The sequence below is a fragment of the Schistocerca cancellata genome, chromosome 4 (genome assembly GCF_023864275.1).
Source record: "Schistocerca cancellata isolate TAMUIC-IGC-003103 chromosome 4, iqSchCanc2.1, whole genome shotgun sequence".
In the NCBI taxonomy this organism is placed as follows: Eukaryota; Metazoa; Arthropoda; class Insecta; order Orthoptera; family Acrididae; genus Schistocerca; species Schistocerca cancellata.
In genome coordinates this window covers 795,545,158-796,589,242 of record NC_064629.1, presented here as the reverse complement: position 1 = coordinate 796,589,242, position 1,044,085 = coordinate 795,545,158, and the positions used below count along the sequence as shown (strand labels likewise).

Genomic DNA, 1,044,085 nt, shown 5'->3' with positions numbered 1-1,044,085 from the left:
CACATGCAATGGAAATATTTTTGACCTTGTAGCTACAAACAGGCCTGACCTAATCAACAGCATGAGTAGAGAGACAGGGATTAGTGACCATGAGGTCATCATAGGGATTTTGGTTACTAAAGTTAATAAATCAATCAAGAAGACTAGGAGAGTGGTTCTGCTAGAAAGAACAGATAGACAGTTGTTAGCATCCCACTTAGACAATGACCTGACATCATTTAGTTCCAGGACAATTATCACACAGGAATTATGGGTGAAATTTAAACAGATTTTAAATCATACTCTGGAGAAGTGTACGAGGTCAGTTCAAAAAATTCTGGAATTTTGTCCAAAAAGTTTTCTGCACTTACCTTTTATTTTTTGTGCATGGTCTCCTTCAAAATACTCTCCTCCACAACTGATACACCACTCCCAATGTCGTTTCTACCTCTGGGAACAGGATTGATACCCCTCTTGCTGGATCATGTGAAGCACCATCTGCGAATTTTCTTTCATCTCGTCTATCACTGCAAACCTTCATCCTTTCAATGGGGTTTTTTCAACTTTGGAAATAAAAAAAAAAAAGGTCTGCAGGGGCCAGTTCTGGAGAGTACAGGGGATGAGGCAGCACAGTGAATTCATTTTTTGTGCAATAGTCACATACGAACAGGAATAAATGTGCAAGTGCATTATCATGATGCAAGAGCCATGTATTATCTTGCCACACTGCAGGCCATTTCCTTCTCACATTTTCTCACAGGTGTCACAACACATCCTAATAGTACCATCGATTAACAGTCTGTCCCTGTGGCACGAATTCATGATAAACTTATCCTTCAAAGTCAAAGAAAACTATCAGCATGGCTTTGACATTGACCTGACCTGACCTGACAAGCTTTTTTGGTCTTGGAGAATCTTTCCTGACCCATTGTGAAGATTGAATCTTGGTCTCAACATCATAACGGTACACCCACATCTCATCACCAATTATGATTAAGGAACATCTCGCTCTCATTTGAGTGATCCAAAATCTCTTCACAGATTGCAAGGCGAAGGTCTTTCTGGTCTTGACTCATGAGCCATGGGATGAACTTGGTGGCAATATGATGCATTCCAAGATGCTATGCCAGGATTTCATGACATGATCCAACTGAAATGTTACATTATTCTGCAACCTCTCAGACAGTTGGTCTTCGATTGGTATGCACAATTTCATTGATGTTCCTGACATGAGCATCACCCAAAGATGTCAAAGGGCGTCCTGAACAGGGGTCATCTTTAACTTCCATCCAGCCATTATTAAATTGTGTGAACCATTTGTAACATTGAGTACAGCTTAAGTACTCATCACCATAGGCTTCCTGCATCATTTGGTGTGTCTCTGTAAAGGTTTTCTTGAGTTTCATGCAAAATTTAGTGCAGACACATTGCTCCTCTAACTCTGCCATCTCAAAATTCACAAACTGTGCAACGCAACCTTCTACTCAACATGTACTGAACAATAAATGACATGCAACAATGAAACTTCCAACAGTTACACATTAAATACATGCATGTGCAGGGATGCCAACAGCATCACACCATTGGGACGAAATTACGAATGTTCCCAAATTTTTTGAACAGACCTCATATGCTGAGTAAGTGGATCGAGGATGGAAAAGACCCACTGTGGTTTAGCAACGAAATTTGAAAAATGCTAAGGAAGCAAAGGTTGTTGCATTGTTGGTTCCCAAGTGAACATGCAAATGATGATAGGCAAAAGTTAATAGAAATTTGTGCATCTGTAACGACTGATGCACGAGGCTTATAACAACTACCACAGTCATACCTTAGCAATAAATCTCACCAGAACCCGAGAAAATTCTGATCTCTGATCCTTCGTAAAATTGCTAACTGGGCCTAAGACTTCTATCTAGTCACTCTGTGACAAGTCTGATGTGGCAGTAGAAGGTAGCAAAGTTTTAATTCTGGCATTTAAGAAATCATTCATGCAAGACAATGGTACAAATATACCACTGCCTGACAATCACACACACTTCCATATCGAGGACACAGTAATAACCGTCCATGTGTAAAGCAACAACTGGAGGAGTTGAAAGGAAACAAGTCGCCAGATCATGATTGAATTCCAATTTGGTTTTACAAAGAGTTCCCTACAGCATTGCCCTCTTACTTAGTTTGCATGTATCGCAAAAATCTCACCCAGCACAAAGTTCCAAGCAAGTGGAAAAAAGCAGAGGTGACTCCAGTATATACAAAGGGTAAAAGAAAGGATCCACAAAGTTATAGACCAATATATTTAACATCGGATTGTTGCAGAATCCTTGAACATATTCTCAGTTCGAATATAATTAACTTCCTTGAGAGGGAAAGGCTCCTGTCCACAAATAAGCACAGTTTTAAAAAACATCACTTGTTTGAAACTCAGCTTGCCCTTTTCTCACACAAGATCCTGCAAAACATGGATGAAGGGATCAGGTGGAGTCCATATTCCTATATTTCTGTAAGCCTTTTGACATGGTGCCACACTGCTAACTGTTAACAACATACAAGCATACAGAATAGTTTTTCAGGTATGTGAGTGACTCGAAGACTTCTTAAGTAACAAAACCCAGTATGTTGTCCTCAGTGGTGAGTATTCATCAGAGACAAGGGTATCATCAAGAGTGCCCCAGAGCACATACATAAATGATCTGGTCGACAGGGTAAGCAGGAAGGTGGAGGAAGAAGAGCAGGAGGAGGAGGAGATTAGTGTTTAACATCCTGTCGACAACGAGGTCATTAGAGACAGAGCACAGGCTCAGATTAGGGAAGGATGGAGAAGGAAACCGGTTGTGCTCTTTCAAAGGAACCATCTTGGCCTTTGCCTTAAGTGTTTTAGGGAAATCACAGAAAACCTAAATCAGGACGGCCAGACGTGGGTTTGAACAGTCATCCTCCGAAATGCGAGCCCAGGGTGCTAAACACTGCGCCACCTCACTCCGTTGTGTGGAAAGGAGTCATTATTGAGTGACCGTGGGAGGATACAGAGTGACCTGGATAAAATTTAGGAGAATTTTGCAAAAGTGTAGTTCATCCATAAAGGAGGTGCCATATAGAATATTAATGCAACCCTGTCTTGAGTACTGTTTTAAGTGTTTGGTATCCCCACCAGGTCAGAGTAAAGGAAAGCACTGAAGCAATCGAAAGGCATGCCACTAGATGTCTTACTGGTACATTTGATCAGCACCCAAGTATTACGGATATGCTTCGTGAAGTGAAATGGGAATCCCTGGAGGGAAGATGACAATATTTTCGAAAGGCACTATTGCGGATATTTACAGAACTGGCATTTGAGGGTAACTGCAAAATGATTCTACTTCCACCAACATACATTTTGCTTAAGGACCATGAAGGTAAGATAAGAAAGATTGGGGGCACTATTTACAAGTGGAACTGAGAAGGAAATGACTAGTAGTGGTACAGGGTACCCTTCACCATGCACCATATGGAGGCTTCTAGAGTAAATATGTAGAGGTAGACATAGAATTAATGTTATTTATATGTGAAGTACGTCAAAGTTGCAAAACAATAAGAAGCTTTTCCTATAGTTTATTTAACAAGCACAGAAACTGTCAAATTTAATTTGCACAAAAAATTGTCATCATTTTATTTTTAAGATTCACAAACTATCCCTGGCAGTTTATAAATGGATGAACAATGTAAAAAGCATTTCATAGCTCCTTATGTATGACAAAAAAGTTGTTATAATTAAATAAATTACACCGGAGAAAATTAAATTGACTTCGTACAACAGAAAGTTAATATCAAAATATAGAACTATCTGCTTAAAAAATGATTATGAATTAACATCTGGGCTGAACAAATTGACAATGGATTCAAAGTTACCAACTGAGATTCACCTTAAGCAATTTAGGAAAACCTAGATCAGGATGACTGGAGAGGAATTAGAAACCTGATCCTCCCAAATTCTAATAAAGTGCCCTGAACATGTTTAAAATACAAGGCCTATCTAAAAAGTATCCGACCTCTGGCCAGAAAAAATATTTCGAATACCTGACGGGGTTGGGACCCTAATCCCCTTCAAAGTAGGCCCCTTGTGCTTGCACACACTTCGCCCACCGATCCTTCCACTGACGGAAACACCTCTGGAAGTCTTCTTTTGGAATGGTGTTCAGCTCTGTCGTCATGTTCCGCATTATCTCTTCTCTACTCTCAAACCGGGATCCTTTTAGTAGCGTCTTCAATTTTGGAAACAACCAGGAGTCACCAGAAGCCACGTCTGGAGAGTAGGGAGGTTGGCAAATGGCTGTGATTCCATGTTTGGATAAGAAATTTTGGATCAAGTGGGATCAGGGTGTATACATTGACAAGAAAAAAATTTACCAGATTTTTCCCGGATCTTCTGTTAAAAATACACTTTCTCATGGGTGAAAATACACTTTTTCCAAGTAAAGTGACAGTATACTTAACCTCAGAACTGTAAAATTTGTCAATCATTTGAATGGTTATGCTTTTATACAGCGGCTTATAATTTCCCGGCACTTTAGAAAACGAAACACAGGGGGAACAAAACGTTTTGGAATGTTCTTTGGTGTGCAGCAACATGTACACTACATATTTTCGTATTATGAAAGTATAAATTCGCATTCCACCGAACATTGCATATTACTTTCCGAAACACTGAAATCAAGATTGCAATGCACTTTTGTAAGCCAGTCATAGCTCACGTCACGTGATCTTGCCAGCCGATAACAGCAGCATACAACAGAATATAACTCGCGAAGTACCAATATGAAATGCCTATTTAGCCTACTACAAGCAAAAAGGTTTATGTTAGGAAATAGTTTCACATTTCATTCATATGCTCCAGTTTCTCAAGCATGAGATCAAAAAGCAGTAGTACAAAATTACTGTATAAATTTGGAGTCGTCATATTCTTCCATAATTTGTGTGATGTGTCAGTTTCTTCTCCTTCCTCGTTCTAACAAACAAGCTTCTCATCACTAATTCTGTAACTATTCCTACCACTGACAAAAGTCGAATTCTTCGGTTAACTCTATTAACCCTGACAGAATCACTGATTTAGTTATCCAGTGATTATTCTCCAGTTACGTGTTATTACGCATTTTCCATGCTATTCCCAAAATAGAACATAAGTGGCTGCTAGCTGGGGACTGTACAACTTGCCCTTTCTAGGTAGTGATCTGGACAAAAATTTTCTGTCAAAATTTCATTTTCTTGCATACACCGAGAAGATAATATGTAATCTTTCTTACCTGTTATTCCTGTAAGTCATTTATTTCCACTCTGGTAGTCTGAATCTATGGACTTCGCTAGTAATTATAATAATGCTGATCATTTGCATACCCAATCAATCACATAAACAAACAGCAGTTGGCGTTCACCCGTTCAGCTTTATTCCGCTCAGCTTGTATAGCCCCCCTTTTGTCTGCAGGAAAGTTTATTTCTAGATGGATTCCTCTGGCAGAGTCATCGCGTATACTATGCACGAATTCAAATATCAACTTAAAATTCAGTCAGAAATCAACTTGGAACGTGTTTAAAAACCAACAGGGATGCGTTTCGAAATCATCTAAATAATCGATAGACCAACGTGCACCAGATGCTAGGCACTTTGTGAAACAATGTTCCCCCCTTCCCCAGAAATTGCCACCCGGTTCAGATATCCCGGTTTGTTGCTCGCACAGCCAACAGCGACATTTCTGTAGCCAGAAGTGGGAGATGGTGCTACTCATATGGGACTCAACTGCGCATGTGCATGAGCCCGCTCGTAACTGCTTAAATGAATGTAATGTAAACAGTTGTGACGTCACACTCATCAGAGGTTATTTGTTGCTAAGGTGCATTGCATAGTCTTCCTAAAGCCTTTCACACATTTTGCTGTTGGCAGACGATTGTATGAGCTCTGTGTGTATTTATGTGGTGCACTTCCTTTGCAATTTAAGTTTTATTCTCTCATTCATGTTTTGTTGCTGCAGTATTATTCTGCAGTAGCAGGATACAGAAATAGACATCGTTAGAATATCAGTTCTTACCAGTCAAAACTACAAAAAATTAACAGAAAACTAAAACAATTAAAAATTTCTGGAATTCTAAAAAAATCCTGAGGTTTTCGCGGTTTTCTCCCGGATGAAAAAAATCCTGGGTCTCTCACGAATCTCCCGGGTCATATACACCCTGTGGAATGAATATGCGGTTGCCAGTTTTTGCCATTCACATGTCTGGTCTTTTGAGCCAAACTGCATCACGAAGTCACCTGAGAACATCATGATAGTACTCCTTTGTTATTGTTTGTCCTTCCGGTGCGTATTCGTGATGCACAATTACACGGACATCAAAGAAGACAGTCAGCACCACCTTGATTTTGCTTCACACCAGCCCCACTTTCTTCGGCTATGGAGACTTGCGATGCTTCCATTGTGACGATTGTCTCTTGGTTTCTGGGTCATACTCATACACCCATGACTCATCTCCAGTTATCACGGTGTTCGGAAACCCAGGATCAGTGTTGTTGGTATCCAGGTCATGTGCAACGTCAAAATGGAGGTCTTTTTGTTCCAGTGACAACAACTAGGGCGCAAATTTCGCAGCCACTTGGTGAATGTTCAAATCGTCACACAAAATTGCATGCGCAATATCTTTACTCACTCCAACCTCTTGAGCAATCTCCTGCATGGTCAAACGAGGATCTGCCTTCACTAAACTTTGCACTCTCTCAACAACAGCTGCACTTTAAGCAGTTTGGGGCCTGCCAGAATGCTGGTCACTCTCCGCTGATGTGTGGCCATTTTTGAATCGGTTGAACCACTCCTTAATTTGTGTTACACCCAACGCAGCATCTCCAAACACCTGCTGAATCTTACGAATTGTTTTGCTTTGGGAATCGCCAAGCTTTTGACAAAATTTGATGCAATATCTTTGCTAAACACTTTCAGTCACGTTGAGAGAATCGGTAATCCGACAAACACGTTGTGTAGTACCTCACTCAGCGACCGACAGGCAGTGACCGATGCGCTGGAAGGCGGGTACAAAATTCAAACATGCACATAAAGGTCATTCCTTTACTGTGTACAGTGGTGCCGCCCTATCGTCTCTATTTTGTGCAGGAAAATCAAAGGCCAGATACTTTTTAGACAGACCTCATACACAGTAGTGCACATTGAATAAATTGTATTCGCAACTACACTGAAACACTTGTTTCACTTGCAATAACTACAAACACCACCTGCACTATAACTGGTTCACAACCATCACTTTTTCAGTTTACTTCAGGAAGATGCTGCATTTGTGATATATCTGAAACAAACGAAACAGAAAAACAACAGCATAAATACTCTCATGTAATGGCACACAGTAAGACAGGAGGCCTGCTACTTGTATATAATCAACAGATACTGTAAGGAATTGGAATTAGCATGAATCAACATATTTAATTAATGTGTGTAGACAGCCATGTAGAAATGTTGGCAAAATCGCCCGAATCCTGACAACGAATCTTCGTTGTTCAGTCGATAAAATTGCTTACACAACTTCAATTTGTCAGTTGGTCAAATGGTTGGTGAGTGTGTAGGGCCCTTTATTTTCCTGCACCTTGCACAGGAAGCCAAGCAGAAGCAACATGGATAAACAGTTTTTGGTGCAGCATAAGAAGAATGTTCATGGGGTAGACACAGGGAGGTCTGGCAATTTAATTTGTTCAGAGTACAAGTCCAAGTAAACATTCAGGCCGCAAAATCATATACAGTATTGCACCACAACTCTTGGCTAATGAAGAGATGTTAACTGGTCCCGAAATGAGTGACAAACAGGAGCAGTAAAGGTGTGCAGTGTGACTTGCAGCTGAAATCAGAAATCAGTCACATGATAGCCCTCCTTTTGGCTGAACTCGGAAAAGGGTCACATGAGATACCTCACCCAGCTAGGTGGAAATCTTATAGTTGACCATCAAACCTGCAGAATACACTAAATCTGCACTGCAAGTGCATAGTGTACCTTCCCTAGCAGGAATTTACAAGATTGAAAGAACAGGTTTGTTCATTCAATGTGTGCTTTTTCTGGTACAAGACCATCAACAATATTGTACTTTTGTGTTTTGTTACAGACTTTTGAAGAAATATAGCTTTTGTCTAAGACATTGTGTGAAATATGTAGTATCAGTTTAACATTTGAGAGCATTCCATGATGTGAATGTAAATTTAAATGGGAGTAAAGGAACATATGTGACAAAATCTTCGAGTGTAGCTGACCTCGATCTTTACAAGTGAACTCACACACACCTCCTCAAAAAGTGAGTAAAATGTGACACTGTGCAGAGTAATGTGCCATATTTTCATTTGAAATATTAATAGGATCTTATTAATATATTACAGGAATATCCACATTCTATTTGTGTCAGTAAGATAGCAGGGGGAGGGAATAAGTTTAGTCTGGGTAATTGACAATGAGAAGTCATGTTTGTATTACATCTTCCACTGTTTAGGAAATCAAGTGAGTAGGAGTTCAGGCAAAAAATTGAGAATGCCATCAATCAGAATTGACCAAACATTGGGCTACACTACAGATCAATCTGTTGCCACAACCTCCATTTGGCATTCACAGAGCTGGCTTTGCCAACTCTCAATCTAACACAAACCTTGAGCTACACTACAGATCAGTCTGCCACCACAACCAAATTGACCGATTGCAGCCAAGTGCCAATTGCATCATACTCATTTTAGTGGCTCATCATTTTTGCTGCAAGGAGATACAGCGTTTACACTGGACCTAGTTCGTTTCTTTATTTCAGTGAGTTTTAATACTATGTTCTGATGCTCTTTTTTGCCAGTACCAGTATATCTCCAGAGAAAAAAAAGGTTCAAATGGCTCTGAGCACTATGGGAGTTAACATCTGAGGTCATCAGTCCTCTAGAACTTAGAACTACATAAACCTAACTAATCCATGCCCCAGGCAGGATTTGAACCTGCGATCGTAGCAGTCACGCAGTTCCGGACTGAAGCGCCCAGAACCGCTCGGCTACCGCGGCCGGCGGGCTAGCTACAGCAGGCTAAGTTGTTATTTACTGCATTAAGTATGGTAAACCCACTTAGGCTATGACCACATCTCGTACTGCATGAACTTTTGTAGTTAAAATTTATTCAGGGATGGACGACAACAATTAGTATGATCCTTAATATTTATAAGTGTTATATTCTTAAACTGTTTGCACATTGAGTCAAAATATTTATTAGATTTTGTTCACACATGACCGCTACCACCAACAGCTCTGACTGGAATGCGACTGTCATATGAATAGCATTTGAAGTGAAATGGGGAAGGAGGAGGGATAGCAGGATATGAGTGAAGGGAGGATAGAGAACAACATGGTCTGGTGGGGCATGCAGGGGCTGCCTGACGAGACTGCCATACAAAGTATTGAGAGTTGTGGTAGTGGTAGGGAGGGGAGAGGACAGAGCAGAAAAGGAGAGGAGCAGGGAAGGGGAAAGGACATGTGGGTGCATTGTCAGGCCTCCCACAGTGAGAGTGAGGGACGAGGTGATGGGACAGAGGGGACAGAAATTGTTGGGTTGAGGATGTGAGGACAGTAGGTTACCAACATGATTTCAGCAGCGAAGAATGTGCTGTAAGGGTTAATACCCATCTGTGAAAATCAGAAAAGCTGGTGGTGGAGACAAGGATCCAGATGGCCCGGGTTGTGATGAATCCCTTGCTCTCCAGCACTTGGAAAGGCATTCCAGACAGCATTCCCATAAGTTATCCAACCTGATGACATCCTACTGTTGCCTTGGGGGTACCGCTGTTCAACCCCTATCCTACCCATAGTGTTCCTTCTCGTCAACCCAGACCCTGTCTACTGGACCTTTTCAACTTACCACATCCCCCAAACCCCCTACCAATGCTCCAAATCCAGGTTCTAAACAATCATGGAACACAGTTGTTGACCTTTCCACCAAAACCCTCAGTCCCACAGAAGTTTCAGTCCTATCCAAATGCCTTGGATTTAGCTCCACACCCAAATTTAACCATGACTTGTCGAAGACCTATTCTCTTTCTCCTGATCTCTGCAATGGAAACACCCCTTTGCCACAAATCCCTCCAAAAGCCAACCTAATTCCGACATTGAACCCTGCCTCTCTCAGTTTACATCGCCATTCAACCATGATCCTTCCCCCCCCCCCCCCCCCTCCTCCCTTTCCACCTAACCACCCCTGGTCACCTTCCACATATTCCTAACCTCCAACTTGGAACACCATTCTTCCCCTGGTCCCTTCCTAAGAACACTAACCTTTCAGCAGAGGAAAGGGCAGCCATACAGTGTCTCAAAACAGATCCTGATCTAATATCATCTTCCCTGTGGACAAAGGCTCCACCAATGTTGCGATGGGCTGCAGTGACTACCTGATGGAAGGTCTCTGTCAATTGTCTGACTGTTCCACCTACGAGCTCTGCACCTATGATCTCTGCCAGAGTGCTCTCATCCCAGAAGTTCAAAATAACATTTAATCCTTGCTTAAAGCATTAGGCCCTTCCCAGAACCTCTCCACTCAATCCATTTCTCTCACCTATATGACACTCCACACCCCCACCTTCTACATGCACCCCAAAATTCACAAGCTTGGCAATCCTGGACTCTGTGGCTGGTTATTGTGCCCCCTACTGAAAGGATTTCTGCCCTCACTGACCAACACCTCCAACCAATTGTCCATAATCTTCCCTCCAATGCCAAAGATAACAACCTCCTCCTTCACTGGCTCTCCACCATCCTCACCCCTTTACCTCCTGATTCCCTACTTGCCTCTGTTGACACTACTTCCCTATACACCAACATCCCTCATGACTGTGGTCTTGTTAAGCTTGAACACTACCTTTGCCAACATCTTTCAGACTCCAAACTCACCACCTCATTCCTCATACACCTTATTTAATTTTATCCTAACAGATAGCTACTACTTCTTTGTGGCTCAGGCATGGGCACCAGCATGGCACCCTCCTATGCTAACCTGTTTATGGCCCATCTAGAGGAAACTTTCCTAGCTTCACATAAATTGAATCCCCTGGTCTGGTTCAGGTTCACTGATGATATCTTCATGATTTGGACTCACGGCTAAGACACCCTATCCTCAATTCCCGCATAGCTTTAATACCTTCTCAATACCTTCTCTCCCATCTGTTCCACCTGGCACTCCTCAATCCAGTGTGCCACCTTCCTGGACACCGACCTCCTCCTCTCTGATAGCTCCATCCACACTACTGTCCACATTAAACACGCCTACTATCAACGGTACTTGCATTCTGACAGCTGCTATCCCTTCCACAGCAAAAAATTTCTACCATACAGCCTTGCCATGAGGAGAGAGCATATCTGCAGTGACAAGAACTTCATTTCCCAATATACTAAAAGTCTCACCAACGCCTTCATAGACTGGTCCTCTGGACCTAGTCTGCAAACAGATTTCCTGTGTCATTTCCCTACACACCCCCAATCCTCCACCATCCCCAAGAGCCAGCTATGAAAGTGTGTCCCCTTCATCATCCAGTACCACTCCCCCACATTCTTCATCAGGGCTTTGATTTTCTACCATGATGCCCTGATATGAGGGGCATCATACCCAAGATCCTTCACAACTATCCCAAAGTTGTGTTCCATTGCCCAGCCAACCTCCACAATATCCTAGTCCATCCCTACATCACTCCCAATCCCGACTGCTTGCCACAAGGATCATATCCATATGAAAGACGCAGGCGCAATACCTGTCGTATGCCAGTTCGGCTGCAACCATTGCACAGCTTTTATATTGGTATGATTACCAACCAGCTGTGCACCAGGATGAATGTCAACAGCTGAACTGTGGCCAAGAGAAAACTAGACCACCCTGTGGGCACAAAATGCTTGATTTCAATGGCTGCTTCACAATCCATGCCATTTGGCTCCTCCCCTCCACAGCCAACTGAACTGCGAAGATGCGAGTTTTCCTTATAACATTCCCTGCTCCAAAAATCATCCCGGTCTCAACCTACAGTACCCTACTGTCACCACACACTGCATCCAACAGTTTCCATCCCCTCATCCTCACCCTCACTGTGTTCCACCTTTCTGCTTCCCATCACCTCCACCTCCTGACACTATGCCTGGCAGTGTTTGCTGAAGAAGACTTTAGCTGAAAGCCAGAATGTGTAACAATCATTTCATTATACCTGTCTGCAATCCAATGGGTCACATATATGGTGAGTAGCAAGCTATCCTTTTTCCTAATACTGTCGATATTCCAACCTGGAGTTTCCATTGTTCGAAATCATGATGTGGAGGTATTTTTAGTATTGTGACATTAGTATTTGTTAACTTGCCCGATGTTGTCTTCAGTGCTGATTTTGCTGCAGCAAAATCTTTGGAGACACCTATGAGAACTGCAAAGTCATTGGTCAATAGATCTCTGCAGTTTGCAGTACTGGTGAGCATTTGGTAGAATCCCTGCACTGGGCATCACAATATGTTAAATCTGGATGTTTTTCTGGTGTTGACAAGGACTGACAATGGCACACTTAAAATAATACACCATTTTGCAGTTATAGAACAATACTCCTTTGATGGCACACTTTTCGCAGTAGCATCTGGAAGATATTACTCTTTTGCTGAAAATATTCATTAAGTGATATTGATGAAGTGCACATGATGTAACTTTTGTATTTTTGTGTACTTTTTCTTTCAGTAGTCTTTTTAATAACACGTCAAACAACATTTTACAATAAGTGCTTAATACGTTTGCATATTAGACCCTTTTGGTCTACATGTTTCAAAAATTAACTTGTGATGCTAATAAACAGTCTTATTTGGCATCACGGAGGTAGACCAAGCGACTGTTGGGATAACAGTTCCCACAAACTTTTGTTTGGACATGGCTTCTAATGTGCTTCAGATAAGAAATCACCTCTGAACGAATACAAAATCCACAGGAAATTTAAAATGTGTGCTTTAAATGCAGTTTGTTTCATAGATACATGTTTTGTTACTATTGTAGTCTGTTCATCTAACTTTTGAATAGTCCATAAAAGGTTCTCCTGAATCAGCTCTGCTGCTTTCATTTATATGCTTCTCGTACTGTGTTAATGGTTTCTGTGAGTAATCATACGCATTTATATATTAAAGAAATTATTCTTTTTGTAGCATCTCACTGAATAGTGCGAATAAACTGAGTAAAGTGTGCTTTACACTTATTAGGTGAGCTTCAGTCAACTAATTCCACATTCCTTTACATCATTTGCACCATTTACACTATGGCAGTTCAGGTTATATATACAATTTTTTTTTTTCAAACTGTAGTTAATAAATAAAATTCCATTACCAACACTACACTGTAAAATGCTCCACAGTTCAATATTGAGAAAGTTAAAGATATAAATGTAGATGATTTTACTCAGACACTGTTGGCCCCAACACACCCAAGTTATATATATAAAAAATACTTGGCCTTATGAATTGGCATTTGCTCTGGCTATGATGGTGATATTAAGAGTATTAAAACCCTGTGCTGACATCACAGCAGTAACAAAGTAGATGTTTCCTGACACACATAAATATGCAGGAATAACAGCTAGCAACGTAAATGGAAATAAGATATTTATCTTTCTGAGTTAGTTGTCTACAACAGAGCACTAAATCATACTTTGCTAAGTATAAACTGCAAAATACTCCATAGTTTCAATTTTGTAGAGATTAAGTCTGGCAGAGCTTAACAAGAAAAAATGTTTGTGGCATTCAACAGAGGTTATTAAAATCCTTGCTAAAACAGTTTAAGGTGAACTGCTTGATATATGTAAAACTTAAAATGGCATACAGTACTGCCTTTGTTAAAATCATAGATTTTCATTCATCGTCATCATCTTGTGTAGTCCACAAGGCACTGTTGTGTGTGGGACACAGTACATTGTATATTCGTACAATAATATTTAATGATTACATTAGTGACATTACAAAATATATCATGACATAGCTTTCTGTAATGAGACTCAAGTGGGCCAAGTATAAATTGCATCATATCCAAGACAAAGTTAATTAGTGTTGTTTTTGGAGATAAAGTTGTGAAAGCAATTAGATGACTTAATACTTGCATTCTGCTGGTATTGATTTCATTCGTATGGTAATTTTGAAGAAGCGCGTGTAGAACATACTAACTCATTTAGCACAGATAATTACTTCAAAGGAAATTATGTATAAGTAACTGATGTTATTTAAAGGTAAAATATATTAATTGATTTTTTGTACATTCCATAAATCAATTCAGTACACAATCACATGATTGTTCTGTCATACACTCAGTCACTTTATGAGACCCACTGCTACACAACAGATGTAAAACAAAGCATAGGGCTGTAGATAGATAAACACTGAATGAAACATGTTTGGCTGCCAAAGGAGAAAAATATGACACTGTCAACCACCACAGCAAAGGTCATCTGAAGACCTTGCACAAAAATCAAAGAAATTTTTGTGGTGTGGAAAGGCTGCAAGTAGCACCAAAGTTATTGTGCACACACTTATGGAAGACAGGAAGTGAAATGAAGGATAACGATACAAAAACAGCAATGCTGAACCCTAGAAAATACAGGATGGAATATGACAATATTATAAAAAGAATAGCTGCTACTCACCGTATAGTGGAGATGCTGAGCTGTTATGAAAAGCATAGTTGCTACTTGCCATATAGTGGAGATGGCGAGTTATGAAAATAATATTTGCTACTCACCATATGACGCTGCTCACTGTCTGGTCTCAGCAGCCAGAGACTGTGGTCTCGTGTGTGTGTGTGTGTGTGTGTGTGTGTTTTTTTTTCCCCTATTTCGATGAAGGCCTTGTTGACTGAAAGCTTACTTTCCGACATTCTTTTGTTGTGCCCATCTGTGACTTAGCAATTCACTATATGGTGAGTAGCAACTGTTCTTTTCATAATATTGTCAATGCTGAACTCTTGTTTTGAAATTATCCTTTACAAAGAAAACTCCAAGATTATGGTCCAGTTTCAATACCTCTATCACTGCAATGCTGAGTGATATGGATATAGTTTACCAAAAGGAGAATTCAGTCCAGACAGTTAATAAATTATGAGGCAGAATTGCTGTCTGGTGATTACCTCCACGAGGCAAAATGAGTAGTATTGCCTACAGACACACACGAAAGTATGCAAAACAATCACAACTTTTGGAATTATTAGTTCCTCCCTCGAGAAGGCGAGAGGATAGGTTGGATAAGGGCAGGTCACTCAGAGTTTATGATGAAATGGAGCCACCGGGGTGTGCTGATGATGAGCTAGATGCTGTGTCAGTAGCAGCGAGAAATTGGGAAAATTGAGGAAACCTCCAGTGCCCAATGGGATCTCGGAATCCTATCAGATTAGCTATAGGAATTATGACTGATATAGCTCCTCTTCAAACCATAATACAGGGTGTACATAAAGTCCGGGAACACTTTCAATTATTTATTGCACAGTATACCACCACAGCATAGTTTGGCAATTTCGTTGGTACCTGAACATGGAACTGCCGCATCGATGGATCGACCATGCTACGGAAGGGGATAGCTGTTTCATGGAATGGCCTCCCCAGTCACTAGATCTCACTCCGTGTGACTTTTTTCTGTGGGGACACATTAAAGATCTGGTGTATGTACTGCCTCTACCAAGTGATGTAGCAGAGCTCCAGGAGAGAATACGGGAAGCGACTGCCACAGTCGACAATGCCATGCTGGGAAGGGTATGGGAAGAATTCGATTACCATATTGACATCTGCTGGGTCACTCATGGTTCACATAATGAATGTTTGTAAAAAAACTTTCAGGGCCTCTCTTCAAAATGCAATATGTCATTTTTACAATGTTTAGTCCTTTGCAATAAATAATTGAAAGTGTTCCCAGACTTTATGTACACCCCTGTACTCTGTAACTCCCTCAAACAAGAAGCTGTGCTGAGTAGTTGGAAGAAAGCACAACTCACATTTGTCTACAGGAAGAATTCTGCAATACTTCCACAAAACTACTGCAAAAAATCTCTGATGCCACTCTACTGTAGAATCTTGGAAAATATCCTGTGCTCAAACGTAATGAAGTACAATGATTTTCTCCATGCTGATCAGTATGGCGTTCAAAAATAGTGCTTTACTCATATGACACCCTGAAAGCCATGGATTGAGGCAGTTATATTTAAGATGAAATGGGCAACTATATTGCCATATCTGAACAAATTTTTGTACAATCTTTAATTAAAGTAACAGAAACTTATGTTCATGTATTCTATGTAGAGCTAAATGTATTCCTGAGATAAATGGAGCAGACAAGATATATACAGCTGCTATTTATTCATACTGAAACTTATAAGAGGTCTAACTTCCTATTTGTTAAGCATTTCTTGTTAACTTGTGAAGCTATAATGAAATTACGTTATGATTATAGAGAATTATGGACAATGTGTTCATTTTATGTCATGCTGGTCCAAGTAAATTATTACCTGTGTTTACATGTTACAACATTTTAGACATGGACAATGCGGTTATCTATATAGCATTTGCCATGACAGTGTCCACCTTAGCCGTTAGGAGATGGGCAGAACAACGATGTAATACCAGGTGCAGGAAATGGGTTTAAATCTGGTTGGGAAAAATGTGTGAAGGCAGGGCATATACCCCCTGTTAACCGAGGAGTTAAGGCCCGAAGACCCAGAGGAATTTAGGAACATCACCAGAATGGATGTTCCCTTTGATGGTACATGATAGAAACCGTGCAAGTGAAAAGAGCAATTAGGGACAGATAGTTGGTTGGTTTGGGGAAGGGAACCAAACAGCAGGGTCATTGGTAGAATCGGATTAGGGAAGGTTGGCAAAGGAAGTTGGCCATGCCCTTTCAAAGCAACTATATAGGTATTTGCCTGAAGCAATTTAGGGAAATCATTGAAAACCTAAATCAGGATGGCCAGACATGGGTTTGAACCATTGTCCTCCCACAAAAGGGACGCTATTTCATAATAGTGCGACTGGAAAGATGCAAAATGATGTTGACAATCCTCACTGGTTGCGCGCAGCACAACTGCTCTGACTCTTGTGGGTATTCTCACAACACTACCCTTCCTGGCACACTGAAATATCACAAAAGAGGCAATAAAATAAAATAAATGCTGTACTTTCACCTACTAAAGTGATGCATACATACCTGAAGTAAAATTAGAAGCACGTTTAGGTAAAACATGTAACCTCAGATTTAACATGTGTAGACATACAGGGTGATTATAATTAAACTTTCAAACTACTGTAGAAATAACATCACTTGCAAAGGATTATTATTGGAGAAGGAGGAAACGTATGGCAGAAGGGGAAGGGGGAGGAAAAAAAAAAATTGTAGGAATAGATGCCGCTGTAATCACCATAATTTAATGGTGGCCGACTACAAATGAATCATACAACAATTCCTAAGGTGTACGTTTGACATTGAACAAACTGTACTACTCAGTATTTACGGGTGTATAGGTGTGATACTGTTAGTTATGTAAGGCCATCCACCATGGCAAGGTCATATCACATCGGATTGGAAAAATCGGTTCTTAATTGTCCTGACACCAAAAACTGCACGAAAAGCATCAATCAAAATCAAATCGGATTATTAATTTCTGTATGACTGGCACAAAACATGTTCAATATGCTGGCCACTGTTTTCTGCAACAAGTTGAAATTGCGAAATGGTATGTTCCACAACTCATCAAAGTGTTTCCAAGGTCACTTTCAGAATGTGTTGCGCAGTGTGTGCCTTCAATGCAGCTAAGTTTACAGTCAGAACACTGAACACAACATTTTTCAGATAACCTCTCACCCACAAGTCACACAGATTAAGATCAGGTGATCGGAACGGCCAGGCTGTAGGGAAATGGTGGCTGATAATGCTAGCATTTCCGAAATGGTGCTTCAGCAGCTGCTTAACTGGATTTGCAATATGTGGAGGTGCCCCATCTTGCATAAAAATGATCCCATGCACACATCCATGCTATTGGAGAGCTGGAATGATGTGGTTGTGCAAAAGACTCTCATTGCACTTACCAGTGATGGTACAGGTAACAGGACCGGAAGCACCTGTCCCTTAGAAAAAATATGGCCCTATGATAAATGATGCTGTAAACTTGCACCACACAGTGACCTTTTCAGGATGAAGCGGTAATGGTTGATTTGAGTGTGGATTTTCCGTTGCCCATATCTGACAATTCTGTGTATTGACATACCCTGTCAGATGGAAGTAGGATTCGTCTGTCCACAAAATCTTCCACAACCAATCACTGTCCACTTCAATGGGAGCAAGAAATTCTAAAGCAAAGGTCTCTCTTGCTGACAGGTCAACAGGAAGCAACTCACGCACATAAGTAATTTTGAATGGACAGCAAAGAAGGTTTCACAGGATTTTATGCACCATGCTCACAGGTACGTCCAATGTTTGGGCAATTCTCTGTGTACCACATGTTTGCACACCACCACTCGTCTCATCCTGCATTGCTTTGGCCACTGCTTCCACTGACGTCGAATCAATTCGTTTCCTCCTCCTACCAGGTTGCACCCCAAAAGAACCCGTCTTTTCAAATTTCCGAATCATATTCTCCAGACCCACAGCAGTCATTGGACCAATGCCTTTTTTCAAACCCTGGGTCGTGCGCATAAAAGGTGTTTTCATTTACGTATTCCGACACATACAGCATGACCTACTGATCAATTTTCACACTATTTTTTTCTTCTGCCATACATTTTCCCCTTTCTCCGATAATATTCTGTTGCAATTTGATATTCTGACAAGTGTCGTTATTTCTACAGCATATTGAAAGTTTAACTTTAATTATAATAACCCTGTAGTTTATTGGGTTACAGCATATCTAGAGGGTCACAAAGACACTTTTCCTTGCCATATGCCTCTATAAGCACATGTATAATTTCTTTGTTTCATTCCATTTCTACAATAAGAAGCTATCATTGTAGGTACAGCTTTTGTCAATTGCAATTAAAAAAAAAAAGAGTTCTCATTTGTTTCATTGCACTGTCAATAAAAAATGACTTGATGAAAAATGTGCAGAATTTTTGCGCAATAGCAAAAAAGAGTCCTCAAGAGCCCATGTATTTCTTGTCTGCTGACCACGTGTGAATGCAACAACACGCAGAAAGCCTCCTGGAAATGCTGTGTTCTATGCATGCACGGAAATAATTCATCCGCTGCGCATGCGGGAATACATGGCAGAATAGAACCACTCTTATTTCTACCTGGACATGAACTGTCTGCTCAAATTGTAGTTTCACCCATTCTGCTTCTAGGTGGCAGGCTGACTACACCTGAGTTGTAAACCTTAGGCATGACATGTAAAAGGGCATTACACAGGAGAGCAGTACACTGTTACTCAACATTTTTGTAGGTAAACAATTAATTAGTAAAATATATTTTATCTGGTAGTGAATGGCCTCTCTGACCATTATGCTCAAGTAGTCATACTATCAACTTCTTTGATTACAATTAAGTGACGACATGGAAAGCACAGCAATAAATGAACAAGCAATAGAAATATCAGTGTACCCTTACAGAAAACTGATTTGATGAATTTGTATAATATGACACATCTCAGTTCAATGTTAACTGTACTAGTAGACTGGTTTCTACCAATCTCTAACAGCTGCTTTTCCAATAAAACAACAAAGTACGGTACAAATAAGATATCAAAAAGCCGAAGTGTTGCACTTTTGATGGAGGGCAGGAGAGAAGGTGCGGAGGGGGGAAGGGGTAAGTAGCAGAAAGGAGAGAAATAAAAAGAAATTAAAAGACTGGGTGTGGCGGTGAAATGACGGCTGTGTAGTGCTGGAATGGGAACAGGAAGGGGGCTGTATGGGTGAGGACAGTGACTAATGAAGGTTGAGGCCAGGAGGGTTACAGGAATGTAGGATGTATTGCAGGGAACAGGAAAAAACAAAAAACTCCCATAGAATTAATATCTTGCGTAACATACTGAAATTCTGCTCTTCATATATGTGCAAAATTTTCTGTCACACATGCGGCACATCACTATCACTACTACCGGGAATATTTTGAGACAAACATGCAATTGTCATACCCCTTTACAAGAAGTGTAGTAAAACTAACTCACTGGTTACTATATTGAAGTAGTGGAGATGTCTTAACAAAATAGAAGTACCTGTTACTTAGAAAGTGGCATTTTCTGCAGGGTACTGATATGCAGATGCAAAAATATCACTGCTGCTGTTGCTGGAGATGTTAACCAGGCGTTAACTACAGTTCAAAGTAATGATCTAGTGTCAGTTATACTTTGCGATCTCAGTGAAGCCATTGACTGTATACTGTTTAACACCCTACTTGCAAAACTGGGATTCTCAACTCATATTTAAGCAACAGGACACAGTGTGTATCAGTTAAAAGTAGATGCTCCTCATCTACGGAAGTTTGGACTGTAGTGCCACAGGGCTTGATCCTAGGACCCTTTTCTGTTCATCATTGCAATTAACCCTCTGCCTTGCGTTTTAGGAGCACATTTAATAGTGTGTTATCCAGATACAAAGACACTTGTCCGTACACACCATGACATGACAGAACTGCATCAGGCAACACAAGAAAAATTAAAGCTAGCAGTGAATTTTTTTTCTTCCTTTCTTTGAATGAGCTCCTATGTAATCCTGATAGAACACAGGAACTAATTCTGGGTACAGCTGTGGAAATTACACCAGTGAAACTATTAGGCTTTCATTTTGATTCCAAATTAAACTGGGTAGTACATATTAGCTGTGTCTGCAAGAGAATAGGAGTATGCTATCTCATGTATTAACTGACAGATGCAGTCACTGGTGAGTAACTGAAGGTGGCACATTTTGTTCTATTTCAATCAAAGATCCTATGGCACACTGCTTTGGGGACATTCCTGTCACGTCAGCGAAAGTCTTAAAATTAAAAAGAAATAAACAACACCTTGTTGGTGATAAATTAGTCTCAGGTTGACTAAATAGTAAATGAACTCCCATGTAACTTCTAAGGATGGTTGTATTGAACTATAAAGCCAATTTTGAGATTATCACTTTATCAGTACCTCTGGAATATCTTCCTACCCTGCTCAATTTCCAGTAGAGGTGCGAAACTCTCCATCAATTATCTACAAAATATCCTTTTTTAGCTGACAGCTGGGCGAACCCAAAGCTGCTAAGAAAATTCTGAAGCCACTTGCAGAATTGCAGACATAAGTCATTAATACTGTTTAATCTTACTACAGTGAAGCAACAATGTCTCATTATAAATCTCCTATAAATCATCTGAATATCTAGATTAAGGGACGTACATTTCTGTTAGCTACATGGCAAATAGCAGTCTATATCATAAAGCTGTACAACAACCAATAATGTACTACAAATAGGACTCCGTATTTATTGCTGTTTAAAAATATTTCCTTTGAAAAATGTAATGGTAACAAAGTAGATATTAAGTTACTGTGGTAATAGCAAATAAACAGTAGCTATGTAATAAAACTAAAGGGGTATCAGATTTTTTTCAAAGCAGCGGATTTCTTTATGGTTCACTCAGTTAACTTTAGACGGCATAAGCTTCAATTGCATTAAGCACATTATACACAATAGAGGTGAAGTCTCTATGATGTCTTTGTCTCACGTTAATGCATATCTTGACTCATCTTTGAGGGTTCTCCTCCTTGGTGGGATCTAAGGAACATGACGAATGAATGACTGAATGAATGAATTCGAATGTAGGCAAATTGTTGGTGCTTGTATGGTGGGTGCTTCCATAACCAAGGTAGCTGAAATGTTTGGCGTTCAAAGAGGCACCATATCAAAGATTTAGACCTTATACAGAGGAAGCAGAAAAACACAATCTGCTAAGTCACAACATAAAAGAAATTGTGTGGTGTTTGACCGTGGCAGAAAGTCACTGAAGAGGCTTGTGATGAAAAATAAGAATATAGCTGCAAAAGTCACTACAGAGCTGAATGTTGTACTTGCACTTACCAAATACTGGTAGCAAAACTTTCAACCACCACCAGTATCCAAACCAGCTTACCTCCAAGACAAGTGTCATCACCTCTGGAGTTGGGGCCACACTAAGGCCCTGCATCTCCAACTCCGGCCAATGCAGTGTTATTGGAGTAAACCTACGCACAACCTTTAGCTAACAATGAGAATGTTTTAGTACAACAGCCTGCTATCCAGTATAAACCTTGCTTGTTATCTGCCAAATCACCTTGTCTGCACAGCATCGCAGATTATGTAAGCTGTGCAATGGAAGCACCTATCTCAAGTGTTACTGAGGCTGCACTTGCGAGCACACACTGAGAGCTGTGTGTGCCGCCCTCGCACTCACCTATGGCTGCTAAGGTGATGACGTTTGGATTGTATAACGAGCGTTCAAAAAGAAACGATCCAGAGTCTGGAATGTGCAAACCGGTGACAGGAGGGTATTATTGTGGCACGTGTAACAAGGTGTGGTTCCGACCAGAGTGTGGATGTTCACAGCTCTTCGCTAGAGGGCATGAATGCACGTCACATGACTATACAGAGCTAGGAGCAGCATGCATCAGTCATTCAACACTGCCAGTCGCATTGCAAACAGTGACATTCTTCTTTGACCAAGATGGTTTCCTTCTGATTCACTTCCTGCAGCACGGGACAACAGTGAATGTCCAGCGTTACTCGTAAACCTTGACCACCCTTTACCAAGTGATCAAATCAAAATGACCAGACAATCTCACCCGTGAGGTCATTCTGCTACACGACAATGCAAAGCCTCATACAGTTAACACAGTCGCGGCACTCCTGCAGAAATTCAAATGGGAGGTTCTTGGCCTCCCTCTGTACAGTCCCGACCTCTCTCCCTGTGATTACGCCATTTTTGGTCCCCTTAAAAAGGCTCTGAGGGGCAAACGATTCACCTTGGACGAAGATGTCCAGCTGTATGTGCGGAACTGGTTAATATTGCAGCCCCATGAATTTTACGAGACAGCCATTCACCTTCTTGTGTCACAGTGGGACAGGTGTCTCAACAGCCAGTGTCAATACTTCTAAGTTACAGGTACTGATTTCCGTAATTATGCCTCTGGCTCATTTCTTTTTGAACGCCCCTTATAATACTCAATGCCAATAGATCAATGTCTTGCTAATGCTCTTCAATTAGCGCACACAGCACCATCTGGTCCTCACCACATACTGCTCAGTCATACAAACTGTTAACAGTAAGGGTCTCAACCACAGGCCCTGGAATACTGTGAACTGCAGGATAAAATCTCTTGAGAAGTTACAGGAAGATACCAGTTCACAGTACTTTATTAAAATTTTCAATAACTGGATTTGTGAACTGGAAACCAGAATGCTCTATGCAGAGCCTTCTGAAATTCAAACTGAGCCTAAGTGTCTTTTTTTGAAAAGGGCATTTCTGGTTCTTGCATACACAGTTTTATCTAGTACCTTTGAAGGTAGGAAGGTAAACTGGGTTTAACATCCCGCCAACATTGAGGTCTTTAGAGATTGAGCACATGCTTGGATGGTGTCAACAATGGGGAAGGAAATTGGCCATCTCATTTCAAAGGGATCATCCTGGTATTTGACTGGAGTGATTTAGGAAACCTAAGACTGGATGGCCGGATGTGAGTTTGAACCATTGTCCTCCAGAATGAGAGCAAAATGTGCTAACCACTGCACTTCCTCAATTGGTTAAGTACCTTTGAGAAATGAGACTGTTTTACTACAATCTTGTAAAGGGGTCTGATAATTGCATATTTCAGTCTGTCTCGAAATGTCCCCCATAGTAGTGATCGTGATGTGTTGCATGACTGAAAATGTTGCACATACATGAAGAGCAGGATTGTAGTACTTTACTCAAGATACTAATTCCAACTTGGAATTGAGATTTGTCACATTATACAAATTCGTCAAATCAGTTTTCTGTAGGGGTATACTGATAATCCTGTTGCTTCTACATTTATTATTGCGTTTTCCATGTTACCACTTAATTGTTCTCTGATAAGTTGTTTACTATAAATAGTTGTGTGTAATGGTTAGAGGGGCCATTCACTACTGGATTAAATGTATGTTACCAATTAAGTGTTTACCTACAATAATGTTCTATACTAGTGTACTGCTTTCCTGTGTAATTCTGATGGGGAAAGTAACTAACAAAACTCATGTTTTAAGTGTTAAACAACATTTCAAAACTGTTCCTTTTACCTGGATCTTTTAGAAAATTAATATCGGTATGGTGTGCAAGAAGAAAGATTTTTTTTTTTTTTTTTTACACCCGTGTATGAGACTGTGGTTAGTGGGGCACTCAACTGTGCAGTCTTCAGCACCCGTTGTGAAGTACTGAATTATCAGTGTGTGGTCAATGTTCTTATGTCGTAAAACTTTACATCTTCATCAGAGTAGGTACAAAAGTGACACTGTGACTTAGCAGTGCAGCTACACAAGAATAGTTCCATCAGCCACTTGACCATCAATAATTGCAAGGAAGTAATCAGCTGAAAGCTCACTTAGTTTGAACAGCCCGGGGTGATAGGATGCTTCAGAGGATTATATTTCTGACTTAACAAAGTACTTCATTATATTACATAGTTTGACCCAAGGTCACACATGGTCACAAACTATGAAAACTACAGCAGCAGTTACAGCCTGATAACACATAATAAGCGAAAGAACATTAAATGCATTTATTATACCAAAGTCTCAATTGGAGTTTACTTTCTTGTTGTTGCCTCAAATTCAGTGGGAGTGAAGTGATACACTTGTCTTACAGAAATTACTGCACTATCCTAATTATTGTGTCCCTTCATGATATCAGATACATATCCAGATTCGTACGATGTATTACAGATGTGGATTGCCCAAAAGTGTGAAAGGTATGTTACAAAATAATGGAATGTTAAAAGGAATACTAAGGTTATCAAAGAGCTATTATCTTTTTCCACTGAATCTCATGCAGGAAAAGTAAAGAAAAAAACCCTGTTCAAGCAAGGGAGAACAAAGAGGATGGAACAAGGAATACTTCTGATATATAATCTTATATTATTTTCCCCTGTTCTATCTGTTCTGTATTTAAATGAAGGACAGATGATTAAAAATAAAGAAGACAGACACAATGTAATTTCCACAAATAAATTTTTTAACTACTAGAGTTAACTACAAAACAATGTAAATAATAGTTAATGAAAAACAGCATATGCAAATAAACTTTTTTTTAAAAAATCAGAACCATTATGGCTGACATACAGGTACAGTGCGCCAGAATTTGGTAATCCAGAAAAGTAAAGACCTTCAGCATAATTATTGTATGCTATTTCTCAAGACAAAATTTATTATTAAATTTTAAACAAATAACAAAAACAACTACAAACATTTTTATCTACAGCATCCTTCACGCTATCATGATTTAACAGCTGCCTGGATCTCTGGTCTTTTGTGAGTTCCATCACAGAAAGGTCTCTTTGATGTCTGCTTGCAATTACACAACCAGTATTCTTTATCCTCTGTTACTTGGAATTTAACTGGTCGTAGCTTAGTATTCAGGTATGCACTTTTATGAGTCCCATCACATAGAGGCTGCAAAGAAATGTTCAAGATATGACTCACTTTGCTTTCTTATACTGAAATGGAAGTCATCTCCACATACAAAATGTACACAAAAGTAACTAGTGCTAGTGAACTGTTATTTGTTTACTGCTACAAAAATAATTAATAGAGGCATCGAAAAAGAAATCAAAGATGTTATTTACAGCATTCATCCTGCTTCTGGAGTTTTGCAAGTTGTTACACCTCAAACTGCACATGCTAACTACATAGATATCAAAATACACCATAGAAATAATTCTATTTTTCCTCCCAGCACCAATAATTCCCAAAAGCTGTAAGTTTTCCCAGTATTTACAACATCCTTGAACAAAATATGATTGGTATTTTTGTTCATGTAAAATTTGAGTAAAACTTATAGCTTTTGACAACTACCAGCATAATCAAGTGAAACTGAATACCAATTATTGGAAGAAGGATATGACAAAAACAGTGCTGGCAGTTGTCTAAAATATTACCAACGGTGCTAGCAAGCTTGTTGCTTTGTCAGAAAATCTTCATAAAGAGTGACATCTATTTTCCTTTCATGAAACATTATGGCCAGTTTTGGAATTTAACCCACGACATTGGCGAGCAGTCTGAAAAACTGTACATTACTAACTATTCTCCTCTTGGTAGCCAAGATGCAAATTTTTCCTCTACCTCATTCAACCAACTAAATCCAGGATGAATGCACTTTAAAGTAATGTGGCTGGGTGGACTCCAAACTGTGAAAAAAGTTGCTTTCATATACAGAAAACTGTGTGAGTTACTACAGAAATACAGTCTTGCACAAACAAAGCTGAATACCATAGCAACTGATCTATCAATCAGTAAAACACTGACCTCTACACAGTAGGTGGGGAGAGGGGGAGGGGGGGAATATCTATGTGCAGTATGCTAACAAAATTACAACAGAACGAACTACATACTTTGCATAACCTGAGTTCTGAGTGAACCAGTGGTGAGTACTACCAAACAATGTACTTAATTACTTAATATATTCTATAGCCCAGACTTTTAAATGCTTCCCAAGACCTTGGGGGGTACACTTTATATTGACACACAGTGTAGCTAATGGGCCTGACTAAAAATTAAATTTAATTCTTGTACTCCATACAATACCCAGTTATACAATTACTGACAGTCTGAATACCGAAGATGCAGAATAATATTGTCCACCTCAAATGAACTAACTGCTATGACTAATGCAGCTGTGTATGTTTAAGTCAAACATTGGATTTTAACTGTAGCGGTGTTAACAAAAATATGCCTTACCCAATGATCAAACTACAAGTATGTAGCCCATGACTGTACCATACTGAACAGCATGTTTAGCTTTAGGGGATGTCCATTAATTACATGAGCTCAAAATGAAGGTGGGCGGGGGAGAGTCCATCAAAACCTCATTTGAAAGGATGGGAGACAACGAAAATCTCATGTTATTTTATAAATTCAGAGATTATATATTTATATATAAAAAAATAATCTCAAGCATAGTCAATATTAAAATGCCCACCAGCCTTTATTGCCTCTCTGAACTGAACTCTTTACATGTGTGTATGCCTGAGATTCCCCAGTATAAAAGAAGTGTAGCACAAGTGTTAGATTTGATTCAGGGAGTTCTCTGCTGTGCCAGTCGACATCTCTGCAAGTCAGTTGGTGAGTCAATCGTGATATTCTGCAATGCATATAAAGCCGATGTTACTGTGTTCAGTGTGAATTTGTACCAAAACTTTTACAATGCATATGTTAAGCAGCATGCCGACAAGTCTAAACATGTGTGTTAGCACAAGGTTAATCGTTTATGAATGTGAGCTAAGCTGAAGTTCACTAACAAGAATACTCTTAGTGATCACATAAATAAAGAGACTGAAAAGCTACATAATCATATCGTTCAAAGGAAGGTACAAACAATGTTGCCTTTCAACAGCAAAGTAAGTAAAGGTTCAGTGACATTTAATGTATATACCAATAAAAGGTCAGTACTGCTTTCGTGAAGCCTTTTTGTCCCTCTGTCTATTACAATACTAGTCAGGGTTGCTTGTTTAAAATAAATCGTTTTTAATTATGTTAAATAAATAAACAAGGTTTTATTAAAGTATTACAGTGTTTAAATCACTGTCTAAAACAAAAAAATCATTTTTACATATTTTTATCCAACTATACGGTAAATCGCACATAAGCGGGAGGGGGGGGGGGGCAAATTGTTAAGAAATTCATTCACATAAATAATGGACATCCACTTAACATAACACAGAAATTGGCATATTTGGTGCTGGTGCACTATCTCAGTTGAAGAAGATGAATGGTAAAATAGCCAGCCATCCTTTGACTTGTGTGAAGTAAAAATAATTAATAATAAAATAATAATAATATAAAAAATGAGGATGGTGAGTAAGGAGTTGAACTACTCTCCTCCCATATAAAAACTTTTTCAGTAATTTTTAGGCAGTGGATAACATCATTACTATGAGTATAGGACTGCTATATAAACTTTTATTCATGTCAACACATTAACTGCATGCATATTATTGCAAACACACCTGACTTTTACTCCTCCCACACAGACACCACATGTAGGTTTTTCCTTTCTCACATTTCATTTTGAATGGTTTCTTGTCATATATCTCACCATTCTGTTTTTGTAATGAGGCACTGTGTATTTCAGCTACTGGGTTTTGTGGAACTACTGAGGGTTTGTCTGGACCACTTGAATAAAATTTTGATGTGTTCTGAAAAATCAAGAAAAAATAAATTGATTCAGATTAAATGTCAGAAATAATAAATTCTAGTAAAAGAATACTTCCTAACAACTAAAAATATATCATTGGCTTAGTATGAAAACTATGTATACAAAAAATAAAACCTTAAAATTTATATAGCTTTATTAGCTAGAAAACATAATATCTCAATTATTTGTAAACCAATGAGAGGTAATGAGCTATGTTCTGTGCTCTAGTGAGGAAATAAAAGAAATCCTGTATACTAATATAATAGAGGGAAACATTAACATATATAAATTCTGTATACTGATAGACGACCATATTAAGGCAGAAAAATGTGCATAACTTTTCTGACATACGAAGTTTCATTTTAAGCCGGTGATATACCAAATGTAAAAAGAGGATGAATACCTACAAAGCCTAAAACAAAAATACAATCATGGTGATAATTTGTGTACACACACACACACACACACACACACACACACACACACACACACACACACACAGGGAGGGAGGGGAGGGGGGGGGCGAGAGAGAGAGAGAGAGAGAGAGAGAGAGGGGGGGAGAGAGGGAGAGGGAGAGAGAGAGAGAGAGAGAGAGAGAGAGAGAGAGAGAGAGAGAGAGAACAGCAGTTTTTTTCCCCAGAAGACTAACAGTGATACTACTCATGTTTAGTGGCTTAATACAGAGTGAGTCAGATGGTTAGGTGATGTTCTCATGGCGATATTGTCCAGAGCCTTTCCATGGTTGTTACCAGAGTGCCTTTCTACTTGCTACCCTTGCTACCTATGTGCTGCTTTCTCTGTAGAACAGGATCCCAACATCAACTTAGCCTTAGGGTTTCCTCTTTATTGTTGTAGTGGTTGTTATTCTTATACATCTTGATGCCTTCTCAGAACAAATGACATGATAACAGCTTGAAAAGTTCAGATTTTGCACTGGAAGCTGTTGTGGAACCTGTACAATATTTTAAGGGGCAGTTGCTTGTTACTTCAGGTATGACCTTGATAGGCTGTAGTGGGCTCACCAATTTATGTTGGTTTGCTAGAAAACTGCAGATGCCAGTAGGATGGCAAGGTTTATAATGTAATTGTAGGAGACACCAACTTCCACAGCCTGCCGCCGCCCCCCTCCCTCCCTTTTTCCTGAGAAACAAGCTGTGAATCCTTTGGATATGTGCGTGGGTAAGGTGTTTGTGTCTGGCCTAGATGTCCTGGTTTTCAGCACACTTTGGTGTGACCTTGCTGAATTTGTTTCTCTGTAACTGACACATCTTGCCAATGAAAACTGAAATTATGGCTTTCTGTTGATTAAATCATTTACTATACACATTTTTTCCACTTCTTTCATGGCAGAATCCCTGTAGGTGGATGCAGATAAAAGAATCTTTGTCTCTATACAGTTCATGCTTTATACCACATCTACACAATAATCAGCGAAAGCATATTTTTATGACTGACCTGGTCTAGTCCAGTGTGATGTCTGTGTTCAATGTATGTCTGTAATAGAGCTAGAAGTCTGGGCACTGTACAGTGTCCAACATCGATACAGGATCTTATATATTCCTAGCCTCCTCAGACCAAGGCTGTCTTTTATGAAACATGTCATCAATTGCATTCATACTGGAAGTTTAGGGACATTGTTTATACAGTGTTTCTTGAAGAGTCTTCTATTCTTGAATGACACTACCAAAATAGGGCAGAAAAACCAACTGAGAAAAGTTTCCCAAAGATTCTAGTTGCTCATTATGTTTAATGCTTGCTGGTAGAAATGAGTGGTGTATCTGCTTCTCGGAGTACCAATTCTGGACAAATACGGAGCGGAGATGGCTAAGCTCTGCTGTCGAGCTCTCAAGATGTGATGATGATTGACTGTAATATATCACTGTGTTGGGATGATACACATAAACCCAGGTGCTGCATTCTGTTATCTAGGAACTCCTCAATCCAATCACACAATTGGTCTGATAGTCCATATGCTCTTACTTTGTTCATTAAGCGACTGTGGGGAACTGTATCGAACGCCTTGCGGAAGTCAAGAAACACGGCATCTACCTGTGAACACGTGTCTATGGCCCTCTGAGTCTCGTGGACGAATAGTGCGAGCTGGGTTTCACACGACCGTCTTTTTCGAAACCCATGCTGAGTCCTACAGAGTAGATTTCTAGTCTCCAGAAAAGTCATTATACTCGAACATAATACGTGTTCCAAAATTCTACAACTGATCGACGTTAGGGATATAGGTCTGTAGTTCTGCACATCTGTTCGACGTCCCTTCTTGAAAACGGGGATGACCTGTGCCCTTTTACAATCCTTTGGAACGCTACGCTCTTCTAGAGACCTACTGTACACCACTGCAAGAAGGGGGCAAGTTCCTTCGCGTACGCTGTGTAAAATCAAACTGGTATCCCATCAGGTCCAGCGGCCTTCCCTCTTTTGAGCTATTTTAATTGTTTCTCTATCCCTCTGTCGTCTATTTCGATATCTACCATTTTGTCATCTGTGCGACAACTACAGGAACTACAGTGCAGTCTTCCTCTGTGAAACAGATTTAGAAAAAGACATTTAGTATTTCGGCCTTTAGTCTGTCATCCACTGTTTCTGTACCATTTTGGTCACAGAGTGTCTGGACATTTTGTTTTGATCCACCTACCGCTTTGACATAAGACCAGAATTTCTCAGGATTTTCTGCCAAGTCAGTACATAGAACTTTACTTTCGAATTCATTGAAAACCTCTCGCATAGCCCTCCTCACACTACATTTTGCTTCGTGTAATTTTTGTTTGTCTGCAAGGCTTTGGCTATGTTTGTGTTTGCTGTGAAGTTCCCTTTGCTTCTGCAGCAGTTTTCTAACTCGGTTGTTGTACCACGGTGGCTCTTTTCCATCTGTTACGATCTTGCTTGGCATATACTCATCTAACGCATATTGTACGATGGTTTTGAACTTTGTCCACTGATCCTCAACACTATCTGTACTTGAGACAAAACTTTTGTGTTGAGACGTCAGGTACTCTGTAATCTGCTTTTTGTCACTTTTGGTAAACAGAAAAATCTTCGTACCTTTTTTAATATTTCTATTTACGGCTGCAATCATCGATGCCGTAACCGCTTTATGATCACAGAAAATCATTTCAAATTAACACTGAGGTAAAGAAATTTTTAAGGGCCCACAGGTGGTGAGTAAAGTGTCCCATCCAAAAGAGGTCAAGTGTCATGTCCTGCAATCCAATCAGTGAAAGGTGTGTATAATATAGTAGGTGCAACAATGTACGATGGTAACCTTTGGTTATGACAAGTATGAATGCCAGACACTGGAGAAAGTGCCTCTTTTGTGAAAAATTAATGAATTACTGAAACGACAGGATATTTATAGAATTATATGCACATAGTAGAGTAATGAGATGTGATTAGCAGGAGACAAATGATGTTTACATATATGATGCAGCACAAGTTGCATAAGCTCGTTGTGGATGATGAGTCAGGAGGAATGTGAAGTCAGCAAGGCATTTAAAGAGCCAAAGACATGTGCAGTTCAGTGTTAATGGCCTTCCAGGTGCTGCCAGCCAGCTGTTAAGACCAATATACAAAGGAATGTTATAGTGATGTATATACATGAGGTGTTTTGCAAACATAACTTATCACTAATAATGTTGTCATGGGATGGACTGTTGTTATTATTATGCAACTGATTAACTAATTAAAATTGTTCTGTATCTAAAGAAGTAAGATTCTTAACTGATTATTTGGGAATTTGAAAAATACCTGTGTCCTACTTGGGCAATAAAGCCAATAAAGGAAGATGACATGGCCATATGAATACTTGTCAGCAGCACATTGCTCACACAGAAATTTTAACCTCCTGCCACTGGGTATGCAAGTGCACTGATGCGGAAAGTTCTTAAGCCAACATACATTGCAAGTAAGGACTACGAAGATAAGATATAAGAAATTATGGCCCATATGGACACACAGACAGTTGTTTTTCCCTCACTCTATTTGTGAGTGGAACAGGAAAGGAAATGACCAGTAGGGGTACAGGGTACCCTCCGCCATGTGCCATACATTGGCACAGTGACTTGTAGAGTATCTACGTAGGTGTAGATGTACGCATTTGCAGATTGAGCAAGCAAAGTCGGTCACAGCACAAATGGAGTGTTGATACTAAGCTCTGCAGCAAGCATTTTGGTGTCACTGAGGTTGCGTGGTGGATTGCTGGGCCCGTGTTGTCAAGTAGGCAGCAGTTCTGGAATGGGCTGTCGAATTGTTTGGGAGTGAAGTGACAAGCTGCATCTGTGGACTTGTGCACTGCAAATCTTTCTGATTTCAGTGAGCCTATTTGTTCAATGTGTCGGCTGAGGCTCCTTGGGTTACTGACAGTTGGACTACACCTACATTGATACTTTGTAAATTACACTTAAGTGCCCATCAGAAACTTCATCAAACCACAATAATTCTCTGTTTTTCCACTCTGAACAGCACAGAGCTCTGATCTCACTTATTTTATGATGATGATTTATCCTGATGTAGGTTGGCATTGGCAAAATATTTTTGCATTTGGAGGAGGAACTTGGTGATTGAAATTTCATCAGAAGATCCCACCACCAACGATAAATGCCTTTGTTTTAATGATGTCCATCCCAAGTTCTGTATCGATGATAGACTCACCCCTATTTCTTCATAATACAAAACATGCTGCCTTTCTTTGAACTTTCTCGATGTACTCTGTTAATCCTATCAGGTAAGGATCCCATACCATACTGCATAGTGTATGCAGTCTCTCTAGTAAATCTGTTACATTTTCCAAGTGTTCTTCTGCTAAAACACAGTCTTTGGAATGCCTTTCTCATTACATTTTCTATGTGTTCTTTCCAATTTAAGTTGTTCATAATTGTAATTCCTAGGTATTTAGTTGAATTTACGGACAGTAGATTTGACTGATTTATCGTGTAAATGAAATTTAATGGATTCCTTTTAGCACACTCATGCATGATCTTACACTTTTTCTTATTTTGGGTCAACTGCCAATTTACGCACAATACAGATATGTCTAAATCTTTTTGTGATTTGTTTTGATCTTCTGATGGCTTTACTAGATGATAAAAGACAGCATCATCTGCAAACAACCTAAGATGGCTGCTCAGATTGTCTCCTAAATTGTTTATATAAATAAGAAACAGCAGAGGGCCTTTAACACTACCTTGGGGAATGCCATAAATTACTTCTGTTTTACTCATTGACTTTCCATCAATTACTATGAACCGTGACTGCTCTGACAGGAAGTCAAGAATCCAGTCGCATAACAGACAGTATTCCTTAAGCACACAATTTTGATTACATGCTGCTTGTGAGATATGGTGTCAAAAGCATTCTTGAAATCTACAAATACAGAATCAATATGGAATCCTTTGTCCATATCACTCAACACTGTGTGTGTAAAGAGGTAGTTGTGTTTCACGAGAACAATGGTTTCTAAATTGTGGTGACTGTGTGTCAATAGACCATTCTCTTCGAGGTAATTCATTGTCTTTGAACATAATATAGGCTCCAAAATCCTGCTGCATATCAATGTTAATGATATGGGGCTGTAATTTAGTGGATTACTCCTAACCTTTCTTGAATATTGGTGTGACCGGTGCAACTTTCCAGTCTTTGGGTATGGATCTTTCATTGAGTGAGTGGTTGGATATGACTTAAGTATGGAGCTACTGCTTCAGCATACTCTAAAAGGAACCTAACTGGTGTACATTCTGGACCGTAAGACTTGCTGCTATTAAGAGATTCAAGTTTCTTCACTACTTTGAGGATATCTACTTCCAAGTTACTCTTGTTGATAGGTGTTCTTGATTTGTATTCTGGAATATTTATTTCAGCTTCTTTGGTGCAGGAATTTTGGAATGCTTCTTTGTGTGTTCCCAGAGACCCTCTAACCTAAAAAAACCACCCAGTCCACGCCACACAGCCCCTTCTACCTGTGTACCGCCTTCCTGCACGTAATGGACTCCTGACCTATCTAACAGAAACCGAAATCCCACCACCTTATGGCGCAAATCGACGAATCTGCAGCCTACACAGTCACAGAACCATCTGAGCCTCTGATTCAGACCCTCCACTCAGTTTTGTATCAGAGTTCCCAATCAGTTCTGTCTACTATGCTGCAAATGGTGAGCTCTGCTTTAATCTCGCAAGCGAGACTGGCAGCCTTTACGACTTCTGATCCAAACCGACACACATCATTGGTACTGATGTGAGCCACCATCTGCAGTTGGCTCCACCTTGTACTCTTCATGGCATCTGGAATGATTCCACAAGGGTATGAACACTGAGTGCACACTGGCTTTCTTCCCCTTCTTGGCAGCCATGCCCCTAAGGGACCTCGTAATCCGGCACACTGCACTGGGAAGTCTTTTGCAGGCAAACTACCACTTGACTACAGGTGAGCAGTGACTGGGCTGGTCACTGGTACGGACCAATTGGCAGACTCCTGGGTCATGCTGGATGCCCGTTGGATCCCCTCAGCCAGCATACAACAGTGACACCCATCCACTGCATCATCAGTCTGTATAACCAAAGCCAACACAGCCTGGAGCTGAGCATCAAGTATTGGAAACTCTGTTCGCATCTGCACACAATGGTCACAGTTCCTATCCATATTAAAGACTGTGGTAAAGTAGACTACACAGACAAACAAAGGACTACTGACACTCACTAAGGAACTCTACTGCAGACATTGCCGAAAACACAAGAAGTGCTTCTAAATAATTCGCTTCCGATTAGGCACTTGTAATATGTCGGAAAATCGGTTTACTTTCTGACACAAATGAAAACGCGACAACTGTGTCTATTAGATATTAAATTAACACACAGCAATTCCAAAACTGAACTACCAAAGCACACAGATGACACTGTATAATTTGCTCCTGGTTAGGACCTCTTAAAATGTCACAAAAGCACTTACTTCCTTGTTGCTGCTCTGTCTTTGCCGGTGGCTGCTGCCCAACTGTATTTACGTGGAGGTTCCTTGTGATTCTCCAAGACTGCATGCACTCAAGTGTGTGGTTTTTAAAAGGGACACAAGTGCCATGAATGCATGATGGAACTATTAGTGGCAATTATTTGAGGCAGCTGTCTTGAGGTGCACTCAGAGAATATTAAGATTGCATGATCTTTCAATCTGTCTTTCATGTTGTAGAATACTGTGCAAATTTAGTTTGTGTGAGAGAACAAGCATGGTTTAAGTCCTGCGGGCTTACATAGCGGTGAGGTCCTTGTAGCCTGTTGGTGCTACAGAAATTTACCTTCGGGATGCTTCAAGTCCTTGCCCAGCTCCAGGACAGCTATCAATGTATGTATGTACTCAGTAATGGGTTGGTAAAGACCATTCTGTACCATGTTTTGATTCCCTCCAGTTGCCAACCGTTGTGCTTAATCCACCGTTTGTTAAATCTGTTTGGAAGCTGGCGAGCTCCCACTAGGTGACACTCATTAAAATTCATTACTTGTTTAACCTAACCGATAGCAGCTTAATCTATTCGGTGCTTTCTACCTGCTGTGGTTATCCATTGTAAAATAGGACAGTGTCCAATGCCTAGCTTGATGTGGACTCTGCATTAAAAAAAAAAAAAAAAAAAAAAAAAAAAAAAAAAAAAAAAAAAAAAAAAAAAAAGGGAGCGACATCCCCTTAGTTGTTTATTAGATTGCCGATTTAGAAGTTTTAATGGTTAGTTGATTGTATGATTAAAAAAAAACAGGCTAAGGTTTATTAATTCTGTGTGTTTCTTCATATTTTACTGTAAAACAAATTCACAAGAAGGGACAGAGTCTGAGGTCTGGATTAAGTTGAAATGGGAGCTACACTCGCTCTGCGGACTAATTTCGAGGTTAATAGTATTTGCTCCAGTTTTAAATTTTAATGATGCTCGCTTTTCATTTGTTATGATGTTGTGAAATGTTTTTTGATTAACTCAAGTTTAGTCAAAGATTTAGGTCTAAGTATTTAATTATTAGAGTTTGTTAAACATTGTGTTAATACAGTAAGTCCAAATTTTCCTGACTTTTCCTTTATTATATCTGTAACATTACAAAGGGGCTTCGGCACAGAGTTCACGAGTATCTCATTGAAATGTGTTGCATTCATATAGCTGTTAAATAAACAATGTATTGCAGTGCTCAAACGCCATCCACTTCCAAATTATTGTGTTGGAGTCTGGCCTGCTCCGAAGGTTGCCTTCAGTTCCCTATCCCTGTCCTGAAGGTCTTAAAAAAAGTGATTGGAAACTGCATGATGATGACTGCCAAACCTGTAGCATAACAGATCCACAACACCAAGGATTACTATATTCAAAAAATGAGTGATAAGTGGTTTGAATGAACAGTAATATGTGCTCTAAAATAACGACTATCAAATAGTGTGTGATCCATGAAAAAGATAGTGGAGGCCACAACAAAGTTAAGAGAAAAGCAAATATCTCATGTGTATGGTTTGAATGGCAATGAGTTGCATGCAAAAGTATAACAAATAATATCTTCTGTTAATGAAATAATAAAACTACAGAGAGAGCTCAAATGGATTTCTATAAGACAGTAACCAGGCCACACAGAAAAGTGAATGACATGTTTATTTCGTACATTGAGAGTAATGTAAAAAGTGATGATTACTATCAAAACTTTACTTTCCAAGAATATTTTAAATATTTGTTTAATGTACAATTTGAGAAGGTCTCTCTTACAAATAATTACATAGTTTCATACTGCAGGAGAGAAGCAGTTTATTTGGTAAGTGTTTATCGTTTTAAAAGATGGTTCTGAAATATGAAGTCTTCTATGTTAACCTTTTGGTGTTTGTTGCCTTATAAAATAAAAAATAGTAATGAATATTAATACTAAGAGCATGGTAAATATGATCTGAATATTGTAGTAATCTGGGGGAGGGGAGAACATGAAATGAAATTGCTACCCTACCATGATATTATTGCACTTGATCTCTCGTGCCCATTATCAGAAACATGTGACGACATTACGGTACACAAAAACAACTAGATCAGTTTTTCCCACTGTTATAACCCCCCCCCCCCCACACACACACACACGTGGAAATCTGAATAGCTTCAAGAGTAAGTTGTTCAGTCATTAAAACAACACAGCACATTCTGATCAGCTTCAAGTGCACAGATAAACACATGAGCCGACAGAAGCACCCTCACTCCCAAGTGCAATAATATTGTGGTTGACTAATAATATGTCTTTGATGTATTTCTATAAATCTGTAATATTTGTTTATTTACGGCAAATCTCCCACGAGATCATTTAATGTAAAACATGTGTTTAGGACAGTTCACAATGAAATTCTATATTTGTTTTTGAAGCTTAGGATAGATGCTTGTTTCCTGCATAAAAAAAGAAGAATGAACAAGTTCCTCTTTTTTTGACAGCATTTTATTTTCTAAATTTTACATTTCATTAGGATGCTACAGTTAGCAGTAGTAATTCACTCCCTTAAGCAGCACTGCAGAATACATCAGCACCGAGTGAGAAACTATTTCCCAAGCAGGCATTGGTAGTGGATGTACCATAGGCCACAATAGTGAGTCAATGAAGTGAGGAGACATAAGTGAGCCATGAGAAAGAATCTTGCCTGGCAATCTATACATCAGGGACTCACTAATACTCAGGCATGAAATCTAAGACTTATTTAATAAATAGTTAATAATTACAGTTCCCTTTGGGCAGAGTAAATACTGGGAGCAGCCTAATTGTCATTAAAGCTTTAGTACAACAACACCACTATGCAGTAAACCCATTAAATCTGCAGACATGTGAAAATTATCCAACAACTAATCAGATATGAACAGCTATGAAGCTATACAAAGTATGCACAACATTTCTGTTGCACTCCACTCTCATCAGTTGGCAATAGGTTATAAACTGAGTATGTTCTCTGTATTCATCATCTTGACCACGTTCTGTCTTTAGTAACTTTTGTGAGGAAATGTTTCAATTATTTAATTGCACATGGTTTTAAAGTGTTCAGTAATAAAAGCACCATAATGGTATCCCGGGATTTATTTCAAATAGGTTAACAACCCACAGTCCCAAATTATAGCCATACAGAGCCTGCTTGCATCTCCAAACAAATCCAGTATGCTAAAAGAACTGCTTTACAGAACTACATCAACGAGAGATCTACGGAGAACTGGTACCAGGAAGTCCTGCACACCGATTCATTAAGGTGATCCAGGAAAGGGTTAACTTTATTATGAGCAGGAAAGTTGCTACTCAGCATATAGTGGAGATGTTGAGCCCCAGACAGGCACAACAAAAAGACTCTCACAATTATGGCTTTCAGCCATTAAGGGCTTCGTCAACATCAACAACACCAACACCACACAAAGTGTGGTTTCATTGAGACTGCAGTGTGCGTGGGCAGGCACATGCGTGTATGTCTGTCTATTGCTGACGAAGGCCTTAACAGCCAAAAGCTACAATTGTGAGAGTCTTTTTATTGTGCCTATTTGTGACTCAGCATCTCTGCTATATGGTAAGTAGCAACTTTCCTTCTCATAATACTATTACATTCCATCCTGGATTTTCCATTGTTTGGTTAACTTAACTTTTGCAGTCTTGAGTGGGAAGGATGACCAGGTGTACTCTACAACACTTTCTACATACTCATGGCTACACTGAGAAACATTTACAGAGGTTTGGTACCAAGAACAGAACTTCCAAGTGTCAGTGCTTAGAGGAAAACTTTTGAGAATTTTGTACATAAATTTCCTGATCATAGTGTGATGATGAGGAGAGGCTTAAGCTCGACCAATTATAAAACGGGAGCCTCATGAAAAGAGAAGGTGCCACAAACATGAATTTATGAGATATTCTTCTCTAAAAATTACTTTGAACTGCTTGGAAACTTGACTGTCAAGGGCAATGCCTTAGATCTTCTGGCATCTAACAGATGTGAAATTTTCAATGCAGTTAACAAAGGGAGGACTGTGGTGAGGGGAGGGGTCAGTGACTGTATGACTGTTGTAGCATTAATGACGTGTTACATAGAATGTTAAGAAACAGGAAAGAAAATATTTTTTCTTAATATGTGTGACAAGAAACACATTACATGAGCAGTTAACAGCAAACATCAAATCTTATCCTGAAAGTAGTACAAATAAGTGGAAAACTGCTGGTCATGCTCATTTTCAAGATGAGTTGTGAAACAGATGTCAATAACCACAGGACAATTTTGCTGATGTCAATATGATGTAGAATTACCGATGTCAATATGTTGTAGAATTATGAAATTAGTTTTACGATACCATATTATGACCTTTAAATGCACAAGATTTGCAAATAGAGCAGGTAGGGGCGGGGAGAATGATAGGCACATGAAGTACACTCTGTTATACAGTACAGATGAAAATGTGCAGCCATCTATGAGGCATGTCCAGAAAGTAAGTACAGTTTCGGAAAAAAACTTATAAAAACATTTTTTCCAACAAAAATTTATTTTTGCAGCAAAGAAAATTTCTTAACTATTTTACTACATAGTTGCCACCATTTTTCAGACATTCGTCATAGCGGCAAACCAACTTTCTTATGCCCTCTTCACCGAAAGATGCAGCTAATGAAGACAGCCATTGTTGAACACTGATTTCTGCATCATTATCGCTGTCAAAGCACCTTCCTCCACTGAGTGGGGCAGTGCACTGGTTAGCACACTGGACTCGCATTTGGAAGGACAATGGTTGAAACCTGTGTCTAGCCACCATGATTTACATTTTTGGTTATTTGCCTACATTGCTTCAAGCAAATGATGTGATGGTTCCTTTGAAAGGGCTCCATCTCTAATGACCTCGTTGTTGATGGGACATTAAGACACTACATCTAAATCGATACTCCATAATCCATCGAATGGCGGATGGCAAAGAGTAATCATACCACTATTTGTCATTTCCTTTCCTGCTCCACCTGCAAATAGAGTGAGGGAAAAACGACTTGTCTATTTGTCTCTGTATGAGCTCTAATTTCTCCTATCTTATCTTCATGGTCCTTATGTGCAATGTACGTTGGAGGCAATAGAATTGTTCTGCAGCAAGATTCAAATGCCATTTCTCTAAATGTTCTCAACAGTGTTCCTTGAAAAGAATGTCACCTTCCCTTCAGGGATTCCCAGTTGGGTTCCTGAAGCATGTCCGTAACACTTGTGTGTTGTTCGAACGTACTGGTAACAAGTCTAGCATATCAGCCTCTGAACTGCTTTGATGTCTTCCTTTAATTTGACGCTTGAGCAATACTCACGAGTAGGTCGCAATAGTGTCCCTTATGTGATCTCCTTAGCATATGAACCACACTTTCCTAGAATTCTCCCGATAAACTGAAGTCGACCATTCACCTTCACTTAATCTCCTCCCCTCTTCCGCTTTGCTCCAAAATCACACTTCACATTCACAGCAATTGACAGTCCACATGTGCAAGATCGAGGTTGTATGGTGGGTGATCAAACTGCTCTCAATCAAATTTCTGAATAAGGTTTCGAGTGATACCAACAGAATTGGGCACTGTCATGAAGCAATATGATGCCTTGACTGACGGTCCAATGCCTTTTGTTTTCAGCTGCCCTAATCTCTCATGATTTTGGAGGAATGCAGTTTGAGAGTGAAAACAATGCAAAAGAAGTGTTCAGCAGTGGCTGTCTCTGGCAGCAGCTTTCTCTGTAGAGGGCATAGAAAAGTTGGCTCCCCACTATGACAAATGTTGGAAGAATAGTGGCAAACATGTAGAAAAATACTTTAAGAAATGATCTTTCTTGTAAAAATAAATTTTTGTTTGAAAAAATGTTTTTATGAGTTTTTTTTCCACAATGCAACTTACTTTCCAGACACATCATACATGGAATGTTTGCACAAAGATGCCTGGCTGTGACCATTTCTTTAAAGCAGTGAAAAATGAAACTGAGTCAGGAAGAAAAGAAGATTGGAGTTTAACATTCCATTCATGACAAGACCATTTAGGGATTAAACACAAGCTTGGTTAGGAGAAAAATGGATAGAAAATCTGTACTTCCACTTCTTTAAAAAAAGGTGCCTCCTGTACTCACATTAATTAATTTTCAGTACCCATGGAAACTTAAATCTGGATGGCTGCATGGGGATTTACATCACGATCCTCTGAAATGTGACTCCAATTCCTTTAAATCCTGAGCCAGCTCACTCTGTAAATGTCACTGAATTGTGTTTCAATTCTTTCTCTTTGTGAAGTAACTGTCTTGTTACTTTCAGTTCATCAATATTTTGTTGTTATAAGTGCCCTGCATGTTGCTAAGATCACAATGGATGTATGCCTCGACAGGTGATGCAGGATAGCTGTGATGTGGATGATGAGCATGGATCCCACATGTTGGTTTCATCTTGGTGACAAAATCTGTGCGCTCAAAGTTTTGACACTGAAAACAATGCATGAACTCAGCTTTTTATTTATTTAGTCAGTGTGGGTGAATCATGTCTAGTATCAAAGCAGTTGTTTTCTCCAAACAATTATTCACTCCACTTCATTATAGTCTTCTCCTTGGTTATTTCTTTGTTGTGCCATACACTTCTTGTAAAGTACTTTGTCAACAGCTCATGGTTAGCATTGCTGACTATCATGAGGCCCCGGCTTTGATTCGCAGCCTGCTGAACTCCCCAAAAGGGGAATCTTGCTCAAAAAATGTCACACACACATTTTTAAGAACTTCGGCATCTGTGTTCATAAGATCACAACATGACATGTCATCTTTATAATAACTGACTGTGTGTTTAATTTCAATTACAAATGGATATTCGCAAGAGAATTGCAATGGAGCTGTTTAGGTACTTGACTGGATTTCATCATCTCTTTTAACCAAGTATCTATGTGCAGCCTTGTAACTGGGACACCAGCAATTCCTTCTATCCTCTTTTGTACATAAAACAGAGGCATTCTCTTAAATGTGTCCCCTTCTCTCTTATTGATAATGAACCCATTACTATGTATGGCCAGTGTTCTGTTACTATTTATTTGTAATGACTTTTCACAAGAAATATTTACTGGAGGTCTCTGGAGTAGGTGCTATGGGTCCTTCAGTCTTCCTATACGACTGACATATGATTAGAATTGTTGTTAAGTTACAGAATCAGTGCTGAAGTCAAGTAGAGGCAATGCATATCTAAATGAGAACTACGATATGTTGATGCCCTGGAAAGAATAAAGCTTGAAGAGTCAAACAATGGCGGTGAAAGGTCTATACATTGGGATGGAAAGGGACAGGTGTGAATGCAATGTGCAGATACTGCAAATTATGCAAATATCTTGTGTGAGGCGAGGAAGCCGACATTGCTAGCAGTGGCACCTTCTGGCACAACATTGCCACACTCTGCATAGGTCATACGTTGCTCAGCCATGTGAGAGCTCTCCGCTGGACAACAGGGACAATATGTGTTGTCCGCGAGTGCTGAAGGCCGCACGTATGAAGTGAATGACAGGCGTGGCATTGGGCAGCTGTGTGTGCGTCACATGCACCTGGCGGCACACCCACTAATTTGGCAGACGCTTCTGGGACGCCGCGCAAGGCGCCACTCTGTGTTGCCCTTGAGAAACTCACTGCTGCGGCAGGACGTGCTTTGCGTCAAACGTGCACTGATTTCGGCCGAAAACTGCTACTGTATTTGCTGAGACGAGCCGAATGTGCCTTCTGGGGTGCGGCTACAGTAAAATTGTGCTAACGGTCATACCATACACCAGTTCTCGTCCAATCACCAAAGTTAAACAACATCGGACCTGGTTAGTACTTGGATGGGTGACCACCTGCGAACACTGGGTGCTGTTGGCTCCCTCCATTTTTTCCTTTTTAGGTCACTACCCCTGCTAGCCCTCTTTTCATGCAACCATTCTGATGTGTCAGAGATGCTTCCATAAGTATTTTTAACTACTGTAATAAACGTAAGATATGTAATTATAGTAATGAACTCAGTTTGAGGAAGAATGGGCAAAGGAAGACTGGTAGAAAGTGTTTGAAAATACAAAACAGTATGAATCGGCAGATTTGTTATGCCTCAGTCCAGTATATTAACTTTATAACATCTGATTTTTGACTTTTTCTTGTTGGGGTAAAAATGAAAGTTGTTACATCAAACTAGACAGTCGCCTGAGTGTTTTGTGTAGGTTTGTGGCAATGTACATGCTGTTCCTAGGTCACAGGCTAACTACCCTCATGTGCTGCAAAATCTGTTTGCCCCTGAATGAAATGATGTGACTGCCCTTACTGCATTGAAAGTGGTTTCTGAAATATACAGTTAAAAATAATAAGTCTCATTCACTCTAACAAGCTTTGGGATCAATACGGGACTACATTTCTTTCTATATAACACATATTTTAGCTTTTCTCTAACATGCAAATGATAAGTCAAATACAAATCTTCATCATGTGATTGGTTGTAATGGGTGCTTGCGAAATATTGGATCTTATTATGATATAGGTAAGCATATAAACAAAGGACTGGAGTTGGTGAAATGAGTCAGTATATAAACTACTCTACTCAAAAAGTAGTAAGAAGGCCACAAAGTTTCATATCCCAACCAAATTGACAAACTATTGTCAACAGTCTCTCTCACTCTTTGTAAAAAAACAAACTGTTGAGAAGAATAAAATTTCAACTACACAAACGAACACTTTGGTAATAAGAAACTGTACACTGTCACACCTCCTTCCAGTTGTGCTGAAAACTGATGATAGGAATTTCATGTACCACCAGGTTACAAACCACTTACTTGTGGCTGTGTCTTAATGTATAACTGTATCTTAGTGGTTTGAGACTTGGAGATGTAGGAGCAAGGTGCATCCTGACATAACAAGCCCACGCAGCACTAATGTATTAAAATTAGCTTTGAAGTCAGCAGTCTTTGAAAGATCACTATTAACTTATTCTTCGGATCCATAGCTTTTATGATCTCTTCAGTTGCCAGTATACTTGACAATCTTTGGAAGCTTTCTTCCAGTTTGGGAGACACACTGGTATTAGAGATGTCCTTCATGATTCATTTACTGAGTTGGGTCTTCTGTTGCTTATTGCTGTGGCTTGGATGCTGCTAAGTGTCACACTACAATACCCAGAGACACTGTATTGAATTTGCTACCAGTTGTAGAATTTATCCTATCACTAATTTCTATAATAATGAGTTAGATCACTAGTAACTTTAATCTTATAGCAATTCAACGCTCCTTTTACCCATATGCACGCAGACTCTGATTCGCTTATTTTGCGATGGTTCCTCGTCCTAAGAACCAAAAGCATGGTAGACATATAATACGATCTTCCGATGTCTCTGTTGTACACCTCACATATTTGAAAGGTGCGATAGGCAATAATATCTCTATCATTGAAACTCTCAAGTTGTTCTACTTTAGACACAGTCTCCTGGATACCGTACTACAGTTACAGTAACCCATCCATTACCATGTGTATTAACATCATTATTATCCAAAGTAAAATTCAGAACACATCCACAAAAAACTTGAGGACCATGCAAAAACACTTGTCCATTTACATCATTTTCAGTGCTCATCTCGATGTTATCTACAGCTTTATATACTGTAAAGCATGAACTACTCCTCCTCCTATAATACCGCGGCATCTCTGTAAGTTGTCCAATGGACGGACGTAAGTGCACTTTATTTGACAGATGAACATGAATGTGGTGGATATTAAGCTGAGCGATAGCAATCAGATGCCAACATCACTAACTCAATGTATACAAGCCAAGTAGTTTTCACCACATATGAAGAATGTAAGGTTTATGATAACATTATTAAAACTTAAAAATTTAACTAGAAAATGAGTTACAAACTTTAATACCCACACAAGGCAATCCATTGGCCAAAACCATCATTGTCAAAATGGTTGTAAACTATAGTAGCCAAATGTGGCTCGACAACAAGCTGAGAGCTGAACCCAGAAGAAAGAAATGAGACTTGAAGTCAAAGTCAATCTACAGGGAGCAGACAGTCCAAATACTTTGTAGAGACAAAGTACAGAAATAAACACAGAGGGACTGGCGTGTAATAGCTGAAATCAATGTAAGAACTGCTGGTCCAGGTCTATTGCCACTGACAGGTAAACACCTGAGTGACTCTGCCCACACTAAACATCATATGTGTTGGTTGGTTGCATAATTAAAGGGACCAAACTATTGGGTTGGGTTGTTTTTGGGGGAGGAGACCAGACAGCGAGGTCATCGGTCTCATCGGATTAGGGAAGGACAGGGAAGGAAGACGGCCGTGCCCTTTCAAAGGAACCATCCAGGCATTTGCCTGGAGTGATTTAGGGAAATCATGGAAAACCTAAATCTGCATGGCCGGACGCGGGATTGAACCGTCGTCCTCCCGAATGCGAGTCCAGTGTGCTAACCACTGCGCCACCTCGCTCGGTGGACCAAACTATTCATTGTGTGCATCTTCCATGAGTTTTCTGTACTATTCTGCTTTGATAACCACACCAGCTCACCCGTATCAGTCTACGTTCACTAGTGGGGATACTAAACAAATATGACATGCATACCAGTATGTAAAAAGGCTGGTCTCAGATATGTATAGTAGTTGTAAATAAAGTGGCTGGAATCAACTGGGTCAAAGATTTCATGGACGTTGTCCCAAAAAATTGTCATATGACAACTTCACAGTCTATTCCCCTACCCCATTCCTAAATATGTGCATTTTCAATGTTTTACTGTTATGTAATATGAAATAAAATGTCATAAAAACAAACAGCCCATAATAAGGTGACCATATAACAGCTGACAATTTGTACTTCTAAATCCATGAATTAACGTTTCACAGATTTTAAAAGTGGCCAGCATGAACTATTTATGTACTGATTCAATCATTTACACCTAATTACAAAGGAATATTTACTGCCAACGTTTCTTCATAAAAATGAAAGTCTCAGTTTTACTTGTAACCAGTTACTGCTACATTAAAAGCGTAGAACTAGTTCAGCTGAACCAATAAACTTTCTGCACATAACTGTCACAATTTAGGCCTACTCAAAATTTTTGTCACTTCATGAAACAGAGATATAGTCAGAATTTTCTGCCACTAATTCTTTGACTGCCATAAGAAGTGACAGACTTACTTACAACTGAATATAGGAATCAAGAAGGCTGAAAAATGCCTTTAATTATCTGTACTTCTCAGCCTTGGCAAATGAACTGCAGTTTAATTTACCAATCACAGAGTATTAAAGCAAACTAGAAATTTTCCCTTGCCTGTATTAGTTAACCTATTTGTGGCACTTAAAAAGATGCTAAAGAACTACTCAGAGACATAACAGTGCTTGGCACTTAAGGATGTCACATACATTTATCATCCAACAACTTAAAAATTTTATGAATAGCACCACTATGGAAGTTTATTTCTTACCAATAACAACTGGCATAAATTTATGTTCCCTGAAACAATATGTTATGTACTTCAATGCAGTATACATTTAGGACTCCAGTGTTAGTAACTGTACCTGTCAGTACCATGAGTCAAATTAACACCTGACAGGCACCTACATGTACACTTATACTGTGACCTTTCAATTTACAGGAATGAGGTTCTGTTCAGCATAATTGAGCTGCAAATTCAAATTCACAGTATCATCTTCAGACCCATCACCATGAAGGTGGTAATTTTATGATCTACGCACTCAACAGTGGGCTTGCTAGTGAGTGTACCAAGGCAAACATCACTTACAGCTTTACTTGCCCAATGTAAAAATGACTGTTTAAATTTGATACATTAATAGTTCAAATGTGCATGATTGCATAAGGCCACAATCTACAGTGCCCATTTAATTTTTATTAAAAAAGGAGCACTTTAAAAATTTTGCAAAAACCTGAGACAATTCAAGAAAAAACAGGACACAGATTGTACTGACAAAATTTAATTGACATAGACTTTTCCTTTGCATTCATGCACTCAGATGAACCCAAATTATTTTTAAAAAATTATTTTGCTACACTGTCACTGCACTTTTCACTTTTATGTATGTTATCAGGAAGTACATTTTCGTTTGAATGCTCATGTGATGTTTCTTTATCTTAACATGATTCACAATGCCAGACCTTACATCTTGTCCAACAATGAAGTTTGATTTGCACAACATAAATTCTATAGTTTCTCCACCACCAGTGGTAAAAGTGAACTCACTTTTTATATTACATTTAAAATTACACTTTTGTTTTGGCCTCAGTATATAGATATTTATACTCTATTATTTTGGGATTATGAAACAGTGAACATGAATCGGTGCTATAAAAAAAGTGCAAAACATTAACAGTAAATTGATAAAGATTGCAGGGCAAGTTGTACAAGTGCTGCTTTCTAGCATATATACTTGCACAATGCTTAGCAAACTGCATATAAAAAAATCTGACAGCGTAAAATACTTTAGCATGGCAGAATCACAAACAAGTGAGACATTTGAGCATCTTCAAAATTCACTTTTTGGTACAGCTTTTCAGACTCTTCAAAAAAAAAAAAAGCATGGCTGTTTAAGGAAAAATGGGCATCATATCACAGTCATCAAAGCAGTTATGTACTGCTAACAATTAGTTGACTTCTTGTTGTTGTCATGGATCAAACCTGATGCGTGTTGTATCATATTCTTCATTACTTCCCTTTAGCAGTCTACAATGGAAGTCATGCAGTGTGAGAACAATATAGCACCCATTTCTGTGATATTTTGTTTCTCTTCCTGCTGTAAGCTCTCATGGCAGAAAATGCTCCACATGTCTCTTAAGAATCAGCTCCATTTTGGACTACACAACTCATTTCATAACAATCTTCAAAACAAATGGGTTCACCAGTATAAAAATACAAATCTATTGGAAATACTCAGAATGAATTTTCACACTGCAACAGTGTGTGCACTGATATGAAACTTCCTGGCAGATTAAAACTGTGTGCCGAACCAAGACTCTAACTTGGGACCCCTCCTGTGCAGAAGAGATTCTGTGAAGTTTGGAAGGTAGGAGATGAGGTACTGGCAGAAGTAAAGCTGTGAGGATGGATCGTGAGTCATGTTTGGGTTGCTCAGTTGGTTGAGCACTTGTCTGCTAAAGGCAAAGGTCTTGATTTCGAATCTTGGTCCAGCCCATAGTTTTAATCTGCCAGGAAGTTTCATTTCAAATTGCAAGTACTATAGGAGGCTATACCTTTGCTGCAGAAAATGCAGCCACTATTCTTTTCCTACTACAAACATCAACTACTCACAATGTCTTAAAACCCCATGCAAATAAGGTGAAGGCTGTTAAAGACACGGCTTCAAAGTATGTTCTGCTGGACTGCGTGTGGTTTCACAACAAGACAGTTACAACACGAAGTGAAAGTGCAACCAGTAATGATCTTGCTACTGAATAACGATTAAGTTGCTCTGAATCTAGTTTCCTTGGTCAAAATCTTTTCTCGTAATAAAATTTAGTCTCAAAGGAAGTCTAACATGTAATGAAGTATGGTAGATTGATAATCCAGGTAATTAGTATGGATTATTGCATACTCAACTGCAATCAGTTTACTGGAGAAAGGAACAACACAGACCCAGTGGTTGCCAAACTGAAGTGAGATGAGTCTTTACAAAAACATATTTTCAATTTAATATGTATTCTACAGCCACTTCAAGCAATTTTAGACAAACAGCATTAATGGTGTTGATATTTAATTTTTATTCATTATTAGTGTCTCCCGAAAATTTTTACATTTTGCAGCTATATGTTCTTGCAACGGCTTCTTTAGATACTCTAAGCTTCTGAAAATTCAGTGACTCCAGCACTCAATAATGATGTTAATGTAGTATGCAGCTATTACCTAGCTGCTGCCTTTTGTGAACTGCAAAGTGACCCCACTGTTTCCATTTAACTTATGAAATTTCATTCCACTAGTGGTCAAGAACAGAACTTTATATAATGTGTCAGTTCCAGTAAAGAGGAAACACTACACATGATGTACATGACACTTCACTGCCGGATGGCTTGTGGCAATTCAGTGGCCTCTGTACAAAGGCTAACCATTGGGCTGATCTGGAAAGCATGTTACTACTTTCATCCACTCACAATGAACAGCATCTAAGAATTCCATGTATCATGGCCTTGTTTCATACACTTTATATCCATATTCAAGCAAATATTGCACAAAAGGCTTTTGGAATGGACCAAGACTTACTTTCATGTCAAAGAGCTGTGGTTGCAGTATTTCAGATGTTTTAAACCCTGAGCACTCGTCTCCAGTTATCTGTGACGTGGTAATTTATCACTAAAAACAAACTTGACTGATGTTTCAAAACTCAGAAAAATATATCTACTTCTCAAGTTCAGGTAGATTAGAAACATAATGAATAGTCAAACACAAAAAAACTTCTGATAAGTTTGTTTGTGTGGCCATCCTCCACAGCAAGCACAGAAATACTTGTTTTGTAAATAAAACTGCCTTTTCTTGTTGCAACTTAATTTATTTTTTCCAGACACGTTTCGCCTTTTTCTTACTCTTAAGGCATCTTCAGTGGTATCTAGAATGATACAGTTGTGTTATTTTTAGATTATCAAACAGTTTGCCTTTTTTTTCTTTTTCTTCTTCTCTTCTCCTTCTTCTTCTGCCTTAGAGTAAGAGAAAGGTGAAACGAGCCTGGGAAAAATAAATTAAGTTGCAGCAAGAAAAGGCAGTTTTATTTATAAAACAAGTACGTCTGAAGACATTTTACCCAAGTGCTTGCTGTCCACCCCCTAGCACTGGCCGCAACTGCTGAATCATTGTGAAAGAGCTGGACAAGGTACAAAAGTTTGCAAGATAATCAATTAACAAAGGACACTTTACCACAAAGGTTCTGCAACTGATAACAGCAAACATAATCACACATAAAACAGAGCCTTGACAGAATCAATTCTCTTACGCCAGTGTGTTGGCAATATATAGTCACAAACTAACAGAGAGAAGAAAAGAATTTTATAAAAATGAGATGGCCCCAAAATTCCAAATAATGTCATTACCTTAGTCCCACTTATTTTATGCAATACAAAATCTGTCATAAAGGATACTCAAACACTCTTCCTACGAGACTGGTCCTTTTCAAATATGCAGTGACTTATTCTAATTTTATTGCAAAGTGTGGTGGCACTACTGTCAAGGCACTGCAGGTGCCTTCATGAGCAGTGAAGGACAAATCTCTGCACCCACATCCACATTTTAAGTTTTGCCTGAATCAATGAAGATGAGTATTGGTATAATGTCTTTGAAATGGATAGGGTCACTTTCCTTGTACATCTATTCTATGCTTGAGCTAAATCTTTAATGATGTCATGAATCGGATGTTAAACTTCAAATCCTTTCCAATTTAATTTCTCATAAAAAAAGAACCACTGAAGCCCTGATAAAAGAAAAAGGCTACTGTGGACTAGTGACATGAATCATTAGGGTGTCTGTAAACGTATCACATGAATACTCTTTAGCCTTCTGATGACGTCACAAACATCCTGGAGATACCACAATGAAATTTTCACTCTGCAGCAGAGTGTGTGCTAATCTGAAACTTCCCAGAAGATTAAAACTGTATGCCTGACGTGGACTCAAACCTGAGACATTTATCTTTTGCAGGCAAGTGCTCCATGGACTGAGCTACACAAGCACAACTCATGGCCCAACAAACAGCTTTACTTCCACCAGTACTTCATATGCTGCCTTCAAAACTTCACACAAGTTCTCCTACATAACTTGTAGGACTAGCACTGCTGCAAGAAAGGATGTTGAGGAGACATGGCTTAGCCACAGCACGAAGGATTCTTTGCAGAATTCTGTGAAGGTCAGAAAGTAGAAGACGATGTACTGGTGGAAGTAACGCTGTTAGGACAGCTCATGAGTTGTATTCAGCTTCTTTGGTAGTGAACTTGCCCATGACAAGCAAAGGTCTTGGGTTGGAGCACCGGTCCAGCACACAGTTTTAATCTGCCAGGAAGTTTCACACTGAAGATAGAGGAAAATAATACTGCAGGAGACATTTATGGCATTGATGAGTCACAAAAAACCTGTGTGTGTACACTTTACTTCATGTCTTGTCTATAAGTGAGAACACAGTAGAAGTGGTATCAATTAGTGATTATTTCACCAAATTCATCTTCCAAATAAGTAAACTTGAAAGTAAGAGCATCCCATTCATATAGACTGCATTTTAGCTCTTGGACTTCCTTATAATTAGAAAACATTACTTACCTTGTGGTTTAGGGGGGTTTAGTTAACAATGTGATACCATGCCAACAGACTGGTAACATTTTTATGGTAGAAATATGAGCCATATGAAACGACTAACGATTGACGTCACTAGCAACACAGATTAGAAAAATAAAACCTGGAAAACTAATGGCTCCTCCATGAAAATAAGGGTTTGTTAAAAACAAATGGAAGTGCAAGTTAAATACAGGATTACTATTTTACATACTATACAAATGTTCAGTAGGCGTTTGGTGCATACTGCGTATCATACATCAATGAGGAAAAAAATGCAATGAAGAGTCAAGCCAAATCACATCTGAAATACTACTCATCTATTTATTTTAAGTTTATCCTTGTCGTATTACTAACGGACCATACACATTAACATGGTTCTGCAGGAAAAGGGATTCTGTATACCATACGAATTTATTTTAAGTCATAGAATTGTTCCATCAGAACACAATAACAAAAAGAATAGCATATTCCACATCTGGCTTATACTCCCACTGTGCCAAGAGGATAGTTTTGGTAAAACAGTCTAAGGGGGAAATTATTAGCCACAATGAGCCATGGACTTTGCTGATGCAGGGAAGCTCTCACGGGCCTCAATAATACAGACAGCCATATTGCAAGTACGACTGCAGCAGATGTAACACTGGAGGGGCCATATAAACATGTGATTATTGAAATGCAGCAACTACCTTTTCAGTAGTTGCATGGGCAGCAGTCTCGATGAGTGACTGATCTGGCCTTGTAACATTAGCCAAAATGGCCTTACTGTGCTGGTACTGTAAACAGCTTTAAGCAAGAGGGAAACTACATTTTTCCTCGAGGGCATGCAAGCTCCACTGTAAGGTTAAATGATAATGGCATACATTGGGCAAAATATTCCAGAATGTTCAGCTGTCATGATACAGGTTGGGAATTGCTTGCAGGCTGCACATTGCATCCAGCATTCTCAGCAACAGCAACAGTAACTTATACAATTTGTGGAGCTATTGGACATAGGCCTCTCCCAGGAACAACTCCCAAACCGCCAGTTACTTGAAGTTCCAAAAATAGCGTAATATAATGCTGAAACTGGTAGCCCAATAGAACTGCTAAGGTCCTGCAACCATCTCTGAAAAGATGGACATACAGAGAGCATAATTTAGTCACAACAAACACACAGTTTAAGAATCATGAAAGGTTGCATATGTAAGAAAGACCAGGGGCACTGGAGGATTTCTGAATTGATTACATAATAAGGCAGAGATTCTGAAACCAGTCTTCCCTTTAATCAGCTATATCTGTTATCCATCTGCCAGAAAACTTGTGCTCATTTGGTGGGGTATCCACAAATTACCACCCAATGGAACTATTTTTTTAAGCATAACATTAACGGAAGCAGTCAATAACATAACTATAGAGCACAAAATGACTTCATAAAAAACAATCGATGTTCCGAATGGTATATCCTTAATGTTAGGTACCGCAAGAAGCAGGTAACTACTAAAAGACAAGTTTCATCGATCAGAAAACTGTGGATACAGATTCTAAATGAGAAGACTGGGTGGCAGCATCAATATTTCAACGTACAATATTCATATACCACAAAAGGAACTTTCAACTACAACTGCAATGTAAAGTTCCTTGGCAAACTAACATATACCTACAGTTAAGTCCCATAGTGTTCAGAGCCATTTGAACGTACAGTTTTCAACAAAATCTGAAAATTCTCAGCACATATTTACAGAACTTACACAAAAAAAAATCACATCTGAAATACTACTCATCTATTTATTTTAAGTTTATCCTTGTCGTATTACTAACGGACCATACACATTAACATGGTTCTGCAGGAAAAGGGGTTCTGTATACCATACGAATTTATTTTAAGTCATAGAATTGTTCCATCAGAACACAATAACAAAAAGAATAGCATATTCCACTTACGAAATATACACGAAAACTTCTTGCACTCAAATTTCCTCTACAAAGCATGATTTAAATCGCAAGCATAAACAAAGTTCAGTGTCATACGTGAAGATATGTTACTCACGAATCAAAGTCCACCCATTTCACAAATTGGATACGTTATTATACATTATCGATGGTATAGTTTGGGATTTGATGGTCCGATTTGATGTGTACAATAGGTTTGGTATGGTCAGACAAGTTTCAGCAATAATTTCTCCATTAATATTATTGTTATTCCTTAACTGATTTTATCCTAAATGTCACAATCAGAATTTTATCATCTCAATACACACACACATAAATCATTGATTTAATACTCAGAAGCCTAATCAATATTAGTAAAATAACCAAACACACAGAAACTACCTAAAAAACCTAAATTAATCTTAATTTAGAACCATCGATACAAGTATGATACATTACTTTACAAAGATAGCGTTATCACCCTTTAAAATTTCCGCGGTTGAATAATATAATTTTTACACAAGACTGACATATAATTTTCTTTTCAGCAAGCATAATTCCTTGTGGTTCGTTTTTAATATATTATAAATTTCTAGCCCATGTACTGAGAGTTGAGAAATGGATATAAAATGTGGTTATAATTAAACTTTCGCTGCTCGAGAGGACCCCATGAAAAAAGATGTGATCGAAGGAGAACGGAACAGTGTTGAAACATTTGTAGGAAAATATGGGAGAGAAATAACGAATAAATCATCGAAAGAAATACGTTTTAATTTCCACATGAGAGGGTAACATTCTTAATTACGTACCATGTTTACGTTCCAGGTTATAAACGTTGCTCCACGTGACGACCATCAACATCCACGACAGCCTGGAACCGCACTAGCAGCACATTTCGAACGGTGGGGTATGGACTGTTTAGCAGTCATGACACAGCTTGTGCATTGCTTGCAGATCGCACATTTCGCCCAACACTCTCAGGTATGGCAACAGTAACTTCTTCCACAATTTGTGGCGCAATTGGCCGTCGGCCGTCGGCCGTCGGCTTTTCCCAGGTAGTAGTAGCATGGTATTCTGCCTCTTCCACTTTTGTCTGTCCATAGCCAGTATTTTCATTTCTGAATATAAGTCTCCTTTGATACTGCCCAGCATTTGATATCTTTTTTTTCCTCTTCCCTTTTTTCCCTTCACCATTCCTTCTATTCCTTCTTTAATAAACGGTCCCTCCTCAAACAATGTCCAATCCAGTTCCGTTTTCTCTTTCTGATGACTTTCAGCATGTTTCTTTCTTCTCCAACTCTTCTTGATACTTCTTCATTCCTTACTCAGTCTTCCCATTTCACTTTTTCCGTTCTTCTCCATATGCACATCTCTAGTGCCTCCAATCTTCTTTCAACTTCCTTCCTCAATATCCAGGTCTCCGCACCATACAGTGCAATGCTCCAGATGTAACATGTGGCAAGTCTTTTCCTCAGATCTTTGTTTAGTGGTCCACAAAGTAATTTCTGTTTCCTCTTGAATGCTTATTTTGCCATTGCAGTTCTTTTCCTAATTTCTGTTTAGCAATACATATCATCCATTATTACACTTCCCAAGTAATTGAAATTATTCACTTGCTCTATTTCCTCTCCCCCTATTTTCATACAGAATTTCTCCCCTTTCCTCCAATTACCATGCTTTTCGTTTCTTCTTGTTAATCGCCATTCCATATTCTTCTAATTTTGTGTTTAGATCATCTAACAGTTGTTCCATCTCTCTTGCACTCTCTGCCAGCACAACCATGTCGTCTGCATATCTTGTACACTCCACTCTCTGACGCCCTATACAAACTTCTCTCCTTTCATCAAAACTTCCATTAATGATTTCCTCCAGACAGATATTGAACAGTGTGGCCGATAAATAACAACCTTGTCTTACACCTCTTTCAAGTTTCATTTCTTCACTCATCAGACCTCTTATTCTTACTCTTGCTCTCTGGTTCAAATGTAAATTTCTAATTAGCCATCTATCACTCCAGTCAAAGCCATGTTTTCTTAGGATTTCCATCAGTTTGTCCCATCTGACACAGTCAAAAGCCTTCTCAAGGTTAATGAATACAACATACACCTTCCTTTTCCTCTCCATGCATCTCTCCCCTATCACTCTCAGTAGCCCAATGGCATCTCTAGTTCCTACTCCTCGCCTGAAACCAAATTGCTCATCTCCTGTTACGCAATTCAGCTTTCCACACAGCCTTCTGTTGAGCGTCGTCAGCTAGACTTTGGCTGCATGCGATATCAGACTCACTGTTCTATGTTCCTCACACTTATTGCTGTTCTTTTTCTTTTCTATAGGTATTAAGATACTTTCTGTAAAGTCCTTTGGCCATTTTCCTGTCATGTATATTTGATTACACAATTCAGTCAATTCCCTTTTTCCTTCTTTCTCCAATGACTTTAACAGTTCTGCAGGAATCTCATCAATTCCCATTGTCTTTCCATTTAAATAAAGAATGTAATAATTCAGCTTTCTGTCTGTTGTCTTAACTTTCAGCACCCGACTGATCCATGAGAGAGACAACATAACAAATTTTGATTCATTCATAGTTTTTACGTGGGATCAGCACTCCCAAAGGATTTTCTGACAGAACTGTTTACAGTATCTGACTATAGAAGTTGTTGTAATCTTCATAATAGCTCTTCTTACTGATGCACGGGTTAGCATTAACCTTCATCCAAGTTTCCCTACATTCTTTTATGTAGTGAAAAGATAACAGTCTCTGTTTTTGCAACATTCTCTGAATGTTTGTTTTGCAAATAAAAATGCCTTCTCTTGTTGCACTATACTTTATTTTCCCAGACGCATTTCACCTTTTTCACTTTAAGGCATCATCAGTGGGATCTGCGAGGGTCATTCAATAATTAGACAAACTGGTCTAGAGGAAAAGCACTTATTTTTACAAACCAGTACTTTTTCTACATTTCAGCACAATCCCCGTGAACATCATGTACTTGTTTCAATGGGCTACAAGCTTTTTTATTGCAGCTGCAAAGAATTCTTTATCTTGATGTTTGAACCAATTTCCCACAAACTTTTTCATGTCTTCGTTGTCCTGGATCCTCTTCCCACATAATGCCTCCTTCAGTGCACCAAACAAATGGAAATCACTAGGTGCTAAATTGGGACTGTAAGAGTGATGAGGCAGTACTACCCAGCCCATTCTGTCGATGGTTTCATGGATTAGTTGAGCAATATGAGGACGTGCGTTGTCTTGCTGGAGAATCACACCTCTCGTATTGAGATCCACAACGTCTCTCTCTCTCTCATGGCTGGCTGCACCTTGTTTAAAAGCAAATCCGAGTAGTATTGGCTGTTCATTGTATACTGATGGTGGATGTGGTTATTTATTAGTCTAGCAGTCACAGAAGATGTAGCAGTTACTGCAGGTCTCAGCAATCAGCAATGGCACCTGCCACCGAATATGCACGAATATGCCCGTGCGTCACAAAGCTCGATGTCTTAACACTAAGAAATTGTTGTGAGTGAAAGAGATAGTTCGGGATTTACTGGCTTCGTGTGTGCTCTGACAGGTCCCTTAATGCTGGAACTACTATAGACAACTATCCGATACCTCATATAGAGGATTTCACGCAGTTACTGCATGGCTTGAAGTTCTTTTCTGTATTGGACTGTGTGAAAGCATATCACCAAATTCTGATGCACGAGCCGGACATTCCGAAAACGGCAATCATTACGCCTTTCGGCCTTTGCGAATACTGCTTCATGACATATGGTTAAAAAAACACTGCACAGACTTGGCAACGTTTCATTGATTCGATTTTGCTACCACTTCCTTTCGCTTTTGCCTATTTGGATGACATACTTATCTCTTCCTCGTCTGTGGAGGAACACAAATTTCACCTTGATGCAGTTCATGCGGCTCTTGCAGCCAACAGCGTGGTTATTAACAACGAAAAATCGCAGCTCTGTTCCACATCTGTTACTTTCCTTAGCCATACGGCCTCAGCCGACGGCCTCCACCCTACTGACTCACGAATCGCAAACATCCTTGCTCTGCCTCTCCCTGAGGACTATATACAACTATGCCGTTTCCTAGGGAAGGTGAACTTATATCGACGACATATACCTTGGTCTGCCTCCGTCCAGTCGTCTCTAACCGACGTCCTCTCCAGTAAAAATACAACCGGAAAGTGTAAACTGGACTGGACTAGGCCCATGCTGGACGTTTTTGACAGTTTGAAATCGGCTATTGCGCAGGCTATCACTCTCGCTCACGCCGACCCTGAGGCACGGATTTCTATCACTACCGACGCTAGCGAATCAGCACTAGGTGCTGTCCTCCACTAGCACACTGCTGACTCAACTCAGCCGCTGGGTTTCTTCTCAAAAAAGCTTATGAGGAGTCAGTGTAAATGGTCGGGCTTCGACCACGAGCCCCTCGCGGTTAATGAGGCAGTCAAACAATTCAAGAGTGACGTCGATTGACGCACTTTCACCATCTATTCTGATCATAAACCTCTTGTTGGTGCTATCCGCAACCTGGTGAAAGATCTCCCACCGTGCTGCTTTCGGCACATGGACTTTATTTGCCAACATTCTTCAGATGCTTGTTACATCCACGGTGTGGAAAACGTAGATGCCGACTACCTCTCCTGCATTTCGATAATCTCTGCCCTGCTGAACTTAGAGGAACTGGCGCGGCTTCAGGCCGAAGACACAGACACACAACGTCTGCTCTTGGACGACACTGCTTCGCTCATCATCAAATCTATTGCCTTGCACGGATCATCAATTCCTATCATCTGTGACGTTTCTACTGGTTCGCCTCACCCCTTGGTGCCTTCCCGCCTGCGGTGCTGCATAATCGCGTTACATAATCTTGCTCATCCCAGAACACGGCCAACGACACGCTTCATAACCGAACGTTTCATCTGGCCAGGCGTGCGGCGCGATTGCCGTTCGTGGTCACGCGCTTGGGTTCCTTGTGAATGGAGCAAAGTGAGCAGACATGCGCAACCTCCTTTAGGACAGTTCAACGTCCCCAGGGGCCGCCTGCGCCACGTGCACATTGACGTGGTTGGCCCTTTCCCCCATTCCGAGGGATACAAATACATTACAGCTGAGACAATCACTCGCGTTTTCATTTCAGGGTGGGTGGCTAGATTCGGTTGCCCCCTGTCACTTACCATGGACTGGGGCCGCCAGTTCGAGTTGTCGCATTTCGCTCGCCTGTGTGAGTTGTACGTGGTGGCGAAATTTCACACGACTGCATACCATCTCCAGGCCAATGGACAAGTCGAGCGATAGCACAGGATGTTAAAAGCTGCACTCATGTGCCACGGCAGGCTTTGGTCTGAGGCTCTGCCATGGGTATTGCTGGGATTCGGCTCTGCGCACAAGGATTACCTCAGTGCTTCGTTGGTGGAGGTCCTGTATGGTGAACCGCCCATCCTGCCTGCCGAATTCGTCGAGGACACATCTCCAACGAACGCTACCGACCTGCTGGCCCTCGCTGAATGAGTGCATGCTCAAGTGGGCCACCTTCGACCGCCTCTACCTCGCGCACACATCACGCCACAGGTGTTTGTTAGGGACTGATGACCTTAGCAGTTAAGTCCCATAAGATTTAACACACATTTCAACATTTTTAACAGGTGTTTGTTCATAAGGACTTGAATTCTTGCGATTTCGTCATGTTACAGGATGACTCTGTTAGTGTGGTTCTGCAACCTCTGTACTCTGGACCACACCGCGTATTACGCCATGGGGTCAATAACTCGTGATTCTGCTCAACGGCCGCCCGAGTACAGTTTCGGTACAACGTTCAAAGCCTGTGTGGTCCCTTCTGGAGCCACTCCTCGCCACTCCCTGCGAACCTGCCTCCGCCAACGTGTCGCCTACCGCCGCCGCCTCTGTGGCCCCTGTCGACTCGCCACTGCCTGCATAGCTGTCCGCTGCGCGAGGCCAATGCAATGACATGCCCGAGCCACACACTTCGCTCGCTGGACGCCGCCTCTGCTCTGGTATGAAGATTTTTTTTGTGGACGTGTACTAGCTTCACCCAGCCATGCTCCACACTGCTAGGGAGGGGGGGGGGGGGGAGGGCTCTGTGGTGTCTCTGACACGAAGTGACACTTCTTTGATTATTCTCTTTGGCTTTGCATTCTGTCTTTGTTCTCTCACGCCATGTTCGACATCCACTTCTGTATTCTTTCTGTTCAGTGCTGAAATAAATGTTCATTTTGACTCTAAAAGTGTGTTATTACGATTCTATGCCACATAATACCCACAGCTCCATGTACTCCTTGGAGTTAAACCCTATAGACCATTTCCAGAAAGCTCTTGACAGATGTGTTTCTCAATGACCGCACCCAACTCATGCGACAACTGAAAACTGAAAACCGCCCTGAGACTGGAGTGGAACAATATCGCCTGAAAACTCCTCAACTGTTCGGTAGTCAGCATGAATAACAGTTGCAAATTGTGCATTAGTGTCTGAGGAGGGCATATTCCTTACTGAGAGTCCAATACAAACATTTATGTTGGGAGTCTGACCTCTGTCAAACACGAAATTTATTAATGTCCGTTTTCCTGCTTTGCCATGATGTGAAATCTGTACCATTTTTCGTTATTAATATATCGCTCCTCCTCTATTGTGTATGTACTGTGTTTCATGTCATCCATCCACTTATTCTACACCTTCAGCTGTAATTCTTTAAACTTGGATAGAACTTTGCTATTATTCTGATTTAAAATCAAAGGACGGACCTTAGATCTATTTTTGATACAAATATAAATAATTCATTGGAATAATCTGATATCGCTGAAAGATTTACAAAGGATTTTTCAACTAACACAATTTTGGAGACTTCTGAACAGCCAGATATGACACCAAGTTCACATTTTACAAATGACTGATTAATTTGTATAGGTCAGAATGGACTTTTTGTGTGCTGTTTCTTTAGCTGCTTTTACCATCTTCAAAATATATACTACTGGACAATGAAAAAAGAATTTTATTCATGGTTGTCAACCAGCAGCTATGAAACACATTCTAAAAATACAAATAATCGGTTGTCAGGTGCATAAATTTTTATTAAATTAACTTCTTGACAAGTTTTGGCAAATTAATTAGCCATCCTCAGAAGATCATACAATTAAGCTTACATCAGAAAGCAATCATCAAGCGAACTCTGGACGATAGAGTCCTACAAAAACTTGTTATGGACAGTGTTAAGTGACATAGGTGTGGACAAGCCAAGATTAGGTCTAAATTTGACGATATCGTCACTAAAGTGATGAAGAACAGCAGCCAGGTTAAGAATAATTGCCTTGCTAGAGTTAAGCATATTACTGAAAAGTTCAGTGATGACAATGCACTCATTATCAATGTAGGTAAAGGGAACTCCTCTGTATAGAGACAATTATGTTAAGAAAACGTTAGCTTTCTTCTCTGAGAATAATATTAATTTCTTTAGCATGAACCCCACAATTAATTTCCAGAAAGAATTCAAAGATGTGTTTGACATTTGTGATTCTTTTTTTTTCCTCTAAGGACTGTATGAGATTGTCATGTATGAACCTGAGGACCCCAACCCTAAGACCACAAGTTAAGATGCATAAAGAACAATGGCCGATTCGTCCGATTGTCAATGGAATTGGTAGTCCTGGCTACTTCCTATCTAAAACAATGTTGTTTCTTGTTTAAAATTTTACACATTTGAGACAACAAAATTCCAGATTACAGATGTCGTATTGGCATACGACCAACATTTACACCATGGCAGAAGTGACTCTCATCTATGAAGACAGCAAGTCTCCATTCACCCTTCCATAAGTGCCTATCGCGACATCACTGGAGGAATGCTGCACCACATTAGAGTGTGAGCAGAAGATACCCTAATGGCACACAAGATTGTAACCCTGATTTATAGACAGTTGCGACTGATCCTCACTAATACCCCTGAGTAACAGTGTACTAATTTTTTGTGAAATCACATTTCAGTCAGATCTGGCAGTTCGTAAGATACAATTGTCTTGGTCTACATTTGTACATTTCCGCTGTCCAGATCCAGACTGATGGGCACTCGCCCCCTGTGTAGAGCTATTCTATGGTATGACCAAACAGCTTGCCACAGAACCACTATATGACGTCATTTAAACTCTGTCAATTGCACTAAAGGTACATATATGCACTATCACAGCATGCCACCAATGCTACAAACAAACACAGAGCTCTGTATGCCACAGCAAACTGGTTACTACCGCCTCTGGGGGGTGAACATCGGCTGCAAAGCTTGCAACATTCCATGACTGGTAATGCAATTTCTTGTTTGTCCATAGTGCTGCGCATTTTATCATCACATTAACTGCCCTCTCAAGCAAGTGTGACATGTCTTGGTCACTTACGCTAAGGTGTTCTTTCTTCATTGTCCTGCAGTGTAGTTTTGTACCTTTTACATACACAGATGAGTCAAAACTTCATGACTACCTACTTAATAGCTAGGAATTGTTGCCAGATTTCTTATGATGTCATCAATGACATCTCTCATTGTGTAATACAATATTGCCAGATTCCTGCACACATCCCCCATCCCTCTGATGTCACAGTGCAAGTTGGTGGGCATAGGCCAATCGTCCTGTGTGTAAAATGGCGAAAAATTGAAAACTCGAAGATGACAGACCTAGTGGAATTTAAGGGTTATCATGCTGAAGGGGATAAGCGCCAGTTTTGTGTAAGTTGTGTTTTCTACTTCGTCAGGTGCTATGCGAAGAGGGCTACCTGCACTGATGACTGATATGCGGGCTACGAAGGCCAGTATGTGGCCTCTAAAAGAAAGAGTGAGCAAGATCTAAGAGTGAGTGGAAAATCATATCACACTAAGTGTGGAAAATAAATACACATGAAGTGGAATGTGTATTTATGGAATGTTAAATTGAACAGTGAGGTAGGATTTGAGGTTATCTTATTTTGTGTTCTGGTTCTATGTTTCTGCTACCGTTTACATCTGGAAATTGTCATAATTATTTAAGACAGCTATGGTTAATATAAATTCTGCCCCATGGATTAAAATCACCACACGTGGAGTAAGTAATATAAAAAATACATTTGGTGAATTAGAGGAAAGAGAAGTTAAAAGAGTGTTGAAAAAAGGATGGCAAAGAGAAAATTTCAAAATGAACACATTCAGGCACGTCACGTCTTCAGAGAAGAAAAGAGATCTTAGAAATATGATGAAATCACTACCTGTGGTGCACAAACAGTTTTATGGTGAATTGTGCCAAGACTATACAGTAAAATGATTACTAGAGGCAGAAATATTAAACATCTATTAGGTAAACTTAGCATATTTAGCATTTCAGTGCAAATTTATTTAGAAAAGTCAGTGTTTATTTATAATTTTTGGATCATGCCATGTGATAATTTGCTTTCCTTAAGTCAGTGAGAAATTGTCATTGTGGAGTTGATGTATATTTATGTTCACATTATTTGAATGAAATTTATAATGAATAACTTTGCAATAACTTTGCAATTATATTTTGTTACTTATCCCCTTTAGTATGATAATCGTTCAATTGTCCTAAATAAAAATTTGTGGGAAATTCAAAAGATAGGCAGTTATCCTATTGGTAGAAAATCGAAGATGGCGGATATATAGAATAAAAGATGATGGATATAGACCATTTGCCCTACTGGGTTTTTCCAAGACCTATGATGTCATAATCCAAGATGGTGGAAGATTAGCATCCAACATGGCCACATATGCTAAGTATAGAATCCAAGATGGTCACTTGTCAAATTCAAGCTTGTCCTAAGTTTAAAACTGTATCCTCACAGTACACTGAAACAGCCAGAATGGTTGTCAGATTTTCAGTGTCCCACTGGGTTTTCCCCAACCCTCTGACATCACAGCTTGATACAGTCTACATGGTTGCCAGGCTATTTGTGGTAAGTTTAGAATGCTGCCCTAAGTTGAAAATGATGGGAAATTCCAGTTTAAAATAGTGAGGTGGCATCAATTATGGGAGTATCCTGAATACTGCACTGCCTCTGCCTATGCTGCAGGCATGGGCACTGAGTCTCAAATTAAAGACCCAAAAGCTCACTTGTGCAAAGTTTAAAATCGTGGGAAATTAAAAAATCCAAGCTGACTAGTTGTTATTGTTGCCAATTTCAACATACGCCCCTACCTCTCCATGCCACCCCACTTGTCTCCATGCCACTGTAGACTGCTGGTACAGAGTCCTAAGTCATAGAGCCCACTTGTTCTAAGCTAAAAATTGCGGGAAATTCCGTAACCAAGCTAGCAGAACTAGTGCAATTGTCTTTCTCTCACATGCCACACCCTGCACCACCTCAGCTGACCCCACACAACTGTAGACACCAAGTCCCACAACAGACTGGTACTGCTATGTTTATTTATTAATTTAAAACAAGGGGATGTCTGCAGACCACAGTAGCTTACTGGGTCACAGAGATGCATGGGAGCCAAAACAGCTTTTAACAGCTGAGACCCACTGGTAGTGTTAGTAAGTCATAATTTCAGATCTAACAGAGTTTGAATGAGGACAAATAGGAGAAATCATCACAGATACATATACTAGTGGCATATAATGATACTACATCAAGTATTACAACAACACACATGGTTCATGAGGAAACTTAGTCTGCTACATGCAACAGTACAGGAAGTATAAATGAATTTAGTTACAGAAGACTGCAGCAGCCATGCTAGAACACCAGCAGGACGAGAAGGATGAGGAGGAGGAGGAGAAAGAGTAGGATAAGGAGGAGGAGGAGGAAGAGTAGGATAAGGAGGAGAAGGATGTAGAAAGTGCTTAAGTTTGATTATGTGAATAATACCTAGGTCTGCTAATATTACTTCTATTAACAGATATTCCATGCAAGTGGAGTTAACCGACTGGTATATCAGGGAATATGTGTTCCAGTTCGTTTGAATGCAGTACATGCAAAATGTCAAGCATATGGAATACAGTTATTTGAAAAATACTGTGGAGTGATGACTGTGTTGATGAAGAAAAAAAGAGAATGAGATTGTTTTGACAAGAGTGATTTACTTTTCACAGTGAACAAAGTACAAATATGTATACTAACAATGTATAAAATTGTATCAAAGTATATATGGTGTCCTCCATCCCACAAGAACAACCTAAATAATTCAGAACTTGGTGTTATATTATGAACTGTATAGCTCATATGTTATTTATCTATAAAAATATTCCTTGTTAAAAAATTAAAATAATGCTGTTAGACATTTGTATATGTCAAAACTGGGTACTGATACAGAATTTATTGTGACAAAAGTGCTCTTACTATAGTTAAATATGACTATGAAACACAGCACATGATAAAAGGGACTCAATTAACACAAGCGGCAACGTGTCTGCATGAGAAGAGCAGCACACCCACCTCTTCATGGAAAGAAATCGTAGACATGCAAGTGTTGCTGATAACACTCACAGTCACCTGCAGTTCAGATGATGAAACACTTGCCACTTTCTGGCTAACAGCAGTTACAGCTTCATGAGGATTTCTAGGAAGTTTAATATTAGTTTTATCCCTTGCTGTAACTAACATGTCTGTATTTGGACATATGGTACCTATAACATATTTATTCTTCACAAGAACCGCAAACAAACACTAGGAAAGTCACAGAGCATGTTCAGCTCATGGAATGTGCATTCCATTCCTACGTATCAAGCCTCCAACACAATGGAAACACACAGTTTGACCTTCAACACAGTATAAAAGAATCGAGTTTCACTGAGTTTGTCCAGATGCTGTTTAATAGGGAATGACCGATCATCAATAAGTGTTGTATTTAAGCTGAGCCAACCCTATGGAAGTGTGGAGATCTTTTAAACCACACACTGAACTGTACAACAGTGTTGGCCCAGAGATGAATGCAGATTTATTTCCATTGTATGTGTAGATGTCTCACACTGTTGCACACTGAACTGCACAACATTGTTGATTCAGAAGATGAATTAAGACCTATTTCTGTTCGTTACAGACTACAGGTATCAATCAAAAACAGTTCGAGGTGTAATACTTGATTACACACAAGCAGTCGATAGTCATCGCCTCACCCTACCGTCCCCAAGACCTATTTTCATGAGCTATCTTCATCCCTCTCTGATGTTTTAGCCCAAAATAACCTGCTTCCGCTAAGTTTAAAATAATGGGCAATTCTAAATAATCCACATGCTCCCTAATGTCACAGCTCGCTCATGATAAAGCTGGTGCAGTTTTCATCAATACCTGATTTTGCATGGCATACTTTCCTATGGTGTGTCAAGAGCTTTCACACCAAGCCAACTTGCAATAAGTTTGAAATGCCCACATCGCTCTGACATCCCAGCTGACTTGTGTGCAATTTCAATCCCATAAATTATGCATCTATGGCCGTTTCACACTAGATCAATAGCGACGGTCACCGACAGAGATACATTCGTTTGAACTGGAGCATTCACACCAAACCACTGTGACGCAACAGTGTTTCACCCTCGCCACACGTGACGGACAAGGTCACTGTGTTTACAGCAGTCCCCACTGGACAGCATTAGTTTGAATTGGAGTGTTCGCACTGGGGCACAGATCACAGACACAGTGCAGCAGACCTGCCAACAGATAGGAGGTCATTTCTGAGACTGTGACGTGAAACATTAATTTTACATTTTTTTATTGTACACATTGTAGCCATGAGTTTATATTTGATTAACACGGAAGATTTTATAAGTGAAGTAGAAAGTTGTTCTGCTATTTGAGATGTCAAAAGCGATGACTATAGCAACAAAGTGGTGAAAACGAATGCCTGGCAAGAAATTACAGCGAAGTATGTGCTTGATTACAATGAGAAGAGCATGGATGAAAAAAACAAAGTTGTTAAGTTGTATGTTCTTTTTTCACATTTAATACCTCATTTTTCGGACCTCTGTATGAGGCTAGGAGGGTAGTAACCTTCAAGCACATTTGCATCCCTCACTCCTTTCCTTTTGTGTTTACCAGTATTACGTGTGCCGTCATACAGCCTTAATGCGATAAGAAGGGACAAAATGGATGAGTGTGGAAACCATGAACTCACCCCTGCAGGGTGAATGAAGAGAAGATCTAAAAAAAATACTTATATATCAAAATTTTCATAACAAAATTATGGGTGTGTCTTATCGTCATCTTAATGATCTGAAAAATTCACTTAAAATATTATACTTAATTACAATTATTTCTGCATATGTGGCTACTACAATAATGAATTTTATTTATCAATTATAGCATTATTGCTGTACAAGTTTGTGACGCTCGATAATTTTAATTGTAAGTTACAATCAGTTCACTGAATGCAACAATATGACTTGTTACAGTTAACACAGTAATAACTGCACAATGTGCATCACAAATACAATGCCAGGTGAACAATGAGGCATAGTCGCATTAACGTTCACATGACATTTCCAGAAATTAGATTTTTGTAGCTGCCAAGGCACTTCACCTTCAGAGCTAACGAAGTAGTTTGCAAAGTTATCTCTGATACTGTTCGCAATATTTCCTCCACAGACTAAGCAAGGAGACATGTCCTGCAATCCCTGAATAATTAATGTATCCTCAAACTCTATTCCATTGCGATCATGCACAAAGTTATGGAGGAGACAACATGTCTTTACAATAGGCACTGCTAAATCTAATTTAACATCGTGTTGTCTCTGGAGAATGCTCCAATTGTTTGCAAGAATTCCAAAACTAGACTCGATGTAACTCCTTGTTCTGGACAGTCTATAGTTGAACACATGTTTTTTAACGTCTAAATACTTTCCTCCAAAAGGGCATAGAATAAATTTTGACATCCCGGAACCTTCATCAAATACTAACATGAATGGAAAAGGTCTTTCAAAAGTTAATGACACAGGTTCAGGTGCAGGGAAATCTTGTCTCCGATCGAGGTAAAGAGTATAAAACAATCCCTTCTCCTGCTGATCACGTAGCAGTGGATGTACATGTAATGAACGTTTTGTCTTCATTCTCCTCCTCCTCCTCCTGCTTAGAAGTACTAACATAAGTATCTCCTTGCTCGAATCCGTTTCACCAACTAATCAGTTGGCAATACCTGCAGTGTTGGACAGTGGTGACCCAGGAGTGTTCACTGCAATTACTTGTGACCGTCACCAGTGTCCCAGTGTGAAACGGGCCTTAATCAACGAATTTTGTGTCAAAATCATAGCATTTTATTTCAAAATCAACGAATTTTCTCTTAATATCTGCCCCCCATCTGTCTCTCTGTCGAAAGTCTAAATGTAGAAGAAGCGTGACTTATGTTAATCGAATAACTGGCATGCACTGGATACATATGTATCCAACAGAACAGTACACAATGGAAGGGATCCTACATTATGTACAGTCACTACAGCAAAATTATAACAAATTACCATCTATATTACACTAAAACTGTAACAAACTGCCATTGTTATAGTGAAATTGTAATGAACTGTCTGATGCTACAGTAAAATTGTAGCCTGTATGACATAATGTCACAGCAAATTGGTAAAAATTGCACAATTACAGGAAAATTGTAACAAATTAGTCCAAACAGCGTCATGTTACAGCAAAATTATAACGAATTGCTCCATACTTCACCATACTATAACAAAATTGTTACAAATTACCCATACATTGTCAAGTTACAAAAATTGTCACAAAATTACTCCTGTATGTCCATTGTTTACCCCACATTATTTCTCACACCACCACAAAGATGCAGAAATTAGTGTCTGAGGTGTTGGGAAACATTCAAATTGATTATAAGTATACAATGGGGTTACAACCCCACTTTTCACAAATCCATAAAATTTCGATAAATTTTGAAAAAGTAGTAAAAAATCTGCAAAATATCACAAAAAATATGTTTTTACCAAAAAGCCAGAAAGTAATAAAAATGTCGAAACGATATGAACAAAAAACAATCATCATCTTCTGTACCCATTATAACTGTTTTTCGAACTTTTCATCATTTTTAAGTACTGTCCTACTTTTTGAGCATTGTTACAATTAATTTTGAACATTTATTTCATATGCCCAAACATTTTTCAAATATGTTCCAAAGATTTCAAGGAAAAAAATATTTCAAGCATAAAACAAAAATTGTAAAAAGACTTAAAATCTTGAAACTAAAAAACTCAATATTGTGAATTTACATACTGAATTCTATATCATGACATTCATTATCACCAACATGTTATGTCTTGCTTTGTATCTCAGTTTAATATTTCAATCTTCAAAAAACTGAAAATCCGATCAACTTATTGGTTTCAAATATTTGTTTGGCAAAATTGTTTTAAATTATTATTGAGATTCATGCAATTTTTTTCTCCATGTTTTGTATTTAGGTACCAATATCCAGTAATATTATACATAAGAGCTACTTTTATCTCATTAAATTTCTTCAACAATTCTACATTGTTAAAACTATTTAGCTTTTTAAGTAAAGACTCCATTTATACAGAAAAAATATTAATTAGAAAAAATCAAATTTATTCACTACAGAAATATAGATTAAAATGTTTAATATGAGAATGCAAATTTTTTCATTACAGAAAAATATTTTTTCCCTTAAAATTTTTTTTGTTATGAATGAACTCAAAAAGCAGAAATGAAAAATCAAAACTAGAAACTTTGTACAGTTGAAGAGACAGTAGAACTTTTTAATAATTTTGATATTGCTCAGTTTATAATAAAAACTGATGAACATAAAAATTGCATTTTTTATGAAGAAGTTGGAGAATATAACAAAAAATTAAGAAAAGATGATATTTTAAGAAAGGAAAAAAATTAAGAAAAAATAGAAAATACTCAGAAACTATTCTATGTTGAGTACCATATCTTAATTTTTTTCCATACATAATTAATTCCACTAGCGCATCAAATGATACATTAGCATTGAAACTAGCACATAATTTGACTGTCATTTTTTGTTACCATAATATTTTTTCTATATGTCATGTTTAACACATAAATATGAAATTCATTAGAAACTTATGTGGATTTATATCAACATCTTCATTTAAATGTGTAGCTCATTTAAAATCATGAAATGAATCATAAGCTTACAAATTACTATCTGGTGCCTCTAACAGTGCAAGTATCTTAACATGGGCATGTATGATGAATAAATGAACTTATTATTTGTAATGTTAGTTTAAAAAACAACAAAATTAAAATAAGGCATATCAAACTCCATTGAGTTATAATAATTTGTGATATTTTCCTTAATACTTAATACTGCTGCTTTGTTTCAGCTGTAATAATTTTAATGTTCGTATACAACTGAGCATGATTTGGATGTAGCCAGCCTTTAACCGATATGAACTTTAAATTATACATCTTAATTTGGAATATATACATTATTTCGGATTTTTTCATTCGCAGGACAAGAATACTACTGATAGCTTTCAATTTTGTTCTTTTACCAATAGTAAAATTTATTAATTCATTTCTAAAATAACTGTTACAGTAGCACTGTTGACATAATTGAAATTATCAGTTTCACCAGTAATGATTATTTCTAAACCCTGAATTTTATCATGTATTTGAATAAATAAAGGCTATTGTGGTTCTAATTTATTGGAGAACTAAATCATTATTCTTCACAAACATTGTCACCTAAATTAAAATTAACATGAATTAATTCAATTGTTGTATTTTTTGGAATACTTTTTTCACTAGCCATAATATTTCGAATATAAAATCTGAACCCACTTCTGATACTATCTTTTATGTACATATATAATTTAATATCGCTCTGAATAGTAACTCTATTTAAATTTTAACTGCTTTAATGCATACATTATGTTTTTTGAAAGAATAAATTTTTCTAAACATTTCAAACTATTTTGACCAACAGTAATTTTTATTTCTTCTCTATCACAGTATAGTTTCTTATTTTTTGAGGTGATATTTCAAACAAAAAATGTTGTATAAGAACACCTCTGCAATGTTTTTATAACTATCTCTTACAGGTACAGATAATATTTTCTAGAGAACTGATGAAGTACCACATAATTGAAATAATCAATTCATGTATTACTAAAGATTATTATTAATTAAATTAAAACAGATTGGTTTCTAAAAACAAGAATTAAAAAAAAACAAACATGGAAAATTTTTACCTTATCCAATTTCATGTCAATTACTAGTTGCAAGTGGATGTGGATGAACAAGATTAATGATTGCTAATTATATTTTAGGTCCAGGATGGTTAAACTGGGGAAAAATCAATCATTTATATGTTTATTGTAAAAGTTTACATCATCCAAATTTTAAGACTTCGTAAAAATGTGGAAAAAAGTTACAGAGATTATTGGTAGTATATTGGAAATAATGATGAAATTACGCCTTTGGAGGAATGTGAAGGTAATTGAGTTGTTTTATTTCATGATTTCACAATATAGTTACAGAATACTTCACTAGAGGTAGACATAAAGAAGTAGACTGTTTTTATTTAGCTCAGATTTATTCAAAAATACCTAAAAACTTAGTCAGATACGATATAAATTCTTTAAATATATTATAACAAGATGATACAAATTTAAATCATATTTACAATGAATTTGTTCATGGAGATATAAACGTTAATGATCTTAAATGATAATGTAGCACATGTTGGAATGAGAAAACAGTTTAGATTGTGTACAATAGACATAAGAAGAAAAATTAAAATGGAAAAGTCGAAATAAGGTAAAAAAATTTTAAGAATAAAAGTTTTAATTAAACAGACTTAATAAGACATCAAAAATCTATTATTATAATATAATTTTGAATTTTTAGGAGTATGTATTGGGAATAAAAATTTTAAATAATTATTGCTTTCAAACTCAAAGATTGAGTTTTTGCTAAATATATATTACTGTACATGGTATAAATTCTTAATTTGATTCTGTCAATTTATCAAATTATGTAACCATATCATATGATTCAGGTGCACAATTTCTTACAAATCCAAATAAAAGAAAATCAAGTAAAGATATCAAATACAATAATTTGATAGAAGCAATTGTTGAAGTTTATTCTCCAAAATTAGCAGAAGATTCTTCAGATGCTGAGAAAACAGGTGAAAAAGTAATAAAAGAAGTAGAGAAAAACCAATTGAATATGTTTGTGTGATTGATGTTACTGATTTAATCGACTTGATAATTCATGGTGGACAATTAGCTGGAAATAAGAGCTATCATTATAAATTGTTGGTATATCAAAAATGTTAACTATCAAGTTTAATGATTTTATTATCAATGGCCCATAAGGTAAACCTTATTTAATCAGACTTTTGAACAATTTAATGCTTCAATGTGAAGAAGATGTTAAAGGGTTAGTTCACTCATTAAGTTGCTGCTTGGAATGTATCTACATGCCTATAATTACTGTGTTCCAGGAACAAAAGTAGGTGAAAGATTTCTAGATTATTTAAGGAAGGAGTTTATCATTACAATTACATGGATATTTGAAAAAAAAACCGGAGGAAACAAATTTTCAACGAAAACATAGCTCCTATGATAAATTAAACAAGTTTGATTTTAGTAATCAAGATTTGAATCATGTAAAATAAGTATGTGAAAATGCTAATATAAGAATCTTAGTGTACATCATTATTTATATATCAAAAAGTTTTGTTGTTAGCTGATTTTTTTGTAAATTTTAGAGAAACCTGTACAAATCTTCGGAGTTAAATCAATCATGGTATTTTACAGTGCTGTAAAATACCTGGTTTAGTTTCTCACTTAATGTTAAAAATGACTGAAGTTCAATTATAACTATTAGATGATTATGACATGATTCTAATGAGTGAAGAAGGAGTTAGGGGCGATAAATTTTTAGTTTCGTAAGAGATATGTCAAAACAGATAATAAATATTTAAAAGTTATGATTCCAATAAGAAATCAAATAATTTAATGTACTTACATGCAACTAATTTATATGCCGGGACTATGAGTAAGTATTTTCCATATGATGGATATGAAAGGGGTAATACAAATAATTTTGATTCTAAGAAAAAAATTCTCAGTATGGATATATAGTAGAAGCAGATTCAGAATATCCAAAAAATTTACATTATGAACATAAAGATTTAGCATTAGCTCCTGAAAATAAAACTGTGTTTGGGACAAAATAAAAAAGTTATTAACAGCAGTGAATGACAAAAAATTATGTAGTTCACTACAGAAATCTTGCCTGTTGGAATGAAGATAAGAAAAATTCATAAAATTTTGAAATTAAAAACAGTGATTGGTTGTAGGAATACATAGATTTAAATGCAGAAATGACTAAAGCAGATCATAGAATCAGAGTGGATGTAAAATTATTTTCAGGTGCCAAAAAGTGTGAAAAAGGTATAGCACTTGCCACTTGTAGTCAAGCATCTTCTATATTGTCAGGTAGTGTTGACAAAATTTTTTCTGCAGCTACTCTGGTGTTCAGCAGATCTAACAAGGTCTGTGTAACATTCAAATTCCGATTCACCATGCTAATAGCTATCTTCACATAACCCATAAGTTTTGCTGTTAGCTTTCACAGCATCCAAGTGTTGTTCAGTTTGTCAGCTGTATAGGGTACCACTCTGCTATGGCTTTCATCTACATCTACAGAAAAATTCACATGGTTACCCTTAAGTGCCTGCAGAGGGTTAATTGAATCACCTTCACACGAACTCTCTATTATTCTATTCTCAAACAGTGTGAGGAGAAGACGATCACCTCTATCATTCCAGGTGTGGTCTGATTACCCTTACTTTATTATAACGATCGTTTCTCATATAGCGAAGAATGTTGGTGACTGAAATTTCTTGAGAACATCCCACCACAACGAAAACGTCTTTGTTTTAATGATTTACACCCCAAATTCAGTATCAGGTCCGTGAAACTTTCTCCCATATTTCTCGATAATACCAAACGTGCCGCCCTTGTTTGAACATTCTCGACGTACTCCATTATTCCTATCTGGTAAGGATCCAACACTACACAGCAGTACTCCAAAAGAGGCCAGAGAAGTGTATTGTAGCCAGTCTCGTTAGTAGATCCGTTGCATCTTCCTAGTGCACTGTCAATAAAACGCAGTATTTGGTTCGACCTCCCTAGAACATTTTCTATGTAATTTAATAGATTACTCCTACTGCATTCCTTGAACATTGGTGTGATTTGTGCACCTTTCAAGTCTTGGGGTACAGATCTTTCATCAAGTGAGCAGTTGTATGTGATTGTTAAGCATGGAGCTATTGCATCAGCATACTCTGAAAGGAACCTAATTGATATACAGTCTGGATCAGAAGATTTGTTTTTACTAAGTGATTTGAGTTACTTCACTACTCTGAGGATGTCTACTTCTAAGTTACTGATGTTGGCAGCTGTTCTTGATTCGAATACTGAAATGTTTACTTCATCTTCTTTGGTGGAGGAATTTCAGAGGGCTGTATTTAGTAACTCTGCTTTAGTATCACTGTCATCGATGGTGTTTACATACCTACTGTAGAGAGAAGATTAGATTAGATTAGATTAGATTTACTTTCATTCCAATTGATCTTTAGTGAGGAGGTCCTCCAGGATGTGGAACATGTCAAAAAAACAACAATACACGACAAATACTTACAACTAAAACAAGTAAGATAATGTACCATTCCACAGGTCCCAAGTGGAATGATCGTCATTTTTTAATGAACACTAAGAGTCATTTTACAAATACTAATGCACTGAATTTAAAATAAAAAAGTTTTTTATTTATTTATAAGGTAATAAACATGTAATACAACTACTGTAATAGTTATTTACAATGAACACATTACTGCAGTGAAATGGTGCTGAAGTTAGATTATACTTACACACACACACACACACACACACACACACACACACACACACACACACAAATTTTCAATGAACACATTACTGCACTGAAATTGTGCAGAAGCTATGTTGTACTTATATACAAATCAGTTGGTTTTACTAAGAAATTCATCAATGGAGTAGAAGGAGTTGGCCACCAATAAATCCTTTAGGCTTCTCTTAAACTGAATTTCATTGGTTGTTAAGCTTTTTATGGCTGCTGGCAAGTTATTGAAAATGTGTGTTCCTGAATAATGCACACCTTTTTGTACAAGACTAAGTGACTTTAAATCCTTGTGAAGATTATTCTTATTTCTAGTATTGATTCCATGAATTGAGCTGTTGGTTTGAAAAAGTGATATATTTTTAATGACAAATTTCATTAAGGAATAAATATTTTGGGAAGCAGTAGTTAGTATAATAGTTCCCTAAACAGGCTTCTGCAGGATGTTCTTGAGTTCACACCACATGTAATTCTTACTGCACGTTTTTGTGCCCAGAAAACTTTAGCTTGGCTTGATGAATTACCCCAAAAAATAATCCCGTATGACATTATGGAATGAAAGTAAGCATAGTATGGCAGATTTTTCATTTTTATATCCTCTATGTCTTACAAAATTCGCAATGCAAACAGATATTTGTTAAGACGCTTCAGCAGTTCTATGGTGTGCTCCTCCCAGTTGAATTTATTATCAAGCTGTAATCCCAAGAATTTAACACTGTCCACTTCTTCTATCTTCTTGTCATCATATGTTAGACATATACTCTTGGGACATCCCTTATAAGTTCTGAACTGCATGTAGTGTGTTTTTTCAAAGTTTAGTGACAAAGAATTGGCTAGGAACCAGTGATTAATGTCCACAAATATTTTATTGACTGATCTTTCTAAGACTACACTTGATTTGCTATTTATTGCAATGTTTGTATCATCGGCAATGGCATCTGGTAATGTTACTGATGAAAGGTCATTGATATACACAAGGAAAAGTAAGGGCCCCAAAATGGAACCTTGTGGAAGCCCACATGTAATTAGTTCCCAGTTGGATGCTGCCTGATAGCTTGATACATGTCTCTTTCCTAATAACGCCCTTTGTTTCCTGTCAGAGATATAAGATTTGAACCATTTTGCAGCATTTCCCGTTACACTATAATATTCTAGTTTACTTAAAAGGATATTGTGATTTACACAGTCAAATGCCTTTGACAGATCACAAAATATACCAGTTGCCTGCAATTTTTTGTCTAATGAATTAAGCACATTTTCACTGTAAGTGTAGATAGCCTTCTCAATATCAGAACCTTTTAGAAATCCAAACTGTGACTTTGACAGTATGTTATTTGAGATAAGATGGTTACAAAGACGACTGTACCTTACTTTTTCGAAAATTTTTGAGAATGCTGGCAACAGTGAAATTGGACGGAAATTTGATGCTATTTCTTTACCTCCCTTCTTAAACAGTGGCTTAACTTCAGCATATTTGATTGTGTCTTGTCACTAGCATACTCTACATACGATCAGAATCTCATTGGATTTTCTGCCAAGTTTCGAGACGAAGTTTCGTTGCGGAAGCATCTCGCATTGAAGTCCACACTAAATTTCGATTTGTTGTAAAAGAAATTGGTGTTTGGCATTCATTTAAATTGGGAAAGATTTTTTCGTTGTTTCTGCAACAGTGTTCTGACGTGTTTTGTGTGACATGGCGTATCAGAACGTTTTTTTACTTTGTTTGTGGATACTATTTCTTTGAATTCAAGTCACTTCTGGTCTACACTTACATTGTTAATTTGGAAGGAGTGAAGATTGTCTCTTAGGAAGGCATCAAGCGAATTCTTATCTTCTTTTTGAATGGATATATTTTTCGTTTATTTTTGGTAGATTTGGGAGTTTGGGTATTCACTGTCTCTACGACAACCCTGTGTTCACTAATTTCTGTACCCCTTTTGATGCTCATTATTAGCTCAGGATTATTTGTTGCTAAGAGGTCAAGTTTGTTTTCACAACTGTTTACTATTCAAGTGGACTCATAAACTAATTGCTGGAAATAATTTTCAGAGAATGAGTTTAGCACAGTTTTGGATGATGTTTTATCTGTACTTCCAAATTTAAACATGTATTTTCGCCAACATATTGAGGGTTAATTGAAGTCACAACCAACTGTAATTGTCTATAACTGTATGAGTTGGGCATGTGTTTGAAATTATGCTCAAGTTTTCTTCGAATCTTTCAGCAATTGTATAAACTGAGTTGGGAGGTTGGTAAAAGGATCCAATTATTATCTTATTCTGGTGGCCAAGAATGACTGTTCGTCTCTTGCCTGTATCAGAGTATCATTCATCTCCCATTCATTTTCAGTATCTACAGCCTCAGACACTGTTTTCAACAATCTGCCCCTCACATCCAACCACCCTCCCTTATGTCGCTGCAACGTACATTGTACCAAATCCACTGTTTAGCGAAATTGTTCTCATAAACGTTTGTAGGCAGATGGTACCCATAGTGGTCTGCCTACACTTTTTCCAACACCCCCATCTTCTCAGCCTCATGGTGCAGTGCTAAGAATGTCTTCTCCAGTCTCTATACTTCGTTTCTCACTTCCCATTCGTTGTATGTTTTTATGTCCAATGGTGACTGTTTCAGAATACATCTTCCTTTCAGGAGAATAATGCGCCTCCCATCCAGTCTTTGGTCTTGCAGTGTGCCTATACTGCACTCGCTGAAAAGGCGCAGTGCCAGAACTATGATACACCTCATGGCCATCCTTGCTGGTGAAGCTACCTGACGAGAGGAAGCTACAGTTACTCTCCTTCTGCTTATCTGAGCCATGCAGGGTAGCCGTGCAATCTGAGGCACCTTGCCACAGTCCGCGCAGCTCTCCCAGTCGGAGGTTCGAGTCCTCCATCGGGCATGGGTATGTGTGTTGATCTTAGAGTAAGTTAGTTTATTTAGTGTGTAAGCCTAGGTACATATAACCTCAGCAGTTTGGTCCCATAGAAACTTATCACAAATTTCCAAATATTCTCCTTATCCAAAGATTCATTGTCAGTGGTCTATGCTCATAAATATATTGTCTGTTAAATACAACACACAAGTTACGCCACCTGACTCCAATTGATACTGCAATACTACCAATCCGCTTAAAAATAAAAGTCCTTTTTGCGCCCCCCCCCATACACACACACATTCTTGTGGTTTTAATTAATATGGGATTTAGCTAGTGGTTCAGACAAGTGCCTCTGCTTTCATATTTTTCTTCTTACCCCATCCCTCCTTCTTAGGGAGTGGTGCTATCACTGGTGGAAACAAATCTGGTGCACCTTTAAAAGAACAGAGGCCCTCACATTCACAACAGTCAGATGATTAGACAACTGTAATTAAAAATTTACCAGTGATGTCATTTCAACAACCTTGTATGGACTCCAGTATTGAATGACGAATTTCTGTGTTGTATCCTTTGGTGTGGTTAGGTTCATCAGCATTGCACACTGACTTACACAATATTCTGGTGGTTTAACATGAAGCTGCCAAATTCTTTCATGACATTCAGTGGCCTTGGTGTTACCCATTTGTACCTAATTCCACACCTCCTTCAACATCCTTGCGAAATCCAATACAGGTTCCCCATTCTTCCCCACATACGGTTCGACCACTTCAAGTGGTAAAACCATTTTCCTGCCAGTCACAGCCTTGTATGGCGACAGATCCATGCTATCATGGATTTTAGAACTGTACACTCCTACCACATATGGTAAGAAAGCAACTCAGTCATTAAGATGGTTATTGACATAAAAGCTCAGCATCATACTGATCGTCCACTGTGTGCATTCTATTCCTCTGTTAGGCTGTAGATGTAATGGGCAAGTTCTGTGTTTGCAAATGTGTAACAAATGACATAACTGCTTCATCAGCTTTGACAGGAAGTTGGTGCCCTAATATATGATCGCTGCCTTTGGGGCAGCAAACTTTAGCAACCAGTTATTACCATTGCATGTGCTTCTGTGTCCACCCGTTGGTTTGGAATAGTGATCATTCCCACTTATCGAGAAAAATGATCTATAATAGTCAGAACATAGCAGTTTCCTGTTAGTGTCTGGCTAAAGCGTCCTGAAATACCCATTTCAGTCATTTCAAAAGGTTTACTTGTCTCTGACAACATCTTTAGTGACACTTGTTCATGACTTAAACCTGCATGTTGTGCACATGGCACACAGTTTTGCACATATTGATCTATTTTTTTCTCACATTATCTATCAGTTCGCTACCCTCCAATATGTGGCCCTATGACCTCTGTGCCCAAATAACACATGATCATGTGCATCCTTTAATAATTCTTCCTTCAGTAGGGCAGGCACTACCACATATGGTTGAAGGCTCATTGTCCTACATAACAGACCATTGCAAGTAGTGAATTGTGGTTGAGTTGCAAATAACTTGCGATCTATTTCAGCAGCTTGTGCTTTCTGCAACTACATAAGGCTATGACACAGCATCTGCATTATGCCAATATTTCTGCTAAAACCATCTGCATTACCATGCTTCCTGCTGGGTTTGTGAACCACGTTAGAGTCAAATTTGTTTAGTTTTAATGCGCACTATGTTAAGTCTACTTGATGAATCTTTAAAATCTAATAAACACTTCAATGCCATGTGATCTACAAATACCTTAAATTTCTTCCCATACAGATAACATTAAAGATATGTTACACCATACGTCAAGAAGTAATTCACTTCCCTTAGTGATGGCACTCTTGAACGCTTAGGAACAGGTGCAACAGAACATAATCTCTTACAAACCTCTTTCAACTGTCACACATACCCTCCACATCTTTTGCAAATGCAATAGCATCATGTATGTACAGTCTTAGACATAAAAACTGACCGCCGGCCGGCCGCCACAGAGTCTAAGTCCGAGTCGTTCACTTAAGGTGGCCAACAAAACTGACCACCCTTGACAACTGTAAGTCCGGCCATCTGCACAATCTGGCAACACTGTAAGATGCGGAAGTGTTAGGAGGCAGTGTTGTCTACTTCCGAGATACTGTCGGGTTGTGTGAGCCCGTCGTCTAGTGGTAATCGTCGTGAATTCCAAACGCATAGTCGCGTGTTCGCGTCCAACTATAAGTTTTTTTTATTTTTTTTTACCACATTACGGTCTAAAGTTATGAGTCTGATTGAACATCGAAGATAATTCGCTTAACACTATACCCACCAGCAATAACAAGTATTCCAGAAACCATTCCGTTGGACAGTTCGTGGCTGCGTCGCGATCATAACAGCTCACGCTCGAGCGTTTCCTCGCGCTGCAGCGGCTACCGGCCACCGATCAGACGCCACCCGCCGCTTGAAATCCGGCGCCGCCCATGTGAATGCGGCGCCACGTTGTCAGTGTATGTATCAACTGTCATTTTCGAATTTGAAGTTCTAGTTATCATCTTGCATACTTGAAAATCATGAACTACAGTAAAGCATTGTAAAATTGAGTCGCGAGTGGAAAAAGGTGTAACATCTGCAACAAAACGTTTACTTTTGGTATAACAGAGGGGTGAATGCTGAGGAGGCAGCTAGAAAGATTTGAACTGTGTGTGGAGCGAGTGCTTTTGGGAAAAATACGCCAGAAAAAGATATTCTTGTTTCAGCAAAGATCGTTCTGGCATGAATGATTTTCCACATTAATAAAGTCTCGACTACTGATATATGTGATAGATTACCATTTTACCATCATGCGACATTTGCGTTCAACAGGCAAAGTTCAGAAGTCTGGTGTAGAAGTACTGCATGCTCTAATTCGAAACAACAAAAATCAACGGAGTGACTATTATTGAACGTCATCAGGTCGTTCATTGAGCATTCCTATGCAGTACTGTTACTGGTGACGTGTTATGATGCCTTTATCGTTAACTTCTTAAGAAGAAATGAATGGCTGAGCCCCACCAAAAGACGTAAACTCGAGCAAAGAGTAGTGTGAACATAATATTTTACGTCTGATAGCTCCAAAAGTGTGTTTTGGGCTACGAATTCTGCCCCAAGGGGTGTGTGCAACACAGCTGGAATTTGTTGCCAACAACTGAGACACCTTTCGGTCGCAGTGTAAGAAAATCGAGCAACAAAACTACATCACCTGTGCTACTGCATGATAACGCACTCTGTTGATCTGAGAAACAAAACTATCCAGGAGATTGATAGGAAAGTCGTCTCTCAGGCGCTTCTATCGATAGGGAAGTCCTCTCTCAAGCACTTGTCCCTCTCGTCATATATTCGTAAAATTTTACCTTTCCCGCTCTTGATCGATCAACCGTCAAGGCAATTCATTTCTAGACGAAACACTCTTAAAACTACTCTGGTTTAATGACATCGTTAGAACCAGTAGGTTTCTACTGGCGTAGAATTTGTAAACAACTTTAGCATTGTCAGATCGCTTTAGATATGGTGAAAGAAAATTCTGCTGCTGATTAATTTCTCTTTGATGATTACTGTTGCGTTTAGTAAACTAATGGAAAATGCAACTAAAATATTCACTTTACTAATACAAATTAAATTCAGTTTACTACAGAAACATCACGACGGCAGTCTATCTTAATGAAGCATTAAGTGTCTGTAAGACGATTGAGCCTATTTTGACACGAAGTAGTAGGATATTACCGACTTTTGACTTCGAAAAGATCTGTTTTTACTTCATTTCCTGTATCATACGCAAGTATTACGAAAATGTGGCATTTCATGGATAAAATTATGTATTCACAACAACAAAAAATATCTCGGCAGAAAACAAAAGTGGCATTATGCAAATATTTTCAGCCGAGCTCATTGAGCTAACAGACGGTGACCAGAGTAGCGGTGATTTTCATTCAGACGTGTCTGGATTTTGGGTTCAGCGGATTGAGTAGCCGTTCAGGATTGTGTTAGTATTTGGTTCACCCCAAGTATTTGATTTCCTCACCGTTGCCGCGAGAGAACGGGAGACGTAAATCCTATCGATGCGACTAGACGAGTGACTCGTGAAATGGGTGTATCCCGGTCTATTTCCTCGGACATGTTCCCATGTATCTACTAGCTGGAGATCGCCGATGAGTGTCCCAAGTTCGGGGCACGGTGAATGGCGTGGCAGCTGATCTTTAGGTGCTTGGGTGCAATTGAAATCGCCCCCTAATATCAAGTCATCGTGCCTGCCCTGAAAAAGCGGTGCTATTCCTTCTGCGAAGAAGAGCGATCGGTCACGACGGCGATTCGTTCCGGAAGGGGCGTACACATTGATAAACCGGACGCCTTGCACCGTTACGGCCATTCCTCTAGCGTCGGGGAGATATCGGACTTCGTCCGCCTCGAGGCCCTCTCTGAGGAGAATGGCGACTCCACTGTTAGTTGGCGAGGCGTGGGACACATGAGCCGTATAACCATACATACCCGGGAAATCGGCGACGAAGACTTCCTGGAGAAAGACAATGTCAACGTCTGCTGCATTGAGCATGTCTTGGAGCAGCGACAACTTCGTACGTGTCCGAATGGTGTTAATGTTGATGGTCGTTAAGCGATAGGTCTGTAGATAGTCTCCTGCGGTGGGGGCTGCCGTCAGTGTCGCCATAAAAGGTGGGGCCTGTGATCTGCTGGCCGCGTCCGCGCCGTCATCTGTTGTTACTCGGGAGGGGCCGAGGTGTGGGAGGAGAGACCCCTCTCCTCATCCACCACAGCTGCCGTAGAATCGTCTTCAATGTCATCCGCCCAAGGTCCGTAAGTTAACGGTGGCTGCGGTAGAACACTTGTGGGCTGAGTGACTAAGGGTGAATCCGCAGTTGTTTCCGGTTGTGTACCAACGGCGGGCGCTGTGCTGGCCATCCGTTTGTCCGAGGGAGCGGAATCGGGTTTGTCAAAATCAGACAAAGTGACAGGTGAGGGCGATCTCGTGTCATCCATTCTCCTCGTCGTTTCGTCGGCCGTCCGGTCGTCAACTGGAGAAGACGTCCGCTGTAGGCAATCGTCTGAGGGTGTGCGACGTCGCTTTTTATGTTTTCTCGGTGACCTTTGTTTGCGGACGTGGGTTTCTGTGTCCGAAAGAGTTTGTGGTTCCCGTATAGCATCCCCCTCAGGGAGAAAGGCAGAGGTCGGTACAACCCTAGCGTCGAGATCCATTCTCTCGTCCGAATCTTCATGTGGAGTCGATGGGCGGCGTTCTTCAACCCCTGCAGACACCGTAATGGTGTTGGTCAATCCAGGACCGGCGACAGGTGCGCATTCTAACGCTTCTTGTCTTCCGGGGGGGTTGTCGTCTGTCATGACGGTCGATCGTGTCACCTCTGCGTAATTGAGGGGGAGGGCCGTGAGCGTAGGAGGTGGTGTCGTGTCATGCAATGGAAGTTGTGTAACCCGACGTTGAATACACGCCGAGCGTACATGACCCTCCTGGCCGCAACCAGAACAAGTACGAGGTTGGCCATCGTACATTATTATTGCTCGACAGCCACCTATGACTAAGTAGGACGGCACATGTTTCTTTAATTCAATTTTCACTTGTCGGACGCCGTTGAGGACTTGGTACGTCTCGAAGGTGTTCCATTTTTCGGTCAAGTGGCTAATTACCGTCCCATAAGGGCGGAAAGCTGAGGTAACGACGTCCGGTGGTACTTCGAAAGGGAGTTCGAAGACTCTTAGTGTGCGTAATCCTAGTCCAGCATGGTCAACAGTAACCTCTCCGATGTGACCATCGGAGTGTTTGAACTTGAGAGTGTTCGCGCATCTGTTAACAACTGCGTGACATAACTCGTCATCGACAATCTTGACGTAAACGACGCTGCTTGTGATGGATAGGTGGATACCGATGATGTGCTGTGTTGGTATTTGAACTTCGTCATGGATGAATCGTTCGACTTCAAAGGCTCGTGGTCGTGCGTAGTCGGGCTGGAAGCTGATCTTGATGGTAGCTTTTCTGTACGAATGAGCCACGGCGACTCAGTGTTAACGGACGCGAATATTAGCTGCGGTGAGGAAGTAAACAAACTACGCGCGCTCGCGACTCTGCGGACGGGACCGCGACTCTGCGGACGGGACGTAAACAAGACGTCCTCGCCGCTCACCGGCCGAAAGCAGACTGGCTAGACCACGGGCTCACACAACACGACGGTATCTCGGAAGTAGACAACACTTCCTCCTAACACTTCCGCATCTTACAGTGTTGCCAGATTGTGCTGATGGCCGGAGAGTTGTCAGGGGCGGTCAGTTTTATTGGCCACCTTAAGTGAACGACTCGGACTTTCTCTGTGGCGGCCGGCCGGCGGTCAGTTTTTATGTCTAAGACTGTACATGTATTTCAGACCCATGAATAATAAGTCCAACAGATATAGAAAAACTGGCTGGTGCCTTTTTCAAACCGAATGGCGTTCACTGATGTTGGTCATGCCCCTAAGGAAATATAAAGGCAGTCTTTGGCATTATTTCCAACTGGTGGTGTTCAGGTCTATTGTGGAAAAGTACCTACATTGTCCCAAGTTATCCAAGATTTCCACAATTTTCGATATTTGATATGCATCTGTAATTGTTCTGCTATTCAGGTAATGGTAGGTGCAACAGAATCTGTATCTCTCTATACCATCCAATGATTTTTTTTTCGTTATTATAGTGACCAAGGCAGCCCACAGACTATGCCATCTTACAACTTCTGAGTAATGAATTCTTCCATTGTTGGCGGCATATAGTGGGATAATCTATATGGCTTATGGGAAACAGGTGATTTGTCTCCAGCTGAAATCCTGTGCTGTGTCACTGGGGTTGCTGGCAATGGGCCTTGAGGATTAAACAGATCCTCAAATTTTAACAATACCGTTTTCATGATTACTGTCTCTGTTCCTTCCAAGTGCTTCACTTTTTTCACTAAACGCAGTTGTCCTAGTGGTTTGCTTATGGCTAAGTTCTGAACTCGACCTGTCTAGGTCATCCATGTCTAGAAAATCTAAATTGGCAACTAGCAATCATTTCGACAAAACTTGCATTATCGGCTCCGAAATTATCCACACTGATGGGAACCACTTGTTTACAGTTCACTTTCTGTATGTGTATAAACACTCATGCATACAAAACATCACATTACATCTAATCTGTCATTCACCACCAGTGGTACTACAGCACACAAGAAGTCTACACTAATTGTACACATAAACAAGATAAGGTCTTATCTCTTTTGACATGCCTATATCGGTAAAAAAATTAATTTTTTTAGTAAAGCTATTTAAAATTATATTCAAGTCATACAATGATTGGAATGCCAGTAATTTTATTTGTTTTACTTCATTTAAATTTGAAACAGCAGTAATGTAAAAATGTGTAAGAGAAATCACTGTTGTAAACTATGCATAAAATCTCATGGTGAATAGGGTTAAAATTTATCTTTGGATGGGATGTACCAGTAATTTGGAACTGTGTGGAAACAGAGAGGAGAACACCACCGAAGAAGAAAGCAAGAAAATTGTGTTTTTGCATTTCTGTGGCACAGTGTCTGGAAAGATTAGCCTGCTCCTGAAGAGGTTTAACGTTTCATCGGTGTTCAGGCCCCTAGCAAAACTTCGTCAGCTCATGAGGCCTGTGAAGGACGATCTGGGACCCGGCTATCGCGATGTTAAAAAGGAGCGCGACGGACGCGGGATGAAAACATTACCATATATGGCGAGGAAGAGAGCACCAGTGACGTCACAGCCAACAGTGCGGCTATATAAAGACGCTGCCACGGCGACACAGCAGTCAGTCTTACCATTTGACAATGACCGGGAAGAGCTCGGTCGAAAGCTCGTGGGATTTTAACCATCTGACGCGGCTGGAAGCCCGAGAAAATTTTATTAAGGGAAGATACTGTTTAACACTTGAAGTGATTACTATTTCTTACTTTTGTTAGTAAAGTGACACCATAAAAATAAATGTAGAAGGCCACCACTAGTCTGTTTTAAGTTAATCAACTCTACTAATTACACAGTTATAACTGTATAGGTAACCTGTATTATTGTTAATGTAAGCGAAAGCTGTCATCAAGGAACTGTTAGTCACAGAGAGAGAGAGAGAGAGAGAGAGAGAGAGAGAGAGAGAGAGATGTCATTGCACTCCATACTTAATGGCAATATTAGGTTCATACTCACTCAGATGGCTCAAACAACCTATTAAGAGACAGAGACAGAGCTGTTAGCCTTGGTCCTAGTAACAGGACTTACTAATTTATAGTTATTTTGAGTACAGCAGAACACAATTAAGAACCAGAATTAAAATTTTGTGAAGTACGGGCTGGCTGAGTAAAAGACATAGGATACTTGGTACAGTCATAGTGCTGACTGTTATACGAGTAGCAAAACAGTAACATCACAGAGTACTGACATGTGAAAGTAAAGCAGGAACCAGAGTAGGCAGACTCTGATACACAGTGTGACGTGTTAGGCAAGATGCATCAGCTGACATGATCAGAGAGCGTGGGAACGGAATACTGGGGTTTGTGTGTTAGAGCAGAGGAGGTAGTGTGCTCAGTATAAACCAGGTAATATCAAAAACGAACCAGAACATGATGAAAAGAAAGAATTTGTCGAGACTCTGACTGTAATTAAATACTTGTCCTTTAGAAGTAACTAATGCTGATGTGTTGAGCGCGTTACTTAACGCTGTAAAACAAATGAGAAATGATCTTTCTGGTAAAAGAGACTCACAGAGAAGTGACCTTCCTAGTAAAATGGATTTGCGGAAAAGTGAACTTTTGCACATGATGGATTTGCAGAAAAGTCAAACAGAATTGCAGGAATATGACCTCTGTAGCAAAATAGATATGCAAAATAAGATCATGACCGAACTAAGAGAAAGACTGAACAAATAAAAAAACAAAATGAAGAAATTAAGGCACTTAACAATTAAGTAATATGAATCAAATGGTAATTAACTAAGATGCATAACCAAGTAGACGAAATTAACAGAAGATTTGATTCCGAAATAAGTAGGATCGAAAATAGTGTTGAACCAAGAATAGAGACAAAAGTGCAGGAATGTGTTTTGATAATTAAAGACGATATGAGTGGGCAAGAAGAGAGAAAAAATCTAGGCATTAGAAAACGTTGTACTGAATGTTAACAACACTGTACAGACGCATGTTGAGGAATGCGAAAGGAAACAAAGCGAAATTGAAGGAATGTGCACAAAGAAGTAGAATCTTTGCGACAGCATGTGCAAAACTGGATTCGTATAATACCACTAGTAGTAGGAGATACTGAGCTTCTTTTAAAAGATGAGACGCTCGACCACAGAAGCGACAAGGAAGATTTCATCCTCTTGATTTTATTAAAAGTTGCGAAAGAATTATACCTGTCAAAATGAGTGATAGAGGAAAAAATCAATATGGCAGTTAATTTTATGGCAGGGAATGAAGAAAGATGAGGACGGAATAAAGACATTTCGGACTCAACCTCTGTGTAGTTTAAAAACAAATTTTTGCCAAATTCTGCTCCGAACAAAAGCAAGACAGTTTATGAAGAGAATTTGTGATAGCCCGTATTCTGGAGTTTCATGGGAGAAATTCAGTGCAAGATCACTGTGAGAATTGGTTTCGCAAATTTGGATATCTGAACAGTGAAAATCAGAATCAGAAACAATATGAGAGCTATGGAAAAAATTACCTGGTGATATAAAAGATATGTGGGAAGTAACCACAAGTTATGTTCTACTTTATTATAGATTTTCTGCATTAGTTAAGGAAAATTGTCAGCCAAAAGAATTTGCAGTTCAGGAAAGAGTACACAATATTAGGGAAGATGGTGAATGTGATATCATGAGGGAAAGTAAGGCCGATTCGTGTTATTCGTTAGTGAAAGTGCCCAGGGAGAGGCAATAATTCGCTATTGGTGGCAGCGGTAGCAAACAGCACATTGGAATCACTGAGGTTGAGGAATATTATGAGATAATGAGGCAGATGTGTTTAGAGTTAAAAGAATGGCGCTCATAAGAGCAAGAGTTTGCTATTGGTGGCCTCAATAATGGACAGAATAGTGGAGTCCTTAGTGCTGAGGAATATTTTGCGGTACTGGGACAGATGTGTAGAGGTGCACTAGAATGGGGATCAAAGAGGAAGGTGGAAGTAAATAGAGAAGCTGGTAATCCGAGGAAGACACTACCAAATCCAAAAGGAGTAGAAAGCAGAAAGAGGCCACAATGCAATGACATGTCTGGACGAAATTCAAGAATATGATTCCATTCACAAAATAGAATTCTGCACTGATCCACAAATTGAGGAGAATGAGTTAAGTGATAGTGAGCATGAACAGTAGATGGAATTAATGGAAAGTCATACAGAGTCATTTGGGCGCAAAGTAAGAGTGGTAATTGAAGCGACTGATCCGATCGTAAAATGTCAGTCTCACATATCAGATGAGTGTAAGGGCGTTCCATTTGATGTAGAAATTGAAGGAGTAATAAACCAGTTAAAATCTAAGAAGTAAGTTATGAAATGAGTGCTACTGAACCATGTGTATCTGAACCGATATCAACATTAAAGAATCAGATACTGAAACAGAGCAAGAAAGAGCAAATGTGTAATGCAAATTGAAGGTAATTAATGAGGTCTTGATAAAAAAAGAACCGCTGGATAAAGAAAAATTGGTGACAGTTGGATGGTTAATTTGCTTATTTCTTTTGGACAGCCAGTAACTGTTGGCCATAGCTCATTCTGCTGCCAGCCTCCATTGCTCAAGCTCCAGGAGACTAGCAAAGTCACACTTTTAGCTTTTAGCGGATCCATGAGGAGCTGACCTCAGTTTGGCAGCAGTTGAAGATCCTTATGGCTTCTGTCAGCTGTCTGGAGGCTGTTGCATCAGAGTGTAGCAGTGTCTGTGCATATGAGTAGTAAGGCAAACTTCATTTCAGCGCATTTTGTTAGTGCAGGTTGCCTACATCAGGGGCAGGTATGCACTCAGGGGCAAACGTATTGTTCTCCTTTGATTGCTACTATGTTCACACCCTATCCCAGATGTGGCATATTGCAGATCCCTGTGCCAACATCGCTCTGGATATAACGCTTGGCAGATCCACACTTGATGCTAACTTGGGTCTACTGCGTGTCCTGGGAGCCATGTATACTCAGACATACAGAAAACAGAACAAACGCGCTGCAAATGTGGAAAATGTGGGGTGAAGGTGACTGGATGCAATCGAGTACAGTGCTATACAATGCTTCCCAATCAGAAAAAAATAGTGCATTTGCGCTGGGTGTTAGCAGCTGCACTACATTTACAAGCAATGTTAGAACACAGAACGAGAGGTCATATCATGATCATATGAACAGAAGTGACATAAAATCGATAAAGTTACGAAAAATGATGGGAAATATGTGTAAATTGAGAGAAAATACACCGAAATGCGGGGAAATTGAGGATTTACTTGAGTGTCTTCTGGTTGGTGCAGAAGAATTCTTGTACTTGAGAAAGCGTATGCGGCAGCAAAAGGAATACGAGAAAACGTTGACATGGAAGCATTGGCAACCAGGGAAACCATCATTTTTTTTGTTGAGGCAGCATTCTACTGTAAGTCTATTGAGGTAATAGTGATACACGTGAGTTGACTGCTGTCTTTGATATTTTCCAGGAGAATCAGAGAACCATCTGCCTCTAAACTTACTGGCATCTGCGTTAAGGAATGACAGAGCGTGTATGGAGTGGTCGATTGAGTTTGAGTTGTAAGGAGGTACGATTTAATGGTAGACTGACGATGCATTCTAGAGAGAGAGGGAGATATTTCTGCACGTCATTTGATCATTTTTTCTGATGTTCTGTCAGGATGTATCAGTTGTGTGACATAGCCTGCGTTCGACTCATATACAACCGCGCGTTCTGTGTGGGTCTTAGAGCGGTGTCTACTTGCGATCGTTATCAGTAAACCCCTCGGTCATCAGAGGACTTCCATCTCGTGTGTGACGAAACGTGACACATTCCTCTAAACAAAAGAAGATATATGCGGTGTACTCCATTCCCCTGTCGCATCTTGGGTACAAAATCAAGACTTCAGTTTAATAACTAAGATGATTCTAAGTTAGCGATATGTGTTTGTGAAGCACTGCAATCCCTGTGTATAAGTTTGCTTGACAGATGTCCAGTTTACAGAGTTAGTGGCGGCACTATGTGTGATTTCACACGTCATATGTGTTTATCTGTTTCCTTGTAAGAGGTATTCTCTGTTACTAAATGGTTCAAATGTCTCTGAGCACTATGGGACTTAACATCTGTGGTCATCAGTCCCCTAGAACTTAGAACTACTTAAACCTAACTAACCTAAGGACATCACACACATCCATGCCCGAGGCAGGATTCGAACCTGCGACCGTAGCAGTCGCGCGGTTCCGGACTGCGCGCCTAGAACCACTAGACCACCGCGGCCGGCTAATGATAATTTTATATAGGACTGATGTGGGCATAGTGTAATTTCTGAACCATGAGCACATGTGAACAGTGGATGCTATACATCTCTGGAAAACTATATTATGCACATATCATGCAGAATCAATATTTTAAGGAAGTAGTTTTTTCATTTTACGGTTTGTTACCATAGTTACCGTAGAGAAACGTGCAAGGAGGATGTATGTCATGCACTGGTAATATATTTCTTACATTGAAATACTAACAGTGTTACATTCCATACGACTAACAGGTTGGAAACTGGAGCGATCTAATATTATAGCCTGTTTTAAGTGCGGAACCTTGTAGCCTTACGAGTGCATGTGTTTATGTTCTCTCTTACCGATACCTTCCAGGCACTGATCCCAGACTCTAGAACAATACGTTCGAGTTGCTAGTGGGGTTGATTTATGTAAAAATGCTTTGAACTCCATCCCTCTGGAGCTCCAACATGCACAAAAACCAGCCGTTTCTTGTTCTTCTTAACCGTCTGCTATTACGTCACAAAACTTTCAAATCTATCACTATACACCGATAAGGGGTGTTAACCTCTTCGACAGCGCGCATCTGGAGAAATCTTGTGTACTTGGATGGACTTGGCTAGCTCCATTCATTCACGAGATGCGGAATGTAGCGGTCTACTTCTGGTCAGCTGCAGATTAAATCGGTAATGGTGCCGCAAGGTGTGCTGGTCAAAGACAGTGCAGGGGGTCTTTCAGTCTCAAATTTTATCCTAAGACTGCGGGAAATGCTCTGTGACTCCCATCGGCATAGAGATAGATCGTAAGTTATGCACTGTGCTCGAGGTGCTAGACGATCGTTTAAGTCGGAACTGAATAGAAGTCGGAGAGGGCTGTATCTACCACCTTCTGCAACCAGTGTAGAAACAGGCTGAGTTAGTGCGACAGGACTGTGTTTTGACCATTCGATGGAAATGGGAACAAGGTGTCGTAGCTCCACCAACAGTGCACAATGTATAAGGTCAGCGCCAAATGAAGCCTGCTCCTGCAACATGAGATTGTAGAAAAGACAGTGTGGGAACTAGGAGAAGGACGAGGATTTTGCTACTCCATTGTGGTGCATCCCCAACCTATATACAAGTACTATAGTTTGAAGCAGATATGTGTCCCTCAATATTTTACACTATTTCGTTTTGCAGGAGCAGGCTTCATTTGGCGCTGACCTTATACATCGTTCACTGTTGATGGAGCTATGACAACTTGTTGCCGGCCGGAGTGGCCGAGCGGTTCTGGGCGCTACAGTCTGGAACCGCGCGACCGGTGCGGTCGCAGGTTCGAATCCTGCCTCGGGCATGGACGTTAGTGGTGTCCTTAGGTTAGTTAGGTTTAAGTAGTTCTAAGTTCTAGGGGACTGCTGACCTCCGATGTTAAGTCTCATAGTGCTCAGAGCCATTTGAACCATTTGAACAACTTGTTCCCATTTCCATCAAATGGTCAAAACACAGTCCTGTCACACTCTTAGCCTGTTTCTACACAGGTTGCAGAAGCTAGTATATACAGCTCTCTCCGACTTCTACTCAGTTCCGACTTAAATTCGAACGATCAGATTCACAAAGCTGCAGAAATGGCAGCAGTTGCAAGAGGCGTAGGGGCTATCTAAAATTTTACTGTAGGTGATAGGTCCGAAAAAGGTGACTCGTTTGGAGATATGAGAGTGCCAGAAATATGGTTCACTAGAGGCTGTAACCATTAAAGGACTTCTCCATAGGATCCAACACAGGTATGTCGTTGAATGGAAAGATTTGATTCAAAATCATATACATCATTTCTACCAGAGAACGTAACACTAGAGATCTGAAAATCTAGTGTACATTTCTTACGATCTCAATCAACACACCATCTACTGTTTGTGATCGTTCTCAATCAACCTCCACCTATAACCCAGTGGATTCATTCGGAGGTAATGCCCTACTTCGATTTATAAAGCCGGTATAGCTTTTAACGTGGATGCTTGTGTGTACCTGAAGAACCAAGACTGCTTATGACAGTAACAAAAAGTAGTTGGTGCAATCGTGTTTTCTAACATATGGCGGTTTGTAAGACGATCACGCCTCTCTTTCTAAGATGCAGTGGTATCACTTGCAGGAAAAACTTATGAGATATGCCCATCCACCGCCGATTTTCGGTCAGTATTATTTCGTATCGCTGGCAATCAGTTATTGGCGAAGTATTATACTTAGTAGTAGGGGATGCTTGATAGGTTCGCCTTGAGCATCAGGTTTATTAAGTATGTGTGTGTGTGTGTGTGTGTGTGTGTGTGTGTGTGTGTGTGTGTGTGTGTGTATTCCGACATGTGCAAAGGAAATGACTATGTCCAGTCATAAGGAAGGTATGGATTTGATGTGGAATACTGTGATAGCAAAGAGGAAAGTATGTCAAGTCATAAGAATGGTACAGATATTTCTATTTCCAGTGCTACAGCCGTCAGCAGTGTGTATTTCCGATACTTCGCTCATTGTCGAATGTAGTCCAATTGAGACCGCGATCGTAATATTTAATTGTAAATATAGCGATCAAATATGTATGTGGCCAGTTTCCTAGGATGATTGTGTTTGCGCCGGTGGGCTGTGGCGGGAATGATTCACGTTTCCGGCTAACGGTAGGAGCTGTCTGAATGGAAAGGCCTGTTGGGATGCAAGAATGTAGCTGACTCAACCGCGTCGAGCTCAAGACGGCCGAATAACGAACTAATACTTAGTATGTGTTGGACAGCTTTCGTGATTGTGTGGAAATTTGAGAAGATTCAATATGGACGTGTGTTTGCAAAAAAAAATGGCTCTGAGCACTATGGGACTTAACATCTGTGGTCATCAGTCCCCTAGAACTTAGAACTACTTAACCCTAACTAACCTAAGGACATCACACACATCCATGCCCGAGGCAGGATTCGAACCTGCGACCGTAGCAGTCGCGCGGTTCCGGACTGAGCGCCTAGAACCGCGAGACCACCGCAGCCGGCGTGTGTTTGCACTTGACCATTATTCCCTCCCATGTAAATTGTCCGGTTGACTGCTTCTACACATTTCGCTCCTTTATTTAGTTGAGGGGACATCGATTGTGGTGTGTGAATCTAGCAGGTGAAAGACGGGTGTAAGACACGTTTGTTGGTTCTCTAGAGAGGAGAAACACCTTAGTTGATTTTGTAAATTATAAGAATGATTTGGAATCTGTTATATCACCGACACTGGTATTCGCAAGTGGAAATATCAGTTTCCTCTATTTTTTTCGAGTTTTGAGATAAAGGTCTTCGCAGGCAGGATAAGTTTCTAGTTACTCAGTGGTTTAGAGCACGCTCCACCTCGCTAAAGTTTCGAATTTCTAGAGAAACAATTTCGAGTATATACCTTCGGAATTATACTGTGTGAGCAATACTGCTATGCCAGCGATATTGCTGTGTGCTTGATATCGAGAAGTATCGCGTAAATGGTATAATATCCTAGCAAACCATGTGAAAATACATGTGTTATTGTACTCCCAGAGTCTGGAGAGGGATGTAGCAAGCAAGCAAGTAGGTCGGGGCCAGAAACAGTAACGCCTTTGTGCCAAGGGAACATGATACTGACTTTGTAACTCAGTTCTGAGAGTAACTTTGGTCCGCCAAGGGCGCTCTGGTCATGCGTCGGGAGCAGATGACTTTTGACCATCAGCTGCAGTGGATGACTGCCCGACCTTGCAGGAAATATCTAGTGCTGCCAGGAGTATACCTACGGTGCATGTGTTAATGCTGTCTGTCTTCGCGGTATATGTACGAGTGTCTTGTGGTCGATAGAATATGCATGAGGCAAAAGGGGCGATTTTGTAAGGCACAGGATACGAATTGTGCGTTTACTACATCGGTATGGTGCGTGGAGATCGGTTTCACGCTGTAATATTCAACCTTCCGTCCTCAGTGGCAGAGCAGTGTAAGTGAGTAAGAGTCTTTCCGTATTTGACGATTTGTAGGCCACTTTTGCATGGTTTAACTGTCAGTGCAATATGGCGATCTCTACAAAATAGTTTTGCAGCTGAAAGTCTCGTCTGCAGAAAGGAAAAGGCGGACAATGCTTCCACAACAGTGGGATAACTATAGCACCTTATATAAAGAAACTCCTGGAAGTTGCGTCTATACCATCCTCACTCAGTTTTCTTGGTTTATCGATAACAAGGAACCTGTACACATATTTGTTTACAAATTTATTGAATAACATATCGGTTCATAAATGAGCTTGGTAAATGTGCTTTAAATGCAAATGGTCTTGTTTGAAGGCTATAATGAGGTTTGCATTATCCTTCACCAACTGTTTTGGGATTCTGGAATATGTCTGACTCAAATAAAGTACATCAACACCCATATGAAAACCATAACAAATATTGTAGTATTTGATCCTGCTTTCCCCACAGCAACATAATCAGATATGATCAGATGCTTGGCTTTACTTTTTCTGGTGGGGGGATTTTGCTTTTTTTTGACTGAATGTCGTGTATGTTACACCATCAGCACCTTGTGGTATCTTTTGCAGCAACTGATACTTGCGCTGAATTGGAGTTTTTGAGACACACTTACATGTTCAAGTCAGACTCCATCAGGTTGTGTTAACAGTGACATGAGCAGATTTGTCATGCCACAACTGGATAGACCTACAATTATCACTTTTATAATATCAGGGAAGAATGTCCTATTCTTCTTCTTCTAGTCTTCTTCCACACAGGACCAGTCGCTTACAACAAAGTTTTGATGTGAAACTTCCTGGCAGATTAAAACTGTGTGCCGGACCGAGTCTCGAAGTTGGGACCTTTGCCTTTTACGACCAAGTGCTCTACCATCTGAGCTACCCAAGCACGACTCACGTCCTGTCGTCACAGCCTTAATTGCACCAGTATCTCGTCTTCTACCCTCCAAAGTTTCTCCTACCTGCCAGGAAGTTTCATATCAGCGCACACTCCGCTGCAGAGTGAAAATTTCATTTTGGAAAGGTCTGATGCTTCACCCACCCTTCCATGATACCGACTACATCAGGTATTGGCGTGCGGTGGGCTTTTATAGAAAAAACATTATGACATCAACTAAGCTATACACCTGAAAGTGTTGTCTATCATATAGTTTAACAATGACATCAGATGTTGATACGATTCATGATTCCACAGCTTCCTGCTGGTGCAACAGCATCTAAATTGCAGAGCACAGTTACATTATCATAATTATTATGAGAGATATAGAAAAAATAAAACACAGTTTGTGGTAGTATGTATACTCTTTTTATTATACAATAATCATACATTGGATGCAATACATGTGAAAAAAATCAACAGGTTCTTTCTTCACCTTCACTATCGTACAGAAATTACCAAATGAAGTTTTCTTGTAGGCGTCGAATTCAGCTCGAATTTCTCTTAAACTTATTGGTTTTCCTTTAGTTTTTTTGGCATTGTATTGATACTCTGTTGTTAATCGTCAGTATGCACACTATCCACTCGGATATAGTCTACAATGTCTTTATATGCACTTATGAACATATGGCAGCCGTCCATTCAGTCTTGCCATCAAAATGGAAAGCATCATCCATAGACCCAACAAATTTCTAACGGTAGAGTGCTGTAAACAAACGGACCGACCAGCTAATCTCAGCATGAGTGCAGTGCCATCGAACAGTGATGTTATTGACAATGTCAGGCCACTACAGCAAATCTCCAGGGGAAGGCGGTATGGATCATACTCTGTGTTCTCTGCATTACTCAGTTCATCTCATTCTGACCCTATAGACCTCACTTTTACACCTCTCGGTACATTTTCAATCTCTAGCACAACACGCCTGTCATTGTCCACTGGTTCTTTTATACCGATATTTAATCGCTCTCAGGCGTTGGCTGTTACATTATAACTTGAACTGAATAGCGTTATAGCACCGGGAGGAACTGACAGTTTCACATCCATCAAATCTACACCCTGTCCTTGCAGTAGCACCGGAATGTTTTGGGATGGCGTATATGTTAGAGACCAGTACTGACCTGCGCCATGTGGAGGACCATTAGCACACTTCTTTAGTGTTTTAGGGACTGTCTGGATGTCTTCATTACACAAATGGATGAGAGGTATCGGTAACAGCTACTCACTGTCCTGCTCCAACACGCTAGCCAGGTGTAGATCTTTATAGGCCTGATGTCACTGCAGGTACCAACAAGTTACTGGCTACCACTGCTGCTGGTCTGGACACAGCTGAGGTCGCTGCAGGTTCTGACAACCTTGTGGGTGCTGCTGCTGTTCTGACATGCCAGAGTCCACTGAACAAAAAAGTAGAAGAGACAATAGGCGTCCACAGTCAAAGACATGGAGTTGAACAGAGAACCGCTACTTGCAGTAATAGTATCAAAGACCTGTAATGAGTACTTACTCTTCCGCTTCTTTTGTGAGATAGAGGCAGATAAGGATCTTGGCTGCTGTTGATGCTTTATGGCTAATACTACTCCACTGAACACTGGTGGACTCCCCCATTTGCCTTACATCACCCCTGCTGTCACAATCATGTGATTGTATGTAGCATTCCTGTTGGCCCACTCCAATTTTCAGGTGAGATTGCGGGGGAATGCTGCTTTCCTGTTGGTTCCCTGAGGAGCAAATCCCACTTCAAGCACCCTCTGTGGCAGTTTTGTGAACTAGCTCAGTCATTCTGGGATTTTTGGCTAAGAACACACATTTGTTCTGAGACATATTGACGGAGCATTTCAAAAAAAGTAGACAGTTCCAGCACATACAGACATCTGCTCAGGTTGCAAAATGCATCTTCAACCCATCATGATGGCTCATCATTATTTGCTGAAAAGTATTGTTCTGACACTCATCCATTATTTCTCCTTTCCAATCCTCATGTAGGGAGCTATGGATGCAGTCCACAGCTGTGTGCTTGCATATAGTACACCTATTAAAATCCTCCCCGCTCGTCACCAGCATCTCCTCAGTTGAAAACATTTTGAACAAGATGACTAAACCAGATGGGATGATCATCCTGCCTCTTGTGCTTTGGGAGACTGAATGGAATTTACATGAAACGTCTACAGTTCAAGCACAAGCATCTACCAGCATGAGTTGCGAAATGTAGCTTCAATCCATACTGCTGCATCTTCATTATTTGATGAAACATATTCTTATTCGACACTCGTCCAATATCTGCAGTTTTCAAGCATTGTACAGTGAATTATGGATGAAGTCCTCAACTACATGATTGCAACTAATATAGCTGTCGAAATCTTCCCTGTCTGACATCAACATCTCTTCCACCGAACATGTCGCGCAAAGTAAAGACTTACATCTGTCATATCCGTCAGCTCTGTGCAGACTCAATGGTGGAGGAGGAGAGAGGGAATAAGGGAGGGGGAAATGGGGCAGGGGAGGGATGGTGGAGACGAACAGAGCCCTCTGGTGGATTTAGTGAGAAGTAGCTCAATCGATCCATGCTCGTCGAAGTGAACACACACGCATCTCTGAGTTAGGTTACTGGAGGTAGCCCAGTTGAGCTATAAATAAATAAATAAATCAAATACCCTACCTTCCTCTCCAGTACAGAACTACCAAAAAATAAATAAAGCACACTAACCTAACCTAACCTAAGCTAACCTTCCTCTCTGGCAGCTGGACTAGGATTGACTGTTTCCCCAACATTTCCAGAGGATGTCATAGGAGAGGTAGGGGAGTTAGGTTAGTGGTGATAGCGCAATTGCCCTATTTCCCGCCAAAATTTCTCGCCATCTCCAGGGGGTGTGACGTCCATTTTGAATAAATTATCTGTCCCAGAAATCCCCTAGCCCCACTACTCCCACTTTGTTGGACTTCATGGTAAACTATCCCAGGCTTACATTTCAGCAAGATAATGCCCGCCTGCATACGGCGAGATTTTTTACTGCTTTTCTTTGTGCGTGCCAAACCCTACCTTTGCCTGTAAATTCGCCAGATCTCTCTTCAGTTGAAAATATTTTAAGCATTATGGGCAGAGCCCTCCAATCATCTCGAGATTTTGACGATCTAAAGCGCCAATTGGACAGAATTTGGCACGATATCCCTCAGGAGGACATCCAGCAACTTTATCAATCAATGCCAAACCGAATAACTGCTCGCATAAGGGCCAGAGGTAGACCAGTGAGTTGTTGACTTGCTCAGTTTGTGAAACTCTCTCTCTTGAATAAATCAGCCAGTTTTTCTGAAATTGTAATCATCTGTTTTGTTAGTACGCGGTCATCACATCTACCGATTTCCGCCACATTCTGATAATTCCTTCGTGGCGAGTCATCCTTTAGTCTTCTAGTATGCAATGACTGCTGCAAGACTCACGGCTATACGACCAACTGTATTCTGTTGAGAGTCCTGTTGATTCACAGAAACGATTTGCTACAGTAATTATAGCTTTTTAACTTTCGTTTAGAGGGGTAAGATTTTTGTGCTGCAGTTCATTATAAGCCGAGAATATTTCCTGTTTGGCGTTAAGCAATAAAAGTAGGCAGTGGGAACAGAAGCGTTATCAGGTATGTGAGAATGTTCCTGACGCTGTGCAGCGGACTTCTGACAGCAGCAGACGGAGATATTCTCAGTGGCCGTTATCAGCTTATGTAAACATTTCTCCCGCGTGCTCTATGCTACGCGTCTGCTGGGCAGTCGACATCGCTACCGTGCGTGAGGTTTCATCATACTCAAATAAGGGCAATGGTGAGTACTGGACAGATTTAATGAAATACGATGCTGTTGTTATACACAATCAACTGTCAAGTAACACTACCGTTTCAAGAATGTATGTGGAGCATCATGAGAAATTTTGAATTCTATGGTACCTCAAAAGGTATATACACGTCTACACACACAAGGTGTTCGAAAACGCCCGTTACGGGTGGCGCAGTGGTTAGCACACTGGACTCGCATTCGGGAGGACGACGGTTCAATCCCGTCTCCGGCCATCCTGATATAGGTTTTCCGTGATTTCCCTAACTCGCTTCAGGCAAATGCCGGGATGGTTCCTTTGAAAGGGCACGGCCGATTTCCTTCCCCATCCTTCCCTCCCCCGAGCTTGCGCTCCGTCTCTAATGACCTCGTTGTCGACGGGACGTTAAACACTAGTCTCCTCCCCCATGGGGGGGGGGGGGGGGGGGGGAGGTTACGGCGGACCAGGTGATGTCATTTGACGTCTGTCCTACCTCTCTCATCTGGTTCGAGCCTCATCCAGGTGTCTGTGAGTGTTGGAGCCACATGGTTGAATATATGTTTGCAAAATACACCGACATGATCCTTCTGAATGGCGTAGCTCGAGGTAATCGAAGAACTGCTCGTCACCTTTAGCAAGATTGTTCTCCACAACGTCCAACCCCATCGCATACCCTTTTTGCAACGGCTTCGAGAAAGGGTACCTTCACCGTCAGCAGGCGTGACTGCGTTGCTCCAAGGAGACGACGCACACCCCAATTGGAATAGGCTCCAGTGCATCACATTGAAGATAACCAGTCAACGAGTATACGAGCTACTTCCTTGCCTATTAATATGTGGAACCGTAAAACAAGTCACGTACAGGATCACGAGTAATAAATTACTTGTAAAAGGGGTCGCGTTACCAACATGTTTTCAGATGGTTGTAGCACTGAAATACAGGGTGTATCAAAAACAATCATCCGCTTAAAAAAAAATCATAACTATGATGTTATTTGAGATAAGTGCGTGAACAACGTACTGTTGGAAAGAGCAAGCTCTCGAGTTTTACATGGTTCCTGCTAGGTAGCAGCAGTGTGCACCCACTTCAGTTCAAGTAAAAATGATCTCGGGACAACAGAAAGCGTTTTGTGTTCTACATTTTGCGCAGTGCGGGTCAGTAATAACTGTTCAGCTAACTTAAACTAACTTACGCTAAGGACAACACACACACACACACACACACACGCACACACACACACACACACACACACACACACACAAAAACACACACATATATGCCCGAGGGAGGACTCGAACCTTAGACGGGGGGAGCCCCGCGTGCCTTGGCAAGGCGCCTAAGACAGCGCGGCTACCCCGCGCGGCGTACTAGGTTTATTTATTTATTTATTGTTCCGTGGGACCAAATTAAGGAGAAGTCTCCATGGTCATGGAACGAGTCAATAAATGAAATTGTAACACGATATTAGAAACAGATAAAATGAAATATAAAAAAACATATTCAGGTGACAAGTCGTAAATTTAAATAAAGAAAATCAACAACGTAACACTGGAATTTGCTTAATTTTTTAGCTCTTCCAGGAGCTCCTCGACAGAATAGAAGGACTGAGCCATGAGGAAACTCTTCAGTGTAGACTTAAAACAGTTTGGGGTACTGCTAAGATTTTTGAGTTCTTGTGGTAGCTTATTGAAAATGGATGCAGCAGAATACTGCACTCCTTTCTGCACAAGAGTCAAGGAAGTGCATTCCACATACAGATTGGATTTCTGCCTAGTATTAACTGAGTGAAAGCTGCTAACTCTTGGGAATAGGCTAATATTGCTAACAACAAACGACATTAAAGAAAATATATACTGTGAGGGCAATGTCAGAATTCCCAGACTATTGAATAGGGGTCGACAAGAGGTTCTCGAACTTACACCACATATAGCTCGAACAGCCCGTTTTTGAGCCAAAAATACCCTTTTTGAATCAGAAGAATTACCCCAAAAAATAATACCATACGACATAAACGTATGGAAATATGCGAAGTAGACTACTTTTCGTGTTGAAGTGTCACTTATTTCAGATACTGTTCTAATGGTAAATAAAGCAGCAGGCATGGTGTGGATCCTCCTGCAGCACAGAGCATTAAACGATGGCATGAACAATTTGGAGAAACGGGTTGTCTGTATAAAGGCAAATCGCCGGGCCATCCAGTGTGTCTGACACAAACGTCGAACGCATCCGTCATAGTTTCACAAAGTGTCCGCAGAAATCTGTTCTCCCTTGAGATCGACAGCTCAACATGCCCCTGATGGCCGTATGGCGTGTGTTGCGTCGACGTTTACAAATGCAAAATTCAGCTACTGCAAGGTCTTCGTGAAGGTGACAAACAACGTGTGGAATTCTGTAATTTCGTTCTTGGCAAGATGGAGGATGACAGTTTTCTTCCACGCTTAGTGTTTAGTGACGAGGCAACATTCCATTTAAATGGAAAGGTGAATCGTCATAATTTGAGAATATGGTGTACGGAACAACCACAAGAAAATGTAAAACGTGAGAGGGACTCTCCAAAGTCTTACGTGTTTTGTGCAGTTTCACGGCAAAATGTGAACGCTCCATTTTTCTTTGCCGAGAACACTGTACCAGGAAGCATGTATCTCGATACGCTTGAGAACTTTCTTTTCACACAGTTGGAGACTTCATTTACCAAGAGGATGAGGCATGGTCACCCTGGCATCTGGAAGTGAGGAATTATTAAGTAAAAGGATTACTGAACGATGTATCTGTCGCACTGGACCTAATGATTCAGCCTTACTCGCCTCCAAGGTCACCGGACCTGACGGTATGTGATTATTTCTTGTGGGGGTTTATAAAAGACTGTTTATGTGCCTCCGTTACCAACAACAATGAATGAACTGAGACATCGCATAACAGTAGCTGTGGGAGCCATAACACAAGACGTCTTCGAAAAGTCACTAGAAAGAACTAAAAACATCGTTGTATATGTGTGCCATCTCTTGGTGCCTGTAATAATGTGCCGGCTGGAGTGGCCGTGTGGTTCTAGGCGCTACAGTCTGGAACCGAGCGACCGCTACGGCCGCAGGTTCGAATCCTGCCTCGGGCATGGATGTGTGTGATGTCCTTAGGTTAGTTAGGTTTAATTAGTTCTAAGTTCCAAGCGACTGATGACCTCAGAAGTTAAGTCGCATAGTGCTCAGACCCATTTTTGAAATAATGTGTTAGGACGCCGTTTCCATGGAGACATCCAGGTTTATGTGTCTGTCAGTTATCAAAAATAAGGGGTGTTGTTTACAGAAGTGGCGCCAGTTTAGCCACATTATGTTCTTGCGGATAATCTGCAATACATCACTGTTAACAAGACGAAACGATTCATTACAAATAATATAGAAACATTTGGAGATTAGAATAAAAACATATCTTAAGAAGAACAGTAAAATTGTGGAAATTATGTATAGATGTCATTTGTAAAATCGTTAAAATATATCGTTAAAAATAGATCATAAGAAGAACAGCAAAATTGTGGAAATTATGAATGTGTATTAGCTTTTCGGTTTCTTTAAAAACTTACTCTGCCCAGCACTGGAGCTCTTTTACTTTTTCCTCGCGATCCCTGCGCAACGCCGGCCGGAGTGCCCGAGCTGTTCCAGGCGCTTCAGTCTGGAACCGCGTGACCGCTACGGTCGCAGGTTCGAATCCTGCCTCGGGCATGGATTTGTGTGTCGTCCTTAGGTTAGTTAGGTTTAAGCAGTTCTACGTTCTAGGCGGCCGATGACCTCAGATGTTAAGTCCCATAGTGCTCAGAGCCAGTTGAACCATTTTGACCCCTGCGCAAAATATACGACGGTGTCAACATAGTGGTCGCTCCGTCTTCCTCGAATACAAGTTCTCTAAATTTACCCGTCAGACTTTCACGAAAACTACTCTGTCTTTATTTCTAGGGTTCCCATTTCATCTCCTCGAGAATTTCTGTTGCACTTTCGTATTGGCTTTATGAAACCGTTACGATCCTGCTAGTGCGTCTCTGAATTCGTCTGATGTATGTTTTCATTACTTGATAAGGGTTACAAACACTGGAACATTTCTCTAAAATTCGTTATACTAGCGTCTTGTAAGTAATTTCCTTTATAGATTCCTTGGATTTCCCAGAATCCTTCGGGCTAATCAGTCTTCCATTCGCCTTCCGTAACACCGGCTTTACGTGGTCATCCCTTTTTATATCTCTTCTTGTGTTACCCATAAATACTTATAAGACGTGACGTGCTCAAGATATTTACAACTAACCTTGCAAATCAATACTATCGCTTTGTATCTCTTCGCTATCATTTAACATTTACCATTCCCTTTTTTCACTGAATTTCGGGAACGCTCTTTTCATGTGAGCTATTTACATTGCCGTGAGACAGTGAAAAACAGAAACTAAATTGCGTGCAGATATAGTATCATGTGGAAACTAATTCATTAAAAGTTGTCGTTTTAGTTGCTTGCTAATGAAAGTGATTTTTGAAAATATTTGAAGTATGGTTAGTTGCACTGTGAGAAATTTTATTTAAAATCTAGCAATCTTGTATCACGACGTACCTATGTAAACGCTAATAGTAGCTCGCGTTAGTATCGTAGGTACTCAGTGCGAATCCCAGTACCAGCAAAAAGTATTTCATCGCCACTACCAGGTCTGAATGTGGAAGAGCGATGATGGTGTATTACATCTACATGATTACTCTGTAATTCACAATTAGGAGCCTGGCAGAGGGTTCTTCGAACCACCTTCAGGCTACTTCTCTACCGTCCCATTCTCGAACAGCGCGGGAAAAACGACCACTTAAATCATTCCATGCGAGTTCTGATTTTCCTTATTTTATTATGATGATCATTTCTCCCTATGTAGGTGAAAGAAAAAAAAAGAAAAAAGCATTACGAGAAGAAAGTTGGTGACTGAAATTTCAGGAGAAGATCCTGCAGCAGCGAAAAACGCCTTTGTTTTTAAGACAGCACCCCCAATTTGTGTATCATATCCATGGCATTCTCTCCCCTATTTCGCGACAATACAAAACGAGCTTCTTTTCTCTGAACTTTTTCGATGTCATCCACCAGTCCTATCTGATGCGGATCCCACATCGCACAGAAATACTCCAGAAGAGACAAGCGTAATGTAAGCAGTCCCTTTAGTAGACCTGCTACGGTTTCTAAGTGTTCTGCCAATAAATTGCAGGTTTTGGTTTGCTTTCTCACGACATTATATATGTAATCGTTCCAATTTAAGTTAATCGTAATTGTAATCCCTAAGCATTTAATTGGGGCCGGCCGGAGTTGCCGAGCGGTTCTAGGCCCTACAGTCTGGAGCCGCGCGACTGTACGGTCGCAGGTTCGAATCCTGCCTCGGGCATGGATGTGTGTGATGTCCTTAGGTTAGTTAGGTTTAAGCAGTTCTAAGTTCTAGGGGACTGATGACCTCAGAAGTTAAATCCCACAGTGCTCAGTGCTATTTGAACCATTTAATTGAGTTTACAGCCTTTAAATTTGTGTAATTTATCGTGTAATCATAATTCATTTTAGTATCCATGTGGATGAGCTCTCACTTTTCGTTACATAAAGTCAATTTCCACTTTTTCCACCATACACATATCTTGTCTAAATCATTTTGCAGTTTGTTTTGATAATCTGATGACTTTACAAGACGGCAAATGACAATATCATCAGCAAAAAACAACTAAGAGGGCTGTTCAGATTATTTCCTAGATCGTTTATGTAGATCAAGAACAGCAGAGGGCGTATAACGCTTCCTTGGTGAACACCAAATATTACTTCTGTTTCACTCGATGACTCTCCGTCATTTGTTACTGTTCTGACTGGGAATCACATCACGTTTTATGAATACCAGATTCTAGAACAAGGTACTGATTTAAGTTAAAAATGTCTGTGGCATATCGTAGGGTGATAGTTTTGACGGTGATCTGTCAGTCTGATGGGGACTTGGAGCTCTGTTGCCCTAATGCACTTACAGATAGTTAGTCTGTGTCTTGAAACTGGGCTTGGTCCTGACCCATAACACAGTGGACTCGCATTCTGGAGATGTGCGGTTCAAATCCAGCTCGGACATAGCGATTTAGTTTTTCTGTGCTTTCTCTTATGGCAAATATCGAGATGATTCTTTGAAAAAAAAAAAAGGAGTTCGCTGTATATTTCATTCCCCGTTAGTATCAACCTATGTCTCTGCCCCGTTTCTAATGACCCGTATCGACAAGGGGTCGCAAGTCACAGTCTTCTTTCTTTTCGTCCACTGCCTTCCTATACAAAATAATATATAGCAACAAATAATGTAAAAACTTTTGACAGTCACCAGCACGATACACATTGGACACACTATCTTAGTATTTCTGTGCACTACGAACACCCACAAATATGGGACGCAACGTATTATTTGTAACTCATGACCAGTTAAACATTTTTATATGATAACGAATCGATTCTGAGTCTTCTCGCTGTTCCCGACTTCAAATGTCTAAGGAAGAGCAAAGGTTATTTTTGATAGGAAGGAAATTTAGGATTAATAATGTCAGACTCACTGAACGAAATTGCGTTGTGGGGTTCCAATTCCTGATGAAACAACCCGCTTTAGGGAAAAGTGTGGTTCCAGTCCATGATGAACTATTCCGATTTAGGTTCTCTGTGGTTTGCTAATTTGATCAAATTGAATACCGAGATGGTTTCTTTGAAAAGGATGCTGCCGATTTCCTTTCGCATCGTTACCGTATTTAATTTTCCTTGTGGCTTGCCTCAGACAGCGAGGCGTGGAACGGACCTCTATAGATAATCCTAATGGTTCAAATGGCTCTGAGCACTATGGGACTTAACTTCTAAGGTCATCAGTCCCCTAGAACTTAGAACTACTTAAACCTAACTAACCTAAGGACATCACACACATCCATGCCCGATGCAGGATTCGAACCTGCGACCGTAGCGGTCACGCGGTTCCAGACTGAAGCGCCTAGAACCGCACGGCCACATCGGCCGGCAGATAATCCTACACTGGAGTCGCCGCCAGAACGATTATCGCAAGACTTTGGACTACCGCAGCGGCTGACGTTATGGCCACACCTCTCGGACAAGAGATAAAGGCACAACTGCCCGTCGCTCAGCTGTTATTGTGTAGGTTCGATGAACGTTGTTGCCCATACAATCCAAGGCCGCGCTTCGTCTCTAGAGACCTCGTCGTGGACGACACATTAAACCCTAATCATTCTTCCTTCATACTACAAGAGCTCATGTGGTAGCTGTGCATTTCGAGATTAATCAGAAGCTGAAAGTAGCTGCTCATTTTTGTATTTCCTAGGTAACTAATCTGCAGGGATTGAGCTGATGATCTAAATTCAAGTGTGTGTAAATCAAGTATGTCAACGGTCTTATGCGAACTTCTTAATTAGTGCCATATAAGTTCACTTACTAAGACTGAAAGCTCGTCAGGAATTCCAATCATTCCTAGGAATGGTCTGCATCTGCATACGTACACCGCAAGCTTCCCCATGGTGCGTGGCGGAGGGCAGCCTGTAAAACTACTAGTCATTTCCTTTTCTCTTCCACTCGCAAATAGAGCGAGGTAAAAAACGACCTCAGTACGAACCCTAACCTCTCTAATCTCCAATTTATCTTCATGGTCCTTAAGTGAAATGTACATTGGCGGCAGTCAGCGTCAAATACCGGTTCTCTGAATTTTCACAATAGTGCTTCTTGAAAAGACCGTTACCTTTCCTTCAATGATTCCCATTCAGTGATGTAAGAAGGAGATATCGGTTTCGAGTCCCGGTCGGGGCACACATTTTCAACATGTCGCCAATGATGTATATCAACGCCTGTTTGCAGCTAGGGTGTCGATTTAATTATCATTTCATTCTAGAGAAGCTGCACGGTTCTTTCGGGAACAGATACTACCTTCATATATAGTTAAAATATGGTTACCCGGCCATTGATCTTGTGCGAACGCACACGCTATGCCCCAACACGTACGGGACTTGGTAGATCAATCTGCCACAAATAATGAGTGCGATGGGCAAACACGGGGAGCGTGCAAGGGATTCGCGCTATCCTCTGTGCCCTCGGTGGCTCAGATGGATAGAGCGTCTGCCATGTAAACAGGAGATCACGGGTTCGTGTCCTGGTCGTGGTACACGTTTTCAACATGTCCCCAATGATGTATATCAACGCCTGTTTGCAGCTAGGGTGTCGATTTAATTATCATCTCCGTAATACTTGAGTATTGCTCGAACCTATTGGCAACAAATCTAGAGGCCCGCCTCTGAACTGCTTTGATGTCTTCCTTTAATCCGACCTGGTGATGATCCCAAACGGTACTCAATAATGGGTCGCACTAGTGTCCTATACCCCGTCTCCTTTACAGAAGAACCACACTTTCCTAAAATTCCCCCAATAAACCGAAATCGACCATTCGCCTTTCCTACTACAGTCCTTACATGCACATTCCGTTTCATATGGATTTGCAACATTACGCCTAGATAGATAGCAGCAGGTAACCAATACTGTATTCGAAGACTGTGGGTTTACTTTTCCTATTCATCTGCAGTAGCTTACATTTGTCTACATTTAGAGCTAGTTGCCATTTATCACATCAACTAGAAATTTTGTCTAAGTAGTCTTGTACTCTCCTGCAGTCATTGAACGACGTCACCTTCCCATACACCACAGCACCATCAGCAAAAAGCAGCAGACTCCTGCTTACTCTGTCTGACAAATCATTTATATATGTATATAGAAAATAACAGTGGTCCTGTCACATTTCCCTGGGATACTCCTGACGATACCCTTGTCTCTGATGAACACTCGCCATTGAGGCAACATACTAGATTCTGTTACTTAAGAAACCTTTGAGCACTAACGTACCTGGGAACCTATTCCGTATGCTGATACCCTTGCTGACAGTTACTATACCTCTTCTTTTTTTTTACAACTATTGACGGAAAAATCACACCACCTTATAGTACTAAAAAACAAGGGGAGTACACAGAAATGGAGCCCTGCTTATGACCAAGCTTTCTTGGTATTTAAAAAAAATGAATAAAATTCTCACAGTGCCTGGCCATATACTCGCAGGACGAAACATTAATCTTAGCTGTCGACGAATTTCAGCATGGGCGTCTCATTGCTCAGAGAATGTGAGGGATCCGAACATGAAAGACACACCGAAGCTGAGAAATTATGCACAAATAAAAAGAAAAGGTTGGCAAGCGAATAAGTAGCGCGAGCATGTTATATCTTCTTATTGGTTAAAAATTTCATTTACTGACGCATCATAAATTCGAAAGCATGGCTCCATGGCGTATACTGATAAAATTCTCTCGAACTTCCAGCCACGTCAAGTGATTAAAAAGCCACGAGCTTTCGGCTGAACGCATAGCATCTCTTTACAGGGAGAGAGCGTTGCGCAGCAATAAACTCCTGCGAAAGCTGCGCGTTAAGAAGGCTAATTTGTTAAGCTTAACGTCCTTCCTGCTAAGCCGTGAGCCATCTTATCGACACTGCTGTGGCCAGATGAATAGTTCGTCGTGTCAGCTTCACCCTACTGCGAGAGAGGGTACATTACACAGGAAATCAGTTGAATACAAACGGCCGCGATCCTATGGCCACGCTCCTGCGGCTAACAATCACTTTCAGCTTTAGAGCGGGACTAAACCGATGCAGCCACCGATGCAGAGGCAAACCATGGAAAGTCAGGAAGGGAAATTCAGTCAGTTTTTACAAGAACAATAACATGAGGCAGAACAGAAAACAACAGGACGCATCTCTATCAACAAGACGGCGAGATACATTGACGCAGGCACTGTTTCAGCTCTTAAAAGGAGACTTAACTTTGCACTTTCGCTACGGCATATCCCCTTCGCTTACATACCAAGTGGTGTGGAGCAAGCAGTTTGCAAGATTCGCAGCGAAACTGTAGAGAAAATTCGGCGAGAAAAGAGCTGCATTTTTCCAAAATCAAACCCGCCAACTTCTTAGCGAGTCCAGCAACGATGCTCTCATCGCAGTGTTGCTAGCTGTCAAGGGCAGTGGAGCTGTCATAGTGGATCAAGCCGACTATGGCATCAAGATCCGGCTGATGCTGGAGGAGTAATGTACCAAAAATTTTCACGGGACCAATATCCAAAATAATGAGGAAGACGTCGGAGCTTCTCAAGCGGTCATCACTGTAAGGTTGTCATTAAATGTCTTCTCCCTCAAACATCTCGGCCACCTACATTTTAAGGCCAGCAAAAAGTTCATATAGCCGCTCGGGATTAGCCGAGCGGTCTAAGGCGCTGCAGTCATGGACTGTGCGGCTGGTCCCGGCGGAGGTTCGAGTCCTCCCTCGGGCATGGGCGTGTGTGCTTGTCCTTAGGATAATTTAGGTTAAGTAGTGTGTAAGCTTAGGGACTGATGACCTTAGCAGTTAAGTCCCGCAAGATTAAAAAAAAAGTTAATATAAAGGAAACATCCCTACGACGCATCGTATGCACCATCTTTCAAAGGGCACGGCCGACTTCCTTCCCTAATCCTATGAGACCGATGACCTCGCTGTCTGGTCTCTTCCCCCAAAATAACCAACCGTATGCACCATTGGTTTACAGACTTATAGACTCGCAAAACATCTGGCCAGCCTCCTTACTCGGCACGTTGGTCACTGTATACACAATAACAACAATAAACCGTCTTCATCACCCGAATTAAACGTCTGCGCTGTGGAGAAGGAGATATGATGGTCGGTTCTTTTTTGTGGTCTCATTATACACGCGCATTCTCATCAAAGACCGCAGATCTGCCCTTTAAGATCTTTGTTGAGATGGTTGCGGATATAATCAAGCACACTCTGACGTCATCACACTTTTTGTTTGGTGGATAATTTTTTTATCAGACTGTCGGCGTCGTGACGGGCAGCCTATTAGCTACAGTTATAGGGCACTTTGAGGACGTCTCCCTGGACATGACTCCTGCAAAGCCTAGTTGCTTTTGACGTTACATCAACAACACAGTGTTGTATGGCCTCAGGGACGTAAAAATTTGGAACACTTGTTGTACCACATCAACAACATCCATGGCCACGTCGATTTTACAGTGGATGTAGGGATGGACTGTGCTTGGATGAATCATCTGATTTCCCCAACCCTCTGTCCTGCACGCCTTCGACATAGGTCAATTGCCCTATATACACTCCTGGAAATTGAAATCAGAACACCGTGAATTCATTGTCCCAGGAAGGGGAAACTTTATTGACACATTCCTGGGGTCAGATACATCACATGATCACACTGACAGAACCACAGGCACATAGACGCAGGCAACAGAGCATGCACAATGTCGGCACTAGTACAGTGTATATCCACCTTTCGCAGCAATGCAGGCTGCTATTCTCCCATGGAGACGATCGTAGAGATGCTGGATGTAGTCCTGTGGAATGGCTTGCCATGCCATTTCCACCTGGCGCCTCAGTTGGACCAGCGTTCGTGCTGGACGTGCAGACCGCATGAGACGACGCTTCATCCAGTCCCAAACATGCTCAATGGGGGACAGATCCGGAGATCTTGCTGTGCCAGGCTAGTTGACTTACACCTTCTAGAGCACGTTGGGTGGCACGAGATACATGCGGACGTGCATTGTCCTGTTGGAACAGCAAGTTCCCTTGCCGGTCTAGGAATGGTAGAACGATGGGTTCGATGACGGTTTGGATGTACCGTGCACTATTCAGTGTCCCCTCGACGATCACCAGTGGTGTACGGCCAGTGTAGGAGATCGCTCCCCACACCATGATGCCGGGAGTTGGCCCTGTGTGCCTCGGTCGTATGCAGTCCTGATTGTGGCGCTCACCTGCACGGCGCCAAACACGCATACGACCATCATTGGCACTAAGGCAGAAGCGACTCTCATCGCTGAAGACGACACGTCTCCATTCGTCCCTCCATTCACGCCTGTCGCGACACCACTGGAGGCGGGCTGCACGATGTTGGGGTGTGAACGGAAGACGGCCTAACGGTGTGCGGGACCGTAGCCCAGCTTCATGGAGACGGTTGCGAATGGTCCTCGCCGATACCCCAGGAGCAACAGTGTCTGTAATTTGCTGGGAAGTGGCGGTGCGGTCCCCTACGGCACTGCGTAGGATCCTACGGTCTTGGCGTGCATCCGTGCGTCGCTGCGGTCCGGTCCCAGGTCGACGGGCACGTGCACCTTCCGCCGACCACTGGCGACAACATCGATGTACTGTGGAGACCTCACACCCCACGTGTTGAGCAATTCGGCGGTACGTCCACCCGGCCTCCCGCATGCCCACTATACACCCTCGCTCAAAGTCCGTCAACTGCACATACGGTTCACGTCCACGCTGTCGCGGCATGCTACGTGTTAAAGACTGCGATGGAGCTCCGTATGCCACGGCAAACTGGCTGACACTGACGGCGGCGGTGCACAAATGCTGCGCAGCTAGCGCCATTCGACGGCCAACACCGCGGTTCCTGGTGTGTCCGCTGTGCCGTGCGTGTGATCATTGCTTGTACAGCCCTCTCGCAGTGTCCGGAGCAAGTATGGTGGGTCTGACACACCGGTGTCAATGTGTTCTTTTTTCCATTTCCAGGAGTGTATATACCCGGGTTCCCGGGTTCGATTCCCGGCGGGGTCAGGGATTTTCTCTGCCTCGTGATGGCTGGGTGTTGTGTGATGTCCTTAGGTTAGTTAGGTTTAAGTAGTTCTAAGTTCTATGGGACTGGTGACCATAGATGTTAAGTCCCACAGTGCTCAGAGCCAGGAGTGTATATAACAGTGGAAAATGAAAATTTTGGTTATAAATAAAAAAAAAGACAGCCTGTGCTTTGTCCCACTCCTTTTATGTTACTGTGGATGTGGGCTGTTGTCCTAAGTGTAAACTGTCGGGAAATCCAAAAATCCAAGGTCGAACACTGTCATGCTGGTGGAAATAGGTCACTTGTGCTAAATATAGAAATCAAAATGGTAATCCTATATGGCTGACCTGGAATTCACAAAAATGGCTCAAATGGCTCTGAGCACTATGCGATTTAACTTCTGAGGTCATCAGTAGCCTAGAACTTAAAATTGAACCCAACTAACCTAAGGACATCACACACATCCATGCCCGAGGCAGGATTCGAACCTGCGACCGTAGCGGTCCCTCGGCTCCAGACTGTAGCGCCTAGAACCGCACGGCCACTCCGGCCGGCCCTGGAATTCTGATGCAGCCCTTCTATGACGTCAGAATCCAAGATGGCGATCCAGCATGGCGGCAGGGCAAACTGCCACAGCCCTACGACGTCAGAAACCGAGATGATGGACCAGGGATACTGGTGCAGCCTTACTAAGACGTCAGAATCCAAGTTGGCTGAACTGGAACACTGGCGAAGCTCTATGACGTCAGAATCCAAGATGCTAGGACAAAGGGAAGTAAATTGCCTGCTAGACAGTGCCCAGTCCTGTAGAGATATGCTTTGCTATTTCTGTCAGTCAGGTCAGTGATTGTAGGTGTGGAATTCCATACTGCCTGTTCTAAGCTAAACAGTTCCGCTCTGATGTCACCATGTAAACATTTGTAACCCTGAGTATTAGTTTGGTGGGAAATTCAAAATGGTCAACACATGTACCATACATAATAGTGCTATTGAAATTCAAAAACTGCAAGCCCACTTTTCCCTAAGTCCACATATCTGCTATGCTTAAACAATTTACCCCAGCCCTATGACTTTACAGTTTACGCAGTTTCCCTCCACACCCCTAACCATAAGTTTAAAATGTTGAGAAAAGCCACTTATCCCAAGTTTGCAATGATAGGAAGTTTGCTGTTTGTCAGAATTAGAGCACTTGGCCTAACTTTAAAGCTGAATAGACGTGGATGGATCCTGTACGGTTATCACTAACATGTTTAATAGGAATAGGAAAGGAAAGGGGGAAGAGCTTTCCATCGCCCCCCTCCCCCATTCTACTGCCTCTGAGAGCTGTCTGTGTGCACTGGCTGCATCAGGAAGGCTGGGTATGGTAACGAACAGCTGCCACACCACACTGCATGGAGAGAGATGTTGTATGCTAGGCAACACGCGTGTTAATCACATCACACTATGATTCCATAAGCTGGCTAGTGTTGAACTGCAAGCACCTGACATGATGTGCGCTCCATCTCCAGCCATGACTGTCAGCTCTCTCTGGCACGAGCAAGGTCTGAAGCATCCTGCGTCACGTCATACTGTTTGAATGCAAGTGTGAAAGGTCTCTGTTGGATTCCTTTCATGTTTAATTTCTTAAATCTGTTGTCATTTACGGCATAAATTCCTCTTCTAAATTTACTGTGGCGTTTCTGACTATCTGGGAGGAGACTGAGTAGTGGAACGTGTTACTTTTACACATAAACAAGAACGATCTGTCACACTACTACACTTTAAAACACAGTTTATATGTAATTCATGTCACACAGTCTCATACGGAACCTACATCCGCTTTCTTTTATATACTGTATATTATAAGATACTGTCATCCCCCTTCCCTTCTGTGTGAGAGGATGAATGAGCAAATGTATTTCTAGTTGCATGCTTGAGGGTAGCAGACAAGGCTGTCTGCTAGAGAACAGTAGGACCAACGTCGGAACAGGTAGCTACGCTTTCTAAAAGCAAAGAGGTTTCTATCCTTAGTATGGTTCTGTCCGTCCGTTGTCATGTTGGTATAGGAAGCTGCCCCTCTGGCCACTTCCGTTTTGTATTTGGGAGGCACGCTCGGTAGGAGCGCAGGTCAGTCGGTCCGTGGCGAGCGTCTGAAGTGGTAAGATCTCCGGCTAAGCGCGTGTCTGCTAAGTCCATAGGACAATGGATTTCTTAAGTTCAGCCTAACTGAAAATTAAATCACCTTTATTTCAGGTTTAGCTCTAAAATATCTAATGTTATCTTAAATTGCAGCGCAGTGTAATTCTCGTGTGAAGTTCAGATTATTTTCCGGTAGTTGCTTTGTCACTACTTTGTGAGTAAAGTGGAACCACGAGTTGATCAGTAACTCTAACTAAGATCAATCTTAAATGCGAATGCTTGTGTGATTATAACGTATCGTCTTGACAATATTTTTCAATATAGCAACTTTTCTTTATGTTCAACCCACGTGGGGTGTACTTTGCGAGACCAGTACCACGTGCTTATATAACTGTTTGACCCGTCAGGTTAACAGTAAGACGTTAGTAACCAGTTCGAGGTTTTTCTTTTGTAAATTGCTTTTCAATCTAATTTATTTTAATTATCAAAATTATTGTGGAGTTACACTCTTTGTGTAAACCAAGTTGACCACGTGAAGCAAGTGGTGTAATCATCAAAGTAGCCCTCAGCTATTCTTTTCGCGAAGATTTCACAGAGTTAATATGAATTTAGTATACCAGTGTGTGGTAATTACATGACGGACAGGATTGTGCTACGAACGTATCTTCTTTGGGTGAAAGTTTGAATCTGTTGGTAGTGGTTAACTTTCTCTTGCATACGTTTCAACGTTCTTTGTGTGTTGTTTTATGAATGCAGTGTTGTATGCAGTCTCCCGATCTTGCCTCCATATTTGATGTGTTCCGTAAGATTGCAAACTCACATATTCACAGTCCTAAATAAGGCACCAGCTCAGTTATAACTCACGTTTAAAATGCTGAAATTTCAATGATCAATGTTAAAATAAATTTCCAAATATAAACTGATTTATTTCTTTTTATTTAATTTCACTTTTTTATATATATATCACCGGTTGTCGTATGACTATTAAAAGATTATAATTAATGTTAGTCTGGTTGGGAATTTGGTAAGCTAGACTAGATACCTGGTGAAACAGTTGCGCAGTAATGCAAGATTAACTTCCCCAGACAGCTCACAGCTTTTAACCTGCTTTTATTATCCATCAGTACCGCTTTCATCATAGCAAATTAAAGTAACAATATTACAAGTGGACATCCCTCACCTTTTGTCCCATACAGGCTGTGTGCCCCATCATAACTGACGCAGTTTATAAAGCGACACAATTCACATACACATTCTTAAGGCTACACGATTTTGCACTTAAACGCACTCTAAATTTAGAACTGCTCGACTTCTAACCTCTTAGCCGTCTAGAATACGACACTGTTAACATTTCATTGTAGGAAATCTATTTCCAGCGCCTGAAATACACTCCTGGAAATTGAAATAAGAACACCGTGAATTCATTGTCCCAGGAAGGGGAAACTTTATTGACACATTTCTGGGGTCAGATACATCACATGATCACACTGACAGAACCACAGGCACATAGACACAGGCAACAGAGCATGCGCAATGTCGGCACTAGTAGAGTGTATATCCACCTTTCTCAGCAATGCAGGTTGCTATTCTCCCATGGAGACGATCGTAGAGATGCTGGATGTAGTCCTGTGGAACGGCTTGCCATGCCATTTACACCTGGCGCCTCAGTTGGACCAGCGTTCGTGCTGGACGTGCAGACCGCGTGAGACAGTCCCAAACATGCTCAATGGGGGACAGATCCGGAGATCTTGCTGGCCAGGGTAGTTGACTTACACCTTCTAGAGCACGTTGGGTGGCACGGGATACATGCGGACGTGCATTGTCCTGTTGGAACAGCAAGTTCCCTTGCCGGTCTAGGAATGGTAGAACGATGGGTTCGATGACGGTTTGGATGTACCGTGCACTATTCAGTGTCCCCTCGACGATCACCAGTGGTGTACGGCCAGTGTAGGAGATCGCTCCCCACACCATGATGCCGGGTGTTGGCCCTGTGTGCCTCGGTCGTATGCAGTCCTGATTGTGGCGCTCACCTGCACGGCGCCAAACACGCATACGACCATCGTTGGCACCAAGGCAGAAGCGACTCTCAGCGGAAGACGACACGTCTCCATTCGTCCCTCCATTCACGCCTGTCGCGACACCACTGGAGGCGGGCTGCACGATGTTGGGGCGTGAGCGGAAGACGGCCTAACGGTGTGCGGGACCGTAGCCCAGCTTCATGGAGACGGTTGCGAATGGTCCTCGCCGATACCCCAGGAGCAACAGTGTCCCTAATTTGCTGGGAAGTGGCGGTGCGGTCCCCTACGGCACTGCGTAGGATCCTACGGTCTTGGCGTGCATCCGTGCGTCGCTGCGGTCCGGTCCCAGGTCGACGGGCATGTGCACCTTCCGCCGACCACTGGCGACAACATCGATGTACTGTGGAGACCTCACGCCCCACGTGTTGAGCAATTCGGCGGTACGTCCACCCGGCCTCCCGCATGCCCACTATACGCCCTCGCTCAAAGTCCGTCAACTGCACATACGGTTCACTTCCACGCTGTCGCGGCATGCTACCAGTGTTAAAGACTGCGATGGAGCTCCGTATGCCACGGCAAACTGGCTGACACTGACGGCGGCGGTGCACAAATGCTGCACAGCTAGCGCCATTCGACGGCCAACACCGCGGTTCCTGGTGTGTCCGCTGTGCCGTGCGTGTGATCATTGCTTGTACAGCCCTCTCGCAGTGTCCGGAGCAAGTATGGTGGGTCTGACACACCGGTGTCAATGTGTTCTTTATTCCATTTCCAGGAGTGTACATTCAGCTAGGAAGTCCCACACTCAGTGGTTGCAAACTTTGAGAAGGTGAGACTGCTACCATCATCATCATCATCATCATCATCATCATCATCATCATCATCATTGAAGACTGATTTTGCCTTTCAGCGTTCAGTCTGGAGAATAGTCCCCCTTGTAAAATTCCTCCATGATCCCCTATTCAATGCTAACATTGGTGCCTCTTCTGATGTTAAGCCCATTACTTCAAAATCATTCTTAACCGAATCCAGGTACCTCCGCCTTGGTCTACCCCGACTCCTCCTACCCTCTACTGCTGAACCCATGAGTCTCTTGGGTAACCTTGCTTCTCCCATGCGTGCAACATGCCCCCACCATCCAAACCTGTTCGCCCTGACTGCTACATCTATAGAGTTCATTCCCAGTTTTTCTTTGATTTCCTCATTGTGGACACCCTCCTGCCATTGTTCCCATCTACTAGTACCTGCAATAATCCTAGCTACTTTCATATCCGTTACCTCAGCCTCATTGATAAGGTAACCTGAATTCACCCAGCTTTCGCTCCCATACAACAAAGTTGGTTGAAAGATTGAACGGTGCACAGATAACTTAGACTTGGTACTGACTTCCTTCTTGCAGAAGAGAGTAGATCGTAGCTGAGCGCTCACTACATTAGCTTTGCTACACCTCGCTTCCAGTTCTTTCACTATGTTGCCATCCTCTGAGAATATGCATCCTAAGTACTTCAAACTGTCCACCTGTTCTAACTTTGATCCTCCTATTTGGCACTCAATCCGTTTATATCTCTTTCCCACTGACATTACTTTCGTTTTGGAGATGCTAATCTTCATACCATAGTCCTTACATTTCTGATCTAGCTCTGAAATATTACTTTGCAAACTTTCAATCGAATCTGCCATCACAACTAAGTCATCCGCACATGTGAGACTGCTAATTTTGTGTTCTCATATCTTAATCTCACCCAGCCAGTTTATTGTTTTCAACATATGATCCATAAATAATATGAACAACAGTGGAGACAGGTTGCAGCCTTATCTTACCCGTGAAACTACTATGAACCATGAACTCAATTTACCGTCAACTCTAACTACTGCCAACTATCTATGTAAAGACCTTTAATTGCTTGCATAAGTTTGCCTCCTATTCCATAATCTTGTAGAGCAGACAATAACTTCCTCCTAGGAATCCTGTCATATGCCTTTTCTAGATCTATAAAGCATAGATACAATTCCCTGTTCCACTCGTAACACTTCTCCATTATTTGCCGTAAGCTAAAGATCTGGTCCTGACAACCTCTAAGAGGCCTAAACCCACACTGATTTTCATCCAATTGGTCCTCAACTAATACTCTCACTTTCCTTTCAACAATACCTGATAAGGTTTTACCCTCAACACTGATTAAAGAGATACCTCTGTAGATGTTACAATCTTTTCTGTTTCCATGTTTAAAGATTGGCGTGATTACTGCTTTCCTCCAGTCTGATGGAACCTGTCCCGCCTCCCACGCCATTTAAATTATCCTGTGTAGCCTTTTAAGACCTGACATTCCACTGTATTTGATGAGTTCCGACTTAATTTCATCCATCCCAGCCGCTTTATTGCACTGCAATCTATTGACCATTTTCTCCACTTCCTCAAATGTGATCCTATTTCCATCATCATTCCTAAACCATTGTACATCGAAATCTGAAACATTACCGATCGTATTTTCACCTACATTGAGCAACTCTTCAAAATATTTCCTCCATCTGCCCAAGGCATCAACAGGATTCACCAATAGTTTTCCTGACCTGTCCAAAGAACTTGTCATTTCCTTCTTACCTCCCTTTCGAAGACTGCTAATTACACTCCAGAACGGTTTTCCAGCAGCTTGACCCAAAGTCTCCAACCTGTTTCCAAAGTCTTCCCGAGATTTCTTCTTGGATGCTGCAATTATCTGTTTGACTTTGTTTCCTTCTTCAACATATCTTTCTCTGTTTATCTGAGTTCTGGTATGTAGCCATACCTTTTACGCCAAATGCAACATCGATTCCGTATGACACAAATCATTTATAGGTCTCCTCAGGCACATAACGTCAGCTGTTTACGAAATTCACATTTAATTACGGTACAGAAATTGTGGTATTTTATGTAATTCCGTAAGCGACTGTAAAGGTATGTGACGAAACACCAACATCTTACAAGAGTATCACCCGTTCCCTTTTTACCCACGGCATTTCAACATGAAGAAACCGTCACCAGTGTCAGATGATAGACCACAGCGTATCCTACCACCATGATCTGGCGACTGCAGGCGAATAGGGCTCCAAAGCATCCGTCTAATGGGGATGACTCTGCCATCTACATCTACATGGGTAATCTGCAAATCACATTTAAATGCCTGGCAGAGGGTTCATCGAACCATATTCACAATAATTCTCTATAATCTCAATGTAGAACAGCGCGTGGAAAAATGAACAACTATATCTTTCCGTGTGAACTCTGATTTCCCTTATTTTATTATGATGATCGTTTCTCCCTATGTAGATCGGTGTCAACAAAATATTTTCGTATGCGGAGGAGAACTTTGGTGATTGAAATTTCGTGAAAAGATTCCGCTGCATCAAAAAACGCCTTTGTTTTAATGATGTCCACCCTAGCCCGCATCTCGTGGTCGTGCGGTAGCGTTCTCGCTTCCTACGCCCGGGTTCCCGGGTTCGATTCCCGGCGGGGTCAGGGATTTTCTCTGCCTCGTGATGGCTGGGTGTTGTGTGCTGTCTTTAGGTTAGTTAGGTTTAAGTAGTTCTAAGTTCTAGGGGACTGATGACCATAGATGTTAAGTCCCATAGTGCTCAGAGCCATTTGTCCACCCTAAATCCTGTATCATGTCAGTGGTACTCTCTCCCCTCTTTCGCGATAATACAAAACGTGCTGCTCTTCTTTGAACTTCCTCGATGTCCTCATTTAATCCCATCTGGTAAGGATTCCACACCGCGCAACAGTACTTTTACAGAGGACGGACATGCGTAGTGTAGGTAGTCTCTTTTGCAGATCTGTTACATTTTCTAAGTGTCCTGCCAATAAAACGCAGTCTTTGGTTTGCCTTCCCCACAACATTTTCTATATGTTCTTTCCAATTTAAGCTGTCTGTAATTGCAATTCCTAGGCATTTAGTTGAATTTACCGCCTTTGAATCTGACTTATTTACCGTGTAACCGAAGTTTAACGGATTCCTATTAGCACTCATGTGGATGACTTCACACTTTTCGTTATCTAGGGTCAACTGCCAATTTTTGCACCACACAGATATCTTTTCTAAATCATTTTGCAATTTGTTTTAATCTTCTGATGACTTAACTTGTCGATAAACGACAGCGTCACCTGCAAACAACCTCAGACAGCTACTCAGATTGCCTCCCAAATCGTTTATATAGATAATTAACAGTAAAGGGCCTATAACACTACCTTGGGGGAACGCCAGAAATCACTTCTCTTTTACTCGACGACTTTCCGTCAGTTACTGTGAACTGTGACCTCTCTGACAGGAAATCAGGAATCCAGTCACATAACTGAGACTATATTCCGTAAGCACGTAATTTCACTACAATCCACTTGTATGGTACAGTGTCAAAAGCCTTTTGAGGATCTAGAAATAAAGAATCAATTTGAAATACCTTGCCAATAGCAGTCAACACTTCGTGTGTGAAAAGAGCTAGTTGTGTTTCACAAGAACGATGTTTTCTAAAACTGTGTCAGAATAGTGAAGCAATTAATCACACGGTTTGGCCTAAAGTATTGGCGGCCAGCGCCCTCCACAACCATGCAGGCAAACAGTGGTAAGTGGTACATCACTCCAGTGAGATGTACCAAGTTCCCATTGCGAAACATTAATGCGAGGGCTAAAAGAACGTACAGCTGTGACGGGAAGCAGAATGAGTTACATCTCACGTAACAAGCTCGATGACAGAAGAAATCAGGATTTGTGCAGAAGCACACACTCGTTTTCCCGTCGCCAAAGTACTGTTACTTGATGATTTGATATGTTTTCACACAAGTATAACGACACAACGATGCTAGACACCGAATGTACTAGGAGGAGGTATGAGACCTAAGACCATCCGTCAGTTTGTTGTAGGATAGATTATGACAGGAACGTTTATTTATCAATGCAAGCACCGCATGGCGAGCTGTGTACAAAGATCGCTGCACAGTCCACGCTGACGGCCGCAAAGTCTCGCATCACGGCCACAGCTGTTGCGTCATGTGTGTAGTTAGGTAGAAATGTTTTTTTCAATTTCTTTGAACAACTGTAGGAGACGTCAGAAGATCCCAACATCCGTCGATGTGCAGACACGAGACCTCCACGGTTGTGTACCAAACGCATGTTATAGCAGAGCTGACTTTGCAGGATGGACGCCGCAGTCTATACCGCCTCCTCTAGAGCACGCGATATCAGCAGGCCGCTTTCATTGCATCAGGTACTTCTATCTATCCAACGCGAACCGTATTTATATTTCAGTGCTGTGACTATCGTTCTGCGAAAGCTATAAGGAAGGTTAATAAAACATTCTCGGGTTTCAAGCCGCGTCAAGTGGTTTACTGCCCACGAGCTTTCGGCAGAGATGTCCTTTGCCATTGTCAAGTGGATGACTGTCGTGTGGTTGTCACTGCCGTGCTTATATAGCTGCGCTGTCGCTCGTGACGTCACTGGTGCTCGGTCCCGCACCATATATGGTAATGTTTTGGCCGAGCGGCTGCCGGGCCAGCTTCAGCTCCCTCAACACCGGATCCCACGCTGTACTCAGCTGTACCGTCTCTATTGAAGGTTTTGTCAGAAATTCTAATCTCTATGGCCTCGTTTATCACGCTATCCCAGAATCCATTAGTCCATTTAATAACAGACGTCTCCTCGAATACAATTTGGTGTCCGTTTTCCAGAGCACGTTCTGCTACAGCTGACTTTTCGGGATAGCGCAGACGGTAACACCTTTCATGTTCTATGCGGCGCTGTTCAACAGTGCGAACAGTCTGGCCGACATGAAACTGCCCACATCCACACGGTATCTTGTAAATTCCTGGCGTTCTGAGGTCTACATCGTCTTTCACAGATTTCATTAGTTGCCGGATCTTTGCCGGAGGCCTGAAGATTGTGTCTATTTTATGCCTCTTCAGGCACGTTCTTGGACGTGCTTGTCCGTCTTAAACCCAATGGGTCTCTAGGTCATAGCGTTTACCGCAAGTCCAACCACACGGATCGGTATCTGCACGCCACCAGCTTCCATCACCCAACACAGAAACAGTCAGTTCTGAGGACCTTAGTACATCGAGCTGAAACCGTCTCAGACGCTGAAAACTTGCCGAGAGAATTCAGCTACTTACACAAAGTTTTTAAGGAAAACGGTTACAACAACAAACAGATCTCACAAGCAGTGTCACCCAAGCTTCAAAGTAAGAAGACCTCTGAAGAAGACACCAAGCAGGTTGCATTCTTACCGTTTTGTGGTTCGACAACAGGGAAGATTAGTCGGCTCCTGAAGAAGCATAAAATAGACACAATCTTCAGGCCTCCGGCAAATAACGAAATCTGTGAAAGACGATGTGAGCCTCAGAACGCCAGGAATTTACAAGATACCGTGTGGATGTGGGCAGTTTTATGTCGGCCAGACTGTTCGCACTATTGAACAGCGCCGCATAGAACATGAAAGGTGTTACGGTCTGCGCTACCCCGAAAAGTCAGCTGTAGCAGAACATGCTCTGGAAAACGGACACCGAATTGCATTCGATGAGACGTCTGTTATTAAAAGGGACTAATGGCTTCTGGGGTAGCGTGATAAACGAGGCCATAGAGATTAGAATTTCTGACAACACCTGCAGTAGAGACGGTGGACTGCAGCTGAGTATAGCGGGGGATCCGGTGTTGAGCGAGTTGAAGCGGGCCTGGCAGTCGCGCGGCCAAAACATTACCATATATGGTGCGGGACCGAACACCAGTGACGTCACGAGCGACAGCGCGGCTATATAAGCACGGCAGTGACAACCACACGGCGGTCATCCACTTGACAATGGCACAGATCTCTGCCGAAAACTCGTGGGCAGTAAACCACTTGACGCGGCTTGAAACCCGGGGATGTTTCATTAACGGATACCGCCGTGAAAGCATGCATTCGTACATATAAGGAAGGTGATTGTTAACATCCTAGCGAATTGTCTCTAATGTCTGTTACTATAGGTTATCTGTCTGAGCTGACTGCAACCTGATTAAAAAGAATTGCACCAAAATGCTTTGTAAATAAAAGCGAAACGCGTCTGGTGTAATTCTTTTCAATCAGATTGAAGTCAGCTCAAAACAGAGAACCTATAGCAGGGCTTCACAACATACGTGCTCGCAGAGCGAGCTGTGAGCAGCAAGGCGCGAGCATGGAGCAGCGCGAGCATGCTACCCCCACTACTGGACCAGAGCGGAAAGTGGGGAAAGTCACGTGGGGCACACAACAGCTGCCGCCAGTCAATGTAAATCCGCGGCCACCTGCAGGGATATCACTCACGAATTATTACTGCGACAAATGAAACAAATAAAGGAGAATGTACACGTGCCGCATAATTTTATTAGCTTAGTGTATGCCTCTACATTCGCATTAATTTGTGAACTGTTACACAATAAAAGGTGTCACTGAAGTGTGGGATTCTCGGTTATCTTGTACTTTTTGCCCTTTACAACTGCGTCTATGTTCGGAGTAATTGTTCTTGTGCATTTTAGGCGCAGCGTGCAGTTTAAATTTCGATCAGACAATGCGTTTCTCAGGCGCGTCTTGTTACATTTCATTGCAGAGAACAGTTGTTCACAAACATACGTGGAACGGAACATTGATATTATTGTAGCTGCCAGTTTGTGCAAACGAGGAAATCTATCCTGAGGGAAGTGTCTGTAGAATTCCAAAATGTTTTTCTTATTTTGAAATTTGTCTCTGTATTCTCTGTCACACTGCAGGTCAATAATTTCTTGCTGCATCTCAGGACGAATCTCTTAAATATTCGCAGAATATGGAGAGAACAGATCAAAATCACTGTCTAGTGCTGTCAGATCTTGAAAGCGCTGATCAACTAAACTATGTGAATAACGTTCACAGTCTTTGTGAACATCTTGCATGGATGATAATTTAGGAAAATGAGCTAGGTTTCCTGTTTCCAGCTGACTCACCCAAAGTGTCAATTTCCTTTTAAAAGCTCGTATTCGATCTATGAAATGAGTAATTAGCAGATCTTTACCTTGTAGTAAAATGTTCAAAGCATTCAGATGGCTAGTTAAATCTGCTAAGAACGCGAGATCACATTCAAACGTGCGCGCGCATTTCCCCTCCCTCCCCTACCTCCCTACTCTGCGACCTTGCACCTGCTCGCGAGCACGTGCCTGAGCAGACGCGAGTACTCGCGCTCAAAACCGGCCAGTTGTTAAGCCCTGACCTATAGTAACAGATGTTAACAGCTGCTGCGGAAGATGGCCACGCAAACAAACGTATTAGCCTCTAATTTCGTTCGATATCTGTTGTCATGCACCCTATAACTGACCATACCAGTGTCCTCTACAGTACATATCATTTCCCGAGAACCATCCCAGCAAATCTAAGTCTTCCCTCTACTTTTCTTATATTTTACAAAGTCAAAGGTAAAATCTGAAAGCATGTAGTGATATAACACCTTGTTAATATTTTTGATATTCAGATGATAACGTATTGGAGGGCAGCGTGGAGGGTAAAAATCGTACAGGGAGACCAAGAGATGAATACACTAAGCAGATTCAGAAGGATGTAGGTTGCAGCAGTTACTGGGAGATGAAGCAGCTTGCACAGGATAGAGTAGCATGGAGAGCTGCATGAAACCAGTCTCAGGGCTGAAGACCACAACAACAACAACGTTCCCTGCTTAATCCGACGTACGCACACGAGGTGAGAGTGCAGAGCAGACAATAGGATCGTGACGATGATGATTTAACACCATCCAACAGCCTGTAGGTCTGTATGTTACAGTAAAATCAGTACAGCAGTACTGCATTGGTCTGTAGGGCACATAAAATTTCAATCATCCCTCCTACAAAGAGAAAGCGATCTAGTATTCAGGCGATTTAAACGGTTCCTCAAATAAATTATAATTGTTTTATGTTGTACATAAGACATTCGACATGTCTAGTGCATTTCTCATGGTACTTTCTTCTGGGGTTTAACATCATGTGGACCTGTGAGTCATTGAGCTCAATGTCATCTTATGGAAGATGAACGCAGATATTTTATGAATAGATCTCGTGAGAGTAGATCTGTGGTATTATCTTGCTTATGACACTGAAAGCATTGAGACGGAGATGTATTGTTTGTGATTTCGATCACTCAATATTTCTAAGATCAAAGTTTGATAGGAAGAGTCACAGGTTTGCGATGGAAGAAAGATGGTAGCACAGTGCATCCGTTCGGAAGTGTCGCAGAAGATGTGCAGTCAGTTAATTCTCGAACATAATATCGCATATTTCCACAGCGTTTCTAAATATTTTCTGATGAATGTTTGTGGAGTCCCTTCAATAACACGCTTGCGTTGGGATTTCTTTGCTGGTCAAGGTCGCGAATTGTACCAGATGTGATTTTTAAAGGTCTGACACAGCCTTTAACATTACGGCATTGCATGCAATTAGTTTATACATAACTGCTCTAGCCTACAGACAACTGCCTTAGTGAACATAGGAGAAGTGAAATGACTTTATGTATAATATTACCGTTGAAGTGCATTCAAACGAAAGTAGCATAAATCAACCCTCCTATCACAGAAACTCTTCCTGCTCGAACACAGAATACAGTGCGTTATACTGCACTGCGAATATCCCACATCTCAATATACATAAACGACAGACAATTGTTCCAAGAGATTTGTAAATAATTTGTGATGAACATCGGTGTTAGCTGGATTGGTCCACAATAGCACGACTGAGTCTTATACCATAGTCAATTACAAATGTATTTGTACGGAAAATTTCTCCCGCGGATTTCTTATGGTACAGTGTTCTGGGATTTAACATCAGTTGCACCAGTTGAGCCTCTGAGCTCAATGTCAACGTATTATAGCATTACGCAGAGAACTCTCAAAACTGTTATTAGTATGTATATGCATAGTCATCAAATAAAAGGTGTAAGAAACAGACTTTCTTATATAGATTCCTACAGTTTCATAGAACAGATGGTTATAGTCAGGCTCCAGAGCGTAATTTCCGATTACATGATAAGCTCTGCATTTTAAGGTAATTTTTAAGTGATTCCACACATAAATTGTAAATGTTTACACCTAACATTTCCAGGGGATTTCTAACGAATGATAGTTGAGGGAGCTGAAGAGCTGAGTGACATGTGAAATATTTTTATAATGGACTGGCGGAGTAGAGGTACATCTACACTGACGAAAAAAAAAAAAATCGAAACACCAAGAAGAAGTTGTGTGACATGAACGAAAGTTGGTAGGCGTGTTTCTGCATATGAAGATGATTTCTATTCCAATTTCGTGCCAGTTGAATAAGAATGGCGCCAGTAGCGTGACTATGAAGATGCAGACAAAGTTTACTTTAAACACACGCTGTAACGTCTCGAGCGTTAGTTACCTTTGAAGCCGGATGTGGTGAGTTGATGTTAATTACGAATGCCTTTAAGGGGACAAATAGGCCATTGTCAATCCCCAGGTAAGTATGAATTAGGTTGTCTAATAAGGCTACGAGAAGCAGACTTTCCCTTCTGTGATACTGCAGAAAGACTTGGCAGGAATATAGCCACTGTATATGATTGTTGGCAGTGGTGGTCACGAGAATGTACGGTCGCAAGAAGACCATCCCCGGACGGCACGTGTCACTACCGAGGGGAAAGACCATCATGTTTGGCGTATGGCACTGGCTCATCATATTGCATCTGGAGCAGCAATTTCAGCAGTAGTTGGCACCACAGTGACACAGTGAACTGTTTCAAATATTTTGCTTCAAGGACAGCTCCGAGCCAGACGCCCTGTAGCGTGCATTACACTGACCCCAAACCACCGCCATTTTCGACTTCAGTGGTGTCAAGGGAGAGGTCATTGGAGGGCAGGGTGGAGGTCAGTTGCATTTTCTGGTGAAAGCTGGTACTGCCTCGGTGCCAGTGATGCCCATATGTTGGTTAGAAGGAGGCCAGTTTAGGGCCTGCCACGCACCGTACGGTGGCTTGCGGAGTATCTATGTAGATGTAGATGAACCTGTCTGTGTGCTAGACACACTGGACCTACACCTGGAGTTATGATGTGGGGTGTGATTTTGTATGACAGCAGGAGCATTCTAGTGGTTATACGATGTATTCTGACTGCAAAATTTGTACGTCAGTTTGGTGATACGACCTGCTGAGCCGGCCGCGGTGGTGTAGCGGTTCTGGCGCTGCAGTCCGGAACCGCGGGACTGCTACGGTCGCAGGTTCGAATCCTGCCTCGGGCATGGGTGTGTGTGATGTCCTTAGGTTAGTTAGGTTTAAGTAGTTCTAAGTTCTAGGGGACTTATGACCTAAGATGTTGAGTCCCATAGTGCTCAGAGCCATTTGAACCATTTGAACCTGCTGAGCTGCCATTCATGAACAGCATTCCAGAGGGTGTTTTCCAACAGGATACCGCTCGCCTACATATCGCTGTTGTAACCCAACATGCTCTGCAGAGTACAAACATGTTGCTTTGACCTGTTAGATCACCAGATCTGTCTAAAATCGAGCTCATACGGGACATCATCGGACGACGACTCCAGCGTCATTCACAAACAGCATTAACCATACTTATACTGACCTACCAAGTGCAACAGGCATGGAACTCCATCCCACAAACTGACATCCGGCACCTGTAAAACACAATGCATGCACGTTTTCGTACTTACATTCAACATTCTGGCGGATACACCGGTTATTAATGTACCAGCATTACACATTTGCAATGGCTTATCTCACGCTTATATTAATCTGTGATCTTGTAATGTTGAACACTTAAGTATGTTACCTAGACAACTGCATTCCCAAAATTTCATTGCCCTGCGTTAATTATTTTTTGGTGCTGTGATTTTTTTCCGTCAGTGTATTTGCAAGTTTCCACTCTTCTACAGGATTTCTGAACCAGTTTCTGAGGAATGCCGGTATGAATCCTTCAACAAGACGCTTTTGCGGGATGTTTTTTTGGTGGTCACGATAGCGAGTGTCAGGAGATGTGTGTGAAATGATCGCGTGTGACTTGGAGAAATTCTTTCAACGTTGTGGAAGTATACCAGATGCGGTAGAGAAAAGGTATGGTTCACACCCCTTCCCCCCCCCCCCCCCCCCCCCAATTCCTTCCTTCATTTGGCAGATTCTGATTGTAATAGAGAATGCAACTTGATTTTTCAATTTTGTGTTGAAATAACGAAATTTAACGTTGAAAAAGGTTTTACAGCTGTTTGTATCCCACCTAAAGCAAAGAAAGTCCATATAGCTTAGAAGAAGCGTGAAGGTCTCATCCGTAGGTGTTGCAGATAGTTCTGGAAGTGACAGAGCAGCCTTTACTAATGATGACATTCGTTCCTTGCTGCATACTAGATGAATAGAGAGCTGTCACAATTTTGTAATCGAAGAAAACATGCAGGTCGGAAGCATACATCCATCGAGATGTACATGTCTCTTGCGAGTACGTGTTAGAAAGGTAACCCTAGTGGGGACTGTTTAAAAGACTGATTGTGTTGGCATAATTTTAGTGTTTTAAGAACATGTATTTTTTCTTTAAATTGAACATAAATTATGCTAAATAAGTTATTGATTGAATACTGTAAACAACTAACAGGTTCAAAATGGTTCAAATGGCTCTGAGCACTATGGGACTTAACATCTTAGGTCATCAGTCCCCTAGAACTTAGAACTAGTTAAACCTAACTAACCTAAGGACATCACACACATCCATGCCCGAGGCAGGACTCGAACCTGCGACCGTAGCGGTCGCGCGGTTCCAGACTGAGGCGCCTAGAACCGCACGACCACCGCGGCCGGCAACTAACAGGTGATCGAGGACTACACTGCACTACACTGGACAAGGATCCTAGGTGGCATAGGCAGTATAACGAGTGGAGTGAGTCAAGTACTCTGCCCCTAAAAATGTGGATAACACAATCTGAATTAAATCTGACGCTGAGCAGACTTTGATCAAATCAACTGTAGTTTCTCTGCATAGCTGCAGCTGAGAGCAAGTGGCGATTGAGATCTGTACGTCCTGACAATGCCGGAGCTGCAGTACATTACCCTGTTTGCTTCGTGCGGCGATGTAACTTGCAGCTGGCGAGATGTGTGCAGCGGAGATGAGACGCGGAGGCGGCACCTGCGAATCCATCGCGGCCACGAAAGAAATGCAAAAATCTCACGGTCTAGCGATCAGGCAGACGGATCGCAATTTAGTCTCTACCAGAGCCCTGAAATCACGGTAGATTTCAGTGTGTGATACAGCACAAACTCATGTCGAACCAGGGGAAGAGTTAAGAAACGTGTGTCTCTGAAAAAAAAAGGAAACCGCCAATTAGCGGCTTTTTTAAGTTTCCGCAGAGGGGAAAGGACGATTTTCTCTGAAGTCGTGTCGCTTCCCATGGCAACAAGCGAACAGATTCAGTCTTAAAGATCTTTATCTAAATCGCCTGTGCCTTGGAGCTTGTTAGTCCTAGGTGTAATAAAGATTCTATCTCTAAATGTTTCTCAGATGCCGGAGTTTTCTTATACAACTGAGGTGGCTAATGGAAGTGGTTCACTGGCCTATTTGCACCATCTGCGAACATGAAAACAGGTGAATTTTTATTATGTGTGGCTGTGCACTCAATGCCCAGTTTACGACTCCACTGTGTAGACGCGTTCCTTCAGACCTTCGCTCCCAGCCCAGGCTTCCGCTGGCGCCTTGGCAGGTAGCGCAGCTTTGTTCTGCTGGAAGCCTGTCTCGACGAGGGGCTGCCCTGTCTGGCTGTGGACATGTCTGGCAAGATTTACTGAGGGATGGGCTCGTTGCCAATTGCTTTCAACTCCCAACATGCCGTTTCTATGAGCTAAGAATCATAAAAATACCTCATGCTTTTAGCGCCTTACGAGGCACCATCAATGTTTGCTCAGGCTGTTAACTTTCCAGAGTCTCGCTCAAGGTGCGTCAGGCTGTAGTGAAATTCTTAATAATTTTCTGTATATGAAAAATAGTTGAGAGAGTAACTTGTCCTCTCTCATATTCACATTACAGACGTGCGAACAGTTGTTATACGGGCCAGTAGAGCTGAATATTGAGCGGGTAAATCGTACATCTGAAAGAAATCCATGGGTGTGATCCGAAACACTCCAATGGTTAGAGAGCACAGCGTACAAAAAGAGTTTGAGACCTTATAAACCACCCTATTCACAACTTTCTGAGTCTTTAGTTGAGGAACATTTAAATAATAGAAAACAGTGTGTTGCAACAGTTGACTTTAGTTGACCTCTTCTCTGAAGTGTAATTTCTTATCATTAGTTATATGCACACTTGACCTGAAACCATCGGTACGTCTGTTGCAGTTAACAATCCGTAACAGCAGAACGAACAGACAAGAACAAGGGTAAAATACGTGCCAATCGTCACAAATCTACTAGTAGCATACATTAAGGTGAGCCGGCCGGTGTGGCCGTGCGGTTAAAGGCGCTTCAGTCTGGAACCGCGTGACCGCTACGGTCGCAGGTTCGAATCCTGCCTCGGGCATGGATGTGTGTGATGTCCTTAGGTTAGTTAGGTTTAATTAGTTCTAAGTTCTAGGCGACTGATGACCTCAGAAGTTAAGTCGCATAGTGCTCAGAACCATTTGAACCATTTGAACCATTAAGGTGACAAAAGTCACAGGCTAGCGACATGCACATATACAGATGACGGAAGTATAGCGTACACAAGGTACAAAATGGCAGTGCATTGGCGGAGGCGTCATTTGTACTCAGGTGATTAATGTGAAAAGGTTTCCGACGTGATTATGTAGCCACGATGGGAATTAACAAGATTTGAATGCAGAATGGTAGTTGGAGCTAGACAGATGGGACAATCCATTTCGGAAATCATTTGGGAATTCAATATTCCGAGATCCACAGTGTCAAGAGTGTGCCGAGAATATCAGATTTAAGGCATTGCATCTAACCAAGGACAGCGCAATGGTCGCCGGCCTTCACTTAACGACCGAGAGCAGTGGCGTTTACACAGAATCATGAATGCTAACAGACAAGCATCACTGCATGAAATAACAGCAGAAATCAGTTTAGGACGTACGATGAACGTATCCGTTAGGACAGTGCGACGAAATCTGGCGCTAATGGGCTGTGGCAGCATACGAGCGACGCGAACGCCTTTGCTAACAGCACAACACCGCCTGCAGCGCCTCTCCTGGGCTCGTACCATATCGACTGGACCCTAGACGACTGGAAAACCGTAGCCGGGTCAGAGGAGTCCCGATTTCAGTTGATAAGAGCTGATAGTAGGGTTCGAGTGTGGCGCAGTCCCCAGGAAGCCATGGATCCAAGCTGTCAACAAGGCACAGTTCAAGCTGATGATGGCTCCATAGTGGTGTTAACTGGGTTTACATGGAATGGACTGGGTCCCTTGATCCAACAGAACAGATCATTGACTGGAAATGGTTATGTTCGGCTACTACCGTATGCAGCCATTCATAGACTTCATGTTCCCATGACAACGCGCCATGTCACCGCGACAAAATTGTTCTGATTGGTCTGAAGAACATTCTGGACAGTTGGAGCGAATGATTTGGCCACCCAAACCGCCTGACACGAACATAATCCAACATTTATAATGTCGGACATAATCGAGAGGTCTGTTAATGCACAAAATCCTGCACCAGCATCACTTTCACAGTTATGGACGGCTATAGATGCAGGACGGCTCAATATTTGTGCAGGGGACTTCCAACAACTCGCTGAGACCATGCCATGTCGAGTTACCGCACTACACCGGGCAAAAGGAGGTCGGGCAGGCTATTAGGAGATATCCCGTGACTTTTGTCACCTCGGTGTACAGAGAGGCTGTATCTAGAGTTACTGCAACATACGTACTTCAAAATGGTCCAAATGGCTATGAGCACTATGGGACTTAACATCTGAGGTCATCGGTCCCCTAGAACTTAGAACTATTTAAACCCAACTAACCTAAGGACATCATACACATCCATGCCCGAGGCGGGATTCGAACCTGCGACCGTATCGGTCGCGCGGTTCCAGACTGAAGCGCCTAGAACCGCTCGGTCACAGTGGCCGGCCATACGTAGTTCCTGGGGCTCATAATATAGGAAAAATAAATAAAAATCGGAAATCAACACAGCAGATGCAGCATATGATACATTCGAGCGGCACACAGAACTGGTTTCAGACAAGCTCGATGATACATTAGAGCAGGACACAAACAGAGTTTGCACTACCTCCATTATGTATGCCTCTAGCATTGCATGGTGGACAGATGAATGTGGTGTTACTCTCTTCAACATTAAATGTGTTGTTATAGGATTGTCATCAGATTGAGAGTTCAGTGCAGTGTTAGTTTTTGAAAATCGGCGATTTTCTGACATGATTTTCCTGTCAGATTAAATGGTTGATACCAATGACGGCAGAATTTGGCAGAAGTAACTGAAATGTGTGAGAACTACCTAAGAACAGTGAAATATGCATCGGAGAGTAGAAAACCACGCAGTGCACTAACTTTCAGAAACCTGACGCATATAAAGAAAGCCAGCCAACCTGAGATACGCTTATGTGCACAGATTTTATGGAATTAAAAGGTGAAACTTTATAGAGCTCACCTTTTAAAAGAAATTTTTGCTATAATTTCTACCGTATTATTCACATGTGACATTCCAACAAACTACTTAGACGAAGCATGCTATTTCTAGTCAGCGTTCCCCTATATCGTACCCTACAGTTAGTAAGCAGCATGCGCTTGTTTAAACCAGAAGCACATTCCATCAGCTTTTTTTAGCTGTCCTACTTCCACCGCAATATTATTTCACTTCTACAAAAACATTATTCACGCACCTGGAATGTAACACAGTAACCACCTAGTAGGATGACGGTATTTCTATGACATTATGCTTCAGGTACTAAACTGCACGGACTTGTTTCGTCGAAGTGTCTTACACTTTCCACTATAATGGGAGCATAAGTCAGTCACCGACAAGTGCTCTTTATCCTGTAAATCAGCTCAGTAGTAACCCCATGTGCGCCTGCGCCTGGTAATGTTAGTTCAACAAGTAATAAAATATTTTGATAAATAATGCCCGAAATCGTCACGGTGTATGTATTGTCATGAAGTGAAAGGCCTAAGAGTTAGATGTTCTGGTACAACTACTCGCAGTTTCTTCCGACTTATGACCTTCCTATCACATTGTTTCTGTGGCAGGAAGAATCTATGACACATTCGACTGTCAAGAAGGTTGACTTTTGGTATGGCAGCGAAAATATGATTGAAATTCTAAGAAAAAATCAGAATACGCTATGGGGGAAGTACTGTAATGGAAATGGAAATATCGTGTGGCTAGGACCTCCCGTCGGGTAGACCGTTCGCCTGGTGCAGGTCTTTCGATTTGACGCCACGTCGGCGACCTGCGCGTCGATGGGGATGAAATGATGATGATTAGGACAACACAACACCCAGTCCCTGAGTGGAGAAAATCTCCGACCCAGCAGGGAATCGAACCCGGGCCCTTAGGATTGACAGTCTGTCACGCTGACCACTCAGCTGCCGGGGCGGACAGTAGTGTAATGAACAACATGTAGTAGAACCAATTAGAATGTAAGTTCAAGAGTGAGTTGGTTGGATTGTCAAGGGGCAAGACAAAGTTACAGTCCTACTAACCTACAGTTAACCATGTCCATCGACAAAGAACCGAGAGCTACTATGATATTCCAGAAAGCGGTTCCATCAGAAAATCAATTTTAACGCCAGCCAACGCCAATTTATATGGTATGATCGTAGGTCTTTTGGTAATTTAATTCAGTGTGCTCAAGACATTGATTTCTGAAAGAAAAGTATTAGTTAGAGTTCGTAAAGGTCATTTCTTACAGGAACGACACATGTAAAAAAGTTTTAAAAACACAGAATCAAGAATGGAATAAGGGATAAAAACGGTGAGTCAGTACGATGGGAAAATATGGCATTCAATACATATGTTATGTACAGGTCAGATAAAAACAGTGTCAAGCATCGAAAAAATTTTTTTAGTTTTCTCGAAATGGGAAAAATGGTTCATGTGTTGTTTATGAAATAATCAATCTGAAATAACCGATTGAAATGCGGTGCCTTACACTTTTTAAGGAGAAATAAGGTTTATAAATCGTAAACAATGCGAAATTTAGCGTATATCGCTTTTATACTTTCTATTATTGTAATTTAGGGTTTTTCAATAATAATTACTGACAGCACATGGGTTTCAGTATACTCTTATTGTATATCCGACACTTCATTGCAGAAACGGGATAAGTCAAGGTTCCATTAAATAATATTTTGGAAGCATGTCAGGCTTCAAACATGAACAGTTAAGCATCTTGAGCACTACACTAAGTCTCGGAAAAAGACAATAAATATCTCTTAATTATTGGAAGAGAAATCGCGTTTTCTTTCACTATCTCAAAAGTTACATTCTTGACATATCTCCTTTATGCAATGACCGAGTCTGTTTACATAGGCCTATGGCTCTTTGCGACTCATTTTCTGTTTCAGTATTTACCCGTAGTATCTGTTCAAATGGCTCTGAGCACTATGGGACTTAACAGCTATGGTCATCAGTCCCCTAGAACTTAGAACTACTTAAACCTAACTAACCTAAGGACATCACACAACACCCAGTCATCACGAGGCAGAGAAAATCCCTGACCCCGCCGGGAATCGAACCCGGGAACCCGGGCGTGGGAAGCGAGAACGCTACCGCACGACCACGAGCTGCGGACCCCGTAGTATCTGGCTGTCTGTCGAACGAATAATGCTATTTTTAACAATGAAATGCTGATTACTTAGAGAAGAATCTGCAAAAGAAGAAAAGGATATGGAGTTGAAGCAGGATTCGCAAATTAGCTGCGCCTTGGGGCACCAGAGCAACTCACAAAGTGATTATAAGAATGGAGACTTTGAAACACATGTAACACGTCTCTCAATTTTCTGGAAGGCTGTGAAGCACTGGGTTAAAAACCCGCCTCCGCGCGTCGCGTGGAATGCAGCCATTGTGGTCAGAGGAATAGAAACCTACACGTCACAGCATCGCAGCCAAAATGCCATATGACTCTTCACTTCCGCTCTTCAGTTAAAATCCGAAATACATGGATTTTTAATAAAACACTTATCAGCTACTGGCAAAAGCAAAGACGACACCTACAAAAATACTTCTCGGCTGGCCATAGCCTTCTCTTGCACCTGTTGCATTTTACTTTGAGATCTTCGGGATATCGGGCACACGCACGATACCTCTGATGCATCGATCTGTGTTCTCAACTTGGGACGGGCGTTCGCTACAGCCAGCAGCTGCCCCCGCAGTCCCAAAACAGCTGCGCACGCGAGTTGGGCGCCAGCAGTCTTATCCAGACACGCTTGCCGAAGCAGTAGCTTTCACCGAGATTCGTCACGGAATATCCGGGGCTGACAGCGCCGTCGCCCCAGCGTTCATAAGTTCTCTGGCACCTTGCCAACAGGGGTCGGCAGACGCAATCTCGGCCAACACCGATGTTCTTGGACGTGGACTCGCAATCTTCGTTTCTCACTGCCGCAGACGCCGACCATCCTCCCCCATTTCCCCCCTTCTCCCCCCCCCCTCTCCGCCACCATCCAGCACCGCCAACGGCATTACACGGCGACGACGAGGTTGGGATTTCTACGGCGCCAATTCTAGTAGATCAATCCGTGTCTGACCAAGACTCACCGAGTCATCATCCGGCCCCGCACAGAATCAGGCACATTCCTGGTACGTTTCCGCCCACATGCGCATTATTTGGCAGAGGTAACTGCTTCCCGTTTGCACTCGAACAACGAGGTATCGAACGGTTCGCCCTGCAGAGCGAGTTGTCGCCGGAAGTAATATTATAAGACGCTAGGATTATCGCAGTGTCTCACCTGATGGACCCAGTGAACTCAATATTAAACTGGAGCGACTACGTAAAGGCGTCTTTGCATGGAAACCCATGGCGATCTTAAGTAGATCTGTTATATTAGCGAGGGGCACTTCGATTTGTGCTTGTAACATTCGAGCGACACTTTCTCTTACTAAATCAAGGCGACATTTTCTCACTTAGCCAGAATTTATTTATATTTCTTCTTCGTTCTATAATTAGTTTATGCTTTTTAAACCATTAACTGTATAAAAAGCACACCACACTACCGCCACGGAACTGATGCACAGTGGTGAGATCCTAATTTAATGGGCAAATAATTCTCTAGATTAAGGTTCCATGCTCATGAAAATGACAGCGTATTCATAGGATGTGCTTCCATTCGCTTTTATTTGTAACTTTTACTATTCTTGATGATCTGACAGAAAGTCTGTGCATTTAGGGATCGGCCCGAGTGTCCGAGCGGTTCTAGGCGCTTCAGTCTGGAACCCGCGACCGCTACGGTCGCAGGTTTGAATCCTGCCTCGGGCATGGATGTGTGTGATTGTCCTTAGGTTAGTCAGGTTTAAGTGTTCTAAGTTCTAGGGAACTGATGACCTCCACTGTTAAGCCCAATAGTGCTCAGAGCCATTTGAACCATTTGCATTTAGGGGACCGGAAATGTACAAGATATAATGCTGATCAGAGAGTAATGCTGAGGGTGGACTAAGACTTCCTGAGACCTACGCACGTACTCTGAGATGACGAAAAGTCATGGGACAGCGATAAGCACATATACAGGGGCGGTAGTATCGCGTACACAAGGTATAAAAGGGCAGTTCATTGGCAGAACTGCCATTTGTATTCAGGTGATTCATGTGAGACGGTTTTCGAAGCTCATGGTTATGACCTCACGACAGGAATGAACAGAGTTCAGAATGCGGAATGGTAGTTGGAGCTAGACGCATAGGGCATTCCATTTTTGAAATCATTAGTGAGTTCCGATCCGTCGAGATCCCAGTGTCAATAGTGTGCCGAGAATACCAAATTTCAGCCATTACCTCTCACCACGCACAACGTAGTGGCCGACGGTCTTCACTTCATGGCCACCGTTCGCCAGGCGCAAGTCTTTCGATTTGACGCCACTTCGGCGACTTGCTCGTCAATGGGGATGAAATGATGATGATTAGGAAATCACGACACGCAGTGCCTCAGCGGAGAAAATCTGCGACCCAGTAGGGAATCGAACCCGGGCCCTTTGGATTGACATTCTGTCGCGCTGACCACTCAGCTCCCGAGGGCGGAGGGGGCGTATGATGAATGTATCTGTTACGACAGTACGGCGAAATTTGGCGTTAATGGGCTGAGGGCAGCAGACGACTGATGCGAGTGCCTTTGCTAAAAGCATGACATTGCCTGCAGCGCCTCACCTGGGCTCATGACCATACATGGGCCCTAGATGACTGGGAAACCGTGACCTCGTCAGGTAAGTCCTAATTTCAGTTGGTAAGAGCTGAAAGTACGGTCCGAGTGTGGGGCAGAATCCACGATGCCATGGATCCAAGATGTCAACAAGGCACTGTGTCAGCTGGTGGAGGCACCATAATGGTGTGGGCTGTTTTTACATGGAATGGACTGGGTTCTCTGGTGTAACTGAACTCATTATTGACTGGAAATGGTTATGTGCGGATACTTGGAGACCATTTGCAGCAGTTCATGAACAGTATGTTCCCAAACAACGATGGAATTTTTAGGATGGTAATGCGCCATGTTACGGGGCCATAATCGTTCCCGCTTGGTTTGAAGAACCTTTTGGACAATTAGAATGAATGATTTGGCCACTCAGACCGCACGACATGGGACATGCGAGAGGTCCTGCACCGCCAACAGTTTCGCAATTATGGACGGCTATAGAGGCAGCGTGGCTCAATATTTTTGCAGGGGACTTCCAACGAGTTGAATGCATGTTACGTCATGTTGGGTGACAAAATGGGAATATTAGAAAATTAAAAAAAATCACTTATTGTTCAGACAATATAAATAATTCTACTTATCGGTGTGAAGACTACGAATGGAATTGCTAATTTGAATTCTGATTATCTGTAAGAGGAATGTAACTAAAATTATTGAGAAGAATTCAGTTTTGTAGATCGGTTTGTTCATTAAACTGATTATTAAAATGACGAAGAATTTTGCCCTCTCCTACAATATTCATTTCTCCACTTTCTTTCCATAATAAAGGATTTGGAGCTTATCGTTAATGATTCGGGAAGTATGGTTATTGTACTTTTTCCCGCCTATGTGTGGAACAGTCAGATTGAAAGAAGTACATGATCCGCATTCTCATAAGTGTTCTCATACGTATGGCACCTTATTCTAGGTAAATGTGTTCCCGGTTATTAGCTTTGTATACAGTTAAATACGCGATAATGGCTTAAGAAGCCGAACCTACATGTACTTGTGAAACGAACAAGAGCTCTAAATAAATACAGCGTTAGTGAAGAAACGCCAGCTTCATATAGTAAAGTTATGGTTGTGATTCCCACTACAAAGAAGACTTTGTCTTATACTTCAAACCAAAATGCTTCGTAGTTGTGTTGCATGCGATGCAGTAGTCGATGTGCACTACAGTTAAGTTACTGACGACTTATGCAATCTGACTGAAAGACAATGATGTCCCAGAAACAGAAATGATGTCGGAAAGAAAACATTTTCAGATTTCCTCACTCGCCTCAGAATTTCTAATAAAATGTGTGCACGCTAGGAATACTGGCCACCATCGAAACAATGTCATTCGCAGCGATCATTTTGCAAGTGACAGATACGTGCTACGACTAGGAGCTGATACAAAGCCGCTGGAAAGTGACAGTGAACTGAGTTTATTCAATCTTCCTGAACATTTAGAGCATAAAATCAATCAGGTGAGCTAATTAAATTTTACATAGTGTGACACATTATGTAAATATTTATGCACAGCACTGAAACAGAAAATAAACAGAAAAAAAAGAAAATGTGCTAGGTAATATTACTGACTTTATAGCCTCCTTCCTTCCCGAAAATTCTTAACTGCAAGCTGTTAAAATAAATTTACTTGTTAAGTTATTCATAAAAATGCTAATTTTGTGTTTGTAGCTAATTTTGCTTAATATCTTGAATGAGGACAAAGTAAGCAATGGTCAAGCAGTTTTGGAGCTTACTAACGCCTACAGAACTGTCTTTCCCCTTATGCACAGACAGATAAGTGGTACCATCAAAATGTGTCCAGTAGGTCGCAGAAGTGGTTACAATAAATGTATTTATTGTCTGAATGTTTACTATGTAATCATGTAAATAAAATTTAGTGGAATGTTACGACGGTACTTAGAGACACACCGACATATTAAAGACTGTGTGATCTTAAGCTTTCCCGACGAATCAACTGTTTGTATAGCTCTGGAATGGTGAGCCGGGTATATTTATTTACGTAGCACGATATTTGGACAGCGTGCCTTGTCGTCGTATTCAGGTGATACCTGCACAATGAGCGTCTTTGCTACATCGCGCCCCCTTTACACTCTTTCCCATCGGTCGCCGAAGTCGTTCCCCGCCGACGTTGTAACTTCAGTTGGCTAAGCGTTCGGTCCCACGCTTTACTGAGAGTGAGCCGGCCAGAGTGCTCGTGCGGTTCTAGGCGCTTCAGTCTGGAACCGCACGACCGCTGCGGTCGCAGGTTGGAATCCTACCTCGGGCATGGATGTGTGTGATGTCCTTAGGTTAGTTAGGTTTAAGTAGTTCTAAGTTCTAGGGGACTGATGACCTCAGATGATAAGTCCCATAGTGCTCAGAGCCATTTGAACCATTTTACTGAGAGTGAAGCCACTGTCTCTGTTGATCAGGCCTTCGGCCACTCATATTTCAGTAGTCTCCTTTAGAACAAAGTCACAAATCTTTTGTTTGTTCATGTTTCATTGAGTCCCATGTAGTCGTGCACTCTTCTGCAAGCGCAGATTTTGTTGGATGCTTAATTTCGGCGTGTCGCCTGTGCTTCTTCCACCTTTCTTCGACTTTCCTCAGAGTCTGCCCAATGGATGGCTTACAGCATTTGGATGGAATACGGTAGACACCCGGAGTCCGGAGCCCCAAGTCTTCTTTCACCGTACCTCAGAGTAAACGCGTTTTCGTAGGTGGGCGGAAAACTCATTTAATGATATGTCAAGCCACGATTCTGCCAACTTTGCTCGATACTTTTCCGGCGTACGGTTGATATTTCATTGTCTTATCCTCCTAGTCGTGTTCTGTTTCTTTGGCCGGGACCTTCTGTCTTAAAGGACGTCGGATTTTTCTCCTGTCGTACACGTTCCTCTTGAATACGTGTTAAAGTGTTTGAGCTCCTTTTGGTTGGCGTAAGGACGTGCTACGTTCACTGATCCATATCGGACGAAGAAAGCCTATCAAGAGTGGCCGAAGCACCGAGGGACTGCAGTTCGAGCCCAGCATTCGGCGATCGCGTTCCCCTATCACTCCGCCCGAAGCGACGTACAACCCTGTAGTGAGGAAAGGAATGGGGGGGGGGGGGGGGCGATAAAAGTATAAAGGAGGTCGATATATTTTTTAAATTATTTATTTTGGTTTTTGGTTTTCATGACCATACAACCAATCATTATTTAAACAGATCAGTAACCACTGTCAGTTTTCATTATTATCTGTGTTAAAATTTCACTGCAATGTAGCAAAATAAGCATACATTTTATAAAATTGGTATGCATACACGACACCTACCTATATGCAAAGTTTAATTTAAAGTCAGTTACAACAAAGACGTATTATTTTCACTAATTAACTGTGTACAAAGGTACTTCAATTTATGTCCTCCACGCAATGCAATTCTTCGTTTCTGCTCTGCCCCCTCGGATTGACAGCCCTCTCCTATGGTCTCCTCTCAGCCTGGATCTAGGTTTAGACTTGGTTGATTATATGGACACTCCTCATTCCTTGAAAGCTGTTTATATGAATTTATGCACCCTAATGTCTGTTGTTGCCAGAAGAGTGCTAACACAGTGGGGCCCTATGTACCCCATACTACTGAGCTGATTTAGTGTCCCGTTTATAATGTCGGTCTTTTCGGGACATCCCAGTATTATAACGTTCATGTCTTGCACCTCTCCACGAGTACAGAAATGGCTGTCGATGAGTCTTAGGTGACGGAAATGTTTTTTAAAAAGACTGTGATTGACCTAGAATGAAATATTCACTCTGCTGTGGAGTGTGTCCTGATATGAAACTTCCTGATGGATTAATACTGTGTGCTGGATCGAGACTAGAACTCGTCACCTTTGCCTTTGGCAGGCAAGTGTGGGAGTGTGGGGGGGGGGGGGTAATGTCTCCCCAACGGCCTCTAAAGCTGGAGAAGTACTGACAGCAGATTGCGATGACACTGATTCAGCTAATGTCAACGGACGACGTTGGCCACGGCTGGATCTGAGATGACTGCATTTATTACTAAGGAAGCAGGTTCCTTCTTGCCCTGCATACATAACGTTAATCCGGTAACCAAAAACATTCAGACCTAAAGGAATATTATTTTGAACACACATTTCTGCGGTTCGGATACCACTGTAACATTGCAAGCGATGTTGTGCCGATCAGCGTTGCCGTCGGATATGTCGAACGCCTCCAAAAGGAAGCAACGCCGCCTTAAGAAATGAATCTTCTGACCAGAATATACTCTATCGCCGCATTTGCAAGAAGGACTGGACTGTTGGAATGATCACGATGTGTAAACATCACTTGATAACCAACCGGAGAGAGAAGCCGGTCTGCATGCGAGCAATCTTGAAATTTCACAAGCGATGCATAGAAGTCAGAATCAAAATAAGCGTTAGCTGTGTAAGTAGGCTGTTTAGATTTTTATATTGGTAATGCCACGTAGCGCTCTGTATGAAAATCACTGGCTGTGCTGTGTGCAGTCTGTGGCTAGTTTGCATTGTTGTCTGCCATTGTAGTGTTGGGCAGCGGCAGCTGGATGTGAATAGCGCGCAGCAGTGGCAGTTGGAGGTGAGCCGCCAGCAGTGGTGGATGTGGGGACAGAGATGGCGGAGTTTTGTAATTTGTCATGAACTGCTATATACACTCCTGGAAATGGAAAAAAGAACACATTGACACCGGTGTGTCAGACCCACCATACTTGCTCCGGACACTGCGAGAGGGCTGTACAAGCAATGATCACACGCACGGCACAGCGGACACACCAGGAACCGCGGTGTTGGCCGTCGAATGGCGCTAGCTGCGCAGCATTTGTGCACCGCCGCCGTCAATGTCAGCCAGTTTGCCGTGGCATACAGAGCTCCATCGCAGTCTTTAACACTGGTAGCATGCCGCGACAGCGTGGACGTGAACCGTATGTGCAGTTGACGGACTTTGAGCGAGGGCGTATAGTGGGCATGCGGGAGGCCGGGTGGACGTACCGCCGAATTGCTCAACACGTGGGGCGTGAGGTCTCCACATTACATCGATGTTGTCGCCAGTGGTCGGCGGAAGGTGCACGTGCCCGTCGACCTGGGACCGGACCGCAGCGACGCACGGATGCACGCCAAGACCGTAGGATCCTACGCAGTGTTGTAGGGGACCGCACCGCCACTTCCCAGCAAATTAGGGACACTGTTGCTCCTGGGGTATCGGCGAGGACCATTCGCAACCGTCTCCATGAAGCTGGGTACGGTCCCGCACACCGTTAGGCCGTCTTCCGCTCACGCCCCAACATCGTGCAGCCCGCCTCCAGTGGTGTCGCGACAGGCGTGAATGGAGGGACGAATGGAGACGTGTCGTCTTCAGCGATGAGAGTCGCTTCTGCCTTGGTGCCAATGATGGTCGTATGCGTGTTTGGCGCCGTGCAGGTGAGCGCCACAATCAGGACTGCATACGACCGAGGCACACAGGGCCAACACCCGGCATCATGGTGTGGGGAGCGATCTCATACACTGGCCGTACACCACTGGTGATCGTCGAGGGGACACTGAATAGTGCACGGTACATCCAAACCGTCATCGAACCCATCGTTCTACCATTCCTAGACCGGCAAGGGAACTTGCTGTTCCAACAGGACAATGCACGTCCGCATGTATCCCGTGCCACCCAACGTGCTCTAGAAGGTGTAAGTCAACTACCCTGGCCAGCAAGATCTCCGGATCTGTCCCCCATTGAGCATGTTTGGGACTGGATGAAGCGTCGTCTCACGCGGTCTGCACGTCCAGCACGAACGCTGGTCCAACTGAGGCGCCAGGTGGAAATGGCATGGCAAGCCGTTCCACAGGACTACATCCAGCATCTCTACGATCGTCTCCATGGGAGAATAGCAGCCTGCATTGCTGCGAAAGGTGGATATACAGTGTACTAGTGCCGACATTGTGCATGCTCTGTTGCCTGTGTCTATGTGCCTGTGGTTCTGTCAGTGTGATCATGTGATGTATCTGACCCCAGGAATGTGTCAATAAAGTTCCCCCTTCCTGGGACAATGAATTCACGGTGTTCTTATTTCAATTTCCAGGAGTGTATATTGTGACTATTAAGGTAAATACATTGTTTGTTCTCTATTAATATCTCTCATTTGCTAAGTATCCCTATCAGTAGTTAGTGCCTTCCGTAGTTTGAATCTTTTATTTAGCTGGCAGTAGTGGCGCTCGCTGTATTGCAGTAGTTCGAGCAATGAAGATTTTTGTGAGGTAAGTGATTTCTGAAAGGTATAGTTTAATGTTACTCAGGGCCATTCTTTTGCAGGGATCTTTGATAGTCAGATTGCGTTGCGCTAAAAACATTGTGTGTCAGTTTAAGCACAGTCTTGTATAAATTGTTCTAAGGGGACGTTTCAGCTGGTTCAAATGGCTCTGAGCACTATGGGACTTAACATCTGAGGTCATCAGTCTCCTAGAACTTAGAACTACTTAAACCTAACTAACCTAAGGACATCACACACATCCATACCCGAGGCAGGATTCGAACCTGCGACCGTAGCAGTCTCGCGGTTCCGGACTGAAGCGCCTAGAACCGCACGGCCACCGCGGCCGGCTAAGCGTTAGCTACCTGATCATAAGGAATGCGAATCGTATCAACCAACTAGTCACGAATTTCTAAAGAAGCTGATTTAACATGACACGTACTCGCGTCAAAACTGAAACGAACGGTACCCCGACGAGGGGTATTCTTGGGAGAGTCGATAGACATAATGGCGAGGGCACAGAACACCGTCGCCAGGGAACAAACCAACGACAAACTCCTCTAGGCAAGGATGATGCGACACCGGCCGATACATACAAAATTTTTGATTTCTTGGTGCTCGTTCACTTTGTGTATTTTTGTTTCTAGTTCCTAACTACATAAGTGATTGACTCCACCATTTAATAAACGACGAAGCTTAACTGCTCAGTCGCACTTGTTTTATAAACGAAAGTAGTTTACAATATGAGAAGTCATCAGCTGCACTTGTTATTTCTGAGGATTATTCTAATAACGGGAAAATCACCTACCAACACGAACTGTAGCTGTATTTTTCGAGGAAATGCTATATGATAATCACATCAGAAACCATGAGGTTTTCATTTTAAAAATGAAACCCAGCTGTCAGAGTTCGAATTCCTTCCTTCTATTATTTCTTTATTTTCAGACGATATGTTTTGAGTGAAGTAATATAGATTGAGGACCCCAAAAATTATAACCACCAGCTTATTAGCGTGTTGTTCCACCTTTGAAACAGCGATTCTACGTGAATTCGACTAGTCGTTGGTAGATTCTGAAGGTATGTGGCTCCTGACGCCTACGCACAAGTCAAGTAACTGCCGTAAATTGCAAGCCGGTGGTTTGTTAGTGTCGCAGATTTGTTCCATCGGGTTCAGATCAGGCGTGTTTGGTGGCTGAGAAATCAACATGAGCCGGCCGGAGTGGCCGTGCGGTTCTAGTCGCTACAGTCTCGAACCTCGCGATTGCTACGGTCGCAGGTTCGAATCCTGCCTCGGGCATGGATGTGTGTGATGTCCTTAGGTTAGTTAGGTTTAAGTAGTTCTAAGTTCTAGGGGACTGATGATCTCAGAAGTTAAGTCCCATAGTGCTCAGAGCCATTTGAACCAATCAACATGAGTTCATTATCATGCTCCTCAAACTCCTTAAACTACTGTATCACCATTCTGGTCTTGTAACACAGCCAGTTATCATGCTGGAAAATGTCATCGTCGTCTGGAACACATCAATCAAGAATGGATGCAGGCGGTCCGGAGTAGAATTTAGCTGGTCAACAGCTCTCTTGGTGCCTTCGATTACCACAACAGGCCCAGCGAAAGCCCAGATAAATATTCGCAATGGCATAATACTGCCCACATCTGACTACATACTTGTCACTTTGCATGTTTTGAACAGCCGTTCGACTGGATGATGCAGTATCCAGAAGCAGCCGTCGACCTTGTGTACCAAGAACCATTATTCATCCGATCAGGAGACACATTTCTATTGATCCACAGACCAATCTCGATTATATCCTTCCCACATTAATGACGATGTCATTGGGTCAACATGGGGAAATGTAGGTGTCGTCAGCTGCAGAGCGTATGTTCAACAATATGGTGCCTGTATCAGTATTGTACTCTGTCGTCAGATATGCCACAGATCACCATCTATCAAAGTGAACAAAGATGCTCATTTCCAGTTACTGAGTCACAACGATCTGCCTTTTGCCGTAATCGCTTATGTTAGTGAATATCCCGATTTGTTGTCCATGACGTCGCTAGGATGTACATCTACATCTACATTCATACTGCGCAAGCCACCCGACGATGTGTGGCGGAGGGCACTTTGAGTACCTCTTTCTGTTCTCCCTTCTATTCCAGTCTCGTATTGTTCGTGGAAAGAAAGATTGTGGGTATGCCTCTGTATGGGCTCTAATCTCTCTGATTTTTATCCTCACGGTCTCTTCGCGAGATGTACGTAGGAGGGAGCAATATACTGCATGACTCCTCGGTGAAGGTATGTTCTCGAAACTTCAACAAAAGCCCGTACCGAGCTACTGAGCGTCTCTCCTGCAGAGTCTTCCACTGGAGTTTATCTATCATCTCCGTAACGCTTTTGCGATTACTAAATGATCCTGTAATGAAGCGCGCTGCTCCCCGTTGGATCTTCTCTATCTCTTCTATCAACCCTGTCTGGTACGGATCCCACACTGGTGAGCAATATTCAAGCAGTGGGCGAACAAGCGTACTGTAACCTACTTCCTTTGTTTTCGGACTGCATTCCTTAGGATTCTTCCAATGAATCTCAGTCTGGCATCTGTTTTACCGACGATCAACGTTATATGATAATTCCATTTTAAATCACTCCTAATGCCTACTCCCAGATAAATTATGGAATTAACTGCTTCTAGTTGCTGACCTGCTATATTGTAGCTAAATGATAAAGGATCTTTCTTTCTATGTATTCGCAGCACATTACACTTGTCTACATTGAGATTCAATTGCCATTCCCTGCACCATGCGTCAATTAGTTGCAGAACCTCCTGCATTTCAGTACAATTTTCCATTGTTACAACCTCTCGATATACCACAGCATCATCCGCAAAAAGCCTCAGCGAACTTCCGATGTCATCCACAAGGTCATTTATGTATATTGTGAACAGCAACGGTCCTTCGACACACCCCTGCGGCACATCTGAAATCACTCTTACTTCGGAGGACTTCTCTCCATTGAGAATGACATGCTGCGTTCTGTTATCGAAGAACTCTTCAATCCAATCACACAATTGGTCTGATAGTCCATATCCTCTCACTTTGTTCATTAAACGTCTGTGGGGAACTGTATCGAACGCCCTGCGGAAGTCAAGAAACACGGCATCTACATGGGAACCCGTGTCTATGGCCCTCTGAGTCTCGTGGACGAATAGCGCGAGCTGGGTTTCACACGATCGTCTTTTTCGAAACCCATGCTGATTCCTACAGAGCAGATTTCTAGTCTACAGAAAAGTCATTATACTCGAACATAATACGTGTTCCAAAATTCTACAACTGATCGACGTTAGAGATATAGGTCTATAGTTCTGCACATCTGTTCGACGTCCCTTCTTGACCTGTGCCCCTTTCCAATCCTTTGGAACGCTACGCTCTTCTAGAGACCTACGGTACACCGCTGCAAGAAGGGGGCAAGTTCCTTCGCGTACTCTGTGTAAAATCGAACTGGTATCCCATCAGGTCCAGCGGCCTTTCCTCTTTTGAGCGATTTTAATTGTTTCTCTATCCCTCTGTCGTCTATTTAGATATATACCATTTTGTCATGTGTGCGAAAATCTAGAGAAGGAACTACAGTGCAGTCTTCCTCTGTGAAACAGATTTAGAAAAAGACATTTAGTATTTCGGCCTTTAGTCCGTCATCCTCTGTTTCAGTACTATTTTGGTCACAGAGTGTCTGGACATTTTGTTTTTATCCACCTACCACTTTGACATAAGACCAAAATTTCTTGGGATTTTCTGTCAAGTCAGTACAAAGAACTTTACTTTCGAATTCATTGAACGCCTCTCGCATAGCCCTCCTCACACTACATTTCGCTTCGCGTAATTTTTGTTTGTCTGCAAGGCTTTGGCTATGTTTATGTTTGCTGTGAAGTTCCCTTTGCTTCCGCAGCAGTTTTCTAACTCTGTTGTTGTACCACGGTGGCTCTTTTCCATCTCTTACGATCTTGCTTGGCGCATACTCATCTAATGCATATTGTACGATGGTTTTGAACTTTGTCCACTGATCCTCAACACTATCAATGATTCCCCAATCATTTCAGCTCCGCTTGTATACAGGGGGTATACCCAACACATTACCATGTCTGAAACGGCGAAGGAAAACGTTAACATCCAAAACAGCTCCCGGTCTTCTCGGAATGGATAAATACAGGTCCTGTATGGTTCTGAAGGGAATCTTATACCATTATTTCTGAAAAATGGTGGCTAATTCAGGTACCGATGATGAAGGTGGATAGCGATAATGCACCCTTCTCTCCATAGTAGACCACAAAGACTCAATGATATAGACATCTGTGGTGGCCAGGGGAGATGCAACAGTTCACTCTCGTGCTCGCAAAACCAGTCCTGGACGATGACAGCTTTGTGAACAGGGGACTTGTCGTCTTGGAACACAGCATCAACATTGAGGATCTAACATCGTACCATGAGATGGAACTGAAAATGGTCACATAATCCTTGGCAGTAGTGCGACCTTGCAGAGTACCCATGGGGCTCATGGAATACCACGATGTGGTTGGCCAAATCATCTCTGCACCCCCACCATATTTCACTCTTGGGACGTAAATTCGGCTAGGAGTTGGAAACAGTGCGAATCGAGTCTCATCCTACCAAATCACTTTCTTTCAATGCTCCATAGTCTAGTTTACGAGCGTTTGCATTGCAGATGAGTGGTTTTGGAATTCCAGCTCGCCCTGAAATTCATTGCTTATGGAACTCCCTTCGTGTTGTTTTGGCGCTGACAGAGTTCGAGAGTGTAACTTACACTTTTGTAATGACTTTTGTAGCTGTCGTCCTTTTGTTTTGTGTCACAATACACTCCTCTGCCACGATCACTCAACACACACTTTCGTCCGCGTTGTGACTTAGCGGATAATGTTTTTCTGATTTCCTTCTCTGTAGCATAAATTTTCGATACGGTGCCTTTTGAAATACGAAACACTTCGGCTACCTTGGTTACGGAAGCATCCGCTATGCCAACACCAACAATTTGGCCACGTTCCACTTCCCTTAGCTGTGACCTAATGCACCCACGACTACACAGAACACTGTCTGAGCACGAATGACACTTGGAACGTATTGAAGACATTGCACAGTTGACGTTCGTGGTCAGATACGACAGCGTAACCTGTTGGCTTGGCAAGCATCTATATTTACACTAAGTGATCAAAAGTAACCGGACACCTGGTTGAAAATGACGCAGAAGTTCGTGGCACCCTCTATCGGTAATGCTGGAATTCAATATGGTGTTGGCCCACCCTTAGCTTTGATGACAGTTTCAACTCTCGCAGGCATACGTTCAGTAAGGTGCTGGAAAGTTTCTTGGGGAATGGCAGCCCATTCTTCACGGAGTGCTGCACTGAGCAGAGGTATCGATGTCGTTCGGTAAGGCCTGGCTCGAAGTCGGCGTTCCAAAACATGTATAGGTTTCAGGTCAGGACTCTGTATAGGGCAGTCCATTACAGGGATGTTATTGCAGTGTAACCACTCCGCCACAGGTCGTGCATTATGAACAGCTGCTCGATCGTGTTGAAAGATGCAATCGCCATCCCCGAATTGCTCTTCAACAGTGGGAAGCAAGAAGGTGCTTAAAACATCAATGTAGGCCTGTGCTGTGATAATGTCACGCAAAACAACAAGGGGTGCAAGCCACTTCCATGAAAAACACGACCACACCATAACACAACCGCCTTCGAATTTTACTGTTGACACTCCATACGCTGTCAGATGACGTTCGCCTTACCCACACCCTGCCATCGGATCGCCACATTGTGTACCGTGATTCGTCACTTCACACAACGTTGTTCCACTGTTCTATCGTCCAATGTTTACGCTCCTTACACCAAGCGAGGCATCGTTTGTCATTTACCAGCGCGATGTGTGGCTTATGAACAGCCGCTCGACCATGAAATCCAAGTTTTCTCAGCTCCCGTCTAACTGTCATAGTACTTGTAGTGGATCCTGATGCAGTTTGGAATTTCTGTGTGATGGTCTGGACAGATGTCTGCCTATTACACATTACGACCCTCTTCAACTGTCGGCGGTCTCTGTGAGTCAACAGACGAGGTCGGCCTGTACGTTTTTGTGTTGTACGTGTTCCTTCACGTTTCCACTTCACTAGCACATAGGAAACAGTGGACCTAGGGGTGTTTAGGAGTGTGGAAATCTCGCGTACAGACGTATGACGCAAGTGACACCCAATCACCTGACCACGTTCGAAGTCTGTTAGTTCCCGCGGAGCGCCCCATTCTGCTCTCTCACGATGCCTAATGACTACTGAGGTCGCTGATATAGAGTACCTGGCAGTAGGTGGCAGCACAATGCACCTAATATGAAAAAATGTTTTGGTGGTGTCCGGACACTTTTGATCACATAGTGTATGTCCAAGCATGCATTTCTTTTAGTGTTTACGTATTTTTTCCAACCCCTATACTTGCCTTACCGTACCACACGCCCGCAACGACACCAGGCGGCATTGAATGACACTGTGGGCTGTGGTCACAATGTGTTGGCTACCAGTGTGTAAGCACACTTTCAGTGATATGATCAATTAATTTTACTCTCGTTCTAGGCTGTTGATTTATAACGGAGTGAAATAATAAAAATTATTGCTAGAATTGATAGCGCAATGGTGTACTGACATGTCGCACCACGCCAAGAGCAGTGACACAACTCGAAAAAGCATTACTTGAGGAAAATCGACTTAAAGAATTCTATAAAACTTATGTGGAAATAGTATAAGCTTCTTTAAAGTTCAAGTAAATATTTTTGGCAGTAAATTCCATTACATTCTACGAAATAGTAATACGGAGCAGTAGTTCTGTTATCGTTGAATGTGAGGTCATATTAGGTGATTCTTAATTAATTATTTGAGTTGTATCACTTTTCTTGCTTTCTGAAAAACTTTATTTTTGTTATGACCCCACACGTAATACTTTTTACACTTTTTCGCCCCAAATAATTTATATTTTTTTACTTATTGTAATGTAACTAGAACCTCTGTCATGGAAAATTAGTACTTAAGTTAGACCAAAAACTGAAAAACAAGGTGAAATTGTTTTATGAGAAAATTACAAAACTCAAAATTATAATTTATAAAAATGAATACAATTTAATAAGAAACATCAATTTGGTACAATTTAAGGAACAATATGTACGAAAATATAGAAACTTAAATGGATTTCTATAACGTAGGATTACTTTTCTAGGAGAAAAGAGATACTATATGAACTTTCTTTATAGCAGAAATTGTCATTTCTTTCGCTGTAATCGTAAAAACAGTGTCTGTTCCTTCAGACATGTATGCATGTATGAAGAACGTTGTAAATGTAAGATACAGACACTGTTTAAAAACACTGACGTTGTAATAATCAATGATCTTAAAAATAACATTCGATTTACCTCGTAAATGAAAAGTGTCACAACTCAGAATGTGCCGCTCTTCTTGAGTGTTGCCGATAGCAACGCTGAAGCGACACTGTTCATGCTGTGGCGAATCATGAAGTAGCCTAGAACAAAACTTTCGTAACTGCCTTGAAGTGGACAAATTACGAGACAGAGAAGTGGAGTTTTTCGTGCTCCATGGGACACTTCACACGTATTTTCAGTGACATAAACTAAAAATTACCGTTTTTTCACTTACGTCATTTTCTTGCCGGGGTGCGACACATGTAAGATGAAAGACAATACTAAAAATAACGCAGAAAAACAATGACTGAACTACCCACCATATAATATGAATAAATATTTTTTATTGTGGAACTCGTTTGGATTTTTCCTTCTCAGAATTAATATGTAGTAACATGTAATCTCGTTTGTCACGTAAAATTAATGACATATTACATGCGAAAAGAGATAATACACAATAAAATATAAGTTAAAACATAAAAATTAACAGAAATACGTTCTTCTAAATTAGCCAGTCCCAGCTCGAAGTCCCGATCGATAAGAAGGCTAGTAACTATGTATTTCAATTCGTTTCGACAAGTGTCTTGTCGTGAGTTCTTCACTGAAATTATTTTCTCGTTATTTATTTATTTGCTATTTTTTTAATCTGTTATCGAGATACAAGAACAGACCAATGTTGCAAATGAATTGTCGTGAACATAGCTCGTAATATTTTAACATAACATCAAATATGTTAGTAAAAGTAAATAAATGAATTTTATTCGTGTACAGCTTTGCTAGCTTTCGTGAATGATTTCTAACCAAGCGAGGCCATGCCATACAACTATTGCTGGAATTAAACAGCTAATACAACAGAGATATTACTTTAAATATGACATTCATATCTGTGGTCTTATATGTTCACGCCACCAATAGGGAACATAGAAGACCACGAAGACGAAGAGTGTTAGATTCAGATTTCCATATATCTCAATGGACATAGCAGGAATGCTAGTAGCAACCATTTAGTTAGCGGCAACTATTCCAAGCGTGGACTGTCTACTTATGAAATTTATTACTATAGTATATAAAAAAAAATCAAGTCTAAAACACTTGTTCTAATTTCTTTATGAACGCTGCATGACAAAACAACGTTTTTTATCATTTTTTTTTATTTCAGTCAAGATGAGCGAAGCAGCCTATAGTCAGTCGTGTATCAGTATTAATTAGAAAGTAAAAGGTCAGCTTCCTAACTGTTACATTCTTGAGTTGTTGCATTCTCAGCCTTGCTCGGGAAGTCAAGTACACGGTAAAACTGTAACACAAGTATGCTGCATTCCAGTCCAGTTTCACAGTCTTGTGGTAGGGTTTGGGGGGGGGGGGGGGAGAGGAGGGGCGAGAGCACAATAATTAGCGACGTACTTCGTAGGGAAAAAAATGTAAAAATTGCAGAATTATGCTGTAACTCCACGTATTATTTTATGGTCCCCAAGCGTCACTTTAAATAGGTGTTTGACATAAAAGTTATCCATCATTAGACCGGAATTCTATAGTGGAATGCTGAAAATTGTTACTGGAATTTCTGTGCCCGCCGCGTTACCATAGCTGGTTATATTCACGGTATAATGATCTCATTTCATTAATTTACGCAGCAGTGCAACTGTTCTCGCGTTTCCGAGTCTTTGTACTAATACCAAATGCTCAAAATCAATATTTACACTCTCTGACCATTCTCAATTACAATCCAAAACGCCACAGCCAGTAACCGTTCCGGAAAATATTACAGCTACAAATGTTAATATTGACCTTCATTAGCACCAGTACACCGTCTGTCACGTCATAAACCATTGTGACATGTGATTTCTACGAAGCCATGGGGAAGGATTGGCCGATATTCAGTAGGATCCAGCATCTTATATTTCTCGGTGTACAATGTGCTATTCAAGAGAGTTCATTTTAACATCAAAGTCGCTTCCCCAGAGCAAATACTCAAATAACAGCCAAATCAGTAAAACGTTCGTCGCTGTTACACTTTTTAATTCCAAAACTAAAAATTCTGACACAATTATCATGATATTCTTCATTTAGATCATGGAGGAACATTCGGTAGTAATACTTCCTCTTCATCTTTAAATGCTTCGATCATTTGGTTTATGCATGTCTGATTTACCTGGAGCTTGCCATATGGATTTAAATTATGCGGAGAAGTATGTGAAAGACTGTAACATAGCCTATCTTACTTAACCAATCCTTTCACACTTACCCTGTTATGTTGTTAATGTTTCCCATTAAAGTTGCCCATTATCAAATATCTACTTCCATTGTCACTGCATTTCAGTCATATTGTGGCATTTACAATTACATACGCAAAATATCCTTTATTTGAACGTCAAGTCCGCTCTGTTCCTCGATGAGATCCATAGCGCCGTAGACAATGTGGCTCAGATTGATACCGTGTTCCTTGACTTCAGGAGGCACTTGACACCGTCCCGCTCTGTCGTTAAGTGAAAAATCTGCAAGCTTACCGAGTACCGGAGCAGATTTGCTATTGGATCCAAGATTTCCTTGCAGACGGAACTCACAACGTCGCTCTTAACGAAACAAAATCGACAGATGTAAAGGTAATTTCCTGAGTACCCCAGGAACTGTCATAGGACTGTTACTGTTTACAATGTATGTAAATTATCTGGTACAAAGGGTCGGAAGCTTTTTAAGACTGTCCGCAGATGATGCAGTTGCTGTAAGAAAGTAGCAATACCAGAGAATAATACTGATTTGCAAAATAACCTGCAGAGGATTGATGAATGTTGCTGCTCTGGCAGTTGACTGTGAACGTAAATAGCTGTAACATACTGCGCATAAACAGGAAAAGGAATCCACTACGCTACAACTACACGAATGATGACAAATTACTGGCAACAGTATTTGTCTTAAAATATCTAGGAGTAACTATCCAGAGCGACCTTAAGTGGAATGAGCACATAAAGTAAATACCGGTAATAGGAAAAGCAGATGCCAGACTGAGATTCATAGGAAGAATCTTACGGCAATGTAATACATCCACGAAGGAAGTGGTTACAGTAGGACTGATAGGAGAGATAGAGAAGATCCGACGAAGAGCGTCACGTTTCGTCGCGGCATCGTTTAGTCGGCGCGAAAACGTTACACAGATGCTCAACAAACTCAGTGGCAGATGTTACAAGAGAGGCGTTGTGCATCAGGGAGAGGTTTACTATTGAAATTTAGAGACAGCACTCTGCTCGAAGAGTGGACAACGTATTAGCTTATCCTATATAAATCTCGTGAAATGACCACGACGAGAAAATTCGAGAAATGAGAGCTATTACAGAGGCTTACCGACAACCATTCTTCCCACGCACCAATTTCGAGTGGAACAGGGAAGCTACGCACCGCCAGCTGGTGTGCAGTGTACTGATGTAGATGTAGAAAGTTATTCCCCTTAGCCAAACTGATAATCTTTTTAGTGCTGAATCCAGTGATTTGGAACTGAACTAAAAACGATGAAATACACCTACTTGCATACCCTCAGCGCTGAGGTCATAGCATCGTACATTATTATTCTTATCAGACTGCCGTTTCTATTATTGGTGGTTTCACCATTTAGAGACGGTAAATACTCATCCAGGACATCCTGAGGATACACGGCGGTGTTTATCACCCCTTGTTATTTTAGAAGCGAGTACATTCGCTAAACTAGGATGGCGAGTCTCTACTTTAAACACTAAATTCTGGTGAAGGATGTGGTTTGAATTTTAATACTGTTGCCTCATTTGTGTTCTCCGCGGTTGCTCTTAGTCCTGAAAAAGCGTGCCGTATTTCTTTACAAAATGGACAGAAAATATTTTAAAAAGTTAAAACGCAGGTGAGAAAGTGTACACTGTAGAGGTCATTATGGTATTTAGCCAAGATTACATCTGAACCTTTCCCCTTCAGTGACAATCAACAAAAAGGGAGAAACAGATCCATAGTGCACGTCTGATATCACTTGTTGCAAATAAATAGTAGGTAAAATAACACAGGCCCGGAAAATATTTACAATAAGATGGAGATTTTCTTTTGCACAATGGCTCGTGTTCTATGTGCTGAAGTAACGTGATAGGCTGAACAAGACCTAAGCTGAAGAACTGAAAAACTGAGGATCCGAAAGCCCAGATTTCACGTCGCTTATAAAATGAACGGCCGAACTCAGCAGGCGAAAGTTCGTCTGGGAATTTTAACTCATATGCAGAAAGAAATTTGTGAGGAGGCAGATGTAGGTCTTTCTTGATAATGTTTCGACACGACGACCACGTAATTCCCATTTGCACAGATAACGGCTTTGAGATTTCGTCGGACTTTGTTCCAGGCTTTCCTTCACTCAAGCAATGCTTTGTGATGTTCAAACGTCTTTCGGAAGTTACGGTTTTTATTCCTCACAGAATCCGTTTCGCATCATTTTGCCATTAAGTTTTGTATTTCAGCCTTCTCTGGAGGTTCTGCCAAAACACTTCAAGTCAAACTCTTGAGCGAATAATTCCGCACACGTTTCACGAATTGTGCTTTGCATAACACTCGAAAATGAACACCCGTTGTTTTATCGTGAGCACCGTTTTCTGTTACATTCAACTGGCCTCTAAACACGTCTGCTCCTCTGACTCTCTCACAAGGGATTAGGTTAGGTTAGTGTTTAACGTCCCGTCGACAACGAGGTCATTAGAGACGGAGCGCAAGCTCGGATTAGGGAAGGATTGGGAAGGAAATCGGCCGTGCCCTTTCAAAGGAACCATCCCGGCATTTGCCTGAAACGATTTAGGGAAATCACGGAAAACCTAAATCAGGATGGCTGGAGACGGGATTGAACCGTCGTCCTCCCGAATGCGAGTCCAGTGTGCTACCACTGCGCACTCTCACAAGGGAACCTCCCCATCGCACCCCCCTCAGATTTAGTTTTAAGTTGGCCAGTGGATAGGCCTTGAACAACTGCACAGATCAATCGAGAAAACAGGAAGAATTTGTGTGGAACTATGGAAAGATAAGCAAAATATACAAACTGAGTAGTCGATGTGCAAGATAGGTAACATCAAGGATGAACACCGGAGCGCAGTGGTCCAGTGGTTGGCGTGAGCAGCTGCCCAACGAGAGGTCCTTGGTTCAAGTCCTCCCTCGCGTGAAAAGTTTAATTTTTTATTTTCAGACAATTATTGTCTGTCCGTTTACTTTCTTTATTTTCGCGGACTATATTTGCTGGATTCATATTGCCCACGGAATACATCTCACGTATTTAATGCATTCTCGTCCAAAGTAGCGAACAGTCAACTGCCAGCCATAGAGCCTCGTTAGCAGGAATACTCTCCCTCCCGTGCGCTGTAGTCGACTGACGTCGTGTGTTTCGATGTTTGTTTAGGTGTAGCGGACAGATAATAATTTTCTGAAAATAAAAAATTAAACTGTTCACCCGAACGAGGACTTGAACCAAGGACCTCTCGCTTCGCAGCTGCTCACGCTAACCACAGGACCACGGCGCTGCTGAGCTCACACTACCCTTGATGTTGCCTATCTTGCGCATGGACTACTCAGTTTGTATATTTTGCTTATTTTTTCATAGTTCCACACAACATCTTCCTGTTTTCTGGATTGATCTGTGTTCAGTTTTTCAAGGCCTATCCACTGTGCCAACTTATAACTAAATCTGAGGGGGGTGCGATGGGGAGGTTCCCTTGTTAGACACAATGACACAGCAAAGTACTCGGGACAGAGCATGTGGGAGATGAGCATACGCAGACATGTGACAGCAACCGATTGGGGTATTGAAATCACGGTATCAAACATTTTCTGTGATGGACAGTTCTCATATTCATAAACAAGGGTCCATTCGACATTAGTCTTATAAATAGTTTCCGGGCCAGTTTTACTTTGCCCGTCGTGCGTTATAATGGTTCCAATGACGGATAACGATTTTGATTTCGAAGTAATCAGCCCATAAGGAGTTTATCAATATTACAGCTTTAACCACCTTTAGTTTCTGCTGTGTCCTACAGAGATTGTGTTGCCACACCAAATTTTGAAACGCGAATCAATAACATATACATTAGCAAGGGATCGCTGCAATCTGCAGCGACGTATGGGAGGCGCTCATGAAAACCACGCCTCTCCACTCAGCGTCCGCACACTGAGGTCAATATAGTGTCGAGATAGCCAGAGTTCTCCCCAGATCGAGGCCTCAGCTGCAGCAGTTAACATCATAGTGTAGGATAGTGATAGTTAAATTTCAGGTGGACTTTTAGTGTTTTTAATGTTGAACATTGTACCTGAAGAGAACAGTTTGTTAACTAGTGCATCACGTGATTCTTTGTTAGTCGATGATTTCATGTGTTCTAGTTTGCTGTGCCACCTAACCAAGCAGTCGAAGAACCCACAGTTGTGGCTGGACGAAAGTAGTTCGCCTGGTCACAGCAGTTTCTTATACAAACTTGACGTTTTGTGCGAACAGTTTGACAGTTACTTACAGAGGAATTCTGTGCCTTCCTTCATGCACCAATAAAGAGGACGGAAGTAGTACCATGTATTTTCTATACTGCTGTTTTCACGCTAATAGGCAGAAAAGAGGAGGTGGTGAAGTGTATCTGACTGTCAAACTTTTAACACAGCTATTGGTCTAAAATCAGAAACTATCATGTTAGAAGAGGGCATACGAGCTACGGAACACCATCTACGTTATAGGCTGCACATAAACAATCCGTCCAAAAAGTTCCGAGACTAATTTTATTCCTGGCGCATAAGCAACGTCAGTGGTGTAACTACAGTGGCAGTTTGAGCTAACAACTGTACACAACAAATGCGCATCCGACCCAGTGTTTTCACTTTTAGGGATTGCGCCCTTTTTTAGGGCGAAACATATTAGTGTGATTTAGGGTTATTTTATTTTGACAGGGATTTAGGAAAATTGGGGTAAATTTAATTGCAGGTGGTAACCCTATTATTAATAGTAGGCACCACTCAGTTTATTACTTTACTCTATGGCCCCACTGACTTATTTATGGGGATTCCCTCAAACTCTTAATGAATGTAATCCGTCTAATTTTAGCTTGTATTGCATTGTATTGTATGTTAACCGGGGCCTAGAAACGACGGAGAGGCTCCGACCCTGCCGCAGCCGCAGTGGTCCACAACCCCACGACGACTACCGCAGTCCACTTCACCCCAACGCCGCCCCACACCGAACCCAGGGTTATTGTGCGGTTCGGCCCCCGGTGGACCCTCCAGGGAACGTCTCACACCAGACGAATGTAACCCCTATGTTTGCGTGGTAGAGTAATGGTGGTGTATGTGTACGTGGAGAACTTGCTTGCGCAGCAATCGCCGACATAGTGTAACTGAGGCGGAATAAGGGGAACCAGCCCGCATTCGCCGAGGGAGATGGAAAACCGCCTAAAAACCATCCACAGACTTGCCGGTTCAACGGACCTCGACACAAATCCGCTGGGCGGATTCGTGCCGGGGACCAGGCGCTCCTTCCCGCCCGGAAAGCCGTGCGTCAGACCACACGGCCAACCGGGCGGGCTAATTTTAGCTTAGTACATTAATTGTGCTATTACCGCTGTTCAGGGCGCAATCGGAGCTTAGTCGAAAAGTTGTCCGATTGCAACGGGGCGTGTGAAGTATGTAGAAAAAGCAGATATGCCGCTACTTGGTGTCGGGACGCGAGAAAGGAAACGTTTTCGTGATTGTCTTCCTGACACAACTTGCGGCCGTGCGTGCCTCGTACCCATCAGCTCATGTGGGAAAAATAACGCTCGTAAGTGACCCGTATTCGTGACTGCGGATTATGCAGACTCTCATGTGGTACTTACTTGTTGGAAGGAGTATTAAATTCAATTAAAGCTGTTGTAATATCACGCAATTAGTAGTGCCGCAGCTGTTAGGTTGCTGACGTTGGCTGCCATGAGACAGGAGAGTAGTCGACTCGAAGTTTTTCGACTGGTTCCGACATGTAACACTCAATTTCTTGGCGAACACGACCAACCTCTCGTGTGGGTACTGTAGAAATTGTTTGTATTTCATTCTGTTTCGGGGAACAATAACTACAAAATAATTTATTTACTATTTGTTTGTTTGTTATTATAATTACAACTGGAAGAAAATGATGACCAAGCAGATAAAAAAGGGAAAAAACTTAAAACTTATTGGTTGGAGCATACCGATTTTAAAGCTTGGCTGAACAGATCTGGCAAAGGTGAGACAAAAGATTAATGTAAAATCTGCGACTGTGTTCCTGTGTGTGGAATGTCTGGAGTATTGAGACATGAAAAAGTACCAAACACTCTCTAACAGATGACTGTTATATCAAAATGTGGAAACACATTAAGATTATACTGTAAGAAACATCAAACTCATACCGCTAAGGAGTTAAAAACTGAATTAAAATGTGCGTTATTTCTTGCAAAACATGACTTACCTATTTCATTAGTCGATGAATTTGTGGCACTAATTCGAAACTTAATTCCGGAGTCTACATGTTTAGAAAATGTGCATCTAGGAAAGCAAAAATCAACAAATATTTTACGTTCTCTCACAGGATCGACCTACAGACAAGAAGTTACTGATATCACGAAGAACAACTACGTATATTTAATATTATAATACACTCCTGGAAATGGAAAAAAGAACACATTGACACCGGTGTGTCAGACCCACCATACTTGCTCCGGACACTGCGAGAGGGCTGTACAAGCAATGATCACACGCACGGCACAGCGGACACACCAGGAACCGCGGCGTTGGCCGTCGAATGGCGCTAGCTGCGCAGCATTTGTGCACCGCCGCCGTCAGTGTCAGCCAGTTTGCCGTGGCATACGGAGCTCCATCGCAGTCTTTAACACTGGTAGCATGCCGGACAGCGTGGACGTGAACCGTATGTGCAGTTGACGGACTTTGAGCGAGGGCGTATAGTGGGCATGCGGGAGGCCGGGTGGACGTACCGCCGAATTGCTCAACACGTGGGGCGTGAGGTCTCCACAGTACATCGATGTTGTCGCCAGTGGTCGGCGGAAGGTGCACGTGCCCGTCGACCTGGGACCGGACCGCAGCGACGCATGGATGCACGCCAAGACCGTAGGATCCTACGCAGTGCCGTAGGGGACCGCACCGCCACTTCCCAGCAAATTAGGGACACTGTTGCTCCTGGGGTATCGGCGAGGACCATTCGCAACCGTCTCCATGAAGCTGGGCTACGGTCCCGCACACCGTTAGGCCGTCTTCCGCTCACGCCCCAACATCGTGCAGCCCGCCTCCAGTGGTGTCGCGACAGGCGTGAATGGAGGGACGAATGGAGACGTGTCGTCTTCAGCGATGAGAGTCGCTTCTGCCTTGGTGCCAATGATGGTCGTATGCGTGTTTGGCGCCGTGCAGGTGAGCGCCACAATCAGGACTGCATACGACCGAGGCACACAGGGCCAACACCCGGCATCATGGTGTGGGGAGCGATCTCCTACACTGGCCGTACACCACTGGTGATCGTCGAGGGGACACTGAATAGTGCACGGTACATCCAAACCGTCATCGAACCCATCGTTCTACCATTCCTAGACCGGCAAGGGAACTTGCTGTTCCAACAGGACAATGCACGTCAGCATGTATCCCGTGCCACCCAACGTGCTCTAGAAGGTGTAAGTCAACTACCCTGGCCAGCAAGATCTCCGGATCTGTCCCCCATTGAGCATGTTTGGGACTGGATGAAGCGTCGTCTCACGCGGTCTGCACGTCCAGCACGAACGCTGGTCCAACTGAGGCGCCAGGTGGAAATGGCATGGCAAGCCGTTCCACAGGACTACATCCAGCATCTCTACGATCGTCTCCATGGGAGAATAGCAGCCTGCATTGCTGCGAAAGGTGGATATACACTGTACTAGTGCCGACATTGTGCATGCTCTGTTGCCTGTGTCTATGTGCATGTGGTTCTGTCAGTGTGATCATGTGATGTATCTGACCCCAGGAATGTGTCAATAAAGTTTCCCCTTCCTGGGACAATGAATTCACGGTGTTCTTATTTCAATTTCCAGGAGTGTATATATAATATATGAAACAGCATATCCGTCTTTGAAAAAAAACAGATGCCAGTCATTATAACATGCTTTAACATTGGAACGCAGATTTTTCGATATAAGCGATATTTTCAACCAAATAATTTTGGGTATGAGACCGTGTCATTATAAAACACTCAAACAACCAAATTACCATTTTTATAATGACGCGAGCTAATACTCCAAACTATTTTATTACAAATGACAATGGCCGTGGTATACTAGGATCCTATGATCGATATACGAGGGTAATACGCTGCAGTCTGGAACCGCAAGACCGCTACGGTCGCAGGTTCGAATCCTGCCTCGGGCATGGATGTTTGTGATGTACTTAGGATAGTTAGGTTTAACTAGTTATAAGTTCTAGGGGACTAATGACCTCAGAAGTTGAGTCCCATAGTGCTCAGAACCATTTTTTCGAGGGTAATAGACCTGTTTATTTCTACAATGGCTTACATCAGTTTACAGCTTGAACATTTAGCTATTTTTCGACATAATCACCATTTCTGTCGATGCATTTTTATACACGCTGTGGCAGTGTTTGTATGCCCATGTCATACGAGCTCGCCACCATGCTGTTCAGAAAGTTATGAACTGGTATGATTGTTGTTTGGTCTCAGGTGTAAAGTGGTATGCCCAGGTTTCGTCAACCGTGACAATTGAGTCCAGAAAGTTGTCTTGTTCGGCTGCAAGGCGATGAAGAAATGCGCGAGAAACATGAACTCGTTGCCGCATGTGGTCCTCAGTCAGCATGCGTGGAACCCATCTTGCGCACACCTTCCGGTAGTTCAATGTTTCCGTTAAAATTCTGTGAGCGGTGCTTCGGGAAACCTCAGGAACCAACGTGCAGAGAGCATCCAGGGTGATCCGCCGATCTTCACGCATGCTTTGCTCAACCTTCAACAATGTCTCCTCAGAAATTGACGGTCTCTATTGTTCGTCGTGAATTTCGGTCCGACCACCTGCAAACTCTCTACACCACTTACGAACATTTTTCACAACCATGCACGACTCACCATACACTTTCGTCAATTGGCGATGGATTTCAATCGGCGCAGTGCCCTTTGCGTTCAAAAACCGAATAACTGCGCGCAATTCGCACTTGGCGGTAACATCCAACGGGATCTCCATTCTCAACGACTGCCAAGCCAAGACTGAGCACCTCAGCGCGGCGTGCGCATGTTTACACACAGAGCGAGAAGCACTCTTCATAACAGTGTGACCAACTGCCACACAAACAGAAAAAAATGTTCAAATGTGTGTGAAATCTTATGGGACTTAACTGCTAAGGTCATCAGTTCCTAAGCTTACACACTACTTAACCTAAATTATCCTAAGGACAAACACACACACCCATGCCCGAGGGAGGACTCGAACCTCCGCCGGGACCAGCCGCACAGTCCATGACTGCAGCGCCTGAGACCGCTCGGCCAACCCCGCGCGGCACACAGAGTTCTGTACTTATAAAGAAATAGGAGACCTTACATTTGGGATTACCCTCGTAATTGATGGGACGGTAAAAGTTGTCTTCCAAACAATAAAAGATGAATTTGCAGAACAAGAAATACCACTCCTTCATGTCTCAAGATATACATGGGATTCAACGTACGTTATGAGGGGAAAGCAGTCCGCCTCGATAGCTGAGTGGTCAGCGCGATAGAATGCAATGCTAAGGGACCCGGGTTCGATTCGCAGCTGGGTCGGAGAGTTTCTCTGCTCAGGGACTGGGTGTTGTCTTCATCATCGTAATCTCATCCCCATCGACACTGAAGTCGCCGAAGTGACGTCTACTCAAAAAAGACTTGCACCAGGCGAAGGGTCTACCCGACGGGAGGCCCAAGCCACACGACGTTTCATTGCATTTCATGGGTTCAGGCCTTGCTAAAGGCCTTGCTAAAAAAAGAAATTCCACATGTGGTCGTTATAGAGTGCTTCTGCCATTTGATTCACCTCATGACATCACACACCTCTCGCAAACTTCTAGAAATTTAGAATTTCATGTCGTAATATACCTGCATACTTTCCTATGACCCCGAAGTAAACAAAATCATTATAGCAGTTTCAATATTTTCTGAAGAGCGATCAACGTAAATCACTTCGTGCAGCCAGTACGGGATGGCTATCAGTTCAAGCTTGTATCGACAGGATACTAGAGAAGTACGATGTCTTGAAATTACCGACCGAGGTGGCGCAGTGGTTAGACACTGGACTCGCATTCGGAAGGACGACGGTTCAATCCCGCGTCCGGCCATTCTGATTTAGGTTTTCCGTGATTTCCCTAAATCACTCCAGGCAAATGCCGGGATGGTTCCTCTGAAAGGGCACGGCCGACTTCCTTCCCCATCCTTCCCTAATCCGATGAGACCGATGACCACGCTGTCTGGTCTCCTTCCCCAAACCAACCCACCAACCAATCTTGAAATTGTTTTTCACGAAAGTCCTCTAATACTAATGATTCTCTCTTGACCAGTCTTAATAGGCTGTTTAATAATGCATTATTACACTTCAAGGGTTACTGCCTCTCTGTAACCAATGACTTTTCATACCTTCTTTCAGTGAAAATCGCTACAGTTGTACACACTGCCTTAGATGGTTCGGAAGATATTGGAAACTTTTCTGTGCAGCCTTGTCAAAAAAGAGCATTTAAACAGCCTCATGAAACTGGACGCCACTGAAACAGAAATTCACTCAAATAACGACCATATTTACGATAGACTGGAAGCACATGTAGTATCGGAAGATTTAAAGACCAAAGCCCCAATAGAAGTGCTCATTTAACTATTAATAGCTATTCTGTCTACAATATTGGGGAAAAAAAATTTTTTCAGTGCTCTCAAAAATGTAAAAACACAGAAAATAAATAGATTTAACAACGAAACCCGTAACGGCTTGCTTCATACAGAACTGGGAATGCTAGCAAACAATTACTCGATTTCAGCACATAAGAGTGCCATGCTAAATGCAGCGAAAAACTGTAGATGTAATGCTTTAGCTTTTGATCCTGTAAATCTATGAATGTTGTATGCAGTGTCCTATAGCTATATTATGTTATTAAATAAATGAAATACACAATGTGTTGCTCTTTTTTATAATTATAAGCCATAAATTTATCGATTTTTAATATTTCTTAGGTTATTTAAAGGGTAATTCCAAGAGAAACTAAGAAAAGCCAAAGTCGTAAGCGGAAACACTAATGCAACTGATCAGCTGTGAGCAGGAAGTGTTAATTAGTGGACGTGAAGCCGTAGTGTGTCAACGTCAATTTGTAACTAACCGCAATGGAGCAACATTTCTAAATTAAGTGGTTCAAAAAATGGTTCAAATGGCTCTGAGCACTATGGGACTTAACTGCTATGGTCATCAGTCCCCTAGAACTTAGAACTACTTAAACCTAACTAACCTAAGGACATCACACACATCCATGCCCGAGGCAGGATTCGAACCTGCGACCGTAGCGGCCGCGCGGTTCCAGACTGTAGCGCCTAGAATCGCTCGGCCACTTCGGCCGGCACTAAATTAAGTGTTCAAAACATTCTCCAGAATGTTTTTCGCACAGAAAATTATGTGCAAGGTTTACCCCGCACACCTAGAGTCCGGAACAAAAACAATGACGTGTGCACCCCTGCAGGGACTTGACTGCAATGCAAAGCGCAGACAACGCATTGCTGGAAAAAATCATCACGGGTGACGAGAACTGATGTGATCAATGCGAACCTGCCACTAAAAGACAAACTGCTGGAATTCACATGAAGGGTCAACGCTCTGACGACATAACCGACATTGAGGTCAACGTGACATGCAAGTTGAACATCTCAAAGAAGGACTTTTCTGTTAGTTTTACATGGTTGTATGAACGTTCTGTGCATTGCATTCATGTAGTACATGGAACATGTGAAGCATTAAAACCACCATCTTAACTGAATTCTATTTTTCATTAATTCAGTCTCGAAACTTTTTGGACTAATGGGGCAATCATCTAAAAAACCACATAAACCTTTGTTGTAATTATTCCTTTGAGAGCAGTAGTAGCTCCAAAATAATACCACGAAAGTTCCACCCACATCACTAGAGAACCACTTCAGAGATAACGCTAGGAAGAAAGCAGTCCGTGTAAGTTTCTGTCCTCTATCAGTGCGACGTACTGTTGAGAACAAAGTGGAGAATGACTCATAGGAAAATGTTGCTCTGTTCCTAACTTACAGGATCTCGGCACATTTTTACCATACAGGTATGTTCTTGGTGGAGATAATAAGTTTGAGGATTAACATGTAACCACTCAGGAACTCCAACTGCTGCGCATACCATTATCCTAGTTTTCTTTTAGTTTATGTTCATATTCACCGTTCCACTTCATTAACCACCCGACTCAGTCGCTCATCTCCTCAATGGTAACTACTTCAACCTTCTAATTAAAGAGACTGGATTACACTTCTATCCTTGTAACTGATACCTCAGTGCCTAAGAATGGAAAACATATTGTTCCGTTCCGAATTACACTACTGGCCATTAAAATTGCTACACCAAGAAGAAATGCAGATGATAAACGGGTATTCACTGGACAAATATATTATACTAGAACGGACATGTGATTACATTTTCACGCAATTTGGGTGCATATATCCTGAGAAATCAGTACCCAGAACAACCACCTCTGGCCGTAATAATGGCCTTGATACGCCTGGGCATTGAGTCAAACAGAGCTTGGATGGCGTGCACAGGTCCAGATGCCCATGCAGCTTCAACACGATACCACAGTTCATCAAGAGTAGTGATTGGCGTATTGTGACGAGCCAGTTGCTCGGCCACTATTGACCAGACGTTTTCAATTGGTGAGAGATCTGGAGAATGTGCACGCCAGGGCAGCAGTCGAACATTTTATGTATCCAGAAGAGCCCGTACAGGAACTGCAACATGCGGTCGTGCATTATCCTGCTGAAATGTAGGGTTTCGCAGGGATCGAATGAAGGGTAGAGCCACGGGTCGTAACACATCTGAAACTTAACATCCACTGTTCAAAGTGCCGTCAATGCGAACAAGAGGTGACCGAGACGTGTAACCAATGGCACCCCATACCATCACGCCGGGTATTACGCCAGTATGGCGAAGGCGAAAGCACGCTTCCAATGTGCGTTCACCGCGATGTCGCCAAACACGGATGCGACCATCATGATGCTGTAAACAGAACCTGGATTCATCCGAAAAAACTACGTTTCGCCATTCGTGCACCCAGGTTCGTCGTTGAGTACACCATCGCAGGCGCTACTGTCTGTGATGCAGCGTCAAGGGTAAACGCAGCCATGGTCTCCGAGCTGATAGTCCATGCTGCTGTAAACGTCGTCGAACTGTTAGTGTAGATGGTTGTTGTCTTGCTAACGTCCCCATCTGTTGACTCAAGGATCGAGACGTGGCTGCACGATCCTTTACAGCCATGCGGATAAGATGCCTGTCATCTCGACTGCTAGTGATACGAGGCCGTTGGGATCCAGCACGGCGTTCCGTATTACCCTCTTGAACCCAACGATTCCATATTCTGCTAACAGTCATTGGATCTCGACCAACGCGAGCAGCGATGTCGCGATACGATAAACCTCAATCGCATAGGTTACAATCTGACCTTTATCAGAGTCGGAAACGTGATGGTACGCATTTCTCCTCCTTACACGAGGCATCACAACAACGTTTCATGAGGCAACGCCGGTCAACTGCTGTTTGTGTATGAGAAATCGGTTGGAAACTTTCCTCATGTCAGCACGTTGTAGGTGTCGCCACCGGCGCCACCCTTGTGTGAATGCTCTGAAAAGCTAATCATTTGCATATCACAGCATCTTCTTCCTGTCGGTTAAATTTCGTGTCTGTAGCACGTCATCTTCGTGGTGTAGGAATTTTAATGGCCAGTAGTGTACTTAAGTATAAACATTATAACACAATATTTGTTATTATATGTATACAATAACAGAAGGAAAAAGCGTACCTGTAGATATGACTCAGCAATAGAGCCGTTAGCGACGTAACTGCGAATGTGTAGTTAAGAGACATCACCGATTTCAGTATAAAATATTGTATTGATTAGTATAAATGTATACTAAATGTAAACTTACGAATTAAGTTACCATTTAATTTGGCTCAAATTTCGCCCAAGGCCTTCTTTATCTTGCACAACGTTAAGGGATGTGGTACGACCATGATGGGACACAGGCACATTTTCCTGCTGATTTAAGACATCTAACGAACAAGTGTGGTGCAGGATGGATAGGTCGAGCAGAGCCTGTATCGAGACCTCCAAGGTAACCTGACCTCTCAATGCTCCGGATTTTTCGGCATGGGGTCGTCTTTTAATTGAAGTGTAGGGGACTCCCGTTGATAGGCCGAAGAAATGTAGCAGCGAATTGTACAGTCTTGTTATTGTTTACGAGATGACAGGAGGATGTTTGACAAAATTCGTACCGCACTGCAGAGACTGTTGCAGTAATTCATCTAAATGTGAGGACGACATGTAGAACAATTCTTTTAACAGTGGCGAGTATAGAGTAATTTGCAATCTGTAACGTGCTGACATCGTGAAATTTGAACCCAATTAGATGGGGACTTGATACAAAAGTTTACATTTGGAATACATTTATATTAACCAGGACAGTACTTCATACTGAAGTCGGTGACAGTTCGTAACCACACATTCGCAAATATTTCGCCAACGGCTCATTTGTTGAGCTATGTTCACGTGAGCGTTCTTGCCTCTGTTATCGTAAACTTTCACTAGTGACAGCCCCAAGCGACCGCTTGTATCATATGGGCCTTAAACTGGCTTTCCTGGCTGTTATGCTGTTTCAAGCTATTTCCATGTTTTGTCTTGAGATTTTTGCGTAAGTTATAATCAATCATTTGGAAATGGCGAGTTTGACTGTTAACAGTGTACGTTTTACAGTCCAGTTGTTGGATCTTTGAATTATTATAAGTGCAGTTAGATAAATACAGGAATTCATAGTAATATAGGTATATACAGGGTGTTTCAAAAATGGCCGGTATATTTGAAACGGCAATAAAACCTAAACGAGCAGCGATAGAAATACACCGTTTGTTGCAATATGCTTGGGACAACAGTACATTTTCAGGCAGACAAACTTTCGAAATTACAGTAGTTACAATTTTCAACAACAGATGGCGCTGCGGTCTGGGAAACTCTATAGTACGATATTTTCCACATATCCACCATGCGTAGCAATAATATGGCGTAGTCTCTGAATGAAATTACCCGAAACCTTTGACAACGTGTCTGGCGGAATGGCTTCACATGCAGATGAGATGTACTGCTTCAGCTGTTCAATTGTTTCTGGATTCTGGCGGTACACCTGGTCTTTCAAGTGTCTCCACAGAAAGAAGTCACAGGGGTTCATGTCTGGCGAATAGGGAGGCCAACCCACGCCGCCTCCTGTATGTTTCGGATAGCCCAAAGCAATCACACGATCATCGAAATATTCATTCAGGAAATTAAAGACGTCGGCGTGCGATGTGGCCGGGCACCATCTTGCATAAACCACGAGGTGTTCGCAGTGTCGTCTAAGGCAGTTTGTACCGCCACAAATTCACGAAGAATGTCCAGATAGCGTGATGCAGTAATCGTTTCGGATCTGAAAAATGGGCCAATGATTCCTTTGGAAGAAATGGCGGCCCAGACCAGTACTTTTTGAGGATGCAGGGACGATGGGACTGCAACATGGGGCTTTTCGGTTCCCCATATGCGCCAGTTCTGTTTATTGACGAAGCCGTCCAGGCAAAAATAAGCTTCGTCAGTAAACCAAATGCTGCCCACATGCATATCGCCTTCATCAATCCTGTGCACTATATCGTTAGCGAATGTCTCTCGTGCAGCAATGGTAGCGGCACTGAGGGGTTGCCGCGTTTGAATTTTGTATGGATAGAGGTGTAAACTCTGGCGCATGAGACGATACGTGGACGTTGGCGTCATTTGGATCGCAGCTGCAACACGGCGAACGGAAACCCGAGGCCGCTGTTGGATCACCTGCTGCACTAGCTGCGCGTTGCCCTCTGTGGTTGCCGTACGCGGTCGCCCTACCTTTCCAGCACGTTCATCCGTCACGTTCCCAGTCCGTTGAAATTTTTCAAACAGATCCTTTATTGTGTCGCTTTTCGGTCCTTTGGTTACATTAAACCTCCGTTGAAAACTTCGTCTTGTTGCAACAACACTGTGTTCTAGGCGGTGGAATTCCAACACCAGAAAAATCCTCTGTTCTAAGGAATAAACCATGTTGTCTACAGCACACTTGCACGTTGTGAACAGCACACGCTTACAGCAGAAAGACGACGTACAGAATGGCGCAACCACAGACTGCGTTGTCTTCTATATCTTTCACATCACTTGCAGCGCCATCTGTTGTTGAAAATTGTAACTACTGTAATTTCGAAAGTTTGTCCGCCTGAAAATGTACTGTTGTCCCAAGCATATTGCAACAAACGGTGTATTTCTATCGCTGCTCGTTTAGTTTTTATTGCCGTTTCAAATATACCGGTCATTTTTGAAACACCCTGTATGTCCTGATACACAATCTGACCCACTTTCTTTACAACACATGACTCAGATCATAGACCTCTCCAAGATGTCACGAGCCAAATCCCCTTATCTATAATATCATCATGCCCCACCTCCTTTACCCTCCCTCATGCCGCACTCTCCTTCCGCTCAACCTCTCCAGCCAATCTCAGCATAGTACTAAAATGGGACAGCCAATCAGAATGTAGTTTCATTAACTAGATACATACAATAAAGTTTCAAAATCAGTGGAACTAGCCCCGTAATGTTTTGTACCGTAAGGCCCCCTCCACATCCCCACCCCTCCAGCCTGTCATAGCTAAGATTAAAATGAGGCGGCCCTTAAAAAAAAAAAAAGTTCAAATGGCTCTGAGCACTATGGGACTTAACTTCTGAGGTCATCAGTCCCCTAGAACTTAGAACTACTTCAACCTAACTAACCTAAGGACATCACATACATCCATGCCCGAGGCAGGATTCGAACCTGCGACCGTAGTGGTCACGTGGTTCCAGACTGAAGCGCCTAGAACCGCTCGGCCACTCCGGCCGGCGCGGCCCATTCAGAATGTAGTTTCAGTAAATGAATAAAATAAATTATAAAAATACTCCGTACACATGATATCTCTCTTACAAAGTAACAGTGTGTAGTGACCTTCGCAAATAAATTATTTTCCACGTCTAAGATGCTTGGCATGTATCACAATGTTAATTCCATATCTAAAATATCTGCAAAAATACGTGACCACGCAAAACAGTCTAACGTTTACGTCAAATTACCTGATTGCGCCCTCTAAAGTAAGTAACCCAGTCCTATTTTCATACCTATTCACATGTGCCCAGCTAGAGAGTCAGGTAATCTTCTTATGGAATATGAGAATGAGTATAAAACGTTCTCTACATAAATAGATAAAAAGCCAGCATTTTATTATGCAATATAATTAAAGAATTAGTAATATTAATTGTCAAGGATGAGATTTTCTTTAAATACTATTCTACAAAACTTCGAAAATGCTAACTAAAATCAACTGGTACTTTAAGCTCTAGGTGGTGGAATTCATATACGTATAAAACGAGGGTTGCCACGCTATTGCCTACCTAGTGTTGACTACTTTTCAAGGCCACCCAACTACCCACTTCTCGCTACTTTGCAAGATCACCATCCAAAGGTCAAAATATTTCTGTACAAAATATTTATTAATTTTAACATTTACACTCTTTCTTTATGTTTGTTTGGTGTAGTTTTAATGGCATCCAGCTTAACTTTAACTTATAATTTAAATCTACATCTGAATCATCTAATTACGAGGGTTGTCCAGAAAGTAAGTTCCGATCGGTCGCTAAATGGAAACGACTGTGAAAATCAGAAACATTTTATTTGCAAGAGTTAGCTACACTTTCCAGATACTTCTCTATATAGTCGCCGCTCCGACTTAGACATTTGTCGGGGCGTTATACCAAATTTCCAACACCATCGTCATAGAAGGCAGCCCCTATGCTTTCCGGTAATTCTCTACGCTGGTCTATAGCGCGTAGCGTGCGCCCAAGTGTTGTCTTCGTATCCAGCGTTTCATGTGAACGGAGATGATATTCAGGACGAGCCAATTACGGCTGCGTTGTGGGTGATAAAAGGCTGCAGGAGCGTCTTCACTGCCCCTGCAGAGAGCGGCTGAGAATTGCCGTGAAGAAAGAAGTGCGTGGGTTGCATTCATTAAACAATACTATTATTTTCAATTATGTTGATTCAAATGAAGTATCCAATAGGATGGGAAACAGAATTTACCCCCTCAATAATAATCAGATCTAGATTATTATTAAAGATTGGAGCTGCACCTTTTCATTTCTGATTTCCAGAAGTAATAGGAGCTTCAAGATGAAATAACTGTCTAACATTAATAACGTGACAAAAAATTGCCCAATAATAGTACTATCATATTGTATTCAATTAAGAACCTTTATTTGAACCACTATTATTTTAAAAATCATTATTTGGGAAATAGGAAGCTTAAATCAAACATCTCTTCGCCAGCTTCTAGCATATTCTTCAATTATATTATTATAAATCTGGTCATCTCCAGTTAGAGATCCTGGTTGACCAAGTTCAGCACGAATAAGTATTCTTATTGATGTTCCTACTATTCCTGCTCATGCTCCAAATAGAATATATAAAGTACCAATGTCCTTATGGTTTGTTGAGAATAATCATTTTTGCGGTAAGATGACTGAATTTTAGGTGGTAGACTGTAAATCTACTTATGAGATATTTTCTCTCTAATTCCATTACTTAATACAGCTATTCTTTTAGCCTCAGGAGTAACTGTAACATGAGCACATCATAGTCTAATAGAATGTAACAACACTCAAGCATTACAAGGATTATTTTTTACAGTATTATTAGGGTTATATTTCACAATACTTCAAGCATATGAATATTGAGAAGCACTTTTCACTATTGCAAAGGCGAAGCCTCTCAGCGGTCCCTCCTACTTGGCGGGAGACATCGTTGTTGTAGGCACCTTTACTCGCTCACAGTGCACTCACAACTGAAAAGAGCGTCTTTGATGCGATCGAAGGTCATACTAGAGACACTACCCAACATATCTGTGCGAAGCTTCATCGGGTTTTCACTGTGGTGTCCATTTCGCGACCTATCGGAACTTACTTTCTGGACAACCCTCGTATTTTTCCAGCCAGTAATTTGCCAAATACAAAGAAGGTAAATTCTCGAATTCCAAAACACATGTAGTTTTTTCTTCACATATTATCTTTTTATGGTTTTAAAAATTAGCTCTGTCCCTTCTTGCAATTCTTTATATCCCAGAGCAATCATGGATTTTAATTTTGGCTTTTATTTCATGCATTACGTTATTGTTATAGCTCTCCACATCTTCTTGGGTATACGTTATCAACTCTGTTCTACCAAATTCTGCAGAATTTTCGTATAAAACTCGAAAGATACAATCTTTGTAATGGAATGCTCATTAAATGTCGTTATCTCATCAGTTTTAAATCCCGCAAACAGCTTTTCTATTGCTAGGTTTATTCCACCACATTTAGATACAACGTAACCATCCTTGTAAGTAGATACAAATTGAAATTGATGTTTATAAACAGATTTTTCGTCTGTCCTTTATTACAGTAAGCTCCTTGAATGCATTGTTTTCTGTGAGTACTTCGACACTTGACCACTTTCCCTTGGTATAGACAATAAGTGCTGATATCTTGATTTCACAAGCAATAACCAGATTTTTTTCCTTACACTGTGTCTAAAGCAATATGTAAGTCTTGCTTGCATGTCTGCCATGGCTTCTTCTTTTTCCCACTGCAGTTTATATTCGCTTGTTATGGCAATTGTTTTTGCCGTTTTTTCCAATTTCAGTTTTTTTTTAATTCAACCTCTTATGTTTCCAGTTTTCTTTTACAATGCATAACACATAAATTGTACATAAAGAAATCATGTCTTTAGTAGGGAATAGTTTAAGTTTGTGCAGTATATTTACTCTTCTTCTTGAGATCTGTGGAATAACATTATTGGTTGAAACCAGTCCTAACCGGTAATATCTATATTTGGCAGTAGTGGGGAGAACTATGTCCTGGATTGAGAGAAAGACGTTTCTCCAGCTTTAATGTAACACTTATGTATACTACAAACGCCATCTTTGTTGGAGTCTGTTAAAAACTCCATATACTTTACAGATCAATGATTAAAACTATAGGTCGACAGAACATAGTACATAATCTTCCTCAGTCTTGACTGTCTGGAAGGTTTACTTGTATAACAGTCAACTTTTGTGTATGCTTACTGCTCCAGCAGACAAATTACAGAACACTGCTAAACGCAACACAGGTGTTCTACAAGCTATCCAGTAATTTACACCATACAGATGAAATTGGAGCAGACTAAAGAGGACCATATTGTAAATACAGTTTGTTGGCAATTAATACACCTTCCACAGGTTCAAACAAACCATCCATTCTGTGTCTGTATGTTGTAGTATCCAGTCTGGTAATACTATGTGCTTTATCCAAGGAAGATGTAAAAGTTTATTCTACACATATATCAGGGTTTTTTATGAAATCCACAAGATTGTTATCGATCGCTTTGTTCACCCTGGGCTTGTGATTTGACACACAATTTTGATATATATACTTTTGCTTTACAATTCGAGGAAATCTATTTTAAACAGTCAATTTGGCTATCTTACCGTTCTTTATAATAACGTTGCTATTTTACTGATAGTTTCCTTCCACACCAAAGTCGTGGTTGATTTTATGTAGTTGTATACCTCCATTTTGTTAAAAATTATAAGAAAATCTTGCATTATATCCAGGTCCATAAGGTAATAGTCGCTTCTATAGAGCAGGTGCCCCGCAGAACAACCATTTTAACGCCAGATAATTTCACTTTATGTGGTATAGCCTGAGGATTTTTACACACATCAAAAAAAGTTTTGCATCAGCCGAGTTCCCAGAGCTCCTGAAGGCAGACGTTGAATGTGGATATTGTATCACAGACACAGTCACTTTGACTGTTCAGAGATGTCACCAAACCTGCCCAAAGATGTAAACAACCATGCATGAGCAGCGCCTATGAGACGGAGGGAGCTCGACAGCCGATCAGTTCCAGTCATTCAACCAGGAAGGAGGTACACGGCAAGTGTTGTCTGTAATTCAACCATGCCTAGACGGTCAATACCGCGGATCGATCGCGTCCGCATTGTTACTTTGTGCCAGGAAGGGCTCTCAACAAATGTCCAGGCATCTCGGAGTGAACCAAAGCGATGTTGTTCGGACATAGAGGAGATACAAGAGAGACAGGAACTGTCGATGACATGCCTCGCTCAGGCCACCCAAGGGCTGCTACTGCAGTGGATGACCGCTACCTACAGATTTTGCCTCGGAGGAATCATGACAGCAACGCCACTGTGTTGAATAATGCTTTTCGTGCAGCCGCAGGACGTCGTGTTCCGACTCAAACTGTGCGCAATAGGCTGCGTGATGCGAAACTTTACTCCCGACGTCTATGGCGAGGTCCGTCTTTGCAACCACGACACCATACAGCACGGTACAGATAGTCCTACAACATGCCGAATGGACCGCTCAGGTTTGGCATTACGTTCTCTTCACCGATGAGTGTCGCATATGCCTTCAACCAGACAATCGTCGGAGATGTGTTTGCAGGAGACTCAGTCAGGCTGAACGCCTTAGACACACTGTCCAGCGAGTGTAACAAGGTGGAGGTGTCCTGCTGTTTTGGGGTGGCATTTTGTGAGGTCGACGTACGCCGCTGGTGGTCACGGAAGGCGCCGTAACGGCTGTACAATAAGCGAATGCCATCCTCCGACTGACAGTGCAGCCATAATGGCAGCGTACTGGCGAGGTGTGGTGTACGTACTGTAAGACCTTCAGTACACACATCATCAGATTACTTGACTTGTCGCTCTAACGAAGTAGGCGAGTGTCAGCAATATGTCTCGTGGTCTTATCGTGGCATGTTTATCTCCTACCGTTAGGTCAGACGATAGAAATGCCACTTGCACACTTAGAGTAGCAGATTGACGGTGACCAACTTTAAACAGAACTTGATTAATTTTCACACACATTTATTAAAAGAATAACAAGCATAAAAATTACTTAACTTGGTTCTGGATGCTATTTACAATTGACAATCTCAAGTTCCTTTGGTATTGGTACGTTAATCTTATTCTCACATATATCTCTGATACTTGACAAAGTGTCTATACATTTATCTTCATGGCTATGTACAGGAATATGGTAATCTTATTGGGCGCAGACTGAAACTTGACTATAGACTGGTACAGACAAATGTAGAACTCGTACAGACTGGCACAGACTAATGCAGACTGGTACAGACTGGTGCAGACAAATGCAGACTGACTAATCGGAGGTCTGTACACTCGTTATAATACGTTGCACGTCCATGTATCACTGCGCGAGTGTGATCCGCGAGGAGAAAAGGTTCTACGTTAGCAGCTATCTCATTGGCTGCGTTACATATTAGTACGCGGATCGGCGGAAGCAGAATTTGGTCCATCTCTATGGCAGCGCCATCTTGTAGTGCGGAGACGGACGAGCGCTGCGCCTGCGCTGTTGGGCTTGCGGGGCGCGCTCTAATGGGAAAGATGTGTACGCGCTGACTATGCGGAACTATGTACACAACACGAGGCATTCGTCTTCCCGGACGACAATTTGCGCCTCCATCGTGCACATCTTCTGAATGACTTCCTTTAGCATAACGACATCGCTCGACTAGAGTGACCTGCATGTTCTCCAGACATTAACCCTGTCGAACATGCCTGGGATAGAGTGAAAAGGGCTGTTTATGGACGACGTGACCCACCAACCACTCTGAAGAATCTACGCCGAATCGCCGTTGAGGAGTGGGACAATCTGGACCAACAGTGCCTTGATGAACTTGTGGATAGTATGCCACGACGAATACAGGCATGCATCAATGGAAGAGGACGTGCTACTGGGTATTAGAGGTACTGGTGTGTACAGCAATCTGGACCATCACCTCTGAAGGTCTTGCTGTATGATGGTACAACGTGCACTGGGTGGTTTTCATGAGCAATAAAAAGGGTGGAAATGATGTTTATGTTGATCTCTATTCCAATTTTCTGTACAGGTTCTGGAACTCTTGGAACAGAGGTGATCCAAAACTTTTTTTGATGTGTGTATATTTCCTGGACATGGCTTCCAGTTCACCCATGCGGATTTTTTCCAACAGTCCTCTCGCTTTTACATTGTCGTCCCTGTGTAGTAGCAATGGTAGTTTCGCCTTAACGTTGCTTTGCAGAGGTCAACTTAGAGAATTCACTACGTGGATAACTATTAAATGCAGGAAGCATTTCTTTTTTAGCATTACAGACCGTCCTTGCTCTGACTTTTCTTGAAAGTCCACTAGATCACAGATTTTAACCACAATAATATTGTCACAAGACGGTTCTGTAATAGGCGTAAGCACATTTAAATTCTTCTTGCTAAGGTGCATATCATTTTCGATATGTTACCAATATCAGTAACAAGATTGTCCAAGCTCTCCAGTAGAAAATATAAGCCAGGATGTTCATCGGCTGGTCTTGTCTAGCTTCTTATATTGACAGAAGTTTCGCTGGTGTATACCATCATCTCTCAATAACGATCCACCAGTTTTTTTCTAATGTAGGCTTAAGGGTAAGCTTATATTTATAGATTCTGTTGGGATTTGCTGGTCTGTAGGAGAGATAGTTCTCTTTATAAGGATTTATAGTCCTGAGAATTACATGAAAGTTTTGAGGATCTCATATTTTGTACCTCTATCTAGGGGGTCTAATTTTAAACAATAGCATAAGTAATCCTCGTGTTCCTTGGTATCTCGCACCACGAATTATTAAATCATCTCCTTTGACAGTTACGTGTGAACCAGCGATCATAAGCACTCTTGCAGTCAGTTCAAATACGATGTTGTACACATTATCCCAAATTCTCTCTGGTGATTTACTAAAAAATGATGCTGCTAATTTACCCCCTGTCTCTGCTGTCACTTTCTTTCGTGATTCATCATCATCATCATCATCATCATTGTTATTTCCATGTTCATCTTCTTCTTCTCCTCTTCATTCTGCTTTCTTGAAGATGTTGTTTTATTTGTCTTCATCTTCTTTGTCTGTCTTCTCCTTTCCCTCCTTTCAGAATAATTGTCTCAAACTGTGTAGCGGTAGAGAAATGGATTTAAACAATTTTTTCAGTACAGAGTGGACTTCAGCTTGCCTTTTTTGCAACAACTTTAGTTTCCTGTGGATTCTTCGTCGAGATTCCAACACCTGACTTTTAAGAGTGATGTTTCGTCCAACAGTAGCGCTTCATAAGGCGGTATTACAACTTCCATAGTTGGTTGTCAAATGTCACTCACTGCTGTTGGATGAAAGTTAGTCTTACGTTCTGACTGGGCTGCTTCATTTTAATGCTTGTGATAACCTGCGGCTTACTTGATTAGTGCCGCTGTTTTTTTGAAAATTATTTTATTTATTTAATTATTGAAATTACGTTCTGAATGGCTGCCTCATTTTAATAATATGCTAAGATTAGCGGAAGGGGAGGATATGGGGATGGGTAGGGAAAGGGGAAGGGGAGAGGAAAGGGGCCGGCCGGTGTGGCCGAGCAGTTCTAGGCGCTTCAGTCCGGAACCGCGCGACCGCTACGGTCTCAGGCTCGAATCCTGCCTCGGGCATGGACATGTGTGCTGTCCTTAGGTTAGTTAGGTTTAAGTAGTTCTAAGTCCCATAGTACTCGGAGCCATTTGAACCATTTTTAGAGGAGGGAGGGCAGGGCTTGATGATGTGGCTCATGACGTTACGGGGATGTCATTAACATGGGATACGTGATGTAAACAAAGTGTGCCAGAACATACATACCGATACTCCTATTTATCATTAATGATGGAACAGTGACTTTCTTAAAACTTCCCTCACAATTCAAAGCGAGGCTGGCAACCCACATTAAGACTGTTTTAAAAGTGTATCAGTGTCGAGGATTAATTCGTTCCGGCCGATAAACATTTCTTTTAATAACCAGTTGTGTAAAACGTCGTATAATTTGGCACATCACTACAAGCGCGTGCGTTACGGCTAGGAACGGGCGTGAAACTTCTCGCGACGGCACTGCGTAACAAAGGACCAGTGAAGGAACTTTTTCAACTTAAAAGACACTGACAGTCTTCGATACATTTGCTCCAGGTAACTTCGCTCCAGTAACACGCTTTCTTGGGGGAACAGAGTGCTCTCCCGTTTTATCTCCCTCAAGTCTAGCTAACTGCTCGAATGAAATCGTAGTACACCGTCTCGCTCATTTCAGAGGACTTGCATTCCAGTAACTGGAAGTGCAGTCGGCAGAGGAGAGGTTCGTATCCCGTCTGGCTATCCATATTTAAGAGGGCCATTCGGAAAGTAAGGAACGATAGGTCGCGAAATGGAAACCACAGTGAAAATCAAAACTGTTTTATTTACAACAGTTAGCTACAAACGTCCAGCTACTTATCTCCATAGTCGCCGATCCGACTTAGATGTTTGTCGTAGCGTTGTACCAGCTTTCCAATGCACTCGTTATAGAAGGCAGCCGCCAGTGCTTTCCGCCAATTCTCTACGCTGGCCTAAAGCTCGTTGTCTGTGCCAAAATGTTGTGAACTAAAAAGCACGACGTAACGCAATCGACGGGCATACAAGAGACATTGCCCAACACACCTGTGCATAACTTCGTCGGATTTTCACTGTGGTTTCCATTTCGCGACCGATCTTTCCTTTGTTTCCGAATAACCCTCGTAGATTTACCTTGGGTTCCCGAAGTACCTGTGGCGGATGCCCAGATTATTCCTTTAACGAGCCTATTGGTGGGTTTCCTCCAATATCCTTGTTCAACTGAGCTAGTACTCCATCTGTATTTACTTCTGCATCGACGAAACGTTAACATCTTACTTTCCTTGCAATAACAAAGACAGGCATAGCACACGAATCATCAGTGTTATAACTTTACAAGCTGCAACCGTTTGTACCTTGGCGTTTCCACTTTGTGATAATAAACAGTACGTTAACAATATAAGTTCGGCATAGCATTCGAAAAGCGTGACAGGAAGCATTTTGAATAATTTCAACACATTTAAACAACAACAGTCAACGTTTATACGACTGTTGATATCGAGTGATGTGTTTCAAACAGGTAACAGGTAGTCTTAAGAATGTAAGGATGTAGCTCCAATGGAGTACAGCTGTAACGGGTTTCCAGAAGGCTTAACAGTCAGAGACATGTTTTTCATATTGCGCTGCTTACAACGAAACTGTTTTCAGTGAGTACCAAATCACACTGGAATAAGGAGTAACAAATGAGTAGACCAGCTTTCCAAAAACATACTGTAATTTACCTTCCGCGCTGCTATAACTTAATTGTTGTTAAGGCAAAAGATAGTTAAGATTTAACGTCCCGTCGATGACAAGATCATTGGAGAGGAAGTACAATGTCGGGAGAAGGAAGGTAGATCAGAATTTAACGTCCCGTTGGTGACGATTCTAGAGGCGGGTAATAAGCCACGGTTCGGAAAGGAAATCGGCCGTGTGCTTTTCAAAAAAATCATTCTGGCATTTATCTTAAGTGATTTTGGGAAGTTACTTAAAGCCTAAATCTGGATTGCCGGACGGGTACTTGAACCGTCGTCCTTCCAAACGCGAGTCACGGCACATCATCACATCACAAGTTCGCCTTAATCGATTTACGGAAAACACAGGTAGCCAAAATCTGAGTATATGCTCTGGTCCTACCGAATGCCACGAGCGAAAGAGGTACATATAGACGGAAGCGATATCAATAAGTTATTAACATTAGTACGATTAGCAAATAACGGCAGCGGCAATAGGGCTGATGGGTTTCATGAGTTTCACTGACTCGGGAGCTGATCTCGCCTCCATTATCATTGCTGTTACGTACAAAAAATAAATAAATAAAAAAATTACCTCGAAATAATAATGATTATATAAATGAATGACAGCTCGCATTAATAAGGAAGTGTTTGTCGTGGTGCATTATTCCTATTCTGTTACATCTACATCTAAATGATTACTCCGCAATTCACATTTAAGTGCTTGGCAGAGGGTTCATCGAACCACAATCATACTATCACTCTACCATTCCACTCCCGAACAGCGCGCGGGGAAAACGAACACCTAAACCTTTCTGTTCGAGCTCTGATTTATCTTATTTTATTTTGATGATCATTCCTACCTATGTAGGTTGGGCTCAACAAAATATTTTCGCATTCGGAAGAGAAAGTTGGTGACTGAAATTTCGTAGTAGATCTCGCCGCGACGAAAAACGTCTTTGCTTTAATGGTTCAAATGGCTCTGAGCACTATGGGACTTAACTTCTAAGATCATCAGTCCCCTAGAACTTAGAACTAATTAAACCTAACTAAACTAAGGACATCACACACATCCATGCCCGAGGCAGGATTCGAACCTGCGACCGTAGCGGTCGCGCAGTTCCAGACTGTAGCGCCTAGAACCGCTCGGCCACCCTGGCCGGCCTTTGCTTTAATGACTTACATCCCAACTCGCGTATCATATCTGCCACACTCTCTCCCCTATTACGTGATAATACAAAACGAGCTGCCCTTTTTTGCACCCTTTCGATGTCCTCCGTCAACCCACCTGGTAAGGATCCCACACCGCGCAGCAATATTCTAACAGAGGACGAACGAGTGTAGTGTAAGCTGTCTCTTTAGTGGACTTGTTGAATCTTCTAAGTGTCCTGCCAATGAAACGCAACCTTTGGCTCGCCTTCCCCACACTATTATCTATGTGGTCTTTCCAACTGAATTTGTTCGTAATTTTAACACCCAGGTACTTAGTTGAATTGAGAGCCTTGAGAATTGTACTATTTATCGAGTAATCGAATTCCAACGGATTTCTTTTGGAACTCATATGGATCACCTCACACTTTTCGTTATTTAACGTCAACTGCCACCTGCCACACCATACAGCAATCGTTTCTGAATCGCTTTGCAACTGATACTGGTCTTCGGATGACCTTACTAGACGGTAAATTACAGCATCATCTGCGAACAACCTAAGCGAACTGCTCAGATTGTCACCCAGGTCATTTATATAGGTCAGGAACAGCAGAGGTCCCAGGACGCTTCTCTGGGGAACACCTGATATCACTTCAGTTTTACTCAATGATTTGCCGTCTATTACTACGAACTGCGACCTTCCTGACAAGAAATCACGAATCCAGTCACACAACTGAGACGATACCCCATATGCCCGCAGCTTGATTAGAAGTCGCTTGTGAGGAACAGTGTCAAAAGCTTTCCGGAAATCTAGAAATACGGAATCAACTTGAGATCCTATGTCGATAGCGGCCATTACTTCGTGCGAATAAAGAGCTAGCTGCGTTGCACAAGAACGATGTTTTCTCAAACCATGTTGATTACGTATAAATAGATCGTTCCCTTCGAGGTGATTCATAATGTTTGAATACAGTATATGCTCCAAAACCCTACTGCAAACCGACGTCAATGATATAGGTCTGCCGGCCACGGTGGTCTAGCGGTTCTAGGCGCTCAGTCCGGAGCCGCGCGACTGCTACGGTCGCAGGTTCGAATCCTGCCTCGGGCATGGATGTGTGTGATGTCCTTAGGTTAGTTAGCTTTAAGTAGTTCTAAGTTCTAGGGGACTGATGACCATAGCTGTTAAGTCCCATAGTGCTCAGAGCCATTTGAACCATTTGATATAGGTATGTAGTTCGATGGATTTCTCCTACTACCCTTCTTAAACACTGGTGCGACCTGCGCAATTTTCCAATCTGTAGGTACAGATCTATCGGTGAGCGAGCGGTTGTATATGATTGCTAAGTAGGGAGCTATTGTATCAGCGTAATCTGAAAGGATCCTAATCGGTATATAATCTGGACCTGAAGACTTGCCTGTATCAAGCGATTTGAGTTGCTCCGCAACCCCTAAGTTATCTACTCCTAAGAAACTCATGTTAGCAGCTGTTCGTGTTTCAAATTCTGGAATATTCCATTCGTCTTCCCTGGTGAAGGAATTTCGGAAAACTGCGTTCAATAACTCCGCTTCAGCGGCACAGTCGTCGGTAACAGTACCATCGGCACTGCGGAGCGAAGGTATTGACTGCGTCTTGCCGCTTGTGTACTTTACATACGACCAGAATTTCTTCGGATTTTCTACCAAATTTCGAGACAATGTTTCGTTGTGGAACCTATTAAAGACATCTCGCATTGAAGTCCGTGCCAAATTTCGCGCCTCTGTAAATTTTAGCGAATCTTCGGGATTTCGCGTTCTTCTGAACTTCGCATGCTTTTTCCGTTGCCTCTGCAACAGCGTTCGGACCTGTTTTGTGTACCATGGGGGATCAGTTCTATCTCTTACCAATTTATGAGGTATGAATCTCTCAATTGCTGTTGCTACTATATCTTTGAATTTGAGCCACATCTCGTCTACATTTGCATAGTCAGTTCGGAAGGAATGGAGATTGTCTCTTAGGAAGGCTTCTAGTGACACTTTATCCGCTTTTTTAAATAAAATTATTTTGCGTTTGTTTCTGGTGGATTTGGAAGAAACGGTATTGAGCCTAACTACAACGACCCTGTGATCACTAATCCCTGTATCAGTCATGATGCTCTCTATTAGCTGGATTGTTTGTGGCTAAGAGGTCAAGTGTACTTTCGCAACCATTTACATTTCGCGTGGGTTCGTGGACTAACTGCTCGAAATAATTTTCGGAGAAAGCATTTAGGACAATCTCGGAAGATGCTTTCTGCCTACCACCGGTTTTGAACAAGTATTTTTGCCAACATATCGAGGGAAGGTTGAAGTCCCCACCAACTATAACCGTATGAGTAGGCTATTTATTTATTACGAGACTCAATTTTTTTCTGAACTGTTAATGGGCCTTAAGAAGTAACAAATGGTTCAAATGGCTCTTACCACTATGGCACTTAACATCTGAGGTCATCAGTCCCCTAGACTTAGAACTACTTAAACCTAACTAGCTTAAGGACATCACACACATCCATTCCCGAGGCAGGATTCGAACTGCGACCGTAGCAGCAGCGCGGTTCCGGACGGAAGTGCTTAGAACCGCTCGCTCACAGCGGCCGGCTAAGACGTAACGTATTTCGTCTAGTTCAATCAGCTCAGTGTCAGCGAACGAGCGCTTTACTGCACAGAGGTAGTGTTTTTCATTTTCTGTATTTACATTTGATGATTGTAAAAGGATTAAAAAACGGTTATGCAGATATCAGTTACAAAGTCACACTATCAGTTGCTGGCAAACAGTGTTGATAAGGAACAACCTTCAGAATACGACACTACATGGAATACGGCAAGAAGTTACTTGCAGACGAGAGAAGAACGTAAAAAATGCACGTGACATCGAGAGTTCCTTTGGCAAGTATTTTATAGGATCGACTTAATTTGTAGCACAGTGTCCATTCGACTACGACACAATTTCATAAGAATTATTCTGGGAGTCTTTTATGATGATGCGAAGGTACATTTAGAAGGATCTGAATGAAATTAAAAAAAGGAAGAGATGTTAGGGTTTAATATCCCGTCGACGACGAGGTCATTAGAGACGGAGCCCAAGTTTGTATTTGGGAAATACTGAGAAGAAAATCGCCGTGCCCTTTCAGAAGAACTATCCTGGCATTCCTCTGGGCCGGCCGAAGTGGCCGAGCGGTTAAAGGCGCTGCAGTCTGGAACCGCAAGACCGCTACGGTCGCAGGTTCGAATCCTGCCTCGGGCATGGATGTTTGTGATGTCCTTAGGATAGTTAGGTTTAACTAGTTCTAAGTTCTAGGGGACTAATGACCTCAGACGTTGAGTCCCATAGTACTCAGAGCCATTCCTCTGGGTAACTTTAGAAAATCACTGAATACCTGAATATAGAGTGGAAGGCGGGTGTTAGAAATGCCATCTTCCCAAATAAGAGTCCAGTGAAAGGCAAGAGTTCGAGTCTCGGTCCGGCACACAGTTTTAACTTGCCAGGAAGTTTCATATCAGCACACACTCCGCTGCAGAGTGAAAATTTCATCCTGGGAGAGTCCGGTATTTTTCCACTGTGGCATTTAGCTTGTTTAATGAAACTGACACTGGCTGTGTAAGCCTATGTACGTAACACGTAGCAGTTGCTTACCATCACGTCCTGTGATCTGATAATTATTGCGGCGTCCATAGATAAACATCCTGACGGATTAAATCTCAGCAGCGGACAGAGACCGGAACTGCAGCGTTTCCTGTGTGCAGTGCTCTTAACAAACAGCTGTTAATGCACGAGTCACAACACGGCGCGAGTTTCAATCTGCCAGCACCTCTGTCGTACAAGATCCATAGCGGCTCTGCCGCAATCCTTAGCGGCCTTGTACCGTGGAAGGTATGAGATTGCGGGAAATGGCTGAGCAAAGCCAATTATGAGGAACTGCAGGCATTTGTGATAGCCTATACGACAGACAGCGCTGACTGGCTTTTAGATGCAGTGTATGATATGGAAGTTGAAGGAAATACTCGGCAAGCAGATTGTGATTGAGATTCGTTGTGGCAGTTTTATTCATATAATACAGCTCACACAGGAAGCCCACATATGTATCATTCTTGTCTACTGTTACGGGGCGCAGATTCCGTACCAGTTCCCAGTGACAGAAGTTCAGCAGTTCGAACAGGAACAGTGTGAATTTACACCATTGTTTCATCAGTTGGTGGCCGTTACACGAACGGTAAACGGATTCTCGTGGATGACACCGAAAAAAGGCGTTGTAATGTTGAGAAAAAATACATGTATGAAATCAGAAGTTTTGGGAAAAGTACAAAAACTTCTAGATAATAGCATTTTCCGATGTAGATTGAAAGTTCGATGTTTCTTTGTAAATCAAATTGTATGACAATCAAAGATTGCTTCTAATATACACTGCTGGCCACCGTAAATGCAACACCAAGAAAGACAAGAGGTAGCACAACAAAATTTATTTTGTAGGTAACATGTTGACCAAGTATCAAATGATTACGTTTACAGACGTCTGTGACATGTGGTTCCTGCCAGAATCAGTAGCCAGAGTAGCCGCCATTGTTGGAGATCACCGCTGCCACACGTCTCGGCATTGGGTCAAAGAGACGTTGGATGTGTTCCTGGGGTACAGCAGCCCAAGCAGCTTCCACACGTTGCCAAAGATCCTCTGGTGTGGCAGCTGGGGATGTAATCTGGGTCACTCGTTGAGCAACCATGGACCACATGTTTTCTATCGGCGAAAGATCCGGAGAGCGAGCCGGCCAGGGAAGGAATTGAATCTGGTTATTGACGAAGAACCTTTGGACAATGCGTGCCACGTGTGGTCGCGCATTATCCTGTTGAAATATGGCTGTGACCGAGCCCTGAAGGTAAGGAAGGACAACTGGCTCCAGCACCTCGGATATCTAGCGACGGCTATTTAAAGTACCGGCAATGCGCACTAGAGGCGTGCGAGAGTAATATCCAATACCGTCCCATACCATAATACCCGGTGCAAGACCAGTGTGGCGATGCATAATGCAGCTGTCCAGCATCCTCTCTCCACGGTGTCTCCACACTCGAATCCGACCATCGTGGTGCTGCAGACAGAAGCGTGCCTCGTCAGTAAAGACAACGTCATTCCATTCTGCCGTCCACATCCGTCTGTCATCACACCATTGGCGACGGAGACGTCTGTGGTTCTGCGTCAATGGTAGACGAAGCAATGGACGTCTTGCGGACAGACCACTCTGCTGTAAACGGCGTCGAATGGTACGCGCAGACACTGGATGATGCGTTACAGACGCAATGTGCTGTGCTATGGTTCGGGATGTCACTGAGCGATCCGTCACTGCCATGCGCACAATTTGCGATCGACCACGTCGGTCCGCCGTACCCTCCTGCATCCAACGGTCACATATCCGCATTACAGTTGTTTGGTTTCGTCCAACACGACTAGCGATTTTTCTGTATGATAATCCACAATCTCGGTAAGCCACTATCCTTCGCCGGCCGAAGTGGCCGTGCGGTTAAAGGCGCTGCAGTCTGGAACCGCAAGACCGCTACGGTCGCAGGTTCGAATCCTGCCTCGGGCATGGATGTTTGTGATGTCCTTAGGTTAGTTAGGTTTAACTAGTTCTAAGTTCTAGGGGACTAATGACCTCAGCAGTTGAGTCCCATAGTGCTCAGAGCCACTATCCTTCCTCTGTCGAACTCGGATACTTGATCAAAAGATGTTCGCTGTTGTCTACGAGGCATAACTGATCGTCTTGTGAAATAACCACAAGGTAAACACACGTGCCGAACGTACACTCGTCGAAATCGCCAAGCCTTAAATGGCGCTATGAGGTGGCGCCACAGGCGCGCGTCATGTGCGTCTGCGCTGAAATTCTAATCAGTTGCATATCTCATCGCTGCAAACTCATGGTGTAAATTTCACTTGATTCGGATGCTTCCTTCAGGGTGTTGCATTTACGGTGGCCAGCAGTGTATATTGTAAGGTAATTTGTAAGTTAAGTGTGCGTCCTAATTTTTTAATTTTCCAATTGTAGGCGTTATGGTGAGCTTTGTCTGTGTGGGATAATATGTTTACATTTTTGACGTAATAATACTCACGCAGAGTGCACCTGTGATTAACATTATCAAGTACAAGTGTCGGTGAGACGCTGGGAAATCCGCTACATGAAGTAGATGTTCCAGCAATAGGTATAGTGATTATAGTGAGAGTTTTTTTACAGATGTTTATTAGGTTTCTATCTCGTCTGCCTCTCTGCTGAGTACAAATATTACAGTTGATCTTAAACTAACTTCCCAGTGAGCTAAAGACCTGAAATTTTAAACATAGCCCAGAACTGAATGACAATAAAATATTAACTCAATGTCTGATCTATGTCCCATGGGGGAGGGGGTGGGGGTGAAAAGGGTTGTGACTTGGCAAGACAACCAAGCCACTCTGAGGAAGCCGAAAGGCACGCGTTTAAGCTCACGCAGGCTGGCGTGAGGTCTGGAACAGTTAAGGGAATTTATAGTAGCAAAGAACGTAAGTAACTACTGCAATACTTAACTTTAATTCATAATTGGTGAACATCGGTCTCACGGTACATGCATCACAAGATAAATAGCAAATGATAATGGCGCCTTGCTAGGTCGTAGCAAATGACGTAGCTGAAGGCTATGCTAACTATCCTCTCGGCAAATGAGAGCGTAATTTGTCAGTGAACCATCGCTAGCAAAGTCGGCTGTACAACTGGGGCGAGTGCTAGAAGTGTCTCTAGACCTGCCGTGTGGCGGCGCTCGGTCTGCAATCACTGACAGTGGCGACACGCGGGTCCGTCGTATACTAACGGACCGCGGCCGATTTAAAGGCTACCACCTAGCAAGTGTGGTGTCTGGCGGTGACACCACAAAAAGGGTTGGTAGTGCCTGACATCTTGGCTGCCTGCAGGACTGGCTTCTTGCGTGGGTGGTATTGCAATGCATTCTAGACGGTATGCATGGAATGCCAAGATGGGCGCTAGATGGCACTTCTACATCTACAAGCGCTAGTATCGCCTCTATAGCCCTGGCGTTACGAGGCCACAGAGTAACACTAACCTTGCCAGCCAATTAGCTCTCCCAGCCACACTATAAATCTAGTTGCGCTGCGGCTCGGCCTTCGGTTGTGAATTCGCCGCGCTCTTGTACCATACTCATTGCCACCATTGGTTTAGTCTCGGATTTTGTTGTGCCTTAGTTTTTCGCTCTTGGATTACTCATTTTGAACTTTGTTATTCGCCTTGTCACATTCCGGTAAAAACAGTTTGCAAACAATAACACAAAACTAAAGAGCAGAAAACAAGTTAATAAAATAAAATGAATTTTTAATACAACACATTTTAAAATCAAGATAAAAAGTGTTAAATAATTTCTCCAAGCACCATACAGATTCATAATCCCATGCAGATAGTTCTGAAAATATGTGATTGTGAATTTTTAATAGCCTACGAAAATACTTGTAAGATTTATAACGAAAAACGTGGGGCACAAGCAGTACAATAGTTTTTATATAATCTGTCTTTTCATCAATTATGTACTGCATGCATTCCACGTTTTTCGTTGTAAATATTACAAGTATTTTCACAAATGTTGAAATCCTACAATCACAAATTTTGAGTAATATTCATATGGAGCCAGGAATCTGAATGGGCTTAGAAGAAATTACTTTATACTTTGTTGCCTAATTTTAAAATGAGTTATATTAAAAATTTATTTTTATTGAAATAATTATTTTATGATACGTAATATGCAATAACTTCTGTCAAGAGTCAACTTGATCTTCAGAAATGTTTTGCTTGTATGGAAATCAAGAGTCAACTTGATCTGCGGAAAGGTTTTGCTTGTATGGCACTTTAAAGTGGTTGTGCATGCGTGTTCAGTTCAAATGGATAAACTGGAATACTGGACAGCCCTAAAAATTGACCTGATGGTATTACATTTTCCTGGAGACGTATGAGTGTCAACATTATCTTCGATAAGGATAGAAGGAGAAGCAATGCATTAAAATTTGTGTCACGGCAAGCAGGAGACCTGTGTTCGAGTCCCGGCCGTGACACAAATTTTAATTCATTACTTCAACTGCTATCCTTATCGAAGTCCTAAAATTATTCGAGTGTTTTACGTCGTATAGAGAACCAAGACATCTGTGTCAATAACAGGGTTTTATTTTTCAGTCTAGTGTGGCAAAGTCTATTAAAATATTACAAACAACCCATCTTCAGATCTGAAACTTCCTGGCGGATTAAAACTGCGTGCCGGCTCGGGACTCGATACTGGGACCTCTGTTTTACGCGGGCAAGTGCTCTACCGACAGTACCTCATCATCTCCTACCTTCCTCTCTTCCATGAGTGCTAGTCCTGCAAGGTATGCCAGAGACCTCCTGTGAAGTATGAAAGATAGGAGATGAGGCACTGATGGAAGTAAAATTGTGAGGGCGGAATGTGAGTCGTGCTCGGATAGCGTAGTCTAATACTGGCCACTACCAGGAAAGGACGTGTGACCAAACGACGTCGTGTCGGAGTAAATAACGCCAAAACTGAGTTAGCGCAGCTCGCAGGAGGACGACTTCCTTCTATTTATTTATTTATTTACTTTATTTATTTACACATCAAGTTCCATAGGACCAAATTGAGGAGCAAATCTCCAAGGTCATGGAACGTGTCAGTACAAGAACTTACAACATAAAAGTAATAACAGATAAAAATGAATGTTCATGAACCTGAAAAAAAGTCTGTCCATAAGTTAAAGCAAACGCTATCAGCAATACAATAAGAATCAGCTTAATTTTTCAAGGAACTCCTCGACAGAATAGAAGGAGTGACCCATGAGGAAACTCTTCAGTTTCGATTTGAACGCTCGTGGATTACTGCAAAGATTTTTGAATTCGAGTGGCAGCTTATTGAAAATGGATGCAGCAGTATACTGCACACCTTTTTGCACAAGAGTTAAGGAAGTACGATCCAAATGGAGGTTTGATTTCTGTCGAGTATTAACCGAGTGAAAGCTGCTTATTCTTAGGAATAAACTAATATTGGTAACAAGAAACGACAATAAGGAGTATACAGACTTAGAATAACGCCAACGACAATGTGCAGACATACACCAGAAAATTCATGGTTAGATTCGGATTCCACATGGGCAAGAGCTTCCCTTGTTAGTACCGTATCGATACTGTTGACAGGTGGTTAGTGGAAACAATCGGTCTTCCTGAACACAAAATGTACAGCTCTCAGTTCGAGTTTCTTGCCAGCTCGATTTACGTGAAAGCAATTAACGGTGACGTATGTGCTCGAGGTGGTAAGCCGCTTCGATAGCACCACTATTTGCCTACTTTCACAGGAGAGACGTTAGAAAGTACCTGTGACTTATACTAAAACGTCCCCTTAGAAAAATTATACACGACTGTGCTTAAACTGACACACAATATTTTTAGCGCAACGCAATCTGACTTTCAAAAATCCCTACAAAAGAATGGCCCTGACTAACATTAACCTATACCTTTCACAAATCACTTACCTCACAAAAGTCTTCATTACTCGAACTACTGCAATACAGCGAGCGCCACTACTGCCAGCTAAATAAAAGATGCAAACTACGGAAGGCACTAACTACTGATAGGGATAGTTAGCAAATGAAAGATTTTAATAGAGAACAAACAATGTATTTACAATAATAGTCATAATATATATAGCAGTTCATGATATCCAGTCTTACAAATTTCAAAACTCCGCCATCTCTCTCCCCACATCCACCACTGCTGGCGGCTCACTTCCAACTGCGCAACGCTACGCGCTGTTCACATCCAGCTGCCCAACACTACAATGGCAGACAACAATGCAAACTAGCCACAGACTGCACACAGCACAGCCAGTGATTTTCATACAGAGCGCTACGTAACGTTGCCAATAAGAAAACATAAACAGCCTACTTACACAGCCCCCATGCTCCCCACATGCTCCCCCACAAATTTTTTTGGGCAGCGGCCAATAATGATTTGATAAAATTTTTCATAATTACAATAACAAAGATATCAATAGCACACACTTATTGATGCAATGTTGGTCAACAGATAAAATTTTCTCACAGTCCATAAAGACAGTCCTGATCATTCATCACAGTAAAATTGCAGTGTTTTTCTCAAAGGCTGAGCAGTAGAAGACAATGCACACGGAAGTAGTGGATTTCCATGCAGTCTTGAAGAAGTAGTGTTGTCCTTCCAACGGAAAGACAGTGCTGACTCTTGACATGCTGACAGGTAATGGGCCACAACAGAGCAAACCCACAGCAGAGTCATTCGACGTTTTGAGGAATATTGGTAGGTAGGTCATCACAGAGCAGACCCACTGTAGTCCTGGTGGAGATTGTGGTATTGGTGCGCCACCAGAGGTGCAGACCCACTGCAGTCCTTGTAGAAATAATGGTATTGGTGGGCCATCAAAGATGCAGACCCACTGTAGTCCATGTAGAGACGGCAGGCAGCCATCTGTTGCGACTGTGCAGGTGCACATTCACCATCGAAGAGTCTTGGGGAGAATATAGCAAGTCCATAACCCACCACTTGTGCACACTCAAAATTTTTTTTTGAAATGTCCTTAGAACCAGCAATGCTGTTATCCAGTCCCTTGCTGAATTATTAACACACGTGCAAACACTAACAGTCCCTACTTCTCACATATTGTCCATATACTATGACCAACAGAAACGTGTACAGTGAAATGGACTTACAAGTTAATAATATGATGAACTGGTGTCAATTACAATTTTATAACATAAGAATACAATTACAAAGGTACAAAATACATCATTAAAAACATAATAATACAGATAACGTTTGTAGTAATAGGGGCTTTACAAAAGAATAGAAATAAACATATACGTCAATGTTACAGGAATAATGACATAAGTAAATACATAAAAGGTCAGAATAATTATTGAAACATCAACTTCACAAATGAGCATTAAAACAGAACAGAATTAATAATGTCTAACATCTTTACAAAGTAAATAACATATTATTAATGCAAATTATACTGTATTTGAGGATAACAGTATTCCTCATCATAGTAAATGTAGCTTAGTACTAGAAAATTTCTACAACATAAATCTTATTAGCTAAACGCATAAAGACAGGAAAAGCACAAATACACAAGTGTACACAAACACATAGTGGGATAACACAAAAGGAAAGGACAGGGTTCGTTTTCAGTGTAACATTTGGTACTGCAGTCCAACCCAAAACTTCATTCCATAGATCTTTTTTTTCTTATTTCAACATTTGTTTCCACTTCTTCAATATTTCATCATAACAGATATGTAGCATACTCAAATAACTCATATAGCATCAGCTTATTGATCATAAACATACCGCAACAGCATAATACACATAGTCATCGTAATAATAACATCATAACACCTCAGTCAACACTCAAAATCGTCGTAGCTTCCTCCAATAATTTCAAAACCTAAAAAAAATTTTCTGCTCATGTCAAAAGTGTCATCTGCCTCAAACGTACTTTAAAAATCGTGATCCCATACCAAATATATCATTCAAAGCTCTCATAGTATCACAGTTGTTCCGAAAAATATGAACAGTTCACAAAGTACAGACAAAATACAATTTCGTAAGTGTGAAGTTATCCAACTGTGTAATTACGTAAACATCTGTCACTGCCGTAGTAAAAAAGTTTGTCTCTCTCAGTAAAATGATCAGATAGCTGTGTAATTATGTGTTAGAGAAATATGGTACCGATGTGTAAAGTTGTGTAAGCAAATACCATATTGGTTAGGGCTCCTTGTGATTGCCAAACACATGGTACACAAAGTAAGCGTGTACCCCCCTGAGGATTAATGTAATTATACCCTCAGGTGTTACAGATTACAGCAATGGAATGAAATGTATTACGGAAAACCTTTGCATCATTGTACTTCAAATTTCTTTAAAAATAAATGTTTTAAGTACAAAATTAATCAGTCAAATACGTGTACTGTAGCGCTAAACTGTGCATCATGTTGTAAGATAATCTCTGTGGGAGTCTCGTAGTTATCGTCCTCTGAAAGCTAAGATCTACAAAAGCCAATGTACTTACCTCATGATAAACAAAAGTGAAATGCTTTGCGTATAGATATCTTAGTTATTACGCTTATTGTTGTGATGAAGAAAGTACTGTGCTGTAACGTATTGTTGTGCTATGGAAAAGGCTGTCTCCTTGTAGCTATACCACAAAAGTTACTACTAAAACATGTTTTACTTTACAGAAGAATTCAGAAAAACTGTGCAGATATAAAACAGATACACCGCAAAAAGCAACATTGTAAATTGTCACTCATTAGTAACGTCGTGATATAATCGTGTAGCTGTCACATAAACTAACCACTGTGTCATCTGGTATCTCTCAGAAAGTACTTTAAATCCAGAATGTATTTTCAAGTAAACCAAAATGTTGCATTAAAATCTCATTAGCAGTACTGGTAAATGTTCTAAGTATGTGAGCCTTATAGTCGTTACGTAATCGTGCAATTAACAAATAAGAATGTACACACACAATAACACTGTGTCGTCTGTTTGCAATAACAATGCATTCGTAATTTCTGTTTAAATAAGTTCTCTTGGTTCTTGATTGGATATTTAACTTCAAACATTGTTGCATGGTAACAGTTTCTAAGTCTGACAAAGCATAGTAGAAATGTGAAGTGAAGAGTTTTATGGCAAAGACAAAGTTAAAAAGCAGATTATCTTTCAATAAATGGTTTTACATGTGAAATGTGGTGTAAACCTTTACTCTTCCTAGTACGCAGAGTTTCAACTTCAACGCAATTATCATGTGGTATACGTCGTTAAAGAATGCTAAAATTTGTCTCAAGGTTAGCGTCTATGTTATTTTTCTCTGAGCCAGCCGGCACACGTGGCTGCCTGCGGTGCAAGTCATTGTCTGTTTCTTTGTTGGCGCGCGTCGTTACTGGGATTAGGAGACCTAACTTCTACAAATTCACCTTGTCCAGAGGGCCCAGCCCTGTTTAAATCCCGCCAGTTCTGATGAAATTCAGGTCTGTCGTTATGTCGGTAGTTGACATAGTTTTTTGTTTGTCGGTCATGTGGTGGAGAATTTCTCCCGGAATCGTAACTGTGTGGTGGACCATTGCGTCTGAAGTTATTCTGTCTCCCTTGATAATAATTATTTTTGTTCCCATATTGTCTGTTTCTCTGATTGTCTCTGTGATAGTCATTACCGTGGAGAGGTGATCTTACCCTGTAATTATTACTACTCTGCCAACGGTTGTCATACAGGTGGTGTCTGTTTTGGTCACGATTTGTGTTGTGAGAATAGACTTGTCGTGTCCAGTTATTGTTTCTGTCGTCACGGAATTGTGACGGATGTGACCTGTAGTGATTGTTTTCCTGTTTTTGCATCCCGCGACTTTCAGTGTCAATTTCTAGTTCTTGTAAGAGCCCCTGAAAAGCTTCAATGTCGTCTTTGCAACGTCCTGCCAAAATAATATGTCGTAAATGTTCAGGTAATTTGATTAAGCAAATGCGGATGAGCTCTGAGGGGCTGTATGGGTTTGACAGGTACTGATTCTTGTGCAACATGTCTTCAAAATTTTACTCGGTCTTGTGTAGCTTGAGACCAATATGCTGAGAGGAAGGCATGATAAAATTCTCCTTCACTGTGACAATCGTGAATGACCGATCGCATTCTTACAGCTGGTTCATTCTCTAAATAGCCACACATAAATTCTAATCTGTGCTCTAATGACCAGTTGGGAGGAAAACAATGAGAGAATTGATGGAGCCATGCTTGTGGATGAATGTCGTTGGCAGAATTCTTAAACCTTTTGAATTTACGTGTAGTAATGAACAGCTTATAGTCAAAATCATCATGTCGGCGACTCGCATGTCGGTCATTGTTACGTCGTGTCAGCGTTTCCATCTCAAAATTCAGTGCACCTTGCCAATTTATTTCATAACTTCCGAAATGCCCTGTGTTATTATTTTGTGGCTGTTCCATATTTCTATGTCCCTCTTCCCGTATTGGGGCGCGAGTGTCCTCTGAAATATGTAATTCTTGTATTACCTGTGTCAGCTGATCTTGTACTTCCCGGATTTCTCTTTTGTACTATGTATTGATTTGATTTTGATTTTGTTTGAATTTTCTAATTTGTTCACACTCTTCTGTGTCATTAAAGACTACCGGTTTTGTGTCATTCAGATTATCATCTACCTTTGTAGATAAATTATTTAGCTGATCCGAAAGTTCAGCTACTTTCTCTGATAATGAACTAATTTCCTCCATGTGTCTTTCTGAACCAATTTTCAGAGTATCTACTGTGTCCTTTAAGTTTTCCTGAGTTTTTGCAAGTTGCATAACCAAATCGGTAGATGCAACTGAGTCAATTTTAGCTTGCAAGGTCTCATGATTTTCATGAACAATAGTTTGCAGTTCTTTTATGGCTGCTTCGTGATTCTGTAATGCATTTTCATGCCGCGAAAAAATAGGTTGAAAATGCTCACAAATTTGTGTTTTTACGTCATTACAGACTTTTTGACATTTCGATTAAATGTTATGTAACTCAGTAGTTAAATCTTCACGTGTTTGTTCAAGCTTATGTTCCACTGAGTCTAACTTTTGAAGCTTTTGTTCCATTGTGTCTAACTGTTGCTGTGTTTGCCTCTGGTGTTGTTCCATTGTGTCTAACTTTTGAAGAATGGCTCTGAGCACTATGGGACTTAACTTCTAAGGTCATCAGCCCCCTAGAACTTAGAACTACTTAAACCTAACTAACCTAAGGACATCACACACATCCATGCCCGAGGCAGGATTCGAACCTGCGACCGTAGCGGCCGCGCGGTTCCAGACTGTAGCGCCTTTAACCGCTTGGCCACCCCGGCCGGCTAACTTTTGAAGATTTTCTTCCATCGTGTCTAACTTTTGAAGATTTTGTTTCATTGTGTCTAACTGTTGCTGTGTTTGTCTCTGGTGTTGTTCCATTGTGTCTAACTTTTGAAGCTTTTGTCCCATTTGTTGCATTAATTGTAATAACAATGCACTGGTGTCTGAAACATGTTCCTCAGTGCTTTTCGGCAGTGAATTTGCACCGGCAACATTCACATTTTGACAAGCGGAAAATGTGTCTTGACTCATTTGAGAAAACGGTGAGAACCCAAAACCTGAGTCTACAGTATTTGCAATATTGTGTTCTGTCATTCCCGATTCCTGAGGCGAGCTGTTGCCGACCGATCGATCGATAATGCTTCCCTGTTCACTACCTGTTTCACTGTCTACTCCATTATTTGACGCCCGCTCCATTTCCCTATGCACAGTTACCAAATTACTACTTTGAATATTAGTTAATTCATTACATGCTGGCGCTAATACACTGCTTTCGTCTTCACTGTCATTTCTCAGTTTACTTTGGAGCCTAGTATTACGTTTTTCACACGCCATTATTGTCACAATATTTCACACGACAACACAGAAAAGCACAATTTGAAGAGCAAAAATAAGAGAACACATTAACATAGCACTGAAAATAATATCTAGTTAATTGCAGCTGCGAAATACTTGGTGCAAATCTACATGCGTGCCACATCTGTTTTACTGTACAAGAATGAAAAACTACAACTACAAAGGAAATTCTCTCTACAATTACGCGCTAGCAATAAATAGTAGCTACACTAATTACACAAACTACAAGAAAAAATCAGAAGATTCCAGTGAGGTATCCTAGGCTAAGGGTCGACATATGAAACGTCCCCTTAGAACAATTATACACGACTGTGCTTAAACTGACACACAATATTTTTAGCGCAACGCAATCTGACTTTCAAAAATCCCTACAAAAGAATGGCCCTGACTAACATTAACCTATACCTTTCACAAATCACTTACCTCACAAAAATCTTCATTACTCGAACTACTGCAATACAGCGAGCGCCACTACTGCTAGATTCAAACTACGGAAGGCACTAACTACTGATAGGGATAATTAGCAAATGAAAGATTTTAATAGAGAATAGAGCACACTGGACTCGCATTCGGGAGGACGACGGTTCAATCCCGTCTCCGACCATCCTGATTTAGGTTTTCCGTGATTTCCTTAAATCGTTTCAGGCAAATGCCGGGATGGTTCCTTTGAAAGGGCACGGCCGATTTCCTTCCCAATCCTTCCCTAACCCGAGCTTGCTCTCCGTCTCTAATGACCTCGTTGTCGACGGGACGTTAAAGACTAACCACCACCCCCACCACTGCTGGCGGCTCACTTCCAACTGCGCAACGCTACGCGCTGTTCACATCCAGCTGCCCAACACTACATTGGCAGACAACAATGCAAACTAGCCACAGACTGCACACAGCACAGCCAGTGATTTTCATACAGAGAGCGCTACGTGGCGGCGGCGTTACCAATATAAGAACCTAAACAGCCTACTTACAATACCAATGTAGGTCTGAGCACATACAGGTGCACAACTTGCGCTTTGAGACATCCAGTGAGGCTATCAAACAAACACTAGATGATTTCCTTAATTTAAGGAAGAAATTTCTGAGAACATACGTTTGGAGCACAGCATTGTATGCTAGTGAAACATGGAGTGTGACAAATCCGGAGTAGAAGCATTTTAGATAAGATGCTACAGACGAATGTTGAAACGTAGGTGGACTGATAAGGTAAGGAATGAGGAAGTGCTGTGCAGAATAGGAGAGGAAAGGAATATATGGAAAATACTGATAAAAAGAAGGGACATCTGTTAAGACATCAGGGAATACCTTCCATGGTGCTAGAGGGAGCTGCAACAGGTAAAACTGTAGAGGAAGAGAGAAACTGGGATGCATCCAGCAAATAACTGAGGGCTTTGGTACTGGAGAGGAATTCTTGGCGGGCCACACCGAACCAGTCAGAAGACTGATGACCCAAAGAAAGGGAGAGAGAGAAAGAGAGATCTTTTCGGAACTGCTCTACAAATTCAGCAGGAGAAAAGGTCCCCGAACAAACATTTTACATTTTAATGTGTACAATGGTGTCACGGGCGGTACAAATAGATTTGAAGAAGCATATACCATCTTACTTGATGAAAAGCTCTGATGATGTACGAGGGATAGCCTTGCATCGGTGTGGCATCTATGCGTCCAGTGCCCAACTACCACTGCTGCCAGACATGTTGTCAACTCTCGCGAGAACCAACGAAATTAAACTTCACAGGCAGAATCCTACAAAGGTCGCTAGATTAAGGGGTGCCCTGTCATCGGAGGCGGTTGACTCGCAGAGGCAGAATGCACCTACGACATGAGGACTCGAACCCACTGCCGAGTCAAGAGGTGAGCTTACACAAGATACAAGAACCGGTTCGTCCTCCAGTAGTTCGAAGGCAATCGCCAAGTCTCTAGATACATGCACCTTGCAGAAGAAGAGAGAGAGAGAGAGAGACAGAGATAGAGAGAGAGAGAGAGAGAGAGAGAGAGAGAGAAAGAGGGCCAAAATAGACATTCGTCCGAAACATCGACCTCTTTAGAGGCGGCACGTGATTCAGCGCCAACCGAGAAGCCAAATTAGTCGCTCTCACAAACCTGATCCTCAGCACCAAGAAGGGCTCGTCCTCATTCCTTGTATGTCCCAAACGAGGCAGCTGATGTGGAAATACCCGAGCAAATCGGCTTGAACGCTCGCACGAGTTCTTGGATTCCACTGTTGGCCAACGCAACAGGCGCGCACGCAAAACTAGAAAAAATTCTAACAAAATGGTCACAGATGATGAGGAACGCATTGCAGTGGTTCCAATTGTTCAAATGGCTCTGAGCACTATGCGACTTAGCTTCTGAGGTCATCAGTCACCTACAATTCAGAACTAATTAAACCTAACTAACCGAAGGACATCACACACATCAATGCCCGAGGCAGGATTCGAACCTGCGACCGTAGCGGTCGTTCGGTTCCAGACTGTAGCGCCTAGAACCGCACAGCCACTCCGGCCGGCGCGCATTGCAGTGTCCCCAGGTCCGATGCAAGTGACACACGATTACGTCCGTCAGAAGCAGAGCACGGAATCGATCAAGATCAGACTCGAAGGTTAGGCCACAACATTTCTTTGGCTGAAGACACCGAGGGCTAACTGAATCTCCACATGCATGCCTACAAATTTGCCACCTTAAATCTCAATCGGATAGCGTCTGATACTGTATCAACATTTTGAATTACGAGGTTTCGTTCAATAAGTAGTGCCCTACATTTTTTCTCAGATCGTATTTATTGTTAAGAGTCTGAATTTGGTGACAATATACATCAAAATGTCTTGTTCATGTCCTATTTTTCTACGTAGTCTCCATCACGTTCTATGGCCGTACGCGAACGTTGCGGAAGAGAATGTACTCGCTGCTGGTAAAAACTCTTGTGCTGTAGATGTGGCCATGTTTTCACTGCATGACTGACACTCTCGTCACCTTCAAAGTGTGTTCCAAAGGGATGGAAGTCCGAGTGTAGAGTAGATGAGGCAATGATGTCCAACCCAATTTGGCGATCTGTTCCTGGGTACTCAGACTCTGAATTGATGGTTGACCCTCTTGGCATCAAATCCACGAGAATGACATCATCACAATCCCAGAAGACTGTCATCATGACTTTTCCAGCAGAGGGGGTTGTCTTGAATTTCTTCTTTTGTGGTAAATGAGGGTGATGATACTCCATGGACTGCCTTTTTGTTTCTGGCGAAAAGTGGTGGACCCATCTTTCGTCGCCCGTAATGTTCCGTGAGAGAAATGCCTCTCTGTCGGTCTCAAAATGCTGTAACAATTCGGATGAAATGGCCTTTCTTTGAATCTTGTGGACCGTTGTGAGTAGTAGTGGAACCCATCGTGAGCACCTCTTTGAATATCCGAGAGTCTCGATCATCGCAGACGCCCTTCCAATGCTGACCGACGACTGTAGAGACAATTGTCGAGTTGTTATGCGCTGGTCGGCACGAATAATGGCATCAGCACAATTCAGCATGTCTGGAGCAGTGGCTGTCACAGGACGTCCCGAGCTTGGCTGATCATGGAGCTCTGCTTCTGCATTTCCTGAGGCTGTAACTTTCTTTACCCATCGCCTAGCTTTACTCCTATCAACAGCAGCATCACTGCACACAAATGTTTATGGATGTTCACCACGGTTTCTTTTTCTGCACACAAGAATTCAATAACAACACGCTGCTTGTAACGTGAGTCGTATGTAGACGCCACTTTGACGCTGTACTACGGCTCTGCCATCTGCCACAACGGTGCATAGAACAAACATCAAATGTGAAGCAGCAACAAGAACGTTTGGTTACGTATATTAATGGTTTTTTAAAAAAATATGGGGGATTACTTACTGAACGACTCTCGTACCATCAATATTTGTATGCTGCTGAAGTATGTTTCACCTTTCTTCAAGAACCGCCGCCAATAACAAACTATCGGCCACGACCAAATTTTTATCAATATTGGATCCGATGCAGGTACTATGATCATGTTCAGTCAAGGGATCCCATATGTATCCAGCAGTCCCCATTCATTTCTGGGAGAAGCATAGCCTCTCGGCTCCTGTCAGTTTTTCAGCTCATACTGCTTTCCACGTATCGGTACAACACCTGCCTCAGGAAGTGTATAGGGACCGAGAGCTCTGGCATCTCAATTGCAGTCTTCTAGCGCACACAGACATGGAAGCCTAAGTTGAGGAAACTTGGCGATCAGCCATGGCTGCACGACCAAAATTTCAGGCATACTTTGGTGGACCAAACACACTAAGGTGAAACTGAGAAACTGCTTACAAACCTACGCACTTAATCGAGGCAGATGGAATAAGACAACTAAAGAGTATTATTTTCTGGTGCTGCGGCAAGAATATTTGGAACCCGTACATTCTATCGAAAATATAGCCTCAATCAAACGGATTAAGGCAAAGATCCAGACTACAGTACGTCAGTCTTCCGCCGGTTTCAAGGTTAGCGCCCGGGACAATGCTGGACGCCTGTACACCACATCATCCATTCACCATGTGGTTCAAGAGTCGCGGCGGGCCCGCACTCATTTAAGCGCCACTACACACGATAACATGGGCATCCAACACAGTAGGTAGGCTGATATAAAAGCTTTCATTGCAGAGCACTACATTGCTTTATATTATAAGGAAATCAGAGAACCCACTCACATCGAGTCCTGTCCAGATATACCTCATCAGTTCACAAATATCACCAACGAACAAAATAGATACGAATTAAATTTTCTAAATACGAATATCTTGGAATCAGCTGTGTTACGTACAAATGTACTATCTATTAGTGACATACGAACATTTTTTGCCGGACCGGGACTCGAACCCCGATTTCCACACACGCCTGTTGGACTGGCGCAAACTTCCATATGTCACACTGTCTGCATCCCTACACCATCGTCCCTATAGTACTCACTTAATGCTCTCAGCTTTACTCTGTACTCCTGCACCAGTGAGAACGAGATTATGATGAATCCAGATCCATGACATCATCGTCTTGTACTTGCCTCGGCATGTAATATTTATTGCCATGTCTGAATGAAAGATTGACAGCTGTCCGAAATTAATTCGAAACAAATTCGCTAAATGCGAGTATCTTGAAAATAGCACAATTTTTTATAAGTGGCTAATAGGTAGTGCATCTGTACCTAACACCGTTCATCCAGACTTGCAAGTAAGTATTACTTTTTGAGGGGGGCACAAAGTAGTAATATCGTGGGCCTCAATTCTTCATAGTTTCGTTATCACTGCTGCGGGAATACGGAGTAACGCTGCGAGTATTAAGTGATGAATGTTGGCGACTATGGTACAGGGATGAAAATAATGTGACATGTGGATGTTTTGGTTGATCCGGGATGCATGCACGGATAGCTGCAGTGCGTGTCCAAAGGAACTTTCCATTGTAATCAGAATAACATAGGCACTGCAATATCGTATAATCTTAAATCATCTTGACAAAGGCTCCGTAAACACTGGTAGAAAGCTATCCATTGAGATTACGGATTTACCATTCAGCCATAGGTATGGAACAACAACGCAAAAAATAGGACCCAGCTTCGAGTTCCCACCAGGTACATAGTTTTAATCTATTAGGAAGTTTCAAATCAGCTCACACGCCGTTGCACAGTGAACATCCATTCTGCCATCTTCAGGTCTGTATATAAAAAGGCAATTAAGTTGACTTGATATACTACTTACAAAGTAATACAAACCACTTCATGCCACACAAAAACTTGTCAATTTAGAAGCTAAACAGCCTACATATATCCAAGGAAATGATGGTAGCACCTAACTCAACGAGTTATATACTATAATTGAGTGAGGAACATCTACCTAAAATCGTTTAAAAATAGCAAGAAAGGTGTGGGATGGTCGAGAACGATTTCTCCTCTACACAGAGCATTACATCCTATGTTTACATCCAGTTACGCATAAAATAATATTTTTTAAAAATTTTACGCAGGAGCTAGTTATAAAATTACATAAAAATCATTAGTAGGTCTTAGCTACTAAACTGAGACCAAATAACATGTAATGACAACCGACAATTTGTGCCAGGCCGGGACTCGGTTTCTTGTTTATCACTTTTAAAAAAATGGCTCTGAGCACTATGGGACTCAAAATCTGAGGTCATCAGTCCTCTAGAACAGTGGTTCTCAACAGGTGGTCCGCGGAACTCCAGGGATCCGCGAGCTATGCCAGAGAGGTCCGCAAGATGCTATTAGAATAAAAAATACATTAAATATATTTCGTATGATAACATATTTTTTTGTTTTGGCCGCTTCCTGCATGAGCAGAGCTTTAACGAACGCTAGCTTCTGCTTCTAGCGTCTACCTAGCCAACTGACACTAGCGCACTCTGGCGCAAAACTAGAATTAGATAGGGGCAAATAGTTAGTAACAATGATGGCTAAATTGAAAAACTTTTAAGCTCAATATTTTTTCAATAATGAATATGTCAATGTTTTTTCTAAGTACCAAAAATAGAAAAGGTATGAAAAGATTCTTCATTTGGTTTTGTTAGGTACTTGATACTGAGATATGACAAGGTACCAATCATACTCGATGAGGGGGTCCTCGAGAAAATTTTGTTGGGAACCCCTGCTCTAGAACTTAGAACTACTTCAACCTAACTTACCTAAGGACATCACACACATCCATGCCCGAGGCAGGATTCGAAGCTGCGACCGTAGCGGACGCGCGGTTCCAGATTGAAGCGCCTAGAACCGCTCGGCCACACCGGCCGGCTGTTTAAAACTATCAGTCGGTTTAACCATTAGGCTATCTGAGCCTTCAGACATCACTTAAACTTCCATTGCCATTGACGTTTCCACCTGAAGTTTCCCGAAAACTCTTACCAGAGATTCTTCCGCAGTGTGCGTGGGAATGGCGCCATTGGAGGAACGGGCCATGAATTATCCTGCCCCAAGGGGTAGATACAAAATGAATGAAATGACATGAGCAGATTCAGCATATCTAAACGATTTGCTCCGCTACGTCATTGCATCTTGGTGAATTTCATCCCCATTCATTTCATCTTAGTGCATTGAATTAACCTCTGAAACTGAGAGTCAGCATCCTTAAGTTGCCCGCATAGAGGTCGCTGTGCCGACTTGCGCTGTGTCCAGTATTCTTTCTGCAGTTAACACGGCAAGAGCTGTCGGTATGCACCCAACTTCCACTGTGTTTCGTCGTAAACACGCCGCGTACAGCCCGCGTCTCCATGTGTGGCGATGTTCATATCAGGTAAATGCAACCACCAACACAGAACAGCCCTAAATATATCAGAGTATCTATTTTGTTGAAACTCACCTTATTTAATAACCTGTCCGGTTACTTTCGATGGGAAGTTTGTATTTCGAGCTGCTCCAAAACATTCTGACAGAGAGCTTTCGGGGAACTAGGCACTACCTCCTTGTTTCCGCTAATTTCCTGTAAATGTGCCCTTAGAAGTTCTAATGCACATTGTACGCTGTGTTACTACACTAATTTGTATTTACATTTGTCCTGTATAAAACTGGTCACAGCCTCCACAATGAATCTTCTAAGCACCAGAATTTGCGCATTTTCTTCTTGTATTGCTTACTCTATATCTTAGCCGTTGCTTAATACGGCCTTCCGCCCTAAATGCAATTGCTTTAGTTGTTGGTAAGCACGTCGTAACTTTTTGGGAAACAGGTTCGACATACGATAATAAAACTTTTTCCGCGACACGCTAATCGCAATTAATTTTTTTCGTTATTTAACTTGTTTCATTTTGCACAGCTGTCGACCTCATTATTTCAGTGGCGTTTCTCTTCTGGCTCTAATTTGCAGCCACTACTCTTTCATTTTCAGTGAGCCTTATTTCTTTCTTCAGTTCATGTCTCAACAGTTTTCAACTTTGGGTCTTCTTGGAAACCCTGGGGTGTTCAAAGTTCCTTTCTGAGTAGGTTACGGAACTGGACATCTTAATTATCATCTTCATTTCTTGAAGATCCAGCTTGACCTCAGTGAATCAGTTCGTCTTGGTTTTCTCGCCCAGAGAACAGATAAAAACCAGCTCGATCAGTGTATTCGAGATCATTCGTGTTGCGCGTCCATGGAAAGCAATCCACCTTTTTTCAAATGGTGTCTGCCACATTTTCAACATACGAGTACTATTAGTAGTTATGCTTTCTTCTAAATGCACTGTTTTCTCATCTATGCATATTACTAAATTTAAGTCCCCCACGACGTTTTTCTATCTGTATGTATGGCTAATTTCAGGTATACTGTAGGGATTTTGATACGTTTTTCACTAACAGATCGACTGATTCACTAGGAAACACTTTAGCGGAAAAATTGCTGGGCTTATCGATTATGAGGTAAATCGCTCCTTAAATCGCGAGTATTTGGCGCCTGTAAACAGCATGTTTTGCTGCGACGGTCCACTTAAAAATTCATTCTTCTCGGCATAGTTACCCAAGAAAGAATTTGTTTGAAGTGGACCGTCGCAAAACATGCAGTTTACAGGCGCCAAATACTCACGATTTGACGAGCGATTTACCTCATAATCGATAAGCCCCGCAATTTATATATATAGGGTGGTCCATCTATATCATTATCACCCCCTCACTGAGTTTGAACGAGGTCGTGTAATATAGCTAGAGATTCTGGATGTTCCTTCTGTGATACTGCAGAAAGACTTGGCAGCAATGTAGCCACTATACGTGACTGCTGACAGTGTTGGTCACGGGAATGTGCTTTGCGAGCATCAGTTAAATCATATTTTCGAAATAAATTATCAAACGTGAAATCACCTAATGAAGACCTTAAAGAAAGTGGTAGAGATAAGTTAGAAATACAGGAAACTAGCTAGCTCTAGTTGCACTTCTTGTTCCCAGTCTAATGTAGTCATTTCAGAAGATAGGCAGAACTGTGTTAAAGCTTCTCCATTTCAGAGGCAGGGTGCAACTTGTAAATCTTGAATGGAAACACCTATTTTTATTGCAGATTCTGATTGTCAATAAAAAAGTAATGAAGTTTTGTCTGAAACATTTTTAAACCATTGAGAGATGACGCTGAAATCGAGAAAAAAAGTGAAATTGGGGAAGAACTCCGATTTATTTAGAATGATCCGAGAAAGAGACAGACCCATCTGAGCGATAAAAAAAACGTGAACCAATTCTTTTGTTACTCCAAATTAAGCTATTTTTGTACAAAAGTATTGTATCCTACTTTTAGCGATACCCAGGAACAACGATATGGGCGTAATAGGATGATGTTCCCATGGGGTGCTTCATTAGTTTGAGTCTCCTTACCTCTCACAATTTGGGGTGCTTAATTAATGAAATTAGCCACGAAGAAATTGTTCAAAATTATCCCCATTTACTTCAATGCATAAAGTAAATCGTCTGCGAAAGTTGTCCACAGTTTTGAGCAGCACATCCCATGGTATGGCTGCACTCGCTCTTCGAATGCGTGATGTCCTTAGGTTAGTTAGATTTAATTAGTTCTTAGTTCTAGGGGACTGATGGCCTCAGATGTTAAGTGCCACAGTGCTCAGGGCCATTTGAACCATTTTTATGTGCCTTCAAAATCCTCAAAACAGTTTATTTCGGTATTCCCGTTTGTCTCTGAATCGCACGACTAATTATTTAGGGATCCAGTTTAACACAGGCGAGAACGGTAAGGGTATGAGCGTCATTTCCATTGTATTCGCGATGACGAGGTGAACGGTGCATGTATCCATTTCGAGCTTGTTGAGTGCAATTTCGAATAATGTTTTCGCTTGGATGTCGTCTGTTTGGGAAACGATCTGCATACAATTGCGCAGCTGCAGCGTAATTGTTATGGCATTCACCTAAAATTAACATCATATCAACAATCTCTGTAGGCGGATAGTGAGCCATGTTTCGCTGAAGAATAATTTACTTTCGCCAGGTGATGTTTACGGTTCACAATCTGAAAGTGAATGAACGTCTGATCGCATTGCACCGACCTTTATACTGAGCCATAGTTCGCAGTTTGGCCACGGAAGCGCCACAGGTGGGTGAGTAATGAAATTTTGAAGAGTTCCCTAACAGGTTTTAATACCATTCCGCCTCCATCCATCAAAAACTGTGGCGGGTAGGATACATTTTGTAAAAAAATTAGCTTGATTTGGCGTAATGAAAGAATTGGTGCACATTTTGTTTGGATTTGATGGTCCGTTCTCGGATCTTTCTAGATAAATCGGAGTCCTTCCGCAATTTTAATTTTTCTGGATTTCAGTGCCATCTGTCAATGGTTTAAAAAATGTTTCAGACAAAACTTCATTACTTTTTTATTGAGAATCCGAATCTGCAATAAAATGGGTGTTTCCATTTAAGAGTTACAAGTGCACCCTGCCCCACCCAAGGGGGGTGGGAGCTGGAGGTCACGTGTAGTATCATTTGATGTCCCCCTTTGAGCTTAGGTACTTTCTTACCCACTATTATTACCCGATGTATAGTTTTTGAGATGATCTCATCAGAAACTTCAGATGGTCAGATGGTCCACCCTGTATATATATCAGTCATAGTATTTCAAATCTGACAATACTGCTTAAGTTACTTTTGTCAATAAACGAAGAAATGTCATTTTTTACAGATGCTGTTTGAAATGGAGAAGCTTTAACATAGTTCTGCCTATCTTCTGAAACGACTACATTAGACTGGGAACAAGAAGTGCAATTAGAGCTGGCTAGTTTCCTGTATTTCTAACTTATCTCTACCACTTTCTTTAAGGTCTTCAATAGGTGATTTCACTTTTGATAATTTATTTTGAAAATGATTTAACTGATGCTTGCAAAGCACATTCCCGGAACCAACACTGTCAGCAGTCACGTATAGTGGCAACATTGCTGCCAAGTCTTTCTGCAGTATCACAGATGGAACATCCAGGATCTCTAGCTATATTACACGACCTCGTTCAAACTCTGTGAGGTGGTGATAATGGCGTCTTTGTCGCCTTAAAGGCAGTCTTGACTAGTGTCAGCTCACTACGTCTAATCTCAAAGGTAACTAACGTTCACGACAATTAGTGTGTAATTAAAAAGCAAACCTGATTTGCATCCTTTTCTACTAGCGTCACTCTTACGCGAGTGACATGAAATTCGAGGAGACATCTTTTTGATGTAACAACACGCCTACGAACTTTCGTTGACGTCGCACAACTCCTCCTTGGTGCTCCGATTTTTGCCGTCAGTGTATTTCATCTTTCTAGATCAAGTTTAGCTGTCGATTACAGTGCAATCATTTACTCAAAATGTTTCTTTGTTCTTCAGAGAGATCGTTATCAGCTAAGTATATAACTGTCAAAAATGAGCAACTAAGGCTTGCCTTACATGTTAGTAAACAAGCAAGCATCACATTGATGATCAACCAATTCCAGTGGCAGACGCTGAAGAAAGCCGTTATGAATCACTGTGTGGTCTATTGCTAAAGTTCCAAGAGTGTACGTTGCTAGAAGAGTCAGCAAATTAACTACTTCGTCACACACAAACCTCGCTAAAAGACCATGAAGATAAGGTTAGGGAGATTCGAACCCTCACGGATGTTGCCGGCAACCATTCGCGTCTGGAACAGCAAAAGGAAGGGGGGGGGGGAGGGGAGGGGGGGAAGGGAAGGGGAGGGGAGAGGAGATGAGAGAAGTGACAGTGCTGCACAAAGTACCCTCCGTCACACACCGCAACTTGGTTTTCGGAGTATAGGAGTAGAAGTTCCTTATCTTTTTACTGTGCCTGTCCCAAACATTCCTCTGCTCAGCTTTCGCTCTTCACACCTGGACAAACTGAGGCTGCGATCTGCATGGTCGATCATGGGTTTGAAGTGCTGCCCTACCGAATGCGAGTCTAAGATCTTAATCATTGCACCACTTTGATTGGAAGAAGATTAGGATTTCACGTTCCATCTGTGTCGAGCCTTTAGAGATGGAGTACGAGCTGTGGTTTTGCAAGGATAATACGGCGAATCCATCAGGGCTCTTGAGGGAAGTATCCTAGAAGCAATTTCAAACGATTTAGGGTATTCACGTAAAACCGAAATTTCGATGGCTAACTGGTATTTTTTAAAATGGTACGTCCCCTGTGCGTAGGTAAAAATTTAAAATCGATTGTAGACTATTATTAGTAATGCTACTTTAGCGTTTTTTGAACATTCTTTAAAATGGTTACTAAATTCTTCTTCAGATTTGTGTAAGAAAAGTTTATGCAGCTTTTATGTTGTTCACTTTAATTTTTGAAGCGATATATATCTGCGAAGGTTATGGATTAAGTTTGGATTGAATCACACTGAACACTGGGAATATTTGTCATGGTGGCATTGAAGATCAGCAAGTGGTCAGATTATAGAATTTTTAATAGGCAGCACAAAAAATGACTGATCTGCATACTGTACTCTGAACACAATTAGTGACTGCTTGGTTCACTTAAAGGTGGCTGGGTGGCTGCGCGGAGATTCTGTTTCCATGGCTCAGAGCCAGACCTCTTGACATTCGAAGCTATTTATTTGGACTCGAGTTGCCCTTGCGCACCAGAAGCAACCTGCCTGTAAGATACCTAATTGCTCAACACTGTACATCTGTTTACGATGATGCAATTAGAACTCGAAGGAGCTGAGAGATTTCTCTGTAAAACTATGTGATATCGGTGTTTTGTAGTCAGAGTATTGTGCTGCATAAAGTGGAGTTGACAGATCCATGCTTCTGCAAAGTCCAGAACTGAACAAATATTTTTGAAGTAAAAGAAAAGAAAACGTGATATGAAATAATGAAACCTCTCATAAAAACTTCGCCTACAGTAAAATTAACCGCTGAAGTAATGACAGTCGAACCGTCCGTTTAAAGATATCAGTGGTTTCTTTTGAAAGGCCAGTGTGTGGTTATACAGTAATTTTAGACGAAGTATAAACGAGTAAAGGAAATGCTTCTAAATTTCGCTTGGTGGAATCACACTGTTGTAATTACAGTTTGTCCATAGTGGATGGGTAGAATTCAGCAACTATACTGAAATACGGGCTGTACTGAAAATGCTACAAGCAATTACATTTGTTACACAGAATTTAATTATTTAAATTATTAGCCGTTTAGAATATTTTCTCGTCTTATTTGGATGGTTTGTGTCGTAGTCGTAATTACCTCTGCAAGTAGTGCACAATTGGTATGTGATGGCCTTACAACGATATAAGTACCATTACGACCGTAAACAGTAAACTTCCCCCCATATAAACTGTTTTGATAATAATATTGCATTGTAACAGCAGGCAGCGTTTAAAGGAAGTTTGTACCTTATATACTAACAATGTTAAATTTGTCAATTTTAGGTACATTTATCTCGTGAATGGTTCATGATAATGTTATAAAATTTTAATGGCTGGTGGAGGAAAAGTCTCCCTCCATTGACCTATTTGTGTAGCTAAGTCGCCTGCATAATTTATTTTTGAGAGAATTTTTTACAAGTTTTAAAATTTGTACCACATATTTAAGATTTATTAATTCATAATTTCTAAAATATTAAACTGAACTTCTCTTAAAAATGCGTCATTGATTTTCAGCCCAGTTTCTGTAAGTTGTGTAAGTTTCATGATGGTAAGATTCTAAAAAAATTTACCTAATCATTAAAAAATAAAATCTCAGGAATCTGACTTTACAGCTGAACATAATTTGTTACTGACCTTAGAACATCCCTGCACCATATCCTGGATCATCTGCATTTTCTTCATCCTCCCTGGCTCTCTTAGCATTCCTTGAGTGCATTCTTGCCTTCCTAGCTATCACAGTCACTTCATAATCTGCTTTCTTCACACAGACAACATCCAGTTCGGAACATGCCATCACCATATTTTCCCCAGGTTGTATGACTAATTTTGAAGCAGCCTAACTCTCCCCACATTGGCATCATTAAATAAAAGAACTGCATCATAAACACCTAAATTAAATGCATCTTTACCTACAAATACTATTTTAGGAATATTAGACCATATGGCACTCTTAATTGATTAATTTGAGTTCTGGAATGACAAGGAACAAGTGAATGTAGCGCACGAACAGGGCAGCAAACTGTGAGCACGAAATATCTTCACAAATTAGCAAATTAGGTTTTTGAAGTTCAAGAAGTTGACAGAAGGCAAAAAGGGGGTGGGGGGTGGGGGAGGAGTGTTAACATGTGCTGCCTCTTAAAGTGAATTGTAAAGTCATGTATTTCTCATTGTACGGAGACGTAGCTTTAGTAGTAAAGAATATTCTGTAGGGAAATCCCCGGAGATGTATTGGCCCAGCAACTTCCCGCCTTTTTCAGTAACTGTAGTTCCAGAACAAAGCAATAAAGACTCTTAGTTCAGACCTAGTTACATGGAGACGTAAGGTGTGTGTGGTGCTAGTACACTACTGGCCAGTAAAATTGCTACACCAAGAAGAAATGCAGATGATAAACGAGTATTCGTTGGACAAATATATTACCCTAGAACTGACATGTGATTACATTTTCACACAATTTGGGTGCATAGATCCTGAGAAATCAGTACCCAGAACAACCACCTCTGGTCGTAATAACGGCCTTGATACGCATGGGCATTGAGTCAAACACAGCTTGGATGGCGTGTACAGGTACAACTGCCCATGCAGCTTCAACACGATACCACAGTTCATCAAGAGTAGTGACTGGCGAATTGTGACGAGCCAGTTGCTCGGCCACCATTGACCAGACGATTTCAATTGCTGAGAGATCTGGAGAATGTGCTGGCCAGGGCACCAGTCGAAAATTTTCTGTATCCAGAAAGACCCATACAGGACCTACAACATGCGGTCGTGCATTATCCTGCTGAAATGTAGGGTTTCGCAGGGATCGAATGAAGGGTAGAGCCACGGGTCGTAACACATCTGAAATGTAACGTCCACTGTTCAAAGTGCCGTCAATGCGAACAAGAGGTGACCGAGACGTGTAACCAATGGCACCCCATACCATCACGCCGCGCTGTTGCCAAACACGGATGCCACCATCATGATGATGTAAACGGAACCTGGATTTATCCGAAAAAATGACGTTTTGCCATTCGTGCTCCCAGGTTCGTCGTCGAGTACACCATCGCAGGCGCTTCTGTCTGTGATGCAGCGTCATGGGTAACCGCAGCCATGGTCTCCGAGCTGATAGTCTATGCTGCTGAAAACGTCGTCGAACTGTTCGTGCAGATGGTTGTTGTCTTGCAAACGTCCCCATCTGTTGACTCAGGGATCGAGACGTGGCTGCATGATCCGTTACAGCCATGCGGATACGATGCCATATTCTGCTAACAGTCATTGGATCTCGACTAACGCGAGCAGCAATGTCGCGATACGCAATCACGATAGGTTACAATTCGACCTTTATCAAAGTCTGAAACGTGATGGTACGCATTTCTCCTCCTTACACGAGGCATCACAACAACGGTTCACCAGGCAACGCCGGTCAACTGTTGTTTGTGTTTGAGAAATCGGTTGGAAACTTTGGTTCAAATGGCTCTGAGCACTATGGGACTTTTCATCTGAGGTCATCAATCCCCTAGAACTTAGAACTACTTAAACCTAACTAACCTAAGGACATCACAGACATCCATGCCCGAGGCAGGATTCGAACCTGCGACCGTAGCGGTCGCGCGGTTCCAGACTGTAGCGCCCAGAACCGCCTAGAACCGGGTTGGAAACTTTCCTCATGTCAGCACGTTGTAGGTGTCGCCACCGGCGCCAACCTTGTCTGAATGTTCTGAAAAGCTAATCATTTGCATATCACGGCATCTTCTTCCTGTCGGTTAAATTTCGCGTCTGTAACACGTCATCTTCGTGGTGTAGCAATTTTAATGGCCAGTAGTGTAATAATCAGTGAAAGCCTTCTAAGACAATGGTACAATGCTGCATTTCTACAAGAAGAGCAGGTTAACAAATATATAACGGGCTTTGATTTATTACAAAATCTATGCCAGGTAGGTTGTGGAGTCGTGGCTTCTGCGAAACTTGAAGATACATGGTACTGGCTATTAGCACAAAGCACGAAGTAGTATTATTCAGAGGTACAAAAGTGTAAGCTGTGAAGTCCATTTTATAGTATCATTTTAAAGAGGCTTAGACGTAGCTCACCCCACAGATGGAAGACTTCAGTTTATTTTCGTGTGTGCTTTTGTGTAATTTCGACTTCATACAGGAAAGCTATATTTGAGTTGTGAAAGCCAAGCACTATTCTGATTTTCAGGTCACGTAATTATTATTTTAGAGAGTCTAAAAGCAAACGCTTTTACAATGTTACTATTTATGTAGATAGGAAATGATCCTTTTCTCGTTTGAGAGTGTGTGTTAAATTGATTACCTTTTGCGGTGATAAAAGCTGGCAGAATCTGAGTATAAATATTTACCAAATACTTAAATTAAGCTAATATATAAATTATGAGCCAGCTAAATCCTCATGTCAGTGTTATGTGTTGCTGATGCTGAACTTAAGAAGACTGCACTGCAAAACTTTTATTGTTATTGTTAACCCTATCGCGGGCCGTGGGAGATACACTTCCCACTCATGTATTTCTGAACAGCGGTTAAAAGTAATGTGTGTTACCACTTCTGTGCATTCCTGGAATCTAGTGGAAGTCGTCTGCAATAGCTGTACTTTCTGTTTGTTGTAAATTACAGCCTTCAGGACTGTGGGAAGTATGTATCCCACCAACCAGTGGTGTTTTAGTGGTATTGGGAAGTATGGTTACCACGAAAGTAGTTTCTGGAAGGAGCTTGGGTAGTATACCTACCACAAAATTGGTTTGTCATTTGTGGTCTTTAGGAAGCATACTTACCACCAACTTAGGGTATCCTAAAGCTTTCGGGAATACGTTTTACCACCTCTGTCTATGCTTGGCATCTTGTGGTAGTACACTGTACAAGGTGTCTGAAAAATTGCTACAACAATCAGTTTCCGTTTGACGTGGGAGTACTACTGTTGTCGGAGCACGTTGCTTCGCTTCTGCAAGTCTGCAGCTCGTGGTCTCGCGGTCGCGTTCTCGCTTCTCGAGCACGGGGTCCCGGGTTAGATTCTCGGCGGGGTCAGGTATTTTCACCTGCCTCGAGATGACTGGGTGTGTGTGTTGTCCTCATCATTTCATCATCATCATGAAAGTGGCGAGATTGGGCTGAACAAAGGTTCGGAATGTGTAAGGGCGCTGATAACCTCGCACTTGAGCGCCCCACAAACCAATCATCATCATCATCGCTTCTGCAATGTACATTGTTGTGACCTGAATTAGCTCATACATTTACTGTGTGGTAAGGTTTCAAGGATTTTTTCACATTGTGGTAAGTCAACTTAAATATCGGTAACAAATACTTTTTTAAATAAAGTAAAAGAAAACATAAAATAAAAACAGAAAACACTATGCAATTTTTTTTACGTGTAATGGCAACACACCACAGCTCACAAAAGGGATATGGGAAATCCATTTACCACCACAGTTTTAATACCTCATAGAGGTGCCATGGTGATATATGTAGTAGCACCACAGTTTTTGATACAAAATCACAAAAAATGATCAGAAAATATATTCAGTTGACTGCAATTCCAATAGCCAGCAAAAGTTGCTACAAAAAATGCCCCGGCGAAAGGATTAAAAATGCTGTGTTGGATTGTATGTTACGGAAATTCCCAATTAGCGCGTGTGTGACGAAAAAATACTCTGCTTATTCGAAGTTAAGCTAGTGTGATAGGTGAAACAAAGTGTAATTTCTTTTCAGATGATGAGAAATGAGCTAAATAATTTCAGCTTTGGTGTGAAACAAATGTTCATAACTATACAGTTACAAAATCTTCCACCACTGTATGGAAATGCCTGTTAGGTACTGATGCACACATATTGTTCATGTTAGATAACCATTTCCCTCCCTCGTCATCTCAAAGCCATTTCATATAAAGTTAGTCAGGTTTCCCTTACTTTGAGTTAGGAATAACTATTCATTTACGTATAATTGATGGTATGGTAGTCTGCAGTCTCTGTCTAAGATGGAGAGCGATCAGTTTGTTTTAATGCTGAGCAGCTACTGCTCTCAACTGTTTCCTGTTTCTTAGAGTCCGATAGCCAAACATAGTCATTGGAGCAGTCATTTTTAATTAGGATTTAACTTAAATGAATGAGGCCATCGCAGTCTTCCCATAACTTACAGCGGATAAGGTGTGCACCATTGGTATAGAACATTATGAAAATACAAAATGTCTCAAGATGTTGACTATGAAATATACCTTTAAAGCTAAGTACACCAAACAATCTGCGGCATCCATCATTATAATTACTCACCTTCCAGCAGAGTGACTATTCCTAAACTGCTCACGAACCATAAAACCATTAGGGAACTGGGCGAAAGCACATGTCGTTCAAACACACCAGATATCAAGGTTATGGAAGAGTGTTCGAGAAAGTAGCTACCCAACTGGTAAAGAGACCCTGGATAAATTTTGGATAATCACCTGCACATAAAGTCAATACCGCAAATTTTTTCTGTTGGCGTACATTCCTTTTGTTGTGACTAGACGAAACTACAATCGTCTGGCCTTAGCTGTGCATCCTATGATTGCTCTGTGAGATGATTCACTAGAAGTACAACATGTGAAATCTTAGTTCACTTTATTACTTGCCTAAATAAAAAGACTTACTTAACTTGATACAATCGTTTGGCGAAGTGCTTGATAATTTAAAACTGCCATTGACTATTAAAGCATCACTTGATGCACTAATTAACAAAGTGTTCTCTTGAAGTACAAGGTTCAAAATTTACAAAAGCGCATTTCCTTCTGAGACTTGAATAACTCTTTAGTCTTACTCTGCGAAGTTATCTGCTTCAGCTGAGGTCACAAACTAAGAAGAGCTCTTCCATGCTTGGCTCTTTACTAACCTCTGTGCGAGGTCACTGCAATGTTAAGAGAGACGGTGTGTCTTCTGGAGCACCTCCCATTCCCCATTGCGGATTGCAGCGAGACATTGCTAATGTCTGTGGTAGCGATATGTGTTGCTGACATTGATGTAGTGCCACGATCTTTGGATGATACCAAACTTTTGTATTTTAAACTAGCACTGTAATGAAGCGGTGATTTACACAAGCTGTTCAAAGCAGAGAGACTCAACTGCCTGTTCCATCGCTTTCCCTGACAATGTCTGAATGATTAACCTACCAACATACCTGAACATCATTGACACCAAGTTACTCACGCGGGATTACAATGGCTGTCAAGCAAATGAAAACAGCTTCATTCTTCTGAAAGTATTGACTGGGTGTCCGTATGCGAACCTCCCAGGGGAAGTTTATTCCAAAGGCCAAAAATCTCTGTCACTCCCATCCTTTTCCACCAAAACTTATTCTTAGTTATGTAGGATTTCAAGGCGCTAAAATAATTTATACTAATGGCTCTAATGATTCAGAAAAGACGGATATTACTTCTGCACATTCTAAAGGCCATGAAAGATCAGCAGTAGGCGTGACAACGCCACTGCTCGACACAGTCGGCACAGGTCTACCTGGCAGACAGTGACTTGGGAACAGAACCCCATGAGTGGAAAGAACTCATCATGCTAATTCAACTATGGCAGGAAGTGGAGCATCTGAACACACATAGATACATACACAATAATATACTCAGCACAGACACCTATCGAATGAGCAGATGACATCTCTCAATAAATGTGCGAAGCTACGTCCATGGTGTTTGAACATCGCAGGAGCACTGGTCTGCTCCACTCACTGTCGGCCGCAAGTAAACACCTCCATCTGCATTTCGGCTGAAATGTCATGATGCATGTGCCCCCCATGCCAGGTTTCTGAACTACCCCACTGTTCTACCAAAATGTTCAAATGTGTGTGAATACCTAAGGGACCAAACTGCTGAGGTCATCGGTCCCTAGACTTACACACAACTTAAACTAATTTATGCTAAAGACAACATACACACACATAGGCCCAAGGGAGGACTCGAACCTCCGGCGGGAGAGGCCGCGCAATCTGTGACATGCGCACTGTTCTACCCACATGAGCTCATCTGCCTCCGTTGGGACACCCTCTGGTGGGATTTACTCCCCTCCCCTCCCCTCCCCCCCTCTAAAAAGCCCATGTAGGGTTGAAAATGGGTAGGCTTGGGCCGCAACCTCCGGCGCAATACTAAAGAGAGCGCTGGTGAAACTGACCACCGAAAGAGGCAACGCCAATGCCACTGGCTCCATCGGAAGGGTGGGACACAGAGGCAACAATGAATCGACTGGTGGCAGTGGGTACGAGGCCACTTAAATCGACAATGGGGGAGAGGTGGCAGAATGGAAGGAGGTAGGTCGAAAACCATGTGCTCCACCATGGCAGGCAGAGGGCAAGCCATACGGGGATCTAAGGCTGCTGGCGACAGGAAGATGGTGGAGGTCATGGAGGGAATGGCAACAGTGAGGCATGCTGCTGCCAGTGGGAGCGCACTCCAGGAACAACGCTGCTATCAACCCTGACGCTCAGCTGACTGGAAGGCGGCAGTGGCAACGTCCCAACAGGTCGTGGGTGCAACTGATGGACATGACGAGTCACCTCATACCACCAACATCCCCCCATAAACAGCTGCAAACTTTTGTGGCCCGTCACGATATTAGGTAGCCACACCAGACGGTGGTCGAAGGACCAGGTCCAAACAGCGGCCTCAGGAGGAAATACGGCTGGCTACAGTGGTCCGTGGCATGCGATTCAGGGTGCAACAAATCCTGGACACTCCGCTGCTGGTGCCCACGCAAACATTTCCCCAGACTGTGCCTGTTGACTGGTATTACGTGGTATGTAGCCAGAAACCTTGACTATGCATCCAATGTACCTATATAGTTCTTTTCTTTTCACTGGTTGGTCATTTATTATAATGGGATTTCTCGTTCTTGATAATGTTCCTTTCAGTAGCATATAGACTGTTTTGTGCGCTGCTTTCATTAGTTTGTTTTCTACACGCAAGTTAATTAGTCTTTCAATAACTACTCCGCTGTTTTCCTCCAATTTAGCCTTTGTTTTAGCAGATAATATAATGAACAGATCTTCTGTGTAGGCGATTCAGCCTCTAGTGTTTGTTATACTCTGGGGCTGGTTCGGTAATGGCTCTATGCAAACATTCCAGGACTCTGCACCACAAACAGAGCCCTGTGGACAGCCTTTGGTGATATCTTTCACAATTCTCTTTCCAGGACATACCTGTGCGACAACTATCTTGTAGTCTGTTAAAGGGACACCTTAGACAGTCCACCTGTTTCAATCTGAACAGGGCAGGCCACCACAATTTATCAAACGCCCCAGCGATATCGATCATTATGCCTAAAACCTACTTGTCTGAGATGTTTACAAATGCTCTTTGCGTGATTTATCGCATCCTCGTTGGATTCCCCTTTCCTGAAACTGTACTGTAGACGGCTCATGCCTACTAACTGTCTGTGGTCCCTCAGGCTGCGGCACAGAAGCTTCCCCTGTACTTTGGCTACAGCATTTACTAAGGAAATCGGTCTGTAAGATTTTGCTTCTCGGGTCTTTGGCCTTTCCTTTTTTGAATATAATGATATTCGAGATTTTCCGAATTATGGACAACCGGCCCTACAAAAAGACATTTGTTTAATAACATTGTTATATATCGCACAATTTGGTCCACTAGCTGCTGCAACACCTCTGCAAGTATTCTATCGTGTTCTGGTGTTGTCTTCTACTTTAAATTTCATTATTGCCAATCTCACTTCCTCCTGAGCAAATGGAATCATAACACTTATTCACATGTTGCTCTGGTAATTCAGAGCAAAGATGCTGTTGGATCTCTGTCTTCCATCGTTGTATTGTCCGGCAACAAAGTTGTGAGTAGGTACTGAATTGATATTTCCCAGTCTGTCGTCATCGCACTGTCGGATCTTTCAGGGCTATAATACCGTGTGTGATCGAGCCTTATTTGTTGCAAGTTTGCGTCAAAAACCCGAAACGTCAGTTACAATTTAAGCTAAACTAAAATCCGTCTGAACGGGCCTTGGAAGACCCAACGGTACCGATCGGCCGCCGTGTCATCCTCAGCCCACAGACGTCACTGGATGCGGATATGAAGGGGCATGTGGTCAGCAACCGCTATCCTAGCCGTATGTCAGTTTACGAGACCAGAGCCGCTACTTCTCACAATGGCTGAGTGCACCCCGTTAGCCAACAGTGCTCGACAGACTGGATGCTCACCCATCCAAGTGCTCCCCCAGCCCGACAGCGTTTAACTTCGTTGATTTGAGGGGAACCAGTGTTACCACTGCGGCAAGGCCATTGGCCGGTTACCATTTAGTTTCTTGAAATCACTGGAACCAGTCGCCTTTTGTTTTGTTCTTCAATTTTTATTATCCCATTACCGGTTTCGGACCGCCTAGCGATTCATCATCAGATGGTATCTACACTCCTGGAAATTGAAATAAGAACACCGTGAATTCATTGTCCCAGGAAGGGGAAACTTTATTGACACATTCCTGGGGTCAGATACATCACATGATCACACTGACAGAACCACAGGCACATAGACACAGGCAACAGAGCATGCACAATGTCGGCACTAGTACAGTGTATATCCACCTTTCGCAGCAATGCAGGCTGCTATTCTCCCATGGAGACGATCGTAGAGATGCTGGATGTAGTCCTGTGGAACGGCTTGCCATGCCATTTCCACCTGGCGCCTCAGTTGGACCAGCGTTCGTGAAGGACGTGCAGACCGCGTGAGACGACGCTTCATCCAGTCCCAAACATGCTCAATGGGGGACAGATCCGGAGATCTTGCTGGCCAGGGTAGTTGACTTACACCTTCTAGAGCACGTTGGGTGGCACGGGATACATGCGGACGTGCATTGTCCTGTTGGAACAGCAAGTTCCCTTGCCGGTCTAGGAATGGTAGAACGATGGGTTCGATGACGGTTTGGATGTACCGTGCACTATTCAGTGTCCCCTCGACGATCACCAGTGGTGTACGGCCAGTGTAGGAGATCGCTCCCCACACCATGATGCCGGGTGTTGGCCCTGTGTGCCTCAGTCGTATGCAGTCCTGATTGTGGCGCTCACCTGCACGGCACGAAACACGCATACGACCATCATTGGCACCAAGGCAGAAGCGACTCTCATCGCTGAAGACGACACGTCTCCATTCGTCCCTCCATTCACGCCTGTCGCGACACCACTGGAGGCGGGCTGCACGATGTTGGGGCGTGAGCGGAAGACGGCCTAACGGTGTGCGGGACCGTAGCCCAGCTTCATGGAGACGGTTGCGAATGGTCCTCGCCGATACCCCAGGAGCAACAGTGTCCCTAATTTGCTGGGAAGTGGCGGTGCGGTCCCCTACGGCACTGCGTAGGATCCTACGGTCTTGGCGTGCATCCGTGCGTCGCTGCGGTCCGGTCCCAGGTCGACGGGCACGTGCACCTTCCGCCGACCACTGGCGACAACATCGATGTACTGTGGAGACCTCACGCCCCACGTGTTGAGCAATTCGGCGGTACGTCCACCCGGCCTCCCGCATGCCCACTATACGCCCTCGCTCAAAGTCCGTCAACTGCACATACGGTTCACGTCCACGCTGTCGCGGCATGCTACCAGTGTTAAAGACTGCGATGGAGCTCCGTATGCCACGGCAAACTGGCTGACACTGACGGCGGCGGTGCACAAATGCTGCGCAGCTAGCGCCATTCGACGGCCAACACCGCGGTTCCTGGTGTGTCCACTGTGCCGTGCGTGTGATCATTGCTTGTACAGCCCTCTCGCAGTGTCCGGAGCAAGTATGGTGGGTCTGACACACCGGTGTCAATGTGTTTTTTTTCCATTTCCAGGAGTGTATTTATTGATTGTTTACAGCAGTGTGGGAGTCATGTAGAGTTATTAGTATCTGTTAGTTGGTTGTTGGTGCAAACAGTATTCCGGAAAACGTAATGAATGTTTCCCAGTGACGTTAATTTTACTGCGCTTCACACACTTAGCCTCCTTTTGTAAAGCATGTCGAACATGTTACCTGTGGCAAAGTGTGTTAAAATCAATAAAGTTAACGTCACTGGAAAACATTCATTATGTTTTCCACAATACTGTGTGCACCAACAACCAATCAACGGATACTAATAACCTACACGACCCCCACACTGCTGCAGACCATCAATAAATATACGAGGGTAATCCCAAAAGTAAGGTCTCCTATTTTTTTATAAGTACGTAGACATGTTTATTTCTACAATGGTTTACATCAGTTTACAGATTGAACATTTAGCTATTTTTCGACATAAATCACCATTTCTGTAGATGAATTTTTGTAGACTCTGGAGCAGTTTTTGTATGCCCATGTCATACCAGCTCGCCGCCATGCTGTTCAGAAAGTTATGAACCTCTTCTTTCACCTCGTAGTCGGAGCTGAATCGCTTTCTGGTCAAATGTTATTTTAACCTAGGGAATAGGTGATAGTCAATGGCGCCAAGTCAGGACTATAGGGTGGGTGGGTGATTATGTTCTACTGAAACTGTCGCAGGAGAACAACGATTTGCCGAGCGATGTGTGGGCGAGCGTTGTCATGGAGAATGTATACGCCCTTGCTCAACATTCCTCTTCTCCGGTTCTGAATTGCCCGTTTGAGTTTTTTCAGAGTCTCACAGTACCTGTCAGCGTTAATTGTGGTCCCAGCGATTCAGATCTGACGACGAGGTGAAAGAAGAGGTTCATAACTTTCTGAACAGCATGGCGGCGGGCTGGTATGACAAGGGCATACAAAAACTGCCCCAGCGTCTACAAAAATGCATCGACAGAAATGGTGATTATGTCGAAAAATAGTTAAATGTCCAAGCTGTAAACTGATGTAAACCATTGTAGAAATAAACAGGTCTATGCAGTTATAAAAAAGAATAGGAGACCTTACTTTTGGGATTACGGTCGTATACTATCTGATGATGGATATCTAAGCGGTCTGAATCCAGTAATGGGATAATACAAATTGAAGAACAAAACAAAAGGCGACTGGTTGCAGTAATTTCAACAACCTTTATTCATCACAGTCGCAGTGATCCTCATAAATAAAAGATTTGTTACCATGTGGTCCTTAATGTACGTCTCCCATTTTTCTACTCTCATTTGGTATAGTAGTTCTTTATACTGTTTTTTGACTGGCCGACAGAAAATCAGCCCTCTTTGTCATACTGTTTCCCCTAAAGATCTTTGGTAGTATCTCCTCGCCTGCCTTGCTTTGTAGGGTGGGACTCTGGTAAATTTTAAACCCTTTTGATATCCTAACGACCAATAGCCTTGCTGCTGTGGTAGCACCTGTTCCCATCAGATCACCGAAGCTAAGCACTGTCAGGTTTGGCTATTACTTTGACAAGTCACCATCTGGGTACTCCGAATGCTGTTGGCAACGTCGATATTTACACAAGCTGGAGAGGTCTCGTACATTGACCACCTCTTATTCTGATCAGGTCATTGTTTTATTCACGTTTCGCTTCGACTGGATTCTGGCAGGTTAACCAGGGATCGCCTCTTACCACAACGAGCTGCAAGTGGTCTCCATGTGCCTCAGATCTACTCGCCAGCTGTATATCTAGCCTCTATTTTGTCTTTTCTGTAATTACATTGAACTCTTAGCATTTTCAGTGTTCCCAAGTCGCTTCCCATTTGCGCCTTCATCGTTTTAGAAAGGTGTTATTTGTTAGTTCGTTGATTTATGCACACCTCACGGTTTCTGGGTGTCAGGAGTGGGAATGAGTGCCTCTCGCTGCAGAGGAGTCCTGAGGGATCCCCATCTGCCTCAGACCTACGTGCTGGTCCGATTTTAAGCCTCCTTATACTGTTACTGAAACGTCTTGTAATTGGAATAGCCACTATTCTGGACGTCTCTGATCTCCTATTTTCTATTCATCACAGTAACGCACCTAGATATCTTTTAGCACTATTTAGCAACGTTGTTCTACATCTACGTGATTACTCTGCTATTCACAATGAAGTGCCTGGCAGAGGGTTCAATGAACCACCTTCAAGCTGTCTCTTACTGTTCCAGTCTCTAACGGCACGCGGGAAAAACGAGCACTTAAATTTTTCTGTGCGAGCCCTAATTTCTCTTATTTTATCTTGATGATAATTTCTCCCTATGTAGGTGGGTGGCAACAATGTTTTCGCAATCGGAGGAGAAAACTGGTGATTGCAATTACATGAGAAGATCCCGTCGCAACGAAAAACGCCTTTGTTTTAATGATTGCCCCTCCAATTCACGTAAGACGTCTGTGGCACTATCTCCCCTATTTCGCGATAATGCAAAACGAGCTGCCCTTCTTTGAACTTTTACGATGTCAACCGTCAGTCCCACCTGATGCGGATTCCACACCGCACAGCAATACTCCAGAATAGGGCGGACAAGTTCAAAAATGGTTCCAATGGCTCTGAGCACTATGTGACTTAACATCTGAGGTCATCAGTCCCCTAGAACTTAGAACTACTTAAACCTAACTAACCTAAGGACAACACACACATCCATGCCCGAGGTAGGATTCGAACCTGCGACCGTAGCGGTCGGCGAACAAGTGTGGTGCAAGCAGTCTCTTTAGTAGACCAGTTGCACCTTCTAAGTGTTCTGCCACTGTATCGCAGTCTTTGGTTTGCTCTAAACACAATATTACACTACTGGCCATTAAAATTACTACACCACGAAGATGACGTGCTACAGACGCGAAATTTAACCGACAGGAAGAAGATGCTGAGATATGCAAATGATTAGCTTTTCAGAGCAACCACACGAGGTTGGCGCCGGTGGCGACAGCTACGACGTGCTGACATGAGGAAAGTTTCCAACCAATTTCTCATACACAAACAGCAGTTGATCAGCGTTACCTGGTGAAACGTTGTTGTGATGCCTCGTGTAAGGAGGAGAAATGCGTACCATCACGTTTCCGACTTTGATGAAGGTCGGATTGTAGCCTATCGGGATTATGGTTTATCGTATCGCGACATTGCTGCTCGCGTTGGTCGAGACCAATGACTGTTAGCAGAATATGGAATCGGTGGGTTCAGGAGGGTAATATGGAACGCCGTGCTGGATCCCAACGGCCTCGTATCACTAGCAGTCGAGATGACAGGCATCTTATCCACATGGCTGTAACGGATCGTGCAGCCACGTATCGATCCCTGAGTCAACAGATGGGGACGTTTGCAAGACAACCACCATCTGCACGAACAGTTCGACGACGTTTGCAGCGGCATGGACTGTCAGCTCTGAGACCATGGCTGCGGTTACCCTTGACGCTGCATCACAGACAGTAGCGCCTGCGATGGTGTACTCAACGACGAATGGCAAAACGTCATTTTTTCGGATGAATCCAGGTTCTGTTTACAGCATCATGATGGTCGCATCCGTGTTTGGCGAAATCGCGGTGAACGCCCATTCGATGCGTGTATTCGTCATCGCCATACTGGCGTATCACCCGGTGTGATCGTATGGTGTGCCATTGGTTACACGTCTCGGTGTCATCTTGTTTGCACTGACGGCACTTAACAGTGGACGTTACACTTCAGAAGTGTTACGACCCGTGGCTCTACCCTTCATTCGATTCCTGCGAAATCCTACATTTCAGCAGGACAATGCACGACTGCATGTTGCAGGTCCTGTACGGGCCTTTGTGGATACAGAAAATGTTCGACAGCTGCCCTGGCCAGCAAATTCTCCAGATCTCTCACCAATTGAAAACGTCTGGTAAATGGTGGCCGAGCAACTGGCTCGTCACAATTCGCCAGTCACTGCTCTTGATGAACTGTGGTATCGTGTACCTGTACACGCCATCCAAGCTCTGTTTGACTCAATGCCCAGGCGTATCAAGGCCGTTATTACGGCCAGAGGTGGTTGTTCTGGGTACTGATTTCTCAGGACCTATGCACCCAAATTGCGTGAAAATGTAATCACATGTCAGTTGTAGTATAATATATTTGTCCAATGAATACCCGTTTATCATCTGCGTTTCTTCTTGGTGTAGCAATTTTAATGGCCAGTAGTGTATCTATGTGATCGTTCCAATAAACCTAAGAAGATTGTTTAGCTGCAATAGCATGAACATTCTTCCATTACAACCTACACACCATACGGCGCACAGTCATACTCTTATAGACGTAATCGCAACGAAACAGACTGACAAAGTAAGAGATATTGGTCAAACATCGGCCCCTGGCCCCTCAGCACATGATGTAATATTCCTGGCCTACTCTGTGCAGCCCCCCAAGGATCAAATCGCGTTACATAACGTGTAGAAACATGAAACGTATTGACCTTGACTCTCTAGGAGCCGATTTCTCAGAAATCTCATGGGATCAAATAATCAGAGAACCTACAATCGACTGCAAAATTAATGAACTTGGTGATAAACTCACTGCCCTCTATGACAAACATGCACCTGTACGCACAATCCGTGTAAGAAAATCTTCTGCTCCATGGCTGACAACTGAATTACGTCAAATGATGACTAATTGGGATGCTGCCCATAGGCGTTTCATGCCAGATCCGAAACTCGAGCGTTTCGAAGAATAGAAAGCTACGGAACACAGTGAAACAATGCATTCGCAATGCTAAGATCAGGCACGCTCGCACCCTTGTATACAGCGATCTGACGCCCACGACTCTATGGAAGAATCTCCGTAGCTTGGGGGTCGGAAAGGCAAAATCGGAAACTAATTTTCATGTGTCAGCTAACGAATTAAATGAATTCTTCTCTGCACCTCTGAATACCCAATCGGCTGATAATTACCGTCTACAAGAATCCCAAAACAGGATAACTAACAACGATACCTTCCATCTAAAACATGTAACAATAAATACAGCAAGAAGAGCAATAATGAGAATCTCTTCTGATGCAATAGGCAATGACAGTATCGGTATAACCATGATTAAGAATGTTGCCGATATTTTAGTACCTGTCTTAACGGACATATTTAATTTTTCCCTCGTGAACGGAATATACCCCACTGCATGGAAAAGAAGCATAATTCGACCCATCTCTAAGATCGAAAACCCGCAACTGCCTAGTGATTACCGACCAATTAGCATACTGCCTGTTGTTTCCAAAGCACTTGAATATATTGTTCATGATCAAATCACTGAAAACCTGCATGAATTCAGCCTATATGACGAATTTCAATCCGGTTTCCGTAAACATCACAGCACAAACACTGATCTAATTAAAGTAACTGTGACCTGAAATATGCCATCGACAACCGAAAGGCAACAATATTGACGCTACTGGACTTCAGCAAAGCTTTTGACATATTGCTCAGAAAAATGCAACAGCTCAATTTCTCAGCTAGTGCAATGAGATGGTTTGCAAGCTACTTAAAAGACAGACAGCAATGTGTTGTTTGCGTAAATGAAAAATCTTCCTGGAAACATGTTTCCTCGGGAGTGCCACAAGGATCAGTCTTAGGACCACTTTTGTTTTCTTTGTATGTCAATGATATTTCGTCGGTTCTGTCCTCCTGTAAATATCATTTCTATGCCGACGACCCCCAGCTCTACATAAGCGTCAGACCTGAAGATGTAAACACTGCAATCGCTCAGATGAGTGATGATCTGTCTTCAGTAGTGACATGGGCGAAAAACCTGGGGCTTAAACTAAATGCAAAAAAGACGCAAGTAATCTTAATAGCCCATCAGAAATTAATAAGTTCAGATTTCCGCGAACGGCTACCTCCTATTCTGTTCGACGGTACTCCAATACTGTATCAGAAAACAGTTAAGAACTTGGGTGTAACTTTGGGTGAGCATCTCAGCTGGGCGGAGAATACAGTCGCAGTGTGCCGGAAGACGTCTGCTTGTCTCTATGCTCTCAAAAAGTTTCGGAACATATTTCCACAGGACTTGAAACGCCAGCTCGTGCAAGCACTCGTACTACCGAACCTCCACTATTTTGATGTAATTCAACAAGGCATGAGTAGTGGAAACAAAAGACGGCTAGAACTAACCATGAATGCCTGTGTGCGTTACACCTGCAACATTCGCCGGTATGCTCATGTTAGTGCTTCATACTCCGAGCTAGGGTGGCTGCGGCCGGACAAATTGCGTGACTACCACTCTCTATGTCTACTTCACCGACTCCTCGTCGCACAAGCCCCCCAGTACCTTGCTTCAGAGATTAAAAACCTGTCATGCCATCATAATCTAAACACGAGGTCACTCTTATTTGGTATCCTAACAGTGCCCACTCACTAAACAAAAACTTTTGCAAACTCCTCCTCAGTTGCCGCTGTCCGCCTCTGGAACAAACTGCCCATTACCTTGCGCAAAATTCAATCCCCTGCTGCTTTTAAGAAGAAGTTGAAGCGTGTCCTACTATCATCCTCATAACGTTCTCCACAAAATTAATGTACAAGGCCAATCCTCTCATCTGTCAAATAGAAAAGCTAGCGTCTGCTATCTTGCTCCTGAGATGCCTTCCTCTTCATCTATCTCTATTAGCCACGCAATCTTCTTTTCCTTTATATTTCCTTAATTATGTTTCATCATGTCTCTATTCTTCTCCTCCCTTCACCATGAGTCTCCCTCATACTCCCTGCTGCTAGCACTCCTGTCTAAAATCTGTCGTGGTTAGCACACTGGACTCGCATTCGGGAGGACGACGGTTCAATCCCGTCTCCGGCCATCCTGATTTAGGTTTTCCGTGATTTCCCTAAATCGCTTGAGGCAAATGCCGGGATGGTTCCTTTGAAAGGGCACGGCCAATTTCCTTCCCTATCCTTCCCTCACCCGAGCTTGCGCTCCGTCTCTAATGACCTCGTTGTCGACGGGACGTTAAACACTAATATCCTCCTCCTCCTCCTCTAAAATCTGTCTCTTCAATAATGACTAATTATAACAGTACTTATGATCTACGAATATAAACTCTATATATATGTATTTTTCCAGGTGTGCTTTGTAATTGTTTATTTCCCTTTTTGTACTAGATGTAATTTAACATGCCTACTAAAACATATGAATGTAAAGTGAGTAGAATGCCTGGTTAGATGTAAGAGAGGGCCTGATGGCCCTAATATTGCCAGGTTAAATAAATAAATAAATAACACTTCATTGGGGAACGCCAGATATTACTTCTGTTTTACTCGAAGATTTTCCGTCTATTACTACGAACTTTGACGTTTCTGACAGGAAATCACGAATCCACTCGCACAACTGAGGTGATACTCCGTAGACACGCAGTTTAGTTAGAAGACGCTTGTGATGGGCCTGCCTCGCCAACTACAAGGAGTTGTTTGGCAAGTAGAGTACTGATGCTCTAGTAGTTTGGCCCCTTTGGCTCCACACTTACAGAAAGAAAACCAACCAGTCATTGTGCTCTCTCTGTCCGTTTCATTGCCACAGTGTGTGCTGAACATTACATGAGTAACGTATGTCAGTTTATTCGTGTTATGTTATTGTTCTCTTGGATTACACAATTTGTATTGCGCACTCTTGCATATCCTGCATTGTTATAAAGGTAAAGGTAGAGTCTGTGGCAGACGCCCGTTACCGGGCTATTGGCTTGACAGCAGGTAGAGTACAGCCTTCCTTCGCCCCAGTGCTAGGAGGGGGAGGCTTGCGGGCCCATCGCCCCGGTCGCCTTTCTCCCGCAGGAAAAATCCATGGTACTCATTTGATAGTAGGCTGAGTAGACTGGGATCGTCCTGGAGAGACTGGAATGAGAAAAAGATCTCCCCTCCCCTAACCACAATCCGGCCGCTGTGGCCGAGCGGTTATAGGCGCTTCACTCCAGATCCGCGCTGCTGCTGCGGTCGCAGGTTCGAATCCTGCCTCGGGCATGAATGAGTGTGTTGTCCTTAGGTTAGTTAGGTTTAAGTAGTTCTAAGACTAGGGGACTGATGACCTCAGGTGTCAAGTCCCATAGTGCTTAGAGCCATTTGAACCATTCTGAACCCTAACCAGGATTGAGCCCAGGAGCTCCTCCATTGTCAGATTCTGGTGCTCTGTCCACTGGACTACCACAGCCACGCCTGGATTATTATACCATCTAAAAATACACACATCAAAAAAGTTTTGCATTACCTCGGTTCCAAGAGTCCCGGAACCTATACAGAATTTTGGAATAGAGATCAAGAAACATTATTTCCGCCATTTTTGTTGCCCATGAAAACAACACTTTGCATGTTGTACCACCATAAAGTGAGACCTTCATAGGTAGTGGTCCAGATTGCTGTACACACTGGTACCTCTAATATCCAGTAGCATGTCCTCTTGCATTGACGCATGCCTGTATTCGTCGTGGCATACTATCCACAAGTTCATCAAGTCACTGATGGTCCAGATTGCCCACTCCTCAACGGCGATTCGGCGTAAATCCCTCAGAGTGGTTGGTGGGTCACGTCGTCCATAAACAGCCCTTTTCAATCTATCCCAGGCATGTTCGATAGCATTCATTTCTGGAGAACATGCTGGCCACTTTAGTCGAGCGGTGTCGTTATCCTGAAGGACGTCGTTCACAAGATGTGCACCTTGGGAAGCGAATTGTCATCCATGAAGACGAATGCCACGCCAATATGCTGCCGTTTTATGGCTGCACTATCGGTCGGTGGATGGCATTCACGTATCTTACAGCCGTTACGGCTGCGTACGTCGGCCCCACGAAATGCCACCCCAACACATCAGGGAACCTCCACCTTGCTGCACTCGCTGGACAGTGTGTCTAAGGAGTTCAGCCTGACCGAGCTGCCTCCTAACACGTCTCCGACTATTGGCTGGTTGAAGGGATATGCGACACTCATCGGGGAAGAGAACATGATGCCAATCCTGAGCGGTCCATTCGGCATGTTATTGCGCCCATCTGTACCGCGCTGCTTGGTGTCGTGGTTGCAAAGATGGACCTCGCCATGGACATGGGGAGTGAAGTTGCGCATCATGCAGCCTATTGCACACATTTTGAGTCGCAACACGACGTCCCGTGGATGCGCGAAAAGCATTATTAAACATTATGGCGTTGCTGTCAGAGTTTCTCCGAGCCATAATCCGTAGGTAGCTGTCATTCACTGCAGTAGTAGCCCTAGGGGGCCCGAGCGAGGCCTGTGATCGACAGTTCCTGCCTCGCTGTATCCCCTCCATGTCTGAACAACATCGCTTTGGTTCACTCCGAAATGCCTGGACACTTCCTTTACTGAGAGCCCTTCCTGGAACAAAGTAACAATGCGAAAGCGATCGAACCGCGATATTGACCGTCTAGGCATGGTTGAACTACAGACAACACGAGCCGTGTAACTCCTTCCTGGTGGAAAGACTGGAAGCGATCAGCTGTCGGACCCCCTCCGTCTAATAGGCGCTGCTCATGCATGGTTCCCGCGTCCGGCCATCCCGATTTAGGTTTTCCGTGATTTCCCTAAATCGCTCCAGGCAAATGCCGGGATGGTTCCTTTTAAAGGGCACGGCCGACTTCCTTCCCCATCCTTCCCTAATCCGATGAGACCGATGACCTCGCTGTCTGGTCTCCTTCCCCAAACAAGGCGCTCTGCATCGCGGTGTAGCTTGCTCGCCAGGTTTCGAGAGGGTGCGTTTCTGGATGAGGTATCGAATATATTGCTTCCCCCTACTTATACCTCCCGAGGAGATCACGAATGTAAAATTAGAGAGATTAGAGCGCGCACGGAGGCTTTCAGACAGTCGTTCTTCCCGCGAACCATACGCGACTGGAACAGGAAAGGGAGGTAATGACAGTGGCACGTAAAGTGCCCTCCGCCACACACCGTTGGGTGGCTTGCGGAGTATAAATGTAGATGTAGATGTAGAACCCTATGCATGGTTGTTTACATCTTTCAGTGACATCACTGAACAGCCAAAGGGACTGTATCTGTGATACAATATCTACAGTCAACGTCTATCTTCAGGAGTTCTGGGAATCGGGGTGATGCAAAACTTTTTTTGATGTGTGTAATTCCGTGAATTTGGAAGAAATTGTGGCAAAGCGTTGCGAAAAGCATGTAGATTCGAGAAACTTGAATTAGATGTCACGTCATCTCTACCACGAATTTATATGTATTTTCACTTCTCTTTCTTTTCAGAAAGTTTTGAAGATGCGCTTGGCAGCAGTCTTCCTCCAGCACCTGCAGAAACCATCACATAATCTCTCAAAGGCAAGTCGCTTAGCGTCTGTCCCAAGGCTTCATTTCCATAGTGGATCTGCATTACGCCAGCAGAGTGGCACGCATGTCAAAAAAGGTGAGTAGATTTGTTGCGTTATTACCCAAAAATCATATTCACAATTATAGTAAACATACTAGCTAAAACCAAAGACAGAGAAATGAATGTTTACTATACATACATCCAGCCATGTAGTTAGATACAGATCTATTTTGAGAAGAATTTGCGTGTTTTGTATAATTCTCTTTTGTATATACATCTGACTAAATTAGTTAGCTGATAATATCAGAGTTAACATTACAGTATTTATTCATGTCTCAGCAAAGTTACAACGATACTGCTGCCTGTCTGTTACGTCATCTGTGCTTTTCCATTTGTTTGCAGTAGTTCAATATTAATCCTAAGGCAATGAGATGTTGAGCTCTAGGAGATGGAAAGAGATCAATATTATCCATCATAAATTTTAGACATACAATTTTCCAAAAGTGAAGAAGTTTTATGTGTAAGCTGCATTCCCTATCCATACATGGCAAATATATAATTTCAACTTCGTACTTCATTACCAAGCACACATCGCCAAAAATAATCATTCATGTTGCTGAACAGATGCAGACAAATTTTATATATAATTGGGTAAGACAGAGTAACGGTAAGAACTGGCTACATTTCAAGTTGCTGTAGTGAATTAACGGCCGACACAACACACACACACACACACACACACACACACACACACCACACACACACACACACACACACACACACACACACACACACTCGCTGAAAAAAAAACCACCACATTCTGACAGCATTGTTTCTTACCAAACTCTTGTAATATGAAGGACGACATTAAACTATTTGGTATTGAATCCTCCTCGATGTGTAAAGTATGTATTGTGAGAAAACCTAATGGGTTGTCATACCTATTATAGATGACGTGTTGGTGTTTGTTGTTGTTAATGGTGGTAGTAGTGCGGTACAGTTGCGATGCAATAGCAGCAAACTCGCAGTCGCTGGAAAAAAAAAAAAAAACAAAAAAAAAAAGAAAGGTGTGAACACGAACTTAGCCGACAAAATTTCGAAGGTAGCTCAGGGACATTTTCTAAGTATTTTAGTGTTATCCACTTATGGTCGCTGGTGACTGGTTACGGAGAAATTAGATTTCGTTTGATTTATCATGCTGAAATAACTTCCTATGTGTATTGCAGTGAAAATACTTCCGCAGGTGAGCACATGTCCGTGGTATGCGCTGTCTAGTTTGGAAACAGTCTTTTTGCTTTAACTAACAGTAATGCCCAATTAACTCTTAACTTTCAAGCTTCGTTCAGTACTGCTCAGTTGTTTCTCGGGCTTATTGTTCTGGTAACGTTAGTTGTACGTTAACAGCGATTTACAGCAATACAGATAGGAATTAGTTGATGTGCACCTCGTGTACGGGTTCAGCGAATGCAATGGAAGGGCGGCACAGTGCTGTTCCTGCAGCTACAGCAACCACATCAAAGTACTTTTGCATTTGAGCACTGGCCGCTGGCGATCATGTGCTGATGTGCTACAGCACATTGTAAATATATAACTAAAATTACACCATTTCTCTTAGAGTGCACCCCCCCCCCCCCCCCCCCCGTCGGAAGTTCGAGTCCTCCCTTGGGCATGGGCGTGTGTTGTCCTTAGAGTAAGTTACCGTAAGTTAGTTTAAGCAGTGCGTAAGCTTAGGAACCGATGACGTCAGCAGTTTGGTCCCATAAGATCATACCACAAATTTCCAATTTCTTAGAGTGCAGCCCGCATCTCGTGGTCGTGCGGTAGCGTTCTCGCTTCCCACGCCCGGGTTCCCGGGTTCGATTCCCGGCGGGGTCAGGGATTTTCTCTGCCTCGTGATGGCTGGGTGTTGTGTGCTGTCCTTAGGTTAGTTAGGTTTAAGTAGTTCTAAGTTCTAGGGGACTTATGACCACAGCAGTTGAGTCCCATAGTGCTCAGAGCCATTTGAACCATCTTAGAGTGCAAACCAGAACTGGCACTAAAATTACGCAATTTTTCTTGGAATGCGTGCTTATGTGCAAACAAAACGGATGAAACTATGTTTTGCCGTGTTCTCTCAGAGATATCTAGAAACCACAGTGTCGAGTGCTGTAATGATTTCAGTCATGCTACAGTCCGCTCAGCGAAGGGACGCAGCTGTTTGTGTTAGACCGCGCATGTTCTGGTGTGACTTCGTCCCTGCTAGCACTAACAGTGTTACACTCCTCGTTGCACCACCTCAGTAGAGCACTATTGTGGAGTGCTGTTGGTTCGTCGACGAAGTGTGTTGCAGTGTATTTTGTCTTTGAAAGTACGCGTAAAGTATTGTGCAAGCAACATGGCGAATTCCGTAGATGATATGCTTTTCCAGTAGATCTTTGGAGGAGAAAGTGAGAGTTAAATAGTAAGGTGGACCAACTCCAAATTTAAATCAATATCAAAAGGCTATAGATGGTGGTGAAAAAGAGTGTGTATGAGGAAATTTAGTGTGAAAGTGTCTGGTTCAAAATGGCTCTGAGCACTATTGGACTCAACTGCTGTGGTCATAAGTCCCCTAGAACTTAGAACTACTTAAACCTAACTAACCTAAGGACATCACACACATCCATGCCCGAGGTAGGATTCGAACCTGCGACCGTAGCGGTCGCGCGGTTCCAGACTGTAGCCCGTAGAACCGCTCGGCCACCCTGGCCGACTCATAAAGACATAAACAACATACTTGATCGTAGAACATTAGCTACAGGTAATAAAATGACAATATTAACTCGTACCTATATGATGACATAGTGAAACACCATCAGCAGGTAGAAAAAAGCAGATATGTGCTCTCTAGAATTATTGATTGTATAAAATTCTGTGGTATTTTCGAACTGGCTTTGAGAGGCACGACGAGACAGAAACACTGAAAAATCCAGGTGTCTTTTTGGATTTGATAGACTTAATTTCTGATATAGACAGCGCAGTGAAAGAACACGTAGATGGTGATAGGTTTTTAAGGGGATTTCAAAATCCATCCAAAATCAGCTACTGGACTGTATGTTGGAAACCTGCCGTGAAGTTATCTGGAAAGAAATAAAGCGGATTGAGTATGCTGTTACAATGACAAATGAAACAATAGATGTTTCCGAAAAGACACAGTTACAACATTAGTGTTGCACTGTGAAAAGAACAGTGCGCTAGATGAAAGGTTCTGGGGATTTTTCAAGGACATAATGCTGATGCTCTGAGATGTATTTTGAATGCTATATATCGTTTGTTCAAAGATATGCCACACAAAATTATAGCATAAACAAACAATGGTGCAGCTGTAATAACGTGCAGACAAAAATAGAAATAGTGTATCCTTATGCTAACTGTGTGCATTGTAATGTGCGCAGTTAAATTCAACGGTGGAACACACTGCTTCACAAAAGCTGCCTACAACGGTGTTCTTTTAAAATTTGTCAGGTTTTTCAACCTTCTTTTCAAGATCGTCGGAATGACTTTCCACATTAGAGGCATTTGCGATACGAAGGGTTCCTAGTGGGCTAACTATTAGATGGAATTTTAAATCACGTACCACAAATGTGATTACGAGAATAAATCCTTGCTAATGGAATGTTCATCGTTGCTAGAAAAACCGCTATCCGACCAAACGGGCTGTCAAGCAGTTCGCTGCATTCTACAAGATGCATTTTTCTAATGGCTGGTATTCTTCCAAAAAGTAATGCCTCACGTGTAGATCATGTACAGTCAGTTGCGGGCTTCGGTATCTCGTCTCATGCAGGTTATTAATAATGTTACACAGCTACTGCATGGGGTTGTCTAGGAGGGAGAGGACAAGGCCTAAGTAAGAGTTGAACATCAAACGTGACCAAAATATTTATTGAACTATATATGCTTAAAAGATCAATGAAACGTATTAAGAAAAATTTACTTGTAAGCTTTCAACAATTAATTAAAAACAAATTAAGAACAATCAGAAGTCTCAAAAGTTATTAAGTTTCACAAATGTGCACACCGCTGAACATGTGCTGCAGTGTTTGCTTTGGATTCAAGTATGACTTTAATACACTGTCACCCTGACCGACAGTGTACTGTCAAAAATATAGGAAACCTAAAATGTTGTTCATGGTTACCAAAATATCTGTGTTGAAAGACAAAAATGAGCTCTGCTCTTAACTATCACAGTTATGGAAGCAAATACTTTCAACAGCTCGCACCGCAAAGGGAAAAAAATTTGTTGCATTTCTATGAAAATTAATCACTGTCACTAAGTTTCAATTCCTATAAAGAGATACCATGTAATTATTAAGACAGAAAACTGTTTTTGGACTAGCTTATGTGACAGAAGGACGACGCAAAAATTTAATACAGTATCTATGCTTCAAAACGACAGCAACGAAAAGAAATAATTGCGTGTCACAAACAACTTAGCAATTCACCTTATCGTATGTTCCGACAGCCTGTTCACTGATTTACTATTGCCTGGTATCACAGAATGTTCCACTACACTATTGACCAAAGGTACGAAAACTTACTAAAACAATGACCTTAAAATTTACATTCAGTCCCCCCCCCCTCCCCCAAAAAAAAAAAAAAAAAAACCACACACACACACAATTTCAACAAATACATAATTTAGAAGAAAACCAAGACAGGTACAATGTTGCATCAAGTAATTTTTTTTTCCCACGCGAGTACTGTTGATCAAGAGGCAGCTCAACCCGCGACCTCCGAATCCAACTGGCTGCAGCCAGGTAGTTACTCATCGTAGATCAGACATAGATACCTCCCGGATAATCGAGAATTATACGCAAGGCGCTAGTAACTGCTAGTATCACCTGACATGAAAAAGGATCTTTAAGTTCAACAAATAATCAGATCGTAAATGATCTTTAACCCCTCAGTCATGGAACTGAACACAATATGACTACGCGTGTAGCTACACACCCGCATACCAGTAAAGTGGCAGAAACCAAGCCCTCCAGCATTAATAACAAAAGAAGCAATTGGGGCTTTGTTACTGAAAACACACCAAAATCTCAATGAAGAGAGATTATTTGACTGCCAACAGCAATTCATTCTCAAAACAACGCCTGATGGCGTAATCGTAGCAATGGGCCGCCACATGGGACGGAGAGTCAACAAGATATGAATGGATGCACACCGTTGGCAAACGAATATGGGTTACAGTAGCAGACAGTACCTTAAAATGCAAAAAAGTTTATATATATATATATATATATATATATATATATATATATATATATATATATATATATATATATATATAATGAAATAAAAATGGAGTTATGCATGATAATGGCATAATTTTGGCCTTTTACATCAACCCCTCTACCAAGTTTTACAAAAACTCTACTACTGCTGCGTGTATGAACACTCCGAATCGCAAGGTTTTAACCAAACGCGATATATGCATTCTTACAGTTACTGCAAAAGTTGACAAATGTAATATAATTACTCTCTAGTGTCTCCGCTCTCTTTCTGCAGCAAGCAGTTAACGATAATGGAGTATACTGGTTGCTTTAAGCACTGTTACACATTGTTGTAACAATGTTTACTGGTGGGAAGAGGGTTGCAACCAGACTTCATTGTCGTCGTAACACCTGCAGTTTACTTTTAGACAAACATTCCCTTGACGGTCACCTGTACGTCTACAAAGAAGTTTTGCAAGAGGCAGAATGGATTATGATTCTTGTGATCCTGAAAACAGCATACAGATCAAAGAATGTTCCGATGGGAGAAAATCCCGATTTAAGAAGAGCTTACATCGACCTGAAACGCAAAGCAAGAACTATCATTAAATGCAACTATGGCCTTCAGGCTTCGCCTTCAAAAGCTAAAGGAATGAAAAAATACGAAGTTTCTGATCTCTACTAAGAAGATATTTCTCATTTTCATCACCAAGTGATATTATTAAATAAAATGGATCAAGATAAGTTTCTGTTCAGATTTCTTAATGTTTCTTCACCTCAGCGCAGAGTAATGCACACCCAGAATGCAAAAAGGAAGAAAACAGTGACAGTTAAATAATCATTAGAAAAATGAATGATGAAATAGCGCCTGTTTGTGCTGCCACTTTCCTAGGAGTATCTGGCATGTCAAATGGTAGTATCCTACCTAGCAAGCAGGTTCCATCAAGGAAGCAAGTTGCCAAAGGAAAGGAGACCAGGTGACACAACAGGAAGGGTTCATAAGGAAGTAACCATTGTCATTAACAATGATACAAAAAATATAAATGCACAGAGAGCCACAATGTGTCAGTAAGTGATACAAGCTCTGGAGCTCCAGTACAAGCTGACATCCTGAGACGAAAGCAACCATGCCATCCAACAGTACTAACAAGTACACTTTTATCAAAACAAAGTATGATGCATAAAGGAAAGAAGAAAGATGTGTCTGCCTTGCTAAAGTATTTTGAAATTCCAGTTGATGTAAAGGAGTTTTACAGAGATGTCCTAGACGAATAATGTATAGCTGTAAGAGGGAAAACTTGACAACAAAAATGTGAATGTGACACGCAACACTTTAGTAATATTCATTTCTTTCTTGATGTAGTATTGATAATAATGATATAAGCTACACAATTATGTTATAATAGTTATCGCTGCTATTATTGTGTTATGCCACTGTATTTCTGTTATTATTGTTTATATTCTCTATAAAGTCAAAAACCATAAATTAAAAAAAGTGCTATATAAGATAAGCAAAAATATGCATTTTACAACAATGTAGGCATTTAATAAACACTACAGGACATAAAAATTATGTTGTGGGAAAAATACACGTACTTAAAGAAGGCAGCATAACTGATATCAGCAATAATTGTAAGCATTTACCGACTTCTGAAAAAAAAAGAAAACTGGAAAAATCACACCTTAATATACTGTTATCAAAATTAAATATTAATATATTTAATTACAGCGCTTTCTTAATGTCACTGAGATCTAGTAGTCATGTAAAAATTCAGAGGCTCCAACATATCTATCTAGATGAAAACACAAAAATTCATTTTGTGAGAAACTGTATCTGTTGCATTTATCGAGTTTTGAAGAAACGCTCCTGTGTTGGCACGAATCCTTGTCTCCCAGCATTAACATGTTAACTAGCAAGCATCAAAGCCACTCACAGCAATAAATGAGGTAACTTAAACCAAAGTCCACAAAGCTGTCATATATAAGAAGGTAAAAGCACATTATGTCTTAATTACAGGAAGTCACAATTTTACTCTGGTATGATAAAAATTGTTTGTACCAATTTTTATTGTATTTTATTTATTTACTTATTTATTTATAATGAAATTGGTACAGACAATTTTTATTATACCAGCGTAAAATTGTACAAACACGTACAGGCCTCTTGAACTCGCACTCAACGTACCAACGACCGGGGTTAAGCAAGCAGGAAAATTGAGTCGGTATATTCAGAGTACTAATAGTTGTGAAGGCGAGTAAGGCGCATAAGCAGACGGCGACAATAGAAAGGAACATTTTGCGAACCTCACACTAGATACCTCACCATGGTTCAAAGATATACTTATATGGATATGGTGTCCGTTCTTTCGGACATGCCCGAAAGAACAGACCCCATATCCATAGAAGTATATAGTTCTGGCAACACCGGCCATGACCTCCTCCTTCTGTGCAGATGCACACATATTCCCCGAACTCTTACGGGACTTGGTAAGAATTCTTCCACGAGTAATGAGTGTGTTGGGGTGGGACACTACGAATATAGTGTGCGGACATACAACGTGAGAAGTTGGGTCTCCCTGGAGGCGTGCGCGAGATAGTCCCGGCAGTCGCACTTTCCTCTGTGCCCTCGGTGGCTCAGATGGATATGCCGGCACGGTAGCTCAGCGTGTTCGGTCAGAGGGTTAGCTGCCCTCCGTAATAAAAAAAACTGAGTGAATGGATCAATAACGAACTTCAACGGGCGTTAGGGGACGTCCGCCACGAACAATTGCAACGAACTATAACGAACAAACTGAGATTAAAGAAGAAAAAAAACCCATGGGTAGAGCGTCTGCCATGTAAGCAGGAAATCCCGGGTTCGAGACCCGGTCAGGGCACACATTTTCACCTGTCCCCGTTGATACATATCAACGCCCGTTACCAGTTGAAGGTATTAATATAATTCTAATAGTTCTAAGACGCAAGGCGCAACCACAGACTTCCGCAGCAGGACTAGCTTCGGCCGGCTCGTGTCCTCCGTAGCCGCCACGATGAAAATTTATTTTCGGATACGCGACCCCAAGCGGAATATTTAAGTCCAGTCGTCCGATAGAGAACTCGCACGGCTCAGATCACAACACGCCGTGCGTGAAGAGCCCTTCCTGCTCCGCCGCCTGCCACCGTCCACTCACTCCTCACACTGCCACTTGTTTACGTCAGAACGGCACACCCTCCGCTAGAGGCAAAGATGGTATGCAGAAGACGTACCGCGACCTATCGACACGGTACGGCTCAAATAATACAAGAGCCTCCATCGACGACACTGATACCACACTCTCAGCAACAGCCACTTCTCAGAGCAAGCGCCAGAAGACAAATTTTTGTCGACGTTCTGATGAAAAAGTCTGCAGTAGGATTAACAGACAAACCCGTGTCGTTTCCAAGTCCTATATTATGTAGACGCAGCAATGCTGCCGGATTCCTCAAAGTTAGACGAATACTCAATACGTTTCCCAGAGACAGAACTTAATGTTGCTGTCCAGGCTTAAACCACGTTAGAGAAACCAAGGTTAAAGACAGAGCTCTCGGTATTGTATCAACGACCAGACTTTAGGAATACTGCTGAGGCGCCGGCTGCGGTGGTCTAGCGGTTCTGGCGCTGCAGTCCGGAACCGCGGGACTGCTACGGTCGCAGGTTCGAATCCTGCCTCGGGCATGGGTGTGTGTGGTGTCCTTAGGTTAGTTAGGTTTAAGTAGTTCTAAGTTCTAGGGGACTTATGACCTAAGATGTTGAGCCCCATAGTGCTCAGAGCCATTTGAACCATTTGAATACTGCTGAAGCAGTATCTCCAATTCTGCAAGATAACTTCTCTCAGGTAACAAAACTCCGGAAAACATTAGTGACAACACAGGTGACAACTGCTGAACCAGAAAGATGTTTTTCATCTGTGACGGGGACCAAGACTTTTCTTCGGAATACCGTGTCAGAGGAACGACTTCATGCTCTCGCAATGCTCTACATTGAGAAGAATATGGTAACCAACGTTGAGGCTTTCACCTTCAAAGTTACAGATAAATTCTGCAACAAAAGCAGCGACGAATGTACTTAATTTTTCGTTGCTGATTAAGTACATTAAACTATCAGAAGTCCGACCTTTCACTGCCAGTAATCTGGCCTCTAGTCGGTCAAGCAGAAATGATGTGTACAACAATTAATTATCGACCGCAACAATATTATACATAGCTGAAACTGTGCCTTTCTTTGCAGCTTAGTATCAGGGTTTCTAAGAGGAAACACGGTATGCTAGACTTCAAAGAGAAACTCGACATTGTAAATAGGTTGAACCGAGGTTCCTCGCAGAAAGACATTCCTGCTGAGTACAACGTTGAACGAAAAAGTGCTTATGAAATCAAGAAAAAGATGTTGTTATTCGACAGTACTCAACCCAAATGGAGAGTAAGGTGCAAAAACGGAAGGTACTACGAATGAGTGCGAATGAAGAACTGGACGTAGTTGTTTGTAGATGGTTCATACAACAGCACAGTAAAGAAATTCCCGTCTATGGCCCGATAAGAAAATAAACAGCATTTAACAGACATCTGAGTGGTAGTAACTTGTTTGCAGAAAGCGAAAGTTGGTTATCAGCCTGAAAAAATCGACATAGCGTTCGGCAGCTACACTATGAGATTAAAAGTATCCGGACACCCCCAGAAACATACGTTTTTCATATTGGATGCATTGTGTTGCCACCTACAGCCAGGTACTCCATATCAGCGACCTCAGTATTCATTAGACATCGTGAGAGAGCAGAATGGGACGCTCCGCGGAACTCATGGACTTCGAACGAGGTCAGATGATTGGGTGTCACTTGTGTCATGCGTCTGCACGCAGGATTTCCACACTCCTAAACACCCCTAGGTCCATTGTTTCCGATGTGATAGTGAAATGGAAAAGTAAAGGGAGACGTATAGCACAAAAGCGTACAGGCCGACGTCGTCTGTTGACTGACAGAGACCGCCGACAGTTGAAGAGGGTCGTTATGTGTATTACGCAAACATCTACCCAGCCCATTACACAGGAATTCCGAACTACATCAGGATCCACTGCAAGTACTATGATAGTTAGGCGGGAGGTGAGAAAACTTGGATTTCATGGTCGAGCGGCTGCTCATAAGCCACACATCAAGCCGGTAAATGACAAACGACGCGTCGCTTGGTGTAAGGAGAGTAAACATTGGACGATAGAACAGTGGAAAAACGTTGTGTGGAGTGACGAATCACGGTACACAATGTGGCGATCCTATGGCAGGGTGTGGGTAAACCGAATGCCCGGTGAACATCTGCCAGCGTGTGTAGTGCCGACAGTAAAATTCGGAGGCGGTGGTGTTATGGTGTGATCGTGTTTTTCATGGAGGGGGCTTGCACCCCTTGTTGTTTTGCGTGGCACTATCACAGCACAGGCCTACATTGATGTTCTTAGCACCTTCTTGCTTCTCATATCGATATCTTTCCTCAGTGCAGCGCTCCGTGAAGAATGGACTGCCATTCCAGAAGAAAGCTTTCAGCACCTGACTGAACGTATGCCTGCGAGAGTCGAAGCTATCATCAAGGCTAAGGGTGGGCCAACACCATATTGAATTACAGCATTACTGATGGAGGGCGCCACGAACTTGTAAGTCATTTTCAGCCAGATGTCCGGATACTTTTGATCACATAGTGTACCAGTCACCGGAGAAAGTCGCTCAGCTAACGACAAAAGACGCAGACGATGGCTCTGAGCACTATGGGACTCAACTGCTGTGGTCATAAGTCCCCTAGAACTTAGAACTACTTAAACCTAACTAACCTAAGGACAGCACACAGCACACAACACCCAGCCATCACGAGGAAGAGAAAATCCCTGACCCCGCGGGGAATCGAACCCGGGAACCCGGGAACCCGGGAACCCGGGCGTGGGAAGCGAGAACGCTACCGCACGACCACGAGATGCGGGCAGACGCAGACGAGTTTGCAAACAAGATACGGAAGATAATAGAGGAAGAAGATGTAACTGCTCATGATTTGCACAATACTGGTGAAATGGGCCTGTTTTATAAGATGCTTTGCTCTAAAAAGTTAGCTCGCAAGAACGAGAAGGAAGCTCCTGAAAAAAAGAACCAGAAGCCGCGCGTATCATTAATGGTGTGCTATGACGCAAATAGGGCACATAAACTGCCGGTCATGGTGATTTAAAACCCCAACACCTTCGTTGGCCCGAACAGAGGAACAGATCTACGCCAATAGCGCAATGTTGTGTTCAAAAGAAAGCGTGGATGCAGAGAGAAATATTGTCTCGGCGATTCCCCGAAACATTTGTACCAGCTGCAACAAATAGCTTCCACTGAAGCTATTCTTATCACTAACAATGCTCCCAGTCATTCTTCTAATGTGACTCTAAAATCCGATAGTATACAAGCTCTCTTTCTTCCACCCAGTGTGACAGCCCTGATTCATTCCACGGACCAGGATATTTTGCACTCAGTTAACTGTCGTTTTTGGCATGCATTTCTTGTTTCTTAATGAAATAGTGTGATAACGAGTCTATTAAGGCCATGTTGAAAGTGTGGAAAGAAATCAACTTACATGATGTTGGTTTCCCAACAGCAGAAGCATGGGATAAAGTGAAGGAACTACCTTAATGAAGAGCTGGAGAAAAGTCAACACTTTTCCATCCTTTGAATTAAAGTCGGAGGCAACGCTGAGCACAGCAATGAGTCAGTCAATTCGGAATCATCAGTTGATGACTCTTTGCAAATTGACATTTTCCATAAGCTTCCAGGATGAGAAGAAATTGTGACGAACATGTTGATAAGCGGCTGAATGAGGAGAATTTAGAGCTATACCAAACTTTAAAAGATGAAGAAATAATCAAAAGCGTACAGGAAAGTAATGATCAAAATGGTGATGAAGAGGACGCAAGAGGAGCACAAAGATTTCTCACACTGCTGGTGATTAAGCTGCAGACATTTTCGTAGAGTACGTTATGCAAGAACCATGTACATGCAGCACCGATGTTAATGTTGTAAAGCGGTTGCGTGATAAAGCATGCCGCCGTCCCGGTATCATCATTGCGGCAACTAAAAATGCAGGTCATGTTTCATAGTGAGTTATACTACTTTATATGTACACACTCAAGGACTAAGTTTTCCATGAAAATGAATGTTTCTTTGGATTTAATAAAGTATAGACCCTATGTGTTTAATCTAAATTTCAGACGCTCAGAAATGCAGCACTTCCGCTAATCCGGCGCAGATATGTGCAAGGAATGGCCTGATTAACAAGAGTCTAGTGTGCCACTTTTTATGTTAATATATTTTTGTGAATTTGTTTTCTTTCTATTTTTGTAATATTATAGCACACTAATAAAATTTTGTACGAGCCGCCCCTGCATTTGAGGACTGTTACGTTGCTTTGTGTTTGTATTGTACAGCTTGGTTATGGCATATTCCAGGCCGTTACAATGTCGAGATAGTATTATCACAGATAAAAAAAGGTAATTGAGTAGGAAATCGAATAAGTCGTATATACATTATTACCCTGCAACGAGCCACCGGTGACCATGTATCCCTTATACCATAACACACAACGTCGGAAGCTCTTTGAGACTGTTCGCAGGTGATGATACAATGATCAGCCAGAACATTATGACCACCTACCTAGTAGCTGGTATGTCCACATTTGGCACGTATAACAGCGGCGGCACGTCGTGGTATGGAACCAACGAGGCTTTGGTAGGTCACTGGAGGGAGTTGGCACCACATCTGCACACACGCCACCTAATTCCCGTAAATTCCGCGGAGGGGGCCGATGAGCTCTGACGACACGTTCAATCACATCCCAGATGTGTTCGATCGGGTTCAGATCTGACGAATTTGGGTCCAGTACATCAATTGGAACTAGACACTGTGCCCTCGTACCAATTCACCACACTCCTGGCCTTGTGACATGGCGCGTTATCTTGCTGAAAGATTCCACTGCCGTCAGGGTACGTAATCGTCATGAAGGTGTGTGCGTGATCTGCAACCAGTGTACGACACTCCTTGGCCATCATGGTGCCTTGGACGAGCTCCATTGGACCCATGGATGCCCACGTGAATGTTCCTCAGAGCATAAAGGAGCCGCCACCAGCTTGTCTCTGTCCTGCAGTACAGGTTTTAAGGAGCTGTTCCCCTGGGAGACGATGGATTCGTGCACTCCCATCACCATGATGAAGAAGTTGTAGGGATTCATCAGACAATGCAACGCTATGCCATTGCGCCAACGTCCAGTGCTGATGGACACATGCCCATTTCAGTCGTAGTTGTTGATATTGTGGTTTTAAAATTGGCACATTCATGGGTCGTCAGCTGCAGAGACCCATCGTTAAGAGTGTTCGGTGCACTGTGTGTTCAGACACACTTGTATCTGCGCAGCATTAAAGTCTGATGTTAGTTCCGACACAATTCGCCGCCTGTCCTGTTTTACGAGTCTGCTCAGCCTACAACGTCCCTCACCTGAAATGAGTGGTGGTCGCTTAACCCCACGACGTCTGGATGTTGTTTCACCTTTGTTTCGCCATGTGTTGAAGACAATCGGCCGAGGTGGCCGAGTGGTTCTAGGCGCTACAGTCTGGGTCCGCGCGACCGCTACGGTCGCAGGTTCGAATCCTGCCTCGGGCATGGATGTGTGTGATGTCCTTAGGTTAGTTAGGTTTAAGTAGTTCTAAGTTCTAGGGGACTGATGACCTCAGAAGTTAAGTCCCATAGCGCTCAGAGCCATTTGAACCATTTTTTGTTGAAGACACTCACCACAGCACTCCTCGAACCCCCGACAAGTCGTGCAGTTTTCGAAATGCTCGTGCCGAGCCTCCAAGGCATCGCAATCTGCCCTCGGTGAAAGTTAGATAGATCGCACACTTTCACCATTCTATCCATGGACAGCAAAGTCACTGATACTACATGCGCCGTACGTGTGTAGCAGTAGCAGACATTCCTCGCCAGGTGGCGCTGCTATCACATGGACGGGTTTATATCGATAGTAGGTCGGTGGTCATAATGTTCTCGCTTATCAATGTACATTCCACAATCGACGCAGATGTCTCTTATCTTGAAACTACAGCCAGGTTTCCTGCGTTTTGAGGCATTTTAGCAGGTGGCTAACATCATAAAACGTAACTTCTGAAATTGACCGGAACACAGACCTACTTGGCTTATTATTCACGTTTTTTACAGCAGCTTCATCCTCACTGTCAGAGGAATTCACTGCACGAGGACGTCCTCTTCTCCTGGTAACTGGCACATCTTAAAGTTCTTATTGTTTACCAGTCAGTTTCATCAAACTCAGCAGGAGAATTTTCAGTCAAAAACGAGAATTCGTCATCTTCCCAATCAGATAATTTCGCACTGCTGTCATTAAAAAGAGATTGTTTATCAGTTAATATTTTATGTATTATTGTAGAGTGTGGAAATAAGTTATTTCAGTATTCCATTAGCGAAGACGAAACATAATGTCACAAATATGTATATGACCTTCGGTTCACGCACGAGGACCTTCAGAAAACAGGTGATTTCATAGTATGGACCAACATGTGACAGGGCGTCCAGGGCAGTCATCGTCTCCAACATCTTATCGATTCTGTTTGAAACGTTTATAGCGCTCGTAAACTCTTATCTTACTCATAGTAGTTGCGCCAAAAGCCACAGTCAACATTTCGAATCCGGTGCTGCACTTTATTCCTTTTTTCAAGCAAGATTTAATGCAAATTCTTTGACTCCTCTTTTTCGAAAGTAAAAATTCGTCGAGCACTCTAAAACATATTTAACATTTTTGACTGTAAACAGTAAACTAAATTTTCAAAAATGGTTCAAATGCCTCTGAGGACTATGGGACTTAACTTCTGAGGTCATCAGTCACCTAGAACTACTTAAACCTAACTAACCTAAGGACATCACACACATCCATGACCGAGGCAGGATTCGAACCTGTGACCGTAGCAGTCGCGCGGTTCCAGACTGTAGCGCCTAGAACCGCTCAGCCGATCGGGCCGGCTTAAATTTTCAAATCAGCTGAAAATGCAAACATACACCAGGAACATGTGTACCAACAAGACAAAAAAATTTGGAAATTGGATGTATAATAATTGGATGTATAATAATACAATTTTTAAATAGAATACTTTTTTATCACACTGTACACAGCTTTCGATGTTGGATGAGCTTTGTCACAAGTCTTCCATATCTAGTAACAATTAGAAATCCTCCTGAATTTTGTTTTATATTGTCTTCTCCGTGGTGTATATTACGTGAAGAAATTTCGTTCATTTTATGTGCGTAGTGTGAAAAAGATATATTAAAGCAGTCCCTTACAGATTATCATTATTGTAACTATTTTCTATTATATTAATGAGTTACTTATTATTTTCAATTAATAAAATACACATGTGAAACAGTAAACTAAGAAAACAAAAAAGAAACATGAATATAAAAGATAAATGATCAATTTAAAACATGAAACAAATACAAATAAATAATTAGAATAGCAATGACTATTTAGGTATTTTAATTAGATACAAAATTGTTAAGGCTTTCGTGGCCACTTGTTGACAAACTGCTTATTGGCTTCTGTCTCGGGTTCTTCAGCCGACGTTCATATAATGATTTTTCTGACGTTTCGCTAGCCCGAGTGGCTGGCATTGTCAAAGCTTCACCCTCCATTGCCGGTGGTGAACTGGAGCCGAGCTCGCGGGCGCAGACTATATGTACCTGGCGCGCCAACGTCCGAGGGCTTCTCTGCGGTCATTTCCGGTGCGGTTCTCCTCTTGCTACCTGCGACGGTCGTTTGCTGCAGTACGGGAAGCCAGGATCCGTTTACCTTAAGGCTTTCCTCTTTCTTGTTCAAACTGTTCGCGTGTTTTTGTATTTCTACAGCTTCTCTGAACCTTTCCTCTTTCTTGTTCAAACTGTTCGCGTGTTTTTGTATTTCTACAGCTTCTCTGAACCGCGTGTTTTTGGATTTCTACAGCTTCTCTGAACAAGTTCAGAGAAGCTGTAGAAATACAAAAACACGCGAACAGTTTGAACAAGAAAGAGGGCCTTAAGGTAGTTCAGAGAAGCTGTAGAAATACAAAAACACGCGAACAGTTTGAACAAGAAAGAGGAAAGCCTTAAGGTAAACGGATCCTGGCTTCCCGTACTGCAGCGAACGACCGTCGCAGGTAGCAAGAGGAGAACCGCACCGGAAATGACCGCAGAGAAGCCCTCGGACGTTGGCGCGCCAGGTACATATAGTCTGCGCCCGCGAGCTCGGCTCCAGTTTACCACCGGCAATGGAGGGTGAAGCTTTGACAATGCCAGCCACTCGGGATGGCGAAACGTCAGAAAAATCATTATATGAACGTCGGCCGAAGAACCCGAGACAGAAGCCAATAAGCAGTTTTAATTAGATGTGTTGAAAATACCCAGACAGCACAATGTGTACAGCAAATTTTCCAAAAATGGTATTACAGAAACCAGCTTTATAACACAGAGATGTATGTGGCTTTGAAGGCTTCTTTAACTTATGTTATAACAAAAGTTTTCGTTTTTCCAAATTCATTAACAATTGTATATTTTGCAAAATTTCAAATTATTACAAAAGTCTAGTATACAGTTTTAAATAACATTAATTACCTATCAACTTTTATATGAAAGACATGTTTTATGTACCATTAATTCGAAGATATTCCCTCTAAGTCTACAACGCCAAATTACCTTTTGGGGTGTATTTTACCCTGTAAAAGAGAAATTGGCCACAAACAAAAACATACGCATTGCTTGTTTTGCCCCCTCTACATTTTAATATTGTCCCCGAAGGAAATTAATATTTATTGGTGGGTGTCAAATAATTTTTTGAGATTAATCTGATAGCAACCACATCGCCGGGCGAGAAAATACTGCGAGCAGCCGCCGCCGCCGCCGCTGCTGCTGCACAGCATAACCACAGCCTCGATCAAAGCAACCGCAGGCCTGCTGCTGTGTCCAATCCGACAACGCTGCCCTTGCTGGCGGACCGGCAACGATTTATTGACACTGCTGTGTGATCCAAGCAATGTGATCGGCCAAAATTTGTTTGGGTACGACGAGTTCGATATTTTGTTTGAATTGAACGGAATCTGACGACCTTTAAGAATATCGGCTAATGGGAATACTGCTTTCGAACAAAACTACCAACAAGTGTTTAAACAACTTCGAGAATAGTCGGTCACTTCTTCCTACTGATTTCATAAATGATATGCAGTTTGTTGCTCCAAAACGCTCAGTTATGTTTCATTATTACTTACGTGTGTCTTTAGACATGTCACAAGATTATCAGTAGATGGTACTGAGCTACAGATCTCTGTTCCTCATGATATTAACGCACGCTCGTTCCATTTCTCTTTACTTGGGAATAGCAGCTTCAAAAACAAGGGATGGAAGAAACATCATCCTTATAACTTGGGTGGTACATGAAGAAGATTTTGTAACATTAAGCTCCTGTTCACCAAACGACATATAAATGATAAGAGTTTCCTAAATGTATCATGTACCAGCACCACGTCTCACTCTCCCTCCTTTCATTCATTTTAATTCAGAACAAACACAACAGAAGACAACACTACACTACCCAAGTATTCATTTCTGCATAGTATGAGATGCTTATTGGCGTATGTGACGTATTCCTTTGATATGACTATAATGATGAAAACTACCAACACTAAAAACTACGAAAGTAGTAATCCTCAGTGCTCAATATGCTATATGTAACCATGTTCTAAACAAACAGCTAAAAATTAATGAATAAGTCTACCGAAAACTGTCATTATTCGCCGCTGTGGCCGAACGGTTCTAGGCGCTTCAGTCTGCAACCGCGCGACCGCTACGGTCGCAAGTTCAAATCCTGCCTCGGGCATGGATGTGTGTGAAGTCCTTAGGTTAGTTAGTTTTAAGTAGTTCTAAATTCTAGGGGACTGATGATCTCAGATGTTAAGTCCCATAGTGCTCAGAGCCATTTAAACCATTTTGTCATTACCAGAAAGAGATTTTCACTCTACAGCGGAGTGTGCGCTGTTTGTCATTATTCACCAATAAGCTGCAGCTGCTAGAAAAATGAGAATTATTGATTGTTTCTTTTTCGACACTGCAACTCTAGCAATTCCCTGTTTTCTAAATCAACATACGTTTGTATGTTTCAACGAAATATATTTACCAAGGCATCATATAACTGGTTTGTTTATGTTTAGACATATATTCCAGAGCAGTATAGACTGCTCATAAATTTTCGGCACCATCAAGGAATGCGTATGGGCTTAGAAACAAGAGGAACTGGGACTGAAAGAGTAGAAAAATCTGTACCTGAAATAAAAATAAAGGAATAAGCAAAATAAGGCTACCCGTTCAAAAGTACACATATTTGTCCATTTGTGAAATCAAAAATCTGCTTGTGGGTGACATTCAATGAAGTGTAGCTCCAGCATATGCATGTCACCATGCATTCTCCTTTGCTTGTCCGGCACAAGGTAGTTGAGACGCTGCTCAAGTTTGCCCCCACTGTTCGAGGGGGGCCTCCGAAAGTCACTCAGTGAGTGAGGATGATTCGGGTGACGACGCACTAAAAGTTTCAGCTAGTCTCAGTGTGGTTCGTTCCATCCTGTTGATGCCTGTCTCATGGAGGAAGCTCTCACTAGGTGGGTCACGGGTGTTCGTGCATTACCGTCTTGGAAGACGAACCCATCGCTGAAACGTTGACTGTAGGTGTTGTGCACATAGTTCCGCGTAGTCAGCGCGTACACAACTTTCCCACTAGAGCGCGCCCCACTAAGCACAACAGCGCAGGCGCAGCGCTTGCCCATCTCCGCACTACAAGATGGCGCTGCCATAGAGACGGACCAAATTCTGCTTCCACCGATCCACGTATTAATATGTAACGCAGCCAATGAGAGTGCTGCTAACGTAGAACCTTTCCTCCTCGCGGATCACACTCGTGCAGTGATACATGAACGCGCGAGGTATTATAACGAGTGTACAGACCTCCGATTAGTCAGTCTGCATTTGTCTGCACCAGTCTGTACCAGTCAGCATTAGTCTGTACCAGTCTGTACGAGATCTACATTTGTCTGTACCAGTCAATAGTCGAGTTTCAGTCTGCGCCCAATAAGATTACCATATTCCTGTACATAGCCATGAAGATAAATGTATAGACACTTTTGTCAAGTATCAGAGATATATGTGAGAATAAGATTAACGTACCAATACCAAAGGAACTTCAGATTGTCGATTGTAAATAGCATCCAGAACCAAGTTAAGTAATTTTTATGCTTGTTATTATTTTAATAAATGTGTGTGAAAATTAATCAAGTTCTGTTTAAAGTTGGTCACAGTCAATCAGCTACTCTAAGCGTGCAAGTGGCATTTCTATCATCTGACCTAATGGCAGAAGATAAACATGCCACAATAAGACCACGAGACATATTGCTGACACTCGCCTACTTCGTTAGAGCGACAAGTCAAGTAATCTGATGGTGTGTGTACTGAAGGTCTTACAGTACGCACACCACAGTAGGGTTAGACAATGGGCCTAAAGATCCAACCCCGATGCTGCACAAACCTCAAATTACCTTTGATACCGATGAGAGGAGTCCAGTAACTGTACACGATACTTGCCAAAAACATGAGTGATAAACTCCATTCTGAACCCCTGGCCCAGCACATATGACACGTACATTGGCAAACTCGAGAGCAAAACAACTGGTCCAGAAACGCAGAAAATTTGGACTATTTCTCCATAGTGACAGTAAAACTGGTCCAGGGTGTGACGTCAGACGTAGGAAGTGACCCATAGATGCAGGAAATGCGGCATATTCAACGCTCGCTCTGTAGTTGCCTATGTTCCATGTATATCGATTGATTACATGACTAGCTGGGAGAGGGCCCTCTGGAACGCGTGGTAGCTACGATACAGATTATGAGCCTGAGTGAACGCCCGAATAGCGATAACAGCAACTGGATACCAGTGATAATGAAGCACGGAGGCTATGAAACTCCTGAGAATGCCTTTACGCGGTCCAGTCACGTTAATGTGGCTACCACCTATGATCGACGTCAACTTGCAATAACCACTCACAGACGATAGGTGGCAGCACAAGCAGTGAAAGGTATATAAAGCGTGTCGGGGGACGCGAAAACAATGCAGTCGTTGTCGTAATGTGAATAGGAGCGATTCACCTGACGTCCAGAAGGTCATAATCATTGGCTTTCGGGCCAAGAGTGGGAGTATTTCCGAAACGGCTAAGTTTGTAAACTGTTTGCTTGCCACCTTGTTTAAAGTATACCGTGCATGACAAACTGGCGCTATCCAAAACTGGCACCGAGGCAACTGTGGTGCACAACGCTCCATAGACGATATGGTGAACGACGGCTGCGGGAATATGTACGGACGAATAGACGTGCAAGAGTTGAACAACTAACAATCCAGATGAACCAAGGGGCTACTAATAGTGTGTCCTCAACGACTGTTCAGCGAACATTGCTGCCTATGGGCAAGCACAGCTGGCGCCTGGTTCATGCTCACTGCTGTTCATCGGCGACAAAGGCTGGACTTTTGACGCCAACACCGCATATAGACGTCCAATAATGGCGACAGGTGGCCTTTTCAGGTGAATCACGTTTTATGCTCCAACAAACAGATGGCCGTTGGCTTATACGGATTGAAACATCTGAAATCAAATACACAAGCCGGAAGAGGGACCGTTGTGGTCTGGGGAACGTTTTCGTGGCATTCCCGGGGTGATCTCGTCACTCTGGAAAGCACACGGGATGAACACAAGTATGTATCTATCCTTGGGAAGCATGTCCACCACTACATGAATCTTTTTTCTCCGCCACGATTGCATCCACCGACAGAAGAATGCAACCTAACACACAGTGTACGTGCGTGGTTCAAGAGCCGCAGGATGAGTTTACCGTACTCCCCTGGCCATCAAACTCCCTGAATTTAAAACCAATCTACAATCAAAGGGATTACCTTGATATAGGGCTGTTCGCTCCACGGTTCCTCCACTGAGAAACCTAGTACAGCTGACCACAGTACTGGAGTCGGCATGGCTCCTCATCCCTGTCGGTACCTTCCAGAACCCCATTGGCTTTCTTCCTACATCTCTCGTAGCTTTTGACAGGTGGTCAGGTTAACGTGACCGGACAGTGTATAAGGAATCAATATCTACAGTTCAGGCTTAACTGTTTAATGAAAATACCTTGAAACGTCAGTGTTTCTTGGTAGAATTCCTTATCTTCGTCTTTTTGCGAAGTGCAATTATAACTGCACGTTTCACAATGGAGAGTAATGGTAAACATTACTTGCTAAGTGTGTATGGACTCTGGCGATCAGAACAACACTCTCTCGTGTCTGTTTTCTCGCGGTGTAATGGTTTGGTGAGTGGATTGGTGGTTTGAAAATACATAGTTTTTTTATCATTGCAACGAACGAATTCTCTAGAAAGAGACTGCGAAATTAAGGATAATGTATACCCGAAGTATGAAACTGACAGTGAGAGTAACAAAGTACCTGGCCTTACTATATATCGACAGCAATGTAATTGAAATATTTTTCTACATAAGAAATTGGCGAAAGATACGATGTCTTCTGTCGGGGAAAGCATCCGACCACTAAAAGATATTCTCTCTCTCTCTCTCTCTCTCTCTCTCTCTCTCTCTCTCTCTCTCACACACACACTCACACACACACACACACACACAGAGTCGTGAATTATAAGCGGTGTCTTAGCGTCCAGTCAAATGCACCGCATAGTGATTAATTTCGGGGGCCGGCCGCGGTGGCCGAGCTGCTACGGTCGCAGGTTCGAATCCTGCCTCGGGCATGGAGGTGTGTGATGTCCTTAGGTTAGTTAGGTTTAAGTAGTTCTAAGTTCTAGGGGACTGATGACCTCAGATGTTAAGTCCCATAGTGCTTAGAGCCATTTGAACCATTTTTTGATTAACTTCGGTAGTATATCGATTTCTCAAGATTGACATTTTTGATCCATGGAGTTAAGTTTCGAGTATGGCCAGATTATAAGAAGTCCAAGTAACGATCCTGTGAGCGGACATGGAGGTTCATCAGCTGTTTCTGACTTTTGAAGGCGAATGGCTCAAATGGCTCTGAGCACTATGGGACTCAACATCTTAGGTCATAAGTCCCCTAGAACTTAGAACTACTTAAACCTAACTAACCTAAGGACATCACACACACCCATGCCCGAGGCAGGATTCGAACCTGCGACCGTAGCAGTCCCGCGGTTCCGGACTGCAGCGCCAGAACCGCTAGACCACCGCGGCCGGCTGAAGGCGAATGGTTTTAGTTCAGAGGCACGTGGCGTTATGGTAGCAGCTTCCAGCAGAGATGGCCGACTGGGAATTGTGTAGTTGAAGATAGAGTATGTGGAGACTTAGAAGGAACTGATGGTTTATAGAAGTGAACCTTGTCGTCTGAATAACTAGCGGCCAGAGGCTTCTTAAAACAAAAATAAACTATATTATTTCTGTGAGAACCGATGTGTTCGATTTTCTCTGGCTGTTGGATGTTTCTAGTTTTGAGCTTTTGTCCTGAGAATTATTCTTTGGTGAAAGTTTTGATGACTTGGGAGTTAGTTAAATGTATTAGTGATGTAAGTGGTATAGGTAAGTGGGTACGAGCGTAGGCTGTAGGTGAATAGGCAACCCACACAATAAGATAATGGACAACTATGCCATAGGGGCAACCACTACGTACAGAATGGCGGGATCATCAAACAGTAGCTGGCTGTGTATGAGCTGTGGCAGTCTAAGCTGTTGTCAGACTTTCATAAGTAAACAAATACTACATGTCACCCGCTGGTCAGGAGGAGATGGCCGCTGTGTCGGTAATTGGTTAATGTCCGTTGTGTTCGTATTACGTTTTTTGCGGTGGAAAACGTAATCCAGCAACCTTTGCGTTCGGTTGGCAAGTGCATGTAATGGCATCACTTTCGTTGTGAGTGACTGTAATCCGTGCGGACGTTACTGTGGTAATAAGAGACGTACTCTTCGTGTATTAGTCTGCGTGTAACGGTCGTTCTCAGAGGCCAGGGCCGCGTCCCAACGCGTCGGATTGCGAAGCGTCGGCTTACAGGCCAAGTGGGCGAAAGGTCACTGCCGTAAAATAAAAGAGTTGAAGTACAAACTCACTCATTGGGCAATATCACACTCAAAACTGACTGCCCGCATAGAACAATTAGAATAAGAAAATGCCAGGCTTAGGGAAGAAGACAAAAACAAGATGGACTGTTAGTTTGTTAGTGTGGCAGCCACTGCTCCACTCGTTCAGACGGTCACCACAAAATCAAAGATTGAGACCACACAAGCCAAGAAAAGTAGCACACGATTCATCAGATCCAAGGACAAGTAAGAGCAAAGGAAATACGTCTGACAGAGCTAACTCACCCGAAGGAAGAAAACATAAAAATCAACAAAATGAAGACAGCAAACAATTTAGGAATGACAGAAACAGAAGAAGAAATCAGCAAGCTGATACAAAATTAGGAGGTAAATAAAGAAATCATTTGCGAGGCACCTAAGAACCGTAGGCCGAAAGTGATATTGTATGGCGTCCCAGTTACCATGCCAGGAAGTGAATTAATTGAGTGACCGTAGGAACGGAACTTGAAGGGAACGACAGATAGAATGCAATTCTTAGACGAAACGAAAGTCAGGTTTGAGACTGGCTCGCAGGACAAAGCTGACACTGAATTATGTAATGGAGGTAAATCCAAAAGTCAGAGCACAACTGGCTACGCATGAAAGAATATACATTGGATTTCAATCAACCACTGTGAACGACTACGTTGCAGTCACCAAATGCTACAACTGACACAACTACGGGCATATTGCAAAGTATTGTAAGGAAAACAAACCGACGTTTTCCCACTCTGCAGAGTGTGACCCCCTAAAAAAGAACTGTAAAAATACCAAGCGAGCTCCGTTGTGCATTCCATGTGCGAAAAAAGAAGAAATCATGCAGATAACGAGGTGAAGACTGTGCGACGTACGAAATGTTCTTGGAGCGGGAAATTTAAAGAATCGAATATGGATTCTTAAACATTGAGTAATCCGCTGGCGAGAATCACATGAAACCACAGAGTAAATACGAATGCAACAAATATCACGTCGACAGTCGAAGAAGATGAAACACTGTCCAGGAAAAACCATTAAACCTGTGCCCACTTGTGGCGGCGCGGGTTGCTCTCTCACTATCCTTTAAAACAATCTGTCCACATACCTGGATAGGCTTCAGGTTGCCTGCCCTTCAGTCTGCGATGGTAGATACTGGTTTAACCGAAAAAGGCAGCTTTGACAAAAATTCCACTAAATACCTACCATGCAAAGGCCACATAACTTGAGTCCATGAGCTGTAGCTGGAAGTTAGTTAAACTACCGAGTGTTCGGGGATCTTGGATGACTTGTTTGAAAAAAATGTCTAAAATTTCCTTAAAGTTGGTTTATTGTCTCTAAAACAAGGAAAATAGCTATAAAGTTCGTATTTAATATACTAACACTAATATGCAATGCCATTGACTGTTTCTGTAACAAGTTCACACCCAAAGGCAGCCAGAAGATATTTAGTCTGACCCGATATTGCAAACGTCCTAACCAGTCACTGACCCACGACTACTAGCGAGTTAACACATTCAGTCGTTCAGTAGTCCTCTGATGAAGAAGTGCTCACCATAATGTCTCGTAATTTGCACGAGCCGGCCGGAGTGGCCGAGCGGTTCTAGGCGCTACAGTCTGGAGCAGCGCGACCGCTCCGGTCGCAGATTCGAATCCTGCTTCGGGCATGGATGTGTGTGATGTCCTTAGTTAGGTTAGTTAGGTTTAAGTAGTTCTAAGTTCTAGGGGACTGATAACCTGAGAAGTCCCATTGTGCTCAGAGCCATTTGAACCATTTCTTGAATTTGCACGAAGCACGTCACGCGGAGTTTATATACGACTTGAAATGTTCACACGCGAAATCTCCTAAAATAAATCGCTCACATAGCTCAAACTTTCTCAAATTACTCAACACTGTACGTACTCTTCAACTACATGAGAAAAGATCAAAGGAGCAGATTTCTTCGTTTTGGTACAAAATTCATCAGCGCGATTTACATTGGTATTTACCAGAAGACGGCTTCCGAGCTAGGAGCTACTATATCGATTCATAGAGCTGAGGCACAAGGTCGTACTCAAACGCGCGGGAAATGCTGAATTCCTATTGGGTAGTACGGTACGTTAAGCAGCCTATCAGATCACTCGAGCACTTCTATACTCGCGGTATTTCTAACGTCAACCAATCAGATTACCACACATAATTTAGGCTAGAAATCTCGTAATTCCGAAACTGAATAAAATTTAATGAAGAAAATACGATTTCTTTCCACAAAATAAATTACTAATAAATTTAATATTCCATACCCCTTCTGGCTACCTTTTACAAAATCAAGCTTACTTGGGCATAAGTCACAAGTTCTACTATTACACAACTACTTTCTCACACTTACATTTACATAGTTTTAATAAAATGTCACATCTCGCTTTTCGTATGTCCTCCATTCACACTCTGTCTCTCAAAAACACTATGAAATAATAACTTTCCTATGTACCGTTAAATACGTCAGAAATCTTAGGCAACGGAACTAAAGAAAATTCCAGAAAATTAGATTAAATGAACCTATACTCTTGGTTGTAGTTTCAGTTGATACTACAGACGAATACGTTACAGTCCCTAACTCGGTTTCACAATGCCAGCCTTGTTATAATGTGTTTTCTGTGAAAATTTAGATCTCCGAAAGTACTGAAGTTATTGATTTGAAATTTTAGCAGTATGGTCCTGTTATCAATAGAATTTGGTACACCAAGTATGGAAAAGATCGATTAATATTTAATAGTATTTCTTCAGATTCATATAGAGTATGTGTAACGTACTGCACGCAGCGTTAAGCAAATACACCGCCCGCTGGGTCCTATAGCGAGCGTCAGCTGTGCCAGCGTGAGAACAAACACCTGCTAACCTCCCGGCTCTACGGCAAGCTACGCTTTCAATGCAAGGAGACAACTCGTACTAATTTGCTACGTTACACACTGATTAAGGAATTATAAAATTACTTGTCATCTTTGTAAGAAACGGAAACCTCCATAGAAAAGAAATCGAGATGCAGAAAGAGCCAAAATATTCTGGTCCAATGTGAAGAGACATAACGACACAAATCGAAATCGTAACTGATAATATAGACAAGGACGATAACAAGATGGAAAATAATAATGCCAATAGTAAGAATAATGGAGAGAAGGTGTGGAGTTTCTGGAAGTGGTTAAGAAGAAAGGAAAATAAGGAACGGATAGCATGCCTGTCTCTTGACAGGGGTGACGTACAGAACCAATATCAAATTCATAAAAAGTTGAAAGAGCAATAAATGTAAAGGGGTGACAGCACGCAACTCGTATTAGCGGAGCATGATAGCACGCAACAGCTAAGAGAAGAAGATCATAGAACCTGCAGATGACGATGGGAATTAGGAAAAGGATACAAACAGTGATGGACATGACGTGAAAAATGGAAGTAGTTTATGGCCAGACCAGTGGCCGCTTTACGAAATGTGTGAAAATGCAATGAGACTGACTAAATTAAAAGATATGAATGTGTTAACCATACCAATAAGACACCTGGTTAGGTCCAGTCATCCAAAAGGCTGTACTATAAATTTTTCTGTTATGAAGCAAGTTGATCATCTTCACCGCAGTGTCAACAGCTTGCCTACAAATACGAGAGAAATGCAGACTCTCCTTGACGTCGTCTTTAAGACGAGACAGAAGACACTTGATACAGAGCATCTGTACAGACAATTAGTGATGAGACATGGCTGGATTGGATATGATTCCAGTTTACACTGGCCCCATAGCTATGTGCTCACTAGGTTTCCGTAGTATTCACTTACAATCAAATCGCACACTATGGCAATGGAACAGATACAAATGATTGAAATCGGACAGATAAATGCGATGCGTAGTGCCGTGATGATGCAGGAACTCGGAAAATTGATAGAGGAATTGGACCTCCACATACTACGTATACAGGAGCCATATACCAGAAACGGGTTACTACCCCACATGGCAGTTACAGCGCAGATCATAACATCAAGTCAGCATCCAATTGCCGCGATTGTGGTGCCAGATAAAGACATAACAGTGACAAAGGTACATCAACTCTGTGACGAGCACGCGGTGACAATAGAAATAATGACTGTCTTAGGAAATCCTGAGAAGATCCGACGGCGCGATGACGACTGACTGGGAAACATCAGTGCAGTACCTACTCAGATCTTTGTTGTCGGATGAGACAACGATGGAAGACAGAATTTCATCAGCATCTTCGCTCTGAATTACTAGAGCAGCATGTGAATAACTGTTGTAATTACGTGTGCCAAGGTGAAAGTGAGACTGGCAATAGCGAAGTTCAGGAAGAAGAAAGCACCGGGACTTTATAGAGTACTGGCAGAAGTGTTTCGTCAGCTAGTGGACCAAATTGTGCCATATATAATAGTGTTATTCAATTAATATCTTTCGCAGGGTCGGGTGCCCAGAATATGGAAAATCACGAATATCAGTGTACTGAAAAAAGGGAAAGATAAAGACTCAAGAGAACCGAAATCTTACAGACCGATATGCTTGGTACAGGAAAAACATCTGTGCCGCAGACTAGGGGACCACAGACAGCTAGTAGACATGGGCGCCATGCAGTACGGTTTCAGGAAAGGGAAATCCACCCAGGATGCGATAAATCACGCAATGAATATTGTGAACACCTCAGACAAGTATATTTATTGATTGATGTTGCTGGGGCGTTTGGTGATATGTGGTGGCCTGCCCTGTTCAAAGGACTGAAACAGGTGGACTGTCCAACGCGTCTCTGTAACAGTCTATGAGATTATTGCACAGGCAGGCAGGTGCAATAAGAATGTCCTAGAAAGAAAACTGTGAAATACATCAGCAAAATCTACCTAAGGGTTCTGTTTGTGGTCTGAAGCGCTAGGATGTAGGCGTAGAGCCATTATTGAACCGGCTTCAGAGTATAACAAACTATAAAGGCTGCATCGCCTACGCAGACGATCAGCTTCTTATAATATCTGCTAACACATGGGCTAGATCAGAGGAAAATAGTAGTGTAATTTTTGAAAGACTAAGCAGGTGGCGTGCAGGAAACAAACTAACGATAGCAGTGCACAAAGCAGTCTATATGTTACTAAAAGGGATGTTATCAAGAACGAGAAGTTCCACAACCAGAATGACTGACGAACTTGTGAAAATAAAAGGAGTATATAGGTACCTTGGAATTAGTGTCGACGAAAAGAAAAACTTTCATGCACATGTAGAAATCTTCTGCCAGAGAGGCATTAAAATACTAAATGCAATAGCAACAATTGTCCAAAGAGAATTTCAGCTGCCATTAAGTTCAATAAGAACGTACCACAACGCAATCTTACTCGCTATTGTGGGTTAGGGGTCGAGCATTTGTGCTCATGGAGCCAGAAAGGTGAGACAAAAAAGCGCGAATATGATAAGGCAAAGGAGATACTGGGTACAAGAGCCGTATCGAATAAGGAAATAAATGCATGCATTGATAGGGAATGGTAAGAAATCTGAGGAAGGGCAGAAACAGGGAGGAGAACCTACCAGTTCCTTCCTAACATAAAAGAAAGAACAAGAATGACATACTTCCTTCCCGGCGAATTAACTGTTTGTACTGTTCTCGGGTCTCCAGCCGGGTGCAGTCGTCTTCAAACCACGATATTTCGACAGCGTTTCTTGCCGTCATCTTCAGGTGATACCTGCAGACAGCGTCTCCGCTGTATCTCCTCCCCATCATACTCCGATCACTCCCCACCCCTTCCCCCGCGTCATGCCGCTCGCGGCACTGCGTGGTGTGGTGGTGGGGAGGGGCGGGCTGCTGGCTACTGGATGCGAACTGTGGACCAGAAGATGTCCTGTGGCCTTCCGCGCCCGACGAACGCCACAGGACATCTGATGGTCCACAGTTCGCATCCAGCAGGCAGCAGCCCGCCACTCCCCACCACCACTCCACGTGCGGCATGACGCGGGGGAAGGGGTGGGGAGCGATCAGAGTATGATGGGGAGGAGATACAGCGGAGAAGCAGTCTGCAGGTATCACCTGAAGATGACGGCAAGAAACGCTGTCGAAATATCGTGGTTTGAAAACGACTGCACCTGGCTGGAGACCCGCGAACAGTACAAACATGCCAAATTGAAAAGGACGCAAAATACCCAAGAATGGCGATCTTTTACAGGAGCTAGAAATTTAGTGCGGACTTCAATGCGACATGCTTATAACAGTTTCCACAACTAAACTTTGTCTCGAAACCTGGCAGAAAATCCAGAGAGATTCTAGTCGTATGTGAAGTATGTTAACGGCAAGAAACCATCAACGCCTTCTCTGCGCGATAGCAATGGAGATACTTACGAAGACAGTGCTGCCAATGCAGAGTTACTTAACACAACCTTCCGAAGTGCCGTCACAAAAGACGACGAAGTAAATATTCCAGAATTCGAATCAGGAACAGCTGCCAGTATGAGTAACATAGAAATAAATATCCTCGGAGTAGTGAAGCAACTTAAATCACTTAATAAAAGCAAGTCTTATGGTCCAGACTGTATACCAATTAGGTTCCTTTCAGTGTATGCTGATGCATTAGCTCCATACTTAACAATCATATACAACCGTTCGCTCGATGAAAGATCCGTACCCAAAGACTGGAAAGTTCCACAGGTCACGCCAATATTCAAGAAAGGTAGTAGGAGTAATCCGCTTAATTATAGGCCTATATCGTTATCGTCGATATGCAGCAGGATGTTGGAACATATGTTGTGTTCGAACGTTATGAATTACCTCGAAGAAAACGGTCTATTGACACATAGTCAACATGGGTTTAGAAAACATCGTTCCTGTGAAACACAACTATCTCTTTATTCACATGAAGTGTTGAGAGCTATTGACAAGGGATTTCAGATCGATTCCGTATTTCTGGATTTTCGGAAGGCTTTTGACACTGTACCACACAAGCTGCATGTAGTGAAATTACGTGCTTATGGAATATCGTATCAGTTATGTGACTAGATTTGTGATTTCCTGTCAGAGGGGTCACAGTTCGTAGTAATTGACGGAAAGTCATCGAGTAAAACAGACGTGATTTCTGGCGTTCCCCAAAGCAGTGTTATAGGCCCTTTGCTCTTCCTTACCCATATAAACGATTTGGGAGACAATCTGAGAAGCCGTCTTAGGCTGTTTGCATATGACGCTGTCGTTTATCGACTTATAAAGTCATCAGAAGATCAAAACAAATTGCAAAACGATTTATAAAAGATACCTGAATGGTGCAAAAATTGGCAGTTGACCCTAAATAACGAAAAGTGTGAAGTCATCCACATGAGTGCTAAAAGGAATTCGTTAAACTTCAGTTAAACGATAAATCTGTCTAATCTAAAGGCCGTAAATTCAACTAAATACCTAGGAATTACAGTTACTAACAATTTAAATTGGAAAGAACATGTAGAAAATGTTGTAGGCAAGGCTAACCAAAGACTGTGTTTTACTGGCAGGACACTTAGAAAGTATAACAGATCCACTAAGGAGACTGCTTAAACTACGCTTGTCCGTCGTCTTTTAGAATATTCCTGCGCGGTGTGGGATCCTTACCAGATAGGACTAACGGAGTACATCGAGAAAGTTCAAAGAAGGGCAGCACGTTTTGTATTATCGCGAAATATGAGAGTGTCGGTGAAATGATACAGGATTTGGGCTGGACATCATTAAAACAAAGACGTTTTTCATTACGACGGAATCTTCTCACGAAATTCCAATCACCAAATTTCTCCTCCGAATATGAAAATATTTTGTTGACAAACCAGAGCCCGCACGGAAAGATATAGGTGTTCGTTCTTTCCTCGCGCTATGTGAGGTTGGGGTAATAGAGATTTGTGAAGGCTGGTCGATGAACCCTCTGCCTGGCACTTAAATGTGATTTGCAGAGTATCCAAGTAGATGTAGATGTAGATAGACATGTAACCATGTTGCCACTTGATGGTGAATTAATGAATGACCAGAAAAGTACTAAACTTCTCTCATGGTAACTCTATATAAACATGAGCTCAGCGAAGTTATTTTGTCTACTCACATGAGAGAATTGGACAGGAAACGCTGGGGAGGTATAGTCTGTCTATAAACTGTAAAACGAGCAGCATTCATGGGGGGAGGGAAGTTGCCTTTCGTGGAAGAACGCTACAGTGTCGTAAAGGATGACCGAGAATGAATTTCGCTCTTGCATTGTAGAACTATGTGCAGAGATTTATGTAGATTTTGTCCATAAGCGTTTCTTGCATATGTATTAGTACTAATTCACATCTATGTTCCCTTTATTTTGCAGACGTGTGAAGGAGGCAAGTGCGTGGCTAAAATCTGGCGATCTGTCTTCCCTCACACTTCTAACCATCACCCACGCCTTTCCACCCCATTACACCTCCAGAACAAAATTCATACCATAAAACAGTTCTACTGCACTTAGATATAGTATTATGCATTTTCGCTAGAAGCCGCAGTTTTCGAGATAGTCAAGAAGAGCATAGAAAAATTACCTTGAACGACCCCTCCTCTCCCCCCCCCCCCCAACTCACACTGTTTGTTATTCATTACTTTAGCCTCTACCACTGTACAAAATTTTGTGACTACACGAATTTTTACCCCTAATTTTCCTTCATTGACTGTATAGGTCCTTGGTACCTCATGAGAGTCGCAGCCCTTCATCTAATAGATGAAGGTGTCCAGATTTATATAAAGTAACTTTGGATCTGTAAAATGAGTTTTGGCAATTTCGTTATGAAAATGGTAATTGTTGGGTTTGGAAAAGTCAGATATACACCTACTGACATAGACAGGTTTCGTAATCTCTATTGAAACCTTAGCTATCTCTAGAGTGACGGATTCTTTATTGAAGATTCTGGACAGTGATGCAATCCCTTGCTCCATAAAACCCCTCCAAAAGAGTAAATAAGTGAATTTCGCTTTACCCTATAACATTTTTCAAAGTTTCACTGAAAATGATATTATTCATAAGTTCGTAAAAAATCATTCACAAATGAACACTGAAGCCCTCTTTTCTGCATTTAAATTAATGTATTCCTTCAACCAGGTATGCTGGTTGGGGGAATTAGTGCAGGCGACTATCCAGTTTTAGCCCCAACCTTGAAAAATTGCATGAGATTACAATAACGTATTATGTATCTTCTTTTTCCCTCTAGCATTGTTAACAGTTTGGGGTGGGAATTTGCTGCGCAGAACTAGGTGCTCTGGACATATTAACAAATCACTTATTAGGATGCATTACATCTACCTCTAAAACATATCCAGAATCTTCCGCCACAGAATTTACCCAGTCTGGTGATTTCCTTATTAGACAGTCATCAAACCATCCAATGTTTCGAGATTATTCATGGCATGCCCCTATAAGTTGTTTGCATCTAAGTACATGATGTAACTAAAAATTTGCTGATGCTTTGTTGAACTTTTCACGCGTGCATGGCTTATTTTATTCGGCTGTACCTATGAACACATTAGCAAATCACCCCGCAAATCCCGCACTCGAAAAATAACATGCCATTATCAGCTAATAGTTCGATGTTGACATGGGTGAGTTAGAGCATGGCATTCCACGATAGTCCTGGAATAGTGTAGTAGAAGGCAGGGTCCAGAGAGTATGTTTCCAAGCATATACTCAAGAACCATTCGAAAATTTCTGCAAGTAAGCGTACATCTATGTCCATATGAAGCTTTGCATACTCCTCTAAATTAGAGATGTTGAACTCCTGCCATATACTTACTGTGCGTCCATATACCACATCCAACATCGCAGTGCCAGTAAGTTTGCTGGAGAATGTGGTTATGTCCGACAATATAGTTTCATTGAGTTTCTCCCCAGAACCAGATTATTCGTATGGCGAAAACCCCTTTCTTTGTTATGAGCTGAAACTTAGCATAATCAGGACATGCAGCTCAAGTGAGATATAAATCATCCTGCTCTGCTGCATGGTTTCAGCAAGTTTCTGTAGTGATACATGTATAAATCACACCGAGTCAGGGAAGTGCAGCATAATATTGGGGTGATTTGCTTGGAAAATGACATATATTTTTCTGTGCTATCAGGCAGGACACCTGACCTGATCTTTGCTCAGACTGAAATGAGCCAAGGGTTCAACCATAAAGCAACATCATACCCGCTTAAATTGCGGTGACTATGGGTATGTGTTGTGGGAGTTGATAGTTGAAGTTGCATGAAGTATGTTCAGGGCTGCGGAATTTGCCTGTTATCTGGCAATGATCTCCACGCTGTTTTTTCAGCTTTTTGTCTAATGGCTGCCCTCAAATATAACATTCAACTCCATTCTTGTACGGTAATTTATCTTCCCAGATTTTGGTTATAGGTATGTTGATGCTGTAAGTCACATCAGTTGTCCGTGCAAGGACTTCAATTCAGAGGGTAACCATTCCACAGTGTAATCGCCAATGTATGGATCAAAATGATTAAGATGAGAATTATATGCCCATGCAACTTGATATGCTGTCACAAAAGGCATGTGACGTTCTGTGAGAGTAGTATGTGAGGCAATAAGATCACCCTCAGAACCCAACACGGGAGCGAGAAGACATTCAAAATTGGCATAGACAGTAAAGGGGACAAACTCTTGGTAGTGAAAATTCTGAAATTCTGAGAACTTGTTTGTCTTAGAGGGCATTTCTGCACAAATTGGGTCCAGGGTAGAACAATGCAGCATATGGTGTTTGAATCACTCACTTTTAGTAAACAGATTCAAACAGTAAGGGTACGCACGTTTATGTTTTGACAATTGTAAGGCGGAACGTTTTTTTTTTTTTTGATCCAGTAGTGGTGATGTTCCTCACCTTGGGAGATTTACAACGAATCTACATATGTTGCAAGCTGACCAGCGAGTCTATAAAACTGGAGAGGTACAACGACTTTGTGTGTAACACCATCGTCTGACTTGCATTCCCTCAGGCTGTGTATATGAACCGACGTATCGGAATTCTGCATCTTAAATTTTTGTATGTCCTGCTGTTACATGAAATCCCATCAAAGTTATAATGCCCACGAATGTTATCACCCATTCGATATTTACTTGTATGTCTTGCATGTTTCTTATAACTTCAGTCACAAGCCAGGAGTGACCACTCAAAGCAGTAGTCATCGTCGCGGTCTTAGACATTAATAGCACTCTGATTTCTAGTTATATCATCTGGAAAAGGGATATAGGAGGACACTCCAGATATTAAATGGAACAAAAACGTGTGAATGCCCAAAAAATGGTTCAAATGGCTCTGAGCACTATGGGATTTAACATCTGAGGTCATCAGTCCCCTAGAACTTAGAACTACTTAAACCTAACTAACTTAAGGACATCACACACATCCATGCCCGAGGCAGGATTCGAACCTAAGACCGTAGCAGTCGCGCGATTCCGGACTAAAGCGCCTAGAACCACTCGGCCCCGCGGCCGGCTGTGAATGCCCAGATACTGGATTCTAATAAGATCCTTTCCAGAATCTCTTGCCTGGAATTGAGAGATCCGATCCTGTAATGGCTCTAGGGTGTAGATCTCAAATCACTCAGAGATTTATGTGCCCCTGATACCATGCCGTTATCACCTTTCTTATGTATAACTACGTTTTTGGAGACGTCTTCCTCAGACAGAATAGCGAATTAGGTGCCTACTGTTGTGCTGCACTTAATGATGGTATATCATGGATAGTTTAAGATCCAGGAAAATTTCCTTTTCAGAATTGGTAGACATGTATTTAGGAAAAGTATCAGATCTCGAAACGCTACCATATTACAGATGTGAGAAAGCAATATTATATCCCCAGGTGCACCTCTAATCACTGAGTGTGGTAATTCTGCATGGCATACCGGAAAACATTAATCTTCGCTATCACTATCAGAATGGGCTGAGAGCCCGCTGCTGGCTGACAGATGATTATCACAGAATCTAACGAAGTTCCTATCCAGATGCCGATGGTGCTGATGCGTATCTTGAGGTTGAGGATCCAGATGTTGGTGAGGCAACTGCTTGGAGTGGTCCTGTTGTAAACAAAAATGTTGGTGGAGGTGCAGCTGCCTGCGACAAATTCAGGTGTCGGTGACAACGCCAGTGGCAGTGCTACAGATTGGATGTGCATGTGGTGATGACTGCAGTGGTGTGGTAAGGATGGCAGGTCGAAATCAGATGACACTTCTGAAAAAACAACACGTCTTTAATTATCATTTGAAAAATACACACACACACACACACACACACACACACACACACACACACACACACACACACGGGACTGATACTTACCCAGAAACCCCCATGCTTTAGGAGCGGTGATTTGATTAATTAAAGATGAATCAGTAGCCAGCTCCATCATTGGGGTGGTATGCTATCGTCACAGTCATCGAAACATATCCATCTGCGACCACTGCAAACATTGACTGGTCTTCCAGTCTCGATATTGTATGTGTGTGTGTGTGTGTGTGTGTGTGTGTGTGTGTGTGTGTGTGTGTGTGTGTGTGTGTGTGTGTGTGAGCATGTGTGTGTGTGAGAGCATGTGTGTGTGTGTGTGTGTGTGTGAGAGCATGTGTGTGTGTGTGTGTGTGTGTGTGTGTGTGTGTGTGTGTGTGTGTGTGTGAGGGGGGGGGGGGCATGTACAAAACCTCAAGAAACTAAGCATTTGTGAGTGGAACATGTTCTCGGCTCCATTTTTAAGTGTTTCATTGTGTTCTAAGGCCTGTCAAGAACTTCGGAAACAACAGTCTTAACACCAGTTTTCGAAGATATTTGTTCGCCTATGGTTAATGTGTCCAAACACAAAGAATAGGAACAAAGAAAGTGCAAAGCATCATCTGTGATGTAACATGCTCCCGCCGTAGTGCTGAAGAGTGCCAGCTGCCAGCATTCGTGATGCCACTGCTGTTTCAGTCTGTACTGCCCTGTCGTGCCGAATGCAACCTGATAAATGCAGATTTTGGCCTCCTGTTACCATCTGCCCATTTGCAGAAAGAATTCTTGTGAGAGGACAAGATCGGTTAAATAGAGATGTGTTGCAAGGACTACTTTCACATGCATGCATAATTTTGTGCAAGCTGCATGTAGTACTAGCACTGAAAAACTGGAAGCAAGATTTAAATACATTGAGATGGATTCAGAATAATTTTGACTCATCTCCAGGATGGCTACAAATTCAAGAAGGAACCGCATATCATAGTAAGGACAGGGCGGAATTCGAGGATTCCCGAGACATCAATGATTCCACTATGAACGATTTAATGAAGAGACATGCTCATATATCACAGCCTGTGGAAGCATGGAATTTGTCAGGAAATGTCATTACAGTGCAAGTATCCTCTATTATTTTGTCAAATTTTGAAGGGGACTACCTTACGTGATCGTTGTACAGGAATGCCTTTCTGAATCTAATCACGAATGATAATCCTAAAGTAATCGTAGCCAGGCATTGGACTTCCGGATGGTCGTTCATGGCATGGCTAGCGATTATACTCACTTAATCAATGTCTGCAGTAATTTGAAGGCCTTAGAGCTTCTTAAACCTAAAGTACCATTACACGAAGCTTTTCTCTCAGAAGCCATTTTGATTATCTTGCAGCCCGCAGCATCAGTGGATGAACGTTTTGGAGAGAAAATGTCAGGCCTTTGAATTGATCAGAGTCAGGGGCATTACCTCAAAGGATCTTGTAACGTTGATGAGTCTTTCAAGCTTCATGATTCTCTAAATAAAACCGCTTGTGCTATTGTTGATAATATGATCAGTGAGTTACCATTTAGACATACAGATCCAAGAGGTTGGAACATTCCGTCTTGTCTGCCAGTTGCTGATCCCCACTTCTACAAGCCTACTAGAACAGATGTGATTATGGTGGCAGACATTTTCTTAGAAATATTAGGCTAAGAAAGACGGAGAAAGTCAACTAGCTCCACAATAATTGACACAAAGTTTGGTTGGGTTTCGTCGGGTAGGATTCCTTGAATACCACGCAAGGCTGTGTGGAAGCTAGATAAATCGTCTGAGTCACACATTCAGCGACATACAGGTCACGATGGAAATTGGAGATTTGTAGGTCGATTTAGAAATCACGGCAAGCCTTTTGGTGACAGAAACATAGGAGATTTAATGGGAAACCCTATTTGTGCTTATCCTAAACCCTCTGTACATGCGATTCACGCCAACAGACTGCATAGTTGGCAACTTGTACAAAAACCGAGTTAGTCCTATTGTAAGCAGCGATCCACAGAGCACCTGCAATAGCTCCACCAATGCAGTAAATGGATATCGGAAGGAGCATGTTAGCCCCAGTCGGCGATTACATGCATGTCAAGGCAGATAATTTGCCTGTTATTGTGTGAAGGATGGGCCTTATTGAGTAGCTGTCTCCTGGTTGTTATGAACAAGTTGGTGTGGTAATTGAGAACACCGCCAGTGAGCGGGTTAAGAAGTTTGTACTAAATAAAATTCTGTCCTCTCCCAAGCAGTGAAACAGTGATGTATTCTCTCCCATTTGTGTTATGGTACACAATGAAAACCCATCGCCAAACTACTGTTTATGACAAACGGTATCTTAGCTCACTACCTTAGTTTACCGAGCGAGGTGGCACAGTGGTTAGCACACTCGACTCGCATTCGGGAGGATGACGGTTCAATCCCGTCTCCGGCCATCCTGATTTAGGTTTTCCGTGATTTCCCTAAATCGCTTCAGGCAAATGCCGGGATGGTTCCTTTGAAAGGGCACGGCCGATTTCCTTCCCCATTCTTCCCTCATCCGAGCTTGCGCTCCGTCTCTAATGACCTCGTTGTCGACGGGACGTTAAACACTAATCTCCTCCTCCTCCACTACCTTAGTTTGAGAAGCCGTTAACTGTTTTCTTGTGGACTAACTGTTGTTGGTATAATTGTCTTGTGTGTTTTAAATGTTAATGACCTTCACATTTTATACGTCTTTATATTGTGCGTAATAATATCTATTTTTATTGTTTTATATGATTTGGAATTTACATTTTTAGTTTTTTTCCTTTGTTAAGTTTATGCTAAGTTCGTAAAATGGGAAGACTCATTTTAGAGCTGGGTTCTACCACTCACTTTTGCCATTCCTGGTGGCATATATTACTGCTTTTTGTAAAACTGGGCAGTCCAATCTGTTCAGTGTGATCTGTTCCCTGCCGAGAACTGTTGTAATTGGGCCGGCCGAATTGGCCGAGTGGTTCTAGGCGCTACAGTCTGGAACAGCGCGACCGCTACGGTCGCAGGTTCGAATCCTACCTTGGGCATGAATGTTTGTGATGTCCTTAGGTTAGTTACGTTTAAGTAGTTCTAAGTTCTAGGGGACTGATGACCTCAGAAGTTAAGTCCCATAGTACTCAGAGCCATTTGAAACATTTTTTTGTTGTAATTGCATTAGATGCATGTACCAGAACCATCTGGCCCTTTCTCCAGGCCAAGAACATTGGTTGGAGATGCTGCGGTATGGGAGGTGTTTCTCAGCCAGCTTGGCGGTGCAGTGAGCAGGCTTGTTTAACTTGTAACCCACTTACGAGAATAAACACAATAATGACTTTTTATATCAGTTAATTTGTGTACTTGTAACTTATTTGAGTGGAGATATTGGGAGGATAATGAATTCTCAAGCAATACACTCAGAACGTTTGCGTATGAACCCAGGAGCCAAAGCCTGGTAAGTGAACAATTCCGTACGCTTCCTCTGTTTTGAAGATAGTGCTCAGACAGCATTCTTAAGAAAGACCCTTTTTTAGTCTAGAATGATAAAAAAAGTCAACTACGAATAATGTTCACCCTGTTATCACTGCACATGCTCCAAACAAGTGAATCGCATCTATAAGATAAAAACAGTCTTGCTTGCAGTTTAGTCTTCTATTAACGAGTTTCGCCTTCCTGGGACGTCTTCAGATCACCATATTTAGATGCCCCACGAAGGCGAATGATATTATTCATAAAAGAATAAATATACACTCCTGGAAATGGAAAAAAGAACACATTGACACCGGTGTGTCAGACCCACCATACTTGCTCCGGACACTGCGAGAGGGCTGTACAAGCAATGATCACACGCACGGCACAGCGGACACACCAGGAACCGCGCTGTTGGCCGTCGAATGGCGCTAGCAGCGCAGCGTTTGTGCACCGCCGCCGTCAGTGTCAGCCAGTTTGCCGTGGCATACGGAGCTCCATCGCAGTCTTTAACACTGGTAGCATGCCGCGACAGCGTGGACGTGAACCGTATGTGCAGTTGACCGACTTTGAGCGAGGGCGTATAGTGGGCATGCGGGAGGCCGGGTGGACGTACCGCCGAATTGCTCAACACGTGGGGCGTGAGGTCTCCACAGTACATCGATGTTGTCGCCAGTGGTCGGCGGAAGGTGCACGTGCCCGTCGACCTGGGACCGGACCGCAGCGACGCACGGATGCACGCCAAGACCGTAGGATCCTACGCAGTGCCGTAGGGGACCGCACCGCCACTTCCCAGCAAATTAGGGACACTGTTGCTCCTGGGGTATCGGCGAGGACCATTCGCAACCGTCTCCATGAAGCTGGGCTTCGGTCCCGCACACCGTTAGGCCGTCTTCCGTTCACGCCCCAACATCGTGCAGCCCGCCTCCAGTGGTGTCGCGACAGGCGTGAATGGAAGGACGAATGGAGACGCGTCGTCTTCAGCGATGAGAGTCGCTTCTGCCTTGGTGCCAATGATGGTCGTATGCGTGTTTGGCGCCGTGCAGGTGAGCGCCACAATCAGGACTGCATACGACCGAGGCACACAGGGCCAACACCCGGCATCATGGTGTGGGGAGCGATCTCCTACACTGGCCGTACACCACTGGTGATCGTCGAGGGGACACTGAATAGTGCACGGTACATCCAAACCGTCATCGAACCCATCGTTCTACCATTCCTAGACCGGCAAGGGAACTTGCTGTTCCAACAGGACAATGCACGTCCGCATGTATCCCGTGCCACCCAACGTGCTCTAGAAGGTGTAAGTCAACTACCCTGGCCAGCAAGATCTCCGGATCTGTCCCCCATTGAGCATGTTTGTGACTGGATGAAGCGTCGTCTCACGCGGTCTGCACGTCCAGCTCGAACGCTGGTCCAACTGAGGCGCCAGGTGGAAATGGCATGGCAAGCCGTTCCACAGGACTACATCCAGCATCTCTACGATCGTCTCCATGGGAGAATAGCAGCCTGCATTGCTGCGAAAGGTGGATATACACTGTACTAGTGCCGACATTGTGCATGCTCTGTTACCTGTGTCTATGTGCCTGTGGTTCTGTCAGTGTGATCATGTGATGTATCTGACCCCAGGAATGTGTCAATAAAGTTTCCCCTTCCTGGGACAATGAATTCACGGTGTTCTTATTTCAATTTCCAGGAGTGTATATGATCCTGCAACCACTATGAATCAGGACACAAGAGAATTAAAGACATTAGGTTCCAATGGGAATTGATTTAAATAAATGGGGAAAGGTGAAAATATTTGCTGGACAGGGGTTCGAACCCGAGTCTCCTGCTTACTAGGCAAATGTGCTGACCACTGAGCCATCTTTTTTTTATTATTAACCTCATTTTGTTCATTATAGTTCGTTGTAATTGTTCGTGGCGGACGTCCCCTGACACCTGTTAAAGTTCGTAATTGATCCATTCACTCAATTTTTTTTTATTACGGAGGGCGGCTAACCCTCTGACCGAACATGCTGAGCTACCGTGCCAGCCTGGACCCACCGGTGATCAGAAATGCACAGACTGCGCTACTATTCCTCCTGTCTGACCCAAATTCTCAACTTATCGACACACTAGCAATGTAAAGCCCTTGCTCATTATAGGAGATGAAGAGATAGAAAGATGGGGAGATTGAGGGAGTCGGATAGAGGTGGGAGAATGAGGTGGCAACAGAGAAGGGGAGGAAAAGGTGTGTTCAACATACATGTCAAATGCGTGTGGGGGTGATAGAGGGGGAGAATGAGATGGACAGAGGAAGGCAGAGGAGGAGATTGACAGAGAAATGGGGACTAGGAGATTGACAGAGAGATGGAGCAGGTAGATTTGATTGGAATAAGGCATGGAGAGGATGGACAAAGAGAGTGGGGAGGAGGAGATAGAGAGACAGAGTGTATGGGGAGGGGAGATCGACAGGTAGAGGTGAGAGGATGAGGTGGACAGAGACAGAGGAGGACATGTGTGCAGCATATGTGTTGAACATGTATGAGGATGTATGTGTATTTATCTTTGTCAATGTCCAGCATCTCTTACTAAACACTTGGATCTATTTCAGTCAAATCTGGTGCACCTACTACTTGCTACTGGGGAATCAGCACTGTATAGTTAGAACCTCCTACCTCTCATGTAAGTGGAGATACAGGTGAAAAGGGTTTTCAGCCCTAACATCTAGGTTGCCCTACATGACAGGAGAGCTGAGCAGTTAGTATTGGCATGCATTGTAGTGGCTACACTAGTGGATGGGCATGACTGAGCAGAGAGAACAGAGAGGAGGTGATCGATTGTGGGAGGAGGATGACAAGATTGAAAGAGAAATGGGGATGAAGAGATGGAATGACGGTTTGGAGAGGGGATCGGAAGATGGAGAAAGGTTGGAGGACGTGGAGAGACAGAGGGAGAATGGTAAAAGCTCTTGTCCTGTAGGCGTGGCCATGTTTTCACTGCATGACTGACACTCTCGTCATCTTCAAAGTGTGTTCCCCACGGAGAATCTTTAAGCGGCCCGAAGGGATGGAAGTCCGAGTGTGCCCAGTGTCCAAGCGGTTCTAGGCGCTTCAGTCCAGAACAGCGCGACTGCTACGGTCGCAAGTTCGAATCCTGCCTCGGGCATGGATGTGTGTGATGTCCTTAGGTTAGTTAGGTTTAAGTAGTTCTAAGTTCTAGGGGACTGATGACCTCAGATGTTAAGTCCCATAGTGCTCAGAGCCAGTTAGAGTGTGCCAGGTCTGGACTGTAGGGTGGATGAGGCAATGATGTGCAACCCAATTTGGCGATCTGTTCCCGGGTACTCAGACCCTGAATTGATGGTTGACCCTCTTGGCATCAAATCCACGATAATGACGCCATCACAATCCCAGAAGACTGTCACCATGACTTTTCCAGCAGAGGGAGTTGTCTTGAATTTCTTCTTTTGTGGTAAATCAGGATAATGCTACCTTTTTGTTTCCGGCGAAAAGTGGTGCACCCATCTTTCATCGCCCGTAATGATCCGTGACAGAAAGGGGGAGGGGGGAGGTTGGAAGGAGAAGAACAGAAAGAGGTGGAGGAGGAGATGATGATCAAAGAGGGGAAATGGGGAGATGGAAAGAGAGAGGGGGCAGGACAGAATGGACTGTGAGAGGGGTAGGAAGAGATGGACAGAGAAAGAGGAAGAAGGAGATGAGTGCAATATATGTGCCTCACACATTTGTGGGTAAAACTGTGGATAAAAGGATAGTATATATAGTGTCCTTATATAATATGAATGAGGTCTGTTCAAAAATTTCCGGAACAATCGTAATTTTGCGCCAATGGGTCTGTTGGAGCGAAATGCAGCTGGCACCCCTGCACACGCCTGTGTTTAATTTGTAACTGCCGGAAGTTTCATTTTTGTATGTCTGTCAGTTATTGTTCAGTGCTGTATTGAGTAGAACGTTGTGTCGCTTTGCGAATTTCGAGGTGGCAGAATTAGAGGAGCAATGCGTCTGCATAAAATTCTTTTACAGAGAAACGCCAAATGATGCAATAATCCTATGGTGATGAGTGCATGAGCCATACGTTGTGTTAAGAATGGTTCACACAGTTTAAAAATGGCCAAACGGAAGTTAAAGACGACCATCGTTCAGGACGACCTACGACCTCTACCGATAATGCTCATGTCAGGAACATCAACGAAATTGTGCTGGCAATCGAAGACTGACTGTCAGATTGCAGAAGAATGTAACATTTGAATTGGCTCGTGCCATGAAATCCTGATACAGCATCTTAGAATGCATCGTGTTGCCGTAGACTTCGCCCGATGGCTCATGAGTCAAAACCAGAAAGACCTTCGCCCCGCAATCTGTGGAGAGCTTTTGGATTGTGTAAATGAGAACGAGATGTTCCTTCAGAGAATCATAACTGGTGATGAGACGTGGGTCTATGATTATGATGTTGATATCAAGGTTCAATCTTCACAAAGGGTCAAGAAAGATACAAAGATTCTCCACGACCAAAAAAATCTCGTCAGGTCAGGTCAAATGTCAAAGCCATGCTGATAGCTTTCTTTGACTTTGAAGGATTAGTTCATCATGAATTCTTGCTACAGGGACAGACTGTTAAACGATGGTACTATCGGTACATTTTGCGACGCCTGTGAGAACATGTGAGAAGAAAATGGCCTGAAAATGGCGAAGTAATTCCTGGCTCTTGCATCACGATAATGCACCTGAATTTTCAGCGCGATTGGTGCGTGACTACTGCATTAAAAACGAAATCACTGTGCTGCCTCATCCTCCATACTCTCCAGATATTGCCTTTTTTATTTTACCAGAGTTGAAAACCATAGAAAGGACGAAGATTAGCACCGACAGACGAGGTAAAAAAATTTGCAGACAGCATTTCACGCAAACCCAGCAAGAGGAATACAAAGACTGCTTCTGGGAGTGGAAACTGCATTGGGAGCGGCTTATAAATTGTGGAGGACAGTATTTCAGAGATCATCATGCACAATAAGTAAAAGGTAAGCGTAGAAAAGTTTTGTGGACAAAGTTGTGGAATTTTTTGAACAGGCCTTGTATGCATTTATATGTGTATGTCAAGCATCACCTCCTAAACCAATGGAAAAATTTGAACCAAATTTGGTACACATATTTCTTGCTACATGAGAATAAGCACTGTGCGGGGCTAGAATCTCATAGTTAACATAGAAGCGAAGGTATAGACCAAAAAATTGTGTTCTCAACCCCTGACATGTAGGCTGCTTTGCACAACAAGAGTGGCACAGGTAGAATTGGCATATGTTGCAGGGACTACGTGTGTGGATGTGTACAGCTGAGCAGAGAGAGGGGGAGGAGGAAATGGAGTGTGAAAGGAGGAGGATCAGATGGTCAGAGAAAGGGGTCCGCAGCTCGTGGTCTAGTAGCTAGCATTGCTGCCTCTGGATCATGCTGTCCCGTGTTCGATTCTTGGCCGGGTTGGAGATTTACTCTGCTGGGGACTGGACGTTTGTGTTGTCCTCATCATTTCATAATCATCATTCGTGACAGTGGCCAGACTGGGCTGTGTAAAAATTGGGTCTTTGTACAGATGCTGAGGACCATGCAGTTGAACGCCTCACAAACCACTCATCATCATCATCATCATCATCATCATCATCATCGAAATGGGGAAAGGAGATGGACAGAATGACAGGACAGGATGTTCAGAAAAAGGGGGCAGAGGGGATGGACAATGAGCATAGGGAGGATGGGATGAAGAGGCACAGAGAGTGAAAAAGAGGAAATAGACAGACAGAGGAGGGAGAATGAGGTGGACAAAGAGAAAGAGATCAGGAGATATGTGCAGTGTATGTGTTGAATGCATATGAAGCTGAATGTGTATGCATTTATGTCAAGAATTCTATTAAATCACTTAATCGATTCAACCAAACGTGGTACACATACCACTTGCCTCCTGGGACTCAGTATCATAGGGCCAGAGGCTTCTAGCTCGCATAGGAGCAAAGATCAGGTGAAAAAGTTTTTCAACCCCTGACATCTAGGCTGCCACACGTGACAAGAGAGTTGTATGGGTAATATTGGCATGCATTTGGGGGGGGGGGGAGGGTTACACTTACTCAGCTGAGCAGAGAGAACAGGGAGGAGATGGTTGGTGAATGACAGGAGGATGAGATAGGCAGAGGAAGGGGGAGGAGTAGGAGATGGAGAGACAAAGAGGGGGGAGGACATGCGGAGGCAGAGGTGGAATGAGGAAATTAACAAACAGATAGGGGACAGAAGGAGAGGGCGAGGAAGAGATGGATAGAGAGAAGTGGGAGGCAGAGACAGACGAAGATAGGGGGTTGGTTCAAATGGCTCTGAACACTATGGGACTTGACATCTATGGTCACCAGTCCCCTAGAACTTAGAACTACTTAAACCTAACTAACCTAAGGACAGCACACAACACCCAGTCATCACGAGGCAGAGAAAATCCCTGACCCCGCCGGGAATCGAACCCGGGAACCCGGGCGCGGGAAGCGAGAACGCTACCGCACGACCACGAGCTGCGGACGAAGATAGGGGGGGAGGAAGGCATGGGCATGCAGAGAGGAGAAGATGGACAGAGAAAGGGTGTAGGAGGAGATTGAATGGATTCAGAGGAGTGAGCGAGCCTGTGTCTTCGTGTGTGTGCATAACGGGTAGAGGGAGGAGGTGAGAGAGATGGAGATGGGAAGGAGGTGGGGAAGCAGAGAGCAAGGAATGGGGAAGAGGATGTAAGTTCAAAATAAAAGACTAAAAATCAAGAAAAGTAGATCTAAAAGAGGAGTAAGAAAGTTAGGGAAGAGAAAAAAAGACTACAACGAAAGCATGTTAGGAGAACAAACAATAGGTAATGAAAGAGGTAATTTAAAATAAAGCTATTTGATAGGTTTAGGAGGAATGACAGAGGAGTAAAGTAAAAGAGTTCTATGTTTGAGAGAAAGAGGGAAATTAAAAGTAAATTTAAAGGAAATAAAATGACTTTTTTTATTATTTTTGGAAGGGTGAAATAAGAGAAAAGGAGGAGACAGTATACGAAAGAGAGAATGAGAGAGAGAGAGAGAAAGAGAGAGAGGTGGAGATAGTATAAACCTTTTTTTTATTGTTAGACTCACACACTGAAAAAATCTTATAGTGGCTTGATACTTTGTCATAAGACACCATATGTTACTTTCTAAAGAACAATATTTGAATTGTAATGCTGCTGATATGGATTTGGCTGGTTCAAATGGCTCTGTGCACTGTGAGACTTAACTGATGAGGTCATCAGTCTCCTAGAACTTAGAACTAGTTAAACCTAACTAACCTAAGGACATCACACAAATCCATGCCCGAGGCAGGATTCGAACCTGCGACCGTAGCGGTCGCGTGGTTCCAGACTGTAGCGCCTAGAACCGTTCGGCCACTCCGTCCGGCCGATATGGATTTACTCTTTGTTACTCCCACAGTGAGTTTCACAGTTTGGGTATACATTCTCCTTAATTTCACAGTCGCTTTCTTTCTAGTGAATTCGTTCGTTGGAATGATAGAAAAATATGCAGTTTTACATTACCCCACTGCTCAAACCATTACTCCGGGGGAAAATAGACACGAGAGAGATTTCTCATTACCACAAGAGTCCATACACTCGTAGTAAGTAATTTTTTGGCATTAATCCACATTAAGAAACGTGAAAAATTTTAATTATTTCAGTTTGCAAAAGACGAAGATTAGCGCTTTTAGCAAAGAACATGTAGGTATACTGAGACTGTTATTTTTAGTTATTTTCAGTTAATCAATAGAGCCTGAATAGTAGATACTGATTCATTATAAAAAGATTCTTAAAAGTATTATAGCGTTCGTTCCTCATAATTATTGGTATTCAGTTTCTGTCCGAACATTTGCTCAGATCCATAATCTGCCACCGAGCGTTCTGGGTCGTCCTCTTCTAGATAGAGCAGTAAGCAATCCTTACTCATGGGGCACAGGCAATTACAGAGTGAACTTTGGATATCTCACGTTTGCTGTAACGGTGACTCACGTTTCTTTCTGACATCACGTCCTGTACCAGTTTTTCTGCTGCTATTGCGAAATTGTCTAAATTTCTGTCAGTTTGTCTATAGTGGCCCAGTTGTTTGGCACACCCCTCGCAATTGCATCCAAAACGACAGTGCACACTTGTGTTACAAAACAATGCTACGAAAGTGAAACGTTACGTATGTATTAATTGAAGTTTCCTGAGGGAACACACCAAGTTTCTGTTAGTTCCAACAGATAGCGTAGCTGCAGGACAGTTTCAAATAGCGTCTGTAGGTGATGTATGTTACAAGCAACGTACCGTCAGTGAATTTCTCGCTGCAGAGAAAGAAACTGTGGGGAATATTCACAAACGCTTGTGCAAAGTCTATGGGCGTTCAAAGGGCTGACCACGTTTCCCACCAGATGCATTCTACTGAATCCAGCGGCAAAGGATGTTTCGGCGGCCGTTAGTGTCATGCAATCGTCAGGATCTGATCTTGACGTGAGTTTAGTTAGTTTGAATAACCCCTTCAGACTATAGCGGATGGCCCCTCGCTTTCCTTTTCATCAATATTAATGCAAGCAATGAAGTCATCAGTATCGGTGCTTCGTCCACCGAGTTTTCACAAAGACTGAATAGATACTGTGTTTCGAATGCCTAATTTTCAGCATTCTGCCGCTTGCTGATGACGTAAGTTAGTACTCCAAGGGAACGAGTGTTCTCAACTAGTACGATAAGCTAATTTCCTATTTGAGGAGATCAGGATGTGAGTTTGAATAAATAAAGTGAAAATAAAATTGAATAAAATGCATAGCACGTTCTGTGGTCTCAGTGACGCTCTACCAGAGATGATGACCGATTCTGTTCTAAGCTCAATGCAGTTTATTAGTATTTTACCAAAGAAAGAGTAATCTAAATAACCCACACAGATTGGAGACCCCCAAACCCACAAAATTACGGTTCATTATTTTCCAGATTTGTGTGCTCATTCTCCGTTACAATATATAACAGTTCAGTATTATACTCTATGAAAATTCGAAGCGGTTCGAGTACGGTGGGTAGTACGACAGGCTATACGCCACAACTGCCCATCTTGCAGATCCAGCGAGAACATGGACCACGCCATTAGCATACAAGATGCCATGCTGCCGCCACATTGCATCTGAATCCTGGGACAGAAGGTGCATCGGCTGCAGACCACAGGCTGGTCTGACCTGTTGGCAGCTGCTCCACCTGTCAACAAAGAGGAATAAAGAGGAAATGAGGAAAACTAAATGCCACTCCAAAATAAGGCCAGCACCACCACCTTACCAAGACCGGAAACTCATCTGCGAGGCTTGAATTCCACCTCAATACGGAAAACATAAGCCCGTAGAAGCAGCTTCACTCTATTCACAGTACTGACATTTGTTGTTGTCGAGGTATTTCTTGTTGGTTTCTCTCATGCAGACCATCCGTATACTAGGAGATTGCTGGGGTTGCGTTTGTACTGCTGCTGGGCTTTGGATGTTTCTTCAGACTCTTCAGTTCACGTATCAGGCAGTTTCAGCATTGTGCCATACTATTATGAGTGTCATAACCAGCCCTTGGTGAGATTTTTTTGTGAAACAATGTAATCACAATTCTTGTGTCCGGCAAACCACTGCCTACTGCAGTCGGAAGAAAGATGTTACCCCTCTACTCTTGTACAGACTTTCGGGAAATTAATATTGCCCAGTACCAAACTTGAGTGAAAAGCAATACTAACAAGGGAACCTCCCTATCGCACCCCCCCTCTGATTTAGTTATAAGTTGGCACAGTGGATAGGCCTTGAAAAACTGAACACAGATCAATCGAGAAAACAGGAAGTAGTTGTGTGGAACTATGAAAAAAATAAGCAAAATATACAAACTGAGTAGTCCATGCGAAAGATAGGCAACTCAAGGATAATGTGAGCTCGCCGGCACGATAGCTCAGCGTGTTCGGTCAGAGGGTTAGCTGCCCTCTGTAATAAAAAACTGAGTTAATGGATCAACAACGAACTTAAACGGATGTCTTTCGACGTCCGCCCCGAGGAGATACAACGATCAAAAGGGTACGAAATGAAAAATAAAAGAAAAAAAAAAAGGAGCGCCGTGGTCCCGTGGTTAGCGTGAGCAGCTGCGGAATGAGAGGTCCTTGGTTCAAGACTTTCCTCGAGTGAAAGATTTGCTTTCTTTATTTTCGCAAAGTTATGATCTGTCCGTTCATTCATTGACGTCTCTGTTCACTGTAATAAGTTTATAGTCTGTGTTTATTGAAGTCGCGAGCTATATTTTCTGGATTCATATTGCCCACGAAATACATCTCACGTATTTGATGCACTCTCGTCCAAAGTAGCGATCAGTCAACTGCCAGCCAGGGAGCCTCGTTAGCAGAAATACTCTCTCTTCCGTGCGCTGTAGTCGACTGACGTCGTGTGTTTCGATGTTCGTTTAGGTGTAGCGTCCCCATACTACGGCGCAGTTACCTCACATCGGACGGACGGAAGGACAGATAATAATTGTCTGAAATTAAAAAATAAATTAACCTTTTCACTCGAGGGAAGACTTGAACCAAGGACCTCTTGTTCAGCAACTGCTCGTGCTAAGCGCGGGACCACAGCGCTCCTGAGTTCAGATTATCCTTGATGTTGCCTATCTTGAGCATTGAACTTTCAGTTTGTATATTTTGCTTATTTTTTTCGTAGTTCCACACAACTTCTTCCTGTTTTCTCGATTGATCTGTTTGATCTGTGTTCAGTTTTTCGAGGCCTGTCCACTGTGCCAACTTATAACTAAATCTGGAGGGGGGGGGGGGGTTGCGATGGGGAGGTTCCCTTGTAAGGATATTCAACCATCTTTTCTCTACAATTGGTACTGTTTCTATCCTCTAAAAGTAACCATCTTGTGATATACAATAAGCTCCCATTCACATGTTGCATTGCTAATAACGCACACAGGTGAAAAGACTGTGTTTCCCACATTTCCGAAAGGCACTGAACAAATATTATGCTATCGATTGATAAAAACAGTCGTATAGCGTGGTTGGCTGGGAGAATCCGAGAGGTAGTTTCAGCCGCCTTCCTCACACTTTGTGAAGAAAAGGTTGTTGATAACAGATGTCGAGATAGTGCACTGACAATGCCATTGTCTTTAGAAAAGCATCATAATACGGACAACAGTAAGAAGACAATCTTTCTTATGCAGTAATTCCACTTGGCGCAACAGACGATGGCTTGTATGAATAAGAGACGAGAAGCAATAACACATGGGACTGAAACCTTAATAATTCCGTGTGGCTCAACCCCCTGGTGCAGAAATTTCAATAGGAAACCACTTCTGCGACTTGAGTGTCGCTAATGTATCATATCCCAGTAATACTGCAGGGGAAGGGGCACCTAGGCTACAATTTAACGTGGATTCACAAGCACGTGCCGTTCCTGTCGATACTTCACATCATTGATAGGTGAAGGCCAGGACAAAGGCAGACTGAATTATTCCATGGTCAGATCGGAATTTGATCCCGTAAATTTTCAGTTTCCAGGCCCGCACTTTACCACTAATTGTACGACGTCAGGTATAACAAAGCCTTAATATTCGGTAACGGAGTAAACTGACTTTGATAATTCAGTGTAACGTCCGGGAATAACGCTATGAACCATTATGTATGGGAAAGAAATTGCGATTTCATTTATTGGTAGGACAAAGGAAGGACTGAAAATGTTGCAACTGTTCTAGAGAAAAGTACAAATTTATTTGTGAAGGAGATCATATTAAGTCCCGCGTGAAATACATTCTGGAGTCCTACTCGATTATTTGAGATCCTAATTAACTTTGCCTGAAGAAAAAAGACCAAAGCAATTCAGAGACGTATTGCTAAGAGATACAATATTACAGTGCCTGTGTTATTCCAAATTAGGTTTCAATATCGTATTTATCGCCGACACACGGCAAGCGACATTCAAAACAAAATGTCTCGCCTATACGGTAATATACACTATGTGATCAAAAGTGTCCAGACAACTGGCTGAAAATTACTTAAAAGTTCGTGGCGCCCTCCATCGGTAATGCTAGAATTCAGTATGTTGTTGGCCCACCCTTAGACGTGTTGACATCTTCCACTCTCGAAGGCATACGTTCAATCAGGTGCTGGAAGGTTTTTTGGGGAATGGCAGCCCATTCTTCACGGAGTACTGCACTGGGGAGAGGTATCGATGTCGGCCGGTGAGGTCTGGCGCGAAGTCGCTGTCCAAAACATCGCAAAGGTGTTCTATAGGATTTAGGTCAGGACTCTGTGCAGGCCAGTCCATTGCAGGTATGTTACTGTCATGTAAACACTCCGCCACAGGCCGTGAATTATGCTCGATCGTGTTGAAAGATGCAATCGCCATTCCCGAATTGCTCTTCAACAGTGGGAAGCAAGAAGGTGCTTAAAGTATCAATGTAGGCCTTTGCTGTGATAGTGCCACGCAAAACAACAAGGGGCGCAAGCCCCCTCCATGAAAAACACGACCACACCATAACACCACCGCCTCCGAATTTTACTGTTGGCACTACACGCGCTAGCAGATGACGTTCACCAGGTATTCGCCATACCCATACCCTACAATCGGACCGCCACATTGTGTACCGTGATTCGTCACTCCACACAACGTTTTTCCACTGTTCAATCGTACAATGTTTACGTTCCTTACATCAAGCGAGGCGTCATTTGGCATTTACTGGCGTGATGTGTGGCTTATGAGCAGCAGCCCGACCATGAAATCCAAGTTTTCTCACCTCCTGCCTAACTGTCATAGAACTTGCAGTGTATCCTGGAATTCGTGCGTGATGGTCTGGATCGATGTCTACCTATTACACATTACGACCCTCTTCAACTGTCGGTGGTCTCTGTCAGTCAACAGACGAGGTCGGCCTGTACACTTTTGTGCTGTACGTGTCCCTTCACGTTTCCACTTCACTATCACATCGGAAATAGTGGACCTAGGGATGTTTAGGAGTGTGGAAATCTCGCATAGAAACGTATGACGCAAGTGACACCCAATCACCTGACCACATTCGAAGTCCATGAGTTCCGCAGAGCACCCCATTGTGCATTGTCACGATGTGTAAATACTACTGAGGTCGATGATACGGAGTATCTGGCAGTAGATGGCAGCACAATGCACCTAATATGAAAAACATGTTTCTGGGGGTATCTAGCTAATTTTGATCACGTAGTGTACATAATGGATGTATAAGTACAGGTTGTAGACTCATGTTTGACAACATGTGGAAGTTTGAGTAGGGCGTATATTGTGGTCGGATAACCTAATGCAAAGGCAACATCTCTCGATGAGTGGGAAACCCGGGTTGAAGTTCTGGTCCGGCACAAATTTTCTCTGTTGTCATTCCAATATACAGCTGATGGTTGTCCATATCTTCAATTACGAATATGTCTCATGCTAAGAGACAGTCAATAATTTGCTGATCCATTCTATACAAGCATACACACTTGAATAGGAATCTTGAGAAAAAGAAGATTGTCTTTTCATGAATTGATGTCGTTTAAATTTAGAGAATAAATTTGTTGAAGGGACTATCAAATAGTTACATTGCATGAATAGAACCTGTGTGTCATACATACGATACATAACAGTAATCATTGTGTGAACGGATGCACACCAGGAATGAGTCGTCCCTGGTGTCATACTCAACTGATCAAAACACATTTTACACCCCATAAATACTTACAAATTTGTGTAGGCTTCAATTCTAGTTGAGCGCTGAATAATAAAATTAGACTCATGAAACTAATAAAATATAAGTTTACTGTGAAATGAAAACAAAACGATAACCTAAACAAAACATCTTTGTTACATGAAATGTGTTTACTGAAATATGAAATGCACCACTAACTTAGGGCGTTTTTCCAAAGAGATTGAAATATGCCATTTTCAAACCCCTCTATAAGAAATGTGACAGAAGAATATCAATAACAATTGACCTGTTTCACTACTGACACCATTTTACAAAATTTTCAATGTGGTCATATCCTACATATTATCCCACATGAGCAACAATAATATCTTCAGTAAATCACTATTGGATCTCAGAAGAATTGATCAACTGAGAATTCCATTTAGACATTCACTCAGCAAATTTTACGAGCACTAACTAATAAAAATGTGCCATTTGTTATTTTCTATGACATATCAAGGACTTTGACTGTCTGTGTCACAGTATTCTCTTGGAGAAACTGAGATTTTATGGAACTGATGGTATCAGTATAGAAAATTAATGGATAATGTCATATCTAACTAAAAGAATGCAAAAAGTTATACTTAATAATTCAACCAATGTAAGCAGGGGAGATTCTTCTGGCTGGTGAGAAGTCACTTATGGGGTATGACAAAGCTCAATCTTAGATGCACTATTGTTTCACATAAATGTAAAACGCCTGCAGTGTTATATACAACAAGCAGAATTAGTTCTTTCTGCAGATGACTCCAGTATTCTAATTGATCCAAGTATACACACAAGAATAGAATTTTTGTTCACTTGGTCAATGATACATAATGTCTGACAGACAGTAAAGTTAAGTTTGAAAATAAAGTGAAAAAATTTGTCCTTAACAGCTCCTTCTATTCCACAGAATAATTTCTAATTTTGTAATGTGTAGAATGTGATGGGTAGGAATTATTACCTCAGAACAATAATTAAAAAATGTAGATCATCAGCGTGTAACCATATTTACATGTGAATGTGTAATTTGAATGTAAAATGACTCATTCCACAGTATTACCATTAATCTCACAAATGATCCATGGAACATGAAACTAACTAACTAACTAACTAACTAACTATGAGAAATCAAAATCTGCTACTGGATAACATTCTACCATATGTGTTATAACATGCTCTACTTCTCTTAAGCTTGCTTGTCCTCAAAATGTTTGTGATGTTATTATAGCTGACCCACTTTTCAGAAGAAGTTCTCCAGAGATTATTCATTATGTAGGGATGGTTACTGTGACGCACTATCAGTTTCATCTGGTGCCAAGCATGCTCAGTCAGGTTAATATCAAAAGATACCATGGGACATTCCATTTCGTTGAGTGAAGGGATTCATTAGAAGTGTATGATATGCTCATGCATTAGCATCTTGAAATATAAATCAATCACCAAAATATAGACTGTTGGGTTGCACAGTAGGTTTGACAGTCATGTCCCAATGCTGCACAGTGCTCAAACTGTCCTCGATAATGCTGAGAGCTGTCCAATTTCCATATGATACTGGCTGAAACCATGACTTGACACTCCATACTGAACCTGCAGGATTGCGTGTATGAGACATTCATTGGTACCTGATCACCTCACAATCTTCTGAAACAATCGTCAGACATTTGACAAATCATGCACTGATCAGTGAAGTCATTCATATCCGTAAGTACGTTTTTGTCCCTTACTTTCCTCAGGGTATGATCCATGCTAATTCTATGTGACAGGCAGCTGCTCATTTAATATGTATTTTCAACTCTATTTCAAATTCCAGTGACCTTGTTTTCCTCACAGAAACTGTATTTAATGGTTTTAATTTTTAATCTTAGTGAAACAGTTTTGTGTTTCAATTTGCATGGGGCAAGGGGCTCATAGACTTCCATTGCATCCTAATGGTAATTTTCTTCAAAATATAATGCATGTGCCTGTTGATATAATATCAGCTTCCATGAACATTATTTCTCTGCCCAGTAAATTTTAACACCTTTATTTTTATTTGAGTGTGAAAATACTGATGCAACCTTCATATTGATGCCACCTTGAGTAAAGTTTTGATTTGATATAATATACTTTATAAATGAACTGCTTAATTTGAAAGTGCATTTCAGCATGCCTGCAAATCATTATTTTCTATTTTCTAGTGTTACACTCATAATACCTTAGTGAGCAAGAGAAGGTGATGCAAAGTCTTTCATGCCATGATGGTTTCATGATGATATTTCCAACTATTGATTTAACTTTACATGATTAGCAGTGTGCAACAGCTGATAATACTACGCTACATTTAATTATCTGCACTTCATTTGAATAACTGCAGTCAGATACCAGATTATGGTTTCATAAGAAGTTATCCTGAAGCAACTCATTTGCAACCAACAGAGAAACAAACCAGCAGGGAGCAGTCTCTACTGTTAATTTCCTGCTGCCTCCTTTGTACGGTACACAACATTTCTACCATAAGAGTCATTTCTTTGTCCAGTCCAGCACATACCCAACTGAACATTTATTTTCATTAACCTGGACTCATGAAATGGTTTCTGCTCTGTAACATATGTTATGTATTTTGTTCTTAAGTTACTTACAATGTACTTAGCTTTAAGGTGGTACACTCTTTGCTATAACTTACTTATATCCAAATTTATTCCCACAAGTAATTTGAGGTGTGTCAACCACTTATTGATTTTACTGAACAATAAAAGGTAATGCTGTCACAAATCTAAGAATGGTTTGAACACCAAAGTACTTTACTAGGCAATGTTCTGTTAGAATTGGTGATGATGTCTCCTTCCTCCGACCTTTGAAGTGACTTACTTTTTTTAAGAGAACGTACAGTTTAACACGGATTCTGAACCATGGCATAACTCAGCATTTTCCTCATAAACACTGCCAGAGGTGAAATAAATGAAAAGTTAAGAATCCTAGAAGTAATTAATGTAAATGTTTGACTAGGGCCTCCCGTCGGGTAGACCATTCGCCGTGTGCAAGTCTTTCGATTTGACGCCACTTCGGCGACTTGCGCGTGGATGGGGATGAAATGATGATGATTAGGACAACGCATCACCCACTCCTTGAGCCGAGAAAATCTCCGACCGAGCCGGGAATCGAACCCGGGCCCTTAGGATTGACATTCTATCGCGTTGACCACTCAGCTACCGGGGGCGGACCCTGGAGGTAATAAAATGGCTTCACAGGAATCTTGATACTATCATGGTCTTCACGGAATGACAGTTAACATGTTCCTGATCGTAAGAGACATAAAGATATGGTGGGAAAACTTACATAAATATCAAGGATAACACATTCACAGAACGTGTTTGGTGTTTGTATTTATTTTCTCCCCACGTTTTTTTGCTTATTTTAATATACACTCCTGGAAATGGAAAAAGAACACATTGACACCGGTGTGTCAGACCCACCATACTTGCTCCGGACACTGCGAGAGGGCTGTACAAGCAATGATCACACGCACGGCACAGCGGACACACCAGGAACCGCGGTGTTGGCCGTCGAATGGCGCTAGCTGCGCAGCATTTGTGCACCGCCGCCGTCAGTGTCAGCCAGTTTGCCGTGGCATACGGAGCTCCATCGCAGTCTTTAACACTGGTAGCATGCCGCGACAGCGTGGACGTGAACCGTATGTGCAGTTGACGGACTTTGAGCGAGGGCGTATAGTGGGCATGCGGCAGGCCGGGTGGACATACCGCCGAATTGCTCAACACGTGGGGCGTGAGGTCTCCACAGTACATCGATGTTGTCGCCAGTGGTCGGCGGAAGGTGCACGTGCCCGTCGACCTGGGACCGGACCGCAGCGACGCACGGATGCACGCCAAGACCGTATGATCCTACGCAGTGCCGTAGGGGACCGCACCGCCACTTCCCAGCAAATTAGGGACACTGTTGCTCCTGGGGTATCGGCGAGGACCATTCGCAACCGTCTCCATGAAGCTGGGCTACGGTCCCGCACACCGTTAGGCCGTCTTCCGCTCACGCCCCAACATCGTGCAGCCCGCCTCCAGTGGTGTCGCGACAGGCGTGAATGGAGGGCCGAATGGAGACGTGTCGTCTTCAGCGATGAGAGTCGCTTCTGCCTTGGTGCCAACGATGGTCGTATGCGTGTTTGGCGCCGTGCAGGTGAGCGCCACAGTCAGGACTGCATACGACCGAGGCACACAGGGCCAACACCCGGCATCATGGTGTGGGGAGCGATCTCCTACACTGGCCGTACACCACTGGTGATCGTCGAGGGGACACTGAATAGTGCACGGTACATCCAAACCGTCATCGAACCCATCGTTCTACCATTCCTAGACCGGCAAGGGAACTTGCTGTTCCAACAGGACAATGCACGTCCGCATGTATCCCGTGCCACCCAACGTGCTCTAGAAGGTGTAAGTCAACTACCCTGGCCAGCAAGATCTCCGGATCTGTCCCCCATTGAGCATGTTTGTGACTGGATGAAGCGTCGTCTCACGCGGTCTGCACGTCCAGCACGAACGCTGGTCCAACTGAGGCGCCAGGTGGAAATGGCATGGCAAGCCGTTCCACAGGACTACATCCAGCATCTCTACGATCGTCTCCATGGGAGAATAGTAGCCTGCATTGCTGCGAAAGGTGGATATACACTGTACTAGTGCCGACATTGTGCATGCTCTGTTGCCTGTGTCTATGTGCCTGTGGTTCTGTCAGTGTGATCATGTGATGTATCTGACCCCAGGAATGTGTCAATAAAGTTTCCCCTTCCTGGGACAATGAATTCACGGTGTTCTTATTTCAATTTCCAGGAGTGTATATATCAAGCACCAATGATAAGTTTACAGTAGCTGTGAAACGTACTTCAGAAGCCAATAGTATTTAATTTACCCTATTAGGATTACTAAGTTCTCATTGTAAAACACAAGAGAACAAGGGAAATATCTGTGAACACAGTTTAGGAAATATTGTTTTGAGCTTGACTGCTGTAAGGAAAGCACTCGTGGACTTGTTTTCTGATCTTAAGTTTTTTAACGTAATACTGATGAACAGGCACAACAGTGTCAGTCATTAACTACAAAATATGACAGTTATGTATTAATTACAGGGCAGCTGAAATTACAAGAGAGTCATCTGGAACTTAATGATTATTTCCCAGAGCCAGCTCAGTTTTGGTATATATGGTTGAGGGATCACTGTCAGTAAGTAAATCACTTCTTTTTATTACTGTCCTCGTAATGTAAGACTGCAGCAGTTGATAGTAATGCAATATTAATTCAACAAACGCTGTCACGTAGAAGAAGGTGTAATTAGATGAATGACGAACACTAACTTCACTTAACGAAGGTTTATTCAGCAATTGCACATACAAGAGCGTGGAGCGAACTGCCTCCGGCCAGAACTCAAACAGTATATACATATACAGCTACAGAATATTCTAGTACAATGATTTGTTACATTTGTGGATACCTCTAGCATGTACTCTAACCGAATATAGAAATTAAGTTTTGAACACACGAGCCTCCATTCCACAGTTTAGTATCATATCCACTATACCACGATGCTACTCAACTTCTCCTGGAACATCCTTCCTTAAGCGAACAGCGTCTCGGTGTTACGTCGTCCTAGTCGGGGAACGAGTCATCGGTCCTGCATACTCCGGCTCCTGATAACTGATTCTCACCCTGGCGGTGATCTCCCTAGAACTTGTTTTGTCGCTACCCTCTTCTTCACCTTTCCGCTTGTTGCCTGTCGCTGAAGCTTCGAATTTACCCTGGGTTGCAGGATCCATATAAGGCTTTATTCGAAGGACGTGGACCGTATCTCTGATCTTTCGTCGTCTTGTGTCGGGGTCGAAATCTTAAACTTCATAAGTAACATCAGACAACTGTCTTACAACCTTATAAGGTCCAAAGTAGCGCCTGAGGAGCTTCTCAGAGAGACCAACCTACTGTACAGGAGTGAAGGTCCAGACGAGGTCACCAGGCTGGTAGACAAAAGGGTGGTGGCTCCCGTCATACCTTCGGCGATCGTTTTCTTGAGCCTGCAGCGTGCGGAGTCGAGCAACTGCCGAGCTTCCTCAGCTCTGGTTAATACCTGGCCGATTCAGCCGTCGTCCACGTCATCAGGATGTAACAGAAATACAGTGTCCATCGCCGTAGTCACCTCACGCCCATGCACCAGGAAAAACTTCGTAAATCCAGTGGTTTCTTGTTTGGCGGTGTTGTAGGCAAACTTCACGAAAGGTAGCACCTCATCCCAGTTGCTCTGCTCACCATTGACGAACATGGATAGCATGTCGGCCAAGGTCTTATTAAGGCGTTCAGTAAGCTCGTTAGTTTGCGGATGGTAGGCAATCGTCATGTGATGAGTAATGCTGCACTAACGGTTTATCTCTTTCACAAGATTCGATTGAAAAACTTCCCCTAGATCCATAATTAACGACCTTGGGGCACCATGTTTTAATACAATGTCTACCACGATGAATTTGGCTACCTCGGATGCTTCGGCTGTTGTCACGGCTTTTGTAATGGCATAGCGTGTCAGATTATCAGTGCAGACAATAATCCATCCATTGCTACTAGCAGACATTGGAAATCGTCCGAGGAGGTCAATCCCAACACGCTGGATAGGCGTTTCAGCTGGTGGAATTGGTATGAGTTGGCCAGGTCGTTTCTGAGGATCTGCCTTTCTCCTCTGGCACTCTCGACAGTGCGACACATAGTGATGGACACTCCTAAATAAAAATCTCTTGTGGATTCTATCGTTTGTCTTAATAAATCCTAAATGTCCAGCCTCAGGCGTGTCAAGGAATTTCTGTAGAACATTTAATCGCATGTGTTTAGGAATCGCTGGTAGCCACCTCTTTTCAAACGGATCAAAGTTTTTCTTTCAAAGTAATCCATTAACTATCTTAATTGTCCTTTCACATCCTCGGACCGATTAAAGGCAAGCATAATTTGAAATATCGTGGCGTCCTTCTTCTGCTCAGCAGAGAGATCCTGAAGTGCAGCGAGACGGTCACTACCTTCATCAAAAAATGGTTCAAATGGCTCTGAGCACTATGGGACTTAACTTCTGAGGTCATCAGTCCCATAGAACTTAGAACTACTTAAACCTGATTAACCTAAGGACATCACACACATCCATGCCCGAGGCAGGATTCGAACCTGCGACCGTAGCGGTCGCGCTGTTCCAGACTGTAGCGCCTAGAACCGCTCGGCCACACCGGCCGGCTTCCTTCATCAGTCTTGATGGTCTTGCACGGGGTTTCTTGAGATACAGTCAGAATCTTGTTTTCTTCCACTTTTGTACACTATGGTAATGTCGTAGTCTTGGAAACATAGTGCCCACCTGGCGAGTTGTAATGTTGGATCCTTAAGACCTGTCAACCAACAAAGTGAAGGATGGTCTGTAACAACTGTGAATGAATGGCCTTCCACAGAGATACTGTCGAAATTTGCACATGGCGCAGATCACGGCAAGACATTCTCTTTCTGTAGTTGAGTAGTTTCTTTCGGCTTTTGTAAGTGTCCTAGAAGCATAAGCTATAACCTTATCTTTTCCATCCGAAATTTGCACCAGAACAGCATCGATCCCATACCCACTGGCATCTGCGTTAGTTCTGCAGGTGCTCTCTCATCATACAGACCAAGTACAGGGTCAGTCGTCAGAGCTTTTTGCAGCACATCGAAAGAATCTTGTTCAGCACCACCCCAGATAAATTTAGCATCGGCTTTCAACAACTCTTGGAGTGGCCTGGCTTTGATACAAAAGTCTTTGATAAAACGAGGGTAATAAGAACACAATCCGAGGAAGCTTCTCACATCTCTAATACTTTCAGGAATAGGAAATTCCGTTATAGATCTCACCTTTTCTGGGTCTGGCCGCACACCTCGTTTGACACAAGTTGTCCAAGTATTTTGATTTCTTTTGCTCCAAAGAGACACTTTCTTGGATTAAGTTTGTCTGCCTTGTTGGACACACTTAAGAACAGCCCTCAGTCTTTTTACGTGTTCATCAATTGTTTCGGAGAACACTATAATGTCATCTAAATAACAAGGACACATCGTCCGCTTCAGGTGACTTAGAAGATTATCCATCATCTGTTCAAAAGTTGCTGGTGCATTACACAAACCAAACGGCATTACCTTAAACTCATACAGGCCCTCTGGGGTGGTGAATGCAGTTTTCTCACGATCAGCCTCATCTGCTTCGATTTGCCAGTATCTGGAGTACATGTCCATGGTTGAGAAAAACTTATTCCCCTTCAGACAATCTAGTGTATCGTCAATTCGTGGAAGAGGGTAAACGTCCTTTTTAGTTATCTTATTAAGCTTCCTGTAATCAACACAAAAGTGCCAACTGCCATCCTTCTTCCTGACGAGGACCACTGGTGACGATCATGGGCTCTGCGAAGGCTGAATGATGTCATTCTTCATAATTATTGGTTGATGGTCTCCAGTGCTAATCCGGTGCTTCACCGCCGTTTTGTCTAATTTGCTCTTCACCTGTGGATTGAAGCATTCAGAGAACTCTTGAAGAATGGCAAGTAGCTGCTTCTGTTGTTCCCGGGATGTTTCTGTGACGCTCAGCTGTTCTTCAATTAACGGCTCAGCGGTTGCTACGCACATGCATCTTGGAAGGATCTGCGGTTCTCGGCGACAGTTAACTATCCACAAGTCACCGAATCTGTTTTCAAACAAGACGACAGAGGCTGGGATGACCAAGTTATTCTTCAGTGATATGCTTCTCTTACGTTCCACTACAAGATCCATGGGTTGATGCATGGCTTGACACATGACAGTTACCTTTCTAGCGCTGACTGCAGGAATGATCACTTCATCCAGCACACATAGTCTCCACACACTCGGATGCGCATCTTTCTGTACACAGTATCTCATCTCGTCTAGCACAATCTTCGAGCGACCACAATCTATAATTGCCTGAGACTCTTTCAGAAAGCCCCATTCGAGAATGACGTCATGACTACACTCTTGTAAGACGATTAATTCTAAGGGCTGTGTATGGCTACTTACACCCACAAGAATGGCACGTCTTCCAGTAGCTTTTACATATTTCCCATTAGCCACCTTCAGCAGAGATGTTTTGTTGTCGACGAATACGTTTTTCTGCAACTGGCGACGGTACTTCTCCGAAATGACTGAATATGATGCTCCAGAGTCCACAAGAGCTTGGGCTGGTCAACAATCCGTGAGAATATCGACATAGTTTCCTATCATTTCTGTAATGATCGATGGCGGAGGTTTTTCTCTTTGGCGGCCTCACCTCCAAGGAAGGTCGCACTCTTTAGTTTTCCAAGCTGCGGCGGCTAGGTGATCGGCTGGAGTTTCTAAACGGCGATAGAGACCTTGATCAGCGTGTTGGGGGGCGTCGTCTCCAGCGGCTAGCTTGCGACGATGGTGACCTGCGTCGTCCTGCACCCACGTCTTCTTGTTCATCTTCGTCGTCCCGAAGTTGGCGTCAGCTAAGATCGGTCTGCTGTCTTCTGGCGCGGACGTCAGCAAATATCCGCCGCCTTTCTTGACAATAGCGCACCACTTGTCCCAGTCGCCCACAGTGGAAACATACTGGTTGGTTATCCTGGGTCCTCCAGACGTCAGTCTTCCTTGGTGCCCAAACAGGTTCCTCATGCGGCATTGTAGGAACATAACTCCACCTGGGTCTCCAATTTTTCACCATTTTAAAGGAATAAATAAATAAATAAATAATTAAATAATTAAATAAATGAAGGACGAGAGATTGGGTTCAATGTGTGTTCCACTCCCTCCCTTATGACCTCTTGAAGTGTGTCGGTTTTTTTGCTCGCCGTGCAATCCAAGTGCCTTCTGAACTTCCTCTCTCACTATCTGACTAAGAACACTTGTGAAATCAGTTGCTTCCTCCATCACAGACATTAATACGACGTTTGGAAGCCGTTCAAACTTGTTGCGTGTAATTCTTTGTTGATGCATTGTCTCGATATACTGGCACCATTTTATGAAGTCGTCTGCTGTCGAAACCTCCTTCAGGAGTAGGGCTCGATACATGTCCTCAGCAACACCCTTCATGAAATGTGCAACCTTATCTTCTTCCTACATTCTAGAATCCACTATTTTCCACAGCTCCAAGGCGTCTTGAATGTTGGATGCTGTAGTTTCTTTTGGACGCTGTGCCCTGCACTTAATCTTCAGTCTTGCACTTGTGTCATTGTGTGTCTCCGAAATACTTGTGCAGTTCCACCGAAAATACACTCCTGGAAATTGAAATAAGAACACCGTGAATTCATTGTCCCAGGAAGGGGAAACTTTATTGACACATTCCTGGGGTCAGATACATCACATGATCACACTGACAGAACCACAGGCACATAGACACAGGCAACAGAGCATGCACAATGTCGGCACTAGTACAGTGTATATCCACCTTTCGCAGCAATGCAGGCTGCTATTCTCTCATGGAGACGATCGTAGAGATGCTGGATGTAGTCCTGTGGAACGGCTTGCCATGCCATTTCCACCTGGCGCCTCAGTTGGACCAGCGTTCGTGCTGGACGTGCAGACCGCGTGAGACGATGATTCATCCAGTCCCAAACATGCTCAATGGGGGACAGATCCGGAGATCTTGCTGGCCAGGGTAGTTGACTTACACCTTCTAGAGCACGTTGGGTGGCACGGGATACATGCGGACGTGCATTGTCCTGTTGGAACAGCAAGTTCCCTTGCCGGTCTAGGAATGGTAGAACGATGGGTTCGATGACGGTTTGGATGTACCGTGCACTATTCAGTGTCCCCTCGACGATCACCAGTGGTGTACGGCCAGTGTAGGAGATCGCTCTCCACACCATGATGCCGGGTGTTGGCCCTGTGTGCCTCGGTCGTATGCAGTCCTGATTGTGGCGCTCACCTGCACGGCACCAAACACGCATACGACCATCATTGGCACCAAGGCAGAAGCGACTCTCATCGCTGAAGACGACACGTCTCCATTCGTCCCTCCATTCACGCCTGTCGCGACACCACTGGAGGCGGGCTGCACGATGTTGGGGCGTGAGCGGAAGACGGCCTAACGGTGTGCGGGACCGTAGCCCAGCTTCATGGAGACGGTTGCGAATGGTCCTCGCCGATACCCCAGGAGCAACAGTGTCCCTAATTTGCTGGGAAGTGGCGGTGCGGTCCCCTACGGCACTGCGTAGGATCCTACGGTCTTGGCGTGCATCCGTGCGTCGCTGCGGTCCGGTCCCAGGTCGACGGGTCGACGGGCACGTGCACCTTCCGCCGACCACTGGCGACAACATCGATGTACTGTGGAGACCTCACGCCCCACGTGTTGAGCAATTCGGCGGTACGTCCACCCGGCCTCCCGCATGCCCACTATACGCCCTCGCTCAAAGTCGGTCAACTGCACATACGGTTCACGTCCACGCTGTCGCGGCATGCTACCAGTGTTAAAGACTGCGATGGAGCTCCGTATGCCACGGCAAACTGGCTGACACTGACGGCGGCGGTGCACAAATGCTGCGCAGCTAGCGCCATTCGACGGCCAACACCGCGGTTCCTGGTGTGTCCGCTGTGCCGTGCGTGTGATCATTGCTTGTACAGCCCTCTCGCAGTGTCCGGAGCAAGTATGGTGGGTCTGACACACCGGTGTCAATGTGTTTTTTTTCCATTTCCAGGAGTGTACTTCCCAGCTTGTGAACTTCTCCTCATTGTTCTCATACCATTGCTTGGCAGTGCCCTCCAAGTAGAAAAATACGTTAGCCAAACGGACGGTGTCATCCCATTTATTAAATTTGGCTATACGCTCATATACCTTCAGCCACTTGTTTGGATCTTGGCCATCGTCACCAGAGAACCCGGAAGGATGTCTGATGTGGTGGCACACAGTTGCTGTCATCGTAATGTCCTCCTCTTCTTCTGTCTCTGATAGATTGCGATCTGTTGAATATGGCTCCAACTCGGGTTTCTTGCCACGTAAACAGAGACTGTATCGTGGCCTAATGGGAGCCACTGTGTCGTCGATAATGTGCACTATCACAAGTTCCAATACACGGCCCTTCCACCAGAATAGTGTCACGTAGAAGAAGGTGTAATTAGATGAATGACGAACAACAACTTCACTTACCAAAGGTTTATTCAGCACTTGCTCATACAAGAGTGCTTCCAGCCAGAAGACATACTGTATGTACAGGGTGTTACAAAAAGGTACGGCCAAACTTTCAGGAAACATTCCTCACACACAAAGAAAGAAAATGTTATGTGGACATGTGTCCAGAAACGCTTACTTTCCATGTTAGAGCTCATTTTAAGACTTCTCTTCAAATCACATTAATCATGGAATGGAAACACACAGCAAGAGAACGTACCAGCGTGACTTCAAACACTTTGTTACAGGATATGTTCAAAATGTCCTCCGTTAGCGAGGATACATGCATCCACCCTCCGTCGCATGGAATCCCTGATGCGCTGATGCAGCCCTGGAGAATGGCGTATTGTATCACAGCCGTCCACAATACGAGCACGAAGAGTCTCTAAATTTGGTACCGGGGTTACGTAGAAAAGTGCTTTCAAATGCCCCCATAAATGAAAGTCAAGAGGGTTGAGGTCAGGAGAGCGTGGAGGCCATGGAATTGGTCCGCCTCTACCAATCCATCGGTCACCGAATCTGTTGTTGAGAAGCGTACGCACACTTCGACTGAAATGTGCAGGAGCTCCATCGTGCATGAACCACATGTTGTGTCATACTTATAAAGGCACATGTTCCAGCAGCACAGGTAGAGTATCCTGTATGAAATCATGATAACGTGCTCCATTGAGCGTAGGTGGAAGAACATGGGGCCAAATGAAGACATCACCAACAATGCCTGCCCAAAAGTTCACAGAAAATCTATGTTGATGACGTGATTGCACAATTGCGTGCGGATTCTCGTCAGCCCACACACGTTGATTGTGAAAATTTACAATTTGATCACGTTGGAATGAAGTCTTATCCGTAAAGAGAACATTTGCACTGAAATGAGGATTGACACATTGTTGGATGAACCATTCGCAGAAGTGAACCTGTGGAGGCCAATCAGCTGCAGATAGTGCCTGCACACGCTGTACATGGCACGGAAACAACTGGTTCTCCCGTAGCACTCTCCATACAGTGACGTGGTCAACGTTACCTTGTACAGCAGCAACTTCTCTGACGCTGACATTAGGGTTATCGTCAACTGCACGAAGAATTGCCTCGTCCATTGCAGGTGTCCTCGTCGTTCTAGGTCTTACCCAGTCGCGAGTCATAGGCTGGAATGTTCCGTGCTCCCTAAGACGCAGATCAATTGCTTCGAACGTCTTCCTGTCGGGACACCTTCGTTCTGGAAATCTGTCTCGATACAAACGTACCACGCCACGGCTATTGCCCCGTGCTAATCCATACATCAAATGGGCATCTGCCAACCCCGCATTTGTGAACATTGCACTGACTGCAAAACCACCTTCGTGATGAACACTAACCTGTTGATGCTACGTACTGATGTGCTTGATGCTAGTACTGTAGAGCAATGAGTCACATGTCAACACAAGCACCGAAGTCAACATTACCTTCCTTCAATTGGGCCAACTGGCGGTGAATCGAGGAAGTACAGTACATACAGACGAAACTAAAATGAGCTCTAACACGGAAATTAAGCGTTTCCGGACACATGTCCACATAATATGTTTTCTTTATTTGTCTGTGAGGAATGTTTCCTGAAAGTTTGGCTGCACCTTTTTGTAACACCCTGTATACAGGGAACATTCCAGTACAATGATTCCTGACATTTGTGGATACGTTTAGAATGTACTCTAACCGCATACAGAAATTAAAATTTTTCACTTCTTGTGAGTTTTGAACTCAGGACCCTCCATGCAACAGTTTATTATTATATCCACCACCATGCTACTCAACTTTGGCTGTGACAATACATTTACAATGTTCCATCTAAATTGAACTTTTGCCATATCTCACTTTTATGTGCTTAGATTCATGTGTTGTGCACACTTACCTTTTGTATAAAAATAAAATTCAGTTCAGCAGACTATTCAAATCAAATGGAACATAAAGACTGATCTGTATTTACCTTCATAACTCACGAATCCCAGAGAGTATTAATCTTAACATTATTGTGAGCTATTTTTATGTGTTTTTATCAGTTGTACTGTGTCTGTCGAAGATAAGTACTGACCAGGCTTTCAGTCTCTCTTAGTTGAATTTTCTCTTTCTGTCTAAGCTCCCCTAATAAATTGCAGTTTCTTCCCACAAGGTGGAATCTCTTGTCCTGTAAGTAATAAGTGTGGTAATATAATGTACTTCTATGTATTTCTGTCTGTAATAAACTGAATATTTGTATATAAATAACAACAGCATTCTCTTCTATAAATATATCTCTTTTATTTGCAATTATTACAATTAACATTAACATAAATAATTTGCAAGGCAATAATCAATCTTTATTAATGAAGGATTATTGTGTTCACTAATACAATGCCATTTAAAACGCAATGAATATTGTTGCATAGACTCAGTGCAGCTAATTTCTGGCAACAAGTATCTAATTTACTCAATGGGGTGTGTAGTAGGACTGCCTAGTGCTAATCATAAGGAGGACACTACGGGTGTAGGAAAGATACACGATAGGCATTTAGAATGAGTGAGAGTCACTTAGTAGTCGACTCAAAAGAATGAGATGTACAAAACATATTATATTGCATGTCATTGTTGCATATTTTATTATAGTTGAAAAAATGTGACAATGATGTGCAACATATGTTGTTGTACATCTCATTCTTTTAAGTGGACTACTAAGTGACTCCCTCGCAATCTAAAAACCTATAGCATTTCTTTCCTACACTCACAAGGTCTATGTTATGATGAGCACTAGGCAGTCCTACACATTCCATTGAGTAAATTGGAGACAAGCTGCCAGAAACCAGCTTCAATGAGTCTATGCATAAATATTCATTCCTTTATAAGTGGCATTGTATTAGTAAATATGGTAATCCTTCATTAATGTAATATTGATTAGATCCTTGCATATTGTTTATGTTTCTGTTAATTATAATAGCTGTAATTAAAACTGGAATATTCACAAAACGGAATGTAGTTTTTATTTATGTACAAATATTAAGTACACTGATGACAGAAACGCATAAAAGTAGATTACCTCACTCCTTACTTCCAGAATGAGATTCCACCTCCATGAATGAAACTGTAGTTTACTAAAGGGAGGTAGGATAGAAAGAGAAAATTCAAATGAGGAAATTGTTAAACTCAGAGGGACTAGAACCCTGGCCAGTAGTTATCTTCAATGGACACAGTACAGGCAACAAAAACATATACAAATAGTTCACAGTACATAATTACAATATCAGGAGGAAAAATGATATTAATTAGTCCACATTAATGTTGTACTTAGCACAAAAGGGGTGCACAATGCAGCAACAAAAATTTACTTACCCTGTCATATAAAATGTCTGACAGACAACAAAGTAAAATTTGGAAACAAACTGATAATGTTACTGCTTGACAACACCTTCTATGCCATAAAAGAAATTTTGTTATTGTAATCTATGAAAGGTGGTGGGTAGGATCTTGCTGAAAACCCAAGGAAATTCTGGTCTTATGTAAAATCGGTAAGCGGGTCGAAGGCTTCCATCCAGTCACTCACTGATCAGTCTGGCTTGGCAACGGAAGACAGCAAAACAAAAGCTAAAATTTTAAATTTAGCATTTGAGAAATCTTTCACACAGGAGGATCCTACAAACATACCGCTTTTTGAGTCTTGTACAGATTCCCGTATGGAGGATGTAGTGATAGACATCCCTGGGGCTGTGAAGCAGCTGAATGGGTTGAAAATAAATAAATCGTCAGGTCCTGATGGGTTTCCAATTTGGTTTTACAGAGAATACTCTACTGCACTGGCTCCTTAGTTAGCTTGCATTTATCGTGAATCTCTTGCCCAACGTAAAGTCCCGAGTGACTGGAAAAAAGTGCAGGTGATGCCTGTATATAAGTAGGGTAGAAGGATGGATCCTCAAAATTACAGACCAATATCCTAAACATTGGTTTGTTGCAAGATTATTGAACATATTCTCAGTTTGAATATAATGAATTTCCTTGAGACAGAGAAGTTGCTGTCCATGCATCAGCACGGCTTTAGAAAGCATCGCTCCTGCGAAACGCAATTCGCTCTTTTTTTCACGTGATATCTTGTGAACCATGGATGAAGGGTATCAGACGGATGCCATATTCCTTGACTTCCAGAAAGCGTTTGACTTGGTGCCCCACTGCAGACTCCTAACTAAGGTACGAGTATATGCGATTGGTTCCCAAGTATGTGAGTGGCTCAAAGACTTCTTAAGTAATAGAACCCAGTACGTTGTCCTCGATGGTGAGTGTTCATCGGAGGTGAGGGTATCATGTGGAGTGCTCCAGGGAAGTGTGGTAGGTCCGCTGTTGTTTTCTATCTACATAAATGGTCTTTTGGATAGGGTGGATAGCAATGTGCGGCTGTTTGCTGATGATGCTGTGGCATACGGGAAGGTGTCGTCGTTGAGTGACTGTAAGAGGATACAAGATGACTTGGACAGGATTTGTGATTGGTGTAAAGAATGGCAGCTAACTCTAAATATAGATAAATGTAAATTAATGCAGATGAATAGGAAAAAGAATCCTGTAATGTCTGAATACTCCATTAGTAGTGTAGCACTTGACACAGTCACGTCGATTAAATATTTGGGCGTAACATTGCAGAGCGATATGAAGTGAGACAAGCATGTAATGGCAGTTGTGGGGAAGGCGGATAGTCGTCTTCGGTTCATTGGTAGAATTTTGGGAAGATGTGGTTCATCTGTAAAGGAGACCGCTTATAAAACACTAATATGACCTATTGTTGAGTACTGCTTGAGCTTTTGGGATCCCTATCAGTTTGGATTGAGGGAGGACATAGAAGCAAATTCAGAGGCAGGCAGCTAGATTTGTTACTGGTAGGTTTGATCATCACGTGAGTATTACGGAAATGCTTCAGGAACTCAGGTGGGAGTCCCTAGAGGAAAGGAAGCGTTCTTTTCGTGAATCGCTACTGAGGAAATTTAGAGAACTGGCATTTGAGGCTGACTGCAGTACAATTTTACTGCCACCAACTTACATTTCATGGAAAGACCACAAAGATAAGATAAGAGAGATTAGGGCCCGTACAGAGGCATATAGGCAGTCATTTTTCCCTCGTTCTGTTTGGGAGTAGAACAGGGAGAGAAGATGCTAGTTGTGGTGTGAGGTACCCTCTGCCACACACCGTATGGTGGATTGCAGAGTATGTATGTAGATGTAGATGTACATCTGCATATTAAATAAAATGTTCAACATGTAGCCATATTTACAAATTAATTATTAATTTTTAATGTTAATGTATAATGGCTTGTTTCACATCATATGATTTATCATGCAAAATTATCCATGGAAACTAATTAACTAGGTAACTCAACACTTTAATCTTACCAGGAGGCTATGTAGTCAAACTGTGTTCCACAGATATTTTCAGGACACTAATAGAATCAGAATTTGAGCCAGCTGTACATGTTATTGTTTCTTTTAGATGGTATATAAATATGAAATATGTAGGTGGATTTTATTATTAGGAGAGACAATGGCTTCAGCAGTACCTAAAGATGTTTCAACTTCAGTATATGCTCTGAAGCAGAGAACTTATAGCCTATTACTTAGATTTTTGGTATAAAACAACTGATATTCTTGGATGTGGTACTGTTGTATGGATAAGCATATGTATATCCAGGTATATGCAAGAATATATATCACATAATACTCCTATTGAAAGCAGACTGGATATTTTGTCTCATAGTGGGCCAATGACAGTCAAGCAAATTGCTTCTATGTAATAATTTTCGATGACTCATTTGATTTTGTCATGGTATGATATTATTAACCAGTTGAAGTAAACTAATAAATAATTATTTTGTCCAGATGAGAAACTTCATCTTTTGCAAATGCTTTAAAATGCTATATAAAACATGTATGTTGTTTTACATGCTTTTGGAAATTACATAAAAAATTGAATTTCAGATGTGACCTGTGCTATAACCATACTACTCATCAAAGAAACTTAAATATACTTACAGTTCCCAGTGACATTAAACCTCAGAACTGCTGGATATCAAATGACCAACTTCTTGTGGAATGTAAGTATTCAGTTAGTTTGTTTACCTATAATGCCCACAGTATCTCATGATGGCATTATTGTATGAAAAATCTGTATTGTATCTTTGAAACAAGCATTCTTAAGTAATTTTTGTATTTTGTTTCTCCTTATATTGAATGAAAATTAAGGAGGCCTTTGCAGAAAAGAGAAGCAGCTGTATGAATATCAACAGCTCAGATGGAAAACCAGAAGGAAAGCTGAAAGGTGGAAGAAGTACATAGAGGGTTTATACAAGGAAGATGAAGTTGAAGGCAGTATTATAGAAAGGGGAGAGGATGTAGATGAAGATGAGATGGGAAATATCCTACTGTGAGAAGAATTTGACAGAGCACAGAAAGACCTAAGTCAAAACAAGTCAACTGCAGTAGAAGACATTGTGTCAGAATTTCTGATAGCCTTGAAAGAGCCAGCCATGTCAAAACTAGTGCATCTGGTGTGCAAGATGTTTGAGACAAGATTCAAGAAGAATATTATAATTGCAATTCCAAAGAAAGCAGGTGCTGACATGTATGAGTGTTACTTAATTGTCAGTTGCAAAATATTAACATGAATTCCAACCTTAGGGAAGATGACTCTGGATTTCAGAGAAATGCAGGAACACACAAGGCAGTACTGACTGAGGTCAAGGAAAGGCAAACCTACACTTATAGCATTTGTAGATTTAGAGAAAGTTTTCGACAATGTTGACTCGAATACTCTCTTTGAAGTTCTGAATGTAGCACGTGTAAAATACAGGAATCTATAGGCTATTTACAACTTCTAAAGAAACCAGATGGCAGTTGTAAGAATCAAGGAGCAAGAAAGGGAAGCAGTGGTTTAGAAGGAGGGAGACAGGTTTGTACCCTATCCCCTCGTTATTCAATCAGTACATTGAGCAAGCAGTAAAGGAAACCAGAGAAAAATTTTGAGTAGGAATTAAAGTTCAAAGAGAAGAAACAAAAACTTTGAGGTTTGCCAGTGGCATCGTTGCCCGGGAGGCCCCTTCTGAAGAGGTTCAATCACCAAATGCAAATCTGATTTCAATTGGTGCCACATTGGGCAACTTGCACGCCGGTGATGGGAATATAATGGTGATGAGGACAACACAACACCCAGTCCCCAAGAGGAGAAAATCTCCAACCCAACTGAGAATTGAACCCAGACCCGCTTGCATGGGAGGCGAGCACATTACCACCAAACTAGGCAGGCAGACTCTGTCAGGGAGACAGCAAAGGACTTGGAAGAGCAGCTGAACGGATGGGCAGCATGTTGAAAGGAGGATATAAGATGGTCGTCAACAAAAGCAAAACAAGGATAATAGAATGTAGTCCAATGAAATCAGATGATGCTGAGGAAATTGGATTATGGAATGAAACAATTAAAGTAATAGAGGTTTTTTATTTAGACAGCATACCAACTGATGATGGCTGAAGTAGAGAGAACATAAAATGTAGACTGGCAATGATAAGAAAATAGTTTCTGAAGAAGAGAATTTTGTTAACACTGAATTTACATTTAAGCATTAGGAAGCGTTTTCTGAGGGCATTTGTCTGAAGGGTAACCATGGAAGTGAAATGTGAACGACAAACAGTTTAAGCAAGAAGAGGATAGAGACTTTTGAAATGTGGTGTTACACAAGAATGTTGAAGGTTAGATGTGTAGATCATGTAACTAATGGGTAAGTAGAGAATTGACTTCTGGAGACAAGAAATTTATGGCACATCTTGACTAAAAGAAGAAATCAGTTGATAGGAAAAATTCTGAGACACCAAGTGATCACCAATTTAGTGTTAGAGGGAAGTGTGGGTGGTTAAAATTGTAGAGGGAGACCAAGAGATGAATACAGTAAGTAAATTCACAAGGGTTTAAGTTAGAGTAGTTGCTCTGAGATGAAGAGGCTTGCACAGGATAGAGCAGTATGAAGAGCTGCATCAAACCAGTCTTTGGACTGAAGACCACAACAGCAACATATATTCAGTAATGTTTATTATATTGTGTTTTATTTTGCACTTAGACCAAATTGTGAAAATTGATTAACCACATTTAAAAGTTGTTGAGAATATTTCTCTTAATTGGATAGACTCTCTCTTCTTAAATTAAAGTTACCGTTTCTCATAAAAACAAAATTTTTCATAGATGAGAAAATACCAGAAAGATCTGTGAGAAAGCCATGCAGATAAACAGTTGGCCAAATAATCAAATAAATATGTTGGCAGGAGGAAGACATTACACCCATGGGAGCTTATGCACTTGCACTGACACATACTAAAGTATTTTCTGTAATTTTTTCTTTAAAAGTAATTAGTTCCATATTGCAGAAATATCTTATGAATTACCAAATAAGTTACCAGACACAATTTACTGGCAAAAGTGGTCTGTCCTTAAATGCACACTTTACTGAAATGTAAAGAAAAGGATTTATCTGTGTTATACTAACTCCATGACAATAACAGAAAACTGTTAATGTGTCTAAAAGGTAATCTAAAATGCTTAATGAGATCAATAACTAAAATGGTACAAAGAAAGGGAATACTGCATTTTCAAAAGAGCCTACATATGAGTTGATTTCATAGAATGTACAGCCCACATAGGAGTTAATTTCATAGACTGTATAGCAGCAGGTTAATAACATACAGTGAAAAATGCTTGCTGTAACAACTTTTGAATAAGAAATTTTAAATGAAGATAAGTGAATAAGTAATCAGTCATCTTCTGCTACATATGAATAATAACTGCAGTAAATAAGTACTGTTGTTTCTGTTACTCTGTGTGTATCTGTGAACAAAATCAACACTGTGACTGACCATGAGATGATGATTACGAATATAAAAGTATCTCAACAATAATTTTGCAACATTCTTGTTCTGAAGAAAAAGTCAAAGGGAAACTAATCTTATTTATGAATGAAATACAAGAGCATCTGAAATTTCGTACAGATAATAGCATGTACAAAATTTGTCAGCCAACTGGTTGCACACAATCTTTTAAAAAACACAATAACCAGGTTTCGATAGCCCTAAGACTGCCTTCATCAGAATAGTAAAAGTTTTACCATTCTGATGAAGATAGTCTTACAGCTATCAGAACCTGTTTTATGTATTTTTTAAAAAATGGTGTGCAACTGGTCGGCTGACTGTTAAATTTTATATAATTGCATACATGGTTGCTGAGTGCATAAAATATCATGTACATAAACAGAATTTTATGAAAATTTCTATATTTCCATAACCTATTGACTCAGTATTTAGGTCCAGAGTCTTCTGACCATTTTGAGATGTGTACTGGTGAAATTTCTCTAAGTCCTTTGTTTACTGAAATATCAGTATCATGCAGTTTGGAGACTGATACTCAGAACAAGAAGGGATTTTGCTGGAGTTGAATATGTGCTGTAATACTGCCTTAATAATCTAAGGCAAAAGTAAATGGTTTATCTTACTACACAATTTCTTCTTTAAATATGGCAACTGAAAGTCCTTGGTGTAAAATAAATAATGAAAGGAATGAAAGTAACAACTGATTATTTATGTGAGGCATTAAGTGATCAATAGGTACATAAACAAGATTAAAATCAATGCTAAGCTTTCAGATGATGTACTCCTTCATAGCTAGCTACAGAACCAACATAAAAACACATACATATGTACATACATATTTATGTGACATTGTTTTAGTCAACTATGTTAAGTCATTACTGGGGTGAGGTGTTTTATTAGGTGAAATATGTGAGGGGGACAGGAAGCAGGAAGGGGAGGGAGGGCAGGAGGGAAGGGGAGTTGATAACAGGGAGGGAGAGGTAGCAAACACATAGGATAGTAATGTGGCACTGGTGAGCTCTCTCTGTGCAGATGAGGGGTTGTGTGTAGGAGACCTTGATGTGGTAGAGAGGATTGGGAGGGGGAAATAGGGCACAGGGGTGGAGTCTGATGTGAGACAGGGGCTAGTGAAGATTGAAGTTAGAAAGATTGTAGGCTAAAAGGATGTGTTGTACAAACGATTCACATCTACATAGTTAAGTGATGCTGGTATGGATTGGGAGGATTCAGATGGTAGGGGTTGTGAAGCAGCTATTGTAATCAAGCATGTTGTGCACATGCCATATGGACACATGACCCTAAATTCTCCAATTAGCACTATGAACTAGCTGCATAGGGTCAACCCTGCCATTATCCAAATAACTCCACATCGGAACCACTTAATCATATTTCATGTGCTTCAACACGGTTTTGACTACTTGTCATGCCCAGAAATGAGGAATATCCTACCCACATTCCTTCCCACCCATTCCAAAATGGTGTTCCACCATTAAATCAATCTATAACATACCCTGATCCAGCCTCACACCACTCCTATTCGAAACTCCTTGTCACATGGGCTATATCTCTGTGGAAGACTAAAGAGCAGGAGTTGTTCTAAACACCAGCCTAGCACATTCTGTTTCACTCGAGTCATAGCCATATCCTATCCTGTCAGAAGCACAGGCACCTGTAATAGCAGCCATATTGTAAAGCAATTCTGCTGTAAATTTTGCACATCCTTTTATGTGGGCATGCATGCCAGTCATCTGTTTACTAATATCAACAGCCAACACTAAGTGGTCAGTGAGAGCAAAGTTGACTACCTTGTGGCAGAGAATTCTCCTGAGTGCAGCATGCTTGTTTTCAATGATTGCTACAGAGCCCACACAATCTTGAAACACCTGTACTCTTCTAAATAACAACATATTTGAATTACATAATTGGGTGTTGTTCTTTGATCCATAAATTGTCCTGGCCTCAATCTCCACTTGTCTCTGTCCCACACCCACTTCAATCGCTGTCACTGTGGCCACTACCTCACTCATTCTGTACTCATATCATCCACTCTGCAATCTCTCTCTACCTCTGTTCTATCTCTCCTTCTCGTTCTACTCCACACCACTGTGCACACACAACTCCTCCTGCCTGTGGCACATAAAGCCCACTGGTGTAACATTCTTATCCATCAATGTGCTTGCTACCTCTCCTTTGCACCTATCAACCACCCTACTCCCCAACGCTTTCTGTCCTTCCCCACCTCCCTTCTCCTGTGGCCTACACCATCAGATACAACCCCTCACCATAGTTGAGCTGCAGTGCTGGTGCAGTGTAGTTTACTTGGATAACATAGCAGTGCAAGTGTATGTGTCTGTAATTACATGTGTGGATGAGTGTTATGTGATTACCTCAGTAGTAGAACATTGTTCAGAAAGCTTAGCAATATTTTGTGTCTAGTATGCATATCTTATTGACCATTCACACCTCAACTACCATTATTTTCAATTTCTTATTCTAAATTGAATGTTAGATAGATATTTTAATTACTTAATGCAACTGAAAATTATTGGACTACAATGTGCATTAAGGTGATAATAATCTTTCAGAATTTTCACTTTTAGGCTTATTATTAGAGTATATCTATTGTCATATATTTCCTGTAGGAAATTTTAGTTTTGCATTCAACATTTATGTTTGTGCCATCATCACATAATTGAGATACATTTGAAAGAATTATTTGTTTTCTTTTAGTAATATTTATTGCAGAACTTTCACATGATCAATGATTTAATAGCATGTGCCACTGGATTTTAAAGAAAATATGAGACCTTAGTCAGTAGTTCATACAAATGACTCACACGTATTCAAAAGATGACAGGTTTCAGTTTCAGGACAATATAGCTGAATGTGTAGGCGTTATTAGTTCTGAAGAAGGCATTGTCAGAAACCTTAACTACAAATTCAGTTGTCTTTAAATAGATTTCTGCCACTCAGTGGCACAGTTATATAGCGAGTCATTATCTTTTTTGTGTGAATTGTTTGGATGCCAATACAGAACTTTGTGTTCACTTGCTTGCCAGAACATCCATGGTACTGTAAGGCATAATAGTAAAGCAATGAATCTTAAAATTGAAAATACACTGAAGAGCCAAAGAAACTGGTACACCTGCCTAATATTGTGTAGGGCCCCAAGGAGCACTCAGAAGTGCCGCAACATGACATGGCATGGACTCAGACTAATCTCTGAAGTAGTGCTGGAGGGAATTGACACAAAGAATCCTGCAGGGCTGTCCACAAATCCATAAGAGTACAGGAAGGGGGGTGGGGGAGGTGGAGAGCTCTTCTGAACAGCATGTTGCAAGGCATCCCAGATATGCTCAATAATGTTCATGTCTGGGGAGTTTCGTGGCCAGTAGAAGTGTTTAAACTCAGACGAGTGTTCCTGGAGCCCCTCTGTAGCAATTCTGGACACGTGGGGTGTCACATTGTCCTGCTGGTATTGCCCAAGTCCATCGGAATGCACAATGCACATGGATGTAGGTGATGAGACAGGATGCTTACGTACGTGTCACCTGTCAGAGTTGTATCTAAACATATCAGGGGTCCCATATCACTCCAACTGCACCCGCCCCACACCATTACAGAGCCGCCACCAGTTTGAAGAATCCACTGCTGACATGCAAGGTCCATGGACTCTCCATACCCATACATGTCCATCTACTTGATACAATTTCAAACAAGACTCATCCGACCAGGCAACATGTTTCCAGTCATCAACAGTCCAATGTTGGTGTTGACAGGCCAAGGCAAGGTGTAAGGCATTGTGTTGTGCAGTCATAAAGGGTACAAGAGTGGGCCTTCAGCTCCAAAAGTGCATATCGATGATGTTTCATTGAATGATTTGCATACTGACACTTGTTGATGGCCCAACATTGAAATCTGCAGCAATTTGTGGAAGGGTTGCACTTCTGTCACATTGAATGATTCTCTTCAGTCATCATTGGTACTGTTCTTGCAGGATCTTTTTCCGGCTGCAGCAGTGCGGAGATCTGATGTTTTACCCGATTCCTGATATTCACGGTACACTTGTGAAATGGTCATAGGGAATCTCCCCACTTAATCACTACCTTATCGCTCATGTGCCGACTATAACACCATGTTCACACTCACTTAAATCTTGATAACATGCCGTTGTAGCAGCATTAACCGATCTAACAACTGTGCCAGACACTTGTCATCTTATACAGGCATAGCTGTTCATAGTGTCTTATTCTGTTTGTTTACATATCTCTGTACTTGAATAACCATGCCTATACCAGTTTCTATGGTGGTTCATGTAGGAAGCATGGAATATTTTTCATAGAATTGATAACTTTTCTCAGATGTAATCAGAGTTGTGTAACATTTCACATAACTCACTGAATGACATGAGACTTAACCAGATGAAGAACAGCATAAAAGGTAAAATAAAGACCAGTGGTACTTACACATGTGGTAAGAGCAAAAGAGTATCACCATCTGAAGCCTTCATAAGGCTGAAAGTAAAGTAGTCAGAAAATGGATGGGCCCATAGTTGTCAAGATATTGATTTGTTAAATACTTTTGTACTGTCCACATAGACTGGCACAGAGTAAAAGGAGAACAATCAAAAGAATCATATTGTTTATCATTTCAAGAATGCACCTGAAAATCACAAAAATCAGATATGAGTTTGTTAAAAATGATTAAAGTTGTGGTTTAAGGAGCTGCAGTCGTGGACTGCGCGGCTGGTCCCGGCGGAGGTTCGAGTCCTCCCCCGGGCATGTGTGTTTGTCCTTAGGCTAATTTACGTTAAGTAGTGTGTAAGCTTAGGGACTGATGACTTTAGCAGTTAAATCCCATAAGATTTCACACACATTTGAACATTTGATTAAAGTTGAAAAATAAAAGAAAATTTAGATTAGGACTTAATATTGCATGAAGAAAAAGGTCATTAAGAATGAAGCACCAACTTGAATTTTATAAAAGTTGGGGAGGACATCAGACATTTACTTTTCAAAGGAACCACTCTTCTGGCATTCATCTAATTGATTTAGGGAAACAGTAGAAAAAACCACTCTTCTGGCATTCATCTAATTGATTCAGGGGAACAGTAGAAAACCAAAGCTGGATGAACAGACTGTGATGGAAATACCTCTCACCCTGAATGAATCTCCAGTGTACTCATCTGGCTGAGGAGTGGAGCTGGGCACATAGTTTAGTAAGTTAGTACATTTATGTTCTGTAGATTGCGAAATACTGATATCAGTCATGCACTAGAAACACTCAGTGAGGTACATGATCTGATATGTGGTTTGTGCTAATACCAACCAAGGTAAACAGTTTGAGATCCCATACAATATGAAATTATTGTTTTGCAAGGCACAGTACATACAGCAGCGGCTAGATACTAGTTTGTAATGTTCACTCCTCACTCAGAAAGTAAACTGAAGCCACAGTTTTTCAGCAACACAGTCACTAAGAATTGCAAGCCCATGCAGCACAACAGTTGTGGTAGAAGAATCCATCCAGTGAGTACTGGAAGTGAACATCTTGTTAGAAGGTGTTGACCACAAGTGGCCATGAGCTCAGCTGTAGACACTTTTATTTGCAGTGTGCTGTTACTCGAGATGCCCATGTAACTGAATGTGGCCCATATGGAGATGACCACACACAAACAATGTGAAGCACTGCCCTTGATGGGTTAACAGTCCCACCTGCATAAACATATCTGAAGTTTCTCTATCAGCAGTGCTACTATCCATTAATTCCTTTCCTTAGTTATCCATGGATTATCTATTTTCTAATGGATTCTCTGGATAACTTTTTAGGAAAGCAACTTTCAAATGTTGATACAAATTTGCTAAGGAATAAATTGAATTTGATATTAGCATCTCTTTCTATATACACCTCATCCCATACCACCTCCTTTAACTTACTCTTAAACCAAGGACTCCTGTTCTCATTAACAAGCCTCACTGCTTTGTAGGAACCTGCCTCAGGGCTGTAAGTACTATATCATTTACTTCCAGTGCTTGTTTATCATGATCAGACAGTCCATTAACAACTGGGTACACATTAGTTCTTTCGGCCTGAGCACTGTCAATATAGATGTTATCAATCAGTTTCCTACTATCTTGCTGCACATGACATGGATAACTGACAACTGAAATTAGATTGAAACAGTAAAATAATGATGCTCTTTCTCCCTATCTGTCTCTCATAAGAAACTGTATTGAAATCTCCACAAACCACTGTTTCTTCTTGCCTGGAAAGTAGATCAACAGTGAATCTAGATTTCTCATGAATATCTGAAAGTTTCATAGAGGGGATCTGTAGACTGTTGCAAAAACCAGAGAAGTATTCTGCAGTAACAGCGTATAAGTTCATGCTTGTATGTTCCGATCTATACAAAAACTATTTGTTTCAATATTTTTGACTTTGTGTCCAGCTTTTACATTTGCTGCAGCTCCTCATTTTTTCCTTGTTAACTCTTCACAAAAATGATGCTATTCTATAATCTTTTGTATATAACTGCCCCATTACATGGTGTTCAGAGAAGCACAGGACACTTACCACTTCAGAATTTTCCTTATCTTTAAGCATACCAGAAGCTTATCTGTCTTGTTTTTCAACTCCCTATTATTCTGGCAAAACAAATTAATTTTATTTTTCTGGAAACTAATACATATATTGTGGTCTTCTTCTGCTCTAATTTTTTCCCAATGCTGTCTGTTTGTAACCATCAAAAAATGTGCATCTCTGACTCTAGTAGTCACATGGACTTTATCCTGTGTGCCCCCGTTCACTTTCTGCAAGATGCTCAGCTAATTTGTCCTTCCCTCTCCCACACAGGTGAAGGCTATCATTTGTTCATCCCATCTCCCAACTGCAGTAACAGGAATGGTACAGATATGAGACTTTGTTTCAGTCAGAAACAATCCACTCGGCTCTTTGTTTAATTGTCAAACAATTAATAAATAACATCACATATTTACAATAACAACAAACCACAGAGCACAAAACTTGTAAGACATTCTTTTTACTCCCAGACAGGATAAGTGGTGCAGTTTTCTCATACCAGAAGACACAATCAAAGTTAACAAGAAACATTGAAGGTGTATGTTTCAATGAAAAATGTCTGTCCAATCAAGTTACTGAAATATGCACATGTGAATATAAAAAAAGACAAAGGTAGCCATGTGTATAAAACAAAAAAAGTGAAGTGATGTCGATAAAAGAAGAGATCCAAAACAGCAACTTATTATAAACAGAACTACAATAAGTACATCAGGCAATAGTGAAGCTACTACAGATTTCTGTATTTGACATAATTAAGAAATTGATTAACAAATATGAAAAAAATGAAAATAAAAATTAAACTTATGCATTAGAAAAAAGCATTAGGCATTAATCCATAATTATAATTAAAATATAGCAGAAGTAGAATGTGACAAAAAATTTAAAGTTTCCAATAGACCAAAAAATTTGACAGAAACAGAATTTAATAATAATGAAACATATTTATTACAAAAAGGCCTAGCACATAATTTATCACATAGATCAGCTCAGTCTAATACAGCAAACATTATTCCATATGTTAAAATAGCAATTGATACTGCTAAGCTTTGAGTTGCAGATCAAAACTACATTACTGAAGAGATACCCAAAGTGATTAGCAAACACAATTATAAAAGTAAAAATAATAAATTCCACCAAAAAAGAAAACAAAAATATATGTGCAGTTTGTGAATAAATAGAAACATACAATGCTATAGTTTTCAAAGCAGGCAAGAGAAATACAGTAGAGATTATGTTTTGGTCAGACTATATAAATAAAACCTTAGAATTTTTCAGCAAAAACAATATCAATGATGTAGAAAAGGACCCAAACAAACGATTCTAAGCCCTAATTTAAAAAAACCGCAAATAAAGCTCAATTTTTGGTTGATAAAAGAGAAAAAGCATACTGCTCCTTGAAAAACCCATCTGCACCCAAATTATGATGCCAACCAACAGTTATTTGTATAAGCAGTCCAGCATACCAACTTAGAAAAAGTTAAATTTTATTCTGACTTAAGATTAGATTGCTTGACAATTGCTAAAGAACAACTAACAGTTGGAAAGGTAAAACTGCCAGTTGCTACAGGCCAACTTACATTTGCTATGGAACACCCATCCAATGACAGTAAAAGAAAATACAGAGGGCAGGACGTGTTTACTCCAGCAAAGCCTGGTCATGAATGCTCTGTGTGCATTTGACAGTTCGTGCAGTACTGCATTTGATGAAGGTTGTTATGAAACTGCCGGCCGCGGTGGTCTAGCGGTTCTGGCGCTGCAGTCCGGAACCGCGGGACTGCTACGGTCGCAGGTTCGAATCCTGCCTCGGGCATGGGTGTGTGTGCTGTCCTTAGGTTAGTTAGGTTTAAGTAGTTCTAAGTTCTAGGGGACTTATGACCTAAGATGTTGAGTCCCATAGTGCTCAGAGCCATTTTTTTGTTATGAAACTGATTAGTGCAACATTGCTTGTGGTATGGCAACATCTCTAAAAGACATCATTTGAGTGCTTACAATCATGGACTAGCAGCTGGACGGCTTGAAGTTGATCCAAGTGTCACTATTGTTCCTACAGTAATGGTTGTGTCCACAAGTGTCCTCTCATGATTAAAAAAGGCTGCTGAATGTGGAAATTTTATCTGAAAGCCTGCCAGTGGTCATAGATGGACTGCCATCCTGTAAGAGGATTGATACATAGCCCTAGTGGTGAAAAGGAACAGAGATCTCTTACTAGGCAGATCACTGCTGACCTTGCAACTGCTATCACTACATGTGTCTATGCCAGTACCATTTCCTGACAATTAAATCAGGCTGCCTTGTATTCTTGGAAACATGTTAAATACATCCTACCTCAACCACACTATCACTCAAAGGTGTTTGTTGGTGTAGGGAGCATGTTGATTGGGGTCAGCAACAGTGGTGCAGAGTGATGTCCTCTGACAAATCCTGTTTCACTGTAGCAAGTTATTCTGGCGACCAGTTAGTGTGGAGAGAGAGTGGAACATGTTATACACTATAGGATGGTCATGAACAACATCAGTATGGGCTGAGCACTATGGGGTGGTCAGGCATTATGCACAATGGCCGAACACTACTGCATATCTTTGTGTGAGGTACCATAACAGCACAGCAGTATTGCAGGGAGATTATTCTGGATCATACTCATCTGTTTTGGGGTAAGGTAGGTTCCGACTTTCCATTTATGGTTGACAGTGCCCACCCAGACAGTACTGCTGAGGTATCTGACATGCTGGAAAGTGAAAATATTGAACATATGGAATGGCCTGCATACTCCGTGGACCTAAACCCTCTCGAGCATGCCTGGGATGCTCTTGGCAGATATGTTTCCCAATGAACACCCCTCCCCAAATTGCACAATAACTGAAAACTGCCTTGAGAGAGGCGTGAGACAATATCACCCAAGGACTGCTCAACAGTTTGGTAGACAGTATGAATCACAAGCGCAAAATGCACATTAGTTCCCAAGGAGGCCATATTCCTTACTGAGAGTTCAATTGACCTTTTTATTGAGAGTCCGACCTGTGTCAAACATGAACGTTATGTATGTCTGTCATCCTGCTTTCCCATGTAGTAAAATTGGTACCATTTTTCGTTATAAATATACCACTCCACATCTACTATGTAAGTATTATATTTCCTATTATCAAACATTGCCTGTGATTATTCCTGTCCAATAATTTCACTGTTCCTTAGCAACTGACAAGCAGTGTATGTGTATGTTAATCAATGTGTGGTAAAGAATTCAAGCAGCTGCATACAACAAATTAAAGATGTTCACATTGTAGAGAATGCAATACTTATTTCCTTAGATATATCCAACATGTATGCTAACATACCTGTTAGTGAAACTATTGAAATGATTGAATGTGCTTTACACACATGTGGTAAAATGTGTGCAGTTGAAATAGAAGAATTTATTATTTTACTGAAATTGACACTGTCGCACAACTATTTTAAGTTCAATGACCAGCTGTATATACAAGAACACAATTTAGCAATGGGACATCGCCTTGCTGGTGGACATGCTAATAGTTTTCTTCTCCATACTAAGAAGTTAAAAAAAATTCCAGAATGGACTAATAAAATTCAGTACTACTGCAGATGATACATTAATGTTATTTAAAGGAACACAAAATGAAATAGATATGTTCCACACACAATGGAATACCCTACATAAAAATATCATGTTAACAATCAACTGTGAACAATATAATAAAATAAATTTCCTTGATCTTGAAATCGCAAGAAATGGAACATTGAACAAATTCAAAATCTACTGAAAATGACAACCACAGGATGTATAATACATAATAGCTCATCATCCAAAAGCACACAAAGAAGCATATTTTGGAGCTTGTCTAGGGATACTAATAAGTTATCCACTGACTAAACAAAAAATAACATCTGAATTAAAGACACAAAGAAATACAACCCCACCACAGTCAACAAAATTTATACCAGAAACTACACACAAATGAAAATAAAATAAAATACAGAATTATCTTAACAGGGATAAATTACAGCAAACACACACCTAACTGGCATGAGCCTGTCTTCATTTAGTATATTTGTAAACTTGAACAAAACCTCACAGCCAGAGACACGGCAATGCCTGTCACATGTTGCAGCTTACTAGAGAGAGAGAGAGAGAGAGAGAGAGAGAGAGAGAGTGTGTGTGTGTGTGTGTGTGTGTGTGTGTGTGTGTGTGTGTGTGTGTGTGTTTTCTGCTAACAGAGATGTTACAAACTAGAAGTAATGTTGTAGCATATGGTATGATGAATACCAAATGTAATATTTGCATGTTTAGCTATTGCCAATGACAACTGCATATATTTCGTAAACAATTTCTTATGCTAATTATGTATATGTTATATAAATCATGTAATCACTATATTACACAAACATTCTGAAATATCATCATTGGGATATCCTAGAGAACATCATATATAAGACAGTTTGGATTACAATGAATTGAAAAATCACACATACACAAAACACTACAATACGCGTTACACTGTAAGTATTAACCCATTGTAACAAATATGTGTATTTTGTCTAATAGAGGCACCACTGATGATGGGCAATTCCTGAAACTAGTCCAGTGAAATAAAATACTGCCACAAAGCAGCTTTTGTTGAATAATTAATTAATAATATGACATATTTTCAATTACAATATTTTATTTCATTTTTCCTTCTCATTTTAGGGGCAGATAAACATATTTCTAAATTCTCCCTTGAATGGCTCTACAAAAATAATTACAACACCCACTATCAGAAACTAAAAGATCAGAAGCCAGTTTTGTGGAATAATACAGTGAATCTTTTAGATGATGCAGTTGATGCAACAGCTTACTTAGAAGACGAAAATTATGTGAAAAAGGTTCTTCAGTCTCTTGCAAGATTTGGTGTTGGATTTGTAAAAAATGTAAGTAGTAACAATGTGACTAACGTCAGGCTATTTGTTTTCTGTTAAAGTAGTACATTCAACTTAATATTTTTACTTTCATGAAATACTCAAATAGTGTATGTCTGGTGATTAGGGGACAGAACAAGATACAACTAAATAAATATGCTGTATTTATTCTTTAATTAACTTCTATTAGACAAAGATACAGCTAGTTTAAAATTTTAGAAACATGTTCAACAGTCTGCCGCTGTCTGTTGCTAGTGGGTTCCAAATTGTCCACATTTCACTTCCATACATGGCTACACTCCATACAAATACTTTCTGAAATGACTTCCTGACACTTAAATCTATACTCGATGTTAACAAATTTCTCTCCTTCAGAACGCTTTCCTTGCCATTGTCAGTCTACATTTTATATCCTCTCTACTTTGACCATCATTAGTTATTTTGCTCCCTAAATAGCAAAACTTGTTTACTACTATAAGCGTCTCATTTCCTAATCTAATTCTCTCTGCATTGCCTGATATAATTCGACTACATTCCATTATCCTCGTTTTGCTTTTGTTGATGTTCAACGTATTCCCTTCTTTCAAGACACTGTCCTTCTGTTCAGCTGCTCTTCCAGGTCCTGTGCTGTCTCTGACAGAATTACAATGTCATCGGCGAACCTCAAAGATTTATTTTTTCTCCATGGATTTTAATTCCTACTCCGAATTTTTCTTTTGTTTACTTTACTACTTGCTCAATATACAGATAGAATAACATCGGGGAGAGTCTACAACCCTGTCTCGCTCCCTTCCCAACCACTGCTTACCTTTCATGCCCCTCAACTCTTATAACTGCTGTCTGGGTTCTGTACAAATTTGAAATAGCCTTTCACTCCCTGTATTTTAACCCTGCCACCTTCAGAATTTGAAAGAGAGTATTCCAGTCAACATTGTCAAAAGCTTTCTCTAAGTCTACAAATGCTATAAACGTAGGTTTGCCTTTCCTTAATCTATTTTCTAAGATAAGTCGTAGGATCAGTATCGCCTCACGTGTTCCAACATTTCTACGGAAATCAAACTGATCTTCCCTGAGATCGACTTTTACGAGCTTTTCCATTTTTCTGTAAAGAATTCGAGTCAGTATTTTGTAGACGTGGCTTATTAAACTGATGGTTCGGTTATTTTCACATCTGCCAACACCTGCTTTCTTTGGGATTGGAATTATCATATTATTCTTGAAGTCTGAAGGTATTTCGCCTGTCTCATACATCTTGCTCACCAGATGGTAGAGTTTTGTCAGGGCAGGCTCTCCCACGGCTATCAGTACTTCTAATGGCATGTTGTCTATTCTCGGAGCCTTGTTTCGACTTAGGTCTTTCAGTGCTCTGTCAAACTCTTCACGCAGTACCATATCTCCCATTTCATCTTCATCTACATCTACATCCTCTTCCATTTCTATAACATTGTCCTCAAGAACATCACCCTTGTATAGACCCTCTATATACTCCTTCCACCTTTCTGCTTTCCCTTCTTTGTTTAGAACTGGGTTCCCATCTGAGCTCTTGATATTCATGCAAGTGGTTCTCTTTTCTTCAAAGGTCTCTTCAATTTTCCTATAGGCATTATCTATCTTACCCCTAGTGATATGCGCCTCTACATCCTTACATTTGCCTTCTAGCCATCCCTGCTTAGCCATTTTGCACTTCCTGTCGATCTCATTTTTGAAACTTTTGTATTCCTTTTTGCCTGCTTCATTTACTGAATTTTTATATTTTCTCCTTTCATAAATTAAATTCAATATCTCTTCTGTTACCCAACGATTTCTATTAGCCTTCGTCTTTCTACCTACTTGATCCTCTGCTACCTTCACTACTTCATCCCTCAAAGCTACCCATTTTTCTTGTACTGTATTTCTTTCCCCCATTCTTGTCAATCGTTCCCTAATGCTCTCCCTGAAGCTCTCTACAACCTCTGGTTCTTTTAGTTTATCCAGGTCCCACCTCCTCAAATTCCCACCTTTTTGCAGTTTCTTCAGTTTTAATCTACAGTTCATAACCAATAGATTGTGATCAGAGCCCACATGTGCCCCTGGAAATGCCTTACAATTTATAAGCTGGTTCCTAAATCTCTGTCTTACCATTATATAATCTATCTGATGCCTTCCAGTATCTCCAGGCTTCTTCCGTATATACAATCTTCTTTCATTATTCTTGAACCAAGTGTTAGCTATGATTAAGTTATGCTCTGTGCAAAATTCTACCAGGTGGCTTCATCTTTCATTCCTTACCCCCATTCCATATTCACCTACTACGTTTCCTTCTCTTCCTTTTTCTACCACCGAATTTCAGTCACCCACGATATTAAATTTTCGTCTCTCTTCACTGTCTGAATAATTTCTTTTATCTCATCATACATTTCATCAATCTCTTCATCTGCAGAGCTACTTGACATATAAACTTGTACTGCTGTGATAGGCGTGGACTTCGTATCTGGCTACAATAATGCGTTCATTATGCTGTTTGAAGTAGCTTACCTGCATTCCTACTTTTTTATTCATTATTAAACCTACTCCTGCATTACCCTATTTGATTTTGTATTTATAACCCTGACCAGAAGTCTTGTTCCTCCTGCCACCAAACTTCCCTAATTCTCACTATATCTAACTTTAACCTATGCACTTCCCTTTTTGAATTTTCTAACCTATCTGCCCGATTAAGGGCTCTGACATTCCACACTCCGATCCGTAGGACGCCAGTTTTCTTCCTCCTGATAACAACGTCCTCCTGAGTAGTCCCCGCCCGGAGATCCGAATGGGGGCCTATTTTACCTCCGGAATATTTTACCCAAGAGGACGCAATTATCATTTAACCATACAGAAGAGCTGCATGCCCTCGGGAAAAATTACGGCTGTAGTTTCCCCTTGCTGTCAGCCGTTCACAGTAACAGCACAAAAAGGCCGTTTTGGTTAATGTTACAAGGCCAGATCAGTCAGTCATCCAGACTGTTGCCCCTGAAACTACTGAAATGTTTGCTGCCCCTCTTCAGGAACCACACGTTTGTCTGGCCTCTCAACAGATACCCCTCCGTTGTAGTTGGACCTACGGTACGGCTATCTGTATCGCTGAGGCACGCAAGCCTCCCCACCAACGGCAAGGTCCATCCCTCCACACCTATCCTCCAATAAATACTTCATGTCACACGTATCTGGTACATTTTCGATCACCCTGGATGTGCATCCAGTAATTTACTAGCACTTTCTCTGCCTTTGCTGCAGCTTGTCTGCTTATAACTTAATGATCACGTACTGCTTTCTTTCTAGCTTTACCCTAAGATGAACATGTACCGAGATCACTGCACATCATACAATTCAAGTGCCACAATCTCCTCAATGACTATACTACATGTAGACTGTGCGTTACTTCCTCCCTCATGTTCTTTCTGTATGTACCATCTGAAAATACTCGCAACTACTCTCCAGTACACGACAAAATAAGCACATATCATCTCCCATCAAAACAGAAAAAGCCTCCAAAACCGCTACACTAACAAGACAAATAATATTTCAAGCAAAAAATACACAAGAACTTAATCATTTGGATGCCATACACTCCACATATCCCGATGCTTCAAGAGTTGGTAGTCTCTGACGAAAAATACATATACACATAAGCAAAAAATGCAGCTACACAATACCCTTCGTAAAATGTGTGTGTGTGTTGAGGTTTATGGGCGCTCAACATCGTAAAAGAAACACACAAAACGAAACATCTAAAATTCGGAACATACTGTCCTTTTTATGTTGGCTTAACCCTCCGTCTTAGTGGGTCTGGTAAGGAGCTTCTAGTGCAGGTGCCTCTTGTTCTACCTTCTATGCTGCCTCCTTCTTACCACTTCCTGCCCTCCTCCTGTGGGACTAGTGGCGTCACTCGTGGCAAAGAGTCCGATGCACGCTGAAAGGGACAGACACAAATGACTGTCGTACAGGTAGGCAATTGTTGCTTTAAATTCACAGGAAGGTAACTGCAATTTCTCGATATGGAAGCTGACACCACATGAAGAATTTCTTTGTCTTCCATTTTGGGGTGTATCACCTACTGTCCTACTCAGCACACAGGTATCTTTGCATTCTGCTGCGCCATATGTTCCTGATGTTTGAGGGCCATTGAATTGACTTGCTGTACCTGCGCCCTTCTGTAATGTTCTTGTAAAACTTTGCACTGGCGTTCATTCTGATATTGAATTTAATAAACTCGAGTGGTGATTACATTTTCCAGCCAAATACTGCTCAGTATGGTAATACATCTGTGATTTGTAAAATGTTGACAACATATAGTAACAATGTATGCGAATTCTTCACATACTGCTCCACATCCTATTCCTGTGAACATCACCAGTACTATTCAGCTACACTCTGCTCTGGGACTCTGTGTTTCTAAGACCCCTCGTACCCTGATAACTTGTAATATGTGCTTCTTTTAATACTTCCTCATGAATCATAGTAGGAACTACAGCACATAGTCTGAACTTTGTTTTATTGCATAACACACCTTCATGCACAATGAAATGAACCTACACTTCAGATAATTTGCTATGGTGTGACCTATTCTCCATAATGCACCTAGTTTGCCACTGAGGCTATCTGCATCCCTGTGATTCTTTCCCTGTTCAAGAGCCGGCCAGAGTGGCCGAGCGGTTCTAGGCGCTACAGTCTGGAACCGCGCTACCGCTACGGTTGCAGGTTCGAATCCTGCTTCGGGTATGGATGTGTGTGATGTCCTTAGGTTAGTTAGGTTTAAGGAGTTCTAAGTTCTAGGGGACTGATGACCTCAGATGTTAAGTCCCATAGTGCTCAGAGCCATTTGAACCTGTTCAAGAATTACTTCAAAATAGAATTCACTTAGCTTCATTGTCCAACGCGTTAGTCTACTAAATGGGATCTTCAATCACAATCACCATTTTAATGCCATGCGGTCTGTTATAGCTTTAAATTTCTTACCATACAAATTACATTGGAAGTATGCCACGCCATAAATAAGACTCAGAATTTCCTTCTCCATGTAGGCAAGTCGATGTTGGGCCCCCATTTACTTCTTGACTTAACTCGCAGTCAAGAGCATGATTATTAGTGTTAGAAGACTGTATGAACTTTTTCTCATAATTTGGAAAAACCAGCACAGGACCAGTTGCCAAAAATACTTCATCTTTCGAATGCGTCCTCTTGCATTGATGTAGACTGGAATTTTACACCTTTTTCGAAAAAAAAATGAGTGAAAGGTCTTGCTGTTTCTGCAAATTTTGGGATGAAATTCCTACACCAGTTTGTTAGCTTTAAAAATGACTGTAACCTCTTTGTCTACTGAGGTGTTGGAAAATCTTGTGCAGCCTACACTAACGTAGAATGTGTCCATACTCAATGAGACTAATCACATGGGCTAAATATTGCACTTCTTGTAATAGGAAGTGACACATCTCTATAATTTATAACGTGTGGAGTGCTCTAGTTTTTGTGTAATCTACCCCACCACTTAGCGCACAAGCAGGGCGCCGAAAAAGAAAATATTGAGCCTGTGGAACCAGGCCCTGACAGGTAATGAGATAGCAGACAAACTCACTGTTAGACATCAGAAGAACACTTGTTGTCGATGTACCTAAAATATCTCATTGAGGAAGAGGGACCTCTACTTTAGGACAAACGAACAGTCTATTCCCTGTAAATAGACATTTTTTGTTACATAATTACCACAAACATTTGGGTTCAGAATGGTAATCTTAGGAAAATCCTATACTGTCTAGGAAGCTCCCGCGTCAAAATGTAAGGCAAGATAAGTGTATTCATGAAATTTAACAAAACTTAATCCGAAAGACTATGACAAAAGTACAAGCAGAAATCTCAATCGAAATTTCCGTCAGAAATATTCACTCTGGCAACATAAACTTAGCTACTGTAACTGGGCAATGTTCCCTATCACCTGTATGACTTATCCGAATTTAAACGTCATGATGACTTGGCTGTCACGAACACGAGGAAATTTTAGCTATTACTCCAAGCTTATGCAGTTCTGAAGTGAGACCACGCTAGTGACTTCCAGCATTTAGTGCCCCAGCAATGCGTCATTTACCTGTCGAAGTGTGTAGCGACAGTGGCGGCGGCGGTTGTCTGCTGCATACATCGTGTCTTGTACCTGTCAACGTAATAACGGTATACTGGCCTCTGACTTAATTTAACCAGTCGAAAACTTCCTAAGTTTCCATGACGTGGAAGACTGTGTGTGTATCTAGGCTAAGACAAAACGGCTTTGTACATTCGCCAAGGCTGGACGATGTGCACAAAATTTCTCTCAAAGTTCTTGCAAGAAAGTTAACTAGAATGACTCGTCTCGTTTCCTCCGCTTTGGAGATATACGAAGGATTCAGCACGAATATGGCTCAAACAGAACCTAGTGAACCAAAGATGTTCACAGGGAAACTTCTTTCTGTGTTACCACAGTGCGTTAAGCTCCCCACATACTCGCTGCCTCTTGAGACAAGAGAGCCTCAACTATCCATCTACAACTGACTGTATTGTGGTGATCTCCCCCCCCCCCCCTCCCCCCCAATGTACGGTGGCCTTGCTCTGCACCGACACTGGTATCGGTCAATGGGAGCTTCTGTATTCTCCGTACTTGCTTGTTCAAGACTATCAGAATTTTCCTAGTAAACTTCTGCATCACAATAGCGTCGCCTTCTCCCACCTTGTCTTCCTTTTTTCAGTCAGTGTCCAATTTTTGGTTATTATATTTAAGTTTCGCCATGTTACATGTGAAGACCATGTGCTCTTCATGACAGGATCATGTGATCCAAATGTTTACTAAAACTGCGACGCAGGGGATTTTTTTTCATCTGCATTAGAAATGCAAGAGGCAAGGGCCCCGATCAAAGTCGTCTTAGACTGGCTCCCTTTGGTGAGGACCGGTTTGTTGTGCCTCGCTTATGTTTCCTGAAGTCTTATTCCATCCCGCACTTCTGTGTCCTAACGTGAGCAACTGGCCCCTTTCACTTCAGTTCTACTTTGCTACAATAAATACGCATTTATCTGCATGCAAATTAGGAAGGGACTAATAGTACCATGCACACGAAAGCCACGCATATGCCCACTGTTCATTGCACTCCTCGTTAGCAAGCTACGTCCAAAGTATGGCATGTGCCTTATCAATCGAATCCGCGTGTCCTGAAGAATCACATGTGAGGTGGTAAAATACCCAGCCACCTTACGTGTCTTCCCCCTTCTGAGTTAATTTGGGACTGCGTATAATTGATGGTTGAGGTATTGATTAACTCAGCGGAAAACTACAAAACTCAGTGTGGTAATTGAACTCTACCCTGTATTATCAGCCACTTCAAACTTAGACTTACGGTAATATCATAATGAAATTTTAACTCTCATCCAAATTATCTTTTTTGGTGCTACCTTGAAATAATCTCAGTGTTGATACTTGTATGTAGATTCTTATTACAATAAATTATAAAATCGAAAACTTTCCTTACCTCTTACAATTCCTGAAAAACTGGGGAGGATCTAATTAGTTTCCTCGGCTGCATAGAGAGAGTACAAGCACGAAATAATGGTGATGCACGATGTGGAAGATTAGTCATATCATACGGTTAGTTCCCCATAATTTGTTTTCCTCATCTTATAATCTAAATCTACGAAAAGGTTAGTACGATCATGCCTAGTAATATCACTTTTTTATTGGTTGAACTTTCCCTCTGTAATAGCATTGTAATTTCCGGTCAGTATTCTATCTTTCCTGTTGGTCCTTGAAACATAGATCTTCGAAGCGTAGTGTTTTATCCTATCAATTTGATTTTTTCTTTCACTCAATAAGTATCTCAGAATTATTATTTTATTATAATTCGAATACCTGTGGTTGATTAACTGAACCTTTGTTAACTCTTCCTTGCCTTTTTATCTTTTGTGTAGTAATTTTTTCTGGGCGATATATGTACCAGTGTCCAGATAGTTACTCCACTTCTCCTTCATTATGTGTAAAACTGCAATACCCATTTTTTTTCACCTGCGGAACAAATACTTATTAATGCCACACGACAGTTACAACGTCACTGGCTTACTCCTCCTTAGTTAACCTCTCTCCCTCATATAACAAGTTATCTGTCGCGAATTGTCCGATGTGCGTTCCTAGACACCAATCCAAAAATACTGCTTATGGCCCTTCCTGTCAAACCTATTAATCGTAATGAAAGGTCCTCATATCTTTGCCGAATCCTACCAAAAATGACAGGATCTCACGCTCCTTTGCTATGAGCCCGAATATCTTTAATTATTCGATCGCATTCTGCGTATGGAATCTCATCTTACACCTTCCTCAATTTAAACTTTGCAGATCTTAAGTCCACCAACCATCACAACAACACGTCCCGTCCTTCGATAGGAGAGATATCAGGTTCAGCTTCATAGTCTACCTTTGATGTTATGTGTACTCAACCTTCAATCAATTCACAATGGCATCATATAGCAACATCCTATTTCTACAGTTCACTCTAAGCCTTGATTTAAACATACATATTTGTACACACTTTCTTCACCATTCTTTGCATTACCCACTTCGTCCTTTGTTTCATATACAAAGGATAAAACAGTTGTTCAGTACAATCATGTTTAATGCTATGTTTCAGCAAATTAATATATCCTTGTTCTCTTTCTATGCAGCTCAGAGTTCCATCCTAGTAAGAACTACTATATTGCTTTTATTTTGTTCCATTCTATTTTAAATGAAACCACCCCTTTTGTTTTGACCTTCTATAAGTAAATAACCAGCCTACATTGATTTTTGACCTCTTATTTATTCATTAACTTATTCCATGGATTTTATCTTACTCTTCGACTTTATCCTTCGTAAGCCTTCAAGTGGCTTGAGTGGTGCATACCTAGTGATTTCCCTGTCTTTGAGTTTATCAATTCCACTGCATTTGCATGGAAAATTCTGCTGATTTCCATTGGTTCCCTAGGTGCCGCAAAGAATTTGTGGCATTGTTGCCTTTGTTTATTAGACTAATAGTTTGTTTGAGAGGAGCTTTTGTCCTACGGTGAACACTCGATTGGTGGTATTTTCGTCAGCTCCGCGCTTTCTGACTGCGCAACGAATGCTATTTAGTGCTACTGAGACTATATGCCGGTGTTATCTTAGAACTGGAGGAAATTTTATGAGTTCCTTAATCTTATTTGGAGTTGGCTTCTTCTTTAACACTGTAATTGGTGGTAGTAAAGTAATACTGTGGGACATCTCGTTTATTACAGCTTGAAATTTTTGTAAATATACATCCCACATGTTATGTCTCTTGTTACAGTATAAACGACATAATGTCGTTAGATTTTACATTGTACGTGCTGCTGGATTTACACCTGATTTATATTTGGAAATGTATATAGGCTTCATCTTGTGTCGTTTAAGTGTGGTGTGCCATTGTTTTGATCTGAACTGAGTCCCGTTATCCGAGAGTATATTTTCGACCTGTCCAGTTTGAACCAAGAAATCTTGTTTAAGGGTATTACTGACACTGAGCCATGTTGCCTTTTTCAGAGGTGTGAGGGTGATGTACTTAAAAGTTAGTTCTATCACCACAAAAATCAATACATGACCTTTCCTTGTATGTGGCAAAGGACCCATCAAATCAGTTGCTGTGATGAGTCTTAGTTTCTCTGGAACTATCCGGAACATGGGTGGTCTAGTCTGAATTGTCATATGTTGAGCCCGTTGACAATCTTTACGTTTGGGTAAAACTTTTCTAATTCGGCTTTCCGTGTTTGGAAAGCGACCTGACCGCTTCAACATTAAAAGGTAAATTCTTGTCCCAAAATTACCATTGAGGTGTGTATACCAAATGTATTTATTTATCAGCTCATCTGGAATGCACACCACGCATGAAGTGGTATTTACATTGCATCTATCAAATAAGATGTCGTCCCTCAGCAGATAATGCTGCCGAATTTCAGTGGAGTCTTTATCCTTCCACTTACGTTTGATCCTAAAAATTTCAGGATCCTTATTTTGCTCCTTCGCTGTTTGTTTAAATGCTGAGGTGATATAATTCTCAAACGGAACCTTTTCGCGTTACCGTATAAATTACGAACTGCTCGTCCTCGTTATTTATCTACTGTTGTTAGCAGCACCTTGCGGAGATTTCGAGAGAGCATCAGCCAATATGTTTCGTGGTCCAGGTACATAAGTTATTGTGGAATCGTATTCCTGCAGGAGTAATATTCACCGAGCAAGTCTATCGTGGGTAAATTTAGCAGTTAATTGGAACTCCAAGGCCTTATCATCTGTAAATATTTTGGTCTTTCTCCAAAAATGAAAATACTGTAATCTCTGAAACCGCCATACAACAGCTAAAGCCTCCAACTATGTGATGGAGAGTATTTTTTTCCACTCTTAGTTAGGACCCAACTTGCAAACTAAATGATTTTTTTGAATCATTTGGCCTGCGTGTTCATACTGTTGAAACAACACCACTCCCAGTCCAGTTTTGGCACTATCGGCTCCCATACAGAACTCCTGTGTCAGATCTAGGTGTGCTAATATGGGTGCTTCTAACAAGTTTTTTTTGTAATTGGCAGAATTCTTCTACTACTTGCTGGTCCCAAACCCATGGCATGTTTTTGCTGGTAAGAACAAATAAGTGTGGTGTTGCCAAGATGTCAATACAAATAAATTTTTTGTAAAAATTTATAATTCGTCAAAACCCATTAACTGTTTTCCTATTGTATGGCGTTTCAAAATTCCTAATAGCTTCAATTTTGTCTGGATTTGGCTCTATTCCCTTTCGCGAAATAATGTGGCCCAAAAATTGTACTTACTTTGTTCCCAATGTGGATTTTGCAATATTCACGGTGACGCCATAATCTTTTAGAGTTTGGAGGAGTTTATCTAAAACCTCGTTATGCTATTTTCATGATTATACACCTATTAATATGTCATCCACATAGCATGTTAGCTTCTGTTGTAGCTCTTTATTTAATATTATCCCTAAACTCGTTATAAATGCTGCTGATGATGAGTCTGATTGGTAAACTGATACCATCAGCCAAATGCTCTAAAGGCAGTGCAATTGCTGCATTCTGGCGCTAACTACACTCCTGGAAATGGAAAAATGAACACATTGACACCGGTGTGTCAGACCCACCATACTTGCTCCGGACACTGCGAGAGGGCTGTACAAGCAATGATCACACGCACGGCACAGCGGACACACCAGGAACCGCGGTGTTGGCCGTCGAATGGCGCTAGCTGCGCAGCATTTGTGCACCGCCGCCGTCAGTGTCAGCCAGTTTGCCGTGGCATACGGAGCTCCATCGCAGTCTTTAACACTGGTAGCATGCCGCGACAGCGTGGACGTGAACCGTATGTGCAGTTGACGGACTTTGAGCGAGGGCGTATAGTGGGCATGCGGGAGGCCGGGTGGACGTACCGCCGAATTGCTCAACACGTGGGGTGTGAGGTCTCCACAGTACGACGATGTTGTCGCCAGTGGTCGGCGGAAGGTGCACGTGCCCGTCGACCTGGGACCGGACCGCAGCGACGCACGGATGCACGCCAAGACCGTAGGATCCTACGCAGTGCCATAGGGGACCGCACCGCCACTTCCCAGCAAATTAGGGACACTGTTGCTCCTGGGGTATCGGCGAGGACCATTCGCAACCGTCTCCATGAAGCTGGGCTATGGTCCCGCACACCGTTAGGCCGTCTTCCGCTCACGCCCCAACATCGTGCAACCCGCCTCCAGTGGTGTCGCGACAGGCGTGAATGGAGGGACGAATGGAGACGTGTCGTCTTCAGCGATGAGAGTCGCTTCTGCCTTGGTGCCAATGATGGTCGTATGCGTGTTTGGCGCCGTGCAGGTGAGCGCCACAATCAGGACTGCATACGACCGAGGCACACAGGGCCAACACCCGGCATCATGGTGTGGGGAGCGATCTCCTACACTGGCCGTACACCACTGGTGATCGTCGAGGGGACACTGAATAGTGCACGGTACATCCAAACCGTCATCGAACCCATCGTTCTACCATTCCTAGACCGGCAAGGGAACTTGCTGCTCCAACAGGACAATGTACGTCCGCATGTATCCCGTGCCACCCAACGTGCTCTAGAAGGTGTAAGTCAACTACCCTGGCCAGCAAGATCTCCGGATCTGTCCCCCATTGAGCATGTTTGGGACTGGATGAAGCGTCGTCTCATGTGGTCTGCACGTCCAGCACGAACGCTGGTCCAACTGAGGCGCCAGGTGGAAATGGCATGGCAAGCCGTTCCACAGGACTACATCCAGCATCTCTACGATCGTCTCCATGGGAGAATAGCAGCCTGCATTGCTGCGAAAGGTGGATATACACTGTACTAGTGCCGACATTGTGCATGCTCTGTTGCCTGTGTCTATGTGCCTGTGGTTCTGTCAGTGTGATCATGTGATGTATCTGACCCCAGGAATGTGTCAATAAAGTTTCCCCTTCCTGGGACAATGAATTCACGGTGTTCTTATTTCAATTTCCAGGAGTGTATATCTATCAAAAGCTGGACATCCGATCTAGAGATGAAAAAAATCTTTACACCATCAAATTTTTGAATCAATTCTTCCAACTTCTTTGGCCGATCCGTGTCTGTGACTATTATTGTGTTGATTTGCCTAGCATCTAAGACAGGTTGAATGGTACCGTCTTTTTTGTCTACAACTTGCAAGGAACTATTTCTATGTTGATGACGTTGGCTCTACAATCCCACCTTTTATCAATTTGTGTAACTCAAGAAACACCTTTCACGTAAGGCAAAGCCGTGTAGTGTGTGGCGGGACTCTGAACGAATTGTATTCCACCTGAAATTTATACTGGAAATACTTTATGGTCCCCGGTTTTGGCAGAAATACTTCCACATTACCATGTAGTATCCTTTCTCATTTCCCTTTCCCATGATTAAAAAAAATGGTTCAAATGGCTCTGAGCACTATGGGACTTAACATCTGAGGTCATCAGTCCCCTAGAACTTAGAACTACTTAAACCTAACTAATCTAAGGACATCACACACATCCATGCCCGAGGCAGGATTCGAACCTGCGACCGTAGCGGTCTCGCGATTCCAGACTGAAGCGCCTAGAACCGCGCGGCCACACCGGCCGGCTTTCGCATGATCAGAGATTTCACTTAACTGCTTTAATTTTTTATCTTCTCATGTATAAGTTCATCATCTATGGGAACTGGTTTGTCTGTCCAAACATACCGCAGATGTTTTTCTGTGGCCCTTCATCGTCGATTTGCATATGTAACTGTGTGTACACCTCCAGAATCTCTTCATGTTTTAGTTTGTCCTCAAAGAGAAGGGTAATATTGCACAAAGTCACCCCTCCTTTGCCCATGTCTAGTATGGCCTGTCGTAGGTTTAGAAAGTCAGCTCCAATAATCTATCAACTGATAATTTTGGTATGATTAAAAATAGTTGTTTTTATTGTCTTCCCCTGACATGTAAATGCAATTCTCATCTGCTTGGTGACGTCAGTGGAATGACCAACAATGGGTCTCTTCACTTTCATTTTTCTGGTTTTTAACACTAGCAGTTCACTTTCAGCATTACGCCAATAGAACTATTATTTGGAAATGGCCATAATTTCACTGCAACTATCAAGCACTACGTTAACGACAATTTTCCCGGTTTTAACTTTGGTTATCGTATGCTACGACTATGGCGTCGTAATCCCCTGAATTATAAACGTTTGTTTCTATTTCCAAATGCACACAGGCTTGTGTGTCAGGTGGTCACGCGTTATCTTTCTGAATTTTGCTCTCATTAGCCTCTGTGTCAAACATTTGCAAACAATTGAACCCATAACTATCTTCAAGTTGTGTTACATTTAGTGGTGGGAATTCTCCCTCATCATCGGTTGAATCCCAATCAATAGTATCCCAACATGCTAATTGTGACTTTCGACCTATCTGTTCCACCTTCGGTACTGTTTCCTCGTTTCCTATATCATTAATGAGTCTATTAATCTGTTTACTGGCAACTTCGCAATTTTTAGTGGATCGTGCACTATCCTCCTGGTTTCCCACTTCCACCACTTATCAACCTTGCCGTTTTCCTGGGTTGGGTTGTCTAATCTCGACTTCAGGTTGTGGCTCGTTTCACCTCATGAGTTCGGATTCGGTTGTTCTCTTGCAACGCTCGTAGCGTTACTAGTGTTCAGATTATTCTGATTATATTGCTGGGAACTCCTTGGTCTATTGCCATTTCCTTCCAGTTACCGTTTTTGCTATTATTATTACTTCTGTACGAACCATTATTATACCCACTGGGTTACAATTTACTCCATTTCGATCATAATTCAACCCTTTACTCTGTCTTTCAATACTATCATTGTTCCTGTTGTACCCGTTTCCATTTCTCGGACTGTCACTGTTACTTTCGCGTTGATTTCTACGTTTACGTGGATCATCCTCACTGAGTATGAAATCTAATTCACGAAGGATTCCTTTAAAGGCTTGTACGTTATCGCCTCTTCCTACCAATGATTGTCGGTACCGTAATGGGAGCATCATGTTACAGAGACGGATAAATTCTCCATCACTTTACAAATTATCCAGACACTGATCTTCTTCGCCATGTTTTCTAAGAATTTTACTAGGCTTTTCTCTCCCGAATTTTCGTGTAATGTCTTGTGAAGCAGTTCATATTTCATTGTATTCTGTGCCTCAGTTGACCAGCAACGTGACAGAAAGATAGATCTAAACTCATCATATGACTTGGAGGTTAATGCTACTCTTTACATTGTTTCGGCAATTGCACACTCCATATAAGCACACATAAAGTCCAATTTATGAGCTAAGGTCGAATGTTCTGGTAGACCCATTTGACACAGATATATAAATGTTCGGCGATGGAAGTGTTTCCATCCTGTTTGTAATGTTGAAATTTTCTTAGAGTGAGGGACTGTTAAATTCCGTCGTGGCACCAAAGGGTGTTTTATCTAATGCACCACTCCTCCTTCCTGTCATATCTACATTACTCTCGTCTGTAAGTTGTACCGCCATAGGGTACTGCAGACTCCCACTGCCATCGAGACGTGTGTTACATCGCAGCAACTGTACGCAGTTACGTGCCTCAAATTGCGCCATACGTACTGGACTGTCTGTCACGGGTAATGCTTCGCGACCTTGGTACATACTGTTCATTGCACCGTCTGTGTCCTGACTCGCCAGTGGTACTGGACTATTGCACCTTATGTACTGTCGTGTATAGTGACCTGGTGCTACGTGATTCGACACTTGTGAAGCTGTGTATTGATTTGTTTGACACCTGTGAGCATTAAGTTCCTTTTGGCGCCTGACATGTCGGACCATGGTGCGCTGCAAGTAGTTCCGTTCCTATCTGAGGAATAGTTTGTCCCTGCTCAAGTGGTGGTTACACGTACTGATTGTTAGTATTCATTTGCCTTTGTAGATTCGTGCATCCAGACGTACTCCCACATTCGTGCCTGTTAATTGCTTCTCGATCATTACCACATGCGGGTGATTTTGCTGCGTTCTTAACAGCGCTATTGTTCTGACCTACTGTTGACTCTGTTACAATAGACTCTGAACACACGCTACCACTGTCCCTCCGAGCTTTAATACTCTGCAACAGTCCCAAACTGAGCCGTTGGAATTGTTTTCCGATTCCATTTTTAGAATTCGGCTATCAAATCGCTTTGAAACGGCCATCGTAACCCTTCTCTGTACTGTTGTCTCCTCGATTACATATTGCGCTTTACAAGTTGCCCTCGTTGCAAGTACTTCGACCTGTTGGTTAACTTTTTTAACAGTCTGTTGAGTATCGTCACCGAACGTGTTCATGTCTCTTAGTACCTTATCTACAGTCATTCGCATTTGTTTGTGACCAGCAATGAGCGTTTCAATCATGTGTCGTGATTCTTTCGCGTCCTTTCGAATTTGATCTAATTACTTATTTAGATCTATTCGCGTGTGCTGGATTTCGTGACCGATATCCTTGCGCATTTTTTCTGTTCCTTTTCAAGGTTTCGTATACCCATATTCGTTTGTTTCAGGGTTTCCTGCAGCTCCTTTTGCATTTGCACGGTCTGAGTCAAGTATTGAAACGTTGGAAACGTATTATATGGTACGCTCGTGCTTTTCCCTGTAGCCGTTTGATGCAGCCTTTCCCTATTCTGTCTTTCCGGTGCCTATTCATTGAGTTCGGAACAGAGTGCTGGTGCACTAACACTCGTTCTTTCGGGCCTAAATTGTGCCGGTTGGTTCAGTAGGACTATGTTCGATTCTATATTGTTTAACTAAACACCATCTGAATTCATATCTACCTCACTCAAAACCCCTTCCCCATGTTCGTCATCTGCAACCAGGTGCAATTGTCGTATAACTATGCCTGTCTCTTCACGTGACATTGACGCTAATTATTTTCCACGTGTTGAGCTCAATCCTATCCAGGTCGTCAACAACTTACTATTGCCCTGATTTACGTCTTTTCGCCGTTTCCGATCTTCCAAACAATCTCTAAGTTTCACGACGTTTGCGCTCTTGACTTCCCGCTAAAAAAGAAAGAAAAAGAAACACTTGCATTTGGTGTCAATTGCGAGTCCCCATTCATCATTCCTTTGCCGGTCTGCCTAGAGCCGTGCGGGCTTAGCCGAACGGTCTTAGGCGCTGCAGTCGTGGACTGTGAGGCTGGTTCCGGCGGAGGTTTGAGTCCTCCCTCGGGCATGTGCCTAGAGTTCGCTTCAGTCTTTTGGCGTTGCTACGACATCATCTGCAAACAACCTCAGGGAGCTTACGACGTTATCCACCATATTATTTGTAAACAAGGTGTCTATTGTATGGGTCGTCAGGAGCATTTTCTCTCCTGTTTCGACAGATATTTCCAATTTCGTTTTTGCAGTGTGTAGCTGGAATCAGTCCAAATAAAAACATGTAGTCTTTCATGCGACGCCCACTGTCCACAGGAAGCGTCAGTTTATTTCCCGTTACGAGCAAAACTAATTTTAAAGCGGAAGTTTACGTGCTCATTCGATTGAGTGTTCCAAAATTAGTCTCGTGCGATACTGATTTTGTCGATTAGTGCCATCCGCGACAGCAAATCACGAAGAATAGCCAGTAGTTCAGCAGCGACAGAACTGCCCCGGCCCCACTGACTGCTCCCACCATGCAGCAGCGCTGCCCAGTAACTGCTGCTGCAGTACCGGCTTTCCTTCCTGTTTTACTGTCCCTGTTAATGCATACCGATAAAACAAATATAGGACTAGACTAATTCGTGACCGCTCAAACGAATGGGAACGTAAAATTCTGTTTTAAAAAATCGTTTTGCCTGTAATGGGCAACAAACCGGCACTCTTGGTCGGCGCTGGGCGTCGCATGAAAGGCTTGATCAGAAGTATTTGTTTGGGCTCGCTCGAGCTACACTCTGAAGAGAGAGAGAGAAAAAAAAAAAGAAATTGCGAATATCTGCTGAAACACAAGAGAAAATGCGCCTAACAACTCTTAGGTGTAACACCCTGTACATTGGTAACAGTAACGGTTCTGTCACGCTTTCCGGGGTCACGCCACAAATTACCTTTACGTGTGTCGATTTTGTTCCGTTAAGGGCGACGTACTGAATTCTGTCTGCAAGGAAGCCTTGAATCAAATCAGAAATCTGATGAACAGATTATGCGTAATCTCCGCACACAGCTCTGCAATGCTAAATGGGAAATTGATTCTTAGTCAACCTGTGCAACATTTATCCCGCTCTTCTGGGGAAGGCCACTTCCATCACCTCGAGCAATGATCGTTCTTCAGTTTGTACACAGACTATACACTATGTAGTATTTACTGTCTTGCTCTCTTTTGTGAGTACACAAAATATCTTCATCATGTTCATGGTAACATAGGGGAGTTACTGTCACTTCATTGAGTACTTAATTCCAGTTAGTAAGAGAGCGTGTATGTGAAATAAGTTCGTATAAACAATGGTTTAGAGGTATTTAATTTGTGAGTGTGATGTTTTCAATAATCTGTGTAGTACTGGTGGGGGAAGTGATACGTGAATTGGTATAGGTAAATTATTTGAGAAAAGAAGGGTTGGTTCAAATGGCTCTGAGCACTATGGTACTTAACTTCTGAGGTCATCAGTCCCCTAAAACTTAGAACTACTTAAACGTAACTAACCTAAGGACATCACACACACCTATGTCCGAGGCAGGATTCGAAACTGCGACCGTAGCGGTCGCGCGGTTCCAGACTGTAACGCCTAGAACAGCTCGGCCACCCCGGCCGGCAGAAAAGAAGGGAAAGTTCTATGTTTCAGGAACGAACAACACAGTACTGCCCATGCATCTTGCAGAAAGTAATTCACCAGAGGCGACTCAGTTAAAAGATGCTTTAGAAAATGTATTGGTCTTTCAGAGATAGCCGGCCGTGGTGGCCAAGCGGTTAAAGGCGCTACAGTCTGGAACCGCGCGGCCGCTACGGTCGCAGGTTCGAATCCTGCCTCGGGCATGGATGTGTGTGATGTCCTTAGGTTAGTTAGGTTTAAGTAGTACTAAGTTCTAGGGGACTGATGACCTTAGAAGTTAAGTCCCATAGTGCTCAGAGCCATTTGAACCATTTTTTTTTCAGAGATACAGCCTTCAACATAACATGGGGTCCAAAACTTGTGTTCAAATGAAGCGAAATTTAATTCTAAAACAGTGTGTTTTATGTGAATGTTGTTCACAATGAATTTCTTGATAAGAGAAGCAAAAAAAAAACTCAATAAATTCGGTGAATGGTTTACAATTTACTCTTCTTCAGATGCGATATTATAAAGTTTAGATAGGAGATGAGGCACTGGCGGAAGTAAAGCTTTGAGGGCGGGTCGTGAGTCGTGCTTGTGCAGCTCAGTCCGCAGAACAATTGCCTAGGAATGGCAAAGGTCACAGGCCCGAGGCCCGGTCCGACACACAGTTTTAATCTGAATTTTTAAATCGGTGCACACTACGCTGCAGAGGGAAAATGAATTCTGGAATACAATTACAGTTCGTGTATAGGAAAGGAAGGATGAATGGGCAGACACCATCCGAGGACGCACCTTCTCTTTTGCGGATCTTTACGTTGTAGAGGCAAGGTATCAAGAGGATTGATTTAAAAAAGATCTTTATAGACCCAGCACCTACATATACAAAAAGAGGGCACCATGAAGGTGAAGGAATTTCTGTATCAATGGAGGAGATATTCGGTTACATAGAGGGACACGACGACTGCCAGTTCACCTCAGATGAGTTGTTGCGCGAGTTTCCTTCACATATAGCCAGTCAAGGCCAGACGAAAGAAAAGTATGTGGACCAGAAAAACCTTTGTGTACTTTGGTAGTTCAGGTGAAAAATTTTTGAAAGGTGTTTGATATTCTTCAAAGTGCAGATACGAACAAGCAGAATGGGAAATAGTCGTAAAAGCAGCTACGACAATGAGCTTATAAAATAATGAGTCAATTGTGTATGACAATTCTCTTTTTCCACCTTATGAGAAATTCTGCACTGGGGCTGAAGATTTTGCCGAAAAAGAGGCAACATAGAAAATTGAAGAGAGATTAATGTCTTTATCTGATGCCCTCGTTGCTGCCATTCTCCCTCTATCATTCATATCACCTAATACTACATGCTGCTGTTCTTTTCATCCACAGGAAGTTTAGATAAAAATTCGATCAATCTACTTGCTGGCTCGAGATTCAGCGGAACATATTACGTGGCTCAACAGCTAGAGCTATCAACTGTGTGCGACACTGAAGAGCCTGCTCCAAGTGAAACGCTCTGTCAATGTGTATTTAACAATATTGAATTCAGTGTTTCCGCTACCGATGACTGGAATACTTTTCACAGCATATGGGGGTATGCAAAGCACCACCCAAGTCTCAGCTCTCCCTCTATCTCAAGAGGTCCATTGACTTAAGTTGGTCCCTCCGCAACAGAAGTAGGCCACCTTGGTGACAGGGAACTTAAGATATTTGAACATGGGACAAGTTGAATCCCATCTGTCATATTGAAACTCCCTTTCAATATACATTGTGGTGTGTTATATGGGAATGCAGGCTTTCTCGGAGAATTTCAATGATGAAGTCTTCTCGGGATATAAGCAGAGTCTAGACGTCGTTCTGTGGCAACGTTTCGTCAAGTTTCCTACTCTTCATCTTCAGGCGAAGTGTCGGTTTCAAGTTCAGTTTGCGCTTTACAGATACTCGACCGCAGGCTCCTCTGCACCTCTGCAACGCCTGGACCAATCTTGCATCTCCAGAAGGGGTTTCACGGACGGTGGTGGTGGTGGTGGTGGTGGTGGTGGTGGTGGTGGTGGTGGTGGTGGTGGTGTAGGAGGAATCGTGAACGGTGGTGTGGGCGCCTTCCTACGCATTGGAGGGTCCTGGCGTCGCGTCCTTGTGCTGCCTGTTATTTGATCCACTGTGCTCGCCGATTTCACATCAGAACGCCTTTGACATGTTATTTCTGTCCCCACATACACAACTCAGTTGGAAATAGCTATCCCGGTTGACAAGATCATCATGGACTCATATCACCACTGCTTCTTTGGTGATCGAGTACCGTAACCCCTTCTATTCAAAAATCAAACATACACTGACGGCAAAAAATCGCAGCACCAAAAAATTAGTGTGCAGTAATGAAGTTTCGGTAATACGTTTATCTCGGTGACATATTTAACACTGAAAGATCACAGGTTAATGTAAGTGCGAGATAAGCCATTGCAAATCTGAAATGTGGTACGTTAGTAACCAACGTAACCGCAAAATGTTGAATGTAAGCATGCAAACGTGCATGAGTTGTGTTGCATATGTGACAGATGTCAGTTTGTGGGATGCAGTTCTTTGCCTGTTGCACCTGGTAGATCAATACAGGGACGGTTAATGCTGTTCATGTATAACGCTGGAGTTTTCATCCGATGGCGTTCCTTATGTCGACAATCTGTAGAACATGGTGGGTTTCAACAGCGGTATGTGGGTCAGTGTTATCCTGTTTCAAAACCTCTCTAGACTCTTATTCATGAATGGCAGCAGTGCACGTCGAATCATCAGACTGACGTACAAATTTGCAGTCAGGATGCGCGAGATAACCACCAGAGTGCTCCTGCTGTCACAGAGTGATTCAGGTGTGCCGCAGGGGAGTGTCGTAGGACCGTTGCTATTCACAATATACACTCCTGGAAATGGAAAAAAGAACACATTGACACCGGTGTGTCAGACCCACCATACTTGCTCCGGACACTGCGAGAGGGCTGTACAAGCAATGATCACACGCACGGCACAGCGGACACACCAGGAACCGCGGTGTTGGCCGTCGAATGGCGCTAGCTGCGCAGCATTTGTGCACCGCCGCCGTCAGTTTCAGCCAGTTTGCCGTGGCATACGGAGCTTCATCGCAGTCTTTAACACTGGTAGCATGCCGCGACAGCGTGGACGTGAACCGTATGTGCAGTTGACGGACTTTGAGCGAGGGCGTATAGTGGGCATGCGGGAGGCCGGGTGGACGTACCGCCGAATTGCTCAACACGTGGGGCGTGAGGTCTCCACAGTACATCGATGTTGTCGCCAGTGGTCGGCGGAAGGTGCACGTGCCCGTCGACCTGGGACCGGACCGCAGCGACGCACGGATGGACGCCAAGACCGTAGGATCCTACGCAGTGCCGTAGGGGACCGCACCGCCACTTCCCAGCAAATTAGGGACACTGTTGCTCCTGGGGTATCGGCGAGGACCATTCGCAACTGTCTCCATGAAGCTGGGCTACGGTCCCGCACACCGTTAGGCCGTCTTCCGCTCACGCCCCAACATCGTGCAGCCCGCCTCCAGTGGTGTCGCGATAGGCGTGAATGGAGGGACGAATGGAGACGTGTCGTCTTCAGCGATGAGAGTCGCTTCTGCCTTGGTGCCAATGATGGTCGTATGCGTGTTTGGCGCCGTGCAGGTGAGCGCCACAATCAGGACTGCATATGACCGAGGCACACAGGGCCAACACCCGGCATCATGGTGTGGGGAGTGATCTCCTACACTGGCCGTACACCACTGGTGATCGTCGAGGGGACACTGAATAGTGCACGGTACATCCAAACCGTCATCGAACCCATCGTTCTACCATTCCTAGACCGGCAAGGGAACTTGCTGTTCCAACAGGACAATGCACGTCCGCATGTATCCCGTGCCACCCAACGTGCTCTAGAAGGTGTAAGTCAACTACCCTGGCCAGCAAGATCTCCGGATCTGTCCCCCATTGAGCATGTTTGGGACTGGATGAAGCGTCGTCTCACGCGGTCTGCACGTCCAGCACGAACGCTGGTCCAACTGAGGCGCCAGGTGGAAATGGCATGGCAAGCCGTTCCACAGGACTACATCCAGCATCTCTACGATCGTCTCCATGGGAGAATAGCAGCCTGCATTGCTGCGAAAGGTGGATATACACTGTACTAGTGCCGACATTGTGCATGCTCTGTTGCCTGTGTCTATGTGCCTGTGGTTCTGTCAGTGTGATCATGTGATGTATCTGACCCCAGGAATGTGTCAATAAAGTTTCCCCTTCCTGGGACAATGAATTCACGGTGTTCTTATTTCAATTCCCAGGAGTGTACATAAATGACGTTGTGGATAACATCGGAAGTTCACTGAGGCTTTTTGCGGATGATGCTGTGGTACATCGAGAGGTTGTAACAATGGAAAATTGTACTGAAATGCAGGAGGATCTGCAACGAATTGACTCATGGTGCAGAGAATGGCAACTGAATCTAAATGTAGACAAGTGTAACGTGCTGCGAATCTATAGAAAGAAAGATCCTTTATTATTTAGCTACAATATAGCAGGTCAGCAATTGGAAGCAGTTAATTCCATAAATTATCTAGGAGTAGGCATTAGGAGTGATTTAAAATGGAATGATCATATAAAGTTGATCGTCGGTGAAGCAGATGCCAGACTGAGATTCATTGGAAGATTCCTAAGGAAATGCAATCCGAAAACAAAGGAAGTAGGTTACAGCACACTTGTTCGCCCACTGCTTGAATATTGCTCACCAGTATGGGATCCGTACCAGATAGGGTTGATAGAAGAGATAGAGAAGATCCAACGGAGAGCAGCACGCTTCGTTACAGGATCATTTAGTAATCGCGAAAACGTTACGGAGATGATAAAATCCAGTGGAAGACTTTGCAGGACAGACGCTCAGTAGGTCGCTACGGACTTTTGTTGAAGTTTCGAGAACATACCTTCTGCGAGGAGACAAGCAGTATATTGTCCCCTCCTACGTATATCTCGCGAAGAGACCATGATGATAAAATCAGAGACATTAGAGCCCACACAGAGGCATACCGACAAACTTTCTTTCCATGGACAATAAGAGACTGGAACAGAAGGGAGAACCGATAGAGGCACTCAAAGTACCTTCCGCCACTCACCGTCAGGTGGCTTGCGGAGTATGGATGTAGATGTAGATGTAGATAGGCGCAGCCCCGAATCCTCTCGCGGTCAGAAAAATGGTATCGAATCCTCCCAATCCCGCAAGGGTCTGAAAAACGATGTGACCGAATCCTCCCGTTTGAAGCAGGTAGCAGTTCTAAACGTTACTAATACTCCAAGCAGGCCAATGAAAGCGTATGAAGTTACAGTAGAAGATGTAACAAATTTTCGCGTGTATTGTATGTTTAAAAGTTTTATCTTTTATGTTATTGAGATAAAGTCCAGCCGGCACAGCGCCAGCGACTAAGTCCCGCTCAAGGTCACGCGCAAAGCGTGCGTGAGTGAATCAATATTTTTTGTTTAAAACATGGGAGGGGTAGGGGAAGGAGATAAGGAACATGGCAGAGATAATTATATTATTGTCTATAATACAACATACAATGTGTCAGTTTGGGAGGATTCGGTCCTGTTACCTGCTTACCTACCTGGATTCGGGAGGATTAGGGGCTGCGTCCGTTGTCATACGAAATCGCTCCCCAGATCAGGACTGCAGTCGTGGCTCAAGTGTGTCTAGCACACAGACAGATTGGTTACAGAACCTGTACAGGCCGCCTCCTAACCAACACACGGCCATAATTGTCATAAACGGCTTCCATCAGTAAACACAACAGCTCTCCACCCTGCCCTCCTGTTTGCTCAGGCAGGTCGGACTGGCCGAGCGGTTCTAGGCGCTACAGTCTGGAGCCGCGCGACCACTACGGTCGCAGGTTCGAATCCTGCCTCGGGCATGGATGTGTGTTGTGTCCTTAGGTTAGTTAGGTTTAAGTAGTTCTAAGTTCTAGGGGACTGATGTCCTCAGAAGTTACGTCCCATAGTGCTCAGAGCCATTTGACCATTTGTTTGCTCTCGCTAGACACCACTGAATCCGCAGATGGCGGTGATTTGGAGTCCGTGGAAAGAACGCTACAGCGCGTCTGGCTTGGAGTTGCCCTTGAAGTATCCGATTTGTTACAGTTCGTTGTGTCACTGTGGTGTCAACTGCTACTCAGCTTGCTGCTGCAGATGAAGTACGATGCGTCAGAGCCATAAGCGAAACACGAAGGCTGTCCCTCTCGATAGTGCCACGTGGCCATCCGGAGCCTGCTCATCTCGCGACCGTACCTTCTCCTGACCACCGCTACCAGAAATCACGTACAGTGGCTGCATTCCTGTCAAGTCTTTCTGCAGTATCGCGGAAGGAACATCCAGCTCCTCGTAACCCTATTACACGACCTCGCTCAAATTCAGTGATGTGTTGATAACGGCTTCTTTGCCGTCTCAACGGCATTATTCACTAACATCAACCCACCACGTCGAATCTCAAAGGTAACAAGCGCGCACGACCGTTACAGTGTTTGCGTTAAAGCAAAGCTGATTTCCATCCTCATAGTGGCGCTACTAGCGCCACTCGTATGCGACTGGCGCTAAATTTGAATCGGCATCATCTCGCATATGTACACTACTGGCCATTAAAATTGCTGCACCACGAAGATGACGTGCTACAGACGCGAAATTTAACCGACAGGAAGAAGATGCTGTGATATGCAAATGATTAGCTTTTCAGAGCACTCACACAAGGCTGGCGCCGGTGGCGACACCTACAACGTGCTGACATGAGGAAAGTTTCCAACCGATTTCTCATACACAAACAGCAGTTGACCGTCTTTGCCTGGTGAAACGTTGTTGTGATGCCTCGTGTAAGGGGGACAAATGCGTACCATCACGTTTCCTACTTCGATAAAGGACGGATTGTAGCCTATTGCGATTGCGGTTTATCGTATCGCGACACTGCTGCTCGCGTTGGTCGAGATTCAATGACTGTTAGAATATGGAATCGGTGGGTTCGGGAGGGTAATATGGAACGCCGTGCTGGATCCCAACGGCCTCGTATCACTAGCAGTCGAGATAACAGGCATCTTATCCGCATGGCTGTAACGGATCGTGCAGCCACGTCTAGATCCCTGAGTCAACATATGGGGACGTTTGCAAGACAACAACCATCTGTACCAACAATTCGACGACCTTTGCAGCAGCATGGACTATCAGCTCAGAGACCATGGGTGCGGTTACCCTTGACGCTGCATCACAGACAGGAGCGCCTGCGATTGTGTACTCAATGACGAACCTGGGTGCATGAATGGCAAAACATCATTTTTTCGGATGAATCCAGGTTCTTTTTACAGCATCATGATGGTCGCATGCGTGTTTGGCGACATCGCGGTGAACCCACATTGGAAGCGTGTCTTCGTCATCGCCATACTGGCGTATCACCCGGCGTGATGGTATGGGGTGCCATTGGTTACACGTCTCCGTCACCTCTTGTTTGTATTGATGGCACTTTGAACAGTGGAAGTTACATTTCAAACGTGTTACGACCCGTAGCTCTACCCTTCATTCGATCTCTGCGAAACCCTACATTTCAGCAGGATAATGCACGACCGCATGTTGCATGTCCTGAATGGGCCTTTCTGGATACAGAAAATGTTCGACTGCTGCCCTGGCCAGCACATTTTCCAGATCTCTAACCATTTGAAAACGTCTGGTAAATGGTGGCCGAGCAACTGGCTCGTCACAATACGCCAGTCACTATTCTTGATGAACTGTGGTATTGTGTTGAAGCTGCATGGGCAGCTGTACCTGTGCACGCCATCTGTCTGACTCAGTGCCCAGGTGTATCGAGACCGTTATTACGGCCAGAGGTGGTTGTTCTGGGTAGTGATTTCTCAGGATCTATGCACCCAAATTGCGTGAAAATGTAATCAAATGTCAGTTCTAGTATAATATAGTTGTCCAATGAATACGCGTTTATCATCTGTATTTCTTCTTGGTGTAGCAGTTTTAATGGCCAGTAGTGTAGTAACACGCTTACCAACTTTCGTTTATGTCGCTCCACTCCTTCTTGGTATTGCGATTTTTTCGGTCAGTGTATGACGGTTGAGGCTGTACCCTGCCCCTGCAGATTTGTCCGTTTGCCGAAGTGAACGTTTCTCACATACTCTGAGCGGCGCTGCTGAACACACTGTTGCGTCTGACCAATATATTACTTGCAACATTCGCAGCTGATGCTGTAGACTCAAAGTGTTCCTTGTTCAAAATGGTTCAAATGGCTCTCAGCACTATGGGACTTAGCATCAGAGATAATCAGTCCCCTAGACTTAGAACTACTTAAACCTAACTAACCTAAGCATACCACACACATCGATGCCCGAGGCAGGATTCGAACCTGCGACCGTAGCAGCAGCGCGGTTCCGGACTGAAGCGCATAGAACCGCTCGTCCACAGCGGCCGGCAAAGTGTTTGTAGTCCTAGTTTGTTTTTCATTGAGCCAAGCGTGTTTTTTATTTTAGCTGATCAGCGGAAAATATTTTTGATGTTGTTCTTCTCCAGTATCCTGGCAGTCTTGGCCATGGGTGGCCTCGAATACGGAAGGAACACCAGACATTCTGTCTTCTTCCGGATCACTTTCTTTCTTGTTTTTGCTCGGATGGAGAGCGCGTCTTATCTGTGTCTCTGAGTAGCCGTTCTTGAGAAAGGTTTCCCTCAGATGCTGCGACTCGGCCAGACGCAACGGTGTCCTTCGTAGCGCCTCTCAGAACATGTGAGAAGCGTGCACCCCGGCCAAACGGACAAATCTGCAGTGGAGAGTACAGCCTCAACAAAGGTCATACAGGGTGTTTCAAAAATGACCGGTATATTTGAAACGGCAATAAAAACTAAAAGAGCAGCGATAGAAATACACCGTTTGTTGCAATATGCTTGGGACAACAGTACATTTTCAGGCAGACAAACTTTCGAAATTACAGTAGTTACAATTTTCAACAACAGATGGCGCTGCGGTCTGGGAAACTCTATAGTACGATTTTTTCCACATATCCACCATGCGTAGCAATAATATGGCGTAGTCTCTGAATGAAATTACCCGAAACCTTTGACAACGTGTCTGGCGGAATGGCTTCACATGCAGATGAGATGTACTGCTTCAGCTGTTCAATTGTTTCTGGATTCTGGCGGTACACCTGGTCTTTCAAGTGTCCCCACAGAAAGAAGTCACAGGGGTTCATGTCTGGCGAATAGGGAGGCCAATCCACGCCGCCTCCTGTATGTTTCGGATAGCCCAAAGTAATCACACGACCATCGAAATATTCATTCAGGAAATTAAAGACGTCGGCCGTGCGATGTGGTCGGGCACCATCTTGCATAAACCACGAGGTGTTCGCAGTGTCGTCTAAGGCAGTTTGTACCGCCACAAATTCACGAAGAATGTCCAGATAGCGTGATGCAGTAATCGTTTCGGATCTGAAAAATGGGCCAATGATTCATTCGGAAGAAATGGCGGCCCAGATCAGTACTTTTTGAGGATGCAGGGACGATGGGACTGCAACATGGGGCTTTTCGGTTCCCCATATGCGCCAGTTCTGTTTATTGACGAAGCCGTCCAGGTAAAAATAAGCTTCGTCAGTAAACCAAATGCTGCCCACATGCATATCGCCGTCATCAATCCTGTGCACTATATCGTTAGCGAATGTCTCTCGTGCGGCAATGGTAGCGGCGCTGAGGGGTTGCCGCGTTTGAATTTTGTATGGATAGAGGTGTAAACTCTGGCGCATGAGACGATACGTGGACGTTGGCGTCATTTGGACCGCAGCTGCAACACGGCGAACGGAAACCCGAGGCCGCTGTTGGATCACCTGCTGCACTAGCTGCGCGTTGCCCTCTGTGGTTGCCGTACGTGGTCGCCCTACCTTTCCAGCACGTTCATCCGTCACGTTCCCAGTCCGTTGAAATTTTTCAAACAGATCCTTTATTGTATCGCTTTTCGGTCCTTTGGTTACATTAAACCTCCGTTGAAAACTTCGTCTTGTTGCAACAACACTGTGTTCTAGGCGGTGGAATTCCAACACCAGAAAAATCCTCTGTTCTAAGGAATAAACCATGTTGTCTACAGCACACTTGCACGTTGTGAACAGCACACGCTTACAGCAGAAAGACGACGTACAGAATGGCGCACCCACAGACTGCGTTGTCTTCTATATCTTTCACATCACTTGCAGCGCCATCTGTTGTTGAAAATTGTAACTACTGTAATTTCGAAAGTTTGTCTGCCTGAAAATGTACTGTTGTTCAAATGGTTCAAATGGCTCTGAGCACTATGGGACTCAACATCTTAGATCATAAGTCCCCTAGAACTTAGAACTACTTAAACCTAACTAACCTAAGGACATCACACACACCCATGCCCGAGGCAGGATTCGAACCTGCGACCGTAGCAGTCCCGTGGTTCCGGACTGCAGCGCCAGAACCGCTAGACCACCGCGGCCGGCTGTACTGTTGTCCCAAGCATATTGCAACAAACGGTGTATTTCTATCGCTGCTCGTTTAGTTTTTATTGCCGTTTCAAATATACCGGTCATTTTTGAAACACCCTGTATGTTTGATGTTGAACAGACAGAGGTGTTGTGCCTGACGAATAGGTTCTGGGACTCACTCATCTAAGAGGTACTACTGACTTTGTCAACAGGTATGGTTTCAAGCTGAGCTCTGTATAGGATGCAGCGCTAGCAAGAATAGGTCAAGAGCGGTCTGATGTGAAAGTGGTGAAGGCAGCGGATGGAATAGACAGGCAGCACCAAGTCCTTCCAACGCGCTGGGAGTTACCCATCACCACCGCTCTCAACTGCTCAACGTCACCCCCACCCCCCCACCCCCCCGACTTCCCCCGCACCAACCATCGTCCATGACACCCCTTCCGGAGGCGTGTGGTTGGCCCAGCCGTTGTAGACGAGGCGCCGGCCGTAGTGGCCGAGCGGTTCTAGGCGCTACAGTCCGGAACCGCGCGACCGCTACGGTCACAGGTTCGAATCCTGCCTCGGACATGGATGTGTGTGATCTCCTTAGGTTAGTTAGGTTTAAGTAGTTCTAAGTTCTAGGGGACTGATGACCTCAGAAGTTAAGTCCATAGTGCTCAGAGCCATTTGAACCATTTGTAGACGAGGCAGAGGAGCCTACGGTCCAGCGTCTATAAATATACCATCCATACTTGAACTCTCTACTTTGCAAGAAGATGACGAGATGGAAACCTGTCGAAACGTTGTCACAGAACGACAGCTTGACTTGCTTGATACCCCGAGAAAACTTCGCCACTGTGGTGTGTGTTAAGTGGCTCCATTCAGTCGATGCTAGGAATTCCGGCAAATTCCTTAACCGGAGGGATTTATGCAGGCTGCCAATAATACAGTTAATGGTGAAAGGAAGGAAATAACTTCCCTGCAGTTCATCAACTCTCCCCCAAGTGATTACAATACATTGTACGTTTGTTTACAATACGCTGCCAAGGATAGCCAGCAGGAAGATGTAACGATTTCTTCTATTACTTCCAACAACCGTTGTTCATAAAGGCTCGTGAAGTCCAGTTTGGGATAATTACCGTGAAATTGGAAACATTTAATGCACTCATGTGCTTCATGGGGTGCATTGGTCATACGATGGGAAGGTCTGGGCTGAAAGAAGTGTTAAGCCTAAGTTATACTGCAAATTCAGTTTACAAGGTGCCACTGGATATATTTTTAGTAGAGATGTTCTGGGACACGTATTTCTTGTTAAGCTGCTGTGCAGGATAATTGACAATATTTTCCTATCTACTAGTCCAGAACAGTGTGCGGAGATTTATGTAGGTTCTGTTCATATCTTGATATTATTAATAATTAATATCAGTGTTCCATGTAATGTTAACACATTTTGTGAAGAATGCACTCCCCGGCATGCCAGCACAGTGCGACACCACTGATTTACAAGGCGCAGTGAGAAAGGACCAGCAGAACAGTGAAACGGCGTTCAGCTGTTTCCTGTGACGTAGCAGGGTAGAGAGAGAATGACTCCATCTCTAGCTCTTCAGTAAGCTGATGTTCAAAGGAGAGAAGTGCTTGACCACTTTCGAACTACCTACCTTGCCTCAAGATCCACCCTCCAGCATCCCCTTACCACCTGACACATCCCTAGGACACAGTTTATTATTTATTGTGGCTCTACTGCCCCTAGATGTAGTTCAGACATCTAATATTTGGTGTGAACCCACTTCATTTAACAATAAACATAATTTTATGCCATTAAAATAGCATTAATTTGGTACTGGGACTCAGTTTTGGTAGAGACTACGGTTTTTGAGTCATTCAAGAAAAACACACAAAAAATGCCGTTTGTACTTTTCCTACACCCACACTTACACGCCACCGGTCAGGATTTTTAGTATGTTGTTCATAACACTCCATCCTATCACTGCACCGAAATTTGCGACAGCACGAGCTATTTTTCCTCTTTTTCCTTCGTTGACTGGGCTATAAGACGTAAGGGGGCAGTTGCGTGGCCAGTTCCCACTTTTACATTCCAGCCAGATACGAGCAAACCCGGAACTGCCCACCACTCATCCTCGATTTAAGACAGACTGGTAGGGTGGTGCGTATCGTAAGATACAGTGACGCACGATTTGTTCCAGCCTTGGCGCGAAATACTGATATTTTTCACACCTATCTCTAGGAAGTAGCCCTTAACACGAATCACAAACGGCTTCTTTGCTCTCAGACAGTTTTCAAAACGTTGCTCCTTGGGTGGACGAGCTATGGTACGGAGTACAGATGATTGCGATAGTGAATACATTTTATACTTTTCCTGTACCATGAGAAGTTACTTACTTCAATAGGACTGCACCAATTACCATTCTCTAAAGAGAGATTTCATAGCTACTAATTTCACATTATGTTGTTGTGAATTTCTGCAGATAAGTGGTGTCGTAGCCCTTCTCAAAGTCAAAAAAGATATGTATTTAGTGGGTCTACACAGGAAAGGAAAGTCTTTAATCTAGCCGCCTCCAGCAGAGTTTCGATAGGATTGGGCCAGTTGCCAGTCTGGAAAGAGTGGTTTCATAGCTACTGAAGTTGTGAATTCGTCACATAGATCATATATGATAATTTGATACTGAATGACTTCTTTCTTAAAGGATTCCTGAACTTGACGCAGGCTACGCATACTGTCTTAATTGACGCACTGACAGTTTTGTAATCGAATTTATATATATCTGCTTGTGTCTGTGTATGTGCAGATGTGTGTGTGTGTGTGTGTGTGTGTATATATATATATATATATATATATATATATATATATATATATATATATATACCTGTCCCTTTTTCCCCCTACGGTAAGTCTTTCCGCTCCCGGGATTGGAATGACTCCTTACCCTTTCCCTTAAAACCCACATCCTTTCGTCTTTGCCTCTTTCCTGATGAAGCAACCGTGGGTTGCGAAAGCTTGAATTTTGTGTGTGTGTTTGTGTTTGTTGTTGTCTCTGTCAACGTACCAACGCTTTCGTTTGGTAAGTTACATCATCCTTTATATATGAAATTCGAGTCACAGAAATATTATTAATAGTTTCGACTTCTTAGCAAGTTATTACCAGATGATGTACGTACCAATAAACCACAATAAATTCCTGAGATTAAAGTAAAGATTCAAGATGCAATTGCTAAAGTAGTAGTGTAGTTGTTTAAAATTTTACTGGAGGAGTGAGAATGTACCAATAGAGTTGAGTGTACCAAAATTTGAGTAATATCGTTGCTCTCAATTAATCACAAACTAAGCACAATGCCATGAAATATGTGTAAAAAATTCATGGTTTTTTAAATTTTGGGAAATTCTTTTTTGTATAATCAATATTAACTAGCAAACGTTTGACAGGTACCGGCAACGGTGGAGGCAACAGAGAAAATCGTGACGCGAATTTCGCATGTTCAGCGAACTATGTTTGGAGATATGTGGGTGCTTGATGACCGGATGGTCCACAGTGATACAGCCTACACAAAGCAGTCACTGTGTGCTCATACCGATAATACCTACTTTACAGAACCAGCTGGGTAAGTAGCATAACCTTACTGAGTCGGTTGTGTAACAAGCATTCACACCTTAAGAATTTGATGGTCATTTCCGTTAGTTTGTTTGGCATATGAAACGTTTTCATGTAGACTAAAGTAGCACAATACTTGGTAGTAACATTAATAATAATCTTTGGACATCAAAATTGTCATTAAAAAGTTCCACGTGCGTGATTAATATTTATACATGTTACCCATTAATACACAAGTGCCGGCCGGAGTGGCCGTGCGGTTCTAGGCGCTACAGTCGAGCCGAGCGACCGCTACGGTCGCAGGTTCGAATCCTGCCTCAGGCATGGATGTGTGTGATGTCCTTAGGTTATTTAGGTTTAATTAGTTCTAAGTTCTAGGTGACTGGTGACCTCAGATGTTAAGTCCCATAGTGCTCAGAGCCAATACACAAGTAAGGAAATAATGTGATTGTGTGGGGCGACGGGTGGATAAATCGTCGCCGTACTTACAAGAGCCTGAAAACTATTTTTGTGGTCAGCCAGAAAGCGATGGCGATCATACTGACCATAATTTCCAGTCTGCAAGTCGACATTATTTTTGTGCTCTCAGAAAGAAAATGTTCCTACTTGCTGTTTATCCAGCGGGATCAGGAAGTATGGTTATAAATTAAAAAGTATTGAGTTCTAGCTGAGTGATATGTTCATTAAAAGTTAAGATTCACAAACTTAATAATATTCCTGATAATAATAATAATAATAATAATAATAATAATAATATAAACAATCCACCAAACATAACATACATGGAACACTTCTGGAGCAGCATATGGTCAAACCCGGTACAACATAACAGGCATGCACGGTGTATACAAGCAGAAACAGATACATACACGATGATACCACAAATGCCTGAAGTGATAATTTTGCAACATGAAGTCACCCAAACAATTACTTCTACTCACAATTGGAAAGCCCCTGGAAAAGATAAAATAGCAAATTTCTGGCTAAAGAAGTTCACCTCAACACATTCACATCAAACTAAATTATTTAACAATTACATTGCAGACCCATACACATTCCCTGATACACTCACACATGGAGTAACTTATCTGAAACCTAAAGATCAAGCAGACACAGCAACCCAGCAAAATATCGCCCCATAACATTTCTACCAACAGTATACAAAATATTAACTTCAGTCATTACACAGAAATTAATGACACAACACAGAATAAGATTATAAATGAAGAACAAAAAGGCTGTTGCAAAGCAGCACGAGGATGTAAAGAGCAACTGATAATAGATGCAGAGGTGACATATCAAGCTAAAACCAAACAAAGGTCGCTACACTACGCATACATTGATTACCAAAAAGCTTTTGATAGTGTATCCCACTCATGGTTACTAAAAATATTGGAAATATACAAAGTAGATCCTAAATTGATACAGTTCTTAAACATAGTAATGAAAAATTGGAAAACCACACTTAATATCCAAACAAATTCAAATAATATCACATCACGGCCAATACAGATTAAGCGTGGAATATACCAAGGAGACTCATTAAGTCCTTTCTGGTTCTGCCTTGCTCTGAACCCACTATCCAACATGCTAAATAACACAAATTGTGGATACAATATTACTGGAACATACCCACACAAAATCACACATTTGCTATACATGGATGATCTAAAACTACTGGCATCAACAACTCAACCAATTACTAAAGATAACAGAAGTATTCAGCAACGATATAAATATGGCTTTTGGAACAGACAAATGTAAGAAAAATAGCATAGTCAAGGGAAAACACACTAAACAAGATGATTACATATTGGATAACCACAGCGACTGCATAGAAGTGATGTAAAAAACAGATGCCTATAAATATCTAGGATACAGACAAACAATAGGAATAGACAATACAAATATTAAAGAAGAGCTAAAAGAAAAATATAGACAAAGACTAACAAAAATACTGAAAACAGAATTGACAGCAAGAAACAAGACAAAAGCTATAAATACTTATGCTATACCATTATTTACCTACTCATTTGGATTAGTGAAATGGAGTAACACAGACCTAGAGGCACTCAATACACTTACATGATCACAATGCCACAAATATAGAATACATCACATACATTCAGCAACAGAAAGATTCACATTAAGCAGAAAGGAAGGAGGAAGGGGATTTATCGACATAAAAAACCTACATTATGGACAGGTAGACAATTTAAGAAAATTCTTTCTAGAACGAGCAGAAACTAGTCAAATACACAAAGCAATCACTCATATAAATACATCGGCTACACCATTGCAATTTCATAACCACTTCTACAACCCTTTAGATTACATAACATCAACAGATATGAAGAAAGTAAATTGGAAAAAGAAAACACTACATGGCAAGCACTCGTATCATCAAACACAGCCACCAGTATCATCTAACACAGCCACACATCAATCAAGATGCATCCAACACATGGCTAAGAAAAGGCAATATATACAGTGAGACGGAAGGATTCATGATTGCAATGCAGGATCAAACAATAAACACCAGATATTACAGCAAGCACATTATTAAAGATCCCAATACCGCAACAGATAAATGCAGACTTTGCAAACAAGAAGTAGAAACAGTAGATCACATCACAAGCGGATGTACAATAGTATCAAATACAGAATACCCCAGAAGACATGACAATGTAGCAAAAATAATACATCAACAGCTTGCCATACAATATAAACTAATAAAACAACACGTTCCCACATACAAGTATGCACCGCAAAATGTACTGGAGAATGATGAATACAAATTATACTGGAACAGAACCATTATAACAGATAAAACACTACCACATAACAAACCTGACATCATACTCACCAATAAAAAGAAGAAATTAACACAACTAATCGAAATATCCATACCCAATACAACTAATATACAGAAGAAAACAGGAGAAAAAATTGAAAAATACAACTGGCTGAGGAAGTCAAGGACATGTGGCATCAGGATAAAGTTGACATACCAATTATACTATCAACTTTAGGAGTCATACCACACAATATCCACCAGTACATCAACGCAATACAGCTACATCCAAACGTATATATACAACTACAGAAATCCGTAATTATTGATACGTGTTCAATAACCCGAAAGTTCCTAAATACAATGTAACATATACCGTAGAGTTAAAAGGAAGTCACGCTTGATGAAGGTCCGCGTCACTTTCAATTTTTAACCAGACCTAAGGTCTGAGAAAAATAGAAATAATAATAATAATAATAATAATAATAATAATAATAATAATAATAATGTTCTTATCAGAAACAACACCATTATCAGTTCAGGGGCGACCTCTGTGGTAAGTTCCAAGTAAAATGGTCTATTGCCCTGACTTCTAAGCATCAAAGTTAATTGCTCGCCACAAAAGTGAAAAATAATCTCACCACTTGCTACGCAGTTTTATCAATATCCCGGGCCCCACACGAAGAGTTACTGCCGTGAATTCTAAGCGATCCAGAGAGGTGTGCTGCCCTCGCGGGATCACTTCCTACTTTTATCGAAACACTTTTGGTAGCTGCCTGGCTGTGACGTCATTCGAGGCACAGCGTATGCCGCCGTTTGACTGACGTGGACAGATTGATAGCTGGGTGCGAAGTGTCTCTCTGACTACGTATCTGGCGCAGCGGACAGCCGAACTGAACATATGCTATGAACAGCCCTAGGCACAAGTAGCAGCATCTAAATGCGAAATTGTTAAGGCTTTCGTGGCCACTTGTTGACAGACTGTCTATTGGCCTCTGTCTCAGGTTCTTCGACCGACGTTCATCTGATGTTTTTACTGACGTTTCGCCAGCACAAGTGGCTGGCATTATCAAAGCTTCACCCTCCATTGCCGGTGGTGAACTGGAGCCGAGAACGCGGCCGCAGACGTACGGTAAACGGATTCTGGCTTCCCGTACTGCAGCGAACGACCGTCGCAGGTAGCAAGAGGAGAACCGCACCGGAAATGACCGCGGCGAAGCCCTCGCACGTTGGCGCGCCGTTACATATAGTCTGCGGCCGCGAGCTCGGCTCCACGCCATACGACCGTTCAAATCCTTACCAAGGTGCTAACGGCCGTCACTACACTCGTCACCCAGCTCATGAGCGCCGAACCCGGGCAATACTGGGATGTCATACACACTGCCACCACAACACTCTTTCACACTCTTACATGAATAACATACCACACCCGGCCCGTAATGCAAACCCACTCACACTATCACAGGTCCTGTTCTGGAATGCAGACTCGATCCAGGGCAGAATTTTCCGCGTTCATGGAGCGCAAGGGAATCCTTGTCGCGCTACTGAGCGAGACGAAGCTTAAACCGCACAAACCATTAAACTTTCCTGGCTACTGCGTCTATCGTACCGCAGGGTGGAACTGCAATCGTTGTACACAGAGACATTGAGCACACAAACATAGAGCTCCCTGAACTGGAAAAAATGGAGGCTACGGCCATCAGAGTTAAGTTCAACGGAGCCTATACCACATTGATATCGGTATACAACAGTCCTGCAGGCATCTCAACACGCGATATCAGCACACTAATCAACATCTCACCGCGAGTAATAGTCGTTGGAGATCTGAACACAAAACACCCAGAATGGAATTCACGCATACGAAATCCCAACGGCAAAAAACTGTATGAACATTCACTAGGCAGAAACTACATTATACTAGCGCCGGTTGAACCGACGCACATTCCCTATTAGAGGGGACACAGGCCAGACGTGTTAGACATGGCCCTCATCAAGGGCATTACATCGACACTCAACGTTGCCGTTGAAAACGATCTACCCTCAAACCACCAAACTGTAATACTATACATTGAGGAAACACTGCAGCACATGGAACAACGCAGGATGTTGGACTACGGGCGTGCGAATTGGACATTGTTCAAGGAAACGCTCGATAGCCACATCCCACCCATACACGAAATTAACGAAACAGCACAAATTGACGAGGCAGTAGAAACTCTCATTAACGCCGTCCAGGACGCAATGGCGGGCACCATACCTGATCGTACCTCACAACAACACAGTGCGACCCTGCCCTAGGAAATCCTGGGCCTAATCTCAGTGAGGAATCGCCTCAGGAGACAATTGCAGGGTATCAGGCGTCAGTACTTCAAACGGCACATTAACATGCTACAGGACATCATACACGACAAAATACAAAAAACATTGAACACAACAGTGGAACCAAAAACTGGAAGGGCTGGACACCGCGCGACCTGGCGTGTGGCAACTAGCCCGACACTTCACCAGGGAGAAAATGTACACCCCAATGCTTCAAGGGCCTGATGGACCTGCATACTCTGAGGAAGAGAAAGCAGAACTAATGGCCCGCACACTCGCAGCGTCATTCACACCGAACTTGGTACCATCAGATCCAGTGTTCACACTTGCTACTGACCAGGAGGTTACACGCATTTTAGCCCAACCATCGCGCGACGACATTCGACATGCTAGCACAGCCGAAGTCTTCTGGGCTATAATGCATTCCGCTGCTAGGAAAGCCCCTGGTCATGATGGCATTCAAACCCGTATCCTCCAGGAGTTCACGGATAAAGCCACTGAATACCTAACACACACAACGAATGCCATACTAAAACACCAACACTTCCCCACCTTTTGGAAGACGGCCAAGGTCCCGATGTTCAGGAAGTCGGGGAAAGACCACAGCCACCCACAAAATTACCGACCCATCAGCCTTCTGAGCTCGCTCAGCAAGATTGTTGAGAAGGTGATTCTCAAAGGCATCACTAGGCACTGCATAACAAATGACATCCTGAGACCGGAGCAATTCGGCTTCAGGAATCACCACTCAACAACACAATAATTCTTACGGGTCGCTGAACATATAACACATGGCTTCAACACAAACAAAGCAACAGGGGCGGTGTTCCTGGACATCGAAAAGGCTTTCGACCGTCTGTGGCACAACGGCCTCATTCGCAAACTCAGCGACGCAGGATTCCCCGACGGGGTGGTGCGTCTAATACATTCATTCCTCACAGACAGGAGTTTCAACACTGACGTGCAGGGAAAACAATCAACACGACACGTTATACACGCGGGAGTACCCCAGGGAAGCATCCTAGGGCCCCTACTGTTTAACTTCTACATAAACGAGATCCCAACCACACACAACACAACGATGGCAATCATCGCGGATGACACAGCCATCCTCGCGCAATATTGGAAACCATCAAACATTACGTCACGCTTACAGACTGCACTCAGAGTGGCTGAGCCTTGGTTGGAGAAATGGCGTGTTAGAGTAAACGTCGACAAGTGCGAAGCCGTTCTGTTCACTAGAAGACCGAAGCAACTGCGCAAACACCGATACCGCAGACCAATAACTCTACATGCACACCCAATACGTTTCCGTGAGAAAGTCAAATACCTCTGTGTCTGGCTGGACCGGAAATTACTCTGGGGGGACCACATAAAACACACGACCAACCGAGCAAGCGCGAGGCTCAAACAGTTCTACCCTATGCTCAACATGCGTAGCACACTGAACAGAAGGGTGTCGAGGTCCATGTACATGACACTTATTCGACCCCTGATGACGTACGCAGCTCCTGTCTGGGGATACGCTGCGCCCACACACCTGCGCCGTCTGCAGCTCATACAAAACAAAGTACTCAAAATCATAAGCAATGCTCCACGATACACACGCATCGCGGACCTTCACCGGGAATACCGTCATGAGACTCTCACGGAGGTAATCCACAAACTCACCACAAGACTATACAGAAACTCCAGACATTCGCAGTACCCGTTTATTTTGAATCTGGGTAACTACGGCCACAACCATAGATGGAAACATAAAAGACTAAAAGACATACTTGTAAGGACCTAACATCTATGGCCAAGCACACGCAAACATAACGGTACAGGTGAGCCCCTGTTAATCAGACGCCATTACTGGATATCCAGCTGGAACACACTGCCGAATAACTGGCACCACGCAGGAAAGCCGTACCGTACACTGCATGCAGACAAGCTCCCCCCCCCCCCCCCCCCCACACTGTGAGATGATCTGTGGCTGATCTCCCACTACTATATAACGATCTTGATTGTTCCAGGAATGTAGTGGCTGCAGCAACTGGGATAAATAGCCATCGCTTGCCACGGTAATGATGCGTGATACCCATACTAACAAATCCAACCTTGCATGAATTGTCGCAGCTAGTAAGCCACTACTGCTCTTACTACCCATCCCTCTGTCGCAGAGATTTTTGTCCCACGGCACGAGCCTTGGCACTTTTTCCCCTCTGCTCTTCAAATTGCTACCCTCATTCGCGTTTCGTCCACTATCTATCGCCTGATGGACCGTGTTAATGCGTAGTCTTACCCAGACGCACGGATAACATCACAGCATCCTGTGATCCACTTATTAGATAACTAACATGTTGACCGAGGTGACAGTAGAACTTTTGGTCACCACGGTGGTGCGGGCGTGGAGGGGCCCCATCTCTACTTAAAAAAGCTCGGCTCCAGTTCACCACCGGCAATGGAGGGTGAAGCTTTGGCAATGCCAGCCACTCGTGCTGGCGAAACGTCAGTAAAAATATTAGATTAACATCGGCCGAAGAACCCGAGACAGAAAACAATAGGCAGTTTGTCAGCGTCTATATGGTCGCATTCTCGGACACGTATTATTTAATAACTTTGTCGAGTAACAATTTACAATCCTCATAATTCTTATATGAATAAAGCTAAGTTAGCTTTCGTTACTGAAAAAAGTTTTAGCTTGACTGCATGTAAACTTTGCCAGCTAGAATTTGTAGAACGGAACAGATAGTAGAACGTGGTATCTGAACTACCTCTTTAAGAAACTTCCTGGCAGATTAAAACTGTGTGCCCGACCGAGACTCGAACTCAGGACCTTTGCCTTTCGCGGGCAAGTGCTCTACCATCTGAGCTACCGAAGCACGACTCACCCCCGGTACTCACAGCTTTACTTCTGCCAGTATCTCGTCTCCTACCTTCCAAACTTTACAGAAGCTCTCCTGCGCAGCTAGTAAGCCACTACTGCTCTTACTACCCATCCCACTGTCGCAGAGATTTTTGTCCCACGGCACGAGCCTTGGCACTTTTTTCCCCCCTGCTCTTCAAATTGCTACCCTCATTCGCGTTTCGTCCACTGCGCTCCTGCGCAGGAGAGCTTCTCTAAAGTTTGGAAGGTAGGAGACGAGATACTGGCAGAAGTAAAGCTGTGAGTACCGAGCGTGAGTCGTGCTTCGGTAGCTCAGATGGTCAGCCGGCACGGTAGCTCAGTGTGTTCGGTCAGGGAGCTGGTTGGCCTCTGAAATAAAAAAACTGAGTGAAAGGATCAACAACGAACATGAACGAATGTCATGTGACGTCCGCAACGACCGAACACAACGATCAACCATGAAAAAAAAAAAAGATGGTAGAGCACTTGCCCGCGAAAGGCAAAGGTCCCGAGTTCGAGTCTCGGTCGGGCACACAGTTTTAATCTCCCAGGAAGTTTCATATCAGCGCACACTCCGCTGCAGAGTGAAAATCTCATTCTACCTCTTTAAGAGTCCTTGTATTGACTGTTATTTACATTATGTCTTTAGACTTCGTACGTCTATATTATTGAATGTAATCAAGTGCTGTAATCAGAACGCTCTATAATTAATACAAACGATACTTAATCTATTATAAATAATGACGTTTGTGTTCCAAATTCAGCTTTTAGTAAATTACTTGAAAACTATTGAGGTATCTTAATGGAGTCACATAGTTTGTTTTTATGTCAAACTAGGCTACATACGCATTTTCATCTTTCTGAGTCTAATATTTAGCGCCTTCAAGTTTTCGTAAAAACGCCGATTTTGTCCAAAATATTACTCCGATTAAGTTGAGACTTGTAACTTTTTATTGTGACGCACATTCGCCATTCTGAACATTTTTTTGGCTTTCTAGCTTCATTACTTAGCGCCGCTTAGTTTTTTCTTAAAATAATATATTTAGCAAAACGTATTCATCTGATCATTCTGAGATTGAACAATGTTAATATTAATGTGCTGAAGCGCACTGTGACACAGTTTGGAAAAGTTATATTAATTTTTAATTTCATTCTTAGATTACGGCACAATACTTTTTATGTTACGTATGATGAAGTGGCACTAGTAGTAGTGAACTGTGTTAAGACCCGACACACTTGCTCGCCTCTGTATGCTCACAATGATACAGCGCTTGTTTCGCCATGCCACCTCCTACTTATTTTTGTGAAAAAAATCACAAAATTAAGTTTTACACACAAGTGATACTACTACAGCTGACCTCTTTATTATAGCGAATTTCTTACAAATCATGTACATAAGTAACACAGAAACATGATATAAAATTTTCGATTATAAGAAAATTATTTTTATTTTTTTATTTTAAACGTCTAGATCCATAGGACCAAATTGAGGAGCGAATCTCCATCGTCATGGAACGTGTCAGTACATGAAATTACAACGTAAAAATAATAACGGATAGAATGAAATGTTTATGGACTCAAAAAATACAAGCTATAAGTTTATGTAAACGCATCAACAAAATAACACAGGACCCGGCTTAATTTTTCAAGGAACCCCTCGACAGAAAAGAAGGAGTGACGCATGAGGAAACTCGTCAGTTTCGACTTGAAAGCACGTGAATTAATGCTGGGATTTTTGAATTCTTCTGGTAGCTTATTGAAAATGGATGCAGCAGTATACTGCCCACCTTGCGGCACCAGTCAGTCAGATGCGATGCAAATGCAGATTAGATTTCTGCCTGTTATTAACTGAGTGAAAGCTGCTAATTCTAGGGAATAAGCTGATATTGTTAACTAGAAATGACAGTAGAGAATGTATATACAGGGTGTTACAAAAAGGTACGGCCAAACTTTCAGGAAACATTCTTCACACACAAAGAAAGAAAATATGTTAGGTGGACATGTGTCCGGAAACGCTTACTTTCCCTGTTAGAGCTCATTTTATTACTTCTCTTCAAATCACATTAATATAAACACACAGCAACAGAATGTATCAGCGTGACTTCAAACGCTTTGTTACAGGAAATATTCAAAATGTCCTCCGTTAGCGAGGATACATGGATCCACCCTCCCTCGCATGGAATCCCTGATGTGCTGATGCACCCCTGGAGAATGGCGTATTGTATCACAGCTGTCCACAATACGAGCACGAAGAGTCTCTACATTTGGTACCGGCGTTGCGTAGACAAGAGCTTTCAAATGCCCCCATAAATGAAAGTCACGAGGGTTGAGGTCAGGACAGCGTGGAGGCCATGGAATTGGTCCGCCTCTACCAATCCATTGGTCACCGAATTTGTTGTTGAGAAGCGTACGAACACTTCGACTGAAATGTGCAGGAGCTCCGTCGTGCATGAACCACATGTTGTGTCGTACTTGTAAAGGCACATGTTCTAGCAGCACAGGTAGAGTATCCCGTATGAAATCATGATAACGTGCTCCATTGAGCGTAGGTGGAAGAACATACTGAAGAAACTAAAATGAGCTTTAACATGGAAATCAAGTGTTTCTGGACACACGTCCACATAACATCTTTTCTTTATTTCTGCGTGAGGAATGTTTCCTAAAAGTCTGGCCGTACCTTTTTGTAACACCCTGTATAGGGCATCCCATTTATCTTGACCACGCTAAATAACTGTTTGTTCAGATGCAAATTACAAAATGTTTCAAGCAAATGTTCTTTAGCCGTCAAGGCACATCAATCAGCATGATTGCCTTCGTTGTAGCTTTGTTTTTTACAAGGATATGAACAGCGGTATGACTTTTTTAAATGGCACCCTGTATATTTTATTCGGTAATCCATTTCCTCACCTAAAGACCTACTCAAAAATGTATCATAGTGTACTTTTGACTGAAACACAACGTTATTAATTACATAACACAACGTTGACTTTGAGTCCGGGATCACAAACTCGTCCATTTGCTGGAGTTGTCGGAAAACAAATGAAAACCAAGTAAAAATATAACACAAAATTGACTTTGACTCTCCTGTACCTTTGCCCAGGAGTAGAACATTCAGAGGTGCTCGAAGGGGTGACCCTGGACACCGATACATTGGTGCACTCGTTGAATGAAAGAATTATTTACTGCTTTCAGTGTTGCCTGCTCAAGAGAGTTACAAGCAAGCACTATCGTTCTTGCATGCCCTCTGGAGTTGTTAGAATATCGCTATAGACAATGTGTTTAATGCATCCCGAAAGAAAAAAGTTCATAGGATTTAAATCAGGAGACCTAGCAGGCCAACCAACTGTTCCTCCTTGACCAATCCATCTGGCAGGATACCTTTGGTTCAGAACACGACGTGCACGCAAGGCATTATGTGCTGGACATCCATCGTCTTGATACAACTTTAGCATTCTGGTTCTTAGCGGCACTTCATCCAGGAGAGGAGGAAGAATTCGTCTGAGGAATTTGGCATACGCTGAGTCGTTCAGACTACCATTGATGAAATAAGGGCCAATAATTGTAGTACCAAGCATCCCACACTAGACGTTAACTCTCCATTGACGCTGATATTCCACCTGTTTAAGCCATCGTGGGTTGTCGCTGGACCAATAATGCATATTCCTTGTATTTACCTGTCCTTTGTTTGCGAAGGAGCATCCATCGGTAAATAGAACATTGGAGAAGTTGTTCGGGTTGGCGAGGATTTGTTGCTGTGTCCACTGTACACGATACTGGAAATCATCCCCATACAATTCTTGATGTAGGTGTACATGGTAAGGAACCGGTGACGTGTAAGAATACGATGTACACTGGTTTTAGGAATGCCAGTATCGTGTTCAAGCTGTCACGTGCTCACGTGTGGATTCATAGCAACGGAAGCGAGAACAGTAACTTCGGCAGCTTTGTCTGTGCGAGTGCTACGACGATTGCGTTGTCGTGGGTTGAAACTTCTCGTTCCCTGAAGCGTCGCAACAAGACGAGAGAACATCAGTCGGGAATGTGGATTCTTGTCAGGATGTCGCTCTCTATACAGTTCCGCTGCCTGCGCAGCATTTCGCCACCACCACCACCATCATCATCATCATCATCATCATCATCATCATCATCAACAACAACAACAACAACAACAACAATAAAAGAAAATTTGAACTATTCAGTTTCACTAATCATATGCTCATTCTGTGAAATTAAAACTTCGGGTTTTGTTGAATTGTGTATTAGAAACTGTAAGAGTCTTACTGTGATTTAGCATTAGTCTATTTTCTACAAGCAATGAACTGCACTATTTGAAACAGTGCTAATGTTACGCACAACATCCTTTACTCCAAGTTATTGTTATCAGCAAACAGAAATATTTTAGAATCACCTGTAATACTAGAGGGCATATCATTTATATAAATAAGGAACAGGAGCGGCCCCAGCATCCCTGGGGCCTCCCCTCCCCCCACCCCCCGTCCCATTTGACCTTGTCCACTCAGACCCCACATCATACCCATTCTCATCACTGTGGGTAATGACGTCTTGCTGTCTGTTGTTAAAGTAAAAGGTGAACCAATTGAGAAGTCAGCCTGCGTCTCTCTCGATTTGAATTATGTGGAATAAAGCGCTGCAGGCAAGCGAGTTGTGGTAGTGCAGTGGGTAAGGCGACGAACCACAGTGTCAAAGGCCGTAGGATCGCCTACTGCTGCATACTAAAATACTTTTTTCCTCTTCGTTTTTGTAACACATTCTGAGACTTCGTTAATCGTCAAAGTTAGACATTTTTCTAATATGTCCGTTGTTATTTACGCGTAAGAGCCCGCTTTCTCAGTAATGAGTATCTTCGATTTCGTGGCTTCCATATGTGTAAGAAATGAAAGATGAAATTGCTGTGTGAAACAACTTACAGCGACATTTATATTTTTTCTTGTCACTAATAATTCACCATTTTCTCTGAATACGTAGTGATATCCGAGTGTGTGGTCAGACAGGAACCTAAGAGCACAACTTAAATTATTTGCAAATGAAACTAGCAGCAGCCATCATTATATTTTACCTTGTCACAATTATTTATCTGCGATCGAATCCTTTACAACAGTAGACAGAGATGAAAGATTCCCGTCCTAATATTTTTAAACTATACCATCACATATGAAACATTTTGATTCATCAGATGCATGTTACAAACTACAAGGAACTTCTATTGCTGCACACGCCACACACTCTCGAACATGCGTATTTCTTTTTCTAAATTTTGTTTTTATGACCAAATCGTTAATTTATCATTTAAGGATGTAGGCTGCTTCATCATTTGGATCTCTAGGAGCAAGTACAACCACATTCTATGTATGTTCTTATTCTTTGACACTCTCTTAAACAATTTTTCAAGTTCGTGGAGATGTGTTCTGTCCATGGATGGAATGCAACTAATTGAAACCAGTTTGTTTATTGCTGTTCGTGTTTCACTTCTTTTATTTGTGAAGCATCTACACGAATAAAAAAAGCGAAACGTGTACGGCAATAAACAAACTGCTTTCAATTAGTTGCATAGACGGAACATACCACCATGAATTTTGAAGCAACTAAGTAACGACGAAAAACAGAAAAAAGACGAATTTTTCGCGTGTGTCTATACGCGTAATTGTACAATGTGCTACTACACTCCGTTCCTAACTCATATTCTGAAACGTAAAATCCGAAACAAGACGTCGATGTGAACGAGAATAAAATGACATAATGTGAATTTTATGACAGTTTCCAGAACATAGTCAATATTCTATCGTTATGATGCATTCATGGAAGCACGTGGTCAGCGAAATTTGAACATTACTATGTACTCAAACCACGCTTTTCGGTACTGTGAAGAATAGCATGCCTGTGTTGGCTGCTAGCCGCTTTGGGTTCTGCCGCTGTGGCGCTGCAGTGTGCATGCGCCGAAATGAGGCAGATTGCTTTTGATTGGTTGGCGCGAGGAGAACTGACAACAGCGTTTCGGTTCTCTAGGACTGTTCGGTATCGTTTCCGAAATGCTTACAGAATAATGTTGGGGTGCTCCTTCGAAAACAAGACCGTTCCGTGCGGTCGCATACCGAACGGCGGAAAGATACAGAATAGGGCCTCAGGAAACATGTTTCCAGTCATCAACAGCCTAATGTCGGTGTTGACGGGCCCAGGTGAGGCTTAAAGCTTTGTGTCATGCAGTGATCAAGGGTACAAGAGTGGGCCTTCAGCTATGAAAGCCCATATTGATTATGTTTCGTTGAATGGTTCGCACACTGACAGTTGCTGATGGCCCAGCATTGAAATCTGCAGCAATTTGTGGAGGGGTTGCACTTCTGTAACATTGAATGATTCTCTTCAGTCATCATTGGTCCCATTCTTGTAGGATTTTTTTTCAGCCACAGCAATGTCAGAGATTTTGTTTTACCGGATTCGTAATATTGATGGTACACTAGTGAAATGGTCGTAAGGGAAAATCCTCACTTCATCCCTACCTCGGCGATGCTGTGTCCTGTCGCTCGTGTGCCAATTATAACATCAAGTTCAAACTCACTTAAATCTTGATAACCTGCCATTGTAGCAGAAGTAACCGATCGATCAACTACGCCAGACACTTGTTGTCTTATATTGGCGTTGCTGACTGCAGCACCGTAATCTGCCTGTTTACGTATCTCTGTATTTGAATATGCATACCTGTACGAGTTTCTTTGGCACTTCTATCTAATTCCGACTTCGTTCTACATGATATCCTTATCCCATTAGTCAGCCACCCACGCTGCCTTTTAGTGCTAGTAGCCTGTTTAGAATTTTCTACTGGAAAGTAACTTTCAAAGAGCATGAGAAATGTGTTAAGGAAAGTATTATATTTGTGATCTATATTATCACCACTATGAACATCCTGCCATTCTTGTTCCTTAACTATATTTAAAAAACTCTATTGCATTTGAAATAGCTTTTCTACATAGTTTGTTGGAATATATAACATTTTTTTGAGTACAAAAACCTTTTTGTGTTACCATTTGTGAATCATGGTCTGAAAGGCCATTCGTCCTTTTACTAACAGAATACACATCTAGTAATGGAGAATGAATAAAAATACTATCTATGGCTGTGCTACTGTTCCCATGCACCCTGGTTGGAAAAAATACAGTCTGCATCAGTTCATATGAATTTAGGGGATCTTCATTTTTCTTGCACATTCACATACATAATTAATACTGAAGTCACCACATGTAACTAATTTTTGGTACTTCCTATAAGGTGAACCAAGAACCCTCTCTAGCTTGAGCAGGAATGGTCTGAAGTCAGAGTTATGAGATCTATAAACAACAACAATGAGAAATTTAGTTTCACGAAATTCAACTGCCCCTGCACAACATTCAGATACCTGTTCAGTGCAGTGCTGTGATATGTCTACGGACTCAAATGGGATACCATTTTTTTAGGTTCATGGTCACTCCGCCAATAACTCCTTGAAAAACAGCCAGCTAATCTGTATCCTAGTAAAGGAAGCCTCTGAAATGTCAAATTATTTAAGTGGTGCTCTGATATACCAATAATGTCAGAGTCAACATCTGTAAGCAGTTCATTAACTTTATCTCTCATAGCACTTACATTTGGTAAAATATGCTAATTCTTTCACTACTTGGATTCATGACTCCCCTTGAAGGTGATTACCTTTGTGGTTTAGATTTTTCAGTCTTTACCTGAAAGAGAAGCACACAAAAATATTTCGCTTTTCAGTATTCAGTCAGTTAATCACAATTGTAGGCACCGATGTTTGTGTGTATGAACCACTTCCACTAAAACATTCAAGATAGAGAGAGGGAAGTCACTAAGTATGGCGTTCTTCACGATATTCTATTTCAAAAAGCAAAGGGGAAAAGTTGCTGTAGTGTGCGTCCTTCTCGCTTACTTCTCTAATACAGGTTGTGGCTACCTTTCATAAAGTCTCTATGTCCCTGAGAAACAGATAACATAGTCTAAGATTTTGTTCTCAGCCTCTCGTCTGAGGGAGGACAAAACACGTTCTATATTCTGTTTTCCTTCTGCAATTTAAATAAACAATTGAGAAATTACCAGAAAGAATTTTTTTCTTAAAATTTATTAATTGGAAAACTGTCATTAACTTTTTCAAAATGATTACTGGCAATACGTTACTTCAGAAAGTCGTGACATTTTACTTCATTATTAAGCTTGAATCACAAACTTTGCAATTCCTTTCTAACCATAGCTATTATGATCTGAAAGTCATCGTAGACTTTTAAAATAATTACGTCTTGGCCCAGTTTGCAAGTTTCTTCACTACCTTAGATGTTGCTTTACTTAGAAAATTGAGTAACCTTTGTATGTTCTATCTTTGTATAGCTCAATTATAGTACGGATTAGTATACTAAAGAAGTCATTTGTTCGACAGCAGTTACTTTGCTTTGTCACACACATAATCAAAAAGTTTTTTTAACTATAACATACTAATACCCTACAGTCTGCATTTTTTAACACATTCGTTTACCTGTGTTGTTGTCTGTATGTGTCAATATTTATCTGTTAACTGACCATCTGTCTTAAGCAAGATTACACGTTTCTCAACCTTTTTACGAGATCTGAGGGAATTACTCATCAATTTTCTACCATTTTACCATATGTGCCAGCCTACCAACTTCATTTCTCCTCTTTCTCCCTATTTTCATTTATCCATATTTTCCACTTTTCTACATATTTCGAAGCTTGTTTCTCCCTTTTATGTTTGTCAGCCTACTGAGCTCAATATTCACATATTTTTCGTTTGATCCTCACTCCACCTCAACACATCTCATTTAGTTAGTACCAAAACGCTTTGGCTTGGCTCTAGTGGTACCATTTTATTTCCCTTTTTTACCTACAGACAAACTTACTTCCAACATGAAAATTGTTAATTCATGCAGAGTCTATTGTTTTAGATTTTTAGAAATTTTCAGCTTCAATTACTTCTGTTACCGCAAAGTATGTCTTTTTCTGTTACTAATCCTTTTTGTGGATCTTATTTATTATTTGTTTACTTTAGCCATTATTTTTCCCTCATTGGTGCTCAAAAGTTACCCAGTGTAATTTTAATATTTAGAATTTTCTACTGCAAACTATCTCTCATATTGTCTTGTAAGTAGTCATTCAGGTGTAGTCATTTTCGGGAATTATTGTTATTCACTAGGAAGATTTTATAAATTATTAGCATATCTACAACATAAAGACATATATTCCTTACTTACTACAGACAGTAAAGAAGAAGAGAATGAAACGTGAAAGGAAAATAAAGCTTCATCCAGCTGGGACTGCACAGTAAGCCAAACTGTGTATCCCCATTGGGTGCCAGACTCCCTAAAGAATTTAATTACTGAAAGACTTCAAGTCTACAACGCTTCGTAGACCTAGTGCTTTGCGTTTGCATGAGGCTTACTTATTACCCTGAATGGTCCTTGATAAACATGCTTAAACGTCTTTGTTTTCGCTGCAATTTACTCAGATTTCTCTTCAAATTTGACTAAAACTAGTTCACCAATGTTAAAACTAGTGGGGGAAGCTTTTTCGTCATGCTTTCTTTTTCTGTCTAACGCTCTTTTACATATGTTTGCCCTAGCCTGTTCCTTCTTCTCATCCGCAGACTTCTAAAATAGGACTGAAAAATCAACCCTGTTTGAAAGGATGTTATGGAGTTTCTGATTAAACGTTAGTTGACAAGGAGCAAACACTGTTGCTGCCTTGTGATCAACACAGATTATCACATTCTACCGTAACGAATAATGGTCAAATTTTTGCATACCAAACACGATAGCCAGTGCCTCTAATTACGAAAGTCCATAATTTCGCTCAGCATGTTGTAGTGAACGACTCGCAAACGCGATTGGTTTGTGTATCTCTTGGTCGCCTTCTGTTTCCATCTGAAAAACCTGTACTGCAATCCCATAACCACTTGCGTAAAATAACATGCAAAAGGGATTCGAAAAGTTTGGATGATGTAAACGCGGACTACTCATCAGACAGTTTTTTAATTCTTCAAAAGCTTCCTGGAACTCTTCAGTCCAAACCCATGAAGTATTTTTCTTCAACAAGTGGAGTAGACAAGGTACATTAAACAAGCGACCTTCAGCAAAACGGCGGTAGAATCCGAACAAACTGAACATTGATCTGAGCTGCTTTTTATTTCTGGTCGCTTCAAATTTTACGATGACTGATATTTTGGAAGGATCAGACAATATAACTTCCCTGCTAATTTCATGGCCCAAAAATTTTATTTTGTCTCTTACACACTGTTTCCTAACTTTTATTGCGTACTTCCTTTTCTATATTTTCTAGCACCCCATCTACTAGACTGGTGTGTTCTTCCCATGTGGAAGTTGCCAACAGTATATCATCTACACAAATAGTTACCTGATCTAATAATTCCTGCCCAAACACATGAGCCATCACTCTTAAAAAGGCACACAGAAATATTTAATCCAAATGGTACTAGTTTACATTGGTAGCACACTCCTTTTTACAAAGAGCTGAATCTTTTACGTGATACTTTCGTCAAGGGCAAAATCCAGTATCCACAAGCTCTGTCCAATGATGTAAGATATATTCCCTCCTCCCTCTCTTATTACAATTTCATTTAGTTAGCGTGCGTCCAGTACTAACCTAACACTTCCGTCACGCTTCGGCGCAACAATAAGAGGATTATTATATTACTGAATTCAGCATCTTCCTGCAAGTATCACCTGTTCCTACTCTAATAGGCAGTTCCCATGCTTCATTATTACTGCCCATATAATTTCCTATGAAAAGCTCTGTAATCACTCGAGAATCTGGTAAAGTTAATAAGTGGCTCTGATAAAAGTCAGTCTTTCCTTAATATTTCGTTAAAATATCTGTGCCAATTAAGATCTCAGTGCTCAAACACAACACGATTAAACAAGGTTGATCTATTATTATGTCACCTTGTAACGATGCTATATTCTTGAACGTTACTTAAATTAACTTAACTTGGCCTGGAGCTCATTTGATGAAAGAATATAAGAGTTTCCAACTTCACAAAATTTATTGACAACTGAACTGCATTCGCGTCACGTTAACAGAACACTGACTGACATACTTCACAGATCTCTTTGACTGACTGACAAAACAACAACTCAACAATTAACTTGCAGCCTCGCTGCATCGCTTTATATAGAATTGTAGCAATAAATTTCAAAATAACCCATTATTAATTTTCTAAAGTTCTGATGCTACAACTAAAATTTACAAAACGTAAAGAAACTAATGTTACAGCCAAATAAGGTATAAAATACAATATTGTATTAACATAAATTTTCATAGTATCATCACTAGTTTTAAATATGAAAATCTATCTGAACTTTTATTACAACAATGTCTCTTCTATTACTTTAGTTACATAATTAACTACAGTTTGTATTTGGCTACTAACATTCAATGACAGTACAAATCTTGTGTTTTATCCGACTGCATACGAGAAAGTTACAAATAAGGCCTCAAATTCTGAAAATTGTAAGGTTTTGTGATGTAAACAATTGGGGAGTTAATTGGAAATGTAATTATAAAGGATATTAATTACAGAGGACATAAAAATAGATAAAAAATGAAAATATATCACTTGGTAATAATTGTTAAGCGGTTTCTCAAGATAATGAGGTTCTCTGTGTCAACCCACCAATCAACTGCAATTAAGGTAATTAGAGGCGCCAGCCACTCGTAACATTTGTTACTAAATATCTCTTACTTCAACTTCTCAACTAGGTTTCTGATTTGGAACCTGTACAAAATTTTGTTAATGACAACAATCCATGGACAATTACGATAATATATGCCGTTCCAGAATAAAAAACTGTATTTTGACAAATAGAACTGAATAATGCGTCAAAAACACACACAGAAGTCTCCAAGAAGCACTGGATCGTCCGAAAACCACCAGGATGCATAAAAAAAGGTGGTATCGTTGGTATCTAAGCTTCGTGCTCTACTGGCTAGAAACTTTTTCAGTAGCACCTATTATTCTCAAACCACTTACGTTCATGACCGTTAACACTTACTTCTTACGAATAGAATCAAAGAATGCTTGGGACAAAGTACTTGGTTCAGTGCTACTATCAAGAAGACAACTCACTGTTACTCCTGAGATATTAGTTTTTGTAATAGGGTGAGTTATTCTAGTTTGAACAGGTTCCTCATAAGTCTTCTAATAAATCCTTTTCGATCTGTTTCCAGATGCAGTAATTTTGATCAGTTGCAAGTATATTTACACTCAGCTTCACGGGGTCATCAATCTCTACATTCTCATCTGCATTTTCCAAACTGTCCACCAATTTTAAATCACAGCACTTGACGACTTGCTCTACTTTCGTTTGCTGCTCATCAGGTAAACTGCTCTCTATCCCTGAGTAACTGCGTCCCTGCGTCCCTGCGCAACATTGCTATCTATAATACTGTAGTCGACTTTCACAGTTCGCGGCAAATCAATACAGGTAATACGTTCCTTGACATTATTATTGCCTTCCCTTTCATCCATCTACTCTTCCTCTTCAAAACCTTGCAGAAATGACTTTCCTTCCTCTATCGAAACTTCAGCCTTCAGATTGCCATTATTGTTGAAGATGCAAGACTTTATCTTTGTGATTCAGACCCGTTAATTTGTTCCTCCTTATTATCAGTAGCATTTTCCTTTTCCTTCTTGACCTATTTTTGTTGTGTGTCCAAAATGTTGCCAACTATGTAATGCGAGTAGCGCTGCACATCTGTGGTTCTCTCTGTTCCTATTTCATCATCCATGTTATGTTTGTGTTTTTGTTACTGGCTGTGTTACTGTTTCCCCCTGCTGAGAGCCACTTTTGTCATAGACGGGACTTAAGTTTTCCCACACGCGGCCTGTTGTGTTCATTCGATACAGAATGAGATAGGGTAGCAGTATGATCTTTGTCTTGTCTCAACGGTACATTATTTACATTTCTGCCTTCGTCATAATAATTACTGCGAAAGCATGGCTATTGTCTACCTCCTCTTCCTCGACCACGATAAGTAGATCTTGTATTCTGAACCTCCGTATTTCTAACATTCACGTTCCCATTGTCATTACTTCGGTTGATTACATGGTTGTTAGAAGGCCTACTATTATGTTGTACCAGTACCTCAACGGCAGCTACTCTTTCTACTCGCTCCAGATACTCAGTGAGCCTATCCACGCTATCTCTATGTGGGGAAATGATTCTTTTTTGCCAATACCTAGGCAGCTTACCATCGAGTCCCATGATAATAATTTCCGGTTTCATCTTTTCTGTCAGACACGACAGCCATGAAACCCATTTTCTGTAGAACTCTTTCACTGATTCACGACCTGGATTAACTTTTTACGACTTGAGAACTCTCTCAAAACATCGTTTCGTTTGTTTTGTGACCAGTAGTCATTAAGAAATGCAGTTTTAAAATCAGAAAGAGTTTTGTATCTATTCATTCGTCAGCTGACCATCGCAAAGCATCTCCTGACAAATGACTTCTTATGAAAGAAATCTTCTCTCGTTCTGACCATGAGTTAGGCAAAATATCCTAAAAATTATTCTAGAACTCTTATGGGTGAATTTGTTTGTATCAAAACGTAAAAAATGACAGCATACGATGAAAGCGGCGTCAACTGAAGCAACATGCTATACAGTAGTATTACAAGAGCTACCAGAGAGTACTCTATTTTCTATGTTATTAATATGTACTAGTATGTGTTCCTCTACTAGTAGTTCTACTCCTGCCACTCTGTCAGAAAAGTTTTTATCAGCATCCTCATATAACACAGTCAGATTTTATTTTCTTAATATATTTTTGACAAGCATGTAGTGTAGTAGTTACTTCTTCAACTCGAATAAAGTTTGGATTCATTACCTATTCTTTCTGACAGCCTCCATTCCATAAGTTCATCTGCGTCTTTGAAATCTTTGCGAATTTCCCTAATTTAGGTTTAAAAATATTATTCAATTTATTGAGCTGTTGCCCTACTTTGATTTGCAGATCATGGTAGTTAAAATCAATCTTATAATTTAAATTATTTACTTTGAGGTCATTTCAACCTTTAGTATTTTGCTACTGTTCTTTAGTTCTTTATTAATAGATTTAATCTTATTGTTTAATTCTTTGTTAGTATCCTTTAGTTCTTTATTACTAGACTCAGTCTTACTGTTCAGTTCTTTATTACTATCCTCTAGTTCTTTATGATGCGATTCAAGTTTAGAAAACAATAATTGTATCCAATTTGATGCCTCTACTTTGCTACTTGGCATTTCCACAGTTTTTAAAGGACTTAGCTGAATTTCAGAAGTATTGAAACCAGTTTAATTATCTGATAATTCAATTACATCGTCATCAGACACTGGTACTAACTTCGCAGTAGCCTAACATTGAAATTTACCTTCGATTCTACTTTTGACAAATTACCTTCAGATTCTGGATTTATTTGGTTGACGGAGCCATCCTTGTTAATTTCAATTTCAAATTCTGAGGATTCATCGCCAGAGACTAGTTCCATCTTAAATTTCACATTATCCTTATCGTTAGATGCCATTCTCAGCAGCCTGTACAATCAGTTAACAAATACTTTAAATATTCTTGATTCAACCTAATTGCTTGACCTCGACGAACATGGTGTACTAGTAAACGTGATGCGACGCGTGGCGGCGTAATGCTGGCAGCAGCAGCAGCTGTGGCTGTGAAGATGGTGGCGGTTATCGCCTACTGCAGTGCCTCCAGGGCGAAGGGTACCGTCTTCTTCTAACCTGAGGTCGATATTAAACTGTCATACTTCTTTGTCAAAGTTGATATGTCAAATATACAGGGTGGTCGGAAATTCCAGTTACAAACTTCTAGGATATATAGAGGGTAGTGAGTAGATAACATTTTGAATAGGAACCCATGTCCGGAAACGTATTGTTTCCGTTCTAAGACAGTTTCAATGCAGGTGATTATGTCATCCACACCGACGTGAGGAATGTAAAATTGTTGCAATCGATTTGAAAAGAATACTGACTCGTTCCGTTATTACTTACGCATTTGCACTACAACGTACACTTTATGGTTTACATTAGTCGACAACAACAAGAACCCAGCATCTAAGGCACCAGCCGCAACGTAGCGATGCATTACAGCAGCGGCTCGATGTGGCGACCACCAAAGTTGTTACACACATTGTACCTCCGAAGCATGTTCTGGTACACTCTCTCCATCCCACCTGGTGTCTCTTCAATGTCTTGTGCAACGACCAGAACTGGTGCCAGCAAGTCTTCCTCTGTCTCTACAGGTGTCTCATAAATTAGGCTCTTCATACGACCCCACAAGAAGTAGTCCATAGGGGTCAAATCGGGCGATCGTGGTGTCCACGCGGTTGGACCACCACGGCCTATCCATCTTTCACCGTATCGTCTGTTGAGATGGCTCTGGACAGCCAGTGAAATGTGAGGTGGTGCTCCATCATGCTGATACCACATTTCCTGACGGACATTCAGTGGCACAGCTTCTAAGAACGGGTCCATCACGTGTCATAGGAAGACTAAGTATGCGAGACGCGTGAGCTTGGATGGAAGGAGGTACTGTCCAATCACATGACAGTCCAGAATACCTGCCCACACGTTAATTCCAAACTTGACTTGAAATCCCTGAACATGCGTGGCACGAGGGTTTTCGTCCGCCCAGACATGGCTATTTCGAGCATTCAGAACACAATCCCTTGTGAACATACATTCATCTGTGAAGAGAACTCGACTTGGAAACAGGGGCGCGTTTATGCAACGGAGCAAGAACCATGTGCAGAAGGCGACGCGTTGTGGAAAGTCTGCTGGACCCATAGCGTGTACCCTTTGTAAGTGGTACGGATATAATTGTTGCTCATGCAGGACGTCCAAGATGGTACTGTGACTAACAGCCAGTGCACGCGCAATTGTTCGAGAACTCGTTGACGGGCTATCTTCAATGCGACGCAGTACACCTTTTTCAAATTTGGGAGTGCGGCGTCGGCATGGAGCACCAGTCCTGCCTCCTCACGGTGAAGGTACCCGTTTCTCGTAGCCGTTATGTAACTTGGGCAAACAGTTTGTGCGATGTAGTGTGCCGGTGTGGAAAACGTTCGTGATACAACCGACTAGCAGCTCTTCCGTTACCTCCAGCTTCGCCATACACAAGGAGCATGTCTGTGTATTCCGCAAACGTGTACTGCACCATGTTTCCTCTATCGGCGATGCAAAGGGATTGACTCGGTCTCACAGCAAAGCAGACAATAAGTGACATCTGGGGATCGTTTGACGTAGCACACGTCATCGTGTCTACCCTGTTGCATACCATAACAGGGAACTCTGAGACGTTTCTCTTGCCCTAAGCAGATGTTGACGAGGTACACATCTGAACTGAACGAAATGTTAAAAAGCGCTTGACCTATTTCGTACTTTTATTAATTTCGTACTTTTATTAATTTCGTACTTTTATTAATTTCGTACTTTTATTAATTTCGTACTTTTATTAATTTCGTACTTTTATTAATTTCGTACTTTTATTAATTTCGTACTTTTATTAATTTCGTACTTTTATTAATTTCGTACTTTTATTAATTTCGTACTTTTATTAATTTCGTACTTTTATTAATTTTGTAGTTGTTGGAACACTAATCCTGTTGTTGTTGTGGTCTTCAGTCCTGAGACTGGTTTGATGCAGCTCTCCATGCTACTCTATCCTGTGCAAGTTTCTTCATCTCCCAGTACTTACTGCAACCTACATCCTTCTGAATCTGCTTAGTGTACTCATCTCTTGGTCTCCCCCTACGATTTTTACCCTCCACGCTGCCCTCCAATACTAAATTTGTGATCCCTTGATGTCTCAGAACATGTCCTATCTACCGATCCCTTCTTCTGGTCAAGTTGTGCCAATTAAATTATTCAAAAATAAAAATAGTTGTTATTGCCGATATAGTGACTAAACATTTATTTATCTTTACATATTCCCTTTCAGTGCTTTATAAATTGCTTCACACGTTTCTGGGATTATTTTGGTTAATGTGCAATGTGATACTCGAGTACAGTGTTGTAAATTAGAGTAGCTCTCTCCTGTATCAAGAAATTCCAGTGTCACAGTTGCCTATCTTCTGCAGGTATAGCGTTTCTGAAGAGAGTATTCTGTTTTGTAATATGATAAGCTACTTTACTGAGCAAATACTGAAATACTTTCTCATCCATTCGTAAGTAATTTATATGTCAAAGTTGAGGTCCTCCACTTGCAGTTCGCGTATCAAATTTTGCTGAATACTTTTATAATATCGACGTAATACCTATAGATTCATCCAAGTATGTTTCCTCTTTTTCCGCCACTTTTCTACAATACATTCACAATGAAATTGTGGTACTAACAACTTTGGCGCATAACAAGAAGTTGTTATCCGCCATCTTGAAATTTGACGAAAAATACGACAGTGTAAAAACCCTTTTTAGTGCCACCTCAAAGACCTTTGTCAAAGAAATTTGACGAATGTTTGATCATAGTTCTTTGTCAAAGAAATATGATAGTGTAATACCAGCCTCAGCGCCGACGGTTGCCGCGATCTACTGTCGTCTTGTTCACTCCTTCTGTCGCAATCAGAGCTATTGTGGCTAACATTCACAGTTTAATTTCCACACTCACGAGCAGATTTTAGCACCGTTCTCGCACTGATTTCAGCATATGGCACTTCAGTATCCTGTTAGTGCCCACCAAGTTCACTTTTATGTACCGATCACTTTCCACTGTTCAGTTTACCGGCCGGTGCACTATATGGGGGGGGGGGGGGCGGGTCGATTAATCGTCGCCGTATTTATAAGAGCCTGAAAACTACTTTCGCGGTCAGCCAGAAAACGATGGCGAACATAGTGACAATAATATCCACTCTGCATGTCCACATTATTCTTGTGCTCACTCCTACTTGCTATTTACTCAGCGGGATCAGGAACTAAGATAATAAATAAAAAAAATTGAGTTCTAACTGATTAACATATTCAGTAAAGATTTACACGCACAAACTTAATAATATTCCTGACAATAATAATGTTCTTATCAGAAAGAGCACTATTAGCGGATCGGAGGCGACCTCTGCGGTAAGTTTCAAATAAAATGGTCTATCGCTCTGACTTCTAATCATCAAAGTTAATTGCTCGCCACAAAAGTGAAAAATAATCTCATCACTTGTCACGTAGTTTTGGCAACATTACGGGCGGCACACACAGTTACTTCTGTGAAATGTAAGCGACCCAGGACGGTGTACAGACCTCGCGAGTTCACTTCCTGCTTTTACCAAAACACTTTTGGTAGCTGCCTGGCTGTGACGTCATCCGAAGAACGGCATATGACAGCGATTACCTGACGTGGGCAGATTGATAACTGGCTGCGAAGTCGGCCGTATTTATATATGGGCGCAGCGGACCAACGAACGGAACATCTGCTACCAACAGTCCTAGGAACAAGTAGCAGCATCTAAATGACCGCATTTTCGGACACACGTTATTTAATAACTCTGCCGTGTAACAATTTACAATCTTCACCATTTTTATACGAATGGAGATAAGTCAGTTTTAGTTAGTGAAATGTCGTAGCTCGATTGCATTTAAACTTCGCAGGCTAGAATTTTTAAAACGGAATCGACAGTAGAACGTGATCTCTGAACTACCTCTTTAAGGGTCCTTACATTGATTGTTATTTAAACTATGTCTCGAAACTTGGTACAGCTATATTATTTATGAAGGTAATCAAATGCTGAAATTAGAACGTTCTATCATAAATACAAACGATAGTTAATCTATTATGAATAAAGACGTTTGAGTTCCAAATTCAGTTTTTAGTAAATTACTTGAAAACTGTTAGAGGTATCTTAATGGAGTGACATAGTTCATGTTGTTATATGAAACTGAGGCTGCATACGAATTTTCATCTTTCTGATTCTAATATTTAGCGCTTTCAAGTTTTCGTAAAAACGCCGGTTTTGTCCAAAATATTGTTCCGATTAAGTTGAGACTTGTAACTTTCGGTTGTGACGTACATTTGCACATTCTGGACATTTTTTGGTTTTCCAACTTCATTACTTAGCGCCACTAAGTTTTTTCATAAAATAATGTATATAGGAAACCTTACTTGATCATTCTGAGATTTAAGAATGTTAACGTTAATGTGCTAAAGCATACATTGACAAAGTCTGGAGAAGTTATTTTAATTTTTAAGTTCGTTCTTATGTTATAGAGCTTTATGATGATGTGGCGCTAGTAGTAGTGACTGGGGTATGTCCCGGCACACTCGCTCGCCTCTGGATCTCTCTCAATGACATAGTGCTTGTTTCGCCACAAACATTATGTAGTTACTTTTCGCACACGTTTCTGTCTTACCACTAGCTTTGTCTTTAAATTAACTAGCGTGGGGGCCGCATATTACAACTTTTGTGGATTGGTGAATAACAAAAATTATTTAACAGTTCAAAGTTGTAACGTACTGTGATACCCAAAAGTATCCGAGCGTACCGGCCGCTGTGACCGAGCGGTTATAGGCGCTTTAGTCCGGAACCGCGCTGCTGCTACGGTCGCAGGTTCGAATCCTGCCACGGGTATGGATGTTTGTGATGTCCTTAGGTTACTTAGGTTTAAGTAGTTCTAAGTCTAGGGGACTCATGACCTCAGATGTTAAGTCCCATAGTGCTTAGAGCCATTTATCTTAGCGACCTGAATGGTGTTTCGCCTGATTTGCATGCAGCCTACACAATGTAGCTGCCTTGCTCCTCTAATTCTTTAGAGTATAGTCGTTTGACTATACAAATTGGACACCACAAAAGATCACTAGATAACACTGTAACACTGTTCTTAAGGTAATCGGTCCAAATGTAACTCAAAATCACGCAGTTTCAAATACTGGCAAACCCGTCTTTAGAGATAAGCAGCTCTTAACGCTTGTAAACTTAATTTTATTGCAGTAAGTGACATTTCAAAATCACTACCGCACTCATCAGATTTTAACTAACTATGCCACGTAAGTTATTCCAGCAATATTTAGGGAAAATTAAATATTTTAAGACTATATCTGGACTCCTAAAGTTCTCTGAAAATTCGAAGTATTTTTCCTATTTAAAAGGTGACGTCGGTCATGTCATCTGGAGAAAATGATCGTAACATTTAACAGAGCCTTGAGAAGGTGTTTACTGCCAGCTTTAGCATTTTACAAGCGTCATTGCTAAGTGAAAGTAAATGAAATAGTGTAACGCAATTTCTGTTTCGAATTAATGTCTTCATTAGTTAATTTAGTTTTAATGTAATCTACGACTAGCTGGAGAGGTCTGATATTAACTTGCAAAGTATTCCCCAGAAAAGTTACGGCCCACTTGCCAAAGAAAGCCGCAACCATTTACTGTGAACATAATGTTTACCTATTTTTCGGCAACTACTTCTAAAAATGACCAAGAAGCATTAAATACTTCCTTCAAGCACTCGTGTAGCAGCAGCAGAATGAGGACGTTAGTAGCAATAATGACAGTAATAATAGAAGTATTTGGTAACTTCATACTTTGCAATGGTATTTCTCGATCTAAGAAATTTCTTGAGATAGTAAAATTTCAAAATGGATTCTAATCGAGGCTATGATGGCTAAAAGCGTCTTCACATCTCGTTGACATGAGACTAGCATAATTTCCGTGTGAGAAGCCTGCTTATAATTAACTAGTTAACAGAATAGTGAATTTTTGTCATCGCGTTCAAGTTAAGCGTATCATACGTTACGACACAGTCATGAATGTAGCAAATTTGGGCCTCAGTGGTCTCGTGGACTGATCCTAATTTCTTAGTTGCAAGGTGTGGTCTCGATTCCCACTTTCGTCACGTATTTTAAACAAAGACGAACAGATCTCCTTCTCGCCTAGTAATGCCAAGTGAAGGCCGTCAGGTTTCACCGTTGTTCAGAAATCGCATTATAAATATCATATCCCTTAGCTACGAACTGGGACAGAGCCGGTCTAGGATGGGCCATAGCAGAGACGGAAGTCGCGGCAAACAGAAACTCTGTTGCCGGTGGGTTTCCTAACACTAGAAAGTTTACTTAATGAGCCAGTGTTAACTTCAGATTACAGGGCTCTTACTTTATTTGAATTTGAGAAGTTGAAAAGTTTAATGCTGGACGAGGACTCGGATTAGAATTCGGATCTCCTTCAAAAATGTTCAAATGTGTGTGAAATCTTATGGGACTTAACTGCTAAGGTCATCAATCTCCTCTTTCGTTGTATCTGACCCACACGGAACGATATAGGTCGATCATTTCGTTGTTTTCCTCAAGACTGCTAACTCGTCTAGGTCTCCACGAAAAGCACGTATGTGGGTTCGAATCCTGGTACAGCACAAAAGCATTCATGGTTTCATTTCAAGCCCTATGATATGCACACCGAACTACTAGTGATAAATGACTTTCATTTTTAATGTCTCTTCCTCTGTTGTCAACGATAGGTGCCATTATTTCTGTTCAAATATGCACGCAGCTCACTATTGGTGGGCAAACAATTCATGGATAGAAGACAACGGCGGTAGGCTCCAAGTTCGATTCGCGGTCAGGTAAAAAACTGGTATACCCACTTCAGATTCAAATATCTCGCTGCTAGTGACAGAATTCGATATCTAACATCTGATTTTACTTAATTAACAGTCTCAATATGTGCTGGTTTCGATTCCCAGTCACAACACTTTAATACATGATACTTTCTATTAAACAAGTACAAACTTTGTTACTTGAAATTGTATTAAACGTTTTTTGTGGTTAGTTAACAGGGAGATAAGTGTCTTGACAGGATTCCAGGCAGAGCACAAAAATTTTCAAGTTAAGATTTGCTAACTGATACTGGTGAAAACTTCGATATTTCACGACTCTTTATGCCTAGTCGCCAGTGACGAATGATGCTGTGATCGAGTATCAGTCAGGCATGAACATTTTGCTTAGTTACAATGGCTAAAAGTGCTTGGTTGCAGTGAAGATCTACAACAAAAAAGCTCGTCATACAATGGGACAGACAGAGTGTCAGAAAAATTGGTTAGTGTGGGTTGCCCTCATTTGGGGGCAAGTATGCATTCATTGGCAAACCTGTTATTCTCCTCTGATTGACAACTCCTTGACCTAAGATTCTGCTAAGAGGATTATGACCACTTAGGGATAATCCTTCCGTTTGATTGACAGGTCCTTAACCTATTGTTCTCCCACCCATCCCCCTCCTCATCCCCAATCCCCCTGGGAACTCTCCTCGCGGATACAAGCACACTTTTGATATAAATTTGATCGATTAATTAATTAACTCGGTCAGTTAATTACCCCCTCTGCGAAACCCCACAGCCTCTCTCCTACCATCTCCCACCTGGAAATTGGTGGGAAAAAGACTCTGATAATTGGTGATTTGCAGGGAAACGTGTATGAAATATTGTTTATTTAAATAGTTAATGGGATGTGAAGCGGATTTGGAATATAGTTTATTCATTTAGTTAAAGAATTTGTTAGGAAATTGACTGTAGTGTATGGAATATAGTTTACTTCAAAAATTTGTAAGAAAATCGATTGCAATATGGAATATTTAAACAATAGCGGCGCTTTTTTATTCTCATCACAAATGGAAATGCTGAGTAGGCTTAGTTTATATTTGCTACCAGAGTCAGGTATGTTAAAGCTCTTATTTTTTATTTTCCTCACTTTTCGAAGCACACTAGTGTCTAAGCACAGACGGGAAAATCAGTTCATGACATATTTCGAAACCCATTACCACTTTCTGCAGTTGGACAAATTACTAGATTCTCAGTGGCCAACTATTTTGTAGAGATCGAGAAACATATAGCAGTCATATTGCACTGACAGTTATACCCTACCAAAGGGGTCTATAAATCACAAATGGAATGAATGCGGTGTAGAGCCATTATTTGGGATCTTTCAAGCGTGAATCTATCACCAGGGCACCGCCGAAAAGCTCAAAACCGCAAAATGTCCTAAATACAGATTACATTCCTAAATACCAGCCGGCCACGGACTTTGATCACGCGGCCGCCAAACAAAGCATCAAGTGGTGGCCTTCTGTTGATAGGGAAATTCCAGACTAGCTTCCTGTCTCTGTACTTCTCAAGAGGCCACTCCCTGTTTGTCAGTGTGAACCAACGTCCTGAAACATGCACACAGAGGTATTCATCTCTCCTCAGAATGCAGTGTTCCTATTGGCTAATGCTGGAGACAAAGTGAGAGCTGATGCAATTTCGATATCAAAAATAGAGTGAAATAAGCTATTTGCACTGTCCTATCAAATTGTTTCACAATTTACAGGAGTCAAATAGATCACTTAAAACACTTACCTCCACCTTATGATGATCTTTCTTCATAACAAAACATAATTTCAACGTTTGAGTATCACACGCAGACATTATGCAAATCAAGTAATGAAGTTTCCCCCACAAACAGATCGTAGTGCTAAATATATAAGATGTTTTGTATGCACCGATATTTGAAAGCACAAGCACCTTCTTCCACCACAATGTTTCCACTAAACACACAGGTGAAAAACAAATCCTACCGATCACACAAACTAGCAATTGCGATATGCATGCCATCCACTGACTACAGGGCAGCTCCGTGTGCACCGGCTGGGGAGGGACCAGCGCCCGCTCAGGCCATGCCTGCCCGTGGCAAACGCATGCATGCTGTGAAATATTCAGAAGCACTAAACACGACCCACATCAACCACAACTCAATGTGTAGTAGTAGTAGTAGTAGTAGTAGTAGTAGTAGTAGTCATGGCTACATGCCAGAGATTGCTATCAATCAGGAATCTGATGCCGCAAATGGGTTTTTCAAGCACTATAAGGTTGCTAAATTGGTTCTCTCCCGTACATTTCGAAGGCATACTGCTTGATAGGACAGAGATGACAGCAAATACCACTGCAAGACAGAGTCCACTGCGATGTATTGAGGAGCACTGAACATGACACACTTGAAACATGATCCAGTCCGTAGTAGTAGTTGCCATGGCTAGAGGTCGCAGACTGCTGAAAACACTCGCACATTCCGTTCATTCACCTACCAGATGTCCACATGCAGCATGCCTGTCCCCTTGTACACCGCCGGCGCCAACGCTCAGGGTTCGGTGAAAACTACCACTGTGACAGCCGCTGCAGTTATGGACATGAGTGTATGCCAGAGTCCACCACCCTCGGGTATAGAGGGCGTCCGGGGATGACTGGAGTGGTAGGCACTCGGATGTTATTAATACGTTCAAAATGGTTCAAATGGCTCTAAGCACTATGGGACTTAACATCTGAGGTCATCAGTCCCCTCTACTTAAGCCTAACTAACCTAAGAACATCACACACATCCATACCCCAGGCAGGATTCGAACCTGCGACCTTAGCTGCAGCGCGGTTCCGGACTGAAGCGCCTAGAACCGCTCGGCGACAGTGGCCGGCTATTAATACCTTCAGTGCAAAGACCCATCATTTTGAATCTTCTCTCATGCAACACACACACGTCCGCTTCTGTCGCACTCACACAGCATACAGGTCACCTCGCCAGGCCTCGCTGTCGTGACAAAGTTCAGACACGTTGGCGCATTTTTTGTACCCCTCACAGGCTGAGCTAATCCGAAACTTCTGGTCGCCGAAGCCTTAAGATTGCAAATGCAGCAAGCCGCGGTGCACTGTGAAACAAGCAGCTGCAGCTTGGACGTATACAGTAGCTCTAAACAATTCCACCCTGACATAGACCCACCAATTTAAAAAATCCACTTTACCCAGTCTGAGGCAGCGATTTTGTTCACCATACACCTCGAATTTCTAATGTGAAATGTAGATTTCCCCCCTTTTATACAAGTAATTTTCGAAGACAGAAGAAATCGAAGCATACTCGCTTTTTCACATCGCTGAAGTAAGGTTACTTGTGAAAATCCCGTAACAGTATGGCATAGGCTATACAGGGTGTTATGAAAAGGTACTGCCAAACTTTCAGGAAACATTCCTCACACACAAAGAAAGAAAATATGTTATGTGGGCATGTGTCCGGAAACGCTTACTGTCCATGTTAGAGCTCATTTTATTACTTCTCTTCAAATCACATTAATCATGGAATGGAAAGACACAGCAACAGAACGTACCAGCGTGACTTCAAACACTTTGTTACAGGAAATGTTCAAAATGTGCTCCGTTAGCGAGGATACATGCATCCACCCTCCGTCGCATGGAATTCCTGATGCACTGATGCAGCCCTGGAGAATGACGTACCGTATCACAGCCGTCCACAATACAGGCACGAAGAGTCTACATTTGGCACCGGGGTTGCGTAGACAAGAGCTTTCAAATGCCCCCATAAATGAAAGTCAAGAGGGTTGAGGTCAGGAGAGCGTGGAGGCCATGGAATTGGTCCGCCTCTACCAATCCATTGGTCACCGAATCTGTTGTTGAGAAGCGTGCGAACACATCAACTGAAATGTGCAGGAGCTCCATCGTGCATGAACCACATGTTGTGTCGTACTTGTAAAGGCACATTTTCTAGCAGCACAGGTAGAGTATCTCTTATGAAATCATGATAACGTGCTCCATTGAGCGTAGGTGGAAGAACATGGGGCCCAGTCAAGACATCACCAACAGTGCCTGCCCAAACGTTCACAGAAAATCTGTGTTGATGACGTGATTGCACAATTGCGTGCGGATTCTCGTCAGCCCACACATGTTGATTGTGAAAATTTACTATTTGATCACGTTGGAATGAAGCCTCATCCGTAAAGAGAACATATGCACTGAAATGAGGATTGACACATTGTTGGATGAACCATTCGCAGAAGTGTACCCGTGGAGGCCAATCAGCTGCTGATAGTGCCTGCACACGCTGTACACGGTACGGAAACAACTGGTTCTCCCGTAGCACTCTCCATACAATGACGTGGTCAACGTTACCTTGTACAGCAGCAACTTCTCTGACGCTGACATTGGGGTTATCGTCAACTGCACGAAGAATTGCCTCGTCCATTGCAGGTGTCCTCGTCGTTCTAGGTCTTCCCCAGTCGCGAGTCATAGGCTGGAACGTTCCGTGCTCCCTAAGACGCCGATCAATTGCTTCGAACGTCTTCCTGTCGGGACACCTTCGTTCTGGAAATCTGTCTCGATACAAACGTACCGCGCCACGGCTATTGCCCTGTGCTAATCCATACATCAAATGGACATCTGCCAACTCCGCATTTATAAACATTGCACTGACTACAAAACCACGTTCGTGATGAACACTAACCTGTTGATGCTACGTACTGATGTGCTTGATACTAGCACTGTAGAGCAATGAGTCGCATGTCAACACAAGCACCGAAGTCAACATTACCTTCCTTCAATTGGGCCAACTGGAGGTGAATCGAGGAAGTACAGTACACACTGACGAAACTAAAATGAGCTCTAACATGGAAATTAAGCGTTTCCGGACACATGTCCACATAACATCTTTTCTTTATTTGTGTGTGAGGAATGTTTCCTGAACGTTTGGCAGTACCTTTTTGTAACACCCTGTATTTCCTCCAAGTATTTTCTCATTAGGTAGGAAAAAATCTTTTCTTATCCGTTACGTCAGGCATCACAGGACTGGAATATTAAACTCATTTTTGGCTCATGACAGAGTGCTAAGATCGACCACTGTCATAGGACGCCTCCTCACTTTCGAGCTCTCTCTTAAGGTAACTAGATTTCTCACAACATGCAAAGTCTCTTAACGTAACAGCATAGAGTAGGAGTAAATATAAGGTCTACACTTTGTATCACTTTATGAATTTGGTAATACGTCTGTGCAGAGAGAAATATCGCTAAAAGATATCGCTGCATCGATAGAAATTCCCGATTACTTTTCCAAGTCAAGAATCATTTCCATGGTGCCCCAGCCAATGCTTCCACTCACTTGACGGCATGTCATTGATGCCAAATTAATAGGCTAATTAATTAAATTGATCATGAGAGTCACTTTGCATGGCCAATAGTGTTTCTTTTTCAGCAGTCAGATTACACTCACCAGGTAGTTCTAGTTCTAATGGGAATCTGAAGAGGGAAGACGATGTTCTTTTCGAGGAACACAATTGAAAACCTACATTAGAAGCTGACCACAGAATTTAGCATAAGGACCGCAGTATTAAAAGTACGATCACAATGATATGTTACCATCATCCAGCATAAAAAGTGGCCTTGGTTGCACAGGCACGCACAAGAGTCTTAATAACATTATGCTTTCTGGTAGAAATGCTGTCTGAAATTTGGAATTATGTCTATCCATTCAACCACATGCTTGCTTTGGATCCTATGGAAACAGCCACTGGTGAATCGTATTTGTGCCAGTTTCATGTCTCAAATGAGACACCTTTTTCGAACCTATCTGCTACAGCAAAAACTCTAGCGCCGTTTTTTAGACAGTCCCTCCGCATTTTGTAACTGTTTCTCAGCATCTGCCCCGCCCTCCCTGCACCTTCATCGATGTGATCATCCTAGTTTAAGACGGAACTGAACGGAAGTCTCTCATGTTCTGCATCCCGTGGAGAGACAGGGTGAGCTGAGTTAATGCGACAGGACTGTCTTTTGACTGCTTGGTGGAAATGGGAACATGTTTTCGTAGCTCCAACAGCTGTGTACATTGTGTAAGGCCAGTACTAAACGAAGCTTCCTCTCCCCTGAAGCATGAGGTAGTAGGAAAGACAGTACGATCAGTCACGAGAAGTGGAAGAGGGATGAGGATTTTGCTATTGCATTGCGGTGTGGCCTCAAACTACATATAGGTAATGCAGTCCGAACGAGATCTGCGTCTCTCATGGTGCATTCTTGTCTGTCGCCCAAACATTCTCTCCCTTATTGTTGTTTTGTACCATACAATAGAGAAGACCTATGAGCTAGTATAAAAACTCCGCTTATGTCACCCAGTAGAGAATTCAGTAAGATATTACCATGCCCCATCTTCCGATATATCAAAAACAAATTCCGTCTACATGTCGGCATCGAGCATATATGGCTATTAAATATACAGGTATTGGTTCACTGGAGCACGTGGCTCATGATAAAAGTGGCTTCCATAGGCCAATGCAAAGTTTTGTGACCTGTACTGTAGGATGCCTATGTCCCACAGACTATTAGTCGCAAGAGAGGGTCCATGCGTTGTTGTTTGATACATTGTTTTTTTTCTGCTGTAATACATCCAAACAGTGTGTGACTACAGCTACATACACCGCCATTCATTTTATTCTTTCCATCATGACTTCAAGGTCTGTGCCAAGTTCTAACGTAATACTAACACGTCTTGATTCATTGGCTTTTGCAGAAAACCGGACATTGCACATTGTAAATTATGTTGCTGCTGCTTCCACAACACATACAGGACGACTGAAATAAAAGACACAGGCAGTGTTTCTTATTGACAATAAAAATGCAGAAGACACCACGACATAAGGAAACTGGAAGAGTTTTGTGGCATTGTGGAGCGTTTCCAAACAGCTGTCTGAGGGGGATTGATGACCTCTACCTTCATCTTTCACAGTGATGTGGTAGCAGATGTTAGGTGTCCCGTTTTAATTGATCCCCCATACTGCAGTCATATACAAGATCACTGTTTCTCGCAGGCCATTCCCAGAGGGAGTTGCTCCCACAAAGACTCTCTCTTCACCTCAAACAAGTGATGTCAGTCAATCATTATGTAGTAACAACAGCATACCAGTGGATGGATGACATGGAAAAGATACCATTGATGTCCACACACACACACACACACACACACACACACACACACACACACACACACACACACACCAAAGTATACCAGGCAGCATCCTATACCAATCTACATATTTCCAGCACTTTGATCATAGCACGTAATTTACTATTACGGTTGCCCATCTTTCCCTACGTGGATGGGAGTCACAGAGCTTCCTCGCATTCTTAGGATACAGTTAGAAATTGCAAGTCCTCCTCACATTGTGCTTCGCCAGCCCTCCCTGCAACACTGTCACAGATTTAATTCGCAGCTGGCCAGAAGTAGACCACTACATACTTATGATGAGCAGAGAGAATTGAGTCTGCAACTGCTGTTCAGCGACGACAGTTCGGCATCCATCCAAGTGCACAAAAACTCTCCAGATGTCCTCACGTCGATGAGGTTAGCGCCCCTTATCAGCGTATAGTACACCACTGGCCATTAAAATTGCTACACCACGAAGATGACGTGCTACAGACGCAAAATTTAACCGGCAGGAAGAAGATGCTGTGATATGCAAATGATTAGCTTTTCAGAGCATTCACACAAGGTTGGCGCCGGTGGCGACACCTAAAACGTGCTGACACGAGGAAAGTTTCCAACCGATTTCTCTTACACAAACAGCAGTTAACCGGCGTTGCCTGATGAAACGTTGTTGTGATGCCTCGTGTAAGGAGGAGAAATGCTTACCATCACGTTTCCGACTTTGATAAAGGTCGGATTGTAGCCTATCGCGATTGCGGTTTATCGTATCGCGACGTTGCTGCTCGCGTTGGTCGACATCCAATGACTTCAGCAGAATATGGAATCAGTGGGTTCAGGAGGGTAATACGGAACGCCGTGCTGGATCCCAACGGCCTCGTATCACTAGTGACAGGCATCTTATCCGCATGGCTGTAACGGATCGTGCAGCCACGTCTCGATCCCTGAGTCAACAGATGGGGACGTTTGAAAGACAAAATCCATCTGCACGAACAGTTCGACGACGTTTGCAGCAGCATGCACTATCAGCTCGGAGACCGTGGCTGCGGTTACCGTTGACGCTGCATCACAGACAGGAGCGCCTGCGATGGTGTAATCAACGACGAACCTCGGTGCACGAACGGCAAAACGTCATTTTTTCGGATGAATCCAGGTTCTGTTTACAGCATCATGATGGTCGAATCCGTGTTTGGCGACATCGCGGTGAACGCACATTGGAAGCGTGTATTCGTCATCGCCATACTGGCGTATCACCCGGCGTGATGGCATGGGATGCCATTGGTTACACGTCTCGGTCACCTCTTGTTCACATTGACGGCACTTTGAACAGTGGACGTTACTTTTCAGATGTGTTACGACCCGTGGCTATACCCTTTATTCGATCCCAGCGAAACCCTTCATTTCAGCTGGATAATGCACGACCGCATGTTGCAGGTCCTGTACGGGCCTTTCTGGATACAGAAAAATGTTCGACTGCTGCCCTGGCCAGCACATTCTCCAGATCTCCCACCAATTGAAAACGTTTGGTCAATGGTGGCCGAGCAACTGACTCGTCACAATACGCGTCACTAATCTTGATGAACTGTGGTATCGTGTTGAAGCTGCATGGGCAGCTGTACCTGTACATGCCATCAAGCTCTGTTTGACTCAATGCCCAGGCGTATCAAGGCCGTTATTACTGCCAGAGGTGGTTGTAATGCGTACTGATTTTTCAGGATCTATGCACCCAAATTGCGTGAAAATGTAATCACATATCAGTTCTAGTATAATATATTTGTCCAATGAACACCCGTTTATCATCTGCATTTCTTCGTGGTGTAGTAATTTTAATGGCCAGTAGTGTAGATGTGAGTGTTGTGATGATATAAGAGACAGTTATGGAGAAGCAGCTTGTTGGGCGCTCCAGATGGACGTAGTTTGAAACATTTTATGTAAATCAACTTCACCATCAATTGAGAAGTACAGTTCTAAGTATCTGGGGTCAGTACGAAGAATGTATTGTAAGAGAGATATGATCATGGAACATAAACACATGCATTCCTAAGGCTACACTTAAAACACGCTATAACGCTAGACCAGTGCGGTTTCCGACCTATTAGTCATGCAGAATGCAACGCTGTTAATATTCCAATGTAGGAAATATGTTCCCTGTGCATGGCACACATTCTCCATGGAAGTTTCTCTAGGATGAACTATCATGACGAACTGTAAGGTAATAAAACTACTTGCTTGTACACCAAAGAAAACATCGATCCTTTGTAATACAAACTCGACATAGGTTTCCAGACGTGTATGACACCTGCTGTTGTTAGGCGCAAGACCGATTACAGTTCAGAAATTACGATGTGTTCACAACAGCCCTATAAAATATTCGTCGACAGTCGAAAATGCATATAAAGGAACAGTGACACCTTACAAGGAAATGCAGTAGCCAGAGGAAATGTAACAGCCTTACCAGTTTACCACCACCCTTGGTAATCTTCTTTCGGCACATAGAAGTCATGGCCCGATGTTAGGCTGTATTGTTCATGTGCTGTTTTGCCTTGTTGTCATGTCTCTAGAATGCCTCCTCTTTCCACTATTAAGGTGTGTATCAGTAGCATGTCTACTCTCCTCCTCCAGAACTCACAGTTTTCTTGATTTTGCACAGTACTCTTTTCATGGTATTTGTCTCTAATTTTATGTACTCTCAGTGAATTTCCGTAATTTTACAATGTTTTTACGATTTTACATATTTTATGGTATATCCGTCAATTTTTACGTATCTCTAATCAGTTTTCCTTGATGATAATATGTTATCCTCAGATTTTACCGATTTTACGTCATCTTCCAAATTTTTCCCATAGTTCTCCGTATGTATATGGTCTTATTCCTGACATACTCTTGTGCTGTTTGATTTTGTAAAAGGAAATATGCGCATCTTATACAGCAGTCTACTAAAAAATCCTAAGACTTACACCCACCCAAGTCATCCACTTCCATGCATGCATTTAGGACAGCACGAGCATAATAAGTACGTATATGAAACTGAAGACTCGATTTGCACCCAAGATGTGGCAGAGAAATGGGCTACTTCAAATACATCTTCATTCGTCTAGAGGAGGGTACCAAAACAGGTTTTCCTTCAGTGGACAGGTTTCATCATACATGAGTTGGAGATCCTCTGATGACTGTGGTATGGAGAGATTTTGTGCTCTCAAACATTGCTACGTACAAGGCCTCAGATATATTTAGTGCTACAATTTATTTGTGTTGGGAATTTCATTACTTGATATGCATAATGTTTGCGTGTGATACTCAAACGTTGAAAACATGTTTTATTATGAAGAAGGATAATCATAAGGTGGAGGTTAGTGTTTTAAGTGAGCTATTTGGCTCTTGTAAAATGTGAAACAATTAATTTGATAGGATAGTGCTAATAGCTTATTTCACATCGAAATTGCATCAGCTCTCACTTTGTCTCCAGCATTAGCCAATTTGAAACCATGTATTCTGAGGACAGATGAAAACCTCTGGCTGCATGTTTCAGGGCGTTGGTTCACACAGACAGTCTCTTGAGAAGGACAGATACAGGAAGCTAGTCTGGAATTTCCCTATGAACAGAATGTCACCACTTGATGCTTTGCTTGTCGGCCACGAGATCGAAAAAGGCGGATATGTGGTCCGAAGTCAGTGGTATTTAATGACATGATCTTTAATTAGGTTTTGAGCTTTTTGGGGGTGCCCTGATGATATACCCACGCATGGGAGACAACAAATAGTGGCCACTATACCGCACTGAATTCCATTTGTAATTTGTCGACCCCTTTTGCAGGGTTTAACTGTCAGTGAAATATCACTGCTGTATGTTTCTCGATCTCTGCAAAATAATTTGTAGCTGAGATTCTAGTAATTTGTCGGTCTGCAGAAAGTGGCATTCGGTTTCGAAATATATAAGGTTTTAGGTATGTAGTTGTGTTTATTTTCCCATCTGTGTTTAGACACCAGTGTGCTTCGAAAAGTGAGGAAAATAAATAGTAAGAGCCTTAATATTCCTGACTCTGGCGGCAAATATAAATTAAGCCAACTAAGCATTTCCATGACCGATCAGAATGAAAGAGCGCTGCTGTTGTTTAAATATACCATACTGCAATCGATTTCCTGACAATTTCTTAAACTAAATGAATAAACTATATCCCAAACACACCTTCTATCCCATTAACTATTTTAATAAACAATATATCATACATTGTAATCGGGTTCCCACCAAATCACCAATCAATTGAATCTTTTTCACTAATGTCCAGGTGGGCGAGGGTAGGGGTAGGGCTGGCGGTTTCCCAGAGGGGAAAGGGTAAATTAATTGATCGATTTAATTAATTTGTCAATAAAATTGATGTCAAAATGAGCTTGTATCCACGATGGGAGTTCACAGAGGGATGGAGAAGGAGAAGGAGAAGGAGGAGGAGGGGGAGGGGGTAGGTGGGGGAACAATAGGTTAAGAACCTGTCAAGAAAAGAGGAGGATTACCCCCAGGGGGTCGTCATCCTCTTAGCAGAACAATATGTTAAGGAGTTGTCAATCAAAAGAGATTTGCCTCTGAGTGTACACTAGCCCCTGAATGTAGGCTATCTGGACTAACAAATTGCCCTGATTCTTTCTCTGTCTCACTACTCATCATGTTGTTTAAAGTCCAGACATGTGGACAAATAATTGCTCAATCATGAGTATAGAGAAATTACTGGTGATACAATGTTAGTTTTGAGGTTTCCATAGAGCACTTGCCACTTTCAATCACGTTGCTTTTAACTGGTTAATTCAACATACAGTTTATGGCAAACCACCTGTTATAGAAATGACATTTCACATGTGTGGGAAAACCTTTTAAAGAACAAAAATGCTTCGAAATTTCATAGAACCTTTGGAGTCCAAAATTGTCTCAAAATATCTTGTTCATAAAGGTATTTAATTACGTCTAAAGATTGCTGGAATGACTTACGTGATAGAGGTAGTTAAATTCTGATGAGTGTGGTAGTGATTTTTGAATGTAATATTATTGTGTTAAATAGTGTTAAGGATTGTATCATCTGTGATGATGCATTTCATAGTATTTGCAACATTGTGATTTTGATTTAAATCTTGACTGATTACGTTAGGGACAGTATTCTCTAGCGATCTCTTAGGGTACCCACTTTGTATAGTCAAATGACTGTACTGCAAAGAGGTTAGAGGACCTGCAAGACACTTACGTTGTGTTGGCTGCATGCAAATAACGTGAAACGCAATCCAGGTCGTTTGGACACTTCTGAGTACGGTAGGACACGATGGTAAAATATTGAGAGTTGTGATTTCTGTTTCGTAAGGAACATCCAAATAAGTTACTACGGTTTAAGATGTGAAAATTTTAGAAAAACCTCATTTTCGTGTTTTTATCAATACGTTTCATACGCAAAGAAGTTGAAACACTTGTTTATTTTCTCAAAAACTAATTCATTTAGTATCTCTTGACAAATGACACCTTAAACCTTTCTAAATTCGTTTATTAATGAAAAGTTGTGATACTGAAAGGTCTCTGTTGGATTCCTTTCATGTTAATTTCTTAAATCTGTTGTCATTTACGGCATAAATTCCTCTTCTAAATTCACTGTGGTGTTTCTGACTATCTGGGAGGAGACTGAGCAGTGAAACGTGTTAATTTTACACATAAACAAGAACGATCTGTCACACTACTACACTTTAAAACACAGTTTATATGGAATTCATGTCACACAGTCTCATACGGAACCTACATCCGCTTTCTTTTATATACTGTATGTGATATGATACTGTCATCCCCCTTCCCTTCTGTGTGAAAGAATGAATGAGCAAATGTATTTCTAGTTGCATGCTTGATGGTGGCAGACAAGCCTGTCTGCTAGAGAACAGTAGGGCCAATGTCGGAACAGGTAGCTACGCTTTCTAGAAGCAAAGAGGTTTCTATTCTTAGTATGGTCCTGTCCATCCCTTGTCATGTTGGTATAGGAAGCTGCCTCTCTGGTCACTTCCGTTTGTATTTGTGAGGCACCCCTCAGGAGGGACCCACGGCAGTCTGATCGCGGCGAGCGTCTCAAGTGGTAAGATCTCCGGCTAAGCGCGTGTCTGCTAAGTCCGTAGGACAATGGATTTCTTAAGTTCAGCCTAACTGAAAATTTAATCACCTTTATTTCAGGTTTAGCTCTAAAATATCTAATGTTATCTTAAATTGCAACTCAGTGTATTTCGAGTGTGAAGTTCAGAATATCTTCCAGTAGTTGCTTTGTCACTATCTTGTGAGTAAATTGAAACCACGTGTTGATCAGTAACTCTAACTAAGATCATCAATCTTAAATGCGAATGTGCGTGAGATTATAACGTCTCGTTTTGACAATATTTTTCAATATAGCAACTTTTCTTTATGTTCAGCCCACGTGGGGTGTACTTTGTGAGACCAGTACTACGAGCTTATACAATTGTTTGACCCATCAGGTTAATAGTAAGACGATAGTAACCAGTTCGAGGTTTTTCTTTTGTAAATTGCTTTTAGATCTAATTTATTTTAAATATCAAAATTATTGTGGAGTTACACTCTTTGTGTAAACCAAGTTGACCATGTGAAGCATGTGGCGTAATCATCAAAGTAGCCCTCAGCTATTCTTTTCGGGAAGATTTCACAGAGAGTTCGTATGAATTTAGTATACCTGTGTGTGGTAATTACATGACGGACAGGATTGCGCTACGAACGTAACTTCTTTGGCTGAAAATTGAATCGGTTGGTTGTGGTTAATTCCCACTTGCATATGTGTGTTATTTTATGAATGCAGTGTTGTATGCAGTCTCCCATTCTTGGCTCCATATTTGATGTATTCTGTAAGATTACAAACTCACATTTTCACAATCCTAAATAAGGCACCAGTTTAGTTATGAATCGCCGGCCGCGGTGGCCGTGCGGTTCTAGGCGCTCCAGTCCGGAGCCGCGCTGTTGCTATGGTCGCAGGTTCGAATCCTGCCTCGGGCATGGGTGTATGTGATGTCCTTAGGTTAGTTAGGTTTAAATAATTCTAAGTTCTAGGGGACTGATGACCACAGCAGTTGAGTCCCATAGTGCTCAGAGCCATTTGAACCATTTTAGTTATGAATCAAGTTTAATATGCTGAAATTTCAATGATCAATGTTAAAATAAATTTCCAACTAAAAACTGATTTATTTCTTTTTATTTAAATTCTCTTATAATATATATATATATATATATATATATATATATATATATATATATATATATATATATATATATCTCACTGGTTGTCGTATGCAGATTAAAAGATTATAATTAATGTTAGTCTGGTTGGGAATTTGGTAAGCTAGACTGGATACCTGGTGAACCAGTTGCTCAGTAATGCAAGGTTAACTTCCCCAGAGAGCTCACAGCTTTTAACTCACTTTTATTGTCTATCAGCACCGCTTTCAGAACAAATTAATCCAACAACATTACAATACCACAAAGTTGCAAAAGTCGCAGAACACACTATGTATGGTTATATTCTGCAGAAAAATGAGAAGTATGCACAGTATGACAAAATACGTAAGTACAGAACATCTACAACTGTTACTCTATAAAAAAATTGTACAAAACAATAACTTTTTTGTTCAAAGAGACACATTTTCCGACTACTTTGTAGGAGACATGCTGTGAAGCCATGAATTGCATAACACGGAGTCAAACAGTAAAACTCAACCTCTAAATTAATGCAGCTTCAGGTGAGCAATCACATCAAAATGGGCGCCCGTGTTAGAGTTTTAGGCTTATGACAGAAAAACCAACTAAAGATATGTGATATAATACAGAAATAAATTCGAGACCCACAGAAAATGACACGTAGTTTCCGAAACATTAATAATAAGGAAACGGAAAACGTTTTTGATTGTAGAACGAGTTTTCAAAAAATGCCGAATTTTGTTTGCAAACATGTAGAAATGTCAACAACAGCCTCTACGCTTAGTAAGAATGCTCGGCTATGTTGTTCTGAGCTGATCATGTATGTAACAATTGTCATCAAGCATTCGATACCTCCCTCTCAACTGTTGTGATGCACTTTCAGGAAGAGGGGACGTTCTTTTCTTGTAGGAAGCCTTCAGTTATTGTGTGAATAATATCTTCACTTTTTGGGAGAAAATCTGAAATCTTTGTCTGAGGCTCAGCTGTTGGCAGGACACGTGACACAGTTTCCCAGTCTGGGCCCCCAGCTCCAAGTGTTGCTGGGTATTTGATGATGCCCTCTTCCGCTTGCTATTGACTTCACTGTGTCCACTGGGTGAACTAAGATATTAATGTGTATAAACAAAGCTAAAGACATGACACAAAGACTGAACTCTAAACTCGCCCAAAAATGACATTGTGTACCCATCTGAAGCCGACCTCAAAATATAATTCAGTGCCCCGTGATCACTTATTGATAAATATTCACTTCCAAACTGCGACTGCGATCTGCTGTAATGTATTGAACAGGTTTAAGCATGTGGTTGTATGCAATGACTGCCAGTGACATCTCAAGTGGACCTTATGCCACAGAGAGCGCCACAAGGAAGAACTCTAAGGATGGCCTTAAGATGTCTTACGCTGGAACATCTTAACATTGTTAACAGCTGAGATTTTGGTTAAACGATTAAAGGTTTTGTTAGGTTTTGTTACACAAAATTTTCATGTAAGTAACATGAGATATCTTGCATCCCCTGAAAATGTAATAACATTTCTTTTATTGTTTCAGACATTCAGCTGTATTACCACATTATTTACGTTATTACTGTTTCGGCTTATACGGTCTTGATTACGGCTCAGTGTTAGGTATAGTGTAATTAGAATTGGGCCTTAAGAATGATTTTGCGATATCATGATGTATTTCCTTTTGTGAGGGCTACGCCTCTTTCTTAAACCTTTTAACAGTAACATCAATAATACCTACTGTTAGTTTAGGTACTGATCAGATGAAACAGTTATTTGGGATTACTTCTTATAATTACGAGGCCAAGCTAAAAAGTAATGCTTCCGAACTGTTTTTGTGAAAACTCTCATTGCCTTTTAAATAAAACAACCCGTATTAAAATTAAATCCATATTTTTTATGTCTACATATTTTCAGCTCTGAGCCGCTAGGGGGCTCCGAATTGTAGCGCTTAACATGCAGGTGTGTAACATAACAATTTAGATCAGTGAGAAATAGCGTGCTGTAATCGAGTTTTGAATTCAAAGAGTTCATACGCACATAGAGCATCCTCTCCTTCAGCATCACAATGTCAGACCACACACAAGTGACATCTGCAACAATCCGACACCTTGCGTCACTGTCATCGATCACTCTCCATACAGTCCCGACTCGATTGTCATCTGCGTCCAAGTCTTAAAGAACCCATTCGAGGACGTCACTGTGATAGTGATGAAGCAGTGCAAATAGGAGTGAGATTGTGGCTCCATCAATGACGTCAGACATTCTGAAATTACGGTATCAACAAACTGGTCTCTCGTTCAGATATACAAGGTGTTACAAAAAGGTACGGCCAAACTTTCAGGAAACATTCCTCACACACAAATAAAGAAAAGATGTTATGTGGACATGTGTCGGGAAACGCTTAATTTCCATGTTAGAGCTCATTTTAATTTCGTCAGTATGTACTGTACTTCCTCGATTCACCACCAGTTGGCCCAATTGAAGGAAGGTAATGTTGACTTCGGTGCTTGAGTTGACATGCGACTCATTGTTCTACAGTACTAGCATCAAGCACATCAGTACGTAGCATCAACAGGTTAGTGTTCATCACGAACGTGGTTTTGTAGTCAGGGCAATGTTTAAAAATGCGGAGATGGCAGATGCTCATTTGATGTATGGATTAGCACGGCGCAATAACCGTGGCGCGGTACGTTTGTATCGAGACAGATTTCCAGAACGAAGGTGTCCCGACAGGAAGACGTTCGAAGCAATTGATCGGCGTCTTAGGGAGCACGGAACGTTCCAGCCTATGACTCGAGACTGGGGAAGACCTAGAACGACGAGGACACCTGCAATAGACGAGGGAATTCTTCGTGCAATTGATGATAACCCTAATGTCAGCGTCAGAGACGTTGCTGCTGTACAAGGTAACGTTGACCACTTCACTGTATGGAGAGTGCTACGGGAGAACCAGTTGTTTCCGTACCGTGTATAGCGTGTGTAGGCACTATCAGCAGCTGATTGGCCTCCACGGGTACACTTCTGCGAATGGTTCATCCAACAATGTGTGAATCGTCATTTCAGTGCAAATGTTCTCTTTACGGATGAGGCTACATTCCAACGTGATCAAATTGTAAATTTTCACAATCAACATGTGTGGGCTGACGAGAATCCGCACGCAATTGTGCAATCACGTCATCAACACAGATTTTCTGTGAACGTTTGGGCAGGAATTGTTGGTGATGTCTTGATTGGGCCCCATGTTCTTCCACCTACCCTCAATGGAGCACGTTATCATGATTTCATACGAGATACTCTACCTGTGCTGCTAGAACATGTGCCTTTAGAAGTATGACACAACATGTGATTCATGCACGATGGAGCTCCTGCACATTTCAGTCGAAGTGTTCGTACGCTTCTCAACAACAGATTCGGTGACCAATGGATTGGTAGAGGCGGACCAATTCCATGGCCTCCACGCTCTCCTGACCTCAACCCTCTTGACTTTCATTTATGGGGGCATTTGAAAGCTCTTGTCTACGCAACCCCGGTACCAAATTTAGAGACTCTTCGTGCTCGTATTGTGGACGGCTGTGATACAATACGCCATTCTCCAGGGCTGCATCAGTGCATCAGGGATTCCATGCGACGGAGGGTGGATGCATGTATCCTCGCTAACGGAGGACATTTTGAACATTTCCTGTAAAAAAAGTGTTTGAAGTCACGCTGGTACGTTCTGTTGCTGTGTGTTTCCATTCCATGATTAATGTGATTTGAAGAGAAGTAATAAAATGAGCTCTAACATGGAAAATAAGCGTTTCCGGACACATGTCCACATAACATATTTTCTTTCTTTGTGTGTGAGGAATGTTTCCTGAAAGTTTGGCCGTACCTTCTTGTAACACCCTGTATATGTTGGTCGCCAGGGTGACTATGTTGAGAAATAAGTATTTAGACATGTAGAATAAAGATGCAGACTGTTAATAACGTTTGTTTTATTTAAAAAGTTTTAAGAGTTTTCACATAAAAGAATCGGAACCATTACTTTTCAGTGTGCCCTTGTACGTATTACCATGTCAAATGATACGACACTGCGTCTACCGTCAGTACTTGTTCGTGATAACGCTGAGATAATAATTTGCATCTGTCGATTATGCCATGTTAATGTGATATGAGTCTTTTGTGTATTATTATATCACGTTCCACGGATTTCATTCGTTATTGGTTTTTTTCATTTCGTTTTAACACAGTCTGATTACAAATGCGTATCCACGATCTGAGCGTTGGGACGGTGGGACAGGGGGGAGGGGTAGGGCAGCTCATTAGTTTCACGGTCAGTCGTGAAATCGTTTTGTTTTGAGATTTCATTCCAAATAATTCTGGCTACATTTGCTACTGGACAGTATCATTTACACGACTTGCTTCACAATGATACTAAACTGATACATCCGTCTGCGCTGTGAGGCAAGAGTGGAGTTCGATTTGTGTAGACCATTCTTTTGCCAGTGGGAGGGGAGGAGAGAGGAAGGAGGCACCTGCTAACCTTCCCCACTCGCTCCCCCCCTTCCCGCCATCCTTCCTACCTCCTTCTAACTCACTGCTCTGAGTACGCCAATGTCTGAGTCTTGTACCGAAACGGATAACGTTGTGATGAGTATATGAAACAACTGCAGTTAAGATTGAACATTTCTGAATACTTCAGAACGACATATACACTGATCGCTTTTCTTCATTTGAAAACATGGTGGCGACCAAATATAGCTCTTGGTATGGTCGAGTCTACATTTGGCATTGTCTAGCATCGTGTATTCAAAAAATTCAAAGAGTAACAGAGAGATTTCGTAATTTCGCGTGTTGTATTAGTCCGATTCGCACGATTTTTTCGTTGATGTGTTGGTAGATCCGTCTGAAAAGTTTCTGTCCCGTGATATCCATATCACACATTGAGTCTGTTGTCAAACGTTATAAAGGTTGCAGGTATCTTAGTGACATCGGTGTTTTTTTTTTTTATAGAAGTGCACAAGAGATTTTGTATTAAACTCAGCTACAAGAGCTGCATAAAGTGTATCGGTGATCTAGAAATGTTAAATACTTAAATACTGCTTTTGGTGAATCCGCTACGAGTAAAACAAGGGTTTACGAGTGGTATTAGCGTTTCGAAGCTGATCGTGGAGACGTTGAAAATGACGAGCGCCCTGGCTGCCCCAGCACATTTTCAGCCGATGAAATTGTGCTGAAAGTGAAAGAAATGGTTATCAAAGATCACCGAATCACAAAAAATGGTTCAAATGACTCTGAGCACTATGGGACTTAACATCTGAGGTCATCAGTCCCCTAGAACTTAGAACTACTTAAACCGAACTAACCTAAGGACATCACACACATCCATGCCCGAGGCAGAATTCGAACCTGCGATCGTAGAAGTTGCGCGGTTCCAGACTGAAGCGCCTAGAACCGCTCGGCCACACCGACCGGCTCACAGACTCACAATAAGAGAAGTTGCAAATAGTTTTGGTTTGTCTCTTGTGTCATGTCCTGAATTTTTTCGGGTATTTTGGGTATCTACATCTACATGACTACTCTGCGACTCGCACTTAAGTGCCTGGCAGAGGGTTCAACGAACCAACTTCAACTTACTTCTCTACCGTTCCACTCTCGAACAGCATGTGGGAAATGTGAACAATTAAATCTTTCCGTGCGAGCTCTGCTTTGTCTTATTTTATTATGGTGGTCCTTTCTCCCTATGTAGGTTGGCATCAATAAAATATTTTCGCATTCAGAGGAGAAAGTTGGTAATTGAAATTTCATTAAAGGATCTCGCTGGAACGAAAAAGTCTTTGTTTTAATGATTGCCACCCAAACTCGCAATCGTATCGGTGACGCTCTCTCCCCTGTTTCGCAATACCCCTCTAATCTGTCACCTTCGGGACTGGGACAATAGTCGGAACGAAAAAAGGTCGGATTATCCGAAAAATCTAATATTTATTGCAAAAAATGTAAAAAGACATTTAGTACAAAAAATTAAACGATTTAAGGACTAAAAGACGTCCAGAGTAATATAAAAAGATGTTTTTTACACAGTGTTAAACAATATATTAACTAAAAAACGTCTACACACACTATAATATGTGTTGGTTTTAAAAGGAAAAACGACACACAAATTACAGAACTGTACTGTACTTAATAACCTATAAACGATATATACTGTAAACTAAAAAATGTTTATAGCACTGTATATAAAAAAGAAATTTTTTTTACAAAGAAATAAACTACTGTATGTATAAACTAAGAAATGATTATACTGTATGCATTGTTTTTACAATAAAAACGAAAACAAATTACTTGGGAAAAAATCAGAGAAACATTTTTGTTTAGCAGATATTATTCTAGATTTAGTTGCAGTGTCCCTCCATTTTTTTATACACAAAACGTTTATTGGAGCTGAAGCTGGGTTCTGCTCGATGTATTGAAGGGCGATGTCAAAAGCGTTTTTTACATCGTTGTGTGAAATCCGGGAGGGGGGTTCGTCTTTGCCGTCCGAGTCCTCATTCACAGTTTCCTGGCTAACAGCGGCAACAATCTGGTATCATTGAGCTCTTCAAAAGTGTCAGTCTTTGTCACATTCGTCGATCCACTCTTCTACTTCGTTCGGCTCCAGAGTTTGTAGATCGTTAACGATTCCCAGTGCGTCGTTGTTTTACTCATCTTCGGTATGCTCATTTTCAGTCATAGCTTGCGGCCAAAGTTTACGCCACGATTTCCGCAGTGTGTCAGATTTCAGTTCATCCCATGCTCCAGTGATTGTGTAGATAGGATCTTTGATGATCAGGGATTTCATTGTTCAAATAAGTTATGACCTCCTTCAAATTTTTCCAAGATTGAGTTGATATACTTTCTGCGATATCGCCTTTTTAACAATTCGATAACGCCCTGATCCATTGGTTGGATGAGTGAGGTCACATTAGAAGGCAGAAAGAGAGAGAGAGAGAGCTTTTATGTCCCCTTTCACCAAATCTTCCTCAGATGGATGTGATGGTGCGTTATCCAACAGCAGTAGCGCACTAACAGGCAGATTTTTTTGTTTCAAGTCTTTTTTGACCGATGGCACAAACTCGTCGAAAAAGCAGAATTTAAAAAGGTAGCAGTCCATCCAAGCAGATTTTTGATTGCGGTAATAAACCGACAAGGAAGATAAGTTTATATTTTTGAATGCCCTTGGCTTCTTAGATTTGCCAATGATGAACAAGGGGAGCTTGTGGGTATCATCTGCGTTGCTACAAGGAATGATTGTTATTATTTTTTTTTTTTTAAGTTTCGTTCCTACCACGGATTCATTTGAAGTTGCGAGCGTTTTTGTTGGCAACATTTTAAAGTTCAGCCCCGTCTCGTCGATGTTATACACTTGGCAGGGTAACAGTTCATTTTCTTCTACAATTTCTTGAAACTTAACAGAAAACTCTTTAGCAGCTGCGGCATCGGCAGATAGTTTTTCACCGGAAATAGAAACAAATCGGACGCCATGACGAGTTTTCCAACTGCGGCGGCGCGGTTCTTTCCGTCCCTTTACGACGAACCTGCACCTACGTGTGAACATTGTCTCAGCAGATCATCAGTAGGGAAGCCGAGTGAAACCTACTGTACTTCGTCGTGAACCAGGCTGCAATTAGTCACTAATCTACGTTTCGGGAGAAAGTTTTCATATGAAATGAAAGGTTGGAAATTTTGTCCTCAATTAATATATTCTGAAACTTCGGTGAACAAGTATCACTGCCAAGCCCGTGCTAGTCTTAACACAGTCACTCACAATCACTTTCATTTACGTTAGCAAGTTTATGGTGTTGCATTTCCCGAAAACGTAATAGCTACAAAATACTGATTGTTTTAGATCGATAATGCTCGCCAAACATTAAATCTGTCGGTACCAAATACAGTCACAGTTTTTACCCACCGATCTGCTCAATACGCCACGCGGAATATATGTCTTATCTCGTCACAAAATTCATTTAAAAATTCCGAAATTTCTACACACACATCGGAATAATTATGCCGTCAGTTTCAAACACTTTTGATGTATGAAACACTGCTAGATCCGGTAACTTATCATTTCCATCGGAACTACTACTCCGATCTTTTTCATGGCTAGGCTTCGGCTCTTCTCTTTTATACTCTAAGTCTTCTCTACCAGCAGAGAAAGGCGCGCGAAGAATATTGCTTTACCATTGGTCAGTTTACTCACCAGCCAATAGCAAAACAACACTCTCCCGCGTCAGTCCGCGCTTTTCCTCAATAACCAATCGTAAAATAGTAAACCTAACTACTGCACTTTTTACCGACGTAATTGTCTAATATGCTGAAGTTTTGCTTATGCATAAAGTTATTTACTGTTGTTATTTATACCTGAATTACTTTACAAATAAACTTACTTTACAAATCTATTCTACAAATATCCCCTTTGTCCATATCCATACTTCTTCGAAATGTTCCCACACTAAATCCTACTACATAACTCGTTAAACAATTATCTTCATATTAACATTAATCCATACTCACGCATCATTCATACTGCTAAAACACATTTATAACATTTTACATACACAAAAAGACATAATAATACTTTATGAAAATACTAGAACAGTTCATGAAAAACATTCTATTATTTTAGTGCACTCTACTGGGCACAATCGAAACTAAATCAGTCCCCTATCCAATACAGTCCTCTATCGGCTGATACATAAACTACGTGCGCATCCAGTCTCGCGTCACCATCTGTCACTCTCCAACTCTGAGACACATCTCCCACTTAACCGCCCCCAAGGCAGGATCGTTATATGGCGCTACGCCTCACATCGATCAATCCAGCCTTCACTGGCAGCAAATTTACTTTCGGCTTCCAGTTTTTTGTGCAATACTATCGCTTTTTCTTTGAGAATTGGCCCGAATATTGGAGCTCTTTTTTCTTCTTTCTTGACAAAACCGCATCCACAATGCGTTATAAAGCAGTTCAAGTTTATGCTTTTTTAATGTTTTGTGATTCTTCAGAGTGTTTTCACCGTCAATCGTAACTGTCCAGGATTCAATGTCTTTTCGGTTCTTCCTCCAATCCTTAACTGTCGTAACACCTACATTCAGTTCCTTTGCAATTTTTTGGAGCGATTCTCCTTCGTCCAGTCTTTGTAGGACTGCTAATTTTTCATTTAGAGAAAGAGTTACGTGTTTACGTTTGAATCCAGACATGTTGAAAAACAGACAACTGTACACACAATGAATCTACCGTAATAAGTACTGTAGAGAACTCGGAATAAAGCAAACAACGGCGTTTTTTAATCCCAACAAAGGATAAAACTGCACAATAACGTACTGCAGGGCTTCCCAACCTTTTCAGCTGGCGGACCCCTTCTTCAGTCGAAAATATATGGCGGACCCCTTCTTCAGTCGAAAATCTATGGCGGACCCCTAGTCAGTGACGAGCACAGCAACTTTAAATTTCAGAGCGAAACCCATGGGAACTGAAAGCTTCTTAATGGAAGTGCCATGTTCCCAATGACACCCCCCTCCTCCCTCTCCCCCCCCCCCCCCCACACCGAAGTATCAATAGTCTTTGGTTTAGAGATGAATGAAAACAACTTGAAATTAACGACCCAATTTGAATTCCCACTGTATCCAGACAGTTACTAGCGGATTTACTCCCTTTGTTCAACACACTATAGCCGGATTATAATTACTTGGTAATTGAAATTTCACACGATGGAGCTGTCTTCCTCCAGGAGCAATCAACGTTACGTCCAAACTGTTCGTTGTTGACAAGCTGCCGCTTATGGTTCACTTCCACTATTTGGCTACTGTTGTGTAAGGAGCATGCATATTTCGTAACAGTCGTGTGTGTGGGTGTGGGTGGTTTTTCGTGAAATCCGAAGAAAAATGTTCAAGTGTATGTAAAGTCTTCCTTTGGTCGTCCTCCCTCCTCATTCATTTCAACTGGAAACTTCCCTTGTTGTGAAGGCGATGTAGAAACTGCACCCTTCTTCAATGATCCTGACTTCAGCCACCGATCCACGTTAGAAGTAATAAACTGGTCAAAAATCGACTTATGAAATAGGTAGTGCACTGACAAAGCAAGTTTAACATTTAATGATGATGCCTGGGGGCGCATACGTGACAGCGAGCGCTGTGATTGCTCGACAAAGCTCGCTCCGCGCATGCGTAAAAGGTTTCAGCGCATCTAGCGCCGTGAGCCGGCGCACAAACGACTCCCGTATTGTTGCTAAACAGTCGATCAGAGAAGCTGCATTCTCCAGCACTAAACTGCGTATACGTTCTCACTCAGGAACGGCAAAGGCTGCTTGGGGATGCGACCTGAAGTAAAAGTACATATGTTTTTCACACGAAAAAAAAAGATAGCGATGAATTTGATTTTTACATTTTTATTCAATAGTTTTACTCATTTTACACGATTTGGTGAAAGGTGGCCGCGGACCCCCTAGGAAGAGCCGGCGGACCCCTAAGGGGTCCGCGGACCACAGGTTGGGAAGCCCTGACGTACAGTATAACAATATGCACAGCGATAGGCACCTCAACAATGGCCCGACAGACGTCCAGCCAGTGACAAGTCGGCACAGGTTTGCGAGCCTGAGCGTGGTCGGACTAACCTCAGTGACGGACCATCCAAGGTCGGATTAGTTCAAATGGCTCTGACCACTATAGGACTTAACATCTGTGGTCATCAGTCCCCTAGAACTTAGAACTACTTAAACCTAACTAACCTAAGGACATCACACACATCCATGCCCGAGGCAGGATTCGAACCTGCGACCGTAACGGTCACGCGGTTCCAGACTGAAGCGCCTAGAACCGCACGGCCACACCGGCCGGCCAAGGTCGGATTAAGGTACGTTGTCCAAGACGCGACGCACGCTAGCGACTGCGACGGGTCGCTACGTGACGTCAGAAGTTGCTTGCTGGCGCATGCGCAGTTCGAGTTTGGGATGCGACGCGTGGCTGTTGCGACAGCTGCCGCAGCACTGCACCAGTGAGCAGTGTTGCGACGGAAGTCGCACGACACAAAGATGTACGGCTGCCAGAAAGATGTCGAGCCAGTCAAGGAAAACTGAAATGAGCCACTCATAGGATGTGATTCTCTGTGAGCTGGTCTCGCAACATCCTTGCCTTTACGATTTGAAGAACCCTAAATATAGAGACACTATGTTCAGAGACAGAATTTGCGAAGAAATTGGTGCACAGTTGAAACTGGCAGGTGAGTGAAATATATAATATTTTCCCATTAATGCAAATTTTTCGGGCCTGTTATGAAAATCAGTATAATCCATGCAGATGTAGAATTAGAATGATGAAAATGAACTTGAAGGTCAATTTTCGCATTACTCTTTTTTGTGACGATAAAAATTGAAAACGGCAAGTACATTATAAAATGAACAATCTAAAGTACAACGAGAAAGTTACATTTTACAATACCTTCACTTTGAAAGTAAACGGTAGATTGTTGTCTTGATGATACCTTCTAGTTGTGAAAAACCACCACCAGATTGTTGTACAGCTTTCTGTAATCAATAGATGCTCGTTTTTGAGGAAGGCGTTTCTCAACAGATTGCGCAAACAGTATGCTGCAATAAGTAATCTGTCACATTCACTTCAATTCATTGGTAGAAGATGGTGCTCAAAAAACTTGTGCCAAAAGTGCACTACTGTTTTACAAGGCCCTTCTGGTCTGACACAGTTCACAATTGAAATTCGTCTTTTGTAAATCCTGGAGTCATCTTTTGACTGCAGCTTGGAAAGATTAAATGTTCATGTCATCCATAACGATGTATGCTGTCAGAATATAAGAATATGGAAGTTCATTTGGATGGGAATAAAGAGTCAGTTGGCTATGAAAGTTGCCTTAGCTTGTCCCGAAAGTTTCTGCATGGGAGAAACTGACAAGTATAATTTGGGGAAATTTTGTGAACAAGCACGGACATTATTTCTTCCACATTTCTGCCAGTGTATACTGTAGACGTTCAGAATGAAAATTCTAGAGATGTTTAAGGTGTAACCCTATCTTGTTGTCAAGAACTTGAAACAATGCAATGACGCTAGCGTGCGCTTATTGTTAATAAACTTATCTTTCATTGGAATTTTAGGTGAAATGTGCAAAAACAGATGGAGGAATATTCGGGACTCGTATCAGAGAAATAAACGAGAAAGAAAGCTTGGAACAGGTTCAGATGCCTCAGCAAAACAAAGAAAATGGGTTCTGCTTGATCACTTGGCTTTAAGAAACCTACATTTCGTGGCATTTTAAATCAAATTGTCAAGAGCATATGGAGAAATATTAGTAACTCATACCAGAGAAATATATGACATAAAATGGTTTCATTCGGTCCAAATGTGTCAGCGAAACAAAACAAATGCATTCTCTATCGTGTGATGACCACACGATTCTCGTTGCGCATCGACAGAACTGGCGGCTAGTCGCGACGCTCCCGGAGATATATGAGCCCAAATCTCGGAAACGGAGATCGATATCATTCTGATCTCAACTTTAAAAATAATTTCGATATGTTAGCTTCTTTTCATCGGCAACGATGTATGACCTAACGTGAACCATACGTAAAGTAGCCAGCGACCACATTTTTCACTGTACATAATTCAAATTTTATGCAGTAGGTTACTTGTAAATTAAGTATCGGAAAAACTGTGACGAATATCGGAAAAATAGACACCTCATTATCAAGCTGTGATGTGAAACTGTAAGATACGCAAACATCAATTTTTTGTGCCTTTTACTTTCCTCACAATCGATAGAGAAGTAATATACAGCGAAAAAAACACGCAAAACCGGAAGAGATACTTTTCAATTTTTTAAAGTAAAAGGAGAATCTGTATCGAAAAACTAACTCTGGGAGCCTATGTAACTTTGTTGCATTAACATACAGTATTTTTTACAGCAAGAAAATCGGAATTCTTATTTTTCTTATGTATTAGAATCCGCCGCCGCCGACCGGACCTTGGGAAACGGCGACGACTCCAGTCGTCTTGCGGCCGTGCCGCCGTCTGCCAGGGTGGGAAAAGAGGAGGGGGCAGCGTCGCAGTCGCAGCCAACTGTCGCGTCTTGCACAACGTAACTTTAGAGGGGTTCTACTGTATTGGGAATCGAGCTGCCCTTCTCTGGACTTTTTCGATGTCTTCCATCAATCTTGTCTGGTAATGATTCCATACCGCATGGCAATACTCTAGCAGAGGACGGACAAGGGGCATTCTGTCTAGTGGATTTGTTTCATCTTGTAAGTGTTCTGCCAACGAAACGCAATCTTTGGTTTCCCTTACCCACAACGTCATCTGTCTGATTGTTCCAATTTAAGTTGTTCGTAAATGTTATTCCTAGGTTATCAGTAGAACCGACAGACTTTAGATTTGTGTGATTTACCGTGTAACCGAAATTTAACGGACTTCTTTTCATTCTTATGTCGATGACCTCACACTTTTTCTTATTATTTAGCCGGCCTGAGTGGCCGTGCGGTTCTAGGCGCTACAGTCTGGAGCCGCGAGACCACTCCGGTCGCAGGTTCGAATCCTGCCTCGGGCATGGATGTGTGTGATGTCCTTAGGTTAGTTAGGTTTAAGTAGTTCTAAGTTCTAGGGAACTGATGACCTCAGAAGTTGAGTCCCATAGTGCTCAGCGCCATTTGAACCTTTTTTTTTTATTATTTAGAGTCAACTGCCACTTTCAGCAACATAGAAACATCTTGTCTAACTCGTTTTTCAGTTGATTATAACCTAATAATGACTTTAATAGACGGTAAATGATAGCATCATCTGCAAACAATCTCACAGGTCTGCTCAGATTGTCTCCTAAACCATTATATAGATTCCTTGGGAACAACAAATATCATTTCCGGTTTAATCGATGAATTTCCGTCGATTACAACGTACTGTGACATTTTTGAGAGGAAATCACCAATCTATTTGTACAACTGAGACGAAACTTTATAGGTACCCAATGTGATTAGAGGTCTCTTGTTAGGAACGGCGTCTAAAGCCTCACGGAAGTATAGAAATATGGAGTCCATTTGAGATCCTCTGTCTATAGTACTCATTATCTTGTGCGAGTAAAGAGCTAGTTGTGTTTCGCAAGAACGATATTTTCTGAATCCATGCTGACTGTGTGTCAGTAGACTGTTTCCTTAGATGTAATTAATATTGTTCGAACACAGTATACGTTCCAAAATCATACTTTAAATCTACGTCAGTGTTACGAGCCTGTAATTCACGGGAATACTCCCATTTCCATTTTTGAGTATGGGTTGGTCTGTGCAACTTCCCAGTGTTCACGTATCGATCTTACGTTGAGCGAGCTGTTGTATATAGTTGGAGCTATTGTATCAGCATACTCTGAAAGGGACCTAACTGGTGCACTGTCTTTACCGGAGTACTCGCCTTTATTAGATGATTTGAGGTTCTTTACTACACCGAGGAATCTACTTCTAAGTTACTCACGTTGACAGCTGTAACTGGTTCGAATTCTCGAATATTTACTTCGTCTTTTTCGTGAAGGAATTTCGGAAAGCTATGTTTAGTAACTCCGCTTTAGTGGCACTGTTGTTGGTAATACACTGAAACGCCAAAGAAACTGTTATAGGCATCGTATTCAAATACAGAGATATGTAAACAGGCAGAATACAGCGTTGCGGCCGGTAAAAGAACCTGCAAGAACGGGACCAACGACGATTGAAGAGAATCTTTCAACGTGACAGAAATGCAACCGTTCCGCAAATTGCTGCAGATTTCAATGCTGGGCCATCAACAAGTGTCAGCGTGCGAACCATTCAACGGAACATCATCGATATGGGCTTTCGGAGCCGAAGGCCCTCTCGTGTACACTCGATGGCTGCGCGACACAAATCCTTACGCCTCGCCTGGGCCCGTCAACACCGACATTGGGCTGTGGATGACTGGAAACATGTTGTCTGGTTGGACAAGTCTCGTTTCAAATTGTTTAGAGATCTCCACCCTCTCGTACCCCTACGTATTTATGGACAGCCCTGCAGGATTCATGGTGTCAGTTCCCTTCAGCGTTACTTCAGACATTAGTCGAATGTCGCTTTGCGGCACCTCTGCGTGCTCCCGGGGGCCCTACACGATGTTAAGAAGGTTTACCACTTTCTTTGGCTCTTCAGTGTATTACCATCGGCATCGCGCAGTGAAGATATTGATTGTGTCTTGCCGATGTTGTAGTTTACATATTACCAGAATCTCTTTGAATCTTCAGCTAAATTTCGAGACAGAGTTTTATGTCCAACACAAGACACACCTGCTCGACTGAGCTGTCTGTTTATTCACACGATTGTGATACTTGGACAAACAACTTAAATACACTAGAAGGGTCTTCCAGATTAAACACCAAATAAACAAACATTTCTTCCGTAATTCTTAGACGGCATAAAAGGCTAGTCTTGCTACTGCCAAGAATAAAGTCACTTGCTTGGCTAGATAGTGGAAATAGAAGTTAAGTTCCGAAACGCTACTAGTCCACTCGTCTTGAATGCTAAGTTCTTTTATCACCTTACTTCAATGCCCGAAATGATGTCCTAGTCCATACCCCCCTGGCTTGCAGTGTCCGGTCCCCGACAGTCTACACTCACTTTGGGGCTACACGGGTAGCGGAGGCTGTGCGGCGTGGACTGGGCGGTTTTTTAGGTTAGAAGGCCTCGGGAAAGTACGGGGTGGGTTGCAATCTCAAAGGGTGCATGGCAAATACAGGACGTGCTTGGATCAAGGAACAGTCGGAATTGTAGTTGTAAATTGTTGTAGTTGTGCTGGGAAAGTCCATGAGATTCAAGAACTAATAGAAAGCACAGAAGCTGAAATCGTTATAGGTACAGAAAGCTGGCTAAAGCCTGAAATAAGTTCTGCAGAAATTTTTACGAAGTCTCAGACGGTGTTCAGGAAAGATAGATTAGGCAGAATTGGTGGTGGAGTGTTTGTGTCCGTCAGTAGTGGTTTATCTTGTAGTGAAGTCGAAGTAGATACTCCGTGCGAATTGGTATGGGTGGAGGTTATACTTAACAGCCGAACTAAGTTAATAATTGGCTCCTTCTACCGACCTCCAGACTCCGATGATATAGTTGCTGAACAGTTCAGAGAAAATTTGAGTCTCGTAACAAATAAATACCCCACTCATACGGTTATAGTTGGTGGGGACTTCAACCTTCCCTCGATACGTTAGCAAAAGTACTTGTTCAAAACCGGTGGTAGGCAGAAAACATCTTCCGAGATTGTCCTAAATGCTTTCTCCGAAAATTATTTCGAGCAGTTAGTTCACGAACCCACGAGAATTGTAAATGGTTGCGAAAACACACTTGACCTCTTAGCCACAAACAATCCAGAGCTAATAGAGAGCATCATGACTGATACAGGGATTAGTGATCACAAGGTCGTAGTACCTAGGCTCAATACCGTTTCTTCCAAATCCACCAGAAACAAACGCAAAATAATTTTATTTAAAAAAGCGGATAAAGTGTCACTAGAAGCCTTCCTAAGAGACAATCTCCATTCCTTCCGAACTGACTATGCAAATGTAGACGAGATGTGGCTCAAATTCAAAGATATAGTAGCAACAGCAATTGAATGATTCATACCTCATAAATTGGTAAGAGATGGAACTGATTCCCCATAGTACACAAAACAGGTCCGAACGCTGTTGCAGAGGCAACGGAAAAAGCATGCGAAGTTGAGAAGAACGCGAAATCCCGAAAACCAGCCAAAATTTACAGACGCGCGAAATTTGGCACGGACTTCAATCCGAGATGCCTTTAATAGGTTCCACAACGAAACATTGTCTCGAAATTTGGTAGAAAATCCGAAGAAATTCTGGTCGTATGTAAAGTACACAAGCGGCAAGACGCAGTCAATACCTTCTCTGCGCAGTGCCAATGTTATTGTTACCGACGACTGTGCCGCTAAAGCGGAGTTATTGAACGAAATTCCTTCACCAGGGAAGACGAATGGAATATTCCAGAATTTGAAACACGAACAGCTGCTAGCATGAGTTTCTTAGAAGTAGATACCTTAGGGGTTGCGAAGCAACTCAAATCGCTTGATACGGGCAAGTCTTCAGGCCCAGATTGTATACCGATTAGGTTCCTTTCAGATTACGCTGATACAATAGCTCCCAAATTAGCTATCATATACAACCGCTCGCTCACCGACAGATCTGTTCCTACAAATTGGAAAATTGCGCAGGTCGCACCAGTGTTTAAGAAGGGTAGTAGGAGTAATCCATCGAACTACAGACCTATATCATTGACGTCGGTTTGCAGTAGGGTTTTGGAGCATATAATGTATTCAAACATTAGGAATCACCTCGAAGGGAACGATCTATTGATACGTAATCAGCATGGTTTCAGAAAACATCGTTCTTGTGCAACGCAGCTAGCTCTATATTCGCACGAAGTAATGGCCGCTATCGACAGGGGATCTCAAGTTGATTCCTTATTTCTAGATTTCCGGAAAGCTTTTGACACCGTTCCTCACAAGCGACTTCTAATCAAGCTGCGGGCTTATGGGGTATCGTCTCAGTTGTGCGACTGGATTCGTGATTTCCTGTCAGGAACAACGAGAAGTGTTAGGTGATCCGCGTGAGTTCCACAAGAAATCCGTTGGAATTCGATTACTCGATAAATAGTACAATTCTCAAGGCTGTCAATTCAACTAAGTGCCTGGGTGTTAAAATTACGAACAACTTCAGTTGGAAAGACCACATAGATAATATTGTGGGGAAGGCGAGCCAAAGGTTGCGTTTCATTGCCAGGACACTTAGAAGATTCAACAAGTCCACTAAAGAGACAGCTTACACTACACTCGTTCGTCCTCTGTTAGAATATTGCTGCGCGGTGTGGGATCCTTACCAGGTGGGATTGACGGAGGACATCGAAAGGGTGCAAAAAAGGGCAGCTCGTTTTGTATTATCACGTAATAGGGGAGAGAGTGTGGCAGGTATGATACGCGAGTTGGGATGGAAGTCATTAAAGCAAAGACATTTTTCGTCGCGGCGAGATCTATTTACCAAATTTCAGTCACCAACTTTCTCTTCCGAATGCGAAAATATTCTGTTGAGCCCAACCTACATAGGTAGGAATGATCATCAAAATAAAATAAGAGAAATCAGAGCTCGAACAGAAAGGTTTAGGTGTTCGTTTTTCCCGCGCGCTGTTCGGGAGTGGAATGGTAGAGAGATAGTATGATTGTGGTTCGATGAACCCTCTGCCAAGCACTTAAATGTGAATTGCAGAGTAATCATGTAGATGTAGATCAGAGAGCGGCGGTGAACGGTGGACTGGAGACTACAGTTGCAGTGGCGGCGGCGGCTCTGGTGGTGATCATCAGTTCCAGGGAGGCGATGTCACTCCTTTCTGCTGCTTTAGCGAGAGCTTATGTCCTCGCTTCAGGATTGATTACTCCGTTTTGTCTGGCTGCAGAGCTGGGCCGCTGTAGCAAAACGTAGTGCCGATCTGCGCATGTAGATTCTAGCTGTGTGTGACTATTGCGGTATCGGCGCGACCGCCGGAATCGCCCTCTGCTGCCCCCCCCCCTCCCCCCCTCACCACTCACTTCCTCGCCCCTCCGCGGTACGAGCGGAGCCGTGGGCGTTTCAATATTGCGGCCAGCAGACATTCAGCCGCTGGCGTTCCGTGATAGGCGCGCCACAGCACACAGATTCGTTGTGGAAGCTCTTAAAAGCATCTCGTACTGAAGTCAGCGCTACGTTTCGAACCTCAGTAAACATCACCATAAACAACATCGCCAATCTTGGAGATATTGCGTTCTTTTAAATTTGGCATGTCTTATTCGTTGCCTCATGCAACAGTGATCTTGCCTGTTTCGTGTCCCCAGGGGGATCAGTACTATCTTTAATTACATTGAGAAGCCAAATAAACTGGTACACACGCATAATATCATGTAGGGCCCCCGCGAGCACGCAGAAGTGCCGCGACACAACGTGGCAAGGACTCGACTAATGTGTGGAGTAGTGCTGGGGAGAACTGACACAATGAATTCTGCAGGGCTGTCCATAAATCCGTGAGGGTATGAGGGGGTGAAGATCTCTTCTGAACAGCACATTGCAAGGAAGCCTATATATGCTCAATAATGTTCACATCTAGGGAGTTTGGTGGCCAGCGGAAGTCTTTAAACACAGAAGAGTATTCTGGTCGTGTGCGGTGTCGCATTGTCCGGCTGGAATTGCCCAAGTCCGTCGGAATGCACAATGGACACGAATGGATGCAGCTGATCAGACAGGATGCTTACATATGTGTCACCTGCCAGAGTCATATCTAGAGGTATGAGGGTTCCCATATCACTCCAACTGCACACGCTCCACACTATTACAGAGCCTGCACCAGCCCCTGGTAACATGCAAGGTCCATGGATTCATGAGGTTGTCTCTACACCCGCACTCGTCCATCCGCTCAACACAATTTGAAACGTAACTCGTCCGAACAGGCAACATGTTTCCAGTCGTCAACAGTCTAATGCTGACGGGCCAGTAATCAAGGGTACACGGGTGTGTCTTCGGCTCTGAAAGCCCATATCGATGATGTTTAGTTGAATGGATCGCACGCTGACACTTCTTGATGGCCCAGCATTGAAATCTGCAGCAATTTACGGAAGGGTTGCACTTCTGTCACGTTGAACGATTCTCTACAGTTGTCGTTGGTCCCGTTCTTGCAGGATCTTTTTCCGGCCCCAGCGATGTCGCAGATTTGATGTTTTAGAGGATTCCTGCTATTCTCGGTATACTCGTGAAATGGTCGTACGGGAAAATCTCCACTTCATCGCTACCTCGGAGATGCTGTTTCCCACCGCTCGTGCGTCGACTATAACACCACATTCAAACTCACTTGAATCTTGACAAACTGCCGTTGTAACAGCAGCAACCGGTCTAACAACTGCACCCGACACTTGTCGTCTTATACAGGGTGTTACAAAAAGGTACGGTCAAATTTTCAGGAAACATTCCTCACACACAAATAAAGAAAAGATGTTATGTGGACATGTGTCCGGAATCGCTTAGTTTCCATGTTAGAGCTCATTTTAGTTTCGTCAGTATGTACTGTACTTCCTCGATTCACCGCCAGTTGGTCCAATTGAAGGAAGGTAATGTTGACTTCGGTGCTTGTGTTGACATGCGACTCATTGCTCTACAGTACTAGCATCAAGCACAACAGTACGTAGCATCAACAGGTTAGTGTTCATCACGAAGGTGGTTTTGCAGTCAGTGCAATGTTTACAAATGCGGAGTTGGCAGATGCCCATTTGATATATGGATTAGCACAGGGCAATAGCAGTGGCGCGGTACGTTTCTATCGAGACAGATTTCCAGAACGAAGGTGTCCCGACAGGAAGACGTTCGAAGCAATTGATCGGCGTCTTAGGGAGCACGGAACATTCCAGCCTATGACTAGCGACTGGGGAAAACCTAGAACGACGAGGACACCTGCAATGGACGAGGCAATTCTTCGTGCAGTTGACGATAATCCTAATGTCAGCGTCAGAGAAGTTGCTGCTGTACAAAGTAACGTTGACCACGTCACTGTATGGACAGTGCTACGGGAGAACCGGTTGTTTCCGTACCATGTACAGCGTGTGCAGGCACTATCAGCAGCTGATTGGCCTCCACGGGTACACTTCTGCGAATGGCTCATCCAACAATGTGTCAATCCTCATTTCAATGCAAATGTTCTCTTTACGGATGAGGCTTCATTCAAACGTTATCAAATTGTAAATTTTCACAATCAACATGTGTGGGCTGACGAGAATCCGCACGCAATAATGTAATCACGTTATCAACACAGATTTTCTGTGAACGTTTGGGAAGGCATTGTTGGTGACGTCTTGATTGGCCCCTGTTCTTCCACCTACGCTCAATGGAGCACGTTATCATGATTTCATACGGGATACTCTACCTTTGCTGCTAGAACATGTGTCTTTACAAGTATGACACAACATGTGGTTCATGCACGATGGAGCTCCTGCACATTTCAGTCGAAGTGTTCGTACGCTTCTCAACAACAGATTCGGTGACCGATGGACTGGTAGAGGCGGACCAATTCCATGGCCTCCACGCTCTCCTGACCTCAACCCTCTTGACTTTCATTTATGGGGGCATTTGAAAGCTCTTGCCTATCCAACCCCGGTTCAAATGGTTCAAATGGCTCTGAGCACTATGGGACTCAGCATCTTAGGTCATAAGTCCCCTAGAACTTAGAACTACTTAAACCTAACTAACCTAAGGACATCACACACACCCATGCCCGAGGCAGGATTCGAACCTGCGACCGTAGCAGTCCCGCGGACCCAACCCCGGTGCCAAACGTTGAGACTCTTTGTGCTCGTATTGTGGACGGCTGTGATACAATACGCCATTCTCTAGGGCTGCATCAGCGCATCAGGGATTCCATACGACGGAGGGTGCATGCATGTATCCTCGCTAACGGAGAACATTTTGAACATTTCCTGTAACTAAGTGTTTGAAGTCACGCTGGTACGTTCTGTTGCTGTGTGTTTCCATTCCATGATTAATGTGATTTGAAGAGAAGTAATAAAATGAGCTGTAACATAGAAAGTAAGCGTTTCCGGACACATGTCCACATAACATATTTTCTTTCTTTTTGTGTGAGGAATGTTTCCTGAAAGTTTGGCTGTACCTTTTTGTAACACCCTGTATAGGCGTTGCCTACCGCAGCGCTGTATTCTGCCTGTTTACATATCTCTGTATTTGAATACCCATGCCTATACCAGTTTCTTTGGCGCTTCACTGTAATTTATTCCGTTTAAATCTCTCAATTAGCGCTGATACAATTTATTTGAGTTTAACCCACATCTGGTCTATACTTACATAGTTAAATTTGAGGGAGTGGAGACAGTCTCTTAGGAAGGTGTCAGGCGAAATTTTATGAAACGTGAGACAAAATATGTGCAAAAATTGGCGAATTGCGTAAAAACACAGCGATGTATGCAAGCTACTCAGCAGTCGATAGATAAAGTCGACGACGGTGGAGAACTGCTGAAACGTTTCGCAACAGATGATAAAACATGGGCTTACGGCTATGTTATCAGAGATACAAGCAATGTAATACATGAATCTCTCACTCCGATATCAAAAAGGCTTACTTTTTACTAACACTTAAGTTGATGTGAAACAGCCATATACACCACAGACGAAAGCTGCGCGGACACCTATGTTTCTGGATCTTTATTGGAATTATAATAGTTTTTCCAGTTGAAAACGTAATCACCATGAACTGCAGCGGGGCCTGAAGATGGTGAACTGTATCACCGAACCCGACGCCGGCGGGATCAGGGATTTTCACCTGCCTAATGATGACTTGGTGTTTGTGTTATCCTCAGCATTTTTCATCATCATTCATGAAAGTGGCGAGTTTGGACTGAGCTAAGGTTGAGAATTTGTACGGGCGCTGATAACCGTGCAGTTGGGCGCCCCACAAACCAATAATCACCATCATCATTATCACCATCTTCATCTTCATCTTCATCATCATCACCGAAACCGGACGCACATAAATGAAACTAATACATACAAGTGAAGGTATTATTATTATTATTATTATTATTGCATATTGCACATAAATACAGCAGCTGCAGTTCAATTGCACGCCAGAAGATCGATACACAGTAACAAAAGCATAAAAACATTACATGTTTTAAAGTACTTCAGAAAGATTCCATTTACCTAAGAGCAGCAAAACGTTTATGTAACGCCAACTTGATTGTGAGCGCAAAATTTATGTGTCAGGGAGGTATAAGCACAGCGAATGACGTTGTTAACCATGGCGGATTTAAGCTTGCGACAGGCGCCTTTAAGACTAGTCCTATAGTACCCAGCTTCTATGCTGAGGCTGGCGAGACGTAATTTGCCGTCTGGTGGTAGCTACACATCATGCACCTAGTCTACAACCCACAGACCATCTCAGTCACCAACGTACTACACCATTTCTCGTCCTGCAGTGAGCAGTTAGGCCATTCGGGAACAGTACTAGTGATATTCGGTGTGACTGAAATCACTGTCCTAAACTGAGGGCGGGGTCAGTAACGGCTTGATTTCAGAAGAGCCCTAGGGTAATTTTAAAAATATTGACGTGCAAGAAAAGCTCTGGCAAAAACAACATTTTTAAATAACACTTTAGCCAAGCACCGCAGTAACGTTGTAAACATGGATGCGTCTAAAAAGGGAGATTCTATCGGTTGCTCTATTATATTTCCTGAATCTGTCCTCAAGGTTCGTTTACCAAATGAATTTAAAGTCTGTAATGTTGATGTACATATTATTTTCAGGATACTAGAGGTGATGAGACGTTATCGAACTATGAAATTCCTCATCTGTTTTGACTGCATGGATGCTCTTGAACCTATACGGCGATTGTACTTGACAAAAAAGTGTAGACTCCCCCTTATTCCTTTCTCGTTTCTGCTGAACGTCAGGGTCATGCGTCAATGGAAGAAGAGTAGACTGGGTTGAGAGATGACAAGATGTTGTCAAACCTAAATACAGCTATATTTTCCCTCTCTCCAGTCACTAAGAAGAGACGAAGTAGCTCTAACAAGCCTTGAACAGCACAGTCTCCTGTGGCACATTCGTTTCTTCATCTAACGATAAAGCAAATGTGTTATGGATTTTAAGGATTTGTATTGTGTCAAGCCTTCTACGTAGAAGGCCAAAAGGGAGATTTTAGGTCATTCCCAGTGTGGCAGGTTAATCAACATAATTTTTTTATGTAAGTGATCATCCAGAAAAATATCCTGTATTACTGTTGCAGTCTCTTCTGTTTAAGTATTTGTATTTTAAAAATATTTTTTAAGACAATTACATATTCACAGTTTTGTGATTTGCTTAGAAGACGGTGAATGTAGTCGTAAATGTGAGACTGAACTGCAAGTACGTAAATAAGTATGCTCTTAACGAAGGTTTTGTGATAGCATACTAATTTCTGTATTTAAAAATTTTCATCACATTTGTCTTCGAATGTTTAAGTAAGAGCAATAATAGCTATGATGATGGACACCATAAATCCACAACATTTTCATCATGACTGGTCTCATGCGACATGTCTCTGAGTCGGTTTTTATTTCACTCATTTCTTGTGGAAGTTATAACTACCCAGTGAAATGTCGTGATGGATCTTCAACCATTTTCTGTGATCTGACAGACGTGACTTTCAGTTTACAGGTATTCCACTGTCTACACCACGACGGTGAAGGAGGCAGAACGCTGTTAGTGGATGGGTTTAGAGCTGCAGAAGATGTGAAAAAGACGCACGCAGAGTCTTACAGGAGACTATGCACGACACCTGTGGAATTCCGTTATCTGGAGAAAGGAAGGCACTATTCATTTACCGGACCAATACTAAACCTAAATGCAGTCACTAAGGATATCGAGCACATCAGGTGAGTTTCGTCAAAATATTTAAATACTTACATCATAGAGAACACCGTACGTCAAAACCCGTTCTTGATAAAATGCGGATGATTCGCCCATGTTCCTCGTTAAGTTGGCAAATAACATTCGCAATCACAATATGAAAGTGTAAGACAATAAGACATCAGCTGATACCACGTAGATATGTGCAGCATATAGTTATTAAGTATATTTTTGTGGTGATCTGTATAATCCTTTCGTTGAACAAAGGATCATTTTTTCAGAAGAAATACTTGTAGACTTGCTCATAGGTAGCAGGTTTGTTGCATAAAAACACTATCTATTATTACTTACGGTAAGGCTGTCAACTGTTAAAGCATAAATTATACTGTACTGATCTCAAACGTACACCATTCACTTTCTTCCATATCCTAGAGTCTCCTCTCAGCGAAATCCATAGTTAATGATTGATCAATTATAAATACTCTCTGTAGCTGACGTGACGTTCCTATGTCGCAGTTATTAGCGGTTATATACAATAAATTTACTTGTTTCAACATACTGAATACTAGTATTTATTTGTAATGAAATGTCAAAAGTCATGGGATAATTACCTAATGTTGTGCAGGATGTCCTTTAGCCCGATGATGTCTTTCAAAGCAGAGCTGGTAGTTCCCAACAGATATTTTTGACCATGCTCATTCGATAGTTGCTCGTAACTGCGGATGTAAGAGTTTGATTACGACTGAGAACGTTGACAATGCCAGCAAAATTTTAGGCTCACTTTGTGCCGGGTGAAGTAGTACGTTGGCCAAAGCAAGGAATGAAATGGTTCAGAATGCTCTTTAAACCCAATTCAAACGATAATCGTCCTGCGACCTGGTAGACCCTACATTGGTGACATAGAAAATGTTTATAGGGAACATGAAGTATATTAAGTGATGAATTAATCACCTAGTAACTGGAAATGGTGATTCTGAAGTCCTGACTGAGTCAACTTCACAAGAGAAATCAATGTCAATATCCGATACGCCATTACGTAGCCGACCTGTTCTTCAGTACCTTGCTGAAACTGAAGTTAATGCTTTCCTGTTTGTGATGCCACACGAGAACCAGCTTCAGTTACTAGATAACTTTACTCACCATACCAAAATGCATTTTTCTCATGATCTAAAGTCCAATTAACGTGTCTGCACGCGCATAGTGTCCCTAGTTCTTACATCTTTTGATGTCTTATATAAATGGCAGATGTTGCTATCCCGACCTAGTCGACACATATCTCACTAAAAGAAGGGGAAATTATTTCATTCAGTGATGATTGTAAACCTGCCAGGATGATTCTGCTCAAATGGCACTAAATGCGTTATCTACGAGTGTCTGATGCCTTCAGAAACCTACTTCCAGTTTACTACTGACAATATGGGTGGAGAAATTTTCGAAGATTAGTAGAGAATTAAAATTTTCAGCTTTGTTACAAGAAAATAACTCCGAGTAAGAGTGCTTTGGAGACGGCCAATCGACTTTATTGATCGCATAAGGGAGGAAAACCGTTGTTGCAGTTGGTAGTATATATAAAATAGCGCATTCTACATGACGCAGTATTTCATAACAGCGTCTGTTGCCTAAACTTCTTCTGTGTTTATGAGGAATAAATGATTAATATATTCCTCGGGGTATAGAAGAAGACAATCGTTTATCCGACTCGATGAAAAATTTTTTTCCATCACTCAGACCAAATGCAGTAAACCGACAAGTTAAATTTATAAAACGTATCTTGAGAATCTTTTAAAATACATTCATGTATGATAGCAGTTTATAGATGGCGAATGTCAACCGACTTGCGCGGTAGAAGTAATACCGCTAAACTGCCCACCTGTTTGCCAGCAGTGTGACTTTATTTTTATCGCCTATTTAAAAACTTTATTTCGAGGCTTCAAAATTGTCGACTAATAATAAAATCCGTGGTAAGTGCCACAACTGCTATCTTGAGGAAATCGCAAAAACTTCCAGAAAGCATTCCTTTTTGCTATACTTATTTTTTTATAGCCTAAAGAAATGAAGACAGTTTATCTACAAACATTTTTAGAGTAAAGTTACGTAAAACACTTAACAACAACAAAAAAATTCTTGATGGAACAAAACAAGAACAAGGCTATGTGCCAACCTCTCTAACATAAAAACCTGGCTAAGTTTACCACTTATATATGTAAATAAAGGGGTGTGGGAAGGCTAATAATAATAACTTTACTATTATAAAAACCTGGAAACTACTGTTTACAGTTTTTGTACAGTAACTATATTATTATGAAAAGTCGGTTCAGTTAGGCCTACAGGACTGCTGTGTTAGCAAACAAACTAGTTAAAGAACAAAGACAAAATCAAGCACGTTACTGTGTTCCTACAAGTTTTATTTCAAAATAAATGCCTTTTACAAAGTTTAAAAAGTTACATATTGTATTAATTTACCACTATTTTATAAACAAAATACTCCAGTGTTACAGTCTATAAACAGCTGCTGTGCTTACTCAGATTTTGGTAAAACAGTTTTTCTTGTTTGAGATAAGGTATCATCTTTTTTAAGTCCTCCTTCTTCTCAGTTTTCAACCTGGCTGTTAGTTCAAGCTGGGGTAGATCTAAGTCTTTTATGGTTTCCATATTCACACCGTTTTGAACACATTCGTTTGCATCCACGTTTCAACTTCACTGAATTTTTGTTGTTGTAAACACTTTTCCTGGGTTGGTTTTGGAAACTTTGAGCCAAATGGCCTTGGAAATTTCTAACGTTTTTGTGATGAGGTGTTTTTTAGCTACTTTGGGAAGTCATAAAAATAATCATCGTTCATCATAGTGGTTAGAAAAGGAGTTTTGCTATTGGCATTACACAAAACTCTCACAAGATCCAAAGGAACTTCACATTTTTCTACTCTTTTTCTTTTTTCAATTAGAGCAAAGACTCGGTCACAAGTTAAGTACGAGTGTCCAGAGACGACATACTTGGGGTGAACTTCGTCAAAGAAATCATTACAGACCAAGTATATTCATAGGAACAATACCATTTGGCTTTTTTTTTTTTTTTTTTTTTGCCGCAGCTGTTGTCAGACCACACTATTAACTTTTTTCTTGGGTAATTTTACTGTTAATCTTCCTTAACACACAGCTCGCAGTTTCTTTGCCTCCCCTGCCACTCATGCCCTCATGCCAAAGAAACATACAACCTTTATTATTATCTGCTATATGCAATCCCAAATTTTAACAAGGAAGTTGAGAAAATAATACATTTGGCAGTGTGACAATGTTGGCAAACAGAAAATCTATTGTAAATCTATGTCTACTGTGCATGTATCACTTGTAGGAGTGGTAGAATATACATGATCACGTTTCATCTCATCTAAAGCTTTTTCTGAACGTCTATGATGAAATTCTAGTTACGTACAATGCACAGCTCTATTGCTTGAGTCATTCAGCATTTTACTTTCAAGCAGATCACATGTGTTACACGTATTTTTCCCTGGAAAAACATACAACCTTTATTATTATCTGCTATATGCAATCCCAAATTTTAACAAGGAAGTTGAGAAAATAATACATTTGGCAGTGTGACAATGTTGGCAAACAGAAAATCTATTGTAAATCTATGTCTACTGTGCATGTATCACTTGTAGGAGTGGTAGAATATACATGATCACGTTTCATCTCATCTCAAGCTTTTTCTGAACGTCTATGATGAAATTCTAGTTACGTACAATGCACAGCTCTATTGCTTGAGTCATTCAGCATTTTACTTTCAAGCAGATCACATGTGTTACACGTATTTTTCCCTGGGCGGTGAAATCTCAGTTTGGGGAAGTGTTCTTTCAATACTTTTTTATAGTACAAATATCTAATTTTTGTGTTTGGATAATGCATAACAAAAGCCTCATACATTCTGCTGTAATTTAAATCTTGGTTTAAAAATAGAAGGGAGCTTTTAGCCCTTGTGCAATGGCTTTCACCCTTGGGAAGATTTTGATGTGTTCAACAATGCGTTTCACATCAGCAGCTGTATATTTCGTTTTTTTTTTTTTTTTATTTCCCCTATGTTCAATGTAGGTAACATCATCACTCTTTTTTGCTTTTACCAAGGTTTCCACTCTTTGCCTCGTAATTTTGTGTATTTCTAGAAAGGTTTTTCGCAGACTTCAAAATGTCCGCCTTTGTTATCAGGAACTGTATAAAAAACACTATCCTGTCCACGACTCTCCTCAAGTTCTTTGTAAGAACCATGACACCTTCTTCTAACATTGCATACACTTAAGTTTCCCATCAAATAAGAGTTTTGCTTAACATTATCACCTACTTGGCCTAGTTTGTAGAACTGATTGAATATGTTTGATTTGTATTCCAATGCAATGTCTCTACATTGATAGTGTTCCTGGCATGAAATTTACAATAAACAACCATGGGAATTAGAGGCATTAAATAATTTGTGACTGCCACGAATAACTTGTTTGTTTGCCACTCTGCACAGTTAGTAGGTCTACTATAGTCCAGGAACCAAGCCCAACATAACCTAACATGGTCTGCATAATCTAAACGTAGGTTAGATTAAAACGCCACAGAAAAATCATAATCAAGCGAAGTTCTTCAAAATAGCCTTAGTCCTAAGGCATTAAAGCTATCATATACACTTACCTCATCAGGTGGAGGTCGCTTTAGAGGTACAGTAACCCCTTTTCCGACATTTTCTTGTTTCATCCATCACATAAACCACAATAGTAAACACACAGACAGGACTAATCACTGCAGCTTGAACACAATCGAATCTCAAACTAAAAACATCAACACAGGCACATAGCCCGGATTTTGTTTCAGAACAGGTGGCACTTAGCACCTGGCGCAGTCTGGTGGAAACGTTTTAAACCACTTCCATACTGATTACTAGATAGCCCGGTTTTTACTGATGAAGGTTAGGCACATAACCCATATTTTGACAATAAAACGAATTTTTTTGTTTTTGGCACTTAGACCGGATCTTATAATTAGTCGACAATTGTAGCCTGCTTCTGGAAACCCAGCGGAAATTGCACAATCGTGCGGATACAATAACGATTCACAGCATATTTCATGCTCAACTTTTAGCACCAAATTTTCAAGTTATATTATCGTATTTCTGGTATGCATCAAAATTAATTCCCGAAAAATAAATATTTTAAAATGTAAACCACGTCTGTTTTCTGCTGAACCTTCGAAATGAACGGTGTAATTGCGGGAAGACTAAACTCAATGGATGGTGTTGGTCTCACCAGTATATTTGCTTCCAATATTCATATAACAAGTACTATTCATCTAGTCGTTCGAAGAAATGGAGGACATCTAACAGTGCGAGTGAAAGAGCCAGGTTTAAATTTTTAATTTTTTACTAATCCAAGTCGTTTGAAAAATTTATTTATTTACATTATTATTTCTCATCGATTTACTTTCCATATTAACCCTACTATTCATATCAATTGCAAAACGGAAAAAATAAAAAAATGAATGTGCTTAGGAATCGAACACAAATTCTCTGCTCGCCAGCGAAATGCTTTTCATTTCAATAAAATAAAATTATTTTTTCTAATTAAATAAAAGCAATCTTCTGTAGTCGATTATCATGAAATAATACAAAGTTCATTTTCCAAATGAGTGTGTCAATCGTATTTTTGAGGAAATTTATAAGCTTTATAATTATTTTTATATTTATTCTTTGTTTGGTGACTTCTAATGCTTTTCACACACCTGTCTCACTTACACGAAATAACTATAGGAATTTAAGAGATTCTTCTGTGGTTCCTGCTTTCTCATTGTGTCGATTATCTACGAACTGTCATTATAGACAGTACTTGGGTGGATTCTTTGATCACGATATGCAGCATGTTGCCAAATGTTTTCCTGTGATTCATCATCCCCATCCCGTGCATTACGAAAATATTCCCCTTCATCATTGGGCAAATATTCCGATAATGTGGCATCTCGTTTCGCAGTAATGTAGGTGATCATTCATAGTGCTGCATTTTGATTGGTTGGTTGTTTTGGGGAAGGAGACCAGACAGCGTGGTCATCGGTCTCATCGGATTAGGGAAGGAAGTCGGCCGTGCCCTTTCAGAGGAACCATCCCGGCATTTGCCTGGAGTGATTTAGGGAAATCACGGAAAACCTAAATCAGGATGGCCGGACGCGGGATTGAACCGGCGTCCTCCCGAATACGAGTCCAGTGTCTAACCACTGCGCCACCTCGCTCGGTGCTGCATTTTGTTTAGTAACGGTATCGCGTACTGTCAGGCCGCATCAGTTGTCGAACGTTCAGATTGCGTGAAGGCTACTGGGTGGCTGAGAACATTCCACATGTCCTGCGCTGGTCCACAAACAAATCTATGTGCGAGTGAGTCAGTTTCCGCATTTGTGGCAGGTGGCTGTTGCGCTGAGGTGTTTTCTGTGCAGCTTGTAGTTTGTAGGGATTTTGTCATTGACAGTTAGATACCATCGTGAGCGAATACGTGAAGGCAGAAAAGTCTGGTGAAAAAATGGTTCAAATGGCTCTGAGCACTATGGGACTTAACTTCTGGGGTCATCAGTCGCCTAGAACTTAGAACTAATTAAACCTAACTAACCTAAGGACGCCACACACATCCATGCCCGAGGCAGGATTCGAACCTGCGACCGTAGCAGTCGCGCGGCTCCAGACTGTAGCGCCTAGAACCGCTCGGCCAGAAAGTCAGAAAGTCTCGTGAATATTTCACCACAGTACTGTCTACTTCACATGTGATTACCTTTCTTCAATGGGGTTTCCCCGTGCGGCCTTTATCATGACTGCGTTTAAAGCCTTGTTAAGCAGCAATGTGGTGATTGATATACTGGAGCGCACATGAATAAATTCAAGAAAATATTTCTGGATGTCCTGATATTCGGGGGAATCGGCGTGAGGTGTACCAGTGGCGATCGGCTCCTTTGCCTCATGTTGGTTAAGAGACTGTGAAGAAGGCATGCACCCTATCGCTGTATTTCTTTCTCATTTCGGTTGACAAGGAGCGTTGCGCATTTGTCGGACGCTGATGAGCTCAAGGTCGCCCCGTGAGGGAGCCGGGATGACTGCCGTGAAATTTTAAAAATATTACCAAGGAGGAGAAACCCGTTGAATACTCGCTGCATATTCGCCACCAAAGCTTCAGGGAGCGGAAATACTTGGGACATGAAGTACATTTTTCTTGCGACGGATACGCGAGTTGTTTGCACTTTTCACAGGAGGTTCAGGTAACTTTCTGACTGAGATTTGGACTGATGTGGTTCAGGAGGTCAGACCAGTTCTTAGTTATCACGTGACCCCGAGCAACAACCTAGCAGACGCCCAGGGAAGGGTGCGAGGTCTGATGCTCAGCCCGTGTCACTTCAGGAGTTTCAACAAAGCTCCTACTTAAGGGAAGTACTGTCGCCTTTGTGCTGTTGATCTGAGCGCCAGATGCCTTCATATAGATTTTAAGTATGTCTTCTAGGGAGTCCACGTCTTGTTGGGAAGACACAACAACGGATACGTCGTCTGCATGTACCGTGCAGCGGATCCGCATGTTATGAACCACCAATCCTCTAATTCTGTTTTCAGTGAGATGTTGTAGTGGTTCAATGGCAATAGCATACAGAGCTATGGACAGCGGGGATCCTTAGTGGACAGACCGACCATTGCGGAGAGATTTTGTGAGGTGATCACTGAATGAAATTCAAGAGGAAACATTTGAGAACATTCCACGGAGGATTGTTGTAATACGATCGCCATATGCCATCCTCTTCAACGCTTCTATTACAGACTCGTAGTTCTCACTGTCAAAAGCTTTAAAAAAGTCTAGAAATAAAACTGCTTTTCTCTTTCAGTTACGGCCGCTGCTGCTTAGCATATCACGTCCCTTATCCCACATGCTGCAGTAATCATACTTCTACGAGGGACGGTACAATGTTGTTACCTGCCTAAAGTCTTTTCCAAGAATGATTCTGAAATATGCATTAAGCAGTGTGAAAGACCGCTGGTTGCATACATATGTGGTCCGGCCAGTTTTCGGGATAAGTAGTAATACGCCTTCTTTCAGAGTGCTGGGTACTGTTGCCCCTCACCAGACGTCATGAGCAACAGCTTGAAGGGTGTCTTCGAGGGTGTCTCAATAGCATTGGTAGAATTCTGCTCCAAAGACATTAGGCCCTGGCGACTTTCCCTTAGCTGTGCAGATAGTTGCTTCCTCAGTGTCGTCGATCGTGAGTGGTGCTTCCAGAGCGACCCTACTCACCTCTAGCAGGTGTTCTTGGATGATACTTAGCTCTGCGTAACAAGCTTTTTCGTCGATATTTTGCCCGTCATACAGCATGTGTAGGCACAGCCCATAATCCCCGTCTGGGTATCTACTCGTGGCCGGAGTCGTTGAGCTTTTTGTCTGCATGTGAGACTCAAAACATGGAACAGCGATATCCTTCCTTTGGCCACTAAAGCTTTTGGTCAAGACTGAACAAAGCCTTCGGGGAGCTGCTTTCGCCATGTGTCGGTGATTTTAGCTTCATAATACTTCAGATTTGTATATGTTGCAGTAACAAATGGCTCTGAGCACTATGGGACTTAACATCTATGGTCATCAGTCCCCTAGAACTTAGAACTACTTAAACCTAACTAACCTAAGGACAGCACACAACACCCAGCCATCACGAGGCAGAGAAAATCCCTGACCCCGCCGGGAATCGAACCCGGGAACCCGGGCGTGGGAAGCCAGAACGCTACCGCACGATCACGAGATGCGGGCTGTTGCAGTAACAAAGACATTAGTTCTCTGGCACAAGCCCCTGAGACAGTAGTAGTAAAACTCTATGCTCGATTCTTGCCAGAAGCGTTTTCACCTAGCGTACTGTTTCACTACTGAGCGAAGGCTCGGTTAGGCTTTGCGTAGCAGATCCACCATGTCAGAAAATTGGGACTATGGTGTCTTTGTAAAAGAAATTTCTCCCATTTGAGTCTTACTTAATTTTTAAACTTGAGGTCCTGCATGAGGCTAGTGTACAGCTTCCAGTAGCCGAAACCACGAGAGACCTGTTGACACTGAAGGTTTATAAAACAGGAGTAGGCGCAGTGATTAGAAAAAAACTGATTGGCGTTATGTCATCGCTCGTGACATGCGGTTGCAGAGCGGGGCAGACATATACCATATCCCGCTGGCTTATTGCACACACACTGGGACAGATAAGTAAATTCGACACGGGGGCCGTGTAACTGTTCCCAAGTGTCAATAAGGTGAAGACCGGTGACCAGACCGCGCGGGGTAGCCGCGCAGTCTTACGTGCTTTGCCAACGTTAGAGCGGCTCACCCCTTCGGAGGTTCGAGTCCTCCCTCGGGCATGGGTGTGCACGTTGTCCTTAGCGTAAGTTAAAGTTATTTTAAGTAGTGTGTAAGCCTAGGGACCGATGACCTCAGCAGTTTGGTCCCATAGGAACTTACCATACATTTCCAATTTTCCGGTGACCAGAGTTTCAAGTTCATGACGCTTCTTGAAGATGGGCGTCTGATCCGTAGCACGGAGGACGGAGGTAAAGTCTCCAGCAACGAGTAGCCGACCACCTTTGGTGCCGATAAAATTCGGTACCTCTTCTTTAAAAAACAGAGAATGGTCGTGTCGTTTTGTCTGTCTACCGGGTGATCAAAAAGTCAGTATAAATTTGAAAACTTAATAAACCACGGAATAACGTAGATAGAGAGGTAAAAATTGACACACATGCCTAAAATGACATGGGGTTTTATTAGATAAAAAAAAAAAACAAAGTTCACAATATGTCCGACAGATAGCGCTGGACAGCAAAACGTCAGTGATTGCGCGTGACAATCGTGTATAAAATGAGCTGTAATGAGAGAATCAGATGCACCAGCAGTCGCAGCATGTTGACGGTACCTGAAAAGGCGCTTTTAGTGAAGCTCTATTATCAGAATGGGGAATGTGCTAGTTCAGCGTTACGATCTTATCGCCATACGAAGGGGATTCGGTCCGTTAACAAATGCAGCTGTGGCGGGAATGATTTCGAAGTTCGAAGCCACGGGTTGTTTAGACGGTAGACCCCGTAGTGGCCGACCGAGCCAGTCGCACGTCGCACCGGCATTCCATACACTACTGTTTGGTTGGCACTTAGGCGTACCCTCCGATGCTATCCCTACAAAATCCATCGGCATCATGAACTGTTACCTGGCGATTTAGTGAAGCGGAGGACATTTGCGGTGTGGGCGTTTCAAAAGATGGCGGAAGATGACGATTGGTTGAGTAACGTGTTGTGGACCGACGAAGCTCATTTCACGCTCCCAGGGTCTGTCAACGCCCACAACTGCAGAATTTGGGATACCGAAAATCCTAGAACTGTCGTGGAAACTCCATTGCACGTCGAGAAAGTCACGGTATGGGTTGGATTTACCACATCTACCGTTATCGGGCCTTTTTTCTTCGAGGAAATGCGTGATTCTGGTTTTGTAACTGCTACCGTGACGGGTGAGAGGTACGCCGATATGTTACAGAATCGCATCATCCCCAGCCTGGCTGATAAACACCTGCTGGAACGTACGATATTTATGTAGGATGGCGCTCGACCCCATATTGCTAGACGTGTGAAAGATTTCTTGCGCGCGTCGTTTGGTGATGATCGTGTGCTCAGCCGCCCCTTTCGTCATGCTTGGCCTCCCAGGCCCCCAGACCTCAGTCCGTGCGATTATTGGCTTTGGGGTTACCTGAAGTAGCAAGTGTATCGTGATCGACCGACATCTCTAGGGATGCTGAAAGACAACATAAGACGCCAATGCCTCACCATAACTCCGGACATGCTTTACAGTGCTGTTCACAACATTATTCCTCGACTACAGCTATTGTTGAGGAATGATGGTGGACATATTGAGCATTTCCTGTAAAGAACATCATCTTTGCTTTGTTTTACTTTGTTATGCTAATTATTGCTATTCTGATCAGATGAAGCGCCATCTGTCGGAAATTTTTTTGAACTTTTGTATTTTTTTGGTTCTAATAAAACCCCATATCATTCCAAGCATGTGTGTCAATTTGTACCTCTCTATCTACATTATTCCGTGATTTATTCAGTTTTCAAATTTATACTGACTTTTTGATCACCCAGTATGTTCGATATGCCTCGACCATTAAGAAGACGCTGGACATCAGTGAACGGAATGCCATCACGAATGAGGTTTGCGATAGCAGTAAGATCTTCAATAATCACTTTCAAAATAGCAGTATAATCTGCAATAATAGTATCCGTAATGGTAACTTCCTGAAGAGCAATATCGACCGCTGTGCCGTACAGAAAGTCCACAAGAGCACAGATTTTATGACCACAAGTACTCCGGTTAATACTGGTTATAATGATATTATAACCCTGGCACTGTATCAGGGGTTTGTAACTGTTTTTTCGCTTGAGAAAGCGTTCCCGTCTCGAATTCCGCCCACCAGATTGACGTTTCAGTCGTTGCGGATGGGTCTTCTCCCATGGCTGTAGCGCTGTCGGTGACACCAGGTGTAGATTCCGAAGCGGTTGCAGCTCCCTTAACAGACCCGACTGGCTTCAGGTGTCCAGCTTTCTACTGCTCTCCGGAACGCCCGACATGAATTTAGTTTGTTTTCGGATGACAGATATAGCGCTACGGTCGCAGGTTCGAATCCTGCCTCTGGCATGGATGTGTGTGATGTCCTTAGGTAGTTAGGTTTAAGTAGTTCTAAGTTCTAGGGGACTGATGACCTCAGGTGTTAAGTCCCATAGTGCTCAGAGCCATTTGAGCCACTTTTTGACAGATGTAGGTTGTCTCTCTTGGCTTTGCCCTTCACGTTCTTGTTATGTCGCTCTTTATTTTGCTTCTCGTCGTTGGAACGTTGAATGGAGCCTGTGGCGCTAAAGACGGCACTGTCATTGCTTACAATCGGATAAACACTGCTTGTTTCGCCGGGAATATCGATGCCTGAATGAGTGACAGATGTAACCATTTCGAAACCTAGGGTGCCTTCAGAAGGACGTAGGGTGTCAACCACTCCATCCACGTCGCGTGAAGTCGCCTCCTCCGTCACCATAACTTCCTCCGATTCACGAGTAAGGTCGGCGATAAGAGGAAGTGAGGCTGCCGGCTCGGGTTCTGCGCAACAGCGATGGGTTTCACTTCAGCGGCCGCTCCTGCCATGTCAGTCAAAACACTGCGCGAGAACGAGGCAGCTTAGCTGTTTGTCTGCTGGGGCAGGGGCTGACTCGCTTCGCGGGGAAGTCGCGCCAGACTGCGCTTACTAAAATTTGTCCGCGAGTTCTCGGTCGACCCGCAAAAAAGACCAGATGAGGAGCTGTCCACTGTACTGTGCCACCAACGCAAAGATGCTAATGTATATGCTTCTTTAGTTCAATGCAGTGCAGAGGAAAACTGTAGAAACGCTGATTAGTAGACGACGCAATCATGGTTGTCTCAATAGTTTCTTGGAATTTCAGTTCAGATTTCTCTTATCACGAAGATTAGGTTTCCTTAATAATACTGAACGTATTGGTTCACAACATGCTGGCAACTTTCCTGGAATTTTAGAACTAATAGTAAAATCTATCACTTTTCAGTATTCTCTTTTCTCTAAATATGGTAACTGAAACCTAGGGTAGTCCTCCTACTTGTCATTCACAATTTACGAAGAACGAATTGAAGTAATGGAAAACGAGATTCTGCAAGTTTCTGCAAAGGAAATGCAGGAAAGAAAGTATTTTAATTGAGCGCAGATTCGTCAGAATTATTTAAATGAGTGCAATACTTACGTATATCGGAATGTCTGTAGGTGAAATAATAGAACGTTTCACCATGAACATTAAATGATAAATGAACTGTAGATGAACACTTGCAGTTACAGTTTCCACTTTCATAAACAAATGCCTAACTGACACAAAAAACCTGAGTACAGTTTTACGGCAGTGCATCAAATATGTCAGGCTGTTAAAAAGGTGTTAAAGTGCATATTGAAAATATAACTGACTTAGAACACTGCATGTGAAACGTCCCCTTTGAACGATTATACATGACTGTGCTTAAACTGACACAAAATATTTTTTAGCGCAACGTAATCTGACTTTCAAAAATCCCTACAAAAGAATGGCCCTGACTAACATTAATCTATACCTTTCACAAATCACTTACCTCACCAAAAATCTCCGTTACTCGAACTACTGCAATACAGCGAGCGCCACTACTGCCAGCTAAATAAAAGATTCAAACTACGGAAGGCACTAACTACTGATAGGCATAGTTAGCAAATGAAAGATTTTAATAGAGAACAAACAATGTATTTACCTTAATAGTGTTGAAAAAGCATAATATACATAGCAGTTTATGACATCCAGTCTTACAAATTTCAAAACTCCGCCATCTCTCTCCCCACATCCAGCACTGCTGGCGGCTCACCTCCAACTGCGCAACGCTACGCGCTGCTCACGTCCAGCTGCCCAACACTACAATGGCAGACAACAATGCAAACTAGCCACAGACTGCACACAGCACAGCCAGTGATTTTCATACAGAGCGCTACGTAACGTTGCCAATAAGAAAACATAAACAGCCTACTTACACATGCAATGTGCATTATACTCCTTCAGTTTTGATATAATATGTGCTGCAGCAAGCTACATGATAGTACGAGGCCTGTCAAAAAAGTAAGAGCATTGGGCCTCTGACGCTCAAAATGGTTTTTTCGACGACAGCCCTGCGCTTTAAGACAAGGTGTTGGCAGTAGCACGCATGCTCGTTTGTCTCAGTTGGCTGAAAGCTCTTTTGTACACTCCTGGAAATTGAAATAAGAACACCGTGAATTCATTGTCCCAGGAAGGGGAAACTTTATTGACACATTCCTGGGGTCAGATACATCACATGATCACACTGACAGAACCATAGGCACATAGACACAGGCAACAGAGCATGCACAATGTCGGCACTAGTACAGTGTATATCCACCTTTCGCAGCAATGCAGGCTGCTATTCTCCCATGGAGACGATCGTAGAGATGCTGGATGTAGTCCTGTGGAACGGCTTGCCATGCCATTTCCACCTGGCGCCTCAGTTGGACCAGCGTTCGTGCTGGACGTGCAGACCGCGTGAGACGACGCTTCATCCAGTCCCAAACATGCTCAATGGGGGACAGATCCGGAGATCTTGCTGGCCAGGGTAGTTGACTTACACCTTCTAGAGCACGTTGGGTGGCACGGGATACATGCGGACGTGCATTGTCCTGTTGGAACAGCAAGTTCCCTTGCCGGTCTAGGAATGGTAGAACGATGGGTTCGATGACGGTTTGGATGTACCGTGCACTATTCACTGTCCCCTCGACGATCACCAGTGGTGTACGGCCAGTGTAGGAGATCGCTCCCCACACCATGATGCCGGGTATTGGCCCTGTGTGCCTCGGTCGTATGCAGTCCTGATTGTGGCGCTCACCTGCACGGCGCCAAACACGCATACGGCCATCATTGGCACCAAGGCAGAAGCGACTCTCATCGCTGAAGACGACACGTCTCCATTCGTCCCTCCATTCACGCCTGTCGCGACACCACTGGAGGCGGGCTGCACAATGTTGGGGCGTGAGCGGAAGACGGCCTAACGGTGTGCGGGACCGTAGCCCAGCTTCATGGAGACGGTTGCGAATGGTCCTCGCCGATACCCCAGGAGCAACAGTGTCCCTAATTTGCTGGGAAGTGGCGGTGCGGTCCCCTACGGCACTGCGTAGGATCCTACGGTCTTGGCGTGCATCCGTGCGTCGCTGCGGTCCGGTCCCAGGTCGACGGGCACGTGCACCTTCCGCCGACCAATGGCGACAACATCGATGTACTGTGGAGACCTCACGCCCCACGTGTTGAGCAATTCGGCGGTACGTCCACCCGGCCTCCCGCATGCCCACTATACGCCCTCGCTCAAAGTCCGTCAACTGCACATACGGTTCACGTCCACGCTGTCGCGGCATGCTACCAGTGTTAAAGACTGCGATGAAGCTCCGTATGCCACGGCAAACTGGCTGACACTGACGGCGGCGGTGCACAAATGCTGCGCAGCTAGCGCCATTCGACGGCCAACACCGCGGTTCCTGGTGTGTCCGCTGTGCCGTGCGTGTGATCATTGCTTGTACAGCCCTCTCGCAGTGTCCGGAGCAAGTATGGTGGGTCTGACACACCGGTGTCAGTGTGTTCTTTTTTCCATTTCCAGGAGTGTATATCCGTGTTGAAATGAGTGTCTCTGTTACGAATTCTCTGTGTCTGATGTCCTTAGGTTAGTTAGGTTTAAGTAGTTCTAAGTTCTATGGGACTGATTACCTAAAAAGTTAAGTCCCATAGTGCTCCGAGCCATTTGAACCATTTTTGAACCTCACCCGAAAGGCATCGTCGATCCTGGAGCACCTGCTGCGTTACGACATCTGCGATACAGGGACGTGCGGTATCAAGAGCTTGGTGCACCATTCCACAACGGCGGTTTTCGACATACATGCTTCCCCATATGCATTCTTTATTCTCCTATGGATGTCTACAGGTGATTGTCCTTCGGTATCCAAGAAAAGAATAACAGCACGTTGTTTCTGTTTGGACGCTTTTGGTAATAACGCCGCCATAATTCACGTTTGTGCATTTGCCGCAAGCACATCGGTAAGAGACGAATGCCAAACTAATCCCTTGGCCACATATCGGTGCATGTATACCCGCATCGAAGTCGCGATACGTTGTATATACGCTGCAGCAAAGCTGTCAAACGGAAACTTTTTGATCGCCCCTTATAAACGGCCTTACAAGGACTCACGAAGGAGTATATGTGGAACTATTAAAGATTGATGGCCAAGACTGAAAGGATGCGAGTGAAAACGTCGAAACACTTAACCGAAAAATCGAAGCAAGCACAAGTGTAAAAGTCGATAGTTCAGAAACGTTTGATAGGGTACAGTCGCAAGTTGAAGAAGTAGGAATCAGATTATCTGTAACAATATCTGCTACAATTTAGATTGGGGAGCGGGCCTTGCAAAAAATTCATAACGCACTGAAAGTTCCAGTTTTTACCGAAACTAAGGAAGTAAATACTGAAGGCAACACGAATTGCAGAATTTCAGTATTGACAGTAACGAGAGTAATGCTGAAAATGTATTTCGAAATGTTTAGTAGAAGGAAATGTTTCAACAATGAATTGTTTATGTGGAAATGTGAAACAAACAATAATGTAGATGAATGTTGTCAGAGAAATTCTTATATAGGTGGTGCTATGGATGTGATTGTGATGATGATATGCATAAGAATGTACTAAGGGATGATGATAAATGAGAGGCAATAAACACTATGTCATTGTCAAATCACAAAAATGTTGTTATATTTAAGTATTAATGTAAATTACTAGGTATATGTTCGCAACGATTACAGACAGTTAGTACTGAGCAAAGGTAAACTTAAGTGAAAGAAATAAGTGTTTGATGTAATTAAATAATGTAGACAGACGACCGTGGCTGTCTAAATCTGTCAAGTTTGTGTGAAGTGCTGTGCAGTAGGAAACACTTCTACATCGTCATTGTGTACTGCGCATGACGGCAACTATTTTATTAGCATGAATGGAGCACGTAGCAGGATTGAAGCAAAGTACATTGTTATTAAAGCGGAGAAAGAAGCCGTGAGACAAAATTTATATAGAGTGTATCTGTTACATCGGAGAGTCACGCTGGTGCAAAGGTAATGGATTGAAGGATCTACTTTACAAGCATAATTTGTAATATTTAGCGTGTACTAATGTTTTGTGGACAATTGTTCAAATATTTCAAAAACAAGAATCTACGTCTACAGAGAAAATTCGGAAGCAACCTGACGGTGTGTGGTGGAGAGTACTTCTCGTACCACTAAATGATTCCTCCTCCCTGATCCATTTGCGAATAGCGCGTGGAAAGAATAACGTCGATAAGTCTCTGCATCAGCTCTAATTTCACGAATTTTCTCGTCGTAATTTACTTTATCATAGCATTTAAGAGGAAATACAGAATAATTTCCACTGCAGTTAATTTCATCGTCCTCCCGGCGGGGTCAGGGATTTTCACCTGCCTCGAGATGACTGGGTGTTTGGGTTGTCCTCATCATTTCATCATCATCCAGGAAAGTGGTGAAATTGGACTGAGCAAAGATTGGGTAATTGTACGGGCGCTGATAACAACGCAGTTGAGCGCCCCCACAAACCAAACATCATCATCATCATCATCGTCCTCTTAGTGTTTGTTCGTATTAGTAAGAGTAATGTTTTCGCGTTAACTGGCTGTTCCGTTAGTTCTTGGTTGAATGTGAATGAAAAAGGCACGACACTTGTGTAATGTGTTGTGTATACTGTTTTTACTTATGTCAAAAACAGTGGGGAGATAAGGAACCCATGCTAAAAAAGTGAGAGGGCAGTTTCTGTGATCGTTGGCAGAAATGTCCTGTTGTGTACAGTATATTTCAGTTTCATTCTGATCGCGTGTACGCGTATGCGAACGAAGTACGTTATTGATGAAGGCGACGAATCAGGGCAAAACAATAAATACAAGCTTAAGCGAATGGAGGTAGAAAGTCCAGCTATACGTACACAGGGATAGCCAAAGCGTGGTTATGTGCCACGTGTGGCGATTCGCACTGCTGTTGGGAGATTGCCAGAAGGTCATTAGGCCGTTCGGTTGTTTTTATAAATACACTGCCGACTGCGAGACTGCTGATGAGCAGCGGCAAGTTAACTCTCCGGGCATCAAATAGTTTTTAACATGCTGCAGTGTTCATTTTCAGTAATTTAGTGTATAATACACTACTGGCCATTAAAATTGCTACGCCACGAAGATGACGTGCTACAGACGCGAAATTTAACCGACAGGAAGAAGATGCTGTGATATGCAAATGATTAGCTTACACAAGGTTTGCGCCGGTGGCGACACATACAACATGCTGACATGAGGAAAGTTTCCAACCGATTTCTCATATACAAACAGCAGTTGACTGGCGTTGCCTGATGAAACGTTGTTGTGATGCCTCGTGGAAGGAGCAGAAATGCGTACCATCACGTTTACGACCATGATTAAGGTCGGATTGTAGCCTATCGCGATTGCGGCTTATCGTACGTGTTGGATCCCAACGGCCTCGTATCACTAGCAGTCGAGATGACAGGCATCTTATCCGCATGGCTGTAACGGATCGTGCAGCCACGTCTCGATCCCTGAGTCAACAGATGTGGACGTCTGCAAGACAACAACCAGACAGGAGCATCTGCGATGGTGTACTCAACGACGGACCTGGGTGCACGAATGGCAAAACGTCATTTTTTCGGATGAATCCAGGTTCTGTTTACGGATCATGATGGTCGAATCCGTAATTGGCGACATCGCGGAAACGCACATTGGAAGCGTGTATTCGTCATCGCCATACTAGTGTATCACCCGTCATGATGGTATGGGGTGCCATTGGTTACACGTCTCGGTCACCTCTTGTTCGCACTGACTGCACTTTGAACAGTGAACGTTACATTTCAGATGTGTTACGACCCGTAGCTCTACCCTTCATTCGATCCCTGCGAAACCCTACATTTCAGCAGGATAATGCACGACCGCATGTTGCAGGTCCTGTACTGGCCTTTCTGGATACAGAAAATGTTCGACTGCTGCCCTGGCCAGCACATTCTCCAGATCTCTCACCAATTGAGATGGTGGCAGAGCAACTGGCTCGCCACAATACGCCAGTCGCTACTCTTGATGAACTGTGGTATCGTGTTGAAGCTGCATGGGTAGCTGTACCTGTACCCGCCATCCAAGCTCTGTTTGACTCAATGCCCAGGCGTATCGAGGCCGTTATTACGGCCAGAGGTGGTTGTTGTGGGTACTGATTTCTCAGGATCTATGCACCCAAATTGCGTGAAAATGTAATCACATGTCAGTTCTAGTATAATATATTTGTCCAATGAATACCCGTTTATCATCTGCATTACTTCGTGGTGTAGTAATTTTAATGGCCAGTGGTGTAATTTACATAATGCTAGTACCTGATTAAAATTTTGCTATTTATCACTACCTTACTTAAGGACAGACAGACTATTAGACCCTGAATATTTTGAATAGCATCAGTTACTTTAATTCATTTGTAATTACACGGTTCAGTCACACTAATGTGACCACCGCCTATGTTCGACGTCGACTTGCAGTAAACATACACAGCCGGCAGGTGGGAGCACTAGCAGTTGAGGGGGTGGGGGTTGGGGGGGGGATGGGGGGGGGTAGCGGAAAATAGTGTAGTCGTCGCCAAACGGAACGATTTATATGACGTCCAAAAGGGCATAAACATTGGCTTTTGGGCCTTGGGTGGAATCATTTCCGGAACGGGTAAGTTTGTATACTGTACCTCTGCCGCCGTGGCTAATGTATTCCGTGGCATGACATTATGGTGCTGTCCCGGCCCCAAGGCAACTGTGGTGCGCTGTGGGCCATACATGACAGGGGTGAACGACAGGTGCAGAGATGTGTACGGGCGAGCAGAATTGCAATGATGAGCAAATGACCTCCCAGATGAACCAAGGGGCTACCAATACTGTCTTCTCAACGACGGTTCAGCGAACGTTGCTGCGTATCGGCCTCCGCAGCAGCCGCCTGGTTCATGCACCAATGCTGAATGCTGTTCATCGGCGACGAAGGCTGGACTTTGTACAAAAATACCGCAACTGGACATCCACAGGGTGGCGACAGGTGGCCTTTCCAGATGAATCATTTCGTGTGCTCCATCGGAAAGATGGCCGTTGGCGTGCATGGAGTGAAACGTCTGAAAGCAAACACCCTGCTACCAGGAGGGAGCATTATCTACGTCTAAATCTACGTGATTACTCTGCTATTCACAATAAAGTGCCTGGCAGAGGGTTCAATGAGCCACCTTCAAGCTGTCTCTCTACCGTTCCACTCTCGAACGGCACGCGGGAAAAACGAGCACTTAAATTTTTCTGTGCGAGCCCTGATTTCTCTTATTTTGTCGTGATGATCATTTCTCCCTAAGTAGGTGGGTGCCAACAGAATGTTTTCGCAATCGGCGGAGAAAACTGGTGATTAAAATTTCATGAGAAGGTCCCGTCGCAACGAAAAACGCCTTTGTTTTAATGATTGCCACTCCAATTCGCGTATCATGTCTGTGACACTATCTCCCGTATTTCGCGATAATACAAAACGAGATGCCCTTCTTTGTACTTTTTCGATGTCATCCGTCAGTCCCACCTGATGCGGATCCCACACCGCACAGCAATACTCCAGAATAGGGCGGACAAGCGTAGTGTAAACAGTCTCTTTGGTAGACCTGTTGCACCTTCTAACAAGGGAACCTCCCCATCGCACTCCCCTCAGATTTAGTTATAAGTTGGCACAGTGGATAGGCCTTGAAAAACCGAACACAGATCAATCGAGAAAACAGAAAGAAGTTGTGTGGAACTATGAAAAGAAAAGCAAAATATACAAACTGAGTAGTCCACGCGGAAGATATAAAACATCAAGGAGAGTGTGAGCTCAGGAGCGTCGTGGTCCCGTGGTTAGTGTGAGCAGGTACGGAACGAGAGATCCTTGTTTCACGTCTACCCTCGAGTGAAATATTTACTTTCTTTATTTTCGCAAACTTATGATCTGTCCGTTCGTTCATTGACGTCTCTGTTCACTGAAATAGGTTTAGTGCATGTGCTTTGCGACCGCACCGCAAAACCTTGCGATTAGTAGACGAAAGGACGTACCTCTCCAATGGGAACCGAAAACATTCGATCGCAAGGTCATAGGTCAACCGATTCCAGCACAGGAAAACACGCCTGATATATTCTATACGGCACTGGTGACGGGTTGTGCGTCACATGACAGGAATATTTTGTCGGCCCACCTAACTTGTACTCTTGGCAAATGGGTAAAAAGATTCTTCTACCTTGCCCGATTTAGGTTTTCTTGTGGATGTGGTAATCACTCCCAAAAAGTGATGAAAACATAAGAGTTTGTCACATAAACTGCAACAAATGAATGCAACAGTTTCACAGTCGCACAGTTTTCCCTGTGGTCTGTCAAAACATTTGTTTTTAACGTTTTCAAATTTTTCCGTGTGTAGACCGTCAAACCTTGCATATGTCCAAGCGTGTGACTTGAGCAATTTTCCAGTCTTTAGGTACGGATCTTTCTGTGAGCGAGTGGCTGTATATAACTGTTAAATATGGAGCTATTTTATCAGCATACTCTGAGAGGAACCTGACTTGTAGACAATCTGGACCGGAGTGATTATTAAGTGATTTAAGCTGCTTTGTTACACCGAGGATATCTTCCTCTATATTTCTCATCTTGGAAGTTGTTCTTGATAGGAATTCAGGAATATTTACTTGGTCCTCTTTGGTGAAGGAGTTTCGGAAAACCGTGTTCAATAACTCTGCTTTAGTGGCACTGTCATCAGTGACTTCACCGTTGTTATCGCGCAGTGGGGGTATTGACTGCGTGAATGTTTTTGTGGCATTCGCTGGTTGATGATGTCATTCTGGAAGGCAAAATGGATCAACACAGATACGCATCTATCTTTGGGAACTAAGTCTACCGCTACACGCAGTTTGTTTTTTCTCGACACGATGGCTTATGCCAGCAGGACAACGCAACATGTGACACAGCTCGCACTAAACGTGCGTAGTTCTAACAAGGGAACCTCCCCATCGCACCCCCCTCAGATTCAGTTATAAGTTGGCACAGTGGATAGGCCTTGAAAAACTGAACACAGATCAATCGGGAAAACAGGAAGAAGTTGTGTGGAACTGTGAAAAAAATAAGCAAAATATACAAACTGAGTAGTCCATGCGCAAGGTAGGCAACATCTAGGAGAGTGTCAGCTTACGAGTGCCGTGGTCCCGTGGTTAGCGTGAGCAGCTGCGGAACGAGAGGTTTTTGGTTCAAATCTTCTCTTGAGTGAAAAGTTTAATTTTCTATTTTCAGACAATTATTAAAGTTCAGGCACTCACACATAATCAACTTCGCTCTCCAAAATTCCAGGACATGTTTTGATTTGCTTGGACATATGCAGGATTTGACGGTCTACACACGGAAACATTTGAAAACGTAAAAAAATTTGTTGTGACAGAGCACAGGGAAAACTGTGCGACTGTGAAACTGTTGCATTCATTTGTTGCAGTTTATGTGACAAACTCTTATGTTTTCATCACTTTTTTTGGAGTGATTATCACATCCACAAGAAAACCTAAATCGGGCAAGGTAGAAGAATCTTTTCACCCATTCGCCAAGTGTGAAAGTTAGGTGGGTCGACACCATATTCCTGTCAAGTGGCGCACATACCGTCACCAGTGTCGTATAGAATATATCAGACGTGTTTTCCTGTGGAGGAATCGTTTGACCTATGACCTTGCGATCAAATGTTTTCGCTTCCTATTGGAGAGGCACGTCCTTTCGTCTAGTAATCGCACGGTTTTGCGGTGCGGTCGCAAAACACAGACACTAAACTTATTAAATTGAACAGAGACGTCAATGAATGAACGGACAGATCGTACCTTTGCGAAAATACAGAAAGTAAAATTTTCACTCGAGGGAGGATTCGAACCAATAACCTCTCGTTCCGAATTTGCTCACTCTAACCACGGGACCACGGCGCTCCTCAACTCACGTTTTCCTTGATGTTGCATATGTTGCACATGGACTATTCAGTTTGTATATTTTGTTCATTTTTTCATAGTTCCACACAACTTCTTCCTGTTTTCTCGATTGATCTGTGTTCAGTTTGTCAAGGCCTATCCACTGCGTCAATTTATAACTAAATCTTAGGGGGGTGCGATGGGGAGGTTCCCTTGTAAGAGCACCAGGATGAGTTTACAGTACTCTCCTGGCCACCAAACTTCCCGGATTAAAACCCAGTCGAGAATCTGTGGGACCCCCTCTGTTGGACTGTAAGCGTTATGTATCCTCAACCGTGAAACTTAGCGCACCTGGCCACGGCGCTAGAGTCGGAATAGCTCCGCATCCGTGTCGGTACGTTTGAGGACCTCACTGAATCTCTTCCTGCACGTCTCGCAGAGGTCTGCGCAGTGAAAGATTGTTACTCATGCTGTTCACAGGTATTCACATTAATGTGTAGTAAACTTAAATATACACATTGGCTGTAGGTTCATGATCTGAGACAGGTTAAAATTATGTGTAAGGTAAAGCGATGAGTTAAAGACAAAGTGTGACATTGTTTTTGAACGTGTTGTGCAAAGCAGCTATTCTCGGCCCAGGGAACCAGTTTAGACCGCGCTTCGATAAAGCCACGAGGTGAGGCCCAAATTACTATTCGCGCACGCTCGGTGCTGTGGCTGATAGGAGCGACTGTAAATGGGAAATTCCATCACGGTCGCTCACCTCAGTTACTGCGCCCAATGTCAGCTTGGAACGTGCTAATAACGCATGCACCCCGACGTCGAAGCACTATTACTAGCGACAATCAAAAGGGCTGCAGCTGTCACGTGTGAAGTGCGGTGCTGTCTGTTGTGGTATTGGTGCAGTATGAGAAAAAAAAATAATGCTCACTCAACTAGAAGAATGCCTTGAGGCAATGATCGATTCAGCTAACAACATCTGTTATCTATTAAGCACACCAACGTAATCTCTATGTCTTTCTCTGTGCCAGAGATGAAATGATTGTCTAAAGTGTTTTGTTTTATGATTTCCTTGTGTATGGTTTACGGGAACAAGTTGTAAAACTATACCTTATGCTGATACAACATTACTATTTCAAAAGGAGTAATTTAATATTTTATTCGTTTGTAACATTATACGACTAGGCAAGTCAGCTTGTAATTAACGGTGGATATCTGTATATTATAATTATGGGAGCTGCGCCGGTCACTCGCACATATTACTTTCCAAACTGATTTTCCTGCCTGGAAAACGCTAATTTGGAAAACTATCTCAATGGAGAATATGTGACGAGTCCTGTCACAGGGTATTGCTCTTTATTTTCAACTTAGTTAGGCACGAATCTAACCATAAAATTAACACGTGGTCCTCCAACCGGAGCTAACACAGGTATATTACTGTGTGGAAATGTATAAGATAACAAGCAACAGTGTCGCGTAATGTGACAGCTTTGACAGCGACGGTGCTGTGTTGTCTGCTGTTAAGCAATAAATAGAAATGGTAAAAGCGGGGTGAGCAGATGTTGCCGGAAGGGGAGAACTGCGCAACAGTCTTGTTACATCACGCTAAAATGATGAGATTCTGACTGGATTTGAAGGTAAAATACTCAGAAAAAGAGTAGAATATTAAAATCGCAAGATAAAGACAGTATCTAGAAAAATCAACATGCTTGCATCATTTTATAGATTAAGCTATTGACAACTGTTTATAGAAAATTTTCTAACAAATACAACGATATACATCAACACATTGCGTGTGCACACTATATAACTACTGTTCGTGTGTGAAATCCTCTAACAAGTGAATGTTTCACATAAGGATAAATAAAAGTACCGTTCGATTATAAACAAAAATCTTGGATTAAGATTGGTGTGTGCCCAAAGCAAAATTCTGCACAAATACACGAAACAGCTAGCCTCTGTATGGACAGGTGACATAATTGTTTATTTTTCCGTGTTTATTTGATTATAAATTTGCATATTAATATTTCTAATTGCTGACACGTCGAGAATGAATAAAGGAGCAGGGTTGACTAGGAATGGCTGTTCTGATTTGTGTAATGTTGAAAACGAAATAAAGTGAATTATAGGAAAATACTACTTTTAAATACGTGTGAACAATATTATTTAAAGTATATATGCTTGAAATGTTTACAGCTTGCGAAGTGTTTGTATAGGAATGATGGTCAAGAAAATAGATGACGCTTACGTGTGGGCATAATGCAATAGCATTGAACCGAATCCCTGTGTAGACGAGCCATCTAACAATATTCTTACGTTGTGCACTTGCTCATTGTGGCCTGGATAGCCTCTCCTCCACCTCCCCCCTCCCCCCTGGAACGTTGCAAGTACATAGCACACACGTGGAGCGATAGGTTTCCACTTTAGCATAGACATGCAGGAACGTAGCGTCTCGAAGTCTGCAACAGGTAAGACCTAGAATGAAGTGACTAAGTGACTTGAACGGAACGGGCACGTTGCTGGTCGTGTCAAAACGCGAGAGAGCAATAACATGTAAAACTTCCAAAGGGTAAATATTCCCTGACTTCAGTTACAGCTACTTTGTATTTATTTAATCCCTTAATACAGCAGTAAATTTCTACTTGAAAGTCAAAGTAAACGATCGCATTTTGTGACCAGTACTGAAGTGTTACAGAGTACATAAGATAAAATCTAAGATATGTTATACGTGTGGAAATAACTGGGAAAGTTGCATATTTGCGGCAACAAGCAGTGAGAATTTAACACTTACAACTCATTTAGTAAAAGATTTTATTTAACATTTTGGCGATACGTTGATAGGATTTAAATGAGTAAAAATGAAAAATACATTTTGGCATATATTTTAAATAATAAAATATGCTGTAATACAATATAGCCTTATTCGTGAAACTCTCGGAGACAGTTTGTTCTCTGGTTTAAACACAGATGAACATTGCATTGTGTTCTGCCTGTCAATCGCAAATTGGTCTTATACATCTTCGCCTTGTTTTTAGCCTGAGGCCGATGACCCACTCACACTAGTTCGGGTAGATTTATCTGGAATAGGTTCTACTGGCCCTGATGCTTCTTGCAGAGTTGTTCTGTCTTTACTCAGGCTGAAGGCCCATCTCAAATTTTATTCGTTTTGTCTTTTTCCGCTGCTTGCAGAGTGCCTTTGCTATTCTGGATTTGAATTCTAGTAGATCATTTTGTTTGTTACGGGAATTTTGAACAGTCACAGCCTGTCTCCGCTGGTGGTAGACGAGCTCTGAAATCTTTACTTGTATTTCGTGGAGCATAAAACCTCGGGAATCTATTGTTAGTAGAATAAAAGATTGAGTGTTGGCAGTCATTTGGATTTACATATTACAATAAAAATGAAACATTATCAGTCAAAACAGTGTCGAAGTCGGATGTTAATAATAATTATTTGAGACGCGTGATAAATTAAAGTATATGTACGTAAGTAATGAGCACTATACCCCCATGAACCCCCATGAACCATGGACCTTGCCGTTGGTGGGGAGGCTTGCGTGCCTCAGCGATACAGATGGCCGTACCGTAGCTGCAACCACAACGGAGGGGTATCTGTTGAGAGACCAGACAAACGCGTGGTTCCTGAAGAGGGGCAGCAGCCTTTTCAGTAGTTGCAGGGGCAACAGTCTGGATAATTGACTGATTTGGCCTTGTAACCCTAACCAAAACGGCCTTGCTGTGCTGGTACTGCGAACGGCTGAAAGCAAGGGGAAACTACAGCCGTAATTTTTCCCGAGGGTATGCAGCTTTACTGTATGGTTAAATGATGATGGCGTCCTCTTGGGTAAAATATTCCGGAGGTAAAATAATCCCCCATTCGGATCTCCGGGCGGGGACTACTCAAGAGGACGTCGTTATCAGGAGAAAGAAAACTGGCGTTCTACGGATCGGAGCGTGGAATGTCAGATCCCTTAATCGGGCAGGTTAGAAAACTTAAAAAAGGAAATGGATAGATCAAAGTTAAATATAGTGGGAATTAGTGAAGTTCGATGGCAGGAGGATCAAGACTTTTGGTCAGGTGAATACAGGGTTATAAATACAAAATCAAATAGGGGTAATGCAGGAGTAGGTTTAATAATGAATAAAAAAATAGGAGTGCGGGTAAGCTACTACAAACAGCATAGTGAACGCATTATTGTGGCCAAGATAGACACGAAGCCCACACCTACTACAATAGTACAAGTTTATATGCCAACTAGCTCTGCAGATGATGAACTGTATGATGAGATAATAGAAATCATTCAGGTAGTGAAGGGAGACGAAAATTTAATAGTCATGGGTGACTGGAATTCGAGAGTAGCAAAAGGGAGAGAAGGAAACATAGTAGGTGAATATAGATTGGGGAAAATAAATGAAAGAGGAAGCCGTCTGGTAGAATTTTGCACAGAGCATAACTTAATTATAGCTAACACTTGGTTCAAGAATCATAAAAGAAGGTTGTACACATGGAAGAATCCTGGAAATACTAGAAGGTATCAGATAGATTATATAATGGTAAGACAGAGATTTAGGAACCAGGTATTAAATTGTAAGACATTTCCAGGGGCAGATGTGGACTCTGACCACAATCTATTGGTTATAAGCTGTAGATTAAAACTGAAGAAACTGCAAAAAGGTGGGAATTTAAAGAGATGGGATCTGGACAAACTGATTAAACCAGAGGTTGTACAGTGTTTCAGGGAGAGCATAAGGGAACAATTGTCACAAATGGGAGAAAGAAATACCGTAGAAGAAGAATGGGTAGCTCTGAGGGATGAAGTAGTGAAGGCAGCAGAGGATCAAGTAGGTAAAAAGACGAGGGCTAGTAGAAATCCTTGGGTAACAGAAGAAATATTGAATTTAATTGATGAAAGGAGAAAATATAAAAATGCAGTAAATGAAGCAGGCAAAAAGGAATACAAACGTCTCAAAAATGAGATCGACAGGAAGTGCAAAGTGGCTAAGCAGGGATGGCTAGAGGACAAATGTAAGGATGTAGAGGCTTATCACACTAGGGGTAAGATAGATACTGCCTGCAGGTAAATTAAAGGGACGTTTGGAGATAAGAGAACCACTTGTATGAATATCAAGAGCTCAGATGGAAACCCAGTTCTAAGCAAAGAAGGGAAAGCAGAAAGGTGGAAGGAGTATATAGAGGGTCTATACAAGGGCGATGTACTTGAGGACAATATTATGGAAATGGAAGAGGACGTAGATGAAGATGAAATGAAGAGTTTGACAGAGCACTGAAAGACCTGAGTCGAAACAAGGCCCCGGGAGTAGACAACATTCCATTAGAACTACTGACAGCCTTGGGAGAGCCAGTCCTGACAAAACTCTACCATCTGGTGAGCAAGATGTATGAGACAGGCGAAATACCCTCAGACTTCAAGAAGAATATAATAATTCCAATCCCAAAGAAAGCAGGTGTTGACAGATGTGAAAATTACCGAACAATCAGTTTAATAAGTCACAGCTGCAAAATACTAACACGAATTCTTTACAGACGAGTGGAAAAACTAGTAGAAGCCAACCTTGGGGAAGATCAGTTTGGATTCCGTAGAAATATTGGAACACGTGAGGCTATACTGACCTTACGACTTATCTTAGAAGAAAGATTAAGGAAAGGCAAACCTACGTTTCTAGCATTTGTAGATTTAGAGAAAGCTTTTGACAATGTTGACTGGAATACTCTCTTTCAAATTCTGAAGGTGGCAGGGGTAAAATACAAGGAGCGAAAGGCTATTTACAATTTGTACAGAAACCAGATGGCAGTTATAAGAGTCGAGGTACATGAAAGGGAAGCAGCGGTTGGGAAGGGAGTGAGACAGGAATGTAGCCTATCCCCGATGTTATTCAATCTGTATATTGAGCAAGCAGTAAACGAAACAAAAGAAAAATTCGGAGCCAGAATTAAAATCCATGGAGAAGAAATAAAAACTTTGAGGTTCGCCGATGACATTGTAATTCTGTCAGAGACAGCAAAGGAGTTGGAAGAGCAGTTGAACGGAATGGACAGTGTCTTGAAAGGAGGATATAAGACGAATATCAACAAAAGCAAAACGAGGATAATGGAATGTAGTCGAATGAAGTCGAGTGATGCTGAGGGAATTAGATTAGGAAATGAGACACTTAAAGTGGTAAAGGAGTTTTGCTATTTGGGGAGCAAAATATCTGATGATGGTCGAAGTAGAGAGGATATAAAATGTAGACTGGCAATGGCAAGAAAAGCGTTTCTGAAGAAGAGAAATTTGTTAACATCGAGTATAGATTTAAGTGTCAGGAAGTCGTTTCTGAAAGTATTTGTATGGAGTGTATCCACGTATGGAAGTGAAACATGGACGATAAATGGCTTGGACAAGAATAGAATAGAAGCTTTCGAAATGTGGTGCTAGAGAAGAATGCTGAATATTAGATGGGTAGATCACATAACTAATGAGGAGGTATTGAATAGAATTGGGGAGAAGAGGAATTTGTGGCACAACTTCCCCAAGGGACCGGTTGGTAGGATATGTTCTGAGGTATCAAGGGATCACAAATTTAGCATTGGAGGGCAGTGTGGAGGGTAAAAATCATAGAGGGAGGCCAAGAGATGAATACACTAAGCATATTCAGAAGGACGTAGGTTGCAGTAAGTACTGGGAGATGAAGGAGTTTGCACAGGATAAAGTAGCATGGTGAGCTGCATCATACCAGTCTCAGGACTAAAGACCACAACAAATACGTCGCTAAAGTATTCTGGTGCCACAAATCAACTGAAATATTCGGTTTAACTTCACTTGATTTCATCTCTTGCATGTGCCGACGAAGGTTTACAAACGCCTAATGATGCACATTTTACATAAACAGTATTTTGGAATTCACGCGCACGTGGAACTAGTTAATTATATGTCACGGATTATATATGTATATATATAGTGTGCGCGTGTGTGTGTGTGACGAACAAAGGAATGAATTGCAAGTCGTTCTAGAAGTACCTGAAACATTCAGCAAACGGAAGCACACGTCAGAGGCGTTGGTAGCTTCGTGTACATTCTACACCTACCGTCACTGCCACTCAGAAACAATCAACCTTGCATTTATTAGCTTCTCTTTGGTATAAAACGGATTCGCGACACTCCTCGTAAATGGGTTAACATTCTTGTGATATCGCGTCATAATAAAAAAAAACTTAAAATACTACTGTAACAAAAATTGCGATCGAATAACAACGCCATTCCATGGGCTGTAAACTATTTGCGATGGAGCTAGCAAATTACGTTATGGTGTGTGTCATAAGGTTGGTTTGTTGATTTGGGGGAGCGGCCCAACTGCGAGGTCATCGGTCCCAGCGGATTAGGGAAGGATGGGGAAGGAATTCGGACGTGCCCTTTCAAAGGAACCATCCCGGCATCTGCCTGAAGCGATATAGGAAAATGGCAGGAAACCTAAATCAGGATGACCAGGCGCGGGTTTGAACCGTCGTCTTCCGACTGCAACTCCAATGCGCTAACCACTGCATCACCTCGCTCGGTCTCTGTGTCATGAGATCACGAATATGATTATTCTGCATTTTTATTGGCCCTAAACTATCATTGGTTTCTCGTGAGTAGAGAGAAAGGTATGTAGAAGGCTGTTCGCCGAGTGCCAAGCTTGCTGGCAATTGATAGTTCCTTGCGAATAGACGAGTGGCTTGCGTAAACTGGTAGCCGCACAAATGCTATGACAATGAGCTTACGTATTTTGCAGAAGGTCCCGTGATAACACTGGACAGCGAGCATTCACGGTCCACCGTGCTGAGATCGCCGGCCACCAGGACGTCGGGAGACCGTAGCCGTCCTCTATTAATAGACTATTTGTTGTCCTGTCCTGTCCCAGCGACGTTCGTGTTCTGTTACATGCCTGTTAACTGGCTTGACAGTTCGCTAGCAGTCATCAGAAAGCAAGGAAATCTATGAATAGGATCCAATGGACTCCCTACCTCTGTTCATGATTATCAAGTGATTTCTTTCACGATCATTAACAAATTAGAATAATTTAGAGAGAATAGACGGTTTGAGCTTGATGTACTACTGTACATTGTTCCCCACTGCTAACGTAAGACCATAATACGGCCAAAACGTTCGTTACTTTAGCATTTTAAGTGTTTTATGAGGTGGCAGAACTCTCATAAGGGTTTTAATGCAATTGACAGCGGCCATGGATTCTATGAGGTCACTTAAATTATAAATTGTAACATACTGGTGACATTTAAAATAAAACAAGAGAAAGATGATAGGTAAGGACAGAATATGCCAGACTTCAGTCGAAGACTACCGTAATGTTTTTTTTGTGTGAGTAATGTATGTTAGCTATCCTGGGGGTATTTAAGCGGTCGCTCACCGCAATCAAGATTAGTTACGTGTTAGGAGTCTTAACCTTATGAAACACATGTGCTTCAACTTACGGTTACACTTCCTCCACAATAAATAGTAAATGTTAATTCTAATAAAAGTTTCAAAATTGAATCTGACACAAATAGTGACTTGGAAAATGAACTTTGTTGTGGGAAGTCGCTTACCAGTCCTGATAAACAGTCGAAACCGACTGATTGGCACCTCGAACCGCGTCTTTCACACACACATATACGAGTATAAATGTGTTAGAGACAGCCCCATGTAGTGTGACACCCAAAGAAGAGGAGATTTTACTATAATTGCATGTCTGAAATTTAAGAAGAATTAAGTAAATAGAAATGTGATATTTTGTTTCGTGAAAAAGTTAAATAAGTATTAATATTTGAATAACTAGTATAAATATATACTGCCATCGCCAGGTGGTCTGTAAATCCATTAATATGTTATAGTCTTCATATGATAAACTATAACTATGATTGGAAATATATTATGCTTTCGATTGGTATTTTTACCTTACTAGTAACATCGATACTGCAATACGGTGTCTATGTTGGAATTTGTCTTTAGACGTTACTTGGATGTTCGTTGTTGATGTAATGTTATATCTGCCTTTTAGATATAGATTAGCCAGTTTTTCTCCGCTTAACAATTTTGTTAAGAGTGGATCAGCGATATTGCATGTTTACATTCGGTTGTTTTGATTATTTCCTCAGGTTTAGTTCTAATTACGTTTTCTACATAAAATTTCGTTTGGTTTTCTGTGAGATTTTTATGCTTTATTTTTATTTTTTATTTTTTGCGTAATAATTTCGTCATGCTCTATGATTTCTCATGTTTTCTCGGTTTTATGTCTTTGTTGTACGCTGTTTATGCTGTTACTATGGATTTGTGTTCCTTAGTATCTCTGATTTTTACTCATTTTCCTGTTTTATAATATCATGAAAGTTTTCAATTCACTTTTTGTACTAGAGGTCGGTTTGTTCATTCAGTAGATTTAGAAAGTTATTTGTTTGGGTGTAAAGATATCTCAATTTCTTCAAGGATGTTCATGATTGCTCCCATTTGCGTAGTTTGGAGGATTTCCAGTACTTCGTTTATGGATTTTACGTCGTGTTTTTCTGTTTGTAGATGTTAAGAAAATGTGGGTGGGTTGTTTTCAGTGTCCTTAGTGTGCTCTTTGTGTTTGTTATTGAAGTTTGTGACGGTTTGTGCTATGTAGAATTTGTGGCATGCGTTACATGAAATTTTTTAAAAGCTATGGTTGTTACGTGTAGCAACTGTCGAGTTACCTTTATTAGATTTTGTGTTTGAGGCCGTGTTTCTTTTGATATACAAAGGCGGTGTTGGTTTTGTTGAATATTTTTTTAAATTTTGTTTGAGAAGTTTCCTGGATAAGTTGTGGTTGCGTATGTTGCTTACTTGTTTTCCGTTGTATGTGAATTTAGTGTTATTCTTTTATGTATATTCAGCTTTTTTTGGTTGCGTTTTACAGTAGTATAGTCGTATAATTTTGGAGTAATAACAATTCTACTGAGTACGTACTCTAAGATTTTTATTTCTTTCTGAATTGCTTTGTCTTCAAGTGGTATATTTATGTAACTGTTAAGTATTGTGTGAAAGAATGCGAATCTGCGGGCTTTGGGATGACATAAGTGAGCACTGATAATACAGTCCGTTGTGGTAGGCTGTTTATAAATTTCGAAACAATGTTTGTTGTTCGTGTTTTTGATAGTTAAGTAGTGAAAGTTAATTGTTTTATTAATTTCGTGGTCTAAGGAGAAGTTCATTTTGGGTTGTAGTAGGTTCAATCAAGACTACAACCTACTACTGTACTTACAGAACACCTGACGATGACAATATACTGAAATGAGCACATATTGATTTACCCAATCAGTATTATATAGAGAGCACTGTAACCAGTATATCTTTATCGCAATCATGTCACTACGTGGCATATTTTGCAACTTCAGGCCAGAAAGGAATATACACACTACTAGCCATTAAAATTGCTACACCATGAATATGACGTGCTACAGACGCGAAATTTAACCGACAGGAAGAAGATGCTGTGACATGCAAATGATTAGCTTTTCAGAGCATTCACACAAGGTTGGCGCCGGTGGCGGCACCTACAACGTGCTGACATGAGGAAAGTTTCCAACCAATTTCTCATACACAAACAACAGTTGACCGGCGTTGCCTGGTGAAACGTTGTTGTGAGGCCTCGTGTAAGGAGGAGAAATGCGTACCATCACGTTTCGACTTTGATAAAGGTCGGATTGTAGCCTATCGCGATTGCGGTTTTTTGTATCGCGACATTGCTACTCGCGTTGGTCGAGATCAAATGACTGTTAGCAGAATATGGAATCAGTGGGTTCAGGAGGGTAATACGGAACGCCGTGCTGGATCCCAACGGCCTCGTATCACTAGCAGTCGAGATGACCGACATCTTATCCGCATGGCTGTAACGGATCGTGTAGCCACGTCTCGATCCCTGAGTCAACAGAAGGGGACGTTTGCAAGACACCAACCATCTGAATGAACAGTTCGACGACGTTTGCAGCAGCATGGTCTATCAGTTCGGAGACCATGGATGCGGTTACTCGTGACGCTGCATCACAGACAGGAGCGCCTGCGATGGTGTACTCAACGACGAACCTGAGTGCACGAATGGCAAAACGCCCTGTTTTCGGATGAATCCAGGTTTTGTTTACAGCATCATGATGGTAGAATCCGTGTTTGGCGACATCACGGTGAACGCACAATGGAAGAGTGTATTCGTCATCGCCATACTGGCGTATCACCCGGCGTGATGGTATGGGGTGCCATTGGTTACACGTCTCAGTCACCTCTTGTTCGCATTGAGGCCACTTTGAACAGTGGACGTTACATTTCAGATGTGTTACGACCCGTGGCTCTACCCTTCATTCGATCCCTGCGAAACCCATTTCAGCTGGATAATGCACAACCACATGTTGCAGGTCCTGTACGGCCTTTCTGGATACAGAAAATGTTCGACTGCTGCCCTGGCCAGGAGACTGCAGATCTATCACCAATTGAAAACGTCTGGTCAATGGTGGCCGAGCAACTGGCACGTCACAATACGCCAGTCACTACTCTTGATGAACTGTGGTATTGTGTTGAAGCTGCATGGGCAGCTGTACCTGTACACGTCATCCAAGCTCTGTTCGACCCAATGCCCAGGCGTATCAAGGCCGTTATTACGGCCAGAGGTGGTTGTTCTGGGTACTGATTTCTCAGGATCTATGCACCCAAACTGCATGAAAATGTAATCATATGTCAGTTCTAGTATAATATGTTTGACCAATGAATACCCATTTATCATCTGCATTCCTTCTTGGTGTAGCAATTTTAATGACCAGTAGTATATATATATATATATATACTCCTGGAAATTGAAATAAGAACACCGTGAATTCATTGTCCCAGGAAGGGGAAACTTTATTGACACATTCCTGGGGTCAGATACATCACATGATCACACTGACAGAACCACAGGCACATAGACACAGGCAACAGAGCATGCACAATGTCGGCACTAGTACAGTGTATATCCACCTTTCGCAGCAATGCAGGCTGCTATTCTCCCATGGAGACGATCGTAGAGATGCTGGATGTAGTCCTGTGCAACGGCTTGCCATGCCATTTCCACCTGGCGCCTCAGTTGGACCAGCGTTCGTGCTGGACGTGCAGACCGCGTGAGACGACGCTTCATCCAGTCCCAAACATGCTCAATGGGGGACAGATCCGGAGATATTGCTGGCCAGGGTAATTGACTTACACCTTCTAGAGCACGTTGGGTGGCACGGGATACATGCGGACGTGCATTGTCCTGTTGGAACAGCAAGTTCCCTTGCCGGTCTAGGAATGGTAGAACGATGGGTTCGATGACGGTTTGGATGTACCGTGCACTATTCAGTGTCCCCTCGACGATCACCAGTGGTTTACGGCCAGTGTAGGAGATTGCTCCCCACACCATGATGCCAGGTGTTGGCCCTGTGTGCCTCGGTCGTATGCAGTCCTGATTGTGGCGCTCACCTGCACGGCGCCAAACACGCATACGACCATCATTGGCACCAAGGCAGAAGCGACTCTCATCGCTGAAGACGACACGTCTCCATTCGTCCCTCCATTCACCCCTGTCGCGACACCACTGGAGGCGGGCTGCACGATGTTGGGGCGTGAGCGGAAGACGGCCTAACGGTGTGCGGGACCGTAGCCCAGCTTCATGGAGACGGTTGCGAATGGTCCTCGCCGATACCCCAGGAGCAACAGTGTCCCTAATTTGCTGGGAAGTGGCGGTGCGGTCCCCTACGGCACTGCGTAGGATCCTACGGTCTTGGCGTGCATCCGTGCGTCGCTGCGGTCCGGTCCCAGGTCGACGGGCACGTGCACCTTCCGCCGACCACTGGCGACAACATCGATGTACTGTGGAGACCTCACGCCCCACGTGTTGAGCAATTCGGCGGTACGTCCACCCGGCCTCCCGCATGCCCACTATACGCCCTCGCTCAAAGTCCGTCAACTGCACATACGGTTCACGTCCACGCTGTCGCGGCATGCTACCAGTGTTAAAGACTGCGATGGAGCTCCGTATGCCACGGCAAACTGGCTGACACTGACGGCGGCGGTGCACAAATGCTGCGCAGCTAGCGCCATTCGACGGCCAACACCGCGGTTCCTGGTGTGTCCGCTGTGCCGTGCGTGTGATCATTGCTTGTACAGCCCTCTCGCAGTGTCCGGAGCAAGTATGGTGGGTCTGACACACCGGTGTCAATGTGTTCTTTTTTCCATTTCCAGGAGTGTATTAGATGTCAATAGCTAGTTATTTGCGCACATAGCTTTTTCCTTCGTCCAAAAACATTTTTAACGGTCATCTCCATCTTGCTGAAAATTCATAATTGTTATAGGCGTTATACCCTATTAAAATCATTCAAGGATTGTTCTGAACCTAAAGATTTAATTGTCTCTCTCTCTCTCTCTCTCTCTCTCTCTCTCTCTCTCTCTCTCTCTCTCTCTCTGTGTGTGTGTGTGTGTGTGTGTGTGTGTGTGTGTGTGTGTGTGTGTGTGTGTGTGTTAGCACACCAAGACCATCTGCTGGTGACTCATGAACCATGAACACGGAGCTACGCCCGTTGCAATAACTGTAGTCTATTCAGAAAACTGACTCCATGTCCGCAAACATGTAAGTATGCCACACGCACGTATTCATCCACTCCCCTCCATCCACATGAAAAACTGACTGAGCATCCTCCATGATGAGTGAGATGTTGAACTCAGGAGAATGACAAGACAGTACCGTCTTGCAATATAGATAGTTGTACACAATTTACTTGTACTAAAAGCATTACATTGTGATCATGTATTGTGACGTGACAGGGTTATAGTTTCTGCTTTCATTATTAAACAGAATTCTGAATCCTCTAACTAATCTTTAACTGTGTAGTGTGCATCGCTTATGAAGAATGCTTTAGCTGCCTTTTTAAACAGATGTGAACGACTCGTTCGTTTTCAGATCACTATATATTCAAGTGTTCTTGGCAGTGTAGATACGTAAACACGATCCTTAATGTATCCAAAACGAAAAAGTCATAAGAAGTTCGGTCAGGCCACCTGGCGGCCAAGAAAACAGAGCCACATCATCTTCACCACTACGCCCAGTCCAGCTATACGACAGTTCGTCATTATGAGGGGGTGTACCGGTTTGTTGGAAGTTGAAATTCTCGAAATCAGTAGTCCAACAAGAGCAACACATCAAGGTAAGAGATACCCGTCAAATCCTTCTTAGAGTAGAAAAATGGCTCATACAATTTCGTCTGTGACGTAGCACAGTAAACGTTAAACTTCCTCGAATCTCGTTAATGCGCCACAATTTCATGAGGATATTCAGTGCCCCTCTCTCCCTCTCACATTGTGGTGATTAAGCTTTCCAAGTACATGGATATTTGCTTCGTCGCTGAATATCAGCTTAGAGGTGAAATATTCATCCTCGCGTGCTTCTTGCATTGTGATACGAAATTGAAGGCGACGGCCATAATCTTCCGCTTCCTTCCAGAAGGTCACTCTGCTGTTTCTGGACTATCTCGAACTGTCTCTGAATTGGGTGTTGCTGTTCTAACATCAGCTGCTGCTGACACATCAATAAGCATTGGGCTCACGATACACTAAAAGCATGCAAAGGTTTGAGTTTGAATAGTGTCGTAGGTTGTTACTAACTTGGAGGTCAGTGTCGCGAACCACGTAGCGTCTGGAAACATAGACTGACGCTAAGGTGACGGCCGAAAACGCAGTAGAGAGCGAACGTTACGACTGCAAGTAGCGTGAGGTCAAGTCAATACCGATCAGCGAAAGCTAGAAGCGTCTTACCACTAAAATACACAATTGAATAGAGTTCCAAATCGAAGTCCAGTCCAGACAGGTAAGTAATAGCAGTGTTCGAGAGTCGGCGTAACTGTGACTTAAATTCGGACTGCCCACTGTGCCTGGTATAAGGGGATGTCAAATGAAAACAAGACAGATGGAGAAAAGTAAGCTATTTATTACAATGAGGCGCCAAAGAAACTAGTATAGGCATACGTATTCAAATACAGAGATATGTAAACAGGCAGAATACGGCGCTGCGGTCGGCAACGCTTTATACAGAGTAAGACAACATGTGGCTGGCGCAGTTATTAGATCTGTCACTGCTGCTGCAGTGGCATGTTATCAACATTTAAGTGAGTTTAAACTAGGTGTTATCGTCGGCATACGAGCGATGTGACAAAGAATCTCCGAGGTAGCGATGAAGTTGTGATTTTGCCGTACGACCATTTCACGAGTGACCGTGAATATCAGGAATCTGGTAAAACATCAAATCTCCGACATCGCTGCGGCCGGAAAAAGATCCTGCAAGAACTGGACTAACGACGACTGAAGAGAATCGTTCAACGTGACTGAAGTGCAACCCTTCCGCAAATTGGTGCAGATTTCAATGCTGGGCCACCAACAAGTGTCAGCGTGCGAACCATTCAACGCCGTGCGGGATTAGCCGAGCGGTCTAAGGCGCTGCAGTCATGGACTGTGCGGCTGGTCCTGTCGGAGGTTCGAGTCCTCCCTCGAGCATGGGTGTGTGTGTTTGTCCTTAGTATAATTTAGGTTAAGTAGTGTGTAAGCTTAGGGACTGATGACCTTAGCAGTTAAGTCCCATAAGATTTCTCGCACATTTGAACATTTGATTCGAACCATTCAACGAAACATCGATATGGGCTTCCGGAGTCGAAGGCTCACTTGTGTACCCTTTATGGCTGCACGACACAAAGCTTTACGCCTTGCCTGGGCCCGTCAACACCGACATTGGAATGTTGACGACTGGAAACATGTTGCCTCAACGGACGAGTCTCATTTCAAATTGTATCTAGCGGATGGACGTGTACGGGTATGGAGACAACTTCATGAATACATGGACCCTGCATGTCAGCTGGAGACTGTTCAAGCAAGTGGAGGCTCTGTAATGGTGTGGAACGTGTGTAGTTGGAGTGATATGGTACCCCTGATACGTCTAGGTACGACTCTGACAAATGACACGTACGTAACCGTCCTGTCTGATCACCTGCATCCATTCATGTCCATTGCGCATTCCGACGGACTTGGGTAATTCCAGCAGGACAATGTGACACCCCACACGTCCAGAATTGCTACAGAGTGGCTCCAGGAACCCTCTTCTGAGTTTAAACACTTCCACTGGCCACCAGACTCCTCAGATATGAACATTATTGAGCATATCTGGGATGTCGTGCAACATGCTGTTCAGAAGAGATCTCCACCTCCTCGTACTCTTACGGACTTATGACCAGCCCTGTAGTTTCATGAATTCAGTTCCCTCCAGCACAATTTCAGACATTAGTCCAGTCCATGCCACGTCGTGTTGCGGCATTTCTGCATGCTCGCGGGGACCCTACACGATGTTAGGCAGCTGTACTAGTTTCTTTGGCTCTTCAGTGCATTTTAAATGTAATCGCCGTAACTGTTAATACATTTATCTCGCTGTAAGACAAGACGGTCAATGCTTTCATGGAAAAATGATTGCGATTACCTACGGAACCATGGTTGTACGCTGCCGTGTACATCCTCGTCCGAATGTCTTTCTCCAGGACTCCTAAAATTTGGAAACTGTTTGGGGGAGAGATCTGGACTGTGTGGAGAATGTGTTAGGGCTTCCCACTGAAACTTCTGCAGTGTGCTCGGAACAACCTTGGCAACATGTGGGTAGGCATTAACCTGCAACAGAGCGATGCCCTCCGTCAACTAGCCTGGGTATTTGGACCTGACGGCTCGATAAAAGTTTTGCAAAGTGTCCACCTACCGCTGTGCGTTCATTGTGGCACCATGTTCCAGAAGGTCGATGTGCAGCGGGCCCTTGCAGTCAGAGGATAAGGTTATTATGACTTTCCCGCTGCAGAAATTTCGCTGAGAAACCCTTACACATCATCCATACATGTCGGTCCCTCCCTCTGCGATTTACTTATTTCTGGAGCCCTGAAGAAAGGCATCGTGGCCGCCGATTTGCTTCGGACGAAGAGGTGCACTTTTGGGTACAGTCATGGTCCCATAGGCAACCGCAATCATTTTTCCATAAAGGCATTGACGGTGTTGCCTCACAGTGGGATAAGTGTATTAATAGTTATGGTGGTTACTTTTGAAATAATAAACTATTCACTTTTTTCCATCTGTTTCGTGTTCATTTGACTGCCCCTTATATATATACCCGTTAGGAGTGTAACGGCCTTCCCGTGACATATTTGTCGTACCCCAAGGCTGGTGGTTGCCGAAGGCGGAGCCATGAACAGAACAATGAATATTGTTTCCGCTCTGAAATCGTCTCCATATTGTTGGACTGGTGGCATATTGGAATAAAAGAATTCGCACGTACAGCTCATGTACCCCAGGAACGCGTTGGTTAATATATGTTTACAGAAAATTATTTGCATATCGTAATCAACACATACTTTCTCGGCATCACTGCACTTGATTACAAGATTCCCCGTGATCGTATCCCTGCTATCTTTCTATTAGTCGAAGGTAAGCGATAAATGTTAGTCAAACATGATAGATAATCAGATACCTGTATGGATCACTTGCCTTAATGGCAAAGCTCTTCAGGGAAAACTTGGATAATGTCTCAGATAAAATTCTTGATCGCACTATCGTGACGAGGGAAATTTTATCCAATCAGTTATAGACTGGGAGACTCACCTGATTGTAGCAGCTGGAAGGGAAAAGGACTTGTCTGATATTGCACTAAGCGTCTGATACTAAAATGACCCTGGGCAGTCAGGTATGATTCCTTCTTAGATACTCTGGTGACAAACAGACAGGAACTTCTCCATTCAGTTAGTGTAGAGGGGGCTGATCGGTGATCGTAAATCTGTTTTAGCACCATGACACTGAGAAAGGCGGAAAACTACTTTCTGTGTAGCAAGTGCAACAAGTAACAGAATGCAAATTGCGTGAGAAGTCAACATCATACATTCATTTCTAGAGTTGAAAATGTAGAGAATAATTGGTTAAAATATCATTACATTGTAAAAGATATCTACAACTTTGCTTCCACCGTTTTACAATAGACGACAGTAGCGGCAAGTGGGTTTCAGGTGGTTGGTCATAAGTGTAATACAATAAGCTTAGGCATATGTAAACATAATGCCATAAAAATATTAGTCAATTTGTGATTGCATCATAAGGTTATTCTCGACGAAGTACGTCAACGTACGTACCCATTTCTCGCCATTTACGCGAAGTTTTAATTTTCTGCTTTAACATGAAAAAAATTTGCGACTGTGGCTCTTATAATGCTGAGTAAAACCAATGGTGAGGGAACTATTAATGGAAGAACCTGCAGGGAATGTTTTCAACGCCTTAAGGGGCTCCGGAAAGGCTCAAAATCATGAAAAGTTCAATTTTTACTTTTTTGCGTTTTCTGAATCTGCAGACTATTACCTTTTAATAGATATATAATTTATTCAATTCCGAAGACTACAACTATTTTTAAATTCTTTTTGAAATGTGTTCTACATGGGCGTGACCCACTGTGGCGCTGTTAAACTGCTGTCAAATGGTGTTATTATTAACGTCCGTGTTCATCAGGTACATTTTAGTGATGTGAGATAAAGTATGTGTTGTGGCTAACCTGTGATGGTTCAATATATATCGCTGGTGTGATTGTCGATTGTTTCATGTTTATTTACTCTGTCGTTATCTCGAAAATATTCGTAATTAATTTTGTTTCTTGAGTCTCTGTTTTGTTGAAGTATAATAATGAGTAAAAGTAAAGTTATTAGAAATCCTCCGAAGGATGGCAACATTGTAAGGTGCAAGGTATTTAGAAATATGGGAATGAAGATAGGTTCTAACATGGTACGAGCGATGCTTGCTTTAGACAAGGAACGCCTTCGGGCTGCAGATAGGGCTGTAAAGAGTCTAGAAATACAAGCAAGAGTAAACAGGAGGAGGAACAAGAGGAAGCTGGAGGAGGAGTTGCAGAGGATGAAGATAATCCATCCTATGGACCTGGAATGCACTAAAAAGTTAATCCAATCATTGTCGCTCGATTCCCAAGACTTTTATTTTCTCATACTAATTACACGTTTTCTAAGGATCTTCCAAACATATTTGTTTCAAACTTTCAGTAAATGTTACACAGTACCTTCTGCATAATTTAACACAGCCTTTTTCAAAAAAACTGTATATTTTTGAATATATAAATAAAAAATTGCAAAAAAATGTTGTGAATTTTCATTACGATTGAAAAAAAAATCATCTTTAATAACTGAACTAAAATTTTGTAAAATCCCTGTGTTAAGTTGTAGCCCATATTCCAATAAATAATCTGTAAAAAGTTCAACTTCCTACCTCAAATACTTTGTGAGGAAAGATGTAATTTATAAGCGTTATTTTAACATTGCAAGTATAGGGCGTTCCGGAGCCCCTTAAGAACTGTGATTTTGATGTCGAAGACCGGCATGACGGGGGAAGACAGAACGTTTTCGTAGCTACTGAAACAGATGAAGACAGTCACAGGACACCATTATCGAAAGCAATTGATGCGTTCGAGCCCAGCACTGAAACACAAACGGCCACAATACAGCGATAGACACGTAAAGGTAATTCTGTAGCAGGTCAGTGCTCGACCCCATGTCGCAAAACCCGTCAAAATATGCATGGAAACGTTGAACTGAGGATTCCTATCCCTCCCGCGGTATTAACCATACGTTGCTCTCTCTGACTGCCTCCTTTTTCGATCAGTGGCATACAGTCTGGCTGACCAGCACTCCCGATCATATGAACAAGTGCAAAATTGAACCGATTCATGGATACCCACAAAAGACACCCAGTTCTTCCACAGCGGGATTCGTATTCTATCCGAAAGATGGGACAATGTAATTGGCAATACTACGAATCATAATTTTTTTCAAAATAAAGCCCCGAACTTCCAGAAAAAAACAGCGGAAGCAAAGTTTTAGACATAGTAGATACCGAGCAATGTTGAAGGCTGTTGGAACGATTCACCGTAGTACTATAGCTGTGTTAAAAAGTTACTGTGAAAGCAAAGAAAGCTACATCAAAAGTTTGAACCAAGCCAGAGTTTTGTTGACAAACAAGAGCTGGGAGAAGACAAAATGGGCTTTGGCAAGGTAGTGAGAAGGTCGTACAATGAATTCGTGAGATAAAATTCTGTATATAGATGTACTGAAAAATCCTAAGACTTTTGCTCTCACGTGAAGTCGGTAAACGGATGAAAGCCATTTATCTGTCATCTATCTCAAAGATCTTGTTGTTGTTGAGTCTCGTCTGAAGACTGTTTGATGCAGCTCTCCATCAGGCGCCTTAGCAACTCGATCATACACGCACCTAAACGGAGGGTGCCACAGAAAAAGCCGAATATTGTCTTTCTAAATCACTTTACCTACGAATCTCTACTAATACTCTTTCTTTCAATCGCCGCATGAACGATCGAATTACAGATGACATCACGGAATAGGCAATCAATTAAAATCGATCAACAGACTAAGAGCGACTTTACGATTCTATGCTGGTGGCCATTAAAGGTGCATCACCATGAAAGCGGCATGTGACAAATGGCGAAATGGCGTCTAGTGTATTTACATTATTAACATTTCAGTGCAACCACGCAAAGCAGGTAGGAATAACTTATCTACATTCTGTATACTAGATTTTTCATTCAAAAATCGTATGTGAAAGCTAGATGAATGTATAAATATTGTGTTAGTTCTCATGTAAGAAGGGTAAACATCCACCAGCCCATGTCGGGATTCGTGGCTAATTACAACTGCAGCTTGTCGTTCCACGATATTACTGTTCGCGTTGCCCGGAATCAAACGCCTAGCTTGCGTTCAGGAGAACAATACTCAGCGCTCTCGTGCGACTAGCGTCCGAGAGGACATAATTTCCGCTCGTCCTTTGAAGGATCGTACAGCCACAGAACGTAGCTAGTGTCAGGAAATGGGGCTTTAAGCAGCAAGGAAAGTATCCAGTCGGACAAGGCGACAACAAAAATTGGTTCAAATGGCTCTGAGCACCATGGGACTTAACATCTATGGTCATCAGTCCCCTAGAACTTAGAACTACTAAAACCTAACTAACCTAAGGACAGCACACAACAGCCAGTCATCACGAGGCAGAGAAAACCCCTGACCCCGCCCGGAATCGAACCCGGGAACCCGGGCGTGGGAAGCGAGTACGCTACCGCACAACCACGAGCTGCGGACAAGGCGACAACATTTGGAATACTACGGACTGTCAGGATGGTGACCATTATTGAGGCTTGCTTTGATGTGGAGGAGCAACAAGAGACGCTCACCACCAACACTGGACACAGGAGTGGCACTTTGTCAGGCCATTCCTTGTTTTGTGTACAGCGTGCGAAGGATGTCTAACGTGTGGCGGCATATATGAAGGTCCTGAACGGTAGCGTTAGAAGACAGATGAGGTAGTTCACAGATGAGGAGTCTAAGTACCAGAAAACTGTAACGAAATACTGGACAACGTGCAGAGGATCTGCGCTTGCAGTAAGCCCTGCTACCTGACCCATTAAAAAAAAAAAAAAGAATAAAATATTGCGCGTAAACCGGCAACGGAATCAATTTTTGCTATAGTCTACGATTGTCCTCCAATCACTAGAAACAGTTACAATTGTTAAACTTTTACGAGTATGTACTTGGAGCTTTTCAAAGTGGACTGAACACATAAAACATAGTACGAAGGGTGGATAGCAGGCTGGGATTCGTTGGACGATTTTTCAGGAAATGTGAATTATCCACGAAGGAGCTACCGTGTAAAATTCTGGTTCGACCGATTCTTGGGTTTCATTCCTCAGTCTCCTTGAAGAAGAAAAGTTACATCCGCAAATTCTCATAGATTTACAAAGCATCGCTCTTGCGGAACACAACTTGTCCGTTTCTGACACCATGGATGAACCACGGGATCACGGATGAAGGTCAACGGGTAGATTCCATATTCCTAGATTTCAGGAAAGCATTAGACACCGTGCCCCAATTCAGACTGTGAAGTAAGATCCGAGTATATGGGATAAATTGTCAGTTATGTGGTTGGCTCGAAAACTTCATGTTGTGTGGTCTTCAGTCCTGAGACTGGTTTGATGCAGCTCTCCATGCTATTCTATCCTGTGCAAGCTTCTTCATCTCCCAGTACCTACTGCAACCTACATCCTTCTGAATCTGCTTAGTGTATTCATCTTTTGGTCTCCCTCTACGATTTTTACCCTCCACGCTGCCCTCCAGTACTAAATTGGTGATCCCTTGATGTCTTAGAACATGTCCTACCAACCGATCCCTTCTTCTAGTCAAGTTGTGCCACGAACTCCTCTTCTCCCCAATTCTGTTCAATACTACCTCATTAGTTATGCGATCTACTCATCTAATCTTCAGAATTATTCTGTAGCACCACATTTCGAAAGCTTCTTTTCTCTTCTTGTCCAAGCAATTTATCGTCCGTGTTTCACTTCCACATATGGCTACACTCCATACAAATACTGAAAGAAACGACTTCCTGTCGCTTAAATCTATACTCGATGTTAACAAATTTCTCCAGAAACGCTTTCCTTCCCATTGCCAGTCTTCATTTTATATCCCCTCTACTTCGACCATAATCAGTTATTTTGCTCCCCAAACAGCAAAACTCCTTTACTACTTTGTCTCATTTCCTAATCTAATTCCCTCAGCATCACCCGACATAACTCGACTACATTCCATTATCCTCGTTGTGCTTTTGTTGATGTTCATCTTATGTCCTCCTTTCAAGACACTGTCCATTCCGTTCAACTGCTCTTCCAAGTCCTTTGCTGTCTCTAACAGAATTACAATGTCATCGGCGAACCTCAAAGTTTTTATTTCTTCTCCATTGATTTTAATTCCTACTCCGAATTTTTCTTTTGTTTCCTCCACTGCTTGCTCAATATACAGATTGAATAACATCGGGGAGAGGCTACAACCCTGTCTCACTCCCTTCCCAACCACTGCTTCCCTTTCATGTCCCTCGACTCTTGTAACTGCCATCTGGTTTCTGTACAAATTGTAAATAGCCTTTCGCTCCCTGCATTTTACGCCTGCCGCCTTCAGAATTTGAAAGAGAGTATTCCAGTCAACATTGTCAACAGTTTTCTCTAAGTCTACAAATGCTAGACACGTAGGTTTGCCTTTCCTTAATCTATTTTCTAAGATAAGTCGTAGGATCAGTATTGCCTAACGTGTTCCAATATTTCTGCGGAATTCAACCAAACTGATCTTCCCCGAGGTCGGCTTCTACCAGATTTTCCATTAGTCTGTAAAGAATTCGTGTTAGTATTTTGCAACCGTGACTTATTAAACTGACAGTTCGGTAATTTTTACATCTGTCAACACCTGCTTTCTTTGGGATTGGAATTATTATATTCTTCTTGAAGTCTGAGGGTATTTCGCCTTTCTCATACATCTCGCTCACCAGATGGTAGAGTTTTGTCAGGACTGGCTCTCCCAAGGCCGTCAGTAGTTCTAATGGAATGTTGTCTACTCCCGGGGCCTTGTTTCGACTCAGGTCTTTCAGTGCTCTGTCAAACTCATCACGCAGTATCATATCTCCCATTTCATCTTCATCTACATCCTCTTCCATTTCCATAATATTGTCCTCAAGTACATCGCCCTTGTATAGACCTTCTATGTACTCATTCCACCTTCCTGCTTTCCCTTCTTTGCTTAGAACTGGGTTTCCATCTGAGCTCTTGATGTTCATACAAGTGGCTCTCTTTTCTCCAAAGGTCTCTTTAATTTTCCTGTAGGCTATATCTATCTTACCCCCTAGTGAGATAAGCCTCTACATCCTTACATTGGTCCTCTAGCCAGCCCTGCATAGCCATTTTTCACTTCCTGTCGATCTCATTTTTGAGACGTTTGTATTCCTTCTTGCCTGCTTCATTTACTGCGTTTTTATATTTTCTCCTTTCATCAGTTAAATTCAATATTTCTTCTGTTACCCAAGGATTTCTACTAACCATCGTCTTTTTACCTTCTTGCTTCTCTGCTGCCTTCACTACTTCACTCCTCAAAGCCACCCATTCTTCTTCTACTGTATTTCTTTCCCCCATTCCTTTCAATTGTTCCCTTACGCTCTCCCTAAAACCCTGTATAACCTGTGGTTTAGTTAGTTTATCCAGGTCCCATCTCCTTAAATTACCACCTTTTTGCAGTTTCTTCAGTTTTAATCTACAGCTCATAACCAATAGATTGTGGTCAGAGTCCACATCGGCACCTGCAAATGTCTTACAGTTTAAAACCTGGTTCCTAAATCTCTGTCTTACCATTATATAATCTATGTGATACCTACTTGTTAAGTAATATAATCTAGTACTGTGTCCTGGACGGCGAGTGTTAATCAGAGACAAAGATATCATCAGGAGCGCCTAGGGAAGTGTGACAGTATTACTCTTGTTCTTCATATACGTACACGATCTGATGAATGGGGCAGCAGCAATCGATGACTCTGCTGATAACGCTGCAGTGTATGGGAAAGTGTCGCCGTTGAGTGACTGTAGAAGAATACAGGATGATGGGAGCTGCACATGGATCCACAAAATTACTGTCACTGCATCTGAAGATCTCTTCGAAACTCTCAACTGTATCTTGGAATTGGATAGAGAGTGCCACCTGCGCGCTAGTTGACTGGTGAAAACAACCCAAGGTTCGCCAAATGTCAAAATCTGCTCGTCTCGAGACCCAACCGCAAGATGGGAATGCACCACGTCAACACAATGTGTTCAATCTAACAGACAGAATCCTGGACGACACAGCTGTTGCAGTGCTGGAGAAAGGTTTGCTCTGTGCACCAACACCATAGACATCTCCAATCCGAGATACCATAGCTGGCATAGAACAGGCAATGTTGAAGTTTCCCAGTGACATTAAAGAAGGGATTGGGAGGTACATCTCCAGAATTTTAACATGATCCTCATCAAGAAAGTTTAACATCAGCTCAGCAGAAAGAAAGCCTCTGCGAGACTTGAGAGCAGACAAAGACTTTGTTATTACGTGCCGACAAGGGGAACGCCACAGTCTTTCTCTTAAGAGTTGAATACAACAGCAAGATGGAGGCGCTGCTCGACAATCCTGCCTATCGCAGTGTAAGAGAGGACCCGACTGGCAAGATCCAGAGAAAGACATTAGATGTTCTCGAGAAGAGTTCTATTCCGTGTGAAGTGATTAAGAGCCTACGTCGACAGGCTGCAGTTACCCCAAGACTATACGGCCTACCCAAGAAACGTAAGGATGGGACTCCTTTTCTCCCAATAGTGAGCAACATTGGAGCTCTTACCTATTTTCTGGCCAAACATCTTACTACACTGTTGGGACCTCTCATAGACAAGTGTGACCATCATATCCGGAATTCAGAGGACTTCATAGGACGCCTGAAGACACTTAAGCTACAGCTGTCGGATGTTTTGGTTTGCTTTAACGTTGTATCTTTATTTACGAAAGTACCTCTGCAGAACTAGTGCTTACCAGCAGCCAGTTTTAGAAGGATATTGTGGCGTTGTTTAAACATGTGCTTACTTCTTATTCATCGACCAGGATTTTGAACAAGTGGACGGTGTCGGCACGGGAAGTCCTCTGTCTCCTATGATGACCAACTATTTTATGGAAGACTTTGAGGGAAAAGCATTGCAGTCGTCAAGTTTCAAGCCTTCCTGCTTCTGGCGGTACGTAGACGATACATTTGTGGTTTGGCACCACGGAATAGAGACATTACCTGTGTTTCTCAGGCATCTGAACTCGCTCTATCTCAATATACAATTCACAATGGAAGTGGAATAGTATGGAATTTTACCATTCCTGGATGTCATAGTCGGAAGAAAAGCCGATTTTACACTGGGACATACTGTCTATCACACATCAACTCATACAGAGCTGTATTTGCAGGCCACAGGTTGTTATCACCCTGCGCAACGCGGCAGTGTCTTACGCTCTTTGGTGTATAGGGCAGATGTCGACAGTCTACCTGGTGAGCGGTATTCTAACAGAGTGGCTATTCCGATAGACAGATACGCCTTGCATTATGTTCTGTGGAAATTCAAAACAGGGATGTAAATGTAGATGCAGAGGCACCCACTGCAACTGCGTTCTCGCTCTATTTTTGTCGTATGTCTTCGAGAACAGAAAGAGTCCTCAAAAGGCTCGACATCAAGTGTGTTTTTCGGCCACCAGCAAAATTGAGGAATCTGTTGTGCTCTAAGACGACCTTGAGCTTAGGAACCGTGGCGTATATAAGATCCCATGTCAATGTGGAAAATCTTATGTTGGGCAGACACGCTGAATCGTGCAAGAACGTTGCTTCGAACACCGTCATTCAGGCCTGGGGCAACCTGATAAATCAGCAGTAGCGGAGCATTGCTTAAACACGAGGCATCGTATGTTTTACGAAAAGACTGAAATTTTATCCCCAGTGTCATCTTTCTGGGACTGTGTTGTTAAGGTGGCCATACATATCCATTCGGCGGACAATCTTCTCAACAAGGATGCAGGTTTCCAACTAAGCGCCGCCTGGAGTCCAGCACTGGCTGCCATTAAATCAAAACAGGGAAAATAAGACTTTCCGATTCATGGCGCGACGCAAAGCACTGCTGAGATTTAATTTAGCTTTTAACCACATGAGCGTCCAGCAGCACAGTTATTGCCCACAGTGCAAGCGCGGAAGGCCTTTTGCAGCTCCCAGCAGGGGGCACTAGAAGCGCCGCTTTCCTCCATCTGCGAGCGTCTTCCCGCGCACGCGTATTGCCTGCTCCTGGCTTGACAAATTTCGACGCTGCCGCGCGATTATCATCAGTCGCGCCGTGCAGCAGTGACAGCAGCAATTACCACCACCTAAAAATGTCGAGCAGTTGCATCGATGAAATATTGTGCGATTTACACAGCACGATCCGGTGGCAAACCCCAGAAATGTATTTGCAACAGTTCCGACGGGAAAGCCTGAAAAGTCACATCTGATACAGGATGACAGACAGAATTTTTGTTTGATGTGATGAATGGTAGCTTGCTCTAAATGTAGAAAAATGTAAGTTAATGTAGATGAGTACGAAAAACAGTCCTGTAATATTGGAATATACACTCCTGGAAATGGAAAAAAGAACACATTGACACCGGTGTGTCAGACCCACCATACTTGCTCCGGACACTGCGAGAGGGCTGTACAAGCAATGATCGCACGCACGGCACAGCGGACACACCAGGAACCGCGGTGTTGGCCGTCGAATGGCGCTAGCTGCGCAGCATTTGTGCACCGCCGCCGTCAGTGTCAGCCAGTTTGCCGTGGCATACGGAGCTCCATCGCAGTCTTTAACACTGGTAGCATGCCGCGACAGCGTGGACGTGAACCGTATGTGCAGTTGACGGACTTTGAGCGAGGGCGTATAGTGGGCATGCGGGAATCCGGGTGGACGTACCGCCGAATTGCTCAACACGTGGGGCGTGAGGTCTCCACAGTACATCGATGTTGTCGCCAGTGGTCGGCGGAAGGTGCACGTGCCCGTCGACCTGGGACCGGACCGCAGCGACGCACGGATGCACGCCAAGACCGTAGGATCCTACGCAGTGCCGTAGGGGACCGCACCGCCACTTCCCAGCAAATTAGGGACACTGTTGCTCCTGGGGTATCGGCGAGGACCATTCGCAACCGTCTCCATGAAGCTGGGCTACGGTCCCGCACACCGTTAGGCCGTCTTCCGCTCACGCCCCAACATCGTGCAGCCCGCCTCCAGTGGTGTCGCGACAGGCGTGAATGGAGGGACGAATGGAGACGTGTCGTCTTCAGCGATGAGAGTCGCTTCTGCCTTGGTGCCAATGATGGTCGTATGCGTGTTTGGCGCCGTGCAGGTGAGCGCCACAATCAGGACTGCATACGACCGAGGCACACAGGGCCAACACCCGGCATCATGGTGTGGGGAGCGATCTCCTACACTGGCCGTACACCACTGGTGATCGTCGAGGGGACACTGAATAGTGCACGGTACATCCAAACCGTCATCGAACCCATCGTTCTACCATTCCTAGACCGGCAAGGGAACTTGCTGTTCCAACAGGACAATGCACGTCCGCATGTATCCCGTGCCACCCAACGTGCTCTAGAAGGTGTAAGTCAACTACCCTGGCCAGCAAGATCTCCGGATCTGTCCCCCATTGAGCATGTTTGGGACTGGATGAAGCGTCGTCTCACGCGGTCTGCACGTCCAGCACGAACGCTGGTCCAACTGAGGCGCCAGGTGGAAATGGCATGGCAAGCCGTTCCACAGGACTACATCCAGCATCTCTACGATCGTCTCCATGGGAGAATAGCAGCCTGCATTGCTGCGAAAGGTGGATATACACTGTACTAGTGCCGACATTGTGCATGCTCTGTTGCCTGTGTCTATGTGCCTGTGGTTCTGTCAGTGTGATCATGTGATGTATCTGACCCCAGGAATGTGTCAATAAAGTTTCCCCTTCGTGAGACAATGAATTCACGGTGTTCTTATTTCAATTTCCAGGAGTGTAGTATTAGTAGTGTGCTGCCTGACACGGACACGACGATTAAATATCTGGGCGTGACATTGTAAAGCAATTTGAAATGGAACGAGTACATAAGGTCTCCTAATAGGGAAGACGAATGGTCGTCTACGGTTTCTTAGAAGAATTCTTGGAAAGTGTAGCTCATCTATAGAGGAGACCATTTATAGAACGCTAACGCGACTTATTTTTGAGTTCTGCTCAAGTGGTTTGGACCTCTACCAGGCCGAATTAAAGCGAGTAATCAAAGCAATTCATAGTCGTGTTGCTATACAAGGTGAGGCAAATAAAAGCTGCCCGGAAAACAGAATTACAGGGTAAAAAGAAACACAGGAGAGGAAAGAAATGCCGGCCGGTGTGGCCGAGCGGTTCTAGGCGCTTCAGCCTGGAACCACGCGACCGCTACGGTCGCAGGTTCGAATACTGCCTCGGGCATGGATGTGTGTGATGTCTATAGGTTAGTTAGGTTTAAGGGGACTGATGACCTCAGAAGTTAAGTCCCATAGTGCTCAGAGCCATTTGAACCATTTAGAGGAAAGGAATAACAGTACTAACCTGACTACAGCAGATGTTGAAAGTGACCAGACCACCATTCATCTCTTGGCACTTTTGGTGAAGGCGGATCGAAGCTGGACTGCTGGAATTGCCGCAGTCTCATCCGAAATGTTCTACCGCAGTTCTTGAAGACTATGAGGGTTGTTGCCATACACCTTAGACCATTAACCTTCTCAGCAGACAACTGACCACGCTGATTCCACGACTTAGTTGTTACGTAACTTTCCAACTTACCACTACGAACACCAGCTGCTGCACTGTGAGTACCATCGTCCCCTTTGCAATGCTCCAACTCACACTGACAGAGCCCCTTCGATCGCCTCCACTCGTGGAGCATCGAAACCGGCTTCCGTTTCTCACCCAGTAAGACCGTTTGTGTCAATTTTTGGCGACGTAAGGAGTTTCTTCCGCCCTCCTTACATCTAGGTCCTGTCAACCTTCCGTTTTCAGACGTCGCTAAATTCTTGGGTCTTATGTTTGACAGAAAACTGTGCTGGTCCTCCCACGTTTCCTATCTTTCGGCTCGCTGTCTGCGATCGCTTAACACCCTCCGTGTCCTGAATGGTACCTCCTGGGGAGCGGACCGAGTGGTCCTTCTCCGCCTCTATCGCGCCTTAGTGCGATCGAAATTGGATTATGGAAGCATAGTCTACTCCTCTGCTCGGCCGTCTATTCTTCGGCGTCTCGACTCTATCCACCACCGTGGATTACGTTTAGTGTCAGGAGCTTTTTACACTAGCCCTGTGGAAAGCCTTTATGCTGAGACTGCTGAACCTCCGCTGTCCAATCGGCGAGCAGTCCTCCTGAGTCGTTATGCTAGCCATCTGTCTTCCATGCCTGCTAATCCAGCCTATGACCCATTTTTCGACGCCTCCTTTGATGTAGGGTATGCAGGCCGCTCCTCCTCCCTACTACCCCCGGGAGTCCGCTTCCGTCAACTGCTCCATTCTCTTTCCTTCCGCTTTCCTAAAACCTTCTTGACAACTTGGGGTACAGCACCGCCTTGGCTCCGTCCCCGGATCTGCCTGCTCCGTGACCTTTGTCAATTTCCCAAGGATGGTACCCCTACACTTGTTTATCGTCGGGCATTTGCTGCTCTATGTGCAGAAATGACGGACGCCACATTTATTTACACCGACGGCTCGAAAACATCGTTAGGTGTAGGGAGTGCCTATATTGTTGGCGACACCCCAAATCGCTTTCGGCTTCCCGACCAGTGTTCGGTTTATACTGCGGAGCTTTACGCTGTTCTCCAGGCTGTCCACTACATCCGCCGCCATCAGCGGATACAGTACGTTATCTGCTCAGATTCTCTCAGCTCTCTCCTTAGTCTCCAAGCTCTTTACCCTGTGCACCCTCTGGTCCACCGGATTCAGGACTGTCTGCGCTTGCTCCACATGGGGGGCGTCTCGGTGGCGTTCCTCTGGCTCCCGGGACACGCTGGTATCTGTGGGAATGAGGCGGCCGATATAGCGGCCAAGGCTGCAGTCTCTCTTCCTCGGCCAGCTATTCAGTCGCTTCCCTTCACCGATCTACGGAGCGGTTTATGTCGCAAAGTTGCTCATTTATGGCATGCGCATTGGTCGGCACTTCCCCGTAATAAATTGCGGGAAGTGAAAGCCCTTCCTTGCGCTTGGACCTCTTCCTCCCGAACGCGTCGTCTGGAGGAGGTAATTTTAGCTAGACTCCGGATAGGGCACTGTCTTTTTAGCCATCAACATCCTTTAAGCGGTGATCCTGCCCCACTCTGTCCCCACTGCTCTCAGCTGTGGACGGTAAGACACCTTTTAAATGAATGCCCCTATTTTAATCCGTTACGCTCCCGTCTACAGCTATCGCCTGATCTATCGTCGATTTTAGCAGATGAGACGCGCTCAGCAGACCGCGTTCTCCAGTTTATTAGTGACAGTGAAATGACGTCAGTCATTTGAAGTTTTTTTTGGGGACAACCACCCCCTTTCTGTAGAGGATTTTTAAGTATTCCTTCTACTTTTAGTTTCTCGTATTTTATGACTTTGTTCCCATTGCTGCTGGTTTTCAATTTCGGTTTTTTACTGTCTTAAGTCACGGGCTGGGCGCTAATGACCATAGAAGTTTTGCGCCCTAAAACCACAAAAAAAAACAAAAAAAAACTGACAGAGCCCGCAATACGCTATGGACCAGAGTGGATCTCGTGGTGGTCGTACACCTCGTGCGATACACTGATTTGCCCCTCCATGTACTTGTTATCGTTAGGGTCGGTCAACACACGAGTATCACTGAAGTACTCTGTGAACTCATATAGGTATCCCTAGAGGGAAGAAGACGTTCTTTACAGGAAACACTGCTGAGGAAGTTTAGAGAACCTGCAGTTTCGACAGGCTGCAGGATGATTATCCTGCCACCAATCTACATCTTACGTAGGGAGTACGAAGGCAAGACAAGAAAATCAAGGCTCGTACGGAAGCATATAGAAAATTGTTTTCCCGACGGTCCATCTGCGAGTGAAACATGAAAGGAAATGACTAATCGTAGTACACTACTGGCCATTGAAACTGCTGCGCCAAGAAGAAATGCAGATGATAAACGGGTATTCAATGGACAAATATATTATACTAGAACTGACATGTGATTACATTTTCACGCAATTTGGGTGCACAGATCCTGAGAAATCAGTACCCAGAACAACCACCTCTGGCCGTAATAATGGCGTTGATACGTCTGGGCATCGAGTCAAACAGAGCTAGGATGGCGTGTACAGGTACAGCTGCTCATGCAGCTTCAATGCGATACCACAGTTCATCGAGAGTAGTGACTGGCGTATTGTGACGAGCCAGTTGCTTGGCCACCATTGACCAGACGTTTTCAATTGGTGAGAGATCTGGAGAATGTGCTGACCAGGGCAGCAGTCGAACATTTTCTGTTATCCAGAAAGGCCCGTACAGGACATGCAACATGCGGTCGTGCATTATCCTGCTGAAATGTAGGGTTTTGCAGGGATCGAATGAAGGGTAGAGCCACGGGTCGTAACATATCTGAAAGGTAACGTCCACTATTCAAAGTGCCGTCAATGCGAACAAGAGGTGACCGAGACGTGTAACCAATGGCACCCCATACCATCACGCCGGGTGATACGCCAGTATGGCGATGACGAATACACGCTTCCATTGTGCGTTCGCCGCGATATCGCCAAACACGGATACGACCATCATGATGCTGTAAACAGAACCTGAATTCATCTTAAAAAATGTTTTGTCATTCGTGCACCCAGGTTCGTCGTTGAGTACACCATCGCAGGCGCTCCTGTCTGTGATACAGCGTCAAGGGTAACCGCAGCCATGGTCTCCGAGCTGATAGTCCATGCTGCTGCAAACGTCGTCGAACTGTTCGTGCAGATGATTGTTGTCTTGCAAACGTCGCCACCTGTTGACTCAGGGATCGAGACGTGGCTGCACGATCCGTTACAGTCCTTGCGGATAAAATGCCTGTCATCTCGACTGCTAGTGATAGGAGGGCGTTGGGATCCAGCACGGCGTTCCGTATTACCCTCCTGAACCCACCGATTCCATATTCCGCTAACAGTCATTGGATCTCGACCAACGCGAGCAGCAATGTCGCGGTACGATAAACCGCAATCGCGATAGGCTACAATCCGAACTTTATCAAAGGCGGAAACGTGATGTACGCATTTCTCCTCCTTACACGAGGCATCACAACAACGTTTCACCAGGCAATGCTGGTCATTTTGGCACAACATTTTCTTCCAGTCCTTTAAATTTCGCGTCATCTTCGTGGTGTAGCAATGTTAATGGCCAGTAGTGTATATGGGACCCACCACCATGCACCGTATGGTGGCTTGCAGGTTATTTATGTAGCTGTAGATGTAGAGGATTGATGGAGAAGACATAGAGGCTCCAAGGAAGAGGTTTGTCACAGGATTTTTTTTTTTTTAACCATCATATTTCACGGGGACGCTTATCAAACCCCAGTGGTAGATGAGACGAGAGATATGTGCTGCTTTTCGAAGAGGTTTACTATTAATGTTTCCAAATTGTACGTTCCCATATTGCACCGAGCGAGGTGGCGCAGTGGCTAGCACACTGGACTCACATTCGGGAGGACGACGGTTCAATCCCGCGTCCAGCCATCCTGATTTAGGTTTTCCATGATTTCCCTAAATCGCTCCTGGATGGTTCCTTTGAAAGGGCACGGGCGACTTACTTCCCTGTCCTTCCCTAATCCGATGAGACCGATGATCTCGCTGTCTGGTCTCCTCCCCCAAATTACCCAACCCACCCCCCCATATTGTACAGGGTGGCGCACGAAATGTGTTACCATTTTGTTTTTGAATATAATTTTTTTTGTCAATACAATCTGAAAGGAACATATACTACAATGAAGAGCCGTCCATGGAGATTTGTTGTAACTCAGTACATGCTCAATATGTCCACCATTTCGTTTCCTAACTTGCTTCAAACGAACACTGAAGTTAGTGATTACCCTACGGCACATGTCTTCCGTAATTTCACTGCAAGCTTGAAGAATAATTCTTCTGATCTCCATTAAATCACGTAGACGTTTCGGGAAAATTTTTTTCCTTTAGGTACCCCCGAAGAAAAAAGTCACATGGATTGAGGTCTGGGTTATTGGCGGGCCAATTTTGTCTGCCATTGAAGCGACGTGGGAACCTGAGTGAAATGATCCGCATGTCGAAATGCTCGTGTAAAAACTCTAACACAATGTTTGCAGTATGTGGCTTTGCTCCATCTTGCATGAACCACTGCGTGTTGAAAGACAAGGCAGTAGCAAGATGATGTGAAATGAAGCTATTGCGAAGCATGCTCAAATAACGCTCGCTGTTCACAGTTTCTTCAAAGAAAAAGGGTCTAATAAGTCCGTGACTGGAAATTTCTGCCCACGCTGTAATCCTCGGCGCATAATGTTGTCCTTCATGAAGTGGGTTTTCAGTGGCCCAATAGCGTACATTTTGTTTGTTAACCACACCGTCTAGATGAAAATGCGCCTCGTCTGAAAACCAAACGTTGTTGAGAGTTTCTTCCCTATCCTCCGCCCACTGAGCAAACAGTAGTCTCTGCTGCTTGTGTTCTTCAGTGAGCTTCTGTGCACAGGTCATCTTGTATGGGTACATATGGAGGTCACTTTTAAGAATGCGTTGAACGAAGCGTCCGGATATTCCCAGTTGCACTGCTGCCTTTCTACACGATTTCCGGGGACTTCTCTGTACAGCAACTCGTACAGCTTCAATATCCTCCGGCGAACAAACAGGCTTAGGCCGAGGTCGCTTCGCTTCCAATACTGTTCCTTCCTGTACAAATTTATCTTACAACCTGTGGATTTTATTCTTGCAAGGGACCCATCGTGTGTTAAACTGTTGTCCAAAACGCCCGTGAGTCACAACAAGGCTTTTCGTTTCATGAAAAAGTAACACAATTGCCGATCGTTGATGTGTCGTCAGTCTTCCATTGTCAGCCATTGCTGCTTACTAGTCTCCTAGCGGCAGTATCGTGAATTACACGTCATTTCGTAACGCATTTGTTTTTCTAAGGTCTGCTGGTATGTGCTGTAGAGATCCCAGCGGGATATCTAATGTGCATCGTAAATTGTGAAATAAACAATTGGTAACACATTTCGTGCGCCACCCTGTATGTGCAAATTGTACTTACTCTTACATATACCTCCAGAAATGATCATGACGTTAAAATTTACCGAACGAAGTGCCGCGCTGGTAAGACAATAGACTCACATTCGGGATGACGGCAGTTCAAGTCCCCGTCCAGACATCGATATTTAGGTTTACTGTATTTTCCCTAGATAGTTTAAGGCGAATGCAGGGACGGTTCCTTTGAAAGGGTGAGGCTAATATTCTTCTCCATACGCTCGTAGTGCAAGCTTGTTTATTGATTTTGGATCAGATTCAGTTTGACCCCGCAAGCCAAAGCTTCTTAGTTAAGGAACGAGTCTGTATATTCTTTACTACATACTGATTAGAAAATTTATAAACAAACAGAACCAAAGAATTAATGAAACTCAACAAATTGTTAGTGATTATACGGATAAGTAACACGTTATAGAGAAAAGTTCTCAATCACCGCGAGAAATCAGATGAGGAATGTGAGACAAGAAAACCTTCCAACTTAATGTAGAGGAATTGGGATTTATCACTCAGTTTTTTTTATTTCTGCTGGAAACCTATTGAAAATAAAACCTGAACAGTGCACACCTTTCTGTACAATGGTGAAGGTGATAGGTCTCTTTGAACGTATGAAAAATAGATGATTTTTCAAGTAAAAAAAATAATGCTAAATATTATCATATAGTTTTATTCCTTACACTTTTGTCTTTAAGAAATTATTTTTTGTGCACACATCAGACGCTCCCTATAAGCGCAGAACCAGGTGGAAGGACCCCTTGCAGTTGGAACGTTAGTCATCAGCGGGACTACCCTAGCCGTCCTATTGAACCTGTAACGAAATAGTATTATTCAAGTTATTTTCAATACATTTTCTATCAGCATACAAAGAATAATTGACATATATTAAGTCCTAAAAGAACGATGACGTATTGAAACAAATGTCATTTTCTTTGCTCACAAAATCGAGGCAAAAGCGTACACTGAAAGTAAACTTTTGCAGATATCGTAGAACGGCTAGATACGCTGATAGAGAGTTGAATTTAGTATGCTGGCATTAAAATTCCGACCAAATTTTTATGTATCTTTCTCAAATTATGTTTTCCATCGATTTGAAAAAAAAATCGATTTTGAGGAAAACCGCGTTCAAAGTTTTGGGTTTCATTCGTTGTTGTTACGTTAAACATACCTCTAGTCAGCTGTCCCTGGACCATACAGAAATATTTCTAGATCCAAAAGGAAGTCCTCCTCTATATTCTTCTGTAAAGGAGACCGCTTATAAAACACTAATACGACCTATTCTTGAGTACTGCTCGAGCGTTTGGGATCCCTATCAGGTCGGATTGAGGGAGGACATAGAAGCAATTCAGAGGCGGGCTGCTAGATTTGTTACTGGTAGGTTTGATCATCACGCGAGTGTTACGGAAATGCTTCAGGAACTTGGGTGGGAGTCTCTAGAGGAAAGGAGGCGTTCTTTTCGTGAATCGCTACTGAGGAAATTTGGAGAACCGGCATTTAAGGCTGACTGCAGTACAGTTTTACTGCCGCCAACTTACATTTCGCGGAAAGACCACCAAGATAAGATAAGAGGGATTAGCGCTCGTACAGAGGCATATAGGCGGTCATTTTGCCCTCGTTCTATTTGGGAGTGTAACAGGGAGAGAAGATGCTAGTTGTGGTACGAGGTACCCTCCGCCACGCACCGTATGGTGGATTGCGGAGTATGTATGTAAATGTAAATGATCATGGTGGTCCTGCAGGCCTCTATGGCAGCTTCTGTCAGGCGCTAATTTTTTCGATCGATACCCTTGAAGTTCGCTTCGGTGCAGAAGTTGTAACAGGCTGGTCCGTTTCGAGTTCGAGCACTTAGCATAATTTTTATCATTACTGTTAAGTCGTTCAAAAAATGTGTGTGAAATCTTATGGGACTAAACTGCTAAGGTCATCAGTCCCTAAGCTTACACACTACTTAACCTAAATTATCCTAAGGGCAAACACACACACCCATGCCCGAGGGAGGACTCGAACCTCCGCCGGGACCAGCCGCACAGTCTATGACTGCAGCGCCTGAGACCGCTCGGCTAATCCCGCGCGGCTGTTAGGTCGTCATTGTTGAATTTACTTGCTGGCACACTGGTCACGATGTCGACTATTTTTTCCCGTTGTGAACGGTTCTCGGAGACATCGACCAGATGCAAGAGTTAAAACTTTCTTTGACATCATACCAGGACGTCATGCGATAAAATGTCGAACTAAACGAACTGCACTGCAGCAGAGGGACGCGACACAACGTGACGAAATATTGTTTGTATGAAATCGTATCAGACAGAACGAAGCGCAACTGCGAGGTTCAGCACTGAAAGGCAAAGTTGACTAATTAGCCAATTATGAAGCACCGTGCCGCGTCGCGTACTTCCGTTGTCGGTAGTGCGGTATAGCGAGTGTCGCGACTCTACGTCATTCAAATCATAGCGGTTCTGACGTGCCAAACGAAAGTTTGTTCACCAAAATGCTGTACGTACGCCAACTGTAAGTAAGCAACTGAATATCAAGAGTTATATGGCCTTCAATATGAAGATTATATGAATAGTAACCGACAAAGCAACGATTGGGAAGTACTTGCCAAGGACACAGGTGTAAACATAACACATGAACTTAAATATTTTTTATTTTGTGTGACGGATGATTAGGTTTTTATTTTTATGACCACATTATTAAATTTTTACTACGTATTTTCAGTTTGACGACATCCGCTTTTATCTTTTCGTTTTGCGAAACCAAACTGCCTTACGAGGAACTGAAATAATTTTTGAGTCTATCCCGTATCTGGATAGTATTATTTACGAAATTGCCTCGTATATGAAGAAGGTCTGGTAATTGTACCTCTTCAGTCTCTTCACTGTCAAACAACACTGTTTCGTGTCTGAGAAAATTATGCAAGATGGAAGTATCAAGAATCGCGTTCTTTACATGTTCTGGACTGAGACAGATATTGCGAAAGTAAATCCTAAATTTTTGGCACTATATTCCAAAAGCATTTTCTTAAACTCTTCAGGCTCTGTTATGTCTTAACCGTATACTATTTTCGATTCGTCATATAGTTGTGTACCAGGTCAAATAGTTTGTTAATGGGAACGCTTCGTCTCCAACTATCAGGTGAGGCAGGCAAAAATTAGCGTCTAGTAATTCTTTTGGACCTGGTATATTCATCTTATTTGTTTCCAATTCTGATGCTAAATCTGGCCGTGAAAATTTTCCTTCATCACTATTCTTTCAAAGTTCAGTAACGTTCACACAAACTACACCACGAAGATGACGTGCTACAGACGCGAAATTTAACCGACAGGAAGAAGATGCTGTGATATGCAAATGATTAGCTTTTCAGAGCATTCACACAAGGTTGGCGCCGCTGACGACACCTACAACGTGCTGACACGAGGAAAGTTTCCAACCGATTTCTCATACACAAACAGCAGTTGACCGGCGTTGCATGGTGAAACGTTGTTGTGAGGCCTCGTGTAAGGAGGAGAAATGCGTACCATCACTTTTCCGACTTTGATAAAGGTCGGATTGTAGCCTATCGCGATTGCGGTTTATCGTATCGCAACATTGCTGCTCGCGTTGGTCGAGATCCAGTGACTGTTAGCAGAATATGGAATCAGTGGGTTCAGGAGGGTAATACGGAACGCCGTGCTGGATCCCAACGGCCTCTTATCACTAGCAGTCGAGATGACAGGCATCTTATCTAAATGGCTGTAACGGATCGTGCAGTCACGTCTCGATCCCTGAGTCAACAGATGGGGACGTTTACAAGACAACAATCATCCGCACGAACAGTTCGACGACGTTTGCAGCAGCATGGACTATCAGCTCTGAGACCATGGCTGCGGTTACCCTTGACGCTGCATCACAGACAGGAACGCCTGCGATGGTGTGCTCAACGACGAAGCTGGGTGCACGAATGGCAAAACTCATTTTTTCGGATGAATCCAGGTTCTGTTTACAGCATCATGATGGTCGAATCCGTGTTTGGCGACATCGCGGTGAACGCACATTGGAAGCGTGTATTCGTCATTGCCATACTGGTGTATCAACCGGCGTGATGGTATGGGGTGGCATTGGTTACACGTCTCGGTCGCCTCTTGTTCGTACTGACGGCACTTTGAACAGTGGACGTTACATTTCAGATGTGTTACGACCCGTGGCTCTACCCTTCATTCGATCCCAGCGAAACCCTACATTTCAGCAGCATAATGCACGACCGCATGTTGCAGGTCCTGTACGGGCCTTTCTAGATACAGAAAATGTTCGACTGCTGCCCTGGTCAGCACATTCTCCAGATCTCTCACCAATTGAAAACGTCTGGTCAATGGTGGCCGAGCAACCGGCACGTCACAATACGCCAGTCACTACTCTTGATGAACTGTGGTATTGAACTGAAGCTGCATGGGCAGCTGTACCTGTAGACGACATCCAAGCTCTGTTTGACTCAATACCCAGGCGTATCAAGGCCGTTATTACGGCCAGAGGTGGTTGTTCTGGGTATTGATTTATCAGGATCTATGTATCCAAATTGCGTGAAATTGTAATTACATGTCAGGTCTTGTATAATATATTTGTCCAATGAACTCCCGTTTATCATCTGCATTTCTTCTTGGTCTATCGATTTTAATGGCCAGTGGTGTATGTGATCAAAAGTATCCGGACACCCGACTGAAAATGACTTACAAGTTCGTGGCACCCTCCATCGGTAATGCTGGAATTCAATTTGGTGTTGGCCCACCCTTAGCCTTGATGACAGCTTCAGCTCTCGCAGGCATATGTTCAGTCAGGTGCTGGAAGATTGCTTGGGGAATGGCAGCCCATTCTGCACGGAGTGCTGCACTGAGGAGAGGTATCGATGTCAGTCGGTGAGGCCTGGCACGAAGTCAGCGTTCCAAAACATCCCAAACGTATTCTATAGGATTCAGTTCAGGACTCTGTTCAGGCCAGCCCATTAAAGGGGTATTATTGTCATGTAACCACTCTGCCACAGGCCATGCATTATGAACAGGTGCTCGATCGTGTTGAAAGATGCAATCGCCATCCCCGAATTGCTCTTCAACAGTGGGAAGCAAGAAAGTACTTAAATCATCAATGTAGGCATGTGCTGTGATAATGCCACGCAGCCGGCCGGAGTGGCCGAGCGGTTTTAGGCGCTACAGTCTGGAACCGCACAACCGCTACGGTCGCAGGTTCGAATCCTGTCTCGGGCATGGATGTATGTGATGTCCTTAGGTTAGTTAGGTTTAAGTAGTTCTAAGTTCTTGGGGACTAATGACCTCAGTAGTTAAGTCCCATAGTGCTCAGAGCCATCTTTTTTAGCCAATGCTACGCAAAACAAAAAATGTTCAAATGTGTGTGAAATCTTATGGGACTGCTAAGGTCATCAGTTCCTAAGCTTACATAATACTTAACCCAAATTATCCTACGGACAAACACACACGCCCATGCCCGAGGGAGGATTCGAACCTCCACGCAAAACAACGAGGGGTGCAAGCCCCCTCTATGAGAAGCACGACCACACCCAACAACACCGCCTCCGAATTTTACTGCTGGCACTACACACGCTGGCAGATGACGTTCACCGGGCATTCGCCATACCCACACCCCCACTGTGCCGTCGTCCAGTGTTTACGCTCCTTACACCAAGCGAGGCGTTATTTGGCATTTGGAGGAGTGATGTGTGACTTATGAGCAGCCGCTCGACCATGAAATCCAAGTTTTCTCACACCCCACCTAACTGTCATAGGACTTTCAGTGGACCCTGTTGCAGTTTGGAATTCTTGTGTGATGGTCTGGGCAGATGTCTGCCTATTACACATAACGACCCTTGAAAGGGTAACCCTAGTGGGGACTGTTTAAATGATTGAGAAAGTTGACATAATTGTAGTGTTCTAATAACATTTATTTTTAAAAAAAACAGACATAAATTATGCTAAACAAGTTATTGATTGAATATTGTAAACAACTAAAGTGTGATTTAAGACTACACTGGACAAGGATACTCGGTGGCAGAGACAGTTTTACTAGTGGAGTCGGTCAAGTACTCTGGCCCTAAAAATGTGGATAACGCAATCTGAATTGATCTGACGCTGAGCAGCCTTTGATTGATCAAATACACTCCTGGAAATGGAAAAAAGAACACATTGACACCGGTGTGTCAGACCCACCATACTTGCTCCGGACACTGCGAGAGGGCTGTACAAGCAATGATCACACGCACGGCACAGCGGACACACCAGGAACCGCGGTGTTGGCCGTCGAATGGCGCTAGCTGCGCAGCATTTGTGCACCGCCGCCGTCACTGTCAGCCAGTTTGCCGTGGCATACGGAGCTCCATCGCAGTCTTTAACACTGGTAGCATGCCGCGACAGCGTGGACGTGAACCGTATGTGCAGTTGACGGACTTTGAGCGAGGGCGTATAGTGGGCATGCGGGAGGCCGGGTGGACGTACCGCCGAATTGCTCAACACGTGGGGCGTGAGGTCTCCACAGTACATCGATGTTGTCGCCAGTGGTCGGCGGAAGGTGCACGTGTCCGTCGACCTGGGACCGGACCGCAGCGACGCACGGATGCACGCCAAGACTGTAGGATCGTACGCAGTGCCATAGGGGACCGCACCGCCACTTCCCAGCAAATTAGGGACACTGTTGCTCCTGGGGTATCGGCGAGGACCATTCGCAACCGTCTCCATGAAGCTGGGCTACGGTCCCGCACACCGTTAGGCCGTCTTCCGCTCACGCCCCAACATCGTGCAGCCCGCCTCCAGTGGTGTCGCGACAGGCGTGAATGGAGGGACGAATGGAGACGTGTCGTCTTCAGCGATGAGAGTCGCTTCTGCCTTGGTGCCAATGATGGTCGTATGCGTGTTTGGCGCCGTGCAGGTGAGCGCCACAATCAGGACTGCATACGACCGAGGCACACAGGGCCAACACCCGGCATCATGGTGTGGGGAGCGATCTCCTACATTGGCCGTACACCACTGGTGATCGTCGAGGGGACACTGAATAGTGCACGGTACATCCAAACCGTCATCGAACCCATCGTTCTACCATTCCTAGACCGGCAAGGGAACTTGCTGTTCCAACAGGACAATGCACGTCCGCATGTATCCCGTGCCACCCAACGTGCTCTAGAAGGTGTAAGTCAACTACCCTGGCCAGCAAGATCTCCGGATCTGTCCCCCATTGAGCATGTTTGGGACTGGATGAAGCGTCGTCTCACGCGGTCTGCACGTCCAGCACGAACGCTGGTCCAACTGAGGCGCCAGGTGGAAATGGCATGGCAAGCCGTTCCACAGGACTACATCCAGCATCTCTGCGATCGTCTCCATGGGAGAATAGCAGCCTGCATTGCTGCGAAAGGTGGATATACACTGTACTAGTGCCGACATTGTGCATGCTCTGTTGCCTGTGTCTATATGCCTGTGGTTCTGTCAGTGTGATCATGTGATGTATCTGACCCCAGGAATGTGTCAATAAAGTTTCCCCTTCCTGGGACAATGAATTCACGGTGTTCTTATTTCAATTTCCAGGAGTGTATTCTAAAGTTTCTCTACATAGGTTCAGCTGAGAGCAAGTGGCGACTGAGATCTGGATGCCCTGACAATTCCGGAGTGGCAGTACGTTACCCTGTTTGCTTTGCGCAGCTGTGTAACTTGCAGCTGGCGAGATGTGTGCGGCGGAGGTGAGAAATGGAGGCGGCACCTGTGAATTGATCGCGACCACGAAAGAAATGTAAAAATCTCACAGTCTAGCGATCTGGCAGACGTATCGCAATTTACTCTTTGATAGAGCCCTGAAATCGCGGTAGATTTCAGTGTGTGACCCACCCCTTCGCTGGTCGTACCAAGGACCAATTTGGTTCACTTTATAATAGAGCGCACAAGGATACCAAACGTCAAGACTGGCAAACCAAAAACGAATAAATGTGCCCTCGGCAAATGAGTAGTCCGAGACATTTGAAGTCACACTGTCGGTACAGTAAGAACTTCACCACAGGCTGCCCAGTCTAAACTACTCGCAAGTGAAGTCAGTCTCAGGACAGGTCCCAAGTACCAACCACACATGCCATAGCTACGACCAGAAGTCCTTACCAGACCAAAGTTCCTCACCCGAGTGCTTCGCACCTCTCAAGAAAAAAATCCACTTTTCTGCAAAGTGCACGAACGGCACTGCCCTCGCCCCATCTTGAGCCAATCACAGGGCTCTAGAGACGCTAAGTCTCCCATCCCACATCACAGCACAAACTCATGTCGAACCAGGGCAAGAGTTAAGAAACCTGCATCTCAGAAAAAAAGGAAAACGCCAGTTACTGGCTTTTTTAAGTTTTCGCAGAGGGTGAAAAGAGGATTTTCTCCAAAGTTGTGTCCCTTCCCACGGCAACTGGCGAATGGATACAATCTTAACGATCTTTATCTGAATCGCCTGTGCCTTGGAGCTTGTTAGTCATAGCTATGAGGTCTATCTCTAAACGTTTCTCAGACGCCGGATTTTTCTTATACAGCCGAGGCGGCCGGGGGGAGTGGTCCACTGGCCTATTTGCACTTTCAGTGAACTTCAAAACAGGTGAATTTTTACTATGTGTGGCTCTGCCCACAATGGCCAGTTTATGACTCCACTGTGTAGATGTGTTCCTTCAGACTATTGCCCCAGCCTAGGCTTCCGCTGGCGCCAGGGCAGGTATCGCGACATTGTTCTGTTGGAGACCTGTATCGATGAGGGGCTGCCCTGTCTGCCCTGTATGACTGTGGACCTGCCCAGCAAGATTTACTAACGGATGGGCTCTCTGCCAATTGCTTTCAACTCCCAACATGCCGTTTCTACGAGATAAGAATCATAAAAATACCTCATGCTTTTAGCTCCCTACCAGGGTCCATCGACATCTGCTCAGACTTTCTAGAGTCTTGCTCAAGGTGCGTCATGTTGTAATGAAACCTTTATTAATTTTTCTGTATGCGAAAAATAGGTGAGAGAATAACTTGTCTTCTCTCACCCTCTTCAACGGTCAGCAGTCTCGGTCAGTCAACAGACAAGGTCGGCCTGTACACTTTTGTGCTTCATGTTTCCACTTCACTATCACATCGGAAACAGTGGACCTAGGGATGTTTAGGAGAGTGGAAATCTTGTATGGACGTATGACACATGTGACACCCAATCGCCTTACCATGTTCAAAGTCCATGAGTTCCGCAGAGCGTCCCATTCTGCTCTCTTACGATGTCTAATGACTTCTGAGGTCGCTGATACGGAGTACCTGGCAATAGGTGGCAGCACAATGCACCTAATATGAAAAACGTATGTTTTTGAGGGTGTCCGGATACTTTTGATCACAGTGTATATATTCTTCATCACATAACAAAGAAATTATTATCACATCCATGACACTTTCGACCATTTTGCTCGAAGATTACCAAATGACTTACACAGAAAATTTGCTACGTATTGTCGCGCCACTGCAGGTCAAATCCAGTGTATTGAATAGAGCTGCCTCGTGCCGGGTTGCTGTGCTGCAGTGCAGTTCCGCTCAGTGCGGTCTTATCTTAAAAGGATTGTCAACTCATCCGTAACTGACTTATCCGTCGAGTTCGACGCCTGCTCAGCGTCTAGGGACGCTTTTATACAAATCGCCTTGTAACTCGGTAAGGAGTTCCTAGAGGACTTGGGATGAACACTACAGTAAGTAGACATTTTAAGTCTGTTCGCACCCCAAAAATAAGTTGATTTCCTGAAGTTTCCAAAGAGAACTATCCCCTTAAGGTCCATGTTATCCAAGTGAAAATTGTTTTTCCGACTAGTGTACGCTGATTTTCTGTTGCAGTTTCTTCTGAATGAGACACTGTTTTCAACAACAAATGGTTCAAATGGCTCTGAGCACTATGGGACTTAATATCTGAGGTCATCAGTCCCCTAGAACTTAGAACTACTTAAACCTAACTAACCTAAGGACATCACACACATCCATGCCCGAGGCAGGATTCGAATCTGCGATCGTAGCGGTCGCGTGGTTCCAGACTGTAGCACCTAGAACCGCTCGGCCACCCCGGCCGGCTGTCAACAATTGCTATTAGAGTATATGTGCAGCGATGACAGAGTTACAATTCTGAGATATCTGAACAACAAACTACACACAGTTCGCGAACTTACAATGTAGAGCTATCTCGCCGCCCTTTTCTGGGTTAATAATGCTTTTGTCGAAAGCACAGAGCTACCGCGAAGTATGACACCATTGGAGATAATAGAGCGTATGTAAGCAAAGTAAACAAGCCTTCATGTTTCATCACCAGAGGGTGGAGATTACTCTTGCAGTGCAGACAGAAGCATTCAGTTTCTGCACAAGATCCTGAACATGGTACTTCCAAGTTCTGATAGTATCTACTACCCAGAAAGATGAATCACTTAAACTGAGGTGGCAAGTGTCATGGAATACCTCCTAATATCGTGTTGAAGCTCCTTTTGCCTGGTGTAGTGTAGCAACTCGACATGATATGGACACAACACAAGAAGTTGTTTGAAATCCTCTGCGGAAGTATTGAGCCATGTTGCCTCTATAGCCGTTCTCAGCTGCGAAAGTGTTGGCGGTGGAGCGTTTTGCGCACGATCTGACCTGGATTACGTCCCATAACTGTTCGATGTCATTCACGTCGAACGATCAGGGTGGTAAATCATTCGCTCGAATTTTCCAGAATGTTATTCAAACCAGTCGCGAACAGTTGTGGCCCAGTGACAATTCCAACGTTGTTTGGGAGCTTGAAATCCGTAAATGACTGCAAATGGTCTCTAGGTAACCGAACATAAGCATTTTCAGCCAATGATTGGTTCATGTGGACCAGATGATCCAGTCCATTCCATGTAAACACAGCCCATATCATTAGGGAGCCACTGCTACAAGGTGCATTCAAGTTCTAAGGCCTCAGATTTCTTTCTCCGGACTGGAAAGAGATAGAAACATGCGCATTGTTTTAAAATGAGGCCGCGTTCATTGTCAATACGTCCCAGAAATGGCAGCACCGTACGTCAGATGGAATTTTACCGCCAGCGTCGAGAATGAGAACTGTTTTAAATACTTAAAATGGCGACGTTTTCCTTACTTGAACAGCGTGCAATCATTCGTTTTTTGAATTTGCGTGGTGTGAAACCAATTGAAATTCATCGACAGTTGGAGACATGTGGTGATGAGGTTATGGATATGTCGAAAGTGCGTTCGTGGGTGCGACAGTTTAATGAAGGCAGAACATCGTGTGACAACAAACCGAAACAACCTCGGGCTCGCACAAGCCGGTCTGACGACATGATCGAGAAAGTGGAGAGAATTGTTTTGGGGGATCGCCGAATGACTGTTGAACAGAGTTGGCATTTCTGTGGGTTCTGTGTACACAATCCTCCATGGCGACCTGAAAATGCGAAAAGTGTCATCCAGGTGGGTGCCACGAATGCTGACGGACGGCCACATGGCTGCCCGTGTGGCATGTTGCCAAGCAATGTTGACGCGCAATGACAGCATGAATGGGACTTTCTTTTCGTCGGTTGTGACGATGGATGAGACGTGGATGCCATTTTTCAATCCAGAAACAAAGCGCCAGTCAGCTCAATGGAAGCACACAGATTCACCGCCACCAAAAAAATTTCGGGTAACCGTCAGTGCTGAAAAAATGATGGTGTCCATGTTCTGGGACAGCGAGGGCGTAATCCTTACCCATTGCGTTCCAAAGGGCACTACGGTAACAGGTGCATCCTACGAAAATGTTTTGGAGAACAAATTCCTTCCTGCACTGCAACAAAAACGTCAGGGAAGGGCTGCGCGTGTGCTGTTTCACAAGACAACGCATCCGCACATCGAGCTAACGTTACGCAACAGTTTGTTCGTGATAACAACTTTGAAGTGATTCCTCATGCTCCCTACTCACCTGACCTGGCTCCTAGTGACTTTCGGCTTTTTCCAACAATGAAAGACACTCTCCGTGGCCGCACATTCACCAGCCGTGCTGCTATTGCCTCAGCGATTTTCCGGTGGTCAAAACAGACTCCTAAAGAAGCCTTCGCCGCTGCCATGGAATCATGGCGTCAGCGTTGTGAAAAATGTGTACGTCTGCAGGGCGATTACGTCGAGAAGTAACGCCAGTTTCATCGATTTGGGGTGAGTGGCTAATTAGACAAAAAAATCGGAGGCCTTAGAACTTGAATGCACCTCGTAGCTTGCACAGTGTCTTGTTGACACCATATGTCCGTGGCTTCGTGGGGTCTGCGCCACACTCAAACCCTACCATCAGCTCTTACCAAATGAACCTGGATTCACCTGACTAAACCACGGTTTTTCAGTCGTCTGTAGTCCGATATGGTAATAAGCCCTGGAGAGGCGCCACAAGCTGTTAGCAAAGGCACTCGAGTTGGTAGTCTGCTGCCATAGCCCATTAACGCAAAATTTCACCGCACTGTCCTAACGGATATGTTCGTCGTACACCTCACATTGACTCCTGCGGTTATTTCACGCAGTGTTGTTTGTCTGGCTTGTCTGTTAGCACTGATAACTCAACGCAAACGCCACCGTTGTCGGTCGTTAAGTGAAGGCCGTCGACCACTGCGTTGTCCGTGGTAAGAGGTAATACCTGAAATTTGGTATGCTCGGCACATTCTTGACACTGCAGATCTCGAAATATTGAATTCCCTAACGATTTCGGAAATGGAATGTCGCATGCGTCTAGCTCCAGCTACGTTTCTGCCCTCAAAGTCTGATAGTTCCCGTCGTACGGACACAGTAAAGTCGGAAATCTCTTCACGTGAATAACATGAGTACAAACGACAGTTCCGCCATTCCAATGTTACACCTTGTGTACGATATACTACCGTCTTATGTATATGTGCGTACCGCTGTTCCACAACTTTTGTCACCTCAGTGTAAATTACATTCCACGTCGTTTCATCTACAAAGAGGAAAACATATTGAATCATCTGTCACGTTTCGCGGCAGATCATTGATATGACTCAGCTACATTGTCCACCCCAGATCTTTCGTGAGCCCTTTTAGATAACGTAATTCTGCTTTCATCGAAATTAATTGTGAAAAATGGCTCTGAGCACTATAGGACTTAACATCTATGGACATCAGTCCCCTAGAACTTAGAACTACTTAAACCTAACTAACCTAAGGACATCACACAACATCCAGTCATCACGAGGCAGAGAAAATCCCTGACGCCGCCGGGAATCGAACCCGGGAACCCGGGCGTGGGAAGCGAGAACGCTACCGTTAATTGTGAGACGTTGTCACTAAATGCCGTTTAGTTTCTTTTCGTCACTATATTATTTAGAGATTTCGAGATCAATTTCGCTTTTTCGTATGGAACGGTAGTAATTTCTGCTACTAGTACCGCAGTGTCCGCCCCGATAGCCGAGTGGTGCCGGCACGGTAGCTCAGCGTGTTCGGTCAGAGGGCCAGCTGCCCTCTGTGTGTAAAAAAAAAAAAAAAAAAAAAAAAAACCACCACTGAGTTAATGGGTCAACAACGAACTGAAACGGGTGTCTTCCGACGTCTGCCCAGAGCAGATACAACGAACGAAAACGGACAAAATGAGATTAAAAACAAAAAAAAGTGGTCAGCGCGGCGATCTGTCACGCCAAGAGGCCCGGGTTCGATTCCTGGTTGGGTCGGAGATTTTATCCGCCCAGGGACTGGATGTTGTGTTTCCTCATTATCATTTCATCATCATCAGTGGAAGGCAACGGGAAACCACCACTGGGATCACTTCCCTAGACGCTCATGCGGTGGACCTCTCTGACGAGGCTTCCCCCATGACAAGACCTGCCGTAAGGCAGAACACAAAGTACCACAGTTGTAAAAGAGACGAGTTCAACGGCTTTTCTCTCTTAAAAATCCTAATAGTAGTTCCGGATAAACTACGAGATTTAGAATTTGTGATTTATCTGTTTTAAACATGAAACCGATTGATGTCTTTTGCAGAAGTTGGTGTTGTTAAATGGAACCGTCGCGTCTGACTGACGGAGCGCAGTAGTCTGATGCCTCTGTTCACACAGTTGACACAAAGTACCACAGTTGTAAAAGAGACGAGTTCAACGGCTTTTCTCTCTTAAAAATCCTAATAGTAGTTCCGGATAAACTACGAGATTTAGAACGTGTGATTTATCTGTTTTAAACATGAAACCGATTGATGTCTTTTGCAGAAGTTGGTGTTGTTAAATGGAACCGTCGCGTCTGACTGATGGAGCGCAGTAGTCTGATGCCTGTGTTCACACAGTTCACGTCGTTCAGGACTGGTTTCCTGAGCGCAAGGATGAATTTTCAGATCTCACCTGGTCATCACAGTCAGTAGATCTCAGTATTATGAGCATTTGTGGTAGAGATGGCCGTTATCACTGAAACAACCGTATTTGGGTTACGCCGGTTCTTTTCATCTCCAATTTTACCTGTCAGTTAAAACCGTTCAAAGAACCGTTTTCTGGAATGACCGATATTCGGTTTTTTTATTGCTGTTGTTTCTAGTAATAAACATAGACTTCGCATAAAGATTAAAAAGCTCAAATGAAGGCGAAGGAATAGCAGATGGCGACCGTTATGGGGTTGACGCTGCTGCAGAAATCTTGTCTCATTGCCTCCAGCATAGTTTTCGAAGATTAAGGAAATGGGTGTGGCGACAGCGAAAGCGAACGGTGAGAAGCTGATGAGTTTCCTCGTTCGTCACTTCTGGATGGTATATCACTTTCTTACCCTGAAGCAACCAAGAAATTAAGGGTTCAGTTATTATCCCAAGTTCATAGCACGTTAATACAATTATATGTGTATCAGCCAAAATTACCTTCTCTTTCAAAGAACATTGTTGATGTTTTCTCCGTATGTGATATCGCAAGATTGTTGTACCTGCTCCCGTTTTTAATCACTTAAATTAAATTGAGCATTGTACTCCATTGCTACCGCAATCCGTAAAATAATTCCATTCTGCAACACAATGGATGTCCCAGAACAACAGCGAGAAAGTACAATGTAGACCAGGCAAGGGCAAGTCTTGCACACTGCACGAACATGCACACCATCTAAGTGGCTACCGCACACGGTGATAAAGCATTGCCTCTGTAATACTGTATCAGTTTTTATGTGAAGTGTTTGTTGCTAATTTATAACTTTAGGCGTTGTTATTCAAACAGAGCGGATCGCTTTTCCCAGTTTCTATATTAATCCAATATTTCAGAGCAACGGAAATTTTACAAATAAACACTACTAATTTAAAAAATGTTTACTTAAAAACAAAAAAATTTAGCACTGCTGCTATGGCAAACAAATATGCCGGATGTTACCCGGTTGTTAGTAAAAAATGGAAAAAAACCTGTTATAACTGAGACCAAACAAATATCGAAAAATACCGGTTGTACAAAATTAAAATACTGGTATCGGTTTTAGCCCGTCGGTTTTGCCACCTATACTTTGTGATCTACTTTGGAGAGAAGGCTGCGTCATCGCTGTTACTTGAACTTTCCATTATTTTGCAGGAAGAATGGTATAAGATGAAAACCATACAGGAACTGTATTTATTCATTCCGTGATGACTGGAAACTGTTTTGAATGCCAACGGTTTTCCTGCACAGTAATATGCATGGTAATGTGTTTTTGCTCTTCTCATATCATTGACCCCAACCCCTCCTGCCCGTCCTGTATTTTTTCTTGTTTTTTGAAAATTTGTTTTTCAGACTAACCAGAACTCGACAACCTTCAACTGCACAGGCAGCGTGAATGCTGCGTTTCCTCTGTGCCCATTTTATACTGTCTCGCAGTGGTGCAACACACACTTTCATTCTTGTCTGACGTGACGTATTTCCTTACTTAAGTACGAAATCATAAACTGCTGCATAAGAAAGCTATTATTTTCGTATCCATAACAGATAAATCCTAAGTTCTAAGCTCCGAAACTAGTAACCGTACTTTTAAGAGTGAAACGCAGTTCAGTTCATCTCTTTTTAAAACTACGATACTTTCAGCAGAAATTACTACAGTGCCATTTGAAAAACTGAAGCTGAAACAGACATCTTTGTAGCTAATACAGCTGTGAAACGAGACTATACGTCGTTTAATAACGACTTTCTCACAAATCATCTTAGTGGGAACAGCACTGTGATGTCTTAAACTGTTCCAGAAATATTTGAGGTTAACAGCTTAGCCTGAATCACCCTGCATATACCTCTACTACATCTACATCTACATTTATACTCCGCAAGCCACTCAACGGTGTGTAGCGGAGGGCACTTTACGTGCCACTGTCATTACCTCCCTTTCCTGTTCCAGTCGCGTATGGTTCGCGGGAAGAACGACTGCCGGAAAGCCTCCGTGCGTTCTCGAATCTCTCTAATTTTACATTCGTGATCTCCTCGGGAGGCATAAGAAGTGGAAAGCAATATAGTCGATACCTCATCCAGAAACGCACCCTCTCGAAACCTTGACAGCAAGCTACACCGCGATGCAGAGCGCCTCTCTTGCAGAGTCTGCCACTTGAGTTTGCTAAACATCTCCGTAACGCTATCATGCTTACCAAATAACCCTGTGACGAAACGCTCCGCTCTTCTTTGGATGTGTGTTTAAGACAAGGTGTTGTACTCTGTAACTTACAAAACAATAAGTGAAAGGAATATACATTTAGATAGATAAACGTTACTCTTTGTGCATAGTTATGAACATAGTTCATTCAGTTACTTTCGAGAGAGTTAAAGCTACGAGTTATATTTTTTTATAGAACAGTTTTATTCTAAAATGGAGCTTATGTACTTAAACCAACTGTGTTCAAATCAGAATTCTACCGATTTCAGTTATGGAGCTAGAAACGTTCGAATTTTAGAGGTGAATGCAACATGCTGTAAATAGTTGGCCGTGTTATGATGAATATTCTCGTGAAAGGGTAAGATGTTCAAAAGAGTGTCCGTTTTCCGAGTGGGCAGCTCAGTGCTCTTTCCAAATGAACTTCGAACGAGGTGTAAAGACTTCATTCTATTGTGCGTCATCACAGGACTTTAGCCTCTGATGAGTGGGTTTCGGCCGTTATATACTGGCACTTATAAGCTTATACAACTATTCCTTCCCAATCCTATTCAGATGAGTGACGTCCCTATTAAAATTCAATTTGTGTGTACTCTCAATTCGTATCACCGATACGTATGTCTTCTCAGTAGTCACCAGTGCCCTCGCAAGTTTTGTATTAACTCTCCTCACAGTACTGCCAAGATAGAGTTAACTCTATCGCCGGAACAGCTGTTTCGTTCCCTAGACTTCCACAATTCAAGCTGTTAACCCCCCCCCCCCCCCTCCAATTATGTCAACGTCGACGGACAAAAATTATAATATCCTCCATTTTATGACGTTTAAATCAGCGAAATTTGAAGACTTGCCAACAGAAGCTCTTCCTGCGCCATTCAGGGACAGAGGGGAGAAGGGATTTTTTGATAATGGTACATCTAAAGTGCTAACTACCATATAACCTAAGGTGGTTTGCGGAATAGAGATGTGACCTTTTTCAAAGATTGGTTTTTGCGTAAGTAGCGCTCTTTCCAGGGGTATCTGTGTCGCATGCAGATTCTGTGTGGGTTGTGCTCGCCCGTTTACGTCAGGGAGCACTTTATGCAAATCCATTTCCCGGTCTGCAGCCGAATCCATTAGCCTCTCTCAGTAAGTGTTTGCAGCAGCAGCAGCAGCGGATGTTCTTCATCCCTCCTACCACTGTGACCCGTCGTACATTGTGCTTATAATGCATTTGGAGAAGACTGTACGCATGGTGCATTTTATGATAGTTAACGGCTAGGAAAAGACGGAGTCTGTGGTAAAATATCTTCTTGCCGGAGACTCCACAAAAGAGTGACCTGTACGTGGGAAAACAAGACTGGATTATTATTATTATTATTATTATTCGTATAGTTTACGTTGTCATTTTTCATTCTTATGCAAATGGTTAAATGTACATAAAATAAATAATATAAAAACAAACAACCAAAAATTTTATAACTGAACATTGTAACGGAACCTATTAAAGGCTTTACTTTACCGAAGTATGCGATACCTTCCAAATTCAACCAGTTTAACGAGTATTTATGATTATAGAAAAGTTATTGTGTATGTTAACAATGATTGCATAACATGTCTCCATAGAAAAGTCAACCCATTAAATTATGCTGAATAACTGACCCACACAAAAGTTAATATCACTTGATCACTGATACAGCAAATGTCATCATGTAAAAACACTAAGGTCATCTTAAATAATTAATATGAAGTACGAAGTACTTACGTATTTTGGATCTCCTTAAATAAAAATCACCCAGTGAAACCTATTTGTTCACTAGGACCGTTTCCACTCAGTATTCACGTAAACACTCCTATTTTAGACGAAAACCAATGTAATTCTTAATAATTCATGTTATTTACTTATTTATGCAAATTAGAGAAGCCAATTGACAAACTTCTAAAAACGGCCTTTTTCTAACAAAGAATTATTCTGTCGAGTCAACAAATCTGTCTGTCATTTTAATAACCTGTTAAATTATGTCACTCGATATAAATTAATAACTTTTCTGCACAAATTACGATAACAGATGTACATGTGACTTATAAACTATATCTCTTTTTAGTAGTTCTTTGATAAGGTTATAAATACAAGCAGCAAGAAGTGTCGGAGCGTAGTCTGAATGTCACTTTGGTAAAGTGTATGTGTGTTATTGTTAGAGGTGGATAAACATTGCAAAGAACATGTAAAAGAAGTGCTACTTTGTGTTGACATTGTCTTCGGTGGACAGTGGAATTAAGATGGCCACCAGAGTAATAAATATTTGAAGTTTAAATATTCGTTGGTTTCGCTCATTATTTATCATCAAAAACACGGGACCTCATCTTTTTACCCATAGACAACCAGATTTAGAGCCAGCATTAGCATCGAGACACAGCAGCGATCCAGGAAGCAGCAGCGATTACCACAATGCATTTTAATGGCGCCAACCTAACATAAAGTGCTAACAAGCTCCGTAAATGGGAGTGAAATAGTGCGATTATAGCAATATCTACGACTAGGCGACCATTATAAAATCTACCTGTCTCAACCAGACCACAGATCTTACTGTCGTCAAATTCAATTCTTGAGTCCACCAAGGAATTTTCGTAATAAACATTCTTCAATTAGAGGCTGTGCAGTTTCCACTGCGACCCTACAGCCGCATATCGCGGCATTCTTGAACCCCACTAATACAAACAGGTTTCATACTTTTCGTTCCCTCTAAGAAATCGATTCATAGCTGTTCCTAGTTGTGAAGACCAAATCAATTCACACGTTCGGTAGGATCAGTAATAAGGTGAGAATCTGCTGGAGGAAACTTCCGGCAAACCTCTAGCCATTCTTGGCACACATCATATACAAGAAGCGTATCTTGTGTTGGCCACGGTTGTATTCTAAATGTAAGCCTGCTGACAGGTATATTCTGTAACTGGTTATATAGAAGTTAGTTCTGGTGAGTGGTACACTTTCGGAACTCTCTTACACCTCTCGCTTCTCGTCTAATTGATGGTGGTGCATACGAAAAGTGTCTGAAACTGAATCCCATCCTGTCCCATCTGATTTCCTAGTAATATGAATTTTGATACTCACATTTTTTACATGTTTTCAAAGTGGGTCTTATTAAAGGTAAGGGCCTAGTCCAAAATGACTCCCAAGTGTTCAGGACACGGGTTACGTTTAAGAGGAAAATTGTCAAAGACCAAATTTAATTTGCGGTTCGCCTCACGTTTATTAAGATAGTAAGCACGTACCTCCGTCTCCAGTTATTGAAATAATCATCCACTGAGTGTAAATCTGTGGTCAAAGATCTTGCAAACTCTTTCAGATTTTCTGCTTGATAAGCTAGTGCTAGGTCGACAGCAAGTTGGATCATTTTAACATTAGCGTTGGACTTATTGCCAATATAAAAATTAAAAAGTATGGTGGTAGCCCATCATTCAGCCTTTTAAAAATTTGGTCATGTGACCTACTAGATTCCGTGGAGCAATTTACAACTAGCCCACAATTCTTACGATTATACGTATTACAACTTTTACATGTTTCAGATATATACTGCACATTCTTTTAGTTAATTTTCAGTCTGATACTACATTATTGAATGCTAAACATTGCTGAATGATCAACTTTTATATAAACTTTATACATCATAAATGCAACGGCGAGAAACTGATAGCGTTCAGCCGGCGGGAGTGGCCGTGCGGTTCTAGGCGCTACAGTCTGGAACCGAACGACCACTACGGTCGCAGGTTCGAATCCTGCCTCGGGCATGGATGTGTGTGATGTCCTTGGGTTAGTTAAGTTTAATTAGTTTTAAGTTCTAAGCGACTGATAACCTCAGAAGTTAAGTCGCATAGTGCTCAGAGCCATTTGAACCATTTGATAGCGTTCACATCTTTATTCAGCTTGCTGCTCCAGTACTACGTTGTTCATATGGTCATTTAAAGATAGTGAAGTACTAAATTCTCATTAAATAAACGTAACCATTAGTGACAGATGACGCATGTTGTTACTAATCTTCAGTGTAAACGTGGAGAAATCTTGGCTTTGGCGCTATTTCAAAAATTAATAAGTAAATTATTTTTAACAATTCGTGTATTTGTTCAACAATAATAAAACCATGATCCTCTTTTAGCTGCCATCAAACCCTATCCTTTTTGTGTGGTCTATACTCTGTTATTAATTTTATAAACAATTTTCAGTATAAATGTTAATAACTTTGTTAATTATTACTTTGTGCACATGCCAATAATTTTAGAGAGTTCGTCTCATTATTGCGATTTGAATACTGTCTTCACATTTTCTGTAGCATGTTTGGAACTGCTTCTTGGGTTTTTAGTGAATATTCTAAGCTTCAGTTTTAGCGCAGTCAGAACATGGCGATTTTACTTTGCGTCCATAAGCGTGTGGTGGCAAAGTTTACCCCAACCGCTGCGCGTAATTTCCAAGTGGCGAGCGCACTTTGGCCAGCCAAACACCTACCTCACGTCCTTCCACAGCTCTCTGCAATGCCTCGGAATTCTGCTCAGTGCCCGCTCACCTATCTGCCCCGGTCACTACACGGCAACTTGCCAGCCACGTGATGTCGCACAACAGAACATTCTGGTATTTGAATACAACTGCATAGTGGGCGCACTGCTCGCAACATCATAACTTAGTCAATTCGCGTGTTTCAAGTAGGTTTCCAGATGGCAATTAAAAACAGTCTTGATCGCAAATTTCTTTTAATCAGAGTGACCGATTTCAATCCTTAAGGATCATCTTCAGACTGTGAAATAACATACGTACAGATAGAGGGATCCTTACAGTATCGTATATACACTGAAATTCAATTACAACCTACATATACCCAGAAAGGCAGGTGGACTTTCATGGAGCAAGCTGTCTATGTTTTAGTTTACCTTCTTTTTATACAAATAATGCTGACTCGTGATTTTATCATTAGCATTTTTATATGATTAATGACGTTATAGTGTCTTCATATTTAACACCACTGTTATGTCAGTAATCTTAATGTTTTCTTCCCGACCCCCCACCCCCTTTTGTTCTTCACAAACTGTTTTTTCACTAACAGTCTCCTTTTAACGGATTTTGTATCCTTTAATATTGCATGGGTTATGTCTCATCACCATTACTTTACATAATATTATCTATTATATGAATTTATAACCATTTCGTGTTTAACACGAGATATAACGGAGCTCTGTGTATCTAAAACCTTATGCTACCCTTTGTATCTGTTTCCTTCCTACACATTACGCAAGATTGCTTGTTAACTAACGCCCCATGTTTCGCTTTTTTGCCATTCATATTACTATGAATAATCTTTAACGATTATTATATTCACTACTATATTTTCTATTTAATTTTTGACGCCTCACATTGATAGAGGACGCCGTCTTTACGACAACCGTTAACGTCTACATAGATCGTCTTTGCTGTCGTCACAGCACTCTGTGCCAACTTTTCAGAATGTCGCATCGATAGACGACGCCGTTTCTACGGCAACCTTCAACGTCTATATAAATTATCTTTGCTATTAGCGGCCGGCTGGACTGGCCGTGCGGTTCTGGGCGCTACAGTCTGGAACCGAGCGACCGCTACGGTCGCAGGTTCGAATCCTGCCTCGGGCATGGATGTGTGTGATGTCCTTAGTTTAGTTAGGTTTAATTCGTTCTAAGTTCTAGGCGACTGATGACCTCAGAAGTTAAGTCGCATAGTGCTCAGAGCCATTTGAGCCATTATTTTTGCTATTAGCTTCTCTCTATCGCTATAGCAACCTTTGAAAGCTATTTCATATATCTTTGCCAACAGCACATATTTTACGGAACGGATAACACAGGGCAGCCTAGATTTGTTTATTTTAAGCTACTTATTTACTACAGTTTATATTTTCTGACGAATAGCTATTTCATAGCAGCTGTACGATGTATTTTAACTAAAACTCTTCTTCAGATCTTAGTAATATAAAATACTGTAATACATTTTTGCTAATAGTACACACTATACTTCTGATTGGTTAGCACTGATGTCATATACAGAACGGTGAGCGAGACTAGTGCTGTTTAACGACCGAGCGGTTCTGGGCGCTACAGTCTGGAACCGAGCGACCGCTACGGTCGCTGGTTCGAATTCTCCCTCGGGCATGGATGTGTGTGATGTCCTTAGGTTAGTTAGGTTTAAGTAGTTCTATGTTCTAGGGGACTGATGACCTCAGAAGTTAAGTCCTATAATGCTCAGAGCCATTTGAACCAATTATTTGCTATTTAAGAGCACTCCTTGCCTATCCATTTACCAGTCAGTTCAGTGTCGTGGGTCGGCGCAGCTTGCTCCGTGAAAGTCCACTTGCCGTTCTGGGTATGTGTAGTTTGTAATTGTATTTCAGTGTATGTACGATACTGTAAGGATCCCTCTATCTGTCGCGCGACCGCTACGGTCACTGGTTCGAATCCTGCCTCGGGCATGGATGTGTGATGTCCTTAGGTTTAAGTAGTTCTAAGTTCTAGGGGACTGATGACCTCCGCCGTTAAGTCCCACAGTGCTCAGAGCCATTTTTGAACCTCTATCTGTACGTATGTTATTTCAGAGTCTGAAGATGATCCTTAAGGATTGAAACTGGTCACTCCGATTGAGAGAAATTTGCGACCAAGACTGTTCTTAATTATCATATTAATATAAGATCGCTGATAATGTTCTAAAAAATTTTAGGTTTCCAGATGTTGGCTGATATATTAAACCACGAAGATATAACAACTATTTGAAATTCATCAGCACGAACATAGATTATGACGTTCTAAGCACAGTACATATTTATGTAAGAAAGATGAAGATACGAGAACGCACGAAGAGCATGTCTCACTTCCCTCACTGTAGCAGGCATCCACCAAGATCAAATCTGGTGTCGGCACGGGCGTGAGAACGCAGAGGAATCGTCACTGTCTGTAGGACTGTTAACTAGGTTAGCGACACTACGATGCCTCGACCACAAGCCGGGGAGCTGAACCCCGCAAGAGGGAACGAACCTCGACATGCGAGTTAATCTGCGGTAGAGCGGAGAGTGCGGACGTCGCATAGAGAACGCTCACAGGGGAGAAAACACGCAACCAGTGCGAGAAACTGACAACGGAGCACACGGAACGGAGCACTGCGCGAGTTAAGGCTTGGTCTGGGAGCAATGAAATTAGTGTTAAAATTTCTGGTCAGTGGCTCTGCTCATGCCACGCTTCGCACGCGTCCTCCGTGGCAGCGTTCTGTACTGTCAGCTGCGATACCTATGCCAGCTCTTCTGCATCTATCTCGATGTCCTTTGGCGTGGATACTAAAAAATATATTGCAGAGCAGATACGAGAAAAAAAATCAGATAACAGAGAGAGAGAGAGAGAGAGAGAGAGAGACAGAGAGAGAGAGAGAGAGAGAGAGAGAGAGGGGGGGGGGATGAGCACAAGTAATTCCTAGAATTTTGGTTTGAAGACGACAAGAACGTTTGCAGAATGTTTGCTGCTGTCGATGTACGTATTATCTTTCAGGTTATTTTGTTCTTCCCTTTATTATTGCTTTCCGCGTGGGAGTTGGTACTGTTATTCTTCGCTTATATGTCCGACTGCTACAACATAATTATAGTGAAATAACCAAATATAAAAGTATAAACATTTTAAAAACTCCCAAAAAAACTTTAAAAAATTTTCAGAAATTTCTATATATTGCCTCAATCGCAATTCACATTAATTTTTTTATTTTTTACTGAGTGATGGTAGTAGCTTCGGTAGGTTAACTACCATCATCAGGTCATCTGAAGATGGTAGTTAAGCTGTCGAAACATGTCACCACTTTGTAAAAAAAAAGAATAAAACAAAAAAATAATGTTTATTGCAATTAAGACAATGAGTACAAAATTTGTGAAAGTAAAAGTTTTGTAGAAAGTTTTTAAAATGTTTAAAATTTTATTTTGGTTATCTGCTTAGTGTCTCTTTTTGTTGTTCTGGCAGTGTCATATATATTCAGTAATTATAATGAACAGTGTGTTCTTGAAGCCATCAAAGTACTCAAAACTGCATTACCTTTTATACAAGTTTCGTATTTTATTCTATTTAGTTAACGTTTTGTTGTTTATTGGCAGAGCTATCTTACAATACGTAAGGATATAAGATTCTTTTTCAGGATTGTAAAATATAGAACATTGCAGACTACTGATTTTTATAGATTTCCTTGTTTTGCTGTAAGACTATATAAGTTTAGAAATTTTGCTGCTTAATATCTTTATAATTTTAAATACCCTGTTATAATACCTATAATGGATGATACACGCGCAGTCTCAGCTTCGTATATATACTTACACAAAATTAAGAAGTAATGTGTGTGAACCTGGTGACACGTTATAAAACACTAAAATAATACTGGAAAAATCTGTGAAGTTGTTGTAGAAAGAGAATCCGATTGTCTTCTTCTCTTCCGCTCATTGATACATACAATTAAAGCTCAAAAATGAGGAAAAATATTAGTCATTTTAAAATGAGGGGAATATATGCAAAATGATCAGAGTAGCTGGCACAGGAGACAGCGGATAAAGGAGAGGATACACACTTGCAGTGGACATCAAATGTTTAGGATCGAAGTCATCAAGGGATAGTTCTAATATGATCTTGCAGTGCAACGAACCACTTCATGTGCAAAGGGAAAAGTATGTATTGAGGAAATAAGATAAACTTTCGTACAATATAATTTTCCTATATAAAGTATCGTAGATATTTCTGGAAGGACTGCTATGGTAGACCTTATCTCCCATTTTCCAGAGTGTAGAGAGAGGTTTAACTTTACATTGGAACTGTCACAGAGGATGGAACTTCACCACTTGCTTGCACATATGGCCTAACATAGTATGTTACACTGAATTTACTTTTGTCACTTCAGCGCAGCAATAATTGTTCACATAGCAAATTATAATCATAGTCTGGTACTATGTATCTTGTAGATAAGAATAAAAAGTACCGGGTTTTTGAAACTGAATTTTGTTTCGTATCTTAACTAATTCTTTCACTAATTGTTTTAGGCATTTTCTGTGGTCTACAAAGCAGATGGTACAGACGGAATCAAAAGTCCTAAGGTGCATGATTAATCGAACAACCAGCTAGAAACCACGACAGTAATATATTTATTACGTTCGTAAAGTACCGTTTCACAGGTGATAACAATTTCAAACCTAGTACGACCCTACCGCTCAGTGAACAAAATCGGTACATAATTTGTTATCAATGCAACAAGACGAAGTAACAATTTAAACAAGTGTAGCTATAATATGACCGGGTGTTTCAAAATTGATAGAACAGTAAAAATAACAAAGGCTTGGTAAACTCATGTTGAGCATTAAGAGATAGAAAATATTTAATTGTAACCTTAAGATTTGAAAAATATAGGAAAACCAAAATGCATTACCACGGAAGCTGTAGCGCGAGTTGTGCCAACAGTCCTCATAAGGCAAAATTAACACGTCATTAAAAACATAAAACAACCAAGGCCCATCTCGTACAAAGTTATGTGATCCTGATAGAAGAAATACAGGGTGCTTGGAGGCGTACATATATAAACAGGAAAGTAAAGTAAAACGAACACTTCAAATTGTCAAAACAAAATAGATAAGAAAATTGAGATCATCTTACGTAAAATCGGTGTGTGGAAACATGATACCAGGAATATATTTTGTAAGAAAATTGTTGCACTTAACTAAAATAGTATGGTTAAAAAGAAAACAGCAAGATTGCTTAAAAAGGAAAATAACTAATCATGTGTAAACGATCAAAGTATAACGCCAGTATATAGACTGATTCAGCTCAAATTATTCCGGAAGCAATGAAGATACCGTAATTTTATTTTCTCCCAGATGTGTTGCGAAGAACTCGCACTAAACGACGCTTAATCTCTTTTCATCTCTATGTTAATTACAGACGTTCGGGTATCGACTTCATGTTTTCAAATGGAACTACAGAAATTTCTGCTGTTAGTACTGGAGTTTTAAAAGAGACTAATTCAACGACGTTTCACTCTCAAAAATGCAATTACTAGCTCCGGACTAATTAAAATATTTAGAACTTAGGATTCATTTGTTTTGAACACGAAACCGGTTTCTGTCTTATGCGGAAATTCATGCTTTCATACCCAAATAGGGAAATACCTCATGTCGGAACGGGGAAAGTGTGTTGCACCGCAGCGCTGCCTGTATGAAAGGGGTAGAGTAGCCTTCACTCTGTCTGCGTCGTGTTGCGAGTGCTGGTTAGTTAGAAAAATAAATGTCTTTCACAAACCAAGAGAAAAGAAATGTGTTACTTCTTCACACAGAATGCAGAACGAAAGCGAAGCGAACTGTTAAATTGTACTCACAAAGTACAGAGGCTGGGCGGAGTCCAACAAAATAACAATTCTTGCGTCTGTATATAGTAATCATACGCGGTCCAGTCACATTAATGCCGCCACCTGTCAAAAGCTTCAATAACGACGTCTTGCAGCGCGGACGTGCAGGAAAAGAGTCAATGATGTCCTGGAAGGTACGACAGAGATGTGAAGCCCACGGATTTTCAAATGGGTTTTAATTCGGGGAGTTTGGTGGTCAGGAGAGTACGGCAAACTCATTCTAGTGCCCTTCGAACCACGCAAATACACTGAGAGTTATCGTGCCGAGGAAAAAGTAACTGCATGTAGAGATAGAAATGGTCCGCAAAGATAGATGGGTACTTGCGTTGATGCATTATGCCTTCCACAATGACGAGATCACCAAGGTAATGTCCCGAAAACAAACATTCCTGAGACCATAAAGCTCCCTCCGGCCTGGATCTTTGAGACGATTGCTGCAGGGCCGTACAAGCCAATGGCCAGCCTTTGTCGCCGATGAACAAGGCTCAGTTTGGGAGCTTCAAGCAGGTACCTGTTGCGGAGGCCGATACGCTGCAACATTCGATAAACGGTCGTTGAGAAAACACTGTTGATAGCCCACTGGTCCTTTTGAACTGTCAGTTGCTTAACAGTTTCACGTCTATCCGCCTGCCAAGTCGCCGCAGCCGTCGTTCACCCTGTCACCTATGGCTCATGGCGCATCACAGTTACCTCGGCGGCGGTTTTGGATAGCGCAGTTTTGCCATGTATTGTATACTTTAACTGCGGCAGTTCGCGAATAGTTTACAGACTTAACCGTTCGGAAATGCTTCCACCCTTGGTCCGAAAGCCAACGATCGTGTCCTCTTGGATGACAGGAAATTCGTTCCGTTTCCGCATTACAATGACTGCATTGATTTCCGCGTCCCCGCGAAACGTTTTACACACCCTGCATTGCTAGTGCTGCCACCTGTCCTCCGCAAGTAGTAATTGCAGATTGACGCCGAGCATACGCGTGAGACGCCTTGCTAAACCCGTAGGACAGGACGGGTAGTTGGAATTGTGGAAAGGGGCCAAAATGAACCGCTGTCAGTTACACTCGAACACACATAACTTTTTTTATTTGACCAAACATTACAGTACAAATTCTTGAACTTAGTTATCGGCTGAATACGCCACACTATCTTATACCTTAAGGGCACAACCACTTTAAATTTAAAAAAGGCTAAAAGCCATTAACTCAAAATTCAGACGCTAAAGAGAATATTTAGAGGGCATAAGGCCTCACGTTAAGTAAGTTCTATAATTTGGCTGAAGACCCAAAATCTAACACTTGAAAAGCAACAATCTTAATTTAAAGACGGCTGAAGGCCAATGATTTAAGACTCAAGGTAAAATTGAATAAAAAAAAAAAAACACAAGGCGGAAGGCCTTATCTTCAATTAGGTTGAAGGCCCCAAACAGTCTGATGCTCTAAAGACAAAGATCATTAATTTAAAAACGTCTGAAGGCCCCATGACTAAAAACTCAAGGTAAAATAAATTTAAACAACAAAGACTTATTTTAAATTAGGCTGAAGGCCCCAAACAATCTAATACTTGACAAGCAAGGAACTTTAATTTTAAAACGCCTGAAGGCCCATGGCTCAAAACACAACTAAAATAATTTTTAGTAGGCGGAAGACCCAAGGCTTTATCTTTAAACAATATATTAATCAGGCTGAAGGCCCACACAATCTAACACTTTACAAGCAAGGAATTTTAATTTTAAAGCAGCTGAAAGCCCATGACTTAAATGACCACTAAAAACAATTCAACTTTAATTCAAAATCATCGGCTATGAGCCATACAAATACACACAACAGAAAATAAGAAAAGGCAGTGCAGCTAACGGAGCTCAGAAGTTTCGGGGGTCGGCCACCACTTGAAATACTAACGATCACTTAGGTGAGACAGGCAGTCGGCCCAACCATTCCCGATCCGACGACAACCTAATCAACAGACAGTCAACGGGCCCACCGACAAGGTAACTTGCGCTCCACTCTACCAGCACATAAGCGGGAGTTCAATGCAAACGTAAAAGGCATGGACGCCCACAACCAAGCATACGTTTAGCTGTCTAACTACGCACCGTGCTGGACAGCGACAACACGGTGAGGAAAGGACACTGCCTAAATTTACGTCAACGGCCAGGACAAGTAATCGGAACGTTAACGGCCACAAGGCAGAAATTTCCGCTGGCGCACTTCAATTACAAATAACCAAATACAGTTAGACTCCACGGGACGCTGGCTAAACCTTCACCAACTCGAACACACACGTTGTTGCTCGCGGGAATGTCCTAACAGCCAACAACGAGAACCAGACGGCACAATGTGAACAGTCTTGACTTGCTGATAAATTAAATCCAAACTCAACTTTCATGTCCAGGGTTGGTGAGCCACAGACCTCGTAGCAATGGGAACAGCCGCGCACACTCCAATACTGCGTAGAGACCGCCAGTGCCGGCAGTTGTGGCCGAGCGGTTCTAGGCGCTTCAGTCTGGACCCGCGCGACCGGTACGGTCGTAGGTTCGAATCTTGCCTCGGGCATGGATGTGTGTGATGTCGTTAGGTTAATTAGGTTTAAGTAGTTCTAAGTCTATGGGACTGATGACCTCAGATGTTAAGTCTCATAGTGCTCAAGGCCATTTGAACCAGACCGCCAGGGAGCCGGGCCAAACTACGCCCCGCGTAGAATTCCTAGCTGCTCCACGCCAACCGACCGACTGCTCGCACACCAGCATGGAACCATCTCTAAAATAACTGAGCAGTCGACATCACAAGCTACACAGAATTTCACGCCGGCCGCGGTGGTCATGCTGTTCTAGGCGCTACAGTCTGGAACCACGGGGCTGCTACGGTCGCAGGTTCGAATCCTGCCTCGGGCATGGATGTGTGTGGTGTCCTTAGGTTAGTTAGGTTTAAGTAGTTCTAAGGTCTTAGGGACTGATGACCTAAGATGTTAAGTCCCATAGTGCTCAGAGCCATTTGAACCATTTGAACAGAATTTCACAAACACTAGGACGAAGACCGCAAGTAATGCTAAAATCGGTGAACCGGTGAGCAACTACACGTCGTCCAGTAAGACGACCAAATGCCGATCAACCAAGACTGTCCACAGTTCAAGTCATGAGTGCCGGCAACGGTCGGGCGAGTCATGGCTATCCAAGCCTCACTACTGCTCCAACCCGCCCGACTTCCGCCGCGTCCCAACTCTACGACTGCCAGGTACCGAACTGCACAACAGGCGCGTTCCCACTTCCTGGCAGATCCGAACTCCGCTCCGAATACACGACAACCGGAAAGTAATAGTAGTCAGCAAAGATAATACGCCAGGGCTTATAACGATAAGCGCCGCTGCTGTCGCTCACATGGAGGCAAAGCAGCAACTCAGTGACAACAGAACAACATAACAAGGTGGCAATATGGTAATAATAATAATAATAAAAAAGAAACAGAATGTAAAATAAGAGATGGCGCGAACACAAGCCATGTACGGCTCAAGGCGAAGGTCACATTGTGACTGGATCATATATTTCAGTATTAGTTCCCAGCATTTTCTTCAGTTTCAGCACACGTTTCTGATAGCATTGTTCGCTGCCGAGAGGCTGAAGAACTTATAGACACATTTGCAGCTGCAGCTTGGAACTGTGAGGAGTCTCGATCACGGGGTTTCTACAATTATTATTTTATTGCACTATGAAGTTAATAATTAGTTCTGTGGAACTTTAGTGCCCAGCTATTGTTAATATGAGTATGTAAAAAAGAATTAACGTGGCAAACGAAAGTGGAAAACCGCTGCCACTTACACTACTGGCCATTAAAATTGCTACACCACGAAGATGACGTGATACAGACGCGAAATTTAGCCGACAGGAAGATGATGTTACGATATGCAAATGATTAACTTTTCAAAGCATACACACAAGGTTGGCGCCGGTGGCGACACCTACAACGTGTTGACATGAGGAAAGTTCCCAACCGATTTCTCATACACAAGCAGCAGTTGACCGGCGTTGCCTGGTGAAACGTTGTTGTGATGCCTCGTGTAAGGAGGAGAAATGCATACCATCACGTTTACGAATTTGATAAAGGTCGGATTGTAGCCTATCGCGATTGCGGATTATCGTATCGCGACATTGCTGCTCGCGTTGGTCGAGATCCAATGACTGTTAGTAGAATATGGAATCGGTGGGTTCAGGAGCAGTCGAGATGACAAGCATTTTATCCGGATGACTGTAACGGATCTGCAGCCACGTCTCGATCCCTGAGTCAACAGGTGGGGACGTTTGCAAGATAACAACCATCTGCACGAACAGTTCGACGACGTTTGCAGCAGCATGGACAATCAGCTCGGAGACCATGGCTGCGGTTACCCTTGACGCTGCTTCACAGACAGGAGCGCCTGCGATGGTGTACTCAACGGCGAACCTGGGTGCACGAATGGCAAAACGTCATTTTTTCGAATGAATCCAGGTTCTGTTTACAGCACCATTATGGTCGCATCCGTGTTTGGCGACATCGTGGTGAACGCACATTGGAAGCGTGTATTCGTCATCGCCATACTGGCGTATCACCCGGCGTGATGGTATGGTGTGCCATCGGTTACACGTCTCGGTCACCTCTTGTTCGCATTGACTGCACTTTGAACAGTGGACGTTACATTTCATATGTGTTACGACCCGTGGCTCTACGCTTCATTCGATCCCTGCGAAACCCTACATTTCAGCAGGATATTGCACGGCCGCATGTTACAGGTCCTGTACGGGCCTTTCTGGATACAGCAAATGTTCGACTCCTGCCCTGGCCAGCGCATTCTCCAGATCTATCACCAATTGAAAACGTCTGGTCAATGGTGGCCGATAAAGTGGCTCGTCACAATACGCCGGTCACTACTCTTGATGAACTGTGGTATCGTGTTGAAGCTGCATGGGCAGCTGTACCTGTACACTTCATCCAAGCCCTGTTTGACTCAATTCCCAGGCGTATCAAGGCCGTTATTAAAGCCAGAGGTGGTTGTTTTGGGTACTCATTTCTCAGAATCTATGCACCCAAACTGCATAAAAATGTAATCACATGTCAGTTCTAGTATAATATATTTGTCCAATGAATACCCGTTTACCTTCTGCATTTCTTCTTGGTGAAGCAATTTTAATTGCCAGTAGTGTACTTGTAGCGGATTGCTGGGTGATGATAGTTGTGTACGCTAAGTCCCGTGGATAGTCTTGTTCACGTTAACACGCCGTTTCCCGAATTCGGGGAGACGTGCCAGCCACGGATCGAAACCGCCCGGAGGATTAACGACGACAGAGCCGGTATGTCGGTCAGCCTGGATGTGGTCTTTAGACGGTTTCTCACATTCGATTATAAGCATACCGGCCTGGTCCCCACGTCCCACCTCATTTACAACACTCACAAATATTTCGAAAACGTTCTCACACTTTCACATGGGATAGCGCTAGACACAGACAGATGGGGTACTCATATTCTGTCTCCATGGAAGACCGCGCGGGGTGGCCACGCGGTTTAAGGCGCCATGTCACGGATTGCGCGGACCCTCCCACCGGAGATTCGAGTCCTCCTCTGGCATGGCTGTGTGTGTTGTTCTTAGGATAATTTAGTTTAAGTTAGTGTAATTAGTGTGCAAGTCTAGGGACCGATGTCCTCAGCAGTTTTGTCCCTTAGGAATTCACACACATTTGAACATTTTTCCTAGGGGAAGGGGTGGCGACAGGAAAGGCATCCGATCACGGTTTACCACTATATAACATTGCCAAATTTGTGTGAACATGTCCACCCCGTGCAGACACGAGTTAAGGCCAGGTAAAAGAAGAAGGTAGTATTTTGCGAAAGTGGTGAGAGGACGTGGTCTGACACTACTGCGAAAAGCAGGCATCGTCGATCTGGGAAACGCCTGACGAGAACGAAATAAGAGAGGAAAAAGGAAAAAATAAACGGCCCGTTTTGGAGCTGAAGCGGGAACTGTGCAGTCAAGAGTCAGTCAGTCTATTGCTCTAGCAACTCCTATCCCTCCATGACATATAGTGTTAATAATATCTGTCAAAGAATTTGACAAATTTTCCTGCGCTTAGTGTTTTGTTTGCTTGGCGTTAGTAATCTCCCTTACAGATGCTATTTACCACTGCATAATTGCAACTGTTTGCCGCGATATGGCGAGCACTTTACCGCAGCGCGAGTAATGCGATTAAAGGGGAAGCCGCCATTTCTCACGCTGTGAGTCTTATTAAACCGGCGGTTTCGCCACGAGAGGAATGCTGCAGAGTAGTGCCCTATCACTTGGGTGATGGCACATTGTTCGGAGCAAACGACTTTTATTGTCTCTGTAGTAATGGCACAAAATGTAATGAACAACTGGCAGAACAGTTAAGTGATGTAGGGCAACCAGGAGAACGATCGTCATTGTTCTGATCGTCACGGTTAATGTTTCTACCTTCATTAGATAAAGCCGGTCGGATTGTAATGCGCCTATGTTATTCCATATCAATGTCAATGATGTTTTATCGTACAGTCAGTCAGGCAGGCAGTGGTAGCCGACCGAGACAGACGCAGCAACAGGGAAGTAGCCCCTTTTGTGACATTTACGAGTTCCTAACCAGGAGCGAATTTTATTATATCATCTGTGAGCTTTAATAGTTTCGTTTCTTGATTTTCTGCGTGAAAATTTAATATCTAATACCCACAGTTCTTGCGTTTTCGTTTACGTCGGAAAGTAAACCGATTTTGTGACATATTACAAGTTCCTAATCAGGGGCGAATTATTTAGTTTCACCTGAGTGCTTCGGTAGTTAGGCTTTTGAATATCTGCGTATTATTTGACACAGTTCTTGCGTTTTCGTCAGGGTCTACAGTAGAATTGTGCAGCACGTGCCGATAGTCCGTTTATCTGCATAGTTTAGTTTTCCATTGTCTTTAGTATGGACAGGGAATGCGACTGTTGTGTGCGGATGTGAGCCGAGTTGGTGACACTTCGCTCTCAGCTTCAGGCTGTGATGGCTTCATTTACACAGCTTGAAGCTGCAGTGGATGGGCACCACTGTTGTGGGCCCGTCCGCAGCTCGTGGTCGTGCGGTAGCGTTCTCGCTTCCCACGACCGGGTTCCCGGGTTCGATTCCCGGCGGAGTCAGGGATTTCTCTGCCTCGTGATGACTGGGTGTTGTGTGATGTCCTTAGGTTAGTTAGGTTTAAGTAGTTCTAAGTTCTAGGGGACTGACGACCATAGCTGTTAATTCCCATAGTGCTCAGAGCCATTTGAACCATTTTTTTTGTTGTGGGCCGGCCGTGGAGATCCAACGGACGTCCAGCACGTCCGAATCCTCCGATCGGCCCTCACCAGTGGCCAACCCAGTTACTGCTCGCACTGAGGTTGACCCCCTCACTTGTGGTCGATTGGGAGATTACCCCGCACCGAAGCAGCCGGCGAAAGACTCCCCAGGCGGACGCACGTAAGACCTCCCCGATTTGTCTGACAAACAGGTTCCAGGAGCTGTCTGTGGCTGACACTCTCGCTGAGCCAGATACTGTCGCCTGTCATGTTTCACAGGAAACCTCTCACCCTGCAATATCCGGGCAGTCACAGAGGGTGGGATTATTGGCAGTCGGGAGCTCCAACGTTAGGCGCATTATGGGGCCCCTTAGGGACTTGGCTGACAAGAAGGGAAAGAAAACCAATGTGCAGTCAGTGTAGAGTCATTCCAGATGTGGAAAGGGTCCTCCCGGATGCCATGAAGAGCACAGGGTGCAGCCAACTGCAGGTGGTTGCTCACGTCGGTGCCAATGATGTGTGTCACTTTAGATCATAAGAGATTCTCTCTGGTTTCGAGCGGCTAACAGGAGTGGTAAAGGCTGCCCGTCTTGCTTGCAAGATGAAAGTAGAGTTGACCATTTGCAGCATAGTCGACAGGACCGATTGCAGACCTCTGGTAGAGAGCCGAGTGGAGGCTCCGAATCAGAGGGTCAGACGATTCTGCGACCGTGTAGGCTGCAGATTCCTCGACTTGCGCCAAAGGGTGGTTGGGTTTCGGGTTCCGCTGAATAGGTCATGTGTCCACTATACGCAACAGGCGGCTACACTGGTAGCAGGGGCTGTGTGGCGTGGACTGGGTGATTTTTTAGGTTACAGGGTCTCGGGAAAACACAAGAAGGGCTTCAGTTACAAAGGGTGCAGGCCGAACACAGCAAGAACGTATATACAGGAACCATCGGTATAACAGTTGTAAATTGTCGTAGCTGTGTTGGGAAAGTACCAGATCTCCAAGAGCTAATAGGAAGCACTGATGATCAAATCGTTATAGGCACTGAAAGCTGACTAAAGCCGGATATAAGCTCAGCCGAAATTATTGCGAAGAACCTAACGGTGTTCCGAAAGGATAGCCTAAACACAGTTGGCGGTGGCGTCTTCGTTGCTGTTAGAAGTAGTTTAACTTGTCGCGAAATTGAAGTAGATACTTCCTATGTGTTAGTATAGGCAGAAGTCATTGTTGGCAACCGGAATAAAATAATAATTGGCTAATTTTATCGACCTCCCAATTCAGGTGATACAGTTGCTGAAAGGTTCAAAGAAAACTTGAATTTGATTTCAAACCCGTACCCGACTCGTACGATAATAGTTGGTGGTGACTTTAATTTACCCCCGATATGTTGGTGAAAATACATGTTTAATTCCGGAAGTGCGCAAAAATATCATGCGAAATTGTTCTAAACGCCTTCTATGAAAACTATTTCGAGCAGTTAGTCCCTGAGCCCACGCGAATAGTAAACGGTTGTGAAAACACACTTGACTTCTTAGCAACAAATAATCCTGAGTTAATAACGAGCATCAAAACCGATGGAGGGATTAGTGAACATAGGGTTGTCGTAGCGAGACTGAATATTGTAATCCCCAAACCCTCCAAAAATAAGCGAAAATATATCTATTCAAAGAAGTAGATAAAAATTCACTTGACGCCTTCCTGAGAGACAATATCCACTCATTCCAAATTAATAATATAAGTGTAGACCAGATGTGGCTCGAATTCAAAGTAATAGTCCCGGCAGGAATTGAGAGATTTATACCAAATAAATTAACAAACGACGTAGCTGAACGTCCTTGGTACACAAAACGGGTTATAACACTGTTGCAGAAACAACAAAAGAAAACATGCCAAATTCAAACAGACGCAAAATCCCGAAGATTGGCGATCTATTACAGAAACTCGAAATTTAGCGCGGAGTTCAATGCGAGATTCCTATAACAGCTTCCACAACGAAACTTTGTCTCGTAACCTGGCAGAAAATCCAAAGAGATTCTGGTCGTATGTGAAACAATCAATGCCTTCTCTGCCCGATAGCAATGGAGATACTATCGAAGACAGTGCTGCCAAATCAGAGTTACTAAACAGAGCCTTCCGAAATGCCTTCACAAAAGAGGACGAAGTAAATATTCCAGAATTCGAATCGAGAACAGCTGCCAACATGTGTAAAGTGAAGTAAATATCCTCGGAGTAGTGAAGCAACTTAAATCACTTAATAAAAGCAAGCCTTCTGGCCCAGACTGTTTACCAATTAGGTTCCTTTCGGTGTACGCTAATGCATTAGCTCCATACTTAACAACCATATACAACCGTGCGCTCGACGAAAGATCCGTACCCAAAGACTGGAAAGTTCCACAGGTCACACCACTATTCAAGAGAGGTACTAGAAGTAATCCGCTTAATTATAGGCCCATATCGTTAACATCGATGTGAAGCAAGGTTTTGAAACATATATTGTGTTCGAACATTATGAATTACGTCGAAGAAAACGGTCTATTGACACACAATCAACATGGGTTTAGATAACACTGTTCTTGTGAAACACAACTAGCTCTTTATTCGCATGAAGTGTTGAGTGCTAAGGAGAAGGGATTTCACATCGATTCCGTATTTCCGGAAGGCTTTTTACACTGTACCACATAAGCGGCTTGTAGTGAAATTGCGTACTTGTGGGATATCGTTTCAGTTACGTAACTGGATTTGTGATATCCTGGCAGAGTGGTCACAGTTCGTAGTAACTGAGTAAAACAGAAGTGATTTCTGGCGTTCCCCAAGGTAGTGTTATAGGCCCTTTGCTGTTCCTTACCTATATAAACGATATGGGAGACAATCTGAGTAGCCGTCTTAGGTTGTCTGCAGATGACACTGTCGTTTACCGACTAATAAAGTCGTCAGAAGATAAAAAAATTGCAAAACGATTTAGAAAAGATATCTGAATGGTGCGAAAATTGGCAGTTGATCCTAAATAACGAAAAGTGTGAGGTCATCCACATGAGTGCTAAAAGGAATTCGTTAAACTCGGTTACACGATAAATCAGTCTAATATAAAAACCGTAAATTCAACTAAATACCTAGGTATTACAATTACGAACAACTTAAATTGGAAGGATCACATAGAAAATGTTGTGGGGAAGGCTAACCAAAGACTGCGTTTTATTGGCAGGACACAGAAAATGTAACAGATCTACTAAGGTGACTGCCTCTTTAGAATACTGCCGCGCGGTGTGGGATACTTACCAGATAGGACTGAACGAGTACATCTAAAAAGTTCAAAGAAGGGCAGTACGTTTTGTAGTATCGCGAAATATGGGAGAGAATGTCACAGGAATGATACAGAATTTAGGCTGGACATCATTAAAAGAAAGGCGTTTTTCGTTGCGACGGAATCTTCTCACGAAATTCCAATCACCAACTTTCTCCTCCGAATGCGAAAATATTACGTTGACACCGACATACATAGGGAGAAACGATCACCGCGATAAAATAAGGGAAATCGGGCTCTCACGGAAAGATATAGGTATTCGTTCTTTCCGCGCGCTATACGAGATTGGAATAATAGAGAATTGTGAAGGTGGTTCGATGAACCCTTTGCTAAGCACTTAAATGTGATTTTCAGAGTATCCATGTGGATGTAGATGCAGATTATGTTTACAAAAACGGCTTGATGATATACTATTTTAATGAAATTACAAAAAGTGGATATTGGAAAATATTTACTAACTTTAGTAACTGATTTTCGCCGTAAAAAGTCACCATCACATTTATTTGACGTTGGAAATAGTTAATGATATTCCTCACAGTGATGAATTTCGAAGAAAGTGTGTGGAATGGTAGTGTGGTTTGCAAAAAGTCTAGTGATCGATAGATCAGTTATTTTATGTTAAATCAAACATTACGTAATAATAAGTTAAAAAGACTATCAAACACTCGTGAGTCCGATTTGAAACTTCCTGGCAAATTAGAACTGTTTTCCAGGCTGGGTCTCGAACTAGGGGCCTTGCCTTTTACGGCGAAGCCTCATGTCGGCTGAGATGACTTTATTTTTTGGCCTCTGTGCACTTCTTAGAACCCAGCCTAGCGCTTGTCATTAATACCATTTTTGATGAACTTCCATCGCTGTAATTTTCTTTTTAAAATATTTCCCTTAGTAAAATTAAATCCATTTAGGAAAAATGCTGTTTCGAAAAGCTCAGGGAGTCTCCTTGAAAGCTAAAACTCCACTTGCAAACAAAAACGCATTGTGGAAACTGAATTACTCTAGAAAACAAAAAATCTTTTGTTGATATAACAATCTTATCAAAGATAAAAGCCATCTTGTAAACCGAAATTATTCTTGAAACCTAACAGCCTTCTTGAAATCTAATCGGTTATTATCCTTTTCTGGTGTGTAAACTACGTGTACATATTTCTTGAATTTGTTTCTGGATTATCTGCCATCTGATTCTTTAAAATACAACGCACCGGATGAATGTAAGCTAGAAACTCTTGCTGGTTTGGACTGTCTGTCCGATTTGCGTCGTGTGCAAAGTGTCCAGAGATCTCATTGTAGCTATTATATGTTGAGTTAGGAAAAAGCTACCAGCCGGGCCGCAGGATATCCGTGATTCCAGTTACTTGAGACATCGTCTTGGTTATCAAGGATTGCTTGGATTCCAAGTAAGTATAGGTTCTTGGTATAGAGACACGTGGCCTAAAGTAGCTTCCAATTATAAGCACTACAGACTGAGCTGGGAATCAAATGAGCACTGTACTCATGGAACATGGTGAGAAACGTCTCTTTTATCGCCTCCTACCCCATGGCTCTGACATTTGTGGGGAGGGACGGAGATTGAATATTGAATTGCCAAACGTGAAGCCAATCTTTTCGTGGGTACTTAATATGCACTGGGTGTCGCGGCGTACTCTGAATTAGGATTTAGTAAATCTGCGGCGATGTTAGCTTTGAAAGATTTCCTCTGAGGTAATACTCATCATAACCATCATCATTACCTAATGCTGAGCCTTGTATCTGCAACGAATCTCCTCTTAATTTTTTTTTTTTTTGATAATTTTGACACCATGTTTCCTCCAACTGATCTTCTAGTATTTTTTTTCGTGGCCCTCCTTGCTTCTCGTTTCGAAAATTTTTCCTTCTTGTTTTTTGTCAAAAACATATTATAACTACCTATATGTCTGAAAAGCTTGGATTTAGTTTTTTGGCTAGTTGATATGAGGTTTCTCTGCACACTGATGTCATTAAAAATATCTCCAATATACACTATGTGGTGAAAAGTATCCGGATACCCTCAAAAACATAAGTTTTTCATATTAGGTGCAATGTGCTGCCACCTACTGTCCGGTACTCCATATCAGCGACCACAGTAGTCATCAAACATAGTGCGAGAGCAGAATGGGGCGCTCCACAGAACTCACGGACTTCGAACGTGGTCAAGTGATTGTATGTCACTTGTGTCATACATCTGTACGCGAGATTTCCACACTGCTAAAGGTCCCTAGGTTCACTGTTTCCGATGTGATAGCGAAGTGGAAACGTGAAGTGACACGTACAGCACAAAAGCGTATAGGCCGACCTCGTCTGTTGACTGACAGAGATCGCAGACAGTTGAAGATTGTCGTTATAGAACACCTTTGGGATGTTTCGGAACACCGACTTCGAGCCAGGCCTCACAGACCGACATCGATACCTCTCCTCAGTGCAGCACTGAACGTATGTCTGCGAGAGTGGAAGCTGTCATCAAGGCTGAGGGCGGGCCAGCACCAAACTGATTTCCAGTATTACCGACGGCGGGTTCCACGAATTTGTAAGTCATTTTCAGCCAGGTATCCGGATACTTTTGATGACATAGTGTAGGTAGATTCTAAATAGAGTAGCTCGATGTAATTGGGTACTGCCCTCTACGGACTGACATTAGTAGCACTCAGGTATCTAACGCTGAGTGAAGTGGAAAAACTTCTTACTATTAATGTCCACGTCTGCTCCGAGGACCCTGGTAGTCTATTTTCAGGTATATTGCGACAATACGTTTGGGAGGTTTCCCCAGAGCTAGTATCTCCATCTAATAACAGTAGTTGTTACGTTAAAGGGCATATTGACGATATTAAGAATTCGCACGAACCATGCTACAGTTGCCAGATTCTGTTCAGCGATTTGTATGGACAACAGCAAGACGATTGTCTTCCGCAGGATGTATGTGTTGATACGATGGATTCTCTGGAATCCGTCAAAATTCCACCTATGATGTGGCTTTATGAATTGCGCCTATGCGGTCGAATTGTGGGGTGCCATTCCCTGAGGCTCCACCGTAATGGTAATCCCTTGTTGGTGACCTGAATCTTCTACTGCTAACCGATATTTACGTATGCTTTGGTCAACTTTGGTCTACCACCCAAAGGCAAATATAGCTGATTTATTTCAATTTAAATTCGTACCGCATTGATTGTGATTTATGTTGACGGTCTTCTGCGTGCAGGCCACGACTCCTTCCAGATTTAAAATTGTGCTCATGTCATCAGCCTATTACGTTTTTAATACTGAACTGGCTGATACTTTGTAGTTGCTCATGAATTTATTTCAGGAACTATTACGTTGCATTTTCATTCAGTGAATAATCTTGTTTTAGAGGTCGGTGCATGTTGATTTACCCTGCGATGTTGTTATTTACTTTTATTTTAGTTCACCGACCTTGGAGGCAGTTCCTTAAAACATTCGTGAAAGTGTTGTCATAATCCTGATGAGATACATGGGTACCAACCTATTATGTATGGCAAGACTATCTCAGTGCGAGTACTCGTAGTGCTTGTTAATATCATAAATCCCTGCTGACCTGAGATACTAATCTCATGTTGTCGACGTAAAGGATTTTAGTGCTCTTAGGAATAAGTGCAGTTATCGTCTCAAGGAATTCTGGTGGCAGTGGTACACCCTGAAAGATTTAATTGTACGGCCTGGCCAAAACAAAACAGGCTCAGGAAATATTTTTAAGGCTGATGTAGACATAACTCTTTTTAATGAACAGGAGAACTGCCCATAGCAGAAAATGCTGGAATCCGTCATTTGATGGACCAGTGGGTCGCTGTCACACGATTGTCCATGCACATCTCACGCATGCTCTGTACCGAATACTTTGCTGTATGGTTAAGTCTAGGTGACAGTGGAATAGACGTGTTTACTGATCATTTGAATGCAATCCAAAATGGTGCTCACAATAAACAGCGTGCATTCATTTCGACAGCAAAACGTATGCAGAAATGTTTGCGGAAGCGGCTAAGACTGGAAAAATTTTGGTAAAACCCCCAGAATATTTTCCAATGCAAAAATTAGTGACAATGTGGCGCGAGAAGTTCTTTGTAGTGAATAGAAAATGTAACTATCTGAAAAGAGTGTGAACACCAGAAAACGTTGCTCGAGTGAAGGAATGCCGGGAACAAAGTCCGGCGAAACCTCAGCACTATTTATCTGTGCAAGTGGAACTTAAGAGACCATCGCGTCGAAACATTATCAAAATGGAGCTGCATCAATATCTTTACAAATTTACTCTTGTGCATGAGTTTAAGCATTCAGACGAGCTTCCACGCGTTTGGTTCTGCCGGTGGTTTCCGAGTGACGTGTAATCGGGACTTTAGGACGCTCAGTTTTTCATTTCTTCAGGTGAGGCCTAGTTCAACCTGTCAGGATATATTAACTCATACCATGTGCCATTACACTCGTTTTGTGCGCAGTGTCTTTTGTCTGCATAGTAACACGGTACTTTCACGAATTTGTCAATGCTTACCGGTAGGTCCAGAAACTGTTTAATCCATATGTGCATCAACTTACATAATATAAACGACTGTATGGATATTTTCTGCTTGACTCAGCAATAGCACCCACCACCTTGACACTGGTGCGTGAGATTGTCGGTGAGGCGCAGACAATAAGCCGAGGCCATGCAATCTCCTGGCCACGTCCATCACATGATCTCTCTCCCTGTTGTCATTATCTGTGGGGCAAATCGAAGGGTCATGTGTACTCAAATAGTCCTCACGCACTGAAAGAGCTATAGCAGAACACTGAAAACGTAATTTCTGTTGTCCTTAAGGCACAGCTGCTACACGTGTATCACATTTCCTAAATCGAGCACAGCACTATATCGACGTCATCGCTTTCTTTTCTCTGCCTCGTGATGACTGGGTGTTGTGTGCTGTCCTTAGGTTAGTTAGGTTTAAGTAGTTCTAAGTTCTAGGGGACTGATGACCATAGATGATAAGTCCCATAGTGCTCAGTGCCACTTGAACCATTTCGACGTCATCGTTGGTCATTTCCAGAATCCTCTATAATGTTCATTAACAAGGTTAATCCCGTGTCAGGCTTATCGCAGATATTTTCCGAGCTAGTTTTACTTCGCCTATTCTGCAAGTCGTGATAAGGTGCTCATCTATTAAGTGTTCCGAATTCGGTTGGCAGTCCGTCAGGAGTGGATGCCTATTTCGCTGTGCGGATTTGAGTGTACCGCACAATTCTTCGTTAGTAAATAGGCAATTAATCTCGATTTTGTTGTCCTGAGATAATCTCATACCGTCCGTATTTTTTACGGTTTTGTCTTTATGTTTACTAGTGTATTATTATTCAAATATTCTTTTACAGCTTTCTTTATTTCGGCTTGGGCGCGTACCGTAATTTGTCTGTAGAAGCTTTGTAAAGTGCTTACGCTCTGTGAGTAACTCCAGAAGTGAGAGTATGAAGATGGTGTTGTGATCTGATGCCTCATGCTTGCAAAATCCAGCGTACGTACGCTATGTCCTGTTGTGTGTCTTCTAGAATGGCTTGAGATTTTTGGCTTCATGCCTCGTGGATAAAATGTCCACTGAGCACTGTCCATTGAGGCAACGCTCAAAAATAGATCCTAAAGAGTGTCATTACCAGCTCGCTCTTTCTTTAACATATGATTAGAGCCACGCTATGATCTTAGAGTTTGTACGTCTTGTCCAAAAAAAAAAAAACACACACACACATAGCAAATTGTGTTTGCATCACTTGCAATCAGTTCTGCGCTTGTTCCATGTTGTCTTCCAAGAACTGCTGCTGTAACAGGGTTCTTGCTCGGACCCCCGAACACATTCTGCGGTGTATGGACAAAGAGTAAGTTCTAGTCTGAGAAGACAAATTTCTAGAATTATGCCATCAAAATATTGTCAATAAGTGATTGCTGGTCATGTAATCGGTTGAACGGATTACTGTTGTAGCAATCGCGTATGAGTAAGCCACGGTAGCTAGCAGTTTGGGCAACCAAGTGTTCCTTAAGCGAAGCTCACAGATGAAGCTGCGCGACTCGTTGTAGTAACTCATATTCGATGTTTGATCCTGAGAGAGACCGCTAAAATCACTGGCTAACAGAGCTGATATCTGTAGATCCATGAGTAACACTGACATTGCTTTCGCATAACACTCCCTTCTCGCTTTCTTCATCTTACTTCCAGACGGCTCATATAGTCTCATAATTTGTATTCGTATAAACTTGAGGGCAGAAGAAAGTAGCGCTGTAGCGCATTACAGGACGTCGCTGATAATGGCTACGTATTCAGATATATTGGCTACCTTAGGGGCCGAGATGCCCTGGAACACAGCTGCATCGAGGTCGCTAGCGCGGACATAATTAACACTGGAAGTTAAGCACTTTGGTAGAGGCCGATATTTTGTTAACAACGACTATTGCAAGCATATGTACGAGTAATTCTTATATGTCGGCATTAATTTACGCCTCTGTGTCTGCTTGGTGAGTTCACTGTACAAATGAGACAAGTCTGTCTGCGTATTCATACTTGGGGTTTCCTCAATGGAGCTACGCTGCGCGAGCTAGTTGATGGTATTAATTTTCGTGGCATTTCATTCAGCTCCGTGCTTACTGTTTCTCTGACTGGGCTTTCATTTGTGTAAGAACTTTCGTTCTCTACGGTCTAATGTAAGGCACACGTGCCCCATGGGTCTTGTCAAATAGCGAGCAGCTCGAGGAGCTTAGGCTTCGCTGGTTGGGGCTGGGCTTAACCAGTTTAAGGTTTCTGGTCTTGGGAATTCGTGAGCCCCGTCAGTTCTCTGTGCCCGTTTCAGCGATCCTTGTGAAGCGCTGCTGTAGGACATTTTGTGACACAGGAAGCGATAATATTGCTGTAACAACACGAATCGTTAGGATAATACACAATTCTACATAAAAACTCTCAAATGAGACTCTGTAAAGGTGTATCGTTCGTACGTAGCTAATCGTGTAGCCGGAATGGAACCACAGAACTTTTTATCTGCCGCTTCCAGCAGGCTGCTTTTAGTAAAAAGGTACCCAGGTGTCAGAGTGCCACGAGTTGGTTTCTGAGAAAACGGCGAGTCGCTAAAGGGACCGAGTGCTCGACGGCGAATGTCCTACACAAATCCGGAAGCTCAAATCGGGAGTAATCCAAAACTTGATTTGTCAGCAGCATAAAAACAAGGCCACAATACCAAACCGAGCGAAAACACACGACCAATCGTGTAACCGTGTGTGAAACCAGCGTTGGCGATCGGAAAGCTTCGGAAATGTTAACGCAACTGGACGACGAAAGCGGGCACACTGTCCTCATAACTTACATCGTCAGAGGATCCCAACTGCCACGAACTCCACTCCACCCACGAGTACGGATACGAAATAAAACAGTTCTTGATGGTCAACGCTGGTGCGACCATCTGTATCTCGACGGTAGATTTCGGCGAGGATGCTAAACTGATAGTGGATATCAACTTACTCACTTATGCTGGCGACACAAACCGCACCCGGCCCTTGCACTCACTCATTCCAGCCTTCCACATCCATCCCAATAAGAAGATCATGTATTATTATACGGAGTTCAGGTGGGAGTAGCAGAACACACGTTGGTTGCCATAGTGTAATCATAATCGTAAAATAAGAGAGAGTAGCTTTGAGGTGGTGCAGTGGTTAGAGACCTCACTCGTATTCGGTACAAACCCCATCCGGCCATCCAGATTTACATTTTACATAAGTTCCCTAAATCACTAAAGGCAAATGCCGGCATGGTTTCTTTCTAAATGACACGGCCACTTTCTTTCCCATTATTCACCAATGGTAGCTTGTGGTCCATTTATAGTTGGCGGGTGTGGCCGAGCGGTTCTAGGCGCTTCAGTCTGGAACCACGCCACAGCTACGGTCGCAGGTTCGAATCCTGCTTCCGGCATGGATGTGTGTGATGTTCTTAGGTTAGTTAGTTTTACGTAGTTCTAAGTTCGAGGGGACTGATGATCTCAGTTGTTAAGTCCCATAGTGCTCAGAGCCATTTGAACCATTTATAATTACATCGTCCTCGACGGAAATTAAACCCTAATCTTCTTTCCTCCTTTCTTACTGCAACCCGAGGCGGGCGTATTGCTTACTGAGAGTCCGATATCGACCTTTTTATTGGGAATCTAACCTTTTTCAAACATGAACGTTACTTATGTCTGCCATTGTAATTTTCGATGTGGTGAAATCTGTTCCATTTTTCGTTTTAAATATACCACTCTACCTCTGTTATGTATGTACTGTTTCATGTCGTCCATTATTACTTATGATTAGTCCTGTCCAACAGTGTCTCTGTTCTTTAGCAGTATCAAGCTGTGTAGATGGATTTTTGTCATCTCCAGCAGATAAATATTACACAAGAAATTTTGTAATTTTAGATTTTACCTTTCGACTCGGTCGCTTCCAGAACAGCGTTTCATTCTCAAATTAATGGATTTTCCATTCATCATTCACCCCGAAACTTCGTATCATCATAACAGAAGCACGCTGTACTGTAGACGCGGCGCACTAGCTTGGAATGGACAAATGTGAGCCAGTAGGACGCTAGTCCCGTATTGTAACCTCTGAACCACTGTGCTAGGTCGTAACTAAAATAAATTATGTGGTGGACGTATTTATGTGTTTTTCATGATAATAATTGTAATATTATATAAATGAGTATCGCCACTAACACTGTCTGTTGGATATTGTGAGCTACATGTAAAAATCTACTGCCTGAGGAAAAAAAATTGAAGGATCCGGAAGACATGGTTAGGTGTCAATGTAACTTCGTACACATTGTAAAGTGGCTATAATTTCGCACCTTACAAGCACTCATCCACATACTTTGCCGTGAACTACAACCACAATTAGGTATCATTTGATAGGTTGTACATCGTATATATGAATATTTAAAGGAGATTGACATTGTCACGTGGGCCTTGTAAATAATTGATAATGCTTATTACATGAAAGGTGACAGAGTGTCTTTATTAACAGAGCGACGTAATGAATGATTGCCTATGCTAGTAGAGATTGGAACGTCAGTGGAGATGAAACGGCAAGCAGAATTCAAGCTCTGGGTGGAAGGCCCGCGCATGTGTTGGTCCTGCTTAAAAAGAGGAAGTAGCTAGATGGACGTCGTGGCACCTGAGCTCTGGAGCACAATAGGGTGACGGCCGGCCGCTATTGTAGCAGGACCGGAAGAATTATCGGGATATCTGCAAATCTTTGACGCAGGTGAGAGGAACGAAGAAGCGGCACCTCGGAAACCACGTAGACTGGGTTATTTCCAAGAATTTTTACTCAGAAGCGTACCATTGTACGAGTATAGGTTTTTCCTCGCAAACTATCCGCACTGAACAACAAAAGACTAAAATATGGTTGGTCGGCGTTCGGTATAAACAGTAGAGAGGGAGAATATTCCGTGGTTTCGGGAATATGATTCGTTTTCAGAATTACGAGGGTGGGGAGCCGAGCCTTGCTGGGAAGCCAGCGGTGGAGAGGCGAGGTCTTCCGTTGTGAGCGCCCGTGTGTGACGGTCGCTCGGTATCGGCTTTGTTGGTACAGACGGACGTGCTGTCTTTGCTCTCACGAGAGTTTATAGTTAGAACAGTTAGGCAGTGTACTGTTGTGTACCTATACGATTCTGGACTTCACCTCCGGGCTGGAAGTCGTCGTTGATTACGGAGCATTCAGTAATTGAGAGCACTACTTCTGCCTATACTTACGTTGAGACGTTATCTTAACTCCATCCTTGTGGCTGGGATTTCGCATTTCTCGTCTGTAGAACACAGAGAGGAGAAGACAGTATTAGAGTATATTAGTCAGAGGACCGTTTTCTGCCGTCCTAGTGTTTGAAAGAGTTTATTTGTGGCTGGAGTTCTTCCAAGGTCGCCGACGAGTACGAGAACCATCACTTCGACGCACTGGATGCAGTACATATGGTGATATCGCAAATTGCTTCAGCTTATTAGGGCTATGAAGCTAAAGAGCTGCGATCACGTTAGTTTATTTCCACTGAGGCTCCACACTACCGTAGATCATCTTTGAAAGTAGTTTCTTCTAGTGTTTGGTACGTAGATGATGTCAGTCATTTCGCGTTGTGATATTAGACCGCACAGTCATAATAAGGGGCAGAGTTGGGCAGTTGATTAATAATTTTACTTAGGAAATATAGACAATTGTACTTAAAAGGTTGATTTTAATATGTAATAAATATATATTGAACAACAACATTTATCATTTAGTAGCATTAGTTGCCTTCATCATTCATTTATGTTTAGATTGCAATTTATATGTTAAAAAGAGCATTAAGGGATCATAAGATCTGCTTCAGGGGGTAGTCAGACAGGGCAATATCATCATTTTAGCGTTTATTACCGCGCGACTGCTACGGTCGCAGGTTCGAATCCTGCCTCGGGCATGGATGTGTGTGATGTCCTTAGGTTAGTTAGGTTTAAGTAGTTCTAAGTTCTAGGGGACTGATGACCACAGATGTTAAGTCCCATAGTGCTCAGAGCCATTTGAACCATTTAGCGTTTATTATTTTCCGCTGCGCACATTCATTTTACACCCGCCTGGAGTAGCATGTTGGAACATATCGGCGTGTATGTATTTGACTAGAGTTGTGAATCTCTGTGACTGGTACAACTGCCTCAAGAGTCTGTTAGTGTTGTTTGTGTTTACTGTTGTACCAGGTCTGGTAGGGTATATAAGAGGCATCAACAGTGTGATCACTGTGAAGGGCAAGGAGATGCCACGTTCTCCTGTGAAACAGCGCAAGGAGCAGCTGATTGAGGTAGGAAGAATGCCTCGCTGTGGGTCTCCATTTTGACGGCTGATCGAACCGTGCAATATCCATGTTTGTGGGACATTCGTGTGTGGTAGTAACCTGAGTTGGAGCGCATGAGAACGCGAGGGCGGGCGTACTGTCCGTCAAGAATCCGGTCCAGCTCGTCTGACGACCACAAGGTTGGATCGCTGTATTGTACACCACGCGAATGGTAACCCCTTCAAACTTGCGCCTGCCACCCGAGAACAAGTAGAGGACTCCTTGTAACATTCTACGTCATACAGCATCATTTCTACATCTGCATGGACACTCTACAAATCACACTTAAGTGCCTGGCAGTGTGTTCATCGAACTACCTTCACAATAATTCCATATTATTCCAATCTCGAACAACGAACGGAAAAAATGGACACCTATATCTTTCCATGCGAGCTCTGATTTCCCTCATTTTATTATGATGATCGTTTCTCCCTATGTAGATCGGCGTCAGAAAATATTTTCGCATTCGGAGGAGAAAGTTGCAAATTGAAATTTCTTTAGAAGATTCCGCCGCAACGAAAAACGCCTTTGTTTTAATGATATCCACCTCAAATCTTGTATCATATCAGTGACACTCACTCCCCTATTTCGACTTAATACAAAACATACTGCTCTTCTTTGAACTTTCTGGATGTACTCCGCTAATGCTATCTGGTAAGGATCGCAGACCGTCTCTTTAGTCTCTTTAGTAGATCTGTTACATTTTCTAAGTCTTCTGCCAATAAACCGCAGTCTTTGGTTTGCTTTTCCCAAAAAATTTTCTGTGTGTTCTTTCTAATTTAGGTTGTCCGCAATTGTAATTCCTAGGCATTTAGCTGATTTGATGACCTTTAGATTTGATTGATTTATCGTGTAGCCGAAGTTTAACGGATTCCTTTTAGCAGTCATGGGGATGACATCACACTTTCCATTACTTATGGTCAACTACCAACTATCGCACCATGCAGATATCTTTTCTAAATCGTTATGCAATTTGTTTTGATCTTCCGATGACTTTACTAGACGATAAATTACAACGTCATCTGCAAACAACCCAAGACGGCTGCTCAGATTGTCTCTTAAATTGTTTATATAGATAAGGAACAGCAGAGGGCCTATAACACTACCTTCGGGAACGCCAGAAATCACTTCTGTTTTACTCGATTACTTACCGTTAATTACTACGAACTGTGACCTCTCTAACAGGAAATCACGAATCCACTCACATAACTGAGACGACATTCCGTAAGCACGCAATTTCATAAGCCTCTTATGTGTGACAGTGTCAAAAGCGTTCGGGAAATCTAGAAACACGGAATCAATTTGAAATTCCTTGTCAATAGCACTCAACACTTCCTGTATGCACAATAAATTTGACATCCCGATAAAGGCATGAACTTGGCAATGAGCATCTTGTGATGATGATGATGATGATGATGTTTGGTTTGTGGGGCGCTCAACTGCGTAGTTATCAGCGCCCGTACAATTATCCAATCTTTGCTCAGTCCAATTTCGCCACTTTCCTGGATGATGATGAAATGATGAGGACAACACAAACACCCAGTCATCTCGAGGCAGGTGAAAATCCCTGACCCCGCCGGGAATCGAACCCGGGACCCTGTGCTCGGGAAGCGAGAACGCTACCGCGAGACCACGAGCGGCGGACATTGAGCATCTTGAAAGTTTGATAACTTGCCTCGCTGGTCACTGTCAGTCGGTGGTGATGGTAATTATAAGAGATGTATTCTAAAAATTGCTGTTACGCGAATGAATTGTACACTGATCAGCCAGAACATTATGATCACCAACCTACCATCGACATAAACCCGTCTAGGCGATAGCAGCGTCACGTGGTGAGGAATGACTAATAGTCAGACACAAGCACGTTACATGTACACTACTGCTACATTAAAATTGCTACACCACGAAGACGACGTGCTACAGACGCGAAATTTATCCGACAGTAAGAAGATGTTGTGATAGGCAAATGATTAGCTTTTCAGAGCATTCACACAAGGTTGGCGCCGGTGGCGACACCTATAACGTGCTGACACGAGGAAAGTTTCCAACCGATTTCTCATACACAAACAGCAGTAGACCGGCGTTGCCTGGTGAAACGTTGTTGTGATGCCTCGTGTAAGGAGGAGAAATGCGTACCATCACGTTTCCGACTTTGATAAAGGTCGGATTGTAGCCTATCGCGATTGCGGTTTGTCGTATCGCGACATTGCTGCTCGCGTTGGTCGAGATCCAATGACTGCTAGCAGAATATGGAATCGGTGGGTTCAGGAGGGTAATACGAAACGCCGTGATGGATCCCAACGGCCTCGTATCACTAGGAGTCGAGATGACAAGCATTTTATCCGGATGGATGTAACGGATCGTGCAGCCGCGTCTCGATCCCTGAGTCAACAGATGGGGACGTTTGTAAGACAACAACCATCTGTACGAACAGTTTGACGACCTTTGCAGCAGCATGGACTATCAGCTCGGGGACCATGGCTGCGGTTACCCTGGACGCTGCATCACAGACAGGAGCGCCTGCGATGGTGTACTCAAGGACGAACCTGGGTGCACGAATGGCTAAAGGTCATTTTTTCTGATGAATCCAGGTTCTGTTTACAACATCATGATGGTTGCATCCGTGTTTGGCGACATCGTGGTGAACGCACATTGGAAGCGTGTATTCGTCATCGCCATACTGGCGTATCACCCGGCGTGATGGTATGGGGTGCCATTGGTTACACGTCTCGGTCACCTCTTGTTCGCATTGACGGCACTTTGAACAGTGGACGTTACATTTCAGATGTGTTACGACCCGTGGCTCTACGCTTCATTCGATCCCTGCGAAACCCTACATTTCAGCAGGATAATGCACGACCGCATGTTGCAGGTTCTGTACGGGCTTTTCTGGATACAGAAATTGTTCGACTGCTGCCCTGGCCGGCACATTCTCCAGATCTCTCACCAATTGAAAACGTCTGGTCAATGGTGGCCGAGCAACTGGCTCGTCACAATACGCCAGTCACTACTCTTGATGAACTGTGGTATCGTGTTGAAGCTGCATGGGCAGCTGTACCTGTACACGCCATCCAGGCTCTGTTTGACTCAGTGTTCAGGTCTATCAAGGCCGTTGTTACGGTCAGAGGTGGTTGTTCTGGGTACTGATTTCTTAGGATCTATGCAGCCAAATTGCGTGAAAATGTAGTCAAATGTCAGTTCTAGTATAATATATTTGTCCAATGAATACCCGTTTATCATCTGCATTTCTTCTTTGTGTAGCAATTTTAATGGCCAGTAGTGTAGTAACAATGAGCGTGCCGTCCGCGTGTAGAATGGGGAAGACGCGCGACCTATCTGAGTCTGCCCGAGGGCAGATTCTCATGGCACGGAGGATCGGCACGAGCATTTCGGAAAATGCAGAACTTGTCGGATGTTCGAGGAGTGCTGTGGTGAGTGTCGTCAGCACGTGGCGAAACGAAGGTGAAACCACGTTCAGACGTCGTGTGCTTGGGCGGCCACCCCTCGTAACATATGCCAGACATCGTTGGCTGGGCAGACTGCTAAGGCAGGACAGGCGACGAACTGTGGTGGAACTAACAACAAACTTTAATGCTGGGCAGAGTACATGTGTGTTTGAACACACAGTGCACCGAACGCTCCTAATGATGGGCCTCCGCAGCCGACGACCCATGCATGTGCCAATGTCAACACCACGAAAAGTGGTTCAAATGGCTCTGAGCAGTATGGGACTTAACTTCTGAGGTCATCAGTCCCTTAGAAGTTAGAACTACTTAAACCTAAATAATCTAAGGACAACACACACATCCATGCCCGAGGCAGGATTCGAACCTGCGACCGTAGCGGTCGCGTGGTTCAAGACTGTAGCACCTAGAACCGCTAGGCCTATCAACACCACGACATCGGCAACTACGACTGAAGTGGGCAATTGACCATTGACTCTGGACGTTGGCGCAGTTGCAGAGCGTTGCATGGTCTGATGAATCCCGATACCTTCTTTGTTATGCCGATGGGAGGGCGCGAATTCGTCGTATTCTAGGGGAACAGCTTCTTGGCGCCTCTAGTGTGCGGCGGAGAGTTGCTCGCAGCGGCTCCATTATCCTATTCGGGAACGTTCACGTGGGCGTCCATATGTCCAGTGGAGTTCGTTCTAGGAGTATCGTACACTGGCTGTAGACTACATACACCTCTTCGTGACGATCATGTTTTCCGATGGCAGTGGCATTTTTCAAGAAGATAATGCGCCATGTCACAAGGGCAGAAGTGTGATGCAGTGGTTAGAGGCACACAGTGGCGAGTTATAGTTATGCTGTCACCCTATCTTGCCAGATATTCACCCACTCCCGGAATTTACCGGAGTCAGGTGACTTGTATGTGCAAACGTTGTGACAACTCCCTCCAGGACGTACCGAGGCATCATTGCTACCACGCCACGTCGAAGCGCCGCTGTTATCCGTGCCAAAGATGCACATACCGTTTATTAGAGAGGAGGTCATAATGTTCTGATTGATCGGTGTACAAACTGAGGTGACAAATGTAATGGAATATCTTCTCATGCCTTGTCGGACCTCTTTCTGTCCGGCGTTGTGCAGTAACTCTACATAGCATGGACTGAACAAGTCGTTGGAAGTCCCTTGCAGAAATATTGAGCCATGTTGCCTCTCTAGCCATCAATAATAGCGCTAGTGTTGTTGGTGCAGGATTTTGTGTACGAAGTGACCTCCCGAAAATGTCCCATAAGTGTTCGATTGGATTCATGTCGGGCGATCTGGGTGGCCAAATCATTCATTCGAAATGTCGAGAATATTCTTCAAACCAATTGCAAAAAATTGTGGCCCGGTTACATGGCGCTTTGTCATCCATAATGGTTCAATCGTTATTTGGGAACATGAAGTTCACGACCGGCTGCAAATGGTTCAAATGGCTCTGAGCACTATGGGATTTAACATCTGAGGTCATCAGTCCCCTAGAACTTAGCACTACTTAAACCTAACTAACCTAAGGACATCACACACATTTATGCCCGAGGCAGGATTCAAACCTGCGACCGTAGCGGTCGCACGGTTCCAGACTGAAGCGCCTAGAACCGCTCGGCCACACTGGCCGGCCTGCAAATGGTCTCCAGGGATCCGAACATAACCATTTCCAGACAATGATCGGTTCATTTGGACCAGAGGACCCGGTATATTCCATGTAAACACAATCCACACCATTATGAAGCCTCGATCAGGTTGCACAGTGCCTTGTCGATAACTTGGGCCCACGGCTTCGTGGGGTATGCGCCACCCTCGGACCCTACCATCAGCTTTTACGAACTGAAATCGGGACTCAGCTGACGAGGCCATGGATATCCAGTCGTCTAGGGTCCAACCGATATGGTCACGAATCCAGCAGAGGCATTGCAGGCGATGTCGTGGTTTTAGCAAAGGCACTCGCGTCGGTCATCTGCTGCCATAATGGAATAGGACCTCGGTTCTATTTTGTTGGTTTTCGGAACCCGTAATCACTACAGAGGTACTCAAAGTACCCTCCGCCACACACCACCAGGTGGCTTGCGGAGTATGGATGTAGATGTAGGACACATCATTAGAAATTTCTTATTGCCTGGATCTTACTGTTGGGAAATTGGTTCTAATGGTCAGTGCTCTAAGCTACTGAACAACTCCCGTAGTGGAATCGGGGTTAACTCCTATACAGTGGACTTAATTCTTACGTCGAATCATATAATAAAATGGGACTTTATTTTTCTTCACAAAATGGCCGAGTCTGCTTAAAATCTGCACTGATGTCTTAAAGTCCAATTCGATAGTATTCAACTTCATCTTTCACTTTAAAGTGTTCTATACACTCCATTAAAACTTCCTAACAGATTAAAGCCACGGACCCTGTAGGGATTCGAACGAGTTCTTCACTTACATGGGTTATGTGCTTACCAAGTCGGCTGTTCAGGAACGCGTCATAGCCATCAGTCTGCCAATACCTCTCTTCTATTCTCAGACGCGTGGGAGGCTATCGTGCATACCTTGCGGGACCACGAAATATAAACTACATGGCAGAGAGAAAGATTTATTCTGAAAATGTACAATGCCCCGCGGTTAAACTACACTCTGCCACATAATTTCTCCTGTCCAGTAAGTCGCGCAGGAGAGCCCACGTGGAATTTGACAGCTGGACGCTAGCGCTAGAAGATTGGTGATTTTAAATCATGCTGAGAGAAATATCTCGGGAAGACAGTCGGTAATAACACAGCCCCATGAAAGACAAGGGTCTGCAGTTGCGATGCAGCACATTGTTTCAGTCAGCAACAATTTTACTCAGCTTTTGTATACAGTTACATCTATATTCCGATAGACACATTACTGTGTGTGGCGGGGAGAGGGGGGGGGGGACATAACCGCTCCAACATAATTCACACGGTACCACATCCCTTACTCCCTTCCTCATTCTGCCCATACTGTTCCAACTACGAATGGTGCGCGAGTAGAACAGCCTGCAGGTGAGCTGGAACGTCCCTAAATTTTTTCCATTACGATCATTTCGTGAGAAATATCTAGGAGGAAATAATGTACGCTGCCTGAGAACGAAAGTGAAGTTCCTAGAGGGGAGGAGGAAACGAAATGAAACTTCACAAGTTGAGAGGATATGTGATGTTATTTCAGTGATTATAAAATAGAGTCAAATTTACAAAGAACATGGTAGAGTGACCCACTATCAATATTACGTTTCTCTGTGGCCAGGATACATACGTGCATTTATTCGGTTGGGATGTTCTCATAAAGCCGTTGCATCCTCTCCTGAGGCAAGCTGTCCCACAATTGTTGCAACTGTTCCTTGATATCCTGAATACCGACACTGGGACACAGCTGACTTCCAAGCTTGTGCCACACACATTCTATCTAGGACAGATCTGGGGATCTTCCTGACGATTGGAGAACCTAAACATCACGCAGACAGTTCATAGAGACACGTGCCATGTGTGAATGAGCATTGTCCTGTTGGAAAATGGCATCACTTTACTGTCGCATGAAGAGTAACACGCGAGGAGGCAGGATTTTCGCGATGCACCGTTGTTCAGAGATCCTTAAATCACTACCAGCCGTTATCTGATTTCATACCCGCTCCTCACACCGTGATGTCAGAAGGAAGATCACTATGCTTCTCCAAAACATAGAAAGAATAGGTAGCCACCAAACTCGTCAACGATGATCATCCGGGATAGCGGAAAACCGCGATTCATCGCTGAACACACTGCGACGCCACTCATCAGCAGTTCATACTTCCCAATCACGGCACCCCTCCTGACAGTCGTATTTGTTGTGGTGTTAATGGCAGCCTACGGATATGAACCGATCGTGTGAGACCCAACTCGCTTTATTTGTTCATGAGACCCAGAAAATATTAGATACAGGCTCCCAGGTAGATGCCATTTTCCTTGATTTCCGGAAGGCGTTCGATACAGTTCCGCACTGTCGCCTGATAAACAAAGTAACAGCCTACGGAATATCAGACCAGCTGTGTGGCTGGATTGAAGAGTTTTTAGCAAACAGAACACAGCATGTTGTTCTCAATGGACAGACGTCTACAGACGTTAAAGTAACCTCTGGCGTGCCACAGGGGTGTGTTATGGGACCATTGCTTTTCACAATATATATATATAACCTAGTACATAGTGTCGGAAGTTCCATGCGGATTTTCGCGAATGATACTATAGTATCGGTAATGTACCGATGATTCTGTCTCACACGAGTATGCGACATCTCCGTGTCGTTCACAGTGATCACTCAACATCTGACGCTGTTCACGCTCCTTATATGCTCTACTAGGCCTGGTAAAAACACTAAATACGAGCAATATTAGTGTGATCGGGTGGTCGTTTTATTATTCACAGAGATTCACAACTCTAAACATTTACATGCCCGCCAATGGTGTGTACAGCTACGAAGATACATTGATGGTTCAAATGGCTCTGAGCACCATGGGACTTAACATCTGTGGTCATCAGTCCCCTAGAACTTAGAACTACTTAAACCTAACTAACCTAAAGGACATCACACACATCCATGCCCGAGGCAGGATTCGAACCTGCGACCGTAGCAGTCACGCGGTTTCGGACTGAGCGCCCTAACCGCAAGACCACCGCGGCCGGCGAAGATACATTGACATCTGGCCTTGTCTTCTGGGTACTTCTCATTTTTTGTCAGGTAGTGTATTTGGGAGACTATTCTCACAGCATACATATTCGTAATTTCAACAGTAAACCAATCAGTGGCCGCGCGGGATTAGCCGAGCGATCTGAGGCGCTGCAGTCATGGACTCTGCGGCTGGTCCCGGCGGAGGTTCGAGTCCTCCCTCGGGCATGGGTGTGTGTGTGTTTGTCCTTAGGATAATTTAGGTTAAGTAGTGTGTAAGCTTAGGGACTGATGACCTTCGCAGTTAAGTCCCATAAGATTTCACACAAATTTGAACACATTTTTGAAACCACTCAATAAGCACCATGCACTTCATGTAGCGCCTGCCACCGGTTGTGGAAGAGCAAATCAGCGACACTTTCGCATTTTCTATACGAACCTATGACGAAATCTGCTGCTCTTCATGGGATGTCCTCTATTTTCTCTATTAATTCCACATGGTAGGAGTCCCAGACTGCCGAGCACTTCCAGGAATCGATCGGACGAGAGTTCTGTAAACTACCTCCTACGTGGGTGGGTCACACTGCCGTAGGATTCTTCCAGTGAATCTGTCCTCTGTATTTACTTCTGGATATCTAACACTTTTGACTTTGTTCCAGTGGTTGATCACCAATCGTGCACTCAAAGAATAACAAGGCTCTCCACCGATTTATGCTTAATAGTCAAATTTATGGACATTGGTAGCTAGCTTTCTAACTTTTGGACAAGTATCGAACTTCTGCAGGTTTCCTTGCATTAAGCTCCAATTTTCCGGCACTTCCGTGTCTCAACAGCGTCGTCAACGAACAGCCCAATGGATCTTCCGACGTTATCGGCTGCCTCATTTATATTATCACTAAAGAGTCGGCCGTATAATAGAGTACACTCAGAGCTAGTTTCACATTGTCTTTGTTAGGATAGCCACACCCTTAGGGCAATATTCCGTAGCCTTGTATACTTTTGCTAGTCGACAGTGCGGACTTGTACACTACTGGCCGTTAAAATTGCTACACCAAGAAGAAATGAAGATGATAAACGGGTATTCATTGGAAAAATATATTATACTAGAACTGACATGTGATTACATTTTCCCGCAGTTTGGGTGCATAGATCCAGAACAACCACCTCTGGCCGTAATAACGGCCTCGATACGCCTGGGCATTGAGTCAAACAGAGCCTGGATGGCGTGTACAGGTACAGTTGCCCATACATCTTCAACACGATACCACAGTTCATCAAGAGTAGTGGCTGGCGTATTGTGACGAGCCAGTTGCTCGATCACCATTGACCAGACATTTTTAGCTGTTGAGAGATCTGGAGAATGTGCTGGCCAGGGCAGCAGTCGAACATTTTCTGTATCCAGAAAGGCCCGTAAAGGACCTGCAACATTTGTCGTGCATGATCCTGCTGAAAAGTAGGGTTTCGCAGGGATCGAATGAGGGGTAGAGCCACGGGTCGTAACACATCTGAAATGTAACGTTCACTGTTCAAAGTGCCGTCAATGCGAACAAAAGGTGACCGAGATGTGTAACCAATGGCACACCATACCATCACGCCGGGTGATACGCCAGTATGGCGATGATGAATACACGCTTCCAATGTGCGTTCACCACGATGTCGCCAAACACGGATGCGACCATAATGGTGCTGTAAACAGAACCTGGATTCATCGGAAAAAATGACGTTTTGCCATTCGTGCACCCAGGCTCGTCGTCGAGTAGACCATAGCAGGCGCTCCTGTCTGTGATGCAGCGTCAATGGTAACCGCAGCCATGGTCTCCGAGCTGATAGTCCATGCTGCTGCAAACGTCGTCGAACTGTTCGTGCAGATGGTTGTTGTCTTTCAAACGTCCCAATCTGTTGACTCAGGGATCGACACGTGGCTGCACGATCCGCCATCTCGACTGCTAGTGATACGAGGCCGTTGGGATCCAGCACGGCGTTCCGTATTAGCTTTCTGAACTCACCGATTCCATATTTTGCTAACAGTCATTGGATCTCGACCAACGCGAGCAGCAATGTCACGATACGATAAACCGCAGTCGCGATAGGCTACAATCCGACCTTTATTAGAGTCGGAAACGTGATGGTACGCATTTGTCCTCCTTACACGAGGCATCACAACAACGTTTCACCAGGCAACGCAGGTCAACTGCTGTTTGTGTATGGAAACTGGTTGGAAACTTTCCTCATGTCAGCACGTTGTAGGTGTCGCCACCGGCGCAACCTAGTGTGAATGCTCTGAAAAGCTAATCACTTGCATATCACAGCATCTTCTTCCTGTCGGTTAAATTTCGTGTCTGTATCACGTCATCATCGTGGTGTAGCAATTTTAATAGCCAGTAGTGTGTGAAACACTTTGCGTCTTATCGATATAAGTACCTAAATCTGTTTGAACCAATCCAGTAGGTTTCTCTTCGATCCGACACGTCACTTGTTAGACGCTACATGAGATATCGACGGCTCTGTCTTTCTCCAACACTTTCTTTCGCGAGCCGACATCCCAGATGCATTGGTACGGGAAGCAAAACTTCTGCGCCGCTTTGCCGGTCTCTGAAGACGCATTTACTACGAGCTTCTGGAAACTTGGACAACGCTAGAGGTCTCCATGGACCCATCATTCTCTGGTATGTTCTACATTACGCTTCACATCTAAAATTTATAGTCGAATCTAGCTTCGCTGGCACCAACTCATGTTTCTTATGCCCGCGACGGGGTGAGGATGCTAGTTTCTATGCCTTTCAATGAAACTAAAGGTGATACACTTTCTTCTGATTGTGTGGAAAACCTCGTCGGATAAAGTGCTAAGTTACATGGAAATAATCTGTATCACAGCTTAGAATATCACTACACCAGCCTTCACTATGGAATAGTTTTTGAATATGTAATTTCTCCAAAAACATACTGGCCATATTCCGTTTTTATTACTACAAAAACTAAACGTATTCAACTATAGGTCTTATTGTCACATATCACAAAGTACTTGCAGTTATTAATATCCGAGAGCTTTTAGAAAGAAGCATGAGCTTCAGTATACTTGCAGTGTTGTATTTAGCAAAATACTTCTACCTAAGCGACAACAATTTTTGATATTTCGGGTCACACTGCTACCCGTTGTACAGAAAAACGATCGTTGTATGTCGTTACGATATGTATATCGCATGTTGACGCTTTTCCTGCAGCCTACAAATTTTTTTCTCAACACAAAAAAATCCATGCAGTTTTTAGAGGTCACAAAACCAATTAAAATAAGTTTAATGGCGATTTAACCTAGTCACAAAAGATCCCTCGTTTTCCTGAAGTGATTACAGCGGTGGTTCGTCTCTTAACAATTGCTGCTTTTGTGATAAGGACAACTACATTCACAAAGGACTGGGAGAAATAGGAGTAGAGTTTAGCTTCCCTTCGACAACGAAATCATCAGAGACGAAGCACAACTTCGGACGGGGACAGATTCGGGAAGAAAACCGGCCGTGCCCTTCCAAAGGAATCATCTTGGCATTCGCCTTAAGCGATTTAGGGAAATCAGCGAAAATCTAAATATCGCCGAAGTCTTGAATACTTACATGCAAATTAAAGGTGGAGTTGGGGAGAAAGGAAAGGAAAGGGATTACTGATATCAGCTGCATCGGGATTTTAAGCGGAATCAGCGGTGACGAGCGACAAAGTATTGTTTTTGTTGTTGCGGTTTTCAGTCCAAAGACTGATTTCATGCAGCTCTCCATGCTACGCTTCCCTGTGCAAGCCTCTTCATCTACGAGTGACTGCTGCAACTTACATCCTTGTGAATCTGCATACTGTATTCATCTCTTGGTCTCCCTCTAAGATATTTACCCCCAAGCTTCCCTCCAGTACTAAACTGGTGATCCTTGATGGTTCAGAATGTGTTCCACCAACCGATCCCTTCTTTTAGACAGGTTTTACCACAAATTTCTTGTCTCCCCAGTTCCGTTCAGTACTTCCTGATTAGTTACGTGATCTACCCATCTAATTTTCAGCATTCTTCTGTAGCACCACATTTCAAAAGCTTGTCTAAAATGTTTATCGTCCATGTTTCACTTCCATAAATCGCTATACTCCATACAAATACTTTCAGAAAGGACTTCGTGACACTTAAATGTATACTCGATGTCGACAATTTTTTCTTCTTCAGAAACGCTTTTCATGCCATTGCCAGTCTACATTTTATATTCTCCCTACTTCGACCATCATCAGTTATTTTACTACGCAAGTAGCAAAACTCATTTACTGCTTCAAGTGTCTCATTTTATATATCAATCATTTTATATAATCAATCTGAAACCTGACGGTGTTTCTAGCTCCTTCTCTCACGATTCTTAGACCACGTGTTAGCTATGATTAAATTATGCTTTGTGCAAAATTCTACCAGGCGGCTTACTCTTTCTTTCCTTTCCCCCAGTCCCAATTCACCTACTACTTTTTCTTCTCTTCCTTTCTTTCATCCCATTCATACATAATTCTGAATACTTATCCAGTGTCGTGCCGCTACGCCACCTGGATTGATAGTTCACTTCGATGACATGATACGTGCGTCATTATTTAGTGAAGTAATATAATGATGGGTTAAAATTATTCAAGTAATACAGTAAGGATTTCAGTGCAGTATGTAACGTATTTCATATAAAGTCATAAATCTCATGTGAAGCTTCTAAATGAGTGGACCGTTATCCTGCTACCGATATTTCGATGCTTACGCAGTTATCTGCAAGTGTTTCATCGCGAATCTCTGTCTAGGAGACGTCTGAGTCCTTTTAATACTGCTTCATAAGGTTTACTCATTTAAGGATAGTATTGAATTCATAGCCTTCGTCAATTGATCTTCACAGAAGTTACTTATGACCTCGTTATCATGTATATGGCCTCGGACTTCTGGCAGCAGCAACCAAGACGTCATTCCAGCAATACCAAGTCAGGCCACTACTACACTGTCCTGTCACATTAATGTGACTACCACCTACATTCGACGTCAACGTGCAATAACCACTCACAGACGGCAAGCCGCAGCTCTAGCAGTGTAGGGTATACAAAACGTGTCGGGGAGCGCGGAAAAAAGTTCAGTCGTCGTAATGCGGAAACGTAGCGATTTATCTGACGTCCAAGATGGCACGATCCTTGGCTTTCGAGCCAAGGGTGGAATCATTTTAGGTTTGTAAACTGTTGACCTGCCGTCGCGGTTACAGTATACCGTGCATGGCAATATGGTGCTATCCAAAACCGGCGTCAAGTCAACTGTGCTGCGCCAAGGGCCATATTTGACAGAGTTGAACGACGGTTGCGGAGATGTGTACGGGCGAATATGAGCAGACGTGCAACTTTTGAGAAACTGACCGTCCAGATGAACCAATGGGCTACCGACAGCGTTTATTCAACGACCGTTTAGCGAACGTTGCTGCCTATGGGCCTCTGCAACAGGAGACTGATTCATGCACCCTTGCTGACTGCTGTTCACCTGTGACGATGGCTGGAATTTGGACGCCAGAACCGCAACTGGATGTCCACCCAATGGCGACAGGTTGCCTTTTGAGAGGAACCACATCATACGCTCCATCGGACAGATGATCTTTGGCGTGTGCGGCATGAAACGTCTGAAAGCAAACAGCCTGCAACAGTCGTCGGAAGGGTCAGGCCGAAGGCGGAGTGCTATGGTCTGGGTATTCAGTGGACGATCTCGTCATTCCGAAAGGCACAACGGATAAACACAAGTTTGTATCTATCCTAGGGGACCATGTTCACCCCTACATGCAGTTTGTATCTCCTTAGCAGAATGGCATCTACAAGCAGTAGAAAGCAACATGTCACACAGCTCACAGTGTATGTGCATGGTTCGAAGAGCACCAGGATGAATTCGCCACAATCTTCTGGCCACCAGACTCTCCAGATTTAGACCCAACCGAGAGTCTGTGGGGCCACCTCTATCGGGCTGCTCGCGCCATGGATCCTCAACCGAGAGACATAGCGCAGCTGACCTCGGAACTGTGGTCTGCATGACTCCACATCCCTGTTGGTACCCTTCAGAACCTCACGGACATTCTTCCTGCACGTCTCGCAGCTGTCTGCGCTGCAAAAGGTTGTTGTTCAGGCGCACTTTGTGACCACCGAGCGAGGTTGCGCAGTGGATAGCACACTGGACTCGTATTCGGGAGGACGACGGTTCAATCTCGCGTCTGGCCATCCTGATTTAGGTTTTCCGTGATTTCCCTAAATCGCTCCAGGCAAATACCGGGATGGTTCCTTTGAAAGGGCACGGCCGACTTCCTTCCCTGTCCCTCCCTAATCCGTTGAGACCGATGACCTCGTTGTCTGTTCTCCTCCCACTCAACAACCAAACCCAACCCCAACAAAGTGAATTGACAGCGTATGTAAGAGAAACGTATCGGCCTCAACAGTCTCTGGGCTCCAGATGATGAAAATGGTGAATATTACTGTACACCAAACGAATAAACGCCTTCACGATTATAGTATTTATTGGGCATCAAAAATCTATACAACCGGTTCCTCGTATCTAACAAAAATTAACATTCAGAAGAAAATAAGTAACGTAGGATGAAAAGTGAATTAGGAGGACCTGACTCTTTAAGTCCCAGTATTTCAGCTTATAGTGAAAGACGCAGTCGGCGATATTTGGTACGAAACGAAGTTCAGGACTTTCCACGTGACGTAGGCCTCGCTAGTACAGATATCCCGAGGAAATATTTCTGAGTCTATCATCCATTGTCGAGCATTGCTGACGGTGTCAGAATTCCGCTTTAGTACAGCGGGGCGGGACGACGAATTCGGTAGAGCCCAAAGGTCAAATTGCTGTCGTCAACAGCATCCAGCGCCAGTGACGTAGCGTAGCTGGCGACGATCTGCTTGAGGTGGTTACCCGAAGAGAACTGACTTTCGCCTTCACTATCTCAAGTACAGATAGTGTTGAGGATCAGTGGACAAAGTTCAAAACCGTCGTACATAATGCGTTAGATGAGTATGTGCCAAGCAAGATCGTAAGAGATGGAAAAGAGCCACCGTGGTACAACAACCGAGTTAGAAAACTGCTGCGGAAGCAAAGGGAACTTCACAGCAAACATAAACATAGCCAAAGCCTTGCAGACAAACAAAAATTAAGTGAAGCGAAATGTAGTGTGAGGAGGGCTATGCGAGAGGCGTTCAATGAATTCGAAAGTAAAGTTCTATGTACTGACTTGGCAGAAAATCCTAAGAAATTTTGGTCTTATGTCAAAGCGGTAGGTGGATCAAAACAAAATGTCCAGACACTCTAGGCCGAAAAACTAAATGTCTTTTTCCAAAGTTGTTTCACAGAGGAAGATTGCACTGTAGTTCCTTCTCTAGATTGTCGCACAGATGACAAAATGGTAGATATCGAAATAGACGACAGAGGGATAGAGAAACAATTAAAATCGCTTCAAAGAGGAAAGGCCTCTGGACCTGATGGGATACCAGTTCAATTTTACACAGAGTACGTGAAGGAACTTGCCCCCCTTTTTGCAGCGGTGTACCGTAGGTCTCTAGAAGAGCGTAGCGTTCCAAAGGATTGGAAAAGGGCACAGGTCATCCCCGTTTTCAAGAAGGGACGTCGAACAGATGTGCAGAACTATAGACCTATATCTCTAACGTCGATCAGTTGTAGAATTTTGGAACACGTATTGTGTTCGAGTATAATGACTTTTCTGGAGACTAGAAATCTACTCTGTAGGAATCAGCATGGGTTTCGAAAAAGACGGTCATGTGAAACCCAGCTCGCGTTATTCCTCCACGAGACTCAGAGGGCCATAGACACGGGTTCACAGGTAGATGCCGTGTTTCTTGACTTCCGCAAGGCGTTCGATACAGTTCCCCACAGTCGTTTAATGAACAAAGTAAGAGCATATGGACTATCAGACCAATTATGTGATTGGATTGAGGAGTTCCTAGATAACAGGACGCATCATGTCATTCTCAATGGAGAGAAGTCTTCCGAAGTAAGAGTGATTTCAGGTGTGCCACAGGGGAGTGTCAAAGGACCGTTGCTATTCACAATATACATAAATGACCTGGTGGATGACATCGGAAGTTCACTGAGGCTTTTTGCAGATGATGCTGTGGTGTATAGAGAGGTTGTAACAATGTAAAATTGTACTGAAATGCAGGAGGATCTGCAGCGAATTGACGCATGGTGCAGGGAATGGCAATTGAATCTCAATGTAGACAAGTGTAATGTGCTGAGAATACACAGAAAGATAGATCCTTTATCATTTAGCTACAAAATAGCAGGTCAGCAAATGGAAGCAGTTAATTCCATAAATTATCTGGGAGTACGCATTAGGAGTGATTTAAAATGGAATGATCATATAATGTTGATCGTCGGTAAAGCAGATGCCAGACTGAGATTCATTGGAAGAATCCTAAGGAAATGCAATCCGAAAACAAAGGAAGTAGGTTACAGTACGCTTGTTCGCCCACTGCTTGAATACTGCTCAGCAGTGTGGGATCCGCACCAGATAGGGTTGATAGAAGATATATAGAAGATCCAGCGGAGAGCAGCGCGCTTCGTTACAGGATCATTTAGTAATCGCGAAAGCGTTACGGAGATGATAGATAAACTCCAGTGGAAGACTCTGCAGGAGAGACGCTCAGTAGCTCGGTACGGGCTTTTGTCAAAGTTTCGAGAACATACCTTCACCGAAGAGTCAAGCAGTATATTGCTCCCTCCTACGTATATCTCGCGAAGAGACCATGAGGATAAAATCAGAGAGATTAGAGCCCACACAGAGGCATACCGACAATCCTTCTTTCCACGAACAATACGAGACTGGAATAGAAGGGAGAACCGATAGAGGTACTCAAGGTACCATCCGCCACACACCGTCAGGTGGCTTGCGGAGTATGGATGTAGATGTAGATGTAGATGGTCGGTTGTATTAAGATAAACGTAGTTCACCATGTAGCCAGCGGTAACGTGGCTCTCTTATCGGCGCTTTGGGCGGAGTCGCGAAATTTGGAACGTCCATGGTGTATGTCATCGATACATCTACGTCTACCTTGTCCGCCCCCGGTAGCTGAATGGTCAGCGTGACGGATTTTCAATCCTCTGGGCCCGGGTTCGATTCCCGGATGGGTCGGGTAATTTTCTCCGCCCAGGGACTGTGTGTTGTACTGTCCTCATCATCATCCTATCATCTTCATCGACTGCAGATCGCCGAAATGGCGTCAAATTGAAAAACCGGCACCCGGCGAACGGCCTGCCTGGCGGGGGGCCCTAGCCATACGATTAAACTAAAAAAAGAAAAGTCTACGTCTACCGTCGGCAAAGATACAAGAAATAGCTTTTAAAGCATGAAATGTAACTCAGCAATAGCGCAGCTTGAACGCCGATTAAAAAAAATTTTTTTTTATACTTTGCAAGGCGCCACTGGGACTGGCTATATTCTAACACATATTCCTCTGATATGCACCGAGTATCTCCTCTCGAAATGCAAATCACCCCGCTATAAGCAAAGTGGCCCATAGGGCCCATCGACCGCCGTGTCATCCTCAGCTAGGGATGCGGATAGGAGGGGCGTGTGGTCAGCACACCGCTCTCCCGGTCGTTACGATGGTGTTCTTTGACCGGAGCCGCTACTGTTCGGTCGAGTAGCTCCTCATTTGGCATCACGAGGTTGAGTGCACACCGAAAAATCGCAACAGCGCATGGCGGCCCTGATGGTCACCCATCCAAGTGCCGGCCTCACCCGACAGCGCTTAACTTCGGTGATCTGACGGGAACCGGTGTAGTCCGCAGCTCGTGGTCGTGCGGTAGCGTTCTCGCTTCCCGCGCCCGGGTTCCCGGGTTCGATTCCCGGCTGGGTCAGGGATTTTCTCTGCCTCGTGATGACTGGTTGTTGTGTGATGTCCTTCGGTTAGTTAGGTTTAAGTAGTTCTAAGTTCTAGGGGACTGATGACCGTAGATATTAAGTCCCATAGTGCTCACAAGGGAACCTCCCCATCGCACCCCCCTCAGATTTAGTTATAAGTTGGCACAGTGGGTAGACCTTGAAAAACTGAACACGGATCAATCGAGAAAACAGGAAGTAGTTGTGTGGACCTATGAAAAAAATAGGCAAAATATACAAACTGAGTAGTCCATGCGCAAGATAGGCAACATCAAGGATCGAGTGAGCTCAGGAGCGCCGTGGTCCCGTGGTTTGCGCGAGCAGTTGCGGAACGAGAGGTCCTTGGTTCAAGTCTTCTGTCGAGTGAAAAGTTTATTTCCTTTATTTTCGAATGGTTATGATCTGTCCATTCGTTCATTGAATTCTCTATTCACTGTAATAAGTTTAGTGTCTGTGTTTTGCAACGGCACCCCAAAACCGTGCGATTAGTAGATGAAAGGACGTGCCTCTCCAATGGGAACCGAAAACACTTGATCGCAAGGTCATAGGTCAACCGATTCCTCCACAGGAAAACACGTCTGATATATTCTATACGACACAGGTGATGGCATGTGCGTCACATTACAGGAATATGTTGTCGACCCACCTAACTTACAAACTTGGCGAATGGGTAAAAAGATTCTTCTACCTAGCCCGATTTAGGTTTTCTTGTGGATATGATAATCACTCCCAAAAAAGTGATGAAAACGTAAGAATTTGTCACATAAACTGAAAATAAAAAATTAAACTTTTCACTCGAGGGAATACTTGAACCAAGGACCTCTCACTCCGCAGCTGCTCACGCTAACCACGGGACCACGGCGATCCTGAGCTCACTCTATCCTTGATGTTGCCTATCTTGTGCATAGACTGCTCAGTTTGTATATTTTGCTTATTTTTTCATAGTTCCACACAACTTCTTGCTGTTTTCTCGATTGATCTGTGTTCAGTTTTTCAAGGCCTATCCACTGTGCCAACTTATAACTAAATCTGAGGGGGGTGCCATGGGGAGGTTCCCTTGTCAGAACCATTTGAACCATTTTTTCGGAAACGGTGTATCCACTGCGGCAAGGCCGTTGCCAACCCGCTGTGGTCTAAACTCCTCCCGAACAGGCCATGAAGGCCCAACGTTACCGACCGGCCGCCGTGTCATCCTCAGCCCAAAGGCGTCTCTGGATGCGGATATGGAGGGGCATGTGGTCAGCACACCGCTCTCCCGGCCGTATGTCAGTTTCCGAGCGCTATGGTCTAGATATATGAAAATGTTGTATGCGCAAGGAAACGGAAGGAAGAATGGCCCTGACATACGAACCGTCCCTATATGCCCTGATAAACATTAATCAGTCAGCGAGTAGTAAAGGGGTTTTTGACTACTGGAATGAGACAAGCATTCTGAATTGATCGGGATCGTGAATAATATCCAAGAATGAAGAATTAAATAAATATCTTAATTAGAGGAAATGAGTGCGGATACTAAAACCCTAAATAAAATTGTAGAAGCTCATGAGAAAATGAACGAGCGCAGTTTATCTAGAAGTATAATCATTGAGTTGGTAATAAATGTGCCGATCTGTCTAATTGAATTTAAACGCAGTGTAAAGTTAATTGTGAAGATTGCATCGGTAAGTTAGTAGAAAATAGCAACGTCATGGCTAAGACGTCACCTCGAAAGAGAATAATTAGCTATTCTGTAAAAACGCGTCTATCATCTTGAACGAGCTTCACTCGCCACATCACTGCGACACTTAAATAAAACTGGTGAGCCTAGTTGAGACCAAATTGCAGGTGCTGTTGGACTCTGGTGTGCTGCGTTGCATCTGCTCTGCTGCGTCAATCGGCTCACAAGGAGTCTCTAACCAGAATATACATCCGACTCGTATGAAGGTCTTGGCCCGAATGTTAGAGAGCATGTGCTCTCCACTCCTTCGTGGCTCAGGCGTGCCAAAAACTGCATTTTGAGCCACCCTGCGGCTGCCTCTCTAATCCTCTCAATAGGAAATGTTGTTACAAGATTACCGCTCTCATATTCCAGAATGTTCTGTGCAATTTCAAGTTAGAGAGATTGCTAGTGCCTAGTTGTATCAAGTCATCTTTCTTCAAGTTTGCGAATGAAGACAAGCCAAATGCAGTCCCACATTTCCTTCCTAAATTTTCCGTAAGTAATGTTTTCATGGCGTCGCCGGCGAGGGGATGGCACGCCACAAAACAGAGTCTAACGGATGATATTCATCCCACGCTACGATGAGATCTTACTTGTCCTAGGCGCTGGGAACGATAAACTCTCTCATCACGTCCACCGAACGTATCCACACACCACGCGGGTGCCAGGCGTTCTTATGGAAAACACTACATTCACATTCGCGACTACCGCGAGATCAGACGTCGGCAAACGTCCTCCCGGGCACAATTTTCCCACATAGCTACTAAGCCGTTCAAAGGCCGTGCTCCAATCGGCAGAATGTCCACGGTGTCTCCGTGCGTATGGGGCTAAAGACCGGCTGATACCCCTCCCCCCCTCCCCAAGCGCCTCTCTTGGCCCCCACCCCCGCCCCTCGGCGCCCAGGGAGCTCACCTCAACTGTCTCGGTGGCTAACAGGAACTTCTGGGCCACAACGACACTGCAATCCCAGCTAGCTGTTCAGGAATTAAAATTGCCATATACTTTAAAACTGACGAGAAGAAAGGTTAAACTCAGCAATCATCACTCACTTCTATTCTCAATTTTGCATATACTCCTGCTTTTATAAATGTTAGCGCCCTATAGTACTACGAATTAAGCAACTGTGCACAATAAAAGCGAAACACGAGGCTGGGTACAGCCTAACGCATTTCAACTTCCAAGTATGTCAACGCGTACCTACAATAAATAACTTCAGAGATTCTTTCAGAGCAATTATTTCCAGCGAACTTTTAAAACTATACTTCTGGTGCATTAAGCAGGGAGCGGAAAACCTTCATATTTACATTTGGTTCAAATGGCTCTGAGCACTATGGGACTTAACTTCTGAGGTCATCAGTCCCCTAGAACTTAGAACTACTTAAACCTAACTAACCTAAGGACATCACAAACATCCATGCCCGAGGCAGGATTCGAATCTGCGACCGTAGCAGTTGCGCGGTTCCAGACTGTAGCGCCTAGAACCGCTCGGCCACCCCGACCGGCATTTACATTTGGATGCATGTTCAAATGTTCACATGTGTGCGAACTCCTAAGGGACCAAACTACTGAGGTCATCGGTCCCTAGACTTACACACTACTTAACTTTTGCTAAGAGCAACACACACACACACACACACACACACACACACACACACACACACAGCCATGCCCGAGGGAGGACTCGAACCTCCGGCAGGAGGGGCAGCGCAATCCGTGACATGGCGTCTCAAACCGCATGGCTGCTATTTAAATGCATCATTATTATAATTGACAAATGTACTTATATATCTGCCATGCCAGACGCACATAGTATAAAACACAAGTATACGAAACGTAACGAAGAACAAAAAGCGCAAGACCATAAATGTTACACAACTCCGGAACAGTAACGCATAACATTTTTGTCAAGGTCTTAATGGAACACGAGGTTGCGTGTAATCAACATTAACGTCTGCTCATCCCCCCAATCTCTCCACAGATCCCTTGCTGAAGTCTTGTGTCTAAAGATAATTCTTACTTCTGGTGACGCCTGAATAGAGCGTTTGAGTGATTTACAGGTGGACTATTTCTTCAATGCAGCAAGGGAAATCTTCGCTTGCTATCATCCACATTTTAAGAGGTTGTACTCTAGTATCGTATTTGCTCTTGTTATGATGGTCATGTTAATGCCTCAGTTATTTTAACATCACTATATTTCTCAACTGCAGTCGTGTGTACATTTGATAGTGTCCAAACAGAACATGAGCTTCAACGCTATTCCTTTAATCAATTATTTTCTGGCTGGTTCTCGACGTTAAAGCTTCAGATAGATACAACAGCGAGTTAATATAACTTCTAAAGAAGGGTGACTCATAGACATGGGAGTACCTCATCACCACTCAGACGGATCATAGAGACACGTGCTATGTTTGTATGAGCATTGTGACATCACGTTACTGTCACAGGATAGGTAACACCTGAGGAAGCAGGACATCCGGAAATTCATCCCATGGCACCCCACACCATGTGTTACAGGGGTCTAAAATTCATCTTCTTGTGGGACAAATACAATCGTACTTGAAGGATTCTATCCACTTTGTACAACTGATTAAGGAGCAGCAGATAATCAACTGACATCATGGTTAGTTTTGGTATCAAATCTCTCTTGACCAATGATGCAGTGTGCCTGCTAGGTGCTTCATAGCCTTTTGTTAAACTCTTTTCGATGTTCCCATTAATTTACGCAAAATATTGGTCGTAATAGCTACTGTTTCTTAAACATGGTCATTTCCGCTTACGCCTCACAAAAATAATTTAAATTTTTAGAATGAAATTTTTACTCTGCAGCGGAGTGTGCGCTGACATGAAACTTCGTGGCAGATTGAAACTGTGTGCCGGACCGAAACTCGAACCTTTGCCTTTCTCGGGCAAGTGCTGTACGTCTAAGCTACCGAAGCACAACTGAAGACCCGTCCTCACAGCCTTAATTCTGCCAGTACTTCGCCTCCTATCTTCCAAACTCCATAGAAGCTCTTCTGTGAATCTTGCAGAACCAGCACTACCGCGCGGGATTAGCCGAGCGGTCTGAGGCGCTGCAGTCTTGGACTGTGCGGCTGGTCCCGGCGGAGGTTCGAGTCCTCCCTCGGGCATGGGTGTGTGTGTTTGTCCTTAGGATAATTTAGGTTAAGTGTGAAAGCTTAGGGACTGATGACCTTAGCAGTTAAGTCTCATAAGATTTCACACACATTTGAACATTTTTGAACTAGCACTCCTCTAGGAGTTTGGAAGACAAGAGACGAGGTACTGGCAGAAAAAGCTGTGAGGACAAGTCGTGAGTTGTGCTTCGGTAGCTCAATCGGTAACCAGCACGGTTGCTCAGCGTGTTCGGTCACAGGGTTAGCTGCTCTCTGTAAAAAAAAAAAAAAAAAAAAAAAGTGATTTGATCAACGCTGACTTCAATAGGTGTCATGGGACGTCCGCCCCGAAAAATACAACGAACAATAACGAATAAAATGAGATAAAAAGTAGGTACAACACTTGCCCTCGGAAGACAAAGGTCCCTATTTCGAGTCTCGGTCCACTACACAGTTTTAATCTGCCAAGAAGTTTCAATTTTACTTTTTATTTCTTGCGATTTCAGTTACACGTATTCAGGCAATTGGAAGCGTATCACACTATCAGTAATGTAAAGTTCTTCCCAAAAATAAGCATTTGTTCTATATACACTGCATGACAACAGAGTGAAGCACTAGGAAGTGGAGGAGGAAACCTACAGAAACTTCACGGGTTGAGAGGGTATGTGATTACAAAATCCTGTCAAATTTACAGGGAACTTGGCAGTATGAGCTCACTATCAGTATCACGTCGCTGACTCTGTGAACCGGATGCATGTACTGATGCGGTTGGAAAGGGTGTTATAAAATGGTTCAAATGGCTCTGAGCACTATGGGACTTAACAGCTATGGTCATCAGTCCCCTAGAACTTAGAACTACTTAAACCTAACTAACCTAAGGACAGCACACAACACCCAGTCATCACGAGGCAGAGAAAATCCCTGACCCCGCCGGGAATCGAACCCGGGAACCCGGGCGTGGGAAGCGAGAACGCTACCGCACGACCACGAGCTGCGGACAAGGGTGTTATAAACCCGTTCTATCATATCCCGAGACAAGCTGGCCCACAACTGTTGTAACAGGTCCTTGACATTCTGGGTACTGGCACTGGGACAGAGTTGACTTCCGAGCTGGTCCGACATACGCTGAAGAGCCAAAGAAACTGGTAAACCTGCCTTATATCGTGCAGGGTACCTGCGACCACGCAGAAGTGCCACAAGAAGATGTGGCAGGGACTCTACTAATGTCTAAAGTAGTGCTGGAGTGAACTAACATCACGAATCCTGCAGGGATGTCCATAAATCCATAAGAGTACGAAGGGGTGGAGATCTCTTCCACGCCCGGGTTCCCGGGTTCGATTCCCGGCGGGGTCAGGGATTTTCTCTGCCTCGTGCTGACTGGGTGTTGTGTGATGTCCTTAGGTTAGTTAGATTTAAGTAGTTCTAAGTTCTAGCGGACTGATGACCGTAGCTGTTAAGTCCCACAGTGCTCAGAACCATTTTTCGGAGATCTCTTCTGAACATTACGTTACAAGGCATCCCAGATATGCTCCATAATGTTGTTTAAACTCGGAAGAGTGTTCATGGAGCCACTCTGTACCAATTCTGGACGTGTGGGGTGTCGCATTGTACTACTGGAATTTCCCATGCTCGCCAGAATGCACAACGGACATGAATGGGCGCAAGTGATCAGACAGGATGCTTACGTACGTGTCAACTTTGAGTCGTATCTAAACCTATCAGGGGTCCCATATCACTCCAGTTGCACACACCCCATAACATTACAGAGCCTCCACCACCTTGAACACTCTCCTGCTGGCATGCAGGGTACATGGATTCATGAGGTTGTGTCCATACCCGTACACGTCCATTCGGTTGATACAATTTGAAACGAGACTCGTCCGACCAGACATCATGTTTCCAATCATCAACTGTCAAATTTCGGTGTTGACGGGCCAAGGCGAGGCGTAAAGCTTTGTGAGGTGCAATCATCAAGAGTACACGAATGGGAATTCGGCTCCGAAAGCCCATATCGATGATATTTCGTTGAATGGTTCGCATGCTGACACTTGTTGATGGCCCAGCATTAAAATCTACGGCAATTTGTTGAAGGGTTGCACTGCTGTCACTTTGAACAATTCTCTTCAGTCGTCGTTGGTCCCGTTCCCGTTCTTGCAGGATCTTTTCCCAGCCTCAGCGATTTCAGAGATTTGATGTTTTACTGGACTCCTGATATTCACGGTACACTCATGAAATGATCGTACGGGAAAACCCCACTTCATCGCTACCTCGGAGATGCTGTGTCCCATCGCTCGTTGCCGCCTTTAACACCACGTTCAAACTCACTTAAATCTTGATAAGCTGCCATTGTAGCAGCATTAACTGAGCTAACAATTGCGCCAGACACTTGTCTTATATAGACGTTGTCGACCGCAGTGCCGCGTTATACCTGTTTACATATCTCTGTATTTGAATATGCATGCCTGTACCAGTTTCTTTGGCGCTTCATTTATGTGGTATCGGGGATGCGCCTGGTGACCTTTATAGCCATGGGAGTACCTCATCACCACTCAGATGGATCATAGAGACAGGTGCTATGTTTGTACGAGCATTGTGACATCACGTTACTGTCACAGGATAGGTAACACCTGAGGAAGCAGGACATCCGGAAAGTCATCCCATGGCACCCCATACCATGTGTTACAGGGGTCTAAAATTCATCTTCTTGTGGGACAAATACAATCGTACATGAAGGATTCTTTCCACTTTGTACAACTGATTAGGGAGCAGCAGATAGTCAACTGACATCATGGTTAGTTTTGGTATCAAATCTCTCTTGACCAATGTACCTATAGAGGAGACCATTCGCATCCTACAGGAGCAGATCCCACCTGATATTTGTGAATTGATGCGCTTATGCAGGTCATCAGTTTACTTCGCCTGGCAGAAAAAATTTTACGAGCAATTAGATGGAGTGGCAGCTGCGGACGTCTTCATGGAAGCTTTAGAGCCAACGGTTGTAGCTTCTGTACAATTACGCTCCCGTTGCTGGCTACGGTATGTATCTGCCCACACGTGGAGACGAGATTGGGACGCTTCCTTCAGCATTTAAACAGCCTGAGTAAAAATATACTGTTGACTCATGAAACCGAAAACTATGTAGCATTACCAGTTTTGAACATGCAGGTATGTAGAACTGCCGATGGGACACTGGGATACGAAGTGTACCGGAAGCTAAACGACACAAATTGGTGCCTGCACGCGGAGAGTCAACGTCACTCAGCTCAGAAATATTCAGTTCTGCACACGCTGACTGCCCGTGCCCAGTGGGTAAGTGACGCTAACAACATCAAAGAAGAATTGAAGGAACTAAACCACACGTTTTGCGCCAATAGTTGTGACAACAATATTGTAACAAAGGTAGCCAAGGCTAACCGAAACAAAACAAGGGAAGAAGATAAGGAAGATAAGCTTCCGCTAGTGCATTTATTGTATGAGAAAGGCGTCTATGTACGGGTAGGTAAAGTACTCCACCAACGAGGAGTTTCCAAACAAATTTTCCACAGAAGCCATAGGATTTAGTTTTTAGACTGCATTCTTGATGGAGCTGCCTATATAGCTGAGAGAGTGAGACCAGCAGTCAGGGCATAAGCAGCAGAACATGGACGATATGTACGTTTAAGACAGCATAATACGAGGGCCGTTCAGAAAGTAACCTCCGGTTGATTTAAAAAAATACACCAAGTTAAATAAAAATATTTTAATATATACATCTTACAACTACCTCTTTGCACTATTTTTCTACATAGTCTCCATAGCGATTGAGGCACTTATCGTATCTCTTCACAAGCTTTGAAATTCCTTCTGCATAAAAATCACCCGCTTGTGCCTGGAGACAGCCTGTGACCGCATCTTTGAGCTCTTCGTCGTCATCAAACCGCTGTGACCCGAGCCATTTCTTCAAATGCATGAAGAGGTGATAATCACTTGGCGCCAGGTCTGGGCTGTAAGGTGGATGGTTGATAACGTCCCACTTGAAGGACTCAAGAAGGGCCGTCGTTCTGCGAGCAGAGTGAGGACGGGCGTTATCGTGCAAAAAAACGATACCGGAAGTCAGCATACCACGGCGTTTGTTCTGTATAGCCCGTCGTAACTTTTTTATTGTTTCACAGTACACGTCTTGATTAATGGTCGTACCACGTTCCATGAATTCAACCAACAACACTCCTTTGGCATCCCAAAACACCGTTGCCATCAGTTTTCTGGCAGAAAAATCTTGCGAGGCTTTTCTTGGTTTGGTAGGCGAATTTGAATGTGCCCACATCTTTGATTGTTCTTTTGTCTCAGGGTTCACGTACTTAATCCAGGTTTCGTCACCGGTCACGATTCTGTTTAACAATGGTTCTCCTTCGTCCTCATAACGTGACAGAAAGCCTAATGCAGAGGCCATTCTTTGAGTTTTGTGGTGGTCGGTAAGAATTTTGGGCACCCATCGTGCACAGAACTTACGGTAACCCAATCTTGCTGTCACTATCTCGTACAAGAGAGTCTTAGAAATCTGTGGAAAACCAGTAGACAACTCCGACATTGAGAAACGTCGATTTTCACGAACTTTTGCATCAACTGTCTGAACGTATTCGTCAGTCACCAATGATGGTCTACCTCTCCTCTCTTCATCATGAACGTTTTCTCGTCCACCTTTAAATAAACGTACCCATTCACGGACAACTCCTTCACTCATAACTCTTGATCCGTACACGGCACAAAGCTCACGATGAATAGCTGCTGCAGAATATCCTTTGGCTGTAAAAAACCTTATGACTGCACACACTTCACATTTGGCGGGGTTTTCTATTGCAGCACACATTTCAAACTGCCACAAAAACTAAACTAGCGCAGGTACGACGTTCACTCGACCACGGCTTGATGCCGACTGACCTGTTGAGTGCGTGAACGCACAGATGGCGTCGCTACTCCCCCCACAACCCGCACTGTGACCGATCGGAGGTTACTTTCTGAACCGCCCTCGTAAATCGGCCATAGCGGAACTCCGCCGAGGCTGTTCACGGCCTACCTTGTCCCAGGAAACCCGTGTGCTGGCAAACGAGTCGTGGACACACCACCGTAAAATTCAAGAAGCGATTGAAATCATAAAGCAGCCTGACATCATCAGTAGAGACGCTGGCTACAATTTCCGCCGTATTGACTGCCAGCTATCCCTTTCCTACAGGCCCCCGAGCGCTCGCGGGGCAGAAGCCCCACAGAGCACAGACGCGACAGCCTAAAAAACAGCTCTAGATTGATTGTTAGTGTACTTCCGCGCACATAGCAATACTGACCCTACGACGTATCTTAGAAGATAGGTTAAGGAAAGGCAATCCTACGTTCTAGCATTTGTAGACGTAGAGTAAGCTTTTGACAATGTTGACTGTAATGTTGACAATGTTCAAATTCTGAAGGTGGCAGGGGTAAAATACAGGGAGAGAAAGGCTGCTTGCAATTTGTACAGAAACCAGATTGCAGTTATTAAGAGTCGAGGGGCATGAAAGGGGAACAGTGGTTGGGAAGGGAGTGAGACAGGGTTGTAGCCTATCTCCGATGTTATTCAATCTGTATACTGAGCAAGCAGTAAAGGAAACAAAAGAAAAATTTGGAGTAGAAATAAAATCCGTGGAGAAGAAAAAAAAACTTTGAAGATTGCCGATGATATTGTAACACTCTCAGAGACAGCAAAGGACCTGGAAGAGCAGTTGAATGTAACGGACAGTGTCTTGAAAAGAGGATATAAGATGAACATAAAAAAACGAGGATAATGGAATGTAGTCGAATTAAATCAGGTGATGCTGAAGGAATTAGATTAGGAAATGAGACTCTTAAAGTAGTAAATGAGTTTTGCTATTTTTCAAGCAAAATAACTGATGATGGTCGAAGTAGATAGGATATGAAATTGTAGGGAAGCAGCACACTCACGCCTTATAAAATTCACATCAGTCTTTCCATTGTGTGCCAGCCTAGTCCGCTGTAACTAGCTCTGACGTCATAAATATTGCGCAATACTTTAAAATTAAGTAAATAACCTGAAACGTTTCTAGAATGTCAGGAGTAATACAAAATCAATATGTGTTGGATATCAGTTCAAAAACTTTAGCCATTTTCGAAATTTGGATGTTTTTTCTGTAAAAATCATTGGCGCAACAGAAAAGAGCTTGAAACTTAAAAATGTATATTTAGATTCCTTTTGCATAATAATTTAGTAGAAACAGTATTTTGGATCTCACAAATTAAAATTTTAGTTGAAATTCATGATTTTCTGGTTTTTGTCTTAAAAATTAAGGAAGCAAGATAGATTAAGTAGGCGAATAAATAAAGCTAGGATGTTTAAATTTAAGTAGAAGGGAGATCCGCTATAATCATAAAAATGTGAGAAGTTTCAACAGAATAACTATAAAACTATAGCTATAGCGTATCTCCAAAGAGCAAGTTCAGAGCTGGTCTACTGCATGTAGTGTAATTAAATTAATTCTCTCGCCCAAAATATTTGACTTAGCCACGTCAGACTTTTATTATGATTACTTACTTGTGTGCCGATTGCACAATTAAATTGAAAGCTTCATCGGCCATCAGTAAAGGAAGCAATGATTTATTCGATAACTTAAAGTGGTGCATTACTAGCCCAGCGGCTAGTCGGGAGAGAAGATTTGATCAGGCATTCCCTTAGCCGTCCGCACCGCGGCTTTATATGTAAGAACGCTGCGGGAGAAGGAAGAAGGCCCCAGTTCTCTCCAGACGCTGATTAGCGCACCACCTGTGCCGGGAGTCGCGTCGCGTCGGTATCGTTGATATAAACAGCCTCGGATGCCGTATTAAGTTACTCGGGATACGCGTAACCATGAAATCGTTTTCGAGTGAAGTGTTAATTTTGGGATGACGTTAATGATCTATCTTTAGTTTGCGTATGTCTTATTTTCACGTGCCGCCGCAGGACAGACATTCTACCATTATTAGCGTGGCGTTTCATGAACATTATCATCAAATTATGGCGAGCATTCACTTAAACATTTAATTTGAACAGTTATAGTGGCATCAGCGCATTAGACTCTGAACTGCTTTGGTAGTTGATTGTGTGGATTCTTTTTGGTCTGTGACTTTCAGAATATAATGAACATTTTAGAGAGAATAGTTTTTGATTATGAATCCCAGACAATCTCCTAATTCCTCAGAGCTATAAGCTGTAGCTATAAATGTATTTCTCAGATGAAGTGGGCACTAGGAATTCTAATTACAGGCTTCACGTTTTGCTAATCACTTTCTGGTTGCCAATATTGTAGTTAGAGAACCAGTGTTGAGAACGGCAAACAGCATAAATACAAAACATTTATTCTATTATTCCACCTGCTGCCCCACAAAATGTAGAGAAAATGGTTCAAATGGCTCTAAGCACTATGGGACTTAACATCTGAGGTCATCAGTCCCCTAGAACTTAGAACTACTTAAACCTAACTAACCTAAGGACATCACAAACATCCATGCCCGAGGCAGGATTCGAACCTGCGACCGTAGCAGCAGCACGGTTCCGGACTGAAGCGCCTAGAACCGCTCTGCCACAGCGGCCGGCTATAAAATGTAGAGAGGCAATGGCAAGGAAAGCGTTTCTGAAGAAGAGAAATTTGTTAACCTCGAGTATAGATTTAAGCGTTAGGAAGTCGTTTCTGAAAGTATTTGTATGGAGTGTGGCCATGTATGGAAGTAAAACGTGGACAATAAATAGTTTAGACAAGAAGAGAATAGAACCTTTCGAAATGTGGTACTACAGAAGAATGCTGAAGATTAGATGGGTAGATCACGTAACTAATGAGGAGATACTGAATAGAATGGAGGCGAAGAGGAATTTGTGCCACAACTTGACTATAAGAAGGGATCGGTTTGTACGATATGTTCTGAGGGGATCACCAGTTTAGTATAGGAGGGCAGCGTGGAGGGTAAAACTTGTAGAGGGAGACCAAGAGATGTTTACACTAAGCAGATTCAGAATGATGTAGGCTGCAGTAGGTACTTGGAGATGAAGAAACTTGCACAGGATAGAGTAGCATGGAGAGCTTCATCAGACCACTCTCTAGACTGAAGACCACAACAACAACAAACCCAACACGCGGCATGGCGTACATTATCACGGACCACAGCCCGTATCCTGTGGATCTCCACAGGTTTGGCCTAGAACAGCTCACATTCGTTCCTGCGGTGAGAATGGCGCACCTGAACACATAGTGGTTATCTTCGATGTTTAGCTGTATTGCACTCAGGAGTGTTGTACAGGACGTAGATGGCGAGCGATTGGTACCCATCAGTGTTGATAATTTCGGTACCAATGACATACGTTTGTCAGAAGTGTTATAAGTTGCACATTAAAATTTGTCGAAGACTCTTTTTAATAACTTTTTTTGTTTTCGATTCTCAGTCTTACTGAATCTTTGTTTAATGAAATAAATATGAAACAAACATTTTAGAAATCTACCTTTGGGTGGACTACTTCCTTTATTCATTATTGCAAATTTGACATTTGCGCCATTTTCATTGATATTGAGGTTTATTGCCACATGTCAGAAATAAAGTATCTGGCAATCATCATTGTTGTCATATAACCCATGAGTTGAGTTGGTTACATCCTGTATGCTCATTAGGCGCTGAGGAACCTCTTCACTTCTTACAAGGGAATTGTCTAATCCCACGTGTCATCTACATCCACATCTACATCTACATGGATACTCTGCAAATCACATTTAAGTGCCTGGCAGAGGGTTCATCGAACCACCTTCACAATTCTCTATTATTCCAATCTCGTATAGCGCCGTGGAAGAATGAACACCTATATCTTTCCGTACGAGCTCTGATTTTCCTCATTTTATCATGGTGATCGTTCCTCACTATGTAGGTCGGTGTCAACAAAATATTTTCGCATTCGGAGGAGAAAGTAGTGACTGGAATTTCGTGAGAAGAATCCGTCGCAACGAAAAACGCCTTTCTTTTAATGATTTCCAGCCCAAATCCTGTATCATTTCTGTGACGCACTCTCCCATATTTCGCGATAATACAAAACGTGCTGCCTTTCTTTGAACTTTTTCGATGTACTCCGTCAGTCCTATCTGGTAAGAATCCGACTTCGCGCAGCAGTATTCTAAAAGAGGGCGGACACGGACAAGCGTAGTGTAGGCAGTCTCCTTAGTAGGTCTGTTACATTTTCTAAGTGTCCTGCTAATAAAACGCAGCCTTCTGGTAGCATTCTCTACAACATTTTCTGTGTGTTCTTTCCAATTTAAGTTGTTCGTAATTGTAATACCTAGGTATTTAGTTGAATTGACGGGTTTTAGATTAGACTGATTTATCGTGCAACCGAAGTTTGAGTTCCTTCTAGCGTTCATGTGGATGACCACACACTTTTCGTTATTTAGTCAACTGCCAATTTTCGCACCATTCAGATATTTTTCTAAATCGTTTTCCAGTTAGTTTTGATCTTCTGATGACTTTATTAGTCGATAAACGACAGCATCATCTGCAAACAACCGAAGACGGCTGCTGAGATTGTCTCCCAAATCATTTATATAGATAAGGAACAGCAAAGGGCCTATAACACTACCTTGTAGAACGCCTGATATCACTTCTGTTTTATTCGATGACTTTCCGTCAATTACGACGAGCTGTGACCTCTCTGACAGGTAATCGCAAATCCAGTCACATAACTAAGACGTTAATCCATAAGCACGCAATTTCACTACGAGCCACTTGTATGGTACAGTGTCAAAAGCCTTCCGGAAATCCAGGAATACGGAATCTATGTGAAATCCCTTGTCAATAGCACTCAACACTTCATGTGAATAAAGGTCTAGTTGTGTTTCACAGGAACGATGGTTTCTAAACCCATGTTGACTTAGTGTCAATAGACCGTTTCCTTCAAGGTAATTCATAATGTTCGAACACAATATATTGTCTAAAATCCTGCTGCATATCGACGTTAACGATATGGGCCTTCTCTGCCTCGTGATGACTGGGTGTTGTGTGATGTCCTTAGATTAGTTGGGTTTAAGTAGTTCTAAGTACTAGGGGACTGATGACCATAGATGTTAAGTCCCATAGTGCTCAGAGCCATTTTGATATGGGCCTGTAATTTAGTGGATTACTCCTACTACCTTTCTTGAATATTGGTGTGACCTGTGCAACTTTCCAGTCTTTGGGTACGGATCTTCCGTCGAGCGAACGGTTGTATATGATTGTTAAGTATGGAGCTAATGCATCAGCATACTCGGAAAGGAACCTAATTGGTAAACAGCCTGGACCAGAAGACTTGCTTTTATTAAGAGATTTGAGTTGCTTCACTTCTCCGAGGATATTTACTTCTACGTTACTCATGTTACGTATCGAATTATGGAATATTTACTTCGTCTTCTTTTGTGAAGGCATTTCGGAAGGCTGTGGCAGCACTGTCTTCGATAGTATCTCGATTGTTATCGCTCAGAGAAGGCATTGATTGTTTCTTGCCGCTAACATACTTCACATACGTCCAGAATCTCTTTGGATTTTCTGCCAGGTTCCGAGACAAAGTTTCGTTGTGGAAACCAATCTAGGCGTCTCGCATTGAACTCCGCGCTAAATTTCGAGCTTCTGTAAAGGATCGCCAATCTTGGGGATTATGCGTCTGTTTCAATTTGCCATGTTTGTTTCGTTGTTTCTGCAACAGTGTTCTAACACAGGAAGAATACAACGAAAGAAATGTATTGTCAAAATTTTAGCCTCTACGGCGCACTACAAATATTTTTGTAAGAAACGTTAAAGTTACTCATTTTTGGCTCGCAAAGAACTACTTATAACAGAGGTTTGCGCAGCCCTTCCTGGCCAGCGCGCGAGTCGCCGAATAAGCATACACTGTCGTGACAAGAGGACATAACCCGACACACACTTGAGTTTTAAACACTTGAACTAAACCAAAAATGTCTCCAACCATAATTATTTTGAATGACTTCCAGTTCATATCAACAGCTAAACTGTTGCAGATGTAGTTACATAATTAACTAGCAGAGGAAAGAAAACCAAGGTAGTGTATGATGTTGCATTACAGACGGCTTCCATCAAGGGGACATTAATTTGTTGATATAGGACAGTTCTTATGACAATTTTTGGATAATGTGTACTGTGCTAACAATGAAACAGTTTCTTATTTATTCCCTATGGTCGTCATAACAATACGAAGTGTCTGTCAGACAACGAAAACAAACATTTTTCTTACACCAGGCACACCTGATAAAAGAAAAATGCATTCATTCAGGCACTTTACAGTAGTTACTAGTTTTATTTAGATAGAACTGCAACGAAGTAAGAAATAGTCGTGGCCATTCTTCTGCATATTGTGCTGCGTACTAGGCGTACTTTATCAAATTCGTAAAATATTGTGATGAAAACTGACAGTGCAGAAATGACTGAATTTTAACAATACTGGTCCGCTGATAAACCTGAAATAACAAAGAGCTATCGGTAATTATATTGTCTGACAATTTTCTGAAAAATGCTTTTTTATCGACAGGCTCAATCACAATATTAATTCTGGGTGTAATCCGAATAATACTCGTATTAACAGTCTTCTCCTCGTCCTTTTAAAGACAGAGGTGTCGTTATGTCCAGGCCAAGAGGCCATCAAAAGCAATGAATATTTTCTGCAACTGGTAAGACGACTTTTCGGATGAAACACTGAAAATCTTCCTCCTCCATTTATCCAGATTTTGCTATGTGATCACAGAACTTTTACAAGCAAACAGTCTTTTTATTTTACTTTTTGGTCTTAATTTGCCTTGAAGTTCTTGAAGACAAACACAAAGCTGCGGAAACTGTAGTCCATTGATACTTATCATTAGCATTGTTGTAAACGAATTGTCATAGCTTTCATCGCCTGCACTAGCGAATCTCTCTTCTTTTCGCTCTAAATGATAAAGTGCGATTTCCACGAAACCTGACTGGTTGGCTTTATATGCAGCTTTTAGGGGATAACACGAAGCTTCGTCTTCGCCTATTGATAGAATCTCCTCTACAGGTTTACTCGAGATAAGCTTCGAAATTTTGCGACTTCTTTCTCCTTATATTGTCCTGAATCTATTTAACCAGCTAGAAACAGCCTGGATAACAGTAATATTCATCTCAATTTCAATTGAGAGGGCCATATCTCTTAGATCTCCCTCGATAACGGTGCATTGACTTTCACGAGCAGTCCTAAATCTTTAGAATAGTTTCTCTTTCACACATCTTTAATTTTCATTTGTGTGCATATTTGGTACTTCATGTAAATCTTCCTACCAGTTATAGATTTTACGAAACGAAACCGCCGTTGCACACTACTTAATTTTAACAGTTTTCTCCCGCCTTCGTTTAAGCAATAGATTTACAGGCTTTTCTTTCTCACTGAAAGATATTGCTGTACGTTTTTTCTTTGGGCGTGGAAGGAACTCTATTCCTTTTGTGGTCTTTGTTTAGCACAATAATCATCGTGGAAATATTCGAGTTATTTCCTGTTTCTTCTGATGTAGCCACAATTTTCAACGAAATGTCGACATCACGGAATGAATATCAATCAGATTAACTAATAAATAACATATACGAGTAGGTAGGTCTTCAGGAGAAGTAGGGGATTTCGATCGCATACCAAGTTCTTCATATTTCATCTTTGCAAGATTGAAAATATTAACTAGATTCCACATTACTGCGAGTCTCTGGAACCTGCACGAATACAGATACTACTAGCGAGTTTATACAAAGACATTAAACAGAAAATCAGTTCTGTTTCATCTCCATCGTTAACACTTAGCGATACCGCAATATATACTGCTAATTTTTGGAGATATTAAATGAGTAGCAAATTCGAGAGAATAGTAACTGTGAACAGTTGTCAGAGAAACTATCAATGAAAACTGGAGTTCGCTTTGCAAATTACGATCGCTTTGTGCCGCGTTATCTGTTTACCGATGTGCCATCAACCGACGGGCCAGCCGTGTTGCGCAGTCACTGTCTGCTACAGCTACCGCAGGGGTACAAATTTCTACAGTTGAGTGGCAAGCTACGAATTTGGTAAGTTTCAACTGTTTTAAAAAATGCTTGCGCTGTGTCTTAGCTGCTAAAGTTTTGACATCGTGTTTCTTTCGGTGTATTCTTCCTGTATAAAACAATTCAGGGCAGGTTTCGATACGTCCGATTGAACAGCTTCCTTGTTAGACGAGAGGCCTGTCAAATGCATCGAGTACACATGGCCTGATTGCCTATAAACCTGAGGGACTATATTTCCCGCCTTCACTTGGAGCTCGAAGTGACCAGCATATATGCACGTATGTGGACCGTTCAGAATGCTGGATCCAACAGACGAGGCATATCTACCTGGTTCTGTAGCACATTCGGCAAGAGGCAATATGTCATGATGAATGTTGTGAAAGCGTATGTGGACAGTCGTATAGCCAGTACCTACGTTAACCATCCGCCCAGAGGAGGATGATCTCGGGACTATCCGCCATTAACGCTCGGGTGAGAATTAACTTACCAGTTTAAGCATGCGAAAGAGCACCAAGAGAACACGTTACACAAAAGGCACTCAATATTAGCCTGTGAGATTTTTAGTTAACTACGGACAGTGGCGATTTCCACCTACAACAAACACAGTCCCTGTCCTCCTTTCACTACACGCGCTTCTGGAAGTACATGAAAGGAAGCCCTAAACGAAGCAAATGGAGATCTAGTGAAGAAATACAGTCAGTAAACTACAACAGTAACTCTAAAAGTTAACCCTACTACTTTCAAAATACGTCTGCCTCCAAAGCCGAATGGTCAGTGCGACAGACCCTCACGCGACGGATCTGGATTCGATTCCTGCCAGGGATTTTTCCTTGGTGGAAAGACTGGACCGGAGTCCACTAACCCACGTGATGTCACTTGAGGAGCTACCAGACAGAGGTTGCGGCTCCAAGGTCGAAACGCCGCCGACAGCCAGGAGCGCAGTGTGCTGATAGCATGCCACTCCATCCTGCATTCGATGATGAACGACTGAGGATGACAGGACGACACGGCCGTCGACCGACTGTCACGTGGTCTGTAGGGCTTGATCTCGGGGTTTCCTTTTTTGTCCAAAATACGTTACTGTAGGCATATGCGTAGAGCAAAGTTACGTTGCTAAAACAGAAACTGCGAAATACGAAAACAGAAGAACTCAGAGTTTGTGCTCTTGACATGTTGCTTATCTACACTTACGACTTTGTTATTGACCAAGACAACAAATGTGAGACTGTACCGCTGAGGACAATTTTCGTTTTAGAAACCATCTCTACATACTACGAACGAAATCAACAGAACTTAATAAAAACTTAAACCTGATTTTTACATCTGAGAAATAGAAAGGCTGAGAAAACATTAAACCTCTCTTGCGAAATAGCTCCGCTACACTGCTAAACTACAGAATACATATGGAAATAGCTTTGCAGTATCCTCAGTTACAAACACCATTGTCATAACAACAAATGCAAAGTAGATTGATGTGAAATGGCTTATAGCCTTCATGTAATTGTAAGACGTGATAGTTTCCGCTTACAATTGCTAAACGTTAATTTTTATTTTATTTATTTCGATTACAGTTTCGATTATTACTCATCTTCAGGAAACTGGAAGCATATCACATATCAGTTACATATATTAATTCACAAAAATGAGCATGTGTGCCTTATAAAATCACAAATCTGTCGCATGACACTGCTGGCGGGGTAGATTCAGTAGCCTGTTGGAAAGTGTGTTCTTCCCCCGCGCACACTGACACCTTTCCTTGCACTTACGCGAGAGTTCTGTAATATGTGTACTTGCAGATAGTAGGTGATTGTATTGGGTGCGTATATACATTGCTGGAAAAACAATTAGTACACCCTTTTAGAGGTTTCCAGTTCACTCAAGATTTATTGTTGCAATAGTGTATGGGCCTGCCGGAATGGCCGAGAGGTTCTAGGCGCTACAGTCTGGAACCGCGCGACCACTACGGTCGCAGGTTCGAATCCTGCCTCGGGCATGGATGTGTGTGATGTCCTTGGGTTAGTTACGTTTAAGTAGTTCTACGTTCTAGGGGACTGATGACCTCAGAAGTTAAGTCCCGTAGTGCTCAGAGCCATTTGAACCATTTTGAACCACTGCTGCCCTTACTATAGACGATCCTGGTAGATATCAGTGCTGGTGGACGTCTAGTAGCTCGTCTTCGGATGTGAGGATGTTCACGTGACCGCTGATAGCAGCATCGTTGCACAACTAACGCAGCACGTTCAAATTGGGTGGCAATTCTCCTACCACTCGGAAGGGCACAACCTATCCCCTTTCAAACTTGCTCAGGTGACTGCAGGAAGCACAAATGCGTCTCCGTAGCATGGTTGCCTGCTTGCCTCGCACGTTTTCAACACACTGAGCCTTCTGGCTGTGAGCTTTGCCTATTAAAGGGTAGACAGAAATGGCGCTGTGGTAGCTGTGCCACTTCACTGCCTGTTGGCGGACGATGTTGAGACCATTGTCTACATCTGCTACCCCCAGGTGGCACGTGCCGTCAATAATTCAAAATCGTTCTTATCTTCACAGGTGTACTAATTATTTTGTTGCAGTGTGTGTGTGTCGTGTTAAAATTCTTCTGGATGTTATACTGCGTCATTGTATGAAATACTTTAATTGTAAGCTGTAATACCAACGTATTGACCATGTTGCAATGGCGTTCCTGAGGGCAAGACTGATTTTAGTGACTGGAAGGTGCCTCTACATATTGCACATGACCGGTATCAATATATCGTATTTGTGAAACTTTATTGGCTCTAGGATGTAATACAATAGTCATAACGAAAGGGAGAAGGTGGGAAAGAAGCTATTCATCACATATCCGGTTTGCTAGTGATTGGCGACAGTCTCGAAATCAGCACTTAGTCTCTTCCACCAGTTTTTCCATTCGTCTGTAAAGAATTCGTGTTATTACCTTGTAGCCGTGACTTATTAAACTGATAGTTTGGTAATTTTTACATCTGTCAGCACCTGCTTCCTTTGGGATTGGAATTATTATATTTATCTTGAAGTCTTTGGGTATTTAGCCTGTCCCATACACCTTGCTCACCAGATGGTAGAGTTTTGTCATGGCTGACTCTCCCAAGGCTATCAGTATTCCAGTGCAATGTTGTCTACTCCCGGGGCTTCGTTTCGACTTAAGTCCTTCAGTGATCTGTCAAACTCTTCACGCACTATCATGTCTCCCATGTCATGACCATCTACGTCCTTTTTCATTTCCATAATATTGCCCTCAAGTACATCGCCCTTGTATAGACCCTCTATGTACTCCTTCCACCTTTCTGCTTTCCCTTCTTCGTTTAGAACTGGTTTTCCATCTGAGCTCTTGATATTCATACAAGTAGTTTTCTTTTCTCCAAAGGTCTCTCTAATTTTCCTGTAGGCATTATCTATCTTATCAAAAGTGATATATACCTCTACATCCTTACATTTGTCCTCTACCCATCCCTGCTTAGCCATTTTGCCTTTTCTTTTTTAGACGTTAGTATTCCTTTTTACCTGCTTCATTTACTGCGTTTTTATATTTTCTCCTCTCATCAATTAAATTCAATATCTCTTGTGTTTCCCAAGGATTTCTACTAGCCTCGTCTGTTAACTACTTGATCCTCTGCTGCCTTCACTATTTCATCCCTCAAAGCTACCAATTCTTCTTCTACTGTATTTATTTCCCCCATTCTTGTCAATCGTTCCCTATTGCTCTCCCTCTGAAACTCTCTAAAACTTCAGGTTCTTTCAGTTTATCCAGGCCCCATCTTCTTAAATCCCAACCTTTTTGCAGTTTCTTCAGTTTTAGTCTGCAGTTCATAACCAATAAATCGTGGTCAGAGTCCACATCTGCCCCTGGAAATATCTTACAATTTGAAACCTGGTTCCTAAATCTCTGTCTTACCATTATATAATCTATCTGAAACCTTCCAGCGTCGCCAGACCTCTTCCAGGTATACAACCTTCTTTCATGATTCTTGAACCAAGTGTTTGCTATGATTAAGTTATGCTCTGTGTTAAATTCTACCAGGCGGCTTCCTCTTTCATTCTTTACCCCTATTCCATATTCACCTACTAGTTTTCCTTCTCTTCCTTTTCCTACTATCGAACTCCAGTCATACATGACTATTAAATTTTCGTTTCCCTTCACTATCTGAATAATTTCTTTTATCTCATCATACATCAATCTCTTCGTCATCTGCGGAGCTAGTTTGCATATAAACTCGTACTACTATGGCAGGCGTGGGCTTCGTGTTTATCTTGGCTACAATAATGCGTTCACTATGCTGTTAGTAGTAGCTTCCCCGTGCTCCTATCTTTTTTATTTATTATTAAACCTACTCCTGCATTACCCCTACTTGATTTTGTATTTACAACCCTGTATTTACCTGACCAGAAGTCTTGTTTCTCCTGTCACCGAACGTCAGTAATTTCCACTATATCTAACTTTAACCTATCCATTTCCCTTTTTAAATTTTCTAACCTACCTGCCCGATTAAGGGATGTGACATTCCACGCTCCAATCCGTAGAACACCAGTTTCTCCTGATAACGACGTCAAATAGCTCCGAGCACTATGGGACTTAACATCTGAGGTCATCAGTCCCCTAGAACTCAGAACTACTTAAACCTAACTAACCTAAAGACATCACACACATCCATGCCCGAGGCAGGATTCGAACCTGAGACCGTAGAGGTCGCGCGGTTGCAGTCTGAAGCGCCTAGAATCGCTCGGCCACAGCGGCCGGCGATAACGGCGTCCTCTTGGGTAGTCCCCACTAGGAGATCTGAATGGGGGACTATTTTACCTCTGGAATTTTTACCCAAGAGGACGCCATCATTATTTAACCATACAGTAAAGCTCAGGAAAAATTACGGCTGTAGTTTCGCCTTGCTTTCAGCCGTTAGCAGTACTAGCACAGCAAGGCCGTTTTGGTTAGTGTTACAAGGCCAGATCAGTCAATCATCCAGACTGTTGTCCCTCCAACTACTGAAAAGGCTGCTGCCCTCTTCAGGAACCACACGTTTGTCTGGCCTCTCAACAGACGGTGTGGTTGCACCTACAGTACGGCTACCTGTATCGCTGAGGCACGCAAGCGTCCCCACCAACGGCAAAGTCCATTGGGGGGGGTTGGGTTTATGTATCTGAAATTCATCCACTCTCGGATACTGGGAAGAAAAAGTAACCTATATGGAGGAGTATATTAAACGCATTCGCAACTGCGATTATGGACAACCATCAGCTGTAGAATGGAATGATGGCAATGAAAATTCGTGCTGGATCGCGACTCGAACCCGGATTTCCCGCTTATCACGAGTGGTCGCCTTACCGTTTTCTCTTTTAAATCTATCGAAGCATTGTTTTGTGGAGAAGAACATTTCGGTGAACAGAGAATAACCGGTTCTAAGAGTGGTAATGGCGTAGATCAACTCACTGCAGCAAGAGCCCAACTCTTGATGTGTGTTAAGAAAGACAATACAGAGGAAATTGGAGAAAAAATATCTCTATTTGGGATTGCGGACGACTGCACAATGGCCTTCTTTAAGGAAGTGCCAAAAGCATCAGCATACAAGTAATGACTGCATGTCCACAAATCCACTTCATGGAGTTCGTCTTCGCTTGTGGGAAGTATCATGCGTCCGGAAAGAGGAGCAGGTGAGTAGGTATCTGATGAGTAGTCGTAAGAGTAATTTGCGTCAGCATGTGTCGCACCAAGAACCAGACACATCCGCACACCAGGCGATGCTCCTCGGTGTCCATAAACGTAACAGGCGACACACAACGAGGTGTCTGCGAATCTCCGTGAAGGCGTGACCGGAGTACTTGCTTCCCATTGACGGTAAGGTACCATGCAGATTGGACATCAGTGTCAAGGTAATGAGTGCACACTGACTGCTAAACGGCAACCCACTCGACATGGGGATGCTTCGCCACAACCATATTCGGTGACCTGTGCTGCTGCAGAAAGCCATAGATCGCCTTCTTACATGTCAAGAGCGTTGGCAGTATCGCAGTGTGGACGTAGCTCAGTTCTAGCAAAAAGTGGCGGAAGTAAAAGAATGGCGGTGGGACGTCCGAAAGCTGGATAGGTGGGTGAGAGCGAGTGTGGTGAAAGGGCCTGGAGCAATAGGCTGTGCGGCTGGTCCCGGCGGAGGTTCGACTCCTCCTCGGGCATGGGTGTGTGTGTTTGTCCTTAGGATAATTTAGGTTAAGCAGTGTGTAAGTTTAGTGACTGATGACCTTATCAGTTAAGTCCCATAAGATTTCACACACATTTGAACTTTTTTACAATAGGCTGGTAAAGCGTGTATTACTCTGAATTACGGTGCGAAGTTTCTTTGGACATGCAGGAGGAAGTCCTCTTAGAAACGCATCTAGCGCCCAATGTTCTGCTTCCTGCAAAATAACTTCGTTCGCTTCGCCATTCCTTATCAGTTCATAGGTAATGGCATTAATTTTTCGTATTCCATCCACAAAACTTTCTATTACTCATTGTGCCTTCGCGATATCCTATTTATCTGTTTGCGAAAGAATTTGGAGCTATTCTGCATCTTATAATGCTGCACCAAACCCTCATTAAGTTGCCCGAATTACAGAGTATTTCTTAAATCTTCTAGATAAACAACATATACCTTATCTTTCCCCATCCAGCGCAATTTGGTAATCTGAAACAACCGCTCATTTTTCCAGGAATCCAGCTTTGCAGCTGACAATAGGTCATCTACAAATGCTAACACACCGTCCGTTGGTCTGCCCCAAGAAGGACTAACCAAGCGGCAGCTGAATCTATTGAGTCAGCGGTCAAACTGGACAAGTCCCCGTCCTCCGTCACAGCATTCAGTTGTCTATGTAGTTCCCTATTATCAGTTCTGGGCTGAGTTATCTGTTCTAACAAAGATTGCTCTTTCTTTGCGTGTTAACCCCCTGTGTCCTTGACTCAGATACGGAAAATAAAACAAAAACGATAGGAACCTGGCAATACTGACATTACACACTACTTTTAATCTTTAAGTCGAATAACTGAGCCATCTAGACTAACCACAGTGCTTCGCGTAACGGCCAGACCTTCGGCAAGTGTAACTCCTGCTGACCGTATACATGGCACAAGGTGCCTTAAAGGTCTGCTCTCTATGCATCTCACCAGATCGATGCCAGCGTAGACTTCGCTAGAACTACCCTGAATCTATGAAAGGTGTACGGCTTCCTCATTCGTAACAAATTCCACCCTCACGTTTTTATGGCACTTTCGCCACAGCGTCATTACACTCGCACATGCAACACGAGAAGACCAGTTACTGCATTCACCGCACTGCGTTCTCGATGCTGCAAGTTGCAGCTGCTAAACTCGTCCTCGATGCAACTGTCCATGGCCGGAACACTTCTGACGCCAAATGGAGGGGTCGGGGCTGAATGACCACTACGGTGGGTGGTGCAGCCGTCCTTCTAGAGCAGAGGTTGCCAAACTACGGCCTGCGGGACAGATCCAGCCCGCGATGTCAGTATATCCGGCCAGCCGACGGTACTTGCATTTGCCTCACACAAAGTATGGAACACGAGACGTTGTGATACAATTTAAATATTGTGTTTAGAATGCAAGGAGATCTTCACACTTGTGGAGATCACTTAGCTGCTATGTGCTTGGAATTTACTACGTTCAATTTTAAATTATGGTATCTTATTTATTTTTTATTTATTTATTTATTGTTCCGTGGGACCAAATTAAGAAGAAGTCTCCATGGTCATGGAACGAGTCAATACATGAAATTATAACACGATATTAGAAACAGATAAAATGAAATATAAAAAAAAAACATATTCAGGTGACAAGTCGTAAGTTTAAATGAAGAAAATCAACAATGTAACACTGGAATTTGCTTAATTTTTTTAGCTCTTCCAGGAGCTCCTCGACAGAATAGCAGGAGTGAGCCATGACGAAATTCTTCAGTTTAGACTTAAAAGAGTTTGGGCTACTGCTAAGATCTTTGAGTTCTTGTGGTAGCTTATTGAAAATGGATGCAGCAGAATATTGCACTCCTTTCTGCACAAGAGTCAAGGAAGTGCATTCCACATGCAGATTTGTTTTCTGCCTAGTATTAACTGAGTGAAAGCTGCTAACTCTTGGGAATAGGCTAATATTGCTAACAACAAACGACATGAAAGAAAATATATACTGTGAGGGCAATGTCAGAATTCCCAGATTTTTGAATAGGGGTCGACAAGACGTTCTCGAACTTACACCACATATAGCTCGAATAGCCCGTTTTTGAGCCAAAAATACCCTTTTTGAATCAGAAGAATTACCCCAAAAAATAATACCATACGACATAAGCGTATGAAAATATGCGAAGTAGACTACTTTTCGTGTTGAAGTGTCACTTATTTCAGATACTGTTCTAATGGTAAATAAAGCAGCATTTAGCTTCTGAACAAGATCCTGGACATGGGCTTTCCACAACAGCTTACTATCTATCCGAACGCCTAGGAACTTGAACTGTTCCGTCTCGCTTATAATATGCCCATTCTGTCTGATCAAAATATCGGTTCTTGTTGAATTGTGAGTTAGAAACTGTAAAAACTGAGTCTTACTGTGATTTAGCATCAAATTATTTTCCACAAGCCACGAACTTATTTTATGAACTACATCATTTGTTACTGTTTCATTATTACACACAAGATCCTTCACTATCAAGCTGGTGTCATCAGCAAACAGAAGTATTTTTGAATCACCTGTAATACTAGAAGGCATATAATTTATATAAATAAGAAACAGCAGTGGCCCCAGCACCGATCCTTGGGGAACGCTCCACTTAACAGTGCCCCATTGGGACTGAACATCACTACCACTCTCAATATTGCGGAGAATTACCCTCTGCTTTCTGTTCTTAAAGTAAGAGGCGAACCAATTGTAAGCTACTCCCCTTACTCCATAATCGTCCAACTTCTGCAGTAATATTTTGTGGTCAATACAGTCAAAAGCCTTCGTTAAATCAAAGAAAACACCTAGCGTTCGCAACCTTTTATTTAATCCGTCCAAAACCTCACAGAGAAAAGAGAATATAGCATTTTCAGTTGTTAAGCCACTTCTAAAACCAAACTGAACATTTGACAGCAAATTATGTGAATTTAAATGCTCCAGTAACCTTGTATATACAACCTTCTCGATAACTTTAGCAAACACCGATGGCATAGAAATAGGTCTAAAATTGTCAACATTATCAGTGTCTCCCTTTTTATAAAGTGGCTTCACTACCGAGTACTTTAATCGGTCAGGAAACCGACCACTCCTAAAGGAAAAGTTACAGATATGGCTGAGAACTGGGCTAACATACATAGAACAATACTTCAGTATTCTGCTAGATACCCCGTCATATCCATGAGAGTTCTTGGTCTTTAGTGATTTAATTATTAACTCAATCTCCCTCTTTTCAGTATCATGGAGGAGCATTTCAGGTGACAGTCTCGGAACACTTTTTTCTAAGAGCGCTATATGATTCCCTGTTGGGACTAGGTTTCTATTTAGTTCACCTGCTATATTCAGAAAGTGATTATTAAATACTGTACATATATGCGACTTATCAGTAACACGGACATTCCCACTACGCACTGATTCTATATCCTCGACCTGTCTCTGCAGACCCGCCACTTCCTTTACGACTGACCATATGGTTTTAATTTTATCCTGAGACTTAGCTATTCTATCTGCATACCACATACTTTTTGCCTTCCTAATAACATTTTTAAGCACCTTACAATACTGTTTGTAATGGGCTGCTGCATTTAGATTTTGACTGTCTCTAACGTTTTGATATAATTGCCATTTTGTTCTACAAGATATTCTTATCCCTCTAGTCAGCCACCCAGGTTGCCTGTTTGTGCTAGTACCCTGTTTTAAACGTTCTAACGGAAAGCAACTTTCAAAGAGCATGAGAAAAGTCTTGAGAAAAGCATTATATTTATCGTCTACTGTATCAGCGCTATAAACAACTTGCCACTCTTGTTCCTTGATAAGGTTTACAAAGGTCTCTACAGCAACTGGATCAGCTTTCCTGGACAGCTGATGACTATATTTAACACGTGTTGCAGCACAAAAATCTTTTAAAGTTAAAATTTGTGCATCATGATCTGAAAGGCCATTCACCTTTTTGCTAACAGAATGCCCTTCTAGTAATGAGGAATGAACAAAAATGTTGTCTATGGTTGTTCTACTGTTCCCTTGCACTCTCGTTGGAAAGAATACGGTTTGCATAAGATTGTATGAATTAAAGAGGTCTACCAGCATCTTCTTCCTTGCACAATCACTTATACAATTAATATTGAAGTCACCACATATAACTAGCTTTTTGTATTTCCTATAAAGAGAACCAAGAACCTCCTCTAGCTTTAACAAAAATGTTGTGAACTCGGAGTCTGGGGATCTATAAATAACAACAGTTAGAAGTTTAGCTCCGTTAAATTTAACCACACCTGCACAACATTCAAACACCTTTTCAGTGCAGTACCTAGATATTGTATCTAGGTACTGCACTTTATGATGATCCAGACTGCGGTCGTCACTTTGTCAGTTATAGCGCCCGCTGTGAAAAACGTTTGCTGACCTGCGTTCTAGAGGTCAGGAAGGTGTTCAACTCTCTACCCTGGGCGTGGTTGCAGCAATGCGGTGGATAAGCACCAAGTGGGTGCCTTCCGATGAATAAAGAGCGTAAGGTTGGCATAAATTTATTAGCAAGTTTTCAGCAATAATGAAGTCGTAGCCTGCGAGCACTATCGGGCAGCAGCCCTGGTGAGCATCGAGAATGCTGATCTTAGCGAGCAGATTCGAAGGCACGGACGGTGCCTGGTGTATGTAGCAGTGTGGAGTGAAGAACTGCCACGCCAGGGCTCAGGCGTCGGTGGCCTACAGCTGTGGCGGCCACGCTTGCTGGCGTAAGCTCACATCTCAGTGCGGGGAGCGCCAAGGTGTGCAGAGTCGAACCGTGGACCCCAGTGCGGGCAGCAACATCAGTACTGGCAGCCGAGAGATGTGCCTGCATAGGGCAATGAGCAGCAGCAGAGTTTGCCCGCACAGTGCGATGATGCTCGACAGATAGGTGGCCCAGGTGCGAACCGCGGACCTACAGTGGATGCAAGGCTGTTGGCAGTTGGCCCTCCAGCTGGAAAGGACCAAGTCAGCGGCATTTGGAATTAGGCGCGGCTGCTCGACTCGTAGCACGCGTCTAGTGGCGACAGGACCTATTGCTATTCACAATATACATAAATGACCTGGTGGATGACATCGGAAGTTCACTGAGGCTTTTTGCAGATGATGCTGTGGTGTATCGAGAGGTTGTAACAATGGAAAATTGTACTGAAATGCAGGAGGATCTGCAGCGAATTGACGCATGGTGCAGGGAATGGCAATTGAATCTCAATGTAGACAAGTGTAATGTGCTGCGAATACACAGAAAGATAGATCCTTTATCATTTAGCTACAAAATAGTAGGTCAGCAACTGGAAGCAGTTAATACCATAAATTATCTGGGAGTACGCATTAGGAGTGATTTAAAATGGAATGATCATATAAAGATGATTGTCGGTAAAGCAGATGCCAGACTGAGATTCATTGGAAGAATCCTAAGGAAATGCAATCCGAAAACAAAGGAAGTAGGTTACAGTACGCTTGTTCGCCCACTGCTTGAATACTGCTCAGCAGTGTGGGATCCGTACCAGATAGGGTTGATAGAAGAGATGGAGAAGATCCAACGGAGAGCAGCGCGCTTCGTTACAGGATCATTTAGTAATCGCGAAAGCGTTACGGAGATGACAGATAAACTCCAGTGGAAGACTCTGCAGGAGAGACGCTCAGTAGCTCGGTACGGGCTTTTGTCAAAGTTTCGAGAACATACCTTCACCGAAGAGTCAAGCAGTATATTGCTCCCTCCTACGTATATCTCGCGAAGAGACCATGAGTATAAAATCAGAGAGATTAGAGCCCACACAGAGGCATACCGACAATCCTTCTTTCCAAGAACAATACGAGACTGGAATAGAAGAGAGAACCGATAGAGGTACTGAAGGTACCCTCCGCCACACACCGTCAGGTGGCTTGCGGAGTATGGATGTAGATGTAGATGTAGATATTTCAGGCTGATGACTTCCTACTGTTGCTGGCTCCGAGCGATGAATAATGCTGTCCGTCTAATATGGGCAGCATTTATGCGAGCTCAGTTCGCCACTCTTTCTGAAACGGCAGTGCTCTCTCTCCCCTAAGTCACAAAGAGATCGAGGCTTGAGGCGTGGTCGTTGGGTAATCATTACATCACCGCCTCTGTGACCCAGCGATATCACTACCCTTGCTGAACCGTGACGGTGAAGCAGCTTTACCTTTCAGGAGACCTGGGTAACGACTTCCGAGAAGTCATAATAGTCTAAATATGGCTTCTTGCACGAGAACACCTAATTGGCCACCGCCACCGACGTTCCCTGCCTCGCCCTGCTGTGATATTTTCTGCCAAGTCGCCCACTACGTCACGCAGAGCCGCGACGCAACACAGCAGTTACAGGTCATTTGCAGGAGGCAAACACATGGGCAGCGCAGTATGTGTGGAGTACACACGTGAGCTATTTAGATCGGAGACTACTCCGTAGGCCGATGCTCAACTATTTACTGAGTAAACTATGTCACCTGGAGAGAGGAACGAAAAATTGTTAATATGGTGTTAGGTAATGGCCAGAGCATCAACGGTAAGGTCTCGGCATTATTTTCAGACCAATTTATTGTCATAAATGACTCGGTAGTATCTAGTGAATTTATTACCGTGCAAATAGAAAATAATTTCGGAGGAGATAAAAGTGAAAGTTGGTTGTAATGTTGTAATTGGTTGCTTCTATAGTCTCTTGCCTCAACTACTGCAATGAGGGGACATTTTAGGGAAAATATGTAAAGCATCGTGCGTAAATATATCTATAATTCTACGTAATAGAGCGAGATTTCACTTACCCAATTTTTATTACGAGAGGCATACGATTAGAATATCCGACAGAGACAGTTCGTTATGGTATTCCATCCTTTCTTTCTTTTTGACATGAGAAGGTCTATTCGCTCTTCACCCGAACTTTCTAGTGTGAAAAAACACCGTTGGATTTGAATAGCTAATAACTACGAGACTATTAATAGTAAACAGTAATTGAGTCCACAACGGATGGACCATGTCTGTACGTATATGTCGCTCAGTATTTATTTTAAATGTGACGTTATCGTACCAGTGTGAACGTTACGACTTAGTTTTGTGTGAAGTTATAAACTAGTGCAGCGTGGAAACGCATTTAGCTAGGACATCGATTCGGCTGTCCTTGTGAAGAGCTTGCAGAGCACTACATGACCCATAGTGAGATAATAAAAACATTGGCCGGAATATTAGCGAAAATCAGTATTAATTTGAAAATTCAGAAGTTTTGCAATGAAAGACGTCGCATCGCAACCCATATTTATTGCAGTACAGTTTCTTCATTACAACAATGGACCGTTACACACACAATTACATGTGCGTGAATTGTTATGATAATCTACTTACTATCCTACACTTTCTTCTGTTCACAGCAAGAATTAAGTATACGTTGTGTATAATATCATTTTTATTAGCTTTAATTTCTTCCACTATTATCACTCTAACATTTAGATGCCTACCTGTCATCATCAGGTGGTATCTCTGTCCACCTTTAGTCGGGTCTTCCTTTACTATGACAGAAAGAGAACCTTTAGTTTGCGTTGTCTCAAACTGTCTTGTTTAATTTCCAATTATCATTGTACCTACTGCTATTACTACTGTTACAACACCATATACTGCTGTTACAATAATGAGCCACATAACTAAAACAATTACACACGAAAGAGTCAATAAAACCATTACCACCACCTACATTTTTTAAAACTTAGTTTCAATTATTTTTTTCAGAAAATGCTGCTGCTACTGAAAGTTATGTTACTATTGTAGTCGTTGTTGTTGTGGTCTTCAGTCCAAAGACTGGTTTGATGCTTCCTGACTCCATGCTACTCTATCGTGTGCTACATCTTCACCTCCGAGTTAACTGCTGCAACCTAAATCCTTCTCCTCATTAGTTACGTGATTTGCCCCTCTAATCTTCAGCATTCTTCTCTAGCACCACATTTCGAAAGCTTCTATTCTCTTCTTATCTAAACTGTTTATCGCCCATGTTTCACTTCCATACGTCGATATACTCCGTACAGATACTTTCAGAAAGGACTTTCTAACACGTAAATGTATACTCGATGTTAAAAAATTTCTCTGTTTCATAAACCCTTTTTTACCATTGCCATTCTACATTTTATATCCTCTCTACTTCGACCATCATCCGTTACTTTGCTCCCCAAATAGCAAAACTCATCTACTACTTGAAGTGTCTCATTTCCTAATCCAATTTCCTCAGCATCACCTGATTTATTTCAATTAATTCAATTAACCTCGTTTTGCTTTTGTTGATGTTCATCTTATACCCTCCTTTCAAGACACTGTCAATTCCGTTCGGCTGCTCTTCCAAGTCCTTTGTCGCCTCTGACAGAATTTCAATGTCATCGGCCAACCTCTGAGTTTTTATTTTTTCTCCCTGGACTTTAATTCCTATCCCGAATTTTTCTTTTGTTTCCTTTACTGCTTGCTCACTTATTACTAAACCTAATACTAATATTTTAGTATTTCTATTACGATTATATGTGATCATTATTTGCCTGTTTTGTAGCCTGAGGTGGACACACACACACACACACACACACATACACACACACACAAAATTTAGTACTATCAAAATATATCTAGTTTCACTCTGCGTTCCGTACCAAATCGGATACCCTGTCTGATCCAGCAGTATTTCGCTGACCCCAGACAGCCAGAAGGCATGACGACGGATCAGAGCCTATCGCTTATACTTCACTGATTCTTCTCAGACTTCTTGGGTACGCTTGTGAACAACTCCCTTCACTCATTCCGTTACAAGTCCATGTAATCATAGAGCTGTCGGACTTCGTTCACGTTCCGTAGAATTGTACACAGGCCTTTCTGAACGCTCCTGTGGTGTCTGTTGGCTGTAGTTACGCCTTTATTTTTCTGAGACAGTATCAGGTACAATATGTTAGATATCAAAATCCTCCTTTATTCTAATTACGTCATAAACAGCTTTACCTCTTAAAGCCTGCTCAGCTGCCCTTGCTTTGTCTTTAAGTGGGGATATTTCTGTAGGACATGATCTGGTATGCCGATTTCGCCACGGTCACAGTTGATCGTTGCTCTTTTGCTAATTCTATTCAGATGTGTAAGATATGGCCCATGTCCGGAAAGGTAGTGGACCAGTCCCCTACTTGGTTCAAAATGGGTATACGAAGAGTTTGTTACATCAGGAAGAAACTGAAATGTTCTGCCTGACAACATCCATCTCTGCCGCGATTTTGCAAACATTAACTTCTTTATTGCTGGGAACTCTTTGCCGGTTCTCCGTGAATTGCGTGTATTTTTCATATTTTTCTTCTTCATCCAACAGATGGCCGCGATTTTTTATTATTTGTATGTCCAACGGACATGTTGTTGTTGTTGTTGTTGTGGTCTTCAGTCCAGAGACTGGTTTGATGCAGCTCTCCATCCTACTCTATCCTGTGCAAGCTTCTTCATCTCGCAGTACCTACTGCAACCTACATCCTTCTGAATCTGCTTGGTGTATTCATCTCTTTGTCTCCCTCTACGATTTTTACCCTCCACGCTGCCCTCCAATACTAAATTGGCGATCCCTTCATGCCTCAGAATATTCCCTACCAACCGATCCCTTCTTCCAGTCAAGTTGTGCCACAAATTTCTCTTCCCTCCAACTCTATTCAATACCTCCACATTAGTTATGTGATCTAACCATCTAATCTTCAGCATTCTTCTGCAGCACCACATTTCGAAAGCTTCTATTCTCTTCTTGTCTAAACTATTTTTCGTCCACGTTTCACATCCATACATGGCTACACTCCATACAAATACTTTCAGAAGCGACTTGCTGACACTTAAATCTATACTCGATGTTAACATATCTCTCTTCTTCAAAAACGCTTTCCTTGCCATTGTCAGTCTACATTTTATATCCTCTCTACTTCGACCATCATCAGTTATTTTGCTCCCCAAATAGCAAAACTCATTTACTACTTTAAGCGTCTCATTTCCTAATCTAATTCCCGCAGCATCACCCGATTTAATTCGACTACATTCCAACGGACATACGCGCATTAATATACACTGAAGCGCTAAAGAAAGTGGATCAGGCATGCGCATTTAAGTACAGAGATATGTAAATAGGCAGAATACGGCGCTGCGGTCGGCAACGCCTAAATGACAAGTGTCTGGAGCAGTTGGTAGATCGGTTACTGCTGCTACAATGGCGGGTTATCAAGATTTAAGTGAGTTTGAATGTGGTGTTCTAGCCAGCGCGCGAGCGATTGGATACAGCATCTACGAGGTAGCGATGAAGTGGGGATTTTCCCGTACGATCATTCACGAGTGTACCGTGAATATCTGGAAACCGGTAAAACATCAAATCTCCGACATCGCTGCGGCAGGAAAAACATCCTGCAAGAACGGTGCCAAGGAAGATTGAAGACAGAACGTGTCAGAAGTGCAATCCTTCCGCAAATTGCTGCAGATTTCAATGCTGGGCCATCACAAGTGTCAGCGTGCGAACCATTCAACGAAACATCATCGATATGGGCTTTCGGAGCCGAAGGCCCACTCTTGTACCCTTGATGACTGTCTGACACAAAGCTTGACGCCTCGCCTGGACTAGTCAACATCGACATTGGACTGTTGTTGAATGGAAACATGTTGCCTGGTCGGACGAGTCTCGTTTAAAATTGTATCGAACGGATGGACGTGTTCAAAAATGTTCAAATGTTTGTGAAATCTTATGAGACTTAACAGCTAAGGTCATCAGTCCCTAAGCCTACACACTACTTAACCTAAATTATCCTAAGGACAAACACACACACCCATGCCCGAGAGTGGATTCGAACCTCCGCTGGGACCAGCCGCACAGACCATGACTGGATGGACGTGTACTGGTATGGAGACAACCTCATGAATCCATGGACCCTGCATAGCAGGGGACTGTTCAAGCTGGTGGAGGCTTGGTGAGGTGTGTGCAGCTGGAATGATATGGGACCCCTGATACGTCTAGATACGGCTTTGACAGGTGACACGAAAGTGAACATCCTGTCTGATCACCTGCATCGCTTCATGTCCATTGTGCATTCCGACGGACTCGGACAATTCCAGCAGAACAGTGCGACACCCCGCACGTACAGAATAGCTACACAGTGGCTCCAGGAACACTCTTCCCCAGTTTAAACACTCCCGCTGGCCACCAAACTCCCCAGACATGAACATTATTGAACATATCTGTGACGTCTTGCAACGTGCTGTTCAGAAGAGATCTCCTCTCCCTCGTACTCTTACGGGCTTATGGACAGTCCAGCAGGATTCATGGCGTCAGTTCCCTCTAGCACTACTTCAGACATTAGTCGAAACCATGCCACGTTGTGGTGCGGCGCTTCTGTGTGCTTGAGGGGGCCTAACACGATATTAGGCAGGTATACCAGTTTCTTTCGCTCTTCAGTGTAGTTAGGACGTCTGTAGATGCGGTTCTGAATGCTCCGCGGCATCTTAGCGGAATTCCTTGCTGTACTATTCTTACTACAGTTGCAGGTTTGACCAGCTGTAATCTGCGCGCCAAAACACTAGCAACATAGCCCACAATCGCAGCTAATATAGACTTATGTTTCAGTCTGATTACATTCAGTGACAAAGGAAGCCTCCTTTGTCCAAAATTAATAAATTTTTCACTATCCTATTCCTTTTCCATGCTACAATGTCTACGTATGTGGGCACTGAATGTACATCGTTCGTCCAGGTGTACGACTAAATACCGGTTGGCGGTATGCCTTCGAATTATCTCTTGATTTATTTTGATTGACGGATCCCTAATAAAACTTCATTTATGTAACATGTATGACGATTTTTGTGGAGTTACTTTGAGTAGTATCTCTGAGTCATCCAAGATTCCAAGGAGTCTGCCCCATTTAGTTTCTAGCGAAGCTCGACTGGTGGCGTGCTCTAAAAGTAACGAATCATCATTATATACAACAACTCCTAACAATTTCTGACTGTTTTGTGGTCTGTCGGGAAGTGATTCTTAGCCCGCCGCTGTGGCCGAGCCGCGCGCCTGCTCCAGTCGCAGGTTCCAATCCTGCCTCGGGCATGGATGTGTGTGATGTCCTTAGGTTAGTTAGGTTTAAGTAGTTCTAAGTCTAGGGCACTGATGACCTCAGATGTTAAGTCCCGTAGTGCTTGGAGCCATTCGAACCATTTTTTGGAAGTGATTTTTAGTTAACGTCCCAGAATTTGGGACCGCAAACAGAGCCTAGAGGGGATCCTTTCTTAAGGTGTTTGGTAACTGTTGAAATGGGGCTTGGTAGCATCACATATCGGTCTTCGCAGTAATTGAGTTGGCACTAGTATAACATGTTTGGGCATCTTGCATCCACAGATATGTCTATCAATATACCTATTACATTTTTTTTGCAGCGTACACCAGATTTTTCGCCTCATTAATTGCATCCTCAGTATGTGTACTCTTCCAGAATCCATAGCGAGCTTTAGTTAATCCCATTAGAAAAAAAATGGCTCTGAGCACTATGGGATTTAACATCTGTGGTCATCAGTTCCCTAGAACTTAGAACTACTTACACCTAACTAACCTAAGGACATCACACACATCCATGCCCGAGGCAGGATTCGAGCCTGCGACCGTAGCGGTCACGCGGTTCCAGACTGAAGCGCCTAGAACTGTATGGCCACACCGGCCGGCAATCCCATTAGAATACTGTAGTATTTTAATCTATTGATAGCACTTTTTCCAAAATCTTACCCAGTACATTTATTTGACAAATGGGTTGGTATAATCTGGGAAGTACGTGGGATCTTAATCCTCTTCCTTTTTTTTTTTTTGTAATGACTGCTTCTGTCATTTTCCAACAAATTGGAAAGTGCACCTGGATAATGAGTTCATTAATTAATCTGGTCATCTGAGGAACTACATAGGGACTTGATTGTACTACTACACCTGGTATGCCATCGGGACCAGGTGCTCCTTTTACTTTCACATCGCACATGATTTCAGCAACTTGTATATCAGTACACTGATGTACAGCGGCTGTTTTGTCATAAGACTCTTCGTGATCCCTCACTTCTTTGTAATATTCAGTGTCCTCCTTTTCGTCGTCATCTGGAAAAAGACCTTGAAGAACTTCGGCGAACTGCTTCCAGTTTGTTGTCATCCGGATTTCATTCTGGACTGTGGATGGAAGAAAGGGGAGGGGATATTGTTTTCTCAGTTATAATTTTATAGGGCATGCCCAGGGATCTACTGCCAGGTTTTCAAGAACGAATCTCTCCCAGATAGCTCGCATAACAGACCATATATGTTTTATACCTCTCTTTTACACTGCAGAACAGAATTAAAGGATCACTTTTTCAAAACTCCGTAACTGTATTCCATTGCTATGCAAAAATTTGAAATTTGGCTCAAAGTTGCGTACAACCTCTTCTCTAATGATGCAAAATCATGGCTCACTGCAGCATCACCCTCGGGCTCGGCTATGCTACAAACAGTAAGGTGTTGACACATGCGAAAAAAAAAGCAGCTCAAAAGTTAACGTGAGCTGTAAGTCGGGAACCGCAGTTCTGCCTAATGCCACCGTGGACGTGTCACATGCTATGAAAGTTGTCAGAACCCCTCTTACGCACATTCCACGTCCTCTTTTGATGACTCTGCGATGGAGGTCAGTACCGCGACACCCAGCGTTGAAATCACACGGTTTCCTTGTGGGTGGCCGAGGAAAACATTTCAGACACACCGCCGCTCAGCATCGACAGGAAAATGCCTCAGTTGGTGGCATAAAGGGTATCAGTGAACCCACCCCTTCCCTTGGGGCTTTGATTCCCACACATTTCACAGTCGAAAAAGAGAGTTCGCAGTATAATGAGTAACTGAAAGATGTTCCTGACAACTTTTGACACTGTTGCCACCCTTCTCTACGAACATGGTGGAGCTGCATCCCCATTGAAAGTGATTGCACGACTCTGGAGTGTAGCGCGACTGTGATATTTACACTCGTGTACGGGCTGGAACCACTAGGGACCCTTCAAAACCAATCGACGAAATTTGAACGTGATCCAAAGCATCAAGTGTTACTTCTGCTGATTCAACTGTCTTGTTTTCTGCCCTCCTGTGGCGTGATCACGCAGGAGTGAATGCTAGCGTAAGCACACCAGCCGGCAAAGAGGTTGTGAGAAGATCGGTAGTAGGTGCAAGCAATGCACCTATCAGGAGAGAGGCCAAAGACAAACTCGCAAGGGACGGGCCGCCAACGCCCTCTCGGCCGCCAGTATTTATATCGCCCCCGCGGAGCGGAGGGCACAGTCAGTTCCTAGTCCGTCATCCAGTGAGTCAACGAGTCGAGTCATCAGATGCCGCCCAGTGGGAGTTGCAGTGGCAGTTAGCTCAGCCTCTATCTCAGAGGCAGGCAGAACATAGCGACCAGAGTAGTGTACATAGCAGGACTTTGTATTTCACCAGCAGTGTGGCTAATGTGGACTATTCAGGAGAGCTTGTACCACAAAACCTGGACTATCCTGAGTTAAGTAACTTGCTGTTCTTGTCAATAAAGGCCCTGTTAATATATGTGTGCTGTTGTGTTATAGAAAGAGAATAACAGCCACCAAACAACATCCTCCCCTTGCTTCCCAGGGTACAAGCCTACGGTGACAATGAGACAACACAAAAGAATGCGACATTCACATGTGTGTAAATGAAACGGCAAAGTTCCCTCTAAGACCCTCGAGTTCAGCAAAACCCTCGGTGCACCACATAACTTTGTTGGTCACGTTAGAAATTACCTGTCAGGAACTTCGACACCAATTCAACCAGGCGGCTGCTGTATGCCTGAAGGTAAGCAAACTGCACCAAAGGTGTCTCGAAGGTGTTGCCTCCGGCGCTAGAGAAGACGACAGGCTGATTTTGTGTCGAACTCTCTGAAAATGCATGTGTAACGTGCTGAACAAAGTTGCATGGATGGCACCGAGGGTGTTGCTGAGCTCGAGTGTCTTAGTGGTAACCTTCGCCCTTTTATTCACGCACATGTTAACATTGCACTCCAGCGTGATTACACAACAGGAAGACGGAAAACGGGACGGTTAAAAAAGCAAAAGTACCATTTGATGCTTTCAAATTTCGACGAATGGTTTTGAACGGTCCCCTAGTGGTTCCAATCTGTACACGAGTGCAAATATCGCAGTCGCGCTACACTCCATAGTGTTGCAATCACTTTCAATGGGGATGCAGCCCCACCGTGTTCTAACAAGGGTACCTCCCCATCGCACCCCTCTCAGTTTTAGTTATAAATTGGCACAGTTGATTGGCCTGGAAATACTGAACACAGATCAATCGAAAAAAGAGGAAGAAATTGTGTGGAACTATGAAAAAAATAAGCAAAATATACAAACTGAGTAGTCCATGCGTAAGATAAGCTACATTAAGGATACTATGAGCAAAAGAGCGCCGTGGTCCCGTGGTTAGCGTGAGCAGCTCCCGAACAAGAGGTCCTTGGTTCATATCTTCCCTCGAGAGAGAAATTTTAATTTTTTTATTTTCAGACAATTATTATCTGTCCGTCCGTCCGCTATACTTGCTGGATTCATATTGCCCACGGAATACATCTCACGTATTTAATGCACTCTCGTCCAAAGTAGCGAACAGTTAACTGCCAGTCAGGGAGCCTCGTTAGCAGGAATACTCTTTCTTCCGTGCGCTGTAGTCGACTGACGTGTGTTTCGATGTTTGTTTAGGTGTAGTGTCCCCATACTACGGCGCAGTTACCTTGCATCGGACGGACGGACGGACAGGTAATAATTGTTTGAAAATAAGAAATTAAAATTTTTCACTCGAGGGAAGACTTGAATCAAGGACCTCTTATTCCGCAGCTGCTCACGCTAACCATGAGACCACGGCACTCCTGGGCTCACACTATCCTTTATATTGCCTATCTTGCACATGGACTACTCAGTTCGTATATTTTGCTTATTTTTTTCATAGTTCCACACAACTTCTTCCTATTTTCTCGATTGATCTGTGTTCAGTTTTTCAAGGCCTATCCACTGTGCCAACACATAACTAAATCTGAGGGGGGGTGCGATGGGGAGGTTCCCTTGTAAGAGAAGGGCTGACAAGTCCGAGGGTGTCAACCGTGTTCAAAGTTGCCGAGAACATGTAACGCCAGAAATGCATATCCTTATATTTCCATCTATTGCACTGCAAATTTTTTTCCTTATTTTGTTACCTGAAGATATAACATATGTGTCTTTGTATATTGTAATTGTTTTACTATATGTATATACACTCCTGGAAATTGAAATAAGAACACCGTGAATTCATTGTCCCAGGAAGGGGAAACTTTATTGACACATTCCTGGGGTCAGATACATCACATGATCACACTGACAGAACCACAGGCGCATAGACACAGGCAACAGAGCATGCACAATGTCGGCACTAGTACAGTGTATATCCACCTTTCTCAGCAATGCAGGTTGCTATTCTCCCATGGAGACGATCGTAGAGATGCTGGATGTAGTCCTGTGGAACGGCTTGCCATGCCATTTCCACCTGGCGCCTCGGTTGGACCAGCGTTCGTGCTGGACGTGCAGACCACGTGAGCAGACGCTTCATCCAGTCCCAAACATGCTCAATGGGGGACAGATCCGGAGATCTTGCTGGCCAGGGTAGTTGACTTACACCTTCTAGAGCACGTTGGGTGGCACGGGATACATGCGGACGTGCATTGTCCTGTTGGAACAGCAAGTTCCCTTGCCGGTCTAGGAATGGTAGAACGATGGGTTCGATGACGGTTTGGATGTACCGTGCACTATTCAGTGTCCCCTCGACGATCACCAGTGGTGTACGGCCAGTGTAGGAGATCGCTCCCCACACCATGATGCCGGGTGTTGGCCCTGTGTGCCTCGGTCGTATGCAGTCCTGATTGTGGCGCTCACCTGCACGGCGCCAAACACGCATACGACCATCATTGGCATCAAGGCAGAAGCGACTCTCATCGCTGAAGACGACACGTCTCCATTCGTCCCTCCATTCACGCCTGTCGCGACACCACTGGAGGCGGGCTGCACGATGTTGGGGCGTGAGCGGAAGACGGCCTAACGGTGTGCGGGACCGTAGCCCAGCTTCATGGAGACGGTTGCGAATGGTCCTCGCCGATACCCCAGGAGCAACAGTGTCCCTAATTTGCTGGGAAGTGGCGGTGCGGTCCCCTACGGCACTGCGTAGGATCCTACGGTCTTGGCGTGCATCCGTGCGTCGCTGCGGTCCGGTCCCAGGTCGACGGGCACGTGCACCTTCCGCCGACCACTGGCGACAACATCGATGTACTGTGGAGACCTCACGCCCCACGTGTTGAGCAATTCGGCGGTACGTCCACCTGGCCTCCCGCATGCCCACTATACGCCCTCGCTCAAAGTCCGTCAACTGCACATACGGTTCACGTCCACGCTGTCGCGGCATGCTACCAGTGTTAAAGACTGCGATGGAGCTCCGTATGCCACGGCAAACTGGCTGACACTGACGGCGGCGGTGCACAAATGCTGCGCAGCTAGCGCCATTCGACGGCCAACACCGCGGTTCCTGGTGTGTCCGCTGTGCCGTGCGTGTGATCATTGCTTGTACAGCCCTCTCGCAGTGTCCGGAGCAAGTATGGTGGGTCTGACACACCGGTGTCAATGTGTTCTTTTTTCCATTTCCAGGAGTGTATATGCATTTATGTCGATGTATAATTGGTTTGTTTTGTGAATATTATTTGTATTTATACGCTGGGTCTGGCCTAGGGAAAACTATACTATCGAACGAGTACATCGATAGGTCGTGTGGAGAACGAAAGTGTTTAGGATCTTTGGTAGTGTTAACTCTGCCGCGTGGAGCGCGGGCTGAGCAGAGGAGGGGGGAGGGGGCTGGCTGGGGTGGTGCAGTGGAGCAGGCAGGTGTGTTGTGTGAAGCTCCCGCGAGTTGCCGCGCTTTCGGGGTTTGGCAGCATGTAATTGCGCTCGACTTGCGATGATAGTTTCTGACACGGTGTCGCGGACGGGAAGCATTAGCTGGCGCACATCAAGAGCCCGTTTCGCCTGGTGACCGTGTCGAGAAGAAGGGGCGCCAACATCCAGCTCTTGCAACAGCGACGGCCGACAATGAGTGACTGTCGCCACCTCCTCGATCGACGGCTTCAAACCTTCAATCAACCAACAAGGAAGACTGGAAGCACGTAAAGTTTTAGAACTGTATGGCAGACCTCAGCTTTTCAAACTGTTCAAATCACAAAATTACAGCAACGTAGCATGAACCTTTGTTGCTCTTTGTCCCAATTGCATTACCAAGCAGGGTCCCTTCGTTTTCTGGATTGAACCCGAGTGTCGTTGAAATTCGATTTCACTGCTTTAGTTTCAAAGTTCAGTTAAGGTATTCATAGCTGGCTACAATATTTAGATTACACAAGCACAAATTAAGAGTGCGAGTTTTGTTTGCATATTTTAGCTTACCTGTGACTCCAGCTCAGCTTGGTACGTACTAAATTTTACTATTGTTAATTGTTCAGAATCATTTAATTCAAGTTCAAAGTTAAATCTCTTATTTCTAAATTGCGTAGATTCAAGTAGCTTTTGAAATGATTTTTGAGGTAGTCCAAGACTAACCGTATTTTACTGAATTTCGATGTGCTTCAGAAAGAAAGCTCACTATTAACTTCAGTCACTAAATTAACTTTCGATTTTCCGCTTTTATTAATTCTTTTGCTAAATTAAGTCAGAGTGTAGCGAAATTTATTACTTCTGACAAACTTTCAGTTTTCACACTAAACGTGTCAACCTTCAGTTGCCACGCTTCTAGTGCTAATTATATGTGTAATAACCTTTCTTTTTCAGTAACTATAGTAATTATCCATAGGACTGGCGACCGTAATTTCCCCCAAATCTCAAATATCTAATTACCGCTAGTTAATTGTTAACGTAATGGCCGCACATTTACTTTCTTTATTAACTTTACCCCTGTTCAAAATTAATTTCCACCAGTTTCATTTGCATTTTTCTTTCATTTAGATGTAACCCTTTCCTCCCTCTTTACCGACAGATTAACTTCGGTGACGATTGCATTTCCCAAATTTCCATTAGGTACACGCGGTTTAATTTTTCACTGTCATTAAGGTCGATAAGTGAGGGGGAGGTTACAAACATCTTCCTGTTACTCAGCACACTGCGAACTCTCTTTTTCGACCGTGAAATGTGTTGGAATCAAAGCCCCAAGGGAAGGGGTGGTTTCACTGACGCCCTTTATGCCACCCGTGAGGCCTTTTCCGGTCGCTTCTGAGCTGCAGTGTGTCTGATATGTTTTCCTCGGCCACCCAAAAGGAGACCACGTGATTTCAAGGCTAGGTGTCAAGCTGTATCGATCTCCATCGCAGAGACGTCAAAGGAAAGGGTGAAATGTGGGTAAGAGAGGCTGTAACGACCTTCTCATCGTGTGCCACGTCCACAGTGGCGTTGGCAGAATTGTGGTGTAATTTGGTGCTAATGTGACAATGTGAACTTGTGAGCTGGGGCCATTTTCTCGCATGTATCAATATATTGCTGCTTGAATCGTCGTCGAGCCAGACGGTGACGTGGCAGGACGCCACCCTTTTGCACCATTACAGAGTGCGACGGGGCGTTAAAAATAAGAAGAAATGCGGTTGCGAATGTTCACACGAATGTGCATACACAAATGTTGGTTAAAAAATGTTATTGCAAATTTTGGCTCTCACGTAAGTCTCAGGGGATGATTTCCACACTTGGAGCATTAGTACACTTCCACACCCACGCATTTGTTATAGTTTTTGAATTAATTATTCACTCAGATATAAGTACAGTTTATGCTAGGGAACAAAAATTAGGCGATTATTGTAGCAAAATCAGTTTTTCACGGCACAGTCCAATCACGATTTATTGGCGTTGTCCTTTTCTTTCACACAATGAAATTAGCAAACTGGTGAGACGGTTTACAGTTTTACTTTAATAATAATTTGACTCCGAGACCTCAATAGCAGTAATGTAGGCTGCTATAAACGAAAATTATTCAAATAATTCGAACAGAACTACAAGTCCCAGTGTCCTCTTTGTTCTAACAGTTTTGGCGCGAAACCACAGTTCGCCACATGTTCACTTACGACGAGGTATACCTCGTAAATCGTACTCACACAAATAATCGTAGCACTTCCAGTTCACCAAATATATGCTTGCACACTTGCACTATTAAACAATACTCTTTGTCGAAATAAATTGGCGTGGAAAAGAATTCTCAAATGATCACATGGGCCACCCTCAAGTGGGGCTTGCTCGCCACCCACCCTCCGAAACGACTGACCAACGACTCAACCTGGCCAAGATGGCTGTTCACTTATATAGGCTCGGACGTCAACCCCCTGTTTATGCAAGTACCCATCAGACCAGTTAAGGTTATAAATTTTGATACATACATCCCTCGACAGAAATAAGTAAAACATCGGAATCGTGCTAAAATTACATCTTATTTACTATGTTACATTAATTTCTAGGATTATTCTATAGCCCGTAAACCAAGTTTTAGTTTTTTGCAAAATTTCGCCACCTAGCGCAAATTTATTTGTTTGACATCTTTGCTGCAAAGTTTTAACATAGAACTGGATATAGCACCGTTTTTAGACATAATCTATAGCGATCTACATATTGCGCTGCTCAAAATCTTCATATCTACAATAATTAATTAATTATGGGCGATAAATGTTAATAATAATTTGCAAACAATGAAAACTATTGCAAGTTAAGTGTATAGTATAACATAAATAGTTCAAAATACATGTGATGCCACTCAAAATATTATATAGTGCCGTTCTTTACGTCATAAATTTTCTATTGAATTTTATAAACAATTTTCCCACAAACTTGTAGCAATGCAGGAAGATCTGCAGCGGATAGGCACTTGGCGCAGGGAGTGGCAACTGACCCTTAACATAGACAAATGTAATGTATTGCGGATACATAGAAAGAAGGATCCTTTATTGTATGATTATATGAAAGCGGAACAAACACTGGTAGCAGTTACTTCTGTAAAATATCTGGGAGTATGCGTACGGAACGATTTGAAGTGGAATGATCATATAAAATTAATTGTTGGTAAGGCGGGTGGCAGGTTGAGATTCATTGGGAGAGTACTTAGAAAATGTAGTCCATCAACAAAGGAGGTGGCTTACAAAACACTCGTTCGACCTATACTTGAGTATTGCTCATCAGTGTGGGATCCGTACCAGATCGGGTTGACGGAGGAGATAGAGAAGATCCAAAGTAGAGCGGCGCGTTTCGTCACAGGGTTATTTGGTAACCGTGATAGCGTTACGGAGATGTTTAACAAACTAAAGTGGCAGACTCTGCAAGAGAGGCGCTCTGCATCGCGGTGTAGCTTGCTGTCCAGGTTTCGAGAGGGTGCGTTTCTGGATGAGGTATCGAATATATTGCTTCCCCCTACTTATACCTCCCGAGGAGATCACGAAAGTAAAATTAGAGAGATTAGAGCGCGCACGGAGGCTTTCAGACAGTCGTTCTTCCTGCGAACCATAAACGAATGGAACAGGAAAGGGAGGTAATGACAGTGGCTCGTAAAGTGCCCTCCGCCACACACCGTTGGGTGGCTTGCGGAGTATAAATGTAGATGTAGATGTAGATGAAACTTTGTTTATTGCTCTTAACGGGCTTAATTATATATGAATATTAACATATGGCTACGGCACTCGATCCGCTATGACGAGACGTTTTTAATGAGTGCTCGCTCATCCCTGTAAGTTGTTATTTACTATTTTTATTCATCCTTCAGCATTCGTGATATTAACCGATTTTGAGGTTACTATAACTTCTGCGTATCGTGACTTGAAATAAAGATCGATCTTTCAGAAGGTCCATATTGTTGACCACAATCCAGTGCCGCATCGCTCTTCGCCGTAAGTTACATAGTTTTTGCGTAAAGCGCGAAAAACCAAACAATGCCCCAAGCTGCAGGCCACGTGGTCGCCCGGCGACCGTTGCGAATATCGCGCGGGCGCGCCACGCGCTTCCGCGAATCGCGCACCATGTAGCGCGCTCGCTCTCCACAAAGCAATCCTTGCATACTAGAAATATTCATCTAGTAACGGGGGTTTGTACCGTCACAAGAGGAAGGTTATAGGCACCTTTGAGCCAGATTTCAAATTTATGAATCGTAGTGGGAGGCAGTTACGAGGTTTCGAAAAATCGTTCCTTTAATTCTGATGCGCAGTGTAGTTGCATCAGACTAAATTCTGTCATACAGACTTCTTTAGTATATCCTTCTTGCCTTGCCAACTTGTCTTCTCCGTTCAGTAAGATGATAGCTCCAAGATGCCATTTGTACTACATCGACATGTTTCTTCACTGTCACAGTCTTTTCTATTATTTTCTGTTCAAAAAAATGGTTGAAATGGCTCTGAGCACTATGGGACTTAACTTCTGAGGTCATCAGTCCCCTAGAACTTAGAACTTTATAAACCTAACTAACCTAAGGACATCACACACATCCATGCCCGAGGCAGGATTCGAACCTGCGACAGTAGCGGTCGCGCGGTTCCAGACTGTAGCGCCTAGAACCGCTCGGCCACTCTGGCCGGCTTATTTTCTGTATAGCGTCCAATAATTCAATGGCTCTTTCGCCAGCATTGTCTCCCAGCTCCGTGAATGATAGGTTTACGTCCTCTGCATACAGAAACTCACAGTTTGCTTTTCTGATTTTGGTTACCATCTTAACGAGAGAGTTCTGTGTTGTTCCCTGAAGCTCCCTAGTGAGGTAGTATTTAATCAGATTATGACCGCTAGTTCTCTCTCCTAAGGTGACTTCCCAGTGTTGAGCGTACCTACAAGCTGACGCGGTTATAATGGAGCTTGGTCCCGCCCGGTTTTGGTAGGTACGAGGGTACCATTAAGATTATTAACATACAATTGCAGCACCAGAATCGTTTCTTTCAATTCATACCTCTATCATATGGTGTTTCTATGTGCCACACGACAGGTTTAACGTTTACGTCGATACTAATTACAAGCAGCTTATCATTAAGGTTCTGAGCAATGTGCTTTAACTTTTCCATGTGCATGGATATTTCGTCACTGTGCTGGAAGTTTATGCTGACAATAAACCGACTTCGACTATGACGTGATCACAGAAATGTGTGATTTTCGTTACTTTTAATTTCCTTTTGTGTACTCTTACTGCCGCCATTTGGCATCTCCCTTCCGATACGCCTTATGGTGTTTTAAGCGTGTTACAGATTCTTTCTTATACTGACAACGGTTCTTGCACACACATTACATAGAATTTCTGTTCTTCCGAGAGTTTCTGTAATTCATGTAGCACCGTCATACTATGCACTGTATTCAGCTGTGCTATTCATAAAGATTGAATGAAGGGTGACGAGTATAAAAGCAACAATACGGTTATAATTTTGTTTGATCAAACGCCAAGCGTCCATGTGTGACTGCGAATTGCTTGTATAGTTGTAAATCAAATTCCTCTTCTTTTGCCTGCTTTTTAAATATCTCGTATGTATCGTAAATATACTCGGAATTACAGAAAACGCAATTCAGACGAAAACTAGAGTGGGAGGGAGTTCAGAAGAGCTTAAAAAATCCAGTGCCCAGCAAATGCGAGAACTACGGCAGCGTCGAAAAGGAAATGAAAAACGCCACAAAGCGTTTACATAGCGGGCCCGTCGGGCACACAGAGGCCAGCGACAGCCCGTATTTTTGATGTATCTATTCTGTAACCAATATACTACTCCGTGAAACAATTGTATTAAAGAGATTGATAATATATAAAGTTATATATTAATAAAGTTATATATTAACAGGAAACACTTAATATTATTTCATTCCGACGTTTTTACAAAAGATCTGCTGCGCGAACATGAACTGCGCGTACAGGACTTTTTCTTTTGCTACTTTATGAATTTAGTAGGAGCAGTTCATAATGTTTTATAGTTTCTTTGCCCTATATAAACTACATGATGTACTTTGTCGCCTCTTATTCAGGACTTGGAATACCATTGACCATCTGTGAATATAGTTCTGTGAACATTAAGTTCTTTTGTATCAATAACATACAGAAAAAACAGAATAACTTTTGAGATTATCTTTGAGTTTTTATTTTGTTTCATTCGTAATATTATGCCGCATTTAAATGCACTCCTTCTTTTACAGTAAGGTTCAGTAAGTCTACTTTGGCTCTGAGCACTATGGGACTCAACTGCTGAGGTCATTAGTCCCCTAGAACTTAGAACTAGTTAAACCTAACTAACCTAAGGACATCACAAACATCCATGCCCGAGGCAGGATTCGAACCTGCGACCGTAGCGGTCTCGCGGTTCCAGACTGCAGCGCCAGAACCGCGCGGCCACTTCGGCCGGCTAAGTCTGCTTTCATATTCATTCTTTTAACTGGAGATATCTGATAATGGAGGACCAATTAACTAAAAATGACTTATTGTTTTCAATGACGGACTAGATTTAACTTTTTTGGCATTGTCTCAGTCTTCGAAAAGAGAGAGACAAGAGAATATACAGAAAATAATGTGAACCGTTGCCCTGTTTTATCAAAACATGTTGCCTCTGAGCACTATGGGACTTAACAGCTGAGGTCATCAGTCCCCTAGAACTTAAACTACTTAAACCTAACTAACGTAAGGACATCACACACATCCATGCCCGAGGCGAGGTAGGATTCGAACCTGCGACCGTAGTAGTCGCGTGGTTCCGGGTGAAGTGCCAAGAACCGCTCGGCCAACGCGGCCGGCCCTGTTTTATCGCAGGTGATAAAATATATTTAATATGTAGTATCGATATGATTTATTGCTACGTTGGAGGCAATAAATCAGAGATACTACGTTATCCCCAAAGAAGGTAGAATTTATTTAGATACCTAAATATTAAATAGATTTTACTAGCTACAATAAAGTAGAGCAAAGGTTCATATTATTATTTGTGCATTCTTTTGTCTGCCGCTTTTCGAAGACGGAGACGCTACCAGAGAAGTTAGTTCTAATTCGTAATTGAAAGAAGTAAGACACTTTTTGCTATCTGGTCGGTTGTTATCAGATATCCGCAATCACAAGAATGCATGTTAAAGCAGCGGGGTACTTAACATTACTATAGCCGGCCGTTGTGGCCGAGCGGTTCTAGGAGGGCCGGCCGGAGTGGCCGAGCGGTTCTAGGCGCTTCAGTCTGGAACCGCGCGACCGCTAGGGTCGCAGGTTCGAATCCTGCCTCGGGCATGGATGTGTATGTTGTCCTTAGGTTAGTTAGGTTTAAATAGTTCTAAGTTCTAGGAGATTGATGACCTCAGATGTTAAGTTCCATAGTGCTCAGAGCCATTTGAACCATTTTTGAACATTCCTATAAGAGAAGGAATGAAGAGTGAAAGTGCAAAACGTTCTAAGTGCCGAATTTCACAGTGGCCAGGACAATAAAAGGGCAGTGTCTCTCTTTTTGTACATAACGTATTTACATTGAAAAAATTCACAAGTTATTCTGATATCGAAGAATTATGATGTCCATCTCGTCATTGCAACTAAATAAATAAATAAATAAATATATATATATATATATATATATATATATATATATATATATATATATAATATATGAGGCAAGTTAGAAAATAAATAATTTATAAAAGCGGTGGGCCAGGGTGACGCTCGATTTTTGAACCGATATTCATTATTTTTTACCTTAGAATAAAAAATTACAAAAGTGACTTGAGTCCTTTATTGAACACCCTCACGATTATACTACATATTTTTTTAGTGAAAGAGCATGTACTCAGAGGACATTGCACGACATCAACAAAAGGCTTTCGCTGACGCAACTGTTTTAAAAGTCGTTCTTAACAAAATGGTGGCACTCTGAAATGAAAGTAAAGTTTTTCGTCAAAACAAGTCGTTACAAAAAGGTGCACCAAAAATCGAATTTAAAATATATCGCAAAAATCGTAAATACTACAGTAGGGAAAAAGGCCGACCCGCAACTTACAAAAGAGTATAATGTAATTGCATGTACATTTCACGAGTTATAGCTCCTGCCAATCTTATACATCTGTTTTTTTAAAACGTTTTCTGCTTTCAAGTTAAATTTTTCAATGCTAAAACTGTACAAATCTTTACTTAGGAATGTCAGCACCGTGCTGTGTGTCAGTTTCGCCGAGGTCGAAACACATTCATTTTGACGAAATTATATCGATCAACTGGCTTGCGTTTACCAATCGAAACATTTTTTACACGACCGGGGTTACTTTTAGAACATCTGCTATCGGTATAATTATATTTGTTTTTCATTTTTAAGCGCCCACGTTTTACTTCGTATAAGAAACAAGCGAAGTAACAAGTTAAGTCGATGTGGGACAAGCATGTGGTTTCAGATTGTTTGTCATAACGAATAGTGTTTCGAACAGAAACCTGTTAAGAATAGTATTTTAGTTGCTACTAATGTCTTATGTGATACTATACGAAACTAATAGGACTCCTGTTCCGTCGGTAATTATTATTGTATTACATCGTTAACATATTTTAACATTGATAGCGCACTTTATACCAACGAATCTTAAAAACGGACTCTTTAAGAAACAGTTTAAGCCCATAAAAAATTTGGCTAGAACAATTTTTGCCCTGGTCTACACCCTTAGAAACATTCTAACTGTCATTCCAGGAAACCGACTGGTTCTAAGAGCTAATAAAGTTTTTGCTCCCAGATCCATTAACACGGAGGCGCAACGTTTTATTTATGGTAATACAAGTACAGGAACACAGCAAAAATATTTAAACTTGTTGAACAGTAATCAACAAAGCCATTTCTCATTTCTTTAAAACTTTCCTTACGAGAGAATAACAAAATTTAAAAATATCTCTCAGTACTGACTCCTGTTTCTTACGCAACTCAATACTTGGGACTCCATGTTGCAAAGTTTCCTTCAGAACTCCGACTATTGTTGACGAAGAAACAAATAACACTTATAAACTTTCCCATTTCCACTCTTCAAATTTATTTAATTGGAAGTGCATACTCGGAATAACGTTATTAACCAACGTAATTAAAACATTAAGGTAATTTGGAAAGTTATTCTGTGTCTCTTCTGTGTTATTGTAAAAAAAGAATTACATGTTCCCAGAACTATGTTCATAAAAGACGAAAGAAAGTATATTATTGTTACAGTTAGCCAAGTCCAAAGTCAGAGGCGACACAGTAAATAGCTATTTAATTTATATGTTACCTCAAGGGTACAGTGAAAACTTAATTATATACACTATGTGATCAAAAGTATCCGGACACCTGGCTGAAAATGACTTCAAGTTCAAGGTGCTCTCCAAAGGTAATGCTGGAATTCAATATGGTGTTGGCCACCCTTAGCCTTGATGACAGCTTCCACTCTCGCAGGCATACGTTCAGTGCTGCACAGGAGATGTATCAATGTCGGTCGGTGACGTCTGGCACGAAGTCGGCGTTCCAAAACATCCCAAAGGTGTTCTGTAGGATTCAGGTCAGGACTCTGTGCAGGCCAGTGCATTACAGGGGCGTTATTGTCTTGTAAGCACTCCGGCAAAGGCCGTGCATTATGAACAGGTGCTCGATCGTGTTGAAAGATGCAATCGCCATCCCCGAATTGCTCTTCAACAGTGGGAAGCAAGAAGGCGCTTAAAACATCAGTGTAGGCCTGTGATTTGATAGTGCCATGCAAAGCAACAAGGGGTGCAAGCCCCCTCCATGAAAAGCACGACCACACCATAACACCACCGCCTCCGAATTTTACTGTTGGCACTACACACGCTGGCAGATGACGTTCACAGGGCATTCACCATACCCACACCCTGCCATCGGATCGTCACATTGTGTGCCGTGATTCGTCACACAACGTTTTTCCACTGTTCAATCATCCAATGTTTACGCTCCTTACACCAAGCGAGGCGTCGTTTGGCATTTACGGGCGTGATGTGTGACTTATGAGCCGCCGCTCGAGCATGAAATCCAAGTTTTCTCACCATCAACTGTCATAGTAATTTCAGTGGATCCTGATGCAGTTTGGAATTCCTGTGTGATGGTCTGGATAGATGTCTGGCTATTACACTTTATGACCCTTTTTAACTGTCTGCGGTTTCTGTCAGTGAACAGAGGAGGTCGGCCTGTACGCTTTTGTGCTGTACGTGTCCCTTCACGTTTCCACACCACTATCACATCGGAAACAGTGGACCTAGGGATGTTTAGGAGTGTGAAAATCTAGCGTACAGACGTATGACACAAGTGTCACCCTATCAACTGACCAGGTTCGAAGTCCGTGAGTTCCGCGGAGCGCCCCATTCTGCTCTCTCACGATGTCTAATGGCTACTGAGGTCGCTAATATGGAGTACCTGGCAGTAGGTGGCGGCACAATGCCCCTAATATGAAAAACATATGTTTTTGGGTGTGTCCGGATACTTTTGATCACATAGTGTATATAGATAGTTCATCTATAGTTTCTGATGTGTGACTATGCGAGTATCAAACTGTGTGGGATACATGTCCGTACCTTTTGACTGCATTGACTTAGATGCTCAGATTTTGTACACCTCAATGGACCGTAGACCTTAGTATTTGATATAAATTTGAACCTGACATCCCTGCCCGTTTCTGAGGAAAAAGGGATTTTAACAGAGAGACAGACAAGGACAACGTAATGCTCCTATAAGGGATCGTTTTTTTTTTCTTTTTTGCCGACTGATGTACTGAACCCTAAACATATACGAACTGTTCATAAGAAAGGCGTAAGGTAGCAAAATAAAAACAGAGCAGAGAAAGGAAGGAATACCACATAGCTAATCGTGTGATATTGTACTGTACGATTTATCCGAAAATTACTTCAAGCAGTTAGATAAACTTTTGGTAAGGTTAACAGCTTAGATCTCATGGTGATCAACAGCCAGGAAGATTCCGACTCACTTACTGTATAGGAAAGTATCAGTGACGAGAAGGCTGTTTTAGTTTCAACGATTGCAGATTTTGAAAGGTGTGTCATTAAATGTGGTGAAACTTTTCTGCTTAGTAAGTGCATGAAGGAAAAGATTGCTGATTACCTGAGAACCCAACATCAAAAATTGATCTATGGGGCTGAAAATGTGGTGTATCAATGCGAGCAAAAAGCTCCTAAAACGCAAATGACGAGTACAGGAGTGTGGTATGGAAATGAATCACGACGGTTCAACGACCGTGCTACAAAGTAACTGCGAAATCAAGTAGAGATCATCTGAGATTTAAACGAAGCCAAAGCGTTTTTTACAAACAGTAGATAAGAGAGAAGTGAGCTGGAAAGGGAAATCTTCAGTAATGTTGGCGGAAAACAATATGAGATTATAGTTTTATCTAAGATCAACCAATAGGTCAGTCACTCATCCATTCTCTCGTTAATCATATTGGCAACGGAATGGAAAATGATAGAGAGAACGCTGAAATATTGGTTACTGTCTTTCCTCCCTCCAATAGTCTCAGGAAGATAAAATTGCAAATGTGAAGCTTAGTGGTGAATTAGTTCAAATCTCTCAAGAGAGGTAACATCACTGAATCATGCGGAATATCTGTTCGACGGTATACAGATTATACAAAAGAACTTGCTTCGCGTCCAGCAGATGTTTAGAGTAGGTGACTGAAGTGCAGACACATTCAAGCGATTGAAAAAAGGTGCAGGTCACTTCTGTTTTCAATAAGGCTCGTTACACAGATGTGCGTAACAATAGGTCCATCACTGACGTCAATTCCTTCTGGAATAATGGAATATGTTTCAGTATAGATTATTATTAGTTTGTGTAGATCGAAAATTTCCTTTGTGAAATTCAACAGGGATACTCAAATGTCGATCTTATGAAAGATAGCTTGCTAATTTAATCACAAAGATTCGGAAGCCATTAAATGGTGGCGGCCAGTCTGATACGTGTTTCTAGACATTCCAGGTTAGATTCGGTGGTGAACTGTTACCTAGTGAGCGGCGTATTGCTACCCAATAAAACTCAGTGTAGCCTTTTTATCGAGGAGGATACATGAAGTGTGAAAGTAACCTCGGGAATACCACAAGGATGTTAAAGGACGATATATTGAAGGATAACGTCGGAAACTCCACGAGACTGTTCACAGACGATGCTGCCTTATGTAATAAAGTCGTAACGCAAGAAAACAACAAAACACGGTAAGACCTGCAGAAGATTGACGTTTGATACAGGGACTGGCGATTTACCTGTACCATAAAACAACTGCAACAAATCCTGCATAAACGCGAAAAGAGACATCCTATGATTAAACGATTCACGATCAGTTATAGAAAACAGTCACTACTGCAAAATGCCGGCCGAAGTGGCCGAGCGGTTATAGGCGCTACAGTCTGCAACCGCGCGACCGCTCCGGTCGCAGGTTCGAATCCTGCTTCGGGCATGGATGTGTGTGATGTCCTTAGGTTAGTTAGGTTTAAGTAGTTCTAAGTTCTAGGGGACTGATGACCACAGCAGTTAAGTCCCATAGTGCTCAGAGCCATTTTTGAACTACTGCAAAATAGACACGAGTATGCGTCTAGAGCGATCGCATAAACCTAGAAGGAGGCCAGATGGCCGATTGATATACGTTGGAAGAGTTCTAAAGAAACGTAATTCATGCCGAAAGGATGTAGTGTAGGCACTAGTTAAAGCTATTTTTCAGAATTTTTCATCATTCTGGAACCATTTCTAGGTAAGATTAACACAGAGAAGATTTCAAGAACGCTTCTACGTCACGCGTTCACTTAGTCAGTGTGAGAAAGTCATGAAGATGTCCACAATACCCCAACACCAGACGCCGCAAGACAGAATTTCTGTTTTTTAAAGTCACAATGAAAGTTATTGACATTCTGGACACAAGGTACAAATGTGATCGCAACACTGGTACAGAATCTAGCGCATTATTTGCAGGATTGTGAACCAGAGTCCAAGGGAAGCAACCAATAAGACTCTAGGAATACCTCCAAATGCCACGTCCGTAGAATCCACAAAAGTTACAGATTCTTAGTCTGTTCAGGTCTTTGTAGCGATCGAAACGAGCTGCTGAACTGTAGCCAGCGTAGTTGAGACAAGCTTTTTCTCTGCAACGTTATTTCAGTTCCAAAAACAGTCCTACAGTCACACGTTTTACGTGTTTTAATTATTAAAACAAATGAAACAAAAATTGATTTCAAGGTATACAGTGTTGAAAAAGTTTGATTTTTATTTTTTTGCAGAACATTTAAAATGTAAGAAACTACTGATACTGCTATGATATGAAGGTAGTGCTGGTGATGCATGAAAATGATCATGTTCATGATACAGATGAAATGATGAGTACTACAAGAGAAGCTTGTGGAAGTGCGAGAAGCAACTAATGGTTACTGAGGGGGAGGATTGAAGAGGATAGAAACGAAAGGATAGGACAAGGTCGAGAATTGTTGGCTAGTGCTTGAAGGAAGGCTATTTTATCTCTGTGTGTTGAGTAGAGGGACTTGGCTGAAGTTCCAGAGGGAGAGGATGGATAAGAGATAAATGTGCATGAAAGTTGGTGTATGGATGTAGTGGCTCAGTAGGGTTCCCTGGATTGACGATCAGTGGATAGGTTATTGAGTCCTGGGACTAGATCTTACGATTGATTTCTTGCACCTAAAGTTGCTCAAAGAAGATAAAATGTGGGAAATGGATGAACTGGTACAGAATGCGAGTTTGGAAAGTAGGTGATGGGGCAGGATGCATGTCTTTTTAAGATTTTAAGGGATTTTTAGAATTTAGGACAGGCGTAAACCAGTCAACATTGATGTATCCAGAATGAGATTTTCACTCTGAAGCGGAGTGTGCGCTGATATGAAACTTCCTGGCAGATTAAAACTGTGTGCCCGACCGAGACTCGAACTCGGGACCTTTGCCTTTCGCGGGCAAGTGCTCTACCATCTGAGCTACCGAAGCACGACTCACGCCCGGTACTCACAGCTTTACTTCTGCCAGTACCTCGTCTCCTACCTTCCAAACTTTGCAGAAGCTCTCCTGCGAACCTTGCAGAACTAGCACTCCTGAAAGAAAGGAGGCACACAGTTTTAATCTGCCAGGAAGTTTCATATCAGCGCACACTCCGCTGCAGAGTGAAAATCTCATTCTGGAAACATCCCCCAGGCTGTGGCTAAGCCATGTCTCCGCAATATCCTTTCTTTCAGGAATGCTAGTTCTGCAAGGTTCGCAGGAGAGCTTCTGTAAAGTTTGGAAGGTAGGAGACGAGGTACTGGCAGAAGTAAAGCTGTGAGTACCGGGCGTGAGTCGTGCTTTGGTAGCTCAGATGGTAGAGCACTTGCCCGCGAAAGGCAAAGGTCCCGAGTTCGAGTCTTGGTCGGGAACACAGTTTTAATCTGCCAGGAAGTTTCAACATTGATGTAAATTAAGCTAGGGAAAATAAGGGATTTGTAAATTAAGATAACGGTAGAACGATGCAGACACCAGGTGCGGCCTGTTACTAGTTTTGGTCAGTTTTGGACTTAATGTTGTATGGTAATTAGGGGTGCATTCCATGTCAGTTTTCTGTAAAGAATTGATCCTAAATACTTCACTGTGTTAGTGAGAGGAATGGGTTGCTTGTGGATGGAAAGATGGGAATCACAACGAGGGGATCATCGAGTTGTGCAGCAATGAAGGTGGGTTGGCCTTTCTGTTGTTTTACTAGATGTTTTCATGTAGTTCACCACTCGGCCATGAGATTAAAGTGACGTTGGAGGGAGGCACGGAAAAGTTGGAGGGTTTAGTGGGGAGCTCATGAGACGATGCTTGTTGAGGGAGGTAAGTGTGGGGGGCTGGAGGTTTAGTCTGCAGAGTGGAGGATGTAAAGGAGATGGAACAGAACAGATCTTTGACGCACACCTACAGTTGGATGAATGATGTGGGAGCAGGTGTGGTTTATTGTGACATATGTAGAATGGTAATTAAGGAAAGATGGTTTACGGTGGACATAGTTATCATCGTGTGATAACTATTGAAGAGCAGTCCAGAATATCATACCCAGTCAGAAATTTCTTGCTTAGAAGGTAGACTAATATGTCGGATTTTAGTTTATTTAGTTGACAGAAGATCAGATGGGTAATACAAAGGAAGTGGTCGTCGATGGAGTTGTTAGGACGAGAGTGGTCAATGCCTTAAATCTCGCTCGATGTCAGGAGCTCCAACAGAGACTCGTCACAGGCACGGTAATATCGTATTGATCCCCCGATACCAGGAAGCGAATTTCAATTAAACATGTCCTTCTCTATACAGGAATTACATAAACTGTGTATGTGACAGCTTTAGACACAGAAACGACGACACATGGAAGTTTGCGTCTGGTTGTGACCCATGCACGAATAGCCAAAGCCGTTAAGGCGGCCACTCGTGTAAAGTGGAAAATACGGGTTCGAGTTCCGGTCCGGCGCAAAATTTCACTGTCGCCATTCCCTTATACAGTTGATACCCTTTACTCACACGAAGTGTAGAGTGCTATCGACAAGGGATTTCAAATTAATTCCGTATTTCTAGGTTTCCAGCAGGCTTTTGACACTATACCTCACAATCGGCTCGTAATGAAATTGCGTACTTACGGGATATTGTCTCAGTTATGCGACAGGATTCGTGATTTCCTGTCAGAGAGGTCAGAGTTCGTAGTAACTGACGGCAAGTCATTGCGTAAAACAGAAGTGATTTATCACCCCCCACCCTCCAGATAGTGTTACAGGCCATCTGCTGTATCTTATCTATGTAAGCGATTTAGGAGACAATCTGAGCAGCCATCTTAGGTTGGTTCAGATGGTTCAAATGGCTCTGAGCACTATGGGACTTAACTTCTAAGGTCATCAGTCCCCTAGAACTTAGAACTACTTAAACCTAACTAACCTAAGGACATCACACACATCCATGCCCGAGGTAGGATTCGAACCTGCGACCGTAGCGGTCGCGCGGTTCCAGACTGAAGCGCCTAGAACCGCTCGGCCACTCCGGCCGGCCATCTTAGGTTGTTTGGAGATGATACTGTCGTTTATAGTCTAGTAGTCATCATAAGATCAAAACAAATTGCAAAACGATTTAGAAAAGATATCTGTATGGTGCGAAAATTGGCAATTGTCCCTAAATAATGAAAAGTGTGAGGTCATCCACATGAGTGCTTAAAGGAATCACTTAAACTTCGGTTACACGATAAATCAATCAAATCTTAAGGCCGTAAATTCAACTAGATCTCTAGGAATTACAATTAGGAACAACTTAAATTGGAAAGAAAACACACAGAAAATGCTAGGGAAGGCGAACGAAGAACTGCTACATATTGGCAGAACACTTAGTAGATACGCCGGCCGAAGTGGCCGTGCGGTTAAAGGCGCTGCAGTCTGGAACCGCAAGACCGCTACGGTCGCAGGTTCGAATCCTGCCTCGGGCATGGATGTTTGTGATGTCCTTAGGTTAGTTAGGTTTAACTGGTTCTAAGTTCTAGGGGACTAATGACCTCAGCAGTTGAGTCCCATAGTGCTCAGAGCCATTTGAACCATTTTTGAACTTAGCAGATACAACAGATCGACTAAAGAAACTGTTTACACTACGCTTGTCCGTCCTCTTTTGTCGTACCACTATGTGGTGTGGGATCTTTACCAGATAGGATTAACGGAGACCATGGAGAAAGTTCAAAGAAGGGCAGTAGGTTTTGTATTATCGAGAAATACGGCAGAAAGTGTCACGGACATAACAGCATTAGAGGTGGACATAATTAAAACAAAGGCGTTCCCCGTTCGTTGGGATCTTCTCACGAAATTTCGATCAACAACTGTCTCCTCCGAATGCGGAAATATTTCGTTGACGCCAACCTCCAGGGAGAAACGATCACCATAATAAAATAAGGGAAATCAGAGCTCGCAAAGAAAGATATATGTGTTTGTTTTTTACCGCTCGCTGTTCGAGAGTGGAATGATGGAGAATTATTGTGAAGGTAGTTCGATGAACCCTCTGCCAGGCACTTAAGTGTGATTTGCAGACTATTATGAAGCTGTAGGTGCAGATATTCGCTACTGCGAATGCATTTTACGTATGGAACTAAGTGCGCCTTACTGCTCAGTAGTTCCAGGGCGCCTTCGTATCTGTTGTCGAAGTTTGCTGGGACTAGCGGTGTGTTTACTGTTGCGCTTCTGGCAATGGCGGCGGGTTGTCCTCGTCACAGCCATTAGCGGGCGCCGAAATCAATCTTTGTTCATATCGCCATCAGTATGCAGAAATGTGCATCACTGAGAGCCCCAGTGTTAAAATTATGAGAGCGCACGTTTCTGGAAGAATCAAGAAATATATAAGTTTCTTCCGTGTGCATCTTAAAAGATGACAATGGCTGTTACGTCAGAGAAATTTGGGCTCAGTTTAGGAATTCAGAAAATAAGCTACACCTGTCGTCTCACGCTAAGATCAATACGCAACAAGAGTGGAGCATTGTCAGAAGTGAGTACATGTTCTGGGTTTGCTGCAGACACAGTTCTGCAGTGATACGGATAAATAATACGTCACAGTTGTGCAACTGAAATGGGGTGGCAGCTGGAAACGTGCTCCAAAGATGAAGTACGCGGTAGTAAACCATCTGCGTTTCACACAGTCATCATCGTCATCATCATCATTTAAGACTGATTATGCCTTTCAGCGTTCAGTCTGGTGCATAGCCCCCTTATAAAATTCCTCCATGATCCCCTATTCAGTGCTAACATTGGTGCCTCTTCTGATGTTAAACCTATTACTTCAAAGTCATTCTTAACCGAATCCAGGTACCTTCTCCTTGGTCTGCCCCGACTCCTCCTACCCTCTACTGCTGAACCCATGAGTCTCTTGGGAAACCTTGCTTCTCCCATGCGTGTAACATGACCCCACCATCTAAGCCTGTTCGCCCTGACTGCTACATCTATAGAGTTCATTCCCAGTTTTTCTTCCCACGCCCTGGGTTCCCGGGTTCGATTCCCAGCGGGGTCAGGGATTTTCTCTGCCTCGTGATGGCTGGGTGTTGTGTGCTGTCTTTAGGTTAGTTAGGTTTAAGTAGTTCTAAGTTCTAGGGGACTGATGACCATAGATGTTAAGTCCCATAGTGCTCAGAGCCATTTGAACCATTTTTGAGCCAGTTTTTCTTTGATTTCTTCATTGTGGACACCCTCCTGCCATTGTTCCCATCTACTAGTACCTGAAATCATCCTAGCTACTTTCATATCCGTAACCTCAACCTTGTTGATAAGGTAACCTGAATCCACCCTGCTTTCGCTCCCATACAACAAAGTTGGTCGAAAGATTGAACGGTGCACAGATAACTTAGTCTTGGTACTGACTTCCTTCTTGCAGAAGAGAGTAGATCGTAGCTGAGCGCTCACTGCATTAGCTTTGCTACACCTCGCTTCCAGTTCTTTCACTATGTTACCATCCTGTGAGAATATGCATCCTAAGTACTTGAAACCGTCCACCTGTTCTAACTTTGTTCCTCCTATTTGGCACTCAATCCGTTTATATTTCTTTCCCACTGACATTACTTTCGTTTCTTTCGTTTTGGAGATGCTAATCTTCATACCATAGTCCTTACATTTCTGATCTAGCTCTGAAATATTACTTTGCAAACTTTCAATCGAATCTGTCATCGCCGGCCGGAGTGGCCGAGCGGTTCTGGGCGCTACAGTCTGGAACCGCGCGACCGCTACGGTCGCAGGTTCGAATCCTGCCTCGGGCATGGATGTGTGTGATGTCCTTAGGTTAGTTAGGTTTAAGTAGTTCTCAGTTCTAGGGGACTGATGACCTCAGAATTTAAGTCCCATAGCGCTCAGAGCCATTTGAACCATTTGAATCTGTCATCACAACTAAGTCATCCGCATATGGAAGACTGCTTATTTTGTGTTCACATATTTTAATCTCACCCAGCCAGTCTATTGTTTCAACATATGATCCATAAATAATATGAACAACAGTGGAGACAGGTTGCAGCCTTGTCTTACCCCTGAAACTACTCTGAACCATGAACTCCATTTACCGTCAACTCTAACTGCTGCCTGACTATCCATGTAAAGACCTTTAATTGCTTGCAAAAGTTTGCCTCCTATTCCATAATCTCGTAGAACAGACAATAACTTCCTCCTAGGAACCCGGTCATATGCCTTTTCTAGATCTATAAAGCATAGATACAATTCCCTGTTCCACTCATAACATTTCTCCATTATTTGCCGTAAGCTAAAGATCTGGTCCTGACAACCTCTAAGAGGCCTAAACCCACACTGATTTTCATCCAATTGGTCCTCAACTAATACTCGCACTTTCCTTTCAACAATACCTGCGAAGATTTTAGCCACAACGCTGATTAAAGAGATACCTCTGTAGTTGTTACAATATTTTCTGTTTCCTTGTTTAAAGATTGGTGTGATTACTGCTTTTGTCCAGTCTGATGGAACCTGTCCCGACTCCCAGGCCATTTCAATTATCCTGTGTAGCCATTTAAGACCTGTAATTCCACTATATTTGATGAGTTCCGACTTAATTTCATCCACCCCAGCTGCTTTATTGCACGGCAGTCTATTGACCATTTTCTCCACTTCCTCAAATGTGATTCTATTTCCATCATCATTCCTATCCCATTCTACCCCGAAATCTGAAACATTACTGATCGTATTTTCACCTACATTGAGCAACTCTTCACAATATTTCCTCCATCTACCCAAGGCATCCACAGGGTTCACCAGCAGTTTTCCTGACCTGTCCAAAATACTTGTCATTTCCTTCTTACCTCCCTTTCGAAGACTGCTAATTACACTCCAGAATGGTTTTCCAGCAGCTTGACCCATAGTCTCCAACCTGTTTCAAAAGTCTTCCCACGATTTCTTCTTCGATGCTGCAATTATCTGTTTGGCTTTGTTTCTTTCTTCAATATAACTTTCTCTGTCTACCTGGGTTCTGGTATGTAGCCATTTTTGATACGCCTTCTATTTCCTTTTACAGGCTGCCTTGACTGTATCATTCCACCAAGCTGTTTGCTTCATCCTACTTTTACATACTACTGTTCCAAGACATTCTTTAGCCACTTCTAGTACTGTGTCCCTGTACCTTGTCCATTACTTTTCCAATGACTGTAATTGACTACATTCAACTAACTGGCACCTTTCTGAGATCGCTGTTATGTACTTGTGCTTGATTTCCTTATCCTGAAGTTTCTCCACTCTTATCCTCCTACATATGGACCTGACCTCCTGCACTTTCGGCCTCACAATCCCAATTTCACTGCAGATTAAATAATGATCAGTGTCATCAAAGAATCCCCTGAATACACGTGTGTCCCTCACAGCCTTCCTGAATTCCTGATCTGTTATTATATAATCAATGACAGATCTGGTTCCCCTGCCTTCCCAAGTATACCGGTGAATGTTCTTATGTTTAAAAAAGGAGTTTGTGATTACTAAGCCCATACTGGCACAGAAATCCAAGAGTTGTTTCCCGTTCCTGTTGGCCTCCATATCCTCTCTAAATTTGCCCATAACCTTTTCATACCCTTCTGTTCGATTTCCAATCCTGGCATTAAAATCACCCATGAGCAGAACACTGTCCTTGTCCTTTACTCTAACAACTACATCACTGAGTGAGTGCATCATAAAAACTATCCATCTTATCTTGATCTGTCCCTTCACAATGCGAATATACTGACACAATCCTAATTTTCTTGCTAGACACTGTCAAATCTATCCACATCAGTCGTTCGTTTACATACCTTATTGCAACTACGCTGGGTTCCATTTCTTTCCTGATGTAAAGCCCTACACCCCATTGTGCTATTCCTGCTTTGACTCCTGACAGGTAGACCTTGTATTCTCCCACTTCCTCTTCTTTCTCACCCCTTACCCGAATGTCACTAACAGCTAAAACGTCCAGCCCCATCTTACTTGCAGCCTCTGCCAGCTCTACCTTCTTCCCAGAGTAGCCCCCATTGATATTAATAGCTCCCCATCTCATTACCATTTGTTTGCCAAGTCGTATCTTAGGAGTCCCTGGTTTGTCAGTTACAGGTGGGACTCCGTCACCTCCAAAGGTCCGAGGCATTTTGCTCTGATTATTGCCAGCATCATATTTAAAGTACCAGGGAAGCAGGTTGCTAGCCTTACTTGCCCCGAGTCCCACTGGGTTTTACCCCTAACGGTTGAGGGACTAACCGGTGGATTTGTTAGTCTTTGCCGTATGAGCACAAAGGTGACCACGACTCAGAATATGTCCGAGATGCCCAGCCTTCTTCCAAAGTAACTGGTATCCCGACTGTCGGGACCACTTACTTGGCGCCGGCCGTGGTGGCCAAGCGGTTAAAGGCGCTACAGTCTGGAACCGCGCGGCCGCTACGGTCGCAGGTTCGAATCCTGTCTCGGGCATGGATGTGTGTGATGTCCTTAGGTTAGTTAGGTTTAAGTAGTTCTAAGTTCTAGGGGACTGATGACCTTAGAAGTTAAGTCCCATAGTGCTCAGAGCCATTTGAACCACTTACTTGGCCACTCATACGTTGCCCGTGGTACATGAACTAGGACATGACTACAGGAACCCACACCATGAACCACACAGTGTCTTCGTCAAATTATGGCGGTATACGGACCAAGTCCAATGTCGGGTCCAACCGTTGTGAAATGCTGCCAACCACGGACGCGCAAACGTGCGTCATGCTGATCGACATGTCCAGATCTTGCATCATGCGAATTTATTCTTTCCGGAAAGCAGAGAGATCATATGTGGGGAAAGAGATTTTCCAACGATAAGGACGTTCACAAAGAGGTTCTCGAATGACACCGTGAGCAATGAGTGGATTTCTATTGTCCAGTAACTGAACGACTGTTTAAGCATTTCGATCGTTGTTTATAGAGACTTGGTGACTATGTTGAAAAATAGTGGCATGTATCTGTGACACGCCGGCCGGAATGGCCGTGCGGTTGTAGGCGCTACAGTCTGGAACCGAGCGACCGCTACGGTCACAGGTTCGAATCCTGTCTCGGGCATGTGATGTCCTTAGGTTAGTTAGGTTTAATTAGTTCTAAGTTCTAGGCGACTGATGACCTCAGAAGTTAAGTCGCGTAGTGCTCAGAGCCATTTGAACCATTTATCTGTGACACACTGGAGTTTAATGCAGCATTCACGAAAAGTTACTTGGCCTGCAATAATAAGATATAACTTCCTTTTTGAAGTCCCTTCGTATTTAACGGCTCGCCGACAGTCCTCCTTCCTAAGCTATATTCGTGAATGGAAGAGGAGAGGGTTAAACTGCTAGCGCTACTCTGTGCACCCTCATGCACATAGTGTGAGGTAGCTTACTGAGGACAAAATATTTATAAAAGTGATTGCAACTTGTGGTTCCTTCCGGTAGCAGCTGATTACTTATATGGGTACTAAACAAAGGTGGCCTTAATACAATCCTTTGAAGGGAAAAAAATTGTTTGCTCCAGATCCCTCTCAGATCATGGAACCGCGCATAGTATCTTCAGTTTTTAATTAGATTTATGATAATACGCTAGCTTTTCACTTTGATGATCACTAGCATTGCACTTGTCTAATCATTTTACCCTGATATACTCACACTTATAGCTCTCACATCTCTTCTCAACGGACACCAGACTTACAGAAGTTCTTTCTCCAAATGCTTCCTGCGTGCGCCTCCCTTTGGCACCGCTGCACGATTACCTTAGCTCTGCGACTGCCTTCTGCAGCTACCACGCTCTAAACTTTGACTGCTAACGAGACGCTCAGTTATCGCTCTTTCTTCCTGTCCACCCCCAACGTTGGTTTGTCATGTGCTCACAGAATCAACAGCGAGATGGGGTCATCATTCACTTCCGTATTCGTTGGCTGATAGCGGTAGCTGGTTACCGCCTGCCACCCTTACAAAAGAAGCCAAACTGTGTTCTTCTAGCCATCGTCTCATAGATCTGAAACTGCTAGAAGGCAACCAGTTTGTGTAAGATAGAATTCAAACGTTTTCCTGCCAATCAGTAAGTGAGAAAATTCCGTATTCAGCTTCTAGAAACATCACGAAATTCAATAAGCTCTGGTACGATCAGCACAATAGATCGCTTGCCCAATGCACCTAGAACAATGTGAGCATCACTACTAAAAAAAGTGTAACGAAAAAATCGTATGTTTGTAACCTCCCCCTCACTTACCGACCTTAATGACAGTGAAAAATTAAACCGCGTGTACCTAATGGAATTTCGGGAAAAGCAATCGTCACAGAAGTTAATCTGTCGGTAAAGAGGGAGGAAAGGGTTACATCTAAATGAAAGGAAAAATGCAAATGAAACAGGTGGAAATTAATTTTGAAAAGGGGGAAAGTTAATAAAGAAAGTAAATGTGCGGCCGTTACGTTAACAATTAACTAGCGGTAATTAGATATTTGAGATTTGGGGGAAATTACGGTCGCCAGTCCTAAGGACAATTAGTATAGTAACTGAAAAAGAAAGGTTATTACACATATAATTAGCACTAGAAGCGTGGCAACTGAAGGTTGACACGTGTAGTGTGAAAACTGAAAGTTTGTCAGAAGTAATAAATTTCGCTACACTCTGACTTAATTTAGCAAAAGACTTAATAAAACCGGAAAATTGAAAGTTAATTTAGTGACTGAAGTTAATAGTGAGCTTTCTTTCTGAAGCACATCGAAATTCAGTAAAATACGGTTAGTCTTGGACTACCTCAACAATCATTTCAAAAGCTACTTGAATCTACGCAATTTAGAAATAAGAGATTTAACTTTGAACTTGAATTAAATGATTCTGAACAATTAACAATAGTAAAATTTAGTACGTACCAAGCTGAGCTGTAGTCACAGGTAAGCTAAAATATGGTAACAAAACTCGCACTCATAATTTGTGCTTGTGCAATCTAAATATTGTAGCCAGCTATGAATACTTTAACTGAACTTTGAAATTAAAGCAGTGAAATAGAATAATACTGCTTTAATGCTGGCGTTTGAATTTCAACGATACTCGGGTTCATTCCGGAAAAGGAAGGGACCCTGCTTGGTAATGCAATTGGGACAATGAGCAACAAAGGTTCATGCTACGTTGCTGTAATTTTGTGATTTGAACAGTTTGAAAAGCTGAGGTCTGCCATACAGTTCTAAAACTTTACGTGCTTCCAGTCTTCCTTGTTGGTTGACTGAAGGTTTGAAGCCGTCGATCGAGGAGGTGGCGACAGTTACTCATTGTCGGCCGTCGCTGTTGCAGAAGCTGGATGTTGGCGCGCCTTCTTCTCGACACGGTCACCAGACGAAACGGGCTCTTGATGTGCGCCAGCTAATGCTTCCCGTCCGCGACACCATGTCAGAAACTATCATCGCAAGTCGAGCGCAATTACATGCTGCCAAACCCCGAAAGCGCGGCAACTCGCGGGAGCTTCACACAACACGCCTGCTCCACTCGCTACTCCAGCCAGACCCTCTCTGCTCAGCCCGCGCTCCACGAGGCAGAGTTAACACTACCAAAGATCCTACACACTTTGATTCTTCACACGACCTATCGATGTAATCGTTCGATAGCAGTTTTCCGTAGGCAAGACCCAGCGTAAAAATACAAATAATATTTACGAAACAAACCAATTATACATCGACATAAATGCATAAATACACTCCTGGAAATTGAAATAAGAACACCGTGAATTCATTGTCCCAGGAAGGGGAAACTTTATTGACACATTCCTGGGGTCAGATACATCACATGATCACACTGACAGAACCACAGGCACATAGACACAGGCAACAGAGCATGCACAATGTCGGCACTAGTACAGTGTATATCCACCTTTCGCAGCAATGCAGGCTGCTATTCTCCCATGGAGACGATCGTAGAGATGCTGGATGTAGTCCTGTGGAACGGCTTGCCATGCCATTTCCACCTGGCGCCTCAGTTGGACCAGCGTTCGTGCTGGACGTGCAGACCGCGTAGGACGACGCTTCATCCAGTCCCAAACATGCTCAATGGGGGACAGATCCGGAGATCTTGCTGGCCAGGGTAGTTGACTTACACCTTCTAGAGCACGTTGGGTGGCACGGGATACATGCGGACGTGCATTGTCCTGTTGGAACAGCAAGTTCCCTTGCCGGTCTAGGAATGGTAGAACGATGGGTTCGATGACGGTTTGGATGTACCGTGCACTATTCAGTGTCCCCTCGACGATCACCAGTGGTGTACGGCCAGTGTAGGAGATCGCTCCCCACACCATGATGCCGGGTGTTGGCCCTGTGTGCCTCGGTCGTATGCAGTCCTGATTGTGGTGCTCACCTGCACGGCTCCAAACACGCATACGACCATCATTGGCACCAAGGCAGAAGCGACTCTCATCGCTGAAGACGACACGTCTCCATTCGTCCCTCCATTCACGCCTGTCGCGACACCACTGGAGGCGGGCTGCACGATGTTGGGGCGTGAGCGGAAGACGGCCTAACGGTGTGCGGGACCGTAGCCCAGCTTCATGGAGACGGTTGCGAATGGTCCTCGCCGATACCCCAGGAGCAACAGTGTCCCTAATTTGCTGGGAAGTGGCGGTGCGGTCCCCTACGGCACTGCATAGGATCCTACGGTCTTGGCGTGCATCCGTGCGTCGCTGCGGTCCGGTCCCAGGTCGACGGGCACGTGCACCTTCCGCCGACCACTGGCGACAACATTGATGTACTGTGGAGACCTCACGCCCCACGTGTTGAGCAATTCGGCGGTACGTCCACCCGGTCTCCCGCATGCCCACTATACGCCCTCGCTCAAAGTCCGTCAACTGCACATACGGTTCACGTCCACGCTGTCGCGGCATGCTACCAGTGTTAAAAACTGCGATGGAGCTCCGTATGCCACGGCAAACTGGCTGACACTGACGGCGGCGGTGCACAAATGCTGCGCAGCTAGCGCCATTCGACGGCCAACACCGCGGTTCCTGGTGTGTCCGCTGTGCCGTGCGTGTGATCATTGCTTGTACAGCCCTCTCGCAGTGTCCGGAGCAAGTATGGTGGGTCTGACACACCGGTGTCAATGTGTTCTTTTTTCCATTTCCAGGAGTGTATATATATACAAATAGTAAAACAATTACAATATGTAAAGACACAGAAATGTCATATATCTAGGTAACAAAAATAAGGAAAACAAATTTATAGTACAATAGATGGAAATAGGAAGATATGCATTTCCGGCGTTACATGTTTTCGATGTTGGTTGTTTCTCAACACCTCTGAGTAACGTCAGTACGTGGTGGAATGTCCCCTTGCTGGGTGCAATACTGAACCCCTCGTGGCATACCATCGATGAGATCAAGTCAGCCGTGATTCATATTGTCCCACGCTTTAATGGCGATTCTACGTAAGCCGCGCAGAGTACGCGGTCATTGTCGACGTCCAAAAACCTCTCGTTTCAATCGATCTCACACGTGTTCGATTGAGTTCATGACCGGGATACAGACAGACTACTCCATTCAAGTAATACTGGCATGCTGAGCTCATGAGAACAGCACGATGAGCAAGCGAGTTTTCATTCATCATACAGTTTTGGAGGCGTTCGGTGTCATTGGGTTGTCACCAAACACATTGTCTGCGATTATCAGACTACAAACAGATCCGGGTCTCGTCCGTAAAAAACACGAAACGCCAATCCTGGGGCGTACCTTCTGCATGATTTCTTGCCCATCTTGTGACGGAGTCCATGGTGTTATGGTGTACAAGGTGGTGAAGATAAGTATCATGCATTCGTCTCCTAATACTTAGATGCGATACATGACGTCCACTAGCCTCTTCGAACGCCGAATTCAGTTCTGGAGCACTCAGCCCAAGGCTACTTTCACTCTAAGGCCGTAGATATCGATCATACGGGGCACCTGTCGCACATGGACGAGCTGTGTAGTGTAAGTCCTCAACACTACCTGCCAGTTGGAACCGATTTGATGTCCGCACCATATCATTTTCACTGCGGTGCACACATCGAGCAACTTTCCTGCTTGACAAGCCTTTTGCGGGTAGTGTGATGATGCGAACCCGATCAGTGGTCGCAATTGTTCTTCATGACAGCATGGATGTTCACTCTACTGCTTCACAGACGTCTGTAATACATACGTTTCAAACTGTGCTTTATTTTGAATGAAATTCTACAATCAATTCGAGTGAGGCGTTCCATTCGCAAGAAGCGCTCATGGTAACTGTGTGTATATTTACAAACAACATCAGGGGAGACCTTCCGATCAGTACAGGAACAACCACAATGACAACGCACCTGGACGAAACACGAAATATTAGGTTGATGCAAAACTTCTGTTGATGTGTGTGTGTGTATGTATGTATGTAGATATAGATGAAATGATAACTAGCGATTCATACCGTTATTCTGGCCTGGGTCAAACAATTAAACTGTTATACTGATAACATTGTCTACTGACCTTATAAGTGAAACAATTCTTTGCAGCCATAATACAGCTGTACATGAGACTATCTCTCTAAAAATACCCAATAGCCATAACTAAGCCTTCAGGAAACATATATAAATGCTAAAAAAGCTTTCATATCATTGTAACACCCTTCACTAAGTGGATTTATCAGAGAAAAACGAATACTGTAAATCAAACAAGAAAACTCTCAAGGCAATAAAACGAAAATCAACTACAACCATCTTACATTTTATCAGATCACAAAATCTACACCTGCATCTACATCTACATGGATGCTCTGCAAATCACATTTAAGTGCCTGGCAGAGGGTTCATCGAACTACCTTTACAATTCTCTATTATTCCAATCTCTCCTCCTAGAAAGGTAAAATGGCAGCATATCATTCTGCAAAATGGCTCTGAGCACTATGGGACTTAACTTCTGAGGTCATAAGTCCCCCAGAACTTAGAACTACTTAAACCTAACTAACCTAAGGACATCACACACATCCATGCCCGGGGCAGGATTCGAACCTACGACCGTAGCGGTCGCGCGGTTCCAGACTGTAGCGCCTAGAACCGCTCGGCCACTCCAGCTGGCCACGCCACAAGAAACAAGTAGTGTTACACCAAGTTATAAAGGCCCTCCATAGCGAACCTTACAAATCACTCGCGATGCTGTGTGCAGACATGCCCAGCAACTATTTTGCACAAAATGCTTTAACATTACATGGAATGCAGATATGAGTTACTGATAACACTAATAAAGGTAATGCATGTCGGCAGAATCGACCTAAATCTCCGCACACTGTGCTACACTGCTTGAAGGGAAATTGATTCTTAGCCATCCTGTACAGTAGCTGTAGTATTATTCTGGGAAAGGCAATTTCCCCCACCGCTTCTCAGTTTACAGACGGCTATACATCCCCAGCATTTCCTGTCCAATTCTCTTATGTGAGAAGACAAAACCACTGAGCTCCTGTTTATATACTGGAGTTACATTCAGTTTATTAAATGAGTAATTATTTGCAGTTGTTAAGTGAGCTATTATGGGAAAAAGCTCAGTAGGTGGACCTGTCAACTGTCTACCACAAAAGAGCCTTTTCCAAGTGTAACATGCTGTCAATATGTATTCAAAAATATCGATTTCATTGTCTCCGCCATAACTTTCTGCCATTATTTGCACAGTATGAGAGTTATCAAGTGTGTTAGCCCCGCTTCAGTTCTGCCAACATCTTACGAGGCTCAGAGGCCCAAATGGTCTACTTCAAGAGAAGTAGGTGACCTAGGTGTTGTGGAATTTCAGATATTTCAATACAAGTCAAGCAATGCACCACAGCAGATTACTGTTCTAGATTTGAATATAATCAGCGTCATTCCATCAGACATATTCACACCCATCTTGGAAGACCTCCTGTTGATATGCTGTCAGTGGCTCCATTCAGTGCACCCCGCTGTACAAGTGTTAGCAATATATGAATGGAAAAGGTATATAGCCTACCAGTAACACTACTGATGGTCAGAGAAGTGCAGAAACTTTTTGATCATTGATTAAATCACCGCCAAGAGACTAAAACACAATTACACGGCTCCTACAACATACTGTCGACGATAGAAAGTAGCAAGGTGCCACATTTACCAATCCAATTCCTTTCCCAGCAATGCTACATAGGTCACTGACAACATCAAACGAATTAAACGTACAGGTACGTAGCTTACAGAATCAATCACTTAACAACAGCAAATAAGTACTCAATAAACTGAAAGTAACTCCAGTATATAAACATGAACTCAATGATTTTGTGTACTCACATAAGAGAACTGGGCAGGAAATCCGTCTGTAAACTGAAATGTGAGCAGAGTTCACGGTGGGGGTATTTACCTTTCCTGGAAGAACATTATAAATGTTTGTACAGATATACCGAGCGAGGTGGCGCAGTGGTTAGCACACTGGACTCGTATTCGTGAGGACGACGGTTCAATCCCGTCTCCGGCCATCCTGATTTAGGTTTTCCGTGATTTCCCTAAATCGTTTCAGGCAAATGCTGGGATGGTTCCTTTGAAAGGGCACGGCCGATTTCCTTCCCAATCCTTCCCTAACCCGAGCTTGCGCTCCGTCTCTAATGACCTCGTTGTCGACGGGACGTTAAACACTAACTACCACCACCACTAAGAATTATTTTCTCCTCTAACGGTATAGAACAGTGTGCAGAGATTTATATAGATCCTGTCCGTATACATGACCTGACTTAGTGTTATTAGTAACTCATATCTGCATTCCGTCTAGTGTTAACGCATTTTGTGCAAAATAAACACTCCCCGTGCATATCTGCGTACTGCATCGGCAGTGTTTCATAAGGCGTGCAGGGTCCGCATAACTTTGTGAGACAACTTATAGTTGCTTTTTGTGACGTAGTAGGGTAGACAGAGTGGGGAATCACCTGTTCGTTCTTCAGTTTGCAAACCTATGAAGGAAGGAAGCGCTTGAACGCAATCTTGTGACCTATCTTCCCTCGTGTTTCTACCACACCCGTCTGCCCCCTCCAGTTTGTTACACCCAGGGAACACAATTTACCCCTTAAAAATGTGTGTGAATTCCGAAGGGACCAAACTGCTGAGGTGATCGGTCGCTAGACTTACACACTACTGACAACACTCACACCCATGGCCGAGGGAGAACTCGGACCTCCGGCGGGAGGAGCCACACGATTAGTGACATGGCGCCGCTAACTGCGCGGCCACTTCGCGCGATTTACCCCTTACTAGGGCTATACTCCACTTAGCTAACCGAGCGAGTTGGCGCAGTGGTTGGCACACTGGACTCGAATACGGGAGGACGACGGTTCAAACCCGCGTCTGGCCATTCTGGTTTAGGTCTTCCGTGATTTTCCTAAATCGCTTTAGGCAAATGCCCAAATCAACAAACTACTTAGAAGTGGTATACATATTTAAAATTTGTTTTTAGCTCATCTGATTTAAAGATAAGCACAAGTTTTATACCTTTAGAACAATGTTTTTAATGATCTGCGATTTTTCCATACTCTGAACGCGCAAACTATTATCCCTAGAAGGAAAAAAAATGAATATTACCTTTTTCGTGGGAAATTTAATGTAGAATCTGTGGTTTTCAAGTTATTCAAGAAAAAGAGAAAAAAGTGACTTTCAGACCCAGTCACACCCCACCGGTCAGGATTTCTACACTCCTGGAAATGGAAAAAAGAACACATTGACACCGGTGCGTCAGACCCACCATACTTGCTCCGGACACTGCGAGAGGGCTGTACAAGCAATGATCACACGCACGGCACAGCGGACACACCAGGAACCGCGGTGTTGGCCGTCGAATGGCGCTAGCTGCGCAGCATTTGTGCACCGCCGCCGTCAGTGTCAGCCAGTTTGCCGTGGCATACGGAGCTCCATCGCAGTCTTTAACACTGGTAGCACGCCGCGACAGCGTGGACGTGAACCGTATGTGCACTTGACGGACTTTGAGCGAGGGCGTATAGTGGGCATGCGGGAGGCCGGGTGGACGTACCGCCGAATTGCTCAACACGTGGGGCGTGAGGTCTCCACAGTACATCGATGTTGTCGCCAGTGGTCGGCGGAAGGTGCACGTGCCCGTCGACCTGGGACCGGACCGCAGCGACGCACGGATGCACGCCAAGACCGTAGGATCCTACGCAGTGCCGTAGGGGACCGCACCGCCACTTCCCAGCAAATTAGGGACACTGTTGCTCCTGGGGTATCGGCGAGAACCATTCGCAACCGTCTCCATGAAGCTGGGCCACGGTCCCGCACACCGTTAGGCCGTCTTCCGCTCACGCCCCAACATCGTGCAGCCCGCCTCCAGTGGTGTCGCGACAGGCGTGAATGGAGGGACGAATGGAGACGTGTCGTCTTCAGCGATGAGAGTCGCTTCTGCCTTGGTGCCAATGGTGGTCGTATGCGTGTTTGGCGCCGTGCAGGTGAGCGCCACAATCAGGACTGCATACGACCGAGGTACACAGGGCCAACACCCGGCATCATGGTGTGGGGAGCGATCTCCTACACTGGCCGTACACCACTGGTGATCGTCGAGGGGACACTGAATAGTGCACGGTACATTCAAACCGTCATCGAACCCATCGTTCTACCATTCCTAGACCGGCAAGGGAACTTGCTGTTCCAACAGGACAATGCACGTCCGCATGTATCCCGTACTACCCAACGTGCTCTAGAAGGTGTAAGTCAACTACCCTGGCCAGCAAGATCTCCGGATCTGTCCCCCATTGAGCATGTTTGGGACTGGATGAAGCGTCGTCTCACGCGGTCTGCACGTCCAGCACGAACGCTGGTCCAACTGAGGCGCCAGGAGGGAATGGCATGGCAAGCCGTTCCACAGGACTACATCCAGCATCTCTACGATCGTCTCCATGGGAGAATAGCAGCCTGCATTGCTGCGAAAGGTGGATATACACTGTACTAGTGCCGACATTGTGCACGCTCTGTTGCCTGTGTCTATGTGCCTGTGGTTCTATCAGTGTGATCATGTGATGTATCTGACCCCAGGAATGTGTCAATAAAGTTTCCCCTTCCTGGGACAATGAATTCACGGTGTTCTTATTTCAATTTCCAGGAGTGTAGTATGTTGTTCAGGACAGCATGTGCGAAAATTTGCGACTACACAATTTTTAACCCTAATTTGCCTTAGTTAACTGGAATAAATACTCCAAACATGAGAGAGAGGCAAAATAAAAGGAAAAAATTGGAAATTTGTGGTAAGGTCTTATGGGACCACACTGCTGAGGTTATCAGTCCCTAAGCTTACCCACTACTTAATCTAACTTAAACTAACTTACGCTAAGGACAACACTCACACACCCATGCCCGATGGAGGACTCGAACCCCGACGGGGTTGCCGCGCGAACCGTGACAAGACGCCTCGAAAGCGCGGCTACCCCGCGCGGCTTCCCCGCACGGCAAAATGAAAGAAATTTAAATAAACAATGGAAGGAGTGAAACAAACCATGACCGCAAAAAACAAATAAATTCTTAATGACCACGGAAAAACAAGAGTACAGATACAATGAAACGAAATTTTGTAATGAATAATTTTATTAAAACCAACCGAGGTTGCGCAGTGGTCAGCATAATGAAACTGTAACTAGTAGGACCACGATTCAAAGCCTCGTCTGGCCATCGAAATTTAGATTTTTGTGATTTTCCTATATCACTCCAGGCAAATACTGGGATTGCTCCTTTGGAATTGCCCGGCTGATCTTTCTCATCCTTCCCTAATCCGTGCTTGTGGTCCGTCTTTAATGACCTCGTTGTTGACAGGACGTTCAGCTCTTAGTCTTCCTTCTTTCTTTTGTTAAGCCTCACTCTGGTTGTCATATCTGTAGCGATGGATTTTGAACTGCACTTCAGTGAGTAAATTCAAATTAATATAAGGGACGATCAAAAAGTTTCCGTTTGAGCGCGTTGCTCCAGCGTATATGCAACTTAGCGCGACCATGATGCGGTAAGCACCGACATGTAGGCAAGGAATTAGTACAGCTTTCCTGTCTTTTCGACATGCGTTAGGTAAATGCGGAAACGTGAGCTATGGCGACATTATTTCCAAATGCGTCCAACTTGACCAACGTGTTTTTATTCTTTATTTGGCTGCCGGAGGACAAACAGCGGTATACATCCATCGGCGAATGAGGAATGTGTGTAGGACAGCATGTCTTTCGAAAATCACTGCTGTGGAAAACTGCAAGAGGTGCGGCTGCTTCATGATAACGCACGTCCGCCTATAGCAGAAGTTACGCCAACTCAAGAGGGAGACACTCGAGCGCCCGCCCTGTAGTCCTGATCTCTCCCCATGCGATTATCACTCGTTCGGTTCCTTAAAAAAGACATTGAAAGGTCGACGATTCCTGTCGGACGAGGATGTGCAGTAGGCAGTTACGGACTTCTTCACGCAGCACGATAGGGTGTTTTATCAAACGTGTATCTTCAACCTGTTGCGTTGGTGGGATAATTGCCTCAATGCTCACGACGGTTTCCTGATTGACTCATTCTGGACTTTATGGTCTTAGAATGAAAACTTTTTGATCGCTTATTACACTAAGTAAAAGGAATAGGTACATAATGTACAGGAATATAAATTTTATTTACACAAGATGTCCTGTTTTGGACTACAGCTAATTAATGTAAGTTACCTTGAGAAAACACATCTGTGTCTCTCCATCTCTATGATTAAAATGAGGAGGTGCTGGCGGTCATTGTACTCATAATAGAAGGACTGAGCCGGCCGGAGTGGCCGAGCGGTTCTAGACGCTTCATTATGGAACCGTGCGACCGCTACGGTCGCAGGTTCGAATTCTGCCTCGGGCATGGATGCGTGTGATGTCCTTAGGTTAGTTAGGTTTAAGTAGTTCTAAGTTCTAGGGGACTGATGACCTCAGCTGTTAAGTGCCATAGCACTCAGAGCCATTTGAACCATTTTTTTTTAGAAGAACTGAACAGCTTCCGAAGCGTCTCACATCAGGCTAATCAGTCAAGTATCTCCCATAATGCAAGGCCCTAAGTGTCCTGCACTAGGGTGGTCTGTCTTTCAGGTTTGTGAAAACTTGCTGTGAGTGTATTTACGTATGATGATCTACCTTAGATTCTTCAAAAATGGTTCAAATGGCTCTGAGCACTATGGGACTCAACTGCTGTGGTCATCAGTCCCCTAGAACTTAGAACTACTTAAACCTAACTAACCTAAGGACATCACACACATCCCTGCCCGAGGCAGGATTCGAACCTGCGACCGTAGCAGTCGCGCGGCTCCAGACTGAGCGCCTAGAACCGCGAGACCACCGCGGCCGGCTTAGATTCTTCATTTAACGAATCTAATTAATTGGAAACGACTTATACTGTTGTTCCATACCGCCCTCTTCACCCACACTCAGAGACTCAAGCACTCGTGAAGCATTCTTTGAAAGCATTTCCTCATTATCCTTAGGTACCTTTAGTTAGATATTTGTATGTATCATAGATCATTTGTAACATTCTTTTATCTAAATGATGTGGATCGTGTCAGTTTTCCAGGATTTGTGTTCATGCTTAGAGTTCATATTACTGAACACATTTTTTGTGCTACTCATGTAACTACATTTAAAAATAGGTTTTTTTCTTCAGGCAAATAGTTTTTAAATATATGTTCGTCCATCTAATAGGAGGAGTTTTCCAGGAGAAATGATTTAGGTTAGATTTGAAACCAGCTTTACTACTTTTCAGGCATTTTATGTTGTTGGGCAAATGCTCAAAGATTTTTGTTGTTGTATACTGATCTCCTTTCTGGGCTGCTGATAACTTTAATAATGGGCTGTGAAGGCCATCTTCCTCTAGTGTTGTAGGTATGGACCTCACTGTCCTACTTAGATTGTGATGGATTATTTATGACGAATTGCATTAACGAATGTATGTATTGTGACGACGCAGCTAAAATGTCTACCTCCTTGAAGAGGTACGTATATGACGTACGTGGATGAACGCCACGTATTATTCTTACTGCTCGCTTTTGTGCACTCAGTACTTAGAAGAGCGAGGTGGCGCAGTGGTTAGCACACTGGACTCGCATTCGGGAGGACGACAGTTCGATCCCGTCTCCAGTCATCCTGATTTAGGTTTTCCGTGATTTCCCTAAATCGTTTCAGGTGAATGCCGGGATGGTTCCTTTGAAAGGGCACGGCCGATATCCTTCCCAATCCTTCCCTAACCCGAGCTTGCGCTCCGTCTCTAATGATCTCGTTGTCGACGGGACATTAAACACTGACCACCACCACTTAGAAAGTAAGTGGCGAGTTAGTCCAGAAACTTAGACCATAATATATTATTGAGTGAAAATGTGTAAAATGTGTCAGGAGGTTAATTAGTTTGTTTCCAAGATTAGAAATTATACGAAGAGAAAAAGTAGCTGAACTTAATTGTTTGACAGGCTCAGTAATATGCTTTTTCCAGTTCAATTTTTCATCAATATGTACACCCAAAAATTTGAAGCAGTCTACCCTGTTTACTGACTCCTGATCATGTGCTGCATCAGTTGCATCTGATTCTATTTGTTGTAAAGGACTGACTATGGTGTATTTTTTCAAAATTTGTGGAGGGTCCATTTTCTGAGAACTACTTTATAATCCTTTGGAGAACATGACTTACAATCTCTTCTCTTGCTTTCTCTCTAATGGGTTTTATTATACCATTAGTGTCGTCTGAAAAAAGTAAGAGTTCTGCTGGTTGAATGTTAAATGTAGGGTCATTCACATATATAAATATAAGGAACAAAGATCCACCCACAGCGACGCCGTACAGTGAGATAGCTTGGCCTGGATAGTAATGTCCGGCGATTTTCTGCCTTTGTCCGTGGCTCCAGTGGCTCGAGGAGCAATCTGGTCGACACATTACAACCTCTCTACAAAACAGACAAGTTAACAGTAATTGATGCAATAAGGTCCTTCTGTTTTTAGGATTCCGTATCTCAACCGGTAAAAGCGGAACTCTTATAGGACTACTTCGTTGCTCGTCTGTCTCTCCGTATATCCGAATGTTCAAAACCATTTTTCTCAGGAGCGGGTAGACGTTGAAATTTATGTCACATACTAAGGTCTATAATCCCTTGGCAGTATAATAAATGTTAGCTTCTAAATGTCATCAAAAGATACGGCCATTTATGTCACATGTTTTGATATTCGCAACCTCAGTCATCGAAACCTACAGGATACTTCCCGTTGACCTAGATTCATAAAATTTGCGAAAAAATCAACGTTTCACATTACAACCAAAGGAAAAAACCTGAAAATTGTTAATCTGTAATTATATCAAAGGGGAAAAGACGTTGGTCATTTGTTATCAGACTGACTGTCTGTCCGTCCCTCTCTTAAGAGCCATTTCTCTCAGGAATGGGTAGTTGTATAAAGTAGAAATTTGTGTTACATACTAAGGTGTGTGGACTCTTGGTGGAATAATAAATGTTAGCTTCTAAGTCAACGAAATCAAAAGATACGGTCATTTACATTACGAATTCTGACCCTCGCAAACTCACTCATTAAAGCCTATAGAGTACTTCCTCTTGACGTACAATACAAAAATACGTCCTATTACATCAGAGGCATGCTTACGACTCTCCCACTTTGCAGAAATAACCATATTCCAAAGGGTTTACACTTTTTCTTAACAAATGAATTTTTACTAGTTTCTATTACATTATTCCTTTCGATTATTATTTCATAAATGAATTCAGAAATAAACATAGTAACCAGTACAGTATTGCGCAATTAATAATAGAAATTTTAAGTATGCCAGTAGTTCGTAATTTCAAATGTTTCTAGAAAAAATTAACTGTACATTCAGATCTAGTATTTATCGATTATAACACTGAGACTAAAACATTTTGTAAAGTAATTCATTTTCAGAAAAGCAATTGAGATAATACCGACCTGTCAGAAATTCGAAAAATAATACTGGTATGGACAACTACTGATGAGGAAAAGTAATGCTAGAGGAGGATGTCCCGTTCCAAGCTCTGTCGGTAGACGGAAGCAGCTTAAACCACTGTATATTGTTAGTGGCATACAGACAGTTGCAACTGTCATAATAACCCAGCTCCTTCACCAAACACACACAAGACGTAGGGAGACACTAGCTGCTAATACTTTATCTGAGAGTGGTAGGTTTTGCTGGCTCACTTGGCGCCAGATAATGCCGGTGCTTTCCTGCTGCTACCTGAGGGAGCGGCTTCTCAGTAATTGGACGGGCTGCCGGAGGCTGTGAAAGACTGCAGCTAACAGAGAAGCCTTAGCTGTTCCTCAAGTAATTCTGAGGCCGTCCGATCACACAGAAGGAATGAGTCCATAATGACTATGCCCCTCACAAAGATTATTTCTACCATCGATAACTCCTTTGAACGACTTAGCTCGGCATTATCTCTCCCCTTTATAGACCACCTTCTCATTCTCTTTTCTACTTTTTCTTTATCGTTATTAGCTTTGTGTTTGCTCATTGGTCGCTCTTAATTTCCTTTTGTTATGCGTTGCCTTCTTCATGGTAACCAAGAGGAACTCGCATTCCTGGTAATCAAAGTTTCCTCAGTCGATCGCCACAGTATGGACGAGTTAACGAGTCATCCTCAACAATTTCTATGTCTGCGCGATAAATAATTTCGAAATGATATTCTCTGAAAATCAAGCCCATGCACATATGCAATTTATATGCTTTCTTTTCTCTCATGTGATATTACATCCCTTTCAGACCCTCTGGCTACAATTGTGTACATTAACTTTTACTGTGTCTTAGCTGAAATAGGAGGATTTTTTCCCACTGGAAACCTGAAGTACACATTTATGAATATTTAACTTTTTCATCATGCTGCGAACTAACATCCCAAATTGTTCGGTCTCATATGCGGTTCCTCTTCGTCGAAATGTCTTGGCTCAAACTCGTCTAGGGATTGAACCGCCCGTGTCGCATTACACGCCCTAAATTAGACACTTGTGAGCCTTTGGCTAAATTGTCTGGCTTATGGCAAGTTTATGGAATACAAAATTAACGTAACATATAATAACAGTAATAATAATATCGGGAACTAAAGGAACTAAATTAACGACCCATAAATGATGTAGGCCACACAGTTGCGATTTGGTTAGAGTAATGTTTATTCAGAAAGAAAACTAATAGCGAAAGTGGTCGTATTTAGAGTTGTTGTACACTCGAGCGCATATCCATTTGACTCAGTTCGACCATTCACAATCTCGTCGCGAATTACAATTCCGATACTCCACCTTGTTGACTATGCGAAAAGTTAAAGTTCACACCAGGCGCCCGGCTGCTCACCGCTCAGAGACCAAGTCCAGCGATACCACATAATGCGAAATTTTCTAAGTGGTTTCACTTCCTAGCTGCCTAAAGACCGACCGTCCGCTTTGGCGTCTCCAGCCGAACTGTCCGCTTCCGCGTCTGTACCAGCACTGTCCGTCCCCGGCCGCGTTTCCCGCGCGCCGAATATCTTCGCTCAACTGACTAGGGCAGTTCCCTTTCCTGAAGCCGTCCATCTGATTGGCTATAGCTTATTCTACATTATTTTTCATTTTAACATATTTAAACACTCAAAGGTTGACCACTTTCACGTTCTAAATAAAGTAGCAGTAATATCCATTACATAATAAACGTTAAATTCTTTTACATAAAACCAATACAGTTTCCTTCTTAACTTTGAATGCCATGGCCAGTAGCCTTCCATCAATGTGCTTTCTGATAAACAAATAAAGAACGAAAGTAACTGTTATGCACTTAACTTTACAAGAAATAGTCTGTTACCTAATGATTCAAGAAGGTGTCATACTGTCATCATTCATATGTTTTGAGCAGAGTAAATGATGATTTGATGCTTGACTCTAAATACTGATAATTTAAATTTACTATATCTTTTAAACAAATAAAGTTACAGAGTTGATATTTACAAGGTCTGTCATTTTAATGATGCGCTTCTTCATGAAATGTCGATCGTTAAGATCGACCAAAGCGTTCAGATTTTAGTATTCAGGTCTTTGTTAGAAAACTTGTGCATTTCACTTTAACAGTAAATCCTAAACTATTACAGATACGATCAATATTCAAGTTTTATTGGAATCACCATGAGAATTTATGAAGGATGGTAGATTGAAATTACTGTGGCTTCATTCTCTGCATTAATACGGAATTAAATAGTTTCCATAAATGTTTCTCCTTATGGCCGATCTTAGGTCAGCCATATTTAACATTGCTATGTCTCCTTGCCCACAAACGACTTCTACTGGGTTTCCCTATGACGTAAGTTCTCGTCTGTCTCACTCGCACACCACAGCGCTTAGGCCTCAATAGACAATAGACGCCTGTGAGTTTCCCCATCTCGGGGCGAATCTGCGCCCTGTGTGGTACGCAGTCCTGGACGATAGGGTTCGTTTCACATTTCGTGGAGGCTGACTCTTTCGACCATATATTTAAATGAGAGCGCAGTGCTGGCTAACTCACAATGCGCAAGTCTTGCCAACTGTTGGGCGTCACTGTGAAAATATCAGCAAGTCAGTGTTGCAATGCGCAGCAGCTCGTGACCACCTGACTATACGGATGTGATTCGCTCGCTGTGTTCCACTGTATAATTGAATATTGTTGTTGTTTAGCAAGATAGTTATCGAATGATCATTTCATTGTTTACTATATTAGAGATTATTTCGTCATTACATATTTTACTCTATAAAATGAAGCCAAGTGTACAAAGCACGTTTTGAAAATGGGTACATATTTTTGTATAAATCTTGCACCTAAAATCATTAAAAAATCACCTAAGAGCATTAACCACATAAAGAAAAATTTTCCTTTCTCCAGAAAAAAATTCTGGCCTGAAACTGATATTATTGTTTACGTGTTTTACCTCCAGATCTACGAAAGTATCGTTCGATGTTCGAAGTGGCTTCTTCATAATACTTACTTTTGCATACACATGTCTGAAAACTGTTGTTCGACAATCATATCTTTCACTTTCCTCTTTTGTATATTTTCTGCATTTATTTTCGCATCTATCTCTCCAGCAGATCTATTTTGCGATTTTACTTCACCATTGATTTTAAATGTTTATCATTTCCGTTCATTCTTTTTCACTCTTTACATCAACGAATAATTTACTTTCTCTCCTGTCTAAAGTTTCTCTATCACTAATCATAATTTATTTTCTCTTATTTCTGAAGTTGGCAAACCAGAATCATCCAGTCTTCCTCTCCCTTCTTCTTGTTCTCCATTTTTTTCTTCCTTTACCATGTTCTTATGTCATTTTCGTCTGTACGTTCTACCTCGTCATTTGTGGAATACTTTTCATCATTAATCTTCTGTTATAGGTGGTGTCCTTCAACTGCAGCTTTTCTCCTTCTTTCTCTCTCTTCTGTTCCCAGCAACTTTCCTTCCTTTTACTTTTTTATTCATCCTTTTCTCTTCATCTCTGCTCTCCATTTTAATAACTACTTTCTCTTACACTACTTTCATCATACCGAATAGCTTCTGAAATGTTTGAACCTAAGAGTTTTTGTCCTCATCTCACTTTCCTCTTCTTTTCTTCGCTGCTCATCTACCCGTGTATCTTCTCTGTTCCAGATACTCGGATGCCATTTTCTATTCTTGTTTCTTCTCCCTTTCTATGTCTTTCTGTCCGCAGCTCGTGGTATAGTGGCTAGCATTGCTGTTTCTGGATCATGGGGTCCTGGGTTCGATTCCCGGCCGGGTAGGGGATTTTTCTCCTCTCGGGACTTGGTGTTTGTGTTGTCCGCATCATTTACTCATCAATCGTGTAAGGGATAAATCTGCACTCTGTAAAGATTAGGAATTTGTGCGGGGGCTGATAACCGCACAGTTAAGCACTCCATAAATCAAATATCATCATCATCTATGTCTTTCTTTTCCACATTTATTTTCCAATTGTCTTAAGTATAGTAATAACCTTAAATCCGCCCCTCATTTTCTGAATACCTTCCTGGGATCACAGATCCTTTTTTGCATCTGTACGCCATTCTTTAAATGTAGACAGCAATTGCTAGTGGCTCACCATTTATTAAGAAAAAAATGCGCTATGGGCCTGTTTCAAAAGTTATCTCGTTCGGAAGCAGGCAGTTGTCATGTGCTTTATAGATTTACATTGTGAATTACGAAAAACCACTTTATAAGTAAAGGCCCTAGTCAGCATAATTTTGGTGGTTTTCATTCTTTGCTCTTTCGATAAGATGGGCAGTTTTCCTACTGAATAAGACCGACTGCTAACAATTCTCCTGAACTCTGGAAGAAAGCATGCCGCGTTGCTTCCCATCATGTGATGGAATATGAATAACCTAATCAAATGTTATTTTCGTTATGGTGGGGTCTATTCGGTTTCAGAACGCTTGTAATCGCTCATTGTCATTTTACGGCAAGGCGGCTTGTCAACCAGGGAAGGTTTGTGCAACAACGTCTCAATCACATTGTACTGTATTAATTCTTTAGTTTCATATGACTTATTCTTTAATTCCCTATTCCTCTCGAATCTAAGCTCACACATGTTTGCACATATACAACCGGTGCTAAATGTTTTTGAGCAGGTTGTTGTCGTTTACTTTGCCCATCCACTTTAATACACATACTTAAACTTATCGACCGTACGTTTAAGACTGATTACATTGCATAACATCATTTTCAAAGCCACATACGAGTATGCCCTCGAAGGTTCCTTTGGTATACTGTATACGTAAGTACGATACTGTAGTGTCTGTGTTGTTATGAAAAATGATGCATGTCCGAACGCTACAGCGGTTATGAAGTACATGAAATGTATTCGCAGTTGCGAATAAGGACAATCATCAGCTGTATAATGGAATGGCGGAAATTAAAATTAGTGCCGGACCGGAACTTGAATTTCCCGCTTATCGTTAGCGGTAGCCTTACCATTAGGCAATCTCTTTTTTATCGTCCAGCTTGTAAGCTGTACTTGCAAATAAATCATTACATTCTATTTGAAAAAAGAAATCGGAAAAGGATGGAATTCCATTGATGAGGAAGGAAAAATAAACATTATCTCCAATTTGTGACGTGAGTAGAATTAACACAAGTATGTGTTATTTGCAGCCCTCCGTTGTGCAATATATGAAATGAAATTTCTTCTTGATATTTCTTCTTTCCTAAGTGGTAAACAGAGAAACTTATATGACACGAATGACTATCACTTCATTGTTGAAGGCAATTTGCTCTCCTGTTCTGCGAGAGACAGGAAATGTAAGAACATTAGATGGGAAATAAAACTGCCTTCTGCAATGGTAAGCGCCTAGAATAATATCCTTAAATTTCAACACTAACTAAAGTCTCAGGAAGCATCTAGGATTCTTATATATAGAACAATGTCAACCTCTACTATCCGAAATACTGAATTTGAAGTATTTAACCGTTGATTATGATGTGCAGCATATTTCCAAATAATCTCCTATAGTAACGATGTTGGTTTATTTTAAGGTGTTCAATTTCGATGTAAGAGTAATAACCTAGGAAAGTAGCTTGCCTATTCTGCGTAACAAACGATGCTGTGTGCCCCATGATCCACGTTGCAGCGTTGTTTTTTGCTCGTGGATACCTCAGTTTGTGTGGCTGAATGATCTGTAAAAGGTCTACACTATTGGGCGTCGTGCGGTCTATCACCGACATTCTTTGAAGAGGAAACGCTGTAATTTCTTCTGCATGTCCGCACGTGAGCCTATGAATTAGTGTATCGACTCTCCCGCATGCGTCACAGATGGGCGTCGGATGAAGGCCTATCTTATGTAGCTTGTCATTCGTTGCTACTTTATCGTTGACTGTGAAATACCAGTCGGCTACGACGCGTGACGGTAACATGTCGCTATGCAAATTCCACCATACTACGAGGGCTATCCACAAAGTACATTACGTTTTTGAATTAAAAATAAATAAAGAATTAGAAATTTTTTTATTATATACAGATGAAAGCCACACTTAAATACTACTTTTCTACATAGTTGCCATTTAAATTAAAGCACTTATCGTAGCGATGGACGAGCTTGGAAATTCCTTCGTCGTAAAATTCGGCCGCCTGCGCCTTCAACCACGTGGTTAATCAGTAACCCGGTAGAAATACGATTTTTGTGGATTTCCTGGAAAGAGGCACTACAATAAACTCTCAAAGGTATTGCCAAACTCTGCACAACCTCAGAAGAGCAATACAAAACAAGCGCAGGGGAAAGTTGGGCTCAAAGATCTTGCTGATTGACGACAACGCCCGGGCCCACACGGCAAATGCCACTCGTGAAGTTCTCGAATCTTTTAAGTGGGAGTTGTTTCCTCATCCGCCGTACAGTCCCGACCTGGCACCGAGCGACTTCCACTTATTCCCAGCAATGAAGAAGTGGTTGGCTATGCAGCGTTTTGATGACGACGCACAGCTTCAAGAAGAGGTAACCACGTGGTTGAAGGCGCAGGCGGCCGAATTTTACGACGAAGGAATTTCGAAGCTCGTCCATCACTACGATAAGTGACTTAATTTAAATGGCAACTATGTAGAAAAGTAGTATTGAAGTGTGGCTTTCATCTGTATCTAATAAAAAAAATTCCCAATACCTTATCTATTTTTAATTCCAAAACGTAATGTACTTTGTGGATAGCCCTCGTATACTCCATGTTGTATGTTGATAGCCGGCCGGTGTGGCCGTGCGGTTCTAGACGCTTCAGTCTTGAACCGCGTGACCGCTACGGTCGCAGGTTCGAATCATGCCTCGGGCATGGATGTGTGTGCTGTCCTTAGGTTAGATAGGTTTAATTAGTTCTAAGTTCTAGGGGACTGATGACCACAGATGTTAAGTCCCATAGTGCTCAGAGCCATTTGAACCATTTTTTTTAATGTTGATATTTGTCTTCGAGACGATTGCTGTGGTTTGTTGTCATGGGAAGGTTATAAAGTTTTCTTTTGGTCAGACTTCCGGTATCGACGATGTTGTGTCGGATGTAACTCAGTTCCAAGTAGTACAGTCGCACATGTAAGTAATAAAACGGAATGCCGGTGATATCAACGGGTGGGTCAAGGCTATGAGGCTTCCACCGCTGGATGAGGTTTGTGATGATACTGATCCTCCGGGTACGAACTTTCTTCCTGATGCGATTTACGGGCTGGGTGACACATTTTTGGTGTACCTTAAAGTGTTTAAGGCCACCTTTGAACGTAGTTAAAGTTAATTTATCAAATTGAACTTTGAAAATGTGCCTCTAAAAAGAAACAAGCATAGCGCTTGTTGTATACTCTTTGCTAGATGGTCGGATATAGGGATAATTTGCGCCAAATAATTCATCCTGCTTGTAATGGCGAACCCTATGGTCTTAACTTTCTGTAGTATGTTAAAATCACGGTCGGAGTGGAGTATCAAAGCAGTAGGTAATTTATTAAGCATTTGTGGCCAGTTCTTCGTCAGGAGTTTGCCTGGGATGGCCTCAAAGGTTACACCGGAAGTTTTGTGACAATCTTTCACATTGCACCAGGTAACACGGGATATATCTCCGATACCGCCTCTGATGGGCAAAACTGTGGTTTTATTTCTATTTAATATTGCTCCTGAAAGAAAGGTGAATGCTTGTAGAAGAGTTTCTGCCGACATAAGTTGTGTGTCGGTATTCAGCGGTAACTGTCCCGGTGTGGATGGCGGGGCCGAAGTGCCGTCCATCCCATCGGGAATGCCTTTGTCACTGCTTTCCACCTGTACTGGCATTGCCGCTTCGTTAACATGTTCCGGCTGCCAGGGTTGTGGTACAGTCCCCGCGATTACCTCACTCAATAATGGAACAAGACTTTCACTACCGTCTGCAAGACGTTCCCGCGGAAGGTGAACCGGACGTCGACGTGTGCAGTTCATCTGCAGATGTTCTGTTGAATGGCAGATCGAACAGGTAGGAGGTTGACCCATGTAAGTTACCTGCACGCGACAGCCACGAATGACAACATACGAAGGTATATGGTTTTTTCAAGTCTTTACGTATACTTCTCACACCGGTGTTAACTTGGTAACGATATGCACTTGACCATTTTTCATTGGTAACAGACAAAACAGCGCCGTACAGAGACAGAGAACGTGCAGTGAGCTCATTAGGACACTCAGGTGGCACAGTAAATACCCCGTCGGTTCTCACTCCGTATCCCGAAGGCACGATCCGGACATTACTAATACTACAGTCTGTTTGACGAAACGCCAAGAGACCCGGGTTCGATTCCCGGCTGGGTCGGAGATTTTCTCCGCTCAGGGACTGGGTGTTGTGTTGTCCTCATTATCATTTCACCATCAGTGGAAGGCAACGGGAAACCACCACTGGAATCATTTCCCTAGACGCTCATGCGGTGGACCTCTGTGACGAGGCTTCCCCCACGACAAGACCTGCCGTAAAGCAGAGCACAAAGTTAAGTTTAACGAAATTGTCTCATGCCAGTATGCTCCTCAACGAATTTCTCGTAAGCGTCACTCGAAATAAATTTGACAAATAACGAGTATTGCACAAAGTCCAACTGACACGTGTCGACTATATCTTCAGGCAATTTCAAATCTACAAAAATCCACTCGTGAATTTCAAACGCCATCGACCGCAGTGCATCGCTGTCGAAAACACACTGAACGTTGTTGGCTCTGGTAATTGTTGAAACGTACTTACAACAGTTATAAACAAAACAGACGTCCCGGTGGAGGTTCGAGTCCTCCTTCGGGCATAGGTGCGTGTGTTTGTCCTTAGGATAATTTAGATTAAGTAGTGTGTAAGTTTAGGGACTAATGACCTTAGCAGTTAAGTCCCATAAGGTTTCACACACATTTGATTTGAAAACAGACGTAAGCAGCGCTCCCACAAGCTGCTCGGCTCCCCACCTCGGCACCGCTCGCGATGTAAACAATGGCCCGCGCAACGGCCCGTCACCGCGCGATGTGCACTGGCCGAGTGCCCGACCACGACTGGCTATCCGAGCACAACCTACGGCTGGACGCAAACATATATGTCATCAACCATGTGTCTACAACCTGTACTCATACATTCATTACGTATATTTCCGTACGGGGCAGACATTTCAATTGGAAGTTGCTTGCCCGGTGTCGGCGGGTAAATACGATTTTGCAGTGGCTGTGTTATTCAGAAGTACCATGCAAAGTTAATGGGTCTGGCTGCGAGTAGTGCTCGGATAGCTTAATTGTAAGGCGACCGCTCGCGATAAGCGGGAAATCCGGGTTCGACTGTGGTCCGGCACAAATTTTCATTGCCGTCAATCCATTATACACTACTGGCAATTAAAATTGCTACGCCAAGAAGAAATGCAGATGATAAACGGGTATTCATAGGACAAATATATTACAGTAGAAGTGACATGTGATTACATTTTCACGCAATTTGGGTGCATAGATCCTGACAAATCAGTACCCAGAACAACCACCTCTGGCCGTAATAACGGCCTTGATACGCCTGGGCATTGAGTCAAACGGAGCTTGGATGGCGTGTACAGGTTCAGCTGCCCATGCAGCTTCAACACGATACCACAGGTCATCAACAGTAGTGACTGGCGTATTATAACGAGCCAGTTGCTCGGCCACCATTGAACAGACGTTTGCAGTTGGTGAGAGATCTGGAGAATGTGCTGGCCAGGGCAACAGTAGAGCATTTTCTGTATCCAGAAAGGCCCGTACAGGACCTGCTACATGCGGTCGTGCATTATCCTGCTGAAATGTAGGGTTTCGCAGGGATCGAATGAAGGGTAGAGCCACGGGTCGTAACACATCTGAACCGTAGCGTCCACTGTTCGAAGTGCCGTCAATGCGAAAAGTAGTTCAAATGGCTCTGAGCACTGTGGGACTAAACTTCTAAGGTCATCAGTCCCCTAGAACTTAGAACTACTTAAACCTAACTAACCTAAGGACATCACACACATCCATGCCCGAGGCAGGATTCGGACCTGCGACCGTAGCGGTTACGCGGTTCCAGACTGTAGCGCCTAGAACCACTCGGCTTCCCCGGCCGGCGCCGTCAATGCGAACAAGAGGTGACCGAGACGTGTAACCAATGCCACCCCATACCATCACGCCGGGCTATATGCCAGTATGGCGATGACGAATACACGCTTCCAATTTGCGTTCATCGCGATGTCGCCAAACACGGATGCAACCATCATGATGCTGTAAACAGAACCTGGATTCACCCGAAAAAATGACGTTTTGCCATTCGTGCACCCAGGTTCGTCGTTGTTACATCATCGCAGGCGCTCCTGTCTGCGATGCAGCGTCAAGGGTAACCGCAGCCATGGTCTCCGAGCTGATAGTCCATGCTGCTGCAAACGTCGTCGAACTGTTCGTGCAGATGGTTGTTGTCTTGCAGACGTGGCTGCACGATCCGTTACAGCCATGCGGATAAGATGCCTGTCATCTCGACTGCTAGTGATACGAGGCCGTAGGGATCCAGCACGGCGTTCCGTATTACCCTCCTGAACCCACCGATTCCATATTCAGCTAACAGTCATTGGATCTCGACCAATGCGAGCAGAAATGTCGCGATACGGTAAACAGCAATCGCGATAGGCTACAGTCCGACCTTTACAAAAGTCGGAAACGTGATGGTACGCGTTTCTCCTCCTTACACGAAGCATCACAACGTTTCACCAGCTAGAGGTGGGACTCCGTCACCTCCAAAGGTCCGAGGTATTTTGCTCTGATTGTTGCCAGCATCATATTTAAAGTACCAGGGAAGCAGGTTGCTAGCCTTACTTGCCCCTAGTCCCACTGTTGTTTGTGTATGAGAAATCGGTTGGAAACTTTCCTCATGTCAGCACGTTGTAGGTGTCGCAACCGGCGCCAACCTTGTGTGAATGCTCTGAAAAGGTAATCATTTGCATATCACAGCATCTTCTTCCTGTCGCGTCTGTAGCACGTCATCTTCGTTTTGTAGCCAGTAGTGTACAACTGATGGTTTTCCATATTCACATCTGCGAATACATTTCGTGTATACATAGGTTTTTTATTCGATATTGCGGAGTATCCATGAACAGTTTAATTTCAGATGGTTGTACCAGGCCCTCGACCTATAAAAATGTGATAGCTGAAAATTTGTAAGCATATATTGTGAAGATCTCTTCCTTTCTCAAAAAACATAGCCCCTGTAGTTGGGATTGAAGTGGTTTTAAAAGTGTTGTTGCTGAATCTCCCATCGCGGACGCTTATAATGTTTTGATAGATTGACAACAGCTCAATGAAACATTTCTGTACGCAAGACTTTTTTAACCTATCATTTGGGCTAAATGTAAATTTTATTTTTAAAATCACTGCACTTTTTTCATTTCAGATTCAATCTTTTGGATCGTGCACCTTTCAGCAGTGTTCCGACAGCAGAAGTGAAACAGTTCTACGAAGATATTCGTATACTGGCATCGGAAATAAGCAAGCCTGAAGGCGAAATGTGGATCAAGCTGTCTCCTGGACTGGTACTGTTCATAGACAACTGGAGGGTTCTTCACGGAAGAGAGGCCTTCTCCGGTTACAGGAAGCTGACTGGCTGCTACATCGGTCGGTCAGATTTTCTCAGCAAGGCAAGAGTTCTCGGAGTACTCTGAAGAAGGCTCGACGGTGTGAACACTCAGCACTTTCCTAAATGTGTGCCAAGCCAAGCCAATCTCAAAATAGAGAAATAAATGAAACAAGGACAAGCAGACTTTTCTGTTGTATACAACTTCTGAATGTATGCGCTGAAACAATTTCGGAACTCTTTCCAGGTTCAGAATACACAATTGCTTGACGATATAAGATTCTTTTTCATACAGTGGTTTCAGAGATTGTCGCTGCCTAATGATTCACGGTATTCTTGTCGGGTCACCGTCAGATTTTAAAGCCGAAGTGACGTAATAATCTGTATTACTAAACCACTATCCAAGTACACGGTTCCAGTTGCGAGTTACCTATCTAACGGCCTCCAGGGGTGGCAAAAACTTAATTTTCAATATTTCACGTAATTATTGACCGATGATAATTAATTGAAACCCTCAGCTGCCGACAGGTGTTGTTGGTATACCTCGATGAGAACAGTTGAAAATCTGTGCCCCGACCGGGACTCGAACCCGGGATCTCCTGCTTAAATGGCAGACACTGTATCCATCCTTTCTTTATCTCATTTTGTTCTATATTGTTCGTTGAATTTGTTCGTGGTGGACGTCCGATGACACTCGTTCAGGTTTTTCGTTGATCCGTTTACTCAGTTTTTTTTATTGCAAAATCTAGCTAAACCCTCTGCCCGAACACGCTGAGCTACTATGCTGGCATCCATCTGAGCCACCGAGGACACAGATGAATAGTGCGACTGCCGGGACTTACCCCTTGCACGCTCCCCGTGAGACCCACATTCCCAGCTGTCCACAATCTACATACGTAATGTACCTAATAGATAGATTATGGACAGTTGGGAAGTGCCGCGCGGGATTAGCCGAGCGGTCTCAGGCGCTGCAGTCATGGACTGTGCGGCTGTTCCCGGCGGAGGTTCGAGTCCTCCCTCGGGCATGGTTGTATGTGGTAGTCCTTAGGATAATTTAGGTTAAGTAGTGTGTAAGCTTAGGGACTGATGACCTTAGCAGTTAAGTCTCATAACATTTCACACACATTTGAACATTTTTAGTTGGGAAGGTGGGTCTCAGAGGGAGCGTGCAAGGGATAAGTTTCTGCAATCGCGCTATTCATCTGCCTCCTCGGTGGCTCAGCTGGACGTCCACCTCGATACCTGAGTGGCGCCGGCACGGTAGCTCAGCGTGTTCGGTCACACGGCTGCGTGCTCTTTGTGAAAAAACCGAGTCAAGGAATCAAAGAGCAACTTGAACGGATGTCTTGTGACGCCCACCCAGACCAAACGCAACAAACTATATCGAACAAAATGAAGAAAAAGAAAAAAAAGATGGATAGAGCGTCTGCCATGTAAACAGGAGATCCCGGGTTCGACTCCCGGTCGGGGCACACATTTTCAACTGTCCCCATCGAGGTATATCAACAACACCCGTCAGCAGCTGAGGGTTTCAAATAATTATTTATTCTAGAGAAGCTGCGCGGTCATCAATGGTATTATTTCTTTTGAGAACAGTTACTATCTTCATATATTATTGACCGAATTTAAAAAATTAAAACGATTTCATAATCTATTTATTAAGAGGTATAACCATATGGTAAAAGTTTAACACAATAACACAAGTATTTCGCTTATAAACTGTGTGTTTGCCTTGAGGCAATGTAAGTGACGGCGCGAAAATACCCGGATTATATGGATCCAGTATTTGAGAATGAGAGCGCTTAGCGACTTCTCATCAAACATTATACATAATTTCAATATTTGTGAACTTTTCTGTCACTGACACCCTGCACCAAACGATGAAAGAAAAATAGTATATCGCGTACTAGAATTTCGTTGTTCATCAAGTAAGACTTCAGCATCAGATGTTGCATTTTAATTTATTACTTCTTTAGCACAGACTCTATTTGCCACAAGGTTGCAGGCAGTATCCGCACCTACCATTGTATTTACCTGCAACATTGTATCATAACATGACAGATAGTTCAGGAAATATGACGTTATAGACATTTATATGCGTAATAACTACACTCCTGGAAATTGAAATAAGTACACCGTGAATTCATTGTCCCAGGAAGGGGAAACTTTATTGACACATTCCTGGGGTCAGATACATCACATGATCACACTGACAGAACCACAGGCACATAGACACAGGCAATAGAGCATGCACAATGTCGGCACTAGTACAGTGTATATCCACCTTTCGCAGCAATGCAGGCTGCTATTCTCCCATCGAGACGATCGTAGAGATGCTGGATGTAGTCCTGTGGAACGGCTTGCCATGCCATTTCCACCTGGCGCCTCAGTTGGACCAGCGTTCGTGCTGGATGTGCAGACCGCGTGAGACGACGCTTCATCCAGTCCCAAACATGCTCAATGGGGGACAGATCCGGAGATCTTGCTGGCCAGGGTAGTTGACTTACACCTTCTAGAGCACGTTGGGTGGCACGGGATACATGCGGACGTGCATTGTCCTGTTGGAACAGCAAGTTCCCTTGCCGGTCTAGGAATGGTAGAACGATGGGTTCGATGACGGTTTGGATGTACCGTGCACTATTCAGTGTCCCCTCGACGATCACCAGTGGTGTACGGCCAGTGTAGGAGATCGCTCCCCACACCATGATGCCGGGTGTTGGCCCTGTGTGCCTCGGTCGTATGCAGTCCTGATTGTGGCGCTCACCTGCACGGCGCCAAACACGCATACGACCATCATTGGCACCAAGGCAGAAGCGACTCTCATCGCTGAAGACGACACGTCTCCATTCGTCCCTCCATTCACGCCCGTCGCGACACCACTGGAGGCGGGCTGCACGATGTTGGGGCGTGAGCGGCAAACTGGCTGACACTGACGGCGGCGGTGCACAAATGCTGCGCAGCTAGCGCCATTCGACGGCCAACACCGCGGTTCCTGGTGTGTCCGCTGTGCCGTGCGTGTGATCATTGCTTGTACAGCCCTCTCGCAGTGTCCGGAGCAAGTATGGTGGGTTTGACACACCGGTGTCAATGTGTTCTTTTTTCCATTTCCAGGAGTGTAGCTTCTGCTTAAACTAGCTCACAGCACAACTTCACTATCAGGCATGACGTTTTAATTTATTACTTCTTTACTTCTAACTCTATTTGCAACATACTTTGGAGACAGTATCAACATACGTCACTGAATTTACCTGCAAAATGGTATCAATGTACAACACCTAGTTCAGAAAGATATGACGTTATAAACATTGAGATGCGTGGAAAACTAGCTTTTGTTTAAAATGGAGTGCAAATCACCCAGAATATATTCATCCAGTTTTTCATAATGAGAACACTTAGCGATTTCCAACAAATTTTAAGCATAATTTCTAAACTTTTGCTTGCTTAAACACTGAACGTCACGTACGTAACACATTAGCTCATATTTAAAGCAATCAGACGTTTGAAGTTGTTTTATACATGGCAGTACCATTCTTTAAAGGATCGTGGGTTTACGGTTAGATCATAATAGTGTAAGTAGTTATCAAAAGATATTTTAATAAAATCGATAACCTATTTCGGCTTTACAGCTATCATCAGATCTGAAAAATGAGAAAATATAAATAAATACATATCAACAGATTTATAAAACAAGGAAATGTACGTTAAATGTGCTAATGAAATGAACAAGTTGCCTAAAACTTACAGCAGTGACACTTGGGAATGTAGTCTGCACATAAAAGAACAAGAGCATCGAGCGCATGTTTATAGATTAAGTAAAATTTACAATCATTGCCGATAATGGAGCTAGTAAAATATTTAGTTACTGATGATTGAAAGTACGTGAATATAATACAGAACATAAAAAACGTAGTGTATATTATAAAATGTAGAATTGAATAGGGTAAGTGGCAGTAAAAGAGCACATTTTTGGTTTTACTAAATATTTTTAAAAAACTTGCAAGAAATACTGTATCAATTACGCGTGAGCCGGTCGGTTTGGCCGAGCGGTTCTAGGCGCTTCAGTCTGGAACCGAGCGACCGCTACGGTCGCAGGTTCGAATCCTGCCTCGGGCATGGATGTGTGTGATGTCCTTAGGTTAGTTAGGTTTAAGTAGTTCTAAGTCCTAGGGGACTGATGACCTCAGAAGTTAAGTCCCATAGTGCTCAGAGCCAATTACGCGCGATACATCTGTTTCGACATCTTGGTAACATTATGTTAAGCTTTGAAGGTCATCCGATTATTATTATCATCCCTATGCCTGGTGATGTCTATTCTTTCGGGCAACCATATGGAACTTTTGGTCGGACGAGGGACGTGCTCGGATTGCCAAGGTTGTTAAGGTGACGGTTCGCCTAAAGTAGGAAATTCGGATTCGATTCCCAGTCCGGAACAAATTTTCATCTGTCGTCGTTGATTTAGCTCAATGTTCCACTACAGCTAAATGGCGGATATTTCTTTTATCATCTTTATTTTTCGGCGAAATGTAAAAGTAAATGTCGTAATGACCTGAGAGTAAAGCCGAAAAAACCTTTACCGAGGAAAATGCAGCGCTGCAGTATTTCTTGCTCTTCCTCTAATGAAAAAGTGACTCGGTTGAGGCGCGCACTACTTTTGCCGGTTTTAAGACGTTTTCTTAAAGCAGCCTCTGAAAGCACGGTAGCTTTGGATGCTTGCCATACTGAGCTCCTACTTTTAATAAGGCCAAGAGCTTGGTGGTAGAGCGGCTGTATTAATGGCCGTTAAGTTGATGTTTTCGGTCAGTTTCTGGCAAAAAAAAAAAAAAAATATGCACAAAAATTCCATGAGAGACGTGATTATATTCGAAGTGTGTTTGAGAGGTAGGTATGTATGAAAAAACCACTATTCAACGAAAGAAAACTATAGGAGGGAAAAATTAATACAATTTCTCTAAGGTGAATAATGAGGCTATAAGGTAAATAAACACCAAAAAAGATGCTTGAATAAGCTAGAAGAGACTATACAACTCAAAGCACAGGTTATAGAACAAAAGTTTGCAAATCGTTTCCTAATGGGGTAAAGATACGCCCTGCAAACTTCTACCCCATGAAACTCATTTTCCTATTTTTATTTTTTTCCAATCTACAAGAAACACACACAACTAACTAAAGTCGTGGAGTTGGGGGAGGATATTGGAAACTTTTAGCCGCCAGTTCCGGTATCGAGTCTACCTAATTTTCTAAATAGATTTAGGTTCACCTAATTCTCAGTCAGTACTACACAAATTTTACATTGAAAACGTACAAAAGTGACTTACCACATTTTTTACAGCTGAAAGCGTCTGACTGGCGCAAAGTTCCATAGTAGAACAGAGGAGATGATGACGTGTGCGCCACTTGGTGGGAAAATGGTAAATTTCTGCTAGAGGGACCTCAGAACTGAGGTGTACTCTTGCCCCGATCGTACTTTTACCTCCATTTATCCAACCTTTTGATGTTTGTAAAAAGTGGCATCATCGGTACAGAAACAGTTACTAAATTTACCGTGTGTAATAGCTATCGATCAGCTCGTTACATGCGTGATGAAAGACAGTAATAAATTATATGAGATAAAAGTTATAAATATGAAGATAATTTAAAATGCTTTTGAAGGCTCTACCGATGCAGTTGGATTACAAAGGTATTGCGTAAAATGCGGTACACCGCACCGCAGATGCCACAGAACTTTATACATGATACCACATAGTGTAGGGCATTTTACGGGAAGTTACGAAGGTTAAAATAAGCTTGAGCATGAGATATGAATGTAGGGTGACCTGAATAAGAATGCAAGAAAGTGACTACTGGGACGCAGATATTATTAAAAATCGACTGCACTAAATGTATGGGTAGGCGAAGCAGTCTATGTGCCATCATTAGGTGAGTGAGCTGAGGCTATCGGCGAAAGTAGCGGGCAGTCTGTCCGCTGTGTTGACATCAGTGGGCCGCTAGTTTTTCGGCGTGATGCACAAAAAATGCTTCAAATGGCTCTGAGCACTATGATACTTAACTTCTGAGGTCATCAGTCCCCTAGAACTTAGAACTACTGAAACCTAACTAACCTAAGTACATCATACACATCCATGCCCGAGGCAGGATTCGAACCTGCGACCGTAGCGGTCGTGCGGTTGCAGACTGTAGCTCCTAGAGCCGCTCGGCCACCCCGGCCGGCAATGATGCACAGTTCTCATACTAAACGTGGCAGCAATAACACTGAAGTGCCAAAGAAACTGATATAAGCATGCGCATTCAAAAAATGTTCAAATGTGTGTGGAATCTTATGGGACTTACCTGCTACGGTCATCAGTCCCTAAGCCTACACACTACTTAACCTAAATTATCGTAAGGACAAACACACACACCCATGCCCGAGGGAGGACTCGAACCTCCGCCGGGACCAGCCGCACAGTCTATGACGCGCATTCAAATACAGAGATATGTAAACAGGCAGAATATAACGCTGCGATCGGCAACGTCGATATAAGACAACAAGTGTCTGGTGGAGTTGTTAGATCGGTTACTGCTGCTACAATGACAGGTTATCAAGATTTAAGTGAGTTTGGACGTGGTGTTATAGACGGCGCACGAGCGATGGGACATAGCATCTCGGAGGTAGGGATGAAGTGGGAATTTTCCCGTACGACCATTTCACGAGTGTACCGTGATTATAAGAGATCCGGCATAACATCAGACCTCCGAGATCGCTGCGGCCGGTCAAAGAGCCTGCAAGAACAGGACCAACGACAACTGAAGAGAATCGTTCAACGTGACAGAAGTGCAACCCTTCAGGAAATCGTTGCAGATTTCAATGCTGGGCCATCAACAAGTGTCAGCGTGCGAACCATTCAAGGTAACATCATCTATATGGACTTTAGGAGCCGAAGACCCACTCGTGTACCCCTGATGACTGCACGACACAAAGCTTGACACCTCACCTGGGCCCGTCAACACCGACACTGGATTGCTGATGACTGGAAACATGTTACCTGGTCGGACAGGTCTGGTTTCAAATTGTATCGAGCGAATGGACGTGTACGGATATGGAGACAACCTCATGAATCCATGGACCCTGTATTTCAGCAGGGGATTGTTCAAGCTGGTTGAGGTTCTGTAATGGTATGGGGCGTGTGCAGTTGGAATGATATGGGACCCCTGATGTGGCTAGGTACGACTCTGACAGGTGACACGTACGTAAGCATCTTGTCTGTTCACCTGCATCCATTCGTGTCCATTGTGTATTCCGACGGACTTGGGCGATTCCAGCAGGACAATGCGACACCCGCTACAGAGTGGCTCCATGAACACTCGTCTGAGATTAAACACTTCCGCTAGCTACCAAACTCCACAGACATGAAAATTATTGAGCATATCTGCGATGCCTTGCAACATACTTTTCAGAAGAGATCTCCACCACCTCGTACTCTTACGGATTTACGTACAGCCCTGCAGGATTCATGGTGTTAATTACCTCCAGCACTACTTCAGACATTAATCGAATCCATGCCACGTCGTGTTGCGGCACTTTTGTGTGCTCACGGGGCCCTATATGATATTAGGCAGGTGCAGGTGTACGATTTTCTTTGCCTCTTCATTGTATAATGAGCTCTCAAGCGCCTAGACGTTATCCAAAAGTGCTCTGTCGCCGCAAATCTAACGATGGCGAAATGGATGCTGTGGCGAACTCGCATTATTCGTTTAGGGAGTTCGTGTGGCTATTTTTTTCAGTTGGCACATATTTCAATTCATACAACACGTTGAGTAGACCAGTGTTTTGTTCTCGATGCAGAACTTTTTAACCAGCTTGGATACCGTTCGTAGTGTGACCAGTAAAGCACTATAAGTTCTAAATCAAGTCGCGATTAATAACAATAATCCTGATAATATAGATGAATCACCATACAAGAAAGTTAAAAAAAGGCATCATGCGAAAAAATCTACGAAATACTGTCACCTCTAGCAACAACAATGGCTAGAAAGCAAAACGTGCTGCGTTGACTTTTTTTAGAAGTGCTAGTTCTTTGTTGGCCACGCTATGAACGACATTCAATCCGATTTAAAAGTTCTGCATCGAGAACGAAAACGTGCTCTGCTTAACATATTGGAAGAAATCGAAATATATACCAACTGAAAAAATATCTATGCGAATTTCGTAAACGAATAATGCGAGTTCCGCCACAGCATTCTGTTCGACGTCCGCCTTCTTAGCTGTAGGAGCCGGCTCTCAGCTGTGGTGGCATGCGGAACTGCCCAGCGCTCCGGCTAGTGCTCCGCTCTCGTTGTTTACTTCCGCGTCGCGATACTCGTGTTTATAGTCCACTACTACCGTACCTCATGGCGCACACTTACCGCCGTGCGACGATCAAAGTAACGTTTCAGGCCGAGCATCTACGACCAAGCGCTTTTGAAGCTGAACAGTTCATACGAGAGGACCTACGTTTGAACACTCTGGACATGATTGGAATACATTTTCCCATCACAGAAAGTGTTGTATACATCAAGATGTCGACAGAGACGCTATGCCCGCATCTCGTGGTCGTGCGGTAGCGTTCGCGCTTCCCACGCCCGGGTTCCCGGGTTCGATTCCCGGCGGGGTCAGCGATTTTCTCTGGCTCGTGATGGCTGGGTGTTGTGTGATGTCCTTAGGTTAGTTAGGTTTACGTAGTTCTAAGTTCTAGGGGACTGATGACCATAGATGTTAAGTCCCATAGGGCTCAGAGCCATTTGAACCATTTTTTTTGAAGAGACGCTATGCGCTGAAGTTGCCCACCGACACGCAGCCGGAATCAAATTTAAACACTCTGATGGACACGGAGGTGCAGTGACAGTGGACCATGAGGGATTCGGTCACCGAACTTTGCGGGTGTTTGAGCTCCCTTTCGAGGTGCCTCGAGCAGTGGTCTTTGCCGTTTTCCAGCCGTTTGAAAACGTCTTGGGCTACGTCGTGGAGAAGTGGCAAACATTTACGACCTACCCAATGTTAAATGGCGCCCGGCAGGTCAAAATTGAGCTGACGAATCACGTGCCATCGTACCTGATGATTGGTGGTATGCAGGCCGTCGTCATGGACGATGGGCAGCTGCGAAAGTGCTCGGGATGTGGCCACGAAGGACATGTCCGGTCCCAATGTTTACTCCGACGTTTGATACAGACAGCGTTGGATGAAGTGACCCCGGTATCGACGTTCACGTCCCTACCTGACCCCTACGCGACGGTAGCACGGAACCCTGCCAGTTAGGATACGCCTGAAGCCTTGTCAACGCCATCCACCACACCACAACACGACTGTGCGACCACATTCTGATTCGGAACAACACATTAGGAAACAGCGGTCGCCCAGTAAACGCAAGAAACGCCGACGAACACCCTCCGATGACGATCTCCTTCAAGTGGCCTCGCGAGATGACGATCAGATGTCTGTAGTGACCTTGCATACTGCGTCCAGTCACATGATACCACCACTTCTGACGCCACTTCTGTGACGAATCTTCTCTCAGTCCAGAACACGAACTCAGTGTTGCTAGTACATGAAGACGACAGGTCCCCTGCAGCTATTGTCGCAGTTCCTGCTTCCCCCACTCCGACAGCAAACGACTGTCACATGTCTTCGGCGTCAGCGTCCGGGACCGATGATGTTGAAGGAGGAGTGGATCAGATCACCAGCATATCGGAGTGAGAGCATCCGAGGGAGCCGGCGCCCTGCTAATAATCATGACCACTGCGGCAGACCCGGTGGGTCTACAACCGCAGGCATCACGCATTCTGTATCGACTGCGAGGGATCGTACACGGCAATATCGTGTCGCCACAATGAATCTTACCACCATCCGAGCCCCTCACAAACTGGCCATGTTCCGAGACACCATCTACTCTGCGGATGCTGATATTGCACTTCTACACGAGGTGTTCGTCGTTGACTTACAAGTGGCGACCAGGTACACCGCCTACGTTTCTCACTCTTCCGACGCTGGTAGTTCCGTCGCTACCCTCCTACGCGACACGCTCCCTGCAGAGGCTGTCGCATAACTCCCCACTGCACAGGGCATGGCCCTCGCTCTATTTGGCCTGCGTATCATTAACATCTACGCACTGTCTGGCTCTAGTCGCCGTCATAGCCGACATACATTCTACGCCGAGGTGGTCACAGGCTCACAAGACGATTTGGTGATCGGCGGGGGCTTCAGATCGACACAAGATCACGCTGACCAATTCCCACGGCATTCACCCTGTGTGGCTCTCTCTATGGTCATCGATCATCTGCGACTCATTGAGACCTGGGCAATTCTCCACGGAACCCAACCGGGTTACACATTTTACACCTATCACTCATCAAGATGCACAGACTGCATCTACCTCACTCGACCGCTTGCTGATGGCACCTGCCAAGCAGAAGTCTGACCTATGGCCTTCTCAGACTATGAAGCATACATCTGCGACGTCACTCTCGCCTGACAGCGTTGTTGGCATAGTTGTGATAAATGGAAATTCAGTGTCACCCATCTGACCTCCCCAGACTGTCGAGGAAGCCTGGGTACGATGCTGGCGTCGTCGTGACGCCAATAGGTCTACCTTATGCTGGTTGCTCTCCTGTGCAATGCCGACCCTCCGTAAAACATTGATGAGCTATGATAAGGAAGCCAAGGCGTGTCGTACTAATACCTTGCTCTTTTATTATTCAGTGCTTTGGGACTGTGCAGCGATGCCTTTTTCGCCAGCCAGGCAGACGGCGGTACACCGAACAAAGGCGCAGATCATCTTGATCATGCGCCGTCACCTGGAAGGCAATGTAGTTCGATCTCGGACCTCTAATCGTATACCTCAGGAACATCCGCCGATGTACCACCTCCACCAGGAACGACAACGACGACGCAGGGCTCTGATCCACTTCCTCACTGATGCAGAAGGCCACTGGCATGAAACCCAACAAACCATCGGCCATGCACTCCACAATCACTTCGCCAGATTGTATGCAACTGTACCGCACTCCATGGAACTGATCACAGAGGTCGCACGGCTTACCACGAGCTCTCTCCCGGTGGAGGTAGCACATGAACTCCAAGAAGACGGGACCACAGATGAAGTACTCGATGCTATCAAGGCGGGATCTGATAACATATCCGCAGGGCCCAGTGGTATCCCCATCAAATTTTACAAAAGTTTTAACTCTTTGTTGGCTTCCACATGGCCGACCATCGTGCAAGAGCTGATGTTCCCAGTGACAGTGGTCCTTAACACCTTTCTCGAGGGCATCATTATACCCATTCACAAACCGCATGGGCGATCATGCGTCCATGATTATCGATCACGTTGCTGAACAGCGATATGAAAATATTTACACGACTGCTGGCGTCGCGACTCAAGAAGGTCGCACGTTACGTCCTCTCCAGGGACTAGACTTCCCTAGCAGGTGACAACAATATCCGCATGGCCCTTTGCCGTTACCGAGACATGACAGAATTCGCTCGTCACCAACGTCTCCCTGGTGTCTTGGCATCGCTGGACTTTAGCCAGGCTTTCAACCACGTAGATCACTCTTATTTGCGGGCAGTTCAACATATGGGTTTCCCTGGCGTTTTTATCACGGTAATTTTGTGCCTTTTGAGCAGCGCAAATTCCAGAATCATGTAAAACAGCCGTCTCACGCCGCCCCTGGTCATAACACGATCTGTCCGGCAAGGCTGCTCCCTTTCCACGATTTTATATGCTTTCGCTTTTGGAACCCCTGCTCCAGAGACTGCGCCAATGTTTAGAAGGTAGGACGTTGCATGGGGCACCGTTTCTGTTGCATGGGCTATACAGATGATCTCGTTCTTTATCTGCGCAGTGAGGATGAAGTTCGAGCAGCCCTGACATGGGCGGCGACTTACGGCGAAGCATCGGGCAGCTCCCTCAACGTGTCCAAATCCATGGTCTTGCTCATTGGTGAGGGCCTACCGGAGAGAAGCATGCCGCCATGGTTCGATGTTTTGGTACTGAGTTCACAGCCGATCTCCGTCGATCAGCGGCTGTTAACGGTAGGCGTTTGCTACAGACCATCAGAGCCCTTGCAGATCACTGGCTATGAGCCCTCGACATTATACAATGCGCCCAACATGTGAACATCTATCATGCCTCCCGTATGCCACATGTGGCTCAGATACTACCGGTCCCAACTCTCCTGGCCCGACGTCTGTTGATGGCATTGGGCTCCTTCGTTAACTCAGGGATGTTATTCAAAGTGCAGTATGCTTTCTTGTACTCGCACAGGACCGTGGTGGGGTGGAACTAATACATGTGCCGACCAGAGTCACGGCGCTGTACATCAGATCTCATCTCAACTCTGGCACCATTGCCCACAGAGCCTCACTGGACCCCTATTCCAAGACTGTGCGCCGGTATCTTTGTCCGCCACAGTTTTGGTCTCGACCGTCCCATCGCCCTTTTATCATATCCAGCACTTTTTCCTGGACTTCAGTTATGTCTGTAGGTCTTCACCACTTACACGGCTGCTTCAGACGAAAACAGTTTACCAAGTTTTACAACTGTACCGCCCGCCCAACTCCATCGAAATTAAGTGTCCCCAGTATGTGTGGCGGCGCATACAGAAAGCAGTCCACGGCCGCTTTGTCGAATCCGACGTCCAATCAGCGCGGTATATCACTGTGAATGGCAAACAGTTTAACCGATATCGACTGCGTCGCATGCATCTAGCCCACTTGCCTCTCTGCACCCGCTGTGGAGTGGACGACACAGGCGACCACTGGTTCCACTATGGTCCATCGTCCGATGTCTGGACACTTGTGCGGCGTATTTTGGCGTTTCTTACACGCCAAACACCCGCTTAGATCGACATCCACACACTTTTATTCCCGGAGGGGACTTTTTACACCACCACCAAAGCTCACTCTGTGAACTAGATCTGTGGCCACACGATCTGTTAGCTTTTTAATTCTGGCCAGAAGTCAGTGCTAGGATATTGGAATTACCTCAACGAACTACAAAATGGTTGAAATGGCTCTGAGCACTATGGGACTTAACATCTGAGGTCATCAGTCCCCTAGAACTTAGAACTACTTAAACCTAACTAACCTAAGGACATCACACACATCCATGCCCGAGGCAGGATTCGAACTTGCGACCGTAGCGGTCGCGGGGTTCCGGATTGAAGTGGTTAGAACTGCTCGGCCACAGCGGCCGGCCTCAACGAACGATACTGCGTCCTAACATGCAACCCACGCTATCAGCAATACTCCTCCAATTTCTTAGGAAGCACCTTTAATTACGTGCCTCGCAGCTGGAACGTCCAATACATGAGAGGCTGAAAACTGATCTGAACTGATCTGAACCAACCAGAACCGAACAGAACCGATTCAACGAGAAGACGCGTTTGGACTTGCTGGCTGACGCAGGACCCGCTACTCAAGACGCTCATAGATAATGGAAAACATAAATTAATTAATAAAGATAAAAACTATTTGTTAAAGTTTCATGGCTCCCCCGTGGTTTCCTTTCCTTTATCATTTTTCGCCTCCCTCATAGCTCTAGGTTAGTCGTACTGGGAGTAGGATTAGGTAGGGGCCAAAGCCTGGTGGTTTGTTTAGGTTTGTTTATAAATAAATCTTATGCTACCAGTCACGATTTTTCTTTATTTACTTTTCACACGATGCGTTTCATGAAATGATTCCCATTTTCAAGTACGTTTTTTGTGTGTATTACGCCATTTCTATTGATGTTGTCAATGTGTGAGAGTCTGCTTCATTTAATTGACTTTTACTGTAATATATAACAAAACACGCTATTTTTAGTTGGTTATTATTTCTTTTGGTGAAGTTAGTGGCGAAATTTACAAGAATTTGTACACAGTTTTCTAATGGGCCATTTATGCAGAGTCCCACACACACACTAAACGTCACACACAATTTGTTGTACACTTTACACATCGAAAATATTTTATATAAAGAAAACAGTTACAAAGATCTTCTTACAAATAGTCCACAGAGATAACACTATAAATCTTCCACAGATTATGATATGCTTTTCTACAGAGGTTATTTATCTTCACAATTTGGCTCATAAACTAATTATAACGATTTTACAATTGTGCTTATTTCTATGTTTTACTATTTCTACTTAAGTATACTACCGAAACATCTGAAGAAATTCACTGATCCACTTTCAAGCTTTTCGTTTAATATTTTATCTTCATATTTTCTGTAATGTCAGTATATCTCCAGTTCTTCCAGCAAATCCATTTTATGTCCTTTATTTAATCGGTCGAATGCTTTGACATTCTGCTCTATTTTACCAAATGGGTGTCCTGTATTATGTATGTGTGTTGCTATTGCTGACGTAGTGTGTTTGTTGTAGGTGTAGGCTTTAATGTGCTCTGAGTACCTGGCGTTGAAATTTAGGCCTGTTTGTGCTAGGTTGAACATGGAACATTCCTGGCATATTGGTTCAAATGGCTCTGAGCACTATGGGACTCAACATCTTAGGTCATAAGTCCCCTAGAACTTAGAACTACTTAAACCTAACTAACCTAAGGACATCACACACACCCATGCCCGAGGCAGGATTCGAACCTGCGACCGTAGCAGTCCCGCGGTTCCAGACTGCAGCGCCAGAACCGCTAGACCACCGCGGCCGGCTCCCTGGCATATTACTTTGTATATTCCGGAGTCTGAATATGGATCATGATTACACTTTATATTATGTATTAGTTTTTGTTGTAGTTTATTAGATGTAGAAAACCCGATTTTTACTTTGTGATTTTTGAAAATATTTGCAATCTTCTGTGATATATTGCCTATGCATGGGATACTGGATATACATTTGTTTTTCTCTTTTTCTTTCGTGGTGCAGTTTGCACCTGGGTCTTTCTTCACTTTGTCTAGGATTGTGTCAACCAAGGAAACATTGTAACCATTGGCAATTGCAATCTTTTTCACTGTGTTTATTTCTTGTTGCATGTTTTGTTGATTCAATGGTATTTTTGTTGCCCTATCTAGCATTGACCTGTATGCTGCCTGTTTATGGATATTTGGGTGACATGAGGTTGCAGGGATTGTGGTTTCAAATGGCTTTGAGCCCTATGGGACTTAACATCTGTGGTCATCAGTCCCTTAGAACTACTTAAACCTAACGAACCTAAGGACATCACACACATCCATGCTCGAGGTAGGATTCGAACCTGCGACCGTAGCGGTCGCGCGGTTCCAGACTGAAGTACGTAGAACCGTTGGGCCACTACGGCCGGCGATTGTGGTTTCAGTCATTGTGTTTTTCCTATAAATTTTTCATGTGCATGAATTGTTGTGTCTTGTAATATTTAGGTCCAGAAAGTTGATGCTTTTATTTTGTTCATGTTCCACTGTAAATTTTATTTTCTCATGTAGATTACTGAAATAATTTAGAAAGCCTGTGATGTCTTTTATAAGACATTTATAAGAAAAACACAATGACTGACACCACAATTCCTGCAATTTCAACACCAGGTACACAGAGCACATTAAAGCCCACACACATAACAAGTACACTACGTTAGCATAGATAATACAGGGCACCCATTTGGAAAAATAGAGCAATATGTCAAAGTATTCCACCGACTAAATAAAGGAAATAAAATGGATTCGCTAGAAGAACTGGAGATATATTCACATTACAGAAAATATGAAGATAAAATATTGAACGAAAAACTTGAAAGTGAATCAGTGATTTTCCTCAGATGTTTCGATAGTATACTTGAATAAAAATAGTTTCATGGAAATAAGCACAATTGTAAAATCGTTATAATTAATTTATGACTCAAATTGTGAAGATAAATACCCTCTGTAGAAAAGCATATCACAATCGGTGAAGACTTATAGTGTTATCTCTGTGGACTACTTGTAAGAAGATCTTTGTAACTGTTTTGTTTATTTAAGATATTTTCGATGTGTAAAGTGTACAACAAGTTGTGTGTGACGTTTAGTGTGTGTGAGACTCTGCATAAATGGCCCATTAGAAAACTGTAAGTACAAATTCTTCTAAATTTCGCCACTAACTTCACCAAAAGAAATGATAACCAACTAAAAATTAGCGTGTTTCTTATATATTGCAGTAAAAGTCAACTAAATGAAGCAGACTCTCACACTTTGACAAAATAAATAGAAATGGCTTAATACACACAAAAAACGCACTTGAAAATGGGAATCATTTCTCGAAACGCGTCGTGCGAAAAGTAAACAAAGAAAAATCGTGACTGGTAGCATAAGATTTATTTATAAACAAACCTGTTGTTTTCACGGTCGCAGGCTTTCAAAAACCATTTATAATGGATCAAATCAATTAGTGTTTTTTTTATTTAGGGTAAAAGAGGCGGCGGAAATTTTCCTTCCTTATTTTTGAGTCCCTTTCATACTCCCTAGGCGAAAATAATTTTTTGCGGTTAGAAAAAAAAAACGCTAAGTGGTAACGTTTTTATCTACCATGCAGCAGGCTCGGGTTAGATTCCCTGCCTGGTTGGAGATTTTCTCTGCTAGTGGATTGGGTGTTGTGTCTTGTCGCGTAAGTCGTTCTATGTGGCGTCACCTGAAATAAGACCTGCAACCCGGCGGCCGAACTTCCCCAGATGGGGCCTCCCGGCCATCAGTGCCACACGATCGACATCGTTAGAGATCTTCTGTAACAAAGCGCTTCTGGATGTCTTCTAGGCGCACGATAGCTCATCGTAATTGGCTCTACGTTTATTGTGAGAACTGTGCTTTTTGCCGATAGCAAACTCGCCGCTCGCTGTTTGCACACTGCCTGTGCCGTCGCTACTCTTGCCTATGGCCAGCCTGAGAGCAATCGAGTACTGGCGTCACATCGACTGCTTCCCGACTCCTACATTGAGAGCCGTCGGTCGTTAATTCTATCTTTATGCCAATATTTACTTTCTTATATTCTTATTCAAGCCACCTTACATTCCTATCTCATGTTCAAGCTTATTTTGAACCTTATTCGCTTTGCACGTACACTGGCTGACTGTTCCTAAGGAACAGCTGGGACTAGCTAAGGAACAACTGCCAGCTGATACGGAACAACTGAATACTACTTCGGAACACTCTACCAGTGATAGTAAAAGGAAATATACAGATTGTTTCAAACTTTTTGGGTCAAACTGAAACATGAGATAGGGGCTCCACAACCGATTATAATGAGGTAGGGAACCAGTGATCGGAAACGCATATTTACTGTGTTATGGAGATACACAGCGTACACCGCATAACAACAACGTAGCTCTTAGTAACTATACAAAGCGACGACAGCCAGTCTCAAAGCATGAATTGCAACGATACATGCAGTTCCGCCCCACACTTGCAAAGATCCTGGGTGTCTGTTGTACACTGGAATGGGTAGCAGCTAATAAACAGCGTACAGCCCTTACCACTGTAAACAGCTTAGCCTATACCACGTGTGTCATGTGACGACCGTATTCACTACACAGGCGAATTAACCTGTCTCACACCCGCACCACAATCCATTGTGTCATTTGTCCATTGCATCAGACAGCTTGTGATGTGTCCGTCGTGAGGGTGTTATTGTGTACAGTGCATGACGCGTAGTCAAAGATGGAACGTTAGTCGTCACGAGAGTTGGCAGACATGCATATAATGTACGGTGCAGCAGGATGTATTACTGCTAAAGCAGCACGAATGTACAGAGAACAGCTTGCCGGAGTGGCCGAGCGGTTCTAGGCGTTACAGTCTGGAACCGCGCTACCGCTGCGGTCGCAGGTTCGAATCCTGCCTAGGGCATGGATGTGTGTGATGTCCTTAGGTTAGTTAGGTTTAAGTGGTTCTAAGTTCTAGGGGACTGATGACCTTAGAAGTTAAGTCCCATAGTGCTCAGAGCCATTTGAACCATTTTGTACAGATAACGCTTTCCCAAATGGCGTCATTCTAATTGGAAGAAGTTTGCCTCCGTGGATAACAACTTTCGAGAGACGGGGTCGTTCACGCCACAGAGAGCCGCCCAAGGTTCCCGCCAAAAACATGTCCGAACACCATACTTTGAGAAGATGGTGTTGGATCGTGTGACCGACCACCCAGAGATAGGCAGCCTTCTTCAACTTGCCCGTGAAACGCACACTTTGAAGGCTGCAGTGTGGAGGGTACTGGTGGGTCAGGTATTACACCCTTATCATTAAGAACGTGTACAAGCATTGTACCAACGGATTTTGAGCCCCACGTTCACTTCTATCAAAGGATTATCCACTGCATTGCTGTATTGCCGAACTTCAGACAGCTCGTATTGTTCATGGTTGAGGCCTCGTTCAAATGGCTTTACGCACTATGGGACTTAAGGGGGGCTGGACGTCAAACGGGCCGACTTGGAGCAGGAGAGGCATCAGAGGAGATTTTAATTCCCACTGCCTATACTTTTACAAATAAATTCATAAAACTTTGTCAGCATGAGCAGAAAGGATTCAGAATTCACACTAATAGGAGTGGAAGTTCGAAAACATAACGAAATGATTTTTTTACACGTGAAATTTCATCATTTTTTTCACTTAGTAATAGCAGTATTTGTTGCTATAGGTACACTTTTCTTCGTAAAGTTTGCACAGCATACAAACCATACTTAAAGGTGTATGAAACTCTAAAATTTTCCAACTCTATTAAAAACTGTGGTAAAAATTGAGGTAATTAACTATAAAATTTGTGTTTTTTCTAAACATGAAGTTTAAAATATAACAGTTCATTCGTTTTTTCATAAATTAAATAAATTCTAGAGTTTCATACACCTGTGAGTAGGGTATGTATGCTGTGCAAAATTCATCGAAGAATCTCTCTAACTCATGAAGAAAAGTGTACCTATAGCAACAAATGCAGCCGTTAGTAAGTGAAAAAATGATGAAATTTGGCACGCAAAAAAATTAATTTTGTTATGTTTTCGAACTTCCACTTCAATGAGTGTGAATCCTTAATCCTTCCTGGTGTTGCTGACAAAGTTTTATGAATTTATTTGTAAAATTATAGACACTGGAAATTAAAATGTCCTGTGATGCCTCTCCTGCTCCAAGTTGGCCCGTTTTATGTTTGACGTCCTAACCCCCCTTAACGTCTGAGGTCATCGGTTCCCTAGACTTTGAACTACTTAAACGTAACTAACCTAAGGACATCACACACATCCATGCCAGAGGCAGGATTCGAACCTGCGACCGTAGCAACAGCGCGGTTCCGAACTGAAGCGCCTAGAACCGCCCGGTCGCAGCAGCCGGCGAGGCTTCGTTCACCCATGACAGTGTTATCAAAAATGGTTTAAAAAGGCTCTGAGCACTATGGGACTTAACCTCTGAGGTCATAAGTCCCCTAGAACTTGGAACCACTTAAACCTAACTAACCTAAGGACATCACACACATCCATGCCCGAGGCAGGATTCGAACCTGCGACCGTAGCGGTCGCGCGGCTCCAGACTGTAGCGCCTAGAACCGCTCGGCCACTCCGGCCGGCACAGTGTTATCAACAGACGCAACAGCCATTTATGAAGTGAAGACAATCCCGACATCCCCCACGTCAGTGGCCACCAGCAACAGTTGTCTGTCAACGTATGGACGAGCATTGTCCAAGAATACGTAATAGGACCTTATTTGTTGCCTCACCGTTTGAGAGATCCACGTTACCTGGTGTTATTGCGACATTTCCTGCCACAGTTTTTGGAGGTTGTACTCCTTGTTGTCTGTGAAAAGACATGGTTTCAACAAGATAGTGCACCAGCATACTTTGACTTTAATGTCAGTGAGCACCTGAACAACTCGTACACTCATCGTTGGATTGGAAGGGGAGGTCCTGTCCGATGGCCAGCGCGATCGCCACATCTCACATCTCTGGACTTTTCATTTGGATTACGTCAAGACGTTTGTGTACGAAACACCGTAGAAACGAATGAAGACCTGCTTGCTAGGGTCCAAGCTGCCTGTCTCCTGGTACGACAGACACCACAGATGATTGAGAAAGTGCGGCAGAAGTTAATGTGCCGTTGCCACGCATGCAGTGAAACTGGCGGTCGTCATTTTCAAATGGTTCAAATGGCTCGGAGCACTATGGGACTAAACTTCTGAGGTCATCAGTCCCCTAGAACTTAGAACTACTTAAACCTAACCAACCTAAGGACATCACACACATCCACGCCCGAGGCAGGATTCGAACCTGTGACCGTAGCGGTCGCGTGGTTCCAGACTGTAGCGCCTAGAACCGCTCGGCCACACTGGCCGGCGGTCGTCACTTTGACCGATTACTATAAGCTACATTGTTGTTATGCGTTGTACGCTGTATATGTCCGCAACACAATAAATAAGCATTTCCAACCATTGGTTCCTTATCTCAATGCAATCGGTTGCTAACCCACTTTCACCTGTTTCAGTTAGGCTCAAAAGGTTTGAGAGCTCCTGTAGAGGGCGGGACGTGTTTACTGCATCGAAGCCTATGCACCAACACTCTGTATGTATTCGACATTTCATGCAGTACGGTGTGCGACGGAGGTTGTTGTTGAAGCGATTAGTGCGACCCTCCGTGTGGTACGGAATTATGTCTGCGAGACATCATTCGAGTGCTGACGATCGTGGCGAGCAGTTGCACTGCTCGAAGCCTGTCAGTGTGTCACTACTGAGGCCACAGTAATGGAAGTGTGCAAAACTGCCATCTCGTGATGAAACAAGGTGGTTCAAAGCGGAAACATTACGCGAAAGCATGTCGGTGGTACTAGATGGACCAACACACGTCAAGAGGATCCGCACATAATCATAGCGGCGAAAAGAAAGAGACATCTCACTCCAGTCGCTGAAGACCTTGCATGCGCTTCCAGTACAAGTGTCTCGGGCAGAACCATTTGGCTGCGGTTAAATGAGGCTAGTTTGTATGCTCGGAAGCCTGTTAAATGCATCCGACTTCAGCCACGCCATCGCCGAGAAATAGTTCGTTGGTGGAAGGAGCATGTTGGTTGCGGTCAGCAACTGTGGTCCAGAGTGATGTTCTCCGACGCATCTCGCTTTGCTGTGGAAAGTGATTCTGGCCACCAGCTAGTGTGGAGAAAGACGGGAGCACGTTATACACCACATAATGTTCACGAACGTCATCGATAGGGCTAGATGTTATGGTGTGGACAGGAATTATGTAGAGTGGCCTAATACTGCAGCATATCTTTGCACGAGGTACCGTTACAACACAGCGGTACTGCAGGGAGATTTTTCTGGATCATGTCCGTTTATTAAGGGGTGCGGTAGGTCTGAACTTTCTGTTTATGGGCCGGCCGAAGTGGCCGTGCGGTTAAAGGCGCTGCAGTCTGGAACCGCAAGGCCGCTACGGTCGCAGGTTCGAATCCTGCCTCGGGCATGGATGTTTGTGATGTCCTTAGGTTAGTTAGGTTTAACTAGTTCTAAGTTCTAGGGGACTAATGACCTCAGCAGTTGAGTCCCATAGTGCTCAGAGCCATTTTTTTGTTTATGGACGATAATGCTAGCCCACACTGGACAGCTGAGGTGTCCAACACACTGGAAAGTGAAGATGCTGAACATGTGGAATGGCCTGCCTACTCCCAAGATGCTCTCGGCAGAAGTTTATGGTTACGAATATCCCCCCCCCCCCCCCGAACCGTGCAAGAGCTAGAAACCACCTTGAGTGAGGAGTGGAACAATATCCCCCAGGGAATCCCCAATAGTTTAGTAGCCAGCAAGAATAACAGGTGCAAAATGTGGATTAGTGCCCAAGGAGCGCATATTCCTTACTGAGAGTCCGACATCGACCTTTATTTTGGGAGTCTGTCCTGTGTCAAACATGAACATTATTTATGTCTTTTATCCTGATTTTCCATGTGGTGAAATCTGTACCATTTTTCGCTATAAATATGCCACTCCACGCCTATTATGTATGTACTGTATTTCATGTCGTCCATCACTACCTGTCATTATTACTGTACAATGATGTCTCTGCACTGCTGGACAGTTGCTAAGGAACAATGTCCTACACTATGTTGCATTATGTATAAAGTTCCGTGGCAGTTGTGGTACGATGTTCCGCATTTCACGTAATGCCTTTGCAATCTGACTGTATCGAAACAGTCTTCAATTGCCCGTTGGACACTACAGACCGGCAGCACACCCGTGGATGTTTTGAGCATTTTAAATTGTTTTTATATTTTAGTCTTACATAATATAGCACAGTCTTTCATCACGCATGAAGCGAGCCCATCAATAGCTGTTAGATATGGAAAAATTACTAACTTTTTAAATACACTGATTATGCCACATTTTATAACTGTGTAAAAAGTATTCCATTCTACATCTTCTAATATAAACTGTATATTTTTATTTTCTACTACGTTCACAATTACTAAATATGTATGGGAACTGTATATACGTCATAATATTCTCTTCCTCTCTATCTCTGCCCATCACCTCGTCCCTCCTCTCCCAGTCCCCTCCTCCCCACGCTCTCTCTCCATCTTGTCGTCCACCTTCTCTCTGTTCATCTCCCTCTTCCCTCTCTCTGTGTTCATTTCCTCTCTCCCCTCTCCGTCCACCTACTCTTCTCCCTTTCTCTGACCTTGACTCTTGTTCATTGTTATTGAAAACAAAATCTTGAGTGGGAATTGAAGTCGCTTAGAATGAACGAGTAAATCGTTGAGATCATTGATTACAGGATATGAGAGAGACCTCTCCGGCTGCTGGTTGTGTGAGGATAGTGGTTTCAGCGACAGTATTTCGCGTAGTTTTAATGTGCGAACGCGTAGCATTACAAACTTTCGGACGATTCAGATTCCGTGGTAGTATTCTAATGAAATACCGATAACATACAGATACAAATTTCCTGTATTATGTTAAAATTGACAGCGGGGAAGAAGAAAAAAACAGTAAAGTGGTGTGTATACACTTTAAAAATACATATATAGAAAGAAAACGATTATATGTGGGAGAAACAATTTCTCTAATGGTTTAAATTCCATGATCTCGTAGTTAAAACTGACTGGGGGGAAGAAAACGAAATCGTAAGTTTTCACAGCGCAGAATTTTCTTTGGTTTTGATAGAAAACCAGTACATTGTTGCTTCAAAATATACTATAGTGCAAAATTTGAAGTGAATCTGTCAAGAACTATTCGAGATGAAGTAAATCGGTCAAGAGCTTTTCAAAATTTTTGTTAACAATATTTTCTTATTATATATGTTCAACAGATGGCGCTCCATTAGGTGCATAAAAAACGCGCATTTTCGAAAGCAAGGTTGTGTCAAAATTTCAAAGCAGTTGGTGAAGAACTTCCAGAGACTTAAGACTTTGAACAAACGAACATTTACATGCTGAATGTGCTGACAGCAGCTCCAAATGGAATCCTGTCAAAACGTTTGAAAATTATTGATTTTCTAATTAGAATGTGAATATCCCACTTCTTAAAGATATTAGCAGATCTGATAATAATACATTGAGCTAATCTTACAAATTATGGGATAATACACTCCTGGAAATGGAAAAAAGAACACATTGACACCGGTGTGTCAGACCCACCATACTTGCTCCGGACACTGCGAGAGGGCTGTACAAGCAATGATCACACGCACGGCACAGCGGACACACCAGGAACCGCGGTGTTGGCCGTCGAATGGCGCTAGCTGCGCAGCATTTGTGCACCGCCGCCGTCAGTGTCAGCCAGTTTGCCGTGGCATACGGAGCTCCATCGCAGTCTTTAACACTGGTAGCATGCCGCGACAGCGTGGACGTGAACCGTATGTGCAGTTGACGGACTTTGAGCGAGGGCGTATAGTGGGCATGCGGGAGGCCGGGTGGACGTACCGCCGAATTGCTCAACACGTGGGGCGTGAGGTCTCCACAGTACATCGATGTTGTCGCCAGTGGTCGGCGGAAGGTGCACGTGCCCGTCGACCTGGGACCGGACCGCAGCGACGCACGGATGCACGCCAAGACCGTAGGATCCTACGCAGTGCCGTAGGGGACCGCACCGCCACTTCCCAGCAAATTAGGGACACTGTTGGTCCTGGGGTATCGGCGAGGACCATTCGCAACCGTTTCCATGAAGCTGGGATACGGTCCCGCACACCGTTAGGCCGTCTTCCGCTCACGCCCCAACATCGTGCAGCCCGCCTCCAGTGGTGTCGCGACAGGCGTGAATGGAGGGACGAATGGAGACGTGTCGTCTTCAGCGATGAGAGTCGCTTCTGCCTTGGTGCCAATGATGGTCGTATGCGTGTTTGGCGCCGTGCAGGTGAGCGCCACAATCAGGACTGCATACGACCGAGGCACACAGGGCCAACACCCGGCATCATGGTGTGGGGAGCGATCTCCTACACTGGCCGTACACCACTGGTGATCGTCGAGGGGACACTGAATAGTGCACGGTACATCCAAACCGTCATCGAACCCATCGTTCTACCATTCCTAGACCGGCAAGGGAACTTGCTGTTCCAACAGGACAATGCACGTCCGCATGTATCCCGTGCCACCCAAAGTGCTCTAGAAGGTGTAAGTCAACTACCCTGGCCAGCAAGATCTCCGGATCTGTCCCCCATTGAGCATGTTTGGGACTGGATGAAGCGTCGTCTCACGCGGTCTGCACGTCCAGCACGAACGCTGGTCCAACTGAGGCGCCAGGTGGAAATGGCATGGCAAGCCGTTCCACAGGACTACATCCAGCATCTCTACGATCGTCTCCATGGGAGAATAGCAGCCTGCATTGCTGCGAAAGGTGGATATACACTGTACTAGTGCCGACATTGTGCATGCTCTGTTGCCTGTGTCTATGTGCCTGTGGTTCTGTCAGTGTGATCATGTGATGTATCTGACCCCAGGAATGTGTCAATAAAGTTTCCCCTTCCTGGGACAATGAATTCACGGTGTTCTTATTTCAATTTCCAGGAGTGTACCTTGAATACTGAATTTTAGCCAAAAAACGCTTACACGCAGGACCTGACTCTTTTTGTCGAAGACCAAGTGCTGGCCTCAAACTTATTACTTTTTAAGAACAAGTATCTGGATACGTGCGGAGTGGTTATGGGAGGATAGTATTATCCACAAGGGAAACTCCCCATCGCACGCAGCTCCTCAGATTTAGCGCTAAGATTGCCCACTGGATATCCCATCAAAAACTGAGCACAAATAGAGCATGAAAACAGGAAGAAGATGCACTGAATTGTGGAAAAAGAAGCAAAATAGAAACATTGAACATTTCAAGATCAACATGTACAACGTCGAGTGGCTTCGAAGGACAGTGGCGTCAGGATCATCTGGTTATGGTGTTGGGCTGCGAACACCGAGATCGTGTTCAAACCTCCCTCCTGCCCCACACTTCTTCTTTTCGCAAAATCATGAACTGTCCGTCCGGTCATTGACGTGTCTGTTCGCTGTATTCAAATTTTTGTCAGTATCGTGGTGTAACGTCCGTTTGCAACAGCGACGTGTAAAGAAGGGTTATCCAGACTTACGTACTTCCAATCTGCTACAAGCATCACATGTTATGCCTCTTGCGTTCCATTTTGGAAGTTTTGACTCCTGAATTCCTACGTTGTAACATAGTTCACACCCATTTATTTGTTGTTTTCATTTCTGTGAGAGGTGCATGAGGCATTTCGCCTGGTCTCACTATTCATAAAATTTACTTGCAATCGTAATATATCCTTACCACATTACTCGTATTCTGTAACCAATGCACAGTATGGCACATTCCAAGACTAAAGAAGGAGAGCAGACACATCAATGACCAGACTGACAGTTCATAAATTTGTGAAAAAAAGCGCACCAAAGAGGCTCGAACACGGATCTCCAGCTTTGCAGTACAATACTATGACCATACAATCGCTCGATGGGCTGATCTTCAGCTTGGACCGTTAACTGTTTCTATTTTACTTCTCTTTTTCACAATTCAGTACACCTTCTTCTTGTTTTGGTGCATGATCTGTGTTCAGTTTTTCAAGGGCAGTCCACTGGGCAATTTTACTACATTTTACTACTAAAAATGAGGGGGGGGGGGGTGCTACAGGTAGTTTCCCTTGCCAGTAACGTATTCAATGGTGAGATATTGATGTAAGGGCTTGCGAAGATTGTTTCAAAGCCAACTTTTTTAGAGATACGTTTGTTATCTGGTCACATTGATTAGCTGCTCTTAAGCTTTTGTTGAATATTTTGATTATTTAATGAATATTTTCTTGAATATTTTCGCCTTCCCAGCATTAAGTTTATGAGGAAATTTTTATGTATTGGTTTGCAAAGGAATGATGGAACTCTGACACATGGCATTTATCGCAAATTTACTCGTAACGACAATTATATGCAACAACCTGCCGTACAGCTCACTGGGGTCCTGCGGACGTTACAACGAAGTTTCTTACGCTGAAAACTTAACACGTAAAGTTTCTGTTTAAACAGAACGGCCATTCATAGAAGCAGCTTTGTCGAGTCTGTGAGTTTGTACACAAACGAAGACGAATGTAACTTATTGCGTTCTTACCTTATGCTAAAAAGGTTTTCCGAAAACTGGGAGGGTTAAAGAAAGGTTTCAAATCAACAGCGTGTTTTCTGTACCAGTATTCCTTTTACATACGTTAAAGATCTTCTGGAATAAGGAACAGGAATGTATTCAAAAGTTCCTGTCGCCGTGGCAAACATCACCTCATCAGAGTATTCGCACTGTTCGGGACAAGTGCGTTGACGACGGTGCCACACAATGTTACTAACAGACCGAGAAATCCACGCTGGCGGAGCACTGCGTAACCGAGTAACATGGAATGAAATATGACGAGGCAAAGATAATTGCTGCCGCCTCCCGTTATTGGGACTGGGGCCTCGACGGATCGATTGAAATTCGGTTGGCGGGTAATTTCATTAACAGAGACAAGAGCATTCCATTAAGCAGGACGGGGATGCCTGTTTTAACCGGTATCCGAAGGGAGCACTCCTTAACTTACCCGGCAGAAGCTCTGAGGCCTCCCTAAACTGAACATTTAACTGCAGCAGTCTGAAAGTGTCGGCCATACATAATCGTTATTCATTTCGTGTCTATCCATGAACTGACGTTCTCGAAGTGTCAATAGACATTCTACGGCCACATCAGTCTATTAAACTGAGATGTCTATATTTCATAGAGAGGAGAAAAAAGAACACTATGACCAGTGCAAAAACGGAGACAGTTCTGTTGCATCATTTCAAAACTCGAGTGTCATCCACTCCTTGACAGTATTTTTAGGATCTGATCCTGACTTCTCTTACGTTCTACTCATTTACTCCAAAATAGTGCAAAAGTCATAAGATGCAATAGATAAATTAGATACTGTATTAGCCAAATCTTTCAGTATATGTATGAAGTGTCCCAGAAAACGCAGACGCCTCTCGAACAAAGCTAATATGGTTCTCTCCGACATGCCATTTCGTATGATGACAATAACGAAAATTACAAATGATCTATGCTCGTTATTTTTAAGTAGACAGTGCTATTAACATACAAAAGAGAATCTACTTCTTTACCTCTACGTGCCTGGTATCTGAAGTGATGCATTGTGTAGAAGCATTTATGTTACTTCTGAGGACCGAGAGAGGTGGCGCAGTGGTTAGCACACTGGACTCGCATTCGGGAGGACGACGATTCAATCCCGCGTCCGGCCATCCTGATTTAGGTTTTCCGTGATTTCCCTAAAATCGCTCCCGGCAAATGCCGGGATGGTTCCTTTGAAAGGGCACGGCCGGCTTCCCTCCCCGTCCTTCCCTAATCCGATGAGAGCGATGACCTCGCTGTTTGGTCTCTTCCCCAAAACAACCCCGACCTCTTACTTCTGAGGAGACGCATTCTACAAACGTGACAAATATTCCTCTTGGCAGTACATTCGATATCGAGTTTTTGGAAGATATTCTGCATGTTTGGGTATTACATGTATCTACTTTGACAACAGTGCGAGGTGAGTAACGTGGTAGATAAATGATTTTGGGAATAGTGTTGCAAATGATTATCAAATTCCAGCAGAATTTACGCGGAATATGTGCCTTCTCAGTTTTAATTTACTAAATTATTCATAATTTTCTGTTGCCATTTACAGCAACAAAATCACAGCATAAATTACATCATCAGCTTATGCAAAGGAAGGAACTATTTTTGTTATATGGGTATCATCAGCCGGCCGGAGTGGCCGAGCGGTTCTAGGCGCTTCAGTCTGGAACCGCCCCACCGCTACGGTCGCAGGTTCGAATCCTGCCTCGGGCATGGATGTGTGTGATGTCCTTAGGTTAGTTAGGTTTAAGTAGTTCTAAGTTCTAGGGGACTTATGACCACAGCAGTTGAGTCCCATAGTGCTCAGAGCCATTTGAACCATTTTTATGGGTATCATCTCGTAGTTCCCTGCCTCAGACATCGTTACAGTCAATGAAGTAAGGGTTATAACTAGAAATAAGTAAATAATCCTTAAACACAGTCAAACCTATGGAAAGATTTTGTCCAACTGCAGTATGGCAGATGGTACACGATTCTTCAGGCACGCTGAAATGCAGGACACAAGTGTTACGATGGCAATGTTTGATAGAGACATATGACTCCTGCCTAGAGACTCCATACCCGGCTTCCGATATAGGTGGTGGACAGATGAGCTGCTAAAATACTACCGTGTCGGCATTAGAATTCGCTGCCGCGCGGGATTAGCCGAGCGGTCTGCGGCGCTGCAGTCATGGACTGTGCGGCTGGTCCCGGCGGAGGTTCGAGTCCTCCCTCGGGCATGGGTGTGTGTGTGTTTGTCCTTAGGATAATTTAGGTCAAGTAGTGTGTAAGCTTAAGTACTGATGACCTTAGCAGTTAAGTCCCATAAGATTTCACCCACATTTGAACAATTTTTTTTTTTTATTTAGGCCAATAGGATGACTGAAAAATGGCGGGAAATCAAGTTTCCCCTTCTCCTACCTCCTTTTCCCTATAATCCAACTGTGTGAGTTTCGTCGTTCGAGGTCTGTACGCAGCGGTGAAGGGGTCATTGGAGATATCATCTGCAGAGTTACCCTACTTAAAATGGCACTAAATATTATATTTATTTATGATGTAACACACTTTGACATTACAGTGTTTGACTGGGAAATTGGAAGGAGTATGTTGTACTGTTGGCTAAATTCTACAATTTAATGACATCGTGACATTTTCTGTAAGCACTGCAAGATATGATCAACCACCTATTGTTATTTACGATTTCAGGATAATTTGTTCGTTTTTTGACTCATTTTCAGCCCACTTTTCCAGATCATCAGCCAAAGACACACGTAAACATGAGACTGTAAACGTTAAACAATAGTAGCACAGTGCAGTATTTTAACAAATACATTGATATTTTAGGTTAAACAATTAGCACAAGAATTACACTGATATCCCACGTTAAACAATGATAACACTTGAAATGGAACTGAATGTACCATTTCATGTATCTGATTCCATTTGATGGGAGTTGCATACCTTACCCGATCCAACAACCTGTGGAGAACGAATGGGCACTGTGTTTCACTTATTTATTGCACACGTCCTTCCTATTCCTCGTTTGTTCCTTTGGTCTGCATATGTGTGTGTTAGTGAGTGAGTTACGCGTTTGATTGTTTTCTGGCGGCAACTGTAGTTGCATGTGTATGGTGGAATCGTTACCAACTTAATTTCTTGGACAAGTTTAGCAGAAGGCAGAGACTAATAGGCGAGTCAAAGATACACGATAGGCTCGAGTTTTGGCGTGTTGTAGTTTTTCTGGAACCTTTTGAAGAACAGCTCATGCAATACTGCAACTACGTTTATACTATGAAAACAATGAAGTTCATGGCAGAGAGCACATTCGAGCTCCATTCGAGTATGGAGCGCAGGAAAAATATCTTAAATACTTGTTTAGTCTCGTGTTCGGTAGAGGAGTGATACTAGCTGCCTCTAATATATTTCTTGATCCCTCACTCACTACTGATTCTTGAAACTTTATAAACTGCTTTCGTGGGACAGCTGGCGTCTATCTTCAACAATCGGCCAGTTTATGTTTTTCATTTTCGTGATGATCTCCACGAGTCAAACCTGTGATAATTCAAGCTACTTTTCTTTGTACAGATTGAATATGCCCTATTGGTCGTATTTGGTATGGGTCTCACAGGCTTCAGCAGTACACTGTGGTGGGTCGCACGGGTGTTTTGTAAGCAGTCTTTTTTGTAGACAATTTGCATTTGTCCGGTATCCTATCAGTGCGCCAAAGACTGTCATCAGCTTTACTTTCGACTAAGCCCAAAAATAGTTACATACAGGTATTTGTATAACTTTACTGATTCCGGTAGTGACTCATTGATATTGTATTTATTTGTTGTGGAGTGCATAATTTTACATTTCTCAACATTTAAAACAATTTGCCTGTCTTTACACCAATTTGAAATCTTATCAAAATATAATAGGATATTTTTGCATTTGTTCAGATCTGTATCCTCTGCCAACATCGGCGCTTACTATCAATACTGAGTGTTAGGTAACTGTGATACAATTCGCCTGGTTTGAACGGGCTTCAAAGAGCATGGAGGTATACTCCTTATGTTTACAACTGCATTGTCTTGCTTATAGCATTTTCAGTAAGCTGCAAAGTGCTTTGCTCCTGTCTTCCAGCAGCAACTTGTATGAAGTGGTTCAAAAGTTACAATCACTCTCTAACACTAGTGATCTGTCTTTCGGTGAAGTATATGCTCAGTTAACTAAATACTGGGGTCATCAGAGGCATCTTCTTGCTTCTAGGCACCAATTTAAATAAACAAATTCGGACAGCTTTACGCTGAACGGGCTCCCGACATGCAGGGTGTCGCACGCAAGTTCAGTTTCACCTCTCTGACTGTACAATGGGAAGCACAAAGATTGCCCGGCACGAAAAATTTAGAGTGCAAGAACAGAGCATTGCGTACGCCCATGTTCAGAATTGCCAGTCTTCACAACTTCAGCTGTCTGTGTAGCTTCAGCTTGGTGTTTACATCGTCAAAGAGAAGCAATATAATAGTTAGGATGCAGTATATGTCAAGATTAACCGCAGTTTAACTCATCGTATAATTTCTTTTGAAAATCGTTATTCGGGCACGTAGAAAAGGTTGAAATACGAGACCTCCACGTCGGTAGAATTACTAAGACGACGAGAGTTTCACGTTTGTTTCAATGGCAGTCTGCTTTCGGCAGGTGAGCGGCGAGTACGTCTTGTTTGTGTCCTGTCCGCAGACTAGCGAGCGCGTGTAGTTTGCTTCTTTCCTCGCCGTAACTAGTACTCGCGTTCGTTGACGCTGAGTAGCTGTGGCTCATTCCTACAGAGAAGCTACCATCAAGGTCAGTTTCCAGCCTGACCACGCAAGACCTCGAACCTTTGAAATCGAACGCTTCATCCCTGACGAAGTTCAAACAGCACCACAGCACATCGTTCGGTATCCACCTATCCATCACAAGTAGCGTCGTCCACGTCAAGATGGTCGATGACGCGTTATGTCCCGCTGTTGTGAGCAGTGTGCAAACACTCACAAGTTCAAACACTCGGATGGTGACATCGGAGCGGTTGCTATTGACCATGCAGTAACAGGATTATGCACACTCGAGTCTTCGACTTCCATATGAAGTGCCCCCGGCCGAAGTCACCACGGCTTCCCGACCGTATGGGACGGTAAGTAGTCACGTGGCCGAGAAAGGGAACATCTTCGAGACGTAATCTGTCCTCGGCGTGTGGCAAGTTAAAACTGAATTAACAAAACGCGTACCGTCCTACCTTGGTGGATGTCAAGCAGTCGTGATGTACGATGGACAACCTCGTACTTGTTCTGGTTGCGACCAAGTGGGTCATGTGTGTTCAGCTTGTATACAACGTACAAATCCCATTAGGTGACACGGCGCCACCCTCTACGATAACGGGCCTGCCCGTCAATTACAGCTGGCCGCGGTGGCCGTGCGGCTCTGGCGCTGCAGTCCGGAACCGCGGGACTGCTACGGTCGCAGGTTCGAATCCTGCCTCGGGCATGGGTGTGTGTGATGTCCTTAGGTTAGTTAGGTTTAAGTAGTTGTAAGTTCTAGGGGACTTATGACCTAAGATGTTGAGTCCCATAGTGCTCAGAGCCATTTGAACCATTTGAACCCTCAGTTACACAGGGGTGACACAGTCGATCGTCACAGCAGACGAAGGACTACATGGGAGACAGGCAATGTTAGATTGTAAACCCGTAGCACGTCCAGGATTGGCCGACACCATTACAGAATCGACAAAAATTGAAAGAGGTCGCCCATCGACTTCACAGGCAGATTCGAAAGAGAGAATGGAACTCGACACTAGTGTTGTACCAACCTCTGCATTTCTTCCTGAGGGGCATGCAGTTCGGGAACCACGCACTCTTTCGGACACGGAAAATCGCGTCTAAAACACAAGTCACCGAAGAAACATAAAAAGCGACGTCGTACATCCTCAGAGTATAGCCTCCCGCGGACGTCTTCTCCGGTTGACGACATCACGGCTGACGAGACGGGAAACGTGTATGACACAGGGTCGCCATCATCTGTTGCTTTTCCTGACTTCGACAAAGCCGTTTCCGCTCTCTCGGGCAAACAAATCACGAGAACAGTAGCCCAGAAACTGCTGCTTGGTCACCCAGCTCCCAAGTGTCCTACCACATCCACGGTTAACTTATGGATCTTGGGCGGACGACACTGAAGAAGAGTCTATGAGGAGAGGGCCTGCTGATCACAGGCTCCAACATTTACGCCGACGCCGACGGCTGCTCCCTTTGCAGGAGACGATTTACAGAGCTATTGCTTAGCGACAATCAACGTTAACACCATTCAGACACGTAAGACGTTTTTGCTGCTCCAAGACATGCTCAGTGCAGCAGATATTGACATTGTCATTCTCCCAGAGGTCTTCATCGGCAATTTCCCGGGTGTATATGGTTATACGGCTCACGTGTCCCACGTCTCGCCAACTAACAGCGGTGTCACAGTCCTCCTCAGGAGGCGGATCAAGCATTGTATCTCCCCAAAGCCAGAGGATTGGCCGTAATGGTACTAGGCGCCCCGTTTACATTACATCTACATCTACATGGATACTCTGCAAATCACATTCTAGTGCCTGGCAGAGGGTCATCGAACCACCTTCACAATTCTCTATTATTTCAATCTCGTATAGCGCATGAAAAGAATGAACACCTCTATCTTTCCGTACGAGCTCAGATTTCCCTTATTTTATCGTGGTGATCGTTCCTCCCTATGTAGGTGTCAACAAAATATTTTCGCGTTCGGAGGAGAAAGTTGGTGATTGGAATTTCGTGAGAAGATTCCGTCGCAACGAGAAACGCCTTTCTTTTAATGATTTCCATCCCAGATCCTGTATCATTTCTGTGACACTCTCTCCAATATTTCGCGATAATACAAAATGTGCTGCCTTTCTTTGAACTTTTTCGATGTACTCCGTCAGTTCTATCTGGTAAGGATCCCACACCTCACAGCAGTATTCTAAAAGAGGACGGACAAGCGTAGTGTAGGCAGTCTCCTTAGTAGGTCTGTTACATTTTCTAAGTGTCCTGTCAATAAAACGCAGTCTTTGGTTAGCCTTCCCCACAACATTTTCTATGTGTTCCTTCCAATTTAAGTTGTTCGTAATTGTAATACCCAGGTATTTAGTTGACTTTACGGCTTTTAGATTAGACTGATTTATCGTGTAACCGAAGTTTAACGATTTCTTTTTAGCACACATTTATCAATGTGTACGCCCTTTTCGGAAAGAATCGCCGTCGTGGCCGATCGTTCTTCTACACAGAAGATGTAGCACTGCTTTTTCAGGGTACGCACGACGACTTAAGAGTCAAGGAGCGACTTAAATAGCATCCAGGCACTTAAAGATTAGCTGCCACGCCATTTACCGTCCCCTGAACTTGGGACACTCATCAGCCTTCTTCAGTTGGTAGATACAAGGGAACATGATCAAGAAAATCGACAGGGATTCACTCATTTCACGTACCACTTGTCTAGTCGCATTTATGGGATTTACGTCTCCCATTCTCTCGCGGCAACAGTGAGTGAGGAGGAGGTGTGGCCAGTAGGCTTTTCTGATCACGAAACTATATTTATATGCCGTGACCCTTCGTCGCCAACGGTTGACCCAGCCGACATCCGTGGATGTCAAAACTCGCTCATCTCCCTTCCTTGGATTGTCGACGAGCCATCAAGGACACATGGAGTTCGTGCGTTCACCGACTCCCAAAGTATCGTACATCGATCAATTGGTGGTTAAACTGCGCAGAGCCGGTCCTGCGGAGAACTTTGATCATGTATGGTCGTGAGACGGCTGCTTGGAGGCGGCGTAAGCTCGATTTTTATTTTACTGTCCGCCGCGAATTTGCCTCCCTACCACTGAACACCAGAACGACAGATGACAGCACACCATGCGAAGGCACAGATAGTAGCCGATATGCGCCAACAGCTCGAAGGGACGAGCGTCCGAGAGCGAACACATGACGGACTAGTAACGGAACAACTATTCGGTCCTGGTGGTATACCGGTTCGGTTTTACACAGAGTACGCGAAGGAGCTTGCCCCCTTCTTGCAGCGGTGTACCGTAGATCTCTAGAAGAGCGTAGCGTTCCAAAAGATTGGAAAAGGGCACAGATCATCGCCATTTCCAAGTAGGGACGTCGAACAGATGTGCAGAACTATAGACCTATATCTCTAACGTCGATCAGTTGTAGAATTTTGGAACACATATTATGTTCGAGTATAATGACTTTTCTGGAGACTAGAAATCTACTCTGTAGGAGTCAGCATGGGTTTCTAAAATGACGATCGTGTGAAACCCAGCTCGCGCATTCGTCCACGAGACTCATAGAGCCATATGAATGGGTAACCAGGTAGATGCCGTGTTTCTTGACTTCCGCAAGGCGTTCGATACAGTTCCCCACAGTCGTTTCATGAACAAAGTAAGAGCATATGGACTATCAGACCAATTGTGTGATTGGATTGAAGATAATAGAACGCAGCATGTCATTCTGAATGGAGATAAGTCTTCCGAAGTAAGAGTGGTTTCAGGTGTGCCGCAGGGGAGTGTCGTAGGACCGTTGCTGTTCACAGTATACATAAATGACCTTGTGGATAACATCGGAAGTTCACTGAGGCTTTTTGCGGATGATGCTGTAGTATAACAATAGAAAATTGTACTGAAATGCAGGAGGATCTGCAGCGAATTGACGCATGGTGCAGGGAATGGCAATTGAATCTCAATGTAGACAAGTGTAATGTGTTGCGAATACACAGAAAGAAAGATCCTTTATCATTTAGCTACAATATAGCAGGTCAGCAACTGGAAGCAGCTAATTCCATAAATTATCTGGGAGTAGGCATTAGGAGTGATTTAAAATGCAATGACCATATACTGGTAAAATTAATCGTCAGTAAAGCAGGTGCCAGAATGAGATTCATTGGAAGAATCCTAAGGAAATGCAGTCCGAAAACAAAGGAAGTAGGTTACAGTACACTTGTTTGCCCACTGCTTGAATACTGCTCACCGGTGTGGGATCCGCACCAGACAGGGTTAATAGAAGAGATAGAGAAGATCCAACGGAGAGCAGCGCGCTTCGTTACAGGATCATTTAGTAATCGTGAAAGCGTTATGGAGATGGTAGATAAACTCAGTGGAAGACTCTGCAAGAGAGACGAAAATGGTTCAAATGGCTCTGAGCACTATGGGACTTAACATCTTAGGTCATCAGTCCCCTAGAACTTAGAACTACTTAAACCTAACTAACCTAAGGACATCACACAACACCCAGCCATCACGAGGCAGAGAAAATCCCTGACCCCGCCGGGAATCGAACCCGGGAACCCGGGCGTGGGAAGCGAGAACGCTACCGCACGACCACGAGATGCTGGCGCAAGAGAGACGCTCAGTAGCTCGGTACGGGCTTTTGTTGAAGTTTCGAGAATATAGCTTCACCGAGGAGTCAAGCAGTATATTGCTCCCTTCTACGTATATCTCGCAAAGAGACCATGAGGATAAAATCAGAGAGATTAGAGCCCACACAGAGGCATACCGACTATCTTCCTTTCCACGAACAATACGAGACTGGAATAGAAGGGAGAACCGATAGAGGTACTCAAGGTACCCTCCGCCACACACCTTCAGGTGGCTTGCGGGGTATGGATGTAGATGTAGATGTAGACCCACCATGTTCCACGTCATTCTAGAACGTAAACTGCGAAGGTGGGCGCTGATACAGGCGATGTAGGTCATCACCACTGTGGACGACTGTCGCCTCGCCACACAACGCCGCCTTGGTGCAACCTTCTACGACCATTACAGACGACTTTATTTTGCTCAATGTTCCGATCCGACGACGGTAATAGGAGTCTCAATATTGGTTTATGGCACTGTTCCCCAAGACATACAAACTGAATTATTGAACGAAATTGCGGAAGGCGAAGTTATCGACGCCATAGGTAAAGCAGCGTCGAACAAGTCTCCTGGTCTCTACGAGCCCCCTGTGGAGTTTTATACAACTTTTCAGTATTTACGGCCCCAAAGTTGACGGACATCTGTTCTAATCTTATGTTACTCGCGGTGTCGCTCCCCGCAGGTTTCGTCGATGGAATGATTATACCGGTTCACAAACTGACAGATTGCGCTCGAATACGTGATTAATACCCGCTGACACTCGTCAACTGCGACATGAAGATACCCACCAGACTTTTAGGAAACCGTATACGACCGACCCTGCCTCACTTCATCTCACTAGGTCAGGTTTTCCTAGGAGGTGTCAGCAACATCCACACAGCACTCTATCGATACCGTGACATAATAGCTGCAGTGAGAGCACGCCCCATCCCCGGAGCATTGACATCACTAAATTTTAGCCAAGCTTTCGATCGAAAGAATCACGTGTACCTGATGTCCGTTCTCCTACACATGCAGCACCTACAGCAATTCGTAGACGTCGTGGTGCGCCACCTCCGAGGTGCTCGTTAACGGGCGTCTCACGTAGTCCCTCCCGATTTCCAGATCGGTGCGTCAACACTACCCCCTGTCGATCTTACTCTACGATTTGGCACTGGAACCACTCCTCTGTGGACTCCGTCGGCGCCTCCTTCGCTGTACAGCATATGCAGACGACCTGGTTCTCGTGCTCTGCAACCGTGACGATGTAACCAGAGCACGAGAATGGGTTGCCAAATACGGTGTGGCTTCAGGCAGCCGTCTCAACGTCTCCAAATGGAAATGGGTCACCATGAACACAGGAGGCGGATCGACCCCAGCGTTTGTCGACCCCCTACACCTTATTGGTACTATCAAATGTCTCGGAGTAAAGTTCCACGACGACATACTACACACTGAGGCCATTAATTACCGCCGCTTATTACAACAAATTCAGGTCCAAACCCCCAACCTTCATCAGCGCACCATCGACGTTCTTCAAATGAGACACTTCGTCAGTTTTTACCTAGCATCACGCCTTCCACACATATCACATGTACTTCCAATACTGTTACTGATGACTCGTCGTACATTAGCGGCATTCGGAGCCTACGTCATTACAGGCATGCTCTTCAAACTCTGTTATGAATCACTGACCCTTCCTCCAGACAGCGTAAATTTTGGCCTAGTCCATGTCCACGACAGGGCGATGGTTCTGTTTGTTAGCTCGCTCATCAAGCTGTGGCGCCACCGCCCTGAAAATTTGATGAGTTTGCTGCTTGAGTCCTTAGCTCCGCCCTCCCTTACGCCCCCACTGACAAGACATACCCCTACCTTTCTACTACTTCGGGCAGTTATACATTGAGCACAGTTATGTCCGCATCGTAGTACCGCGTTCAACAACAGAGGCGTCCACCAAACGTCGTGGAAGCCAAGAACCTTCTTGTCAGTTGGAAGGTGGTGTAGCGGACGATAAACGCGGTTACACGATACAGACGTCCGATCAACATGGTACATCACAGCCAACGGTAGACAGATCACCCTATCACGCCTCCACAAAACAAATATGGCGGACTCATCTCTATGGGCGGAATGCCGAGTACCGGACACGGACGACCACCTTCTCAGATGTGGCACGGTAGGAGACGTATGTAACGCCGGAACATATCGCACCTCGGCTTCTACTTTTTCAGGATGAACTATATTTCTCGCGCACAGAAACCAACACAGTCACGTGGGTCCGTGGGCACGCGGTGAATTATTTATTTCCCAATGGACCTAAAGATGTAGTGAACTTTTGGAATTACCTACAAGAAAGTCGTTGTAAGATTGTACGGAACATAAAATACAGGCAATATTTTTCTACTTACTTGAGATTAGATTAGATTACATTAGATTAGTACTTGTTCCATAGATCATATATACACCATTTCGTAATGATGTGGAACGGGTCAGGTTAATAATAGGTGTCTATACAAGATATTACATTACACAAAATATTACATGACTCTTAATATTTTTAATTTTTTCTTTTTTGGTGAGGGTTGGGGAAATTACCCACTTACTATATCCAAAAATTCATCTAATGAGTAGAAGGAGTTGCCATTAAGAAATTCTTTTAATTTACTTTTAAATGCCATATGGCTATCTGTCAGACTTTTGATGCTATTAGGTAAGTGACCAAAGACTTTTGTGGCAGCATAATTTACCCCCTTCTAAGCCAAAGTTAGATTTAATCTTGAGTAGTGAAGAGGGCAAAAACTGTAGAGGAAGACAGAGATTGGAATACGTCAAGCAAATAATTGAGGACGTTGGTTGCAAGTGCTACTCTGAGATTAAGAGGTTAGCACAGGAAAGGAATTCGTGGCGAGCCGCATCAAACCAGTCAGTAGACTGATGACCAAAAAAAGTGAAGATCATCCTTTCTCCTAGTGTTGTAGCCATGTACACTGCTATTACTTTTGAATTCGTTCGGATTGCTAGTAACAAATTTCATAAGTGAATATATATTGTGAGGCTACAGTGAAGATCTCTAGCTCTTTAAATAAGTGTCTGCAGGATGATCTTGGATGAGCTCCAGCAATTATTCTGATTACACGCTTTTGTGCAGTGAACACTCGTTTACTCAATGATGAGTTACCCCAGAATATGATGCCATACGAAAGCAGAGAATGAAAATAAGCGTGGTAAGCTAATTTACTGAGATGTATATCGCCAAAATTTGCAATGACCCAAATAGCGTAAGTAGCTGAACTCAAACGTTTCAGCAGATCTTCAGTGTGTTTTTTTTCCAGTTCAACCCCCTCATCAATGCATACACCTAGACATTTTGAATATTCTACCTCAGCTACCAATTTCTGATCGAAGTCTATATTTATTAATGCTGTCATTCCATTTACTGTGTGGAACTGCATGTACTGCGTTTGTCAAAGTTTAATGAGAGCCCATTTGCAGAGAACCACTTAATGATTTCCTGAAAAAACACCGTTTACAATTTCACCAGTTAATTCTTGTCTGTTGGGTGTGATAGCTGTACTTGTATCATCGGCAAAAAGTACCAGGTTTGCATCTTTCTTGAAGAGTGCCCTACGCGACACTCCACGCAGCTGGATCATCAGCAGGTAGGAGAAGATACCCATTGACTTAGATCACAAGAACACAACCGATTACTGTGGAATAACACAGGACATACGCGAAGACGTAACTGAATGATGAAGAGTAAGAAGAGTAGTGGCGCACCCTTCTGCATCGTGTACGAAGCACATTTTCTCTTTCCCCATATGTATTACCTCGGTGTAGGAAAGTCCTAAGATTATTTTTTTTGTTTACTTAGTGCACAGTGCGGCGCTAGTTGGCTCTGAGCACTATGGGACTTAACATCTATGGTCATCAGTCCCCTAGAACTTAGAACTACTTAAACCTAACTAACCTAAGGACATCACACAACACCCAGCCATCACGAGGCAGAGAAAATCCCTGACCCCGCCGGGAATCGAACCCGGGAACCCGGGCGTGGGAAGCGAGAACGCTACCGCACGACCACGAGATGCGGGCGCGGCGCTAGTTACACGTATTTTAGGTGTGGTATAAAGGAAATACAAATAATAAAAGTTACAAAGAATGTATCACTATCGATTTCCTCTCACTATTCCTAATACCCTGACGTCAAGGGGAAACTGTGGCCAGGCCTCGGGTTACTACCCCTGCCAACTCTGCCCTCCCGGACCTCCTTGCCCTCCTTCCTTTAAAAAAATAGCTAACTGGGTAGGCGGATGGTTTACAAAAGTATAGGACGAGAGCTTGAATTAACTGGAGTCAATTATCATTTTTAGACCTTTTTAGGTAACATTTTAAATCTTAATTCGCTACAAACTAATTGTGCAGTTGTAGACTTTTCTAGGTTCCATATCGTTTTAAAATATTCCATTTTATAATATCTTAATTTTTAAAAATGGTTCAAATGCCTCTGAGCACTATGGGACGTAAGTTCTGAGGTCATCAGTCCCCTAGAACATAGAGCTACTTAAACCAAACTAACCTAAGGACATCACACACATCCATGCCCGGGGCATGATTCGAACCTGCGACCGTAGCTGTCGCGCGGTTCCAGACTGTAGCGCCTAGAACCGCTCGGCCGCGCGGCCGGCTAATTTTTAAGCAAACAGACAAATGGTTTTAGTAAAAATATTGAAACTGGAGGTATTTATTTGTAATTACTTCGACCACCACCTGCTGTCTTTGTAATTTTCAGCTAAGAGAAACGTATCAGCTGATTGTCATATTTCTCTAAGTCCTTACACGCGGTGTACACGAGCGAGTGGATGTGCCTTCCAGTATTTCTCGTTTCCAGTTTAATGTACGTTCTTCAGTTAAGGTAGGCCTATTCGACCGTTCTGCTAAAAGCAAGACATCGTTAGCTCCTTGATAGCGTGTCAGCTTACTGTACACCTAACTATAGTATGTTTCGGATCGAGGCTCACGCCAGTTTTTTTTTTTTTAATCGCATCGCAAATGTTTCGTGGTTTATTTACTTTTTGTTATTAAGTTATATTTTCTTTTTTTATTCTCTTCAGTAAGTAACTGATAATGGTTTGTCAATTTGATGTATAAAAACAATCTTCCTTGGAAGGTAATATTTATCTGACCTCTCATAAAAATAAAAATAATGGCCCTTGGAGTGTGATATTCATCTGACCTCCCATAAAAATACAAATAATCTTCCTTGGAGGGTGATATTCATCTGACTTCTCATAAAAATATCTATAATATGGTAGTAAGTAGATATTTTTTTTGAAACTAATATTGTTGGCGTAATAAATATGTAGGCCTTTTACAGAAAAATGAAATAAAGTAAAATGAAGATTAGGTTACGTATAGCTTGTAACGTCGCCGGCTTTTCTAGTTCGTAGTTGACAGATTAGTATTGATTGGCTCTGGCTAAAACTCGGCGAAGTCTGTAGAACGATGATACTGTTATCAGGTAAAGACGACGTTACAAAAACAGTGCTGAACTGAACTCTCGACGTGTGCGTGATATTTACTTCACCAATTGTGACCAATATTACGCTACTCGTCGTAATTAGCTCGTTTATATTCGACTGTTTAACAGTTGCAATAAAAATATTAATGATAAGTTCAATTTAGTTCCACCGACACCAACCTCCCCATAGTTTGGTTGTAATTTAAAGTCTCTAATAAGTCGTAACATTGCGATTGCTTCCTAAGGTCAGAGAGTTTCTATATATGCGCCGAGCGCTTCAGTCAAATATTATCGCAGCACGCAAAAGATCACAGTTATGTCTATACACAATTTTATAATTTGAAATCACAGATGCGTAAATTGGCACGAAAGGGTGGTTTATTTCACAATAACAGTCACTTCCTAACAAGGCCGTGAGGAAGAAGCTTTCCCAGGTGGTGGCGGAGGGGGGGGGGGAGGGAGGGAGGGGGGCAGGAATTTATAAATTATATGCTCTAAAACTATTGCCAAGTTACAGAGTCCATTTGCAATTACGAATGACGTTAATTGTCTATTACTGTTCAATGCCTAACTAGAGTTCGAGTTATATAATTAAAAAGTTCACTTCAGTCTAATATAAGGTGGTCCTCTATCTGAATTCTAAACGATCTTATAGTTGAAGTCAATGTTTCGTTTCACTGCGTCATAGTAGATCGCAACTATCAATCCTCGATAAACAATCTAACCGCGCCTACATGTACGAGTATTCAAACAAGTCTGACCAGCTTCGGCTAACTCTCGTAACGTAGTGACAATGCATCAAATTTTCCTTACCCATTACTCACGATTCTCAAAGACGAAGTATTCTTTGAGATCATTGGTTCTACTTTTCTAATTTTAATTATAATGATTTTGCGATTTACTATGATTTTGAGTTTGAGTTTACTAATATTCTATCTTTCTTTTGCAAGTTGATAAATTACTATGTATAAGGTTCTTGTTTCAATTACTAGTTATTATCCAAATAATAGTGTTAAATGGAACTTTGGCTACTTGTTCATTTTTCATGGAATTTGGAACTGCTTTTGGGGAAATTTTTGGGTTATTGGTTGCTCTTTTTTTTTGCATTTAATTCATTTTTCGTCGAAGGAAGTGGCACTACATCCGCCCCCCGGATGACTATCAGTGCATTCCCCTTTTGCATACACAAGAGGGTGCTATGATTATCGGACAAGTATTGGTACTGGTTGCTTCCTCATGGCTCAATACATTCTATGCCATAACAGAACGCCGGCCGGTGTGGCCGTGCGGTTAAAGGCGCTTCAGTCTGGAACCGCGTGACCGCTACGGTCGCAGGTTCGAATCCTGCCTCGGGCATGGATGTGTGTGATGTCCTTAGGTTAGTTAGGTTTAATTAGTTCTAAGTTCTAGGCGACTGATGACCTCAGAAGTTAAGTCGCATAGTGCTCAGAGCCATAACAGAACAATATTTGAATTTTTTTTTTTAAACATGGTCCTAACAATATTGCCCTCTAAAAATTTCACCAATTCTAAACTAATAATTTAAATATTTCACCACTAATATTACAAAGGACTAAGGAATTCACCTGTTAAAAAATTTCACACTTAAGTATTTAAAGCATAAAGTAATTTAGAACTATTATTAAATATTTTCATCATGCACGATCAAATAATTTAAAATTGGTTTCATTTCATTGTCATATCCATGAATTGCATCCGAAAATTAACCTCATTACATCATAATCATTACAAAATATTCAATTTTATAATTCCGGTTTTTTCTTCGTTGCGACGCCCGGAAAGTGTGCAGACACGGCGTCTGGAACGATGGTCTGCAAGTGGTGGTCAGCTCCCCATCGGGACGTTTAGCACGAAAAGAGTTGGACCAGACTATGCGGGCAGGGATCACAGCCAGATTATCTGCTGCGTCCCAGTTGTCTAGGCAGCAGGAACCCAAGCGACGTATCATTTCAGTATATGCTACCTCTTAATTGGCGGGTAGCAGACGTAGATCTTCTCGTCTGTTGCCTCTTGATTGGCTAACAACAGACATACATCTTATTGCCGGCTGCCTCTCGAATGGCTAGCAGTCGACACAGTTCTTCCAGTCGGCTGTCTCTTGAATGGCTATCAACCGACATATTTTTTTCTTGTTGGTTGCCTCTTGAATGACTAGCAACCAACATTATTCTTCGTATCTGCTGCTTCTTGTCGGTTGCCTCTTGAATGGCTAGCAACCGACATTACTCTTCGCATCCATAAGACTATGAATGTGTGTTGAATGAACAGGCGAGCCTCCTCTGCTCATGGTGTCTTCTTTCAAATGAGCAATTGTCGTTAGACAGCGGCTCGAAGTCTCGGATGCGCAGCAGGAAACAGCTGTTTTCCTTCTCGAAGGTTGACCGCATACTTGAGCGCCCCCCAGCAGTTTTACCTCCATTACCGGCAGGGTTGGCGCGACGTGAAGGCACCAGCGGTCATCTGACGGCTGCTACTGGCCTCCCATACTCGAACAGTTGATATGGAACAAAAATCTCATTAATATACCCGATCACATTTAGTGCACAACAGTCATGATATTTTCGGGTGTTCCATCTGTATGGGATTCAATCACACAAGTTTATTAAAGGATACATTGTATTCAGTCCTTGATTTAATTTCATAAGTGTATAAATTTGTCTGGGCATAGAACTTTGACTCGCCTACCATTGAGCTCTAGTTCAAGGAGATGACGTCTATCAGCGACTTGTACTTACAGTTCGCCTACCTCAGTACGTCACACGAATTAACACACGACACTTTTCACTTACACGTGTTAGTCAGCATTATTCAACTCTTTTTCTCTGTGTACATAGATGAACTACTTACATACTGTTCTGTAATTAAATTTCTAAATACTGTGGTAATTGACACTTATATATATCTATCTATATTCCAAGTCACATCTACGACTAAACGCGTTTTAAATCTTGATGGCTGAACATTCCTCTGGTCACACCTTTTGTATTCGACAGAATATAACTCCCAGGATGAGGTATTTGCTTCAGCTTAGTCAGTTTACCGCAATGAAAACACACCTAGTCCTACCATTCTTTAGTGGCCAATCGTAACACGGAAATCGTTGTACCATTAACGTTGTCTCTGCCACGAATGTGCCTTATCTCTAATAAATATTCCTGCAATAGCAAGGCCCACGGAGTTAATCTGACGTGCCATAACATACAAGTCACTAAAAAAGTAACTGCTTGGTGGTCACAATATGCAATATGCAATGATTGGTTTACCATATATAAAATACCTAAATTTTTTCAATGGCCACACAAAGGCTTCCAGCTTTGTAGTGGTATACATTCTTTCACAACTGGTGAGCGTGCGACTTGCGAAGCTTATAATTTTAATGGTATTAATATCTTCAGGAATATCCATTTGAAACAATGTTGCCCCTAGACTCGTGTCTGAAGCGTCAGTGGCTATATAAAATTGCTTATCCATCTGAGGATGTACAGTATTTGCCATTTAATAACGCGTGTCGTATTTTTTCAAATGCTTCGCAACACTCAGGTGTCCAATGCTACGAAGTGTTTTTCCGTAACAAATTTAACAAACAGTCCTGGTTCAGTACCTGATCTGGCAGAAATTTTCTAAAAAAGGATACTAGTCCAAGAAACGTTTTTAATTGCTTACGATTACCAGGGTATGGGCACTCACTTATTGCTTTTAATTTCTTAGGATTTGGTGTTATGCTGAAAGGAGAGACAATATGGCCAAGAAATTTGACCCTCTCTTTCCCGAACTGAGATTTGAAAGGTTCACCGTTACTCCATAATTTTGAAACCTACAGAACAACTCCATGTGACGCTCCCATGTATCAGTAGCCACTAGGAGATGATCAACATACAATGTCACTTCATTCACCAAGTCCGGGATCAACACTGTATCGAGTGCGGAAATAAAAACTCCACCATTCATATTTAAACCAAATGGCATAACTACAAAGTGATAACTCTTACCCACAAATATAAAAGCTGTATACTTCCTAGATTCTTCATCTAAGGGGACCTGCCGATAGGAACTACGGAGGTCGACGGAGAATAGGTACTTTACACCATAGAAACGCTGTAACAATTCCTCTAGATTTTCTGGCCTGGTTTGGACAGGTATTAAGATTTTATTAATATTCCTGGCGTAAAGTACCAATCTTACGTCTCCATTAGGTTTTACTACTACTAAGAGTGGACTACTGTATTCCGAGTTGGATGGTTCAAAGATACCCCATTCCAACATCCGTTGAATTTCTAGCCTAACAGCTTCACGTTTTGACCAGGGTATAGAATAGGTTGTCTTACAATAGGTGTCATGAGGTCTCACACACATTCTATATTTAAATCCTCTAATCACACCAGGGTAAATATAAAAAACTGGAGCATAATCATGTAAGTGGCATTACAAGCTTCTATATTTTGTCCACATGCCATTGGAATCAAGAGCAGCTTCGATCCTTCGAGGTATAGAACTGACAAGTCTATGGAAAAAGTCCTCATCCATGTCAATTCTCTCCCATGAAGAATGAACCAAATCTCATAGGGCATTCACGGTCTCGGAAGGAGGGTCTGGCCAGTTGTCCCTCAGAGTCTTATTAAGTTGAGCCCATTCGTGCTCAATGGGATGGAGATCAGGTCACTTTGAAGAGCACGGAAGGCGCTGAATACTCTTCGTCCTTTGAAACCAGCTTTGAATAGTAATGCTAATGTATGGTGGATGATTATCACGTTACTAACAAGGGAACCTCCCCATCGCACCCCACTCAGATTTAGTTATAAGTTGGCACAGTGGATAGGCCTTGAAAAACTGAATCCAGATCAATCGAGAAAACAGGAAGAAGTTGTGTGTAACTATGAAAAAATAAGCAAAATATACAAACTGAGTAGTCAATGGGCAACATAGCCAACATCAAGGACAATATGAGCTCTAGAGCGCCGTGGTCCCGTCGTTAGCGTGAGCGGCTGCGAAACGCGACGTCCTTGGTTCAAGTCGTCCATCGACTGAAAAGTTTAATTTTTTTTATTTTCAGACAATTATTATCTGTCCGCCCGTCCGATGCGAGGTAACTGCGCCGTAGTATGGGGACGTCACACCTAAACAAACATCGAAACAGACGACGTCAGTCGACTACAGCGCACGGAAGAGAGAGTATTGCTGCTAACGAGGCTCCCTGGCTGGCAGTTGACTGTTCACTACTTTGGACTAGAGTGCATTAAATACGTGAGATGTATTCCGTGGGCAATATGAATCCAGCAAATATAGCTCGCGACTTTAATAACAATCGCACGGTTTTGCGGTGCGGTCGCAAAACACAGGCGCTAAACTTATTACAGTGAACAGAGACGTCAGTGAACGAACGGACATATCATAACTTTGCGAAAATAAAGAAAGTAAAGTTTTCACTCGAGGGAAGACTTGAACCAAGGACCTTCCAGTTCCACAGCGGCTCACGCTAACCACGGGACCACGGCGCTCCTACGCTTACATTGTATTTCATGTTGCCTATCTTGCACATGGACTACTCAGTTTGTATATTTTGCTTACTTTTTTCATAGTTCCACACAACTTCTTCCTGTTTTCTCGATTTATCTGTGTTCAATTTATGGTGTCACCGCCAGACACCACACTTGCTAGGTGGTAGCTTTTAAATCGGCCGCGGTCCGCTAGTATACGACGGACCCGCGTGTCGCCACTGTCAGTAATTGCAGACCGAGCGCCGCCACACGGCAGGTCTAGAGACAGATCCTAGCACTCGGCCCAGTTGTACAGCCGACGTTGCTAGCCATGGTTCACTGAGAATTACGCTCTCATTTGCCGAGACGATAGTTAGCATAGCCTTCAGCTACATTTGCTACGACCTAGCAAGGCGCCATTACCAATATAGATATTGAGATTCTATTAATGTATCATCAAGAGCGATGTTCTACAAATGTGGATTAAAGTTAAGTATTCCAGAAGCTACGTACTTTTCTTTATAGCATTCATTACGTATCCTGTTTCAGACCTCACGCCAGCCTGCGTGAGTTTAAGCGCGTGCCTTTCGGCTTCCTCTCATTGTGTCTAGGCTGTCTTGTCTAGACACAACACAATTTTTCAAGGACTATCCACTGTGCCAACTTATAACTAAATCTGAGGGGGGGTGCGATGGGGAGGTTCCCTTGTAAGTGAGACGTCCTTCGGGCTACCGAAGTCGAGCTCCAGGGATGATTACATTTTCAAGGAAATGTTCATGGCATGCTGAATTGTAATTGTCTTGGAAACGTTTTAAAGTTCCTGCATGCGTGTAAGACATACAGATCCCAAAATATCACACTTATGCGTCAGCTTCTAGCGCGTGTGGCCACGAAGCGTGTGTCATATTGTTGTCCATCTGTGCGGTAAACAAGAGCAGTACCTCTGCTCGTGCACTCAATTATGTATTCGTCGAAGAAAATGACTTTGATGCAGTCGACATCTTCCCACGAACTCACAATTGCTATTTTATCAACGCCTTGTTTTTCAGACAACACCCGACGACGGCACCTGATTCCATGGTCCTTTAATCTTCTCAGAGCAGTTCTCGACGAGACCGGGAAATGTGAAACTCTCCTTAATTCGGGGATGAGTGACAAAGGAGCATTCTGGGTTGCCCTGACGTCTTCATGTAGAGACTTGTGGTCTTCCAGGAATTGGACGTCTCTCTACCTCAACATTATCTATAAGTCGTGTAATCCATCTCATTGCTGTGGAAGCATCAGCACCATAACGACGTACTGCCTCAGATGCATAACATCGTTTTTAAAGAGAGCCATTATTCGCTCGAGAGCATTCACACCATCCATTTTGAAGCAGACCTTTGACTATGCCAATCAGCTGAAACGTTTCTCTAAGCTGAAAACTATAGACACACCAGGTGGCAATCGAAGTAATTATAAATAAATACATCCATTTTCAATATTTTTACTGTGACCATTTGTCTGTTTAAAGATTAGACTATTATGAAATGAGATCTTTTGAAAGAACATGGAACCTTGAGAAGCCTAGAATTGCACAATTTGTAGCGAATTAAGGTTTAACATATTACCTCCACAGGTCTAAATAAAGAAATGACAGCTGACTCCAGTTAGATTCGAACACTCGTCCTTTACTATCCGTTGCATTTGTTCGGTGCGGACGTCCCATGACACCCGTTCAGTTTTTTTTTTTTTTTTATTACGCAGGAAAGCTAACCCTCTGACCGAACACGCTGAGCAACAGTGCCAGCTGTCTACTCAGCGACTGAAACAGAAGTGAAAAGCTCGTCGTTGTAGTAGTCCTACTGAAGTGGAGTTCTTGTATTTCAACCATTTCTAAGTGCTCGAATAATGATTTTGAAAAAGAAATGATACGATGAGTTAAACTGAAATGGGTCTTGACGTATCTTGTATCCTATCTATTATATTGCTTCTATTTGACGATGTAAACGCCAAGCTGAATCTCCACAGATCAGTAACGTTGTGAACACAGACACTTCTGATCTTAGGCATGGACAGTTCTCTGTTCATGGATTCTTATATTATTATGGACGGCAATCGTTTTGGCTCTCATTGTACACGGAGGTGACGAAAGTCAAGGAATAGCGATATGCACATATACAGATGGCGGTAGTATCGCTCACACGAGGTAAAAAAGTGCAGTGGGTTGGCGGAGCTGTAATTTGTACACAAGTGTTTCATGTGAAAAAGTTTCTGACGTGACTTTGGCCGCAGGATGGGAGTTAACAGAATCTGAATACGGAGTGGTAGTTGGAGCTAGACGTACGGGATATTCCATTTCGAAAATCGTTAAGGAATTCAGTATTCCGAGATCCAAAGTGTCAAGAGTGTGCGGAGAACACCCAATTTCAGGCATTATCTCTCACCATGGATAACGCAGTGACCAACGGTCTTTACTTAACGACCGTGAGCAGCGGCATTTGCGTAGTCAGTGCTAACAGACAAGCAACACTGCGTGAAATAACCGTACAGATCAATGTGGGACGTGCGACGAACGTATCCTTTAAGACAGTGCGGCGAAATTTGGCGTTAAAGGGCCATGACAGAAGACGACCGACGCGAGTGCTTTTGCTAACAGCACGACATTCTCTCCAGTGCCATATAAGCTGAACACTAGACGACTGGAAAACCATGGCCTGGTCAGTTGATACCCGATCTCAGTTGGTAAAGAGCTGGTGGCAGTGTTCGAGTGTGGTGCAGACTCCACGAAGCCATGGACAGACGCCACGCAGGCATGAACTCAAGTTGTCAACAAGGCACTGTGTAAGCTGGTGGTGACTCCATAATGATGAGGGCTGTGTTTACATAGAATGGACTGGATCCTCCCCCAAACTGAACCGATCATTGAGTGGAAATGGATACGTTCTGCTACTTGAAAACCATTTGCTGCCATTCACATACCTCATTTTCTCGAACAACGATGGAATTTTTATGGATAACAATGCGCCAAGTCGCCGGGCCACAGTTGTTCGCGATTAGTCTGAATAACATTCCGGACATTTCGAGAAAATGATTTGGCCAAACATCGAACATTTATGGGACATAATCGAGAGGTCAGTTCGTGCACAAAATTCTGCACCTGCAATACTTCCCCAATTATGGACAGCTGTAGAGGCAGCATGGCTCAGTGTATCTGCAGGGGACTTCCAACGACTTGCGAAGTCCATGTCACGTCCAGTTGCTGCACTACGCCAGGAAAAAGCAGGTCCAACTCGATATTGAGAGGCATCTCATGACTTTTGTCAACTCTGTGTAGTGTGTGCTACGCAGAATCATTGATTCGGGATGTGGTTGTGCGCCTAGACTCCAGCAAAAAGCCGGCCGGAGTGGCCGTGCGGTTCTAGTCTCTACAGTCTGGAGCCGAGCGACCGCTACGGTCACAGGTTCTAATCCTGCCTCGGGCATGGATGTGTGTGATGTCCTTAGGTTAGTTGGGTTTAATTAGTTCTGAGTTCTAGGCGACTGATGACCTTAGAAGTTAAGTCGCATAGTGCTCAGAGCCATTTGATCCAGCAAAAAGGTCATGGCTGAAGCATTGGCCACATACGATCCTAGTCTTCGTGTAGTTAAGATCGCTAAGGCTTTTGAGGCTGCTTCTGAAATTAAGCATTGTATTGTATTGTATTGTATGGAACTGGGGCTCTGGCTCTGAGCACTATGGGACTCAACTGCTGTGGTCATAAGTCCCCTAGAACTTAGAACTACTTAAACCTAACTAACCTAAGGACATCACACACATCCATGCCCGAGGCAGGATTCGAACCTGCGACCGTAGCGGTTGTGCGGTTCCAGACTGTAGCGCCTTTAACCGCTCGGCCACTCCGGCCGGCAATATGGAACTGGGGATCTAGAAACGACGGATAGGCTTCGTCCCCGCCTTGGCCCTCAGTGGTTCACAACCACACAACAGGCTACAGCAGTCCGCACACTCCACCGCCGCCACACACCGAACCCACAGTTATTGTGCGGTTCGGCCTCCAGGGGACCGCCTCGCCCCTCGGGAACGTCTCACACCAGACGAGTGTAACCCCAACGTTTGCGTGCTAGAGTAATAATGGTGTACGCGTACGTAGAGAAAGTGTTTGCGCAGAAATCGCCGACATAGTGTAACTGAGGCTGAATAAGGGGAACCAGCCCGCATTCGCCGAGGCAGATGGAAAACCGCCTTAAAAACCATCCACAGGCTGGTCGGCACACCGGACCTCGACACTAATGCGCCGGGCGGATTCGTGCCGGTGACCGGAACGCCTTCCCGCTCGGGAAGCACTGCGTAGACCGTACGGCTAGCCGTGCGGATTTGTATTAACCTTAGTTGCACGCTCCCCTACTGCTGCTAATATTTGCAGCCTTTACGAGATTTTACTTCAACGTAGTGGACCGAGTCAATTTAGCGACCGTCATGGTTCCTTTTTCTGGCCTTGACATTCTGTGCAATTCATGCGAGGAACTTTCTGAATCATCATTTTGGTGTCCACGTAATTTTATTGCTCTTGTCTCTATGAACCTTCAGGAGTGTTAAAATTTTGTAGAGCTCGCCCGCTACCATTTATGGTTAGAGAGGTTGTTCGAGCAGAACGCGCACAGCTTCACGACCTAGGTAATATTTGACCAGTCAACGGGTGACACCTATGGCAGTCCTTAAAAAACCTAAAGGGTCTTTACGCATTTGTGGTGTTTTTAAGTCCACTATAAATGGTCAGTACAACATTGATCTCTGTCCTATGTCTTGCCCAGAGGATTTGTTAGCTAAACTGGCCTGTTCCACTATTTTTCACAGACAATTATAAAGGAAGCTATCCACAAATGCCAGTCGCTCATGCATGTGAGCTGCTAGTTTTAAATGCGCCATTCGTCTTGTACAGGTACAACCACTTCCCATTTCTTTTACAGGAACAATCACTATTTGAGGTTGCTAATGCAATCACCATTTCCCAAATATATGTAGAACAGTTGGTTCGAGGTGTTCTGCATTGTGTTAATTATTTGGGCGATATCAATGTTACGGGGTCGACACATGCTTAACACCACAGGAACCTTGATACCCATTTCAAACAGCTCCAGGAAAATGACTTATGCTGTCTGTTGGAGAAGTGCAGTTTCTTCGCCCCTAGTATCAAATACCTAGGCACATTCTTAGTCACTAGAGAATCACCATCACCTGCAACCACATAAATTCTATCATGAATATAATCTTGGAATCATTCCTTTGTAAAATCATATATTAAGCCAAGTGTATTCACCAATTAGCGCAAATCGAGCAGCGCTCTTTTCAGCTGAGCTGGAAAGGCGTCAAATTTGTGTGGTTAGCCACCTGTCAACAGGTTTCTCAGCGCCTTAAGGACGGTCTCATGGTGGCGCCATGAGTGGTGACATATAAATCGGGATATTCGTTGATACTCGTGACAGGCATCTCCAAATGTGGAACTGTCACGATTTTGGCTCATAAGTTGTCTTACGACCAATCACCTTCAGCACAAAACCTCGAAGGTAGCTTAGGTCCATTGTTACCATTTTAGAAGGAGCATTTAGCGACCATTGATGAGGTCAAGAAATTTCATGTCTATTTATATGACAGCAAATAACACCTGTTAGCAGACCACAGAACCTTACTTTCGTTTTTCGGGCATCATCCTAAGCTTTCAGAAAAGATAGCAAAGCGTCAGTCTGCAGTGCGATACGATGTTTTAATGTGGGTACCACTATGAGATGTTCTTTAGCGTCTCCGTTGAATACGTCAATGCAGACGCCCTGTCCTGCCTTCGTCTCGGCCCCCAATGTGGAATTTGATCACAAGGAAACAGTTTGTTTAGTCCTGGACCAACGTCTATAGCAAGCCCTGCATGAATTGCAACTGAATGTGCACGAGGTAGCCATGGCGCCATCCTGTGACCTGGTCCTGCCGACCTCCCGCCGGTGGTTAGAGTCCTCTCTCGGGAATGGGCGTGTGTGTTGTTCTTGGCATAAGGTAAAGTAGTGTGTAAGTCTAGGGCAGTTTGGTCCCTTAGTAAGTCACATACATTTGAACATTTGGTGCTGCCGAAAGTATTGTCTGCAGTTCAGAAGGAATGGTCAGAGCATATTTCTAGCTAGGCCGACCCGGCCTTTCACAATATAAATATCGCGTTGCACTAACAGCGCAACGCCATGAAGTGCTTCTTAACGTTGGCCACAGCAAACTCTGATTGCTGGATAGTTATACTGCTCCTGCTGTAGCCTGCATCCTCTAGCTCCTTAATACACTACTGGCCATTAAAACTGCTACAGACGCGAAATTTAACCAACAGGAAGAAGATGCTGTGATATGCAAATGATTAGCTTTTCAGAGCATTCACACAAGGTTGGCGCCGGTGCCGACACCTACAACGTGCTGACATGAGGAAAGTTTCCAACCGATTTCGCATACACAAACAGCAGTTGACCGGCGTTGCCTGGTGAAACGTTATTGTGATGCCTCGTGTAAGGAGGAGAAATGCGTACCATCACGTTTCCGACTTTGATAAAGGTCGGATTGTAGCCCGTCGCGATTGCGGTTTATCGTATCGCGACATTGCTGCTCGCGTTGGTCGAGATTCAATGACTGTTAGCAGAGTATGGAATCGGTGGGTTCAGGAGGGTAATACGGAACGCTGTGCTGGATCCCAACGGTCTCGTATCACTAGCAGTCGAGATGACAGGCATCTTATCCGCATGGCTGTAACGGATCGTGCAGCCACGTCTCGATCCCTGAGTCAACAGATGGGGACGTTTGCAAGACAACAACGATCTGCACGAACAGTTCTACGACGTTTGCAGCAGCATGGACTATCAGCTCGGAAACTATGGCTGTGGTTACCCTTGACGCTGCATCACCGACAGGAGCGCCTGCGATGGCGTACTCGACGACGAACCTGGGTGCACGAATGTCATAACGTCATTTTTCCGGATGAATCCAGGTTCTGTTTACAGCATCATGATGATCGCATCCGTGTTTGGCGACATCGTGGTGAACGCACATTGGAAGCGTGTATTCGTCATCGCCATACTGGCGTATCACCCGGCGTGATGGTATGGGGTGCCATTGGTTACACGTCTCGGTCACCTCTTGTTCGCATTGACGGCACTTTGAACAGTGGACGTTACATTTCAGATGTGTTACGACCCATGGCTCTACCCTTCATTCGTTCTCTGAGAAACCCTACATTGCAGCAGGATAATGCATGACCGCATGTTGCAGGTCCTGTACGGGCCTGTTTGGATACAGAAAATGTTCGACCGCTGCCCTCGCCAGCACATTCTCCAGATCTCTCACCAATTGAAAACGTCTGGTCAATGGTGGAAGAGCAATTGGCTCGTCACAATACGCCAGTCACTACTATTGATGAACTGTGTTATCGTGTTGAAGCTGCATGGGCAGCTTTACCTGTACACGGCATCCAAGCTCCGTTTGACTCAATGCCCAGGCGTATCAAGGCCGTTATTACGGGCAGAGGTGGTTGTTATGGACTACTGATTTCACAGGATCTATGCACCCAAATTGCGTGAAAATGTAATCACACGTCAGTTCTAGTGTAATATATTTATCCAATGAATACCCGTTTATCATCTGCATTTCTTCTTGGTGTAGCAATTTTAATGGCCAGTTGTGTACTTCACATTGGCGGATGAGGCGCATAAAGGCGTTGTCCCTATCACATATCTACTGGCCTGCCTTTGATGATGACATTTAACACACTTGCCACTACCATCTGTGTCTTCTTGATGATACTCACCAAGGAGCACCATGCTCCCTGGTGTTAGACAAGTCCCCAGTTCACGTGCTCACACTTCTGTGCCTTCTTTCATCATAATGACACCAGCCATTTGTCCGCCTCCACATTTCATCCCACATCCAGCGCAGAGGCCGAGCGGATGGTCTGTATTTTTAACACACAGATGCAAAAGGCTTTTCTGACATCATCTACGTGCCGATTTCAGGGGGGAGGGATTCGGTTCCCCTGCCAACGACGTATATTGATCGCAGCTCACAGACAGTGTACCTAGTGATGGACGATAGCTGCTCGGGGCATACGCAGCGTGTCGCGTGGGCAGTTCGCTCTTGTGGGACCGAGGCCACGCAGACGACCATTAGCTCAGTCTTATATAGTACGCTGCATGAGTTATTGCCCATTACGCTTCACTGCTGTTCGGATAATGACCCTTCTCCGGAGATTCGCTTTCTTGTTCCAGTTATTGGTTTCTGTTCAGGGCCAAGCTCACGACAATTTTGGCTTTGTTTACGGATTATGCATTCGAATCTGAAACTGACAGAAAACCCTTCTTGCAGAGATATGTGACCTGTTCCTTACAACTATAGGGTGCAGTGTTTTAGGTTCGAGAGATCTAGGGTATATTATGGGTTAAGACGTGGATTAACGCAGCTGCCAATTCCGTTTAGAATCTGACAAAGTCTATCGGACCCTGGGTGCCTTTTTAACTTATTGCGATTCTTACTGTTTCTCAACATCATTGACACTAATATCTATATCATTTACCTTTGCAGTGACACGAGAATTTATCTGGGGTAGTACCCTCGGATTTATGTGCAATACTGTGCCTGTAGACCGAGTTTAACGCAATGCTTTCATTAGTCACAAGCATTAGCACCTGCAGTAGTTGTGATGGTTTCTCAAATCGTAAGACTACAATCCTGGAAGATAAGATACTTGCTGTAGCAGTAAAAGAATTATTGAAACCACAGTCGTCGTAAAGTTGTTTCACAAGGATATCTGACAGCGGTATTCCTCGCTGTAAATGGAGGATAGGACAAAGTGGAGATAATGTTAATGCAAAAACTCCGATTTATAGGGCCACACCGTGGTATCTACGAAATGCTGTCCGAGCGTATATTTTGTGTACTGCAGCATTATTAAAGGACTACCTCAAAAGGTCTGTCTGAGCCTTACATTGTTAATGTTGTACACAATCGATCTCGAAAATATATTTCCTCCTAGTATCAAAGTCCTCTAGTACGTAGATATTAGGTCCATTACCTTAACTTTTTATCCTAATGGGCTAATCAGTTGGGCCTTAATGATGTAAAGACAGCAGTCCATGAACGGTCACTGGACGCAGGACTCATACTATCAGCAGATAAATCACAGGTACTTACATATATAAGGAAGAAGCTGATGTCGACAACAGGTATTATACGAGGTCCGTATACCTTCTCTAACAAATTACCTGTCAAATTCCTAGGGATGTATCTAGATAGAAGATTATCATGGTGCCGAAGCGTCGAATACATAACGTTAAGAGTCGATCAAGGAATGAATATTCTCCGTTCGACCACACGCACATTTTGAGGAGCTGAGCCAGAGTCTCTTCGGGTCCTTTGCAGGTCATTAATACGCTGTATACTAGAATATAGGTATATATCCTACGGTAACACTTCAAACAACGTATTTGAAAAATTACAAAGGCTACAAGACACTGAGGTGACAAAAGTCATGGGATGCTTCCTAAAATCGTGTCGGATCTCCTTTCGCCCGGCGTAATACAGCAACTCGAAGTGACATGAGCTCAACTAGTCGTTGGAAGTACCCTGTAGAAATATTGAGACTTGCTGCCTCTGTAGCCTTCCATAATTGTGAAAGCGTGACTGGTGCAGGATTTTGTGCGCGGTTTGATCTCTCGCTTATGTCCCTTAAATATTCGATGGAATTAACGTCGGGCTATCTGGGTGGGCAAATCATTCGCTCAAATTATCCAGAAGATTCTTCAAACCAGTCGCGAACAGTTGTGGCCTGGATACAAGGCGCATTGTCATCCATAAAAATTCCATCGTTGTTTGAGAACGTGAAGTCCATATATGGTTGCAAATGGTCCCCAAGTAGCAGAAGATAAACATTTCCAGTCAATGATGGGTGAACATAGCCCACAGCGTTATGGAGTCACCACGAACCTGCACAGTGCTCGTTGACGACTTGAGTCCAGGGCGTCGTGAGGTCTGCGTCACGCTCGAATCCTACCAGCAGATCGGGACTCGTCTGACCAGGCCACGGTTTTCCAGTCGTCTAGGGTAAAAACCAACGTGGTCACGAGCCCAAGAAAGGCGCTGCAGGAGATGCCGTGCTGTTGGCAAAGCCACTCGCGTTAGTCGTCTGCTGCCGTAGCCCATTAACGCTAAATTTCGCCGCACTGTCCAAACAGATACGGTCGTTCTATGTTCTACATTGCTCTGGGCATTATTACCATTAGACCTACGAGGGGAATTTTCTGGGTTTCCTGCACACAATTCTGCCACGATACGGATATCGAGTGCATCACAACGTGGGAGTGAAACGGCGCGAGAACTAGTGATGCTTGTCTGTTAGCACTAACAACTCTATCCAAACGCCGCTGCTCTCGGTCGTTAAGTGAAGACCGACGGCCACTGCGTTGTCCATCGTGAAAGCTATTGCCTTAAATTTGGTATTTTCGGCACACTGTTGACACTGTGGATCTCGCGATATTGAATTCTCTAACGATTTCCAAAACAGAATGTCCCAAAAATGGTTAAAATGGCTCTGAGCACTATGGGACTTTAAACATCGGAGGTCATCAGTCCCCTAGAACTTAGAACTACTTCAACCTAACTAACCTAAGGACATCACACACATCCAGGATTCGAACCTGCGACCGTAGCAGTCACGCGGTTCCGGACTGAAGCGCCTAGAACCGCTCGGCCACCGCGGCCGGCTAGAATGTCCCATTCCGTGTTCAATGTCTGTTGATTTCCATTTCCGTCGTGTGGCTACAAGCACGTCGGAGACCTTTTCACATGGATCACCTGACTACAAATGCAAGCTCCGCCAATGAACTGCCCTTTTATACATTGTGCATGCTACACTACCGCCATCTGTATGTGTGTACATCGATACCCCATGAATTTTGTCAGCTCAGTGTACAGAACTATAAGAATATGTTTGGGTGGCATATCGATATCGCCGGCCAATACACTCCTTGAAAATGCAAAGAATCACCATTCCTCATTCGACAACAGTTAATAGCAAAGGATATCTTAGTAAAACGACACACGGATCAGTAACGATCAGGAAAATTCAACAGTTCTATCAGATTCTAATGATACGCTAGTACTCTTATTCTTATCAACAGCTCTGAGCATTATTACCGTTAGTCCTACTTTCCTGGTTTTCCTGCACACATTTCTGCTGTGATACGGATATCAAGTACATCACAATGTGGTAGTGCAACGGCGCGATAATTATAAACATACTTTAAAGTACGTGGGACAGTACAAATATTGTGGGCAAAACGTCTAGATTGAATATAGATTCACGGAGAAATTGTGCCATATTTTCGGCCAGCTGAAGAACAGCTGCGGGGAGAGAGAATTTACAATGATGAGGATGTTCACACGGCGGTTCTCCAACGCCTCTGTGACCAGTGAGCGCATTTCTATCGTCGAGAAATAAAACATCGGTAGAACGTTACAACCGTAGTTTACAGAAACTTAATGACTGTTAGAAAATAATGACATGTATCTGCGTCGCTTTGAAGTGTAGTGCAGCATTCGGTCGAAGTTACCTGGCCTGCCATAATTATGAGTAACTTACTTTTTGAAATCCCCTCGCGCAGGACAACGGTATCAGAATACAGCTGTACGTACGAGCTAGTTTTCATGGAAAACATTTACGAGGCTTGTTTTATAAGTAAGTGCCGTTTCGAAATTAAAAAAATACGTGCTAAGATATGTCAATAATTTTATTTTTACATGAAAGCCTGTACCTTAATCTACTTTTCTACATAATTTCCGTCAATATTGAGGCACTTGTCATAGAAGTCTGCAGCCTGACTTGTTAACCACTACATCACCACTGTTTTGACTTCGTCATCGTCTTGAAGGCGCTGACGGCCCGGGTGTTTCTTCAAGTGCAGGAACAGATGATAGTCACTGGGAGCAAGATTGGGGCTGTACGGAGGATGATCTAGAGTTTCCCATCGAAAAGATATGATGAGATTTTTGGTCTGATTCGCCACATGCGGACGGGCATTGTCTTTCGGCAAAACGATGCCCTTGCTCAACTTCCATGGACTGTTGCTTTGATTCTGGTATGACGTAGGCCACCCATGTTTCATCGCCCGTAACAATTTGGCTTAAGAAATTATCACCGTCGTTGTGGTACCGCTAAATGAACTGTCTAAACGTTTTGTCTGTCTAAACTGGTTTTGTGCACATCCGTCAACATTTTCGGTACCTAACGTGCGCACAATTTTCGGTAATTCAAGTGCTCGGTCACAATGCCATACAAAACACTGCGAGAAACATTAGGAAAAACGTCCCGCAAGGAGGAAATCGTAGAGCGACTGTTTTCTCTCGCCTTGTTGTCCACTTCCTGCACCAAACTTTCATTAACGACCGAAGGACGCCCACTCCGTTGTTCATCATGCATATTTGTGCGCCCATCTTTAAATGCTCTCACCCACTTTCTTACCATTCCATCACTCACAATGTTTTCTCCGTAAACTGCACAGATCTCGCGTTGAATATAGATCGCTGTTAGGCCTTTAGCACTAAGAAATCTTATAACAGCCCGTACTTCACAGTCGGCGGGACTCACGATTATCGGAGGCATCTTAAACACTCAGTACACAACGTAAACAAGGAAGAATCAGACTGTAATGGCGTCAGTGCGTAGATTAAGGTACAGGCTTTCATGTAAAAATGAAATTATTGAGATATCTTAGCACGTCCTTTTTTAATTTCAAAACGGTACTTACTTAAAAAACACGCCTCGTATTTTATAGATCCCCTTTAACAAACAGTACGTAAGACGACGAGGCAACAATGTCTGTCATAGAAAACAGTTTGCTCAATTACGCCCAGATCTATTTTGATGGCTCCAAGACACCAGAAGGTACGGGAGGTATGGTATACCTAATGTAGCGTCCAATTACACTACTGAAATACTGGCAGTTCAAGAAATGGTTACTTGTGGAATAAGAAAGGAATTCCAAAGAATCGTGTCTTAACAGACTCATACACAGCATAGAAACATAATATCAGAATGGGGTCACCCTGACTATTTACAGATCTACTGAGATTGATTCATACTTCAAGAATGTTGACATTGACGTGTGGATCAGAGTATACTCAGTTATCATTGGAAACGAAATAGGTATCATATGTGCTAAATAAAATATTAATCAAGGCAAATTACAAGGAGTTAGACTTTGCACGGAAAAAACACCGACAAGCAAGAGTGAATAGTAACTCAAATAACCTGGGAAAGTTTTAATATCCGTATTCAGCCGAAACCGCTGAAGAAACTGTGGGCTAATGGAGTCAGAATGGGCAAAGATGTAGATTCCCCGATGTGCAGTCATGACTGCGAAGAATATACAGGTTTAAACCACGTAATATTAGCATGCACCAAATACTGAAAACAGGAAACAAAATTATTCCGCCAGCTGAACCTGCTCGGGGTTCCATTATCTACATCCATTATTGTACTATTAAGCACGAATGACGCAAGGATCTATAAAATCATAGGAATGTACCTAAACCCTAAGATATCTATATCACTGTAAAGACAAGTTGTTATTTAATGTTGTTACCAAAATTCTCGAATAGTTCTTGACCAATTTATTTCAGATTTTTATACAATACTCTTAGAAACATTCGGACGAACGCAGGCGACATATTTTTTCATATACTAATCAGCCAGAACATTACGACCACCCACCTATTATCGATATAAGCCCGTCCAGGCGATAGCAGCGTCACCTGGCGAGGAATGACACACGGTGCATGTAGTATCAGTGAGCGCGCTGTGCGTGTGTAGAATGGAGAAGGCGTTTGACCGAGGGCACATTGTGATGGCCCAAAGGCGCGGCACATGCGTTTCGGAAACTGCGCTACTTGTCAGGTTGCGAGGTGCCGGGGCTAGCAGTGTATTTAACACTCAATTCTTCTAGAATCTACATATGTACATGATGCTCTAAGCCCCCCCTATTCTAACTCCAACTTTTGCTGTTGCACAAGGATATAAAAAATGCGCGAACTGACTCTAATCAACCCTGCCAGTGGAGTAGAAGAGAGTTTGGCACCTGCAATAATTTAATTTGATAAATAAGTTAAATAAACGAAGGTTTCATTAACATAGTGAGGAATGATGGGGTTTCTCTACCGATTAACAGAATGAAAGTTCTGTCCAAAATAACAATATGATTTATTAAGACTAAACACAAAGTAATAAACAAAAACACATGAAACATTTACAATACATCAAATTGGCTCAAATTGGATACTCAAACAAACGCTGTGAATGTGAAGTTGTCCCTAAACTAGATTGTGAGGATTATGACGAAGTGGTATGTGCAGCCAATTCCTTGCAACTCAAATCTTAGAGAAAACACATAGCCAACCCAACATTAATTGCTGCTACCCAAGACAGAACAAAGTTAGAAAAAAGACGAACAGGCGCGCTCTGCTGAGCTCTGATTATCACCTAGGAAAATCCCTATCTGCCGGTGCTGCGGACATACGTTACCAAACGGTCTTCTTGACTGCCAGGACATGATCTGGCGTACCGGAGCCGTTGGCTGGTTGCTTCGACGTCCTCGACCGAAAGGCGAGAGCCGACTACCCACAAGAGCACCCGTACAAAACCGAACACAGAACATTCCCGCCCCCACGACAGTGGCCGTGGTTAAACATTCCAATCAGCAACTCGAAAACCGGCGGAAAATTCCACTCCATTGCTGGAACACTACCATTCCACCAATGGAGATTCTTGGCGCCAATTTCTGCGCCGATCTTGCTACGTCACGGAGCTATGCCCTGAGCAAGCCAATCCCAGTTACTATTTTGCAGAAAGCGCGGGAATTTTCCCGCCACAGCTGCCTGGGTACACAAGTCATTCCCACGCCTCGCTGGTAGCCCGCCAGAAAGTGTTTTCGCTAAGTTTCTGCGAAGTAACGGAACCTCTAGCCCAGCCGCTACTTCAGGCCCTGCGGGCGTGCCTCTTGACAATGTCGGCGTCTGCAAAGCATTCACTCGACTTCCTCACACCCGTCGGCTTAACGCTTTCCAGATCAACAGAGCCCGCCTGTTACCGGACCACCCGGGTGACGAGAGACGCTGCGTGGGAAGTCCGCGTGTGAAGGAATAGCGACTTTCCACCGCATGCAATTAGAGAGGAGAATCGTAAGATAGAAATATGAGAGGGGGCTCATGCCACCTCTCAAGGTGATCGAGGAATGCTGTGCTGAGAGTCTTCATCACGTGATGAAAACATGTCCAAACGTCGTGCTGTTGGGCGGCCACCCCTCATTACAGGTGTTGGACGTCGTGGGTTGGATAGGGTTGGGTTGTTTGGGGGAGGAGACCAAACAGCGAGGTCATCGGTCTCATCGGATTGGAGAAGGACGAGGAAGGAAATTGGGCGTGCACTTTCAAAGGAACCATCCCGGCATTTGCCTGGAGCGATTTAGGGAAATCACGGAAAACCTAAATCAGGATGGCTGGACGCGGGATTGAACCGTCGTCCTCCCGAATGCGAATCCAATGTGCTAAGACGTCGTAGGCTTGGCAGAATAGTAAAACAGGACAAGCGGCAAACTGTGGTGGAACTATCATCAGACTTTTATGCTGGGTGGAGTGAAAGGGTGTCTGAACACACAGTGCACCGAACACTCCTAACGACCGAAACCTTCTTCATCATGCCGCTGAGAGGGCGCGAATCCGTCGTTTTCCAGGGGAACAGCTCCTTGACACCTGTAATGAGGGGCCGAGACAAGCTGGCGGCGGCTCCATTATGCTCTGGGGAATATTCACATGGACATACATGGGTCCAGTGGAGCTCGTGCTATGCACTGTGACGGCCGAGGTGAATCGTGCACTTTTAACAGACCACTCTTCATCATGTTTCCCGATAGCAGTGCCACTTTTCAGCAAGATAATGGGCCATATTACAAGGCCAGGAGTGTGGTGAAGTAGTTCGAGGAACACAGTGGTGACTGCCGACTTCCAATTTATTTGCTGGTCCCCCAACTCACCAGATCTGAACCCGATCGAACATATATGGGACGTGATTCAACATGGCGTCAGAGATCATCGCCCCCCCTCCCTCCCCGCACACACACACACACACACACACACTTTTCCAGACTTTACGGATATTTTGTAACATGTATGTGCCATCTCCCTCCAGCGAACTTCCAGGTCCACATTGCTTCAATACCACGATACGTTGCCGCTGTTACCCGTGCCAAAAGTGGAAATACCGGCTTAACACGATACCCCAATAAACATTTGTGCGGGTATAGGACTCGACCAATGTCTGAAGTAGTACTGGAGGGAATGACAACATGAATCCTGCAGGGCTGTCCTTAAATCCGTAAGAGTACGAGGGGGCGGAGATCGCTTCTGAACAGCACATTGCAAGGCATGACAGATATGTTCAAAAAGGTTCATGTCTGGGGAGTTTGGTGGCCACCGGAAGTGTTTCAACTCAGAAGAGTGTTCTTGGAGCAATTCTGGACGTGTGGTGTATCTCATTGTCCTGCTGGAATTGCCCAACTCATTCGGAATGCACAATGGACATGAACGGATGCAGGTGATCACATAGGATCCTTCCGTACGTGTCACCTGTCAGAGTCGTATCTAGACGTATTAGGGGTCCCGTATCACTCCAACTGCACACGCCCCACACCATTACAGAGCCTACACCAGCTTGAACTCCCCTGTTGAAATGCAGGGTCCATGGATTCATGAGGCTGTCTCCATACCTGTACACACCCATCCGCTCAATAGAATTTTAAACGAGATTTGACCGACCAGGCAACAGGTTTCCAGTCATCAACAGTCCAACGTCGGTGCTGACGGGTCCAGGCGAGGCGTAAAGCATTGTGTCGTGCAATCATCAAGGGTTCACGAGTGGGTCTTTGGCTGCGAAAGCCCATATCGATGATGTTTCGTTGAATGGTTCACACGCTGACACTTGCTGATGGCCCGGCACTGAAATCTGCTGCAATTTTCGGAAGGGTTGCACTTATGTCACGCTGAACAATTCTCTTCAGTCGACGTTGGTCCCGTACTTTCAGGATCTTTTTCCGGCCGTAGCGATGTCGGAGATTTGATGTTTCACCGGATTCTTGATATTCGCGGTACAATCTTGAAATGGTCGTACCAGAAAATCCTCACTTCATCGTTACCTAGGAGATGCTGTGTCCTATCGCTCGTGCGCCGTCTATACCACCACGTTAAAACTCACTTACATCTTGATAACCTGCCATTGCAGCATCAGTGATCGATCTAACAATTGCGCTAGACGCTTACATAGGCGTTGCCAACTGCAGCGCCGAATCTACTTGCTTACATATCTCTGTATTTGAATACGAATGCCTAAAGCAGTTTCTTCGGCGCTTCAGTGTGTAGTTTCATTTTGTTTTGAATGTTTATCCCTGTATATGTAAGCATCTATACATGCGCATGTTACATTTAAATTGAAAAAAGTACATCATACGCTGATTTACAAACAAAACGTTGCTGGTGATTTGGTGGATATCACCAAAAATCAAATAAATAAATGACTATAATGCTCTTTCCTTAGTTTATCTGAGCATAAAATGCGTCGGCACACTACAATGACGACAACCGATACCACATCTGCATAGATACCTAGTTTGTTTTCCATTTTGTTTCAGAGGAATAGATAAATCGATCTTTTTAATACAGTCTAATTGGATTTTCAGCACTGACAATGAATGTACTAATCACTGAATTGCTAAACAAATGATAGGTATGAGAGTTGTAAGTTCAGGGATTACTATCAAATTTCATCACATGGAGAACAATTTTATGCCCGAGCCTTACCACGTCCATGTGATGATCAATACTTTATTAAGATAACGTCACGAGTTTCCAGGCATATTTGTTATCACTTGTTTGGAATAATTTTAAACAACATAAATGAGTTGTACTTTAGCAGTAACTGAAGCCGCTGTGTGCAACATAGCGTACTCGACTCGCTCGGGCGTACGTGTCAAATGCTGTGATGGCTCCTTGAACAAGATCAAAGCCGATTTTTTGCTCCACTTGTAATGATGTCGTTTTCGACGGGACATTAATCCTTAACTTTCTTATCTTGACGTCCTTTCCTGTCCTTGTACATCGGTGCTACAATCTGTAATGGACTTACTCTCTGTGGCTAGTTAAAGCAGACTGAAAGAGCGACTGAATTTGGTGATAGTGGAACCAGAGAACGCTCTGCTGGATCTGATGGTAGTGGTTTCACTTGAGATAAAGTGTAGAGTAGGCTCTGAAAGTATCTAAAACTCTGATTCTGACTGTACTTACAACTTGTGTGCCGTATTTTTGGTGTGCCTCCTTGGCTGGTGAAGATTTTAGAACTGGACGCCATTGGGCTGCTTGTGTGTGCGTCGTGTTAGATATCTAGTGTTGATGATTTTAATGAGTGCATTGAGAGTGTAGACTTGTGTTTATGTTCATAATGTAGATTTTTCTTGTCTGCCTCAAGTTGTCAGTTGATGAAAATTCGTTTATGCTCTAATTTGTTAAACTTGTTTATGAAAGTAGCCTTAGATAGAGATGGAGCCTAACGCAGCGGGAGTAGCTCAGTGTCTCTTCTGGGTTGTTTCAGGTTAATACATTGTTTTACCAGTTACGCTGAACCGGAAAATTGTGCTCAGAATTGTAATATTTGATCAGAAAATCGTACTTTAATAACGAGTATGTGCAGAAATAAAAACAAGTATGTGCAGAAATAATATTAAATTTACAAATGGGAAGCAAGAAATAAACTAGGTTATGAGATAAATTTAATGTTGTAGAAGGGAACAAAAGAAAAAAAATTTGGAGTAGGAATTAAAATCCAGGGAGAAGAAATAAAAACTTTGAGGTTTGCCGATGTCATTGTAATTCTGTTAGAGACAGCAAAGGACTTGGATGAGCAGTTGAACAGAATATGTAGGGTCTTGAAAGGAGGATATAAGATGAACGTCAACATAAACGATCTGGTTGATGGTACTGACAGGGGCCTTAGACTGTCTGCCAATGATGCTGCAGTCTACAGGAAGGTAGCATCACGCGAAAGTTGTGAACAAATCAATGAGGATTTGCAGAAAATAAATGCGTGGTGTAATGACTGGCAGTTATCTCTCAATGTTAGTAAGTGTAACCTACTGCATATATCAAGGCGAAAATCCCCATTAATGTACGAGTACAAAGTAAATGCCCAGTCTTTGGAAGCGCTAACGTCCGTCAAGTATCTAGGTGTGATTATTCGAAACGATCCCAAATGGAATGATCAGATAACACACGTAACAGGTAAGGTGAACTCTATATTGCGGTTTATCGGTAGAATCATGAAGCAATGCAGTCCTTCAGCAAAGGAAATAGCTTACAATACGTTAGTTCGTCCAATCTTGGAGTATTGTTCGTATGTATGGGACCCATACCAGTTGGGTCTGATTCAAGAGATTGAGAAGATCCAAAGAAGAGCGGCAAGATTATTGACTGGTTCATTTAGCCATCGCGAGAGCGCTACAAATCTCACAGAAAGTTTGAAGTGGGACACACTTGCAGATAGACGGCGCGCTAAACAGAAAGGGCTGCTCACTAAATTCCGAAATTCGATCTACACCGAGGATGTAGAGCATATATTATTACCACCAACTTTCAAATCACGCAATGATCACCATTCAAAGATAAGGGAAATAAGAGCTTGTACTGAGGCGTTCAGACAGTCGTTTTTCCCTCGCGCGATCCAAAAAATGGTTCAAATGGCTCTGAGCACTATGGGACTCAACTGCTGAGGTCATTAGTCCCCTAGAACTTAGAACTAGTTAAACCTAACTAACCTAAGGACATCACACACATCCATGCCCGAGGCAGGATTCGAACCTGCGACCGTAGCGGTCTCGCGGTTCCAGACTGCAGCGCCAGAACCGCGCGGCCACTTCGGCCGGCCTCGCGCGATCCGCGCGAGTGGAATAGGGGGGAGGGGGGGATATGACTTCGGCGCGAATTGTGCCCTCCGCTTCGTGGTTAGCGGAGTATATATGTAGATGTAGAAACAAAAGCAAAACGAGGATAATGGAATGTAATCGAATTAAATAAGGTGATGCTGAGGAAATTAGATTAGGAAATGAGAAACTTAAAGTAGTAGATGAGTTTTGCTGTTTATGCAAACAATATCACTCATGATGGTCGAAGTAGGGAGAATATATAATTGAGACTGTCAATGGCAAGAAAAGCGTTTCTGAAGAAGAGAGATTTTTTAACATCGAGTATAGATTCAAATGTCAGGAAAACCTTTTTGAATGTATTTGTACGGAGTGTAGCCATGTACGGAAGTGGAACATGGACGAAAAAGAGTTTAGGCAAGAAAAGAATAGAAGAATTTGAAATGTGGTGCTACAAAAGAATGCTGAAGATTAGATGGATAGATCACGTAACTAATGAGGAGGTACTGAATAGAATTGGGGAAAAGAGGAGTTTGTGGCACAGCTTGACTAGAAGTAGTGATCGTTTAATAGGACATGTTATGAGGCATCAAGGGATCATCAATCTAGTATTGGAGGGTAGCGTGGAGGGTAAAAATCGTAGACGGAGACCAAGAGATAAATACACTCATCAGATTCAGAAGCATGTAGGTTGCAGCAGTTACTCGGAAATGACGTGGCTTGCACAGGACAGAGCAGCATGGAGAGCTGCATCAAACAAATCTTTGGACTGAAGATCACAACAAAAGCAACAAAAGCAGAACTCCTTTATATGGATTACCCGATAAATGTACTTCAGGTACATACGCATGTCAGGGAACCAGTGACAGACTATGCGGTTAAGCCTACTAATTGAGCTGTGGTTGATTTGGATGTAACAGCATCGGCTAGTACGAGAACTCTTTAGAGGTAGGAGCTGTATCTTTAAACAGTTTTTTTTATTATGAAAACATCGTTCTTGTGAAACACAACTATCTCTTTATTAAAATGAAGTGCTGAGTGCTATTGACAAGGGATTTCAGATCGATTCCGCATTTCTGGATTTCCGGAAGGCTTTTGACACTGTGCCACACAAGCGGCTCGTGGTGAAATTGCGTGCTTATGGAATATCGTCTCAGCTATGTGACTGGAACTGTGATTTCCTGTCAGAGAGGTCACAGTTCGTTGTAACTGACAGAAAGTCATTGAGTAAAACAGAAGTGATTTCTGGCGTTCCCCAAGGTAGTGTTACAGGCCCTTTGCTGTTCCTTATCTATATAAACGATTTGGGAGACAATCGAGCAACCGTCTTCGGTTGTTTGCAGATGACGCTGTTGTTTATCGACTAATAAAGTCATCAGAAGATCAAAACAAACTGCAAAACGCTTTAGAAGAAATAACGGAATGGTGAGAAAAATGGCAGTTGACCCTAAATAACGAAAAGTGTGAGGTCATCCACATGAGTGCTAAAAGGAACGCGTTAGACTTCGGTTACACGATAAATCAGTCTAATCTAAAAGCCGTAAATTCAACTAAATACCTAGGTATTACAGTCACGAACAATTTAAATTGGAGGGAACACGTAGAAAATGTTGTGGAAGGCTAACCAAAGACTGTGTTTTATTGGTAGGACACTTAGAAAATGTAACAGACCTTCTAAGGAGACTGCCTACACTACGCTTGTCCATCCTCTTTTAGAATACTGTTGCGCGGTGTTGGATCCTTACCAGATAGGACTACCTGAGTACATCGAAAAAGTTCAAAGAAACGCAGCACGTTTTGTATTAGCGCGAAATATGGCAGAGAGTGTCACAGAAATGATACAGGATTTAGGATGGACATCATTAAAAGAAAGGCGTTTTTCGTTGCGATGGAATCTTCTCACGAAATTCCAATCACCAACTTTCTCCTCCGAATGCGAAAATATTTTGTTGACACCGACTTACATAGGGAGTAATGATCACCAAGATAAAATAAGGGAAATTAGAGCTCGTACGGAAAGATATAGGCGTTCATTCTTCCCGCGCGCTATACGAGATTGGAATAATAGAGAATTGTGAGGGTGGTTCGATGAACCCTCCATCAGGCACTTAAATGTGATTTGCAGAGTATCCATGTAGATGTAGATGTAGATTATCGTTACTGTAGAATGTATTTTAAAGATGAATATGGATCTTGAAGTACGTCGACAATACATTGCGCTAGAAATCGACCAACAGCTGGGATTTTATAATAAAACTATAGCTAACCTTTGTTTGTCTGTAGTAGCCAGCATGGTTTTCCATTGTCAGAAGAGGGTAAACATCACATATGACGGTGATAAACAAATTATGAGTACACAAATGCTGATGTTCTAGCAATGCGCCCTAGCGTATGCGTTTCCTGACCTGGGCTGTGGCGACAAATCATGAAAAACAATTCCAAATCATAATACCGCTTGAAATCAGACCTTTCGTTACTATTAATTTCAGCGAAGATTTGCATCTCTTAATGTAACAAGGCGAAGTAAACGTACTGATTACTGCTCCTTACATTCTTTCTCTTCCGTTCCAGTGTCCATATGTATTTAGTGATTGCTCGTTGGAGATCTGGCACTCATACGTACTTACTAGATAGCAGTGTATGAAAACTGTAGCCTGTCTCGTAGCGTAGCAGACAACTTGTCACGTGACCGTTGCTCGTATTCGATTTGTATCCATCTCTACTTGATTTGTTCCAAGCTTCACGATTCTACCAATAAAAGCCGGTAATACGATTTCGTCCGTGTTTGTGGAAGGCCAAATTGCCAATACAAACAAGAGCGCAGATAATTGCCTGCTGAGTGCAAACGGTAGAAGGGCGTGGCAATTAGAAAAAGCTGTGCGACGTGCAGCACATGCTCAGAGAAATAACAGGAATCTGATTCGCTATTAACTCTGTGTGCCCCACTAAGTCAGTAACGAACAGTGAGGTGAACAAATTTCGTTTTTGTTTTACACGCGTATTTATTGCTTAGCGGTCTCATTTTATACGAAACGCTACAGTGTTTTTACTGTCTTTCTTTAGCTTTTACATACCATGTTGGAGACTGGGAGCTAGAAATATATTTTTAAATCATCTTTCTAAGATGTCAGGTAGATTTTCTGCTTGATCTATCGTAAAAGCTACTTCATTCTAAGCACTGCTGTTTCCAACTAAGCGATGTTTTCTATTTGATTCTTAGAAAAAACCAACACGCGCTCTCCATGATGGCGGTTCCTTACTATCAAAATGAATACAGACAGACAGAAGAAAATATTATAGTATATCGTCTTCTTTTTTATCATTATTGTGTAGATGATCGTCAGTGATAAATCTGTGTACGCAGATCACGAAGTTTCCCTTCACCGTTTCCTTATATTATTTAAAGGCTCGCATTTTTGACTATTGTCTAACGAAATAAAAAAGTAAAATGAAAATAATGGAAAAAACGGGGAAAAGGACAGCGAAAACAGGAAAACATCAACAAATATACATAGGTTATATTAAATTGACGGTGTTCCGACCGCTGCAGTGCAGGCTGTATACATCGGAAGACGTTGAAACATCATAACTGTATCCATTAATCGGTGTGCTTGTGGAGTATGCTGAAAAAAATGATAGGTTCACTTTATGCTACCAGGCGAAAACGTTGTGTTGTAAGCACTCAAAATGAGGTGTGGTTGTAAGAAAAAGGAAGGACTGATCAAACTCATGATAGCGGTCGTTCCGTCACGATTATTGGGCTATAGTCACAAGTTGCAACATGTGTTCAGTATGTTTTCGCGATTCAACAACATGTTGCACCAGTGACACTACGTGTTCGACTATTGCTTACAGCATATTCAGTGTAATCAGAGCGATATGTTATCATATGCTACCCTTCAGGTCAGGACAGACACGATCTTTCAGGTATTCTCTCAACCAGAAGTCACATGGATTTACGTCTGGAAATCTGGAAGGCCACACATCTTTAAATTGCCTAGAGATAATACGTTGGTTACCGAAGATTTCTCGAAGCAAAATTTTCACCTGACAAGCGATATGTGGTACCGCCCATCTTGCATATGAAAATAGTGGTGTGAACATAGTTGTGTTCTTGCAAAGCTGGAATCACGAGTTGCTCAAGGGGGATCTTATAACGTGCAGATCAGGTCCGCAAGGTGTCATCTTCTCCGAGAAAAACGGACCGAGAATGAAAGAGTCACATAAATTGAGTGCAGTGGATATTCCTGCAGAACATGTAACGTAGTATGGGGTATATGTCATCCGTTTCCACGAGTGTCAAGAAACGAATGGCAATGTCACGGCGTTGCATGGCGCATGTTCTGAATCTTGTAGGGATACCAGTGTGAAGGCGCCGCAAAGTCTTTTCAGCTGTTGGCCAGAGGGCTACAGCTACAACAACTTCACCAACAACTGTCATGGGAGTGGGCCGCCTCCCTCCCTCCGCTGCACCAGCTACTTCACCTGTTTCTTAAAATTTCACATCATATCCTTTAACCCATTTATTGACTTGGGTCCTCTTAACAGCTGTTTCTGTATGCGATATTTCCTTACTACAACGCTTTTATTGCTACCCTTCTAATAAAACAACTTTACCAGCAGTGCAAGGTCTTTTTTTCTGAATAACTATGGCATTTCGCATTGAAAACTTCAACAGTCTTAATCCTTTACACCAACATCCACTTCACAAAAAAAATCAACACGCGCCGACAAACAACAAACAGCATACAGTCGAAAAACAAGAAACATTTCAATTTCTGAATGCTTACAGCACCGCAGAAAGTGGAACTACTATTTTTTCAGCATCCTCGGAGAGCTCACCGGTTAATGAACATATCTACGAGCGTCCTGTAATGTATACAGCCCGCTCTGAAGCACTCGAAACACCGTCAGTTTAATTATAACCACCCGCTATATACAAAGTAATAGCACCGTAATTTTCTTGTACAATTTCTATTTTTACTTCACTTTTCACGTCCTTGCCCACCTACTTAAGAAGTGAACTTCGAAACAAGACCGAGGAATTCTAATGAGACTGTTGGGAACTAAGCTGTAAACAACAGTAAAGTATCAGCAACGGTAGTGAAAAATTGTGTAAAAACCATAGTTGTGATGAATACCGCCGGCCGGTGTGGCCGTGCGGTTCTAGGCGCTACAGTCTGAAGCCGAGCGATCGCTACGGTCGCAGGTTCGAATCCTGCCTCGGGCATGGATGTGTGTGATGTCCTTAGGTTAGTTAGGTTTAAGTAGTTCTAAGTTCTAGGTGACTGATGACCTCAGAAGTTAAGTCGCATAGGTCTCAGAGCCATTTTTTTTTATGAATACCTATTGCGATTCCCCTAATAATATTACAGAGCACAAACAGAACCTCGCATTTGGGAGGACGACGGTTCAATCCCGCGTCCGGCCATCCTGATTTAGGTTTTCCGTGATTTCCCTAAATCACTCCAGGCAAATCCAGGCAAATGCCGGGATGGTTTCCTTTAAAGGAAACTGCCGACTTCCTTCCCCGACCTTCCCTAATCCGATGAGACCGATGACCACGCTGTCGGGTCTCCTTCCCCAAACAACTCAACCCAACCAACCCACAAACACAACCAAACAACCAGAATCATAGACGGCGAAAGTGCCCTATGAAAGTCACGCCACTGGGCAACGGAGCAAGAGGCAGCAAAGAAAATTAAGATAAATACTAAGTTTATTGTTTTTTTTGTGTTATTACAAAAACGTTTTGAAGTGTAATAAGAGTTAAAAGGTGACTGACATATTCCTGCCGGTAAATGCCAACAAATTTACCGCGTTTACACGACTGTACAAAGACGGATCACCATTAAGTATCCTCCACACTCATTTCGTAATTTACAGCTCTGGTATTTAAAAGAGGACATTTATGAAAAAGCTAATTTAGGAACAGCACACCACCACTTCTGGTAACATGCTGGCCAAATATCCATACTGAAAATTCTGAACACCACCACTGACTAATCAAATGCCAGTGCTTCACTTCAAATCAGAATTCAATAGTTTTAGGAATGTCTTATACATTTGATGCTCTGCAGCTTGTAGAAATTGTAAATATGTCATTCTAATAATTAATTATTAATACATCACATTTGCAATCCATAATTTTAGATATAATGTTCATGGAACTACAGCGATTATTATATCTTTACTATAAAAAACTGTCGTATTCGTGTTTTTGTGTTAATTTTGTTAGCACTTTCGGTCAGTAGAATATTATCAGGTATCTAAGACTATGGCGACGCGCTCTTCGTACTAACACCGATTCGTATCAGTCACATATAGGTCGATTAGCATTCGGTATTACTTTGAAGCCCTCGTCGTCGCTACCTTAAATGCCTGGTAATGGTCCACTGAATGAAAGTGCTAATAACATTAATATGTAAACTCACCTAACACTTATTTTTTGATGTAGAATACCAAAAGCCCGAACGCTATTTCAGCAATTTCAGGATGTCTGAAAAACCTGCGCGACGCAGAAATATTACAACGGACTTTAAATCAATACCGGTCGGGGCATTTCATAAATTTCATCACTTGATGGGGCTTTCATGAAGTTGTGGTTGAGCGGACAGTATATCAGATAGCAATCTGCATCATTTAATTACAATCTTTTACTATATTGGAAGATAAATTTCGGCGACTATCATGAAAAATCGTGGTTTTTGTATGACCGCACACTCACATACGTTCAAAATGAGAAAGCAGCCATTACTCACAACATGTTTACTATTTCCACCTCCCACCCTTTTCTCCACCCCCCCTCCCCCACCCCCTGCCCTCATGAACCATGGTCCTTGTCATTGGTGGGGTGGCTTGCGTGCTTAAGCGGTACAGACAGCCGTACCATGTCGGAGGGGTATTTGTTGAGAAGCCAGACAAACGTTTGGTTCTTGCAGAGGAGCAGCAGCTTCTATAGTAGTTGCAGGGGCAACAGTCTGGATAATTGACAGCTCTGACAGATCTGTCAGTGAAAAAGACCAATAAAAAGGTGTTAGCATGTGGACGTAATGTGCTGTTCCAGTATCTTCTGCACCTAAGGTCCATCACCGTTCCCTTTGGATCCCTACGTAATTCGGTGCTCTCCGATACACACGATCGAACAGCGGAGGAGTGGTACTCAAGCGTCAACTTTAGGTTACAATATCTCCGGATGTAATTAACATTTTACAATGCAACAAACGGAACTGATTACGTATTTGTTTATATGTTCAGATGTGCTAGCAAAACTAACGGGGTTCCATTTAAAAAAAACGTAGGTTTGTGTTAAAAAACATACGTCCGTGCATTTTCTTATGGTTTGTATTAACCAATTACACTAGCCCCTCTCCTCACGTTCGGTCTGTGGAATCGATTCGTCAGTATTTGATGTGGTTTACGAAATATATCCAGCGGTATATCCTGTATAATGATGGGACTGAGATTTCGGAACCAGATTTTAATAAGGAAGTCATTTGCAGGGGCAGGTGTGGATTCTGACCACAATTTATTGGTTATAAACTATAGATTGAAAATAATGACACTGCAAAAAGGTAAGAAATTAAGGAGATGGGACCTGGATAATTTGTAAGAATCAGAGGTTGTCGCGAGTTCTAGAGGGAGCGTTGGACAACAATTGACTAGAGCAGGGTAGGTAGAAGACGAGCGGATAGCTTTGAGAGATGAAATAGTGAAGGCCGATGAGGATCAAAAAGGTATAAAGACAAGGCCTAGTAGAAGTCCTTGGATAACGCAGGATACACTGAATTTAACTGATGCAAGGAGAAAATACAAAATTACAGCAAATGGAACAGGTGAACGGGAATACAAACATCTAAAGACTGAGATTGACAGGAAGTGCAATATGGCTAAGCAGGAATGGCTAGAGGACAGATGTAAGAATTTAGAGGCATATGTTACGAGCGGAAAGATAGATACTGCCTACAAGAAAATTAAAGAGGTCTATGCAGAAAAGAGAAACAGCTGTATGAATATCAAGAGCTCAAATGGAAAACCTGTCCTAAGCAAAGAAGGGGAAGTTGAAAGGTGGATGGGGTATATAGGGGGTCTATTCAAGGGAGATGAATATTGAGACAATGTTACAGAACTGGAAGAAGACGTAGATGAAGAGAAGAGGGGAGAAATGATACTGCTAGAAGAATTTCACGAAGCGCTGACAGCCTTGAGAGATACGACAAAACTCTTCCATCTGGTGTGTAAGATACATAAGACAGGCAAAAAGTCTTCAGACTTCAAGAATAACGTAATAACTCAAATTCCAAAGAAAGCAGGTGCTGACAATTGAAAAATACTAACACGTGTTCTCTACAGAAGGATGGAAAAACTGGTAAAAGCTGCCCTCAGGGAAGACCAGTTTGGATTTCGAAGAAATGTAGACACAAGCGAGGAAATACTGCGCGACGGCTTATCTTAGAAGATACGTTAAGGAAAGGCAAACCTACGTTTATAGTGTTTGTAAACTCAGAGAAAGCGTTTGACAATGTTAACTGAAATACTGTCTTTGAAATTTTGGATGTAGCAATGGTAAAATACAGGTTGCGAAATGCTATTTATTTACTTCTATAAAAAGCAGATGGCAGTTGTAAGAGTCGAGGGGCATGAAAAGAAAGCAGTGACTGAGAAGGGAGTGAGGAAGTGTTGTAGCCTATCCCTAATATTATTCAGTCTGTATATTGAGAAAGCAGTAGAGGAAACCAAAGAAAAATTTAGAGAAGGAATTAAGGTACAGGGAGAACTGAAAACTTCAAGGTTTTCCCGTGACATTGTAATTCTGTGAGAGACTGCAAAGGACTTGGAAGAGCAGTTGAACGGAATGGACAGTGCCCTGAGAGGTGAAAATAAAACGATCATCAACAAAAGCAAAACAAAAAAAATGGAATGTAGTCGAATTAAATAACGTGATGCTCAGGGAATTAGATTAGGAAACGAGACATTTAAAGTGGTAAATGAGCTTTGCTATTTGGCTAGGAAAATTACTGATTATAGGTGAAGGAGGGAGGATATAAGATAAAGACTGGCAATGACAAGAAAAGCGTTTCTGAAGTAGAGAAATTTGTTAATATTGAGAATAGATTTATGTGTCAGGAGGTATTTTCTGAAAGTATTTGTATGGAGTGTAGCTATGTATAGAAGTCAAACAAGGACAATAAACAGTTTAGACACGCACAGAATAGAAGATTTTGAAATGTTGTGATACGGAAGAATGCTGGAGTTTAGATGGGTAGATCACATAACTAATGAAGAGGTAATGAATAAAATTGAGGAGAAAAGGAATTTGTGGCACAACCTGACTAGAAGAAGAGATCGGTTGATAGGACTCTTTCTGGGACATCAAGGGATCACAATTTAGTACTGAAGGGAAGTTGGTTGGTTGGCTGGTTCGGGGGAAGAGACCAAACAGCGAGGTCATCGGTCTCATCGGGTTAGGGAAGGACGGGGAAGGAAGTCGGCCGTGCCCTTTCAAAGGAACCATCCCGGCATTTGCCTGGAGTGATTTAGGGAAATCACGGAAAACCTAAATCAGGATGGCCGGACGCGGGATTGAACCGTCGTCCTCCCGAATGCGAGTCCAGTGTGCTAGCCACTGCGCCACCTCGCTCGGTATAGTATTGAAGGGAAAGTGTGTGGTAAAAATAGTAGGAGACCCAGCGATGACCACAATAAGTCGATTCAGAAAGATATAAGTCTCAGTAATTGTACGGAGATGAAGAGGCTTGCACAGGAGAGGGTCGCATGGAGAAGTATATGAAACCAGGCTTTGGACTGGAGACAGCAACAACAACATAATTTAAAATGAATTCATTCATAGAAGGGAAATATGTTTCCCATGTTATTTAAAAGTGGAGTGCTTGATCAACTGTAAACTTATTATATTTTTTAACACAGAGGATAAAATACGGGGAATGATAAGCTTGTCTTACATTAAATGAACTGAAAACCTGCCGGCAAACATACCATTCCATATGGGCATATCAAGATCGAAAATTCACATCCTTTTGCGTTTGTCACTTATATACTTGTGAAAAGACCAATAGTTCGCACTGCCTTGTATCACGGTGCAAAAATTCTGCAAACTTCAAACGCAATTTTAGTGACCACTTTCCATTTTTACGATCATTACGACTCCAAAGGCTAACAGGTAATTAGTTTTCACAGAAATGATAAAAAAATACATATTACTAAGTGTCGTTAGAAGTGAACAGCTTTCCTGTTGAAAGATAAACCCTACCTTGGAAACGAAAGGTTTGTGTGTAAACTAGCTTCTTCGGAAATTTGTCGTCGCTGATTTACGTCTTATCGCGAACTACAACAAGGAAGTAGCCTTAGTTCACACCATTCCGTGACCATTACTTTACCTCTTTCTAAGAAATGATCGCAATACTTCCAAAAAGTTGTAGTATACTGATGAGGAAAGTACGGGAAAAGAGGTTGAAAAGAGGAAAACGTAAACAAATGTAATTGTCTTATACAATCACTATTTTTACTTGATTTTTCGCATCCTTCGCCACATACTTCAAGAGGTGGAACAGGATATTTGCTAGCACAATTCAGAAAGTTGAGCGGTGCGCGAATCACCTTTCCGGTTTGTTCCAACTGAATGCTCTGCGAACAAATGTATCATTGTACCAATGTAAATTAAACTTAATTTATACAGCCATGAGCTCACATTAGAAGGGATTTAAAGTCGCACATGACTGCTGCAGCCTCACAAAAGTAATAGAAACACTTTCAGAGTGGAAAATAACATTTTATTCAATTCACAAACGTCAAAGACGAACTAGGTGTCCTCTTGAAACAGAAGCAAACACAAGAACAACAATCGATAAAGCAGCTTTCTGCCACGAGAAACCAGGCGAGGTATATTACTGTGAAATACAAAGACAGTGATGATATAATCAGGCAAATGACTAATTTTGAGAGTGACAACGCCGGCCGCTGTGACCGAGCGGTTCTAGGATCTTCAGTCCGGAACCATGCTGCTGCTTCGGTCGCAGTTTAGAATCCTGCCTCGGGCATAGATGTGTGTGATTTCCTTAGGTTTAAGTAATTCTAAGTATAGGGAACTGATGACCTCAGATGTTAAGTCCCATGGTACTCAGAGCCATTTGAGAGTGCTAACAGTTGTGGCAGACGTGTTGTAGTGAACAACAAATCACTATCCAAACGTGAAAACTTCGAACACTGGCGGGGAGCACAGAGATGGCGACCTTTGGAAAAGTGTTGATGCTGGAAACATTTCCCGTATAGATACCGTGTTCTCTCTGGTAGCCCGGATGTGACCATTGTACACAGAATTTACGGTTACGAAGTAGTGAGGGTTGAGACATACTCGCAACCGGAAGTATTAACGGCCAACTCGTCATGAGCAAGAGACTCGCTGTGCAGACCGTCGCAATCATGCTAAACGACGATGTATTGAGACACCAGATGACTGGAGGTGACATGGAAACAAGAACATATCCACTAAATGTAGTTTTTCCCAATCAACTTAAAACTAATTTCAGGCATGCATACGAACGAATATAACCTACTGCAATACAAATGCCTTTACAGACAGAATAGGATGATGTAAAAATGGCATAACCTATTATTAGAAAGATTCTTTGACGTAACTTTCACTCTTAAACACATAAATCAGAATAATCTTCTAAACAATCACAAGCAATTTTCTCTACATCTGTATTGAAGAACACGAGTACTAAAAGAAATCAACAAAATTTCGATTACGCGATAAGTCACACAAATCTGAAGGCTGTAAAGTCAACTAAATATTTAGGGATTACAATTACAAATAACCTAAATTGGATCGATCACATATATAATATTGTGGGCAGAGCAAAACAAAGACTGCGATTCATTGCCAGAACACTTAGAAGGTGCAACAGGTCTACTAAAGAGACTGCTTTCACCACGCTTGTCCGCCCTATTCTGGAGTATTGCTGTGCGGTGTGGGATCCGAATCAGGTGGGACTGGCGAATGACAGAAAAAGTACAAAGAGGGGCAGCTCGTTTTGTGTTAGCGCGAAATAAGGGAGATAGTGTCACAGACATGATACGTGAATTGGAGTGGCAATCATTAAAACAAAGGCGTTTTTCGTTGCGACGGGATCTTCTCATGAAATTTCAATCACCAGTTTTCTCCTCCGATTGCGAAAACATTCTGTTGGCACCCACCTACATAGGGAGAAATGATCATCACGATAAAAGAAGAGAAATCAGAGAAAAATGTAAGTGTTCGTTTTCCCGCGTGTCGTTCGAGAGTGTTCCACTCCGTTCCGGTAGAGAGACTGCTTGAAGGTGGTTCATTGAATCCTCTGCCAGGCACTTTATTGTGAATAGCAGAGTAATCACGTAGATGTAGATGTAGATCGGTGTATCGTCAATGACTTATGTATATCAACTTAAGTACTCTTGATTCCGCCAATCTTCTCCGAAAATAGTTTTCAGTAAACCATCAACATCTTGCTTTCTGTCATCTGAGATTGAATGTCCGAGAAGTACTTCAGAGAGAAGTTTCGTAATGGTCAAAAGGCGTTTCAGAAAAGACTTCCGCTCTTCTACACCTTGTTGGGACATATAGAATGCAATTGCCTCCATATCAGTATGAACGTTTCCCACAGTTTCATATTTGTATATACAAATTCGTTTCATTTCAGTTATTTGATCTAAATTTTATAAGCCTTTGGATAAGAATTTAATGTCTATCACCCCACAGTCATCGCCAAGGTTTCTTATTTCACACACTGACAGGTGAACCTTATTATTTTTTTTTTTTTTTTTTTTTTTTTTTTACAATTGTTGGCCTTTTACATAGAAGTTTCACTAATCGACCGAAAACGCGGTCAGCAGGTAGGTAACTGTGACCCCGTAGAAATAATTATTAATATTAGTACTATGCAATAGTGTTACGAGGAAACACAGAAGCACAAACTGATGCTATCAGCTGCTCTGCGTGGTAAGGTCCGGCCGTGACTGGAGTGGAAATCACGTGGCTGGAATCAGCGTCTCCTATTAGTGGTAATGGACTAGTTCCTCTTTGACGAGATGTATATGTATGCAGGTTCGTGTGTGCTCAGAAACATGTATTTTCACAGACTTGTATCAAGGACCAAGTTCAAAAGCGCTTATACTGCGTGGTGTATTTAGATTCTGCTTAGCCCATATGTACCGTTCCATTTAATGTCTCTTTTGTTATAAATTGTGGACTTGTTCGCCTTTGCGTGTCACCTCTTCAAGTGTGCTCCTACTGGAATAAATGCATGAACAGTTATATAAGTATTACTAAATTTCGAAAACGTGTGTCGTGCCGGCCGTTGTGGCAGAGCGGTTCTGGAACCACGCGACGCTGCGGTCGCAGGTTCGAATCCTGCCTCGGGCATGGATGTGTATGATGTCCTTAGGTTAGTTAGGTTTAAGTAGTTCTAAGTTCTAGGGGACTGATGACCTCAGATGTTAAGTCCCACAGTGCTCAGAGCTATTTGGACCTTTTTTTGTGTCGTGGCGTGGAGATAATTACCTTCGCCGAGATTGTTTCGGGTGACCTGATCACGCACATATTGGTACCTTCTTAACAGCCTGCCGGGGTGGCCGAGCGGTTCTAGGCGCTACATTCTGGAACCGCGCGACCGCTACGGTCGCAGGTTCGAATCCTGCCTCGGGGCATGGATGTGTGTGATGTCCTTAGATTAGTTAGGTTTGAGTAGTTCTAAATTCTAGGGGACTGATGACTTCAGAAGTTAAGTCCTATAGTGCTCAGAGCCATTTGAACCATTCTGAACCTTCTTAAGAAATGTCAATATAAGTGAAATTGCCCATTACATGCGAATATTCCAATAGTTGGTGAACATTCACTTCCTTATCGTGTCGTGGAGACTGCATTCATGCACATCACGATATTCAGGTGCACGCTAGTGAACACGAACTTCGCGTTACTCAACTACTGTGAACTCTGTATGTCGGAACGAAAATATTTATTATTTCCAAAATATTATCTGTCAATAATCAGATTTAAAGCAAAAGGTGGCTACAGACTGTGAAAAGGTGCGCCCACATTTATGTGTGTTTTTCTGATGTCAATGAACGTGCAGTTTTACAAGGTTTTCCTGTAGGTGATTTTTAAACAAGTGAGCTGCGTGACTTCTAAAGCTCAGAACTGCACGAAAATGTGCTTATAACATAAATGGCCCATTCCAAAAGCAGTGTCATGAGCCACTCGCAAGCAAAATGACGCGTCTTAACATGGGAGAAGTATGAATGATCACCTATTCAAAATCTCTTAGAAAGGAATTTCAGTAACGGGAAGAAACAAAATAGCGACACAATAAGATCAAAAATACATACATTTCAATATCGTGAATTATTGCTATATTTCCATTTCCCACATCTGCACTTTGAAGACTGAATAGGTGTGCAATATTATAAGGTCAGTAGGAAAAGTTTTATATTCGGATAGCGTAATTATTTCAGGCAGAGGGAAACGTAGCAATAAGTCATGACATTGAAATATATGTGTTTTTGGTCCTATTATAACGATATTTTGTTTCTTCTAGTTCAAATGGTTCAAATGGCTCTGAGCACTATGGGACTTAACATCTGTGGTCATCAGTCCCCTAGAACTTAGAACTACTTAAACCTTACTAACCTAAGGACATCACACACATCCATGCCCGAGGCAGGATTCGAACCTGCGACCGTAGCGGTCACGCGGTTCCAGACTGAAGCACGTAGAACCGCACGGCCACACCGACCGCCTTTCTTCTAGTTACCGTAGTTCCTGTCTTAGACCTTGAACAGGTGATCATTCAAATGACTCCCGTGGATAGACGCGTAGTTTTGCATGCGAGTGGCTCATGCCACTGTTTTTGAGATGAGCGATTTATTTTCTAAGCACATTTCCGTATAACTCCGAGTGTTCGAAGTTACGAACTACCGTTATACGTGTTCCCTTGTCCTTATCCTGTAGATATCAATGACAGGAAGACATGCAGTTGCAGGAACAGGAGTACGTAGCTGAACGCGTCGCATCACATCAGGTACGCTGACAATGCGGCCACACGTCAACAGCATTATCATAGCATGTGTTAGCGTAGAACCACACATAATGTTTCCGTGCCGTGTGCAAAGTGACTGCTTGTGGTCGGCTTGAGTGTGCCCTTGTATACCTGTTGCTGAAGAAACACCACAGCGCTTACGGAGATGAGGCAGTTGACGTCTCGCATTCCATGAACAGATCTAGAATTCCTACACACTTTTTGGGACAGCACCTTTCTAACGAGTGGTGAAGTCCTTTCCTCAAGCATTTACTCCGTAAGCAGCACCGATGAAAAAAACCGTTCAGTGTCATATTTATTCGCAGTGGGCACCACTAAGATGTTTGCCTGTGTTATTTTGATGCTTATAGCTATGGAGAACAACAAATGCAGCCCGTTTCTCTTACTATCGTGACAGATGCAGTTTATTCACTCTCTTCGATGGTGAAAAGTTAGTGATAAAATTTTCCTTACCCTGAGTTACTGCTGTACTCTTCGTTACAAACTACTAACAGCCTGTAGCGTAGTATTTTCCAGACTTTCTATCGAGCAAACAAAGCAAAGTTCAAGAAGTTTTATAGTGTGCAAGAAATGATCTTCGTAGTGCGCCATCACAGTAGTGCTCTGGTATGAAATTCCTTTGCCTGCAGAACCATATTTTAAACGATTCAGAGTGTCATTTGTAACCAAGTAAAATGAAATTTTACTATATTCTAAGATATATTCATAAATGGTACATCCTTCGTCCGCTTAAAATACACACTAAGAGCTTAGTCAGGACACTGCACATGAAGAACTGGAGTTGAAGATGACGAGAGGTGAACCCGCCAAAATGAGTCATTGATACTGTAAGCGGTAAGCGCGAGCAAAGGAAGGGTTAAGTTGTACGATAATAAAGACTCCTTTTTGTTTACTTGTATAAATCAGGCGGCAAAATACCAAACATAGCCAGGCACCTTACCAAAATACCTGACGTGTAAAAGACACGTATTATTTGATAATTACCACTCAGCTGAACTGAACATTGAAATACAACAACGTTCAAATGTTGGTACTGATATGCCATGGGACTTAAATTGAGAATCAGTGCAATTAAATGTTGTTTCACAGGTAACCTTAAATTGTGTGAATTTGCAGAAGGGAATAAATTAGATAAGTTTACTACTCATTGACTGCCACGTGAGTTAAATATAACTCACAGGAAGTGTTATCTTCGGGCCACGTGAAGTAAATACAACTCACGGACATTTTTCCATTTAAAGCTCCGTGGTGCAGCTGTAACTCACAGGAGCGTGCTGTGACTCGGTGTTATAGTAGGTTATGGCCCCAGTAACAAATCATGTTCGTGGCCTACGTTTTTCAAGAGCTCAAGAGTAGTTATTGACATTTGAATTCGTGAGTTAAATACAACTCATATGGTTCAGTCGTATTGGACTTTTCTTCTTTTTATTATTTATTATTTAGTTTCACATATTACTTACACAGTAGATTGAAAATGACATACAGTTTTATTTACATTCTTCAACTCTAATTGCAACAACAATGAAACTGAAAAATTTGGGTCAATCCACTTTATGAAGAAAAAAAAAACACTCTACGCAAAAATATGAGTCACAATTTTTACATTTCCATGCAGTTTGTTTGCGTTTCTTGACAGCTTGTTCTCGTCCAAAATAAAACTTTCATTTTTTCATAGCACACTGTACACCTACGTCTGGCTACTCCCATGTTCACAAGTGCACAATCTGCAGGTAACGCGGTGGCTTTGGTGAGAGAGGTCTCAGGATCATCGGCAGCTACTGTATGGAGTAGTCTCAAAGTCACTTCCTCTTTGAATTCTGTGATTGAGATCTTCTTGTTGTTGATGTATCGGTAAATCGCATGAGCATTTACCAGTGCTGATCCTGTCAACAATTCAATTGCAAGCTCCCTGTACCATTTTACACCCTGCCTTAGACAATGCCAGTATGACTTCATTTGGTCAGAAAGATCTATAAATGACTTTGACTGATTATAGTCAATTATCATTGCTGTTTTTTTCTTTGTGCCCTTCATGGTTTGAACTTCTCCTTCTTCTTCTCCATAAACAGTACTCAGCATCAGAACATCCCTCTTATCTTTCCATTCCAGTAATACTACACCTGTGATACTTTCCTTTGCTTTGTGTTCCCCCTTCTTCAGTTTTGACTGTGCAACATCTTGAGGATTCAGTTTTCTGTTTGATCTTAGTGTACCAATTAAATGTGTCGATTATTCAAGAAGCTGATGTGCTAGATGAACACTCGTGTAAAAATTTTGTCTGTATATAAGATTCTGCCCTCATTTAGAATCCACTGATAAGGCTCATAACAACAGAAGTGGGAAGAGGAACACCAGGATTCGCATTCTCCCCACAGTAAACTTTCATGTCCTAGGTGTAGCCACTCTTTAGACAAAGTTTGAACAATTTAATTCTGGATTTACGGCGCTTATCCTTTATATACTGAATGAAACTTAGTCTTACTTGAAATGGCACAAGTGTTTCGTCAATGCAAACTTCTTTCTCCGGCACAACTGCACTTTGAAATCTCTGCAGTAACTTATCAAGACGAGGTTGAATTTTGAATAAGCGGTTTCCCGTGGGCACTGGTTGTTATCGGAAAAATGCTACATACGTAAAAGCAGTTCAAAGCGATTGCGTTACATAACATTTTTTACATTGTTGTGATAGAGCATATTTCTTGACCAATAATTTGGAATCGTCGGTTTTACGTTTAATGACATCCATAACAAAAATCTTAAAAATTGTTCAATTTCATTTTTACTGACCTCAGTCCACTTTTTCAGTCGTGAATTAACAGTTAATGAATCACTTTCTAAGACTTGTTTTGCGTACAAATTAGTTTGTTGAGTCACATATTCTAAAATACCACCAGTTACAAGATATTTGATGAAATCGTATGGTGTCTTGCCTTTGAGAGTTAGTGCAACAGAACCATTTACACCAGAACTGGAATGAATAAATGTAAAGTTTTTCATATTTTTACCCGCAACTGGCCCCCAAACAATCTCACTAGAATTTGTTCTAAGTGTGTCATCTTCATCTCCAGAATTTTCTGATTCTGATTCTGATATTACACTTACTTCAATCGAATCTGAATCAACTGCAGTAGTTATGACACTAACACAATTGTCAGTGCCAACAGGCAAGCAAAACTGCTTGAAATAACCGTACAAATCAATGTGGGATGTACGAAGAATGTATACGTTAGGACAGTGCTGCGAAATTTAGCGTTAATGGGCTATGGCAGGAGGCGACTTATCTGACCATGGCCTGGTCAGTTGAGTCCCTATGTCATTTGGTAAGGGCTGATTGTAGGCCGCACGAAGACATGGACCCAAGTTGTCAACAAGGCACTGAGCTAGCTGGTGATGGCTCCATAATGGTCTAGGCTGAGTTTGCTTAGAATAGGCTGGGTCCTTTGGACCAATTGAACCGATCATTGACTGGAAATAGTAATGTTCAGCTACTTGGAGACCATTTCCAGCCGTACATGAACTTCATGATCCCAAACAACGATGGAATTTTTATGGATGACAAGGCGCTATGTCAGAACATTGTGGACAATTCGAGCAAATGATTTGGCCATCCAGACCGCCCGACATGTATCCCATCGAACGGTTATGGGACGGAATCGAGAGGTCAGTTCGTGTAGAATATCCCACTCCGGCAACATTTCAGCAGTTATGGATGACTGTAGAGGCAGCATGGCTCAATATTTTTGCAGGGGACTTTCAACGGTTGGTTGAGTCCATATCACGTCTAGCTGCTGCACTAAACCGGGCAAAAGGTGGTCCGACATGATATTAGGAGGTATACTATGACTTTTGTCGACTCACTGTAGAACAAACTTCCAGTCTGGTATCAACGTATCATAAAATTTTTAAGGGAAGATATTCGTCATTTTTTCTGTTTTATTTGCAAAAAATCAATTACTTGGCTGTGAGACTGAAATTCAAGTGCTTGTAGGTGTAACAGTTAGCTTGAGGATCTATGGTACCATTATAGATCTATATGGACTTCGCCATATTGTATTCCGTATGAGGATAATAAATATGGAATTTCATGAAAATAAAATTATTAATTTTTCAGTATTGTAGAGTTGATCGGAACCACAGTGGCAAATATTCTAACGGGAATAAACGCTTTGATCAAACTCACGCAAATAAACAAAGTTATTTTAAGTAAGTGTGTGGCCTGTCTCTAGTTTAACAGTTATTCTCCTCACAGCGTAGTTCCTCTTGATATACAGTATTTGTAATTAATGAAGTGACATCCTCTTGTGTACTAGCTACGGCGTATTTAATCCAAATCACGATATATTCTGGCATGACTGATGAACGACAAATTAAACTTTTGCAGCCAGTAGAAAATAGAGTAATTATTACCCCAGTTCTCTTACAAATGCAGTGAAGCATTACATGCTTGCTGAAATGTATAAAATGCATGAATAAACAAATCATGGAGTAAAAAATAAATGAACAACAATTTCACCACAAAACATTCTGCAAAGAAACTCATTAGGGAATCACTCGGTTCCAAATAAATGAATAACCGTGGTACGGTATTGTTATTTCACATGTCCATCTGTGAGGTTAGCGTACTGGCTTTGTTAAATTGCCATTGATTTAATATCGTTTAAAGTATTCTGGTATGTGGTTGGGGTTTTCTTTTGTTCTGGTTTTCATACATAAATTCATTGTTTGTCATTTGTCATTGATTTGCTTATTAATAATCAAGAATTTCATTAAAACATCTTTGATTTATTTTTTCCCTACTCATTTATGAAATCAGCACAATATTTAGGCGGCACACGTTATTTTTTATTCTTCCTTGCCAGTGTAATTGCGTTGATCACGAACCTTGCACTGAATTATGCCTGTAGTGTAGCTATTAGTTAAGCAATAGCAACTGCTTTTAGCAGGAATGATTCAAATTCTTTTCATAAATTTTCAGTATTGCAGAGACTACGGGCCTATACTATCCAAGATTGCGTTCGACGTAACTGTAATATATTTCATGGTGTTTTTGGATGGACGTTCGGCCTGCAGTGTAAGGTTGTAAATCCGCATTGCACATTATCTGCTTGTATGGGAGGTCGCATCCACACTTATCAGTCATGCTAGGTCAGTACTTTGCATAATCGCTATCTTACTCATGAAGACACTCGTTCACACCCCCGTTTCTTCCCCACTGCTCATTGAAAGAATCCCCTACGCTTGAGTATTTCCATTAAACCGTATTCCGATTGCGTTAGTAATTATTTTCGGTCAATATTTTGTATTAGACTGCATACTTTCAGGGCATCTTACTGAAGTCAAATGTTTAATGCACTCAGTCCAGTTGAATGATAGTGAGGAGCCTTTAAGTTTTTTGAACAGGAAGATATGATTTTTGTATATACTTCCGGAACGTAAATGATCCCAGGAGGCATGCTTTCATAAAACGCGTTTCCAGACAGAACTGTTATTACTGTCTATCGCCAAGTTGTTGACACAGTATTCTCAGAACCGTATACGATGGAGCGAGGTGACGCTTACATTCGTCTTCAGACCAGGTAGAAGGTCGAAGAGGGTCTCTGTGTCAGCATGCGACACAGTGCCATAGTTTAGGAACTTCATGGATATTTCGTGTGACTGAGGTAGTTAGCTAGTAAGTTACGTGTTGTATATGGCGTTCGAACATTTCTTGTATCGAAATGATGTGGTACGAGTCAGTTTACAGGGTATGTACACATGATTAGTGTTAACTTTAATGAACTAATTATTTTTTTCTACTCACGCAACTATGTTTAAAAACAAACTTTTTGATATTTTTACGGGCTACCACTTTTTAACTAGAAATTCGTCCATGAGCTAGGAATAGTTCCCCGAGAGAAATGATTTTAGATTAGATTTAAAATTTACTTTGCTATCTATCAGACATTTTACGTTAATAGGCAAATTATCCAAAATTTTTCTTGCTGCATATTGAACTCCTTTCTCAGCCGATGACAGCTTTAATAATGGATAATAAGAGCCATAGATGGGTAGATCACGTAACTAATTAGGACGTACTGAATAGAATTGGGGGGAAAAGAAATTTGTGGCAGAACCTGAATAGAAGAAGGGATCAGTGATAGGACACATTCTAAGACATCAAGGAATCACCAATTTAGTACTGCAGGGAAGCGTAGGGGGTAAAAATCGTAGAGGGAGACTAAGAAATGATCACAGTAAGCAGATTCAGAAGGATGTGGGTTGCAGTAGTTACTCGGAGATGAAGAGGCTTGCACAGGATAGAATAGCATGGAGGGCTGCATCAAACCAGTCTACAGAATGGAGACCACAACAACAACCAAGGCCATTTATACCCCTAGTGTTGTAAGTATGGATATCACTGTTGTTCTCAGTTGTGATGGATTGTTTATGATGAATTTCATCAGCGAATATATGTATTGTAAACGGGAAGTTAAAATGCCTAGCTCGTTGGAAAGCTACCTTCATGACCTTCGAGAGTGAATATCACATATTATTCTCATTGCTCACTTTTGTGTAACCAATGCTTTCTTTCTATGTTGTTAGTTACCCCAGACAATAATCTACACTACGCACTGTCTAACGTACATCTTCTCTTGGACACCGAACTTCTGCATATGGTTTGTGACACAAAATGCGATGCCATTGTTCGAATGTGCGACTATGTTTACAGATGAGACAACATTTGGATGATGCGAATAGAAAATTTTCATAACTGACATTCGTGAGCGGGTGAAGATTACCGTGATAAAATTCGTTCTGGCCGCTAACAGTATTTTAATGCGTGGACAGTAATTTTAGGAGACTGTAAGGTAGACCCATACATTATTGCAACTGTAAGGTAGGCACATACATTATTATCCCAGTAGGTCTTACATATGATGTCAACTAAGAATATATTCAGATCTCCCTTTCAGGCTAGGTACGGTTTGTGAGTTTGAAAATAAGAGCAATCATCCGATTTATGCATAGTAGGGCTACAATGCATTTCCGTTAAACTATTCTAGATGCACTGGATTATATCTGCCATGACTGATAGGTAAGTAAAGGAGAATAAATGTCCTGGTCAACATTTCGCTGATACTAATCATTTATACTTTGCATCACAATTTGTGGAGTTACCTCAAAAAACTGATTTATGTTATAGACATTCATGATGTATAGACACTTCATTGATGTGTTATGGAAGCCTCTGAGTCATTCGATTCAGTTCAGGGTGTTCGATGGGCCATGATCCGTCTAGGACGTGAGTATGTATATGAGTTGATAATTTTCTAAAATTTTCATTAATAACTTAAAAAAAGGACATTCGAAAATATATTTACATGTACATCCTCGCTTATTTTACTGTGTGAAACCTGCTCCCAAAGTCTGTAAGAATATTTCCTACAGACCTGTTATGTTAATGTACAGTGTTTTCAGCTCATTCACATCGCATACCTAACTTATCAGCTCCAAGAATGATAGTAAATCGATTACAAGCAGCTAGCTTGTAAGATGACAAGAACTATGCCCCTTACATGAAATCATTAAAGATCACCTAACTCACGTTGAGCGAACACTAGGGCTGAACAAAAATGACTGACAAGGCACAATGCATCTTGTAGAGGGTATAGTATGGACGTAGTGGAATAATAAATGTCGGGTGATGGTTTTAAAGTAATTCACACGACATGAAAACTTTGTGGAAACACGTCGATTTACTGGAGGCTAGTTTGTCCCAGGGAAGTATTCAGAATTGACCGTGGCCAGCGGGGGAGCGGCGAAGGGAAGCGACAATAGGCAGCTTAAGGCAGCTATAGCTCTGAGAAAGTGGTAATGGGGCGTGGCCTCCAGCTGCCTTAAGATGAGTGACAGTGAGTGGGTGGTTGACCCCATGCTGGTGTACTGGGAAGCAGATGGAGAACTTGTACGCCTGTTGATAAATGTCCGTCGTCCGTTTTTCAGTGAAACATGTGAGAAAGCCGCGCAAAGCTACGGTGGAGCAGTCAACAGAGGTCAAAATATGCATGTTCATGCTGAATTCACGGTCCGCCAAGTCTGAAGTAAATCAGGTGAAGAGCGACAGAATGAAATACGCTGGCCTCCGATAGGATCGTAGGACCAAGGAATTTGAAGTACTCTCCTGGGAGTCAGAATTCCGGAAAAATTGGTGTTTTGTGCAGACGCTAACCTTGATGGGTGGCCTGGGAGGAGCTAAATAGCAGAAGTTGAGAGGAAGGGAAATTTTGTGGGCATTTGTTCACTTCCCAGAGCAGACATTGGTCGGTGCAGGGAAGCGACGCATAATTATCGCGACTTGCGCTGCAATTGGCGTAAGTGATTTTGCTGGAGGGAAAACCGAGGCGAAGAGCGGACTAGGAGAAGTCCCCGTAGTGGTCTTCCGTTCCCAGCTTGCCTAGAGTGCGGACGTGGCATTCTTTACTCAGCTTACCTGAGAAAGAGTGAGCATCTCCGCAGTTTAGGACTTAGCAAATGGAATGATTGAGCTTGGAGATAGGAAGTTTTGGTCCAGCTATGTGCTGAGCAAGATAGCTAGGAGTGAATGGACGAGTGTAGCCTTGCAGCACCACGAGGTCAGCCGACATCCGCACAACGATGCCGCTCCGCCACGCTGTATTCAGTGATATTGCGCCCGCTCCGGCCACTGATTAATTTGTTGGGTCACATCAGCAAAGTTTCCTTGAGGGTTTCATGGGTCATGTATTGTAGAATTCTTCTCGCACTTCGCACTACGCCTGGGTCAGTCGATAGGAATTACTTTTGAGTTATCGCGCTTTACTCCACGCAAACGCAATTTATTACCACTGCCTGATAGGAGAGTCTTGTAATGTGATGATTGAAGGTCGGGAGTTAAAATAAATTAGTGATAATCGACTGCATCTGTTTTCAATCAGGTAGTTGAAATCCCAAGTCATTTTCTTAATTAATTTTATGTTCAACATTTGCATCTGGTGTTCAACAGCTGAATATAACATCAATGTGCACCCCTTTTTAATTAAAAGTGATCAGTTCTGAATCAATTAATGTCAACACTGCCACCGCAGTTCAATCAGGAATCACAGGGCCTTATTACTTTTTTGCGTTATCCGATATTGCGGCAGTTTTGCACTCTCTGTTGATCTGTTAGTCAATTAGCAGGAGCGAACACACGCCAAAACCAGAGAAGTGACAGGTGGGGTGTTACAAGCTGTGTGGGCCAAATTATTAATTTATGCTCCATTTCAATACATTTGCCGGCCGGAGTGGCCGAGCGGTTCTACATCTACATCTACATCTACATCCATACTCCGCAAGCCACCTGACGGTGTGTGGCGGAGGGTACCTTGAGTACCTCTATCGGTTCTCCCTTCTATTCCAGTCTCGTATTGTTCGTGGAAAGAAGGATTGTCGGTATGCCTCTGTGTGGGCTCTAATCTCTCTGATTTTATCCTCATGGTCTCTTCGCGAGATATACGTAGGAGGGAGCAATATACTGCTTGACTCTTCGGTGAAGGTATGTTCTCGAAACTTTGACAAAAGCCCGTACCGAGCTACTGAGCGTCTCTCCTGCAGAGTCTTCCACTGGAGTTTATCTATCATCTCCGTAACGCTTTCACGATTACTAAATGATCCTGTAACGAAGCGCGCTGCTCTCCGTTGGATCTTCTCTATATCTTCTATCAACCCTATCTGGTACGGATCCCACACTGCTGAGCAGTATTCAAGCAGTGGGCGAACAAGCGTACTGTAACCTACTTCCTTTGTTTTCGGATTGCATTTCCTTTTGATTCTTCCAATGAATCTCAGTCTGGCATCTGCTTTACCGACGATCAACATTATATGATCATTCCATTTTACATCACTCCTAATGCGTACTCCCAGATAATTTATGGAATTAACTGCTTCCAGTTGCTGATCTGCTATTTTGTAGCTAAATGATAAAGGGTCTATCTTTCTGTGTATTCGCAGCACATTACACTTGTCTACATTGAGATTCAATTGCCATTCCCTGCACCATGCGTCAATTCGCTGCAGATCCTCCTGCATTTCAGTACAATTTTCCATTGTTACAACCTCTCGATTCACCACAGCATCATCTGCAAAAAGCCTCAGTGAACTTCCGATGTCATCCACCAGGTCATTTATGTATATTGTGAATAGCAACGGTCCTATGACACTCCCCTGCGGCACACCTGAAATCACTCTTACTTCGGAAGACTTCTCTCCATTGAGAATGGAATGCTGCGTCCTGTTATCTAGGAACTCCTCAATCCAATCACACAATTGGTCTGATAGTCCATATGCTCTTACTTTGTTCATTAAACGACTGTGGGGAACTGTATCGAACGCCTTGCGGAAGTCAAGAAACACGGCATCTACCTGTGAACCCGTGTCTATGGCCCTCTGAGTCTCGTGGACGAATAGCGCGAGCTGGGTTTCACATGACCGTCTTTTTCGAAACCCATGCTGATTCCTACAGAGTAGATTTCTAGTCTCCAGAAAAGTCATTATACTCGAACACAATACGTGTTCCAAAATTCTACAGCTGATCGGCGTTAGAGATATAGGTCCATAGTTCTGCACATCTGTTCGACGTCCCTTCTTGAAAACGGGAATGACCTGTGCCCTTTTCCAATCCTTTGGAACGCTACGCTCTTCTAGAGACCTACGGTACACCGCTGCAAGAAGGGGGGCAAGTTCCTTCGCGTACTCTGTGTAAAATTGAACTGGTATCCCATCAGGTCCAGAGGCTCTTCCTCTTTTGAGCGATTTTAATTGTTTCTCTATCCTTCTGTCGTCTATTTCGATATCTACCATTTTGTCATCTGTGCGACAATCTAGAGAAGGAACTACAGTGCAATCTTCTTCTGTGAAACAACTTTGGAAAAAGACATTTAGTATTTCGGCCTTTAGTCTGTCATCCTCTGTTTCAGTACCATTTTGGTCACAGAGTGTCTGGACATTTTGTTTTGATCCACCTACCGCTTTGACATAAGACCAAAATTTCTTAGGATTTTCTGCCAAGTCAGTACATAGAACTTTACTTTCGAATTCATTGAACGCCTGTCGCATAGCCACATAGCCTTCTAAGCGCTTCAGTCCGGAACCGCGCGACTGCTACGGTCGCAGGTTCGCATCCTGCCTCGAGCATGGATGTGTGTGATGTCCTTAGGTTAGTTAGGTTTAAGTAGTTCTAAGTTCTAGGGGACTGATGACCTCAGCAGGTAAGTCCCATAGTGCTCAGAGCCATTTGAACCATTTTGAATACATTTGATTTATATGGTACCGTAAGAGAGAGCTAAGTTACAATCTCCAGTAATAACCCAGTAATTTAGCCTTTTGTCGTTTCGATGTGTGCTATGTTCCTTTCCACATACAGCAACAGGAATAACACATATCGTCTAATTTCTCATGTTACTTTAATGCACCTGTGTTTCAGCCACTCTTTTACTATATTTACATATAACTGACTTTCTTTTCCTGTACTTCTGGTTTCAAATAATATTCGGAATTCTATTGGTACTGTTACTCAACTCATGCTGTATACACTGGTGTCCAAAATTAGGGCAACAAACGGAAATTTCAGAAAGTTGCGTATATTTTTCCACAAAACAGTATTTTGGTGAAAGTAAAGTAGAAACAATGTGAGGAATACACAACGTAAACAACTGCAACATGCATAACGGTAGACAATAATGTTCTTCGTTTTTGCCAACTCGATGGATTTGCACAGACATTCCGACAACTGGTTAATGTGCACAGTATGGGGTGTGACCACCTCTGGCAGCAATACAGCAAACAAAACCACAGTGCATGATGTGACTGATGTCTTCAGTCTCTTGTTGAGGCAATAACGCCCCTTCTTCCTGCAGACCTGCTTGAAAGTCTGGGAGAGCGGTTGGTTCAAAAATGGTTCAAACAACTCTGAGCACAATGGAACTTAACATCTGAGGTCATGAGTCCCCTAGAACTTAGAACTACTTAAGCCTAACTAACCTAAGAACATCACACACATCCATGCCCGAGGCAGGATTCGAACCTGCGACCGTAGCGGTCGCGCGGTTCCAGACTGAAGCTCCTAGAATCGCTCGGCCACTCTGGCCGGCAGAGTGGTTGGTGGATGCTGACGTGATGCAACTCCTCTCCTTAGTGGATCTCGGACAAGCTCTATGGGATTCAAATCGGGAGAGCGTGCAGCCTATTCCATGTGAGTAATATCTCCCGCCCGCATCTCGTGGTCGTGCGGTAGCGTTCTCGCTTCCCACGCCCGGATTCCCGGGTTCGATTCCCGGCGGGGTCAGGGATTTTCTCTGCCTCGTGATGGCTGGGTGTTGTGTGATGTCCTTAGGTTAGTTAGGTTTAAGTAGTTCTAAGTTCTAGGGGACTTATGACCACAGCAGTTGAGTCCCATAGTGCTCAGAGCCATTTGAACCATTTTTTAATATCTCCCGTTTCGAAAAAACATCAACCAGCTGTGGTCTGTGAGGTCGAGCATATCGTCCATCAGTAAGAAGTCTGGGTCCACAGCATCTCGCAACAACCTCACATGAGGTCCCAAGATCTCATCACGATACCTGACAGCAGTTAAATCTTGCCGATTCACCCGTACAATTTCATGAAGAGGTATTCGAGTGGTCAACATAATAGCTGCTCGCACCATTAGAAATGCTCTTGGATATCGGTCTCTTTCTTCAACGTTTGTGTCCCGAAATCGTGTTCCGCTTTCCCTCCAGTTGCGAATCCGTCGAGATTCATGCTCCAGACTAAATCAGGACTCATCTGTGGAAAGAATATTGGCTCACTGTTCGACCGTCCCTGTGGCATGTTGACTAATTCACTGGAGGCGTCCGTTTCGTGAAGATGCGTCACAGGTACAGCAGGTGTCCGACAATAAAGGTCACTCTTCCGAAGCCTTCGGTATACAGTTTGCCTCGTTCCAACACGTCCAGTGGATGCTGCGAGGTCAGATGCCAGATGCTGTGCAGTACTAAGGTGGTACCGTAGTGCCCTTACAGCGAAATGACGGTCCTCTCTTTCTGATGTCGCACGTGGGCGGCTCTGCCCTTGTCTTCGGGATACAGTTTCGATCTCTATAAATTGTCGCCTCATCCGAGAGACAACAGAACGATTTACATTAAGCCATAGGGCCATATCAGTTGTAACACCCCACCCGTTGCTTGTCCGATTTTTGCGTGTGTTCGCCCCTGACAAACAACTTACAGAGAAATAGGGAGTGGAACTGTACGCAGAAATGGATAACGCTAGATTTAACTGTGGCCCTGTCACTCTTAATTAATCTGTGGTGGTAGTGTTGGCGATAAATCACACCAATTTTTACTTCGAAACATGAACGATCACGAACACTTAGGGTATTCAATGACATCAAACACATACACAAAATATAAAATAAAGCAAAAGGGTGAATTCAGGATCAACTACTGAAAGTAAAGGCTCTACTAAATCACAATAATTTTATTATAACCTTCAGATCAATGCTGAATAAAACACAATGAACAATTTACAAATTATCCTCCAAACTGGCATTGACAGTGAACTGTGTTAAAATCGGTCCAAAACGCGATCTCTTATAACTTGGCTGACCGACTGACATCGACACAAAACATAAAATACGAAGAACCACTACACCACAAATTACCGTGAAACCTCTGTGGAAACAGCAATTGCACGTCATTGCACGTCATACAACTATTTAACGTTACTCCTAACACAGGCCAAAGCGGGAGTGATCTCACCGTAATATTCCTGTTGCAGCGGCGGTCTCTGACGGCGACGGCGCGGCTGTGTGGTTGGCGTGTGATGTCTCGGAAAGTACACTCCTGCAATACTCGGACAACAGACCACTGCCTGTAAACTTCTATATTTGCAACAATCGCCGGCCGGAGTGGCCGTGCGGTTCTAGGCGCTACAGTCTGGAGCCGAGCGACCGCTACGGTCGCAGGTTCGAATCCTGCCTCGGGCATGGATGTGTGTAATGTCCTTAGGTTAGTTAGGTTTAATTAGTACTAAGTTCTAGGCGACTGATGACCTCAGAAGTTAAGTCGCATAGTGCTCAGAGCCATTTGAACCATTTGAACCATTTGAACCATTTGCAACAATCCTCCCGGCACCAAAGAGCTGGCGCAGCTAATGTCCTCTCAGAGTGAAAGACCAAGACGGGAGACGACTTGGCTAACGTCCTCCCAGTACCAGAACCCAGAATGGAAGAATTCCCCTACAGAGAGTCGAGCAAGATCGCTCTTCACCTCTGTTTTCCCACTTCAATTTTTACCGAGCGAATCACATCACTAGGAGCTCTCAGAACACCCAGTTTGCCAGTGCGGACCAATGTACTATCTGGGAGTAGAACTACAAAATTTCAGAAGTAAACTCCGCCCACGCTGGCTGGGAAGAACCAAAGCTGTGGGCAATTACACGTTTACTGAAATTTTTCTCCTAAGAGACCACTCGAGATTTTCCCGGCAAGATTCCCTGTCGTAGCGAACACAGACTCCTGCATTGAAAGTTTTTGTTATTCGGAACTCCTGGCCTGCCCCAATTAAGGTACTCGCAGGCGTAAAATTAGTGGGACATAGGCGAGAGCACGCACAGGAAAGCCCGTCCAGCTATCCACTGCTCTGTTTTGGTAAACACCTGCAGCCGCGCGTCCCTCAGAGGCTGGCGGCCGCTGTGGCCTCTCTAAACGGATTACAGAACTTCCCCAGTTCACCATTCATGCCGTTAGGCTGTGGCCTTCGGCGGCTAGCCGGGGAGGAAGCCGAGCTCTGTCTCGAATACTGCAGCACCGCAAAATCTTATAATTGCAAAATCGCATAATTCTCGCTAGATTACCTAGCCAGCGTGCCGAAGCGTTTCCACATAGATTTCCTACACTGTAATTTAGAGTATTACTCAAACAAACTACAACTACTTATCTACAAAGCGATTGAACCACTGTCAGACGTTTTTATTGACCTAAAGTACTTGCAAAGTGACTACAGTCACGTTAAATGGACTCGTGTAAGGTGCAAGACCGTTGTCACCTTACACAGTTACGACTGTCCTGCTTCCAGTATTATTATGGCCCTCCAGCGCAGAGAGTTTGGTAAGTGTCTTCTCTGTGCCACATTGCACCGTCTGTCGCTGTGTACACCGCAATTATGGACGTGAGACTACCCAGCAAACCCTACTCCACTTGCTACGTACCCTGACGTCACCATTGGCATGGTTGTCCGTGGACCGGAATGCCATCTTCCGGGCAGAACTCGATCGTACGGACATCCGATGACAGTTTGTATGATTATACCGTGAATTAGACACAGTGGGAAATAACGGTTTGTTGCTTTAATTTCAGACACCAGTGTATTTCAAGGGTGCTAAATTTAAAATGTATGGCTTTATAGCACAATTACTGGAAGGAGGGAAAACTTCGCTCCAAATCTATGGAAATATGAAAAATAAACTACATACGTAGTACTAAATTTGAGTGTGAGAATTCATGAATCCAATATTGAGAAGTTAAGTGGAGTGAAATTTTGAAATGTACGCAGCACCTATTAAGAAATTCTTATTCCATACTCATCAGGATTCATACGACAGTATCTCGTCGCGAATCAAAAGGGAATCACATGGCCAGCAGATGAAACAGTAAAAGAGGAAGATGATTCGCTCAAGAAAATGTAACCCTCACAGCCTCGAAGTGTAAGGTGACTATATGAGTTCGAAAACAGTCTTATGTCAGGGAATCCCTACAAAGAGGGGACATTCGACACTGCAGGAATTAATTCCGTGATGTGTGCACACGTGCAACTATAGTTTAATTGATGTTGTTCCGATGTAGTTTTGTCATTTGTAGTTTGATCCGTTAGTAGAATGCTATAGCATGAATGATTCATGCTCCTAAGCATTTACCGTGAACTTTAATTTCTTGATCAGTCGCATTTGATTTTTCCATGGAATAGCGATTAATTAAAGTGAGCACCATTTGCCGACAGTTGTCATTAAGTAATTGAAAACGTGTTTGGGGGAAACTAAAAATGATGTCAAATGAGTAATAACCAATTCACCACACAGTTGCTTGTATATTAATGAGGAACAATAACTCTGAAGATCAGTTTTCTATAAATTGGAGCTTAAAAGTTGCAGGAACGTTTGCAGAGAAGCCATAGTGTCTATGATTTTATATATTTTCATGTTTATGTTACATTTTTAGTGTCAGTGCGTGTGGACGTAAGAAACGATCATTTACGTCCAGGTGCACACAGCATTGGCGACTTGAATAAACCCACGTTTAAAGTAATTTAGATCTATCTTTACATCTGTTTGCATTGTTACCGTATGTTACGATCAGAGACTTGCGAGTACACACAAATACCTTTGCAATAAGAACGCGGGCAAGTATTTCATTTGTAACTGTTCATCTAGGGAACATTTATTTTGTTATACGCAAGGGTTGCCGTTTGTACCGCTCGCTCATTCACTTTTTTTTCTTTTTTGAAGTTTGTGCAAGCAGACAGAAAACTGTTGTTGATGTGGTCTTTAGTCCGAAGACTGGTTGGATGCAGCTCTCCATCCTACTCTGTCCTGTGCAAGCGTCTTCATCTCCGAGTAACTACTGCCTACTGCAACGTACATTCTTCTGAATCTGCTTACTGTATTCATCTCTTGGAATCCCTTACGATTTTTACTCTCCCCGCTTCTCTCCAGTACTAAACTGGTGATCCCTTAATGTCTCAGAATGTGTCCTATCAACCGATCCCGTCTTCTACTCAAGTTGTGTCACGACATTCTTTTCTCCCTAGTTCTATTCGGTACCTTCTCTGTAGTTATGTGGTATACCCATCTAACTTCAGCGTTCTTCTATTCTCTTCTTGTCTCAACTGTTTATCATACATGTTTCAGTTGCATATATGGCTACACTCCATACAAATATTTTCAGAAAATTCTTCCTGACACTTAAATCTATACTCGATGTTAACAAATTTCTCTTCTTCAGAAAAGCTTTTCTTGCCATTGCCAGTCTACATTTTGTATCCTCTCTACTTCGACCATCATCAATTGTTTTGCTGCCCAAATAGCAAAACTCATCTACTACTTTCAGTCTCTCATTTCTTAATCTAATTCCCTCAGCATCACCTTATTTAACTAGAGTACATTCCATTATCATCGTTTTGCTTTTGTTGATGTTCATCTTACATCCTCCTTTCATGACACTGTCCATTGTAATGATTATAAAGAATCCGCCTCGATTGCAAATAGAAACCCGATGTTGACATAGGTTTCGGCGCGGATAACCACCCCTTCTTCGGAACACACAAAACTACAGACTGCCTAAACAGGCATGGTCCAACGTTAATATAAAACGCCCAAAAGGGCAAAAGACTGGCATAAAATGTAAAATAAACGGTACGTGTGTACTATGTCAATAACTGTACTTAGCTCAAACGTCAGAAGGGTGCTTACTCACCGCAGGCAACGTTCGGTGGGCCGGGGGCTCTCAGCTAAACTGAGGTGGTCAGAAACTGTGAAAAGGTCAGAAAGGAACGCGCATGCGCAAATTGAGAAATCGTCTTCTTCCATGTGATTGGCATAAAATGTGTTACGAAAGTGATCCGATGACCGGGTCAAAAGCGCAGGAAGTTAATGCGTGTGTATGTATAATGTCCTAGCTGGAGGAAGATTTCATAGAACTATAGAACGCGGATAGGCTGAAACTATATATGTGGGATAGCAAATTCCACGGATGGTCAAAATGCATGTACGCAGGACAGACAAAATACCATCAGCTAGAAGAAGACTAAAAATATGGGGGATGAATAACCCATTTTTCAATTACTTGGGGTCGGTGATAGTTCAAATGGTTCAAATGGCTCTGAGCACTGTGGGACTTAACTTCTGAGATCATCAGTCTCCTAGAACTTAGAACTACTTAAACCTAACTAACCTAAGGACATCACACACATCAATGCCCGAGGCAGGATTCGAACCTGCGACCGTAGCGGTAGCGTGGTTCCAGACCGTAGCCCCAAGAACCGCTCGACCACCCCGGCCGGCCTCGGTGATAGTATTTGATGACTACGCTTGGATAACCGTGTAAAGTTACCATGTTAAATTCTAAGCACTATTGACCAAATAGGGGCAAATTAGTGGTGGTGGTGGTGGTTGTTGGGATGTTTAAGGGGGACTAAGCAGCTAAGGTCATCAGTCCCCCAGGCAAATTAGTATGACAGGCTTAATGTAATTGCGTGAAAGGACGCACAACGTCGCCTTCATCAACAATAATTTCTAGTGACCGACAGAGGTCATTTTAATTGTGCTATCGGATATGTACCAAAACAGTGTAGGAAGAACTTAAAGCTAAACTAGTTTCTTAAAATCAGGTACTTGAGTTACTGAACCATGAAGCTTAATCAAGTGAGGTCTGTGAACGCATGTCATCGAGCTAGGACATTATACATACACACGCATTAACTTCCTGCCCCTTTGACCCGGTCATCAGATCACTTTCGTAACACATTTTATGCCAGTCACATGGAAGAACACGATTTCTCAATTTGCGTATGCGCGTTCCTCTCTGACATTCTCACAGCCTAGCTGCCGGCCCCACCTCAGTTTACCTGAGAGCCCGCGGCCCACCGAACGTTGGCTGGGGCGAGTAAGCACCCTTCTGACGTTTGAGCTACGTACAGCTATTGACATGGTACACACATACCGTTTATTTTACATTTTATGCGAGCCTTTTGCCCTTTTGGGAGTTCTGTATTAATGTTGGACCATGCCTGTTTATGCAGTTTGTAATTTTAGTGTGTTCCGAAGAAGGCGTGGTTATCCGCGCGGAAACCTATGACAACATGCGGTTCCTATTTGCAATCGAGGCGGATTCTTTATAATCATTAACTTATTCATGATTGCCGACGCGCTGCAATGTTAAAAGTTCTCACTGTCCATTCTGTTCAACTGTTCTTCCAAGTCCTTTGCTGTCTCTGACAGAATTACAAAAAATGGTTCAAATGGCTCTGAGCACTATGGGACTCAACTGCTGTGGTCATAAGTCCCCTAGAACTTAGAACTACTTAAACCTAACTAACCTAAGGACATCACACACATCCATGCCCGAGGCAGGATTCGAACCTGCGACCGTACCGGTCGTGCGGTTCCAGACTGTAGCGCCTTTAACCGCTCGGCCACTCCGGCCGGCGACAGAATTACAGTATTATCGGCAAACCTCAGAATTTTTATTTCATCTTCCTGGAATTTAATTCCTATTCCAAATTTTTCTTTGGTATCCTTTACTACTAGCTGAAAATATATTTGAATAACATCGGGGATAGGCTAGAACCCTGTCTCACTCCCTCTTCAATCACTGCTTCCTTTTCATGTCCCTCGACTCTTACAACTGCCGTCTGGTTTTTATAGAAGTTGTAAATAGCCTTTTTCTACCTATACTTTACTCCTGCTAATTCAAGAATTCCGAAGACAGTATTCCAGTCAACATTATCAAACAAATGCTATAAACGTAGGTTTACTTTTCCTCAATCTACACAACTGGCCATTAAAATCGCTACACCATGAAGATGACGTGCTACAGACGCGAAATTTAACCGACAGGAAGAAGATGCTGTGATATGCAAATGATTAGCTTTTCAGAGCATTCAAACAAGGTTGGCGCCGGTGGCGACACCTACAACGTGCTGACATGAGGAAACTTTCCAACCGATTTCTCAAACACAAACAGCAGTTGACCGGCGTTGCCTGGTGAAACGTTGTTGTGATGCCTCTTGTATGGAGAAAAAATGCGTACCATAACGTTTCCGACTGTGATAAAGGTCGGATTGTAGCCTATGGCTAATTCGGTTTCGCTACAGTCGCAGGTTCGAATCCTGCGTCGGGCATGGATGTGTGTGATGTCCTTAGGTTAGTTAGGTTTAAGTAGTTCTAAGTTCTAGGCGACAGATGACCTCAGAAGTTAAGTCGCATAGTGCTCAGAGCCATTTGAACTATTGCGGTTTATCGTATCGCGACATTGCTGCTCGCGTTGGTCGAGATCCAATGGCTGCTAGCAGAATATGGAATCGGTGGGCAATACGGAACGCCGTGCTGGATCCCAACGGCCTCGTGTCACTAGCAGTCGAGATGACAGGCATCTTATCCGCTTGGCTGTAACGGATCGTGCAGCTACGTCTCGATCCCTGAGTCAACAGTTTGCAAGACAACAACTATCTGCACGAACAGCTCGACGACGTTTGCAGCAGCATGGACTGTCAGCTCGGAGACCATGACTGCGATTACCCTTCACGCTGAATCACAGACAGGAGCCCCTGCGATGGTGTAATCAACGACGAACCTGGGTGCACGAATGGCAAAACGTCATTTTTTCGGATGAATCCAGGTTCTGTTTACATCATGATGGTCGCATCCGTGTTTGGCGACATCGCGGTGAACGCACATTGGAAGCGTGTATTCGTCATCGCCATATTGGCGTATCACCTGGCGTGATGGTATGGGGTTCTTGTTCGCATTGACGGCACTTTGGACCGTGGACGTTACATTTCAGATGTTTTACGACCCGTGGCTCTACCCTTCATTCGATCCCTGCGAAACCCTACATTTCAGCACGATAATGCACGACCGCATGTTGCAGGTCCTGTACGGGTAATTCTGGATACAGAAAATGTTCGACCGCTGCCCCGGCCAGCACATTCTCCAGATCTCTCACCAATTGAAAACGTCTGGTCAATGGTGGCCGAGCAACTGGCTCGTCACAATACGGCAGTCACTACTCTTGATGAACTGTGGTATCGTGTTGAAGCTGCATGGGCAGCTGTACCTGTACACGCCATCCAATCTCTGTTTGACTCAATGCCCAGGCGTATTAAGGCCGTTATTACGGCCAGAGGTGGTTGTTCCGGGTACTGATTTCTCAGGATCTATGCAGCCAAATTGTGTGAAAATGCAATGACATATCAGTTCTAGTATAATATATTTGTCCAATGAATACCCGTTTATCATCTGCATTTCTTCTTGGTGTAGCAATTTTAATGGCCAGTAGTGTATCTGCCATGAGAAGTCGTAGAGTAAGTATTTCCCCGTGTGTTCCAAATTCTCTGCGGAATCCAAACTGATCTTCCTCGTGGTAGATTTCTATCAGTCTCTCCATTTTAATGGAATGAATTCGTGTTAGTATTTTACTACCATGACATATTAAACAGATGGTTCGATAATTTTCACATTATCCACCACCTGATTTCCTTGGAACAGGAATTATAATATCAGTACTGATTTTGTGTCGTTAGCCTTACTTGATAAATGAATTTTCAGTAGTCAATTCATCATGTCGTAATTCACAGTTACATGGATGCAACCGCATTTTGCAGGTTACTTTTGAATAACTCGAAGGCACGACTTGTCGTGCATATTGACAACGAAAGCTTTCCTGACTAGACATCATACAGTAGTCAGTTGTATTGTCATAAATTATATCAGGTTTTAGCAAGATATTTCTCCTAAAAATAGTAGTACGTAGTTCGTAGCTTGTGAGAAATAACACAGTCTAAAGAGTGTTTAACTTCAGTCATTAATTTCGAAATGATTTTCGGTATGTGAACTACATTTTCCGAAAGAGGATGTTTTTAAATATATCGAGTGCGTTGATAAAAACTCTCGACGGAAAATAGTAGCTCCACTCTACACACCACGACTTGGAGTTGAATTTGTGTCATCAGCTTTTCCCAACTGTCCTCAGTATTCGACAGTGATAAGAATAATCGAGAGGATCCTGGGGCAAGGAGGAAAAGAATGGACAACAACACTTCGGCTGCTACAGAATCTGCCTCCCTTTTGACACATGAACTGTTTGAGAAAAGGAGAAGGTTAGCGACATTTAGCGAATTTATTGATTGCTTGGAAAGGGAAAAATATAGTGAAGATTAGACCGTAGTGAAGAAAAAGGAATGTGGATTGTATGTTTTTATTGACATGTCAAATTTTTTGCCATTTTTATCATTGTCTAAAAACTACGGGTAGTCATATATTCCCAAGAAAAAGATTCGGGTTATTAGTCAGCTGAATGTTATTTTAGAATTGCTTCTATCCATGAGTGCCAATATTCAGTGGACACATGACAACATAAATATAGTTCTTACTTTCTTAGAAAACACTGGGACGATGTTTCGTTGATTGGTTCGCACGCTGACACTTGTTGATGGTCCAGCATTGAAATCTGCAGCAATTTGCGGAGGGGTTCCACCTCCCTCACGATGAACGATTCTCTTCAGTCGTCGTTGGTCCCGTTCTTGCAGGATCTTTTTCCGGCCGCAGCGGTGTCAGAGATTTGATGTTTTACCGGATTCCTGATATTCACAGTGCGCTCGTGAAATGGTTATACTGGAAAATCCCCACTTCATGGCTACCTCGGAGATTCTGTGTCTCATTGTTCGTACGCAGGCTATAACACCACGTTAAAACTCGCTTAAATCTTGATAACCTGCAACTGTATCAGCAGTAACCGATTTAACAACTGCGCCAGGCACTTTTATCTTATGTAAGCTTTGCCGACCGCAGCGTCGTATTCTGCCTGTTTACACATCTCTGTATTTGAATACGAATGCCTACCAGTTTCTTTGACGCTTCAGTGTATTTGTTACTAACTTTCGTCTCATCACTCTGTATATACCTTATCGTAGCTACTGTTTTACGTCCTGTATGCCTGATTGGGTATCGCTGTTGTAATTCGGTGTGCAGTGGGTGGAACATCGCGTTTTTAAGCAACAGCTCCATTGCTCTCTTTAGCAGTTGAAGTTCGTGGAATTCGTACCGCCTACTCCGTTCACCGCCACCGCCTACCAACAGGGGTATAATTTCTTATTTTGTTGCTTGTTATATAAGATGTATTTTATATGTCACTATTATTTGTACAAACCCCCCTCAATCCATTCTATGTTCATATTTCAATATGAGATCTGAAGATGGCCACTCACTGACCGAAACCGGTAACCACAAAAATAAAAGTTTCCTGCGGTCGAGACTGTTTACTTTCACTTGAAAAAAATTCTAAGTTTCTAACAGTCTTTTTTATGTCTGTACACGTACAGTCGTGGACAAAACGAGCGAAATCCCTCGCCTGTTCGTTATGCTGATCCGCACAGCTTTAAAGTCTGCTATACAGTATAACAGGCAAGGCGACGAAGTGCTACCAACATACTATGCTGTGAATTTGAATGTAGCTAGTCACGTAGATAGAAGACTAACCTATCCTACTAACAACAAACAAAGATGGTAATAGAAAAGGTTTTCTGACGTACTTAAGATGAAGACAAGTTCTGATGAATAAGTGGTAAATTAAGTAGATAATGAGGAAGATTATGAAGTAACCTGCAAACTTCTCTCTTGTTTGAAAAGAATATGGAACATGATGATGCCATTGACATTAAAAGTAAATTATTTTTTTTATTTTTCCGATGGTTGTTCATTAAGCATATTTTTTTTGCCTGGATTCCACTATTTGTTGTATAAGAAAAAGGATCGATCAAAATCATTACCACCGTTTCTTTTTTTTAATGTCAAGACATGGATAGTTACTGTTAATTTTAACTCCTGTACTTACGGATAACTGTTTATTTTGTGTTAATGTGTAAATAATGATTTAAAAAACGAAGTTGTAATAGCCATGTTGAGGCCTGTGGATATACAGCACTGGTGGGAGACAGATATTGGCTCAGCGGACGCAACCTGACAGCGCGCCACGGAAACCTCCCTAGAGACAGGAAAGCTGTTGGCTAAAGGCAGGGACGAGACAGCGAAAGCCGGCGAACCTGTCGGAGAGGGCAGACGGCGACCTGTCCTTTCACTTTAAAGGAAGGGATTAAGAGCGATGGGGTCACGGAGAGGTGGCAACGAGGTTGGAGCCGCCTGTACACTCCGTTCAAAGTACAATCACAATAAACCATCACCCAGGACAGGCGTACCGGTGGACAAGGGAAGGGCTTGCCCCTGGCAAGCCAATCCTTGGACGGACATTGCGGTATTCTTAGCTGTTTAGGAAGGACATTGATAATATCTTTACAAGAATGGTTGAGATAAACAGTTGGAGTGCCAGCCACTATTTTAACACGATAACTTCTGAAAATAACAAACTTGGACATTCTGTTTCAGTTGACAGTGTTCTATTGAAAACAACATTCTCTTTTTCTCCTCTCTATCTCTATCTCTATCTTTATTTCTTTATAGAAGACACCTGAGTCCACAGCCATGAACCAATGGCTCGAGAAGCAAACCCTGATTTACCATGACTCGTGGACTGCATACTGTGTTTAGTAATGCAGTCCCCCAAAACAAGTCTTTTCCAATGTTCTCTAAGAGTAAACCAGGTTCTCACTGATGTTATCAATTCGTGACGCAGCTTATTACCTATAAATATCTGTATGCAGCCTACCAGACCAAACAGAGAGACTGATGACAGAAAGCGAGATCAAGAGAAACGATAAAAGCATCGGAAGATGAGGCTTTCATTTTGGTTCGGTCATGACAGTAGTCATCCTACCGCAACATCGGGAGGAAGGAACGAGTTGTCTGGTCCAAAATATCCTGCGAGAAGAGCCCTGCTGAAAAGAAATGGACTTAACGACTGCCATTTCCTGAGACAATGGAAGCAGCCAACAGTGTACGTCGACGACAGTCAGCCACGCTAACTAAACTTATCTACGTCCTCTCCATGTCTCATTTGCCAGTGTCTGTAGATGTCACGTGTATGCCAAGCTGCTACAGTCTGGAACCGCGCGACCGCTACGGTCGAAGGTTCGAATCCTGCATCGGGTTTCGATGTGTGTGATGTCCTTAGGTTAGTTAGGTTTAAGTAATTTTAAGTTCTAGGGCACTAATGACCTCAGAAGTTAAGTCTCATAGTGCTCAGAGCCATTTGAACCATTTTTTTTTTGTATGCCAACCTGATGCGTGTTACTTAAAGCATTGGTTGGTTGGTTGGTTGGGGAAGGAGACCAGACAGCGAGGTCATCGGTCTCATCGTATTAGGGAAGGACGGGAAGGATGTCGGCCGTGCCCTTTGAAAGGAATCATCCCGGCATTTGCCTGGAGCGATTTAGGGAAATCACGGAAAACCTAAATCAGGATGGCCGGACGCGGGATTGAACCGCCGTCCTCCCGAATGCGAGTCCAGTGTCTAACCACTGCGGCACCTCGCTCGGTACTTAAAGGTTTCGTACATATCACACGAATCTGATCTTATGAAATTTTAGATTATTCTCATTTATAACTCCATCTATAGTCACATGAAGAAAAAGTAATATAGTGATATACATCAGTTAGAGATGTTCGAAATATTTGGCCTGATGTTTTAACATACTATCCAGAATATTTGCATTATAATTAGTTAAGCTCATAGGCAGTTACTCCCTCGTTTCACGTAACCATGACTGAATGCTGCAATTTTTTGTATATTTCTTTTTCTTGAGGGTACTATGTTGCTTTAGCTGCAAGTAATTAGTGACCTCACTGCAGCTCATAAAGCTCAAAGACATTTTTGTTATGTGTCTTACTTATATATTGTTCACTGTATATGTATAACTGCGTTTTAGTAGTCTGTATTTCAGTTTAGGTTAATAATTGCCTATGAATTGTTTTATGATGTTTTGTACTATTGAGTGTTGATGAAATATGAAACTATGCAGTTAAGAGATGAACGTGAATCATTATAATTGATAAGATAAAGGAGAGTCAATGGGTTATAATCAATAAGCTCTCACTAGGATTAGTGGGTGACAGTCTGTAATGCATTGGGGGTGCACATTTGTTAAACACACAGTGGAATGAGAGAGTTATTCAAAAACAGCAACTTTTGTAAAAGATATTGCTTACATGAATGAATGAGATATGAGTTGTCTTTTTTTTTTCTTTTATGTTCATCAGTCCAGCTAAACAATCTACAAGATTTCTTAGATGCTGCCGACATAAATATTGTCTTACCACAAGAAGTGGCAGACATTCGAGTAGAACAAGAAGAAGGATGTAATTGTAGTCCTACCGGAGATATGTGACGATAATACCGAAAACTATGAAAATGAATTTAAATATACTGCTGTAAGTAACACAGATCCAAATGGTATTGAATCCTTTGTACTCATGTCGCTTTTCATGCATAGCCCATCATCAGATGATTTGCTGACAAATAATGAAGATTAATCTACGTAAACATTGCAACTGAGGCTGTTGGTTATTAAAATTAAATTAATATGTATACAGTTGCTGACAGGGCCACGAAATGTTGAAAATATTTAAATAATGAAGAATAGTGCAAGTAATGATATCATACAATACAGCTTTATAAAGAAATGAGGTTATGTAAATCTCAAATAAAACTAATTGTTCACATTTTTGAAGAACGTAAGTAGATACGGTCTAAGATCTTTTTATATTTTAAGGGCGATGAATAACGCCTGTATAAATATAAAGCAAAACGTGTGATGTCTTGTACAACAAGTGGACCTAACTCCTAGCTGAGCACAGTTACAGTGTCAAACTACCGATAAATGAGCCACAACGTAAGCTTGTATTGCTAGAGAGCAGCACTTCTGTCGACATAAAATAGAAATGTTGATATAAAATAAAAACTCAGTCAGCATTAATGTGCCAGAAAAGCAATCGTAGAAATTGTATAATAGTACAAGAAATTCCTTTTACAACATCATACAAAACCACATTGGGTATGATTCTTCAGTTTCCCCCTGCGTGTTTGTTGATCGAACAATTCACGGGTGTGTGGCCGGTTTGTAGTGTACAACGTGTATTTCGGCGATCTGACATATCGTCATCGTCAGGTGCGCTGGCGAACTGAGCTCCTCAGAGCGCGGGGCAAACTAATACACTACTGGCCATTAAAATTGGTACACCAAGAAGAAATGCAGATGATAAACGGGTATTCATTGGACAAATATATTATACTAGAACTGACATGTGATTGCATTTTCACGCAATTTGGGTGCATAGACCCTGAGAAATCAGTACCCAGAACAACCAACAACCACCTCTGGCCCTAATAACGGCCTTGATACGCCTGGGCATTGAGTCAAACAGAGATTGGATGGCGTGTACAGGTACAGCTGCCCATGCAGCTTCAACACGATACCACAGTTCATCAAGAGTAGTGACTGGTCTATTGTGACGAGCCAGTTGCTCGGCCACCATTGACCAGACGTTTTCAGTTGCTGAGAGATCTAGAGAATGTGCTCGCCAGGGCAGCAATCGAACATTTTCTGTATCCAGAAAGGCCCGTACAGGCCCTGCAACATGTGGTCGTGAATTATCCTGCTGAAATGTAGGGTTTCGCAGGGATCGAATGAAGGGTAGAGCCATGGGTCGTAACACATCTGAAATGTAACGTCCACTGTTCAAAGTGCCGTCAATGCGAACAAGAGGTGACCGAGACGTGTAACCAATAGCACCCCACACCATCACGCCGGGTGATACGCCTGTACGGCGATGACGAATACACGCTTCCAATGTGCGTTCACCGCGATGTCGCCAAACACGGATGCGACCTTCATGATGCTGTAAACAGAACCTGAAGTCATCCGAAAAAATGAAGTTTTGCCATTCTAGACCCAGGTCCGTCGTCGAGTACACCATCGCAGGCGCTCCTGTGGGTGATGCAGCGTCAAGGGTAACCGCAGACATGGTCTCCGAGCTGATAGTCCATGCTGCTGCAAACGTCGTCGAACTGTTTGTGCAGATGGTTGTTGTCTTGCAAACGTCCCCATCTGTTGACTCAGGGATCGAGACGTTGCTGCACGATCCGATACAGCCATGCGGATAAGATGCCTGTCATCTCGACTGCTAATGATACGAGGCCGTTGGGATCCAGCACGACGTTCCGCATTACCCTCCTGAACCCACCGATTCCATATTCTGCAATTGGATCTCGACCAACGCGAGCAGCAATGTTGCGATACGGTAAACCGCAATCGCGATAGGCTACAATCCGACCTTTATCAAAGTCGGAAACGTGATGGTACGCATTTCTCCTCCTTACACGAGGCATCACAACAACGTTTCACCAGACAACACCGGTCAACTGGTGTTTGTGTATGAGAAATCGGTTGGAAACTTTCTTCATGTCAGCACGTTGTAGTTGTCGCCACCGGCACCAACTTTGTGTGAATGCTCTGAAAAGCTAATCATTTGCATATCACAGCATTTTCTTCCTGTAGGTTAAATTTCACGTCTGTAGCACGTCATCTTCTTGGTGTAGGTATTTTAATGGCCAGTAGTGTATCTCTTGCCCTCGAGAGCATTTCCGTCCTTCGTCCGCGTCTGCGGCCGCGCGTCGGCAGTCGCTCCCATTCCTCTGCGAAGGGTGTTGTCAGCTGTCTGCTTTCAAATACAGATCAGCATGCGTTTTATTCCGATACACACCGTGGGCCAGGTGTGACCATAATGTTCAGGAATTGTAATCTTCCGTCTTCTTCGGTATCCATAGTGATTTTGATGTTGGGATATATGGAGTTGAAATGCGTAAGGAAGTCAATGAGTTTGTACCTTCCATGGGGCCAGATGACGAAAGTGTCATCCACATAACGGAAAAACACGTGGGTTTCCATTTGGATGAAGCCACGGGTTCCTGCTCGAAGTACTCCATGTACAAATTCGCTACCACAGGCGAGAGTAGGCTGCCCATTGCTACTCCTTCCGTTTGTTCATAGTATTCTCCATTAAACTGAAAATACGTGGAGCTCAGCGAATGCCTGAAAAGCTCGGTAGTCTTCTCGTCAAATTTCTGACCAATAAGCTCTAATGACTCTCGTAGAGGTACGCTGGTGAATAATGGAACGACATCAAAACTCACCAGGATGTCTGAGTCTTTCACCCTGAGGTTGTCGAGGCGTTTTACAAACCCACAGAATTGTGGATACGATGAGTGCATTTACGCACACAAGGGCTTAGTATTTCCGTCAGGTATTTATTCAGCAAGTATATAGGTGCCCTAATGTTGCTGACAGTGAGGCTCAACGGCACTCCATCTTTGTGAATCTTAGGGAGGCCACAAAATCCTGGCGGTACAGGACCTTGATGTAACAGTTTCTTGGCCAGTCGTAAATGTTGTCTAAATAGTTCCTGGAGGATGTACTCAAAGCTCCGGCGAGTAAAGTGCACTCTCTCACGTGCCGAAGTAAGGCTTCTTAGTTCTCCTGGCTCCTGCAAAATCGATGTGGTGCGTGACCTGAGCAAAATTCTTCACAACGTGCTGGGACTATTAGATTAACAAATTTGCCGGGAGAAACTGAAGAATCACATCATATACCATTACGGGGAGACGTATCGCAGCAAGAAGAAATTCGACAACCTGAACCACCGAAGATACCGTTTGCTGAGTGCTCTTATATTTCTGAAGAGATGTCGAGCCTAGCATGTTGTGTTGAACTTTACTAAGGTCACGCATCAAATAGATTCTGCAGCAGTCAGGAGGATTAAGAATCGGACCAGCCTTGCTTTGCTTCATGAGACAGTGCGCTTTATCCGCTGCAGCCTTGAGTACAATTCCCAGGAACTTTTAGCCTACATTTACAACTGGCCCATCATGTTAATTCCTGCATCTGAGATTGGACTGATGGTGTTATCTGGGTGGCAGCCGATTTTACCCATAAGAAGGCCAACGCTCTCAGGAGCTCAGTGTGTTAGCGCACCAGACGACGGCGACATGTCAAATCGCCGAAATATTGTGCCCGTACACTCGTGGACTGTTCCATGAAAAAATACACCGGGAGAAACTGAAGAATCATACCCAAAGTTTTTCTATATGAGATTGTTGTAAAAAGAATATATTTTACATCTACACCTACATGGTTACTCTGTAATTCACTCTTAATGCCTGGCAGAGGGTTCATCGAACCATTTCCATATTACTTTTCTACCATTTCACTCTCGAATGGCGCGTGGGAAAAAGGAAAACACCTAAAACCTTCCATTCGAGCCCTGATTTCTCTTATTTTATTATTACACTCCTGGAAATGGAAAAAAGAACACATTGACACCGGTGTGTCAGACCCACCATACTTGCTCCGGACACTGCGAGAGGGCTGTACAAGCAATGATCACACACACGGCACAGCGGACACACCAGGAACCGCGGTGTTGGCCGTCGAATGGCGCTAGCTGCGCAGCATTTGTGCACCGCCGCCGTCAGTGTCAGCCAGTTTGCCGTGGCATACGGAGCTCCATCGCAGTCTTTAACACTGGTAGCATGCCGCGACAGCGTGGACGTGAACCGTATGTGCAGTTGACGGACTTTGAGCGAGGGCATATAGTGGGCATGCGGGAGGCCGGGTGGACGTACCGCCGAATTGCTCAACACGTGGGGCGTGAGGTCTCCACAGTACATCGATGTTGTCGCCAGTGGTCGGCGGAAGGTGCACGTGCCCGTCGACCTGGGACCGGACCGCAGCGACGCACGGATGCACGCCAAGACCGTAGGATCCTACGCAGTGCCGTAGGGGACCGCACCGCCACTTCCCAGCAAATTAGGGACACTGTTGCTCCTGGGGTATCGGCGAAGACCATTCGCAACCGTCTCCATGAAGCTGGGCTACGGTCCCGCACACCGTTAGGCCGTCTTCCGCTCACGCCCCAACATCGTGCAGCCCGCCTCCAGTGGTGTCGCGACAGGCGTGAATGGAGGGACGAATGGAGACGTGTCGTCTTCAGCGATGAGAGTCGCTTCTGCCTTGGTGCCAATGATGGTCGTATGCGTGTTTGGCGCCGTGCAGGTGAGCGCCACAATCAGGACTGCATACGACCGAGGCACACAGGGCCAACACCCGGCATCATGGTGTGGGGAGCGATCTCCTACACTGGCCGTACACCACTGGTGATCGTCGAGGGGACACTGAGTAGTGCACGGTACATCCAAACCGTCATCGAACCCATCGTTCTACCATTCCTAGACCGGCAAGGGAACTTGCTGTTCCAACAGGACAATGCACGTCCGCATGTATCCCGTGCCACCCAACGTGCTCTAGAAGGTGTAAGTCAACTACCCTGACCAGCAAGATCTCCGGATCTGTCCCCCATTGAGCATGTTTGGGACTGGATGAAGCGTCGTCTCACGCGGTCTGCACGTCCAGCACGAACGCTGGTCCAACTGAGGCGCCAGGTGGAAATGGCATGGCAAGCCGTTCCACAGGACTACATCCAGCATCTCTACGATCGTCTCCATGGGAGAATAGCAGCTTGCATTGCTGCGAAAGGTGGATATACACTGTACTAGTGCCGACATTGTGCATGCTCTGTTGCCTGTGTCTATGTGCCTGTGGTTCTGTCAGTGTGATCATGTGATGTATCTGACCCCAGGAATGTGTCAATAAAGTTTCCCCTTCCTGGGACAATGAATTCACGGTGTTCTTATTTCAATTTCCAGGAATGTATGATAATTTCTCCCTGTGTAGGTGGGTGTCAACGAATTCGCATTCGGAAAAGAAAGTTGGTGAATGAAATTTCATAAATAGATTTCGCCGCAAAGAAAACCGTATTTGCTTCAGTGACTGCCACCCCATCTCGCGTATCATATCAGTGACACTCTCACCCCTTTTGGGTTCAAATGGCTCTGAGCACTATAGGACTTAACATCTGAGGTCATCATTCCCCTGGAACTTAGAACTACTTAAACCTAACTAACCTAAGGACATCACACACATCCATGCCCGAGGCAGGATTCGAACCTGCGACCGTAGCGGTCGTGCGGTTCCACACTGAAGCGCCTAGAACCGCTCGGTCACACCGGCCGGCCCCTTTTTGGCGATAACACGAAACGAGCTGCCCTTCTTTGCACTTTTTCGATATCCTCCGTCAATCTTACCTGGTATAGATCCCACACCGCGCAGCAATATTCCAGCAGAGAGCGGCGGGCCGGGATTGGCGGGCTGCGTTGCGATTTAGTTATTGATGTTCACCTACCTCAGTATAGCGGCCATTCACCCCCCATAGCTCTGCATTCGTAGGTACTATGTAGACGATGAGAAAAGCAGCGCTTGAGAAAACCACCGTCCATACTTACGATTACAAAGTGCGCGTAACTCAAGTAACAAGATAAACCTGTAAATCTCTATTAATAACGGGCAAAGTGGGTGCTTCCTCCCTACACTGAAAATGTTTGTTTGTAGATACTGATGTTTTTATTACGGTCCTGTTCATTTATGGTGTCACCAAGCCCACATCTATGTTCGTAGTACATCTACTACTAGTTCGTGCAACTTATATCACACGTAAGACAGCCAGAAATGTGCTATGTCCAACCCGAAATATTACTAGATTCACACAGGCAATACTCTCTTACAAAACGAGTTCACGTTCGGTCCTTTTCAGTGGATTCTTCGAAAGAAGATGCTCGCCAAAATGTTCTGTACATGCATAAGGAACGCGCCACGCAGAATACTCACAAAGGCCGATAGTTTCATACGCGGTTTATTCTGCAACCAACATTCCAAAACCTTATATTACACATAATTTTTTCGGACACATTTAAAATGACCTTCTCGTCCGACAGCGACTCCACGCCTGTCCGAATGCCTCCGCTCACAGGGCATATAACTCACTCAATTACGCAGGAAAGACTTTTCTCTCACTGGTTGATCAAAACGATCATACAATCAGATTAACCTTTCATTACCAATTTCGAGCGCAGATCGTTTTACTCCAGTCAGCATTCGCTGATGCATGTACGTCATTTCATACTGCAAGAATTCACAAAATGTTCCACAAAACCAAACGAAACGAAAATTAAAAGAAAACTATGCTTCAAATATACTTTAGAACTAAGTATCCTCTTACTATCTTTCTGGCTGCCTTATTACAAAAGCAAACGCTCCTAGACATACGTCATCCACCAGTTAGAGGGATTCACCGTTTTCAGAACATCCTGGTTACGTAACACTTGCTAATTACGGATGGTGTAATACATTATAAAATTGAAATTTGACGTGTGTTCCCACATACGCACTCACATTCAGTCTCATCTACTCGCACCCTAACACAAAATATATATATAAACTTTTAAACTATTATTTTCCTTTAGAAAGCAAAATTATTAAAAGTTTAGAATTAAAATTCTTTAAAAATAACTTGTGCGAAAGTGTCGGTTAAGTACTTTTTTAATAGTTTTTTTTTATATTTTCAAAGCTATTAAAGTTATCCACATGAAAATTTTACACACTGTTCTTCCAAATTATAAAAGTTCCTATACCAAATTTGAAAACAAACAGATCATATTTATCATAGTTATTTAGTTTCTTAGGTGCGATGAATAAGTGATCTTAGTACGCTCCACACAGAGCAGTTCTCATGGTCCGCACACCGCGACAGATGGCATTATGACGCCAGCAGCCGACTACACAACGGCCGGGGCTGGAGGCGTCATTGCCAGCCTCCAATACAGCTTCACGTAACGGAATAAAACTTATTCGAAAACTCTGCAGCCATGTAAATAGGCTGCGACGTTACAAGAGGACGAACAAGTGTAATGTAGGCTGTCTCTTTAGCGGGTTTGTCGCATCTTCTAAGTGTTCTGCCAACAAAGCGCAGTCTTTGTTTCGCCTTCCCTACAATATTATCTATATGGTCTTTCCAATTTAAGTTGCTTGTAATTGTAATTCCTAGGTATTTACTATTATGCTGTTTCTACAATTGACCTTCTGCACATTAATGCTGCTTGAGCTTTTATTATTTTAGATTAACATTTCTATTTTATACGTCATCTGAAGTGCTGCCCTCTAGCGATACAAGCTTACGTTATGGCTCGGTTAGCGGTGCCTTGACGCTGTAACTGTAGTCAGCTACTGGTTAACTCTGTCGTATGTGGCAGCACATGGTTTGCTTGACATTTGTACAGACATTTTTAAACGTCCTTGTCAGTCCATATAATGATCTTAGACACATCAGGCGGCGGCATCAACGCCGACAGAGGCCACCACTTCCGGGGGACCTATTCACGTCCGCACAACACGTGATAAGAAAATAGTATCACGAGTGTTCCATCGCCTTTTGCTGCATTATGTAACCAGTGGCTCCTGAAACTCAATCCTTCCAAGACCCGGGCAATCATCATAGGTCGTACCACTCGCTCCTTCCGGCTCCTGGATTTCTCCCTTACAGTCTGCGCCCGTCCTGTCCGCCTCACCCCCACCCTCACCTACCTTGGCCTCACCATTGACCGTCGCCTCACCTGGATCCCTCATCTCCGCTCCATCCAATCCAAAGCCCACAACCACCTCAGACTCCTCAAACTCCTCTCTGGCCGGACATGGGGGTTGCACCCCTCTACCATCCTCCACACCTACAAATCCTTAATCCGTCCCATCCTCTGTTATGCCAGCCCTGTCTGGATATCTGTCCCCCCCCCCCCCCCCAAATTCTATAAGTTCCTCCAGATCCTTGAGCGTCATGCACTCCACCTCGCCTTTCGTATACACCTCCCATCCCTCATGCGGATCCTCTATGATCTCATTCCTTTCCCCCATCTGCTCCTTTTCCTTGAACATATCCGCATCCTCTACACCTCCTGCCGCCTTGAACTCCCTCACCCCCTGGTTGCTCCTCTCCTCTCCCATCCCCACCCCCTGCCACGTCTTCACTGCTGGCCGGCCGAAGTGGCCATGCGGTTAAAGGCGCTGCAGTCTGGAACCGCAAGACCGCTACGGTCGCAGGTTCGAATCCTGCCTCGGGCATGGATGTTTGTGATGTCCTTAGGTTAGTTAGGTTTAATTAGTTCTAAGTTCTAGGGGACTAATGACCTCAGAAGTTGAGTCCCGTAGTGCTCAGAGCCATTTTTTTCTTCACTGCTGTATTCCCCCTACCCTCCATCTCTACACCCTACATCTCCTTGCCCAAGGTGGCTACCATCATCTCCCCCTCCCGGATGGTGCCCTCTCTCCCTCCATTTATCCCTCCTATCAACTCTGATCCTCACCCCCCTCCTTTCCTCCGTCCTTTCCCTGGGCTCCCTCTTCCTCCCCCCTTCCATCCTGTGTTTTCTCCCTGCCTACCCTCTCCCTATCTCCTTTCTCCCCCCCCCCCCGAGTCCTTTTGTACTCCCCTCCTCTGCCTTCCACACTCCCTGGCACGTCTGCTCAGCCCCCCCCCCCCCACCCCTCTTATGGATCCTCATCTTCCATTGGCTCCTTTCCCCCCTCCCCCTTCACTTTTCCTCTCCTTCCCCCCCTTTTTTCCCATCATCTGACCAGTTTCCCCCCACCTGCTCTCAGGTGTGATATGTCATATTTGTGCAGTGTTTAAGTGAGTGTTCAGTGTTGTGCGTCTTTCCACAGTGTTTCGAACAGAAATCATGCTGTCGCTGGGTGTGCATTTTATATCTCTTGCGAACAGAACCCAGACTGTCGCCGTGTTTTTTAATTGTCTGTCTATTATTTTTCTGCTTCCTGTGTATTTTATTAGCATCATCAACCCTGTGTTTTATGTTTTAAGCTCCAGAATTTTCTGCCATTTTACCTTTAAGTCACCGATTTTATCGCCAACTGTTATAATTTTTTTATTATCTTCATCTTTTTAAAACAAATTCTGTAGGCTGAAGAGCGGCGTAATAAGCTGCTGCCAGCCCGCCCCCCTTTAGGGGGAATCGAAACTCAATAAAGGAAAAAAAAAATTCCATCACCAGCAGCTAAAAAGACCGGCACATGTACTACCTGAGGTTGCTGCTGACAGCTCGCCTTTGTATAAGGTGATCAAAATCACAATAAAGAAAAAAAAAAGCTACCCGAGGTTGCTCCCTCCCCGCAGTTTTTACTCTTCGTCGTGCGTGCTCTGTCTCGTGCAGTGGTTTTAAAATGTCGACGTTCTGGTTTGTTTTTATACTGGGGCCAATTTTTAACTTGTGCATGTGACTTCTGTGTCTTTTATCTGCTCCACAAATCACCAACTGTGTTTTTGATCTTTATGTGGGCTTCTTTAACTGTCCCACATAAACGTCTCCGTGTAAGTGTATATTTTAACCCCCACTGTCTCCCCTTACTATGTTCTTATGTCCCCCTACGTCGCCTTTGATATGTCTCGTCTTCATCTTTTTATTGAATGTATCACTCGGCTGAAGAGCGACGGATTGTACCTCTGACAGCCATCCCCCGCCCATATGGGACAGGGAAATGAAATCACAACAAAGAAAAAAAACTACACGAGGCAGTTCTTCCGGCTTCGAGAGCCACTCCTGGCTTCTGGGCGGATGCTACGCATCTCGTCGCCTGAGGATGCTCTCGAAGCCCAGCGTAGAGACCAACGCCGGTGTTCCCAGCTTTCATCGTTGTGTCCTCTGTAGCCCTAGACTGTATCAAGGATAGACTTTTCTGTGCCCGTGTTGGACCTAAACAGGAAAACATTCTCGAAACTTGAATTATTTCCCTGCAAGTGTATTTTCGTACGAAGTTCCTAGTGGTGTTACCACATACTATAAACAATCAAGAGACTATCTGATAGCAGCTCTGTCAAGCCTCTGTACCAGTACCTATGAAGACGCTGTGTTTTGTGCTTTTTCTTCTTACCGTCGAAGCAGACGTATTTTTGCTGTCGATAAACTTCCTGAAAGTTGATCACTGTTTTCCAAGTGTCCCCGTGAGAGAGACTATAAAAATTGATGATGAGATGACAATATCAAAACAAACAGAATGTTCAAATGTGTGTGAATTTCTAAGGGACCAAACTGCTTAGGTAATCGGTCCCTAGACTTACACACTACTTAAACTAACTTATGCTAAGAACGAAACACACACACACACACACATGCCCGAGGGAGGACTCGAACCTCCGGCAAGAGGGACCGCGCAATCCGTGACATGGCGCCTCAAACCGTGCGGCCACAAGCAGAAATTAAGGAAGCAATATGCAACTATGTCACTGTATAATGACCAATCAAAGTACTGGTAAAAATATGCAGCAAGAAACCTCCAAGGACGACTCAGATCAGAGAGAAAGAAAAAGGTCTAGCTACAGAAATCTACGAAGGAGAAGTGGGAGAAGCGATCGAACAAATCCCCAGAAGTAACTCCTCCGTACCAGACGAAATCCCCGCACAGTTTCACCGGATTTTCCTACCACAAATGGAAATGTTTTTGGGTGTATACGGGGAATTAACCGACCTGACTAGCAGTATACCAAAAATTATACACAAGATCATGCAGGGCAAGGTCCTTTCACCTCAGTTTATCAATTTCATTAATGGTGTAAGAAAAATAATGGTTATCGGACAGCTAACCAAAGAAATCAATATGCAAACCTTTGTGAGACATGATTGTCCAATGCCAGTGGCACTCTTCACTCTTGCGATCGAACCTTTCCTCACCACCTTGACGGAAAAACTACAACGATACACATAAAAGGGAGGAAGATATTACGCTATGGATACCCAGACGAATTAAGATGTTTAGTAAAATGTGAAGAGGAAGTAGATGAAGATGATGAAGTCATTCAGAACATACACAAATGTGAGCAAAAGTCTGGAGCTAAACTAAATTTTAAAATGTTTGTCTGTATGAATACAGGGGAAGGGAAATGCAAAATTAAATGCAGTTAGTCAATTCAGGAAAAATGAAATTCCTTGACATCGACTTCAGAAGCAACCTACAGCACACCATTGCCCAAATTACAAATAACTAAAGAAGCATATGGGCATCTGTACAAGAAAGTAGTCACACACAATTGGACGAGATCCAGAAATCAATTGTCGTCAACATCTATATAAGAAACAAAATTAAATACGTGACACAACTTCTTCCATTACCCCCAACGACCTAAAAACGAAACATATCTGCGACAGGATACTTCGTGACCGGATGTCACATATTCAAAATCAATAATGATGCACTAACGTGGCTACTACTACTGGAGGATTAAACCTTACCGGCGTTAGTAATAAATCTGCAGTTGTGTATGTCCGGAATATGTATATACAATGAAAATGACACCAAATAGTCTAACGGCACACTTGTTAAGTGAAATAGTTCCTGATAGTTTTATCCCTCCAATAAATGTCCAGTAAATACCTTAGAGACTCTTCCAACTGAAACATTTCCTAATCGAATGCAGCTACATTCAACTCAGATAACAGAAAAGAAAATTATTAGTGTTAAAGAAGCATACAGGAAGTTAATGAAAAGCAATAAAATGAATTATTTTGAACTTAAATTCCCACGTAATGAGTGGGAGTTTCTGAGAAACATCCATAATCGACTAGATTCACCAAGATGTCCCACCTGCAAATTAAACGGTACAGAGAAACACATACTCGTGTGTAAAAATGTGGAAGACATTTGGAACGTAGCGAAATAGAAACTTTCTGCCATCAACACAACTTCTTCAAACGCCATAAAACGGCCGAATTTCTTAAACCGTGACGAAATACCGTACCCTAACGCAAAGAAAAATGCAGTCAACGGGATAAAAGAGCAAAACTGAAGATTGCTGGGTACATCTTACAACGGAGTATCACAGATTAGCAAGGAAGAAAAAATACAAGACAATTTGCTCATACTTTTTGAAGAACACCATAAAGTAAAAAGTAATCCGATCAAGTACAAAGAAAAAAAAAAGAATAACAAAGAGAACAAAAGGGAAGGAAGGAGATAAAAAGTAAGCTCTTTAATCTTTGAACTTATGAACTGCTATTCAGGTTCTAGTTTATTTTATTTATTTTTTGAATCCTAGAAGTAACACATGACATAACTTTATTTTACGTTTCACAACGGAGAGAGGTTTAATTCTTGAAGAGAACTTTATTCAATACATAAAATGAGTAAATACCTATGAGAAGATATTAAGTTACATGGATAAAAATTATGTTTTATGAAATAAGACCTTGAGTTAATTTTGTTTCTTTGAAGGTAAAATAATGACGAAGAAGTCCACGAATGGTAAAAGTCGCAGTTTCGAGTCACGGTCCGACACGTATATCTAAGTCGCCAGGAAGTTTAAAATCAGTGCCCACTCAGCTACAGAGTGAAAATTTACTCTTGAAAAAAAAAAATAATAATAAACCCAAGCTGTGACTAAGCCAAGTCTCCACACTGTCCTTTCTTCCAGGTGTGCTAGTCCCACAAGATATGCAGGAGACCTTATGTGAAGTTTGGAAGGTAGGAGGTGTGATATTGGTGGGTGTACGGATGTGAGGGGGGTTGTGGAGTCTTGTTTAGAGAACTCAAACGGTAGAGAACTTGCTCGAGATTGGTAAAAGTCCCAGGTTCGAGTCCTGGTACGGCACACAGTTTTAATCTGCCAAAAGGTTTCAGAGCTTTTACCTCCACCTTCGAGTGGGTGTACCTCCCTCGGAGCGCAATTCTGGTCATATGTCCATATGATCTTTTTTGTTCCATATCCTGTAGAGTATAGTTCCTGCAGTTGGTTCCCATTTAGCAAAATCACTCTGTATATACAAGCTAGAGGCCAAACTGGAAAGGCCTCATGTTGCTCATAAAAACTCAGATAATAACTGCGTCAGTATCAGTCCTAACTTTCTGATGAATATATTAAAAAGCAAGGCCAGTCAGTTATTCTTGTTCCACGATTGTTTTCGCGGGCGATGTAAACGCGAATGAAAGTTAGTGCAAAACCACTGAAAAACCATATATACAGGGTGATTTCAATGATGGTATTTCAAACTTTTAGGGCTGATAGAGAAGGGGAAAAGTATCAATTTGATGGAAAATTTAAATATTATGGATTATAGACTAGTATCATTTTCGTTTGGAATTAAAGTAGAAAAGGGAGGAGTTGCAACATATGTAAAAGTTGGACACGAAGTCAAAACAAAAATATCGACACAACTTTTTTTAATCAGAGCCTAGAAGATGTACTTGTGGTCTGATGCTGCAGAACACTTCTCTGGTAATTGTAACAGTCTACACGTCCCCTTCAGAAAACTTTCAATTATGAGTGAGATATCAATATGCATTGTTGGAATTCCTGTCAGACAAAAAGAAACAGTAGTTTGTGGATATTTCAATGTAGATTTCGTTAAAGATATAGAAAAAATGAACTGGAATCAATTTTTGAGTGATTCAATCTAATTTCAGTTGTCAATTTTTCTACTCGTGTGCAGCAAGACTGTAAGACTCTGACTGATAACATTTTTATAGACAATGCTCAGGCTGACACAATTAATGTGTACCCAGTTGTTAATCGACTATATGACCCTGATATACAATTACTGCAAATAAAAAATATGGCTCCTTACAGCCCTGAGACAGGCTCATACAGAGCAGTGAAGCTTATTACTGAGAACAGTAAGAGTAAGTTGAAAGTTGTGGTATGGGATGCGGTATTTACAGAAAGAGTTGCTAATGACAGATGTAATGCATCCGGATTTTATGGACCTTACATGAGCTTGATCCATAACGACAGGACGATACAATATGAGATCCACAGAAAATAATAATTACATTATGTCAACAAAAGGCAATTGCAGTTAATCTCATGTACCAAAAACTAAAAAAAAAGAACAGTCTCTACCAATTGGGACAGTGGAATGGTTTTGGGGACGAACCGAGCAGGTGGTATATCGTAGAACTCCCATTTGGCATGAGAACGGCGAACTTCAGCGCAGAAAGGGATAAGGCCAGATCAATACTTTATTCCTTTTAATGTAAATAAGACCAGGACCGAGGGTAAGTGGCTGCATGTCACTAACAGGGCTAGGCTGCGACTCAGCAAGAAAAATACAAATGTTTATTCACGTCTAGCGCGTCGGTGATTGGCTGAAGCCATACTTGGCGATGCAGATGTGACACAGTGGGGAGATCCCCATTATATAAAAGCATTTTGAGATCTAAAATATTTCTCTTTCTGTTATCCCACAGCGGACTTCATAAGTGTGTGGAAATAAGCGAGGGCATTGAGAGCTTTGCTTTCTGCAAAGTGAGGACGATATGCTTCACGTATCGTGGTGACAGATAGCAAAGCGGTAGTTAATTATTCCTGTAGGAATTTTTGCGGGCAAAGAAATTGTGCACATCGTTCCAACCCATAGTGAGTGTGCAATAGCCACTATTTCGACTAGGGAAAAATAAATGCTCTACAGAACGCAGGAAAGTTGCGGCTGAGTTAATTCAGTCAAGTCCAGAGTAGGGAATTAGTGTTTCAGATCCAGTACGGAGACAACACCGTTGCAGATGCTGCTTGGTAAAGTACCATCGCGCATTAGGCAACAGTAAATGTTGAGTCTAGATTTTGCTCACTCCAACTTGCGTACTCTTTGACCATTGAATATCAAAAGCTAGAATACCCTCACATTGAGTACATGAGAGTTTTTTTTCAATGGTTCAAAAGGTAAATTTATTCTCCACCAACTCAGTGCACTGACCAGCTATGACAATGTAGATTTAAATGAGGTGATGAGGAGTTTTAATAATCATTCTTTCCTGTGATAAATAATTTTCACGTGTAGAGAAAACGATTTTAACAATCATCATTTCAAAATGTCCAAGAATTCAATATTTTGTTACTGAGTGTCAAAAGTAATTGAACATGATTGTTGTTTATCACTTGTCCACCGAACGCAACAGTTGATAAATTATATTGTAACACCTATATCGATTGTAAGTAGGTTTATACTATCTAAATGTGTCTGTGATAATGAAGTGATTGTTCTTTGTTAATTAAGGTCATTGATTTGTAACAAGGAATTTAAAGTTTGCAATGTATGTATGATAAAAAGATAGATGATATTTAAAGTTATTAAATTTTACAATATATGTATGTTCACAAAGAAAAATTTGTATATTGGAAGCTGGTTCATGCTTAGGGAACTTTTATTGTGAAATGTAAAAGCTGTAGGGAAGCTCCTCCGCAACGCAAGTTTCTTGGCACAACGTAAAAGGAGGCTTTGCCGGTAGATTTGGGCGGCTCCTTGGTGGGAACGGTACGCAGTCAGTGGCTAGCCGTTGTACAGTATACATAGGGGGTGCCAAGGGAGGCATTTGGAAGCCGCTTTGCATGGAATTTTGCCTCAAATGTGGATTTGGCTATTGCATGGTATTCTTGGCAATAAGGAATGGCTCTAATACGATACAAATCCGTCGCCAAGAAGAAATTATGAAGAGCATTCAACATCAAGGACCGTGAGTACAGTTAGCCACCACGTCGCTTGGCACCAGTATTTCGCCACTGCTCCACCACCTTCAGGCACACAGATATGTATTATGGCTTGGACCACATAATTTGTGTGAGTGTTTCCAATAATAATCCAAGTGCCATAAGCCTGTGTTTTGAACCCTAACATTATCCCAATCATAAACCGATGCAGGATCCCCTCCTAAGTTTGCAGAAAACTGAGTATCATGTTTCTAACAAAATAGTGATTAATTACTGTGTATTAAATGTGCAAAAATTCTGTGCAAGAGTGTGTATATTTTACTGTCTGAAATACCTGTTTCACAGGTGATGAAAAGGACACATAAATTAAACTTATTTGCAATTTAGCCTTGATTGCTATCATAAACAATTAATTTTTGAGGTTAATCGAGCTCAGTGTTGAGTAATTTGCTTTAAAGGATGGATAAACATTAATTTTGGTTGAATTGAACTTTGACTCTGAAATAATCATAGAGTTTGAGTAGTGAGACAGTGTCAGTGTATGGGTCCTCACTATATTATTCTCTTATTAGAAAGATGAATGTAATATTGTCGCTACTAAAGAAATCTGATGCATTTCCATAAATGAGAATATAAAAAGTGTAAATGTAGTATTATTTAATTTTACGTGTGGTATTTGTATGTCAGTTAAGTCAGAAATTTTTGCATACTCAACGTTATTTCAGTGTTTCCTGCAGTAACACCTCAGTATTGAATCACGTAATGATAGTGATTATAACTGTTATTATTATGAATGGGGTACAATCTTGCTTTCTGTAATTACTGGTTTGTGCATTAATGGTAACTACTGCAACCCACAACTTAGATCGTCCTGTATTCCTGTGCTATTCAAAGGGAGTCTTAATGAAAGTCACTACGACAAATAATACTCAATTTCCTCAAACATAATGTTTCAAATTAATATGCCTAATTAGGCTGGTGACCGTTTATTATTTCATTAGTATGAACTTTTCTGCTTTCATTATCCCCAAAGTAAAGCCTGGTTTAGTTTTTATGTTGATTGCATTATATTTTAAATTACTGTCCGATACCCTTTTTTTCTACTAGACAAACACACGGTCAAAACTAAAAGTTCTCCCAGAGGGTAAAACTAGTTTTGTATCACGACAGGCAAGTTAGTGTCGTATAAAGAAGTTTGACTAGTGTTATAATATGTAGAATAATAAAGGGAATAGCTGTGTTGTTACTCTAGGATAGACCCAAAACATTCACTTTTATTGTTCGCCCCATTAGCTGAATGGTAGCCGGCACGGTAACTCAGCGTGTTTGGTCAGAGAACTGGTTGGCCTCTGTAACAAAAAACTCAGTGGAAGGATCAACAAACGAACTTGGCCGGATGTCATGTGACGTCCGTATCGACCAAACACAACGATAAAAAAAAAAAAAAATCAGCGCATTGGATTTCCACGCACTGGGGCCCGGCTTCGATTCCCGGCTAGGGAAGGAGATTTTTCCCCCCTCAGGAACTGGGTGTTTTGCTGTCATCATCATCATTTCATCCCCATAGAGGTCGCACAGGTCGCCCAATGTGGCGTCACAATCAATAAGACCTACGCTTGGCGGCCGAACTTCCCGAATGGGAACTCCCGGCCACTGACACCATACGCTCATTTCCATTCACTTTTATTAATTCATGCATTCTATGTACGTGAAGCAGCATTTCTAATGATTTTTGTTACGATCCGCACCTGATTCTAGCTGCCTTAAAGGGCCTGGGCCATATTTATTTAGAAAGTCTGTTTGACACCCTGGGCTGGAGAAGACAGTTCAGATGTCTTGTCCATTTGCGCGCTAAGCAGTAAGCTAAGTTTTCACACATTAGTACACTCACTGTGCAGATACAAAGGTCGGATGTACGACACAGATCCTATTTGCGTCATATTACATTTGTGTAAGATTTGGAAGTTGATTTTCTAAAAAGGTATCCAGAAGATCCATTAAAAAAAGCAAGTAAGCTGTGGACAGCTAAGGGAACTAAAATCCATTGTAAGAGGAAGAAGGACATTATAGAAAGGCAAGAATAAGTCAGGTTCCGAATGCAACGAATACTATAAAAATTACAGTAACATTATAAGGACACTCATTAAAATGTCAAGAAATATGTACGTCCTGACACAAATTAATAATGCTAATAATAAAATTAAAATTATGTGGGTTATCGGGAAATAGGTGACAGGACAGCCAGTCAGTGGAAAGGATACCATCACAGCTAAACTAAATGACGATTTTGTGACTGATAATTCACTAGTTGCAAGTACTTTTAACGGCAAATTTCAAAATGTAGCAGCAAAAATATGGTAAAGTGGTTTAGTTGAATAAGCAACAGTGTATATAAAAAATATCATTCCACAAAGCAACTAAAAGTAGACCAGCATTCTTAACTGAAATTAATAGAATTATAAAAATTCTAAAAAGCATAAGCTCATGTGGTGTTGATGGAATATCAATGAGAATTCTGAAAAGGTGTTCCAACTTGATAAGCAATGTCTTGAGTGATAAATATAATGCATCATTGGCACAGGGAATTTTTCCAGACAGATTAAAATATGCAATCGTTAAACCTCTTCGTAAGAAAGGTGACACGGAGGAATTGAAAAATTATCCTAAAGTTTTCTTACTGACATCTGTTTCCAAAATATTTAAAAAAGTAATTTGCTCAAGTGTAGTCTCACACTTCTGTAGAAACAATTTAATAAGCATCACACAGTTTTGGTCCCAAAAGGGTTGCTCAGCTGAGAGTGCAGTTTCTGCGTCCGATCATAAGACACTAAGACCCTTAAATAATAAACTATCACCAGTTGCCATTTTTCTGATTTTTCAAAATCGTTTGATTGTGTAGACCATGTTATTCTCTAAGGAAAACTCAGGTTTTATGGAATTAACAGCTTTACACAAATCTGGTTTGAACAATACTTGACAAACGGAATGCAAAATCCCGTGATGATTAACTCAAACAGCGTTGGAAGGATAGAAAATTTCAGCGACTGGCGAGAAATCACAAAGGAAAATCGAGCGAGCTGGCGCACTGGTTAGCACACTAGACTCGTTTCAGGAGGACGACAGTTCAAACCTGTGTCCTGCCATCCTGGTTTAGGTTTTCCGTCAATTCACTAAATCGCTTCAGGCAAACACCGGGACGGTTCCTTTGAAAGGGCACGCCGACTTCCTTGCTCATCCTCCCTAATCTTGCCACCAAGGATAACTCCGAAACTAAGATAGGAGCTGAAAAGTTTGTGGGACAAACGTTGCATGGGACAACGGGGACCATAATATGACGTTGGTTTCTTCTTTCTACGTGGGGTCATGTCAGAGGTATGAAGTTCGACTTTGTTTTTTTTTTTTTTAAATGGGATGCTACAGTTTGGTACTTACTTTCTGATAGCGGCTATCGAGACGAATCCAATTACGTGTACCAGTAAGGTCTTTGAAGGTCAACGAAGGTCAAAAATGTGGCTTTTACAGAAGGTGTTCAAAGTGATGACCATTGGTACCATTGCACTGCTGCAATCGTCTTATCATGGATTGAATGGTATTCCTTATCACATAGGCACTTATCGAAGCACATGCTCTGGCAATTCTCTCTCGCATAAGTTCAGGTATAGTTGGAGCGTCTTTATAAAAAATGTCTTTTACGAATACCCACAAGAAAAAATCCAGAGGCGTCAGGTCTGGCGAACAAGCCGGCCACGACACATCTTCAAATGGTTAAAATGGCTCTGAGCACTATGGGACTTAACATCTATGGTCATCAGTCCCCTAGAACTTAGAACTACTTAAACCTAACTAACCTAAGGACATCACACAACACCCAGTCATCACGAGGCAGAGAAAATCCCTGACCCCGTCGGGAACCGAACCCGGGAACCCGGACACATCTTCTCCGCGTCCAATCCAACGATTTGGGAATTGTCTCTGCAGCTCACTTCTAGCCATCAGAAAAAAAATGTGCCGGACACCCTTCGTGTTCATACCACATTCTCTTCCTTGTTCTTAAAGGTATTTCTTCCAATAACAGAACTAATGTTTCTTGCAGGAATGTAGTGTACTTCTTGCCATTAAGATTTCCTTGAATGAAAAATTCTGTTCTGCACAATCGCAAGCCATACATCCACCGACCACGGTTTTTGGTGTGCAACTTTCCACAGCCAATATAGATTTTCAGTGCCCAATAATGCGTGATATGCAAATTAACATTTTCACGGTTCGTGAATGTAGCCTCTTCAGTAAATAAAATCAAATTAGTAAGTGTGTCATCCCTCCGAATCTGAAGTTGAGCCCATAGGCAGAATTCAATTCGATGCATACGATCCGTACCAATTAATTCTTGGTGGAGACTGATATGGTAAGGGTGATATTTATGGCGATGCAGAACACGAAAAACACTACTCTGGCTCATGCCAGATTATCTTGTGATTTGACGAAAACTAACACAAGGATCTCGAACCACAGTGGCAAGAGTACCAATTTCTGTTTTATCGTTAGTAACTTTCCTTTGCCGGATATGTTTCCGATGCGTTAAAGATCCAGTTGTTCTCAGTTTATCATACACACATTTAAAAGTACGACTTGTAGGGAAGTACGTTGAGGATATCTTTCAGCGTATAAATCTCTATTTCTCACTGAATTTCGTTGGCATTCTCCGTAAATGAGAAGCATATCGACTTATTCTTCGAAGGAATACATCATGCACATTCGCTTGATTCGACGATACTAGTCTTACCGTTCCTATGAGTGTTTTATTGCGAAACCCGTCGAATAGTGTTTACATGACAATGGTACGTTAGATGGATACGCCGTATTCGGCGAATATTTACTATTTGCACGATATACGAGAGAGAATTTTCAGAACATATGCTTCGATAAGTGCCGAAGAGATAAGGAACACCTCTCACTCCATGATAAGAAGATTGCAGCACTGCATTGATACCAATGGTCATCACTTCGAACACCTTCTGTAAATGGACGTTCATGCCACCTTTTTGATCTACGTTGAACTTCAAATATCTTACTGTTACACATCATTGGATTCGTCTCGATATCCGCTATCGGAAAATAAGTACCAAACTATAACATCACATTAAAAAAAAAGTTGACCTTCATATCTCTGCCGCAACCCCACCTAGCAATAAAAAACCAACGTCATATTATGGCCCCTGTTGTCCCATGCAACATTTGTCACACATACATTTCAGCTACTGTCATAATTTCGGAGTTATTCTAGGTGGCAATAGTTAGTGACTCACGCTGTATGTAAATGTCTTTCCATTTAACATTCAACAAGCAGAAATGGTACTTTCTGCAGGAGATACTAATGTTATAACAAATACCATTAGAGAGAAAGAGACAGAAGAGATTGTAAACGATATTTTCCACAGAATTATTAAATGTTTCTCAGAAAAATGACCCTCCCTTAGTTAAAAAAACACATTATCCTCAATTCTGTACAACAAACAGTAAACCAACAACTGCAACACATGAGCAAGAGCCAGTAAATAGGATACAGTGCTCTAAATTTCTGGGTGTACGTATTGATGAAACATTTCATATTTCTACTTAACAATATTTTACGCAATAATTTTCTATGGTAACTGACCAAATGTACTGACTGCACAAATGCGATCAGCAAGAGTAGTATGTGGTGTTCTCCAATGGACGTCATGTACGTGCCTTTTCAAGGAGCTAGACATTTCAGCTGTGCCATGACAGTATACATATTCGTTAGCCAATTCATAAGAAATAATGCATCTCAATTTTAGGAGAACAGTGTGGCCCATACATAGCACAGCAGAGGGAAAAATTACCTTTATTCCCCATTGTTAAAGCAGTCGGTGGCTCAGACAGGAGTTCCATACGCAGCAACAAAAATCTTTGACCATTTGCCCACTAACATAAAATGTGACAAGGTAGCCTGTGTTTTTTTAAGTGTAGTTGCATGGGTGGGACTAAACAAATAAAGTATTTATTAATGTTAACACTGATCATATATAAACATCCTGTGAATTGATTCGTTCTACACATTTCGATAAAAGAACCATTCCAGTGATGTAGGAACATGCAACTATTGGGTTGGTGCGTAAGTAAGGAGTGTTTTTCTGAAAGTTTAATAAACACAACAGATACACATATCAGAGACGTTAGTCATCAGTTACATATTCTCATTCAGTATTTAAAACAGTCTGTCAAAGCTGGCGTAGCTTTTCGATTCCATTAATGTAGAAATCACGTGGTTTTGAGGTGAAGAACTCGTCAAGTCATCTTCGGAGCGCATTTTCACCCGGAAAGGAAGTTCTCCCCCCCATGAACCATGGACCTTGCCGTTGGTGGGGAGGCTTGCGTGCCTCAGCGATACAGATGGCCGTACCGTAGGTGCAACCACAACGGAGGGGTATCTGTTGAGAGGCCAGACAAACATGTGGTTCCTGAAGAGGGGCAGCAGCCTTTTCAGTAGTTGCAGGGGCAACAGTCTGGATGATTGACTGATCTGGCCTTGTAACATTAACCAAAACGGCCTTGCTGTGCTGGTACTGCGAACGGCTGAAAGCAAGGGGAAACTACAGCCGTAATTTTTCCCGAGGACATGCAGCTCTACTGTATGATTAAATGATGATGGCGTCCTCTTAGGTAAAATATTCCGGAGGTAAAATAGTCCCCCATTCGGATCTCCGGGCGGGGACTACTCAGGAGGACGTCGTTATCGGGAGAAAGAAAACTGGCGTTCTACGGATCGGAGCGTGGAATGTCAGATCCCTTAATCGGGCAGGTAGGTTAGAAAATTTAAAAAGGGAAATGGATAGGTTAAAGTTAGATATAGTGGGAATCAGTGAAGTTCGGTGGCAGGAGGAACAAGACTTTTGGTCAGGTGATTACAGGGTTATAAATACAAAATCAAATAGGGGTAATGCAGGAGTAGGTTTAATAATGAATAAAAAAATAGGAGTGCGGGTTAGCTACTACAAACAGCATAGTGAACGCATTATTGTGGCCAAGATAGACACAAAGCCCATGCCTACTACAGTAGTACAAGTTTATATGCCAACTACCTCTGCAGATGATGAAGAAATAGATGAAATATATGACGAGATAAAAGAAATTATTCAGGTAGTGAAGGGAGACGAAAATTTAATAGTCATGGGTGACTGGAATTCGTCAGTAGGAAAAGGGAGAGAAGGAAACATAGTAGGTGAATATGGATTGGGGGGAAGGAATGAAAGAGGAAGCCGCCTTGTAGAATTTTGCACAGAGCATAACTTAATCATAGCCAACACTTGGTTCAAGAATCATAAAAGAAGGTTGTATGCCTGGAAGAAACCTGGAGATACTAAAAGGTATCAGATAGATTATATAATGGTAAGACAGAGATTTAGGAACCAGGTTTTAAATTGTAAGACATTTCCTGGGGCAGATGTGGACTCTGACCACAATCTATTGGTTATGAACTGCAGATTGAATCTGAAGAAACTGCAAAAAGGTGGGAATTTAAGGAGATGGGACCTGGATAAACTGAAAAAACCAGAGGTTGTAGAGAGTTTCAGGGAGAGCATAAGGGAACAATTGACAGGAATGGGGGAAAGAAATACAGTAGAAGAAGAATGGGTAGCTCTGAGGGATGAAGTAGTGAAGGCAGCAGAGGATAAAGTAGGTAAAAAGACGAGGGCTAGTAGAAATCCTTGGGTAACACAATAGATATTGAATTTAATGATGAAAGGAGGAAACATAAAAATGCAGTAAATGAAGCAGGCAAAAAGGAATACAAACGTCTCAAAAATGAGATCGACAGGAAGTGCAAAATGGCTAAGCAGGGATGGCTAGAGGACAAATGTAAGGCTGTAGGGGCTTATCTCACTAGGGGTAAGATAGATACTGCCTACAGGAAAATTAAAGAGACCTTTGGAGCAAAGAGAACCACTTGTATGAATATCAAGAGCTTAGATGGAAATCCAGTCCTAAGCAAAGAAGGGAAAGCAGAAAGGTAGACGGAGTATATAGGGGGTCTATACGAGGGCGATGATATTGAGGACAATATTATGGAAATGGAAGAGGATGCAGATGAATATGAAATGGGAGATATGATACTGCGTGAAGAGTTTGACAGAGCACTGAAAGACCTGAGTCGAAACAAGGCCCCAGGAGTAGACAACATTCCATTAGAACTACTGATAGCTATGGGAGAGCCAGCCTTGACAAAACTCTACCATCTGGTGAGCAAGATGTATGAGACAGGCGAAATACCCTCAGACTTCAAGAAGAATATAATAATTCCAATCCCAAAGGCAGCAGGTGTTGACAGATGTGAAAATTTCCGAACTATCAGTTTAATAAGTCACAGCTGCAAAATACTAACGCGAATTCTTTACAGACGAATGGAACAACTGGTAGAAGCCGACCTCGGGGAAGATCAGTTTGGATTCCGTAGAAATATTGGAAAACGTGAGGCAATACCGACTCTACAACTTATCTTAGAAGAAAGATTAAGGAAAGGGAAACCTACGTTTCTAGCATTTGTAGACTTAGAGAAAGCTTTTGACAATGTTGACTGGAATAAACTCTTTCAAATTCTGAAGGTGGCAGGGGTAAAATACAGGGAGCGAAAGGCTATTTACAGTTTGTACAGAAACCAGATGGCAGTTATAAGAGTCGAGGGGCATGAAAGGGAAGCAGTGGTTGGGAAGGGAGTAAGACATGGTTGTAGCCTCTCCCCAATGTTATTCAATCTGTATATTGAGCAAGCAGTAAAGGAAACAAAAGAAAAATTCGGAGTAGGTATTAAAATTCATGGAGAAGAAGTAAAAACTTTGAGGTTCGCCGATGACATTGTAATTCTGTCAGAGACAGCAAAGGACTTGGAAGAGCAGTTGAACGGAATGGACAGTGTCTTGAAAGGAGGATATAAGATGAACATCAACAAAAGCAAAACGAGGATAATGGAATGTAGTCGAATTAAGTCGGGTGATGCTGAGGGAATTAGATTAGGAAATGAGACACTTAAAGTAGTAAAGGAGTTTTGCTATTTAGGGAGTAAAATAACCGATGATGGTCGAAGTAGAGAGGATATAAAATGTAGACTGGCAATGGCAAGGAAAGCGTTTCTCAAGAAGAGGAATTTGTTAACATCGAGTATAGATTTAAGTGTCAGGAAGTCGTTTCTGAAAGTATTTGTATGGAGTGTAGCCATGTATGGAAGTGAAACATGGACGATAAATAGTTTGGACAAGAAGAGAATATAATCTTTTGAAATGTGGTGCTACAGAAGAATGTTGAAGATTAGACGGGTAGATCACGTAACTAATGAGGAGGTATTGAATAGAATTGGGGAGAAGAGGAGTTTGTGGCACAACTTGACTAGAAGAAGGGTTCGGTTGGTAGGACATGTTTTGAGGCATCAAGGGATCACAAATTTAGCATTGGAGGGCAGTGTGGAGGGTAAAAATCGTAGAGGGAGACCAAGAGATGAATACACTAAGCAGATTCAGAAGGATGTAGGTTGCAGTAAGTACTGGGAGATGAAGAAGCTTGCACAGGATAGAGTAGCATGGAGAGCTGCATCAAACCAGTCTCAGGACTGAAGACCACAACAACAACAACAAGGAAGTTATTTGAAGGTTGTTCGATAGAGAGGGGAAAATATGAAAATCTGTGGGCGCCAGATCAGTTGACTGAAGTGGGTACGGAATTACTTCCAAACCCAACTCCTGTATAGGGTTTTTTGTCAGTCTCAAAGAATGCGGACTGGCGTTATAGCAGAGTAGGCACCACTTCACACTACCTTCCTGCTGTTCTTGGACTGTGTCTACAAGGCGTCTCGGTTGCTGACTGCAAATATGAGCAGTAATGGTTACACCTCGGGGAAGCAATTCATAGTACACCACACCGTCCCTGTTCCACAAGATGCATAACATTATCTTTTGTTGATGCGTGCAGGTTTTTATACGGGGAGTTGCTGATTTGTTTGCTCTGAACCATTTCTTTCTGTTCCTTATGTTAGCATAAAGACACCATTCCTTGTCACCGGTACCGATAACGATGCAGGATAGGAATAGTCGGTGTTGTTCACGAGGCAACTGATGACGAGCAAGCAGAGATGCACATATGGTCACCAGCTGATTTTTGTGATTTTGGCTTAAATCATGCGGTACCCGTACACCCGACTTTTGAACCCACTGCATGCAAATCGCGCATGATACTGGAATGATCACAGTTCATCACATTTGGCAGTTCTGGAAAACACTGACGTGGATCATTGTACGATATTCATCAAATACCGACGGTCTTCTTGAACGTGGAGAGTCACTAGCTTCGAAACGATACCCCTTAGAACGAGAGAACCAATTTCTTGGCGTGCTCTATCCAGTGGCATTATCACTACACACTACCAGCCCTCTATTTAACTCAGACAGAAGAATATGTCGGAAATATTCCTGTTTCTCGACTTGGCACTCCATTTGCTAGCGTACAAGCTCTGTTCACTATCTCCAAACGACAGAATGACTATATGTAGACTCAAATAGCAACAGTGGACTACAAATAAAAATGACAATCGATAAATAAACCCATAGCAACCTGAATAGCAACATGAAAAACAAAAATGCTACCAACTTAATAACTAAATGAATGACAAAACTGGGGTACGCAAGAGAAATGGAGGCCGTGGTACTTTTAAGACCAGCTTATCATAAATGAGACGATAGTGAAAATCAGCCTCGGATCAATTTTCAACATCTTGCACGACATTTTGAACACGATAATGATAGCCACCCGCTCTGTTCCGCCACTGCTCGCACACTTTCGAAATGCAAACCGGACACAGGCAGTAGAGGAAGCGTAGCTACACCAATTCAGATGACGTCTTGTTTACGCTATGCCTCCGAGACGAAAAAGCAAAGAAGCAAAGGAAGCACGTCGATTCTCCATCACCACAGAGAGCGAAGACCCATTCATCATCTGGCAAGACTATGCTGAGCATTTAATGGAACTGCCATGCTGTGGTGCAAACAGATTATACTCGTATGAGTTAAACTGTCAAAGGAGTATGCTATCGAAACTCCTACCAAGTTCACAGGTTGGTGTCAAGGTGAAACATCTACATCTACATGACTACTCTGCAATTTACATTTAAGTGCTTGGCAGAGGGTTCATCGAACCACAATCATACTATCGCTCTACCATTCCACTCCCGAACAGCGCGCGGAAAAAACGAACACATAAACCTTTCTGTTCGAGCTCTGATTTCTCTTATTTTATTTTGATGATCATACCTACCTATGTAGGTTGGGCTCAACAAAATATTTTCGCATTCGGAAGAGAAAGTTGGTGACTGAAATTTCGTAAATAGATCTCGCCGCGACGAAAAACGTCTTTGCTTTAATGACTTCCATCCCAACTCGCTTATCATATCTGCCACACTCTCTCCTCTATTACGTGATAATACAAAACGAGCTGCCATTTTTTGAACCCTTTCGATGTTCTCCGTCAATCCCACCTGGTAAGGATCCCACACCGCGCAGCAATATTCTAACAGAGGACGAATGAGTATAGTGTAAGCTGTCTCTTTAGTGGACTTGTTGCATCTTCTAAGTGTCCTGCCAATGAAACGAAACCTTTGGCTCGCCTTCCCCACAATATTATCTATGTGGTCTTTCCAACTGAAGTTGTTCGTAATTTTAACACCCAGGTACTTAGTTGAATTGACAGCCTTGAGAATTGTACTATTTATCGAGTAATCGAATTCCAGCGGATTTCTTTTGGAACTCATGTGGATCACCTCACACTTTTCGATATTTAGCGTCAACTGCCACCTGCCACACCATACAGCAATCTTTTCTAAATCTCTTTGCAACTGATACTGTTCTTCGGATGACCTTACTAGACGGTAAATTACAGCATCGTCTACGAACAACCTAAGAGAACTGCTCAGATTGTCACCCAGGTCATTTATATAGATCAGGAACAGCAGGGGTCCTAGGACGCTTCCCTGGGGAACACCTGATATCACTTCAGTTTTACTCGATGACTTGGCGTCTATTACTACGAACTGCGACCTTCCTGAAAGGAAATCACGAATCCAGTCAAACAACTGAGACGATACCCCATAGGCCCGCAGCTTGATTAGAAGTCGCTTGTGAGGAACGGTGTCAAAAGCTTTCCGGAAATCTAGAAATACGGAATCAACTTGAGAGCCCCTGTCGATAGCGGCCATTACTTCGTGCGAATAAAGAGCTAGCTGCGTTGCACAAGAACGATGTTTTCTGAAACCATGCTGAATACGTATCAATAGATCGTTCCCTTCGAGGTGATTCATAATGTTTGAATACAGCATATGCTCCAAAACCCTACTGCAAACCGACGTCAATGATATAGGTCTGTAGTTCGATGGATTACTCCTACTACCCTTCTTAAACACTGGTGCGACCTGCGCAATTTTCCAATCTGTAGGTACAGATCTATCGGTGAGCGAGCGGTTGTATATGATTGCTAAGTAGGGAGCTATTGTATCAGCGTAATCTGAAAGGAACCTAATCGGTATACAATCTGGACCTGAAGACTTGCCTGTATCAAGTGATTTGAGTTGCTTAGCAACCCCTAAGGTATCTACTTCTAAGAAACTCATGCTAGCAGCTGTTCGTGTTTCAAATTCTGGAATATTCCATTCGTCTTTCCTGGTGAAGGAATTTCGGAAAACTGCGTTCAATAACTCCGCTTTAGCGGCACAGTCGTCGGTAACAGTGCCATCGGCACTACGCAGCGAAGGTATTGACTGCGTCTTGCCGCTTGTGTACTTTACAGACGACCAGAATTTCTTCGGATTTTCTACCAAATGTCGAGACAATGTTTCGTTGTGGAATCTATTAAAGGGATCTCGCACTGAAGTCCGTGCCAAATTTCGCGCGTCTGTAAATTTTAGCCAATCTTCGGGATTTCGCGTTCTTCTGAACTTCGCATGCTTTTTCCGTTGCCTGTGCAACAGCGTTCGGACCTGTTTTGTGTACCATGGGGGATCAGTTCCATCTCTCACCAATTTATGAGGTATGAGTCTCTCAATTGCTGTTGCTACTATATCTTTGAATTTGAGCCACATCTCGTCTACATTTGCATAGTCAGTTCGGAAGGAATGGAGATTGTCTCTTAGGAAGGCTTCTAGTGACACTTTATCCGCTTTTTTAAATAAAATTATTTTGCGTTTGTTTCTGGTGGATTTGGAAGAAACGGTATTGAGCCTAGCTACAACAACCTTGTGATCACTAATCCCTGTATCAGTCATGATGCTCTCCATCAGCTCTGGATTGTTTGTGGCTAAGAGGTCAAGTGTGTTTTCGCACCCATTTACAATTCGCGTGGGTTCGTGGACTAACTGCTCAAAATAATTTTCGGGGAAAGCATTCAGGACAATCTCGGAAGATGTTTTCTGCCTACCACCGGTTTTGAACAAGTATGTTTGCCAACATATCGAGGGAAGGTTGAAGTCCCCACCAACTATAACCGTGTGAGTGGCGTATTTATTTGTTACGAGACTCAAATTTTCTCTGAACTGTTCAGCAACTATATCATCGGAGTCTGGGGGTCGGTAGAAGGAGCCAATTATTAACTTAGTTCGGCTGTTAAGTATAACCTCCACCCATACCAATTCGCACGGAGTATCTACTTAGACTTCACTACAAGATAAACCTCTACTGACAGACACAAACACTCCACCACCAATTCTGCCTAATCTATCTTTCCTGAACACCGTCTGAGACTTCGTAAAAATTTCTGCAGAACTTATATCAGGCTTTAGCCAGCTATCTGTACCTATAACGATTTCAGCTTCTGTGCTTTCTATTAGCGCTTGAAGCTCAGGGACTTTTCCAGCACAACTACAACAATTTACAACCACAATTCCGACTGTTCCTTGATCCAAGCAAGTCCTGTATTTGCCATGCACCCTTTGAGATTGCAGCTCCCCCCGTACTTCCCGAGGCCTTCTAACCTAAAAAACCGCCCAGTCTACTCGACACAGCCTCCGCTACCCGTGTAATTGCCAGCTGAGTGTTGTGAACTCTTGACGTATTCAGCGGAATCCGAAACCCCACCACCTTTTGGCGCAAGTCAAGGAATCTGCAGCCAACACGGTCGCAAAACCGTCTGAGCCTCTGATTCAGACCCTCCACCCGGCTCTGCACCAAAGGTCCGCAGTCGGTTCTGTCAACGATGCTACAGATGGTGAGCTCTGCCTTCATCTCGTAAGCAAGACCGGCAGCCTTCACCAAATCAGATAGCCGCTGGAATCCAGAGAGAATTTCCTGAGATCCAAAGCGGCACATGTCATTAGTGCCGACATGTGCCACCACCTGCAACTGGCTGCACCCTGTGTCTCTTCATGGCATCCGGAAGGACCCTTTCCACATAGGAATGACTCCACTCGGAATGCACACGGAGAACACACTGGATTTCTTCCCCTCCTTAGCTGCCATATCCCTAAGGGGCCCCATTACGCGCCTAACATTGGAGCTCCCAACTACCAATAAGCCCACCCTCTGCGATTGCCCGGACCTTGAAGGCTGAATATCATCCTCTGAAACAGGGCAGGCAGCTGCATCTGGCTCAGCCAGAGACAGTGCCTGAAACCTGTTTGTCAGACGCACCGGGGAGGCTTTCTGATCAGCCTCCGGGGACGTCTTTCGCTGCCTACCACGCCTTGGAACGACCTCCCAATCAACCACAGGCGAGGGCTCAGCCCCACGGCGGGCAGCAACCGGGGCAACCACAGCGGCAGACCGATCTTGGGACAGACGGAACGAGGTTAACATCCCCGTGATACCCAAGTCCGGCTCCCCACAGTGGTGCCCATTGGCAACAGCCTCAAGCTGCGCGACCGAAGTCAGCGCCGCTTGCAGCTGTGAGCGAAGGGATGCCAACTCAGCCCTCATCCGAACACAGCAATCACAGTCCCTGTCCTTTCTAATCGATGTTGAACAACAGTTACTGAAACACGAGTCCGTGCCTAGATAACGCAAGTGTAACACGCAAAGAATGTACACTCCTGGAAATTGAAATAAGAACACCGTGAATTCATTGTCCCAGGAAGGGGAAACTTTATTGACACATTCCTGGGGTCAGATACATCACATGATCACACTGACAGAACCACAGGCACATAGACACAGGCAACAGAGCATGCACAATGTCAGCACTAGTACAGTGTATATACACCTTTCGCAGCAATGCAGGCTGCTATTCTCCCATGGAGACGATCGTAGAGATGCTGGATGTAGTCCTGTGGAACGGCTTGCCATGCCATTTCCACCTGGCGCCTCAGTTGGACCAGCGTTCGTGCTGGACGTGCAGACCGCGTGAGACGACGCTTCATCCAGTCCCAAACATGCTCATTGGGGGACAGATCTGGAGATCTTGCTGGCCAGGGTAGTTGACTTACACCTTCTAGAGCACGTTGGGTGGCACGGGATACATGCGGACATGCATTGTCCTGTTGGAACAGCAAGTTCCCTTGCCGGTCTAGGAATGGTAGAACGATGGGTTCGATGACGGTTTGGATTTCCGTGCACTATTCAGTGTCCCCTCGACGATCACCAGTGGTGTACGGCCAGTGTAGGAGATCGCTCCCCACACCATGATGCCGGGTTTTGGCCCTGTGTGCCTCGGTTGTATGCAGTCCTGATTGTGGCGCTCACCTGCACGGCGCCAAACACGCATACGACCATCATTGGCACCAAGGCAGAAGCGACTCTCATCGCTGAAGACGACACGTCTCCATTCGTCCCTCCATTCACGCCTGTCGCGACACCACTGGAGGCGGGCTGCACGATGTTGGAGCGTGAGCGGAAGACGGCCTAACGGTGTGCGGGACCGTAGCCCAGCTTCATGGAGACGGTTGCGAATGGTCCTCGCCGATACCCCAGGAGCAACAGTGTCCCTAATTTGCTGGGAAGTGGCGGTGCGGTCCCCTACGGCACTGCGTAGGATCCTACGGTCTTGGCATGCATCCGTGCGTCGCTGCGGTCCGGTCCCAGGTCGACGGGCACGTGCACCTTCCGCCGACCACTGGCGACAACATCGATGTACTGTGGAGACCTCACGCCCCACGTGTTGAGGAATTCGGCGGTACGTCCACCCGGCCTCCCGCATGCCCACTATACGCCCTCGCTCAAAGTCCGTCAACTGCACATACGGTTCACGTCCACGCTGTCGCGGCATGCTACTAGTGTTAAAGACTGCGATGGAGCTCCGTATGCCACGGCAAACTGGCTGACACTGACGGCGGCGGTGCACAAATACTGCGCAGCTAGCGCCATTCGACGGCCAACACCCTGGTTCCTGGTGTGTCCGCTGTGCCGTGCGTGTGATCATTGCTTGTACAGCCATCTCGCAGTGTCCGGAGCAAGTATGGTGGGTCTGACACACCGGTGTCAATGTGTTCTTTTTTCCATTTCCAGGAGTGTATTAACTAACCGGTACAAATGCGTAACGACTGCGCTACAATCTGCCTGAATTTACGATTACAGTAACTAAAACTCGAAATTACAACTCCTATACGAAAATCACACGCAATTTAAGTAAGAATCTACGAAGTAAGCACTAAAGCGCGATGCCACAACTCTCAAATACTATAATACGCCCGAAATTTATGAATTAAACAATGCAAGTACCCAAAAACACGCAAAGAAATTAAGACTTAAACTATGTAATGAATAAGTAAGCTAGGGGTATACGACTTGCTGCTGGCAGCTGCTTATCCAACGGCGGCAGGAGAAGCTGTCCAAGGGAGTGTGTTAACTCCACGATAACGACCCAGTTCGTTCTGTACCTGACGCAGTCACACTTGCGGCACTTCTTGCAATCCATCCCAGCCCCCTCTCCCTTCGCCCTGGTCCTCCGTATTCTTATTATTTGGCACCTAGGGATTCCCTCTTCTTTCCTTGGATGTAGAATCCACTGCGTGGTAGGCATTTCCGGAATACCGACCAGGTAATTTTCCTTAATGGTCAAACTGCAGATTTCTACAACCAAGGTCTCCATCAAGTCCTCCGTCGTTGGAAAGAATAGGTCACAGTGAAGGGTAAATGACTAACACCGTCTATCAACACGTTTCATAGTCGTAGCTCAAAAATGGTTCAAATGGCTCTGAGCACTATGGGACTTAACTTCTAAGGTCATCAGTCCCCTAGAACTTAGAACTACTTAAACCTAACTAATCTAAGGACATCACACACATCCATGCCCGAGGAAGGATTCGACCCTGCGACCGTAGCGGTCGCGCGGTTCCAGACTGTAGCGCCTTTAACCGCTTGGCCACCACGGCCGGCTCATAGTCGTAGCATAATTTTTTCCAGAGAATAAATAAAACTTTATGAATGCCTTTCGTACTATATTGAAGTTGCGATGCCGGAATGTCTAATGTTAGGGCTACTGTAGAAATGGTTTTATTAAATACGACACACTGCAATGTCTTATTAGGACATGCCACGATGCAAACTACAGTGCGCACCAAAATGTAACGCGTGAAGTATGTTACGTGCTCTTATGTAATCATTTGGGGCCCAACTCCTAATATTGTGTGTTCTCGTAACTTCTTCACCCGTGTGGATAGCACAACTTAAAAAATAAATACTGCAAAACGACAGACGCGTGAGTATTACAATTAAAGCTAAGGTAAAAAAGACGTATGATACTGTAAGTTGTCAGACCTTGAAGCGGACATAAAATGGCATAGTATTCATTTTGCTAAAGCCAAGATATGAAACTCTCAAATATAATGTCTCTTCATACTCTTTAAGTCCGCAGCTCGTGGTCGTGCGGTAGCGTTCTCGCTTTTCACGCCCGGGTTCCCGGGTTCGATTCCCGGCGAGATCAGGGATTTTCTCTGCCTCGTGATGACTGGGTGTTGTGTGCTGTCCTTAGGTTAGTTAGGTTTAAGTAGTTCTAAGTTCTAGGGGACTGATGACCATAGATGTTAAGTCCCATAGTGCTCAGAGCCATTTGAACCATTTCTTTATACTCGTGGAAAATAGACTTTCTTTCGGTGCAGAATACTGAATATACCTTGTTTCTGTGCATAAATCAAATTTCAATCAGTTGAACTTCAAGCGATACTCACTAGGAAGCAACACCACACAGAATAAACAACATTTAACGACAACTAATGTGTAAGAGCTCCGCAAACTGCTAGACACACCTCTCCGGTACACTATTTGTAAACACGGAAATCTAAAAAAGGTCAACGTAATTCAGACCTCCTTAGGAGTTGGTATAACTTCTGTGTGCCGCGCGGGGCAGCCGTGCGGTCAAGGCGTCTTATCACGGTTCGCGCGACTCGCGACTACCCCCGTCGGAGGTTCGAGTTCTCCCTCGGGCATGGGTGTGTGGTGTCCTTAGCATAAGTTAAAGTTATATTAAGTGGTGCGTGAGCCTAGGGACCGATGACTTCAGCAATTTGGTTCCGTAGTCGTTACAACAAAGTTCCAAATTTTCTGTTTAATGTTATAAACCCTAAAATACAAACGTCCTAAACAGACTACTAGCTCTCAGAGTTAATTATAATCCCAACTTCAGTTAATTTGCATGTATCACAGTTTATGTGCGATTTACGTGGCCTTCTTTAGTATAACATTGGCAACATCAAACGTAAATTCATATCTGTGCAGATAGCACGGATGAGCTGAATTATCATGCAGTCGTAGTCAATAGGCGTGATTATTCATGTCCACCATCAGTGCGTCAGAATACTAGATCGATATATAAGATGCCATCACACCGCTAAATTCACATAGAGCTAGCGCAGTATGTAATCCTTTTCACGACAATCAAAACTACCACAACTTAACTTAAAACTAAACATATAAATTCATAATCTGCGTTAGTGTTCTTCGAGTGTGATGAATACATCCGCGTAGAAGACTGAATACAGGGTGTTCGGAAATTCCCGTTACAAGCTTCTAGGATTTGTAGAGGCGAGTCAGTACATAATATTTTTAGTAGGAACTCATATCCGGAAATGTACCGTTTCCCTGCTACAGCCATTTGAAAATATTTTTGCTAGATAGGTATGTAACAGGGCAGTCTTTGGAGATGGGGGGGTGGGGGTGCTTACATTGGATCGGCTGATGTCATTTGATGTCTGTTCTACCTCCATGACGTGGTTCGAGCCTCATTCAAGTGTCTGTGAGTATTAGAGCAACATGGCTGAGTACACGTTCTCAGAATATACCGACATGTTCCTTGTGTATAGCGAAGCTCAAGTAATGGACGAACTGCTCATCGCTTTTATCACGATAGTTATCCACAACGCCCGCTTACATCGAATACCCTTTCCCCACAATTACGGAACGACTTCGAGGAAGAGATACCTTCACCGTAAGCAGGAGTGACTGTGGTGCTCCAAGGAGACGTGGCATACCCGAATTCGAAGGAGACGTACTGCATCACGTTGAGCAGTGTTTGTGAAAACTGATTAAGATTCCTTTTTTTCTTTGGTTATTAATGAGTGGAATTGCAAAGCAAGTGATGTACTGGGACACACCTAATAAATTACTTGCAAAAGTGGTGACGTTACTAACATGTTTTCAAACAATTGTAGCACGGAAACGGTACGTTCCCGGACATGGGTTCCTGTTCAAAATATTATGTACTCACTCCCCTCTACAAGAGCTAGAACTTTGTAACATAAATTTCCGAACACCCTGTATATGCAAAATAATAAAGGTCCGTCTTCAATAACCCAAACGGAAACGTGACAGCACTCATGGGACTATGATGAGAAATTACGGAGAACTATGGATTTAATGGACTCGTGGTCATCATTCCTACAAACGACCTCAGTTTTCCTGAGGTGCCGTCGACGCATCGTCTTCACCGACATACCTGTTTTTGCTCCTGTACTCCTTATTGGTGCTACGGATATTTCATTTAGCATACTTAATGCATTTGACAAACCATGATGGAACTGTATTATTGCAAGTGGAACATGTTCTCAGTATGTCGACAGGACGGATGTATAGTTAATTTCTGGGAGATCTGAGAATCTGAGGATGACACTAGTTACTTTCAAAACTAGTCATGAAATGAACTATTTCACAGCAAGCGATCTTGGCTTCTGATGTTGTGTATTACATTATGTTATTCTCTTTAGGAACATCACCACATCGCCGCTGGAGGGGCTATTATTCAGCTTTGGTCGAACTAACACTCTGTTGAACTGATACTCAGTTATTTCAGTGAGAAGTTCACTGTAAGTTTCTACGAAGAGTGGCATATAAACGTTGTTGTAAAATATCATGGTTTTTATGTGTGTTCCGAAGAAATAATCTGTGCTTGACCTTGACACTATGTGTTTCTTCCGGTAGAAATTGGATAGCTTTGGAACTTACGCATAACCTTCGAATGTACCTGAGGTTGCACCTGAGCCCTCAAAATCGGCAGTCAGTCATTTCTATTGCTGCACATCTGTAACATGTAGCCTCTTTAGCATATCGAATGAGCGTACGACGCAAAAAATGGTTCAAGTGGCTCTGAGCACTATGGGACTTAACTTCTGAGGTCATCAGTCCCCTAGAACTTAGAACTACTTAAACCTAACTAACCTAAGGACATTACACACATCCATGCCCGAGGCAGGATTCGAACCTGCGACCGTAGCGGTCACGCGGTTCCACACTGTAGCGCCTGGAACCGCTCGGCCACCCCGGCCGGCCGTACGACGCAGAAAGAAATGATGGTATTGTGATGAATGTAAAAGTTTTGAACCATTTTCTTTAAAAATAGTATTTAAGAATATTGCTGTCTCTTTTTTACCAGTTCTTTTCCAGCATTAATATTTTGTTATACGCTTTTTATGACGTTAGCATACCTCTCATCGCCAATTTTACATCAGTTGTTTATGCGTGGAACAATTTCAGTTCTCTTTAATAAGCGGAATAATAAACTGTTTTCCCATCTCAGGCAATAAAGGAATAAAGTATTGTCTTTTACGTATTTTGAAAATCGGATGTAGTAATTATTTTATGGTCACTAAACAAACATGTTTAATATATATATATATAGTTTAACTCTGTGCTGCAACTAAAGAAACTGATCTTTTACCTGTGTTGCGACTGTTTTATGAGTCTTATAAGCCTGTGTTACTAAAGTGATACACATATGAAGATCGATATGAAATGTAGAATATTCTTATTTCATTGCAGGTCGCGTTTTCAATGAAATCGTAAAATATTTAAGTTCTTTCTGTAATTAATCAAGAAATGTTGGAACGTTGCTCTGTAGGTGAACTTCTAACATTTAGTTGTAGCTTCACATAAATTCACATAAATCTTGTTCTACGACAAGACCAATAACTCATCAAAACATAGCATTTCAAACTCTATGTGAAATACGAGCATCCACGTCGTCCAATAAACACTCAGCCTAATAAAATTTCATGCCTCGTAGTAACGTTAATACGCTTTGTAATTGCGTTTTTAATCGACAAAACATTTTATTTCACACGGCCTGCATTTAATGTTGGCGCTTTAATTGCGTCGTTTTGAAGGACGGGCCGTTTTATCAGTATCGATAATAATCTGACCGACATCAACTGGCGGACATTTATTAGTGTCATTATCTGCTCCGTATATTGTAACGTTGCTTCCTGTTTGAGAGTAACATCAACTAAATGTATTCAAACGTAGGATTATAGCCGCTAGCGACTTAGATGGATATTTGAAACGGTGGAGCATACAAAGTGTCTTCGTGTTTTAATATTGGATTTGACTTTGTAACCAATAAAATTACAATAGCCATATTTATTATTTTTGTTTTGCTTCAGTTAACACTTTACTATTACAGTGTTTATGAGTGTTCCTTCATGCTCAAATTCTTATTATTTTTATCTCCAACTGGCGTATGCACCTGATGTATTTCGTACTTAACGGTGTAACACAAGGTATTTATTTTTCTTTTTGGAGTGAATACGTTTGTGCAGTGTTTCGGGAATTAACATTATAACATCTAAAGAAAACGGTGTACTTACTTCATTTATGATTCAGGAAGCAGTTTATCTCTCCTAAGACTCGTCGGACGTATTTTCTTTGGTGTTTCAGCAGATATCTATGATCTGCAGTTTCAGTTAGAGTCAGCCGAAACAAACAGAGTTTATGACGCCTCCCATGTGACGCCAAATGTCGACGGGGCCGGCCGGGGTGGCCGAGCGGTTCTAGGCGCTACGGTCTGGAACCGCGCGACCACTACGGTCGCAGGTTCGAATCCTGTCTCGGGCATCGATGTGTGTGATGTCCTTAGGTTAGTTAGGGGACTGATGACCTTAGAAGTTAAGTCCCATAGTACTCAGAGCCATTTGAACCAATGTTGACGGAAAGAGTCATTTTGTTTCCCGTTACAATGAAAATGATTTTGAAAGCGTAATTTGACGTGTCCTTTGTATAGAACGGGTCAAGATTAGTCCAGTGCGATATTTGTATAATCGGTCTCTGTTAATAGGGACACTCAAACACGAAGAATAACCAACACTCCAGTAGAGACATCACCGCCATTGCCTCCGCTGTCTGCTACCGACAATCATGCAGCGCTGCTGATTCGCTGTTGGATTGCTGTTTATTCTTCGTGTTAATGCATATCGACGAACCGAATATCTCACTAGACTAATTTGGGAGCGCTTTGTCGAATGGGTATGTAAAATTTCGGTTTAAAAATCATTTTGTTTGCAACCGGAAAGAAACCGACGCTTTCCGTTGACACTAGGCGTCACATGAAACATGTTATAAGCAGCATCTGTTTCGACCGATTTCATCTATACACTGCAAAAACGAAATTGCAGATATCGGCGGGAACAACAGAGAAAGCGATCCTGATGGCTCTTAGGAGATACGCCCTAGAAGTTCGTAACGTGAGTTTCGGAACACCCGTTATATATAGTGTGTTCGCGGAAATTCTCGTTACAAACCTCTAGAACTTGTAGAGGAGAGTGAATAGACAAGATTTTGAATTGCAGCCCACGTTCTAAACGTACCGTTTGCTTGCTACACTCATTTGAAAACATGCTGGTAACGCGACCACTTTTACAAGTAACTGATTAGGTGTGACCAAGTACATCACTTGTTTTACAATTCCACTCATTAATAGCCAAAGAAATTGCTCGCGTACTCATTGCCGAGTTCTCTTCAACGTGATGCAGTACGGCCTGTTCCAGTTAGGTTGTCCGGCGTCTTCTTTGAGCACGACAGTCGCGCCTGCTGACGGTGAAGGTACCCTTTCTCGAAGCCGTTGCGTAATTGTGACGAGAATTATATGCGATGCTGTCAGACGTTGTGAAGAACGATCTTGAGAAAGGCGACGAGAAGTCCTTCCATTACCGTGAACTTCGTCATTCAGAATGGTCATGTCGATGTATTCCCAAACGTGCACTCAATCATCTTGCTTTAACATTCGTAGACACGTGGATGAGGCTCGAACCAGGTCACAAAGGTAGGATAGACGTCAAATGACATCAACCCCCACCACAACTACCCTATTGCAACCATGGACCTTGCCGTGGGGGGCTTGCGTGCATCAGCGATACGGATAGCCGTACCGTAGGTGCAACCACAACGGAAGGGTATCTGTTAAGAGGCCAGACAAACGTGTGGTTCCTGAAGTGGGGCAGCAGCCTTTTCAGTAACTGAAGGGCAAAAGTATGGACGACTGACTGATCTGGCATTGTAACATCAACCAAAACGGCGTTGCTTTGCTGATCCCCGAACGGCTGAAAGTGGAAACTACAGCCGTAATTTTTCTCGAAGACATGCAGCTCTATTGTATGGTTAAATGATGATGGCGTCCTCTTGGGTAAAATAATTCGGAGATAAAATAGTCCCACATTCGGATCTCCGGGCGGGGACTGCTCAGGAAGATGCCATCAGGGGAAACAAAACTGGCATTCTACGGATCGGAGCGTGGAATGTTATATACCTTAATCGGGCAGGTAGGTTAGAAAATTTAAAAAGGGGAATGGATAGATTAATGTTAGATATAGTGGAAATTAGTGAAGTTCAGTGGCAGGAGGAACAGAACTTCTGGTCAGATGAATACAGCGTTATAAATATAAAAACAAATAGGGGTAAGGCTTCATAATGAATAAGAAAATAATAATGAAGGTAAGCTACTATGAACATCATAGTGAACGCATTATCGTAGTCAAGACAGACACGAAGTCCACGCCTACCACAGTAATACAAGTTTACATGCCAATAGTTCCGCAGATAGTGATGAAATTAAAGAAATATATGAAGAGATAACAGAAATTATTCACATAGTTGAAGGAGATAAAAATTTAATTGTGATTGGGGACTGGAATTCTATAGTACGAACAGGAAGAGAAAGAAAAATAGTAGGTGTATATGAACCGGGGGAGAGGAATGAAAGAGGAAGCCGCCTGGTAGAATTTTGCACAGAGCATAACTTTATCATCGATAACACTTGCTTTAAGAATCATAAAAGAAAGTTATATACGTGGAAGAGACCTGGAGACCCTGGAAGGTTTCAGATTGATTGAATAATGGCTAGACAGATATTTAGGAACCAGATTTTAAATCGTAAGATTTTTCTAACCACAATTTGGTGGCTATGAACTGTAGATAAAAAGAAATATGAAAAAGGTAGGAAATTAACGAGATGGGACCTGGATAAGTTGAAAGAACCAGAGGTAGTAGAGAGCTTCAGGGGGAGCATTATACAACCGTTGACTAAAACAGGAGAAGGGAATACAGTAGAAGGCGAATGGGTAGCTGTAAGAGATGAAATAGTGAAGGCAGAACATGATCAAATAGTCAAAAAGACAAGGCCTCATAGGAATTCTTGGATAATAGAAGAGATATTGAATTTAACTGACGCAAGGAGAAAATTTAAAAATGCATCAAGTGAGGCAGGCGAAAAGGAATACAAACGTTTAAAAACGAGACTGACAGGAAGTGCAAAACTGATAAGCAGGAATGGCTAGAGGACAAATGTAAGGATTTAGAAAAATGTTTCACTAGGGGAAACATAGGTAATGCCAACAGAAAATTAAAGAGGTCTTTTGGGAAAAGACGAGCAGCTGTACGAATATCAAGAGCCCAGATGATACACCAGTCCTAAGCAAAGATGGGAAAGCTGAAAGATGGGAGCAATATATAGAGGATCTATACAGGGGAGATGAGATTGAAAGCCATTTATAGAAAGGGTAGTGGACGTAACTGAAGATGAGATGAGAGATAAGATACTGTGAGAAGAATTTGACAAAGCTCTGAAAGATCTGAGTCGAAACAAGGCCCTGGGAGTAGACGATATTCCGTTAGAACTACTTATAGTCTTTGGAGAGCCGGCCATGACAAAACTCTTCCATCTGGTGTTCAAGATGTGTGAAACAGGCGAAATATACTCAGACTTTAAAAAGAATTTAATAATTCGAATTACACAGAAAGCAGTTGCTTGCAGGTGGGAAATTACCAAACAATCAGTTTAATAAATCATGGGCGGAAAATACTAACACGAATTCTCTACAGAACAATAAAAAAACTGGTAGAATCAGGCCTCGGGGGAAGATCTGTTTGGATTCCGGAGAAGTGTAGGACGACGCGAGGCAATACTGACCCTATGACTTATCTTAGAAGATAGGTTAAGGAAGGGCAAACCTACGTCTATAGCATCTCTGGACTTACAGAAACCTTTTCGCAGTGCCGGCTGGATACTCTCTTTGAAATTATGAAGGTAGCAGGGGTAAAATGCAGTAAGAGAAAGGCTATTTACAATTTGTACAGAAACCATATGGGAGTTATAAGAGTCGTGGGACACGAAAGGGAAGCAGTGATTGAGAAGGGGGTGAGACAGGGTTGTAGCCTATCCCCGATGTTATTCAATCTGTATATTGAGCAAGCAGTAAAGGAATCAAAAGAAAAATTTGGAGTAGGGTAGAAAATCCATGGAGAAGACTAAAATCTTTGAAGTTTGCCGAAGACATTGTAATTCCGTCAGACAGGAAAGCACCTAGAAAAGCAGTTGAACGGAATGGGCAGTGTCTTGAAAGTAGGATGTAAGATGAACATCAACAAAAGCAAAACGAGTACAATGGAATGTAGTCGAGTTAAATCAGATGATGCTGACGGAATTAGATTAAGAAGTGAGAGACTGAAAGTTGTAGACGTTTTCTGTTATTTGGGCTGCAAGATAACTGAAGGTCGCCGAAGCAGAGAGGATATAAAATGTAGACTGGCAATGGTAAGAAAAGCATTTCTGAGGAAGAGAAATTTATTAACATCGAATATAGGTTTAAGTGTTAGGAAGTCATTTCTGAAGGGATTTGTCTGTAGTGTAGCCATGTATGGAAAAGTGCACAATAAACGGTTTAGACAAAAACAGAATAGGAGCTGTCGAAATGTGGTGCTACAGAGGAATGCTGAGGATTAGATGGGTAGATCACGTAGCTAATGGGGAGGTACTGAATAGACTTGGGGAGATTAAAAATCTGTGGAACAACCTGACCAAAAGAAGGGATTGGTTGATAGGACACATTGTGAGACATCAAGGGATCAGCAGTTTCATATTGGAATGAAGTGTGGGTGGTAAAAATAAATACAGCAAACAGATTCAGAAAGATGTAGGTTGCAGTCGTTATTCGGAGATAAAGATGCTCGCATAAGATAGAGTAGCATGGAGAATTGCATCAAACCAGTCTTCGGACTGAAGACCACAACAAGAACTTAAATATACATTAAACAGGAACTAAGTTAAGATAGCCCTCCCCCTTTGGCTGACATTCCACCATGCAATGGCATTCTGGCGCTCAGAGTATAAAAGTCTGAACATAGCCTTTGTAGTAAAACGATGTTAAAACGGTGCCAGAATGACACAGTCAAGATTATATAACAACTCAGATACGTGAGACTTGTTGACCACTTACAAAATCTACGATAATCTACTACCCTGACAACACATTAGAAGCTACTCGCTAGTGTTTTTGAGCTCAGATTGGGCAGTTCGCTAAATCTTAAATATCTTTCAACAATCGTACCTTCGTCTGCTGTAATAGAGGGACAACTTAGACGGTTGAATTGTGTCTATTTATATATTGTCCAAATAACTATAATGTGCGTGGAGTAGAGCACCTACTAACCATATTAGCAAATTTTTGTCCATATCCATTCACGTGTGGAGAGTTGAAAAAATAACTACCTATAGTCTTCGGTAAACCCTAAAATCTGTCATATCTTGTTCTCAATCTTACTTACGCGAGTAATACTATGGATATAGTGCGCTTGTTGCACAGTATGCTTTGAAAACTCATACTGGGATCTCTGGAGGATAGGGGACATTCTTTTCGAGGATCACTGTTGAGAATATTTAGAGAACCGGCTGACTGCTGAACGATTCTACTGCCGCCAACGTACATTTCGCGTAAGGACCACAGAGATGAGATAAGAGTAATTAGGGCTCGTACGGAGGTATATGGACTGCCGTTTCTCCCTTGTTCTGTTTGTGAGTGGAAGAACAAAGGAAATGGCTAGTTGTGGTACAAGGTACCCGCACCACGCACCATACGGCCGCTTGCGAAATATGTATGTAGATGTAGGTGAAGTATTCCTTGAATACCAATTCTCTTAATCCCCACAGCATAGTTTCGAGAGAAGAATGTTGCCTTTCTTCCAATAGTGCCATTTAGCATTCCCGAGAACTTCTGTTACACTCCCGTATGGACATTACCGACCTTTAAAGACGCTAACAGCGTGTCTTTGAATTTGTTCCGCGTCTGCTGTGGTGCCTGCTCGATAAAGACTCCATGGCCTGGAGTAGTGCTTACCTCGGCCGCCTTGTCTTCTTGAACCCAGTTATCTGTGAAGACACCTCGTATGTTCTCAGAATATTCCCAACAAAAGCAAGGCTTTCCATTCGCTGACTGCACGAATCTATCTCAGTTCATATTGCTGCCTAGTATTAAGTATCATTATCATCGTCCTAATCAGACCGTGACGTCCTCTGGGGGACATTGGTTTGCTCTAGACTTATCCATAAACTACGAACTTCGAAAGCGCAGCCATGCTGCTCCTGCACGTTTTCTAATGTCATCTATCTTGAATCTACCATCCGTTATGTCATCTCTTTTGTATTTTCTTACCCATTTATTCTTTTTCCTTTCTCTCCCAGGAATTCCCAATGCCTATTTCTTTATTGCTCACTGAACAAGCCACAGATTTTGAAATGTTTTAGCATTAAGACAATGATTTTTTACCAAAAGTCAGAACTACTAATACACACCGTAAATTTTTCATTTTAGACTCTTCGCAATCTTTAATATGAGAGCTATTTAATTTATCGCAAGCGCTCCAGGACATCTCTACTCCTGTGATTATTTCTTATGGTGACCATTCAGTCACTGTCTCCAACTGCCCTATATGCAAAAATATGTTACTGACATATAAGTTAATCGGTATAAAAGTCAAATACTTAAAATTCCAGAGGAGATTTTAATCTTTTCGTGGTTGATGGGATGCATATGTCCCATTAAAGTAATGCACATTTTTGAGCATTGGGACATCTTCTGAGTGTTTCACAATTCATGCTACACACTTCTAGCGGTTGTAGGGGGAACTAAGTAGATCAAGTTTTACATAGGAACCCATGTCTGGAAACGTCATTCAACGATGCTACAGAGCGTTAAAGTTATTGGCGCCGCTGCCTGCGAATGCATGTATATACAGGGTGATTCTGTGATGATGTTACAAACTTTTAAGGATGATGGAGACGGATAAATGTATCAATTTGAAGCAAGGCTCCCTGTACCGCAAACGAATGTGTTGAATGTTACAAGCGAAAATCATTCTGATACTTCTGACACTGGAGTACATTTATTGGTGCTGTTATTGCTAAAGCTGTAAGGTATGCAACTTTCAGAGGTGGTAGTACGTATCAAGACAAGATAAAAACATCTAGAAAACAGGAGCTCTAAAATGACCTGACGCTTTAATTTCACAGAATGGGCATATGATTAGTGAAACTGAACAGTTCAAATTTCTAGGTGTTCTGATAGATAGTTAACTGTCGTGGAGAGCCCACGTTCAGGATCTTGTTCAAAGACTTAATGCTGCCATTTTTACTATTCGAACGGTATCTGAAGTAAGTGATTGTTCGACATGAAAATTAGTATACTTCGCTTATTTTCATTCGCTTATGTCGTATGGTATTATATTTTGGGGTAACTCTTCCCATTCTAGAAGGATATTTTTGGCTCAGAAACGGGCGGTTCCGCAGTAAGTGGCGTAAGTTCACGAACCTCTTGTGACTCCTGTTCACTAGTCAGGGTAATTTGACATTGGCCTCCCAATATATATGTATTATTTACTGACATTTCTCGTTAACAATATTAGCTTAATCCAAAGAATAAGCAGCTTTCACTCAGTTAATACTAGGCAGAAATCCAACCTGCGTATGGATCGGACTTCCTTAACTCTTGTGCGGAAAGGTGTGCAGTATAGTGCTGCATCCATTTAAATAAGCTACCACAAGAATCCAAAAATCGTAGGAGTAATCCTCGCGCTTTCAAATCGAAACTGAAGAGTTTCCTCATGGGTCATTCCTATTCTGTTGAGGAGTTCCTTACCCGCGCGGGATTAGCCGAGCGGTCTCAGGCGCTGCAGTCACGGACTGTCCAGCTGTTCCTGGGGGAGGTTCGAGTCCTCCCTCGAGTATGGGTGTGTGTGTGTTTGTCCTTAGGATAATTTAGGTTAAGTAGTGTGTAAGCTTAGGGGCTGATGACCTTAGCAGTTAAGGCCCATAAGATTTGACACACATTTGAACATTTGAGGAGTTCCTTGAAAAATTAAACTGATTCTTATGTTAGATTGTTGATTGCGTGTACTTAAACATATGACTTGGCTTTTTTGCGTTCATAAACATTTTATTTTTATCTGTTATTACTTTTATGTTGTAATTTAATGTACTGACACGTTCCATGACCTTGCAGATTTGATCCTCACTTTGGTCCTACGGAACTTGACATGTAAATAAATAAATAAAAAGAGCTATGAGCACTTGTTCAGTAGAGGAGATGTGTTTCACACTAGCGAAGATGGATAGGTGCTCATAGCTCCTCAGGTATGCATTTTAGAACCCATGTTTGCTAGATGTTTTTTTCTTGTTTGGTCCATAGTGCCACCTCTGAAAGTTGCCTACCCTACAATCTTAGCAACAACAGTACCGGTACAGATATTCCTCTGTCAGAGTTATCAGAACGGTTTTTGCTTGTAACTTTCGACTCGTTCGTTTCCGGTACAGGGACCATTACTTCAAATTGATACATTTATCCTTCTCTATCATAGCAGAAAGTAGGTAACATCTTTACGGAATCAACGTGTATGTATACATATTTACACCCACCGGCGCCAATAACTTTGAGGCTCTGTAGCATCTTTGGATGGCATTTCCTGACGTGGGTTCCTGTATAAAACTTGATGTACTAAGTCCCTTCCACAACATCTAGAAGGGTGTGACATGACTGTATCATAAATAGTGGAACACATTGTAGATCTCATATCTGTCTGGTGGTAACATGTAGCGAAATTCTTTCAGAACTGGGAGAAAAATACTATACAACAATGTGTTTATAGGTGGCACAGTGCGCCTGTTTCACGGAAATCACACCAGATCACCATCTTCTACATTCCAAACGTGTCTGAACTAACTAACTGTGTTTTCTTATTCGTATTCATTAGAGAAACCATAACTAAAACAATTAACGCCAAGCAAGACAGACTAAAAATAAAATCAGTCAGGTCAACAGCAAACACTGTAATAATGGAAACAGAATCAGAAGCAGACTAGAAAAAGATAATAGAAAAAACAGCACAGTTTTAGGATATTATATGTGAAGAACCCAAGAAATTCAGACCCCTGCTGGCAGTGCACCACGTCTCAACATATTTAACTCACCAGGAATTCTTAGAAGAGCTCTACGAAATAATCCTGAGTGAACACATTACTAAAGGCGAGGTTAAAATAAAATTTCATACAGGACCAAAGGGCAAAAGGACAGTAAGTAAGACACACATCAAAAAAAGTTTTGCATCAGCTCGGTTCCGAGAGTTCCGGAACATGTACAGATAATTGGAACAGAGATAAACATAAACATCATTTCTACCATTTTCATTGCTCATGAAAACCACACATTGCATGTTGTATCACCGTACAGCGAGACCTTCAGAGGTGGTGGTCCAGACTGCTGTACACACTGGTACTTGTAATACCCAGTAGCATGTGCTCTTGCATTTATGCATGCCTGTATTCGTCATGGCATACTATTCACAAGTTAATCAAGATCAAGACACTGTTGGTCCAGATTGTCCCACTCCTCAGCGGCGACTCGGTGTAGACCCCTCAGAGTGGTTGGTGGGTCACGTCGTCCATAAACAGCCCTTTGCAATCTATCCCAGGCATGTTCGATAGGGTTCATGTCTGGAGAACATGCTGGCTACTCTAGTCGAGCGATGTTCATTATCCTGAAGGTAATCATTCACAAGATGTGAATGAATTACCTCGAGCAATTAAACAGAGAACCTACTCGTGGAGATGACATCTTGGACCTACTGATAACAAACAGACCCGAACTTTTCGACTCTGTAAGCGCAGAACAAGGAATCTGTGGTCATAAGGCCATTGCAGCATCCCTGAATATGGAAGTAAATAGGAATATAAAAAAAGGGAGGAAGTTTTATCTGTTTAGCAAGAGTAATAGGACGCAGATTTCATACTATCTAACAGATCAAAACGAAAATTTCTGTTCCGACACTGACAATGTTGAGTGTTTTTGGAAAAAGTTCAAGGCAATCATAAAATGCGTTTTAGACGGGTACGTGCCGAGTAAAACTGGGACGGGAAAAACCCACCGTGGTTCAACAACAAAGTTAGGAAATTACTGCGAAAGCAAAGAGAGCTTCATTGCAAGTTTAAACGCAGCCAAAACCTCTCAGACAAACAGAAGCTAAACGGTGTCAAAGTTAGCGTAAGGAGGGCTATGCGTGAAGTTTTCAGTGAATTCGAAAGTAAAATTCTATATACCGACTTGACAGAAAATCCTAGGCAGTTCTGGTCTTACGTTCAATCAGTAAGTGGATCGAAACAGCATATCCAGACACTCTGGGATGATGATGGCGTTGAAACAGAGGATGACGCGTAAAGCTGAAATACTAAACACCTTTTTCCAAAGCTGTTTCACAATGGAAGATCACACTGCAGTTCCTTCTTTAAATCCTCGCACGAACGAAAAAATGGCTGACATCGAAATAAGTGTCCAAGGAATAGAAAAGCAACTGAAATCACTCGACAGAGGAAAGTCCACTGGACCCGACGGGATAACAAAAATGGTTCAAATGGCTCTGAACACTATGGGACTTAACATCTGTGGTCATCAGTCCCCTAGAACTTAGAACTACTTAAACCTAACCAACCTAAGGACATCACACACATCCATGCCCGAGGCAGGATTCGAACATGCAACCGTAGCGGTCACGCAGTTCCAGACTGAAGCGCCTAGAACCGCACGGCCACACCGGCCGGCACGGGATAACAATTCGATGTGTTTTGCTCGCGTATCATGTCATTTCTGGAAACCCAGGATCTATTCTCTAGGAATCAACATGGATTCCGGAAACAGCGATCGTGTGAGACCCAACTCACTTAATTTGTTCATGAGACCCAGAAAATATTAGATACAGGCTCCCAGGTAGATGCCATTTTCCTTGACTTCCGGAAGGCGTTCGATACAGTTCCGCGCTGTCGCCTGATAAACAAAGTAAGAGCCTACGGAATATCAGACCAGCTGTGTCACTGGATTGAAGAGTTTTTAGCAAACAGAACGCAGCATGTTGTTCTCAATGGAGAGATGTCTACATACATTAAAGTAACATCTGACGTGCCACAGAGGAGTGTTATGGGACCATTGCTTTTCACAATATATATAAATGACCTAGTACATAGTGTCGGAAGTTCCATGCGGCTTTTCGCGGATGATGCTGTAGTATACAGAGAAGTTGCAGCATTATAGAAAATTGCAACGAAATGCAGGAAGATCTCAAAAAATGGTTCAAAAGGCTCTGAGCACTATGGTACTTAACATCTTAGGTCATCAGTCCCCTAGAACTTAGAAGTACTTTAACCTAACTAACCTAACCACATCACACTCATCCATGCCCGAGGCAGGAATCGAACCTGCGGCCGTAGCAGTCATGCGGTTCCGGACTGAAGCGCCTAGAACCGCACGGCCACCGGGCCGGCGCAGGAAGATCTGCAGCGGATGGGCACTTGGTGCAGTGGAGTGGCAACTGAACCTTAACATAGACAAATGTAATGTATTGCGAATACATAGAAAGAAGGATCCTTTATTGTATGATTATATGATAGCGGAACAAACACTGGTAGCAGTTTCTCCTGTAAAATATCTGGGAGTATACATACGGTACGATTTGAAGTGGAATGATCATATAAAATTAATTGTTGGTAAGGCGGATGCCAGGTTGAGATTCATTGGGAGAGTCCTTAGAAAATGTAGTCCATCAACAAAGGAGGTGGCTTACAAAACACTCGTTCGACCTATACTTGAGTATTGCTCATCAGTGTGGGATCCGTACCAGGTCGGGTTGACAGAGGAGATAGAGAAGATCCAAAGAAGAGCGGCGCGTTTCGTCACAGGGTTATTTGGTAAGCGTGATAGCGTTACGGAGATGTTTAGCAAACTGAAGTGGCAGACTCTGCAAGAGAGGCGCTCTGCATCGCGGTGTAGCTTGCTGTCCAGGTTTCGAGAGGGTGCGTTTCTGGATGAGGTATCGAATATATTGCTTCCCCCTACTTACACCTCCCGAGGAGATCACGAATGTAAAATTAGAGAGATGCGAGCGCGCACGGAGGCTTTCCGGCAGTCGTTCTTCCCGCGAACCATACGCAACTGGAACAGGAAAGGGAGGCAATGACAGTGGCACGTAAAGTGCCCTCCGCCACACACCTTTGGGTGGCTTGCAGAGTATAAATGTAGATGTAGATGTAGATGGGGGCGCAAATTGTCGTCCATAAAGACGAATGCCTAGCCAATATGCTGCCGATATGGTTGCACTATGGGTCGGAAGATGGCATTCACGTATTGTACAGCAGTTACGGCTCCTTCCATGACCACCAGCGACGTACGTAGGCCCCACATAATACCATCCCAAAACTGCAGGAACCTCCACGTTATTGCACTCTCTGCACAGTGTGTCTAAGGCGTTCAGTATGACCGGGTTGCCTCCAGACACGTCTTCGACGATTGTCTGGTTGAAGGCATATGCGACACTAATCGATGAAGAGAACGTGATTCCAATCCTGAGCGGTCCATTCGGCATGTTGTTTGGCCCATCTCTACCGAGCTGCATGGTGTCCTGGTTGCAAAGATGGAACTCGCCATGGTCGTCGGGAGTGCATTTGTGCATCATGCAACGTACTGCGCACATTTTGAGTCGTAACACGACGTCCTGTGGCTGCAGGAAAAGCATTATTCAAAATGGTGGCGTTGCTGTCAGGGTTCCTCCGAGCCTTAGGTAGCGGTCATCCACTTCAGTAGTAGCCCTTGGGCGACCTGAGCGAGGCATGTCGTTGACAGTTCCCGTCTCTCTGTATGTCCTCCATGTCCGAACAAGATCGCTTTGGTTCACTCAGAGAGCCCATTCTGGCAGAAAGTAACAATGCGTACGCGATCGAACTGCGGTATTGACAGTCTAGGCGTGGTTTAACTACAGACAACACGAGCAGTTTACCTCCTTCCTGGTGGAATGACTGGAACTGATCGGTCGTCGGGCCCCCTCCTTTTGACAGGCGCTGCTCATGCATGGTTGTTTACATCTTTGGGCGGGCTTAGGGACACCTCTGAACAGTGAGAGGGACTGTGTCTGTGATACAATATCCACAGTCAACGTCTGTCTTGAGGAGTTCTGGAAACCAGGGTGATGCAATTTTTTTTTTTTTTTTTGATGAGTGTATTTTATAAGTGTCGCCAAGAGAACGGTTACTGCTGCTTCAAAGAGAAAGGGTTATTATTCAGTTTGAATCTTTGTATATCAACGACTTTGTAGCTGTACAAAATTGTTTTAACTGTTGGGGCTTCGGTCACCTATCGAAGCGTTGCGACAAGGGTCCAGTATGCGGGTGATGTGCAAAACCGCGCAGAAAAAGTCAGAATGCAGGCAAGGGAATCCTGTAGGCTGTATGCCATTCAAACACAGAAATAGAACATGTGATAAGGCAGGGTGACCAGACTGTCATACATATAAACAGCTCTACGAAATATAAATAGAGCGCACCGAGTACGATGTTCTGGACAACGTCTATTAATAAGGAGTGCTACCACAACTGTCAGAAATCCACCCCCCTAACACACGCAGCAACAGACGTAACTAATAACATAAACAGGCAAAGGTACACATCGCCGTCGACTAGGATGAGAGGCTGGCGGCGAGCCGTTACCTGGCAGCAACACATGGGGTTATTACAACCTCCAAATGCAGATACTAATACTAGTGTAGTGCCTCAGTTGTGGGAGACAATACAATTTACGTACTTCAGCATTACCGACTATATAGACGATATGTGAATGCAGAGATTAATTGAATATGAAGGGGCCAGGCACCTGAAACATCATATTTTTTATTGGACCTTCTCCCAGGCTGGTCTCCTTTTGCGAGTTGACGAACTGGAACACAAAATAGTACGAAATAGTACAGACAACAGGAGGAACAAGACTTTTGGTCAGGTGAATACAGGGTTATAAATACAAAATCAAATAGGGGTAATGCAGGAGTTGGCTTAATAATGAATAAAAAAATAGGAATGCGGGTAAGCTACTACAAACAGCATGTTGTTGGTGTTGTTGTTGTGGTCTTCAGTCCTGAGACTGGTTTGATGCAGCTCTCCATGCTACTCTATCCTGTGCAAGCTTCTTCATCTCCCAGTACTTACTGCAACCTACATCCATCTGAATCTGCTAAGTGTATTCATCTTTTGGTCTACCTCTACGATTTTTACCCTCCACACTGCCCTCCAATACTAAATTTGTGATCCCCTGATGCCTCAGAACATGTCCTACCAGCCGTTCCCTTCTTCTTGTCAAGTTGTGCCACAAACTCCTCTTCTCCCCAATTCTATTCAATACCTCCTCATTAGTTATGTGATCTACCCATCTAATCTTCAGCATTCTTCTGTAGCACCACATTTCGAAACCTTCTATTCTCTTCTTGTCCAAACAATTTATCGTCCATGTTTCACTTCCATACATGGCTACACCCCATACAAATGAAATGACTTCCTGACACTTAAATCTATACTCGATGGTAACAAATTTCTCTTCTTCAGAAACGCTTTCCTTGACATTGCTAGTCCACATTTTATATCCTCTCTACTTCGACCATTATCAGTTATTTTGCTCCCCAAATAGCAAAACTCCTTTACTACTTTCAGTGTCTCATTTCCTAATCTAATACCCTCAACATCACCCGACTTAATTCGACTACATTCCATCATCCTCGTTTTGCTTTTGTTGATGTTCATCTGATGTCCTCCCTTCAAGACACCATCCATTCCGTTCAACTGCTCTTCCAAGTCCTTTGTTGTCTCTGACAGAATTACAATGTCATCAGTGAACCTCAAAGTTTTTATTTCTTCTCCATGGATTTTAATACCTACTCCGAATTTTTCTTTTGTTTCCTTTACTGCTTGCTCAATATAAAGATTGAATAACAGCGGGGAAAGGCTACAACCCTGTCTTACTCCCTTCCCAACCACTGCTTCCCTTTCATGTCCCTCGACTCTTATAACTGCCATCTGGTTTCTGTACACATTGTAAATAGCCTTTCGCTCCCTGTATTTTACCCCTGCCACCTTTAGTATTTGAAAGAGTGTATTCCAGTCAACGTTGTCAAAAGATTTCTCTAAGTCTACAAATGCTAGAAACGTAGGTTTGCCTTTCCTTAATCTTTCTTCTAAGATAAGTCGTAAGGTTAGTATTGCCTCACGTGTTCCACTATTTCTACGGAATCCAAACTGATCTTCCCCGAGGTCGCCTTCTACTAGTTCTTCCATTCGTCTGCAAAAAATTCGTGTTAGTATTTTTCAGCTGTGGCTTATTAAACTGATTGTTCGGTAATTTTCACATCTGTCAACACCTGCTGTCTTTGGGATTGGAATAATTATATTCTTCTTGAAGTCTGAGGGTATTTCGCCTGTCTCATACATCTTGCTCACCAGATGGTAGAGTTTTGTCAGCGCTGGCTCTCCCAAGGCCGTCAGTAGTTCCAATGGAATGTTGTCTACTCCGAGGGCCTTGTTTCGACTCAGGTATTTCAGTGCTCTGTCAAACTCTTCACGCAGTATCGTATCTCCCATTTCATCTTCATCTACATCCTCTTCCATTTCCATAATATTGTCCTCAAGTACATCGCCCTTGTATAGACCCTCTATATACTCCTTCCACCTTTCTGCTTTCCCTTCTTTGCTTAGAACTGGGTTTCCATCTGAGCTCTTGATGTTCATACAAGTGGTTCTCTTATCTCCAAAGGTCTCTTTAATTTTCCTGTAGGCAGTATCTATCTTACCCCTAGTGAGATAAGCCTCTACATCCTTACATTTGTCCTCCAGCCATCCCTGCTTAGCCATTTTGCACTTCCTGTCTATCTCATTTTTGAGACGTTTGTATTCCTTTGTGCCTGCTTCATCTACTGCATTTTTATATTTTCTCCTTTCATCAATTAAATTCAATATTTCTTCTGTTACCCAAGGATTTCTACTAGCCCTCGTATTTTTACCTACTTGATCCTCTGCTGCCTTCACTACTTCATCCCTCAGAGCTACCCATTCTTCTTCTACTGCATTTCTTTGCCCCATTCCTGTCAATTGTTCCCTTATGCTCTCCCTGAAACTCTGTACAACCTCTGGTTTAGTCAGTTTATCCAGGTCCCATCTCCTTAAATTCCCACCTTTTTGCAGTTTCTTCAGTTTTAATCTACAGGTCATAACCAATAGATTGTGGTCAGAGTCCACATCTGACCCTGGAAATGTCTTACAATTTAAAACCTGGTTCCTAAATCTCTGTCTTACCATTATATAATCTATCTGATACCTTTTAGTATCTAGTGAATGCATTATTGTGGCCAAGATAGACACGAAACCCACTCCTACTACAGTAGTACAAGTTTATATGCCAACTATCTCTGCGGATGATGAAGAAATTGATGAAATGTGTGATGAGATAAAAGAAATAAGGCAGGTGGTGAAGGGAGACGAAAATTTAATAGTCATGGGTGACTGGAATTCAAGAGTAGGAAAAGGGAGAGAAGGAAACATAGTAGGTAAATATGGATTGGGGGTAAGAAATGAAAGAGGAAGCCGTCTGGTAGAATTTTGCGCAGAGCATAACTTAATCATAGCTAACGCTTGGTTCAAGAATCATAAAAGACGGTTGTACACATGGAAGAATCCTGGAGATACTAGAAGGTATCATATAGATTATATTATGGTAAGACAGAGATTTAGGAACCAGGTTTTAAATTGTAAGACATTTCCAGGGGCAGATCTGTTGGTTATGAACTGTAGATTAAAACTGAAGAAACTACAAAAAGGTGGGAATTTAAGGAGATGGGACCTGGATAAACTGACTAAACCAGAGGTTGTACAGAGTTTCAGGAAGAGCATAAGGGAACAATTGTCAGGGATGGGGCAAAGAAATGCAGTAGAAGAAGAATGGGTAGCTCTGAGGGATGAAGTAGTGAAGGCAGCAGAGGATCAAGTAGGTAAAAAGACGAGAGCTAGTAGAAATCCTTGGGTAACAGAAGAAATATTGAGTTTAATTGATGAAAGGAGGAAACATAAAAATGCAGTAAATGAAGCAAGCAAAAACGAATACAAACGTCTCAAAAATGAGATCGACAGGAAGTGCAAAATGGCTAAGCAGGGATGGCTAGAGGACAAATGTAAGGATGTAGAGGCTTATCTCACTAGGGGTAAGATAAATACTGCCTACAGGAAAATTAAAGAGACCTTTGGAGCAAAGATAACCTCTTGTATGAATATCAAGAGCTCAGATGGAAATCCAGTCCTAAGCAAAGAAGGGAAAGCAGAAAGGTAGAAGGAGTATATAGAGGGTCAATACAAGGGCGATGATCTTGAGGACAATATTATGGAAATGGAAGAGGATGCAGATGAAGATGAAATGGGAGATACGATACTGCGTGAAGAGTTTGACAGAGCACTGAAAGACCTGAGTCGAAACAAGGCCCCAGGAGTAGACAACATTCCATTAGAACTACTGATAGCCTTGGGAGAGCCAGCGCTGACAAAACTCTACCATCTGGTGAGCAAGATGTATGAGACAGGCGAAATACCCTCAGACTTCAAGAAGAATATAATAATTCCAATCCCAAAGACAGCAGGTGTTGACAGATGGGAAAATAACCGACCTATCAGTTTAATAAGTCACAGCTGCAAAATACTAACGCGAATTCTTTACAGACGAATGGAACAGCTGGTAGAAGCCGACCTCGTGGAAGATCAGTTTGGATTCCGTAGAAATATTGGAAAACGTGAGGCAATACCGACTCTACAACTTATCTTAGAAGAAAGATTAAGGAAAGGGAAACCTACGTTTCTAGCATTTGTAGACTTAGAGAAAGCTTTTGACAATGTTGACTGGAATACACTCTTTCAAATTCTAAAGGTGGCAGGGGTAGCATACAGTGAGTGAAAGGCAATTTACAATTTGTACAGAAACCAGATCGCAGTTATAAGAGTCGAGGGACATGAAAGGGAAGCAGCGGTTGGGAAGGGAGTGAGACAGGGTTGTAGCCTGTCCCCGATGTTATTCAATCTGTATATTGAGCAAGCAGTAAAGGAAACAAAAGAAAAATTCAGAGTAGGTATTAACATCCATGGATAAGAAATAAAAACTTTGAGGTTCGCCGATGATATTGTAATTCTGTCAGAGACAACAAAGGACTTGGAAGTGCAGTTGAACAGAATGGACAGTGTCTTGAAAGGAGGACATCAGATGAACATCAACAAAAGCAAAACGAGGATGATGGAATGTAGTCGAATTAAATCGGGTGATGTTGAGGGAATTAGATTATTAAATGAGACACCTAAAGTAATAAAGGAGTTTTGCTATTTGGGGAGCAAAATAACTGATAATGGTCGAAGTAGAGAGGATATAAAATGTAGACTAGCAATGTCAAGGAAAGCGTTTCTGAAGAAGAGAAATTTGCTAACATCGAGTATAGATTTAAGTGTCAGGAAGTCGTTTCTGAAAGTATTTGTATGGAGTGTAGCCATGTATGGAAGTGAAACATGGACGATTAATACTTTGGACAAGAAGAGAATATAATCTTTTGAAATGTGGTGCTACAGAAGAATGCTGAAGATTAGATGGGTAGATCACGTAACTAATGAGGAGGTATTGAATAGAATTGGGGAGAAGAGGAGTTTGTGGCACAACTTGACAAGAAGAAGGGACTGGTTAGTAGGACATGTTTTGAGGCATCAAGGGATAACAAATTTAGCATTGGAGGGCAGCGTGGAGGGTAAAAATCGTAGAGGGAGCCCAAGAGATGAATACACTAAGCAGATACAGAAGGATGTAGGTTGCAGTAAGTACTGGGAGATGAAGAAGCTTGCACAGGATAGAGTAGCATGGAGAGCTGCATCAAACCAGTCTCAGAACTAAAGACCACAACAACAACTACAACAACAACAGTAGAGAAATGTAACGACGTCCTTGAACATCCTGAGAATGAAGATGTCACAGTGTTCACAAGAAATCCGACACCACAGGCGAACACAGACAAAGAAAACATGCTGCACTACAAAATTACTCGCAATCGGAGTCAAGAACACCAACCAGACACAACCAAGGACCCGCAGCTTAATACCTTACTCACATAAACTACGAAGACTTAGATGCTAACCTACGGCTTAACAGACTAGAAAACAAGGATATATTTGAAACAGCTCTTCGCTGTGTAATACGAACTAAACATTAAAACGGGGATAAAATCTGCTTTCCGACTACAGAACAAACTGACAGGATGATCCTAAGAGTTGAAAATCTGCCAGCGTACCCCAGAGAACTATGTGTGGTTTTAGGAGAGACATGTGCGCTAAGGGAAGAGGTTCAAATGGTTCAAATGGCTCTGAGCACTATGGGACTTAACTTCTGAGGTCATCAGTCCTCTAGAACTTGGAACTACTTAAACCTAACTAACCTAAGGACATCACACACATCCACGCCCGAGGCCGGATTCGAACCTGCGACCGTAGCGGCCGTGCGATGCCAGACTGTAGCGCTTACAAGGGAACCTCCCCATCGCACCCCCCTCAGATTTAGTTATAAGCTGGCACAGTGGATAGGCCTTGAAAAACTGAACACAGATCAATCGAGAAAACAGGAGGAAGTTGTGTGGAACTATGAAAAAAAAATAATAAAATATACAAACTGATTAGTCCATACGAACATAGGCAACATCAAGGAGAATGTAATCGCAGGAGCATCGTGGTCTCGTGGTTACCGTGAGTAGCTGCGGAACGAGAGGTCCTTGGTTCACGTCGTCCTTCGACTGAAAATTTTACTTTGTTTATTTTCGCAAAGTTATGATCTGTCCGGTCGTTCATTGACGTCTCTGTTCACTGTAATAAGTTTAGTATCTGTGTTTTGTGATCGCACCGCAAAACCGTGCGATTAGTAGACGAAAGGACGTGCCTCTCCAATGAGAACCGAAAATATTTTATCGCAAGGTCATAGGTCAACCGATTCCACCACAGGAAAACATGTCTGATATATTCTATACGACACTGGTGACGGCATGTGCGTCACATGACAGGAATATGTTGTCGGCCCACCTAACTTGTACACTTAGCGAATGGGTAAAAAGATTCTTCTATCTTGCCCGATTTATGTTTTCTTGTGGATGTGATAATCACTCCCAAAAAAGTGATGAAAACATAAGAGTTTGTCACATAAACTGAAAATAAAAAATCAAACATTTCACTGGAGGGAAGACTTAACCGAGGCCCTCTCGTTCCGTAGCTGCTCTCGCTAACCACGGGACCACGGCGCCCCTTGGCTCTCATTGTCCTTGATGTTGCCTATCTTCGGATGGACTACTCAGTTTGTATATTTTACTAATTTTTTTCATAGTTCCACACAACTTCTTCCTGTTTTCTCGATTGATCTGTGTTCAGTTTTTCAAGGCCTATCCACTGTGCCAACTTATAACTATATCAGAGGGGGGTGCGATGGGGAGGTTCCCTTGTTAGAACCGCTCGGCCATCGTGGCCGGCGAAGGGGAGAGGGCCTGAACCTAGAGAAAGTGTACAAGGACTTTGTGAGAGCACATGGATATGTGTTTCTGGATTTTAAAGAAACCACACACAAGTGTTTTTCCTTCACTAGATATCCCTTCTGGAGGTAATACAACTAAATTTCCAGGACAGTGCCCTAGCATACGTGGAACTAGGTAGGCTCTTAGAAGAAACAAAAGCAGACATCGCCTGTGTTCAGGAACCTTTTCTGCGAAGCGCGAAGATTTCAGAGTTCCCCTTACATTACATCACAATAACAGTAACACCAAACGCGAAAGCTGCGATAACAGTAGTTAATAAAAACCTCATAGTAACACAGATCATCCAGTTTTGTATGGCTAATGTCGTCTATTTACGCTCAGTACTCGTATGATATAGAACCTTTCTCAGAGAAAATAAAAGACATTGCAAGACACTCAGAAAGAAAAAGGCTGCTCATTCTAATCAATGGCTCTGAGCACTACGGGACTTAACTTCTGTGGTCACCAGTCCCCTAGAACTTAGCACTACTTAAACCTAACTAACCTAAGGAAAGCACACACATTCATACCCGAGGCAGGATTCGAACCTGCGACCGTAGCAGTCCCGCGGTTCCGGACTGCGCGCCTAGAACCACTAGACCACCGCGGCCGGCATTCTAATCGATATCAACGCAAAAGCCCCCTTGTGGAAATCAGATAGAACTGGCGACAGAGGACAACTACTGATTGACGTGGTAAAATGATGCAACCTCTTCATATTGAATAGGGAGGGTCTGCCACCTACCTACCGCAGTGACGCCAGTGGTGTAAGTAACGTAGACCTCTCTATGGGGAACGCAAAATCTCTGCCACTAGTCAACATACAGAGCGACATACAGCGACCACAACACAATTGTCATAACCACAGACAGATATGTCAATACACATGACATGAACCATGAACAACAGCATTACTCGTAGGAAGAGCCGACTGGCAAAAAGTTCGAGATATTGTTGAGGCGTCATCCCTAAATACTGTTCAAGGCAGTATAATTTACAAAACGCATGTACTGACAGAGATCCTACAAAGAGCACAGGTAGCAGCTATACCACGGCCAAAAACTGGGTGGGGACAGAAACAACCGTGGTCGGCAGAACTGACAAGATTAAGTAAGGATTTACGGGAGAAAAGAAAGTGCTACCAACAAGCAAAGACAGCTCCTGAAAAACAGAAAAGACTTGACCTGTATCGTGACGCTAAACAGAAATACTAAAAACAACTGAAGACAACAAGGCAACACTACTGGACCAATTTCGTCAAAACCCAGCTACAGAACGACATCTGTGGACAATCTTTCAAGTTACAATCAGAACGAGTTAAGACACCGACAGTTCTGTCAACACAAAAGCAAGCTGACGGCATAGCAGAATATTTTCTGAACAGGCTACTACCAGATAACTACCCCACACAAGACGAGCGACAACACGCTGACCTAAGAGAGAGCATGAGGCAACCGTACATCAGTGACAGTGTAACCATACTATTCTCACAAGAAGAAGTCGCGACAGCAATCAGCAGGCCGAGACAAAATACTTTCAGAAATATTAAAATAAACAGTAACACAAATCATGTCTATTCTTACTAACATGTTCAACGAGGCACTACTAACAGGCAGAATTCCAAACCTCTGGAAAGCTGCTAATATAGTAATAATCAGGAAATCACAAGACAAAGAGGCAATAGACCCCAAAACGTATCGACCGATCTGCCTCTTAAACACTATAGCCAAGAAACATGAGAGGCTCCTGTGTGATCGCTTACAACCGCACAGACGCCTCCTCAGGCTAACGCCCCGTCAATGCGGCTTCAGGGAAGGTAGATCAATAAAAGACGCCATCAACCAAGCACTGACAGTTACAAATAGCATCAGTGACAAATACGTGGCCGCCATACTAATCGACATAGCCGGGGCTTTTGACAACCTGTGGTGACCGGCCCTCTTCGCCAGGTTAAGGGAAATGGGGGTATCAGCTACCCTCTACAACAGCCTCCTCGACTACTGCAGAGGCGGAGTGGCGGAGTGGAGGGCTGGTACACGCAAGGTTGTCAAGAGCACAACGAAGGGATGTCCACAGGGCTCGATCTGCGGACCAATATTCTGCGATATCGCAATCGAGCCCTTGCTGAACACGCTGGACGGTGTCGATAGGGTAATAGGCGTAAGCAGATGACCTGCTCGTAGTGGTGTCAGCCAACTCGAGAGCAGCACTAGAGACAAAAGGCACGCAACTGCTTCAGAAAATTAACAATTGGTGCAAAGAAAATAACTTAAAAATTGCTCACAACAAAAAAGTATATTTACTTATCAGAGGGACACTACAAAGGAATCCAATTCTAAAATTATACAATACAAGCATACAGAGGAAGCAAGCCACACATTATCTAGGGCTGCATCTTGACGAAAAATAGAGTTTTAACCATCATATCAAACTGACAATTGACAACAGCTCCAAAACTGTGCACAAACTAGCAAGACTCAGCACAACTCAGTACAAATTACCTGTTAAGACGATAAGGACCTATCACATTGTGACATTTGAATCCGTCGCATGCTTTGCCGCAAGTGCGTAGGCTCACAGGCTGAACATATAGACTAACAAGACAACTGTAAGACGATATCAACGTAGTGTACTCCTGAGAATGAGCGGAGCCTTCAACACGACGTCACTAGAGGCACTTTGCGTTGTGATGGGGACCTGTCCTATAGACATAACAATACTTTATAGACCTGCACTTTACTGGTTTAAGAGGGACAGGCTCGATAAAGTAACCGAAATTACAGGAACCAACATTATGAACAAAACACAAATGAAACAACGGCGGTTTCAAACATGGCAGAGTGGGACGCATCCGACAAGTGTCTCGTAGTACACTCTTTCTTTCCTGACGTACGCGACAGATTACAACTGAAACACGTCGACTCAAGCCGGGGGATGGTCCACTTCCTGGCAGGTCATGGGCCGTATCCGGTACACGTAAACTTCATGGGACTAACTAACGATGAAATATGCGTTTGCGGAAAAACTGGGACATTAGAACATGTCACACGCTGGCACGAGAGAGACTTATACAGAACGACAGTGACATCGCCAGAATAGTACGTAATCCTGATGATGGAACACAATTAATAGCATAACACATTGTATCGAACACACTGAATGAGCAATATAAGCGCTAAACCCCATATGGAAGGAGGTGGAACAAACAACACAACAAACCACATGGGAGGACACAAGCACGACCACAGATTCCGAAAACGAGGAAGGAACCAGCACACTTAGTGAACATGACTCAGAAGGGATCAACTCGTAAGGGAGCCGAACCAACAAAGCATGACACTGCATCCCACAACACAGCCACAAACAACACAACAGGCAGTACCAATCATAAAACAAACAACGGCACCACATACTGAGACTCTAGTAATAACGTAACGTCGCTTGGAAGGAGAAGGCTGGAAGAACTTTTATTCCAAGGCTCCTACTCCCCAACGGCATACTGCATAGTGTTTAAAGTATGCAGCACACAAGCAGTAATGTATTGTTCGTCTTATTGTGTGTAGACAGAAGGGTATTCTCTTCTCTATTTAAAGCTACAATGAATTACTTTTATATATGAAATGTATTTTCTGTATAAAGTATGTATAAACTAAAAAAGTAATGTATTAAGTTATTTAAGGGATAATGCATTCAAGTAGCAATGGCTCTGGCTCTGAGCACTATGGGACTTAACTTCTGAGGTCATCAGTCCCCTAGAACTTAGAACTACTTAAACCTAACTAACCTAAGGACATCACACACATCCATGACCGAGGCAGGATTCGAACCTGCGACCGTAGCGGTCGCGCGGTTCCAGACTGTAGCGCCTAGAACCGCTGGGCCACCCCGGCCGGCCAAGTAGCAATGAACTACATTCTATTTCTACTGACAAATTTTCAAACATAAGTGTATTTCTCATGTAAAGCTAAAATTCATGTATTCCATGTATCAAATGCTCAGTCAGTATTTAATCTGTCTAATACCTGGTATATGTATGTAAAGTATCACATAGAATACAACGCAACTACTAACAATAGGACAAAAAACAACTGCTGAACATCATGTAGTGTCCCGACTTGCAACACTCCCAGTAATATACCAATACACACAATCACAGTAAACATATATAAGCACAAACCATTTCAGATATGAATAGCTGGAGGTTCTACCGAGACCTTCTCACCTGAAATAGGTAGAAATAGGCCATTACCACTAACATGCTACATAGGCTATATTACATATCCAGATACAGTATATCACTTCCCTGTATATACTGCAAATTATTTTTACCACACTCATAGTATTACCTATTTCTTTTTTTTTCTTTGACCTTTGCATTATATAAATTATATTCTCATCAACTAGGCAGAAACAAATTACATAGAACCCATTTAACAATTGTTAAGCACTCAATTCGCTGTAACCTTACAGAAATTTTTATATATTATGTTCTTTATATTATTTAAAGAAGCATTAACAACTGTATACCAATAAGATTTAAAAATGAGAAGTGTCTTCTGTTGGATTTAGAAGCATCAGGGCAACCTTAAATTTCAAGGTGATGTATTGTTAATGAAATAAATAAAATAAATATACATAACAGTCATTTTTTGAAACATTACTTCACACTACAGTAATTGTGCTGGTTCGTACATAACTGGTATGTAGTGGGACATATATGCTCCATAAAATTTCATAGACTGTAGAAAACATTCTTGTGTGGTCTCTCGAAGTCATCTTAAAATCTTGAAAACTTGTGTGCGATATTTCATGTGTTTCACTGTCAGGAGAATAAATGTATTTTGGTACTAATTTATTATATTTTTCCATAACTACCATCCTGATAAAGTAATACATAAGTTAAAAATTAATTCTGAAAATCGTAGGTTCACACGAAGTCATAGACGTTGTTAGGTTCATGGGACACATGTGTCCCACTTCACCGATTTTCAAATTCGGTCATCTCAAAAGTTTTTGGTAGCGAAAGCGTATTATTTATCACAAAGGAAGACAGTTTTTGACCTTTAACAAATAAATTTAAAATAAATTTTTCCCATGGAAGGGTTGATTCAAACTCATTGTTCCGTTCTATAAATTTGTACCGCCTTGGAAGTGGTCCATTACGCCATATCCACGTCAAAAGACAGATTTACGTTAGTTTAATTAAAATCCAATGTTTTTCTTTCAAATAAGTTGATGGTAAATGTCGTGTACTTCACGGAGAGGAGTTTGACAAGTCTATATTTCTCAACGTCTTGCCTGTCTCCTTTCTTGTAAAGTAGGTCAGTTACAGCATTGTACAAATTTCTCCACAAACAGTCTGTAAATAATTTTAAATGTCACTTTTTACAAATCACAGCTTGTTATACATCGCTCCCAGCCTCTCGGCTTCATGATAACGCAAGAATCTGTTCAAAAGCATGATAAAGTATCAATGATGCCAGAGGATTAAACAACATTTGTTGTACACATTTGCCTGATTACCTCTTCTGCTATCTCGTTTCCTTGAATTCTCACACGTAATAGTAACCAACAGAAAAATACGTCCTTCACCAGCTTTGGTACATGGGGTACTGTTAAATGTTGTCTTCGTTGGCAGGCAAAACCGGCAAGGTGAGGTTCCTAATGGCGGATCGATATCTCCTGAACCAGCACTGAATATAGCTAAGTTGCTTCCTGGTCTCATGGATTCTGACACATCCTGTTAAGGTTGCGTTTGAAAACCTAGTGGGCCCATTTTGGCCTTCCTTTTTTTTTTCAAGAGCGGAACAAAAATACATCTTTCTACGACCTGGGATGCTGAGGAATCTGTAATATTTTATTAAAAAGTTCTGGAAGTATCCCTTCTGGTTTGTTGCCAATATGCAGCAATATACTGCATTTAATTCAGTCATGACCTGGCACAGTTTCGCGAGTTACAGAAAGAGCTTAATTCAGGGCTCAGATGAAATAGGGACAGTTAAAGGATTAACTAATGCTGGATGTGAAGCTCAACCCATTGCTATCCATTATCTAATGCTGGTGACAGGGTATAATACCCCGACTCAGAGTGGCAGCGACTGGTGATGTCTCCAAGTATTGCTTAGAGTTATCCCTTCTTCCGTTCACTTGTTACAGCCGGCCCACTGTGTCGTCTTAAAATAATTTTGATGACTGCATTATTTCCAGTGAACTAGTGGAATGATTGACTGAATCCTGGAAATCTTGTCACTGCTATGTTTGGCAGTACTTGAAAGTTCAAAGGTGACTGGCCTTCAAGCACAGAGGTTCTCTGTGGTCGGTCGGTATTCGAAACGTTGAAGAGCCACACGCCTGCCGCTGATTTCTGAGTGGCACACCTTACTTCACCTCGGAACACGCTGTCTTCGAAGCTGGCCTAAAGACTGTATAGTGCAAGCATCAGGGGTGAGGTGGATTAAACTAGCAATAAACTGCAGTAATGTAAAACTGCAGCCATTTGGTTGTAAAATGTGTAGTTAGTGCAGCAGGCCATTCATTTTGGCAGCTTTTTTATGGGTACTCTTCGATCAACTCTCTGTGGCGAGCAAATCGTCTATCATTTCCTCACGTATACTTTGTAAGTGCTGGAGAACATAGTGATATGCCTGTGAAAGAGAAGAAACAGTAAATAATGTTGGTAAGGTGAGTAATATGCCTTATGTGCAAAAGGCATAGGATTTCTGAAGTCATTATTTTCAACAGATAAACCCTTGGGACTGGCGTAGACAAAACCTCGTAGCGCATCACTGCAGTAATGTCCCAACATCAGAGAGGTGGGTGGGAGAACTGTATAATGCTTAGAAATGAGATACAGGGAACATTTAATTACCGTGTAGTGAACGTGCTCTTATAAAGTAACTGTATGAAAGTTGGTGATAATTTGGAGAGGTGAGATGTGATGAATTCCAGTAACAAAGATATCTGTACCACCCTTAGCCCTCTCCCTACAAAGACCATCCTTTCAGAGGAGGCTGTAGCCTCTTAATACAGAAGCGTCACTAATTTTAAAATGTGTCACTTGGAGAAATAGACACAATGGTTTTCTTTGTGTCAGTAGTTACATCGCTTCCACATGCGTTATGAACCTAATTATGTTCAAGTGCAGTATGGGAGACACTTCTTTATTTTGTTTTGTGTGTGTCCGCCTTATTTCTTCCTACCGAGAGTGTAATCATGTGGTAGCTAAGAATTCCGACGAGGAACCTAACGATTTCCTCCCACCGTGGGCGGGTTCTCTATGAACTCGTTATGTAGCGCGGGCTTGGGATGGTCTGATATCTTTTCAGCAGTTTTTTCAGGTTTCAGTTCATTTTCTGGTGTTTTTCTTTCAGCGATGATACTGAGGGTGGGGGTGTCTGTGCGCACTGCTTGTTAGAATTTGTACTGCTTCTTTTTGTGGTATAGAATGAGGCCAAATCGGTAGTCAGACCGACTGACCTTTTAACTATTGTTGTGGAAGTAGTGGTTGCCTTACAACTTTAGGTCAATTTGTGATCAGTTTCTGGATTTCAGTGACAGACTTCACAATTATTGAAGAGAACGATGTAGTGAATTTATGCAACTGTAACGATATAGAGGGTGACCCAAAAGTCTGTTAACATTTGAAAATGCACTAGTTCACAGATTAATAGAAGGAGAAAGGTAAAAATTTACACACGTGCCCGTATTGACATGGGGTTTTATTGAAGCCAAAAACGAGTGCAAAAACTTGCAAACAGGTGCAGCTGGTCAGCAAAGTTACGTCGCATGAGCATCGCTTGTAAAATGAGCTGCAGTGACATAGGGAGTCCGATGCGCCAGCAGTCGCGCCATGTTGACCTTACCAAAAAAGGCACTGTTACTGTAACTTAGCTATCAGAATGGAGAATCCACTGCAGCAGCTTTACGATCCTATCGCCATAAGAAGGGTATTATATTGCGTAAAAGTCCTGTGACAAGTGTCACTGTGAAGAAAATGATCACGAAGCTTGAAATCACGGCTTGTTTAAACGATCGGCCCAGTTGTGGACGACTAGACACAAGTCCTACTGCTGTTCGGACAGTTCAGAAACAAATGGCGAATTTAGCGGGTTCATTTCCGCATGGTGAAGTCAGTATGGCGAAGCACCGGCAGTCCACACACTGATGTTTCAAGAACGCTAAGGCGTACTCTCCAATGATATCCGTACAAAATCCCGAGTCATCATCAACTGTGAGCCACCGGTTTTGTGACGCAGAGAGCATTTGTTGAGCGGGCACTTCAAAAAAATGGGAGAAAAGGACGACTGGTTGCCAAACCTGTCGTGGACAGACGACGCCCATTTCACATCCCGGGGGTCTGTCAACGCCCACAATTGCAATTTTGGGCTACGAAAATCCTAGAACTGCCGTGGAAACCCCGCAGCATGACGACAAAGGCACGCTGTGGTTTAAATTTACCACATCAATTGTGATCGGACTCTCTTTCTTCGAGGAAATGCGGGGTGCTGCTTCTCAAACTGTCAGCGTGACGGGTGCGAGGTATACCATTATGTAACAGAATCATATAATCCCTAGCATGGATAGTGAACACCTGCGGGAAGGTATGACTTTCACGCAGAGAGGCACTCCACCACAATTGCCACACGTGTGAAAGATCTCTTGCGCACATTATATGGTATGGATCGCGTGCTGAGCTGCCAAAAAATGGTTCAAATGGCTCTGAGCACTATGGGACTTAACTGCTGTGGTTATCAGTCCCCTATAACTTAGAACTACTTAAACCTAACTAACCTAAGGACATCACACACATCCATGCCCGAGGCAGGATTCGAACCTGCGACTGTAGCGGTCGCGCAGTTCCAGACTGTAGCGCCTAGAACCGCTGGGCCACTCCGGCCGGCGCTGAGCTGCCACTTCCACCATGCTTGGCCTCCCAGGTCCCCAGATCTCAGTCCGTGTGATTATTGGTCCTGGTGTTAACTGATCTACCGCGATCGCTCGACTTGTTCAGGCAACAACATCCGACGTCATTTTCTCATCTTACCCATTGAAATGATGTACAGAGCTGCTCACATTTTCCCTAGACTACAGATATTGTTAATGAATGACAGCAGACATTTTCAGCATTTGTTGTTGTTGTGGTCTTCAGTCCTGAGACTGGTTTGATGCAGCCTGTCCATGCTACTCTATCCTGTGCAAGCTGCTTCACCTCCCAGCATTTATTATAAAGAAAATCGTCTGTGGTAAAAATCAATTTTCATGCTAATTGTTGCTTTGGTATCATATGAAGCGCCATTTATTGGTCATTTTGTGTATATTGTTGTTTTCAATAAAACCCCATGTCGTTGCAAGCTTGTGAGTCAACTTTAACCTTTCTACTTTCGTTATACCGTGAAGTATTGTATTTTCAAGACTTAACGGACTTTTGGATCGTCCTGTGTGTAAATTCTTGTCCTCGGCATAAGGCACTCTATGGTGGTTTTCATTTCCTTTATTCCTCTATGTCTCTTGGAACACTGCAGTTTCATCTTCATACTGCGTGATCGTCACGGGTGACTGCTGCCACAGTTGTAAACTGTAATCATCACTTACCACGAGGAAATTCGACTTCTGTTGCGACGACGCACCATCCCACTACCATTGGGCGATAATAGCATAGTGATTATTTTACGAGGAGGTGCAATTATGTGGTGGCTCTCTCGATGTGTCAGCGATTTTTAGTTACTGCTGTACACCTGACTGCTGAAGGTAAACGACAAATGATTGTATACTATTGGCCAGAGGAAACCATATACAATAAATCAGATAAATGTACTGTTAATTTCTAGTGTCCCTGAGACGAGGAAACGAACAGTTCTCTGTTACATCTCAAGGTAGTTTATCCTGTATGTTGATTATTCCGTGTGAGCCTCTCAATAGAGGTACATTATACTTTACAAATGCTCGTAAAGCAGCCAAGCGAAGTGTTCGGTCCAGTAAGAAGCGAGAGTTCTATAAGGGCCGTTCTGTGTTCAGTTGGCCTATGTGAGGAGCCAGAGAGGCATTCATCACCTAGTGTGGCAAGAGGCCACGTCCGTGAGAAGGTTACTTTTTACCTGTGTATACTTTCCGACGTAGGATTCGAGCCTCCATCAGTAATTTCTCAAATCCACAACTCCCGCAGTTATACTTAATTTATCTTTCGTCGCTCAGGGTTGCAAGACGACGGGCCCGTATGATGTCTGTGGTGGTGTTAAAGGTTTGATAACAAACAGAAACTTTATTAATGTTTGTTTATTATTATTATTCAGCACAAAATAGAAAAAGAATTTGCTAAATTAGAACATACTCGCCATAAATGTTGGCAGGATACCAGTACACAGAATCAAATATACAGAGTGTCATTTAAAACATGTTAGTAATGTTGAGAATAATTTCTAAAAGGAAACTAAGTGCGAAAACATGAATCACAGGATGTCAGCTGATAGAGTAAATAAAATTTAAGAGACTTTTCTAAAAGCAGACAGGTAGTCTTAATCAAATTTCAGATGTAGTCGAAATTGTATGTTACACCAGATACAAATTTTTATTACGTGAACATTTTCGTTATGATGAAGAAAGAGTATTCCGTTCGAAGTAACACGTTAGGTATGGATCGAGTGTTAACAATCGATCTTATGTTGACAAAAAAGCGGAGAGTTCAACAGACTTATACCATAAGCTATCAGCCAGACTATATTCGCTCTTCGCTGATCGTAACAGGAAGCTAGCAGGCGAATGAGGCAATGGAACATCCAGAAAATTAACAATGAGCAACATGAGACATGTCACAATATTACTTCCGGTATGTGCAGCCTTTCTTAATTCTTCACTAATACTTTTCTGTACCTTCCGAGACAGCCGATTTCCTACGCTTTCGAGTTATTGTTTAGGAGCAACAAATTATTCTGCCAGTGATGGAAGATGTTACCGTTCTGTCTAACTTTGTAATTCCCTTTCTGCTCCTGACATTCGTTATACACACATCAAAAAAGGTTTTGCATTGGTTCCCGGGCGAACCATCGGTGAAAAGCAACGTGCAGATTCCACGCGCCTAGAGTTCGGGAAGGGGCTACACACAGTGACATCCTGCTGTATCTCAACAAAGGTCAGACTGTACGAGAGAGGTTCTTAGAAATATGAGTGCTGAAAAAAAAGGTTCAAATGGCTCTGAGCACTATGGGACTTAACATCTTAGGTCATCAGTCCCCTAGAACATAGAACTACTTAAACCTAACTAACCTAAGGACATCACACACATCCATGCCCGAGGCAGGATTCGAACCTGCGACCGTAGCAGTCCCGCGGTTCCGGACTGCAGCGCCTAGAACCGCATGATCACCGCGGCCGACAGTGCTGAAAAAGTTTTTAATAATATAACCATGTGCTTTGAGCTGAACAGACACTATTCATTGCCGACCGTCGTGGCCGAGCGGTTCTAGGCGCTACAGTCTGGAACCGCGAGACCACTACGGTCGCAGGTTGGAATCCTGCCTCGGGCGTGGATGTGTGTGATGTCCTTAAGTTAGTTCGGTTTAAGTAGTTCTAAGTTCTAGGGGACTGATGACCTCAGAAGTTAAGTCCCATAGTGCTCAGAGCCATTTTTGGACTATTCATTAGACAAAGATATCGTCAGGAGCGTCCCAGGAAGTGTGAGAGGACCACATTTTTCTTTATGTACATAAAGGATCTGACGGATAGGTTGGGCAGTAATTGACGACTTTTTGCTGATGGCGTTGTAGTGTAAGGCAAAGTGTTGTTGTGTGAGTATAGGAGGATACAAGATGACTTACAAGCCAAAACTGGCAACTGACCCTAAAAAAAAAAAAAAAAAAAAAAAAAAAACTGTGTGGGATCAGTTAAACTTCGGTTACACGATAAATACATCAAATCTAAGGCCCGTAAATTCAACTAAATACCTGGGAATTACTATTAGGAACAACTTAAATTGCAAAGAACACATAGAAAATGTTTTGAGGAAGGCGAAACCAAGACTGCGTTTTAGTGACAGAACACTTAGAATATGCAACATATCTACTAATGAGACTACCTACACTTCGCTTTTCCGTCCTGTTTTGGAGTACTGCTGCGTTGTGTGGCATCTTTACCAGATGTGATTGACGGACTGCATCGAGAGAGTTGAAAGAGGATCAGCACGCTTTGTATTATCGAAAAATAGAGGAGAGAGTGTCACTGACATAATACAGGATTTGGGGTGAACATAATTAAAACAAAGGCGTTTTTCGTTAAGGTGGAAACTTCTCACGAAATTCCAATCACCAACTTTCTCCTCTGAATGCGAAAATATTTCATTGACGCCGACCCCTTTTCCGTGCGCTGTTCGAGATTGGAATAACAGAGAATTATTTGAAGGTGGTTCGATGAACCCTCTGCCAGGCACTGAAGTATGATTTGCAGAGTATGCATGTAGATGTAGATGTAGATGAATCCCTTGGGTGCGAGGTTGCAAGTTGAATCTTTAGTAAGGCCCATTTGAAAGTGTTGTGTTAACAATTATGTCAGGAAAAATATTAATTGCTAATGACTCACCACATGCATCGGGAGGGCTAAAAGCTGGCCTCACACGTCTGGCATACAATCTCAAGAACATACACTGAGGTGAAAAACGTCTTGGGATAGCGATATGCAGGCAACGGCCTTGCCGCAGTGGATACGCCGGTTCCCATCAGATCACTGAAGTTAAGCGTTGTCGGGCGTGGCCGGCACTTGGATGGGTGACCATCCGGGCCGCCATGTGCTGTTGCCATTTTTCGGGGTGCACTCAGCCTCGTGATGACAATTGAGGAGCTACTCGACCGAATAGTAGCGGCTCCGGTCAAAGAAAACCATCATAACGACCCGGAGAGCGGTGTGCTGACCACACGGCCCTCCTATCCGCATCCTAATCTGAGGATGACATCTACATCTACATCCATACTCCGCAAGCCACCTGACTGTGTGTGGCGGAGGGTACCTTGAGTACCTCTATCGGTTCTCCCTTCTATTCCAGTCTCGTGTTGTTCGTGGAAAGAAGGATTGTCGGTATGCCTCTGTGTGGGCTCTAATCTCTCTGATTTTATCCTCATGGTCTCTTCGCAAGATATACGTAGGAGGGAGCAATATACTGCTTGACTCTTCGGTGAAGGTATGTTCTCGAAACTTTGACAAAAGCCAGTACCGAGCTACTAGGCGTCTCTCCTGCAGAATCTTCCACTGGAGTTTATCTATCATCTCCGTAACGCTTTCGCGATTACTAAATGATCCTGTAACGAAGCGCGCTGCTCTCCGTTGGATCTTCACTATATCTTCTATCAACCCTATCTGGTACGGATCCCACACTTCTGAGCAGTATTCAAGCAGTGGGCGAACAAGCGTACTGTAACCTACTTCCTTTGTTTTCGGATTGCATTTCCTTAGGATTCTTCCAATGAATCTCAGTCTGGCATCTGCTTTACTGACGATCAACATTATATGATCATTCCATTTTAAATCACTCCTAATGCGTACTCCCAGATAATTTATGGTATTAACCGCTTCCAGTTGCTGACCTGCTATTTTGTAGCTAAATGATAAAGGATCTATCTTTCTGTGTATTCGCAGCACATTACACTTGTCTATATTGAGATTCAATTGCCATTCCCTGCACCATGCGTCAATTCGCTGCAGATCCTCCTGCATTTCAGTACAATTTTCCATTGTTACAACCTCTCGGTACACCACAGCATCATCTGCAAAAAGCCTCAGTGAACTTCCGATGTCATCCACCAGGTCATTTATGTATATTGTGAATAGCAACGGTCCTATGACACTCCCCTGCGGCACACCTGAAATCACTCTTACTTCGGAAGACTTCTCTCCATTGAGAATAACATGCTGCGTCCTGTTATCTAGGAACTCCTCAATCCAATCACACAATTGGTCTGATATTCCATATGCTCTTACTTTGTTCATTAAACGACTGTGGGGAACTGTATCGAACGCCTTGCGGAAGTCAAGAAACACGGCATCTACCTGTGAACCCATGTCTATGGCCCTCTCAGTCTCGTGGACGAATAGCGCGAGCTGGGTTTCACATGACCGTCTTTTTCGAAACCCATGCTGATTCCTACAGAGTAGATTTCTAGTCTCCAGAAAAGTCATTATACTCGAACACAATACGTGTTCCAAAATTCTGCAACTGATCGACGTTAGAGATATAGGTCTATAGTTCTGCACATCTGTTCGACGTCCCTTCTTGAAAACGGGGATGACCTGTGCCCTTTTCCAATCCTTTGGAACGCTACGCTCTTCTAGAGACCTACGGTACACCGCTGCAAGAAGGGGGGCAAGTTCCTTTACCCTAAGATTAAAATATCTCCTCCTGCAACGGATGGCTGTGTGCTCCGTGCGGCTGCTACGAGTCGAATGAGCGTGCAGCTGCCGGGTGGACAGTTATCAACCGATATGACGTCACGACTTCCATAAGAATAACACGTACCGCAACTTGATTTTTCTGCAACACGGATCAAGTAAATATTGAGTTTTTAGACACGGCGGTCGGATGCTCCCGGTGGTCCACTTATGGCGTGAAGACGGAGTGGTTTTTTTTTTTTTTTTTTGTTTTTTTTTTTTTTGTTTTTTTTTTTTTTTTTTTTGTAGCGATATGCACATATACGGATAACGGCTTATCACGTACACAAGGCATGAAAGGGATGAGTATTGGCGGAGCTGTCATTTGTAGTTAGGTGATTCATGTGAAATGGTTGCCAACAGGACTGCACGACGGGAATTAACAGGCTTGGGACGTGGAATGGTAGATGGAGCTAGACGCATGGGACAATCCATTTCGGAAATTGTTAGGAAATTCAATATTCCAAGATCCACTGTGTCAAGAGTGTACCAAGAATACCACATTTCAGGCATTGCCTCTTATCACGGCCTTCACTTGACGATCGAGAGAAGTGGCGTTTGCATACAGTTGTCATTGCTATCAGACGAGCAACACTGTGTGAAATAACCGCAGAAATCAATGTGGGACGTACGACGAACGTACCGTTAGGACACTGCAGCGAAACCTGGCGTTAATGGGCTGTGGCAGCAGACGCTCAACGCGAGTGCCGTTGCTAACAGTACATCTCCTGCAGCGCCTCTCCTGGGCTCGTGACCATTTCGGTTGGACCCTTGACAACTGGTAAACCGAGGATTGATCAGAGCAGTCCCGATTTCAGTTGGTAAGAGCTGATGTTAGTGTTCGAGTGTGGCGCAGACCCTCCGAAGCCATGAATCCAAGTTGCCAATAAGGCTCTGTGATAGCTGGTGATGGATCCACAGTGGTGTGGCCTGTGTTTACATGGAATGAACTGGGTCCTCTGGTCCAGCTGAACCGATCATTGACTGAGAATGGTTATGTTTGGCTGCTTGGAGCCCATTTGCAACCATTCATGGAGTCAATGTTTCCACACAATTGTTGGTGATTGGTTTGAAGAATAATCTGGACAATTCGAGGGAATTCATTATTTCTGCAGGCCACTTCCAACGACATGTCGAGTCCATACGACGTCGAGCTGCTGCAGTACGTCGGGCAAAAGGAGGTCTGACAAGATATTAGGAAGTATCCCATGACCTGTGCCATATCAGTTTGCGTCCTCACTGATACGGTGGCCCATTGGAAAGTGTTGATAAAGGTCCGAGCATACGGTTTAGGTTCCCCGATATGTGAGTGGCTCGAAGACTTTTTAAGTAATAGAATCTAGTACATTGTCCTCGACAGCGAGTATTAATGAGAGATAAGGGTATCTTCTGGAGTGCCCCAGGGAAATGTGTTAGGATTCCTCTTATTCTCTATATACATAAATGAACTCAGGGACAAGGTGAGCAACGGTGCCGGCCGGTGTGGCCGAGTGGTTCTAGGCGCTACAGTCTGGAGCCGCGCGACCGCTACGGTCGCAGGTTCGAATCCTGCCTCGGGCATGGATGTGTGTGATGTCCTTAGGTTAGTTAGGTTGACCTCAGATGTTAAGTCCCATAGCGCTCAGAGCCATTTGAACCATGTTGAGCAACGATTTAAGGCCGTTTCCTCATGACGCTGTGGTGTATGGGAAGGTGTCGTCGTTTGAGTGACTGTAGGAATATACGACTTAGACAAAATTTCTAGTTGCCTTGTTGAACGGCAGCTTGCCCTAAAAGTAGAAAAATGAGGAAGAGCAGGAAAAATAGTGTCGTAACATTAGAATACAGCATTAGTGGAGTGCAACTTAACACAGTCACTTCGATAAAATATGTAGGCGTAACGTTGCAAAGCGATATGAAATGGAATGAGCACGTGAGGTTGGTAGCGTAGAAGGTGAATGTAAGACTTCGGTTTATTGGGTGAATTTTGGTAAAGTATAGCTCATTCATGAAGGAGACGGCGTATAGAACACTAGTACGATCCAGTTTTGAGTACTGTTCGAGCGTTTGGAATCGCCAACAGGTGCGATTAAAGGAAGAGATCTAAACAATTCAGAGGTGTTACCGATAGTTTCGATCAGCACGCATGTATTACGGAGATGCTTTTTGAACTCATATGGGTATCCCTGGAGTAATAAAGATGCTCTTTCTGCAAAGCACTATTGCGCAAATTTAGAGAACCGGCATTTGAGGCCAAATGCAGAACGATTCTACTGCCACCAGCGTACATTTGGTGAAAGAACCACGAAGGTAAGATACGAGAAATTACGGCTCGTATGAGAGCTTTTAGACGGTTGTTTTTCCCTCATTCTATTTGCGAGTGGAACAGGAGAGGAAGTGACTGGTATGGTACAATGTACTATCCGCTATGCACCGTGTGGTGGTTTGCGGACTATATACGTAGATGTTGATTTGATTGCCATGGTAGGCCGTGTTCCGTGATTAATGTGAACACTGAGTCTCACTCTAGTTGATGTTTTGATAAACATTGATGTATGAAGCACCAGTAGAAATTGAAGAAGGACTGTTTAGTAGGCTCCTAGCTCGGGTTGTTGTCGCACAGCATACAGAGGGATGGGAGGAGGATTAGGGTAACGTACTGTCCACAGCGTGATCGTTAGAGACTAGGGAAGGTAATTGGCCTCACCCTTTTAATGGAATCATCCCAACATTCACCTTATGCGATTTTAGGGAAGCAACGGAGAACCTAAACCTGGATACCCTGAAAGTGATTTGGACCGTTGTCTTCCGAGTAGGACTTTTACCACTCCTACACCTCTTGATCGGTAACAGATAATATGGATGACTGAGAGAATGTGGCACAATCTAATGAGCTATCGTAGCGCATGCGAGGGGGAGTCGTCACTCTGAATAGTTTCTGTGAGCGTAGGTTGCAGCTGTAAGGTGTAGGTTTCATATGTTCATAAAAAATTGAATTTTCATTTCCGATCACTAGCCCCTTACCTCTGTGTGCTTGGTTTAGAGTCATTTACCGTCTGTATATTTTTGACCTAAGGTATTCGGACATGATATTAGTTAGTTACAGTTTTGAGTGGGAACAGGAACACGGGGTTCCATCTTTTACGAAGAGTCGTGTTCTTACGGTCTAGATACTATAGCAGATTACTTATCAAGGGTTGACGTTAGTCATAGGCAGATTACAAGACTGCATGAAAAAGAGGCTGAAGATACTGGATAAGTGCTATTTTAAGAAGAAAATTATAGCTGTCCTACATGCTTGTGGAACACAGCTGGAGAGGGAGGGGGGATGGGGGAAATAAAAAAGAGGAATCATTCATGGTGTCCACTATGGGTCATTCGATGTACGAAACTGTGTCGCGTATATTACGTAACTGCATTATGGGTAACTGTGGTCAGCGGAAATTTTGACCGACTTGACAATTTGAATACCGCACATCTAGTTTACAGGTATTTCTTTCAACCGCTGCAACAGCTGCCACGCGGAATATACATCAACTTTACTAGATATTCTTTTCATTACAGTGGGATGTGGAACTCTTGCAGGACACTGTGAACGTACATTTATTCCCGTTTCTTTCTCTGTCTGTGACAGCAAAATAAAATTGATGAAAAATGTACAACCCCAGCATGTGTGGAAACCGGACAGTCGTTATATCTCATAATGCGAAAGACTGAAAATACGGCTGAAATTCGCCCTGCACTACCTCTCTTACATGAATCGTACATTTACATCTACAACTATATGATTACTTTGCGATTCACACTTAAGTGTCTGGCAGAAGTTTCAGCGAACCGCCTTCACACTATACAGTATCTCTACAGTTCCACTGTACGACAGCTTGCGGGAAAAACGAACACTGAAATTTTTCCCTATGAGCTCTGATTTTCTCGTATTTTATCACCACAACAATTTCTCCCTATATAGGTGGCTGTCAAAAAAATAGTTTTGCATGCGGAGGAGACAGTTAGTGATTGAAACTTCGCGAAAAGGAAACGCCTTTGTTTGAATTATTGCTACCCCAATTCGCATATCATATCCGTGACACTCTCTCCTGTATTCCGCGATAATACAGAACGAGCTTTCCCCCTTGGAAGTTTTTCGATATCCTCCATTAATTATATCTGATGAGGACTTCATATACGCAGGAATACTCCAGAAGAGGACGGATAAGCGTAGTGTAGGCAGTCTCTTTAGTAGAACTGTTGCGCCTCCTAAGTGTTCTGTCAACAAAACGCAGCTTTTGTTCTGCCTTCCCCACAATGTGATCGTTCAAAGTTAAGCTGTTCGTAATTGTAACCTCTAGATATTCAGTTGAATTTACAGCCTTTAGATTCATGTGGCTTAAAGTGTATCCGTAATTTAGCGGATTTCTTTCAGCATTCATTTGTATGACCTCACACCTTTTGTTGTATAGAGAAAATTGCTACTTTTCGTACCACAGATATAACTTGTCTAAAATATTTTTTAGTGGGTTTTGATCTTCTGATGGCTCTACTAGACAGTAAATTTCAGCATCATCTGCAAAGAATCTAAGATGGCTGCTCACATTACCTACTAATTCGTTTATGTAGGTTAGAAACAGTAGACGGCCTGTAACACATCCTTGGGCAACGTCACATATCAATTCTGTTTTACTCGATGACTCTCTGTCATTTACTATGAACTGTGACCTTTCTACCAGCAAATCACGAATTCAGCCGCACAACTTAGACGATGCTCCATAGTCACGCAATTTGATTAGAAGCCTCTTGTGAGGAACGGTGTCAAAATTCTTCTGGAACTAAGGAGACACACATACAAGTGGAGTGGCATCGTAATTTTGGGAAAAACCCGTAAAAATAGTAACGATGAGGAGAGCAGTAGGAAAAAGTTAACGACCGTAGTTCTGGGGGTGGTAGGGAAGATTAAAAACTAGGAAAGAGGTACAGGAGGAATTGAAGCTTTGACAAGTTCGTGATTCATGCCTGAACAACTCAGTGAGAATTTCTAGGTTACATCGAATTGTCATGCAGCAGTCTGTATTCTTAAGAATGCTCGACCACGCAGTCACCTGCACTTACCAGAAGATTGGAAATTTCGGCAAGAAATTTCTTAATTCTCTCTCCCCTCCCCTCCCACCTGAAAGTTTCAGTTTTGGAGTGACTGAATCTTATTTGTTCTAATTCTGTTCCAAAGGTCTAAGAAAGAAAATTATGTGACATCAAATGTGCCTGAAGAATATTGGTAATCACAAAGAAATAGGTCAGAAATGGTAAATATGCGAGCAATAAAATAACATATTTGATCTGAATGTTTTGTGATTTCTTCTAGCCAATTACATCGTAAGTTTCAGGCTCTTGTCGGATATAGCTGGTAGAAAAATATTTTGAAACACTTTGTTGAACGTCATAGCTTACCGGTAACATTTTCAGGAGCACATCAGAGTCGATTATCTTCTCTGCTGAACCGAGGCGAGGTGGTGTTTTCGAGATGACTGTGATTCCAACCCTTCCGGTCACCGAGGTTTAGGTTTTCTAGATCTCTGAAGGCGAACATCGGGATGGGTCTTTTGAAAAGATTTCGTCGAACATTCTTCAGCCCGTGTTTAAGTTAATATTGCTCCCTTTCCTTCTCGTCGCCAATCAGACGCGGTAGATTCCCCAGAAGTATTGTGAAACGACCGTGCGCAGCTTTCTCCCGCGGAGGCAGAGCCTGCGGTCCACCCCAACCGTGGAAGTTGTGTGTGCACCATTCTCCGGCGCCTGGAGCGTCGGACTGCGCCTCTCGACAAAGGCGGTAGTCGGTAGGCTGTCGGGAGGCGGGCTGGCAGGATCGATACCAAGAGCGGGCAGCGAGCCCGCCGCAGCCGCCTGCGCCCGCATTTCCCGCTCGCTGCAAGCCTGCCCTTTTTAATTATTACCCATATCGCAGCTCGTTGCATCCTAATTGCCGAGGACGCTAAAGCGCTAAAACTCTTGCTACTCTTTTCTTTCCTTAATTAACGCCGCAACGAAGAACCAGTCGGTGATATATTAGTCACAGTAACTGTAATAGTCTCACTACTGTGAGGATCTTGAAAATATTATTCCAGGCTTAGCTCTGCATCGACGAAGTACCGCACCGCCCGATAAGTTGTTTGATTTATCTAACAAGGGGACTGCTCCTAATCTTCATAATAGACTTCGTCCAAATTTGTGTTGTATCCAGAGCTTAACCAGAAATGAAAGTGAAAGAAGTGGGAGCTTCGGATGACCGAGCGCGTAGAAAAAAATAGCGTCTCCGGCACGGGTCAGGCGAGGCATCAGCCACTTACGTTACCCTAGGTCGCAGGCAGCGGAAGGCGCCGCGGAAAGAGAGCAGAACTGTAATCCGAGAATCTTGGGTCGAATCCCTGTGTGACAACATACTTTTTTTTAAATTTTCAATCGTAACATTTCTTATAGTACAAATTAACCGAAATAATGCTTAATGTACTGTATTTATTAACATTTTCATAAAAGGGAAGAAAAATGGAAAGGCAAAGGAAAGCTTGGGATTGAAAATACTTTTCAAGAAGGAAAAAGAAGGAGAGAAGATTGGATTTAACGTCCGTTTGAAATCGAGGTCATTAGAGACGGAGCACAAACTCGGATTATGTCAAGGATGGGGAAGGAAATCGGCCGTTCCCTTTCAAAGCAACCATCGCGGCATTTGCCTTGAGCGATTTAGGGAAATCGTGGAAAACCTAAATCTGGATGGCCGGACGCGGGTTTGAATTGTCGTCCTCCCGACTGCGAGTCCAGTGTTTCCAAGAAGGACTTGTAATGCAAGGGTAAAGGACTTTGTTACGAGTGGTTTGCTTTATAAAAGTAAACCACGTTTCTTTTTGCATAAAAACTTTGAAACAACCACATAATTATAAAAAAGGGGACGTTTATAACGTCTTCAAGATGCCAAGAATATTACCGCTTCTCCAGATTTCACGATGAATATCACCCCAGCAAGTGTAAATCATAAACTGTGAAACAATAAAAGTATCTGATTTTATATTCGAAGTGCTCGTGTTTGCTCTATAACCCCTTCCTGGAAATTTATTTGCAAACTCAAATTTTCCTTTGCCTTTCATTTTCATGCCATTTATGAAACTCATAGGAAATACGGTATATTCAGCATTGTTTCGGTTTATTTGCAGTGTAAATAATGTAAAAATTGAAAATAAAAAGTTTCCTCGTGGAGAGTCGACCACGTGACACTCGGATTATCGGTGCTTAGTCCAACCACTGTCAGCGAATTGGTTCAAATGGCTATGAGCACTATGGGCCTTAACTGCTGTGGTCATCAGTCCCCTAGAACTTAGAACTACTTAAACCTAACTAACCTAAGGACACCACACACATCCATGCCCGAGGCAGGATTCGAACCTGCGACCGTAGGGGCAGTGCGGTTCCAGACTGTAGCGCCTAGAACCGCTCGACCACGCTGGCCGGCTGTCAGCGAATTGTGCAAACATAAATGACCCATAACTCTCCTGATACGAACCAAGAACGCTTTCATTTTCATTTCTGATCAAGCCTTGCGCATACCATCAATCTGGACGAAATCGATGAAGACGGGTAGCCGAGGTCCCCTTGTAAGCTCTTGACCACAAACAATTACGGAATCGTTGACGTTATCGAAACACAGTTTTCGATGGTGATCTTATGCAAAGCAGTTAATATTTTGCTGTATAGTTAAGCATATCTCACTTTCGAAATGTTAAATTAATACTGAATTTCTTTAAAGTATAACTATGTACTTTTTTATCAACTTTTAGGAACCCTTGGATGAATCAGTGTGGTAATTAACGCTTGTCGTGGTTTGGGAAGCTTCTGAAAAAGAGGTTGCTGATGTATTATACAGGATGAGTCACTAACTATTGCTATATAGGAGCTGAAAAGTTTGTGGGACAATAGTTGCATGGGACAACGGGGGCCATAGTATAACGTTGGTTTTTTGTTGCTAGGAGGGGTCGCTGCAGAGATATGAAGGTCAACGTTGTTTTTTTAAATGGGATAGTATAGTTTGGTACTTATTTTCTGATAGCGGCTATTGAGACGAATCCAATGATGTGTAACAGTAAGATCTTTGAGGGTCGATGAAGGTCACAAAGATGGCATGAACATCCATTTACAGAAGGCATTCGAAGTGATGACCATTGGTATCGATGCAGTGCTGCAATCGTCTTATCATGGATTGAGTGATATTCCTTATCACATCGGCATTTATCGAAGCACATGCTCTGACAATTCTCTCTCGCATATCTTCAGCTATAGTTGGAATGTCTTTATAAACAATGTCTATTACGAACACCCACAAGAAAAAATCCAGAGGCGTCAAGTCCGGCGAACGAGCCGGCCGCGACACATCTCCTCCACGTCCAATCTAACGATTGGGGAATTGTCTCTGCAATTCATTTCTAGCCATCAGCAAAAAATGTACCGGACACCCATCGTGTTCATACCACGTTCTGTTCCCAGTTCCTAAAGGTATTTCTTCCAATAACAGACCTAATGTTTCTTGCAGGAATGTGATGTACTTCCAACCATTAAGATTTCCTCCAATGAATTAGGGGCCTATAATTCTATCCTCCAGAATCCCACACCATACATTCACCGACAACGGTTATTGGTGCGCAACTTGCCGCAACCAACATGGATTTTCAGTTGCCCAATACAACAATGCGTGTTACGCGTATTAACGTTTTCCTGGATCGTGAATGTAGCCTCTTCAATAAATAAAATCAAATTAATAAATGTGTCATCCCTCTGAATCTGAAGTTGAACCTATCGGCAGAATTCAATGCGACGCCCAATCCGTACCAGTTAATTCTTAGTGGAGGCTGATATGGAAAGGATGATATCTATGGCGATGTGGAACATGAGAAACACTACTATGGCTCATGTCAGATTCCATTGCGATTTAACGCGAACTTACACAAGGAACTCGAACCACAGTGGCAAGAGTACAAATTTTCGTTTCCTCGTTCGTACCTTTCCTTTGCCGGCTATGTTTCCGATGCGTTAAAGATCCAGTTGTTCTCAATTTATCATACATGTATTTGAATGTACGACGTGTAGGGAAATACGTTGAGGGTATGTTTCAGCGTATAAGTCTCTAGCTCTCACTGAATTTCGTTGGCATTCTTTGTAAATGAGAAGCATATCGACTTGTTCTTCGAAGGAATACATCATTCATATTTTCTTGATTCGACGATACTAGTCTTACAGTTCTTATTAGTGTTTTATTGCGAAACCGTCGAATGGCGTTTACATGTCAGTGACACGTCAGATGGATACGTCGTATTCGGCGAATATTTACTATTTGTACGATACGCGAGAGAGAATTTTCAGAGCATATGCTTCGATAAGTGCAGATGAGATAAGGAATACCACTCAATCCATGATAAGAAGATTGCAGCACTGCATTGATACCAATGGTCATCACTTCGAACACCTTCTGTTAATGGACGTTCATGGCACCATTTTGATCTACGCTGAACTTGAAAGTTCTTACTGTTAACACATCATTGGATTAGTCTCAGTAGCTGCTATCAGAATATACAGGCTATTACAAATGATTGAAGCGATTTCATAAATTCACTGTAGCTCCATTCATTGACATATGGTCACGACACACTACAGATACGTAGAAAAACTCAAAAAGTTTGGTTCGACTGAAGCCGCACTTCGGGTTTCTGCCACCAGAGCGCTCGAGAGCGCAGTGAGACAAAATGGCGACAGGAGCCGAGAAAGCGTACGTCGTGCTTGAAATGCACTCACATCAGTCAGTCATAACAGTGCAACGACACTTCAGGACGGAGTTCAACAAAGATCCACCAACTGCTAACTCCATTCGGCCATGGTATGCGCAGTTTAAAGCTTCTGGATGCCTCTGTAAGGGGAAATCAACGGGTCGGCCTGCAGTGAGCGAAGAAACGGTTGACCCCTTTTTCTTCTGCGAAAAAAACGTTACAGGACACGTGTATCTGGACATGCTGGAAAATTGGCTCATGCCACAACTGGAGACCGACAGCGCCGACTTCATCTTTCAACAGGATGGTGCTCCACCGCACTTCCATCATGATGCTCGGCATTTCTTAAACAGGAGATTGGAAAACCGCTGGATCGGTCGTGGTGGAGATCATGATCAGCAATTCATGTCATGGCCTCCACGCTCTCCCGACTTAACCCCATGCGATTTCTTTCTGTGGGGTTATGCGAAAGATTCAGTGTTTAAACCTCCTCTACCAAGAAACGTGCCAGAACTGCGAGCTCGCATCAACGATGCTTTCGAACTCATTGATGGGGACATGCTGCGCCGAGTGTGGGAGGAACTTTATCGGCTTGATGTCTGCCGAATCACTAAAGGGGCACATATCGAACATTTGTGAATGCCTAAAAAAACTTTTTGAGTTTTTGTATGTGTGTGCAAAGCATTGTGAAAATATCTCATATAATAAAGTTATTGTAGAGCTGTGAAATCGCTTCAATCATTTGTAATAACCCTGTAAGTACCAAACTCTAGCATCCCATTTCAAAAAACAAAGTTGACCTTCGTATCTCTGTCGCGAGCCCACCTAGCAACAAACAGCCAACGTCATATTATGGCCCCCGTTGTGGCATGCAACATTTTCCCACAAACGTTTCAGCTACTATCATACTTTCGGAGTTATTATAGGTGGCAATAGTTAGTGACTCGCCCTGTATACAGAGTGTCCGAAAAATCGAAATAATATTTTGAATGGGAACCCGTGTCGAGAAACATTCAGTTTCAGTTATATGGCAGTTTCAGTTCGAACGTGTATCGCGTCCACGTCTGCTGAGGGAAAGAGGAAAGTCTCAGAGTTGCTTGTCCTGGTGTGCAATAGGGCAGACAGGGTGACGTGTACTACGTCAAACGGTCACGTGGTGGCACTTAACGTTCTATGCAAAGTTTAATTTACGAGACTCCTGTAGAGACAGAAGATCTGCTGCACAATTTCTGGCCACTGCATTAGTAATTGAAGACACACCAGGTGGCTTGGAGAATGTGTACCAGGACGTGCTTCGTAATACAATGTCTGTCGACACATCGAGCCACTGTTATAATGCATCAGTACTGTTCTGTACCTACAGTATGATGCGTCCTTTTTTTGTTCTGGAATAATGTGAACACGGAATGTGTTAATACAAACAAATGTGCTTAAATAATAAATGGATGTTTCATTATGTTTTCCTTCGAATTGTTACCTGATAATTGTATCGCGTCACGCATAACTCTGTTCCTCAAGCTGAACTGGATGAGTGAAACATGTGAATTTGAAACCGTCGTAGAAGAGAAACGATACGTTTTCGGACATGGGTTCCAATTCAAAATATTATGTGCTTACTCCCCTCTCCAAGTCGTAGACATTTGTGATGGGAGGTTCCAAACACCCTGTGTATGGTTCAATACTTGTGACGCATTGGTAAGACATTGAACAAATATTCGAGTGGATGGCAGTTCAAATCATCGTCTGGCCATCCAGATTTATATATTTCGTGACTTTAGTAAATCGCTTAAGAAAAATGCAGAGAAGGGTTCCTTTCATAAGGACATGACCGATGTTTCTTCTCATCTTTCCCTATTCTGAATTTGTGCTCTGACTGTACTGACCTAGTCATCGGCGGGACTTTGAGCTCTAATCTTCCTTCTTTCCTTAATACCGCCCATTAGAATGCAACTTTACCTCATTAGCCAGGGAAACATTGAATGACACGTTGGAACACGGACATTGTTTAGCCGATTAAAACTACACTCCTGGAAATGGAAAAAAGAACACATTGACACCGGTGTGTCAGACCCACCATACTTGCTCCGGACACTGCGAGAGGGCTGTATAAGCAATGATCACACGCACGGCACAGCGGACACACCAGGAACCGCGGTGTTGGCCGTCGAATGGCGCTAGCTGCGCAGCATTTGTGCACCGCCGCCGTCAGTGTCAGCCAGTTTGCCGTGGCATACGGAGCTCCATCGCAGTCTTTAACACTGGTAGCATGCCGCGACAGCGTGGACGTTAACCGTATGTGCAGTTGACGGACTTTGAGCGAGGGCGTATAGTGGGCATGCGGGAGGCCGGGTGGACGTACCGCCGAATTGCTCAACACGTGGGGCTTGAGGTCTCCACAGTACATCGATGTTGTCGCCAGTGGTGGGCGGAAGGTGCACGTGCCCGTCGACCTGGGACCGGACCGCAGCGACGCACGGATGCACGCCAAGACCGTAGGATCCTACGCAGTGCCGTAGGGGACCGCACCGCCACTTCCCAGCAAATTAGGGACACTGTTGCTCCTGGGGTATCGGCGAGGACCATTCGCAACCGTCTCCATGAAGCTGGGCTACGGTCCCGCACACCGTTAGGCTGTCTTCCGCTCACGCCCCAACATCGTGCAGCCCGCCTCCAGTGGTGTCGCGACGGGCGTGAATGGAGGGACGAATGGAGACGTGTCGTCTTCAGCGATGAGAGTCGCTTCTGCCTTGGTTCCAATGATGGTCGTATGCGTGTTTGGCGCCGTGCAGGTGAGCGCCACAATCAGGACTGCATACGACCGAGGCACACAGGGCCAACACCCGGCATCATGGTGTGGGGAGCGATCTCCTACACTGGCCGTACACCACTGGTGATCGTCGAGCGGACACTGAATAGTGCACGGTACATCCAAACCGTCATCGAACCCATCGTTCTACCATTCCTAGACCGGCAAGGGAACTTGCTGTTCCAACAGGACAATGCACGTCCGCATGTATCCCGTGCCACCCAACGTGCTCTAGAAGGTGTAAGTCAACTACCCTGGCCAGCAAGATCTTCGGATCTGTCCCCCATTGAGCATGTTTGGGACTGGATGAAGCGTCGTCTCACGCGGTCTGCACGTCCAGCACGAACGCTGGTCCAACTGAGGCGCCAGGTGGAAATGGCATGGCAAGCCGTTCCACAGGACTACATCCAGCATCTCTACGATCGTCTCCATGGGAGAATAGCAGCCTGCATTGCTGCGAAAGGTGGATATACACTGTACTAGTGCCGACATTGTGCATGCTCTGTTGCCTGTGTCTATGTGCCTGTGGTTCTGTCAGTGTGATCATGTGATGTATCTGACCCCAGGAATGTGTCAATAAAGTTTCCCCTTCCTGGGACAATGAATTCACGGTGTTCTTATTTCAATTTCCAGGAGTGTATTTCTCATCTTTAGGCGAGAAGTTTCATTGCATATTCCAGCAAGCGTCGTGTCGTATGTGCTGTCCCACATGACGAGGACAAGGCACTTCGAAAACGGCTTTAGAGATGGCTTGAACATTTCTGTGTTATGTAGCGTTACGTGTTGTTCTGAAGGAAACGAGAATGTGAAGCCCAAAGGCGAAATATATGGCACTCGTGATCAACAGCGACACGTGCTCTGACTCTTTGAGACGCTGAAGAGAGGTTTGGTATTTAGTCTTCCTAGCCAGGAGCTTTTGTAGTCCCATCTTTACTCCCAGTAAAATACTTTAAATAAAATTTATTCCATCCCCAATGTTCCAAATTGGCATCATCAGCGTTGAGTGTCATCGAACAAAGGTGCCTTAGCGATGTCTGGTGGAGATGCCAGTGCAGATAATAAAATCAGCCTGCGTAAAATTATTAAAGGATATACTGAAGGTCTGCTGCCTGACAAAGGAAGTGAATCACCCACAAGACATGATCGGCTGTCAATGTAACTTTGTACGCCATCGGTGGATATATAAATCACAAGAGTTGCAATTCTCTATGACAGGTAGAACGGCCGCCAGGGTGTGTTGGTGTTGTTCGTGTATAGTGTTGTTACCAGGCCCAGTATATAAGGGACGAGAATAGCATCCGATATTGAGTGATCGTGTGAAGGACAATGAGATGCCGGGTACTTGTGTGGGACAGAATTATTAGCAGCTGACAGAATGTGAAGGGGGTGTCATTGTGGGACTCCTGTTGATCGGCTGGTCGAATCGAGCAACACTTAGATTTGTGGTACAACTGGATGTGGCAGTGATCCGACGGTGGATTGCACTGGAACATGTGGGCAGGCGTCCTCGTCGTTACAGTTCCAATCGACCACTCATTGTGCATAGACTGCAGTCCGCGTCTTTCCGAGCGGCTAGCAGAAAGTTACAGCTAGACGGAGAGAATCTCGCTCTTGCATGACACAACCTAATTATTCATTCAACTGTCAGTTGTTTTTTGTTTTCTGTTTTTTTTCCTTGTAGAAGTATAGCTGTGAATGCATATCTGTAAATGTTTTGGTGTGATTTAAAAAAAGTCAGATGACAGCAATAAACTTGAAGTGCTTCACAAGCAGGTGAGGGGATTATTTATCGCATTTACAATTTTCTCAAACGTGAATTTGAAGACAGGTCTCATACTGTTGATGTTTGAAGACACAGAAACGGACTGCAGAAGCATGTGGTGTCGCAAGAGAACTATAAAGATAACTGTGAGTGGAAGTGTCAGAGCTGTAGGAACCGTAGAAAAAGTTGGTTTCGGGTCACACGGAAAGCATCGAAATCGCAAGAAACATGTAACACAAATGGATGGCTTTAACAACGCTGTTTTAAAGTACACCATATGAAAGGTGAATGCCCAACTTCATAAAATCTTGTCACAGATATGCAGGTGAAAATTGGTTTCAAAACGTTTTAAAAGACAAGATTTGTTAAGAAGAGAGCTTTTAGTTCAAAGAAGTGACATAGGTGCAGCACAAACTACACCCCACATAAAGATTCACGGTACAAGAGAAGGGGGTAGTTCAACAATGTATTACCTTGATGAAACTTGGGTCAATCAGAACCATTCCAGGAAGACCTGCTGGAAAATGAGTGATGGAACTGGCGGTTGTAAAGTTCTCATAGGAATAGGTTCTCAGATAAGTATTCTGCGTTCTGGCTCTTCTTCTGGTTTCGTTCCCTAGAGTAAACTTGTATTTAGACGTAAGAAAAACGGCAGTGACTACCATTTGGAGATGAACGTTGTCAGTTACGTGACGTGGTTCCCAATTCTTGTCATATCTTGGTTCTAAATCGATCATTGCCAGTATTCAACTTCTACAGAGAAAACACCAAGTATAAACATCAGAAAAGTGGATATTTTTCCCTGACTTAAAAATTACAAAAATATTTCGCACAGTATGAACCAGTCTCGTGCCGATCTCCTGCAGCTCGTTAATTTATACAAGTCACGTGAATGGACTCACTCAGTTTTGCACGTCGTTAAGGGACTCTCTAGGACTGAGCATAATTAGTGCAGCAGCTGAACTACAGACTTACCGTCCCACTCCTAGGTTGCCGTTAACATCGCAGCACAAACGGCTGCATTGTACCGTAACCGGGAAGCATGGGCTTCTGATGAATGACTTCGCGTTGTGTTCAACGACGAAACGCGTTTCTGCGCTACCTCATACGAAAATCGCCGAAGAGTATGGTCACATTCCTCCAATGTTCGGGAGAGGCACAGCAGTACAACACCTGGCGTCACGGAGTGGGGAGCCATCGGGTATATCACAGCTGGTAGTGATTGAGGGAACTTTGACAGCACAATTGTACGTCACGAATATCCTGCGTCCTCGTGTGTTACTTCCCTTGCGACGGTATCGTAGTGCCATTTTTCAACAGGACAGTGTTCATTTACAGATGACACGTGTCTCTATAGACTGTCTGCATGATTTTGAGGCCAACAAGATACCCAGACCTATAGAACATGTGTGCGGCTATTTCAGAAGTTAATTCCGTCCAAGAGCCAACCTCCGCGAAATCAAGCAACACTTTCCTTCAGGAGAGGAAACAACTGCTTTATGGTGCCATTCCCAATCGAATCAGTGTATACATTCAGACCAGATGGGGTGCAACGACATAGTGATAAGAGGGCTCATACATCCAAGTTATTTGAAAATGTGACTTGATTTTGAAATCATTGAAATAACATCACATTCACTGTCATAAACACGTGAAGTTTTACTTCGTTTCTTCCTCCCCTACTGGATGCTTCACCTTTTTTGTCAGATAGTATATCCGATCCTCATCAATCAACCTTAAAAAGTTGTCTTACCACCATCTCTAGAAGGGGAAAACGAAATTTCCACACTGACCTTACGTTCTGACCGCATGAGCGCGGTGGAATCATTGAATTCGCATTCGAGACTAGTGGCGTTCAATTCCCCAACTAGCCATCCAGACTTAGATTCTCCTCGATTTCCATAAATCGCTTGAGATTGAAGTTGGAATGGTTCCTTTAGCATTTTATTATCTAATTTTGTGCTCCGTCTTCAGTGACCTCGCCGTAGATTATCACGTTGAATCTTTCTTTCGCTCCAAGCATCAAACATCGTAAGTCAGGCAGCAGGATGTGACTTACCAGTTGGTACATTACTGATGGTTAGGTGGAGAGATGACTCCTTTACTAAACTCCACAGGAAGAAAACACATATTAAGAGAACCGGTGTTTGGTCTGGCCTTGCGCGGATGCCACATTTTCGACCAATACACGAAAAATGCCACGGCATGGTAATTTTACCGAAATGCATATGCGAATGAAGCAAGATCCCGTCTTTATGGAGAAAAAATCCTTATTTCTTCCCCTTCACCGTGGTAGTATTCTAACATTACCAGGAACACATGTTGTGTTCAGATACTGTAATAAAGAGTTTGTTTCCGTGTTCTTACATTAAAACCCAATACAGTGGGTATGTATCGAATCCACCTGTCTGGACAGGTGTGTTTCAAGAGAAATTAATCCATAATTAATAATGATTTGTTATTTTCAATATTTTGAAACGTTCATTGTCTTTTAAGGATAATGGTACCACAGTTTATTTATCAACTGCAGGATGTACGCACGTGATTCTCTGCAATTACTTCTTCCACTCACTTGGTATCTGTAGCTACAACTGTTGAGTAGTTCTTTGCATTAATTATTCTCAGTCCTAAAGAGTCCTTTTAACGACGGATTCACTGCCTGTTACGAAATTGTTCTTACCGCGGAATCACGCATAGCGAATAGCCCACGTTATTTATGATAGGGCTGTAACTGCTGCTCCACCAGAACGTGCCACTCGGTATTCTTCGGAGAGTGTGTTTTATGGGCAACCTGACGCGTGCTAATTGATGAAAGTTCTCCCACAGGATCCAACACCAGCTCTTCAAATTCAGCTATGTAGGAAATTCTTTGTCGATAACTTTGCCGGTTCCTTATGACTAGAACGACAATGTCTCTCGTAAGTTTCTAGTGAGTGTGATTAACTTCTTCCAATTAGGATTCCGCCTCTTGCGAAAATTTTCACTGTGTATTTGTTCAGCTTTCCGGGAACTGCAGGCTGATGCTTGACTACAAGATTCTGTAATGAAGAGTGCGCCATTGTCCACATACACTCATGAACTCTACACATTGGTAAATTCCACTACAGACGCTGCACAGATGATTGTGCATTTTTTCAAGATGGGGCTACTGACGCCACTGCAGCAGTCAGTTGTTTTTCTGAAGCATTAGCAGTTTACAAAGAAGTGCCTCACGCACATTTCCCTTTCAAGAACTCGTATCACGCTCACTCACTTCCAAACTTTGGTACATTTTCTCAAAATATTCTGATTGGGACCGACCAGCGTATATATAATTCAGGTTCTCAAGGTCTGCGAAACTTTTATTCAATTTTGCTGAAAGTGTTCCGGATATGACCATGAAATATCAACATTACGCTGCGTGTTTGTGTTGTCAGTCTACGCGACACTATCATCGGGAAATATACATAAAATCCCCAAAATCCTGCTTCGAGTCCGACTATAATCCATGACATTTACGGTAAATATTATCTGGGCCTACTACTTTGAATGTGAATGCAATATTGTGTTCGGCCCATGTGCCGATCTGTGACGCACGTTTTTGTATTGTGGTTTCATTCAACATACTCTCAACTTCGTCGCGTATGTAGTGTACTAGTAATTTTCATTGCTGATATAAGGCCCGTAGAAGCGGAGGTTTAGTGGTCCACAGTTATAATTTATTAGCAGAATTAGTGATAGTATTTTCAGTTACGCTGCAAACACTAGTAGCCATGTTTTTTTTTTTTAATTCTCCCAAGCGACGAATTTCTGATTACTGTTGTTTATGGGAAGTTCAGTTTCTCTCCCGAAGGAATTGCTCCGCGCACATAATCTAGTACGAGGGCAGTTCAATAAGTAATGCAACACATTTTTTTTTCTGAAACAGCGGTTGTTTTATTCAGCATTGAAATACACCAGGTTATTCCCCAATCTTTTAGCTACACAACACTATTTTTCAACGTAATCTCCATTCAATGCTACGGCCTTACGCCACCTTGAAATGAGGGCCTGTATGCCCGCACGGTACCATTCCACTGGTCCCGGGGCTGTAGGGTGCATGAGGAAGAACAGTCCACTGAAGTTTTGTGAGCTCCTCTCGGGTGCGAAGACTTGTGTGAGGCCTTGCGTTGTCATGAAGAAGGAGAAGTTCGTTCAGATTTTTGTGCCTACGAACACGCTGAAGCCCGCATCTCGTGGTCGTGCGGTAGCGTTCTCGCTTCCCACGCCCGGGTTCCCGGGTTCGATTCCCGGCGGGGTCAGGGATTTTCTCTGCCTCGTGATGGCTGGGTGTTGTGTGCTGTCCTTAGGTTAGTTAGGTTTAAGTAGTTCTAAGTTCTAGGGGACTTATGACCACAGCAGTTGAGTCCCATAGTGCTCAGAGCCATTTGAACCATTTGAACACGCTGAAGTCGTTTCTTCAATTTCTGAAGAGTAGCACAATACACTTCAGAGTTGATCGTTTGACCATGGGGAAGGACATCGAACAGAATAACCCCTTCAGCGTCCCAGAAGACTGTAACCATGACTTTACCGGCTGAGCGTATGGCTTTAAACTTTTTCTTGGTAGGGGAGTGGGTGTGGCGCCACTCCATTGATTGCCGTTTTGTTTCAGGTTCGAAGTGATGAACCCATGTTTCATCGCCTGTAACAATCTTTGACAAGAAATTGTCACCCTCAGCCACATGACGAGCAAGCAATTCCGCACAGATGGTTCTCCTTTGCTCTTTATGGTGTTCGGTTAGACAACGAGGGACCCAGCGGGAACAAACCTTTGAATATCCCAACTGGTGAACAATTGTGACAGCACTACCAACAGAGATGTCAAGTTGAGCACTGAGTTGTTTGATGGTGATCCGTCGATCATCTCGAACGAGTGTGTTCGCACCCTCCGCCATTGCAGGAGTCACAGCTGTGCACGGCCGGCCCGCACGCGGGAGATCAGACAGTCTTGCTTGACCTTGCGGCGATGATGACACACGCTTTGCCCAACGACTCACCGTGCTTTTGTCCACTGCCAGATCACCGTAGACATTCTGCAAGCGCCTATGAATATCTGAGATGCCCTGGTTTTCCGCCAAAAGAAACTCGATCACTGTCCGTTGTTTGCAACGCACATCCATTACAGACGCCATTTTAACAGCTCCGTACAGCGCTGCCACCTGTCGGAAGTCAATGAAACTATACGAGACGAAGCGGGAATGTTTGAAAATATTCCATAAGAAATTTCCGGTTTTTTCAACCAAAATTGGCCGAGAAAAAAAATGTGTTGCAATTCTTATTGAACTGCCCTCGTACATTATACGGGGTGGCGAAAAGATAAATCGACAACCCTTACTATGCTGGGCTGGTAGACACACTGATCGATTTTCAAGGAGGAATTAATATCCGGAAACGCACGGCTTGTCGCTGGAGAGCGTCGATATATAAGATGGGTTTAGTTACGTAAATCAATCCAATATGAGTAGCAAGTCGCCCTCCATATTACAAACGGGCTTCGAACTGCGTACCTTGTTAACGATCTGTGAAGGATGAGAAGAGCCCAGGTCCACAGAATGCATGTAAGTTGATCGAAGGATCATTAGCACTCGATAAAGTTTTTATGTTACGCGTTGGCAATGGTGGATACCATGATAATCTGCTGTCTATGTATAATTTTAGAAATTTGACTGAGGAGTTCTAACAAAATTTTAAGGAGACATACGTGTTAGCATATATTGCTGTAGTAAACTTTTTTCTCGTTAAGAAATTACCTACCATGAGAATGGAAAATGCCGATGAGGCTATCCAAATACGAAACAGCTAGCAAATAAACGAAACGCTGGCCGCAGTCGAACGAACAATCTGCCCGCGGGTGGCCGAATGTGCAGCCAAATTACAGAGCCAGATATGTGAACTCAATAAAAAGATACGAACGCCCACGCCAAAACCGTTTTTAGTGCAGAGGACCACAGCAAAAACTAAAATAGCTCTGCGAAAAAGAGATGATTACTAGAGTCAGTTCAGACCGTGGTGTATGTAAGAGTTACCAAACCATTTGGGCACCACATCATTTTAGGTCGCCGTAAGTATGGGAAGTCACTTACTTCGAGAGCGTGTTATGTCTACATATACTTCTGTACTCCGTGAAATACTAAGAAGCGCATGGAAGACGCTACTTTTATTGCACCGCGTATTATAGTTTCTTGCCTTTCAATTCACGGTGTTACGCGGGAAAAATGACTGCTTGTACGCCTCTGTGCGAGCTAGTATTAGCCTAATCTTGTTTTCAAAATCTCTACGGAATAGATGGTTCAAATGGCTCTGAGCACTATGGGACTTAACTTCTAAGGTCATCAGTCCCCTAGAACTTAGAACTACTTAAACCTTACTAACCTAAGGACATCACACACATCCATGCCCGAGGCAAGATTCGAACCTGCGACCGTAGCGGTCGCGCTGTTCCAGACTGTAGCGCCTAGAACCGCTCGGCCACCCTGGCCGGCACGGAATAGATACACAGGGCACTCGAGAGTATTAGAAGTTTCTACCTTGAAAGATGGATGTCGACGTTTTCTAAGCAGGTTGTCGTAAAACTTACAGCTCACGTTCTTCGAGTATTTTAACATTATTCGAGTAAGGACTATATGTTTTTTATACAATTCCTTTTGCAGCCAAGCAGCAATTCCCCAGTGTCCTACCAGTGAATCATAGCCTGGCATTTGACTTATCTCCAACTGAGCCTCTAACGGACATATTTCAGCGTCGTCAATGAATACGCAACAGCCTCCGCACCAAATTAGTATTTCGTAGGAATGATCGTACAGCGTCAGTGGCCGGGAGATCCCAGGCGGGAAGTTCGGCCGCCAAGTGCAAGTCTTATTGAGTGCGACGCCATATTAGGCGACTTACACGTCGACAGTGGGGATGAAATGATGATGAGGACAGCAGAACACCCAGTCCCAGAGGGGAGAAAATCTTCACTCTAGCCGGGAACAGAACCCGGCCTCCCGTGCGTGGTATTCCAACGCGCTGACCATTCAGCTAATGGGGCGGACAGGAATATATTGTACTTTTTCTTTATTTATTCCGTAACTTCGTGTAATATTATTTTTCATTATAATTATATGGCACCTCTGTGTAATCTTGGAAGTCGTGGACCGGTAGGAAACTTGTCATCTATGTAAAAAATAGTGAATGCGGAACTGACAGTTGATAAGCGAACAGATCACAGCGGGACACGAAGGTGCTTGGATGGTCGGGCGCGAGCAGAGATTAAATTTATGGAAAATTAATTAGTTTATTATGACAAAAAACGTTTTAGTAATAGTGGGAGGAAGATAATATTGGAAGATCTCATAGACAGTGTATTGAGACGAAGAATGCGGTAATTCAGAGGGAGAGACGAGTGGAACTCAGAACCTTCTGGAAAATGATTGATTCACTGTTACTGTAATAATTTACTAATATTCAGACAAGAAGATTTCATTCTGAAGAACGATGCGGAAGAGGAAAGCGGAAGAGGGGAAGCCCAAAGAAGAACCCGTGCGAATTGGTATGGGTGGAGGTTATACTTAACAGCCGAACTAAGTTAATAATTGGCTCCTTCTACCGACCCCCAGACTCCGATGATATAGTTGCTGAACAGTTCAGAGAAAATTTGAGTCTCGTAACAAATAAATAACCCACTCATACGGTTATAGTTGGTGGGGACATCAACCTTCCCTCGATATGTTGGCAAAAATACTGGTTCAAAACCGGTGGTAGGCAGAAAACATCTTCCGAGATTGTCCTAAATGATTTCTCCGAAAATTATTTCCAGCAGTTAGTCCACGAACCCACGCGAATTGTAAATGGTTGCGAAAACACACTTGACCTCTTAGCCACAAACAATCCAGAGCTAATCAGAACATCATGACTGATACAGGGATTAGTGATCACCAGGTCGTTGTAGCTAGGCTCAATACCGTTTCTTCCAAATCTACCAGAAACAAACGCAAAATAATTTTATTTAAAAAAGCGGATAAAGTGTCACTAGAAGCCTTCCTAAGAGACAATCTCCATTCCTTCCGAACTGACTATGCAAATGTAGACGAGATGTGGCTCAAATTCAAAGATAAAGTAGCAACAGCAACTGAGAGATTCATACCTCATAAATTGGTAAGAGATGGAACTGATCCCCCGTGGTACACAAAACAGGTTCGAACGCTGTTGCACAGGCAACGGAAAAAGAATGCGAAATTCAGAAGAACGCGAAATCCCGAAGACTGGCTAAAATTTACAGACGCGCGAAATTTGGCACGGACTTCAATGCCAGATGCCTTTAATAGGTTCCACAACGAAACATTGTCTCGAAATTTGGTAGAAAATCCGAAGAAATTTTGGTCGTATGTAAAGTACACAAGCGGCAAGACGCAGTCAATACCTTCGCTACGCAGTGCCGATGGTACTGTTACCGACGACTGTGCCGCTAAAGCGGAGTTATTGAACGCAGTTTTCCGAAATTTCTTCACCGGGAAAGACGAATGGAATATTCCAGAATTTGAAACACGAACAGCTGCTAGCATGAGTTTCTTAGAAGTAGATTCCTTAGGGGTTGCGAAGCAACTCAAATCGCTTGATACGGGCAAGTCTTCAGGTCCAGATTGTATACCGATTAGGTTCCTTTCTGATTACGCTGATACAATAGCTCTCTACTTAGCAATCATATACAACCGCTCGCTCACCGATAGATCTGTACCTACAGATTGGAAAATTGCGCAGGTCGCACCAGTGTTTAAGAAGGGTAGTAGGAGTAATCCATCGAACTACAGACCTATATCATTGACGTCGGTTTGCAGTAGGGTTTTGGAGCATATAATGTATTCAAACATTATGAATCACCTCGAAGGGAACAATCTATTGATACGTAATCAGCATGGTTTCAGAAAACATCGTTCTTGTGCAACGCAGCTAGGTCTTTATTCGCACGAAGTAATGGCCGCTATCGACAGGGGCTCTCAAGTTGATTCCGTATTTCTAGATTTCCGGAAAGCTTTTGACACCGTTCCTCACAAGCGACTTCTAATCAAGCTGCGGGCATATGGGGTATCGTCTCAGTTGTGCGACTGGATTCGTGATTTCTTGTCAGGAAGGTCGCAGTTCGTAGTAATAGACGGCAAATCATCGAGTAAAACTGAAGGGATATCAGGTGTTCCCCAGGGAAGCGTCCTGGGACCTCTGCTGTTCCTGATCTATATAAATGACCTGGGTGACAATCTGAGCAGTTCTCTTAGGTTGTTCGCAGATGATGCTGTAATTTACCGTCTAGTAAGGTCATCCGAAGACCAGTATCAGTTTCAAAGCGATTTAGAAAAGATTGCTGTATGGTGTGGCAGGTGGCAGTTGACGCTAAATGACGAAAAGTGTGAGGTGATCCACATGAGTTCCAAAAGAAATCCATTGGAATTCGATTACTCGATAAATAGTACAATTCTCAAGGCTGTCAATTCAGTTAGGTCCCTGGGTGTTAAAACTACGAACAACTTCAGTTGGAAAGACCACATAGATAATACTGTGGGGAAGGAGAGCCAAAGGTTGCGTTTCATTGGCGGGACACTTAGAATATGCAACAAGTCCACTAAAGAGACTGCTTACACTACACTCGTTCGTCCTCTGTTAGAAAATTGCGCGCGGTGTGGGATCCTTTCCAGGTGGGATTGACGGAGGACATCGAAAGGGTGCAAAAAAGGGCAGCTCGTTTTGTATTATCACGTAATAAGGGAGAGAGTGTGGCAGATATGATACGCGAGTTGGGATGGAAGTCGTTAAAGCAAAGACGTTTTTCGTCGCGGCGAGATCTATTTACGAAATTTCTGTCACCAACTTTCTCTTCCGAATGCGAAAATATTTTGTTGAGCCCAACCTACATAGGTAGGAATGATCATCAAAATAAAATAAGAGAAATCAGAGCTCGAACAGAAAGGTTTATGTGTTCGTTTTTCCCGCGCGCTGTTCGGGAGGGGAATGGTAGAGAGATAGTATGATTGTGGTTCGATGAACCCTCTGCCAAGCTCTTAAACATGAATTGCAGAGTAATCATTTAGATGTAGATGTAGAATCTACAAGAGATAGTTTTTGAAGATTCAGCGCAGAAACTGAAAATAAATCGAGCAGTGTAGAACCAGAAGCTATCACGTTAATGGAGAGCAATTACTCAATGATTTATGCAGGTGGCAAACCAAATTATTTTTTGTTAGTTGGCACAGAAAAGAGACTGTGAATTTTCTGTTCCATGTACTGTTTTACGAGTGGAGACGAAGCGTTCTTGTTCGGTGCGTTGAAATGAGGGCCTAAACTTTCAGACGTTTTAAAGTGAAATTAATAAACCGTCGACATACGAAAGGAATACATCGTTACGCAGTCGTCACTGTTGAAAGTGCAAATCTATGGCCACGAATTATAACCCGTCATAATCCAGTCCCGCATAGTGTTGCAAAACAGTTTAAAGTTCCACAATGGGTTGTTGTGGGGGAGGAGACCAAAGAGCGAGGTCATGGGTCTCATCGGGTTAGGGAAGGACGGGGAAAGAAGTCGGCCGTGCCCTTTCAAAGGAACCGTCCCGGTGTTTGCCTGGAGCGATTTAGGGAAAACACGTCTAACCTAAATCAGGATGGCCGGACGCGGGATTGAACCGTCGTCCTCCCGAATGCGAGTCCAGTGTGTCAACCACTGCGCCACCTCGCTCGGTAAAGTTCCACAGTGAATGTTCTACAACAGAGCTGCGCACTGGAGTAACCGCGGAAATCTTATTGAAATTTCGGTAACCAATTTTTTAATTGACAAGACAGCAAACTCCATTTTGCTGTGATTCAGTGATCATCTAGAAACAGTAGCTTCGCGACGACAGCAAAGAAATTCCTCAATTGCAGCGCATCTCAAGGTGAGCGATTCGGCGATTATCATTCAGGCGCCATCTTCGTTGTTATACCGCGTGAGAAACAGAATTTTGACAAATAGTTAAATCATTCTAACCAAAGTCAGGAAGAATTTCGAAAAATTATTACATTAAACTGAACAAAGAGAGGGTAGCGCTGTTAGCATTTCTTTAAGAAAATGATTAACAATATTTCATGGCATATTAATTATATTAACAGTAATGATGAAGTTATCTATGAGAAAATTCTATCCGATGAAAACTGCTCAAATATCGAATTAAGTTTCAAGAAAGTAACAGCCTGGTGCAAAGATTGGCAACTAGCTCTTAATGTATAGAAATGCAAAATTGCACAAAAGTTAAAACCGTGTTACGTTTTGACTACATGTATGTAAGTGTGCGAGTTCGTAATTAAAATAAAATAGGAATCATTACTGAAATAATTCGCTCAAATATTTTTGAGAGAGTTGTGTATGAGATCGAAAACAACGATAGTGTTTTTGGCTTGACAAAACGAGGTTAAAGATAGGAGGGTGAAACATAGCAAAAGATTACATTCAAGTGACAACAACGTTGATTTTAGATTTCATACAGGCGTGCGATTGTGGTTCACTCCACTAAAAGACTTTCTGTACCACGATAACTTAACTCCAGTCAGGCTCCGCACAATCATACGCGATAGATATTTATAATAGGCAACAGCTTGCTGTTACGTTCGATCTGATTATCTTCCGCAGCACATAACAGCCAATACACTTCAGTAGAATGTTCCCGTTCATTAGTCCTCTGCATAACAATTGTAACAAACTTAACTGTGATACTTGTCCATATATCCACTTACAATAGCAAACGGTTAACTTCTCAGTAATCAACATCACAATACATCTTCTGATACATGTATACTCATATCTATGTACATATATATTTGTGGCTACCGGCTTTTAAGAGTGATTGCGAGTGTGTGAATGGGTTGACTTACTTATCTCAATCAGGTAAGAAAGGAACGCTAGCAATAAGACTATTTAAGCGATTTATTTAGATATATTTGAAGCATTCAGTGTGAAGGCAAGTCTGTTAAAGGAACGTTATATTCAAGTTAAATTTGGTCAGGAGGGTGTTGTTGCGACCACGTTGTGTACTAAGGTACTAACAATTTGTGACAGCATAGTGAACTCTTCGTAACGGAGCGTTATAGACAGTGCGGGGGGTAGAGTAATGGGTTAGCTCATACTTACCATTTACTGTAAGAGGTCCTCTGGTTTACGTCAGCGAATTAATACTTAATCAAAATTTCGTAGAAGTTTCTTAACTAACCCTGTAATGGAAGTAGTCGTGATAATCACAGTCGGAAGAGGAGCAGAAGAAAGTAAGGACCGTTTTGAGGCTGTTGTGGTCGTTTTATTTTACATCTCTCCAGATTGTTACGCACAGATTTTTAGCACTAGTTGTGACTTGTTAATCCTTTAGTCAAAACGAAACACGGTTTTAACTTTTGTGCAATTTTGTATTTCTATACCTTAAGAGCTAGCTGCCATTCTTTGCACCAAGATGTTACTTTCTTGAAACTTAATTCAATATTTTAGCAACTCTCATCGGATAGAATTTCCTCATAGATAACTACGTCATCTGCAATGTACCTGGTATTATAACTGCGAAGTCGTGCTGGAAAGTAATGGCTCTGAATTTCTTTCTCCAAGCTTTGTAAATAAAGTAGATGTTATTAACATTCTGCATCTTTATTGTTCATGTCTACGTATTTATTTCTCGACGTAGTGATCTGGGGACGAACACATTCCTCCCCACGAGAGACCAGTATGTTGATATTATCACCGTAGAATGTTTGACTTTGTCGTCGGAGCCACAACCACACCTCTGCTTCCACCACTTCATCAATATCAAACTGAGGTCCTCGGAACAGTTCTTTAAGTTTTAGAAACAGATGAAAATCGGATCGGGTTAAGTCGGGACTTTATGAAGCACTATCGTTGAGAGTGGGTCCAAGGCATCTGATTGTTGCAGATGTCGCAGCGCTCGTGCGTGGTCGGGGATTGTCATGCTGAAGGAGACGGAGTTTCACGTGTGGACGCGCTCTTCGAATTCGAAACTGGATCACAGCACGCTGTTTCTCAAGCACCAACATAGATACGTTACATACCGCCATGTTACACGGTACAATTCGGAGTCCTCTAACTGCAGAGGACTGCAGATACGTAGACATGAAAAATCTACATTTACATCTACGTGATGACTCTGCTATTCACAATAAAGTGCCTGGCAGATGGTTCAATGAACCACCTTCATGCTGTCTCTCTACCGTTCAACTCTCGAACGGCGCTCGGGAAAAACGAGCACTTGAATTTTTCTGTGCGAGCCATGATTTCTCTTATTTTATTGTGATGATCATTTCTCCTATGTAGGTGGGTGCCAACAGAATGTTTTGTCAGAGGAGGAAACTGGTAGCTGAAATTTCATGAGAAGATCCCGTCGCAACGAAAAACGCCTTTACTTTAATGATTGCCACTCCAATTTACGTATCATGTATGTGGCACTATCCCGCTTATTTCGCGATAGTACAAAACGAGCTGCCCTTCTGTGTACTATTTCGATGTCATCCGTCAGTCCCACCTGATGCGGATCCCACATCGCACAGCAGTAATGATTTATAATGTTAATAACGACTGTTTTATTCAAAAAGCTTGAAGAGTTTTCACATACAAATTTCGGAGGCATTACTTTACAGCATGTCCTCTTAATAGTACCCCTATGTCATTAATTTATAACATAAACGGCAAGGGTCCTATTATAGACCCCTGGGGCGTGCTCGATATTGTTTTAGCGTCTGTAGATGACTCTCCATTCAGGATAGCATGCCTGTGAGAAAAAGTTTTGCTTGTGTCAAATCTGGTTTCATATCTCACAGGTACTTATTTTATTTACAAGGCATCGATATGGCAATAAATCAGAGGTATTTCGAAAGTCTAGGAATATAAAATCATCTTGGCTTCCTCTACCCACGACACTGAGGATATTGTGTATGAAAAGACAAGCTAAGTTTTGCATGATCTATGTTTTTAAAACTAGGTAGGATGAACTAAAGCGAACTAGCTATCTAATAAGTAACATACACGAAGATTCATTAGCGTGGGGTTGCATATGGCTACATTCTATAGAATACATCACGAATTTATGTAGAAATTTCTTGATAAATTCTGCTGAAGCATCTCAGAGGACACTGCGGGTAAAGAACTTCACGATGTGCTGCATCCCAAGCGTGAAACTTTTTTATCTGTTATTGGGATCTGAAACTCTACCTGACAGAACTTTTCAAGCCAGACGATAGCGCGAGAGTAAAAGTCATGATTATGCTAGAAGAACGACAGGAGAGACGATTTCTTGGTCGGACGTGGGCGGAGTAATTAGTGCGTTAGAACGGCTTGATCCTCTTAGGAAGATTAAAGGAAGGAAGATTAAAAGGCAGAAGATTAGGGTTTAGCGTCCCGCCGGCGACGCAGTCATTAGAGACGGAGCTCAAGCTCGGACCCAAGAAGGACCCTCCAAGAGGTCGGCCATGGTCTTTCTACAGTAACAGTTCTTCTTAATCGACACTGGAAAATCACAGAAAATCTAAATCTGGGTACCCAGAAGGTCGATCATCTAGAAAGCGAATCCAGTGTGGTAAGTCCTTGACCCTCTCGACGTGAAGAACGAAGTGTAGTTAAGACTAGAGCGAAATGATTAGGGATGGAGCGGCACCGAGCCATAATTCTTTGTGACAGGTGAAATGGCCACCAGAGTGCATAAGTATTCTTTGTGTTTAGTGTTAATAATAGGCCTGGTATGGTATACAGGGTGTTACAAAAAGGTACGGCTAAACTTTCAGGAAACATTCCTCACACACAAAGAAAGAAAATATGTTACGTGGACATGTGTCCGGAAACGCTTACTTTCCATGTTAGAGCTCATTTTATTACTTCTCTTCAAATCACATTAATCATGGATTGGAAACACATAGCAACAGAACGTAGAAGCGTTACTTCAAACACTTTGTTACAGGAAATGTTCAAAATGTGTCTCCGTTAGCGAGGATACATGCATTCACTCTCCGTCGCATGGAATCCCTGATACGCTGATGCAGCCCTGGAGAATGGCGTATTGTGTCACAGCCGTCCACAATACGAGCACGAAGAGTCTCTACATTTGGTACCGGGGTTGCGTAGACAAGAGCTTTCAAATGCCCCCATAAATGAAAGTCAAGGGGATTGAGGTCAGGAGAGCGTGGAGGCCATGGAATTGGTCCGCCTCTACCAATCCATCGGTCACCGAATCTGTTGTTGAGAAGCGTACGAACACTTCGACTGAAATGTGCAGGAGCTCCATCGTGCATGAACCACATATTGTGTCGTACTTGTAAAGGCACATGTTATAGCAGCACAGGTAGAGTATCCCGTACGAAATCATGATAACGTGCTCCATTGAGCGTAGGTCGAAGAACATGGGGCCCAATCAAGACATCACCAACAATGCCTGCCCAAACGTTCACAGAAAATCTGTGTTGATGACGTGATTGCACAATTGCGTGCGGATTCTCGTCAGCCCACACATGTTGATTGTGAAAATTTACAATTTGATCACGTTGGAATGAAGCCTCATCCGTAAAGAGAACATTTGCACTGAAATGAGGATTGACACATTGTTGGATGAACCATTCACAGCAGTGTACCCGTGGAGGCCAATCAGCTGCTGATAGTGCCTGTACACGCTGTACATGGTACGGAAACAACTGCTTCTCCGGTAGCACTCTCCATACAGTGACGTGGTCAACGATACCTTGTACAGCAGCAATTTCTCTGACGCTGACATTAGGGTTATCGTCAACTGCGCGAAGAATTGCCTCGTCCATTGCAGGTGTCCTCGTCGTTCTAGGTCTTCCCCAGTCACGAGTCATAGGCTGGAATGTTCCGTGCTCCCTAAGACGCCGATCAATTGCTTCGAACATCTTCCTGTCGGGACACCTTCGTTCTGTAAATCTGTCTCGATGCAAACGTACAGCGCCACGGCTATTGCCCCGTGCTAATCCATACATCAAATGGGCATCTGCCAACTCCACATTTGTTAACATTGCGCTGACTGCAAAACCACGTTCGTAATGAACACTAACCTATTGATGCTACGTACTGATGTGGTTGATGCTAGTACTGTAGAGCAATGAGGAGAGGGTACAACGGCTTTATGATACCGTTCGCAACCAAATCAGTCCATATATCCAGACCAGAGGCGGTGCAACGTCATCCTGATAAGTGGGCTCGTATTTCCAAGTTATTTGTAAACTTGATTCGATATTATAATCACCGAAATAACGTCACATACGCTCTCAAACCGTCACGTTTCCTTTCCTTCTCCCTCCTGAATGCTTCACTTTTTTTGTCAGGCTGTTTGTGAGCAAAGAAACAGAATACAGACGATTGGAGTTGGAAGTTTTAATACATGAACTCACAATGGAGGTAATGCCTTCTCATGGACTGTGCGGCTGGTCCCGGCGGAGGTTCGAGCCCTCCCTCGGGCATGGGTGTGTGTGTTTGTCCTTAGGATAATTTAGGTTAAGTAGTGTGTAAGCTTAGGGACTGATGTCCTTAGCAGTTAAGTCCCATAAGATTTCACACACATTTGAACATTTGAACATTAATGCGTTCTCGAATATTGACGTAACCATAGCCAATCGGAACGCTTGCAGAAAAATAGTGTGAGGGATATTGGAATAGAGTCTTGCTGTGAGTAAAAACAATCTAGTATACTTTTCCGATATATATTGTCCGAAAAATAACAAACCGAATATCAATAAAAATAGAGCCCAAATAATAAAGAGGGAACTACTATCTTCTGAAGCCAGGGTTTAAATCTCTGATTGACAACTTATGGGGACAAATGGTTCAAATGGCCCTGAGCACTATGGGACTTAACATCTGAGGTCATCAGTCCCCTAGAACTTAGAACTACTTAAACCTAACTAACCTAAGGACATCACACACATCCATCCCCGAGGCAGGATTCGAACTTGCGGTCGCGCGGTTCCAGACTGTAGCGTCTAGAACCGCTCGGCCACACCAGAGGAAAAGGTGGTAGTTCTTCTCAATAAATTAAGGTCTGGAGGCCGAAAGGTAGTGTGAATTAACAATCTGCAAAAATTGAGAAAAAAATCCAGCCTGGAGGGAAAATACTACCATACGGTAATAGGCACTGAACTGTGTGTGAAACGAAGCATACTGAAAGCGACAGATTGGAATACGTCGTAAGCGAATACCTTGACGGGAATGTCTGTGGGGATCCGCACAAGCTGGTGATAGAAAAGATAAGGTTTCCAACGACCTTGTCTACTATGTGTAAAAGAGACAGTACCATGACAAGAGAATGGGAAGATTAAGCAGAATATTTTATGGAAATGTTCCTTCCAGATGAAAGCTACATTACAGAATAAGAACGGACAGTTAAAAAGAAAACGAGGGTCAAAACTGTAAAGTCGCTCTTGCCTACGGAATTTGAGATTTGATAGCAGAAATGATACTGAGAGTTGGAAATACTCTCTTAGGATTTAAAGGTTGGCTACAGCGTGCATACACAAGCTCTGGAATCTAAGATATTGTTGTCGCGCTTCGCAGCGCACGGATTAATTAGTGGCAGTTTGGAAGCCAGAGTAGGAGCCCGCCTTCTGTGGTGCACACCTGTGTTGGGCGAGGAGTCGTCGCCGAGCTGCGGTACTGCCGTGTCCGCCAGCAGCGACACAGGATTTGGTATTGAGTTGATATTTTTATGATTTGTAGCGCGCTTATTAATTTAAAGAAAAGGGTTTGTGAATGTGCGTAGCAGCAGACGGCAATTATGATAATGATAGTAGTTGAATTCTTAAGGGAAACCATTGTTAGGCGAATAGATTAGGTATTGATTTTTGTCATTGATTTCTTTTGCAATTGTCAGGGAATTGTTTCACTATGTATTTAATTGAGAAGTATTTCGGTCTGTCTCAAGAGATTGATTAATTTGTAATATTGCTTTAATGCCACTGGAGGCAGTTTTACATACGAAGCGATTGTTCAAAGAGCTTCTAGCGTTTTGTTAATTGAATGAAAAAGAATCGCTTTCAGAATATAGTTTTTGAAAAAAAAGAATTACTTGTTTGGGTTATCATTTATGAAGTTTAGATTTGACCAAACCCTTTCTCTTGTATTATATGTAGTTGTAGTAAGCAGCAGCAGCCGCAGCAACAGCAGGACCCGCCATACAGAACATGCATTGCACTCAGCATGAATAATAGTTTTTTTAATGTTTTTGTTAAATAATGGAATGCAGCAGATCAAGCAGTGGCAGCAGAAAGACCAAGTAAGTTATTTGTTGCGCATAGGACCAATTAAACAAAAGTTTAGGCGACCTCTGTAATAGTAAAGTTAACAAGAGTACAAGCACGAGATTTTCAGTAGAAAACACGAGATAAGAAGAAAGAGCTCGCGACTTTCAAAACAAGAGGGACGCTATCGGAATTATCTGAGAATAACATAATTACGTTGTGGTCTTCATACTGAAGGCTAGTTTGATACACCTCTCCACACTAGTCTAGCCTATGCCAGCCGTTTCTACTTGTATATAACAGCTGCAATCTGCCTCTATGGTATGCTACTTACTGTAGTAAAGTCTTAGTTTTCCTTTACAGTTTTTACCCTGTAGCCTACATGTACACGGAGGTGATAAGACTTATGGAATACCTCCTAATATCGTGTCGGACCTCCTCTTACCAGCGTAGTGCTGCAGCACGACGTGGCATGGACTCAAGTCGTTGGATGTACCCTGCAGACGTATTAAGCCCTATAGCCGACCGTAATTGCGGAAGTGTTGACGGTGCAGACTGTTGTGCACGAACTGACCTCTCAATTATGTCCCATAAGTGTTCGATAGGATCCACGTCGTGTGATCTGGGTGGCCAAATTATTTGCTCCAACTGTCTAGAATGTTTTTCAAACCAATCGTAAACAACTGTGGGCCGGTGACATGACATCGTTATTTTGGAACATGAAGTACATGGGTGGCTGAAAATGGTGGCCAGTAGCCGAACATAACCATTTCTAGATAATGATCGCTTCAGTCGGACCAGACGACGCAATCCATTCCATGCAAACACAGCCCATACCATCATGGAGCCACAACAAGCTTGCACAGCGCCTCGACAACATGGGTCCATGGCTTCGTAGAGTCTGCGCCACACTCTGACCCTATCATCGGCTCTTACCAACTGAAATCGGGACTCATCCGACCAGGCTATAGTTTCCATTTGTCTATGGTCTAACCGTTATGCTCACAAGCCCAGAAGAGACGCTGCAGACGATGTCGTGCTGTTAGCAAGGGCGCTAGTACCCTTACTCTGTTGCCATAGCCCATTTCGCTCGTCGTACGTCCCACATTGTTTTCTGCGATTATTTCACGCAGTGTTTCTTGTCTCATAGCACTGACAACTGTATGCAAACGCCGCTGATCTCATCTACATCTACATCTACATTTATACTCCGCAAGCCACCCAACGGTGTATGGCGGAGGGCACTTTACGTGCCACTGTCATTACCTCCCTTTCCTGTTCCAGTCGCGTATGGTTCGCGGGAAGAACGACTGTCTGAAAGCCTCCGTGCGCGCTCTAATCTCTCTAATTTTACATTCGTGATCTCCTCGGGAGGTATAAGTAGGGGGAAGCAATATATTCGATACCTCATCCAGAAACGCACCCTCTCGAAACCTGGACAGCAAGCTACACCGCGATGCAGAGCGCCTCTCTTGCAGAGTCTGCCACTTGAGTTTGTTAAACATCTCCGTAACGCTATCACGATTACCAAATAACCCTGTGACGAAACGCGCCGCTCTTCTTTGGATCTTCTCTATCTCCTCCGTCAACCCGATCTGGTACGGATCCCACACTGATGCGCAATACTCAAGTATAGGTCGAACGAGTGTTTTGTAAGCCACCTCCTTTGTTGATGGACTACATTTTCTGAGGACTCTCCCAATGAATCTCAACCTGGTACCCGCCTTACCAACAATTAATTTTATATGATCATTCCACTTCAAATCGTTCCGCACGCATACTCCCAGATATTTTACAGAAGTAACTGCTACCAGTGTTTGTTCTGCTATCATATAATCATACAATAAAGGATCCTTCTTTCTATGTATTCGCAATACATTACATTTGTCTATGCTGAGGGTCAGTTGCCACTCCCTGCACCAAGTGCCTATCCGCTGCAGATCTTCCTGCATTTCGCTACAATTTTCTAATGCTGCAGCTTCTCTGTATATTACAGCATCATCCGCGAAATGTCGCATGAAACTTCCGACACTATCTACTAGGTCATTTATATATATTGTGAAAATATCTCGGTCGTTAAATGGAGGTCGTCGGCCACTACATTGTCCGTGGGGAGAGATAACGCCTGAAATTTGGTATTCTCGGCACACTTTTGACACTGTGGATCTGGAAATATTGAATCCGCTAACGATTTCCCAAATGGAATGTCCCATGTATCTAGCTCCAACTACCATTCCGCTTTCAAAGTCTTAATTCTCATCGTGCAGCCATAATGAAGTCGGAAATTTTTTCCCATGAATCACCTGAGTACAAATGACAGCTTCGCCAATGCACTGCCCTCTTATATCTAGTGTACACGATATTTACCGCCATTTGCATATTTTCATATCGCTATCTCATGACTTTTTGTCATCTCAGTGTATATGAAGCCACTTGTTCCTATCAGGCCTTGTAGTCTGTCTGCAACTTTTAACCCACACCCTTACATCCATTACCAAATTGACGATTCTTTGATACCTAAAGATATCTTGTGTGAAGTGATTGTGACATAAATTTCTTTTTTTCGCCATTCCATTCAGTATCACCTCATTAGCTATCCGATCTATCCATCTTCTTCTGCATTCTGCTGTAGCATCGAATTTCGCACTACAGTGGTGGAAATTTGTATAAAAGAACGCGGATATTTGTGGAAAAACATGTTTATTTACGTATTTGGTATTGCACCCATTTTTCCCGTATAGTTTACAACAAAGTAAAACAAAATGCATTCTTATTTTACCATTAGGATTTGTACTTCAGAAATTTAAAGAAACGAGACAACATTATGGGTAGAAATTGATGTCAAGGCACTTATGAATTATCAGAATAACCTAATGTATACAGTAAATAGATCACAATTAGGACCTAGTATTTAATCGAACTTCTATTGTTTTTAATAAGTGCGAAAATATTCTTACGCATTGATTACGTAAGGGCAGTGATCTCTTGTTCCGAGATTGAGGTCCACTCCATTCGAATTGCAGTTTTCAGCTCGGCCACAGTCTCAGGCTGTCTTCCATTGCGACAAACACGTCATACTAGGATTCCCCACAGATTCTCCATGGGACTTAAATCCGGACTTCCCCATGGGCAGCTCAGAAATGGAATTCCTTTATCCTGAAACCACGACTTTTTCTTGGCTCATCTGTGAATCCCAGCCTTATCGTTTGGAATAGTCATTTATTCTCGTCAAATTCCTCATTCATACAAACCAATTCAATTTACAGCATTCCTGTATATACACAGGAATTAATTTTGGGGTGTAACCATGCTATGTTGTTATGTTTGACGTGCCTTTAGCGCAAAATGCTGCCACCGCCAGTTTCTGCTTAGCCGAACGCTTTCTTCTGTACGGAGATCACACAAGTCATTCTGAAAATCCTGCTCCATTCGAATTAAACTTCTTCTCATAACTGAAAATTACTTTGATGTATTCTATGGCCCAACACATATGTTCTTCCTCACACTTCAGTCGAGCCTTCTTATGTACATTACCTAAAGGTGGCTTATGGAGCCGTTTCTGGAATCCCAGGATTTATTTAACGCCTCTGGAAGTAACTGATAATCTCAAATCAGCCACGATTTGACTTTTGTTTTACGCAGAATCAAACGAAGATCTAATGCTGACAGTTTTCGTGTTTTGCCATTTGTGCCCTACTGTGCACATAATCTGACAATATTATCAATAACACAACTGGAATGCCCTAATTTATTAGTAATCTGGTGATTAGACAGGATCATTTCTTTGTACGCGTTATTATTTGCTTGCTCTTCACCCGATAGAGGGTTTCCACTCTGCATTATCACAACAGCTGCCGTATGACGTTAGAAGATACACCACCAGACTCTAACTGTAATGAACGAACTGTTAATATTCACCACTGTGCGCGTTATCTAGCGGAACTGCCTATATACCAACTTCCGCCCCTTCCTAACCGAAAGACTGCCTTTTTTCAGTTTTTAAGTACTCGTCCTAATTTTAATGGTGGAATGAGAATATATTTTGTTTTGCTTTATTGCCAACTGCACGGGAAAAATGTGTGCATTACCAAATACGTAAATAAACATGTTTTTTTCCAAAAATAACTACGTGTCTTTACATTAATTTCCACCAATGTATTCTATCCTCTTGTCGCCTGAACAGTTTATCGCCCACATGTCACTTCCAAACAAGCCTACCCACTAGAAAAGCACCAAAACATCATACTTCAATTAGTATTCGATGTTAACAAATTTCTCATTTTTCAGGAATTCTCTTCTTGTTATTGCCAGTTTGCATTTTATATCTTCTACTTCAGCCGTCGTCAGTCATTTCCCTGCTCGAGTAAATGAGCTCGTCCACTACTTTTCGTCTCTCATTTTCTAATCTAGTCTCTTCAGCATCGCCTGTTTTAATTCTATTACATTCCATTACTCTGTTTTTAGTTTTGTTGATTATCATCTTAAAACCTCATTTCAAGACAATATCCATTTCTTTCAACAGATCTTCCAAGTTGGTTTCCTTCACAAGTTTCTCAATGCACGGATTTAATAACTTCGGAGATACTCTACAACCCTTTCTCTCTCCCTTCTCAAATACTGCTTCTCTTTAAAAACATACGTGGTACGTGTATTCTTGAATAAAAAGCCAAATAAAAAATGTTGGTTGAATAAAATGAACGGTAATCAAAATGAGGTGGACTAAGTAAGCACTCTTCTTAATTTCTCTTCTTAAGGAACAGTCTATTTGTAAGGTGGCATTTGGAAGCAGGCGGAACGTATGACTAAACATGGAAGTCTCAAAGAGATCTTAGGTAAACACTCTATGAAAAATATATGATGACAACGTTCATGTTGGTGCTTACACAGTGTATAGCGAAGAGTCCACCTGCGACATTAAAAATTTTTCAAGTGTGACGATTTTTCAATGAAGCTTTCGGAAAACTGACAGATGTCCTGAAATATCGTCCCTTCAACTTTTGGACATCCAACAACTTTCCTGAAATGTTGTGAAACAAGTAATACACAGAAAATGGTGTGCACAAATGTTTTGATTTTATTGCATAAATGAATTTGTTTAATTTGCAAAGTGTGGGTGACGCATACTGATAGGCACTTACGAAGCATAATTTAATAATTAATTAAGCAGCAAAGCACTTACCTGCATCTTTTCTTCTTAGTACACCTGGATATCCATTTCTTGTCGATTGAGAAAACTGTGCGTCCTCGAACAGGATACAGAATCGCATTTGCCGCCAGTATGCACTTTTCTATGTTCCTATCGAGATGAATGAATGTGGGCAAGGTACCAGTGAGTGGCGGTAGTTATCTCAATACGCAACAACTGTTGTTGCGATAAACTGACGAAAGTGAGGTTGCATTAAATTTCTAATCAGAAGTAAACTGATGGTTTTGCATTTTTTTTTCTATATTTCTGGGACATGCGAAGGAGGTGTTCTTGGCCAGTCAGTACTGTACTGCATCAGCAGTTCTTGCTCCTCTTCCATTTTCCGTACCTCAGGTTGTGAGGCAGCGCAGTAATACCAGGCAGTACACGGAACGCGTTAGTTACGTTGTGGGAGACAAATCTACGTGAACCAAAATTGCCTCATAGCGGATACCGAAATGGAGCCTTGTAAAAAATGTACGAAAGTTTGCAGAGGAAGGGCCAAGATTAGTTTAGGAAAGAGGCCTGTATACCAGCGTATACCGAATGAAATAAACAAGTTTGATTAATATACCAGTATTATAACATCGTTATAGGAGTTCTTTCACGTAAAAGAAACACGCTGTTAGATGTGTTGCTTTCTTTAACTTGTTCCGGATGTGGAAGGAGCAATTTTGTCTTAAGAAGTTTTTTACAATAAAAATAAAAATTATTTCACTGAAAATTGAATGCATGTTCCATAAATGACTAGTGATCATCTACTGAAGGAATTAACAGCTCATGAGGCGTACTCCTCGTATATCCCTGTTGTTAACGAGTTACCCGCGAAAATCAGAAGTCCAAATTGCATCACATAGATTTCATCTGTGAAATGTCGAATGCCTACGGTTACGTCTCTATGAAAAATTGTATCTTCTCCTCTTATGGCGACCTACGTAAGATCGACACAGGTGTAAATTTATGAGGAGACAAGAAGGTAAAGAACTCGGAGATTTTGATATTTCCATTTTACAGAAATAGCTTCAACTGTTTCAGGCTTCCGCGAGACTAAAAATACACGATGGGTTGTTTGATTTTCATGTATGTCGCCCTAAGTCCAGTTAGTTTTTTCCCGGGAACAAACTGCAGCAAAGGTTTTACTCTTAGCGTTTCTAATATGGTTCGGATAATGAATCGTACGATAGTTTCCTGTTCCTCGTAGCAGCGAGGTGCTATTGTGCTTGGAAGAACATTTTGTCGTAGCATGCTTTCATTTTAAGCCATAGAAACATTAACATCAATTAATAGGAGACGGACACGGTGTGTGAGGTTTGAGTGTCTTTTAAAAAACAGCAACGAACAGATTCAGTTTGTGAACAAACGTAAAACCTTGTAGCATTTGCCAAGTTAACCACGTTTTAAAACTGTGTGTGATGAATTAGTTCTATGAAATGTGACCTCACGGAAAGCGAAAGGCTAACTGAAAAAACAAGTACTGGATTTGGCGGCTGTACTGTCAACATTTCGCCTCCGCACCGTATCGACGCCGCGGTGTACGGCAGCATTCAAAGCGACAGAGCGACGCCGGATCCAATGTCCAATTGTTTTCTCAGCTGACGCTGGCGACAAAGGGCTCTGTAATGCGATATCGCACACAAAAGTGGAGAGAGATCAGGATATCTGGTGCGGCAACGCCAAAAGTTGTTTCGTGGGGAGCAGTCGTGCAAACAATTTTTTTCCGGCGTCCGGAAGGCTGTGAGTGCGTTAGAGGTAAGAAAAGTCCCATTTCGCTATATTCAGTTAGTAGCACTTGTTGTTATCTGGAAATAATTTAGTCACAACAGCAGAACATAGATTGTCGAATTAGTGGTTTCTCGGTATCTATTTATTTCGTAGGATTTGATTTATAAAGATGTAATGTGTGAAAAAGGTCAAGTGATTAGTTAAAGTTAACTTAGGAGAATTGTTAGCAGAAAATGACGGACAATGTTACAGAAAACTTCGACTTCCTAAAACACTGAAGTTTGCATTTGTAGGTATATCAAAAAGTCGTGCGAGTAGTAAATAAATTGTCTTGACAGATTTAGGTTTTGGTGCTTGGAATGTAATAAGTCCTTTTAGCTAAGAGAAATGGCCGGTTCAGGCCCTAGGAGGAGAAAATTACTTACAGCAGCGTGGGTAGTAAAGCGAAAGCGTCGTCCGAGGATTACAAAGGAACGAGAAGCTGTCGCCTTCACGGGGCCCTGTTTCCGTGGAGACAGACGTAACGGCTGGCTACGCCGCCTCCTTGCTTGCTGCCAAAAATACGGTGTCAACCGTCGGACCATAAAATGGAAAAATGGCAAGCTGACACTTGAATTGTGAATGTTCTCTTTACTATAAAAAGGGTATTTAGCTTCGTCACTCGGAGGCTAATGAGGGCTGTGTTCCAGCATGTTGCCTGGCGAGATTTTTTTGGTCTTGTACAAAAGCCAGTTGATATGAATATGAATACTAAAGGCTTGAGTAAGACGAAGGGATGTGCCGGCTCCTTATTGGCTAACGCTACCACTGATTACGCAAGGCTGTCTGGAGAGGAGGATTTCGAAAGTACACTGTTGCTACGATCTTGACAAATGCAGATGTGCAGAGAGAACGTCAGATTTGAATAATCTTCTACACTCGTTGAGATGTCACACAACCACTAACTTACTTGTTCAGTATTCTGTCTTCCTCTTAACTATCGACTCGTGGCTTATTTAGTTTTAAAGGAAGAGATTAGTAATGGATGGAACAAGCTAGTCTTGACAGCGCATCAATGGTTTACACTACTGGCCATTAAAACTGCTACACCAAGAAGAAATGCAGATGATAAACGGGTATTCATTGGACAAATATATTATACTAGAACTGACATGTGATAACATTTTCACGCAATTTGGGTGCATACACCCTGAGAAATCAGTACCCAGAACAACCACCTCTGGCCGTAATAACGGCCTTGATACGCCTGGGCATTGAGTCAAACAGAGCTTGGATGGCGTGTACAGGTACAGCTGCCCATATAGCTTCAACTCGATATCACAGTTTATCAAGAGAAATGACTGGCTTATTGTGACGAGCCAGTTGCTCGGCCACCATTGACCAGACGTTTTCAATTGGTGAGAGATCTGGAGAATGTGCTGGCCAGGGCAGCAGTCGAACATTTTCTGTATCCAGAAAGGCCCGTAAAGGACCTGCAACATGCGGTCGTGCATTATCTTGCTGAAATGTAGGGTTTCGCAGGGATCGAATGAAGGGTAGAGCCACGGGTCGTAACACATCTGAAATGTAACGTCCACTGTTGAAAGTGCCGTCAGTACTAACGAGAGGTGACCGAGACGTGTAAGCAATGGCACCCCATACCATCACCCCAGGTTATACGCCAGTATGACGATGACGAATACACGCTTCCAATGTGCGTTCACCGCGATGTCGCCAAACATGGCTGCGACCATCATGATATTGTAAACAGAACCTGGATTCATCCGAAAAAATGACGTTTTGTCATTCGTGCACCCAGGTTCGTCGTTTAGTACACCATCGCAGGCTCTCCTGTCTGTGATGCAGCGTCAAGGGTAACCGCAGCCATGGTCTTCGACCTGATATAGTCCATGCTGCTGCAAACGTCGTTGAACTGTTCGTGCAGATGGTTGTTGTCTTGCAAACGTCCCCCTCTGTTGACTCAGGGGTCGAGACGTGGCTGCACGATCCGTTACAGCCATGCGGATAAGATGCCTGTCATCTCGACTGCTAGTGATACGAGGCCGTTGGGATCCAGCACGGCGTTCCGCATTACCCTCCTGAACCCACCGATTCCATATTCTGCTAACAGTCATTGGATCTCGACCAACGCGAGCAGCAATGGCGCGATATGATAAACCCCAATCGCGATAGGCTACAATCCGACCTTTATCAAAGTCGGAAACGTGATGGTACGAATTTCTCCTTCTTACACGAGGCATCACAACAACGTTTCACCAGGCAACGCCGGTCAACTGATGTTTGTGTATTAGAAATCGGTTGGAAACTTTCCTCATGTCAGCACGTTGTAGCTGTCGCCTCCGGCGCCAACCTTGTGCGTATGCTCCGAAAAGCTAAATCATTTGCATATCACAGCATCTTCTTCCTGTCGGTTAAATTTCGCGTCTGTAGCACGTCATCTTCGTGGTGTAGCAATTTTAATCGCCAGTAGTGTAGCTATCTTAAGTACTTAGTGTTGTAGATAACGTATGCGTCTTGTATGATTAGAATGGGATTTGTGGTTCCCTAAAGCAATTTTAAATGGGGCACGCTTATAGCAATGAAAATCTAATTAACATGGCTTTCATGTGTACATTTCCGGATTGTTATCCGGGTGGTTATATTGGCCTTTTAGCAATTCCTCCTGACGTTGTTCACCTAATATATGCATAGCGTTTAGTGCGTCTGTTACGCTACAGTCTGCCAGAGGCTCCCAGCCATTTTTCAAAGTCCCCATACCACAGTGTCTCTGTTGATTCTGCAGAGATTGTGCAGAAATGCTTTTGCATACTTAGTGGCAGGGCTAAGAAGCGATATGAAATGAGACGGACGCGCAAAATCTATTGGAGGGAAGGCGAATGGTTAGCTTGGATTTGTTTGAAGGTTTATGGGAAAATGCAGTCCATTGGCAAGGAAATTCGATACGAGAGGCTAGTGCGACCAATTCTAGAACACTGCTCCATCAATTTGAGTCCTTATGAAACAGGCATGACAGCAGACAGAGAACCAATTCAGATATGCGCTGCTACGATCTTACGGGATCTTACTCAGAAGAAAGTTTAGCAGATATGCTCAGGAAACTTGAAAGAAATATTTCGCATTGGGATTATAATAATACAGGGCGGGCATAAATTCTTTCCCTGATTCCAAAAATTTATTTCTAAGGAACTACGAGAGATATAGCTAAGCTGTTTGTTGAAAATGGTAGCTTAACACATGAAGTCTGTTACTGATACACTTTCACAAGTCCTTACGTTTATTTTGCAAATATTAGTTTTACTCCTGAAGTTTTATGGACACACTTCTACACGCTTTGCGTTCAATCCCAGTTACAGGAAATTCAACTATGGGCAGAGTTTCAACAAGGTGATGCACCTACTGATCCATGTACTTGGAAAAGTTTCACCTAAGAAGTGGCGAACGAACAACCACCAGTGTGGACTGGAGGTTGTTTGTTCGCCACTTCTTAGGTGAAACTTTTCCAAGTAGATGGATCGATGGGGACGGTCCATCATAACTTCAGCTTTCAACAGACGTAATCTCGCTTGACTTTTTTGTGAGGTTACTTTAAGGATAAAATGTTTATTTGGCCATTTCCTGATGTGCAAACTCTTAGAACATCTAAGATGTTGTAGAGGCGCTGACAACAGAGATCAGGACGAGGATATGGTGAGAAACTGAGCGAAATTTCAGAAGTTGTTCAGGGATATTCTCTGATTATTTTACTGCTAGGGACCCGTGGTCTTTAGTGGCTCGTTACAGAGTAATGACGTAATTAAGATTTTTTTAGGTTTGTTGTCCCATTACCTTTGTTTCTACGAAAATATCGTCACAGCAGTTATAAATCGAGTAATATGCAATCATCCAAACGTACAACAAAGACATAGAGTAATGGAACAAGCCTCGTCTGCGAACGAGGTATGACGTGGTTGCTGTCGTGGGAACAGCTAGGCATGGCGCCTCTGTGTCGCTGTCCATTGCATTTAATACTCGATGTGGATATTGGCCAATTGTTCCTCTTTAAACCAATTCGCTTTCCTGCATATCACTTATAACGCACAAATAACATTGTCGGGCACACAAAGCAGAGACAGAACCTAGCAGTACTGAATGTAAGATAGACGGGGAAAGGGAAACTGTGCGTTACTTTAGTTTCCAAACAAGACACAAAGTGCATATCGTAGACATCCTTAATATCGTACAGATAATTTCAGTGCAACACACGTACAAAGATACAATTACTGAACTATATGAAAAAAAAGTAAATTAGTTACAAACTACGGCATGCACACACCTTATTCAACTCACAAACGTCACTACAGATATTCGGATTTAGGGTATGACATGTTCGATATACCAGCGATCCTTGGCGAAGACGTGGCGCAGACGAATAGCGAAATTCTGCATAACCCGCTCATGTGTCGGAACATCGATGCTGTTGATGATCTCCTGAAAGGCTGTTTTCAGCTCAGCAGTGGTTTTGAGGTTATTGCTGTATACCTTGTCTTTAATATACCCCACAAAAAGGAGTCGCATGTGTTCAGATCCGGAGAATATGGCGGTCAATCAAGGCCCAGACCAGTGGCCTCTGGGTACCCCAGCGCCAGAATGCGGTCCCCAGAATGCTCCTCAAGGACATCAAACACTCTCCTACTTCGATGGAGTCGAGCTCCGTCTTGCATGAAACACATCATGTCGAAATCAGGGTCACCTTAGATAATGGGAATGAAATCATCTTCCAAAACCTTCAAGGAATATTGCACCGATTATCCCGTGACTGGACATTGCACACCACCCAGTCACCCATTGAGGGTGAAGAGACTTCTCGATCGCGAAATGCGGATTCTCAGTCCTCCAAATGCGCCAATTTTGCTTATTGACGAACCCATCCAAATGAAAGTGGGCTTCGTTGCTAAACCAAACCTTATTCATATCAAAGTCCTGTTCGTTAATTATGTGGACCATAGTGTTGGCGAAACACTGCCGCTGATCCATGACCCTGGGACATAATGGCTGACAGGTTTGTATTTTGTGTGGGAAGAGATGTAGGTCTTCAACAAAAATTTGTCAGTGTCTCCTGCTTGATTCCCACCTTTTGTGCAGCTCGTCTGATCGATTTCTTGGGGCTTGTTTGAAACTCAGCGCGTGTCTTATCGATGGTTTCAGGTCTTTTTGGAAGACCGACATTGCCAACATTGTCATCACGAACACTACCCGTTCACTCGAATCAAATTCTTTAGTGTTAACCCTCTAACGGTAAGGTTGGGGTTGGATCCGACCACAGCGAGTCTCTTTTGTTTATAACTCCCCACTCCCTTTTCTGAGAGCGCTGTGATTCCTGCTACCCTACCAGCCAGTCGTCCCGAGAACGCCGAGGAGTCCACGTCAGTCTGGTGAGTGACCTGCAGCTACCCTCTCTATCCGAAACCTACATTACCCGCGCTCGGGTTGGATCCGACCCCACCTTACTGTTTACGTCACACTTATTAGTTTCTTTTGTGGGGAGGATTCAACCCCATATTTATGTTTATATTACATCTAAGTTTTGTTTTCTCTTCTAGTATCTTACTAAAATGCGCATCAACTCCTTAGAACTCCTGAGGAGATATACAACGAGTTCCTCCGACAGGAGGCAGAGTCAGAGGATGGCGACAATATCGATGCAGAAAACTGTTCAGAAACCACCTATTACATTATGTGTACAAAGACATTTATTATTGAGAACTTTATATTTCGAAACTGCTGACACTATAATTATTTTCTGCAAGTAGTAAGGGATGTTTCTCATTTAGTTCCTACCTTTAGAAATTCTAAAGCACTCAAGTTCCTAGTTGATGACTGAATCTATTGATTTTTACTATGTTTTCAATAATTTTATAGAAAATATTTCTATTAAGGTATTTTTTTGTAATCAAGTTCCTATTTTTTTCCAAAGTACTTTATATTCTTACTTGTTGACTATAAAAATAAAAAAAACTTGTTATTACAAATATTCATTCATCATCTTGGACAGTTTCCAGCCACTGGCTGGGTCTGTCGGGAACACAAGCCTCTCCATCGTGTTCTGTCTTTCCACCATTCCCCCTCTTCCACCTTCGTCCAGTTCTCTCCTCTTCTCGTCACACATTCCTTCACTCCCTTCACCCATCTATCTCTTGGTCTTCCTCTGGGCCTCTTCCCCTCCAGTTGCAGATCAAACATCCTCTTAGGAATTCTTCCCTCATCCATTCTCTTCATGTGTCCATACCACTGCAGTCTTGATTTTTCTATCCTGTCCTGTACTGGTTCCTCCTTTAGTCTTTCCCTCACATACTCATTTCGCAATCTGTCTCGTCTTGTTACACCCATCCTGCTCCTCTGGAACTTCATTTCGCTAGCCTGTATTCTACTTTTGTCGCTTTTGTGCATTACCCATGTCTCACTTCCGTATGCCAATATGGGGACAAAGTAGGTTCGGTATATAATTCCCTTGGATTTCTGTGGCACCTCCTTGCTCCAAATAAGCCCCCTAATGCATTTGTAGAACTGCCCTGCTTTTCTGCACCTTTCATTTATTTCCATTGCGTTTCCCCCCTTACTTTCAATCACGCTTCCCAGGTACTTGAAGTTCTCTACCACTTGTAGTTTTTCCCCTCCACAAGTTATATCCACATTTGGCCTATTCGTCTTCCTTGTTGTGACAATTATTTCACTTTTCTTTGCAGAGAAATGCATTCCATATTGTGCTGCCATTGCCTCCCATGCATCTAACTGCTCTTGCACCTCCTTCTCGCAATTTCCCCATAACATCAGGTCATCGGCAAAAAGCACTGCTTTCATTTTATGATCTCCAATTGCATCTGACACTTGCTGTAGGATTTCATCCATAACAATAATAAACAATAAAGGCGAAAGTGCACTTCCCTGTCGCAGCCCATTTTCCAGCTTGAACCATGCAGTACATTCCCTCCCCACTTTCACACAACTCTCACTTCCCTCATACATTTTTCTGACTTTTCGTGTTATCTCTTCATCTATCCCTTTTGCGTTCAGCACATCCCAGAGCTTGTCCCTACAGATACTGTCATACGCCTTCTCAATATCTAAAAAGGCCATGATTAAGTCCTTCCCGTACTCATAGTGCCTTTCCTGCAGTTGCCTTACCGCAAATATGAGGTCCGTTGTTGATCTTCCCGGTCTGAAACCATACTGCTCCTCTTGCAGTCTACTTTCAATACTGCTTCTTATTCTCTTCTCCAGGATCTTTTCATAGATTTTTCCACAGTGGCATAGCAGGGTGATTCCTCTGTAGTTCTCACATCTCCTTTTATCCCCTTTCTTGAAGATCGGGACTATAATTCCTTTCTTCCAATCCTCAGGAATTCTGTTCTCCTTCCACACCACCCTCAGCACTCTGTATAGCCACTGGGTTCCTACTTCTCCTGCTGCTCGTATCATATCCACTGTTACTTCGTCCCAACCTGGTGCCTTGCCCCCTTTCATCCTCTTTATGGCTTCTTCCACTTCATTCCAAGTTAGATCATCAATTTCCCCACAATTATCATCGTCTGCTGCCTTAGGCTCTCCATCGCTGTTAGTTACCCGCTTGGCGGCATTCAACAGATCTTCAAAGTACTCCTTCCAAATCTTTTTGAGCTCATGCATTTCCTCCACAACTCTTCCATTATTATCCATGATCCTCAGGCACTCGCTTCTGTCCTTCCTCTTATTTCTTACCATGGTGTAAAGTACTTTTTTGTTCCCTTCACTGTCCTCTTCTAACATTCTTGTCCATTTTTCCATCCACTTCTTCTTCTCCGCCCTTACTATGGTCTGTGCCGCTTTCTTGCTTTCCTTATATTTTACCCTAGCTTCCTCTGTTCGGGTCTGGAACCATTCTCTGAAGGCTTTGTTCTTTCGAAGTACTGCCTCTTTACATATGTTGTTCCACCATGGGGTTTCCTTACTTCTCCTCTTTGTGCTAGTTCTTCCGCACACAATCTCAGCTGCCTCAACCAGGGCCCTCTTAAAATCTCCCCATTCTTCTTCCACTGTTCTCTGATCTTCCTTTGGCAGCTTCTTCCTGATCAGTGTCTGGTACTGGGTCCTCCGTTCATCCTCTTTCAGCATCCATGTCTTCAACCTTTTCTCCTGTATATCTGTTGCCCTCCTATCTTTTTTCTCTCTCAGGGTGGCTACCAACAGCCGATGGTCACTGTCTAAGGCCTCAGATGGAACGACCTTAACATCTGTGAGGCTGCTCATCATCTGCCTATCCACTAGTACATAGTCTACTACTGAAGTTTGGGACCAGTCCCCACTGTACCAAGTTATTTTGTGACTACTTCTCTTCTTGTACCAGGAATTTGCGATCATCAGCCCATTCCTCTTGCAGAATTCCAGCAACAATTTTCCTTCTCTATTTCGGTTCCCCCAGCCCTCTGGTCCCATTATCTCCTCGAATCCTTTCCTGTCTGTGCCAACATGTGCATTGAGGTCCCCTATTATAATCTGATTACCTCCATTTAGCTGCTTTTGCATGTCATCTTCAAATTCCTCCTTCTCCTTTTTTGTACACCCCACCTGTGGGGCATATGCTTGGATGATTTCAATGCTTTTTCCTTTCACTCGTACTCTGGCTTTTATCATTCGATCATTGATACCTTCCACCTCCTCCTGCAGACCCTCTCTGACCACTATTGCCACTCCATTTCTTCCCCTCTCATTCCCTATCCAGTACAGTTTACATCCTTTACTTAGTGGTTTTTCACCAACTCCTCTCCACCTAGTCTCAGCAAGTCCCAAGATGTCCAATTTCCTCCTTTCCATCATTTCTACAATTTCTTCTAACTTCCCAGTTAGAGTCCTTACGTTTAAGGTGCCCAGTCGTAAACCATCTCGTAATCCTTTTCCATTGCTTGGTCGGTTTCCTTTAAATCCGTTCCGTGATCCGAGGCATGTTCCCTGTTTAAAAGCAGTTGATTTATCCACTACTGGCTTGCTAGGCCTATCGCAGCTTCACCAGAGCCCCGTTAGCCGTCACGTTTCAGGGTTCCCATAGAGCCTTCTCAGCTACCGTAGCGGTCCTGGGGCACACGAAGTTGCAAATGGCCGACAACAATAAAGCGCGTGCGCATGCGCATACTAATTCCCATCATGCCCCGCGACCAATCGTGCAAACCGTTCAGAAGTTATGACGATTTCCTTTCATATAGTTCAATAATTGTCACCTTGTACATTGAGTGTATAGAACGAGTTTGTTTCCAAACAAGGCACATCACAAGCGCATGTGGTAGACATCCTTAATATTGTACAGATATTTTCAGTACAACACATATACAAAGATAAATGGCGATAAGAAACCAACCGAAATACAATTAATCTGTAACGAATCACCAGAGACCACCGATCCCTTATACCAAAATACTAAGAAAATATCTATGAACAACTTCCGAAATTTTGTCTGAGGAGTTTTGGTTCAATCTCTATATGTATATGATGTTAAATAGCAGTGCTAGCCGCGCGGGTTTAGCCGACAGCCGGCACGTTAACTCAGCGTGTTTGGTCAGAGGGTTAGCTGCCCTCTGTAATAAAAAAAAAAAAAACAGAATTAATGGATCAACTACGATCTGAAACGGGTGTCTTGCGACGTCCGCCCCGAGCAAATACAACGAACGAAAACGAACAAAATGAGATTAAAAAATAAAAAGCGGTCTAAGGCGCTGCCGTCATGGACTGTGCGGTTTGTCCCGGCGGAGGTTCGAGTCCTCCCTCGGGCATGGGTGTGTGTATTTGTCCTTAGGATAGTTTAGGTTAAGTAGTGTGTAAGCTTTGGGACTGATGACCTTAGCAGTTAAGTCACATAAGATTTCACACATATTTGAACAATTTTTAGCAGTGCTATCTTCAGAATTTTCAAGAAGGTGTATTCAGTTAAGGTTCAGAGAGAAGAAATAGAAAGCTTGCGGTTCGCCGAATACATAGTAATTCTTTCAGGGACGGCAAAGGATTTAGAAGAGCAATTGAACTGAATGGACAGTGTCTTGAAGAGGGATTATAAGACGAATATCAGCAAAAGTAAAACAGGGGTACTGGAATGCAGTCGAATTAAAAACGGCGATGCTGAGGGAATCAGATTATAAAATGACACTCTGCAGGCTGTAGATGAGTTTTACTATTTGGGAGGAATAATTATTGACGATGGCTCAAGTACGGAGGGCATAAACTGCAGATTGGCAACATCAAGAAAAGATTTTCTGCAGAAGAGAAATATCTTAACATCGAATATAAATTTAAATGTTAAGAAGTATTTTCTGAAGTTATTTGTAGGGAGTGTAGCCTTGTACAAAACTGGAACGTGGAAGATGAACAGAACAGAACAGAAGCTTTTCGGATGAGATGCTATAGAAGAATGCTGGAGATTGGATGGATAGATCGGATAAGTGATGAGTTACTGAATCAAAGTAGGGAAAAACAAATTTATGGCACAGCTTAACATAAAAAAGGCATCGGTTCATAGAACAAATGCTGAGGCATCAAGGAATCGAGAATTTTATAATGGAAGCGAGTGTGGACGGTAAAAGTTCTCGACAGACAAAAAGTCTTCAAAACAATAAGCTAGTCCAAACAGACGTAGGTTGTTGTATCTGCTCAGAGGTGAAGAAGATTGCGCAGGATAGTCTAGTGCCGAGAGCTTCTTCTGACTGAAGACTACAACAACAAAAATGGCTCTGAGCACTATGGGACCTAACTTCTGAGATCACTACAACAACAAAAATGGCTCTGAGCACTGTGGGACTTAACTTCTGAGGTCATCAGTCCCCTAGAACTTAGAACTACTTAAACCTAACTAACCTAAGGACATCACACACATCCATGCCCGAGGCAGGATTCGAACCTGCGACCGTAGCGGTCGCGCGGTTCCAGACTGAAGCGCCTAGAACCGCTCGGCCACCACGGCCGGCACTACAACAACAATAGATACTGATGCATACGTTGCGGAGTAAAATGGTTTGGAAAATACCCCTGAACTGTAGTTAAGCTATGCCTTTATCTCTACATAGGAACTGTAACAAGGTATGCAGGAGAGCAGTATGTGGAATTTGGGTGGAAAGAGAGAAGTACTATAATGTATGCATAGTTCAGTATTGAATAGTATTGGGGAGAAGAGAAGTTTGTGGCACAACTTGACTAGAAGAAGGGATCGGTTGGTAGGACATGTTCTGAGGCATCAAGGGATCACCAATTTAGTATTGGAGGGCAGCGTGGAGGGTAAAAATCGTAGAGGGAGACCAAGAGATGAATACACTAAGCAGATTCAGAAGGATGTAGGTTGCGGTAGGTACTGGGAGATGAAGAGGCTTGCACAGGATAGAGTGGCATAGAGAGCTGCATCAAACCAGTCTCAGGACTGAAGACCACAACAACAACAGGTCAGATGGTAAGATCTATGGTTACAAAAGCACTACAACAACAATAGATACTGATGCATACGTTGCGGAGTAAAATGGTTTGGAAAATACCTCTGAACTGTAGTTAAGCTATGCCTTTATCTCTACGTAGGAACTGTAACAAGGTATGCAGGAGAGCATTATGTGGAATTTGGGTAGAAAGAGAGAAGTACTCTAATGTATGCATAGGTCAGATGGTAAGATCTATGGTTACAAAAGCAAGAGCCTCCTTTCCGAAAGGAGCATTCATTATGACGCACATGGCGGTACTGCGTGAGAGATTCACAAGAGCACTGAGGCAAGCTGTTGCGTCATAGTAATGTCGCTACTTGTAGAGTAAAATCGGCATGGATATCCGTTTGTAAATGTGCCGTTACTGTATGTTTCCTCTAAAGGACATATTATTTAATTCAGAAATTGCTTTGGAATCAAATTTAAAGAGAAATAAAACCAATGAGGCACCGCGTTATTGGAGGTCTTGAGGATCTAGTTTTACAAGCCTATTCTCCAACCTCGTTATTTACTTTTTACCCGGTGTAATAGGACGTACGAATTTATATGAATTTTGTACGTTGACACCTCATAGGGACGAACTCATTCATGAGTACTAAGTAACATGGTTGGGAGGAGTACTGAACATTCTGAGACTATGATAATCGAAAATTAGTTAATTATAAAATATGAAGTAACGTTAATGAAATATCGAGAGGGAAGCACCCTGGGGGCACTGGCGTCTACATCGGAAGTTTTTCCTTTAGTCGCACGCTCTGGATACCTGTCTTTATCAACTGCGTGTGCCGTCTCTTGATGCTTTCGTGTAGATAGCCGTGACATTGGCACATGGAATGTGTTGTCGAGTATATTTTGTTGATAATAATGAGTGGAAGAAGGAAGAGGTTGAAATGTGGTGGCGGCACATAGCTCATTCTTTTAGATTAGAACGAAGGGTGTTTCCGAGATCAACGTACAAATCCGATACAGTCGACACCACGAACAGTGTCACATGCTCTTAGTGGATGAGACACTGGGGAGAAAAATGTGATGTAACTCAGAATATTTCACACAGTTTGATGATAGCATATTACCATAGCAGCTCTCTTGAAACTCCCTTGTGCAAGTAATGCTGTGAGTCGCTCTTGGGTAGCACAGGTGGTAGTGCTGTTTCCCGAGATAGGCAAAAAGTCCAGGTCCAAATCAGTGCACCCTCCACTGCGAGTGAAAATTCCTTCTGAAAACACTTGTTTTGCTGGTCAAATTTTTTTAATGAAGACTCCTTCCACCACGGACGACGCACTTCCAGGAAGTCAACGCTTGTTCTGAGGTCTTCTCACAACATTGCATGTAAGTAAGAAAGGTCATAGAGATGATTCCAACAAAGATACACGAACAATGGATTGTGTAATATTTATTGTTTAAACAAAATTCAATAGTTAAAGTTACATAAATATCAAGCAAATTATTTATTTCTAGGCGCATATTATGAGTAATAAGGATTTTCCTTCAAGATCTGTACAGCATTAGGTATATGCCATCATGTGCATCGAATTGTCATTTATATTACCGACATCTCTTTCCATGTAAAATGCGACAAGCTTGACAGTTATATCTCTCACAAAGCAGAAGCTTTATTCGTACAATTTCGTTATATAGTATTACCATTAATTTCAAAAACACCTAGTACTTTCCATGCTAAAAGTTACACAGATTATACCTAAACTGTCAACAAGCTCATTTTTCCACAGTTCCAGTAACACTCTTTCCTCTAAACAGTTGTTTGTTGTCTCTTTCTCTTGTTGACAACGTTGTGTATAATCGCTATGGAGTTTTAAAAAAAGAAGGTGAGAGACATTAATTCGTATATACTTCAGTATAATAAATGTTCATTCATGGCAACAACAGAGTCCATTTCTTTCTTACAAAGGAAAACTTCGTTTAGCTTTACGAAAGACAGTACAGAAGTAATAACAGAACAGTTTGAGACTCACAGTTAACAACATCATGAGAATTTGTACAACCTTGAGAACAGTTTAAAACATGTTTGACAACACCCATCATAAGTTCAATCGAAATTTCCATTACAATTGTTTTATTTATTAAATTCTAACATCTTATTTTCTAACAATGTGGTACAATGTGTGGCGCAGAATACAATTGTTACTATTTTTCAAAAAATATTAGAATTCGGTTTTATCCTGGTCAAGTATGTCAGATAGGTAACGAAGTAGAATATACCACAACTGGAAACCAGCAAATAAGTATTCACTCATTTTTCACAGAAATATTACAAACGCGTGCTATTTCTAAGGAAGACGTCGACTAAGGCTATGTCAGTGGTTTTCGGAAGTATAAGAGCTATCAAAACTGAGTTACTCTTCGTTTAAGTGATTTAGGTTTGGTAATGTGGGTAGAGTAGGGCACGAGGATATAGACAATCTGCAGCCTCAGCTATAGGTAATCTTTTATAGAATAAAGGCGTATAGAAAAATTTATTTGGTCATGCATCTGCCTAATATCAGCGGCAAATATTTGTAGGAAATGAGAGTTGAGTGTATACAGCAGTAGTTCTGATTCTGTTACTATCAATAAACGTCTCTAAATAAATTCATTCTTTTGTTGTTATTCGTGAATTCAGTTTTAAAAAATATTTCTCTGTGTGAACAAAGTTTAAGACAGCACTAATTTACGTGTCTTATTATCCTTATGGTTAAACCAGATGTTTAATTCATTTAGAGCACTATACTTCCAATAAAAAGCGTATGAATAACTTTCTCAAGTGAAACTGGTCGACGTTTTACATAAGGCTTTTTATCAAATTACGAAATGTCAATTTCCATCGAAAACTAGTGTATAGTGTCTAGCTAAGCAATGTAGACGACATAATACCTCTAACTGGGTTGCACCGTGTACGAGCTGGTTTCATGCATATAATTTATTCCTGTTAACAGTAGGAACCCTCCTCCGTCTGTAAAGATCGATTTCCGTTCCCGTCGATTCTGTACTTTTGTAGCGACAGATGGCAATACGGGGAAGTGTAAGCTTGACACTCTCTTCGAAACTATCGTGTAATACCTACAGCACTAGCCCCGCTGTATATGGAATGTCGATCATTTAGATGAAAGCTACAGGAAACATTTTAATACTTTAAACAAAAGGTGCGTATTCCATAGATGAGACCTTCTGAACGGTGTATGGAAAATCATGACGGACATCAGACGTGTAGCAATTAGTAGATACGGCAGTTTAATAGAGAAGTATTTTTGTTCTGCTTGACACATAAAATTTTCTGATTTTGGAGTCAGAACACTGATAGGACAGTGTAGTTGTTAAAACGTTTGGTGTTACGCCTCTAAGGTTCATTTTCATATTCACGTCAACCTTTAGACATATGACTGCACAAAGCAGAACTGAGTCTGTCAGGAATATCACAATCTGAATTACTTTTCACATTGAGTTCTATCTACAAGAACGTAAACTTTTTCACTAAGAAATCACTGCTGTATTTATCTCACGAAAATGGCCAGAACAACAGTTCTGAAACCACTTTTCAGAGTTGGTTGATATGCTATGAAATATGTTTGGACTAAACGTGGGGGAAAACTGAGACATCTAAAAGCTTTTGGTTCTTTCTTTTCTTCTTTAGGGCCGGCAGCATAATATGTGTCTGATAACGACGTGATTATTAGAACAGATCACCATAATAGCTTCTTATAATATCTAATCTTTATTCACGACAAATTGTCTAGACTGATGTGACGTCGTTAGTCAACTGTCTTATAACGGTCATTGTTTTAATAAGACATCGAAAATATAGTGGAACTGTCAAACTATTGTTACACCGTAATTAACATTTTATTTTCAATACAGTTATATCATTTACGATTTTACTGAACCAGTGACCGCTATAAGAGAGTTCACTAACGACGTAGTATTGACGTCACATCAGTCTAGACGTACTTGATAATGGAGATGAATGCCGAAACGGTCTGTCGTGAATGAAGATTAGTTATTATAAGCAGTTATTTTGTGCATCTGTTCTAACAATTTTGCTTCGTTAATCCCTATAAGGTAAATTGTCTTACCAAGCTTTTTCTACTGTTGTTTTTTTTAGAAGTAACAAGGGATGTAAATGTTGTGTTATACATCGATATATCACGCTGATGAAGCTCTCAGGAGATCATAAGGTGAATGATAATAATGTTGACAATTATATGCGTTCTCTGTGGTGTTGCGGCTAGGGATGCGAAATTACGGAGTTGCGTCCTGCTATTTGCTAATATTTTTTTGTGACTTCAGTCTGATTAAAAAAAGAAAGATGAAATTCTCAAGAGAGATATTACCAGAAATGGCATTCGAATTCTTGCTTGTTATAAATATTTGGCTGTTTTCTCCGAAGGAGCTGTCTATTTGAGAAATGGAGTATAAAACAGGAAATACATATGAACTTGATGCATACATGACTAAGAGCAGGAGAAGGTTTACAGAGAATAAGCTAAACGACGGAAGTCATATATATAATAGTAATGGATGGTTTCATAGTATTAGTACATTACACCTGAGTATTCAACTATTATCATTAAACTCTGGAGTAGTTAAGGGTGATTTCTTCAGCGAATGCCAGAAACACGAAAAGTGGGAATACTTGCTGTATTGGAGAAAAAGAGACTGTAGGGAGTTAAGTTCTGCTTAGCAACAGACATCTTTAAAAAAAAAGAAATGGAGAAAGGAAAACAGAACGAGTGATTTAACATGAGAAACGCTAAACTAGCAGTGCTGATAGTAGAAACCGTTGTATTCAAAACTGCAGAATTTCTCTGTGACCGTAATGATGTCGGTGAAGCATCCTTGTGGCTTTTAGAGTCTGATTTACCTGTAAATCTTTCTTCTTTCACACACACACACACACACACACACACACACACACACACACATATATATATATATATATATATATATATATATATATATATATATATACTGGATACATAAAAGTTGTTTAAGTTTTCATACTAAGCACACGCGTAACTTTTCAGGTTTTCAGCACATGGTCTCCAATGAAAAGAAAGTTATGCAGAAAAGTATAGGAAGGATGAGTGAGAGAGAGAGAGAGATTTTTAATCACAAGAATGGTGAAAAAATATTTTTTATTGACTTTGACAGTCTCCACTACCAGAGCAGTATGCAGAATTCCTCTGACGCTAGCAGTGTGTAGATTTCGTCTAGGCAGTCATTGAGGATATTTGACAGATATATTAAATCAGAGAACAGAGCATCGTGAGAGTCAATATATCTGAGTGAGCCAAATGAAAGCCGTAAACGATTAATAAATAACTGATAAATATCTTTAGTATGCTATAATTTTTTCTTTACACTATGATAGAGTGGCAACGTTGTACAGAAGCACAAATACCGACACACAAAAACAGCGTGAATACGGACACTTTGACAGCAACCTGCTCAAATAGCACGGAGCTTCTGCATGCTGAAGATATGTAAGCGAATAGCATTTATCGCAGAATGAAGATTCATTATGGTGATGCATGTTTGCCATAGTTGCAAGTCTGCGATTTGAAACAGATGTCGGTGGCTGGTGTAACCCCAGAAAACTGTGCAGCCACTTAATCCATTCTGATGGGAAACTGGCGAGTGACAATTTATGGTATTGCAGCAACTGTATACGTTGGTGACGGTTTAGCAGGCCACATTGTGCATGATTTTTCCAATTCTACAAGGTCTCGAAGGCGCATGTCCCTATGTTGAACTCTGAAACGAAATTGCGACTTTTTGATATGTGTGGGTAGCTTCTGCAATTTGTCTAACAGGTAGGTGATGCCTTCATCGCAAGAATCGACACGGCTACGAAACGAGACTGCCCTATCACTAACTAGAAGCAGAGAGAGCGAATGAATAATGATGTCATTCCTAATTGCGCAAACAAAATAAATTCCGAACACAGCTTTCAGTACGGAAGGTTATGCCGCTCATGTTTTGGAACGAGATAGGTATCTTCTTTGAGCGTTACCTCTAGTGATCATATTCAGGCCTCCTACTATATTCTCTTTCACTGGCAATCAAACCTAAATGGCGTGGATTGATGTATAAGTGGGTTCTGTTGCAAAATGATAATGCTTCACCCCTCCGTGAAACAGTTTCGACAGACGTTAGCTTTGAGAGTCTTCTGTATCCAGTATACTCCTTTCCCTCTGGGATTTCCGTAGAAGCGGATCACTAACAGATGCACTGCGCAACAACTGTAAGAAGTTCCGTTCTAATCAAATGGAACGCCATGCGGTGCATTAGGTTGCGCAGACTCCTAAACGTGTTGTTTTCCACCGGAATTCAGGCAATTTGTTAGTGTTGGCGAACTTGCACTGAACAGGGGGAGGTTACGATGAAACGTGGCACAGGGTGGCTTGCTGCGTGTGTGCACAACAAACGGCACCGGTAGGGAAAAATATTTATCGTTTTCATTATGATCGCCCTTTTTCCTGGGCTACATTCGGTTACCACACTCGTTACCACACTCATTTCACTTTGCGGAACGAAAATATGTATTCTGTGCGCAAAAAACTACAATAAATTTATATTATACTTGCCACTCCAGTAAATACTAAATTAATTTAATAAAATAACGCATTATTGCTTGACAACGAGACTAACAGTCTCGTGCCTAAAATAATCGATATTTGGGTCTTTCTTTAAGTGTCACAAAGTAATGAACATAATGAACAATTACAGGAATGAAAATGTTTGGCTTGTCTGCGTAAGACTGGAGTTATTTCCTCTCACTTTTGAAGGCGATAGCTATTGGTAGGTTAGTTACAGTCTAAATTTAGCGGAGGTACTAAACAGAACACTTCACGAGTATTCAAAAAAATTCTCATTTAAAAATAGCTGGTACCTCTGTCTAAAGTAGCTTAATTCAGAGGTCTCACACAAAAAGAAACCGAAACTGACCGTTATTCATCTATGATGCGGCAAGAGGTTGCGATGGCTTTGGAGAAAATGAAGAGAGTCATGTTGAAGATTCGTAATCAGGGTTGTTTTTGCCGCTTTAAATTTCGCATCGTCTTTTTCAGAGTTTCATTCGCATATTAAATGAATGTTGCGTCTTTATTGTGCTATAGAGGCTTTCGATTCTAATTTTTGAGCACTGTGGCTCTGATAACGTTATGCAACTATCCAACACGTTCCCTAACTATCGTGGTTTTTTATTTTATACCGAGGGCAACCGTTAGTAAAAGTGTTTTTAATACAACCCAGCGGAAACTCATTTCTGCAGCGTTTGCACCCAGTGACTAATCAAATATCTCAATTTAGTTTGTGAGATTATTGTCGTGATATCAAAACAGGTTAAGCGTACTGTACACGAATACCAAGTAATCGACGATCTGCATCAGAGTACAGAACAAGCGAATGACATTTTCTGTACAGTGTCTTGTTTATATATCTGCAAGAAGTTTCAGAACGAGATAAAAATCGTCACTATATAAATGTAATAAGTGACGAATTCCATGCCTAGCGATTTTCCTTACTTAAATTTTAAATCTGATCGAAGATGTGAGTTTATCACATCTGTGAGACGCCATGACTGAAAGAGTGAGTACATAGCAGTGGGTGTATTTTGCCCCATGGGTAAAATTTATTTAATGCTGTTCAAAATTCCGATTGCTTTCTGTTGAAATTCAGTTTCAAGTAATCCGGGAATTCAGTATACAGAAAAATAATGTGCGAAAAATTCAAAACTGAGATCTAAAAAGCAAAAGGAATAGAAATCAGAGGCAGTATTATCCAGAGATTAGTATTTTGTAATACCTGCAGTTAGAGTTAAGTAATTATCATTTCGAAAGAAACGCACACTGGCGAAAAGATACGTAGGGCAGTTTTATGTATGATCTAATTTGGAGACACAGAAGGTAAGTCAGGCCTGATAGGTTTTAAGAGACAATTAAATTATATGAAACAATGAAAAGGTTTCACACCAAAGTTAGCTATCGAAAACTGAAACAATTCGAGGGCGACCGATTTTGTCAGTCGCACAAGTAGGGTCAAGAACGTTTCTGATAGTAGAGATGAAACTTGTTTATTGAAACAAAAAACAAAATAATGAATATATCTGGAGAATTGCTTTTCGTGCATTTGAAAAATGGTAGACAGGAGAGGCAGAGGAAAAGTGACACCTGCGGTTCAGAAGTGCTTGCATAAATGTTGTGGATTACGAAGAGCGAAACGGAAAGAAGAGTAGGAGAAAACAGGAGAAAAAGGAGCATTAAAAGGAGAAGGACGATATTAGCAGACACATAATAGTGCATGAGAGCTCACAAAGAACGTTACTGCTGGTATTACTTCACGAGAATAGATCCTGAGAATCAAATGGTTCAAATGGCTCTGAGCACTATGGGACTTAACATCTATGGTCATCAGTCCCCTAGAACTTAGAACTACTTAAACCTAACTAACCTAAGGACATCACACAACACCCAGTCATCACTCCTGAGGATCACAATAGGCGTTGCAGACAGAGTCCGTTGCAAAGGATAGGGTCTCATACACACTATTATTCAGTAATCTGTGGTAGGAAGCGCAGAACATTTACTTTCTAATTGTATGAAGCGTGGAAACTGATGAAATCTACAATTTCAATGCAAAAAAGTCGTTTTCAGGGTTTCGGCACTACGTCTTCATGACGGCTCTAACAAAATGTTTCTGTTATTTGGTGTCAGAACCATTACCAAACTCTTTATACTGGCTAAATCGAGAAAATACGGTAGAAGGTGGATATAATTTCGTTAAGCCCGATTCCTCTCTTTCTTTCTTTCTTTCTCTCTCCCTCTCTCTCTCTCTCTCTCTCTCTCTCTCTCTCTCTCTCTCAGCCAATACCTTTAAGGTGTATACTCTCACTTTACACAGTATGTAGAAATAGAACACACAGATGTTTTGTGTGAAATACGTTGCGCAAACGAGACAGTATGCTGTGATAGACTGGTTGGAAATAACAGCACTATTTGTATCATTCCATACAGTTAAATTTATGTCAGGTGTGTTAACCTGTGTCACCAGAGGTGACTGAACCGAACGATACACATTGATACTTACGTCAAATGTTTTCATATGTTATCACTACTATTATTATTACTATTATTATTATTATTATTATTATTATTATTTCTCTTAAACAATTTGCCCACTGAATTTTTCAAGGGTGAGACTGACTTTCATTCTACCTTTTCTGCAACACACTCATTTGCAATATTATTGATAGTGAAAACTGTTTAGCTGCATCGGATACCGTCTAATTCGTAGTCTGAGACTCGAGCTCTAACCAATCTAAGACTAATTACAGCACCTACTGTTTAAAAACTTTAATTTACATTCATTCGAAGATCTTTGTCCTTCCATGAAGTGGCAAATAACACTAATAAGATAATGACTTGAATTTTACGGTTTTTAAAGTTTTCAAAAATAATACCACGAAACCCTGCATTTCATGATGGATAATTGGTCCCAAATGGTGTGTACCATATCACTGTCAGCATATCTGTGCGCTCCAATTACTTCGACGTTTCTTAAGCGTTTCACGTCTGGGCTAAATATCTCACATGTCAAGAGCTGGGCAAATATTCATTCTTGGCCCTGTTGACGAACTAAACTAAAGAAAGAACCAGAGTTAACATTCCCCCGGCGACGTTATAGGTGGAGGGCTAACACTGGCGGACATTGTTTGAACTGGAAATTTTGAAATAATCACAGACTTTTCCAAAATTCTCTCTCGTCATTCATTTTAATCAACTCAGAAAAAGCTACCAAAAATTAAATGGGAATGGGCAGAAGCAGAATAGAATCACACGCCTCCCTAATTCAAGTCCAGTATGTATACATATATTTCACCGAACTTGGTTTCCTGAAATTTTAATTAGAAACATCCACATAGCAAATTGAGAATCCAACTAGCATCAGAATTACGTTTCAAGATGGGGATTTGGAACCAGAGCCTTGGAATGAATGGCCTCCCTTTGACTGCTGCACTTTTCTCTCAGTTCACTGAAAGCTATTCCCGTTAATTAATCGATTATCACAGTAACTTTCCATTTAAAGCAAAAAGCTTATGTTATTTTCAATAATAAATCTACAATGCGTTATCAACTGAAACATTAAGTCTGGAAGTTGTAATAAGAAATATACAGATTTTGTAGCAATGTATCACTAAGTATGCAGTTTCAGAAGAAACAAATCCTAAGGAAAGACTCTCAGAGGGTCTTAAGATTTACACCTGCTGTTTCTAGTGACACATAAGTAGGCTTGCAGTTCATTCTGTACTGCTAACTTGTCAGCAACATATATTTGTTGTTTCAGTAATACGATTTTGTACTATCTGTAATCATTTCCTTTGTCTCATAAGAAGGATTTTGAAAAACATGAGTAAGTGCAATGCCTTGCATCAACTGCCCGGTGTAGCAGAGGTCTCCAATACACACTCTTAGTAGTACACGTCTTTCATACTTCTTTGGTGGATGAATGTAAAATATTTAATTCTTAGGGAAGTAGTTACAGATTTTCAGAAGTTAGAAAGTTGACGTTGTGGAAGAGCAGACAGCGTAACACTGGAAGAATCTATAGCTGCTCGGACGAGTACTATTGCACGTGAAGTAAGCCCCTACTTGTGCGCACCGCTATGGAGAAAAATTAAAAGAAAACTGTTGTTTGGATGTCATTATTTATTTTTCCACTTACTTAAAGTGGGATAGAACTGCTTGCATAAAAATATCCCGCAGAACAGTGACTTTTTCGGAAACCAGGACCAATAAATAGAGTCACACTGTAGTTCTGCATGGAACGAATATACTCAAAGTCCTGTCCTCTCAACTAAAATCATGTTCCATATGGGCAATATAAAGCTGTTTTAAAACACTCTGGAGCTGTAAATCATGTACTGTCCTTCAGTAGGATAGAAACTGAACTCGTCGCCCTTGTACATCAAACACCCAGGCAACAAACGTGCCTTATAATCCTAAAAATTTATTTACTGCTATCAACTACTGGTTTCTTAACTTTTGCGCGTCAGCAAATAGTATTCATGAAACAAAGTCGAACAATTCCATTGTGGCATCTTGGAATACCAGGGACCAGCAAATGAATTTCGTAGGCGAATATCCTACTGAAAACAGTCTGAAAGGTAAAGATCGAAAATGAAAGATTATAAAATCGATTACGACTGCTCACAGTTTCACGCAAATTCTTTATGGATGCACGAGTTGCGTAAAGGGCTATTTGAAATATAAATACAACAAAAAATGAACATCTGCGTGTCTTTGTGTTAATACAGATAAAAGCATCCTTCGTTTCTGACATTCAGTGAAAATGGCTGATAATAAAATCTGAACCACCGTCGGGGGCTAAATAAATGAAATCATCATTCGATATCTATTGATATTCGACAACTTCAGGGTAAAAAGTCTGGTTTTTATTTGCACACACGGATAATCAAATCCTGAAACCATCAAGGCGAAACAAATATAAAGGCCAGCTGTCTCAGATACGTTGCTTGTGGCAATTTATTTTTACGTAATTTCACGGGATTTAGATTGTCGTTTTGGATTTAGGTAACGTTTTGACAACTGGTCGTACCTTCCGTTCTTGTTAATAAATGTTGTACTGGCAACAGCGAGTGGATAGAATGTAGTACGTAGTATACAGTCTCACTTGCAAGTTACAATTCAGCAATTTAGTCGTTTACAAATTGAAACGCTGAATTGAGACTGTACACTACGTTCTGTACCTCTCTGTTGCCTGGGTATTGCGGCATATCTGGTTTTGGCACTGCGTTAAGCATATTAAATGCTGCTCCGCAGTACGCGGAATAAGCCTGCAATGTTGTACGCATGTGAGGTAGACAAAGACGACGACGATCAGGATGTAAGTGGAACCTGTGTCTCGCTCCAAAACAGAACGAACGTTATGAGTCAAACGGTGTGAGATCCTGTGATCGACTGTGCTTGATGTTTCAGGCATTTGAAGCAGGGGTGGAATTTTATTTACTGAATTTAATAATTCTTATTGATAACTTTAAAAAATTGTAGAAATCTTTTTTTCTCTCCACGTATGATCAAAGAACCGTCGCATGTTGATATTAAATTCACCATGTAATACATCAGTACTAAAAGTTTCGTTTGAATTAATTAATTTTAAACAATGGACGGTGTACTTTCAGAACTCTGACTGATAGTAGCGGTCTTGCACGTGGGTCCAGCAAAGGGTTGTAAATAGCCACACTCGCCTGAAAGCATTGGCGGTGGGAAACTGCGAGCTCTGTTGTACAAATGTTCGCGTGCCCCTCCGGTATTTGACTTTGTACATTGATAATATGCCAGTAATATCAAATTCAGAAGGCTCGTGACAGTGAGAGAGCGTTTTAATTTCGCAGCTGTGGCCACACTGCTCGGCAGGTATTAATAGCCGCGATGTGATACGATGCGCACTGAATTTTTCGCTTGTCGCCGCGGGCTACGAGCGCCGTTGATGGCGAATAGCGCGCCGCCAACTGTTCAAACACGGGCTGCTGCGGGCTCGCTCTCCATAATACACGAGTGGGCGCGCCCTGTGTACCCACGCCATACTTACAGCCTCGTGCCACATTCTGTAACCCAGGCGCACCACCATGAGCACCACCCGCTCAAGTATTTTTCGTGGCACAGTCTAGCGGCATGTTTTTGTGAGGATCAATTAAAGTAACCTAGTAACGGAATTAGAGCAAGTCAGTTCACGTGATATAGCTGTAAGGTCGTATACGCACGCAAAACGATTCAAACTTCCTGACAGAGGTTAAGCTTCGAGGAAGAGCTGAGAATCGTGTGCAGATAGCTCAGTTGGTAGCGTACTTGGCAGTGAAACGCAAAGCTTCCGAGTTAGTATATTGGTCCGGGACATAGTTTTAATGTGGCAGGAGATTTCAAATTAACACGCACTCCGTAGCAGAGAAGAAATCTTTCTGGATCCGATATTGTCTGACTAAGTGGTCGGTGATTAGTCGCTGTAATCGTTGTAGCCTTCAAGTGTCTAACAGTTCCTGTCTGGAATGATTTAAAGTGGAATAACCATAGGAATCTAATCGGGGTCCAGCCTCATATTTATTGGAAGGATCCTAAGAAGGTGTAATTCCCGCACTAAATCGGTCGCTGGAAAGACTCTCTTTTGGCCAGTTCTAGCGATCGACGGTCTTCGACCCATACTAACCTGGTATTAATGGAAAAGATAGGCAAGACAAAGAAAAGCTGCACAGTTTGTCACGGGTTCGTTCAAACAGCGTGAGAGTGTCATGGAATGTTGACAAATTGCAGTGAGAGACGTTTAAAGATCCCATATCCCAAAAGGAGACAAGAAACATACCTTTCTTCTAACATATATTAAGCGTAATAGCAATGACGGCAAGTTGAGGTAAGTTCGGACTCAGACGGAAGGATGCGAATGGCCGCGGTGGACAAGCGGGTACAGCACCACCAGACTCCGACCCTGAAAGTCCGGGTACGAGTAGGTATTTTCCCTCGTTCCAGTTCCTCCAGGACTGCCTCAGGTTCTCTCAGTCTGCTATCAGATGAATAAGTGGGATCTTTCCGGCACTTAAAAGTCGGCCGAGGCAATGCACTCGCCAACCTCCCCCTCCCAGTGCGGCGGCAACGAAAGGCTACATCCTACCTATAGTCAGGCCACTAGTCTGCTTGCGGGTTCAGCGCCGCATACTTTATTTTTTCTTTACTTTTTTCACTGGCCATCCAGGCCCCCATGCGATGATGCCATTTTTCGGGGTGCACTCAGCCTCCTGATGCCAATTGAGGAGCTACTCGACCGAATAGTAACGGCTCCGGTGACAGAAAACCGTCATAACGACCAGGAGAGTGGTGTGCTGACCACACGCACCTCCTATCCGCATCCTCGACTGGGGATGACACGGCGGTCGGATGGTCCCGATGGGCCACTTGTGGCCCGAAGACGGAGTGCTTTTTTACTGGAGGGTGCCACGGTCTTCCTTCCAGAATACTGTTCGCAAATAGAATAGCAAAGGTACAGCAGCGTCCCTTCACTACACATCAATTGGTGGTTTGCCAGAGAGCAGATGTAGAGAAAGACGTAAATCCTGAATGGCAGATGACTTTATTTGTTACGTGGCTACCTGAGACAAAAACATCTTTCCGGCGAGAAAATTTAAATTGGTCGCTGATTAACAAAACAAATATACCTATTGTTCCTTCCGTAAAACAGCAGCATATAATTCTTGATGTCTTTTACCACCTGAATGAGAGCTCCGTGCGAAATTGCATTTACCTCGACCTTAAACATACAAAGAAATTTAACGTCCTACTGCACCTTCGTTATGACGTTCTCTTATTGGCCTTGACGTAGGGAAAGCAGAGACGAAGTCGCGCTAAAGATCGTGTCAGACAGAATTTCCAGTGGTTCGCAGTATAGCTATATTATGAGCCAGAATTACTCACTATCCCTCTAGACTATGTGGTAATGTGGTGCTAGCACTTTTACCACGTAAATTAATACAATTTTCACAGAGTAGCCAAATCGACAGTTCGGCACTCTGGGACTTTTAGTTCAGCCGGGAGTTTATAGAATTATTGTGCTATAGTTATGCAGCCAAAATTTTGTCTTCGTTAGTACGTCATAATTAGCTTTTTCTGTGTAAAGGTATCTGTGGCTTAACAGGGCATGGAGAATTTTCGAATTTCAAGATGTTTATTATTGAACGAAAAAGAATGCGCTTTCAAAATTTTCGAGATTTTTTGCAATTCAGGTCGAATTTTATGGCTAGAAACTGACACATGTTGCTTCCCGTTTGGATTTGTTTTTCTCAAAGAATGTTGTTGAATTTCATGACCAGGGTGGAGAGGAGGGGTCGAGGTAACATAGCAGCATGCTCGTAACTAAGAACTGTACGCGTAATGTATTGTGAAGAGTAATTTGTTTTCTAAACTTGCATTTGATTTCTGAGTTTCTTTTTAATGTGCATTTATCTTTAAAGAGGAGGTACCTTCATGAAGCCTGAATGTATGCTCGACTGTATTTCTGGAAAACATTAATCCATCCAGAATCGTACCTAAAGTGTGCCCAGCGTATATATGAAATGCATGATAGCTTTGAAACATTTCGCAGCAGCTCTGAATTGTCTCTTGGTGCTATAATTTTAGCCAAAGGTTTTCTGTTTCAAAGTACGACACTTCTTAACTAATAACCTAGTGTGCGAAAAGTAGGGACGCGTATAAATGGAATATTCGAATCTCCTTCACATGTTCATCTTAAGTTGGACGACTGACGACTGACTAGTGTTGGGTATTTCGTGATTACCTGTCAATTTTAATAATAACAGCTGCGCTACAGCTGTTCATCTCCACACAAATGGTAACAGAAACTATCTGGTAAACTCGGTGGGACTATATTTCAATAGTAAATCAACATAGAGATCATCCGATGGTTCACAGTCTGTTTGAGGTGCAGCTATTCTGCTTTACTGGACGTAAAGGTGTTCAACAGAGCGCAATGTCAGCTGCTAAAGCATGCCTTTGAAACCGGGGTCACTAGTCCTATTTCTACTAGCTTGTTCAATTACCTACATGAGGCGAAATGTATCCCATTCCAGGCTAACCACCAATGCAAATTCCTTGACGGTGAATCTACAAATACAGTCATTAGGTATCCACAACTGAATTACATTCACGAATTCTGCCGTTCTTCACTGGGCATACGAATTAGAATTTACGAAGGGGAATCCACGTAACAGGTTTTTTTGGACTTAAGTTAGGCATTTAATAACTGTTGATCAAACGACTCCATCAGTACAAAGGAGAAAATGACTTAACTCAATAATTTTGCAGATTCTCTGGACCCAGTTTGAAGAAATGATTAAAAGCAATGAAAATGACACCCAGCCTGTGTCACAACGTCCTCTTAGATGCGTTTCAACATTGTACAACATAACTCACCGTTTATACATCAAAATCTGTTTACAGTGACTCTAGCAATGGTTTTTCTACTGGTAAAGGTAGTATTATAAAGAAGTCGGTGTAGTCTAACGCATTCATAACTATTTTATCTTAGTTACCAAGGGTCTCTTTAGATCACGTCCAATATTCATAGAGAATGAGGATATTCTTTCTCAACAAACATTATTTTTAATTCAATCGAAGACATTTTTGCCTCACATAGATTCTACAAATATTAAATGATGTAGTCATGAATTTTTCATCATCATCTAGAAAAACTGAAGTTACGTTATTATTTTTTTGTTTTGATGTACATGTCTGCAGTCCTGGTACGCGCTGAAACCCCAACGTCACAGTGCCGTAGTACGCCCTACATGAACTAAAGAGGTGGCGTAGCACCTTAATAAAGTGGGGATGGGTTGGTCCATTTGGTTTGTCACATCTAGCCGCGTGCTACAGTATCGTGGCGCGTGTATTTCGATTGACAGTAGCACTGCTGACATATACCTACAAACAAAAACAATTAATAACGCAATTTTATTTTTTGGTATGATAATTAGAACTTTATAACTAACTACCCCTTGTACTTAGAATAAACACGAAATAGTAAATTCATGTACTTATTTGATGGTCTGATAGATAGGCAGCAGTCTCAGCATATAGTATGATTTTTGTAATTTAACTGAAGTGAAAAAGAGCACAGCTCAATGTAATCCTTCGTGCAATACATGCAGCAGTGCCACATTTCAATAGGGCCAGCGAAATTAATGGTTATCGTTAACGACAAATGACGTCCGTCCAAAACAGGGCGGCGCAGAAGATTTTTTTCACTGTCTACCACAGTTCAAATAAGAGAAAAGAGTGTCGCGCTTTAAATCAGCAAAGTATATCGAACAAATAACGTCACACACTATTGAACTGAAAGCCTGCGAAGTTTGTAAACGTATATGGGAACTCTCGCGGCTACCAAGGAACGCGTGACTAAAAATACGCTTGCCTTGTCAGTGTTTCTGATGGATGGCTACGTCAGACATTTCTGCCTCGATGAAATCCTGTTGCTGCCAGTTCTATTGTCCTAGAAAATATTGTCCCGCAGCTCTGGCAACAGAAGAAAAGAGTCACTCGCGCTGCTGGTTCTCTTGTTCTGATAAATATAAAACAGGGTTCTAATTTTCCAACTGAGGTGTTATGCCGTTTTACTTGCTACCTATTCAGAGGTGAAACTTTCCCTGTGGCAACACGTCAATATCTCAGTGACGGTTACTTTCTACTGTGTGAAGGAATCAGTGTTAATTAGAACATGAGGAGATTTTTAATGATGCCATGTGGAGAAAGACCGGCATCTGTAATCTCAGGGTAGCGTGGGTGACTCACAAAATGAAGGTCTTGGTTTAGAGTTCTGTCCGATGGATGAGTGAAACTTCCAGAAATAATTATTATCTGTGGAAAATAATGGACAAGATCTGAAAAATAACAAGTTGCCATTATGGATAATCTGCCAGAACTCGAACCCCTACTTTACGGGACAGCTACAGTATCCTGTGACTACGGTGACCATTCATTTCTCAAATGGCATCAACAAAAATGAACTTACTGATATAATACAGTGCGGGTATATATGTGAATACATATATAATTTCTTCAAGTAGGAATCATTTATAACGACGAAATGTGCAAGAAAATAATGTTACGCTCTACTGACAATATTCATTTCGATGGATCTTATAATATTTCACTGAACTAACGTAAATTGTTCTAGTAATCGGCAAAGCTTTTCCGCAAAACTTTGTGTCACGCATATATCTTACATTTTGCGTAAGATACAGCCTCTGACATTAGTAGAAGCTGCAACGTGCCAACTATTTTGTTATAAAACCTTAACTCACACACTGCGAGTACAACAAAAGATATTTTAGAAAAGTTAAATTCCAAGAATTCCTTGGCTGCAGGCAAACCTGTCAATAATCCCTCACAGCAGTACAATAACACAAAACTTCTGATCACTACATCAAGCACCATTTGCCATGTCCTATTTGTAAAATCTGCTTTGGTTAATAAATATGTTTGGATAAATAAAATAAAAACAGAAGTGGCTGGTCGAGGCTAATTAGTTTGTGCTAAATTAATTGATTTCCTCACTGAAACGCAATTAACTGTAGTTCATGCCCAGATGCAAGCATTACACTTTGTGGATTGCGTTTCTCGAGCAGTAAACGTAACTGTTTAGTGTAGGCGATTCTGTTGAACGAATGTAGAGTACAGCATGTTTTCCGTCTTGTTGATGTCGGCGAGAGAGAGAGAGAGAGAGAGAGAGAGTGAGAGAGAGAGAGAAAGAGAGAGAGAGAGAGAGAGAGAGAGTAAGAGAGGGAGGGATGGAGGAAGGAAGGGTGAAACCCAATGTTTCCCCATTCTCTAGACACCAGAGGGCCGTTGAGCTTTATCCGGCGGGCGAATCGCTACGTGCTCTCACTCCATTAGACACTACGGATAGGTTTTGGACTTAACTTTTGATAAAGGTGCGCAGAAAATAACTATACTTCACCACCTTTCCTTCCCCTTCCAGCCAAACACAGTAGCAATGTGAACATATGATTGGACGGGTGGTGGAGAAATATGCTGTAGCAAAACGCATCCTACCGTATCAGGCAACAGCGTCATTCTGCTGCATCTGTCTGTAGTGTGATTTTATAACTGCTATTAGGTATCTTAGGATAGTGTTCCAGCTGACAATTATCCATTATCAATCTTGCCTGTGGAGACAGATAATACTGTTACTAAAAAGGTAATCTGAAGTGAGCACATTATTTGGTGGTTGAATATAGCAAAGTGATATGAACATCAAAAGGTATTTATTCTAACGTAGAGTGAACATGATTTGTCATGTACTTCTGCTATGACTATGACGTAGTTGATGCGATGTCGTAAAATTGTTTTGATTCAAGTGAATGGTTGCTGAAGATATTGTTGTGTTTTTCGTTGTTATAGTCAAACATAAAACTAAAAGTAGAAGTAAAAATGAGACTACAAAATGCTAATAAAGCCTACTACTTAGGACCAAAGCATCTAATGTCTAAACTGCTGACAGGGAAGCTAAAATGAAGCTAATAACACAATCATCAGACCAATCTTAACCCATGGAGCAGAAACATGGAATCCAACTAAAATGGAAGAACACCAGTTATGAGTATTTGAAAACAAAGTTTATAGGAAAACCTTCACCCCATAATGTGATAATCGCAAAGCTGGAAGAGAAGACACAACAACAAGCAACAATAAAAACATAATAAATTCCAGGCCATCTTATGAGAATGAAAGAGGGTTATGTGGTTTCAAGTATATTCATCGAGAAGTCATTTGGTAAGAGACCACATGGGAGACCGAGGACTACATGGGCAAATGAAATTAATACAATATGCGACAGGAAGGGCGTAAATAATTGGCTGAAAGCAGCACAAGATAGAAGCATTCGGGGGTTACATGTTAGATCGGCACGCGAGTTTCGAGTCCCTTAGAAGACAAGAAGATGAAGAAGAAACTTGTTGATAGTAACTAAAGTATTTCTCTCTAAAAGCACCGATGGGGCCTTCAAGCATAACGTTCCCATCTGGAGGCCGAAGCACCAACGTGTGTTGCTCCTCCTTATAATGCACTACAATAACGTCTGATATTTATTGGGGCGCTGATAAACTATCTGATGATCTATGTTTCGGATCTAATACAACTGGATACAGAAGCTGCGCGCCGCCGCAGCAGTGCGACCTCGGCCAAGGAGTCGTGTAGAAAGGGACTGTGATGTACGTATAGCTAGTTGATTCTAAGTATGTCTAATAAGTAGCTTATTATTTCGTACGCGCATTGGAGATGCTTAAGGTTTGTAAAAGTGGCATTTAAAAAAATACAGAAATAACTGGAAAAGTCCTAAGTGCTGGGTACTTTTTCAAAGAGAATCAAAACTTGTTTACTGAAGACATTTTATACATTTTGATAAACAATTGTAGTTTAATATACTACAATGTTGAGCTAATGCTATAGTGGTGGACAAATAATTTCTGCACCATGAATAGATCACTTGGGTAGCATGAAACTAATCTCATACATATCTAATGGTAATAAAAGGAAACAATTGCCGTTGCAGACCATTAATAAAAATTTACCCCACAGGACTCCATGCATTTTAGTCATCTGATACATCAACCTTTATCGTTGTCATTACCAAAGAACAAGGGCTCTGGATGAGGCAGGGAGCACGAATATCAGCCGCCTCTTTTATTCGAAATCACGAGACAGAGTATCGCTTACAGCGTGTTGCAGTGGATTTAGAAGAAAAGGCATTTGATCTGCTTATGAAGATTTTTTTCCTCTCACACGTAAAGATATTTTTTTCATTCAGTGACACAAAATTTTTACGTCCTTAGTACTTTCTTAATGTTATCGAAATTGTTGTCTGTGCCAAAAAGCAATCTTTTATTTTAGAGGTTATTATTTCAGATGTAGAGTGATAGTATTGTGTAAGGTACGATTCTGTGTTAGGTAACAAAACATATTATTGTTAGTAAGACAATAAAGTAACTACCGTGTTACAGATTGCATCACGTGAAAATAAAATTATGCGTATTACCTGCAAACAAACACAGAAAGATATGCTGAACTTATCTCAGAAAGCATCTAGTCCTTGTGCGATACCTTTACCTGCAAATGAAGCACATTAATGTCTTTAATAACGACGATAGCGGATGCCACATAGGACTCGACCGATATCTCCGAGGGAAAGATAGGTAGTCCTTGTTCTCTAGGGCAATCTTGCGACACGTATCAGCCCTCGTCGACGATCAGCCGATGGGGAATTAGTGTGTAACCTAATAACGGGAAGGTGATTACTTTCCGGAGCAGGAGATGGGGCAGTTCAATAGGGCTTTCGGGTCAGAGTCAATCGGTATCTGCTGGACGTACTGACCAACTGTCTCACTCGCACGAATTTTTTTTTATAACTGTTGATAAAGCTTCCCAGTTTGGTACAAATTTTTATGTGGATATATGAAGGATACTCAGTGACGTATTGTAGCTTTTCCTTCGTGACGCCTCATATGATAGTGCTATAAATCGAATTAACATTCGCTACATCATATATGCTCGGAAAAAAATGATGAAATTATGAGACAATTGTTTCGACCGGTATCTCCAGAAATAAGTAAGTAATCGCATCTTATATTTGTCACCATACTCGTTACAAAGGGATCTGCAGGTATACATTCGATACAAATCTTTTACACACTTACAGCTCTGGAGCTAGTATGAAACTCGGGAATTTTGTTTTTTGATCGCTAAAATGTCGACATCTACCACATAGAAATCATTTAAAGTTTGTTATGCGGCTACAGCGACGCATAGTAAACATAATTATATCCTATGAAAATTCTTGAAGACACGTGCTGCAAATGTTCGTTTGTAACTGTCCGGCAGCACGTGCTTCACGTTGTTAAAAACAAACGGTGGCCAACTACACGAACGTTGTTCTCAACAGCATGAAGCACGTGCTACTACACATGTACACACTAACGCTTACAGTGCATGTGTTAAATACCGTTTATGTAACATAATGATACTTACAGTGAACCGCTGAAGACGAGCGCGTGGCCTAATACCGGACAGCACAATACATTTAAAGCAAATCTTACGCAGCCGATGACGACTGTTTATCAAAATCTGAAGTTCCTAAGTACGATATAAAATGTGGATGGGATAGCTGTGTTAAATAATTAATTGTGCTCGTGATTTTCATAGGTAATTGTAAAGGTATTTAACGACAAAAAACATGTGCAGGACCCTTGTCTTTGATTGGATACCCCTAAGCCGATGGAGATGTCTAAGTTCCCATCTCCAATGGACGATTCGAAACAAAATTTGTGATGAGGAAGTAGCAGAATATTGCATGTACTGTGAGGCTAAAAAATAACGTTTAAATGGTGGATGTAGACGAGAGTTTTATGCAGCAACGTACTTGAACGAAATTTAAAGAGAGGCAGACAGAGATATAAGAGAACGCAATAAATCACGTTCAGAAACAAACTGTGAAAGATTTCTCAGTAGTCAGGGGGATTATCTGATTTCTGGAAACGTTTCAGATTAAAAGTAATTATAATGTTACAGCGTTATTTGTAACTAAGAATAGTTCTATTACATCTCCATGTTTGACCTCTGTGTAAGACAGTGTTATTACTCAGGGAACATACACATTGAAAGCACCGATGATGGCTGTTAATCAGTCGAAATCGATATGCAAAATTAAATAAAGAAAACATGATCTTGCGACTAGTTGCTGCTTATTTGATAATTTTAAGACAAGTTTTGTTCAATATGGTTACTGAAATCACGGTTATAATTGCTTCTCGTGGATCTGAGACAGATTTTAGCACAAAATGTTAATGTTAATATGAGTTCATCTAAGTGTTCTGTATGTAAAAGAGCGAAGGAACGAAAGGAAATGTAGCAACGCCTCAAATGTTAGTAGCGTGGGGAATCAGTAGTCACAAAAAAATTGATAAATACGAAACTATTTTAAAATGTCGGAGGAATGGCCCTCACCAAATACATACTGTTTGGGCTTTTTCGTGCTATTTTCCTTGGCTGGTGACACAGCGTGTGGATTGAGTGCTGGAACAGCTTTTCCAGAAGAAGAAAACAGAGACTGCAGCAGTCTGCTGGTGTGGGAAGCGGAAAAAGCGTGTGCCCTTTAAGTGGGCCCGGAAAGCCACGGCTGTTACCTCCTCGATTGCGGCAGAGGGCCGTTTCCTTGGGCAACTTCGGCTGCGGCTGGCGCACACACACCAGCGCTTAGCGCTTGCTCTTGTTTCCTTTCGGCTACCGTCGCCCGTAATGCGAATAAAGGAACACCACTAGAAAAATTGGGGGAGAAGAGGCACAGCAACAGATTTGTCCTGCCGTTCTCGAAAAATCTCTCGCATGTAGTAAGTTAAAATAGTTTTAGAACTAGAACATTCAACAAAGTGAGTTACTGGCACGATGTCCTCCAGCCTTTGCTTCTTGTCCAGATAGTATACCTCCTCTGACGAGACATTAGTGGCAGAAAGTGGAACTAACTATGTCACTTGAAAAGACAAGAGCAAGGGAGGGAAAGTCATGTGTTGAGAGCAGTAGGTATTACGTTTGTAGTTCGCCACTGGTAACTATTTGAAAGATAAAATGTTGCTGATTTCACCCACTAAGAGTAAATAAATATAGGGCATCTTACAATTCATGCTACACATTTCTACCGGTTGTAGAGGGGACTCAATAGATCAAGGTTCACGTGGGAACCATTTTCCGGAATCGTTATCCAGCGACGCTTGTAGAGCGACAGAATTCCAGGCGCCAGCTCCTGTAAATGTATGTATATAGAGGTCGATTCCGTAATGATGTTACAAACTTTCAGGGAAGTTGGAGAATGATAAATCTATCAATCTGAGGTAAGAGTTCCAGTACCAGAAACGAATGAATCGAAAATTATGAGCGCAACTGTTCTGATACCTCCGACAGTGGAGTAAATGTACTGGTACCGTTGTTGCTAAGATCTTAGGGTAGGCAACTTTCAGGGGTGGTAGTATGGACAATAAAAGAAGAAATGTCCAGTAAGCATGGGCTCTAAAATGCATACCTTAAAGCTACGAGCACTTATTCAATAGAGGAGATGTGTTTCACAGTAGCGAAGATGAACTAGTGCTCATAGCTCCTCAGGACTGATTTTTAGAGCCAATGTTTGCTGGACTTTCTACCTTGTTTTGGTCCATACTACCACCTCTGGAAGTTGCCTGTCCTACAGTATTAGCAACAACGTTACCGGTACATGTATTCCACTGTCAAATGTATAAGAACGGTTTTTACAGCCTCGATGTTATGAAACAGTATACTAATCGACTGATCCAATTCAGAATCACTAATGCTTCCCTTTCCTTTGTTGCATGTTTTCTTAATTTGTATAATGAACTACTGTAAGAAGCTGATGCCATTTCATAAGTCAAGGAAGAATAGATCCCAATAAATCTCTTAGCACCGACAGCAAAAACTGTTTAAAATAATAACTGAAGAATCACCCATGAAAAACAATTTCATCTTTGATAGCAAAGTAAGTAAACCCACATATAAAACTATCAAATTATAACAGTGTAAATCTATTAATAACAGTATAACTTAATCTAATAATATTTGTGAGAACTGCGTAACGTGAATCATATTGAAAACATTAAGTGTTATCTCAGATTACCGTGAAAATTACAAATCACATAATGCTGGAAATAAATATTGCATTCTACTTAAATTAATGAAAACTCACATTAATTTGCATTACTTGTGTCTAAAAGTAAAGGCAAATAATATAAGTGTAAAGTTATCGGAAAAAATTACGTTCCGGGTGAAAACATCAAAACTTCATTGTCGTTGGGGGTCGCCTTGCAGGTGCTTGATTTAGCAAAACCTTTGCAAAGATTGGTTTTTTGTTGATTCGAACAGTAGAAGGGACTGGGTGCTTAATGTTTCGAAAATTTAAAATAAGGGTCACCCTAGTGGGTTTATACTATATGTGTTGCACAACACGTTTTAGGATACCAGAATTACTTTCACGGAAGTTTAGTATTTCCTTTGTTGCTTAGTTAAAAGGATTACTGCTAAGTAACATATTTGAAATAGTGTTTTAGAGGTACATGATATGAATGTTGATATTTCAGACAGTACTAAAAATAGTTTGAAAATGTCCATCCGTTCTAAACAGCCACGTCATTTGTGTGTCAACAGACTTAATCAGGCTCATTATTCATCAGTTCAAATTTCTCAGTAGGATTACGCCATTTACCTACCGCAGCAGACACCTGCACATACATAAGCCTGGTATATACATACTAATTTTATAAAATTTATACTTCTTTTTACTATTAACTGTACTGAAATATTTGCATGGATTATAATCAAATCTGACAGTTGTTACTGATGTGTTTTAACTACAGTTGGTTATAAGACCTCGAAACGAAAAGCCAATGTAAATAAATAAAAAGTTGTAACCTCGTAGCATTTGCAGCACTTACGTGTAGTTTCTATGTCAACCGATCTGATTATGTGTTTAATATGAAGTAAAACCGCAAACGCGTCGTAATTACGATGGCTTGTTGTTATAAAATAAAAAATTGACTAAGATTGTGTCGTTTGGGAGGAAATGATGACGTACCAATATAACTCAGTAGTGGATTATAACTGTCCATGTTATCATGTCACAGACTTTGGCTAGTTACAAACCATTTTCAGTAAAAATTCTCTTTGTAGTGTAGTCACCATTTTTAGTGTCGAGGATAAATGCGTTTGACCAAAACCGGTTGAGAAGTCAACGACAGTCTAAGTAAAACTTACAATACGTTCGTCTACAAGAGATACTTTAAAAACAAAGAGTAATCAACACACATTTCGCTATTTACAGGGCTAGAATGAGAAAACAATACCAGATGCTTGCATGCTGTACTCGCACTGTGGTCTAACATACTTCGACCAAACAAATACACTCCGGACACTGCAGAGAAGCTCCATAAAATACTGAATAAAGCAATTATTTATGCGATCGACATCATTTTTCTCCTCAAAATTTGAAAATCTGATTGTAGGCGTACTATTCCGACATAAGTACAAAGGAACAAATTGTTTCTATTTTACATTTTTTTTACAGTTCTTCCGCAGTAGACTGTCAAAATAGAACATTTCTTGGTTTGTTGTATATGCATACAATTTAAAGCTTGTGTCATCTCTTTGGTGGCTGATCTTCAGAACTTTTGAGTAAACTGGTGAGATGCGGATTATAATTGAGAATCCGACGTGTGAGTGCAGGCAGCGTGGAGTTAGGTGTCTGCGATCTCCGTGGTCTCGGGGTCTGAGCGTTCCTCCACTACGGTGTCCAGCTCCAGCGAGGGGAACCCCCGGCTGAGCGCCCTCTCGCTCCTCAGGCTCACGGCGCGCGACGAACGCTCCGACCCTGTAAAATAACGAGCATTGATTTCTTGCAGCTCATTTACACTAAAACACCAGAGAAACTGGTACAGGCATGCGTGTCCAAATACAGAGGTATGTAAACAGGTAGAATAGAGTGCTGCGATCGGCAACGCCTACAGGGTGTTACAAAAAGGTACGAGCAAACTTTCAGGAAACATTCCTCACACACAAATAAAGAAAAGATGTTAATGTGGACATGTGTCCCGAAACGCTTAATTTCGATGTTAGAGCTCATTTTAGTTTCGTCAGTATGTACTGCTCTTCCTCGATTCACCGCCAGTTGGCCCAGTTGAAGGAAGGTAATGTTGACTTCGGTGCTTGTGTTGACATGCGACTCATTGCTCTACAGTATTAGCATCAAGCACATCAGTACGTAGCATCAACAGGTTAGTGTTCATCACGAACGTGGTTTTGCAGTCAGTGCAATGTTTACAAATGCGGAGTTGGCACATGCCCATTTGATGTATGAATTAGCACGGGGCAATAGCCGTGGCACGGTACGTTTGTATCGAGACAGATTTCCAGAACGAAGGTGTCCCGACAGGAAGACGTTCGAAGCAATTGATCGGCGTCTTAGGGAGCACGGAACATTCCAGCCTATGACTCGCGACTGGGGAAGACCTAGAACGACGAGGACACCTGCAATGGACGAGGCAATTCTTCGTGCAGTTGACGATAACCCTAATGTCAGCGTCAGAGAAGTTGCTGCTCTATAAGGTAACGTTGATCACGACACTGTATGGAGAGTGCTACGGGAGAACCAGTTGTTTCCGTACCATGTACAGCGTGGTAACGTTGACCACGTCACTGTATGGAGAGTGCTACGGGAGAACCAGTTGTTTCCGTACCATGTACAGCGTGTGCAGGCACTATCAGCAGCTGATTGGCCTCCACGGGTACACTTCTGCGAATGGTTCATCCAACAATGTGTCAATCCTCATTTCAGTGCAAATATTCTCTTTACGGGTGAGGCCTCATTCCAACGTGATCAAATTGTAAATTTTCACAATCAACATGTGTGGGCTGACGAGAATCCGCACGCAATTGTGCAATCACGCCATCAACACAGATTTTCTGTGAACGTTTGGGCAGGCATTGTTGGTGATGTCTTGATTAGGCCCCATGTTCTTCCACCTAAGCTCAATGGAGCACGTTATCATGATGTCATACGGGATACTCTACCTGTGCTGCTAGAACATGTGCCTTTACAAGTACTACACAATATGTGGTTCATGCACGATGGAGCTCCTGCACATTTCAGTCGAAGTGTTCGTACGATTCTCAACAATAGATTCGGTGACCGATGGATTGGTAGAGGTGGACCAATTCCATGGCCTCCACGGTCTCCTGACCTCAACCCTCTTGACTTTCATTTATGGGGGCATTTGAAAGCTCTTGTCTACGCAACCCCGGTACCAAATGTAGAGACTCTTCGTGCTCGTATTGTGGACGGCTGTGATACAATACGACATTCTCCAGGGCTGCATCAGCGTATCAGGGATTCCATGCGGCGGAGGGTGGATGCATGTATCCTCGCTAACGGAGACACATTTTGAACATTTCCTGTACAAAGTGTTTGAAGTCACGCTGGTACGTTCTGTTGCTGTGTGTTTCCATTCCATGATTAATGTGATTTGAAGAGAAGTAATAAAATGAGCTCTAACATGGAAAGTAAGCGTTTCCGGACACATGTCCACATAACATATTTTCTTTCTCTGTGTGTGAGGAATGTTTCCTGAAAGTTTGGCCGTATCTTTTTGTAGCACCCTGTATACAAAACAAGTGTCTGGCACATCTGTCAGATCGGCTACTGCTGCTACAATGGCAGGTTATCAACATATAAGCGAGATTAAACGTGGTGTTATAGTTGCCACACGAGCGATGGGACACAGCATCTTGGAGGTAGCCATGAAGTGGGGATTTTTCCGTACTAGCATTTCATGAGTGTACCGTGAATATCAAGAATCCGACAAAACATCAAATCTCCGACATCGCTGTGGGCGGAAAATGATCCTGCAAGAATGGGACCAACGACGACTGAAGAGAATCGTTCAACGTGACAGAAGTGCAACCCTTCCGCAAACTGCTGCAGATTTATAAGCTGCGCCATCAACAAGTGTCAGCGTGCGAACCATTCAACGAAATATCATCGACGTGGGCTTTCGGAGCCGAAGGTCCACACGTGTACCCTTGATGACTGCACACGCCTCGCCTGGGCCCATCAACGCCGACATTGGACATTGGACTGTTGATGACTGGAAACATGTTGCCTGGTCGGACGAATCTTCTTTTAAATTGTATCGAACGGATGGACGTGTACGGGTGTGGAGACAACCTAATGAATCCATGGACCTTGCATATCAGCAGGGGACTCTTCAAAGTGGTGGGAGGTCTGTAATGGCGTGGAAAGTGTGCAGTTGGAGTGATATGGGACCCTAATACGTCTAGATACGACTCTGGCAGGTGACAGGTACGTAAGCGTCCTATCTGATCACCTGCACCCATTCACGTCCATCGCGCATTCCGGCGGACTTGGGCAATTCCAGCAGGACAATGCGACACCCCACACGTTTACAATTGCTACAAAGTGACTCCAGGAACGCTCTCCTGATTTTAAACACTTCCGCTTGCGCTTATCTTGGATGCCTTGAAATGTGCTGTTCAGAAGAGATCTCCACCCTCTCGTAATCTTACGGATTTATGGACAGCCCTCCAGGATTCATGGTGTCAATTCCCTCCAGCACTACTTCACACTTCAGTCGAGTTCATGCCATGTCGTGTTGCGGCAGTTCTGCGTGCTCTCTGGGGCCCTACACGATATTAGGCAGATGTGCTAGTTTCTTTGGGTCTTCAGTGCATTACAATACAAAATGTACAGGAAGACATTGCAAATGAGTAAAACATTGTAAAAATGGAATGTATTGTATCTGAGAGAACGCTGCGACGACAGTATTCGCAGTCTGTAGGACGAGAGTTCCGAATCCTTTTGTATTTTAGAGCACATTTTACATTATCGAACGGGTGGCAAGCACCATTTGTTTCTACAGGTAATTTTTAGATGCCACAGCTGACAACGCACATAATATAGAAAAAATTATTTCAGACTTTTAATTTTAACACGTAAAAGCTATTGTTTACATTCTTATATAAAATGGGTACAATGCTGACCGTTAAAATTGAAACACATCGAAGCTGGCATGTAACACCGTCAAATCTGCATATGCTTTCATATGCAAATGATTAGCATTTTGGGGCAATTGCACAAAATACGTAGGGGTAGCGCCATTGTCATCGACTATATAAGCTTTGATTCAGAAATCGTATTTGAATGTTGGTGATTCCTTTAGAATACCGTGTCGAAGGAGAAACGTATGCCAGAACGTGTCGGAATCAAACAGTGGTAGATTCGTGGTCTATCGCTCCGCGATATATCAGCTCGCTTTATCTGGAATCTCATAACTGTGCTGGTATGACATCTACATCTACATCTACGTAATTAGTCTGCTATTCACAATAAAGTGCCTGGCAGAGGTTTCAATGAACCACATTCAAGCTGTCTCTCTAACGTTCCACTCTCGAAAGGCACGCGGGAGAAACGAGCACTTAAATTTTTCTGTTTGAGCCCTGATTTCTCCTATTTTATCGTGATGATCATTTCTCCCTATGTAGGTGGGTGCCAACAGAATGTTTTAGCAATCGGAGGAGAAAACAGGTGATTCAAATTTCATGAGATGATCCCGTTGCAACGAAAAACACCTTTGTTTTAATGATGTCACTCCAATTCACGTATCACGTCTGTGACACTATCTCCCCTATTTCGCGATAATACAAAACGAGCTGCCCTTCTTTGTACTTTTTCGACGTCATCCGTCAGTCCCACCTGATGCGGATCCAACACCGCACAGCAGTACTCCAGAATAAGTCGGACAAGCGTGGTGTAAGCAGTCTCTTTAACAGACCAGTTGCACCTTCTAAGTGTTCTGCCTATGAATCGCAGTCTTTGGTTTGCTCTACCCACAATATTATTTATGTGATCGTTGCAATTTAGGTTATTTGTAATTGTAATCCATAAGTATTTAGTTGCATTTACAGCCTTCAGATTTTCATGACTCATCGCGTAATCGAAATTTAACTGATTTCTTTTAGTACTCATGTGAATAATTTCACACTTTTCAAATCGTTGGTTTCAGGAGGACGATACTCACTCGACGCAGTGCGAGGTCTCAAAGCCTAGTGACGAAGAGGACAAATACTCTGACGGAAAAAAAGCGACACGAAGAACAGTTGTGCGACATAAACAGTATTTGGTAGGCAAGTTTCTACATCAGAAAGGTGATTTATATTCAGATTTTACGCCAGTCGCATAAGAGTGGCGCTAGTAGCGCCACTATGAGGATGCAAATCAGGTTTGCTTTAACTACACGCTGTAGCGGTTGTGAGCGTTAGTTACCTTTGAGACTGTGCGTGATGAGTTGGTGTTAGTCAAGAACGCTTTTAAAGTAACAAAGACTCCATTATCAACACCTCACTGAGTTTGAACGGGGTCTTATATTGGGGCTACGAGAAGATGGATGTTGCTTCTGCGATGTTGCAGAAAAACTTGGTACGAATACTACGGTACTTGATTACTAGCAGCGGTGGTCACGGGAATGTACGGTCGCCAGAAGACCGGGTTCGGGACGGCCACGTCGCACTATCAAAAGGGAAGACTATGATATTCGGCGTATGGCTCTACATCGTACTGCATCTGCAGCAGCAGTTTGAGCAGCAGTTGGCACCATAGTTACAAATCGGACAGCTCCGAGCCAGACACCAAAATCACCGCTATTTTCGACTTTAGTGTTGTCAAGCGAGAGCTCATTCGAGGGCAGGGTGGAGGTCTGCTGCGTTTTCTGATAAAATCCGGTTCTGTCTCTGTGCCAGTGATGGTCGTGTGGTGGTTGAAAGAAGACCAGTTGAGGGTCTGCAACTAACCTGACTGCGTGCCTGAAACACTGGACCTACATCTGGAGTTACGGTGTGGGGTGCAGGAGCACTATCGTGGTTATCAAATGCTTCCTGACTGCAAATTTGTACATCAGTCTGGTGATTCGACCTGTTGTGCTGCCATTCATGAACACCATTCCAGGGAATGTTTTCCAACAGGATAACACTCTCAGCTGTTGTAACCCAGAATGCTCTACAGCATTTCATCATGTTGCCTCGACCTGCTAGATTAACAGATCTGCCTCGAATCAAGCACATATGGGACATCATCGGACGAAAGTCATCCATAGGCAGCATTAGCACTCCCTGTATTGATTGACCAAGTGGAGCAGGTGTAAAACTCCATCCCACAAACTGATATCCGGCACCTGTGCAACACTACGCATGCAAGATTGCATGATTGCAGTCAACATTCTCGCCGTTATACCAGTTATTAGTGCACCAGTATTTCAAATTCGCAATGGCGTAACTCGCGCTTACGTTAACACGTGATCTTGTCACGTTAGTCACTAAAATATGGTACCTAGAAAAATGTATTCGCGAAATTTCATTACTCTAAATCAATTATTTCTTGGTGTTGCGATTTTTTTCCATCAGTGTATATTGTTCGTTCGGATTTCACATTCAGGTCATACACGTTTAGTCAGGTTCAAAAATGGTTCAAATGGCTCTGAGCACTATGGGACTTAACTTCTGAGGTCATCAGTCCCCTAGAACTTAGAACTACTTAAACCTAACTAACCTAAAGACATCACACACATCCATGCCCGAGGCAGGATTCGAACCTGCGACCGTAGCGGTCGTGCGGTTCCACACTGTAGCGCCTAGAACCGCTTGGCCACTCCGGCCGGCGTTTAGTCAGGAAATGGGTTTCTTCGCGGCAAGAGATGTATCTTAAAGGCCTCGAGACGACGTCTGCAGAGAATGTCGACATGGAGGCCATTGCTGCGGATTCTCTTGACACAGCGGCAGAAAGAGGCACGCCGACAGTCGTACACCCTATAACAACTTTACACACATTATTTACACCACTTTTCAGACGTGTTCATGTTCTGCGTGCAGCATCACGGTGGACGTATCTGCTTATAGAGACTCCGAGAACAACTAACATTACAAAATTGCATTCGTCATCCTTACACGGACGTGCTGGTATGCAGTGCAGTCGGACGCGCATCATTGTCACGTCTGGTTCACATACTAAATTGAACTTCAGGCAAGACACTTCTGACGGGTTCAGGATGGTGAATGTGTCCTATCTGCAAGGTCTCTGAGACGTCATCTTTCGGCAAGATATCGCAAAACGCACGTTGCTTGTGCTCTCCCGATCTGCCCTATTGTTGCCTGGCCAGTAAGTTCTTCGATCTCTCACCAGTTTGGTAATGGCTTGCCAAGAGACTGGCACGTCGCCTCTCGCCGGCTAATACGATTAATGATCTCTGCCGTAGTGTTGAAACAGCATGGGATGACGTACCTGTTTCTGTCATTCAAGTTCAGTTCTACTCTATGCCAAGCTGGAGTAGAGCAATTGTTGCTGCCAGAAGTGTCACCTCTGTGTTCTGAATTCTGCAACCGACCGAGGTGGCCCACTGGTTAGCAAACCGGACTCGCATTCGGGAGGATGACGGTTCACACCCGCGTCCGGCCATCCAGATTTACGTTTTCCGTCGTTTCCCTAAATCGCTCTAGGCAAATGCGGGATGGCTTTTTTGAAAGGGCCGGCCGGAGTGGCCGAGCGGTTAAAGGCGCTACAGTCTGGAACCGCACGACCACTACGGTCGCAGGTTCGAATCCTGCCTAGGGCATGGATGTGTGTGATGTCCTTAGGTTAGTTAGGTTTAAGAAGTTCTAAGTTCTAGGGGACTGAAGACCATAGATGTTAAGACCCATAGTGCTCAGAGCCATTTGAACCGTTCCATTTCATATCGCTCTACAGCGTTGTGCCCAGATATTTACTTGTCGTGACTGTGTCAGGCAGATCACTACATATGATGCATCCGGACAATATGGGTTGGTTTTTCATACTCAACCGCATTAACTGCCATCCATCACACCAACTAGAAATTTTTTCTGCGTCTTCTGTTCTAGTTCCCGTATAGCATAGCGTCATCAGCGAACAACCGCAGATTGCTGCCCTCCCTGTCCACCAGATCATTTATGTGCGCAGAAAGTAATAGCTGTCCTGTCATAATACCCTGAGGCACTCTTGACGATACCGTCGTCTCTGATGAACACTCGCCGTCGAGGACAGCGTATTGGTTCTATTACTTAAGAAGTCCTCGAGCCGCTCACGTATCTTGGGGTATTCAATATGCCCATACCTTCGTTAAAAGTCTGCAGTGGGGCACCGTGTCAAATGCTTTTCGAACATCTAGAATATGGAATCTGCCTGTTGTTCTTCATCCATAGTTGGTCATACATCATGTGACAAAAGAGCAAGATGAGTTTCGCACTAGCGATACTTTCTGAAACCTTGCTGATTTTTGGACATACGGTCACAAGGAAATTTGATATTTGAATTGATAATATATTCAAGAATCCTGCAGCGAACCAATGTTATGGATATTACTCTAATTTTGCTGGTCCGTTCTTTTAACCTTCTTATATACTGCAGCCACTTACATTTTTCTTCTAGTCGCTGGGGACTTTGCGCTGGACGAGAGATTCGCGATGAATGCAAGCTAAGGATATGGCTATTCCCGTAGAGTACGCTCTGTAAAACCGAACTGGAGTTCCATCGGGACCTGGTAACTTATTTGTTTTCAACCCTTTCGGTTGCTTCTATACGTCAGGGGTACCTATTCCTACGTCCACCAATTGGGAGTCTGTGCAGATGTTAAACGACTGTATGTTTGTACGATCCTTGTGCGTGAATGGTTCCTTAAACGCGAAGTCTAAAACATCGGCTTTCCTTTTCCTGTCTTCTGTTGCCGCATGACACAGGCCAACGAGTGGCTAAATGTAAGCCTTCGACCCGCTTAGCAATTTTACCTAGAGGCATAATTTTCTCAGATTTCTAGTGAGATCTTCTGCGAAGGAGTGATGGTAGAAGTTGTATGTGGCGCGCATCGATCTTTTTGCAGACGCACGGATTTCTATTAACTTTTGCCTGCCGTTATTTGCGCATTGTTTTTTGAACCAGAGTACAGCAGTCTCTGATTCCTCAACATATTCCCAATTTTTTTATTAAACCTCTTTTCCGTCCTTAATCCACTAGCTCGGGACACATTTCTCCAGAGGTCGTTTTACAATCAGTTTAAACATTGCCCATGATTCCTCTGCGTCCATCATATTGGAACTAAATGATGTCCATTAATTGTCTTAATGGGATACTAACAACTGATTATCTAAACTGTCTAGGAAAAATACTCCCTGGACTTCTTGATGGAATTTATTACCTTTATTTACCAATTTCGCTATTATGACATTACGATCACTAATCTCTTTGTCTGGAATGACATTTTCGACAAGGTCAGGCTTGTTTGTAGCTACTGGGTCTGAAAAATTTAGAAGGATGAGAACTTGACCGTCGAGGTCTGCCAAGCCTGATTTGGTTAGTACATTCAAATGGGGAGAAATAAACGTCGATTGTGCTCCTAGTTTTTGAAGTTTTTGCTGGTACAAACGAAAGGTGCAGTGTTCATCGTGTGCATGTGTAACACTTATATAGACTAGAAGTAGGTTTATATTATGTAATTGTGTATCTGCAATTACGGACTGTGTATTCTTTGTTATTCAGAGTCCTTGATTTGTGACAGGAATTTTCTAGTTTTGTAATGTATATATGAAAAAAGCAAAATTATTTGTTCAAATGATAAAATATTATAATATGTGTATGTTCACAAAAAGAAAATGTTTATTAAAATTTGGTTCATGCTTAGGGAAGTTCCTTCACATTGGAAGTGGCATGGCGCGATGTAAAAGGTGGTTTTGGCGATCGAACTGAGCGGCTACTTGGTGTGAACGGTACGCAGTATGTGGCTAGCCGTAGCACGGTACACTTCGACGGTCTTAAGAGAGGCAATTGGAAGGTGCTTCAAAAAGGATTTGCCTCGGATGTGGATCTGACTATTATTTGGTATTCTCGGGAAAAAGGAATAGCTCTAAGATGGTGTAAATCCGACGCGAAGAAGAGATTTATAGAGCATTCGAACATCAAGAGCCGTGGGTGCAGTTAGCCACCATGTCGCTAGCCACCAATCTTCGCCACTGCTTCACTTACTTCGTACATTCAGTAATGTATATGGTCAAATGGTTCAAATGGCTCTGAGCACTATGGGACTTAACATCTGAGATCATCAGTCCCCTAGAACTTAGAACTACTTAAACCTAACTAACCTAAGGACATCACTCACATCCATGCTCAAGGCAGGATTCGAACCTGCGATGGTAGCAGTCGCGCGGTTCCGGACTGAAGGATCTAGAAACTCTCGGCCACGGCGGCCGGCGCATATGGTCATGGACCAGTTAATTTCCGTGTGGTTTTAATAATAATCACAAATACAAATTTGTGTCCAGAACCATATTTTCTATCCTGATCACGAACCTATCCAGGGTCCTCACCTCGGTGTTACTACAACCGAGTATCCTGATTTAAATGAACAATTCTTGCATTCAAGTGTTTAATGTAAAAGGAGTAGTAAAAGGTAAAGTTAAAACCACAAAAGTAAAGTTGAACAGGATTTTGATAAAGTATCCTTAGTTTTGTAGGAATACAGTGCAAGATTGTGTAAATATTGTTTAAAATACCTGTTTCACAGGTGATAAAAAAGGCAAATAGGTTAAGTTCATTTTCAAAAATAGTGTGGTTTTGATCTGGACGGTGCTTTAAAAAGGATTTGCCTCGGATGTGGATCTGGTTCTCGGCGAAAAGGAATAGATGGTGTAAATCCGACGCCAAGAAGAGATTAATAGATCATTTATAGACCATTCCTTATTTTTGAAGGTAATTAAGCCCAATGTTGTATTTTAGTGTCTTACAAAGTAAACCATGAACTACTCCAAGTGAAGTGAATGATTAGCGTTTTGAAATAGTCTTTTTTACTGTAATAATCAGAGAGCGTTTACTAGTAAAACTATACTAGTTTATGGGTCCCCCATCATGTTCTCTACTTATTAGGAAAAATTGAACTATTACTGTTGCCTAGGAAAACTAATATATGTAGAGGAGTTTAAACAGTGTATTTATGGTATTCTTTATTTATTTTTTTTGTTCATGTCAGATAAGATAAAAGCCCGTCGTGTCCAAATTCAGTTCTGCACTTCTTGCAGTAACATTTCAGTATTTGATTAAGAAATGATCTTGAGTGTAGCTGTCATTAATATGAGCTTGGTGCAAATTTGCTTCCTATAATCCACTGATGTGTGCGTTATTGGTAACTGCTGCTACGTATAGTTTAGAGTGCACAGTCAGTTTGTATCCTGTGTGCTGTTCAAAGAAATATCAACGACAGTGTGGTGTCACCGCCAGACACCACACTTGGTAGGTGGTTGCTTTAAATCGGCTGCGGTCCATTAGTACATGTCGGACCCGCGTGTCGCCACTGTCAGTAATTGCAGACCGAGCGCCACCACACGGCAGGTCTAGAGACTCTTACTAGCACTCGGCCCCAGTTGTACGGACGACTTTGCTAGCGACTACACTGGCGAAGTCTTTCTCTCATTAGCCGATAGATAGTTAGAATAGCCTTCAGCTAAGTCCATGGCTACGACCTAGCAAGGCGCCATTAACCATTTCTAGAGAGAGTCTCACTTGTATCATCAAGAATGCTGTATACAAATGATGGATTAAAGTTAAGTATTCCAGCAGCTACGTACTTTTCTTTATAGCATTCATTACGTATCCTGTTTCAGACCTAGCGCCACCTGCGTGAGTTGACGCGTGCATTTCGGCCTCCTCTTGCCCCACAGTGTTGGCTCTTCTACCAACACTACAGACAGTAACTTCAATAAGCAATATACAGTTTTCTTAAACATATATTTCCAAATAAATGTGCCTAATTGGGCTGGCTATCGTTCATTTTTTTCATTCCCTTATGATTTTACAACTTTCATTTACTCCCAAGGTTAAAGTCCGTTCAGTTTTTCTGTTAATTTCACCATAATCAAAACTATAGTCCGATACCTCTGTCCATTAGACACACGCGCGGTCAATTTTCGAAATTCTCTGAGGATAACATTAGCTTGTTTCACGGCAAGTTTATCTTATATATGGTAATGGAAAAAATGTCACTGACCGTGTAAAAAGTGTAAGGGGTTTTTCAGACATTTCTCTTATCTCATAATAATTTCTGCACACTTTCGGCTTCTCTCATATTAGCAAGTGAAACTACTGTGGTCAGATAAAATAGTTAAACCAGCGAATTTCAGCATCTTACATGAAATGCAGAAGTAATATTAGTATGACATACTTATCTCTCGTTCGCTGCACGTAAATGTTTATGTGTAGCTATGTATTACGTGTACTTTTTGTGAAATGTCGGAAGTTATGATTATAGCAGCGAATGTAATTCACATCCAACCGAGCGGTGATGCCGAAATTTGTGTATTTTACAAAATCGCAACTAAATTATCTTGTTTCCGGTACTTACTTCCCCTAAATTTCAATGTATGTTAATTTGATTAGCGACGGATTTTCGCTTTTTCGCCCTTTGTCCAATAGCTATATTACGGTGTGTTTGTTTTCAATAAATACATTCAGAATACATTCTGTAGAACTGCCGTTCTTTTGCTGTCCGTAGCCGATTCCACTGAAACCATCTTCAACTAATGCCTACCCATACACCCAGCGTCATAAACTTTCTTTTTATTTCGTCTAGCGAGGATCTGGGAGGTAAGTTAAAGCTCCAGTCGCATTAATGTAACCACCGCCTATGTTAGAGTTAACGTGCAATAACAACTCACAGATGACAGGTGGAAGTACTAGCAGTGGAGGGTATACAGACCGTTTCCGGGGGACACGGGATAAGCGCAGTCGTTGTCATAATGTGGCAACGGAGTGATTTATCTGACGTCCAAATGGCAGGGTCATCGGCTTTCGGACCAAAGATGTAAGCATTTTCGAAACGGCTAAGTTTTGTAAACTGTTCACCTGCCGCCGTGGTTAAAGTACAGGGTTATTACAAATGATTGAAGCGATTTCACAGCTCTACAATGACTTTATTATTTGAGATATTTTCACAATGCTTTGCACACACATACAAAAACTCAAAAAGTTTTTTTAGGCATTCACAAATGTTCTATATGTGCCCCTTTAGTGATTCGGCAGACATCAAGCCGATAATCAAGTTCCTCCCACATTCGGCGCAGCATGTCCCCATCAATGAGTTCGAAAGCATCGTTGATGCGAGCTCGCAGTTCTGGCACGTTTCTTGGTAGAGGAGGTTTAAACACTGAATCTTTCACATAACCCCACAGAAAGAAATCGCATGGGGTTAAGTCGGGAGAGCGTGGAGGCCATGACATGAATTGCTGATCATGATCTCCACCACGACCGATCCATCGGTTTTCCAATCTCCTGTTTAAGAAATGGCGAACATCATGATGGAAGTGCGGTGGAGCACCATCCTGTTGAAAGATGAAAACGGCGCTGTCGGTCTCCAGTTGTGGCATGAGCCAATTTTCCAGCATGTACAGATATACGTGTCCTGTAACGTTTTTTTCGCAGAAGAAAAAGGGGCCGTAAACTTTAAACCGTGAGACTGCACAAAAAACGTAAACTTTTGGTGAATTGCGAATTTGCTGCACGAATGCGTGAGGATTCTCTACCGCCCAGATTCGCACATTGTGTCTGTTCACTTCACCATTAAGAAAAAATGTTGCTTCATCACTGAAAACAAGTTTCGCACTGAATGCATCCTCTTCCATGAGCTGTTGCAAACGCGCCGAAAATTCAAAGCGTTTGACTTTGTCATCGGGTGTCAGGGCTTGTAGCAATTGTAAACGGTAAGGCTTCTGCGTTACCCTTTTCCGTAAGATTTTCCAAACCGTCGGCTGTGGTACGTTTAGCTCCCTGCTTGCTTTATTCGTCGACTTCCGCGGGCTACGCGTGAAACTTGCCCGCACGCGTTCAACCGTCTCTTCGCTCACTGCAGGCCGACCCGTTGATTTCCCCTTACAGAGGCATCCAGAAGCTTTAAACTGCGCATACCATCGCCGAATGGAGTTAGCAGTTGGTGGATCTTTGTTGAACTTCGTCCTGAAGTGTCGTTGCACTGTTATGACTGACTGATGTGAGTGCATTTCAAGCACGACATGCGCTTTCTCGGCTCCTGTCGCTATTTTGTCTCACTGCGCTCTCAAGAGCTCCGGCGGTAGAAACCTGAAGTGCGGCTTCAGCCGAACAAAACTTTATGAGTTTTTCTACGTATCTGTAGTGTGTCGTGACCATATGTCAATGAATGGAGCTACAGTGAATTTATGAAATCGCTCCAATCATTTGTAATAGCCCTGTGTATTGTGCATGGCTAAATGGCGCTATCCACAACTGGCACCACGGACCACATACGACAGATTGTACATGAATATGATGTCTGTTCTTTCGGACATGTAAGAAAGAACACACCATATTCATATAAGTATATAGTTCTGGCGATACCGGCCATGATCTTCCTCTTCTGTGCGGATGCACACATATTACGCGAACTCTTACGGGACTTGGTAAGAATATCTTCCACGAGTAATGAGTGCGTTGGGTAGGGACACTACGAATGTAGTGTGTGGACATACAAGGTGAGAATGTGGGTCTCGCGGGAGGCGTGCGCGAGATAGTCCCTGCATTCGCACTGTCCTCTGTGCCCTCGGTGGCTCAGATGGATAGAGCGTCTGCCAAGTAAGCAGGTGGTCCCGGGTTCCTGTCCCGGTCGGGGCACACGTTTTCACCTGTCCCTGTTGATGTATATCAACACCCGTCAGCAGCTGAAGGTATTAACATATAATTCTAATACATACGACAGAGGTGAACGACGGCTGCGGAGATGTGCACGGGCCAATAGAAGTGCTACTGTTGAGCAAGTGACCGCCAAGATGAACCAGTGGCTACGACAGTCTCTCCTCAACGACCGTTCAGCGAACGTTGCCGCGTATGGGCCTCCACAGCAGGTGGCTGGTTCATGCACCCATGTTGACTGCCTTTCATTGGTGACAAACGCTGGAATTTGCACGCCAGTACCGCAAATGTACGTGCACTGAGTGGCGACAGGTGACCTTTCCTGATCAAAGATGGCCGTTGGCGTGTACGGTTGGAAACATCTGAAAGCAAGCACCCTGCAACAATCGTTGGAAGTGTCCAGGCCGTAGGTGGCGCATGTTTCGTGGCATTCCCTGGATGATCTCGATGTTTTAGAAGGCACAGTGGATCAACACAATTATGCATCTATCCTTGGGCATCATGTCCACCTCTACATGTACTTCGTTTTTCCTCGGCACGGTGACACCTACCAGCAGGGCAATGCGACGTGTCACACAGCTCGCAGTTTACGTGTGTGATTCGAAGAACACCAGGATGAATTTACTGTACTTCCATGGCCACCACACTCCCCATACTGAATCCCAATCGAGAATCTGTGGAGCCACCTCGACCGGGCTGTTCGTGGTACTGATCCTCAGCCGAGAAATTTAGCATAGCTGGCCATGGAACTGGAATCTGCATGGCTCCATATCCATGTCGGTACCTTCCAGAACATCACTGAATGTCTTCCTGCACGCCTGCGCTGAAAAAACGTGGTTATTCATGCTTTTAACAGGTTGTCGCATTAGTGACTGGATAGTGTAATTTTAATCAGAATGTAATGCACTGCAGTCGCTGTTTACAAAATGGCTCTGAGTACTATGCGACTTAACGTCTGAGGTCATCAGTCGCCTAGAACTTAGAACTAATTAAACCTAACTAACCTAAGGACATCACACACATCCATGCACGAGGCAGGATTCGAACCTGCGACCGTAGCAGTCGCCCGGTTCCAGACTGTAGCGCCTAGAACCGCACGGCCACCCCGGCCGGCCGCTGTTTACATATGCAGATTAAACTGGCTAAAATTCTTTGAAATCTTTGTTGGTTGCTACTGAACAGTTATAAGTTGCTACAAGAAACTGTGTTGGGTAAAACATCCAGAGACAAGTGCCCGATATTATCAGTGTACGTATAGCTTTACCCCTGTCATAGGCAATGTCTCTCCTCCAGAGCAAATGCACTAAAATGGCCGTCCGCATCACAGTATGTGAAGTATCGGTGAGCGGCCTGAGTGCTCAGTACAAATGAGCAGAATTAGGAGAGGCCTGTACTACTACGCCAACCAGGCATCCACTGGAAAAAACATTCTTTGAGAATGACTGTGAATCTAATACACAACACATTTTTTCGTCCATGTAGAGCTGTTTGATGAAATTTACAGATCTTTATGATATAAAACAAATTAATACATATCAGTGATATACTTTCATTAAATTTCCACAAAACATTTAGAGAGTTTTCACCCTCAACATAAGAGAGAATAAAGCTGTTTATATTTTGCATATATCAGCAAGCAGTCTGTTTTGGATTTTATACTGAATTTGTTCCAACAAGCTGCATACTGCGGGGTCTTATTGTATGAAAATGTTACATCAATGACAGCATTAAAAATATAAACCGTCCAAAGCCTACATACAGGGTAGGTGTCTGATGTTAAAAGCTTTCAGAGATGATGGTGAAGGGTAAATATATTAATCTGAAGTAAGAGACCGTGATTCGGAAAAAGAGGGAGTCGAAAGCTATAAGCGGAAATCGTTCTTATACCTCTGGCAGTGAAATATATGTACCAGTACTGTTGTTGCTATAACTGCAGAGTTGGTTAGTATGGACCAAAACAAGAAAAAAAGCTTCTAGTAAACATGTGCTCTAAAATGTATACCTCAAGAGCATGAGCACTTGTTCATCTTTGCGACTATAAAACATTTGTCTTCTACTGAACAAGTCGTGAAGGGATGGGACGGGACGGGAGGTGGTGGGGCTGGGGGCTGTAGTTTGAGGTATGTATTTTACAGTAAGGCAACGGCCTTGCCGCAGTGGATACTGTAGTAACCACAACCAACAGCGGGTACGCCTTGGGCCGCGGATCGGAGCCGCCAGGGGGGGAAGCCGCCGGCGGTGGAGCACGCACCACCGGGTATCATACAAATCAATATGACGTTGCAAATCCTCTGGCTGCCTGGATGAATGCACTGATTCGTTTGGGAAGGATGTTCTAAAGCTATTATTTCCTCTCCTGAGGCAACTTGGCCAGCAACTGTTGTAACTGGAGCTTGATATCCTGGACACTGACATTGGGACTGAGTTAACTCCCCTGCTGGTCAGACTCATATTCTATCGGCGACCGATGTAGGGATCTTGCTGACCCCAGAAGTACCTCAACATCACGCAGACAGTTCATAGAAATGGGCATTGTCCTGCTGAAAAATGGCACCACCATTTTGTCTCATGAGACATAATGCACGAGGACTCAGAATGTCCGGGATGTACTACTGCACTGTTAGAGTTCCCTCAATCACTACCAGCCCTGATCTGAAGACATACTCTATGGCTTCTTATACCACGATTCCAGGAGTAATACTGCTGTATCTCCACAGAACACTAGAGGAGCTGGACTTCTCCACAGGTCGCCGCCATATGTGTCGACGATGGTCGTCCGCAGAAAAGCGGTACCGTGATTCATCCTGAATAGAATTCGACGTCATTCATCAGCAGTCCGTGCTGCCTGGACATGACACCACTCCAAACACAATCGTTTGAGTTGTGGTGCTAACGGCAGCCTGCGCAATTCTCTAGTCTGGCTGCTGTTAATAGTGTGCGATGACACAGAATGTTGCAGGGACTCCATCACTTGTTCTCGGATGAAAGATGCAGATGTGAAGGGGTTAAAAAGTCCTTGGTGCACCATATGGTCATTCTCCCTTGTAGTGGTTTGACGTAGTTGAATGGAATCTTCACGACGAATATGCCTGTCCTCACATTCCCCTGGAGTCCAACCTAGGGCCTCTTTCACACCCAAACCGCATACATCTGGATATTGCACGAATCGACTAGCCGGCCAAAAGGAGAACGACAATGCGGCCACTTCCAAACTGTCTCAAGTACTGATAACACCGTCCTCCACAATACTCACTTAACATCTGACTGTGTTCACACCCCTTATATACCCTAAGAGGTCTGGTAACAACACTGAACACGAACAACGCTAATGATAGACAGTATGTATGTGTGCGAAGTTGAACTGTCATCCAACAATATCATCTGGGTGCTTCACTTAAGCTGTCAGGCAGCATACTACGGAAAGATCAGTATAGTTTTAAGTATACGAGGTGCTCTCCAAAATTTTCGGGCCTGGTGCTGCCATCTGTTGAAAACCTTACCTTTGGACTAATGGTCACCATCACCCTTGAAGTAGTTCCCATCTGTACATACACACCGGTCAAATGTTTTCTGGAAGTCCTGCCTGTTCTTTGAGGGTGTTTATCACTGCCAGCGATTCTTCTTGAATCCTCTCCGGAGTGTCGAACCGATGGCCTTTAAGTTGACTTTGTTTCGGGATTATCGCGAAGTCACAAGGTGCCAAATCTGGCGAGTATGGTGGGTGGGGTACAACCGCCATGTTGTTCTTTGCGAAAAAGGTCCTGGTGAGCAAGGACGTGTAACAGGGCGCGTTGTCGTGATTCAGAAGCCAGTTCCCTTGATGCCAAAGTTCAAGCCGTTGTCGCCACACGTTCTCACCGAGCCATCGTAAACGTCACAGTAGTACGTGGAATTCACTGTTCGGTTGGGTGGGTCAAATTCTTTGTGCACAATTTCCTTGGTATCAAAGAAAACGATGATCATCTCTTCACCTGTCTCGCTCTTTTGGGTCTTAGAGAGCCCAGGCTCTTCCACTGGGACGATTGTTGCTTTGCCTCTGGGTCATAACTGTATATCCAGCTCTTGTCACTAGTGATAACTCGTGATTAGAAGGTTGGATCATCAGGTCCGTGCACACTCCAGCACGCTGTGCCTTCTGATAGGCAGTCAAGATTCTTGGCACAAATTTTGCGGCGACACGATGCATGCTCAGTTCATCAGTCAACATTCGTTGACATGTCCCATAACCAGAACCCACTTCATCCGAAAAGTCTTGAATGGTTCGATGTCGATCCGCACGAACCAGTTGTTGAAGTTTGGAACAATGTCTGGCGTTGTGTGACTAACAGGCCTTCCAGTGTGAGCATCATCTTCGATGTCCGTACAGCCGGCCCTGAACCGAGCATGCCACTCAAACACATGCGTACAGCTCATGCTCTGTCCCCCAAACACTTGTTGAATCATTGCAAGGATCTCCGTAGCACTTTTCCCGAGATTCACACAGAATTTGATACACACACACACGGTTCTGTTCACGGATCCATCGTAAAATCGCCACACACCAAACACAGAGTATTACGGAAATCACTGTGGACACACAACACGTCATTCCAGCTGAATGCCACTCCGCACACTGACTCATCAGATATGCAGCTCTCGCCACCTAGTGACGCAAAGATCTACAATCCGTACTTTCCAGATGGCAGCACCAGTCTCGAAAATTTTGGATTCCACCTCGTACCACCATGACAATATTCTTAAGTTGCAGTCACCAGTACACTACTTTTCCCTCTCCTCAGCCCCAAAATCTGACAACATGTGCGGCGCATTCCTCAAAATATACGAAAATACAGGAATCATTCTTAATTGCCACCCAGTTTTCTGTAAAAATGTTAGTCTGTCTCTCTGCTGTCAGTGGCCGTATTTAATTTATGTTCATGGTGCACGAGAAATGTGTGTTTGGAACATCTTATCAGTTATTGCTGTTAATCTTATGGCAGTTACTTACACTTTAGAAATACAAATAAAATATAAACCCAATATGTAGAAAATTTAAAAATTTACAGACATATTATTATATAATTTATCACATCTTTTGTAGTGTCCAAGAAGTCTGAGTGGTTCCCAGGGAACGAAGTTTGAGGGCAGCCTTCCACACTGTGGCTCACAGTCTGTCTTGGAAAGTCACAGGTGAACTCTGAAGTGGTAACCTTTCCCCATTTGTATAGCAAGTCACCACATCTCCCATGGTTGGTCCACATCCAGTTAAGTGTACTCCATGCCTTCCGGGGCAGAGGAAGTTCCCATGGTTCGTTGTTAGTGGGGAGAAAGGTCTGTATTATTATACCACTCTTGCCTCCAAGCTTGGTGAAAACTGAAGCTATCCGCTAGGTTGCTAGCTGTTCTGAGTAGAGGTTTCTGGAGCGTAATCTGTTGATTAGTACAGTGGGTATGTCCTCATGACTTGGTTGCTGCTGCTTGTTGCAGTTCTCAGAATACTGGAGTGGCCTTGATTGTGCTAGTAACAATATGTGTTGTTAGATTTAGTTGTGTATCTAAAAGTATCGTATGGCTGCTGTTTATCCAGACGGGGCTGCAGTACACGGCTGCTGAGTAGACAAGCCTGGGGGCAGATAGTTCAAATGGCTCTGAGCACTTTGGGACTTAACATCAGAGGTCATCAGTCCTCTAGAACTTAGAACTACTTAAACCTAACTAACCTAAGGACATCACACAATCCATGCCCGAGGCAGGGTTCGAATCTGCGACGTAGCGGTCGAGTGGTTCCAGACTGAAGAGCCTAGAACTGCTCCGCCACCACGGCCGGCTGAGGGCAAATGGATGATCGTCAAGGCTGTTCAAAGCTCCTGAACCCCACGCTGTACAATAAGTTTTGCAGAATATTATTTCTTGACCTCAGTTTAGCAGTAGTATTTGTCATTTGGTCAATATTTCACGTTTTTGCAGTAATTAAAAGAAATAAAATTAATGTAGATGTGTTGGAAATTTTTTATTCATGTGTATGTTCTCCAACCCAATTTGGGAAAAAAATGTATGGATAACAAATTGTATTTATATATGAATATTTCGTTATCTTTCGGTTGCTTTTAGTCAACGAATCAACGCTCGCTTCGCAAAACGAGTAGAAGAAGCGACAAGAGAACGGCGCATCACTTAGCCCGAGAATTCAGAGCTCTACAGCAGCAGTTTCAAGCGCCGAAACCATGCGAAATACGTCATATTTCATAATCCTCGTGACTGAGTTACAGTTCATGTGAGAAACTGAAATTTTGCATATGTTTTTTTTTCCATTTGACTAAAAGTGGAAAAAAGTCAACACAAGCTTTGACATGAGAAGTCTGACCGTTCAATTGTTAATCAATACAGCAACGGGCCGGCCGAAGTGGCCGTGCGGTTAAAGGCGCTGCAGTCTGGAACCGCAAGACCGCTACGGTCGCAGGTTCGAATCCTGCCTCGGGCATCGATGTTTGTGTTGTCCTTAGGTTAGTTAGGTTTAACTAGTTGTAAGTTCTAGGGGACTAATGACCTCAGGAGTTGAGTCCCATAGTGCTCAGAGCCATTTGAACCAATACACCAACGTCACAGAGGAAATACAGGAATATTCGTAGGTACCTATGGGCTTTCAGAAGACGACTACGCGAAAACTACAACACATCTAGAAAAATGTAACATACCAGTTGATACAACATCTCTAGTAACACACTGGGCTGACAAGTCATGGTATACCTCCTGCTATCGTGTAGGTCCTCCTTTTTCTCTGAGTAGTGCAGAAACTCGATGTGGCATGGACCCAACAAGTCGCTGGAGCTCCTCTGCAGTAATATTGAGCCACGATGCCTCTATAGCCGCCCATAAATGCGAAAGTACTAGCAATACAGAATTTTGTGCACGAACTGACTTCTCGATTACGTCCCATAAATATTAGATGGGTGACCAAATAAATGGCTCAAATCGTCCAGAATGTTCTTCAAACCACTCACGAACAATTTTGGCCCGGTTACATGGCGCATTGTCATCCGTAAAAGTTCCATCGTTGTTTAGGACATGAAGTCCTTGAATGGCTGCAAATGGTCTCCAAGTAACCAAACATAATCATTCCTAGTCAATGATCGACTGTACTGGACCAGAGGTTCAACTCTATTACATATAAACACAGCCCACACATTACGGAACCACCACCAGCTTACACAGGGCCTTATTGGCAACTTGGGTCAATGGTTTCGTGAGGTCTCTGCCACACTGTAAGCCTACCATCAGCTCTTACCAACAGAAATTGGGATTCTTATGACCAAACCACGGTTTTCCAGTCGTCCAGGGTGCAACCGGCATGGTCACTAGCCCATTGAGGCGCTGCAGTCGATGCCGTGCTGTTAGCAAAGGCACTTGTGTCGCTCGTCTGCTGCCATAGGCCTTTAACGCCAAATTCCGCCGAACTGTCCTAGCGGATACGTTCGTCGTATGTCCCTCACTTATTTCTGCAGTCATTTGCTTGTCAATTAGCACTGAGAACTCTACGCAAATGCCGCTGCTCTCGGTCGTTAAATGAAGGCCATCAGACATCGCGTGCTCCTCAGAGAGGTAATGCCCGAAATGTGATATTCTCGACACGTTTTCGACGCTGTGGATCTCGGACTATTCAATTCCCTAACGATTCCCGGAATGTAATGTTCCACGCGTCTAGCTCCAACTGCCATTCAGCGTTCAAAGTCTGTTAATTCCCGTCGTGCTGCCATAGTCTCGTAGGTAACCTTTTAATGTGAATCACCTGTGTACAAATGTCATGTCCACCAATGCACTGCCCTTTTATAACTTGTGTACGCGGTATTACCGCCATCTGTGTATCTGTGTATCGCTATCCCATGACTTGTCAGCTCAGTGTATGTGCTGTAGCGCAGTAGCAGAGCGGAACGCAATACAAGGGGCAGGCGTATCAGAACATTGCGTTTAATGGAGCGATGCGTGCATTTTGTGTCTTTGAATTTACTAAATGTGAGTCAGTTGTGACGGCTGAGGGAAGATTTCGTATTAGGTATCAAGTAACAGCTCCAACTGCAAAACAATCCATGGGTAGTACAACACATGTCGTGAGACTGGCTACGCCATATGGTGCGAAGAAAACAGGCTTGCTGGTAGCGTCAGCAGAGTAGGTGGAGCATGTGTGGGTATAATTCGTCAGGAGCACAAGGAGATCGACGACCCACGTGAACAAAGAACTGTATATGTCGGAACTATCTGTGTAGCGCATTCGACGCAAACGTCTGCGTGTAAAACCGATCCGGCTGCAATTGTTATACGTGATAACTATTTGGACTGAGCTTCCGTCTGACTTTAGCAATTACTTGTAGCGGCGACTGGACGAAGACGGTTTTCCACAGAAGTTCCAGCGACGAGGACACTTTTAATGGCTATGAATATCGTCATAACTTACGCATATGGGACATGGTACATATTCATGGGATGTGGAACACATTCGTGAGTCAACTAAAGTTAATGTCTTTTGTGCCATGTGCTCTTCCAAGGTGTAAGCATCATTTTCCTTTGCGGAGAAAATTGTGATTACTTTCGTGTACCTGAACGTACTGGAGCGATGGGTTATGGTAAAATTACAGTAAGGCAGTGGAGATTTCATTTTGCAATAAGACAGTGTTCCACCACACATTTTTCAGAAGGTAGTCATAACCTCAACGCCGAACTCAGTCAGCGTAGGACTGGACTCGCTACCCATTATGACTCTCCTCTTCCTCAGCGGCCCCCACGGTCATGTCACTTAAGTCCACAAAGATCGTGCGTTCCTTCCTCCACTCCCACTTAATTTGGAAGAGTTGTAAGGAAAAATTAATAAGACAGTCGCTGATATCTAGCACGACATGTTGGGACTTGTACGGCAAGAGACTGAGATCGTATTGACGTTGAACACGTCACAAACGGTACTCGTTTTGTCCACCTTCAGTGTGAGCTAAAAACGAGGAGAGAAGCTCCGAATAACCCTTTACTTCCTAAACTCCACAACAAAGTCGCTGTGAAACTTCCTGGCAGATTAAAACTGTGTGCCGGACCGAGACTCGAACTCGGGACCTTTGCCTTTCGCCGGCAAGTGCTCTACCAACTGAGCTACCCAAGCACGACTCACGCCCCGTCCTCACAGCTTTAATTTCGCCAGACGGGGCGCGAGTCGTGCTTGGGTAGCTCAGTTGGTAGAGCACTTGCCGGCGAAAGGCAAAGGTCCCGAGCTTTAGCCTCGGTCCGGCACACAGTTTTAATCTGCCAGGAAGTTTCATATCAGCGCACAGTTCGCTGTAGAGTGAAAATTTCATTCTAAAGTCGCTGTGTTTTCTAGATGGCCTTACTCTAGAAATTTCAAAAGGTCACGTCCCAAAGAGTGAAAAGACATGTTACTACTTCCATCTTATACTACCTGATCGCCGGCCGCGGTGGCCGAGCGGTTCTAGGCACGTCAGTCCAGAACCGCGCTACTGCTACGGTCGCAGATTCGAATCCTGCCTCGGGCATGGATGTGTGTGCTGTCCTTAGGTTAGTTAGATTTAAGTAGTTCTAAGTTCTAGGGGCCTGATGACCTCAGATGTTGAGTCCCATAGTGCTCAGAGTCATTTGAACCATTTTTGAACTACCTGATCAAAAAATGACTCCCTTTTGTAATGCAGAACTGATAACGAGAGGCGGACCTGCCAGTATGAAACAAGGCGGGGTGCTTGTGTTGTCAGTAGAAAACCAAAACAGCAGAATAGATCGATTGGGAGAGCTCAGTGCGTTCGAGCGTGGCTTAGTCATTGACTGACACCTGAATTACTCATCCACCAGGGACATATCAGCCCATACAAAGCTGCCCAACTCAAGTGTTGTTCAAGTTGTTGTGAAGCGAAAACGCGAAGGAACATCGACAAATAAACCAAGAATAGGCAGACCTCGTGTACTGACGGACAGGGACTGTCGGACATGACGGAGAATGGTTGTAAAAATGGCGTAGGATCAGCAGAAGGAATTATCGTGAGCTCCAAAGTGTTACCAGCAGTCCATCTATCACAATGACTATGCGTAGGGAGCTAAAAAGAATGGGTTACAATGGTCGAGCAGCTTATCATAAGTTTCATATTTCTGTATTCAGTGCTAAGCGACAATGAATATGATGTAAAGAGCGACGTCACTGGATACTGAAAGACTGAAAACGAATGACTGGAGTGGTGAATCAGGAAGCTATAAGCTGTGGCAATCCAATGGAAGTGTTTAGTTTTTGTGAGTGTCTGAAAAACCTTACCTGCCATAGTGTGTAGTGCCAACTTGAAGTACGGATGTGGTTTTACAGTATGGGGGTGATTTTCGTACTTCCCATTGTTGAGCTCAAGAAAACGCTAAATGCGGAAGTATACCAACACATTTTACAGATTGTACACTGTTTACTCTGGAGGAATGGTTCGGAGATGATGGTGGTGTGTATCAGCAAGACAATGCACTCTGTTATGAAGTAAAATCAGTGTCAATGGATTGTGGTCAATAAAATTTTGAAATGGACCGACCTGCCAGAATCCCGACTTGATACCAATAGTATGCGTTTGGGATGTGTCAGAATGTCGACTCCACTGCAGACCCCGGCGTACGACATCATTATCTTCCCTGGTATCGGTTGTTGAGAAAGAATAGGCTACCATTCCTCCAAAGACATTCAGACACTCACTCAATGTGTGTACAGCAGAGTTCAAGCCATCATAAAGGTGAAGGGTGAACACACCCTATATTCCCATGGTTCAAATGGCTCTAAGCACTACATGGGACTTAACATCTGAGGTCATCAGTCCCCTAGACTTAGAACCACTTAAACCTAACTAACCTAAGGACATCACACACATCCCTGCCCGAAGCAGGATTCGATCCTGCAACCGTAGCACCATCGCCCCTATATTAATGTCCACTAATAAGTGTCCGGATACTTTTGATTAGATAGTATATAAGTAAGGGTCGTTGCCTGGCACTAACTAAGCGGGTCGTTACCGCTATCTACATGGTAACCAAGTCCCGGTCATTTAATAGCACCGACTGCAAGTAACGTAAACCCAAATCAGTACCGATGAACGAAAGCCAGAATTATCTTACACAATACACAACCCGATAGAGTCCAAATATAAGTTCTCGTGCAGCAATCGACGTAATAAAAAAATGGTTCAAATGGCTCTGAGCACTATGGGACTCAACATCTTAGGTCATAAGTCCCCTAGAACTTAGAACTACTTAAACCTAACTAACCTAAGGACATCACACACACACCCATGCCCGAGGCAGGATTCGAATCTGTGACCGTAGCAGTCCCGCGGTTCCGGACTGCAGCGCCAGAACCGCTAGACCACCGCGGCCGGCAATCGACGTAATAGCTGTATTTAGAGGACTGGCGTAGTTACGGTGTCAGTGACGAAATACGAACTGCTCTAGCTGTACACCGTGTCGGATATTCATTTACGATATATGAGAGGTAACGGCTATTCCCAGGTGAACTGTTCGCCACGACAGGGTTACGAAATGCGGAACTGTGAGTCGTACAAATATTATTCCTGTCGATCTGGGAGTCAGTATTCTTATCGCTAGAATGTCAGGATATTAGACTTATTTCGTGGAATGACTACAAGGGAAAATTTAGATAAATTCATGTGTCTAATGAAATGTGTATTTAATCTTTCAATTCTCACGCTATCCGTGATCGGAACTGGAAAAGGAAGATGATTTCGTTACACAGAAGCTTACTCGAAAATTACCTTTAGCAGTGAAGCGTAGAAGATAATCGTAAAGGTAACATCTTAGGCCTGCTGGTGACAAACAAGAACGAACTTTTCGAAGGAAGAAAGGGAGATTAGGGTTTAACGTCCCGTCGACATTGAGGTCATTAGAGACGGAGCAAAAACTCTGATAGTTTCAAGGATTGGGCATGAAGTCGGTTGCGCCTTTTCAGGGGAACCATCCGGGCATTTACATGGAGTGATTTAAGGAGATTACAGGAAACTCAAATCTGGATGGCCGGACGCGGATTTGAACCATCGTCTTCCCCAATGCGAGACCAGTGTGATAACCGTTGCACCTCCTCACTCGGTCGAATTTTTGGATTCAGTTAACTTAGAACAGATAGTCAGTGATCATAAGGTCGTCACAGCATCATTGAATACGGCTGTAAAGAGGAATAAAAAAAAAAGGTAGGTACATCATTATGCTTGGCTAGAGCGGCAACAAACTGATTTCAGATTACCTGAGTGCTCGGCATGAAATTGTTTTCACCAGCACTAACAACATTGAGCATCAAATGACTAAGTTCAAGAGCACTGTATAATGGGCTTTTGACAGGTATGTGTTGAGCAAAGTTGTAATAGATGGGAAAGACACGATGTGGTTCAATGACCGTATTTTAAGCAGTTGCGAACGCAAAGAGTTCTTCACTGAAAATTTTCCGACAAACAAAAACTAAACGAAGCTAAGTTTGCGTAAGAAGAGCCATGCGTGAAGCGATTAATAAATTCTAAAGCAATATTTCATCTACCGATCTGACAGAAAACATAGGAAGTTTTGGTCTTATGTCAAATAAGTTAAAAAAACGAAAACCCTTGTCCAGACATTCTGTGAACATAATGGTACTAAAATGGAGAATGGCAAAAAAGGGCCAAAATATATAGTCCTGCGAGTTCGTATGGGCAGAAGTTACACCTGACAACGGGAAGAAATTATTAATTGGTTCCTATTACCGAACCCCTACTTAGATGACACAATTGCTGAACACTTCAAAGAAAATTTGAGTCTCATTTCAAATAGACACCCCACCCATAGAATTATAGTTGGTGGTGACTCCAGTCTTCCTCGATATGTTAGCGAAAACAAATGTTTAAAGTTGGTGGTAGGCATAAAACAATGTCCGAAATAGTACTTTCTTCGAAAATTACTTTCAACAGGTAGTAGAGGAGCCCACTCTAAGCGTAAATGGTTGCGAATACGTACTTGACCTCTTTGCACCAAATTCTGAGCAAACAGATATCATGACGCATACAGGAATTAATGACCACAAGGTCATTGTAACAAGAGTAGTCACCGTAACATGCGAAACTAAACGCAAAATATATGTTTCAAAAAACAGATAAAAATCCTCTTGACACTTTCCTAAGAGACAGTCTCCACTCTTTCCAAACTGACTATGGAAGCGTAGACCAGATGAGGCTTAAATTTAAAGAAATAGTGTCGACAGCAACTGTGATATGAGTACCAAATAAACTGATATATGGTGCTGATCCCCCATGCTACAAAGACAGGTAAGAATAATGTTGCGGAAGCAACGAAAACAGAATGTCAGATTTAATAGAACGCGATGTTTTTATGAAGCTCGAATGTAGCGCTGACTACAATGCGAGATGCTTTTACTAGTTTACACGACGAAACTCTGTCTCGAAATCTGGCAGAAAATCGAAAGAAATTCTGGTCATATGTACAGTACACCAGAGACAAGGCACAATCAATACAGCCACTGCGCGGTAGCAAAGATAATGCTAGCTATGGCAGTGCCACTAAATCAGAATTACTTAACACGGTTTTCCGAAATATCTTCACCAAAGAAGACCAAGTAAATGTTGCAGAATTCGAATTAAGAACAGCTGCCAAGATGAGTACCGGTAACTCAGAAGTAGATACCCTCGATGTAGTAAAGAAACTTAAAATATGAGTAAAGACAAGTCCTCTGGACCAGATTGTCTTTCACAATATGCTGAAATAGTAGCGCCATACTCAGCAATCCTATACAACCGCTCGTTAGGCGAAATATTCGTGTCGACTGGAAAACTGCACAAGTCCCATCAATACTCAAAAATGGAAATAGGAGTAATCCTCTGAAATGCAGACACGTATCATTAACGTCGGTTTGCAGGAAGATTTTGGATTGTATTGTGTTCGACCGTTATGAATTATCTAGGAGAAAATGATTTATTGACAAACTGCGAGCACGGGTTTAGAAACAGCCAGTCTTGTGAAACACAGCTAGCTCCTTACCCGCACGAATTAATGAGTGCTATCGATAGGGGATCTCAGAGTAATTCCATATTCCTAGGTTTCCAGAAGGCTTTTGACACCGTTCTTCACAAGCGGCTTCTGATGAAACTGCGAGCCTGCAGAGCATCGTCTCAATTGTGCGACTGGATTCGTGATTTCCTGCCAGAAATGTCACAGTTCGTACGTAGTATGTGACGGAAAGTCATCGAGTAAAACGGAAGTGACATCTGACGTTCGCCAAGGAAGTATTACCGGCCCTCTGCCGTTCCTAATCTACTGGGTGTTTCGGCATTCATGCTATAAACTTCTAGAGGTTGTAGAGGAGACTTATTATATCAAGATTTACATAGGAACCTATGTTCAGAAACGTCGTCCAACGACGCTAGAGAGCGTCAAAGTTATAGATGCCGACGCCTGTAAAAGTATGTAGATACAGGGTGATCCCGTGATGATGCTACAAACTTTCTAGGATGATGGAGAAGGCTAAATGTATAAATTTGAAGTAAGGGTCCCTGTGCCGCAAGCGATCGAGTCGATAGTTATTAGCGAAAACCGTGCTTATACCTCTGACAGCGGAATTCAAGCATTGGTACTGTTGTCGCTAAGATTATAAAAAATGTTCAAACGTGTGTGAAATCTTATGGGACCTAACTGCTAAGGTCATCAGTCCATAAGCTTACACACTACTTAACCTAAATTATCCTAAGGACAAACACACACACACCCATGCCCGAGGGGGGACTCGAACATCCACCGCGACCAGCCGCACAGTCCACGACTGTAGCGCCCCAGACCGCTCGGCTAATCCCGCGCGACTCTAAGATTATGCGAGGCGCGTTTTACAAGTAAGTACCGTTTTGAAATTAAAAAAAAGACGTGCTAAGATATCTCAATTTTATGAAAGCCTGTACCTTAATCTACTTTTCTACATAGTTTCCGTCAATACTGAGGCACTTGTCATAACGTTGTACCAGTTTTTGAATACCCTCCTCATAGAAGTCTTCCGCCTGACTTGTTAACCACTGCATCACCACTGTTTCGACCTCGTCATCTTGAAGACGCTGACCGTCCAGGTGTTTCTTCAAGTGCAGGAACAGATGGTAGTCACTGGGCGCAAGATCGGGGCTGTACGGAGGATGATTTCGAGTTTCCCATCGAAAAGATGTGATGTGATCTTTGGTCTGATTCGCCTCATGCGGACGGGCATTATCTTGCAGTAAAACGATGCCCTTGCTAAACTTCCATGGACTGTTGCTTTGATTCTGGTGTGACGTAGGCCACCCATATTGCATCACCCGTAACAATGTGGCTTAAGAAATCATCACCGTCGTTGTGGTACCGTTCAAGGAAAGTCAGTGCACTGTCTAAACGTTTGGTTTTGTGCACATACGTCAACATTTTCGGTACCCAACGTGCGCACAATTTTAGGTAATTCAAGTTCTCGGTCACAATGCCATACAAAACACTACGAGAAACATTAGGGAAGTCATCCCGCAAGGAGGAAATCGTGAAGCGTCTGTTTTATCTCACCTTATTGTCCACTTCCTGCACCAAACTTTCATTAACGACCGAAGGACGCCCACTCCGTTGTTCATCATGCACATTTGTGCGGCCATCTTTAAATGCTCTGACCCACTTTCTTACCGTTCCATCACTCATAATGTTTTCTCCGTAAACCTCACAGATCTCACGATGCATATCGATCGCTTTTAGGCCTTTAGAACTAAGAAATCTTATAACGGCCCGTACTTCACAGTCGGCGGGACTCACGATTATCGGAAGCATCTTAAACACTCAGCACACAACGTAAACAAGGAAGAATCAGACTACAATGGCCTCAGTGCGTAGATTATGGTACAGGATTTCATGTAAAAATAAAATTATTGAGATATCTTAGCACGGCTTTTTTTAATTTCAAAACGATACTTACTTAAAAAACATGACTCATAGAATAGGCAACTTTCAGAGGTGGTACTATGGACCAAAACAAAAAAGTCCGGTAAACATGAACTCTAAAATGCATATCTCAATAGCTCTGAGCACTTGTTGGATAGAGAAGATGTGTGTCGCAGTAGCGGGGATGAACAAGGGCTCATAGTTCCTAAAATATCGGCTACATGATAAGTCACATAAATCTAAAGGCTGTGTATTCGAATAAATACTCGGAGATTACAGTTACGAATATCTTGAATCGGAACTAACAGATAATGTTGTGAGGGAAGCTAACCAAAGACTGCGATTTATTGGCAGGAAACTTACAAAATGCTACAGGTTTACTGAAAAGACTGCCTACTCTAAGCTTGTCCGTCCTATTCTGGGGTGTTGCTGTACGGTATGTGATCTTCACCAGGTTATCTGCTGTACACAGTTTGTATACATTGCTTAGCTTAGTTCTGTCTTAACTTACTTCTGAGTAGAAATGAACAGTTTGTGCTTAGTTAGCTGTTTGTAGTAATGCTGATTATTTTTATTGTTGGAGTTAGCGTATATTTCTATCGTTTGTGTTGAATGAGTTTAGTTTGTAGTGTAGTACACAGTGGTTCAAATAGCTCTGAGCACTATGGGACTTAACTTCTGAGGTCATCAGTCCCCTAGAACTTAGAACTACTTAAACCTAACTAACCTAAGGACATCACACACATCCATGCCCGAGGCAGGATTCGAACCTGCGACCGTAGCGGTCGCGCGGTTCCAGACTGTAGCGCCTAGAACCGCTCGGCCACCCCGGCCGGCGTAGTACACAGTGTATACATCGTTTGGTTTGTCTGTATTTTCTGAGATATTATACAATTTTCGTATACCGTACGAAATGGATAGGGACTGCTTGCTGTGACTACGATGGGAGATTTGGCTGCTGTCTGTAAGAAGTTGGAAGCTGTGTTGACCACGGTCGACGGGCTTCTGGTTACTGCTCAAGGCTGCAGCGGCATCTGGGCACCGGTGACGAGACCTGCGACACCACTGGTGCCGTTAGAATCCCCTTGTGACCTGGTTGTCGCTTCGTCTTCAGATACGCAACATCTGACCTGTCCGTCTTCACTCGGCAGTGAGCAGCGGACAGTTGTGAGCTCCTTAGGCCTTAGGAACGGGTACAAGGTACTACCCAGCGTTGAATACTTTTGACCTTTACAGGATGCCTCTCCTGTTAGGCCAGAGGCCGATGATCCTATCCAGTCAGGACAAATGGAGAGGGCGCGTATGCTACTCATTGGGAGCTCTAACGTTAGGTAGGTAATGGAGCGTAGAGGGAAATAGCATCGCACGCTGGGTGCAGGCTAAGCTGACTATTTGTAGCATCGTGCCCAGGGTGAATCGCTGTCCCGTAGTTTGGAGCAAGGTGAAAAGTCTAAACCAGATGCTCAGACGGTTCTTTCTCGGTACTGGATGCGAATTTATCGACCTCCGCTATTGGGTGGAGAATTGTAGGGCTCTCCACTATACGCAGGAAACGGCTACTTGGCCAGTGGAAAAGGTGTGGCGTGCACATGGAGGTCTTTTAGGTTAGAGGATCAGAGACGAATTGCGTGCCACAGATGAAGATACATCAACCACAATTTTCTCAGAGAATGTTCATCCCTGAAGATCGTATATATAAAAGACTGATATGATATTAGTAAACAGCATGAGCTTCCAAGGAAAGATCCCAAAATTTGTATCGCTTATTGAATGTTATAATTAACACAGACGGCGTTAGGAACAAGAAGTTGGTTGAAACTGGAAGTGAACAGCAACGAAATCCTACGTTCAGGCTGCAATATTTATCGTAAGGATTGGTTAGTTTTATTGGTGGCGGTGTATTTATTGCAGTAAAGAATTCAATAATATTTAGCGAGGTTATCACGATCTCGAATGTGAGTTAATCTGTGTTAAGTTGAGCATCAATGGTCGGTCAGAAACGGCAATCGGATGCTTGTGTAGAACGTCTGGTTCAGGGGCTGTAGTGGTAAAGCGATTCAGAAAGAGCTTGCAGAATTTTGTAAACAACTTTCATGATCATACCGTTGTAATAAATGCTGACTTCAGCTTGCCAGGTGTAGCTTTGAAGAGTCACGCCATCTAAACTGGTGCCGGAGACAGGAGTTTATGTAACACTATTCTAATGTCTTGACCGAAACTTACTTCGAGCAGATAATTAGAGAACCAACTCGTGAAGGTAACGTCTTAGACCTACTAGTAACGAACAAGCCTGAACTTACCGAATCAGTTCACGTAGAGGAAGATATCAGTGTTCATAAGGCTGTGATAGCATCTATGACTACAGGTATTTCAAGGAATATTAAGAAATTTAGGAAAATACTTTTGCTTAGCAAGAATGACAGGATAAAAATTGCAAAGTATCTGAGTAGCCAACAACAGATATTCAGTGCTAAGGTCTAAGATGTGGAACACAATTGGAGAAAATTCAAAGTATCGTTCAATATGCCTTAGGAAACTGTTCCAAGCGCGGTCTGCCACGTAAACGAAGGGAGGTTCAGCACACATTCAACAGAAGTCAAAACCTAGCAGACAATTTAAAGCTGAACGAAGCGGAAATGTGCGTAAGGAGGTCAATGAGAGAAGTGTTCAATGAACCTGAATGTAAAAGTTTGTCAACCGATATGACTAAAAACCCCACGAGATTTTCGTCTTACATAAAATCAGTGGGCTGTCCGAAATCATTTATTCAGTCAGTCAGTGAGCATACAGGCACCGAAACGGAAAATAACGGAGATCAAACCGAAGTACTGAATTCGATCTTCCGAAATTGTTTCACCGCTGAAAACTGTAATGCCGCCCCTCCTTGCAGTCATCGCAAGAACGTGGAAATGACAGACATTGAGATAAACGATCTTGCAATAGAGAAGCAACTACAATAGCTTAGTAGTGAAAAGGTATAAGGACCAGATGAGATATCCGTAAAATTCTAAAAAGATTATGCGAAAGAACTAGCTACCTTTCTAGCAACAGTTTATCGTAATTCGCTGGAGCAAAGAAGGGTACCTAGTGACTGCAAAGAGGTGCAGGTCATTCTCGTTTAAATAAGGGTCGTATGACAGATGTACATAATTACAGTCCTAATCGTTGGCCTCCATTTGTTGTGGAATTATGGAACATGTTTTATGCAAAAGAATTATGACGATTTTGAAGAACGAAAGTCTCCTGTATAAAAATCAAGATGGATTCCGCAAAAAGAGATCTTGCGCAACTCAGCTCACTCTCTTGCTCCATGAGATCCATAGCGGTGAGACAACGGCGCTCAAGTTGATGCCGTGTTCTTAGACTTCAGGAAGTCACTTGACACCCTGAACTTCCGTCTAGAGAAAAAATTTAAGACCTTCTTGCAGATAAGACTCAACATATCGCTCTTAACGGAACAAAATCTACAGATCTTAAGGTAATTTCCGAAATACCTCAGGGAAATGTGATAGGATAAAAAAATGGTTCAAATGGCTCTGAGCACTATGGGTCTTAACATCTGAGGTCATCAGTCCCCTAGAACTTAGAACTACTTAAATCTAACTAACCTAAGGACATCACACACATCCATCGCCGAGGCACGATTCGAACCTGCGACCGTAGCAGTCACCCGGTTCCGGATTGACGCGTCTAGAACCGTTTGGCCACCGCGGCCGGCTGTGATAGGATAGTTCCTGTTTACAATGTATATAAATGACCTAGTAGAAAGCGTCGGATCTCTTTTAGACTGTTCGCTGATGATGCGTTTCCCTACAAGAAAGTAGCAATGCCAGAAGACAGTATCGAGTTGCAAAATGACCTATAGCAGATTTATGGATAGTGCAGTCTCTAGCAGTTGACCCAGAAGGTAAATGAATGTAACGTATTGAGCAGACGCAGGAGAGGAAATCTACTACTATTCAACTACACTATCGATGACAAATTTCGGGAAACTGTATCTAGCGTAAAATATCTGGGCGTACGATTCAGTGGCCTTAAATGGAATGACGACATAAAACAAATAGTAGGAAACGCAGACGCCAGGCTGAGATCCACGGGAAGAATCTTAAGGAAACGTAACTCATTCATGAAGATGTGGCTTACAACGCGCTTGTCCTACCGGTTATTGACTACTGTTCATCAGTCTGGGACACTTGCCAGGTAGGACTGATAGAAGAGACACAGAAGATCCAACGAAGAGCGGCGCATTTCGTCACAAGTTCGTTTAGTCCACGCGGCCGTTACAGAGATGCTGAACAAATTCCAGTGGCAGAAGTTACAAGAGAGATGTTGTGCATCACTGAGAGGTTGGTACTGAAATTTCGAGAGAGTACTTTCTGGAAATGGTTGGGCAACATATTACTTCCTCCCACATACATTTCGAAATATTGCCATGGGGAAAATTCGATAAATTAGAGTAATACAGAGGCTTACCGACAATCATTCTTTCCACGCACCATCCGCGAGGGGAACAGGGAAAGGAGAGATCAGTTAGTAGTACCAGAAGTACTCCCTCGATACACACCGTCGGTGACGTGCGGAGTAATGATGCAGATGTAAGAATGACTGAGGGCATAGAGAAAGTTCAAAGAAGGGCAGTTCAGTTTGTATACGTGAAATAGGGGGGAAGAGTGTCACCTACATGATACGCGAGATGGGATCGCAATCATTAAACCAAAGGCGTCTCTCTCTTTTTCGTTTCTTTATTGGATTTCGATCCCCCTCCCCCGCCCCCCCCCCAGAAGGGGTGGGGGTGGGGGGGGGCAGACTGGCAGCAGCACAATACGCCGCTCTGCAGCCTACAGAAAAGTTGAAAAACAAAATCAGGAGATATGAAACAAAACAAAAGTAGGTGATAAAACGGTGACTGTTAAAAACTGAAAGATGGAGATAAAGATACGAAGAAAAATATGAAAACAAAACAGTCAGCGATGCTGATAAAAACACATAGTAAATAGACAGGCGCAATTAAAAAACACAGCGACAGTCTGGTTTCTGTTCGCACGAGATAAAAAAAAATACATCTAGCGACAGCATGGTGGCTGTTCGCAACACTGACAGGGGATGCACTACACTGAACACTCACTTAAAACAGCACTATACAGGCGATACAGTGGCAGATGGGGGGGGGGGGGAGGAGGACCCGGACCGATGAGGGGGAAAAAAGGGGAGGGATCAGAGGAAAAGAAAAACGGGAGGAGCCGGTGGAAGGAGGGGACATAGAAAAAGTGGGGGCTGGGTGGACGTGAGGAGTGGGAAAGGCAGTGGAGGGGAGAGCGAAAAGAACTCGGGGGAGAGAAGGGAGGCAGAGAGAGGGTAGGTGGAAGGAGGGGGGAGAGGGAGCCCAGGAAAAGGACAGAGGAAGGGAGGGGGAGGTGAGGATCAGAGTTGGTAGGAGGGATAAATGGAGGGAGAGGGGGCACCATCCGGGAGAGGGAGTAGACAGAAGCCACCTTGGGAAAGGAGATGAAGGGTGTAGAGGTGGAGGATAGAGGGGGCACAATGGTGAAGGCGCTGCAGATGGCGGGGGCTTGAGAGGAGAGGAGCAACCAGGTGACGAGGGGGATTAAGGCTGCGGGAGGTGTGGAGGACGAGGATATGTTCGGGGAAAAAGGAGCAGATGGGGGAAAGGAATCAGGTTATAGGCGTTTCTCGTTGCGTCAGGATCTTTCCACGAAATTTCAATCGCCAAATTTCTCCTCTGAATGCGAAAATATTTTGTTGCGCCCTCCTAAATAGGGAGGAATGACATTGTAATAAAATAAGAGAAATCGGAGCTTGCTCAAAAAGGTTTAAGTATTCGCTCTCCTCGTGGGCTGTTTTATAGTGGAACAGTAGAGAAATATGCTACTCGAAAATTAAAAAAGAACACTTGACGCAAGCGACTGAGGCACGCCATGTTTGCACGGGACTCTACGAGAGGGCAGTTAATTCGATGACCAAACGCGCAGCGCTGCGGGCAAACCAGAAACAGCGTTATCAGCCGTGGAATGTTGCAAGCTTCGCAGCAGTCGTCCTCCTCCAGAGCCAGCAGGAACCACTATGCCGTCACATGCGGAGTTCCGTCTGTGTCTGAAACATTGTTAGCATGCCGGAACAGTGTGTACGTAAACCCTTTGTGCAACAGATGAAATTTGAGCGAGGAGTCTGTGTGGTCATACCGCAGAATTGCACTACACGTGCGGCGAGAGGTCTCCACAGTGCACCGATGTTGTCGACAGTAGTCAGCAGGAGGAGTACATCCGCGTCAGCCTGGGTCTGGACCGAGGCCCGCGAGAAAGACAGGCAGTAGCGCGTACGTCACGGCACGTGACACTGAAGGTCTTACGAGCGGCAACAGCCGTCTCCGGCGGGAAACTGGTAACTACCGGTACTTAATAATCTTCCCTTCACTGGTGGCAGACAAATTTGTAACGAAACAATAAAACTCAATACAGATATTACGGTTATCCAGACGTCTGACAAAAATAAACTCTGTCGAATAATATCGGTATAGTGTCCCTCTACAGAAGCCATCATTATCAGAACAGAAGCAGAAAACCGCAGAAGAGGGATGAGTCATCGATGGTAGGAAATTTGTAGGAGAATCTTATACGAACCACCTGGCGATATAACTGTGCTTAAGAAAGGACCTTAAGAAATAATCAGCTAAACCAGTTTTCTGGAGCGCTTCAACAGGACGCCAGGGAGTTGACGAACTCATCATGATCATTCAGGAATTACACATATCAAGAAACAGCCAATAAGTTCCTCCAATGGTCTCCCAAGCCCCTTATATGAACTTACAAATGCCATTTTGGATTATCGGTGTTACCTCGAGAAGAAGGGAACCTTCTAAATTGTGTTATTGAATACTGGGGACGCTTGGTACTTGCATGAGTATGTGGTGCAATGTTTTGTGTGATGAAACATCTCCTATATTCAAAGAAAAGCCAAACTCTATGATAAGCGATGGGTTGATCACAAATAACTATCATATAAGACAGGGGTAACCCAGAAGAAGTGGAAAGGAAAGAAGAAGGGAGGAAGAAGATTTAACATCACTATATCACTGGAAAAGATGCATCATCGTTACACCTCAGTCATACAGTAACAGTAAGGAATCCATTCGTTTTGACATCAAGCCTCTTCTACTTGACAACGTGACAGTAAGGATTATTGTTATAATGGATGAGAATTTTCCCAGTTATGTAGCAGGTTTATCCTTAGTTTAAGAATGTGAGGCTCCGTCAAACAAGAACAGCAGCACACGCTTCTTATCGATGCATTAGGATAAAATGGCACAATACCCCGAGTCAGAAATCACGGAATTATTTGCACCAAGAATTATCATATGGCAAACTAAGTGAAATGTTACTATTCATTGAGTGCTCTGATTTAGCACTATTTCTTTCTAATCAGTGCCAGACGTAGCGCCATTTTGAAGCAATCGAGCACGCAGTTTACTCGTATGAGCAGTCACGCGAGCGTGAAAGTATTAAATCGCTGTTCTCTATAGTTACCACTGGATATTCATAGTGTGAGATAATTATGATGTAAATATCTTGCCAGCGGTGTCATAACATTGGATTTACATTGACCATTTGTATCGTTTCGGCGTGCTGCGATGTAAAAGTAATTTAAGTCTCTGCTTTCAATTCAAATAAAATTTTCCAATTAATCTTTTTACTGCACACTGACGTTTCATCCAGATTGGCATCATGCATATATTCTCTTTTGTCAGAGTATAGAAATTGTTCGCTCTCAGTTCCTCTCTGTGGTCAGACAGCCGTTCGGAAAATATGTTTACACAATGCTCAGAATAAATAACCGTTGCTAAATTTACGAATAGTATTAAATATAGATCTTTGACAACGGTGAGCAAAAGTTTTGTTTTTAATTCTTGATTTAATTATATTTCATGACATTTAGTATCGTTTCCCAGAAAACTTAACTGTACGTTGCATGTGACGAAAATAAATACCGAACTGCAAATTAGTTACGCCATGCCATAGGTTACGACACGTCGCTATACGTCAAAAGAAGGCTGAATCATTTGTAACACAGTTATACAACGTCTGGGCGGTGTGACTATTTATATATTCCTTTGGAAAAAGGCTACAGTTGGTACTTCACAAGTCGTTACAGCACAATCGAGGGAGAAATTTTCTCGTATGCTCGGATCTCCTCAGTACTCTCTAACCAAAGTGACACACGTTCCATGCATAGAAAGCTATTGAAATGTTATACGACTCCCTTCTCCTTTGGCGGACACAGGAGAAAGTTGTAGCTTTTTGCTAGGTACCACGCAAATTGGGAGCTAGAGAAACGAGCAAGCAGACACGGTAGTCAAGGAAGTTTGTAGAGAAGGCATTAAAACACATTGCTTAATTCCCATGTGAGATGTTACGCTACTGTTGAGGAAGAGTGGCTCGAACTGACATACAGTCAGTAGATGAAACCTGCTCTTTGACAGGCACTTAAGTGTGAATTGCAGAGTAACCATGTAGATGTAGATGTCCATCCTTGGCAGACAGACTGGATAAAGTGGCAGTAAGCTACCTCTGTATAGAAATTGCCCTCTGACAGATTAGTACCTACTCTGCCGGCAGGATAAACCTTTTCCTATTGCGCACACATTTCGGTAAACTAAATTTTAATTGAGCGCATTTTATCTTTTGACGAAAAGGCAGCTCGAGCAGCGATCTGCCTCAATGTTACGTAATGATGAGGTAAGCGTGATACTGATTGCAACATTTTGTGAATTTTTCGGACTTCAGTCTCAACTAACAGCTTTCAGGCTATAGTGCGTGCTCATAGTTTTTTTTGCTTTAGTGGTCTGTCAACCACATGGAACTCCAGTGGTGAATTAGTCCATTCTCTTACGACTTCTGCGCTAATTGTTAACCAGTCTTGTAGAACATTAAGACGCACCTTCCATTCATCCAAGATACAATATATGAGAAAGTTTTAGCTGACAATTTAGCAGCATGGTCCTTCTTAACGAAAGTTAACAGACAGGGGTCTTAACAAAAAGACGGAGGAGGAAGTGCATTCGCAGAAACCAAAAACAATCGAGGGTGCAAATTTCAACTCCCTGAAGTAGGATCCGTACCCATTGCATAACATACAGCTATCATAGAGGGACTTAAACGTGCAATAGAATTTCAATCATTATTTTATCAGATTTACGGTCAGAACAAATGCTGTTAAGCCGGCCGCGGTGGTCTAGCGGTTCTCGGCGCTCAGTCTGTAACCGCGCGACTGCTACGGTCGCAGGTTCGAATTCTGCCTCGGGCATAGATGTGTGTGATGTCCTTAGGTTAGTTAGGTTTAAGTAGTTCTAAGTTCTAGGGGACTGATCACCACAGATGTTAAGCCCCATAGTGCTCAGAGCCATTAAATTAAATGCTGTTAAAACGCTATGATGTGAACAACGACAAAAATTAAATATTATACCGTTTTATAGAAATAGTTCTGGAGCTTTCTCATCTATATAAGACTTCCATAACGTTTCGGGTGAAGGCTCATAGAAAAATAAAGCGAGATGAAGGAGTAGATAATCTGAAAAGGAAACTGTATTCTGCTTCAGTGAAATATGCTGAAGTGCCGCCTGACGATCTCCTGCGTATCATAAGAACCAGAATCAGGGCCCGATGGAAGGAAAACCTCCCTCAGTCTTACGAAATCCAAGGGAGACTGTGGTGTCACCGCCAGACACCACACTTGCTAGGTGGTAGCTTTAAATCGGCCGCGGTCCATTAGTACATGTCGGACCCGCGTGTCGCCACTGTCGGTAATTGCAGACCTAGCGCTACCACATGGCAGGTCTAGAAAGACGGACTAGCACTCGTCCCAGTTGTACGACGACTTTGCTAGCGACTACACTGACGAAGCCTTTCTCTCATTTGCCGAGAGACAGTTAGGATAGCCTTCAGCTAAGTCCATGGCTACGACCTAGCAAGGCGCCATTAACCATATCTGGAGAGAGTCTCACTTGTATTAACAATAGCGATGTACCACAATGATGGAATAAAAGTTAAGTATAACCTCAGCTACGTACTTTTCAGTATAGCATTAATTACGTATCCTGTTCCAGACTTCACGCCCGTCTGCGTTAGATAGCGTGCATTTCGGCCTCCTCTATCTACAAGGTGTTGGCACATTTGCCAACACATCAGAGACACTATGCCGCAGTGGTACCTAACGTCCTATTATGTCCTTGGCAGATTCTGCGGAAACTTTATAGTGACAATGGCATGACTTCGCTTCAATCACGGGAGATTCCGTCTCAGAATGGCCGCATCTTCATGTGAATTCTGGAATGAGGAAGATTTTAACCACATTTCCCTGGACTAAGACAAAAGATATCAAGAAACTACGGAACTAATTCAGCGTCTGATGACCTCTAGCTGTGGTTCACCAACAAATATTCAAATCATTTTATCGATAGAACACATAAAATTGTATAAACTCCTACACAGTTTTACAGCATAAGAACACATAAGTAGGGAAACCGATTATTTTTTAAAACATTATTTCAATTTTAATATAGTAAATTAATAGGTATGATTTGTGTCATCAATCCTCAATTCATATTAGCCGGCCGCGGTGGTCTAGCGGTTCTGGCGCTGCAGTCCGGAACCGCGGGACTGCTACGGTCGCAGGTTCGAATCCTGCCTCGGGCATGGGTGTGTGTGATGTCCTTAGGTTAGTTAGGTTTAAGTAGTTCTAAGTTCTAGGGGACTTATGACCTAAGATGTTGAGTCCCATAGTGCTCAGAGCCATTTGAACCATTTTTTTTTAACCTCAATTCATATTAACGAATGTATTTTAAATTTCTTAGATCACTGACTTCATTCCAGGTTAAAAGAATTTAACGGATAATTGTATTATTTAATGGTTTGGGATATGTGTGTGTGTGTGTGTGTGTGTGTGTGTGTGTGTGTGTGAGAGAGAGAGAGAGAGAGAGAGAGAGAGAGAGAGATAATGGAGAGCGAGTGGAGACGTATGAGGTAGAAATTCACGCTCTTGTGACAATTCCGTTACTCTGCGGAAATTGAGCTAGATGAAAGTGTGTTCTACACGTTCGCACATCGCTACGCCACAGTGGGCATTGCCTGAAGTGAAGCAGAATACTTCAGCATCCGGCCAGCCTGAGCTGAAGCTGGGCTCTGTTGCTATTTTGGCGGGCTGAGCCCGCGGCCCTTTGTTTTGCTTTCCGGAGGGCCGGTCCCGCTGTCTGGCGGTCCACTACACCGCCAACTCGCTAATCGATAGCCAACGATGCCGCTGATCCTTCTGCTTGTAAAGAAGAAAAAGAAGTCCCCCCCCCCCCCGCCCCCTCCCCAAGTCTTAAGGCCCGCGAAACTTTCTCGATGTCAGAGTGAACGTTCAGTCGACGGCGAGGTCATTAGAGAGGAAGTATTCGCAAAGATTTGACAAGTATCGGGAAATGAATCACCCGTAGCGTTGCACTCTAGAAATCGCCCGGAGCAGTCGGGAGAAAACAGGAGAGAGCTATATCGGGATGTCTGAAGACGAACTGGTGTCTCGGTGTTTGCCGCTACAGTATCCGTATATGGCCATTGGGTGACCCAGTTGGCGAGCCGTACGTGTTACCTTGTTTCCCATGTTTTGTTGCTCAGTGACTCGGTTTCGGGAAATGTCTGACCTCTCCTTGAAACTCAATATTTCAAGCTTAAGATAAAATCCACAAAGAATATTTAAAACGCTACATTCATTTCTTCCTTTAGCTTCAGATGTGATTAGAAATGGCATCAACAGCAATAGATCATTGTTAAATTACAAAATGGGGGACTCAATTTGCAGCAGGATTTTGGATCATATACTGTACTCGAACATTATGAATTACCTTGAAGAAAATGACTTATTGATACATAACCAACACGGATTCAGAAAATATCTTTCTTGTGTAACACAGCTCTTTATTCCCATGAAGTAATGAGTGCTGTCAACAAGAGATCTCAGATCGATTCCATATTCCTAGATTTCCAGAAGGCTTTTGATACCATTCCTCACAAGCGACTATTAATCAAATTGCGTGCATACAGAGTATCGTCTCAGATGTGTGACTGGATTCGTGATTTCCTCTTAGAGAGGTCACAGTTCGTAGTGATAGACCTTAAATCATCGAGTAGAACAGAAGTGATACCTGGCATTCCGCTAGGTAGTGTCATAGGCCCTCTGCTGTTCCTGATTTATGTAAATGATCTAGGCGATAATCTGAGCAGCCCCCTTAGACTGTTTGCAGATGACGCTGTAATTTACCGTCTAATAAAGTCATCAGACGATCAACTCCAATTACAAAATGATCTAGAGAGAATTTCTGTATGGTGCGATAAATGGCAATTATCACCAAACAAAGAAAAGTGCGAGGTCATCCATATGGGTACTAAAAGAAATCCGATAAATTTTGGGTATACGATAAATCACAGAAATCTAAGGGCTGTCAATTCGACTAAATACCTAGGAATTACAATTACGAGCAACTTAAATTGGAAAGACCACATAGATAATATTGCGGGGAAGGCGAAACAAAGACTGCGCTTTGTTGGCAGAACACTTAGATGATGCGACAAACCTACTAAAGAGACAGCCTACATTACACTTGTCCATCCTCTGCTGGAATATTGCTGCACGGTATGGGATGCTTACCAGGTAGGATTGACGGAGGACGTCGAAAAAGAGCAAAGAAGGGGAGATCATTTCATGTTATCGCGCAAGAGGGTGAGAGTGTCACTGATATGATACGCCAGTTGGCGTGGCAGTCACTGAAACAAAGGTGAGATCTGTTTACGAAATTTCAGTCACCAACTTTCTCTTCCGAATGCGAAAATATTTTTCTGACACCCACCTCCTTAGGGAGAAATGATCATCATAATAAAATAAGAGAAATCAGAGCTCGAACGGAAAGATTTAGGTGTACCTTTTTACCACGCGCCATTCGAGAGTGGAAGGGTAGAGTAGTAGTATGAAAATGGTTCGATGAACCCTGTGCCAGGCACTTAAGTGCGAATTGCAGAGTAACCATGTAGATGTAGATGTAGATGTAGATTATCTGCAAGGAATTTTATTCCCCTTCCTTCCTTCCTTTAAGATGCGTATATGCAGACTGAAGCGACGAATGAAAATTTGTACCAAGGCCAGGATTCGAACTCACTAGGCAGATGCGTCAACCGCTACGCCACCCTGACACAGTGACTTTACACAACTGCACGGACTGCCCTAACACGTCTCCTTTGCAGACGCTAACCAGCTGTATTGGAAGAGCACCTCAGCGTCAAATGAAACGGGGGGATCCTGCCTGAATCCCATGGATAGGTGTTTTAATTAAATGAAACTGTATCATTCCAGAGACCTTTTCAAGCCACAAACCTCTGTAGATGTGAATGGGAATTTGGGTTGAGGTGGGAGGTGTCCAAGGGTGCTCTGTGCAACTGTCCAATGTGGCATAGTGGTTAGCGCATCTGCGTACTGTGCAGAAGACCTATGTCTGAATCCCGGCTTTGAAAAAAAATTTCATTCGTCGCTTCAGTCTGCATATATACGAGGGGCGTTTGAAAAGCTCGTGCAAAAATAAAAACTGCTTACGTGTTTGGCGTAAACCTTTTTTATTTTTCGACATAGTCTCCTTTTAGACTTACACATTTCGTCCTACGCTATTCTAATTTGTTGATCCCTTCCGAGTAACAGGAATTGTCCAAGTCTGAAAAATAGCTATTGGTTGCTGCAATCCTCGTTTGAATAAAATCTTCGTTCCGCCAGCCATTTCTTCAAATTGGGGAACAAATACTAGTCAGCGGGAGCCAAGTCAGGAGAATAGGGGGGATGTGAAACGAGTTGGAGTACCATTTCCATTAATTTTGCGACCACAACTGCTGAGGCGTGTGCTGGTGCACTGTCGTGATGGAAAAGGACTTTTCTGCGGTCCAATCGCCGGCGTTTTTCTTGCACCTCGGTTTTCAAACGGTCCAATAACGACGAATAACCTGTAATAGTTTTACCCTTTTTCAGGTAGTCGATGAGGATTATCCCTTGCGAATCCCGAAAGACAGTCGCCATAACATTTCTGGCAGAAGGAATGGTCTTCGCCTTTTTTGGTGCATATTCTCCCTTGTTAACACATTGTTTAGATTGTTCGGTCTCAGGAGTATAGTAATGTATCCATGTTTCATCCACAGTGACGAAACGACGCTTAAAGTCCTGCGGATTCTTCCTGAACAGCTGCAAACCATCCTTGCAACACTTCACACGATTCCGTTTTTGGTCAAGCGTGAGCAATCGCGGAACGCATCTTGCGGATAGCTTTCTCATGTCCAAATAATTATGCAAAATATTATGTACCCGTTCATTCGAGATGCCCACAGCACTAGCAATCTCACGCACCTTAAATCCTATGTCATCCATTACGATATCATGAATTTTTTCAATGATTTCTGGAGTCGTGACCTCCACAGGGCATCCAGAAGGTTCAGCATCACTTGTGCCCATATGGCCACACCGAAAATTTTGAAACCAATTATAAACTGTTGTAATGGAAGGAACAGAGTCACCGTAATGTTTATCAAGCTTCTCTTTAGTCTCCTGAGGCGTTTTGCCTTTCATAAAGTAATGTTTAATCACCATACCACATTCTTCTTCGTTCATTTTTTGACAATCATTCGTCTTCCTTGATTCACACGATTGCCAAATACAAAGAAATAGACCAATATGACTGAAACTTGGTGCGCGTTCATTCCAAAGATGCTACTAACTAAACATGACATCGATACTCGCCGGTGGTGCCATCTTTCGGACTTTGCACGGACTTTTCAAACGCCCCTCGTACATAATAGATTCTTCAGACTTGAAGCGGTCTCTGGAATCGTATAGTATCAAATGAGTAAAACTTCCTTTAAGCGTCCTTTCTTCGTTGGCTCGGTTGAGGTTATTATGACTACACTAGGGAATCATGAGGTTAACAGGTAAAATATTAGTCACCTCTTAAAATAGCACGTAAGTCACTTTGGAGTGCTGTAGATGGTGCAGAACTGGTGTCAATCAGCCAAGTAACTCGCCACCACTAACGTGCGTCTTGGCAGCTATGTGGTGCTTCTGTGCCAGGCGGTCCCATGGAGTCAGCAGATTAAGGTGAGGCTACGTGGAAACATAATAGAACGACAGTAAGAAGCCATCGTGTTTCAACATGCTAATAGCCATACCGCGAATGAAGTTGGCCGATTTCTTGGTGTATCTACATCTACATGGGTACCCCGCAAATCACATTTAAGTGCAGATTTTTCATCGAACCACCTTCGCAATAATTCTCTGTTATTCCAATCTCGTACAGCGCGCGGAAAAAACGAACACCTATAGCTTTCTGTGCGAGCTCTGATTTCCCTTATTTTATTATGGTGATCGTTTCTCCCTACCTTGCCGGCCGGTGTGGCCGAGCGGTTCTAGGCGCTTCAGTCTGGAACCGCGCGACCGCTACGGTCGCAGGTTCGAATCCTCCCTCGGGCATGGATGTGTGTGATGTCCTTAGGTTAGTTAGGTTTAAGTAGTTCTAAGTTCTAGGGGACTGATGATCTCAGATGTTAAGTGCCATAGTGCTCAGAGCCATTTGAAACATTTTTCTCCCTATGTAGGTTGGCGTCAACAAAATATTTTCGCACTCTGAGTAGAAAGTTGGTGACTGAAATGTCGTTATTTTAATGATGTCCACCCTAAATCCTGTTTCTCCCCTATTTCGCGATAATACAAAACGTGCTGTCCTTCTTTGGACTTTCTCGATGTACTCCGTCAATCCTATCTGGTAAGGATCCAAAGCCGACAGCAGTATTCTAAAAGAGGACTGACAAGCGTAGTAGAGGTAATCTCCCTAGTAGATCTGTTACATTTTCTAAGCGTCCTATCAATAAAACGCAATCTTTGGTTAGCTTTCCTCACATTTTGTGTGTGTTTCTTCAAATTGTAATTTCTAGGCATTTATTTGAAATTACGGCTTTTAGATTTAACTGATTTAACGTGTAACCGATTCCTTTTAGCACTCATGTGGATGACCTCAGACCTTTCGTTGTTTAGGGTCAATTGCCAATTTTCGCACCACACAGATATATTTTCTGAATCGTTTTACAATTTATTTTGATCTTCTAATGACTTTACTAGTCGATAAACGACAGCGTCATCTGAAAACATCATTGCGCGCTGTCCAACGTGTCTACAAAGAATGCTAAAACACTCACAGCCACGTAACGCGGCGTAAGAGCTGTGGTTGTGGAAAGACCCCAACTGATAGGGGACGGAGGGAAATCGCTGTTGTCAGTGAAAACAGGTCCATAACAGTTAGTTTCTGAGCGAACATTACGACGGGAACTGCATACAGTGTGCATTTGGAGTCAAACAAGTTGCAAAATGTTACTGCTCACAGCAGCAAACAAAGATACGGATAAATCGGCCGTAGCGGAACATGTTTACCAGGAAGGTGATCATGAAATAAAATTCAGCGAGACGAGCGTCATATCGAAAACCTCGCATTATTATGCACGCTTGTATAGAGAGGCTATCGAGATTGATAAACATCGTAATAATTTCAACAGGGAAGACGAAGGTGTTAAACTGGATAAAATTTGGATGTCAGCGTTGCATCGAGCCGGCCAGTTTGGCCGAGCGGTTCTAGGCGCTTCAGTCTGGAACCGCGCGACCGCTACGGTCGCAGGTTCGAATCCTGCCACGGGCATGGATGTGTGTGATGTCCTTAGGTTAGTTAGGTTTAAGTAGTTCTAAGTTCTAGGGGACTGATGACCTCAGCTGTTAAGTCCCATAGTGCTCAGAGCCATTTGGACCATTTGAACCAGCGTTGCACCGCAAGCGTGACGATCGATTACTTTCAATCGAGAATGTTGGCATCACCAGAGACAATCTCATAGCCGAGGCCACGTGATCGGCAGTGGCACCCTCTTTACTGCCTATATAATCAGCGCTTCCTCGAGTTCTCTTCGCAGTGCGCCGCTTTACCTCCGAGGATGTCTCACGCAGTCGGAGACGAAACGTCAGGAGAGAGTTTTATACTTCGACCACGGCCTATCAGCCCGGAAGTTTTAAGTGAAGACAATACCGGCCGTGAAAGCTTACATTGTATGATCAAAGATACATATCTTCAGTGGGTCAAAAAAGAAAGGAACTGGACAGCAGCTGACTGGGGGCGTATAATGCTGTGTGACGATTCGCAGTTTTTCCTCTTTTCAAATGATTTAAGACGTCGAATGTGCCTATGACCAAATGAGGTGTTTAAATGTAAATGTGTGGGGGGTGTGCTTTGATGCTTTGGGGATGTCTTTCACACAGTGATTTGGGCCCACTCATTCTGATCACCGTGAATATGAACCAGGATGCTCATTTCAACATCCCCGTTGCGCAGGTATGGCCTTACTTCTAAATCTTACCTACAAGTACGCTGTGGACACTTCCGTCTTCCGAGATGGCAAAAACTTCGTTGGACTTGAAGTCAGCGTAGAGGCTAGCGTGATGTCTCCTGAGACTGAGTAATGTTCTTTTCCGGTGTTTCCATGTTGAGAGGATGAAAGCAAATATGGTGTACTGCTTGTGTATCTACCATGCAAGCGTTATAATGGGTGTTTTTGAAACGATCTTCGTATTTTATGCGTTTCGTGCTACAGACAGGACAAGTAGATACGATGTGTTGCGAGAAACGTTCATTCGCACAGCAGAGACTGAACGAAAAGTGTTCAGGCGCTCCGTAGGGGCTGGAATGCTGAAGGATTTTCGAACGGTCGAGAGTTCCCACAAAACTGCTGCTCTCGCGAATGCAGAATAACAGTTGTAACCATCCTCAGCAGAGTAATGCGTTGATATGACTTGTGTGAAAAGCGATACGATGACTCTGAGGACTGCGGACATCCCGATAGTAGTTCTGATGTGAGAGTATAGTAGAGATGGAGACGCAAGAAAGATTGCATTGCACTGGAAGATACCGTTGCAACAGCTTGATTAGGAGGCAATTTCTGCGGCTCTTTCCATTAGGCAAAACATATACGAGGGCGGGCTGAAAAGGAATGCCTCCGAATTTCTTATGTTTAAGTCTTACAGCTTTGAAAATAAAACAGATTTTATTAACATTCTAAATCTTTATTTCTCATGTCTACATATTTATTTCTCAGCATAGTCGCCCTAGTGACGAACACATTTTTTCCGAATGATAGACCAGTTTTTTGATACCGTCACTGTAGAATGTTTGACTTTTGCAACCTCACCACTGCTTTACCACTTCATCACTGTTAAAGTAAAGTCCTCGAAGGAAACAGATGCTCTCTTATTTCCAGGGTCAAAAAGAAGAACACGGCATTAATCATCTGTCACAATGCTGCTAAGGAACCCATCACTCTCAGGCTCAAAACACAAAAGAAATTGTTGACAGCTATACAGTCTGCTCTGTTTCATTTCAGGAGTTATGCATTCGAGGCACTCACCGCGCACACAGATTTGCGTACTGCAGTTCTTCGATGATGGTCTGTACACGCTCTTGTGATATCTCACGCTTACTTGAGAACTGTGTGTATATTATCTGACGATTTTCTCTCATCAACCCCGTCCCGATGAGTCTCGTCGTTTGCCGTAAGTTGTCATCCACTACGAGTTCTACTGTGCACGTCGTGGTTACACCGCGATTCTCTTCTGAACACAAACAACCTAACGTCGCACATTACCGATCTCAGTACAATCATCACCGTACACAGCTTCCATCCCTCTGGGGATCTGGACAGGGGGCACTTTTTTTGCGGTTAGAAACTTGATTATAGCATGCTGTTTTTCACATGCCGAAATGCACTGAGGTGACAAATAATGGGATAGCGATATGCACATATACAGATGGCGGTAGTATCGCATACACAAGGTATAAAAAGACAGTGGATTGACAAAGCTGTCATTTATGTTCAGGTGATTAATGTGAAAAGTTTTCCGACGTTATTATGGCCGCACGACGGGCATTTTGAACGCGGAATGGTAGTTGGAGCTAGACACATGGGACATTACATTTCGGAAATCGTTAGGGAATTCAATATTTCGAGATCCACAGTGTCAAGAATGTGTCGAGAACGCCACATTTCACGCATCGCTTCTCACCACGGACAACACAGTGGCCGACGACTTTACTTGACTGGGAGAAGCGGCGTTTGCGGAGAGTTGCCAGTGGGTGAAATAGCCGCAGAAATCAATTTTAATCACATAGATATCAATAGGAATAATTATACTTTCGTATGTGTTGGACGTAGTACGATTCCTTGCTAAAAATTTGGTGTTAATGGGGTATGGCAACAGGAGACCGATGCGAATGCCTTTGCTAACAGCATGACATCGCCTACAGTACCTCTCCTGGGCTCGTGACCATATCGGTGGATCTTAGAAGACTGGAAAATCGTGGCCTGATCAGATGAGTCCAGATTTCAGTTGGTAACAGCTGACGGTACGGATCGAATGGCGAAGACCCCACGGACCAAAGATGTCAAAAAGACGCTGTGCAGGCTGCCGGTGGCTCTATACTGGTGTGAGCCGTGTATACATGGAATTGACTGGGTCCTCTGGACCGACTGTACCGATCATTGACTGTAAATTGTTATATTGGCTATTTTGAGAATATTTGTAGCCGTTCATGAACTTCACGTTCCCAAACAACGATGGAATTTTTATGGAAGACAATGGGCCATGTCACTAGTCCAATATTATTCACTGTTACTTTGAGAAACACTCTGGACAGTTAGAGCGAATGATTTGGCCACCTAGGTCGCCCGACATGAATCCCATCAAAGATTTATGGGACGTAATGGAGAGGTCAGTTCATGCACAAAACCCAGAACTGGCAACACTTTCGTAATTATGGACGGCTGTAGAGACAAAAAATGGCTCTGAGCACTATGGGAGTTAACATCTGAGGTCATGAGTCCCCTAGAACTTAGAACTACTTAAACCTAACTAACCTAAGGACATCAAACACATTCATGCCCGAGGCAGGATTCAAACCTGCGACCGTAGCGGTCGCGCGGTTCCAGACAGAAGGGCCAGAACCTCTCTGCCACACCGGCCGGCCCTGTAGAGACAGCATGGCTCGATATTTCTGCAGGGAGCTTCAAACGACTTGTTGAGTCCATGCCTCGTGGAGATGCTGCCCTACGCCGGGAGAAAGGAGGTCCGCCACGATATTAGGAGGTACGCCATGACGTTTGTCACAGTGTAGTTACGTTAGACACCATCCATGTTACACACTACAGTTCAGAGCCCCCTAGCGGCAGATGACTGCAAATTGAGTCAACGAAGCGGGAAAGTCGACCGAGTAATATGAAAGACGTGTAATGCCTCAGCCGATGTTCAGAGGAGAGTAAAAAATTCGGAGGCATTACTTTTCAGCGCGCCCTCGTACTTTTACATCGATACAACCAAAGTTACCTTACAGTCTGTGGCATTTCAAAAGAATAAGTTGAAACACGTTAGCAGAATGAAATTTCTGTATCATTGGCAACTGCCGGCCAGAGTGGCCGAGCGGTTCTAGGCGCTTCAGTCTGGAACCGCGCGACCGTCACGGTCGCAGGTTCGAATCCTGCCTCGGGCATGGATGTGTGTGATGTCCTTAGGTTAGATAGGTTTAAGTAGTTCTAAGTTCTAGGGGACTGATGACCTCAGATGTTAAGTCCCATAGTGCTCAGAGCCATATGAACCATACTGGCAACTGGAGGTTTGAATTTCAATGAGCTTGTAATCAACGAAGAACGACTGTCGGAAGGATTCCGTAGGTGTTCGAATGTCTTTGACTCTCCTGTTACTTTCATTTTGCGAGATGTTTGTGTGAGGAAGGAATGCGTTGACAGTCTCCTATTCGAAGGTAGTAAAGTAAACCTCTTTGAGACGTAAAGCACCAGAGTCTGAGGAGCGCCGCTGTGATACGCTCGCGCTTGCTAAACGAGCTCAGTACCAAACGTGCAGCTCTTCTTTGGATCTCTTCTGCCTCATATATTAATCCTACGTGGTAAGGATTAGTTACACTCAAGAATAGGTCTAAAGATGATTTTGTAAGCTACCTCCATCGAGAGCGAACTACATATCCTGATCATTATTCCAATCACTTTCAGTCTGGCATTTACTTTTCCTACAGATTGCTTTGTGTGGTTCTTCCAGTTTACGTCCCTTTGGACGCGTACTAGGAGATATCTCTTATGGTTCGTACTGGTTTCAGTGATTAATCTTCGATTGTGTAATCAAACAATAAAGGATCCTTTTACCTATTTGTGCGCAATATATTTGAGTGTCAGCTGTAAGTACCAGCATCATGAGTCGATGTTCTGCGGTTCTCACGGTTGTCTACAATTTCCCAACGATATTGCGTTCATATGTAGAAAAATATCATCACCGAATAGCCCACTGAGCTTTCGACAGCATCCACCAAATCACTGACATATATATGACGAACAGTAAAGGCCCAATAACACTCTTTAGGGGTATACCCGAAAATCCGTTATCTGTTCACAGTTTCGTACATTTCGAACGACTATGCACGTCAACTAGCATTGAAGGTAATGATAAATTGCCCGTAAAAGCCCCTATACAGAATTACTAAATCGTGTTATCAACTCAATACGCCGGTATCTGCCATAATTGGCAATCCCGTTAATTGATTAATCACACGGTGCCGCTACGTAGCAACAACAGCAGCTCGAGCTCAGTAACAGAAATGCCACACGTGGAAGTGTACCGTTGTCGCAAATCGTTGATTTCACAAGCAAATTTGATCCAATCTTGGTGTATCGCCTACTTTCAAATGTCCACTGATATTCAAGCAAACCAGCGTCAGCTGTAACCAAATGACAAATATCTCGAAATAGAGTTCAGCAGCAACAAGTCGCACTTTAGTTCTTATTTAGTGAGAAATTACACATTATCTCGTGAATTGGACGGGTAACCGATTTACAGGTTGCTAGAAAACACATAACACAGGGTGGCCAAAATGAAACTGATCCGAAATGTTTTCTGTATTTCGTGTCGACGTAATCAAAATACCTAATGGATAACTAAGAATCGGAACTGTATAGACATTTTCAGCCAGACGGAGCAACTGGACACACCCACCTGCACCTTTAGCAAGAATTAAACTAGTGTTCAGCGAGGAGGGGAAATCAGCGAAGGCAGCAGAATCACCTTTTGTCCAAGATCGTCTGGTATCGCCTATGACTTTTACTTGTGGGACAAATTGTAGTGGCAGGTGTACTCAAATAACGTGCACACACTAAAGGAGCTATAGCAGAATAATGGAAAGGCAACAAACGCTAGAGTACTATTTGGAAGGGCGGCACTTCAAATCGCTGTAGTACCGTCCAGATTTAGGTTGTTCATGACGTTCATAAATTGCTTAAGACAAATGCAGGAGGTTCCTTTACAAGAGTCAAAGCTGAAATCTTTCTTTCCCGCACCCGTGCTTTTTTCGGTCTGTAATGACCCCGTCGTCGATGGGACGATAAACCATAATCTCATTGCTACTGCTGTCATCATTCAGGCTCAGCCGCTACGTACACTAACTTTTTAAAAGTATACGGATACCCTATGTAATGATGAACTGACCACTAGATTTCACAAGAGGCTGAACTGCCAGTCTACACTATGTGATCTAAAGTATCCGGACACCTAGCCGAAAATGGTAATGCTGGAATTCAGTATGGTGTTGGCCCACCCTTAGCCTTGATGAGAGCTTCCACTCTTGCAGGCATACGTTCAGTCAGGTGCTGGAAGGTTTCGTGGGGAATGGCAGCCCTTTCTTCACAGAGTGCTGCACTGAGGACAGGTATCGATGTCGGTCGGTGAGGCCTAGCGCTAAGTCGGCGTTCCAAAACATCCCAAATATGTTCAGTAGGATTCATGTCAGGACTCTGTGCAGGACAGTCCATTACAGGGATGTTATTGTCGTGTAACCACTCCGCCCAGGCCATGCATTATGAACAGGTGCTCGATCGTGTTGAGAGATGCAGTCTCCATCCCCGAATTGCTCTTCAACACTGGGAAGCAAACATCAATGTAGGCATGTGCTGTGATTGTGCCACGCAAAACAATAAGGCTTGCAAGCCTTCTCCGTGGAAAACACGACCACACCATGACACAACCGCCTCCGAATTTTACTGTTGGCACTACACAAGCTGGCAGATGACGTTTACTGGGCATTCGCAATACCCACACCCTGCGATCGGATCGCCACATTATGTACCGTGGTTGGTCACTCCACACAACGTTTTTCCACTGTTCAATCGTCCATTGTTTACGCTTCTTACACCAAGCGAGGGGTCGTTTGGCATTTACCAGCGTGATGTGTGGCTTACGAGCAGCCGCTCGACCATGAAATCCAAGTTTTCTCACCTCCCGCCTAACTCTCATAGTACTTGCAGTGGATCCTGATGCAGCTTGGAATTCCTGTGTGATGGTCTGGATAGATATCTGCCTATTATTATACTTGTTTACGCAGTCGCCGACATAGTGTAGCTGAGGCGGAATAAGTGGAACCAGCCCGCATTCGCCAAGGAAGATGGGAAACCGCCTAGAAACCATCCACAGGCTGGCCGGCTTACCAGACCTCGACACAAGACAGCCCGGCGGATTCGTGCCGGGAACCAGGCGCTCCTTCCCAATCCGGAAAGCCGTGCATTAGACCGCACGGCAAACTGGGCGGGCGACAGCACACTGTACTCGTAGTCAGGACGACGACGGTTGAAATCCGCGTCCACCTATCCACATTTACGTTTCCCATGATTTCCCTTAATAGTTTAAGGCAAATGTCAGTGTCCCTTCTGTGAAAAGGCACTTCCGATTTCCTTTCCCATTCTTAACGAAGCAATCCGAATTTGTGCTCCGTCGCTAATGACGTCGTTGTCGACGGGACGTTACACAATAATCTTCCTTCCTAATGTATGTCTCACAGTTTGATAAATGGAGTACAGCACTGCTTCGGTATCAGCGACGGCCAATTTTAGGGTCTTCCGTAAACAACAGTAGACCTGTGTGACTAGGTTTTCCCGGCATAGGAAAATCATAAATATTTCTCGGGTACCGAGCCGAGTCGTTCAGAAGGCACGATATTCCGATAAGCCGTCTTCTTGCCATCTTCAGGAGTTCCTGACGCAGTTGGCAAAATGTCGGGTTGCCGTAATATCGTGTCTTCTGGATGACGGCACTCGAGTGAATATCCGAGAAATATTCAGGAGCAGTTCTCCTGCACATTAAAGATGGTCAGACATTTTCCAGGCTAGTTTTATTTTGGCCGCCCATCCAATAGGATGTTACCTAGTGAAGCTTGATGAAGTTAAACCAGTTTTAGAAATACTGTCTCAGTAACTAAAATATCGGCCGAGTCTCAATTGATACAGCAAGAAGTAGCTAATGACAAGTAAAAGAACAGCTGCAAACACACAGATCAAATAAAATTTCCCTCTTTTAGCAGACACATCGAAGCATATCTTTTATTAAATAGAAGGACGATTATCTGAAATTGACAGAACGTTGAATATGTAGAGAATCTCACGGGTGTCAATATGTCTAAGCATCCTAAAAACGTCTAGTGTTGCCAAGACAGTACAGAATTTAGTTTTGCGACTTCAAATTTTTACCTGTGGTATCCGAAATAGCAAGTACCTCGGACACCTTGTAATGGAATACGGAACAAAATGCGACGTAATGTCGGAATAAACGGATTACAAGTTCAGTGTGCACAAGCAAGTGGTAGGAAACTGGCTGTGTCCTTTACAAAGGTACCATCATGGCAGTCGCGACAGTCGATCTAGGGAATTCATGGCACACCTACATCTACATCAGATCTACATCCATACTCCGCAAGCCACCTGACGGTGTGTGACGGAGGGTACCTTGAGTACCTCTATCGGTTCTCCCTTCTATTCCAGTCTCGTATTGTTGGTGGAAAGAAGGATTGTCGGTATGCCTCTATGTGGGCTCTAATCTCTCTGATTTTATCCTCATGGTCTCTTCGCGAGATATACGTAGGAGGGAGCAATATACTGCTTGACTCTTCGGTGAAGGTATGTTCTCGAAACTTTGACAAACGCCCGTACCGAGCTACTGAGCGTCTCTCCTGCAGAGTCTTCCACTGGAGTTTATCTATCATCTCCGTAACGCTTTCGCGATTACTAAATGATCCTGTAACGAAGCGCGCTGCTCTCCGTTGGATCTTCTCTATATCTTCTATCAACCCTATCTGGTACGGATCCCACACTGCTGAGCAGTATTCAAGCAGTGGGCGAACAAGCGTACTGTAACCTACTTCCTTTGTTTTCGGATTGCATTTCCTTAGGATTCTTCCAATGGATCTCAGTCTGGCATCTGATTTACCGACGATCAACATTATATGATAATTCCATTTTAAATCACTCCTAATGCGTACTCCCAGATAATTTATGGTATTAACTGCTTCCAGTTGCTGACCTGCAATTTTGTAGCTAAATGATAAAGGATCTATCTTTCTGTGTATTCGCAGCACATTACACTCGTCTACATTGAGATTCAATTGCCATTCCCTGCACGACAGGAATTAACAGACTTTGAAACCGGAATGGTAGTTGGAGCTAGACGCATGGGAAATTCCATTTCGGAAATCACCAGGGAATTAAATATTCCGAGATCCACCGTGTCAAGAATGTGCCGAGAATACCAAATTTCAGGCAGTACCTCTCACCACGGACAACGCACTGGCCTACGACTTCACTTAATGACTGACAGAAGAGGCGTTTGCGGAGAGTTGTCAGTACTGACAGACAAGCAACACTGCGAGAAATAAACGCTGAAATAAATATGGGACGTACGATGAACGTATCTATTAGGACACTGCAGCGAAATTTGGCGTTAATGGGCTATGGCAGCAGAAGACTGACGCGAGTGCCTTTTCTAACAGCACGACATCTCCTGTAGCACCTCTCCTGGGCTCTTGGTCATATCGGTTGGAACCTACACTGTAGGAAAACCGTGACCAGGTCAGACGAGTCCCGATGTCAGTTGGTAAGAGCTGATGGTAGAGTTGGAGTGCGACACAAGGCACATGAAGCCATGGACCCAAGTTATCAACAAGGCACTGTGCAAGTTGCTGGAGGCTCTATAATGATGTAGGCTGTGTTTACTTGGAATGGACTATGTCATCTGGATGTTCTGCTGTTTGGAGACCTTTAACAGTCATCCACGGACGTCTTGTTCCAAAAGAACGATGGCATTTTTATGGAAGACAATACGCCTTGTCACTGGTCCACAATTGTTCACGATTACTTTGAAGAACACTCTGGACAATTCTGGTGAGTGATTTAGATACCCAGATCGCACAGCATGGATCCCATCAAAGATTTATGGGACGTTTATCGAGAGTTCAGTTAGTGCACAAAATCCTGCTCTCAACGTTGAGTCTATCCCACGTCGAGTTGCTGCACTGCAACCGGCAAAACGAAGTCCGACACGAAATTAGGAGGTATCCCATGACTTTTCTCACCTCATTGTGTTTCAACACACTCAAGGATAAAAATACTGCGCTGTGTGAACACCTTATCACCTTGTTCTTTCTTAATTTTTACTACACAGTGAAATGTTTTTACCTTCAAAAGATGCAGTTTTCTATAATTTTTTTTTATATTTCTGAAATTTTACTATTATTTTCCAAACTAAGTAGTTGTTCCTTTTCCCGTGTGAAATAAATGTACATACGATCCAGTCTCTGTGTCGTAATATAGGAATATTCTCGAAAATAAAAGTGTATACAGACAATTGTGGTAATTGTAGTGGCAAGTGAAGTTAACAAAGCATTGTGCATTCAACAGGTCGGAGCGATTGTTAAGACTTAGAGACGAAACTAACGCAGAGAAGTATTGTATTGTAACTAAACAAGTGCGCGAAACGAGCGGTGGGTCAACACACAACAGAGAAAAGGGTAAATAAAAATCTACGTTGCAGACGTGAAATGCGTACAGACTTTTTTTTTATAATCTGTAAGTTTTCATTTTTTAATGTTGCTACTTAACTAAATCGGATTTCAAAAATCAGTGCGGCTGATGAGCAGTCACTTTCTTCTTCCAGCCGCTCCCGCTTGGAATTAAATAAAGCCATATTTTTTTTCGAGCCAGTAATTTCCTTCTTTTGCTATTGAATTGAATCGTAATACAGACCAAGACGAGTGTGGGAAACGGCCTGTAATCTGTAGCACGGCTGACACGCGGCCGGTTAAGTGCCTGTGTATCCTGGCAGCTGAGAAGCGCTGGCCACCAGCCAGCTACGAGGACGAGGTTGTGTGTCAGCACTATCTACACGCTCCGCCGCTGTAAGCTGCTGTCTGCGGTTCTGCTTTACCTCAAGTCAGTCCGAAGTTAGCTTACCCCACTTCTGAAGACACAGTTTTTTTTTTAAGAAAACGGCAGACGCTACGCAATGAAATCGAAAAAAATACGTACACTACTGGCCATTAAAATTGCTACACCAAGAAGAAATGCAGGTGATAAACGGGCATTCATTGGACAAATATATTATACTATAACTGACATGTGATTACGTTTTCACGTAATTTGGGTGCATAGATCCTGAGTAATCAGTACCCAGAACAACCACCTCAGGCCGTAATAACGGGTTGATACGCCTGGGTATTGAGTAAAACAGAACTTGGATGGCGTGTACAGGTACAGCTGCCCATGCAGCTTCAAGACGATACCACATTTCATCAAGAGTGGTGACTGGCGTATTGTGACGAGCCAGTTGCTCGTCCACCATCGACCAGACGTTTTCAATTGGTGAGAGATCTGGAGAATGTGCTGGCCAGGGCAGCAGTCGAACATTTTCTGTATCCAGAAAGGCCCGTACACGATCTGCAACATGCGGTCGTCCATTATCCTGCTGAAATGTAGGTGTTTCGCAGGGATCGAATGAAGGGCAGAGCCACGGGTCGTAATACATCTGAAATGTAACGTCCACTCTTCAAAGTGCCGTCAATGCGAACAAGAGGTGACCGAGACGTGTAACCAATGGCACCCCATACCATCAGGCCGGGTGATACGCCAGTATGGCGATGACGAATACACGCTTCCAATGTGCGTTCACCGCGATGACACCAAACACGGATGCGACCATCATGATGCTGTAAACAGAACCTGGATTCATCAGAAAAAATGACGTTTTGTCATTCGTGCACCCATGTTCGTCGCTTAGTGCACCATCGCAGGCGCTCCTGTCTATGATGCAGTGTCAAGGGTAACCGCAGCCATGGTCTCCGAGCTGATAGTCCATGCTGCTGCAAACGTAATCGAACTGTCTGTGCAGGTGGCTGTTGTCTTGCAAAACGTCCCCATCTATTGACTCAGGAATCGAGACGTGGCTGCACGATCCGTTTAAGCCATGCAGATAAGATGCTTGTCATCTCGACTGCTAGTGATACGATGCCGTTGGGATCCAGCACGGCGTTCCGTATTACCCTCCTGAACCCACCGATTCCATATTCAGCTTACAGTCATTGGATCTCGACCAACTCGAGCAGCAGTGTCGCGATGCGATAAACTGCAATCGCGATAGGCTACAATACGAACTTTATCAAAGTCGGAAACCTGATGGTACGCATTTCCCCTCCTTACACGAGGCATCACAACAACGTTTCACCAGGCAACGCCGGTCAACTGTTGTTTGTGTATGAGAAATCGGTTGAAAACTTTCCTCATGTCAGCACGTTGTAGGTGTCTCCACCGGCGCCAACCTTATGTGAATGCTCTGAAAAGCTAATCATTTGCATATCACAGCATCTTCTTCTTGTCGGTTAAATTTCGCGCGTGTAGCACGTCACCGTCATGGTGTAGCTATTTTAATGGCAAGTAGTGTATATTTTTAATGGTGTTGGCTGAAGTTTCTGCAGTATTTTGCCTACGAAGAAACTTAAAATATGTCACCACTATATCAAAGTCCGCAGCTCGTGTTCTTGCGGTAGCGTTCTCACTTCCTGAGCACGGTGTCCCGGGTTTATTTCCCGATAAGGACGGTGATCGTCTCGTGCCCCGAGATCACTGGGTGTTATTGTGTCGTCTTCATTATCTCATTCGTCCCCATTGAGGTCGGAGGAAGGCAACGACGAACCACCTCCATTGGGACTTTGCCAAGTACGGCGGTGTGGGTCTCCCGCATCGCTCTCCTACGCTCTGTCAAGAGGCATTGGACTTCATTTCATACCAAACAAGAATACGTCAATTAACAAAATAGCTTAAACCACAAACTTAATCCAATGAAATTACGATGTATTAAATATTGTGAAGGGAATTTTAATAACTTAATACCAGAGTCACCAGTGAAAAAGGTATGAATGGTAGTCTTCGGGAGTGATTTACGCGCTCACGGATTTAGTGTTTATCATGAGGTGCCCAAGCGGAATATTTTAGTTGAGTGTTTTTAAGGAAGATATGTAATTCAGTGAACACGGCTTGTAAGAAGCGAATATACAGTGCATTCCCAGACAATGAGCCTTGTACCGGGCCGGCCGGAGTGGCCGTGCGGTGCTAGGCGCTACAGATTGGAACCGAGCGACCGCTACGGTCGCAGGTTCGAATCCTGCCTCGGGCGTGGATGTGTGTGATGTCCTTAGGTTAGTTAGGTTTAATTAGTTCTAAGTTGTAGGTGACTGATGACCTCAGAAGTTAAGTCGCATAGAGCTCAGAGCCATATGAACCATTTTTTAACCCTGTACTGGTTGTCGTTAAAGGGAAACAAATAAATCACGAGGAACAGTGTCGAATACATAGTTATCTGTTCAGTAAAGGCTACTTCTGTAATGTGTCCAGTCCCTAAATGTATGAATTATTGAGTGACTGGTTGAAAAAAACTCTAAGTAAGGCGAATTTTAAGTTTTTAAAATGATCAGCTGATTGATAAATGTAAACAAACAAGATTTTTCGTTCAATAAAAATCAGTGACATTTTTAATGAACTTTTTTTTTCAGAAAGACAGACAAAGGATTTGGGAGCGATGGTGTGATATAATGGTCGTGTTGAAAGTACAGCAACATCTCCATGATTACTCTGCAGTTCACACTTCAGTGTGGTGCAGAGAACCCCTTGCAGACACTTCCTTACAATTCCCTCTCAAACGGCACTTGGGAAAAGTGAATACTTAAATTTTTCCGTGTAAGCCCTGATTATCTCTCCGTATGCAGATGTGACACATTTTGGCATTCGGAGAGGAAAAACATCGCCGCAACAAACAACACGTAAGTTTTCATGTTGACACCCCAATTCGCGTATCACGTCTGTAGCAATTTCTCCCCTATTTCATGGTAGTATTCAACGAACCGCCATTATTTGAACTTTTTACCTGGTCAGGTACGGATCACAAACCCTGCCCCAGTACCCCAGAAGAGGAGGGACAATCGTAGCGTCTGTATCGAGCAAGGTGGCGCCGTGGTCAGCACACAGGACGCGCACTCGGAAATACGACGGTTCGAATTCCCGCCCGATCATCCAGGTTTAGGTTTCCCGGTAGAGACTTTATTAAGTGTTCCAACAATGAAACGCAGTCTTTTGTTCGTCTCCCCCACAAAATTTTGTATGTGCTGCTTCCAACTTAAGTTCTTTGTAATTGTATCTATAGATATTCAGTTAAATTGATAAACCTTTAATTTTAATGATATGTCGTGTGACGGAAATTTAACGGAATTTTCTTAATACTCCAGTGAAAAACCTAAATACTTTTGTAATTGGCCTTGATTTTTTGATGACTTTACTAGCGGTAAATGACTGCACCATCTAAATGCAATGAAAGCTACAAACAGGTCTTATTTTATCGGCAGTATTAGTATAGAGACAGGGATTAGGGACCATTATCTCATCCGAATGACAATAGTTACTAAAGTTAATAAATTCATCAAGAAGGTTAGGCAAGAACAGTATTTATGGTTAAAGTGGCTCTGAGCAGTATGGGACTTAACATCTGGGGTCAACAGTCCGCTAGAACTTAGAACTACTTAAACCTAACTAACCTAAGGACATCACACACATCCATGCCCGAGGCAGGATTTGAGACTGAGACCGTAGCGGTCACGCGGTTTCGAGAATGAAGCGCCTAGAACCGTGCGGCCACACCGGCCGGCTATGATGGACGTAGAGGTATTATGGTCAAAGTTTAAACTGACTGTAAATCGCATACTGGAGAAGTATGCGCTGAGGTAATACTGATAGGCATCCCTGCCATAGATAAGCAACTGGAAGAGTTGAAAAGAAATAAGTTGCCAGTCCGAATGGAATCCCAATTCGGTTTTGCAGAGAGCAATCTTCTTCATTGGCCCCTTAATTAGCTTGCATTTATCGCAGCTTTCTGCCCTCCTGTAGCGACTGGAAAAAAGTGCATGTGACTCCTATATATAAGAAACGTAAAAGAACGTACCCGAAAAATTAGAGACCAACATCCTTAGCATCGGTGTGCTGCAGAGTTCTTTAACGTATTCTCAGTAAGTTGGAATAAAGTAAAATTCCTTGCCACAGAAAAGTTTCTGTCCACAGATCAGCACGCTAGTTGTAAGCTCAGCTCTCCCTTTCTTCTCAATATACTGCGAACCATGTATAAAGAGTAACAAACAGATTCCATATTCGTAGATTTGCCGAAAGCTATTGACACGATACCCCACTGCAGATTGTTAACGAAGGTTACCAGGTACCCAGGTATGATTGTGGCTCGATAACTTTTTATGTAATAGAATCCAGTACGTTGTCCGCGACGGCGAGTTTTCATAAGAGACAAGGGTATCGTCAGGAATGCCTCGAGGAAGTGTGACAGGCCAACTCTTCTTCTCTATAAACAAAAGTTATCTAACGGAAAGGGTGAACAGCAATCTGCGGCTATTTTCCGATGACGCTGTAGTGTACGGCAAGTTGCTGACGTTGACTGACCGTCGGAGGGTACAAGATGACTTACACTATATTTCTAGTTGGTGTGACGAATGACAGCTTACTCTAAATGTAGGAAAACGAAAGTTAATGCAGATGTGTAAAAGAAACCATAGCGTAAAACGAACTTGCAGCATGCTGCAGGTGAAAAACAGGTCCGCAACTTGTAGTTGAAATAAATTGTAGTAGCTTCGTCATAAGCTGTACTGAGAAGTGTCTATTTTTTATTTACTGATGGCGACTTATTTCGGACACCTGTGTCCATTTTCAAACCATCCGTGCTGTAAGTGTGACAAATAGAGGCGATAGCTCATGTACAGAAACTGCCCCTGCAGTAGTCAACGCGGTATATGGCCGACGTAACAACAATAAATTTGCTGTGTCCGAAACTAGCCACCATTAAGAAATAAGAAATAGATACTTCTTAATGAAACTTCCGACGAATCTATAACCATTTATCTCGGCCATCCAGTAATGTTAGAATACAGCATTAGTATTGCACTGCTTGGCAGTCTCGTTGATTAAATATTTAGGCGTAACATTTCAAAGCGACATGAAATGATTCGCATTCCGTTTGTTGGAAGAATTTTAGGAGAGTGTAGCTCGTCTACAACGGACACAGGGTATAGGACACAAGTGTGACCGATTCTTCAGTATTGTCAGAGTGTTTGCGACCGCCACCAGGTCGCATTAAAGGAAGACGTCGAAGCAGTTCAGAGGCATGGTTGTAAATTTGTTACCGTTAGGTTCGATTAACACGTGACTGTGAAGTCAAATAGGAATCCCTGGAGGGGAGACAACGTTGTATCTGTGAAACACCACCGAGGAAATTTAGTTAACCGACATTAGCAGCTGACTGCAGCGCCAATGTACATTTGGTGTAAAGGCAGTGAAAAGAAGATAGTGTAAGATAAATTGGGTGGACAGTAAAGCACCGGCAAGAGGTGATACAGGGCACCCTCCACACGGCGCCATACGGTGGCTTGAGGAATTTGCTGTAGATGTAGAAGAAGGCTGATCATATTGCCTCCTAAATCGTTTATATAGATGAAGAACAACAGAGTGCCCATAACACTCGCTAGGATAAATTCAGATATTTTCGCCATTTTACTGTTAATTGTTCATTTATTTTAATCATGAGCTCGGCTTTGTAGCCGTTATATCTGGGCTTCTCCTAGGTAGAGTTACTCTGTTATTCACGATAAATGATAACAGCCAAACAGTTTGCAGGATAAAGATTTACTGTAATTCTTGACCACGGTTTCGGTATATCTAAATATACCTTCATCAGAAGAAATAATACACCTGAACAGGAAGACACCATCATTAGCAAAAAACTTAGCACAATAACTGAGATAGAAGAAAAAACAAACACTTACAGCTTTATTCAACCGCGAAAATTACCAAAGTATTATGAGCACAAAAACTTTTACTCACTTACTAAAATCACATCCTGTAGTGGAGATACATAAAACAATCGTGCCAAAGGCGTCGTCAGTAGTTGAAATTAAAATATCACCTCTAGCTGTAGAGCACGCGCGCTACCGCTACGGTCGCAGGTTCGAATCCTGCCTCGGGCATGGATGTGTGTGATGTCCTTAGGTTGGTTAGGTTGAGTAATTTTAAGTTCTACGGGACTGATGATCTCAGATGTTAAGTCCCATGGTGCTCAGAGCCATTTTATCCATTTTTGTATAGCGTGGATTTTCAACAGTTGCTGTTTCAGCCATGTTTAAAGTTTTGGCACTTTGTTGTTCTTCATCTATATAAACCCTAACAGGCAAAACTATTCTTCTAGCAACACAACTACTATCCGCAATCGATTGTTATGGGTGTAATGCTATACTTAAAAGTGAGAAATATATACAGTCTACTGACATTGATGTTATCACTTGTGCAAAGCTTGAATAACCACCTTTTGCACCGCAGTCGCTGCGAGACGTGCAAGAAGAGAGTCGATGAGGTTCTGGAAGATACTGACAGGCTAAAATAGTTCAAATGGCTGTAACCACTATGGGATTTAACTTCTATGGGTCATCAGTCCCGTAGAACTTAGAACTACTTAAACCTAACTAATCTAAGGACATCACAAACATCCATGCCCGACGCAGGAATCGGACCTGCAACCGTAGCGGTCGCGCGGTTCCAGACTGTAGCACCTAGAACCGCTCGGCCACTCCGGCCGGCGGTACTGACAGGGATGTGGAGCAATGCCGACAGCAGTATTGTGACCAGCTCCACTAGGTTTCTCGGTGGAAGATCCACGAATATCTCTTTCGAGGTGGTCCCACAGATGCTCGATTTGGCTTAAATCCAGTGAGTCTGGTGGCCAAAGGAGTACGGTACACTCATCCTGGGGCTCTTCGACCCACACACATACACTGAGAACTGTGTGACACGTTGCATAGTCCTACTGGTGGATGCCATAGTGCTGAGGAAAAAACAAACTGCCTGTAGGGGTGGGCATGATTCCAGCTTGCGTCGCCGATGAATAGCCGTCAGCATGGTTACATGACCCAGGCGCCTGCTGCAGAGGCCCATACGCAACAACGTTCGCAGAAAGGTCGTTGAGGAGACACTCGCAGTCCCTTAGTTCATCTGGGTGGCCAGTTGCTCTACAACTACGGGTCTATTCACCCGTACACATTTCCACAGTCATCGTTCACCCCTGTCATCCTTGGACCGTGCCCCACAGTTGCCTCGGCGCCGATTTGGATAGCGCCTTATTGCCATACATACTATACAGTATTCAACCAGAAAATTATGACCACCTACCTAACAGCCGGTATGCTCACATTTGTAGAGGATAACAGCGGCGTCGCGTCGTGGCATGGAAGCAACGATGCCTTGGTAGGTCGCTGGAGGGAGTTTGCATCACATCTGCACTCACAAGTTACTTAATTACCGTAAATTCCACGGAGGGGTCTAATGAGCCCTGACGCTGCGTTCAGTCACATCCCAGATGTCTTCGATCGGGCTCAACCTGTCGAGTTGGAGGGGCCAGTACATCAACTGGAATTCGCCTCTGTGTTCCCGAACAACTCCATCACACTCCTGGCTTTGTAATATGGAGCATTATCTTGTTGAAAATGCCACTGCTATCGGGAAACACGACCGCCATGAAGGTGCCTCGCACGAGTTCCACTGGATCCATGATGCCCACGTGAATGTTCCCCAGAGCATAATGGTGCCGTCGCCAGCTTGCCTTCGTCCCGCAGTACAGGTTTCGAGGAGCTGTTGCCCTGGAAGACGACAGATTCGCTCCCGCTCATAGGCATGATCAAGAAGGTATCGGGATTCATCAGACCTTGCAAAGCTCTGCCATTGCGCCAACGTCCAGTGCCGATGGTCACGTGCCGGTTTCAGTTGCATCAGCCGGTGTCGTGGTGTTAATATTAGCACATGCATGGATCGACAGCAGCGGAGGCCCATCGTTAGGAGTGTTCGGTGTACTGTGTGTTCAGGCACACTCTTAGTCTGCCCAGCATTAAAGTCTGATGTTAGCTCCGCCACAGTTAGCCGCCTGTCCTGTTTTAAAAGTCTGTCCAGCCTACGGCGTTCGACATCTGTAATGAAGAGTAGTCGCCCAATTCCACAACGTCTGAACGTGGTTTCACAACATGCACAAGACACTCACCTCACAACACTCCTCGAACACCCGATAAGTCGAGCACTTTCCGAAATGCTCGTGCCGAGCCTCCGGGCCATCACAGTCTGCCATCACAAACAGGTAGATCGCGCACCTGCCCCATTTTACAGACGGACAGCCCACTCACTGATACTACATGCATCGTGTGTGTATCTGACTATCAGATATTCCTCGCCAGATGACGCTGCTATCGCCTACACAGATTTATGCCGATAGTAGGTCGGTAGTCATGATGTTCTGGCTGATCACTGAACCTTAACCAGGGCGACACGCGAACATTTTACAAACTTAGCCGTTTTGGAAATGCTTCCACTCTTCGCCAGAAAGCCAACGCTCAAGTCCTCCTGGACATTAGATTGTTGTTCCGTTTCAAAATTTCGACAACGACTGCACTTTTTTTCTGCTTCCCTCTGACACGCTTTGTATACCCTCCACTGACTTGCCGTTAGGCGTCGTTACTGGTAAGGAGGATCTCGGACCCCAAAGAAAAAGGACAAGCAGTGTGAACGGCACATGTTATTGTGATCTGCTTCTTGAACATGTGATCGCTGCTCTGATGGAGAGAGATGCTTTGGACTCAACTGGTTTGATGCACGATAGAGTTACTCTCCACATTGTTCCTGAGGTCTCTCGGTTACTTTCTAACATATTTGGAGAATCACCAGAAGGATAGGGTTTATCAAAGGGACACCACACATACGTTGGAGGTTGAATATGAACATAGCGAGGGAGGTAGCCAACATGACAACTCAGATGTTTGGGGTAGCAGTAGAGCGCTCTATAGTACGGTTCCAGGCTGTCGTAGATGCAGATGGTCGTCGGATTGAGCAACATTTGTATTCTCGAACGTGAACTCGGTACTCAATTAACAAATATTACACACTCATGTGAAAATTAAAATTTGTTTCATTCAGTGGTTAATTCGTTATTTCCCTTCGGCATGCCCATGGAGGCCCTCTCAACTAGGGAAATTTTAATTATAAGCACACTGTATAAAGTGTGTACCAGCGAAAGAACGAACGGTTTGGTGGTTGTAACAACAAGCATAGATTTTAAGTCCATCTAGGAAAATAGGACAGAATACGAGCTAATGACTCCATTAGTACTAATGGTTGAATGTCAGTGTTGGTAACAGGAAAACTCACTGAGCGATCGACAATGCTAACAGTTATGGAAACTAGCATTAGTAGATTAGTAGGAATGAAGGAAACAAGAGTATCTTCATATTATTAGTGTGTGTGGAAACAACTGCTGTTTAGTTTTGTGGTCTCCTGATATGTGCTCCAGAAACTGCGCAGTTACTAGCGTTACGTCTGCTGACTGCACCAGTTTGCGGTAGACAAACTAATCTGCGGCCCCTGCGCTTGACTCTCTGTTGCCATTATCAATATTCCTACAAAACGCAAAAATCGTATGCAGACTGAAATGAAATCGGCGCACTGGGCGAACAGTTTGGCGGAAATTGGAAGCCCAAGTCCATTAATTTTTATATCCATCAATTGTCCGTCGGAATAGAAGGGTTGGTAGTAAACATAAATACCAATTTCACGGACGAAGTACTTTCAGAGGAACCAAAACTAGAGGAAGAAGTTATTGACATACGTCATATCCCAAGAAAAAACTCGTGAAACGCCGAAATGAAATACACTCCTGGAAATTGAAATAAGAACACCGTGAATTCATTGTCCCAGGAAGGGGAAACTCTATTGACACATTCCTGGGGTCAGATACATCACATGATCACACTGACAGAACCACAGGCACATAGACACAGGCAACAGAGCATGCACAATGTCGGCACTAGTACAGTGTATATCCACCTTTCGCAGCCATGTAGGCTGCTATTCTCCCATGGAGACGATCGTAGAGATGCTGGATGTAGTCCTGTGGAACGGCTTGCCATGCCATTTCCACCTGGCGCCTCAGTTGGACCAGCGTTCGTGCTGGACGTGCAGACCGCGTGAGACGACGCTTCATCCAGTCCCAAACATGCTCAATGGGGGACAGATCCGGAGATCTTGCTGGCCAGGGTAGTTGACTTACACCTTCTAGAGCACGTTGGGTGGCACGGGATACATGCGGACGTGCATTGTCCTGTTGGAACAGCAAGTTCCCTTGCCGGTCTAGGAATGGTAGAACGATGGGTTCGATGACGGTTTGGATGTACCGTGCACTATTCAGTGTCCCCTCGACGATCACCAGTGGTGTACGGCCAGTGTAGGAGATCGCTCCCCACACCATGATGCCGGGTGTTGGCCCTGTGTGCCTCGGTCGTATGCAGTCCTGATTGTGGCGCTCACCTGCACGGCGCCAAACACGCATACGACCATCATTGGCACCAAGGCAGAAGCGACTCTCATCGCTGAAGACGACACGTCTCCATTCGTCCCTCCATTCACGCCTGTCGCGACACCACTGGAGGCGGGCTGCACGATGTTGGGGCGTGAGCGGAAGACGGCCTAACGGTGTGCGGGACCGTAGCCCAGCTTCATGGAGACGGTTGCGAATGGTCCTCGCCGATACCCCAGGAGCAACAGTGTCCCTAATTTGCTGGGAAGTGGCGGTGCGGTCCCCTACGGCACTGCGTAGGATCCTACGGTCTTGGCGTGCATCCGTGCGTCGCTGTGGTCCGGTCCCAGGTCGACGGGCACGTGCACCTTCCGCCGACCACTGGCGACAACATCGATGTACTGTGGAGACCTCACGCCCCACGTGTTGAGCAATTCGGCGGTACGTCCACCCGGCCTCCCGCATGCCCACTATACGCCCTCGCTCAAAGTCCGTCAACTGCACATACGGTTCACGTCCACGCTGTCGCGGCATGCTACCAGTGTTAAAGACTGCGATGGAGCTCCGTATGCCACGGCAAACTGGCTGACACTGACGGCGGCGGTGCACAAATGCTGCGCAGCTAGCGCCATTCGACGGCCAACACCGCGGTTCCTGGTGTGTCCGCTGTGCCGTGCGTGTGATCATTGCTTGTACAGCCCTCTCGCAGTGTCCGGAGCAAGTATGGTGGGTCTGACACACCAGTGTCAATGTGTTCTTTTTTCCATTTCCAGGAGTGTATTTTTCGAAATGGAAAACGTTATATTTCAAAACCACCAAGACCGGATGATAAATAATTATCTACAAATGGTTTCGATCAACAGATCCTAGAAAATCCTAGAAAATGAAATAAGCATCCAACTGTCCTCATTAAGTGATGTCACAACAGCACAAATTAAACAATAGACTCGAAACTGCTACGCTATCCTACAGCCCACCATTTCCTTCAGATGTAGACTGAAAGATTAAAATGAAAAGAAGTCAAAGTGTGGAATTAAACGTTGTTATTCTCTTCAGCTGCTGTTAGTAATTTTGTAGTTTCAATGTGTCTTAGATGTTCGTTCCTTTTATCCCTTCACATTAAACTCAAAGCTGAACTTCACTAACACGATTCCATAAATTGCAGTCATAATCGAAGGATAAATGTTTCATGGTTCAGGTTTGTCATTGTATATCAGATTACCAAACAATTTTCAATAACACATATTAATTTACAAATTATTAATTCTACAGGTAAAAAGTCATACTAATTGTATTGATACACAGCAATTCAGCCGAAACAGAGAATAATTCATTTATTTAAATCGTTAGATTATTATCATTGTCATTCCATATCTTTAACAATCTTATATGATTGTGCGTGTGCGTATGCGTGTGTGCGTGTGTGTGTGTGTGTGTGGTCAAATCATCCATCACAGACTAGAGAAGTGCAGTCAGGTGAAAGTATTAGTAAGTATATGTCTACTACTGTAATACTTAGGAGAAACGTTAGCGGTTATGGAGAAAGAATTTCTTTAGCTTTCATCGACAGTGACCTCTCGCCATTGATATCCAAGCATGCTTCAGTACCACCACAGTGTTATTTTATCCGATATCTCTCCATGCGTTTTCCGTATTTTTGGAGAACTGGACGAGTACATTTGTGGCCGCCGATTTCCTTTGGAGAAAGAGAATGGTTCAAATGGCTCCGAGCACTATGGGACTTAACAGCTGAGGTCATCAGTCCCCTAGAACTTAGAACTACTTAAACCTAACTAAACCGAGCGAGGTGGCGCAGTGGTTAGACACTGGACTCGCATTCGGGAGGACGACGGTTCAATCCCGCGTCCGGCCATCCTGATTTAGGTTTTCCGTGATTTCCCTAAATCGCTACAGGCAAATGCCGGGATGGTTCCTTTCAAAGGGCACGGCCGACTTCCTTCCCCGTCCTTCCCTACTCCGATGAGACCGATGACCTCGCTGTCTGGTCTCCTTCCTCGAATCAACCAACCAACCAACCTAACTAACCTAAGGACATCACACACATCCATGCCCGGTCCAGGATTCAACCTGCGACCGTACGGTGCGCGGTTCCAGACGGCAGCGCCTAGAACCGCTCACCAACCAGCGGTGGGCGGAGAAAGAGATACAGGAATGAGTGCAATCATCACTCCTTAGGCAAATCTTCGCAAATTTTTACTAAGAGGGAAGCGATAAATGAAAGCGACAGTTGAAGCTGGGACATTTCTGTATAAAGTGGGACGGAAGGAGCGTGTCGTTTTATTAGTGAAAAGTGAGATAACTTTCTGAAAAGACGCAGTTTTCCCTGTAGTAATAACTAAATAGTTATGATAAAAGACAATGAATGAAGTTGAAGCTGATAAAGCTATTTCAGAAAAATATAAATAAATTCAGACGTAATTGGCCTTACAGTACAACGAATATTTTGTCTCGCAGTCGCATGCTTTGTCCGAATATTTAAATGAAACAGCGGATTTGTGCTTACTTGAAAGCAAAGGGTAAAATAACGCATTACTTTTGCCATCAGCTGCTTTTAATAAGTTTTCTCTTCAAATGTGTTTTATAAAACTACGTCCATTTTATCACTTCACATTAAACTGTGTTATCAAAACTGAACTTGACTAACACGATCCCATAAACTGCAGCCGTAATGTTTCGATAAACATTTAATGTCTCAGGTTTGTTGTTTTACATCAGGCAGCGCATTTATTTTCAATAACTCGTATTAATTCGTACATTCTTAGATCACAGATGAAAAGTCACGTTAATTGTGTTGACAAACGGCTATTCAGTCGAAATAGAGAAATAGCTTGTCTATCTAAATAGCTACATGATTATTATTATTATGATCCTGCATCTGTACCTGTGTGATGTGATTGTGTCTGTGTGTGTGTGTGAGCGAGTGAGTGTGTGTGTGTGTGTGTGTGTGTGTGTGTGTGTGTGAGAGAGAGAGAGAGAGAGAGAGAGAGAGAGAAATCAAGTCATCCGTCATAAACAATAACAGAGGTGAGACTCACGATGTGTAGGTTAGGTGAAAATATTGTCTAGTACTGAATTACTTAGGCGAAACAGTAGCAGGTTCGGAGGAAGCATTTCGTCAGTGTTCGTTGACGGTGATCACTGTCAGTGATATGTAAGTAGTATTACAGTTAGTGTTCCAGTTTTGATCATTGTATTTGTTGATTAGGACTTTATCTTTCAGCGCGATTTCCACGTGTTTGGAGCCCTGAAAAAAGTCACTAAATGAAAAAGACAGTTGAAGCTGTGACGATTCTTTATAAGGCGGGTCGGAAGCAGCGTGTCGTTTTGTTAATGAAAAGTGCGGTAATTTTTTGAAGCGACGCAGTTTCATCTGTAGTAATACCTAAATAGTAATGATAAAAGACAACGCATGATGTCGAAGCTGATACAGTAAATTCAGAAAAATGTCAATAAATTCAAAGATATTCTGGCTTTACAGTAAAACGAAAAATTTGTCTTTCAGTCACATGTTTTGTCCCAGTATTTATATCAGACAGCGGAATTGTGCTTACTTGAAAGCAAAGGGCAAAATGATACATTATTATTCCCATCAGCTGCTGTTAATAATCTTTCTCTTTAAATGTATTTTATGAAACTTGCTTCATTTTATCACTCCACATGAAACTGTATAATTAAAACTGAATTTTACTAATACGATCCCACAAACTGCAACCATAAAGTTTCGATAAACATTTAATGTCTCACGTTTGTTATTTTACTTCACATTGCACAATAATTTTCAATAATTGATATTAATTTATATATTCTTAGGTCACAGATGAAAAGTCAGGCTAATAGTGTTCACAGACGGCAATCCAGTCAAAACAAAGAAATAGCTTGTCTATCTAAACAGTTACATGAATATTATTATGTTTCTACATCTGTACCTCCGTTCTGTGTGTGTGTGTGTGTGTGTGTGTGTGTGTGTGTGTGTGTTTGTGTGTGTGAAATCAAGTTATACGTCATAGGCAAGAACACAGTTGAGACTAGCGACGTGTAGGTTACGTGAAAATATTTGTCCAATACCGAAATACTTTGGCGAGACAGTAGCAGGTTCGGAAGAAACATTTCGTTAGTATTCGTCGTCAGTGACCCCTGTCCAGTGTTACCCAGTATTACTCATGCGTGTTTCAGCAGTACTAAAGTGTGTGTTGCAGTATTATTCATTTTAATAGTGTTACTTAGTCCGATCGCTCAACATGCGATTCCCATATTTTTCAAGCCGTCGAGGGAAGACATGGAGGCCTTCCTTTTGCTTCGGATGAAGACTTTTTGCCGTTGGTATAATAATAATTCCTTAGGCAAACCGTTCCAAATTATTACTGCGAGAGAAGTAACTGTTTGAAAGCAAAAAAGTCACTAGGTCCGGATGGAATCCCAGTTCGAATTAACAAAGAGTACTCGATGCTATTAGCCCTTTACCTACCCTGCGTCACTCATGAATCTCTCCACAGCACAAAGTCCCAAGAGACTGGAAAAACGCGCAGGTGACTCCAGACTGTAATAAGTGTAGAAGAACGGACGTGCAAAATTGCAGACTGGAATCCCTAACTTCGGTTTGCTGCAGAATCCTTAAACATATTCTCAGTTCGAATATGATAGACTTTCTTGAGACTGAGATGCTTTTGTCCAAGATTAGGATGGATTTAGAAAGCACTGGTCGTGAGAAACTCAGCTTGCCCTTTTCCCACATGATACACTGCATCTATGAATGAAGGACAACAATCAGATACAATATTTCTAGATTTCCTGAAGTTGATTGAGATGGTGCCCCATTGCAGGCTGTTAACGAAGGTATGAGCATACGGAATAAGTTCACAGATACGTGAGTGGGCCGAAGACTTCTTAAGTTATAGAACCCAGAATGTTGTCCTGAATGGCGAGTGTTCATCAGACACAAGTATGTCTTCAGGAGTGAGACAAGTATGTCTTCAGGAGTGCCCCAGGTAAGTGTGATAAGACCAGTGTTGTTCTCTATATACATAAATGACTTGGCGGACAGGATGTGCAGCAATCTTTGTTCTCTATATTCATAAATGATTTTGTGGAGAGGGTGGGTAGCAACCTGCGGTTGTTTGCTGAAATTCTGTGGTGTACAGTAAGGCGTCGTCATTGAGTGGCTGTAGGAGGATACAAGATGACTTAGACAAAATTTCTTGTTGCTGTGATGAATGGCAGCTCGCTATAAATGAAGAAAAATGTAAGTTAATGCAGATGAGTAGGAAAAAAAACCAGTAATGTTCGGATGCGACATTAGTAGCGTCCTGCTTGACACAGTCATGTACTTTAAATATCAGAGCGTAGCGTTGTAAAGCGATATGAAACTGAACGAGTATGTGAGGACAATCGTAGGAAAGGCGAATGGTCAGCTTCGGCTTATTGGCAGAATTCTAGGCAAGTGTTGTTAACCTGTGAAGGAGACCGCATATGGGACGCTAATGTGACCTATTCTTGAGTATTGCTCAGGTGTTTGGGAGCCACACCAGATCGGATTGAAGGAAGACGTCGAGGTAATTCAGAGGTGGACTGCTAGATTTGTTGCCGGTAGGTTTGAACAGCACGTAAGTGTTACGGAGATGCTTCTGGAACTCAAATAGGAATACCTGGAGGGAAGGTGACATTCTTTTCCAGAAACACTATTGAGAAAATTTAGAGAACTGGCATTTGAAGCTGACTGCAGAACAATTCAACTGCCAGCAACATACATTGCGTGTAAGGACCACGAAGATAAGATACGAGAAATTGGGGTTCACACGGAAGCATATAGACAGCCATTTTCCCCTACTCTATTTGCAAACGGAAAAGGGAAGACAGCGACTGGTAGTGGTACATTGTCATTTATCATAATTTTTTTATTATTGCTACCAAGGAGACTACGACTTTTCAAAAGTTATCGAATTTTTCGTTAATAAAACGGCACGCCCTTCTGTCCGTCTTTGTACTGCCACGTCCCAGATTCAGCTTTCTTCTTCATTTATAATCTTGTAATGAGATTGAATGGCAATGCAAAATGGCTAAGCACGGGTGGCTAGAGAATAAATGTAAGTGTTTGGAAGCACATTTCACTAGGGGAAAGACATATGACGCCTACAGGAAAACTGAAGAGGCCTTTAGGCAAAAGAGAAGCAAATGCATGAATATTTTTTTATTTTTATTTACACGTCACGTTCCGTAGGACCAAATTGAGGAGCAAATCTGGAAAGGTCATGGAACGTGTCAGTACATGAAATTACAACAAAAAAGTAGTAACCAATAAAAATAAATCAATAATCAAGAGCTCAGATGATAAACCAGCCCTAAGCAGAGAAGGGAAAGCTGAAAGATGGAAGGAGTATATAGAGGGTCTACACAAGGGAGATAAACTTGAATCCAATATTTTAGAAAGTGAATTGGACGCAAATGAATATGAGATGGGAGATATAATACTGCAAAAAGAATTTTACAAAGCTCTGAAAGATCTAAGCCGAAACAAGGCCCCAGGAGTAGACGATATTCCGTCAGAACTACTGATAACTTTGCGAGAGCCAGCCAAGACACAGCTTTTCCATATGGTGTGAAAGAAGTATTAGACAGGCAGAATACCCTCAGACTTCAAGAAGAATGTAATAATTGTATTTTCAAGGAAAGCAGTTGATGACATGGGTGAGAACTGCCGAACTATCAGCTTAATACGTCATGGATGCAAAACACTAATATGAATTCTTTACAGAAGAATGGAAAAACTAGTAGAAGCGGACCTTGGAGAAGATCAGTTTGGATTACATAGAAATGTAGGAACACTCGAGCAGTACTGGTCCCTACCATTTATCTTAGAGATAGGCTAAGGAAACGCAATCCTACGTTTATAGCATTTGTAGCCTTAGAGAAAGCTTTTTACAATGTTGGTTGGAATACTCTCTCTGAAATTCTGAAGGTAGCAGGAATAAAGTACGAAAGGCTGTTTACACCTTGTATATAAAGCAGACGGCAGTTATAAGAGTCGAGGGTCATAAAAGGGAATCAGTTGTTGAGAGGGGAATGAGACGGGTTTGTAGCCTAAGCCCGATGTTGTTCAGTCTGTTCGTTGAGCAAGCAGTAAAAGCACCCCTCCCCCCCCCCCCCCCATACACACACAACATTAATTCCGCCAATACCACGTCTCCTTCTAAAACTTCGAAGTTTCGCGCTGACTGTGTAATTCTGTCAAAGACAGAAAAGGATTTGAAAGAGCAATTGAAAGGAATTGACACGGTTTCGAAAGGAGGATATAAGATGAACATCAAGAGAAGCAAAACGAGGATAATGGAATGCAGTGGAATTAAGCAAGGTGATGCTAAGGCATAAGATGAGGAAATGGGATACTTAAAGTAGTAGATGAGTTTTGCTATTCGGGCATAAAAACAACTGATGATGGCTGAAGTAGAGAGGATATAAAATGTAGACTAGCAATAGCAAGAAAAGCATCTCTGAAGAAGAGAAATTTGTTAACATCGAATATAGATTTCAGTGTTAGAAAGTCTTTTCTGAAAGTATTTGTCTGGAGTCTAGCCATGTATGGAAGCGAAACATGGACAATAAACAGTTTAGACAAAAAAGAGAGTAGAAGCTTTCGAAATGTGGTGTACAGAAGAATGTTGAAGATTAGGTGGGTGCTGAACAGAATTGGGGAGGCAAGAAATATGTGGCACAACCTGTCCAAAAGAAGAGATCGCTTGATGGGACACATTCTGAGACAACAAGGGATCACCATTTCAGTACTGGAGGCGAGGGTAGAAATCGTAGAACGTGACCGAGAGATGAATAAAGTAAGCAGATTCAGAAGGATGTAGGTTCCAGTCGTTATTCAGAGATAAAGAGGCTCGCATAGTGTAGAGTAGCATGGAGAGCTGCATCAAACCAATATTCGGACTGAAGACCACAATTAACAGTCATATTTCAAGGAGGAATTCGAAACAATTTTCTCTGGACTGCAGTATGTAGAGGAACTGTATCTGAAGTTCAGGAGAATGGTTGATAAAGCACTGAATACAAGTGTACACATCACAACAATTCGTGATGGGAAGGAACCTACATGGTATACAGTCTCAGCAAAGAAACTCCTAAGGAAAGGGCGCCTACTACGCAATAGGCGTAGGTTATTAGACAGAGAAACGCTAGATGAAACGCTCTTTGCTGTCAATAGGGCAGTCTTGTAGACCTGATCGACAATCGTGGCAGAGTTTTCCGGTAGAATTTTCACAAAACCAAAAATGGTTCAAATGGCTCTGAGCACTATGGGACTTAACACCTGTGGTCATCAGTCCCTTAGAACTTAGAACTACTTAAACCTAACTAACCTAAGGACAGCACACACATCCATGCCCGAGGCAGGATTCGAACCTGCGACCGTAGCGGTCACGCGGTTCCAGACTGAAGCGCCTAGAACCGCGCGGCCACACCGACCGGCTTCACAAAACCCAAGGAAATTATGGACATATGTGAAGACATGGACATGGACATGGACAAATTATGGACATATGTAAAGTGGTTCATGGTGTGGGTTCCTGTAGTCATGTCCTAGTTCATGAACCACGGGCAACGTATGAGTGGCCAAGTAAGTGGTCCCGACAGTCGGGATACCAGTTACTTTGGAATAAGGCTGGGCATCTCGGACATATTCTGAGTCGTGGTCACCTTTGTGCTCATACGGCAAAGACTACCAAATCCACCGGTTAGTCCCTCAGCCGTTAGGGGTAAAACCCAATGGGACTCGGGGCAAGTAAGGCTAGCAACCTGCTTCCCTGGTACTCTAAATATGATGCTGGCAATAATCAGAGCAAAATGACTCGGACCTTTGGAGGTGACGGAGTCCCACCTCTAACTGACAAACCAGGGACACCTAAGATACGACTAGGCAAACAAATGGTAATGAGATGGGGAGCTATTAATATCAATGGGGGCTACTCTGGGAAGAAGGTAGAGCTGGCAGAGGCTGCAAGTAAGATGTGGCTGGACGTTTTAGCTGTTAGTGACATTCGGGTAAGGGGTGAGAAAGAAGACGAAGTGGGAGAATACAAGGTTTACCTGTCAGGCGTCAAAGCAGGAATAGCGCAATGGGGTGTAGGGCTTTACATCAGGAAAGAAATGGAACCCAGCGTAGTTGCAATAAGGTATGTAAACGAACGACTGATGTGGATAGATTTGACAGTGTCTAGCGAGAAAATTAGGATTGTGTCAGTATATTCGCATTGTGAAGGGACAGATCAAGATAAGATGGATAGTTTTATGAGGCACTCAGTGATGTAGTTGTTAGAGTAAAGGACAAGTACAGTGTTCTGCTCATGGGTGATTTTAACGCCAGGATTGGAAATCGAACAGAAGGGTATGAAAAGGTTATAGGTAAATTTGGAGAGGATATGGAGGCCAACAGGAACGGGAAACAATTCTTGGATTTCTGTGCCAGTATGGGCTTAGTAATCACAAACTCCTTTTTTAAACATAAGAACATTCACCGGTATACTTGGGAAGGCAGGGGAACCAGATCTGTCAATGACTATATAATAACAGATCAGGAATTCAGGAAGGCTGTGAGGGACACACGTGTATTCAGGGGATTCTTTGATGACACTGATCATTATTTAATCTGCAGTGAAATTGGGATTGTGAGGCCGAAAGTGCAGGAGGTCAGGTCCATATGTAGGAGGATAAGAGTGGAGAAACTTCAGGATAAGGAAATCAGGCACAAGTACATAACAGCGATCTCAGAAAGGTACCAGTTAGTTGAATGAAGTCAATTACAGTCATTGTAAAAGGAATGGACAAGGTACAGGGACACAGTACTAGAAGTGGATAAAGAATGTCTTGGAACAGTAGTGTGTAACAGTAGGATGAACCAAACAGCTTGGTGGAATGATACAGTCAAGGCAGCCTGTAAAAGGGAAATGAAGGCGTATCAAAAATGGCTACATACCAGAACTCAGGTAGACAGAGAAAGTTATGTTGAAGAAAGAAACAAAGCCAAACAGATAATTGCAGCATCCAAGAAGAAATCGTGGGAAGACTTTGGAAACAGGTTGGAGACTATGGGTCAAGCTGCTGGAAAACCATTCTGGAGTGTAATTAGCAGTCTTCGAAAGGGAGGTAAGAAGGAAATGACAAGTATTTTGGACAGGTCAGGAAAACTGCTGGTGAATCCTGTGGATGCCTTGGGCAGATGGAGGGAATATTTTGAAGAGTTGCTCAATGTAGGTGAAAATGCGATCAGTTATGTTTCAGATTTCGAGGTAGAATGGGATAGGAATGATGATGGAAATAGGATCACATTTGAGGAAGTGGAAAAAATGGTCAATAGATTGCAGTGCAATAAAGCGGCTGGGGTGAATGAAATTAAGTCGGAACTCATCAAATACAGTGGAATGTCAGGTCTTAAATGGCTACACAGGATAATTGAAATGGCCTGGGAGTCGGGACAGGTTCCATTAGACTGGACAAAAGCAGTAATCACACCAATCTTTAAACATGGAAACAGAAAAGATTGTAACAACTACAGAGTTATCTCTTTAATCAGTGTTGTGGGTAAAATCTTCGCAGGTATTGTTGAAAGGAAAGTGCGAGTATTAGTTGAGGACCAATTGGATGAAAATCAGTGTGGGTTTAGGCCTCTTAGAGGTTGTCAGGACCAGATCTTTAGCTTACGGCATATAATGGAGACGTGTTGTGAGTGGAACAGGGAATTGTATCTATGCTTTATAGATCTAGAAAAGGCATATGACCGGGTTCCTAGGAGGAAGTTATTGTCTGTTCTACAAGATTATGGAATAGGAGGCAAACTTTTGCAAGCAATTAAAGGTCTTTACATGGATATTCAGGCAGCAGTTAGAGTTGACGGTAAATTGAGTTCATGGTTCAGAGTAGTTTCAGGGGTAAGACAAGGCTGCAACCTGTCTCCACTGTTGTTCATATTATTTATGGATCATATGTTGAAAACAATAGACTGACTGGGTGAGATCAAGATATGTGAACACAAAATAAGCAGTCTTGCATATGCAGATGACTTAGTTGTGATGGCAGATTCGATTGAAAGTTTGCAAAGTAATATTTCAGAGCTAGATCAGAAATGTAAGGACTATGGTATGAAGATTAGCATCTCCAAAACGAAAGTAATGTCAGTGGGAAAGAAATTTAAACGGATTGAGTGCCAAATAGGAGGAACAAAGTTAGAACAGGTGGACGGTTTCAAGTACTTAGGATGCATATTCTCACAGGATGGCAACATAGCGAAAGAACTGGAAGCGAGGTGCAGCAAAGCTAATGCAGTGAGCGCTCAGCTACGATCTACTCTCTTCTGCAAGAAGGAAGTCAGTGCCAAGACCAAGTTATCTGTGCACCGTTCAATCTTTCGACCAACTTTGTTGTATGGGAGCGAAAGCTGGGTGGAGTCAGGTTACCTTATCAACAAGGTTGAGGTTACGGATATGAAAGTAGCTAGGATGATTGCAGGTACTAGTAGATGGGAACAATGGCAGGAGGGTGTCCACAATGAGGAAATCAAAGAAAAACTGGGAATGAACTCTATAGATGTAGCAGTCAGGTCGAACAGGCTTAAATGGTGGGGTCATGTTACACGCATGGGAGAAGCAAGGTTACCCAAGAGACTCATGGGTTCAGCAGTAGAGGGTAGGAGGAGTCGGGGCAGACCGAGGAGAAGGTACCTGGATTCGGTTAAGAATGATTTTGAAGTAATAGGTTTAACATCAGAAGAGGCACCAATGTTAGCACTGAATAGGGGCTCATGGAGGAACTGTATAAGGGGGGCTATGCTCCAGACTGAACGCTGAAAGGCATAATCAGTCTTAAATGATGATGATGATGATGATGATGTAAAGGCTGTCAGTGGAGCTAAAGTTAGTTTCCAGATTCGCATAGATGACACAGGAATTGAAGCTGAGGATAGCAAAGATTTTGAATCAGTCAGTTTATATAGATACCTGGGTGTAACAATTTGCGAGGTTCTAAAACGGAATGACCACATAGGTTCAGTCCTAGGTGAAGCAGGTGGAATATATTCGTTCGCAGGATACCCGGAAAATGCTGTCAGTCTGCAAAAGATGCTGTTTACAAAACTCTTGTATGACACATCCTAGAATACTGCTTAAGTGTGCGTGACCCATATCAAATAGAACTAGCAGGGGATATTGAACTTGAACAAAACGGACAATTCGTATGCTTTGTTTTTGACTGATGGGAAAGCGTCACAGAGATGCTGAAGAACCTGAACTAGCAGACAGTTGAAGGTAGACACCAGCTATCCCGTGAACTCCAACGTATGTTTCACAAATCAGCATTCCATGAGTAACGTGGTAATATACTACAACATTATACGTGTCGATACAATAGGGACCCTGAAGACAGGCTTAGACTATTTACAGCACGTATAGATGCGTTTAAGCAGTTATTCTTCCAGCGATCCATACGCGGACGGAACCGGAAAAAGCCGTAGTAAATGGTGCAGTGAGAAGTAACTTCTGCTATGCTCTTCACGGTGGTTTTCAGAGTACAGATGTAAATATATGTCTAGAAACAGATATAGGTCAATTTGCGGAAGTACTTATTGTATCCATGTCAGAAGACCACTATGTCGGGTTACAACTATGTCACTGGATTCTAAAACTGAGGGCTGCAGATCTGCACTTCACAGCTTGCTTTTTATTTAAGATGAGGTGGGATTCAGAAAGAGTGGGTTAATAAAGGACCACTATAAACACGTGTGGGAGATTTAAATTGTTACAGCGTAAAGTCAAGCGCTGGCACGCCAGTCGGGAACGACAGAGAACAGATGGCTGTGAGAAGACGTCAGGCAGTCGCACGCTGAACGACCCCACTTCAGGACGACAACGCGACAGCAGCAATCCCTATGCGAAGAGGACATAAGCACCGCGCCCGACTCGTCGCGGCCTGTTGAAGAGTAGCTTCAAGATTAGCGAGTTCCATAGCAGCATCGATACTAGTTACCTTGCTTGTGCAATCTTTGTAATACGGACTTGGGAATGGTTTACACTGAAGAACATTGCTTATTTTGCATGTCGCCCTTTTCTTGCGGCACATCTGTGTAACTGACAAATTTAAGTATTTTAATCTTCTCCTTTTGTAATAAAACTCATTAATACGGTTTGTTTGAATGTTGTCTAGCGATCCGAGAAAGTAGATTTCCTAGACATCGCATATTTGACGACCAGGCTGGGTTGAACATAAAAGATGATCGAAGAAAGGGACGATGTTTAATTAGTATCAATATATGAGCAGCAATTGTTGGTAGCAACCTCTTATTGCCACACCCTATATCAGACAAATTAAAAAGTGCTGTTTATCACCAATATCTGTGCAACAATTCCCCCACGGTATGAAAAATAATGTATTTGCAGAATGAGATTTTCACTCTGCCGCGGAGTGTGCGCTGATTTGAAATTTCCCGGCAGATTAAAACAGTGTGCCGGACCGAGACTCGAACTCGGGACCTTTGCCTTTCCAGGGAAAGTACTCTACCATCTGACCGCCCCAAGCACGACTCCCACCCCGTCCTCACAGCTTCACTTCCGCCAGTACCTCGTCTCCTTTTTTCCAAACTTCACAGAAGCTCTCCTGCGAACTTTGCAGAACTAGCACTCCTGGGAGAAAGGATATTGCGAAGACATGGCTTAGACACAGCCTGGGGGATGTTTCCAGAATGAGATTTTCACTCTGCAGAGGTGTGTGCGCTGATTTGAAAGTTCCTGGCAGATTAAAACTGTGTGCCGGACCGAGACTCGAACTCGGGACTAGTCCCACACAGTTTTAATCTGCCAGGAAGTTAGAATATATTTGCAGATAAATGTTGCAGTTATTTTCTGTGCGATGAGACACCACGGCATTAGCTGCACCTCTGACAAAAAATAACACGTTTAATGAGAGAAGAATTGTTCGAGGAGGTCCTGTACCTTGGCTTCCCTGTCCACCAGGCTTCCATCTTTTAGATGTCTGTCTATGGTGTCATTTAAAGGCATTAGTGCATTCCACACCCATCAAAGACGTACACATTTCACTTTGAGAAAGAAGACTGAAGGATATATCAGAATGAATTTTACTCACAGTATAACCATTTGAGTGTTCACACACATACGGCTATCATAAGTTACGAGCACCCGTGTATTACGAATGTTTTGAGACGTGTTGAAACTTGTCTGTCACAACCATAACTTTCAGAGTCTATTTTTCTTCCGCGTATTCTAAATAGTAGACACTCTGCAAAGATATTTCTGTACAGAGAAATCGATTTCTGAAAGTATTACCGTCTTTGGAGAATTCAGTGTGGATACACTGGGTGGTTATAATTAAAGCGCAGATACGGAGCACTAGCGTGGGCTATAATTCACGTATGGCAGGGAAACTTGGTAGATATGCTAAGGCGTTAATATGGAACCGAATCACGCACGAAAAGTATTAGATCCAGTTGTGGCCATCAGGTGCAAATCTGGCGCTATGCACTGTTTGTATAACGGTATGACATCATGCAGCCATTTGACAAGCAATAACATGAGTGAATAGTCTTATCCCAGTGCAAGTTTCGACGTGGTTGCTGTTGATGTAACTGCCCACGTAGCACGTGCGCTGTATAGTGCTTGGGTAGTGTCACGAGAATTGTCGAGGCCGTGGTCAACAGTATGGAAAGTTTTGCGATCAATTTTACACTGGTATCTGTACAAGATCCTGACGGTGCAGTAGTTGAAACATCATGATTCGCAGCAACGCCATGAATTTTTTCTTCGGTTTCTGACACGGGTCGAAATTGATAACATGTGTGCAAGCAATATTCCATGGAGTGACGACGCACATTTTGCACTACAAGGTGCAGTGAATACGCAGAACTGCCGACTTTGGGGTACAGGTAAACCGCCTGATGTGCTCGAAGAGCCATTGCACACCACATGTGACTGTGTGATGTGGATTCACAGGCACTTTTATTCTTGGTCCGTTCTTCTTTGAAGAGAATACACGCGGAGGGCCTGGCAGGTGTACCGTGATGTCTGCTAGTTATCGGGAACTCCTTGTACAGCATGTGATTCCTCCTTTGGAAGGGGGCAGTTGCGTGGAAACCACTGTTTTCATGCAATAGGGGCAAGATCACCTGATCTGAATCCATGTGACTCTCAGCTCTGGGGATATCTAAAAGAACACGTTTACAAGAGACAAGTTCGATCTCTACCTGATCTGAAGGCCAGTGTACAGGAACACGTTGTCCAGATTCCACCGGCATTGCTGCGAGCAACTGTTGGTCACGTCGTTTTGCGGATACAAGATCTCGTCGACGTCTCTGGTGCTAGTACTGAACAAACTGTGTAAACAGCGGTTAATAATAAAATCAACATTATCCTCTTCTCACTTCTTTGAACTTTTCTGCCCACGTCCCCAACCTAATCCATTACATATGGAAACATTTTTATACGTCTTTCTTGCATTTGCACCTGGTGGTCAAAATTGGAGCTAATATTTTTCCCGTGTAAATTGGTTCCACGTTAACTCATAAGTATATCTACGTAGTTTCTCTGTCATACGATAATTACAGTCCACTATGAACCTCTGTTAGTAGATGCACTTCCATTATAACAATCCAGTTCGAGGTGAAACACAACGCTGCCACACGATAATTACAATCCACTCTGGACCTCTGTGAGTAACTGCACTTTATTTATATCCAGCCGGTATGAGGTGAAACACTTAGGCGCGCTGTAACGCCAGCCAATCAGGGGCGAGAGCGCCACGTCTTCAGCTCGTAATTTGCGGCTTAAACGGATAAAGCGAAAGCTAATCTGGGTTAATCTTGCTTGGGGTTCTGGTCGGCGTATTTCGGAGTGTAGAGCCGCTGCTAGGGTTGAGTGAGTAGTAAGGAGAACTGGAGTCACTTTCTGTTGATCATTCTCAGATCTCGTGTTATAAACGTTTGCCGAGATTCTGTCGAGCATTGCGCGGCTTGGGATTTTAGTATCTGTTGCAATTCCACATCTTTAGTGTCCATTTACCTATTTCCATTTCGGAGTGTAGAGTGGAACCGCGCGACCGTTACGGTCGCAGGTTCGAATCCTGCCTCGGGCATGGATGTGTGTGATGTCCTTAGGTTAGTTAGGTTTAAGTAGTTCTAAGCTCTAGGGGACTGATGACCTCAGATGTTAAGTCCCATAGTACTCAGAGCCATATGAACCATACTGGCAACTGGAGGTTTGAATTTCAATGAGCATGTAATCAACTAGAACGACTGTCGGAAGGATTCCGTAGGAGTTCGAATGTCTTTGACTCTCCTGTTACTTTCTTTTTGTGAGATGTTTGTGTGAGGAAGGAATGCGTTGACAGTCTCCTATTGGAAGGTAGTAAAGCAAACCTCTTTGAGACGTAAAGCACGAGAGTCTGAGGAGCGCCGCTGTGATGCGCTCGCGCTTGCTAAACAAGCTCAGTACCAGACGTGCAGCTCTTCTTTGGATCTCTTCTGTCTCATATATTAATCCTACGTGGTAAGGATTAGTTACACTCAAGAATAGGTCTATAGACGATTTTGTAAGCTACCTCCATCGAGAGCGAACTACATATCTTGTTCATTATTCCAGTCACTTTCAGTCTGGCATTTACTTTTCCTACAGATTGCTTTGTGTGGTTCTTCCAGTTTACGTCCCTTTGGACGCATACTAGGAGTTATCTCTTATGGTTCGTACTGGTTTCAGTGATTAATCTTAGATTATGTAATCAAACAATAAAAGATCGTTTTACCTATTTGTGCGCAATATATTTGAGTGTCAGCTGTAAGTACCAGCATCATGAGTCGATCTTCTGCGGTTCTCACGGTTATCTACAATTTCCCAACGATATTGCGTTCATATGTAGAAAAATATCATCACCGAATAGCCCACTGAGCTTTCGACAGCATCCACCAAATCACTGACATATATATGACGAACAGTAAAGGCCCAATAACACTCTTTAGGGGTATACCCGAAAATCCGTTATCTGTTCACAGTTTCGTACATTTCGAACGACTATGCACGTCAACTAGCATTGAAGGTAATGATAAATTGCCCGTAAAAGCCCCTATACAGAATTACTAAATCGCGTTATCAACTCAATACGCCGGTCTCTGCCATAATTGGCAATCCCGTTAATTGATTAATCACACGGTGATGCTACGTAGCAACAGCAGCAGCACGAGCTCAGTAACAAAAATGCCACACGTGGAAGTGTACCGTTGTCGCAAATCGTTGATTTCACAAGCAAATTTGATCCATTCTTGGTGTACCGCCTACTTTCAAATGTCCACTGATATTCAAGCTAACCAGCGTCAGCTGTAACCAAATGACAAATATTTCGAAATAGAGTTCAGCAGCAACAAGTCGCACTTTAGTTCTTATTTAGTGAGAAATTACACATTATCTCGTGAATTGGACGGGTAACCGATTTACAGGTTGCTGGAAAACACATAATACAGGGTGGCCAAAATGAAACTGATCCGAAATGTTTTCTGTATTTCGTGTCGACGTAATCAAAATACCTAATGGATAACTAAGAATCGGAACTGTATGGATATTTTCAGCCAGACGGAGCAACTGGACACACCCACATGCACCATTAGCAAGAATTCAACTACTGTTCAGCGAGGAGGGTAAATCAGCGAAGGCAGCAGAATCACCTTTTGTCCAAATCGTCTGGAATCGCCTATGACTTTTACTTGTGGGACAAATTGTAGTGGCAGGTGTACTCAAATAACGTGCACACACTGAAGGAGCTATAGCAGAATAATGGAAAAGCAACTGCCACATTGGGAGTCGTAGAGCGGTCGTAAAACGCTAGAGTCCTATTTGGAAGGGCGGCACTTCAAATCGCTCTAGGACCGTCCAGATTTAGGTTGTTCATGACGTTCATAAATTGCTTAAGACAAATGCAGGAGGTTCCTTTACAAGAGACAAAGCTGAAATCTTTCTTTCCCGCATCCGTGCTTTTTTCGGTCTGTAATGACCCCGTCGTCGATGGGACGATAAACCATAATCTCATTGCTATTGCTGTCATCATTCAGGCTCAGCCGCTACGTACACTAACTTTTTAAAAGTATACGGATACCCTATGTAATGATGAACTGACCACTAGATTTCACAAGAGGCTGAACTGCCAGTCTACACTATGTGATCTAAAGTATCCGGACACCTAGCTGAAAATGACTTACAAGTTCGTGGCGAACTCCATCGGTAATGCTGGAATTCAGTATGGTGTTGGCCCACCCTTAGCCTTGATTACAGCTTCCACTCTTGCAGGCATACGTTCAGTCAGGTGCTGGAAGTTTTCGTGGGGAATGGCAGCCCTTTCTTCACAGAGTGCTGCACTGAGGACAGGTATCGATGTCGGTCGGTGAGGCCTAACGCTAAGTCGGCGTTCCAAAACATCCCAAATATGCTCAATAGGATTCAGGTCAGGACTCTGTGCAGGACAGTCCATTACAGGGATGTTATTGTCGTGTAACCACTCCGCCCCAGGCTATGCATTATGAACAGGTGCTCGATCGTGTTGAGAGATGCAGTCTCCATCCCCGAATTGCTCTTCAACATTGGGAAGCAAACATCAATGTAGGCATGTGCTGTGATTGTGCCACGCAAAACAATAAGGATTGCAAGCCTCCTCCGTGGAAAACACGAACACACCATAACACTACCGCCTCCGAATTTTACTGTTGGCACTACACAAGCTGGCAGATGACGTTTACTGGGCATTCGCAATACCCACACCCAGCCATCGGATCGCCACATTATGTACCGTGGTTGGTCACTCCACACAACGTTATTCCACTGTTCAATCGTCCATTGTTTACGCTCCTTACACCAACCGAGGGGTCCTTTGGCATTTACCAGCGTGATGTGTGGCCTACGAGCAGCCGCTCGACCATGAAATCCAAGTTTTCTCACCTCCCGCCTAACTCTCATAGTACTTGCAGTGGATCCTGATGCAGCTTGGAATTCCTGTGTGATGGTCTGGATAGATATCTGCCTATTATTATACTTGTTTACGCAGTCACCGACATAGTGTAGCTGAGGCGGAATAAGTGGAACCAGCCCGCATTCGCCAAGGGAGATGGGAAACCGCCTAAAAACCATCCACAGACTGCCCGGCTTACCAGACCTCGACACAAGACAGCCCGGCGGATTCGTGCCGAGAACCATGCGCTCCTTCCCAATCCGGAAAGCCGTGCATTAGACCGCACGGCAAACTGGGCGGGCGACAGCACACTGTACTCGTAGTCAGGACGACAACGGTTGAAATCCGCGTCCAGCTATCCTCATTTACGTTTCCCATGATTTCCCTTAATAGTTTAAGGCAAATGTCAGTGTCCCTTCTGTGAAAAGGCACTTCCGATTTCCTTTCCCATTCTTAACGAAGCAATCCGAACTTGTGCTCCGTCGCTAATGACGTCGTTGTCGACGGGACGTTACACAATAATCTTCCTTCCTAATGTATGTCTCACAGTTTGATAAATGGAGTACAGCACTGCTTCGGTATCAGCGATGGCCAATTTTAGGGTCTTCTGTAAACAACAGTAGACCTGTGTGACTAGGTTTTCCCGGCATAGCAAAATCTTAAATATTTCTCGGGTACTGAGCCAAGTCGTTCAAAAGGCACGATATTTCGATAAGCCGTCTTCTTGCCATATTCAGGAGTTCCTGACGCAGTTGGCAAAATGTCGGGTTGCCGAAATATCGTGTCTTGTGGAAGACGGCACTCGAGTGAATATCCGAGAAATATTCAGGAGCAGTTCTCCTGCACATTAAAGATGGTCAGACATTTTCCAGGCTAGTTTTATTTTGGCCGCCCATCCAATCGGATGTTACCTAGTGAAGCTTGATGAAGTTAAACCAGTTTTCGAAATACTGTCTCAGTAACTAAAATATATGCCGAGTCTCAATTGATACAGCAAGAAGTAGCTAATGACAAGTAAAAGAACAGCTGAAAACACACAGATCAAATAAAATTTCCCTCTTTTAGCAGACACATCGAAGCGTATCTTTTATTAAATACAAGGACGATTATCTGAAATTGTCAGACCGTTGAATATGTAGAGAATCTCACGGGTGTCAATATGTCTAAGCATCCTAACAACGTCTAGTGTTGCCAAGACAGTACAGAATTTAGTTTTGCGACTTCGAATTTTTATCTGTGGTATCCGAAATACCAAGTACCTCGGACACCTTGTAATGAAATACGGAACAAAATGCGACATAACGTCGTAATAAACGGATTACAAGTTCAGCGTGCACAAGCAAGTGGTAGGAAACTGGCTATGTCCTTCACAAAGGTACCATCATGGCAGTCGCGACAGTCGATCTAGGGAATTCATGGCACACCTACATCTACATCTACATCTACATCCATACTCCGCAAGCCACCTGATGGTGTGTGACGGAGGGTACCTTGAGTACCTCTATCGGTTCTCCCTTCTATTCCAGCCTCGTATTGTTCGTGGAAAGAAGGATTGTCGGTATGCCTCTGTGTGGGCTCTAATCTCTCTGATTTTATCCTCATGGTCTCTTCGCGAGATATACGTAGGAGGGAGCAATATACTGCTTGATTCTTCGGTGAAGGTATGTTCTCGAAACTTTGACAAAAGCCCGTACCGAGCTACTGAGCGTCTCTCCTGCAGAGTCATCCACTGGAGTTTATCTATCATTATCGTAACGCTTTCGCGATTACTAAATGATCCGGTAACGAAGCGCGCTGCTCTCCGTTGGATCTTCTCTATATCTTCTATCAACCCTATGTGGTACGGATCCCACACTGCTGAGCAGTATTCAAGCAGTGGGCGAACAAGCGTACTGTAACCAACTTCCTTTGTTTTCGGATTGCATTTCCTTAGGATTCTTCCAATAAATCTCAGTCTCGCATCTGCTTTACCGACGATCAACATTACATGATCATTCCATTTTAAATCACTCCTAATGCGTACTCCCAGATTATTTATGGTATTAACTGCTTCCAGTTGCTGACCTGCAATTTTGTAGCTAAATGATAAAGGATCTATCTTTCTGTGTATTCGCAGCACATTACACTCGTCTACATTGAGATTCAATTGCCATTCCCTGCACGACAGGAATTAACAGACTTTGAAACCGGAATGGTAGTTGGAGCTAGACGCATGGGAAATTCCATTTCGGAAATCGCCAGGGAATTAAATATTCCGAGTTCCACCGTGTCAAGAATGAGCCGAGAATACCAAATTTCAGGCAGTACCTCTCACCACGGACAACGCACTGGCCTACGACTTCACTTAATGACTGACAGAAGAGGCGTTTGCGGAGAGTTGTCAGTACTAACAGACAAGCAACACTGCGAGAAATAAACGATGAAATAAATATGGGGCGTACGATGAACGTATCGATTAGGACACTGCAGCGAAATTTGGCGTTAATGGGCTATGGCAGCAGACGACTGACGCGAGTGCCTTTTCTAACAGCACGACATCTCCTGTAGCACCTCTCCTGGGCTCTTGATCATATCCTACACAGTAGGAAAACCGTGACCAGGTCAGGCGAGTCCCGATGTCAGTTGGTAAGAGCTGATGGTAGAGTTGGAGTGCGACACAAGGCACATGAAGCCATGGACCCAAGTTATCAACAAGGCACTGTGCAAATTTCTGGAGGCTCTGTAATGATGTAGGCTGTGTTTACTTGGAATGCACTATGTCATCTGGATGTTCTGCTGTTTGGAGACCTTTAACAGTCATCCACGGACGTCTTGTTCCAAAAGAACGATGGAATTTTTATGGGAGACAATGCGCCTTGCCACTGGTCCACAATTGTTCACGATTACTTTGAAGAACACTCTGGACAATTCTGGCGAGTGATTTAGATACCCAGATCGCACAGCATGGATCCCATCAAAGACTTATGGGACGTAATCGAGAGTTCAGTTAGTGCACATAATCCTGCTCTCAACGTTGAGTCTATCCCACGTCGAGTTGCTGCACTGCAACGGGCAAAAGGAAGGCCGACACGAAATTAGGAGGTATCCCATGACTTTTCTCACCTCATTGTGTTTCAACACACTCAAGGATAAAAATACTGCGCTGTGTGAACACCTTATCACCTTGTTCTTTCTTAATTTTTACTACACCGTGAAATGTTTTTACCTTAAAAAGATACAGTTTTCTACAATTTTATTTTGATATTTCTGAAATTTTACTATTATTTTCCAAACTAAGTAGTTGTTCCTTTTCCCGTCTGAAATAAATATACATGCGATCCAGTCTCTGTGTCGTAATATAGGAATATTCTCGAAAATAAAAGTGTATACAGACAATTGTGGTAATTGTAGTGGCAAGTGAAGTTAACAAAGCATTGTGCATTCAACAGGTCGGGGCGATTGTTAAGACTTAGAGACGAAACTAACGCAGAGAAGTATTGTATTGTAACTAAACAAATGCACGAAACGAGCGGTGGGTCAACACACAACAGAGAAAAGGGTACAATAAAAATCTAAGTTGCAGACGTGAAATGCGTACAGACATTTTTTTATGACCTGTATGTTTTCATTTATTAATGTTGCTACTTAACTAAATCGGATTTCAAAAATCAGTGCGGCTGATGAGCAGTCACTTTCTTCTTCCAGCCGCTCCCCCTTGGATTTAAATGAAGCCATATTTTTTTTCGAGCCAGTAATTTTCTTGTTTTGCTATTGAATTGAATCGTAATACAGACCAAGACGAGTGTGGGAAACGGCCTGTAATCTGCAGCACGGCTGACACGCGGCCGGTTAAGTGCCTGTGTATCCTGGCAGCTGAGAAGCGCTGGCCACCAGCCAGCTACGAGGACGAGGTTGTGTGTCAGCACTATCTACACGCTCCGCCGCTGTTAGCTGCTGTCTGCGGTTCTGCTTTACCTCAAGTCAGTCCGAAGTTAGCTTATCCCACTTCTGAAGACGTAGTTTTTTTTTAAGAAAACGGCAGACGCTACGCAATGAAACCAAAAAAAAGGTACGCTACTGGCCATTAAAATTGCTACACCAAGAAGAAATGCAGATGATAAACGGGCATTCATTGGACAAATATATTATACTATAACTGACATGTGATTACATTTTCACGCAATTTGGGTGCATAGATCCTGAGAAATCAGTACCCAGAACAACCACCTCAGGCCGTAATAACGGCCTTGATACGCCTGGGCATTGAGTCAAACAGAGCTTGGATGGCGTGTACAGGTACAGCTGCCCATGCAGCTTCAACACGATACCACATTTCATCAAGAGTGGTGACAGGCGTATTGTGACGAGCCAGTTGCTCGTCCACCATCGACCAGACGTTTTCAGTTGGTGAGAGATCTGGAGAATGTGCTGGCCAGGGCAGCAGTCGAACATTTTCTGTATCCAGAAAGGCCCGTACAGGACCTGCAACATGCGGTCGTCCATTATCCTGCTGAAATGTAGGTGTTTCGCAGAGATCGAATGAAGGGTAGAGCCACGGGTCGTAACACATCTGAAATGTAACGTTCACTGTTCAAAGTGCCGGGTGATACGCCATTATGGCGATGACGAATACACGCTTCCAATGTGCGTTCACCGCGACGACACCAAACACGTATGCGACCATCATGATGCTGTAAACAGAACCTTGATTCATCAGAAAAAATGACGTTTTGCCATTCGTGCACCCAGATTCGTCGTTGAGTACACCATCGCAGGCGCTCCTGTCTATGATGCAGTATCAAGTGTAACCGCAGCCATGGTCTCCGAGCTGATAATCCATGCTGCTGCAAACGTCCTCGAACTGTTTGTGCAGGTGGTTGTTGTCTTCCAAAACGTCCCCATCTCTTGACTCAGGAATCGAGACGTGGCTGCACGATCCGTTTAAGCCATGCAGATAAGATGCCTGTCATCTCGACTGCTAGTGATACGAGGCCGTTGAGATCCAGCGCGGCGTTCCGTATTACCCTCCTGAACCCACCGATTCCATATTCTGCTAACAGTCATTGGATCTCGACCAACTCGAGCAGCAGAGTCTCGATACGATAAACTGCAATCGCGATAGGCTACAATCCGAACTTTATCCAAGTCGGAAACCTGATGGTACGCGTTTCTCCTCCTAACACGAGGCATCACAACAACGTTTCACCAGGCAACGCCAGTCAACTGCTGTTTGTGTATGAGAAATCGGTTGGAAACTTTTCTCATGTCAGCACGTTGTAGGTGTCTCCACCGGCGCCAACCTTGTGTGAATGCTCTGAAAAGCTAATCATTTTCATATCACAACATTTTATTCCTGTCGGTTAAATTTCGCGTCTGTGGCACGTCGTCTTCATGGTGTAGCAATTTTAATGGCAAGTAGTGTATATTTTTAATGGTATTGGCTGAAGTTTCTGCAATATTTTGCCTAGGAAGAAACTTAAAATATGTCACCACTATACCAAACAAAGTCCGCAGCTCGTGGTCTTGCGGTAGCGTTCTCACTTCCTGAGCACGGCGTCCCGGGTTCATTTCCCGATGGGGTCAGTGATCTTCACCTGCCCCGAGATCACCGGGTGTTGTTGTGTCGTCTTCATCATCTCATTCATCCCCATTAAGGTCGGAGGAAGACAACGACAAACCACCTCCATTGGGACCTTGCCTAGTACGGCGGTGTGGGCCTCCCGCATCGTTCCCCTACGCTCTGTCAAGAGGCGTTGGACTTCATTTCATACCATACAAGAATACATCAATTAACAAAATAGCTTAAACCACAAACTTAATCCAATGAAATTACGATGTATTAATTATTGTGAAGGAAATTTTAATAACTTAATACCAGAGGCACCAGTGAAAGAGGTATGAATGGTAGTCTTCGGGAGTGATTTACGCGCTCACGGATTAGTGTTTGTTATGAGACGCCCAATCGGAATATTTTAGTTGAGTGTTTTTAAGGAAGATATGTAATTCAGTGTACACGACTTGTAAGAAGCGAATATACAGTGCATTCCCAGACAATGAGCCTTGTACCGGGCCGGTCGGAGTGGCCGTGCGGTGCTAGGCGCTACAGTCTGGAACTGAGCGACCGCTACAGTCGCAGGTTCGAATCCTGCCTCGGGCGTGGATGTGTGTGATGTCCATAAGTTAGTTAGGTTTAATTAGTTCTAAGTTCTAGGTGACTGATGACCTTAGAAGTTAAGTAGCATAGTGCTCAGAGCCATTTGAACCATTTTTGAACCTTGTACTGGTTGTCGTTAAAGGGAAACAAATAAATCACGAGGAACAGTGTCGAATGCATAGTTATCTGTTCAGTAAAGGCTATTCTGTCATGTGTTCTGTCCCTAAATGTATGAATTATTGAGTGACTGGTTGAAAAAAATGTTGAACATAACTCTAGGTAAGGCGAATTTTAAGTTTTCAAAATGGCCAGCAGATTGACAAATGTAAACAAACAAGATTTTTCGTTCAATAAAAATCAGTGACATTTTTTAATGAACTTTTTTTGTTCACAAAGACAGACAAAGGATTTGGGAGCGATGGTGTGGTATAATGGTCTTGTTGAAAGTACAGCTACATCTCCATGATTACTCTGCAGTTCACACTTCAGTGTGGTGCAGAGAACCCCTTTCAGACACTTTCTTACAATTCCCTCTCAAACGGCACTTGGGAAAAGTGAATACTTAAATCTTTCCGTGTAAACCCTGATTATCTCTCCGTATGCAGGTGTGACACATTTTGGCATTCGGAGAGGAAAAACCTCGCCGCAACAAACAACACGTAAGTTTTCATGTTGACACCCCAATTCGCTTATCACGTCCGTAACAATTTCTCCCCTATTTCTTGGTAGTATTCAACGAACCGCCATTATTTGAACTTTTTGCCTGTTCAGGTACGGATCACAAACCCGACACCAGTACCCCAGAAGAGGAGGGACTATCGTAGCGTATGTATCGAGCAAGGTGGCTCAGTGATCAGCACTCAGCACTCAGCATTCGGAAAGACGACGGTTCGAACTCCCGCCCGATCATCCAGGTTTAGGTTTCCCGGTAGAGACCTTTTTAAGTGTTCCAGCAATGAAACGCAGTCTTTGGTTCCTCTTCCCCACAAAATTTTGTATGTGCTGGTTCCAACTTAAGTTCTTCGCAATTGTATCTATAGATATTCAGTTAAATTTATAAACTGTAACTTTAATGATATGTCGTGTGACGGAAATTTAACGGAATTTTCTTAATAATCGAGTAAAGAACCTAAATACTTTTGTAATTGGCTTTGATTTTTTGATGACTTTACTTGCGGTAAATGACTGCACCATCTAAATGCAATGAAAGCTACAAACAGGTCTTACTTTATCGGCAGTATTGGTATAGAGACAGGGATTAGGGACCATTATCTCATCAGACTGACGATGGTTACTAAAGTTAATAAATTCATCAAGAAGATTAGTCAAGAACAGTATTTATGGTTAAAGTGGCACTGAGCACTATGGGACTTAACAGCGGAGGTCATCAGTCCCCTAGAACTTTGAACTACTTAAACCTAACTAACCTAAGGACATCACACACATCCATGCCCGAGGCAGGATTCGAACCTGCAACCGTAGCGGTCGCGTGGTTCCAGACTGTAGCGCCTAGAACCGCTCGGCCACTCCGGCCGGCAGTACTGACAGGGATGTGGAGCAATGCCGACATCAGTATTGTGACCAGCTCCACTAGGTTTCTCGGTGGAAGATCCACGAATATCTCTTTCGAGGTGGTCCCACAGATTCTCGATTTGGTTTAAATCCGGCGAGTCTGGTGGCCAAAGGAGTAAGGTACACTTATCCTGGAGCTCTTCGACGCACACACATACACTAAGAACTGTGTGACACGTTGCATAGTCCTGCTGGTGGATGCCATCGTGCCGTGGAAAGAACAAACTGCCTGTAGGGGTGGGCATGATTCCAGATTGCGTCACCGATGAATAGCCGTCAGCATGGTTACATGACCCAGGCGCCTGCTGCAGAGCCCCTTACGCAACAACGTTCGCAGAAAGGTCGTTGAGGAGACACTCGCAGTTCCTTAGTTCATCTGGGTGGCCAGTTGCTCTACAACTACAGGTCTATTCACCCGTACACATTTCCACAGTCATCGTTCACCATGTCATCCTTGGACCGTGCCCTACAGTTGCCTCGGCGCCGGTTTGGTTTCGGGCTTATTGCCATACATACTATACAGTATTCAACCAGAAAATTATGACCACCTACCTAACAGCCGGTATGCTCACATTTGTAGCGGATAACAGCGGCGTCGCGTCGTGGCATGGAAACAATGATGCCTTGGTAGGTCGCTGGAGGGAGTTTGCATCACATTTGCACTCACAAGTCACGTAATTACCGTAAATTCCGCGGAGGGGTCTAATGAGCCCTGACGCTGCGTTCAGTTACATCCCAGATGTCTTCGATCGGGCTCAATCTGGCGAGTTGGAGGGGCCAGTACATCAACTGGAACTCGCCACTCCATCACACTCTTGGCCTTTTATTATGGAGCATTATCTTCTTGAAAAATGCCACTGCTATCGGGAAACACGACCGTCATGAAGGTGCCTCGCACGAGTTCCACTGGATCCATGATGCCCACGTGAATGTTCCCCAGAGCATAATGGTGACGTCGCCAGCTTGCCTTCGTCCCGCAGTACAGGTTTCGAGGAGCTGTTGCCCTGGAAGACGACGGATTCGCTCCCGCTCATAGGCATGATGAAGAAGGTATTGGGATTCATCAGACCATGCAAAGCTCTGCCATTGCGCCAACGTCCTGTGCCGATGGTCACGTGCCAGTGTCAGTTGCATCTGCCGGTGTCGTGGTGTTAATATTAGCACATGCATGGATCGACAGCTGCGGAGACCCATCGTTAGGAGTGTTCGGTGCACTGTGTGTTCAGGCACACTTTTACTCTGCCCAGCATTAAAGTCTGATGTTAGTTCCGCCACAGTTAGACGCCTGTCCTGTTTTAAACAGTCTGCCCAGCCTACGGCGTTCGACATCTGTAATGAAGAGTAGTCGCCCAATTCCACGACGTCTGAATGTGGTTTCACCACATGCTCAAGACACTCACCCCACTACACTCCTCGAACACCCGGTAAGTCGAGCACTTTCCGAAATGCTCGTGCCGAGCCTCCGGGCCATCACAGTCTGCCATCACAAACAGGTAGATCGCGCACCTGCCCCATTTTACAGACGGACAGCCCACTCACTGATACTACATGCATCGTGTGTGTATCTGACTATCAGATATTCCTCGCCAGATGACGCTGCTATCGCCTACACAGATTTATGCCGATAGTAGGTCGGTAGTCATGATGTTCTGGCTGATCACCGTACCTTAACCAGGGCGACACGCGAACATTTTACAAACTTAGCCGTTTTGGAAATGCTTCCACTCTTCGCCAGAAAGCCAACGCTCATGTCCTCCTGGACATTAGGTTGTTGTTCCGTTTCCGAATTTCGACAACGACTGCACTTTTTTTCTGCTTCCCTCTGACACGCTTTATATATACTCCACTGACTTGCCGTTAGGCGTCGTTACTGGTAAGGAGGATCTCGGACCCCAAAGACCAAGGACAAGCAGTGTGAACGGCACATGTTATTGTGATCTGCTTCTTGAACATGTGATCGCTGCTCTGAGGGAGAGAGATGCTTTGGACTCAACTGTTATGATGCACGATAGAATTCCTCTCCACACTGTTCCTGAGGTCACTCGGTTACTTTCTAACGAATTTGGAGAATCACTAGAAGGATAGGGTTTATCAAAGGGACACTACCATACGTTGGAGGTTGACGATGAGCATAGAGAGGGAGGTAGCCAACATTACAACTCAGATGTTTGGGGTAGCAGTAGAGCCCTCTATAGAACGGTTCCAGTCTGTCGTAGATGCAGATGGTCGTCGGATTGAGCAACATTTGTATTCCGGAACGTGAACTTGGTACTCAATTAACAAACATTACACTCTCATGAGAAAATTAAAATTTGTTTCATTCAGTGGTTAATTCGTTATTTTCCTTCGGCATGCCCATGGAGGCCATCTAGGAAAATAGGGCAGAATACGAGCTGATGACTCCATTAGTACTAATGGTTGAATGTCAGTGTTGGTAACAGGAAAACTCACTGAGCGATCGACAATGCTAACAGTTATGGAAACTAGCATTAGTAGATTAGTAGGAATGAAGGAAACAAGAGTATCTTCATATTATTAGTGTGTGTGGAAACAACTGCTGTTTAGTTTTGTGGTCTCCTGATATGTGCTCCAGAAACTGCGCAGTTACTAGCGTTACGTCTGCTGACTGCACCAGTTTGGGGTAGACAAACTAATCTGCGGCCCCTGCGCTTGACTCTCTGTTGCCATTATCAATCTACCTACAAATCGCGAAAATCGTATGCAGATTGAAATGAAATCGGCGCACTGGGCGAACAGTTTGGCGGAAATTGGAAGCCCCAAGTCCGTTAATTTTTATATCCATCAATTGTCCGTCGGAATAGAAGGCTTGGTAGTAAACATAAATATCAATTTCACGGACGAAGAACTTTCAGAGGAACCAAAACTAGAGGAAGAAGTTATTGACATACGTCATATCACAAGAAAAAACTCGTGAAACGCCGAAATGAAATATTTTTCGAAATGGAAGACGTCATATTTCAAAACCACCATGACCGGATGATAAATAATTACAAATGGTTTCGATCAACAGATCCTAGAATATCCTAGAAAATGAAATAAGCATCCAACTGTCCTCATTAAGTGATATCACAACAGCACAAATTAAACAATAGACTCGAAACTGCTACGCCATCCTACAGCCCACCATTTCCTTCAGATGTAGATTGAAGGATTAAAATAAAAAGAAGTCAAAGTGTGGAATGAAACGTTGCTATTCTCTTCAGCTGCTGTTAGTAATTTTGTAGTTTAAATGTGTTTTAAATCTTCGTTCCTTTTATCCCTTCGCATTAAACTCAAAACTGAACTTCACTAACGCGATTCCATACATTGCAGTCATAATCGAAGGATAAATGTTTCATGTCTCAGGTTTGTCATTGTATATCAGATTACCAAATAATTTTCAATAACACATATTAATTTACAAATTCTTAATTCTACAGGTAAAAAGTCATACTAATTGTATTGATACACAGCAATTCAGCCGAAACAGAAAAATAATTTATTTATTTATATCGTTACATTATTATCATTGTCATTCTATATCTTTAACAATCTTACATGATTGTGCGTGTGCATATGTGTGTGTGTGTGTGTGTGTGTGTGTGTGTGTGTGTGTGTGTGTGTGGTCAAGTCATCCATCACAGACTAGAGAAGTGCAGTCAGGTGAAAGTATTAGTAAGTATATGTCTACTACTGTAATACTTAGTAGAAACATTAGCGGGTATGGAGAAAGAATTTCTTTAGTTCTCATCGACAGTGACCTCTCGCCATTGATATCCAAGCATGCTTCAGTAGCACCACAGTTAGTATTGCAGTATTATTCACTTGACCAGTGTTATTTTATCCGATACCTCTCCATGCGTTTTCCGTATTTTTGGAAGACTGGACGAGGACATTTGCGGCCGCCGATTTCCTTTGGAGAAAGAGAATGGTTGAAATGGCTCCGAGCGCTATGGGACTTAACAGCTGAGGTCATCAGTCCCCTAGAACTTAGAACTACTTAAACCTAACTAAACCGAGCGAGGTGGCGCAGTGGTTAGACACTGGACTCGCATTCGGGAGGACGACGGTTCAATCCCGCGTCCGGCCATCCTGATTTAGGTTTTCCGTGATTTCCCTAAATCGCTACAGGCAAATGCCGGGATGGTTACTTTGAAAGGGCACGGCCGACTTCCTTCCCCGTCCTTCCCTACTCCGATGAGACCGATGACCTCGCTGTCTGGTCTCCTTCCTCGAAACAACCAACCAACCAACCTAACTAACCTAAGGACATCACACACATCCATGCCCGCGGCAGGATTCGAACCTGCGACCGTACGGTCGCGCGGTTCCAGACTGCAGCGCCTAGAACCGCTCGCCCACCAGGGGTGGGCGGAAAAAGAGATATAGGAATGAGTGCAATCATCACTCCTTAGGCAAATCTTCGCAAATTTTTACTAAGGGGGAAGCGGTAAATGAAAGCGACAGTTGAACCTGGGAGATTTCTGTATAAAGTGGGACGGAAGGAGCGTGTCGTTTTATTAGTGAAAAGTGAGATAACTTTCTGAAAAGACGCAGTTTTCCCTGTAGTAATAACTATATAGTTATGATAAAAGACAATGAATGAAGTTGAAGCTGATAAAGCTATTTCAGAAAAATATAAATAAATTCAGACGTAATCGGAAAGTGTACAACGAATATTTTGTCTCGCAGTCGCATGCTTTATCCGAATATTTAAATAAAACAGCGGATTTGTGCTTACTTGAAAGCAAAGGGTAAAATAACGCATTACTTTTGCCATCAGCTGCTGTTAATAAGTTTTCTCTTCAAGTGTGTTTTATAAAACTACGTCCATTTTATCACTTCACATTAAACTGTGTTATCAAAACTGAACTTGACTAACACGATCCCATAAACTGCAGCCGTAATGTTTCGATAAACATTTAATGTATCAGGTTTGTTGTATTACATGAGGCAGCGCATTTATTTTCAATAACTCATATTAATTCGTACATTCTTAGATCATAGATGAAACGTCACGCTAATTGTGTTGACAAACGGCTATTCAGTCGAAATAGAGAAATAGCTTGTCTATCTAAATAGTTACATAATTATTATTATTATGATCCTACATCTGTACCTGTGTGATGTGTGTGTGTGTGTGTGTGTGTGTGTGTGTGTGTGTGTGTGTGTGTGTGTGTGTGCAATCAAGTTATACGTCATAGGCAAGAACACAGTTGACACTAGCGACGTGTAGGTTACGTGAAAATATTTGTCCAATACCGAATTACTTTGGCGAGACAGTAGCAGGTTCGGAGGAAACATTTCGTTAGTATTCGTCGTCAGTGACTCCTGTCCAGTGTTACCCAGTGTTACTCATGCGTGTTTCAGCAGTACTAAAGTGTGTGTTGCAGTATCATTCATTTTAATAGTGTTACTTAGTCCGATCGCTCAACATGCGATTTCCTTATTTTTCAAGCCGTCGAGGGAAGACATGGAGGCCTTCCATTTGCTTCGGATGACGACTTTTTGCCGTTGGTACAATAATAATTCCTTAGGCAAACCGTTGCAAATTATTACTACGAGAGAAGTAACTGAAAGGTTTGAAAGCAAAAAGGTCACCAGGTCCGGATGGAATCCCAGTTCGATTTTTAACAAAGAGTACTCGATGCCATTAGCCCTTTACCTACCCTGCGTCACTCATGAATCTCTCCACAGCACAAAGTCCCAAAAGACTGGAAAAACGCGCAGATGACTCCAGACTGTAATAAGGGTAGAAGAACGGACGCGCAAAATTGCAGACTGGAATCCCTAACTTCGGTTTGCTGCAGAATCCTTGAACATATTCTCAGTTCGAATATGATAGACTTTCTTGAGACTGAGATGCTTTTGTCCATGAATAGGATGCATTTAGAAAGCACTGGTCGTGAGAAACTCAGCTTGCCCTTTTCTCACATGATACACTGCATCTATGAATGAAGGGCAACAATCAGATACAATATTTCTAGATTTCCTGAAGTTGATTGAGATGGTGCCCCATTGCAGGCTGTTAACGAAGGTATGAGCATACGGAATAAGTTCACAGATACGTGAGTGGGCCGAAGACTTCTTAAGTTATGGAACCCAGAATGTTGTCCTGAATGGCGAGTGTTCATCAGACACAAGTATGTCTTCAGGAGTGAGACAAGTATGTCTTCAGGAGTGCCCCAGGTAAGTGTGATAAGACCAGTGTTGTTCTCTATATACATAAATGACTTGGCGGACAGGATGTGCAGCAATCTTTGTTCTCTATATTCATAAATGATTTTGTGGAGAGGGTGGGTAGCAACCTGCGGTTGTTTGCTGAAATTCTGTGGTGTACAGTAAGGCGTCGTCATTGAGTGGCTGTAGGAGGATACAAGATGACTTAGACAAAATTTCTAGTTGCTGTGATGAATGGCAGCTCGCTATAAATGAAGAAAAATGTAAGTTAATGCAGATGAGTAGGAAAAACAAACCAGTAATGTTCGGATGCAACATTAGTAGCGTCCTGCTTGACACAGTCATGTACTTTAAATATCAGAGCGTAGCGTTGTAAAGCGATATGAAACTGAACGAGTATGTGAGGACTATCGTAGGAAAGGCGAATGGTCAGCTTCGGTTTATTGGCAGAATTCTAGGCAAGTGTTGTTAACCTGTGAAGGAGACCGCTTATGGGACGCTAATGTGACCTATTCTTGATTATTGCTCAAGTGTTTGGGAGCCACACCAGATCGGATTGAAGGAAGACGTCGAAGTAATTCAGAGGTGGACTGCTAGATTTGTTAGCGGTAGGTTTGAACAGCACGTAAGTGTTACGGAGATGCTTCTGGAACTCAAATAGGAATACCTGGAGGGAAGGTGATATTCTTTTCCAGAAACACTATTGAGAAAATTTAGAGAACTGGCATTTGAAGCTGACTGCAGAACAATTCAACTGCCAGCAACATACAATGCGTGTAAGTACCACGAAGATAAGATACGAGAAATTGGGGTTCACACGGAAGCATATAGACAGCCATTTTCCCCTACTCTATTTGCAAACGGAAAAGGGAAGACAGCGACTGGTAGTGGTACATTGTCCTTTATCATAACTTTTTTATTATTGCTACCAAGGAGACTACGACTTTTCAAAAGTTATCGCATTTTTCGTTAATAAAACGGTACGCCCTTCTGTCCGTCTTTGTACTGCCACGCACCAGATTCAGCTTTCTTCTTCATTTATAATCTTCTAATGGGATTGAATGTAAATGCAAAATGGCTAAGCACGGGTGGCTAGAGAAAAAATGTAAGTGTTTAGAAGCACATTTCACTAGGGGAAAGACATATGACGCCTACAGGAAAACTGAAGAGGCCTTTAGGCAAAGGAGAAGCAGATGTATGAATATTTTTTTATTTTTATTTACACGTCAAGTTCCGTAGGACCAAATTGAGGAGCAAATCTGGAAAGGTCATGGAACGTGTCAGTACATAAAATTACAACAAAAAAGTAGTAACAGATAAAAATAAATCAATAATCAAGAGCTCAGATGATAAACCAGCCCTAAGCAGAAAAGGGAAAGCTGAAAGATGGAAGGAGTATGTAGAGGGTCTACACAAGAGAGATAAACTTGAATCCAATGTTTTAGAAAGTGAATTGGACGCAGAAGATGGGAGATATAATACTGCAAAAAGAATTTTACAAAGCTCTGAAAGATCTAAGCCTAAACAAGGCCCCGGGAGTAGACGATATTCCGTCAGAACTACTGATAACTTTGCGAGAGCCAGCCAAGACACAGCTTTTCCATATGGTGTGCAAGAAGTATTAGACAGGCAGAATACCCTCAGACTTCAAGAAGAATGTAATAATTGTATTTTCAAGGAAAGCAGTTGATGACATGGGTGAGAACTGCCGAACTATCAGCTTAATACGTCATGGATGCAAAACACTAATATGAATTCTTTACAGAAGAATGGAAAAACTAGTAGAAGCGGCCCTTGGAGAAGATCAGTTTGGATTACATAGAAATGTAGGAACACTCGAGCAGTACTGGTCCCTACCATTTATCTTAGAGATAGGCTAAGGAAACGCAATCCTATGTTTATAGCATTTGTAGCCTTAGAGAAAGCTTTTTACAATGTTGATTGGAATACTCTCTCTGAAATTCTGAAGGTAACAGGAATAAAGTACGAAAGGCTGTTTACACCTTGTATATAAAGCAGACGGCAGTTATAAGAGTCGAGGGTCATAAAAGGGAATCAGTTGTTGAGTGGGGAGTGAGACGGGTTTGTAGCCTAAGCCTGATGTTGTTCAGTCTGTTCGTTGAGCAAGCAGTAAAGGAAACCAAAGAAACATTTAGCGTTGGAACAGAAGTTCAGATAAAAGAAATAAAAACTTTGAGAAACTTCCTGACAGATTAAGACTGTGTGCCGGACCGAGACTCGAACTCTGGACCCTTGCCTTTCGCGGGCAAGTGCTCTACCATCAGAGATACCCAAGCACCCCCCCCCCCCCCCCATACACACACAACATTAATTCCGCCAATACCTCGTCTCCTTCTAAAACATCGAAGTTTCCCGCTGACTGTGTAAATCTGTCAAAGACAGAAAAGGATTTGAAAGAGCAATTGAAAGGAATTGACACGGTTTCGAAAGGAGGATATAAGATGAACATCAAGAGAAGCAAAACGAGGATAATGGAATGCAGTGGAATTAAGTAAGGTGATGCTAAGGCATAAGATGAGGAAATGGGATACTTAAAGTAGTAGATGAGTTTTGATATTCGGGCATAAAAAGAACTGATGATGGCTGAAGTAGAGAGGATATAAAATGTAGACTAGCAATAGCAAGAAAAGCATATCTGAAGAAGAGAAATTTGTTGACATCGAATATAGATTTCAGTGTTAGAAAGTCTTTTCTGAAAGTATTTGTCTGGAGTCTAGCCATGTATGGAAGCGAAACATGGACGATAAACAGTTTAGACAAAAAAAGAGAGTAGAAGCTTTCGAAATGTGTTTTACAGAAGAATGTTGAAGATTAGGTGGGTACTGAACAGAATTGGGGAGGCAAGAGATATGTGGCACAACCTGTCCAAAAGAAGAGATCGCTTGATGGGACACATTCTGAGACAACAAGGGATCACCATTTCAGTACTGGAGGCGAGGGTAGAAATCGTAGAACGTGACCGAGAGATGAATAAAGTAAGCAGATTCAGAAGGATGTAGGTTCCAATAGTTATTCAGAGATGAAGAGGCTCGCATAGTGTAGAGTAGCATGGAGAGCTGCATCAAACCAATATTCGGACTGACGACCACAATTAACAGTCATATTTCAAGGAGGAATTCGAAACATTTTTCTCTGGACTTCAGTATGTAGAGGAACTGTATCTGAAGTTCAGGAGAATGCTTGATAAAGCACTGAATACAACTGTACACATCACAACAATTCGTGATGGGAAGGAACCTACATGGTATACAGTCTCAGCAAAGAAACTCCTAAGGAAAGGGCGCCTACTACGCAATGGGCGTAGGTCATTAGACAGAGAAACGCTAGATGGACCGCTCTTTGCTGTCAAAAGGGCAGTCTTGTAGACCTGATCGACAATCGTGGCAGAGTTTTTCGGTCGAATTTTCACAAAACAAAAAATGGTTCAAATGGCTCTGAGCACTATGGGACTTAACACCTGTGGTCATCTGCCCCCTAGAACTTAGAACTACTTAAACCTAACTAACCTAAGGACAGCAAACACATCCATGCCCGAGGCAGGATTCGAACCTGCGACCGTACGGTCACGCGGTTCCAGACTGAAACGCCTAGAACCGCGCGGTCACACCGGCCGGCTTCACAAAACCCAAGGAAATTGACATATGTAAAGACATGGACATGGACATGGACATGGACAAATTATGGACATATGTAAAGTGGTTCATGGTGTGGGTTCCTGTAGTCATGTCCTAGTTTATGAACCACGGGCAACGTATGAGTGGCCAAGTAAGTGGTCCCGACAGTCGGGATACCAGTTCCTTTGGAATAAGGCTGGGCATCTCGGACATATTCTGAGTCGTGGTCACCTTTGTGCACATACGGCAAAGACTGCCAAATCCACCGGTTAGTCCCTCAGCCGTTAGGGGTAAAACCCAATGGGACTCGGGGCAAGTAAGGCTAGCAACCTGCTCCCCTGGTACTCTAAATATGATGCTGGCAATAATCAGAGCAGAATGCCTCGGACCTTTGGAGGTGACGGAGTCCCACCTCTAACTGACAAACCATGGACTCCTAAGATACGACTAGGCAAACAAATGGTAGTGAGATGGGGAGCTATTAATATCAATGGGGGCTACTCTGGGAAGAAGGTAGAGCTGGCAGAGGCTGCAAGTAAGATGGGGCTGGACGTTTTAGCTGTTAGTGACATTCGGGTAAGGGGTGAGAAAGAAGAGGAAGTAGGAGAATACAAGGTCTATCTGTCAGGCGTCAAAGCAGGAATAGCACAATGGGGTGTATGGCTTTACATCAGGAAAGGAATGGAACCCAGGGTAGTTGCAATAAGGTATGTAAACAAACGACTGATGTGGATAGATTTGACAGTGTCTAGCGAGAAAATTAGGATTGTGTCAGTATATTCGCATTGTGAAGGGACACATCAAGATAAGATGGATAGTTTTTATGAGGCACTCAGTGATGTAGTTGTTAGAGTAAAGGGCAAGTACAGTGTTCTGCTCATGAGTGATTTTAACGCCAGGATTGGAAATCGAACAGAAGGGTATGAGAAGGTTATGGGTAAATTTGGAGAGGATATGGAGGCCAACAGGAACGGGAAACATCTCTTGGATTTCTGTGCCGGTATGGGCTTAGTAATCGCAAACTCCTTTTTTAAACATAAGAACATTCACCGGTATACTTAGAAAGGCAGGGGAACCAGATCTGTCAATGACTATATAATAACAGATCAGGAATTCAGGAAGGCTGTGAGGGACACACGTGTATTCAGGGGATTCTTTGATGACAACTGATCATTATTTAATCTGCAGTGAAATTGGGATTGTGAGGCCGAAAGTGCAGGAGGTCAGGTCCATATGTAGGAGGATAAGAGTGGAGAAACTTCAGGATAAGGAAATCAGGCACAAGTACATAACAGCGGTCTCAGAAAGGTACCAGTCAGTTGAATGTAGTCAATTACAGTCATTGGAAAAGGAATGGACATGGTACAGGGACACAGAACTAGAAGTGGCTAAAGAATGTCTTGGAACAGTAGTGTGTAAAAGTAGGATGAAGCAAACAGCTTGGTGGAATGATACAGTCAAGGCAGCCTGTAAAAGGAAAAAGAAGGCGTATCAAAAATGGCTACATACCAGAACTCAGGTAGACAGAGAAAGTTATGTTAAAGAAAGTAACAAAGCCAAATAGATAATTGCAGCATCCAAGAAGAAATCGTGGGAAGACTTTGGAAACAGGTTGGAGACTATGGGTCAAGCTGCTGGAAAACCATTCTGGAGTGTAATTAGCAGTCTTCGAAAGGGAGGTAAGAAGGAAATGACAAGTATTTTGGACAGGTCAGGAAAACTGCTGGTGAATCCTGTGGATGCCTTGGGCAGATGGAGGGAATTTTTTGAAGAGTTGCTCAATGTAGGTGAAAATGCGATCAGTAATGTTTCAGATTTCTAGGTAGAATGGGATAGGAATGATGATGGAAATAGGATCACATTTGAGGAAGTGGAAAAAATGGTCAATAGATTGCAGTGCAATAAAGCGGCTGGGGTGGATGAAATTAAGTCGGAACTCATCAAATACAGTGGAATGTCAGGTCTTAAATGGCTACACAGGATAATTGAAATGGCCTGGGAGTCGGGACAGGTTCCATTAGACTGGACAAAAGCAGTAATCACACCAATCTTTAAACATGGAAACAGAAAAGATTGTAACAACTACAGAGGTATCTCTTTAATAAGCGTTGTGGGTAAAATCTTCGCAGGTATTGTTGAAAGGAAAGTGCGAGTATTAGTTGAGGACCAATTGGATGAAAATCAGTGTGGGTTTAGGCCTCTTAGAGGTTGTCAGGACCAGATCTTTAGCTTACGGCAAATAATGGAGAAGTGTTATGAGTGGAACAGGGAATTGTATCTATGCTTTATAGATCTAGAAAAGGCATATGACCGGGTTCCTAGGAGGAAGTTATTGTCTGTTCTACAAGATTATGGAATAGGAGGCAAACTTTTGCAAGCAATTACAGGTCTTTACATGGCTAGTCAGGCAGCAGTTAGAGTTGACGGTAAATTGAGTTCATGGTTCAGAGTAGTTTCAGGGGTAAGACAAGGCTGCAACCTGTCTCCACTGTTGTTCATATTATTTATGGATCATATGTTGAAAACAATAGACTGGCTGGGTGAGATTAAGATATGTGAGCACAAAATAAGCAGTCTTGCATATGCGGATGACTTAGTTGTGATGGCAGATTCGATTGAAAGTTTGCAAAGTAATATTTCAGAGCTAGATCAGAAATGTAAGGACTATGGTATGAAGATTAGCATCTCCAAAACGAAAGTAATGTCAGTGGGAAAGAAATATAAACGGATTGAGTGCCAAATAGGAGGAACAAAGTTAGAACAGGTGGACGGTTCCAAGTACTTAGGATGCATATTCTCACAGGATGGCAACATAGTGAAAGAACTGGAAGCGAGGTGTAGCAAAGCTAATGCAGTGAGCGCTCAGGTACGATCTACTCTCTTCTGCAAGAAGGAAGTCAGTACCAAGACCAAGTTATCTGTGCACCGTTCAATCTTTCGACCAACTTTGTTGTATGGGAGCGAAAGCTGGGTGGATTCAGGTTACCTTATCAACAAGGTTGAGGTTACGGACATGAAAGTAGCTCGGATGATTGCAGGTACTAGTAGATGGGAACAATGGCAGGAGGGTGTCCACAATGAGGAAATCAAAGAAAAACTGGGAATGAACTCTATAGATGTAGCAGTCAGGGTGAACAGGCTTAGATGGTGGGGTCATGTTACACGCATGGGAGAAGCAAGGTTACCCAAGAGACTCATGGATTCAGCAGTAGAGGGTAGGAGGAGTCGGGGCAGACCGAGGAGAAGGTACCTGGATTCGGTTAAGAATGATTTTGAAGTAATAGGTTTAACATCAGAAGAGGCACCAATGTTAGCACTGAATAGGGAATCATAGAGGAACTGTATAAGGGGGGCTATGCTCCAGACTGAACGCTCAAAGGCATAATCAGTCTTAAATGATGACGATGATGATGATGTAAAGGCTGTCAGTGGAGCTAAAGTTAGTGTCCAGATTCGCATAGATGACACAGGAACTGAAGCTGAGGATAGCAAAGCGAAAATAGAAATCCTGAACTCCGCTTAGAAATGTTCCTTCACAAAGGAGAAGCCAGGTAAGCTATCCAATTTTAATTCTCGTGCTAGTGCTAAGACGAGATGATATATTATTATCAGTGACGTCGAGGAACAGCTAAAGCCACTAAAACCAAACGAAGCTCCAGGGCCGTATGGAACTGTATCAGATTCTACGAGTACACAGAATTTGCCGCTGAGTGATGCCCTCATTTTATGACAGTATACCGTCAGTCCCGGGAACAAAAAGCTGTGCCCACATATCAATGAGAGGGGTTGAAGATGAGATCCTCAACATCTTCGAGATCTTAAAACATTCTGAGCGCAAAAGTAATAATATATCGCAAACATAATGACTTCATCCATGGCAACCAGCATGGATTCTGCAAGAACTGGTCATGCGATACATAACTCGTGCTTTTAATACATGACAGTCAGAAAAGCATTGGTCAAGGCAATAACGTAGATGCAGTATTTTTGACATCTGAAAAGCGTTTGACCACACCAACGCTTAAATGGTATCTTGAATGGAGAGCCATCGTAGGGTGGAGAATTACGGTATCTTGAGGCGTGCCCCAGGGAAGTGCTTTGGGACCTGAGCTTTTCGTGTTGTTCGTGTAGACAATAATAATAGATACCCATACTTTATTGAGAGGAGGCAGTTGTCTGTAATGAAGTACTGTCTGATAAAAGTGCAAAATGTTCAGTCAGATTTTGATGATAAATCAATGTGCTGCAAAGATTGGCAACTTGCTTTAAATTTTCATAAATGTAAAATTGTATGTAAGACAAATGAAACGTAGTTTCTACATTATAAATGAATCAGATTTTGAATCAGTCAGTTTATATAGATACCTGGGTGTAACAATTTGCGAGGTTCTAAAACGGAATGACCACATAGGTTCAGTCCTAGGTGAAGCAGGTGGAATATCTTCATTCGCAGGATACCGGGAAAATGCTGTCAGTCTGCAAAAGATGCTGTTTACAAAACTCTTGTATGACACATCCTAGAATACTGCTCAATTGTGCGTGACCCATATCAAATAGAACTAGCAGGGGATATTGAACTTGAACAAAACGGACACTACGTACGCTTTGTTTTTGACTGATGGGAAAGCGTCACAGAGATGCTGAAGAACCTGAACTAGCAGACAGTTGAAGGTAGACACCAGCTATCCCGTGAACTCCAACTTATGTTTCACAAACCAGCATTCCATGAGTAACGTGGTAATATACTACAACATTCTACGTGTAGATACTATAGGGACCCTAAAGACAGGCTTAGACTATTTACAGCACGTATAGAAGCGTTTAAGCAGTTATTCTTCCAGCGATCCATACGCGGACGGAACGGGAAAAAGCCGTAGTAAATGGTGCAGTGAGAAGTAACTTCTGCTATGCTCTTCACGGTGGTTTTCAGAGTAAAGATGTAAATGTATGTTTAGAAACAGATATAGGTCAATTTGCGCAAGTAATTATTGTATCTATGTCAGAAGACCACCATGTCGGGTTACAACTATGTCACTGGATTCTAAAACTGAGGGCTGCAGATCTGCACATCACAGCTTGCATTTTATTTAAGATGAGGTGGGATTCACAAAGAGTGGGTTAATAAAGGACCACTATAAACATGTGTGGGAGATTTAAATTGTTACGGCGTAAAGTCAAGCGCTGGCACGCCAGTCGGGAACGACAGAGAACAGATGGCTGTGAGAAGACGTCAGGCAGTCGCACGCTGAACGACCCCACTTCAGGACGACAACGCGACAGCAGCAATCCCTATGCGAAGAGGACATCAGCACCCCGCCCGACTCGACGCGGCCAGTTGAAGAGTAGCTTCAAGATTAGCGAGTTCCATAGCAGCATCGATACTAGTTACCTTGCTTGTGCAATCTTTGTATTACGGACTTGGGAATGGTTTACACTGAAGAACATTGCTTATTTTGCATGTCGCCCTTTTCTTGCGGCACATCTGTGTAACTGACAAATTTAAGTATTTTAATCTTCTCCTTTTGTAATAAAACTCATTAATACAGTTTGTTTGAATGTTGTCTAGCGATCCTAGACATCGCATATTTGACGACCAGCCTGGGTTGAACATAAATGATGATCGAAGAAAGGGACGACGTTGAATTAGTATCAATATATGAGCAGCAATTGTTGGTAGCAACCTCTTATTGCCACACCCTATATCAGACAAATTAAAAAGTGCTGTTTATCACCAATATCTCTGCAAAAATTTCCCTACGGTATGAAAAATAATGTATTTGCAGAATGAGATTTTCACTCTGCCGCGGAGTGTGCGCTGATTTGAAACTTCCCGGCAGATTAAAAGTGTGTGCCGGACCGAGACTCGAACTCGGGACCTTTGCCTTTCGAGGGAAAGTACTCTACCATCTGACCGCCCCAAGCACGACTCCCACCCCGTCCTCACAGCTTCACTTCCGCCAGTACCTCGTCTCCTACTTTCCAAACTTCACCGAAGCTCTCCTGCGAACTTTGCAGAACTAGCACTCCTGGGAGAATGGATATTGCGAAAATATGGCTTAGCCACAGCCTGGGGGATGTTTCCAGAATGAGATTTTCACTCTGCAGAGGTGTGTGCGCTGATTTGAAACTTCCTGGCAGAATAAAACTGTGTGCCGGACCGAGACTCGAACTCGGGACAAGGCCCACACAGTTTTAATCTGCCAGGAAGTTTGAATATATTTGCAGATAAATGTTGCAGTTATTTTCTGTGCGATGAGAAACCACGGCATTAGCTGCACCTCTGACAAAAAATAACACGTTTAATGAGAGAAGAATTGTTCGAGGAGGTCCTGTACCTTGGCTTCCCTGTCCACCTGGCTTCCATCTTTTAAATTTCTGTCTATGGTGTCATTTAAAGGCATTAGTGCATTCCACACCCACCAAAGACGTACACGTTTCACTTTGAGAAAGAAGACTGAAGGATATATCAGAATGAATTTTACTCACAGTATAACCATTTGAGTGTCCACACACATACGGCTATCATAAGTTAGGAGCACACGTGTATTAAGAATGTTTTGAGACGTGTTGAAACTTGTCTGTCACAACCATAACGTTCAGAGACACTCTGCAAAGATATTTCTGTACAGAGAAATCGATTTCTGAAAGTATTAGCGTCTTTGGAGAATTCAGTGTGGATACACTGGGTGGTTATAATGAAAGCGCAAATACGGAGCACTAGCGTGGGCTATAATTCACGTATGGCAGGGAAACTTAATAGATATGCTAACGCGTTAATATGGAACCGAATCACGCACGAAAAATATTAGATCCAGTTGTGGCCATCAGGTGCAAATCTGGTGCTATGCACTGTTTATATAACGGTATGACATCATGCAGTCATTTGACAAGCAATAACATGAGTTAATAGTCTTATCCCAGTGCAAGTTTCGACGTGGTTGCTGTTGGCGTAGCTGCCCACGTAGCACGTGCGCCGTATAGTGCTTGGGTAGCGTCACGAGAATTGTCGAGGCCGTGGTAAACAGTGTGGAAAGTTTTGCGATCAATTTTACACTGGTATCTGTACAAGATCCTGACGGTGCAGTAGTTGAAACATCATGATTCGCAGCAACGACACGGTTCGAAATTGATAACATGTGTGCAAGCAATATTCAATGGAGTGACGACGCACATTTTGCACTACAAGATGCAGTGAATACACAGAACTGCCGACTTTGGGGTACAGGTAAACCACCTGATGTGCTCGAAGAGCCATTGCACTCCACATGTGACTGTGTGGTGTGGGTTCACAGGCACCTTTATTCTTGGTCCGTTCTTCTTTGAAGAGCATACACGCGGAGGGCCTGGCAGGGGTACCGTGACGTCTGCATGTTATCGGGAACTCCTTGTACAGCATGTGATTCCTGCTTTGGAAGAGCGCAGTTGTGTGGAAACCACTGTTTTCATGCAATAGGGGCAAGATCACCTGATCAGAATCCATGTGACTCTTAGCTCTGGGGATATCTAAAAGAACGCGTTTACAAGAGACAAGTTAGATCTGTACCTGATCTGAAGGCCAGTGTACAGGAACACGTTGTCCAGATTCCACCGGCATTGCTGCGAGCAACTGTTGGTCACGTCGTTTTGCGGATACAAGATCTCGTCGACGTCTCTGGTGCTAGTATTGAACAAACTGTGTAAACAGCGGTTAATAATAAAATCAACATTATCCTCTTCTCAATTATTTGAACTTTTCTGCCCACGTCCACAACCTAATCCATTACATATGGAAACATTTTTATACGTCTTTCTTGCATTTGCACCTGGTGGTCAAAATTGGAGCTAATATTTTTCCCGTGTAAATTGGTTCCACGTTAACTCATAAGTATATCTACGTAGTTTCGCTGTCATACGATAATTACAGTCCACTATGAACCTCTGTTAGTAGATGCACTTCCATTATAACAATCCAGTACGAGGTGAAACACAACGCTGCCACACGATAATTACAATCCACTCTGGACCTCTGTGAGTAGCTGCACTTTAATTATATCCAGCCGGTATAAGGTGAAACACTTTGGCGCACTGTAACGCCAGCCAATCAGGGGCGAGAGCGCCACGTCTTCAGCTCGGAATTTGTGGCTTAAACGGATAAAGCGAAAGCTAATCTGGGTTAATCTTGCTTGGGGTTCTGGTCGGCGTATTTCGGAGTGTAGAGTGGAACCGCGCGACCGTTCCGGTCGCAGGTTCGAATCCTGCCTCGGGCATGGATGTGTGAGATGTCCTTAGGTTGGTTAGGTTTAAGTAGTTCTAAGTTCTAGGGTACTGATGACCTCAGATGTTAAGTCCCAAAGTGCTCAGAGCCATATGAACCATACTGGCAACTGGAGGTTTGAATTTCAATGAGCATGTAATCAACGAAGAACGACTGTCGGAAGGATTCCGTAGGAGTTCGAATGTCATTGACTCTCCTGTTACTTTCATTTTGCGAGATGTTTGTGTGAGGAAGGAATGCGTTGACAGTCTCCTATTGGAAGGTAGTGAAGTAAACCTCTTTGAGACGTAAAGCACGAGAGTCTGAGGAGCACCGCTGTGATGCGCTCGCGCTTGCTAAACGAGCTCAGTACCAAACGTGCAGCTCTTCTTTGGATCTCTTCTGCCTCATATATTAATCCTACGTGGTAAGGATTAGTTACACTCAAGAATAGGTGTAAAGACGATTTTGTAAGCTACCTCCATCGAGAGCGAACTACATATCCTGTTCATTATTCCAATCACTTTCAGTCTGGCATTTACTTTTCCTACAGATTGCTTTGTGTGGTTCTTCCAGTTTAAGTCCCTTTGGACGCATACTAGGAGATATCTCTTATGGTTCGTACTGGTTTCAGTGATTAATCTTCGATTGTGTAATCAAACAAAGGATCCTTTTACCTATTTGGGCGCAATATATTTGAGTGTCAGCTGTAAGTACCAGCATCATGAGTCGATCTTCTGCGGTTCTCACGGTTATCTACAATTTCCCAACGATATTGCGTTCATATGTAGAAAAATATCATCACCGAATAGCCCACTGAGCTTTCGACAGCATCCACCAAATCACTGACATATATATGACGAACAGTAAAGGCCCAATAACACTCTTTAGGGGTATATCCGAAAATCCGTTATCTGTTCACAGTTTCGTACATTTCGAACGACTATGCACGTCAACTAGCATTGAAGGTAATGATAAATTGCCCGTAAAAGCCCCTATACAGAATTACTAAATCGCGTTATCAACTCAATACGCCGGTATCTGCCATAATTGGCAATCCCGTTAATTGATTAATCACACGGTGACGCAACGTAGCAACAGCAGCAGCACGAGCTCAGTAACAGAAATGCCACACGTGGAAGTGTACCGTTGTCGCAAATCGTTGATTTCACAAGCAAATTTGATCCATTCTTGGTGTACCGCCTACTTTCAAATGTCCACTGATATTCAAGCTAACCAGCGTCAGCTGTAACCAAATGACAAATATTTCGAAATAGAGTTCAGCAGCAACAAGTCGCCCTTTAGTTCTTATTTAGTGAGAAATTACACATTATCTCGTGAATTGGACGGGTAACCGATTTACAGGTTGCTGGAAAACACATAATACAGGGTGGCCAAAATGAAACTGATCCGAAATGTTTTCTGTATTTCGTGTCGACGTAATCAAAATACCTAATGGATAACTAAGAATCGGAACTGTATAGACATTTTACGCCAGACGGAGCAACTGGACACACCAACATGCACCATTAGCAAGAATTCAATTAGTGTTCAGCGAGGAGGGGAAATCAGCGAAGGCAGCAGAATCACCTTTTGTCCAAGATCGTCTGGTATCGCCTATGACTTTTAATTGTGGGACAAATTGTACTGGCAGGTGTACTCAAATAACGTGCACACACTGAAGGAGCTATAGCAGAATAATGGAAAGGCAACTGCCACAGTGGGAGTCGTAGAGCGATCGTAAAACGCTAGAGTCCTGTTTGGAAGGGCGGCACTTCAAATCGCTGTAGGACCGTCCAGATTTAGGTTGTTCATGACGTTCATAAATTGCTTAAGACAAATGCAGGAGGTTCCTTTACAAGAGACAAAGCTGAAATCTTTCTTTCCCGCACCCGTGCTTTTCTCGGTCTGTAATGACCCCGTCGTCGATGGGAGGATAAACCATAATCTCATTGCTATTGCTGTCATCATTCAGGCTGAGCCGCTACGTACACTAACTTTTTAAAAGTATACGGATACCCTATGTAATGATGAACTGACCACTATATTTCACAAGAGGCTGAACTGCCAGTCTACACTATGTGATCTAAAGTATCCGGACACCTAGCTGAAAATGACTTACAAGTTCGTGGCGAACTCCATCGGTAATGCTGGAATTCAGTATGGTGTTGGCCCACCCTTAGCCTTGATTACAGCTTCCACTCTTGCAGGCATACGTTCAGTCAGGTGCTGGAAGGTTTCGTGGGGAATGGCAGCCCTTTCTTCACAGAGTGCTGCACTGAGGACAGGTATCGATGTCGGTCGGTGAGGCCTAGCGCTAAGTCGGCGTTCCAAAACATCCCAAATATGTTCAGTAGGATTCAGGTCAGGACTCTGTGCAGGACAGTCCATAACAGGGGTGTTATTGTCGTGTAACCACTCCGCCACAAGCCATGCATTATGAACAGGTGCTCGATCGTGTTGAGAGATGCAGTCTCCATCCCCGAATTGCTCTTCAACATTGGGAAGCAAACATCAGTGTAGGCATGTGCTGTGATTGTGCCACGCAAAACAATAAGGCTTGCAAGCCTCCTCCGTGGAAAACACGACCACACCATAACACTACCGCCTCCGAATTTTACTGTTGGCACTACACAAGCTGGCAGATGACGTTTACTGGGCATTCGCAATACCCACACCCTGCCATCGGATCGCCACATTATGTACCGTGGTTGGTCACTCCACACAACGTTTTTCCACTGTTCAATCGTCCATTGTTTACGCTCCTTACACCAAGCGAGGGGTCGTTTGGCATTTACCAGCGTGATGTGTGGCTTACGAGCAGCCGCTCGACCATGAAATCCAAGTTTTCTCACCTCCCGCCTAACTCTCATAGTACTTGCAGTGGATCCTGATGCAGCTTGGAATTCCTGTGTGATGGTCTGGATAGATATCTGCCTATTATTATACTTGTTTACGCAGTCGCCGACATAGTGTAGCTGAGGCGGAATAAGTGGAACCAGCCAGCATTCGCCAAGGAAGATGGGAAACCGCCTAAAAACCATCCACAGACTGCCCGGCTTACCAGACCTCGACACAAGACAGCCCGGCGGATTCGTGCCGGGAACCAGGCGCTCCTTCCCAATCCGGAAAGCCGTGCATTAGACCGCACGGCAAACTGGGCGGGCGACAGCACACTGTACTCGTAGTCAGGACGACGACGATTGAAATCCGCGTCCAGCTATCCTCATTTACGTTTCCCATGATTTCCCTTAATAGTTTAAGGCAAATGTCAGTATCCCTTCTGTGAACAGGCTCTTCCGATTTCCTTTCCCATTCTTAACGAAGCAATCCGAACTTGTGCTCCGTCGCTAATGACGTCGTTGTCGACGGGACGTTACACAATAATCTTCCTTCCTAATGTATGTCTCACAGTTTGATAAATGGAGTACAGCACTGCTTCGGTATCAGCGATGGCCAATTTTAGGGTCTTCTGTAAACAACAGTAGGCCTGTGTGACTAGGTTTTCCCGGCATAGAAAAATCTTAAATATTTCTCGGGTACCGAGCCAACTCGTTCAAAAGGCACGATAATTCGATAAGCCGTCTTCTTGCCATCTTCAGGAGTTCCTGACGAAGTTGGCAAAATGTCGGGTTGCCGAAATATCGTGTCTTCTGGAAGACGGCACTCGAGTGAATATCCGAGAAATATTCAGGAGCAGTTCTCCTGCACATTAAAGATGGTCAGACGTTTTCCAGGCTAGTTTTATTTTGGCCGCCCATCCAATAGGATGTTACCTAGTGAAGCTTGATGAACTTAAACCAGTTTTCGAAATACTGTCTCAGTAACTAAAATATCGGCCGAGTCTCAATTGATACAGCAAGAAGTAGCTAATGACAAGTAAAAGAGCAGCTGCAAACACACAGATCAAATAAAATTTCCCTCTTTTAGCAGACACATCGAAGCGTATCTTTTATTAAATACAAGGACGATATCTGAAATTGTCAGAGCGTCGAATATGTAGAGAATCTCACGGGTGTCAATTTGTCTAAGCATCCTAACAACGTCTTGTGTTGCAAAGACAGTACAGAATTTAGTTTTGCGACTTCGAATTTTTATCTGTGGTATCAGAAATAGCAAGTACCTCGGACACCTTGTAATGAAATACGGAACAAAATGCGACTAACGTCGTAATAAACGGATTACAAGTTCAGTGTGCACAAGCAAGTGGTAGGAAACTGGCTATGTCCTTTACAAAGGTACCATCATGGCAGTCGCGACAGTCGATCTAGGGAATTCATGGCACACCTACATCTACATCTACATCTACATCCATACTCCGCAAGCCACCTGACGGTGTGTGACGGAGGGTACCTTAATTACCTCTATCGGTTCTCCCTTCTATTCCAGTCTCGTATTGTTCGTGGAAAGGATTGTCGGTATGCCTCCGTGTGGGCTCTAATCTCTCTGATTTTATCCTCATGGTCTCTTCGCGAGATATACGTAGGAGGGAGCAATATACTGCTTGACTCTTCGGTGAAGGTATGTTCTCGAAGCTTTGACAAAAGCCCGTACCGAGCTACTGAGCGTCTCTCCTGCAGAGTCTTCCACTGGAGTTTATCTATCATCTCCGTAACGCTTTCGCGATTACTAAGTGATCCTGTAACGAAGCGGGCTGTTCTCCGTTGGATCTTCTCTATCTCTTCTATCAACCCTATGTGGTACGGATCCCACACTGCTGAGCAGTATTCAAGCAGTGGGCGAACAAGCGTACTGTAACCAACTTCCTTTGTTTTCGGATTGCATTTCTTTAGGATTCTTCCAATGAATCTCAGTCTGGCATCCGCTTTACCGGCGATCAACATTATATGATCATTCCATTTTAAATCACTCCTAATGCGTACTCCCAGATAATTTATGGTATTAACTGCTTCCAGTTGCTGACCTGCAATTTTGTAGCTAAATGATAAAGGATCTATCTTTTTGTGTATTCGCAGCACATTACACTCGTCTACATTGAGATTCAATTGCCATTCCCTGCACGACAGGAATTAACAGACTTTGAAACCGGAATGGTAGTTGGAGCTAGACGCATGGGAAATTCCATTTCGGAAATCGCCAGGGAATTAAATATTCCGAGATCCACCGTGTCAAGAATGTGCCGAGAATACCAAATTTCAGGCAGTACCTCTCACCACGGACAACGCACTGGCCTACGACTTCACTTAATGAGTGACAGAAGAGGCGTTTGCCGAGAGTTGTCAGTACTAACAGACAAGCAACACTGCGAGAAATAAACGCTAAAATAAATATGGGACGTACAATGAATGTATCGATTAGGACACTGCAGCGAAATTTGGCGTTAATGGGCTATGGCAGCAGACGACTGACGCGAGTGCCTTTTCTAACAGCACGACATCTCCTGTAGCACCTCTCCTGGGCTCTTGGTCATATCGGTTGGAACCTACACTGTAGGAAAACCGTGACCAGGTCAGACGAGTCCCGATGTCAGTTGGTAAGAGCTGATGGTAGAGTTGGAGTGCGACTCAAGGCACATGAAGCCATGGACCCAAGTTATCAACAAGGCACTGTGCAAGTTGCTGGAGGCTCTATAATGATGTAGGCTGTTTACTTGGAATGGACTATGTCATCTGGATGTTCTGCTGTTTGGAGACCTTTAACAGTCATCCACGGACGTCTTGTTCCAAAAGAACGATGGCATTTTTATGGAAGGATATGCGCCTTGCCACTGGTCCACAATTGATCACGATTACTTTGAAGAACACTCTGGACAATTCTGGCGAGTGATTTAGCTACCCAGATCGCACAGCATGGATCCCATCAAAGATTTATGGGACGTAATCGAGAGTTCAGTTAGTGCTCTCAACGTTGAGTCTATCCCACGTCGAGTTGCTGCACTGCAACGGGCAAAAGGAAGTCCGACACGAAATTAAGAGGTATCCCATGACTTTTCTCACCTCATTGTGTTTCAACACACTCAAGGATAAAAATAATGCGCTGTGTGAACACATTATCACCTTGTTCTTTCTTAATTTTTACTACACCGTGAAGTGTTTTTATCTCAAAAAATACAGTTTTCTACAATTTTATTTTGATATTTCTGAAATTTTACTGTTATTTTCCAAACTAAGTAGTTGTTTCTTTTCCCGTCTGAAATAAATATACATGCTATCCAGTCTCTTGTCGTAATATAGGAATATTCTCGAAAATAAAAGTGTATACAGACAATTGTGGTAATTGTAGTGGCAAGTGAAGTTAACAAAGCATTGTGCATTCAACAGGTCGGAGCAATTGTTAAGACTTAGAGGCGAAACTAACGCAGTGAAGTACTGTATTGTAACTAAACAAGTGCATGAAACGAGCGGTGGGTCAACACACAACAGAGAAAAGGGTACAATAAAAATCTACGTTGCAGACGTGAAATGCGTACAGACATTTTTTTTATTATCTGTATGTTTTTATTTTTTAATGTTGCTACTTAACTAAATCGGATTTCAAAAATCAGTGCGGCTGATGAGCAGTCATTTTCTTCTTCCAGCCGTTCCCGCTTGGAATTAAATGAAGCCATATTTTTTTTCGAGCCAGTAATTTCCTTGTTTTGCTATTCAACTGAATCGTAATACAGACCAAGACGAGTGTGGGAAACGGCCTGTAATCTGCAGCACGGCTGACACGCGGCCGGTTTAGTGCCTGTGTATCCTGGCAGCTGAGAAGCGCTGGCCACCAGCCAGCTACGAGGACAAGGTTGTGTGTCAGCACTATCTACACGCTCCGCCGCTGTAAGCTGCTGTCTGCGGTTCTGCTTTACCTCAAGTCAGTCCGAAGTTAGCTTATCCCACTTCTGAAGACGTAGTTTTTTTTTTTAAGAAAACGGCAGACGCTACGCAATGAAATCGAAAAAAATCGTACACTACTGGCCATCAAAATTGCTACACCAAGAAGAAATGCAGATGATAAACGGGCATTCATTGGACAAATATATTATACTATAACTGACATGTGATTACATTTTCACGCAATTTGGTTGCATAGATCCTGAGAAATCAGTACCCAGAACAACCACCTCAGGCCGTAATAACGGCCTTGATACGCCTGGGCATTGAGTCAAACAGAGCTTGGATGGCGTGTACAGGTACAGCTGCCCATGCAGCTTCAACACGATACCACAGTTCATCAAGAGTGGTGACTGGCGTATTGTGACGAGCCAGTTGCTCGTTCACCATCGACCAGACGTTTTCAGTTGGTGAGAGATCTGGAGAATGTGCTGGCCTGGGCAGCAGTCGAACATTTTCTGTCTCCAGAAAGGCCCGTACAGGACCTGCAACATGCGGTCGTCCATTATCCCGCTGAAATGTAGGTGTTTCGCAGGGATCGAATGAAGGGTAGAGCCACGGGTCGTAACACATCTGAAATGTAACGTCCACTGTTCAAAGTGCCGTCAATGCGAGCAAGAGGTGACCGAGACGTGTAACCATAGGCACCCCATACCATCACGCTGGGTGATACGCCAGTATGGCGATGACGAATACACGCTTCCAATGTGCGTTCACCGCGATGACACCAAACACGGATGCGACCATCATGATGCTGTAAACAGAACCTGGATTCATCAGAAAAAATGACGTTTTGTCATTCGTGCACCCATGTTCGTCGTTGAGTACACCATCGCAGGCGCTCCTGTCTATGATGCAGTGTCAAGGGTAACCCCAGCCATGGTCTCCGAGCTGATAGTCCATGCTGCTGCATACGTCATCGAACTGTTGGTGGAGGTGGTTGTTGTCTTGCAAAACGTCCCCATCTATTGACTCAGGAATCGAGACGTGGCTGCACGATCCGTTTAAGCCATGCAGGTAAGATGCCTGTCATCTCGACTGCTAGTGATTCGAGGCCGTTGGGATCCAGCACGGCGTTCCGTATTACCCTCCTGAACCCACCGATTCCATATTCTGCTAACAGTCATTGGATCTCGACCAACTCGAGCAGCAGTGTCGCGGTACGATAAACTGCAATCGCGATAGGCTACAATCCGAACTTTATCAAAGTCGGAAACCTGATGGTACGCATTTCTCCTCCTAACACGAGGCATCACAACAACGTTTCACCAGGCAGCGCCGTCAACTGCTGTTTGTGTATGAGAAATCGGTTGGAAACTTTCCTCATGTCAGCACGTTGTAGGTGTCTCCAACGGCGCCAACCTTGTGTGAATGCTTTGAAAAGATAATCATTTGCATATCACAGTATCTTCTTCCTGTCGGTTAAATTTCGCGTCTGTAGCACGTCATCTTCGTGGTGTAGCAATTTTAATGGCAAGTAGTGTATATTTTTAATGGTATTGACTGAAGTTTCTGCAATATTTTGCCTAGGAAGAAACTTAAAATATGTCACCACTATACCAAAGAAAGTGCATAGCTCGTGGTCTTGCGGTAGCGTTCTCACTTCCTGAGCACGGTGTCCCGGGTTCATTTCCCGATGGGGTCAGTAATCTTCACCTGCCCCGAGGTCACTGGGTGTTGTGTCGTCTTCATCATCTCATTCATCCCCATTAAGGTCGGAGGAAGACAACGACAAACCACCTCCATTGGGACCTTGCCTAGTACGGCGGTGTGGGCCTCCCGCATCGTTCCCCTACGCTCTGTCAAGAGGCATTGGACTTCATTTCATACCAAACAAGAATACATCAATTAACAAAATAGCTTAAACCACAAACTTAATCCAATGAAATTACGATGTATTAATTATTGTGAAGGATATTTTAATAACTTAATACCAGAGTCACCAGTGAAAAAGGTATGAATGGTAGTCTTCGTGAGTGATTTACGCGCTCACGGATTTAGTGTTTGTCATGAGGCGCCCAAGCGGAATATTTTAGTCGAGTTTTTTTAAGGAAGATATGTAATTCAGTGAACACGGCTTGTAAGAAGCGAATATACAGTGCATTCCCAGACAATGAGCCTTGTACCGGGCCGGCCGTTGTGGCCGTGCGGTTCTAGGCGCTACAGTCTGGAACCGAGCTACCGCTACGGTCGCACATTCGAACCCTGCCTCGGGCGTGGATCTGTGAGATGTCCTTAGGTTAGTTAGGTTTAATTAGTTCTAAGTTATAGGTGACTGATGACCTCAGAAGTTAAGTCGCATAGAGCTCAGAGCCATTTGAACCATTTTTGAACGTTGTACTGGTTGTCGTTAAAGGGAAACAAATAAATCACGAGGAACGGTGTCGAATACATAGTTATCTCTTCAGCAAAGGCTACTTCTGTCATGTGTCCAGTCCCTAAATGAATTATTGAGTGACTGGTTGAAAAAAAATGACGAACATAACTCTAGGTAAGGCGAATTTTAAGTTTTTAAAATGGTCAGCTGATTGAGAAATGTAAACAAACAAGATTTTTCGTTCAATAAAAATCAGTGACATATTTGATGCACTTTTTTTGTTCGCAAAGACAGACAAAGGATTTGGGAGCGATGGTGTGGTATAATGGTCCTGTTGAAAGTACAGCTACATCTCCATGATTACACTGCAGTTCACACTTCACTGTGGTGCAGAGAACCCCTTTCAGACACTTCCTTACAATTCCCTCTCAAACGGCACTTGGGAAAAGTGAATACTTAAATCTTTCCGTGTAAGCCCTGATTATCTCTCCGTATACAGGTGTGACACATTTTGGCATTCGGAGAGGAAAAACCTCGCCGCAACAAACAACACGTAAGTTTTCATGTTGACACCCCAATTCGCGTATCACGTCCGTAACAATTTCTCCCCTATTTCATGGTAGTATTCAACGAACCGCCATTATTTGAACTTTTTACCTGGTCAGGTACGGATCACAAACCCGGCACCGGAGGAAGAGGGACAATCGTAGCGTCTGTATCGAGCAAGGTGGCGCTGTGGTCAGCACTCAGGACGCGCACTCGGAAATACGACGGTTCGAATTCCAGTCCGATCATCCAGGTTTAGGTTTCCCGTGGTTTCCCCATAACGTTGCAGGTGAATGCACGGATAGTTCCTCTGAAAGGGCACAGCCGATTTCCTTCCCCATCCTCCTAACTTCCCGACCCCGTGCTCCGTCTCTAATGACCTTTATGTCGACGGGACGTTAAACCCCAATATTCCTTTCTGTAGCGAGTATAGTATCTTAAGTAGAGACCTTTTTAAGTGTTCCAGCAATGAAACGCAGTCTTTGGTTCCTCTTCCCCACAAAACTTTGTATGTGCTGCTTCCAACTTAAGTTCTTTGTAATTGTATCTATAGATATTCAGTTAAATTTATAAACTTTAAATTTTAATGATATATCGTGTGACGCAAATTTAACGGAATTTTCTTAACACTCGAGTGAAGAACGTAAATACTTCCGTAATTGGCTTTGATTTTTTGATGACTTTACTAGCGGTAAATGACTGCACCATCTAAATACAATGAAAGCTACAAACAGGTCTTATTTTATCGGCAGTATTAGTATAGAGACAGGGATTAGGGACCATTATCTCTTCAAACTGACAATGGTTACTAAAGTTAATAAATTCATTAAGAAGATTAGGCAAGAACAGTATTTATGGTTAAAGTGGCTCTGAGCACTATGGGACTTAACATCTGAGGTCATCAGCCCTCTAGAACGTAGAACTACTTACACCTAACTAACCTAAGGACATCACACACATCCATGCCCGAGGCAGGATTCGAACCTGCGACCATAGCGGTCGCGCGGTTCCAGACTGCACCGCCTAGAACCGCTCGGCCACTACGGCCGGCACAGTATATATGCCTCAAGGAGTAGATAAGAAGTTATTAGCGTCTTACTTATACAGTCAATGGACATAATTCATTTCCAATATGATGGACGTTCAAATGGTTCAAATGGCTCTGAGCACTATGGGACCTAACTTCTGAGATCATCAGTCCCCTAGAACTTAGAACTACTTAAACATAACTAACCTAAGGATATCACACACATCCATGCCCGAGGGAGGATTCGAACCTGCGACCGTAGCGGTCACGCGGTTCCAGACTGAAGGACCTAAAACCGCACGGCCACACCGGCCGTCTATGATGGACGTAGAGGTATTATGGTCAAAGTTTAAACTGACTGTAAATCGCATACTGGAGAAGTATGCGCTGAGGTAATACTGATAGGCATCCCTGGCATAGATAAGCAACTGGAAGAGTTGAAAAGAAATAAGTTGCCAGTCCGAATGGAATCCCAATTCGGTTTTGCAGAGAGCAATCTTCTTCATTGGCCCCTTAATTAGCTTGCATTTATCGCAGCTTTCTGCCCTCCCATAGCGACTGGAAAAAAGTGCATGTGACTCCTATATGTAAGAAACGTAAAAGAACGTACCCGAAAAATTAGAGACCAACATCCTTAGCATCGGTGTGCTGCAGAGTTCTTTAACGTATTCTAAGTAAGTTGGAATAAAATAAAATTCCTTGCCACAGAAAAGTTTCTGTCCACAGATCAGCACGCTAGAGCTAAGCTCAGCTTTCCCTTTCTTCACAATATACTGCGAACCATGTATAAAGAGTAACAAACAGATTCCATATTCGTAGATTTGCCGAAAGCTGTTGACACGATGCAGATTGTTAACGAAGGTTTCCAGGTACCCAGGTATGATTGTGGCTCGATAACTTTTTATGTAATAGAATCCAGTACGTTGTTCGCGACGGCGAGATTTCATCAGATACAAGGGTATCGTCAGGAATGCCTCGGGGAAGTGTGACAGGACCACTCTTCTTCTCTATAAACAAAAGTTATCTAACGCAAAGGGTGAACAGCAGTCTGCGGCTATTTTCCGATGACGCTGTAGTGTACGGAAAGTTGCTGACGTTGAGTGACTGTAGGAGGTTACAAGATGACTTACACTATATTTCTAGTTGGTGTGACGAATGACAGCTTACTCTAAATGTAGAAAAACGAAAGTTAATGCAGATGTGTAAAAGAAACCATAGCGTAAAACGAACTTGCAGCATGCTGCAGGTGAAAAACAGGTCCGCAACTTGTAGTTGAAATAAATTGTTGTAGCTTCGTCATAAGTTGTACTGAGAAGTGTCTATTTTTTATTTATTGATGGCGACAAGTTTCGGACACCTGTGTCCATTTTCAAACCGTCCGTGCTGTAAGTGTGACAAATAGTGGCGATAGCTCATGTACAGAAACTGCCCCTGCAGTAGGCAACGCGGTATATGGCCGACGTAACAACAATAAATTTGCTGTGTCCGAAAGTAGCCACCATTAAGAAATAAGAAACAGATACTTCTTAATGCAACTTCCGACGAATCTATAACCATTTATCTCGGCCATCCAGTAATGTTAGAATACAGCATTAGTATTGCACTGCTTGGCAGTCTCGTTGATTAAATATTTAGGCGTAACATTTCAAAGCGACATGAAATGATTCGCATTCCGTTTGTTGGAAGAATTTTAGGAGAGTGTAGCTCGTCTACAACGGACACAGGGTGTAGGACACAAGTGTGACCGATTGTTCAGTATTGTCAGAGTGTTTGCGACCGCCACCAATGTGCATTAAAGGAAGACGTCGAAGCAGTTCAGAGGCATGGTTGTAGATTTGTTACCGTTAGGTTCGATTAACACGTGACTGTGAAGTCAAATAGGAATCCCTGGAGGGGAGACAACGTTGTATCTGTGAAACACCACCGAGGAAATTTAGTTAACCGACATTATCAGCTGACTGCAGCGCCAATGTACATTTGGTGTAAAGACAGTGAAAAGAAGATAGTGTAAGATAAATTGGGTGGAACAGTAAAGCACCGGCAAGAAGTGATACAGGGCACCCTCCACACGGCGCCATACGGTGGCTTGAGGAATGTGCTGTAGATGTAGAAGAAGGTTGCTCATATTGCCTCCTAAACCGTTTATATAGATGAAGAACAACAGAGTGCCCATAACACTCGCTAGGATAAATTCAGACATTTTCGCCATTATACTGTTAATTGTTCATTTATTTTAATCATGAGCTCGGCTCTGTAGCCGTTATATCTGGGTAGTGTTAAAGGCACTCTGTTATTCACGATAAATGATAACAGCCAAACAGTTTGCAGGGTAAAGATTTATTGTAATTCTTGACCACGGTTTCGGTATATCTAAATATATCTTCATCAGAAGAAAAAATACACCTGAACAGGAAGACACCTTCATTAGCAAAAAACGTAGCACAATAACTGAGACAGAAAAAAAAAACAAGCACTTACAGCTTTAAGTAACCGCGAAAATTACCAAAGTATAATGAGCACAAAAACTTTTAGTCACTTACTAAAATCACATCCTGTAGTGGAGATACATAAAACGATCGTACCGAAGGCGTCGTCAGTAGTTAAAATTAAAATATCACCGCCAGCTGTAGAACATGCGCGCTACCGCTACGGTCGCAGGTTCGAATCCTGCCTCGGGCATGGATGTGTGTGATGTCCTTAGGTTGGTTAGGTTGAGTAATTTTAAGTTCTAGGGGACTGATGACCTCAGATGTTAAGTCCCATAGGGCTCAGAGCCATTTTAACCATTTTTGTACAGCGTGGATTTTCAACAGTTGCTGTTTCAGCCATGTTTAAAGTTTTGACACTCTGTTGTTCTTCATCTATATAAACCCTAACAGGCAAAACTATTCTTCTAGCAACACAACTACTATCCGCAATCGATTGTTATGGGTGTAATGCTATACTTAAAAGTGAGAAATATACACAGTCTACTGACATTATTGTTATCACTTGTGCAAAGCTTGAATAACCAACTTTTGCACCGCAGTCCCTGCGAGACGTGCAAGAAGAGAGTCGATGAGGTTATGGAAGGTACTGACAGGCTAAAATAGTTCAAATGGCTGTGAGCACTGTGGGACTCAACTTCTGAGGTCATCAGTCCCGTAGAACTTAGAACTACTTAAACCTAGCTAACCTAAGGACGTCACACACATCCATGCCCGAGGCAGGATTCGAACCTGCGACCGTAGGTGTCGAGCGGTTCCAGACTGTAGCGCCTAGAACCGCTCGGCCACTCTGGCCGGCGGAACTGACAGGGATGTGGAGCAATACCGACAGCAGTATTGTGACCAGCTCCACTAGGTTTCTCGGTGGAAGATCCACGAATATCTCTTTCGAGGTGGTCCCACAGATTCTCGATTTGGTTTAAATCCGGTGCGTATGGTGGCCAAACGAGTACGGTACACTCATCCTGGAGCTCTTCGACCCACACACATACACTGAGAACTGTGTGACACGTTGCATAGTCCTACTGGTGGATGCCATCGTGCTGAGGAAAAAACAAACTGCCTGTAGGGGTGGGCATGATTCCAGCTTGCGTCACCGATGAATAGCCGTCAGCATGGTTACATGACCCAGGCGCCTGCTGCAGAGCCCCTTACGCAACAACGTTCGCAGAAAGGTCGTTGAGGAGACACTCGCAGTCCCTTAGTTCATCTGGGTGGCCAGTTGCTCTACAACTACAGGTCTATTCACCCGTACACATTTCCACAGTCATCGTTCACCCCTGTCATCCTTGGACCGTGCCCCACAGTTGCCTCGGCGCCGGTTTGGATAGCGCCTTATTGCCATACATACTATACAGTATTCAACCAGAAAATTATGACCACCTACCTAACAGCCCGTATGCTCACATTTGTAGCGGATAACAGCGGCGTCGCGTCGTGGCATGGAAGCAACGATGCCTTGGTAGGTCGCTGGAGGGAGTTTGCATCACATCTGCACTCACAAGTTACTTAATTACCGTAAATTCCGCGGAGGGGTCTAATGAGCCCTGACGCTGCGTTCAGTCACATCCCAGATGTCTTCGATGGGGCTCAACCTGGCGAGTTGGAGGGGCCAGTACATCAACTGGAATTTGCCACTGTGTTCCACGAACAACTCCATCACACTCCTGGCCTTGTAATATGGAGCATTATCTTGTTGAAAAATGCCACTGCTATCGGGAAACACGACCGTCATGAAGGTGCCTCGCACGAGTTCCACTGGATCCATGATGCCCACGTGAATGTTCCCCAGAGCATAATGGTGCCGTCGCCAGCTTGCCTTCGTACCGCAGTACAGGTTCCGAGGAGCTGTTCCCCTGGAAGACGACGGATTCGCTCCCGCTCATAGGCATGATCAAGAAGGAATCGGGATTCATCAGAGCATGCAAAGCTCTGCCATTGCGCCAACGTCCAGTGCCGATGGTCACGTGCCGGTTTCAGTTGCATCTGCCGGTGTTGTGGTGTTAATATTAGCACATGCATGGATCGACAGCTGCGGAGGCCCATCGTTAGGACTGTTCGGTGCAGTGTGTGTTCAGGCACACTTTTACTCTGCCCAGCATTAAAGTCTGATGTTAGTTCCGCCACAGTTAGCCGCCTGTCCTGTTTTAAACAGTCTGCCCAGCCTACGGCGTTCGACATCTGTAATGAAGAGTAGTCGCCCAATTCCACGACGTCTGAACGTGGTTTCACCACATGCTCAAGACACTCACACCACAACACTACTCGAACACCCGGTAAATCGAGCACTTTCCGAAATGCTCGTGCCGAGCCTCCGGGCCATCACAGTCTGCCATCACAAACAGGTAGATCGCGCACCTGCCCCATTTTACAGACGGACAGCCCACTCACTGATACTACATGCATCGTGTGTGTATGCCAGATGACGCTGCTATCGCCTACACAGATTTATGCCGATAGTAGGTCGGTAGTCATGATGTTCTGGCTGATCACCGTACCTTAACCAGGGCGACACGCGAACATTTTACAAACTTAGCCGTTTTGGAAATGCTTCCACTCTTCGCCAGGAAGCCAACGCTCATGTCCTCCTGGACATTAGGTTGTTGTTCCGTTTCCGAATTTCGACAACGACTGCACTTTTTTTCTGCTTCCCTCTGACACGCTTTATATACCCTCCACTGACTTGCCGTTAGGCGTCGTTACTGGTAAGGAGGATCTCGGACCCCAAAGACCAAGGACAAGCAGTGTGAACGGCACATGTTATTGTGATCTGCTTCTTGAACATGTGATCGCTGCTCTGAGGGAGAGAGATGCTTTGGACTCAACTGTTTTGATGCACGATAGAATTCCTCTCCACATTGTTCCTGAGGTCACTCGGTTACTTTCTAAAGTATTTGCAGAATCACCGGAAGGATAGGGTTTATCAAAGGGACACTGCGATACGTTGGAGGTTGAAGATGAACATAGCGAGGGAGGTAGCCAACATCACAACTCAGATGTTCGGGGTAGCAGTAGAACGCCCTATAGAACGGTTCCAGGCTGTCTTAGATGCAGATGGTCGTCGGATTGAGCAACATTTGTATTCTGGAACGTGAACTTGGTACTCAATTAACAAGTATTACACTCTCATGAGAAAATTAAAATTTGTTTCATTCAGTGGTTAATTCGTTATTTCCCTTCGGCATGCCCATGGAGGCCCTCTCAACTAGCGAAATTTTAATTATAAGCACACTGTATAAAGTGTGTATCAGCGAAAGAACGAACGGTTTGGTGGTTGTAACAACAAGCATAGATTTTAAGTCCATCTAGGAAAATAGGGCTGAATACGAGCTAATGACTCCATTAGTACTAACAATTGAATGTCAGTGTTGGTAACAGGAAAACTCACTGAGCGATCGGCATTGCTAACAGTTATGGAAACGAGCATTAGGACAGATTAGTAGGAATGAAGGAAACAAGAGTCTCTTCATATTATAAGTGTGTGTGGAAACAACAACTGCTGTTTAGTTTTGTGGTCTCCTGATATGTGCTCCAGAAACTGCGCAGTTACTAGCGTTACGTCTGCTGACTGCACCAGTTTGCGGTAGACAAACTAGTCTGCGGCCCCTGCGCTTGACTCTCTGTTGCCATTATCAATATATCTACAAAACGCAAAAATCGTATGCAGATTGAAATGAAATCGGCGCACTGGGCGAACAGTTTGGCGGAAATTGGAAGCCCCAAGTCCGTTAATTTTTATATCCATCAATTCTCCGTCGGAATAGAAGGCTTGGTAGTAAACATAAATATCAATTTCACGGACGAAGTACTTTCAGAGGAAAAAAAACTAGAGGAAGAAGTTACTGACATACGTCATATCACAAGAAAAAGCTCGTGAAACGCCGAAATGAAATATTTTTCGAAATGGAAAACGTCACATTTCAAAACCACCATGACCGGATGATAAATAATTATCTACAAATGGTTTCGATCAACAGATCCTAGAAAATCCTAGAAAATGAAATAAGCATCCAACTGTCCTCATTAAGTGATGTCACAACAGCACAAATTAAACAATAGACTCGAAACTGCTACGCCATCCTACAGCCCACCATTTCCTTCAGATGTAGATTGAAAGATTAAAATGAAAAGAAGTCAAAGTGTGGAATGAAACGTTGCTATTCTCTTCAGCTGCTGTTAGTAATTTTGTAGTTTCAATGTGTTTTAAATGTTCGTTCCTTTAATCCCTTCACATTAAACCCAAAACTGAACTTCACTAACACGATTCCATAAATTGCAGACATAATCGAAGGATAAATGTTTCATGTCTCAGGTTTGTCACTGTATATCAGATTACCAAATAATTTTCAATAACACATATTAATTTACAAATTCTTAATTCTACAGGTAAAAAGTCATACTAATTGTACTGATACACAGCAATTCAGCCGAAACAGAGAAATAATTTATTTATTTAAATCGTTAGATTATTATCATTGTCATTCTATCTCTTTAACAATCTTATATGATTGTGCGTGTGCGTGTGCGTATGCGTGTGTGCGTGTGTGTGTGTGTGTGTGTGTGTGTGTGTGTGTGTGTGTGTGTGTGTGTGTATGTGTGGTCAAGTCATCCATCACAGACTAGAGAAGTGCAGTCAGGTGAAAGTATTAGTAAGTATATGTCTACTACTGTAATACTTAGGAGAAACATTAGCGGGTATGGAGAAAGAATTTCTTTAGTTTTCATCGACAGTGAACTCTCGCCATTGATATCCAAGCATGCTTCAGTAGCAGCACAGTTAGTATTGCAGTATTATTCACTTGACCAGTGTTATTTTATCCGATACCTCTCCATGCGTTTTCGTTATTTTTGGAGAACTGGACGAGGACATTTGTGGCCGCCGATTTCCTTTGGAGAAAGAGAATGGTTCAAATGGCTCCGAGCACTATGGGACTTAACAGCTGAGGTCATCAGTCCCCTAGAACTTAGAACTACTTAAACCTAACTAATCCGAGCGAGGTGGCGCAGTGGTTAGACACTGGATTCGCATTCGGGAGGACGACGGTTCAATCCCGCGTCCGGCCATCCTGATTTAGGCTTTCCGTGATTTCCCTAAATCGCTACAGGCAAATGCCGGGATGGTTCCTTTCAAAGGGCACGGCCGACTTCCTTCCCTGTCTTTCCCTACTCCGATGAGACCGATGACTTCGCTGTCTGGTCTCCTTCCTCGAAACAACTAACCAACCAACCAACCTAACTAACCTAAGGACATCACACACATCCATGCCCGCGGCAGGATTCGAACCTGTGACCGTACGGTCGCGCGGTTCCAGACGGCAGCGCCTAGAACCGCTCGGCAACCAGCGGTGGGCGGAGAAAGAGTTACAGGAATGAGTGCAATCATCACTCCTTATGCAAATCTTCGCAAATTTTTACTAAGAGGGAAGCGATAAATGAAAGCGACAGTTGAAGCTGGGACATTTCTGTATGAAGTGGGACGGAAGGAGCGTGTCGTTTTATTAGTGAAAAGTGAGATAACTTTCTGAAAAGACGCAGTTTTCCCTATAGTAATAACTAAATAGTTATGATAAAAGACAATGAATGAAGTTGAAGCTGATAAAGCTATTTCAGAAAAATATAAATAAATTCAGACGTAATCGGCTTTACAGTACAACGAATATTTTGTCTCGCAGTCGCATGCTTTGTCCGAATATTTAAATGAAACAGCGGATTTGTGGTTACTTGAAAGCAAAGGGTAAAATAACGCATTACTTTTGCCATCAGCTGCTGTTAATAAGTTTTCTCTTCAAATGTGTTTTATAAAACTACGTCCATTTTATCACTTCACATTAAACTGTGTTATCACAACTGAACTTGACTAACACGATCCCATAAACTGCAGCCGTAATGTTTCGATAAACATTTAATGTCTCAGGTTTGTTGTTTTACATCAGGCAGCGCATTTATTTTCAATAACTCGTATTAATTCGTACATTCTTAGATCACAGATGAAAAGTCACGTTAATTGTGTTGACAAACGGCTATTCAGTCGAAATAGAGAAATAGCTTGTCTATCTAAATAGCTACATGATTATTATTATTATGATCCTGCATCTGTACCTGTGTGATGTGATTGTGTGTGTGTGTGTGTGTGTGTGTGTGTGTGTGTGAGTGGATGAGTGAGAGATAGAGAGAGAGAGAGAGAGAGAGAGAGAGAGAGAAATCAAGTCATCCGTCATAAACAATAACAGAGGTGAGACTCACGATGTGTAGGTTGGGTGAAAATATTGTCTAGTACTGAATTACTTAGGCGAAACAGTAGCAGGTTCGGAGGATGCATTTCGTCAGTGTTCGTTGACGGTGATCTCTGTCAGTGGTATGTAAGTAGTATTACAGTTAGTGTTCCAGTTTTGATCATTGTATTTGTTGATTAGAACGATATCTTCCAGCGCGATTTCCACGTGTTTGGAGCCCTGAAGAAAGTCACTAAATGAAAAAGACAGTTGAAGCTGTGACGATTCTGTATAAGGCGGGTCGGAAGCAGCGTGTCGTTTTGTTAATGAAAAGTACGGTAATTTTTTTGAAGCGACGCAGTTTCATCTGTAGTAATAACTAAATAGTAATGATAAAAGACAACGAATGATGTCGAAGCTGATACAGTAAAATCAGAAAAATATCAATAAATTCAAAGATAATCTGGCTTTACAGTAAAACGAAAAATTTGTCTTTCAGTCACATGTTTTGTCCCAGTATTTATATCAGTCAGCGGAATTGTGCTTACTTGAAAGCAAAGGGCAAAATGATACATTATTATTCCCATCAGCTGCTGTTAATAATCTTCCTCTTTAAATGTATTTTTTGAAACTTGCTTCATTTTATCACTCCACATGAAACTGTATAATTAAAACTGAATTTTACTAATACGATCCCACAAACTGCTACCATAAAGTTTCGATAAACATTTAATGTCTCACGTTTGTTATTTAACATCACATTGCACAATAATTTTCAATAATTGATATTAATTCATATATTCTTAGGTCACAGATGAAAAGTCACGCTAATAGTGTCCACACACGGCAATCCAGTCAAAACAAAGAAATAGCTTGTCTATCTAAACAGTTACATGAATATTATTATGATTCTACATCTGTACCTCCGTTCTGTGTTTGTGTGTGTGTGTGTGTGTGTGAGTGTGTGTGTGTGTGTGTGTGTGTGTGTGTTTGTGTGTGTGAAATGAAGTTATACGTCATTGGCAAGAACACAGTTGAGACTAGCGACGTGTAGGTTACGTGAAAATATTTGTCCAATACCGAATTACTTTGGCGAGACAGTAGCAGGTTCGGAGGAAACATTTCGTTAGTATTCGTCGTCAGTGACCCCTGTCCAGTGTTACCCAGTGTTACTCATGCGTGTTTCAGCAGTACTAAATTGTGTGTTGCAGTATTATTCATTTTAATAGTGTTACTTAGTCCGATCGCTCAACATGCGATTTCCATATTTTTCAAGCCGTCGAGGGAAGACATGGAGGCCTTCCATTTGCTTCGGATGAAGACTTTTTGCCGTTGGTACAATAATAATTTCTTAGGCAAACCGTTGCAAATTATTACTACGAGAGAAGTAACTGAAAGGTTTGAAAGCAAAAAGGTCACCAGGTCCGGATGGAATCCCAGTTCGATTTAACAAAGAGTACTCGATGCCATTAGCCCTTTACCTACCCTGCGTCACACATGAATCTCTCCACAGCACAAAGTCCCAAGAGACTGGAAAAACGCGCAGGTGACTCCAGACTGTAATAAGGGTAGAAAACGGACGCGCAAAATTGCAGACTGGAATCCCTAACTTCGGTTTGCTGCAGAATCCTTAAACATATTCTCAGTTCGAATATGATAGACTTTCTTGAGACTGAGATGCTTTTGTCCATGATTAGGATGGATTTAGAAAGCACTGGTCGTGAGAAACTCAGCTTGCCCTTTTCTCACATGATACACTGCATCTATGAATGAAGGGCAACAATCAGATACAATATTTCTAGATTTCCTGAAGTTGATTGAGATGGTGCCCCATTGCAGGATGTTGACGAAGGTATGAGCATACGGAATAAGTTCACAGATACGTGAGTGGGCCGAAGACTTCTGAAGTTATAGAAGCCAGAATGTTGTCCTGAATGGCGAGTGTTCATCAGATACAAGTATGTCTTCAGGAGTGAGACAAGTATGTCTTCAGGAGTGCCCCAGGTAAGTGTGATAAGACCAGTGTTGTTCTCTATATACATAAATGACTTGGCGGACAGGATGTGCAGCAATCTTTGTTCTCTATATTCATAAATGATTTTGTGGAGAGGGTGGGTAGCAATCTGCGGTTGTTTGCTGAAATTCTGTGGTGTACAGTAAGGCGTCGTCATTGAGTGGCTGTAGGAGGATACAAGATGACTTAGACAAAATTTCTAGTTGCTGTGATGAATGGCAGCTCGCTATAAATGAAGAAACATGTAAGTTAATGCAGATGAGTAGGAAAAACAAACCAGTAATGTTCGGATGCAACATTAGTAGCGTCCTGCTTGACACAGTCATGTACTTTAAATATCAGAGCGTAGCGTTGTAAAGCGATATGAAACTGATCGAGTATGTGAGGACTATCGTAGGAAAGGCGAATGGTCAGCTTCGGCTTATTGGCAGAATTCTAGGCAAGTGTTGTTAACCTGTGAAGGAGACCGCATATGGGACGCTAATGTGACCTATTCTTGATTATTGCTCAAGTGTTTGGGAGCCACACCAGATCGGATTGAAGGAATACGTCGAAGTAATTCAGAGGTGGACTGCTAGATTTGTTACCGGTAGGTTTGAACAGCACGTAAGTGTTACGGAGATGCTTCTGGAACTCAAATAGAAATACCTGCAGGGAAGGTGACATTCTTTTCCAGAAACACTATTGAGAAAATTTAGAGAACTGGCATTTGAAGCTGACTGCAGAACAATTCAACTGCCAGCAACATACATTGCGTGTAAGGACCACGAAGATAAGATACGAGAAATTGGGGTTCACACGGAAGCATATAGACAGCCATTTTCCCCTACTCTATTTGCAAACGGAAAAGGGAAGACAGCGACTGGTAGTGGTACATTGTCCTTTATCATAACTTTTTTATTATTGCTACCAAGGAGACTACGACTTTTCAAAAGTTATCGCATTTTTCGTTAATAAAACGGCACGCCCTTCTGTCCGTCTTTGTACTGCCACGTCCCAGATTCAGCTTTCTTCTTCATTTATAATCTTCTAATGAGATTGAATGGAAATGCAAAATGGCTAAGCACGGGTGGCTAGAGAAAAAATGTAAGTGTTTAGAAGCACATTTCACTAGGGGAAAGACATATGACGCCTACAGGAAAACTGAAGAGGCCATTCGGCAAAAGAGAAGCAGATGTATGAATATTTTTTTATTTTTATTTACACGTCAAGTTCCGTAAAACCAAATTGAGGAGCAAATCTGGAAAGGTCATGGAACGTGTCAGTACATGAAATTACAACAAAAAAGTAGTAACAGATAAAAATAAATAAATAATCAAGAGCTCAGATGATAAACCAGCCCTAAGCAGAGAAGGGAAAGCTGAAAGATGGAAGGAGTATATAGAGGGTCTACACAAGGGAGATAAACTTGAATCCAATAATTTAGAAAGTGAATTGGACGCAGATGAAGATGAGATGGGAGATACAATACTGCAAAAAGAATTTTACAAAGCTCTGAAAGATCTAAGCCGAAACAAGGCCCCGGTAGTAGACGATATTCCGTCAGAACTACTGATAACTTTGCGAGAGCCAGCCACGACACAGCTTTTCCATATGGTGTGCAAGAAGTATTAGACAGGCAGAATACCCTCAGACTTCAAGAAGAATGTAATAATTGTATTTTCAAGGAAAGCAGTTGATGACATGGGTGAGAACTGCCGAACTATCAGCTTAATACGTCATGGATGCAAAACACTAATATGAATTCTTTACAGAAGAATGGAAAAACTAGTAGAAGCGGACCTTGGAGAAGATCAGTTTGGATTACATAGAAATGTAGGAACACTCGAGCAGTACTGGTCCCTACCATTTATCTTAGAGATAGGCTAAGGAAACGCAATCCTACGTTTATAGCATTTGTAGCCTTAGAGAAAGCTTTTTACAATGTTGATTGGAATACTCTCTCTGAAATTCTGAAGGTAGCAGGAATAAAGTGCGAAAGGCTGTTTACACCTTGTATATAAAGCAGACGGCAGTTATAAGAGTCGAGGGTCATAAAACGGAATCAGTTGCTGAGTGGGGAGTGAGACGGGTTTGTAGCCTAAGCCCGAAGTTGTTCAGTCTGTTCGTTGAGCAAGCAGTAAAGGAAACCAAAGAAACATTTAGCGTAGGAACAGAAGTTCAGATAAAAGAAATAAAAACTTTGAGAAACTTCCTGACAGATTAAGACTGTGTGCCGGATCGAGACTCGAACTTTGGAGCTTTGCCTTTCGCGGGCAAGTGCTCTACCATCAGGGATACACAAGCACCCCCCCCCCCCCCATACACACACAACATTAATTCCGCCAATATCTCGTCTCCTTCTAAAACTTTGAAGTTTCCCGCTGACTGTGTAATTCTGTCAAAGACAGAAAAGGATTTGAAAGAGCAATTGAAAGGAATTGACACGGTTTCTAAAGGAGGATATAAGATGAACATCAAGAGAAGCAAAACGAGGATAATGGCATGCAGTGGAATTATGCAAGGTGATGCTAAGGCATAAGATGAGGAAATGGGATACTTAAAGTAGTAGATGAGTTTTGCTATTCGGGCATAAAAACAACTGATGATGGCTGAAGTAGAGAGGATATAAAATGTAGACTAGCAATAGCAAGAAAAGCATCTCTGAAGAAGAGAAATTTGTTAACATCGAATATAGATTTAAGTGTTAGACAGCCTTTTCTGAAAGTATTTGTCTGGTGTCTAGCCATGTATGGAAGCGAAACATGGACGATAAACAGTTTAGACAAAAAAGAGAGTAGAAGCTTTCGAAATGTGTTTTACAGAAGAATGTTGACGATTAGGTGAGTGCTGAACAGAATTGGGGAGGCAAGAAATATGTGGCACAACCTGTCAAAAAGAAGAGATCGATTGATGGGACACATTCTGAGACAACAAGGGATCACCATTTCAGTACTGCAGGCGAGGGTAGAAATCGTAGAACGTGACCGAGAGATGAATAAAGTAAGCAGATTCAGAAGGATGTAGGTTCCAATAGTTATTCAGAGATGAAGAGGCTCGCATAGTGTAGAGTAGCTTGGAGAGCTGCATCAAACCAATATTCGGACTGAAGACCACAATTAACAGTCATATTTCAAGGAGGAATTCGAAACATTTTTCTCTGGACTGCAGTATGTAGAGGAACTGTAGCTGAAGTTCAGGAGAATGGGTGATAAAGCACTGAATACAAGTGTACACATCACAACAATTCGTGATGGGAAGGAACCTACATGGTACGCAATAGGCGTAGGTCATTAGACAGAGAAACGCTAGATGAAACGCTCTTTGCTGTCAAAAGGGCAGTATTGTAGACCTGATCGACAATCGTGGCAGAGTTTTTCGGTAGAATTTTCACAAAACCAAAAGTGGTTCAAATGGCTCTGAGCACTATGGGACTTAACACCTGTGGTCATCAGTCCCCTAGAACTTAGAACTACTTAAACCTAACTAACCTAAGGACAGCACACACATCCATGCCCGAGGCAGGATTCGAACCTGCGACCGTAGCGGTCACGCGGTTCCAGACTGAAGCGCCTAGAACCGTACGGCCACACCGGCCGGCTTCACAAAACCCAAGGAAATTATGGACATATGTAAAGACATGGACATTGACAAATTACGGCATATGTAAAGTGGTTCATGGTGTGGGTTCCTGTAGTCGTGTCCTAGTTCATGAACCACGGGCAACGTATGAGTGGCCAAGTAAGTGGTCCCGACAGTCGGGATACCAGTTACTTTGGAATAAGGCTGGGCATCTCGGACATATTCTGAGTCGTGGTCACCTTTGTGCTCATACGGCAAAGACTACTAAATCGACAGGTTAGTCCCTCAGCCGTTAGGGGTAAAACCCAATATGACTCGAGGCAAGTAAGGATAGCAACCTGCTTCCCTGATACTCTAAATATGATGCTGGCAATAATCAGAGCAAAATGCCTCGGACCTCTAACTGACAAACCAGGGACGACTTGGCAAACAAATGGTAATGAGGTGGGGAGCTATTAATATCAATGGGGGCTACTCTGGGAAGAAGGTAGAGCTGGCAGAGTCTGCAAGTAAGATGGGGCTGGACGTTTTAGCTGTTTGTGACATTCGGGTAAGGGGTGAGAAAGAAGAAGAAGTGGGAGAATACAAGGTCTACCTGTCAGGCGTCAAAGCAGGAATAGCACAATGGGGTGTAGGGATTTACATCAGGAAAGAAATGGAACCCAGCGTAGTTGCAATAAAGTATGTAAACGAACGACTGATGTGGATAGATTTGTCAGTGTCTAGCGAGAAAATTAGGATTGTGCCAGTATATTCGCATTGTGAAGGGACAGATCAAGATAAGATGGATAGTTTTTATGAGGCACTCAGTGATGTAGTTGTTAGAGTGAAGGACAAGTACAGTGTTCTGCTCATGGGTGATTTTAACGCCAGGATTGGAAATCGAACAGAAGGGTATGCAAAGGTTATGGGTAAATTGGGAGATGATATGGAGGCCAACAGTAACGGGAAACAACTCTTGGATTTCTGTGCCAGTATGGGATTAGTAATCACAAACTCCTTTTTTAAACATAAGAACATTCACCGGTATACTTGGGAAGGCAGGGGAACCAGATCTGTCATTGACTATATAATAACAGATCAGGAATTCAGGAAGGCTGTGAGGGACACACGTGTATTCAGGGGATTCTTTGATGACACTGATCATTATTTAATCTGGAGTGAAATTGGGATTGTGAGGCTGAAAGTGCAGGAGGTCAGGTCCATATGTAGGAGGATAAGAGTGGAGAAACTTCAGGATAAGGAAATCAGGCACAAGTACATAACAGCGATCTCAGAAAGGTACCAGTTAGTTGAATGTAGTCAATTACAGTCATTGGAAAAGGAATGGACAAGGTACAGGGACACAGTACTAGAAGTGGCTAAAGAATGTCTTGGAACAGTAGTGTGTAAAAGTAGGATGAAGCAAACAGCTTGGTGGAATGATACAGTCAAGGAAGCCTGTAAAAGGAAAAAGAAGGCGTATCAAAAATGGCTACATACCAGAACCCAGGTAGACAGAGAAAGTTATGTTGAAGAAAGAAACAAAGCCAAACAGATAATTGCAGCATCCAAGAAGAAATCGTGGGAAGACTTTGGTAACAGGTTGGAGACTATGGGTCAAGCTGCTGGAAAACCATTCTGGAGTGTAATTAGCAGTCTTCGAAAGGGAGGTAAGAAGGAAATGACAAGTATTTTGGACAGGTCAGGAAAACTGCTGGTGAATCCTGTGGATGCCTTGGGCAGATGGAGAGAATATTTTGAAGAGCTGCTCAATGCAGGTGAAAATGCGATCAGTAATGTTTCAGATTTCGAGGTAGAATGGGATAGGAATGATGATGGAAATAGGATCACATTTGAGGAAGTGGAAAAAATGGTCAATAGATTGCAGTGCAATAAAGCGGCTGGGGTGGATGAAATTAAGTCGGAACTCATCTAATACAGTGGAATGTCAGGTCTTAAATGGCTACACAGGATAATTGAAATGGTCTGGGAGTCGGGACAGGTTTCATCAGACTGGACAAAAGGAATAATCACACCAATCTTTAAACATGGAAACAGAAAAGATTGTAACAACTACAGAGTTATCTCTTTAATCAGTGTTGTGGGTAAAATCTTCGCAGGTATTGTTGAAAGGAAAGTGCGAGTATTAGTTGAGGACCAATTGGATGAAAATCAGTGTGGGTTAGGCCTCTTAGAGGTTGTCAGGACCAGATCTTTAGCTTACGGCAAATAATGGAGAAGTGTTATGAGTGGAACAGGGAATTGTATCTATGCTTTATAGATCTAGAAAAGGCATATGACCGGGTTCCTAGGAGGAAGTTATTGTCTGTTCTACAAGATTATGTAATAGGAGACAAACTTTTGCAAGCAAGTAAATGTCTTTACATGGATAGTCAGGCAGCAGTCAGAGTTGACGGTAAATTGAGTTCATGGTTCAGAGTAGTTTCAGGGGTAAGACAAGGCTGCAACCTGTCTCCACTGTTGTTCATATTATTTATGGATCATATGTTGAAAACAATAGACTAGCTGGGTGAGATTAAGATATGTGAACACAAAATAAGCAGTCTTGCATATGCGGATGACTTAGTTGTGTTGGCAGATTCGATTGAAAGTTTGCAAAGTAATATTTCAGAGATAGATCAGAAATGTAAGTACTATGGTATGAAGATTAGCATCTCCAAAACGAAAGTAATGTCAGTGGGAAAGAAATATAAACGGATTGAGTGCCAAATAGGAGGAACAAAGTTAGACCAGGTGGACGGTTTCAAGTACTTAGGATGCATATTCTCACAGGATGGCAACATAGTGAAAGAACTGGAAGCGAGGTGTAGCAAAGCTGATGCAGTGAGCGCTCAGCTACGATCTACTCTCTTCTGCAAGAAGGAAGTCAGTACCAAGACTAAGTTATCTGTGCACCGTTTAATCTTTCGACCAACTTTGTTGTATGGGAGCGAAAGCTGGGTGGATTCAGGTTACTTTATCAACAAGGTTGAGGTTACGGATATGAAAGTAGCTAGGATGATTGCAGGTACTAGTAGATGGGAACAATGGCAGGAGAGTGTCCACAATGAGGACATCAAAGAAAAACTGGGAATGAACTCTATAGATGTAGCAGTCAGGGCGAACAGGCTTAGATGGTGGGGTCATGTTACACGCATGGGAGAAGCAAGGTTACCCATGACTCATGGATTCAGCAGTAGAGGGTAGGAGGAGTCGGGGCAGACCGAGGAGAAGGTACCTGGATTCGGTTAAGAATGATTTTGAAGTAATAGGTTTAACATCAGAAGAGGCACCAATGTTAGGACTGAATAGGGGATCATGGGGGAACTGTATAAGGGGGGCTATGCTCCAGACTGAACGCTGAAAGGCATAATCAGTCTTAAATGATGATGATGATGATGTAAAGGCTGTCAGTGGAGCTAAAGTTAGTGTCCATATTCGCATAGATGACACAGGAACTGAAGCTGAGGATAGCAAAGCGAAAATAGAAATCCTGAACTTCGCTTAGAAATGTTCCTTCACAAAGGAGAAGCTAGGTAAGCTATCCAATTTTAATTCTCGCGCTAGTGCTAAGACGAGATGATATATTATTATCAGTGACGTCGAGGAACAGCTAAAGCCACTAAAACCAAACGAAGCTCCAGGGCCCTATGGAACTGTATCAGATTCTACGAGTACACAGAATTTGCCGCTGGGTGATGCCCTCATTTTATGACAGTATACCGTCAATCCCGGGAACAAAAAGCTGTGCCCACATATCAATGAGAGGGGTTGAAGATGCGATCCTCAACAGCTTCGAGATCTTAAAACATTCTGAGCGCAAAAGTAATAATATATCGCAAACATAATGACTTCCTCCATGGCAACCAGCATGGATTCTGCAAGAACTGGTCATGCGATACATAACTCGTGCTTTTAATACATGTCAGTCAGAAAAGCATTGCTCAAGGCAATAACGTAGATGCAGTATTTTTTGACATCTGAAAAGCGTTTGACCACACCAACGCTTAAATGGTATCTTGAATGGAGAGCCATCGTAGGGTGGAGAATTACGGTATCTTGAGGCGTGCCCCAGGGAAGTGCTTTGGGACCTGTGCTTTTCGTGTTGTTCGTGTAGACAATAATAATAGATACCCATACTTTATTGAGAGGAGGCAGTTGTTTGTAATGATGTACTGTCTGATAAAAGTGCAAAATGTTCAGTCAGATTTTGATGATAAATCAATGTGCTGCAAAGATTGGCAACTTGCTTTAAATTTTCATAAATGTAAAATTGTATGTAAGACAAATAAAACGTAGTTTCTACATTATAAATGAATCAGATTTTGAATCAGTCAGTTTATATAGATACCTGGGTGTAACAATTTGCGAGGTTCTAAAACGGAATGGCCACATAGGTTCAGTCCTAGGGGAAGCAGGTGGAATATATTCATTCGCAGGATACCGGGAAAATGCTGTCAGTCTGCAAAAGATGCTGTTTACAAAACTCTTGTATGACACATCCTAGAATACTGCTCAAGTGTGCGTGACCCATATCAAATAGAACTAGCAGGGGATATTGAACTTGAACAAAACGGACACTACGTATGCTTTGTTTTTGACTGATGGGAAAGCGTCACAGAGATGCTGAAGAACCTGAACTAGCAGACAGTTGAAGGTAGACACCAGCTATCCCGTGAACTCCAACGTATGTTTCACAAACCAGCATTCCATGAGTAACGTGGTAATATACTACAACATTCTACGTGTCGATACAATAGGGACCCTAAAGACAGGCTTAGACTATTTACAGCATGTATAGAAGCGTTTAAGCAGTTATTCTTCCAGCGATCCATACGCGGACGGAACGGGAAAAAGCCGTAGTAAATGGTGCAGTGAGAAGTAACTTCTGCTATGCTCTTCACGGTGGTTTTCGGAGTACAGATGTAAATGTATGTTTAGAAACAGATATAGGTCAATTTGCGCAAGTAATTATTGTATCTATATCAGAAGACCACCATGTCTGGTTACAACTATGTCACTGGATTCTAAAACTGGGTGCTGCAGGTCTGCACTTCACAGCTTGCTTTTTATTTAAGATTCACAAAGAGTGGGTTAATAAAGGACCACTATAAACACGTGTGGGAGAGTTAAATTGTTACGGCGTAAAGTCAAGCGCTGGCACGCCAGTCGGGAACGATAGAGTACAGATGGCTGTGAGAAAACGTCAGGCAGTCGCACGCTGAACGACCTCACTTCAGGACGACAACGCGACAGCAGCAATCCCTATGCGAAGAGGACATCAGCACCGCGCCCGACTCGTCGCGGCAAGTTGAAGAGTAGCTTCAAGATTAGCGAGTTCCATAGCAGCATCGATACTAGTTACCTTGCTTGTGCAATCTTTGTAATGCGGACTTGGGAATGGTTTACACTGAAGAACATTGCTTATTTTGCATGTCGCCCTTTATTTGCGGCACATCTGTGTAACTGACAAATTTAAGTATTTTAATCTTCTCCTTTTGTAATAAAACGCATTAATACGGTTTGTTTGAATGTTGTCTAGCGATCCGAGAAAGTAGATTTCCTAGACATCGCATATTTGACGACCAGGCTGGGTTGAACATAAATGATGATCGAAGAAAGGGACGATGTTGAATTAGTATCAATATATGAGCAGCAATTGTTGGTAGCAACCTCTTATTGCCACACCCTATATCAGACAAATTAAAAAGTGCTGTTTATCACCAATATCTGTGCAACAATTTCGCTACGGTATGAAAAATAAAGTATTTGCAGAATGAGATTTTCACTCTGCCGCGGAGTGTGCGCTGATTTGAAACTTCCCGGAAGATTAAAACTGTGTGCCGGACTGAGACACGAACTCGGGACCTTTGCCTTTCGAGGGAAAGTACTCTACCATCTGACCGCCCCAAGCACCACTCCCACACCGTCCTCACAGCTTCACTTCCGCCAGTACCTCGTCTCCTACTTTCCAAACTTCACAGAAGGTCTCCTGCGAACTTTGCAGAACTAGCACTCCTGGGAGAAAGGATATTGCGAAGATATGGCTTAGCCACAGCCTGGGGGATGTTTCCAGAATGAGATTTTCACTCTGCAGAGGAGTGTGCGCTGATTTGAAAGTTCCTGGCAGATTAAAACTGTGTGCCGGACCGAGACTCGAACTCGGGACTAGTCCCACGCAGTTTTAATCTGCCAGGAAGTCAGAATATATTTGCAGATAAATGTTGCAGTTATTTTCTGTGTGATGAGAGACCACGGCATTAGCTGCACCTCTGACAAAAAATAACACGTTTAATGAGAGAAGAATTGTTCGGTGAGGTCCTGTACCTTGGCTTCCCTGTCCACCTGGCTTCCATCTTTTAGATGTCTGTCTATGGTGTCATTTAAAGGCATTAGTGCATTCCACACCCATCAAAGACGTACACGTTTCACTTTGAGAAAGAAGACTGAAGGATATATCAGAATGAATTTTACTCACAGTATAACCATTTGAGTGTCCACACACATACGGCTATCATAAGTTAGGAGCACCCGTGTATTAAGAATGTTTTGAGACGTGTTGAAACTTGTCTGTCACAACCATAACTTTCAGAGTCTATTTTTCTTCCGCGTATTCTAAATAGTAGACACTCTGCAAAGACATTTCTGTACAGAGAAATCGATTTCTGAAAGTATTACCGTCTTTGGAGAATTCAGTGTGGATACACTGGGTGGCTATAATTAAAGCGCAAATACGGAGCACTAGCGTGGGCTATAATTCACGTATGGCAGGGAAACTTGGTAGATATGCTAACGCGTTAATATGGAACCGAATCACGCACGAAAAATATTAGATCCAGTTGTGGCCATCAGGTGCAAATCTGGCGCTATGCACTGTTTGTATAACGGTATGACATCATGCAGCCATTTGACAAGCAATAACATGAGTGAATAGTCTTATCCCAGTGCAAATTTCGACGTGGTTGCTGTTGCTGTAACTGCCCACGTAGCACGTGCGCCGTATAGTGCTTGGGTAGTGTCACGAGAATTGTCGAGGCCGTGGTCAACAGTATGGAAAGTTTGCGATCAATTTTACACTGGTATCTGTACAAGATCCTGACGGTGCAGTAGTTGAAACATAATGATTCGCAGCAACGCCATGAATTTTTTCTTCGGTTTCTGACACGGTTCGAAATTGATAACATATGTGCAAGCAATATTCCATGGAGTGACGACGCACATTTTGCACTACAAGCTGCCGTGAATACACAGAACTGCCGACTTTGGGGTACAGGTAAACCGCCTGATGAGCTCGAAGAGCCATTGCACCCCACATGTGACTGTGTGGTGTGGGTTCACAGGCACCTTTATTCTTGGTCAGTTCTTCTTTGAAGAGAATACACGCGGAGGGCCTGGCAGGTGTACCGTGACGTCTGCATGTTATCGGGAACTCCTTGTACAGCATGTGATTCCTGCTTTGGAAGAGCGCAGTTGTGTCGAAACCACTGTTTTCATGCAATAGGGGCAAGATCACCTGATCTGAATCCATGTGACTCTTAGCTCTGGGGATATCTAAAAGAACGCGTTTACAAGAGACAAGTTCGATCTCTGCCTGATCTGAAGGCCAGTGTACAGGAACACGTTGTCCAGATTCCACCGGCATTGCTGCGATCAACTGTTGGTCACGTCGTTTTGCGGATACAAGATCTCGTCGACGTCTGTGGTGCTAGTACTGAACAAACTGTGTAAACAGCGGTTAAGAATAAAATCAACATTATCCTCTTCTCACTTCTTTGAACTTTTCTGCCCACGTCCCCAACCTAATCCATTACATATGGAAACATTTTTATACGTCTTTCTTGCATTTGCACCTGGTGGTCAAAATTGGAGCTAATATTTTTCCCGTGTAAATTGGTTCCACGTTAACTCATAAGTATATCTACGTAGTTTCGCTGTCATACGATAATTACAGTCCACTATGAACCTCTGTTAGTAGATGCACTTCCATTATAACGATCCAGTACGAGGTGAAACACAACGCTGCCACACGATAATTACAATCCAGTCTGGACCTCTGTGAGTAGCTGCACTTTAATTATATCCAGCCGGTATGAGGTGAAACACTTTGGCGCGCTGTAACGCCAGCCAATCAGGGGCGAGAGCGCCACGTCTTCAGCTCGGAATTTGCGGCTTAAACGGATAAAGCGAAAGCTAATCTGAGTTAATCTTGCTTGGGGTTCTGGTCGGCGTATTTCGGAGTGTAGAGCCGCTGCTAGGGTTGAGTGATGTAGTAAGGAGAACTGGAGTCACTTTCTGTTGATCTCGTGTTATAAACGTTTGCCGAGATTCTGGCGTGCATTGCGCGGCTTGGGTTTTTAGTATCTGTTGCAATTCCACATCTTTAGTGTCCATTTACCTATTTCCAGCTTAACGTTCTTTGTCCGGTGAGATGGGCTTCTCGACGCATGATACGCAGATTTACATCAGACCATCCCAAACTTTACATATTCACATACTCCTTTACCTTTAACCCATATGAATACAGACTCATTTAGAGATATTTTTCTCTTATTACGAGTATACAAACACAATGCAGAAGGCGACATATAAGCTGATTTACACATTTGCAAGTTCTGCCATATGGTACATCGAGATAGACCATCCCAATTCTAGGGCCGTGGAATTCATCAAGCTCTCGTCTAGCGAACTGTTTTCAACACTTTCTAATGCATATGAAATTCTTTTGTTTGAATCTTTCCTTCGTACCTTGTGTTTCATGTAGGGACGATTGTGTGCTTCAGTGTTTCATGTAGGGACGATTGTGTGCTACAGTGTGGCCATTATTATGGTTCAGATATTCAGTCAAAGTTTACATTGTTTATCTGATATCTCTTGCCACTGTCTAAAGACAGTTACATATTTTATAGATTTTCTGCCTTCAGCAGTTATACCAGTCTTACCGAGGCAATATTACAATTAATGTACACGTTTCTCAAAAGTGCAGCCAACAGCCCTCTTCGGCTATTTCCTTAGATTTTTGGGGTCTACACTGTACGTTGATGCGGGCATTTTTATTTAGGGCACATTTCCGGGCAGTAAAAACCGCAAAGAATCTAGGAGTAACGTCCGTAGTGACCTAAAGTTGAATAACCATATAAAATGTGTCGTGGGGAAAAGTGGATGCCAGGCTTCGATTGAAAAAGGAATCCTAAGAAAATGTAATTTCGAAGTGGCTTACAAAATTATTCTTGCATACTACTCGTCAGGTAGAATTAATAGAAGAGACAGAGAAAATCCAAATGAAAGAGGCGCGTTTCACCACGGATTCGATTGACAAGTGCGAGAGCATCAAAGAAATGCTCAAGAAACTCCACTAGCAGCCGCTACAAGAGAGAGTTTCACAGTGTAGATACGAGGTTTGGAATTTAAATAGTGGCAACTATTTATTCACAACCGATACAAAAGGGTTACATGGAGGAGTAGGAGATTAGTGTTTAACGTCCCGTCGACAACGAGGTCATTAGAGACGGAGCGCAAGCTCGGGGTAGGGAAGGATGGGGAAGGAAATCGACCGTGCCCTTTCAAAGGAACCATCCCGGCATTTGCCTGTAGCGATTTAGGGAAATCACGGAAAACCTAAATCACGATGGCCGGAGACGGGATTGAACCGTCGTCCTCCCGAATGCGAGTCCAGTGTGCTAACTACTGCGCCACCTCGCTCGGTCAGAGTCACATGTGTACCCCTGTTAATGTGCTTCAAAGTAGTCGCCAGCGTTGTGTAGAACCCGTTGCCAGCGATGTGGAAGGCGTAGTATACCGTTAGCAGAGCCTAAACTGTTGATGGTGCGAATGGAGCGGTCTACTGCCTGTCGAATCTCTGGAACAGTTCTGAAGCGAATGCCACGAAGTGGTTCCTTCATCTTCGGAATCAAATCAAAGTCGCATGGACTTAAGTCCGGGGAGTATGGTGGATGGTACAGTACTTCCCAGTGCCATCGACCGAACAGAGCAGCCACAGCTTGCGCTGTATGCCGCCCGCGCATTGTCGTGCAAAATGATGGGTGGTTTGCGCAGAAAGTGTCGCCGCTTCTTTCGCAAAGATGGTCACAGGTGATGCTCCAAAAATAACCATTAATATTATACACTGACTGTCTGCCGTGGAGGAACGTAATGCGTTAGGATAACACCGTCACAGTCATACAAGAGAATCACCATAACTTTAGACCGCTTCATTCGCACCATCAACAGAACAGACTCTGCTAACGGTATACTTCGCCTTGCTCATTGCTGGCAACGGGATCTACACAACGCTGGTGACTACTTTGAAGGACAGTAACAGGTGCAAACATCTAACTCTTTTGTATCGGTTGAGAATAAGTAGTTGCCACTATTTAAGTTCCAACCCTCGTATTTACTGTTTAAATTCCGGAGAGCGAACATCCCAGGAAGAATCAAGCAAAATATTACTTATTCCTACGTAAAACTCGGAAAATGACAATTATGAGAAAATAAGAGAAAGTCGAGCTTACAAGGGAAGGGTCTGAAATGTGGGTCACCGATTTTGATCAAGTTTTGCAAGAACATACTATATTGTAAATAAAGATACACATGTTTCGGCTTTTTGCTAGACACTCAATAGTTTTTGAAGAAATCGAGGTCAAAGTTGATGACAGAAAATCGTATTTTCAATGCTATTTCGTGAAAGATCCTCTAGAAACAAACATTTTTAATCAATATATTATGATCATACAATGAAGGCTTTCACGACCGGATGGTACTGTTGTTGATAATTCTTCCGGGTTATATGGCCGTGGTCCATGGAATACTTCTATTCCTAACGTTTCGTCCAATACTACGTTGGACATCCTCAGAGGTATGGCTGGTCCTGTTGAGTCCTGCCGACTCAGTCGGCCACGGCAATATAACCCAGAAGAATTACCAACAACAATATATTATGAGATCCTCAGTTAATATTGTTCACACTATCAAAGTTTTTGTGTTTTCATCCTGTAGCTTGGGCGCCTGTCGTTCAAGGTGTCTAGGAGGTTGGCAGCTCAGCGTATTCGGCCAGAGGGCCGGCTGCCCTCTGTAACAAGGAATATTGAGTGAAGTATTCAACGATGCACCTGAAGGGGTGTCCTCTGCCCTCCAGCCAGACCACATGCCGAGCAAAATGCCGAACAAAACGAGGAAAAAGGAAAAGGACAAAAAAGTGGTGAAGGCATCAGAGTACGGAGCTGCTCGTCCGTGTTCCGTTTATGGCAGTGGCTTTTTTTTCATTCGATAGCTTTTTCGGTGTACCTCTCTTTTTCACCCGCGTGACGTTTACTTTTTCTGGCAGGTAAAGAATTTTATCCCACGACTTCAAAATCATGCGAAATCGCAGCAGAGCAGAGAATTACAAGATAGGACGGTTGCTACCAAAATTCATGCGTTTGTTCGTAACCGGTTCTCCACATCTGCCTTTCAAGATATGTTTTTATACACTTGGTGCAAATCCGAATTGATATCCGACAGATCTGTCTTTAGCAACGTGAATCAGATATGTTTTCCACGAAAGACATTTCGTTCGTGTGTTGCGCATTGTGCGAGCAGTATTTATGCTCTGCCTGCTTCTATGATAAGTTTCACCTCACTGATTACAAGAACGTTCACGAATAGACGATCAACTAGGATTACGAAATAACATACATCAAGTGCTATTTTTGTACTACGTATCACAATGAAAATAGCGGTCAGTATATTATGTATGCTTATTTGATTATTAATCACACCTTCCGCTGCTTTACCTATAAAAGGGCGACGAAAAAACGATTATCAAAGTATTATCTAATACACTGAAAAAATATCGAATGAGAGAAATCCACTACCAAGAATCGAACACAGATCAGCAGTTTGTTAGCCTTGACAGCTTTTTCATTTATTTTTTAATTTCTTTTGTCAGCCAATCTCTTTCCTTCTTCACTGCTTACAATCGAAGACATTCTGTACGGAATGTCAAACTAAACCTTGCACAACCACTCGACTGCCGCCATCTCTCTGCTAAACACGTAGAATGATGGGTATCCATGTTACAGCATAAAAAACACTATGTTATATTAATAAAAAATTTTGTTTTTAGACGATCTTTTGATGTATAATATTGAAAATACGACTTTTCCGTCATCAATTTTGACACCGATTGTTTCAAAAACTAGGGAATGACCAGCAAAAAACCGAATCACGTGTTTCTTTATTTTTGATAGAGAGCGTCCTTGCAAAACTTGATCAAAATCGGTGAGCCACACGTCCAAACCTTCCGTTGTTTGAGCATGTCTTACTGACAGTCGGTCTTCCCGCGCAGGGTCGGCGGCGGTGGACTGTGGTACGCTGAATACCCTCTGTCACAATGCGTAAGCCCATCTGCGGAGTGAGCACGTAAATGTATTGTCAGAATGCTCACACGTGTTTATTATCGATGACAACACTGTTCCCCGTTTCGCTGGCTCCTTCTTAACGTATGGGTCATTACGCTGCAGACAAATTTCAGTGGCTGGTAATGTTACCAATTTCAAACGCAGTACAACGAAAATAGCAAGGTTGGCCATATTAATGCGCTTTATGGCTTCTTGCCGTGTGTTTATAGACACATTAACCTTTCTTTATTTTGCTATGGAAATTAATATTGAAATAAATAATATTAGGTCGAAAGTAAGTCTTCATTCCATTCATCGCGCAATGTAAAGAGAAATTGTATGTGCTTGCCAGTGACAGAGTATCCGCGGTTGTTGTAATTGTGTAAGCGGTAGCAATCAGCAGGAGCGCTGAATTTTTGCTTCTGATCACATCTTGTCAGTAGTGGTTGACGGTCTCAGATGCGTATAAAAATCCTGTGTTGTTGCTGAAACTGCCGGTTGAGAGTCTCTACAAAAGAAGGAAGTCAGTATAGGCTCATATGTATTTGATTACTGTTTTACTTCTCGGAGACAAACTTCCGTAGTATAGCAGCGTTAACCAAGTTTTAATGCTATAGTTATTTTTTATGACTAATTTATTCTCATCAGCAAAAGGAAAAAAGGGAAACGCAGTATTTCATCCAAAAAAGCATTTTTATTGATATTATGTTAGCTACGTTTCAGGTAAGATTTCTTCCATAGTTATCTTACACTTTTTTTTCCATACTCCGCAAGCCACCTGACGGTGTGTGGCGCAGGGTACCCTGAGTACCTCTATAGGTTCTCCCTTCTATTCCAGTCTCGTATTGTTCGTGGAAAGAAGGGTTGTCGGTATGCTTCTGTGTGGGCTCTAATCTCTCTGATTTTATCCTCATGGTCTCTTCGCGAGATATACGTAGGAGGGAGCAATATACTGCTTGACTCTTCGGTGAAGGTATGTTCTCGAAACTTTAACAAAAGCCCACACCGAGCTACTAAGCGTCTCTCCTGCAGAGTCTTCCACTGGAGTTTATCTATCATCTCCGTAACGCTTTCGCGATTACTAAATGATCCTGTAACGAAGCGCGCTGCTCTCCGTTGGATTTTCTCTATCTCTTCTATCAACCCTATCTGGTACGGATCCCACACTGCTGAGCAGTATTCAAGCAGTGGGCGAACAAGCGTACTGTAACCTACTTCCTTTGTTTTCGGATTGCATTTCCTTAGGATTCTTCCAATGAATCTCAGTCTGGCATCTGCTTTACCGACGATCAACATTATATGATCATTCCATTTTAAATCACTCCTAATGCGTACTCCCAGATAATTTATGGAATTAACTGCTTCCAGTTGCTGACCTGCTATTTTGTAGCTAAATGATAAGGGATCTATCTTTCTGTGTATTCGCAGCACATTACACTTGTCTACATTGAGATTCAATTGCCATTCCCTGCACCATGCGTCAATTCGCTGCAGATCCTCCTGTATTTCAGTACAATTTTCCATTGTTACAACCTCTCGATACAACACAGCATCATCTGCAAAAAGCCTCAGTGAACTTCCGATGTCATCCACAAGCTCATTGTGAATAGCAACGGTCCTATGACACTCCCCTGCGACACACCTGAAATCACTCTCACTTCGGAAGACTTCTCTCCATTGAGAATGACATGCTGCGTTCTGTTATCTAGGAACTCTTCAATCCAATCACACAACTGGTCTGATAGTCCATGTGCTCTTACTTTGTTCATTAAACGACTGTGTGGAACTGTATCGAACGCCTTGCGGAAGTCAAGAAACACGGCATCTACCTGGGAACCCGTGTCTATGGCCCTGTGAGTCTCGTGGACGAATAGCGCGAACTGGGTTTCACACGACCGTCTTTTTCGAAACCCATGCTGATTCCTACAGAGTAGATTTCTAGTCTCCAGACAAGTCATTATACTCGAACATAATACGTGTTCCAAAATTCTGCAACTGATCGACGTTAGAGATATAGGTCTATAGTTCTGCACATCTGTTCGACGTCCCTTCTTGAAAACGGGGATGACCTGTGCCCTTTTCCAATCCTTTGGAACGCCACGCTCTTCTAGAGACCTACGGTACACCGCTGCAAGAAGGGGGCAAGTTCCTTTGCGTAGTCTGTGTAAAATCGAACTGGTATCCCATCAGGTCCAGCGGCCTTTCCTCTTTTGAGCGATTTTAATTGTTTCTCTATCCCTCTGTCGTCTATTTCTATATCTACCATTTTGTCATCTGTACGACAATCTAGAGATGGAACTACAGTGCAGTCTTCCTCTGTGAAACATCTTTGGAAAAAAACATTTAGTATTTCGGCCTTTAGTCTGTCATCCTTTGTTTCAGTACCATTTTGATCACAGAGTGTCTGGACATTTTGTTTTGATCCACCTACCGCTTTGACATAAGACCAAAATTTCTTAGGATTTTCTGCCAAATCAGTACATAGAACTTTACTTTCGAATTCATTGAAGGCCTCTCGCATAGCCCTCCTCACACTACATTTCGCTTCACGTAATTTTTGTTTGTCTGCAAGGCTTTGGCTATGTTTATGTTTGCTGTGAAGTTCCCTTTGCTTTCGCAGCAGTTTTCTAACTCGGTTGTTGTAGCACGGTGGCTCTTTTCCATCTCCTACGATCTTGCTTGGCACATACTCATGTAACGCATATTGTACGATGGTTTTGAACTTTGTCCACTGTTCCTCAACACTATCTGTACTTGAGACAAAACTTTTGTGTTGATCCGTGAGGTACTCTGTAATCTGCTTTTTGTCACTTTTGCTAAACAGAAAAATCTTCCTACCTTTTTTAATATTTCTATTTACGGCTGAAATCATCGATGCCGTAACCGCTTTATGATCGCTGATTCCCTGTTCTGCGTTAACTGTTTCAAATAGTTCGGGTCTGTTTGTCACCAGAAGGTCTAATATGTTATCGCCACGAGTCGGTTCTCTGTTTAACTGCTCAAGATAGTTTTCAGATAAAGCACTTAAAAAAATTTCGCTGGATTCTTTGTCCCTGCCACCCGTTATGAACGTTTGAGTCTCCCAGTCTATATCCGGCAAATTAAAATCTCCACCCAGAACTATAACATGGTGGGGAAATCTACTCGAAATATTTTCCAAATTATCCTTCAGGTGCTCAGCCACAACAGCTGCTGAGCCAGGGGGCCTATAGAGACATCCAATTACCATGTCTGAGCTTGCTTTAACCGTGACCTTCACCCAAATCATTTCACATTTCGAATCTCCGTCAATTTCCTTCGATACTATTGCACTTCCAATCGCTATAAACACGCCTCCCCCTTCACTGTTTAGCCTGTCTCTGCGGTATACATTCCAATCTGAGTTTAGGATTTCATTACTGTTTACGTCTGGTTTCAGCCAACTTTCTGTCCCTAGTACTATATGGGCGTTGTGACCGTTTATTAATGAGAGCAGTTCTGGGACTTTTCTATAGACGCTCCTGCAGTTTACTATTAGCACATTAATATTGTTATTCCCTGTTGCATTTTGCCTACTCCTACCTTGCCGAGTCTCAGGAGGCGTCTTGTCGGGCCTAGGGAGGGAATTCTCTAACCTAAAAAACCCTCATGTGCACTCCACACGTACTCCGCTACCCTTGTAGCCGCTTCCGGCGTGTAGTGCACGCCTGACCTATTCAGGGGGACCTTAAATTTCTCCACCCGATAGCGGAGGTCGAGAAATTTGCACCCCAGATCTCCGCAGAATCGTCTGAGCCTCTGGTTTAAGCCTTCCACTCGGCTCCAAACCAGGGGACCGCGATCGGTTCTGGGAACGATACTACAAATAGTTAGCTCTGATTCCACCCTGCGAGCGAGGCTTTCTGCCTTCACCAATTCCGCCAACCGCCTGTACGAACTGAGGATGAGCTCTGAACCCAGACGGCAGGAGTCATTGGTGCCGACATGAGCAACAATTTGCAGTCGGGTGCACCCAGTGCTCTCTATCGCCGCCGGCAGGGCCTCTTCCACATCTCGGATGAGACCACCCGGCAAGCAGACAGAGTGAACACTGGCCTTCTTCCCCGACCTTTCCGCTATATCCCTAAGGGGCTCCATCACCCGCCTAACGTTGGAGCTCCCAATAACTAATAAACCCCTCCCACCGTGTGCCTGCTCGGACCTTGCTGCAGGAGCAGCCACATGTCCACTCACAGGCAGAGCGGGCGATGCCACACGGCCAGCCTCCACATTTACCCTCCGCCTCGTGCGCCGCGAACGCCGCTGAACCCGCCACTCCCCTTGGGGAGAGGGTGGCCCAACCGCGCCCGGTACCCGCGAAGATGTCTCGACAGCAGGGACAGTGGGTGAAGCATGTAACACCTGGGGTGTACCATGCGACGCACCAGACTCCCCACTGCCGCTACACTCAGAGGCAGCAGCCTGACGCCCGCGTTCCCGGGTTCGATTCCCGGCGGGGTCAGGGATTTTCTGTGCCTCGTGATGACTGGGTGTTGCGTGATGTCCTTAGGTTAGTTAGGTTTAAGTAGTTCTAAGTTCTAGGGGACTGATGACCATGGATGTTAAGTTCCATAGTGCTCAGAGCCATTTGAACCAGCAGCCTGAAGACGGCTGACCGCGGCCATCAACACGCTCAGCTGTTCGCGAACAGTGGCCAGCTCCTCCTTCGTCCGTACACAGCAGTCACACATCCTATCCATCCTAATGAATCAATTTACTGTAGAGAGTTAATCAACTTTTAACTAGACTGATAATTCACTAAAGGCGCTGATTGTTGACTAAACTATGATTGCTAGCCACTTCTTGTAGAAAACAATGAAAATAGCACTACCTGTCTCTGGACTGTATTCAAAACAAACACTAGCACTACTGACACTGTGGCTGACTAAAGGGACTCTGACTGTATTCAAAACAAACACGAAGTCTATGGAACACTATTACTAGCACTCGACAATTAAAGCTTCCTAAAAGCAAAAACACACGGTAGAAGAAGTGACAAGTAAGAAAAATACAGTTAATACTTAAATTAAGGTAGCTCGCTGCACAGCAGACGTGAAGCAGGCGGCAGTTACGACGACACTGACACTGACTACATCTACTTCTACGTGATTACTTTGCTATTCACAATAAAGTGCGTGGCAGAGTGTTCAATGAACCACCTTCAAGCTGTCTCTCTACCGTTCCACTCCGAACGGCGTGCGGGAAAAACGAGCACTTAAATTTTTCTGTGCCAGCCCTGATTTCTCTTATTTTATCGTGATGATCATTTCTCCCCATGTACGTGGGTGCTAACAGAATGTTGTTGCAATCGGAGGAGAAAACTGGTGATTGAAATATCATGAGAAGATCCCATCGCAATGAAAAACGCCTTTGTTTTAATGATTGCCACTCCAATTCATGTATCATGTTTGTGGCACTCTCTCCCCAATTTCGCGATAATGCAAAACGAGCTTCCCTTCTTTGAACTTTTTCGATGTCATCCGTCAGTCCCACCTAATACGAATCCCACACCGCACAGCAGTACTCCAGAATAGGTCGGACAAGCGGGGTGTAAGCAGTCTCTTTAGTAGACCTGTTGTACCGTTCAAGTGTTCTGCCAATGAATCGCAGTCTTTGGTTTGCTCTACCCACAACACTGTCTATGTGATCGTTCCAGTTTATATTATTTGTAATTGTAATCCCTAAGTATTTAGTTGAATTTTTTGTGTGACTTATCGCGTAATTGAAATTTAGCGGATTTCTTTTAGTACTCATATGAATAACTTTACACTTATCTTTGTTCAGGTTCAATTTCCACTTTTCGCGCCATACAGATATCGTATCTAAATCATGATCCTAGATAAGTACGAACGCTACAAATAAGTTCTTCGTTTTATCATATAACCTAGATATCACAATACATCATTAGCACATTTACAAACGTTGCCTATAAGTATAGGAATGTGGCGGCATTTAAATTACATAGAGATTGATCCACCAGGCACTGATCTGGGGTTACAGACGCTCGGTTACACCTATGTGTCAGTAATAAGTGTGGCATTAGAATGTATAGAAGGAGGAAGCAGCGGGCAGCGTTCCCTCCGACGTCTGTGTTAAGGTACTTCTTCCAGTCCCTCGGCCATCTTCCATATTTAAATTGTTGGTTTTAGCTACGAAGTTGGATTCCAACCAAAAATTATAACCTTTTCTGTCAAGTAGCTATATTTGCTACCTGTAGTAACAAAAACGTTGTAAACTCATATATAAAATTATCAGAGGGAGTAAAATGAAAACGGGACACTTGGGAAAAGTAAGTAAACTGTTTATTATTACATATTCTCCATACAGTCCCGATGTCTCCCGATGCGATTCCCATATTTTTAGAGCCCTGAAAAAAGGTCTTCGTGGCCGTCGATTTGCTTCGGAAGAAGAGGTGCACCCCTGTGTACAGTCGTGGTTTCGTAGGCAACAGAAAACATTTTTCCATGAAGGCATGGTGGGATAAATATATTAGCATTATGGCGATTAATTCTGAAATAACAAACAGTTTACT

At 42.9% G+C, this 1,044,085-nt stretch overlaps 3 protein-coding genes and 1 pseudogene across 3 annotated transcripts in view; 2 read left to right on the top strand and 2 right to left on the bottom strand.

Annotated features, from left to right (window-relative positions):
• Positions 1-25,139: 25,139 nt before the first annotated feature.
• LOC126183493 (CDGSH iron-sulfur domain-containing protein 3, mitochondrial) lies at positions 25,140-53,648 on the bottom strand. The gene is made up of 3 exons (XM_049925525.1): positions 53,509-53,648; positions 28,150-28,338; positions 25,140-25,597 (listed from the first exon to the last, which is right to left on the bottom strand). Exons 1-3 carry the CDS (start codon positions 53,554-53,556, stop codon positions 25,421-25,423), a joined length of 414 nt encoding a protein of 137 aa, XP_049781482.1. The 5' UTR covers positions 53,557-53,648; the 3' UTR covers positions 25,140-25,420.
• Positions 53,649-98,329: 44,681 nt separating this feature from the next.
• Positions 98,330-630,075, top strand: LOC126183632 (trimethyllysine dioxygenase, mitochondrial). Its single transcript, XM_049925754.1, has 8 exons — positions 98,330-98,451; positions 229,448-229,604; positions 287,478-287,571; positions 300,470-300,585; positions 314,679-314,899; positions 347,082-347,257; positions 415,426-415,650; positions 629,710-630,075. Exons 1-8 carry the CDS (start codon positions 98,449-98,451, stop codon positions 629,975-629,977), a joined length of 1,260 nt encoding a protein of 419 aa, XP_049781711.1. The 5' UTR covers positions 98,330-98,448; the 3' UTR covers positions 629,978-630,075.
• A 178,998-nt stretch (positions 630,076-809,073) lies between these two features.
• Positions 809,074-809,191, top strand: LOC126185522 (5S ribosomal RNA; annotated as a pseudogene).
• Positions 809,192-887,277: 78,086 nt separating this feature from the next.
• LOC126184720 (uncharacterized) overlaps positions 887,278-1,044,085 on the bottom strand; it is a 1,073,920-nt gene continuing 917,112 nt past the window's right edge. Inside the window, exon 5 of the mRNA XM_049927243.1 lies at positions 887,278-887,733. Within this exon, the coding sequence (XP_049783200.1) occupies positions 887,600-887,733 (134 nt within the window). The 3' untranslated portion in view covers positions 887,278-887,599. The remainder of the gene's footprint in view (positions 887,734-1,044,085) is intronic.

Excerpts from the sequence above, each read along its gene's own strand:
- LOC126183632 (XM_049925754.1), top strand. Across the intron at positions 287,572-300,469 it reads TGGTTGAGGGATCACTGTCA|ATGTGACCTGTGCTATAACC; the intron begins GTAAGTAAATCA and ends ATTGAATTTCAG. Across the intron at positions 415,651-629,709 it reads AAGGATATCGAGCACATCAG|ATTCAATCTTTTGGATCGTG; the intron begins GTGAGTTTCGTC and ends TTTTCATTTCAG.
- LOC126183493 (XM_049925525.1), bottom strand. The coding sequence starts at position 53,556 with ATGCTTTGTAGAGGAAATTTGAGTGCAAGAAGTTTTCGTGTATATTTC. Across the intron at positions 28,339-53,508 it reads GAAGTTTTCGTGTATATTTC|AACACATCAAAATTTTATTC; the intron begins GTAAGTGGAATA and ends TTGATTTTTCAG. Across the intron at positions 25,598-28,149 it reads GTGGGAGGAGTAAAAGTCAG|CCTCTATGTGATGGGACTCA; the intron begins GTGTGTTTGCAA and ends ATTTCTTTGCAG.